The sequence below is a fragment of the Homo sapiens genome, chromosome 2, assembly GCF_000001405.40.
Source record: "Homo sapiens chromosome 2, GRCh38.p14 Primary Assembly".
Taxonomy (NCBI): domain Eukaryota; kingdom Metazoa; phylum Chordata; class Mammalia; order Primates; family Hominidae; genus Homo; species Homo sapiens.
The window spans coordinates 26,809,239-27,695,957 of record NC_000002.12 but is presented as its reverse complement, the minus strand read 5'-3'; the positions used below and the strand labels follow the sequence as shown (position 1 = coordinate 27,695,957).

At 46.8% G+C, this 886,719-nt stretch overlaps 36 protein-coding genes, 6 long non-coding RNA genes, 3 other non-coding genes and 3 pseudogenes across 243 annotated transcripts, besides 110 other annotated features; 23 read left to right on the top strand and 25 right to left on the bottom strand.

Annotated features, from left to right (window-relative positions):
• Window positions 1-988: 988 nt before the first annotated feature.
• On the bottom strand, window positions 989-32,069 carry SLC4A1AP (solute carrier family 4 member 1 adaptor protein). The gene is made up of 14 exons (NM_018158.3): window positions 31,381-32,069; window positions 30,663-30,858; window positions 28,568-28,690; window positions 27,055-27,115; window positions 26,571-26,710; window positions 20,266-20,426; window positions 18,594-18,663; window positions 18,034-18,220; window positions 13,599-13,710; window positions 10,681-10,921; window positions 7,938-8,024; window positions 7,191-7,258; window positions 2,204-2,273; window positions 989-1,324 (listed from the first exon to the last, which is right to left on the bottom strand). Exons 1-14 carry the CDS (start codon window positions 32,041-32,043, stop codon window positions 1,275-1,277), a joined length of 2,229 nt encoding a protein of 742 aa, NP_060628.3. The 5' UTR covers window positions 32,044-32,069; the 3' UTR covers window positions 989-1,274.
• Window positions 13,094-14,293: an enhancer, noted in NCBI's record as "BRD4-independent group 4 enhancer chr2:27904532-27905731 (GRCh37/hg19 assembly coordinates)". NCBI's record gives its function as "activates an origin of replication core promoter dependent on BRD2, P300/CBP, MED14 and CDK7 cofactors, and independent of BRD4, by STARR-seq in HCT116 cells {active_cell/tissue: HCT116}" and the evidence as "EXISTENCE:reporter gene assay evidence [ECO:0000049][PMID:35650434]".
• A 274-nt stretch (window positions 32,070-32,343) lies between the features above and the next one.
• Window positions 32,344-53,390, top strand: SUPT7L (SPT7 like, STAGA complex subunit gamma). Of its 10 annotated transcripts, none has more exons than XR_939750.4 (8): window positions 32,344-32,629; window positions 33,677-33,779; window positions 34,570-34,974; window positions 38,289-38,613; window positions 40,356-40,593; window positions 42,211-42,524; window positions 48,965-49,092; window positions 53,066-53,390. XR_939750.4 is itself a non-coding variant. In NM_014860.3 (6 exons), the coding sequence occupies exons 2-6, from the start codon at window positions 33,766-33,768 to the stop codon at window positions 42,471-42,473; spliced, it is 1,245 nt and encodes a 414-aa protein (NP_055675.1). In that variant the 5' UTR covers window positions 32,344-32,629; window positions 33,677-33,765; the 3' UTR covers window positions 42,474-45,149. The 10 variants fall into 10 exon arrangements, 6 of the variants coding, with proteins under 6 accessions (NP_055675.1, NP_001269660.1, NP_001269659.1 ...); XR_007085617.1 differs by having other exon boundaries at window positions 32,344-32,634; XR_007085611.1 differs by lacking the exon at window positions 48,965-49,092 and having other exon boundaries at window positions 32,344-32,634.
• Window positions 42,152-43,351: an enhancer, noted in NCBI's record as "CDK7 strongly-dependent group 2 enhancer chr2:27875474-27876673 (GRCh37/hg19 assembly coordinates)". NCBI's record gives its function as "activates an origin of replication core promoter dependent on BRD2, BRD4, P300/CBP, MED14 and CDK7 cofactors, with strong dependence on CDK7, by STARR-seq in HCT116 cells {active_cell/tissue: HCT116}" and the evidence as "EXISTENCE:reporter gene assay evidence [ECO:0000049][PMID:35650434]".
• GPN1 (GPN-loop GTPase 1) lies at window positions 44,447-67,711 on the bottom strand. Of its 5 annotated transcripts, NM_001145047.2 has the most exons (15): window positions 67,244-67,711; window positions 66,516-66,583; window positions 66,006-66,099; window positions 64,892-64,931; window positions 64,058-64,124; window positions 63,288-63,325; window positions 61,034-61,112; window positions 60,724-60,818; window positions 57,703-57,748; window positions 56,927-57,073; window positions 55,833-55,915; window positions 54,679-54,718; window positions 53,439-53,529; window positions 48,015-48,122; window positions 44,447-45,843 (listed from the first exon to the last, which is right to left on the bottom strand). In NM_001145047.2, the coding sequence occupies exons 1-15, from the start codon at window positions 67,248-67,250 to the stop codon at window positions 45,758-45,760; spliced, it is 1,089 nt and encodes a 362-aa protein (NP_001138519.1). In that variant the 5' UTR covers window positions 67,251-67,711; the 3' UTR covers window positions 44,447-45,757. The 5 variants fall into 5 exon arrangements, 4 of the variants coding, with proteins under 4 accessions (NP_001138519.1, NP_001138520.1, NP_009197.3 ...); NM_001145048.2 differs by lacking the exon at window positions 66,516-66,583; NM_007266.4 differs by lacking the exons at window positions 66,516-66,583; window positions 67,244-67,711 and adding an exon at window positions 66,789-66,908.
• LOC124906143 (small nucleolar RNA SNORA36 family) lies at window positions 53,789-53,915 on the top strand. Its single transcript, XR_007088715.1, has one exon. It is a non-coding gene; the product is annotated as a small nucleolar RNA SNORA36 family (small nucleolar RNA).
• Window positions 66,664-66,763: an enhancer, noted in NCBI's record as "active region_15511". NCBI's record gives its function as "activates an Ori minimal core promoter by ATAC-STARR-seq in GM12878 lymphoblastoid cells {active_cell/tissue: GM12878}" and the evidence as "EXISTENCE:reporter gene assay evidence [ECO:0000049][PMID:35858748]".
• Window positions 66,804-67,113: an enhancer, noted in NCBI's record as "active region_15510". NCBI's record gives its function as "activates an Ori minimal core promoter by ATAC-STARR-seq in GM12878 lymphoblastoid cells {active_cell/tissue: GM12878}" and the evidence as "EXISTENCE:reporter gene assay evidence [ECO:0000049][PMID:35858748]".
• On the top strand, window positions 66,946-70,320 carry CCDC121 (coiled-coil domain containing 121). Of its 2 annotated transcripts, none has more exons than NM_024584.5 (2): window positions 66,946-67,008; window positions 68,041-70,320. In NM_024584.5, exon 2 carries the CDS (start codon window positions 68,159-68,161, stop codon window positions 68,993-68,995), a length of 837 nt encoding a protein of 278 aa, NP_078860.2. In that variant the 5' UTR covers window positions 66,946-67,008; window positions 68,041-68,158; the 3' UTR covers window positions 68,996-70,320. The 2 variants fall into 2 exon arrangements, with proteins under 2 accessions (NP_078860.2, NP_001136155.1); NM_001142683.3 differs by having other exon boundaries at window positions 66,946-67,562.
• Window positions 67,174-67,233: an enhancer, noted in NCBI's record as "active region_15509". NCBI's record gives its function as "activates an Ori minimal core promoter by ATAC-STARR-seq in GM12878 lymphoblastoid cells {active_cell/tissue: GM12878}" and the evidence as "EXISTENCE:reporter gene assay evidence [ECO:0000049][PMID:35858748]".
• Window positions 67,682-67,976: a silencer, noted in NCBI's record as "tiled region #1109; HepG2 Repressive non-DNase unmatched - State 2:TssF". NCBI's record gives its function as "represses a minimal TATA promoter and a strong SV40 promoter by Sharpr-MPRA in HepG2 cells {active_cell/tissue: HepG2}" and the evidence as "EXISTENCE:reporter gene assay evidence [ECO:0000049][PMID:27701403]".
• Window positions 70,321-72,740: 2,420 nt separating the features above from the next.
• Window positions 72,741-112,916, bottom strand: ZNF512 (zinc finger protein 512). Of its 6 annotated transcripts, NM_001271318.2 has the most exons (15): window positions 112,816-112,916; window positions 112,432-112,532; window positions 112,242-112,300; window positions 97,704-97,891; window positions 96,280-96,375; window positions 95,905-95,988; window positions 95,143-95,267; window positions 94,516-94,602; window positions 93,397-93,495; window positions 92,651-92,818; window positions 87,919-88,113; window positions 80,689-80,790; window positions 79,634-79,696; window positions 78,387-78,485; window positions 72,741-74,805 (listed from the first exon to the last, which is right to left on the bottom strand). In NM_001271318.2, the coding sequence occupies exons 4-15, from the start codon at window positions 97,747-97,749 to the stop codon at window positions 74,497-74,499; spliced, it is 1,473 nt and encodes a 490-aa protein (NP_001258247.1). In that variant the 5' UTR covers window positions 97,750-97,891; window positions 112,242-112,300; window positions 112,432-112,532; window positions 112,816-112,916; the 3' UTR covers window positions 72,741-74,496. The 6 variants fall into 6 exon arrangements, with proteins under 6 accessions (NP_001258247.1, NP_115810.2, NP_001258215.1 ...); NM_032434.4 differs by lacking the exon at window positions 112,432-112,532; NM_001271286.2 differs by lacking the exons at window positions 95,905-95,988; window positions 112,432-112,532 and having other exon boundaries at window positions 97,704-97,888.
• Window positions 112,669-113,118: an enhancer, noted in NCBI's record as "active region_15508". NCBI's record gives its function as "activates an Ori minimal core promoter by ATAC-STARR-seq in GM12878 lymphoblastoid cells {active_cell/tissue: GM12878}" and the evidence as "EXISTENCE:reporter gene assay evidence [ECO:0000049][PMID:35858748]".
• On the bottom strand, window positions 113,236-158,572 carry SPATA31H1 (SPATA31 subfamily H member 1). The gene is made up of 5 exons (NM_032266.5): window positions 158,388-158,572; window positions 130,543-130,621; window positions 129,860-129,914; window positions 129,574-129,669; window positions 113,236-129,223 (listed from the first exon to the last, which is right to left on the bottom strand). The coding sequence occupies exons 1-5, from the start codon at window positions 158,529-158,531 to the stop codon at window positions 113,431-113,433; spliced, it is 16,167 nt and encodes a 5,388-aa protein (NP_115642.4). The 5' UTR covers window positions 158,532-158,572; the 3' UTR covers window positions 113,236-113,430.
• Window positions 128,860-130,059: an enhancer, noted in NCBI's record as "CDK7 strongly-dependent group 2 enhancer chr2:27788766-27789965 (GRCh37/hg19 assembly coordinates)". NCBI's record gives its function as "activates an origin of replication core promoter dependent on BRD2, BRD4, P300/CBP, MED14 and CDK7 cofactors, with strong dependence on CDK7, by STARR-seq in HCT116 cells {active_cell/tissue: HCT116}" and the evidence as "EXISTENCE:reporter gene assay evidence [ECO:0000049][PMID:35650434]".
• Window positions 158,282-158,576: an enhancer, noted in NCBI's record as "tiled region #4379; K562 Activating DNase matched - State 5:Enh". NCBI's record gives its function as "activates a minimal TATA promoter and a strong SV40 promoter by Sharpr-MPRA in K562 cells {active_cell/tissue: K562}" and the evidence as "EXISTENCE:reporter gene assay evidence [ECO:0000049][PMID:27701403]".
• Window positions 172,274-199,119, bottom strand: GCKR (glucokinase regulator). Of its 5 annotated transcripts, NM_001486.4 has the most exons (19): window positions 198,994-199,119; window positions 198,559-198,714; window positions 198,328-198,396; window positions 197,635-197,703; window positions 197,161-197,234; window positions 196,750-196,816; window positions 196,508-196,561; window positions 194,729-194,823; window positions 192,339-192,444; window positions 190,122-190,240; window positions 189,379-189,477; window positions 189,073-189,170; window positions 188,647-188,723; window positions 188,181-188,277; window positions 187,884-187,981; window positions 187,707-187,790; window positions 177,021-177,170; window positions 173,364-173,498; window positions 172,274-172,689 (listed from the first exon to the last, which is right to left on the bottom strand). In NM_001486.4, the coding sequence occupies exons 1-19, from the start codon at window positions 199,051-199,053 to the stop codon at window positions 172,519-172,521; spliced, it is 1,878 nt and encodes a 625-aa protein (NP_001477.2). In that variant the 5' UTR covers window positions 199,054-199,119; the 3' UTR covers window positions 172,274-172,518. The 5 variants fall into 5 exon arrangements, 4 of the variants coding, with proteins under 4 accessions (NP_001477.2, XP_016859285.1, XP_016859286.1 ...); XM_017003796.2 differs by lacking the exons at window positions 196,750-196,816; window positions 197,635-197,703; window positions 198,328-198,396; window positions 198,559-198,714; window positions 198,994-199,119 and having other exon boundaries at window positions 197,161-197,198; XM_017003797.2 differs by lacking the exons at window positions 196,508-196,561; window positions 196,750-196,816; window positions 197,161-197,234; ... (2 more) ...; window positions 198,559-198,714; window positions 198,994-199,119 and adding an exon at window positions 195,886-195,927.
• FNDC4 (fibronectin type III domain containing 4) lies at window positions 200,758-204,075 on the top strand. 3 transcript variants are annotated; one of them, NM_022823.3, is made up of 7 exons: window positions 200,758-201,080; window positions 201,255-201,411; window positions 201,492-201,607; window positions 201,824-202,028; window positions 202,480-202,569; window positions 203,168-203,292; window positions 203,480-204,075. In NM_022823.3, exons 2-7 carry the CDS (start codon window positions 201,279-201,281, stop codon window positions 203,513-203,515), a joined length of 705 nt encoding a protein of 234 aa, NP_073734.1. In that variant the 5' UTR covers window positions 200,758-201,080; window positions 201,255-201,278; the 3' UTR covers window positions 203,516-204,075. The 3 variants fall into 3 exon arrangements, with proteins under 3 accessions (NP_073734.1, XP_005264556.1, XP_047301427.1); XM_005264499.5 differs by lacking the exon at window positions 203,168-203,292; XM_047445471.1 differs by lacking the exon at window positions 200,758-201,080 and having other exon boundaries at window positions 201,160-201,411.
• On the top strand, window positions 206,215-251,581 carry IFT172 (intraflagellar transport 172). 12 transcript variants are annotated; one of them, XM_006711986.4, is made up of 49 exons: window positions 206,215-206,343; window positions 209,716-209,799; window positions 210,455-210,598; window positions 210,828-210,940; window positions 211,692-211,731; window positions 212,021-212,086; window positions 212,299-212,378; window positions 212,582-212,669; window positions 214,698-214,912; window positions 215,809-215,932; window positions 216,354-216,449; window positions 217,802-217,963; window positions 218,346-218,399; window positions 218,638-218,741; window positions 219,232-219,317; window positions 223,596-223,708; window positions 224,863-225,030; window positions 230,076-230,212; window positions 230,440-230,547; window positions 232,777-232,861; window positions 233,165-233,257; window positions 234,122-234,199; window positions 234,441-234,689; window positions 234,865-234,943; window positions 236,129-236,249; window positions 236,436-236,580; window positions 237,090-237,179; window positions 237,735-237,832; window positions 237,982-238,117; window positions 238,203-238,319; window positions 239,305-239,447; window positions 241,298-241,391; window positions 241,540-241,604; window positions 241,796-241,976; window positions 242,219-242,328; window positions 242,445-242,574; window positions 245,862-245,960; window positions 246,158-246,267; window positions 246,396-246,459; window positions 246,578-246,664; window positions 246,927-247,043; window positions 248,036-248,146; window positions 248,324-248,443; window positions 249,603-249,698; window positions 249,970-250,029; window positions 250,115-250,213; window positions 250,509-250,662; window positions 250,853-250,944; window positions 251,437-251,581. In XM_006711986.4, the coding sequence occupies exons 3-49, from the start codon at window positions 210,479-210,481 to the stop codon at window positions 251,524-251,526; spliced, it is 5,187 nt and encodes a 1,728-aa protein (XP_006712049.1). In that variant the 5' UTR covers window positions 206,215-206,343; window positions 209,716-209,799; window positions 210,455-210,478; the 3' UTR covers window positions 251,527-251,581. The 12 variants fall into 12 exon arrangements, with proteins under 12 accessions (XP_006712049.1, NP_001397668.1, NP_056477.1 ...); NM_001410739.1 differs by lacking the exon at window positions 209,716-209,799 and having other exon boundaries at window positions 224,929-225,030; NM_015662.3 differs by lacking the exon at window positions 209,716-209,799.
• Window positions 220,363-220,464, top strand: RNU6-986P (RNA, U6 small nuclear 986, pseudogene; annotated as a pseudogene).
• Window positions 235,940-237,139: an enhancer, noted in NCBI's record as "CDK7 strongly-dependent group 2 enhancer chr2:27681686-27682885 (GRCh37/hg19 assembly coordinates)". NCBI's record gives its function as "activates an origin of replication core promoter dependent on BRD2, BRD4, P300/CBP, MED14 and CDK7 cofactors, with strong dependence on CDK7, by STARR-seq in HCT116 cells {active_cell/tissue: HCT116}" and the evidence as "EXISTENCE:reporter gene assay evidence [ECO:0000049][PMID:35650434]".
• Window positions 241,569-242,768: an enhancer, noted in NCBI's record as "BRD4-independent group 4 enhancer chr2:27676057-27677256 (GRCh37/hg19 assembly coordinates)". NCBI's record gives its function as "activates an origin of replication core promoter dependent on BRD2, P300/CBP, MED14 and CDK7 cofactors, and independent of BRD4, by STARR-seq in HCT116 cells {active_cell/tissue: HCT116}" and the evidence as "EXISTENCE:reporter gene assay evidence [ECO:0000049][PMID:35650434]".
• Window positions 249,477-253,577, bottom strand: KRTCAP3 (keratinocyte associated protein 3). 4 transcript variants are annotated; one of them, NM_001168364.2, is made up of 7 exons: window positions 253,518-253,577; window positions 253,195-253,379; window positions 253,057-253,116; window positions 252,678-252,884; window positions 252,426-252,560; window positions 251,897-252,009; window positions 249,477-249,657 (listed from the first exon to the last, which is right to left on the bottom strand). In NM_001168364.2, the coding sequence occupies exons 1-6, from the start codon at window positions 253,543-253,545 to the stop codon at window positions 251,902-251,904; spliced, it is 723 nt and encodes a 240-aa protein (NP_001161836.1). In that variant the 5' UTR covers window positions 253,546-253,577; the 3' UTR covers window positions 249,477-249,657; window positions 251,897-251,901. The 4 variants fall into 4 exon arrangements, with proteins under 4 accessions (NP_001161836.1, NP_776252.2, NP_001308254.1 ...); NM_173853.4 differs by lacking the exon at window positions 249,477-249,657 and adding an exon at window positions 251,661-251,772; NM_001321325.2 differs by lacking the exon at window positions 249,477-249,657 and adding an exon at window positions 251,661-251,769.
• Window positions 252,900-253,442: an enhancer, noted in NCBI's record as "H3K27ac-H3K4me1 hESC enhancer chr2:27665383-27665925 (GRCh37/hg19 assembly coordinates)". NCBI's record gives its function as "activates a minimal SCP1, AML or CMV promoter by ChIP-STARR-seq in primed H9 embryonic stem cells {active_cell/tissue: H9 hESC(primed)}" and the evidence as "EXISTENCE:reporter gene assay evidence [ECO:0000049][PMID:30033119]".
• NRBP1 (nuclear receptor binding protein 1) lies at window positions 253,699-268,168 on the bottom strand. Of its 8 annotated transcripts, none has more exons than NM_001321357.2 (19): window positions 267,776-268,168; window positions 267,227-267,640; window positions 262,475-262,709; window positions 262,163-262,285; window positions 261,868-261,969; window positions 261,398-261,487; window positions 261,196-261,236; window positions 260,731-260,825; window positions 259,122-259,205; window positions 258,853-258,911; window positions 258,598-258,696; window positions 256,060-256,192; window positions 255,450-255,555; window positions 255,256-255,306; window positions 255,018-255,153; window positions 254,778-254,831; window positions 254,628-254,691; window positions 254,336-254,391; window positions 253,699-254,250 (listed from the first exon to the last, which is right to left on the bottom strand). In NM_001321357.2, exons 3-19 carry the CDS (start codon window positions 262,682-262,684, stop codon window positions 254,146-254,148), a joined length of 1,608 nt encoding a protein of 535 aa, NP_001308286.1. In that variant the 5' UTR covers window positions 262,685-262,709; window positions 267,227-267,640; window positions 267,776-268,168; the 3' UTR covers window positions 253,699-254,145. The 8 variants fall into 8 exon arrangements, with proteins under 8 accessions (NP_001308286.1, XP_047299992.1, NP_001308287.1 ...); XM_047444036.1 differs by having other exon boundaries at window positions 262,475-262,704; NM_001321358.2 differs by lacking the exon at window positions 267,776-268,168 and adding an exon at window positions 260,212-260,235 and having other exon boundaries at window positions 267,227-267,327.
• Window positions 265,141-265,440: an enhancer, noted in NCBI's record as "active region_15507". NCBI's record gives its function as "activates an Ori minimal core promoter by ATAC-STARR-seq in GM12878 lymphoblastoid cells {active_cell/tissue: GM12878}" and the evidence as "EXISTENCE:reporter gene assay evidence [ECO:0000049][PMID:35858748]".
• Window positions 266,810-266,959: a silencer, noted in NCBI's record as "silent region_11302". NCBI's record gives its function as "represses an Ori minimal core promoter by ATAC-STARR-seq in GM12878 lymphoblastoid cells {active_cell/tissue: GM12878}" and the evidence as "EXISTENCE:reporter gene assay evidence [ECO:0000049][PMID:35858748]".
• Window positions 286,197-286,386: a silencer, noted in NCBI's record as "silent region_11301". NCBI's record gives its function as "represses an Ori minimal core promoter by ATAC-STARR-seq in GM12878 lymphoblastoid cells {active_cell/tissue: GM12878}" and the evidence as "EXISTENCE:reporter gene assay evidence [ECO:0000049][PMID:35858748]".
• On the top strand, window positions 286,367-314,759 carry PPM1G (protein phosphatase, Mg2+/Mn2+ dependent 1G). Its single transcript, NM_177983.3, has 10 exons — window positions 286,367-286,655; window positions 308,800-308,869; window positions 309,679-309,764; window positions 310,079-310,211; window positions 310,870-311,285; window positions 311,866-312,006; window positions 312,358-312,592; window positions 313,353-313,482; window positions 313,730-313,832; window positions 314,153-314,759. Exons 1-10 carry the CDS (start codon window positions 286,536-286,538, stop codon window positions 314,357-314,359), a joined length of 1,641 nt encoding a protein of 546 aa, NP_817092.1. The 5' UTR covers window positions 286,367-286,535; the 3' UTR covers window positions 314,360-314,759.
• Window positions 286,477-286,666: a silencer, noted in NCBI's record as "silent region_11300". NCBI's record gives its function as "represses an Ori minimal core promoter by ATAC-STARR-seq in GM12878 lymphoblastoid cells {active_cell/tissue: GM12878}" and the evidence as "EXISTENCE:reporter gene assay evidence [ECO:0000049][PMID:35858748]".
• Window positions 286,737-286,786: a silencer, noted in NCBI's record as "silent region_11299". NCBI's record gives its function as "represses an Ori minimal core promoter by ATAC-STARR-seq in GM12878 lymphoblastoid cells {active_cell/tissue: GM12878}" and the evidence as "EXISTENCE:reporter gene assay evidence [ECO:0000049][PMID:35858748]".
• Window positions 286,807-286,886: a silencer, noted in NCBI's record as "silent region_11298". NCBI's record gives its function as "represses an Ori minimal core promoter by ATAC-STARR-seq in GM12878 lymphoblastoid cells {active_cell/tissue: GM12878}" and the evidence as "EXISTENCE:reporter gene assay evidence [ECO:0000049][PMID:35858748]".
• Window positions 300,153-300,654: an enhancer, noted in NCBI's record as "H3K4me1 hESC enhancer chr2:27618171-27618672 (GRCh37/hg19 assembly coordinates)". NCBI's record gives its function as "activates a minimal SCP1, AML or CMV promoter by ChIP-STARR-seq in primed H9 embryonic stem cells {active_cell/tissue: H9 hESC(primed)}" and the evidence as "EXISTENCE:reporter gene assay evidence [ECO:0000049][PMID:30033119]".
• On the top strand, window positions 302,382-303,335 carry FTH1P3 (ferritin heavy chain 1 pseudogene 3; annotated as a pseudogene). The gene has a single exon (NR_002201.1). The product of NR_002201.1 is annotated as a ferritin heavy chain 1 pseudogene 3 (transcript).
• Window positions 315,224-318,723, top strand: ZNF513 (zinc finger protein 513). 3 transcript variants are annotated; one of them, NM_144631.6, is made up of 4 exons: window positions 315,224-315,486; window positions 315,710-315,865; window positions 316,904-317,491; window positions 317,587-318,723. In NM_144631.6, the coding sequence occupies exons 1-4, from the start codon at window positions 315,432-315,434 to the stop codon at window positions 318,411-318,413; spliced, it is 1,626 nt and encodes a 541-aa protein (NP_653232.3). In that variant the 5' UTR covers window positions 315,224-315,431; the 3' UTR covers window positions 318,414-318,723. The 3 variants fall into 3 exon arrangements, with proteins under 3 accessions (NP_653232.3, NP_001188388.1, XP_005264200.1); NM_001201459.2 differs by lacking the exon at window positions 315,224-315,486 and having other exon boundaries at window positions 315,514-315,865; XM_005264143.4 differs by lacking the exons at window positions 315,224-315,486; window positions 315,710-315,865 and having other exon boundaries at window positions 316,982-317,074; window positions 317,181-317,491.
• Window positions 315,252-315,471: a silencer, noted in NCBI's record as "silent region_11297". NCBI's record gives its function as "represses an Ori minimal core promoter by ATAC-STARR-seq in GM12878 lymphoblastoid cells {active_cell/tissue: GM12878}" and the evidence as "EXISTENCE:reporter gene assay evidence [ECO:0000049][PMID:35858748]".
• Window positions 316,612-317,482: an enhancer, noted in NCBI's record as "H3K27ac-H3K4me1 hESC enhancer chr2:27601343-27602213 (GRCh37/hg19 assembly coordinates)". NCBI's record gives its function as "activates a minimal SCP1, AML or CMV promoter by ChIP-STARR-seq in naive H9 embryonic stem cells {active_cell/tissue: H9 hESC(naive)}" and the evidence as "EXISTENCE:reporter gene assay evidence [ECO:0000049][PMID:30033119]".
• Window positions 318,097-318,256: an enhancer, noted in NCBI's record as "active region_15506". NCBI's record gives its function as "activates an Ori minimal core promoter by ATAC-STARR-seq in GM12878 lymphoblastoid cells {active_cell/tissue: GM12878}" and the evidence as "EXISTENCE:reporter gene assay evidence [ECO:0000049][PMID:35858748]".
• On the bottom strand, window positions 318,423-325,342 carry SNX17 (sorting nexin 17). 12 transcript variants are annotated; one of them, NR_049783.2, is made up of 16 exons: window positions 325,152-325,342; window positions 324,615-324,689; window positions 323,218-323,359; window positions 322,845-322,918; window positions 322,647-322,711; window positions 321,987-322,097; window positions 321,783-321,873; window positions 321,525-321,612; window positions 321,200-321,269; window positions 320,805-320,897; window positions 320,249-320,452; window positions 319,987-320,112; window positions 319,775-319,852; window positions 319,571-319,645; window positions 319,438-319,479; window positions 318,423-319,352 (listed from the first exon to the last, which is right to left on the bottom strand). NR_049783.2 is itself a non-coding variant. In NM_014748.4 (15 exons), the coding sequence occupies exons 1-15, from the start codon at window positions 325,212-325,214 to the stop codon at window positions 319,239-319,241; spliced, it is 1,413 nt and encodes a 470-aa protein (NP_055563.1). In that variant the 5' UTR covers window positions 325,215-325,342; the 3' UTR covers window positions 318,423-319,238. The 12 variants fall into 12 exon arrangements, 5 of the variants coding, with proteins under 5 accessions (NP_055563.1, NP_001253988.1, NP_001253990.1 ...); NR_049784.2 differs by having other exon boundaries at window positions 323,218-323,335; NR_049782.2 differs by lacking the exon at window positions 322,845-322,918 and having other exon boundaries at window positions 323,218-323,335; window positions 324,490-324,689.
• Window positions 324,451-325,412: an enhancer, noted in NCBI's record as "H3K27ac-H3K4me1 hESC enhancer chr2:27593413-27594374 (GRCh37/hg19 assembly coordinates)". NCBI's record gives its function as "activates a minimal SCP1, AML or CMV promoter by ChIP-STARR-seq in primed H9 embryonic stem cells {active_cell/tissue: H9 hESC(primed)}" and the evidence as "EXISTENCE:reporter gene assay evidence [ECO:0000049][PMID:30033119]".
• Window positions 324,451-325,439: a biological region, named in NCBI's record as "H3K27ac-H3K4me1 hESC enhancer GRCh37_chr2:27593413-27594374".
• Window positions 324,960-325,049: an enhancer, noted in NCBI's record as "active region_15505". NCBI's record gives its function as "activates an Ori minimal core promoter by ATAC-STARR-seq in GM12878 lymphoblastoid cells {active_cell/tissue: GM12878}" and the evidence as "EXISTENCE:reporter gene assay evidence [ECO:0000049][PMID:35858748]".
• Window positions 325,270-325,329: an enhancer, noted in NCBI's record as "active region_15504". NCBI's record gives its function as "activates an Ori minimal core promoter by ATAC-STARR-seq in GM12878 lymphoblastoid cells {active_cell/tissue: GM12878}" and the evidence as "EXISTENCE:reporter gene assay evidence [ECO:0000049][PMID:35858748]".
• Window positions 325,350-325,439: an enhancer, noted in NCBI's record as "active region_15503". NCBI's record gives its function as "activates an Ori minimal core promoter by ATAC-STARR-seq in GM12878 lymphoblastoid cells {active_cell/tissue: GM12878}" and the evidence as "EXISTENCE:reporter gene assay evidence [ECO:0000049][PMID:35858748]".
• Window positions 325,413-326,374: an enhancer, noted in NCBI's record as "H3K27ac-H3K4me1 hESC enhancer chr2:27592451-27593412 (GRCh37/hg19 assembly coordinates)". NCBI's record gives its function as "activates a minimal SCP1, AML or CMV promoter by ChIP-STARR-seq in naive H9 embryonic stem cells {active_cell/tissue: H9 hESC(naive)}" and the evidence as "EXISTENCE:reporter gene assay evidence [ECO:0000049][PMID:30033119]".
• EIF2B4 (eukaryotic translation initiation factor 2B subunit delta) lies at window positions 325,620-331,606 on the top strand. Of its 8 annotated transcripts, none has more exons than NM_001318967.2 (13): window positions 325,620-325,674; window positions 326,039-326,082; window positions 326,413-326,544; window positions 326,749-326,952; window positions 327,225-327,304; window positions 327,495-327,586; window positions 327,819-327,933; window positions 328,136-328,212; window positions 328,399-328,501; window positions 328,757-328,884; window positions 329,022-329,199; window positions 331,060-331,240; window positions 331,359-331,606. In NM_001318967.2, exons 3-13 carry the CDS (start codon window positions 326,424-326,426, stop codon window positions 331,556-331,558), a joined length of 1,479 nt encoding a protein of 492 aa, NP_001305896.1. In that variant the 5' UTR covers window positions 325,620-325,674; window positions 326,039-326,082; window positions 326,413-326,423; the 3' UTR covers window positions 331,559-331,606. The 8 variants fall into 8 exon arrangements, with proteins under 8 accessions (NP_001305896.1, NP_056451.3, NP_001305898.1 ...); NM_015636.4 differs by having other exon boundaries at window positions 326,409-326,544; NM_001318969.2 differs by having other exon boundaries at window positions 326,409-326,544; window positions 326,746-326,952; window positions 327,845-327,933.
• Window positions 325,660-325,939: an enhancer, noted in NCBI's record as "active region_15502". NCBI's record gives its function as "activates an Ori minimal core promoter by ATAC-STARR-seq in GM12878 lymphoblastoid cells {active_cell/tissue: GM12878}" and the evidence as "EXISTENCE:reporter gene assay evidence [ECO:0000049][PMID:35858748]".
• Window positions 328,078-339,193, bottom strand: GTF3C2-AS2 (GTF3C2 antisense RNA 2). Of its 16 annotated transcripts, none has more exons than NR_183827.1 (4): window positions 339,102-339,193; window positions 338,056-338,150; window positions 336,498-337,073; window positions 328,078-328,534 (listed from the first exon to the last, which is right to left on the bottom strand). It is a non-coding gene; the product is annotated as a GTF3C2 antisense RNA 2 (long non-coding RNA). The 16 variants fall into 16 exon arrangements; NR_183831.1 differs by lacking the exon at window positions 339,102-339,193 and adding an exon at window positions 338,586-338,818; NR_183832.1 differs by lacking the exons at window positions 328,078-328,534; window positions 339,102-339,193 and adding exons at window positions 330,074-330,881; window positions 338,666-338,818.
• Window positions 335,693-336,434: an enhancer, noted in NCBI's record as "NANOG-H3K27ac-H3K4me1 hESC enhancer chr2:27582391-27583132 (GRCh37/hg19 assembly coordinates)". NCBI's record gives its function as "activates a minimal SCP1, AML or CMV promoter by ChIP-STARR-seq in naive H9 embryonic stem cells {active_cell/tissue: H9 hESC(naive)}" and the evidence as "EXISTENCE:reporter gene assay evidence [ECO:0000049][PMID:30033119]".
• Window positions 338,573-339,186: an enhancer, noted in NCBI's record as "NANOG-H3K27ac-H3K4me1 hESC enhancer chr2:27579639-27580252 (GRCh37/hg19 assembly coordinates)". NCBI's record gives its function as "activates a minimal SCP1, AML or CMV promoter by ChIP-STARR-seq in primed H9 embryonic stem cells {active_cell/tissue: H9 hESC(primed)}" and the evidence as "EXISTENCE:reporter gene assay evidence [ECO:0000049][PMID:30033119]".
• Window positions 338,573-339,800: a biological region, named in NCBI's record as "NANOG-H3K27ac-H3K4me1 hESC enhancers GRCh37_chr2:27579025-27579638 and GRCh37_chr2:27579639-27580252".
• Window positions 338,864-338,993: an enhancer, noted in NCBI's record as "active region_15501". NCBI's record gives its function as "activates an Ori minimal core promoter by ATAC-STARR-seq in GM12878 lymphoblastoid cells {active_cell/tissue: GM12878}" and the evidence as "EXISTENCE:reporter gene assay evidence [ECO:0000049][PMID:35858748]".
• Window positions 339,004-339,343: an enhancer, noted in NCBI's record as "active region_15500". NCBI's record gives its function as "activates an Ori minimal core promoter by ATAC-STARR-seq in GM12878 lymphoblastoid cells {active_cell/tissue: GM12878}" and the evidence as "EXISTENCE:reporter gene assay evidence [ECO:0000049][PMID:35858748]".
• Window positions 339,187-339,800: an enhancer, noted in NCBI's record as "NANOG-H3K27ac-H3K4me1 hESC enhancer chr2:27579025-27579638 (GRCh37/hg19 assembly coordinates)". NCBI's record gives its function as "activates a minimal SCP1, AML or CMV promoter by ChIP-STARR-seq in primed H9 embryonic stem cells {active_cell/tissue: H9 hESC(primed)}" and the evidence as "EXISTENCE:reporter gene assay evidence [ECO:0000049][PMID:30033119]".
• GTF3C2 (general transcription factor IIIC subunit 2) lies at window positions 339,194-370,104 on the top strand. 18 transcript variants are annotated; one of them, NM_001394507.1, is made up of 21 exons: window positions 339,194-339,219; window positions 339,772-339,871; window positions 345,569-345,644; window positions 352,380-352,650; window positions 352,811-353,132; window positions 353,725-354,010; window positions 357,938-358,032; window positions 358,400-358,477; window positions 358,616-358,714; window positions 359,533-359,760; window positions 359,930-360,041; window positions 360,252-360,360; window positions 361,959-361,984; window positions 362,174-362,303; window positions 366,435-366,579; window positions 366,676-366,837; window positions 367,027-367,114; window positions 367,362-367,490; window positions 367,769-367,921; window positions 368,674-368,781; window positions 369,065-370,104. In NM_001394507.1, exons 4-21 carry the CDS (start codon window positions 352,404-352,406, stop codon window positions 369,281-369,283), a joined length of 2,736 nt encoding a protein of 911 aa, NP_001381436.1. In that variant the 5' UTR covers window positions 339,194-339,219; window positions 339,772-339,871; window positions 345,569-345,644; window positions 352,380-352,403; the 3' UTR covers window positions 369,284-370,104. The 18 variants fall into 18 exon arrangements, with proteins under 18 accessions (NP_001381436.1, NP_001381435.1, NP_001381434.1 ...); NM_001394506.1 differs by having other exon boundaries at window positions 345,559-345,644; NM_001394505.1 differs by having other exon boundaries at window positions 339,664-339,871.
• Window positions 339,394-339,673: an enhancer, noted in NCBI's record as "active region_15499". NCBI's record gives its function as "activates an Ori minimal core promoter by ATAC-STARR-seq in GM12878 lymphoblastoid cells {active_cell/tissue: GM12878}" and the evidence as "EXISTENCE:reporter gene assay evidence [ECO:0000049][PMID:35858748]".
• On the bottom strand, window positions 358,155-360,416 carry GTF3C2-AS1 (GTF3C2 antisense RNA 1). Its single transcript, NR_038427.1, has 4 exons — window positions 360,238-360,416; window positions 359,488-359,666; window positions 358,632-358,747; window positions 358,155-358,521 (listed from the first exon to the last, which is right to left on the bottom strand). It is a non-coding gene; the product is annotated as a GTF3C2 antisense RNA 1 (long non-coding RNA).
• Window positions 372,052-373,024: an enhancer, noted in NCBI's record as "NANOG-H3K27ac-H3K4me1 hESC enhancer chr2:27545801-27546773 (GRCh37/hg19 assembly coordinates)". NCBI's record gives its function as "activates a minimal SCP1, AML or CMV promoter by ChIP-STARR-seq in primed H9 embryonic stem cells {active_cell/tissue: H9 hESC(primed)}" and the evidence as "EXISTENCE:reporter gene assay evidence [ECO:0000049][PMID:30033119]".
• On the top strand, window positions 372,861-386,466 carry MPV17 (mitochondrial inner membrane protein MPV17). Of its 3 annotated transcripts, none has more exons than NM_002437.5 (8): window positions 372,861-372,906; window positions 373,436-373,510; window positions 382,849-382,964; window positions 383,186-383,278; window positions 383,369-383,464; window positions 383,712-383,744; window positions 384,007-384,059; window positions 385,977-386,466. In NM_002437.5, exons 2-8 carry the CDS (start codon window positions 373,441-373,443, stop codon window positions 386,044-386,046), a joined length of 531 nt encoding a protein of 176 aa, NP_002428.1. In that variant the 5' UTR covers window positions 372,861-372,906; window positions 373,436-373,440; the 3' UTR covers window positions 386,047-386,466. The 3 variants fall into 3 exon arrangements, with proteins under 3 accessions (NP_002428.1, XP_005264383.1, XP_016859640.1); XM_005264326.5 differs by having other exon boundaries at window positions 372,861-372,968; XM_017004151.2 differs by lacking the exon at window positions 372,861-372,906 and adding an exon at window positions 378,785-378,880 and having other exon boundaries at window positions 373,373-373,510.
• Window positions 373,147-373,206: an enhancer, noted in NCBI's record as "active region_15498". NCBI's record gives its function as "activates an Ori minimal core promoter by ATAC-STARR-seq in GM12878 lymphoblastoid cells {active_cell/tissue: GM12878}" and the evidence as "EXISTENCE:reporter gene assay evidence [ECO:0000049][PMID:35858748]".
• Window positions 373,257-373,306: an enhancer, noted in NCBI's record as "active region_15497". NCBI's record gives its function as "activates an Ori minimal core promoter by ATAC-STARR-seq in GM12878 lymphoblastoid cells {active_cell/tissue: GM12878}" and the evidence as "EXISTENCE:reporter gene assay evidence [ECO:0000049][PMID:35858748]".
• Window positions 373,317-373,406: an enhancer, noted in NCBI's record as "active region_15496". NCBI's record gives its function as "activates an Ori minimal core promoter by ATAC-STARR-seq in GM12878 lymphoblastoid cells {active_cell/tissue: GM12878}" and the evidence as "EXISTENCE:reporter gene assay evidence [ECO:0000049][PMID:35858748]".
• Window positions 373,417-373,466: an enhancer, noted in NCBI's record as "active region_15495". NCBI's record gives its function as "activates an Ori minimal core promoter by ATAC-STARR-seq in GM12878 lymphoblastoid cells {active_cell/tissue: GM12878}" and the evidence as "EXISTENCE:reporter gene assay evidence [ECO:0000049][PMID:35858748]".
• Window positions 374,562-374,856: an enhancer, noted in NCBI's record as "tiled region #12628; HepG2 Activating DNase unmatched - State 1:Tss, and K562 Activating DNase matched - State 5:Enh". NCBI's record gives its function as "activates a minimal TATA promoter and a strong SV40 promoter by Sharpr-MPRA in HepG2 and K562 cells {active_cell/tissue: HepG2 | K562}" and the evidence as "EXISTENCE:reporter gene assay evidence [ECO:0000049][PMID:27701403]".
• Window positions 374,562-374,876: a biological region, named in NCBI's record as "Sharpr-MPRA regulatory regions 9483 and 12628".
• Window positions 374,582-374,876: an enhancer, noted in NCBI's record as "tiled region #9483; HepG2 Activating DNase unmatched - State 1:Tss, and K562 Activating DNase unmatched - State 5:Enh". NCBI's record gives its function as "activates a minimal TATA promoter and a strong SV40 promoter by Sharpr-MPRA in HepG2 and K562 cells {active_cell/tissue: HepG2 | K562}" and the evidence as "EXISTENCE:reporter gene assay evidence [ECO:0000049][PMID:27701403]".
• Window positions 374,879-375,482: an enhancer, noted in NCBI's record as "H3K27ac-H3K4me1 hESC enhancer chr2:27543343-27543946 (GRCh37/hg19 assembly coordinates)". NCBI's record gives its function as "activates a minimal SCP1, AML or CMV promoter by ChIP-STARR-seq in primed H9 embryonic stem cells {active_cell/tissue: H9 hESC(primed)}" and the evidence as "EXISTENCE:reporter gene assay evidence [ECO:0000049][PMID:30033119]".
• UCN (urocortin) lies at window positions 387,513-388,558 on the top strand. Its single transcript, NM_003353.4, has 2 exons — window positions 387,513-387,798; window positions 388,050-388,558. Exon 2 carries the CDS (start codon window positions 388,063-388,065, stop codon window positions 388,435-388,437), a length of 375 nt encoding a protein of 124 aa, NP_003344.1. The 5' UTR covers window positions 387,513-387,798; window positions 388,050-388,062; the 3' UTR covers window positions 388,438-388,558.
• TRIM54 (tripartite motif containing 54) lies at window positions 388,523-413,529 on the bottom strand. 5 transcript variants are annotated; one of them, NM_032546.4, is made up of 10 exons: window positions 413,059-413,529; window positions 397,219-397,391; window positions 396,542-396,713; window positions 396,303-396,428; window positions 390,904-390,999; window positions 390,141-390,374; window positions 389,856-389,878; window positions 389,621-389,745; window positions 389,416-389,502; window positions 388,523-389,071 (listed from the first exon to the last, which is right to left on the bottom strand). In NM_032546.4, the coding sequence occupies exons 1-9, from the start codon at window positions 413,224-413,226 to the stop codon at window positions 389,417-389,419; spliced, it is 1,203 nt and encodes a 400-aa protein (NP_115935.3). In that variant the 5' UTR covers window positions 413,227-413,529; the 3' UTR covers window positions 388,523-389,071; window position 389,416. The 5 variants fall into 5 exon arrangements, with proteins under 5 accessions (NP_115935.3, XP_024308778.1, NP_912730.2 ...); XM_024453010.1 differs by lacking the exon at window positions 396,303-396,428 and having other exon boundaries at window positions 389,390-389,502; NM_187841.3 differs by lacking the exon at window positions 396,303-396,428.
• Window positions 394,273-394,478: a silencer, noted in NCBI's record as "fragment chr2:27524348-27524553 (GRCh37/hg19 assembly coordinates)". NCBI's record gives its function as "represses an EF-1alpha promoter that drives an FKBP-Casp9 reporter gene in an ReSE screen in HepG2 liver carcinoma cells {active_cell/tissue: HepG2}" and the evidence as "EXISTENCE:reporter gene assay evidence [ECO:0000049][PMID:32094911]".
• Window positions 413,530-414,458: 929 nt separating the features above from the next.
• Window positions 414,459-420,525, bottom strand: DNAJC5G (DnaJ heat shock protein family (Hsp40) member C5 gamma). 8 transcript variants are annotated; one of them, NM_001303127.2, is made up of 7 exons: window positions 420,387-420,525; window positions 419,571-419,772; window positions 419,117-419,232; window positions 417,943-418,204; window positions 417,626-417,770; window positions 415,725-415,792; window positions 414,459-415,529 (listed from the first exon to the last, which is right to left on the bottom strand). In NM_001303127.2, the coding sequence occupies exons 3-6, from the start codon at window positions 419,227-419,229 to the stop codon at window positions 415,743-415,745; spliced, it is 570 nt and encodes a 189-aa protein (NP_001290056.1). In that variant the 5' UTR covers window positions 419,230-419,232; window positions 419,571-419,772; window positions 420,387-420,525; the 3' UTR covers window positions 414,459-415,529; window positions 415,725-415,742. The 8 variants fall into 8 exon arrangements, 7 of the variants coding, with proteins under 7 accessions (NP_001290056.1, NP_775921.1, XP_016859361.1 ...); NM_173650.3 differs by having other exon boundaries at window positions 419,571-419,852; window positions 420,405-420,525; XM_017003872.3 differs by having other exon boundaries at window positions 419,117-419,267; window positions 420,405-420,525.
• SLC30A3 (solute carrier family 30 member 3) lies at window positions 420,141-442,274 on the top strand. Of its 13 annotated transcripts, XM_047445786.1 has the most exons (10): window positions 420,141-420,428; window positions 420,707-420,781; window positions 431,876-431,948; window positions 437,024-437,205; window positions 437,651-437,797; window positions 437,900-438,053; window positions 438,606-438,804; window positions 439,065-439,170; window positions 439,438-439,572; window positions 440,498-442,274. In XM_047445786.1, exons 2-10 carry the CDS (start codon window positions 420,775-420,777, stop codon window positions 440,644-440,646), a joined length of 1,152 nt encoding a protein of 383 aa, XP_047301742.1. In that variant the 5' UTR covers window positions 420,141-420,428; window positions 420,707-420,774; the 3' UTR covers window positions 440,647-442,274. The 13 variants fall into 13 exon arrangements, with proteins under 13 accessions (XP_047301742.1, NP_001305879.1, XP_047301741.1 ...); NM_001318950.2 differs by lacking the exon at window positions 431,876-431,948; XM_047445785.1 differs by lacking the exon at window positions 437,900-438,053.
• Window positions 430,673-430,782: a silencer, noted in NCBI's record as "silent region_11296". NCBI's record gives its function as "represses an Ori minimal core promoter by ATAC-STARR-seq in GM12878 lymphoblastoid cells {active_cell/tissue: GM12878}" and the evidence as "EXISTENCE:reporter gene assay evidence [ECO:0000049][PMID:35858748]".
• Window positions 431,313-431,402: a silencer, noted in NCBI's record as "silent region_11295". NCBI's record gives its function as "represses an Ori minimal core promoter by ATAC-STARR-seq in GM12878 lymphoblastoid cells {active_cell/tissue: GM12878}" and the evidence as "EXISTENCE:reporter gene assay evidence [ECO:0000049][PMID:35858748]".
• Window positions 432,877-432,946: a silencer, noted in NCBI's record as "silent region_11294". NCBI's record gives its function as "represses an Ori minimal core promoter by ATAC-STARR-seq in GM12878 lymphoblastoid cells {active_cell/tissue: GM12878}" and the evidence as "EXISTENCE:reporter gene assay evidence [ECO:0000049][PMID:35858748]".
• Window positions 432,967-433,146: a silencer, noted in NCBI's record as "silent region_11293". NCBI's record gives its function as "represses an Ori minimal core promoter by ATAC-STARR-seq in GM12878 lymphoblastoid cells {active_cell/tissue: GM12878}" and the evidence as "EXISTENCE:reporter gene assay evidence [ECO:0000049][PMID:35858748]".
• Window positions 433,197-433,356: a silencer, noted in NCBI's record as "silent region_11292". NCBI's record gives its function as "represses an Ori minimal core promoter by ATAC-STARR-seq in GM12878 lymphoblastoid cells {active_cell/tissue: GM12878}" and the evidence as "EXISTENCE:reporter gene assay evidence [ECO:0000049][PMID:35858748]".
• Window positions 444,912-445,705: an enhancer, noted in NCBI's record as "H3K4me1 hESC enhancer chr2:27473121-27473914 (GRCh37/hg19 assembly coordinates)". NCBI's record gives its function as "activates a minimal SCP1, AML or CMV promoter by ChIP-STARR-seq in naive H9 embryonic stem cells {active_cell/tissue: H9 hESC(naive)}" and the evidence as "EXISTENCE:reporter gene assay evidence [ECO:0000049][PMID:30033119]".
• Window positions 445,706-446,500: an enhancer, noted in NCBI's record as "H3K4me1 hESC enhancer chr2:27472326-27473120 (GRCh37/hg19 assembly coordinates)". NCBI's record gives its function as "activates a minimal SCP1, AML or CMV promoter by ChIP-STARR-seq in naive H9 embryonic stem cells {active_cell/tissue: H9 hESC(naive)}" and the evidence as "EXISTENCE:reporter gene assay evidence [ECO:0000049][PMID:30033119]".
• Window positions 445,896-446,076: a silencer, noted in NCBI's record as "fragment chr2:27472750-27472930 (GRCh37/hg19 assembly coordinates)". NCBI's record gives its function as "represses an EF-1alpha promoter that drives an FKBP-Casp9 reporter gene in an ReSE screen in K562 erythroleukemia cells {active_cell/tissue: K562}" and the evidence as "EXISTENCE:reporter gene assay evidence [ECO:0000049][PMID:32094911]".
• On the bottom strand, window positions 452,015-478,589 carry CAD (carbamoyl-phosphate synthetase 2, aspartate transcarbamylase, and dihydroorotase). 4 transcript variants are annotated; one of them, XM_047445803.1, is made up of 45 exons: window positions 478,325-478,589; window positions 477,942-478,081; window positions 474,611-474,740; window positions 473,622-473,764; window positions 473,298-473,439; window positions 472,921-473,092; window positions 472,210-472,395; window positions 471,929-472,041; window positions 471,468-471,613; window positions 471,082-471,213; window positions 470,715-470,948; window positions 470,032-470,253; window positions 469,639-469,827; window positions 469,309-469,433; window positions 468,996-469,126; window positions 464,378-464,490; window positions 463,734-463,978; window positions 463,264-463,510; window positions 462,818-462,916; window positions 462,422-462,646; window positions 462,150-462,332; window positions 461,732-461,950; window positions 461,273-461,440; window positions 460,531-460,713; window positions 460,318-460,422; window positions 459,435-459,674; window positions 459,128-459,209; window positions 458,413-458,579; window positions 458,076-458,240; window positions 457,771-457,902; window positions 457,326-457,527; window positions 456,726-456,916; window positions 456,487-456,627; window positions 456,160-456,261; window positions 455,597-455,693; window positions 455,341-455,391; window positions 455,003-455,047; window positions 454,731-454,900; window positions 454,562-454,636; window positions 453,835-454,047; window positions 453,531-453,656; window positions 453,183-453,338; window positions 452,985-453,086; window positions 452,666-452,760; window positions 452,015-452,542 (listed from the first exon to the last, which is right to left on the bottom strand). In XM_047445803.1, exons 1-45 carry the CDS (start codon window positions 478,404-478,406, stop codon window positions 452,440-452,442), a joined length of 6,729 nt encoding a protein of 2,242 aa, XP_047301759.1. In that variant the 5' UTR covers window positions 478,407-478,589; the 3' UTR covers window positions 452,015-452,439. The 4 variants fall into 4 exon arrangements, with proteins under 4 accessions (XP_047301759.1, NP_004332.2, XP_006712164.1 ...); NM_004341.5 differs by lacking the exon at window positions 455,341-455,391; XM_006712101.4 differs by lacking the exon at window positions 469,639-469,827.
• Window positions 452,122-453,321: an enhancer, noted in NCBI's record as "CDK7 strongly-dependent group 2 enhancer chr2:27465505-27466704 (GRCh37/hg19 assembly coordinates)". NCBI's record gives its function as "activates an origin of replication core promoter dependent on BRD2, BRD4, P300/CBP, MED14 and CDK7 cofactors, with strong dependence on CDK7, by STARR-seq in HCT116 cells {active_cell/tissue: HCT116}" and the evidence as "EXISTENCE:reporter gene assay evidence [ECO:0000049][PMID:35650434]".
• Window positions 463,277-464,476: an enhancer, noted in NCBI's record as "BRD4-independent group 4 enhancer chr2:27454350-27455549 (GRCh37/hg19 assembly coordinates)". NCBI's record gives its function as "activates an origin of replication core promoter dependent on BRD2, P300/CBP, MED14 and CDK7 cofactors, and independent of BRD4, by STARR-seq in HCT116 cells {active_cell/tissue: HCT116}" and the evidence as "EXISTENCE:reporter gene assay evidence [ECO:0000049][PMID:35650434]".
• Window positions 478,488-478,717: a silencer, noted in NCBI's record as "silent region_11291". NCBI's record gives its function as "represses an Ori minimal core promoter by ATAC-STARR-seq in GM12878 lymphoblastoid cells {active_cell/tissue: GM12878}" and the evidence as "EXISTENCE:reporter gene assay evidence [ECO:0000049][PMID:35858748]".
• Window positions 478,775-483,917, bottom strand: ATRAID (all-trans retinoic acid induced differentiation factor). Of its 2 annotated transcripts, none has more exons than NM_016085.5 (7): window positions 483,351-483,598; window positions 482,660-482,781; window positions 480,566-480,637; window positions 480,413-480,484; window positions 480,205-480,326; window positions 479,338-479,435; window positions 478,775-479,114 (listed from the first exon to the last, which is right to left on the bottom strand). In NM_016085.5, exons 2-7 carry the CDS (start codon window positions 482,704-482,706, stop codon window positions 479,010-479,012), a joined length of 516 nt encoding a protein of 171 aa, NP_057169.2. In that variant the 5' UTR covers window positions 482,707-482,781; window positions 483,351-483,598; the 3' UTR covers window positions 478,775-479,009. The 2 variants fall into 2 exon arrangements, with proteins under 2 accessions (NP_057169.2, NP_001164266.1); NM_001170795.4 differs by having other exon boundaries at window positions 478,801-479,114; window positions 483,491-483,917.
• On the top strand, window positions 483,171-496,371 carry SLC5A6 (solute carrier family 5 member 6). 21 transcript variants are annotated; one of them, XR_007084322.1, is made up of 18 exons: window positions 483,171-483,329; window positions 484,425-484,491; window positions 488,168-488,700; window positions 489,016-489,081; window positions 489,424-489,475; window positions 489,865-489,932; window positions 490,454-490,608; window positions 491,027-491,167; window positions 491,368-491,497; window positions 492,091-492,179; window positions 492,613-492,725; window positions 493,078-493,145; window positions 493,884-493,970; window positions 494,111-494,292; window positions 494,505-494,608; window positions 494,845-494,960; window positions 495,379-495,853; window positions 496,121-496,371. XR_007084322.1 is itself a non-coding variant. In XM_047446243.1 (17 exons), exons 3-17 carry the CDS (start codon window positions 488,308-488,310, stop codon window positions 495,520-495,522), a joined length of 1,908 nt encoding a protein of 635 aa, XP_047302199.1. In that variant the 5' UTR covers window positions 483,171-483,329; window positions 484,425-484,491; window positions 488,168-488,307; the 3' UTR covers window positions 495,523-496,371. The 21 variants fall into 21 exon arrangements, 13 of the variants coding, with proteins under 13 accessions (XP_047302199.1, NP_066918.2, XP_006712192.1 ...); XR_002959356.2 differs by lacking the exon at window positions 483,171-483,329 and adding an exon at window positions 483,690-483,938; XR_001739022.2 differs by lacking the exon at window positions 483,171-483,329 and adding an exon at window positions 484,012-484,058.
• Window positions 483,494-483,743: a silencer, noted in NCBI's record as "silent region_11290". NCBI's record gives its function as "represses an Ori minimal core promoter by ATAC-STARR-seq in GM12878 lymphoblastoid cells {active_cell/tissue: GM12878}" and the evidence as "EXISTENCE:reporter gene assay evidence [ECO:0000049][PMID:35858748]".
• Window positions 483,934-484,253: a silencer, noted in NCBI's record as "silent region_11289". NCBI's record gives its function as "represses an Ori minimal core promoter by ATAC-STARR-seq in GM12878 lymphoblastoid cells {active_cell/tissue: GM12878}" and the evidence as "EXISTENCE:reporter gene assay evidence [ECO:0000049][PMID:35858748]".
• Window positions 485,036-485,833: an enhancer, noted in NCBI's record as "H3K4me1 hESC enhancer chr2:27432993-27433790 (GRCh37/hg19 assembly coordinates)". NCBI's record gives its function as "activates a minimal SCP1, AML or CMV promoter by ChIP-STARR-seq in naive H9 embryonic stem cells {active_cell/tissue: H9 hESC(naive)}" and the evidence as "EXISTENCE:reporter gene assay evidence [ECO:0000049][PMID:30033119]".
• Window positions 485,036-485,847: a biological region, named in NCBI's record as "H3K4me1 hESC enhancer GRCh37_chr2:27432993-27433790".
• Window positions 485,788-485,847: an enhancer, noted in NCBI's record as "active region_15494". NCBI's record gives its function as "activates an Ori minimal core promoter by ATAC-STARR-seq in GM12878 lymphoblastoid cells {active_cell/tissue: GM12878}" and the evidence as "EXISTENCE:reporter gene assay evidence [ECO:0000049][PMID:35858748]".
• Window positions 497,891-498,091: a silencer, noted in NCBI's record as "peak3631 fragment used in MPRA reporter construct". NCBI's record gives its function as "represses an SCP1 promoter by STARR-seq MPRAs in K562 erythroleukemia cells {active_cell/tissue: K562}" and the evidence as "EXISTENCE:reporter gene assay evidence [ECO:0000049][PMID:32103011]".
• Window positions 524,143-524,437: an enhancer, noted in NCBI's record as "tiled region #2640; HepG2 Activating DNase matched - State 5:Enh". NCBI's record gives its function as "activates a minimal TATA promoter and a strong SV40 promoter by Sharpr-MPRA in HepG2 cells {active_cell/tissue: HepG2}" and the evidence as "EXISTENCE:reporter gene assay evidence [ECO:0000049][PMID:27701403]".
• Window positions 525,893-525,942: a silencer, noted in NCBI's record as "silent region_11288". NCBI's record gives its function as "represses an Ori minimal core promoter by ATAC-STARR-seq in GM12878 lymphoblastoid cells {active_cell/tissue: GM12878}" and the evidence as "EXISTENCE:reporter gene assay evidence [ECO:0000049][PMID:35858748]".
• Window positions 530,257-530,566: an enhancer, noted in NCBI's record as "active region_15493". NCBI's record gives its function as "activates an Ori minimal core promoter by ATAC-STARR-seq in GM12878 lymphoblastoid cells {active_cell/tissue: GM12878}" and the evidence as "EXISTENCE:reporter gene assay evidence [ECO:0000049][PMID:35858748]".
• Window positions 538,984-546,954, bottom strand: TCF23 (transcription factor 23). 2 transcript variants are annotated; one of them, XM_005264159.6, is made up of 4 exons: window positions 546,603-546,954; window positions 545,593-545,835; window positions 543,169-543,270; window positions 542,381-543,064 (listed from the first exon to the last, which is right to left on the bottom strand). In XM_005264159.6, the coding sequence occupies exons 1-4, from the start codon at window positions 546,822-546,824 to the stop codon at window positions 542,999-543,001; spliced, it is 633 nt and encodes a 210-aa protein (XP_005264216.1). In that variant the 5' UTR covers window positions 546,825-546,954; the 3' UTR covers window positions 542,381-542,998. The 2 variants fall into 2 exon arrangements, with proteins under 2 accessions (NP_786951.1, XP_005264216.1); NM_175769.3 differs by having other exon boundaries at window positions 538,984-543,270.
• Window positions 542,985-543,044: an enhancer, noted in NCBI's record as "active region_15492". NCBI's record gives its function as "activates an Ori minimal core promoter by ATAC-STARR-seq in GM12878 lymphoblastoid cells {active_cell/tissue: GM12878}" and the evidence as "EXISTENCE:reporter gene assay evidence [ECO:0000049][PMID:35858748]".
• A 9,593-nt stretch (window positions 546,955-556,547) lies between the features above and the next one.
• On the top strand, window positions 556,548-559,110 carry PRR30 (proline rich 30). The gene is made up of 3 exons (NM_178553.4): window positions 556,548-556,655; window positions 556,936-556,988; window positions 557,264-559,110. The coding sequence occupies exon 3, from the start codon at window positions 557,629-557,631 to the stop codon at window positions 558,865-558,867; it is 1,239 nt and encodes a 412-aa protein (NP_848648.2). The 5' UTR covers window positions 556,548-556,655; window positions 556,936-556,988; window positions 557,264-557,628; the 3' UTR covers window positions 558,868-559,110.
• Window positions 560,909-561,565: an enhancer, noted in NCBI's record as "H3K27ac hESC enhancer chr2:27357261-27357917 (GRCh37/hg19 assembly coordinates)". NCBI's record gives its function as "activates a minimal SCP1, AML or CMV promoter by ChIP-STARR-seq in naive H9 embryonic stem cells {active_cell/tissue: H9 hESC(naive)}" and the evidence as "EXISTENCE:reporter gene assay evidence [ECO:0000049][PMID:30033119]".
• Window positions 560,909-561,603: a biological region, named in NCBI's record as "H3K27ac hESC enhancer GRCh37_chr2:27357261-27357917".
• On the top strand, window positions 561,322-565,202 carry PREB (prolactin regulatory element binding). 7 transcript variants are annotated; one of them, NR_138479.2, is made up of 9 exons: window positions 561,322-561,671; window positions 562,237-562,426; window positions 562,621-562,841; window positions 563,035-563,115; window positions 563,231-563,355; window positions 563,555-563,754; window positions 563,876-563,948; window positions 564,127-564,286; window positions 564,450-565,202. NR_138479.2 is itself a non-coding variant. In NM_001330484.2 (9 exons), exons 2-9 carry the CDS (start codon window positions 562,318-562,320, stop codon window positions 564,542-564,544), a joined length of 1,038 nt encoding a protein of 345 aa, NP_001317413.1. In that variant the 5' UTR covers window positions 561,322-561,671; window positions 562,304-562,317; the 3' UTR covers window positions 564,545-565,202. The 7 variants fall into 7 exon arrangements, 5 of the variants coding, with proteins under 5 accessions (NP_001317413.1, NP_037520.1, NP_001317414.1 ...); NM_001330484.2 differs by having other exon boundaries at window positions 562,304-562,426; window positions 563,555-563,728; NM_013388.6 differs by having other exon boundaries at window positions 563,555-563,728.
• Window positions 561,384-561,433: an enhancer, noted in NCBI's record as "active region_15491". NCBI's record gives its function as "activates an Ori minimal core promoter by ATAC-STARR-seq in GM12878 lymphoblastoid cells {active_cell/tissue: GM12878}" and the evidence as "EXISTENCE:reporter gene assay evidence [ECO:0000049][PMID:35858748]".
• Window positions 561,504-561,603: a silencer, noted in NCBI's record as "silent region_11287". NCBI's record gives its function as "represses an Ori minimal core promoter by ATAC-STARR-seq in GM12878 lymphoblastoid cells {active_cell/tissue: GM12878}" and the evidence as "EXISTENCE:reporter gene assay evidence [ECO:0000049][PMID:35858748]".
• Window positions 565,146-572,143, bottom strand: ABHD1 (abhydrolase domain containing 1). Of its 5 annotated transcripts, NM_032604.4 has the most exons (9): window positions 571,896-572,143; window positions 567,357-567,517; window positions 566,831-567,013; window positions 566,597-566,642; window positions 566,332-566,444; window positions 566,031-566,204; window positions 565,805-565,853; window positions 565,542-565,707; window positions 565,146-565,425 (listed from the first exon to the last, which is right to left on the bottom strand). In NM_032604.4, the coding sequence occupies exons 1-9, from the start codon at window positions 572,007-572,009 to the stop codon at window positions 565,214-565,216; spliced, it is 1,218 nt and encodes a 405-aa protein (NP_115993.3). In that variant the 5' UTR covers window positions 572,010-572,143; the 3' UTR covers window positions 565,146-565,213. The 5 variants fall into 5 exon arrangements, with proteins under 5 accessions (NP_115993.3, XP_011531438.1, XP_011531437.1 ...); XM_011533135.4 differs by lacking the exon at window positions 565,146-565,425 and having other exon boundaries at window positions 565,548-565,715; XM_011533137.4 differs by lacking the exon at window positions 565,146-565,425 and having other exon boundaries at window positions 565,615-565,731.
• Window positions 572,059-572,198: a silencer, noted in NCBI's record as "silent region_11286". NCBI's record gives its function as "represses an Ori minimal core promoter by ATAC-STARR-seq in GM12878 lymphoblastoid cells {active_cell/tissue: GM12878}" and the evidence as "EXISTENCE:reporter gene assay evidence [ECO:0000049][PMID:35858748]".
• Window positions 572,219-572,298: a silencer, noted in NCBI's record as "silent region_11285". NCBI's record gives its function as "represses an Ori minimal core promoter by ATAC-STARR-seq in GM12878 lymphoblastoid cells {active_cell/tissue: GM12878}" and the evidence as "EXISTENCE:reporter gene assay evidence [ECO:0000049][PMID:35858748]".
• CGREF1 (cell growth regulator with EF-hand domain 1) lies at window positions 576,830-596,605 on the top strand. Of its 4 annotated transcripts, none has more exons than NM_001301324.2 (6): window positions 576,830-577,112; window positions 591,581-591,671; window positions 593,367-593,432; window positions 593,737-593,943; window positions 595,416-595,542; window positions 596,118-596,605. In NM_001301324.2, exons 2-5 carry the CDS (start codon window positions 591,659-591,661, stop codon window positions 595,520-595,522), a joined length of 393 nt encoding a protein of 130 aa, NP_001288253.1. In that variant the 5' UTR covers window positions 576,830-577,112; window positions 591,581-591,658; the 3' UTR covers window positions 595,523-595,542; window positions 596,118-596,605. The 4 variants fall into 4 exon arrangements, with proteins under 4 accessions (NP_001288253.1, NP_001159712.1, NP_006560.3 ...); NM_001166240.2 differs by lacking the exon at window positions 595,416-595,542 and adding an exon at window positions 593,528-593,598 and having other exon boundaries at window positions 593,737-593,861; NM_006569.6 differs by lacking the exons at window positions 595,416-595,542; window positions 596,118-596,605 and adding exons at window positions 593,528-593,598; window positions 594,070-595,364 and having other exon boundaries at window positions 593,737-593,861.
• Window positions 576,897-577,397: an enhancer, noted in NCBI's record as "H3K4me1 hESC enhancer chr2:27341429-27341929 (GRCh37/hg19 assembly coordinates)". NCBI's record gives its function as "activates a minimal SCP1, AML or CMV promoter by ChIP-STARR-seq in naive and primed H9 embryonic stem cells {active_cell/tissue: H9 hESC(naive and primed)}" and the evidence as "EXISTENCE:reporter gene assay evidence [ECO:0000049][PMID:30033119]".
• Window positions 577,398-577,898: an enhancer, noted in NCBI's record as "H3K4me1 hESC enhancer chr2:27340928-27341428 (GRCh37/hg19 assembly coordinates)". NCBI's record gives its function as "activates a minimal SCP1, AML or CMV promoter by ChIP-STARR-seq in naive H9 embryonic stem cells {active_cell/tissue: H9 hESC(naive)}" and the evidence as "EXISTENCE:reporter gene assay evidence [ECO:0000049][PMID:30033119]".
• LOC124907744 (uncharacterized) lies at window positions 578,473-591,581 on the bottom strand. The gene is made up of 2 exons (XR_007086252.1): window positions 591,182-591,581; window positions 578,473-581,334 (listed from the first exon to the last, which is right to left on the bottom strand). It is a non-coding gene; the product is annotated as an uncharacterized LOC124907744 (long non-coding RNA).
• Window positions 593,969-594,469: an enhancer, noted in NCBI's record as "H3K4me1 hESC enhancer chr2:27324357-27324857 (GRCh37/hg19 assembly coordinates)". NCBI's record gives its function as "activates a minimal SCP1, AML or CMV promoter by ChIP-STARR-seq in primed H9 embryonic stem cells {active_cell/tissue: H9 hESC(primed)}" and the evidence as "EXISTENCE:reporter gene assay evidence [ECO:0000049][PMID:30033119]".
• Window positions 594,176-594,355: a silencer, noted in NCBI's record as "fragment chr2:27324471-27324650 (GRCh37/hg19 assembly coordinates)". NCBI's record gives its function as "represses an EF-1alpha promoter that drives an FKBP-Casp9 reporter gene in an ReSE screen in K562 erythroleukemia cells {active_cell/tissue: K562}" and the evidence as "EXISTENCE:reporter gene assay evidence [ECO:0000049][PMID:32094911]".
• Window positions 595,196-609,186, bottom strand: KHK (ketohexokinase). 14 transcript variants are annotated; one of them, XM_005264294.5, is made up of 9 exons: window positions 608,607-609,186; window positions 603,510-603,626; window positions 601,347-601,484; window positions 601,024-601,158; window positions 599,157-599,229; window positions 598,309-598,455; window positions 596,674-596,762; window positions 596,381-596,538; window positions 595,196-596,293 (listed from the first exon to the last, which is right to left on the bottom strand). In XM_005264294.5, the coding sequence occupies exons 1-9, from the start codon at window positions 608,696-608,698 to the stop codon at window positions 596,208-596,210; spliced, it is 1,035 nt and encodes a 344-aa protein (XP_005264351.1). In that variant the 5' UTR covers window positions 608,699-609,186; the 3' UTR covers window positions 595,196-596,207. The 14 variants fall into 14 exon arrangements, with proteins under 14 accessions (XP_005264351.1, XP_016859549.1, XP_005264353.1 ...); XM_017004060.3 differs by having other exon boundaries at window positions 601,347-601,481; XM_005264296.5 differs by lacking the exon at window positions 601,024-601,158.
• Window positions 596,075-596,918: an enhancer, noted in NCBI's record as "H3K27ac-H3K4me1 hESC enhancer chr2:27321908-27322751 (GRCh37/hg19 assembly coordinates)". NCBI's record gives its function as "activates a minimal SCP1, AML or CMV promoter by ChIP-STARR-seq in naive H9 embryonic stem cells {active_cell/tissue: H9 hESC(naive)}" and the evidence as "EXISTENCE:reporter gene assay evidence [ECO:0000049][PMID:30033119]".
• Window positions 602,178-602,763: an enhancer, noted in NCBI's record as "H3K4me1 hESC enhancer chr2:27316063-27316648 (GRCh37/hg19 assembly coordinates)". NCBI's record gives its function as "activates a minimal SCP1, AML or CMV promoter by ChIP-STARR-seq in naive H9 embryonic stem cells {active_cell/tissue: H9 hESC(naive)}" and the evidence as "EXISTENCE:reporter gene assay evidence [ECO:0000049][PMID:30033119]".
• Window positions 602,764-603,349: an enhancer, noted in NCBI's record as "H3K4me1 hESC enhancer chr2:27315477-27316062 (GRCh37/hg19 assembly coordinates)". NCBI's record gives its function as "activates a minimal SCP1, AML or CMV promoter by ChIP-STARR-seq in naive H9 embryonic stem cells {active_cell/tissue: H9 hESC(naive)}" and the evidence as "EXISTENCE:reporter gene assay evidence [ECO:0000049][PMID:30033119]".
• Window positions 608,933-608,992: an enhancer, noted in NCBI's record as "active region_15490". NCBI's record gives its function as "activates an Ori minimal core promoter by ATAC-STARR-seq in GM12878 lymphoblastoid cells {active_cell/tissue: GM12878}" and the evidence as "EXISTENCE:reporter gene assay evidence [ECO:0000049][PMID:35858748]".
• Window positions 609,183-609,642: a silencer, noted in NCBI's record as "silent region_11284". NCBI's record gives its function as "represses an Ori minimal core promoter by ATAC-STARR-seq in GM12878 lymphoblastoid cells {active_cell/tissue: GM12878}" and the evidence as "EXISTENCE:reporter gene assay evidence [ECO:0000049][PMID:35858748]".
• Window positions 609,555-617,343, bottom strand: EMILIN1 (elastin microfibril interfacer 1). Its single transcript, NM_007046.4, has 8 exons — window positions 616,723-617,343; window positions 615,688-615,807; window positions 615,006-615,226; window positions 611,947-613,875; window positions 611,427-611,543; window positions 610,950-610,967; window positions 610,661-610,798; window positions 609,555-610,280 (listed from the first exon to the last, which is right to left on the bottom strand). The coding sequence occupies exons 1-8, from the start codon at window positions 616,890-616,892 to the stop codon at window positions 609,943-609,945; spliced, it is 3,051 nt and encodes a 1,016-aa protein (NP_008977.1). The 5' UTR covers window positions 616,893-617,343; the 3' UTR covers window positions 609,555-609,942.
• Window positions 609,693-609,852: a silencer, noted in NCBI's record as "silent region_11283". NCBI's record gives its function as "represses an Ori minimal core promoter by ATAC-STARR-seq in GM12878 lymphoblastoid cells {active_cell/tissue: GM12878}" and the evidence as "EXISTENCE:reporter gene assay evidence [ECO:0000049][PMID:35858748]".
• Window positions 609,983-610,202: an enhancer, noted in NCBI's record as "active region_15489". NCBI's record gives its function as "activates an Ori minimal core promoter by ATAC-STARR-seq in GM12878 lymphoblastoid cells {active_cell/tissue: GM12878}" and the evidence as "EXISTENCE:reporter gene assay evidence [ECO:0000049][PMID:35858748]".
• Window positions 614,380-614,639: an enhancer, noted in NCBI's record as "active region_15488". NCBI's record gives its function as "activates an Ori minimal core promoter by ATAC-STARR-seq in GM12878 lymphoblastoid cells {active_cell/tissue: GM12878}" and the evidence as "EXISTENCE:reporter gene assay evidence [ECO:0000049][PMID:35858748]".
• Window positions 617,144-617,922: an enhancer, noted in NCBI's record as "H3K27ac-H3K4me1 hESC enhancer chr2:27300904-27301682 (GRCh37/hg19 assembly coordinates)". NCBI's record gives its function as "activates a minimal SCP1, AML or CMV promoter by ChIP-STARR-seq in naive H9 embryonic stem cells {active_cell/tissue: H9 hESC(naive)}" and the evidence as "EXISTENCE:reporter gene assay evidence [ECO:0000049][PMID:30033119]".
• Window positions 623,096-623,155: an enhancer, noted in NCBI's record as "active region_15487". NCBI's record gives its function as "activates an Ori minimal core promoter by ATAC-STARR-seq in GM12878 lymphoblastoid cells {active_cell/tissue: GM12878}" and the evidence as "EXISTENCE:reporter gene assay evidence [ECO:0000049][PMID:35858748]".
• Window positions 623,836-624,535: a silencer, noted in NCBI's record as "silent region_11282". NCBI's record gives its function as "represses an Ori minimal core promoter by ATAC-STARR-seq in GM12878 lymphoblastoid cells {active_cell/tissue: GM12878}" and the evidence as "EXISTENCE:reporter gene assay evidence [ECO:0000049][PMID:35858748]".
• OST4 (oligosaccharyltransferase complex subunit 4, non-catalytic) lies at window positions 624,304-625,486 on the top strand. The gene is made up of 3 exons (NM_001134693.2): window positions 624,304-624,357; window positions 624,495-624,632; window positions 625,237-625,486. The coding sequence occupies exon 2, from the start codon at window positions 624,496-624,498 to the stop codon at window positions 624,607-624,609; it is 114 nt and encodes a 37-aa protein (NP_001128165.1). The 5' UTR covers window positions 624,304-624,357; window position 624,495; the 3' UTR covers window positions 624,610-624,632; window positions 625,237-625,486.
• Window positions 624,586-624,825: an enhancer, noted in NCBI's record as "active region_15486". NCBI's record gives its function as "activates an Ori minimal core promoter by ATAC-STARR-seq in GM12878 lymphoblastoid cells {active_cell/tissue: GM12878}" and the evidence as "EXISTENCE:reporter gene assay evidence [ECO:0000049][PMID:35858748]".
• On the bottom strand, window positions 625,340-645,594 carry AGBL5 (AGBL carboxypeptidase 5). Of its 12 annotated transcripts, none has more exons than NR_138023.2 (16): window positions 644,404-644,535; window positions 642,785-643,045; window positions 642,385-642,556; window positions 641,899-642,062; window positions 641,151-641,328; window positions 640,705-640,883; window positions 639,820-640,276; window positions 639,166-639,335; window positions 638,520-638,655; window positions 637,356-637,558; window positions 636,554-636,768; window positions 628,312-628,464; window positions 627,214-627,326; window positions 626,864-626,910; window positions 626,252-626,385; window positions 625,340-625,866 (listed from the first exon to the last, which is right to left on the bottom strand). NR_138023.2 is itself a non-coding variant. In XM_011533012.3 (16 exons), exons 3-16 carry the CDS (start codon window positions 642,997-642,999, stop codon window positions 625,695-625,697), a joined length of 2,661 nt encoding a protein of 886 aa, XP_011531314.1. In that variant the 5' UTR covers window positions 643,000-643,045; window positions 643,415-643,625; window positions 644,165-644,290; the 3' UTR covers window positions 625,340-625,694. The 12 variants fall into 12 exon arrangements, 10 of the variants coding, with proteins under 10 accessions (XP_011531314.1, XP_011531315.1, XP_011531313.1 ...); NR_104246.2 differs by lacking the exon at window positions 644,404-644,535 and adding an exon at window positions 644,165-644,290; XM_011533012.3 differs by lacking the exons at window positions 626,864-626,910; window positions 644,404-644,535 and adding exons at window positions 643,415-643,625; window positions 644,165-644,290.
• Window positions 643,790-643,839: a silencer, noted in NCBI's record as "silent region_11281". NCBI's record gives its function as "represses an Ori minimal core promoter by ATAC-STARR-seq in GM12878 lymphoblastoid cells {active_cell/tissue: GM12878}" and the evidence as "EXISTENCE:reporter gene assay evidence [ECO:0000049][PMID:35858748]".
• Window positions 643,860-644,299: a silencer, noted in NCBI's record as "silent region_11280". NCBI's record gives its function as "represses an Ori minimal core promoter by ATAC-STARR-seq in GM12878 lymphoblastoid cells {active_cell/tissue: GM12878}" and the evidence as "EXISTENCE:reporter gene assay evidence [ECO:0000049][PMID:35858748]".
• Window positions 643,860-644,535: a biological region, named in NCBI's record as "H3K27ac hESC enhancer GRCh37_chr2:27274291-27274790".
• Window positions 644,036-644,535: an enhancer, noted in NCBI's record as "H3K27ac hESC enhancer chr2:27274291-27274790 (GRCh37/hg19 assembly coordinates)". NCBI's record gives its function as "activates a minimal SCP1, AML or CMV promoter by ChIP-STARR-seq in naive H9 embryonic stem cells {active_cell/tissue: H9 hESC(naive)}" and the evidence as "EXISTENCE:reporter gene assay evidence [ECO:0000049][PMID:30033119]".
• TRA-AGC8-1 (tRNA-Ala (anticodon AGC) 8-1) lies at window positions 644,672-644,744 on the bottom strand. The gene has a single exon. It is a non-coding gene; the product is annotated as a tRNA-Ala (tRNA).
• Window positions 644,703-644,997: a silencer, noted in NCBI's record as "tiled region #11838; HepG2 Repressive non-DNase unmatched - State 1:Tss". NCBI's record gives its function as "represses a minimal TATA promoter and a strong SV40 promoter by Sharpr-MPRA in HepG2 cells {active_cell/tissue: HepG2}" and the evidence as "EXISTENCE:reporter gene assay evidence [ECO:0000049][PMID:27701403]".
• Window positions 644,703-645,079: a biological region, named in NCBI's record as "Sharpr-MPRA regulatory region 11838".
• Window positions 644,850-645,079: an enhancer, noted in NCBI's record as "active region_15485". NCBI's record gives its function as "activates an Ori minimal core promoter by ATAC-STARR-seq in GM12878 lymphoblastoid cells {active_cell/tissue: GM12878}" and the evidence as "EXISTENCE:reporter gene assay evidence [ECO:0000049][PMID:35858748]".
• On the bottom strand, window positions 645,088-645,176 carry TRY-GTA2-1 (tRNA-Tyr (anticodon GTA) 2-1). Its single transcript is given in 2 exon segments — window positions 645,088-645,123; window positions 645,140-645,176. It is a non-coding gene; the product is annotated as a tRNA-Tyr (tRNA).
• Window positions 645,250-645,539: an enhancer, noted in NCBI's record as "active region_15484". NCBI's record gives its function as "activates an Ori minimal core promoter by ATAC-STARR-seq in GM12878 lymphoblastoid cells {active_cell/tissue: GM12878}" and the evidence as "EXISTENCE:reporter gene assay evidence [ECO:0000049][PMID:35858748]".
• AGBL5-AS1 (AGBL5 antisense RNA 1) lies at window positions 645,694-646,275 on the top strand. The gene is made up of 2 exons (NR_046730.1): window positions 645,694-645,778; window positions 645,954-646,275. It is a non-coding gene; the product is annotated as an AGBL5 antisense RNA 1 (long non-coding RNA).
• Window positions 645,700-645,909: a silencer, noted in NCBI's record as "silent region_11279". NCBI's record gives its function as "represses an Ori minimal core promoter by ATAC-STARR-seq in GM12878 lymphoblastoid cells {active_cell/tissue: GM12878}" and the evidence as "EXISTENCE:reporter gene assay evidence [ECO:0000049][PMID:35858748]".
• Window positions 654,226-654,275: an enhancer, noted in NCBI's record as "active region_15483". NCBI's record gives its function as "activates an Ori minimal core promoter by ATAC-STARR-seq in GM12878 lymphoblastoid cells {active_cell/tissue: GM12878}" and the evidence as "EXISTENCE:reporter gene assay evidence [ECO:0000049][PMID:35858748]".
• TMEM214 (transmembrane protein 214) lies at window positions 654,264-662,993 on the bottom strand. Of its 7 annotated transcripts, none has more exons than XM_005264381.4 (18): window positions 662,792-662,993; window positions 661,692-661,891; window positions 660,673-660,823; window positions 660,230-660,364; window positions 659,906-659,988; window positions 659,366-659,471; window positions 659,172-659,253; window positions 658,780-658,881; window positions 658,256-658,397; window positions 658,066-658,143; window positions 657,721-657,926; window positions 657,426-657,474; window positions 657,143-657,256; window positions 656,794-656,911; window positions 656,121-656,217; window positions 655,760-655,928; window positions 655,462-655,613; window positions 654,264-655,247 (listed from the first exon to the last, which is right to left on the bottom strand). In XM_005264381.4, exons 1-18 carry the CDS (start codon window positions 662,940-662,942, stop codon window positions 655,121-655,123), a joined length of 2,262 nt encoding a protein of 753 aa, XP_005264438.1. In that variant the 5' UTR covers window positions 662,943-662,993; the 3' UTR covers window positions 654,264-655,120. The 7 variants fall into 7 exon arrangements, with proteins under 7 accessions (XP_005264438.1, XP_005264439.1, NP_060197.4 ...); XM_005264382.4 differs by having other exon boundaries at window positions 657,721-657,812; NM_017727.5 differs by lacking the exon at window positions 658,066-658,143 and having other exon boundaries at window positions 657,721-657,812.
• Window positions 655,949-657,148: an enhancer, noted in NCBI's record as "CDK7 strongly-dependent group 2 enhancer chr2:27261678-27262877 (GRCh37/hg19 assembly coordinates)". NCBI's record gives its function as "activates an origin of replication core promoter dependent on BRD2, BRD4, P300/CBP, MED14 and CDK7 cofactors, with strong dependence on CDK7, by STARR-seq in HCT116 cells {active_cell/tissue: HCT116}" and the evidence as "EXISTENCE:reporter gene assay evidence [ECO:0000049][PMID:35650434]".
• Window positions 663,081-663,370: an enhancer, noted in NCBI's record as "active region_15482". NCBI's record gives its function as "activates an Ori minimal core promoter by ATAC-STARR-seq in GM12878 lymphoblastoid cells {active_cell/tissue: GM12878}" and the evidence as "EXISTENCE:reporter gene assay evidence [ECO:0000049][PMID:35858748]".
• On the bottom strand, window positions 668,739-725,321 carry MAPRE3 (microtubule associated protein RP/EB family member 3). Of its 4 annotated transcripts, none has more exons than NM_012326.4 (7): window positions 725,156-725,321; window positions 673,619-673,746; window positions 672,481-672,626; window positions 671,661-671,862; window positions 670,221-670,375; window positions 669,926-670,078; window positions 668,739-669,678 (listed from the first exon to the last, which is right to left on the bottom strand). In NM_012326.4, the coding sequence occupies exons 2-7, from the start codon at window positions 673,737-673,739 to the stop codon at window positions 669,610-669,612; spliced, it is 846 nt and encodes a 281-aa protein (NP_036458.2). In that variant the 5' UTR covers window positions 673,740-673,746; window positions 725,156-725,321; the 3' UTR covers window positions 668,739-669,609. The 4 variants fall into 4 exon arrangements, with proteins under 4 accessions (NP_036458.2, NP_001397645.1, NP_001289979.1 ...); NM_001410716.1 differs by having other exon boundaries at window positions 671,706-671,862; NM_001303050.2 differs by lacking the exon at window positions 725,156-725,321 and adding an exon at window positions 680,974-681,204.
• Window positions 670,975-671,765: an enhancer, noted in NCBI's record as "H3K4me1 hESC enhancer chr2:27247061-27247851 (GRCh37/hg19 assembly coordinates)". NCBI's record gives its function as "activates a minimal SCP1, AML or CMV promoter by ChIP-STARR-seq in primed H9 embryonic stem cells {active_cell/tissue: H9 hESC(primed)}" and the evidence as "EXISTENCE:reporter gene assay evidence [ECO:0000049][PMID:30033119]".
• Window positions 681,370-711,186, top strand: MAPRE3-AS1 (MAPRE3 antisense RNA 1). Its single transcript, NR_149018.1, has 6 exons — window positions 681,370-681,457; window positions 699,038-699,086; window positions 700,404-700,482; window positions 709,188-709,297; window positions 709,402-709,445; window positions 710,993-711,186. It is a non-coding gene; the product is annotated as an MAPRE3 antisense RNA 1 (long non-coding RNA).
• Window positions 713,312-713,371: an enhancer, noted in NCBI's record as "active region_15481". NCBI's record gives its function as "activates an Ori minimal core promoter by ATAC-STARR-seq in GM12878 lymphoblastoid cells {active_cell/tissue: GM12878}" and the evidence as "EXISTENCE:reporter gene assay evidence [ECO:0000049][PMID:35858748]".
• Window positions 725,107-725,436: a silencer, noted in NCBI's record as "silent region_11278". NCBI's record gives its function as "represses an Ori minimal core promoter by ATAC-STARR-seq in GM12878 lymphoblastoid cells {active_cell/tissue: GM12878}" and the evidence as "EXISTENCE:reporter gene assay evidence [ECO:0000049][PMID:35858748]".
• Window positions 730,886-745,443, top strand: LOC124905979 (uncharacterized). The gene is made up of 3 exons (XR_007086251.1): window positions 730,886-730,959; window positions 740,624-740,668; window positions 745,377-745,443. It is a non-coding gene; the product is annotated as an uncharacterized LOC124905979 (long non-coding RNA).
• A 163-nt stretch (window positions 745,444-745,606) lies between these two features.
• DPYSL5 (dihydropyrimidinase like 5) lies at window positions 745,607-847,963 on the bottom strand. 4 transcript variants are annotated; one of them, NM_001253724.2, is made up of 13 exons: window positions 847,461-847,963; window positions 797,198-797,462; window positions 770,913-771,071; window positions 768,526-768,705; window positions 767,635-767,703; window positions 764,274-764,318; window positions 762,625-762,700; window positions 761,224-761,380; window positions 755,786-755,927; window positions 753,866-754,008; window positions 753,208-753,415; window positions 751,134-751,302; window positions 745,607-749,048 (listed from the first exon to the last, which is right to left on the bottom strand). In NM_001253724.2, exons 2-13 carry the CDS (start codon window positions 797,456-797,458, stop codon window positions 748,963-748,965), a joined length of 1,695 nt encoding a protein of 564 aa, NP_001240653.1. In that variant the 5' UTR covers window positions 797,459-797,462; window positions 847,461-847,963; the 3' UTR covers window positions 745,607-748,962. The 4 variants fall into 4 exon arrangements, with proteins under 4 accessions (NP_001240653.1, NP_001240652.1, NP_064519.2 ...); NM_001253723.2 differs by having other exon boundaries at window positions 847,599-847,963; NM_020134.4 differs by having other exon boundaries at window positions 847,704-847,826.
• Window positions 745,889-746,389: an enhancer, noted in NCBI's record as "H3K4me1 hESC enhancer chr2:27172437-27172937 (GRCh37/hg19 assembly coordinates)". NCBI's record gives its function as "activates a minimal SCP1, AML or CMV promoter by ChIP-STARR-seq in primed H9 embryonic stem cells {active_cell/tissue: H9 hESC(primed)}" and the evidence as "EXISTENCE:reporter gene assay evidence [ECO:0000049][PMID:30033119]".
• Window positions 761,106-761,605: an enhancer, noted in NCBI's record as "H3K4me1 hESC enhancer chr2:27157221-27157720 (GRCh37/hg19 assembly coordinates)". NCBI's record gives its function as "activates a minimal SCP1, AML or CMV promoter by ChIP-STARR-seq in primed H9 embryonic stem cells {active_cell/tissue: H9 hESC(primed)}" and the evidence as "EXISTENCE:reporter gene assay evidence [ECO:0000049][PMID:30033119]".
• Window positions 781,806-782,762: an enhancer, noted in NCBI's record as "H3K4me1 hESC enhancer chr2:27136064-27137020 (GRCh37/hg19 assembly coordinates)". NCBI's record gives its function as "activates a minimal SCP1, AML or CMV promoter by ChIP-STARR-seq in primed H9 embryonic stem cells {active_cell/tissue: H9 hESC(primed)}" and the evidence as "EXISTENCE:reporter gene assay evidence [ECO:0000049][PMID:30033119]".
• Window positions 782,951-783,588: an enhancer, noted in NCBI's record as "NANOG-H3K4me1 hESC enhancer chr2:27135238-27135875 (GRCh37/hg19 assembly coordinates)". NCBI's record gives its function as "activates a minimal SCP1, AML or CMV promoter by ChIP-STARR-seq in naive H9 embryonic stem cells {active_cell/tissue: H9 hESC(naive)}" and the evidence as "EXISTENCE:reporter gene assay evidence [ECO:0000049][PMID:30033119]".
• Window positions 783,163-783,457: a silencer, noted in NCBI's record as "tiled region #557; HepG2 Repressive non-DNase unmatched - State 21:Repr, and K562 Repressive non-DNase unmatched - State 21:Repr". NCBI's record gives its function as "represses a minimal TATA promoter and a strong SV40 promoter by Sharpr-MPRA in HepG2 and K562 cells {active_cell/tissue: HepG2 | K562}" and the evidence as "EXISTENCE:reporter gene assay evidence [ECO:0000049][PMID:27701403]".
• Window positions 809,858-809,907: an enhancer, noted in NCBI's record as "active region_15480". NCBI's record gives its function as "activates an Ori minimal core promoter by ATAC-STARR-seq in GM12878 lymphoblastoid cells {active_cell/tissue: GM12878}" and the evidence as "EXISTENCE:reporter gene assay evidence [ECO:0000049][PMID:35858748]".
• Window positions 868,426-869,361, top strand: CDKN2AIPNLP2 (CDKN2A interacting protein N-terminal like pseudogene 2; annotated as a pseudogene).

The window sequence follows — 886,719 nt, the reverse complement described above, 5'->3', positions numbered from 1 at the left end:
TGGTCAGAGTTCTGGACATTCAGCAGGCTGAGTTTTCATCAGGACTAGTGCCTGAATGCACAAGGTGGTGCCATAGTTAACTTTGTCCTGATAAGTCAGGGTCTATTCTCAAACCTGGTAGGAAGATTATAGTTGAAGGTTGTAGGAAGCCCCCACTGTGAACCTACTTTTAGTACCAAGAATGACAGGGACACCCGGAGTCACACCCATAGCATAACCTCATATTTCAACAGTTATTTGAGGAGGCAATATCAGTGAGTTCTGCAACCCAATCACCAGAAGCACCCTATTGCTCAGGAAAAGCATAGTCCTTAAGTCTTAAGGAAAGAGGTTGTGACCTTTAATCAACATAAGGTCCCAACATTAGGTCCCGGATGCAGTGGCCTGTAATCCTAGTACTTTAGGAGGCTGAGGAGAGCGGGATTGCTTGAGCCCAGGAGTTTGAGACCAGCCTGGGCAACATGGTGAGACCCCATCTCTATAAATATAAAAATTAGCCAGGCACAGTGGCATGTACCTGTAGTACCAGCTACTCAGGAGGCTGAGGCAGGAGAATCACTTGAGCCTGGGAAGTTGAGACTGCAGTAAGCTGTGATCATGCCACTGCAGTAAGCTGTGATCATGCCACTGCACTCACTCTGGGCAACAGAGTGAGACCCTGTCTCAGAAAAAAAGAAAAAAAAATGAGGTTCCAGTGCTTTGGGAGGCTGAGGCAGGAGGATCACTTGAGGCCAGGAGTTCAAGACAAGCCTGGGCAACATGGCAAGACTTCATCTCTCCAAAAAATTTAAATAAAATAATTAGCCAGGTGTGGTGGTGGTACATGCCTATAGTCCCAGGTACTTGGGAGGCTGAGGTGGGAGGATTGCTTGAGCCCAGGAGTTCAAGGCTACAGTGAGCTAGGATTGCACCACTGTACCCCAGCCTAGGTGACAGAGTAAGACCCTGTCTCTTAAAAAAAATAAAATAAAATAAAATATTAGGAACATTTTTGCCTTCTTATTTTAATAGGATCATGTCTCTCACTTTACAAATTCTCAAAACATATGGTTCCCTTTTTACATACATATATAAACACTTTTAAACATAAATATCAAATGCATGAGAATCATATGGGCAGATAAATTTAGGAAGCCAAGAACACAGAACGAAAAGCCAGTCACCAGATCTTACAAATAATCATCTAAACTTCTCTGGCCATTCAATTTGATACATTATCCCAAATATTCCATGTCACATGGTCCACAAGGTTTTCTTTTGGGATTCTGAAGCAATCAATAGCCATACTTGTCATTAAGATGGGTTCTGCCATCTCCACTTTGACCTAGATCAGAATATAAAAAAAGAAATACATTATTTACTCTTCCAAAGTCAGGAGAGAAAAGATATCCAGATATCAGTAGGCCAAAAAGTAAAATAGACAAAAAGGTTTATTCTACGGTAGAAATTTTACTTTTTGTATGAAATTTCAAAATACAGCCCTCTTTCATTTCTACCCTAACATTTGTTAGCATAGAAAAAGCAGACATCTCAAGTAACTAAATTATATTAGTTACTAATATATTAGAAATCTCAAGCTGTGATGAACATATGAGGAAGTAAGTATCTCATACATTGCTTTAAGGGTGTGTGTATGAGCATAAAACTGGTACAATCTCTATAGAATGCAATTTATAATATCTTTAAAATGTTTATACCTTTGATCCAGCAGGTTAACTTTTATGATTTTTTTTCTATAGATGCTCCTCTCTACTTAGCATTTTATATATAAGTATCCATAAGAAACTAACAACAATTGGTTGTCTTGTGAGGAAAACAACCGAGTAGCTGAGGCACAGCCAGAATTGTTTTCCTTTCTTTTGACTTGGTAAAACCCAGATAACATTACACCTGTAAACACTTCCGTATATATTCCTAGAAGACAAGGACTTTTTCCAAAAAACATAACTCAACATCATTCACACTTTAAAAAAATAAAAAATAATTTCTTAGTATCATCAAATATCCAGGTAGTGTTCAAAATTATCTGACTGGCTAATAATTTTTTTAAACAGTTGTTTGTTTGAATAAGGATCCAAACATGGTATACAAATTATCACTACATACTCTTGTAACTTTCTTATGTTGAACCTTAAATCTATATTACCTATTCAAAAATATAAATAAATGAACCTTAGAGGAAAAAAAAGTAAAAACAATCTACCTTCAGGTGGGACCCACACACAGTAGTCTGGGTCATCTTCAGGATATTTGGAAGAAAGTGTTGGTGGAAGCTAAAAAGAAAAGATGGATTGTTTTATTCACAAGAATTTCTCTCCAGAAACCTTACAACTGCAGAAGGGATTGGGGTCCTATTGTTAGCCTCCTTAAGCAGAATAAACATTAGTCAAGAATTTTGTATCCAACAAAACTAAGTTTCATGAATGAAAGAGAAATAAAGTCTTTTTCAGACAAGCACATGCTGAGGGAATTTGTCACTACCAGACCAGACCTACAAGAAATGCAAAAAGGAGTTCTAAATCTTAAAACAAAAGGTTGGCATGCACCAGAATAGAACCTCTTGAAAGCATAAAACTCACAGGGCCTATAAAACAATAATGTAATGAAGGAAGAAAAGTATCTAGGTAACAATCAACATGATGACTGTAACAGTACCTCACATCTCAATATTAACATTCAATGTAAATGGTCTAAATACTCCACTCAAAAAAAAAAAAAAAATCACAGGCTGGGCGCAGTGGCTCACACCTGTAATCCCAGCACTTGGGGAGGCTGAGGTGGGTGGATCACCTGAGGTCAGGAATTCAAGACCAGTCTGGCTAACGTTGCAAAATCTCTACTAAAAATACAAAAATTAGCCAAGTGTGGTGGTGTGTGCCTGTAGTCCCAGCTACTCGGGAGGCTGAGGCAGGAGAATCACTTGAACCCGGGAGGCAGAGGTTACAGTGAGCTGAGATCACACCACTGCACTCCAGCCTGAGCTACAGAGCGAGATTCCGTCTCAATAAATAAATAAATAAATAAATAAATCGCAAACCAAATATCTGCCATCTTCAAGAGACTCACTTAACATGTGAGGCTTCTTATAGACTAAAGGTAAAGGAGTGGAAAAAGATATTCCATACAAATGGAAGCCAAATGCAAGCAGCAGTAGCTTTTCTTATATCAAATAAAATAGAATTTAAAGCAACAACACTGAAAAAAAGACAAAGAAGGCTATTATATAATTATAAAAGGATCAACCCAACAAGAAGATATTACAATCCTAAATATATATGCACCTAAAACTGGAGCTCCCAGATTCATAAAACAACTACTACCAGACCTAACAAAAGAGAAAGACAGCAACACAATGATAGTGGAAGACTTCACACTCCACTGACAACAGCAAACAGATCATCAAGGCAGAAAGTCAACAAACACTGGACCTATACTATACTCCAGAACAAATCAACTAACATATTTACAGAACATCTACTCCAGAACTGCAGAATATACAATCTTCTCATCAGTGCCTGAAATATTCTCCAAGATAGACCATATGATAGACCACAAAACAAATCTCAAATTTAAAAAAATTGAAATCATATCAAGTATCTTCTCAGACCACAGTCGAATAAAACTAGAAACCAACTTGAAAAGGAACCTTCAAAACTATACAAATACATGGAAATTAAACAATCTGCTTCTAAATGATTTTTGGGTTAACAATGAAATCACTGGAAATTTAAAAATTCTTCAAAATAAATAATAGTGACACAAGTTATCAAAACCTCTGGGATACAGCAAAAGCAGTGCTAAGAGGAAAAATTTATAGTGTTAAATGCCTACATCAAGAAGTCTTGAGCCAGGCATGGTGACTCACGCCTATAACCCCAGCACTTTGAAAGGCCAAGGCAGGAGGATTGCTTGAGCTCAGGAGTTCAAGACCAGCCTGGATAACATAGCAAGACCTCATCTCTATTTAAAAAAGAGAGAGAGAGAGAGAGAGAAAAGTCTGAAAGATCACAAATTGACAACCTAATGTCACACCTCAAGGAACTAGAGGAACAAGAACAGACCAAATGAGGCTGGGCGCGGTGGCTCATACCTATAATCCCAGCACTTTGAGAGGCTGGGGTGGGCAGATCGCTTGAGTCCAGGAGTTCAAGACGAGCCTGGTCAACATGGTGAAATCCTGCTTCTAACAAAAGTACAAAAATTAGCTGGGCGTGGTGACACACGCCTGTAATCCCAGCTATTCAGGAGAGCTGAGGCAGGAAAATTGCTTGAACCCGGGAGGCAGAGGTTGCAGTGAGCTGAGATCGCACCACTGCACTCCCTGGGCAACAGAATGAGACTCTGTCTCAAAAAAAAAAAAAAAAAGAACAGATTAAACCCAAAGCTAGCATAAAAGAAATAACAAAGATCAGAGCAGAACTAAATGAAATTGAAACAAAAGAAACTGCAAAAGATCAATGAAAAAAAAGGTGGTTTTTGAAAAGATAAACTAAATTCATAGATCATTAGCTAGATTAGACAAGAAAAGAAGATTCTATATTAGTTCAATTAGAAAGGAAAATGGAGACATTACAAGCAACACCACAGAAATACAAAAGATCCTTTGAGACTACTATGAACACCTCTATGCACACAAACTAGAACATCTAGTAGAAATGGATAAATTCCTGGAAACACACAACCCTCCTAGACTGAATCAGGAAGAAACAGAAATCCTGACCAAACCAATAAAAAGCAGTGAGATTGAGTCAGTAATTAAAAAATATTACCACCAACAAAAAAAAGCCCAGGACCAGAAGGATTCACAGTCAGATTCTACCAGACATTCAAGGAAGAATTGGTACCAATCTTACTGAAAGTATTCCAAAAGAATGAGAAAGAAGGAATCCTCCCTAACTCATTCTATGAAGCTAATATCGCCCTGATACAAAAACTAGGAAAGGACATAACAAAAAAAAAGAAAACTAGAGCCCAATATCCCTGGTGAACACAGACGCAAAAATCCTCAATGAAAGACTAGTAAACTGAATCCAACAGCATATCAGAAAAATAATACACCCTATTCAATACACCATGATCAAGTGGGTTTCATCCCAGGGATGCTGGGATGGTTTAACATATGCAAGTCAATAAATATGATACATCACAGCAACAGAATTAAAAACAAAAACCATATGATCATCTCAATAGATGCAGAAAAAGCATTCAATAAAAGTCAGCATCCCAGGATCATTTGAAGCTAGGAGTTTGAGACCAGCCCGGGCAACAAAACAAGACTTATTTCTACAAAAAAACCCACAAAAATTAGCTGGGCATTGTGGTACACAACTGTAGTCCCAGCTACTCAGGAGTCTGAGGTGGGAGGATCACTTGAGCCCAAGAGATTGAAGCTTGCAGTGAGCCATGATCACACCACTGCACTCCAGCCTGGGTGACAGAGCAAGACTCGGTCTCAAAAATAAAAATAAAAATAAAAAATAAAATTTTTTTGCAGCAACTTGGAGCTAGAGGCCATTATTTTAAGCAAAGTAACTTAGGAGTGGAAAACCAAATACCATATGTTCTCACTTATAAGTGGGAGCTAAGCTATGGGTATGCAAAGGCATACAGAGTGGTATGATGGACTTTGGAGACTCAGAGGGAGGAGGCTGGGAAGGGGATGAGGAATAAAAAATTGCATATTGGGTACAATGTACACTACTTGGGTGACAGGTGCACTAAAATCTCAGATTTCATCACTATATGATTCATCTATGTAACCAAAGAACCATTTGTAACCCAAAAGCTATTTTTTAAAAATTATATATATAGGTATAATTTTAACTCTAAGAACTATTGTCCTTATGCCTGTTAGCAAACAAAAACTAACAGAGAACAGTTTCTATTAATGATCTTGACATAAGTAACCTACTTGGGGGAATATTCTCTCTCTGAACCTTTTTTCCATAAAGCATCACAAGCTGATTTTCAGCCAGTGAGTTACATGACACTCTTTAAAAGGGGCAGTTAACACACTGCAGGTGTGAGTGCTAAATGGTACAGCCCCCATAGAGGGAAATTTGGCATTTACCTTTTGGCCAAGGTTTAGAAAAGTTAACAGAGCAAGGCTGACTGCTATCCATTGAAAACCTATTTGCAAGGTTTGCCCTTGGCTGGCATCTGGGAATCCAGACTTTGGGAAGGTTTCTGCTACCCTAACTGACAAGAATGGCTCATTGTGCCTAAACTGTTTGTACAAACAATATGATTCATGCTGAACACCTGCTTTCCTTCTGGAAGTCTGAATTTTGGTAGATGCCAGGCAGGGAATGCCTATGTGATCAGTCGCCAATAAAAACCCTGGGCACTGAGTCTCTAATGAGCTTCCTTAGTTAGCAACATTTCGCAAGTGTTGCCACAACTTGTTCTTAGGGGAATTAAGCATGTCCTGTGTGACTCTACTGGAAGACATCCTTGGAAGCCTGTGCCAGGTTTCCACCATATTTTGCCCCATGTTCCTTCTCCCTTTGCTGATGGTGCCTGGTGTCCTTTTGCTGTAGTATATCATAGATGCAAGTACAATCATACGCTGAGACCTGGGTCCTCTCGTGAATGACCTAACCTGTGAGTGGTCTTGGGGACCTCCTGATACAGCCTAGCACTTCTGGGAGCTTACTATATCCACACAAAATTATATATATACAAGATTGTTCATTATAGTATTATTGTAATAAAAGACTAAAAACAATGCAAGTGTCCATCTGTAAGGAACTGTTAGATAACGTCCTCCATATGGTGAGAAACTCTCAATATACTGTTACAAAATAATTTCCATGAGTGGTTTAAATAAATAAATAAATAAATAAAACAAAAAAACAGATGTAGAATGGAGTACATCACATCCTACCTTTTGTGTAATAAAAGGAGGAAAATAAGAATATGTTATTCAAATGTCTTTATATGGCAAATTAGGATATAAAGAAAGATTCATAAACTAATAAAAGAGATAGCTTGTATGTGAGCAGTTATAGGGAAAAGAGTGATAAAGACAACAGAAAATTCAAAAACAAAAATCAAAGAATCTAGATTTCTAGGAGAGGGGAATAAGGCTGCTGGGAACTCTGTTAAGTCAGTCTCCAAAGATTCACTTTTCTGGATGTGGTCCATGACAAAGGGATTCATTTTTACTCCCAGACAAGTGAAATACTTACTTTGCCTGGACCAGGTGTTTTCTTTTTCTTCAATTCACCTCTGCTTTTCTCATATTCATTCTTTGATGCTAATTTAAGAAAAAAAAACTGGCAATAGCTATTTTCAGTATAAGTAAAATAAAAAGGCAAAATTCTTCCTAAAAGAACATTACAATTATTGAAGAAAAGATGCTCATGACAATGCAATTCTCAACAATTCCTTCTACTGCTGTAAAAACTATATCAAGAGAAAATTTTTCCTGGATGAATAACCCTAGTTTTTAAATCCTAAGGCTGTTCTACAAGTTTGAATATAACCACATTATGCGAACAAGTTTAAAAAAAATGAGGCTGATTTTACTAGTCCACAGTTTAACCATTACAGGTAAAACCAGAGTAAAGCAGTCCTTTTAACAATTTCTTTTAAGATAGTTTTGGAATTACTCCCATAATAGGTACATATTTGACTTTGGGAGATGTAAAATTGTGGAGAGCTTTGCACAGCCAGAGGGAAGTATCAAGGCATTAGGTGCTTTGTGGGGGAGGGAGAGGGAACCCCAGAAGGTGGAAGAGGAGTAAAAGAAAGGCAAATGGGATGGCACCAAATACAAACCTCTCTTATGTTCCAACTTTGTCCAGGGGCCTAGTGGCAACATAACTAAAGGACCATTCTCTGTGCTGCCTTCAGGTCAGCTGCCAGCCCCTCCCTTATGAAACCAGTCAGCCACCTGTGTGCAGAGCAGCAATGAAGGCTGCCGTACTACTTGCCTGAGGGTCCTGCGCACAATGAAGTGGTTTTGCTACAGTCTTGATAATCTTTATTCTGTTCTTCCTCGCTAAGTTGAGACATGTTTTCTATAAAAAGCAATATCAAATCATATTGTCATGATTTAATTCATGGTGGAAAGCCAAACAAACAAAAACAAAAACAAGAGAAAGAGAAGCTAAGTACATAATCATCCAGTTTTATTATCATCAGCTTCAACTAATCTTAAGGTTTTAAATAAATATGTTTCAAATGTATTACAGAAAACTGCCAATTTTCCACTTAAAACACTAGCCAACATTGAGGTAAAACTTTTTAGCAATACTTACTAAAAGCCTCAAAAATGTACATACTCCTTGGCCTAGAAATTCTACTCCCAGAACATATTTTTTTAAAAATCAGAGATGACCACCAAAATTTATTATTATTTTAGAAACAGGGTTTTTCTCTGTTGCCCAAGCTGGAGTGCAGTGGGGCAATCATAGCTCACTGCTGCCTTGAATTCCTGGGCTACAGAGATCCTCCTGCCTCAGCCTGCAGAGTAGCTAGGACTACAGGCATGTACCACCATGCCTGGCCAATATTTTTTTTTTTTAATTTTTTGTAGAGATAGAGTTTCACTATCTTGTCCAGGCTGGTTTCAAACTCCTGGGCTCAAGTCATTCTCCTACTTCGGCCTCCCAAAATGTTGGGATTACAGGTGTGAGTCACCCAGCCTAGCCCCAAAATTTGTTATATATATGTTTGTAATAGCAAAAATTAAGAAATAACCTACATGTTCAACAATTGAGAGTTGACTAAATACATTATGGCATATGCATGTGATGAACCACTATGCTCCTTCTCTGAAACCACATTTTAAAAAGAATAGTCTAAGGCATAGGAAAAAAAAAACTAGGTTATAAAATAGCAATATATAAACTGGGCATGGTGGCTTACGCCTATAATCCCAGCACTTTGGGAGGCTGAGGTGAGAGGATTGCTTGAGGCCAGGAGTTTGAGACCAGCTTGAGCAACATAGGGAGACCCTATGACTCTATTTTCTCTACAAGCATGTGCCTTGGGAGGTCAAGGCTTCAGAGAGCCAAGATCACACCACAGTACTCCAACCTGGGTAACAAAGTAAGACTCTGTCTCAATAAAAGTAAATATTAAAGTAAAAATAAAAACAAACCACAGGAAAAAAGGCCTGGGGTAATCCCTCATCACTGCAAATTTACTAATTATTTAATTTTGTTTTGTTTTGTTTTTGAAACAGTCTCACTCTATCACCCAGGCTGGAGAGCAGTGGCATGATCTCAATTCACTGCAACTTCTGTCTCCCGGGTTCAAGCAATTCTCCTGCCTGCTCAGAGCCCTCCTGAGTACCTGTGATTACAAGCATGCACCATCACGCCCAACTAATTTTTTCTGTATTTTTAGTAGAGACGGGGTCTCACCACATTGGCCAGCCTGGTCTCGAACTCCTGACCTCAGGTGATCCATCCGCCTCGGCCTCCCAAAGTGCTGGGATTACAGGCGTGAGCCACTGTGCCTGGCCAAATTTACTAATTATTTAATCTTATAAACCAAGTTTCAAAATCTAAGCTATTTTTACACACACATACTTACTTTGGTCTGTTAAACAAAAAAATTATGATACTTATTGCTCCCCTCCTGCTGACCTGTTTATATCCACCTTCACAATATATGGCCCAAAGACCAAGCTCATGTAAGTACCTTTTTGAAAAGGACAAATGCAGATACAGAATACTTACCTCTCACAGATGAGGAAACAGTAACTTTTCTGTTTCCCAGACAAATGAAGGTGATTCAAGAGAAGGGCTACATACCAGGCCTGGAGTTTTTATGTAGCCAAGCCTGGTTTGTTGTGGAAGTAGACATGCATGCATTCCCATACATTCAGTGCCAGTTTTTATTGTTTCTCCTCATACTCCTTATTTTCTGAGATCTTTATCTTCCTAACCAGTTTGGCCAACCAGCAGGAAAATAACCCCTGCAGTTGACAAGGGATGAAAGGATACTAAAAAGATAAACAATGATCTTTAGGGGTGGGGTTGTGGGGATTTCTTTTTTTTCCTTTGGACTTTTATGTATGATCTATAGTTTCTAAAATGAACATATAACCCTTTGTAATTAGAATATATATATAGAAAATACAGAATTAATTGATGCATATATCTATATGAATATCAATCTATTCCGTCTTTCAACATTTTTCATCAAATATTTGCTGAGGCGGGTGGATATGTGTCAGGTTTTGTGCTAGGTTCCAAACACACAAAAATGAATGAAGCAAGATCCTTCTTGAGAACTTTAGTCCAATGAGTACAATTATGGTTTGGCCTCTGTTTTAGGGATGGAGGAAAAAATGAATAGGGGTTGACTTATCCGGAGACCACCTGATCAGGCCCCATCATGTACCCTGTTCCACTGCCCTCCAACTCACACAGTGGCAGCAGCTCAGGATTATTCCACAGCAGCTATGGTTTCAGATTCCATAGCCTTCAATTTTCTGTAATTCTGGAATGGATTGGAAATAACTGCCCTTAATTTGCAATGAAGACAAATAATGACTGGCGGTCAAAGGAAGAAGACCAAGAAAGTATGTTTCCTTGCTACAGAGTCAGTATATCACATACAAAGTCAAATGCACAGACAAGAACTGGCCTTGCTTTTTAAAACCTATCCACAATCAATGTAACTGCCCACTGAACAACACAGGAAGGAGAAGAAAGATATTACCATGGGTTTGGGTTTCTTTAAAATGTGTGAGATCTGTGGGAGGCCTCATTTCCTGCACTGCTGCTTCTGGCTCTATCTCTGGCTGTGGCCTACTGAGGCTTCCATCCTCCAGTTTTTTCTTTTCATGCTCCTCCTTTTCTTTCTCTTCTTCCTCTTCCTCTTCCTCCTCCTCTTCTACTTCAGGCTCATCTTTCATTCTCATTAGAGTTGGAGGGAGTTCTGGACGCTTGGGGGGTAACTTCTAAGAGGGAAACAAAACCATGAACAAGTAGTTCTACTTAATGACAACAAGAGAAAAATCTTTTCAAGGAGGTCAGTCTAAATGTACTGAATGTTTACTCTTTTTAGGTTGATGAACTCCACAGAAGTCTGCTGGAGGTGGGACTTTGACATGAAATTTTACCCCTCTATAGACCCTAAACAAGTGTCTTTATTAGTTCCTAGAGTCAAAGATTACTAAATACAAAACACTTGAAAATAGCTTGTAAGGAACTAAAATAGTTATTTCAGATGAGTGCCAGCTACAGGAATTCTGGACTGTTATAACTCATGATATTAAAGGATTTCAATTGATTACAAAATCTTCTAAGGAATAAATCAGACAATCAGAAATAAGTCATTTGTGCTGCTTTTTCATTTTAGACTTAGCGTAATTTCAAGGAAACAAGGCATGTAAATCCATCAAACAGATCCTGAAGAAAAGGAGGAAGACATTTCTCAAAGAATAAAGCTAAATATTCTAATCAAAGCCATTCAATAAAAGTATTTATTAGAAAAGGTTGATCACAGTTATGGAATAGAGGGAAGGAACCAAAGCATATCTTGGTTATATCTTTTTTTTTTTTTTTTTGAGACAGAGTCTTGCTCTGTGGCCCAAGCTGGAGTGCAGTGGTGCGATCTCAGCTCACTGAAACCTCTGCCTCCCCGGTTCAAGCGATTCTCCTGCCTCAGCCTCCTGAGTAGCTGGGGTTATAGGTGCGCAGGCCACCGTGCTCAGCTAATTTTTGTATTTTTAGTAGAGACGGGGTTTCACCATGTTGCCCAGGCTGGTCTCGACTAGTGAGCTCAAGCAATCCACCCACCTCGGCCTCCCAAAGTGCTGGGATAACAGGTATGAGCCACCGCGCCCGGCCTATATTATCTTTTAAATATAGGACTTAGTTCTAAAATTCTCTAAGGAGGGCTGTTTAGTAAAAAGTTTTCTATTTAAAACCTAAGTCCCCACCGCAACAGATTGAAAAGCCTACTTGTTAGGTAAACCATTACTCATTCAGAATACATAGTGAGGCCGAGGCAGGTGAATCATGAGGTCAGGAGTTCGAGACCAGTCTGGCCATGGTGAAAAACTGTCTCTACTAAAAAAAAATACAAAAAATTAGTTGGGCGTGGTGGTGGGTGCCTGTAATCCCAGCTACTCGGGAAGCTGAGGCAGGAGAATCGCTTGAACCCGGGAGGAGGAGGTTGCAGTGAGCCGAGATGGCCACTGCACTGCAGCCTGGGTGACAGTGTGAGACTGTCTCTCAATGAAACAAACAAAAAGAATACATAGCTAGGACTTCAGATTTCTGCCACCAGAGGGCAGTATACCCTAATTCAGGGTGTTTTGGACGAATTGTGCCCCCTGCTGCCCAAATTCATGTTTGAAGTCCCAAGCCCCAGTACCTCAGAATATGACTGTAAATTAAATTAAACTGAATTAAAATGACACTATTAGGGTGGGGCCCTAACTCAGTATGACTCATGTCCTTAGAAGAAGAAGAAGAGACACCAGGAGTGCAAGTGCACAGAGGGATGGCCATCTGAAGAGCCAGCAAGAGGGCAGCCATTGGTAAGCAGAGAGGCCTTAGAGGAAACCAACCCTGCTGGCAACTGTGAACAAATAAATTTCTGTTGTTTAAGCTGCCCAATCCCTAGTATTTTGTTATGGTGGCCCTAGCAAACTAATACTCAAGGTTCAGCTCTTAGGGGTAATGAAAACCTTTTAAAAGCTGAATCTATGAATAGGAATATAGATAAAGCAAAAACATACAGACAGACATATATTGTAGGGTAGCAGGGAAATCATAAAGCTCAAGAGACAGACCTGGATCTGATTACCAGCTTAGTTACATAACGCTGGTGTGATCTGGTATTTAACTTCTCTGACTCTATTTCCTCATTTGTAAGAGGCAATAATTCCCACACAGCAAAAGGTGTTGGAAGGATTAAATGAAGAAAAATCATATGGCAGAGGCAAGTGCACACACTATGTTCTTAAATGTTGGTGAGTCTGAACACTACATCTATCCACCTGGGGAAAAGCATTTAATGCAGGAGACCCATTCTTAAATGCAACATTCATGAGAAATTAATAAACTATGATTCTAATTTACAAACCATTTACTTGCAAATTGATTGGCATAAATTAATTCATCAATTCTTGATAACCCTAAGCTGAGAAAAAGAATCCACAAACTGGCCAGGCACAATGGCTCATGCCTATAAACCCAGCATTTTGGGAGGCCAAGGCAGGTGGATCACGAGGTCAAGAGATGGAGACCATCCTGGCCAACATGGTGAAGTCCCATCCTACTAAAAATACAAAAATTAGCTGGGCATGGTGGAGCACGCCTGTAGTCCCAGCTACTCGAGAGGCTGAGGCAGGAGAATTGCTTGAACCCGGGAGGCGGAAGTTGCAGTCAGCCGAGATCACGCCACTGCACTCCAGCCTGGTGACAGAGTGAGACTCTGTCTCCAAAAAAAAAAAAAAAAAAGAATCCAAGAACCAAGTTCTGGGAAAGATGTGATCATACCAAGCCCACAGCCCTTTCTCACATTACTATGGAATGAGTCATTTGTAGTTTCAAAAAAGAAAAGAGAAAAATTAGCTCAGGGATAACTCAAGGGCTAAAAGTTTAACACCCTGACTCACAACTTACCCCTACTGTTCCAGTTTTTAATTTGAATTTGCTTCCTCCTTTCATGGCACCAAATAGAGGCAATGTAAGCTTTTTAGCTTTGTTTTCTGCACCTGTAGTCTGAGTTTCAGTCCTAGGAAGAAAGAATAATTATACACATCTATTCCAGGGAGTCCCAAGGTTTTATCTAAAAATACCATGATACTGACAAAGAAACCTCTGGCAAAATAAAAATTACCACAAAATGAATATCTAAGCATATAACAATAAGAAAGAGGTATTCAGACCAACAGATTTTGAATGGACAAGAACAATGCTGACTGTCACAGACACAGAGCTATGATGAGGCTGCTCCCTTAGTCAAGTAATTTGCCACATGCTACATGACTTCACACCCATGAAATGACTACAGTACAAAGGTCACTGGCAAAGGAGAACATATAAGCAGCAGGAGATTGATCCATGGTGTAAAGCCCTACTTCCCACCAACCTCTGAAGAGTGTCTTACTTATCTGGAGCTCCCACTTAAGCGCAATAGCTCTGAGCACTTAAAAAAAAAAGTGTGCATGGGGATGGGGGTACAGTATGCAGGATACCCAGTGTAGTAATGACAAAGATATAGTGAGAGACTGCAACTGCTGAGCCTGTCAACATTCTCAACGGCTGGAGATAGTTAGAAAAGCTAAGCCCATTAGGACAAAGCTGAGGAAGGGTATAAAGAAGAGATAGTAGAAATTAGAAAGGCAGGGGGAGAACAGAGCAAAAACAAAAGGGATAGCAATTCAGTTGACAAGATACTCAGAGCAGGCAGAGGTGACAATGAGAATATGGCATGAGGAGACAGAGGAAACCCCAGAATAAGCATACTAGACTGAAAAGAAAGCCCTCTGTTTTCTTCATATTGACCATGGGACAGCCCTGAAAACTGGAATATAAGGACAGTAATGGCATTCGACTCACAGTGACCCATACCAGATGTTAGCTACCTGGCCCTCCCTGAAGCCCCACTTGCTACTACTGCCTTCTTTTACCTAAGTCTTATCCCCTTAGTAGCACTCTTAAGTCCAGCCTCAAGCCCCTTTCTCCCTACCAGAGATAAAACCCATTCCCTTGCTAAGGCCACCAGAAGAATGCTGCCTGCCTGGCCATGAAGGACATTTTGTCAAATCATTATCCTTCACACCCTTCCCCACAGGCCTCAGGAAGGCTCTGGCATAGAAAGACAGAAGCAACAGCAACACAGATGTTTTCAGCTACATTAAAAAGCCAGGCTGGCCTAGAGGATAAGCTAAGACTGGCTCAAAGGAGATGAAAAAGCAGAAGATGGAATCACAATCAAGATTGCTTGCAGGGGTTAGGGTAGGAGGCAGAAAGTTTGGAAGTTCAACCCATAAGTGAAAAGAGGAGGAAGAAGATACACATCTAGACCAGTATCCAAAATAGGAAAGGGAGGAAAAACCAGGCAAGCACACAGACTGATAGCAGGAGAGGAGGCTCTGGAGGAAGCTGAGACATATTTCGTTTTCGTTTTTTTTTTTTTTTAATTCTTCTTGCCCCAAATGTTGTTGTTGTTGTTGTTGTTGTTGTTGTTGTTTTCCAAAGCAGAGATTTGTTTTTGTTTTGTTTTTGTTTGTTTGTTTGTTTGAGACAGGGTCTTGCAACCTCACTCTCCCAGGTTCAAGTGATACCTCAGCCTCCCAAGTAGCAGGGATTACAGACAAGCACCACCATACCCAGCTAAGTTTTTATCTTTTGTAGAGACAGGGTCTCACTATGTTGCCCAGGCTGGTCTCAAACTCCTGAACTCAAGCCATCCTCCCACCTCACTCACTCTCCTAAAGTTCTGGGACTACAGGTGTGAGCCACCGTCCCCAGCCACTTTTATTAACAAATAGTTTTACTGTAACAAAATTATTATATGATTCTTACTTTTTCCAGTTATTTGTTATTTAGAACTAGAACTGCAACTACATTACAGTAAATTTGGACCTAAAGTGGTATGGCTATTTGGTACAGGATTTTCTTTTCAAATTCAGTATATCTGAATAGAATAGAAAGTATATTCACATGTTCAAAACTCAAGTATAAAGCACATATACTGTGAAAAGTCTCCCTCCCATTGCTGTCCCCCAGCCACCCAGTTGCCTTCCCCATTGGCAATCAATATTATTAATTTTTAACGAATCTTTCCAGAGATACAGTAGCAGATGCTGTCCCTCCCAGATTCCCTTTATCAGGCCAAACAGCTACTGCAGACATCGGCTGCTAAAGGCTCACACCTGCACCCTTCCCAGAATTGCTGTGAGCCCCTCCCACCCCCCAGTCACCGGCAGCCTATGACCAATGAAGGGTTGGGGGGACAGGGTATCGAAACCCAAGCCCCATGCCTCCATGGCATCTGTGGTGCCATTCAGGCTCTCCTGAAACCATATCTTAGCCCAGCTTCTTCTCCTGCCCTCTCCTGCTTCCCTCACTCCCATATAGATTTCTCCTGAGAGCACTCTCTTAATAAATCACTTGCAGATGAATCTCCGATTCAGTCTGTTTTTAGGGAACCCGACCTAAACAGATATTATAAACATAACCATGGCCTACTTATCTATGTATTCTTCCCCCACCATCATTTTTTACAGACAGCGCCTGTTATACACACCGTTCTGCACCTTGCTTTTGTTACTTATCTTGATAGTGTTTCTGTATCTTATATATAGTTGCCTTTTTTTTCAACAGCTATATGGTGTTCTATTGTATATCTACACCATAATTTATTTATTTTTTTGAGATGGAGTCTCGCTCTGTCGCCCAGGCTAGAGTGCAGTGGCGCAATCTCGGCTCACTGCCAGCTCCACCTTCCTGGTTCACGCCATTCTCCTGCCTCAGGCTCCCAAGTAGCTGGGACTACAGGCACCCACCACCACAACCGGCTAATTTTTTGTATTTTTAGTAGAGACAGGGTTTCACCATGTTAGCCAGGATGGTCTCGATCTCCTGACCTCGTGATCCGCCCAGCTCAGCCTCCCAAAGTGCTGGGATTACAGGCGTAAGCCGCAGCACCTGGCCGCAATTTATTTAATCCATCCCCTTTGATAAACATTTAGGGGATTTCTAATTTTTTACTACTATTAATACAAACAATGCTGTACATCATTTCCTAAGTATGTGAGGGACAAATTCCTAGAAATGAAATAGATCAAAGGGCATGTGCATTTGTAATCAGGATAGAGACTGCCAATTTGTCTTGTAGAGAATGTACTAATTTGTCCTTCAATGACAATATAAGAAAGTGCCTTTTTGTCAGCCTCATCAGCACAGTATAAAATCATAATTAATCTTCATCAAATTCATATATAAAAATGCTATTAAGACCAGGTGTGGTGGCTCACACCTGTAATCCCAGCACTTTGGGAGGCTGAGGTGGGCAGATACCTTGAGGCCAGGAGTTCAAGACCAGCTTGGGCAACATGGCAAGACCCCATCTCTACAAAAAATTAAAAATTAGCCAGGTATGGTGGAGCATGCGTGTGGTCCCAGCTACTTGGGAGGCTGAGGCAGGAGGATCACTTGATCCCAGGAGGTCAAGGCTGCAGTGAGCTGTCACTGTGCCACTGCACTCCAGCCTGGGTGACACAGTGAGACCCTATCTCAAAAAAAAAAAAAAAAGGTATTAGGTTGTAGTATTTGTATTTCTCTTATGATCATGAAGTTGAGCATCTTTGTATAAAAGATGCTATTTGTATTTCTTTTCCTGTGGCCTGTGAGTAGACATCCTTTACTCATTTTTCTCCTGGGTGGTTGGCTGTCTACTTATCATTCAGAGGTCTTTTTATTAATAATTTAATTTTTTTTTTGAGACAGGAACTTCCTCTGTCACCCATGCTGGAGTGCAATGGCACGATCACAGCTCACTGTAGCCTGGAACTCCTGGGCTCAAGCGATCCTCCTACCTCGGCTTCCCAAGTAGCTGGGACCACAGGTGTGCTCCAACATGGCTGGCTGATGTTTTTATTTTTTGTAGAGATAGGGTTGTGCCATATCACCCAGGCTGGTCTTGAAAGTGATCTGCCTGCTTCAACCTCCCAAAGTTCTAGGATTACAGGTATGAGCCACTACGCCCAGCCTCAGAGGTCTTTTTATATTAGATAAATTAGCTTTTTGTGCATGATGCTTTTTAAAGGAGTTTATTCTACACTAAAAGATTAAGTAAAAAAAACTTCGGAACCTTCCAATGAATCAGAAATCAATATAGTTTTCTCAGAAAATCCTCTATCAGTCTATATTTCACAAATATGAAACAGGTTTTTAGTTACTCTATGAAACCACTGCTTTCTGTGCTTTAAAGGGTTCCTTGCATTACATTTGTATTATATAATGATTATTTAAGAAGATAAAGCGATAATTGAAAATGTTATCTATGCTACCATACTTATTTAGAATTCCAAATATAACTAAGACTTACTTTTTTAGTTCTGGAATCTCTGCTGGCTTTACAATTTTTATTAACCCTTTAAGTCTCTGTTGTTCTTTCCTCAGTTCAAAAGTTCTCAGGTGAAGTTTCTTCCGGGACACACCATCTAATGTACTGCCTGATTTCATTTCTGACATGAACGCATCTAAAGAATCCTGAGATGGAGACTCTGATAGAACTGTCCAAGAAAAGAATAACACATGTTTAGAAAGATGATCCTGAATATTTTAAAATTCAGCCAAAGTTTCCATATAAAAGTCACTAACATAAAACCGGACAGAGGACATCACTAGTAATAGGAATAAGGAACAGGTTATAGCCATGAGACCTTGGGAAGTCATTTTGTCTCAATGTGCTTCATTCCCCTCAACAATTAAATAAAGAGGTTAAACCAAATGATTTATAATGTTCTTTCTAGTTCTAAAACGGTATGTTGCTCCTTTAAAAGGCTCCATATTCTGTATGGTATTTCTTATTAACTAATGTAGCCCCAGTGCCTAGCATAGAGCACTATATGTGGTATATTAATAAATATTTGATGAAAAACTTACCTTGGCTTGAGGCTTTCAATCTCTCAGAAATTTCAGAAAGTTCCCTTTCAGCATCATTTAATTTTGCAACCTGTAACACCCAAATCAACAGGGTTACAAAGTTTTTCTTCTTTCAAACTGTTTTTCATCCTCCTGTTTTAATTATTCTTACTAGAAGTTTTAAGAAGATTAATTCAAAAGTCCAGTTAAACTGCTACTTATGGAGTTAACACTTTTTTTTTTGTTTTGAGATAGAGCCTCATTCTGTTGCCAGGGTAGAGTGCAGTGGTGCAATCTCGGCTCTCTGCCACCTCCGACTCCCGGGTTCAAGCGATTCTCCTGCCTCAGCCTCCCAAGTAGCTGGGACTACAGGTGTGCACCACCACACCCAGCTACTTTTTGTATTTTTAGTAGAGACAGGGTTTCACCATGTTGGCCAGGATGGTCTCAATCTCCTGACCTCATGATCAGCCTGCCTCAGCCTCTCAAAGTGCTAGGATTACAGGTGTGAGCCACCACACCTGGCCAGAGTTAATAGTTTTTTTTTTTTTTTTTTGAGATGGAGTCTCGCACTGTCACCCAGGCTGCAGTGCAATGGCGTGATCTCGACTCACTGCAACCTCTGCTTCCTGCATTCAAGCAATTCTCCTGTCTCAGCCTCCAGAGTAGCTAGGACTACAGGCACACACCACCACGCCTGTCTAATTTTTGTATTTTTTTTTTTTTAGTAGAGGTGGGGTTTCACCACATTGGTCAGGTGGGTCTCGAACTCCTGACCTCAGGTGATCCACCGGCCTCAGCCTCCCAATGTGCTGGGATTACAGGCATGAGCCACCATGCCCAGCCAGGAGTTAACACTTTTTATGTGTTAAATCCAAATTTAATTTATTTCTGAATTAAAAAACACAGAATTAAACAGAATGAATAACTCGGACTTCATTTTACTCAGAAGAAAGAGCTCAAGGCATTTGTTTTCACATAAATCAAAAGGATAGATGTTGGGTAATGTTTTAAGCTCTGAATCCTACTATAAATTAATACCTGTAACAAATTCCTTGAAGTGCAATTGCTGAATCAATGCATTTTTAATACTGACAGATGTCGTAGGATTGATCACTTAAAAGGTTGTATTGTACATTCCCACCAATTGAGAGTCTACTTCTCCATATTCTGGTCAAGCTCTGCATTATTAATCTTATGTTTTTTTCTAGTCTAATAGGTAGCCTATTACCTGCCTATTATTGTCTGTTACCTACCCATTAACACGTCACCTTGTGATAATTTCCTGAAGAACATACTGTTTCAGACTACATATTACCATACTACATTCTTCAAAATTCCTTTGACTTCTCTTGACTGCCAGAAGGCTAAAGTCAATTTCACCTCAGAACGCCCTAACTTGGAACTTTTTCCTTTCCTTTTGAGAGAGGTAATATCATATCCAAAGAATGTTAATTAATGGATCAATATCCTGAAGGAAAGGATCTAGCAGCAAGCCATATTTTTTTCAAACAACTTGGATAAGACTAGTTGTCTGTTACCATTAAATTAACAGACCACAAAAGTTATACTTCAGTATCAGATTTCAATGCTACTACTTTAAAAATTATCATAAAACATATTTAAATAATACATTATGTTATTAAAAATTAAACTATTAAATACCACAGCTACTTCCATAAATAAAACTTGCCAATGATTCAAAGGTCTCTGGCTTCTCATCAATCTTGCCAGCCTTCTTCATTCTGTTCAGACGCTTCTTCTCAATCAGGCCAGTCCTATCAAGAAATGTGTCATCATCACTATCATAAAAGTCTTCATCTTCCCAGTTCTTGGCTTTCCTTTTCCGAGATACTAGAGGTAGATAAAATGATGAATAAATAAGTTTTTAAAAAAGAAAAGAAAAAGAAAGAAGGCAAGTAGGCAAGGAGCTTAAAATGTCACCATCAACTACTGAAAGAGAGGTTCTACAAGCTGCCAAACTACGTATAAAAACAAAGGGCTAAACCTTGAAGACATTATACTAAGTGAAATAAGCCATATATAAAAGGACACTTACTGCATCATGTGAGATACCTAAAGTAGTCAAATTCATAGAGACAGAAAAGTAGAATGGTGGTTGCCAGAGGCTGGGAAGGAGGGAGAATGAAGTTAGTGTTTAACAGATACCAATTTCAGTATGGAATGATAAAAAAGTTCCAAAATGAACAGTGTTGATGGTTCCATAATATTGTGAATGTACTTAATGCCACTGAGTGATACTCTTAAAATGCTTAAAATGGTACACTTTTCTGTTATGTATATTTTCCCACAATTTCTTATTAAATAATTTTTCATTAAAGCAAATAGTTAATTTATTTAATGAGCAAACGGCTTTTAAAAATCAATGAGGATGGCCAGGCATGGTAATCCCAGCACTTTGGGAGGCTGAAGGGGGATGGATCGCCTGAGGTCAAGACCAGCCTCACCAACATGGTGAAACCCCGTCTCTACTAAAAATACAAAAATTAGATGGGCATAGTGGCGGGTGCCTGTAATCCCAGCTACTCAGGAGGCTAAGGCAGGAGAATTGCTTGAACCTGGGAGATAGAGGTTGCAGTGAGCCGAGAAAGCGCCACTGCACTCCAGCCTGGGTGACAAGAGTGAAACTCTATCTCAAAAAAAAAAAAAAATCAATGAGGAAAAAAGGAAAATGAAAAATGAGAAAAAGGACAATAACCCAAAAGAAAATTTGAAAAAGGATAATGAAAGCAGTTCACAGAAAAATACAATAAATATTTTTAAATATGTTACTTTAAAAAAAAATAAAGTACAAATTTAAAAATTAGATACTTCTCATCTATTAGACTAGAAAAACATAAAAAGATTAATAATTGGTGGGAATGTACATTGATACAACCTTTTTGATGGTCAAGCCTACAATATCTGCCATTAAAAATGCATTGATCCAGCAATTCCACTTCTAGGAATTTATTCTATAAATATCAATGCAATAGTATTTATAACAGTGAATATGTAAAGAGTCCATCAATAAGAAACTATGACAGCTATTACTTTTTTGTTCACCCTACAACATTCTACTCCCTTTGTTCTGATAAAAGTACCTCTTTCCCCTAGAAAATTCCTCCCCCATTTTATCTGGTTTAGGGATAGTCATAGGACCAAAGCCAAATCAGTAAGACTCTTTCCCTCATATTTATATTTAGAGATGGGGCAAAGAGGCTCTCTTTACAATGAGGTTATTAAAGTGAGAGACTGTTAAGTTCAGGGCTGTAAGCAATCAGCTTTTCAGCACAGGGTAAGAATCTGTCTGCAAAGTTTAAAAATGCACTCGTGAGACAGACTCACTCACAGACACACACACACACACACACACACACACACACACACACACAACTTGTATATGTCCTGGTGATGCTGAGTCTACTTTGGTAGTACTAAGTTATGGTTTCAGAACTTGAGGTTCTGGTTCATGCAGTTGTTCCTTCACTCCTGTTCCTTCATCCTGAGCTATTCTTCCCAGCTTCTGCAGCCAATGACCTTTCCCCTAAGCTAGTTTGAATTGGACTTCTATTATTTGCAAGGAAAATAGTCCTTATTAATATAAGCCTAATTTGCAGGTTAAGATGGTACATTAAACACACATATCTAATTTCCCTCTTTCCCTAAATCCCAATAAACCATAGTAAAGAGATGTACCCACGCCTGGGCAACATAGCAAGACCTTGCCTTTACTAAAAATAAATCTAAAAAAAGTAGCTGGGCATGGTGGTGTGCACCTGTAGTCCCAGCTACTTAGGAGGCTGAGGCGGGAGGATCGCTTGAGCCCCGGAAGTTGATGCTGCAGTGAGCTGTGATCAGACCACTGCACTCCAATCTGGGCAGCATAGAGGAAAGAGAAGGAAGGAAGGGAGGAAGGAAAGAAGGAAGGAAGGAAGGAAGGGAGGGAGGGAGGGAGGGAGGGAGGGAGGGAGGGAGGGAGGGAAAGTAAGGGAAAGGAAAGGAAAAAAGAGAAGGGAGGGAAAGGAGGAAAAGAAAAAGAAAGAAAGAAAGAAAAGAAAGAGAGAGAGAGAGAGAGAGAGAAAGAAATTCATAAAGACCCAAATTTTAGAAAATTAGAAAGTAGACAGATGAGTAGAAACTAACTTAGCAGAATTTAAAAAGATAAATCCTAAACAGTGGGGAAAGCTGAGAGCCAAAGTGATTACACTGCAGAATCCTCAAACGGATCTGCAACTGGGGATGGATACTAAGGTTATGGAGGACTAAGTAAAAACTGGTTGAGAAATAGATCTTCCTCCCTGCCTACTCATCTCCTTTCCATCTGCAGTAGAAATCCAGAGGTTAATCTCTGGAAAGGGTAAAACAGAAAGCCTTTGGATTACGAGTTGACTAGTAAAGTTGAAGGCATGGGCACTATAATCTAAAAATAGTACTGTCCTGAAAACAGCTGAATGAGAAGCCACTCAGCCACCTTCTACCACTTAGCTCTAGGAATGCTGGCAGCCAGTCCTTTCGTTTCAGGCAGGAGATTGGAAGAGCACTCTCTGGGGAATCTCGCTCACAGACGAGGAAAACCAAAAGGATACTTAAATCAAGGGTTCCCCAACAAAAGGCCCACCCACATCATTCAATAGTACTGCTCAAAGTCAACAAACCCCACCTATATATTCCATGCAGAAACCCCACCTATATATTCCAAACTGTCAATCACCTTTTTCATCCCCAAATAAAAAAACTACAATGAAGAATTACATGACACCTAAGAAAAGCCTTTAACATGCAGAACAGAGACCACATAAAAAGAAAAATAACATGGAGAAAACAGAGAGGAGATATTTACAACCCATGAAACAAGAGGATATTATGTTTTAAAAAGGACAATTCAAAAACCAAAAATGAACTTTTAGAAATTAAAACCTTGGAGTCTCTGAGCCTTCTCTGGCATGAAAGACTGCCTGATTTTAAAAACTTTAAAAAAAGAGAAAGAAATTAAAACCTTGATGGCAAAATAGAGAAGACAGAAAGATAAAGGTGCAGAAATCTCTCAAGAAGGAAAAGACATACAGATGAAAAAAAGAAGAAAAAAAACTTAAATGGTCTGTCCAAGAGGTCCAATGTCTGAATAATAAAATTCCATAGAAAACAGAGGGACGAAACAATTAATGACATAATTGCAGAAAACTTCCTGAACAGCCAAGGTTTCTAGATCAAAAGGATCCAACAAGTACCCAGAAAAATGAAGAAAAATAGACCCACAGAAAAGTACTTCATAGTTTTAGAACCTTTAGAACAAAGGGAAACTCTTACAAGCTCTGGCAAGGCGGAAAAAAAAGATGACATACAATAGGATCAAAATCTGAACAGTTTAGGATTTCTCAAAAGCAACACTGAATGTAAAATAAGAAAAATTGTTTCCAACTTAGAATTGTATTCCCAGCCAAACTATTAATCAGGAGTGAAGCTACAATAATTATATTTTCAGAAGAGAAGGATTAATAAAATTTATTTCCTATACACTCTTTCTCTGAAATCTACTAGAGGATGTCCACCAAAACAAGAGAGTAGACCAAGAAAAGGAAAGATGTGAAATTCATTGAAGACTATCATCACCCATGCCCTCTAGTGTTGTACCAGCTTTTTAATCTGCTAAAAGTACAGAAGGATGTACTACTGTGCAAGGAAATAAACCAAGAAATATGAGAATATGAGAATCAAGAAACAGAAAAGTCAACCCTGGAGAAAGGACAAAGAAATCTTAAGGATGATAGGAAAGTTAAGTCCCAGGTGACAGTTCTGTAGCAGATCTGCAGAGCAATAAGCCCTGAAAGAAAAATAGTGCTCTTCAGAAAAAGTGTCTCCAAAACAAATCAGAACTGATAAATTACTTAATCATTAAGTTGTTTGATGTGGTGAGGCTACTGAAAGGTGTGGGAGGAATGAGCAAGAAATACAAAAAAGCCCCAAACACATGAAAAGCAAACGCAATTATTACCCTTAGGAAAAACAAAAAGAAATAAAACTGCTCAGTTATAACTAATATTTGCATAAGCATAATCACGTAAATACTAAATACTAATTTAGCAGAGTCGACAGGTAACGTCTAAAATAAGTGACTAAAAATATAACACCATACTCTTGTTCTTAGAAATACAGGTGTTTTTAGGCTGGGCGCAGTGGCTCACGCCTGTAATCCCAGCACTTTGGGAGGCCAAGGCAGGCGGATCATGAGGTCAGGAGTTCGACACCAGCCTGGCCAATATGGTAAAACCCTGTCTCTACTAAAAATACAAAAATTAGCTGGGTGTGGAGCACGCACCTATAGTCCCAGCTACTCAGGAGGCTGAGGCAGAAGAATCACTTGAACCCGAGAAGCAGAGGTTGCAGTGAGCCAAGATCATGCCACTGCACTCCAGTCTGGGTGACAGAGTGAGACTCCATCTCAAAAAAAAAAAAAAAAAAAGAAAAGAAAAGAAATACAGGTGTTTGTTGTTTTTTTTTAAATTTAATTAATTATTTATTTTTGAGACGGAGTCTTGCTCTGTCACCCAGGCTGCAGTGCAGTGGCGCGATCTCGGCTCAATGAAAACTCTGCCTCCTGGGTTCACGCCATTCTCCTGCCTCAGCCTCCCAAGTGGCCGGGACTACAGGCACCTGCCACCACACCCAACTGATTTTTTTTTTTGTATTTTTGGTAGAGACGGGGTTTCACCGTGTTAGCCAGGATGGTCTCGATCTCCTGACCTCGTGATCCGCCTGCCTTGGCCTCCCAAAGTGCTGGGATTACAGGCGTGAGCAACCGCGCCCGGCCAAGAAATACAGGTGTTTTTAAATGCCAGAATAAATAACTGAAAAAACTGAAAGCCTTTAGGGAAGAAGACTGAGGATGGGTAGGGCAAGGAACAAGTATATTTTATTATAAGCCTTTTGGTAGTTTTGAACCAGACATAAGTTACTTTGCAATAATAAAAATATAATATAAGCCTTATTAATAAATGATGCTCTACTCAGACTTTAAAAAAAAAAAAGCAAAATACACAATTAATGTATTGATACATATTAATGTATTGATGTAATATTCGTGATACGGCCAGGCGCAGTGGCTCATGCCTGTAATCCCAGCACTTTGGGAGGCCAAGGCGGGTGGATCACCTGAGGTCAGGAGTTCGAGACCAGCCTGGTCAACACGGTGAAACCTCGTCTCTATCAAAAATACAAAAATTGGCCAGGTGCGGTGGCTCATGCCTGTAATCCCAGCACTTTGGGAGGCCGAGGCAGGTGGATCACCTGAGGTTGGGAGTTCGAGACCAGCCTAACCAACATGGAGAAACCCCGTCTCTACTAAAAATACAAAATGAGCCAGGCATGGTGGTGCATGCCTGTAATCCCAGCTACTTGGGAGGCTGAGGCAGGAGAATCGCTTGAACCCGGGAGGCAGAGGTTGCAGTGAGGTGAGATTGCGCCATTGCACTCTAGCCTGGGCAACAAGAGTGAAACTCCATCTCAAAATAAATAAATAAATACAAAAATTAGTTGTGCAGGGTGGTGCAACCTATAGACCCAGCTACTAGGGAAGCTGAGGCAGGAGGATGGCTTGAACCTGGGAGACGGAAGTTGCAGTGAGCCGAGATCATGCTGCTGCACTCCAGCCTGGGTGACAGAGTGAGACTCCATCTCAAAAATAATAATAATAACAACATCCATGATACATTCTTATGTTAAAAAAGTAAGTCACAAAAGATTGTAATTAATATGACTACATTTGTGTATGAGTGTTTTTTGTTAAAGGATCTAGGTCTCAGCACACATCTATATATGCATAGAAAATGTCTGGGAGAATATAAACAGTGGCTACCTTAGGGTATTGAGAATTTTTCTCTTTTCACTTCAAAAAATTTTGTACAATTTACATTTTCCCCCCATAAAGAAGTTTTATTAGCGTTTGTGTTGAGTTTTCCTTTTTTTAAATCTAGAAAAAAAGGGCTCCTATATACTGACCTGCTTCCTGCCGAAGCAATCCCAAAGTGTCAAGAATCCGACAAGCTTCCAATGAGCACTGGATCATTGCTTCTTTTTTCTTTCCTGAGTGAATGGCCTCAGCCACCAGTTGTTTTCCAGTTGAATCGTCCACAGGTAATCTTCATTGATTTGGTGGGAATTATAGCACAGCATTAAGCTCCAATTCTCAAGAAAACAACTACTATGCTATGATAATAGTCATTTTTTTTTTAGATGGCCTTTCAGTCTTTGAATCCATCTTGTTCTATCTTTCCAATGTTGGATTTAAAATATTTTCTTTCTATTTCTTACCCATCCCACCCCACTCTCCAATAATATAAGGGTTACTAAACGATAAAGGCTCAAATTTAGAAATAGCTTAAACTTAGATGAAAGTTACTCTTTGGGTTGTTATCTATAACCATACATTAAACCTGAAATTGGCCATTTTCCAGAAAAGAACATTAATAAGAAAAGAGCATACCTCACCCTGCAGAGCCAAGTGCTATGTCCCTGTTCATCAAATTCATATTCTAATTCTTCTCCTGTGGGAGAAAGACAGACAAAACAATTTTAATAGAATCCAAAAATTACTAGTTGATACAATGATAAATGAGAACAAACGTTAAATACGAACAAGTTCCTAGCAGTGGCTCACGCCTGTAATCCTAACACTTTGGGAGGCTGAGGCGGGATGACAGCTTGAGTTAAGGAGCGCGAAACCAGTCTGTGCAACATGGCAAAACCCCATCTGTACAAAAAATACAGAAATTAGCCGGGCATGATGGTACGTGACTTTTGTCCCAGCTACTACGGGGGCTAAGGCCGGAGCATAGCTTAAACCCAGGAGGTCAAGGTTGCAGTGAGCCAAGATTGCGCCATTGCACTCCGGCCTGGGCGACAGAGTGAGACCCTGTCTCAAAAAAAGAACAAGTTCTGGCTGGGCGCGGTGGCTCACGCTTGTAATCCCAGCACTTTGGATGGCCGAGATGGGAGGATCACGAGGTCAGGAGATCGAGACCATTCTGGCTAACACAGTGAAACCCCGTCTCTACTAAAAATACAAAAAAAATTAGCCGGGCGTGGTGGCGGGCGCCTGTAGTCCCAGCTACTCGGGAGGCTGACGCAGGAGAATGGCGTGAATCCGGAAGGCGGAGCTTGCAGTGAGGCGAGATCGCACCACTGCACTCCAGCCTGGGCAACAGAGCGAGACTCCGTCTCAAAAAAAAAAAAAGAACAAGTTCCCATACCACACTGAATAATAAATTTCAATGCATTTCACTTCTCATTCCTAGGGATTATTGTCTGATAATAAAATTAGAGTAAGTCTGAGGCAGAGAAAAAAACAAACTCAGATCAAAGTAACCAATTCTCCATACATAGCTCTGTTCACTGTATAGTATGTTTCACTTTTATAAGTTGTAGACTTTAGTGGTTATTTTAACACAGTTGCCTGGTTTTTAGAAGCACAGATATTAAGTGCACAGCTATTTCATATATTATTTATATATACATATAAAATATATACAGATATACATACATATACATAGATATTCTCTCAAAGTATTCCTACCAAAACAATCCTCTATGGAAAAAAAATTTTAAATCATATAATATAAAATCAAAACCTATGTTAGGAATTACAAAAGATCAGGTGAATTCGGAATTAAAAAACTACAGGAAGTTGGCTCAATTTCCCCACCACCAAAGTCCAGGATCTTTTGAGAAGAATGAGATGAGTCAGGAAAAAGTACTTCCTTTTTTTAAGATAAGAAGAAAGACTAACAAGATTTTTATGATTTTTTTCCCCTCTGCCATACTAATGAGGAATAATTTTCAAAATAAACCTAAAGCAACTGACCACAAGAGTAAAAAGTGAACAAGAAGGACAGCAATAAAATTATAGCATATCTTAGTATAAAGCTCAACATGAAGCTCTAGAAAACCACACTGCTCTGGATATGTTTTAGTGGTAGGGTCAGAATCTGTTTACATACCTTCTCGGTCAAAAAAGCCTTGGAGAGCCTTTTTGGGATCCTTTATATAAAAGGCCTCCCTTTCCTGCTGAAACTCTAAGACAATAGGGTTCTCTTCAGCATCATCCTCTACTGCATCTTCTCCTACAGGATATGGAAAAGAAAGAAAAGATAATCAGACATGAGAAGAGACTATTTGAATGATACCCACTATTCTCTCAGGCTGCATAAAGATATAGTTTAGGCTGGGCGCAGTGGCTCATGCCTGTAATCCCAGCACTTTGGGAGGCCAAGGCAGGTGGATCACAAGGTCAGGAGTTCAAGACCAGCTTGGCCAACATGGTGAAACCCCATCTCTACTAAAAATACAAAAAAAATTAGCTGGGCACAGTGGCGGGTGTCTGTAATCCCAGCTACTTGGGAGGCTGAGGCAGGAGAATTGCTTGAACCTGGGAGGAAGAAGTTGTAGTGAGCCAAGATCGCGCTACCTGCACTCCAACCCAAGCAACACAGTGAGACCGTCTCCCAAAAAAAAAAAAATATATATATATATATAGTTTATCTGTGATGAAAAATAATAAATACTTGCAGGGACAGGGGGTGGAACAACCACCACAAAACCACTAGTATGAGCATATTCAGGTTTTCTAAATTGTGTGACAAGTCAAAACTTGTTTTCATGGCACCTTAATTTTTTTTTCTCCATCATTATATTTTAAAAGTAAAATTACCTACCACATTGTGGAAAAAAAATTTGAGCTCCTCAGCCTGGCATTCTTGTTCTCTCACACTCATATCTAACTTTCGTTCCCAATATAATTTCCTAATACTTCTTATATCTGCCAAATAGACTGGTCTACTCACAACTTCCTTAAAATCATCAATTCCTACCCTGAATACCAATCCCAATACTCAGCTTCATAAGGCTTTTCCTTTCCTTCAAGTTCCAGCTCAAAATCCTTATGCTCATAAAGCTTCCCTGTGGAGTGCGATCGCTCACGCCTGTAATCTCTACACTTTGGGAGGCCGGGGGGCGGGGTGGGGGGGGGGGGTGGGGGGTGGATCACAAGGTCAGGAGTTCAAGACCAGCCTGGCCAATATGGTGAAACCCCATCTCTACTAAAATAAAAAAAATTAAGTTTCCCAAAGATCTAAGTCAGTGCTGTCCAACAGAAATATAATGACAGCTGTATGCGTCATCTTAAATTTTCTATTAGCCACATTAAAAAATTAAAAGGAAACAGGTAAAATTATTGTCATTTCAACATGTCATCAATATAAAAATATCATGAAAGAGATATTTTACATTCTTTTTTTCAGACTAAGTCTTTGAAATTCAGTGTGTATTTTGCATTTACAGCACACATCAATTGCAACTAGCCACACTGCAAGTGCTCAGTAACCACATGTGGCTAGTGGCTACCATATCAGACAACACAGGTCTAAGTCCCCAGTGACTGTTCTCTCTTCTCCAAACTTTCACTCTAGCATACTTATGGTTTCTAGCTTTTGTTTGGCACTTAGCACAAGTAATTTCATAATTTTTCCTATCTTCCCAACTATATATTAATGCCATCTTCTACCTTTTTATACTCCCATCTCCTGAATATCCATTTTCTAAAATATCTGGTGTTAAAGAAAGTTTATTATTTTGGCTAAGGGACCAGCTTTATCTGATTAGATATTCCACATTTCAGGATATCTTCACAAAGTACAAAAAATTCAAGAGAATATCCTATATTGAATAACATCCCATTTATTTGATTGAATAGAGTTCCATCCCCTCCAATGATAATCACATAGCACAAGGTCAGTACTTAATAAATATAAAATTTTAGAATTGTAAAAATAATAATTTTATGCTTAGGACAAGTTTTGAACAAGAGAGTGCATTAAAAATAAATTTTTAAAAAATCCAAAGTGCCTATAAGTCAATTTCTTTACAACAGTAAAGTCAGTGAATCTCTCTGGGTTTTGGTTACCTCATGTGCAAATTGTGTTTGCCCTATCTATCTCAAGGAGCCATGAAAAGCTGTATGATTTAAAAAAACATTTAAGGGTACCACTTGTAATGAACTTAAAATATTAACCTCCGGCAGCAATTTTAATTTCTTACCCATTCCCCAGGTGCAACCCATCTCATCATCTTGGCTACCAGCATTTATCTTCCTTTCAGAGGTATCCATTTCCTCTTCTTCATCTGAGTCTTCTCCTAGCATCTTCTTCTCCAACAATATTTGCTGCTGCTTGCGCAATTCCTTCAACTGTGTTACTGTTAACTCGGATTCTGCCTCTCGGTCTTCCTCTGGTCCCTGATGAACCAAGGAAAAAAAGGTTATTTATTTATTTAGAGACAGGGTCTTGCTCTGTCGCCTAGGCTGGACTGGAGTGCAGTGGCTGTAATACACCTCACTGCAGCCTTGACCTCCTGGGCTCAGGTGATCCTCCCACCTCAGCCTCCTGAGCAGCTGGGACCATGATGCCTGGCTAATTTTTTTTTTTTTTTTTAAGAGACAGGGTCTTGCCATGTTGCCCAGCCTCCTCTCAAACTCCTGGGCTAAAGCGATCCTCCCGCCTGGGCCTCCCAAAGTGTTGGGATTACAGGCGCGAGCCACCGCGCCTGGCCAAACAAGTTATTTTAGAGTTCGGGATTGTGAACATGACTTTCAGAAATATAGCAATGTGTACAGCCGTCTGAAGATGATAGGCCAGACTTGATTCCTTCACTTTCGTAATCGCTGAGTGGGAGATTCTTCTTCCTCATCCAAAGCTTAAGAAGCACAAGAACGCAGTCCAATGAACCCGAAATTTCAATTCTAGGTTTTTCTACCTACCTGCAGGATAAAGAGCCGGGTGCTGCCTCCAAAGCGAACAACATGCCCAACGTGGACTCGACAGTAGGTGCGAGGTGGGATGCGAGTTTTGTTGAGAAAAGTGCCATGGGTGCTTCCCAGATCGTAGAGGTAGAAGCCCGGCCCGTTGCTGTCGCATTCTCCGTCAGGGCCGGACGCCCTGTGCTGCAGCACTGCGTGGTACCGAGACACCGAAGGGTGCTCCAGGCACACGTCGCAGCCAGACAGCCTCCCGAAAAGGCAGTAACTCGTCCCTTTCAAGCTACGGGTGCCAAGGATAGTGCCGCCCTTCAGGGTCTCTAAGCTGTAGGGGGCTGTGGCAGGGCCACCCCATGGAGGCTCTTGGTAGGGGGGAGCCCGGGCTGGACCGCCAGGGGAAGAAACCGCTGTCGGGGGGCGCGACTGCTCCTCCTGTAGACTCCTAAAATCACCGCAGTCCGGCTGAGGAGGAGGGATGTCGGGCTCCCCAGAATTGGAGTCCTGCAACGCAGTGGGCCCTTCCTTCTGTACCTCCTCAGGGTTTGAAGAACTGCTGGCCGGGGCCTTACTCCGCGCCGCTGGGGACACCGGCAGAGCTGGCTTCTTGAAGTCCCCACTGAGGTCTTGCGACGCCAGGGTCTCTGACTGAGAGAGAATGTCAGCCATCCTCAACCGGTGCAACTTCGAAATCCGCTCCTTCGAAACCCACCCTTCGGTCTTTACGTTCCTGTCCACGTCCCACTCTCCCAAGCTCCCAGTGGCGTCTGTAGGCGGCGATGGTGAAGTTGCTCCTTCACGACCTGGAGCGTTGCGAAGTGGTGCTAACATGAGAAGGTCATAATATGAGAAAAACAAAACGGTTATCGGGATGCTGTGCAGAACGGGGACATATTTAGAGGTTACAACGGGATCGTAATGACTTCCTGTTGCATAGCTTGATTGAGAAGAAGCGCTTCCGGCGGTCTTAGATCACTAATCAACAAACCAGCTTTCGGGGTCTGACGCGATCCTTGCCTCAGGCCTCTCGAGGTCCAGACAGCCGCCCAGCCCGCTCTGCGACGCAGCAGTGAATAGTGTGGTACCTCCTTGTCTCGGTTCAGGTCCAGACCTCCCCGTCTTCCGGCTGCCCTGAACGTCAGGCGACCTCAGGACCCTGTGATTGGCGCCTGCGCCGGCGGACCGTGACCGAGGAAACCCCTGGAGGGACTTGGGCATTCCTTGGGCTCCGTGCCTGTTCTTCGTGCTCCTTTCGGTAAAGTAAGGGAAGAGGGCGACTTTTTTGTTATTTCGTTCATTCATTTATTTTTTTTCTGAAATTATTAAGGCAGAATAGTTAAGTGGTTAAGAGAGCAGACTCTGGAGACTGTCGATTTTTGACCTCGCCATTTGTGACATTGGGCAAGACACTAGGCCTCAGCCCTCACTCTGAAAAATGGGGATAAGATTATTAGCCTCATAGGGTTGTTGGAAGAATTGAATCAAACAATAAAGGCCAGCCAGACCGGTGGCTCATGCCTGTAATCCCAACATTTTGGGAGGCTGAGGCGGGAGGATTGCTTGAGCCCAGGAGTTCCAGAGGAGGCTGGGCAACATGGCGAGACCCTGTCTCGCCAAAAAAAAAAAAAAAAAAGAAAAAATCCAGGTTTGATGGTGCGCGCCTGTAGTCCCAGCTACTCCAGAGGCTGAGGTGGGAGGATTGCTTGGTCCCAGGAGGTTGAGGCTGCAGTGAACCATGACTGCACCACTGCACTCCAGCCTGGGCTACAGAGTGAAACCCTGTCTCAAAAAAGAAACAAACAAAAAAGGTGAAGTCTGGCATATAGTAAACATTCAACAAATGCCAGATATTTCTGTGTGCCTGGCCCTGTAACAAGACCACAGCCATAAGAAATAGACGGGCAGAAAAAATCTATTGCGATAAGTACTAATTAAAATCCAAGGATAACTGCTGTGACATAGACTTGCAAAGCACTGTGAGAATAGAGAAAGGGAGATGCACTGGTGAAGTGACGGACGGTGGGGACTTATGCTGTACTTAAAAATGAATATGAGTCTGCCAGGGATGTGCAAGGTTGGCAGAGCATTTCTGGCAGAGTTCACAGCTGAAAGTGTCAATTGTGGAAATGTACAGCATTCTCAAGAAACTGAGTAGTATAATGTTGTTAGAACAAAGGTAGTCATTTCACCCAGGAAGCTCCTCCTTTGTGCTTCCAGTACCCCAGGTCCATATACCTCTAGAACAGTACTTACCATGTTTCATATTGAAATATTCTGCTTCTGTTTCTCTTCCTCACTTCAGGGCAAGGATCTCACATTATCAGTCTTTGACCGACACAGAATGCCTGGCATTTGATAAATGTTTGTTGAACTTGAAGAGACATATGGACAATGAATCTGCAAAGGTGAGTTGAAACCAGATTGTGAATTTTGTTGAATGGTAAGCCAAGGAATTCTGACTTTTTCCAATAGGCAATGGGAAGCCATTTGATTTAAGTTTTAAAAAGAGTAAGTCTAGCAGCAGTGTAGAGAATAGATGACATACAAAGAGAGATTGGAGGAAGGGATACCAGTTAGAAGGCAGCAGAAATCTCTCACGTTCTATATGTCAAAAGTTGAAAGCATAATGCCATTTAGATTAATGGTTCATAAATTTTTCCACCAGGATCATGCCTAAGACACACAGAGTAAGAACCACTTCTTATTATCTTTAACCCTACTAGTTTTTCTCCTATTGATCCAGCACAGATGTATCAAGATACCTTATCATGCCTTGCTTATTGTTCAGGATTGAGCGTGATGGTAGTTCTGGTAATGAGTTAGTGAGTGAGATGGGAAATAGGGATACTAGAGCTCCAGATGCTGTTGTAGCTATTGGTCCACTAATGACCCAAATTCTACCCTGTGGTTCAGTGTAGTAGGAATTGTCATAGTATGACAATAACCAGCATCTAACAGTTACATTTCTCTTAATTTATTTAGGGAGAACACCTTTGGTCCTACAGTTTTGCTGACACTGACATTTTTCTAAGTGGTCACAAATAGCCTACTTTTTACATAAATAACTGGCTAGACCTCGTATTTTTCACTACAGAAGCCTATAATCTAAAGTTGCCAGGATTTAAACACATTACTTTTAGGTTATTGTCTACATTTATCCTGAGACCTCTTCTCTTCTTATTCCAAAATGTTGAGATACTGGGGAGAGATACCAATATCATCAAGCCAGACCAACAGAAGTTCCTTCGATTTGCTCCCACGGGAGTTCCGTCTGGTGGAAGTCCATGACCCACCCCTGCACCAACCCTCAGCCAACAAGCCGAAGCCCCCCACTATGCTGGACATCCCCTCAGAGCCATGTAGTCTCACCATCCATACGATTCAGTTGATTCAGCACAACCGACGTCTTCGCAACCTTATTGCCACAGCTCAGGCCCAGAATCAGCAGCAGACAGAAGGTGTAAAAACTGAAGAGAGTGAACCTCTTCCCTCGTGCCCTGGGTCACCTCCTCTCCCTGATGACCTCCTGCCTTTAGATTGTAAGAATCCCAATGCACCATTCCAGATCCGGCACAGTGACCCAGAGAGTGACTTTTATCGGTAAGGCAAGGCTTTGCTGTATCTTACTTTTCTCAAGTCATCTTCCCAACAACCCTGTTAAGCCTATAATAGCATTTCCATTTTCATGCGAGGAAACTGAGGATAAGAGTAATTGACTTGGCCAAGGTTTCTCCAGGTAATTAGTGGGATATCTAAGTTTTGAATGCCAGTCTTCAGAATTCAGGGTCTGTATTTTTTAATTTTTTGAGTGCTTACTATGTGCCAAGCACTTTACTAGGAGCAGGGTAATACACTGGTATGTAAAAAAGGCCATGGCCTCATAGTTCTTAGGATCTAGTCTTTCTATTTAATATAAAAAAAAATTATGGGTTTAGCTCGTTGTCTTCAAATTGGGATTCATGGACTTATTCTGGTATTTTTAGGAATCCGCAAGTCTACACAAGAATCTTTAAATTGTGTGTTTTCATTTTGATAACATAGTTCAAGAAATAATAATATAAGCTGAGCACAGTGGTTCATGCCTGTAACCCCAAGACTTTGGGAAGCCACGGTGGGTGGATCACTTGAGGCCAGGAGTTCAAAATCAACCTGGCCAACATGGCGAAACCCCATCTGTACTAAAAATACAAAAATTAGTCAGGTGTAGTGGCGCACATCTGTAGTCCCAGCTACTCGGGAGGCTGAGGCACGAGAATCACTTGAACCCAGGGGAGGCAGAGATTGCAGATCACTCCACTGCACTCCAGCCTGGGTGACTGAGTGAGACCCTGTCTGGAAAAAAAAAAAAAGAAATAATAATATAAAAATGTTATTGATCCCTGCTACTCAATATCTGGTCCAAGATCTGCAGCATCAACATCACCTGGCAGTTTTTTAGATATGCAGAATCTCAGGCCTCACCCAGTCCTGCTGAATCAGAATCTGCATTATAACAAGATCTCCAGGAGATTTGTATGTGCATTTAAGTTTGAGAAGCTCTGCTCCACATCCTCTGAACGTGACTGCCTTATAACCTAGAGCTGCTACTAGATGTCAGTGTGCAAGTTGTATTTAATGCCAATTACTTTTTTATTTTCATTTTGAAATTTGCCAAACCTACAGAAATGTGTAATAGTCAACAAACATCCAAATACCTTCACCATGACTCACTAATGTTTAACATTTTGCCACATTTACTTTCTCACATATGTGTGTGTATACACATATATACACACATATACAAACATACATATATGCATACTTGTATATGCACACATTTTTTCCCCCATTTTAAAGTAAGTTGCAGACATCACCATATTTCACCCCTAAATTCCTCAGCATGCATATCCTAAGAATAAGGAAATTTTCCTGCATAATCATAATACCATTACCAAAGTAAATGAACATTAAGTACCATTTAATAAGTTCATATTCACATTCTTCCAATTATCTTTTGTAAGTATATTTACAAAATATCTTTTGTAAATGTCTTTTCCCTCGAATCCAGGATCTAACAAAGATTCATGCATTGTACCTGGTTGTTATGCCTCTTTAGAGTCTTTTATGAGTTCAGGTCGCTTGTAGAATGTCCCAATTACTGGATTTGCTGATTATTTCCTCAAGATTAGATTCAGATTAAATATGTTCGGCAAGAATACTACAGAAGTGATATTATATGTTATTTATTACATCTACCTGTTGCTGGTAATACTATTTTAGTGGTTCCCAAACTAATGAGAAAAGTACAGAAATAGACTAAATACACAGGGGTTGCATTGCAGTTGGGCCAGGTGAAGGCCAGATTATATCAAGGTCCATTGTAATCAAAGGTTCTGAAGTCACTGGAATAATGAAAAGGGGAGGCATAACTGTGTTATTACATGCACAGCATATGCTAGCATAGACACGCCCAACTCAAAAAACTTGCTCTGTGGTGATCAATACTGTATTCACATATTGAGGGCAATTTAATTTCAACAATATAATGTTATCTATCATATTAAATTGATGCTGTTTATTCATTTTTAGTTTTGTATCAAATTTATATAGTAAGAGCCATGACCATCAAAAGTTTGTACCTGGTTTTATTTTATACATATTTAGGAAACTGTATAACAAAAATAATTTGCATCAGTTATGGGGGCACCAAAAAATTACTTTCCTTTGAAAGAGGTCCAGATATTATTCTAGGAAAGTGATATTGGTTTAGTTGTCTCTGTTTATTAGGTACTTATGAGGCCTTTAGCTTTTGGCCCAGAGACACTGGCCATGGAAATGATGAAGATAGTAAATGAAAAGTTACTTGGCAATTAGTTATCTTATTGTCAAACTATTATGTAAACTGCAATAGTTGCTATTGAACAGGTCAGAGTTTAGTGGGTGGATAACCACTCAGGCACTTTTGTACAGTGCGTGATGACACATGCCAAGTACGAACCAAGGAAAAATGATTTTCTGTGCTCTATTTTATTTTTATTGGTAAAATAAATTCCTTTGTCAGGGGTAGGCAGAAGCCAGTAGGAAATTTCAAGAGACAGGTAAATTATTAAAAGCTTCTTAAGTTATTTTTAGATCAAATAGCTTTCTTAATTTTTTTCTTGGAAAATTAAGATTTCTGCAGTAGTGATTAGGGGCAAAATGGTGTATTATGCAGGATACGGTTTCTGGAGTCAGAAGCTTTACCACTTACTAATTATATGTAAACAAATTTTGGCAAGTCAGCCCTTCTAAACCTGTTTCCTCTCCTGGCAAATAGAAATAATAATAATACAGACCCTACCCATTGCACAACACAGGATAGGATGAAAATGCTTTGTAAGCTATATATGTTTTAAATTGCTTTTATAAAATTGAGTTGACTTCCCTGTTTTGAAATGGTCCCTTGTAACTTTATAAGAATCTAAGAATCTTAAACTCCTGGGAACTGTGAAGAATCTCTTTATTGGAACTGTGAATTTCTAAAAGTTTGTATTAATATATTGCCCAGCATGTATGAAAACTAGGTTATGGTAAAATAATTAGAGCATCATTGAGCAGTGTCTGGGCTATACTGTTAAACTTAATCCTAAAAGTGATCAAAATTGAACAGTTGCTAGAAGGAAACTTTCTTTTCACTAGATATCCTTTTGGATTGTGTATTATAGACATGTATTGCCTATTCAAACTATGTCTTTGGAGGAGCTCAAAGATATGACCATGGGTTGCTAAGACATGCCCAGATAGCAGCAGGATGAAACTGAGCTATGTAACTTGGATGGAATTTCCCTGGAAAGCTAGGCCAGTGGCTTGACTGGAATTGTAAAACTCCTGGGGAAGACAGGAGGGGTCACCCCTTTGCAAGAACATTAATAACACCACCGTATCTCCACTTTCAGTGGGAAAGGGGAACCTGTGACTGAACTCAGCTGGCACTCCTGTCGGCAGCTCCTCTACCAGGCAGTGGCCACAATCCTGGCCCACGCGGGCTTTGACTGTGCTAATGAGAGTGTCCTGGAGACCCTAACTGATGTGGCACATGAGTATTGCCTTAAGTTTACCAAGTTGCTGCGTTTTGCTGTGGACCGGGAGGCCCGGCTGGGACAGACTCCTTTTCCTGATGTGATGGAGCAGGTATTCCATGAAGTGGGTATTGGCAGTGTGCTCTCCCTCCAGAAGTTCTGGCAGCACCGCATCAAGGACTATCACAGTTACATGCTACAGGTGAGGCGACCCTGTTGAAAAGTGGGCACAGATGTCTGTGCAATCTCGGAGTGTTCAGCAGGATCCCACAACACTTGGTCTAGAGTGCAGAGCACAGAGTCTTGGAACAGAGTGAACTTAACATACTTTTATGATGGCCCTAGCGATGTTCCTGGCCAAATACCATGGGTCTCCTTTAGTCAGTGAATGGCCACATTCACTGATACTTCCTCTGGAAGAAACTATCCACAAGTATATGGAATCTGAGAGAATGCAGTTAGTCTGATTTTATTCAACAAGTATTTATTGAGTGCCTGTTGAGAGTCGAGCATTGTGGGATTCAGCAGTTACTAAGTTACCTGAGTTTACATTGTTTTTGAAGGGAGACAAACACAAGTCAATAAATAACAATCAAAACAATTTCAGGAGCTGGGCATGATGGCACATGCCTGTAATCCCAGCTACTTGGGAAGCTGAGGTGGGAGGATTGCTTGAGGCCAGGAGTTCAAGACCAGCCTGGACAATATAGTGAGACCCCATCTCTACAGAAAATTAAAAAATAAAAATTAGCTGGACATGGTAGCTCATGCCTGTGGTCTCAGCTACTTGGGAGTGTGAGGTGGGAAGGTCACTTGAGACCAGGAAGTTAAGGCTGCTGTGAGCCATGATTGTGCCATTGCACTCCAACCTGGGTGACAGAGCAAGACCCTGTCTGAAAAAAAAAAAAAGAGAACACAGACCTACTGACAATCCTCCTGCCTCAGCCTCTCAAGCAGCTAATATAATGGTTTGACTGGAATTGTAATATATATATCTAATATAGCTGCTTGGGAGGCTGAGGTGGGAGGATTGTTTGAGGCCAGAAGTTTAAGACCAGCCTGGGCAACATAGCAAGACCCTGTCTCTAAGCACATACACAAAAAAATACAATTTTGGATAATGTTAAGTGCTATGAAAAAAACAGAGTAAAATGATATTGCCTGGAGGATGGGTTGGTGGGGGGTGATGATTTTGCTTGGAACCAGAAATATCTAATCTCTTCAGCCCTTGTGCTCTTAAGTCATTTGTTCACTGTTTCAGTTTCTGCAGGTCTAAAATATGATTAGGAATTTTTAACACCCAAGAAAAAAGTCTTTGCTAAGTGATCCAGATTTCCCACACCATTGATTATTCACCTAGGATACATATGTCAACTTTTTTTTCCCTTTTTTTAGACAGGGTTGCCTGGGCTGGAGTGCAGTGGCACAATCACAGCTCACTACAAGCGATCCTTCCACCTCAGCCTTCCAAGTAGCTGAGACCACAGATGTGAACCACCATGCCCAGCTTTTTTTTTTTTTTGGTAGAGATGGGGTCTCACTAGATACTGCCCAAGCTGGTCTCAGACTCCGAGGCTCAAGTTGTCCTCCCACCTTGGCCTCCCAAAGTACTGGGATGACAGGTGTGAATGACCGTGCCCAGCCTACTGTTAATTTTTATAGCCAAAAAAATGTAATCTTTTGTCCCAGTTCTAACACATTTTTTTACCTTTATGTAACTTTTAATTAATGACATACACATTCTCTGCCAAACCAATTTTCTTTACATATCTCTATCACTCATAAATGCAAACTCAGCACCTTAAACAAATCCCTCCCATTGGCAGTGAATGTTTTAAAATTCTGTTATTCATGTTCTGTTGGCTTTTCCATGGGACGTCACAAGCTGACTATCCAACTTGCTTTTAACATTTCCTTGGAAAATTGACTCTTGCTTGCCAACAGATTAGTAAGCAACTCTCTGAAGAATATGAAAGGATTGTCAATCCTGAGAAGGCCACAGAGGACGCTAAACCTGTGAAGATCAAGGAGGAACCTGTGAGCGACATCACTTTTCCTGTCAGTGAGGAGCTGGAGGCTGACCTTGCTTCTGGAGACCAGTCACTGCCTATGGGAGTGCTTGGGGCTCAGAGCGAACGCTTCCCATCTAACCTGGAGGTTGAAGCTTCACCACAGGCTTCAAGTAAGACAAATAAACTTACTCACTTTGATTCTGGGAGATCTGCCAATTTCAGTACTTTTTGCTTTTTGGAATCAAGCTCAAGAGGTAGAAGAACAAAAGCAGCAGTGGGCAGAATGGAAAGTCCTAAAACGAATACAGTTTCACCTATCTAGAGATCCCAGCATTCTTCTCTTTCTAATTAGTGAAGAGAGGATTAGCACAGCTTTACAGGCATTCTTTAAAATAATCCCTAGTTAAGATGTAGATGCAATGTGTTGTCACGTTGATTACCAAGGCTGATTCAGCTGATCCAGCTGGTTGGGAAGATATCCCCTTCCTCCTTTAGTATTTTATTTTTAGTATTCTGTATTGGTCCTTCCTGATGCTTGTACTTCATTGAATAAGACAGCTGCCAGATAGATGGGGGAGTGTTAATTGCTCAAGGATGTTCTCAGAGTTTGGCTTCCCTGCTAGAGTATTCTAACAAACTGAAGATGAAAGACATTGAAATAGGGCTTCCGGCTGGGCGCAGTGGCTCACGCCTGTAATCTCAGCACTTTGGGAGGCTGAGGCGGGCGAATCACGAGGTCAGGAGATCGAGAACATCCTGGCTAACACAGTGAAATCCTGTCTCTACTAAAAATACAAAAAATATGCTGGGCGTGGTGGTGGGCACCCGTAGTCCCAGCTACTCAGGAGGCTGAGGCAGGAGAATGGCATGAACCCAGGAGGCGGAGCTTGCAGTGAGCCGAGATTGCACCACTGCACTCCAGCCTGGGCAACAGAGCAAGACTCCGTCTCAAAAAAAAAGAAATAGGGCTTCCCAGTTAGAGGTAGCTGGCTTCTTTTTCCAGACTCTGTGATTACCTTAGGAGCCAGGACAACTGACTGGTTACGTGTCAGTTAGGTTGCAAATTAGTCTGGACACTCAGTTGTTTACAAGTATAAATTGTCATCAATGCACAAATGACTCAAATAGCAAATCCTCAAATGTGGTCTAAATGGAATTAGGTCATACTTTTAAAAGTGTTGGGCAGAGAGCCTTTCACTATGGAAGAATAACCATAAGAGAACAGCATTGCTAGAATACATAGAGAGATGCGAGGGCCAAAGAGAAATTGTTGCGGACTTCGGGACCATGTCTCTTCAAAGAAGACCAGGTAGAGAACTGCTGTTAGCATTATGTAGTGACCATTAACTTTTCATAATGCAAGAGATGACCAGAGACCCAAACAAAAGGCAGGAAAACAAGATGGCCCCATAAAAGAAGGAAGGAAGGACAGGCAAACTAAACAACTGAACAAGTCCTGTGGTTGTGCATGTCTTTGGGCTGTGAGACAGGGGATCTTTCCACCTGCCTAGTTTCACTTCCCTGGTTTAGGGGAAATGGGGGTGGGTGAGGTAGAGGAAAGAAAGGTAGAAGAAATGGAAAAGAAGATAATCAGAGCTGGTAATTTTTTGGGATGGTTAACTTTTTGAAGCAGAGAGTAACAACCATATTCTCCAGCCAAGTACAGAATCAGAGTGAAAACTGAGCTCAAAGCATATTAGTTGGTTCTGAGTGATATATTTACTCTTTGTTCTACACTTGGCTACACATATACACTTGGTGTATGTCCATCTTTCCTCTGTTTCTAGGTGCAGAGGTAAATGCTTCTCCTCTTTGGAATCTGGCCCATGTGAAAATGGAGCCTCAAGAAAGTGAAGAAGGCAATGTCTCTGGGCATGGTGTGCTGGGCAGTGATGTCTTCGAGGAGCCTATGTCAGGCATGAGTGAAGCTGGGATTCCTCAGAGCCCTGATGACTCAGATAGCAGCTATGGTTCCCACTCCACTGACAGCCTCATGGGGTCCTCCCCTGTTTTCAACCAGCGCTGCAAGAAGAGGATGAGGAAAATATAAAAGGAAAAGAGGGAGATGTTTTGTCCAGACCTACTAGACCCAACAGAAAAGGTTTTTGTATTAGAATCTGTTTCCTTAAAAATTGATTTGACTCCTGTTCTTAAACACAAGTGGTTTTTCCTAATTCCAGAGGAACTGGACGTCACCAAACAAGGTTGCATTTTACTTTTGCATCCAGTTTTTATAGTTTTCCACAACCAAGCCACCCTTCACAGATAAAATATGATGCTGGCATGGCAATCAGACCAAAGCACTGTCCCCAATTGTTGTCTTAACTATGACTAGACATGTTATACAGCCATTTATCTTGTACAACTGAGAAGAATCATACTTTGACCTACCTTGTAGAGATGTGAGGATTTAGATGTTTGCTAACTTCAAAACTGTGCTTGAATAGACTAATAATATATGCTCATATCAGATGTCAGTTTTCATTTAACTTGATTCATTTTTGGCTCAGGTCATTGGGAACCCATTACTAATACCTAACAGGAAATAGCTAAACACAACACACCTTATCTATTAGTCACCTTCTTAAAACTGTTTTTGCTACTTTTGAAGTGTCTTATTTATAAGATCAGAGGTCTGACACCTTTTTTGCTTAGACAGCTCTCTATCTCATCCATTTATTTTCTTCTCTAGACTTACTCCATCTCTCCTCATCCTTTTGCCTTTGTTATTTCTGCTCGGACTCACATACTTTCACCATATACATATTTTCAATTGTTTCTTTCCTTTTCTCCTTTGTGAGCAAAGCAAACAAGTACTGTCCAAGGACAGCCTTGTGCATATTTCATTTGTTGCATTTGCTTGGTCATCAGAGGACAGCAGTCCATTAAGCACACTTTGCTGCTTCTACTGTAAAGGCAGCCTTTAAAACATAGCAATATGCACCTTTCAACTTTACATCATGTCCTGAACAACATCACTGTGGTTACTCATCCATCAGACTATCTGTATATATAAGTACTGAATCAGTATTTATTAAGTAAATGATGTAGCACTGTAGTGATTAGGAATCATTAGCAAATGTGTTGCTTCATGCCTTGGTGATGGATGCCAGCATGTTAAACTGCTGAAGTTTGATTTTCTGATGCAAAATATATCTTGTAAAATTTAGACCACTCCTTTAATGCAGACCAAAATAAGGCACAGCTTTAATTCATTATTGAATGCCTTAAATGTCCCAGGTATTGAGAATAAATGAATATGATACAAATGAGGTTATAGTTTAACATATAATTTTAAATTTGCCAATTGTAACTCTTTAGCACATTTCTCTAAACCCTTTCTGTCACAGTCTTTTTTTTAATTTATTTATTTATTTATTTATTTTTGAGATGGAGTCTTGCTCTGTCACCCAGGCTGGAGTGCAATGGTGCAATTTCGACTCACTGCAACCTCTGCCTCCCAGGTTCAAGCGATTCTCCTGCCTCAGCCACCTGAGTAGCTGGGATTACACGCACATGCCACCACACCCAGCTAATTTTTGCATTTTTAGTAGAGATGAGGTTTCACCGTGTTGGCCAGGCTGGTCTCAAAACTCCTGACCTCAAGTGATCTGCCCGCCTCGGGCTCCCAAAGTGCTGGGATTACAGGCGTGAGCCACTGCACCTGGCCTCTGTTGCAGTCTTATCTTCATTTTCCTTTGTTTATAATGAAAGTGGCGATTAGGCAGTTAGTTTCCATAAAGTGGCCGTATGGGAATTTAGTTCATTCATCCAGCAAACATTGAGTACCAATTATTTGCTAGGTCCTGTGCAAGGAATACAAAAATGATTAAGACTTCTTCCTTACCCTTTTGGAGCTTGAAGCATAAGGAAGACAAGTTATTCTGTAAGGAAGATAAAGCATTCAAAAGTACTACAGAGAAAAACCAAGTATGCTTGAGTTTTGCGAATGTTCTCCTCTTAAAGAATAGCTTCAAATTTTGAGACCAGTGGTTCCCACTAAGTATAGAACATTAAAATTAATACTTTATAATAAAACACTTTTATTGCTGCAGAATGTTAAACTGCATAACAGGCACCAGATGGTCAAGACGAGGGAAATATGAGAAGGCAAATGATGTGAGGATTAGTATCTTGAGATTCACCTGGTCTGGAATTATGTCATAGGCTACTATGCATCAGAATCACATGGAGGGCTTTCTAAAACAGACTGCTCAGCCCACCCCCAGGGTTTCTGAGTTCATAGGTTATAAGAGGTAAGTTGAACAATTCCCCAGATGATGCTGATGCTCCTGGTCCACAATGTGAGAACCACTAAGTTGGAGTACTGACTCATAGAGATAAAATTCTTTGAAAGAAATGTACTGTTTTAAGATACTGTAAAATGTGGAGGCAGGGCAAACGTTTATAAGGGCTGTTATGTATGAAATGTGCCTCTGACCCAAATCCACGGACTTTGCGAAAATCACCAAGGAGACTTTGCATTAAGTTCAGAGTACAATACAAACTGGGCCTAGCTCTGTATTTAGTCAGTATGTGCACGTGGGAAACTTTAGTAAAATATCACCTCCTTATTGAGACAAGTTTGGACATCTGGCCTTAAGCCTCTGTTGAACAGGAGAAGTGAAGCTGTTTGCAATTATATAATTTTCTAATTTGAAATCATGACAAGCAGTCTTAGAACAAAGTTAAAATTAAAAAGTCTTTATCCAAGTCACCAATGAAACAGGATTCTGATTCATTAATCATGTCTTGCCCACTTTTTTCAACAAACCTGACGTCCTATAATGAGCTATACAGTGTGAGGCATATTTCATAGCAACGTTGGTTGATTGCCAAGGAGACTCTGCCACCGTTCTGGATAAGCTCATGTTTCCCTTTTCCTTGGCTGCTAATAGAAGGGCAACTTACAGTGCAGGGTCAAGAGCAAGAAGCTGGGGGAGTAGAGGCTATACATCTAGCCTAATAATAGAGATCTGAGGTGGTCACCAGGAGACTACGTTCTTTTGATTCCATTCCTCAGCAGCAAAAGTACTTGAGTTCAAATGATAAAACTTGAAGTTGTAGGCTTGGAAGAGTATCAGCTCAGTATATCCTTCCTTGCATAAATACAAGGGAAAGGCCAAGGAATAATCAGCATTAACCTGCCAGGTCCAAGGGTCTTCTATCCCTGACTTCATCTGAGTCACAAGATTTCTCTAATAAGAGAAACTTTGCTACTCTGAGGAAAATTATCCCTTATGGGAGCCCCCAGTTCAGAGGTAAGAACAGTTCTTTCACGTGGAGGTCCAAAATTCTGGACTTCTAGAAACAAGTGAAGTGTGCTAAAGTCTCCTATTTATTGTTTCTCTTCCAGTATTGTGCCATCGATTCTTGCATAAAATTCTGGAATGCTGGCTCTTCATGGCTTTCCTCTGTAACTGCAAGGAAAAAAGGGCAATTCTTTTTCAACTCTTTCATTAGACAAACTGATTAGAGCCCGTCACCCATCCATCAGAAAACAGTACATTACTTCTAAGAAACTTAAGTACTCACTTCCCTCAAAAAGGAAATGTCTCCTAGAAGCATGCTCTATCATGCTGCCCAAAATGTAGTTTCTTTATAAGTAGAAAGAATACCTCCCTCATAGTAGCTAAAATAAGGTCCCACTTGTAGGTATTTTTAACCAAGAGAAATGAAAACATACGTCTACACAAAGATCTATTTGGAAACGTTTATAGTTGCTTTACTCATAATAGCTAAAATCTACCCAAATATCAGTCCACTGGGGAATGGATAAACAAACTGTGGAACATCCACAATAATGGAATATCACTCAGCAATAAAAAAGAACATACTGATACATGCAACAACATGGAGAGACTACACTACTGAGTCAAAAAAGTCAAATGCAAAAGGCTAAATACTGTGATTCTATTTCTATGGCATTCTGGAAAAGGCAAGATCAAAGGAACAGAAATCAGTCAGTGGTTGCCAGGCACTAGGTGTTCAGGATGGGGACTGAAAAAAAAGGGGCATGAGGAAGTTTTGGGGGGTGAGGGAAGTGCTCTACATTTCAACTGTGATTGTGGTTACAAGAAAGTATATATTTATTAAAGCTCATCAAACTATATACTCAAAAAGTGAGTTTCACTGTTGGTAAACTACATCTTAAAAAATCTGATTAAATAAGGCAATTTACATGTAAAACCCAGCCTAAAGAATAAGGAGATTTGCTCTTGGCCATAGCTAAGACCTAAATCGTATGGTGGTTTTCGTGTTTTTTTGTTTGTTTGTTTGTTTGTTTTTTGAGATCAAGTTTCACTCTTGTTACCGAGGCCTGAGTGCAATGGTGAGCTCTCAGTTCACTGCAGCCTCCGCCTCCCAGGTTCAAGCAGTCCTCCTGCCTCAGCCTCCCAAGTAGCTGGGATTACAGGTGCCTGCCACCAAGCCCAGCTAATTTTTTGTACTTGTAGTAGAGATGGGGTTTCACCATGTTGGTCAGGCTGGTCTTGAACTCCTGGCCTCAGGTGATCCGCCCACCTTGGCTCTCAAAGTGCTGGGATTACAGACGTGAGCCACCGTGCCCGGCCTATGGTTGTTTCAAGAATCAGATTCTGGCAGGGCATGGTGGCTCATGCCTGTAATCCCAGCACTTTGGGAGGCCGAGATGGGCGGATCACTTGAGGCCAGGAGTTCGAGACCAGCCTGGCCAACATGGCGAAACCCCGTCTCTACTAAAAATATAAAAAATTAACCAGCTGTGATGGCATGTGCCTGTGGTCCCAGCTACTCTGGAGGCTGAAGTGGGAGAATCACTTGAACCCGGGAGGCAGCGGTTGCAGTCAGCTGAGATCGTGCCACTGCACTCCAGCCTGGGCAATGAAGCAAAACTCTGTCTCAAAAAAATAATAGTAACAATTAGATTCTGCGCACAGTCCATAAAACTATGCCAAGTGGAATTTGGGTTTCCAGAGCCATTCTATCCTTACTGTTTTAGTCCATATAACCTTATGTATTATTTGTGTTTTTTGTTTTTGAGATGGTCTTACTCTGTCACCCAGCCTGGAGTTCTGTGGCACAGTCATAGCTCATAATAGCCTCAAACTTCTGGGCTCAAGCAACCCACCCACCTCAGCCTCCCAAACAGCTTGAACTACAGGTGTGAGTAACCATGCCCAGCTATTTTTTTCTTTTTTGTAGAGAGTGGGACTAACTATGTTGCCCAGGCTTGTCCAGAACTCCTGGCCTCAAGCAATCCTCCTGACTTGGCCTCCCAAAGCAGTGGGATTACAGGCATGAGCCACCACACCCAGCCCTTACATATTCTTAAAACAAAATACTAATAACAACAAACAAAAGTCCTGGATCCCTCAAACCAAGTTAGGACCTAAAGATAAGAAGACACAAGACCAACGAAAGGCCTGTAATCAGCTCAGTATTAACCATCCAGTAGGCAGGACAGGAACTCTCAATATAGGAAACTCTTTTCTGGTGCTGTATCCTTTATCCACTATTACTGGCTACACGCTTAAAGCAAGAAACTCCTGGGCAAACAATGTGAGGATAAGCAGATGCTCTGTTGCCACGGGCCACCTCAGCCACCTCTCACCTCTGTGGTCAATGTCATCAGTATCGCTGTCTGCTTCCTCATCCTCTTCATCCAAGGTTCCTCGAGTCAGGATCAAATCAGAAGGGTGCAGCACAGGAGATAAGCTGTCTACAGTGAAAACACCTATCAGTGATATGCCTCCTCAAAAAGGTGATCTTGAATCACTAAGTAACTATGATCATAAACTGGCAGGATGAAAGTGCTCATGATACATATAAACGCAGGATCTTACCTCTTCTAAATGTATTGTTAATACCACTTAACATTTCTATAATAGCTTAGTTCACAAAGTGCTTTCATAAGGCAAATAGCCCTAGGAGTCCCATTTTTTTAAGCTGAGGGAAATAATTTTCAAGAAGCTTGTCTTACTAGTAGCATCATTCTTTTTTACTGGCTCACAGCTTGGAAGGGGTGATGGTTTTTCCTATGAAAGCTAACAACATTTGAGCAGATCCAGTGTGCTGGTGAGTCACAGTGAAAGTGTGGAGTGCTAAGGAAGCCTCCTGGTGGAAATGTAAGTTCAGAGAAGGTCTGCAGAAAATACAGGGTGAAATGTTATCAAGGAGCCAGGGTATTATTTAAGAAGAGGAGGGAGGGGAAAAATAGAAAATCAAATACACTAATAGAAGTAAAATTCCCTATTCAGAAAAACTAGTGAGGGCTGAGCTCCAGTAATCAGAGAGAAGTCTAATCAAGTCACTACTGCCATGGGAGGACATAGTCACTCTCTCTTCAGGAGCCTATGAGGCTTGCGAGAGCTCAGCTAGGGAATAAGGGTGGCCAGAGACAGCAACATCAACTGGCACAAATCTCAAGGGGCCTGTGGGCCTGAAAAAGGAGGATGACAGGACATGCTGACAGTAAATGCTTCATTCTGTGCCTAACAATTATGCAACTATACTTGTGACTTTCCTCAAATGATTTACTTAAACTCTCCCAACCTTCAACAGGTTAGCTGACTACAGCAGACCCTTTGCAGCAGTAGTTTTAACATTGACTTCACATATTCAGAAGTGATTCTAAAGGACTGTGGCACATAGAAATGTATTTTGCTGAGCTGTACAACAGGATGGCACAAGTGAGTACACTTAACTGGTAAACCCAGTCCGTTACTAGCTTTGCTGTTCTCTACTAGATATAGAGCAATAACTTTCATGAACAGAAGCATCACTCCTTTAAGAAAGATGTCCCAGAAAAAAAAAATGCTAGTGTTGCTGATGAGAAGAAAAAATAAATGTACAATTTATTACAATAAATAAATAAATGGAGCTTTTCTTTTAAGTACAGTCAATTTGGTTGCAGGATTCCACTAAGCTGCAATAGACTTGCATCTGAATCTTGAGGGCAGTCCCTCAATATACAGGGGTGGGGGTGGAAGGTGGGCTGTAAATGAAAACTAACCTAAAAACCCCTGCAGAGCCAATGATAAAACTAAAAAAAAATTTTTAATTCAGTAAAGTAGCAGGATAAAAGATGAATATACAGAAATCAAAAGCCTTCATACATACAAACATAAACCAGTTATAAGATGTAACGGTCCAGAAAATCCCATTTTCAACAGTAATGAAGAAGGTTAAATACTTAGAATAAATTTCAAGCTGGGGCTGGGCATGGTGGCTCATGCCTGTAATCCCAGCACTTTGGGAGGCTGAAATGGGCAGATCACCTGAGGTCAGGAGTTCAAGACCAGCCTGGCCAACATGGCAAAACCCTGTCTCTACTAAAAATGCAAAAATTAGCTGGGCGTGGTGGCATGTGCCTGTAGTCCCAGCTACACAGGAGGCTGAGGCACAACAATCGCTTGAACCCGGGAGGCGGAGGTTGCAGTGAGCCGAGATCGCGCCATTGCACTCCAGCCTAGGTGACAGAGCAAGACTCTGCCTCAAAAATAAATACATACATACATAAATTTCAAGCTGGGTACAGTGGTTCACACCTGTAATCCCAGTACTTTGGGTGGCTGAGGTGGGCAGATCACTTGAGCCCAGGAGTTCGAGACCAGCCTGGGCAACACGGCAAAACCTCATCTCCACTAAAAATACAAAATTTAGCCCGGCATGGTGGCAGGCACCTCTAGTTCCAGCTACTTGGGAGGCTGAGGCAGGAGAATAGCTTGAACCCAGGAGGCAGAGGCTGCAGTGAGCCAAGATCACACCACTGCACTCCAGTTGGGGTGACAGAGCAAGACCCTGTCTCAAAACAAATACATAAAGATGATTTGTTTTAAAAAAAAAAAATTAAAAAGAAACAGGCAAAAACTCTTGGTCAAAAAGGTTGGCTAAAATAACAAAAACATTTTAAAAAGAAATAAGAAAAACCTATATATGGAAAACTGGAAACACTCCTGAAAGACACAAGTAGACCTGACAAATACAAAGACACTCTGTGGTCTTGGGTAGCAAGACTGAACATCATAGAGATGTCACTTCTCCCTAAATTAATTATGAATATAATGTAATCCCAACTAAAATACCAAAAAGCTTTTTTAAGGAACTAGATAAAGTTGATACTCAGTTCATATGGAAGAACATGTAAGGACAGCCAAATAAAAATTAGGAGGAGAATCTGATCTAGCAGATATTGAAACATAATTACATAATTAAAACAACATGGTACAGGCATAAAAGTAAGGAGTCCTTGCTCACCAAAGCAAGTTAAAAGAAAAAAAAAATGGGCTGGGGATGGTGGCTTATGCCTATGATCCCAACACCTTGGGAGGCCAAGACAGGAGGACTGCCTGAGGCCAAGAGTTCAAGACCAGCCTGGGCAACATGGTGAGACCTCGTCTCTATTAAAAATTTCCTTAAAACTAGCCAGACGTGGTGGCACACACCTGTAGATCTAGCTACTCTGGAGGCTGAGACAGGGGGAATGCTTGAGCCCAGTAGTTCGAGGCTGCAGGGAGCTATGATTGCGCCACTGCACTCCAGCCTGGGTGACAGAGTGAGAAACTATCTCAAAAAAAATAAATAAATAAACAGTCCAGTGAAATAATATAGAAGTATACTCAAGTATGCATGGAACTTTACTACATTTAGAGATGAGGTCTGAGGCTGGTCTGGAACATTATACACGTAGCATCTCAAATCGCTGTTACAAGCCAGGTGCAGTGGCATACACCTATCCAAACTAGTTGGCAGGCTGAGATGGAAAAATCGCTTGAGCCCAGGAGGTCCAGACCAGCCTCAGACCTCATCTGTAAAAAAAAAAAAAAAAAAAACACTACCAAAAAAAAAACTCACTAAGGCAAAGGCAGACTTTTAAATAAATCATACAGATACAACTATTTATGAAAAAAATAACACCGACTTATATACCTTATACTATAGCCAGGAATAAACTCTAAATTAATCGGGGATCTCAATTTAGAAAATAAAACCAGACAAATCTATAAAAAAAAATAGGTGAATTCCTCTTTAACATAGGTATATATAGAGGCTTCCTAACTGTGACTTAAAATCCCAGATGCAATAAAAGATAGATCAATTTGACTACATCAAAACAAAATAAGAACTTTTGCATGGCAAAATAACACCGTGAACAAAGTCAAAGGATAACTGATAGGGAGAAAATATTAAACATTTGCAACATATAATCACAGAAAAATTGATATTCCTATTATATCAATGGATATTAAAACTAATGGGTGAACATTAGAAAACTAAAAGGATATTTATAGTCTCAAAGCATCACCCCACAAAATTCTTATTACAAACAGAAAAACAGCCATATTTAAAAATAGTAATTTTTGTTGTTGTTGTTTTTAAGATGGAGGGAGTCTCACTCTGTCACCCAGGCTGGAGTGCAGTGGCGCGATCTTTGCTCACTGCAACTTCTGCCTCCCGGGTTCAAGAGACTCTCCAGCCTCAGCGAGTAGCTGGAATTACAGACATGCACGACCACGCCCAGCTAATTTTTTGTATTTTTAGGAGAGATGGGGTTTCACCATGTTGGCCAGGCTGGTCTCGAATTCCTGACCTCAAGTGATCCACCCGCCTCGGCCTCCCAAAATGCTGGGATTACAGGCGTGAGCCACTGCGCCCGGCCTAAAAATAGTAATTCTTTATGAAAAACGTAGCATACACCACTTTATAAAAATACTCAAAGTTAACATCACCAGTAATGGGACAAATCAACATCACGTGCCTCCCAATGTGATTCCTTGAAAAAACACAATTCAAAAATTAGTCACCTGAATCAAATCATGAGGAAACATGAGACAAACCTAAACTGAAGGATGCTCTATAAAATAACTATCCTACATGCTTAAAAAATGTCAGTCATGAAATACAAAGTCAGACTAAGGCACTGTTCCAGATTCTAAAGGAGTATAAGGCATGTGAGAATTAAATACAATGCACATCCAGATTTTCTCCTGCTATCATGGGGAAATGGCTACATCTGAATAAGATCTATATGTTAGCTAATATTATAGTATTATGTCAATGTTAATTTCCTGATTTCTGATAACTGCACTGAGGTTATATAAAATTATATCCTTGTTTTTAGGAAAAAGACACTGAATTATTCAAGGTAAAAGAGTATTATATCTGTAACTTACTCAAATGATTCAGGAAAAATATATATTTATATAACATATAAAGTCATATATAGATAAAGAATAAAGTAAACATGGTAGAATGTTAACATTTTGGGAATCTGATAGAATAATTATGGCAATTATTTGTATTATTCATGTAACTTCTGTAAATCTGAAATTAAGGTCAAACTGTAAAAAAAAAAAAATTTTTTTTAATTATAAAAAAAATTGAGGAGGGTTAAAAGTGTTAGAAACAAACAAAAAAAACCACCACAGCACACATCAAGTATATTGCCAAAGTAAAGCAAAAACTTCCTGAAAGAGGAACCCAAAGTGGTAGAGCTGTATATAATTTCAAATTTGCCTTTCCAAATCCTTTATTTTTTAATATATATGTATGCATATGTATGTGTGTGTGTGTGTGTGTGTGTGTGTGTGTGTGTGTATATATATATATATAAAACCACATTTCCTTTATCTTTTTCTCTTTCTCTCTCTCATATATAAACAGAATCCTGCTGATAGAAATAAGTGTAACCGGCCAGGCACAGTGGCTCATGCCTGTAATCCCAGCATTTTGGGAGGCCCAGGTGGGTGGATCATCTGAGGTCAGGAGTTCGAGACCAGCCTGACCAACATGGAAAAAACCCCATCTCTACTAAAAATACAAAATTAGCCGGGTGTGGTGGCACATGCCTGTAATCCCAGCTACTCAGGAAGGCTGAGGCAGGAGAACTGCTTGAACCTGGGAGGTGGAGGTTGTGGTGAGCCGAGACTCCAGCCTGGGCAACAAGAGTGAAACTCCGTCTCAAAAATAAATAAATAAATAAAAGAAAGAAGTGTAACCTTTTTTTAGTTCCTAACACCAAGAAACCCTCCAATACCTTTGGCAGTCCCTGCATCCAAGGCTACAGAACCCATATCTTTTCGAAGGCGTTCCAGTTGTTCTCTCTGCTGTTGGCTCTCTGCGTTGGCCTGTATATACAGAGAAAAATGTCATCATATTCAAAAAGGAGTCCCAAATTAGATGCCAGACTTCTCAGTGGAGATGAAGAATTATACAAATACTAGAGGCTACATAAAAACTGATGCAGATAAGGGACGTCTGGTATAGGGACAGAAACACTAAGTAGCGTGGGCCTGGGTTACTGCAGAAGTTTAGACTGGAGGGCTCTGCAGACTGATTTAGAGGGTTCAGAAACGGAACACAAAAAGGTTTCAAAAGAACCCTCAATTCTAAAGTGTTGAGTTCAGTCCAGGGTGGATCCCCTGCTCTGTTAATTGAACTGGAACATTTAAACTGGCTAGGCAAAATGCCTACATAGAAAGCATTACTCTTTATTCATCCCCAGCCTACAAAATGAAAAAACAAAAGATACAATAAACTTTATTATATGGGGGAAAAAAAACACAAAAACCTGAAGTAGACATAGCAGGAAGGCTCAGAGACAAAGGATCCAATGAGCCTAAGGAAGCAGGACACTCGATCATTTGGGATAAGAGAAGGCTGGGCATGGTGGCACCTGCCTGTAATCCTAGCACTACAGGAGGCCCAGCAGGGAGGACTGCAGGAGCTCAGGAATTTGAGACCAGCCTGGGCAACACGGTGAGACCTTGTCTATACAAAAAATTTACAAAATAAAATTAGCCAGGCATGTGGTACATACATGTTGTCCTAGCTACTCGGGTGGCTGAGATGGGAGGATCGCTTAAGCCCAAAAGGTCGAGGCTGCAGTGAGCCGCGATCGTGCCACTGCACTCTGGCATGGGTGACAGAGTGAGACCCTTTCTCAACAACAAGAAAAGGAGTTGTGAAGCACCACTACACTCTTATACAAAATTCTACAACTAGCTTTAAATTGACCTCTGAAAGGGAAGAAACATTAAGGAGACTTTCCGCACCCAGACAACATACATACAAATTTACAAATTTAAATTAACAAGTATTTAGAAGATACACTGAAATTTCATTAGCCACTTGTACCTCAATAAAGCTACAAAAAAAACTTTTTTAATTAAATAAAAGATACATTAATAACCAAAACAAAAGCACTTATGTCATCAAGATTGAGCTGGGTTTTTTTAATGGCCCTTTTAAAATATACAAACAGCCTCCCTTCTTACCAGTGATTTTTTCAGACGTTCATATTCAGGACGATACTCCCTGTAAAGAGAAACACTTTCTAAATTCCTTTGCTTAATCCTCTATCCTACTGACTCTCCACATCCCCTTATCTCTATTTTCCTAAGACTGACAATAATAAAACATCTGACTTCATTCAACATCAGATGTAACAAATCTTAGTCACTGACAGAGTCTACCCAATGGAATTAAAAGCCAAGGTGCCCGCTCCCACCTTGGAACCAGGAGACACAATCCTGACTGCTGGGCTGGAAAGATTAATATTGGTGAGAACATGACTGATGAACTCACCATTCATTTGAGATAAAAGGGTGAGATAAGTAAAAGATAAGCCTGTTGAGCTCAGGACGTGCAACATACAATTATGTGCTTTACTTGAACAACAACAGTGAAAGGATACAGAAAAGAGTCTATCCTAAGGTTTTGATAACACCCTTGTGTCTAATGAATCAAAATCAAAATAACATGTCTGAAAACCAAAATATGGTTGTTAGGATCTTGCAAAATATGAAGCCAAAGACACATGACACTAATAAGCCGGCTATCATGCCACAGGCCTAAGGAAAGTGCACAGGGCTCTGACTCCACTTTTCTTTACTTGAATTCCAGTATTAACAATGACAATAGTTATAACATTTATTATAAAATGTGCTTACTATATGTCAGCAATTGTGATAAGTGCTGTATACGTTTTCTCAATCTTCACAACAACCTTAGTGCCAAATCCAGCCCACTGCCTGTTTTCATAAATGTTTTTCTGTAACACTAGCCACGCCCATTAATTTACAAATTGTCTGAGGACGCTTTTGTCCTACAATGGCAGACGTGAGCAGTTGCAACAGAGACTATATGACCCACAAAGCCTGAGCTACCTACTGTTTAGCTCTTTACAGAAAAGTCTGATGATCCCTGCTCTTAATCACTCAATACAATGAAGATTTATACTTCTATTTAAAAAAAACAAAATTTAAAGGGAACTTGTCACCCCTAAGTGTGGTCTGATTCAATACACATATGCAAACCAAATATAATACATCCATCATGAAAATGTAATGCTTTTCCTGGAAAAACTGCTTTCATATCAGAATTGTAGGTTATTAAGAATGTCATCAATAGAATTTTCCTTTATCCTCACCTTTCATATTCTTCGGCAGCACTGGTAACTTGCACAAAGAGTTCATCTAATCCAGTACCCAGAACAGCAGAGACACCCACCACCTGCCAAAAAGCATCATAAATGCCACTAAAGAAACCATTGTATATTTTTTAATGAAGTACATTAACTTGTTTAAATGTCATAAAATCTTAGTAAGAGTGGTTTATATTTTGAGAAGTCTTTGGCAAAAAGCCAGGCTAAAAAAGAACAAAACAGCACACCCAGTCAAAAGTCACAGAAATAAGTCCATGGAAAATAAAAAATTGAAAAAGAAAGATATGGCCTGAGTGCAGTGGCACATGCCTATACTACCAGTACTTTGGGAGGCTGAGGCAGGAGGTGCACTTGAGGCCAAGCATTCAAGACTGGCCTGGGGAACATAGCGAGACCCCAGTCTCTACAAAATATAAAAAATTAGCTGGGTATGGTATACCGCACACGCCTATAGTCTTAGCTGCTTGGTAAGCTGAGGCAGGAGGATCCCTTGAGACCACGAGGTCAAGGCTGCAGTGAGCTGTGATCCTGTCACTACACTCTGGCCTGGGTAAAACAAAGCAAGATCCTCTCTCCAAAGGGAAAAAAGAAAAAAAAAAGATAATTAGGACTGAACAATTAACAGGACTTATTATCTATTCCCTAACAAACCAAACCAAATCACTTTCTGCTTTGTCTATGTCTTTCCTTGGGCAATTAACCCATTCTGCCTTTGCTTACATAAATCTTACCCTTCTTCAAAGCATACCTCTAATGCTACATCCTCCAAAATCTGTCATTTTGATCTGCCGCCTCACAATCATCAGGCCCAACTTCCAATCTTTCTTAAGGTACTTACTACAATATATCATATGTTTTAATTCTGTGTGTAGCCTTCTCTCCCAAATAGACTATAAACTCTGAAGCTGGGGTCCCTATCTTATTCTTCTTGTACACTCCACAATTTTTAATAAGCAATGCTTTAAAAGTTACTTTTCAGTAGGTAATAAGCTTCCTTTCTCAGCCAGGTTCAAAGCCAATCCTATGGGTTAACAGATTATCTGGAGAGGCTGTCAGTGTGAGCAGGAGAGAAAATTTACCCTGAGTGAGCTGTAAAACTCATCTAACACCAGGCTCATTGAACGAGTCAGGTTACTGACGTATGTAGTCTCTTGATTCAAGGCATCTTGGAAAGCCTCAAAATCCTGCATCCATTCCACTGCAAAGCTGTGGTCAATGATGTCAGTCTGTACCAGAGAGAAGTCAATTATGAGCAACCAGAGCCAACAAACGCAAAATTTATTCTTTTAATTAAGTGTTGACAGCAAAGAACATATCATCCATATATTTTCTTTCTCTGCTTCTATTTCCCCTCCATTGCAACAAGCCACAAAGAACCACAATCATTGTGTAGTCAGTGTAATTAAATGAAGATGTGTATTCTCTTGGTTGACCCTCCACTATCCACTGCCAAGTACCAGGACCAGAATGGACACCAGCACATTCTAGGCTCTGAAGTCAAAAGGTCTCTTGCATCCTAGCCATCAACCAACAGAGAAGTTTAGAATTTTTTAATTGCCACTTCCAGTAGACTAGTTGTCCCTCTCGTAATTACACAATCTTGACTCTGAGGGATAATCTACATACTGTGGTTGAAGTGCTACTCTACCTAGCCTAAAATAATTTTAGACAAGAGTTGGTAATAATTGCTCATTCAATTTGATTGATTCATTTTCTCGAAGTGCCTATGAATTTGTTTCAGTAAAGCCTGAATCTGGTCTCCAGCATCTGAAATAATCTTTCTCACCCACCTAAACCTTCTAACCACAAGGTTCTGATGAAAAATGGTGAATCACAACAGGAAGAATACACTTACTTTATTCATGACCACAATGAAAGGCAGCTTGGTTTTGTATAAGATGCTGAAAACCAAACATTGAGAAGTTATTAGTAAAAGCACATAAGCTCTTGCTCATCCAGTGTCAGCATGTCGGGACTAAGTAAGAGAACAGAAATGAGTTCAGAATCTAAAAAGTAGTCATCCATTTTTACATAACATCATATAGTCTCTGCCAACAGGAAAACAACTACCACCCAGAAGCAACACACACACTCTCACTCTTGTTTGAAGTAATAATGCCTTAATATTGAACTTGTTTTTGTTTTGTTTTTTAACCAAATTGGTATTTTTCAGAGAAGGAAATGAACATTTACTGAATACCTATTACAGGTTGAGAATTTCCTATCTAAAATACTTGGGACCAGAAGTGTTTTTTATTTCAGATTTTGGAATATTTGTAAATACTTATTGGTTGAGCATCCCAAATCTGAAAATCCAAAATCCTCCAATAACCATTTCCTCTGAGTGTCATGTCAGTGTCTAGAATGTCTCACATTTTGGAGCATTTCAGATTTCAAATTTTTGGATAAGGGATGCTCAATCTGTATAGTCTAGGCACTGTGCTAATAAGCACTTTCATAAGTATTATCTCCTTTATTCTTTACAAATAACATGTAAATATATACAATTTTTATTTGTCAATTATACCTCAATAAGGCTGGGAAAAGAATATTAAAATTTTTTTCAATCTGTAAAGTAACATCTTAAAAATGTTTCTACCCCTACCTTTATTGAGGTATAGTTGACAAATAAAAATTATATATATTTAAGGTGTACAAAGGGATATTTTGATACACAGTTGACCCTTAAACAACATAGGTTTGAACTGCAAGGTTTACTCATATGCACCTTTTCTTCCACCTCTGCCACCCAGAGACAGCAAAACCCAACCCCTACTCTTAGACTACTCAAAGTGAAGACGATTAGGATGAAGAGTTTTATGACGATCTACTTCACTTAATGAACAGTTAATATATCTTCCCCTTATTTTCTCTAGCTTTATTATATGAATACAGCATATAATACATATAATATATATGTAATGTGTGTTAATCTACTGTTTATGTTACCAGCAAGGTTTCCAATCAACAGTAGGCCTTTAGTAATTAAGTTTGGGGGGAGTCAAAGTTTTATATTTTGTAGAGATGGGGTTTCACCATGGTGCCCCGGCTGGTCTCTGCAGGGGTTGGCGCCTCTAACCCCCAAATTGTTCAAGGATCAACTGTATGTTTCATCATGAAATGATTACCAGCTGGGGGTGTGACTCATGCCTGTAATCTGAGCACTTTGGGAGGCCACGCTGGGAGGACTGCCTGAGCCCACGAGTTCAAAACCAGCCTGGGCAGCATGGCGAGACCCCACCTCTAAAAATAAATTAATTAATTTTTTTAAAAAGAAATGATTAACACTATCAGGCAAATCAAATAATTTTCTTTTAAACAATTAATATGAAAATGGGCCAGGCACAGTGGCTCATGCCTGTATTCCCAGCACTTTGGGAGGCCAAGGCGGGCAGATCACTTGAGGTCAGGAGTTTGAGACCAGCCTGGCCAACAAGGTGAAACCCCGACTCTACTAAAAATACAAAATTAGCCAAGTGTGGTGACTACTCAGGAAGCTGAGGCAGGAGAATCACCTGAACCCAGTAGGCGGAAATTGCAGTACGGTGAGATTGTGCCACTGTACTCCAGCCTGGGTGACAGAGCAAGACTCCGTCTCGAAAAAATATAAATAAATAAATAAATAAATAATTAATATGAAAATGAAATAATGCTGTCAATCTTCAGATTTCTATTTGGATCACAATTTCTTGCATCCACCAAAAAGGGACATCCCTTGTCATATCAGAAAAGACAAATGTTGGTGATGGCATTTGTGTACCCTCAAAATTAAATTCTCTCAGCTTTAATAACTGTCAGCCTTGCTCCTCAGTCTTAATGCACTAATCTAGTGAGGCATGCCCTTCCTCTGCTAATGGTGCCACATTTGGGGCAAACCAGTGCATTTTATTTTTTTGAGACAGGGTCTCACTCTGTTGCCCAGCCTGGAGTACAGTGACATCATCACAGCTCACTCCAACCTTGGCCTCCCAGGCTCAAGCAATCCTTCCACCTCTGCCTCCCAGGTAGCGGGGATTACAGGCACACACCACCATCCCTGGCTAATTTTTTGTATATTTTGTAGAGATGGGGTTTCACCATGGTGCCCAGGCTGGTCTCAAACTCCTGGGCTCAGGCGATCCTCCCACCACAGCCTCCCCAAGTGCTGGGATTATAGGCATGAGCCACCATGCCTGGCCACCTGTGCATTTTACAATTATGGATAAATCTTCTTATTCATGGTATCTCCTCATGTTACAATTTCACTCTACCAGCATCATTTAGGCCAGAGGACTCTATTCTTCTCTCTCTCTCTCGTTGCCCCAGGCTCTTGTTGCCCCAAGCCGGAGTGCAGTGGCACAATCATGGCTCACTACAGCCTCAACCACCTGAGCTCAAGCAATCCTCCCACGTCAGCCTCCCAAGTAGCTGGGACTACAAGGGCGTGCCACCACGCTGGCTAATTTTAAAACATTTTTTGTAGAGACAGAGTCTTGCTATGTTCCCCAGCCTGGTTTCAAACTCCCAAGCTCAAACGATCCTCCCACCTTGGCCTCCCAAGTGTAGGGATGACAGACCCAGCCCAGAGGACTTTATCTTTAAACTTGGATTTTATCCAACTGGGAACAACTATCAGACAGTTCATATTCATACATCACCTTTTTGTAACAACAAGGGAGGAAGATCAGAGGGTATTGAGAGAGAATGCCAACAGCACATGTGCCTCTTTTCTCCTCTGACCTTCCCCAGCTCACAGCCACTCAACTGAACAGCAAATCTGAATGAGCACAAATCCAGGGGTAAGCAACCAGATTCAAAAAAAAAAAAAAAAGAGGAAGAAGAAGAGAAAAAGGCCTTATACCTTGATGGAACACTTTCCCCACCAACAATCAATTACCTGCAGGCATAGAGCATGTTGGACATGAAGGTCACTGGGTTGGTACTTCTCGATGTGTCCATTACATAGATGACAACTGTTGGAAATGAGGATGCCTAAAGCCACAAAAAAATCAAAGCCTTGGTCAGAGGGCTCACGATCTGTCCTCAAACTCTTTTTCCACCATCCTTAACAAGGGAAAACCACTTTAGGCAGGGTGTGCAGAGCTTCTACAACTTCCTCCCATATAAAGTCCAAGGCAATTAAAAATAAATGCTCATCCAGTCTAGCCCCTCTAGCTACTCTCAGTAGCAAGTCCTAGAATACTCACAAGGGCTTCAGTGATAATTGTCCCAGAAGCTGACCAGGTGAATACCTCAATCTGTCCAGGTGTGTCAATCAACACATATCTATGTCAAGAAAGATCATTAAAGAAGTGTTACATTTGTGTTATGCTGAAGGATATTCCATCATATAAGACAATAAACATCTGGTTATCCAAGACTGGAGTAACCTCTGCACACTGCCAAATCTAACTTCCTCCTACTGGCCCTAAACTGCACATGATGATCCCCTAGACTTTGTTCAATGACCAATATTCACGCCAATGGGCAGGAACAGCAGACCATGAGTTGCTGCAAATGATCACAGGGGAAACTTTTATAGAAACACAATGCATTTAAAATGAAAGACACAAAACCAGAATGTAAATCTCTTGGGAAACATCTGGTTGCTTAGGGCGGGGGTGAGTGTGGAACAGAGGAAGAAGAATGGGAGGAATGGGAAAGTGCTAGCTGAAGAATATCAGGTTACTTCTTGAGATGATGAAAATATTCTAAAATTGACTGTGGTGATAGTTGTACAATTCTGTGAATATACTAAAAGCCACTGAATTGTATACCTTAAATGGGTGAATTGTATGGTATGTGAATTATCTCAATAAAGCTGTTTTTATGAACTATATCAACTTTTTTGTGAATTAATTTGATATAATTATGAATTATATCAGAATTTTTTTAATTGGCAAAGAATTCTAATAGACATTTCTCTAAATATATACATACCAATGGCCAATAAGTACATTAAAAAGATGTTCAATATCATTAGTTATTAAGAAAATAAAAGTAAAAACCACAATGAGATACCACTCTATATCCACTAGAATGGCTATAATCAAAAACAAGAAGAATAACAAAAGTTGGCAAGGTTATGGAGGAACTGGTTGTGGAGAAATCATATTGCCAATGGGAATGGAAAATGGGGTAGTCACTAGGGGCTAAAGGGAACAGAAAATAAGGAGTGATTGGTAATGAGTATGGGGTTTCTTTTCAGGATGACAAAAATATTCTGAAGATAGTAATTATCAACACACGACTCTGTGGACAGACTAAAACAACCATACACTTTAAACGAGTGAACTTTATGGTATATGAATTATATCTTAATAAAGCTGTCATTAAAAAAAAAAAAATACCTCCAGGCCAGGCTCAGTGGCTCACACCTATAGTTCCAGCACTTTGGGAGGTTAAGCCGGGCAGATCACTTGAGGTTAGGAGTTTGAGACCAGTCTGGCCAACATGGTGAAACCCCATCTCTACTAAAAATACAAAAATTAGTCAGGCATGGTAGCAGGCCACCTGTAATCCCAGCTACTCAGGAGGCTGAGGCAGGAGAATCGCTTGAACCCGGGATGCAAAGATTGCAGTGAGCCAAGATCACACCACTGCACTCCAGCCTAGGCAATAGAGCGAGACTCCATCCCAAAAATACAAAAATACAAAAATTAGCCAGGTGTGGTGGCTCACACCTGTAGTCCCAGCTACTTGGGAGGCTGAGGTGGGAGGATCACCTGAGCCAGGGAGGTGGAAGTTACAGTGAGCTGAGATCACTACACTGTACTCCAGCCTGGGCGACAGAGCAAGACCCTGTCTCAAAACAAAACAAAAGCTACCTCTAGTACCCCATTTTTGTAAAAGCACTTTTATCCATTCATCCTTCTATCTGTGTATATAGAAATGTGGAATGCTAGTCGCTGAATGATGATGTTACTTCTAGTGGGAATCGGGGTGATGGTTTCATCTTATAAATATCATGCATGGTTTGAATTTTTATAAAACAATAAATTATCTTTTTTAAAAAAAGTAAACCTTGAACAACAGCTAACTGGGTAATGGCCATAAGAACAAATATTTCCTATTCTGACACTCTGTAAATTAAAAAATTTTCTCTGAACCATGTAGACTATATTCATTTAAATAAGAATTAGAAAGGTATTTCAGATACTTTAATGACAACAAGCATGGTTTCCCAAGAGAAGGCAGGTGGACAACTGAATTGGGACAAAGTCTCAAAAGAGCTCCTAAGAAGCCATGTAAATTGGGGATCAAAGTAATTGAGGATGAAATGATATTAAATTTAGCTCTATATTCTAAAGCATCTTAATGATTTGCCAATTTTTTTTTCACTCCTAATGGTTTCATCTCAATCTATATTCTTTCAGAGGCTGATGGTATCCCAGATCCTCCATGAAGCCTAGAAATATGTCAGCTACAGAGTAATAAATGGGTGTTACTGACATCACTTACTTGGACATGTTCTGGGCCTTCTCAATAAATTTCATCACCTAAAAGAAAAAGATGTCAATGACAACAAATTCCGATTTCAACACAAAATCACAGAGCCCTCTCCAGGGTGGCATACCTCACAGGCACTATCACCTACTGAATCCCTCAATCACCTACTGAACATTTGCAATCTTAGGACAACAAAGAATAAACAGGCTGAACTAAAGCAACACAGCCACATCAGCAGCACTCCAATACCATCTTGGGGCACAATCCAAGGATCTGAGAAGCTGAAGACTTTGATCTGTCAATGTCAAGTTGTTATCTCTTGTCAAAATGTTAACAGCCTGTCTCATGGCCTAACATCAGAGTATAAAAACCAGTGATTATAAAACACTCTTATGGAAGTAGGTGACAAAGAAAACCTAAAGAATGACAAATATTTATCACAAGTAAAATGCCCCATCATCTTTCCATTCCATGACTGCTAGTCCATCCCACTCCCAAATACCCCCATCCCAGCTTCGGGGTAATACCACAGGCAAAGAACAGGTCAAGAAAATAACCCAGGTCTTTTGGATTTTTATTAGCTGTCACAAATATTAAATTTGAAGTGTCTGACCATACTGATCACCTTCTCATAGTCTACTTCTCTGTCTGACAAAATGCCTACTTATTTTCTATATTTATGCTCAGGTTTGCTGCTCTTCTTTACCAATGTGATCAAGCTAAGGAATTTAAGAGTCACAGATTTTTACACAACCATATTAATATACTAAAGACAGATATACCTGATCAAATCTGGTAGCAAAGAGATTGAGTGAGGTCACTATGCCGCCATTGGGTCCAAGTCCATATCTAGACACCAAGTTGAGGACTGAAATCGCTTATAGATTAGATTATAAAGTTCATACCTAGGCTATCATTCACACAAACGGCATTATGAAATTAGTGTTCCATTAATGGATACTGGCAACCTAATCCTTGACTACCATACAAACTTAACCACACAGGGAAACAGTCATTATCAAGGTCTGGCTCACTCATTTGATTTAAGGAGTGGTCAGGCAAAATGAAGAAAGCAAAGTGACCAAAATGTAATACAGGTGCATCAGGCAGTGACAGCCCACTGGCATTGGTCATTAAGGCCACCTGTATAACACCTCCGGCTCTGATCCTCATAAATAAACCAAGCAATCTGCTGATTATGATTAGTCTTCCTACTTAGACTTGCCTACGGAGAGAGTACACATTTCATACAGCAATTTACTAAGAGTTAATCCAACTAAACTCACTCATTTCTGAGTTTCCCAGTCTAAAGAGGTGGTGACCAACAGATGATCCTCCAAGGCAAAATACTACCTTGTGGGACCCAGGTAGCTGTCAGTTATCCTATCATACTCTCTGCTCTTTAATTACAACAGCCTGCCATCTGGGGAGATGGTAAGAAAACTAAAATCTCAAGCTGAAATAGTATTTCTGATCACCTACCTCTCCCACAATCAGCTTCCATCCTTTTGCTTGTATATTTCACAAGGAAAAGGCAAAAACACTCTTTCAAGCCACAAAATACACAGACAAGAAGCCAGGAATGAGTCAAGACCAAAGTAGATGGAAAAGGATACTGTTTCATTACTTCTTTATACTTTACAGTATCACGAATATCTGAGGAGAAAAAAAAGAATTAACTGGAATGTAATACATACACATTCCCTACCACCAGGAAAGTAAAACTGGCCTTCTAGCCTTCTCCTGTCAGCATTCTCTTCTACCACCTCCACTTTCACACTGGTTTCCTTCCTTACAAAGAATAAATGCCAAGTAAATCATGAAGAATGTTAGGGCTAGGAGCTCTAAAGTTGTGGCAAAGAGTTTTGTCTCCACAAAGTGCAAAGTTTCATGCAACTTAAACATGCCTAGAAAAAGGGAGGCAAAAATCAAGGGGGAAAAAATGCTTCTTACTAATTGCCTATTACTGACAAAGGCAACACAATGGCAATGCAGACATGATTTTTTAAAAGGAGTTAGGCTGGGCACAGTGGCTCACACCTATAATCCCAGCACTTTGGGAGGCCAAGGCAGGAGGATTACTTGAGCCCAGGAGTTCAAGACCAGCCTGGGCAACATAGAGAGGCCTTGTCTCTCCAAACAAAACAAAACTAGCCCAGCATAGCGGCAGGAGGCTGAGGTGGGAGGATCACTTGAGCCTGGGATGTTGAGGCTGCAGTGACCTGTGAATCACGCCACTGCACTCTGGCCTGGGTGACAGAGACTCTGTCTAAAAAAAAAAAAAAAAAAAAAAAAACCTAAGCTGTTTAGGAATGCAAGCAAATCCAAAGGAAATGAAAGTAGATAGTTTAGAAAACATGAAAAAAGAAGGCACTGAAGACTGGCAGGCTGGAGGCTTTACAGAGTCTCACTCTATTGACCAGGCTGGAGTGCAGTGGCACGATCTTGGCTCACTGCAACCTCTGCCACCCGGGTTCAAGCAACTCTCCTGCCTCAGCCTCCCGAGTAGCTGGAATTACAGGTGCCTGCCACCGTGCCTGGCTAATTTTTTGTATTTTTAGTAGAGATGGAGTTTCACCATCTTGGCCAGGCTGGTCTTGAACTCCTGACCTCGTGATCTACCTGCCTCGGCCTCCCAAAGTGCTGAGATTACAGCCGTGAGCCACCACGCCTGGCCTTTTCCATTCTCTTTAAAGCACTGCACACAAGTTATGTTACTGGTTTACTCACCAATATTGGCAGGAAAGGGAACTTCATGTACTGCTGGATCCAGGTTGATCACATACGGTGGAGTGCCTTGGGCATGCAGGTGTCCTGTGAGCCTCTGCAGAGATATGGGGAGAGGGTTGGAAGGAGACAAAGAGGGGACAAGAGAGAACTTCCATTCCTTTAACACCCATGCCTTAAGAATATTGCACTTAGATTTTCTTCTACCTGAAATATCCACCATGTCCACCTCCAAGATACAACTCTCAGTTCAAATGCTACCTTTCTTCATCACCCATCTAACAAAGCTTCCCCTACTCGTAGTCACTTGTTTACTTGTTTTGATTCTTCGTATGTGGGTTTTCTCTATCTCCTCCATTAAATATTTGGCCCCACGAATGAATCTTGTCAACCTCATTTTCGCTATATCCCCAGTGAATGGAACATGACAGGCGTGCAAGAAATATTTGGCAAATCTTCACCAAAACCTGTGTGCTAGCACTGTATTAATCTTTAAAGTTACTTGTAACTTGCCTCCGAGAAACGCAATTTTATCAGCAAGACAATTCCTGTACAACGTGGTAAGCTGGACCGAGTATGCCCTGAAGGTGCGCAGAAGAGAGCCTTAATTAACCTGGCTAGGGCCCGAGGAGGCTTTGCCGGGGAAGGAACTAAAGTTGATGGGAAGCCCCCGAAAGCCATGCGCCGGTACCCTCCAAATCCTCTTCCCTCCCTTTCTTCCTGGCCTTCCGCCTGCCGGAGGCAACCTTTTGCGCTCCCCTACTACACCCATGCTGTGTACGTCACCTGTACAAAAGTGGTTTTCCCGGATCCCGCCATTCCCAACACCAACAGACACACTGGGTGCCGCGGACCCCCAGAAGCCTGGAGCTCAGCGGCAGCTGCGGACGCCGCCATCTTCCTCCTGGCCCCACCCACCCGACCATAGAGACACCGCATGGGTAGAGAAACTTCCGCAATGTTCTGGGCTGCGAACGAAAACCACCACAGCGTCAGAAAGGAGCGGGTGAGGGGCGCGGCGGTTGCCAGGGCATCTTCTTAGCGTCGGGCAGGGCTGATGAGTCAACTAGTGACAGTGGCGAGGAAGTGGGGGCGCTGAGCAAGCGAGAGGAAGGCTGAAGGGAGCTAGGAAAAGGGCGCTGATCTCTGCAGCCTGGGAGGGCTTTTGTCTCCCGGAGGAAGGCCAGAAGAGATGGGGTCCCGAGGGCAGGGCTCACACAGCAAGAAAACGAGGAGCATGCCTGTCATTTTGAGCCCACAGAGAACGGGGAGCGGAGCCACTGGAGGACCGGCTGCTCGGGCTTATTCGGTAGCCGAGGCGGTTAAACAGTTCAGGGCTGGACCAGCCGGGACTGGAGCAGGGTGCAGTCTCCAGGGTTGCTGGGCAGCACCGAGACCCTTTGAGCACCGAACGAATAAACTACGGGAGCTTTCCACACTTGCACATTGTTCCCGCGAGTTGCAGACGCAGGTTCCTGATGCTAGCGCTCATTCCTTGGCAGTCACCCTCAGTGAACTACACAGTTGCCGTGACCTTCAGGATGAATGCTTGGATTCCAGGTGCAAGTAGGTACTGGAGGGGAGCTTCCTCCCCTCCAGTCACTGAAGGTCCCTCAGAAACTCAGGAAAGATGATGAAAGAGCCTAGAAAATTATTTCTACTCCTGACCACCCAGTCTGTTTCTGTGACCCTTTGTAGCTGCAAACAGTGTTCAGTAAGTCATAAGATCTGGCTTTAATACCCAGGCTCTGCCACTTGCTAGTGGTGTGAGTCATGGGCAAGTCACTTAAACTCTCTGAACCTGTTTTCTCCTTTTTTAAAACTGAGGTAATACCTCCCAGGGTTGTAGTGAATGCACGTTGTAAATGACGAGCTACATTCCTCATCCTTTACCACTAGCTGGATTCCCCACACCTTGCATAATGTCTGGAACATTCTGGTGCTCAGAAATATTCTCTTGTATGAATGAAGGACAGTTGTGCACTTACTTCCTAAAGTTTCATTAACTGACAGAGGAATGTCTCGTTTGTTCTTTCAGGTTTGCTGAGGGCCCCAGAAGGCTCCTTCCACCGTATCATAGTCTAATAAATAATTTTGTCAAGCCAGAGAAGCTAACAAAGGTAGAGACAAGGCTTAAAGAAAAGATAGTGGCGGAAATGACGGATCTGAACAAGCATATAAAACAAGCTCAAACCCAGCGGAAACAGCTACTGGAGGAATCCAGGGAGCTACACCGAGAAAAGTTACTTGTCCAGGCTGAAAACAGATTCTTTCTGGAATACCTGACTAACAAAACTGAAGAGTACACAGAGCAACCTGAGAAGGTATGGAACAGCTATTTACAAAAAAGTGGAGAGATTGAACGAAGAAGACAAGAATCAGCCTCCAGATATGCAGAACAAATTTCAGTGCTTAAAACAGCGCTCTTGCAAAAGGAAAATATCCAATCCAGTTTGAAGCGGAAGTTGCAGGCAATGAGGGACATTGCTATATTAAAGGAAAAGCAGGAGAAAGAAATACAGACATTACAGGAGGAGACAAAGAAAGTCCAAGCTGAGACAGCTTCAAAGACACGGGAAGTACAGGCCCAGCTCCTCCAGGAGAAAAGATTACTGGAGAAACAACTGAGCGAGCCAGACAGGAGGCTACTGGGAAAGAGAAAAAGAAGAGAGCTTAATATGAAGGCCCAGGCCTTGAAGTTGGCAGCAAAGCGGTTTATTTTTGAATACTCCTGTGGCATCAACAGAGAGAACCAGCAGTTCAAGAAGGAATTACTGCAGCTAATTGAGCAAGCCCAGAAACTAACGGCTACTCAAAGCCACTTAGAAAACAGGAAGCAGCAGCTGCAGCAGGAACAGTGGTATCTGGAGTCCTTAATCCAGGCGAGGCAGAGACTGCAAGGAAGTCATAATCAGTGCCTAAATAGACAGGATGTTCCAAAGACCACACCCAGTCTTCCCCAAGGCACCAAATCAAGGATTAATCCAAAGTAACTTCTAAAATAACACTGATTAAATAAGAACTGGAGCAAGTACTCTTAAGTGCTACATTAACCTGGTTAGAAAGGCTGTTGGATTCCAGATTGCTATTGTAAAATCTCCATCATGATGTGTTGGAGTGAAGGATTAGATGGTTTTATCCAACAGTCCTACTAGATATTTGGTAACCAGCTTCCCTTAACTAGCTTTTTCTTTAAATACTCGTTAATAAGCTATTCCACAAACCTCCAGTTAACCTAACACATGACCCTAACCTAGCCATTTACCATACATCAAACTAGCTAAAGGAAACCAACCTAAGGAAGTGAAAACAGTTGTGATTTATTTCATCTAGCTAAATTGTATTTCTTTATAGAGAAAGTACCTTTAAGGATAGCATTCCAAATAGACTTTGAATAGCGTTCTGCCAGTTTATCCTCATTCCTTTTGACCAACTTAGCAGACAAAAGCAGTTTTTACAAGCTCTTTGTGAGTTTGTGCCAGTGACCAGGTAGCTCCTTCTAGTTTTCTCATGAGTGAAAAAGCATTCTGATAACAGCAAGTCCAGTAAGTGCTAGGCAGAGTGACCTTTCATCTGATGCTAAGCCCCTACAAGTTTGAGAAGGTAAGAAAAGATGAAGGAGACATATATTAGGTCAGCTCTTACTTTTGAAAATGTTTTATTTGAAGAAACACCTGTAGCATTGAGGTGACTGAATGCCTCCACTTATTTCAGGAAAACGTATCCAAAAAAAGTTGAAATATTTGGACAACTTTTTTTTTAAGTGCCATCGATTTCCCTAGCAGCATTCTAAAAGATAGCAAGTAAAATGATGTTTGTTATCCTAAATGCTTTAGTTTTAGGTCATTTATTAATTTTCTTACAGGTGCACTTTCTAGTACATGAAGTATCCTTTGTAATTAATGTGTGCCATATGTTTATTCCCATTTAGTATAACTATAAATTATATTTTAAATTATATATTTTTAGGATAGTTATATTTTTTTTGGGTTCTACGACATTGAAGTTGGACTAGTGATTTATTTGAATGCTGAATCCTAGTATAGGGGAATATAATCTTATATTTTAACAGGGGTCCTCTATGGGAAAATAGGATGAACTTTGTTTCCCAGAAATTGTTAAGTGATGAAAAACTTCAAAATAATTTTCCTGCATTTTCTGCTTTATTTACATGTAAAGTGAATTCCCTGAAAATTGGATTTAAAAAGCATTCTCCTTCAATGTGCCTTTACCTTGTAGCTTTAACAACTTTTCTGTTAAATATGTAGTTTTTTATTAAACAATGTTATTAAATAAAAACATTTATCCACTGATTTTATTACTGTTCCAATGTAACACATTTTCTACTTCATCACTCTTCTGTTACCACTCTTAAATGTCTTATTCACATGTGCAAATAATAAAAACTAGTTTTAATGCAGAAATTAGGATTTTAGCATACAGGTACTTTAACCTAAATCTCAATTTGTGAGCTGAAAATACAGAAACACTGAACAAGGAAAGCATGGTATCCAAGACAAACTTGAAGGCTTAGTCTCTGTGGACGTAAAAACCCTAAGACAATGTATTTCTAAGGCTGATAAAAAGTTGGAAAGTAGGAAGCATATTAGTTCTGTTAATTCCCCTCCTGCCACTGGTGTCCCAATTATCTAATTCAAGAGTGGGTAACTTCCACCTGATCTCAGTTCATTTTTACTTATCATCCCAGGTAATGGATATGGTATACTGCTTGTGGCTGTCCCTTCCAGAGTGAGGGCTTGAAGACATTAAAAGTTGAATGATAACTGATTTCATACCTTGAAATCCATACCTCTAAGTAAGCAGCAAGTTGGCCAACTAAGATTTCAATCTGCATTTTGTCTGCTTTGCTATTTAGAAAATTACACAGGGTTATGTTACAGAAAGTGAGTTTAGATGGAAAAGACCTCTGAGGTGAAATTTAAGACCTATGATTGCTAAAATGAAGCCTACAATGCAAAAACTGGGGAAGAAACTATTCTAGGCAGAGGCAACAGTGAATGCAAATGCCTTAAGATGGCAATAAGCTTGGTAGGTTCAAGGAACAGAAAGGTGTGTATGTAAAGTATAGTTGAGGAATGGTCACAGAACATGAGTGGAGGAAAGGAAGATGAGGCTATTAAGGCTAGCAGGAGTTTAGGCACCGAGGGCCTTTAGCAGGTGAATGAGGTCTGATTTACCTAATTTTAAAAACTACAACTGTTATGTGGAGTGTATCCAAGCCAGAAAAAAGTGGAAGGAAACCAATTACGAAGATACTGTAGTCTAGGCAAGAGGTAATGATGGCTTAGATTGGAATGGCAGAAGTAGAGTGAACAGATTCAAAATGTAGTTGGTGGTAGGCAGGACTTGCTAATGGATTTGCTATAAGAAGAGAGAGATGAAGCAAGAGTAAATTTCTAAAATGTTCTCTTTTAAGGAGATGTGCAGAATATTCTTTGTATTTTTTTAGACGGTCTCACTGTGTCACGCAGGCTGGAGTGCAGTAGTGTGATCACAGCTCATAGCAGCATCTTGACCTCCTGGACCCAAGAAGTCCTCCCATCTCGGCCTCCCAACTAGCTGGGACTATAGGTGCACACCACAATGCCCAGCTAATTTTTTTAATTTTTTTGTAGAGATGAGATTTCATCACATTGCCCAGGTTGGTCTAGAACTCCTGAGCTCAAGCGATCCTCCAGCCTCAGCCTCCCAAAACGTTAGGATTACAGGTGTGAGCCACTGTGCCTGGCCCCAGACATTGAGACATATTCATGATGATACGAGAAACCCTACTCAATTTTATAGCTTGTATAGTATTCTACTGTATGACTATATCACAATTTATCCATTCTGATAATGGATAATTATTGTGTATTAGAGTAGGCTAACAAAGAGACCCAAGAATGTATAATGTCTCAAATAACAGACATTTATTTCTTGCTCACTTAATAGTCTCAGATACATGTTCCTGGTTGGCAAGTGGCTCTCCTTCAACAGGTGATTCAGGGGGTCAAGATATCTTCCATTTTGTGTTCTTCCATCTCCTAGGGCCCCATCATCATCTGCATTTAGCCAGAAGAAGGGTAAAGAAAGCTTGGAGGTACACCCACTCAAAAGTTCTAACCTGCAAGTGGCATTCATCACTCCACTCACATTCCATGGGAGAGGAGTTAGCTGGCTTCTCCTTCACTAGAGAGAGTGGAGGGAAGGGGGATAACTAGGAAATATACAGTCTAGCCATTTGTTCTATAATCCCATAATTTGCAAAGGTGAAAGTAGATCTCTGATACTTGTTTTCAGTATTTCTCTACTGTAAACTGTACTGCAATAATCATTCTTTTTTGTGTCTCTTGGTACGCCTAGACAAAAGGAGTTACTCTGTGTATACCCAGGAGAGAAACTGCTAAGTCTTCGGGTACATATCTTCAACTCTGCTAGATACTGCCAAATCACTTTTGAAGTGATTGTACCAATTTGCATTCCAAACCATGTATGAAAGTTCATAATACTGTCAAACTTAGTTTGTTAGTCTAATGAATTTTTTTTAAAAAAACTTTAAAACTCAATACTGTGATTAGAATAGTCTATACTGAGTCCTGCTGATCCCTGGTCTTGGTCAGGAAAAACGAAAGGAATGCCTGCAAGAGGTCCCTGGATGAAACTGGGCAAGTTTCCTATACTAATTCACTTTAATCTCAAACTACTCATTTTAACCAGCATAATTCATGAACCAAAGAATTACTGAGACAACTGCATGTGGAATTTATTTCAAACTCACCCCCATCTCTAGCCATCTTCTTACCCCCATACAGTGTCAAGGAGTCATGCAGCAGGTCGGCGTCAAAGAACACTGGAAACATCTTTCTGAGAGTCATTTATTTCTTTTGTCATTGCCAAACATTCCCCAGGTCTTACTCACCAGAAATTAACATAGCTTCTTCATTTCTCCTCCCTGACAACCCTCATCTACTGAAAGGGCTTTAAGGGCACACTGCCAATGAAAATGCAGAGTGCATATACCATGTCCTTAACTTGTTTCAAAACTACCTATTCTGGCAGTATCCAATTCAGGTTTCAGTGCTCCCTTGTTTGAAAGTGGTCTTCACAAAAGCCCACATTTTAAAGCTATTTGGAGGAGCACAAAGAGTTAAAGTGGTAATAGCCTTTCAGAATTTGAAAAGGTAGTACTTGTCTATATCAGGTTCATTTTTTATGTGGCATATGCCACAAAATAGGCAAGAATATATAAGACCAATATTTACGCAAAATGGGGAAGAGAATCCAGAAACACGACAACAAAGCTGCTCTAACCAATGTTCCAGAGAAAGCCACCCTCAAAGAGAAATAACCCATTAAACATTACCAGATAGGCATGAGGTACAGAAAAAGAATTTTTCTTTCCAGCTCCAGATAAATATCTACATCTGGTGTCAAAGTCTCAGGATATAAAGAGGAGAGAACTCCATATATAAAAGAGGATAGGACAATATTCTCAGAAAATTCAAAAAGACAGAGGTTGGCTAAGGGGATGGGTGGAAACAGTGGGGCGTAGACTAACAAGTAAGGTAAAGTCCAGGGAGAAGGAATGCGCACCTTGGTTTTCCCTTAGTGGCACTACCAGGAGCACTAGGAGACTGTCAAAACATCAGGGGCAATGTGATATTTCTCAATTCTTAAAACCAAAGAAGCAAAAATAAGCTTCAGAGGGCAAGTGATCATAGCTATGGATGAGGCCTCGGGCTCCAGGAAAGTTGGGGCAGTATTTATTGCTGCTTCTACTTTCTCTTTCCTGTCATTTTAATGTTTGGGTCACTTTACTCCTAAGGTTGCTTTTCATGTCTGTGGGTCTAGTCACTGCTACTTGGTACAAAGCATTTCCCAGTATAAACAGCATAGGGTAGTTCTAGAGTTTTCATCCTAAATCCGTTTTCTTACTTTCAATCTTAAAACCATATTGAGAGGACAAACAGCCTCCATAAAGTTTTTTTCCCAAGGAGACAGAGTAATCTTATTATGTGAATGACAACAGTTCTAACTTCTAGACTTGTTATATCACAAATACAAAATGACAAATCAGTTATGGTTTTAAAAAATTAGTTTGGAATGGTTTCACAAGCTAGATGATGGAGCAGCTACTAAATCAATGGAGCTTCCAAGAACATTCTATACCCCAGGAAGGAAAGGACAACCAAAGAGGTTTCTTAGTTTTGTACAGGGCAAGAGGAGCCTATAGTTGGCCTTGAGAGGGAGCTCTTTGGGCAAGATAAAAAAACAAGAGGACTTGACGAGGAATAGCAGGAAAACCTACTAAAAGGGGAGGGGGGAATCAAAATGTAAGAAGGGAAGACAGTGAAATTTACACAGGAGGAAGGAGCTGAGAAAGTCACAGCCTTACACAAACAGCTGAAAGAATCTTCACTCAGTCCTCCCAGCACAGGTCCCCGTGACAACAGCATCACATCTGCTTTCCTAGGAGCACTTTTACACTGACTGCCTATTTCCTTCCTCGTTTATGATTAGTCTTTGGGGGCTTTACTTTCTGGAACTGTGCTGGCACTGGCTCCTGCTCTGGTTCCTTACAGGAGGCTGACACTACCAGTTCCTCATTATTCCTCCTCTGATCCTTCCCTACTCTAAGACTCAGCTCTGTCTCGGGAAGCTCAATGCCAGGCTGCTGCCGCCTTCTTAGAGACCTTCTGCTCCTGTGCTGCTGCCTCCGCTTTTCTTCTTCTTGCTGCCGCTGCTTTATCTTCATCAGCTTTTCAAAGCTTTTGGTTGTTGTTGGGTTTACAACGAACCAGTCCTAGAGAGGCAAAATAGAAATGTCATCCAGTCGAAAATATAGTGAAGAACATAAAGAAAGGTGGAGGAAGAATGGAAAAAAGGCATGATTAGGGCAGAACACAGTAAGAAGGAAACAGATATGGAACCATACCTCAGGATTCTATATTTTAAGATGGAGAAATCCAACACAGAGCAGCTATTACAAGCACATATTTTGTAAGGCGTAATTCTAGGGACTTTAATAAATGATCTACAAAGTCTGTTTACTTAGCATCATCCCACTCTTATATCTCCTGAGTATAAATCTCATCATGAGATGTAACACACTGAGCCATAGGAGATTTTTATTCCATGACGGCATCGTAACTAAGAGCATAAATTTTGCAGCCAGACCCCCTGGGTGCAAATCCCAGCTCTGTTTCTAGATACGTGACCATGGGCGAATTACTTAACATTTTCGAGGCTCACTTTAAAAAATTAAGGGGTAGGGGACATGAAATCCAATTATGAAGTATTTTTGCCAAAAAAGAAAGAACTTCAATCTTATCAAGTGATCTGTTCAATCTTCTAAATCTACCAATTCATAGGAAAAGCCAGAATAGGGAGTTGAGCCCAATCTCTCTGCCCCACTGCAAGACTCCACTGCAGTGGTCCCTGTACCTCAAAAACAAACAACAACAACAAAAAGCAAAAAAGGAAATGGCCAGAATACAGGAATACTATCATAGGGTGCAATCAGCAAAATTCCAGAATGTGGGTACATGTATGTGACAAGTGATCCGGTTTCTTCAATAAATGGCAAATTTGTAAAAAAGAAGAGGAAGCTTTTAGTCTTGCACCATGCAATGAGATAGCCACTAGCCACATATGGTAAGTGATGTGTTTAAATGTGAGTAGAACAAATTAAGATATGCTTTCATGTAAAATATACAACAAATCTCAAAGACTTGTTATGAAAAAAATGTAAAATATCTCAATAATTTATTGATTTAATGTTAAAAATAATTTTAGATATATTGGGCTTAATAATTATTAACATTAATTTCATCTTTTAAAATACTTTTTTAATGTGGCTACTAGAAAATTTTAAATTATATACATGGCTCACAGTACTTTTTTTGGATAGTGCTGCTCTAGATTAAAACAAACAAATGCAATATTTAGACCTTGTTTTAGATCCTAATTTGAAAAATCAACTCTGAAAAAACATTATAAGATAATCAGGGAAATTTAAATAATAACTAGACATATGATAATATTAAAATTCTTAACTTTTTTAGGTATAATGATGTTTGTGGTCATATGTTTTCAAAAGTCCTTATCTCTTACAGATATATATTGAAAGAAGCACTTACAGCTGAAATTTTATGTGGAATTTGCTTTAAAGTAAGCCTTTAAGGGAGGAGAAAAGTGAGGTTATAAATGACACAAGATTGGCCATACACTGATGATTGCTGAGGATGGCTGACAGCATACTGGGTTCATTATGCTATTTTCTCTACTTTCATGTGTTTGAAATTTTCTGTTAAAAAAAAAAAAGTAGTGTAAGAAAATGTGATGGAGGGAGGAAGAAACAGGGTAAAGATGTTTTACCACCCACAAAATTCATAGAGGCATAAATCAATAAACAAATGCCTGGGAGCATGCCCCAAACCAAGTGAAATTTGTTGGTTCCAATTCTTTTGATTTTAACTTTTTAGGAAGAAAATAGACAAACCATTTAACTATATAAAGGCCAGATTTTGTCAGGAGATAATTACCTTTTTTTTTTAACAGAGTCTTGCTCTGTTGCCCAGGCTGGAGTGCAGTGGCGCAATCTCGGCTCACTGCAACCTCCGTCTCCTGGGTTCAAGCAAATCTCCTGCCTCAGCCTCCCAAGTAGCTGGGATTACAGGTGCCCGCCACCACACCCAGCTAACTTTTTAGTAGAGATGGGGTTTCACCATGATGGCCAGGCTGGTCTTGAACTCCTGACCTCAGGTGATCTGCCCGCCTCGGCCTCCCAAAGTGCTGGGATTACAGGCGTGAGCCACCGTGCCCAGCCGATAATTACCTTTTAAATACTTCCTAAAGCAAAAAAAGATATGCTATTATTACTAAAAAGATATGACTGCCTTCAGAAGACATCTCAGGCTTTGGTTAGGGATTCTGAAAGCTTATGCCAGTAAAGCAACAGAAACCAAATTTTATGGAAGTAATTAAAGCTCACATTGTTAAGTACTATCAAATTTGAGGGCAGAAAATAAATAAAGGTGTTCCCTTTATTTTTCCACATCAGGCAGCAATAGTTTCTGCAGTGAGATATTCCAAGAGAATGCAAATTGTATTCCTAAGCTGTTGTAGTAGGACTATTTAATTATATCATAAACGATTTCTCTGTTCACCTGTATTACTAAAAAACCTTCCCCAAGAGAAAACCCTTGACCTTCTGAACTTTAAAGCATTTTTATACACAATTTTAAAATTTTATTTTGAAAAATTACAAACCTTCAGAAAAGTTGCAACAGTTCAATGAACAATCAAATTTACCACTGTTAATTTCTTTCCTTCCTCTCTTCCTTCTTCCCTCCTTCTTTCTTTTGCTGAACTATGTGCAAATTAGTTGCAGACATCATAATACTTCATCCCTAAACACTTTGGCATATATCTGCCTAAGAACAAGGGCATTCTCCTGCATGACTACAACTATCACCTTTGGGAATGTTAACACTGACACAATACTATTATTTAATACAGTCAGCATTCAAATTTCCCCAACTGTCTCAATAATGTCCTTTAGTTGTTTTATCCAGTATTTTAAACAGCGTTAAAAATGGGTTGCTGGAAGACATTAGAATGCTAGAAGGCATGAATGTATAGAGATCACTGTGAAATAAGAATTTCAAACATGTAAACTCAATCTGGTTCCCAAACATTTGACTTAATTGGATTTAAAGGAATTAGAAGAGTTCAGGCCGGGCATGGTGGCTCACACCTGTAATCCTAGCACTTTGGGAGGCCAAGGCGAGTGAATCACCTGAAGTCAGGAGTTCAAGACCAGCCTGGCCAACGTGGCAAAACCCCATCTCTACTGAAAATACAAAAATTAGCCAGGCATGGTGGCAGGTGCCTGTAATCTCAGCTACTCAGGGAGTATTGCTTGAACCCGAGAGGTGGAGGTTGCAGTGAGCCCTCCAGATTGGGCAACAGAGCGAGACTCCGTCTAAAAAAAAAAAAAAAAAGAGTTCAAGGATGCTTACAGTCACAGTGATTTTTTTTTTTTTTTTGAGTCAGGATCTCTGTTGCCTAGGCTGGAGTGCAGTAGCGCAACCAGCTCACTGCAGCCTCAAACTCCTGGGTTCAAGTGATCCTCCTGCCTTGGCCTCCCAAAGTGCTGGGATTAGAGGCATAAGCCACCCCGCCCACCCCTCACAGTGACTTCAAATACTTTCACAGAAAAATACAATTATATATCTAAGTTTAGAGAATATTTTAACTCTAATGGCTCTGGTAACCACTTTAGAGATACTTTCCTTGACAGCCTTAGTCCATAACAATAGGGACAAAGTCTACCTCTCTTGTGGCTTACATATCAGGCCCACAGGATTACAAAAACCTCACCTCAGCATGGACGGAGTTGATGTGATACTTGACACCACTCTCTGACACAAATTCTTTCTGACATAGAAGACATTTGTATTTTCCAGCCACAAAGTTTCCCTATTTCCAAGAGAGAAACAAAAAAGAATTACTGGTAAATTCAGCAACATAACTGGGCTATGTGTAGGGATTGTTAGAGATGAAAAGAGGGAATTCTACTTCAGCAAAGATAAGAAGGAAAAAGATCCAATATAGTAATAGATTTAGGAAAACCAGCTTGGATGGATGATTATCAACATAAATCCATCCTAGTGCAATTCTGTTCCAATCACCCACCCTACTTCAACACAACCTGAAAGTCTCCTACTTTTTCTCAGGTAATATGCCACATCTTTCTACCTTCCTATGTTCCTTTCACTTCACTTCCAGGTTGTCTTGGTTCCTCCCCCAAAATGATCAAATGCCCAAAATTCACCAGAGGCACCAATGTACAATTCTTCCCACTATGATCTACTGTCGCAAAAAGTGCCTTCAAAATCCAGAATTAGAAGAGTACCATCCGTAATACCTAGTTTAAGGACTCAGAAACTAGGATCAAGATGACAAACTCCTAAGCATTCCTAGACAGATCTGGTTTAGATGCCTACAACTCCCTTGTTGCCTTGAACTGAGACTTCTCTCCCCTCCTGAAGCTTCAGGTTTCCATGGTGCTCATTTTGTGTGAGGAGATTGGAAAATGGCAGCAATTCCCATGGCTGGTAGGTTGTAGGACACCTGGGTCAACATGGAAAAGATTCAGTGAGGTGAATGGCTGTTAGCCTGACACCCTATCCCACCTCCCATCCCGAGAGGCCAGTATGGTTCAGATGGGTATAGAGGATCTTTACCAATCCAGGTAAGCACATGTAAGGTGATTCTACAAAGTTTTAGGCCCACCTAAACAGGGCAGGCCCAGTGTAGGAGATGCTCAAATGCAAGGAGCTGAATCTCTTAGAATTCAGGGATAGGAACTCAGAACAAATATATGTTTCTTCCAATTCCTTTAAATTGATAATGACTTGTGACTATGGTGATCTTTTCTAAGTCTTGGACATGCCCTGGCATCCCACCCAATACCAGACCAAGAATCTTAGAGACATAAAAATCTAAAGCAGCCTCTGAAGATAATGGTAAACAGGACAACTAGCTGTTCACCTAAACTGAATTCTCTTCCATGTCAGACTATTTTAGAGGACATGTTAAGATAGTAAGTTTAAAAAGTTACAAACCAATGTACAAGAGCCCAGGTGAGCTTTAAGGCCAGATACACTGCTGTAGACAGCCTCACAGCCCTGCAAAAGAGAAGAAATAGTATGAAGACTATGCCAAATAGCTCCCTTCTCTGAACAATCTGGCCATTTACACTGACCAACTCCACATTTGAAGGAAGAAAACCAATAATTTGTGCCACAAAACAAACGAAAAAAGAATATACATGCAAGCCGCAAAAGAAGGAAAGCCAAGGAAAGGTAAAAAGAAAAGAAACAGAAGGTGAACAAGTTGTTTAGGAAAGATTAAGCCATTTCCTTCCCTCAGTACTTTCTCTGACACTTAAGAGAAACACAGAAAATTATATAGTTTTTTTTAAAATCTGCTTTATTTAGTGCAAATGTGTTCCCACTTCTTTTATATTTACTCCTCTGCAAAGTACTGAATCTACTATAGCTGTGATAGTTTAAAGATGGCTCTCTCCCTCATCTTGACTCTAGAAAATAAAAATATTTTTAGAATCGTAAAAATAAAGATGGCTGCAAATTCTCTTCCACTCTTGCCATCAAGAAGTGGAGTCTATTTACCCTTCCTGTGAATCTGGGTTAGTCCCATGATTCCTTTGATCAATAAAACACCATGGAAGTGATGCTGTGCAAATTCTGAAGCTAGATTTTAAGAGATCTGCAACCCTGCTTTCATGATCTCAAAATATTCCCTGAGAAGTCAGTCACTGTGTACCCTGCTGGTAGCCCAGCTACTCTGCTAGAGAGAGAGGCCATATGGACAGCCAAGCTCCCAGATAAATGCAGCTGCACAGAAACCATCTTGAACATTCCAGTCTGAGTTTCCAGTTGAACGCACTTTTATGAGCGATTCCAGCTGATGCTACATATCGCAGGAGAACTGCCCTGCTGAGCCTTTACAGAATTATTGCTCTATGGAATTGTGAACAAATAAAATAATTGTTTTAAGCCACTGAGGTTCAGGTACTTTGTCATGAAGGAATAAATAACAGAAGCAAGAGCAGATGCTTGATAAACATTTACTGAATAAATGAATGAGAAAGAACCACCTGGTTAGGACACTGAATACGATGATATTTCTTGATATCTGTCTTCCATTTATGTAGTACTTCCTGGCTGAAGGTAGGGAGCCCTGGACGAGTATATTTTAACTACAAGACAAGACAACCAGAAACATTAGATAAATACAACTCCCAACCAAAATATCCCAAAAGTTTCACACCCAACTCTTTAGGTTATATAATTCTGAAATCTATACTCTTGTACACAAAAAAACTGTAAGATATAAGACCCTATAAAGTACCTGAAACTGATAAGTGTAATGGTCTATTGTTTGTCTTAGAAAAGTTTGATTTTTAACAGAGGACAAGAGACTCAGATATAATACTTCACCTACAGTTTAAAAAGAAAAAAAAGCTACAGAGTACTACATAGAATTAAAATATGTGTTAAAAAAGAAAGATTCATAGGTTCTAATGATTAGGAAAGAAAAAAATAAATTTAAAAAAAAAAGAGAGGGATACAAATTCGCATTCGTGTACTCAGTCATAGAAATAAATGTAGATGAGTAAAAGGTTAGAAGTGTATAAATCAAAATATTAACAGTGGTATTCTCTGGTTGAATTTTTTTTTTTTTTTTTTGAGATGGAGTCTTGCTCTGTCGCCCAGGCTGGAGTGCAGTGGCACGATCTCGGCTCACTGCAAGCTCCGCCTCCTGGGTTCACGCCATTCTCCTGCCTCAGCCTCCTGAGTAGCTGGGACTACATCTCTGGTAGGATTTTGAATCATTTTAATATTTTTTCCTATTTATCTGCATTTCTAATTTTTCTTCAATTATAACATGGTAATTTTGGTATTTTTAAAATTCTAAAACAAAAAAATTAAGGTTCAACATAAAACAGGGATGTGAGAGAAATCACGGAATAGAATACATAATATCTGCTTATACTTCAAAAGTAGAATTATTTCTAGCACTTCTTTTTACAGGCTTTGACATGAGTTGATCTCTCCTTACAACTACAACTAGAGTTTCCAGAGAGGAGAGAGCAACCTGCACAGACAGTTCTTGCAAAGTCCACCATGGGTAAATAGCTATATTTCTGGTGAGTAAACAATCTTTCTGCTTTGACAATGGAAGTATCTGAAAAGAAGCTGATTCTCTGCGACAAAAAAACACACCCAAAGCCCATAAAGGTAATGGAGGAAGTAAGGAAGGTAGCCCGAAGAACCTCTGGTAAATCTATAAAAGAATAGGGTACACAATACTTTTATAGAGTACAGAAGTGGCTTTATTTATAAGCATTTAGTCTCCTCTGAAGCTAGTGTAAATGGGCCTATCTAAAATCTTTTTTACAGCTCCATAGTACATAGTTTATATAAATATAATTATAAATGTATCATATATGATACATATTTACTATCATAAATATGATAGTAATAAACTATCATATTAGTAATAGTAATAAACTATCACATTTATGTAAATGAAGTACTATCCAGCTATAAAAAAGATGAGGATGATTTCTATGAACACATGTGGAGTAATTTCCAGGTTACACAGTTGACCCTTGAACAACATGAGTTTGAACTGTGCAGGTCCACTTATATGTGGATTTTTTCAACCAAACAAGGATCAAGCATACTGTATTCTCAGTACACAAAACCCATCTATACAGAAGACCACTTTTCATATACACAGCCTTGGCAGGGCTGACTGCGGAACTTAAGTATGCACAAATTTGGGTATTCACAGAGGTCCTGGAACAAATGCCCCACATGTACTGAGGGACAACTGTATATATATATAAATTTTTTTTTTTTTTTGAGATGGAGTCTCGCTCTGTTGCCCAGGCTGGAGTCCAGTGGTGCTATCTTGGCTCAATGCAACCTCCGCCTTCCAGGTTCAAGCTATTCTCCTGTCTCAGCCTCCCAAGTAGCTAGGACTACAGGTGTGCGCCACCATGCCCAGCTAATTTTTGTATTTTTAGTAGAGACAGGGTTTCACCATGTTGGCCAGGATGGTCTTAATCTCTTGACCTCATGATCTGCCTGCCTCGGCCTCCCAAAGTGCTGGGATTACAGGTGTGAGCCACTACACCCGGCCACAACTATATTATTAAGTGAAATAAAGCAGAGTATCAAAAAAATTATCTGTAGTAAGAAAGAAGGGGATATAAGAAAATATACATGTATCTGATGATCCATCACATAAAAATACAGGAAGGATAAACTAAAAACGAATGAGTTTGGTTATCTTTGGAGGTAAGTGGGAACACAGTAGAAAGAAAAGGGGAATGGGAATGGAATAGTTGGGATGAGGAGTAGTGACTCAGAACATATCTCTTTGAATAGGTCTGATTTAGAACCATGGTAGTTTCATATACTCCCAAAATAAATGAATAGTTACATTAAATAGGATGTAGGGGAAACCCAAAACTTAATAAAAATAACACATGAACCTATTACAAATAAATGACACAATGATGGGGGCAGGGAAGAAAAAACTAACCTCAGTAACTTTGGAAAATACTATTTTCACTACATACTGTAAGGCTCAAGATGAAAAGAAGTATACGCAAATACAGAAAATTTGTTTTTTACAAGGGAATAAGTTGGTAATTCTGAAACTATTTTATATACTACTAGAATTGAGTAAATAAGTAAATATACTGTGGATAATCAGAACCACGTTTCTCACTGTTGGAGAAAGAAGTTACAAATAAGGAAAAAGGAAGGCTAGAAGGAAACTTGTGGTGTTGGATTGGAAATGAAGGTCTCATGGCTTTTAATATACATACAGATAGACAGCCATAAAATAAATATGGATGTGTATGTGTGCATGTATGACTATACATGCCTTTATATCCTAACTCTATCCACCAAGAAGGCACAGAAACAATGACACTCCAGTAGAACTAGCACTTAAATGTTCACTTCTAAATATATTCTTTAATAAAAGGAACCAGGATTCCTTAGAGAAATGGTTGATTCCAGGGCTGGGGCAGGAAAAATGGAAGATAAGCCTACGGCCTGTCTTATCATGTCATAAAGTAAAAAATCTTCTCAAAAAAGGATAGGGGATGTCAAAAAGACACAGGAGCCCACTTGAAAGAGCGCTCAACTGCCAAATCCAGGACACATTGAGCAGCAAAATAAATAATAATAGCATTGGATTATAACCCATGGAATAAAATAAACATCATTGAGTCTTTACTTATACAAATAGAGAAAAACAACAGATCTTTTCACAGTAGAGTTCTAATCAATAATTATAGAAAAAACGATGGAAACTGAAAATCATTATGTAAACATCACAGGCATAACTGTTACAGGCGGCCACGCACGGTGGTTCATGCCTGTAATCCCAGCACTCTAGGGGGTGGATCACAAGATCAGGAGTTCGAGACCAGCCTGGCCAATATGGTGAAACCCCGTCTCTACCATAACTACAAAAATTAGCCGGGCGTGGTGGTGCACACCTGTAGTCCCAGCTACTCAGGAAGCTGAGGCAGAAGAATTGCTTGAACCCGGGAGGCGGAGGTTGCAATGGGCCGAGACCACGCCAATGCACTCCAGCCTGGGTGACAGAGTGAGACTCCGTCTCCAAAAAAAAAAAAAAAAATGCTACTGGCAAATATTGTCAATGGATGCTAATCTAAGAAGGCAACAGTATGATAAGAAACAGGATATGTGCATATTCCATCTCCCCACAAAATATCCACTAATTACAAATGGGAAGATTATAGTTTTGCCATTGAGATACTTAGAAAACACACCCTAAGCAACTGATCAAAATTATCATCATCAGTAAGAGACATATCAACATCATATACCTTTTGATATGATACATGGAGAAGGGCCAACATGCTTCAGTGGTATTCTTGCCAAGAATACCACTGAGAGTCATGATACTCTCAACCTAATCTTGAGAAAGTATCATGCAAATCCACACTGGGGAACATTCTACAAAATAACCAGCCAGTTCTCTTCAACAGCATCAAGGACACAAAAGACAAAGCCAGGGGAACTATAACAGATTGGAAGAGACTAAGGAGCCACAGAAATGAAATAAAATGTGGTATCCTGATAATATCCTAAGATATGGTTATGTAAGATGTTGGCATTAGGAGAAGCTAGGTGAAGAGCATTTGGAAACTCTGCTAACTAGTCTAAAATTATTTCAAAATTAAAAGTTTTTAAGAAAGAATATACATTGCTTATATGTACATCAAGAAACAGTGGAAAGATGCACAAGAAGCTAATAAGAATGGTTAACCATGGGGACAGGACAGAACAAGGACAAGGTGGGAGTGGGCTAATTCAAGGTTTAGCATCATTTTGAGTTTTTGAACCATTTGAAGAATATGTTATCTACTCAAAAAGATTAAATTTTTATATTTAAGAAAGAATAATGCCTTTTATCTATACGCTGTCGAAAATATAAACCAGGCCACGCACAGTAGCTCACGCCTGTAATCCTAGCACTTCAGGAGGCCGAGGCAGGCGAATTGCCTGAGCTCAGGAGTTTGAGACCAGCCTGGGCAACATGGCAAAACCCATCTCTACAAAAAATTAGCCAGGCATGGTTGTATGTGCCCGTAATCCCAGCTACTTGGGAGGCTGAGGCATGAGAATCACTTGAACCTGGGAGGCAGAGGATGCAGTGAACCGAGATCACGCCAGCACTCCAGCCTGGGTGACAGAGCTAGACGCTGTCTCAAAAAAAAAAAAAAAAAAAAAAAAAAAAAAAATATATATATATATATATATATATACACACACATATATATACACACACATATACACACATATATATACACATATACACATATATATATATACACATATACACATATATAACCTATTTGATGATTTTAGGAAAGCCTCTGCTAGATGAGAATACCCAACTTTATCAATGAGTTAACAAATATTTATTTATTTATTTTTTTTTTTTTTGATACGGAGTCTTGCTCTGTCACCCAGGCTGGAGTGCAGTGGCACAATCTCGGCTCACTGCAACCTCTGCCCCCCGGGTTCAAGTGAATCTCCTGCCTCAGCCTCCCAAGTAGCTTAGAGTACAGGCAAGCACCACCATGCCCAGCTAATTTTTTGTATTTTTAGTAGAGATGGGGTTTCACTGTGGTAGCCAGGATGGTCTCAATCTCCTGACCTCGTGATCCGCCCACCTTGGACTCCCAAAGTGCTATGATTACAGGCGTGAGCCACCACGCCCGGCAACAAATATTTATTTATTTATTTATTTTTATTATTATTTTTTTGAGATGAAGTCTTGCTCTGTGGCCCAGGCTAGATTGCAGTGGCATGATCTTGGCTCACTGCAACCTCCGCCTCTCAGTTTCAAACGATTCTCCTGCCTCAGCCTCCCCAGTACCTGAGACTATAGCTGGGACTACACATGTGTCCCACCTGGCTAATTTTTTTTTTTTTTTGAGACAGATTTCTGCTCTTGTTGCCCAGGCTGGAGTGCAATGGCACGATCTTGGCTCACTGCAATCTCTGCTTCCCAGGTTCAAGCGATTCTTCTGCCTCAGCCTCCCAAGCAGCTGGGATTACGGGCACTCGCCTCCACGTCCAGCTAATTTTTGTATTTTTAATAGAGAAGGGGTATCACCATGTTAGCCAGGCTGTTCTCAAACTGCTGACCTCAGATGATCGGCCCACCACGGCCTCCTAAATTGCTGGGATTACAGGTGTGAGCCACTGTGCCCAGCCACTAATTTTAAAAATATTTTTAGTAGAGACGGGGTTTCATCATGTTGACCAGGCTGGTCTCGAACTCCTGACCTCGTGTTTCACCCACCTCAGCCTCCCAAAGTGCTGGGATTACAGGCGTGAGCCACTGGGCCCAGCCAGTTAACAAATATTTAAATTTCCTTATGATATCCTATGCGTACTGAAACCTGACTGTAATATCATGAGATAAATATCACTGTGCAAAACCCACATTTAAATTGGATTTAGATAGCCATGTACTTTAGCCTGTAGCAGGCAAAAAAAATGTAGAAATAAGTCCAAAACAAGAAAGTATACTCTAATATTCAAAAATACAATCCAACTCCTTGGACACCAGTAGTGTCCACCAGGAGTGCACACCTACCACTCTGGACTAATTTTTAGACCAAAAAAGACATAAGTGTTAGAAACTAGGGTTTGACCTTCTTTTCTTTTCTTTTCCTTTTTTTTTTTTTTGGAGACAGAGTCTCACTCTGTCACCCAGGCTGGAGTGCAGTGGTCCAATCTTGGCTCACTGCAACCTCCACCTCCCGGGTTCAAGCGATTCTCCTGCCTCAGCCTCCTGAGTAGCTGGGATTACAGGCACCTGCCACCACACCAGGCTAATTTTTGTATTTTTAGTAGAGAGGGGGTTTCACCATGTTGGCCAGGATGGTCTCGATCTCTTGACCTCATGATACACCCACCTCAGCCTCCCAAAGTACTGGGATTACAGCCTTGAGCCACTGTACCCAGCCTTATTTTCTTATAAGACATAACATTCCTCTCACATATGTCAGAGCCCTATGCCAAATGTGAACTTCTTGATACCCTGGAGAATAAGAGACCCTTTGCTCCTCTCTTACTTCTTATTATGTATCCCTTCAACCTGTTCCCAAGACTATCCGATAGTCATATATCCTTGTCTTCTTTTGGCTAAATAAGGCCCCTTCTTCTATGATCTATTCTAATAGATTCTAATAGATCCAAGGGCTTCCAAACAGGTTCTGCACCCCTCAGAAGTATGCTTGGGGCCGTGTAGGGGAACAATAAAAGTATCAAGAAGAAGAAGGCCAAGTAGACAAGGCTTTGGGCTCACTACTCACAGCTACTCAAAGCAAATCTGTTTTTAAGTTATTTTATATACTGGTGTTTTGCATAGGATTTTATTTTGAAAAAAGCGGGGGAGAGGAGTTCTGTTACTACAAAACAAACTGAAACCATTTATCTCAACTAAATATAAACTACTACATATGACCTAGCAAAACAAAAACACATTACACAAATATCTAATCTAAGAATTCAGGTTCCCTCTGGAAGTAGTCCAGAATTAAGAGGGCTCTTTAAGGAACTTATGAAACAGACTGTCACTCTAGAACCTAACTGAATCCAAACACCGAAGCTAGATCAGATGTACTCTATCTCCAAAGATAAACAAACAAAATACTGCCTATCACGTACTTCCTCAAGTGCATTTACTTCTCTGTGTACAGTAGGCACAACGTTAGACATAATGGTTCCCAAATTGATACATGTTTCTGCCTTACCTTTCGATCATCAGGTACCAGGTCCTGAAGCACCTTCCTCTTGGGCCATTCCTTGGCCAGTTCAGCAGAGGCCAGCTCCTGTAGGTGGTATACAGCTATCTTGGCAGAACGTCTCTGAACTCGGCCCCCACTCTTTGACTCTAGGTTCATCTCCTTTAAGCACTCTGGCTGTCCTGACTCTGGAAAGAAGGATATCTGCAAGAATGAGACACAGCAAAACACAGGCCTGATAAGTGGCATCCATCACAGCCAGTGATTAAAGGCTGAGCTTCCTGCTCTAAATATCAAAAGAGCTATGTAGTAGATTGCTAACCACTAGCATCAAGTTCCACCATATTAATGTATATTTTACTGGTAAAAAAAGCTTCTTAGGGCCAGGCGTGGTAGCTCACTCTTGTAATCCCAGCACTTTGGGAGACCAAGGCGGGTGGATCACCTGAGGTCAGGAGTTGGAGACCAGCCTGGCTAACATGGTGAAACCCTGTCTCTACTAAAAACATAAAAATTAGCTTGGCATGGTGGCACACGCCTGTAGTCCCAGCTACTCGGGAGGCTGAGACAGAAGAATCGCTTGAACCAGGGAGGTGGAGGCTGCAGTGAGTGAAGATTGCGCCACTACATTCCAGCCTGGGTGATAAAAGTGAAACTCTGTCTCAAAAAAAAAAAAAGGCCTCTTAGTGGTTAAAAGACACATTCGTATACAAAGAGACAAATCTTAACCCATCCCTCACACTATATATAAAAATTAACTCAAAATGGACCATAGCCCTAAATGTAAAACATAAAACTATAAAACTTCTAGAAGACAGCAAGGGAGAAAATGCGTGTGATCCTGTGTATGACGGTTTTTTGATGTGTCAAGTTGGCTGGGATACAGTCATCAGTTAGTCAATCAAACATAAATCTAAGTGTATTGATGTGAAGGTATTTTGTAAATGTGATAAAAGTCTATAATCAGTTGACTTTAAGTAAGACAGATCCAGCAGAAGAAGAGGCAGGAGAGATTCAAAGCATGAGAGACATCCAACCTGCTGTCTCTGACTTGAAGACAGCCATGAGCCAGGGAATGCAGGTGGCCTTTGGAAAGGGAGAATTCTTAGCCCACAGCAAATAAGGAAAGGAACTCCTGCAACTGCACGGAACTGAATTCTTGAACAATCTGAATGAGTCTAGAAACATGTTCTCTCACTAGAGCCTCTAAAAAAGAACAGCCCTACCGACACAGATTCCAGCCTGGTGAGACTCTAAGCAGAGGAACCAGATGAAGCATCCTGTAACTGGATTTCTGACCTAAAGAACTGTGAGATAATAAATGTGTGTTGTTTTAAGCCATTCAGTTTGTGGTGATTCACAGTAGCAACAGAAAATTATACACTGAGGGCCAGGCACAGTGGCTCATGCCTGTAATCCCAGAACTTTGGGAGGCTGAGGCAGGCGGATAACCTGAGGTCAGGAGTTCAAGACCAGCCTGGCCAACATGGTGAAACCCCATCTCACTAAAAATACAAAAATTAGCCAGGCACGGTGGCGGGCACCTGTAATCCAGCTACTTAGGAGGCTGAGGCAGGAGAATCACTTGAGCCCAGGAGGCGGAGGTTGCAGTGAGCCAAGATCGCACCACTGCACTCCAGCCTGGGCAACAGAGTGAGACTCTGTCTCAAGAAAAAAAAAAAGAAAGAAAATTATACATTGAGTTAAGCAAAGATTTCTTAGATATAAAAAAGCATTATCCATAAATGAAAAAATACATAAACTATATCAAAATTTAAAACTCTGTTCTTCAAAAGACAATGTTAAAAAAAAGATAAAGAACTTGTATCCGGAATGATAAAAAAACCCAGAATATATCCCAAACTTAATAAGACAACAAAAATCTTCCCCTCAAAATGAACAAAGGATTTGAACAGACACTTCATTAAAGACATACAAATCACCATGGTGTAAGCACATGCAAAGATGGTCAACAAGATTAAGCATCGTTAGTCATTAGGGAAATGAAAATTTAAACCACAGTTAAGTACTACTACGTACCTATTAGAATGGATCAAAAAATAAAATTGATAATAATAAATGTAGACAAGGATGCAAAGCAACTGGAGTGCTCATACTTCGCTGGGGGAATGCAAAATGGCACAGCCACTTTAGGAAACAATGCAGCAGTTTCTTATGAAGTTAAATATACATTAATCATATGACCCAGAAATCTCATTCCTAAGTATTTACCCAAGGGAAATTAAAATTTATTTTCACATAAAAACCTTTTTTGCCAGGTGCAGTGGCTCATGCCTGTAATCCCAGCATTCTGGGAGGCCAAAGCAGGCAGATCACTTTAGCCCAGGAGTTCAAGATCAGCCTGGCCAACATGGCGAACACCCATCTCTACTATAAATACAAAAATTAGCTGGGTGAGGTGGCACTCGCCTATAATCCCAGCTACTTGGGAGGCTGAGGTGGGAGGATGGCTTGAGCCCGGGAGGCAGAGGTAGCAGTGAGCCAAGGTGGCGCCACTGCACTCCAGCCTGGGCAAAAGAGCAAGACCCTGTTTCAAAAAAACAAAACACAACAATCTTTTCATTTTTTGTTTTTGAGTCAGGGTCTTGCTCTGTCACCCAGGCTGGAGTGCAGTGGCACCATCTCGGCTCACTGCAATCTCCGCCTCCTGGGCTCAAACCATCCTCCCGCCTCAACCTCCCAAGTAGCTGGGACTACAGGCGTGCACCACCCACACCCAGCTAATTTTTGTATTTTCTGTAGAGATGGGGTTTCACCATGTTGCCCAGCTGGTCTCGAACTCCTGAGCTCAAGCAATCCACCTGCATCAGCCTCCCAAAGTGCTGGGATTACAGGCATGAGTCATTGTGCCCAGCCCAAAAACCTTTGTGAATGTTTATAGCAGCTTTATTCGTAATCATCAAAAACTAGAAACAACCAAATGTTCTTCAACTGGTAAGCAGATAAACGACAAACTTGAAACATCCATATAATGAAATCCTAGTCAGAAAAAAAAAGGAATAAACTAATGATACATGCAACACATGGATGAATCACAAATGGATTATGGTAAATGAAAGAAGTCAGACTGAAAGGCTACATGCTGTATGATTCAATTTATATGACATTCTGAAAAGGGTAAAACTATAGGGTCAGAAAATAAATCAGTGGTTGCCAGAGGCTGTAGCTGGAGGAAAAGGCTGACTAAAGGGACACAAGTCAACTTGAGGTAGTGATGGAATTGTAAAACATCTTTTTTTTGTTTGTTTTGAGACAGAGTCTCACTCTGTCACCCAGGCTGGAATGCAGTGGTATGATCACAGCTCTGCAGCCTCAACCTTCTGGGCTCAAGTGATCCTCCCACCTCAGTTTCCCAAGTACTTGGGACTACAGGTGTACACCACCATGCCTGGCTTATTTTTTCATTTTTTGTAGAGACAGGGTCTCACTATGTAGCCCAACCTAGTCTCAAACTCCTGGACTCAGGCAATCCACCCACCTCAGCTTCCCAAAGTGCTGGGATTACAGGTGTGAGCTAAGGCACCCCGCCTAGTCTATGTGTTGAGTGTGATAGTGGTTACATGACTGTATACATGTGTCAAAACTCTTATAATTATGCACTAAAATGGTAAACATTACTATGTGTAAATTGTATCTTAACAAATGACTCTAAAAAAAAAGAAACCACAGGGTGGGAAACCTTGGAAATGTAATGAGAACAAAAAAATTTAAACCAAAAAAATGAGAGGAACCAGCTGGACAGATGCCCATAAAAGCTCTAGCTATGGGGGAATGCCTTTAGTTTTAAAAGTATAACAATGGGGCTGGGCACAGTGGCTCACGCCTATAATCCCAGCACTTTGGGAGGCCGAGGTGGGCAGATCACCTGAGATCGGGAGTTCGAGACCAGCCTGGCCAACATGGTGAAACCCCGTCTCTAATAAAAATACAAAAATTAGCTGGGCGTGGTGGCACGCACCTGTAATCCCAGCTACTCGGGAAGCTGAAGTAGGAGAATTGCTTGAACCCAGGAGGCGGAGGTCACAGTGAGCCAAGATTGCTCTACAGCACTCCAGCCTGGGCAACAGAGGGAAAGTCTGTCTCAAAAATATATAAATACATAAATTAATTAATTAATTAATTAAATAATGGGCTGAGCAGGGTGGCTCGCACCTATAATCCCAGCACTTTGGGAGGTCAAGGTAAGAGGATCACTTGAGGCCAGGAGTTTGCGACTGGCCTGTGCTACATAATGAGACCCCCGTCTCTACAAAAAATTAAAAACGAAGAATTAGCTGGGCATGTGACGCAAGCCTGTAGTCCTGGCTACTTAGGAGCCTGAGGCAAGAAGATGGCTTGAGCCCAAGAGTTCGAGGCTGCAGTGAGCTATGATCCCACCACTGCACTCTAGCCTGAGACAGCAAGATCTTGTCTCTTGAAGAAAAAAAAAAAAAAAAATATACACACACACACACTATATAAAAATATATAAGATATAAAATATATAATAATGAGTTTACTTCTGCCTGGACTATACTTTGAATTTTGATTTATCTAACCTAATAATGTTAAAAAGGCAGAAATAAGGACAAAGAACGAATAAAGAAGAGACAACACACAAGCATTCAGAGATTAAAAGAGGATACAAATGAGGAACCAAACACATATGGGAAGATAGAGGGGTAAGGACTCACCACGAAATACATCCCCACGCAGGGTATAGAAAGGAATCAGTACTCACAGGCCCATGCTCTGACCTCAGGTGATATGCAAGTCCAGCCTTCGACCTATATGGTTTTCCACAGTGGTGACATTTCAGGGTCATCTTTTCCAGCTCTGCAGCCCCTTTGCCACATTTTCTGACATGGTAGAGATATCCCATGATGCTGGTGAAGCTACTGGAGCAACTCTGAACAGAGGAGAGAAGCCTAAACTATAATCTTACATCTTTTGACATGATCCCTAAATTTCTAAACAGCCATAAAGCATTCACCACCACAAAATACAAATAGACCCTCTGATTTCAGTAGACCCTCTCCAACATCTCCCATCAGCACAACCCTTCCTTGTCTCTGGCCATCTTACTCTGATCAAGCATGATTTTCAATCAGCTTAGTCAGCCCTTGATAAACTATAACTGTGCATCTACTCTATGTCAGAGCTTTCTCCTTGGTCTGTGATCCAACCCCATCCCAATATCAAATACCCAGCAATATATACCAAAGTCCAGCACAGTGAGGGGTCACTGGGATCCTCTTCATCACATTAAAAAAAGGATGGTAAGGAAACCCCATCAAACAAAGGGAAGGGGGAGAAAAATAAATTTTTGGAAATAAGGAAGAAAATAAACAACTATTAATGATTCAAGAGACCAAGATAGTACAGAACTAGGAAGTCTACAATGAGGAAGAGAAGAAATGGAAAGAAGAACGAAAGACATTGACCTGAGAATTCAGGCAGAAGGAATTGCTGTCCTTGGGCCCTTACCTCACGCATGCACCTGAGCTTTCCCAGTCTCTTTAGAACTGTTCGGAGCCTTTCCCTCTCACTTGGCTCATCTATTTCATCTCCGGCTTTCAAAATGGGCTAGAAATCAAGAGAAGTAAACAAGAAGATGATTCATGGAAAAGATAAGACACAGGGAAAAAAAATATCAGAGGAGAATCAAGGATTGGACTGGCAGCTAAGCTGGTGCCAATGAAGCCCAAGTTTTCTGACTCCTGGTGTTCTCCATCTTCTCCTGGACAAAGGAAGTGAATATAATGGAAATAAGAGTTCTGAGCCTCTGACTCCCAAGATATGAACCTTTGGAGCTAACCTAAACACACAAATATTTATGGATTCACTGCAAAGGTTTCATTGTGCATAACTCTTTTATCAAAACGGTCTTCTTGCTAACACCCTTATAAAATCCCAAAGCCATCTGCACTGAGATATCTACACTCACATAAGTAAAAGACATCCAGGCCGGGCGCAGTGGCTCACGCCTGTAATCCCAGCACTTCGGCAGGCCAAGGAGGGTGGATCACCTGAGGTCAGGAGTTCGAGACCAGCCTGGCCAACATGGTGAAACTCAGTCTCTACTAAAAATACAAAAAATTTCTGGGCGCGATGGCTCACGCCTATAATCCCAGCACTTTAGGAGGCCAAGACGGGAAGATCACCTGAGGTTGGGAGATCGAGACCAGCCTGACCAACATGGAGAAACTGCCATCTCTACTAAAAATACAAAATCAGCCAGGTGTGGTGGTGCATGCCTGTAATCCCACCTACTCGGGAGGCTGAGGCAGGACAATCGCTTGAACCCAGGAGGCGGAGGTTGCGGTGAGCCAAGTTTGCACTGCTGCACTCCAGCCTGGGCAACAAGAGTGAAACTCCGTCTCAAAAAACAAAACAAAACAAAAAAAATTAGCCAGGCGTGGTGGCGCACGCCTGTAGTCCTAACCACTCAAGGGGCTGAGACACGAGAATCGCTTGAACCAGGAGGTGGAGGTTGCAGTAAGCCGAGATCGTGCCACTGCACTCCAGCCTGGGCAACAGAGTGAGACTCCATCTCAAAAAAAAAAAGACATCCAAACACTCACAAAAGACAGAAGACACTCTTACCAAACTATTATGATTTGCCATGACATGATACTTCATCCCTGCCAGTGAACGAAGTTGTTTCCCACAATGATGACAAGTAAACATTTCCTAGAAGGAAAAATACTGCTCAGTGCTAGGTTGTTCCACAGAGAAACAGAATGTCATGAAGTCCGACTCAAATGCTTTCATCTATGTCTCCTTTATTTCTCAAGCTCAATAGTCAATAAATCTCAAAATCCCAGAAACTCAGTGTCATGTCTTCAAGGGCAAAATAAAGGCAATTCACTTTTAAAATAATAAGAATTACCATTAACCAAATATTTGCCAAGTAATGGGCTAGGCATTTAGCCCTGCGTTACTTCTTTCTTATCCTCTCATGGACTACATAAGGTTTTTATTATTTTGTATTTATTATTTTTTCTCTATTTTACAAATGAAACTGAGGTCTACATATAAAAAGCTAAATGCCACACTAGTATGTGGCTAAGAGAAGATTCAAACCTAACTCTGTCAGATCCAAAGCCTATGTTTCCTTTATTATACAATGCTGCTTTTCATCCATTATAACCAGCATATCCAACATAGCAAAAGAAGTCTAAAGTTTGGGTAAAAATATCGTAACAGTTATGAAACGCCAAAATATCTAACCTGCTTGCAGTTTTCCATGTGTTTCTTTAAACCCTCTATGGTCTTCCTCCCCACTGCCTGGCAGGTAGGGCAGGAGACACTGCCTTTATCAACGATTTCTAAGTACCATTGCTCCTCCAAACTGCCTACAAAGGAGAGAAAGAAACACTTTGTAATCTGCAGTATTCTCCAGAAACAAAAAGCATAATCCCACGATTTAGGAAAAGTATCATAAAATGGTTTTTCCTTTTCCTGGTAGACTGCGATGAAGAGGCTCTTGCTGGGTATAACTTCTAAAAGTAGTATTTTTTAGACAGTGAAGAGTTTCTGAAAACTCCTACTCATTTCGCCATGATAAAAACCACCTGAGAACGGCTCCAAAGCCCAGTTGCTTCAAGAATTAGGCAGCAACATTTTTCACCACAGGATGTAACAATAGGATACTGAGAAACGTCACAGCCTGTCTGCTGAGTGATTCTTATGTGCCTGAGACTATGCTAAATGTTTTTATCCATTTAATTTTCAAAATAATTCTAACTGCCTTTATTACCCCTATTCATAGACAGGGAAACTGAGGCAAGAGGAAGTTAAATAAATTGAGGCAGGTCACAAAGTTAATGAAGAGCCAAAACTTGAGCAAAGGTCTGTCTGACTCCAAACTAGAGCCCTTAGTAACTGCCTCCTTAAAGAAATGCTTTAGTACCTCATTCCTTCACAGACAACACCAACAACAAATCAGAGTGTGAGAACTACATCCCTCAAAACTTCCAAAAGAAAACATACCTGCTGCATAAACTGGTGGTTCCTTCCGAATACGACGGGCCTGGGATTTGGGATTGGGCTGAGTTTTAGGCCGTTGCTTCCTCCCTGACATAAGACAGAAACTTGAAGCCCAGCATGTCACCCTTGCTAATACCAAAATCTCTTCCCTCTCCTCCTCTTCAACACCCTATTTCCCAGTCCCTCAACCGACTGACTGCCTAAGTCAGGACAGAATGAAAGGGTATAATGAGGCAGGATGGAGGCCATTCCCTCCCAAACAATTCAAAGGGCTCAGAGGTCACTGAAGGGCTCAAACTAAGGCTTCTCTTTCCTTTACCCTCAAAGAATAAAGCTCAGTCACCCAAGGAAAAAGAAGTAGCAAAGTTACTGCCTTACCATAAAGCTTATGCTTCTTCTGAGGAAATTCTCGATAGTCTTCATCTTCTTCCTGCCTGGGTTTCCTTTTCCCCTTGGCTGATACTCCACCTGACCCTGAAGTACCATACAAAAACAAAACAAAAACTCAGCACACTTTGTAAATGAACATCTAGGCCTGTCTTCAAAACATCATTCACAAGACCATCAAAAGGAAAGATCATCAGTGAACACAGGCCTCAGAGAAATGTCTGTGACATTTTTAGAGAAGTTGGTGTAACTTCTCATTAACTGACCCACTCTCCCTTTCTTTTTATATTGTTATCTATTCCAAATCATCCATTGTTCCTTATGAATAATAAGGGCATTCAAGCAATGTGTTTTGCTTAATCTTGACTTGAGGCTAACAAGAGGATAAGAATTGCTCAAGATAGAGGGCTAGCCACCAAGGACCCTTGAGATTGTGACGATCCAGAATATTCTCCCCTGAATAATCCTTACACCAGCCCCTAAATCATCAACAGAGGATCACACTAGAAGAAAAGGGGGGCCAGCCATGGTGACTCACATCTGTAATCCCAGCACTTTGAGATTACAGACTTTGGCCAAAGTGGGCGGATTACCTGAGGTCAGGAGTTCAAGACCAGCCTGACCAACATGGAGAAACCCCGTCTCTGCTAAAAATACAAAATTAGCCAGGTGTGGTGGCACATGCCTGTAATCCCAGCTACTCAGCTGGCATTACAAGCTGAGGCAGGAGAATCGCTTGAACCCAGGAGAAGGAGGGTGCGGTGAGCCTGAGCTCGAGTCATTGCACTCTAGTCTGGGCAAGAAGAGTGAAACTCCGTCTCAAAAAAAAAAGAAGAAGAAAAGGGGAATTCAAATACTACAAAGAGGAAAATCAAATGCTAAATATAATCTAGAGGAGTAAGATTAGCAGAATTTCACTCTATCACATAGCAGTTCATGAAGCTAATGGGACAGGATGCAATTGCCTAACACCTTAAATTTTTTTAAATCACTAATGAGAAACAAATATGTGGCATTTCATACTCTTTTTTTTTTTTTTTTGAGACGGAGTCTCGCTCTTTCGCCCAGGCTACAGTGCAATGGTGCGATCTCTGCTCAGTGCAACCTCTGCCTCCCAGGTTCATGCCATTCTCCTGCCTCAGCCTCCTGAGTAGCTGGGACTACAGGCGCCCACCACCAGGCCCCGCTAATTTTTTGTATTTTTAGTAGAGACGGGGTTTCACCATGTTAGCCAGGATGGTCTCGATCTCCTGACCTTGTGATCCGCCCGCCTCGACCTCCCAAAGTGCTGGGATTACAGGCGTGAGCCACCACGCTCAGCCGCCATTTAATACTTTTAAGAGGTATTTATAACAATCTCAAACTATAACTTTAGGAAGTGGCCCGTCTTCAGAATAAGACACTGATATTGATACCTTCGACATGAGAAGTAGCAGCTGGCTTGATTCTTCTCATCTTCATCCAGTAGGTAGATTTTCGGAAAGATGCTGGAAAATCACTCACTGGTTCACACGAAGATGCAGACGATGAACCACTTAAGGAGTCATCATGAGGGATAGTGTACTGGAAACTATTATCCTTTATGGAGCACTGGGTCCTGCTACTAATACAACATAAAAATATATACCACAAAGGAAGGTCTGGAGCAAAATTTCTATACATTCTTTTACATTATAACCAAGTTGGTTACCTCTGCAGAAAACTAAGAAGCCTGCTATAAAAACAGAATGTAAGTTGTAATCACCTAACAATAACAATAGTTGATCTAACACAACATGTACAATTATTATCACACTTCATTGTAATAAGAGTAAGCAGTACACATAAATGATCACTTTGCAGCCCAAGTAGACATTCCTTCCTAGATTCATCTAATAAAAGAAAGTAGGTGAAGCAATAAAGGTGTTCTATGACCCTTCAGAAGACTCCCTGGATTTGTAACCTGGTATGTCCCAGCCTCTCTCTTTCTCTGACAGAGGGATGGCAACTAAAGGGTATCTCTAAGGGAAAGGAATAGTCTGTGGGCCCTAATCTGACTCATCTTCCTTCTGCCTCAGCATTCTCCCTAAAACCTGATGCCCTATCTTATTTAGGCAACATGATACTTAGCTTCCACAGCTAAAGGATGGATGCTATCTTGCATGAATTAACCTGGCCAGAGATTTCTGGTATACAGCTGAATCCAGATTCCAAAATCTAAGACCAGTCAGTATGACAGCTAAAAAACATTACTCTGTAACTACAAAGCATCAGACATTCTTCTAGGTGGCTCAAGATGCAGCAGAGCAGCAGTTCTCCAAGAGTGGTCAATGGACTCCTAGAACCTCCCTTTTCCAGCTAAATACCTGTGAGGCCTACTTTAGATTTATGGTTCAGAAAGATCCTTCTGGCTGCTCTATGGAGACAGCCCATGGGAGAAAGAGTAAACAAAAGGAAAAAAGTTAACTTGAATTGGCAGATTCAAGGTAACACTTTAGATGTAGAGCTAATAAGAATTACACATAGAGAGGTTTGCTTATGACATCAGGGAGTTGGAAGTAACACAGTGACCATCCTTGCAAAATGTGATAGATGCCTACTATGGAATACTGTGCTGCTGTTAGAAGCAATAAACTAATTCTACACATAGAGACACGACCATAACTAAAAAGTATATTGTTGAATGAAAAAAGAAACAAAACAGTATCTCTAGCACAATGTCAGTTCAGCAAGCTAAAAACAAATCCACACATAAAGCAGCTTATTTTAAAGCTTATTTTTTAAAGGAGTCATAAATATTTAAGTGCAAACATCACACTTGTTTATACAGTTTCCTCTAGGAGGGAGGGGATGGAAATGGGGATGAGTAAACATAACAGAGACTGGTTATGTCAGTATGTTACAAATAGGGAAGAATGAGTTTCGGCTCTCCACACATGAGGTCCAATAACACAAATTTAATACACAGAAGTCCTGGCTCTGGAGGGGCAGCTAAGCCCACTAAGGCCCACCCCTCCTGCTCACTGGACTCTGTAAAACAAACAAAAACAAGTAAATTATGCAGGGGAGTCAAAGTTGGGAGAAGTGCCCCAAATGGGGTGAGTTTTCCAATTCTGTCTTTTTCCCTCAAGTAAGAATTTGCAATGAGGATGAACCCCACTTGCAGAGCAGCATAGGCAGCTTTAATTCTAGAAACTCCCTTCTTTCTTACCAGGTAAATCAGGAAAAAAGGTCCCTGTGGACCAGAGTTGGGGGACTGGGGGTGGGAGGAATGCTAGAGAGAAAACAGGCAAAAAAAAGAATCTCTTAATTCAATGTATGAATCCAAATAAGTCACAACTTAACCTTAGCCATGAATGTGTGGCATATACCCATACGTACCAGCCTAGCAAAGACTTTGAAAACCAAAATGAGATTTGAACTCTAATGTGACCCAAACCAAAGCAGCAAAAGCTTGGAGAACTGAAATAAGATTGGAAACACCTGCAGAAGTCTCAGACCAGCCCCTAAGCTATTCATGTTTGGGACAGCTCAAATCAACATAGCAAAGACATAAAGAACAGAACCGAGATTTTAACAAATGCCTCCAAAAGCAAGACAGAAGTTTTGGCCTGAACCTGAAGCAGGGTGGCCTGCTAAAACAGAAACGGCAACATTCCCCAGAAGAATTATAATAGGACCCAAAATCTACACAAAAAGTATTCACAATGATGAGGATAAATTCCAAAATTATGCAACACATAAAGAACCAGGAAAATGTGAGCAATTTTCAAAGGAACAAATGACCAAAACATGCCAGCCACAAGGTGATCCAGATTTTGGGACTATCAAATACTGTCAACAAAAAAGAAATACTTTCTTATAAAGAAAACACACAAGAAATGAAGGAAAAGGTGGGAATCATCAGCAGAAAAAGAAACCATAAAAAAGAACCAAATGAAATCTTAGAACTGAAAAATACAACATCTGAAATAAAAACTCATCAGATAGGTTCAGTAATAGAATGGAGATGACAGAGGAAAGAGTCTGTGAACTTGAAGACCGTTCAATAGAAATGACCCAGTCTCCACCGGGCACAGTGGCTCACGCCTGTAATCCAGCACTTTGGGAGGCCGAGGCAGGCGGATCACAAGGTCAGGAGTTCGAGACCAGCCTGATCAGCATAGTGAAACCCCGTCTCTACTAAAAATACAAAAGAATTAGCCAGGCCTGGTGGTGGGTGCCTGTAATCTCAGCTACTCGGCAGGCTGAGGCAGGAGAATCGCTTGAACCTGGGAGGCGGAGGCTGCAATGAGCAGAGATCGCGCCGCTGCAGTGAGCAGAGATCGCACCACTGCACTCCAGCCTGGGCGACAGTGCGAGACTCCATCTCAAAAAAAAAAAAAAAGAAAAGAAAAGAAAAAAAACCAGTCTGAAGAACAAAGAGAAAAAAAGATTGAAAAACATTCAACAAAACCCTAATACCAAACGTTTTAACTTAAGTGTAGTTGTAATCCCAGAGGGAGAGGCGAAAGATACTAATGCAGCTCTCGCTCTCCCTCTCCCCGCTCTCCTCCCTCTCCCTTCTTCGGTCTCCCTCTGTTGCCAAGGCTGGACCATACTGCCGTGATCTCACCTAGCTACAACCTCCCTACCTCGGGCTCCCCTGATTCTCCTGCCTGGGCCTGCCCAATGCCTGGGATTGCAGGCACGCGCCGCCACGCCTGACTGGTTTTTGTATTTTTGGTGGAGACGGGGTTTCGCCGTGTTGACCAGGCTGGTCTCCAGCTCCTGACCTCGAGTGATCTGCTCGCCTCCGCCTCCCGAGGTGCTGGGATTGCAGACGGAGTCTTGCTCACTCAATGCTCAATGTTGCCCAGGCTGGAGTGCAGTGGCGTGATCTCGGCTCGCTACAACCTCCACCTCCCAGCCGCCTGCCTTGGCCTCCCAAAGTGCTAAGACTACAGCCTCTGCCCGGCCGCCACCCCATCTAGGAAGTGAGGAGCGTCTCTGCCTGGCTGCCCATCATCTGGGATGGGAGGAGACCCTCTGCCCGGCCGCCCCGTCTGGGAAGTGAGGAGCGCCTCTGCCCGGCCGCCACCCCGTCTAGGAAGTGAGGAGCGTCTCTGCCTGGCCGCCCATCATCTGGGATGTGACCAGCGCCTCTGCCCGGCCGCCCTGTCTGGGAAGTGAGGAGCGCCTCTGCCCGGCCGCCCTGTCTGGGAGGTGAGGAGCACCTCTGCCCGGCCGCCACCCCGTCTGGGAGGTGAGGAGCGTCTCTGCCCAGCCGCCACCCCGTCTGGGAGGTGAGGAGCGTCTCTGCCCGGCCGCCACCCCTTCTGGGAGGTGAGGAGCGCCTCCGCCCGGCCGCCACCCCGTTTAGGAGGTGAGGAGCGCCTCTGCCCGGCTGCCACCCCGTCTGCGAACTGAGGAGTGCCTCTGCCCGGCCACCACCCCGTCTGGGATGTGAGGAGCGCCTCTGCCCGGCCGCCCTGTCCGGGAGGTGAGGAGTGCCTCTGCCTGGCCGCCCCATCTGGGATGTGAGGAGCGCCTCTGCCCGGCCGCCACCCTGTCTGGGAAGTGAGGAGCACCTCTGACTGGCCGCTGTGCAATCTTCCAAGTGTGAAGTGACAGCCTTTCTGCAGGTGTACCCAACAGCTCCGAAGAGACAGTGACCATTGAGAATGGGCCATGATGATGATGGCGGTTTTGTCGAAAAGAAAAGGGGGAAATGTGGAGAAAAGAAAGAGAGATCAGATTGTTACTGTGTCTGTGTAGAAAGAAGTAGACATAGGAGACTCCATTTTGTTCTGTACTAAGAAAAATTCTTCTGCCTTGGGATGCTGTTGATCTATAACCTTACCCCCAACCCTGTGCTCTCTGAAACATGTGCTGTGTCAACTCAGGGTTAAATGGAAAAAAAAAAAAAGAAAGAAAGAAAGATACTAAGGCAGAAAAATACATTTGAAAAAAAAAAGGTGGAAAATCCCCCACGTTTGGTCAGATATAAATTTACAGATTCAAGGAGCTCAACAAACACCAAATAGGATAACTCAAAGAAAAACATACCAAGATACATCTTTTTGTTTTGTTTTGAAACACAGTCTTGTTCTGTTCTCCAGGCCAGAGTGCAGTGGCACATGGCTCACTGCAGCTTGGACCTCTCTGGCTCAAGTGATCCTCTCACCTCACCATACCCGAGTAGCTGGAACCACAGGTGCACACCATCATACCCACTAAATTTTTGTGTTTTTTCATAGAGACAGGGTCTTGCTATGTTGCCCAGGCTGGTCCAAAGCACTTTTTTTTTTTTTTTTTTTGAGACAAGGTCTCACTCTGTCACTCAGGCTGGAGTGTAGTGGCTCAAGCACAGCCTCCACCTCCCAGGCTTAAACAATCCTCCCACCTCAGCCTCCTGAGTAGCTGAGACCACAAGTGTGTGCCACGGTACCCAGCTCATTCTTTTGTGTGTGTGTGTGTGTGTGTGTGTGTGTGTGTGTGTGTGTGTGTGTGTGTAGAGACAGGGTCTCACTTTGTTGTCCAGGCTGGTATCAAACTCCTGGGCTCAAGCAATCTTCCTACCTCAGCCTCCCAAACTGCTGGGATTACAGGCATGAGCCACGGTACCCAACCAAGACACATCTTAACGAAACTATTCAGCCAGGAAGGGGAGGGGAGACATGAGGGAGTGAAGAGAGGAAAAAAAGAAAAAGAATATAAATGTATCAGCCAGGCGTGGTGGCTCACGCCTGTAATCCCAGCACTTTGGGAGGCTGAGGCAGGTGGATCACCTGAGGTCAGGAGTTCACGACCAGCTTGACCAACATGGAGAAACCCCGTCACTACTAAAAATACAAAATTAGCTGGGCATGGTGGCACATGCCTATAATCCCAGCTACTCAGTAGGCTGAAGCAGAAGAATCGCTTGCACCTGGGAGGCAGAGGTTGTGGTGAGCCAAGATCGCGCCATTTGCACTCCAGCCTGGGCAACAAGAGCGAAACTCTGTCTCAAACAAAAAAAAAAAAAAAAAAAAAAAAAAAAAAGGTAAACATGGTAAATTATATGGGTATACTTTAACTCAATAAAAAATAAACTAGGCCAGGCATGGTGGCTCACACCTGTAATCCCAGCACTTTGGGAGGCCAAGGCAGGCAGATCACTTGAGGTCAGGAGTTGGAGACCAGCCTGGCCAATATTGTGAAACCCCACCTCTACTAAAATACAAAAATTAGCTGGGTGTGGTAGCGGGTGCCTGTAGTCCCAGCTACTTGGGAGGCTGAGACAGGAGAATCACTTGAATCTGGGAGGTGGAGGATGCAGTGAGCCGAGATCATGCCACTGCACTCCAGCTGCCCTGGGCTACAGAGCGAGACTCCATCTCAAAAAAAAAATAAAAATAAATAAATAAATAAAAAAACTAAGCTGGGTGCAATGGCTCAAGCCTGTAATCCCAGCACTTTAGGAGGCTGAGGCAGGCAGATCCCTTGAGCCCAGGAATTCAAGAACAGCCTGGGCAACATGGCAAAATCCTACCTCTATTAAAAATACAAAAAATTAGCCAGGTGTGGTGGTGTGCACCTGTAGTCCCAGCTACTCAGCAGGCTGAAGTGGGAGAATCACCTGAGCCCAGGAGGATGAGGCTGCAGTGAGCAGAGGTTGCGCCACTGCATTCCAGCCTGGGCAACGGGAGTTAGGCTCTGTCTCAAAAAAATTGTTTAAATAAATAAGAAACTATTCAAAGCCAAAGATTTTGTTTTAAACTAGAAAGCTTCAGAAAAGTGACATATTACATTACAGGAAATGATTTAAATGACCATGGGTTTCTCAACAGAAACCAAGAATGCCACAAGGCAGTACAGTATCTTTAAAATCGAACCAGTGTAATGGCTCACATTTGTAATCCCAGTACTTTGGGAGGCCAAGGCAGGGGGACTGAGCCCATGAGTTCAAGACCAGCCTGGGCAACATAGCAAGACCTTGTCTCTACAAAAAATAATTTTAAGGCTGGGCGCGGTGACTCGCGCCTGTAATCCCGACACTTTGGGAGGCCGAGGTGGGCAGATCACAAGGGCAAGAGATCAAGACCATCCTGGCCAACATGGTGAAACCCCATCTCTACTAAAAATACAAAAGCTGGGCGTGGTAGCATGCGCCTGTAGTCCCAGCTACTCGGGAGGCTGAGGCAGGAGAAATGCTTGAACCCGGGAGGCGGAGGTTGCAGTGAGCCAAGATACACCACTGTGCTCCAGCCTGGTGACAGAGCGAGACTCTGTCTCAAAATAATAATAATAATAATTTTAAGAACTTAATTGTACATTTTTAAATAACTAAAAGAGTGTAATTGGATTGTCTATAACACAAAGGATAAATGCTTGAGGGGATGGATATCCCATTCCCCATGATGTGATTTCACATTGTATGCCTGTATCAAAACATCTCATGTACCACATAAATATATATCCTTACTATGTACCCACAAAAATAAAAATAAAAAAATTTTAAAGCAATTATCCAGGTGTGGTGCCATGCAACTATAGTCCCAGCTACTTGGGAGGCTAAAGTGAGAGGATCCCTTGAGCTGAGGAATTTGAGGCTTCAGTGAGCTATGACCGCACCACTGCGCTTCAGCCTTGGCAACAGAGTGAGACCCTGTCTCTAAAAAGAAAAAAGAAAAGGAAAAAGAAATATCTTTAAAATTTTGAGAGAAAAAATTTGTCAACTCAGAATTCTATATTCAGTGAAAATATCCTAAGAAATAAAACTAAGAGAATTCATTGTAAGCAGACCTGCTCCATATGAAATGCTAAAACAAATGATTCCAGCTGAAGAAAAATAATACCAGAGAGAAACTTGGATTTTTAAGAATGAAGAAAGAGCAACAGAAATGGTAAACAGGCCGGGGTAGATGGCTCACACCTCTGTAATCTCAGCTACTTGGGAGGCTGAGGTGGGAGGATCACTTCAGCCCAGCAAGCAATGAATGTGCCACCAACTCCAGCCTGGGCAACAGAGCAAGACACTGTCTCTTAAAAAAACAAGAGTAGGGGCAGACACTAAGCATTCAAATAATCCAAAAGAAGAAACACAGGAACAAAAAACAATGGATAAACAGAGAACAAAAAATAAAAGGGCAGACCTATCCAACCATATCAATAATTAATTTAAATGTTTACAGTCTAAACACTCCAGTTAAAAGTCAGCAAATGACAGAGTAAAATAAAAAGTGATACCCTACTACATGCTACCTACAAGAAGCACACTCTAAAATATAAAGACATCTATAGATTGAAAATAAACAGATGAAAAAATTGTATCATACAATCAGCAAACATAAGGCTGGAATGACTATTTTAATATCAGATAAAACAGACTTCAAGACAAAGAGTACTGCCAGAGATAAAAAGAGACACTTCATAATGACAAAAGTGTCAAATCATTGGGAAGGCATAATTACCCACTGTATGTGCCTAATAATAGAGCCTCAAAATACACAAAGCGAAAACTGACAAAATTAAAGGGAAAAATAGACAATTCCACAATCTTAGCAGAAAATTTAAGACCTCCCCCTTTCAGCAACTGATAGAACTAGATAAAAATTCAGTAAAAGACATAAATGATCTGAACTGCACTATTAGCCACCTTGCTCTAGTTAACATTTACACAACACTACATCTAACAACTGCAGGATATATATTCTTTTCAAGTGCACATTATGCATTCATTAAGCTAGATCTTACGCTGGGCCATCAACTTTAACTTTTATTAAAAGGATGAGAATTACACAGTGTATTCTCTGACCACATTGGTATCAACTTAGGAGTCAATAATAGGAAGATATCTAAAAACAAAAAACACAAAAAATCCAAATATCTGCAAATTAAATAATCTACTTCTAAATAATTCATAGGTCCAAAATGAAATCACAAATGAAATTTGAAAATATTTTGCACTGAAAAACAACAAAAATATGCATATCAACATTTGTAGGATGCAACTAAAGCAATACTTAGAAACTTAAAGCTTTAAATGCTTATACTAGAAACGATCTAAAATCAATGACTTAAGATTTCATCTTAAGATACCTTAAAAGGAAAAGCAAAGTAAACCAAAGAAAAGGTAAGGTAAGAGGAGAAACCCATGAACTAGAAAACAGACAATAGGGGAAATGTGGTTCTTTGAAATGATCACAAAATTGACAACCCTGTAGCTAGACTTAGACTGATCTACAAAAAAAGACACTACAAATAGCCAATATCACAAATGAAAAAGGGGTTACCGCAGATTATGTAGACATTAAGTAATAATATACTTTGAATAACTTTATGCTAATCAATGGAAAAATTACAATGAACAAATTTCTTTAAAAATACTACTTACCAAAACTGACACAAGAAGAAACTGGAAATCTAAGTAGCCCTATATCTATTAAATAAACTGAATTTATGAAATCCTTCCCACAGTGAAAACTACAGGCCCATGTAGTTTCACTGCTGAATGCCATTGCAATAGGTTTAAAACAAGATCAAAAGGAAAAAAGCAAAACTGTCCCTACTTGCAGATTATATGATTGTTTACAAAATAAATCCCAAGGAATCTACAAAACAATTACTAGAACTAATAAATTAATTTATAAAGTGTCAGGATACAAGGATAACATACAAAGTCAACTGAATACTTATATACTAGCAACAATCAACTAGAAAATGACATTATAAAAATAATACCATTTACAATTACATCAGTAAAACATAATATACCTGGGAACAAACCTAACAAAAGACGTTCCAGACTTTTAAAAACAATGAAACTACAACACATTGCTGAGAGTAATTAAGAAGACTTAAAGGGGAAAATATAGCATGTTCATAAATCAGAAAACTCAATATTGTTAAAATAGCAATTTTCCCCAACGGAATCTATAGATTCAATATAATACCAATCAATACTCAGCAAGCTTCTTTTAATAGATATTGGCAACCCAATTCTATACTTCTTATAAAAACGCAAAGAACTGAGAATAACCAAAACAATTTTGAAAAAGAACACTAAAGTTAGAGGACTTACTGATTTCAAGAGTCTAAATAAACATCAGTAGAACAGAATAAGGAGAGTCCAGAAACAGACCTACACATATACATGTCCAAGTGAAGTTTGACAAAGATGCCAAGGCAATTCAGTAGGGAAAGAAAACTCTTTCCAACAACTGGGTATATAAATAGAAAAAAAAGTCAACATTGACCCTTACCATAAAACATTCACAGAAATTAACTCTAAATGAGTCACAGACCTAAATATAAAACCTATAAAACTTCTAGGAGAAAAGACCACAGAAAATCTCTGCAATTAGGGAGGCAAAAGTTTCTTTTTTTTAATTATTATTATTTCTTAAGACGGAATCTCGCTCTGTCGCCCAGGCTGGAGTGCAGTGGCACCACCTTGACTCGCTACGACCTCCAGGGAGGCAAAGGTTTCTTAAATAGGATACATAAAAGCATGAAATGTAAGAAAAAAATGATAAATTTAAACCTTTTGCTCTTCAAAAGACATCATTAAGAAAATGAAAGACAAACCAGACTGGAAGGAAGTATAACAGACAAACGAGTTGTATTCAGGACAGATTTTTTTAAATACCACAATTCAATAAGATAACCCACTTTTTTTAATGGACAAAAATGTAAACATTTTACAAAAGTAGACACACAAATGGCCAATAAGAATAGGAACAGATGAAGGCTGGGCGCGGTGGCTCACACCGTTAATCCCAGCACTTTGGGAGGCAAAGGTGGGCAGATCACCTGAGGTTGGGAGTTCGAGACCAGCCTGACCAACATGGAGAAACCCCGTCTCTACTAAAAATATAAAATTAGCCAGGCGTGGCGGCACATGCCTGTAATCCCAGCTACTCCGGAGGGTGAGCAGAAGAATAGCTTGAATCTGGGAGGCGGAGGTTGCAGTGAGCCGAGATTGCACCATTGCACTCCAGCCTGGGCAACAAGAGTGAAACTCTGTCTCAAAAAAAATAAAATAAAAAAGAATATGAACAGATGCAAAAAAAAAAAGATCAAAAAAAGAAAGAATACGAACAGATGCTCAACATTATTATTCATATATGATGAATTAAAAACCACAAATTAGGCCAGGTGTGGTGGCTCAAGCATGTAATCCCAGCACTTTGGGAGGCCAAGGTGGGCAGAACACTTAAGGTCAGGAGTTCGAGACCAGCCTGGCCAACATGGTGAAATCCCATCTCTACTAAAAATACCAAAATTAGTCAGGCGTGGTGATGCACACCGGTAATCCCAGCTACTCAGGAGGCTAAGGCAGAAGAATCAGTTAAACCTGGGAGGCAAAGGGTTCGGTGAGCCAGGATCAGGCCACTGCACTCCAGCCTGGGTGACAGAGGGAGACACTGTCTCAAAAAAAGAAAAAAAAAAAAAAAAAACCCATGAATTAAAACCACAGTGAGATACCACTACACACCCATTAAATTAGCTAAAATTGAAAAGACTGACTCATACATTGCTGGTAGGAATGCAAAATAATACCACTTTGGAAAGCAGGTAGTTTCCTAAAAAGCTAAACATACTCCTGCCATATGAATCAACCAACCTAGGATGGTAAATACCATCTTAGATATTTATCAAAAGAAATGAAAGCATTTGTCCACACAAGACTTGTACATGAACGTTCACAGCAGCCTTATTGTTTGACACCCTAAAACTGAAAATAACTCAAATGTCAATCAAGATAGATGGCTAAACAAATTATGGTATCCATAATGGAATTCTACCCAGCAATAAAAACTATTTGTCATCTCAAAATCATTATTCTGAGTGAAAGAAATCATGAAAAAAATGAGAACATACTGTGTGACTTCATTTATATAAAATCCTAGAATATGCAAACCACTGTACAGTGGTGCCCGTGGACAGGAGTGGAGGAAGAAATGGCAGAGACATGAACAAACTTTTGAGAGAGATGAAAATGTTTATTATCTTGATTGTGGCAATGGTTTCACGGGTACAGACATACGTCAAAGCTGACCATAGTGTACGCTTTAAATATGTGCAGTCTATTGTACTCTAATTATACCTCAATAAAGGTATTTTTAAAAATTAATGGACTGGCAGGCCTCTAAGGCCAAAACCTACCATCCCAAACAATGCTAGAAACACTTGATGGGACAGGCGCAGTGGCTCATGCCTGTAATCCTAGCACTTTGGAAGGCCAAGATGGGCGAACTGCCTGAGCTCAGGAGTTCAAGACCAGCCTGGGCAACACTGTGAAACCCCTTCTCTACTAAAATACAAAAACTTAGCAGGGCACAGCGGTGTGCACCTGTAATCCCAGCTACTCGGGAGGCTGAGGCAGGAGAATTGCTTGAACCCAGGAGGTGGAGGTTGTGGTGAGCCGAGATCATGCCACTGCACTCCAGCCTAGGCGACAGAGCAAGACTCCATCTCCAACAACAACAACAACAACAACAACAACAACAAAGACTTGATGGTACCAACAGGCCATTAAGAGCTGAGTCCCATGTAATAACTCTTAGGAAACTCTCCATGTAGGAATTTCTTACTATCAGTGTAGGACTCAGAAATACAGTACCCATATACCCTCTTATGAATAAGCATAAGCATACTGAAAAGGCAACAGTTCATATGATCATAATTAACTCTTGGAGATTAAATCAAGGTGGTTAGGGAATCCCTCCTCCAGGTCTCATGTTTTATTTTTAAAGCACTCAACAAAAACAATTCTCAAGTATTTTACAATATCTACCCATCAACCCCAGGACATTTGATTATTTGTAAAAAAAACCAGATTAAGCTCAAACTTCCCTTTCCATACATATAACAAGAAAAAGCTTTGTTGTGATACAATGACTATCATAATTGCATTTATTTTATAATTTGTTGCCACCAGTGTGGCAACTCTCAGCTTCTGATCACAAACATAAAAAGTTTAGCCTATTTTCAACTCCTTTCTGATCTACCAAAAATTTTTAAGAGCCCCTAGCTCATTCTTCCATGTGCAAATATTTAGATTTCATTAGAAAAGTACTTTAGTTCATCTCGGTATCCTTTGTAAACTTATTTAATTCTACCCAATCTTTAAAAGCTAGTGTTCTCCATGATTTCCTCCTCTACTCTTCTCTGGTCTCACTTCTCACCATTGACTCTCAAATGTCACAATCTCCTAGGAAGCTAGTTAAAAGTAAAGATTTCTATGCCCTAAACCCAATGATTCCAAATCTGGTTAATGGATGGGGGCCTAATAATCTTATTTTTTAACAATTATCTCTAGGTGACCAAGGTACATACTGAGAAACATTGCTCTAACCACTTTAACTAGAAGAGCTCATTAAAACTCTCAGCTTGTGGAAGAAAACATCATGTTTCCAATTATTTTTTATAGCTGATAATTCCCAATTCTGTATTTCAGACCAGCTCTTCATCTGAGGTCCAAACCTATTTGTTTTTGTTCCAAATGTTGCTCCTCATTCAGAAATTTGTAGTTCTGTGAATTACTCCAAAATTCACCTGATGGCCAAAGCCAGAAACCCATAGACATCCTATCTTCCTTCTCTTACTCACTTCTCATCATCACCACCTGTACATTCCCTATACGTTGTTCCCTACGTATTCCCTGTATATTGTTCCCACCATAGGCTACATGTTCTTTATTCATCTCTTAGGTTATCATAATAACCTCTGAACCAGTTTCCCAGTACCCTTCCAAATCCATCCTTCATAATGCTGCCAGAGTGGCCTAAGACCAATATCTGGCTATGTCATTCCCTCATTATCTCTTCCAGGATAAAATCCAAACACTTTAGCATGCCGTAACAGGTCCTCCATGGTCTAGCCCCTACTAACCTCTCTAAACGCTCTCCCTGCAATCCCTCATCCTCTATCCCAGACATACAGAACTACTTACTATCCCATTAACTCTTTCCACACGTTCACATGCTGTTCTCTGTTCTGAAAAACCTTTCTCCTTCTCACTAACTGCATGATTCCTCAACTTTCAAGTTTCTACTTAGGAGTGACCTGCTCTGATAATCCTTCCCTTCCAAACTATCACTCCCCTTCCTCAAAGGCTAAATTAAATTCCTACTTAAAAATACTTACTTATTACAATGAACTGTGTTGACCTACTTGCCTATCTCCCCTTCTAGACTGCTAGTTGTTTTTCATGCCTGTATTCCTAACCTACTACAGAACTGGCGCACAGCAAACATGTAGTAAATGTCACCTGAATGAATGAATCCATTTAATGTCTAGTTAACAAGAATGTTTTCTTTTGTATTAACCATGGAAAAACTAAGCACCTTCAGTGTACTAAATAATAAACCAGTCTTACAGACAAGTAGTTTAAAAATACAAGGATTTCTTACGGCCATTTTTATCATCCATCCCAAGTTCATCAGTGTATTTATGAGCACGAATTTCATGTCTGGAGAAATACAGAATTACCACTGAGTCTTTGGTTCCATTTTTATTACAATTTGTACTTTTTTTTTGCAAGCTAGGTTTTTCTCCCACACACTAGACTTAGACCTACACTGTCCAATCCGATAGCCACGAGCTACAGGTGGCTATTTAACGTTAGTTAAAATTAAATAAAATTTAAAATTCAATCCCTCAGTCGCACTAGCCACATTTCAAGCGCTCAAAAGGCGTACGGGGCTAGTAGCTATGATACTAGACAGTGCAGATACAGAACATTTTCGTCACAAGAAGTTCCACTGGACAGCGCTGGCCACAAAATCACAAAAGAACCTTAGAAAAACCTCACTCACTTGGCAAATAAAATTTAAAATTCAGTCCCTCAGTTGCACTAGCCACATTTCAACTGCTCAAAATCCACACCGGGTTAGTGGCTATGATACTGGACAATGCAGATACAGAACATTTTCATCACAGGAAGAAGTTCTACTGGTCAGCGCTGGTGACACAATCATAAAAGGACCTTAGAAAACCTCACTTACTTCTTAGCTCCCACGATCCTCGTGCTCCTCTGCTGCTTAAAGGTTGTGGGTCCCGAAGTCTAGCAAATCACAAGCACACGAGTGAGTGCTAGGGACCTCTGAACCTCGACCACAAAAAGACGAATTCCCCTATGCCCAGAAGAAATGAAGTTCTCCCGGGGAAACCACCTCAAACACAAGAAGGCAACACCTTTTAGGAAAAATATGCTGTCCTATCTTCCAGCAGTGCAAAGGCGGGTAACAATACCAGAGCCTTCGTCTTCCCCCATTCTCAAAGCCCTGTCCCAGGCTCTAAAAGGGAGGCCAAAAGAAAAGACAACGGATATGAGAGACATTGGGGATGTAAAAGGAATAGAAACTAATGGTAATGTGGCGAGGAATTAAATCCAAGGAGGTGGGGAACAGGCAGCAGAACGTGGGTAAAGAAAAAGGGACAGGTGATCTGATCTAGAAGGGTGGGGCCTACGATGGCCTCTGATAAAACCAACTCAGCATGGGACAAAAGCGAGGGACCGCGTGTTCCGGGCTCGACAGCGCTACCTCTAAAGCATAACGGTCAAACCAAGAAACTCACGGCGGGTACAGCACCGAGTCTGGAAGACATCACTCCCTCTCCACGCCTAACAATTTCACCCAAGGGCTCCGGCCAGACCAACGCCACTTCCGCTCTCCTCTCCCGGATGTGGGCTCGGCTCCGCCTAGCCCTCTTCTGAACTTCTACTTCCGCCTAGCAGCTTCCGAGGGGGCTGCGGCCGGAGCGAGTCACGTGATGAGTCACCCTCCGATTCCTCTGAGACCCCGCCCCACTGGGATCGCGACGCGGGACCCGGGAACCTATGGGTGGGGTCTGGAGTGAAGGGGCGGAGCTTGGAGCCTCGGCTGGGCCTCAAAACCCCTGGCTCTCATTCCGAATCTTTGCACAACTCCTCGTGTCCCTCCAGCCTGCCTTCCCCATCCACCCGCCCAGTGGTCTCAGTCCAGATGCACAGGAAGATCATTTACTGCCCCTTTATTCATCTTAGAGAAATTACAGACCCATTCTCACCCGCCTCCCCCCCGGTAGAGAGAAATGGAAGCCTTTCCACGCTGGGGGCGCAGGAATTGGAGGCAGTGGCTGAGCAGGAAAGAAGCCTGGAAAGGGCAGCACGATGAAGACTTAGGACAATGAATAATAGGGGCGGACCTCGCCTCATCGAGTAGCTTCAGGCCTCCACACTTGCCCTGCTTTGGGATTTTTATGTGTGGTCCCGAGGAGAGTTGTTTGATTCTTGAAATCTCTAGACAAACTATGGCTGGGCCTCTCTCCAGGGAAACTGTACTTGAGTCCCTCCTTAAGGGGACTGCGTCGGCTCCTCTCAGAGGGACTGCAATGGTTCCTCCCAGAGGGCCTCCCTGGCCTCATCTCAGAGGGACTGTGACGGGTTCTCTCACAGGAACTGCGATGGCTCCTCTCAGAGGTCCTCCCTTGCCTCATCCCGGAGGGACTGCGATGGCTTCTCTCAGAGGGACTGTGACAGGTTTTCCCAGAGGAACTGTGTCCTCTCCTCTCAGAGGGACTGCAACGGCTTCTTTCCAAGGGACTGAGGTGGCTCTTCTCTGAGGGACTGTGACTTCTCTCAGAAATCCTACGATGGCTCCTCTCAAAGGACCTGTGAGATCTCCTCTCAGAGGGACTGCGATGGCTCCTCTCCAAGAGACTGTGACGGCTCCTCTCCAAGGGACTGTGACGTCTTCTCTCAGAGGGACTGTGATGGCTTCTCTCAGAGGGACTGTGATGGCTTTTCTCTGAGGGACTGTGATGTCTTCTCTCAGAGGGACTGCGATGTCTTCTCTCAGAGGGACTGCAATGGCTTCTCTCAGAGGGACTGCAATGGCTTCTCTCAGAGGGACTGTGATGTCTTCTCTCAGAGGGACTGTGATGGCTTCTCTCAGAGGGACTGTGATGGCTTCTCTCTGAGGGACTGCGATGGCTCCTCCGAGCGGGACTGCGATGGCTTCTCTTAGAGGGACTGTGATGTCTTCTCTCAGAGGGACCACGATGGCTCCTCTGAGAGGGACTGCGATGTCTTCTCTCAGAGGGACTGCAATGGCTTCTCTCTGAGGGACCGCGATGGCTCCTCTGGGAGGGACTGCGATGTCTTCTCTCAGAGGAACTGCGATGGCTTCTCTCTGAGGGACTGCGATGGCTTCTCTCTGAGGGACTGTGATGTCTTCTCTGAGAGGGACCGCGATGGCTCCTCTGAGAGGGACTGTGAAGGCCCCTTTCAGAGAGACTGTGACAGCTCCTCTCGGGGGGACTGCAGTGATTTCTCTGAGACGGACTGCGCCAGCTTCTCTCAGAAGGACTGGAATGGTTTTTCCTAGAGGGACTGCAGTGGCTCCTCTGAGAGGGACTGTGATGTCTTCTCTCCAAGGAACTGCGTTGGCTTCTCTCAGAGGGACTGCGATGGTTTCTCCAAGAGGGGTTATGACGGGTTCTCTCAGAAGGACCGCGTGGGGTTCTCTCCCTATAGAAGCTGGGGTGGTTATGCTCCTTGTGTGTGAGTTTGTCTTTAAGATGTCGGTGCCAGGTTCTCTTCACAGGGGAACCAGGTAGGATTCTTCCTCGGGCCTGAACTCTGGTTCCTGGTGTGGACAAGTTCTTAGACTCCTGGCTGGAGGTTTCATTTCTATAGAAGTTTTTCTTTGATCTGCTACTACTGTCCTTTTGAACAGTTCTCAGAGGCTGCCCCACTGAGGCAGTTTGGAAAGCAATACCACTTTGGGAATCTGTGGGCTTGGGCAGTCGAAGAGGTCTGGGTTGGAAAGAGTAAGCTCTTCTTGGCTGTTGAGCTGATCTGCACTGGACCGTTCCTCCCCACAATATGTCCTCCTGCTTAATGGTTGAGCCTGCTGGCGTTAGCTTGTCAGCTGACCTCTTGTCTCTTTTGATACTGCTTGGTAAGCAATAGTCCCTGGCATTTTGTTTTGGATAATAGTTTTTGCTTGCCCACAAATTGTCTGGCCTTGTCCCGTCCACAGGCTTCCGCCCAACAGAAGCTATAACTCTGTGTGCTGTTTGGAATGCCCGCTTTAGGCTCTGAAAAAGCAGTTGCATGAACTTGGGTTGGGAAGGTTTCTTAGGTTGTCTTTTTAAAGAGGCAGTACTTGTCTGAGTTGCTCCAATCCTCTTCCTTCTTAAATGGGCTGCTAATTCCCTAGAAGGACTCTCTATTGTGGTTCTACTGTTTGTGTAGAACTTTCTGTGTTTTCTAAGTCGCTTGGTGATTCTCTTCATTGGATATTTTGAATCAGAGGTCTTTTTGGTTCTCACTTTAGCCCGTTTTTCATTCTGAGTGCTTTCAGAGTCACTCTCTGGTAGGTTGTGAACTTGAGTGAATTCATAGTGCCCAGGTGCTCTAGTTTTTGTCTTTTCTACTAAGTCAGGCCTGCTGCGTTGTCCTCGCCTGATGTAGACTTGTACAGGAGCAGGGGACTGGGAAGGCCCAGACTGCAAATCTATTGTGGAAGTAGGACTCTTGGAAGCTTGAGTATAGATTTTAGCTTTCCTTTGTGATGGTGATATAGGGCTTCTCCGTATGACGGGTCTATCTCTTTCACGATACTTTGAGATTTGGGATCTTTTCCCAATTCTCAGCCTAAAGCCAAGATGCAACCGAACCTCACCATGGCCTTCAGGAGTGCGTACAAGGTGGAGCTGTGGATAGATAAGAAGATAAGGCCCCGAAGTGGTCTGTAATTTATGATGGCAATTAAGTCCTGAACATCGGCCACACTGTAGGCAGATAGGGTATTTTAGGACTAGACCTGAAGCTAGAGGTGGAGGCACATCGGGGGGTATTTGACTCCTTAAGAGTTTTGCTGCTATTTTTAGCTGCAGATCTTCTAGCAACTGGAACTGTTCTGAGAAGTCAGTCTTGGCCTGGGAAAGATAATTTGGCTTGAGGGAGTGTTGGGACTCAGAAATCCTTGTCTGGGAATCACTCTGTGAGTCCTCACTTTCTTCCATTGGAACAAGATCTTCTCTATCGTAAAATATGCTGAGGGAAGACTCTGACTTTACCAGGACAGGAAGCTGGCCCCCTGCACATGAGACAGGCATATGTTGAATGACTTCTTGGGATATACCATTGAACGTTGAGTTTGTCTTCTTTATTCTCACTCTAGTCCCAGAGTATTGCTGTATTATGGAAGATGTGGAGCCACGTGTCCATATCCTTAAGGCCATTCTTTTCTTATGACCATGATAAAAAGTATGTCTCTGAATATAGTTTTTGACCACAGAAGGCTGAGAAATAGTAACTGGACCCTTCTCTGGCAGGCTCTGGGAAGGTTCCATCAGTTCAGCTGGAATCCCAAATAAATTCTGAATAGATTGACAGGTATCTGCAGTGGCTCTTTCTGCTAAAGATGTTTGAGAACAAAGCTTCCTTTCCATAGTGGTCCCTAAAATATTCCCCAGCATTAGCATAGTGGAGAGATATTTTCTTGGTAGTCGCTGCCTCCAGGCATGACTCTCCCAGACATTGTGTTGTCTGCCCGGGAAAGACTTGATGAGACCTTTCTGAACCCCTGATTCTGCCTGGAATGTCCTAGATCGTGATCTCCAGCTTTGTGGTAGATGTCTCTGAAGTGAGTTCTCTAGCTCCTCCATTTGCTTCCTCTTAGTTGTCTCTTTAGATATTACATCCACTCCTAGAATCTCAGGACATGGGTTTTCCACAATGTTAGCTGTCTTATCGGAGCTTTGATTATGAAGGGCCAAAGGAAAAGTTAAAGATTGTATCATAGTAGGGTCTATATAGGTCTCTTCAGGCTGCAAAATATCTGTCCCAGGGTTTTTTATATCCAAAGCTCTGGATACTTCCTGTATCCCAGAATCCCAAAGTCCTCCTAATTCAGATGCTGTTCTGACAGAGCTTGAAATGAGTGTGGTTGAAGAGCTTTGTAGGAACCTAGAGAAGTCAGTCCCTACTTGTAACTCTTCTGATGTTAACTTCTGACAGTCCCTATTCTGACACACGTGTCCTAGATTCAAATCCTCAGTTTCCATAACTTTAGGAGGCTCTGTTTTTATCACTGTAGATTTCACAGCCTGAAGCCCTTGTTTATGAGTCAATATTGTATGTTCCTCAAATGGAGATGTTTGCGGTGAGGTTAATTCTGCAGACTTCACTTGAGTACATGGACTTGGAGTTAATTCTGCAGGTACTATCAGTTCTTGAAGATGTGGCCTTGGAAGTAAATCCACACAATTTATTGCTTCAATTCCTGATTCTAGGGCTACTCCTATTGGTTCTACAACCTGAGGAATTGGTCCTGGTGCTAACTCCTCAGATTTTACGATTTGAAGGGATGGCCCTGGGATTAACATAGTTTTTACAATTTGAAACCCTGTCAACTCCACTGTTTCCAAAATCTGGTGTTTTGGCTTTGTGATTAATTTTGTAGATTTCACATCTTGCAAACATGGCCCTGTGTGGTGCTCTGAAGGTCTCACATATTGCAGTTTTGGAGTCAACTCAATATATTCTACCATTTGAGGGGTTGGCCTTGGTATCGTCACAGACTTTACAATTTGAAATGGTGGTCCAGGGGTCACTTTCACAGATTGAACAACTTTTGGGACATCTATGAGGATTACCTCTTCAGATTGAGCAACTTGAAGCTGTGTCCTTGCAGATTCTGTGACTTGATCTAGTGGCTCTGGACTAATCCTCATAAATTCTACAATTCGACCCAGTGGTCCTGGGGTTGTCCCTGGAGATTTCATACTTTGATTCTTTGACTTTGTTAGCCCCATTGATACCTCCCTGTGCTGCCGTGCCTCAGAGGTGAGCTCTACAGATTCTTCATGTCCTATAACTTGACTTGTTTGCTTCAGGGGCACCTCTAAAGATTCCTCCATTTGTAGCCATTGCTTACAGGTCAGATTTACAGATTCTGGGACTTGATGTCCTAACCCTGATATTATCCCTGGAGATCCCACATGATGCTGTGGTTTGGGGGTTAATTGCAAAGTTTTCTCTACCTGCACTCCTGACTTAGAAGTCAACTCCACAGATTCAGGAACTCGATGTCCTAACCCAGGTGTCATCCCTGAAGCAGAATCTGGGACGTGATGTAATGACTTTGGAATCAATACCACAGATTCTTCCCCTTGCAGTCTTTTCTCAGAGATCACCTCCACACATTCTAAGTTTTGAGGACAGAGCCTTGGGGATCTCTCTGCAAATCCAGTGGCTTGACTTGTTGGCTTTGGGGTCATTCCAAAGAATTCATTTGCTTGTATCCTTGCCTCAGCGGTCAACCCCATAGCTTCTGTAAAGTAATGCTTGAGTTCCGGAGTAATCCCTTCATATTCCACAGTTTGCTGCAGTGGCTTCATATATAACTCCCCCACATCCTTAACTCGGGGCCGTGACTGAGAGAGCAATTCCATAGTTTCTAGGATTTGGTAGCTTTTCTCTGGAGTTAATCCTAAGAATTTTGAGCCTTGATCCCTTACCATTGGAGTCAGATCAACAAATTTTGGTACCTGAAGATCTGGCTGCAGCAGCATCCCTAAGGATTCCTTAGCTCTACCTGTTAGCTTTGGGGTCAACCCCACAGATTTCTCTACAGTATCTATGCCTTTATATGCCAATCCTTGTGCCATTTCTGAAGATTCTGTGGCGTGATAAATTGGTATTGAAATCAAATTTGCAGATTTAGGGATTTGATACTTTGGCTGTGGGATCATCTCTGCATATTTTGCAAACTGATGCCCTGGTCTAGGGATTAGTTCAGAGGATTCCATGATTTGATAATTTGTTCTTGGAGTTTGCTCCCCATATTTCACTCTTTGAGGCAGTGACCCTGGTGCTAATTCCACAGATTTTATAGTTTGCTGCAGAGACACTGAAGATAATTTCACATGTTTTACGCTTTGCAACTTTGGCTCTACAGTAAACTCCAAAGATTTCACATCCTGTTGCTGTGATTCTGGAGACAAATTTGAAAATCTGACACTAGTCAACAGTGGTCCTGATGGGAACTTCCTAGTTGGCTCTGGTACCAACATCATTGATTTCACATCTTGCCATCCTGAAGTCAACTCTTGATAATTTATACCTTGCTGTTGGGCCCCTGGTGTCAGCTCCATAGGTTTTACATCTTGAAAGCATGGCTTCGATGCAAAGGCCACAGATTTAACGCATTGTGACCCAAAGCATGATGTCAACCCTGAAGAATTTACACTTTGAGGTTGTGGCCATAGAGTTGACTTCACAGATTTCACATCTTGAGAACATGGCTCTGGTACAAATACCACAGATCTCACATTATGCTGCCTGAGGTGTGAATGGAACTCCTCAGAATTCATACCTTGCAGCTGCGGGCCAGAGTTGAACTCCTTTGGTGTTATATCTTGAAATTTTGTCCCTGGAGTCAGTTCACATTTTACATCTTGTAAATGTTGCACAGAGTTGAACACAACAGATTTTATACCTTGAAGCTCTGGCCCTGGATGCAACTCAGAAAATTTCATAACTTGAAATTTTGTCCCTGATTCTACACCTTGCAAGTGTGGCGCAAGTTTGCACTCCATAGAATCTATACATTGCAATTTTAGCCCTGGATTCAACTCAGAAGAATTCACATACTGCACCTGTGGCCCAGGGTTGCATTCCATAGGTGCTGCACGTAGAAGCTTTGACCCTGGAGTCAATTCAGATTTTAAACCTTGCAAATGTGGTATAGGGTTGAACATCATAGGTGTCTCACTTTGAATTTCTGTCCCTGGGTTCAATTCAGAACACTTCATACCTTGAAGTTTTGAAACTGGAGTTAATTCAGGCGATTTCATACCTTGTAAATACGGCCCTGGGTTGCACCCAATAGAATTTACACAGTGAGCTTTTGGCTGTGGAATGAATGCAGAATTCACACCTTGCAAATGTGGCCCAGGGATGCACCCATTAGAACTTATACACTGAAGTTTAGGTGCTGGAATGGATGCAGAATTTACACCTTGCAAAGGTAGCCCACAGTTGCTCCCAGTAGAATTTACACACTGATGTGGTGGCTCTGGAATGGATACAGAAGAATTCACATCTTGCAAATGTGGTCCAAGGCAGAACACCTTAGATTTTATACCTTGAAGCTCAGGCCCAGGATTCAACTTGGCAGATTTTGTTCCTTGCAACTGTGGTCCAGGGTTGAAATCTAAAGATTGTATACCTTGAAGCCTTGTTCCTAGGCACAACTCAGAAGATTTCACACCTTGCAACTGTTGCTGAAGATTGAATTTCATAGATTTTACATCTTGAAGCTTTGTCCCTGTGCATAATTCTGAAGATTTTCTATGTTGCAGATGTGGCTCAGGATTGAACACCATAAATTTTACACTTTGAAGGTCTGGCCATGGATTCAATTTATGAGATTTCTCATCTTGCTGCTGCTTTTCAGCATTGAACTCAGAAGGTGCCACACTATGAATCTTTGATTCCAAGGCCAACTTAGAGAGTTTTGCAACCTGCAATTCTGGGTCATGGTTGCCTTCTGTAGAGTTCACCGTCTGAAGCTTTATCAACCCAGATTTCATATCTTCCAACTTTGCCCCAGGATTATATTCTACAGATTTCACACCCTGAAGGTGTATCCCTGGTGTCAACATAGATAATTTTCTATCTTGTAACTGTGAAGTTGAGCTTAACTCCAAAGATGTCCTATCCTGTACCTTTGTACCTACAGTCAATTCAGAAGATTTCACATCTTGCCGCATTGGCCTAGGCATGAGCACAGATTTCACTTTTTGAAGCTTTGTCGCTGGGATCACTTCAGAAGATTTCATACCTTGCAAGTGTGATCCAGAACTGAACTCCATAGATTTTACATCTTGAAGCTCTGTCCCCATTATTGAGTTAGAATATTTTGTATCTTGCCACTGTGGGCCCGAGTTGAACTCCACAGATTCCCCACCTTGAAGCTTTGTCTCTGGTGTTAACTCAGAAGATGTCACACCTTGTAACTTTAGACCATGGTGGAATTCTACAGATTTAACATCTTGATGGTTTGTTCCCTGAATCAACTCAGAAGATTTTTCGCTTTGTGTCTGTTGTCCAGAATTGAAATCCATTGATTTCATACTTTGAAGCCTTGTCCCTGAGGTTACCTCAGAAGATTTTATACCTTGAAAGTGTTGTCCAGAACTGAACTTCATAGATTTTACATCTTGAAGCTTTATACCCATGATCAGATCAGAAGATTTTATATCTTGTAACTGTGGGCCTGATTCCAGCTCTACAGATTTCACACCTGGAAACTTCCTCCCCAGGGTCAAATCAGATTTCTCACTTTGTAACTTTGGACTAGGTTTGAATTCTACCGATTTCACACCCTGAAGCTTTCCCCCTGGAATCACTTCAGAAGATTTCACAGTCTGTAAGTGTGGTCCAGAACTGAAATCCATAGATTTAATGTCTTGACACTTTATACCAATGATCAACCTAGAAGATTTCAAATCTTGCAACCGTGGGCCTGAGTTGCATTCCATTAATTTCACTTCTTGAAGCTTTGTCTTCGGTATCGACTCAGAAGATTTCACTCCTTGCAACTGTGGCCCAGGTTTGAAGTCTGTAGATTTGACACCTTGAATCTTGGTCCTTGTGGTCAAATCATAATATGGGATATCTTTCAATTGTGAACTGGGGTTTAACTCTCTAAACTTCATGTCTTGGGACTTTGTCTTAGGGTTCAACTTAGAAGATTTGACACATTGCCATTGTGGCCCAGAGTTGAACTCCTCAGATTTCATACCTGGAAGTTCTGTCTGATGAGCCAATTCAGATGATTTCTTGCTTTTCAAGTGTAGTAAGGAGTTCAGCGCTACAGTTTTATCACTTTGTAATGGTAGCTCTTGGCTTAATACTCCAGATTTCACCCCTGAAAACTGTGGCACTTGTGTAAACGCTGGAGACTTCACATCTTGCAGCTGTGTTCCTGGGCATGCCTCCAAGGGTTTCACTTTGTGCAGCTGTGGTCTTGGGGTCAACTCAGAAGATTTCACATCTTGCGAGTGAAGCCCAGGTTTGAATGCCATAGATTTTATATCACAGAGCTTTGATGTTGAAATTGGGCCACATGATTTCACAGTTCTCAACTGTAGCCCAGATTTCAAAGCAATAGGTTTGAGCCCTGGCAACTGATGTTCCTGGAGTGATGTCAAAGGTTGTATACTTTGGAGCTTTGGCCTTGGAGTCAACTCAGATGACTTCACATTTCTTAATTGTACTGAAGGTTTCAATTCTACAGTTGTGACAACTCGAGATTGTGAACCACATTTTAGCACAGATTTCACACCTTGGAACTCAGGTCCTGGTATCCACTGCACAGAGTTCACACTTCCAAGCTGTGAGTCTTTGTTTGACTCCACATCTTTTACACCTTGAAGCTGTGGCTCTGAGGTTGACGCCAGAATTTTCCCTTTCTGCAACTGTGGTCCTCGGGACATCTTAGGAGTTTTCACACATTGCAACTGTGGCCCAAAGTTAAACTCCACAGGTTTTGCACCTTGAAGTTTTGGCCCTAGAGTCAATTCAGATGATTTTACACCTCCCGACTCTGTGGAGGATTTCAACTCTGCAGGCTTGACACCTCGAGATTGTGAACCAAGATTCAACCCTACAGTTTTTACACCTTGGAACTCAGGTCCTGATATCCACTGCACAGATTTCGCATTTCCAAGCTGTGAGTCTTGGTTTAGCTCTACAGTTTTCACACCTTGAAAATATGGCTCTGAGGTCGATGCTGGAATTTTCCCTTTTTGCAGCTGTGGTCCTTGGGACAACTCAGGAGCTTTCACAAAGTGCAACTGTGACCCAAGGTTAAACTCCATAGATGTTACACTTTGAAGTTTTGGCCCTAGAGTCAGTTGAGATGACTTTACACCTCCTGACTCTATGGAAGATTTCGACTCTCCAGGTTTGACACCTTGAGATTGTGAACCAAGATTTAACCCTATAGTTTTTACACCTTGGAACTCAGGTCCTGGTATCCACTGCACAGATTTCACACTTGTAAGCTGTGAGTCTTGGTTTAACTCCACAGTTTTCACACCTTGAAGTTGTGGCTCTGAGGTGGATGCTAGCATTTTCCCTTTTTGCAGCTGTGGTCCTGAAGACAACTCAGAGGTTTTTACACACTGCAACTGTGGCCCACGGTTAAACTCCATAGGTTTTGCACCTTGAAGTTTTGGCTCTAGAACCAATTTAGATGCTATCATATCTCCCAACTGTATGGAAAGTTTCAATTCTGCAGGTTTGACACTTCGAGATTGTGACCCAAGATTTAACCCTACAGATTTTAGACCTTGGAACTCAGGTCTTGTTATCCACTGAACAGATTTCATTCTTCCAAGCTCTAGCTCTTTGTTTAACTCCACAATTTTCACACTTTGAATCTGTGGCTCTACAGTCGAGCCCAAGGGTTTCACTTGGTGCAACTGTGGTCCTGGGGTCAACTTGGGAGATTTCATACTTTGCAACTGTGGTTCATGTTTGAACTCTTTAGCTTTTACATCTTGCATATTTGATTCTGGAGTCAATTCAGATGATTTTATACCTTTCGACTGTAGGTCAGACTTGAGGTCTACCGATTTTATACCTTCAGATTTTGGCTCTGGAATTAACTCCAAAGACATTACACCTTCTGACTCAGACCCTTTCTTTACTTGCTCAAAATTCACACATTGCTGCTCTTGTGAGTTTACAGATATCTGACCATCCTGTTCAGGCTCAAGGGTTAAATCCACAGGTGCCATCCCTTGAAACTGTTGCTTTAGGGCTAAATCCACAGATTTTACTTCTTCAAACTCTTCTCCTCTGGTTATATTCACAAATTTTACTGCCTGCCTCTTTTGCCATGGGGTCAACTTTACAGGTTTTACACATTGCAGATGTGGATCTTGAGTCTCCTTTATAGATTTTAAACTTCGAAGCTTTAAACATGGAGTAATCTCCACAAATTTCATATCTTGCATTTGTGGGACTGAGGTCAGTTCTTCAGGTTTCACACTTTGTAGCTGAGGCCTTTGAAGCGTCTCCATAGATTTAACCCCTTGAAGCAATGGCCCTGGTGCAAAAGCCATAGACTCACCTTGCATCTTTAGCCCAAGTTTTAATTTAGCAGTTTTCATATCTTGCAGCTGTGTACCTAGGACCAACTCCTCAGTTTTTAAATCTTGAATTCTTGAACATGGAGTCAACTCCACAGATTTTACACCTTGAAGCTCAGAATCAGGGGTGAATTCCACAGATTTGACATCTTCTGTCTGTGACCCTAAGGTTATCGCCACAGATTTCCCACCTTCCGGCTGTGGGAAGGTTATCTCCATAGATTTTATGCTTTCCAGGCATGGTCCTGGAGTTAAGGTCACAGATTTCATATCTTCCAAGTGTGATCCTGAAGTCAGCAACTCAGATTGAAGCTTTGAGCCCGGGGTTACCTCCTCAAGTTTTACACCTCCTGCCTGTGGCTCTGGGGTTAACGTCATAGATTTGACATCTTCCAATTCTGGCTCTGGTGTTAACTGCATAGTTTTCACATCTCCCAAATGTGGCCCTGAGATTAATTCCGCAGATGTCATATCTTCTAGCTGTGGCTCTGAGGTTAGCTTTTCAGATCTGAAACCTTTAAGTTTCAAGACTGGGCTCCACTCCACAGGATTTACGTTTTGTAACTGTGGTCTTTGTATCAATTCAGAAGATTTAATACCTTGTAACTGTGGTTGTCTGGTCAACTCAGAATGATTTACACTGGGCAACTGTGGCCCAGGAGTCAACTCCATGGATTCTGCATCTGGCATTTGTGGCTCTGAGACTAATTTATAGGAAACTTCAGCTTCAAGGCTTGGTTCTTGGTTGCCTGCTACATATTTTACACCTTGAAACAGTGGCTCTGGTACTAACAACTCAGGCTTAACCCCTTCCCCCTCTGGCCCTGGAGCCATTGTCACAGGTGGTACCCCTTGCATCTTTGGCCCTGGGGTCATCTCTAAAACTTTTACACATTGTAGCTGTGGCCCTGAGTTTAACTCTAAAGATTTCACACCTTGAGGTTGAGTTCCTGGTACTAAATCAAAACATTTGACATCTTGTAGCTGCAGCTCTGGGTTAAGCCCTACCTGTTTCATACTTTGAGTTCCTGGAAATATCTTTGCTAATTTGGAATCTTGCAGCCCTAACTTTGGAACCACCTCTACAAAATTCACACTATGAAACATTGATCCTGGAGTTTGATCCGCAGAATTGACACCTTGCAGCTTTGGCCTTGAAGTCAATTCAGAAAATTTGATATCTTGCTGCCATGGCCCTAGGTTTACTTCCTCAGATTTTACACTTTGAAATGGTAGTTCTGAGGTCAATTTCGCAGATTTCATGCTGTGAAACTGTGATCCTTCAGTAGACAGAACAGATTTCATATCTTCAATATGTGTCCCTTGGCTTGACTGCAAAGATGACTCTGGTACAAAATCTAGAGACTTTATATCTTCGAGCTGAGCTCCTGGTGTCAACTGCATATGTTTGAAACCTTGATGCTTTGGCTCTGGGATCAAATCAGAAAATTTGACATCTTGCAAGAATAGTCCTGGGCTTAGTTCCACAAATTTCACATCTTGAGGTTGTGATTCTGGAGTCAGCTGTACAAATTTGACACTTTGATGTGTTGGCTCTGGGATAAAATCTGACAATTTGATGTCCTGAACTGGGGAATCTGAGGTCAATTCATCAGATTTCACACCATAATGTGGGGGTTGTGAGATTAATTCTACAGGTTTTTCGCCTTGAAGAAGTGGTCCTGGAAATATCTTTGAAAATCTGACACTTGGCAACTGTGGCCCTGAGGTCAATTCAGAAGATTTGACACTTGGCTGAGATGGGCCTAGATTTAAATCCACAGATTTTACACGTTGGAGCTCTTCCCTCTTAGTCAAATCCTCCAATGGCATACTTTGTAGCGGTAGCTCTGGCATCATCTCCTCAGATTCTACCACTCCTGTAGTTGACTGTTGGATTAAATTCATGTGTTTCATATCTTGCAACTGTGACTCTAGACCCAGCTGCTTAGACTTTTCTCCCTGGAGCTGTGGCCCTGGGGTCAGGTCCATAACATGTGGTTTTTGTTCTGTAATTAACTTTTTAGATCCTATCAATAATGGAGATGACTCACTGGTTAACTCCATAGATTTCAAATTTTGCAGTAGTGGCTCTGATTTCTCATATTGAGTGCCTGGTCCTAGAGTCAACTCCAAAAATCCTGTTTCTGAATGTGGTGGTACTGGGATGACCCCCTGGGTCTTAGCAACTTGAGGCAATGCCAACCCCACAGTTTCTTTATATTCTGACATGGGGGGTATCTCTGACAACTCAGTAACTTCTGAACATGGCCCTAGATTGCAGTAAACAAACTTCATATCATGGGGCTGTGGCTCTGTGGTCACCCCCTCTGATTTCACACTTTGCATTTCTGATCCTGGTATCAAATCCAGAGATTCTTTTGTTGTGTGTTGTGATACTGGAGTTTCCCCCATTGCTTTTCCAAGTTGGTGCATTGTCTTGAGAATGTCTTGGAATGACACTGAGCTCATCTCCACAGATTCTGAAGTTTGGCTCAGTGGCCCTGGGCTAGTTCCTAAAGATGGTTGTGTCAACCCAATAGATTTTTCCACTTGGTGACAGTTGTCAGAGGTCAACTTTGCTTCTTTTCCTTGATATCCTGGTCCGGAGATCATCTCTAAAGATTCTGAGGCTTGATGCCATGGGGTCAATCTTTCAGGCTCTGTGGCTTCATGATTTTGTTTGGGGCTCATCTCTGCAGCTTTTACTTCCTTAAATTGTGTCCCTTTGTTCAGTTCCCCATATTTCATACCTTGCACCTGTGTCTCAGGAATTGACCTCCTACATTCTACCATTTGAGGAGTTTTCACATCTTCAAGCAATAGTACTGGGGCTACCTTCTCAGATCTGACATCGTGTAACCATGGCTTTGGGGCCAACTCCGCAGATTTTGTATCTTCCGTTGGTGGTCTTAGGGTCAGCTCCACAGTGTTTATATCTTGAAACTCTGGTGGTAGGACCAGATGAACAGATCTCCTACCTTGCAACTGTGAACTTGGGGTCAAGCCCCCAGATTCTATAACATGTGGCTGTGCTGGTGGAATTATCTCCCTGAAATCCATGGCTTGTAATAGTGCCACTGGAATTCCTTTCACATAACCCATGACTTGATGTAATGGTGCTGAGATCATTTCCAGTGATTTTGTGTCTTGACATATTAGCCCTGGAGTAGCCTTTCCTTGTTCCATGACTTGACTTTGTGACCCTGAGGTCATGCCCGCAGATTCCATGACTTTATGCTGTGGCCCTGGCATCATTTCCACAGTTTCCGTAACTGCATGTTGTGGCCTTAGATTCATCTTTTCTGGTTTTGTGTCTTGATGGTTCAACAATGTGTTCATTTTCACTGACTCTATGACTTGATATCGTGGTGTTGGAGTCATTCCCACTGATTCTATACATGGATGTGATTTGTTAATCATCCCCATAGAATCCATAACTTGAAGCAGTGCTACAGGAGTTACTTTCTTATTATCTGTGACTTGATTCAGTAATCTTGTGGCCACCCTCTCTGATTCCATAACTTGGTGCTGAGACCTTGGGGCTGCCTCCATTGATTGAATGACTTGATTTGGTGGTTTGGGGGTTATGCTCACTGTTTCCATGGTTTCCATTGGTTTCACAACTTGACTTGGCAGCTGTGAGAACAAACCCGCAAATTCTGAATGTGATTCTGGGATCATCCCCATTGAATCCATGACCCGAAGTAGTGCCAATGGAGTTACCTTTAGGCTATCTTTGACTTGATATGATAGCCTTGGGGTCAACTCCACATTAGTCACTTGTGTCTTGTGCTGCTGTATCCTTTTTTCTGGAAAACCTATGACCCTCTCCTCTATACTAAGCTCTAGCACATGTTTTGGATCATTCTTCAGTAAAGGAGTTTCCTCTTGAATTACATTAAGTTCTAAACTTCTTGGAGGTAGACTGCCCATTGATGTAACTAAAGGCTTGAATCCAAGGATTTGAGGGCCATCCCCAGGTTGTAACTGCTTATCTGAGATAAGTGACTGTGAAAGTTTTGTTTCTGTGCTATTTGATCCAGATCCCACTCCAGCATTCACATGGAGCTGAAATGATGGAAGGTCTGAGGATTTGTTGTTGATATTTTGCTCAGTGTTTTGATGAATGGGCATAGATAACTGAGTTTGGGGTTTCTCTGATTCAGCAACTCCTCCTTGTACTTCAGTTATATAATTCAGCATTGCCCATGATTTCCTCAAAGGTAAAGGTGCTGTTTGTTGCCGCAAAGCAAAAACCTTCTGAGACATATGTCCTTCTAGCTCCCTTCTAACTGAAGGAGAGAGCTTGAATGTAGCCCACCTTGGAAGTCGTGGTCTCTCCTTGGAAACAGAATTTGGCTCATGATCTGATGTCAAATGACTCTTGCTCATTCTCTCATCATTTTTTTTCCTTTTTTGTTTGCAGATATTTAGGGGTTCAGAAATAGAGTTGATAAAAGAGCTCTGAGGTTGTAAGGGTGAAAGATCTGCCAAATTCTGAAAAATTTTTGATTTCTGGGGCTCTGAGAGCTGAAAAAGAGGCAGGGTTCTGCCTTGGTTCCTGAACACAGAGGATTGCTTTTTGTGGGAAATAGGTAAACTATGGCTCCGGAATTCCCAAGTTGTTCCTTCAGAAAAGACAGGAAGATGAGACAGACTGGAGTCATTGCATGATGAACTAAAGGAGATGCTGTGGTCAGTAGAATGTTTTGCTTTCTTATAGTCACAACAGCATAGAACAGTCTTCTGAGCCACAAGAACAGAGGTGGTAGAGGAAGAAATCATATCCTGTGATTCAGGCAAATCCTGTTCCACAAGCCTTGATCTAAGAAATAAAGAGAAATGTTTCAGTTTGCATTGAAATAGGAAAACGAAAAAAGTGGCCATTTCAAATGCAAAATATTTTTGGCCTGAAGGAGAATTTGAAAAAAAAAAAAAGTTTCTTTCCCCAACATCAATTACTTATAGAAATAATTTCTCCACCAGGACAAAGGGAGGAAACTGTTCCCATTCCACCCAGAAATGATCCTTCCACCAGTTTGAACCCAGAACTACCCCCACAGACAAAACAAACTCTCTCTTCTCCCTCTCTCCCTCCCTCCTTCATTCCCTTCCTTTCTTCTTTTTAAAACCTCTACCACCTTCAATCCCCACCCAGAAACTACATTGCCTGACCTTGCGCTTTCTAGGTATCGGAAGATCTGTTGAAGGCTCCGCTCCATTGACCAGAGTATATATTCCTGGGTCCAGCCCACAGGGAGTTCTGAAACACTGGATGCAACAGTGTATGTCAATGTAATTGAAGTTTCATTAAAGTACCAGTAAGGAAAACAATAAGAGAGATTTAACTTAGAAAGGAGAAAGCTATCACAGTGAAGGAAGTAAAACAGAGTCCAGGTACTTTACGTCTAACTTTCACAGAATTTATCAGTAGAATAGGCTGAAGACAGGCTTTACTCACCATGTCAGGTTAGCTTCAGTGCAAGCCATCCTGAGGTTTTCTTCCCACTGTGGATCTGGGAGAAGAGGTGAAGAATCTGTCAGCCTCATGACTATTGATGATCATGATCATTTTGTCCAACCCCCTCTTTTTGCAAATAAGGAAACAAAGATGAAGTTATACCCAAGATCATAAAGCTAATTAGTGGTAGATCTCAGACTTAACCCATCTCAAGATTTTTCAAAAAGCCATACTATGCTGCCTTCATCATACAGTAGATGTAAGCTATATACTTTGGGAAGAATAGGAATAATCATAGTAATAAGCAGTGAGAGTAGGGGAAACAGAGGTCATGATACATATCTTTTTCTCCAAAGGAGTCTATCCAGTATCTGTGGTGGGGGGGAAAAGATAGGGAAACTTCCCTCACCAAACTCTTGGTAGTTACCCTTTGTCCATTCTAAATCTCACCAAGTTTCCTTCCCAATACCTTGGGCTTTGCACAAAAGGAGCTGAGGAAAGGAAGTATAAGGAAAGGAACCATGGAAAGAATTATGGAGCCGTATACATACATATCTTTAGACATGGAGATGCTAGAAAGAAGAGGCACACTTCTTCCATTTACATCCTCTTTTTCAACCTCCCTCCACCTGCTATTTAAGGCTAGAGTCATAAGGCTGACCCACAATTGGTCTGTTATTAACCTTGAGCTGAAGAGTAAAGGATAGGATCTCTCTGACCTGTTAATTTCTGGATCTTTTTCAATCTATGCTGCTTTGAAGTCTAGAGAAGCACAAAAAGAAAAAAGAAAATCAGATTATGTTCTAGGTTAGAGACTTTATTGACAGCACTTCTCACCTTTTAGATATCAGATATTGATACATCTCATGTATCAGATATTGATACAGTTGGCATCCATAACCACATGTAAATGCCGTAACAAACATATAAATATCAGGGAATATAGAGGACGGTGATTAACTTCCTAAGAGAGAAGGGAAGAGAATTATTCAAGAAGTTGCATTTGTACTGGAGTTTAAAGAATCAGCACAAGACTTTTAGGTGAAGAAAGAGTATTTCAGGCAAGTGGGAACATCACCGAGATCAGCATGTCATGATTGTCAGGTGCACTTTTGCTAAGTAGTGGGAGATGCTAGGCTGACAAGGTAGATGGAAGCCAGGTTATGCCTAATGGTAGAATTTTAATTTTATTCTGTAGTTGGAAAACTTCTGGGATTTTTTTCAAAGTGCTCCAGGTCATTTTAAAGGCAGTAATGACATTTGTTACAATTTCAAATAAAACAATTTTTTTTTTTTGAGATGGAGTCTCACTCTGTCGCCCAGGCTGGAGTGCAGTGGTGCCATCTCGGCTCACTGCAACCTCTGCCTCCTGGGTTCAAGCGATTCTCCTTCCTCAGCCTCCTGAGTAGCTAAGCCACCATGCCCAACTAATTCTTGTATTTTTAGTAGAGACGGGGTTTTGCCACATTGGCCAGGCTGGTCTCAAACCCCTGACCTGAGGTGATCCGCCCACCTCGGCCTCCCAAAGTGCTAGGATTACAGGTGTGAGCCACTGCACCCAGCCCAGCATCCTTTTAAATGCCAAATTAAGTTCCTCGAAAAAGAGTAAGGGAAATCCTTACAGGCCAAAATTAAGGAGAAAATTGAAAAACATGAGTAGAAAATCATCTGATACTTCAACGCCCCATATCATTTGTAGTGTCAGTCAGAAGGGATTTGGGTTAACAACAAGGTAGGAGCAAAAGACAAGGCCCATGTGAAGTGTGTATTTGGAATGGAGACCCTGGGAAAAAGCCAGAATTCTCAAAAGTGCTACATGTTTACTGGAAAAGTGGCTAGGAAAAAATCTGCCCACCACAAGAAAATTTGTACTCTAGGTGGGAAAAAACAAAAAACACCTTCTCTGAGAATTTTAACCATGAGTCTATCCTCATACTGGCTTGGAGTTCTAATTTATACCCACTGTGTAGCCAGGAACCCTCAAATTGAAAATCAAAGTGGAGTGAACCTGAGCTGGTAATGCTTTAGGGCAAAAGATGAAAGTAAATGTAAATCTCCTTGGAAATTAAAAAGGAGTAGAAGTGGTCAGATGCAGTGGCTCATGCCTGTAATCCCAGCACTTTGGGAGGCTAGGCAGGAGGATCACTTGTGCTCAGGAGTTTGAGACCAGCCTGGACAACATAGTGAGACCCTGTCTCTACAAAAAATAAAAAATAATTTTAAAAAATTAGCTGGGGCAGCCAGGCACGGTGGCTCATGCCTATAATCCCAGCACTTTGGGAGGCCGAGGCAGATGGATCACTTGGGGTTGGGAGTTTGAGACCAGCCTGGCCAATATGGTGAAACACCGTCTCTACTAAAAATACAAAAAATTAGCCAGGCATGGTGGCGTGCACCTGTAATCCCAGCTACTTGGGAGGCTGAGGCAGGAGAATTACTTCAACTTGGAAGGTGGAGGTTGCAGTGAGCTGAGATCACGCCACTGAACTCCAGGCTGGGTGACAGAGCAAGACTCAGTCTCAAAAAAAAAAAAAAATTAGCTGGGTGTGGTGGTGTGTGCCTGTGTTCCCAGATACTTGGGTGGCTGAGGTAGGAGGATCTCTGGAGCCTGGGAGGTCAAGGCTGCAGTGAGATGTGATCCTTCCACTGCACTCTCCAGCCTGGGTGATACAGTAAGACCCTGTCTCAAAAAAAAAAAAAAAAAAAAAAAAAAGAAGTAGAAGAGGAAGAAGAAAACAGTTTGAATAACTACACATTAATGAATATGAAAACTCTGATAAAATAGTTAAATTCCTAGAAAAAATATAAGATACCAAAACTGGCCAAAAAGAAATAGACCATTTGAGTAGATAGTAAGTATGAAAGCAGTTGAAATGATAATCAGACATTCTACGTCAGACATAATAAAATAATTCACCAAGGTTTCTGAATACCAGAACAACTTACAAATATCAGGAGCATTTCTCTACTACAGTAAAAACTATAAAAATATAATTTAATAAAAGATATTCTTCACAATAGCAATAAAAATTATAAAAGTATCAAGATATTAAGTAAACCAAGAATACAGAAGACTTCCATGTAGAAAACTGTAAAATTCTAAAAAAAACATAGAAGATGATCTGAATAAATGGAGAGATAGTCCAAGTTCTTGGTTGGAATAACTTGAAATCACAAAGATGTCAGTACTCCCCCAATTTTTTTTTTTTTTTGAGACAGAATCTCACTCTGTCGTCCAGGCTGGAGTGCAGTGGCGCGATCTCAGCTCACTGCAACCTCCACCTCCCAGGTTCAAGCGATTCTCCTGCTTCAGCCTCCTGAGTAGCTGGGACTACATGTGCGCACCACCAGGCCCAGCTAATTTTTATATTTTTAATAGAGATGGGGTTTCACCATGCCAAGCTGGTCTCGAACTCAAACTCCTGACCTCGTGATCCACCTGCCTCGGCCTCCCAAAGTGCTAGGATTACAGGCGTGAGCCACCGCACCCAGCCAAATTAAATTATATATATATATAATTATATATATGTGTGTGTGTGTCTGTATATAGACACATATATATATATTTATTTACTTTTTTTTTTTTTTGAGACAAGGTCTCGTTCTGTTGCCTAGGCTGGAGTGCAGTGGCATGATCATGGCTCACTACAGCCTCAACATCCTGGGCTCAAGTAATTCTCAGCCTCCCAAGTAGCTGGGACTACAGGTGCATGACCCCACACCTGGCTAATTTTTTTTTATTTTTTGTAGAGACGAGGTCTCATTATGTTGCCCAGGCTTAAATTATATTTTAATGCATTCCCAATTCATATTTCATTTGGAATGTTTCAAGAACTTGTTAAATGCTCTAAAATTAATATGACAAAATAAAGGCCTACTGATAGCTAAATCAACCCTAAAAAGAACAGCAAAGGAGGGACTTGCTGTACCAAACACTAAGATACATTACAAAGCTGTAGGAAATAAAAACAGGAACACATAGACCAATGGAACAGATAGAGAGCTCGGAGACAAGCTTATGTATACATGGCCATTTATTATAATAAAGGGAGTCCCATAAATCAATGGGAAAATGATTGTTTAGCAAATGGTGATGGGAATCGGGCAAAGTGACTCACGCCTGTAATCCCAGCACTTTGGGAGGCCAAGGCTGGCAGATTGCTTGAGCTCAGGAGTTTGAGACCAGCCTGGGCTATGTGACGAAACCCCATCTCTACAAAAAAATACAAAAAGCTAGCTGGGCGTGGTGGCACATGCCTGTGGTCCCAGCTACTCAGGAGGCTGAGGTAGGAAGATCACTTGAGCCCGGGAGGTGGTTGCTTTGAGCTGAGATCACACCACTGCACTCCAACTTGAGTGAAAGAGCGAAACCCTGTCTCAAAAAAAAAATGGTTATGGGAAAACTGGCTCATTATAGAGAAAAATAAAATTGTATCACTTCCTAATACCACATATAGAGGTGGACTCCAAGTATATTAAAAACTAAAATGTGAAATGTAAGACTGGAACATAGAAAAAAAGGTAGGAGAAAATCTTTGTGGCCTAGAGCAGAGAACTCCTTAAGGAAAACTTCAGAAAAATAAACCATAGGCATAATTGCTGAAAAAGAAGATTTTAAATGTTTCCGCCACACACACAAAAGAGATAAGTGAGATGATGGATATGTTAATTCACTTGATTTAATCAATCCACAGTGTAAACATGCAACAAACCATCACATTATACACCATAAATATATACATTGGTATGTCTCAAATTAGTTTTTTGTTTTGAGACAGAGTTTCCTTCTGTCACCCAGGCTGGAGTGCAGTAGCTCAAAGTTCATGGCAACCTCTGCCTCCCAAGCTCAAGCAATTCACACACCTCAGCCTCCTGGGGAAGCTGGGATTACAGGCATGCACCACCATGCCCCGGTCATTTTTGTATTTTTCGTAGGGACAGGGTTTCATCATATTGGCCAGGCTGGTCTCAAACTCCTGACCTCAAGTGATCCACCCTTCTTGGTCTCCTGAAGTGCATGAGCCACTGTGCCAGGCTCCTCAGAAATTTTTTAATCCAGTAGAAGACCTTCCCACATGCAAATGGAACCTCAAAATGACAAATCTACCACTCACTCCTAACCTTGGGTAACTGCAAAGAAAGTTGCCTTCACACTGAGAATTCCAGGGGTCTGGGGTGAAATCCCTGAGAAGTCATAACCACAGACTAACTTTTGTATATTTGGCAGCTCAAGTTCACATTATCTGGGTTGTCCCAAAAAACCTTCAAGCCATGAATTTAAAGTGGTCCTGGACTGATTGATGGTGCCAGAGTCAAAAGTAAATGAAATATTCTTTATGGAGGCTGGGCGCGGTGGCTCACACCTGTTAATCCCAGCACTTTGGGAGGCCGAGGCAGGCGGATCACGAGGTCAGGAGATCGAGACCATCCTGGCTAACACAGTGAAACCCCGTCTCTACTAAAAATACAAAAAATTAGCTGGGTGTGGAGGCGGGCGCCTGTAGTCCCAGCTACTCAGGAGGCTGAGGCAGGAGAATGGCGTGAACCCGGGAGGCTGAGCTTGCAGTGAGCCGAGATCTTGCCACTGCACTCCAGCCTGGGTGACAGAGCAAGACTCCATCTCAAAAAAAAAAAAAAATACTCTTTGAGGAAAATATTCATCCTAGGCTTCAAAATCCTCACAAATATCGTATTTTATTAAATTTAAGATGCTATTGATTATAAAATGTACCATCAATTTATATGTAGTAGAATGAAAAAATACAGTCAAATTATTAAATACCATCAATTGTAAGACATACTCCAATTTCAGAAGTGTTAACTATTAAAAAATAAGGACAAGTGCAGAAACAAACCTGCAAAGATGTCAGGTATTGGAATTTTCAGAGGTAGATTAGAAAACACCTATGCATATTATATTTAAAGAAATAAAATGCCAGGCATGGTGGCTCACGCCTGTAATCCCAGCACTTTGGGAGGCTGAGGTGGGCGGATGATGAGGTCAAGAGATTGAGACCATCCTGGCCAACATGGTGAAACCCCATCTCTACTAAAAATACGAAAATTAGCCAGGCATGGTGGTGCGCGCCTGTAGTCCCAGCCACTCAGGAGGCTGAGGCAGGAGAATTGCTTGAACTCGGGAGGTGGAGGTTGCAGTGAGCTGAGATCACGCCACTGCCCTCCAGCCTGGGCAACCAAGTGAGACTCCATCTCAAAAAAAAAGAAAAAAGAAAAAAAATAAATAAAATACAAGTATAAATTTGTAAGAAACAGAAACCCATAAAAAGTTATCTAGCAGATTTGAAAACAGAATCAAATCTTACTTCCAGAAATTAATAAGAATGCAAAGTACTGAAATGGATGGGCTTACTAGCATTGATAAAACATTTCTGAATAAAGAATGGATAAGCACATATATTTAAATCTGAGGAGTAACCACTAAAATAATAGAAACAGAGTTCATAACTTCCAAGCTAGTAGAAGGGGAAAAAATGGAAAGAAAAAAAGCACCAGTTTGGGATTTCAATTTATAGTAATGGTTTGAACCCTCCAAATGAAAACAACAAGAAAAGTTGGACAAAATATGTTTTAAAATATCCATTTAAAGTCATTAGAGACCTATCAAGGGATCAAAAACCAGAAGAGCCAAGATCCTAGAGAAAAAGGAAGTGGAGGGAAATAAGCCCAGCTAAACTGAAATTTCACAGTTTTATGGGAATAGATGAACAAAAAAATGAGTTGAGAACCCCTAATATCCCCGGCTTTCAGCTGGAATCCCCGAAGGGCTATACCTAGGAGTAAGAATAAACCTGAAATAAACCAGGCTCAAAAATGGAAGCTCAGCCTCTGATAAATTTAATCCTTTATTGGATTGAGATGATCCCTCATCTAAATGACTGCCAGAAGCAAAAATATCGCTACTCTCTGGAGGAAAGTAACTTTATCCAGAACCTTGAATTTTCTCTTCAAAATTATATATAAAATCTCTGGTATTAAATAAAAAATTGCCATGCTTACTAGAAGACAAGACCGACTGACTGAAGACTAAGAGATAAACATGGGGAATAAAAACAAATCCAAGGCAATCCAGATATTGGTGTAATAAAACATGGATTTTAAAATATATGCCCTTTAGCTCTCCCTCTCCCTCTCCCTCTCCCTCTCCCTCTCCCTCCCCCTCCCTCTCCCTCTCCCTCTCCCTCTCCCTCCACGGTCTCCCTCTGATGCCGAGCCAAGGCTGGACGGTACTGCTGCCATCTCGGCTCACTGCAACCTCCCTGCCTGATTCTCCTGCCTCAGCCTGCCGAGTGCCTGCGATTGCAGGCGCGCACCGCCACGCCTGACTGGTTTTCGGTTTTTTTTGGTGGAGACGGGGTTTCGCTGTGTTGGCCGGGCTGGTCTCCAGCTCCTAGCCGCGAGTGATCCGCCAGCCTCGGCCTCCCGAGGTGCCGGGATTGCAGATGGAGTCTCGTTCACTCAGTGCTCAATGGTGCCCAGGCTGGAGTGCAGTGGCGTGATCTCGGCTCGCTGCAACCACCTCCCAGCCGCCTGCCTTGGCCTCCCGGAGAGCCGAGATTGCAGCCTCTGCCTGGCCGCCACCCCGTCTGGGAAGTGAGGAGCGTCTCTGCTTGGCCACCCATCGTCTGGGATGTGAGGAGCCCCTCTGCCTGGCTGCCCAGTCTGGAAAGTGAGGAGCGTCTCTGCCCGGCCGCCATCCCATCTGGGAAGCGAGGAGCGCCTCTTCCCCGCCGCCATCCCATCTAGGAAGTGAGGAGCGTCTCTGCCCGGCCGCCCATCGTCTGAGATGTGGGGAGCACCTCTGCCCCGCCGCCCTGTCTGGGATGTGAGGAGCGCCTCTGCTGGGCCGCAGCCCTGTCTGGGAGGTGGGGAGCGTCTCTGCCCGGCCGCTCCGTCTGAGAAGTGAGGAAACCCTCTGCCTGGCAACCGCCCCGTCTGAGAAGTGAGGAGCCCCTCCGTCCGGCAACCACCCCGTCTGGGAAGTGAGGAGCGTCTCCGCCCAGCAGCCACCCCGTCCGGGAGGGAGGTGGGGGGGGTCAGCCCCCCGCCCGGCCAGCCGCCCCGTCCGGGAGGTGAGGGGCTCCTCTGCCCGGCCGCCCCTACTGGGAAGTGAGGAGCCCCTCTGCCTGGCCAGCCGCCCCATCCGGGAGGGAGGTGGGGGGGTCAGCCCCCCGCCCGGCCAGCCGCCCCGTCCGGGAGGGGGGAGGGGGGGTCAGCCCCCTGCCCGGCCAGCCGCCCCGTCCGGGAGGGAGGTGGGGGGGGTCAGCCCCCCGCCTGGCCAGCCGCCCCGTCCGGGAGGGAGGTGGGGGGATCAGCCCCCCGCCTGGCCAGTCGCCCCGTCCGGGAGGTGAGGGGCGCCTCTGCCCGGCCGCCCCTACTGGAAAGTGAGGAGCCCCTCTGCCCGGCCAGCCGCCCCGTCCGGGAGGGAGGCGGGGGGGGGGGGGTCGGCCAGCCGCCCGGTCCGGGAGGGAGGTGGGGGGGGTCAGCCCCCCTTCCGGCCGGCCGCCCCGTCCGGGAGGTGAGGGGCGCCTCTGCCCGGCCGCCCCTACTGGGAAGTGAGGACCCCTCTGCCCGGCCAGCCGCCCCGTCCGGGAGGGAGGTGGGGGGGACAGCCCCCCGCCCAGCCAGCCGCCCTATCCAGGAGGTGAGGGGCGCGTCTGCCCGGCCGTCCCTACTGGGAAGTGAGGAGCCCCTCTGCCTGGCCAGCCGCCCCGTCCGGGAGGGTGGTGGGGGGGTCAGCCCCCCGCCCGGCCAGCCGCCCCATCCGGGAGGTGAGGGGCGCTTCTGCCCGGCCGCCCCTACTGGGAAGTGAGGAGCCCCTCTGCCCGGCCACGACCCCGTCTGGGAGGTGTGCCCAGCGGCTCATTGGGGATGGGCCACGATGACAATGGCGGTTTTGTGGAATAGAAAGGCGGGAAGGGTGGGGAAAAAATTGAGAAATCGGATGGTTGCCGGGTCTGTGTGGATAGAAGTAGACATGGGAGACTTTTCATTTTGTTCTGTACTAAGAAAAATTCTTCTGCCTTGGGATCCTGTTGATCTGTGACCTTATCCCCAACCCTGTGCTCTCTGAAACATGTGCTGTGTCCACTCAGGGTTAAATGGATTAAGGGCGGTGCAAGATGTGCTTTGTTAAACAGATGCTTGAAGGCAGCATGCTCGTTAAGAGTCATCACCACTCCCTAATCTTAAGTACCCAGGGACACAAACACTGCGGAAGGCCAAGGCCGCAGGGTCCTCTGCCTAGGAAAACCAGAGACCTTTGTTCACTTGTTTATCTGCTGACCTTCCCTCCACTATTGTCCTATGACCCTGCCAAATCCCCCTCTGCGAGAAACACCCAAGAATGATCAATAAAAAAAAAATAAATTAATTAAAAAAAAAAAAATATATGCCCTTTATATATACAAGAAATTAGATGACGAGATGGAGAATTTTGGCCAAGAACTAAAAACTGAAAAAAAATAAAAAAAATCTAATGGAAATTCTAGAACAGGAGAAATAAAGAACTCAGTAAGGGGTACAGATTAGACACAACTGAAGAAATGTCTGAAGAAAATATCCATAATGAAGCATGGAAAGAAAATAGATAAAAGAGCCAATAGGTATATGGGACACAGTAATAGGAGTCCCAGAAGGAAAGGGGAGACAGGAGTCCCAGACACAAAGGCAAGCAGAAACAACATTTGAAAGCTAACAGTGCAGGGAGTATATGGTAACTGTCTGTACTTTCTGCTCAATTTTGCTGTGAACCTAAAAACTGCTTTAAAATACAGTCTATTAAAAAAAAAAAAAAGGGCTTTCCAAAACTGAGAAAGCCTAAGGTGCAAGCCTTAGATGCAAGAAGTGTTATGAAGCAGCATGAAGACAAAGAAAACCTAAACTTAAGTACACTACAGAATGCTGAATACCAACACAATGAATTTTTTTTTTTTTTTTTTTTTTTGAGATGGAGTCTTGTCCAGCTCGTCAGCATGCTGGAGTGCAGTGGCGCGATCTCGGCTCACTGCAACCTCCGCCTCCCCAATTCAAGCACTTCTTCTGCCTCAGCTTCCCAAGTAGCTAGGACTACAGGCACATGCCACCATGCCCAGCTAATTTTTGTATTTTTAGTAGAGACGGTGTTTCACCATGTTGGCCAGGATGGTCTCGATCTCTTGACCTCATGATCCGCTCGCCTCAGCTTCCCAAAGTGCTGGGATTACAGGCGTGAGCCACCGCACCCAGCCCTAACACAATGGGTCTTAACCAGCAAAAATAAAAGATGCATTATATTCAAAGGAGGAATAAGATGAATAGTTGATATCTTTTAGAAATATTGGAAGCCAGAAAACAATAGAATAACATCTTTTAATGTGCTAAAAGAGACTAAGTGCCTACCTAGATATTTTTTTTCCTTTTAGAGACCAGATCTCTAAAAGGAAACTGCACCGCACTGCAGTGCGGTGACACAATCATAGCTCACTGTAACCTCAAACTCTTGGGCTCAAGCAATCATCCTGTCTCAGCCTCCTGAGTAGCTAGGACTACAGGTGCACACCACCACACCCAGCCAGTTTTTTTTTGGTTTTTGGAGAGATGGGATCTTACTGTGTTTCCCATGCTGGTCTCAAACTGCTGGCCTCAAGTGATCCTCCTGTCTTGGCCTCTCAAAGTGCTGGGATTACAGGCATGAACCATAGCACATGGCTCTTAGACTTTTATACTTAGTGAAACTACCCTTCAAAATTTAAGGCAAAATAGAGAAATTTTCAGTCAAAGAAAAGCAAACTATTCATAGTATGCCTAATTGGTCTGCCTAGGACTTTCAAAACAATGTTGAATAGAAGTAGTGAAAACAGGATTTATTCCAAGAACGCAAAGATTTTTCAACATAAGAAAATAAATCACTGTAATATACCACATTAATAACATAAAAAAGAAAAACTCACATGATCCTATAAATTGATGCAGAAAAAAGCATTTGACATAATCCTACAATAATTTATAATAAAAACACTCAACCAAACAGGAATAGAAGGAGACTTCCTTAGCATGATAAAGAGCATTGCAATGGGCTCAATGTTTATGTCCCCCCCAAAATTCATATGTTGAAATCCTTACCCTCAATGTAATGTATTAGTAGATGAGGCCTTTGGGAAGTGATTAGGTCATGAGGGGTTTCCCTCTTGAATGGGATTAGTGTCCTTACAAAAAATTCTCCAGAGGACTGGGCACGGTGGCTCACACCTGTAATCCCAGCACTTTGGGAAGCTGAGGTGGGTGGATCACTTAAGGCCAGGAGTTTGAGACCAGCCTGGTCAACATGGCGAAACCCTGTCCCTACTAAAAATACAAAAATTAGCCGGGCATGATGGCACATGCCTGTAATCCCAGCTACTCAAATAGCTGAGGCACAAGAATTGCTTGAACCCAGAAGGAGGAGGTTCCAGTGAGCTGAGATCATGCCACTGCACTCCAGACTTGGCAACAGAGCAAGACTCTGTCTCAAAAACAAAACAAAACAAAAACAAAAAACTCCAGAGATATCTCTCAGTCTTTCCACCATGTAAAAACACAGTAAGAAGTTGCCAGTCTGCAACCTAGAAGTACCTCACCAGAATCTGACCACGCTGGCACCCCAATCCTGGACTTCCCAGCCTCCAGAGCTGTGAGAAAAAAGTTTCTGTTGTTTATAAGCCACCCAGTTAATGATATTTTGTTACAGAAACCTGAATGGACTAAGATAGAAATTGGTACCAAGAAGTGAGGGTGCTGTTGCCACAAACACCAAAAAATGCATAATGAGAAGAGGGTGGAAGAGTTTTGAGGCGCATGCTAGAAAAAGCCTACATTGCCATAAATGAACTATTAAGGGTGATGCTGCTGAGGGCTCAGAAAGAAAAGAGGAGAATTGTAGAGAAAGCTTCCATCTTCTTAGAGAATATCTAAGTAATCACGAACACAATGTTTGTAGAAATATGCACAGTAAAGGCCATTCTGACGAGGTCTCAGAGAGAAATAAGGAACATATTATTAGAAACAGAGAAATGGTGGTCCTTATAAAGTGGCAAAGAACTTAACAGAATTATGTTCATGTTCTAGTGTTCTATGGAAAGTAGAACTTGTGAGTCACGAAACTGGATATTTAGCTAATGAGATTTCTTTTCTTTTTTTTTGAGACAGAGTTTTTTTCTTGTTGCCCAGGCTGGAGTGCAGTGGTGTGATCTCAGCTCACTGCAACCTCCGCCTCCCGGGTTCAAGCAATTCTCCTGCCTCAGCCTCCCGAGTAGCTGGGATTACAGGCACATGCCACCACACCCGGCTAATTTTTGTATTTTTAGTACAGACAGGGTTTCACCATGTTGGCCAGGCTGGTCTCGAACTCCTGACCTCAGGTGATCTGCCTGCCTCAGCCTCCCAAAGTGCTGGGATTACAGGCACAAGCCACCATGCCCGGCCAGCTAATGAGATTTCTAAGTAAAGTTTTGAAGAAGTGCCTTGGTTCTCCTGTTTGTGGTAAAATGAGAGAAGAATTGACTTGAAGATGGAATTATAAGGAATTAGAATTTAAGGATATGAAAAGTTTTCAGCCTATCCCTTTTGCAAAAAATGAGAAAGTGTATTCAAAGAGAACACTAAAGGTGTGACCAAGTGACCCTTTGATAAGGAGATCAGTATATGTGTGAAACATGGACTTAATCAGCCACCACAGCAGGAAAACTGCCAGGTTGAACTGAAGGAGCAGGAGATGGGAGGGAATGAGAGAAGGCTGTTGGTCTTCTTGAATTTTACAATTTGGGACCATAGAGCTCTTCAGCCACAAACATACACTATTCTGGAAGACAAGGAAAGAATAACCTGGAAGGTGATTCAGAGATCATCGGGGCTGCCACCTCAGTTTCAAAAAGAGGGACCATTGCCTCACTTTCAACAGGTTAGACAACCTCTACCCAAAGCTGTGTGGGCAGGGCCACCTGGCAAAGTCCTGGGGCTGCAACTCCTGCCAAGTAGAGCCACTGGAGCAGGTCCTTCACTCCGGTGGGTCTAGAAGTCAGGAACATTGCCCCAGTGATGCCTCATCTGTTTAAAATTGTACAGAAGTTCTAACCAGAGCAATTAGGCAAGGAAAAGAAAAGCCATGCAAATTAGAAAGGAACAAGTAAAACTGTGTTCACAGATGACACATCTTACATACAGAATATCGGAAAGAAACCAGAAGAAACCTATTAGAGCTAATAAAAGCAACTCCATTTTTAGCATCCAAAATAATAAAATACTCAGGAATAAATTTAATCAAGGACATGCAAGATTGTACACTGAGAGGTTCAAAGCATTGTTGAAAAACTAAAGAAGACCTAAATAAATGGAAAGACATCCCTTGTTCATGGATTGGAATATTTAATATTATTAAAATGGCAATATTCCCCAAAGCAATCTACAGATTCAGTATAATCCCTATCAAAATCCCAATAGCCTTTTTTACAGAAATGAAAAAGCTGGTCCTAAAATTCATATGGAATTACAAAGGTCCCTAAATAGCCAAAACAATCTTGAAAAAGAACAAAGTTGGAGGACTCATACTTCCTGATTTTAAAACTTACGAAGCTGTAGTAATCAAAACAGTGTGGTACTGGCATAAGGATAAACATATAGATCTATGAAATCAAATTGGGTCTAGAAATAAATCCATACATCTACAAATCAATTGATTTTCTATAAGGGTAACAAGACCATTAGATAGGAAAATAATAGTCTCTTCAACAAATGGTGCTGGGACAACTAGATAGCCACATGCAAAAGAATGAAGTTGGACTCTTAATTCACACCATCTAATTCAAAAAATTAATTCAAAATGATGCAAAGACCTAAATGTAAGAGCTGTAAAACTATAAAACTCTCAGAAGAAAACATAGGATTGTGATGGTTAATTTCATGTCAACTTGGCTAAGCTATGTGCCCAGCTGTTTGTTCAAAAGCTAGTCTAGGGCTGGGCACGGTGGCTCACACCTGTAATCCCAGCACTTTGGGAGGCCAAGGCGGGTGGATCATGACGTCAAGAGATCAAAACCATCCTGGCCAACATGGTGAAACCTCGTCTCTACTAAAAATACAAAAATTAGCTGGGCATGGTGGTGCACGCCTGTAGTCCCAGCTACTCGGGAGGCTGAGGAAGGAGAATTGCTTGAATCCAGGAGGCGGAGGTTGCAGTGAGCTGAGATGGCACCTCTGCACTCCAGAGGGAGACTCCATCTAACAACAACAAAAAAAAAAGCTAGTCTAGATGTTGCTTGTTGCTGTGAAAGTAGTTTTCAGATGTGCTTAACATTTAGAATTAGTACACCTTAAAGCTGATTAATGTCCATAATGTGGGTGGGCATCACCCAATCAGTTGAAGGCCTTGAGAGCAGAGACTGAGGTTTCCTGAAGAGGAAGGTATTCTGCCTCAAGACTGCAATGGAAAATCCTTGCCTGAGTTTCTAGCCTGGCCTATGCTGACTTTGGACTCAAGACTACAACATCAACTCTTGAGTTTCTGGTCTGCCCTATGGATTTCTGATTTGTAAGCCCTGACAATTTTGTGAGCCGATTTCTTAAAATCTCTCTCTCCCTGTCTCTTTTTCATATATGTGTGTTTGTTATAATAAAGAATAATCTGGTTTTGTCCCAGGTGCCTAGCATAAAACATCAGAAGCCTTTAGAATTTTGTGTTAGGGGTGTCTCTCATATAACGAGGTGAAAAAGAGAAATTACTTCTCCTATGTTAGGAGGCAGGGATAACCTTGATTCTAAAATCTAATAAGGACAATATTAGAAAGAAAAATCATAAGCCAATCTCTTTCATGAACACAGATGCAAAAGTCCTAAACAAAATATCAGCAAAGTTAATCCAATAATATATGAAAAGCATCCGCCAGGCACAGTGGCTCACACCTGTAATCCCAGCACTTTGGGAGGCCAAGGCAGGTGGATCACTTGAGGTCAGGAGTTCGAGACCAGCCTGTCCAACTTGATGAAACCCTGTCTCTACTAAAAATACAAAAACTTAGCCGAGTATGGTGGCAGGTGCCTTAGTCCCAGCTAGTAGAAAGGCTGAGGCAGGACAATCACTTGAATCCAGCAGGCAGAGGTTGCAGTGAGCTGAGATCATACCACTGCACTCCAACCTGGGTGACAGAGTGAGACTCCATCTCAAAAAAAAAAGAAGAAAAAGAAAAGAAAATAAACAAAAGCATCATGAACATATTATATTTATTCCAAGAATTCACAGTTGTTTTGTTTTCAAAACTCAGTGTAATTCAGCACATTAATAGGATAAATAAGAAAACCATATAACCATCTCACATAGAGACATGAAAATCACTTGATAAAATTTATCACCCAGCCAGGCGCAGTGACTCATGCTTATAATCTCAGCACTTTGGGATGTCAAGGCAGGCAGATCACCTGAGGAAAGGAGTTTCAGCACAGCCTAACCAAAATGGTGAAATCCCATCTCTACTAAAAATACAAAAATTAGCCAGGCCTGGTGGCACTTGCCTGTAATCCCAGCTACTCAGGAGACTGAGGCACAAGAATCGCTTGAACCCAGGAGGCGGAGGTTGCAGTGAGCAGAGATTGCACCACTGCACTCCAGCCCGGGCAATAGAGTGAGACTCTGTCTCAAAAAAAAAAAAAAAAAAAAAAAAATTTAACACCCATTCATACTAAAACTATTTGCAGACTGGAAATAAAAGGGAACCTCCTTAATTTGATAGAGTATTTTGTAAATACACTCTATCAAACATTACACATAAATGATGTGTAATGTTTATATAGCAAACATTACACATAAATGATGAATTATTGCAAACTATCCTCTACATTAAAAAAAAAAGAATCCCCACTATACCATCTCTATTGAACATTGTAGAGGAAGTCCTAATCAATGGAATAATACAAGAAAAAGAAAAGGTATAAGAATCAGAAAGAAAGAAATAAAATTATCATTTGCAGACAATATAGTTGTGTAGAATATCCAAAACATCTATAGATAAATAATTAGAATTGATAAGCAAATTTAGCAAAGTCTCTAGGTAGAAAGTCAATTTATAAAAATCTTTTGTGTTTTCAAGTATCAGGATCATTTAGAAAATGACATTTAAGGCTGGGTATGGTTGCTCATGCCTGTAATCCCAGCACCTTGGGAGGCCAAGGTGAGAGGATTGCTTGAGGCCAGGAATTGAAGACCAGCCTGGGCAATATAGTGAGACCCCATCTCCACAAAAGAAATTTTATTTATTTTTATTTTTTGAGGCGGAGTCTTGCTCTGTCACCCAGGTTGGAGTGCAGTGGTGTGATCTTAGCTCACTGCAACCTTCGCCTCCCAGGCTCAAGTGATTCTCCTACCTCAGCCTCCCAAGTAGCTGAGACTACAGGCATGCCATCATGCCAGACTAATTTTTTGTATTTTTAGTAGAGATGGGGTTTCACCATGTTGGCCAGGCTGGTCTTGAACTCCTGACCTCAGGTGATCCCACCTGACTAAGTCTCCCAAAGTGCTGGGATTACAGGTGTGAGCCACCACACCTGGCCTCCACAGAAGAAATTTTAAAAATTAGCCAGGTATGGTGACACATTCCTGTAGTCCTAACTACTCAGGAGGCTGAGGTGGTCGGATCACTTGAGCCCAAAAGTTCAAGGCTGCAGTGACTATGATTGTGCCACTGCACTTCAGCCTGGACAACACAAAGAGATCCTATCTCTTAAAAAAAAAAGTAAATAAATAAAAGAAAATGACATTTAAAATACCACACCAAACCAGACATTATGTGCCTCTTGATGATTATCATCACCTATGAAATATCTTCTTCCCCTCCTCAAAAAATATGAATTCTGATAAGTCTTAGATCCAACTTCCCCATTTACAAAACATACAGGACATAAGGGAACATGTTAAATGACAATACGGACATTTAATCAGCAAAATGTTAACTGCAAAATCTAAAGGACAAATAACCCATTTCTTTTTTTTTTTTTTTTTTTTTTTGAGACGGAGTCTCACTCTGTTGCTCAGGCTGGAGTGCAGTGGCGTGATCTCAGCTCATGCAACTTCCGCCTCCTGGGTTCAAGCAATTCTCCTGCCTCAGCCTCCCCAGTAGCTGGGATTACAGGCGCGTGCCACCACACCTGGCAAATTTTTTGTATTTTTAGTAGAGATGGGGTTTCACCATGTTGGCCAGGCTGGTCTTGAACTCCTGACCTCAAGTGATCCAAGCACCTCGGCCTCCCAAAGTGCTGGGATTACATGCTTGAGCCACTGCACCAGGCCCCATTTCTTCAACACATAAATAAATGGACAGAATAAAATAAAGAAATGAAGATGGAGAATTTACAGATTAGAAGACACTTAAGAGACTCACAAATCCATTTCAATCTGTGATCTTGAATCAAACAGACTATAAATAATAATTTATATCACTTAGGAGACAATTGGGATTTTTTTTTTTTTTTTGAAACAGGGCCTGGCTCCGTCACCCAAGCTGGAGTGCTGTGGAGTAAACTTGGCTCAATGCAACCTCTTCCCCCGAGGCTCAAGTGACCCTCCCACCTCAGCCTCCTGAGTAGCTGGGACCACAGGCGCACACCACCACACCCAGCTAATTTTTATATTGTTAGTAGAGTCAGGGTTTCACCATGTTGCCCAGGCTGATCTCCAACTCCTGAGCTCAAGCAATCCTCCTGCCTCAGTCTCCCAAAGTGCTGGGGTTACAGACTTGAGTCACTGCACCCAGGCGATAATTGGAGTTTGAATGCTGAAGGGTATTTGATGGTATTAAGAAACTACTGTTAAGTCCGGGCGCGGTGGCTCACACCTGTAATCCCAGCACTTTGGGAGGCCGAGGTGGGCAGATCACGAGGTCAGGAGATCCAGACCACGGTGAAACCCCGTCTCTACTAAAAATACAAAAAATTAGCCAGGCACAGTGGCAGGCGCCTGTAGTCCCAGCTACTGGGGAGGCTGAGGCAGGAGAATGGCGTGAACCCAGGAGGTGGAGCTTGCAGTGAGCCGAGACTGTGCCACTACACTCCAGCCTGGGTGACAGAGCAAGACTCTATCTCAAAAAAAAAAAAAAAAAAAAGAAATTACTATTAAATTTTTTGGCATGATAATGGTATTGTGTTTAACTATTTTTAAAGAGTTCTTATGTTTTAGATATACTAAAATATTTACAAATGAAATTATATTATCTGGGATTTACTTCAAAATAATAAGGTAAGAGAGTTGAAGCTGGGTGATGGATCCATGAAGATTCATGACACACTTCTATATATTTTCAATTTGTTTAAAATTTTCTTAATAAAAATGAAAAAGTATTACTATAGCTTCAAAAAACCCCTCTATATTGAAAACTATTATTGAGATAAATTAAGAAAGTCTAAATAAACGAGACATGAACACACTCATAGATCAGAAGGCTTATTATTTTGGGGATGTCAGTTATCTCCAATTAAACTATAAATCCAATACATTCTCAATCTAAAACCCTGCATGTTTTGTGTGACAATTAACAGGATGATTCACAGATTTATATGGAAATGTCAATGACCTAGAATAGTTAAGACAACTTCAAAGGTCAAAGTTGGGACCAGGCCTGGTGGCTCACACCTGTAATCCCAGCACCTTGGGAGGCCAAGGTGAGCAGATCATCTGAGGTCAAGAGTTCAAGACTAGCCTGGCCAACATGGTTAAACCTTATCTCTACTAAAAAATACAAAAATTAGCTGGGCATGGTGGTGTGCACCTGTAATCCCAGCTACTCGGGAGGCTGAGGCAGGAGAATCACTTGAACCTGGAAGGCGGAAGTTGCAGTGAGCTGAGATCACCTCACTGCCCTCTAGCCTGGGTGACAGAGTGAGACTGTCTCAAAAAAAAAAAAAAAAGATCAAAGTTGGAAGACTTACATTACCAAATTTTAAGTCACTACAAAGCTACATTATTGAAAATAGCAAGATATCAGTGTGAGGATAGGCAGACCAATGTAACAAAACAGAGAGTCCCGAAATAGACCCACATGTATACATTTACCTGATTTATGACAAGGTCACCAATAAAATTCAATGAGAATAGGATGGTCTTTTCAATAAATGGTGCTGGAGGAAAGGACAGGGATTACAGTGAAGTGGTGAGAAAGAGTCGTGAAAGTGTAGGGTCAGATTTTAAATTCTGATATTTTGTTCATCATGGATTTTTTTGCATTAATTTTTATTTTTAAATAATATTGCATTAGGCCAGGCATGGTGGCTTATGCCTGTAATCCTACACTTTGGGAGGCCAAGGCAGGCAAATTACTTGAACTGAGGAGTTCGAGACCAGACTGGGCAACATGGCAAAACCTCATCTCCACAAAAAACACAAAAATTAGCCAGGTGTGGTGAAGCATGTCACTGGTCCCAGCTACTTGGGAGGTTGAGGTGGAAGTATCACTTGAGCCCAAGAGGTTGAGGCTGCAGTGAGCTGTAATCACACCACTGCACTTCAGCCTGGGCAACAGAATAAAATCTTGTCTCAATAAGAAAAAGAATAAGAACGTTTCATTAAATATCTCGATTATTAAGTTTTTTGGTGTTCCTTACATTTTGTGTTCAAGGTGAGTACCTCACTCATTTTTATCCTAGTTCCTGCCCTACTGGAAGAATTAGATATCTATATGGGGAGGAGGGGAGTGTTGACCCCTACCTCACACCATACACAAAAAGTAATTTGAGATGGATCATAGAGCTAAATGTGAAAGAAAAAAAATAAGGGTTCTAGAAGAAATATAGAAGGGTATCTTCATGGCCTAGTGGTTAGCAAAGGTTTCTTGCACTGGGGATAGGGGTAGGGAGGGGAACACTAATCTTAAGAACATAACTTCATAAATTGGATTTCATTAAAATTTAGAACTTTTGGTCATTAAGACACAATTGTAAATGAAAAAGTGAGTCACAGAGTGGTAGAATTTATTTTAAATACCTTTATCTGGCAAAGGACTCATGTCCATAGTATTCAAAGAATTCCTACAAATCAGTTAAGTAAAAGAAACCCAATTATTAAAAATATGCAAAAGACTTGAACAGCCAGTTCACAAAAGAGAATTTCCAAATGGCCAATAAACATGAGAAGTTGCACATTATCATAAGTCATTAGGGAAATGCACATTAAAACCACAATGCAATACCACACAGACTCACCAGAGTGACTAAAATGAAAAAGATGAACTGGGTGCAATGGCTCACACCTGTAATCTCAGCACTTTGGGAGACCGAGGGGGGCAGATCACCCAATGTCAGGAGTTCAAGACCAGCCTGGCCAACATGGTGAAACCCCACCTAAAAAAGCAGCCAGGCATGGTGGCGCACACCTGTGGTCCCAGCTACTTAGGAGGCTGAGGCAGGAGAATCACTTGATCTCAGGAGGCAGAGGTTGCGTGAACCAAGATAGCATCACTGCATTTCAGGCTGGGAGACAGAGCAAGACTCCGTCTCAAAAAAAAAAAAAAGAAAAAGGAAAAGATGGACAATGCCAAGTGTTGGCAAGAAGGTGGAGCAACTAGAATTCTCAGACGCTATTCTTGGTATAATCACTTTAGAAAACTGGTGTCATCTACTAAAATTAAACATATATACCACATGACCAAGCAATTCCTCTCCTATTGGAGATAAGAAACCCACCAACAATGCATTATGTGTAATTAAAATCCTGAAACCTTCTTCTTTATCATATAGATATAACTTTTTTAACCACAAAAAATAAACAGGCCAGGTGTGGTGGCTCACACCTGTAATCCCAGCACTTTGGGAGGCCAAGGCGGGCAGATCACCTGAGGTCAGGAGTTCGAAACCTGTCTGGCCAACATGGCAAAACTCCATCTCTCCTAAAACTACAAAAATTAACTGGGCATGGTGGTGCATGCCTGTAGTCCCAGCTACTTGGGAGGCTGAGACAGGAGAATCACTTGAACCTGGGAGATGGAGGTTGCAGTGAGCCGAGATTGAGCTATTGCACTCCAGCCTGTGCAACAGAGTAAGATTCTGTCTCAAAAAAAAAAAAAAATTTGACTTTTTGAAATGCAATGTGCAAGAATTCCAAATATAAGATCACAGAGCCTTTTTTTGGCTATTTTTAATGCCACAATAGGTAGTTAAATTTCATTCTACATTTCAATATACGCTGGGTCCCCAAATTAACAAGCATGATATGGTATAATGTCACTTTAAAATTTGTTGTTGTCGGCCGGATGAAGTGGCTTAGGCCTATAATCCCACTGCTTTGGGAGGCTGAGGTGGGCGGATCACCTGAGGTCAGGAGTTCAAGACCAGCCTGACCAACCAGCCTGGCCAACATGGTGAAACCTCGTCCCTACTAAAAATACAAAAGTTAGCCAGGCATGGTGGCATGCATCTGTAATCCCAGCTACTTGGTAGGCTGAGCCAAGAGAATCGCTTGAATCTGGGAGGCAGAGGCTGCAGCGAGCCAAGATTGCGCCACTGTACTCCAGCCTGGGTGACAGAGCAAGACTCCGTCTCAGAAAAAAAAAAAAAAAAAAAAATTGTTGTCAACAAGATGAATCTCAAACACATTATGCTTAGCAAAAGAAGTCAGACACACAAGAATATATGCTGTATGATTCTACTTTTTGCAAGGTTCAAGAACAGGCAAAACTAGTCCATGACAATAGAAATCAGAATAGAGGTTGTGTCTGAGCAGAGAGGAGGGCAGAGACTAGAAAATAACATGAGGGAACTATTCAGGGTTATGGCTATGCCATATCTTTATTAGGGTTTTAGTTACATGGGTATATAAATTTATCAAAACTCATCACCCTATACAATTAATATATGTGCATTTTATGGTATTCAATTATACCTTAATAAAAATGTATTTGTTAACAAAAAAGCTTTTTATTACATAAATATGTAGAAAGAAATTGTATTTGTTGATTTATGAAGCAGAGTGACTTCCTGAGTAATTTACACTGTATTTTTATTGCGGCATCTTTCTGAGAAAGGAAGTAGATTCATGTATTCCCATACCAAAGAAGGTAGCCAGGCCTTTGTTCTTAGGGTCTTGGAACTCCTAATGCACAGCAGGGACTTAGTTTTTCAGGACTGAAAAAAATTGTCAGGAACCTAAAAAACAACCGTCAATAAGTCTAGATCTGCGAAAATTTTAAGCTGAAACGTGCCAGAGGGTTGAGACAGGAGGGAAGCTGGCTCCTTGAAATGGAAACAATGCTGAAGCTGCAGGTGCACTGGGTAGGAGAACCTTGGGTAGGGGGTCCCGGAGCCCTTCTGGTGTTAAGAGCCCAGGTGCAGCAGCTTAGGGACCTTAGCAAAGACCCCTGAGACTGGTAGAGAGGGGTTGAGACACACTTTTTGCCTTCAGATGGCTAAGAAGAAAAGCAAGAGCTATCCCTGTGGCTTAAGGGCCTGACTCACTTCTACTCTGGATAAACTGCAGAAACTGTGGAGTTCTTATACAACACAAAGGTTGGGGAGGAAAAATGATACTGGACTATTTTTTTTTTTTTTGCCAACCTAGTTAAAGGGAGGCTTAAGCCAGATTATATTTGATATAGACAAAAAAAAAGCCCTTGCCATTTCTCATACCCAATTGATGTGAAAATTCTCACACCTAATATAAAATCAATTAAATGTCATGCATCACTTGTTACAGAAGAAAAAGTAGACATTTGTCTTTTACTCTTAAACATGATGTTAAAATAACTTTGCAATTATAAAAAGATATTGTTTTAAAATAAAATTTATCTAAAATAACTTATGAAAAACGGACAAAATGCTTTTTAAGTTCCTAAGGAGGTTGACAAAATTATGAGGATGAAAGAAGTTTGAGAGTCAAAAAAGGTTTGGAAATGCTGCTGCAGGCAATAGAGTACACAGAAATTTTGTGTGCTTAGTTACTTTTAGCAGAGTGACACAATTAGCTTTGGGGGGTTTGTGTGTGTTATGTTTGTTTGTTTTCAGACAGCATCTTGCTCTGTCATCCACGCTGGAGTGCAGTGCAGTGGGACGATCTTGGCTCACTGCAACCTCCGCCTCCCAGGTTCAAGCCACTGAGCCTGGGAGCCTCTGGAGTAGCTGGGACTCCCTAGTAGCTGGGACTACAGGTGCACGCCACCATACCCAGCTAATTTTTGTATTTTCAGTAGAGACAGGGTGGTCTCGAACTCCTGACCTCAGGTGATCCGCCTGCCTCAGCCTCCCAAAGTTCTGGGATTACAGGCATGAGCCACCACTCCCAGACTGTATGTTGTCTTTTTGTTTTGTGGAGGCAAGGTCTGTGCTCCAGGCTGGAAAAGTAGGAGACCCCAGTTATATAAGACTGTAAATAGTTCAAGAGATGAAGTTTTAGTTAAGACAATCTAGATCTAGATTGCTGAATTTGAGAGATGTTTCTGAGAAAAAAATGGAAAGGACCTTGTGACCCCCATATAACTATAGCCATATCTGTCTTCAAGATCTAGGTCTAGGCTGGCGCTATCCTATAGAATTTTCTATGATGATGGAATATCATCTATATCAAATATTCTATATCTGTCAAATATATCAAATATTCTATATCTGTCCTATCCAATATGAGAGCCTCTAGTTACATGTGAGCACTTGAAACGTAGCTACTTCAATAGAGGAACTAAATTTTATTTATTTTTATTTTTATTTTTTTGAGACAGTCTCACTCTGTCACCCAGGCTGGAGTACAGTGGTATGATCTCGGCTCACTGCAACTTCCGCCTCCCAGGTTCAAGCGATTCTCCTGCCTCAGCCTCCTGAGTAGCTGGGACTACAGACACCCACCACCACGCCCAGCTAATTTTTGTATTTTTAGTAGAGATGGGGTTTCAGCATGTTTGCCAGGCTGGTCTCGAACTCCTGACCTCAAGTGATCCACCTGCCTTGGCCTCCCAAAGTGCCAGGATTACAGGCATGAGCCACCGCGCCCAGCCAGAAACAGAATTTTAAATTTTATTTAATTTTAATTAACTTAAGGTCGGGTGTGGTGGCTCATGCCTGTAGTCCCAGCACTTTGGAAGGCTGAGGTGTGTGGATTGCTTGAGCCCAGGAGTTTGAGACCAGCTGGGCACCATGGCGATACCCTCTCTCTACCAAAAAAAATTAAAAAATTAGCTAGGCATGGTGGCATGGGCCTGTAGTCTCAGCTAATTGGGAGGCTGTGGTAGGAGAATCACTCGAGCTCAGGAGGTTGAGGTTGCAGTGAGCCATGTGTTGCACTCCAGCCTGGGTGACAGAGGGAGAACCTGTCTCAAAAATAAAAAATTTAAATGGTCACATATGATTAGCAGATACCATATTGAACATCACAGGTCTCAGCCATTAATTTGAGCTGCTTGATGAATATCTCCACAGAAATTTTACAAGCACTTCCAACACAATGGTTCATATTCTGCCTCCCACCACATTCACAACTTTTCATGTGTAATGTTGCCTATGTCGTTTAAAAAACACCATCATCTTGTGAGTCATTCAGGGTTAAAACTGAGAAGTCGTTCGTTCATTTCACAAACAACTACGGAGCACTTACTATATGCCAGCCAGTATACTAGGCACTGGAAATACCATGATGAATGTAGTCCTCATAGAAAATGATGAGTTGGTGTCTCTCCCTCTCCCTCTCCCCTCTCCCCTCTCTCTCTCCCCCTTCCCACGGTCTCCTTCCACGGTCTCCCTCTGATGCCGAGCCAAAGCTGGACGGTACTGCTGCCATCTCGGCTCACTGCAGCCTCCCTGCCTGATTCTCCTGCATCAGCCTGCCGAGTGCCTGCGATTGCAGGCGCTCGCCGCCACGCCACGCCTGACTGGTTTTCATGTTTTTTTTGGTGGAGACGGGGTTTTGCTGTGTTGGCCGGGCTGGTCTCCAGCTCCTAGCCGCGAGTGATCCGCCAGCCTCGGCCTCCCGAGGTGCCGGGATTGCAGACGGAGTCTCCTTCACTCAGTGCTCAATGGTGCCCAGGCTGGAGTGCAGTGGCGTGATCTTGGCTCGCTACAACCTCCACCTCCCAGCCGCCTGCCTTGGCCCCCCAAAGTGCCGAGATTGCAGCCTCTGCCCAGCCGCCACCCCGTCTGGGAAGTGAGGAGCGTCTCTGCCTGGCCCCCCATCGTCTGGGATATGAGGAGCCTCTCTGCCTGGCTGCCCAGTCTGGAAAGTGAGGAGCGTCTCTGCCCGGCCGCCATCCCATCTAGGAAGCGAGGAGCGCCTCTTCCCCGCCGCCATCCCATCTAGGAAGTGAGGAGCGTCTCTGCCCGGCCGCCCATCGTCTGAGATGTGGGGAGCACCTCTGCCCCGCCGCCCTGTCTGGGATGTGAGGAGCGCCTCTGCTGGGCCGCAACCCTGTCTGGGAGGTGAGGAGCGTCTCTGCCCGGCCGCCCCGTCTGAGAAGTGAGGAAACCCTCTGCCTGGCAACCGCCCCATCTGAGAAGTGAGGAGCCCCTCCGTCCGGCAGCCACCCCGTCTGGGAAGTGAGGAGCGTCTCCGCCCGGCAGCCACCCCGACCGGGAGGGAGGTGGGGGGGGGGTCAGCCCCCCGCCCGGCCAGCCGCCCCGTCCGGGAGGTGAGGGGCTCCTCTGCCCGGCCGCCCCTACTGGGAAGTGAGGAGCCCCTCTGCCCGGCCAGTCGCCCCGTCCAGGAGGGAGGTGGGGGGGTCAGCCCCCCGCCCGGCCAGCCGCCCAGTCCGGGAGGTGAGGGGCGCCTCTGCCCGGCCGCCCCTACTGGGAAGTGAGGAGCCCCTCTGCCCGGCCAGCCGCCCCGTCCGGGAGGGAGGTGGTGGGGGTCAGCCCCCCGCCCGGCCAGCCGCCCCGTCCGGGAGGTGAGGGGCGCCTCTGCCCGGCCGCCCCTACTGGGAAGTGAGGAGCCCCTCTGCCCGGCCAGCCGCCCCGTCCGGGAGGGAGGTGGGGGGGTCAGCCCCCCGCCCGGCCGGCCGCCCCGTCCGGGAGGTGAGGGGCGCCTCTGCCCGGCCGCCCCTACTGGGAAGTGAGGACCCCTCTGCCCGGCCAGCCGCCCCGTCCGGGAGGGAGGTGGGGGGGTCAGCCCCCCGCCCGGCCAGCCGCCCAGTCCGGGAGGGAGGTGGGGGGATCAGCCCCCCGCCTGGCCAGCCGCCCCGTCCGGGAGGGAGGTGGGGGGGTCAGCCCCCCGCCCGGCCAGCCGCCCCATCCGGGAGGGAGGTGGGGGGGATCAGCCCCACGCCTGGCCAGCCGCCCGGTCCGGGAGGTGAGGGGCGCCTCTGCCCGGCCGCCCCTACTGGGAAGTGAGGACCCCTCTGCCTGGCCAGCCGCCCCGTCCGGGGGCGGGGGGGGTCAGCCCCCCGCCCGGCCAGCCGCCCCATCCGGGAGGTGAGGGGCGCTTCTGCCCGGCCGCCCCTACTGGGAAGTGAGGAGCCCCTCTGCCCGGCCACGGCCCCGTCTGGGAGGTGTGCCCAGCGGCTCATTGGGGATGGGCCATGATGACAATGGCGGTTTTGTGGAATAGAAAGGCGGGAAGAGTGGGGAAAAAATTGAGAAATCGGATGGTTGCCGGGTCTGTGTGGATAGAAGTAGACATGGGAGACTTTTCATTTTGTTCTGTACTAAGAAAAATTCTTCTGCCTTGGGATCCTGTTGATCTGTGACCTTATCCCCAACCCTGTGCTCTCTGAAACATGTGCTGTGTCCACTCAGGGTTAAATGGATTAAGGGCGGTGCAAGATGTGCTTTGTTAAACAGATGCTTGAAGGCAGCATGCTCGTTAAGAGTCATCACCACTCCCTAATCTTAAGTACCCAGGGACACAAACACTGCGGAAGGCCGGAAGGCCGCAGGGTCCTCTGGCTAGGAAAACCAGAGACCTTTGTTCACTTGTTTATCTACTGACCTTCCCTCCACTATTGTCCTATGACCCTGCCAAATCCCCCTCTGCGAGAAACACCCAAGAATGATCAATTAAAAAAAAAAAAAAAAAAAAAAAAAGAAAATGATGATAATGTTTATAATTAACTCTTTGCATCAGGAAAAATAGACTCAGTCCCTTCTCCCTCCTTTGCAAGGGAGTCTTGCAACACCTTCCACATCCAAACATTCACCCCAATACCTCCTCCACTTTCACATCCCTGATAGCAGATATTTTTTTCTCTTCCACTTACTGCTGTATCAATAGTGCACAGAGGAGTGGAAATGGGGGTAGGAGCAGGTGATAAATACTTGGGGAATTAATTTATGTTCTCTTTTCCTTTTTTTTTTTGAGACAGAGTCTCGCTCTGTCACCCAGGCTGGAGTGCAATGGCGTGGTCTCAGCTCACTGCAACCTCTGCCTCCCAGGTTCAAGTGTTTCCCCTGCTTCAGCCTCCCCGGTAGCTAAGACTACAGGTGCACGCCACCACGCCTGGCTAATTTAGTATTTTTAGTAGAGACGGGGTTCCACCATGTTGGCCAGGCTGGTCTCGAACTCCTGACCTCAAGTGATCTGCCCACCTCTGCCTCCCAAAGTGCTGGGATTACAGGCGAGAGCCACCACGCCCGGCTACGTTCTCTTTTTCACCGTGCCACTCTGATATTTTTGTTTCCTCGCTTCTTCCCACTAAACCATGAAAATGGCCTAGCTATGCCAGAGAACTACCATATAAGCTTACTGGAGGTATTCAAAACCTCATTCTTACTGTGTGGCCCTCATTCCAAGGGCAGCAGCAGCATCTGGGAGCTTGCTAGAATTGTAGAAACTCAGTCCCTACCCCAGACTTACTACATCAGAATCTGCTTTTTAACAAGATCCCCCAGGTGATTCATATGCATGTTAAAGTTTAAGAAGTGCTCCTCAAAGCACAGATCTAAGCACATTTTTATCTGGCTTTAAAATCTTTGATGTCTTTCAAACTGCACAGAGTTGTATTTATACCAAGTATTCAGCCTGGCGTTCAAAGCTCTACAGTGTGACCTCTGTTAACTTGTCAATCTTTTCTCTCTCTGAGTCCCTACAGTCCTATGCTCCATCCAGATTGGTGACATCTCTCCTCAAACACATCCAATACGCTTCCCTTTCCCACATCTTTTTTCCAATGTATTCCCTCTTTTTTAAAAGGTTTCCACTGCCTTCCTCTATTCACTCCAACCACCTTCAAAATCCCACTCTTCCTCTGAAGCACACTCAAACCTGAGCTCTCCCAGGTGGTATTTTATAGAGCCCCCTAGTTCAAAATACTGTCTACCTCCCATGTCAGCAACATTTATACCTCTATTAACTCTTAATCACATTCTCTTTCCAGTTATGTGTATATCCATCTCCCCCACTTCACCTCGAGCTCCTAGAGAATGGCGATAGTCTCTAGGTCTGTTGAAATGAATTGAAGGAAAAAGGATTTATAGTGATCTATAGGAAGACTATCCATGGGCACTGTCTCAACTCCCCTCTCCCTGCATCCAGTTCCTCCCATGGCCCAAAGTATGGCAGTTTCTATGGCCTCAGGAGCGGGACCAGTTAGTTTCAAGGGAGGGCTACATCACATACCTCTGAGTTTATCTTGGCTGCCACCTGCTTCCAGCTCCGATTCCTGGAAAACAGTGTCCAAAGCCGCCAAATAAAAAAAACAAACAATAATAGAAGGCTGATATCTGATGGCAGTGGGACGTCCATCCCCCAAATTGGTGCCATTTCTCAACCCCATGCTCTTCTCAGCCAGAGTTTTCTGCCTCAAGGCTGTGACTTCATATGACATCACAATGGGCATCCCAAGGTAAATCTGACAGCATCCAGCCAATGTGCATGCTACTTAGCTCTCTTCTCTGAGCCATACCCAAAGTACAATCTGCTGCCCCTTCCTGCAGCTGTCCACAGGCTCCACTCTGACAGCCAAAGCTCAGGGAAGAACTCCTTTATGACTCTTCTAGGACTGGGCTAGACAGCTTGTCATTAAGTAGGGAGTATGTAGGCAAGGTTTTAAAGAAGCAGGCCTCCCAAGTGGCCTGTTCTGCCCTACAAGCATTTTCTCTGGAGCCAGTCACTCCCTGGAAGTCCAGATATGGTGTTAAATGCCCCAAACCACAAACTAGAATACAAAGTCAAGTAATTTTTATTTTTTTGAGATGGAATCTCACTCTGTCTCCAGGCTGGAGTGCAGTGGCACAATCTCAGCTCACTGCAACCTCCGCCTCACAGGTTCAAGCAATTCTCTGCCTCAGCCTCCCAAGTTGCTGGGATTACAGGCACGCGACACCACACCCAGCTAATTTTTGTATTTTTAGTAGAGACGGGGTTTCACCATGTTTGCCAGGCTAGTCTCGATCTCTTGACCTCGTGATCCACCCGCCTCAGCCTCCCAAAGTGCTGGGATTACAGGCGTGAGCCACCGCACCCGGCCAAGGTCAAGTAAATTTAAGAAAGCTAGGATATTTTAAGTAGGTACTCTCAGAAAATTTGAGATAAACGGTTTCCTAAGTCTAAGGCTTGACACATTTTCTAGCTGCTATTGCATTGAGATGGAAAAGAGATGTCAGAGAGGGAAATTAAATTACCTTAGAGGATCACTCTACCCCAGAATCTACAGTCTCATTTTCCAAGTCTAGAACATTTATTCCATCATGTCATCCAGACTTGACTGGATTCTCTAGGGCTAATTCACTATAAACAAAAAATGTACAAGGAATCAATTCATTCTATAACAAAGATTAATAAAACTGGCCAAGGCATTCTTTTTTCTTATAGGAAAGTTAATCTGGAAAAGCAACTCGATGAACTATTGAACAGCAGGTAATGTCTTAGAGGACAGATGAGGTATCTACCTCATAGAATTTTCAGCCTACAGGGGCAGCCTAAGCAATGTTCTAGAAAAGCCCATCAAGAAGAAAGTAGTTAAATAAATGTGCTATACCCATATTATGAATACTCTGTGGTCACTATACAGATTATAACGATAAAGAATAAGATATGGATATGTAATATGAGCTGAACACACATTAAGTGGCAAGTACTAGTTATATGCCAGCCTGGAGTTCTAAAAAAAGATTAGAACTGAAGACATAGTTTTGGGTTCTTAAAACATTATGTATATAATATATAAAACATATTTATATATTATATATATAGTTTGACAAGAACCTTTCTCTATATGGATATAAAAATGTATTCTTTGTGTCTTAAATATTTACTCACCATTATGTTTGAGATAGCCATCATATTTTGTATAGCTGTAATTCATCATTTTTTAATATTTCATTGTATTATATAACTATTCTATAACATATTTATCCATTATGGTATTGATGGATATTGGGCTTCTTTTCAGTGTTTGCTTATTATAAACAATGCTGTCAAAAACATCCTTGTCCATGCATCTTGGTAAACACAAGTTCCTAATTCTCTATGGCAGTAGTTCTCAAACTTTAAAATGCATTACAGTCATGTGGAGGGTTTATTATAAACCAGATTGCCGGGCCCTACACCTATAGTTGCTGGTTGAGTAGGTTTGGAGTGGAGCCCAAAGATTTGGCATTTCAAAGTTCCCAGGTGATGCTGATGCTGTTGATGCAGGGACCATACTTTGAGAATACCTGCTGTACAGTGTCTACCTAGGAATGGAATTGCTAAGTTATAGCGTATGTGTAACAAACTTTAGTGGACAGTGCCAAGCTGCTTTCCAAAGTGGATATGTCAATTTCTACTTCTACCAGTGGTGAATGGTAGTTCTTCTTGCTCTATTTTCATCTCAACACATGGTATTGTCAAGCTGTTTAATTTAAGCCAATGTGGTGTGTGTGATAGTGGTATTTCATTGTGGTTTTAACTTGAATTTCTCTGATTACTAAAGTTAAAACACACTTTCATAAGTTAATTGGCCATTTAGACTTTAAATAAATTATTGCATTCCAATTGCTAATATTTTGTTTAGAATATTTGCATCTTTTTTTTTTTGAGACAGGGTCTTGTTCTGTCCCCCAGGCTGGAGTGCAGTGGCATGATCACGGCTCACTGGAACCTCCACCTCCCGGGCTCAAGCGATCCTCCCACCTCAGCCTCTCAAGTAGCTAGGACCACAGGCATGTGCCACCATGCCTGGCTAATTTTTGTATTTTTTGTAGAGATGGAATTTTGCCATGTTACCCAGGCTGGTCTTGAACTCCTGGACTCTAGCGATCCACCCGCCTTGGCATCCCAAAGTGCTGGGATTACAAGCGTGAGCCACCACGCCCAGCCATCTATTTTCATGATCAAGGCCAGCCTGAAATTTTTCTCTCTTTTTCTGTCCTCGTCAGGTTTTTAGTGTCAAAGTTATGCTGGATTCAAGAGTTAGAGAATGTTTCCTCTTTTTTTAAATGCTCTGAAAGAGTTTGTGTAAGATTGGAACCCTTTGATCCTTCAATTTTTGGTAGAACTCATCAGCAAAACCATACAAACCTGGAGTTCTTTTTGAGTGAGGATTTTTGACTACATATTCCATTTTTTTGAAGATTATTATACTATTGAGAATGGGGGGGAATAAAAATTAATTACTTTAAAATTAAAAATGAGGGTCTCACTATGTTGCCCCAGCTGGTCTTGAACGCCTGGCCTCTGGCAATTCTCTTGTCTCAGCCTCCTGAGTAGCTGATATTACAGGCACGAGCCATTGTAGCCAGCCATGAGAGGTTTTTTTTGAGTCAGCTTTGGAAGGTATATTTTCTAGTAATTTTTCCATTTAATCTACATTTTCAAATGTATTGACAAAGTTATTCAAATGTCGTCATGTCTCCTTTGTTTTCATGGTGTTGGTTATTTGTGGGTTTTTTCCCCTTTTCTTTGGCCTATCTTGCTAGAGATTGTTCAATTTTGTCAATCCTTTCAAAGAACTAACTTTGTATGTTTGTTTTCTATTTCAATAATTTCTGCCTTTGCCTTATTTCCTCGTTTCTACTTTCTTTGGATGTATTTTGATGCTATTTTTCTAACTTTCTTCTTGAGATGAATGCCTAAATCATTCATTTTCAGCTCTTTCCCCCTAATATATGCAAATCGGGTATGTTTCCTCCCAAGTACTACTTCAGCTGCATGTCACCAGTTGTGATATGTAGAATTTTTGTTATCATTTAGTTCCAACTATTTTCTAGTTCCCATATTGATTTCTTTGATCCATGGATTATTTAGAAATTCATGTTTAAATTTCTACATATATGGGGATTCTACATATATGGTTAGATAACTAGAAAAGTTATCTAACCAAGTCACATTGTAATCAGAATACATACTTCAAATCATTTCAATCCGTTGAAATGTTTGAGATTTTATCCCAGTCTATGGTCAATTATAAAAATTCTATGTGTGTTTTAAAATGAGATGTATTCCACAAGTGATAAAAACAGTCTCTATATGTCCGTTTGGTCAATTTTGCTAGTCTTTATGTTCAAATCTATACTCCTAAGCTTTTGTCTGATTATCCATCAATTACTAAGACAGGCATGTAGAATCACCTATTAATACAGTTGTGTATTTGTTTATATCTCCTTTGAGAGCTGTAGATTTTTGCTTTATATATTTTTAATCATTCTTTAAAATCACAATACATTCCTGGTAAATTAAATATTTTAACACTATGAAGTCCCTGTTCATTTCTAGTAATACTTTTGGCCTTAAGTTATTTTGTCTGATATTAATATTGCTGTACGGTAGATGGACCTGATAGCATAACTTAAGCATACCCCTAAGAATGACCCTGTATGGCAGATACATCTGACAGTATCAACTTAACTTAAGCATAGCCTGAGAATGACCCTGTGTTCTAAGAAGAATGTGTGTTTGGATTTCCAAGCTAAGGAATCCAGAAGTGGCCAATCTGGAGATTTATTTATTCCTTATGTATAATGAACATCTGAACCCCCGGCATGGCCTGTGACATGCAGGACATACAGGGGACTGAAGCCTTTTGTTTTGAGTTAAATGAAAGTTGCCAGGAGGAGGTTGCTAGGAGGAGGGTGCTAAGTGAAAATACTATATAAACTGCATGCTTTTTATAAGCAGTTTGGTTCTCCTGTTTAGCCCACCACCAGTGGACTGCCCTGTATGTAATTTCCCTCAATAAGCCCAATGTCTTCTTTGCTAGCTCCAGGTCTCTTCTCTAGCCTCTGCAACATGATGCTATCCCTACTGAAGTCAATAGGGTTCTGGCATGACAATTGCCATAGCTATTTTCTTTTGGTTGGTATTTCACAGTATATCTTTTCCCATTCTTTTACTATCAACCTTTCTATATGCCTTTGCTTTAATACTGGCTACAAAATAAACAAAATCCATATATATGCTGTTTGCAAGAGACACATCTATAACAAAAAAAGTGTTAATTGGGGCATGTATTTCATTTACCTTTAATGTAATTACCAAAGTATTTGGGCCATGATCTGTCCTCTTAGTACTTCCTGTTTTGTCCTATATTTTAAGTTTCTTTTTCTCTCCTTTTTTTTTTTTTTTTTTTTTTGAGACAGAGTCTCACTCTGTTGCCCACTTTGGAGTGCAGTGGTGTGATCTTGGCTCACTGCAACCTCCGCCTCCCAGGTTCAAGCGATTCTCCTTTCTCAGCCTCCAAAGTAGCTGGGTCTACAGATGTATGCTACCACGCCCAGCTAATTTTTATATTTTTAGTAGAGACAGTATTTCGCCATCTTGGCCAGGCTGGTTTCAAACTCCTGACCTCAGGTGATCCACCTGCCTCAGCCTCCCAAAGTGCTGGGATTACATGTGAGCCACCTGGCGCAGTCTTTTTCTCTCTTTTCTTGCCTTTCAATTAGATGACTATTTTTAATTACTTCATTTTCCCCCTTTACTAATTAGAAATTATACTGTTTTTATTCTTTTAGTGCAAGGCTTGGCAAACTATGGCCTGTGGGCCAAATCCAGCATGCTGCCTGTTTTTGCAAATGAAGATTTATTGGAACACAGCCACACTCATTTTACATATTGTCTACGGCTGTTTTCAAGCTTGCAACAGCAGAGTTGAACAGTAATGACTGAGACCACAGGGCCTGCAAAGACTAAAATATTTACTATCTATCTCTACAGAAAAAGTTTGCCAACCCTGTTTTTAGCAGATACCTTTTAAAATGCAATATGCACACAGCTTATCAAAGCCTTAAATTAATAAAAACTTTTATCTTCTTTATGGAAAAATCAAGGCCCTTAGAATATTTTAACTCAATTTATCCCTTCCCAAATATATGTTATTGTAGTTAGGAATTTTAACTTTATATATTTATTTTTAATTTTTTAAAAAATTTAATTTTTAGTGTTTGTGGGTACATAATATATATTATGAAATACATGAGATATTTGTATTATGATACTGTATTCCATAATACATGTTTTTATTTTTAGATCATAATACATATTCCATAACACAATTATGATACTATGATTAGTATTAGTCCATTCTTGCATTGCTATAAAGAAATATCTGAGACTGGGTAATTTATGAAGAAAAGAAATTTAACTGGCTCACTGTTCTGCAGGCTGTACAGGAAGCACAGCAGCTGCTGGGGAGGCCTCAGGAAACTTACACTCATGGCAGAAGGGGAAAGGGAAGCAGGCTCATTTCACACAGCCGAAGCAGAAGAAATAGAGAATGAGGTCCCACACACTTGTAAACAACCAGCTCTTTTGAGAAGTCATTCACTATACCAAGGGGTATAGTACTAAACCATTCATGAGCACTCCACCCCCATGATCCAATCACCTCCCACCAGGCCCCATCCCCAACACTGGGGATTACAATCCAACATGAGATTTGGGTGAGGACACAGATCCAAACCATATCACATGCAGTGCAGAATAATCACATCATGGAAAATTGTGTATTCATCCCCTCAAGCATTTATCCTCTGTGTTACAAAGAATCCAATTACACTCTTAATTATTTTTAAATGTACAATTAACTGATTATTGACTTTAGTCTCCCTGTTGTGCTATTAAATACTGTGCCTTATTCTTTTTTTTTTTTTTTTTTTTGAGACAGGATACTGCTCTGTCACCTAAGCTGGAGTGCAGTGATGCAATCATGGCTCACTGCAGCCTCAACTTCCCAGGCTGAAGGGATCCTCCTGCTTCAGCCTCCTTAGTAGCTGGGACTACAGGCATATACCACCATGCTTAGCTAATTTTTCTTTTATTTTTTGTAGAGATGGGCTCTCGCTATGTTAACCATGCTGGTCTTGAACTCCTGGCTCAAATTATCCTCCCGCCTCAGCCTCCAAAAGTGCTGGGATTACATGCATTTGCCACTGTGCCCACCCTTATTCATTCTATTTTTTTTGGTACCCATTAACAATTCCCACCTCCCCACCACTACCCCTCCACTACCCTTCTCAGCCTCTGGTAACCATCCTTCTATTCTCTATCTCCATAAGTTCAATTATTTGTTTGTTTGTTTGTTTGAGACGGAGTCTTGCTCTGTCACCCAGGCTGCTGTGCAATGGCACGATATCGGCTTACTGCAACCTCTGCCTCCCAGGTTCAAGCCATTCTCCTGCCTCAGCCTCCCAAGTAGCTGAGATTATAGGTGCCTGCCACCACACCCAGCTGATTTTTGTATTTTTAGTAGAGAAGGGGTTTTGCCATGTTGCCCAGGCTGGTCTTGAACTCCTAACCTCAGGTGATCCACCTGCCTCAGCCTCCCAAAGTGCTGGGATTACAGGTGAGCCACCATGCTCAGCCTGTTTTGATTTTTAGATCCCACAAATAAGTGAGAACATGCAACATTTGTCTTTCTGTGCCTGGTTTATTTCACTTAACATAATAAGTGAAATAAGTTCTATCCATGTTGTTGCAAATGACAGAATCTTATTCTTTTTATGGATGAATAGTACTCCATTGTGTATATGTACCACATTTTCTTTATCCATTCATCTGTTGATGGACACTTAGGTTGCTTCCAAATTTTGGCTATTGTGAACAGTGCTGCAACAAACATGGGAGTGCAGATATCTCTTTAATATACTGATTTCCTTTCTTTTGTCTTTATATCCAGCAGTGGTATTGTTCTCCGTAATGGTTGTACTAATTTACATTCCAACAGTATACAAGTGTTCCCTTTTCTACACATTCTCTCCAGCATTTGTTGCTGCTTGTCTTTTGGATAAAAGCCATTTTAATTGGAGTGAGATAATATCTCATTGTAGTTTTGACTTGCATTTCTCTGATGATCAGTGATGTTGAGTACTTTTTCATATGATTGGTTGCCATTTGCATGTCTTCTTTTGAGAAATGTCTATTCAAATCTTTTTTTTTCTTTTTCTTTTTTTTTCTTTTTTTTTTTTTTTTGAGACGGAGTCTCGCTGTGTAGCCCAGGCTGGAGTGCAATGGTGCAATCTCAGCTCTCTGTAACCTCCACCTGCTGGGTCCCAGTTCAAGCAATTCTCCTGCTTTAGCCTCCCTAGTAGCTGGGATTACAGGCACGTGCCACCATGCCCAGCTAATTTTTGTATTTTTAGTAGAGACAGGGTTTCACCATGTTGGCCAGGCTGGTCTCGAACTCCTGACCTCGTGATTCGCCCGCCTTGGCCTCCCAAAGTGCTGGGATTACAGGCATGAGCCACCGCACCTGGCCGGCTATTCACATCTTTTGCCAATTTTTAAATTGGATTATTAGATTTCTTCCTATAGAGCTGAGCTCCATATATATATATATACATATATATAGTTATTAATCCCTTGTCATATGGGTAGTTGTAAAAATTTTCTCCTATCCTGTGGATTGTCTCTTCACTTTGTTGATTATTTCCTTTGCTGTGCAAAAGCTTTTTAACTTAATGTGATCCCATTTTTCCATTTTTGCTTTGGTTGCCTGTGCTCGTAGAGAATTACTCAAGAAACTTTTGCCCAGGGTAATGTCCTAGAGAGTTTCTCCCAGTGTTTTCTGATAGTAGTTTCATAGTTTGAGATTTAAGTCTCTAATCCATTTTGATTTGATTTTTGTATATGGCAAGAGATACGGGTCTAGTTTCATTCTTCTGCATATGGATATACTACCTGAGACTGGGTAATTTATGAATAAAGGAGGTTTAATTGACTCACAGTTTCACAGGCTTAACAGGAAACATGACTGGGAGGCCTTAGGAAACCTACAATCATGGTGGAAGGTGAAGCGGAAGCCAACATCTTCTTCACATAGCAGCAGGAAAGAGAGAGAGCACAAAGGGGAGAGTGCCACACACTTTTAAACCATAAGATCTTGTGAGAACTCACTCACTATCATGAAAACAGAATGGGGGAACTCCACCCCCATGATCCAGTCACCTCCCACCCGGCCCCTCCCACAACATTGGGAATTATAATTCAACATGAGATTTGGGTGGCGACACAGAACCAAACCATATCAGAGATCCAATTTTCCCAGCATCATTTATTATAGAAACTGTCTTTTCCCCAATGTATGTTCTTGGTACCTTTGTCAAAAACGAGTTCACTGCAGGTGTGTGAATTTGTTTTTGAGTTCTCTATTCGGTTACATTGGTCTATGTATCTGTTTTTATGCCAGTACCATGCTGTTTTCGTTACTATAACTCTGTAATGTAATTTGAAGTTAGGTAATGGATTCCTCTAGTTTTGTTCTTTTTGCTCAGGATAGCTTTGGTTATTCTAGGTCTTTTGTGGTTCCATATAAATTTTAGGATGTTTTTGCTATCTCTGTGAAGAATGTCATTGATATTTTGATAGAGATTGCATTGAAGCTGTAGATTGCTTTGGGTACTACGGACATTTTAACATTGATTCTTCCAATCCATGATTATAGAATATCTTTCCATTTTTCTGTGCCATCTTCAATTTCTCTCATCAGTGTTTTATAGCTTTCATTGTAGAGATCTTGACAGGTGCAGTGGCTCAAGCCTGTAATCCCAACACTTTGGGAGGCTGAGGCAGGTGGATCACAAGGTCAGGAGTTCAAGACCAGCCTGACCAACATGGTGAAACCCCGTCTCTACTAAAAAAAAAAACAAAAAAACAAAAAAACAAAAAATTAGCCAGGCATGGTGGTGTGCACCTATAATCCCAGCTACTCAGGAGGCTGAGGCAGAAGAAACGACTGGACCCGGGAGGCGGAGGTTACAGTGAGCCGAGATCACACCACTGCACTCCAGCCTGGGCAACAGAGCAAGACTCTGTCTCAAAAAAAAAAAAAAATCACATCTCCTTCAAATAAGGATAATTTGACTTCTTCCTTTCCAGTTTGGATGCCCTTTATTTCTTTGTCTTGTCCGATTGCTCTAGCTAGGACTTCCAGTACTGTGTTGAATATCAGTGGTGAAAGTGGGGATCTTTGTCACGTTCCAGATCTAAGAGGAAAGGCTTTCAGTTTAAATTTATTTTTTGAATAAACTTTTTATTTTTGAAAAATTTCAGGTTTACAGAAAAGTTACAAAGATAGTACAGCAAATTCCCATATATATTTCACCTAGTTTCACCTAACATTAACATCTTACATAAGTTTGGTACGTTTGTCAAAACTATGAGATTAACATTGGTATATTTACTATTAACTAAACTCCAGATTTCATGCAGTTTCACCAGTTTTGCCACTAAAGTCCTTTATCTTTCCAGGATCCAACCGAGGGTAGCACCCTGTAGGTGAGTCATGCTTCCTGAGTCTCTTCTGGTCTATGACAGTTTCTCAGTCTTTTCTTGTTTTCCATGACTGAAAATTTTCAGGTATTTTGTAATATGAGCAGGTATTTTATAATATGTCCCTAAAGCTGGGTTACTGTGATGTTTTCTTTATGCTTAGACTGAGGTTATGTGTTTGGGGGAAGAATACCACAGAGGTGACATGCCTTTCTCATGATATCATATCAGGAGGTGCGTGATACCTGCTGGTGATGCCCATCTTGATTACTTGATTAGGGTAGTGCTTGCCTGGTTTCTCCACCGTAAAACCCATTCCCTTTCCCATACTCTGTTTTTTTGTAAGTGAGCCCCTAAATCTAACCCACATTGGAGGAGAGGTGGTGTGGGATGATTAAGCTCCATTTCCTAAAGGAGTGTGTGTGTGTGTGTGTGTGTGTGTGTGCGCGCGCGTGTGTGTTTATTTAGAATTCTTCTTTAGGAAAAATTGGTACTTTCCCCCACTTTATTTATTCAATCATTTGCTTATAACGGTACGAATTCACGCGTACTCATGTATTTTTTTAAACCAAGTGTTTTTTTTAATTTTATTTATTTATTTGAGACAGGGTCTCATTCTGTCACCCAGGCTGGAGTGCAGTGGCATGATGACAGCTCACTGCAGCCTCAACCTCCTGGGCTTAAGAAATCGATCCTCCCACCTCGCTTCCCAAGTAGCTGGGACTGCTGTCGCCTACCACCATGACCAGCTTGTTACTTATTTTGTTGCTCAAATTGTTCCCACTTTAGGCACTAGGAGCTCTTTCACATTGGCTCTTGTATCCCTTTGACATATTGTCATCCTTGTGGAGGTTTTGAGCAATTCTTTACTTTCTGTGACTACAAGATGCTCCAGGGATCCTCTTCCTGTCTTTTTCCTTGTCTTTTCCACAGCACCCCAGTTACTAGCTTAAAAATGACCCACTTCTCTCTCCCAGGATGGGAGCATTTTGCATCACCTAGATATAGTACCTGTCCTCTCAACCCTAGGATTTGACTCACCTGTCCAATTGGGTCCAACCCTAAGTTTCCATTGGATCTTAGGCATTTTGCTGTATTTGTAGAGCCCATCCCTGGAACCAGATGGAGACCCCTCTGTCTCCTACCTGGTCCCAACATCCTCTTTCAACGTTATAGCTTATCTAATATTCAAGAGCTGGCTCCAGGCTGTGTAACATTCAAAACAATCTGAATGTTAGACCGGACGAATGTTGGCCAGGTGTGGTGGTTCACACACACGATCCCAGCACTTTGGGTGGCTAAAGCAGTAAGATCACTGGAGGCCAGGAATCAAGACCAGCCTGAGCAACATAGCAGGGCCCCATCTCTACAAAAAAAAAATTAAAAATGAGCCAGGTGTGGTGGTGCACATTTGTAGTCCTAGCTACTCGGGAGGCTGAGGCAGGAAGATTGCTTGAGCCAAGGAGTTCGAGGCTGCAGTGAGCTATGACCGCACCACTGCACTGCAGCCTGGACAACATAGTGAGACACTTTCCTTAAAAAAAAAAAAAAAGAGAGAGAGACCATCTAAATTATGAAAAGAATAGCTAGCTAGATTTTGGAGACGAGTTCATGAGTTCCATATATATATATGGATATATATTATATATTCCATATATATGTGTGTGTGTGTGTGTGTGTGTGTGTGTGTGTGTGTGTGTGTGTATAACGTCAGGCTTAGAGTATGTGCGATATCCAAATATATTTTGTCCCACCCCCTCTTGTTTTTTTTTTCTGTTTTAGAGCCAGGGTCTTGTAATGTGGCCCAGCCTGGCCTTGAACTCCTGGACTCAAGTGATCCTCCCATCTCAGCCTCTCAAGTAGCTAGGATGGCACACCTAGCCCCCTTTTGCTTTTGATCCAGCAAATATATGTGCTGGGAAATTGTTTTCTTCATCTTCCACAATCTAATCCAGTCTTCAGGCCCAGGCCCTTTAGTCCTTTCTACATAATTACTGCCTTGTATTAATAATGGATTATTCTCTTGCTGTTTTTGCCCTCAGATGTTTACTTTCTCCAAATAACTGCAAAAGTTGTCACCCTATCATTTGTGTCTGGATAGTTCTAAAAAAATCTTTGAACTTCTTTAGCTCTGCCTGGAGCACAAATCCCATTGACAATGACCAGATTCTCTGCTATCAGATCCATATCCCAGTGTGAATCTTCAAACCTTCTTGCGTTTTCTTTGGCTGTTCCTTTACCCCACCCCAGCCTCCTTTCTTCCAAAACTTTCCTTGACTCTTGGCCTACCCTGTAATTTCAGCAGCTCTCTGTACTTATCCCGCTGTTTAATCCACTTCAACTCTGTCTTGTATTCTAATTGCTATGTGCTTGTGAGTTTCTAGGGGGTAGGCATCAGATCTTAGTCATCTTCATCTCTGCCACAATGCCAGAGTGTGTCTAGCTTCTAATGTCCCCCAAGGCTATCCCACAATATTCATAATGTCCCACAATAATGTCCCACAATATTCATAATACCTGAATATTGTGTCCAACTACATAAGAATTGAATTCACTTGATGTCTTCATGCCATCCACGTACTTGGCAACTAAAAGAACTCAGGGCTTCTAGAGTTCTTCTGCATCCAGCCCTGGAGAAATCTAACCCTGTGCCCTATCCCCTCCAAATGTGGGAGGGGAGCTACTGTACAGTTGGCATCATCAACAGGATCAAGGGGTGCTCTGCCCTTTGGGGTCCCAGAATGCTAGGTATCTTCTCAGACTTGACACTGTTCATGACACCATGCTGAGAGATGAACTGACCCGATGAAAGAACGTGGTAGAGAGTTGTGGGTGAAGAGAAGCAGAGGGACTTTGCAGGAGCCTTTCCTAACTTTAGCCATCTTGAATTTGGGAGAGGTGTTTGTGGAAGATGAAAGGGGTGGTACTCAGGAAGCATCGTGAGAGTAGTGGCTGGGGAAAGGGGGATTACTGATCATCCAAGGCATCAGTGTGAAGATGTGGAACAGGAAAACAGAGCTCACATAGAGGCTGCAGGCCCTCAGATGCACAGAGGGGCCTATGGCCACCTTAAAAAGGTTGATTACTCTATCCTCATAAAACCAAAATCTGGCTCCTTTGCAGTCACCCTCCTGCCTAAAAGTTCCAGGGACCTTTCCAGAGAGTTTCATCCCCAGAGGAATGTTCCTGAGTATCTATTACCTGGATATTTCTCAGGCACAAGGAGGAACCAGCTCTCTACTGTCAGGGCCATATATCACAGGCCCTAAAGAGCTGGCATGAATCTAGGATGAACAAGGGTGTCTTTGATTTGTCAAAACATGGGGTAGCTGATGTCTAAAATGTACAGCCCGGGGTTTCTAGTGTTTGTTGGGTCCCACCACCAAGGGCTTTCAGCACCTCCAGAGTTCCTTATGTTCCTCTTACAAACACGGGGCAGGGGATGTGACCCTCATTTCATGGTCTAATGCGTGGATGTAGCAGTCATTCTAGATCTTGTCATGTCTGATTAAGACTGCCCTTTTTCTGGGTTTCCTATGTTAGGTACACAACTTCTTCCCTCTTCCCCTGGAATTATCTAAAAGTTCCCACCTCTCATTGTGTGTCTGTGTGGGATTGGAGTGTGTGTGCACGCATGCACACGTGGCTGCATGTTGGTAATGAAAATATAGGGATGCCAGTATAAGGCTTGTGTTAGGGACCAATGAAATGGAGTTGGGGACAGAATTAAAGAAACAAATCTGCTGTTAAGACCAACCCATGCCACCCATCCTATCCCACCTCTGATCTACTGTTTGATTTACTGACTTTGAAAGGTTAACTTTCCAAAATAAGACATTTCATTTTATTTCTGAAATCAGAATAAGTCGGTGAGAGTAGAAACCACTAGGTCGAGAGCAAGAACTCTCCCCCAAAGTGGAGAGAATATTTCTCCCTACCCTGGGCTGCGGATGCCCTGGAAACGGGGCTTCTTCCTCCCACATGTTCTGCTGGCACAAGTCCCCTTGGGCGGGCTGGGCTGAAGTGGGCAGGGTTGGGCCCCTTTCACCCACCCAGAAACATGGGTTCACTGAACGTCAGGCTCTAGGATCTCGAGGGGGTCCGCAGTGCGCTTCTGACCTGGCCCAGCAAGAGCACTCCTGACAGCCTCACAGACAGAAGGAGCTGCAGCCAGGTGTGCCTGAGCCTCAGTGATCGAGCACCGGAATAGGAGGCTCAGCAAGGCGATGGGTATCACCTGTGGGGAAGAGGCAGTGGGCACTGAAGCCTGAGGGAATGAGGTCATCAGAGAAAGAACCCCGGAGGAAGGTCGGGCGCAGTGGCTCACGCCTGTAATCCCAGCACTTTGGGAGGCCGAGGTGGGCAGATCACTTAAGTTCAGGAGTTTGAGACAAGCCTGGCCAATATGGCGAAACCCCATCTCTACTAAAAATACAAAAATTAGCCAGGCATTGGTGGCTGGCACCTGTAATCCCAGCTATTTGGGAGGCTGAAGCAAGAGAATCTCTTGAACCCGGGGGCAGAGGTTGCAGTGAGCCGAGATCGCGCCACTGCACTCCAGCAGCCTGGGTGACAGAGCAAGACTCTCTCTCAAAAAAAAAAAAAAAACAGAACCCTGGAGGAGTTAAAGCATTTGATACAGGAATCAGGAGCCACTAGGTTAGATGCAAATAGGATGTTATTAAGATTAGAAGGTGGTAACAAGGTGGATTAAGAGCAGAAAGAAACCTTCACTTTGACCAGGAAAACTCCTATTCATCCTTCAAAACCCAGTCCAAAGACCCCATGAATGTGGAGGTCCTTGTGAGCAGAGTGCCACTGAGCTTTGTAAACCCAGTGCCGAACAAACTTCCTGACACACTGAAAGTACTCAAAAAGTATTTGTTGAATGACCAGCAGTGGGCAGGATACCTGTTCCTTCTCATGTGCAACCTGGACATGGCAGGAGATGGGAGCAGCCCGAATATCATCTGACAGTGGCTGGGGAAAGTGGATCGCTCGGAGGAGGCTCTCGATGCATCGAGCCTTGGACTGTCCAGAGAACCGCTAAGGAAGAAGTGGTAAGATCAGTGTCAGGCTAAAGGCCAGAGGAACTAAGAATGGAGTCAAGGGAGAAGAATAAACTATGAGAGTGAGAGGCTGGGATCCCGAGGCCTGGCTATAGAGGCTGTAGATGATTTGTCCATGTTGGCAATCCTAAATTGTAATTCCCAGGTGTAAAGAAAAACTAGGTTAAAGGGGTTGGTGGTGGGCTTGACTGGCTGGGTTAAACTGGAGGATTAATGGCAAATTGCTCAAATTTGCATGTGTGTCCCACCAATCCTGTAGGTTGGTAATCTGGACTCCCTCTCTCTAGTTTCCTCTGTAACCAAATCCATCTTGCACACTAATGTAAGACTGTTCATCTGCAAACACTGCTTCCATTTTGTCACTACCCTCCTCTCTGTCTAGCTCAGCATTGTCCAGTAGAAATATAATGCAAGGCTGGGCACAGTGGGTCACACCTGTAATCCCAGCACTTTGGGAGGTCAAAACAGGAGGATTACTTGAGCCCAGGAGTTCGAGACCAGCCTAGGCAACACAGCAAGACCCCATCTCTACAAAAAATAAAACAAATTAGCTGGGCATGGTGGCACCTGCCTATCGTCCCAGCTACTCAGGAGGCTGAGGTGGGAGGATTGCCTGAGCTCAGGAGTTTGAGGCTGTAGTGAGCCGGATGGTGCCAATGCACTGCCCTCCAGCCTGGGTAACAGCGTGAGACCCTGTCTCTAAAAAAAATAAAAATAAAGAAAAAAATATAATGCAAACCACATATGTAAGTTTAAGTTTTCAGTAGCTGCATTAAAAAAAGAAATAGGTGAAATTGGCCAGGCACAGCAGCTCACACCTGTAATCCCAGCACTTTGAGAGGCTGAGGCAGGTGGATCACAAGGTCAGGAGTTGGAGACCAGCCTGGCCAATATGGTGAAATCCCGTCTCTACTAAAAATACAAAAAAAAAAAAAAAAATTAGCTGGGTGTGGTGGCGCATGCCTGTAATCCCAGCTACTCAGGAGGCTGAGGCAGGAGGATCACTTGAACCCAGGAGGTGGAGGTTGCAGTGAGCCGAGATCATGCCACTGCACTCCAGCCTGGGTGACAGAGTGAGACTCCATCTCAAAAAAAAAAAAAATGTGATTTCACCTATTTCTCCTGACCTTGTGATCTGCCCGCTTTGGCCTCCCAAAGTGCTGGGATTACAGGTGTAAGCCACCACACCTGGCCTGAAATCAATTTTAATAATATATTTTATTTAACCCAATATATAACCCAATGTAAACAATATTAAACATTATTAGTCAGATATTTTGCAATATTTTTCTATATTCGGATTTTGTATTTTGAAATCCAGTGTGTATTTTGCAACTAGAGCACACCTCAATTTGTTTTTTTGTGGCTTTTTTTAATTTTAATTTTATTTTTTGAGAGATAGTCTCACTCTGTCACCTAGGCTGGAGTGCAGTGGCACTATCTTGGCTCACTGAAACCTCCACCTCCCAGATTCAAGCTATTCTCCTGCCTCAGCCTCCCTAGTAGACAGGACTATAGGCCTGTGCCAACATGCCCGGCTATTTTTTTATTTTTTTTATTTTTAGTAGAGACGGGGTTTCACCATGTTGGCCAGGCTGGTCTCGAACTCCTGACCTCAAGTGATCTGCCTGCTTCGGCCTCCCAGAATGCTGGGATTACAGGCGTGAGCCACCGTGCCCAGCCAGCCCACCTCAATTTGGGTGCTAGATTTGCAATGCTAAAAAGAGAAATGTAGTCCTACCAAAATATTAAAGTTACATTTAATTTAAAAAGTATACAGCTTTGGTTTTTACATAAAATTAAAAATTCAGTTCCTCAGTCACATTAGCCACATTTCAAGTGCTCAATAGCCACATGTGGCTGGTGGCCAATGTTTTGGACAGCGCAGGTCTAGCTGCATTTGGCAAAGTCCAAATTCCTGCCTGGCTTTAACCTCCCACATCCCTCCCCTTCCTACTTCTTCACAATCCCTCACTGCGCTCTAAAGTGACTTGCCACTCTGGTTAGACCTGTGTCCCTCACATATCATGCCCAGTCCCCCTTCTGGGACTTGGTGAATGACCTAACAGGAATGCTCTTCTGTCCACCTATCCAAGCCATAACCACCAGGCCTAGCTCAAAATACCACCCCTTCCATGAGGCCTTCTTTTTGCTATAATGCATTCTGACCCCCACCTTCTTTATACCTCCACTGGACTTCAGTAAGGACCATAGTTTATTTTGGGGACCTGGTGGGTGCTCACTAAATGTTCATTGATTGATTCCTTTCACATAGGGTTGCCAGATTTTGTGAATAAAAATACAGGACATCCAAATATATAATGAAAAAAATCAAAAATATCTCAAATATTGCATAGGGCATACTTGATGGAAAAATTATTCCATATTTATCTGAAATTCAAATTTAACTGGGCGTCCTGTATTTTTATTTGCCGAATCTGGCGACCCCATTTTCATGACCATCTGTTGTGCCGTCTGCTCAACATCCACTCCTTCTGGTATCAGCACCTTGGTTTTCCTCTGAGGATCTATCGCTTCCCCATGCTCAGGTAATGAGGTTGGATTGAGGCTCACCTCCCAGCCCTTCTTCCACCACCATCCTGAAGGGAAAGCACATGATCCAGACTGGGCAGAGCATCCCTTGCTCTGGAGAACAGTGATTGCTTCAGGGACATGCATGTGTCCCAAGCAAGAGCCCCCAACCAGGCATTTGCAAGAACCACAGGACAGGCAAGCTCTTTGCCCACTAGTGTTGCTACGTAAATTGTCAGGCTGGCACTACTGGTGGCCAGTTTGCCACCTAATGGAAAAAACTTGCCTAAGAATGAGAGCAACGGCCGGGTGCAGTGACTCACGCCTGTAATCCCAGCACTTTAGGAGGCTGAGGCAGGTGGATCACCTGAGGTCAGGAGTTCGAGACCAGCCTGGCCAACATGGCAAAACCCTGTCTCTGCTAAAAAATATAAAATTAGCTGGGCATGGTGGGGGGTGCCTGTAATCCCAGCTACTCGGGAGGCTGAGGCAGGAGAATCAATGGAACCTCAGAGGCGGAGGTTGCACTGAGCTGAAATAGCACCGCTATACTCCAGCCTGGGCGATAGAGCAAGACCCCATCTCAAAAAAAAAAAAAGAATGAGAGCAACACAGGGGAAAACAGAGTTAAGGGTGGAAAGTTCTGGAACACATTAGATTCAGCTGCCCTAAGATTGTTCAGTTATATCAGCCACCATTTTCTTTGTTTAGCTTAAACCAGTATAAACTCGTTTTCCATCACGTTTGTAACTGAAAGAGTCTTGCCTAATAATTACAATTTCACAAACACACCCATGTGTGCACACACACTCCTTAAGGGGAAGATGCACCTAATAGGAGGAGCAGAAGCACACAGAAAAGGCAGCCTGTACCCTTGCACATTTCCATATCTCTACAAAATGCCCTCCTCTGGCAGCCTAAGCATTGAGGCCAGGTCCCACCCAACCCTGCCCCATCATATCCCTACCTGCAGCATGGCCAGCGCCCGCCAGAAGAGCTTGGAGTTGCTAATCCGAAGGTCCAACATGTGGTTTTGTAGGATCTTACCAAGAAGCACATGAGCACCTGTACTCACTGTATTCAGCACCCATTTGGTGCTTAGCTCACGCTGGAACTTCTGAAAAGGGCAGACACATGGGGGTGTCAAAAATTAGAGGACAGAAAAGCAGCAGAGTGAACAGGGCCCTGTTATCAGACAGGAAACCAACTGTCAAGAACCAGGGACCAAAATGCAAACATGATTTGTTTGAGCAGCCCAGCGTTTAAATGTTAGGGCAATAGATGTAAACCAGGATTGTCTCAGGCAAACCTGGTAGCTTCACCCATTTGTGTTTTTGACCCCTAGGTAGACAGACATGTTCTCTGAGTCCTTCCATATTAGAATTTTGATCCTGCTGAATTGTTCCTTTTTCTCCCCGGGTATCAGACAGGAGGAGTGGGATTCATTCCACTAAACCACAGGCTTCTTGAAAGGGCAGAGATGGTGACTTATTCTGCTCCAGGGCCCCAGTTTTTTAGACCATGACTGACACATATTTGCTGATCAATACATTTGTTGAGGCCGGGCACAGTGGCTCACTCCTGTAATCCCACCACTTTGGGAGGCCAAGGTTGGGGGATCACCTGAGGTCAGGAGTTCTCAACAAGCCTAGCCAACATGATGAAATGCTGTCTCTACTAAATACACAAAAATTAGCTAGGAGTGGTGGCATACACCTGTAATCCCAGCTACTCGGGGGGCTGAGGCACAAGAATCACTTGAACCCGGGAGGTGGAGGTTGCAGTGAGCCTAGATTGTGCCACTGCACTCCAGCCTGGGCAACAGAGTGAGACTATGTCTCAGGGGAAAAAAAAATGTTTGTTGAAAAATGAATTCTATTTAATTTTTCTAACAGCCCTACAGAATAAGTTTACCTATCCTCATTTCTACATATGAGGAAACTAGAGGTCAGAAGTAAATTAACTTGGAGAAGCTCATATGATAACGAGATGGAGAATGAGGACCTAAATCCCGGTCTTCTGATTCAATGATGAGGGCATTTCCTACTTTGCCACAAATATCTCCTGGATGAATGAGAGAACCTATGTAAAGGCATGTTGAAAACTAAAAAATTGTTCAAACATGTGGTATCGCGAGTATAAAACTGCCCCTTGTTTTTGGCCCTTATATCTTGTCCACCTTGGGGCACTTATAACACCTATTGGCACATTAGCAGGGAAACTGGGGCCCAGTAAAGGTGTTGAGGGGATTAATTAACTGGTGATATGGTTAGGCTTTGTGTCCTCACCCAAATCTCATCTTGAATTGTAATCCCCATAATCCCCATGTGTCAAGAGAGAGACCAGGTGGAGGTAATTGAATCATGGGGGGCAGGGGGCGTTCCCCCATGCTGTTCTTGGGATAGTGAGTTCTCATGAGATCTGATGGTTTTATAAGGGGGCTGTTCCCCCTTCACTTGGCACTTCTCCTTTCTGCCACCTTGGGAAGAAGATGCCTTACTTCCCCTTCACCTTCCACCATGATTGTAAGTTTCCTGAGGCCTCCCCAGCCATGCTGAACTGTGGGTCAATTAAACCTCTTTCCTTTATAAATCACCCAGTCTCGGGCAGTTCTTTAGAGCAGTATGAAAATGTACTGGCCAAGGTGGGCGGATCATGAGGTCAGGAGATTGAGACCATCCTGGCTAACATGGTGAAACCCCGTCTCTACTAAAAATACAAAAATTAGCCAGGCATGGTAGCAAGCACCTGTAAGTCAGAGCTACTTAGGAGGCTGAGGCAGGAGAATCACTTGAACCCAGGAGGCAGAGGTTGCAGTGAGCCTAGATCACGCCACTGCACTCCAGCCTGGCGACAGAATGAGACTCCATATTAAAAAAAAAAAAAAAAAAGGTACTAATACACGTGGTCCTAGCCAGGCTGAGGAAACAGGCTACTGCTACTTTTACCTCTTTATTCTGGAACTCTAGAAATAGCTGTTCACACAAAACCCTGGAAGAGGGTATATTGAAAACATTTTAATAAGTGAATGTCCACGACACTAAATATAAGAACAGCATGAAATTTCAGCATGAAACTGGCCAGTAAGTATGCAGTACTGATGCTATAGGGTGCGTGTCAGACTGCACTTTGGGAGAGAGGTCAATTAGATCTAGGTTATACCACTAACCATTGATACCATTAACATTAACACCATTAACACAAAAATATTTTAAATTTTACAAAATTTGGAGTGCGACACATTCATTTTAAAGTACACATGGAAAAATCGGCCTGGATATAGCCAGGAAAATCCTTAAAAAGAAGAATAGGCTGGGCACAGTGGCTCACGCCTATAATCCCAGCACTTTGGGAGGCTGAGGTGAGTGGATCACTTGAAGTCAGGAGTTTGAGACCAGCCTGGCCAACAGGGTGAAACCTGATCTCTACTAAAAATACAAAAGAAAATTTGCCTGGTGTAGTGGCGCGTGCCTGTAATCCCAGCTACTTGGGAGGCTGAGGCAAGAGAATCACTTGAACCTGGGGGGCGGAGGTTGCAGTGAGCCGAGATCATACCATTGAACTCCAACTTGGGCAACAGAATGAGACTCCATCTCAAAAAAAAAAAAAAAAAAAAAAAAACAAGAATGAAGAACAAACCCTATTGGATACCAAACATACCATAACGCCTCCATAATTAAAACATATGGTACCAGCACATCAATAGACAAACCAGTGGAACAGAATAGAAAGTCCATAAATAGACCAATGCACATAGAAATTGAGTATGTGACACAGATAGCATCCTAAATCACTCAGGAAAAGATGAACTTAAAAAAATTATATTGGAGCCAGGCACGGTGGCTCACCCCAGTAACCCCAGCTCTTTGGGAGGCTGGGACAGGAGGATTGCTTGAGGCCAGGGATTTGAGACCAGCGTGTGCAACATAGCAAGAACCTGTCTCTACAAAAAAAAAAAAAAAAATTTTGTTTAATTAGCCAGGCATGGTGGCATGTGCCTGTAGTCCCAGCTACTTGGGAGGCTGAGGTGGGATGATTGCTTCAGCCCAGGAGTTTGAGGTTGCAGTGAAATCTGATCACATCACTGCACACCAGCGTGGGTGACAGAGTGAGATTCTGTCTCAAAAAAAAAAAAAAAATATATATATATATATATATACGAACAATTGGATAATCACTTGGAAAAATAAATAATTGGATTCATGCCTTACCCCATACACAAGAATAAACTCCCAATAAATTAAAGATCTAAGTGTTTAAAAAAGAAAAAAAGAAACCATCTCTACTAGCAGAAAACATGGATGGAATTCCTTTACAATTTAGATGTTAGAAAAAGCTTTCTGGACCACGCCTATAATCCCAGTGCTTTGGGAGGCAGAGGCGAGTGGATCACTTGAGGTCAGGAGTTTAAGACCAGCCTGGCCAACATGGTGACACCCCTGGCCAACATGGTGAAACAAAATTAGCTAGGCATGGTGGCAAGCGCCTGTAGTCCCAGTCACTCGGGAGGCTGAGGTGGGATGATCACCAGAGCCCAGGAAGTTGAGGCTGCAGTGAGCCATGATCACACCACAGCACTCCAGCCTAGGTGACAGAATGAGACCCTGTCTCAAAAAAATAATAAAATAAGGCTGGGCGTGGTGGCTCACGCCTGTAATCAGCACTTTGGGAGGCCGACATGGGCAGATCACCTGAGGTCAGGAGTTCGAGACCAGCCTGGCCAACATGGTGAAACCCTGTCTCCACTATAAATGCAAAAATTAACTGTGCATGGTGCTGGGCACCTGTAATCCCAGCTACTTGGGAGGCTGAGGCAGAAGAATTGCTTGAACCTGGGAGGCAGAGGTTGCAGTGAGCTGAGATCACATCACTGCACTCCAGCCTGGGTGACAGAGCAAGACTCCATCTCAAAAAACAATAATAATAATAGTAATAAAATAATAATAAATAAATGAAAACTACACAGAAGTGGCATTTCTAATCTATCAGGTTGACAAAATCCAAAAACTTCACAAAACTCTCCAAGAGGCTGTAGGAGAGCAGCATTCTTGTATATTGCTGGTATGGAAAGCAAAATAGTAAACCCTATGGAAGGAAATTTTGCAATATCTAACAAAATGGCATATGTATGTACCGTTTGACCCAGCTCTAATACTTCTAGGAATTTATCCCAAAGATACTCTTCTGACATTATAAAAATACATGTACATTCATTACATCATGATTGATCATAGCAAAATATGGGAAACCTATATGTCCTACATAGGAGATTGCCTGAGTAAACTATTACATATGTGGAAACACACAAAGGTAAAAATTAATGAGGAAGAGCTCTATGATCCAATATGGAGTGATTTTCAGAATATCTTCTTAAAGCACAAAAGAGTATAGTAGACTGCCTTTTGTATAGGAAGTGCAAACTTATATGTACACACACACTTTTCTCCAAAAAGAAACATAGGAGGATAAGCCAGTAACTAATTAAACTAATTCCCTACAGGCATGAATGGAAATGGAATGAGACGGCAGATATATTGATGATGTTGGAAATCAACATTATCACTAAGGGAAAGAGGAAGAAGAGTGGGAATATATATACAGTATTTATATAGATGTATATATAGATGTATGTGTGTGTATATATATATATACGCAGACACATTCATCTGTATGTAAACAAACATACATATGTATATGTATGTATGCATGTATATATACATAAACACACACATACACACACCCTTATTCTTTCTACTGATAGGGCTTAGAGGCAAAGACACACCAGTAGCAGTGAACATACCTAGCATTTGGGTTTCTAAATACTAGAACCCACTAACAAGATCAGGTCTCCTCAGAAAAATGACTGACTCCAGGGCTGGATCAGGGAAAGTATAGGTGAGCCTGGGTCAGTGGTTTTGTGTTCCTGCATAGGAGATTGACAGGGCAAACTATTGTTACACACACACACACACACACACACACACACACACACACAAATGCAAATAATAAGTAATAATGAGGAAGAGATCTATAAACTGCACTGCAGTGATTTTCAGAATATCTTAAGCAAAAAATGCAAGATATAAAAAAGATGCTACCTTTTGCATAAGAAGGTTATTATTATTTTACAAAAAGAAACACAACAAAGAGTGTTCAAATACTGATGTGGATATGTCACAAGGACACAGGAACCAGCTTGAATGAACTCTCATTTTGAGCATTAAAATAAATAATGAATAATAAGAATGGATTAAAACACATTTAACAACAACAAAAAATTCATGAGTCCATATTGACACTAAAAAAACAAAGATAGATAGGGTAGATAGGACGGGGAGAGAAGAAAAAGATTTTCTTTCTTTCTTTTTTTTTTTTTTGTGACGGAGTCTCGCTCTATCACCCAGGCTGGAGTGCAATGGCACGATCTCAGCTCACTGCAACCTCTACCTCCTGGTTCAAACAATTCTCCGACTCAGCCTCCTGAGTATCTGGGACTACAGGTGCACACCACCACACCCGGCTAATTTTTGTATTTTAGTAGAGATGGGGTTTTGCTATGCTGGCCAGGCTGGTCTCAAACTGCTGGCCTCAAGTGATCCACCTGCCTCAGCCTCCCAAAGTGCTGGGATTACAGATGTGAGCCACCGCACCTGGATGAGAGAGATTTTCTTTACAGAAGAATGCCAACTACTGAATATAGATGGAAGGGATAGAAATAGAAAATCACCATTGAAAAACTACCATAGTAATAATTAATTCAACCAAGAATCATCAGTGGATGCTAAAACCATTGGGTGAAAGATTGCTGAGGAATAGGATACAGAGAAATCTAACAGACACCATCCTAGCTAAACGATGGAATGTAGCATCACCAATAAAGGGGCAAACTGACATCAGGTACCTCCCGATGTGATACACTGATAAGGGCACAACTTCCCCTATGCAGTACTCCTGCCAAAAAATTTAACCTGAATATCATGACGAAACAATCAGGCAAATCCAAAGTGAGGCATATTCTGGAAAACAACTGACCTGGACTTACTTCTAAGATATCAATGTCATCAAAGAGATAAAGAACAACTGAGAAACTCATCTGGAGTAAAGGAAAACCCAAAAGACCTGATAACTGAATGCAGTGCATTATCCTTGATTGGATCCTGGATCTGGGAAATAAAAACAATACAGGAATATTTGGGGAAATTTGAATATGGTCTAGATAATAGATAATAGTATATTAATTGTCATTTTCCTGAGTGGAAAAGTATATTGTAATTATGTAGGTGAATGCCCTTGTTCTTAGAGGACACATACCAAAGTAATTAGTATAACATATCAGGCATCTCCAATTATCTTCTTTTTTTTTTTTTTTTGAGATGGAGTCTCACTCTGTCACCCAGGCTGGAGTGCAGTGGCATGATCTCGGTTCACTGCAACCTCCACCTCCCAGGTTCAAGTGATCCTCCTGCCTCAGCCTCCCGAGTAGCTGGGACTATGAGCATGTGCCACCATGCCCGGCTAATTTTTGTATTTTTAGTAGAGATGGGTTTCACCATGTTGGCCAGGCTGGTCTTGAACTCTTGACCTTGTGATCCACCCACCTCAGCCTCCCAAAGTACTGGGATTGTAGGCGTGAGCCACCACGCCCGGCTTTTTTTTTTTTTTTTTTTTTGAGATGGAGTCTTGTGTCGCCCAGGCTGCAGTGCAGTGGTATGATCTCAGCTCACTGCAACCTCTGCCTCCCAGGTTCAAGCGATTCTTCTGCCTCAGCCTCCTGAGTAGTTGTGATTACAGGTCCAAGCCACCACGCCTGGCTAATTTTTGTATTTTTAGTAGAGATCAGGTTTCACCATGTTGATCAGGCTGGTCTCGAACTCCTGACCTTGTGATCTGCCTGCCTTGGCCTCCCAAAGTGCTGGGATTACAGGCATGAGCCACCGTACCTGGCTCCAATTATCTTTCATATAATTCAGGGGAAAAGAAAGAGATGAAGCAAATATGGCAAAATGTTAATAATTGATGAATCTAGGGAAAAGTATATGGGTGTTCCTTGCACCATTTTCGTATTTTTCTGTAGGTTTGATTTTTATCAAAATAAAAGTGTATCCACTGTCACTTCGGAAGGCAAAAAAGAAAACAAAACAAAACAAAATAAAAGTGTAGGAACAGTTTACATAGAAAATATTTCTTTTTTTTATTTTTAATTTTTATTATTATTTTTTTTTGAGACAGAGTTTCACTCTTGTTGCCCTGGCTGGAGTGCAATGGTGCGTTCTCAGCTTACTGCAACCTCGGCTTCTCCTGCCTCAGCCTCCCGACTAGCTGGGATTACAGGCACCCACTACCATGCTCAGGTAATTTTTTTGTATTTTTAGTAGAGACAGGGTTTCACCATGTTGGCCAGGGTGGTCTCGAACTCTTGACCTCAGGTGACCTGCCCGCCTTGGCATCCCAAAGTGCTGGGATTACAGGCGTGAGCCACGGCGTCTGTCAAAAATATTTCTATAGCTAAAGATTGACCAGCCCAAACAAAGCCTCTTTATTTCAAACAATTCCAATTCATTTAGAAAGATAAAACCAGGCTGAGTGCAGTGGCTCACTCCTGTAATCCCAGCACTTCGAGAGGCCAAGGCAGGTGTATTACCTGAGGTCCGAAGTTCGAGACCAGCCCGGCCAACATGGTGAAACCCTGTCTCTACAAAAAATGAAAAAAGTAGCAGGGCATAGAGGCGTGTGCCTGTAATCCCAGCTACTCAGGAGGCTGAGGCAGGAGAATCGCTCGAACCCGGGAGGCAGAGGTTGCAATGAGCCAAGATCACACCACTGTACTCCAGCCTGGGCCACAGAGCGAGACTCTGTCTCACAAATAAATAAACAAATAAATAAAACCAACATCAACCAAAAGGCAAAAAACACAAAGGAAAAGATTGATAGATTTGACTATGTAACATTTTAAATAAAATGTCTCTACATAAAAAACGTAAAAACAAAAGAAAATATTAAGCTGGGAAAAATATAGAAAAGAAAAAAAGGGCTACTGTTTTTGCTATACACACCCCTTCTTACAAATAAGAAAAAAAAATACCCCCCAAAGAAAGAATGGGTAAATAGACCCAAAAGACAAGAAGCAGTACATGAAAGACAAAAAAAAAGTATCAAATGGCCAATATATATTTTTAAGTAGTCCACCTACACAATAATTAAAGAAATATAAATTAAAATAACACTAAAATGCCCTTTTGTTGCTTTACTGATTAGCAAAGATTTTTTTATAAGGATGCTATCCAGTATGTATAAGGGTGTAAGGGAACAAGCAACTTCACGCTTTATTTATAAACCTCTTTGGAGGGCAGTTTGGCTGTATGTATCAAAAAGCTTCAAAATTTTACATCCCCTTTGACCCAGTGATTTCGCTTTTGGGGTTTATCCTGGTGAAACAAGTCAAATGCCTAAAAGATGTGTTTATAAGGATGTTCAGTGCAGCACTTTAATAAAAACCATAATATTGAAGTTGTCTCTGTGTCTGATAATCGGAGTTAAACAATTTATGGTACATCTATACAGTGGAATATTACATTGACACTAAAAATGATAGTAGTGGCCGGGCGTGGTGGCTCACGCCTGTAATCGCAGCACTTTGGGAGGCTGAGGCGGGTGGATCACAAGTTCAGAAGATCGAGACCATCCTGGCTAACACGGTGAAACCCCGTCTCTACTAAAAAATACAAAAAATTAGCCAGGCGTGGTGGCGGGCACCTGTAGTCCCAGCTGCTCAGGAGGCTGAGGCAGGAGAATGGCGTGAACCTGGGAGACAGAGCTTGCAGTGAGCGGAGATCGCGCCACTGCACTCCAGTCTGGGTGACAGAGCGAGACTCCATCTTAAAAAAAAAAAAAATGATAGTAGTGATCTATCAGATGAGAACATGTCCCGGCATGATAAAAATAAATAATAATAATAATAATTTTTGAAAATGATGGTGATCTATTAGTACAGAAAGATGTTCATAAAGCAACTTTAAAACAGCATATCAAGTATGGTCTTACTTTTGTACAAATATATTTATATATGCATATAATAGAAATTTAAAAGGACATTCTCCAAAATTTGTTAGAGTGTTTTTTTTTTTTTTTTGAAGATGGTAGATTTGGAGTGATTTTTTCTTTTTTGCATTTCTGTAATTTGTAACGTCTTTACTATAAAAAATGTATCTATAAAAAATGTATGGCTGTTAAAATGAACATTTTTCTTTAAAAATACAGTGTTTTGGCTAGGCGTAGTGGCTCACGCCTGCAATCTCAGCACTTTGGGAGGCTAAGGCGGGTGGATCACTTGAGTCTAGGAGTTGGCAAACAGCCTGGGCAATGTGGAGAAACCCGATCTCTACAAAAAAAATACAAAAATTAGCCAGTCATGGTGGTGAGTGCCTGTGGTCCTACCTACTTGAGAAGCTGAGGTGGGAGGATCAGTTGAGCAGGGGAGGCGGAGGTTGCAGTGAGCTGAGATGGCACCACTGCACTTTAGTCTGGGCCACAGAGTGAGACTTTGTCTTTAAAAAATAAAAAGAATGAAAGACATTGGAAGGAGAGTGGATTCCCTGTTCAGGGGCAGAGAAACTTCCGCTTCTATACGAGTTCTGAGTCCAGGTAAGTCAGTGTTTCAGCTGTGTCTGGTCAAGCCAGGAAACTTCTGACAGACATGGTTTGAATAACGAATAAGAGACCACATCTCTCCAGAGCAACCCTTCAGGGCCCTGATTCTGCCCATGGAGGGTGGGCAGGTGGTGTATGAGAAAACTGAGAACCAGAGATGTAAAATTGCTTGCTTTCTTGGGCCACACTGTAGAGCTAGACCGGCATCCAGAGCTCCCAATGCCCACACAAAGCTCTAAATTGCAAAGAGCACACACACTGATTATTATTTCTGTAATTATTATCAGTATTTGTGCTGGATTATAATTCATTGGCAAGCAGGGACTATATGCACATAAAGTTATCTGCAATGAATTCAGCATAGTAAACTTGCAAAAAAAAAAAAGGTGTGGTAAAAGCTTTTGGATAATGATGATGACTTTGGTATCAAGAATTAACCTGTCCCAGCCAGGCGCAGCGGCTTACACCTGTAATCCCAGTACTTTGGGAGGTCGAGGCAGGCAGATCACTTGAGGTCAGGAGTTCGAGACCAGCCTGGCCAACATGAGGAAACCCTATCTCTACTAAAAATACAAACAGTAGCCGGGCATGGTGGTGCACACCTGTAGTCCCAGCTACTTGAGGCACGAGAATCACTTGAACCCAAGAGGCAGAGGTTGCAGTGAGCCAAGATTGCACCACTGCACTCCAGCCTGGGCGACAGAGTGAGACTCTGTCTCAAAGTAAAAATAATTAACCTGTCCCAAAGGACAAATGAACATCTGTCAGGTGACTGGAGGCCTATCCCGCAACTTTTTGCATATTCCTAGAGACAGCTGAGCCCAGTAGTTCATTGCCTTGGGAATTCTGACTAGTAACCTGGTAACCCATGACCTTGCCCAGCTGGCTTTGTGAGGGTCAGAGAGGTCTCCAAACTTTCTGCCCTACAGCCTTGGGTTTTTTGATTCTTGGAATCCCTCACCCTCTGAGCCCCTTACTGCAGATAGGACCTTCTCATTCCCCATACCTGGATGAAGTTCCCTTCATATTCAAAGAAAAGCAGTGGCCATGTGATGCTGATGATGGAGGGAAAGAGCTTCTTCAGAGGGATCTGGAGAGAGAGAAAGAGGAGCAGGAGAGGCATCTCCAGGAAGGCCTGGCTGCAACTGCCACCTGGGTCCCTTTGTCACGGCTGGACTCTCACCAGCAAGGTCTGACCCACGGTGCTGTGTGCCAGGGCCTGGATGTGGTTGGTCTTCTCTTTCACCTGCTCCACTATAGTCTGCACCTCCGTGAGGTTGTCTAGGAGAAGGGGAGGGCATCAGAGTCGAAAGGCTGGCTGTGCAGCTGTTCCTCCTGCTCCCCTGGCTGGGGTCCAGTCAGGATATTCACCCCGTCCCTCCCTCTGAGCAGGTACCCTAAGACCCAGAAAAACAACAGCTCCTCTGAACCATTCTATTTCCCCCTCCCCACCCCTCACCACTCCCATCTTCCCTCTCACCATCCAGGGTGAAAATGAAGACCACAGTATCGATTTCCGTGAGAGAGGGAAGGATGGAAGTCAGGAAGTCCTCCTGGGAGAAGGTGAACTGGGGACCCTGGGGCAGAAGAAGATGGGAGGGTCCCTCCCATGAAAACACTCTAAAGCACAGACTTGAGGACTAAAGGGGGCCGTGGAGGAGATCTAACACTTTTGTGCACAGGTGAAAGAGCTGAAGTTCAAAAGGTACAGTGTTTTGCCCAAGATTATGTAACAAGTCAGTGGACTAGGGCCAAGTTTGGGGACTGGATCTAGAGCTTTCCACACTGCCCATGCTAAGCCAAAGCCTCATGACTTCTGACCCATATTCTCTTCTCTGGACCGTCTATTCCAATGAACTTCCCACCTAGCTCCGCCTTCCCCTTTTCTTCCACCCTCAGCACACTAGTGGTCTCCCCAGCTTCCCCAAGTCCTGTTCTTCTCCGACCTGGTTGGTGAGCTCAGCCTTCTGGTTAAACATGTCACTGTGATCACCAATGAGAAAGCCACGGACATCTCGGAAATCTGGGAAGTTTAAGAACAAGGAGAGAGGAGTGATTGGCTATATAGGAAAGGAAGGTTCTAGGCTTCAGGGGGAGAAAATGGGACTGGGAGGAAAAGTGGCAAGTGGGGCGTAGAGTGAGGAGTAGCCCTTGTGGGAGGCCATAGTTAAGCACAGGGGTGGGAGCTGAGAAGGGATCAAGGACTGAGTTGGGGTTCTAAGGAAGAAGAATTTGACTGAAGTGCCTATTTAGATAGGGAAGGTGGGACACTGAGGAACACCCATGGGTTGGGAGTAGGACAGTGTTTGGAGAGCAGCCCGAATGGTTGGGATCAGGAGGAAGCAGGAAGAACATCTGGACTGGGGTCCCACCAGCACCAAAGGTGTGGATGCACTCTACTCCATCCATGATGGCAATGATGCCCAGGGTCTGCCAGCCAACCAGGTACACGTGGCCTTTCTTCTCCAGACTGAGAATGGGTCAGAGGTCAGGACATGAGAGATCACCGTGCAAAGAGGCCAGAGATGTCCACAGAAGAACACAGGAGTCAACAAACCATGACCCTTCAACATGCAATCCTATCGCCCATACCGTGTTAACATGTCTCACAGAGTCTCCCTGCTCTCAGTATTCTCCATCCGGGCCACATCCTCACCTCTAAACACATATCCACACACCTGGTGCTGACACTCTTCATCAGGGTGGCAATCTTGGGGCTTTGGCTGTAGGTCACCTGATGAGCTCGCTCAAATGTCCGCAAGATTTCCAGGAGGCATCTGGGAGAAAAGCCACCAGCTCTCAAGAAGGGCCCAATTCCCCCTCAGAAAGCTTAGGTGCCTCCCTGAGCGGGGAGGTGAAGGCACAGCTCCCTTAGAACTAAATTCTGCTGGTCCCTGGAGAGGTGCAGAGAGTAGGCCCAGACTGCGTTCCGAAGGGGCAGCAAGGGCTTCTTCAATGGGCAGAAAACAAAAGAGCAGAAAGAGGGACGAGTGCAGCAGGAAAGCACCAGGAGGAGCAGGATCTGAGAGCCACTGGGAAGGGGCATGAGCAGCCTAGGAGTGAGGCTAGAGACCCTGGAGAGGGAGGCAGGTCCAGAGTAGGATAAGCTCTACCTGCATGGCCTGGACCACCCCCAAATCAAAGGACCCTAGGGAGCCAGGCTAGCTTTGGAGGCCCCAGGCAGGCTCAGGGATTAGGTCTGGGCCTGAGGAATCCAGGATCCACTGGAAACAATTCGGACTCTGCAACTATGAGGTGGGAGCAACAGCATGTACTACCCAGCTCCCTTCCCAGGGGAGGCGTGGTGGGCTGCAGTCTTACTGCCACCAGCCCAGTCCTTGGATCTAGACCTGCCAATCTCCATCCACACCATCTCACACTCGCCTGACTCTGAGCTCTCTCTTATCCAGATCCTCCCTACCTTTGAGATGCTGCAATGCCCTGGTCCACAGTCTTATGGGCTGCTAATAACAGGGTTTCCAGCAGAATCTTGGTGGCACTTCCACCTTTCATCCGGGAGGAGCCGCTGAGACCCTCGGGCTGAAGAGGTGAAGACACCCAAGAGGAATTGGGAGAGGATGAAGACCCCGTAGACCACTTGTTAGTAACCCCCGGGCATGCATGTGATAGTACCAGTGGCCCCCAGTGTGCTTGTGAGGAAGGGTGCTGGGGTGGGCTTGACCGAGAGGAAGATTAGAAAGAGGGGAAGGGCCTCCTCTGATCACTCCTAGGTATACTCAGGACTTTCTGGAGAGGAAGTCAGAGTGATTGGGTCTCTTGTCAGCTGGGTCAAGGGTTTTTCAGAGTGCTTTTCTTTTCTTTGTTTTCTTTTTTTTTCTTTTTTTTTTTTTTTTGAGATGGAGTCTTGCTCTGTCACCCTGTCACCCAGGCTGGAGTGCAGTGGCAGGATCTCGGCTCACTGCAAGCTCTGCCTCCTGGGTTCACGCCATTCTCCTGCCTCAGCCTCCCAAATAGCTGGGACTACAGGCGCCCGCCACCATGCCCGGCTAATTTTTTGTATCTTTAGTAGAGATGGGGTTTCACCGTGTTAGCCAGGATGGTCTCGATCTCCTGACCTCGTGATTCGCCCACCTCGGCCTCCCAAAGTGCTTTTTTTTTTTTTTTTTTTTTTGAGATGGAGTCTCACTCTGCCACCCAGGCTGGAGTGCAGTGGCACGATCTTGGATCACTGCAACCTCTACCTCCCAAATTCAAGCGATTCTCCTGCCTCAGCCTCCCAAGTAGCTGGGATTACAGGCACCTGCCACCACGCCCGGCTAATTTTTGTATTTTTGGTAGAGACGTGGTTTCACCATGTTAGCCAAGCTGGTCTTGAACTCCTGACCTCAAGTCATCTGCCCGCCTTGGCCTCCCAAATGCTGGGATTACAGGCGTGAGCCACTACACCCAGACCAGAGAGTGTGTTTCTTTCCAAGAAATTTCTCCCCCACTTCCACCATTTTCTGTGGTAGTTTATCAATCCAAATACCACATGTCATATGCTTTGGACAGACCAATGAAGAAGTGATTGCAGCAGTCCAGATGTGGCACACAGCACACCAGACAGACAAAGAGGCTACAGCAAACAGAATGATAACAGTAGTGACTGAGGCTGGGTGCGGTGGCTCACGCCTGTAATCCCAGCACTTTGGGAGGCCGAGGCGGGCGGATCACCTGAGGTCAGGAGTTCGAGACCAGCCTGGCCAACAGGCTGTCTATTAAAAATACAAAAATTAGCCAGATGTGGTGGCAGGCACCTGTAATCCCAGCTACTCCGCAGACTGAGGCAGGAAAATCGCTTGAACTAGGGGAGCAGAGGTTGCAGTGAGCCAAGATCAGGCCATTGCATTCCAGCCTGGGTGACAAGAGCAAGATTTCGTCTCAAAAAAAAAAAAAAAAGTAGTGACTGAGAAAAGAAGATTGAAAGCCATTGAAAGTCAACATTTGCAGGGAGGAGGAAAGACAGATGAGCATTTAGGAGGTGAAAGCCGTGGAATTCTTATGTCATATGGAATTCTACCTTCTTATCTCACAAAAGGAAGATGGAGGAGAATGTCGCAGATGGTGTGCCCACCACTGGTAGAGGGAGGCACGGGCTGGAATTTGGCTAAGGCCCTCGTAAGGCCCAAGTAAGGAGAAATGGTGCTAGTGAAATGTATCTGCAATCCAGATGAGAAAAAAAGGAACAAGAGAAAACAGCTTTCAACCTAAGAAGGGCCACCCAATTTTGGAGAGGATTTAGAAAGGCAGAAGAATGAAACAAAACTGCACCCCATTTTTTAAAGCCCATATTTAAAATGTAAATATGTGAGAGAGACAGACTGAAACATAACAATGGCTATTCAACGCTCTCTATACATAGATGGCAAAGAGCTTCTTTAAATAGAAACTGTCCCAGACCGCTGAAGTGTTTAAGGCTTACCAATTTGAGAGAGAGGGTTGGAATGAAGACGAAATATCTTAAGGTGAAAATGTAAATGGGAAAATAGGATTTGGTTTATAACATTTTAGCTGACTCACAATACCTCAGGAATTTAAACAAGATATAATAGAACCTAAAATCAGAGGCCCCAAGGAAGTGGCAAGCAGTTCCCAGGTGTTGGAGGGGTGGAGAACATAGAAAAAGGAGAGGCCCTACCCCGATGGCAGGATTGAGCACAAAAGCTTTCTGTTTCTCCTGCATTTTCTGCATCCGCTCTGCTACTTGTCGGAATGTTGAACTCCAGTCTTCAATGGGGTCATTTCTGAGGTCCAGAGAGACACAAGGTGGGGAGATTGTCTATGAGGATCTCAAAGAAGGGCCTCAGCTGGGAGTCATGATCAAAGACTGCATTGGGATTGAGGTCAGAGGTCAACAACTTCATACAGACATATGCTTTGGAACTTTTAGAGGCACTGTGTCCCCGAACCCCAAGGACAGGGGTTAATAAAACATGCAGCACCTCAAGCCCAGAGCAAAGCCAACACTCAAGTTTAAAGTCCCAGCCTGAGACCCAAACTATCTTGTGTCCTGCTCCTTGCATAAGCCCCAATGCCATGGCTATACTAATGTCACTCTCTGCAGGTCCTTTAGGGAAGGCCTGTTATTCAAATGTCAAAATTGTCACCTTATTTTCCATCTTAGGGTCCATCAGAAGCCCTTCCCATTTGTGGGAATACATTCTGGAAATCCCTCCAAAGAGTGAACCCTCAGTACCAGAGGGAGGGATAACAGTGAGGGAACCAAGCTTCAAGGTAGCACCTCACAGTTGTTGAACATTCCTTGAGTAAATTAATTGGGAACAAATAAATGTGTTCATGAGGCAAGAGAGCTACAGACTTGTTATCTGCTTAGTTACAAATCACGGAATCTCAAAGAATGACGATCTTCTTTAGTTGATTTCTAATGGCTTTGCTAGGGGATAATTTGTGAATCGCCCACTGTGGCAGGACCTCAAAGAGTTAGTTACTTCTGTACATGGCACCCCTAATTTCACCTTATCATCCCATCCTGCAAAGGTTCCCTCCCTTCTTGAACTATTTTTGTATTTTTTTTCTTCTGTATTACTTCTAGGGCAGACAAGTTTCACATATTTCATGCCCGTTGTATAAAATGTCTCCTGTCATTCTTCCTCAAACTATTTCTGAAACTTCCTAGAGTCCTAAGAAAGAGGAGACTAAAGCAGAGAGGGTTCATATCGTATGGTTTAACGTCGAGATTCCTAAACACAGCTGGGCATCCAAATCATCTGGGGAGTTTTGTTTTTTAATAACTACCCATTTCTGGGTACCAAGTCCACCCTAAGATTCAGATTCAGTAGTTCTGGAGTGGAGCCCAAAAATCTGTATTTTAAAAAAGCTTCCCAGATGACTCTGAAAATCAGCCAAGTTTGGGAGCCACTGATTTAAGGAACAACTGGAAGATCTCCACGCCTACGTTGTTTGAAATTCTTCATTTCACTTAGTCATAGGGCCTGAAATTAGCATCCACTGCAGCAGATACATTTTTGGTGAAGGAGAGCCCTCCATGAAAAGGATCAGGGTTAGGAGTATTTCAGATTCATTTACACCTTCGCATAAATTATACTACCGCCTAGAATCTGGAAGGTGAAAAAGCACCTTGGAAAAACCCACTTGTCCCCCTTCCCAAGACCACCGCTAAATACAAAAAGCTGCTCTAAAATAATCAACAAGCCTTTGCCGCATCCCTCTGGTGTCAGGAAGCCCTCAGCTTTGTCAGGTGGCCCACTCCAATGGTTTATTTAGCAGAGTTCCCCAAACCTGGCTGTGCATCAGAATCTCCAGGGTTGCTTTCAAAAAATAGATATTTCAGGGCCTTACTCCAAACCTACAAAATCAGACCTCTTACACAAGGAACTAAGAATCTTCTTTATTTTTTTGTAACATTCCCCAGGCAGCTCATGCACAGAACCACATCTGAGCACTACTGGTTTAATATGTTGATTTATTCTGAAATAAGAGTGACCACTGACATAGAGAATAAGAGGGAGGTGATTTGGTAATGAGGGGCTCTCAGGGAAGGGAAGACAGTGAGAGATCTGAGGATCCTCGGGGGAGGAAAGGGGTGCCTGGAATGATGAGAGAGAATGGGCACTAAATAAGGGAACTGGACAAAGAGGAGTAGGAGGCCATCTGGCACCCACTACTACTACTTTGAAAAGGTGCTTGGGGCTCACCCCCATATGAAAGCACAAATCTTTATGGTATGCATCTTCCTGACCCCATTTTATCCTCCATTTTATTCCTTGTTTCTCTTGCCTCTTCAATCCCTGTTTTGAATGTATGCTATCTTATATTTTATGCATCCTTTATAAGCTGCCTTTAATGCTTTCTGAAACAAGAAGAGAATAATTCAACCAACCAACAAACAAAAAACCTTATAAGCTTAGGGGCACCCCATATTTACTTTAATATTCTGAGATTTGGTGAACAAGACTATCTGTTCTCTCCCTTGTGGTTGTACTGTAGACTTTGACATGTTCCCCTCCAGCCTGCCCCAGGGCTGCCCAGTCATTCCAGAAGGCTCACCTGGCCATGCTCACTGGATTGAAGCCAACCAGGACTGGCAAGAAGACAGCTGTGTTGTTCATGCAGCAGTCCATCTGGCCTGCCACAAAGGGAGCCTGATGGTGAAGAGAGAGAAGGGCATGATGAGGGGGTCATTACTCTGAGTGGTGCCCAAGGCTCAAGTGCATCAGAACCCTTCAGAATGCTTGTTCAAAATGCAGATTCCCAGGTACAGTTACAATCTACTGGATCCAAATTTGAAGGGGGAGCACGTTTTTAACAAGTACCTCAAGGGCACTACATTTTTAACAAGTTCTCCAAGGAAATCTTCTGCACGGTAAAGTTGGAATACTACTGAACTAAAATCGTAAACTCTTTGAAGTCAATATCCTCTTCTCTTTGTGTGCTTCCTTCCATATATAACACTGGTGGGATCTAGTTTCTGCGAAGTGAATTCTTAGAGCCAGAGAGCTGCAGAATTGAGAGGAAACTTGGAGTCATCTGGCTCAGTGCTTCTCAAACTACCTGGAAATCTTGTTAAAATGCTCAGTAGGTCCAGAGTGGGGCCTGAGATTTTGCATTTCTAACAAGTCCCAGGTGACACTGATGTTGCTGGTGCAGGCACCACATTTTAAGTAGCAAGAGACTAGTCCAGGGGCCATATTTTTCTGTAAAAGGCCAGATACTAAATACTTTAGGGTTTGTGGGCCCTATGGTCTCTGTCCAACTACTCAACCCTATGGCTATAGCATAAAAGAGGCCTTAGACCATATGTAAACAAAAATGGCTGTGTTCCAATAACTTTATTTTAGGGGCTGGACATGGTGACTCATGCCTGTAATCCCAGCAATTTGGGAGGCCAAGGTGGGCAGATCACTTGAGGTCAGGAGTTCAAGACTAGCCTGGCCAACATGGCATTCCTCATGTCGGTGAGCATCCTGGTCCCCAGTTTTCTTTTTTAGTAGAAACCCTGTCTCTACTGAAAATACAAAATCAGCCAGGCATGGTGGCATGTGCCTATAATTCCAGTTACTCGGGAGGCTGAGGCAGGAGAATCGCTTGAACCTGGGAGGAGGAGGCTGCAGTTAGCCAAGATTATGCCACTGCACTCCAGCCTGGGAGACAGAGGGAGACTCTCAAAAACAACAACGACAACCAAAACAAAAACAAAAACTAACCTTTATTTTAGGGCCAGGTGCAGTGGCTCACTCCTGTAATCCCAGCACTTTGAGAGGCTGAGCGAGGCAGGTGGAGCACCTGATGTCAGGAGTTCGAGACCAGCCTGGCCAACATGGTGAAACTCTGTCTCTACTAAAAATGCAAAAATTAGCCGGGCATTGTGGTGGGCGCTTGTGATCCCAGCTTTTCGGGAGGCTGAGGCAGGAGAATCGCTTGAACCTGGGAGGTGGAGTTTACAGTGAGCCGAAATCATGCCATTGCACTCCAGCCTGGGTGACAGAGCGAGACTCCATCTCAAAAACAAACAAACAACAACAACAAAAAACTTTAAAAACAGGCAGCTGGCTGCATTGGCCAGCCAGTATATTTTGCTTACCCCTGGACTAGTCCACCTATCTTGGTTGTTGATTGATTGATACACAGTTATTCTGAAATAGAATCCCTTCCCCATCTTCCCACATTCACACAACTTGATCCAAGTTAGTGAAACTAAAACCAAAATTCCTTGAGCAAACTTCCTGCCTTCTAGCACCGATCTCATTGATCTATCTTCCATGCTATTCCATTCCCACTCACTTCCTCTCTCTAAAATTGATCCACTCAACCCATCTTTTTACTCACAGAGAGTCCCACAGAAATGCCAATGACAATCACTCTCTTCTTCCCGGCAGCCACCTAGGAGAGGAGGATGGACAAGGTAGTGTAACTGGGAGGATTCCAGGGCACAAATCTACTGTGTGAGGATATCAGGGCCAGGAACAGGGGAGGGAGGAAATAGGCTTTGGCTGAATGCTGGGGCTTTTATGTCCCCATGAGAAGGAACAGATAGAGGTCTCTGGTCAATGTCAGTGAAAAGCACAGACCTTCTTCAGTTCCTCAATCCCGTGCAAGGCACTATCTTCTGTCCCCTCCCTAGAGGCCACCACAGACCTAAGAGGACAGACTCAAGGTCAGTGGCAGTGGCTGGAAAGCAGAAGCCTATGGCGTATTAGGGCAGGCTACATTAAGAGATGCGCATAAAGGGAAAACTATCATTGAATGAGCACCCACAGTTTGTTGGTGCATGATAGACACTCCATAGAGTTGAAAAACTCAAATACCTACAACAGCCAGTCAGGCGACATAAGTATGTGAAGTGGGCCAAGTGTGAGGGAATAAGGAATGGTGAGGACTAAGACAAGCCAGACACAATCTCTGTCTAAAGGTATTCCAACTCAATTTCTAAGAAATACTATTTAGGTCAAACAAAATATTCATAGGCTAACTTGGCTTACCTGTCACCACCTGCAATGAGGTAGGTGTAAAGAGGTTTCTGTCCCAGACCTTTCATCAGCTGATTAAAGGACACCTGTCAAGCAGGGAGAGGATGTAAAGAGGTAATGACAGAGAAGAAACAATTATCTTGGATTTTCAACTCCTAGAGGGCAGAGACTATATAATGATTCTCTTAGACCAGTGCTTAACCCAGTCCTACATGGAATCTCGCACTTAAAGCTGCTACTTGGAGATGATTAGTCGGTGGTGCATGGGATGTAGAGACATTGGCAACATACTGGCGGGACTCAGATGGGCTCAGAAGAAATGGGACTTCATGGTGACATCTAGCTTTTGGAAGAGAGAAAGAGCCAGGCTTGGAGTCCAGGTCTAGTGAGGGGGCCACCTGGGAGCTTAGTTATGATGATCTTTATGGTCCTGAGGGTCACCTCCAGAAGTGGAGGGGGAAGAAAACTGGAGACCAGGGTGCTCACCGACATGAGGAATGCCATCCGGCCAGAGGTGCCCCCTCCACTCAGCACAACCAGCCCCCCATCTGGCTCCTGAAGAAGGAAAGAGGCATATATTACCAGGGCCTGGCTCAGGTTGGGAGAAGAATATTCTTTTCTTTGTCAGTAATGCAAGAGGAATTGGAAAGACTCCTTATCCCTCCTCTCATCACAAAATTGAACAAATACATGCAATGTAGTGTAGCAAAAAGAACATTGGATTAGAGAAACCAGTTTGACTCCCATGTCTTGCTCCACTACTTGTTCAAATCCTTACTTCTCCCAGAAAGAACTGAAAGCAGCTTTGTCATCTAAATAAAAGTAAATAATAAAAGCAGCATTATCCAGCAATTATTAGCTCAGTGTATTTGAGCAAGCTACAGTGATTATCCTTTCTAAATCTTTGTTTTTTCATCTGAGGAAAACAAACAGAAGTCATATCAACTTCACAGGCTTTTGTGAGGGTAATAGGTGTGAAAGTAGATTGTCAATTATAAAGTATTAAGCAGAGAAGTTATCATTATTATTTATTAATAAGATGAAAATAAGGATCCAAAAGGGAGGATCTCCAAAAGGGAGAAAGGAGAATGAGATCTATCAAAGTGAGAAATAGAGACAGTAAAAAGAGAAAGAGGGAAACAGAAAAGTTTAGGCAGGGAACAGAAGGAAGGTTAGTACCTTCAGCACTTCCTGAACTTTCCCAGCCACCTGTACCATGGTGGTCAGAATGGATTCGCTGTAGAGTCTCTGTAGGGAATATGCAGGAATGAGAAGCCAAGAAAAGGAGGACGATGAATGGGGGAGGGGGTCTCAGGGTTTCCGATATTAGGAGCCATGGTGAGGGAGAGCAGAGGTGGGGTTGGGGTTGGCATGTTTATTTCCAGGGTCCAGGTCTTGGGTCTTGGTTACCTGGTATGTGGACAGGGCTTGCCCCTCCTCCTGGAAGATCTCAGCATCACATTGCCCTAGCAGTCGAACAATGTTCTCAGCATCTGCTTTGTCTAGATCCTGGGTCAGTGGGTTTGACTTCTCCGTGATTGGCACAGCTGCCTCGTACCCAGACAACTAGAAGGAAGAGGGGACAAGGATGGAGCAGGAAGCCAAAGCCTCATTCATGCCTGCTGAGCTGGAGGTGGGAGTGGCAGCAGGCACAGAGTTTGGACTTACACACACGCACACACATACCACACCAGAAACTCAGCCTGCACTTGGTGCTCTGGGCATATTAGGGAAAGAACATCAGGAAGGAAGAAGAGGTGAGCAGAAACCAGCGGGGAGGGAAGACTGGATGAAAAATAATTCTAGGAATCAGCACAGAAAGCCAACATGAAGAAGGGGTCTCACCTCCCACTTGCCAGGCTCCGGGGTCTCAATGACATGTTGAAACCGTTTTGTGCCTGGCATGGTCCCACGCTGTGGATACACTGTTCCTCCTGCCTCTTCAGCCACACAAACCCCTCTGGTCACAATGACTCTGCTTCCAGTTGGCAGGGCCTTATCTGAGCCCCAGTGATGATTAACCCAAGCACCCTGGGCTCTCAGAGCACCACCCTTTCCTGGTCACTAGGCCCCCAGCCCTCTGGTAACCCCAGGGAAACTCCTGGGCTTCCTCTTTGCAAGCACCCTGACTCGCCAGCCTCTGCTTTGGCCCCTGAAGAGGAAGACCTGAGGCTCGGGACTCTTGCCCTACCGGGACAATGCCCTCTTCTACAGAGGACCTGGAGCCTGGGAGTGCAGGACAACACCCACGGCAGTGAGAATCCCTGGGCAAGTGTCCTCCGAGGCCAGAGATCAGGGTCACCAAGTCAGCACAAGTCAGAGGACCTGGCCCATGGCTTGATCACATGCTCAGCACACACAGTCAGTCCCACTGGTCCCATTTTATCCTCTCCTCTCAGAAAGGAAGGCAGTAGAAGCTTCTGAGCCCCAAGTGTGCACACACTGTACTGGATATTACAGCGGGAAAAATCCCACAGAAACAGAAATACTGCATTGAGAATTAGAAACCAAAGAATCTGCCCTAAATACAATGTTAGCCAACATTTATTTACACTGAACAACACACTTTTCACAGACAGTATCTCATTGGATACACCAACACTAAGATGTTGGTCAATATTGACACCCTCATTTTTCAGATGATGAAACAGGCTCAGAGTAGTTTAGTTGGTTGCTTAAGATCACACAGCTGGACAAATTGGGACTCACACCCAGGTTCTCAATTCAGATTTCAAGCTCAACCAAAGCATGATATAATGTAAGGGCTTACATGTTATTGAACAAAGAAGTAACTAACAGATTGGTGCAAATTAATCTCCATCATCCAGTCACATAGTGTTGTGAGATTTATAAAGATCTTTCCCGTCTCATTTGAGCCTCACAACAACCCTGTGAGATTTCACACGCTTTGCTTTACAGGTGGGAAACCTGAAGCACAGATAAACCAGTTTCTCCAAAACCACACCGTAAGTGGTAGAGCTTTAGAAAAACAAAAAAAGAAAAGAAAGGAATAATAATTTTTTTAAAAAAGCCATAGGTCTTTGCGCTTTGATTCTCCCGAGAAGCCCAACACTCTTAACAATCACTGTATCTCCAGGTTTTAATATAATGCCAGACACATAGGAGATGCTCAATAAATATTTGGTGAATAAATGAAAGAATGAATGAGAAAGCGAACGGAATTAAATGAGATTATGAATGGAAAAGAGACTTAAAAGCTGACGCAGTCTACAAGTAAGGGATTGTTAAAGCAATTATTATCTCCCTCACTCTCTCCCCTCTCCTGTTAGCCCCTCGGGCACTGGAGGTGGAATTCCTCTTCCCAACTTGGCTCTTCCACGCGGGGAGGAAGGGGATCTCCCAGGTGCCGGAGACCCTAGCACCCGCGTCTCACCCCCCACGCCCCCGCCGACTCGTCCGCTTCAGCTGGGAGAGAGAAGGGATAAGGGATGGGGGCTCCGGAGGCGCCATTGGGAGGGTCGTGGGAGGAGCCCCGAGAGGACGGGAGTGAGGGGGCGGGAGGGGAATGACGGCGGCGAGAACCCCGGCTGGGCGGGGCGGGCCCGCGCGTCCCGGCCGGGCTGCGGCGGAGCGAGCGGGGCCAGCGCTGCAGAAGGCGGCGGCTGGCTCTCCGGGACGGTCACATCCCGCTGCAGGGGCGGGCGGAGGCCGCCGCACTGCCTCCCGCACCGGGGACCCAGGCCAGCGTCCGGGCAACGCCCCCTGCTCCCGGACAGACTCCGTGGCCCGCTCGAGCCCTGGGGGCTCCGCAGACCCGCGCCCGCTCCGCCCGCAGCTCGGCCCCGCGCTGCCCGCGTCGCCGGGCCCGCGCCGGGATGGGGTAGGGGCAGCGCCACCGAGTCGGGCGATGGGCCGCCCTCTGGGCACCGAGCAGCCCCCCGAGGCCTGACCAACCGCGAGGACCGGCGGAGGTGGGTGTGGGCAGGGCGGACCGCACTCTGGGGCCGCCCGGGCAATGCGGGGGCGGGAGGGCGTAGAGAAAATAGGGCTGTTGTGAGCTGTGGGGAGCCCAGGAGAGCTGCTGCCCCCCGACCTCCGTGCGTTCTGGGCAGTCCTTGACCCCCCACAACTCCTGCCATCTCCAGGAGCCCCGCCTGGATGTCAAGCGGATGCCAAGCGGATGCCACAGTTCCCCCCCCAGCGGACTCCGTGGGGACATGGCTTCGCTGGTGCCCCTTTCCCCATATCTAAGCCCCACGGTCCTCCTGCTGGTCAGCTGTGACCTGGGCTTCGTGCGAGCAGGTAAGTAAAGGGGAACGGGGCTGAGGGTCAACCACAGCTAGTCAATGGGTGAAACCTGTTAAACACCCTGGCTCCCGCAGACCGGCCTCCCTCTCCTGTGAATGTGACGGTCACTCACCTCAGAGCCAACTCGGCCACTGTGTCCTGGGACGTCCCAGAAGGCAACATCGTCATTGGCTACTCCATTTCCCAGCAAGTATGAATCACCCTTCTGCTCCCCCAACCTGTGTCCTTGGATTTCGGCACATTTCTTCACTTAAGTGGGGGGGATCTGGAAGCTGGCGTATCCTGGCTCAGGCTGCCCTTTTCACGCTACTCCCCCGGAGTGCTTGGATGTTGAAGAGTCTCTGGTTGAGCCTTGTGGCCTGGCACTGGGGTGAGGCTGTCCTCCTCTCCCCTCATCTCCCTGCAGCGGCAGAATGGCCCCGGGCAGCGTGTGATTCGGGAGGTGAACACCACCACCCGGGCCTGTGCCCTCTGGGGCCTGGCTGAAGACAGTGACTACACAGTGCAGGTCAGGAGCATCGGCCTTCGGGGAGAGAGTCCCCCAGGGCCCCGGGTGCACTTCCGAACTCTCAAGGGTTCTGACCGGCTACCTTCAAACAGTTCAAGCCCAGGTGAGGATCTGTGCTATTGGATTCTCTGGCTGCTTACCTGGCTTGCAGCCTCTTACTTACTTCCCCAAGACAAGCAACAGACTAGCTGAGTTGAATAGGATGATTTAATTCATTGTACTGCCAGGAAAGGAAAGAAAAGCAGGTGGGAAGGGGATTGGGTATAGACAGGCTGGTATTGAGTTGTTTGGGGGAAGGCCTTTTAAGCTTCCTGTTACCCAACTTCACATCAGCTGCAGCCTGCATGAGTGAGTAATTAACCTGCAGCCATCCCGCTTTTTGGTCGCTAACCACCTGTCCACCAACGGCTTCCTCCCAGGGAGGGGCTACCCTACACTCCAAGGGCAACATTATGATGGGTCCACCCTTTCTAATCCCCAGCATCTCCATCCTGCATGTCTGCAGTATGGACCCCAGTAACCTGGAGTCTGCCTTCTGCCTTCTCCCTTCTCAGGTGACATCACAGTGGAAGGTCTGGATGGAGAGCGGCCACTGCAGACTGGGGAAGTGGTCATCATTGTGGTGGTGTTGCTCATGTGGGCTGGTGAGTAAGCAGCTAGACAGGGGACCAGGGACTCAGTAAAGGTGTGAGGTGGCAAAGGTTGTCAGGAGAAAAAGAAGTGAGAGATACAGTGGCTCACGCCTGTAATCCCAGCACTTTGGGAGGCCAAGGCAGGCAGATCACCTGAGGTCAGGAGTTTGAGACCAGCCTGGCCAACATGGTGAAACCCGTCTCTACTAAAAATACAAAAATTAGCAGAGTGTGGTGGAGGGCGCCTGTAACCCCAGCTACTCAGGAGGCTGAGGCAGAAGAATTGCTTGAACTCAGGAGGTGGAAGTTGCAGTGAGCGAGCCGAGATCATGCCACTGCACTCCAGCCTGGGCAACAGAACGAGACTCTGTCTCAAAAAAAAAAAAAAAAAAAAAGTAAGAGAAATAGAGTGGAGTGGGGAGATACTTAGTTCAGGAGGGATGATTTGAACTTTGAAGAGAGGGAGAGGAGGCTGTTGAGAGCCCAGAGAGGAGGACTGCATGGGCACCAGGAATTCAGGATGTTCTTCATGGATTTTCTAGAAGCTACGTAGGTATCTCCCTATGAGGGGGGAAGTGGAGATGAAGGCTCAGACTGTATTGTGTTTCAGCTGTAATTGGGCTGTTCTGCCGTCAGTATGACATCATCAAGGACAATGACTCCAACAACAATCCCAAGGAGAAGGGAAAGGGGCCGGAACAGAGTCCTCAGGGAAGGCCAGTGGGGACAAGACAGGTGATGTGGGGGCCAGTGAGGGCGGAAAGGGTGATTCTGCCCCTGAGGGGCAGCCAGGGAAAGGAAGAAGGTCAAAGAGGGGCAGAAAAAGATGGAGAATGGAAGATCTGGGATGGGGGAGGCTGGAGAGAAAGGGTGGCACCTATTACCTTCCTGAAGTTGAGACTCAGGCCATTTTCTTTCACAGAAAAAGTCACCATCTATCAACACCATCGACGTTTGAGTGAAGAAACACACCCAGAAGAGAGATGCACTAACAACTGGGGATAGGGATGGGGTCAGGGGGAGCCCAAGATGGTGATCTGCCCGAGACTCCCAGAGGGTAATGCCACTCCCACAATCTCAGGCCTGGTACCCATCCTCTTTCCACTGTGAGCAGAGCCAGAAGGTAGGTCTGTTCAGAGTCTGTGCCCCTGGACCTGGGGAGTGGATATCAGATGGGATATCTCCTTCCATTCCCCGGTCCAGGGGAGAGTCACTAGTTGTACCCTACTCCATTAGGTCCCAAATGGGGGCCCCATTTCACCTGTATCAGGACTCTGAGCATCCCCAGCTGCCCCACATCTTGCCTCTGGCCCTCAGAGAGGGGTGTTTCTGTGGGTACTCCTCTTACCCCAGCAAATAAAAGGAATTGTCTGACCCTAGAGGCAGATGCTGCACTGCACTACTCCAATGTCTTCCATGGAGCCTCAGGTGCTCCCCCTCTCACCTGGCAGCCCCTTCAGCTGCTAGTGATATCACTTGTTGGACATTTTTCCAATAAAGGTTCTTGGACAAACTGGAGCTGACTGTATAGTATGCTGAAGACATTTCCTCACCTTGTCTCTCTCCTGACCCTCCAAGGGCCCCTTACACCATCACCTACTTGACAGGAGCATTGCAAGGTGTGATAATACCCCACCCTAGGATAGGGCCAGGAAGAAGAGGTATAGAAAACTAACCCCAGATTCTTTTGCTTTGTTGGGTGAGAAGGGGAAAAAGAGAAGAGAAAGATATAAGTTCCTGCACCACTGAATACTAATACATATCATATGAGAGGGTAGTAGCCTTTTTATCTTCACTGCTTGCATCGACAGCACAGCTCCTCACCACTTACTCTTCTGACTCCTCCATCAACCCTGGGCTAATGGTCAGAAAAGGACTAAGCAGTGTCTTGGGGACTAATGAAAGGACAGCTACACTCATGGATTCCTTGGTGCCACATGCTCCTATCCTATGTGTTCCTGTGTCTGTTCTTCCCTCTTTTGCATTCCCTTTCATCTCTGTCTCTGTTTAGTCAGTCAAAGTCAGTAATAACTGTAATTCATAAATGAGTTTATATTCATGCTCTGCCACCATATCCAGAGGAGGATTCTGAAAATAAAACTGAGGGGTTGGGACTCCCCTGTCAAAATAATTCTCATTTGAGCTCTGAGGCCTACTTGTTTCCTGTGAAAATAGGGGCTGTCCTCTGCTCTTTCCTATTTTCTAAGGGGTGGTTGGTGGCCATGAGACAAACACCTGTTGACACTTGCAAACCACTGTGGGGGAAGGCTTCTGGACCCACAGTCTGTCTGGAGAGCATATGTTACACTTCCTGGAGAGTTACAGATCTTCCCAACTTTGGATCATTTCAGAGCAGGCTTATGAATAACTCCTTTCTGCATTTCAATCTCTCTGGTATGTTAGAAGATAGGCCAAAAATTCTGAACGGGACTCCAAAGATCAACAAGTCAGTCTCTTTTCTACTTAACCAATCTCTAACCCCAGGTATCACAAGACAACCTATCGGGTGAGCCAAGTCAGGTCTGCCCTCAAAACTGAACCACAGGCCGAGAACGGTGGCTCACGCCTGTAATCCCAGCATTTTGGGAGGCCAAGGCGGGCAAATCACCTGAGGTCGGGAGTTTGAGACCAGCCTGACCAACATGGAGAAACCCTGTCTCTACTAAAAATACAAAATTGGTCGGGCGTGGTGGCACATGCCTGTAATCCCAGCTACTTGGGAGGCTGAGGCAGGAGAATCTCTTGAACCCGGGAGGCAGAGGTTGCAGTGAGCCAAGATCGCGCCATTGCAGTCCAGCCTGGGCAACAAGAGTGAAACTCTGTCTCAAAACAACAACAACAACAAACTGAACCATAAAAACATTCCAATGTAAACAGCAGTCTTTAACCCACCATTACCCAATTAGGAAGTAGGGTACCTTACGTTTCTTTGGCAGCTAGTTCCAAAACACTCATCTTCCAGATTCTGAGAATAAATGTCATTTATTGGGATGGGAATGTGACAGGTTATAGTATCGTGGCATGGAGAGAGCGAGCTAGGAGTTGAGAAGGAACATAAAAGCTGTTTAAAGCTACTAACTCTGGGTTGAACTCCAGTTCCAAGTCCTTCGCTGGCTGTGTTAGTTTGAGCAAGTGCCCTGAGTCTCCTGTTATGTAAAATGAGACTAATAATAACGCTATCCCCTTCAAAAGGTGGTTTTGGGATTAAATGATATAAATGCACGTACAATACTTTACACAGTACCTGGCAGACACATACTGAGTATTCATCGTTAGCTATCGTTATTAGCCTTGCGATCCCGTGCAAATCATGTAACCTATTTGGGTACAATTCCGTCAACTGCAGAAGGCCTATCATGGAAACCGCCCTGCTTCCCTCCAGAGTTGTGAGGATTAAGAGAGTGCACTCAGAAAGTCAGGTACATCGAAGAGCGAGACGGACCGCTATGACGTAGGACCTGGGGCTGGCTGAAGGCTTGTGGGCGGGGCTTGGTCTTGAGTTTGCATGCGGCGACGGGATTGGTCAAGGAGAACATTCATGAAGCCCTCTCAAGGGCCCGCCCTAGATCTCACCGCGCTTGCGCACGTTCTGTTTGCTTCGCCGCAAAGTTACGTGTGACCTTGCGACGCGTGTTGCGCTCCGGTCGCATAAGCGTCAGTGCCTGTCGCTGCGGCTGCGTGGCGGGTTGTCCAGGTAACCACGGGAGTTGTCGCTGTCTAGGAGCATCTGAAAGACAGGTGTGCGTCATGCACTTGAAGCACCTGAGGACCCTGCTGAGCCCTCAGGTGAGGAATTGCGTGCCAGTCCCTCCCCCTTATGCTTTATGTTCCAAGAAAAGTGGGGGAACTGAAGTTTAATGATGTTGACCTCCTACTGTGTGCAGAAGGCTGTAAGGGATATAGCGATGATCTGGATCTTGGCCTGTCGATACAGCGTCCAGGAGGCGAGATGCAGGGCTAAGGACTTGTAGCTTTCCTTACATTTCATTCACATCAGTTGTGTACAGGCCCCATGCTGGGGTTCGTAGGAATCCCAAACCACCCGACTTATGTCCCTCCCTTCAGGAGGCTCGTATTAGAGGGTGAGGTGCACATGTAAGCAGCGAGTATGCATGTGCCCATAATTAAATAAGCGCCTTAGGTGCAAGCCCTGAAGGGGGAGTGCAAAGACCGAACCGTGTATTCTGATTCAGGAGAGGCTGGGCACTAGGGGAGGAGCCCTGAAACATGGTGAAGAAAGGGTGGGCTTTGGAGTTAGCACACCAGAATTTAAGTCCTAGCTCCACCACTACTTTCTTATTTTCTTTTTAAAATTTCTTACCTTGTCCTTATTTCAGGTCAACCACTACTTTATTTAACTATTTGAGACAGAGTTTTGCTCTGTTGCCCAGGCTGGAGTGCAGTGGCTCGATCTCACTGCAACCTCCGCCTCCCGGGTTCAAGGGATTTTCCTGCCATAGCCTCCCAAGTAGCTGGGATTACAGACGTGCGCTAGCACGCCCGGGTAATTTTTTGTTTCTTTGTTTGTTTTTGTTTTTGTTTTTTGTAGAGACGAGGTTTCCCCATGTTGCCCAGACTGGCCACCAGTACTTTAAACAAATGACCTGATATCTCTAACTTTAGCCTTTATTATACAATGTCTCGGAGCACTCACCAACTTCTTCATTTGAAAAAACATGAGTACTAATAGCAACTTTAGGGGACTTGGGGAAGAGTTATATAGAGTAATATACACAAAAGAGCATTGTAAACTGAAAAGCAGTGTGAAAAATTGATAGACAAGAGGAAAGGACATTCAAAATTCAAAGGACAGAATAATACAAAGCTAATAAGAATAAGATGTCTGGCCAGGCCCAGTGGCTCACACCTGTAATCCCAGCAATTTGGGAGGCCAAGGTGGGAGGATCACTTGAGCCCAAGATTCCAAGACCTCTACAAAAAAATTTTGACCAGGTGCGGTGGCTCACACCTGTAATCCCTGTACTTTGGGAGGCCGAGGCGGGCGGATCACCTGAGGTCAGGAGTTCAAGTCCAGCCTGGCCAACATGGTGAAACCCCATCTCTACTAAAAATGCAAAAATTAGCCGGGCGTGGCAGCAGCCGCCTGTAATCCCAGCTACTCAGGAGGCTGAGGAAGGAGAATCGCTTGAACCCGGGAGGTGGAGGTTGCAGTGAGCCGAGATCGTGCCACTGCACTCCAGCCTGGGGGACAAGAGTGAGACTTTGTCCAAAAAAAAAAAATTTTTTTTAAATAGCCTCGTGTGGTGGCAAGCACCTGTAGGCCCAGCTGCTGGGGTCACTGAAGTGGGAGGATCTCCTGAGCCCAGGAGGTCGAGGCTGCAGTGAGACGTGATCACACCACTGCACTCCAGCCTGGGTGACAGAGTGAGGCTGTGTCTTAAAAATAAATAAGATGTTCCATAACTGAGTGTGTAATATGTACTGGGGTACCTTAATAAAGAAATTGGGATTATGGTTTATGGATTTACACATACATGGATTTAATCATGGTTCTAGGCCAGGCGCAGTGGTTCATGCCTGTAAACCAAGCTCTTTGGGAGGCCGAGGCAGGCAGATCACCCGAGGTCAGGGGTTCGACACCATCCTGGCCAACGTGGTGAAACTACTAAAAATACAAAAATTAGCTAGATGTGGTGGCGCATGCCTGTAATCCCAGCTACTCGGGAGGCTGAGGCAGGAGAATCGCTTGAACTCAGGAGGCAGAGTTGCAGTGAGTCAAGATCGCACCACTGCACTCCAGCCTGGGTGACAGAGCGAGACTCTGCCTCAAAAAATAAATTAATTAAATAAATAAATCATGGTCCTACCACTTACAAACTGTATATGTGAACTTGGGCAAATTACTTAATCTTTTTGGGCTTCCATTCATCTATCTGTAAAAGGGGGATAATAATAGCATCTACCTCAGTGTTATGAGGTAAAATGAGATTATGCTTGTCAAGCACTTATCAAAATGCCTATTCTATGGTAAGTACTTGTTAAAGGCAAGCTCTTATTATTTTATTCCCTACCTCACTTAATAAAAAAATCTAGTGAGGTACATATTGTAGAGAAAGGAGAATTAATTGATTATGGAAATCAGGAAGGCTTCACAGAGGGTGTGGCATTTGGACAATAGGAGGAAATGAGAACACAGGCCGGGCGTGGTGGCTCACGCCTGTAATCCCAGCACTTCAGGAGGCCAAGGTGAGTGGATCACTTGAGGTCAGGAGTTCAAGACCAGCCTGGGCAATACGGTGAAACCATGTCTCTACCAAAAATATAAAAAAATTAGCCAGGCATGGTAGCACACGCCTATAGCCTCAGCTACTTGGGAGGCTGAGGCAGGAGAATCGCTTGAGCCCAAGAAACAGAGGTTGCAGTGAACTGAGATTGTGACACTGCACTCCAGTCTGGGGGACAGAGTGAGACTCCGTCAAAAAAAAAAAAAGAAGGAAATTAGAACAAAGATAGTTGTGCTCTCTCCTCAGTTGGAGAAAAAAATAAAAAGACAGAGATTTGTGCTCATTGCTCAGCAAGCTGTCCATTGAATCTGTACTTTAAAAATTTCTCCGCCCTAATGGAAAAATTGGAAATGAAATCCTCCTTCAGTCTCTCAAAATAAGATGATGTCATGATGCAGGTAGGGCTGAATGCCCAGAATTGGGCAAAGCGATAAAGCAGGAGGATCAGCAAAGATTGATGAGGAGCCCTCAGGCCTTCTAACCTAATATAATGAAGAGTTAGAGGATCATAGTGATGGTGGTGTGGCTATTTTCTGGTTTGAGGATTTGCAGGAAAATAGACTTTTTACTTCTGACTTTGGAGATAGGTGAGTTTGGAGTGTAAAGTGTCAATGTTTGAAGCCAGAACTCTAGTGTCCAAATAATTAAACAATTGGGGCAGAAGAAAAGCAGAATAAAATGTTTTGTTTTCAAGGAAGGAAACCCTTAGTAGCAGAGCTAGTCCCTTAGGACCAGAGCTAGTGTTGGAAGGGTCAGATCTGGTCAGAATAATTCACCTGGAGATAACTTCTAACTTGGGTTTCTCTGAAGTGGGTAGTTAAGAAGAAAAGAAAGTGGGATTATTCGTCCTGAGTCTCAACTCGTACTCGCCCATCCTGAACTCTCACTGTCTCTCCCTTTCCTTTCAAATAAGCCCAAACTCCTTTGCCTGGCTTCAAAGACTTCCTGAGCTGGCCTGTTTTTCCTGCCTTACCCCGTCTATTCTACTATTTATAAGGTATAATAGTTTCAAATAAACTAAATTACTGTTTCTTGTCCAGAATTTGCCTTTGCTCATTGCCATTCCTCCCATCTCAGATAACTTCCTACTCAACTGCATTCATTCTTCAAAGCTTAATTTTGATAATTTAAGCATAAAATTCTCTCAGGCTTCTCCAAACTATTGTAGTACTTTATACATACTTTAATAGGACTTTTCTATTTTGCACCATCTTATTAGACGTGGAGGCAGGATCTATGGTTTGCTTTTTGTCTCTCTCTCAGCCCCTGGCCAAGTGCCTTGATCAATAAGGTGCTAAAAAAATATTAATTGAATGAATGGCTAATGACCAAAACTTACCAGACTAATTGAATTTATTTCAGTAGCAGACCTGGAAACGAGGAGGCCGTTGCAGGGATTCATTGATACAGTTGACTTAGCACCCTGCCTCTTAGTGCATTTGCATATGAGTCTCTAGAAGCCTGTTGTTCTCACAGTCCAGGATCTGAAGGCCTTGGAGACCAGCATGGGCCACAGGCATCTCTTTGTTTTGAGGATAGAACCGTGACAGGAAGAAAATTGACCAGTATTACACTAGAATTAATGAAGCTAGAAATGCTTTTGGCATTCTAGACCAGCACATGGGTTTGTTTTTACCCCTTTGCCTCTACAGGATGGAGCTGCAAAGGTGACCTGCATGGCTTGGTCCCAGAACAATGCCAAATTTGCTGTCTGCACAGTGGACCGAGTGGTCTTGCTGTATGATGAACATGGAGAACGGAGAGATAAATTCTCCACCAAACCAGCTGACATGAAGGTAAACAGTGTATTCATGTGTACCTTATTTAACCTATTGATGGGGTCTCACAACTTGAAAGACGTAGTCTGCCTTCTAGCCATCAGCATAGGAAATGGCATACCCCACCTTTTTCTCAGTATAAATCCTCAAGCTCCCTTAGGAGCACACATATGCCTTTTTTTCTCTTTTCTCTTTCATGTGTACTCATTACTTCTTTTTCTTTCTTTTTTTTTTTTTAAACTCTTAGTATGGCAGGAAGAGCTATATGGTGAAGGGCATGGCTTTTTCTCCTGATTCCACTAAAATTGCCATAGGACAGACTGACAACATCATCTATGTCTACAAGATTGGAGAAGATTGGTGAGGATAGAGACTGGGAGATGGGATGGCCCAGGAAAGAAGGGGAAGGCAAGAGAAATGCCTCACTGGGGAGGGGAAATACAGGGGATGAGAAGCCAAGCTTGGCCATTGAAGGCAGAGACTTTCTGGAGTCTGTTTTTGCTTTTCTGCCTTCACCTGTCCCACGTGTTCTTCAATCCCATCCCTGGAGGAAACAGTCCAAGGTCAACAGGAGGCCCTGTGAGATCCTGGAAGCCCAGAGTGATGTCACATCTTTGTTATTGTTCTGAAGCTGCTTAGGCTCCCTCATATACCTCCTTTCAGGGCTCCTACAGAGTAGTCAGAAATACTACTGGGCCAGGGAAGAAATCTGCTCTTTCTTCTCTTCCCTCAGCATCATTTTTGGCAATTTGTTTATGGAAGTGGTATTTATTTATTTATTTATTTTGAGATAGAGTCTCACTCTGTCACCCAGGCTGGAGTGCAGTGGCGCGATTGTGGCTCACTGCAAGCTCCTCCTCCCAGGTTCACGCAATTCTCCTGCCTCAGCCTCCCGAGTAGCTGGGACTACAGGCGCCCACCACCACACCCGGCTAATTTTTTGTATTTTTAGTAGAGACGGGGTTTCACTGTGTTAGCCAGGATGGTCTCGATCTCCTGACCTCATGATCCTCCCGCCTCGGCCTCCCAAAGTGCTGGGATTACAGGCATGAGCCACCACGCCCGGCCTGGAAGTGGTTTTTAATATGTTTCCCCTTCTTTTGTTTGGCAGGGGTGACAAGAAAGTCATCTGCAACAAGTTCATCCAGACGGTAAAGTTCAGACCAGTCCCTGGAACCTTAGGATGAACAAACATATATCAGTATATCTACTTATAAATACAGCCAGGAGTTGCATTTCTAACATCTGAATGTGACTTTTCCTACTGCAAGGATGGTGCTTCATGGCTGTTCATGGTCATCTGCTGTCTTCCTTAGAGCCCTGCTGTGTCCTTCCCTATAGGAGATTGAGGTGGTGGTGTGTGGTGGGGTGTTGAAGTTGTTATAAAAGTGCTGGCCCACACAGATGGGGTTATCCTTTTCATTGTTTCCTTCCACGCAGAGTGCTGTCACTTGTCTGCAATGGCCGGCAGAATACATCATTGTCTTTGGACTGGCTGAAGGGAAGGTAAAAGAGGGAAGGGAAACACAAGAGAGGGGGTGGTAGGGATAATGGTTCTGGAGAGAGGAATATGGTTCATCCTCTTTCTTAGGATCAAGTTGCGTACTGGGGAGAATGCATAGGGACCAGTTTTGTGGGACAGTTTTTCCTTTTTTTCTTAGGGCCTAGTTAAATATAAAATAGCCTAACCATACTTGTATCAATTTTTCCATTTTCAGGTTCGTTTAGCAAACACCAAAACTAATAAATCATCTACCATCTATGGGACAGAGTCTTACGTGGTGTCCCTGACAACAAAGTGAGTAAAGAGGAGTAGTATCACTAGAGTCTGGAAGTGTTAGGAAAATGCTGTGGGGAAGTCTGGACTGCAAGACCATAGTATGAAAGGCAGGAGAACTGGTAGCAGGAAGCACAGACAAGGTTGTGTTTGACAGAGAAAGGGGCTTTCTTGGTGAGATAAAATAGTCTCTTCCTGTATTTCTCTCCTTTCTCCTTTTTTAGTTGCTCTGGGAAAGGAATTCTCTCTGGTCATGCAGATGGTACCATCGTTAGGTATTTCTTTGATGATGAAGGCTCTGGAGAGTCACAGGTATGAATAAAGAATGTTGTGGGAGGCTTGGATTGCTTGAGTCCAGGAGTTTGAGACCAGCATGGGCAACACAGTGAAACCCTGTCTCTACCAAAAAAACAAAAAATAAATACAAAAATTAGTCGGGCATGGTGGCATGGGCCTGTAGTCCCAGCTACTCAGGAAGCCGAAGTGGAAAGATCACTTGAGCCCAGGAGGTTGAGCCTGCAAGTGAGCTGAAATAGCACCACTGCACTACAGCCTGGGTGACAGAACAAGACCGTGTCTCAAAAAAAAAAAAAAAAAAAGATGCTGTGGAATAGGGGATAAGGAAATTCCAGGAGCCCTCCTAGAGGAGGTTGGACTTCTAAGGCATTTGGATTGAGATACTAAGAGAGGAAGCTAGAGGAGAACTCAGGGACAGAGAAAAAGTTGGATGTGGCCACTGAGAGGATTTGTGTTTAGGAGCCTGGAGCTTACTGCTTATAAGAAGGGATGAATTAGGTGAAAGGGACCTTGAGACAAAGGGAAATAAAAACTCTTAGAGTAATGAAAAGTGAAAATTATTCCCATTTATGTAAAATATATATATTTATGTATGTAGATTCATAGAAAAAAGAGTTAATAGTTTACTCTGGAAAGGGGAAAGGAAAAAGATGGGGGATAAAAAGGAAACTTTCATGTTTTACTCTATATAATTGTGTGTTGTTTGAATCATTTACATTAAGAATTACTTGTGAGCCGTGCCTGTAATCCCAGCACTTTGGGAGGCCGAGGCGGGTGGATCACCTGAGGTCAGGAGTTGGAAACCAGCCTGACGTGAAACCCGTCTCTACTAAATACAAAAAAATTAGCTGGGCGTGGTGGCACATGCCTGTAATCCCAGCTTTCTGGGAGGCTGAGGCAGGAGAATCGCTTGAACCTGGGAGGCAGAGGTTGCAGTGAGCCAAGATCGCATGCCATTGAACTCCAGACTGGGCAACAAGAGTGAAATGCCATCTCAAAAAAAAAAAGAATTACTTGTATAGGCCGGGCACAGTGTCTCACTCCTGTAATCCCAGCACTTTGGGAGGTCAAGGCGGGTGGATGACCTGAGGTCAGGAGTTCAGGACCAGCCTGGCCAACATGGTGAAACCCCGTCTCTACTAAAAATATAAAAATTAGCCGGGCATGGTGGAACGTGCCCGGAATCCCAGCTACTCGGAAGGCTGAGGCAGGAGAATTGCTTGAACCCGGGAGGGGAGGTTGCAGTGAGGTGAGAACGCGCCACTGCACTGCAGCCCCGGCGACAGAGTGAGACTCCATCTAAAAAAAAAAAAAAAGAAGAATTATTCGTATAATACTGAAATTTGACCCTCCTTAAAAAAAGAAGCCCTATGCTCTTTGTGGGCCCAGACGGTGTTGGTTAATGTGTAGCACATCTCCTTTTCTGAGGAGCTTTACCAGGTGCATATTAAAAATTTCCAATACATGCTGGGCGTGGTGGCTCACGCCTGTGATCCCAGCACTTTGGGAGGCTGAGACGGGCTGATCACAAGGTCAGGAGTTCGAGACCAGCCTGACCAACATGGTGAAACCCCATCTCTACTAAAAACAGAAAAATTAGCCTGGTATGGTGGCACACACCTGTAATCCCAGCTACTCAGGAGGCTGAGACAGGAGAATCGCTTGAACCTGGGGAGGCGGAGGTTGCAGCGATGAGATTGTGCCACTGCACTCCAGCCTGGGCGGCAGAGTGAGACTCTGTCTCAAAAAAAAAAAAAAGAAAAAAGAAAATTCCAATATACAAGCATTTTGAGGTTTTTCTAGAGCACAAGGTCAACCCCTATGTGTATAGGGGTGTGTGTGTGTGTGTATGTGTGTGTGTGTGTGTGTGTGTGTGTGACAATTTGTGAAGAGTTCAGGATTAGGATGTGTTGGGATAGGGAAATGTTGGAAGAGATTTCTGCAGGGTATGATGGTCAGAGTGAATGTACCAGGTGTTGAGAGTGAGGAATTTCTCGGGTGGAGTCTTCGAAGAGTGATTGAAACCCTCTACTTCTGTCTTAGGGGAAGTTGGTTAACCACCCGTGTCCACCCTATGCCTTGGCATGGGCAACCAATAGCATCGTGGCTGCAGGCTGTGATCGGAAAATTGTAGCCTATGGAAAAGAAGGTCACATGCTACAAACTTTTGATTATAGCCGTGACCCTCAGGAGCGGGAGTTCACCACAGCTGTATCAAGTCCTGGGGGCCAGTCTGTTGTGCTAGGAAGTTATGACAGGTAAGTCCCCTTTCCAGTTTTATCTACTGCCTACTTTCCCTGCGAACACTCTCTGCTTTAGCCAAATTATTCTGAGCCAGAGTGCGAGACTGGAGCAGAATCAAATGTATGTATGTAATTCATGCGCTTTCCTCTTCCTGCTCCCGCTATCCATTGGTGTGCTGGCAGTTCCAAAATGTCCTGGGCTCTTGTTTTGTCTCTGTGCCGCTCCCTGCACTTCCACAGCAGAATTCATCTCTATTTTCTGTTTCCATTGCCCCCTTTGAGACCGCTTAGAGTTTCTCACATTATATTACAGTTTGTTGTTTGCAAACTACTGTTGTTTAGCCAGATAGATGGCTAAATCAGAGTCCTTGAGAAGGGGGCTTATTATTCATCTTTTCAGTGCCTAGATTAGCATCTATATGCTATATATATTTAAGATATGCTCAGATGTTTGGCGAATGAATGAATGAATGATGGAACAGCAGATAAACAGCCATGTTCCAGGTCTCATCATTTCTCTGGCATGTGTTTAACCCCAGCTTTATCAGTCCTGTCTTTCTATCCCCTTCAATCTTATGTCTCCTTGTATTCTCTTCTTTCTTCACTGACTCCTACCATTTATCTCCTTGTTCCATATTTTTTTGCTCCTAGTAGCTTATTTTTCTCACCTGCCCTGGTCTTTTTGTTTTCTCTGCTCCCCTCACTCTTATTCTGTTTTAGTTTTGCCTTGATTTTCCCAGCTTATTTCCTGTGCACCTTTATATCCTCTTCTGCTAGACTGCCTAGCTTGTCTGTTCTTTTTATTTCCTTTCTTTTCTGATATAGCAAGACTAATTTCCTTTGGTTATCAGCCCATTTGCACTCTTTAGCTCAGCCTCAATCTCTTCTAAAAGCCACATACTTTATTTCAGGCTTCGGGTGTTCAACTGGATCCCTCGAAGAAGCATCTGGGAAGAGGCAAAGCCCAAGGAGATTACCAATTTATACACCATCACTGCCTTGGCCTGGAAGCGGGATGGCTCACGGCTCTGTGTGGTGTGTTACTAGTAATCCCTTTCTGGATTGGTGACTTTCACCAAACTAGAAAAAAATCCTGCCTTATCCTAAAGCACTGTTCCCTGACACTATAGAATCTCCTCTTTCCTTTTGACCCTGACCTAAAATTCTGGCATTAAAGGCAGGAAAGAGAAATTCATACTTTACCCTAGGTCACAAAAGGGACAAAAAATTGTGTGTAGGCAGGGCTAGTTTTTCCCTTTTATCCCATTAATATGTTGTGCCCTTGAGTCCAATGATTGTAGCCTCTTTCCTTTTGGTAATTCCAAAAACTGCCAGCTCTTTCACTGCCAACTCTTCTCTAGACTCTAGAGCTTAGGTTTTGAGGATGTCTCTAGATACTCTCCCCATGCCAGTGTACTATGTGTGTGACCTTTTATGCTGTCACTTTCCCTTCTAGGGCACACTATGTGGTGGGGTGGAACAGTTTGACTGCTGCCTCCGAAGGAGTATTTACAAGAACAAGTTTGAGTTGACGTATGTGGGACCTAGCCAGGTAAGCAGGATGGTAGCCTACTGCACTGAGAACTTGCGTGGCTCATTCCTCCTTATAACATTTCCCTGCCTTCTGGCCACAGCCATAGTTCAAATTTAATCTTCATCCCTCTGGAAGAGCTGTTCTGGGCAACAGAATATGTCAGGGCAACACCGTGGTAACTTTCCTGCTGTAGTTCTTGCAGCTTATTATAAGAAAAGTTTTGGCTGGACACAGTGGCTCATGCCTGTAATCCCAGCACTTTGGGAGGCCGAGGCGGGCGGATCACAAGGTCAGGAGATTGAGACCATCCTGGCTAATATGGTGAAACCCCGTCTCTACTAAAAATACAAAAAAATTAGCCGGGCGTTGTGGCGGGTGCCTGTAGTCCCAGCTACTTGGGAGGCTGAGGCAGGAAAATGGCATGAACCCAGGAGGCGGAGCTTGCAGTGAGCTGAGATTGCACCACTGCACTCCATCCTGGGTGACAGAGCAAGACTCTGTCTCAAAAAAAAAGAAAAGTTTTAAGCACCAGGCATAAGGTGTGCAGAGATTGCCACTTAAGCCTTCCTGACTTAAAACTTTACTGGCTACACACTGGCAATTGGGCAGTTGGATAAATAGGATTATAAATGTGAACTCTGTTGTTTTAAGGCCTCTGAGCTCACTGTGTATGATGTTGCAAGCTAAAAATTTCTCAGTTCCTGGGCCCACTTTTCTCTTTTTTCTACCTCTGTCCTTCCATTTATTATACATTGGTTTCTTCATTCTTTTGTTCTTTCCAGAAACATTTATTCATTCTCTACTATGTGTCAGCAGTGTTAGGCATTGGGAATACACAGATAATTATCTGTAAGACATTGTCCCTTGATCAAAGAGATCATTATAACAGAGGACACAGACATATCAAAAAATAATATTAGCCAGATGCAGTGGCACATGCCTGTAGTCTCAGCTACTCAGAAGGCCGAGACAGGAGGATTGCTTGAACCCAGGAGTTCAAGGCCAGTCTAAGCAACATACTGAGACCCTGTCAAGTCAGTCAATCAACTGATCAATACATACACTGTGATCAATGATATATAAGGTTTGTACAAAGACCATGAGAACATAGAGTGATTGGTTTTACCCAGTGGAACTTTCAGAATTATATAAATTATGAGTGTCAAAAGAGATAATATAGGAAAGCATTTCATAAATAGTAAAGCCCCATATAAACATAAGATATCATTACTATCAACAATATCCTAGACCCAGGGAAGAAACAAGGTATTAGCTTTGTTTAGTGCTGTGGAGGTGGGCAAAGGTCATGGTTGTTCACCCTTCTTTTGGGCTGGGGAAGCCTAAGGGGCTCACACTTGTCCTTTACCAAGGTGATTGTGAAGAACCTGTCATCAGGAACCCGAGTGGTGCTCAAGTCACACTATGGCTATGAGGTGGAAGAGGTGAAAATCCTAGGAAAGGAACGTTACTTGGTGGCTCACACATCAGAAACACTGCTGCTGGGGGACCTGAACACTAATCGGCTTAGTGAGGTAGGAACCAAAATTGAGGGTAGGGTGGGGAATAGGGCATCTTGGCTTAATATTTGTGGGGACCCAAAATCCCTAGGGGTAAGCTCTCCATGAGAAGTTCTAACATTCTGGTGTAGGGGACCTGGTTTCAGGGAAGGAGACCCAGGAGTTTTATAATCCCAGAGTATGAATCACCATATTTGGACTGTTTTTATGCCATCTCTCAGAAAATCTCTCTGGTTTCTCTCAGGGACCAGAGCAGATTCTGATACAGCACCTCTTTTGTGTAGTGCCAAAGCCTACATAAATATATCTTTCCACTTCCCAACCTGTCATTCTTCATTCTTTCGGCATTATCTTGGGTATTTATCCACATTGCTTCTTAAGTCTTCTCCCGTTACAGATAGCCTGGCAAGGATCTGGTGGCAATGAGAAGTATTTCTTTGAAAATGAGAATGTGAGTAGAGCTTGATTCACCATCACCATCTTGATAAGCCTCCTTCTAGCTTCTGTGTCATAAAGATGGCAAGTTGCAAGGGATAGGGAAACAGCAGATAAAGAAACAGGGAGGATGAAATTGGCAGGGTAAGAGAACAAGGAGAAAAGTGGTAGTCACCTTGAACTGACAGTACACCTCCCACTACTGTTTTTCTTCATGTAGCCTTTCCACCGTATAACAACTCCATTTTTCCCAGGTATGCATGATCTTCAATGCCGGAGAGCTAACCCTGGTGGAATATGGGAATAATGACACCCTGGGTTCTGTACGCACTGAATTCATGAACCCCCACCTCATCAGGTAACCTCACAAGATTCTCTGAATCCCTGAAACCCAGAATAATTCCTTTTGGACTCCTAAATTCTGTGTCCTCCAGTTAATCCAAAAGCTTCAGCCAGGTGTGGTGGCTCATGCCTATAATCCCAGCACTTTGGGAGGAGGAGGCAAGCAGATTACTTGAGTCCAGGAGTTCAAGACCAGCCTGGGCAACATGGTGAAACCCCATCTCTACTAAAAATACAAAAAATTATCCAGGCATGGTGGCACACCCCTGTAGTCCCAGTTACTCAGGAAGGTGAGGTAGGAGAATCACCCGGAGCCTGGGAAGTCAAAGCTGTAGTGAGCCGTGATCACACCACTGCACTTCAGCTTTGGCAACCAGAGTGAGACCCTGTCTCAAAATAAATAAATAAATAAATAAAAGCTTCATCCCATATGGTACTTCAGAGCCTTTAATAAACATCCCAACTACCTCAGCCCATTTTGCCTTACCTCACCCTTCATGTTTCAGTGTTCGTATTAATGAGAGGTGTCAGCGAGGAACAGAAGATAATAAGAAATTGGCTTATCTTATTGATATTAAGACTATTGCTATAGGTGAGTAAGACTCTCTCATAATTTTAATAACAAAATAGATGTTTATATCACACTTCCATACCACAGGATTGCATTCAGTGGGGAATGCAGGAATCTGAGACGCACCAGGTAAATAGTAACTCCACATGTACAGTGGATATATATGAAATGTTTAAGTCAATATGTGTGCATCTGTACCTGGATATCTAGATATAAAAACAAAGGTTCAGTCCAGGCACAGTTACTCATGCTTGTAATCCCAGCACTTTGAAAGGGCAAGGCAGGATCATTTGAGCCCAGTAGTCCAAGGCTGCAGTGAGCTATGTTTGTGCCACTGCACTCCAGCCTAGATGATGGAGTAAGACCCCATCTCTTAAAACAAAAACAAAAACAAAACCCAGAGGTCCATATAATTATTCACGTTCTCTAGACATATATCTTAGGGTTGGCAAATTGTGAGTAGTAGAGAAGGCCCATTAAATTTATGAATTTTCCTGTTTTCACTTCATAGAATCATAGACTGTTAGAACTGGAAGAGGTCTTATTTTTTGTATAGTTTATCATTAGTAACTAATAATGACAGAAATTTTATTTGCATTTCACAAATATTAACATATAAGATTTATAAATCTTATATGTTCATATTTTTATCGTGAAATGTTTCAAGCATAAAAAGTAGTATAGAGAATAGCATTACCTATACAATGTAGCTGTTAAAAATGGGGCTCTGGGCCAGGCACAGTGGCTCACACCTGTAATCCCACCACTTTGGGAGGCTGAGGCGGGCGGATTGCTTGAGCTCAGGAGTTTGAGACCAGCCTAGGCAACATGGTGAGACCCTATCTCTATGAAAAAAGAAATTAATTAAATTTAAAAAAAAAAAAGAATGGGACTCTAGAGTCAAACCATCTCAATTCTCTACCTGTGTGATCTCAGGAAGTTACTTCATCTTTCTATATCTCAATTTCCTCATCTACAAAATAGGGATAAAAATAGTACTTTATATGAAATACACTTATCCCTGGTACATAATAATAAATGTTAGCTATAAATAATGATATTTTTCTTGCTTTGGCAGTACATATATTAAAATTGGAATGATAAAGAGAAGATTAGCATGGCCCCGTGCAAGGATGACACACAAATTTATGAAGCTTTCCACTTTAAACCAATTTTTTAAAAGAAGATATTATCACTTGTTTATCCATACCCAGTTCTGTCAAATCCTGACATTTTGTTATATTTACATTGAATCATTTTATATCCTCCCTCTTATTGATGGGCATTTAAGTTGCTGATTTTTCACTATTACAGTGATTCAGTTAGTTCCATGCCTAGAATGGAACTGCTAAATCATAGAGGAGCTGTGTCTTCAACTTCACTATTTCCAAATTGTTCTCTAAAAAAGTTATACCAATTTCTATTCCCACCAGCAGTTAGAGTTTCTATTGTCTGACATCTTCTGTAATACTTGAAATTGCCTGACTTCATAATTTGGCTTAAACGTGATATATATAAAATTAGATCTCATATTAATTTCATATATAATAATTATTGACCATTTATATTTCTTCTGTGAATTGCTAGTTCCTATCTCTTACCCATTTTTAAAATCAGAGTGTCTCTTCCTCATTGATTTGAAGGAGTTCTTTGCATATGCTTGTATAGACTTTGGTGGTTATTTGCATTGCAGATATTTTTGCCTCAGCCTGTGGCTTGTCTTTTCTCTCCTTTTGGGAGTCTTTTACTGTTCAGACATTTCACTTTAAAATAGTCCATTTTTTTTCACTTAAAAAAAAAAACAGTTTGAGGCCGGGCACAGTGACTTATGCCTGTAATCCCAGCACTTTGGTAGGCCAAGGCAGGCGGATCACCTGAGGTCAGGAGTTCAAGACCAGCCTGGCCAACATGGTGAAACCCCGTCTCTACCAAAAATACAAAAATTAGCCGGGCATGGTGGAGGGCACCTGTAATCCCAGCTACTCGGGAGGCTGAGGCAGGAGAATCACTTGAACCGGGGAGGTGGAGGTTGCAGTGAGCTGAGATTGTGCCACTGCACTCTAACCTGGGCGATAAGAGTGAAACTCCGTCTCCAACAAAAAAAAGAAAAGAAAAAGAAAATAGTTTATGATGCTTTAAGTCTAATTTAAGAAATCCTTTCCTATTCCCTCCTATATTTTAACATTTTTAAATTTTGCTTTTCACCTGGAATTTGTTTTTATGTATAATGTGGGTAGCGATCTAATTTTATTTTTTTCCATATGTTTAACCATTTGTTGAAAGTCCATTCTTCACCCACTAATTTGTAACGCAATCTCTGTCACAAATCAAGTTTCCATATACATGAGTCCATTCTTAAAATAGTTGCACATTTCATGAATATTATATTTCACATTAGGTTTCTGCACTCAGAAATGTAGGTATCTATAATGGAAACAATAATGTAGACCAAGAGGCCTAAGATTCGAGCAGCAAAAATGAGTTGTGAGAACTTGGACAAGCAATTTCACTCTGTAGGTCTCATTTTCAATGTATGTAAAATGACAGAGTTCAAGGCCGGGTACGGTGGCTCATGCCTATAATCCCAATACTTTGAGAGGCCGAGGCGGGCGGATCACCTGAGGTCAGGAGTTCGAGACCAGCCTGACCAACGTGGTGAAACCCCATCTCTACTAAAAATACAAAAATTAGCCGGGCATGGTGGCGGGTGCCTATAATCCCAGCTACTCGGGAGGCTGAGGCAGGAGAATCGCCTGAATCCAGGAGGTGGAGGTTACAGTGAGCCGAGATCGTGCCACTGCACTCCAGCCTGGGTGAGAAGAGTGAAACTCTGTCTCGGGGGAAAAAAAATAAAAATAAAAAAGTTCTTCTCTTAACTTTTTTGGGCTATCAACCCTTTGGAGTATCTAAAATCGTAGACCTTCTCAGAGAAAAATATATACTGTACACACATAATTTTGTGTATAATTTCAGGGTTCTGAGGAGTTAGGGCCGTCGCCACTCTAGAACTCTGATTCTACTTATAATTGGGGCATTAAAATATGGCTTTATCGGCCAGGCGCAGTGGCTCACGCCTGTAATCCCAACACTTTGGGAGGCTGAGACAGGCGGATCACGAGGTCAGGAGATTGAGACCATCCTGGCTAACACGGTGAAACCCTGTCTCTACTAAAAATACAAAAAATTAGCCGGTCGTGGTGGCTGGCGCCTGTAGTCCCAGCTACTCAGGAGGCTGAGGCGGGAGAAAAAAAAAATACGGCTTTATCATTTTCCTTTTTTTTTTTTTTTTTTTGAGACAGAGTCTTGCTCTGTCATCCAGGCTGGAGTGAAGTGGCGCGATCTCAGCTCACTGCAAGCTCTGCCTCCCGGGTTCACGCCATTCTCCCGCCTCAGCCTCCCGAGTAGCTGGGACTACAGGTGCCAGCCACCACGCCCAGCTAATTTTTTTTGTATTTTTAGTAGAGACAGGGTTTCACCATGTTGGCCAGGCTGGTCTCCAACTCCTGACCTCAGGTGATCTGCCCACCTTGGCTTCCCAAAGTGCTGAGATTACAGGCATGAGCCACCATGCCCTGCCGATTTTACTTTTTAATTAAAGGAAGATTGTTTTTTAAATTGGTCTTCACAATTATGGACACCAGTGGACATTTGGTCTTTAGCTTAAGCATATATAACAAAGTGGGGCCCATTGTTCATTAATAATGGATATCACTAAAACTTATAAATAGGCTTTGATCAAGAGACCCCCTGAAACCATCCCAGCCAACCCTAATTGGTCTGCTCTAAATGTGATAGTTTCTGATAATGTCTAGAAGATTCAAACCAAACTAAAATATTCATCCTCTGCAGTGACCAGCCTAACTTTAGTCAGAGGTTTGTCTGTTGCCTTCCCCACCATCCACCCTTGCAGTGCTCTTACACAGTAGGCATTCAAATATACGGGTGACTTCTTAGAGCATATGACCATCAAGGTCATTGATTCATCAGCCTTGTCTCACTGCTGTATTGTATCAGGCTTATCTTTAATGTGCTCAGTGCTGCCTTCGAGGGGATTCTGTGAGTAGGAGAAGCCACTTGCTCAATAGTTCTAGTCTGCTCTGAGGTAACTCCATAAGCCCCAGAGAGTGATGACATTTCTGTGGGTCTGGACCTTTTGAGTTAACAACATAGTTAAACAAAACCTCTACAATTCTAAAAGAGACCTAGCTTCCTAGGCATCCTAGCAAAATTATGTGTGTTGGCCATACTATGTATATGTGTGGAATCTCTCTTCTTAACCCTGTCTCCTTTATTCTATAGTGGATCTGATTGGTGGCTACAACATTGGCACCGTCAGCCATGAGAGCCGTGTGGATTGGCTGGAACTTAATGAGACTGGACACAAGCTCCTCTTCAGGGACCGGAAACTTCGTGTGAGAAGAGCTACTAAGGCCTTAGGCATTGGCTGGCCCACAGAGGGTGTGAGACAAGCTGCCACCAGGGACTGAGGGAGGCAGGATGGAGCACATTGTCTTTGCTGTGTCATCAACATGGCAGAAGGCACAGAAGAATCAACATTCTCTGTAGCTGATACCAAAACTGATAGCAAAACCCATCCTTTATTACCTCTTTTTTTTTTTTTTTGGAGACAGTGTCTCACTCTGTCACCCAGGCTGGAGTGCAGTGGTACAATCTGGGCTCACTGCAACTTCTGCCTCCCGGGTTCAAGTGATTCTCCTGCCTCAGCCTCCCCAGTAGCTGGGACTACAGGCACGTGCCACCACACCTAGATAATTTTTGTATTTTTAGTAGAGATGGGTTTTCACCATGTTGGCCAGGCTGGTCTCGAACTCCTGACCTCCTGGCCTCAGGTGATCTGCCTGCCTCTGCCTCTCAAAGTGCTGGGATTACAGGTGTTGAGCCATGCGCCCAGCAATCCTGTATGACCTCAGAGGTGATTGTATTATGGCAACAAAGTCAAGAAGGGAGTTTGGAAGTTGGTGTCTCTTACTATTCACAGTCTGTGCCCTCAGGAAACTTCCTTAACCCTGCATTCCTCCTCCTCATGCCTAGCTGACCTTCACCTAGACCTGCTGTCCAGTGCTTTTCAGCCACACTTATCTGATAGCATGAACTGGCTGGAGGACAGCCTCTTCGTCCCTCATTGATTCTCATCCCAATATGGTAGCACCAGAGTCTTCAACCTCAGATCAAAGAGACAACCTGATGACTTTTCATTTCAGTGAAAGCCACATCACAAATTTCTGGATAATTTAATTTTTCTAGTGGCCTGCCATTTGTAATCCAAGCTGGTAACTCTGGCCCAGAGTTATTTCAAGAAGGAAAGTCTGACCTTCACCTAACTTAAAATTCCTGGGATGTAGATCTTTGTTCTATGGGTCATCTCTTACTTGACCAGAGTTAGGATATACCAGCTCAGCAGAAAGCAGGTCAGTAAGCTTTGAAATGCAGCATGAACCTGAGTGGTGGGTTAGCTCACCACATCTCACCATTAGGAAAATGGTCAAAAGCAGGAGACAACCCCACATCCCCTTGTAATTGTGTTACCTGCCTTTTCTTTCTTCAGTTGCATCTGTATGATATTGAAAGCTGCTCTAAGACAATGATCCTCAACTTCTGCTCCTATATGCAGTGGGTCCCAGGAAGTGACGTGCTGGTAGCTCAGAACCGAAACAGTCTGTGTGTATGGTACAACATTGAGGCACCTGAGAGAGTCACCATGTTCACTATTAGGGTATGTTGGACACTAGGGGCCCTCAGATGTGGTATTGAGCTGATTAATTAGAGCCATGAGGAGACTCTGAAGGCTACTTGGTTTTCTGTGTCCACCACCCTTAATCTCTGTGATAGAATTGGCAAATAAAGCTTAGACTTATGGACCAGCCCCCAGAACCATCCTTTTTCAGATTCCTGACATTATATTAGACCCTTGGAGTATGGGTTCATTACAGTGGCCCCGGGAAGTCACCAGGTCATAATATGGAGATCCCTGTAGGCTGGAAGATCCCTGATAGGAGAGGCAGTTCTAATGTCATCTCCTTCTATGCTGATTCTCCGTTATAAGCCATTCAAAGTGCCTTTTTTTCTCAAATTACAGATCAGCTCTTCTCTCCTGTCCTACCACAACATCATACATACCCAGTAGTCTTCCAAAATCTGGGAGGAGCCAGAGAAAACGAGAGGCAGGCTCCTGTGCTAGGCTAGGAGTGTGTGTGTATGGGTAGAGCGCTTGATGCTTTCTTTTTGTCCTTTTCCATACCTTTTTAAAATCTCCTTTTTACCTCATTTTAAACTGATTAGGGTCTAAAATTTATTTGTTTAGTTCTTTCTTTCTTTTTCTTTCTCTTTCTCTCCTTCTCTCTTTTACTCTTTCTTCCTCTCTTTTTTTTTTCTCTCTCTCTTTCTCTCTCTTCTTTCTGAGACAGGGTCTCCCACTATCTCCCAGGCTGGAGTGCAGTGATACAGTCATAGCTCATTGCAGCTCAGCCTCCTGGGCTCAGCCAATCCTCCTGCCTCAGCCCCCTGTACAGCTAGGACTACAGGTGCATGCCACCATGTCCAGCTAATTTTGTGTTTAATTTCTTTAAGCACCTTTTTTTTTTCTCCACATTTTGGGTTTGAAAGTTATATGTCCTGTTTCTGTAGAGGTTACCTTGAAAGTTTAACATGTAGTTAAATGAACAAAGTCTAAAGTTAATCAGCATCTAACCACTCCCCTGCAAACAATACAAGACTTTAACTTTCATCTCCTCCCCTTTGTCATTGTTGTCCAGTATTTTAGTTCTAATCTTATTTTGTCTCCAAAGTTAGGCATGATTATTTTATTTTATTTGAGACAGAGTCTCTCTGTCACCCAGGCTGGAGTGCAGTGGCGTCATCTCGGCTCACTGCAACCTCTGTCTCCTGGATTCAAGAGAGTCTCCTGCCTCAGCATCCCAAGTAGCTGGGATTACAGGTACCTGTCACCATGCCCAGCTAATTTTTGTATTTTTAGTAGAGATGAGGTTTCGCCATGTTGGCCAGACTGATCTCGAATTCCTGACCTTAGGTGATCCACCCGCCTTGGCCTCCCAAAGTGCTGGGATTACAGGCATGAGCCACCACGCCCTGCCTGATTATTTTATAAGACAGGATTCATTTAGATTTACCATCAAGGTACCAGTTCCTTTGTTTACCTTTTCTTGCAATGCTAATCTTCCCTCTGGAATGACTTTTCTTCTTCCTGAAGAATATTATTTAGAAGTTTTTTGTTTCTGTTTTTTGTTTTTTGAGACAGGGTCTCACTCTGTTGCCCAGGCTGGCGTACAGTGGCACAATCTTGGCTCATTGCAACCTCCACCTCCCAGGTTCAAGTGATTCTCCCACCTCAGCGTCCTGAGAAGCTGGGATTACAGGCATGTGCCACCATGCCTGGCTAATTTTTGTATTTTTAGTAGAGACGGGTTTCACCATGTTGGCCAGGCTAGTCTCGAACTCTTGACCTCAAGTGATCCGCCTCCGTCAGGCTCCCAAAGTGCTGGGATTACAGACATGAGCCACTGCGCCCAGCCTTATTTAGAAATTTCTTTAGTGAAAGATGATAAATTTTCAGTTTTTCATTATCTGAACATGTTTTTATCTAGCCTTTGTTCTGAAAAGATGCTTGGACTCAGTACCCAGTTCTAGATTGACAGTTAATTTTTCTTAATTTGTAAATGTTGTTTCATTGATTGACTTCCATTGTTGTTCGGAAAAATTTATCATCAGCCATTTCTGTACAGGTGATCTGTCTTTTCTCTTTGGTTTCTCTTTTTTTTTTTCTTTTTTTTTTTTTGAGACGGAGTGTCGCTCTGTTGCCCAGGCTGGAGTGCAGTGGCGTGATCTCAGCTCACTGCAACCTCTGCCTCCTGGGTTCATGCCATTCTCCTGCCTCAGCCTCCCAAGTAGCTAGGACTACAGGCGCCTGCCACCATGCCCGGCTAATTTTTTGTATTTTTAATAGAGATGGGGTTTCACCGTGTTAGCCAGGATGGTCTTGATCTCCTGACCTCGTGATCTGCCCGCCTCAGCATCCCAAAGTGCTGGGATTACAGGCGTTAACCATCGTGCCTGGCCTCTCTTTGGTTTCTTTTAAAGTCTTCTTTTTTAGGACCGGGCACAGTGGCTCACACATATAATTCCAGCACTTTGGGAGGCTGAGACAGGCGGATCACTTGAGGCCAGAAGTTCAAGATCAGCCTGGCTAACATGGCGAAACCGCATCTCTACTAAAAAGAACAAAAATTACCTGGGCATGGTGGCATGCTCCTGTAATCCTACCTTCTCGAGAGGCTGAGGCATGAGAATTGCTTGAACCTGGGAGGCAAAGGTTGCAATGAGCCGAGGTTGTACCACTGCACTCCAGCCTGAACGACAGAGTAAGACTCTGTCTCAGAAACAAACAAACAAAAAAATCTTCTCTTTTTCTTAGGTGTTTTGAAGTTTCACTACAATGTGTCTAGATATAATTTTTTTTTTTTTTTTGAGACAGAGTCTTGCTCTGTCATCCAGGCTGGAGTGCAGTGGCACAATCTTGGTTTACTGCAACCTCTTCCTCCCGGGTTTAAGCAATTCTCCTGCCTCAGCCTCCTAAGTAGCTGGAACTGCAGGCGCATGCCACCACACCCAGCTAATTTTTTGTATTTTTAGTAGAGATGGAGTTTCACCGTGTTGGCCAGGGTGGTCTCAATCTCCTGACCTTGTGATCCGCCAGCCTCAGCCTCCCATAGTGCTGGGATTACAGGCATGAGCCACTGCACCCAGCCATAAATTTTTAAAATTTATCCTGCTTAGTATAGATTGTGTTTCCTGTGTTTATGAATACACATATTTTCATCACTCTTGGAAGTTTCTTAGTTATTATCTCTTTGAACGTTCTTCTCCTCAGCCATTCTCTAGTCTCTTCAGAACTCTAGTTAGGCAAATGTTAGATTTCTTGTTTTACATTTTTAATTTCTCTTTCATAGTTTCTTTCTTCCTGCTCCATGCTTCATTCTGGATAATTTCCTTTTTTTTTTTTTTTTTTTTTTTGGAGACAGGGTCTCATTCTGTTGCGCCATGCTGGAGTGCAGTGGCGTGATCTTGGCTCACTGCAGCCTCAGCCTCCTGGGCTCAAGCTATACTCCTATCTCAGCCTCCTGAGTAGCTGGGACTACAGGCGTATGCCACTACAGGCGTATGCCACCATGCCCTGCTTTTTTTTTTTTTTTTTTTTTTTTTTTTTTTCAATTTTCTGTAAAGACAAGTTCTCACTGTGTTTCCCAGGCTGGTCTCAAACTCCTGGGCTCAAGCAGTCCTCCTGCCTGAGCCTCCCAAAGTGCTGGGATTACAGGCATGAGCCACTGCATCTGGCCTCTGGATAATTTCTGTAGATCTGTTTCGATTCATTAATTTGCTTTTTATCATTGTCTAATCTGCTATTTAAACTGTACATTGAGTTTTTTACTTCAAATATTAAATTTTTCTTTAAGTTTTATTTGATTATTTCTCCAGTCTGCCTGGCCATATTGATAATTTCTTATTCCTTGCTTAATTTTTCATTTCATCTTTTAAGGTATTTAGGTGCTTCATAAATAATCATTTTATATTCCATAACTGGGCTTAAAAACAAAACAAAAACAAAATGAAACAAAAAAACAGGGTCTCACTTTGTCACCCAGGCTGTGAAGTGGCATGATCATGGCTCACTGCATGAGCAAACTCCTGGGCTCAAGTGATCTCTCACCTCAGCCTCCTGAGTAGCTGGGACTACAGGCACATGCAACCACACCCAGATAATTTTTTTTTTTTCTTTCAGTAGAGATGAGGTCTTGCTATGTTGCCCAGGCTGGTCTTGAACTCCTGAGCTCAAGTGCTCCTCCCACCTTGGTCTCGAAAAGTGCTGGGATTACAGGTATGAGCCACCGAGCCCGGCCTTTAACTGTTATTTTTAATATCTGAAATTCTTGAAGATCTAAAACTGTTGTTTGTAGTTATTGTTTACTTTTTCATAGTGGTTGGTTTCCTTGTATTTTTTTCCTTTTTATTGTGAGCTCATGTTGCTTTGAATGTATTTTTTTGGAATCCTGAGGGCTTAAAATGGATATGTTCTCCTCCAGTGATGATTCGGTCTTGCTTCTGCAGGAATCAGGCATATTAATGATCTGTAACCATTTCTTTTGTTCCCTTTACTAAAGAGTGGATCCTAGGTTTAATTAAGGATTTTCAAATTCAGACTCCCCATCCTGCTGGAGGGCCTGAGGTTTATTCTCCTGACACTGCATTTGCTTTCAGGACAACTGTACTTTTCCCATTTGCTCACTTTCTTTTTTTTCTTGCTCAGGATTTAGCTTATTGACCTTTTTCTTTCAGTCTGTCTTTTTCTGAGAGAGAAGGGTAGGATATGGGTAGGGAATATTCTTAGTGATTTCTTCAAGTAAGCCCAAGCAATGCATTAAAAAGTATGTTCCAGGTTCAAGTCATATTTTAATGAGAGATCCCTTAAGAATATCTTACTCTTATGGTACTGCTGGAAGCAGAAGTGAATGCCACACTTTATACCTCCAAGAGTTGGTGCTGTCATAGGAGTATACTTTAACCCAAGGATATTGCTATAAATGAAGTATTTTTTTATGCTTGAGAGAAACTAAAATGTTAGGAAAATCAGGGCCGCTGTGACTCTCTTGACCACTGACTGGGTCGGATGAGGGTGGGTCTTTTCTATAATTGATTCAGTGGAAACTAACCTGAAATTGGGGTGGGTTGGGGGATAAACTTTTACAGGGTGATGTTATAGGTCTGGAGCGGGGCGGGGGAAAGACCGAGGTGATGGTGATGGAAGGTGTGACTACTGTTGCCTACACATTGGATGAGGGCCTCATCGAGTTTGGAACAGCCATTGATGATGGCAACTACATCCGGTGAGAGGCTGGCCAATAACCAGTGAGGTGGTGGGAGAGTCTGGTTCTGAGAGGGGAGGACCTGGGGTGGGGTGTAAAACTGGCCAGCACTAATAAGGATCCAGTGATCCTGGGAGGAGATGAGACAAAGATGGCCCTTCCCCCTCCCCTTGCCCCATCACCAGTCTTCTGCTGTATCTTCCTAACCCATTCCTCATTCATTATGCTTTGCTTCCTTCCCTTTCCAGGGCAACAGCCTTCTTAGAGACTCTGGAAATGACCCCAGAAACAGAGGCAATGTGGAAAACCTTGAGTAAACTGGCACTAGAGGCAAGGCAACTACACATTGCGGAGAGGTGAGGTAGACATGTAGAACAGAGGTGCCACGCAGCTAGGAGGGATAATCACATGAGTATTTTCCCTGTGGGCTACTCCAATCCGGTGTTAAGGTACTCCCTCCCTTCCCACTGCCAGCAAATAGCATAGAGCCCTTCTGCAGTACAATATTCCAAACACTCTCCCATCCTAGATTATAAGAGTATGCCTTGACCAGGCGTGATGGCTGATGCCTGTAATCCCAGCACTTTGGGAGGCTGAGGTGGGCAGATCACAAGGTCAGGAGTTCAAGACCAGCCTGGCCAACATGGTGAAACCCCGTCTCTACTAAAAATACAAAAATTAGCCAGGCGTAGTGGCGGGCGCCTGTAATCCCAGCTACTGAGGAGGCTGAGGCAGGAGAATTGCTTGAACCCAGGAGGCAGAGGTTGCAGTGAGCTGAGATTGCACCACTGTACTCCAGCCTGGGTGACAGAGCAAGACTCTGTCTCAAAAAAAAAAAAAATATGTCTTGGCTGGGCACGGCGGCTCATGCCTGTAATCCTAGCACTTTGGGAGGGCGAGGTGGGCAGATCACTTGAAGCCAGGAGTTTGAGAGCAGCCTGGCCAACATGGCAAAACCTCAGCTCTACTAAAAATACAAAAATTAGCCGGGCATGGTGATGCGCACCTGTGGTCCCAGCTATTCAGGAGGCTGAGGCACAGGAATCACTTGAACCCGGGAGGCAAAGTTGCGGTGAGCTGAGATCATGCAACTGCACTCCAGCCTGGCTGATGCGCGAGATCGTATCTCAAAAAAAAAAAAAGTGAAAAAACAAGAGTATGTCTTTTATTATTTTTACTGCCCCTTCTTGTAACTAGGTTCCCTTTAGCATTTTTTTACTATTCATACCCTTCAATCTATGCATATGTGTATAATCCAGGTTTGGTATAGGAGTGCAGTTCACAGGACAAACTTGGGACTCCAGACTCCTTGAATTCAAATCTTGGTTCCAATTACCAACTTATATAACCATAGAGAGGTTATTTGACCTTCCCAAACCTTGGCTTCTTGATTTTCTCTGTGTAGAATAGGGTTAATAATAGTATTTGCCTCATATGATGATAAAGAAGATGGTAAGGATATTGGTAATGAAGGAGTGATGAGAGAATCTGTGCAAAGTGCTCGATAAATGTCACCTGCTGCCATTTTGGCTAGGAATCATCCTTGATCCCATTTTCTCCAGACTTCCCACATGTAGATTATCAGTAAGTCCTAAGGACTCTGTCTTCAAAACACATCCTGATGTCTCCATCCTTGTGCAGACCACTGCCGTCTCCCACCTGCAATATTGCACAGCCTCTTAATTAGTCGCACTGATACTGTTTCTTGTACCCCTACCATCTATTCATCCCAGAGCAGCTGAGGTCATTTTTTTAAACATAGATTGTGTCATTTTCATGACTGGAACCTTCCATTAGCTTACTGTTTTACTTAGTATAAAACCCAAACTCCTTGTGTGGCCTTAGCCCTGAAGTTTTTTGGCCTCTGCTTCCTTCTCATGCCAGCTTCCTGCTTGCCCATTAGTCTCCAACCACACTGGCATCCTTTTGGCTCTGTGAGTGTGCCAAGCTCATACCTGCTATAGAGCCTTAACACTAGCTGTTCGCTCTCCAGGAATAACTTTTCCCCATCCTGCCATGACTGGCTTTTTCTTGTATTCAGGTCTCAGCTCAAATGTCAGTTCATCAGAGAGACCTCCAACTACCAACTTAAGTGGCCCCTTCAGTCACTATCTATAACAGGGGTATCCAATCTTTGGCTTCCCTGAGCCACATCGGAAGAAGAATTATCTTGGGCCACACATAAAATATACTAACACTAATGATAGCTGATGAGCTTAAAAAAAAAAAAAAAAAAAGAGAAAAGAATCACAAAAAAATCTCATAATGTTTTAAGAAAGTTTATGAATTTGTGTTGGGCCACATTCAAAGCCATCTTGGGCCATGGGTTGAACAAGCTTGATCTGTAATATTACATTACTTTATTTTATTTTTTATTATCTCCAATTTTACTAATTATTTGTCTCCACCAGAATGGAAGTTCTCTGAGAGCAAGGCCCTCATCTTCCTTGGTCTCTATATGTCTCCAGTGACAAGACATTGGCTGGCACATCATAGATGTACATCAATTTGTATTTGCTGAACCAATGAATTAATGATGATTCTATAATAATATTACTATTAATGTTATTGCTTCCATGCCATAGGTGCTTTTCTGCTTTGGGCCAAGTAGCAAAAGCTCGATTCCTGCATGAGACCAATGAGATTGCAGATCAAGTATCCCGGGAATATGCAAGTATTATGCTCCTGATTCATTCTGTCTGTCTCCCAAGCTGATTTCTCTTAGTATTCAGCCCCATGATTCCTAGCTTTCCAGCCATCCCCAGTTTCCTTTACCCTGCCCACCCCACCTTTACCCTCAAGTCAGACCATTTCAGAATTGCTTTTGCTAAACCTCAAACCTTTAAGCTCCATGAAGTGTTTTACCTTCCCAAGTCTTTTGTTTTCTACATCCTTCTGGCCTTCCAATTTCAGCCCTCACAGACAGAATGGCAGCACCTACAGAAAAATCAGAACCTCCTTTTTCCCCCACAGGGCGGAGAAGGAACAGACTTTTATCAGGTCCGAGCACGTCTAGCCATGCTGGAAAAGAACTACAAACTGGCTGAAATGATCTTTTTGGAACAGGTAATAGGAAAAGAGGGACAGGATGGAAGAGGGGATATGAGGGAAAAAGAGAGAAAAGGGGGTACAAACTCAAGGGAGGAAAGCGTGCTGGTGAACTAGGCTTCCAAAGGTTTGGGGAAAACTTTCAAAGGGGTTTATATAGTTAATTTCACCCTTTTCTTAATTTCCTTCTCTTGTGTCAGTCCTTACTTTTCTAGACAAACTTCCTTCTTTGGCCTTTGATTACTACTTTCTTTCATAAGCAGTCTACTACCTCCCCTCCAGTCCAGAGCCTGTCTTTGCAATTCTTGTGCATAGGGGTAGATCCAGGTTTTGTGGGCCGGAAGCTTATACAATTTGAGGAGCTCTCTTTAAGAACAGTTGCCTTAGGCCAGGCGTGGTGGCTCACACCAGTAATCCCAGCACGCTGGGAGGCTGAGGCAGGTGGATCACATGAGGTCAGGAGTTCAAGACCAGCCTGGCCACATGGTGAAACCCCATCTCTACTAAAAATACAAAAAATTAGCCAGGAGTGGTGGCACACGCCTGTAATCCCAGCTACTCGGGAGGCTGAGGTGGGAGAATCGCTTGAGCCAAGGAAGCAGAGGTTGCAGTGAGCCCGAGATCACACAACTGCACTTCAGCCTCGGCAACAGAGTGAGACTCCATCTCAAGAAAAAGAACAGTTGCCTTGGAAAGGGTGTGTGCAAATAAGGAGCCCTGAAGCTTAAGCTTCTTTTAGTTTCCCAGTATTTCTGTTGGTATAGTAGTTAAAAGGCTTTTGGTCCTCATGGGCTGGCATCTTAGCCAGGCTGAGGAGAGCTTGCTGCTTTCTGATCCTCATATCTTTCTGGTGTCCCTCTCTGCTCTGCCTGTTTCCCCTAGAATGCTGTGGAGGAGGCCATGGGCATGTACCAGGAGCTACACCGTTGGGATGAGTGTATCGCTGTGGCTGAAGCCAAGGTACCTGTTTTATCTTCTCCACAGTTGTTCAGAATTTGGTTCTGCCAATTTCAAAAACCTCCTTTTGTCAAGGAGGCCATAGAAACCAGAACAGGGTTGGGGCTTGGACTTGATGTGGTGAGGAGTTAGGATACTGCTGACCCAGGAGGATTCCCCTTGTTATAGAGGGATTGGAGAAGCATGGGAGGCAGAAGGGTAGGAAGGGGGATGTGACTCCTAGTTGTCCTCTGTGCATGTCCAGGGGCACCCAGCCCTGGAGAAGCTACGTCGTAGTTACTACCAGTGGCTGATGGACACACAGCAAGAGGAGCGAGCAGGTGAACTACAGGAGAGCCAAGGGGATGGGCTAGCAGCCATCAGCCTCTACCTCAAAGCTGGGCTCCCTGCCAAAGCTGCTCGGCTGGTGCTGACCCGAGAGGAACTGCTAGCCAACACAGAGCTGGTAGAACACATCACTGCAGCCCTTATCAAGGGGGAACTCTACGAAAGGGTATGCTGGCTTCCTTTTCCTAGCCCTTATCTCCAGAGCTCAGGACCCTTCCCTTACCCAGAGGAGTCTTGGGGTGCAGAGCGCTTCCTGACTGCTGGTGTTCCCTTGTTTTCGGAGCTAATACTTAGTTCTTTGTGTTGTAGGGGTATCATAGTAATGTGGTATGTGTTAACAGGCAGGTGATCTCTTTGAGAAGATTCACAATCCACAGAAGGCCCTGGAGTGCTACCGTAAAGGCAACGCATTCATGAAAGGTACTAGCCACCTATAAGCCATCCTTTACTGTTGTGGACTCTTGCCCATCTGGTTCCCTGGCACCTCTTGTAGGGGTGGGTTGCCCCTACACACCTGTGGGTGTTTCTCGTAAGGTGGGACGAGAGATTTGGAAAAGAAAAAGACACAGAGACAAAGTATAGAGAAAGAAATAAGGGGACCCGGGGAACCAGCGTTCAGCATATGGAGGATCCCGCCAGCCTCTGAGTTCCCTTAGTATTTATTGATCATCTGTGGGTGTTTCTCAAAGAGGGGGATGTGTCAGGGTCACAAGACAATTGTGGGGAGAGGGTCAGCAGACAAACACGTGAACAAAGGTCTTTGCATCATAGACAATGTAAAGGATTAAGTGCTGTGCTTTTAGATATGCATACACATAAACATCTCAATGCTTTACAAAGCAGTATTGCTGCCCGCAGGTCCCACCTCCAGCCCTAAGGCGGTTTTTCCCTATCTCAGTAGATGGAGCATACAATCGGGTTTTATACCGAGACATTCCATTGCCCAGGGACGGGCAGGAGACAGATGCCTTCCTCTTGTCTCAACTGCAAGAGGCATTCCTTCCTCTTTTACTAATCCTCCTCAGCACAGACCCTTTACGGGTGTCGGGCTGGGGGACGGTCAGGTCTTTCCCTTCCCACGAGGCCATATTTCAGACTATCACATGGGGAGAAACCTTGGACAATACCTGGCTTTCCTAGGCAGAGGTACCTGCGGCCTTCCGCAGTTTTTGTGTCCCTGGGTACTTGAGATTAGGGAGTGGTGATGACTCTTAAGGAGCATGCTGCCTTCAAGCATCTGTTTAACAAAGCACATCTTGCACCGCCCTTAATCCATTCAACTCTGAGTGGACACAGCACATGTTTCAGAGAGCACGGGGTTGGGGGTAAGGTTATAGATTAACAGAATCTCAAGGCAGAAGAATTTTTCTTAGTACATAACAAAATGGAGTCTCCTATGTCTACTTCTTTCTACACAGACACAGTAACAATCTGATCTCTCTTGCTTTTCCCCACACCTCTTGGTGCGTGTGTTCAGGATGCCTGGCTCCAGTCCTCCATTCCTCCCCTTCTTACCTATTCTCCATGCTTCATCTCCCTGTCCTACCTTTTTCCTGAGGCCCATCCCTGGAAATCTGGGCTGAGCATCTTTTCTCTCCCTGGCAGCGGTAGAGCTGGCTCGATTGGCCTTCCCAGTGGAGGTGGTGAAACTAGAGGAGGCATGGGGGGACCACCTGGTGCAGCAGAAGCAGCTTGATGCAGCCATTAATCACTACATCGAAGCCAGGTATGGGAGTATGGGAATGTAAAGGAGATTTAGGTGTGAAGTGAGGGGCAGTGGAGCAAGTAAGGACACCAAGGCCTTAAAGAAGAGATCTCAAAATGTAGGTTGAAGTGTGCTTAAAGGGTCCTTTTACCTCCATTCATCTTCATCTTTCATCCTACATATTTATATCTTTCCCAACTTTGCCAGGTGCTCCATTAAGGCAATTGAGGCCGCCCTGGGTGCCCGCCAGTGGAAGAAGGCAATTTATATATTAGATCTACAGGACCGGAACACTGCATCCAAATACTATCCTCTCGTGGCCCAACACTATGCATCCCTGCAGGAGTATGAGGTGAGGAAGAGTCCCTTTCCGCAGCACGAGGCAATGCAGTAGAGGATAACAATGAGAGAACCCAAAGCAGGAAGTGGAGGCAAGTTCACCAGATCCTTCTTTCTGGGCTCCAAACAGCATCATCACCTTGAAGGGGAAGAGAACAGTTTACTTTCCCATTTTCATTCCAGTGTGACACAGATATCGCCCTTCACCCCAGATATATAAAGTGAGTCTCTAGCTGTGTTCCAGTCAGCGTGATTCTTCATGAATAATGCTAACATAGTTATGATATAAAATTGCTTTGCATTGCAGAAATGTGAGGCCCTTTTGGATTCCACTGTTTGGGGCTGGTCTTTCTTTTTAAATGGTAGAATGTATGAGACACCCATACTCATCTTTTCTTCTCTATTATTACAAGGTTGTATCGCAGGCTCTCCACCATCCCAGCCAAGGTTTGTTCTTTCCTCATTCAAGCTGCTTTAAGTCTGTTGCTCTGACCTTTTGTATCTACCTCCCATCAACTACAGATTGCTGAGGAGCTCTATACTAAGGGAGATCGGACAAAAGATGCCATAGACATGTACACCCAGGCTGGTCGTTGGGAACAAGCCCACAAGGTAGGGATGGGTGGAGTTCATGATAAGAGAACTCTGCCTTAGTGGCATTGTGGCCTCATTCCTTGATACCTGTTTCTCCTCTTCGCTTGGCTCCCTGAAAGCTGACAAAGAGTACCAAAAAACAGTCTGAGCCACTTTGATCCCTAGCCATAGGGAAAGGAAGGGATGAAGAGAGGCCCTTGTTTCCAGACCTATCTATCATTCTGAAGGAGCAGATGGGCTTGGGAGCTGGGGAATCTGAACTACCACTCCTAATGCCTCTGGTCACATTGATGACTTTGTTCTTGCGCCTACACTTCAGAGTCCAGTGGTTACCGTGGTAATGGGAGTGTATGCCCCAGCCAAGGCATCGCAGACCTTCCCACCTTAGCAGAATATAGTTCTTCCTCTGCTTCTTATGGACTTGGAATTCCCCAACCTCACTAGTAGAGTGGCAATACCCAAACTCCTGTGATTGTTGGGAGAGTTCAGAGTTTCTGAACAAGCAGGTTTCCTTGAAGCCCTGCTTCCCTGGGGAATTGGATCTGAGGCTGCCTTGCCTCTGTGCCTCCACAGCTGGCGATGAAATGCATGAGACCAGAAGATGTGTCAGTGCTATACATCACTCAGGCCCAGGAAATGGAGAAGCAGGGCAAGTACCGTGAGGCTGAAAGGTGAGCCGTGGCCCCAGAGGAGGTGTAGAGGGAGATGAGATTTCAAGGCTGGGACGAGGGATGGGGTCTGAGGATGTGTACCCTCTGCCCAGAAGGCAGTGATAGCAGGGGTCGGGTCTAGGAGGCCCCAGATGTATCTCCTTCCCCAGGCTATATGTGACAGTACAAGAGCCTGATCTTGCCATCACCATGTACAAAAAGCACAAGTTGTATGATGACATGATCCGCCTGGTAGGGAAGCACCATCCAGATCTCCTCAGTGATACACACCTACATCTGGGCAAGGTGAGCCCTTCTCCTGGCTCTCCCTATCTCTTCCCCAACCAGGCTCCATCTCCCCATCTCTCCATCCTGACTCACCTTCCTGCAGGAGCTGGAGGCTGAAGGCCGACTACAGGAGGCTGAGTACCACTACCTCGAGGCCCAGGAATGGAAGGCAACAGTGAACATGTACCGGGCCAGTGGGCTTTGGGAAGAGGCCTACAGGGTAAGGAGTTCAGGCCACACTGAGGGATACATCCATCCTTCTTTCCCACGTTTTTCCTTTTTTTCAGAAAGGGTCTCACTCTGTCACCCAGGCTGGAGTGCAGTGGTGCAATTATGGCTCACTGCAGCCTTGACCTCCTGGGCTTAAGCACTCGATCCTCCCACCTCAACCTCCTGAGTAGCTGGGACTATAGGTGTGCACCACCACAGCTGGCTAATTTTTTAATTTTTTTGTAGAGACAAGTTTTCACCATGTTGCCCAAGCTGGTCTTGAACTCCTGGGCTCAAGCGATCCACCTGCCTTGGCCTCCCAAAGTGTTGGGATTACAGCTATGAGCCACCTTGCCCAGCCCTTCTTTCCCACTTTAAGTGACTAATTCACAATTGGTCAGAGCATCTTTGAAAATGTAGTGAAGATCAGAGTCTCTCTTGCCAGAACCATGTCCACATCTGTATACAGAAAATTTCACTTATAATTTTAAGGGTCTGTGGACCAGGTGAAGCCTATCCTTGGACCCTAAGTACTTTAACCTAAGTTAAGAAACCCTGAAATTTAGCCCTCTTCCTGTTAACTTTTTATTTTATTTTATTTTTTGAGATGGAGTTTCGCTCTGTCACCCAGGCTGAAGTGCAGTGGCACAGTCTTGGCTCACTGCAACCTCCACCTCCCGGGTTCAAGCAATTTTTCTGCCTCAGCCTCCCGAGTAGCTGGGATTACAGGCACTCACCACCGTGCCCAGCTAATTTTTGTATTTTTAGTAGAGATGGGGTTTCACTATGTTGGCCAGGCTGGTCTCGAACTCCTGACCTCAAGTTATCCTCTTGCCTCGGCCTCCCAAAATGCTGGGATTATAGGTATGAGCCACCACACCCAGCCTCTTCCTGTTCAATTTAGAACAGTTACTGGATCCTTGTCAAAGCCGAGGTCAGAGATGAGAAGGGAGAAGCTCTGTATTGCAGGATTATTGAGTGACTTTGCTTTACAGGTGGCCAGAACTCAAGGAGGGGCTAATGCCCACAAACACGTGGCCTATCTGTGGGCAAAGAGCCTGGGAGGAGAGGCTGCAGTTAGACTGCTTAATAAGCTGGGACTCCTGGAAGCTGCTGTTGACCACGCTGCAGACAATTGGTGAGGCCCCAAGCTTTCTCTCCACGGGCCCCATCCCAGCCAGAGCCACTATCTAGAGAAAGAAAATTGATGTATAACTGAAAGAAAGATCCTTGGAAGGACATGATAGAGTGGCATGAATAAATTAACTGCTTCTATTCCCTAGGGGCTCAGAACAGTGTTTAACCTTTGGCTGTTCTAAGAAGGGTGGAGAGGAAACAGATTGTAAAGCTAGGACTGCAGACTGCACTAAACCAATAACTTACTCCTGGGTAATGGAAGTGTGATTCTGTCAAATGCAGAGTGAACTGTTTTTTTTTTTGAGACAGAGTCTCACTCCGTCGCCAGGCTGGAGTGCAGTGGCACGATATCAGCTCACTGCAACCTCCACCTCCTGGTTCAAATGATTCTCCTGCCTCAGCCTCCCGAGTAGCTGGGACTACAGGCATGCACCACCACGCCCATCTAATTTTTGTATTTTTAGTAGGGATGGGGTTTCACCATGTTGGCCAGGATGGTCTTGATCTCTTGACCTCGTGATCTGCCCACCTTGGCCTCCCAAAGTGCTGAGATTACAGGCGTGAGCCACTGCGCCTGGCCGAACTTTTCTTTTTTTTTGGAAGCACCAGAGTCCGTGAAGCATTTTATTTGTAAATATGTATTACATCTCTAGAAAAAGAATCCCAGGATTTTCCCTCCTATATGTTGCTGTCTTGCTTCTTCATGGTCCATGATGCCAACTGAGGTTGTCAGTACAATAAAACCAAACTGGCAGGATGGGAGCAGATTATTCTGCCATTTTTCTTTTTTGTTTTTTTTCTGAGACAGAGTCTCGCTCTGTTGCCCAGGCTGGAGTGCAGTGGTGCAACCTTGGCTCACTGCAAGCTCCGCCTCCCAGGTTCAAGCCATTCTCCTGCCTCAGCCTCCTGAGTAGCTGGGACTACAGGTGCCCGCCACCACGCCCGGCTAATTTTTTTGTACTTTTTTAGTAGAGACAGGGTTTCACCCTGTTAGCCAGGCTGGTCTCAATCTTCTGACCTTGTGATCCACCTGCCTTGGCCTCCCAAAGTGCTGGGATTACAGGCGTGAGCCACCGCGCCCGGCATATTCTGCCATTTTTCTAGATCTCTGATTTGCACATCAAATCTGGGGCTGATCACTCTACACTTGTTTAGCCTGCCTGTGAGGTTCACAGCAATTTTCCTAGCTGTGATCATCAATTATTTCAAAATCGCCAATTTACCATACTTCAGCATCACAATTAGAAACCAGACGATGACTTTGGAGCACAGCCTAATAAGGACCTGCCGTTTGCCTCTCTTTCTGGCATTGTTGATGCTCTTGAGCACATCAGCCAGGACATTCATGCGCACTATTGCGGCGGTGCAGAAAGATAGCCAAAAGAGCAAAGTGTTCTCAAGCTACTGTTATCAGTGCCAATCATGGAGTCCGATGCTGAGGGTGGTCTTGCTCATTTTTTGGAGAGACTCTGTTTCTGCTAATGTAGCTGGGGCTCAGGAAGAGATGGAGAGCACCAGGAGCCCTCCTAGCCCTGTCAGTGTAGGGCTGCGAGGCTCACTCCTCCCTTCCCCTTCGCAGGCCCAAACTAATTCCTCAGGAGCAGCTGGCCTCAGGGAAGGCATAGGCTTTTCCAGACGTCTCTTGATCCACGCTGACAGTGACATGGTCTTCACAGGGCTGCCTGCCCGTCTTCCTTTTTATCTCTCCACGCTTTTCTGTCACTTCATATTTGTTATCCTTAAATCTGTCACTTTTTCTCCCCTCAACTCTGTCCTTTCTCTGTTTTGTCTTGTTCCTTTTATGAAGGGAAGCATGAAGCAAGAAAACTTTATCTGCACTTTCTGTTTCAGCTCCTTTGAATTTGCGTTTGAACTCTCTCGGCTGGCCCTCAAGCACAAAACCCCCGAGGTTCATCTCAAATATGCTATGTTCCTGGAGGATGAGGTATGGGTGTGATTTGGACCCCGACCGCAGAGCCCTCTTATTCCATCCCCTAGTGCACTGCTGCTGGGTGTGCAGACCCCCAGTCTCATGCCTGCCTGTGATGCCAGTCTCCTTCTCATCATGCACGGCTGCCTTTCTCTCCCTGTAGGGTAAATTCGAAGAGGCTGAAGCTGAATTCATCAGAGCTGGTAAACCCAAGGAGGCAGTCCTCATGTGAGTTACCCCATACATTCCTTAATACTGTTTCCCCAGTCACCGTCCCAGGATCTTTCATGATTATCTTGACCTTCATTCAAACCTAGAACAAATCAGTGTTACACCCCTCAGTGACATGGCTGTTTGTCTCCCACTATTGGGGCCTCAGTCCTATACTCAGTCTCTCCTCTGTCCCCACCTGGAGGCAGGTTTGTCCATAACCAGGATTGGGAGGCAGCTCAGCGTGTGGCTGAGGCTCACGACCCTGACAGTGTCGCCGAGGTGCTTGTGGGACAGGCCCGGGGGGCCTTGGAGGAGAAGGACTTTCAGAAAGCAGAAGGGCTGCTGCTCCGGGCCCAGAGACCAGGCCTGGCCCTCAATTATTATAAGGTGGGGCACTGGATGCAGGGCCATGAGGGGAGGGGGAGAGTTTGTAAGAGCCCACAGAGAGCCACACTGACCCCTGGTATGAAGAAAGATCAGGGAGGTTAGTATTGGGGAGTGGGGAAGACAGGAAAGAGGAGGAGAAGAGAGGTCCAAGGACCCAGGAGTCTGTGGGCCAGAGTACCTGTGTGGCAGTGGGAAGCTGTCAGGCCTGCCTCTGCCCTCTTGATACCTGGAAATCTGAGCAGGAGGCTGGATTATGGAGTGACGCTCTGCGCATCTGCAAGGACTATGTGCCCAGCCAGCTGGAGGCTCTGCAGGAAGAATATGAGCGGGAAGCTACTAAGAAGGGGGCCAGGTATGAGGCCAGAGGTCCAGGCAGCATTGGCAGGGCTGGGAGGGTCATGAGGCATACACAGGATAGAGCATGCTGCCCCCCTACCATGCCAAGTCCCAGCGCTCTCATCTCCACAGGGGTGTGGAGGGATTTGTGGAACAAGCTCGACACTGGGAGCAGGCTGGAGAGTACAGCCGTGCCGTGGACTGCTACCTCAAAGTGCGAGACTCTGGAAACAGCGGCCTGGCGGAGAAGTGCTGGATGAAGGTGAGGACAGCAGGCCCTTTCTGGCCCTCCTTCTCCCTAGGCCTCTATTCACACTTGGCTCTGCTTCTCACATCTTCAGCTCTTTCCTCTTGTGTCTTTTTCTTTTCAATCAGGTAGCAGGAATCTATGGAGTGCCTGCTGGATGATAGAGCCAGAACCTCTGAAGGCTATAAAAGTGGATATAAGACAGAGCCCTGACAGCCAAAAGTTAGGGGAATTAGACCAATAAATGGCTCAATTACTATCATATCTGAGTAAAGACTAAAGTGCATGATTTAAAGTAGAGTTCAGAGAACAGTGAGATCTCTGTGGGCTAGAGGGGTCAGGAAGGCTCTGTGAAGAAGGAGGGAAGACTTGGACAGGAGCTGGAAGGGCAACTCCAGGCACAGGAACTGGCCAGACAGGGAACATGAAAAAAGCATGGGCTCCACCTCCCCCACCCAACATTTCCTGAAAAGAAGCTTCCAGCAAATTAAGCCAGGCCAGTATGTGTCACAAATAATAAGACATACTGTATTGGAGAAACCAACAGGATATATACAGTCATATGCCATATAACAACGTTTTGGTCAACAGTAGACCACATGGGTGGGCATGGTGGCTCACGCCTATAATTCTAGCACTTTGGGAAGCTGAGGTGGGTGGATCCCTTGAGGTGATCCCACGCCTGGCCTTAAATAGGTTTCAATACACAAATGCTTACCATTGTGTTATGGTTGCCTATAGGTAGTCAGTACAGAAATGTGCTGTACAGGTTTGTGGCCTAGGAGCAATAAGCTCTACGCAACCTCTACCTAGGTGTATAGTAGACTATACCATCTAGGTTTGTGCTATGATGCTTACATAATGATGAAATCCCCTAAGGACACATTTCTCAGAACATACTGATCATTAGACAATGCATGACTGTAGGTATATGTGTGTACATGTATATAAAGAGATTTATTAAAAGGAATTGGCTCATGCAGTTATGGAGATAGACAAGGCCCAAGATCTGCAGGTGAGCTGGCAAACTGAAAACCCAGGAGAACTGATGGTGTAGTTCTTGTTTGAAGGCCAGCAAGCTTGAGACCCAAGAAGAGCTGATGTTTCAGTTCAAATCTGAAGGCAGGAAAAAGCCAGTGTCCCAGTTTAAAGGCAGTCAAACAGGAAGAATTCTCTCTAACTTGGGAAGGAGCCAGCCTTTATGTTCTGTTCATGCCTTGAAATGATTGGATGAGGTCTATCCACAGTAGAGAGGGCAATTTGCTTTACTCAGTCTACCAATTTAAATGTTAACCTCATCCAAAAACACTTATAGAAACACCCAGAATAATGTTTGACCAAATACCCGGATACCCTGTAGCCCAAATTGATACATAAAGTTAACAATAACATATATATATATATATATACACACACACATACATATATATAATTATATTTTAATATATTTAAAATTGGGATGCAGGTATAGTTTAAATGACGCACCTTAGATACAGTGAAATGTGAGTGGGGGTCATGAGGGGGGTGAGATTGGCCCTCTAAATGACATATTCGTATGGTGATGCCCCTGCAAAATTTCCCTTAGGTTTTGAGGTTTTTTTGTTTGTTTGTTTATTTTGTTTGTTTGTTTTTTGAGACGGAGTCTTGCTCTGTCGCCCAGGCTGGAGTGCAGTGGTGCAATCTCGGCTCACTGCAAGCTCCGCCTCCTGGGTTTAGGCCATTCTCCTGCCACAGCCTCCTGAGTAGCTGGGACTACAGGTGCCCACCATCATGCCGGGCTAATTTTTTTGTATTTTTTTAGTAGAGACGGGGTTTCACCGTGTTAGCCAGGATGGTCTCCATCTCCTGACCTCATGATCCACAAGCCTTGGCCTCCCAAAGTGCTGGGATTACAGGCGTGAGCCACCGTGCCTGGCCTTTTGAGGTCTTAAAACTCAATAACCCCTAGAAGTTAGAGGGAGAGAAGTAGAAAGAGAGGGGCTGATGATTGGTTTTGAGGTTCTAGCAGATTTTAATCAGCAGTATTGAATAAGCATCTGATATATGTAACTTGGGAGCATGGCATGACTGTACCTTTTTCAGATTAGTCAGAAAATGGCTTCCTGATGCAGACAGGGCAGATTAAGCTTTGAAGGGCTTGGCAGTAAGAAAGGGAGGCAAGAACAGGTGAGGGAAAGACCAGAGGGGATTAGCATAAACTACAGTGAAATTGGATTGTGTGGAAATTGAAATCTGGTAAGGATGTCAGCATCATAATGGAAACAGAGTGATCTCATTGAACACTTGGGTTTGTAGAATTTCTGAGTTTTAAGTGTTGAAAGGTTATCATCAAGACCATCTATACCAGCACTGGCACTAGAAATATAATGCAGGCCACAAATGTAAGCCATACATGTCATTTAAATTTTCTAGTAGCCACATTTAAAAAGAGTAAAAAAAAAAAAAAACAGGTAAAAATAATTGTAATATATTTTATTTAACACAGTATATCTAAAATACACCATTTCATCTGGGCGCAGTGGTACATGCCTGTAATCCCAGAACTTTGGGAGGCCACGGTGGGCAGATCACTTGAGGATCAGGAGTTTGAGACCAGCCTGGCCAACATGGTGAAACCCCATCTCTACTAAAAATACAAAAATTAGCTGGGCATGGTGGTGGGTGCCTGTAATCCCAGCTACTCAGGAGGCCAAGACAAGAGAATTGCTTGAACCTGGGAGGGAGAGGTTGCAGTGAGCTGATATTGTGCCACTGCACTCCAGCCTGGGCGACATAGCAAGACTCTGTCTTAAAAAAATTAAATAAAATACTACCATTTCAACATGTACTCACACACATTATTTAGATATTTTCCATTCTTTTTTTATACTAAATCTTCAAAATCCAGTGTGTGTGAATGAAGAAACAAGTTCATAAAAGCCCAACACAAATAGTTACAGAATGCCCTGGACTCCTTATTTTAGGAGTCCTTTCTCTGTACTCTGCTACGAAGATTTTACTTATGACAAAGACCTTGAAAATGATTTTGTCAAAGGCGGAAGTTTCAAATGCAGTGACCTCAGGCAGCGCAGGAAGTATCTGAAAGAGTTAATGAACTGAGAGGAAAGATAGGTCCACTGATGGCTAATCAAAGGATCTAATGGACCATGAGCCAGGTTTTGCCCAGGAGGGTGCAAGGTTGAAGGGGAGAGTAAGAGAAAAAGTTGGCATCTGGAGGAGAAAAATGTATGAAATGGATGAGGCTGAGGACTCAGCGGTATTTGTCTCTCCTACCCATTTCCATCTTCTGTTCAACCACTCAGGCAGCTGAACTCTCCATCAAGTTTCTGCCTCCCCAACGTAATATGGAAGTCGTTCTGGCTGTAGGACCCCAGCTGATTGGAATTGGAAAGCACAGTGCAGTAAGTAGGATGCTGAGATGGAACAGAAATAGATTTCACAGAGATGGGTGCAAGGGTGACATCTACACCCAGGAAGGTGTGTGAGGTGGGCCTCCTGGTGGGCATGGCTTGCAGTCCTGGGGAAACAGATGGGAGAGCTCACAGTGGGAAGACTGGGAGCGAGGAGAAAGTCTCCACGCTGATTTCCCACTGTGCAGGCTGCAGAGCTCTATCTGAATCTGGACCTTGTCAAGGAAGCAATCGATGCTTTCATCGAGGGTGAGGAGTGGAACAAGGCGAAGCGTGTAGCTAAGGAGTTAGATCCCAGGTAAGCTTGTAACCCCTTCTTACTGCGAAATTCTCTTTTACTTCCTTTTGTAAAGACTGGGAGAAAGTCTTACCGGGAGGGTTGGTATTCTGGAACATGAAGATGGAGCTCTCTGAACATCTTCACAGGTATGAAGACTATGTGGACCAGCATTATAAAGAGTTCCTCAAGAATCAGGGCAAAGTGGACTCGGTGAGACTTGGAGAGTTAGCAGGAGGCAGAATGCAGGGAGAGACTCACAAGACTCTCTCCCTCTTCTTTCCCTCATGTCATCTCTTTTCTCTTGTAACTCTGTCTTCCATTGACCCAGCTGGTGGGTGTGGATGTGATAGCTGCTTTGGACCTGTATGTGGAGCAGGGCCAGTGGGACAAGTGCATTGAAACAGCTACCAAGCAGGTACTGCTCTCTTCCCATTCCCAGTTTTTCTTTACATTTTCCCTTGATTCCCCACCTGCCTCAAAGATGCATCTCTTCTACCTCCACAAAAACCCAAAGCCCAAAGATTTCTAATGGGCATCAGAGAAGCTCAGTCTGAAACTGGGGTCAGAGGTTTGCGTACACCCTTTTTCCCCTCAACAAATACATGGCCTCAAGTCACCTCACTGCTTGGTCTTGCCGATCCCAGCCTCACTCATGCTTTTCCTCCACCCCTGTACAGAACTACAAGATTCTGCACAAGTATGTGGCTTTGTATGCAACTCACTTGATCCGGGAGGGTAGCTCTGCCCAGGCATTGGCCCTGTATGTACAGCACGGAGCCCCTGCTAACCCACAGGTACCAGCCTTCTCCTTGGGTTGAATGTTTCCACAAGAAAGCTCTTTCTCCTCTAGAACCACCTATCTTCTCAGGAACTATCTTCTCAGAGGATTCTATCCTTAGAGAACGTCATGCCCAGAGCCCCCCACGCATCTCCAGAAATGTACAGCCTCTCTGGAGGCTGTGTATTTGCTAAGAGCATGGGGAGGTTTGCAGAAACTTCCAACTTCTGTTTGAAGAAACACCCGTGGAGCTCCCCATGCTGTTAGCAAATACACAGGCACCTGTCTTTCAGAGATGAATCCTGCATACACCTCTAGGGCCTTTATTGACTTCCTCCAGAGAATGAACACTGCTCCCTGATCTGAGTCACAATGTTGTGACTCTGCATTTACATTTGTACAGTTGCCCACACTCACACAGCACCAGCTAAGAAAGTTATTTCTTCCTCTTTTCTCTTTATCAAAAATAATCAGCACTTAAAAATAATTTACTTCATTAAAAATAATCAGCACTTAATAATCTGCCACTGTTGGCCGGGCGCAGTGGCTCACGCCTGTAATCCCAACACTTTGGGAGGCCGAGGCAGGCGGATTACGAGGTCAGGAGATCGAGACCATTGTGGCTAACACGGTGAAACCCCGTCTCTACTAAAAATATAAAAAGTTAGCTGGGCGTGGTGGCAGGCACCTATAGTCCCAGCTACTCGGGAGGCTGAGGCAGGAGAATGGCATGAACCTGGGAGGCAGAGCTTGCAGTGAGCCGAGATCATGCTACTGCACTCCAGCCTTGGGCAACAGAGCAAGACTCTGTCTCAAAAATAAATAAATAAAATTAAAAAAATAAAAATAAATAAAAATAAAAATCTGCCACTGTCCCCCAGCCCTTGCACACACACACATACCCATTTCTACACACAAAGCCTGTTTCTCCTCCCTTTGGCCCCACTTCCAGTGACTTTCTCTTCTAGCTATGCCCTTCTCAGATCCCCTTCTTCCCTCTACCTCTAGAACTTCAATATCTACAAAAGGATCTTCACTGACATGGTGAGCTCTCCTGGAACCAACTGTGCCGAGGCCTATCATAGCTGGGCTGATCTTCGAGATGTCCTCTTCAACCTGGTGAGGAAGCGAAAGGGCTGCTCCGTCTGTCCTTGTCCTCATCTCTTCTTTGATGCACATAAACCTTTATTCTCAGATGTATTTTACCTTCCTCTGCCAGGTGGCTATCAGAGACCACTCTATGGCCCTGGCACTCCTCTGACCCCTGAGCCAGGCTGTGCTGTCTCCCTCCTCTAGTGTGAAAACCTGGTGAAGTCCAGTGAGGCAAACTCTCCAGCCCATGAGGAGTTCAAGACGATGCTGCTGATCGCTCATTACTATGCCACGCGCTCTGCAGCCCAGAGTGTCAAACAGCTGGTGAGATGTAGGGGGTCGAAGGAACACTCAGTCAGAAGGGCTCATCTGCAAATGTATAAAGCTGAATTGATTCACGTTCTGGATTCTTCAGCTTGGGCTCTTGAATCTCCCCACCTGTCTTTCAGCTTCTCTTCTGTCTAAACAAATCTTTAGCCCTTGCTGAGGTTTTCTTCTTCCGACCTTTTTAGGGCTCTGTGCCCACACAGCCTCAGCCTCATTATGTTTAAACATCCAAATCCCATGATTTCTTTATTCACCTCTTATAATGTACACATATTCTGGGCTTATTTTTGACTGTTCACTGTATATTTATTTCATGTACTTGGATGATAGAATTCTAGAAGTGGAAAGAACCTTAGAAACAATCTAGGTGGGTGGGTGTGGTGGCTCACCCCTGTAATCCCAGCACTTTGGGAGGCCGAGGCGGGTGGATCACTTGAGGCCAGGAGTTCGAGACCAGCCTGGCCAACGTGGTGAAACCCCATCTCTACTAAAAACATAAAAATTAGCCAGGTTGGCCGGGCGCGGTGGCTCACGCCTGTAATCCCAGCACTTTGGGAGGCCGAGGCGGGTGGATCATGAGGTCAGGAGATCGAGACCATCCTGGCTAACAAGGTGAAACCCCGTCTCTACTAAAAATACAAAAAATTAGCCAGGCACGGTGGCGGGCGCCTGTAGTCCCAGCTACTCGGGAGGCTGAGGCAGGAGAATGGCGTGAACCCGGGAAGCGGAGCTTGCAGTGAGCCGAGATTGCGCCACTGCAGTCCGCAGTCTGGCCTGGGCGACAGAGCGAGACTCCGTCTCAAAAAAAAAAAAAAAAAAAAAAAAAAAAAATTAGCCAGGCATGGTAATGTGCGCTTGTAGTCCTAGCTACTCAGGAGGCTGAGGCACGAGAATTACTTGAATCCGGGAGGCAGAGGTTGCAGTGAGCTGAGATGGCACCACTGCACTCCAGCCTGGGCGAAAGAATTGAACCTAGGCCCAGGTGTCTTGTTCAGAGAAAAAGAAAAAAAAAACTAAGACCCAGAACAGCTTGAGAATCCAGAGCAGTTTAATAATAATTGTTGTTTTTTAGTTCTGTGGCTGCCTTACAGGATCATTGGTCTGGTAGCTCAGTCACTTTAGTGCCATATTCATAATGCTTTGACTTTAATCCCAGGAAACCGTGGCTGCCAGGCTTTCTGTTTCACTCTTGCGTCACACCCAGCTACTACCTGTAGACAAAGCCTTCTATGAAGCAGGCATTGCTGCCAAGGTGAGCTGGGACAAGGAAGGGTGGGGCAGATAGGAGGAAGTTAAAGGTTGGAAAATAGAATATCCCTTCTGCTCTGGTAGAGGAAAGCTGAGTGTAGGGCTGATGTTACGGAGGATGTAGTCCTCCTATGTCTTCCTGGATTTTTCTCCCTGGATCCCAGAGAAATAGCATTCAAGCCCAGCTTGCTCACTCCCATTTGCATCTGGATCCCAGAGAAGTAGCATTCAAACCCAGCTTGTTCACTCCCATTTGCAACTCTTCTTTGCTGCAGGCAGTTGGCTGGGATAACATGGCATTCATCTTCCTCAATCGCTTTTTGGACCTGACCGATGTGAGTAGGGAAGCTGTGCCCCGAGGGTGGAGGTTTTTGCCAGTCGCGAGCTGTGCCTAGTTCATGGTTGCCCACTCTACTGCAGGCAATCGAGGAAGGGACTCTAGATGGCCTTGACCACTCTGATTTTCAGGATACAGACATTCCCTTTGAGGTGCCACTCCCAGCTAAGCAGCATGTACCGGTAAGGGCACAGGGTTGGAAAACCGGAAGGCCTCACCAGTGTGAGTGCCTTGAGGAGGGAGAATATCTTTGTGCTGCCATCTTTGGAAGGACCTCAGCCCTCACTGTTTTTTCAGTGAAAGTAGAAGCAAAATAGAAAGAAAAGGCTGTGACTGCATCCCCCAATCCAAGGAGGATTCGTGGCTAAAAGCTGGTATACAGGATGAGGGCTTAGCAAACCCCCTCCTCACCCATCCACCCCAACTTGTCCTGCCCTGCCCTGTGTGAAGCTACCACTCCCTTCTTGTCCTTTCCAGGAGGCTGAGAGAGAAGAGGTTCGAGACTGGGTGCTTACAGTCTCCATGGACCAGCGGCTGGAGCAGGTTCTGCCTCGGGATGAGCGTGGCGCCTACGAGGCCTCCCTAGTGGCAGCGAGCACTGGTGTTCGAGCCCTGCCCTGCCTTATTACAGGTATAGAAGCCTACAGCACCCCAGATCCTGTGGTGGGTAGAAAGCAGCAGGATCAATAAACTTAATTTTACTAGGATTCAGTAAAGGGTACAAAAGACAGGACTGTGCTTTCTACCCCCCAGGCTGCTCCTCATTTTTCCCTCCTCAATCTCTCTCAAACCCCAGTTCATCATTTTTTCTTCCTCCACAGGATACCCCATTCTGAGGAACAAAATTGAATTTAAGCGGCCAGGGAAGGCTGCTAACAAGGACAACTGGAATAAATTCCTTATGGCCATCAAGGTTAGAGAGGAGGACTTGGAGAATGAAGGCAGAGAGGGCAGCACTAAAAAAAGAAAAAAAAACAAGTCTGGGTGCAGTGGCTCATACCTTTAATCCCAGCACTTTGGGAGGCCAAGGTGGGCGGATCACCTGAGGTCAGGAGTTTGAGACCAGCCTGGCCAACATGGTTAAAACCTCGTCTCTACTAAAAATACAAAAGTTAGCCGGGTCTGGTGGCGTGCACCTGTAATCCCAGCTACTCAGGAGGCTGAGGCAGGAGAATCGCTTAAACCCGAGAGGCAGAGGTTGCAGTGAGCTGAGATTGTGCCACTGCACTCCAGCCTGGGCGACAAAGCAAGACTTTGTCTCAAAACAAACAAAAAACCCACATACACACTAGAAAGATGGGTGGGATTACAGGAAGGCAGATGCAGACCCTGAAGCCTGCGATGGAGCTGATTTTGTATTTCCAGCATTAACAAGTTCCTCTCATGTTCTTCCATTTGCTCACAGACCTCCCACAGCCCAGTGTGCCAGGACGTGCTGAAATTCATCAGTCAGTGGTGTGGAGGGCTCCCCAGCACCAGCTTTTCCTTTCAGTAGTTGGTAGAGCTGAGGAAGAGTTAGGGCCTCTCCCTCATTAAAGTTTTATAAATAATTGAGACCACTGTATTCTTTGATCAAAGTCATTCCCAACACCACACAGTGCCTTTTCCCCAAAAGGAATCATAATCAAGTAGAAGAAAAGAGAAGTTACTTTATTACAATTTGTTATCTCATCCCGAGGTCAGGGCCCCTTGCTTAGTGGGAAAAAAAACCCTTTAGGACTGAGTCTCGGAACAGCACCTGCTGGACAGAGGGGAGAACCAACCCAGGTCAGAGGGGAAAGCAGCATGGCAAGACCTAGACCCAGTTCTAAGAGCACTTCCTTGTCCCCGCTCTTACCCGGGCCACCACCTTCAAGGCCCATTACCTGTCCTAAACCCAACTTCTCTGTGATGCCCGGATTTCTTGATTTTGATCCAGTAGCTGCTCATTTTCCTGCCTTTTACATTTAGGAGATTCAAGCTCTGTCATTTCCTCTAGCTGCAGAAGAAGATAGAGTTAGACACCCTCGCCCTGAATGATAGGTCAGCATCTTTTTTTTGTTTTGTTTTTTGTGACGGAGCCTCACTCTGTTGCCCAGGCTGGAGTGCAGTGGCGTGATCTCGGTTCACTGCAACCTCCGCCTTCCGGGTTCAAGCGATTCTCCTGCCTCAGCCTTCCAAGTAGCTGGGATTACAGGCGCCCACCACCCCACCTAATTTTTTGTATTTTTAGTAGAGACGAGGTTTCACCATGTTGTCCAAGCTGGTCTCAAACTCCTGACCTCAAGTGATCCGCCTGCCTCAGCCTCCCAAAGTGCTGGGATTACAGGTGTGAGCCTCCGCACCCGGCCGGTCAGCATCTTTTCAACACAGCCAGTCTCTGTGGAATGAACCCTTCCTGTTTGCCTTCCTTACCTGCCCCTGAAGTCCGTCCTTCCTGCAGGGCCCAACTCCACGTAGAGTGAGTGCAGCCACACAGCAGTAACCAGATAGAGCAGCCTCCCCTGCAGACATGAGCAAAGAAGGGATCCAGAGAGCCAAGGCTGTATCCTGAAAAGCAAGAAGGATGGGGAGTAGGAGGGAGTAGGGCAAGTGCAGCAAATAGGGGAAATTAAAAGGGCAGGACCAAGGCTTTGTAGACCACAAGAAGGAAGAGAATGTGCTCACATAGATTCTTGTGGGGTCAAAGGGGCAGTCAGTATGTCCCGGCCCCTCATCCAGTGGTACCAGAGGATCCAGCAGTCCTGGGTGGCAGTCAGCAATAAGGCGGCGGCCACCGTTGGCCACAGTGAGTGACACAGCAAGAAGGAGGCCCAGGGAGCAGGCAACGGACAAGAGCAGGTTCACCAGAGCTAGTGCCAGCAGGACCCAGTGCTGGCAGGGACAGGAGATCAGGGTGAGCAGCCTGGGCCTGGCTAACTCTCCCAGTGACTAGACACCCAGTTTCTCTGAGGCTCCTCCAATCTATTGAAAGACCAAGCTCAGTCAGCCCCCATTTCCCTGACTCAAGCCTACTCGTTAAAAGCTCCAGGGAAGTCCCTCTCACCAGTGGAGGGCGAAGAAGGTTCCTGGACGCCAGGAGGGCCACAAGTCCCACGGAAACGCTCTGTGGAAGACACAAAGCCTTTGGCCTGCTGGGCTCTCCGGGAGCCCGGCCCCCGCCCGGGTCGCCTGCCGCGCTCACCAGCAGCCCCGAGCCGACAGAGATGACATTGGCTACGGTGTACTCCGGCGTGACAGCGCCGCGGGGATTGGCCACGTGCCGCAGGACGGTGCCATGCAGCACGGCCCCCAGCAGCAGGTTCACGTGGCCCACCAAGATCAGCGCGAGGCCCACACGCATCAGCCGCCTGGGCCCCCGGGCGGCGTCTGCAAAGCACGGGGGAGGGCAGGGTTGAGTCGGGCGGGGAGGGGAGAGGCGGCTCGCGGCGGGTTAACCGCGGGCAGTAGGACGGGGCAAGGGTAGCCCCAGGGTAAGGAGACGAGACGCCAGGGCCCGGAAGTTACCGAAAGCGCAGAGACTGCAGCGCCTCATCCCGTCCGCCGCGCCAGCCGCAGGGCCGCTGTACCTGGGCCCGGCCCCGCCCCAACCTGGGCCCCGCCTCCGTCCCGGGTCCCCCTCCCACCTGGGCCCCGCCTCCGCCCCGGGCCCGCTCCCCCTGGCGGGAAAGGCGCGAACACACGACGCTTTTAGCAAAAAGTAGACTTTTATTACAGCAGCAACTGAGGCGAATCGAATGGCCCCCCAGGGCCACCACTGCAGCACCACCTTTCTCTCCCGCCCCGGCCGCCCCAGCGGGATTGTAGAATTCGGCTCCCCTAGTGCCCGTGGGCCTCCTTTCCACACAGGCTGGGCGGGAGCCGGCAGATCAGCGACTAGCCCCCAACTAGAAGGCGGCTGCTGAGAAGGCCCAGGCCCACGTCTGTGCAAAACAAGTAAACAAAGTGCAGAGGGGAGGAAGAGAGGGGAGGGGAAAGGATGATGCTCAGAACCAGGGAGCCCCCCCAGCCCTCCTGAATAATAAAGGAGGGAAGGGGCTTCACAGGGTAATACTGACTGGGGGGAAGGGACAGGAGGGCTGCAGCACGTCCAGGGACAGCCACAGCGCAGATCAGGGCCTGGCCCGAGTGAGCTCTAAGAGGAGACGGTGACAGCGGCTGAGTTGAGGGTACTGTTCCTGGCAAAATTGAACTTGTTCAAGGTCTCTTCTAGCAGAGAAGTCAACCGGCTCTGGTCAGCCTGGGGGAGAAGAGCTCAGTAAGATGGGGGCTGAGAGAAGAGAAGGCATGGGGGCAGCCAGGGCAGATGAAGGCAGAAACCTCACCTCACTAATGAAGCCCAGCTGCACCAGCTCAGCCGCCAACTCGGGGATATTCTCATCTGACAAAGAAACAGGAGGGGGTGAGTACAGTACGGGACTGAGGGACCTGGGGCCCTTCAGACAGCCCCACTAGGGCTAAACTGTCAGTCAGATCCACCCACTGCTTTAGGGTCTAAGATAGTCATTCTATGTGAGTCAATGTGTTACTGCCTTGTCACCTCCCCCACCCCTGAATATGTCCCTAAAAGATAAGGCTCATAGACTCTCCATCCTCTGAGGGAAAGGAGAGACTCACTTGGCATCAGGTCACAGCTCAGGTGCCGGTTCAGTTTGTCCTCCAACTTCAGCAGAAGTGTCAGCTGGAGAATAGGACAGTCAGAAAATGAGACTTTTCTTCCCTACCCTCTGGCTACTAGCCCTGCGCAACCCTAGCCCTGAGCCTTACGTGGTGTTTGACTCCCTCCTCCACCGACTCAATGTTGCACTGCATCAGCACCACCTAGGGAGGGAAGAGAGGGTCACTCTAGAGACCTGTCCATAAAAAACCCAATACCTAGACGTCTTTCGAGCCCATAGGGCATGGCTGCTAGGGAGCATTTTCTCTAAAGGATAGAGCCTTATTTGAGATGTCCTCTCTCCCTTCCACCACAACCATGGAGACAATCCACACCCACACAGCCCCCACCTTGCGAGTCTCCACCTCAGCTGGTTCAGGTGTCGGAGTCTTGACAGAGGGGGGCACGACAGGTGATGTCACCTCCTCCTGCTGTGGCTGCTGGGGCCGAGGCAGCCCAAAGGCTGTCAGAGGATAGATCCCATTCCTGGAGGGAGATGAAGACAGGTCACATGGGCTCTGTGAACGCCTTAGGATACCCAACCCCGCCTGCTTCCTCAAGAAAGCCTGCTTCTCACTCTGCTCTCACCTGACATCTTCAAGGAATTTATCTAATTCCAGAGCTGGTGACTGAGAGTACCTGGACGAGAAAAGAGAAAGGAGATGGAAGGAAAGAAACAAGCAAAATAGCAAATTCAAGCATTCCCAGAGAATGGACAGTTTACAGAGCCTCAAGAGTGGTCGTGACCAATCTGCCCCTTTCAGACCCTCTCAGTTACTCACAAAGTCTGAACTGGTTCTCTTCCTGGTCCTGCAGGGATTTCAGCCAGTACGGCACTAGTATCCATGTTTTTGGTGATCTCCTCTAGAGCGTTCTCTGGGATCATGTCTGGAGGGCATGATGGAGTGGGATATTATGAAGGGATAGTCAGATTAAATGTCAAAGAAGGCATGCAGGCAAAGGGGTAAAGAATCCCTTTGGAGGCCTGGCACAGTGGCTCATGCCTGTAATCCCAGCACTTTGGGAAGCCGAGGCGGACAGATCACTTGACGCCAGTTCAAGACCAGCCTGGCCAACATGGCGAAACCCCATCTCTACTAAAAGTACAAAAATTACCCAGGCATGGTGGCACATGCCTGTAATCCCAGCTCTTCGGGAGGCTAAGGCACAAGAATCGCTTGAGCCTGGGAGCTGGAGGTTGCAATGAGCTGAGATCAAGCCATTGCACTCCAGCCTGAGAGAGAGTGAGACTCTGTCTCAAAAAAAAAAAAAAAAAAAAAAAAAAAAAAAAAAAAGAATCCCTTTGGAAATAAAGAGGAAAACAAGCATGCCAGTGATAGTTACAGGGCTCCAGATTGGAAGACTATTCCCCATAGGGCCAAGACGACTCACGTTGGTGTCCCACAATGCAGTGGGCCGCAAGGAGTTTGAGCGAGGGCACTTCAAACAATGCTGGGTGGAACAGAAGTTCTCTGGCTGTTGGTCTGCGAGCAGGCTCAGACTGCAGGCACTTTTGAATGAACTCCTAGAAAAGGAAACAAGGAACTGGAGCAGGCATCTGGCAAGCCCCCAGTGTGTTCATCTTTATAGCTCTCATTCTACTTAGCACAAGGCTTTGTACATAGTAGGTGCTCAGCACTTGCTGAGAAAACAATATATTGAAAAATGCACCTGAAAGGGCTTCAAAAACTGTAAGATATTATATGAAAGATACCATCCACTGCCTTTCTGGTTTTAATTATTTTTCTGCTCTCCAACCACAAGCTTTCTTTTTTAATGTTCACAATTTTTTTTTTTTTTTTTTTTGAGACGGAGTCTCGCTCTGTCGCCCAGGCTGGAGTGCAGTGGCGCAATCTCAGCTCACTGCAACCTCTGCCTACCGGGTTCACGCCATTCTCCTGCCTCAGCCTCCCGAGTAGCTGGGACTACAGGTGCCCACCACCATGCCCGGCTAATTTTTTGTATTTTCAGTAGAGACGGTTTCACCATGTTAGCCAGGATGGTCTCAATCTCCTGACCTCGTGATCCACCCGCCTCAGCCTCCCAAAGTGCCGGTATTACAGGCATGAGACACCGCGCCCGGCCCCACACTTTCTTTTTCCTTAGTTTCTACCTCTCTGCTTTATTAGTCAACTCACTGCCTATCTTCTTTTCTAAATCTTGCCAAATTTAGCTTCTCTCTTCCCAAACTTACCCAATGTGATCAATATTCACCATTTTTTTATTTCACAAGCCTAGTATCACAATTTCCTTTGCCCACAATCACTGAATTCACCGAATTTCCCAGGATTCCTCTAACGATTCTGCCTTATTTTCTTTCTTTCTTTTTTCTGAGACAGGGTCTTGCTGTGCCAACCAGGCTGGAGTACAGTGGCACAATCACAGCTCACTGCTGCCTCAACCTCCTGGGCTCAAGCAATCCTCCCACTTCAGCTTCCAGAGTAGCTGGGACCACAGGCATGTGCCACCATACCCAGATAATTTTTATTTTTTCATAGAGATAGGGTTTTACCACGTTGCCCAGGCTAGTCTCGAACTCCTGAGCTCAAGTGATCCTCCCACCTCAGCCTCCAAAAGTGCTGGGATTAAAAGTATGAGCCACCATGTTCCACCACCGCCTCCTTTTCTACCTCCTGCATGTCCCATGACAATTAACCTGCTTTCCTGCTTTTAACCTTGAAGGCTAACAAGGTCACATACCTAATCTTTCACTTGAATACTCCACCTCAATGTTGAAGTAGAAACTTACTCCACACTATCCTCCTGACTTCCCACTAGTCTTCTTTTCTCTCCTGTTCCCTACTATACTTATCTAATGAGTTACAAACTGTTCTTGTTTGGACCTTCCTGCCCAGGCTCTGCTTACTATAGTCTATCAACTGATTCATAACCTTATGTCTTTTAAATCTTAGCTCATTATTTCAGGCCACCGTCCCTAACTAAAACTGTATAAATATAAAATCCCAAACAACTGGTTTAATTTAAATTGACTGATGTGCTTAAAAATATAAAAATGGCTGTCTGAGAGTATACAGCAATGGCCTGAAGTAACCATCAAATTAATTTACCTCCATGTAGACACATTCAAATTAACATACTTTTTTTTTTTTTTTGAGACAGTCTCGCTCTCTTGCCCCAGCTGGAGTGCAGTGGCCCAATCTCAGCTCACTGCAATCTCCGCCTCCCGGGTTCAAGCTTGCCTCAGCCTCCCGAGTAGGTGAGACTACAGGCACACACCACCATGCCCAGCTAATTTTTGTATTTTTAGTAGAGACAGGGTTTCACCATGTTGGCCAGGCTGGTCTCAAACTCCTGACCTCAAGTGATCCACCCGCCTCAGCCTCTCAAAGTGCTGGGATTACAGGTGTGAGCCACTGCACCCAGCCAACACACAACTTTTTTTTTTTTCTTTTTTTCTGAGACGGAGTCTACCTGTGTCGCCCAGGCTGGAGTGCAGTGGCGCGATCTCAGCTCACTGCAAGCTTTGCCTCCCGGGTTCATGCCATTCTCCTGCCTCAGCCTCCTGAGTAGCTGGGACTACAGGCTCCCGCCACCAAGCCTGGCTAATTTTTTTTGTATTTTTAGTAGAGACAGGGTTTCACCATGTTAGCCAGGATGGTCTCGATCCCCTGACCTCGTGATCCGCCCGCCTCGGCCTCCCAAAGTGCTGGGATTACAGGCGTGAGCCACCATGCCCGGCTTCCAACACACAACTTTTAACCCCAGCATCATCCATCTTAACCCCCTTACCTGTGTGTTTCTATGCAAAAACATGGTAGGCACCTCCTAAGAAAATGTTTATAGATTTTTCGTGTCCTTTCTGTTATGTTCCCTAGCTCTTAGGAGCATATACCCAGTGGGTACAAAGGAAGAAAAACCAGAAGACATTTGAAGGTCAGTTGAGGAGGGAGTGATCCTGAAGATCCTTACCCTCTGTAATGGGTCTTCTAGAAGCTGGATGGCACTGCTGATGGCTTCCTGTGGCACATATGAGGACTCTCCATTGCCCTGAATCTCCAGCACTGCCATCTTCAGTGAGGAAGAATAAAAAAAAAAGTAGACACCTAAGAACTTCAGTGCTCCCACAATCACTCCCTCCAAGCCAGCGCCTTACTTGTCTTCCCTCCATTCCCAATTCCATCTTCTCATCTGACCCCTTTCCCCCCTCCCCTCCAGTCCCCTCACCTCCAGTGCACACATGCCAAAGGAGTAGATGTCCACTGCTGTTGTCACATTAGTGACTTCTAGGGAAAACAGAGAAGGCTTTGGTTAATCAGAGGATTGGGGGCTAGGGTTGGCAGGAATGCCTTAGGAAAAAAAAAAAAGAAAAGAAAAATATTTTGTATGCTGGTAGAGAAGGCCTAGAAGTTTCAGTTATATTGCCTCTGTACCTCAAGTTATAAGGTGCAAAAGCAGGGGGATGAGGACAGGGCAGAGAAAGCAGGAAGGCTCACCTCCATACTCTGGTGCAAAGAAGTGTAGATTCTTCTGCTCTTCTCGACAAGTCTTCACATGATTGTTGATAGTGTCAGGAGCCACTGGGAGTAGGGGAGACACCCACAATCTGACCATCATCAATGAAGAATAGTCTCACTCCAGAGAGAGGCCCCAAAAGCCAAATTCTCTCCTGAAGTCTCCTTTCTGATGACCCTCAACAGGCACAAACATATTCCCTTTCCTGTCCTGAACTACAGACCACACATGGATGCCACCTACCTCCCCTTTCTTAGGCCTACTGCTTCTCATCTAATGTCCCTAAATCAGGAGCAACAAAAGCACCAGACTAAATTAACAGATACACAGGGGCTTCAGGCTGGTCTAGAAGCAATGAAGTTTAAGGAAAAATTTTCACTTGTACTGCGTTCACCTTCCCTAAATCCCAGGTACCTCTAATCCCTGCTCACATGAAAATATTTGGTTTTAGTTTTTTCATCCACCCTGCAAATAACATAAAAACACAGGCAGCCCTTCCTAATCTGGGACAATTGGAGACCTCAGGAACTTGGATAAATAAGGATAAGAAGTATTAACATACAGCTCAGGAGGTAGCCTCCTTCTTACCCACCTTTGCTGAGTGAAACTCAAAACAGCTCAGAATTGAGCTAATACCCTTGAATCTGTTCCACTTTTAATCCACCAAAACATTTTAGACTCCTGTTCTACCCCCTTATTCCTCAACACTGTCTGCCACAGAGCTGAACGAGGAACCAGGACCAGGCCCAATTTGGACTCACTCAGATCATAAACAATGACTACAAGTCACAGAGAATCTGGGAGCACAGTATGATCTGGGAACTAGCCTGATGATGAGGGAGAACATGAATCCAGGAGGTAAGTGGCCAGCCAGGCAGAATCCACAGGAAACAAGCAGGTTATGAAGGGGCAAGCAGGCGGAGGGCTGGCAGGGCAGAAGCTAAGCAGGCATAATTAGGCAGGGAAGATAGGGGAAGAGGGTTTGCTCCCACGACTGCATGCACTGGGCAGCCGCCAAGGGAGCAGAGGGAGCACAAACAGAGCCCCAAGTGGGGCAGAGGGAGCTCTCACCATTAGCAAAAATCCTATGAAAGACTGTTGGGAACAGAGCAGCCCGTAAGCGGGAGGGAGGAAAACAGAGAAAAGTTGTGAGCGATGGAGCAGCCAAGCCCCAGACAAATGGACACACAAATACCACACAGACACAGCACACAGAAATGTTGTACACTGCATACAATACACAGCAAACGAAAGCACTCACAGCAGGAACAGCCTGGAACCTCCTCTGGCAGGGTCTGGCCCCAGGACTCAAATCAAACCTCAAACCTATCTCTTGCCCTTTCCCAGCCTCTTATCAGTATCTCTGTATTAACCCCAATTTTCCCTTCAAAAAGGTGTAAGATTATATATCCTACCCCCTCTCCACTAATTAACTGGCCTCTCCTATTAATTACTCCTAGCAAGGTCCTTTCTCTTCTCACCAGCCCACACCTCAGAATTTTGCTCTGTTATCCCCCATTCCTTTCATCTTACCCCCATGGTTCCCAAATTCCCGAGGCTCCCCTGCCCAGAACCTCTCCCTCCCCTCACCAGAGCCAATCTTGATGAGTCCGTTGTGCTGGATGAAGATGGTGTCACAGGTCAGGTTCCCATGGATGATGGGGGGGTCACAGGAGTGCAGGTAGCTGTGGGGGCACTGGGCTGTTAGAGGGGCCACTGGGAAATTAAGGGCAGGGGGAACCCAAGGGTTAAGAGGAGCAAGGGCCAGGTCTCCTGCTGGTCACCATAAAGATAATCCCCACACTCTGAATCTCCATTATGCCTGATGATTTAAATAGCTGGATAAGCACTAGGAGAAAGAGGTAGGAGATAAGTGTCGTGGTTAGGGCATTAGGACGCACCCTTTAAAAGACCCGTAGGGGCCCTAATCTTGACAGTATATGATTCAAAGAAAGTGGGGAGAGGCAGAATAGAACAGAAGAGTAGTGCCCTGAAATCTGTTTGGAGTAACTACATCAGGAAATATGGGTAAGAAACTAACCAGGTACTACTTACCTTAGGGCAGAGAGGATTTGTGTGCACCAACGCTTCCATGCCTGGAACAAAGTTGGATCCAAGGGTCAGCAGTAATTCCCTCTCTTAACTCTCTCCCACTAGCTCCTTCCGTCCCTTCCTGATCAGCTTCATTATTAACAGAGTCCTTTTTAAAACCACCCCCAAAAACCAGCCTCAAACTTTGTCTGCTCTCCTTCTATACCTTTTCATTCATCGTCTTGTGGTTCTTTTTGGTCTTCTTCAGAAATTGCTTCAGACTCCCAGATGACATGTATTCTGTGATAAAAATGACCTGGGGAGGCAAAGCACTTACTAAAAGGCCTTATAGTAGAAATGATCCCTTCCCTTGTTAACATATTTTAAATTTGAAGGTTTGTTAAAATTTCTCTCCTTTTGTTCTTAGCTTTACTTACTTAGACTAAATAGGGCAATGAAAACAAGCAATGAAAGTTATGGGAAGAAAGAAGCAAAAGTTCACTCATTTTCTGCCCAATCTATAGCCACACAAAAGGCATAGGTGACAACTGAAGCCCTACTCTTATCGCCATTGCAGCTGATTCCAGTTCTGTTTCAAAACTACCTTGTTTTAATCTCTGAGTGTAAAAGGAACAATAATAAATGTAGCTAGTCTCTTTGCAATAAGTTCAGGAAATATGGGGAAAAAATTCTTACCCTGGCCTTGTTCTCTTTAATGTCAGCCCAATATTTGTGAAACTTAACAATGTTAAGATGCTCCAATTGAATCAGATTATCAAACACAGCACGAACCTTTTCCTGAAAGCAAGGGAGACAGTGGAATAACAGAGTCACAAATCACTGTAATAATCCTGAGAAGCCATTCCCTATCCCTCCCCAGAAACGATCTAACCCCAACATACTCTCCTCACGGGCAGCTTCCCAACACCAATTCCTCTCTAACATCAGTGTTCCAACATTCCCCAGGCTTCACCTTTTCAGCATCACCTACCTCCTGCAGCTTGTAGTTCTTGCGTTCAGAGAACTGTACCTCATTCCACACAACCTCTACACCTTCCTCTGTATCCATGGCCAGGTATGCACTGTCAATACCTGGTACATTCCGTTGATTCACCTGAGAAGAAATTCATATGAAAGAGAATTAAACTTATCTCACAAATCCTCCATTTTAACACTCCATATGATCATCTCCTCCTAGCCCCCAACCTATTGAAGTTTGGTTGGCCTCTTTTAAGACTTTGCTCTTCCAGTTCTCACCTTTCCAGAATTCACTCACCCAAGAGTAACTGTACCATAACCTTACCTCTTCTCGCCTCTTCTGCCAGCGCCCACAGGGCGACTCTTCCAAAATCTCAGACTCATCTTCACTTTCTTCTTCTTCCTCTGGGGAAGCAGCTGAGGTTGTGGAGGTCACAGGAGGTGACACTGATGTCAGGCCAGGAGCTGAAGATGAGGATTCTACCTTTGGGTCTGAGCCACTGCTAAGTACTGTCTGGGACTCCCCCTCCGACATGCTGGAAGGAACACTCAGGCCTGCACTGGTTGGGGCAAATACAGAGGGAAAAGGCAGAGAAAGTCAGGATACATCTGTAAAGATTTAGTAATCCAGGCTGGACGTGGTGGCTCATGCCTGTAATCCCAGCACTTTGGGAGGCTGAGGTGGGCAGATCACCTGAGGTCAGGAGTTCAAGACCAGCCTGATCAACATGGTGAAACCCCATCTCTACTAAAAATACAAAATTAGCTGGGTGTGGTGACGCGTGCCTGTAGTCCTAGCTACTCAGGAGACTAAGGCAGGAGAATTTTTTTGAACCAGGGAGGTGGAGGTTGCAGTGAGCTGAGATCACGCCACTGCACTCCAGCCTGGGTGACAGAGCAAGACCCCATCTCAAAAAAAAATTTAGTAATCCAGCTGAGCACAGTGGCTCACCTCTGTAATCCCAGCACTTTGAGAAGCCGAGGCAAGAGGTTCATTTGAGGCCAGGTGTTTGAGACCAGCCTGGGCAACAAAGTGAGACCCCATCTTTACAAAAAAATTTAAAAATTAGCAGGGCAAGGTGGTACACAGCTATAGTCCCAGCTACCCGAGAGGCTGATGGGAGAATCACTTGATTGCCCAGGAGTTTGAGGCTGCAGTGAGCTATGATCATGCCATTGGCTAGGCAACAGAGGGAGACCCTGTCTCAACAAAAAACAAACAAACAAAAAAAAAGATTTAATAATCCTAATACTTATCTGCAAATTCAAAAGAAAATAAAACAGGCCAGGCATTTGAGACCAGCCTGGACAACATAAAAAGACCCCAGTCTCTACACAAAACTTTTAAAAATTAAAAATAGAAAACACACACCACCTTTGTTTCCTTTAAATCCAAAATCAGAATCAGTCCTAAATACTGAAACATTAACTATTCTCCTAACTCTAGTCTAGAAAAGGGGAGCTATCTTAGTTGAAGATGACCCTCCCAGGAATGACAAACACAAGATTTATGGCAGTCTAATCCCACTTAGAGTAAGGTTCAAATCACCAGCAAAATCAGGTGCTCCATTCCTTCTTGGCAAATACTCATCCAATAGGCTTCCCTTTGAATCCCCAAGTACACCCTATTTTTACTGTGCTCAAGAATTAAGCTATGTGTGGACGGGCACAGTGGCTCACGCCTTTAATCCCAACACTTTGGGAGGCCGAGGTAGGTGGATTACCTGAGGTCAGGAGTTCGAGACCAGCCTGACCAACATGGCAAAACCCTGTCTCTACTAAAAATAAAAAAATTAGCTGGGTGTGGTGGCACGCACCTGTAGTCCCAGCTACTCAGGAGGCTGAGGCAGGAGAATCACTTGAACCCGGGAGGCAGAGGTTGCAGTGAGCTGAGATCGTGCCACTGCACTCCAGCTTGGGCAACAGAGTGAGACTCTGTCTCAAAAAATAAAAAAATATAAACTATGTGGGCGCTATTCAGAACAGATGACTCCAGACTCCAAAATGTTTCAGTGAGACAGCCTTAAGGCTAGACCTGTAGCACCCTCAGCCAACTTATCCAGCTGAAACCCTTGGCTAATTTATCCAGCTAGAACTAACCTTGGCATTCACTATCCATCCCTTCTCTACACAGAACAAGCCCACTAGTCCATGGTGAGGCTACCCTTGGGGCACATGACTGGCAGTTGTTAGTGACTTCATCCCTGATGACCTCACCTTTCCTGTGATGTGAGTGTGACAAATGGGTATTGGTTAACAACATTTTTTTTTTCATTCACTCATTTAACAGATGTTTTATTAAGCATTTATTGTGGGCCAAGCACTGGGCTAAGTCCTTGAGATACAATAACAAACAAAATAAATGCCCACATTCAAGCAGCCACAAATTCAAGCCAGAGCTAAGACTTTAAGCTTCCAGCTTTCATTTCATTCACATTGCTCAAAGGCTCTGAAGTTTCCATTCTCTGGGGGACTAGATCTGATATAGGTTATTTATTTTTTGGCAGAGGGGATGGAGTCTCACTCTGTCACCCAGGCTGGAGTGCCGTGGTGCAATCTCGGCTCACTGCAACCTCCGCCTCCCAGGTTCAAGCGATTCTCCTGCCTCAGCCTCCCGAGTAGCTGGGACTACGGGCACGTGCCACCACACCCAGCTAATTTTTTGTATTTTTAGTAGAGATGGGGTTTCACCGTGTTAGCCAGGATGGTTTCAATCTCCTGACTTCATGATCCGCCCGCCTCAGCCTCCCAAAGTGCTGGGATTACAGGCGTGAGCCACCACACCCAGCCTAGGTTATTTCTTACAAGTATAAATAACTCAAGGTACAACTTTTATAGGAAAAAGTATTATACAGCATAACATTTTCAGGGTCATGGGTACTTGAAGAAAAAGAATTATTGAGAGCTAAATGCCATTAACTTGTACAAAAAGTCACAAGACAACCACTTAATGTTATTTCATATCTCTAAGAATAAAGACTGTGAAGGAGTTGGAACCTGTGTGTGCTCAGCTCAAGAGAGTTCTCTACAGTATGAAAGAGATACCCTGGGCCAGGCAAGCTGGCCCACGCCTGTAATCCCAGCACTTTGGGAGATGGTGGCAGGCAGATTGCTTGAGCTCAAGAGTTCGAGACCAGCCTGGGCAACAAAAAAATACAAAAATATACAAAAATTAGCAGGGTGTGGTGGCGCACGTCTATAATTCCAGCTTATTCAAGAGGCTGAAGCACGAGAATCACTTGAACTCAGGAGGCGGAGGTTGCAGTGAGCCCAGATGGCGCCACTGCACTCCAGCCTGGGTGACAGAGTGAGACTATGACTCAAAAAAAAAAAAAAAAAGAAAAAAAGAAAGAAAAGAAAAAGAAACTGATACCCTGGAAACTAAATGTGCTCCTCTAAGTTCAGAAGTCTCCAGTCAACACACCAATCTTTTGAAAAGCCCACATTTATTTTTAGAACTCTCTGATGCCCATTTGTGCCCATCTCTGCCCCCAATCTACACTACGTTTAACTCAACTCAGGAGATTTTTATTAGAAGACAGTCTAGTAAATACCAAAGAGCAATAGGCAGTACAGAGGAAATCTGGCAAGATATTCTTTCCCTATGTTATTTTCTAGATCCTGACTTATTCTAGAGAGATTTGCCAGGCGCGCTGGCTCATGCCTGTAATCCCAGCTACTTAGGAGGCTGAAGTGGGAGGATCGCTGGAGAGGGATTTAACTCAGCCAGCCAGGAAAGCTACTATCTGCCTGTTTTAGTAATCTACCAGAAAACTTCTGTTAGAGATCATGTTCCTTCTTCTGAAAAGTAGCTAAGAAAATGGTAAGACACTATTAGTTACTTCCTTGAGCAGCTGCATTCACTGAATGCATCTAAAATCTGAACAACTAAATAAAATTCCCAGCCAGACTACAGTAGGAAATAACAGTAGAATTCTAATACAGGAAAGCTGTAGCCAATGGGCTCCAGAGAAACTTCTGGACCGAGGACACAAATAACTAATCCACAGTAGGGCACCACAGGAGACACCAACCCTTCATCAGAGATAGATGCCCTTGGAATTTGCTTATCCCCCCCACCTTCCTAATTTTTGTGACTTTTTATCCCTTCCTAATTTTTCCTTCGCAGGCAAAATGAGGGCAGTGCCCAAGATTCTCCAGCACTACTCCTATTGATGAAGAAACCTCTGCGACACTGGGAGTTTTGTCTCGGAGCCGCTGAGAGGTTTTAAAGAGATAACACATGGAAAAGCTCATATACTCCCATAAGGGGATTCTCGCCGCCTCCAGCCACCCTGAGACATGCAGTGTGTTCACTTTGGAGTAATGCAGATCGCCCTGCAAAGTTTTTCCCCGACACTTTCGTTTATTGGACAGCAGCCCCTCTGCGTGTCAACTCCTCTGCAAGAGCTCACGGGCCCAGGCCTCTCAGCTGTCCTCACCCTGAACGGACCAGAGGGCCTCTGAGACCCGCAGCACAGTCCAGTCGGAAATAAAACCGCTCTGGGGAGGAACCCGGCCCCTAGAATTTCACACTCCAACAGGTCGCATGCCCTGCGTCTGGAAGGCAGCCGCGGCCCGCGCGGGAACCAGGCTGGGGCCCAGGGAGCCAGCGGCGGCCACCTCATCAAAGGCCGGACCGACAGCGCAGTCAGGGGCGCAGGCCACGCCCCCGCGCAGTCTGCGCACCTCCCCGCGAGCAGGCCAGGCCAGGCCGCCGAGCTTCCGCAGGCCGCCGGGCCGCGACCGCCGCCCCCGCCCCCGCCCCCACCCGCCGGGCCCCGCCTCTCGCAGCCGGAGTTCCAAGCGAACGCCAGGGCCTCCCGACCCGCGCCCGCAGAATCCCGGGGCGCCGCCGCCAAGCCAGAGACGCCAGGGAGGGCTAAGCAGCGACTGCGGGGCCGAAGCGGCCCCTCGGCTCCAGCAGGCAGGGCCCGATCGGGCCTGGGCTACTGAGTGAGCAGGGCCGCCTTCAGCACCCGACTGGCGGGTCCCACCGTCCCGGGCCTCGGAGGCCGATCCTTCCGTCCTCTCGCGAACCCCTCCCTCCCGGGCCCTCTTTTCCCTGGGCGCTCACCTCCCGACTCCGCGCCCCGCAGCCTGCGCTTCAGCTCCAGCTCGGGTTCCGGGGCCCCGGATCACAGCGACTCCCTCACAGCTGCGCTCCGCAGCGCAACCGAACTGCGGGCCCCGCCCTCGCGGCGCCCGGACCAACGATGGGCGGTGCCGCACCGCCGGCAGGTTTCCATTGGGTGACGTTCTGGGTGGGCGGGGCCCGGCCCTCGGGCGTTCGCTGGGGTGGGCTTCCACCCGCTCTCCTCCCCTTGCGCCGGTCCGGCCGAGACCTCTCGGAGGGGTCGATGTTTTCGGTCCCAGCTGGGGCTCGTCTCTCTGTCCACCCCACCGCCCGGTCCAGGTGCCCCAGATGGTTCTGCTGGACGCAGAGAGGGCCTCCTACCTCTTCTTGAAGGCGCCATGACAGTTCTAATGCCTGGAAAAGACAAAAGGAGCGAAAGACATAGCCTCAGTCCGAGAGGAGCGCCCCCACCCCAGCCCCCGCCTGCATTATTTTGGAACGAGACTGGTGTGCAGGACGCCAATTCTCCGGAAAGCTTTTAAAATTTACCTAACACTGAAAATTAGTAGTTAACGCTTGGTGATTGCTTAGCACTATTTGCTTAAACTTTGTAAGAGGTTTTCACAGATGTTATTTCATTTGATCCTCATAAGAACGAACTCATTGAAATTATCATTCAATGGTAGTTGACAAATGCAAAAACCTGAATCAGAGGTATTAAGCTATTAACCGAAAGTTAAGTTGGTAAGAGCCAAGTCTAGAATCCGAAACAGTAAATTTCATCAAAGGAGACTACGTTGAGAAGATGTTTGGAAAGAATTTAGATTGGTTTCGAGTTAGTGGAAAGAAAAGATGATAAATTCTTGGTGAGCTATTAATCTGCGAAAACTAAGCGCGGAGCCTTCAGGATGGAAGTTCACTCTGCCCTTAGACGTGTATGATGGAGGGAAGATGATGAATCAATCAACAGAACTTGGAAATGTCACAATCACCAAATTTTACTGTCATTAAAGAGAATCTCTAATCCTGTTTCACTGGGAGAAAGGACAACTGGCAGAAACCCTCTCGTTTTCTCATCATCTCAAAATACTCGTTTTTAAAACCAATCTTTCGGCCGGGCGCGGTGGCTCACGCCCAGCACTTTGGGAGGCCGAGGTGGGCGGATCACTTGAGGTCAGGAGTTCGAGACCAGCCTGCTCAATGTAGTAAAACTCCGTCTCTACTAAAAATACAAAAATTAGCCGGGCGAGGTAGCACATGTCTGTTCTCTCAAGCTGCTTGGGAGGCTGAGGCGGGAAGATCACTTGAGCCCAGGAGGCAGAGGTTGCAGTAGGCCAAGACTGCACGACTACGCTCCAGCCTGGGCAACAGAGTGTGAGAATCCGTCTCAAAAAAAAAAAAAAAAAAAAAAAAAAAAAAATATATATATATATATATATATATATATATATATATATATATATGTATGTATGTTTTACCCTTTCTTCCTTGATTCTTCTATCTTTGGAAGAGGGGGGCTCAAACACCCTTTTTAAAATCTGATGTAACTTATGGGCCTTCTCTTGTACTTTAAAAAATGCACTTACCCAACAAATTTAGGATATAATTTCAGGAAACTGAGGTTAAGAATCTTTGCTCTGGGCTGGGCGCGATGGCTCATGCCTGTAATACCAGCACTTTGGGAGACTGAGGCGGGCGGATCATTTGAGGTCAGGAGTTCAAAACCAGCCTGGCCAGCATGGTGAAACCTCGTCTCTACTAAAAATACAAAAATTAGTCAGGCGTGCTTGTGGGCGCCTGTAATCCCAGCTACTCAGGAGGCTGAGGCAGGAGAATCACTTGAACCCGGGAGGCAGAGGTTGCTGTTAGCTGAGATCAGGCCACTGTACTCCAGCCTGGGCGACAAGAGCAAGACTCCACCTAAAAAATAAATAAATAAATAAATAAAATAATTTCTTGGTTCTAATCTCAAAGGAAAAGATTAACCTTTCCTTCCTGTGGGCTCAAAAGCAATTGGAACACCTGGCCCAGGGTAAACATTCATTAAATATCAGTTCATGTTATCATTAGAGTTTCCCATTCTCTTCTGCCTGGGGCTTTATCATTATCAACCTTCCGCTTTCAACTAGGTCCTTTCAAGTATGCATGGAGGACCCTTTGGCATCCTCTAGCTCTCATTTTTAACCCTTCATTACATTTAAAATGATCAAATACTACCTGCATTTTCACCACCTCATGTATTTATTTTTTCCTGCTTATAAAAATAATTCATGCTCATTGCCAAAAAACAACGCAAAAATATTCCCAAAACTATTTTAGTATAATGTAATATTTATATAGTAGCTTCTATGTGTTAGGCACTTTTAATTGCTTTATGACAACAATGCTGACAACAGTAATATGAATATTAACAATTTCTGTAGAAAGTGAAATCTCTTATAATCCTACTTCCCCCGATAATTAAGACTTTGGTGTATTTTTTTTTTTTTGAGGTGGAGTCTCGCTCCATTGCCCAGGCTGGAGTGCAGTGGCACGATCTTGGCTCACTGCAACCTCCACCTCCCAAGTTCAAGAGATTCTCCTGGCCTCAGCCTCCCGAATAGCTGGGACTACAGGCGTGTGCCACCATGCCTGGCTAATTTTTTGTATATTTAGTAGAGACGAGGTTTCACCGTGTTAGCCAGGATGGTCTCGATCTTCTGACCTCGTGATCTGCCCACCTTGGCCTCCCAAAGTGCTGGGATTACAGACATGAGCCACCGCGCCTGACCTTTTATTTTTATTTTTCTAAGTATATATTCACATATGTGTATATAATTTTAAATGAAAACAAGTTTATACTACATAACCTTTTTCACTTTTTTCTATGGCAATGCACATGGCCCTACTTTAATTTTTTAACCACTACTTTAATTTTTTACTTTACTTGGGTTTTTTTTTGTTGTTGTCTTTTTGTTTTGTTTTGTTTTGTTTTTGAGATGGAGTCTTGCTCTGTCGCCAGGCTGGAGTGCAGTGGCGCAGTCGTGGCTCACTGCAACCTCCGCCTCCTGGGTTCAAGCGATTCTCCTGCCTCAGCCTCCCTAGTAGCTGGGATTACAGGCACGCACCACCATGCCCAGCTAATTTTTGTATTTTTAGTAGAGATGGGGTTTCACCATGTCGGCCAGGCTGGTCTTGAACTCCTGACCTCGTGATCCGCCTGCCTCGGCCTCCCAAAGTGCTGGGATTACAGGTGTGAGCCACTGCACCCAGCCTTTTTTTTTTTTAAGACAGGAATCTCACTCCGTCACCCAGGCTGGAGTGTGGTGACTCAGTCTCGGCTAACTGCCACCTCCACCTCCCAGGTTCAAGCGATTCTCGTGCCTCAGCCTCCCAAGTAGCTGGGACTACAGGCATGTGCCACCATGCCCGACTAATTTTTATATTTTTAGTAGAGAGAGAGTTTTACCATGTTGCCGAGGCTGGTCTTGAACTTCTGAACTCGGGCAATCCGCCCGCCTTGGCCTACCAAAGTGCTAGGATTACAGGTGTGAACCACCGTGCCCGACCCTTTACTGGTTAATTTTTAACCAGCAGAATATTCCACTGTCCAAATATGCCAGCATTTAATTAGTAACTACCTGTGGACATTGGGATAACATTCATCATTTATTATTATAAATAAAGCAGCAATGAGCATTTAGCTACATATATCTTTTTTTTTTTTTTTTTTTTTTTTTTTTTTTGTGAGATGGAGTCTCACTCTGTTACCCAGGCTAGAGTTCAGTGGCACAATCTTGGCTCATTGCAACCTCTGCCTCCCAGGTTCAGGCGACTCTACTACCTCAGCCTCCTGAGTAGCTGGGATTACAAGCATGTGCCACCATCCCTGGCTGTATTTTTAGTAGAGATGGGGCATGGTGGCACACGCCTGTAATCCCAGCTACTCGGGAGGCTGAGGCAGGAGAATGGCGTGAACCCAGGAGGTGGAGCTTGCAGTGAGCCGAGATTGGGCCACTGCACTCCAGCCTGGGTGACAGAGCGAGACTGTCTCAAAAAAATTTTTAAAAAAAGGCACCTGGCCACGGTGGTTCATGCCTGTAATCCCAGTACTTTGGGAGGCCAAGGTGGAATGATCACTTGAACCCAGGAGTTTGAGACCAGCCCGGGCAACATAGTGCGACCCTGTCTCTATAAAAGAATTTTTTTGGCCGGGTGCGGTGGCTCACACCTGTAATCCCAGCACTTTGGGAGGCCGAGGCGGAAAGATCACGAGATCAGGAGATCGAGACCATCCTGGCTAATACAGTGAAAACCTGTCTCTACTAAAACCAAAAAAATTAGCTGGGCGTGGTGGCGGGCACCTGTAGTCCCAGCTACTCAGGAGGCTGAGGCAGGAGAATGGCGTCAACCCTGGAGGTGGAGGTTGCGGTGAGCTGAGATTGCGCCACTGCACTCCAGCCTGGGTGACAGAGTGAGACCGTCTCAAAAAAAAAAAAAAAAGAATTTTTTTTTGTAATTAGCCAGGCATGGTGGCATGCCCCTATAGTTCCAGCTACTTAGTAGGTTGAGGCAGGAGGATCGCTTTAGCCTAGGAGGTCAAGGTTGTGGTGAGCCGTGATTGTGCCACTACACTCCAGCCTCTGTAACAGAGCAAGAAACTCTGGTATAGAGAGAACAATGGATATAACTTTGGGTACGTTAATAGGAAGAGGAATAGAAAGTAAAGATAGAGGAGAAAAATTAAGATAATTTTTCTTAATTTAAGAAACAGAGAGAAATGAAATAAATCAGTATTATGAAAAGGAAGTGAGTAGAAAATTTTAAGAAAGAGCTGTTCAGTAATCCCGAATGCTGAAGTGATCATGGAGAATTAAGAATAAAAAAGAGCTTTGCAGTAGAAACTTATAATAAATTGAGAGTAAAATTCCAGTAGCGAGAGGATGAAATTAACATTGTAGGAGATTGGGAAGACAATAGAATTTTTCTGATGTACAAAGAGCCCTTACAAGCCAGAAAGAAAAAAAATGATCAACTCAGTAAAGAAATAAACAAAAAAACTTGAATAGGCAAGAAATTGAAGAGGAAATACAACTGGGCAATAAACATAGGAAAAGATGTTTAGCTTCACCTATAATTAAATAAGTGCAAATTAAAACAGGATATCTTTTTTTAATTAATGTATCATCAAAATTAAAAAGATTGATGTTACTTGGGCCAGGCATGGTGACTCATGACTGTAATCCCAGCACTTTGGGAGGCCGAGGCAGGCAGATCACGAGGTCAGGAGATTGAGACCATCCTGGCTAACACAGTGAAACCCTGTCTCTACTAAAAATACAAAAATTACCTGGGTGTGGTGGCACACGCCTGTAGTACCAGCTACTCGGGAGGCTGAGGCAGGAGAATCACTTAAACCCAGTGAACCTGGGAGGCGGAGGTTGCAGTGAGCTGAGATCGCACCATTGCCCTCCAGCCTGGGTGACAGAGCAAGAGTCTGTCTCAAAATAAATAAATAAATAAATAAATAAATAAATAAACAAATATTGGTATTACTCAGTGTTGGTAAGGATGCAGGGGAAGAGGAACCCTAACATACTCTGGGTGGTATATTTTTGAAAAGCAACTTGGCAATATCTATTCAAATTTAAGATGTTCTTAGCCTTTTAAATTTTTTATTTATTTATTTTTGAGGATTCTCCATACTGTTGTCCCTAATGGTAGTACCAATTTACATTCCCACCAATAGTGTACGAGAAGGGTTCTCTTTTCTCTTTTCCCCACATCCTCACCAATACTTGTTATATTTTGTCTTTTTTTATAACAGCCATTCTAACAGGTGTGAGGTGATATCTTACTGTGATTTTGATTTGCATTTCCCTGATTATTAGAGTACTTTTTTCATATACCCGTTAGCCATTTGTATATCTTCTTTTGAGAAATGTCTATTCAGGTACTTTGCCCCCCGGCCTTTTTTTTTTTTTTTTTTTTTTTTTTTTTGAGACAGAGTTTCACCCCTGTTGCCCAGGCCAGAGTGCAATGGTGCAGTCTTGGCTCACTGCACTGCAACCTCCGCCTACCGGGTTCAAGCAGTTCTGCTGCCTCAGCCTCCCAAGTGGCTGGGATTACAGGCACCTGCCACCACGCCTGGGTAATTTTGTATTTTTTGTAGAGACAGGTTTTCACCTTGTTGGTCAGGCTGATCTGAAACTCCTGACCTCAGGTGACCCGCCCACCTTGGCCTCCCAAAGTGCTGGGATTACAGGCGTGAGCCACTGCGCCCGGTCACACCAGGCTAATTTTTGTATTTTTAGTAGAGACAGGGTTTCTCCATGTTGGTCAGGCTGGTCTCAAACTCCCAACCTCAGGTGATCCTCCCACCTCAGCCTCCCAAAGTGCTGTGATTACAGGCCTGAGCCACTGCGCCCAGCCATATTTTTTGTATTTTTAGTACAGACAGAGTTTCACCATGTTGGCCAGGCTGGTCTGGAACTCCTGACCTCAGGTGATCCACCCACCTTGGTCTCTCAAAGTGCTGGGATTACAGGCATGAGCCACCGTGCCCAGCCTGTTTTTCTTGCTATTGAGTTGTTTGAGTTTCTTATATATTTTGGATATTAACATTAGCCCTTATCAGATGCATAGTTTGCAAATATATTCTCCCATTCCATAGTCTGTCTCTTCGCTCTGTCGATAGTTTCCATTGTTGTTGTTGTTTGATGCAATCTCACTTGTCTATTTTTGAGACTACTCATTTCTATTTGTTCTAAGTCTGAGCTTCCCTGGTGACCTGCTAACCTAATTTCCCATGTGGACTATAACTTGCATTGTGACATGCCAGTTGCAGAACTCTGTAAATTTACTGAAAGTCATTAAATTCACAATGAGTGAGGTTTGTTTGTTTTTTTCTTTAGAGACAGGGTCTTGCTCTGTTGCCCAGGCTGAAGTGCAGTGGTGTGATCATAGCTCATTCCAGCCTCAAACTCCTGGGCTCAGGCAATCCTTCCACCTCAGCCTCCCAAAAGTGCTAGGATTACAGGTTTGAGTTGCCGCACCCATACTCCAATAAAACTGTCTAGAATCTTTGAAGGTCTTAGTTCCCACAGATCAGGGCAATTGGAAAACCTATTGGGTTTCTGCTCTAAGTTTTGTTTTTTTTTTTCTCAATGTGAGGCTTGCAAGCCATGCCTTCAATCTAATCATTTCTCTAGGGATGTGGTGTGGATCCTTTCTTCCAAAAGAGCCTTTTTTCAAACTGAAGGCCAAATAAAAATTGCATTTACATTTCTGTATGATTTCAAACTAAATAAGAGAAGCCTAGATTTCTTGATAATTGTGAATTAGCTGAGGTGTTTTAAAACACACATCTCCAGGACCCTCCCTGGATCAGCTGAATATGATTCTTGGGGTCAGGGAGACTTGAGTTTCTGCATGGCTAAGAATTTTTCCAGGTGATTCTGATACAGATAGCCTGTCATTAGGCTGAAGGATAGTAACCATAACCCTAGCTCACACCTTATCCTTGTCTTGGAATGATGCCTTGGGGCATTGCCTCATACCTTAGGCCTCTGAGCTTCATTTTAAAAGTTATTAAATGGGAACATTATTTGGCTGTATACCTGTAAGTCCTATCATAAGGAACTGAGTCAACTTCTAAGATAAACAAATACATAAATAGGGCCACTGAGAAATAAAAAGACAAACATAGCCCAATTAAATCTTAATTCAGCTGAGATTATTTGATTTCCACAATTGTGTTCAATTATGTTCAAATCAAATTCATGTATTATTTATTTTGCCCTTTTTTTTGTTTGTTTTTGAGACAGTCTCGCCCTGTTGCCCAGGCTGAAGTGCAGTGGCCCAATCTCGGCTCACTGCAACCTCTGCCTCCCAGTTCAAGCTATTCTTGTGCCTCAGCCTCCTGAGTAGCTTCGACTACAGGTGCGTGCCACAATGCCCGGCTAATTTTTGTATTTTCAGTAGAGACTGGGTTTCGCCATGTTGGCCAGGCTGGCCTCGAACTTCTGGCCTCAAGGGATCCACCCCTGTCGGCCTCCCAAAGTGCTGGGATTACAGGTGTTAGCCACCTCGCCTGGCCGTGTTGTTGTTGTTTTGTTGTTGTTGTTGAGATGGAGTCTTGTTCTGTCACCCAGGCTGGAGTGCAGTGGCATGATCTTGGCTCACTGCAACCTCCTCCTCCCAGGTTCAAGCAATTCTTCTGCCTCAGCCTCCCGAGTAGCTGGGATTACGGGCACCCGCCAGCATGCCCGGCTAATTTTTGTATTTTTACAAAATTACAGGCATGAGCCACTGCACTGGGACTTAAATTAAAATTTTTGATAATCCAGGAGATTACCCTGGATTATCAGGGTTGGCTCTAAATGTGATCACAAGTATCCATGTAAGAGGAAGGCAGAGGGAGGGTATGAATACAGAAAAGGAAATATGACCACAGAAGCAGGGTGGAGTGATGGCAACGAATACAGGCAGCCTCTAGAAGCTAGAAAAGGCAAGGAGCCGGATGCGGTGGCTCATGCCTGTAGTCCTAGCACTTTGGGAGGCCGAGGTGGGTGGATCACCTGAGGTCAGGAGTTCAAAACCAGTCTGACCAATATGGTGAAACCCCGTCTCTACTAAAAATACGAAACTTAGCTGGGTGGGCACCTGTAATCCCAGCTACTTGGGCAGCTGAGGCAGGAGAATCGCTTGAACCTGGGAGGCAGAGGTTACAGTGAGCCGAGATCGCACGCCACTGCACTCAGTCTGGGCAACAGAGTGAGACTCCGTCTCAAAAAAAGAAAAGGCAAGGAAACAGATTCTCCCCTAGATCCCCCAGAAGGCACTAGTGCTGCCAACACCTTAACTTTATACCAGCGAAACTAATTTCAGATATCTGTCCTCTGGAATTGTAAAATAATAAACGTGTGGCACTTTATATCACCAAGTTTATGGTAATGCGTTACAACAGTCATAGGAAACTAATACATACGGTTTCCCAAAGAACAAAGTTGATCTGTCTGAGCTGCGTTCTAAATGATAAATAGGAATTCAACAAGCAGTTAAGGAAGTGAAGAAAAGTCCAGTGAAGACTCTCCAGTATTGGAAGTCAGGAACTTGGACCATAAAACCTATGGTTTTCCACTCCAAGTTTTGTGAAGATGTCTCACTTTTTAGCAATAATAGTTGAAAATTTCGAACCTGGGTGTGGGTTTCCTTTCTTTTGCCTTACCTCCAGTTTTGCAGTTTGAAATTTAATCTTTTTTAAAAAATAAAATTTATTGTCTAGGCGCGGTGGCTCACGCCTGTAATCCCAGCGCTTTGGGAGGCCGAGGCGGGCGAATCACTTGAGGTCAGAAGTTCGAGACCAGCCTGGCCAACATGGAGAAACCCCATCTCTACTAAAAATACAAATATTAGCCAGGCGTGATGGCACGCGCCTGTAATCTCAGCTACTCAGGAGGCTGAGGCAGTAGAATCACTTGAACCCGGGAGGCGGAGGTTGCAGTGAGCCAAGATCGTGCCACTGCCCTCCAGCCTGGGCGACAGAGTGAGACTCTGTCTCAAATAAACAAACAAACAAACAAACAAATAAAATGTATTACGTCTTGGAGGGAAGAGAGGAGACTTTCCAGAGAGAAATTCTTCTTTTTTTCTTTTTTTTTCTCAGACCTCTCAGGGATGAAAAGGAGAACATTCTTCAGGAAATAAATGAGAAAACTAGAGAGATAATCAGATCACTGATACTTGTTAATTGTTGGAGCAGGTTTGGAGAGAGAGTGACAAAGATCTCGCCAAAAACAAGTAAAGAAATTCCTTGCCTGATTTGTTTGGTATTAAGAGAAACAAAATAATAAAAAGAACTCTAAGTTTGGTATGACTAACAAAAGAATAAGTTAATTCACACAGAATGCAGCACAAAAACTCGGGATATATAGATATAGTTAAAAGATGGGGAGGCCAGGCACAGTGGCTCACTCCTGTAATCCTAACACTTTGGGAGGCCCAGGCAGGCGAATGCCTGAGCTCAGGAGTTCGAGACCAGCCTGGGCAACATGGTAAAACCCCGTCTCTAGTAAAAATACAAAAATTATCTGGGCGTGGTGGCATGCGCCTATAGTCCCAGCTACTTGGGAGGCTGAGACAGGAGAATCACTTGAATCTGGGAGGCAGCGGTTGCAGTGAGCCAAGATTGCGCCATTGCACTCCAGCCTGGGCAACAGAGCGAGACTCCATCTCAAAAAATAAATAAATTAAAAAAAAAAAAAACCCGTACATGGATCTCCTAAGAACAAATAAGGATTTTTTTTTTTTTTTTTGAAATGGAATCTGGCTCTGTCTCCCAGGCTGGAGGGCAGTGGCGCAATCTCGGCTCACTGCAAGCTCCGCCTCCCGGGTTCACGCCATTCTCCTGCCTCAGCCTCCCCAGCAGCTGGGACTACAGGCACACGCCGCCACGCCTGGCTAATTTTTGTATTTTTAGTAGAGACGGAGTTTCTCTGTGTTAGCCAGGGTGGTATCGATCTCCTGACCTCATGATCTGCCTGCCTCAGCCTCCCAAAGTGCTGGGATTACAGGCGTGAGCCACCGCACCCGGCCGAACAAATAAGGATTTTAAGAGACAGTTCACTCTATATCCTTACTGAAAAGAAAATATGATCTCTCCCTGCCCCCCCACCCCCCACTGGAAGGACACAATCCTGCTAAAGACACAATTATTATTATTATTATTTTGAGACAGGGTCTTGCTCTGTCACCCAGGTTGGAGTGCACTGGTGCAACCACACCTCACTGCAGCCTCAACCTCCCAGGCTCAAGCAATCCTCCTACCTCAGCCTCCCACAGTGCTGGGATTACAAGCATAAGCCACCAAGCCCAGTCACAATTGATTTTATTTTATTTTTTGCGACAGTCTCGCTCTGTCACACAGGCTGGAGTGTAGTGGCACGATCTCGGCTAACTGCAACCTCTGCCTCCCAGTTTCAAGAGATTCTCCTGCCTTGGCCTCCGGAGTAGCTGGCATTACAGGCGCTCGCCACCATGCCCAGCTAATTTTTTTGTATTTTTAGTAGAGATGGTTTTCGCCATGTTGCCCAGGCTGGTCTCAAGCTCCTAAGCTCAGGCAATCCGCCCGCCTCAGCCTCCTAAAGTGTTAAGATTATGGGCGTGAGCCACCATACCCAACCCACAATTTATATTATTAATAAAAAGATAAACCCCAGCATATCAGTCTGAAAGACCTGAATTTTGGTTAATGGTCCTTTTGTGACTTTCTTTAGGATAGAGATAGGTATTTCTTTTATATGTGTCTAAAGGGCCCATTCTAGTGATTTCCATGAGTATAGGCAGATTGCTTCAAGATTAATTTATGTCTTGCCTTCTAGAAATAGAAAAGTACAGCTGTAAAACATAACACTTTTTTGACTTAAAAAAATAGTTTCATTTATTGGGCACTTGTTCTGCGTTCCTTTAGGGGACGGTCAGTCAGGTGCAGCCAAGAGGAGACACGGGAGAGGCACAATAAAACAAAATTTATTACACTCACAGGTTTTAGAAAGAGGGCCATTATATGCCACACAAGGTCACAGGGGAAATGCCAAGTTTGGGTCAGGTAGCAGAAGACAGTAACAAGGAGAAAGTATAGACCAGAACTTTTTCTCTGTCTCACTTTTGTTGCCCAAGATGGAGTGCAATGACACAATCTCAGCTCACTGCAACCTCCGCCTCCCAGGTTCAAGCGATTCTCCTGCCTCAGACCCCTAAGTAATTGGGATTACAGGCATGTGCCCCCACACCTGGCTTATTTTTCTGTATTTAGTAGAGACAGGGTTTCACCATGTTTGTCAGGCTGTTCTCAAACTCCTGACCTCAGGTGATCCATGTGCTTCGGCCTCCCATAGTGTTGGGATTACAAAGATGAGCCACTGCGCCCAACCTAGGCCAGAACTTTTTTTTTTTTTGAGGCAGAGTCTCGCTCTGTCACCCAGGCTGGAGTGCAGCGGCACGATCTTGGCTCACTGCAACCTCCGCCTCTCAGGTTTAAGCAATTCTCCCGCCTCAGCCTCCTGAGTAGCTGGGATTACAAGTGTGCGCCACCATGCCCGGCTAATTTTTTGTATTTTTAGTAGAGACAGGGTTTCGCCATGTTGGCCAGGCTGGTCTCGAACTCCTGACCTCGTGATCCGCCCGCCTAGGCCTCCCAAAGTGCTGGGATTACAGGCGTGAGCCACTGCGCCTGGCCTAGGCCAGAACTTTTGTTGGGGTTTCTAAGGGTAAGGCAAGGCAGGGCAAAGAGTTTAGGGTTGGCTAGTTTGAATAACTCCTGCAGGCTGTAAACTTTAGGGATGGTCCCTAATTGCCTGCGATGATTAAGGCAAAAGAATATTGCTTCTTGTGATGTACAGGCCAGATAGGGGAGGTATAGCGCTGGACTGGTCAGTTTATGTATCAAAGGAATGTTTTGGCTGGGCGTGGTGGCTCACACCTATAATCCCAGCACTTTGGGAGGCCTAGGCAGGTGGATCACTTGAGGTCAGGAGTTTGAGACCAGCCTGGACAATATGGTGAAACTCCAGTCTCTACTAAAAATACAAAAATTAGCCGGGTGTGGTGGCCTGTGCCTGTAGTCTCAGCTACTCAGGAGGCCGAAGCATGAGAATTGCTTGAACCCAGGAGGCGGAGGTTGCAGCGAGCCAAGATGGCACCACTGCATTCCAGCCTGTGTGACAGAGCAAGACTCCATCTCAAAAAAAAAAAAAAGTCCTTTGCTATCTCTAATTGGTTAGCATTGGAAGGGCAGTCTCTCCCAGCCAGAAAGGATTTTATAAGATGTCAAAATATGGGCCGGGTGCAGTGGCTCACACCTGTAATCCCAGCTCTTTGGGAGGCCGAAGCAGGCGGATCACCTGAGGTCAGGAGTTCAAGACCAGCCTGGCCAACATGGTGAAACCAAGTCTCTACTAAAAAATACAAAAATTAGCCGGGCGTGTTGGCGGGCGCCTGTAATTCCAGCTTCTCAGGAGGCTGAGGCAGGGAGAATTGGTTGAACCCAGAGGAGGAGGTTGCAGTGAGCCAAGATCGTGCCACTGCACTCCAGCCTCAGCGACAGAGCGAGACTCCAACTCAAAAAGAAAAGAAAAGATGTCAAAATATGGCCCGGCACCGTGGCTCACGCCTGTAATCCCAACACTTTGGGAGGCCGAGGTGGGCGGATCACGAGGATCAGAAGATCCAGACCATCCTGGCTAACACAATGAAAACCTGCCTCCACTAAAATTACAAAAAAAAAAGATGGGTGTGGTGGCACACACCTGTAGTCACAGCTACTTGGGAGGCTGAGGTAGGAGAATCACTTGAACCTGGGAGGTGGAGGTCGCAGTGAGCCGAGATCGCGCCACTGCACTCCAGCCTGGGTGACAGAGTGAGACTTTGTCTCAAAAAAAAAAAAAAAAAAGTCAAGATATTATCATCTACAGAAAATATATATATAAATTAATGAGTATAAAGGGGAGTAAGAACTAGCCCAGAATCCCAGAAATAGACTCTCCCTCTTCGTTTTTAGTACCTTCAAAATATTTGAATTCCTTCTTTCTTAGCCCTAAATCTTGTCCCTGAGATTATTTTTTTCCTCTCTGGATCAATCTTTCACCTTTAATCACAACCAAGAAGGAATATGGTATCAAAACTGCTTAGTTTTTAAAGGTATCATTTCATGAATAGTATAATATTGATGTATATGAATCACATGTATATGAAGAAAGGGTCAAAAACAATGAGATCCAGGCACAGCAGCATGCACCTACTCAGGAGGCTGAGGTGGGAGGATTGTCTGAGCCCAGGAGTTTGAGGCCAACCTGGGTAACATAGGAAGACAACATAAATTTATAATATTTAATATAAATACAAGCATATTGGCATATTTTGGATGATCTAGATTAACACTTTTTTGAGTGATCTTCAGTTCACATTCAAATTTACAATTGAACTGATGTCACATTATACTCTAAAGTTAGAGCATTTAATATATATATATATATTTTTTTGAGATGGAGTCTTGCTCTGTGGCCCAGGCTGGAGTGTAATGGCGGGATCTCAGCTCACTGCAACCTCCGCCTCCCAGGTTCAAGCGATTCTCCTGCCTCAGCCTCCCAAGTAGCTGGGATTACAGGCGCCTGCCTCCACGCCCACCTAATTTTTGTATTTTTAGTAGAGGCAGAGTTTCACCATATTGGCCAGGCTGGTGTCGAACTCCTGACCTCAGATGATCCGGCCGCCTCAGCCTTCCAAAGTGCTGGGGTTACAAGTGTGAGCCACCACGCCCATCCACATTTAACCTTTAAGGCAATGTCTCCCAGGCTGGCAACATTCCCAGAGATCTATAATTACATGCCTCAGGGTTCATAATTTCTTTTTTTTTTTTTTTTTTGAGACGGAGTTTTGCACTGTCACCCAGACTGGAGTGCAGTGGCGCAATCTCGGCTCACTGCAACTTCTGCCTCCCAGATTCAAGTGATTCTCCTGCCTCAGCCTCCCAAGTAGCTGGAATTACAGGCATGTTGCCACCATACCCTGCTAATTTTGTAGTTCTAGTAGAGACAGGGTTTCTTTTTTTTTTCTGAGACAAAGTCTCGCTCTGTTGCCCAGGCTGGAGTGCCATGGCACGATCTCAGCTCACTGCAACCACTGCCTCCTGGGTTGAAGCGATTCTCCTGCCCCAACCTCCCAAGTAGCTGGGATTACAGGTGTGTGTCACCACGCCCAGCTGATTTTTGTATTTTTAGTAGAGACGGGGTTTCACCACGTTGGTCAGGCTGATCTCGAACTCCTGACCTCGTGATCTGCCCGCCTCAGCCTCCCAAAGTGCCGGGATTACAGGCGTGAACCACCGTGCCCGGCCAGACGGGGTTTCACCATACTGGTCAAGCTGGTCTTGAACTCTTGACCTCAGGTGATCCACCCACCTCAGTCTCTCAAAGTGCTGGGATTACATGTGTGAGCCACCATGCCTGCCATAAAAACCCTTTTTTCATGTGGACTAACACCTCAAGTACATGTTCAGGAGCTGGCTCTATTACCATGTCTGATTAGCCAGATTTTTGCAGCTCATACTTTAAAGACAGACTCAGCATTATCAATCGATCTATGAATATAGTATTGCGTTTTGGGTGTTTTTTTTTTTTTTTTTTTTTTTTTTAGACAGAGTCTTGCTCTGTCACCCAGGCTGGAGTACAGTGGCGCGATCTCGGCTCACTGCAAGCTCCGCCTCCTGGGTTCATGCCATTCTCCTGCCTCAGCCTCCCGAATAGCTGGGACTACAGGCGCCCACCATCACGCCCGGCTAATTTTTTGTATTTTTTAGTAGAGACAGGGCTTCACCATGTTAGCCAGGATGGTCTCGATCTCCTGACCTCGTGATCCACCCGCCTCGGCCTCCCAAAGTGCTGGGATTACAGGCGTGAGCCACTGCGCCCGGCCTTTTTTTAAAATTTTTTTTCTTTCTCCCTTCTAGTCAAAGCATGAAACCTTTACGTCACTGGAAATATACTGTAGTGACTTTGAGGGGAATAGGATGGTGAGGGGATAATCTTCATACTCTTTCTCCTTTTTCACCTCTTTCCATGATCCCCCTTAGTATCTATCTCCCCTCTCTGTAACATTATTGCTCTCCCAGTGCGTTACTTTTTCCTTGAGTCATATTGTGTGTGTGCGTGTGTGTGTTTATATAGTATTTTTAGTAGAGAGAGGGTTTCACCATGTTGGCCAGGCTGGTCTCGGACTATTGACCTTAAGTGATCCGCCTGCCTCAGCCTCCCAAAGTGCTGGGATTACGGGCGTGAGCCACTGTGCCCAGCCTCGAGTTATATTTTCTTTTCCACTTTTTTTCTTGTCTGTTTTTTTCCCATTTATTTTCAGGCCACCTCCTATTTTTTGTGAACACAATTAAATGTGGCTTCCATTCCATATTTAGCGTGTATGTATGGACACTTAAACAGCAGTCTTTTGTTGAATAATATACAACATTTATGGATAACTCAGCACTTTACATTCAATTCCTCTTATCCTTAAAGCAGTCTTGAAGAGTAGATGCTGTATGTCTGTCTTGCAGATGAACTTAGCCTAAGAGGGAATAAGTAACTTGTGAAAGATCTCATAGGTAATATGTGGCAAAATTCATGCTCTTTAAACAATGTCACATTCCATTCTTAGGAAAAAACAAAGTCCAAAAAGAAAAAAAAAAAGAAAGAAAAAAAAGAAGGCGGGCATAGTGGCACATGTCTGTGGTCCTGGCTATTTGGGAGGCTAAAGTGGAAGGATTGCTTGAGCCCAGAAGTTCAAGACCAGCCTCAGCAACATAGCAAGACCTCATTTCTTAGAAGAAGGAGGAAGAGGAGGAGCAGAAGGAGAAGAAAGAAGAGGCTGAGTAATTTTTGTTGTTGCTGTTTTGTTCATTTGTTTGTTTTTTGAGACAGGGTCTCACTCTGTCGCCCAGGCTGGAGTGCAGTGACACCATCTCAGCTCACTGCAACCAAGGCTGAGTAATTTTATATGCTCCCTCTACACTGCTTTGGTCAGAGATCTCATCTAGGTTCCTGGCAACCTGCAAGCCTAATTAACATCTTTTCCACTTTCATGGCTTAACTCCAATCTAATATTTTCAATGTTTTTATATTAGTTGTCACCCTAAACTGAACCACTGTTTTCCCCCCAAAACTAGCATCCCCTCAAACTGCACCTTTTTCTGTTAATGGCTCCACCACATTTTGTTATGCAGAGTCAAAATCTTGGTGTTATTCATTCATTCAACAAATATTTAAATATTATTCAGCACATACAACTTTGCAAGGGATGCTGGAAAACACAATGGTAAGTTTAATGGAACTTCTGCCTTCATAAAGGCTTATATTCTATCAGGAAAGACAAACAAGTGTGGACCCAAACTAGTATAGTGATAGTAGAGATTTCCTGGAGAAAGTGATGGTCAAGAGGGGTGTGGAGAGGTGTGCTCCATGGGTAAAAGTGTAAGAGAAAGCATGGCTTTAGATGCACCCAAAGACATTGCTGAAGCAGAGTTGTAGGAGAAATGGAGAGTTAAAGAGAGGCATACGTGAATCTGGATGATTAGCATGAAGGGTCTTGTAAACTATAAGGAATTTGGACTATCGGAAGAGCATGAAGAAGCCATGATTAGTTTTATCTTTTTAAAGAATCTTTTTTTTTTTTTTGAGACGGAGTTGCTCTGTCACCCAGGGTGGAGTGCAGTGGCGCCATCTTGGTTCACTGCAACCTCCGCCTCTGGGGTTCAAGCTATTCGCCTGCCTTAGCCTCCCAAGTAGCTGGGATTACAGGAGCGCACCACTACGCCTGGCTAATTTTTGTATTTTTAGTAGAGACGGGTTTCACATGTTGGCCAGGCTGGTCTCGAACTTCTGGCCTCAAGTGATCCACCACCCCCCCTTGGCCTCCCAAAGTGCTGGGATTACAAGTGTGAGCCACTGTGCCCGGCTGAAAAGAATCAATTTTGTCATAGTTTGGAGAATTTCTCCTTTTCTCTCCATCCCTTGAATGCAATTTATTACCAAATCTGTCTTATTTGTTATTGTCTAATTTGTCCTTTCATCTGGATTCCCATTGCCACCCTGCGTGGTACCACCTTACTCCCAGCTCTTCTCATCTCCTGCTTAGAGTAAGAGCTCTCTAACTAGTAGCAGTGCCCCAGGCCAGGCGCGGTGGCTCACGCCTGTAATCCCAGCACTTTGGGAGGCTGAGGCGGGTAGATCACGAGGTCAGGAGTTCGAGACCAGCCTGGCCAACATGGTGAAACCCCGTCTCTACTAAAAATACAAAAATTAGCCAGGCGTGGAATCCTAGCTACTCGGGAGGCTGAGGCAGGAGAATCGCTTGAACCTGGGAGGCGGAGGTTGCAGTGAGCCAAGATAGCGCCACTGCACTGCAGCCTGGGCAACAAGAGCGAAACTCTGTCTTAAAAAAAAAACAATAGTAGGCGGGGTGCGGTGGCTCACGCCTGTAATCCCAACACTTTGGGAGGCCGAGGCGGGCGGATCACGAGGTCAGGAGATGGAGACCATCCTGGCTAACACGGTGAAACCTCGTCTCTACTAAAAATACAAAAAATTAGCCAGGCGTGGTGGCGGGCGCCTGTAGTCCCAGCTACTCGGGAGGCTGAGGCAGGAGAATGGCGTGAACCCGGGAGGCGGAGCTTGTAGCCTGGGCGACAGAGCGAGACTCTGTCTCAAAAACAAACAAAAAACAACAACACAACAGTGCCCCAGACTCTCTCCCTCCAATGTACACTGCATACAAAGACTAGACAAACGATGCCAAAGGTTACACCAGGACGACAATGAAGTCCAAGTCACTCATCTTGGCGCTTCTTTTTATCAAGCTAGCTAGTTAATATTACCACTTACAATCATTCTCCGAGTCCAGCCAGCTTCCTCAGAAATCCTCCCCAAATGCAGTTCACATTCTTCCCTCACTCCTCCAAACCTTATAACATTATTCCCTTTTCCTGTGGCATAATGCAATCCAGAGGCATCCTCTCTGAGAGCCTACATCCTTTCAATCCTCCAAGAAACAGCTCCTCCTCCCATCCTTGAGCTTTTCCCACCCAGAATAGGCTGTACCAAACATTTCTACATTGTATTAACTCGAATTATATCACAGATCGAGGTCTTCGCTTTCAGAAAAGACTCACATTCTTCTCATATAGGCCTCGCATGGCCTGGCCAAGTACTTCCTAAGCTCGGAACAAATACTGGTCAACTTTAATTGAACCAAATCGGGCGGGGTTTGCGGAGTCTGAGAGTGCAACGTTGGGGAGAGGGGGATGAAAACACTGGAGGACGGGCTGAAAGCGTCGAGTCCGACACAAAAGAGGCGTCAGACAAAACGCCAAGAGGCTGGGGACTGGGAACGAAGGAAGAGGTTCTGCCAGAGGCGACCTGCCACCTGCGCGAGGAAGCGGAGTAGGACGGCGGCCGTTGGTGGGCGTGGTCGCGCTAGTCTCGCGGGAGCGGCCGTTGGGCGGGCCGTTGTCCCTGCGGGCGGGGCGAGTTGCTAAGGAAATGACTGCCCGCAGCGCCTGGCCCCGCCGCGCAGGCCGGGCGGGGTCTGGAGCGGCGCCGTTTCCGCTTCCGCTCCCTCACAGCTCCCGTCCCGTTACCGCCTCCTGGCCGGCCTCGCGCCTTTCACCGGCACCTTGCGTCGGTCGCGCCGCGGGGCCTGCTCCTGCCGCGCGCACCCCCGGGGCTTCGGCTCCGGCACGGGTCGCGCCCAGCTTTCCTGCACCTGAGGCCGCCGGCCAGCCGCCGCCATGGGTGCCTACCTCTCCCAGCCCAACACGGTGAAGTGCTCCGGGGACGGGGTCGGCGCCCCGCGCCTGCCGCTGCCCTACGGCTTCTCCGCCATGCAAGGCTGGCGCGTCTCCATGGAGGTGAGGAGGCAGGGGCCCATAGGCTGGCCGCTGCGGGGCGGGAATCTGACGGAGAAAGAGAGCGGGGGATGGGGTCCTCCCCTGGGAAGGGTCCCAATTGGGAGCCTGCGGCCGCAGCGGCCGTTTGCGGGGCGACAGAGACCGCGGGGTCAGGGCCGAGAGGGAGCTCCCGATGCTTGGGGACCGTGTGCCGGTGGCCAGTGGCGGCGAGGGCTCGGCCATGTGGGAAGAGGCACCTTCCGCCCACTGACCGCCCTCTCCCCGAGCTTTGGCGCCATCCTCTCGTGCCAACCTAGCCCTCCAGGCTCATCAACGGTGTGAGGTTTAGTGTGGGAGTAAAGACGCAAATAGGGGCTATTTATTCATTTGTTTTTCAAGGGAGAGGTGAATAGATGTGAATAACTTTTTAAATTTTAATATTTAAAATATCTGATGTGGGAAGCCTCTTTTGGCTAGGAGTTTGACAGTGAAAGGAACCCCGGGCAGAGTCTGTTTCACATTTTGGTTGCCTGGCCTTGGGCTCTTGCATGTTAATTTCAGAGGCTGGACCCGACCTCCAGGAGTTGTCACTCATTTGCACTCTTTTCAGGGCCTTTTACTAACTTCGGAAAACTTGAATTATGTCAGTCCCTAGGTTTTCCTTTTTATTATGCTTCGTTTTCTTTCTCTCTTAGGATTTCTCTAAAACTTAATCAGTAATTCTCATTTGCCTGTAATTGTAGTTTATAGTTTCTTTGATTGTAAGTCATTTCATCAATTTTTTTCATCACAACCTACCTACAAAGGGCTTTTCTAGAAAATTTTACTCTGGACAAAAGGGGAAAAGAAAAATATTGGGGGGAAAGTAGTAGTATTAGGTAAAACTTGATGTGAAACTACAAAAGAGAAGAGGGAAAACTGCGGTAGGGAGGAAAGGGAGGAAGACGGGTTAACCGTGGCTTTGTGAAGAGCATTCTGAAGTCTAGGCAAAAGGGCCAGGGAAATACTCTGTCTGGTATTGAGGGTTTCTCCACCTACCGGGTGGGCTTCAGGTAACAGCGAAATACTGTCTCCCTTGGGAATTGTTTCAGATCCCTCGCTCCTCCCTGTGGTTAGCTCTGGAATGACAGTATGAACTTAAATGTTTTGTTTTCCGATTCAAATTTTATATTCATAACTGACCTTAATAACAATTTTATAATTAGGTATAAAATTTCAGGATTGGAGTGTATCCTATAGTTCATCTCATCTGCTTTGGCTCCCTTTTTTTTTTTTTGAGACAGAATTTCGCTCTTGTTGCCCAGGCTGGAATGCAATGGCGCGATCTCGGCTCACCGCAACCTCCGCCTCCCAGGTTCGAGCAATTCTCCTGCCTCAGCCTCCCTAGTAGTTGGGATTACAGGCATGTGCCACCACGCCTGGCTTATTTTGTATTTTTAGTAGAGACAGGGTTTCTTCATGTGGGTCAGGCTGGTGTTGAACTCCTGACTTAGGTGATCTGCCTGCCTCGGTCTCCCAAAGTGCTAGGATTACAGGCATGAACCACCACACCCTGCGGCTCCCACATTTTATAGCTAAGAAATTGAGGCCCAGAAAGGTTAGGACACTGTTTTGGTGGAAAGAATTTGTAGGATCAGATCGTTGAAGACACTAGACATTGTTAATCATCTATGTCAAACTGAAGCATAGCATTCATATTTCACCACCATACACAGTATAACTATTTGGTAGATGTAATTGTCTATTAGAAATATCTAGGCTGGGCGCAGTGGCTCACGTCTGTAATCCCAGCATTTTGGGAGGCCGAGGCAGGCAGATCACCTGAGCTCAGGAGTTCGAGACCAGCCTGGGCAACATGGCAAAAACCCTGTCTCTACAAAAAATACAAAAAAATTAGCTGGGCATGGTGGCACCCACCTGTAGTCCCAGTTACTTGGGAGGCTGAGATAGAAAATCACTTTGAGCCTGAGAGGCAGAGCCTTCATTGAGCCAAGATCGCCCCTCTGCACTCCAATCTGGGTGACAGAGCGAGACGCTGTCTCAAAAAATAAATGAATAGGCCAGGCATGGTGGCTCATGCCTGTAATCCTAACACTTTGGGAGGCTGCGGCGGGCGGATTGCCTGAGCTTAGGAGTTCGAGACCAGCCTGGACAACATGAAGAAACCCCGTCTTTATTAAAATACAAAAAATTAGCTGAATGTGGTGGTGCGTGCCTATAATCATAGCTACTTGGAAGGCTGAGGCAGGAGAATCGCTTGAATCCCAGAGGCGGAGGTTGCAGTGAGCCAAGATCGTGCCACTGTACTCCAGCCTGGGCGACAGAGTGAGACACTGTCTCAAAAAAAAAAAAAAAAAGAATAAATAAATAAATCTGGGTATAGTTTCGTAGGAAAGTCTTTTTGTAAAGTAGGTAGTCAAGAAGTTCCATTTCCATGGCATTTTCTGTTAACGTTGTGAGATTTGAGGTGAATATTCCATCTCGCAGTAAAACGTTTCTTCCAGGTTTCTCATTTAATATTTTTCACTTCTCTGCTGTTGTTTTTTCATTTCTTTGGTACCCTTCTTTCTACTTTTACTTACGGATTGAGTTGCTTGGCTACTCAGTGTTTCACGTTGGTTTGCCCAGTGATTCCATACTATTTGCTGCTTCTCTGTAGGGCATTTCCCTTTATTTTTGGTTTCTCCTCAATTAGAAAATGATTTTTTTTGTCAGGGACGGTTTAGTGTGTAGAGATCTTACTAGACTATTCCTTACATCCTAATCTTCCTCCTGAGAGATAACTGCTTAGGGTATTAAAATCTTGCTAATGTGCTGTTTCTGAAGTTGCCCTTGTTTGAATAAATATGCCTAATCAATAGTTAAATATGCCTAATCAAATCCTCTTGAAGAGTATTGTTTGGGATCCTATTCTGCTTCATTGATAGTGTTCCTTCTGGCTTTTTTTCTCTTCAAAGTGTAGCATAGTTTCTTTGCTATTGCAAGAAAATAACTATGAGTTCTAGCCTCTTCCCTGAATCTTATCTTTCCAGAAAATATAAAGTACTCCCATTCCTCTGAAGCTTTAGGGCTTAATCCAAAAATTAATAAAGTTTATTTACCCTATTTGCTTGGTCCTAATGCTTCATTTGAGGTAAGGTTATCATACCACTAAAGGTTGTTGACATGCTGACTGATGGATAGATTTAGCCGTAGAGAGGACTCTTGAGACAAAAATGGCAATCATCAATAGCTGGCATTTTTACTTTCTGCCTGTTTCAAGCTTCTCTTCCTGTGTGACCAGGGTGTTGTTGTTGTTTGTTTTGTTTTGTTTTGTTTTTGAGACGGAGTTTCTATCTTGTTGCCCAGGCTGGAGTACAATGGCATGATCTCGGCTCACTGCAACCTCCGCCTCCCGGGTTCAAGCGATTCTCCTGCCTCAGCCTCCTGAGTAGCTGGGATTACAGGCATGTGCCACCACGCCTGGCTAATTTTGTATTTTTAGTAGAGATGGGGGTCTCTCCATGTTGGTCAGGCTGGTCTCGAACTTCTGACCTCAGGTGATCGGCCCGCCTCTGCCTCCCAAAATGCTGTGAGCCACCATGCCCAGCAACCAGGGTGTTTTGAGAAAAGGTAATCAAAATACCACAGGCCAGTCGTGGTGGCTTAACGCCTGTAATCCCAGCAGTTTGGGAGGCCGAGGGGGGCAGATCACCTGAGGTCAGTTCGAGACCAGCCTAGTCAACATGGTGAAACCCCGTCTCTACTGAAAATACAAAAATTAGCCAGAGGCCAGAGAATTGCTTGAATAGGAAGGCCAGTGAGCCGAGATCTCACCGCTGCACTCTAGCCAGGGTGACAGACTCCGTCTCAAAAAAACAAACAAAAAAACCACCACAGTTGATGTTCTCCTCCTTCCTCCTTTCTCCATGAAAAAAGTGGATGAGGTATGTACTTTGGGATTAAGAGGTAGGCACTGGGCACGGTGGCTCATGCCTGTAATCCCAGCACTTTGGGAGGCCGAGGTGGGCGGATCACGAGATCAAGAGACCGAGATCATTCTGGCCAATATGGTGAAACCCTGTCTCTTCTAAAATACAAGAATTAGCTGGGCATGGTGGCGCACGCCTGTAGTCCCAGCTACTCCGGAGGCTGAGGCAGGAGAATCGCTTGAACCTGGGAGGCGGAGGTTGCAGTGAGCCGAGATCGCACCACTGCACTCCAGCCTGGGCGACAGGGTGAGACTCCATCTTAAAAAAAAAAAAAAAAAAATGAGGTAGGTTGTGGAGGGGTGCCTGAAAAATTATAAGGTAAGGCCCTTGAGTTTTTGTTGGCTAAATAAGAAGTCAAATCTGAAAATAGATTCAGTTGATGTAGTCTTTTTTTTTTTTTTTTTTCTCCGAGACGGAGTCTTGCACTGTTGCCCAGGCTGGAGTATAATGGCATGATCTTGGCTCACTGCAACCTCTGCCTCCTGAGTTCAAGCGATTCTCCTGCCTCAGCTTCCCGAGTAGCTGGGATTACAGGCGCCTGCCACCATGCCCGGCTAATTTTTTGTATTTTCAATAGAGACAGGGTTTCACTATGTTGGCCGGGTTGGTCTCCAACTCCTGACCTCTTAATCCGCCCGCCTCGGCCTCCCAAAGTGCTGGCATTACAGGCGTGAGCCACCATGCCTGGCCCATCAGTTGATGTAGTCTTAAGGGGACAAGAGTACATTTAATATTTGGTTGTGAGGTTCTCTGGAAGTGACAAAACTGCTTTCTATGGAGAGTTAGGAATTTTTTTTTTTTTTGAAACGGAGTCTCGCATTGTCACCCGGGCTGGAGTGTAGTGGCTTGATCTCGGCTCACTGAAACTTCCGCCTCTTGGGTTCAAGTGATTCTCCTGCCTCAGCCTTCCAAATAGCTGGGATTACAGGAGTCTGCCACCAGGCCAGCTAATTTTTTTTTGTATTTTTAGTGGAGACAGGATTTCACTATGTTGGCCAGGCTGGTCTCAAGACTCCTGACGTTGTGATCCACCTGCCTCGGCCTCCCAAAGTGCTGGGATTACAGATGTGAGCTACCGTGCCCGGCCAGGAATTTTTTGTGCTATAAATCATATTTTCCTTTTATTAAAGGCAGTGTCAATATCTATAGTATAATTTTGAGGAGGCTGGCTATTTATTGCTGTGTAGAAGCTGGCTTATTAGTGGTCAAGGGGTCATCTAGAATTGACTATAAAGATAGTATTGAGCAGAAAATTCTTAAAATACCTGCATATTTGTTTCAGTCATTAAATTAATGGAAAAAATATAAAAAGAAATATCACAAGTATGCTATGGGGTTCTACCTTAGGGCATTGAAGGTTGAAAAACATTTATTTTCTTATCTTCAGATTAGCATCTCATATCAATAGCCAATAGCTTAAAGCGCTTTTTACTTACTAAACCAGGTCAGAATTTCTCTCTCTCTCTCTTTTTTTTTTTTAGACAGAGTCTCTGTCACCCAGTCTAGAGTGCAGTGGTGTGATCTCGGCTCACTGGCCTTTCTGTTTAAGTGATTCTCCGGCCTCAGCCTCCTGAGTAGCTGGGATTACAGGCATGTGCCACGACACTTGGCTTATTTTTTGTATTTTTAGTAGAGATGGGGTTTCTCTGTGTTGGTCAGGCAGGTCTTGAACTCCTGACCTCAGGTGATCTGCCCGCCTCCGCCTCCCAAAGTGCTGGGATTACAGACGTGAGCTACTGCGCCTGGCCAGAATTTCTTTGTCTAGAATGTGGTTAGCAACTTTTATAAAAACGCATTATTTGCATTTGATTAGCATGCAGTACCCATTCACAGTTCAAAGCTAGTATAGAATTATATCACATGTATGCCCATGAGCATGGAGAAACTATTTTCTTTTTATTTTTTTAAGTTGGAGTTTTGCTCTTGTTGCCCAGGCTGGAGTGCAATGGTGCCATCTCGGCTCACTGCAGCTTCTGCCTCCTGGGTTCTAGCAATTTGCCTACCCCAGCCTCCCAAGTAGCTGGGATTACAGGCACTCGCCACCATGCCCAGCTAACTTTTTTGTATTTTTAGTAGAGAAGGGGTTTTCCCATGCTGGCGAGTCTGGTCTTGAACTTCTGGCCTCAAGTGATCTGCCCGCCTCAGCCTCCCAAAGTGCTGGAATTACAGGCATGAGCCACTGTGCCCGGCCTTTTTATTTTTTAAATTATTTATGTATTTATTTTGAGACAGGATCTCACTCTTGCCCATGCTTGAGTGGTAAGGAGTATGGGATTTCTTGTGCCGGTTCCTTCACATCCTCACTACACTTATCTGCCTTTACAGTGGCTCGATCATAGTTCACTGCATAGCCTTCTGGGCTCAAGGGGTCTTCCAGCCTCAGCCTAATATAGGCACATGCCACCATGACTGGCTAATTTTTTTTTTTTAAGTTTTTTTTTGTAGAGATAGGGCCTTGCAGTGTTGCCCAGGCTGAGGAATTTTATTTATGTTTATTTTATTTATTTATTTATTTATTTATTTATTTATTTATTTATTTATTTATTGAGATGGAGTCTTACACTGTCACCCAGGCTGGAGTGCAGTTGCGCGGTCTCAGCTACTGCAAGCTCCGCCTCCCGGGTTCATGCCATTCTCCTGCCTCAGCCTCCCGCGTAGCTGGACTACAGGCGCCCGCCACCACGCCTGGCTAATTTTTTGTGTGTGTTTTTAGTAGAGGCGGGGTTTCACCATGTTAGCCAGGATGGTCTCGATTCCTGACCTCGTGATCCACCCACATCGGCCTCCCAAAGTGCTGGGATTACAGGTGTGAGCCACCATGCCTGGTCTAGAAATTATTTTATATTTTATACCATTGCCTTATAAGTTCTCAAGCAACTGGAAAATACAATCAGAACGTATTCCTCAAGATTTCAAGGATATTTTACACAAAGTTCTATTGTCTGATTCCTTAGCAGTTGTTACTACTGTTTCCCTAACCTCTAATCTTCTATTGGGTTATTAGTCTTAGAATTGAATTTTGAGAGGTAAGGGCTTGAATTTGAACATAGAAATTTATACAGGTCTGATCAGTAGTTCTTGACATTGTATTATCTGGAAACAAATCTTTAGAACTGAGCTTAAGATGTTTAATGACATTTTGTAGACAGAGTATGATTTCAGTGTAGTTGTTTTTGTTTCTTTCTAGATCTAGTTCAGAGATGAAGTATATCAACTTTTTTTTCCTTTTTGACCCAATGCTAGCAGAAAAACAACACCTTTTAATCATATTTAGTATTTGAAAATGTGTATACAGGTTCCTTTTTATTTTATTTATTTCTTACAGGTTCCTTTTTAATCAGCTTTATTGAGATAGAGTTCATATACTGTATGGTTCATACCACATATGGTTCATATACCATACAGTATATGAACTCACTTTAAGAGTATAATTCAGTGGGTTTAAGGGTATAATTCATTCATTTTAAGGGTATAATTCAGTGGCTTTTAGTATATTTTCTTTTTTTTCTTCTTTTTTTCTTTTTTCGAGACAGGGTCTTGCTCTGTTACCCAGGCTGGAGTGCAGTGACGCAGCCTCAGCTCACTGCAACCTCCACCTCCCAGGTTCAAGCGAATTCTCTTGCCTCAGCATCCTGAGTAGCTGGAACTACAGGCTCACGCCACCACACCCAGCTAATTTTTATATTTTCAGTAGAAACAGGGTTTCACCATGTTGCCCAGGCTGGTCTCGAACTCCTGGCCTCAAGTGATCTGCCTGCCTCAGCCTCCCAAAGTGCTGGGATTACAGGCATGAGCCACCGTGCCTGCCTGTTTTGTAGTGTATTCAAACAGAGTTGTACAACTGTCACCACAATCAGTTTTAGAACCCCAAAAAGAAACCCTGTACTCTTTACCAGTCACTCCCTATCTTCCGTCCACTAACCCCTGGCATCCACTAATTTACATGACCTCTATGAATTTGCCTATTCTGAACATTTTATAAATGGAATTCTAAATACACTACCTTTTATATCTGGATGCTTTTACTAAGCATGTGTATTTTTGAAATTGACTTTAAAGCTTGTTGGCCCCTGGAAGAGTAAATTACTCTCCACCCCAAGTATTCCCTCTACCCCTCAGCTTTGCCTGTAAGTTTCTTTTTAAAAAAATCACACATACATTGTTGTAGTAGATTTAAGAATAAGTATTTTGCTGACCCAAGGTTCTTTTGCTTCTTTCTAGATCAGTGCCTTGCAGGTTTTATTTTACAGAGCTTAATAGAATCAGAAATCTCTTTAAAACTCCAGTCTCATATCCAGTTATCACTCACCATCTCTGTGTTTGCAGCAATAGCCAGGCCTGGCCCAGAGGGACTTGATCTCCACTTTTGGTTTTTAGACTTTTCTGTGGCTTTTACCACCTGCTGTGTATCCTTGACCTCATACTGCTGGACTCCTTTGGATGGATACCAGCAGGATGGTTCAGGCTCCAGTGGGCACTTTTTAAAATTCTCTCCTTCTGTTCAGATAGACAGAGCTCAGGCAGATCACCAAGTCTGTTGCCTGTGTAACCAGGAAAGAGATGCTAGTTTTCTTTTAGGCACTCCCATTTGTTTCTGTTGGAACCTTCCTCACTTAGTTGATGGAAGGGAAGCAAAAGACCCAGAACTCCATCTCAAATTAATGACTTAACAATTCTTGAATTTTCTCTTATCTCCTAGTTAACTCTTTTTCTTATCTCCAGGAGGTCAGTTTTAATTATTGTTGTTTATTCATTTATTTTCATGGAGACAGGGTCTTACTGTGTTGTCCAGGCTGGCCTTGAACCCCTGGCCTCAAGGAATCTTTTCACCTCAGCCTCCCAAAGTGCTGGAATTACAGGCATGAGTCACCACACCCAGCCTGATATTTTTCAGTTGATGTATCATAGTTGTGCCTAAGCATAATTTTTTAATTTTAATTTTTTATTTTTGGGGACAGGGTCTCCCTCTGTCGCCCAGGCTGGAGTGCAGTGATGCGATCTCAGCTCACTGCAACCTCCACCTTCTGGGTTAAAGCGATTCTCCTGCCTCAGCCTCCCGAGTAGCTGGGACTACAGGTACCCACCATCACACCCGGCTAAATTTTTTGTGTGTATTTTAGTAGAGACGAGATTTCGCTGTGTTGCCCAGGGCGGTCTCGAACTCCTGAGCTCAGGCAATCCGCCTGCCTCGGCCTCCCAAAGTGCTGGGATTACAGGCATGAACCACCACGCCCGGCCAAGCGTAATATTTTTAAGGGTCATCAATGTTGTGTCATGAATCAATCAGTGTTTCGTTCTTTTTTATGGTTGAATAATATTCCATGGTATGGATTTGTCACATTTTGTTTATCCATTCATTAGTTGATAGACATTTTGGATTTCCACTTTTTTTTTTTTTTTTTGCTATTATAAATAGTGATACTATGTACAAATTTTTGTGTGGAAATATGTCCTCATATCTCTTGGTTATATACCAAAGAGTGGAAGTGCTGGGTCATATGGTAACTACGTGTTTAACATTTTGAGAAACTGCTAAACTGTTTTCCAAAGTTGCTGTACCGTCGTACATTCCTGCCAGCAATATATGAGGATGCCAGTTCCTTCACATGTTCACTACACTTATCCACCTTTTTTATAATAACTAATGGTGGGTGTGAGATGGTATCTCATTGTAGTTTTGATTTGTATTTCTCTGATGGCTAAATGGCTAATGATGTTTGAACTTTTTGTTTGAGACAGAATCTCACTCTGTCCAGATTCAAGCGATTCTCCTGCCTCAGCCTCCCTAGCAGCTGGGATTACAGGCACATGCCACCACACCCAGCTAATTTTTTGTATTTCTAGTAGAGACAGGGCATTACCATGTTGTTCAGGCTGGTGTCGAACTCCTGACCTCAAAGGATCCGCCTCCCTGGGCCTCCCAAAGTGCTGGATTACAGGCTAGAGCCACCATGCCAGGCCTTATGTTTGAACATCTTTTATGTGCTTATTGGACATTTGTGTATCTTCTTTGGAGAAATGTCTGTTCAAAGTCTTTGTCCATTTTTAATTGGATTGTCTTTTTGTCTTTTGATGTGTAAGAGTTCTTTATGTGTTTTGGATACAAGTTTGTTAGATATATGATTTGCAAATCTTTTCTCCAATTTTTGTGGACTTTTGCTTTCTTTTTTTGTTTTGTTTTTGTTGTTGTTGTTGTTGTTGTTGTTTTGGTCGGGGGACAGTCTTGCTCTGACCACCCAGGCTGGAATGGAGTGGCGCGATCTTGGTTCACTGCAACCTCTGCCTCCTGAGTTCAAGCTATCCTGCTTCAGCCTCCCGAGTAGCTGGGACCCAGGTGTGTGCCACCACTCCCAGCTAATTTTTTATTTTTAGTAGAGACCGGGTTTCACCATGTTGGCCAGGCTGGTCTTGAACTACTGACCTCAGGTGATCTGCCTGCCTCAGCCTCCCAAAGTGCTGGGATTACAGTCATGAGCCACTACACCCTGATTCTTTTTGCTGGCTTTCTTTCTTTTTTTTTCTTTTTTTTTTTGAGACGGAGTCTCGCTCTGTTGCCAGGCTGGAGTGCAGTGGCATGATCTCGGCTCACTGCAACCTCTGCCTCCCGGGTTCAAGCCATTCTCCTGCCTCAGCCTCCCGAGTAGCTAGGACTATAGGCACATGCCACCATGCGCAGCTAATTTTTGTATTTTTAGTAGAGACGGGGTTTCACCATGTTGGCCAGGATAGTCTCGATCTCTTGACCTCGTGATCCGTCCGCCTGGGCCTCCCAAAGTGCTAGGATTACAGACGTGAGCCACCACACTCAGCCTCTTTTTGCTTTCTTGATGGTGTCTTTTGAAACAAAAGTTTTTACTTTTGATAAAGTCCAATTTGTCTATTTTGTTTGTTTGTTTTTGTTAAGAAGCTTTGCCTAACCCAAAGTCACGAGAATTTTCTCTTAGGTTTTCTTCTAAGAGTTTTATAGTTTTAGCTGTTTCTGTGATCCATTTTGAGTGAATTTTTGTGAATGGTATGAGGGAGTGATCCAACTTCATTCTTTTGTGTGTGGATATCAAGTTGTCCCAGCACTATTTGTTTAAACCACTGTTCTTTTCCCCCATTGAATTATCTTGGCATCATTGTCAGAGATAAATTGACCGTAAATGTGAGGGTTTTATTTCTGAACTCTCAAGTCCATTTCATTGGTCTACATGTCCCTATGCCAGTAATACACTATCTTGGTTACTGTAGCTTTTTAGTACGTTTTGAAATGTTTTTAAAATTTGTTTTTCATCTAAATTTTAGGATTAATTTGTCAATTTCTGCACAAAAGGCACCTGGGTTTCTATAGGGGTTATGCAGAATCTGTAGATCAACTGGGGGAGTATTACAGGCATGAGCCACCGTGCCTGGCTGACTGAGTTTTTCATAGATGTACTCTATCAGGTTTAGGAAGTTCCCTTTTATTCCTAGGTTGTTGAGTCTATTTTATATTACTTTTTTAGAGACAGTCTTGCTCTGTCCCTCAGGCTGTAGCACAGTGGCTCAATCATAGCTCACTGCAGCCTTGAACTCCTAGGTTCAAGAGATCCGCCTGCCTCAGCCTTCTTAGTAGCTGGGATTACATGCATGCACCACCATACTGGGCTAATTTTTTAAAATTTTTTATAGAGACAGGGTCTTATTACTATGTTGCCCAGACTGGCATTGAGTCTTTTTATCATTAATGAGCACTGAATTTTGTCAAGTGCCTTTATAATACCTATTGTGATGATCATAGGGTTTTGTTCTTTAGTCTACCGATACGCTATATTGCATTAAGTGATTTTTTTGAATGTTAAACCAACCTTGCATTTTTTTGGTGTATAAGTCTTATTTGATCAATGTGTATTATCCTTTTATATGGTGCTGGATTTAGTTTGCTACTATTTTGTTGAGGATTTTTGTGTCTATATTCATAAGAGATATTGGTCTGTAGTTTCTTGTGATGTCTTTGTCTGGTTTTAGAATCAGGGTAATGCTGGCCTCATAGAATGAATTGGGAAGTGTTGTCTTCTTTTCTATGTGATGGGAGAGTTTGTGAATCATTGGTATTAATTTTTCTGTAAATGTTTGGTAGAATTCACAAATAAAGGCATCTGAGCCTGGGCTCTTCTTTGTGGGAAGTTTTTGGCTTTTTTTTTCTTTAAAAATTTTCATTGTGGCTGGGCATGGTGGCTCACGCCTGTAATCCCAGCACTTTGGGGGGCCAAGACGGGTGAATCACCTGAGGTCGGGAGTTTGAGACCAGCCTGAGCAACGTGGAGAAACCCCATCTCTACTAAAAATACAAAATTAGCTGGGCATGATGGTGCATGCATGTAATCTCAGCTAATTGGAAGGCTGAGGAGGGAGAATCACTTGAACCACGGAGGCAGAGGTTGCAGTGAGCCTAGATCGTGCCATTGTACTCCAGCCTGGGCAACAAGAGCAAAACTCTGTTTCAAGGGAAACAAAGTTTTCATAACATAAAAATTACCATCTTAGTCATTTCTTTTCTTTTTTTTTTTTTGTTGGAGACGGAGTCTTGCTCTGTCACCTATGCTGGAGTGCAATGATTGCAGTCTTGGCTCACTGCAACCTCTGCCACCTGGGCTCAAGAGATTCTCCTGCCTCAGCCTCCTGAGTAGCTGGGATTACAGGCATGCGCCACCATGCCCAGTTAATTTTTGTATTTTTAGTAGAGACGGGGTTTCTCCATGTTGACCAGGCTGGTCTCTAACTCCTCACCTCAAGTGATCCGCCCGCCTCGGCCTCCCAAAGTGCTGGGATTACAGGCATGAGCCACCACGCCCGGCCTTAAAAATTTTTTTAATGTACAGTTGAGTAGTATTTAATACATTCACATTGTTGTGTACCCAGTTTCCAGAACTCTTCATCCTACAGAACTGAAACTCCATACCCATTAAATGAGTCCCCATTCTCTTTCCCCCAGCTCATGGCAAACAGCATTCTATTTTCAGTCTCTATGAATTTGATTAGTTTAGATACTTCATACTGTAAGTGGAATCATATGGTATTTGTCTTTTAGTGACTGCCTAATTTAAAAAAAATTTTTTTGAGACGGAGTCCTGCTCTGTCGCCCAGGCTGGAGTGCAGTGGCACCATCTCTGCTCACTGCAACCTCCACCTCCCAGGTTCAAGTGATTGTCCTGCCTCGGCCTCCCACGTAGCTGGGATTACAGGTGCTCGCCACAACACCCGGCTAATTTTTGTATTTTTAGGTAGAGACTGGGTTTCACCATGTTGGCCAGGCTGGTCTCGAACTCCTGACCTCAAATTATCCACCTGCCTTGGCCTCCCAAAGTGCTGGGATTACAGGCGTGAGCCACTGTGCCCAGCCTCCATGTTGTTTTTCACAACACCTGTATCATTTACATTTCCACCAACAGTACACAAGAATTTCAGTTTCTCCACATCCTTGCTAGCAGTTGTTATTATCTGTTTTTTTTTAATGGTTTCTTTTTTCCTTTTTCTTTTTTTTTTTTTTTGAGACGGTCTTATTCTTGCTCATGCTGGAGTGCAGTGGTGCAATGTGATAGCTCACTGCAGCCTCAACCTCTGGGCTCAAGCAGTCCTGCCACCTCAGCCTCCACATAGGTGGGACTGCAGGTGTGCACCACCACTTGTGGCTAATTTAAAAAATTTTTTCGTAGAGACAGAGTCTCACAGTGTTACCCAGGCTGGTCTTGAACTTCTGAGCACAAGTGATCCTCCCACCTCAGCCTCCCAAAATAATGAGATTAGAGACATGAGCCAACATGCCCAACCAGTTTTGTTTGTTTGTTTTGTTTTGTGTTTTTGAGACAGAGTCTCACTCTATTGCCCAGGCTGGAGTGCAGCGGCATGATCTCAGCTCACTGCAACCTCCGCCTCCCAGGTTCAAGTGATTCTCATGCCCCAGCCTCCTGAGAAGCTGGGATTACAGGTGTACCACCACACCCAGTTATTTTTGTATTTTTAGTAGACATGGGGTTTTGCCATGTTGGCCAGGCTGGTCCCGAACTCCTGACCTCAAGTGATCTGCTCCCCTCAGCCTCCCAAGGTGCTAGAATTAAGTTTTTCTTTCTTTCTTTCTTTCTTTTTTTTTTTTTTTTTGAGACAGAGTCTCACTCTGTCACCCAGGCAGGAGTGCAATGGCACGGTCTTGGCTCATTGTAACCTCTGCCTCCCAGATTCAAGTAGTGATTCTCCTGTCTCAGCCTCCCAAGTAGCTGGGATTACAGGCATGCACCACCACGCCCAGCTAATTTTTTGTATTTTTAGTAGAAACGGGGTTTCACCATGTTGGTCAGGCTGATCTCAAACTCCTGACCCCAAGTGATCCACCCGCCTTGGCCTCCCAAAGTGTTGGGATTACAGGCGTGAGCCACTGTGCCTGGTTTTATTTTTATTATTATTATTTTTAATAGTTCCTATTCTAATGGGTATGAGGTAGTGAGGTGGGTGGTTGTGGTGTTTTTATGAATGTTTAATTGGAAATGGGTGGCCATTGTGTGCAGGAAAAACCTCCTAAATTGTGTCAAACTCCTGGAAAATGAAATATCATTCCAGTTGCAAGAATATCTTTTTTTTTTTTTTTTTTTTTTTAAGACAGAGTCTCACTCTGTCACCAGGCGGGAGTGCAGTGGCACGATCTCGGCTCACTGCAACCTCCGCCTCCTGGTCCGCCTCCCGGGTTCAAGTGATTCTTCTGCCTTAGCCTCCCAAGTAGCTGGGACTACAGGCGCGTGCCACCACTCCTGGCTAATTTTTTTGTATTTTTAGTAGAGATGGGGTTTCACCATGTTGGCCAGGATGGTCTCAATCTCTTGACCTAGAGATCCGCCTGCCTCGGCCTCCCAAAGTGGTGGGATTACAGGGGGGTCACCGTGCCCAGCCACAAGAAGATCTTGAGCATGTGAATGATCAGAAATGATTTAGCCTATGTAGGCACTAGGCCAGGTAGTGAAATTCAGGGAAAATAATTCAGATGCTTCTGAGCTATCACTTATGAACTAAGAAACAGCTTAAAGCCATTATAGTGTGTTTCCTGAAGATGAAAGCATATGGTAAGATGAAATAGTGATTATTTTTTAAAAATTACTACTCCAGAAAGGAAAAGTTTACTAATTTTTATTACTAAAGTTTACTGTTGGTGGGTGCGGTGGCTCACACCTGTAATCCCAGCACTTTGGGAGGCCGAGGCAGGCGGATCACCTGAGGTCAGGAGTTCGAGACCAGCCTGACCAATATGGTGAAACCCCATCTCTGCTAAAAATAAAAAATTAGGCCGGGCGCGGTGGCTCATGCCTGTAATCCCAGCACTTTGGGAGGCCGAGGCAGGTGGATCACGAGGTCAGGAGATTGAGACCATCCTGGCTAACACGGTGAAACCCCGTCTCTGCTAAAAATACAAAAATCAGCCGAGCGTCTTGGCAGGCACCTGTAGTCCCAGGTACTCAGGAGTTTTGAGACGGGAGAATGGCGTGAACCCGGAAGGCGGAGCTTGAAGTGAGCCGAGATTGCGCCGCTTCAGTCCAGCCTGGACGACAGAGTGAGACTCTGTCTCTAAAAAAATAAATAAATAAAAATAAAAAATTAGCTGGGTGTGGTGGCACGCACCTGTACTCCCAGCTACTCGGGAGGCTGAGGCAGGAGAATTGCTTGAACCCGGGAGATGGAGGTTGCGGGGAGCCAAGATTGCGCCACTGCACTCCAGCCTGGCGACAGAGTGAGACTCTTTCTCAGAAAAAAATATGATAATTAAAAGTTGAGACGTTCTTCGCCGAGAGTGGTCGGGGTTTCCTGCTTCAACAGTGCTTGGACGGAACCCGGCGCTCGTCCTGCACCCCGGCCGGCCGCCCATAGCCAGCCCTCCGTCACCTCTTCACCATGCCCTCGGACTGCCCCAAGGCCCCCGCCGCAGCTCCAGCGCCGCGTAGCCACCACTGCCGCTGCCGCCGCCTCTCCTTAGTCGCCGGCATGACGACCGCGTCTACCTCGCAGGTGCGCCAGAACTACCACCAAGACTCAGAGGCCGCCATCAACCGCCAGATCAACCTGGAGCTCTACGCCTCCTCCATTTACCTGTGCGTGGCTTACTACTTTGACAGCGATGATGTGGCTTTGAAGAACTTTGCCAAATACTTTCTTCACCAATCTCATGAGGAGAGGGAACATGCTGAGAAATTGATGAAGCTGTAGAACCAACGAGGTGGCCGAATCTTCCTTCAGGATATCAAGAAACCAGACTGTGCGGGGAGAATGCGATGGGAGAGCGGGCTGAATGCGATGGATTACATTTGGAAAAAATTGTGCATTTTGCATTACATTTGGAAAAAAATGTGAATCAGTCACTACTGGAACTGCACAAACTGGCCACTGACAAAAATGACCCCCATTTGTGTGACTTCATTGAGACACATTACCTGAATGAACAAGTGAAGGCCATCAAAGAATTGGGTGACCACGTGACCAACATGCACGAGATGGGAGCGCCCGAATCTGGCGTGGCAGAATACCTCTTTGACAAGCACACCCTGGGAGACAGTGATAATGAAAGCTAAGCCTCAGGCTAATTTCCCCATAGCCATAGGGTGACTTACCTTGTCACCAAGGCAGCGCATGTATGTTGGGGTTTCCTTTACCTTTTCTATAAGTTGTTCCAAGACACCCACTTAAGTTCTTTGATTTGTACCATTCCTTCAAATAAATAAATTTGGTACCCTCCCCCCCCCCAAAAAAAAAATGTACTGTGGGCTGGCGTAGTGGCTCATGCCTAAATCTCAGCACTTTGGGAGGCTGAGGCGGGAGGATCACCTGAGGTCGGGAGTTTGAGACCAGCCTGGGCAACATGGTGAAACCCCGTGTCTACTAAAAATATAAAAACTAGCCAGTCATGGTGGCACACACCTGTAATCCCGGCTACTTGGGAGGCTGAGGCATGAGAATCACTTGAACCTGGGCTGCGGAGGTTGTAGTAAGCTGAGATCATGCCACTGTACTCCAGCCTGGGTGACAGGGAGACATTCTCTCTCTCAAAAAAAAAAAAAAAAAAAAAAAACAAAACAAACCAACAAAACAAAGTAATCCAGGAACAACAACATGATGAAGGACTGCATGCAGGACTCAGTGATGGATGGTGGAAGACAGCCAGGAAGTTAAGCATGACTCTGGTATTAAGTGTTGTCTGGGAGAGTTAAGATTCCATTTACAGAAATAAGACCTGTAGGGGAAGCTCTTGATTTTTTTTTTTTTGCAGACTGCTGATTTCCTGATTACATGTGTTAAGTTTGAGGTATAGAGAGAAAGAACATCCTGGCCGGGTGCAGTGGCTCACACCCGTAATCCCAGCACTTTGGGAGGCCAAGGTGGGCAGATCACGAGGTCCAGGAGATCGAGACCATCCTGGCCAACATGGTGAAACCCCGTCTCTACTAAAAATACAAAAATTAGCTGGGCGTGGCGGCGCGTGCCTGTTATCCCAGCTACTCAGGAGGCTGAGGCAGGAGAATTGCTTGAACCCGAGAGGCAGAGGTTGTGATGAGCCGAGATCGCGCCACTGCACTCCACCCTGGCAACAGAGCTAGACTCTGTCTCAAAAAAAAAAAAAAGAAAGAAAAAAAGAACATCCTGTAGAAACAGGCAGTCAGAGGTATAGAACTACACAGAATCCAAGAGATCTTTCAAGAAAAGTGACATGCAGCAAGAGAAACTATCAAGGGGGTAAACAACCTATAGAATGGGAGAAAATATTCACAAAGTATACATCCAACAAAAGTCTAATATCCAAAATCTATAAGGAACCTAACAAGCAAAAAGCAAATAACCCCCTTAAAAAGTGGGCAAAGGACATGAACAGATACTTCTCAAAAGACGTACATGTGGCCCACAAACATGAAAAAACGCCCATTTCTAATCATCAGACAAATGCAAATTAGAACCACAAAGAGATACCATCTCACACCAGTCAGAACAGCTTTTGTTAAAATGTCAAAAAATGAGAAACGTTGGTGAGGCTGCAGAGGAAAGCAGACACTTGTACACTGTTGGTGAAGGTGTAAATTAATTTAGCGTAGGCACAGTCAGTTTGGAGATTTCTCAGAGAACTAAGAGTGGAACTACCATTAGACCCAGCAATCTGATGGCTGGATATACGGCCAAAGGAAAATAAATCATTCTGCCAAAAGAACATATGTACCTGTATGTTCATTGTGGCACCATTCACAATAGCAAAAACATTGAATCAACTCATGTGCCCATCAGTGGCGGACTAGAAAAGAAAAGAAAATATGGTACATAGCCATCATGGAATACTATGCACCCATTAAAAATAATGAAATAATGTCTTTGCAACAACATGAATGTAGCTGGAGGGCATTATCCTAAGCAAACTAACACAGAAACAGAAAACCAAATACTGCGTGTTCTCACGCAGTGAGAGTGGGAGCTGAACATCAAGTACACATGGATGTAAAGATGGCAACAATAGACATGGGTCTACTAGAGGTGGTGGTGCGGCAGGGTGGGGGTGGGGGTTGTGTGGCAGAGGAACAGCTGAAAAACTACCTATTTGATACTATACCCAGCACCTGGGAAACGGGTTCAGTCATACCCCAAACCTCAGCATCACACAGTATACCTTTCTAACAAACTTACACATGTATTCTGTGATTCTAAAATAAACATTGAAAAATAAAAAAAAAACTGACATGGTTTGTACTGTTTAATCTGACATAATGGCTAGGGGAAATGAAGTCTGCAGAATGGCTGTTTACGGATGTTGTTGTTGTTGTTGAGATGAGGTCTCACTATGTTGCCCAGGCTTGAACTCCTGGCCTCAAGCAGTCCTCCTGCCTTGACCTCCCAAAATGTTGAGATTACATGCATGAGCCATTGCCAAAACGGCTATTTGGATTGCTGTTAAGGTTATTACATTCTCTGTGTAGTAAGACCTTGAAGGAGAAGGATTTGAGATCAGGAGTTTAAGAAAAAATGTTAATCTAGGAAGAGAGGATAATTTCTGTGTTTGGCCAGTTGCAATGGCTCACGCCTGTAATCCCAGCGTTTTGGGAGGCCGAGCTGGGCAGATCACTTGAGCTCAGGAGTTTGAGAAGAGCCTGGGCAACATGGTGAAGCCCCGTCTCTACTGAAAATACAAAAATTGGCTGGGCGTGGTGGCAGGTGCCCACTGTAATTTCAGCCACTCAGGAGACTGAGGCAGGAGAATTGCTTGAACCTGGAAAGTGGAGGATATGGTGAGCCTAGATCGCGCCACTCTACTCCAGCCTGGGAGACTCCATCTCAAAAAAAAAAGAAAACAAGATGCTGAAATGAAGTAATTACCACAGTCAATGTGATCCTATAACTTTGTTTTGTTTTAGAGATGGGGTCTCCCTCTGTCACCCAGGCTGGAGTGCAGTGGTGCATCATAGCTTTCTGCAGCCTCCACCTCCTGGGCTCAGGTGGTCCTCTTGCCTCAGTGTTCCGAGTAGTTAGGACTGACTGCAGGTGCATGCTGCTATGCCTGGCTAACTTTAAAATTTTTTTGTAGAGGCGGGGTCTTGCTATGTTGCCTAGGCTGGTCTCCAACTCCTGATCTCAATCAGTCCTCCTGCCTACCTTCCCAGAGCGCTGGGATTACAGGTGTGAGCCATCGCACCTAGCCAATCTCATAACATTTTATGACTAGCAAACTTAGTAGTTCTGATTCAGGCATAAATCAGTTGGTGGGGTTATACAAGGTTGGGTGAGTTTTTCTAGATTTCTAAGAGACCATGTTGAAATACTTGGCTCTGTCTCAGTAAGGGATAGAGAGAAGCAAAGGTGTGGGTAAAGGTTATGAGCAGACATGTAAAGGGGGCAAATTAAAGTGTTTAGGGAAGGTGAAACAGTTCCAAATCATAATATAGATCCCAAGCCTCACCAAGAAGTGAAGGAGAGGGTAATTGTGCGATAGTTCTCAGGACTGAGACCTCAAGGTGTAAGACGAATCTTTATTGTGGGTGGTCCTCTTTGAGAAAAAGAACAAAAAAGAAAAATGTGAAATGGGTGCTAAATTTCAGAGCAGAATATACATATATGTGTATGTGTGTGTGTATATATATATATATTTTTATGTAGCAAATTCCAGTTTACAAAGGGCTTTTATGTGTTTTGCATCATTACAACAGTTCTGTGATGATGTGGATGTGGTGGATATTGTAATTCCACATCACAGAGGATAAAATTGAGGCACACCATAAGGTAGCTGACCAGAGATCATGCAGTATATGGTAGAATGGCAACTTGAGGCCAGTTCTTAGGTGTGTTTGTTGTCCTTATTCAGAATGGAACAATGTGGTTTATTGTACAAAAATTTAAAAATGAATGTCGAAAAGTAGAAATTATTACCCAAATCTCACCCTCTGTGGTTGTTTGCTATGTGATCTTCCAGACTCACATATACATGTAGATAATTTTTTTTTTTTTTTTTTGAGACGGAGTCTTGCTCTGTCGCCCTGGCTGGAGTGCAGTGGCGCAATCTCGGCTCACTGCAGGCTCTGCCTCCTGGGTTCACGCCATTCTCCTGCCTCAGCCTCCCAAGTAGCTGGGACTACAGGCGCCCACCATCACCTCCAGCTAATTTTTTGTATTTTTAGTAGAGACGGGGTTTCACCATGTTAGCCAGGATGGTCTCGATCTCCTGACCTCATGATCCGCCTGCCTGGGCCTCCCAAAGTGCTGGGATTACAGGAGTGAGCCACTGTGGCCGTCCTCACATGTAGATACTTTTTTAACTTTTTGCTTTTAACCACTTAAGATATTGTGAACTCATTTCCAAATTAACATATATTTGCTTTTAACAGCTACATTTCCACTGGAGTTACGTACCATTTGTAATCTATTCCTGGAAATTTAGATGGTTACAACTGTTTTTTATTTTATTTATTTATTTATTTAGAGACGGAGTCTGACTCTGTCACCCAGGCTGGAGCGCAGTGGTGTGATCTTGGCTCACTGCAACTTCCACCTCCGGGGTTCAAGTGATTCTCCTGCCTCACCCTTCCGAGTAGCTGGGACTACGGGCGCACACCACCACGCCTGGCTAATTTTTGTATTTTTAGTAGAGACGGGGTTTCACCATGTTGGCCAGGATGGTATTGATCTCTTGACTTCATGATCTGCCGGCCTTAGCCTCCCAAAGTGCTGGGATTACAGGTGTGAGCCACCACGCCTGGCCTCAACTGTTTTTTATTATAAATAATGCTGTAGGCCGGGCGCGGTGGCTCACTTATGTAATCCCAGCACTTTGGGAGACTGAGGCGGGTGGATCCCGAGATCAGGAGATCGAGACCATTCTGGCTAACAAGGTGAAACCCCGTCTCTACTAAAAATACAAAAAATTAGCCGGGTGTGGTGGTGGGTGCCTGTAGTCCCAGCTACTTGGGAGGCTGAGGCAGGAGAATGGCGTGAACCTGGGAGGCGAAGCTTGCAGTGAGCAGAGATCGCACCACTGCCCTCCAGGCTGGGCGACAGAGCGAGACTCCGTCTCAAAAAATAATAATAAATAAATAAATAAATAAAGCTGTGTACAGCCTGGCCAACACTTTGGGAGGCCGAGGCAGGCAGATCACAAGGTCAGGAGTTCGAGACCAGCCTGACCAACATGGTGAAACCCCATCTCTACTAAAAATACAAAAGTTAGCCGGGCATGGTGGCACATGCCTGTAATCTCAGCTATTCAGCAGGCGGAGGCAGGAGAATCGCTTGAACCCACGAGGCGGAGGTTGCAGTGAGCCAAGATCGCGCCACTGCACTCCAGCTTGGGTGACAGGGCGAGACTCTGTCTCAAAAAAAAAAAGAAGAAAAAATCCTTTATTCTGGTTTTCCCGTAGCTTCCACAGATCCAAAAGGGTCAGGTTTATTTCCAGTAGCCAAATATTCTGCCATCTGGACTGAGATATCTCCTAGGTTGAGGTTATTATAGAGGTAGTAACCTGATTCTTTCTTCCTTTTCTCCTTCCCCTTTCCTCCTTTGCCTCCCTCCTCTTTTCTTCCTCTGTATTTATTTTATCATTCCTTCTTCCTTTCTTATTTCTAGGCCATATAGGCCAGCCAGGGAAAGGTTAGTAAGGGGTGACATTGATCCCTATGACCTGAGGAATATTCTTCGACCTTGAGACATGCCGATTATGCTCTTCTTTTCCTAGGATGCTCACAACTGTATTCCTGAGCTGGACAGTGAGACAGCCATGTTTTCTGTCTACGATGGACATGGAGGTAACTTTAACAGATCATATTGGTAACATTCTAGGACCCCAATTCCAGACGTTCCAGGGCAAGAACAGGTCCCTTTGTTCATTTACTTTCCAGGGTCTGGCCCTCATTATCATTTCCTGCGTGGTGCTGTTTTTCTGTATTCTGTCATTCTTTTTTCCCAGTAGGTACTGTATTGGTTTATAATCTCACCAGGACTTGTTTTAATCCAAAGAGCCTCTATCTTTTTTTATTTTTATTTTTTAAAATTTTTAGGCTGGGCACGCGGTAGGTCACACCTGTAATCCCGGCACAGTGGATCACGAGGTCAGGAGTTCGAGACCAGCCTGACCAATATGGTGAAACCCCATCTCTACTAAAAATACAAAAATTAGCTGGGCGTAGTGGTGGGCGCCTGTGGTCCCAGCTGCTCGGAAGGCTGAGGCAGGAGAATCGCTTGAACCTGGGAGGTGGAGGTTGCAGTGAGCCAAGACCATGCCACTGCACTCCAGCCTGGGCAACAGAGCAAGACTCTTGTCTTAAAAAACAAAAAAGTGTACCCAGTTGAGCTGATTCTTTATCTTTTTTTCACTGGAGAACTAAGTATACAGGTGAGAAAAGACGAGATATTTATACCCGAGAGAATTGATGGTGAAATCCATTTTTTTGGATCAGAACTTCCCCAAACAGTGTCCTTCAAATAGGGTTCAGGGGTGCTAAGATATTTATCCCCTCAACCCTTGGGGTTCACTCCAGTATGGCATATAAATATTGTATCACTTTCTATGTGTGGGGAGCAGTGCTCCAGGTGACCTTCCTTCCTTTCCTTCTAGGGGAGGAAGTTGCCTTGTACTGTGCCAAATATCTTCCTGATATCATCAAAGATCAGAAGGCCTACAAGGAAGGCAAGCTACAGAAGGTCTGTCTGCTTACACCGCCCATTCCTCACTTGTGTAGGCTTTTCCCTTGTTCTCTAGCCCTTGGGCTTTTCCTTTCTTTTTGTCCTCTAGCTGCTGCTGCTTATTTACTCTTGAAGAATTCTGTTCCTAAAACGAGCTTATTGGCCGCCTTTTAGACTTGCCTTATTATTCCTAGGCCTCTGAGCTGTTTTTATCTGTGAGTGTCTCTTAGTGTGGTGGCTCACACTCTTAATTTGTATTCCATCCTTGTGCTCAGGATTGTATATAGGGAGTTCATTTTGTACTAGTCTTAGACTATTTTGCTTATATTCAGGCTTTAGAAGATGCCTTCTTGGCTATTGACGCCAAATTGACCACTGAAGAAGTCATTAAAGAGCTGGCACAGATTGCAGGGCGACCCACTGAGGATGAAGATGAAAAAGAAAAAGTAGCTGATGAAGATGATGGTGAGTGTGGCATCCCTTGTTTGAGGGGAAATCAGCATTTTAAGAAATATTCTTTAATATTACTTATCAATTCTAAGATAGGATGGCTTTCTAGGGACCTGGGGAGTCCTTATGTTAAAGAAACCTATGATGTTCTCCTGCATTGTATGTGGTTATGAAAAGGAGGGAGAGAATTATCTTCGTTGAGTGGCATCTGAGCTGTAAGCATTGTATATACATTATCTTTTGTCATTGTGATGGGGTCTTCCTGGTTCCTGCTAGTATTTATGTGCTTTTTTTTCCCCTCAAGACTGGAGCAGTTATTAGCCCCAATAGCCAATCATTAAGCCTAAATCCTAATTCACAGTAGCATTGTGGGCTTCCTGGATCCTCAGCCAGAATAGGGTTTTTACAACTTAACAATAAAAAATGAGACGTCAGAGGGGAAGTATAGTAACTAGTGTTGTTTTGATTAAGAAGGGGATGAAACACAAAAACCAAAAGAAGTCTGTGGAGGAGGAGGAGCTAGGGCATGTTCTTCTGAGACTTGAGCGAGAGGAACCTTGGGAGTGGGAGGTTGTGGGGAAGTTAGAGGCTGCAAGGGCTGTTGAGGTAGTGAGAGGGACGGATCCCATGAGGAGTCTGGCATGGGGGCTCTGATTTAGCCTCTTCCCTGCAGTGGACAATGAGGAGGCTGCACTGCTGCATGAAGAGGCTACCATGACTATTGAAGAGCTGCTGACACGCTACGGGCAGAACTGTCACAAGGGCCCTCCCCACAGCAAATCTGGAGGTGGGACAGGCGAGGAACCAGGGTCCCAGGGCCTCAATGGGGAGGCAGGACCTGAGGACTCAACTAGGGAAACTCCTTCACAAGAAAATGGCCCCACAGCCAAGGCCTACACAGGCTTTTCCTCCAACTCGGAACGTGGGACTGAGGCAGGCCAAGTTGGTGAGCCTGGCATTCCCACTGGTGAGGCTGGGCCTTCCTGCTCTTCAGCCTCTGACAAGCTGCCTCGAGTTGCTAAGTCCAAGTTCTTTGAGGACAGTGAGGATGAGTCAGATGAGGCGGAGGAAGAAGAGGAAGACAGTGAGGTAAGGGCCTGTGAGGGCAGGCAGATGCTGAAGTTGCAGAGAGGTCCTGTTTGGTTGCCGTCTGTAGTTTTCAACTCTCTTTCCTTCTCCTATTTTGACATCATCCCCCAAGACCCACTGTATTCTAAGCTTTAGTCTTGAATTCATTGAGCTCCATCATCACAGGTACCATTTGCCTTTTTACCTCTTCCTTTGTTGGTACTATAACAAGCAGATCTAGTTCTGGCTTTTCAGAGTCTGTCTCCTAGAGAGAGAACAAGGAGATAGTTGTTACCTTGGCTAGTTGACTGTTTTCTTCTCTGGAAAATTTATTTTCTGGCCACAGTGCCTGAAAGATATTTTTGGCTGGCAGCCCTTGCCTTGTCCTGGGCTTTTTGCTAGTGACTGCTAAGCCCAGTTCAGGATGTCAGTTGTACTCATGCTAGCCCTTTCCATCCCCCCAATTTTCATGACCATATACTTGTATCTTTCAGTGTTTTGAGGACCTGTGTTCAGTCAGGACCTCTTGATTCTGAGTATGAGCTGTGGGGAGGGAGGGGATCATCCCAGTCTCAGCAGTCTGGGATCCTCCCCCTGGCAGGAATGCAGCGAGGAAGAGGATGGCTACAGCAGTGAGGAGGCAGAGAATGAGGAAGATGAGGATGACACCGAGGAGGCTGAAGAGGACGATGAAGAAGAAGAAGAAGAGATGATGGTGCCAGGGATGGAAGGCAAAGAGGAGGTGTGTGGGGAAGGGGAGCAATGAGTCTTGAAAAGCCACAAGGCAGGTGTGAATCCCCTAATTTTGATTTTGAGACAGGGGATCCCCCTGATACTTTAGGATGGAAGTAATAGTCATGGGGATTTATTCTGCAAGGGGAATGAGATGGTAAGCCTTTGGGGTTGAATTATCTAAAAACAAGGGAGAGGGAGTGTGCTGCTGTCTCTAGAAAGATGAAATGTGTGCTTCTCCTGTTTGTTAAAGCTCTTTTGGGGGTCCCAGTGAAAGCAAGCATAGGTGAACGATCAGGAGCACATCAGTGAGGAACGCATGTTCAGAAGCCCCCATGATGCTCCTTTTCTTCCTCTTAAGCCTGGCTCTGACAGTGGTACAACAGCGGTGGTGGCCCTGATACGAGGGAAGCAGTTGATTGTAGCCAACGCAGGAGACTCTCGCTGTGTGGTATCTGAGGCTGGCAAAGCTTTAGACATGTCCTATGATCACAAACCAGAGGATGAAGTAGAACTAGCACGCATCAAGAATGCTGGTGGCAAGGTCACCATGGATGGGCGAGTCAACGGGGGCCTCAACCTCTCCAGAGCCATTGGTAAGGGCCAAGAAACTGGGAAAGACTTCTAGGGTCTTTCTCTCTGTCCCAGACTACCTAGTAGCAAACTTTAATCTTCCTAGTGCTTGTGCCTTTCAAAGCACTTTAATATCTACTACCTCTGTTCTTATATTTCTGTGAAATAACTAAGATGGGTAGAGGTATCATTATACATAGGTATCATTATACCCATCTTATGTAACATTTGAATGATGAAAAAGACCTGTGAGTGCCGGGCGTGGTGGCTCACGCCTGTAATCCCAGCACTTTGGGAGGCTGAGGCTGGTGGATCGCCTGAGGTCAGGAGTTCGAGGCCAGCCTGGCCAACATGGTGAAACCCCATCTCTACTAAAAAAAAAAAAAAATACAAAAATTAGCTGGGCATGGTAGTGCAAGCCTGTAATCCCAGCTACTCAGGAGGCTGAGGCAGGAGAACCGCTTGAATCCGGGAGGCGGAGGTTGTAGTGAGCCGAGATCGTGCCATTACACTCCAGCCTGGGCTACAAGAGTGAAACTCCGTCTCAAAAAAAAAAAAACAAAAAAGACTTAAAATAAAAAGACCAGTGAGTGACTTTCTTAAGGTTCAGCAGTCTGGTGGCAGGGTTGAAACTAGAAAAACTAGGACTTAGGACTCAGTTCCCCATTCCACTAGATTATGGAACTTTGTAAAGAAGGGAAATGAATGGCAAGGTTTGACCTGCCACAAACACAAGTCTGTGGGAAGTATCCAAACTGCTCATCAACCATTCCTTTACTCCAGGGGACCACTTCTATAAGAGAAACAAGAACCTGCCACCTGAGGAACAGATGATTTCAGCCCTTCCTGACATCAAGGTGCTGACTCTCACTGACGACCATGAATTCATGGTCATTGCCTGTGATGGCATCTGGTGAGCACTGGCAGAATGCCCTAAATTCCCCTTTCTGCAGCATGTCTTCTCTTATAGGACTCAGGGCACCTCTAGGATTAGAGCCTAGGCAGACCTAGGCCTCTTGGTGGGTGAAGAGCACCCAGACTAAGGCAGAGCTGAGAATTTCTGTAGTTATTTACACTGGCCTGGGCCACCACCTCTGTCCATACTCCTCTACGCTGCCTTAGTGAGACTGGAAGATTCTGACTGTTGTTCTTGACCCCAGGAATGTGATGAGCAGCCAGGAAGTTGTAGATTTCATTCAATCAAAGATCAGCCAGCGTGATGAAAATGGGGAGCTTCGGTTATTGTCATCCATTGTGGAAGAGGTGAGTACCAGGGTGGAGAAGAGAGGGTGTCTGGTCTGCACAGCCAGGGTTCACTCTTTTAATCTGAGCTAAGTCGGCAATCTGGGAGCATTATCAGTAATTGCTGACAGACGCTAAACCCCGACTCCAAAGTTCCACCTTCTGTCATTTCCCTGACTTAGCCTTATGCCTTATGGACTAGCAGGTGGGCCGTTGTGTGATACCTCTTGCCCATTCCTCTCCTACCACCCTGACTCAGCAAGCCAGCCCTCTTGTGGGACTGTAGATTCCTGGCAAGGTGTTCAAACCCTGTGGCTGAGCTACCCCCATCCCTTTCTTAGCTGCTGGATCAGTGCCTGGCACCAGACACTTCTGGGGATGGTACAGGGTGTGACAACATGACCTGCATCATCATTTGCTTCAAGCCCCGAAACACAGCAGAGCTCCAGCCAGAGAGTGGCAAGCGAAAACTAGAGGAGGTGCTCTCTACTGAGGGGGCTGAAGAAAATGGCAACAGCGACAAGAAGAAGAAGGCCAAGCGAGACTAGCAGTCATCCAGACCCCTGCCCACCTAGACTGTTTTCTGAGCCCTCCGGACCTGAGACTGAGTTTTGTCTTTTTCCTTTAGCCTTAGCAGTGGGTATGAGGTGTGCAGGGGGAGCTGGGTGGCTTCACTCCGCCCATTCCAAAGAGGGCTCTCCCTCCACACTGCAGCCGGGAGCCTCTGCTGTCCTTCCCAGCCGCCTCTGCTCCTCGGGCTCATCACCGGTTCTGTGCCTGTGCTCTGTTGTGTTGGAGGGAAGGACTGGCGGTTCTGGTTTTTACTCTGTGAACTTTATTTAAGGACATTCTTTTTTATTGGCGGCTCCATGGCCCTCGGCCGCTTGCACCCGCTCTCTGTTGTACACTTTCAATCAACACTTTTTCAGACTAAAGGCCAAAACCTAATCGTACGCATCGTGTCCTTTTTTTTCTGCTGCCGTGGCCCCCGACTTGGTCCCATCTGTAGCATGTGGCGAGCCCCCATGTGAGTGTGTGCGTGTGCTCGTGTGTGTCCTGCGCGTGTATAGGAGAGCCCAGAGCGAGCTGCTGGTAGGCCGGCCTGGCGGGCGTCGCGGCTGCCCCTCGCCCCCTCCTGCAGCCAGAAATGATCTAGTTCCCCCAGGGACAGGTTGGGACCGGTCTGGCTGGCCTGAAGCCTGGAGTCGGGCAGGACGCCTCCTGCGCTGCTCCCTGGCCGGCTCCCCGCTGCCGCTGATTGGCTTGCTCCCCGCCTCGTCACAATCACTTCCCGGTCACGCCATTGAGGCTCCCGCCGCGGCCGCTTCCCACGGACTACGCGTCCCGTGCGTCTCTGCGGCGGCGGAAGCGGAAGCGAGTACGGAGGTACCAGCTGGTCTCCGTAGGGGGGTAGGGGGCTCCATGAATGGAAGCGGCGGCGGCGGCGGGAGCGGCCTGAGCTGGGCGCCGGGGCCAGGGCCGGGGGCTGCCCAGGGCCCGCGCCGCTGCATGGGGGCGGCCCGCGGGCCCTGAGAGGAAGGGCAGACAGGCGGGCCGAGATAGGAGGGGCGGGGTCGGGCGGCCGCAGGCCGGAGGCGCGTCGGGCTGGAGCCGGTCACGATGCCCCGAAGGAAGCAAAGCCACCCGCAGCCCGTGAAATGCGAGGGGGTCAAAGGTCAGGGGTCAGGGGCCTTGAGGGGAGAGGAGCGGGGGTGGGGTCAGTGGAGTGGGCTCAGGTCAGGGTGGAGGGGGACTCCTGAGGGATGAAGTGGGCGATCCAGACTCCTAGCTTCCCACCGAGGCACTAAGGGAATCAGAGTGGGTCAGCGAGTACGGGAAGTGTGGTCCACGAGGGCTGGTTCCTGAGGGAGAATCCACAAGCCCCCTCCCCTCTTCAGTGGATACTGAAGACTCCCTCGACGAAGGACCCGGGGCCCTGGTATTGGAGAGTGATTTGCTACTAGGCCAGGATCTGGAGTTTGAGGAGGAAGAGGAAGAGGAGGAAGGCGACGGCAACAGTGACCAGCTCATGGGCTTCGAGAGAGACTCGGAAGGTGGGTTTTCGGGTCTTGGTTAAGGATTAGCGGCCGCTGGAGACCCCAGCCCTTCAGGAGGCAGGTTAGGTGAACAGAACACCATTTCCTGCCACAACCGAGGGCTGGTTTAGTTTACATTTGAGCTAGATGACTTCATTTGTTTAATGGTCCAATCACTTCCATCACTTTGTTGAGGTGAAGTTCTGAGGCCTGGTCAAAGGTGATAGGAATAGGAGGGTGGGTGAATCACATGGAGCAACTGATTAAAAGTAAATGCCCTGTCTCTCTCCCTAGCCCATTCCTTATGTGTATTTACTTTTAAGAGAGGTTCAGGGAAGCAAACTCTCTGTAAATCATTCAACCCAGTATTTAGGTCTAATCTAACTCCCTTTCACCTGCAGCGTAAGCTCCTTTTGTATTGAGAGGTTTTAGTTTCTGTCTTTATCCTTCCATGTCCCTCTTCCCTGTGATCTTAGCATCACCCTACCCTAATTTGCTGCACTACCCATCCACTTATGCAAGATGTTTTTTGAAAGTCATTGAGGGGATCCATGTAAATATCTGTTCTTTAGGCAGGCAAGTGGTATTACATGCATTACTTTCATTGTCTCCACTTCCCTCCAAATTTTGCCTCAGAGATAGGTTTTATTTTATATCAGCTCCTTACTAAAAGGGGCCTTAGCAATAGAGCTTAGAAAAAGGTCTTGGGGGCTCTCTCCCTTTCGTATTTTTACTTTCTTGTCTCAAGAATTAATTTCATTATGGATTCATTTCAGTCTGTGATCCACTGTGAGCCCTTGATCCTTGACCATTGAGGGAAACTAGATACAGGTCAATTCTACCATCACTAGATTAGTCCAGTGTAAGAGGTAGACAATTCATGTTGAATTTTCTGGAATTACTGCAGGGGAGACCTTGATTCCTAGGAGGGAACTAAAGGGATCATCAAAGCTAAGGGTGGAGCCAAGCAAGTGGGGAGACCATAAGTGAAAAGGGGAGAGTTTGGAGCCTGATCCTACCCTATGCTGATGTCTCTTCTTATGTCTATTTCACCAGGAGACTCTCTGGGGGCCAGGCCTGGGCTTCCCTATGGGCTGAGCGACGATGAGTCTGGGGGCGGCCGGGCACTAAGTGCGGAGAGTGAAGTTGAGGAGCCAGCCAGGGGTCCAGGGGAGGCCAGGGGTGAGAGGCCAGGCCCAGCCTGCCAGCTGTGTGGGGGGCCGACAGGTGAGGGGCCGTGTTGTGGGGCAGGAGGGCCGGGTGGGGGGCCCCTGCTGCCCCCACGGCTACTGTACTCATGCCGCCTCTGCACCTTCGTGTCCCACTACTCGAGCCACCTGAAGCGGCACATGCAGACACACAGCGGAGAGAAGCCGTTCCGCTGTGGCCGCTGCCCCTACGCCTCAGCCCAGCTCGTCAACCTGACACGACATACCCGCACCCACACTGGCGAGAAGCCCTACCGCTGTCCCCACTGCCCCTTTGCCTGCAGCAGCCTGGGCAACCTGAGGCGGCATCAGCGTACCCACGCAGGGCCCCCCACTCCTCCCTGCCCGACCTGTGGCTTCCGCTGCTGTACTCCACGACCAGCCCGGCCTCCCAGTCCCACAGAGCAGGAGGGGGCGGTGCCCCGGCGACCTGAAGGTAAGACACACCAGGGACCAAAGATCTTGGGACATGGGTGGCTGACCCTAGGAATGCTTGGATTGGATTCATAGCCCAGGTCTTTGTCCCCACAGATGCTCTGCTCCTTCCAGATTTGAGCCTCCATGTGCCACCAGGTGGTGCCAGTTTCCTGCCAGACTGTGGGCAGCTGCGGGGTGAAGGGGAGGGCCTCTGCGGGACTGGATCAGAACCACTGCCAGAGCTGCTATTCCCTTGGACCTGCCGGGGCTGTGGACAAGAGCTGGAGGAGGGTGAGGGTAGTCGGCTGGGAGCTGCCATGTGTGGGCGCTGCATGCGAGGAGAGGCTGGAGGGGGTGCCAGTGGGGGGCCCCAGGGCCCCAGTGACAAAGGCTTTGCCTGTAGCCTCTGCCCCTTTGCCACTCACTATCCCAACCACCTGGCCCGGCACATGAAGACACACAGTGGTGAGAAGCCCTTCCGCTGCGCCCGCTGTCCTTATGCCTCTGCTCATCTGGATAACCTGAAACGGCACCAGCGCGTCCATACAGGAGAGAAGCCCTACAAGTGCCCCCTCTGCCCTTATGCCTGTGGCAATCTGGCCAACCTCAAGCGTCATGGTCGCATCCACTCTGGTGACAAACCTTTTCGGTGTAGCCTTTGCAACTACAGCTGCAACCAGAGCATGAACCTCAAACGTCACATGCTGCGGCACACAGGCGAGAAGCCCTTCCGCTGTGCCACCTGCGCCTATACCACGGGCCACTGGGACAACTACAAGCGCCACCAGAAGGTGCATGGCCACGGTGGGGCAGGAGGGCCTGGTCTCTCTGCCTCTGAGGGCTGGGCCCCACCTCATAGCCCACCCTCTGTTTTGAGCTCTCGGGGCCCACCAGCCCTGGGGACTGCTGGCAGCCGGGCTGTCCACACAGACTCATCCTGAACTAGGTCCTTCTTCCCCATGTTTTATACAGACGGACCAGAAGCCACCTTTTTCTCCCCCGCTGGCCAGGGGCTCCACACAGACTAACGTAGGCACTATAAGGACCAGCCCAACCCCATGGGCGGGGGGGCCCATATGGACCAGGGGACCTTGCCTTGACTGAGGCACTTCACGAGCTCAGTGAGAAGGGCCCTGTATTCACCTCCACTGCCCCCAGGGGCTGTGGACAAACCGGCTGGGGGACTGCCCAGCCTCCCACCTGTTTATTTAACTTATTTCAGTGCTTTATAATAAAGGAAACACTAACAAAGCCATGTCTATGCTGAATTGGCAATGGCAGGCAATTTGGCCTTACCCTTAGCATAGTAGTCCATGCTGTGATGGGGGAAGCAGGGGCAGTGAGAGGGAACCAGAGGTAGGCAGCAGTCAGGCTGAGTTTAATGATGGGGAACTGGGCCAGACCAAACACAGACCTCTGCCCATCCCCTTGGCCTTTGGCCCATGGCTCCAAGAGGCCAGAAGCGGCCCAGAGGGAGATATGGTTCCTCCCCAAGGCAGGCAGCCATGGTCCCTTAGACTTTGTGCAAAATACTAAATGCTAATTTGGCATCGAGGGCCAGCTCTGAAAAGAGAAGGGGCAATCCTCTGTGCAGCCAGCCCAGGGGACAAGGAAAGGTAGGATACGAGGCCCCTGGCCAAGAGAAAAGGGGTAGGTAGGAAAGAAGAAGGAAAAGACCCCTCCGCCCCTAGCATGGGGGACACAGGCACAGGGCAAGTTTCTGTAAATTCCTCTGGGGTAGAGGGCAGACATCCAAGCAGTGGAGATTACAGATCCTCATCTCCAATGCCCTCGAAGGCGAAATTGCCGTGGACATCACTGGCACTGGCATCTGTGCTGGGACTGCCAATTCCCCGCAAGCTCACGGCACTCAGCTTACTCTGTAACAAAGGCAGGGTGGGGTCAGAGATCTTGGGCGTGCAAGATCCCCCAACAAACAGCAACCTCACCAACGCTGGAACTCACTGAGAGTTTGACCATAGACTCCCGGGTGGCATCAGGTGACTCCTGGGGAAGAAGAGGCAGAGGTGTCAGAAACTCACTAGGAGAGGTGAGGCAGGGCTGAGAGCCAGGGTTCTGACCAGGAGGTAATACTTACAAGCAGTGGTGGGGACTTCACTGCTTGCTGGCTGTCTGAGCGTCTCAGAGTACCCCCCACCCGCCGGCGCAGCATCTGGGGACAGACACAAGGTGCCGGTGAGGGCAGGATCACTTCCCCTCCCTCTCAAGACAAGCCTCACATCTAGGACAAAAGGCAAGGGGAGCACACCTGCTCACTGCTCAGTCCACACTTGCTGCCTACCTTCCTGATACTGCCGCCAGATTTCTTCACCATCAGTTCATCAACCATGGACTGCAAGCAGATGCTCATCATGATAGCCTGAGGGCAAGAAGAGTGTCCAGCTTGATGAGAGTGGTCACTCTGAGCCCAGCACCACTAATGCCTCCCATATTGAGTACTGGAAACTCTACACTTTAAGGTGCTCCAGAGGAGGGCTGAGGGTAGGTTCACACCTGGGGGCTAGTGATGGTGACCCACTGTAGCCGGTCCTTGCTCATGAGGTATTCAAAAGCCAGTTCCAGGCGCACCTCACCCCGGCCCCGGCCTGGGCTGCTCGTGCTTCCACTGGGCAATGGTACCTGGGAGAGGAAGGGGAATTCGGTTGAGTTCACTCTGACCAACCTGTCTGGCTCCCTGACCCGCTGCAGCCCATACCTAAGCTCAAGGCTTGCCGGGCCCCCAACCCAGGCCCTTCCCCCTCCTAACCCGACTCACAGAGGAGGTGACCCGCCAGCATCGCATGCGGGTGACCCGGAAGGAGCCTTCTCGGAGTTGCTGGCCAGGCAGGCGGAGCTGCAGGCTGAGCTCACTGTTGCCCGCGCTCACCACCACAGGACAGTCCTTTTCTGGGAAGTCAGCCACACAGGCATCAAAGCGCAAGTAGCCATAGTGCCGCAGCGTCTGGGCCAGTCTCAGGAACTGAAAAATGGTCATCACATGGGGGTAGATTAGGAGGGAGAATGGGGCAGCTCAGAAAAAGCAACCCCGGTCGGGCGCGGTGGCTCATGCCTATAATCCCAGCACTTTAGGAGGCAGAGGCAGACAGATCACAAGGTCAGGAGCTCAAGACCATCCTGGCTAACATGGTGAAACCCTGTCTCTCCCAAAAATACAAAAAATTAGCCGGGCGTCGTGGCGGGTGCCTGTAGTCCCAGCTACTCGGGAGGCTGAGGCGGGAGAATGGCATGAATCTGAGAGGCAGAGCTTGCAGTGAGCCAAGATCGCGCCACTGCAAGCCCTTAGAGGAAGACAGAGAGGAGGCAGGGCTCACCTCCTTCTTGGAGACTTTCTCTTGCAGAGATTTGAGTTGCCGGTGCTGTTCCTTGGTGACCAAGATCCACCCACGCTCAATATCTGATACCGTCTATAGTAGAGACAAGGGGCAGGCAGTAGGAGGTCCCAGTCAGCAATCCAAGGAAAGCGTCTACCATTACCTCTGTCCAGCCTGACCCCTAGCCCCACACTTGAGCGACCTCTCTGCAGTAAGTCCTTGATCTTGTCAGCTTAATAAAAGTAGGGAGAGTAGATATTGTGCCAGCAGCACTGATAGTATTCTAGGAACTTCCCCACAAATTGGGAACAAAGACACGACAGCAGTTTTCTTGGGAGAGTGAGTCACCCGTTATTTTCTTCAGGGGAAGGGTTCTGAGGCAGCTCCAAGCTCACCTGAGCATAAAGCAGGTTCAGGCCAACCCGGTTCTCCATGACATCGTCATCATAGGCAGAGTCCCAATAACTGTGAGGCCAAGGGGTGGAAAGGGGTAATGGGGCTAAGCTGGGTTAAGGCAAGAGGTAGAATGGAAAATGGGCAAAACAGGAGCAATCTGGAACTATCAGGGGCTAATGGTATAGTGGGAGGAAGCTTGGGAGGCCTGGCAGAAACACCCAGCACTACACCCCCTTGTCCAGATTATTCTGTCTCAATATGTGGCCCAATAATCCAATCCAGCACAGCACCTCCCACCCCTCCCCTTCCAGGCCCAGCCCTGACCTCTTCCTTAGCACAATCTTATACTCTTGACTCCGAAGGCTGGTGACAGACACATAAGGCAGCTCAAACTCTTGCAACTTCCGTACAACTACAGGTTAAAAAAAAAAAAATGAAAATATAGTGAGATTTAAAGGAAGGGAAATCAAGAAAGAAGTGCCCTGAGGCAATGTTCATTCTGGGGGTGGGGGTGGGGAGTTAGGGGGGCTGCAAACTCTACTGAAGTACCCTTGTACTGCAGTCAAGTCCAGAGAAACTCACAAGAAAAGGCTCCATCCTCTTTTTCTCGAACTAAGAATAGACTAAAGTATCCAATCAAGTCATCTGGAAGATCCAGCTTTGCAGCTACAGCCTGGGGATAGGGATAGAAGTACAGCTCATCATACTGGCTGGTTCCAATCATTCTCCAAGCCCAGGACCCCAGGATGTAGGGGAAGAAGGGGCAGTGCTGAACAAGCGCCTCACCTCCAGGACATCCTCAGTCTGATCTGAAGTTAGCACGTTGACCAGAACTTTCTGCCCGTTGCTGAGCAGCACTTCCAAGGACACTTCCTCTGTGGGGACCTGCTGTGTCTCCTGTTGTGAGCACACATGGGGATGGGAAGCACTGCCTTGTCCCTTGCCTTGACCTATGCCCAACTCTATTTCTAGGTCCCTTGTGTGTCTTTATTCTCAGCTGCTTAAATATAGGCTGTGATTTCTTTGATTTCATAAGAATAGAAGTTCCATTCCATTAAAAAAGATGACTCCTCTGTTATTAAGATGACATGGCCTGGCTGGGTGTGGTGGCTCACACCCGTAATCCCAGCACTTTGGGAGGCCAAGGCGGGTGGATCACCTGAGGTCAGGAGTTCGAGACCAGCCAGGCCAACACGGCAAAACCCCGTCTCCACTAAAAATACAAAAATGAGCCGGACATGGTGGCAGGCGCCTGTAATTCTAGCTACTTGGGAGGCTGAGGCAGGAGAATCGCTTGAATCCGGGAGGCGGAGATTGCAGTGAGCTGAGATCGCACCACTGCACTCCAGCCTGTGCAAAAGAGCAAGACTCTGTCTCAAAAAAATAAAAGACATGACCTTCCAGCAAGGTCCTTTCCTTAAATCTTGGTCCCACCCAAAGCCCTACCTGTTGTGCCCGACGCAGGAAACTGTTGAAAGTCTCGCTGCTCCCAAGCAATGGGTCTTGCCGAACTACGAGGACAAGAGAACATTATTACAGGAACTTAGCACTCACTCTTGGCTCCCCAGTCCTCCTCTCAGTAGGTTCCCCCGACCCCATTTCCTGGGCTGATGGTGGCCTGCCACATCCCCCAGCTGGCCTCACCTCACTCACTGTTTGCATAAATTCTTCACCTGCCCCACCCTTGGCTGCCATCTAGGTGAGTCCAGTCTATAGAACTAGGGAAATAACAATGATGTTAATCTAAAGCACATCAGATACAAATTAAGTTCTCTCCACTGATATTAAGACTAGTGTTATACTAGTATTTCTCATAGATGTTAGTGCCCAAATTGTTTTGCTAGTACACAGAGTTACACATCCTCGTACACTATTTACTTTGCTAACTGCATAACAGATCAAACAAGAGCCTTCCTAGATCTAGAAATTAAATCAGGCCCTTCCACAGAACCAGCTGTTTTTAAGTCTCTCCCCATAGTCCTCAATATAGTCAACCTAGTTTCCTGCAACCACTCACCAGCTTGCATGTACTTCTCTAACTGCTCTCTCCTCTGTTCTACCTCAGCAGGAGTCAGAGAGAAAAGCTTCTTTGGGGGGAATGCAGGAAGCACATTGGCCCCATACTCCTTCCGAAGCTATTTAGAGAAAGAGATACAACCCTTCACATAAACACAGAAAATGAGATGAGGCAATCTACATATGCTCATAATGTTCTCTTGGGTGCCCCTCCCTTCCCTCAGTCCCTGTTCCCCTGTCTACCCTGGTCATCTGAGAAACAATTCCTTTGACAGCGGTAGCACCTCAAGGGAGCTGTCCTAGATATAAGTTGTGCTCTATTTTACTGTGTACAAGTCAGCCCCTCCACAGTACGGGGAGGATTTGTACTGGGCCAGGACCTATAGGGAGCCCCTTGACCACCTAGCAAGACTGTTCACTGAACCCTTAAAGGAAGGAAAGGGCTTTATAAAGTGCACAGTTAATAGCTAAGTCTGTTCACAAAATATCTTAGGACTTAAAGGGACTTTGCAGATCAAAGAATCCATCTTTCAGTTGTAGAAACTGAGGCCCAAAGAAATCAGTTTCTACAGGCCTCATGCCTGTAATCTCAGCATTTTGGGAGGCAAGGTGGGTGGATCACCTGAGGTCAGGAGTTTGAGACCAGCCTGGCCAACATAGTGAAACCCCTCTCTACTAAAAATACAAAAATTAGCTGGGTGTGGAGGCAGCCGCCTGTAATCCCAGCTACTCAGGAGGCTGAGGAAGGAGAATCGCTTGAACCCAGGAGGCAGAGGTTGCAGTGAGCCGAGATCGTGCCACTGCACTCCAGCCTGGGCAACAAGAGAGAAACTCCGTCCCAAAAAAAGATATCAGGTAACTTGTTCAGGGTTGCACAACTAATTATCAGTGGAGCTCTACTGAGTTAAATAGAGTTTAAGATCTGGTAAGGAAGGAGGAGAAACATTGCATCACAGATACATAACGATAATTGGCACAGCTAAACACACTGAAATGAGCCGAAGAACACAAAAGGAAATCGGTGAATCGTTTGTATAAGCAGGGAAAAGAATTTCAAGTTGCCGCTCAGATGACAGAAGGAATGTGCTTTGACAGCCTGGGTGGAGGTAGTGGGGGGAGGGGTTGGTTTGTCCATGCAGGGGTAAAGGCTACTAGAGCAGTAAGACTGGACAGAAAACCAGAATATAAGAACAGGAAGGAGCAGTTGTTGCGCGGACATTAAGCTTCTTAGGGAGTTCCCGGAAATGTCAGACAAGATAAACCAGGGCCCTACCCTGTGGCAGTGATTAAAGGGGAACTACAGCCTACGGGAACAAGAAGAGCGGGTAAAGGGAGACACTGATGTCCACGTGTAGGGAAGGGCTTGAAGCTGTCTCAAGGCAGGGGTGCTAGTCCCACCTGCTCGTGCAGCCCCAGGAGCTGGCTGTAGCGCACCCGACAGTGCAGGACTCCATTCACGTGAATGTTATAGGCCTGAGGACACAAAAGTAGTCAAGCATTTTAGGGTTGCGGTCTGCGCAACCCCCCTGAGAACCCTGGCCGGAAGTTGCCTGGCAACTCGCCGGAGTAACGCGCTAATCTCCCGAGGGATAGTTCGCTTGTTTTCGCCAGGGCCAAGTCCCAAAGCTGAAGAGCCAGTCCGGGGGAAATTCGGACGCTTGTGTTGCAGTCTCACTGCCCAAGAGGCCAGTGACGCCCACCAGGGCAGCTGCGGCCTAGCTCGGGGAAGCGACCCGGCCTAAGGGCCTACAGGAGCTCGGGCGACCACTGCACGAATCACACACATGAGATAAGCTCCCAGAGAGGCCGTCGGGAGTCGGCGGCCCAGGACCAGGCCCGAAGGGTGGCGGTCAGGCCTCAGAGGCCGCTCCGAGATGGCTCGGGCCCGTTATCCCCGCCCCTGCCCGGCCCGGCTCGGCTCCGGCCGCTCCTCACCACGTAGGCGGAGCCGCCGCTGTCCCCGCTGCGGGACTCGGTTTCGGGAATGGAAAAGTGCATGTTCCCTACGGCACGGCACGGCCGGGCTCCGGACTGTGAGGGCCGCAGCGGCTCTGCACGCTCCCCCTCCGCTGCTCAGCGAGTCCCCGCAGCCTCACTCGCCATTTTGGGAGCCCTGCGATCCGATGTGGGAAGGCGGTGGGACGTCGGTTCTGGGACGCAATCGCCTGGGCATGCTGGGAACTGTAGTCTAAAGGGCAAGAGCCACCTGTCCGGATAGGGAGCCCAAAGTGGAGTTGGCCCTCATTGCAACCCGTAGTGCGGGGCGGGGCCTCGGGGCCCGTCGGAAATTGTAGTCCGATTGGGGCTGCGCGCTTCGCTTCTGCGGCTCAGCCTCCAGCCCAGGTGGCGCTGTGGACCCTGCAGCCGCGGAGCGAGGCAGCGGGGCGGCTCCGTGACCACGGCGGGCGGAGCCTAGGACTGAGGGCGATGGCTGCTGTGGCCGTGGCTGTTCGCGAGGGTGAGTGAAGAGCCGGGCCTGCCTACTGGTACGCGGAGCCGACGAGCTCCGGACAGCTAGTGCCGGGCCTTGAGCGCCTTTGGGCCCCGCCGCTCCGTTCCAGCGCCACGCTGGGCTCCGGTCTACACAGTCTCGAGCGCAGTCCCGCGCCGCGCACCGGCTGGTTGCTGTGAGGAGGGTCGGTGACCCCTCCATTCCTTTGATCCGCCGCGCAGTGCGTCCCCACGCGGATCCCTGGCTCGCCTCGCGCCTGCCGGCGGATCCGTGGTCATGCCAACCCAGCAGCCGGCTGCGCCGAGTACTCGTGCCCCCAAACCCTCCCGGAGTCTCTCTGGCTCACTTTGTGCCCTGTTTTCTGATGCAGACTCGGGATCCGGGATGAAGGCGGAGCTTCCCCCTGGGCCTGGGGTAAGTGAGGCTTCCCTCCCAAGCCGCCTGCCAAGCGCTACGCAGGAGGCTGTGCCAGCTTTATTCCGCCCCAGCTCCCATCCCGTGTCGGTTTATTTCTCAGTAAAGCCAGGAGATTTTACAGAGGTCTTGCAACCCTAGGGATATATGATTCTGTCCCTGGAGGAGAAACGTCAGCCTCTGTGGATGTAAGCTTGCAACAGGTAGCTTGTGGAAGTTAGGAAGAACTAGGGATTTAACCATGTGGAAATCTTGTAAGCATCCAATAGTATTTGTTCCCCTTTGGAATTGTTGGGGAAGAGCAGTATCCTATGTCTGTGTCTCAGGCAGTGGGGAGGGAAATGACCAAAGAAGAAAAGCTGCAGCTTCGGAAGGAAAAGAAACAGCAGAAGAAGAAACGGAAGGAAGAAAAGGGGGCAGAACCAGAGACTGGCTCTGCTGTATCTGCAGCCCAATGTCAAGGTGAGTGAGGGGTCTCTTTTAAAGGGCTGGGGTGTGGAGCTGGTAGAGGGATGTGGTGGGAGAGATAAGGGAGAGACAGGACAAAGTTGATTTGAGCAAGTGTGTAAAGCAAAGAGGTTTACAAGGAGAGAAGCTAGTTTTAGCTGGGGCACGGATATCACCTGCCTGCAGCTTGGGCATTTTTTTTTTTAATGCTTTTAGTAGGCCCAACCAGAGAACTGCCAGAATCGGGCATTCAGTTGGGCACTCCTCGGGAGAAAGTTCCAGCTGGTCGGAGTAAGGCCGAACTTCGGGCTGAGCGTCGAGCCAAGCAGGAGGCCGAGCGGGCCCTGAAACAGGCAAGAAAAGGGGAACAAGGAGGACCACCTCCTAAGGCCAGCCCCAGCACAGCTGGAGAAACCCCCTCAGGTATCTTCCCTTCATTTTAAGACCTCCCTTACTCCTAATTATAACGCCAGCTCAGGCTGCCCAATAGTAAAACAGCTCTCCCCTCTCATTCTTGGGACCCAGAGTTCTGAATTGTTCCTGCAACCCCATTATCCTATCCCTATTTCCTTTTCTACCCTATTCTCCCGTTTTCTCCACCTCATCCTGTTTTTCTTGATGCCCCTTATACCCTAAGAGCAAATTACACATTTCAAGACCTACAGTGTCCTGAAAACATGATGATTATCTTTCAGGAGTGAAGCGTCTCCCTGAGTACCCTCAGGTTGATGACCTACTTCTGAGAAGGCTTGTTAAAAAACCAGAGCGTCAACAGGTAGGAAGTGGGTTTGGTGCCTGGCTAGAAAGAGCCTAGGGAAATGGACTGGAGGGAGGAAAGGTGCTGGGTGCAAAGTGAGAAGGATAGGTGCTTGGGTCAGAGTAGTCTTACTGTTCACTTCCTTTCCAGCTTTATCCCATCCTTTTTAAACTCTGGGCCATTGGTCCTGTTCCCTTGTTTTGTCAAGGTTCCTACACGAAAGGATTATGGATCCAAAGTCAGTCTCTTCTCTCACCTACCCCAGTACAGCAGACAAAACTCTCTGACCCAGTTTATGAGGTAGGATCCTATGAAATTGTCATAACTTTTGAGTCTGAGGAGTTTTAGTAAGTCAGTATTGAAAGTTTCTAGTAATCTGAGATGGACTCTGTAGGAAAAAGTATGAACCCAAGGCAGAACTGTAGAGGAGTGGGGAAATCTGCTAGTGAAGGGAGTTCCTTTTCATCAGGGGCAGGTGGGCAGTAGATGCTCAAGCTCCCTTTCAAAGTATGTGACACCGCCATCCCATCAGCATCCCATCCTCTGTGATCCACCCAGCCATGGTGCGACTCGGCCTGCAGTACTCCCAGGGCCTGGTCAGTGGCTCCAATGCCCGGTGTATTGCCCTGCTTCGTGCCTTGCAGCAGGTATGTCCCATCCTGTTCTCTCTTATGATCCAACCCCACCTCCCCCAATACTACCCCAGCTTCTGTCACCCAAGGTCATCTCTGGGGGACAGAGGGAATACTCCTACCCTCAGAACATTTTCCTCAGTGAAGCTTACCCCCAGCCCCCGTTCAGAGATCTTTATTAAGGGGTATTTTGCAGATCACCTTGTGTACCCTATAGGTGATTCAGGATTACACAACACCGCCTAATGAAGAACTCTCCAGGGATCTAGTGAATAAACTAAAACCCTACATGAGGTAGGGACAACACTATAAGTCCACTCCCAGCTCGCCCAATCTTTGTCTTGTACTCTTTTTCCTGCTTTTCTATCTCTCTTTTCATTTTGTGTTCTATTTTCTTTTTAAAGACTTTTTTTTTAAATGTGAAGGCTTTGTAAGTTGTGAAGAGTTGCGCAGATATAAGGTATTGCTGTTGTATTATAGCTTCCTGACTCAGTGCCGTCCCCTGTCAGCGAGCATGCACAACGCCATCAAGTTCCTTAACAAGGAAATCACCAGTGTGGGCAGTTCCAAGCGGGAAGAGGAGGTGATGAGTATGAGAAATAAGGAAGGCATGCACCTGTGGGTAAAATTAAGAAACATGTTAAAAACTCCCGGGAAGGCCAACGTAAGCCTTTTTTTGCCCTAGTCAAGGGTTAAGGAATGGTTTGGCCATTCTGACTTGTGCCATCTCTGAGCCCTCTATAGGCTTGTCATCATACACATATTCAAGCACCTGGCATGATCATCAGAGGGATAAAAGTGTCCATTTCTTGTTCACTAAGGATTTTACTCCATTTAGGCCAAGTCAGAACTTCGAGCAGCCATTGATCGGTATGTGCAAGAGAAGATTGTGCTAGCAGCTCAGGCAATTTCACGCTTTGCTTACCAGAAGATCAGTAATGGAGATGTGATCCTGGTATATGGATGGTATGGTCCAGACCTTGTGACTGAGCAGATTGGGAGTTGGAATGATCTGAAGAAGGGACTACCCACTTGCCTTTGGGAATAAGTTAGTCATCAGTTACTGACATTTATAACTGAATCCTCCTCTTCATTCACTCTAGCTCATCTCTGGTATCACGAATTCTTCAGGAGGCTTGGACAGAGGGCCGGCGGTTTCGGGTGGTAGTGGTGGACAGCCGGCCATGGCTGGAAGGAAGGCACACACTACGTTCTCTAGTCCATGCTGGTGTCCCAGCCTCCTACCTGCTGATTCCTGCAGCCTCCTATGTGCTCCCAGAGGTAAGTACAGAGGAAAAGGACTCCAAAGTTGGCGGTGAAAAGGTGTAGTAGTATAGACATAATCTCACCTTCCCAAAGTTACAGTTTTGTTTTTGTTTTGAGATAAGGATGGAGTGCAGCGACGTGATCACAGCTCACTGCAGTCTTGACCTCCTGGGCTCAGGTGATCTTCCCACCTCCGCCTCTGAGTAGCTGGGACTACTGGTGTGTGCCACCATGCCCAGCTAGTTTTTTATTTTTCTTGTAGAGATGGGATATCGCTACATTGCCCAGGCTGGAACTCCTGGGCTCAAGCAGTTCCCCCTGTCTCGGCCTCCCAAAGTACTGGGATCATAGGCATGAGCCACTGTGCCCAGCCACAATTATTTAAAAATATTAGAATTATATAGCCCTGGCTTGGTGCCATGGCTCAATGCCTGCAATCTCAGCACTAAGGCAGGAGGATCACTTGAGCCCAGGAGTTCAAGACCAGCCTGCTCAACATAATGAGACCCTGTACACACACACACACACACACACACACACACACACACACACACACACCCCACCCCACCCCCACCCCGGGCATGGTGGCATGCGCATGTAGTTCCAGCTACTTAGGCTGAGGTGAGAGGACTGCTTGAGTGCGTGCGCGCGCGCACGCACACACACACACACACACACAGCTACTTAGGAGGCTGAGGTGAGAGGACTGCTTGAACACACACACACACACACACACCCGGGCATGGTGGCATGCGCATGTAGTTCCAGCTACTTAGGAGGCTGAGGTGAGAGGACTGCTTGAGCCCAGGAGGTTGAGGCTACAGTGAGCTGTCATTGCACCACTGCACTCCAGCCTGGGTGACAGAATGAAACCCTGTGTCAAAAAAAATAATTATATAGCTCTGTTTCTATTTAATTGGAAAAACACTGACAGTATATTACAGCAGTCTAGCTATTGCAAAAACATTACATTAAACTAGCAACCAGGAAGAGGGAACAAGACAAAAGTAACTTCAAAGTTTACTTTTCCTGTGGGAGATTTGGTGGGTCAGTGGTCAGGTGTTTTCACAGAAGAAAAGCCATCATTAAGATTTATTAGGCCGGGCACAGTGGCTCAAGCCTGTAATTCCAGCACTTTGGGAGGCCGAGGAGGGCAGTTCACGAGGTCAGGAGTTCACAATCATCCTGGCTAACACAGTGAAACCCCGTCTCTACTAAAAATACAAAAAATTAGCCGGGCGTGGTGGTGGGCGCCTGTAGTCCCAGCTAATCTGGAGGCTGAGTCAGGAGAATGGCGTGAACCCAGGAGGCAGAGCTTGCAGTGAGCCGAGATCATGCCACTGCACTCCAGCCTGGGCGACAGAGCGAGACTCCATCTCAAAAAAAAAAAAAAAAAGGATTTATTAATTGCCGGACTCAGTGGCTCACGCCTGTTATCCTGGCACTTTGGGTGGCTGAGGCGGGCAGATCACCTGAGGTTGGGAGTTCGAGACCAGCCTGACCAACGTGGAGAAACCCCGTCTCTACTAAAAATATAAAAATACAACAAATCAGCTGGGAGTGGTGGTGCATGCCTGTAATCCCAGCTACTCGGGAGGCTGAGGCAGGAGAATCACTTGAACCCAGGAGGCAGAGGTTGTGGTGAGCCGAGATCGCGCCATTGCACTCCAGCCTGGGCAACAAGAGCAGAACTTCATCTCAAAGAAAAAAAAAAAAAAGATTTATTACTTGTTGTCTGTTTTTGTTTCTTTCCCTTCTTTTCACAGGTGTTGAGATTTATTACTTGTCTTAATGTTGCTGTCCTGTAAGTAGGGGACCTTATTTTGCATTGATACAACAATGACATTTTTTTCTTCCTCTTCTCCTGTGAAACAGGTTTCCAAGGTGCTATTGGGAGCTCATGCACTCTTGGCCAACGGGTCTGTGATGTCACGGGTAGGGACAGCACAGTTAGCCCTGGTGGCTCGAGCCCATAATGTACCAGTGCTGGTTTGCTGTGAAACATACAAGTTCTGTGAGCGTGTGCAGACTGATGCCTTTGTCTCTAATGAGCTAGGTAAGGAGGCAAAAGAGAAGCCTCCAGCTACCTGTGAAGACTTGAGAGGGAGGGAGAGGGGCGGATAAACTAGAACTTCTTTTCTGAAAGAACATAATGGGTACGCCTTCCATTGCAGATGACCCTGATGATCTGCAATGTAAGCGGGGAGAACATGTTGCGCTGGCTAACTGGCAGAACCACGCATCCCTACGGTTGTTGAATCTAGTCTATGATGTGACTCCCCCAGAGCTTGTGGATCTGGTGATCACGGAGCTGGGGATGATCCCTTGCAGTTCTGTACCTGTTGTTCTACGAGTCAAGAGCAGTGACCAGTGACGGGGGAAACACAGGGTTAATAAATGCCATACTCCCTACCCTCAGCAACTCTGCTGCCTTTGTTTCTCTTTTAGCATCTCCACCACTTAAGTTAGGAGTCCAGACTTCACAACCCCTTTTATCACCTGCTACTCAGACCTTTGTGAAGACCTGCTCAAGTAACTAGCTCCATGCCAGTACATTGGGACTAACCTGAAGACCCGTATAAAGAACCAAAACTACCCAAATCAATCATTCACTGAGCATCTACATGCCAGACACTAAACTGGGTGTGAGGAGGAATATGAAAACAAATAGTCCTGGGCTGAGTGCAGTGACTCATTCCTGTAATCTCAGCATTTTGGGAGGCTAAGGCAGGAGGATTGTTTGAGCCCAGAGGTTTGAGACCAGCCTGGGCAACATGGCAATCCGGTCTCTACAAAAAATAAAAATTAGCTGGGCATGGTTGTGCTCATCTGTTGTTCCAGCTACTCAGGAGGCTGAAGCCAGAGGATTGCTTGAGTCCAGGAGGTAGAGGCTGCAGTAAGCCATGATTGTGCCGCTGCACTCCAGCCTGGGTGACAGAGTGAGACCCTGTCTCAAAAAGAGAGTCCTAACCTTATAAATTAGCATTTGTTGAATATTTAACTGTGTGTCAGAAACTGTTCTGAACCCTTTCTTACCCATTTAGGAAGATTAATACAACTCTATGAAGGCTGGGCGCAGTGGCTCATTTGGGAGGCCGAGGCAGGCAGATCACCTCAGGTCAAGAGTTCAAGACCAGCCTGGCCAACATGATGAAACCCTGTCTCTACACTAAATACAAAAATTAGCTGGGCGTGGTGGCGCATGCCTGTAATCCCAGCTACTCCAGAGGCTGAGGCAGAAGAATCGCTTGAACCCAGGAGATGGAGATTGCAGTGAGCTGAGATGGCACCATTGCACTCCAGCCTGGGCAACAAAGCGAGGCTCCATCTCTAAAAATAAAAATAATAATACAACTCTATGAAGTAAATGCGATTTTACAGATGAGATAATGGAAGCATAGAAAGGTTAAGTTGCTTGCCCAAGGCAACACAGCTCAGACACAGAAAGGTTAAGTTACTTACCCAAGGCAGACAGAGAGATGAAGTTACTTGCCCTAGGTAACACAGCTAGTCAGTAGCTAAACCAGGATGTGACCTCAGGCAGTCTGGATCTAGAAACTGTGCCCTTAACTTTTGTGCTATATTCCCTTAAGGAACGCTTACCATGGCATAAGAAGATAGTATCTACAGTATGAGGTAACCCAGTAGTAGTATGAACAAAAGATTGGTGAAAACTTACAAGTCACATCTAACCTAGTCCTTGAAAGATAAGTAATTGCCCAGTTAGGGAAGAAAAAAAAAGAAGAAACAGCTTGAACACAAAGAATAGGCCTTAAAGTGAGTGGCCAATGTAAAAGTGTCACATAGTATAGTGAGGCTAGAACTGAGTCTTATTGTTGAGTGATCAAACTGCAAAGGTAAGTTGGGGCCAGACTGTGAGTCCAACCACTGGTTAGCTTAAAATGAAGAGTTATCTATTGGGTATATATGTGTGTTATTGAATTTTTTTTTTTTTGAGAAAGAGTCACTCGTCTCCCAGGCTGGAGTGCAATGGCACTATCTCGGCTCACTGCAACCTCTGCCTTCTGGGTTCAAGCAATTCTCCTGCCTCAGCCTCCCAAGTAGCTGGGATCACAGGTGCCTGCCACCACACTTAGCTAATTTTTGTATTTTTAGTAGAGACGGGGTTTCACCATGTGGGTCAGGCTGGTCTTGAACTCTTGACCTCAAGCAATCCACCTGCCTTGGCCTCCCAAAGTGCTGGGATTACAGGCGTGAGCCACTGCACCCAACCATTTTATCAAATTTTTTTTTTATACTTTAAGTTCTACAGTACATGTGCGCAATGTGCAGGTTTGTTACATAGGTATACATATGCCATGTTGGTTTTATCAAACATTTTTAAGCAGCGTAAAAGTAGAACTATACAAAGAATCTCCATGACCAGATGCAACAGTTATCAAATTTGCCACATTTACTTTCTCTTTTTGTTGTTTTTCTTTTTTCTTTTTTTTTTTTTTTTTTTTGAGACAGAGTTTCGCTCTTGTTGCCCAGGCTGGAGTGCAATGGTGCAATCTTGGCTCACTGCAACCTCCGCCTCCTGGATTCAAGCGATTCCCCTGCCTCAGCCTCTCGAGTAGCTGGGATTATGGGCATGTGCCACCATACCCAGCTAATTTTGTATTTTTAGTAGAGATGGGGGTTTCTCCATGTTGGTCAGGCTGGTCTTGAACTCCCGACCTCAGGTGATCCGCCCGCCTCAGCGTCCCAAGGTGTTGGGATTACAGGCGTGAGCCACAGCACTCAGCCTTCTTGTTTTTCCTTGATGAAGTTACTTTAAATCAAATCCAAGCATTATATCATTTCACTCCTTTAACTTCAATGTCTCTTAAGAAATATGGAAATTTACCATAATATCACTTATTAAATCATACTTTCTTAGTATTCAATCCATAATCAAATTTCCTTGGCTGAAAAATGACTTAGTTTGACTCAAGATCCAAACAAATCCACACATTACATTTGGTTACATTTTTTAAAAAGCAGTCTCCTCAGCCGGGCGCGGTGGCTCACGCCTAATCCCAGCACTTTGGGAGGCCGAGGCGGGCAGTTCACGAGGTCAGGAGATGGAGACCATCCTGGCTAACACAGTGGAACCCCATCTCTACTAAAAATACAAAAAATTAGCCAGGCGTGGTGGCGGGCGCCTGTAGTCCCAGCTACTCGGGAGGCTGAGGCAGGAGAATGGCGTGAACCCGGGAGGTGGACCTTGCAGTGAGCAGAGATCTTGCCACTGCACTCCAGCCTGGGCGACAGAGTGAGACTCTGTCTCAAACAAACAAACAAACAAACAAACAAAAAAAAAAAAAAAAGAGCAGTCTCCTATCCCCTTTTTACATTGACATTGGCTTACAGAAGCCATGTTGATTGTCATATGAAATGTTCTGCATTCTAGATTTGACTGTTTGCTTTCTTATGTTGTCATTTCACTCATTCCCTATGTCCTGTATTTCTTTTTTTTTTATTTGAGATGGAGTCTTGCTCTGTTGCCCAGGCTGGAGTGCAATGGCACGATTTCAGCTCACTGCAACCTCTGCCTCCCAGGTTCAAGTGATTCTCCTGCCTTAGCCTCCCGAGTAGCTGGGACTACAGGTGTGCGTCACCACATCCAGCTAATTTTCTTTTGTATTTTTAGTAGAGACAGGGTTTCACCACATTGGCCAGGCTGGTCTTGAACTCCTGACCTCAGATTATCCGCCCTCCTTGGCCTCCCAAAGTGCTGGGATTACAGGTGTGAGCCACCACGCCTGGCCCCTAAGTCCTGTATTCCTATTCAATTTTTTGGGCAAGAATGTTTAATAAGTGGTTCTGTGTGCTTTATATTGCCTCACATCAGGAGGCAAACAATGACTGGTGGTTTCATGTTCAGTGATGAGTGGGTCCAGGCATTTTAAAGCTTCCTAAAAGCTCTTTAGGGATTTCATCCACTGGTGATTGTTGCCTGAATTATTTCACTGGGACATGCAAAATAGTGATTTTTTTCTATCATTCTTTGCACAATTACTAGCTGTTAATCTATAAAAAAAAAAAAAAATCCCGGGCTGGGCAATGGCTCACACCCGTAATCCCAGCACGTTGGGAGGCTTAGGTGTGCGGATCACCTGAGGTCAGGAGTTCAAGACCAGCCTCGCCAACATGGTGAAACCCCGTCTCTACTAAAAAAATACAAAAATTAGCCGGGAGTGGTGGCGGGCGCCTGTAATCCCAGCTACTCAGGAGGCTGAGGCACAAGAATTGCTTGAACCTGGGAGGCAGAGGTTGCAGTGAGCCGAGATCGCGCCACTGCACTCCAGCCTGGGCGACAGAGTGAGACTCAGTCTCAAAAAACAAACAAAACCTTCCTCTCATCAGTTATTTTGAACTAGAGTTCATACTGGAAAGACAAGATAAATGCCTTACTCTTGCCTTTTTTTTTTTTTTGCCAATTTTCAGGAATTGGTCACTACTTTCTTTTTTTCTTTCTTTTTTTTTTTTTTTTTTAGAGCTTAATGAGTTTTTTTTATTTTTTTATTTTTTTATTTTTTAATTTATTTTTTTATTGCTAATTCTTGGGTGTTTCTCACAGAGGGGGATTTGGCAGGGTCATGGGACAACAGTGGAGGGAAGGTCAGCAGATAAACAAGTGAACAAAGGTCTCTGGTTTTCCTAGGCAGAGGACCCTGCGGCCTTCCGCAGTGTTTGTGTCCCTGATTACTTGAGATTAGGGATTGGTGATGACTCTTAACGAGCATGCTGCCTTCAAGCATCTGTTTAACAAAGCACATCTTGCACCGCCCTTAATCCATTTAACCCTGAGTGGACACAGCACATGTTTCAGAGAGCACAGGGTTGGGGGTAAGGTCACAGATCAACAGGATCCCAAGGCAGAAGAATTTTTCTTAGTGCAGAACAAAATGAAAAGTCTCCCATGTCTACTTCTTTCTACAGAGACACGGCAACCATCCGATTTCTCAATCTTTTCCCCACCTTTCCCGCCTTTCTATTCCACAAAGCCGCCATTGTCATCCTGGCCCGTTCTCAATGAGCTGTTGGGCACACCTCCCAGACGGGGTGGTGGCCGGGCAGAGGGGCTCCTCACTTCCCAGTAGGGGCGGCCGGGCAGAGGCGCCCCTCACCTCCCGGACGGGGCGGCTGGCCGGGCAGGGGGCTGACCCCCCCACCTCCCTCCCGGACGGGGCGGCTGGCCGGGCGGGGGGCTGACCCCCCACCTCCCTCCCGGACGGGGTGGCTGCCGGGCGGAGATGCTCCTCACTTCCCAGATGGGGTGGCTCCTCACTTCTCAGACGGGGCGGCCGGGCAGAGACGCTCCTCACCTCCCAGACGGGGTCGCGGCCGGGCAGAGGCGCTCCTCACATCCCAGATGGGGCGGCGGGGCAGAGGCGCTCCCCACATCTCAGACGATGGGCGGCCGGGCAGAGACGCTCCTCACTTCCTAGATGTGATGGCGGCTGGGAAGAGGCACTCCTCACTTCCTAGATGGGATGGCGGCCGGGCGGAGACGCTCCTCACTTTCCAGACTGGGCAGCCAGGCAGAGGGGCTCCTCACATCCCAGACGATGGGCGGCCAGGCAGAGACACTCCTCACTTCCCAGACGGGGTGGCGGCTGGGCAGAGGCTGCAATCTCGGCACTTTGGGAGGCCAAGGCAGGCGGCTGGGAGGTGTAGGTTGTAGCGAGCCGAGATCACGCCACTGCACTCCAGCCTGGGCACCATTGAGCACTGAGTGAACGAGACTCCGTCTGCAATCCCGGCACCTCGGGAGGCCGAGGCTGGCGGATCACTCGCGGTTAGGGGCTGGAGACCGGCCCGGCCAACACAGCGAAACCCCGTCTCCACCAAAACCAGTCAGGCGTGGCAGCGCGTGCCTGCAATCGCAGGCACTCGGCAGGCTGAGGCAGGAGAATCAGGCAGGGAGGTTGCAGTGAGCCGAGATGGCAGCAGTACAGTCCAGCTTCGGCTCCACATGAGAGGGAGACCATGGAAAGAGAGGGAGACCGTGGGTAGAGGTAGAGGTAGAGAGGTAGAGAGGTAGAGAGGTGGAGGTAGAGGTAGAGCAGTTTAATGGTCACTACTTTCAATGGTGTAGGATGAGTAGCTGATATTTTGGCTTTTACTTTTTTTAAAAGATCATTATCAATACATGGATTTCTATATTTTGAACATACTACTTAATCATCAAAATTAAGCAGAGGATCAACAGGGTTGCTTTATGCTTTAGAAAGATAACCGGGCCAGGCATGGCAACTCACACCTGTAATCCCAGCACTTTGGGAGGCATAGGCAGGAGGATCGCTTGCGCTCAGTAGTGTGAGACCTGCCTGGGCAATATAGCAAGACCTCATCTCTATTAAACAACAACAACAAAAAAACCTGGAAGTGGTGGTATACACCTGCCACACACCCCAACTATTCAGGAGGCTGAGGTGGCAGGTTGAGGCTGCAGTGAGCCGTGATTGCACCACTGTCCTCCAGCCTGGGTGACAGAGCAAGACCCTGTCTCAAAACAAACAAACAAACAAACAAACACCTAGTAGAAATTAGAGGCAGAGAAGTAGATCAGTGAAAAGATTGGTTATAAATCAAAATTACAAATGCACCTAAAACTTTGGTTCACAATTCCACTTCTAGAAATTATCCTACCCATATAGTTACACATTTGAAGTAATTTAGATGCAAGGTTACTTATAGCAGTGTGATTTATAATAGCAAGGGACCATTGTTTATAACAGCAAAACCATGTAAATATGCATCAATATCAACAAGGCACTAGTTATACCACATCCACCCAATTAAATGCTAACTAGTTATAGCACAGAATGAGAAAGGTTTTTGTGTACAGAAATGGAATAATGGCCAAACTCAGTGACTTACACCTGTGATCGCAGCACTATGGGAGGCTGAGGCAAGAGGATCACTTCAGGTCAGGTGTTCAAGACCAGCCTGGTCAACATAACGAGACCCCATCTCTAGAAAAAATTAAAAAATTAGGCCGGGCGCGGTGGCTCATGCCTGTAATCCCAGCACTTTGGGAGGCTGAGGCAGGCGTATCACAAGGTCAGGAGTTCGAGACCAGCCTGGCCAACATAGTGAAACCCCTTCTCTACTAAAAAGACAAAAATTATCCGGGCTTGGTGGCGGGCGCCTGTAATCTCAGCTACTCGGGAGGCTGAGGCAGGACAATTGCTTGAACCCGGGAGGCGGAGTTTGCAGTGAGCCGAGATCGCGCCACTGCACTCCAGCCTGGGGACAGAGCAAGACTCCATCTCAGGAAAAAATAAAAATAAAAATAAAAACGGGGTCTCACTATGTTGCCCAGGCTGGTATCGAATTCCTGGGCTCAAGTGATCCTCCCCCGCCTTGGCCTCCCAAAGTGCTGGGATTACAGACAGGAGCTACCATACCCAGCCAAAGTCATGCTTTTCTACTCCTACTCCTTCCCTTCCTTGTCCTCTTTCCAAGCTCTCTCGGGCCCATCCCTGACTTCACTACTGGCAGAATCCTCCAGCGGCCGGCGGCGAGGACTTCTTTGTCTCCCAGACTCCGCCTTGGGCTCGGACGCCGCCAGGGTTGCAGGTACAGACTCTCTGGTCTAGCTGGCTCTTCCGGCCACAGGCGCGGCAGTCCGGCCGGAAAGGCCGGATTCAGGGATCCAGAGCGCGAGCCCGGCCTGGGAGTCCGCCTACTCCCGGCTCCCGTCGAGGCCGCGTGGGATCCCGTTGGCCGCGCAGGCGTCGATCTCCCCTTTTTGACACTGCAACTCCCATGAGGCCCTGCAGCGTCCCTGGCGCCGCTGAAGACGCCCTGGAACTCGGCTGGCTTCGGAGGGCTCGGTGACTCTGGCCGCGCTGCATTATGGAATACAGAGTCTAAGAGAAAACTAGCCCGGCACCGACTCCGGACCAAGCACACGTGTTTACCTTGTGCACTGGGGTGGGGGCGTCAGTGAAGAGCAGCTAACAAGATTTCGTCATAAGACCGCGACCAGACAGGCGGCGCCATCTTCGAACTTAGACTTCCGGAAGGACTTTGGCGAGGGTGAGTGTATCGCCGCAGCGGGTGTGTGGGGGGCCCCACAATTACTCCTCCCCCTTCTTTTGCCATAGCACTAAGATATTGGGAACAAACTCCTGGCTCCGCTCTTCTCCCAGCCACAGCAGCGCGCCTTTCAGCGTCTGCGCTCCTACAGAGCACCATCATGCTCCGCACCTTCCCTACTGTGGCCACCGTGCACCCCCCATCTCTGCAAGCCTCGGGTCTTGCCCTCCTCCCCCACGCGGTGTCGGTAACGCGGAAGCCTGTGTCCGGGCGTAGGCGCTGCATACGTAGCGTCCCTCGAACTCGGCGAACCTACAGTAGTCCTTGTTAGAAAAACCAGGGCTCCTCTCCCGCACAGGCTAGGGGAGAAATCTACCTTCACGCCCAGGACTGAAGAAGGGCAGGTGATGGCCCCTAGAGTGGTTGTGGGTCAATCTCTTTCAGCTGTGTCCCAGCCTCTTCCTCGAGGAGGCTCTTTAACCCCGAGGGTTGTGCCCCGCGCGCTGCAACGCCATTGGCGTAACCAAGGGCCAGTTGTGTTTCCCTGTCTAGTCCTTTTGTCCCGTGGCAAGTTGGCTGCCTGTTGGGGAAGTCAGAGGTGGCGACTTCAACTCCGTCGGAGGCAACTCACTTTGTTGGAGGGATGTATAGGGTATGGACAAACCTCTTTGTTCCAGAGGCATATACAATTTTAAGTCAATCCCGTGCCATCACTATTTTTGCAATCTCTTATCAATTGTACTATTGTTTTCTGAATAGTTCTCTTTAAATTGACTTACTTAAAAAGTTTAAATGCATTAGTCTCGACCTAAGCAATATAAATGAAACCGTGGGTTTCATGGGCTACTTATAATTGTTTATGTAAGTTGAAATAAAAGCACTAGTCATTAAAATGTTCGTTTTCGTACCATTAAAATCATCTTGCATACCGCCAGTTGTACCCTAGGAACACTTTAGGAAACAATATATTAAGCTAAGCAGTGTATTCAAAGTAATTTCATACTTAAGGTGCAGTGTTGTGTCATTATTTTTTCTTGGCTGGGGAGGTCAAGCTGGCATCCTGGAGCAGCATGGGAACCAGACAGATTGGGGTGCAATGGAAGGTTTTAGAAACTCAGTACGAATTTACTGATCATCTATTCCTTTACTGTGTATCCAGAATTTGTACCATTACATCCTGCTGCTGCCTTCCATGAGAAGTGTATTTTTTTTTTTTTTGATACGGAGTTTTGTTCTTGTTGCCCAGGCTGGAGTGCAGTGGCGTGATCTCGGCTCACTGCAACCTCCGCCTCCCGGGTTCAAGCGATTCTCCTGCCTCAGCCTCCTGAGTAGCTGGAATTACAGGCGCGTGCCACCATGCCCGGCTACTTTTGTATTTTTAGTAGAGACGGGGTTTTACCATGTTGGTCAGGCTGGTCTCGAACTTGTGACCTCGTTATCCGCCCACCTCGGCCTCCTAAAGTGCTGGGATTACAGGCGTGAGCCACCGTGCCCGGCCAGGCAAATTATATGTACAGGCAATTCATAAAAGTCATATGGATGTCCAATATATAGAAAGAAGTTGCTGACACCAATTATTATCAGTGCAAATAAATAGAGTGGGGAAGAATTCTTTCACCTATCAGATTGGCGAAAATTAAAAAGATCAGTAACGGTATGATAAAATGGGTACTAATATACATAAATAGTTTTAATTTTGGTGAGCCGTTTGGTAGTATCAAATTTTGAAATGTGCATGTTCTTCAGTGTAGTACAGTAATTCCATGTTCAGATGATTATTCGAGAAAAATAATTTATTGATGAATTAATGAAGAGATTTGTACTAGAATATTTATTGCAGTATTTTTTGAAATAGTATTTTAACTCATTTGTTCATTAAATGAAGATTGTCTAAATAACTAATTCTATGGAATGCCATGCAGCAATTAGGAAGAATGAGATAAATATATGTATACTGATGTAGAAAATCCTTTAAAAAAAACCGGAATCTTCCTCTGTCACTCAGGCTGGAGTGCAGTGGCGTGATATCGGCTCACTGCAACCTCTCCCTCTGCCTCTTGGGTTCAAGTGATTCTCCTGTCTCAGCCTCCCGAGTAGATGGGATTACAGGCGCCTGCCACCACGCCGGGCTAATTTTTATATTTTTAGTAGAGATGGGGTTTCACCATGTTGGCCAGGCTAGTCTCCTGACCTCAAGTGATCCATCTGCCTTGGCCTCCCAAAGTGCTGGGATTACAGGCGTGAGTCACAGCACTTGGCCTAGAAAATCCTTAAGACTTGTATAGAAGCTCTCTTAACTGATTTCCATTTAGCTCCTTATGTTAACTGACATACTCTTATTTCCTCTCTAAATGCTTGAAGCTTGAAGGTTTTTCTCCTGTAGACGTGGTCAGTCTGCTTCCACTAGTTGAGTTGAATGCTTGCCAAGAGTCATTGTATTGGTTCCCACTTTTTTTGAGACAAGATCTTGCTCTGTCACCCAGGCTGGAGTCGAGTGGCATGATCACAGCTCACTGTAACCTTGAACTCCTGGGCTCAGGCGATCCTCCTGCCTCAGCCTCTCGAATAGCTAGAGCTACAGGTATTTGCCACCACACCCAGCTAATTAAACATTTTTGTTGTTGTTGTTGAGACAGGATTTTGTTATGTTGTCCAGGCTCCCACCCTTTTTTTTTTTTTTTTTAATGTTTTGCTTTGTCTTTATACATACGTTATAGGCTGGGTGTGGTGACTCAAACCTGTAATCCTAGCACTTTGGAAGTTGAAGCTAGAGGATCACTTGAGCCCAGGAATTTGAGACCAGTCTGAGTAAGATAGTTGAGACCCTGTCTCTACAAAAAAAATAAAAATTAGCTAGGCCTGCTGGTGTGTGCATGTGGTCCCAGTGACCTGAGAGGCTGAGATGGGGAGGAGCACTTGGGCCCAGGAGGTCAAGGTGCAGTGAGCCATGATCATCGCACTACTGCATTCCAGCCTGGGTGACAGGGGAAATAAATTTTAATATGAAAGAGTTATTGTTTCTATTAAAACTAAGTTGATTGGGAGGCCGAGGTGGGTGGATCACCTGAGGTTGGGAGTTTGAGACCAGCCTGGCCAACATGGTGAAATCCCATCTCTACTAAAAGTACAAAACTTAGCTGGGCATGGTGGCACATGCCTGTAATCCCAGCTACTCAGGAGGCTGAGGCAGAAGAATCACTTGAACCCCAGAGGCGGAGGCAGCGGTGAGCAGAGAGCATGCCCCTGCGCTCCAGCCTGGGAGACAGAGCGTGACTCTGTCTCAAAAAAACAAAAACAAAAAACTAAAAAACTAAGTTGAACCATAGATGGTTGTTTGCTCCTTTTTTTTTTTTTTTTGAGACGGAGTCTAGCTCTGTCGCCAGGCTGGAGTGCAGTGGTGCAATCTTGGCTCACTGCAACCTCCTGCAAGCAATTCTCCTGCCTCAGCCTCCTGAGTAGCTGGGATTACAGGGGTGTGCCGCCACACCCAGCTAATTTTTGTATTTTTAGTAGAAACGAGGTTTCACCATGTTGGCCAGGATGGTCTCGATCTCCTGACCTCATGATCTGCTCACCTCAGTCTCCCAAAGTGCTGAGATTACAGGCATGAGCCACAGCGCCCGGCCTTTTGTTGCTATCTTTATAGTATTTTATATGAAGTAAAAGTTTTGTGAAAACAATTCTAAAAAAGTAAAGGAAGCAAACTAAAACTAAATTGAATGCTTTAGAAAGACAAAAGAGGTGAGTTTGCAAACAAAAAAGCTGCCAAATAGGTGTGAATGAGACAACTGTAAAAAATTGAGGGAATTTTGTAAAACTGTGGAATTTTACTGCTCGTTGAATTGCTTCTCAAGAAAAGTGAATGTTTCAAGAAAGTAGTGTTGGAGCTGCTGAGAGGTCAACTTGAATGAGGCTGAGAAATGTCCATTGGATTAATAATACAGTGATTATTGATGATTTTAATTTCACTGATGAGTTGGGGGACAATATGCTTCTTAGGATGATGCAGGGAAATTAAAATAATCAAGGAGCTTTTATTTATATCTTAAACTTTTTTTATATCTATATACTTTTATTTATGTCTTAAAAGTTTGACTGTAGGAGGAGGAGAATATTAGTGGAAGGAGGAATATGGGGTGAAGGATAGTTATGTGTGAAGATGAGAATTATAAACATATTTAAATGCTGTTTGGAAGGAGCCAATAGAAAAGAAATGGATAAACTAATTCCAGTTCCATTAGGAGATGGGGGAATGGGGCTAGAACACAAGTGAAAGGTTTGGTGTTAGAGAGTGAATGAAGGTGTCAGAGGCAGGGAGTATTAGCTTACTTGGCAAAAAGTTGAAGTATCTCCCACCTAACGGCTTTGGTTTTGTTTCGGAAATCAAAAGCAAAATCATCTGCAGAGAATCGGGATCAGAGAATGTGTAGGGGGAGAGCATGTAGGGGCTGACTAGAGAGAAAGTGGGATTGCCAGTGCTCAGCAACTTAGATTCACACATAAAAGAGTTGGATGGTTGAACTTAACAGGGCTTGAGTTTTGCTAAGCATGTGGAACAAGAAGATGAATATCAGCGAGAATCTGATTGAAATGAAGGAATCTAAACTAGATAGGATGTGGCTGACATACAGAGAAATTGGAGAGATCAAGGGATAGTGGCTTGATACAGCTGGAGAATAAAAGTGATAGTGGGTAAGCAGTCTAGCTGTAATGATGGGAGATCAGATAGTTAGATGTCTTAGTGATTTTGGAGGTTAAGAGGTTTGGGTGATGACAAGGTTCAGAGAATGACAGCAAAGTGAGTAGCTGCGGTTTAGCTGAATGTTCTAAGCATCAAAGGAACAAGATTTTTACAAGATGGGGGGCGTGTGGGACTGTTGGTCTGCAAGTGGCATTGCAGAGGAATTGAAGGGACTGATCCCACTTTGAACCCTGAGGTAGGTGGGATGTGAGTGAATGAGCAACTTCCACTTGAGAGCCTGGAAAGTGAGAAATTTCATTGTCTGGAATTTTTTGCATCCAAGATTCTGAATATGATTTAGGTTTTACAAATCAAATATGCTCCTGGAGAACTTAAATTTGAATCTGATTTTAGAGAGGAGAAAGGCAGACTAGGAGGCATGTATTTGCTGGTGCAGATTTTGGCAGTGATGAGGTTCTGGATCAGGAGCTAGAGAAGCGGCTCTCCTATTTAGTTAGGTCACTTTCTGATTACTGCAGACACAACTTGTTTATGGAGCCATTGGCTGTGGTAGGGGCTTGTTGATTCAGCAGGTGGTTTCCCATCATAGCATATGTTTTGTTATTATTTTATTTTATATTTTTGAGATGGAGTCTCACTCTGTCACCCAGGCTGGAGTGCAGTGGCGCGATCTCAGCTCACTGCAGCCTCCACCTTCCAGGTTCCAGCGATTCTCCTGCCTCAGCCTCCTGAGTAGCTGGGACTACAAGTGCACGTGGCACCACGCCCAGCTAATTTTTGTGTTTTTAGTAGAGACGAGGTTTCACCATGTTAGCCAAGCTGGTCTCAAACTCCTGACCTTAGGTGATCCGCCCTCTTCAGCCTCCCAGAGTGCTAGGATTACAGGCGTGAGCCACCATGCCCGGCCTGCTATTTTTTATTTTTAGATACAGGGTCTTGCTCTGTGAGGATGGAATGCAGTGCCACAATCATAGCTCACTGCAGTCTTCAACTCCTGGGCATAAGTGATCCTCCCACCTCAGTCTCCCAAGTAGCTAAGACTGCAGTTGCATGCCACTACACTCAGCTAATTTTTTTTTTTTTTTTTTGAGATGGAGTCTTGCTGTGTCGCCCAGACTAGAGTGCAGTGGTGCAGTCTCGGCTCACTGCAAACTCTGCCTCCTGTATTCAAGCGATTCTCCTGCCTCAGCCTCCCGAGTAGCTGGGATTACAGGCATATTCCACCACGCCTGGCTAATTTTTGTATTTTTTAGTAGAGACGGGGTTTCATCGCTTTTGGCCAGGCTGGTCGGGAACTCCTGACCTTAGGTGATCCACCTGCCTCAGCCTCCCAGAGTGCTGGGATTACAGGCATGAGCCACCGCACCCAGCCTCAGCTAATTTTCAAAAAAAATTTTTTTGCAGAGACAAAGTCTTGCTGTGTTGCCCAGGCTGATCTTGAACTCCTGGCCTCAAGCGATCCTCCCACCTTGGCCTCCCAAAGTGTTGAGATTACAGGCATGAGCCACTGCGCCCAGCCCAGCACATGATTCTTGAGCCAGCAGCTGTAAATAAGAGCACCTTCCCAGTTTGATAAGCACTTGTTCCTACCAACTGTTTTTCCCTCAACCCTCATCGTGATCATTTATTTATGCAAGTGTTTTTCAGCTTGAGTGTGCGTCAGAATCCCCTGAAGAGCTTGTTAAAACACAAGGTGCTGGCCCCATCCAGAATTGCTGATTCGGTAGGTCTGGGGTAGAACTAGGAATTTGCATTTTAACAAATTTGCAGGTGATACTGATGCTGCAGTTTCTGGGGCCACACTTTGTGAACCTCTGATATGAACTGTTTAATACCGTGTAGTGAATTCCTTTCTGCTTGAACTGATTGGAGAGGATTCTGTTCTATGCAACTGAGCCAATATGGGGGGAATATTTATTTTATTTATATCTTCATTGTTCTTATCTACTTTGTCATTGATTAAAAGAAGTTATTGTTCTGTGTCATGAACATTTTGCTTTGTATCTTTTGATGCTGTTATTTGATGTTTAAATGTTCCTGACATTTATATCTTTTATATGATTTGAAGTTTTATTCATTATAAACTACTCCCTTTTGGGCTGGGCACAGTGGCTCATGCTTGTAATCCCAGCACTTTGGGAAACTGAGGCAGGGGGATCATTTGAGGTCAGGAGTTCAAGGCCAGCCTGGCCAACACAGCCAGACCCCGTCTCTACTAAAAAATACAAAAGTTAGCCAGGCATGGTGGCACATGCCTGTAATCCCAGCTACTCGGGAGGCTGAGGCAGGAGAGTTGCTTGAACCCAGGAGGCAGAGGTTGCAGTGAGCCGAGATCACGCCACTGCATTCCAGCCTGGGCAACAGAGAGAGGCTCCGTCTCAAAAAAAAAAAATAGTACTCCCTTTATTCCTATTTAATGTTTTCCCCCTAAATTCGACTTTACTATTGTCATCAAAACTCCTCCTTTGTTTTTGCTTAGATTTTGCCCTGTACATTTTAGTTGATCTTTGTATTTTCAGCTTTTTGAGTTATTTTGTTTTAGGCATCTCTTGAAAAGCATATAGTTATTTGTCTTTTAAAATCAAATCAGGGCTGGGCGCAGTGGCTCACGCCTGTAATCCCAGCACTTTGGGAGGCCGCGGCGGGCGGATCACGAGGTCAGGAGATCGAGACCATCCTGGCTAACACGGTGAAACCCCGTCTCTACTAAAAATAAAAAAAATTAGCCGGGCATGATGGCGGGCGCCTGTAGTCCCAGCTACTCGGGAGGCTGAGGCAGGAGAATGGCGTGAACCCGGGAGGCGGAGCTTGCAGTGAGCCGAAATCGCGCCACTGCACTGCAGCCTGGGCAACAGAGCAAGACTCTGTCTCAAAAAAAAAAAAAAAAAAAAATCAAATCAGGCTGGGCACAGTGGCTCACACCTGTAATCCCAGCACTTTGGGAGGCCAAGGCAGGCAGATCACTTGAGGTCAGGAGTTTGAGACCAGCCTGGCCAACATGGTGAAACCCCATCTCTACTAAAAATACAAAAATTAGCTGGGTGTGGTGGCGGCCGCCTGTAATCCTAGCTACTGGGGAGGCTAAGGCAGGAGAATCACTTGAACCTGGGAGGCAGAGGTTGCAGTGAGCTGAGATCAGGCCACTGCACTCCAGCCTGGGTGACAAGAGCAAGACTCCATTTCAAAAATAAATAAATAAATACAAAATTAAAATCAAACCAAATCTTTATTATTTTTTCTTTTGAGATAGCATCTTGCTCTGTCTGCCCAGGCTGGGATGCAGTGGTGTGATCTTGGCTTCACCTCCCAGGCTCAAGTGATTCTCGTGCCTCAGTCTCCTGAGTAGCTGGGATCACAGGCTTGTGCCACCATGCCCAGCTAATTTTTGTATTTTTACTAGAGATGGGGTTTCGCTATGTTGGCCAGGCTGGTCTCAAATTCCTGGCCTCAAGCAATCTGCTTGCTTCGGCCTCCCAACATACTGGGAATACAGGCATGAGCCTGTACCTGGTCCTATTCTTTCTTTTAATGGATGAGTTTAAATGATATGTGTTTATTGTTATGATACATGTTTTCGGTTTTTTTGTTTGTTTTTTGTTTTTTGAGACAGAGTCTCAACTCCAGGCTGGAGTGCAGGAACGCGATCTCTGCTCACTGCAGCCTCCACCTCCCAGGCTCAAGTGATCTTCTCACTTCCAATTCCTGAGTGGCTGGGACTACAGGTCCCTGCTGCCCACCATGCCCAGCTAGTTTTTTTTTTTTTTTTCCCTCAGACGGAGTCCTGCTCTGTCGCCCAGGCTGGAGTGCAATGGCACTATCTTGGCTCACTGCAACCTCTGCCTCCCGGGTTCAAGCAGTTCTCCTGCGTCAGCCTCCCAAGTAGCTGGGATTAAGGCACGCGGCACCACACCCAGCTAATGTTTGTATTCTTAGTAGAGACAGGGTTTCACCATGTTGGCCAGGTGGTCTCAAACTCTTGACCTCGTGATTGGCCCGTCCGGGCCTCCTAAAGTGCTGGGATTACAGGCGTGAGCCACTGCACCTGGCCCTGTTTTGGTATTTTTCTGTAGAGACAGGGTTTTGCCATGTTGCCCAGGCTGGTCTCAAACTCCTGGGCTCAAGGGATCCTCCCACCTCTGCCTCCCTAAGTGCAGGGATTACAGGCATGAGCCACTGGGTCCTGCCCTAAACTCACCCTTTTATAATGACACTGATCTGACTGGTCAGGGTGGAGCCCTTGTGGCCTAATCATCTCTTAAAGATCCCACCTCTTAATACTGTTACAAATGGGAATTAAATTTCAACATGAGTTTTGGAGGGGATGTTCAAACCCTAGCTCTTGGATTTCACAATCCATTTGATGTTTTTGAAAGTGCAGGAATTTTTTGTTGGAAATTTCCTTCTGTTTTCTGAATCACTTCTTCAAAAGGGTACTCTTCATCTTTCTATCCTTTTCTTTCGGTATATGCATAGGTCCTTTTGGCTTGTGACTAATTTTGAATGGGGTAGTTCTGTCAGGGCTTCTTATTTATCACAGGAATAATATAGATGGATTTTCACTGACCTTTATTTACCTTGGCAGTGTTATAATGTATCTTTAGCACATGTGTTTTCTTGTATCCTCAGCACCTGCCTCAGAGGGTTGGCCATTGCTATAGTTTATAATCTGGTTAGACTGTAGCTTCTTCAAGTGAGACAGTTGGAAGCTTTTATTTTATATTTCTTATGGGATTTGTATAAGCACACTTTTCCACTGAGACTGATGAATTGTTTATTCTTAAGGCGTATATATAGATCTGTGGGGGGCGGGGTCCCATCCTGGGATTTGAACTATGTCTGCCCCTTTGTCACAGACAGGCAGGTTATTCTGGCCAAAAACTGGACCCTTGGAGAGTTCTGTGTTGCTTAGGTTTCGGGTTTGGTGGTCAGTGATTTATCTTAGTTTACTTTGGCCCATGGTTATACAACTAATTTTTTGGGGTTTGAAGAAAATGAAGACTCATGACAATTTAGTCAATTCTTCAATGTGGAAAGGTTTCTTGGCCAGACATGGTGGCTTACACCTGTAATCCCAGCACTTTGGGAGGCCAAGGTGGGAGGATCTCTTGAGGTTAGGAATTCAAGACAAGCCTGGGCAAAATAGCAAGACCCAATCTGCACAAAAAAATTAAAAACGTATCTGGGCGTATTGGTGCACATTTGAAGTCTTGGCTATTTGGGAAGCTGGGGAGGGAGGACTGTTTGAACCCAGGAGTTAGTGGCTGCAGTGAGCTGTGATCACACCACCACATTCTAGTCTGGGTGACAGAGCGAGATCCTGACTCAGAAAAAAAAAATTTTTTTTAATTTTTAAAAATTAAAAAAGGCAAGGCATAGTGGTTTATGCCTGTAATCCCAGCATTTTGGGAGACGAAGTTGAGAGAATTGCTTGAGTCCAGGAGTTTGAGTATGTAATCACGCCACTGCACTCCAGCCTGGGCAACATGGTGAAACTTAGTCTCTACAAAAAATACAAAAATTAGTCAGGCATGGTGGTGCATGCCTGTAGTCCCAACTACTCAGGCGGCTGAGGTGGGAGGATCACTTGAGCCTGGGAGGTCCAGGCTGCAGTGAGCTGTGATTGCACCATTGCACTCCAGCCTGGGTTACAGAATGAGACTCTGTCTCAAAAAAAAAAAAAAAAAAAAAAAAAAAAAAAAAAAAAAAGGTATCAGAATGGGCACGGTGGCTAACACCTATAATCCCAACATTTTGGGAGACCGAGGTGGAAAGATTGCTTGAGCCCAGGAATTCAAGACCATCCTGGGCAACGTAGTGAGACCTCATCTCTACAAAAAATTTAAAAATTAGCCAGGCATGGTGATACATGCCTATAGTCCTAGCTACTTGGGAGGCTGAGGCAGGAGGATTGCTTGAGCTCTGGAGGACAAGGCTGCAGTGAGCTGTGATCACACCACTGCACCACTCCAGTCTGGGTGATAGAACAAGAGCGTGTCTCAAAAAAAAAAAAAAAAAAAAAAGTGGCGGGGCACAGTGGCTCAAGTCTGTAATCCTAGCACTTTGCGGGGCCAAGGTGGGCAGATCACCTGAGGTCAGGAGTCCAAGACCAGCCTGGTCAACATGGTGAAACCCCATCTCTACTAAAAATACAAAAATTTAGCTGGGTGTGGTGGCGGGCACCTGTTGTCCCAGCTACTCGGAAGGCCGAGGCAGGAGAATTGCTTGAACCTGGGAGGCAGAGGTTGCAGTGAGCCGACATCACGCCACTGCACTCCAGCCTGGGCAACGATAGTGAAACTCCATCTCAAAAAAAAAAAAAAAGGAAAAGCTTTCTTAACATAATAGGATGTTCCTTAATTGTCCCATAGTCTACCCACCACCCCCATCCAGGTGAAATATTGATAGCAGGGCACCAGAGAACTCTTTGACTCATTCTTTTTTTTAAAGACAGAGTCTCACTCTGTCACCCAGGCTGGAGTACGGTGGCATGATCTCGGCTCGCTGCAACCTCCACCCCACGGGTTCAATTGATTCTCTTGCCTCCGCCTCCTGAGTAGCTGGGATTACAGGCGCCTGCCACCATGCCCAGCTAATTTTTGTATTTTTAGTGGAGATGGGGTTTCACCATGTTGGCCAGGCTGGTCTCGAACTCCTGACCTCAGGCAATACGCCTGCCTCAGCCTTTCAAAGTGCTGGGATTACAGGTGTGAGCCACCGTGCCTGGCCAACTCATTCTTTTTAAAAAATAAATTCATTTATTTATTTACTTGAGACGGTGTTGCTTTGTTGCCCAGGCTGGAGTGCAGTGGTGTGATTACAGCTCACTGCAGCCTCGACCTCCTGGGCTCAAGGAGCCTCCCAAGTCTTCAGCCTCCCAAGTAGCTGAGACTACAGGTGTGCACCACCATGTTTTTTTGTAGCAAAGGAGTCTCACTCTGTTGCCCAGGATGGTCTTGAATTCCTGGACTCAAGCCATCCTTCTGCCTTGTCCTCTCAAAGTGCTGGAATTACAGGCATGAGCTATCGTGCCTGGCCAGAAAATTATTTTTAAATGTTTTTATTTAAAATACCATACCCAGGCTGGAGTATGGTAACACCATCATAGCTCACTGTAACCTCGAACTCCTAGGCTCAAGCAATCCTCCTGTCTCAGCCTTCCAAGTAGCTGGGACTACAGGTGCGCACCACCATGCCCGGCTAACTTTTAAAATTTTTTGTAGAGATGAGGTCTCCCTATGTTGCCCAGACTGGTCTTGAACTCCTGGCCTCAAGCAGTCCTTCTTCCTTGGCCTCTCAAAGTGTTGGAATTACAGGCATGAGCCATCCTGCCTGGCCTTTTACTTATTCTTAAATAAACTTATTCCTTGACTAATCTTTACAGAAAGAGATGTTAACATTAAGTATGCCTCTTCACTTTGGTCTAAATTTTGTAGTATCTGGCAGCTCTTTTTTGTAGTATATTTTGAGGAAGTTGGTGTCCCTTTCCTAGATTCATGCTAGACAAATTTTTCTCTCTCTTCTTTTTTGGAGTGTGTGTATGTCTGTGTGTGTGTGTTTTATTTCATTGGGTTTCAGAGACAGAGGTTAAATAATTGTGCATTCACTGCTTCATCCTTACAAGAAAATATATGAGCTTTAAATTAGATAATGTATGTATAGCACTTAGTATAGTGCTTGGCACATAGTTAGCATTTAATAAATGGAAGCTTTATGGCCAGGCGCAGTGACTCATTATCTGTAATCCCAGCACTTTGGGAGGTTGAGGCGGGTGGATCACCTGAAGTCAGGAGTTTGAGACCAGCCTGGCCCACATGGTGAAACCTCATCTCTATTAAAAATACAAAAATTAGCTGGGCGTGGTGGTGCGCACCTTGATCCCAGCTACTCAGGAGGCTGAGGCAGGAGAATTGCTTGAACCCAGGAGGTGGAGGTTGTAGTGAGCTGAGATTGCCCCATTACACTCCAGCCTGGGCAACGAGAGTGAAACTCCGTCTTTAAAAAAAAAAAAAAATGGAAGCTTTATTTGTTTACTTGTTTATTGTCTGCTTCACCAAAATGTAAGTTCCATGAGGGCAGGGACCTTGTCTGTCTTGTTTATTGTCATATCACCAGTTTCCTTTTTTGTTTTTAATTTTTTTATTTTATTTTATTTTGCTAGAGAAGGGGTCTTGCTGTGTTGCCCAGGCTAGCCTCAAACTCCTAAGCTCAAGCTGCCTTCCTGCCTCAGCCTCCCTAAGTGCTGGGATTACAGGTGTGAGCCACCGCACCTGGCTCATATTACCAGTTTCCAGAACAGTCCTGACATATAGAAGGTGCTTAGTAAATATTGTTGAATAAGTGAATAATCAGGGAACTTGGTTATGAGTGTGAGAATGAGGGAGAAAAGATGGGGAAATAAAAATCTGAGCTAGTACAAATAGTTTTTGTCCTCTACTCATTTGTGTGTCTCTGTATGCAGGGGCAGCCATTTTGGGGGGTGCTGATGGATACCTGCGGGGTCGGCTATGTTGCCCTGGGGGAGGCCGGCCCCGTGGGGAACATGACTGTGGTAGACTCTCCTGGACAAGAGGTGCTAAATCAGCTTGATGTCAAGACCTCTTCAGAAATGACCAGTGCAGAGGCTTCCGTAGAGATGTCATTACCTACCCCTTTGCCTGGATTTGAGGATTCTCCTGATCAGAGGAGGCTCCCTCCAGAGCAGGAAAGCCTCTCCAGACTGGAACAGCCAGGTATGTACCTTGTCCTCTTATCTTTTTATTCCCCATGCCAAGCTTAAGATGAAAGAGCAGATTGAGCTCATAGGATCTTACAAACCTGGGTACAGTGTAATCTTTTCCATAGAGGTTTGAGTTCTGGTCCCATCTCACAGACCCATATTCTTCTCCACAGATCTTTCTTCAGAGATGTCAAAGGTCTCAAAGCCTAGGGCCTCAAAGCCTGGCCGGAAGAGAGGTGGTAGGACACGAAAAGGCCCCAAAAGGCCCCAACAGCCTAATCCTCCATCAGCCCCACTGGTTCCTGGTCTCTTAGATCAATCCAACCCTCTGTCCACCCCCATGCCTAAGAAACGAGGTCGAAAGTCCAAGGCAGAGCTGCTGCTGCTGAAGTTGTCAAAAGACCTAGATCGGCCAGAATCTCAATCTCCAAAGAGGCCCCCTGAGGACTTTGAGACCCCTTCTGGGGAACGACCCCGCCGAAGGGCTGCCCAAGTGTAAGGATTGTGGGGCATAGCTTGGTGGAGGGGGGTTGGGTGAAGGGATCAGGGTGGGGCAGATGTTGGAGAGAGAAGACTGATGAGGTATTAGGTAAGCAGGGGTGGTGTCTGGATTCTAGGGACTTGAGCAGTCCTTTAGGCTCTTACCGCAGCACTATTAATGGTATGTATTGCTAACTTGGTTTATCTAAGAATTATTGTCTGTACTTTATGTCCTATGCCATTTTTCACAAACTTTACCCAGCTCTTTATTGTTTTACTGTCCAGTATATGTCAGTATATATATTCTGTTCCATTCTTTCTCTTGCCCTCTGTGTTCTTTGACTGTGGTAGGATGAAAAATGTATTGAACTTGGAGTGAGAAGACCTGGGTTCAGATTCCACATTTGTTATCTCAGTCATCTCGGCCAAGTCACATAACTTAGATTTCTGGTTTTTCATCTTCCAAGGGGGAAGGGGAAATTAATAGAGTTAATTGGTTAATCATGGGGTTATTGGGAGGCTCCATTGAGATAAAAATCAACCATGTCTGGAAACGTGGGTTCTCAGTCATATGTGAGAATGGCTCTGACTCTGTCCGTTCCCACAGGGCACTTCTGTATCTTCAGGAACTGGCTGAAGAGCTCTCAACAGCCCTGCCTGCCCCTGTGTCCTGTCCTGAGGGCCCCAAGGTGAGCAGCCCCACCAAACCGAAGAAGATCCGGCAGCCAGCAGCCTGTCCAGGTGGAGAAGAGGTGGATGGTGCTCCACGGGATGAAGACTTTTTTCTCCAGGTTGAGGCTGAAGATGTGGAAGAAAGTGAGGGCCCAAGTGAGAGCTCATCTGAACCTGAGCCTGTAGTGCCCCGAAGCACCCCACGAGGATCTACTTCAGGGGTAACCTCAATGGACAAGAAAGTGAATGGGGACATAGTAGGATTTTAGGGGACCAGCAAGGTACTGAGAAAGGAAGGACAGCTTTGACCTGGTAACTATAATAGACAAAACAGGTTAAAGAAAAAAGGGTCCATTTCCAAAACATTTGGCATATTAGGGAGAGCGCAGAAGAAGGGGTATGGTAAACAAGATTATTCATTCATATATTGAGTATCTGTTCTCTGTTAGGAAACACAACAAACGTAAATAAGACAGTGTATCCTGCCTCACAAGTTCACAGTGCAATCAGCACTACCCCAGGAGTGAACAAAATGATTTAGGCATATAAAGGAAAGGGTAATTAACTGCCTAGGCTTCACAGAGGAATGATAGTTGAATTGCTTCTTGAAGGATAAGTAGAAGTTTGCCAGAGAGGATGGTTTTCCCATAAATTGATTATGGCTGGAGCATAGAGCCTGGAGTAAAGTTGTAGGCGAGATTAAACTGGAGAATATGAAAGGACATAGACCTATAGGAACCAACAAAGGCTGTTTTTGTTTATGGTTTTTTTTGGTGGTAAAATGTATATAACATAAAATTTGCCATTTTAACCATTTAAAAATACACAATTGAGGCTGGGCGTGGTGGCTTATGCCTGTAATCCCAGCACTTTGGGAGGCCAAGGCAGGTGGATCACCCGAGGTCAGGAGTTTGAGACCAGACTGACCAATATAGTGAAACCCCGTCTCTCCTAAAAATACAAAAATTAGCCAGGCATGGTGGCACGCACCTGTAGTCCCAGCTACTTGGGAGGCTGAGACAGGAGAATCACTTAAACCAGGCAGGGAGAGGTTGCAGTGAGCTGAGATCATGCCACTGCACTCCAGCCTGGGTGAGACAGTGAGACTCCATCTCAAAAACAAAACAAAACAAAACAAAACACACAATTCAGTTGTACACAAACTGTACAACAAACATTTTTAAGTAGAAAAATAACATCAGTTGGGAAAATAGGTCAAACTATAGTTGACAGAAGACAGCTTTGCCAGATGCGGTGGCTCACGCCTGTAATCCCAGCACTTTGGGAGGCCAAGGTGGGTGGATCACAAGGTCAAGAGTTCGAGACCAGCCTGGCCAACATAGTGAAACACCGTCTCTACTAAAAATAAAAAAAAAAAAAATTAGCTGGATGTGGTGGCGCACGCCTGTAATCCCAGCTACTCAGGAGGCTGAGGCAGGAGACTCGCTTGAACCCAGTAGGCGGAGGTTGCAGTGAGCTGAGATTGCACCATTGCATTCCAGCCTGGGTGACAGTGTGAAACTGTCTCAAAAAAAAAAAAGACAGTTTCAGTTATCCAGGTAAGAGATAGGTCCTAAATCAAGCAGTGAAGGAAGAGAAGAGCAGGGAGGGGGCAGATTCAAGAGATATGTAAGAGGCCAGGTGCGGTAGCTCACACCTGTAATCTCAGCACTTTGGGAAGCCAAGGCAGGTGGATCACTTGAGGCCAGGGGTTTGAGACCAGCTTGGCCAACATAGTGAAACCCTGTGTCTACTAGAAATACAAAAATAATTAGCTGGGTGTGGTGGCATACACCTGTAGTCCCAGCTACTCGGGAGGCTGAGGCAGGAGAATCACTTGAACCCAGGAGGCAGAGGTTGCAGTGAGCTGAGATCGCGTTATTGCACTCCAGCCAGACTCTGTCTTTAAAAAAAGAAGAGATATGTAAGGTAATTTTTTATTTTTATTTTTGTAATTCTTTTGTTTCTGTGTTCTCTCACATAATGGAATATGTAAGAGAATTAACAGTATTTGGGAATTGAAGGGAGGGAGGAAGTTGAATAGCAGTTTCCAGCTTAAATGGTGGCATCATGCACTGAACCTGGGAACACGAAAAGGGTGAGGGATGTGGGAGGGGCAAAGGTGGGGAGGGGAGAAGTTGAATTCACTTTCTTTTTTCCCTTTTTTTTTTTTTTTTTTTTTGAAACAGAGTCTTGCTCTGTCACCCAGGCTGGAGTGCAGTGGAGTGATCTCATCTCACTGCAACCTCTGCCTCCTGGGTTCAAGTGATTCTCCTGCCTCGGCTTCCCAAGTAGCTGGGATTAAAGGCACGCCCCACCACGCTCAGCTAACTTTTGTATTTTTAGTAGAGATGGGGTTTCACCATGTTGGCCAGGCTGGTCTTGAATTCTTGACCTCAAGTGATCTGCCCGCCTTGGTCTCCCAAAGTGCTGGGATTACAGATGTGAGCCACCACACCTGACAGAATTCACTTTCTGACATGTTGAGTTTGAGGTGCCCATGGGCCATGGGTCATTCTGCTGGAGATGTCTGGTCACCAGTTGCATATATGAGACCAGTGCCTTACTTGCCTCACGTGCAACATCTAAGGGATAACAGAAACCCTCAGTAATTGAGATAAATGCTATTTTGATGCAACATTTAAAAAAATCAATGCAACAAATCATGGATATTTCGTTCCATGATGAACAAAATATCAAAATTTTAAATAAAGACAGGATCTTTACTGATTTTTTTTTTCTTTTTTTTTTTTTTTTTTGAGACGGAGTTTCGCTCTTATTGCCCAGGCTGGAGTGCAATGGCATGATCTCAGCTCACCACAACCTCCACCCCTCCCGGGTTCAAGCAATGCTCCCGCCTCAGCCTCCCAAGTAGCTGAGATTACGGGTGCACACCACCACACCCAGCTAATTTTTGTATTTTTAGTAGAGATGGGGTTTCACCGTGTTGGTTAGGCTGGTCTCGAACTCCTGACCTCGTGATCCGCCCGCCTCGGCCTCCCAAAGTGCTGGGATTACAGGCATGAGCCACCATGCCCGGCTTTACTGATTTTTTCAACTGATTACTGTTTTTTTCCATTTGCCTCATGCTCTAATATGGCTTGCCACAACACTGTCTAGAACTTGTAGAGAAGTTGAGACTGAGTCAGGTTTACATGACGGAAATGTAAACTTGATAATCAGGCATAAAGATGGTAGTCAAGCTGGGTTTGGTGGTATGCATTTGTACTTCAAGCTACTCAGGAGGCTGAGGCAAGAGGATTGCTTGAGCCCAGGAGTTCAAGTCTGGCATGGGCAACACAGCAAGACCCTGTCTCTAAATTTTAAAGAAGGCCAGGTGTGGTGGCTCACACCTGTAATCCCAGCACTTTGGGAGGCCGAGGGGGAGGGATCGCTTGAGCCCAGGAGTTCAAAACCAGTCTGGGCCATGGCGAAACCTTGTCTCTACAAAAAAATACAAAAAAATTAGCCAGGTGTAGTGGGGTGTGCCTGTAGTCCCAGCTACTCAGGAGGCAGAGGTGAGAGGATTGCTTGAGCCCAGGAGGCAGAAGCTGGGGCTGCAGTGAGCCAAGATTGCGCCACTGCACTCCAGCCTGGGCAACAGAGTGAGACCCTATCTCAAAAACAACAAAAAAACAAAAAGACAGTAGTCAAAGCCATGGGACATGAGATGAGATTACCAGGAGTGTGTGTGTGTGTGTGTGTGTGCGCGCGTGCGCGTGCGCGCCTGTGTAGAGGGGCGAGAAGACGACAGGAACTCTGGGGAATACCATCATCGAGGAGACCTGTCAAGAAGGGAGAACCTGTGAAGGAATATTAAGAGAGGGGAGAGGAGTAAGGGAGACTATTCCATAGGGCGGGAGTTTCAAAGAGGCATAAGGGAATCCTGTGAATCAAATACCATGGAGATGTTGAGGAAGCTGAACAGAAAATAGGTAACAGATTTTGCATTTTCGATGGAGGAGTAGAGCAGAAGGTGAAGAAGTCATTATAGTGGTTGAAACACAAATCTTTTAAGATGCTGATAGGGCAGTGATTGGAGGGGGAGGTATTGCCAAAGAAGATAAAAACTGGGAAAGAGCTGTCTCTGGGACTTTGTCCAACCTGTAGAATTTGCTCCCTTATATTTTCTTCAATTTGATCCTCAGAAACAGAAACCACACTGCCGAGGAATGGCTCCCAATGGCTTACCAAATCATATCATGGCTCCTGTTTGGAAGTGCCTCCATCTCACCAAGGACTTGTGAGACTTGGGGACAGGGGGCTGGGGTTAATAAAGGGGTGGTAGAGGAGTGCAAGGGCGGTATTGAAGTGGGGCCGTGGGAAAGAGAAGCACTCATGGGTGGAATACCGTGATGACATTCATTACTAAAAAGCACTGCTCTAGAGGCAAGAGCTCTAGAACTCTTTAATTAAAGTGAAATAAAATGAAAGGCTCTGTTTCTCAGCTGCGCTAGCCACATTTTAGGTGCTTGGTAGCTAATTGGAGCTAGCAACTGGCATATTGGGGAGCACAGATAATGGATCATTTCCATCCCCACAGAAAGTTTTATTGGACTGTGCGGCTGTAGAATCCCTCTCCTTCATTAATGCTTCTTCTGTTTCTCCAGCCGAGAGCAGAAACATTCATACTGGGAGTTTGCTGAGTGGATTCCTTTAGCCTGGAAGTGGCACTTGTTATCTGAGCTGTAAGTTGAAGCAACATCTCTGTAGCTTAGGAAGGGTGACACCACTGGAGACGAAAGGGTGACAGAGGCTCTATAATGGGAACCCTGAGATGGGTGAAACACTTCCAAATTTAGACTGTTCCCTTTGTCTTCCCCCAGTGAGGCCGCTCCCTACCTGCCCCAGGAGGAGAAGTCTCCATTGTTTTCTGTACAACGTGAAGGGCTACCTGAAGATGGCACCCTCTACCGAATAAACAGGTGAAGATTGCACATCCGCCCTTTTTTCTGATTCTAGGAGCCAGAAACAAGAAAAATGAATGTTGAAAGAGATGACAGATAAGTCCTGTCCTTCCCCTGATGCTGGTTCAGTTGGTCCCAAGAATAAGAGTGCTGACTAGAGCTGGTCAGTCCTCTCTGATTTGTAGTGTTCATTACTGGCAGGCTGAGGGAAGCTAGAGAGATTTAGGGGCCAAAGCAGTTCACAAGGTTACATCTACTCAGATAGACCTGGACAGACTAGCCTTAGGGAGACTACTATAGTATGCCAGAATGAACAGCCCTGAAGATGAGCTGGAGTTAGACAGACTTTGGAGGCCGGGTGTGGTGGCTCACACCTGTAATCTCAGCACTTTGGGAGGCCAAAAAGGGAGGATTACTTGAGCCCACGAGTTCAAGACCAGCCTAGGAAACATAGCAAGACCCCTATCTCTACAAAGAATTTAAAAATTAGTGGGGTATGGTGGCATATGCCTGTAGTCCCAGCTACTCCAGAGGCTGAGGTGGGATAACCACTTGAGCCTGGGAGGTCACGGCTGCAGTGAACCGTCGATCATGCCACTGCACTCCATCCTGGGTGACAGACCCCATCTCAAATAATAATAATATAAGACAGACTTTGGGAAGGAAAGGAGGAAGATACAAGTGGAAGCCAAGGACTCTGTTCTCACTTGTAAACTGTTTTTGATATTCAGGCTCTTGCTTGAGCCAGTTCATACTGGCTCTGGGTGGAGCGCCCATTCAGTCCTCATTACCTTTCATTAATTCCTTTCTTCATCCCATCTTTGATTTTTCTCTAGATTTAGCTCGATCACAGCACATCCAGAGCGCTGGGATGTGTCCTTCTTCACGGGGGGACCGCTCTGGGCTCTGGACTGGTGCCCAGTGCCAGAGGGGGCAGGAGCCTCGCAATATGTGGCTCTTTTCTCCAGCCCTGACATGAATGAGACACACCCACTGAGCCAGCTTCATTCGGGTCCTGGGCTGCTCCAGCTCTGGGGCCTTGGGACCTTGCAGCAAGAAAGCTGGTGAGGTGGGGTTGGACACTGCCATGGGAGGGTGGTTGAGGACAGCAGGATGGGGTCTGGACAGGATAGGGGGAAGGGCTTGGATTGGGCTGAGACAAGGGGAGCTTACCTCTGGCAGCCCTGCGTCCCTTCTTCCTACCCACCATCCCCACATGCTCTCTCTCTCCAGTCCTGGCAACAGGGCCCACTTTGTCTATGGGATTGCTTGTGACAACGGCTGCATCTGGGACCTCAAGTTCTGCCCCAGTGGAGCATGGGAACTTCCAGGCACCCCTCGGAAGGTACTTCCCAGTCAACTGTGGGATGGCCCTAGGACTCAAAGCCAGGACAAAGAGGCCCTGGGAATTCTTAGAGTTGAAGGAACGAAGGTTGGAGTGTAGTGGATGGAGTTTTTCCAGCAACTTCATACAGTATTTCAGGGACTAGAACCTCAAAGGTTTTCTGTGAGTCAGCTGAAGGCAGCAAGCCTCAGCATACCTTTTACCCTTTAGGCTCCTCTCCTGCCCCGGTTGGGTCTCTTGGCTCTGGCCTGCTCAGACGGGAAAGTACTGCTATTCAGTCTACCCCATCCGGAGGCCCTGCTGGCTCAGCAACCCCCAGGTGAGTAGCACAGCAAGGAGAATGGGGCTGCTGTAGTGGTGGTCACAGCATAGCAGGGCCTGTCTGTCTCCCTGGAAACTCCTCTGGGCCAGTCTCTCTTAGCACAAAGCCTTACTCAGCCACACACACACCCTGCATTGTGACTCAGGTTTGTTCTTGAGCCCTCTCTCTTTTGCAGTCTTACAGCTGTACTCTTTCAGCACATTTCCTTTTATCTCCCCCTTCTTCCCTCTTCTGTGCTCTCAAGACTTTCCCCCTCTTGCTGCCACAGGTAACTGGCTGTGTAAAGAGCTGCTGAGGGCTTGGGCTGATAGATAGGGCCCATCTCCCCTGCTATACTCTTGTTCCCCCAATCCTGTTCTTAGCCTCTCCTGCCCTCACCACCACACAAACACAATCTCTTGTTCTGCTGAAGAGAGGGATGGAATAGAGAGCTGAAGATGAGCAAAAGGAGGGAGGAGTCAGGAAAAGGCAGCTCCTATATGTTGAATTTATTTTTCATTAGTACTGAGTATTTAAAGAAGAGGGCACCCAGGCTGGAGCCCTGGGAAGTCCCATATGTGGTGGTCTGGTGGAGTGGGTTGAGGAGGTAATAGAAGGTCAGAAAGTAAAGATAGTAAATATAGACCATTCTTTCAAGAAGTTTGGCTGTGGGGCTGGGCATGGTGGTCCATGCCTTAATTCCAGTACTTTGCGAGGCCTAGGTGGGAGGATTGCTTGAGCCTAGGAGTTTGAGACCAGCTGGGGCAATATAATGAGATGTCGTCTCGACAAAAAAATTTTTAAAAGTAGCCGAACATAGTGGTGCATGCCTGTAATCCCAGCTACTTGGGAGGCTGAGGTGGGAGGATCACTTATGCCCAGGAGGTTGAGGCTGCAGTGAACTGAGATTGTGCCACTGCACTGTAGCCTGGGCGGCTTAGTGAGATGCTGTCTGAAAAAAAAAAAAAAATTTCGCTGTGAAGGGGAACCAGTAATTGAGGGTGGTGGATTGCCTAAGTGTGGTCAATAAAGGAAGGTTTTGTCCCTTTATTTGGATAGGAGACATTAGGGCATGTTCACATAGCAATATGGGAGTGACCTAGACTAGGGAGGGAACAAGTGGATGACACAGGAGGAAGGAGGATAACAGAATGAGCAGTGTTCTGGAAAAGGTGCTAGAGGATGAGAAGAGAGTAGAGTGAAGGGATTGCTCTTCTGATAGGAGGAAGGATACTATCAGGTGTAACAGAAGGAAAGAAGATGGGAACAGATAGAGGTAGGTTCATAAATTTGGTGATGAAAAGATAAGGACTTTCTCAATAAAGGATAAGGGAATGTCATTATTCAAAGGATTGGTTGCTGATTTAAGAGAAGGCCTGTGTCCACAGAGGAGGTCTAAAGGAAAAAAAAAAAAAGGCAAGGCCTGGCTAGGCATGGTGGCTCACACTTATAATCCCAGCATTTTGGGAGGCTGAGGCAGGAGGATTGCTTGAGCCCAGGAGTTGGAGGCTGCAGTGAGCCATGATCATGCCACTGCACTCGGGCCTGGGTGACAGAGTAAGACCTGCTGAGTCCTTGGGATCCATAGAGTTAGTTCCTGCTCTTTTTCCTCACAGATGCAGTGAAGCCTGCCATATATAAGGTGAGTGAGGAACCTGCTACCTTAGCTGAGGCTCCATCTTCTTAGAGCCTCACCTTGCTGATTCCACAGTGAGTCTCCTTATACTTCTGAAAAATACCCTCATCCTGCTGGATTAAGCACTGATTTGAGCTTTCGTTCCAAACAGTGTAGGTGTCCCTAACCCTAGTCCCATCTCTTCTTTCCCTGCAGGTACAATGTGTGGCAACTCTGCAGGTGGGGTCTATGCAAGCTACAGACCCCTCTGAGTGTGGTCAGTGCCTTAGCCTGGCCTGGATGCCTACCAGGCCCCACCAACACCTAGCTGCTGGATATTATAATGGTAAAAAAACCAAAATAAAACATAAGGAACTATTGCTCTTTAAATTTTTTATATATGCTTGTTTTTTGGTTCTTTCTTTGGTGGTTCAATACTGGACATATAGTTAGAAATATTCAAGCAATGTAAAAAAAAAAAAATAGAAAGAAATAAGTCACTAGACTATTTCTACTCAGAAAAAAATTAAGAGTACATAGATGCTGGGCCAGGCGCGGTAGCTCACGCCTATAATCCCATCCTATTGAGAGGCTGAGGCAGGCAGATCTCTTGAGGTCAGGAGTTCAAGACCAGCCTGGCCAATACAGCGAAACCCTATCTCTACCAAAAAAATACAAAAAATTAGCTCAGGATGGTGGCACATGCCTGGAGTCCTAGCTACTTGGGAGGCTGAGGCCTGAGAACCCAGGAAGCATAGGTTTCAGTGAGCCAAGATCACACCCCTGCACTCCAGCCTGGGCAACAGTGAGATCCTGTCTGGAAAAAAAAAAAAAAAAAAAAAGAGTAGATGCCGGCCAGGTGTGGTGGCTCATGCCTATAATTCCAGTACTTTGGGTGGCCAAGATGGGAGGGAATCACTTGAGGCTGGGAGTTCAAGACCAGCTGGGCAACCTAGTGAGACCTCATCATTAAAAATAATAAAATTTTGCCGGGTGCAGTGGCTCACACCTGTAATCCCAGCACTTTGGGAGGCTGAGGCAGGTGGATCATGAGGTCAAGAGATGGAGACCATCCTGGCCAACATGGTGAAAGCCTGTCTCTACTAAAAATACAAAAATTAGCTGGGTGTCATAGATTGCACCTGTAGTCCCAACTACTGGGGAGGCTGAGGCAGGAGAATCGCTTGAAGCTGGGAGACGGAGGTTGCAGTGAGCCAAGATCATGCCACTGCACTCCAGCCTGGCAACAGAGGGAGACTCCATCTCAAAAAAATAATAAAATTTTTAGGCCGGGCACGGTGGCTCACGCCTGTAATCCCAGCACTCTGGGAGGCCGAGGCAGGCAGATCACGAGGTCAGGATATCGAGACCATCCTGGCTAACACGGTGAAACCCCATCTCTACTAAAAATACAAAAAATTCCCCGGGCGTGGTGGCGGGCTCCTGTAGTCCCAGCTACCCGGGAGGCTGGGTCAGGAGAATGGCGTGAACCCGGGAGGCGGAGTTTGCAGTGAGCCGAGATGGTGCCACTGTACTCTAGCCTGGAGGACAGAGCGAGACTCTGTCTCAAAAAAAAAACTAAAAATAATAAAATTTTTAAAAAATTAAAAAGTGAGGAACATCATTTCATGCAGTTCTTTATAGATAAAAATAGAAAGATTAGAGGAAAGAGTTTTATAAAAATGGGATCAGCCAGGCATGGTGGCTCACACCTGTAATCCCAGCACTTTGGGAGGCTGAGGCAGGAGGATCGCAGCCCAGGAGTTGGAGACTGGGCCACATGGTGAAACCCCATCTTTAACTAACTAGCTAACTAACTAAATAAATGGGATCATACTGTGTAAAGTATTCTAAAAATGTATTAAATTTAATTATATCTTAATTTTATAGAAGAAAAAGACACTAAAGTCACACTGAAATATTGGCTAAGCTCCTGATGAATGTTCCTTCACTATAAGCGACACTAGTTCCTCCAAGATACTTTTAGAATTAAAAAGACTATAAATAAGTTACAAATAATATTAAGTAGTTGGAGTTATTAGGTTTTGTTTTGTTTTATTTTCAGATAGGGTCTCACTCTGTCACCCAGGCTGGAGTGCAGTGGCAAGATCTTGGCTCACTGCGTCCTGGACTTCCTGGGCTCAAGCAATGCCCCAGCCTCAGCCTCTGGAGTAGTTGGGACTACAGGAACGAGCCACAATGCCTGGCTAATTTTTGTATTTTTTGTAGAGACGGGGTTTCGCCATGTTGCCCAGGCTGGTCTTCACCTCCTGAGCTCAAAGTGATCTGCCTGCCTCAGCCTCCTAAAGTGCTGGGATTACAAATGAGAGTTACCATGCCTGGCCTAGATTGTTATTTTTAAATGACAGTGTTATTGGCCAAGTGTGGTGGCTCATGTCGGTAATCCCAGCACTTTGGAAGGCCGAGGCGGGCAGATCACCAGGTCAAGAGATCGAGACCATCCTGGCCAACATGGTGAAACCCTGTCTCTACTAAAAAATACAAAAATTAGCTGGGCAGGATGGCGCGTGCCTGTAGTCCCAGCTACTCAGGAGGCTGAGGCAGGAGAATCGCTTGAACTGGAAGGCAGATGTTACAGTGAGCCAAGATCGTGCCACTGCACTCCAGCCTGGCAACAGAGTGAGACTCCGTTTCAAAAACAAAATGACAGTGTTGTTTTTAGATATAAGTAGACTTTCTGCTAGGAAGATAAGGAAATTAGCACTCTTACACGTCTTTTTATCATCCCTTTCGCCATGTTTTTTCTTTTGGTGGTATTATTCTTACATTGTCAAGGTACATGATTCTCGATGCTGTTCTGCTTTCTTAATTCCTAAACTTGATTGAGTGCCTCTACCAGTCCATTTATCTTAGTCTCCCCTCCAATTGCTGAATTATTTATATTGCATGGCTATAATTCATCGTCAACAAACTTTTTCAAGAAAGGTTCATAGGTGCTGCATTCATTCCCTGAGTGGCTCAGCCTTCTGAGTAGCTGAGACTACAGGCATGCGCCACCACACCAGGCTATTTTATTTTTTTTGAGACAGGGTCTGTGGGGTCCAGGCTGGAGTGCAGTGGCATGATCTTGGCTCACTGCAACCTCTATCTCCCGAGTTCAAGCAGTTCTCCCACCTCAGCCTCCTGAGTAGCAGGGATTACAGGTGCATACCACCAAAGGCCAGCTAATTTTTGTATTTTTAGTAGAGATGAGATTTCACCATATTGTTCAGGCTGGTCTCAAACTCTGGACCTCAGGTGATATGTCCACCCTGGCCTCCTAAAGTGCTGAGATTACAGGCATGAGCCATCGTGCCTGGCCTTTTTTTATTTTTTAGAGGTGGGGTCTCACTATATTGCCCAGGCTGGTCTCAAACTCTTGGGTGCAAGTGTTCTTCCTGCCTTTACCTCCCAAAGTGCTAGGATTACAGGCATGAGCCATTGCACCTAGCAACATTGTGTTGCTTTTGACTTTTTGCCTGTTCTCTTTGTCTTGGGGCAGAGTTAGCGAACATTTTCTTTTTTTTTTCTTTTTTTTTGAGGTGGAGTCTCGTTCTGTCTCCCAGGCTGGAGTGCACTGGCGTGATCTCGGCTTACTGCAACCTCTGCTTCCTGGGTTCAAGTGATTCTCATGTCTCACCCTCCCAAGTAGCTGGGATTACAGGTGTACACCACCACACTGGCTAATTTTTTTTTGTATTTTTAGTAGAGATGGGGGTTTTACCATGTTGGCCAGGCTGGTCTTGAACTCCTGACCTCAAGTGATCCACCCGCATTGGCCTCCCAAAGTGTTGAGATTACAAGTGTGAGCCACTGCGCCTGGCTTCCTAGAGTTTTTATGCTTTTTTTTTTTTTTTTTTGAGACGGAGTCTGCTCTTGTCACTCAGGCTGGAGTGCAGTGGCACAATCTCACTGCAAGCTCCGCCTCCTGAGTTCAAGCGATTCTGCTGCTTTAGCCTCCCGAGTAGCTGGGATTACAGACACCCACCACCACATCTGGCCAATTTTTTGTATTTTTAGTAGAGACGGGGTTTCACCATGTTGATCAGGCTGGTCTCAAACTCCTGACCTCAGGTGATCCACCACCTGCATTGGCCTCCCACAGTGTTGAGATTACAGGCATGAGCCACCGTGTGCCCCACCTATGCTTTTTAAAAGTCCCTTGACGTTTATTTATAGGGAGTAGAGAGAGGTGCATTCTACTCTCTGCACTAGGTGTGTTCACCCTATCATTTTTCAACTGTAGATTCCAGACAAAGCTATTACTTTTTTGTTGATGAGAATTAGGGTTAAAATACCAGGTTGAGTCTTTAAGCCCTGGAGGGAGTGTTGGATAGCTAATCAGGATCCCCACATCCTTTCATAGTGGTTTGGATCTGAGGGTAGAAGACAAAGGTCCTAGGAGCCCAGAGAAAGAAATTAGAGCAAGGAAGAGAGAACTTGCTTTTAATGCTCACACATTCTGTCCTTATTTCAGGCATGGTGGTTTTCTGGAACCTTCCCACTAACTCACCCCTGCAGCGGATACGGCTCTCTGATGGCTCCTTAAAGCTCTACCCCTTCCAGTGTTTCCTAGCCCATGACCAGGCTGTGCGTACCCTTCAATGGTGCAAAGCTAACAGGTATGGAATAGGAGGTATGTGGAGGGGGAAGGTGAAGACTGGGACAGGCTGACTTCCGGATTTGTTTGGATTTGACCTTCTCCCGTCTTTTTACAGCCATTTCCTTGTCTCTGCGGGGAGTGACCGGAAAATCAAATTCTGGGACCTTCGACGTCCTTACGAACCCATAAACTCTATCAAGCGCTTCTTGAGTACAGAACTGGCCTGGCTGCTTCCCTACAATGGTGTCACTGTGGCTCAGGACAACTGCTATGCCTCGTACGGCAAGATGGAGATAGGACCTCTAGGGACAGGCCCTAAGGGTTGGAATGCAAAGCATGCCAGATTGTTGTGGGGAGAGGAGGGTAGAGAGTTGGTTCACTGAGGTGGTTTAAATTCTGGAAGAGGTTAAGAAGAAGAAATGAATCTAAAGAAAAGGAAGGTTTAAATTTATTTCTCTTTTAACAGTTATGGACTCTGTGGGATTCATTATATTGACGCTGGTTACCTTGGTTTCAAGGCCTACTTCACTGCTCCTCGAAAAGGCACCGTTTGGGTGAGCCCCCCTTTCTTTTGCAGTCTTCATTACAAAGGAAAATGGCTCATTTATGCACTATTAGTAGTCAGAGGCAGTAGTTTTGGGTAGAAGGAGAAGATAGGGATGTTGTAACTCTATCATCAGGGCTGTCGGTTATGGTAAACTCATTTTTGTTTGTGTGTCTGTCTCTCAGACTGTGCAGCTGTTACCAGTTCATAGCTCTGAATGAATATATGAATGAATGAAATCTGTCTCTTTCTATTAGAGTCTTTCAGGATCCGACTGGCTTGGGACAATAGCTGCAGGAGATATATCCGGGGAGCTCATTGCTGCTATATTACCAGATATGGCACTGAATCCAATAAATGTCAAGCGACCTGTAGAGCGAAGATTTGTACGTATACGAACATCTAACAGCAGCTGTTGGATCCTAACCCACATGCCCTCCCAAATTCTGGTAGAGTACAAACTAGTGTCAGGTCTCCCGGCCCTGATATCCCAGAAAATCTTAGCACAGAGTTGTATATAATCTTCCCTACCGTACTGCATCTGAGCATATATTTAAAGATACTACTTTTTTCCATCTTTAAGCCTTTCCTGCCCAAACCACTTTCCTCTGCTTTTATTCTGTCTTGAGTATTATAGAACCTAATTTCATGGTCTCCTTTCCAGCCTATATATAAAGCAGATCTGATACCGTATCAGGACAGTCCTGAAGGTCCAGACCATTCTTCTGCTTCATCTGGGGTCCCCAACCCTCCTAAGGCTCGAACTTACACTGAAACTGTCAACCATCACTACTTGCTCTTTCAAGACACAGATTTGGTAAGCTGAGGCCAGGAGAATGGGTGTGGTATTAGAAAAGGTAGAAAACTTTAGTCTTTGTATAGTACGCAAGCCTGAGTTCAGCACAAAGATGTAAAACTAAGGAGCCTCGGCCAGGTGCAGTGGCTCATGCCTGTAATCCCAGCAGTTTGGGGGGATTAGGCGGGCAGATCACAAGGTCAAGAGATCAAGACCATCCTGGCCAACATGGCGAAACTCCGTCTCTACTAAAAATACAAAAATTAGCTGGGCGTGGTGGCGCGTGCCTGTAGTCCCAGCTATTCAGGAGGCTGAGGCAGGAGAATCACTTGAACCCAGGAGGTGGAGATTGCAGTGAGCCAAGGTCACACCACTGCACTCCAGCCTGGCAACGCAGCAAGACTCCGTCTCAAAAAAAAAAAAAAAAAAAAAAGGGCCAGGCGTAGTGGCTCACACCTGTAATCCTAGCACTTTGGGAGGCTGAGGTGGGCGGATCACCTGAGGTCAGGAGTTCAAGACCAGCCTGACCAACATGGTGAAACCCTGTCTACTAAAAATACAAAAAATCTGCCGGGCGTGACGGCGGGCGCCTGTAATCCCAGCTACTCAGGAGGCTGAGGCGGAGAATCACTTGAACCTGGGAAGCACAGGTTGTAGTGAGCTGCCAAGATCGCGCCACTGCACTCCAGCCTGGGTGACAGAGCGAGACTCCGTCTTAAAAAAAACAAACGAGCGTCTCACTTTCTCTCTCCTATTCCATTTCCCTTCCCCAGGGTTCATTCCATGATCTGCTCCGTAGAGAACCAATGCTGCGCATGCAGGAGGGAGAGGGGCATTCTCAACTCTGCCTGGACAGGCTGCAGCTGGAGGCTATTCATAAGGTAGTCTCTCATCCTCTCCACCCTCCACTCTCATTTCCCCCCAGTTCTGGGCCTGGGGCTGATGAAATGGTAGATGAAAAGGTTACACAGATGACAACCTCCTCCTCCTCCAGAGCATGACAGACGTACCTCATTCACTGGCTTTTCATTCTTACCTCTGTCACCCCTCATGGTCCTGTCCTTTCAGATTGTGGCTCATTTTTTTTTTTTGTTCATACAGCTAGGAGTCACCCTAAAGCACCACCCATGAGCATCTCTCTCTTGTTTTCTGTTCTCTTCACAGGTACGTTTCAGCCCAAACCTGGACTCCTATGGATGGCTGGTATCTGGGGGGCAGTCAGGGCTGGTTCGAATCCATTTTGTCCGTGGACTCGCCTCCCCACTGGGCCACCGTATGCAGCTTGAAAGCCGAGCCCACTTCAATGCTATGTTCCAACCATCCTCCCCCACTAGACGGCCTGGCTTCTCTCCAACCAGCCATCGCCTTCTGCCCACTCCCTAGCCTTGGCCCACACCAGATCCTTGGAGTGAAGTCGGTCAAGAACAAATGGCCCCTATGCACAGAGCCATAGGAACTGGGGGCCTTCCCTGGACAGTGATCATGCCAGGCCTGGACCTTTAGGCCTGCCTCCCCAGGACTCCTTAGATCCCACTCTTTCTACAGACTTCTGTGATCACAGCCCCCTGCGGGCAGGGGGGCTCTCCCTCCACCAACTCTCAAGGCTCCTCAGCCTAAGACTATGGCTCATGAGAAACACTCAGGCCTGACCTAGGCTTGGGAGTCAAACTGCTCATATTGAGCATATTGTTAAGTGGGTAAAGCCAAGTAAAGGTACTGGGTGTTTTTGTGACCACTTGTGAATGGGTGTATGGAGAACTGAAAAGGGTATCTGCATGAAGGCTCCTGTCTGACTATTCCAGGATCCAATATTACTGCCTTCTGAAACTTCCTCTTTAGGGTAACCATCATGTATGCCCACGAGGGTGATAGTAATTCGTGAGACTGAAGTTGCTTAGAGTACTTCTTTGACCAAGGAATACCACAGACACCCTACCGATAGAACAGTGGCTCAGATCTTACTTGCTCCTGCTTACGAAGTATTCCCAATCACTGGTCATCTGACCCTACTTGAACACTCCTGAACAGTCATGTTTTTTAAAATCTTCCTTTATATCAAGTCAGAGAGTATACTTCTATAAATTTCACTCATGGATGTTAGGAAATCTAGTCATCTTCCCTGTGATTGCCCTGTTAAGTATTTAACCATAGCTATCATGTGTTTCCCAAATCTTCTCTAGATTAAATATCTTCAGTTACTTCAACCATTCTTTTACACGTCATGATTTTTGATCCTTCATGATACTGTCACATTGTTGACTCATTAGAATGTTTACCTACTTCAGTTCTATGTATAGGAGGTGTTTAGAACCCAAGTACTGTAATGTATTGTTATATCTCATCTTGTTAGAGTCCTCTTGTGGGATGCTGCAGACTCACAGTGACTATGATACTGCCTCCTAAGCAAGGACACACCCCAGTGATGAGAAATAGGCAAACCATGGTCTTGAAATGCCTAGGAGTATAGGCTGGGGTTTGGAGGGAAATAGTTGGATGACCTCAGGAAATAGAAAAAAACAGGCAGCTGCTTTTTGGAGAGAGTGGAGATGAGATCAGTGCCTACCTGGAACAAAACCCTCTGGCATTCTAGACTGGCTGAATATGTAGTGTAGGGACTTTATCATCTGTCAGAAAATCTCCTTTAAGAAGAAGCGATCAAGAAGTTTAGTCCTGGCCAGGTGTGGTGGCTCACGCCTGTAATCCCAACACTTTGGGAGGCCAAGGCAGGCGGATTACTTGAGGTCAGAAGTTCAAGACCAGCCTGGCCAATGTATGGTGAAACCCCGTCTCTACCAAAAATGTAAAAAATTAGCCAGGTGTGATGGCACACACCTGCAATCCCAGCTACTCAGGAGGCTGAGGCAGAAGAATCATTTGAACCTGGGATGCAGAGGTTGCAGTGAGCCGAGATCCTGCCACTGCACTCCAGCCTGGGTGACGGAGCGAGACTCCGTCTCAAAAAGAGTTCAGCCCCTATCCTGTACAGATGAGAAAATAGACCTGGAGGAAACCCAAGTCTATCAACAGCAGAGACCACAACCCATGTCAGTGCAAAGAAGCCAAGTGTTGCACTACCCTATTGGGATCCAGCTCACATTGAGCCAGTTTTGTTTTTTGAGCTGTTACGCAAGTGCCTTCTGTCGAAGAGAAGCTTTACTCAATTCTACAGGGCAGCCCCCTTCCTATTTTCAGTGGTAGAAAAGATGAGACCTGGGGATCCACACTTGAGGCTGTAGATTGGTGCTGGCAGCCCTGCTTCTGCAACTGAGTCTCAGCCCTAGTCTTGACCTTGTTCTTTTTCTCTAACAAGCCTTTTCTCTTTCTAACCCTCCCTCCCAATATACCCACTTCATACTATCCATTGTTCATACACTTCTCTACCTTTATTCCTCTTCTCATATTCCTCCCTTCGCCAGAGTGTCTTTTTCCACCATCTTCACCTGAGTTCAATTCATCCTTCAAGGTCCCGGCTCAAATTCCACCTTCACCAAAGAGCTTCCCAGTTTTCTCCAGTAAAAAATAGTTTCCCTCCCTTGTGTTCCCAAGGGGGAAGGGAGGAAAAAGGATAAACAAGCATTAAGCACTTGATCCATTTTAGGCACTTCGCATGTGTCACTTGTATGAGGTAGGTATTGCCATTTTACTTAATGATAAAAGAGTTGGAGAGGGTAAGCTGTCTGTAAAAGGTCAAGGTCATATAACTAGTAAGTGGTGGTGCTGGGGATTTGAACTCAGTCTAACTTCAGAATATAACTTTACAGCCTACCACATTTGGTCTCCTATTACATTTACTTTTGTCAGTTCACTCCTCTAGCATGCTGTTTTGCAAATAGCATTTTAGTTAAATGTTTGTGACATTGACTTCTCTTGCTTCCTTACTCTGTTTCTCCAGGATTTGTGGCAGGAGTCTCCCTGCCTTAATCATAAAGGAATTGAGTAAATTGGGGGTGGAGCTGGGCAGGTGGAGAGCCTGAAAGAGTGTGCCTCCTGACGTGTGGGCTCCCTGGAGATAAGTAAAGCCTGCCAGCCTGACAAGTCCATTGCCAGGGATATTGTAGACATTTCCAACGCTCTAGAAAGGATATTGCTCTATATTCACAGACTCTTAGAATGTTAGAGCTGGAAGGGGATTAAGAAATCACCTAGCTTACTGGTTTTCAAACATGCAGTTGTGGGCCCCGTTAAAAATGGGTCTTTTGAGAAGTATATACTTGGAAAAAAAAGTTGGAGAAGCAGCTGTAGTAATGCTGCCCCTCTCATCCCCACACACAAACATCTGAAAAATCCCTAGAACTGAGGAGCCGAGTTTGGAAAGTCAATAGTGTAACCTCCCTCATTTTACAGATGCAGAGCCTTAACATCAAGTCTAGTCATGACCAAGGCTGCACAGCCCGTTAGTTTGGGAGCCAATACCTAATGTCTTCTGAGGTTCTAATTCCAATGCTTTCTGTGGAAGAATCATACATACGCAGTATTTCTTAAGTGGCTGTTTGCGGCAAAGCACTGAAATAGTTGCTATGAGGACGACAAATATGAACGACCCCAGTTTTACCCACTCATGAGCTCACAGTTGAGGCCAGTGAAGAACCTAGAGACAAAACACGCACTTAACTATAACTTATAGTTCCCTAACTACGATTGCTGAGACAAGGATCGTAGTTATGGCCAGTTATGCGGGGAGGGTGGGCTGAACAATGAGACTACCGGATTGAGAGAGGCCCGGGTCTCGCGCGGAGAGAAGGGGCAGGAGGAGGCAGAGGGTCGAACTTAGGTGAGAAATATGGCTGGCGGGCCCCACACCAGGGTCCGGCACAGTCCAGCTGGAAAAGGGGTCTCTCACAGAGTGGGTGGCCGAGTTAGGCCGCTCTCCACGGGTATTCATGGCTCGGTCCACCCCCATTCCTGTCCTGGCTGCGTAATCCGAAGGACGCTGGGAGGAAGGGGCGGGACTTGTGGCGGAAGTTCCTAGGCCAGCCTGTCACGTGGGAGGGAGGCTCGGCGCTCAGGTGAGTGGCGGGTGATCTGCGGTCTCTGGCTTAAAGCGTCGCAAGCCATGAGTGCCCACAAGGTGTGTGGTCATCCTATATCCGGGCAGTGACGGGCCCTATTTTCGGTTTGGAGCTGGACTCAGGAAGGTTACAAACTGGTTCCAACCAAGTCTGAATCTGGAGACGGACCAAGCTATCTTTTGAGGCACCCAAGCTCTGGGTAGAAGCCAGAGCAAAGCTGTCCTCATGAGTGTCTCCGTCGGGAACGGAGGCTTCCAGGTGGTCTGGCTTCAGGAATGAGGTTGGGGTGGCTGGTGGCTGCTACCAGGAGTCCATAGCTTCCCACAGCCTTTCTCTCTTCCCCAATTGTCTAAGGCGACTCCTGCGACAGGAAGCTGTCTGGGAAGCATCCTTCATGTGGCCTCTGCCCCTTTAAGTCACATTGGAAGTGGGAAGGGGAAGGGAGTGGGCACAAGGGAATGTCAGGCGGCTTCTTAGTCGTGGAGAGGGACGGTGGGGGTGACCCCCTCTCCTCTTGGCTTGACAGGAAGCATGGCACTCTGGCGGGCATACCAGCGGGCCCTGGCCGCTCACCCGTGGAAAGTACAGGTCCTGACAGCTGGTGAGTGTCCCTCTAGGACTTGAGTGGGACCAGGGCAGACTGATTTGGAAGCCAGAGGCTTGCCCCACTGCACCACCCTCACTTCCTGTTTCTATTCGGCTCTCTTGAAGGGTTGGCTGTCTTTCATCCTACACTGTCCCCAGTCTGTTTTGGAGGGTGGTCCCCAAGGCTGTTTTTAAGGGGTATGCGTAGTTGGCCAAGCTGTGCAGTAGGGTTTTAGGATTTCAAAGTCCTCAAAAAGCTGAACAGTCAGCCCTGAAGGATAAAGGCATTGCCCCAGGAGGCCTCAACTTGGAAAACATTTTACCGTATGCAAAGCACTTTCATATACGTTATGGCATAGGGCCCCCACAAAGGTGTGTGAGCTAGGAGGGTTACTTGAGTCCACATTAGATCACACCTAATAAGTGCTGAATCAAGACTCTTACCCCAGTTTTTCTTGGTATTTTTTATTGTGAAACATACAAAAGAATGATTAAGATGTGTATGTACAGTTTAAATGGCATTAAAACTGAACACTCCTGTGTCAGTAATCAGCTTTGAGACCTCTTGAGTGCCTCTCCGTAATTCACCCAAAATTTCCTGAGTTTTGTTTATATCGTTCATTTGCTTTTGTTATCATTTACTGCCTAAATATGTATCTCCAAGGTTAGTATATTGGTATCTGATCACTCCATCCTGATCCATTTGGAGTGATCAGATACCAGTCACTCCAAATGCAGTGATTGAGTACTAACCTCACAGAGGTAATGCAGTGACCTACCTGCATTTGTTACCATCTTCATTTTGCAAGTTAGCTAATGTAAGAGGATGGCATGAAGATAAGTAAGTCTTAGAGGGGGAATGTCAGAAGGCCTTAGAACATTGGGGTGCAAAGAGTGATCACATTAAGATGAGGTCTTGCCCATGTTTAGAGAAGGGGAACAGGATTCTAGTGATGACTGGCCTTCTGAGAAGAGGACTATTGGAAGGGATTGGGGGCTACTGAAGGCCAGAGTGGAACAGGGATCCTGTGACCAGAACAGCCCTGCATCGGCACAGAAACTTAACTGCATGAATGGCCAGGAGATGGATTCTTTGGCCCTTCCCTGGGCCCCTCTCCAGTCTCCGGTGCCCAACCACCTCTTGTCCTGTCCTCAGCGTCCGTCAGCCTGTATGACTCACCTGGCTACGTGTGTGGTGACTCATGCTGGACAGTGTGGCTATGATGGGAACTGACACGCTGGGCCCTTTGCCCAGGCTCAGATTCCCTCAGGGCCCATAACTGCCAGATGGAAGATTCCCCCTTGTGGTCATCAAGAATAGGGAGGGAAAGAGTCCTTATATTTCCCTACCTGAGGCATCTGCAGCTGACAAGGGCAGGAGCTAGAGCTCCAAGGAGGCCTAGGTGCCGACATGTGGCTGGAGTTCTGGGCTCTTGGTGCTGGAGCCCTTCAGCTCCACAGCCTCAGTCTTCCTGAGGCTATGCTGACGTCCCAGCTCAGCCCTGAAGCAAAATGTAGCCTCCCAGCACTTTTCCCAGACTTTTTCAGACCATCCAGACTTTTCCTTTCCTGCTGTTCACTGTATTTGGATCAAACTACAAATAAAAGGTGGAAGTGGCTTTAGTTCACTGAGCCATTTTTGGACCCCAGCACAGTAGTTCCTAAGGTCCCATGGGATAGCTCATCACACTGGAAAACAGTACAGAGATTTCAGACTTAGAAGACCAGGATTTGAATCTTAAAACCATAGCACCTAGTAGGTGCATTAATCAGGACAAGTCAGTAAGCTTCTTTGAGCCTTAGTTTCCTCTTTTAAAACTTGAGTTTAGGGACTGGGCGCGGTGGCTCACACCTGTAATCCCAGCACTTTGGGACGCCGAGGTGGGCAGATCACGAGGTCAGGAGATCGAGACCAACCTGGCTAACACGGTGAAACCCCGTCTCTACTAAAAATACAAAATTAGCCGGGTATGGTGGCGCATGCCTGTAATCCCAGCTACTTGGGAGGCTGAGGCAGGAGAATCACTTGAACCCATGAGGCAGAGGTTGCGGTGAGCCAAGATTGTGCCATTGCACTCCAGCCTGGGCAACAAGAGCGAAACTCCATCTCAAAAAAAAAAATCAACAAAAAAAAAATCTTGAGTTTAGTTATATGACCTCACAGGGTCAGTATAGGAGTATCACTGTGAAAAGGTTTTGGACATTTTTTTTCTTTTTTTTTTTCTTCGAGATGGAGTCTTGCACTGTTGCCCGGGCTGGAGTGCGGTGGCGTGATCTCGACTCACTGCAACCTCCGCCTCCCGGGTTCAAGTGATTCTCCTGCCTCAGCCTCTTCAGCAGCTGGGATTATAGGCATGCGCCACCACGCCCAGCTAATTTTTTCTATTTTTAGTAGAGACGGGATTTCACCATGTTGGCCAGGCTGGTCTCGGACACTTGACCTCGTGATTCACCCGCCTCGGCCTCCTAAAGTGCTGGGGTTACAGGTGTGAGCCACTGAGCTCAGCCTTTTTTTCTTTTTCTTTTTTTTTTTTTTTTGAGATAAGGTGTCACCCTGTTACCCAGGCTGGAGAGTGGTGGTGCTATATCAGCTCACTGCAACCTCCGCCTCCTGGGTTCAAGCAATTATCATGCGTCAGCCTCCTGAGTAGCTGGGACTACAAGTGCACAGCACCACACCAGGCTACTTTTTTGTATTTTTAGTAGAGATGGGCTTTCTCCATGTTGGCCAGGCTAGTCTTGAACTCCTGACCTCAAGTGATCCGCCCACCTCAGCCTCCCAGAGTACTAGGATTACAGGTGTGATCCAGTAGGCCCCACCTGGAAATGTTTTTAAATGCTCAGTGAACTTAAAGACTCAACAGGTTGGTTCTTTCTATGAGTGTTGGCAACACAGGCACAATAAACTATTTTATTATTATTATTATTTGAGACGGGGTCTTGCTCTTTTGCCCAGGCTGGAGTGCAGTGGCATGATCCCATCCTGAACTGTGACTATGCCACTGCACTCCAGCCTGGGCAACAGAGGATCCTCTGCCTTAGCCTCCCGAGTGGTTGGGACCGCGGGCTTGCACCACCATGCCCAGCTAATTTCTTTTGTTTTTTGGTAGAGATGGGGTTTTGCCATATTGCCCAAGCTTTATTCTTTTTATAGTGGCGTTTGGGTTAGGTTTGTTCCACTTGCCATAATCTGAACATGGATCACTATCTTAGCCTTGGGTTCCGGAAAGCAGAGCCTGAAGCTTATGTGCAGATACCTTGTTAGGTAGTAGGGAGTGATCCCATGGAGGGAAAGAGGGAGAGCCACTCTAAGGATGCATTATTGAATTAGCCACTGCTAAGGGCAGCTGTTGCTCAGTCCCTTGGAACTGAGAAACTTTTTGAAATACTCCTTAAAGTGTCTGGGCGTGGTGGCTCATGCCTGTAATCCCAGCACTTTGGGAGGCTGAGGTGGGCGGATCACCTGAGGTCGGAAGTTTGAGACCAGCCTGGCCAACATGGTGAAACCCCGTCTCCACTAGAAATACAAAAATTAGCTGGGCATGGTGGCGGGTGCCTGTAATCCCAGCTACTCGGGAGACTGAGGCAGGAAAATTGCTTGAGCCTGGGAGGCGGAGGTTGCAGTGAGCTGAGATTGCGCTACAGCACTCCAGCCTGGGCGACAGAGCGAGACTCCATCTCCAAAAAAAAAGAAAAGAAAAGAAAAGAAATACTCTTTAGGACTGTCTGGATGAATAGCTATTTTCTAGAGAAAAGAAGAAACCTTTATCTGCCACTCCCATCCCACAATGGTCAAAGATTCCAAAGACTTACCCCAGGCTGGGTATGGTGGCTCACCAGCACTTTGGGAGGCCGAGGCAGGCAGATCACTTGAGGTAAGGAGTTCGAGACCAGCCTGGCCAACATGGTGAAGTCCCGTCTCTACTAAAAATACAAAAATTAGCCGGGCATGGTGGCGCATGCCTGTAATCCCAGCTACTCAGGAGGCTGAGGCAGGAGAATTGCTTGAACCCAGGAAGTAGAGGTTGCAATGAACCAAGATCCTGCCACTGCACTCCAGCCTGGACGACAGAGCGAGACTCCATCTGAAAAAAAAAAGGCCGGGCGCAGTGCTCACGCCTGTAATCCCTGCGCTTTGGGAGGCTGAGGTGGGTGGATAACCTGAGGTCAGGAGTTCGAGACCAGCTGACCAACAAGGTGAAACCCCATCTCTGCTAAAAATACAAAATTAGCTGGGTGTGGTGGCAGGTGCCTGTAGTCCCAGCTACTTGGGAGGCGGAGACAGGAGAATTGCTTGAACCTGTGAGGCAGAGGTTGCAGTGAGCTGAGATTGTGCCACTGCACTCCAGCCTGGGTGACAAAGCAAGACTCTGTCTCAAAAAAAAAAAAAAAAAGAAAAGAAAGATTGACCTCATGGGATAACTCCGCTCCGCTACTAGTTCACACATGCATAGTCACTGCAGCCATCAATAGCAAAGGCCCAGGTGTGGCACAGGCCTGAAGCAAGAATCTATCCAGTAGAACTGCAGTAATGGCTGGAGTAAGAGATAGTGAATCAAGAACATTTGAAATGATTCAAAAGAAATGTCTAGTATACCAGTTTTGGCCAAGCCAGAGTCCAGAACAAGGTAGCCTGGGGAAAGGTTTACTGTATGTTCTATGGAGTGTGAGTCAGCCTTATCCCTTCCTTCTTTGAGGGCCCTTCCACTCTCCAGTGGGCCCAGGGCCGAGCTTCATCCATCTTAGTCTACTCGGTCCTGCTGTGGGAGCAGCTGAGCTCTTACAAATACTGGTTTCCCTGGAGTCTGAATTAAGCCAGGGTATGAGAGCTCAATAGGCCTTACATACAATCCTGTCCAGCCCAGGAGACTGCAGAGAAGGAAACTGAGGCAGGAGTGGGAGTGTCATGCACTGAGGTCTCAGATAGTCAGTGGCTGAGCTGGCGTTATAACCTAGGGCACTGCCCACCATACTGCCTTGCACTTGAGACTACTGGAGCCTCCAGATGCTGAGTGCAACCCCAGCTGATCTGAGCTTAGATACGTAACAAGCTGCAAAACTACCCGTTTTGTCTCATTTTCTAGCAGTAGGATGGGTTCAGGTCAGAAATGGGAGAGCATTCAGAATAATCCCAGAGGATCCACTCCCCTCCCGCTGCTGGGCTTCCACTCCCTCTGGGCTCTGTGCCAGACTGAGCCCCTATCCTAGGCAGCTAACTAATGTTTGCAGACTTCTGGGGAGGAAGGCAGCACTGCTGGCCCCATGCCAGTAGCTATACCTGCCGACCCAGGCCTCCTGGACTGAAGGACACGCTTCCTGCTCCTCACTCCAAGAAGCCACTTCTTGCCCCTCTGCCTTCTGCGCATGAAACTCAAAAGCCACAAAAGTAAGTAGAGGAACAAAATAGGAGAAGTAGGGAATTTACCCTGCCCATGCCCGGGAAGAGGGTGTGGAAGTTGGGGCTTTTCCACTAGTGGGCAGGAAGTGGTCCCAAATTGATCTGCTCAGAGGCAGGCTCCCTTCCCCCTGGCCGCTGGATCTGTTCGGGAGTGACGGCATGAGAACTGGCACCTACCCAGGGGCATGATGTCACACCTGCGCCAGCATCTGCTCGCTGGGCTCCACGCCCAGCCTGTCATTGGGCATCACTGCCCAGCAGCCCCTAGCCCTGCCCCATCAGGCCTCTGGCCATTATGTGTCTGCAGGCCTCCAGTCCCAACTCCCTAGAAACAAGTCCAAGGGGAGGGGGCCCAGAGCACTGGAGAGTCCAGACCAACCAAATATATCCAGGAGATCTCCCAGAGGCTGGGGTGGTTTGGGTCTATTTGGGCTCTGGGTTGGGAAATGTGGGATGAGGAATCTGAATGTCTGGGTCCTTCCTGCCCAAAGGGTCACTTGGGCTGGAAAAGCAGGCTTGCTCTATGCTTGCTCCAAAGCCTTATACCACCTTGGAGTTGCTGCAGGCACAGGGGGCCTGATCATCTGTGGGCAAAGGAATCCCTGGGCACCACTCTTCTGAAATGAACCGTCAGGGACTGCAGATCTACATACCACCTACTCACCCCTACTGCTGCCCTGTCACTTGGTAGTCCCTCAGGCTTGATGGGCACAGTCTGGGGGACTTGAATCCATCTTTCTCCAAGGCTGCAGGCTTCCAGAACTATGGGGCTAGAAGTCAGGGACTTGGCTTTTCATTCCAGCTCTGCCTCTAGCTTGTTGTGTGACTGTTGGCAAGTCATGAAGAGTGAAAACACACACTTCTCTGTTTCTTTCCCAGGAATATTGCTGTCTGCCATCCCCACGAGGTGACAAGGAGCAGAATGATGGAATTTGGGGGAGTAAAGACAGAGAGGAAGTGCATTAGTCTAGGGAATGTCCTTTGATATGCAGGCCCTTTGGGGCCTCACTTGGGCAGGAACACCCAGCAGGGGAGCAGCCACAGGGGCCTCCTGGTGCCACTGACCTCTGAGCCCATCTCAGCCCATGCCAGGAATACCCTGGCCTCCTTGGTCCTCCTTGAGAGAAGGCCTGGGTTCAGTTCCAACTGCACTCCTTACCAAGTCATCTCATCTCTCAAAGACTCATCATTAAATGGGGGTGTAGGCTGGGTGCCGTGGCTCACACCTATAATCCCAACACTTTGGGCGGCCAAGGCAGGTGGATCACCTGGGGTCAGGAGTTTGAGACCAGCCTGGCTAACATGGTGAAACCCCATCTCTACTAAAAATACAAAAATCAGCCAGGTGTGGTGGTGGGCACCTGCAATCCCAGCTACTCAGGAGGCTGAGGCAGGAGAATCGCTTGAACCCGGAAGGCAGAGGTTGCAGTGAGCGGAGATCGCACCACTGCACTCCAGCCTGGGCGACAGAATGAGACTCCATCTCAAAAATAAATGAGTGAATGAATGAATGGATGAATGGAGGTGTGACCACCTACCTCCCAGATCTTTTGTGAGGATTAAATGTATAAGAGTCTTTTGTAAACACCTTACCAAAGTAGACCGTTACACTGTTGGTCCCTTCATTTGAGAAAGGACTGCCTTTTCTGCCTCACCATCCCCTGGCCTTCTTGGCAGCACTCTTCCCTTTCTGCAGGGCTGCAGCAGCTCCCTCTCATCCCTGGCTGGAGGGATAGGGAACCGGGTGCGGGTGGGAGCAAACCTGCAGTTCCCCCGACGTCCTCACACCTTCTACCCGACTTGGACCTTTGGGCAACTTAAGAATTCTTCAGACCCTTTCTCAGAGTCGTCCTGCTGTTTGGGACAGTACATTTGACGTTTTCCCTTTATTTTCTGAGCACCTACCAGTAGCTTGCTTAGCTGCATGGTGAGGGGATGGGATAACAAAGGTATCTAGGATTCTATCCTTGGCCCTGGGAGGTCATGCCTCGCAGTGTTCTGGGAAGACCCCCACCACTTTGGGAGTTTCAGGGAGAGACGAGGCAGGACTGGGGGTGCCCAGAGCTGCTCCATGGCCAGTAGCCGAGGTGAGCCACGGGTTTCCATCCCCAACCCCAGCTCTCAGCCATACCCAGCTGCCACTGACTAGGCTGCTCAGGGGCAGGGCCGGCCGGGCAGAGGGTGTGGAGGAAGAACGCAACAGTGAGTGTGCAGCCAGCATGGACGTCAGAGCCAGTTCTGGGCCAAGGAATGGGGCAGAAGGATGTGTTTGTCCAGTGCTAATTGAGGGCACAGGGACAGTGTGACTGTGGGTCTGGAGGGGGGCTCTCATTACTCGGTGAGATAGACAGGTGAGCTGGAAATCACACGGTCACTCCCAAGTGGCCTGGTAAGTGTGTATTTGCTAGAAACCATCACACCACCATAATGGACTGGGGGCTCTGTAAACAGTGATGATTTCTTTCATCGTTTCTGGGTGTGGGTGTCTAAATAGGGCTGCTTGGAGCTGGGTATCTGTGCAGTTGGGGCAAGGGAAGCAGGTGCAGAGTCCTGGAAGGGAAATGACCACTATATCCATTGCCAACTCAATCTAAGGTTGTGAATGGGGGAAATCTTGGTTTAGCTGATTGTGCTAAGAGGTGGCCAAGACTCTTTGTTGTGGGGACTCTTATCAGCTCAACCAGTCATCTTCCTGCTTATGACCATTTGAGCACTCTTGTTTTATTACTTTTTTTTTCTTTTTGAGATAGGGTCTTGTTCTGTCGCCCAGGCAGCAGTGTAATGGCGTGATCACTGCAGCCTGGACCTCCTGGGCTCAAACAGTCCTCCTACTTCAGCCTCCTGAGTAGCTGGGACTACAGGCACGTGCCACCGTGCCCAGCTAATTGTTTAAAAAAATTTTTTGTAGAAGTGGGGTCTTGCTATATTGCCCAGGCTGGACTCAAACTCTTGGGCTCAAGCAATCCTCCTGCCTCAGCCTCCCAGAGTGCCGGGATTACAGGTGTGAGCCACCATTCCAGGCCGGCACTCTTGTTTTAGAAAAAGATTTATTCTGGCCAGGCACAGTGGCTTATGCCTGTAATCTCAGCACTTTGAGAAGCCGAGGTGAGCAGATCACCTGAGGTCAGGGGTTCAAGATCAGCCTGGCTAACATGGCAAAACCCCATCTCTACTAAAAATACAAAAAATAGCCAGGCATGGTGGTGGGTGCCTGTAGTCCCAGCTACTTGAGAGGCTGAGGCAGGGGAATCGCTTGAATCGGGAGGCAGAGGTTGCAGTGAGCCAAGATCATGCCACTGCACTCTAGCCTGGACAACAGAGTGAGACTCAGTCTTTAAAAAAAAAAGTTATTCTTGCTGTTCTCTACAAATAGAGATCCCCTAGACCAAGGTGAAAGCTGTTGGCAGGGTCTTGCATTGGGCTTGGGGGAGAAAACAGGGTTTCCTACCATTCTACACATGATTTATTCATTGTGCTGAGTCCTGGAAAGAACAGTGTCTAGGAATCCAGCCACCTGGTTGTTGCATTGGCCCTGCACTTACTGGTTATGTGAGACCCTGGACTTCATTTCCATACCTCTAAAATAAGTGGTTTGCATTAAATTATCTTAAAGCCCCTTTTGATTCTGACAGTCTGTGGTTCTCAGCCCTGTGGCCTTAAATTCTCCTTCCTCTCTCTATACTTTCTGACTCTGACTTCCCTTTACTGCTCAATGCAAAGTTCCTGGACCTGGGTCTGCTCATCCCAGTTTCTGACAGAATACACATGAGGTGTCACCATCATTGGGGAGGTGAGGGCTTTGAGGCAGCAGGAAGGGACTAGTCATTTGTTTCCACAATGAAGCCCTGGGGTTCAGAGTACCAGAGCCTCAGTGGAGGTCAGCAGATGTCCCTCCCTCCTTGGAATGGCAGCCCATCCCAGGAGATGTCCTGACAACACCTGTGTACCCTGCATAGGGTCCCTGATGGGCCTGGGTGACATTATCTCACAGCAGCTGGTGGAGAGGCGGGGTCTGCAGGAACACCAGAGAGGCCGGACTCTGACCATGGTGTCCCTGGGCTGTGGCTTTGTGGTAAGTTCTCCCCTCAACAGGGCTTCAGTGGACTCAACAGTGGTCTTAGTTCTTTGCCATCCTTTGGCTTCCCTTGGACTCTCACACCTAAGCCAACCTGCCGCCCTCTTTTTTCTTAGTGTCCACTTCCCCTATTCTGATACTTGGGGCAGGGAGCTTAGTGAGGTAGAGGCCTAGGGCTCCCTCACTGCAGCCTGCTGCTATCTGGGGTTTACTTCCAGGGCCCTGTGGTAGGAGGCTGGTACAAGGTTTTGGATCGGTTCATCCCTGGCACCACCAAAGTGGATGCACTGAAGAAGATGTTGTTGGATCAGGTGAGCAGGAGAACAGAGTGGGGAGGGTGAGCTGTGTTGGGGGTAGGTGGGGATTTCAGCACTCATAGGACTTTAATTTCTCTTCCCTAGGGGGGCTTTGCCCCGTGTTTTCTAGGCTGCTTTCTCCCACTGGTAGGGGCACTTAATGGACTGTCAGCCCAGGACAACTGGGCCAAACTACAGCGGGTGAGCTGGGCAGGTGTGGAGAATGTCTCTGGCTGGCGGGCTGACAGCCCAGGGGAAGAAGACAGGTTTTACAGGGATAAAAAAGGGGGTAAGTGCAGGTAGGGCCCCAGGCCATGGAGGAGAGGAGCTGAGGGTTATGGTGCAGGAATGTGCTCTTTGAACCCAAGTCTGTGTGTGACATTCATACTGGGAAGTGGGAGCTGCTTGGAGGCGCAAGTGTTAATTTGTTCCTTCTCTGTCTCCCCAGGATTATCCTGATGCCCTTATCACCAACTACTATGTAAGAGCTGACACCTCAACTGCTTGTTCTCCTGCTTCCTTAAGTCTAGAACTGTCCTGGGATTGGGGGGTCCTCCTGACATGGGAAACCCTTCCGTTGGGATTACTCTTTCATTCCCAGGATGGGCACCATAAATAGGGAAGCCATCACCCAACTGTTCACCTTTTTCTTGTGTGCAGAAGTTGGGGTAGGGCCAGGCAAGACAGTGAGTCTGGGGTCAGGTGGTGGGGCAGCCATCCAACCTTTACATTTTCTCTTGCAGCTATGGCCTGCTGTGCAGTTAGCCAACTTCTACCTGGTCCCCCTTCATTACAGGTATGTTGCACCCCTACCCCACCCATCAAGGAAGACCCACGTTACCAACAGTTGGAGACAAAATGATTCTCATTTCAACCTTGAGCTACCTTAGACCCCCAAACGGAACACTGAGCCGTGATCAGAGTTCCTCAGATTCCCAAGCGTGTTATTCAGAATGTCTTGCCATTTCCGGAAACTGTCCCAGAGTGTCTGCCCACTGACCTTCTTCATCTCCCTAGGGAGGATCCTGCTTCTACCACCCTTGTCTCCATCCCACCTGAGCTCCGTCTTTGATGGCATATCTGGAGGGACAGTGGCTGGGGTGCTGCAGCCTAGGTTAGACAGAGAGGTAGACCAGAAGGCCAAGTAGGAGCCTGGTCAGACACTCACAATAAAGACAGTTGCTGAACTGCACCCAAAAAGATAGTGGCACTGAAGATGTGTGGTTCAAATGCTTGAAGGTGAAGGATCGTGGGAACAGGGGAAAATATGGAACGCTTCAGAGGGAACAGGGCCAAAATGTACATGAGTAGCATAGCTAAAACGAATACAGACTGGCTGGGCACGGTGGCTCACACCTGTAATTCTAGCACTTTGGGAGGCTGAGGCAAGAGGTTTGCTTGAGTCCAGGAGTTTCACACCAGCCTGGGCAATATAGTGAGACCTCATCTCTACAGAAAATACAAAAAATTAGCCAGTCACATGGTAACATGTGCCCGTAGTCCCAGCTACTCGGGAGGCTGAGGTGGGAGGATCACTTGAGCCTGTGAGATGGAGGTTGCTGTGAACTGAGATTGTGCCACTGCATTTCAGCCTGGTGACAGAGTGAGACGACCCTGTCTCCAAAAAAAAAAAAAAAAAAAAAAAAAAAAAAGGCTGGACACAGTGGCTCACGCCTGTAATCCCAACACTTTGGGAGGCTGAGGCAGGTGGATCACAAGGTCAGGAATTCGAGACCAGCCTGGCCAATATGTTGAAACCCTGTCTCTACTAAAAATACAAAAATTAGCTGGGTGTGGTGGCAGGTGCCTGTAGTCCCAGCTACTCGGGAGGCTGAGGGAGGAGAATCGCTTGAACCTGGGAGGCGGAGGTTGCAGTGAGCCAAGATCTTGCCACCGCACTCCAGCCTGGGCAACAGAGCGAGACTCCGTCTCAAAAAAAACCCGAAAAAACAAAAAAGGAATACAGACTTATGAACCAAATCCTAAACATTAGGGTCCTTTGCAACACTCTTTGAAACCAGAGCAAGGTTAATTTAAAACAGAAAGATGCTACTTTATATGATAGTCCGTACATTTCGGAAGATGAAATCTCAGCTGGTACAAGACAGATCAATGAACTTAGAAGGGGCCCAGATAGGGGCCCTTTCTGTGATTAACAGAGCTATGCATGGCAAGAGAGCCGCTGAATATTTAGCCTTTGAGGCTCTCAGCCAGGAAACAGAGCTCTGGGATGGCACTAGAATTTGAGCCAGTTGTCCTTTAGTGCAAGCCACACAGGCCCTTCATAGGGTGCTGAAAGGGCTGGGTGTCGTGGCTCACACCTGTAATCCCAGCACTTTGGGAGGCCGAGGTGGGTGGCTCACTTGAGGTCAGGAGTTCGAGACCAGCCTGGCCAACATGGTGAAACCCTGTCTCTCCTAAAAATACAAAAATTAGCCAGGTGTGGTGGAGCACACCTGTAGTCCCAGCTACTTGGGAGGCTGAGGCACGAGAATTGATTGAACCCGGGAGGCAGTGAGCCAAGATTGTGCTACTGCACTCCAGCCTGGGCAACAGAGGAGACTCCATCTCAAAAAAAAGGTGCTGAAGGAAAGAGACCTAAACCTGCCAATCCTTTGTCATGATCCCTCCTTTGCCATTTCATGCTCCCATCTCCAGCCCTTGCTCACTGCTTAGCCTTCCTCCTCTTCATTGTGTTATTCCTGTTCCTTAGGTTGGCCGTTGTCCAATGTGTTGCTGTTATCTGGAACTCCTACCTGTCCTGGAAGGCACATCGGCTCTAAGCCTGCCTCACTCCATCGTTTCCACCTTGCAGTGATGCAGCTTGACCCTGGAACGGTCAGACAACCTCCTCAAAGTGGGCATACCAGTTTCCACGGGGTTGGGTTGCCGGTCAGAGCTTAAGAGGACTAGCACCCTGCAATGCCCCTCTTCACTCTAAAATGTACACTGACTGCTTTAGAGCCCTTGATAATAGTCTTATTCCCACCACATACTAGGCACTCCATAAATATCTGTTGAACCTTCATGACCTTATCAACTTTACACCCATATCCCAGCAAATGCCACTCATCCCCACTCTTCATAGACACATTTGTTACTCTAACCCTGCCTAGGCTTCTTGTAGCTCCAGCTCTTTAGAGACTCCCGGAACCCTTTATATGGTGCCTCAGTAAATATGTTATTAAATATGTAATCCGGAATCTGCAGTGGTAATGAGTAAGTTTTTAAGCAGAAAACTATTGGGGAGTCATTTCTAGAGCTGGAAAGAAGCCAAGAGACCACCAAGCCCAATTTTTTTTTTTTTTTTTTTTTTTTTTTTTGAGACAGGGTCTTGCTCTGTCTCCCAGGCTGGAGTGCAGTGGCGCGATCTTGCCTCACTGCAGCTTCCGCCTCCTGGGTTCAAGCAGTTCTCCTGCCTCAGCCTCCTGAGTAGCTGGGACCACAGGCGCATACCGCCACGCCCGGCTAATTTTTGTATTTTTAGTAGAGATGGGGTTTCGCCATATTGGCCAGGCTGGTTTCAAACTACTGACCTCGTGATCCGCCTGCCTCGGCCTCCCAAAGTGTTGGGATTACAGGCGTGAGCCACCGCGCCTGGCCAAGCCCAGTCTTACAAATGAGGACCCTGAGGTTGGTAGGAGGGAGGTGACCTGTCCACACCAGGAGTTAGCAGAAACTTGAACCCATATTTCTTTGCTGCTCATGGGCAGAGTTACACTGCTGCTATGATTCCCAGGAGAGAAACTGAACTTTGCTAAACTACTTTGGCAAACTCAAAAGCAGATGGGCCAGCCATTTGTGGTCTGAAAGCACTCGGATGCTAGAGACCCTCTGTTACATGGTGCCTGTCAGACAGCCCTACAATTTGGATCCTGGGGCTGGAAAAAGATAAGAATGCTGGGAGACTTTGGTTGTGGCAGACTGCCTCTCAGTGGGTCCCACTGTGTTGGCTGAGTGCCAGCGGTGGACTCCTGATGCCTGCATTTGCAGAACTGATAGCTGCAGGGAGGCAGTGGGTTCCAGCGGCACAGCGTTCTCACATTTCTGGCCACTTCTAGAGGCAGAGGACGGGGTCAGCACCATGGACAGCCTCACGGTCCCGCCTCCCTTTCGTGTGTCAGAACACGCGACCCGGACTAGTCTGGTCTGGGGACGGCCCTAGTCATTGCTGGCTGTTCTAAGCGGGGCGAGGGACTCCCGTGGGTCCCAGAGCAGTCTTTACGCCCCAGCCGGCTTCTCGCTTTCCTGCGTCCAGTGCTGCTTCCAGCGCTAGCCCCAGGGGCACGAAGGCTGGTGTAGGGAGGTGCGCCCCTCCGGGGGCCCGCCAGCCGTCAGACTCGAAGCTGTGGCTGTCATTGCTTCTACAATCAGTGCATGTTCTTCGCTGACGTCAGTCGGAGCTGTCCTGGCACTATATAAGGCTGGCGACAGCCCCGGGACAGACCCTGTGTTCCCCAAGGCGTCTTCAGCCTGCCCCGAGGGACAGAGACTGGAGCTCAATCTTGGACCGTACAGACGCTCGCCGACAACCTGTGAGTGGCTCAGAGCGTCCGCCCAGCCTCCCCCTGCACCAGGACTCCGCTCAGCTCAGCCACCACGCTCCTCCGGGGAGGGAGGCTGGGTGGAAGGGATGGAACAGCACTGGCGCAGTGGCTGGGGCTGGAGGGCAGGCTGCGGGCATTGGGCGGCGGCCGGAGGGGTCGCCGGGCGAGCGCGGGGAGGGGAGCGGCGGCCTGCAGCTGTCCCAGGCGCACCTCACCCTGCGCTGCCCCTGTGTGTCCAGGGCCGGCGGCACCATGAGGCAGGCGGGACGCGCAGCGCTGCTGGCCGCGCTGCTGCTCCTGGTACAGCTGTGCCCTGGGAGCAGCCAGAGGAGCCCCGAGGCGGCCGGGGTCCAGGACCCGAGTCTGCGCTGGAGCCCCGGGGCACGGAACCAGGGTGGCGGGGCCCGCGCGCTCCTCTTGCTGCTGGCGGAGCGCTTCCCGCGCCGCGCGGGGCCCGGCCGATTGGGACTCGGGACGGCAGGCGAGCGGCCGCGGCGGGACAACCCTTCTCTGTCCATTGACCTCACCTTTCACCTGCTGCGGACCCTGCTGGAGCTGGCGCGGACGCAGAGCCAGCGGGAGCGCGCCGAGCAGAACCGCATCATATTCGACTCGGTGGGCAAGTGATGGCCCGGTTTGGGGCTGCGAAAACGTTGACCCCTTTCCCCCACCCCAGAGTTGGGATGCGGGGCAGAGCCACCAGGGCACTGTCTGCGTGACTATTTTTTAATAAAAGTACTGAAGACCCGTTGGCTTTTGTCGTAGAGGCAGGGCAGTCACAGCAGCGTGGGAACCCGTGGGAAGGTGGGGCCCCCGGGCCAGCGGGAGGGGAACAAAATGCTGTGGGGGGCTCCGAGACAGCGGCTTTCAGCCAGGTCAGCCAGGTGCATGTGGACCCCAAGGGTCCCCAAATCCCCAGGACCTCAGAGGTCCCGGCACCACCGCCCCGCCCTCGGCCCTCTTCCCAGGGCGCTGGGCTCACCAGTTCGCTCCTGGCATCACAGAGGTGCCCAATAGGGGTTCATTTGGCTTCCGCCCCCCAGACGGTCTCAGGTTCTGGGAAGGGCAGGATGGTGGGCGGGTCGCCTTCGAAGCCCAGGCTGCGGGGTTGGGCAGCGAAAGGAGATACGGGTCTGGGACGCTCGAGTTCTTTATTGAGATCCTCCCGGGGCCGGCGCCGATTTGGGTGATGCTGCGGTCTCTGCGCAGATCCTCCCCGACTCTAGCGCGGGCTCTCGAGCAGGGTCGGGTCGGCGCAGGCCTGTGCCCGGGAAAGAAGGCTCGGTGGGCGGGTGCTGCGAAGGCACGAGGCAGCTCGAGCCCCGCTCACTCCGTCCCCCGCCACGTGGGTTTCTCCTCTACTCAGCCTGCCTTGCCTGCCCTCCCAGCACCCCAGAGGAACAGCGGGTGAGGAGGAAAGTGTACTTTTCCGCCCTAGGGGGCGCGCCTTTGTGGCTCCGGGGTTGGGTTGCACCGAGGAGTGGGGGCTCCACGCTACCCGCAGGGAGGGCAATCACTGGGGGAGGGGACGCGAGCACACCAGCCAGGCCCCACCCCAAGCCCCTCAGGCCGCTCTCACCTTAAGGCCCATCGGGCGGCTCTCACCTTAAGGCCCATCCGGCCGCTCTTCCTCCGGCCCCGCGCTGCCCTCCTCTCCGTCTGGGGCCACCTCCTCTTCCTCCCCGGAAGCGCCTGAGCCCAAGGAAGGCCTGGTGAGGTGGAGTCCCTGCCTTTACGGCCATCGTGCCCGCCGCACCCCCCACACAGAGGGTCCGAACCCGTCTCAGCGGCCCTCGGCCACCTCCTTCACCTGGCTGGAAGTCGATGGTCCGCAGCATTTCGGCCACGTGCTCCACCCTTACGGTGAATTGCTCCATGCTCTCATAGCCTGGCTCCGGCCGCCCTGCCAGCTCCACCTTCGACATGGCCCCGACCCTGCAGTGGCCACACGGACTCAGCTGGCAATGCCCCAGCACTCTCAAGCCCCACCCCAGCCAGTGGAGCAGTGCAGCCCCCTCCTTTCCCTTCCCGCTATGCCTACTCACTTATTGATCAGCTCCTTGGCCTGCTGCAGGGAAGAAAAGGAGGGTGAGAGTAAGCACTGGGCCAACCTGGGCAAAGTCCCATTTCTGAATCTCACCACAGTCCTGCGGGGTAGGTGGGAAGGCACGTCCCAATTCGTTAAGCAGAAAACGAACTCAGAGGGGGTGACTTGCCCAAGGTCGTAGGGGCAAGCAGGTGCAAGAGACAAGACTTGAACCCGGGACTCCAGGTACCAAGGCCCTGACTCCAGCCACTGTGCAGCGCTGCCACCCTCCCCTAGAGCCCACCTGGAGATACAGCGCCATTTGTGGCTCTTCCATGGACTGGATGGCAGACTCCACCAGCTTAGAGGAGGCCTCCAGGTGGTCGCCATACTGACGGATGAGGCCGCGGACGCGCTGCAGCTTCTCCTCTTGCTCCCGGGCCAGCGCCTGCAGCAGCTCACCCTTGCGCTCCTCCAGCACTGCGCACAGGCTCTCAAACCTCTGGTTTAACAACTGCTTCTGCCTCCGGCTATTGTCCTAAAAGATGGGGAGCAAGGATGAGGGAAGGCGTGGCTGAGACCCGGTGGCTGGGAAAGCACAGGGTACTCACAGAGAACCAACACAGAAAGTGACCCATCCGTAGTGACACTGTGAGTTAGTGGCTGAGCCAGAACCCAGCCCAGATCTTTTCCATAATAAAAACACAATGCTTTAAAGTAGCTTCACTGATTGCTGTCTATATCCCTAGCCCTGGTTTTTATTTGCATTATTCCATTTAATTCTCAAAAAGAACCCATGAGGTAGCTGGTGTATCATTATCATCATCACTGTTTTATGAGGTTAAACAAAACCAAAGCACAGAGAAGTTAAATAACTGGATTAAAGTTTTGCGGCAAAGCTGGAATGCACACCCAGCAGCCTGGCAAAAGCACCTCCCACCACTCCCAGGACCCCAGAAACTTTCAGACCAGTTTGGCGAGAGGTCAGAGAGGAGCAGTTCTCTTGGGAGCCCGGGGTCCGCAGGCTAGCCAGTTGCTGTTCCTCCCTCCCTCCAGCCCAGGCTCACCTCGATAGTCTGGCACACCTCCTCCATCTGTGTGATCACTGCTTGCACGCGGTCATTGCCTGCCACCAGCATCGCGATGCCATCGCTGAGCTCACTCTGATACACACACAGGTCAGCACTCAGAGCTGGGACCTGGCCTAGAGCTACACCCCTCACCCCAGCCAGGGTTGCCTAGGAGAGGGCTGGCCCTTCCACCTCACCCCCCATAAGGGCATCTACAGCAATCTAGAAGGCTTGAACCATCAAGAGGTACGGAAGCACATTCTAGTGATTCTGGAAGGAGGTGGAGAGAAGCCCTCCACCACTAAGTGGGGAAGGAACAGACAGTCTCCAAACATCCACCAGATACCAGACACTGGGCTAGATACTTTATCTGTAGATTCATTTCTTGCATCGATTCTGAGAAAGTCTTCAAGATTATCCATTGGCATAATATTGCCTCTTCTCTATTCTCTTTATCCTCTCATTCTGGGAATCTGATTAGACCTGTTAGACCTTCTCACTCTCAGCCTTCTCATCATCTCCCAGAACTGCACGTTCTGTTTTTCTTTCAGTCCTCTCATACTGGTCACTAGTTCTGTTTTCAGACAAATCTATCATTCAATTCATTCGTTGATTTTTTTTTAAATTTTTTTTGAGACGGAGTCTTGCTCTGTCACCCAGGCTGGTCTCGAACACCAGGCCTTGTCCTCCTGCCTCAGCCTCCCTAGTCACTGGGTTTACAGGTTCCAGCCACCATGCCCAGCCATCTGTTGAATGTTTTATATCTATCTATCTATATATATATATATATCTGTATATCTATATCTATCTATCTATCTATCTATCTATATATATATATTTGAGACAAGGTCTCACTCTGTCACCAAGGCTGGAGTGCAGTGGCTCGATCTCAGTTCACTGCAGCCTCGACCTTCCAGGCTCAGGTGATCCTCCCACCTCAGCCTCCCAGGTAGCTGGGACTACAGGCGCATGACACCACGTCCGGCTAATTTTTTATATTTTTTTGTAGACGGGGTTTCAACATTTCCCCAGGTTGGTCTCCAACTCCTGGACTCAAGTGATCCTCCCACCTCAGCCTCCCAAAGTGTCGGGATTACCGGCGTGAGCCACCACACCCAGCTACATGGTTGGTTTTTGATATTCTATTATTGTTTGGTTTTTAAAATTTTTCATCTTTTTTTAAAAAGCATTTGATTTATAGTGACTTCCAATTATTTAATAATTCCAATATCTCAGTTGCTTTTGTGGGGGGTCCTAAATCTGTATTTTTTGTTTCTGCTGACTTCACTCATGGATTACGTTTCTCTGTGCACCTTCAATTGTGATCTAATATTTTATTGATATTAATTAATCTAGGGAATACCTACGGGCCTAAATTGTGCATATTTTCCTCTAGGCAGTATTTGCATTTGCCTCTGTTGAAAGCCAGGTGGCGCAATTTACTGCTTTAGCTCCTAGGATCCTAGTTTAACCTACGGTCTCCGGAAACTTTTTTTTTTTTTTAGACGGAGTCTCTCCCTGTTGCCCAGGCTGGAGTGCAATGACGTGATCTCAGCTCACTGCAACCTCCGCCTCCTGGGTTCAAGCGATTCTCCTGCCTCAGCTTCCCGAGTAGCTGGGATTACAGGGCCTGCAACCACGCCCGGCTAATTTTTTGTATCTTTAGTAGAGACGGGATTTCACCATGTTGGCCAGGTCTCAAACTCCTGACCTAGTGATCCGCCCGCCTCGGCCTCCCAAAGTGTTGAGATTACAGGCGTGAGCCACTGCGCCCAGCCGGGTCTCTGGAATCTTAGCTGCAGGTACCCCTCCTTTTAGGGGTTTGGAGGAATAGTCTGGTCTCTCTAGCTCAGTGACATTGCCAGCACTGGTCCTCTGCGAAATGCTGCCTTTTCTGTGCTTGCCACTCAGGGTTCTGCTTTCAGCTCCGCCTTTTCTCTTCGCCCCTCCCCACCCCCACTGATTTCCTTTGCTTCTATGTACCAAGCAATATAATTTGAAAATTCTGTTTTACACAGAATCTAGTTGTGTGATAGAGAGGACCCTGCAAGTATCTCACCCACCATACTGAAGTCTCTGCTTTCATCCATTATCGAATTTTATCCTTATAGCTACTTTCACAAGTAGGCATTTTCACCCTAATTTTACACATGAGGAAAGTGAGGGCCACAAAGGTCCAGTAACATACCTAGGTGACACACCAAGTCAAGCACAGAGCTAGGACTTTGACTCCAATCTGCTTGACTTTTATTTTATTTTCGAGACAGAGTTTCACTCTTTTTGCCCAGGCTGGAGTGCAATGGCGCAATCTCAGCTCACTGTAACCTCCGCCTCTGGAGTTCAAGTGATTCTCCTGCCTCAGCCTCCCGAGTAGCTGGGATTACAGGCGACTGCCACCATGCCCAGCTAATTTTGTATTTTTAGTAGAGAAAGGGTTTCACCATGTTGGCCAGGCTGGTTTGGAACTCCTGACCTTAAGTGATCCGTTCACCTTGGCCTCCCAAAGTGCTGGGATTACAGGCATGAGCCACCACGCCTGGCTTAATCTGCTTGATTTTATTTTTATTTACTTATTTTATTTTAGGTATTATTATTATTATTATTTTTAGACGGAGTCTCGCTCTGTCGCCCAGGCTGGAGTGCAGCGGCCCGATCTTGGCTCACTGCAAGCTCTGCCTCCCAGGTAAACAATTCTGCCTCAGCCTCCCGAGTAGCTGGGACTACAGGCGCCTGCCACCACGCCCGGCTAAGTTTTTTGTATTTTTAGTAGAAATGGGGTTTCACCGTGTTAGCCAGGATGGTCCCGATCTCCTGACCTCGTGATCCACCCACTTTGGCCTCCCAAAGTACTGGGATTACAGGCGTGAGCCACCGCGCCTGGCCTATTTATTTATTTTTGGATGGAGTTTTGCTCTTGTTGCCCAGGCTGGAATGCAATAGCGCAATCTCAGCTCACTGCAACCTCCGCCTCCCGGGTTCAAGCGATTCTCCTGTCTCAGCCTCCCAAGTAGCTGGGATTACAGGCACATGCCACCACACCTGGCTAATTTTTGTATTTTTAGTAGAGACAGGGTTTCATTATATTGGTCAGGCTGGTCTCGAACTCCTGATCGCAGGTGATCCGCCCGCCTCGGCCTCTTAAAGTGCTATGATTGCAGGTGTGAGCCACCGCCCGGCCTGCTTGACTTTAAAACTAAGTGGAGTAACGCTTTGGGAGGCTGAGGTGTCAGGGGCGTTTGAACCAGAGCAACTCCATCTTGAATAGGGGCTGGGTAAAATGAGGCTGAGACCTACTGGGCTGCATTCCCAGATGGTTAAGGCATTCTAAGTCATAGGATGAGATAGGAGGTCGGCACAAGATACAGGTCATACAGACCTTGCTGATAAAACAGGTTGCAGTAAGGAAGCCGGCCAAAACCCACCAAAACCAAGACGCCAATGAGAGCGACCTCTGGTGGTCCTCACTGCTACACTCCCATTAGCTCCATGACAGTTTACTAATGCCATGGCAATGTCAGCAAGTGACCGTATATGTTCTAAAAAGGGAAGGCATGAATAATCTACCTCTTGTTTAGCATATCATCAAGAAATAACCACAAAAATGGGCAACCAGGCTGGACCCGGTAGCTCACACCTATAATCCCAGCACTTTGGGAGGCCAAGGAGAGTGGATCACCTGAGTTCAGGAGTTTGAGACCAGCCTGGCCAACATGGTGAAACCCTGTCTCTATTAAAAATACAAAAATTAGCCAGTCATGGTGGCGGATGCCTGTAATCCCAGATACTTGGGAGGCTGTGGCAGGAGAATCGCTTGAATCTGGGAGGCGGAGGTTGTAGTGAGCTGAGATCGCGCCATTGCATTCCAGCCTGGGCGACAAGAGCGAAACTCCATCTAAAAAAAAAAAAAAAAAAAAAAGAGGGCAACCAGCAGCCCTAGGGGCTGCTCTGTCTATGGAGTGGCCATTGTCTTATTCCTTTACTTTCCTAATAAACTTGCTTTCACTTTACTCTATGGACTAGCCCTGAATTCTTTCTTGCGCGAGATCCAATAACCCTGTCTTGGGGTCTGTGTCAAGACCTCTTTCCTCTAACAGAGGCAGGAGGATGGCTTGAGCCCAGGAATTCAAAACAAGCCTGGGCAACACAGTGAGATCTTGTCTCTTTTTAATATTGTATGTTTGTTTTTGAGACAAGGTCTCACTCTATCACCCAGGCTGGAGTGCCGTGGTGCAATCATGGCTCACTGCAGCCTCAACCTCCCGGGCTCAAGTGATCCTCCCACCTCAGCCTCCCGAGTAGCTGGGACTACAGGCATGCCACCATGCCCAGCTAATTTTTTGTAGAGACAAGGGTCTCACTATGTTACACAGCTCAGGCTGGTCTCAAATTCCTGGACTCAAACAATCCCCCTGCCTCGCTCTTCTAAAGTATTATTAGTACTACTACTACTAATAAATATTATTATTAGTACTACTACTACTAATAAATATTATTATTAGTAGTATCCTCCCAAAGGATTACAAGTGTGAGTCACTGTGCCCTGCCTGAGACCCTGTCTCTATGTAAAAATAAAAAATTAGGTTCGGGCGCAGGGGCTCACGCCTGTAATCCCAGCATTTGGGAGGCCAAGGTGGGTGGATCACCTGAGGTCAGGAGTTCCAGACCAGCCTGGCCAACATGGTGAAGCCCCGTCTCTACTAAAAATACAAAAAATTAGCTGGACATGGTGGTAGGCGCCTATAATCCCAGCTACTCTGGAGGCTGAGGCAGGAGAATTGCTTGAACCTGCGAGGCAGAGGTTACAGTGAGCCGAGATCGTGCCATTGCACTCCAGCCTGGGCAACAAGAGCAAAACTCCATCTCAAAATAAATAAATAAACAAATAAATAAATAAATAAAATAAAATAATTAGCTGGTCATGGTGGCACATGCCTGTAGTTCCAGCTACTTGGGAGATTGAGGTGGTAGGGATCACTTGAGCCCAGGAGTTCAAGGCTGCTGCAGTGAATCACAATCATACCAGTGCATTCCAGCCTGCGCGACAGAGATCCCCACATCTCTTAAAAAATAAATAAATGGAGCTGGGCGCAGTGGCTCACACCTGTAATTCCAGCACTCTGGGAGGCCAAGGTGGACGGATCACATGAGGCCAGGAGTCAAAAAAAAACCAAAAAACAAAAAAGCTGGGTGTGGTGGCACATGCCTGTAATCCCAGGTACTTGGAAGGCTGAGGCATAAGAACAGCTTGAACCCGGGAGGCTGAGGTTGCTGTGAGCCAAGACTGCACCACTGCACTCCAGCCTGGGCGACAGAGCGAGACTCCATCTCAAAATATGATAGATAGATAGATAGATAGATAGATAGATAGATAGATAGGGCTGAGTGCGGTGGCTCACATCTATAATCTTAGTGTTCTGCGAGGCTAAGATGGGAGGATCACTTGAGCTCGGGAGATCAAGGCTGCAGTAAGTTGTGTTTGTGCCACTGCACTCCAGCCTGGGCAACAGAGTGAGATCCTGTTTCTAAATAAATAAAGAAATAAGTAAACAAAAGATAAGTGGAGTAAGAGGCTGACACTGAGACCCTGTCCTAAGCCCCCATCTCTCACATATCTACTCCCTCCCCTGTTTGATACCTTCTGGCGTTTGTAAATGGTGGGCAGTGGGGCCACCTCACAGTCCTTGTGGGCACCGAAGACCTTGCAGAGAGAGCAGGTGGGCACCTCACAGCTCAGGCAGTAAATATTGATCTTCTCTTCTTCATGCTCCTCGCACATGAGGTGCTGCTCAGCCTTGGAGTGCAGCGGCCTAGAGAGGAGTGGGCAGGGGGAGGTGGACCTTAAGCATGAAGGGTCCTAGGAATACCTTCTCTTCAGCCTCCACCAACTGCCACCACCTTCTCCGCCCCTGCAGCTAGTGCTGTGGCTGAACTGGTGAGTACTTCCACAGAGCTCTGAATTTGGGGAACAGAAGGAGCTAAGAGATAGAGGAGGCCTGGATCCGAGAACAGTCTGTATTACAAGGGGGCAGGGAAGTCCCACAGGACAGGAAGTCTTGGAGGGTTAGCGAGGATCTTGCTGGTGGACTGCCAGCCTCTCCCAGGAGGAGAGGGTAGGAGTGAAGTACTGGCTAGGGAATCAGAGACTGCCCTCTCTGGGAGGCCTGAGGCAAGTCCCTCTCCGGATCCAGTCCTATGGTCTCTAGACAGAACAGGCAGGTTGACCGTTTCAATCTCTCCCTTTTGGCTCTGATGGGTTCCTTGGCTGTGTCCCAAGCCCTGTCATGAGAGAGGCAAGAGACTCTGGTGGCTCACCTGGATGACTCCTGCTTGTAAATGTCGATAATGTTCTCCACTAGCAGGTTTCGCTGCAGGCCGTAGACACCGTGTCTGTCCAGGACAACCTCATGCCTGCACGATGGGCAGCGGAAACGGCCTCCTGAAGACACAGTGGTGGAGCCCCGGGACTGCCATAGAGGATTCGAGGCCTGCAGGGACAGATGGCTTGAGAGAACAGGCACGGGGAGGCATGAAGGGACTCGGAGGAGGCAGGGGGAAAGGGCTTGGGGGCTAGGGAGTAGGAACTTGATGGAGGGGAAGATGTCAGCTCTTCTCTGTGGCTGGATCCACCTCTGAGAGCAGCGCACGGTGGACGGCCATGGAGACCCTGCTTCCCACCTTTGCCTCATTATTCAGCCCACCTCCTAGAGTGCCCCTGCATCCAGAACTCAGCTTTGGTCAAGGCATAGTCAGGATGGGATCTCTCCAAAGGGGTCCAGCTTGGAGCCATGGGGAGACATTGGTCTTGGCAATAAGGCTGAGGCAGGAAATGAACTCTGAGTGGTGCGACCAATGTCTTCCAGTCTGGGGCCCTCTTGGGCCACAACTGGAGGAGATTCTCTGCAGTCCTGGGCAGGGGTACAAGCAGATACAAGTGCTCAACAATGGGGTTCACAAACTGTAACTAGCCAGGTAATTCTAGAAAATTGCTCCAGGAACTGGAAGTCAGGAGTCCTGGGTTCTTGTGCTATCTCTGATGCCCTCCCCCCGGCCTTTTTTTTTTTTTTTTTTTTTGAGACAGGTTCTTTCTCTGATGCCCAGGCTGGAGTGCAGTAGTGGGATCACAGCTCACCGCAGCCTCGACCTCCTGGGCTCAAGCAATCCTCCCATCTCAGTCTTCTGAGTAGCTGGGACTAGAGGTGTGTGCCACCATGCCCAGATAATTTTTTTTATTTTTAGTAGAGATGAAGTATCACTATGTTGCCCAGGCTGGTCTTAAACTCCTGACCTCAAGTGACCCTCCCACCTCGGCCTCCCAAATTGCTGGGATTATAGGCGTAAGCCACCATGCCCAACCTCTTAAGTATATAAATTTAGGCAGGTATTCAACCTCTGTAAAGCTGAGGATAAAATTATTCATTTATAGTGTGCCAGGTAGTTGCTGGACTCTGAGTTAAAGATACAAAGAAAATGCATCCTGTCCTAAGGACAAGCACCTGACAACTGCATCCAGCAGGATGGGTGTTGTGATAGGGGTAGGCTCAGAAGGAGGACTTAACAGACACCCATCACTTCCTCCGGCTTACATCTCTTGCCTAGAGTAGTTGCTCCATCCTATCCTAGAAGGGAGATCCCTGCCACAGATGATTGATTCAGAGCTAAGGAGGTGATCACCTGACCCAAGCAGAACCAATCAAATATTCTCTCCTAAGAATTTGGACTTGAGACTCAGGGGCTTAGCTGGCTACGCCATGTTCTGCTTAGGAATTGAATAGACCTGTGGAATTGGGCTAAGAGCTGACATCACGGCCACCCTGGAAAGTGTAAGGGGTCAGAAACTGAACAGAGAAGGCTGGTCTACAGAGAAAAGAGTCTATGTGTGGGGAGATGCAGAGATGAAAGACTGGCAGACACTGCTTATTGTACCCTGACGTTCACCACCTTTTCTTCTTTAATAATAAGTGCCCTGAGTTTTAACAAGACACATGGTATAAAGGGCTGGGTGTGGTGGCTCATGCCTGTAATCCCAGCACTTTGGGAGGCCGAGGTGGGCAGATCACTTGAGCTCAGGAGTTTGAGACCAGCCTGGGCAACATAGCAAGAACTCATCTCTACTAAAAATAAAAAAATTAGCTGGGCACGGTGGTGCACACCTGTAGTCCCAGCCACTTGGGAGGCTGAGGCAGGAGAATTGCTTGAAACCAGGAGACAGAGGCTGCAGTGAGCTGAGATAGTACCACTGCACTCCAGCCTGGGCAACAGAGGGAAACTCCATCTCAAAAAAACAAACCAAAAAACCCATGAATCTAAGCCTCCCTTCCAGCTGGGTGTGGCCAATTGGCTGTGCTCTGGGATGTAGATGCAAATGTTTTGTGTAATTTGTAGGAAATTGCACAAACCGTCTTTCATGGGAGGGGCATGCCCTGCTCCTCCCCTTTTCTCCTGCCTGCTGGCTGGAAAGAAGACGGGATGGCTCAAGTTGAAGCAGCCGTCTTGAGCCATGAAGTGGCAGCCACATGTTGAGAATGGTAACGAGATGAAAGGAGGTCTCTGATGAGGCAGTCCTGCACTGTCCACCCATACTTTCACTTGAGAATAAAGCAAATTTTTACCCTCTTTAAGCCACTGTTATTCTGGGGTTTCTGCCACTTAGAACAGAACCTAATCCCAACTGGCTGGAAGATTATGCATTCCTAGAGAGTAATGGAGACAGTGGTCACCTATGAGCTAGCATAGTGAGATGCACTTCCTACAACTGGGATGCATGAACTTCTCCAAACCCTTACACCATACACAAACCAGAAGACAGTTTGGAAGGCCCCTTGCGTGTGTGCAGCAACACCCCATCATGCACAGAGTGCAGCCAAGTCAAGGGTCTTGTTTGATCCTTTGGTAGCAAGGGCTGTAGGCAAGGCAGGAAACGTGGACCCACTGTGAAGTGAGCAGCTTATCTTGGGGAGAGTAACTGGTGTGTGCCATAAATATCACATCTTTCTTGGGATTTCTTGAGAATCATGTTAACCTTTAAGCCCATCATAAACCTGGGGCAGATTAGTTTGAGATAATTCAAGGCATGTTTGTACATCTGCCTTCTCAGTAGCTAGAAATGTATGAATATTGTTGAGTTTAGTTTAGGGAATGCGTTAAAGTGTATAATCACTTGCCTTTTGTTTGCTTAATACAATTACTTTTCAATATTTAGAACCCAAGTGAGGAAAGAGGTGTTGGGAGAACTCTAAGGCTGCAGTCTCCTGTCTTTCTTATCTTTGATTTGCTGATGGCAAGCATATAGAGATATTTGAATGGGAGGAAGGGGGACCTATATCCCACAGCAAAGATAAACTCTTGGGCAGCCGCTCTCCCCAACCTCCATCCCTCACTGCACCCTTCCTCTTCCTGAGCCACAAAGGCAGGGATACTCATTACTTAACATTCAACAAATGTTTTGAGACCAGGCGCGCTGGCTCATGCCCGTAATCCCAGCACTTTGGGAGGCCGAGGTGGGTGGATCATGAGGTCAAGAGTTCGAGACCAGCCTGGCCAACACGGTGAAATCCCGTCTCTACTAAAAATACAAAAATTAGCTGGGTGCGGTGGCAGGCGCCTGTTATCCCAGATACTTTGGGAGGCTGAGGCAAGAGAATTGCTTGAACCCGGGAGGTGGAGGCTGCAGTGAGCCAAGATCATACCATTGCACTCCAGCCTGGGAGACAAGAGTGAAACTCCGTCTCAAAAAAAATATGTTTTGAGGGCTTATCATGTGTCAAGCATCGTGTCATGGGTTTTCCAGACATTGTTGTATTTATTCCTCAAGAACTTCTTGTAAAGATGGTTGAGGATCCCAGCTACTCGGGAGGCTGAGGCACAAGAATCACTCAAACCCTGGAGTCGAACCCAGGAGGCCGAGGTTGCAATGAGCCGAGATTGCGCCATTGCACTCCAACCTGGGCGACAGAGCAGGACTCTGTCTCAAAAAACAAACAAACAAAAAAAGATGGTCGAGGAGGTGAACAATCACTCCTAACTTAGTCTACAAGAAATAGAATAATAATGGCTAACATCTACTGAGCCAGGATTTGCTCTAAGTCTTTCATTTGTATTAATTCACTTAATCCTCATATCAACCCTGAAGTAGGTAATACTCTTTTTTTTTTTTTTTTTTTTTGAGATGGAGTCTTGCTCTGTCGCCCAGGCCGGAGTGCAGTGGTGCAATCTCAGCTCACTGCAACCTCCATCTCCTGGGTTCAAGCGATTCCCCTGCCTCAGCCTCCCAAGCAGCTGGGACTACAGGCGCCTGCCACTATGTCCGGCTAATTTTTTTGTATTTTAGTAGAGACAGGGTTTCACCATGTTGGCCAGATGGTCTCAATCTCCTGACCTCATGATCCGCCCACCTCAGCCTCCCAAAGTGCTGGGATTACAGGCGTGAGCCACCATGCCTGGCCCTGAAGTAGGTAATAGTCTTAGCCCCATTTCAAGGATGAGGAAATTGTGTCTCAGTGAAATTAAATAAATTGTACACGGTCATGAGCTAATAGGTGGCAAAGCCAGTACTGGAACTTAGGCACTCTGACTCCAGAGCCTGTCCTAATAATCATTGTGTTCCATTGTCAGACACAATAAAACTTAGGCCAGGCTGTGCACGGTGGCTCATGACTGTAATCCCAACACTTTGGGAGGTCAAGGCAGCAGGATGGCTTGAGTGCAGGAGTTCAAGACCAGCCTGGGCAGTACAGTGAAACCACGTCTCTACAAAAAGAAGAAAAAGCAAGATGGCTCATGCCTTTAGTCCCAGGTATTTGGGAGGCTGAGGTGGGAGGATCACTTGAGCCCAGGAAGTCAAGGCTGCAGTGAGCTGTGATCATGCCACTGCACTACAGCATGGGTGACAGAGGGAGACCTGTCTCAAAAACAAAACAAACAAAAAACAAAACAAAAAAACCCTTAGAGCTAATATTCATTTCTCTGAGTCTCAGGCAGAGGCAGTTTCTTTTACTGTTGTTGTTGTTGTTATTATTGTTGTTGTTGTTTTTGAGACAGAGTCTCACTCTGTCGTCGGGCTGGAGTGCAGTGGCAGGATCTTGGCTCACTGCCACCTCCACCTCCCGGGTTCAAGCGATTCTCCTGCCTCAGCCTCCTGAGTAGCTGGGAGTACAGGCACGTGCCACCATGCCCGGCTAATTTTTTGCATTTTTAGTAGAGATGGGGTTTCCCCATGTTGGCCAGGCTGGTCTTGAACTCCTGACCTCAGGTGATCCACCCACCTCGGCCTCCCAAAGTGCTGGGATTACAGGTGTGAGCCACCTCACCTGGCCGTTTTTTGTTTTTGTTTTTTAAGTAAAAAAAGTAAAAGGGTAATGAAGGAACAAACCTCAAACCTTCACAGAGGAAAGAAACTACAGCCTGAAAATCAACTATGCAACTGTGGACTAAAGCTATTTAAGCAAAGATCAACAAAAGATGACTCATCAAATTAAAACCCTGTGTGCCATGGAGCTCTATAAGGGCCCTGCTTTCAACCAGAATGACCTGTTTGTCTGTGAAATGGAGAGGAAATAGCTCAAATCTCAGGGGAGACCTCCTCCCATGGACCTGTGTGGGCCTCTATGGTAGATAAATCACCGGATTCTGCGTGAAAAATACTCCAAGACAACACAACCAAATTGAGACACTCAACTACCTATTAATTCAGGTCATACCCCTCTATTCACCAAAGAAGGCACAGAACTAAAGAGAGATTGCAAAACCAATGACAACATCCAACCAGGCAGCTTATATTTAAGAGGACAGTGAAAGAAAGCCAAGATAAACACAGTGGGTTGAGTCAGGAATTCACCTTCAGCTCCAGATAAAAGTACCCTGATAAAAGGGGAGTGATAAGCAGACAGAATCCAACAAAAGATGCAAACCAGATAATACAAAAAGAAAAGAAAAAAGAAAGCTTGACAAACAAGGGACAGATACTCCAAGAATCAATACCATTTCGATATACCATTTTAAAAGAAATAACAAAAACAAAGAGATATAAGTGATCAAAACTGGAGAAGAAAAGAGAGCTGGCAGAATTAAGGAAAGAAATCAAGTAAATATCAACACAGAAAAAAAATCCACATTTGACAGGAGAATGGATGATGCTGATAAAAGTCACATAGATTGCAATAGAAATTATCAGCTAAAAGTAACCAGGTCTGCAGTCTGTAACATGGATAAACCTTGAAGACATTATGCTAAGCAAAATAAGCCAGACACAAAAGGACAAATATTGTATGATTCCTCTTAAATGAGGTACCTGGCATAGGATGGATGGTGGTTGCCAGTTGCTGGAAGGAGGGGGAGTAGGGAGGTATTGTTTAAGGGGTGTGGGGTTTCAGTTTGGGGTGGTGATAAAGTTCTGGGGATGGATAGTGGTGACAGTTTCACAACAATGTAAATGTATGTAATGCCATTGAACTGTACATTTAAAAGGTTAAGGTGGTACATTTCATGTTATGTGCATTTTACAAAAATTAAAAAAAATTTTTTGAGACAAGATCTCTCTCTCTGTCGTCTCAACTTCCTGGGATCGAGGGATCCTCTCACCTCAGCCTCCCAAGTGGCTGGGACTGCAGGTGTGCCACCATGCCCAGCTAATTTTTAAAAAAAGTTTCTGCAGAGATAGGGTCTTGCTAGTTGCCCAGGCTGATGTCAAACTCCTGGCCTCAAGCGATCCTCCTACCTCAGCCTCCCAAAGTGCTGGAATTTCAGGGGTGAGACCCCATGCCAAGCTTACAATTTTTAGAAAGAAAAAAGTAATCAGGACTTGGGCTATCTTGGCCAATGTCTTCCTTCAAACTCCCCACAGCCAGAACTGACTTCAGGACTTGACCTGAGGGAGGCACACTAACACCACCTCTTCAACACCCTCCCACCTGCCAAAGCAATTTCTTTAGCAGCTCATCGCATTGGTTAGTCATTGCATTTATTCTGGAGCCCAGAAGGCTAAGAGGCATCAGTACTCAGGCAGTCCAACCCAAGTCCTTTGAAAAGTTCCTGTCTTGGGAGAGAGAAATCGGGAGTGTGTGAGCTCAGGGTGCAGGGCGGTGGGGAGAGGCTGCACCTCTGCTTTCCCACCGTCTTGCTCAGGGCTGGTGCTGCTCCCTGCTGCTGACACCACAGTCCCGTATTTTGCGTGTAGCTTTCATCCCCCAGTCCCAGAGTCCCCTCCTGATTCACAAGTCCAATTTCTCCTGCCATATCTCCGTCGGGCCTGGCTGGCTTTCATCTTAATCTCCAGGGCAGCCCTTCCCTTCTGTGATTGCTTCAGCAATGCTAGCCCCCAGCCAAATCCTAACCCCACTTCCTTTGCTAGTCTTTCTGGCCAATATTTACATACATGTGCTTTTTGGCATTAAGACTACATTTGACTTGTAATAAAATAGTAAAATTTATCCTTCAGACTTTCCAGGGCCTCTGGCTCATATTGCTTAGACGCCCTCATTGTGTTTCCCAAAATATGGTATAATACTGATGACAAGCATGAAGATTGGAGGTGGTATGGGGATGGATGTTCAAGATTTTTTATGTGTTAATTCTAATGCATATTAGGAAAAAAACAGTCCACAAAAAACTGACAATTTTTCATGGATTACATTGTATAGAATAAGGATAAAGTAAATATTTAAGGTTTAAAAGTCATTTTTTGTTTGTTTGTTTTTGTTTTGCGACAGGGTTTCACTCCTGTAGCCCAGGCTAGAATGCAGTGGCACGATCTCGGCTCACTGCAACCTCTGCTTCCCGGGCTCAAGTGATTCTCCAGCCTCAGCCTCCTGAGTAGCTGGGACTATAGGCGTTCACCACCATGCCCAGCTAATTTCTTTATATTTTAGTAGAGACAGGGTTTCACCATGTTGGCCAGGCTGCTCTCAAACTCCTGAACTCAAGTGATCTGCCTACCTTGGCCTCCCAAAGTTCTGGGATTATAGGTGTGAGCCAGTGCACCTAGCCTAAAAGTGAGTGTTTTAAAATAGAACTATTAAATTATAGTACAGGTAGTACACAGCTATGGCAAAAATCAGGAAGGTGAAATAAGAATGAAATTTGCTAACCATTTCCTGACTTTCTCTACCAAAATTTGTCTGACTTGTGTTCCAAACCTTTTGCAAATGTTGAGTGGCTACTTTGAGAAAGTCTTCTATACTGGCTATATGGGTCAAATTGTTGCCCCTTATAGGTAACATCTCTGGTTTTTAACAGAAGCATTTAATGGAGCACAATATAGGGGAAGCAGCACAAAACCACAGCAGTTTTAGCAGCCCGTGACTTTGTCACCAACGGAAATCACAGCTGTTTTCATATCGCATTACAGTTGTTGCTAAAATTTCAAAAAATAATGTATGCTTATCATTACTTCTTTATTTATTTATTTATTTTTAGATGGAGTCTTGCTCTGTCACCCAGGCTAGGATGCAGTGGCACAATCTCGGCTCACTGCAACTTCTACCTCCTGGGTTCAAGCGATTCTCTTGCCTCAGCTAGGCGCCCGCCACCATGCCCGGCTAATTTTTTGATTTTTAGTAGAGACGGGGTTTCACCGTGTTAGCCAGGATGGTCTCCATCTCCTGACCTCGTGATCTGCCCGCCTCTCCCTCCCATAGTGCTGGGATTACAGGCATGAGCCACTGGGCCCGGCTGCTTATCACTACTTCTAAATTACAGCAGTTCAGACTCACTGCTAGACCTCATTCTTTAATGTGTTAGTTAAGAAGCACATGTATTACTCCATCAAATGTGCTTTAAATATTTTGGTGATTATATTCCAGTGTTTCCAAAGCTTTCTTCATTATTGTCCCCTCTGGGAGACTTTTTAATTAAAAAAATTTTTTTTAAGAGATAGTGTCTCTTAAAAAGATAGCACGGTGGCTCACACCTGTAATTCTAGAACTTTGGAAGGCCGAGGTGGGTGGATCACTTGAGGTCAGGAGTTTGAGACCAGCCTGGCCAACATGATGAGACCCTGTCTCTACTAAAAATACAAAAATTAGCCAGGCATGGTAGCTTGCACCTGTAATCCCAGCTACTCGGGAAGCTGAGGCATGAGAATCACTTGAACCTGGGAGGTGGAGGTTGCAGTGAGCCGAAATCAAGCCACCGCACTCCAGCCTGGGCTACTGAGCGAGACTCTGTCTCAAAAAAAAAAAAAAAAAAAAAAAAAAAAAGAGAAAGAGAGAGATAGTGTCTCACTATGTTGCTCAGGCTGGCCTCAAACTCCTAGGCTCAAGCGATCCTCCTGCTTCAGCCTCCTGAGTACCTGAGACTGCAGGTGTGTGCCACTGCTCAGGATCCTTTTTAGACATTTCCCCCAATAGCTCCCATCCCCCTCATTAAATATTAATATCATAGATGTATCTGTTTATGTACCGCATGCTTATCTATCCTTTACACATAAAAAGAGTAAAATCTGGCCATGTGCAGTGGCTCATGCCTGTAATCCCAGCACTCTGGGAGGCCGAGGCGGGCAGATCACCAGAGGTCAGGAGTTTTGAGACCAGCCTGACCAACATGGAGAAACCCTGTCTCTACTAAAAATACAAAATTAGCCAGGTGTGGTGGCATGTGTCTGTAATCCCAGCGACTTGGGAGGCTGAGGCAGGAGAATTGCTTGAACCCGGGAGGCAGAGGTTGTGGTGAGCTGAGATCACGCCATTGCACTCCAGCCTTGGCAACAAGAGCCCCCTTCCAAGAATTAATTTTTTCCCCTTGAGAGCAATATCACTCCCATTAAGAATACATGCTGTATTCTAATGCCATCAGTTTCCTTTATAACCATATGTATTATATTGCATGCATTTAGAAATATTGTTATTAGAAAGGATCCACAGGTTTCACACACTGACATTGGTCCACGGCACACACAAAAAATTACTCCCTACCCTGATTTTAAGTCCCTCAATTTTCTCATCACAAATAACGATTTTATACTCTAAGGGATACATGACAACTTCCTTAATACATCTTCATAGCTGACAGTCTCTACATTAGGCTAAAGATCTTTCAGCTGACTAATATCCAGTTAGAAAAATCCTATCTTCTGCTTCTGTTTATCTTTCCATTTCAAGACTAAGAGATAACTGATTGGTTCTATTATACACATAAATGTCCTGTTCTTTCCTTAAATCTTACATTTATGCAAGGAAGCCAGCCCCATAAAGTAAAATTTCACGTGCCAATGATGTGATGTGTAGAGGAAATTCCATCACTCTAGGAAACATAACAGAACACCTAGATTTATGTCCTTAGTCTGTCCCTTTGTTTGTGTGACTGTGACCTGTTTCCTATGTTCTCTTCTGTAAAACGGAGATAACATCCATTCGATCTAACTCAAATGGAATCATGTTTGTGAATGTATTCTATAAATTATAAGGCACTGCACAAACACAGAGGACTGTTAACAATCCTAATCTAGACCTTAAAAAGAAATGACCACACAGAACCACAGGGTACGAAATGACTGTTCTTTCTCCACTGTGAAGGATAAGATGGAATGGAACAAATAAATGGAATTTAATTCTAGGCTATGTTCAAGGCTGTTGTGTGGAATATATGCCATGAGCTCTCTCTCTTTTAGGCTTTACGGTGCCTTCTATTTCCTTTGTAATGTTCCATAGCATCTAATAGAAATGTTCCATCTAGAAAGATGCTCTGTAAATGCAGCTAGTCTAGCAAATCCATACTTATGTCAGAATGTTTTCCCTCTTCCCTGGCTATCCAGAGAGGTGCTAATTTGGGACACAGGCTCTGGATGCAATGGGGCTTTTTGGAGGCTATTTCCCTCAACCTGAAGGCCTGGCCAGTGATGAATGATGGACCATCCAAGTTCTGTGAGCCAGACACTCAGAATATGCTGGAAAAACCTTGGGAAAACGGTGGGCAGAAGACCAGACATTTGGAGAAAAGCTGAAGCGCCTGAGAAGAATCCAGGTTTTGGTAAAAGCTGAGCTGCAGGTATAAGAGGGACTGTAAACAGAGGGCTAGCTATGGGCGGTAGAACCTAGGGAAGAGCTTGGCCCAAGGGGCTGGTAAACCAAGCCCTACTGCTTGAAAGGAGGAGTGATAAGCAGAAGAGTGGGCCAAATTAGGACACTGGTCACAGAATGGAAAGCCCTCAAAAAATGGAAATCCACAAAAATATTTTTCGACTTTGTGAAACCAAATCGTTAGAATTGCAAGAGATGTTAAAGGTCAGTTTAAGGCCAGGTGCAGTGGCTCACGCCTATAACCCCAGAGCTTTTGGAGGCTGAACTGAGAGGATCGCTTGAGGCCAGGAGTTTGAGACCAGCTTGGGCAACATAGTAAGACTTTGTCTGTACAAAAACATTTTTTTTTTAATTAGCTGAGTGTGGTGGTACATGCCTGTAATCCTAGCTACACGAAAGGCTGAGGCAGAAGGACTGTTTGAGCCCAGGAGTTCAAGGTTACAGTGGACTATGATCGTGCCACTGCACTCCAGCCTGGGTGACAGAGTGAGACCCTGTCTCTGGGAAAAAAAAAATCAGTTTAAAACACCCTTTTCGGTCAGGAACAGTGGCTCATGCCTGTAATCCTGGCATTTTGGGAGGCTGAGGTGGGAGGATCCTTTGAGTCCAGGAGTTGGAGAACAACCTGGGCAACATAGAGAGACCCTTGTCTCTACAAAAAATTACAAAAAAATTAGCCAGGCATAGTGGTGCACACCTGTGGTCCCAGCTACTCAGGGGGCTGAGGTAGGAGGGATGGCTAGAGGCTGGGAAGTCGAGGCTGCAGTGAGCCATCATCATGCCACTGCACTTAACCTGGGTGATAGAATGAGACCCTGTCTCAAAAATAAAGAAAGAAAGAAAACACCCTTTTCATTTATAGTTATGTAAACAGGCTTGAAGTGGTGAAATAGCCTGATATGCATTGTGTGGCAAATTAACAAAGAAACCCGTCAGAGGAGAATCCAGGAGTGCTAAGCCTTAGTCTAGGTTTTCGTTCTCACTAAATCAAGATCTTCCCTACAGAAGTAAGAGCCCTAACCCTGCTACAAATTTAATGCAATTCACAAAATTTTAGTGAACCAATTTTGCATCAGGGAGACCTGCCCAAAGTTGGACTGAAGAAATCCTGGTGCCTTCAGAATGGGTAGAAGTGGTTGAGGAGGCAGGCTGGGTAGGATCTTCTCTGGCAGGCCTGTACCTGATGACACCTGGTCCTAACAACTAAAGGATAAAGAAATGGAATTTGGGTGGCGCGAAACAAAAGTCATCTCTCTCAGACTGCCCCTTGTTAGAGAAGGAGGCTTCTTTCTTGACAATCCCCCCTCTGCAAGTCCCTCTGTAGACAGACCTCCTCCAGAAAAGCTGTTCCAGAACAACCTTCTTACAAGGCCTTTTGGTTGTCTGTTAAATTACAACAGGTTGCAGGCTCAAAAACAAGTGCCCACAGTGAAGTGGAGGCAGGTATAAAAATAAACTGAAGGCTTGCTTTAAAGCCGTTTAGGAGTGAATAGAATTTACAAATACAGAAACACATGGGAAGATGTTTGTGTCAAATTCCCACACCAACAGCTTTCCTTTAGTGGAAGTTCTTGGTAGCTGAGTGGGTGCAAGTGTGGGGAAAGAAGGAGGAAGAAATTAGAGGGGGTTAATGTGGTGTCTTGGTGTTTCATTCTGTTTCAATTCAGAGAGAAAGAGTTGTTACAGCTCTAAAAAGAATTACATTAAGATGGCCACTATGTAAAAATGTTTGCGGACATGGGCTTGAATGTAATATGCAAAAATTGCTGGGCTTGGTGGTGTGCACTCCAGAGGCTGAGGCAGGAAGATAACTTGAGCCCAGGAGTTCAAGATCAGTCTGGGTAACATAATGTGACACCATCTCAAAAAAAAAAAAATAATATGCAAAAATAAAAATAACTGTGTTGGGGAGGTAAGATTATGGATGATTTCCTCCCAACCCCTTAATACTGTTCAACTAACAGTATTTTCTTTTTTGTAGAGATGAGGTCTCACTATGTTGCCCAGGCTGGTCTTAAATTCCTGGGCTCAAGTGATCCTCCTGTCTCAGCCTCCCAAAGTGTTGGGATTACAGGCATGAGCCACCTTACGTAGCCAGTATTTTTAAATAAATTGTTTTCAAATTTTGCTTCCTGGCTGTCTAGTTAACTTGGTCTTATAAAATCACAATTCCCAAAAACTCTTGTTTGTTGTCCATCACGGCAGTTTTTAGGACAACAAAACACAGAAAACCATCTAAATGTTTTAGAGGACAGATTATTTAAATAGACTGTGGTCCAGTCATAACAATGAAAACTACACAGCTATTTAAAAACGAAGACATAAATCTGAATGGTGGATATGGAACAATCACCCACAGCGAGTAAGTGAACAAAGGCAGGTGGGGGGCGATGGGTCTCGCCTGAGAACACATATACATGCAAATGTGCCGATTTGTGGAAATTTTCTGGAAGTATTCCCAAGAAAGTTGGTAATAGTTACTTCTATCTGGTGAGACAACTGAGGGTCTGAGGTGAATAGCAGATTTGCTTTTCATGATATGAACTCCTATACTGCTTGAAAACAGTATGTTTACATGTTACAAATTCTAAGTGATATACTGGTATCACTTTGATAACCGTTAACTTTCTAGGCAATGCTCTAAGGGTATTCTTCCTAAGTGGTTTGAAGGTAGAGGAAAAGTCCTATTCTTTCCAAAAGTCCTATTCTTGCCCCATACTTAGAAAACAGACAATCTGATTATGCCTACAGTTGTCAAAATGTGGAGGCAATGTGCGAAAAAACTAAATATGCTCATCTTTCAGAGGGAGATCTACTGAGATATATTGAGATACACAGATCTAAGTGCAGCTGAAGAACTGGGTCAGCCTCCCACCAGGCCCTCCCAAATAAGCAGCAAGGGATGAGCTGTTCACTCTTCCTCCTTGGAGGGCCCAAGGGTGCTTTGCACCTCAAAAGATACACCACTCCAGATCCACAGAGCCACCCCAAAGCCCTGGGTATCATGTTATCTCCAAATATTCTGTACAGGATTTGCCCCAAGCCATTCCAAGGTCTCTCTGAGCCCAGATCCGTATTCTAGAGCTTTCTGGAACTGAAACAGTGTGCTTGGATAGAGAGAGTTGACTTAAATAAGCAGGTCACTTAAACACATTCTAGCCTCCATGTATGGGGCCTATTCCTCTGCCAGATGACAGAGGGACCCAGGAATGCACTTGGCCCTTCTGACCACTTTTCTACAGGACACATCACCTTAGCTTTCAAAACTTCTCTTTGCTTTCACACATTTCAAGTTCCAGTGTGAGGATGTTTCACTGTAAGTTCATGAGAAAGGATGGCAAAATCTTTCTGCCATTTCCCTCCTAGGCATCTCAGCCTGAAGGATGTTCAGAGTTACTTAGACCAAGGAAAAACCAAGATGGTGGGCAAAGCATTGCCTCTCATGTAGGACTTCATGCCCAGGACGAGGAGGCACAGCATTTGGTCTAGGCCCCCCGAGAGGGAAAATCTACTGGCTCTGAGATACTCTGGAGCTGAATAATGGCAGGTTTGGACACATAAAGAATAGGAGAGGGAATGGGTCTCAATGGGAAGATGGCAGGAGAGACCACAGAGTGCTGGTCTTCAGTGAAGGTGGCACAGAGCAGACACACAAGGTGTGGGTCACAGGGTACATTGTGGGATGGCCTGACCTAGCCAGCCCATTCCTTTCCAAAACAAGCTGCCCCAAGGAACTTAAAAAGGGAAGTATTTTCTTGGTTAGGTTAAAAATCACTTGTGTTTAACACATTTCCTCATCATTTCTGACACAGATGAAGAATACTTGTTTGGGATGTTCCATGTCACTGACACACATACTAAACCAGCCAGCTCTGGTCTATTCGGGGTTTGTTTTTGTTTTTGTTTTTTTGAGATGGAGTCTTGCTCTGTCGCCCAGGTCAGAGTGCAGTGGCATGATCTCGGCTCAAGGCAACCTCCACCTCCTGGGTTCAAGTGATTCTCCTGCCTCAGCCTCCTGAGTAGCTGGGACTACAGGCGCCTGCAACCACGCCCGGCTAATTTTTGTATTTTTGGTAGAGATGGGGTTTTACCATATTGGCCAAGCTGGTCTTGAACTCCTGACCTCGTGATCTGCTGGCCTCAGCTTCCCAAAGTGTTGGGATTACAGGCGTGAGCCACTGCACCTGGCCATATTCAGGGCTTTTACTTAACGGCAAGGCCGTGTGTGTGTGTGTGTGTGTGTGTGTGTGTGTGTGTGCGCGCGTGTGTGTGTGTGTGCCTTTGCCCCTCACTCTCCCTGATCTCTGTTCCATTTTATAGCCTACTAGAACCTCCCCAGTAGCACAGGAAAAAAAAAAAAAGCCCACTTATAATCCATTCTGGTATATGCTGCTTTTATTTCTAAACCAGTGGCTATACTAGTATCTGTGAATTTGATTAGCTCTGCTTGGCCCCATGACCACAGATAAAACAAAACTGGCTGGACTTCTGAGAAGTAAATTTCTTTGCCTTCTCCCTGCTTGTCAAGTGACCTCAGTAGCTTTTAACCAGTAGGCCTCTTTACTGAACAATCTGGAGGGTAACAGGTATGAACTCAAGTTGGGGAGAGTTCCCAGTCTCCTGCCCACTATGTCTAACTCTGTCACCCACAATGGATGCCTTCAACTTTCCTTAAATACAAATAGTTTTACTGCCATTATGGAGCTTTCTCACAGGGTCGGGTTTTGTTTGTTTGTTTTTTAACGTTTCATTATCTCATTAATCTTTTCTCCGTATTTTCCACAATGCTCTCGAAGTCTGAAACTCCAAACTGGAATGCAGAGTCTGGCACAGGCTCTTATAAAGCCCGGTGTGGGATACCCTCCCTCCCAGTTTCCACAGGGTCTACTTTCCTTGGTAGATCCCAGCACTCCAGCTGCCGTCTATGCACAGGCTGTACCTGCCAGCCTGCAGGGCAGCTGCTGACTCATGCTTGCTCTGGGATTTGCTTGGACCCCAGCCCTTCTGCTCTCCAGCCACAACAGCCACCACCCACCTCAGAGAGCACTCTATCCATCACCTTCTGGGGTCTCAGCTCTGACCTGATCAGTCCCCCACAGGTCTGCATTGCTTTACCTGGCCCTGCCCCGTCCCTGGCACCCACCTGGAAGACGTCGTTGGCACATTTGCGGCACAGGTTGTGTTGGCAGGGCAGGATCACCACTGGTTTGGAGAACATCTCCAGGCAGATGGGGCAGATGAGCTGCTTCTCCAGGTTGTCCATGCTGTGTGCATCCCCTAGCAGCGGCTTGAAACCCACTGTGAAGTTCATCCCCTCGGTGGTCGTGCCTGGCCTGGGCCCTGCTCCTGGCCTTCACTCACTGCCTGTAGACCCTTCCTCGCTTAGATGGCCTCTGGATTCCCTTCTGTGGCTCACTCTTGAAATAGCTCTGCTTTCTCTCCTGTCCCTTTAACAACTTGTCTCGTCCCAGATAGCAGTCTTCGGACAGTCTCTACTTTCTGCTCTGCACCCTCGCCAGGCTCACGTAGTTTTAGCTATCCCTCTCTCTCTGTAAAATTCTCCTTTTGTTTCCCAAATGACTCTCTCTTGTTCACTCTGTGGGTAGCACTGTTTGTCCCTTACTCCCCAGAGAGCAGATTAATTTTACTGTGGGGGTTGGGAGACAAGGGGCATCTGCATGACATTCCAATTCCCAATTTAGCTCATGTAAGGCGAGCCACAGCTGTCATGGAGTGAGTGACCCTGACTCACTCAGGAATGGGTGACTCCCTTGAGCAAGGGCAGGGGTGAGTGCCACTGCTTACAGTGAAAGGTGGGTCAGCAAAGGTGCTGCCCTCTCACTCTGAAGGCTCCTCTCAGCCCGGGACCCCTGTTCTGGCTTGGGCCCTTCTTCCAGGACAGTGACACAGAATCTAAATCTGCCTGTGTGAGAGGCACCCATACATAGCTCAGGGTGGGAGGAAAGATCTTGCCAGACTTAGAGTCAGTAGCGGTTGCCTCCTCCACAGGCTCAGCCAGTGACCCTGGTCCTCCTCCTCAAGACTGTGTGATTCAGAACAGCAGCTCCAGGGACTACATCAAGCCTCTTGTCCAACACCTCTGGCTCATTTTTGTTCTTCCCTGGCCTTTTCTTATATCACCCTAGGAAAAGAAGCTCAAGAGGCTAGAAATGACTGTTGTGCCAAGGCCTGGACCTACCTATGAGCATGCCCCCGAGGAAATGTGGGATTCTGGTCCGTGAACACATCCCTGGAGCCACTCCAAGGACTCAAATTTGTTAGGAAATTGGGAGAAGGTGAGCTGGGCAGAAAGGACCTGAATGCCAGGGACCTATTTTGGGCACCCAGGGAATCAATCTCCAGGGAAATTTTAGAGCACTGACAAAGTCATAATCACAAGGCTCCGGGAAGCCTCTGACCCAGCTCCACAGTTGTCCAGGACTCCTACTCTCCAAGCCAGGCTTGCCCCACTTGTGAGCACTGGTCTTCTTTTTCTCCTACAAGTCTTCTCCACTTGATCTTAGGCAAAAGGCCAAGAAGCAATTTCTTTAGGCCTTTTTTCTCTACCCCAGACACAATTTGTCTTTTTTGGGCATAATATATGCCTTGGGATTGGATGAAAGCTCTTTTATTTACTGACATTCTTTAGCCTTTCTCCTAGTCCAGGGAGAGAAGTTTGAGGAATTAGTAGGCTGTGACCCTGAGTGGGTGGGAAATACACGGTGTGAGGAGGATACGAAACAGCAGCACAAAGAGGCAAGAGTGGGAAAAGAGTCCAGAAAGTACAATCTTTTCCAGATCACATATTTCATGCCCCTATTTTTAAGAACAAATTATATGTCAATTGGCCTGCATAATATGTGAAAAGGATGGAGGCAAGCTGGCACTGATGTTTGAACTTCAGTTAACCTACAGGACCAAGGCTAATGCATGCTGTGCTGGTAGCTGAAGTCCAAGGATAATCTAAAGATGGAATGACTACCCCTAAGCCTCAAATGCACTCGCAGTTTTCCTGAGTTGACTCATAGTGGCATGGAATGAGGCTGGCAATGCCAATGGCCGTGGGCACCAGAAGATGAAACCAACTCCATACAGGCGTTATTGGCTTAGGAATGAGGCTGATGCTAGGGGTTCTTGGTACACAGAGTTGCAACAAGGGAGAATTAATGGGTGCAGCAGCTCCAGGGACAGGATCCACCCTGCTCAGTTATCAGGCTCTTGGTGGTGATATCGCAAGGGGCTCAGGGATCCTACCAGCTGGCATTGGTTCCAATAACAAGGCAGACACAGGAAAAAGACTCTTCAGGAAAAATCTGCCACCACTGCCTGAGACCTCATAAGGGGAGGGAGGGGAGGGCTGCTTTCTGACGGAGTAAAATTGGGACTGCAACTGAAAGGAAGAGTAGCTGGGCAACCCCATACAGAGTTGTGGTACCAAGGGTAGAGGTGATGTCCTTACTGGGATCAACGTCATCAGTGCTTCTGAAGAGATTCTTGAGATCCTTATAAGAAGAGGGGTCAAATCAGGGTCAATGTCAGGACAGGGCTACTTGCTCCTCTCTTCAATGTGTCCAGGGGACTGGGCAGCAGAAGGCACCCTCACTGGGTCAGCACCTAGTGGCGGAAGAAGGTGGCGCTTTATTAATCAGAAGGAATAATTACCTAGAACTTAAAGCAAACCCCTACATGTAAGGATATAAACACATAGTCCATACTATAAGGATGTAAACTTTCTACTAATGACTCATCTGACGTTAGCTTACATGCTTTTCTTATCTGATAACTGTTGCTGCCTTTCGGTTTACATACCTCATCCTTCTTCATCTCTTAAAAATCATCTTCGCTATTTTCCTCGCTTCTAAAATCACATTTGGCTCCTATGATGGAATTATATATATGTTTACATATACAAACGTTTAGTAACTTTTCGTAGTGTACTGATGAGAAAACCGTTACCTTGCAGTTACTCATTAGCATCACCAGGTGGCGCTGGTGTCAAGTTCAATCAGCTTATAAAAGTTCATTTGGGGGGGAATGATCTCAGACTTTCCTTTTCTTTTCTTCCTCTTCCTCTTCCCCTCCCCCTCCTCCTCCTTTCCTTCTTCTTCTTCTTCTTTTTTGATACAGGGTCTCACTCTGTCACCCAGGCTGGAGTGCAGTGGCATGATCACAGCTCACTGTAACCTCAACCTCCCAGACTCAAATAATCCTCCCACCTCAGCCTCCCCTGTAGCTGAGACTACAGGTGTGCACTGCCATGACCGGCTGACTTCTGTATTTTTTTTTTTTTTTTTGTAGATACTGGGTTTCATGATGTTGCTGAGGCTGGTCTCAAACTCCTGAGCTCAAGTGATCTGCCCACCTTGGCTCCCCAAAGTGCTGGGATTACAGGCACAAGCCACTGCAACTGGCCCTTTCCTTTGAGTAGATGGAAAAAATTGCATCCCGCCAGGCACAGTGGCTCATGCCTATAAACCCAACACTTTGGGAGGCCAAGGCAGGTGGATCACTTGAGGTCAGGAGTTGGAGACCAGACTGGCCAACATGGCGAAACCCTGACTCTACTAAAAATAAAAAATTAGCCAGCTAATTTTTTAGTAATCCCAGCTACTCAGGAGGCTGAGGCAGTAGAATCGCTTGAACCCGGGAGGCAGAGGTTGCAATGAGCTGAGATCGCACCACTGCACTCCATCCAGCCTGGGTGACAGACTGAGACTACATCTCAACACCACCACCACCAACAACAACAAAACAACAACAACAAAAATTGCATCCTCAAATCTGTCTTAACCTAACTGTCCTCTCTAGACATACTCTCCCACCCCATTCCTTAGCTTAACAGGAGCTGACACTACTACCTTCAAACTGTCAGTTTGTCGTGTGATGCACAGAAACATATTGATCTTTTTTTTTTCTTCACTTTGTCCCAGTGCCAGACTTGAAGACTTGAAATTGTCATATTTAGGGATTAACCTGCCATTTTCACAGGTCTTTCTCACCCTCAACCATTTCTTTCTTTCTTTTTTTTTTTTTTTTTTGAGATGGAGTCTCACTCTGTTGCCCAAGCTGGAGTGCAGTGGCATGATCTTGGCTCACGGAAACTTCCGTCTCCCGGGTTCAAGCAATTCTCCTGCCTCAGCCTCCTAAGTAGCTGGGGTTACAGGCGCCCGCCACCACACCTGGCTAATTTTTGTATTTTTAGTAGAGACAGGGTTTCACCATGTTGGTCAGGCTGGTCTCAAACTCCTGACCTCGTGATCCGCCCGCCTCGGCCTCCCAAAGTGCTGGGATTACAGGTTTGAGCCACCATGCCCAGCCTCTTTCTTTTCTTTTCTTTTTTTTTTTTTTTTTTTTTTTTTGAGATGGAGTCTTGCTCTGTCTCCCAGGCTGGAGTGCAGTGGCGCGATCTCAGCTCACTGCAACCTCTGCCTTCCGGGTTCAAGCGATTCTTCTGCCTCCTCAGCCTCCCAAGTAGCTGGGACTACAGGTGGGTGCCACCATGCCCAGCTAATTTTTGTATTTTTAGTAGAGACAGGGTTTTACCATGTTGGCCAGGCTTGTCTCCAACTCCTGACCTCAAGTGATCCACCCGCCTCACCCTCCCAAAGTGCTGGGATTACAGGCATGAGCCATTGTGCCCAACCCCAATCATTTCTTTCATTCCCAATCCAGACATTTCTTACCTCACAGTCCCTGCTTGCAGTTCTCACCTGACCTTGGAGGCTGACTCTGGACATTCTGCTGATATTTTCTCCCACTATCCTGCTCAGGTGGTGGTTTAAGTGCTCCACAGCAAAAACAGCAGCAACAACAGAAACAGCAACAAGTGAGCAGAGTACACAGGATGACAAGTGTCTAAAAGGTAGGCGAGAATGGCCTCAGTCCAGCAGTTTTCTATATGACTGCTCAAGCTTCCCTCCCTCAATCCTCCTGGCACCCAGAAAATGAGACAACAGAAGCATTTGTCATAAGGAAAGGAAGGTCACCCTTCTTTCCTTATTCTTAAAGGACCTGGAGAATTGTGTACCTTGAACCAACAACTATTCAGAATAAAATAGTATCTGACGCCTTCTTCACCAAAGTGATCATACAGATATATTCCCAATGAGCCATGCTGGTCGTAAATTTTCCGCTTCTTAGAGTCGCTCAGTATGGCATGAGCTGCGTTGATCTCTTTGAATATTTCTGCTGCTTGAGCATTCCCTGGATTCTTGTCGGGATGATACCGCAAGGCCAGTTTCCTACCCAGGTGATACTCAAAAGGAGGGTGGGGAAGCAATGCGGAATGGCTGGGGAAGGAGACTTACGATGAATGACATGGATTAGTCTCTAGAGAGTGCAGAAGGAATGCATGAGATGTGGTACAAAGGATGGAGGCAAGCATCCAAGGTCTAAACTCCTTCCCATACTATAATGAAGAGGGTGATGGTGCCATTTGGCCCCAAAGTGAGGGCTTGTTGGAACTTAAAAATGGGTCATAGGGCTGGGAGCACTGGCTCACACCTGTAATCCCAGCGCTTTGGGAGGCCAAGGTGGGCGGATCATGAGGTCAGGAGTTTGAGACCAGCTTGGCCAACATGGTGAAACCCTGTCTCTACCAAAAATACAAAAGATTAGCTGGGCATAGTGGCAGGCACCTGTAATCCCAGCTACTCGGGAGGCTGAGGCAGGAGAATCACTTCAACCCGGAAGGTGGAGGTTGCAGTGAGCCGAGACTGCACCACTGCACTACAGCTTGGGCAACAGAGCGAGACTGTCTCAAAACAAACAAACAAACAAACAAACAAACAAACGGGTCGTAGGCCAGGCACAGTGGTTCACACCTGTAATCCCAGCACTTTGGGAGGCCGAGGCAGGTAGATCACCTGAGGTCAGGAGTTTGAGACCAGCCTGGCCAACATGGCGAAACCCTGTCTCTACTAAAAATACAAAAATTAGCCAGGCGTGGTGGTGCACGCCTGTAGTCCCAGCTTCTCAGGAGGCTGAGGTGAGAGAATTGCTTGAACCTGGGAGGCAGAGGTTGCAGTAAGCCAAGATCGTGCCACTGCACTCTCAATAGTCTCTGTCTCTGCTCTGTGACAGGACGAGACTTCCTCTCAAAAAAAAAAAAAAAAAAAAAGAGTCAGATAGCAAAAGAGATACAGAAAGAAAAAGGTTTAAGGGGGAAATTCCAAGGATCAATAAAGGGCTGAGGTCTGAACCTGTAGGATTTTTTGAAGTCTTCAGGTGAGGCGCCCTTCTTAAGATCCAGCACTGCATAGAGGCTCATCTCACTTTTGGACAGCCGGTGTGCTGCTTCCTTCACAGTAGACATGATCTGAGCCAGAGGAGAAGCAGCATCTGTGAGAACTTCTACAAGTAAGGGTACCGAGAAGTGCACTTCCAGTGACAGGAAACTCACTACCTTCAGGGATTAGGCAGGTAAACGATGACAGAAGGACAAGGATAAGATAAGAGTGAGTGGGATTTGTGGCTAGCAGGAGAATTCAGGTGATCAGAAAGATTCCAATTTTAAGGAGGAAACATCTTCTCCTCACATTTCCCAGCATCCTCCAGCTACACAGACCTCTAGATATCCCACATCCTAGAGGTGTTGTAAGCAGGGAGAGGTCTAAGCCAGGAAAAGAGCCTGATTTTGTCTAGAGCTCCTATTACCTGGAGTAAACACCTCTGGGTCTGTCCAAGCTCACTGCTGGGTTTGAAAGACCAGGGCGGCCCCAGCCTGAACGGACAGGATCAGGAATCAGACAGCTCCACAACTTCTTCTTCTTTTTTTTTTTTTTGACGGAGTTTTTTGCTCTTGTTGCCCAGGCTGAAGTGTAATGGCGCGATCTCGGCTCACTGCAACCTCCACCTCCTGGGTGCAAGCGATTTTCCTGCCTCAGCCTCCCGAGTAGCTGAGATTACAGGTGCACGCCACCACGCCCGGCTAATTTTCTGTGTTTTTAGTAGAGACAGAGTTTCACCATGTTGGTCAGGCTGTTCTTGAACTCCTGACCTCAGGTGATCCACCCACCTCGGCCTCCCAAAGTCCTGAGATTACAGGCGTGAGCCATTGAGCCTCGCCGATCCACAGCTATTAAGAGAGAAACACTTCAGACCAAACCGTGTGAGGCCTAACAGAAGTCAAGTGTCCTAGAGCCTGGCGGGGGCGGGGGCGGGGGCGGGGGCGGGGGTGGGGAGTGCTTGCAGCTAGGCCTGGACTTGCTTCTTCCCTCCAGTCTCCTGCTCTCAAACCACCCCACTTCTGTCCCTCAGAGGTGGGACAGTGGGGAGAGGAGGAAGAGGACTCAGAGGCTGGAGAAGGAAGAGAAAAGGCGTTGCTGTGGGAAAGACCTGGCAAGGAAAAGGCAGCGGAACCCCAGAGAGCAGGGTAGACGCCTGCGGCCCAGGAGAACCGAGCAAGGCAAGGAGCTCAAAGGGAGAGCTCTGAGTGTGCAGGGCACCTCTGGCCCTGTGCCGACTCCTCACCTGGGTCTGGCCCTTTACCTGGGAGTCGTTCTCTTAAGCCAGGTGGGTGCCCTTCATCCTTTTGGGTGTGAAACTTCACACCGGCCGGGTCCAGCAGTTGACTGCGCTTGTGCGCAGCGTCGACGCTGAGGGTCTGGGCAGGTCGTTTTTTGGCGCCCCCGGAAGCACTGGGTGGGGAGGCCACATTGGCCCTGGGACTTATTTCGCGCGCAGGGAAGCGAGAGCGGAGGGCTTAGCAGGCCTGCGGCCCAAGGCAGCGTAGGAGCGTTGCTGCCAGGCCTTGGGGCAGGGATTCCCACCGAGCCCCTCTTCCCCAGCAGGAGGGCACCACCCATCTTGATGGCCCAACTCACTCCAGGAAACACAATGGGTTTGCTGACCGTGGCGGATGAGAGGTATGGCTGCTGCATGCCCTTCTTAAGAGGTGTGTTACCTTCCCAGTTGTCTTCAGGACTTAGGGCTCTCCGCTTGGTCCCTCCTTCTCTTCCACCCGGAAACACCTCCACAACCTGGAAGACCCAACTCATATGCCCCTGTTCCTGACACTCCATCATTCACTCTCCCAGTTGTTCCCACTTCGTCTGTCAAAGCATTTCTCCTAGTATATCGTAATGATGAGTTTGCACGTCTCATTAAAATGATGTATTGAGCCTTTTCCAAAAGTCACTACCGTGCTTCAAAAACGTCACTTAAATATGATGCCATCATGAGCATGTCCCATAATGTAACCCAACTTGGCTGTTTCAGTTGTTTCTATTTGATAATATAATAACCTTATAAGGAAAATTCAACAGAAATCCTTGAACAAATGTCTAATTTTTTTTCCTAAGGATACATTCTTAGAAGTGGAATTATTGGGTCGAAATGATTTTTTTTTTCTTTTTTCTTTTCTTTTTTTTTTACGCTCTTGATCTCTATTGCTAACTTTCTTCTGGAAAGGTAGCAGAAGGAGGATTTGTATCCCCACCTGCTGGCATGGGAGCATGCCTCTACCTGGCTTCCCTTCCTGTGAGTTTCTACAGGAGGTAGTGTTTGCATCACTTATAATTTACTACTTTGTAGTGCTGGTTTTCTTTGCAAGAGCACTCAATGGCTCCTGTAACATGTAGTAGAAAAAGCTTTGTTACTTGGAAAATGCTTATCTGTTAACCTTTTTGTAGCTTTTATCACTCTCTTCCTTTTATTACAGTTATTTGTGCACATTTTCCTCACCTTGTAGGTTTTTTTTGTTTGTTTTGTTGTGTTTTGAGGTGGAGTCTCACTCTGTCACACAGGCTGGAGTGCAGTGGCACAATGTCTGCTCACTGGAACCTCTGCCTTCCGGGTTCAAGTGATTCTCCTGCTTCAGCCTTCCAAGTAGCTGGGATTACAGGTGCCTGCCACCACGCCTGGCTAATTTTTTTTGTATTTTTAGTAGAGACGGGGTTTCACCATGTTGGCCAGGCTGGTTTCGAACTCCTGACCTCAGTGATCTACCCGCCTCAGCCTCCAAAAGTGCTGGGATTACAGGCGTGAGCCATTGCGCCAGCCCCCTTGAAGGCGTGAGCCATTGTGCCAGCCTCCTTGAAGCCATTGCGCCAACCCCCATTGCGCCAGCTCCTTCGAAGGTCACTCACCAAAAAAGAAGCTGAAGCTGATAATGTTTTTTGGTGGTTTGTCTCATGCCAAATTTCTTTAACCCCCAAGCTTTCATGACTCATGGGAGGACAGAACTAGCAGAACAAACCAGCTCATTTCTTCCCCAGCACTGGGTAGAGAGAGCAGAAGGCATTAGAGGTGCACTTGTAAATCAGTATTCCACCTCAAGAACCATCTAAGCAAACGAACTAAGGAGTCCATCTGTAGCAGACGTGATGACTGCTGAATTAATGAATTTATTTCTGTAGGCCTGTGGTCAGTGCAGGGAGAGGGGATGAAGACCTTTGCATTACCCACCTGGTCCATAGTCTCTGGGTCAGATGAGTTTAGAGGTCACTCACTTAAAAAGAAGCTGAAGCTGATAATTTTTTTATGGTGGTTTGTCTCATGCCAGATTTCTTTAACCCCCAAGCTTTCATGACTATCATGGGAGGACAGAACTAGCAGAACAAACCAGCTCATTTCTTCCCCAGCACTGGGTAGAGAGAGCAGAAGGCATTAGAGGTTCACTTATAACGAATTCCTTGCCTCAGTCTGTAAGACCCAGCGTGGTCCTGCCCCTCCCTCTCCAATCTTTTCTGGAACCACTGTCCTACTTGCTCTGGGCTCTGCTCCACCGCTTTCCTCTTTCCTGTTAGTTATTTGAAAACATCGTGTTCCCTCCCATTTCAAGAGTCTTTGACCATGTTGTTCCCTCTGCCTGGAGGGCTTGACCTCTCATCCTTCAGGGATCTCAGCTTCAGGCCTCCTCAGAGAGGCCTTCTAAACTGGGTTCTACTCCTCTCTCCTCACCTCATAACAGCCTGCAAATACACACACACACACACACACACACACACACTGTGTATATGTATCTATATCTATCCATATATATATATATATTTTTTTTTTTTTTTGAGACAAGGTCTTAGTCTGGAGTGCAGTGACACAATCACAGCTCAGCAGCCACAACTTCCTGGGCTCAAGCCATCCTCCCACCTCAGCCTCCCAAGTAGCTGGGACTAAAGGCATGCACCAGCATGCCCAGCTAATTTTCATATTTTTGGTAGAGGCAGGGTTTCATCATGTTGCCCAGGCTGGTCTTGAACTCCTGAGCTCAAGTGATCTGCCCGCCTCAGCCTCCAAAAGTGCAGGGATTACAGGCGTGAGCCACCACGCCCAGCTGGTGAACATATGTTTATTTGCATATTGATTTAAAAGCTGCTGTTGGCCAGGCGCAGTGGCTCATGCCTGTAATCTCAGCACTTTGGGAGGCCGAGGCGGGTCGATCACGAGGTCAGGAGTTCAAGACCAGTCTGGCCAACATAGTAAAACCCTGTCTCTACTAAAAATAAAAAAATTAGCTGGGTGTGGCGGAGGTTGCAGTGAGCCGAGATCGTGCCATTACACTCCAGCCTAGGCAATAGAGTGAGACTCCGTCTCAAAAAAAAAAAAAAAAATAGCTGCCTTCCCCAGGTGACAGCTCCACGAGGGCAAGGACCTTGTTTGTTTGTTGACCATTGTATCCCCAGCACCTAGAGTCATGCCTGGCTCACGTGAGTGAATGAATGATTTCTTGAATGAGCTATAGCTGAGGGCCGTCTGCTGATCCAATGTAACCTGGAGGTTGGGCTCAGAATTCCCTGGGACAGAAGCACTTAGCTAGGGAATTGGACAAGACTACAGGGCCCATCTTCCCTCATATGGTCCTAGACAAGAAGAAACCATGATACAGAAAGGTGAGAGGGGAGATAATAACGTGATCCTGAACTCCCCGTTTCTTATTTGCCTTAGTATTCCCTCCAGTTCCTAACACACTTCCTGTGTTCAGTAAATGTTGGTTGGTTGAATGAACAAGCAAAAGTGTGAGGCTTTTCCGAGACACTCCTACCTAATTATCTCTTTGGATCCTCACAACAACCCAAGAGGCGATTGCATCCCTGCTTCATAGAAGTGAGCCCTGAGAAAGAAGGCAAATTCGGTTCTGAGAAGAGTTAGTAAACACCTTTCGCATCTTGACAGAGGCTGCAGAATGTTTTCACTTCTTATCATGGCCCTCTGACATTCTAACTAATCACAGTTCATGGCTCTTGAAATAGCCGTTATCTGTAAGTCTTGCGAGGCTCTGCTCTGAATAGAATGTCACTTCAGCCAGGAAGCTGCAGAGGTGGGAGTAGCACGGCCCAGTCGGCCTGGCCTCCTTTGGCCAGTGGCTCTCCTCTTTGCCTTTACCTAGAAACCAGAGCCTCTTTGACTGAGTGTTCTATGCCTGGGCTCTTCTCACACGCAGCTCAGTCCTAGGAAGAACACACAAGCCAGGGGTCAGAAGCCCTAGATCTTAGCTCTGGCTCTGGCCCTCACAGGCTGTGTGATCTTAGACAAATCATTTCATCTCTGAGTCTATTTTTCCTCTTCTATAAAAACCTGTGCCATTTCACAGGGTTGATGTCAAGACTTAATTGGATTTGGTTTTAAAAAGAATGAAAGTAAAAAACCAAAAATAACTGCCAAAGAATGATTACAGACTAAAACCATTTCTTGGATCATTTGCCCTCCCATCATACCTTGAGTCAGTGATCTTTTTGTTTACTACCACTCAGAGCCATTTGGTCTCTCATGGAGAAAACGAAGAAGCATCCCTTGTTTACCCACAAACAACTAAAGTTTTAGTCATATAGCTGGAATACACACACATACAGACAGCAGACATTGGCATATTTATACCCAAAATACCACGCTCTGGAACATATGCAGTGGGAGAGAGAGAGATCACAATTTGTCACATTCAACCACCAGGTTCTCAAATTGTACAGTTTTTGAGCTGGAAGGGACCTCAGAGATTTAACTTGAATCCAACGCCTTCATTTTATAATTGAAGAAAGTGCAGCCCAGAAAGGCGGATTGACCTGCTTAAGGTTATCTAGTGAGATCTGACCTGAGTTTTCTGACTCCAAGTTCAGTATCTACACCGTGACTGTTCCTTCCTACTTTAAAGTCCAAATCTACAGACAGACCAAAGCTGTGGGGGATATTCACATCCTCTCATGGGTGATGTCAGGTAATGTTCCTCTTTCCCCTCCCCCAGCAGAAGGCATGTATACTACATGTGACCAAAACCACCACCACCCACCCAATTGTGTTTGCCTCTGCTTCCCAGGCCAGACATCTCAGGATGGGAGGTGGAAGACTTTCAGCTAGAAAGGAGACTGCTTCATGTCCCTGTCCTCTCTGACCTGCAACCCCAAACTTTGCAGACCCAACACTAGGCTAACAGCACCTGTCTTACCTGTAAACTGGAGATAATAGTGTCTGTCTCTTCGGGTTGTTATGAGGATTAAATTTGAATAAAGCACGAGGCACATGCTTTATTATTATTACTATTGTTTTTATACTAGCTATTTCTATCCTATCTCCTGATTTTATAAGGAGAGAGGTTGCATTTCATTTTGTCGCTGGGAAGAAAGGAAAAATCAGGGTCCTTCCCCTCCCCTAAGATTTGCAAATTGTTATTGGTGTCTTTCCATGCTTCTACATCCTTCTCCTCAGCCTCTTAGAACCCCATTTTCTTGTTCTCCTACCCAGTGCCGTCATGCTGCCCTCTGGCTATCCAAAACACCGCCCCCAGTCCTCCCAAGCAGCCAGAACTCCAAAATTACCACTCTCATTTCCTCTGTTTTAATACTTCTAATAAAAACTATTGCCTTCATAGAATGATCTCATCCCTCAGGGTAGATAGAAAGCAATCTTATTAAAACACTGTAATTTAGATTATAGTGAAAAAATAGTTAATACCTCACCCTCTTAATTGTTATTAATTGTCATTAATGCAAAAGGAATAACAGATAAAATTTCAGGCAGAATGACTAAATGGAGTGAAAAACATCAGGTTATGTTTTGGGAAGAGACTTTGGCCCTTAAATCACTTCTTTCTGTTTAACCCACCAACTATCTTCTCATTTATTGAGCTCTGCACATTTCTCTGGTTCTCTTCCTACATCTCTGATACATTTGCTGTTTCCCTTACTGGGTCCTCTTCCTTCTCTTATGTCCTGACTGGATTTTCTTTTCTTCTTCTTCTTCTTTTTTATTTTTTGTTTTTGAGACAGTCTTGCTCTGTCACCCAGGCTGGAGTAGAGTGGCATGGTCTCGGCTCACTGCAACCTCTGCCTCCCGGGTTCAAGCAATTCTTCTGCCTCAACCTCCTGAGTAGCTGGGATTACAGGTGCGCACCACCATGCCTGGCTAATTCTGACTGTGGATTTTCTCTGCAGTTTGGTCCTTAAGCTTCTGCTTGTGCTCTTTCTTCTCTTCTTTAGAGAGTCAGTCTACACCCATGGCTTCTGCTGTCACAACTGTGCTTTGGTGTCATCCACATGCCAGTGTTCCATTGCCTCAAAACCACACTCCATTGGATGCCACATGCAGGGTTTGTAAAAAAAGAAAAGAAAGGCCAGGTGTGGTGGCTCACACCTGTAAGCCCAGCACTTTGGAAGGCTGAGGCAGGCGGATCACGAGGTCAGGAGATCGAGACCATCCTGGCTAACACAGTGAAACCCCGTCTCTACTAAAAATACAAAAAAAATTAGCTGCGTGTGGTGGCACATACCTGTAGTCCCAGCTACTCGGGAGGCTAAGGCAGGAGCATCACTTGAACCCGGGAGGCTGAGGTTGCAGTGAGCCGAGATCGTGCCACTGCACTCCAGCCTCGCAACAGAGCAAGACTCTGTCTCCAAAAAAAAAAAAAAAGAAAGAAAAAGAAAAAGAAAAAAAAAACCACACTCTAAAATCTGAATTCATCATTTGCCCCCAGACTATTTTTTTTGTTTGTTTCTCCATTTCTGTTAATGTTACGACTATTTGTAAGACTGTAGACTCATTCTTTTCCCCAAATTTAGGAAAACTTGATAATTTTTTTTCAAAATCTCTCTTTCATTTGTCTCTTCTTCTCAGCTCCCACAGCCTTGATGCACCCCAGTTAAAGGATTTCCATATCACACTGGCTGGTGTCCTAGTCTCCTAACTTTTCTCCCCGTTGCTGGCCTCATCCTGGATACTGCTCCCAGATCACTGTTCTTAAAGCATGCTTCCATCTTACTACTTTGCTCACAGCATCACACAGGATGCAAAACCACCTTTGAAATCTGGCAGTGAACGCTGACCTTATGCCAATTTACCCCTTCAAACTCATTGTCTACTATTGTCCTAAAGTGAACCTTTCTTTTTTTTTTTTTTGAGACAGAGTCTCGCTCTGTCACCCAGGCTGGAGTGCAGTGGCACAAGTTCACGCCATTCTCCTGCCTCAGCCTCCGGAGGAGCTGGGACCACAGGCGCCCGCCACCACGCTTGGCTAATTTTTTGTGTTTTTAGTAGAGACGGGGTTTCACTGTGTTAGCCAGGATGGTCTCGATCTCCTGACCTTGTGATCCGCCCACCTCGGCCTCCCAAAGTGCTGGGATTATAGGCGTGAGCCACCGCCCCCGGCCTAAAGTGAACCTTTCACAGCAATCAAACAGGTCTCCGCACTAAATATTTCTGTTTTTCTTCACCTCTGTACCATTGCTGTCACACCATTTCTCCACATAAACTGTTCTTTTCCTTAATCAATTCACTTACTCAACAAATATCAACCAAGCACTGATATATGCCTAGTACCTTGGATACAATGATAAGTGGTCAAACTCTTTTTCTTCCCTCATAGATTAGAGCCTAATATGGGAGACAGAGTTCATTAAGACCTTCAACAAATATTTACTGGGTACTATTATGTACAGTACAGTACTGTACAGTACAGAACAGTATCCCTGTTCTGGGGATATAGCAGCATGTAAAACAGACAGAATTTCTGCCATCATGGAGCTTACATTCTGGCAAGAGGGGCAGACAGTAAACAAAATGAGTAAAATATGCAGTATGTTAGATGGTAATGATGGCTATGGAGAAAAATAAAACAAGGAATAGAAATAGAGAATGTCTAGGGAGAGGTTTCAGTGTTTTTTTGTTTTTTGAGTTTTTTTTTTTTTTGAGATGGAGTCTTGTTTGTTGCCCAGGCTGGAGTGCAGTGGCAAGATCTCGGCTCACTGCAACCTCCGCCTTCCAGGTTTGAGTGATTCTCCTGCCTCAGCCTCCAGAGTAGCTGGGATTACAGGCACATGTCACCACGCCTGGCTTATTTTTGTATTTTTAGTAGAGACGGGGTTTCCCCATATTGGCCAGGCTGGTCTCGAACTCCTGACCTCAGGTGATCCACCCACCTCGGCCTCCCAAAGTGCTGGGATTACAGGCGTGAGCCACCGCATCCAGTCAGGTTGCAGTTTTTAAACGGACAAGCAGAGAGGGCCTGGCCAGGTGATATTTGAGTCAAGACCTGAAGCATGTGAGGAGGTAGGTCATGAGCACATCTGGCAGAGTGCATTACAGCTGGTGAGATAAGCAAATGTGAAGGCCCTGGGGTGGGAGCATACCTGGTGTGTTGTAGGACTCACAAGAAGGCCAGGATGGCTGGGGAATGAGGTGGGAGAAGTGTGAAATGAGATCAGAGGAGCTAAATTCCGTAGGACCCCTTGCAGGCCATTAGAAGGACTCTGGCTGGTACTCTGAGTGTGATGGGGAGTGACAAATCTGATCTATGTTTACCTAACTGCTTGGTTGAGAATAGACTATAAGGCAGTAAGGATGGAAACATGGAGACCATGGAGGAGGCTATTGCAGTAATCAAGAAGACAGATGATAGTGGTTTGGACAAGGGCGGGATCAGGATTTGCTGACAGCTTGGATGTAGAGTGAAAATAGAGGAGTCGAGGATGACCCTAGGATGTCTGGCCTGAGCAGATGGGAGGATGGAGTTACCATATTCTGACATGGGAAGACTGCAGAAAGAGAAGGTTCAGGATGGCGTGACAATCAGGGGCTCAGTTTTAGACTTATGGAGCTTGATAGGCCTGCCTACCAGACAATAAGGAAGGGATGTCAAGCTGACATGTGGATATATGAGTTTGGAGTCCAAGTGAGAGATCTGAGAATCACCACCAAACACATGACATTTATTATTTATTTATTTATGAGATGGAATCTCACCTGTCATCCAGGCTGGAGTGCAGTGGCATAATCTCAGCTCACTGCAACCTCTGCCTCCCGAATTCAAGTGATTCTCCTGCCTCAGCCTCACAAGTAGGTGGGACTATAGGTGCATGCCACCACACCCAGCTAATTTTTGTATTTTTTAGTAGAGATGGGGTTTCACCATGTTGGCCAGGATGGTCTCAAACTCCTGATCTCAAGTGATCTGCCTGCCTCGGCCTCCCAAAGTGCTGGAATTATAGGTGTGAGCCACCAGCCAGGCTATTTTTAATCCTTTTTAATAGAAAAATTCAAACCCATACAAAAATAGAGAGAATGGTACAGTGACTCTCTATGTACCCAGAATCTAGCTTCAACAATCATTACTTTCTGCTGTTATTGGATAGTATTTAAAGACCAGAAACTGGATGATAGCTCCATGGGAGTGAGTGTGGAAAGAAAAGAGAAGAGAGTGACCAAGGCCTAGGCTAATTCAGCAAGAAAAGATTGAGAAGGTGGGGAGGAACCAGCAAAGGGGACTGAAAATAAACAGCCAGTGAAGTAGGAGGAAAACCAGATTATGGTAGCCTGGAAGCCAAATGATGAAACAAATAATTCCCAAGTAACAATTTAGTTACAGTATGATCAGTGCTGAAAGAAATAAACAGTGTGTTGACCCAGCATGGTGGCTCACACCTGTAGTCCCAGCACTTTGGGAGGCTGAGGCAGGAGGATCACTTGAGTCCAGGAGGTCGAGGCTGTGGTGAGCCATGTTTGTACCACTGCACTCCAGCCTGAGCAACAGAGTGAGACCCTGTTTCCAAAAAAAAAAAAAAAAGAACAAAACAGAAAAAGTATTGTGCGATGAGAGTGTATGACATGAGAATTAACTTAGTGTGGGGGCCAGAGAAGGCCTCCCCGAGGCAGTGACATTTAAGCTGTTGCCCTCCCTCATTCTCCCTGTGACCAGCTAAAATCCTACCTCCTCCATCCTGCTTCCACTCAACTAGCTCCTCCTTTCTGGGATGGCTTAATTGAGGACAGTGTGGCAGCCATTAGTGGGGTTTGGGGACACAGATGAGAAAGAAACAATTCCTGCCTTCAGGGAGCTTGCCCTGTAGCAGGGAGACAGACAAGCAAAGGACTTCATCACCATGAGGTGAGTGCTGGGATCAGATAAGCACAGTGTGAGCCTTGAGAGAAGCAGGGAGGGACACATACCCAGTCTGGGAGAAGTCAGGAAAGGCTTCCTGGAGGTGACATCTGAGTGGAGCATGGAGTAGAAGTTGGACCTCCAGGTTGCCTCCTCTGTCCATGCTCTTCAGCTTGGCTTGCACTTGTCAGGTGTTAACTCTTGTCCACATGCTTACATTTTAAAATTTGCCTGAAATCTCCAGCCCAGATTAAATCCTGACCTCAGTGCAGAGAATCGCACTTGAGGCCTGGCATTCGCGAGGACCCTTTGCAAAGATGTTCACAGGGCCATTTGATAGCTCTTTGAGGAACAGGTGGAAGCATCCTGTTTCGCCGCCAAGCTTTCCTTACATAAATTTTCAAGTGAAGGTTGGTATTCCCACCGCCGGCGCCCTCGGTTTCTGGAGGCGGCACGTTTGGCCACGCGCTGCGAGGCGCCTCTGCCTTCCCCGCCTGGTGGCTCCCGGCAGGGGCGGGCAGGGCACGTGAGGGCGTCTGCGCCCCCTCCTGGCACTCGGTGCTGCTGGCCGCGCGGGCTGCCCGGGAAGGGAAATCCCGGAGGAAGCCATTGTTGTTATGTCCCCTGTTGTCGTCATCGGCTGAGCCGTGCCAAGAATCCCTTTCCCCGCATAGGACCCCGCAGTTTCTCCCCATTCTCGAGCTCACCCGCCAGGGTCACTACGGGCCAGGCTGCCGCATCCGAGCCGCGGAGTGCGCGGTGGCCGCTGCGCATCCCAGCTCCAGGGTTCTCAGAATTGGGGAGAGCCCTAGGATGGGTGCGACGCTTAGAAAACCGACGGCGCCGGGCCCGACGTACCCAGAGCCCTGGCATAGCTAAGCAGGGACTTGGGTTCCACCTTGGCTCTGATAAGTAGCCCGAAAAGGTGAACTTGGCCGGTGGTTTCCTGCTCTCGCCGCCTCAATTTGCTTCCCTGTGACCCGAGGAGAAACAGAGGTCCGTCAAGTCCCGCGCCTTAAAGGGAGGTTAGAGGGAGAACGACCCCCTCGCTCCCTTACCCCCTCACCCCTCATGGGCTTTGGACTGGGGAGGCTGGGGGCTGGCGCGGAGGAGAGGCTGGCGCAGCCGGGGGTGGGGACGGCGCGGAGGGCGCGCGCAGCCCCTGTGGCTCTCCCGTGCCGCTCTGCAGCAGCGGCGCAGGACAGTCCCTTCGCACGCGCCGCCCGCACACCTTGGCACGGGCCAAGCCACACTCTCCCCCGCCGGAACAGCCAGCCCGCCGCCCAGCTTTCCTAATCCGTTTAAGCCTCACCTCCTCCGCGAAGCTCTCCCGGGTTAACCCCATCACTTCCAACCACTGTATCTGGCACGTGCTCCCGTTTTTGTTTTGTTTTGTTTTGTTTTTTTGCAAGTGCACTCTTGGGCTCGTTGGAATAACAATATCGAGGGTAGGTGTCTGTCCCCAGAAGCCTAAGTTCAGGACGCCCAGTGTGTTCTGAAGGATGCGGCTGATGAGTTTCTTGCCTGGGCTCACTAACCATTCCCACCCTCCACGCTTCCCCATCCCTGCTCACTCGCTCCCCTCCTCCTACGGACCCTCCTCTTCACAGACTGTCACAGCTTCGAGTGCACAATCCTCTTCCCACCCCCTCCCATTCTACAGTGGCGGCAGGTGCGAGGGGAGAGAACATTGAGCATTTGAAGCTTCGACTTGAGGCTCGGCCACCGACTTTGCTGTAAGTCGCTCCCTCCCCTGGGTTTTAGTTTCCCCCAAATGAGGCAGAATGCGGTAATGTCCAGGAGGGCGCTGCAGGTGTGGAGGATGGGAATCACTAGCTGACACGCTGCCCCGCTGCCCCTCAGCCCCTCTCCATAAACAGTGGCCGTGACACCAGATAGGCGGCTCGACTTCACTGGACCCCCGCCCGTAAGAGAACTGTGAGCGCTCTCCAGTTGCCAGTGCGGCGTCCAGAGCCGGGGAGGGAAAGAGGATGGGGGTCCAGGCCGGGCCCTTTATTCACAGCCTGCATGACCTTGGACTCTTCTTCCTCTGGGTCTCAGTTTACTCATTTGAAAAGCAGGGATAACAGTGGGTTGAAGGAGAGCAGGAAGCTTGTCACCCAATGTTTCTGTATAAAAATAAATGATCATTCGCGGTACAGTGATTGGCAGCAGACTGGGCTCGTGAATTCCGACCCCAGATTCTCCGTAAAGGGGTTTCTGGAGTCCCTGGAATCTCCCTGTGTCACCGCTCACCTCATGTTCTTTCTGGTTCTCTGGAGATAGGTAATGGGTCCGCTCCTGTTTCTGCCTCCGCGTGAGGGTTGCGGCCACAGGGTGACGGCGTGGTGGGCGACACCCCCGCGCAGGCATGCACAGAGTGGTGGTCGTTGGGCGAAGGTTGGTCGTGAGGTTCTTGGGCTTCAGGAGCGAGGCTTGGAACCGGTGGGCGGGACTGTGTGCAGAGGTGGGGCTAGCTCGCCTGGGGGACGGGGCTGTGGAGATGAGGAGTTCTCCAGAACTCGGGTGGCGGGGCGCTCCCGGGCTCTGGCGCGGGGAAATGGGGCTTTGGCAGTGGGGGCGGGGCTTAAGGGTGGGGAGAGGCCGGGGAGCCTGGAGGCGGAGCTTGGGGAGCTCGCCCCACGCGGGGCGGGGCTCCGGCGGCAGCGGGATCTGCAGTTCGGACTCCGCGCGCCACAGTCGCTGCAGTTCGCTCCACTCTGGTGGCCCCGCCGCCCTGCGGGGATCCCGGGGGTCGGCGGGCTGCTCGGACTTGGCGCGGGGCCGGCCCGGCCTCTCTCTTCCTCGGTGGGGCCTAGACGGTCGGGGCACCGGGAACATGGAGCCCTCTCCAGCCGCTGGGGGCTTGGAGACCACTCGCCTGGTGAGCCCCCGGGACCGCGGTGGCGCCGGAGGCAGCCTGCGTTTGAAGAGGTAGGACAGACCTGGGCTGGCCCTCGGCCCGGGGGCGCCACCCTACTACCCTCCGTCCATTTCGTTGTCTCTCTCGGCGCGGGCCCCGGCGGCCGCCCCAGCGCACCGCGGGTCCCTCGCTCCGCTGCACCCCGCTTCATCCCCTCTGGCCACACGGAGCGCCCAGCCCTACACAGCCGGCTACGCCTCCTCCCGGCCGCCTGACTTCCTCGGGTGAAGCGGCCTCTCACTCCCCTCCGGCCGGCGTCCCAGGCCGCCGGACCCCTCCGCCACCCCCGCGGCGCCTGCCTTCCCTGGGAGCAGCTGCCGCTCGGTCGGGCCGGAGCCCTCGCCCGGTGCGCCAAGGTCCGCATTGCCCCGGGCCCAGGGCGGGAGCGCCTCGCTGCCCAGGCTTCAGAGCTCCCTCTGTAGGCCCCGGGGGCTCCCCTCCGCGCGCCCCCTCCAGCCGCGGCCAGCTGTGGGCGCCGGGGCCCGAGGATGGGCCGGGCTCCGCGCGGGTCTTGCGGGCCCCTGGGGGGCGGGCGGCCGCCGGGAAGCGAGGGGGCGGCGAGGAAGGAGCAGGTGCGGTCTGGGCAGCGGGGGTATTCCCGGCTCCGCACAGACGGGGCCGGGGGCGGCGAGGTGTGAAATGAGGCGCGCGGAGCGGCCGGGACAGCGGGCCGGGGGTGGCAGGAGAACCGCCAACGCGCCCCGCCGGCCCCCGCGCCTGCCGCCACCGTCCACCTGCCCCTCTGAGCGGCCGTCCGACCTCCCTGCCCACCCCCGTGGGCCATCTTGTCTGTCGGCTGACCGTCCGTTTGTCTCCGGAATTTGGCAGGGTCTCCGGCTTTTTCTCTTCCCCCACCTCTCTCAATCTTTCTGTTTCTCTCCTAGTCCCTTTCCCTTTGTCTCTGACGTGGTGCTTCTGTGTGCTTCTCGCTCTTTCTTTGGGTGGGGGCCTTCAAGCTGGGTTGGGGGAGGGGGTGAGCAGAAGAGAGCTGGACCCCTTCCTGCAGGGGCCTGCAGAGACGCGGTGGGGGCTCTGCCGTAGGCCTGGCATCTCTTCAGGTGTCCTTTTGATTTTGGTTCAGCCCCTGCTACGTCACCCCTCTTCCCCGCTCAATATCGGTTGTTGGTTGGGGGTTTCGGAGGGCCAGGGAGAGGAAACAGCCTTTCCTTGTCTCTAAACAGCATGTAGCCACCCCACATGCCCACACCCCCACACACCAACAGCCAGGCTTCCTTAGTGCCCAAATTATGCAGAACAAAAGGGAGCAGCCTGTTGATGGGTGGCCACCTTGATGACTGGCTGTGCTGTGCCTTACAAGGCCAGGGAATGAATGTTGCCCACTGCCCCCAAAGCCACCCAGCCTCTGCGCTTCAGACTCACATCTCCAACTCCAGTCCATCTTCACTCATATGACCATTAGTCACCGAATCCTGCAGCATTTTCTGAAAGGCATTTCCTAACCTACCTGCCCCTCCAGGGAAGCTCTGGCCTGGTTTGTTCTAGACCCCTCCATTTCCTCTCTTCTCCTCTCTTCCTCCCATCAGCAAGGTCATCTCAGTGCTCAGGAGATATTTGTTCAAGCAGTCAGTGTATCTCCCTTTATGTTCCTTTGAGCCCATCACTTTCCTCCTCAGCCCTCCCCTGACACTTCACGCTTAGACTCCAAGCCACAAACCTCGTCTTTGTCATTCTACATGTCTGGAACACCCTTCTCCAACTAGGTCTCATCTCCTTAAACATACCTTTCTCTGTGAAGTTCTCCGAGCCCGCTGTGAGGGAGTGCTCCCTTCCCTGCACCCCAAAGTGCTTTGTTCATAACCCTCCTAGCATCAACCTGTCCTTATGTAGTAAGCCATTTGTTACAATCTGTCTTTCCCACCAGACCAGGCTTCATTATGTGTGCTCTGCCTGGTGCACCTCATTGAATGAATGAGGATCGGTTTCACAGCCTCCTTCACCACGCCATCTCCTCTGGAAACACATCCAGAATCATACACGCCCAGATTCTAAGTCTTGGATGGGGCTTTGGAAATTCAAGAAATTAATCTACCAGTATTTCAGTTCTCTGTACAAGCACCAAATGTTCCCCCTACCTCCCTCAAAACTCAGTTCACCCACTTGGCAGAATTGTCTTTAGCCAGAAGGCCCCAGACATCCCGCCCCACTTTGCTGCTATGATCACATTTCTATCTGGAGCCATCGTTTTTACTTGTGGGTATTCTTGTCACACCTCCATGAGTATTTCTAGTACTGTATTTTCTATTCAGGTCCTGAATTCTGTGGAAAATTCTGTCCTTGCTGGGTTCAGGTTGGGTAGTGGTGGGGCTGAGAATTGGACCAGAATGGACTTAGCACTCAGCCTGACCTCACTCAGCCTCTGGCATCCCCAGGTGAGGTCCCAAGCCCCATTCATTTGTCAAGGGAGACTTATGGTACCATGCAGTTAAGGTGGGCTCTGCTGGGTGCTTATAGTCGGACTGAAGTCCAATTAACATGCTCCTCCCACTGCCATCCTCAGCCATAGCAGGCTGCACCCCTTCCTCCCATGACAACCCCAGCTCTGGAATCTAGCCATCAGTTCTCTGTGCCCGGAATCAGACTTTTTGGCCCCAATGTCCCGCTCGTCTCTTAAAGGGCCACACTTCAGCTTCATGTCTAGGGAGGGCGGGGGCAGGATCCAGGAGTGGAGGTTCTGGGAGGTGGGCCTGGAAAGGAGGCACACCAAGGCCAGGAACACATGCTGAGTCCCACTCCACACTTCACTCCACCTTCCCTTCATACTGCCTTGGCGTGCCTGGCATAGCATTCACCTGTCTTTATCAAAATCCTTCCCATCCTTCAAGGCCCTTCTCATGTTACCTCTTACAGCTGTTTCCCTGATTTCCTCGTTATAATTAGTCTGGCCCTCCATCCTCAGAACCCTGATAGCACTCTAACTGCCCTAATGACAGTGGCCACCTTCGCTCTATATCATTGTGTAGGTACATGCTTGCCCTGTTCACCAAAAGCTCTCAGAGATCAGTAGGAATCCTGCTCATTTTGGGGTGCCTAGCATAAGAAATTGGTTGGGGTCTAGTCTCAGCTCTAGCAACTAACTGGGTTGGCCTCCATGTGTCCCCCAACTCTGTGAGCCTCATGCCTCTAATTTATTTAATAAAATGTTAGATGAGAGCCGGGTGCGGTGGCTCACACCTATAATCCCAGCAACTCAGTAGGCTGAGGTAGGAGGATCGCTTGAGGCCAGGAACTCAAGTGTGCAGTGAGCTCTGATCACACCACTGCACTCCAGCCTGGGCAACAGAGCAAGACCCCATCTCTTTTTTTTTTTTTTGAGACAGTCTCTCACTCTGTTGCCAGGCTGGAGTGCAGTGGCACGATCTCGGCTCACTGCAACCTCCAACTCCCTGGTTCAAGTGATTATCCTGCCTCAGCCTCCCAAGTAGCTGGGATTACAGGCACGTGCCACCACACCCAGCTAATTTTTGCATTTTTAGTAGAGATGGGGTTTCACCATGTTGGCCAGGATGGTCTCGATCTCCTGACCTTGTGATCTGCCTGCCTTGGCCTCCCAAAGTGCTGGGATTACAGGTGTGAGCCACCACTCCCGGCCAACCCCATCTCTTAAAAAAGTTAGACTAGACCGTCTGTAAGGTGCTTTCCAGCTGTGAAATTCTATGGCTCTGTGTATGGAAGGAAAAGGGAGGCTGGGCTCTGACCTGTTCATTTAGCCCCGGTCTCTCATGTGGCCCTCTGCCGATGCAGCTCCCAGATACGACCAGGCCTGGGGAAGGAGATGGTCTGATGAGGCCAGCACTGGGGACTAAGGACGTGGAGTGAGCAGGCCAGCCTGTGGGCCAGGCCCAGGTTGAACCATGTTGCTTGCCTCAGTCTCTTCACAGAGCCCTCAGAGCCCCTCCCTGAGGAGTCCAAACCTGTGGAGATGCCCTTCCACCACTGCCACAGGGACCCCCTTCCGCCGCCGGGCCTTACCCCTGAGAGGCTGCATGCACGGAGGCAGCTATATGCTGCCTGTGCCGTTTGCTTTGTCTTCATGGCTGGGGAGGTGGTCGGTAAGTTGGGGAGCAGCCCTTAAACCCCATTCTCCAAATACCTGCCCAAGCCACTCTCCACCCAGAGTCCCAGGAATGTTCCTGGGTGCAGATGCAGAGATGGGGATGGCTGGGATAGGGGAGCTGGGTGCCCAGGACTCAGGAAGTAGGAGGGATAAGGGACAGCAACAAAGGGAATTCCAGCCGAGGTCCGGGGCCAGTAGGTCAGGGCTGACTTCTTTTAAAAACCCTATTTTCTTGTTATTAAAATAAATCATTGTAGAAAATAAAATACAGATGAATGAAAAAAATAACATAACAGTAGTTAATTATACCTGTAGTCCCATCACCTGAGAAAACCCCAAATCACATTTTTGGTGTATATCCCCCAATTTATTTTCCATGCCTATACACACTACATGATATTTTCTAAATGGAAGCAGACTCCATCATTTCACCCTGGCAGGCGGGTATCTGGCACACAGCCTGGCCATCATGACCGATGCAGCCCACTTGCTGGCGGATGTGGGCAGCATGATGGGCAGCCTCTTCTCCCTCTGGCTCTCCACCCGTCCAGCCACCCGCACCATGACCTTTGGCTGGCACCGTTCAGGTAAGGCCCCTGCATGGCCCAGTGACTCTCCAATCTTGCCAGAGGGCACCCGTCAGGGTCCCAAGCAGGTCTCTGACAGCTTGTCTCCCCCCCCACCCGCAGAGACTCTGGGGGCTTTGGCCTCTGTGGTCTCCCTCTGGATGGTCACTGGCATCCTCCTGTACCTGGCCTTCGTCCGCCTGCTGCACAGCGACTACCACATCGAGGGGGGTGCCATGCTGCTGACCGCCAGCATCGCAGTCTGTGCCAACCTGTTGTACGTCCCAGTATGGAGCAGGCACCTTGTGGGGCCCAGGGCGAGGGGTCTTCCTCCAGGATGGGAGAGCTGGCTCTCTCCTCCCCACCAGACACACAGACACGCACACACAGCTCTCCATGGGCTGCCCTGCGTGTGCCTGAGAAGGGTCTGGGATAGAGACCTAAAATTCAGTCAGCAGATCTCTGTCAAGGGCCTGCCATGGGCCAGCCACTCTGATGAGGGCTTTCATCAACATGATTGCATTTAAACCTCACAGCCACCCCATGAGGTAGGTAGCATTACCCCTAGTTTACCATTAATGCAGTCAATCCCAACAGGTGACTTGCCCAAGTCACATATCTATTTAAGTAACAGGGCCAGCTTCCGAATCCACATGTGTGGCACCAAGTCTGGTATTCTTTCCCCCAGGCTGCATTGTTTATCTCTCTTGCAAAATGCTGTTTTCTTCCAGGGGCTGGGAAAGGGCTACTGGGGAGGTGAGACATGGAGATGGGGGTATAGGAGGCCAGGAGCAGGGCCCTAGGCTGAGGTGCTCTGCTTACCCCTCAGAATGGCCTTTGTGCTGCACCAGGCTGGGCCCCCCCACAGCCACGGGTCTAGGGGAGCAGAGTATGCACCGCTGGAGGAGGGGCCTGAAGAGCCCCTGCCCCTGGGGAACACCAGCGTCCGGGCGGCATTTGTGCACGTGCTGGGGGACCTCCTGCAGAGCTTTGGGGTACTGGCTGCCTCCATCCTCATCTACTTCAAGGTACCATCATTGGAGACCTGCCCCAGCCTTCCTCCCCACAACCACATCCCAGCCCACTCCTTCCCAGGTCCCAAAGCTTCCTTCCTCCTCCCTCCAGCTCCTCCCTCCCACCTCCCAGGACTCTCCCAGACATGAGTCATGTTCCCTGTCCCCTCTTCAGGGTTTTGAGGGGCCTCTCAGGTCATGTTTGTTCAAGATACCCCTAGATCTTCCTCTGAAAGGTCCCTGGTTGTTGGGCTTAGGGGTCTCTTTCTCTGCAGCCTCAATACAAGGCAGCCGACCCCATCAGCACCTTCCTCTTCTCCATCTGTGCCCTTGGATCCACCGCTCCCACCCTCCGAGACGTTCTTCGAATCCTCATGGAAGGTGAGTCGGGCACCACAGCTCCCCATCCCTGTGGCCCTCTCTGACTTTACTCTCGCAGTGGGCCATCACTTTTTTCTTTGAAGATAGTACGGGAAGAAGGCTTGGCTCATGGGGTCTGCTGCTGGAACAAGGATTTGGGCATAGGGTGAATTGTAGGGGTCAAAAGGAGAGTGCATACAGGATAGGGGAGGTGGAATCCAGTGGTGGGGGTGCTGCTTCTGGGCAGGAGTAGCCCTAGCAGTAAGGCATGACTGGTGCTGGTTGCAGGTACCCCCCGCAATGTGGGGTTCGAACCTGTGCGGGATACGCTGTTGTCGGTGCCAGGAGTCCGGGCAACCCATGAGCTGCACCTGTGGGCCCTTACGCTCACTTACCATGTTGCCTCTGCACACCTGGCCATCGGTGAGTCACACTGGCCCCAGCTAGTTACTACCTGGAACATACCCCACCCCAAACATGGGACCATAGCTTGAGTTACTGGAATTGTTTCAGTCTTTTTTGATCTGTCTCTGTTTCTCTGTGTCTCTCTCTCTCACATAGACACATACACACACACACACATGCACGTGCGCTCGTGCATGTTGGAGACAAGGAGTCTCCATCCACTGGATGCAGTGTTCTGGGGGCAGTTTCACCCTCTTTGAAGTAGCACAGGGAACCAACAACCCTTTAAAAGATCATTAGTACCTACAGGTCTAGTGATGGGGCACAGTTAGGTAAATTACAGCACCTCCACCCTGAGGTATCACATAACTGTTAAAAATGATGCTTGTGAAGACTGTACAGCAACTATGAAAAATGTTTATGGTATAATGCTGAGAAAAAAGCTGAATATAAAATTGCATCTACATTATGATTCAACTATTAAAAATATATATGGTGAGTCATGAGCTGACAAAGGATTTTTGAGTTTCTTCCAGATGCAAGAAGCAATCAGAGTCATGCAATTTGTATGCCAAAAATATTATAATTTGTGGGATATTTGATGGAAACTCTAGAGGGACAATGAGACAGATATTTAACAACTGGATTGTCCTGGGAAATCGGGTGGTATGGCTGCTGAAATGTTGAGCTGTATGTTGACACTTAATGACAGGAGAGAATAGGAGACTGGAAAGAGTTTAGTGTGTTAGCATGGTTGATTGGGGTGAGTCTCTCCAACATTTGATTTGACACTTTTATGCTGTTCATACAATACAGAAAGAAAAGCAGGCTTCCATTCACGCCTGGCTTTAATGCTGTGCAGCCCCTTTCCCTGTCCTTATCTCAGTCCCTGCCTGTTCTTTCTCCCCCGGGATGGATGCCGCCTCTTATCACTCTCCCACAGACTCCACCGCTGACCCTGAAGCCGTCCTGGCTGAAGCCTCATCCCGGCTCTACTCCCGGTTTGGATTCTCCAGCTGCACCCTGCAGGTCGAGCAGTATCAGCCGGAGATGGCCCAGTGCCTGCGCTGCCAGGAACCCCCCCAAGCCTGAGCCATGGCCCTGCCCTCACCCCACTGCCAGGCCGAGGCTCAGCCCCAGACTCTCAGCATCTGCTGCCCTGATCACAGAGACGGGACCGAGCCAGGTCCATACCCCTTCCTCTCTCCCTCCTACCACCTGCCAGTTTCCCCAGCCTCAGCCCCAGCCCCAGCCCCAGTGGGCAAGACCAAAGTGTGGCGGGGAGTGGGGTGGGAGTCAGGGGAATAGATGTGACTAGTTCAGGGGCGGGGACTCCCAGGCCTCAGTGTGGCAGGGTGTGTTGAAGGCCTGTGGTGCCATCTCCCCATGGTTCATGTGGAGCCACGAACATCCTTTCCCTGCAGTCCATTTGTCTGTGTGGCAGGCTGGCTGGCTGGGGGCATCTGCCTGTCTATGTGCTGTTGGTGTGCCTATGCCTGGGGGAGGTCAGTAGGGGCCCCCTCCCCACATGGCCCTCGCTCTGTCTATGCAGGGGCCCCAAAGCCCGCACTTTGTCCGTGTGTCTTAGCCCTGTGGTTTTGTCTGTGTGTGTGTGTGTGTGTGTGTGTGTGTGTGTGTGTGTGTTCTTGGTGCTGTGGCCTGTGTGTCTCTGTGCCTATGTGGCTGTGCTATGGTTTCTATGAGTCTGCTCCATCCATGTGTCTGTTTGGGGGTCTATCTCTCCATCCCTCTGTTGGTGCTGTGCCCTTGGCTATCCCTGAAAGAGGGAGGACTCCGCTGCAGCTCCACCAATAAACTTGTGTCTCACTGCATCTTTCAGCCTGTGTGCTGACTCCTCAGGAGGGGGAAGTCAAATAGGTCACTTGAGAACAACAGAATCCCTCCTGTCCCTTCCCAGCCTCTGGAGTGACCTCCCACAGACCTCCTGTCCCTTCCCAGCCCCTCCACCCTCAGATGGAGGGTAAAAGCCACCAGTCTCTTTACTCCCCTTCCCCTGGCTCACAGCATGCCTGGGTCCTTGGCTCAGGGACAGTCCCATGTGCCCTGGGCTTGGTTGCAGGAGAATGCTGGAAGGTAAGGAGCCAAGGAATCCCTGGGAGTCAGTCGTTCTCAGAGGTCCCTGCATGCCAGTGGGCCTCAGGCTGGCTGGAGGGAGGCTGGGTCCCTTTGAGGGAGAATGGCTAGACCATAGCACTGATGTGGGCTTGGTTCTCAGGCCATCTAAGGTGTCCAGCGGTAGGGACCCCTCAACCCTGATAGCAGCCAACCCTGAGTCCAGGTTTAGGCTGTGAACACCAAGGACCTCTTTTACACCTATTCCCCCTTTGTCTTAAGAACTGCATATTTTGACACATTAAGTCTTAAAATCAGGCTCATTAAGGGATTGTTGATTTTCTCTTTAAAAAAAATCAAACTCAAGCTGGACATAGTGGCCTGTGCCTGTAATCTCAGCCCTTTGGAGGCTGAGGCAGGAGGATTGTTTGAGCCCAGGAGTTCAAGACCAGCCTGGGCAACCTAGGGAAACCCCTGTCTCTACAAATAATTTAAAAATTAGCTGGGTGTGGTGGTGCATACCTGTAGTCCCAGCTATTCAGGAGGCTGAGGCAGGAGGATTGCCTGAGCCCAGGAGGTCAAGGCAGCAGTCAGCCATGATCATGCCACTGCACTTCAGCCTGGGCAACAGAGCAAGACCTTGTCTCAAAAAAAAAAAAAAATCAAACTCACTGGGTTTGGTGGCTCATGTCTGTCATCCCAGCACTTTGAGAGGCTGAGGCAGGAGGATCGCTTGAGGCCAGGAGTTCAAGACCAGCCTGGTCAACATAGTGACACCCTGTCTCTACAAAAAAAATTAAAAATAAAAATAAATTAGCTACGTGTGGTGGTGTATGTCTGTGGTTCCAGCTACTCAGGAGGCTGAGGTGGGAGGATCACTTGAGCCCAGGAGGTTGAGGCTGCAATGAACTATGATCATGCAACTGCACTCCAGCCTGAGCGACAGAGCAAGACTCCATCAAAAAAAAAAAAAAAGAAAAAAAAAGAAAAATCAGCTAGGCAAGATGGCTCACGCCTGTAATTCCAGCACTTTGGGAGGCTGAGGCAGGCAGATCACTTGACCCCAGGAGTTCAAGATCAGCCTGGGCAACATGGTGAAACCCTGTCTGTACAAGAAATACAAAAATTAGCTGGGCATGGTAGTGTGTACCTGTAGTCCCAGTTACTTGAGAGGCTAAGTGGGGAGAATCACTTGAGCCCAGGTTGTCGAGGCTGCAGTGAGCCATGATTGTGCCACTGCACTCCAGTCTGGGCAACACAGTGAGACTGTGTCTCAAACATGGTCAAACCCTGTCTCTACTAAAAAATACAAAAATTTGGCCGGGCACAGTGGTTCATGCCTGTAATCCCAGCACTTCAGGAGGCCGAGGTGGGTGGATCACCTGAGGTCAGGAGTTCGAGACCAGCCTGACCAACATGGAGAAACCCCGTCTCTACTAAAAATACAAGAATTAGCCAGTGTGGTGGCGCATGCCTGTAATCCCAGCTACTCAGGAGGCTGAGGCGGAAGAATTGCTTGAACCCAGGAGGCAGAGGTTGCGGTGAGCCGAGATTGCATCAGTGCACTCCAGCCTGGGCAACAAGAGTGAAACTCTGTCTCAAAAAAAAAAAAATTAGCTGGGCATGGTGGTGGGCACCTGTAATCCTGGCTACTCGGGAGGTTGAGGCAGGGAGAATCGCTTGAACCCGGAAGGCAGAGGTTGCAGTGAGCTGAGATTGCGCCACTGCACTCCAGCCTGGGCGACAGAGGGAGACTCTGTCTTAAAAAAAAAAAAAAAAATTAGACTCTGTGCTTTGATTTTAGATCTAGTGCTTCAGGCCTTCCCACCATGTTGATAAAATCCCAGCCCAAAGCAAGGACGTTGAGCATTTTCAATAGCCCATGCATATTTCTGTGAGCCTTCCTCATAATAGAAATATCTTTATTATCAGATTATTTTTACTATAAAAGCAATATATACTTGTTTTAAGGGTACAACAAAGGAAAAGTATATAAAGTAGAAAGTGAATGTTTCCCCTGTAATCTTACTTTCCGAGAAAACTGCTAATCCTAGTATGGGGTCAGTATTTCTACATAATAACAAAAATGGGGTCATCTTATAGGTGAGATCGTGTTACCTGTGTTTATGACTCAACCATGCAGCCTAGACTCATCTTTCCATGTCAAGACCATAGATTTCATTCCTTTTTAAAGGTGAGGCTTTTGGACTCATCAGAGGTAGCCCCCTCCCTGATGTCCAGCTGGGAGCCTTAGCCCAGGCTGGGTGAGACGCCACTGCCCACGTCAGGGTGTGGGAGGCTGGCGAAGCGAAGGGCTGGCAGTCCATCACGCCCGGCGGCAAGGCCGCCCCAGCTGCTCGCCATGCTTTGCTGGTTCCTGATACTTTCTCATTTTACGTCTCATTGATTATAGGCCCCAGGTGACAGGATGGGGGTGGGGAAGAGTGAGGAAATCGAGGAGAGGGAAGGAGGGTGGGGAACAGGAGGACTCGATTTTCACCCTATGAAATGCTTTAAGCCACAGCCTGTCCTATCTGTGCGATGCTGGGTCCCTTTGCAGGGGAATGCTCAGGGCAGGTGAATGCCTTCACCAAGCATCCAGTCCATCTTCTGCCCATAGAAGGAGGAGACTCAGGGAGGGAAAAAGACTTCCCCAGGGTCAGCCAGCACATGCCCAGGCTCTCATTCCCACTCCAGGCCCCTTTGAAGCTCTTGCCTAGTTGAGTTTCTCAGCAAATCTTTCCTCAGCCCTTCCAGCAGCCTGCTGCCGCTGGCACTCCCGTCCTGGGGCTCTGGGGTCAGACCCTCTGGTTCTGCTCTGCCTTTACTATTATTCTAGTCACAGTTAACCTCTCTGCGTCTCAGCTTTCTCAATTATAAAATAGTGATTACGTGATATCATGGGTGTGAATGTGCCTGGTATATAGAAGGTGTATATAAGAGTTAGCTTTTGGGTTGAACCCAGGATGCAGGGGAGAGATTTCAGGAGAAGAGAGTGGCCCGGCACCCTGACAGCAGGGACAGGAAGCAGCAATCATTGAGCTTATTTTGTGCAAGGCACTGTGGTGCGGACAGTATCCTGTGCACCTGACAGATGGAGAAGCAGGCTCACCTGCCCATGGTCGTGCAGCTGGTTCCACTCGGTTCTGAGTTCTGGCCCCTGGACGTCCCCAGCCCTCTCTCTATGCCATCCTGCCTTTCCACTCACCTTCGGGCATCGGGAGGATGAGGAGACAGGTCTCTGGAGCATTCTCCCACCTTCACACTGGGCCACCATCCCCGGGAGCCCAGGAAATCCTTATCTGCAGAGCTGCCTGCACTCCCCCATTATCCTCCTATCCTCCTTCTCCACTCGCTTATCCAGAAGTCCCTTTCCCCTGGGTGCCCTTCCTTGATGATAGATGGAGGAGGGAGAGTCGAGGGGAAGGGACTGGGCCTGGGAGGGGTGAGGGGAAGGCAGGGGAGAGCAACGCAGGTGGGGGAGGGCCCATCCCTCAGCCCAGCCCCAGCTCTTTACACAGCTGATTAACTAGGGGAGGGGTGGGCTTTCGGGTCAGAGAGGAACCAGAGAAGAGGGACAGCCAGGAAAGGGGTGAAATGGAGAGTGGAGGGAGAGAGAGGCAGGCCGGGTTTCCCTGCTGAGAGCTGCAGGGCTATTCAAAGGAGAAACTGGAGATCAAAGGGCCAGAATGCAGGGTGCGGACCTGAGAGGCTTCGTGCTGCAGTGACTGGGCGGAGGAGCATGGGCACATGGGCAGGTCCTGCCCTTCTCCCAAGGCTGCCCACCTGGGGGTGGCCCAGGGTGAGTCCTGCACCACGTTTAAGAGGCGAAGGCCAAGGCCCAGGGCCCAGCCGGCAGGGTCAAGAGGAAGCCCGGGTGATAAGCACCACCCTCCAGCAGCCCTCCCGCCCGGTCAGGGCCCCGGTGCAGCCGGCTTAAAGGAGGCATTTGGCCCTCCCGCTTCCTAGAGCCCGGCTGGCTGGGGAGCAGCGCCCCCAACTGGGGCATACGCCACCGCAGCGGCAGAGGCAGCCGGAAGTCTTTGCAGGGAGTCTCAGGACTGGGGTCAGGACGGGAAGACCCTTTTCCCCTCCGCCAGGCAGAGACCCTCACTGTGGAGAACTGTAGTCAGGGTGTTCCTTTTATAGTTGGAGTACTCTTTCTTAACTCTCCAACCTCCCTTCCCCCAACTCTGGCAGTTCCCAGGGCCTCCCTGTCCCTGGCTTAAGTCCCAGGGACACCTCGTCAGTACCTGGTCAGTACCTTCCAAGGGGTGCTTGGAGGGGCAGTTCCCAGGCCCCAACAGGGCAAAGCCTGAGGCCCCAGATGCAGCTGTGTGGGGGCTTTTTCCTTTTTTGAGATGGGGTCTTGCTATGCTGCCCAGGCTAGCCTCAAACTCCTGGGCTCAAGCAATCCTCCTGCCTCGGCTTCCTGAGCAGCTGGGACTCCACGTGTATACCACCACACCCCCAGATGCAGCTGTGATCACCAGCAATCCCATACACAAAGCAGGCCCCGTTTCCTTAACTGGCAAGAGAAAGAACGTGGGGAGAGTGGGTAGGCAGGAAGGCCCGGGTTGCCAGAGCCTGTGCCTCCCTCCTTCAGCCCTGGTCCTAGCCTTTCTCTGCTCTTGCCATTCCCCGTGTGGTACCCCAGACCCCCTCATCTGCTCTCTGGCTACAGCATCCTGGGGACAGGAAGAAGCCCAGACCTGGAGAAGCTCACTCAGAGGACACGACCCAAACAGCCTTAACCTCCGATTCCATTCTTTTGTTTGCTTTGGCTCAACAACGATGGCTATAAATTTTTAAAGGACTGTAGCCAAAAGCCTGGGGAGAAATAGAAGGGAACTGAACCCAGAATATTAAAAAGATAAGAAAGCTTACCAAAATAAGCAGGGTTCAGACCCTACAACAACAAACTTGCTTTTTCCTGACCACGGAGTCTGCCCAAGCATGGCCTCCCTGCTTTCCCCCATCCTGCTGGACCAGGACGTGGTCACACAGGACTGCTGGGAGACACAGTAAAACGGTGAGTGGCCTACTGACGGCACACTCCTTGAAGGAAGGCATGCTCCCCCAGCACTTAGCTCACAGCCAGACACCAAGTACATGCTCAGTATGACTGCTGGTGATGGAAGGAATGGGTGGAAGGATGGTGAACAGATAAATGTCAGGCCAATGCAAAGTCCATAAAATATCTTCTAATCCCCAGCTCCTACCAATGGGCCAACAAGCAGGTTTCATACATGCTGATTCCCGAGGTATAAATCTGTATCTGATGGTAGCATTTGATGGTAGCAATTCAGGTGCTCTCAAGCAGGCAGTCACTTCTATTTCTTTTCTTTTTTTTTTTTTTTTGAGATGGAGTCTCGCTCTGTCGCCCAGGCTGGCGTGCAGTGGCGTGATCTTGGCTCACTGCAAGCTCCGCCTCCCGGATTCACACCATTCTCCTGCCTCAGCCTCCCGAGTAGCTGGGACTACAGGTGCCTGCCACCACACCCGGCTAATTTTTTTTGCATTTTTAGTAGAGATGGGGTTTCACTGTGTTAGCCAGGATGGTCTCGATCTCCTGACCTCGTGATCCGCCCGTCTCGGCCTCCCAAAGTGCTGGGATTACAGGCGTGAGCCACCGCGCCCGGCCAGCTCATTTCTATTTCTTGGGTCCTCCAGGGAGTGCAAGCCCTTCTACGCCCCTGCCCTGGACATGGCTTCCCCCAGCCCCACCACAAATTCAGTGTTTAGCTTCCCCTTGAGTCCTGCTTGTGACTCTATTAATCTCCTGCGGATTCATCACAGCTTCCCTGACCTTCTCTAAAGCCTTTGAGCTCCCAATCTCAACACCCATTTTTTTCCTTGCCACTTGGTAAATGACCTCAGCTTCTAAACCAGTCCCTCAGTAACCTCGTGAAACCTGGTTACCACCACAAAGCATCAGCCTAACAACTATTGTGACAAGGTCCTTGCCTCAAATTTCCTTCTCTTTGGCCTGCTACAGGATTTGAATCTGCCAATACGTCTCCCGTCCCTCACACACTTGGAATTCTGGGCCTCTTGAGGGCTTTCTCCTGAGTTCTCCTGCGGCCCTTGCTGAAATTGAGGCTTGCCGCTATTCTCTTGGTGAACAAATATGCATATTTTAAAAGCTTCAATTACCTTTATGTTGATGCTTCGGTCAACACATTTACTGAGCACCTACTATGTGCTCAACCCTGTTCTGGTGTTTGGGATACATCAGTGAGTAAAGTCCCTGCTCTCATGGCACTTGTGTTGTCACATATAAATGCCACCTGTCTCTATTGTGCTTGCTCCAACTCCCCAGCTCCATTACCTCCATGACATCTCCATATAGATGGCCCACGGCAGCTAGGTATCATGCCCAAATGGAATCAGCCCTCCCCTACCCCAAACTGGCTATCTGGTCTACCTTCATCAGTCTTCTTTCTTCCAGTCTTGAGGTCCCACACTGTGCAGTCATTCTTCACTCTCCTCTCTCCTCAGTGTTATAACATCTATTCCTATCTCTGAATCTAGAACCTCTTCACCCATGATCTGTATTTACTGCAACAACTTCCTAATTGGCGTCCTGATGGTGAAATGGCTCCTTTCTCTCTTCTAGGCACTGTTGCCAGACGAGTCTTCCATTAAGCACTCATCCCATCCTGGCCCTCATTCTCTGCTCCTCACCTCCACCAGCCAATGCCCCCTCATTGTCCCAGGGGATATTACTGCAGAACTACAGACACTTTGCAATTTTACACTGGGAATTGCCAACTACCCTTTTAAAGCCTATAGGTGGGTTGGGCATGGTGGCTCATGGCTGTAATCCCAGCACTTTAGGAGGCTGATGCAGGAGGATCACTTGAGCCCAGGAATAGACCAGCCTGGCCGGGCGCGGTGGCTCATGCTTGTAATCCCAGCACTTTGGGAGGCTGAGGCGGGCGGATCACGAGGTCAGGAGATCGAGACCACGGTGAAACCCCATCTCTACTAAAAATACAAAAAATTAGCCGGGCGTGGTGGCAGGTGCCTGTAGTCCCAGCTACTCGGAGAGGCTGAGGCAGGAGAATGGCGTGAACCCGGGAGGCGGAGCTTGCGGTGAGCCAAGATCGCGCCACTGCACTCCAGCCTGGGCAACAGAGCAAGACTCCGTCTCAAAAAAAAAAAAAAAAAAAAAAAAAGTAATAGGCCAGCCTGGGCAACATGGCGAATCCCCATCTCTATAAAACAAAACAAGAACAAAAATTAGCCAGGTGTGGTGGCATGTGCCTGTGGTCCCAGCTATTCTGGAGGCTGAGTGGGGAGGATAACTTGACTCCAGGAGTTTGAGACCAGCCTGGACGACATGGCAAAACCCCATCTCTACAAAAAAAACACAAAAAATTAGCCGGGCATGGTGGTATGGCCATGGTGGTCCCACCTCCTTGGGAGGCTTAAGTGGGAGGATCACTTGAGCCCATGAGGTCAAGGCTGCAGTGAGCTGAGATCGTGCCACTGCACTCCAGCCTGGGTGACAGAATGAGACCCTGTCTCAAAAACAAAATTTTAGTATAAAAAATAAAAGCCCACAGGCATACTGACTTGCCATGGTTGCAGGTAGTTAGTTGTAAGGGCCAGGACTAGAGTGCAGCTGACAAAGCTCCCGGTGGACTACCTATGTTGAGGGGGATGTCTCCTTCACTAGGGTGGACAGTGAAGAGGTGGGAGAAAATGGCTGTAATAGCAACCCAACGTTAGCCACACTTCTTTCAAGGTGGGGGATAGTCAAAGGATTCATCCAAGTGTCAAAGGGATGTATCTGTAAAGCGCTTAGAACAGTGCTTGGCATATAAATGTTTCTTATAGAAGAAATAGATCAAACCTCTTAAGTACCTCAGGAAGCAAACTAACTTTTTATGCTTCATGACAATTACATGGCAGATATGAAGTTGTTTCTCAGTGGATGTGGAACAGGCCCAAAGGTATTGTATTAAAGGGCTAATTTTGGCTGGGTGCGGTGGCTCATGCCTGTAATCCTAGCACTTTGGGAGGCTGAGGCGGGCAGATCACTTGAAGTCAGGAGTTCAACACCAGCCTAGCCAACATGGCAAAACCCCATCTCTACTAAAAATACAAAAAGTTAGCTGGGTGTGGTAGCACATGTCTGTAGTCCCAGTTACTCGGGAGACTGAGGCAGGAGAATCACTTGAACCTGGGAGGCGGAGGTTGCAGTGAGCCAAGATTGCACCACTGCACTCCAGCCTGGGCAACAGAGCGAGATGCCATCTCAAAACGATAAAAATTTTAAAAAATAAAGGGCTAATTTTGGTTTTTGCTGGTAAGTTTTTTCATTTTGTTTCCCAATATAATGAGATTTACTTTCTGGTCATACGGGAAAAAACTTTATTCAACTCAGAGCTGAGCTATGATTAGGAGAGCCAAAGAAAGGCTCAGGACAGGAACATCTCCCACCACTTAGCAACTAAGTAAAATGCGTCCGCTACTTGGCAGAAAACACTGCTTCTACTTGAGGGTGAGGCTATCCAAGTTCTGTGGGAATCTGTGTGCGAGTCCCAAGTACTCATGAGTACAATTGGGAAAATAATCTCTGACTTGTTCTAAGAGTTTAAGCAAGGAAATGGAGTCTCTAGAAAGAAAAAGAAGAGTTCTGGAAATGGTACTCTATTTTCCAACCAATAAAGTCCTCCAGGTACCTGAGGGAGACCTTGTCAGGCAGGAATCTGGGTTTGGAAAGACTGGAAAGGGTTAACATTAGCAGGACTGGAGGCCTCCACACTCTAGGACTTAGCATTATACTTAATACCCTCCTTCAAATAGTACCTGTGGTTGTAAATTAATATTTTTGTTGGAATTGACATCCAAGCCCCCTGTTCTGGTCCGTCAGACTCTCAACCCTCACAATACTCAGTAGGAATCTCCTGCTGCGTTCAGTGTCTCCTCACTGTACCGCAGACACAATTTCCATTCCTCTCGAACTGTACTGTAAAGGAGACTCTTCGTCCTTCCTCACGACACAGCTCACACCCCACGGCACAGGGTTCTCCGACTCCGTATCTGTGCTGACCTCTTCTGGAAACTGGTTCCCTACAGGACTGCTTAGATTTGTGGCTTGTCTTTCCCACTGGTTTTTGGATGCCCTTAAAGCCAGAAATGACCTTTCCTTTTAACAGAAAGGTGGGTTGTTAAGTCAAGAAGTCCTGCGTATGAGTCTCAAGGTGAGTGGCCCAGCAAGCTACCACCTTTTTTTTTTTTTTTGGAGATAAGAGTGTCACTGTTGCCCAGGCTGGAGTGTAATGGTGCCATCTTGCCTCACTGCAACCTCCACCTCCTGGGTTCAAGCGATTCTCCTGCCTCAGCCTCCCAAGTAGCTGGGATTACAGGCGCACACCACCAAACACAGCTGATTTTTATATTTTTAGTCGACAGGGTTTCACCATGTTGGCCAGGCTGGTCTCAAACTCCTGACCTCAGGTGATCCGCCTGCCTCAGCCTCCCAAAATGCTGAGATTACAGGGGTGAGCCACCGGCCCCCACCACTTCTCTGAGCCAGTGTCCACATCTGTGAAATGGGTGGAAGGCTGGTGTGAGAAATGAGAATACGCATCAAGTTCCTGTTCACACTAAGTTCTCAAAAAACGAGGTCCTTCTCCTTTTCTCATCTCTAGAATACGCTGTTACTCTCTGGATGAAGTAGGTGATTCCTGAATGGTGTCAGAGCAGTTTGCACTATCATGTGCCAGTGTGCAGCAGTTTAATCTGTAGAAGCCACTGGAAGCCTTATGACCCGAGGCTGAAAACTGAGGGTGAGAATTGCCTTGTTCTTCCTTGTACTCCCACTGCACATGGTGCTTTGTACCCACAGAGTGCTAAGTTTTGTTGGAACAAGAAATGAGATTTCTCCAATGCTACTCAAGTTCACTGGAGGGCACAGCTGCTCCTCAGAAGCCCTCACCCACAGACACATAAGCTACTGCCCTTAGGCTGCTGCCCTGGGGTCTCCAAGCCAAAGTGCTCCTCAGCCCTCCATGGCATCTGCCCCTCTGTCCAATGTCAGGCAGAGGCTCCCAGGGATGGGAAATAGGAGGGGCTCCTAATAGTGACAGTGGCTGAAGAACTCCAGGGTGGTTTTGAGAATGCAATGGCAGCCTTAGCCACTGGAGGAGGACTAACCAGAAAGAGTGAGGAAGAGTCCAGGCCTGGCCTCAGACAGGCCGCAGTGCTCAGCCTTCCTTTTACCCTGATGAGTGTTCTCCCAGTGTCAGGAAGAGGGCAGAACTCTCTGTCAGGTCTTTGAGTCAACTGAATTGAGGAAGGAGGGCTGGACACCAGCCAGAGCCCCCAGGTAAGCGCTGGCATCAGCACGACACAGGACTCAGAGAGCACAGAGTTAACACGCTCCTGCCGAGTCCCAAAGAGTCACGAGTGTGAAAATGCCGAGTGTGGGCACGCAGCCCTAGCCAGAGCCCTGCCTGGTGAGGCTGCTCTTATAATTTGGGAATCTGCTCAATTTTCTAAAAGAAAGCTCTGTTCTACTACACTCAGCATCAAGGGACAGCTCGGCTGTTTATTAAGTCAGTAGAAAAATGACTGTACAGGTTTAAGGTGCAGGAATGAAGATGGGGCAGACTGGGCCCCAGCATCTGAGGCCCCACCCCCATGCCAGAGAGCTCCAGTCCAGAGCCTGAAGTGTGGTCAGCACATGTGAGCTATCTGGATGTCCAGGAATATCTAAGTGTGCTGCCCCCGTAGGAGGCACTGGAATTCCTTGCCCAGCAGCTGGGCCTAAAGAGAAGAGGCTGAGGAAGCCAGGCCCTAGAAACGGCCCAGCACGGTGGCTAACAGAGCCATGCGGATGTACATGCCGTTCTCAGCCTGGCGGAAGTAGGCTGCGCGGGGATCCGAGTCCACTTCCACGCTGCAAAAAAAAAAAAAAAAAAAAAGGAAGTGTTATCGTGCAGCCCATGGATGGCTTGTCCAGGACTAAGTCTCCTCCCGTCCACCAGCCCCGAGGCAGTCTCTGACTCTGATGCTGCACCACCTTATCTCGTTGACACGGGGCATCGGGTGCATCACCACCATCTTCTTCTTGGCCCGGGTCATGATGTGGGGAGTGAGGATGAACTGACCAAAGCACTGCAAAGCAGATGGGGTCCCCATTAGTGCCTTGGGGTAGGAGTGGCTACAGAGGACACAAGTCTGGGCTCCACTGGGGTCCCCTCCACACCCACATGCAGCTATGGCAATTGACAGATGTGAAGTTTAACAGCTCTGACCCAGCCCTCAGCCCAGCCTTTCTGTCCTCATATCTGATGCCCTACGGCAGCAGCCCTGGCTTCTTCCTCAAGCCCAGCACTCACAGCTTCGTACTCCTGGGTAGAGCCAAATCGTTCCTTCTGGATTCGAGTCATGTAGAGCACATCAGTGTCAGGCAGCGCCTCCTCAATGCTCTCGAATTCCTCCTGGAGGGTGAGGAGAGCCATGGTGGATGCAGCGCTGGGCTCTGACTGCCCAACCCACATCTCCATGGCTTCCAGGCAGGGCTGTGAGGGTCTCACCTGCTTGGTGCCGCGGGAGGCCACGAAGGCCCGCACAGTGGGTGGCATGCGCAGGCTGGGAGGTGCCACGTAGCGCAGGCTGACACGATACTGGGTGAGCAGGCAGGCCAGGGAATGTACTGTGCGTCCGTGCTTCAGGTCACCCACCATCGTGATCTAGGAGAGGAATCCAGTCACCACAGGGATCCCAGACTGAGTGCCCCCCGACATCATTTCCAAGCTTTTAAAAGCCTCTGGAGCAGAATGAAGGCCTCCTTGATGCAGCTGTCCTGTACCGGGGTAACCACTTCCTGCCTCCCTCTCTAGATCGTCCCCTGGCAGGGATCCAAACCCTGCCACCACCCTCACCGTCATGCCATTGACAGTTCCCAGCTCCTCACGGATGGTGAAGATGTCCAGCAGGGCCTGGGTGGGGTGCTCTCCGACCCCATCCCCAGCATTGATCACTGGCCTCCGGCAGTGCTTGGCGGCCAGCTGGAAAAAAGGGGAAAATCCTGTCTTTTGCAGCTCAGAGGCCCCCCAACTGCCAGTCCCCCTCTTCTGGGGTCCCCTCACTCATCTGGCCCAAAACACAGAAAACGTGGGCAGAAGGGTTCTCATGCCCCTGGGTCCAGCCTTCTTAACCCCATCTCAGTACCCAGGCTGGCCTCACCTCCACTGCTCCAGGCTGGGGGTGCCGGAGCACGACGACGTCGGCATAGCAGCTCATGGTCTGCACGGAGTCAGCCAGGGATTCGCCCTTCTGGACGGACGATGTGGCTTCCGAGAAGCTGAGCACAGCACCTCCCAGCCGGGCCATGGCTGCTGCAAAGGAGCTGCTGGTCCGTGTGCTCACTTCATAGAACATGGAGGCCATGACCTTCCCCTAGGGAAAGAGCAAGATGGAAGGTGTACGTATGCGTGTCCACCCTGGGGAAACCCCAGCTAGGCACCACCACCCCAACTGACACTTGAGGGGTGCTGTGAGGACCCTTCTGCACCCAAACCTCCCCTGTGACCTGTCAGAGCCTTGACGTTTCCACCACTGGTGTCACTCTGAGCTAAAGGCTCTGCCTCCAGAAAACCACCCATCATTAAGTGTCTGAACGAGCTGGGAAAGGAGGACACACCCTAGCTCTCTCCCATGATTGCAGCAGCCCAGACCAGAAGACCCCACTAGTGGGGCGATGGTCTCATGCTCAGGGCCTCCCCAGCCAGCTAAATCCTGCTTTGGGGAGGGAAAACGTGGGGGAAGATCTACAGCAGCAGAGGGATGGACTAGCATAAGGGGACGGGATGGCAGGGGGAGGAAGACCCACTCTGACCACTGCGCGGCCCTGCGCTGATGCGGCCCAAGGGCAGGCGATGGCCTGGACCCTACCCCCGGCCCTGATCCTGACCTTCAGGATGTCGAGGCTCCGCTCCTTCTGCACCATCATACGCAGTGTGTGTGCCACATTGAACAGGTGAGACATCTAAGAAAGAGCCCAAGTTAGCTAGAAAGGTCCTAGCCCCAGCTTTCCAAATCCTCAAAGCTCTGGGTGGTCCCATCCTCCCTGCCCCAGGCACCTGATCCTTGGTGAACTGCTGGACGGACAGGATATGTTGGCCCACTAATGAGTGCAGCAGGGGTGAGGTCTGGGGGTGCAGCAAGCCAGGGGTCCCCAGGTTCTGGGGAGATGCCTGTCTCGGTACTGGTGGTGGAGGGTAGCAGGTGCCATCAGGGGTTCCCATCAGCTCTGCAGTGAGGGATGGGGCAGAAAAGGCTGGTCAGAGGGTTCCTCCTACCAAGGCCAGATCAGAGGTCCCCGAGGTGAGTGTGTGTCAGGGTGGAGTCTCACCTGGCTCGGCTACCTTCCGAGAGGACTTCTCCTTTGGCTCCTCAGCTGCAAACAGGACAAGAGGACAGATATACATTTATGGCTGAGGTTTGGAAAGAAACCCCATATTCCCAGGAACTCTGAATCACAGTGTATATGTTAAACCAATTCACAACACAGTAATATAGCAGGTTAGGGGAGGGCAGGGGACTGCAGCAGCTCTGGGGACAGACAGGTGGCTTCCCATGGGGCTGTGTTGTATGGGAGCAGTGGTGCCCTCCCGGGGCTCTCCCAGTTGGCAAAGGCATCCTAGGCAAGAGGAACGGCCAGACTCACACCAACCAACAACCTGGATTTACCCCACGCTCTGCTGCCCCGTGGGATCCCAGCTCCTGGGCGGAGGAACACAGCTGCCCACAACAAAAAAGGGCATGTGAGAAGCTGTGAGATGTCTACTCACACCGGGGAGACTTGTTTAGGCAAAGGATGGCACGGCAGATCAGACGAGGATAAAGGGATGGAGAGGAGGACATGTAAGTAGAGAAAGGCGAGGCACTGGGAAGAAGTGGATCCTGTCCCTACACAGTCTCTGAGTCACAGGAACCCCACTCTTACCTGGCAAACCTGGGTCGGAGGCTCGATGGATTCGGGGCGGCAGATGGAAGCGGCCATCAGGAAGCCCTGGGATGCCACGGCGGGGTCTTTCAGGTGTCTGGAGGGATAACGTTGGCCCAGAGTTGTTTTTTTTTTTTTCTTTTGAGACGGAGTCTCGTTCTGTCGCTCAGGCTGGAGTGCAGTGGCGTGACCTTCTGGGTTCAAGCAATTCTCCTGCCTCAGCCTCCCAAGTAGCTGGGATTACAGATGTGCACCACCACGCCTGGCTAATTTTTTTATTTTTAGTAGAGATGGGGTTTCACCATGTTGGCTAGGCTGGTCTTAAACTCCTGACCTCAGATGATCCGCCTGCCTTGGCCTCCCAAAGTGCTGGGATTACAAGTGTGAGCCACCACATCTGGCCTGGCCCAGCATTTTAAAAAAATAATTGACCCAACCCCACTTCAAATTCAGTCCCTCAAGAAAACCCCAATTGTTCCTGAACCACCAATGAAAATGTTCAAGCTGTTCATCCTGCCCTGAGACTAACACCTCCCAGCCCCCTAGCCCAGTAGTGTGGATACCGTGGTCATCTCACTAGTGGCAGGGGCTGAGGGTGGGAGCTGAGGAACAGCCCCCTGTGGCCACTTCCGTACATCCTGTCCATAGCCCGGGGGTACCAGAACCTGCAGGCAGAAGGCAGGGCACTCAGGAGGGAGCAGAGAGAACTCAGGTCCTAAAGGGGTAGATGTCAGCAAGGACAAAAAGCACCTTGGGGGAGCTGTGCCCCCAACCCCTGGTCCAGGGCAGTGGTGCACATAGTGGGACAGTGTAGATGTGCTGGGAAGGGAAGAAATGAACGTGGTGCAGAAGAGGGCACTACTGAGATCAGGCAGGGGCTACTTGCGTACCTGCCCATCGATATAGGCAACCTCCCCTCGCAGGACCACACGGCGGACGGTGCCCTTCACTTTCTGCCCTTCAAAAGGTGTCCAGTGGGCCTTGGAGAAGGGCATGTGGCTGGGAATTGTCCACTCATGCTCCAGATCCACCTGCCCAGAGGACATGGGTTATGCTAGGGAAAGGATCCCCAGAGAACATATCCTAGGGCTGGAGAGCCCCCCTCCTGCTCTGGGCCTCATCCCCACACCTCCACATAGGTGTCCTCCTGCGGGGGCAGGTGAAAGATGCGCCGAGGATTGTGGTGCAATCGCTGCAGCAGGTCGTCCAGGCTGAGCCGGCCCTCGCTTACAGCCGTCAGGAGTAGTGGCAGCATGGTCTCTAACCCTGGGAACCCAGGTGGGGGCCTGGACCCACACTTCTCCTCCAAGGTATGGGGAGCTGGGAGAAAGAAAGCCATTACCCTCAGGACCAATCACCTCCATGTCTAGGAAGTCACTCACACCCCAGGACTGCACTTCCAACAACCTCCTTATGCTCACTACCACTCCCAATGCTCATTTTTTCTGGGAACTAGAAACAAGGGCAACAGGACTGCTGCCATCTTCTGGAGCCCACACTTTTACCCATGTATTCTTTCACTTGCAGTTCTACTCACTGGCTCATTCATTCTTTCAACAAGTATTTATCAGGCACCTATCACAGACCAGGTACCCTAGAGGCTAGGGTCCCATACGGATCAAGACCCTGTCCTAGTAGAGTCCTGAGGCCTGGCCTGCTTCCCATTTTCTTGCTAGGGCTGTCCCACAAGCCCCACTGGGCAGAGGAGGTACATGCTGGATTCTCTCACCATGGTCTGAGGCAAAGCAGTCGATGACAGCCATGTTCTCCCACAGGGCTTCCACATCCTGGCGGGAGCCAAGCTCAGGCCGGACCTCCCCCTTCCCAGGCCCCAGGCGCTCCAGGTCATCATGGCTTAGGAACAGGTGGTGGGGAGCCACCTCGCAGGTCACTGGCAAGCCCCGTGCCTTTGCAGCTTTAATTAGCAGGATCTGGGGAACAATGGGAAGATCCAGAAGAGGCACCACCCATATGCCTTGCCCTACACAAAGTCCCAATGGCCAACATCCCTGCTCAAAAAATGATGATGTAGACCTGCAAGGGTGCTGGCTCGAGACCCTCCTCCTGCTGTCTCCAGACTCTCCTCCTGCTGTCTCCTGCCCCTAAGGACTACCCTGACCTTTGGTGTTACTGGGAAAGCAACAGGGACAGCAGGATCTCAGGTGTACTCTTACCTCCTCCTTCCGTGCCACGTGACATATGTGCACTGAGCGCTGAGTGAGCTGAGCCACCATGAGGACAGCAGCCACGGTTTGCTGCTCTGCGTGAGCCACAATGGGGAGGTGGGAGGGCCATGTCTCGAAATGCTGGGAGCAGAAAGAACTGATGAAGGAGTGTGCAGAATCTCTGACTGTGCTCATCAGAGCCCAGAGTCCCCAGGAGCTCCCCTGAATCCTCACTGCTACCAGCCCACTTAGGCAGGGGCCCACAAGCCAGGAGACACTGGGTGGTGGCCTCCTGCCACATGCACACTCCCTACCTCCATCCACTGGACCACGCTGTCCAGCCGCAGCTCAGAGAAGGTCTCATTGAGGTAAAGCTTCAGCCCGGCTGCAGACCCGGCCACGGTGCCCAAGGTTCCTGCATTTTCAGACGAGGCCCCAAGGAATAGCGCAAAGTCGCACCGGGCGCCAGCCTCTGCCAGCTGGAGAGGATACACAGAGGTAAGGCTCACTGGCACCCATGCCCACACAGGCTAGCCTGGCACCAGTGGCCTGGGCCCATAGGGCGGGGCAGAAGGAAAAGGGCTCAGGGAAGCAAGGGTGGCTGGTAGGGGCATATGGGTCTCCAATACCAGGAAGAGTGCAGTGGCTCACCTTCTGGGCCAGGGCCAGAGCAGGGGCGTCAATGATGGGGGGCCGGGTATTAGGCATGGCACACACCATGGTGATACCCCCAGCCAGGGCAGCGGCTGTGCCTGAAGCAAAGTCCTCCTTATGTGTCCCACCTGGTTCCCGCAGGTGCACATGGACATCAATCAATCCTGGGAGAAAATGGAAGCAGCAAGATTACAGGAAGATTCAGAAATAGGAAGGGTGAGCTGGACATGGTGGCTCACGCCTGTAATCCTAGCACTTTGGGAGGCCGAGGTGGGCAGATCACCTGAGATCAGGAGTTCGAGACCAACCTGACCAACATGGTGAAACCCCGTCTCTACTAAAAACACAAAAATTAGCCTGGTGTGGTAGCACACACCTGTAATCCCAGCTACTTGGGAGGCTGAGGCAGGAAAATCGCTTGAACCTGGGAGGCGGAGGTTGCAGTGAGCCGATATCACACACCACTGCACTCCAACCTGGGCGATGGAGTAAGACTCTGTCTCAAAAAAAAAAAAAAAAAAAAAATTCCTCAGACAAGGCCACTGTGGACACTGTGGATTAAGGAATGAAAGAGTGAGAAACATTCTGGGGTCTTCACAGTCTGTGCAGTCCAGGACAAAGAGTGGGCCCCCCAGCCATCCTTCACCACACTGCAGGTCTCTATGCCAGGGGCTGCCAGTGTTCAGAAGCCAAGTTCTCCCCAAAGACTTACCCGGCAGTCGCACAAGCTTTTGGGAGGTCATACAGTCAACATGCACCTTCAAAGGAGGGGCTGGCCCGATCTGGCCTAGGGCCTGCAAGTGGAAAGCAGTCAGCTTTAAGGGAAGGGTGATCCTGGGAGTTGTAGGGAGAGATGTGGTTTTCCCATAAACCAGGCTCTGCACACTCTATACCCACCATCTCTCCCTCTGTAGCCACAAAGCTTTATTACTAGCATGGCTGTTCCATACTCACTCCTCCCTCTTTCTTCTTCCCATCAACACTGGCAGTCTCCCTCCCAGCACATGGGTCTCAGTTACCTCCACAAAGAGTTTGGTGCACTTGATATCGATGATTAGGGGCACGGAGAAGTCAGCGGCCAAGCGTCGGGTGCGGTAGCCCTTGGTGACAAAGGAAGAGAGACGCCGGCCCCCAGCTCCACGCATTGACAGGTTAATCACCAGCTCAAAGTTTTTCTCAGCTAGCTGCTCCAGGATGCTCCGCTGTGGTGGGCACTCACCATCCACAGCCTCCTCAAAGTGCCAGTCCACAGCTGTTACCTGCCAACCCGGAGTCAAGGTCAGGGCCAAGCTGTCTGGCAGCGGTCAGGAAGGCTAGCCTTAAGGGAGAGGAGCTGGCCCAGGAGCCCATGATGAGGAGACTGAGGACCCATAGGGTGGGCACTGAGGGCTGCCTCTATTTGATACTGGCAAAGTGTATTTCTTGGCAGGAAAGATATCTACACTAAGTAAGATGGGTTACCAAGGACTAGGTGCAGTATGAGCTCACACACATGTACACAGAGAAAATCCTGGAAGGAAAAATATCAGAACAGTGGTACAGAGATTTTAAGAGACTTTTCTCTTTGCTTCCTGTGTATTCTGCTTTCTGCATGGAATATAGCTTACTAGTATAATGGTAATAATAAAAGCAGGGGAATAGGAGATAATTCTTTGTTTTTTTTTTTTTTGAGACAGCATCTCACTGTTTCCCAAGCTGGAGTGCAGTGGTGCACTCACTGCACACTCGCAGCTCACTGCAGCCTCTACCTCCTGGGCTCAAGAGATTCTCCTGCCTTAGCCTCCTGAGTATCTGGGACTACAGGTATATGCCACCGTGCCCAGCCCAGATAATTCTTTGGTGCAGTATTTTCACCCCCTTGGGGAAGGGCAGCAGTGGGGTAGGTTGCCAGAGTTCCTGCACCTTGACGCCATGCTCAGTGTAGAAGTCAGCTGTGCCGAGACTGGCATAGAGGCTGTAGCCCAGGCTCTCCAGTAGCCGCACAGTTGGGAGCAGCTCGCTTTTGTTCTGAAACCAAACAGAAGGATGAAATTGTTTTCTTCCTGTCTTCCATTTCAAGGTCAGCCCTGGCCCAGGGAGCCACGGCCCTCGGGAAGCCCTCCTGGATTCTGATACCTTATAGCTGCCAATGGTCAGCAGGATATTCTTCTTGGGGATCTTAAAGCCAGTGCTTAGCATGGCCTTGAGGTATGCCTCACAGCGGCTCTCCCCAAAGCCGGCCACCTCCCCAGTACTGGTCATTTCCACACCCAACACCACGTCAGCACCCGCCAAGCGGGAGAAGGAGAACTGAGGCACCTAAAGGGGCGGGAGGGAAGAGAGAGGGCCAAGGTGTGAGAGGACCTCCTCCCTCACCAGCAGAGACGGACACAGTACCCTGTGCTTGATCCCATCTGAATGGCAGGGTCAGCCTGCCCTCTCTGTGTGCCCTCCTGCTTTCCAAACGTACTTGGGGTCATCCCTCAGCTTCTGCTTAGGATGTGCCCTTGCAAATAAAAAACCTTAACCATCCTTCAAAACTCAATTCAAATAGCACCCCTTCGCTCAAGCCTTCCCAGATCACCCCTTTTGGAAGCAGCACCTCCTGTCTCTTGAACTCCTGCAGCATTCTGTTTACAGGTCGAATATGTAGTTTTACCACGGACTGTTCTATACCAAAGCTTTTTTGGGGATCCAACTTCTCTTCCCTCCCATTACCATAAAGTAAGCTCTTAAGGGACAATGACCACCTCATTACCCCCACGATCCGGCAATGCCTTGCAGTCAGTGCCTGGTTTACATACTGACAACTCTGTGTGGTGAGTGAACTCTCTCCCGCTATTTTTCTGCTAACCCCAAGGGTTTCGATATTCCTTACCTTTACTCCCACGACTCCAGAACCAGTCATTAGCCCCACAGGTTCCACTTCTTCCCCCATGATGACCCGCGTGGCCAAGGCTACTAGGTCCACACCCAGTGTCTTGGAAACGAAGGGGAAGGAGCGAGAGACACGTACGTTGCATTCAATAACTTTCAGCTGGTCATCCTGGGGCAGAGAAGACTGGTCAGGCCTTCTGCAGGTTGGCCTTGCTGACACTATCTATAGGCCTAGACTCTTCCTCTCCGTCCTCAGCTCTGGGGGATCAGACTGAGCAGGGTTCAGGGTCACTGACTGTCATAAGCCCCAACACCATGAGCTCTAGCTACAGCCCTTTCCCTCCAGCTTCCCTGCCTACTTGGATGAAGGCAGGAGACAGTGCAGGGCTTCATGGCACTGTGGCCAGCACAGAACATGCAAGAGCTGTGGCCCTTTAGTTCTTTCCTTTAGCCTTATTACCTTGGCAATGAGCTGCAGATTGAAGGGTCCTGTGACCTGTAGCTCCTGGCCCACAGCATGCACAATGGCTTTGATCCGCTCCAGGGTTTTGGCAGTGATATCTTGTGGGGGGGTCACCAGCGTCGCATCACCTGAATGCACACCTGCATTCTCCACATGCTCAGAGATGGCGATGGCTGCCACCACACCATCAGAGGCCACGGCATCCACGTCAATCTCCTAGCGGGGGGACACAGACAGTGGGACATAGGGCCACTTTCTTCTCTCACTTACTCTAGGATTGTCTCTTCCTTTAACGAGCCCCACATAGCCCACTGTTCCCAGCCCTGGTGCCTATGATTCTGCTGGACCAGAGAAGGAAGTCTCCTCCAGGGCTGGCAGCATGCCCTCAGAGACTTCACTGTCTGCAGCCTCCCACCTTAGCCTCCTGGATGAACTTGGAGATGACCACGGGATGCTCTTTGGAGACGGCTGCTGCGCTGCTCAGGAAGCGCTCCAGGTCTCCATCCGTGTAGGCCACATTCATAGCAGCACCGCTCAGCACATAGGAGGGGCGCACCACACAGGGGTACCCCACGGTCTGGCAGAATTGGCGAGCAGACTACAGGAGGCAGGGAGCTTAGCTGAGTTGTTCACACTTTCCCCCAAGCATCATCCAGCCTCCGGGTAACCCACCAGGTCCCAGCCCACCTCGAGGTCACTGAGCTCCCTCCACTGAGGCTGGCTGATACCAATGGTGTCAAGGAGCCGGGAAAACTTGAAACGGTTCTCAGCCGAGTCAATGGCTTCAGGGGAGGTGCCCAGCACCCGGCACTGCTGCCGATGCAACGCCATGGCCATGTTGTTGGGCAGCTGTCCACCCATGGATAGGATCACACCTTCAGGGTTCTCGAGCTCATAGATGTCCATCACCACCTACGTTGCAGGGGGAGAAACAAGTGGTGGCAGCAAAAGAGGGCAGGAATCTGAGCCTTCCTGCTCACTGCTTCCCTCAGCCGCCACCAAGTTTCAAAGAATCTTAGGTCAGCCAGCTGTTCTACTCGACCCTGGCCACTCAAGCTACCAGGAAGCCTCCATCTCCCTCACCTCAAAAGAGATCTCATCAAAGTAGAGTCGATCACACATGTCATAGTCGGTGCTGACTGTCTCTGGGTTATAGTTCACCATGATGGTCTTATATCCCATCTGCAAGAGGGAGGGGAAGGGTACTTAGCAGTCAGGTGGGAGGAAAATCGTGGAGAAAATCGTGGAGAAACTAAGCCAAAGCCCCTACTTCAGAGACTGCCAGCACAGCTTCCTCTGAAAGAGCTGTACAGGACCCCTGCCTTGGGAGGGAAGGAGGTACAAAGTGTTGGGGAAGAGATTCATATACCGTGTGGGGCATGAGAGATGGCCTAAAAGGACCCCCACCCCAAAGCTCTATGACCAAAGTAAGGGACGGCAATTAATAGGAAATGCCAGGATTAGTGCCAAGCAATTGCTAGAGATGAACAGAATAGCAAGGAAAGTGGAAAGAAAATGAACTCTCTGACCTTTCGGAGCTGCTGGATGCAGCCTACAGCACACCAGTCAAATTCAACGCTAGAGCCAATACGGTAGACGCCAGAGCCAAGGACTAGGACATGAGGTGTTCGAAAGGTGAGGTCATGGGTGGTGCCCCAATACGTTAGGTATAGGTAATTTGTCTGGGCTGGCCACTCAGCTGCAACTGTGTCAATCTGTTTCACTGCTGGACAGATCCCCAGTTCCTGACGCAGCTTGCGAACAGCCAGCTCTGTGCTAAAATAGAAAAAGGGTCTGAAACACAGGCCCAGAGAGTAGGGTACAGACTGATAGAGGGTTGAGACCCCAGGGCACAGATGAGAGGAAATATCCTTGGAACCAAGGTCAGAAGCCTCTAAAGCTCTCCCACACTCTCCTTCCTCCCTCCCAAGGGTCCCTCACTGATACAAAGGTTCTGCCCCACATTTCCCAGCCGGAAGCTCTCATTGCCACCTCTGACCTCAGAACTGCAAGGGCAATCTGTTTGTCTGAGAAGCCAAGACACTTGGCCTGTTGCAGCAGGTCTGGCGGCAAAGGCTGTCCACGGTGTTGTTCTAGCAGCTGGGCATGTGCGATGATACGCTTCATTCGGTGCAGGAACCAGCGGTCGATGCGTGTGAGCTCATACAGGCGGTCCACTGAATAACCAGCCCACAAAGCAGCTGCCACCACAAAAATCCGCTTATCTGTTGGAGTCTCCAACTCCTGATAGAAAGGGGGTAGACAGACGGAAGCTACTGCCAGCCCATCTAAAAGCCTGAGCGTAAGTAGCTGCTCTTGTCTCAGGAAGGGGAAACTGTACACCAGAGCACAGGCTGTGTAACTGCAAAAACCTGGATACCAATCCTGGGTCTACCTCTCATTGGCTATGTGGCTTTGAGTAATTTCTATAACCTATGTCTCAGTTTCCTCATCTGTAAAAACAAGTCTAGTAATACACCCTTGCGTGCTAATGAGACATCTCAAAATTCTCAGCAAAGTGGAAACAAAGCAAATGTCCAATGATGACTGCTGCTAGTGTTACTGGTAACAAGCTCATGGTCTGGGGGCGATGAGAAGCAGGGTCTATTTTAGGGGTATTGCCAGGGGAGGGGAGCTACTTACCATATCGCTGACTGGTTTCACTGTGTGATCAAAGCCCACACAGTTCTCATCCACCATGCGCAGGGCCTTCTGGAAGGCCTCCTCAAATGAACGCCCAATGCCCATGACTTCACCTGGAAGAACAGAATGGAAGGAATGAAGGTGTGGAGGTGGAAGGGGTGGGAAGAAGGCACTGCCCATAATGCTTATGGTTTATAGTCAAGACTCTGGGAGATTCTCAAGGCAAGTCACATGATGGTGGGATTCATGGTGTTTCACAACTAAGAAATCTTAATGGCCGGGCGCAGTGGCTCACGCCTGTAATCCCAGCACTTTGGGAGGCTGAGGCGGAAGGATCACGAGGTCAGGAGATCGAGACCATCCTGGCTAACATGGTGAAACCCCGTCTCTACTAAAAATACAAAAAAATTAGCCGGGAGTGGTGGCGGGCGCCTGTAGCCCCAGCTACTCCAGAGGCTGAGGCAGGAAAATGGCGTGAACCCGGGAGGTGGAGCTTGCAGTGAGCAGCGATCACACCATTGCACTCCAGCCCGGGGAACAAAGCGAGACTCCGTCTCAAACAAAACAAAACAAACAAACAAACAAAAAGAAATCTTAACTTATAGCTCTTTTCCCTGCTATTTTCATGGATAAGCTCAGGCTTTGTGCTTATTGATGAATATGGAATCAATATGCCTAAAACGGGCATGGGGATACTGGAATATATCCCCATACACTGGATACTGGAAGTTTATCACAGTGGCCCAAACCACTGATGGCTGTCCAGTTATTGGGTTTGATTTATTCACATAATCATAACACCAACTGGAATTCTTTAAAACTTTTTAAAAAAGTGTAGATAATAGGAAGATGATCCTTACTACTCATCCATGCAGAGCAAATCACATTTACAACAATCATTTTAGAGTTTCTCTTTCTGGACTTTTCTTCATAGGTTCATAGGTTTTTTTTTTTTAGATGGACTTTCGCTCTTGTTGCCCAGGCTGGAATGCAATGGCACGGTCTCGACTCACTGCAACCTCTGCTTCCTGGGTTCAAGAGATTCTCCTGCCTCAGCCTCCTGAGTAGCTGTGATTACAGGTGCGTGTCACCATGTCTGGCTAATTAGAGACGGGATTTCACCATGTTGGCCAAGCTGGTCTCAAACTCCTGACCCCGTGATCCACCCGCCTCGGCCTCCCAAAGTGCTGGGGTTACAGGCGTGAGCCACCGTGCCGGGCCCTTCATAGGTATGTTTTACATATCATCACAGCATACATATAATTTCCATCCTGTGTTTTTTCCTCATCATACATTTTCCCACATTGCCACATGGCCTCATCAACACCAACTTAATTCTTTCTTGAGACGGAGTTTCTCTCATCACCCACGCTGGACTGCAATGGCATGATCTCAGCTCAGTGTAACCTGTGCCTCCTGGGTTCAAGTGATTCTCCTGCCTCAGCCTCCCAAGTAGCTGGGATTACAGGCACCTGCCACCATGCCTGGGTAATTTTTGTATTTTTAGTAGAGACGGGGTTTCACCATGTTGGCCAGGCTGGTCTCGAACTCCCAACCTCAGGTGATCCACCTGCCTCGGCCTCCCAAAGTGCTGGGATTACAGGCGTGTGCCACTGCGCCCAACCAACTAACTTAATTCTTGTATGATCTGCCATAATTTAACTACTAACTGAAGGACATTTAGCTTTTTTTTTTTTTTTTTTTCTGAGACGTAGTCTCACTGTGTTGCCCAGGCTGGAGTCAGTGGTGCAATCTCAGCTCACTGCAACCTCTGCTTCCTGAGGTCAAGCGATTCTCCTGCCTCAGCCTCCTGAGTAGCTGGGACTACAGGTGCGTGCCACCATGCCTAGCTAATTTTTGTATATTTTCTAGAGATGGGGTTTCACCATATTGGCCAGGCTAGTCTCAAACTCCTGACCTCATGATATGCCCACCTCACCCTCCCAATGTGCTGGGATTACAGGCATGAGCCACCGCGCCCGGCCCATTTCGCTTTTAAGTGTTTACAATTAGGCAGTCCTGGTGGCTCTCACCTGTAATCCAACACTTTGGAAGGCTGAGGCAGAAGGATCACCTAAGGCAGATTGAGACCAGCCGGCACAACATAGTGAGACCTCCCTCTCTACAAATAATAATTAAAAAAAAAAATTAGCAAGGTGTGGTGGTGTACACCTGTAGTCTCACTCCTCAGAAGGATGGGGTGGGAGATTACTTAAGCCTAGAAGATCCAAGCTGCAGTGAGCTAAGTCACACCATTGCACTCCACCCTGGGTGACAGAATAAAACTCCGTATTAAAAAAAAAAGTTTTCATAATTATAAGTTAGGCTGTGATGTTTTCTTTCTTTTTTAACGAGACAGGGTCGGCCGGGCATGGTGACTCATGCCTGTAATCCCAGCACTTTGGGAGGCCGAGGCAGGCGGATCACGAGGTTAAGAGATCGAGACCATCCTAAGCAGTATGATGAAACCCCCGTCTCTACTAAAAATACAAAAATTAGCTGGGCGTGGTTGTGCGCGCCTGTAGTCCCAGCTACTCAGGAGGCTGAGGCAGGTGAATCGCTTGAACCTGGGAGGCAGAGGTTGCAGTGAGCCGAGATAGCACCACTGCACTCCAGCCTGGCGACAGAGGAAGACTCTGCCTCAAAAAAAAAAAAAAAGAAAAAAAAAAAAGAAAAGAAAAAAGAGACAGGGTCTCGGCCAGGCACAGTGGCCTGTAATCCCAGCACTTTGGGAGGCCAAAGGTGGGTGGATCACCTGAGCACGGGCGTTCAAGACCAGCCTGACCAACAGGGAGAAACCCTGTCTCTATTAAAATACAAAATTAGCCAGGCGTGATGGCACATGCCTGTAATCCCAGTTACTCTGGAGGCTGAGACAGGAGAATCACTTGAACCCAGGAGGCAGAGATTGTGGTGAGCCGAGATCACACCATTGCACTCCAGCCTGGGCAACAAGAATGAAAATCCGTCTCAAACAAACAAACAAACAAAAAAGACAGGGTCTTAGCCTGGCACCCAGACTGGAATGCAGTGGTACAATCACAGCTCACTGCAACCTTGAACTCGTGGGCTCAAGCGATCCTCCCACCTGAGCTTTCCAAAGTGCTGGGATTAATTACAACCACCGTGCCTGGACTGGATATGATGTTTTCTGTTTTGGATAATCTCCTTAGGATAAATTTCCAGATATGTAGAGGCAATAGGTAACACAAATTTTATAGCCCTTGATGAGTACGAATAACTTTATAGAAGTCTGTGCTTCATAATACAAAGTTTAAGCAACCTTCTAAGAAGTGGGCATAAACAGAGTCTCATTTAACTAGATTTCTATTTACTAATGAGAGGAACCGTCTTTTCTCTAGGTTTGCTTATTGATTTCTTCTTCTGTAAAGTGTTGTTCATCTCCTCTGACTATTTACTCTAGGGGCTTAAGTATTTCTTACCAAGTGTATTTTTCTATTTACAATCCTAACATTTACATTTCTTTAAAAAAGTTTTAAAAACACTACGATGTTAACAGTAGTGTGACTGATTTTGTTCAATTTCTTTGTAACTGTGGTTGTAAGACTTTTTATTTTGAGATTTGTTAAAAAAGGAGAAGCCTAATACATGCATACACATATGCCTAGAAATGTATGCAGTCGTAGATACACGGCTGAATTATGCAGTCGCAGATACACGGTCGAATTAATCAATCTCTGTAAGGCAAGATTACAGGTGACTACTGTTCTTTGGTTAAACTATCTTTCCTCGTTTTCCATGATTCATGTTTCTTACTTGTATAATAAAAGTTACAAAAAGTTACCAAAGAAGACCACATTCCAAGAATACTTGAACAGATGTAAAACAATTAAATGTCTCATCTAGGAACCAATCTTTCATTGGCCTATTTTCAATCCACTTCTTTTTGCCACAATTTAATTATGGCTTCATTCCCATGTTTATTCTAATTTTCATATAACAGAGATTCATCTCCAGAAGGAAAAAATTGGCAGTCTTGCAGAATTTCTAAAAATTCTGAAATAATATCTGAGCTTAGACTTACTTGTTTAAAGGCCACTACTGCTCTAAATGGAAATCTGGAGCACCACAAAATGCTCTTATCCATCAGGCTGGTGGCGCTGTGTCTGGTACACGTATATTTTTGTTTTGGTTGAAATGTGTTAGAGGACGGTCTTCGGCAACTAAAGGGATACCACAAAGAAACATACTAACTCAATTCTAACATGCTCTGCCACTGCTGGGTAACGTTACGGCCATTCATCATTCACTAATAAATTTCCTTGTTACCAAAAAGGTTTATGATGCCCTGCTCTGATGTAAACATCATACTAAAAAAAAAGGTCATTTAGTGACCAAAGCACAAAGTGCCAGAGGAGGAGATACTGCAAAAATGAGATGAGATAGTCTGATGGCTTGCACCTATCCCAGAGATTCTGTATTCCAACACAGATTTCCAGATGCCTCCCCAACTCCTGACAAGGACTATAATCTTAGTTTGAAATGTCTCAAGCACCTGCTCCCATAGGACGTAAAAGGCCATGCCAGGGAACTCTTGACATTTAAGATTCTTGGTCATGGTGGGGCCCCATGGGGGTGCCCAGGGCATGAGTCTCACCAACGCTCTTCATGCAGCTCCCAATCTTTGTGCTGACTCGCAGGAACTTGCTAAGGTCCCATCGAGGAATCTTCACCACACAATAATCCACGCTGGGTTCAAAGGCTGCTGTACCCCCTGTCACAGAGTTCCTGGGGTCCAGCAGGTGGGATGCCAGAAGGACAGTGAAGGAAGCATAAAGGGTGAGCTTCCGGATAGCTCTTTCCATTCCCACAAATCCAGGCCAATGTCCTTTTCATATTCCCTGTCCCATCAATATTTTCCTCAGCCCCCGACCCACTTCCCCACTGTGATATCTCCCTCATCCTCGTACCTGAGCTCAGGCAAAGGGATGCCCAATGCTAGCTTGGCTGCCACATAAGCCAGTGGATAACCTGTGGCCTTACTGGCCAGGGCAGAGCTGCGAGAGAGCCTGGCATTCACTTCAATGATGTAATACTGCAAAGAAGGAGAATAAAGTCACTGGCCTAGAAGACCCTGTCTAGGAGAGGTCTCAGAAAGGAGAGAAAAGTAACCTAGTAAAGAAGATTCCAGCTTGTACTCCAGGGACTGTAAGCCCAAAAGACCTCAACCTCAAGGGCCAAAAATTATACAAGAAGAGGGGGTAACAACTAGACTATCAGTTCCAGGGCCTAGAGCTTACCTGCTCAGACTCAGGGTTCAAGGCATACTGCACATTGCACTCCCCAACAATTCCCAGGTGCTGGGTCACCTTGATAGCTGTCTGCCTCAGGAGCTGATACTCCCTGTCATTCAGTGTCTGGCTAGGGGCCACCACTATGGACTCACCAGTGTGGATGCCCAGTGGGTCCAAGTTCTCCATGTTACACACCTGTGAAGGGGGGTGCCATGGAGGTCACTGCCAAGCAGAGTCAGGAGAGGCAGAAGGCTGCACCCCAGGGTCCTGTTACCTCTGGGGCTGCACCTAACCTGGGTCTGAGGGACATACAACTCTCAAAGACCTTGGCCTGGGCCTCTGCTCTTCCAAAAGCTCATCCTGCCTGACACGACGCCCACCCTTCCCCCATTCACTCACCGTGACACAGTTGCCATAGGCGTCTCTCACCACCTCGTACTCAATCTCCTTCCATCCCTTCAGAGACTTGTCTACTAGCACTTGGCTGGTATGGGCAAAAGCTGGGGCCACGAGAGCAGAGAGCTCCTCCCTGTTAGAGGCAAAGCCAGAGCCCAGGCCACCCAGGGCAAAGGCTGCACGCACTAGCACAGGGTACCCCAGCCGTTCAGCGGCTGCCTGGGCCTGCAATGAGTGGAAGAGATGAACAAACAGGTTATTTCCTACTGTCCAAGGTGTGCCTGTCCCACATAAAAAAAGATATAAAGAAAATAACATGGCTGGGCATAGTGGCTCACGCCTGTAACCCCAGCAATTTGGGAGGCCGAGGGTCGGGGGGGTGGATCACCTGAGGTCAGGAGTTCGAGATCAGCCTGACCAACATGGAGAAACCCCGTCTCTACTAAAAATACAAAATTAGCTGGGCATGGTGGCGCATGCCAGTAATCCCAGCTACTCAGGAAGCTGAGGCAGGAGAGTCGCTTGAATCTGGGAGGTGGAGGTTATGATGAGCCGAGATCACGCCACTGTACTCCAGCCTGCGCAACAAGAGCGAAACTCCGTCTCAAAAAAAAAAAAAAAAAAAAGAAAATAACACTACCAAAAAAAACACCACCATTCTTCCTTTACCCAAACACCCCTCCAACCTGTTCAAGAGAATTTGCTGCCTCGCTCGGGGCCACATGCTCTCCGATCTCTGCCATTCTGGCAGCAAAGGCCCGTCGATCCTCGGTCAGCTCAATGGTCTCCACTGGTGTGCCCAGGACCCGGACCCCATACCGAGCCAGCACCCCGGCCTTGGTCAGCTCCACACCACAGTTCAGAGCAGTCTGGCCCCCAAAAGTCAGTAACACACCATCGGGGCGTTCATTACGTATCACCTGAGGATGGAGAGGGGAGTTACAGGCATCAGAACCTTGTGGGTAGAGAGGCAATCAAAGTTTAATAACCCACAGTGACCACTGGGCCCCCCTGCCCAGTCCTCTTTTCATTCCAGCCTTGCCCCAGTCATACCTGGGTTACATAATGAGGTGTTATGGGAAGAAAATAGACCTTGTCGGCCAGCCCCTGGGAGGTCTGCACTGTGGCAATATTGGGGTTGATCAGCAACGTCTGGATGTTTTCCTCCTTCAGGGCCTTAATTGCCTAAAAGGACAAGAATGGCATCTCAGCCTCTGCTGAAGAAGCAAAATTGCAAACAGCCTTAGAGTAGCATTCTCCTCTTCTTTCCCTCCCTGTACTCTTGGCCCCTAATAATTGACTTCTATTTCTTACTACATCTTTCTCTACATTCCCCAAATCTGGTTCATTTCCTCCCTGCAACCTTAGCCCTTCTCCTTAAGACCCTTTCCATTCTTGAGGGTCACACGCCCAGAAGGGTGGGGAGGAACATGCCTCACCTGAGAGCCCGAGTAGTCAAATTCTCCAGCTTGGCCAATGGAGAGGCCCCCTGAGCCCAGGATCAGAACCTTTCGTGGTGGTGGAAGTCCAGAGCCGGGAGTGGGAATCCCAGGGGGACAGAGGCGCTCAGTCAGCCGCTCTCTAACTGTGGAAGCAAAGAAGGTCGTAGAATGTTAGAGCTGAGCTGGACCCAAGAGGTCAACTGGATTAGCTCCCTCGCTTTCAGAAGAGTCCAGAGCAAATTATGCACCTCAGGAGGAGCAGAGGGAGGACCAGAACCCAGGACCCTGGAGTTCCTTTCAACAGAAGCTTAAACGGTATCTTGGGTTGGTTGCCACCCATCCCCAATACCCTTAACCTCCTAGACATCTAGGAGTTGCCCAGGGCATGTCCACCTTATGCCCATCCTGGAGCCAACCCTGTTCTTAGGTCCACAACCCAGTTCTACTCAGGATCTTACCTGTCTGGCCCCCAGGGTTCCCAGCTGTGGCCTCTTTCACAGTTTCCAGAAAGATATCGAAAAGCAGTTCCATATCTGAAGGGCCAGCTTGGTGCTCTGGGTGAAACTGGACACTATTGAAGAGATTGCATCATGAAAACCATCATGGTCCCTGGCATGACACTGGCAGCCTCGAGGTGGGTAGTGGGACAGGGGACTCGGATCCACTGCCGTGCTTTACTTTTCCATCATCAAGGCCCACAGGGCTTCAAATTTTCACAGACCCAGTCAACCAGGCTCACCTGAAGAAAGGCAAGCTGTTGTGCACAATGCCTTCATTGGAACCATCATTGGCGTTGGTGAAGAGAGGAGCCCAGTCTGCTGGCAGTGAGTCTGTCTCCACAGCAAACCCATGGTTCTGGGATGTCAGAAAGCAGCGCCCAGAGCCCACCAACAAGCAGGGCTGGTTATGGCCTCGGTTCCCATATCTGGAGGTAGAAGCATGCCGAGTCACAGGCCCTGCTCACCCTCTCTTCACTACTGAACCTACCCCAGCTCTCACCGATCTCCTGTTCTCAGTAGCCTCACTCCTGTTTCCTTTTTGTTTTTTTTTTTTTTTTGAGACGGAGTCTCCCTCTGTTTCCCGGGCTGGAGGGCAATGGCACGATCTCCGCTCACTGCAACCTCCACCTCCCAGGTTCAAGCGATTCTCCTGCCTCAGCCTCTGGAGTAGCTGGGATTACAGGCGCACGCCACCATGGCTGGCCAACTTTTGTATTTTTAGTAGAGACAGAGTTTCACCATGTTGGCCAGGCTGGTCTCGAACTCCTGACCTCCAGTGATCCGCCCACCTTGGCCTCCCAAAGTGCTGGGATTACAGGTGGGAGCCACCTCACCTGCAACCCCCCCGCTCCTATTTCAACACGAATAAACACCAACTCTCTTCTCATTCCTGAGACACCCCACCCCTCATGCCACAAGTATGGGCCCCTTCTGCTCCCCACAAGTCCCACCTCATCTTGTAAGTCTTGGCCCCAATGGCTAAGGCCAATAGCTGGTGTCCCAGGCAGATCCCAAAGACAGGTCGGGGATTAGGCTCAGATAAAACACGGCTCAGTGTGGATACGACACTGGGATAGGAGGCAGGGTCACCAGGCCCATTACTTAAGAAGAGACCCTCATACTCTGGAGTGGGCAGAAAAGATGACATCAAAATCAGTATTTCAATTACAGGAGACACACCTGCAGCCCCCCCAGCCCATGAGAGTGTTAAGTCCCAATGTCTATCTTCTTCACTGCAACTCCTACTGACTTTTAGCAATTGGACCAAGGGATAGATCTTCCACCCAAGCTGCTTGTCTGAGGCCCTGAACAGGCCCCAGCTACTCACCTTGGCTGTCTAGTGCATGGTCCCAGGGTACCACAGTGACCTCAGCCCCACGCTGGCAGAGGCATCGGATCTGATTATACTTGAGGCCACAGTCCAAAGCAAGGATCCGAGGGGCACCCCCTGTATTGAATACCCGTGGAGTCTGAGAAATAGACGAATAAAGGGCAACAGTTGGCAGCTGTGCTCAGTGGGTATAAGATATGCCTGCACCAACTCCTACCTTCAAAGCCTCCTTTGATTCTCTCCTGTGTTCACCCCCCAATTGTGGGCAGAATATAACTACTGTGCTAGAGCTTGCAACACTCTCCCACTCTACCTCTGTACCTTAATGGAGACCTCTGGTACCAGGGGGCGGGCATTGGGGTCCAAGAATGGCAGGGATGAAGGTTCTGTTCCATTCTGGACCAGCTTCCCCAGCAGAGACCCCTGTTCCCGCAACTTCTTGGTCAGCTCCCGAGTGTCTACTCCTGTCAAAATAGCACAGTCTTAGGGATCACATTCCTACAACTCAGTCATCTGTGAGGTTAGACTTCCAGAAGCACTTCCATTCCAGAGCCCCAGTCACACACAGCTGTTCTATGTGCATCAAAATCCTGGGCCATTGTGACAGAAGTATACTACCATGAAGTATTCCTGCCAAAAATATCACATCTGAATTGAACAACTCTAAATCTATCCATTTATAGAAAATAATATAAAGGGAAAAAAAGAATACGCTAAGTAACACTACAGGAGTGTAACCAAGTAAGTGCAGACTATGGGATACTAGATACAGGAAAAATGACCTGTTTTCAAATAGGTTACAAGGTCCACAGATTAAGAGACTTATCAACCAAATGCAATGTGTGAACCCTGTTTAGAGCAAGATTCAAATGAACAGAAAAAAAAAAAAAAAAAAAAAAAAAAATTGGGAAATTTTAAACATTGCCTGGACACTTGTATTAGGGAATTATTAATTTTTTTAGTGTATGACGTTATTATGATCATGTTTTTTAAAGATTCCTTTTGCATAGATATTGAACTATTTGTAGATGAAATGATATGATGTCTGAGATTTGCATCAAAATAATCCAGTGGTGGTGATGAAATAAGATTAGCCCTAAGCTGATGATTATGGAAGGTGGGAGTTCCTTCCTGTGTTGGAAATTTTCTTTCTGAGTGATAGTTCAATTCTTTCTCCCAGCCCAACTCCAATCTAAACCTTCCAACTATCACAATCTTAGAGTCAGGTCCCAGCAGATTACAGAAACCTTGATTCTTTCCATCCAGGCATGCTGTGCTCTGCCCAAATATGCCCCTGCTTGCCACCATACCTTGCAAGCCAGGGATGCCATGCTGCTGCAGCCACTCATGCAGGGTGCGGGTGGCACTCCAGTGGCTGGGAGTAGGACAGCACTCTCCCACTACCAGTGCTGCTACGTGGATGCCCGAGGATTCAAACCACTGTAGATGGAAAGAGATTGTGAGAAGCCTCAGGCCAAGTTATTTCTTTGCAGCATTTTCCCGATTGTGTGGCCACAGACCCTATATTCAGCCACATTGAATGGCCTTCAATATACCAAACTTTTGGTGCTTTTGCATAGGTATTTCCATTTACCAACAACGCTCTCTCCTATACGAAACACAACCCACAGGCCCAGGGTGCCCCGATGATCACTGAAAATGACATTTTCCTTTTTATTTATTTATTATTTATTTTTTTTGAGACAGAGTCTCACTCTGTCACCCAGGCTGCAATGCAGTGGCGACATCTAAGCTCACTGCAACCTCTGCCTCCCGGATTCAAGCAATTCTCTTGCTTTAGCCTCCCGAGTAGCTGGGACTACAGGCGCCCGCCACCACACCCGGCTAATTTTTTGTATTTTTAGTAGAGACGGGGTTTCACCATGTTAGCCAGGATGGTCTCAGATCTCCTGACCTTGTGATCTGCCCACCTCAGCCTCCCAAAGTGCTGGGATTACAGGAGTGAGCCATCGCACCTAGCCATTCCTTTTTTTTTTTTTTGAGACAGGGTCTTGCTGTTATCCAGGCTGGAGTGCAGAGTACAGTGGCACAAATACACGGTTCACTACAGCCTCAATCTCCTGGGCTCAAGTGATTCTCCCACCTCAGACTCCTGAGTAGTTGGGACCACAGGTGTGGATCATCACACCTGGCTAATTTTTTGAATTTTTTGTAGTGACAGCGTCTCACCATGTTGCCAGGCTGCTCTCAAACTTCCTGGGCTCAAGCGATCCCCCCACCTCAGCCTTCCAAAGTGCTGGGATTACAAGTCATGAGCTACCGCGCCCCGCCTCTTTCTTCCTTTATCTAAAACTGAAATCACAAATCCTTTCTCTGTGAAGCCCCTCCCACTCACCCAATACAGCTTGTGCCTCCATCTTAGAGCTGTTTTAATACTTTATTTCCTCTCTTGCTATTTACGTCATATGATGAATATGTATTTGTGTCTTTGTCACGAAACAGAGAACTCAAGAGCAAGGCACATGGTGTCAGTCAGACATTTATTGAGGTGCAGGCATTGCAAAAGATGCTGAGAAAAGAGCAATGAGCAAAAAAAGATGAGGTTCCTGTCTTCATGATGTTTATTTCTGACTTAGGGAGCTAGAAAACAAGGTAACACCCATATAAATATTAATTATAGAGTGTGATTAAAAACTGAGTAAGATAGGGAGGTACAAAATACCCCATTACCAAATAAAAAACAAAGGTTCAGGGCACAATACTAAGCATGCCTCCCAAACTTCATTTGGGATTATTTAAAAAAGAAAAGGCCAGGCGCGGTGGCTCACGCCTGTAATCCCAGCGCTTTGGGAGGCCGAGGTGGGCAGATCACCTGTGATCGGGAGTTCAAAACCAGCCTGACCAACATGGAGAAACCCTGTCTCTACTAAAAATACAAAATTAGCTGGGAATGGTAGCCCATGCCTGTAATCCCAGCTACTCGGGAGGCTGAGGTGGGAGAATAGCTTGAACCCGGGAGGCGGAGGTTGCAGTGAGCCAAGGTTGCCCATTGCACTCCAACCTGAGCAACAAGAAAGAAACTCTACCTCAAAGCAAAATAAAAATAAAAAAAAATTAAATAAAAAAAGATAACATACAAGCCTGGGCAATGTGACAATACCCGGTCTCTACAAAAAATACAAAAAAAGTAGCCAGGCATGGCGGCAGGTGCCTGTAGTCCCAGCTACTTGGGGGGTTGAGGTGGGAGGACTACTTGAGCTCAGGTGGCAGAGGCTGCAAGTGAGCCATGATTATGCCACTGCACTCCAGCCTGGGTGACAAAGTGAGACCTTGTCCCCAAAAAAAAAACAAAAACCATAAACTTGTTACTCAATAGATAAGCGTTTAATAGCTACATAGAAACAGAAAGTTTATGTGGGAGGGATCAGCATATTTAAACTGCATTCAGCTGGGTGATGAACAGTTTAAGGAACCTGCATTCTGAGACTGTCCAGGGATCTGAAGGATAGTTTGGCAGAACCCTCCCTGGCCAGGTGGAGTAATCCATTTATATGTGCGAGTGGCTCCAAGAGGCCTTTCCCACCCTGATCCTAATCAGGCCTCAATTTTGTAGTTTTATAAACTCAATTTAGTCAGTGTGTCTAGAGTTGACAAAGGTGATGACTGACAAAGGTTAACCAAATTCACAAGAATTCACTATCAACTAGAATGCAGTGTATTTGTAGGTTTGTGATGAACCTAGAAATTCTTTTCCAGGAAGAACAACATGTACGTCCTTTATCCGGAGCTCACTCTCCCCAGCGTCAGGGTGGCTGGGAAGGCAAATTAAGAATTAAAGGCTTACACCTGCAGTGAGGCCAAACAAATTTTGAGAGATACTACTCTAGGCCAGATTGACTTCCTCTATTACCTTAATTACTATATGTTGGGTTTTTTTTAATGCTTGAACTGTCAGAGGGCAACTTAGTTTCCAAATTTCAGAGGTGAAGGAATAGGGGAAACCTCACTGTAGGAAGAAACTCAGTTTTCTCACCTAGAGGTAAGAACACAACTGAAAAGCAGAGAATCAGACGAGGCCATGTCAGTAGGTCTAGAAGATAATGTCACTGGTTTTGTAGGTAAACTGGCACTCACTGTCACAGAGAAGTATGTGACCCTAGTTTCCAGTCTCTTTCCACTAATTTATGTAGTCCTAAAAAGCACTGCTCCCATCTGACTCTGCTGCTAAAAAAAAACCTTCAATGGATCCTTTACCAAACTAAGCTGACTCTGCTTTGGCTTCAGGTCCCTCCATGCCCACCGGATTTAACTTATCTGCAGGCTTTTTTCTCCTGACTTCTGCATGCCTAACAAGTTGGACAAGGCTGTTCCCTTACACCTCTTTTACTTTTCCTTGATCCATGCCTTCACTACATACAGAATGCTTTCAGCTATACCTGGAGCCTTGATGCCCTTAACAAAGGCGGTAGCTTTTTCCTGAGGCCTCCAACACTCTGTGCCTCCCAAGGCACTTAACAACCCCTAACTACAGTTACTAGTGATCTTAGTCCTTGACTTTACTACTTCAGTGGGTATGTTTTCTGCAGGATGCCCAGCAGGGTGTCAACGTCTCCTACTTCACTAATAGTTAACAATTACTGACTTGAAAAGGAATGTAGAGAAAGCACTGGGTGTGGCTACCTTGCAGAGACCGAACTCATCCATTTCATCTGGGGGGATGCCATAGTTGCCGATCAGAGGATAGGTGAGCACTAAGATCTGTGCCTTGTAGGAGGGATCAGTGAGGGCCTCGGGGTAGCCGACCATGCCGGTTTGAAACACTGCAAGAAAGAAGCAGGGCTGGGCTCCGGTAGGGCACCCTTCGGAACACTCCCCGCGCGATGAGCACGCCCCAGTGGAGGCTGCCTTGGTCGCGAGGGGTTTATGGCGCTGGGGCCCATGGGCACCGAATGGGGGAAGGGGGTACGCTGGCGGGAAAATGGCGGGGTCTGGACGGGGAAGGTTGGGAGGAGAGGCGCATCACAGAGTGGGATAAGGTCTGCAGCCTAACCGGGCTTGCTTACCCACTTCCCCGGCAGTCGACACGGCGGCCCCAAAGGGCTGGCCCCGCAGGACCGACCCGTCCTCCAACACTAGGGCCGCCATGGGAAGGGAGCTCAGAGGCGGGGGCGAGTACGGAGAAGCGGGAAGGACTGCAAACTCCACTGGAACCACGTGAGGACGGCGCGCCGGAGTCGGTCCACGTGGCTAACGGCGCGGGGCGCTGGAGAGAAGCCGGGCGCGGCAGCGTAGGAGCCTCGGGCGCGCTTGGCGGCAGCAGCAGAGACTGCGGCGGCGCGGACACAGGCGGCGTGAGGGGCGGGGCCGGGCACGTAAGGGGCGGGGTCCGCGGAGCCACGGGGAGTGGGCCCCCGTGGTCTCCGCACTGCAAAACCGGGGGAAACCTGAAAAAACCGGCTGCCCTAAAGCAGTCCCTCCCACCCCAAGCAAGAAACACGTAAAGGCAGGGCGCCTTTCCTTAAAAAGAAAGAGAGGAAAAAAAAAGAAAAAAGTGTTTATTATAGGCAACAACACCAATGGGAACTGGTATTTGTCTACACCAAGGGAGTGCAATTTTTCATCTTCCAATGGCGGCCTCAACCTTGAGGCGAATCCACTGGCGAAAGATGCCTTTCTAGGAAGCAGAGCTCCCTGACTGGGCTAAGATAGTTCAGATTGATCTTAGGTCAATGGTAAGACCTATGTAGTTCATGAAGTCTTGGCTTTTCGGCGCTGGGTCGCCCAAAGCAGAATGGAGACGGATAGAGTGGTGGCTCCCAGAATCCCGAAGAACATAAGCAGTGAGAACGAGCCCTGTGAACAACAGACCAAAAAACACCCCCATACAACGTTACACGGAGGGCCACATCCTAACACCTAGTTCTTTCCTAATATACCTATCACTTTGTCTAGGGCAATTCTATAGTTTTCCACCTATAGGAAATTTGTATCAGCTCCTGGTCTTGTGGCTCTCCTTTCTGAGAAGACTTGCTCTATGCATTCCTTGTATCCCTAGTTAGACGGCCTAATTCCTCACCTGGCGCATACACTTGTATCCATGGAAACCATCAGCACAAACACACTGCAAAAGACCTGGACCATCAGGTACACAAGATCCATTCTCAGGACACATTTCTGGAGGCCAGAGAGAAATAGAGAACATCACTTTATCCATTTCATTAGGCATATTTCTCAATTATCTGTTTCAACTTAGATTCTCTCAATCATTGCTAGGATAAAGGAAGAAGAAAGAAAATTACAGATAAAAACAGTAACAATAATGTCAGGCCTCTGAGCCCAAGCTAAGCTATCATATCCCCTGTGACCTGCACGTATACATCCAGATGGTCTGAAGCAACTGAAGATCCACAAAAGAAATGAAAATAGCCTTAACTGATGACATTCCACCATTGTGATTTGTTTCTGCCCCACCCTAACTGATCAATATACTTTGTAATCTCCCTTACCCTTAAGAAGTTTCCTTGTAATCTCTCCCACGCTTAAGAAGGTTCTTTGTAATTCTCCCCACCCTTGAGAATGTACTTTGTAAGATCCATCCCCTGCCCGCAAAACAGCACTCCTAACTCCACTGCCTACCCCAAAACCTGTAAGAACTAATGATAATCCCACCACCCTTTGCTGACTCTCTTTTTGGACTCAGCCCACCTGCACCCAGGTGAAATAAACAGCCTTGTTGCTCACACAAAGCCTGTTTGGTGGTCTCTTTACACGGACACACGTGAGACAAATAATAGAGTATATCTTAAGATCTTTTCTTTCAAAGGGGTTATAGCCCCAGAACTCTGAATGAAAGGCGCTTAAGCAACTTTGTCTTTCTGATCTAAAGTGGAAAATACAAGGGAGAAAAGACAATTCCCAGAAGTTTGGAGGTAAGACAGCATACCTGGGTCCCCAGTGTTATTGCAAAGGTTCTTTTGCCCTTGACAGATTTGGTTGTCTATATAAGAGGTGATAGTATTCCAGGCATTAATTCCTCCAGGACAGTTGACATGTTGTGGCAGTATCCTATAGAGAAATGTGGTCATAACATGCAAAGTTGCTAAACTCACAGCATCATCCCTCTTTGATTCTCTTCCCATACCCTTACTCACAGAGTCTGGAGCTGAGTAAAGCCACGGAAGGTGTTGGCCAAGTCACCTTTGAGGGGGTTTGCTTGCAGGTCTCTGCAAAGTACACAATGTTAGCACTTTCGCATCAACCTACATTATATTAGCCTTTTGGGTGGGAGGTACCTAACTACTTACATGATGACAGTGGTATGTGCCTGATGAAAGTTTGGACCAGGGTCCTCCAGAGAACAGTTCTGGAGATCCAGCCTGAGGAAATAAAGTAATCAATATAACTGTGTGTTCCTCTTTTTCTTCAGCCACGGCACAGTTTGTATTTGACTACACAACCCCCTTTTCAGCTAATAATTGAACACAGCTGTGTTCAGAGTCACACACTAGGAGCTGTGGTAGACATTTTAATTCTGCATTATCCAATAGAATCGCCACTTGCCACATGTAACTACTTAAATTTAAATTAATGTACCTTAGGCTGGGTGTAGTGACTCACTCCTGTAATCCCAGCACTTTAGGAGGCCAAGCGGGGGAGGATCACTTGAACCTAGGAATTCAAGACCAGCCTGGGCAATATGAATGAGACCCTGACTCTATAGAAGAAAATTAATTTAACCTAAAAATTCAGTGTCTCATTTGCACTAGCCGTATTTCAAGTGCAAATGGAATAACCACGTTAGTAGCTACTGTACTGGTTAGTACAGATACGGAACATTTTCCTTTTTTGAGACAGTCTTACTCTGTTGCCCAAGCTGGAGTGCAGTGGCACGATCTCGGCTCACTGCAACCTCCATCTCCCGGGTTCAAGCAATTCTCCTGCCTCAGCCTCCTGAGTAGCTGAGATTATAGGCACATGCCACCACGCCTGGCTAATTTTTGTATTTTTAGTAGAGACGGGGTTTCACCATGTTGGTCAGGCTGGTCTTGAACTCCTGACCTCGTGATCCGCCCATCTGGGCCTCCCAAAGTGCTGGGATTACAGGCATGAGCCACCGCGCCTGGCTCGGAACATTTTCATAATCACAGAAAGTTCTATCCGCCAGCACTGTTCTAATCGGTTATGCATCTATTGGGAGAAATCTGTGTTTCTTGTCTACATTAGTGAATCTCATATTATGATTTTCAGATCCACAGAGGGCCTTTAAATTAAAAAAAAAAAGTCACATAAATCAAAGTTTTTTTCCACATGTATTTTCTACCACAGATTGGTTGTAAACTGCTGGACATTAAGGATCATGCCACGTTATTTTTTTCTTCAATATCTACTGCTATCCATTCCTTTATTCTACAAATATTTACTGAGTCCCTACAAACTGCAAACACTGGGAGAATGTTAAAAATATGTAACACAGTATTTTGGCCTTTGAGTGGCTTACAATGTAGTTAGAGGAACAAGAGCACTGCCCAAAAATAAAAGCACTGTAAACATTAAATTACAATATAAAAGAAACCACAGGACAGTGTATAAATATATTTGAGTGGACACTAAAGATTACAGGAAGTTTTTAAAAAAGGTATTACTGAATCGCTTGAACCCAGGAGGTGGAGGGCGCGGTGAGCCGAGATCATGCCATTGCATTCCAGCCTGGGCAACAAGAGTGAAACTCCGTCTCAAAAAAATAAATAAATAATAATTTAAAAAAGGTATTACTCTGGAACTTAGTAGTAGTAAATATTCACAAAAGATGTTGGAATTGAAGGATGGATATTTCCTAATTTGGTAGAGGAAGGCAATTTCAGGTATGGAGAGAGGCCTGAACAAAGGTGGAATGCCTTTGAGGGCAGGCAAATCTGGCTGGTGCAGACCATTATGGAGGTTTGAGCGGACAAGTAATTGGAAATAATGTTGGAAAAGTGGGTTGGGACTAGTATGGTACTTAATGGTTTGAATTTTGTCCTGAGACAAAATTTAATACTAAATATAGTATTAAAGCAAGAGAGTGATAATGGAAAATGTTGGTTTTCTAAAAGCTTAATACAGAGAAGTATTTAGGTAGATGAAGGAAAGAAGAGAATGGAAGCAAAACATAACATTTTGAGTTTGAAGTTAGGGTGCACTCAGTAGGAAATGCTTAATAGGAAGCTAGAGGTACCCGTATGTACCTGGAGTGTGGAAAGGTTAAAAAAGACACTAAAGAGATCTAGTTTTGGTAGACATCTGCGTGATGATTACAGCTGAAACCATAATAGGTGGATTCTTTAAATAATATAAGGGTATAAAAGCAGCCAGGCTAAGGAATGGCCTGTATCCAGCATCTAGGGATGTCTTCCCCTCACCCCAAGATGGTGCCCTTCTGATTCAGGCAGCAACGGGCATGCAGCATTAGCTCTCGTGTCGTTTTACAATAAAAGGCCACTTTTGACAAATTTTGCACGCTCCCTGGACATTGGGTGCATATCTGCAGAAGAGAAAGAAACATTAGAACTCCAGAAAGAAAAGCCAAGAAAAGAACAAACGGCGATCAAGAATTAACTGCCAGTACACGTTTCCAGAATTCCTCTAACACGGGGCCGATAAATGGATAAACGGCTCGTGTCCCACCCTTGTAACAGGCTAGGCTAGGAGATGCCATCTCTTCCTCCAGAGTCCTGCGCCGAATCAGCTCCCGACACTTTCAGTACCAGATATCGCACAGGGAAGGTCCTCATCTCTGAAGATCACTATTCGAACTTATTTATTATGCTTTCTGCAGAGACTTCTCAATCTGACAGCCCTAGTTTGGCGCGGTGTAAAACGACCGCAGGTACGTAAAGAACTCATCAAGCATTACAAAAGTACAGCCCTACCACCGCACGATATATGGCGTTCGTGCGTAGAGAGATTACACAAGAGGCAGAGGACCCGTCTGTAGAAAGAACTTAAAGTTATTCTAAAATTAAGGGGCGAAATCAAGTTTCACAGGTCTTTGAAAGTCGGCAGGACTGGGGCGCCGAAGGCCTGCACGACGTGAGTACTTGGGAACAGGACCTGGCTGGGCAGGGTCGGGAAGCGTCAGGGACGAAATCAGAACCGCAGGCCCGCCGAGGAGAAGGGGGAGCCGCTGGCGAGCGCGACGCACGGCTGGCCAGCGACCCTGCTTCAGCCCGACCTCAAACTTGCTTCTGTACCTCGGGTAGCGCCAGAGCCCTTTCCACGCCCAGAGCGAGGAGCAGGGCGGCAGCCCAGGGCACCAGGGTCGTAAGACTACCCGGGTCGTGAGGCGCCATTTTCCGTTCCCTTGGTGCTCCGCTGCTCGCGCGACCCGGCCCCGCGGCCCCGCCCCGCAGCGCGTCAGGCCCTCTTCCCCGGGCGTGGCCTAAGCGGCCCGGTCCAGTCGCCCTGGGGCTGCTTGGGGGCTTTTCCTGCTCGTGGAGCTCTGCGCTGGTCTTCATGCGCCCTAGCCCTCTTTCGGGGATACTGGCCGACCCCCTCTTCCTTTTCCCCTTTAGTGAAGGCCTCCCCCGTCGCCGCGCGGCTTCCCGGAGCCGACTGCAGACTCCCTCAGCCCGGTGTTCCCCGCGTCCGGACGCCGAGGTCGCGGCTTCGCAGAAACTCGGGCCCCTCCATCCGCCCTCAGTAAACATGGCGGCACGGCGAGCGGGGCGGGCAGGGGGCGGGCAGGGGGCGGGGCCCCCGCGGGCTCCCGGCCAGGGCTCTCGGCCGGGCTCTGGCTACCCACGTGTGGAGACCGGGCAGGTGGGCCTGGAGAGCGTGAGCCGGTGCCGAGAGGCACCGGGGAGCGGCGTCTGAGCCGGGGCGGGGACAAGGGGGCGGGGAGGGGCGGAGCGAGCCGGCCTCCGGCGTGGGTCTGAGATCTTAAGTGCGAGCGGTAAGGTGGTGGTCTCCGCCGCGTAGAGGGAAGCGGGAAACCGAGAAAGAACGAGGGTGAGGGTGATGAGGGAAGGGCAAACCTCAAACTCCAGCGGGAGGACACGAGCCTGGATCGCCCCGGGCACCTAGTCCTCTTCACCTCAATGCTGATAGCGCATAGCGTCCCGGAGCCTGGCGAGGAGGTAGGAGCGGGATAGACGCTTCCCTAACTCATTTTCTTTGCCTTCCCAGGAAAAGGGAGCGATGTTGATCTCAGGAAGCACAAAGGGACCTTCCTAGCTCTGACTGAACCACGGAGGTAAGGGAGTGCGTTGCTGCCCCAGGGTGGGCCAGCGCCCTGACTGAAGGGCGCCAGGGGATCCCTGCTCCCGGCGCGACAGTGTTGGTTAGGGCCAGCCAGAAAGCTCCTTAAAGCCGACCCAAGTGATCATCTCGAGTAGCCGAGCCAGGCTTCCCTTCCACATTACCCCCATGGTGTCTGCCTGGAAGTTCCTGAAAGGTTTACGTTTAGCTGGCTGGCAAATTTTCTAAGGTGTTAGTAGCTATTAGCATTTTAAGGAGGGCCCCCAAAGCCTTTCACACCTTGAGGAATTATAGGCCCCAGGACAGATTTTGAGGGAATCTTTTTGGAACAGTTAGTCCTGCAGTGGTCTCATTGCCTTTTGTAGGAGTCAATGCGATCCACTGCAGTGTGTGACCAAAGTGAGTTCAGGTTTTTATTTTTATTTTTATTTTTATTTTGAGACGGAGTCTCGCTCTGTCGCCCAGGCTGGAGTGCAGTGGCGCGATCTCGGCTCACTGCAAGCTCCGCCTCGCGGGTTCACGCCATTCTCCTGCCTCAACCTCCCGAGTAGCTGGGACTACAGGCGCCTGCCACCACGCCTGGCTAATTTTTTGTATTTTTTAGTAGAGACGGGGTTTCACCGTGTTAGCCAGGATGGTCTCGATCTCCTGACCTCGTGATCTGCCCGCCTCGGCCTCCCAAAGTGCTGGGATTACAGGCAGTGATGTGGGACCCCTTTTAAAAACCTGAACTTGGCCTGGCGCGGTGGCCAGGCCACCGATCCGCCAAGGCAGGTGGATCGTCATGTCAGGAGTTTTGAGACCAGCCTGGCCAATATGGTGAAATCTCGTCTCTACTAAAAATACAAAAAAAAAAAAAAAAAATTAGCTGGGCGCGGTAGCACATGCCTGTAGTCCCAGCTACTCAGGAGGCTGAGGCAGAAGAATCACTTGAACCCAGGAGGTGGAGGTTGCAGTGAGCCGAGATCGTGTCACTGCACTCCAGCCTGGGCGACAGAGCGAGACTCCGTCTCCAAAAAAAAAGGGGGGGGGGTCCCACAATCTGCTGTTTGTGCCTTGGCATGTTATAGTTGTAGTGAAACAACAGCTAGCTCTTGCTTTTGGCCGCCCTCTTTCTGGAGAGATGCGAGACCATAGCGTTTGGATCAATGTAGGGTGTTTAGAAAACTACAGATCTGTTCTCAGAATCTGGTCTGTTGCTAGGTCAGGTTTTTCCTGTCTTCCCTGGGGCTCTCTCAGGCCATCCAGGGGAATTCTCCATACATCATGCAAATAGAATTTTATCAGGAAGTCCCATCAGCAGAGTGTCTTTATTTCTGTACCTCCGTGTCCCATACTGGGACTTTCCTTCCTGTCTCTGGCCACCTACCTCTCTAAACCACTAACCCTATAGTTAGTTCTTTGTTCTGTGTTCTTTGCACACAGGAGACCTCTTCTTTCCTCTTACTCCCCAGTAGTTCCCATCATCTCTATCATAGCAGTAAAAACTTGCCAAAGACGAATGAGAAAACTCAGGGTGTTGCAATGTGCAAAGGCCCAGGGCATGTTTAGGTTAAACCAGAGTTTAAGCCTGTTGGGAATCTTGTAGAACATGTGATCCAAGAGTTGCCAGGTCTGATTTTCCCTCTTTATTGGCCCCAAGAGGTTCAGAGTTCAGGTTTAGTCTGCATGAGGCCATATCTTGCCAGCCAGCCAGTGTCTGCCCAAGAACACACTGTGGGAGAGCGGAAAGGCAGCCTAATCTTTCTCCTAGTGGGCAAAAGCAGAAGACATAGTTTATGTTAGTCTGTCTCTTGATTAGTTGAAATCTAAACTATGTCCTGTGAATGACTGACTGCAACACTCTGCTCCTGTCCTGGTTCTGGGAATAGTGAGGACAGGGCCCTTGCTGAACACCTGTCATAGCTGCAGACAGCACTGTTTCTCTCTCTCTTGTTTTGTATCATGCTGCATAACCTTGAGCAAGTTATTTAATCTCTCAGTTTTCTTGTGTTAACTGGAGAGTATTCGTGTCTTAATCTGAGACATGCTGTTTTGAAAATGTTAGCTTCATTATGTATTATTACTAATGTTTATAAAGCACCTCACACACTGCTGGGTTACATAGCAGGTGTTCAGCAAATGTTAACTGTCGTCATGTTAGGCTGTGTAACTACATGGCATTCTCTGGTGTTTTTTCCTCATACCAATAAGTACCCCAGAGGATTGCCTTTGAAGACAATATGATACGCTTGGAGAACAGACAGGGTGGATGGTGAATCCCTAGACCTGGGTTCTAATTTATGCTCTGACAATAGTCGGCTCTGTGCTTTTGGAAAGGTCACTTGAACCATCTGAGCCTTAGCGTGTTTATCTGTGAAATCGTCAGTGGTGGGGGGTTGGTTGTAATAGTGGTGTCCAAAGATTTAAGATTTTAAATATTATGATCCCTTCCCTCTTTCTCTGAGGATTGTGGTGTATTCTTGGGGGATTAACATTTCTTGTGCAGGAGTTAGAAAATCAACTTTCAACTTTCCCATGTTTTCAGTTCCTTCTTTCCAACTCCCTCCCGCACAGAGTGCCAAGAGTACTTTAGGCTGAAAGGCTAATCCATCTAGGAATGCTGTTGAATATGAGCTCCCTCTTCCCTGTTCTGGAGCCTCTAGGGCTGAGTTGGAGTTTGGGGGCCATAGGGTGATAGGGCCATTTGGAACACAGCCATTGGTTCCCTGAAGGGGCCAGAACAAATGACTGCTGAGCTTCACCCCACCCCCAATTCCTGATCTCTCACCTCAGCTACTCATAGAGCCAGATCCTCAGCTCTGCAGCTCCAGGCAACTCTGCCTCAGAACAGGGATTGCTTCTCCAGGTAGGTGTCTGTCCCCAGCAGGATACGACCACTCTCTTTGGCTGGTCCCTTTGCCTCTCAGCTCCGTGACTGGGTTGCTTCTCTCCAGAATGGAGAATCGTCATTCTGAAACCCTGACTCCAGCATGGTGCCCTCTCACCTTTCCCCTCTCACTTTTGAATCCAGCCGCTCTTCCTGCGTCTGCTGTTGACTGTGATGTTGCAGGTAGAGGGGCTGAGAGGTGGGTGGCAGCACTTATCTAGTGGTGTTGGGGAGAACCTTAAGAAAGGGGTTGGCCTGGGGACGCCTGAAATGGAGTCTGTGGCTGCCACAGAGGCAGTCTCACTGATGATCAGTTAGAAGGGTGACACTGGGGATCACAGGAGGCGAGGGCCGAGGCCAGGGGCAGTAGGGGAAGCCCTGCTGCCATTAGTCTCCATGCTGTGTTTCCTGCTGGGCTGTGGCGCCAGGCTGGGCTCTGCTGGCTTAGTGTATTGTAGTGACTGGGTCTGTGCCTTCAAGTGGGGCTGGGAAATTCTGCTAAGAAACTTAGGCTAGAGTTTATTTTTCTTTTGGTACTCGGGTGGAGACCTAAGAAGGTTGTTGAATTTCACAGCTGTGCATACTCAAAGGTCCTGGCCAAGTTATATTGTCTCCTGGCTGTCGCACTCTGATGCTTCTCCCTCACTTATGTCCCCTACCAAACCCATACCAGGGCCTCTAGACCTTGAAGGGCTACCACTATGCTGGCTGGTCCACTTCTGATGGCATGCGATGTACAAGGCCCAAGGGTGAATGGCTACCAAGGCCAGATAGGCCTCACTAAGAGCTAATTCCTTTGCAGCTCACCCTGGACAGTATCACTCCGTGGAGGAAGACTGTGAGACTGTGGCTGGAAGCCAGATTGTAGCCACACATCCGCCCCTGCCCTACCCCAGAGCCCTGGAGCAGCAACTGGCTGCAGATCACAGACACAGTGAGGATATGAGTGTAGGGGTGAGCACCTCAGCCCCTCTTTCCCCAACCTCGGGCACAAGCGTGGGCATGTCTACCTTCTCCATCATGGACTATGTGGTGTTCGTCCTGCTGCTGGTTCTCTCTCTTGCCATTGGGCTCTACCATGCTTGTCGTGGCTGGGGCCGGCATACTGTTGGTGAGCTGCTGATGGCGGACCGCAAAATGGGCTGCCTTCCGGTGGCACTGTCCCTGCTGGCCACCTTCCAGTCAGCCGTGGCCATCCTGGGTGTGCCGTCAGAGATCTACCGATTTGGGACCCAATATTGGTTCCTGGGCTGCTGCTACTTTCTGGGGCTGCTGATACCTGCACACATCTTCATCCCCGTTTTCTACCGCCTGCATCTCACCAGTGCCTATGAGGTGAGCAGGGACAGAAGGGAGAAGTGCGTGGGACACGGGTTGGGGTGGAGAGGAGGGACAGGCACATAGGAAGGACCTGGGACCCTAGACCTCCTCCACCTAATGAGAGGGACAGAAAACTCATTGTGTGTTTATAATTCTTTCTCAGTGATGTTAGGTATAGGGGCAGGATTGGAGAGGAGGGTGCTATGCCGAGTAGGACTCAGAGTGGGTATGGGTTGGATATTCCCTCATGTTCCTGAGCATCTTGAGGGAATTTGTCTGTGAGTTGTCGGGGTGAAGTCAGGAGAAAAATCTTTTTTTCTGTATACCCAGTACCTGGAGCTTCGATTCAATAAAACTGTGCGAGTGTGTGGAACTGTGACCTTCATCTTTCAGATGGTAAGCAGAATGAGGATAGAAACCGAGCCTAGGGCATGTTGGGGGACCTGAACGCAAGCATGCTGAGGGAATTGGAGTCTCCCCTGCTCTCAGATTGGCAGGATTGAAATTCCTGCTAGAGGTTAGCATCTGTGAGGACCCCAGAGGCATCCTGCTGCCCATGCCTTCCAATTCCAGCACAGATACTGTGGTGGCAGCAAGCCAGAATTTGAGAGGAGAAGGAAGAGGGAAGTGAGCCTAGGTGAGGGGAAGCCATGGGCATATTGGCGCTGAGGCCCATCTTTCTTCCTCTCTCTTCCCACCATTCTCCGGCCCCCATCACATTTTTTCCACATGCAACAGGTGATCTACATGGGAGTTGTGCTCTATGCTCCGTCATTGGCTCTCAATGCAGGTGAGGAGTCACACAGCCCCTGGCTTTCAGCCGTGGTAGGTTAGGAAAGCACCTTTGGGAGAGGCAGATGGAGGAGCGTATGTGGAAAAGAACCTGACCTTGAATGGGGAATTAATTCACCGCTTGGGCCCTTGGGTGGGTCTCTACCAGAGGAAGGCTTGGTCCACCTCAATTGACAGCTAGTAACATGTTACCATGCCCTATCTGAACTGGTTAGTCAATATCTTTTGGTGGAGCTCTGCAAACATTTTTCTCCGTTGTGGTGAATGATTTATTTCATTGTTAATGACCAATGCTTTATCTCTGTGGCATGACGTGATTGCCCTACCAGGGCTTCTCCCCTGGGGAACCCTTTTCCAGGGATAAGAATGTGGCTTCTATGCTTACAGTGACTGGCTTTGATCTGTGGCTGTCCGTGCTGGCCCTGGGCATTGTCTGTACCGTCTATACAGCTCTGGTAAGTGCAGTAAGCCGTGGTGTGGGGAGGGGAAGGGATGAAGTAAGGAGGGGACATGGGAAGAGAAGGAAAAGAAGAGATAAGCTGAGAATATAGATGAGGAGAATAGGTGAAATTCTGGGGTGGTAAGATTTATGATAGGATTTAGCAGTGGGGATGGTATATGAAGGTAGAGGATGGGATGGGAATGATGTCAACAGGGTCACAGCAATTACATGCCTAATGGCAGGAGAGTCCCCTCACTGGTAGTATGTTCTTAGGGTGGATGGTTTCAGGAGTGTCCAAGGGAGAGAATATAGTCATGGGTTCTTAGTTTCTGTTTCTGGTTGGGTCAGTAAAGCCCCTTCGTCATCCCTCTTTTATACATATCACCAGAGACAGAAACTAAAAACTGGCTTCAGGCTGCAAAAAGCCTAAAACAAAACAAAACAAAACAAAATGGAGCAACAACAAAATAAGGCAGGTTGGACAAGCTGGGTTTAGAAGGCCTCTGTGGCAGGTTTGCTGTGCTTTCCTTGCAGGGTGGGCTGAAGGCCGTCATCTGGACAGATGTGTTCCAGACACTGGTCATGTTCCTCGGGCAGCTGGCAGTTATCATTGTGGGGTCAGCCAAGGTGGGCGGCTTGGGGCGTGTGTGGGCCGTGGCTTCCCAGCACGGCCGCATCTCTGGGTTTGAGTAAGTATACCCCTACTCCTGGCTGGGGTCTGCAGTGCCTGGGCGCTGAGCCCATCCTAGAGGCTGGTCTTGGCTATAGTAAGCAGAAGGTAAACTGGGAAGCCTGAGGTGTAACAGCAGACAGTGGGAAACTGGTCCTGCAGAGATGGAGGGTGATTACAGGTGCCCGGCTAGTGTTTATAGAGAGTCAGGACATTACCTGGGATGAGTACCTGGAATGAGCCTGGGGTGGAAGAATGGAGCCTCCCTCTAACTGGCTGTGCTGTCTCTCGAGTGCACCCAGCTTCTTGCTTTCAGTGTCCCCCTTGGCCCTAGCAGTGGTGTCTCTCCTTTCCTGTCCACTGACTCCTGTTGCCAAGAGGGCAGGAAGGCTGTGTCTCTCAGGCTTTGCACAATGACTGGGTGGTGTCTGTTACAGGCTGGATCCAGACCCCTTTGTGCGGCACACCTTCTGGACCTTGGCCTTCGGGGGTGTCTTCATGATGCTCTCCTTATACGGGGTGAACCAGGCTCAGGTGCAGCGGTACCTCAGTTCCCGCACGGAGAAGGCTGCTGTGCTGTGAGTGCAGGGACAGGAAGGGAGTGGAGCAAGGTCTAGGGGAAGGGGTTCCCCAGAGATAATTGGGGTGGGGCAGGATGCCAGAGTGCATACACATCCACTGTGGTCAGGATGTGGGTCTCCTTTCTGGAGGTCAGGGGCACACACCTGAGGGTGTCTGTTAACGCCGGCTCTCCTCCTGGCACTGACCTCTTTTGCAGCTCCTGTTATGCAGTGTTCCCCTTCCAGCAGGTGTCCCTCTGCGTGGGCTGCCTCATTGGCCTGGTCATGTTCGCGTATTACCAGGAGTATCCCATGAGCATTCAGCAGGCTCAGGCAGCCCCAGACCAGGTGAGAAGGCGCTGTTCTGTTCCCATGAGGGCAGGCCTGGCCCCACAACAGGAGTGTCTAGGTAGGAAAGGACTGACTGCAGAAAGGACTCCCACCCTGGGTGGGAGACGGTTGTAAAATCCTTTCCCACTCTGAGATGCTAGGAATCTAGCATGTGAGGATCGCGGTCCCTAGCATCACCTAACCACAGTGCTCATCCTACTGGGGTGAGGACCTACCCTTACTGACTCCCCATTGGGCTCCATGTGCTCTGCTGGGAGCTATCACATACCTGGTCTCACCTAAGCCTCTAACAGCCTCATTTCACAGAGGAGAAAACAGACTCAATGAGGTAGCCAGTAAGCAGAAGTCACACTAGTAGCCAGAAACAGAGCTGCGGGCGAATTGTGTCATTCCCTCTGTAGAGCTCATTTTCTCTCCACTTAATGTGTAGACACTTGGGTCAGCAGAGGTGCCCCAGGCCCTGGCTTCCCTTGTAATGCACCCAGTCTCGGTAGACTCGCTGGGGCACATGTAAAGGGAGCTTCCCTGCAGAGCCGGCCCTGGGAAGACCCCTCTCTGAGGACTGCTGTGTACCTCCGCTCTGCTTGCAGTTCGTCCTGTACTTTGTGATGGATCTCCTGAAGGGCCTGCCAGGCCTGCCAGGGCTCTTCATTGCCTGCCTCTTCAGCGGCTCTCTCAGGTACCCACTTTAACGATTTCCCTCAGGCCTGGTGCACCTGACCCCTATTTGGTACAAGGTGATGGGTGGAGCGGGGTGATAGTGGGTGGGGAATCCCTCTAAGTTTCTCACTGTGCCTGCCCCATCTGTGTGCATGACAAGGGATAGCTCATCTTTGTAGGCCACAGCACAACAGAGATACCCCTGTTTTGGTTAAGAGTTCTTTTATGGTACCAGAAATTGATCTACTCGAATGAAACCCATATCCACATTCAAAAAAGGACTGTGTCCTTGCCTTCCAGGCCCGCTCTGAGGTGGCATCAAGTCCAACTATGAGGAGGTTTCTTGGTGGTACCTGTCATCTCCCCGCTTTAGGACACCATTTCCTCCATAGAGTCCCATAGAGCTGACAATTTTGCCTCGCTCAACTCCTCATCCTCTTCCTCTTTTTCAGCACTATATCCTCTGCTTTTAATTCATTGGCAACTGTTACGATGGAAGACCTGATTCGACCTTGGTTCCCTGAGTTCTCTGAAGCCCGGGCCATCATGCTTTCCAGAGGCCTTGGTGGGGTTATGCTTCCTCATCTCTTCAGTCTGGGTCTTTCTAAGCTTCATCCTGACCATTGTCATCAGTTTGCTGTAAAACACCCACTTTATCCGGGGCTCAGCACTTGCCTAATGAAGCACACAACCTTCCCTGCATGCATGGTTGTTTCCATCTCAGGGCATGTCCTAGGGAGGTCTCTGAGTCACATAGGAGTGAGGACTTGGTGGGAGGAAGCTGGGGCGTGATGTAATATGCCTTTTGTTTCCAGAGAGACAGAGGTGGTAGTTTGGCTGGGCAGGGAGCCTTGCTTTACCCCATTGCTTGTGTTAACTCACACCTTCTTGTTTCCTCTCCTGTCCTTTTCCCCCAGCCTTTGGCTATGGGCTGCTTTGTCTAGGAATGGCCTATATTTCCTCCCAGATGGGACCTGTGCTGCAGGTAATAACTATAGAGGGTAGGAAGCAATTTTAAGGGAGAGAAGGAATTGATTGAAACAGGAAGTTGAGAAGGGCAGCTATATTGAGGGGAATGACCGGGGGGCAGGCGTAAGAGATTCCCCTTTGATGGACCGTCTTTACTGTGAACAGACTTGCAAGCAGCCAGAGGACGCAGGGTCATTCCTGGGATGTTGTAGGCTGAGAGAGAGCTAAGGATCAGCCTCAGAGAACTCAAAACACATCCCTCTCCATCAGCCCCCTAGCAGCCTTTCCTGCCCTCTGGAGTTCTTTTTTTTTTTTTTTTTTTTTTGAGACAGAGTCTCATTCTGTTGCTCAGGCTGGAGTGCAGTGGCGCGATCTCAGTTGACTGCAACCTCCACCTCCCACATTCAAGTGATTCTCCTGTCTCAGCCTCCTAAGTAGCTGAGGGACTACAGGCATGTGCCACCGTGTCTGGCTAATTTTTGTATTTGTAGTAGAGACGGGGTTTTACCATGTTGGCCAGGCTAGTCTGGAGCTCCTGACCTCAGGTGATCCTCCCGCCTCGGCCTCCCAAACTGCTGGAATTACAGGCATGAGCCACCGCTCGGCCACCTCTGGAGTTCTGATTGTTCCCACAGAAGAGACAGATCTGACAAGTGGGGCTCCAAGGTCATGGCTGGTGGCTATGCTTTATGGTGAGTCTGGGCATCTCTGAGTCTGTGTTCTTTTTCCTTTTCTTCTCACCCTGTCCTCCTAGGCAGCAATCAGCATCTTTGGCATGGTTGGGGGACCGCTGCTGGGACTCTTCTGCCTTGGAATGTTCTTTCCATGTGCTAACCCTCCTGTGAGTGATGCATCTGGATCCACAGTCATGTGTAGCAGGATGGACCTGGGGGTTGGCAGGGCTGTCACCAGGAGAGCTGAGGACTGCCGTGAGGGCTGGCAGGACTGGCCTTGTGACAGGCCTGCACTGTGTCTCGGCAGGGTGCTGTTGTGGGCCTGTTGGCTGGGCTCGTCATGGCCTTCTGGATTGGCATCGGGAGCATCGTGACCAGCATGGGCTCCAGCATGCCACCCTCTCCCTCTAATGGGTCCAGCTTCTCCCTGCCCACCAATCTAACCGTTGCCACTGTGACCACACTGATGCCCTTGACTACCTTCTCCAAGTAAGGCAGGGCTTGCTATCTTCTTGTTTTCTCAAAGCCCTCCTTTGAGGGCTTTCACAGGGGTCTTGCTAAGGGATGGGCCACCAGAGGCCCCAGGGAAATGTTGGGTATTGGGTCCCAAGACCCTGGGACCATGCGGGCAAGTAGAGATTGGTGCCCAAGGAATGCCCTGCCAACGAATTGCTAATTGTTCTCACCTCTGCTCTTCCCAGGCCCACAGGGCTGCAGCGGTTCTATTCCTTGTCTTACTTATGGTACAGTGCTCACAACTCCACCACAGTGATTGTGGTGGGCCTGATTGTCAGTCTACTCACTGGTAAGGGTGTGGGATTGCGGTGCAGATGAGCACCGAGGGGTTAACAGAGGGCCCTAAGGGACTCTAGGGAGAAAGGCTCCTGCCCTCTGAGCTCTTGGGTGTCCGTAGCTGTCAGGCTTTTCTGCTGGGATGTAGGAGGTGGGTGGGGGCTGGGGTCTCTGGGGGCCAAGGGAGGACATGGGGCCCGCTGCTGTGGATGGTTCCACCCAGAGACTCAGAAGCACATTTCCATTCAGGGAGAATGCGAGGCCGGTCCCTGAACCCTGCAACCATTTACCCAGTGTTGCCAAAGCTCCTGTCCCTCCTTCCGTTGTCCTGTCAGAAGCGGCTCCACTGCAGGAGCTACGGCCAGGTAGTACCTGCTGTCCAAGTGACCCCTCCCTGCCCTTCTCCACAGATGCCACTGACTCTTCAGGTTCCCTTCTACCCCTTTTCTCTCCCCCTGCCCCGGGTGCCTCTCTCAGGATCAGCTAAGCCTAGGCTGTCCCACACGGCTGTCTCAGGTTCTACCCACAGGACTGCACTGGCTTGGTGGGCAGAAGGATCTCAGGGCTCAGAGGAGCTCAGCCCCAGCCTGGGCCAGTCAGCTCCCCTCCCCAGCCCACCCTGTGCTCCCTGCTGTGCTATGCCCTCCCTCTTTTCCCCCTGCTCTCCCTCCCGAACCCAGCCTTGCTGGGCTCCCTTCTGGCGGGGACCTTTTTTGTGTGAATCCTGTCAAGCACCCGTCATCCGTCTTCACCAGTTCCACCCCTTTGGCTCTGTGTTTGCAGGACCACCTCGACACTGGCCTGTTTCCTGAGAAGCCGAGGAATGGTGTGCTGGGGGACAGCAGAGACAAGGAGGCCATGGCCCTGGATGGCACAGCCTATCAGGGGAGCAGCTCCACCTGCATCCTCCAGGAGACCTCCCTGTGATGTTGACTCAGGACCCCGCCTCTGTCCTCACTGTGCCAGGCCATAGCCAGAGGCCACCCTGTAGTACAGGGATGAGTCTTGGTGTGTTCTGCAGGGACAGGCCTGGATGATCTAGCTCATACCAAAGGACCTTGTTCTGAGAGGTTCTTGCCTGCAGGAGAAGCTGTCACATCTCAAGCATGTGAGGCACCGTTTTTCTCGTCGCTTGCCAATCTGTTTTTTAAAGGATCAGGCTCGTAGGGAGCAGGATCATGCCAGAAATAGGGATGGAAGTGCATCCTCTGGGAAAAAGATAATGGCTTCTGATTCAACATAGCCATAGTCCTTTGAAGTAAGTGGCTAGAAACAGCACTCTGGTTATAATTGCCCCAGGGCCTGATTCAGGACTGACTCTCCACCATAAAACTGGAAGCTGCTTCCCCTGTAGTCCCCATTTCAGTACCAGTTCTGCCAGCCACAGTGAGCCCCTATTATTACTTTCAGATTGTCTGTGACACTCAAGCCCCTCTCATTTTTATCTGTCTACCTCCATTCTGAAGAGGGAGGTTTTGGTGTCCCTGGTCCTCTGGGAATAGAAGATCCATTTGTCTTTGTGTAGAGCAAGCACGTTTTCCACCTCACTGTCTCCATCCTCCACCTCTGAGATGGACACTTAAGAGACGGGGCAAATGTGGATCCAAGAAACCAGGGCCATGACCGGGTCCACTGTGGAGCAGCCATCTATCTACCTGACTCCTGAGCCAGGCTGCCGTGGTGTCATTTCTGTCATCCGTGCTCTGTTTCCTTTTGGAGTTTCTTCTCCACATTATCTTTGTTCCTGGGGAATAAAAACTACCATTGGACCTAGAATTTGGGCTCCTGTACTGTCTTCACCTGCTCTTGTCCACCCTACTGCATCCTCTGGTGAGGATAAGGAGTCCTATCCTATGTACAGGTCACCTTCCTGTGCTGAGGAGGGGGGCTGTGGCTTCAAGTCCCTGCTGTCCCTGTGTCTGCAGGGGACAGTGTTGTGCTCACCATGGTAGAAGATGCACACCCTCTCCTAGGGCTTCTCATCCCCTGGGGCTTACTTAGTCTGTCCCTTCTCCGGCCCCACTTTCCCTTTGCCAGAACCTTTTGCTCTCAGATTTTTACTTTTGGAACTGGAGGAAGAATGTTCCCATCTGATTTTAGAAACGGAACATTCTAGCTGGACTTTTATGGTCTTGTGAAGAACACTGTGCTCACACCCTCCCACACCTGGCCTCTGCCCCTGCCTGGCCCTGTTCAGCTGCCCACATCAGCTCTGCACCAGCTCTCCGGGGTCTCTTAACAGAGACCGGGTCCCAGGCATATCTGAATTCAGCCTCAACTGAGGCCTTCTCCCAGGGCTTCTAGAGCACATTCCAGCTGTTCTCTCATACTCCATGTAGCTTAGGCCTGGGATGTTCTGTGTCCCTTTTTCTACCTCTACCCCAGCTCACTCGGTCACACCCCAGCCCCTTTCACCTCTGCCCTGGCCAGCCCTGTGGAGGAACAGGGCCTGGTTGTGCCAGAGCCAAGACACTAGCTACTCCCAACCTGCCTAGGCCTCATTTATATTCATGACGACAATATTGTCTCCTAATGGGTCTTAAACCTGTTGCCCTGGATTTTTTTTTCCATTCCACAAGGCTCTGGTCTTGAACATAAACATTCCTTCCAGTATGGACTTCAGGTGTCTGGTCATGATCTATTCTCAGTCTGGGAAGGTACTTTGACAGGCCAAAGGTGTGTCCACTGAATCTACCATATTTCAGACATGCCTGAGTGGTACTCCAGGGAGAACTGGGGAGAATGATCCCCAGGGTTTAATTTGCTGAATTAGGTAGGGTGGAAGTGAGTCTATGTAAGAGGACATGGAAACATTTTACGAGGGGCCCTTGGACTCAGGCCTATTTTGTTTTGTCCTGTGAATTAAAACTTCAATGATGGGAAGATAAGAAGCCTATAATTATTATTTAGAAAAGATTCCTTTGGGAGACCGAGGCAAGACGGTTGCTTGAGGCCAGGAGTTCCAGACCAGACTGGGCAACATAACCAGATCCTGTCTCTACAAACACAAACTAGCCAGCATGGTGGCATGAGCCTGTAGTTCCAGCCACTTGGGAGGCTGAGGTGGGAGGATTGCTTGAGCCCAGGAGGCTGAGGTTGCAGTGAGCCAAGATTGTACCACTGCACTCCAGCCTGGGCAACAGAGCAAGACCTTGTCTCTAAAAGAAAACAGAACACAACAAAATCCCTTTTCCTTCATAGATTGTTTTTGGGGAATGTAATCGAATCTATCATGCCAGACTCCCAAATTCAAGCCTTATTTGTTTCCTGGTTCAGGTGTCCTGGTAGAGCTGCTTCTAGGACAAGGTCTTACCAATGGAGGCAATAGAAACTGAGAATGTCTGTAAAAACTAGAAGTGGACGATTTATATCTCAAGCCCTACAAGAAGGAGAGACTGGTGATTGTCACCAAGAACTGTTGAGGGAATGGGATCATCTCTGGATTCTTAGGGCCTGATCTCTGAACCCATTTTCTGGCCAAGCCAGTGTCTGTAGGAGAGTTGAGAGCAGGATGCCCCTCACTGCTGCCCTTGGTCCAGGGCTTTACATAAAAAATACCACATTGGTCATATCTGCAAACATTGGGATTGTAAAGTAAGTAATGCCCAGAACTGCACTCTGTAAGTCCTCCAAGAACTGTGCATCCTTCCATTAGAAGTGAGGACAGTCCCCGAACATGCCAGGTTGACTCTGCCCCGAGGTCTGCCCTCTTCTCCTTAGTCCCTCCTCCTGGGACCCAAGGGCACTGTTCCTTGGTTAACTACCTTACCCTACCAATCTGACAAAATTGTAGACCTAAGTGGGACCTCATTTGTTCGGTATATTTATCAATCACCTACTACATTCAAGGGCCTCACTTTTTTTTTTTTTTTTTTTTTTTTTTTGAGACAGAGTCTTGCTGGAGTGCAGTGGCGCAATCTCAGCTCACTGTAACCTCCGCCTCCTGAGTTCAAGCAATTCTCTGCCTCAGCCTCCTGAGTAGCTGGGATTACAGGCACCCGCCACCATGCCCAGCTAATTTTTTGTATTTTTAGTAGAGACGGGGTTTCACCATCTTGGCCAGGCTGGTCTTGAACTCCTGACCTCGTGGTCCACCTGCCTTGGCCTCCCAAAGTGCTGGGATTACAGGTGTGAGCCACTGCACCTGGCCAGGCCTCACCTTTTATACAGCTAAAGAAACTGCTATGCCACCCCAGGACTCTACCAGGTGTCAATCTGAAATTCTTGCATTTTAACTATATTTGCATAGAAGAGGAAATAAGAATGCCACAGGATTAAAAACTTTCAAGAGTTATGATATTTAAGGGCAAGTGGCAAAAAGATCCAATTCGTACAACTTTCAAACCTTATAACAGAGGGCAAAGATGCTCTTTCATTTCTAACATAGTAAACCTTTTTCTTCATGCAGCATTTAAAAAGTACTGTTTGATGGTTATGAGGGTGTAGTCTAAGGCTTGGGTTCAAATACTGGTGCATGCATTTAACCTTAAGCTTCAGTTTCTTCATCTGTTAAATGTGAAATTCACAGGGTTAAGGACTCAAAACTATGTTGCGTGCATATATGTACATATATGTATATATGCATTCCTTAAATATCAGTTATTGTAATAATTATTCATTGTAGTTTTCAAAGCACTTTTCATATACTACCTGATATTATTCCTTGGGAAAGAAATACTTCCTATATCGCCTGCGTTTTTAATATATAAAGTAACTGGATTGCTTGGCTGGTAAGTGCTTGAGGCAGAGCTAAAATGAGGGTCTGTGACTCCCAGTAGCCCACCAAGTTGTATTTGTGTTGTCATGAAAACAATGTCCTTTTGGATAGGATATTGTTACCTGTGTTCACAGAGTGTTTTCTGGGACATCAGTCCCTAGTACAGTGAGGTGCTAAGTTGGCGGCGATGGTGCTATATCATTCTAGAATCTTCCTGGAGCAGTGGCTTGAAAACTTTTTTGACTGAGACCCACAGTAAGAAATATATTTTACATCATGATCCAACACACACATAAATTACATATATGTTTGTTTCTTTTTTTTTGAGACAGGGCCTTGCTCTGTCGCCTAGGCTGGAGTGCAGTGTCACCATCTTGGCTCACCATAACCTCTGTCTCCCAGGCTCAACTTGAGCAATCCTCTCACCTCAGCCAGGGCTACATGGGGAAGTAGTTAGCCAGGGAACAACCCATAACATGATGTGAAGAACTCACATCAATTACAAACAAGGTAGTTTGGAGCCATTGACTTGATTCATGCTAAGATGGCTGCAGTTTTACCCAGATTGCTTTTACAATATCAGTGCAAATATCCATAGAGTGAAAATGGCAAATTACATTTTAGTATTACCGTATAAGAAAACAGTTTTCCAATTTCATCCATGTCCCTACAAAGGACATGAACTCATCATTTTTTATGGCTGCATAGTATTCCATGGTGTATATATGCCACATTTTCTTAATCCAGTCTATCATTGTTGGACATTTGGGTTGGTTCCAAGTCTTTGCTATTGTGAATAGTGCCGCAATAAACATACGTGTGCATGTGTCTTTATAGCAGCATGATTTATAGTCCTTTGGGGACTGTTGTGGGGTGGGGGGAGGGGGGAGGGATAGCATTAGGAGATATACCTAATGCTAAATGATGAGTTAATGGGTGCAGCACACCAGCATGGCACATGTATACATATGTAACTAACTGGCACATTGTGCACATGTACCCTAAAACTTAAAGTATAATAATAAAATAAAAAAAAAAAGAAAACAGTTTTAACTTTAGCGACCCCTTGATGTCATCTCAGGGACCCCTAGGGTTTCGTGGACCACACTTTGGGAACTGTTGCCCTAAACCAGGAGACATACAAGAACTATCATAATAACACACTAACCTCAGGCCAGGCGCCATGGCTCACGTCTATAATCCTAGCACTTCGAGAGGCCAAGGCGGGCAGATCACTTGAGCTCAAGAGTTCAAGACTAGCCTGGCCAACATGGAGAAACCCCATTTCTACTAAAAATAAAAAAAAAAAATAAACGAAAAAATTAGCCATACGTGGTCGTGCACGTCTGTGAGCCCAGCGTGAGCTGAGATCGCGCCACTGCACTCTAGCCTGAGCAACAGAGCAAGACTCTGCCAAACAAAACAAAACAAAACAAACAAAAACATAACCCCAATCTGGAGACAACCCAAAAGTCCATACGATCTAGTGTTACGTGCTTACAGGGGTGCTATGTAGCAATGGCAAACAAATTAACCACAATCACACACATTGACAGAACAATGTTGATCAAAAGAGAGCAGTCACAGAAGGAAACACTATGATTCTCTTTGTTAAAGTTCAACATGGAAAAAATTAAGCTCTATTGTTCTTGGCCCCATAAGAAGGTGGTAAAACCATGAAAAAAAGGCAAGGCAATGATTAACCCCAGGGTCAGGATAGTGGCTCCTTGAGGGAAGAGGGTGGATGATGTGGTCAGGGATGAGCTTTAAAAGTACCAGCACTGTTGTAGCGGACATCATAGAGGTTCACTTCATTTATTTATTTATTTTCTCTTTGAGACGGAGTTTCGCTCTTGTCACCCAGGCTGGAGTGCAATGATGCAACCTCAGCTCACTTTAACAAACTAGCCAGCACGGGTTCAAGCAATTCTTCTGCCTCAGCCTCCCAGGTTCAAGCAATTCTTCTGCCTCAGCCTCCCGAGTAGCTGGGATTACAGGTGCCTGCCACCATGCCAGGCTAATTTTTGTATTTTTGGTAGAGTCAGGGTTTCACCACATTGTCCAGGCTGGTCTCGAACTCCTGACCTCAGGTGATCCATCCGCCTCGGCCTCCCAAAGTGCTGGGATTACAGGTGTGAGCCACTGAGCCCAGCCTAGATGTTCACTTTAAACATTACAAATATGTATGTATTAAATGTGTGTATCTCACGGTAAATATTTTAAATCAATTGATATCACATGATGATCACTGGCATTGCTGTCTATTTTCAATATATTATTAAGGAGAAAAAGCAAGATGCAGAATAACATATAATATGCTACCATTTCTAGTAAAAATGATGAGCAAAAGAATATGTCAGTACTTGGCTGGCCGCAGTGGCTCATGCCTGTAATCCCAGCACTTTGGGAGGCCGAGGCAGGCAGATCACAAGGTCAGGAGATCGAGACCGTCCTGGCTAACACGGTGAAACCCTGTCTTTACTAAAAATACAAAAAATTAGCCAGGCGTGGTTGCAGGTGGCTGTAGTCCCAGCTACTTGGGGGACTGAGGCAGGAGAATGGCGTGAACCTGCGAGGCGGAGCTTGCAGTGAGCCAAGATTGCACCACTGCACTCCAGCCTGGGCAACAGAGCGTGACTCCATCTCAAAAAATAAAATAAAATATGTCAGCACTTGTTTGCATATGCATAAACTATCTCTAGAGTACTATAGAAGAAACTAACAATGATCACTGGCTGAGAGAGGGGCCAGCAGGAAGGGAGACAGGGGTAAGAGGGGCCTGATCTCTTATCTCTGTATGCTTTTTTTTTTTAAATTCTTTTTGATTTAGACATGGCTATCACAGAATTTCTATGCCTTTTTATACAATTTATAAAGGATAATATTTTAGTATTAGTAATACAAGAACAATTCCAGTATTACTAATACTAAAATCAATCCCTCCCTCCCTTCCTTCCTTCCTTCCTTCCTTCCTTCCTTCCTTCCTTCCTTCCTTCTTTCCTTCCTTTTTCTTGAGACAGGGTCTCATTGTGTCACCCAGACTGGAGTGCAATGGTGCAATCATGGCTCACTGCAGCCTTAACCTCCTGGGCTCCAGTGGTCCTCCTACCTCAGCCTCCTGAGTACCTGGGACTACAGGTGCACACCACCACTCTTGGCTAATACTTTTGAATTTTCTTTGCAGAGATGCAGGTCTTATCTTACCATATTGCCCGGGCTGGTCTCAGACTCCTAGGCTCAAACAATCTGCCCACCTTGGCCTCCCAAAGTGCTAGGATTACAGGTGTGAGTCATTGCACCCGGCCAAAGTATTTCTTAAAGCCCTATACATCAGGAAATTTAAAAATACTCCTAAATAACATCTGCATTAAAGAGAAAATCACACTGGAAATTATAAATCCTTTAAAAATGTACTGCAGCTAGAGCATCACATAGCAAAAACTGTGGCTTTAGATGGGCTATCTTAAATGTTCAATAATCTGATGGGCAAAAAAGAAAATCTCATTTAATTTGCTTTGTTTGATTAGTATTGAGTTTGAGCACCTTTCTCTTTTTTTCTCTTTCTTTTCTCCTCCTCCTTTTTCTTCTTTTTTGATTTAGATTTTTCTGTCAACTTCCTGGTCACATCCTTTGTCAATTTAAAACATTGTCAGAACTCTGTATATGTTCTGAATAGTAATTTCGTCAACAGTTTTTTCCCCTCACTCCCTTTTCCTTTAAATTTGATTATTTTAGTATTTCTTTTAACTCAAGTTTTAAATTTTATGAACGCAAATCTCTCAGTCTTTTATAGCTCCCATTGTTTGTTTGTTTTTGAGATGGAGTCTTGCTCTATTGCCCAGGCTGGAGTGCAGTGGAGCGATCTCGGCTCACTGCAACCTCTGCCTCCCGGGATCAAGTGATTCTCCTGCCTCAACCTCTGGAGTAGCTGGGATTACAGGCGCACACCACCATGCCTGGCTAATTTTTTTTTTTTTTTTTTTTTTTTTTTGAGACGGAGTCTCACTCTGTCGCCCAGGCTGGAGTGCAGTGGCGCGATCTTGGCTCACTGCAAGCTCCGCCTCCCGAGTTCACGCCATTCTCCTGCCTCAGCCTCCCGAGTAGCTGAGACTGCAGGCGCCCGCCACCATGCTCGGCTAATTTTTTTTGTATTTTTAGTAGAGACGGGGTTTCACCATGTTGGTCAGGAGGTCTCCATCTCCTGACCTCGTGATCCACCCACCTCGGCCTCCCAAAGTGCTGGGATTACAGGCATAAGCCACCGTCCCTGGCCCAGCCACCGCTCCCGACCCAGCTCCTGGGTTTTGTATTTTGTTGAGGAAGGCATTTACTACCCCAATATTAATAAAATATAGTTTAAATATTTAATATTTCAACTTTTTTCTCTAAATGTTTAATCGTTTTACCACCTGTGTTTGATGTGATGGGGTAGAAGATTCAATCTAATGTTATTTTTTCCTTCAGTGGATAGCCAATTATTTCATACAATTTATTGAAAAAACCACTCTTCCTTCGAGACCTTAAATGCCACCACTATCATAAGCTACATTTATATTGCAAAATCGATTTATATTTATAAACTTTCTGTATATTTAGATCTACATTTTCATATATGGCAGGGAAAATTCCTACTCATAATCTTTTTAAAGATTTTTTTTTTTTGGCTGTTATTGAACATTTCTCTTCCAAAAGAGAATCAGAATTCTCCAATTCCAATTTTAAAACCCTATTAAGATTTTATTAGGATTGTATTAAACTTATAGACTAATTTGATTGTCTCACATGACAACAGCAGAGAAACTGCTTTTCCTGAACGACGTGAGTGCCACATCTGTGTGGCTTTCCATTCAGTTTTTCATGTGTGAATTTTGGTTACTTGCTTTTGACAGGCAATCTCAGAGAGCCCTCGCTCTGTCTGAATTGTCCACAAGGGGTCCCCAATATCCAAAGTATGGATGGTGCTTATAGTGAGCTCCCCTCTCAGTCTTTGCATAGGCACTGTTATTTCAAAATGGCAAGCAGGCTCAGATTATTAAGGTTCAATTAACTTGCATTATTTGCATGTAGAAATGCAGTAGTGATCCTAACCAACCTGGTTTAATCACCTCGACAGATTGAAAGAAGCTTTCCATTTACTCTGCAAAACATACTGACCAGTGGGCAAAGCCCACTGAAATCCCACAGCTAGTGGCTACTCTGAAGCAATCGCACACACGTGACTCTCCCACTGGGTTGCCAAGAATCAGTTGTGTTTTTTTCTCAAATCTGTGTTTGCTGATTGTACAGGTATTCTAATCACCTTGTTGTTATCAGGTGGGAGCAGAAGGCCAGGTTCCCCACAGAGCCCCCATTAACACCCTGGGAGGAGCACCTCATTACATTTGGGCAGGGGTGTTAAGTTCAGGCTCCCCACTAGCCTCTGCTGACACACCGTGGCTGGGGAGGAGTGCTTCCTACGTGGTCTCCAGTGACACTGCGGGTGTGGGACTTTCTGATGCTAGGGATTTCTATTCTGAACACTTTATGTAAATGGAATCATAACATATGTGGCCTTTTGTGCCTGACTTCTTCACTTACCGTAATGTTTTCAAGGTTTATCCATGTTGTAGCATACATCAGGACTTCATTCCTTTACATTGTAGATGTACTACATTTTGGGCCAGGTGTGGTGGCTCACGCCTGTAATCCCAGCACTTTGGGAGGCCGAGGCGGGTGGATCACCTGAGGTCAGGAGTTCAAGACCAGCCTGACCAACATGGTGAAACCCTGTCTCTACTAAAAATACAAAAAATTAGCCAGGGGTGGTGGTGGGCACCTGTAATCCCAGCTACTCGGGAAGCTGGGGCAGGAGAATCACTTGAACCTGGGAGGCAGAGGTTGCAGTGAGCCGAGAGTGCGCCACTGCACTCCATCCTGGGCGACAAGAGTGAGACTCCGTCTCAAAAAAAAAAAAAGGTGTACTATATTTTGATAATTTTCTTTGTTTTGTGTTTTTTTTTTTTTGAGATGGAGTCTCACTGTCACCCAGGCTGGAGTGCAGTGGCGTAATCTCAGCTCACTGCAACCTCTGCTTCCTGAGTTCAAGTGATTCTCCTGCCTCAGCCTCCCGAGTAGCTGGGACTACAGGCGTGCGCCACCACGCCTGGCTAATTTTTGTATTTTTAGTAGGGACAGGGTTTCACCATGTTGGCCAGGATGGTCTCAATCTCTTGACCTCATGATCCACCCACCTTGGCCTCCCAAAGTGTTGGGATTACAGGCGTGAGCCACTGCACCCGGCTGATAATTTTCCATTGCATGGATGTGTACTACATTTTGTTTATCCATTCATCAGTTCATGGACATTTGGGTTGTTTCCATTTTTGGCTATTATGAATAATGCTGCAATGAACATTCATGTACAGGTTTTTGTGTGGATACGTTTTCATTTCTCTTAGTTATATACCTAGGAGCGGAATTGCTGGGTCATGTGGTAATTACGTTTAGCCTTTTGAGGAATTAGCAGACTGTTTTCCAGAGTGACTGCAAACTTTACATTCCCAGCAGCAAACTTATAAGAGTTCCTATTTCCTTTGGGAGGCCAAGGTGGGCGGATCACGAGGTCGGGAGATGAGACCATCCTTGCTAACACAGTGAAACCCTGCCTCTACTAAAAATACAAACAATTAGCCGGGCGTTGTGGTGGGCGCTTGTAGTCCCAGCTACTCGGGAGGCTGAGGCAGGAGAATGGCCTGAACCTGGGAGGCGGAGCTTGCAGTGAGCGGAGATCGCGCCACTCGCTCCAGCCTGGGCGACAAAGCGAGACTGTCTCAAAAAACAAACAAACAAACAAACAAACAAAGTTTCTATTTCTCCAAATTCTTGTCAACTCTTGTTAGTGTCCATCTTTTTTTTTTATCTTAGTAGGTATGAAGTGGTTCTCATTGTAGGGGTTTTCTTTCTTGTATTTTATTCTTATTTTTAGAGCAGTTTTAGTTTTTTTTTGTTTTTGTTTTTGTTTTTTTAATTGATAGGAGAGTACAGGGAGTTCGCATATACCTTCTCTCCCTGGGCACACAATTTCCCTTACTGTTTTTTTTTCTTTTTTTTTTCGAGATGGAGTCTCACTCTGTCGCCCAGGCTGGAGTGCAGTGGCGTGATCTCAGCTCACTGCAACCTCCACCTCACGGATTCAAGCGATTCTCCTGCCTCAGCCTCCCAAGTAGCTGGGATTACAGGCGTGTGCCACCATGCCTGGCTAATTTTTGTATTTTTAGTAGAGACGGGGTTTCACCATGTTGGTCAGGCTGGTCTCAATCTCCTGAACTCGTGATCCTCCCACCTCAGCCTCCCAAAGTGCTAGGATTACAGGCATGAGCCACCAGGCCTGGCCCTTTTTTTTTTTTTTTGACAGGGTTTCACTCTGTTGCTCAGGCTGGGGTACAGTGATGTGATCATGGCTCACTGCAGCCTCAACCTCCTGGGCTCAGGTGATCTTCCCACCTCAGCTTCCTGAGTAGTGGGGACCACAGATGCAAGCCACCATGCCTGGCTAATTTTTAAATTTTTTGTGGAGATAGGAGTTCACCATGTTGCCTAGGCTGGTCTCAAACTTCTGGATTCAAGCGATCCCCTCGCCTGTAGTCTGTTTTGAATTAATTTTGGTATATGGTGTGAGGTAGTCACCTAACTTCATTTTTTGGCAAGCATGTATCCAGTAGTCCCAAAACAATTTGTTGAAGGGACCATTTTTCCCCATTCAATTGTCTTGGCACCCTCACTGAAAATCAGTAGACCACACACAAAAAGGCTGCTTTCTGAACTTTCAATTCTATTCTATGGTAGAAAGGAAAAGGGGATGATAAGATTTATTTTTGAATATCAACATAATATGTTTCTCTTTGGTTAGTTGTTTACTTGGTATGTTTTTCTAACTTCTTTTTTTTTTGAGACGGAATTTTCTCTCTTGTTGCTCAGGCTGGAGTGCAATGGCACGATCTCGGCTCACTGCAACCTCCACCTCCCAGGTTCAAGAGACTCTCCTGCCTCAGCCTCCCGAGTAACTGGGATTACAGGCATGCGCCACCATGCCCGGCTAGTTTTGTACTTTTAGTAGAGACGGGGTTTCTCCATGTTGGTCTGGCTGGTCTCAAACTCTTGACCTTGTGATCTGCCCACCTCGGCCTCCCAAAATGCTAGGATTACAGGCATGAGCCACCACCCCCGGCCCTGTTTTATTCCATTTTGTCCTTAAATTTAAATCTTGTGTCTTTTTTTTTTTTTTTTTTTTGAGACAGAGTCTCACACTGTTGCCCGGGCTGGTGTGCAATGACGCGATCTCTGCTCACTGCAACCTCTGCCTCAAACTTCTGGGCTCAAACTCCTGGGCTCAAGCCATCCCGTGGCCTCAGCCTCCCAAAGTGCTGGGATTATAGGTGTGAGCTACTACACCCAGCCAGGAAGTCCTTTCTCAGCTTAAAGCTCAGAAGTCATAAAATAAGTGATTTCTAAATTTCACTATATAAAAATTAAACATCAGACTAATTCTTTTAGTAGATAAAGAATTCGAACAAATCAGCAAGTAAAAGGCCTATAGTCAATAAAATAATAGGCAAAAATGTAGACAGTTCACAGAAAAGAAAATACAAATGTCTTTTAGTATATAAAAACTTCATCCTCTAATAAGACAAGTGAAAAGCATACTACTGTGAGATATTCCTTTCACCTCTCAGAATGGCAAAGTTAAAAAAATTTTGATAATACACCGCGGACCAGGGTGTGGCAATGCATTTTTGGCAGCAGTGCAAATTGGTAAAATTGCATTGAGGTCATTTTGGCAGTAGCCATCAACATCCCAGTATTTTATTTTCTTTTATTTTTTTTGAGACAGAGTCTCACTCTGTCACCCAGGCTGGAATGCAGTGGCGCAATCTCAAATCACTGCAACTTCGGCCTCCCAAGTTCAAGCAATTCTTCTGCTGCAGCCTCCCAAGTAGCTGGGATTATAGGTGGGCACCACCATGCCCAGCGAATTTTTCTATTTTTAGTAGAGACAGGGTTTCACCATGTTGGCCAGGGTGGTCTTGAACTCCTGACCTCAGGTGATCCGCCCGCCTTGGCCTCCCAGAGTGCTGGGATTACAGGCATGAGCCACCACACCTGGCCCAATATCCCAGTACTTCAGATGCAGCAATTCTGTTTTTAGCATTTTTATGCCACAGATTTGCCCACACACAGGCACAAAGGTGTATATGGAAGGGTAATTATTACAAGGTTCTTTTTGTCCTAAAAAAATAATAACAAATTAGAAGTAAAATGACATGTCTGTCTCAGACTGTATTCTTGGTTGCAAGTGGCAGATGTGACTCTGGTTGGTGAGCTGAAAGTGACTTACTATAGAGACAGGTGTTGAGAGGGATGGAGCATAGACTTGATGCTAAACCTCAAGAAATAAAGCCACGAACCACATATAGAAATAGCCAGATGAAGAAAACACCCGGAATGTTGAGCTGCCACCAAGAACTCTAAGCGGCAATTTGGACTGCTGTCAAGAACTTGACTGTAGCCACAACTGTAACTCATGCTGGTGCCACCAATGTCCCTTCTGCAGCAGGAACTTGCTTTGTAGCCCCTACTGCTCTCAAAGCTATAGCTTGTGGTGCACCCTTGCCAGCAAAATGGATGCCCTGCCCACGGCCCATTTCCTCCTAGGGACCACTTCTGATTTGGAGACTGGCAAAGGTGCAACTGGACAGATCCGGGGAGCTTCAAAGGAGACTGGAGAGTGACTTTTTCTAAAAACATTAGAAGCATTCCAAAGGAGCTGGTGAGGCAAGAAACATGACGCATGTCCATCACACTGTCTATCAATAGGATATTGGCTAATACCTTGTGGCACATCCATGCATCAGAACCCCAGGCAGCCCTTGAACAGAATGAGATAGTTTTAACAGTGATGATGTGTGAGAATCTCCAAGATTTGGCCAATGTGTATTATGTTCTACCATTGGTATTAAAAAGGGAGCTATACATATTTATATGGTTGTCCACATATACAAAACCCTAGAAGGATATGCAAGAATCTGATAATAATGGTTGTTTCTAGAGAAGAGAAAAGGGAGCCTAGAAGGGAAGGGAGACTTACTGGTGTGAATTCTATATATGCTGTGTATATATATAATCTATGCAAAATTTTTTAAAATAAAATGTTTGTGGCCAGGCTTGGTGGTGGCTCACACCTGTAATCCTAGCAGTTTGGGAGGCCAAGGTGGGTGGATCACCTGAGGTCAAGAGTTGGAGACCAGCCTGTCCAATATGGTGAAACCTCATCTCTACTAAAAATACAAAAATTAGCTGGGCATGGTGATGGGCGCCTGTAATCCCAGCTACTTGGGAGGCTGAGGCAGGAGAATCGCTTGAACCCAGTAGGCAGAGATTGCAGGGAGCCAAGATGGCACCATTCCACTTCAGCCTGAGCAACAAAGCAAAAACTCCTTCTCAAAAAAAAAAAAAAAAAAAGTTTGCCATATGTCAGAATTGTGCTGTTAAACATTTGATAAATCGCATTCATTTTAGAATGTTTAGAAATAAAACAAATGAACAGTGAGTACTATCCACACTGTGATCAAAAGTGACAGCACAGATGCCATAGATGCTAATGATATCTCAGGATCACCAACCCCAGCTTCTGGGCTAAAGGTTGCCCTTCTCATGTCTACAATTGTGAAACAGCAGCCATCTGTCCCACAGAATCGGCCTGCCTGGCTAGCACTTCCTCATGAAGCCAGTTCAGATCTCTGAAGCTGTCAATGACAGCAAGGACACTGAGAACTGTTAACAAGAACAGCCAATCCATCCTGTCTCCTGCCCACTTCTCAAAGTCTGTGGGAGGGTTTCTGTGATTCCTAAACCGTGAGAAGTTGAGAAAGACTCGTGCAACACTTTTGGGCCAGTGGATCTCATAATAAAATAATTTTGTTTATTTGAGTGAGATAAGTTTCTTTAGCCGAGTTCTGGATCTACTAACCACAGCAATTTAATACTTGTTGAGTGAGCTTCAAAAACTTTCAGCTAAATCATTGAGGGTGCTTTCAGCAGCACAAACAGAACACCCAAGTAAAAGTGACTCAAACAGTGAGGACATTCATTATTTCCCATAAAAGTCCTGGAAAAGAGAATTCCAGAGCTGCCTAATTCAGAAGTTCCACAATGTCAGAGTTCTGGCTCAGTCTCTCTGACTTTCTCGTGACTTTCCCTTCCCGGTGATAAGATGATCTCTGCTGTTCCCAGCACCATATCTTCACATGATGATCATTGAAGGCAGGAAGCATAAGGAACTTTCCACACACTCTCTCTGTTTTTAATCAGGGAAGAAAATCTTTCCCAGAAGCCCCTGGAAGATTTCTCCTCTGCTCCAATTGGTCAGAACTGTGTTATAAGCCCACTCCCAAACTAATCACTAGCAAGGAGGAGAGGATTACCACTTGGCTTAATCGAAGCTCATCCTCAGTGCCTGGGGTTGCCTATTCATTGTTTATCTGAAATTCAGTTTTAATTGGGCATCCTGTATTTTTATTGCTAAATCTGGCCAACCCTATTGGGGGATGCACCTCCATCTTTTCAAGGCAGTTCCAGTTTACACAGCCCAGCATTTTCACATGAGCCTAAGGGTGGCTAGTGTCGTGTGTGTGTGTGTGTGTGTTTCGGAGGCAGTGGTTGGGGGTGGGGTTGGGAGGGAGGCAGTGGGGGGAGATCCAAGATCATAGTTTTACAATATTACAGAATAAAATAAAAATTCTCAGAGTCAGCTGGCTAAGATGAACAGGGACAACGTTTTTAAAACTAAGATGTGTGTAGGGCATGTTACCAGTTTACATTTGTGCCATCCAAAATTTTAAAAACCACCACCTAATAATGTTCTTTAGCTTGGCTGCAGCACTCAAAGGAGAATGAAACACAGGCCAGCTGCTTCCTGAGACCCTGGAGTTATCTCTGTTTGGAAGACACTTAATTGAGTATGACTGCCTTTTCAAAGACCCCTTAGGATTGAAGATCAAGGTGCTGTAGAAATGATCAGGGGGAAAGAGAATGTTTCCTATGGGAGTCAATGCTATTTCAACACTATTTTTATGAGTTTCCATAAGGGGGTGATTACGATATAGGTAATGAAAAGGCATTTTTGGGTGCTGATTATATGTGTGAATACTGGGATGCTACTCATAGACATACAGAAACCCACAACTCTTTTGCCAGGTTGCTAGCTTACCACTGTCAGTGGGCTGCCCCAGCTCTCACAGCCCCCGTGTAAAACCACTTGTCTGTCAGACTGTGTGAACTCTGTTTCATCACAGCCCAAGTAGCACTGGCAATTCTGGCAGCTGGACTGGAAACCATGTGGCAATCCTTTTAAGTGTGTCTCCCTTGGAACAGAAAAATCCAATGGCTTTCATGGAGACAATTATTGGGAACGTGACTGGTAAACACCTATATTTTCTGTCAGAGAACCTGGCCCCAGAGATAAACTTATATGCATTCATGAGAAAGTAGTATTCGTTTGCTAAACTATATTTATGTTGTAGACTTGATTAAAGAAGAGCTTGTGTAAGTAAACACAAAAGACTGAATATGCATTTATCTGTTCCCTCCCAAATCCCCACTGTAATAACAGTAAAGAAATAAAAGGACCATAAACTCACAGGGTTAAAGAGAAGGGAAAAATATGACAGAAGTCAAAATATGTCAACACAATTTTGGAAAATGAAAGCATATGGGCTGTCTTAGTCTGTTTTGTATTACTATAACAGAATACCCGTGACTGCGTGATTTATCAAAAGAAGAAATTTATTTGGCTTGTGGTTCTGGAGGCTGGGAAGTCCAAGATTGAGGGGCCACCTCTGGTGAAGGCCTTCTCTTTTTTTGGCCTTGTCATTCCTATGGTGGAAGGCAGAAGGGCAGGAGAGTCTGTGGTTGCATGTTTGTGTGTGGTTGGGGAGGGAGAGGAGGAGCCAAGAGAGGGCTGAACTCGTTGATCTCATTTTTTTTTTTTTTTTTTTTTTGAGACAGAGTCTCACCCTGTCACCCAGGCTGGAATGCTGTGGTGCGATATCGGCTCACTGCAACCTCTGCCTCCCAGGCTCAAGCAATTCTTGTGCCTCAGCCTCCTGAGTAGCTGGGATTACAGGCGTGCACCATCATACCTGGCTAATTTTGTACTTTTAGTAGAGACGAGGTTTTTCCATGTTGGCCAGGCTGGTCTCAAACTCCTGATCTCAGGTGATCCTCCATGACCTCGGCGTCCCAAAGTGCTGGGATTACAGGCATGAGCCACCACACCCAGCCCTGAACTCACTTTTATAACAAATCCACTCTTGAGATAATGAACCCACTCCCATGATAGTGACATTAATCTATTCATGAGGGCAGACCATCATGACCTAATCATCTTTTAAATGTCTACCTTTCTCTCAAGAATGTTCACCTTTTCTCCTTGAAGAATGATTATAATAACAGCTTTAAAGTCTTTGGTAATCCCAACACTGGGGCTGGCATCTGTTGATTGTCTTTCCCCTTGAGAACTGATAGAACTTATCAGATTTTCCTGGTTCTTTATATTCTGAATATTTTGTTCTGAGGCTCTGAGTTCTGTTATATCTTCTGGATATTGTTGATTTTCTTTTTTTCTTTTCTTTTTCTTTCTTTTTTTTTTTTGTTTTCTGTTTTTTTTTTTCTTACACAGGGTCTAGCTCTGTTGTCAGAGCTAGAGAGCAGTGGCAAGATCTTGGCTCACTGCAACCTCTGCCTCCTTGACTACAAAAGTTCTCCCTCCTCAGCCTCCTGAGTAGCTGGGACCACATGTGCAAGCCACCATGCCTGGCTAATTTTTTTTATTTTTTATGTTTTGGTAGAGATGGAGGTCTCACTTTGTTGCCCAAGCTGGTCTCTAACTCCTGGGCCTAAGCCATCCACCCACCTCGGTGTCCCAAAATGTTGGGATTACAGGCGTGAGCCACAGTGATGAGCTGGTTAATGTTGATTTTCGTTTGTTTCTTTGTTTTAACAGGCCACCCACCCAGCGAGATTCAGACCACAAGTTCTGTCTCATCTTCTATGGATTCCCACATGAGTCAGTTCAGTTTTGGAAGACTTTGCTCTGCTGTTTGGGTCTGTTCCTTCATGTACCACTCAGGGGTTGGTCTGGGACTTGGATGTTGATTTATATTTACATTTTAGTTTCATTCTCAGAGCCTTTGCTATGCATCTTTGGGCATGTTCTGCACATGCATAGTTTAGGGGTGAACCTTGGAACTTAGATTAGTTTTTACACAGAATTTGAGATATTCTTCTCCAGCTGTCTCGTCTCAGGGATTTCCACGTCACAAATAAACAAATGAATAGAATAACATTTCAAATAATACCCAACAGGTTTTGGGGAGAGGGAGAGAGAACTGAACTAAATGTTTTGAAGACTTATATGGAAGAATAAGTCTGAGAATAGATGGACACATATTATAGAAGAATAGTGAGGTGGTCTTTGCCTTACTATATGGTAGAACAGATAGATGAGTAGTACACGGGAAAGTCCAGAAACAGATGTAAACATGGAGAGAGAATGAGTATCTGACAAGGTAGCACTTAAATTCATGCCAAGGCTGGAAACAAAGCAAATAGATAAACAAAATAATGCTTAATGGGAAAAATATATGTATTTTTTTGACGGTCTCATTCTGTCACCCAGACTGGAGTGCAAGGGCGTGATCTCGGCTCACTGCAACCTCTGCCTCCTGAGTTCAAATGATTCTCCTGCTTCAGCCTCTGGAGAGCTGGGATTACACGTGCCCACCATCATGCCTGGTTAATTTTTGTATTTTTAGTAGGGACAGGGTTTCACCATGTTGGTCAGGCTGTTCTTGAAGTCGTGACCTCAGGTGATCCGTCTACCTTGGCCTCCCAAAGTGTTGAGATTATAGGCATTAGCCACCATGCTCGGCCACTGTGCTGGTCTTGAAACATCTTTTGAAGACAGGGATCTTTGTGACAGGAGAGGTATATTACTCTTTAAAGGTCGGGGGCATGCATGAAGCTCCACACTTGTGGAGATGAGGTTGCCACGAGCTCTTTCTTTTCGCAAGGCTGGACTGGACAAGCAGTTGCAACAATTCAAAGTTCCTAGGACACATAGGGACAAGTTTTTAGCACCATTAGAAGTCAGTGTCAGGCCGGGCATGGTGGGTCACGCCTGTAATCCCAGCACTTTGGGAGGCTGAGGCGGGCAGATCATCTGAGGTCAGGAGTCTGAGACCAGCCTGGTCAGCGTGGTGAAATCTCATCTCTACTGGAAATATACAGATTAGCTGGGCATGGTGGAACACGCCTGTAATCCCAGCTACTTGGGAGGCTGAGGGAGGAGAATTGCTTGAACCTGGGAGGTGGAGGTTGCTGTGAGCTGAGATCACACCTCTGCACTCCAGACTGGGCGAAAGAGCGAGACTCTGTCTCAAAAAAAAAAAAAAGAAAAAAGTCAGTGTCCCACAGGATGACTTCCTGACAGAAGCCTGTTCTTGAGGCAAAGACAGTTGGCTCTTCCAAGTAGGAAAAATGGTTCTTGGGGAGTGGCCATCAGATGTGGCTGAGTTCATGTCTGCCCACTAGCATCTTTAGGTTCTTTCAGGCATCATGGAAAACTAGAAATGCATCTGCAGATTGGTCCAGGGGGTACAAAAGACAAATCAGAGAGTTAACTGTGGTTGGTCTAAAGGTCTTGTTTTGATTTTGCAAGCCACGTATTTGGGATTCCTTCATTGATCATGTGGTGTCACTTGCTTGGTCAGAACATGTTTTAAGTGATAGAAAGGATACTAAATTCTGATGCTGGAAATGTTTAGTGAGAGCATTTTTCTTTCACCTCCATTCCCTTCTGTGCCTCGCAGGTCATCCACCATGTTCATACATTTTGCATGAGATAAACTCATTGTTTGTGTTGCCAGGAAGATTCCCATTAGCAGAATATTTGGGAAATGTGTCGTAACATCCTGAATGAGGGTTGCCAAACAACCATTGCGCCCGATTATTTTTTCTGGCACTTTAGATACTTTTTTTTTTTTTTTTTTTTTGAGACAGAGTATCACTGTCGCCCAGGCTGGAGTGCAGTGGAGTGATCTCGGCTCACTGCAACCTCCATTTCCCGGGTTCAAGCGATTCTCCTGCCTCAGCCTCCCAAGTAGCTGGGATTACAGGCAACTGCCACCATGCCTGGTTAAATTTTGTATTTTTAATAGAGATGGGGTTTCACCATGTTGGGCAGGCTGGTCTCGAATGCCTGACCTCGGGTCATTCACCTGCCTGGGCCTCCCAAAGTGCTGGGATTATAGGGGTGAGCCACGAAGCCCAGCCTAGATACTCTTTAATCACCTTTCCAATGTAAAAAAAAAATTCTCTTCAAATTAGTTTTTCTCCAAAATTGACACTCATGCCAGGATATGGACACACACAAAATATTGCTGCAATTGAACATACAAGGACTCAGTAGCCATAAGGGTGCATTTCAAAACTTTTGGATACTTTTTAAAAACAGTACTCTGTTTTTTTAGCTACTTTGCCTCTTTTCATATGTAATGTTCCTTTGTGCATAACTATCTTTGTTGGTTCAGCTTCTCAAACTGAGCAGTGGTTAATTGTGGGTCTTTCAAGCTGTCCAAATTGACATTTGATGTCATATCCAACGTTCAAATAAGAATCCTTGTACTGACTGGGTAAAGAGGCTCATGCCTGTAATCCCAGCACTTTGTGAGGCCGAGGTGGGAGGTTTGCTTGAGCCCAGGAGTTTGAGACCAGCCTGGGCAACATAGTGAGACCTCATCTCTACTAGAAATTAAACAAAAAAATTATCCAGGCTAGGGCAGAAGAGGTCAAGGCTGCAGTGAACCATGATTACACCACTACACTCCAGCCTGGGTGACAGAGCAAGATTCTGTCTCAAAAAAAAAACAAAAACGAAACAAAACAAAACAAAGAAAAAAGAAAAAAAATGAAACCAAAAAAAGAATTCTTGTATATTGATCACACTCTTACCAGCTTCTATGACTTAGGGCAACAGAAACAAATCTGAAGGTGTTCCCCTTTTGGCACTTTGTGAGTTCCCTGCCCCCTGCCCCAAATCAGACAAAGACATCACAAGAAAAGAAATCTACAGAACATCATCCCCTATGAATACAGTGCAAAAATATTCAAAAATATTAGTAAACAAAAACTAGCAGCTTGGCTGAACACAGGTTCTAAAAACAAACAAAACAAAACAAAAAACAACAAAAAAACACTAGCAGCACACAAAAAGGGTTTTACACCATGACTAAGTGGGATTTATCCCAGGATTGCAACTGTGGTTCAGCATATGCAAATCAATTAATGTGCTATGCCACATTAATGAAATGAAGGGGTGAAACCATATGATCATCTTAATAGATGCAGATAAAGCATTTTACAAAATCCAACACCCTTTCATGATAAAAACACTCAACAAACTAAGAATAGAAGGGACATTCCTCAACCTGATGAAAGGCACTTATGAAAAACTCACAGTTAATACTATTATAATTAATGATGAAAGACTGAAGTTTTCTCCCTAAGATCAGGAATAAAACAAAGATGCCTATTGCTGTCACTTTTATTCAACCTTGTACTGGCAGTTCTAGCCAGAACAATTAGGCAAGAAAAATATATATAGAAGTCATCCAAATTGGAAAGGAAGAAGTAAAACCACCTGCATTTGCATACAACATGATTTTGTATATAGAAAATCCCAAAGAATACACCAAAAATACTATTAGAACTAAGAAACAGGCCGGGCAGGTAGCTCACACCTGTAATCCCAGAACTTTGAGAGGTGGAGATGGGTGGATAACTTGAGATCAAGAGTTTGAGACCAGCCTGGGCAACAAGCAAGACTCCATTTCTACAAAAAAAAATTTGAAAATCAGCTGGGCATAGTGGCGCACACCTGTAATCCCAGCTACTCTGGAGGCTGAGATGGGAGGATTGCTTGAGCCCAGGAGGTGGAGGCTGCAGTGAGCTGAGATCACACTATTGCATTCCAACCTGGGTGACAGAGGGATACCCTGTCTCAAAAAACAAAAAAAGAAGAAAAAAATTAGTAATACAGTTACTTATATAGCATATTTTTGTCTTAAAATTACGTCAGGAAGTTTTTATTTCTATATTATTCCAATAAAAACAGATGCATGAGAAGAAGCACCCCCTTTTCTCCTGTTCTCCTTTGCTGGATCAAGTCATATCTTCACATATTGTCTGGAATTGCTACAGCTATTTTGAAACCCAAAGTGAAAGCATCATCAACCTGCTGAGGATAGCAAGGCAGAAAGACAAATTCATCGGTGGACCTGGATCTGTGATGACTTCATCAAGGCTCTGAGCCAATCGTGGACCACCTGGCCTCCAGACATCATCTTATGTGAAATGATGGCTGTCCTTATTGTGTAAGCTATTTGGTTTGAGTATGTTCTGCCTAGCAGCTAGAAGCGTCCAACTGATGCCAATGCTTCTGGTAAAAGTTGTGATTAAAGCAGATAACGGTGTTAGCTGACGTGCTGATAAAATCGGAATCAGTACATGGCCAAGTCATGGATCTGGTGGAAAGTATTCAAATAGATCAATGCATGCTTGGTGATGCTGGTGCCTGTCATCATAAACATCCATCCAGGCCATCATGATCACCTCCGAATGGTACAGGACTAAAGTCCAATTCAGGATCTACACACCCTGCTTATAATAATGCCCTAACTTCCTTTGAAGATGAAACGCATTTCTCTGTGTTCTTTGAACTATTGTACAGAAAAACTTCCCCAGGAAACTCTTTGAACTCATATTTGTTTGTTTCTCATTAAACAAAACAAAAAAAAAATTGGCCAGGTGCGGTTGTTCATGCCTGTAATCTCAGCACTTTGGGGAGCTGAGGCGGGCGGATTGCTGAGCCCAGGAGTTCAAGGCCAGCCTGGGCAACATGATGAAACACTGTTTCTACTAAAAAATACAAAAATTAGCCGCGTGTGGTGGCATGTGCCTGTAGTCCCAGGTACAGGAGGGAGGCTACAGGAGGCTGAGGTGAGAGGATCACTTGAGCCCAGGAGCCAGAGGTTGCAGTGAGCCGCGATCACACCACTGTACTCCAGCCTGTGCAACAGAGTGAGACTGTCTCATAAAGATAAAAAATTTAAAAACTGGCCAGGTGTGGTGGCTCATGTCTGTAATCCTACCACTTTGGAAGGCTGATGTGGGCAGATCGCCTGAGGTCAGGAGTTTGAGACCAGCCTGGCCAACATGGTGAACCCCTCTCTCTACTAAAAATACAAAAATTAGCCGGGCATGGTGGTGCATGCCTGTAGTCCCAGCTACTCAAGAGGCTGAGTCAGGAGAATCGCTTGAACCTGAGATGCAGAGGTTGCAGTGAGCCGAGATTGCATCACTGCACTCCAGCCTAGGTGACAGGACGAGACTCTGTCTCAAAAAAAAAAAAAAAAAAAATTAAAAAACTAAAAAAAATTATACATTTCATATAGTTTACAAGTCAAATAACCTAAAAAGGCATACACTTGAAAGATTCACTCTCTTGGTGGTGTGTGGCGCCTGTAGTCCCAGCTACTTGGGAGGGTGAGACAGAAGGACTGCTTGAGCCCAGGAGTTCAAGGCTGCAGTGAGCTGTGATAATGCCACTGCACTCTAGCCTGGGCAACATAGTAAGACCTCATCTCAAAAAAAAAAAAAAAAAAACAAGACTCACTTTCACCTTATCCCCCATCTGCTCCAGTTTCCACTAGAACAAGTAACTGCTTTTTATTGTTTTGTGTGTGTGTGTGTGTGTGTGTGTGTGTGTGTGTGTATCTTATGCAAATAAAACAGAAATGATGTATGATCTGGTAGCATAAAATACACACTGCTTTGTACTTTTCGTCTTATCCATTTAAAATCTCTTTTCACATTACTGTCACAGCAAAATATGAGAAAGAACTGTTTCCCATAGAGCATGTTGTCAAACTTTGAGTTTTTATCCATATGATAGGTGAGATGGGTTTTTTTTGTTTTGTTTTGTTTTGTTTTGTTTTTAGAAGGAGTCTCACTCTGTCACCCAGGCTGGAGTTCGGTGGCATGATCGCAACTCACTGCAACCTCCACCTCCCAGGTTCAAGTGATTCTCCTGCCTCAGCCTCCCAAGTAGCTGGGGCTGCAGGTGCGCGCCACTGTGCCCAGCTAATTTTTGTATTTTTAGTAAAGACAGGGTTTCGTCGTGGTCGCCAGGCTGGTCTTGAACTCCTGACCTCAAGTGATCCACCCGTCTCAGCCTCCAAATGTGCTGAGAATTACAGGTGTGAGCCACTGTGCCTGGCTATGAGACAGTATTTCAGTGTAGCTTTAATCTACACTTCCCTTTATTATTAATGAGCTGGCCTCTCTCTTTGTGTTGCTAACTGGCCATTTGTATTCCCTTCCTGAGATCTGTCTGTTTATATTCTTTCTCCATTTTTCTATGGGGTTTTGGTCTTTTTCTTAATGATTTCTAGGAGCTCTTTAAATATTAGGGAGATTATCCCTATGTTTATGACCTGAGCTCAAATACTGTTGTCCAGTCTGACACTTGCCTTTTGATTATGCTGATAGTGATTTTTGCCTTGCTGATTTTCTTCACACTATTTTTAGGTTTAGAAGTAGAACAGGGAGGGCTGGGTGTGGTGGCTCATGCCTGTAGTCACAACACTTTTGGAGGCCAAGGCTGGTGGATCACCTGAGGTCGGGAGTTCGAGACCAGCCTGACCAACATGGAGAAACCCCATCTCTATTAAAAACACAAAATTAGCCAGGCGTGGTGGCACACGCCTGTAATCCCAGCTACTCGGGACGCTGAGGCAGGAGAATCCCTTGAACCCGGAAGGCGGACGTTTCAGTGAGCCGAGATCGCACCATTGCACTCCAGCCTGGGCAACAAGAGCGAAACTCCATCTCAAAACAAAGACAAACAAAAAAAAGAAGTAGAACGGGGAGAAGGAGCCAGGAAGAAGACTGAGTTGATTAGGAAACCTAGAGAAGTGTTTCAAGAAGGATGGAGCTGGGAGTAATGCCAGAGGCCAAAGTGGAAGGATTGCTTGAGGCCAGGAGTGAGCTGCCAGGCTGTACTGAGCTATGATCACACCACTGCACTCCAGCCTGGGCGACAGAGTAAGGTCCTGTCTCTCAAAAGAAAAAAAAAAAAAGGAAAGAAGAGAAAAGATGGAGTAGTGAAATCAAATGATGCCCAAAACACAAAAACATAGCGACACAAGACCACAGAAATCGACATCAGCTTTGGCAAAAGGGAGGCCACCAATAACCTTACCAGTGCTGTTGTAGGAGTGAGCTGGAGATGGGCTCTTGATTGGAGTGAGTGAGTGAGGAAAGACAATGGAGACAGCAATAATAGAGAGCACTTAAATTTTTTTGCTATGCAGCAGGCCAGGGAAATGTGGTGGTAGTTAAGGTGGGGAAGTGGGGTCAGGAGTTTTGTTTAATGGGAGATGCCATGCTAGAGAGTGTTTGCATGCTAATATACGTGAGAGAAATGATCCAGTGGAGGGCGAGAAGCTGAGGATGCAGAAGGCAGAGGGAATAATTTTAGGAGTGAGGCCCTTTGGAAGAGCAAGAGGGGGTGGGATTCTGGCCCCAGAAAAGAACAGGCCTCTGGTGGGAAGGGGCGCATCACCCATGGTGAGCCTGGACACGCCAGCTGGGAAATGGGTAGCTGTGGTAACAGCCACATTGCACCTTGGTGAAATCATAGCTCACTGCAGCCTGGCGCCACCATAGCTCACTGCAGCCTTGTGCGACCACAGCTCACTGCAGCCTGTCTGAAAACAGGGGATTACTGCCTGATTGCTCTTGTTTTTGTCATGAAGTACGTGGTGATGGCAAGCTGAGAGGTTCTGAGGAGAAAAAAGAAGGCGAGAAATAAATGTGTTAGAATGTAAGAAAGAAAACATATCAGGGAAGATTGCCACAGAGTGTTGAGTGCCTATTTGAGATTTTTGGTTGAGAATTTTGAGGCAGGCCAGTGAACACAATCGTGTATTCATTTCCAGCAGTGTTCAGATGAAGTGTAGAGTGGGAAGACCGTGCAGGGTCGGGATGTTGCAACGCAAAAACAGTGGGAGAGGAGGGGTAAGGGATAAGGATATTTGCAAAGGAGCAATTACAACAATGAACATAGAATCTGGGATGAATAAAGAGGAAGTAAGGACACGAGGGAAGATGGTTAGTAAGACAGAAGGAAGCAAATGAATTAAAGGTCTCAAGAAGACTGAAGAAATACTGGACTGCAGGCATGAGACTGAGATGGAAGGATAAGACATAGGGATCACAATATCCAATCAGAATGCTTAAAATAGAGATTCTGAGAATGGTGTATTATTGGTTTTGACAAGGTTAAGGGCATGACCATAGAAATGGGTGGCTGAAGAGAGAAAATAGAAAATTGCATTTGAGGAGGTCAGAATCTAAGATGCCAAGATGTTGGATAAATCATCCATTTGAGTGTTGAAACCAAAAAAATGATGACAAGAATAGGATAGAGAGAAAGACAGTCAGATGATAAAATCTTCAATGAAAGACAGGGAATGACTCAGAATTTAGTAGAAGTTGCCACCAACAAAGGATATTGGGGGACAAACCAGAGGGTACAAACTCTAAAGCCCCTGGTGTTTTTGAAATAGAAGGGAGAAGAAATCATTGAAAAGCAGCAATGAGGAGTCGGATGGACACTTACTTCCACGCCCACAAAATCCTGGGTTTGACTCTCCTTGGCATAAATGGGGTCGTGTCTAAATCGAGATCTGGGGTGCAGTTCGTCCCTCTCAAACCACACGGACTTAGCTGGGAGAGGACATTGAGATATTATTGCTAGAAGGGGAGGAAAATCTTATAGTGTGTTAATTTCTTGTACAGTTTTGTGTTGATGCTAAAAAACATTTCCGTTACTTCTTTTGGTTCGGTCTCATTAAAAACCACTTGTTTGAGTTGTTCGGTTTAGTTTTCCTTCTGCAGATTATTGAGTCATTTAAATGGATTGTAGTTTTCTCTAACTTACTAACGATGGGATATTCCCATTCAGAACAGGCAGCCAGGGTCTCTTGGACCAGGGTGAAACACCAGGAATTGGAAGATGAATGTTTCATCCTGGTGGGACGCAGCTAAAAAGCTGCCCCGTCATGACCCTCCACTGTCTGGGGAAGGGGTCTCCCTGAGTGGATGCACTGGGGAGCTCATGAATCAGTCAGAGCAGTCCCTCCTCTTGTCTGTGTGGCAGCATGGGGGACCCTCCCAAGATACAGCGAGTGGTGGGGCAGCCCCTTGGAGTTCCCTCTCAGGGGACTCCACGGAGGCCTGCCAGGTGAGTTCCCTCAGGGAACCTGAGGCTTGCAGCCTTTGTCCCAGACTTCCAGGAGAGGAAAAGTTGTCTCCACTGTGATCCTTGCGTTCATGCTCAGGGGCATAAAAAAGAAAGTGGCATATGGATCTTGAGAGAAGGCGTGGCCTGAGGCACCGCTAGAATGTTCACTCTGGCTGTTCCATGGCTCCTGTGAGGATGTCAGGAAAGGTAGGGGATGAAGAGTACATGCAGGCCAGCATCTTCCCATCCCTGCACATCTGACTGGTGTTTTTTTGTTTTTTTTTTGAGTTGGAGTTTCACTCTTTCACCCAGGCTGGAGTGTAGTGGCGTGATCTTGGCTCACTGCAACTTCTGCCTTCCAGTTTCAAGTGATTCTCCTGCCTCAGCTTCCCGAATAGCTGGGGCTACAGGCACGTGCCACCACGCTTGGCTAATTTTTGTATTTTTAGTAGAGACGACATTTCACCATGTTGGCCAGGCTGGTCTCGAATGCCTGATCTTGTGATCTGCCCGCCGATCTGCCCGCCTCGGCCTCCCAAAGTGCTGGGATTACAGGCGTGAGCCACTGTGCTCAGCCCTGACTGGTCTTTAATGGAGCCTACAGACAAGCTGCACGTGGTGCCCTGCAGACCACACCTACCCCTCAGCCATACCCCAGCACCCACGGGAGACTCAATTCCCCTTTCAGATCTAACAGGTATTGGAAAGAGGAAGCATTGTGCAGTGGCACTTCAGAAAAATCCATGTAGGTCCTTAAAAGAAGCAAGAAAGGGAGCTGATAACACTAGTTTTTCCTGAGGGAGATATGATAGCCAGGCTACACAACCAGGATCCCAGGAGTTATCTGGTCCAGATCTGGAAGTGACATGATGTACCGCTGTCGCAGGTATAACATGAATGCCTGCTGAATACATTTGACAATGCAAAGATAAGACATCAAGCCAGGAGATCTTCTGGATAATAGAGACTACTCTGCCCCAAGATAGGCACAGCCAAGCCCCAGCCTGGATAGTATTCATGAGGGCCTTAATGGAAATGAATGGGTCCCACTTAAAAAAATAAATCAGAAAACAAGCTCACTGAATACAACTGGGGTGACAAAAACATGCATCTGAGTGGAGACAGAGGAAATTTCTATCCATTTCTGCCCAATCTAGTGCCTCTGGGCAGAACCAAAAGCCTGGCAAAATCTAGAATTTATACACTACGAAAATCTTAAGAAAATATTCTGGCTCTAAGAATAAATAAAAATAGATTTTAAAATAAGCAGTTTGTGTTCTTCTGCTTTATTTAGACATAGATTTAAATGGTAGGAATCATGTACTTAACCCGGTTAGGAAAATTATATATCACGAGGCGTTTTTTTTGGGTGGGGAGGATGGACTGGGTTTATGATAATTCATAATGTTTGCTACCCACCTGCCAGGGGAAGGACACTGAAAGATCATGGCCCATCAAGGCCTTAGGTCATGCTGCTCTGCTTGCAAATTGCACAACTTTCCTGTTAATTTGCGGGGCAACTTTTGCACACATGTTTACAATCTGGTTAAAGAATCAGCCCTTGCAATGATGTCATTAAACGCACACAGACACAATGGTGCCATAGTAACAACAAGGTGCCTCTGAGCCAGGTGCATTGGCTCACGCCTGTAGTCCCAACACGTTGGGAGACCGAGGAGGGAGGATCCCTTGAGCCTAGGAGTTCGAGACCAGCCTAAGCAATATAGTGAGATTCCGTCTCTACAAAAAAATTAAAAAATAAAAAATCAACTGGGCATGGTGGTGCCCCTGTAGTTCCAGCTACTCAGGAGACTAACGTGGGAGGATCACTTGAGCCTGGGAGGTTAAGTCTGCAGTGAGCTGTGATTGTGCCTTGGGGGCAACAGAGCAACACCTCGTCTCAAAAAAAAAAAAAAAAAAAAAGTGCCTCTGGAGCTGGAAATTTTCAAGTTCAGTTGCTCCAGCAACTGGGGAGGGTCATGAAGACTATAGGAAAGACACTACTGTTCCCATGCACATTCACAGGAGAGAAAAAAAAGTCCAGCAAGTACCATGTTCATAAAGATTGGCCTGACCCTAGCTGTCCCATGGCAAACAGTCACACCCAAGACTCTCAGCTTTCTTTGGCTCTGATTTGTTTCTGTAACCATGCCAAGATGCCAAGGACAATCAACCAAGCAAGGCTGTGAGGATCTGCAAACTATTGCAGCCCTCAGATTCCCTACTTAAAAGGGAAATAACTGGGCATGGTGGCACGCACCTGTAGTACCAGCTACTTGGGAGGCTGAGGTGGGAGGATCCCTTGAGTTTAGGAGTTTGAGGCTGCAGTGAGCTGATTGTGCCACTACACTCCAGCCTGGGTGACAGAGCGAGACCCCCCTCTCAAAATAAAAATAAAAATAAGAAAAGGGAAGTAATACTGTATGTAGTCCAGAAACAGGTCAGACGCCAAAAGAATCTTATCTGGGCTGTTGTATGAGTCAGGGTCCAATTAGGAACATAAAAACCACACCAGTTATTATAACAGAGGGAATTTAACGGTAAGGACTGCAAAGGCAAAAGACAAATTCCAAGGAACAGAGAGGTGGCAACTGAAGGACGTAGAGCGGTGGAGTTAATGAAAGAAAAAGGTGGGAGTTACTGGAACCTAGAAGCTTGGAGGAGCCCTGCCGAGGTGGAACTCAGGCTTCAGAACACAGAGTGCTGTATAACTGGTGCTGGCATCTTTGAAGGGGCAGGCTAAAGGCTTGTACTTTTTTTTTTTTTTTAATTGAGACGGAGTTTCGCTCTGTTGCCCAGGTTGGAGTGCTTTGGTACAATCTTGGCTCACTGCGACCTCTGCCTCCCAGGTTCAAGCGATTCTCCTGCCTCAGTTTCCTGAGTAGCTGGGATGACAGGCACGTGTCACCACGTCCTGCTTATTTTTGTATTTTTAGTAGAGACAGGGTTTCGTTGTGGTCTCCAGGCTGGTCTCCAACTCCTGACCTCAAGTGATCCACCCGCCTCAGCCTCCCAAAGTGCCGGGATTACAGGCGCTAGCCACCGCGCCCAGCCAAGGGTGGTTCTGAGAATGGGGAAAAAGTTGGAAACTTAAACCAAGTGGGGCTGCCGGGTTAAAGAGCTGTTGCCACCTTGATAGGGGGGCGCAAGAAGTAAACTGCAAGAAGCAAATCCCCGCTCCCTCCTCCCGTCTTGCGGGCTTCCTCTAGCACCCTCTATTGGTGGAGCCCAGCGAAGTGCCAGCTGGCAAAGCAGAAAGTGGTTTGCAGAACCTCAGCCCCAGCGCCATAGGAAACAAAAGCAGGGTTCCAGCTTGGGGCTATTACAAATAACGCTGTTATGAGCGCTCTCATGCATATCTTTTTTTTTTTTTTTTTTTTTTGAGACGGAGTCTCACTCTGTCGCCCAGGTTGGAGTGCAGTGGCGCAATCTCAGCTCACTGCAACCTCTGCCTCCCAGGCTCAAGCGATTCTCCTGCCTCAACCTCCTGAGTAGCTGGGACTACAGGCGTGCACCACCACGCCCGGCTTATTTTTTTGTATTTTTAGTAGAGACGGGGTTTCTCCATGTTGGCCAGGCTGATCTAGAACTCCTGACCTCAGGTGATCCGCCCGCCTAGGCCTCCCAAAATGCTGGGATTACAGGCGTGAGCCAAAGCGCCCGGCCTTAGGTGTGTTTATACCCTGGATTTAACAGATACAGATATTAACCATTCTGGTGGGTGTGTTGTAGTATCTCAAGATTTCAATTTGCATTTTTCTAATAACTAATGAAGTTGAGCATGTTCAGCCATTTGGATATCCTCTTTAGAAAGTGCCTGACCAAGGCCAGATGAGGTGGCTCCCGCCTGTAATCCCTGCACTTTGGGAGACTGAGGCAGGAGGATCCCTTGAGCCCAGGAGGTCGAGGTTGCAGTGACCTATGATGGTGCCACTGCACTCCAACCTGAGTGACGCAGAGAGACTCTGTCTCTTTAAAAAAACAAAAACAAAAACAAAAAAACTGTGTTTCTAACCCATTTAGCCATTTACTACTGAATTATCAGTCTCTGTCTTATTGCTCTGTGGGGATTTTTAATACATTCTTGATAGAAGCCCTTTTAAATATGTGAGTTATATGGCAAATAGTATCTTCTCCCAGTCTGTGAACTTGTCTTTTTCACTCTCTCAACGGTATCTTGTGATGAATAGGTGCTCCTAACTTTATGTAGTATAATTTCTCACTCTTTTCCTTTAGAGTTAATGCTTTTTGTGTCTTCTCTAAAAAAATATTTCCCTATTCCAAGGACATGAAGGTCTTCTCTTATAATCTATTCTTCTTTTTATATTTTCCATCTCTTTCTCCCTACGAACTGAAATCTGGTTAATTTCTAAAGATCCGTCTTCTGATTTGCTAGATCTATTTCTTTTTCTTTTTCTTTTCTTTTTTTTTTTTGAGACGGAGTCTCCCTCTGTCGCCCAGGCTGGAGTGCAGTGGCATGATCTTGGCTAACTGCAACTTCCGTTTCCTAGGCTCAAGTGATTCTCCTGCCTGAGCCTCCAGAATAGCTGGGACGACAGGCGTGTGCCACTATGCCCGGCTAATTTTTTTGTATTTTTGGTAGAGATGGGGTTTCACTATATTGCCCAGGCTGGGCTCGAATTCCTGACCTCAACTGACCCGCCCTCCTCAGCCTCCCAAAGTGCTGGGATTATAGGCATGAGCCACTGTGCCCAGGCTGCTAGACCTATTTCTAGCAGTTTCTAATCATCCACTGAGTCTCTAATTAAAATATCATATTTTTAATTTCTAGAAATTCTATTTTTTCCCAATTCTGCCTGGTTATTTTTGACAGCCTCTTATTCCTGCATTGTCTTTTCAGAATTCTCTTTCTTTCCTTAAACCTATTAAACATCTTTACTGTATATTCTATGCCTAAACATTACATGATTTGCAATCCTCTCAAGTGTGATTCTAGAGTTCAATGGTACGGCTATTGCTCATTTAGAGTGACATGCCTCCTTCTGACTTTTAAAATTGTTTGTTGTAAGCTCAAGGTTGTTGGAATTGTATCCATGGGAATCCTTCAAAGCATGGATTTATTTATTACTTATTTTTATTGAGTCAAGGTCTCGCTCTATCACCCAGACTGGAGTGCAGTGGCCTGATCATGGGTCACTGCAGTCTCAACCCCCGGGGCTCAAGCAGTCATCCCACCTCAGCCCCCTGGGTAGCTGGGACTACAGGCATGTGCCACCACACCCAGCTAATTTTTGTATTTCTTGTAGAGGTGGGGTTTCACCATGTTGCCCAGGCTGGTCTTAGACTCCTGGGCTCAAGCCATCGGTCTGTTTCAGCCTCCCAAAGTGCTGGAATTACAGGTGTGAGTGGCCGTGCCTGGCCACTGCATGAATTTAAAACGTGTTCCTCCAGAGAAGGTTTGCACCTGCTTGTGCCAGGAAACACTACTAAATCGTGACCACTTTAAAATTTTGGCCTCCCCCACAACAAAACATCCTTACTGAGGGTGTTGCCTTTTGAGGATCCCAACTTTGTGACAGAGTCTCTGATCCAACTTCCCATTTCGAATGGGCCCTAGGTGTTGTCTCCTGTCCCCAGGTGTGGCCCGTAAGACCCAGGCCTTGGGCACCAGGAATTTGCAGATATTGCAAAGGCAGCACTGACTTGAGTGCTGGCTTACCATTTTTTGCTACATGCTTCCTTATTCTTTCTCTTATTCTTTTCCCTTACTTTTCTGCCAGGCAAGCAATACTTTTAAGAATATGTTTTTACGATTTTAGCCATCATTTTGAGTTTCTGTACCAGGAGAGTTTCTCTGAACATCTAGTCTACCATAGTGTCAGAAATGGGTGGAGGCTTGGGCCTTTGTTACAAGCAGGTTTTTAAAGGCAAAAAAGAGGACAAGGAGTGGGCTGATACAAAGTTGTTTGTCAGGAATTCTCATTGGTTTACAGAAATAACATTGATTAATGATTGGCTGTACAGTGTTGAGCTATAGAGTGTGGGTTATAGAGGACCAGAAGTGGCAGGAAATGGAAGAACAAATCTTAGAGGAGCCAATTTGGGGAGGTTTTAAGCTTTCTAAAAAGCCAATTAAGTTTTACATTTTCATCAGCAAAATCATGCCAACCAGAAAGCAGAGGGATCAAACTTTTTTTTTTGTAAGAGGTGTCAATCAACTAAAAAAAATTCCCAGAAACAGAATCCAAAAGAGAAAAAGCAAAGAGCCCCCAGCCTCACATATAGCCTGGGTATTGGCTTGTAAACAGAAAAACCAAACTCTGTGAAATATATTAAAGAAGTTTATTCTGAGCCCATATGAGTGACCATGGCCAGGGGAATAGTCTCAAGAGGTCCTGAGAAAGTGTGCCTGAGGAGTCAGGTTACACTTTGGTTTTACACATTTTAGAGGGACAGGAGTTACAGGCAAAGATATAAATCAATACATAAAAGGTATACATTGGTTTGGCCTGAAAAGTTGGGACATCTTGAAGTGGGAGCTTGCAAGTCATGGGTGGGTTTTAGAAATTCTTTAGTTGATGGTTGAGAGAGTTAAGCTATTGCTTAAAGACTTGAATTCAGTAGAAAAGAATGCTTGTGTTAAGGTAAGAGGGTCAGGGCAGCATGGTGGCTCACACCTGTAATCCCAGCACTTTTGGAGGTTGACATGGGTGGATCATTTGAGGTCAGGAGTTCAAGACCAGCTTCGCCAACACGGTGAAACCCCCTCTCTACTAAAAATACAAAAATTAGCCGGGCCTGGTGGTGCACGCCTGTAATCCCAGCTACTTGGGAGGCTGAGGCACAACAATCCCTTGAACCTGAAAGGTGGAGTTTGCAGTGAGCCAAGATCATGCCGCTGCACTCTAGCTTGGGCAACACAGTGAGACTCTGTCTAAAAACAACAACAACAAAAATGACAAATAAAAAAGGGAGTCACGGGTGCCAAGGCCCTTATTATGGAGATGAAGCCTCACAGGGACCAGCCCTCAGAAAGAATAGATGGTAAATGTCTCTTTTCAGATTTTTTAAAGTGTCAGCCTCTCAGTTAATCTCTCCTAGATCTTGGAAAGGCCTAGAAAGGAAGACCTGGTTGCAGTGGTGGAGATTCTCTACAGATACAAACTTCCCCCACGAAAGACAGCTTTGCAGGACCATTTCAAAGTATGCCAAACAAATACATTTTGGAGTAAAATATTTTTATTTCCTTCAGGGCCTGTAATCTGCCATGTGGTGCTAAGCCACAGTCAGGTTGGAAAGTAAGCCACAGTATACTGCGTTAATTTTAAAAACCCAGTTAATGAGATTTTATGGTTTGTTGGGTATGATTTAACCCTTGCCTTTCATGGCCTCTAGCAGTTTCTAATCATTCATTGAGTCTTTAATTAAAATATCATATTTTTAATTTCTGAAAATTCTATTTTTCCCCCAATTCTGCCTGGTTATTAGATTTGTTGGAAATAAAGCTCAGGAAATAAAGCTTGCAAAGGAAATGAGCACTCAGATAACTTCTCTGCAAGGCAAAATTTTACTTCTATAGAAGGGTGCTACCTGCATGCAAGGCAGAGGCAAGGGAGCACACTGAACAAAGGAGAGCAGGCATTTTTATCCCTAATGCAGACCCTGTTCCTGGGTCCTCCCCCGGTTGGCTGGAGTCAGACCGCACGATCTAAGCTAATCCCGATTGGCTAGTATTGACATCATCGAAGGAGGCAAGGGTGGGCACTTGATGGGAAGGACGGGCACATAGGTGATGGGACATGCTTGGACGTGTTTGGGTGCAACAGAGATAGGGAGGGCTGATAGATGGACAGGTAACATTACTTTCAGAATAGAACAAAGAACCAGGAACTGAAACTTTTGAAGAGAAACTGTTTGTGCCTAACAGATTGTTGTTCAAAATTTGGTATCTTATTGCCACAGATACTCTCTTTTGCCAGTCTTATAATCCCTGTTTTAACCACAATGCTTGTCAGTTGTGCCTAAACACCAAAAGGGAGGAGGGGTATAACAAGACATGTCGGACCTCACTTCCCACTGTAAACCAAAAATAAAAGTCTAAACCCCCAGTCATCTGAATGGACTCCTCCTGTCCCTAAAGGGCATTCCAAAGTTAACCTGAAACACTAGTTCAGGCCATGATGGGAAGGGGGTTCAGACATGCCTCATGATACCCTCCTCCCTTTTGGATTTACTGATAGAACAGACTCTTTAAGTCTGATAAGAACATTTACAATCTATTCTCTCTGAAGCCTGAGACCTGGAGGCTTCACCTGTATCATAAAACCTTGGTCTCTACAACCCCTTATCTTAACCTGGACATTTCTAAGTCTTTAGACAGTAACTTAACTCTTTCAACCAATTGCCAATCAAAAAATCTTTAAATCTACCTAAGACCTAGAAGCCCTCCACCAGCTTCTAGTTGCCCTGCCTTTCTGGACTGAACCAATGTACATCTTACATGTATTGAGTGATGTCTTTTTTTTTTTTTTTTTTTTTTGAGGCAGAGTCTCGCTCTGTCGCCCAGGCTGGAGTGCAGTGGTGCTATCTCGGCTCACTGCAACCTCCACCTCCTGGGTTCACGCCATTCTCCTGCCTCAGCCTCCCGAGTAGCTGGGACTACAGGTGCCCGCCATCATGCCTGGTTAATTTTTGTATTTTTTAGTAGAGACGGGGTTTCACCATGTCAGCCAGGATGGTCTCGATCTCCTGACCTCATGATCCACCCATGTCGGCCTCCCAAAGTGCTGGGATTACAGGTGTGAGCCACCGTGCCCAGCCAAGTGATGTCTTATGTCTCCCTAAAATGTATAAAGCCAAGCTGTGGCCCAACCACCATATTCTGAGGATCTTCTGAGGGCTGTGTCACAGGCCATTGGTCACTCATATTTGGCTCAGAATAAATCTCTTCAAATATTTCACAGGGTTTGACTCTATTCCTCAACACCTTTGTGGCTGGGAATTCAGTTTTTCAGGTTTCTCTGGGGTCCCCTTGGCCAATAGGGGGTCTGTTCAGTCAGTTGGGGGACTTAGGATTTTATTTTTCGTTCACAAACTTCTAGTTAGGCTGACTTCTGACCACAGAGCTCTTGAAACTTTTTTTTCAAATCTATTATTATTAGATTTCATCCAGGATAAAGAGAAAGTAGGTCTCTCATTCAATTTGCATGGTTTTAAAACCAGTTTTTTCCAATAGTGCATGCAAATGAATTATTTTAGGCATTTCAAAGGACCCCCATTTTGACCACTGTTGCTTATGACTATTCTGGGTTATGCGGGTCCGTTTTCCTAGATATTTACAAAAGGACACTCCATTATGTGTTGTACATAAACCCAGTTGGTGTCTCCAAGAAAGGCTGCCTCCTTAGAGAGTCTTTGGAGTTGGATGATTTTTTACCCGTGTTAAAAAAAAAACTTCAGCCGAATTAAATTTAAAGGAGATTAATTGAGCAAGGAACGATTTGTGAATCAGGCAGACCCCAGAATCACAGCAGATTCAGAGAGACTCCAGGGATGCCTCATGGCCAGAACAAATTTATAGACAAAAAAAGGGAAGTGGCATACAGAAATCGGCAGTGAGGTACAGAAACAGCTGCATTGGTTGCAGGTTGGTGTTTACCTTATTTGAACACAGTTTGAACACTTAGCAATCTATGAGTGGTTGAAGTATGGCTGCTGGGATTGGCCAAGACTCAGCTATTGTTACAGGTGCATACTCCTAAATTAGATTTTCAATCTTGTCTGCATTTTTTTTTTTTTTTTTGAGACAGGGTCTTACTCTGTCACCCAGACTGGAGTGCAGTGACATGATCTTGGCTCACCACAACTTCCGCCTCCCAGGCTCAAGCGATTCTCCTGCCTCAGCCTCCCAAGTAGCTGGGATTACAGGTGTGCACCACCACACCTGGCTAATTTTTGTACTTTTAGTAGATATGGGGTCTCACCGTGTTGGCCACGCTGGTCTCAAATTCCTGACCTCAAATGATCCACCCGCCTTGGCCTCCCAAAGTGCTGGGATTACAGGTATGAGCCACCGTGAACCACCCTGTCTTCCTATTACTAGGTTACAGTTCGTCCACAAGGACTCAAATATAGAAGTATGGAGTCCTTCTCAGGCCATATTTAGTTTGCTTTAACGCCCATAATTTAGACACCTGAATCACTCAGGACTAAGCTCTGGGGAATGTTGCGGTTCCAAATGTGCTGCTTGTGAGTGTAGCTCCTCAATATGTCACCAATGAGTTGGGTCCACTCTTTTATGTGTCTCAGAAACTCGGAGTCCCTGGAGGGTCACAGAGGGTTCACTAGTGCTAGGTGACCAGGCTTCGCGTGCATTTGCTGGCAGAGCAAGAGATTGCAGATGTTCCTCTGAGAGAGGAAACCCTGTAAGGCCACTGGATATCATGGACAAGGGTCCAACACCTCCACCACGTCTCTAATTATTTAGAGCACTCTAACAGGTCAGAGGGAGCAAGAGCCTTTCATCTTTAGAGTGAAGAATCCATTCACTCTCATTAATTAGGAAAAATAACTTCAAGAGAGGTTGGTCATAGGTGAAACAAGTCTGATTTCCAGAATGAAAGGTCACAATGCAACAAGACCTCAGCTGAAAACGAAAGCAAACCGCCGTTCTCTGTGTTGGCAGAAAACAAAATCCTGATCCCCTGACTTCAATAGGAAAGTCAGAGACAGAGACCTTCATTCTGAGAGAGTCAAAAGAGAAACGGCCCAAATTAAAATCTGGACCTTAACCAAAGAAAGGGAGGTCCAGATTCAGAACTCACCTGCAACGCCGGATAGGACTTCTGAAGACAGAGGACACAGTGGATTTGTGCAGATGCTGAGCACTACTTCCAGAGAGAAACACCGGGTGGTCAGGGCTGAGTCACTCCAAATCCTGCTATGTCAGATATGTTGATCCAAAGGAAAAAAATGGAGGCAAAATTACGTAAGTAGAGAGTTTTGTGGGCCCAAGTTTGAGGAAGGCAACCCGGGAGTGTATATTCAGGGCAATTTGAATCCAATGTCCCAGGTTGCAGTCCTCAAACTTGGCCCAAATAAACTCTCTACTTGTATTAATTTTGCCTCAATTTTTTCCTCAATATTTCAAAAAAAAAATGTCATTTGTAGGCCAGGAGTGGTGGCTCACGCCTGTAATCTCAGCACTTTGGGAGCTGAGGAGGGAGGATCACTTGAGTCTTAGAGTTTGAGACCAGCCTAGGCAACATAGTTAGACCCCGTTTCTACAAAAAATTGAAAAAAAAAATAGGCAGGAGTGGTGGCACACACCTGTAGTCCCAGCTACTCAGGAGGCTGAGGAAGTGGGAGTATCACTTGAGCCTGGGAGGTCAAGGCTGCAGTAGGCTGAGATAATGCCACTCCACTCCAGCCTGGGCAACAAAGGGAGACCATGTCTCAAAACCAAAAAAAATAAAAAAATAAAAACACACACAAAAATGAAATGTCATTTGTGCAAAAGTCATTTTTACTCCAGCAGTTGGTCAAGTGTGCTTTACAAACCCTGAGTGTTCTCTTTCCTGCTCTGTTTCTTCATGTCTGCTTAGACTGTCTCTGGGGAAACACCTATAGATTTCATGGTTGCCATAACTGAGCACAAATTGAATGAAAGCTCCACAGAAAGAATGGCAATTATTGCATTAGGTGATGCGACCATCGCCCAGAACTATGTCAAATTGGGAAAAATAAAGGCTTTGAGAGAACTGAGTAACCTTACCAATACTCTTCTATTAAGACTTTTTATTCACAATGTTGCAATTTAGGAAGAGCTATGAGTTCCTTCAGACTAGATGATCTCCATGCCTTGGGATGTAAATTTAAGCAGAAAAGGTTCTCATAAAGAAGCCAAAGAGGATATTTCAACATTAAGCCAAGCATGGTGGCACAGGCCTATAGTCTCAGCTACTCTGTTTTTGGAAGGCAGGAGAATTGCTTGAGCCTAGGAGTTTTAAGCTAGCCTGGGCAACATAGTGAGACCCCCATCTCTTAAAAAAAAAAAAAGAAAAAAGAAAAAAAGGGCCAGGTGCAGTGGCTCACGCCTGTAATCCCAGCACTCTGGGAGGCTGAGAGGGGCGGATCATGAGGTCAGGAGTTTGAGACCAGCCTGGCCAACATGGTGAAACCCTGTCTCTACCAAAAATACAAAAATTTGGCCTGACGCAGTGGCTCACACCTGTAATCCCAGCACTTTGGGAGGCTGAGGCAGGTGGGTCACCTGAGGTCAGGAGCTCAAGACCAGCTTGGCCAACATGGTAAAACCCTGTCTCTACTAAAAATACAAAAAGTTAGCCAGGCGTGGTGGCTCATCTCTGTAATCCCAGCTACTCAGAGGCTGAGGTAGGAGAATCGCTTGAACCTGTGAGGCAGAGGTTGTGGTGAGCCGAGATTGTGCCTGGGCAACAAGAGCAAAACTCCATCTCGAAAAAAAAAAAAAAAGAAAAGAATTAGCCAGGCATGGTGGTGGGCACCTGTAATCCCAGCTACTCAGGAGGTTAAGGCAGGAGAATTGCTGGAACCTGGGAGGCAGAGGTTGCAGTGAGCCGAGATTGCGCCATTGCAGTCCAGCCTGGGCGACAAGAGAGAAACTCCATCTCAAAAAAAAAAAAAAAAAGAATGTACCTGTTCCTTCTCAAGGACCCCGGAGCTCCAGGGGCCCAGCCAGCATCATGCAGTTAGCTGATATGTGACACAGAATCTGTGACGTGGTTTTGCTGTGTCCCCACCCAAATATCATCCTCAATTGTAGTTCCCATAATCCCCTCGTGTCATGGGAGGGATCCAGCAGGAGGTAATTTAATCATGGAGGTGTTTACCCTCAGGCTGTTCTTGTGATAGTGAGTGAGTTCTCCTGAGAGCTGATGGTTTTATAAGGGGCTTTCCCGCTTTTGCTCTGCACTTTTCCTTGTTGCCACCATGTGAAGAAGGACGTGTTTGCTTCCCCTTCCGACATGGTTGTAAGTTTCCCGAGGTCTTCCCGGCCCTGTGGAACTGTGAGTCAATTAAACCTCTTTCCTTATTAAATTACCCAGTCTCGGGTATGTCTTTATTAGCAGCATGAGTACAGACTAATACAATCCATTTTCATCCAACTGGGCCTGGACCCAGAGCTGCTGAGGCGCTAAAGCATGATACAACTGTCAAGTGATTTAGGCCGACTCGATTTACTCAACTTGTTTTTCTGCTTCCACCATCATCAATGTGGAGGGTTGTTTCTATTCTGATTACTGGATCATACTTTTTGGTAAATTTTCCGAGGTTAAAGAAAAAGCAATTGTCTTTGGCCCTACGTAACTTCTGGCGTATTTAATGGCAGAGGCTCTTAGTTCCCTCTTCTCTCCCCAACATCTTAGTGCTCAGTTCCTACCTCTTTTGAGTATCTCCTGGGGTTACTCTGAACCCTGGAGTGGGCCCTTGCCCTCTGTTTTGCTGCTCAGCAGCTGACCCTCTTGCTGTGTTGGGGATCAAACTTTCTCTCCTTTGGCAAAGTGTGGGAGGTAGAACCCGGGAGAGGGGAGGCGCCTACCACATTCCCAAGGCAGCCTGGAGCACAGAGGTGGGGGAAGTAGGGAAAGTAGGAAACCCAGAGTTTACTAAGAGGCCAGAGATACTCACCCTGGGGCTGACCATCCACAAAGCTGGGAAGGTGGCAGTTTTTTGGAGGCCACTTGCCAGCCAGGGCCTGTGGAGCTGCAGCTGACAGGCAGCCCTGTGGGGGTCGGAGGACCTGGAATCAGCTCACCAATGAGGGTGTGGGTGAGGGTGTGGGATTGCAGTGCAGACGACCACCCACCGATGGGCTGGAAGAGGGCCCTAAGGGACTCTACCGCCTGGGGGGAAAGGCTCCTGCCCTCTGAGCTCTTGGGTGTCCGTAGCTGTCAGGCTTTTCTGCTGGGATGTAGGAGGTGGGTGGGGGCTGGGGCCTCTGGGGCCCAAGGGAGGACATGGGGCCCGCTGCTGTGGATGGTTCCACCCAGAGACTCAGAAGCACCTCTGCCTTCGGGGGAATGTGAGGCCGGTCCCTGAACCCTGCGACGATTTACCCAGTGTTGCTGAAGCTCCTGTCCCTCCATCTGTTGTCCTGTCAGAAGCGGCTCCACTGCAGGAGCTACGGCCAGGTAGTACCTGCTGTCCAAGTGACCCCTCCCTGCGGTTCTCCACAGATGCCACTGACTCTTCAGGTTCCCTTCTACTCCTTTTCTCTCCCCCTTCCACCAGTGCCCCTCTCTCTCAGGATCAGCTAAGCATGTGTCCCACACGGCTGTCTCAGGTTCTACCCACAGGACTGCACTGGCTTGGTGGGCAGAAGGATCTCAGGGCTCAGAGGAGCTCAGCCCCGGCCTGGGCCGGTCAGCTCCCCTCCCCAGCCCACCCTCTGCTCCCCACTGTGCTGTGCTCTCACCCTCTTCCGCCTGCTCTCCCTCCCAAACCCAGCCTTGCTGGGCTCCCTTCTAGTGGGGAACTTTTCAGCATGAATCCCATCACCACCTGTCGTTTACCTTCACCAGCTCTGTGTTTGCAGGACCACCTCGTGATCACTGGCTTGTCTCCTGAGAAGCTGAGGAATGTGTGCTGCGGTACAGCAGAGACAAGGACGCCATGACTCTGGCCCGCACAGCCCATCAGGGAAGCAGCCCCACCTGTGTCCTCCAGGAGACCTTCCTGTGATATTGACTCAGGACCCCACCTCTGTCTTCACTGTGCCAGATGCTCCCCCTCAACCCAAGTCCTCTGTCTCTGGGTGGAGTAGAGCTGCCTCAGTACGGGGATGAGCCGGCGGGCAGGCCAGGGGCTTTCCTCGACAAGCTATTCTAGAGTTGATGTTCTCGTAATTTTTGTTCTCAGGAACCCTTTACATTCTTAAAAAAAGTAGGACCCCGAAGAGTTTTTGCTTATGTGGGTTATATCTATCCATAACCATCACATTATAAATTAAAATAGAGAATTTAAAAAATATATTTATTTTAAAATAACACTAATTGATTAACCCATTTTATGTGAACATATATAACATTTTTATGCAATATTATTATTTTCCATATAAGAAGAAAATATTTAGTGAGAATGGCAGTGCTTTACATTTTTTGAAAATATCTTTAATGTCTGTTGTAATAGACAGCTGGAGTCTCTTATCTGCTTCTTCATTCCATTTGTTGCAATATCACATGTCATGTGGCTCCTGGAAAATTACACTACACTCTTGAAAGAGTAAGAGTAAAAAATATAGACAACTTCTTTTTTGTTTGTTTGTTTGTTTGTTTGAGACAGTCTCACTCCTGTTGCCCAAGCTGGAGTGCAGTGGTGAGAAGTGGTAAGAACACAGTTCACTACAGCCTCCACTTCCCAGGCTCAGGTGATTCTCCCATCTCAGCTTCTCGAGTAGCTGGGACTACATGTGTACACATCCAAGCCCAGCTAATTTTTTGTTTTGTTTTGTTTTTATTTTTTTGAGATGGAGTCTTGCTCTATCGCCTAGGCTGGAGTGCAGTGGTATGATCTCGGCTCATTGCAACCTTCACCTCCGAGGTTCAAGCGATTCTCCTGCTTCAGCCTCCTGAGTAGCTGGAACTACAGACGCCTGCCACCACACCCAGCTAATTTTTCTGTATTTTTGGTAGAGATGGGGATTCACCTATTGCCCAGGCTGGGCTCAAACTCCTGACCTCAAATGATCCACCCTCCTCAGCCTCCCAAAGTGCTGGGATTACAGGCGTGAGCCACCATGCCCACCTTGTTTTGTTTTTTTGGGACGGAGTCTCACTCTGTCACCCAGGCTAGAGTGCAGTTGTGCCATCTTGGCTCACTGTAACCTCTGCCTCCCAGGTTCAAGCGATTCTCATGCCTCACCCTCCCAAGTAGCTGGGATTACAGCTGCCACCACACCTGGCCAATTTTTGTATTTTTAGTAGAGACGGGGTTTTGTCACGTTGCCCAGGCTGGTTTTCAATTCCTGGTCTCAAGAGATCCACCTGCCTCCACCTTCCGAAGTGCTGGATTACAGGTGCGAGCCACCATGTGTGGCCTAAAAATATAAAACTATCAAAGTAGTTTTGGCTACTTAGACCACCTTAAGGGCCTCGGAGACCCCCAGGGTTCCTAGACCATACTTTGAATACCTCTGAGCTGGAGCAGGAGTTAGCAAACTTCTGTTAAGGACCACAGAGTAAATATTTTAGGCTTTTCAGTCTCTAGTGCAGCTATTTGACTCTGCAATGCTATCAGGAAGGCAGCCATAAATAACACATAAACACATGGGTGTGGATGTGTTCCAATAAAACTTTATTTACAAAAATACATGGGGGGCTGGGTTTGGCCCACTGGCCATAGTTTGCCTACCTTGATCTAGAATAGAATAAGCTTTTAGGGGCCCTGGGTTTAGGGCTCATGCCACAAAAGGGAGAGGACAGTGCCATCTGACTCACCCTAGCCAGGCTCCTCCCAGAGGAAGAGAAAAGGAGTCTCAGAGAAGGCTAGATCCTCTACTTCTCTAGTTCCCAATTTGGTAAAATCCAGTGTCCACTGTATTACTTAGAAATCACTGGGCCAGCCGGGTGCGGTGGCTCATGCCTGTAATCCCAGCACTTTGGGAGGCCGAGGCGGGCGGATCACGAGGTCAGGAGATCAAGACCATCCTGGCTAACATGGTGAAACCCCGTCTCTACTAAAAATACAAAAAAAAAAAAAAATTAGCCGGGCGTGTTGGCGGGTGCCTGTAGTCCCAGCTGCTCGGGAGGCTGAGGCAGGAGAATCGCGTGAACCCAGGAGGCGGAGCTTGCAGTGAGCCGAGATCACGCCACTGCGCTCCAGCCTCGGTGACAGAGTGAGACTCTGTCTCAAAAAACAAAAAAAAAGAAATCACTGGGCCAGCTCTGCTTCTCCCACAGCCGCATTTTTTTTTTTTTTTTAGACGGAGTTTTACTCTTGTTGCCCAGGCTGGAGTGCAATGGCACAATCTCAGCTCACTGCAAACTCCACCTCCTGGGATCAAGCAATTCTCCTGCCTCAGCCTCCCAAGTAGCTGGGGTTATAGGCATGTGCCACCACACCCAGCTAATTTCGTATTTTTAGTAGAGACAGGGTTTCACCATGTTGGTCAGGCTGGTCTTGAACTCCTGACCTCAGATGATCCACCCCCGACCCCGGCCTCCCAAAGTGCTGGGATTACAGGCATCAGCCACCACACCCAGCCCCACAGCCCCATCTAAGCCTCCACCCTGCCATCCTGTTCCTCAGAAAGCACATGCTCTGTGGAGGGAGCCAGCAGGGAAGTCTTGTTCCCCACCTCCACCTCCATCCCAATCCCAAGTCCTGGGGATGGGGCAGGTGGTGCAGGAAGACCAGGTAGGCCAGGCCAATCCCCTATGGAGCAGCTGAGCCTCCAACTCCTGAGCCAGGCCACCCTAGTGTCATTTGTCATCCATGCTCAAATGTTTTCATCCATATTTTCTTTTATTTCTTTTCTTTTCTTTTTTTTTCTTTCATTTTTTTTTCCCGAGATGGGGTCTTGCTCTGTCGCCCAGGCTGGAGTGCAGTGGCGTGATCTTGGCTCACTGCAACCTCCGCCTCCTAGGTTCAAGCAATTCTCCTGCCTCAGCCTCCCAAGTAGCTAGGATTACAGGTGCCCACTACGACATCTGGCTAATTTTTGTATTTTTAGTAAAGAAGGGGTTTCATCATGTTGGCGAGGCTGGTCTCGAACTCCTGACCTCATGATCCGCCCGCCTCGACTCCCCAAAGTGCTGGGATTACAGGCATGAGCCACTGAGCCTGGCTGTGTTTTTCTTTCTCATTGCAGAGACAAAGCGGGTTACTTCTGGTTCATTCACGCATCCAAGTCCTGACATGTCTCAAGGGCATTACTGTGCTTGTCAGGGAGGGAGGGCCCAGTCCATCCTCTGGTTATTCCCATCCATCCCCTAGGCCTTCCCTTGGCTCACCCTGCCCCCTGCCAGGCCCCTTTGCTTGCTGGCCTGACGGGGCTGGGTCTCTGTGGCTGGAGGAGATGGCCTCTGCCCCACCCCCCTCGACTGTCCTGGGCACAAAGGAGAACAGCTTTGCCTGGAAAGGGCCCAAGACACCCTGAGAAACTTGTAGCGATGGGACCTGCCTCCTGCAGCCCTCCACCTGCGTCATCCTTCCTGTGCCCTCCTTGTCTACACCAGGGCCATGCGGTCACCCCTGAGGGCTCTAATGTTACTAGGCAAAGGCCTGAGTCTGAGCAGGACAGGGTGGGGCAAGCTCCAACCCAAAGTCTACTCTATTATCAGGAGAAGCTCCATGCTATCCAGAGGACCCCGACACACACCCCAAGCCAATTTCCCTTCATCCCCAGGAAAGTGTGCCACCAACTGAGGAGGAAATGTATCTGCTTCTCTTCCTAGCACTCCCGTGAACTCAACCAGGAAGATACTGCTGTTTGGCTTTAAAAATAGTACATTCTAGCTGGACTTTTATGGTCTTGTGAAGAACACTGTGCTCATGCCCTCCCACACCTGGCCTCTGCCCCTGCCTGGCCCTGTCCAGCTGCCCACATCAGCTCTGCACAAGCTCTTCAGGGTCCCTCTGCAGAGACGTGGTTCAAGGCAGATTTACGAGTTCAGCCTTGGCCGAGGCCTTCTCCCCATGGCTCCCATCCACATTCCAGCTGTTCTCCCACATCCCAGGCAGCTCGGGGCTGGGATGTTCTGTGTCTCTTTTTCTACCTCTACCACAACTGGCTCAGTCGCACCCCCAGCCCTATTTCAGCTCTGCCCTGGCCAGCCCTGTGGAGGTACAGGGTCCTGTCATGCCAGAACCCAGACCCCAACCATTCCCAGCCTGCCCAGAGCTCACTTACATTCATGATAACAACAATGGTGTGTGTCTAAGGATAACCTTGTTGGGACTCTAGTTGGTCATGCCCGTCCCCTCCCACTCTGAAGGGCTGAAATTTAACCGAAAGGTAATTTGTTCCATCTGGACTTCAGGTGCCAGGTTTGAGGCTACATCCGATCTGGAAAGTTATTTTCAGTGTGTGTAGATTCTATGATTAGTCCTCAAGTTATTTCTTTAGGGCCAGAGATGAGTTTCACCGAAGCTATATCACATTTCTGGCACCCCATGGTAGGACTTAGAGAAAGCCCCCAAGGACGATCTCCATGAGGCGGAGCCGGCCCTAGGGAGCTAATAGACTATAGAAATAACTCCAGAGCCAGGGAAGCCTCGAACACAAATTTTACAAGGAGCCAATTGAGTGGTTGAGCAGTTGAAGGCAGGCCTATCTTGTTTTTGCTTGAGGGCAGGTTTCTAACATAATGGAAAGAGAAGACTGTAATGATCACCCCCTATATACCTGATCTTCTCTTAAGGTCCTTCAAGGATGTAATTGATTCTGTCAATATCCTTCATATTTAAGGCCATAAGTTGCTGCTTGGTTCAATTAAGGTAGAATTGCTTCTGGTTAAGATCTCAAACTAGGCATCTGGGACTATCTAAAAGTTTCTCTGGAAACTGGAATGTAAGCAATGCAAGATGTATGGCTTAACCTGTAGATATAACTCATGTCAAGAAAACAGTGGGGTTGGGCATGGTGGCTCATGCCTGTAATCCCAGCACTTTAGGAGGCTGAGGTGGGAGGATCACTTGAGGCCAGGGGTTCGAGGCCAGCCTGGGCAACATATCAAGACCCCCATCTCTACATAAAAAGAAGAAGAAACGAAAAGAAAAGAAAAGAAAAGAAAAGAGTGGAAGAGTGCAGGAGCCGAGAGGGAGAGAAAATGTAGTGGTGAGGGGCAGCTTCTGGAAAGGCCCATACTACAGAGGGAGGAATCCTGAATTCCTCACTATCTCTCTAACATCAGGTAAGCATCTCATGATGCAGTTAGAAAGCACATTTCCTTCTTCAGTTTCCCCTCTGGCTGTGTGACCCAGCCCAGATCTGTTTACACTTGGAGCTACCAGGAGCCTATCCGGCCACCTGGCTTTCCCATCAGCACCTGGGGCTGGTGCCATCCCAGGCCCCTCCCTCTGCACCTGCCTTTTTGCTATCTGCAGAGGGTTTGTAGAAACCTTAGGGGAAGAAAGCTAGGGTGGTTCCCTACCTCAACTTTGAGCCCAATTATACCTCTTTCTCTCCCACTTCCCAGTAGCTGTCACAGAAGAGCCATGGGGAAGTCCCCTCCTGGGGACCAAGGAGGAGGCTCTCCAACCTGTGCCCCTCTAGGTACTGTCCATCACAGAAGTGCTACTGCTTCTCTTGGTCTGCATGCTGGAACTTGGGAGCTGAGTCTGAGTCAAGTCTGATGGCTGAGAATCTGGGGGCTGGTAGAAAATCCAGGCCCATAAGCATGAGTCACAGTCTAGGAGAAAAGGGCGAGTGTGATAATTATTTGTCACCAAGAGCTGGTGAGAGTGGTGTGGTGGAAAGGAGAGCATCTGCCTCTCCAGGGACTTGGGACCCCACCTCTGCATCTCTTGTTCTTTGGCTGGGGGTGCTGGCTGTGGTGGAGTCAAGATCGGAGTACCCCAGGCCTCCAGCATAGAGACGAGATCGCATCGGCCACTTCTGCAAGACACAGATTGGGAAGTGAGAAATGCTGCTATTGCAGCCCTTCGTGGTCCAGGATCCTTGACACCCAAAACCCAGCCTTCTCCAGCATCCCTCCCTGACACCTTCCCCAGCCATCACTGCTCTGATCAGGGTCATCATCATGTACAGCCCCACACATTCTCCTGATCACCCAGAGCCTGGATGAGAGACACAGGAGGAGCCATCTGAGGAGGGAGAGGGCCCCAAGAAGAGCAGCGCTCTGTTGGGAGGGAGGTGGACAGAAGATCAGCTGGCCTGGGCAGAGCTGGCAACAGCCAGAGGCTGAGCAATGGGCAGAGCAGCAGAGCCAGGAAAAACTCCAAGCTGGGTCCTCCAAGGTTTGCCCATCTTTCCAGCAGGAGCATGAGCAGTCCCAGAATACACCAGGTTGATTGCCCTGAGGTCGCCCTCCTGTTCACAACCTCTCCACCTGGGAGCTGAGGGAGCTGCTTCCTGGCCAACTGCCCCACCCTGTGGATGTGCTGGAGTGCTGGACCTAACCGGGCCCTCATTGGTTCATTCTTCAGCATAGCTGTTGATCACCTACTACAAGCAAGGGCCTTGCCTTGGTCACTATTTTACAGCGAAGGAAACTACTATATCATCCCAGGACCCTGCACCACCACTGACATTTCAGAGTTCCCCACTTAGTCTCAAATTTATACATTTTAGCTACATTTGCATTGAAGAAAAAAACCAAGTTTTAAGACATTTCAGAACTATGACATTTAGGGGAAAGAGGTGGTGAAAAGTATCATAAAAATAAAGTTGAGAGGTGAGAGGATCACTTGAGCTTAGAGTTTGAGACAAGCCTGTGGAACAAAGTGAGACCCCGTCTCTACAAAAAAAAAAAGAAAAAAAAAAGCCAGGTGTGGTGGCATAAGGCTGTAGTCCCAGCTACTGGGGAAGCTGAGGTGGGAGGATTCCTTGAGCCCAGGAGTTTGAGGGTACAGTAAGCTATGATTGCGCTACTGCACTCCAGCATGGGCGACAGTGAGACCCTGTCTCAACAATAAGTAAATAAATAAATAGTTGGGTGTGGTGGCTCACACCTGTAATCCCAGCACTTTGGGAGGCCGTAGTGGGTGGATCATCTGAGGTCGGGAGTTTGAGACCAACCTGGCCAAAGTGGTGAAACCCTATCTCTACTAAAAATAGAAAAATTAGCCGGGCATGGTGGTGCACGCCTATAATCCCACCTACTCGGGAGGCTGAGGGAGGAGAATCACTTGAACCGGGAGGTGGAGGTTGCAGTGAGCCAAGATTGCGCCACTGCACTCCAGCCTGGGCGACAGAGTGAAACTCTGTCTCAAAAAAATAATAGTACATATATAAATAAATAATAAAATAAAAAAGTTGATACCACTGCAATGTTATCCTCAGAGGGCAAAGATGACCCTTCCTTTTTAACACAGTGCACTCTTCAACCAGCTCCTTATGGCGCTGTCCCTGGAGACTGTTTAGTGGCTATGAGCTTAGGGTCTGAAGTCAGACACCCCTGAGTTCAAACCGCTTTCAGCCTCATAACCTCCCTAAGCTTCAGTTTCCTCATCTGTAAAGTAATCCTCATTTGGTTTTTGCATGGATTAAAAGACAAAAATACACTAACGTACTTAACCCAGCTCCTGGCCTATCTTTAGCACTCAACTGTTAGCTGTTATTGCAAAGATGATTAATGTTCATTAGACTTTCCATTTTGTACTCTGGAAGAGAAGTAAGGCTCATGTTAGCTTCTATTTTACGTGTAATAAAACTGAGGTTGAGAAAAGCTAGATTGCAGTCTGGCAAGTGGTGCGCGCCTTCCCTGTACTGCTGCCTGCTAACTCCCCCAGCTTGGTTGCTTCTAGAATGACGGTCCCTCAGACCGTTGTTCTCCTGGAGGACAGACCTCTCTTGCAACAGAAGCCTAGAAAGCACCAAGGCAGGCACAATGGGCTGAAGCTGCATGGGGATCTAGGACTCTCCTTGGTATAATTTCCTTTCCCAGGCCCCAGACTTGGAACCTGCTACATTTTTCCCTGTGACTCTAAGAACCCCAGAGTCTTTCCCTCCTCTTCAAGGAGGTGCATTCCCATGAAGCCATTTCCAGCCACACTCCCATGAGAAACCCAGGGTCAGCGCAGCCCCAAGGGTCAGCCTTGGCTCCTCTCCCTCTGAGACAGCAGGAGAAATTGGCTCCGACGTCAGTTCTGCACAGGGCAGGGGGCCCAAGTCCAATGTCCCCCCTCATTCCAATCCCTTTCTCCAAGGCCCTGGGCATTAAGATCCGCCTCTCAAGTCCCAGGGCTTGTGACTTACCTTGAGAGGGTGCAAGTAGCGGAGTCCACGCAGGAAGGGCGGCCAGGCAGGGCCAGGCAACTCGTGGCCGAGTGTGCGGGTGAGGTGGGCTATGTAGCTGGCGGCGAGCACCAGCACGTCCAACTTGGAGAGCTTGGTGTCGGGCGGCACGGCAGGCAGAGCAGCCTGCAAGGCCAAGAAGGCCTGGCGCAGCGTCCTGACCCGGCTCCGCTCCCGCGCGGCATTCTCAGGACTGGCCTCGCTCTGCACAGAGGGCCCCAGTGAGTGTGTGTGACCTGGACTCCCAACTGCCCTGACTTCTGAGAGCGTTTGAGCACAAGGTCTCCCACCAGAGTAGAAGGGTGTCTAGCAGTAGGCACCAGAGGGCCTCTGCCCACCTACGTCATCTGCAGCCCTGCCGCGTTTCACAGCTGAGGAAGTTGGGGGAAGGCCTGGCCAGGGGTCAGATGGCTGCAGGATGGCAGAGCTTGGCTCAGAACCCAGAGTCCTGTGTTCTCTCTACTACTCCACTCATGCCTCCTCAGAGCCTTTGTCCTGTCCCATGCCCAATCTGAATCCTGCTTATCAGGGTGTGCTGGGGCCAGGGGGAGTTCAGAGCTACACCCTGTTTGGGAGGGCGGACCCTTGACCTAGCCAGGTCCTGAGACGACGAGGCTGCTGTGGGAAAGAGGAAAGACACAGAACCAGGGGTCAAAGCACACAGGCTGAAGTCCCAGTCCTACCACTGGCTGCTGCTCAGTGACCTTGGGAAATTCACATCCCTCTTCCCGGCCTCAGTTTCCTCAAGAGAAGTGAGTTAGTGCAGCTCTCTGAGCTGCACTCTGGTTAAGACCAGCTCTGATCTATCCCAACTACCCAAAGCATGATGCCTTGGAGTCTAAGGGGCCAGTGTCCCCTCTCTTGGGCAGGAATGGTAATACTGAGTGAGGCTGTACCATCAGAGGTGACATCTCCCCACCTTCCAACCCCTTCCTCCCCTGGACCCCTCTGCAGGTGCAGGATTTCCTTACCCTGCCAAGAGCCAGGCCCCCAGCCCTGGTCCCTCGAGGGCCAGGGGTAGCTCTGCTCCATCTCTGGTTGCTCCAGCTTCTTTCTTCCCACGGGTCCTGCCTTGTCCTGCTGAGGCGGCTCCTCTTCCTGTCAGCGCCTGGCAGCAACCGTGCTTTGGCCTGAGTCTGGCTATGCCCCACCCCTGGCATGGCTGGTGGCCCTCTGGCCTTCCTCTGTGACATGCCACCCCACTGGGGCTGCAGCCCACAGAGCAGAAACACAGTGCCTGAGGAGGCCTTGGACTCAAGCTAGCTGGCTGTGGCTGGTCATCCAGCCAGCAATATCTACATCCGAGGAAGCTGGCGCCAACTCAGTCCTGTTTGCTCCCTGCTCTGGGAAAACCGCCCACCAGGCACAGCCCCCGCGAAAAGCCTCCGCCTGCCTCCTAACCCAGCTGAGAGGTGGGGGTGCTGGATGCTGGGAGTGGCCAAGCCTTGGGAGGAGGCCCATGCTGAAGAAGGCAGGAGGATAGTGGGGAAGGGAGCTCCTTTCCGGCCATGCCTAACCTCAACAGTGGTCCTATGGTGGACCTGTGACTTCCGCTTTGGAGCTCACGTCCATGGAGAGGACTTGAACCTCCTTCGTCTGTGCCAGAAGGCTGCCTGCATACATCCCTGAAAGGCCTTTCCTCCCCTTGCCAATGAACGTGACCTTCCAGCCACAGAGCGCGATTTGCCATGCCCCAAATATGCCTCCGATTTCCACTCTGTGTTTAAATTTACCTTTCCACGCCCCAGAATACCTTCCTCCAGCTCTGCCAGGAGGTACTGCCCATCCTTCAGGTCTCCGCCTTTCATTCGTGAAGACTTCAAATCCCGCAGGCCCAGAGCCCATGGGTCCCTGTTTGATTGGTACAATCACAGCCTGGCTACTTTCCCAGAAGTTCGATATTCATAGATTACTGTGTGCCAGGCACTGTGCTAAGCATCTTATTTATTTCTCAGAGCAACCTTTTAAGAAAAAAAGAGACTCAGTTTAGATGTGTGGGAACTGGTATACTGGGAGGTGAAATAACTTGCCCAATGTCAAACATCCGTTAAGTGGTGGGGTGGGATGAAAATCCAAGCCGTCAGTTGGACTTTGAAGGCTACCCCTCACCTGATGCTAGCCTGCCTCCCATGGGTTACTCACGCGTCTGTCCCCATGCTAGACATGAGGTCTCTGAAGGCAAGGACCATGGTGTTCCTGAGTTGCATCACATCCTCCAAGAGCTAGTTAGGAGAAGGCGGGCTGAAGGAATCGCGAATCTGCCACAGCAGCCCCTGCTGTCTTCCAGGGACCTCTGCCTGTAGCAGAATCCAGCCTGATGTCCCTTGTCCCCCATTCTCGAACCTCAGGGGAGATCAAATAAGTAAGGAGAAAGTAAAAAGGTGGATGTACAGTGAGAAAGATATGCAGCCCACCACAGAGAAAGGGAAAAAGAGGCCGGGCGCGGTGGCTCACGCCTGTAATCCCAGCACTTTGGGAGGCAGAGGCAGGTAGATCATGAGGTCAAGAGACGGAGACCATCCTGGCCAACTTGGTGAAACCCCGTCTCTACTAAAAATACAAAAATTTAGCTGGGTGTGGTGCCACGTGCCTGTAGTCCCAGCTACGCGGGAGGCTGAGGCAGGAGAATTGCTTGAACCCGGGAGGCAGAGGTTGCAGTGAGCCGAGATTGCCTGGGCTCCAGCCTGGGCGACAGAGCGAGACTCCATCTCAAAAAAAAAAAAAAAAAAAAAAAAAAAAGGAAAGGAAAGGAAGGAAGGAAGGGCCGGGTGCAGTGGCTCACACCTGTAATCCCAGCACTTTGGGAGGCTGAGATGGGCAGATCACGAGGTCAGGAGACTGAGACCATCCTGGCTAAGATGGGTGAAACCCCATCTCTACTAAAAATACAAAAAAATTAGCCGGGCGTGGTGGTGGGTGCCTGTGGTCCCAGCTACTCAGGGGGCTGAGGCAGGACAATGGCGTGAACCTGGGAGGTGGAGCTTGTAGTGAGCCAAGATCGTGCCACTGCACTCCAGCCTGGGCGACAGAGCAAGACACGGTCTTGAAAAAAGAAGGAAGGAAGGAAGGAAGGAAGGAAGCAAAGAAAGAAAGAAAGAAAGGTAGGTAGGTTAGTAGAAACAACCTGCATGTCCATCAGTAGGGAAGTCGTTAAATAAATTTTGGCATCTCCATACTATGAAATAATGTACAGTAATAAAAATAATGACAGCCCTTTGTTAAATGACATGAAAAACTCTTCAAAACACACAGTTGTGAAAAAAGCTAGTTGTAGATCAATATATATAGTAAGACCCCAGCCACGTAAAAAAATACACCAAAAAATAAAAAATAGAAATGTAAAGTTTTATGTGCTTATGTGAACATATAGAAAGGAGATGGAAAAGATGTGCATCAGGCCGGGCGCGGTGGCTCACGCCTGTAATCCCAGCTCTTTGGGAGGCCGAGGTGGGCGGATCACCTGAGGTCAGGAGTTCGAAACTAGCCTGGCCAACATGGCGAAACCCTGTCTCAACTAAAAATACAAAAATTAGCCAGGTGTGGTGGCAGGTGCCTATAATCCCAGTTACATGGGAGGCTGAGGCAGAAGAATTGCTTGAACCCGGGGGCGGAGGTTGCAATGAGCTGAGATCACGCCACTTCACTCCAGACTGGGCAGAAGAGCGAAACTCCATCTTAAAAAACAAACAACAACAAAAAAAACCCCAAAAATTATCCAGGTATGGTGATGCATGCCTATAGTCCCAGATACTCGGGAGGTTGAGGCAGGAGTCGCTTGAACCCAGGAGGTAGAGGTTGCAGTAGGCCGAGATCGTGCCACTGCACTCCTGCCTGGGCGACAAAGTGAGACTGTCTCAAAAAAAAATAAAAAATAAAAACAGTGCAGTTACCCCCTTGCTCCCTCTTGGATCGCTCACTCTGGGGGAAGCCAGCTGCTATCTTGAGGATATCCAAGCAGCCCTGTGGAGAGGCCCATGTTGTGAGGAACTGAGGCCTCTCACTGACAGCCACCACGACTTGCCAACCGTGGGAGTGAGCCACCTCAGAAATGGATCCTCCAGTTCCAGTTGGACCTCCAGATGACTGCAGCCCTGGCTGTCGGTTTGAGTGCAACCCATGAGAGACCCTGAGCCAAGATCACCCAGCTAAATTGCTCTTGCCCGTAGAATTCCTGACTTATAGAAGCCATAGAAGATAATAAATGTTTATTGCTGCTTAAGTTTGGGGGTAATTTGGAAGCAGCTATAGATAACTAATGTAGTATGTGTTACTGAAGCCTGTGCATTGTTGTATGAATAAATTTTAAATTTACACAAATGATAATTGTATTAGCCAGGTGCAGTGGTGCATGCCTGTAATCCTAGCTTCTCAGGAGGCTGTTGGGGCAGAGGGGAAGATCACTTGAGCCCAGGAGTTCCAGGTTACAGTGAGCTATGATTGCGCCACTGCACTCCACCCTGGGCAACAGAGATAGAATCTGACTCAAGCAATCCTCAAAATTACAAGTTTCAAGCAATTAGGCAGAAAATCAATAAGGATATAGACGACTTGGGAAACACTATAAACCTACTAAACCTAACAGACATCAAATAACACTCAACAACATAATGCTACAGATTCTTCTAAATTGCACATGGAAGATTCTCCAGAATGGATCATATGTTAGAGTCTCCAGAATGGATCATAAAACAAGCCTCAACATGCGCAGTGGCTCACGCCTGTAATCCCAGCACTTTGGGAGGCCGAGGCATGCGGATCACCTGAGGTTGGGAGTTCAAGACCAGCCTGACCAACATGTAGAAACCCCATCTCTAGTAAAAATACAAAATTAGCCGGGCGTGGTGGCACATGCCTTTAATCCCAGCTACTTGGGAGGCTGAGGCAGGAGAATCGCTTGTACCTGGGAGGTGGAGGTTGCAGTGAGCCGAGATCGCTCCATTGCACTCCAGCCTGGGCAATAAGAGCGAAACTCCACCTCAAAATAAAATAAAATAAATAAAACAAGCCTCAGTAGATTTAAAAGGACTGAAGGCATACAAATAATATTCTCTAACCACAATATAATTAAATTAGAAATCAATAACAGAGCTAACTTTTGAAAATTCACAAACATAGAGAAATTAAACAACACATCCTTAAATAATCAGTAAGTTAAAGAAGATATTGCAAGGAAAATTAGAAAATACTTTGAGACGAATGTAAACAAAAACACAACATACCAAAATTATGAGATCCAGCTAAAGCAGTGAAAAAGAAGGAAAATTTATAGCTGTAAATGTTTATATTTAAAAAAAAAATGGCCAGGCGCAGTGGCTCACGCCTATAATCCCAGAGCTTTGGGAGGCTGAGGCGGGCAGATCACCTGAGGTCAGGAGTTTGAGACCAGCCTGCCCAACATGGCAAAACCCCATCTCTACTAAAAATACAAAAAAATTAGCCGGGCATGGTGGCAGGCGCCTGTAATCTCAGCTACTCGGGAGGCTGAGGCAGGAGAATCGCTTGAACCCGGGAGGCGGAGGTTGCAGTGAGTGGAAATAGCACTGTTGCACTCCAGCCTGGACAACAAGAGCAAATCTCTGTCTCAGAAAAAAAAAAAAAAAAAAAAGTTAAAAAAATTTGAAAACGAGAAAAAATTTCAAATCAGTAACTAACCTCTTTAGGAAACTAGAAACAGAAGAGCAAACTAAACTCAAAGTAAGCAAAAGGAAGGAAATAATGATGATTAGAGCAGAAATAAATGAAATAGAAAATAGAAAAACAGGCCGGGCACAGTGGCTCAAGCCTGTAATCCCAGCACTTTGGGAGGCCGAGGCGGGTGGATCACCTGAGGTCAGGAGTTCGAGACCAGCCTGGTCAACATGGTGAACCCCCGTCTCTACTAATAATACAAAAATTAGCCAGGCGTGGTGGCAGGCGCCTGTAATCCCAGCTACTCAGGAGGCTGAAGCAGGAGAATTGCTTGAACCTGGAAGGCGGAGGTTGCAGTGAGCTGAGATCGCACAATTGCACTCCAGCCTGGGGGACAAGAGCGAGACTTCATCTCAAAAAAAAGAAAGAAAGAAAGAAAGAAAATAGAAAAACAATAGAGAAAATTAGCAAAACCACAAATTGGTTCTTTGGAAAGATCAACAGAATTGATAAAACTTTAGCTAGATTGACAAGGAATAAAGGAGAGGGGACTTAAATTATTAAAATAAGAAATGAAAGAGGGGAAATCACTACTGACCATACATAAATGAAAAGGATTTCAAGCAAATACTATGAACAACAGTATGCCAACAGATAGATAATTTAGATGAAACAATTTCCTAGAAAGACATAAAGTACCAAAACTGACTCAAGAAGATATAAAAAATTTGAAAAGAAATAAAACGGGATCAAATTAGTAACTTTAAAATTCCCCACAAAGAAAAGCCCAGAACCAAATGGCTTCACTGGTGAATTCTACCAAATATTGAAATAATAAAGAATTAATACCAACCCTTCACAAACTCTTCCAACAAATAGAAGAGAACACTTCCAACTCATTCTATAATTGTTCCCTGAAAAAATTGTATATGTAAAATGACCTCCAAATGCTGAAGGAGCCGAGAAGCCAAAGAAGGCAGACAAATCCAGTTTGTCAGTATAGGGTGATTAATTAGGAGGAACTTACAGATGGAAGCATGGTCTTGGGTGGCTGCAAGACAGGTAGATCTCTGAACCTCAACCCCGCAGACCCAGGGCTTATCTCATGGGGAAAAATACACACATGGTCTGGAAGGAATGTGTAGGTGGCTGAGAAAAGGCTGCAGGTATCACACCCTATAATGGATTCCACAGCATCAAGGGCTGTTTTGGAGGAAAGGCAAAATTTACAATGAATAGGTGTTCCTACCTAAAGAGTAATACATCAACTAGACATTTTGGAGTCATTCCCAGACTCAGGGTTAGTCAGAAGTTACATGACAGATTAGCATTTAAAATAAAGTCACTCTTGTCCCCACAATAATGTCAGTTTTACCCTGACACCAAAACCAAAGACCTCACAAGAAAACTACAGACCAATATCCCTTATGAACGTATACACAAAAATCCTAAACAAAACACTAACAAACAGAATACAGCGACATATCAAAAGAACTATACACTATGTCTGAGTGGGACTTATACCAGGAATGCAGGGTTGGCTTAACACCCAAAAATCAACTAATGTTATACATTATATTGCTAGAATAAAGGACAACAACTACATAGTTATCTAAACAGATGCAGAAAAAGCTGTTTGACAAAATCCAATACCCCTTCATGATACAATCATTCAGCAAACTAGGAACAGAAGAGAACTTCCTCAATTTGAAGTGAGCCCAAAAGTATCTGAGACAGGTCTCAATCAATTTAGAAAGTTTATTTTGCCAAAGGTTAAGGACATGCTTATGACACAGCCTAGGAGGTCCTAATGACATGTGCCCAAGGTGGTTGGAGTACAGCTTGGTTTTATACATATTAGGAAGACATGAGGCATCAATCAATACGTGTAAGATGCATATTGGTTTACTCCAGAAAGGCCAGACAACTTGAAGCAGGGGCTTTCAGGTCATAGGTGGATGAGACAAACAGTTGCATTCTTTTGAGTCGCTTTCTTTTTTTTAGACAGGGTATCACTTTGTCACCCAGGCTGAAGCACAGTGGCGCAATCTTGGCTCACTGCAGCCTCCACCTCCCGGGTTCAAGCGAGCCTCCTGCCTCAGCCCCCCAAGTAGCTGGGACTACAGATGTGTGCCACCATGCCCGGCTACTTTTTTTGTAAAGACGGGGTTTCACCACGTTGGCCAGGTTGGTCTCGAGCTCCAGCAGTCTGCCTGTCTTGGCCTCCCAAAGTGCTAGGAGTATAGGCGTGAGCACCCATGTCCGGCCACTTTTGAATCTTTGATCAGCCTTTCACTGCATATACAATTTACATGTGAGAGGGGGCTAAAGGAACAGTCACTTAACCCTTAGTCTGGCTCAGTGAATCTGCATTTTTACATAGACAGTAGGACAGAGGAAGCAAATCAGATATGCATTAGTGTCAGGTGAGCAGAGAGATGATGACTTTGAGTTCTGTCCTTTAGCCTGCACCTGTGAAGATAAGCTATCAATTTACATTGCCAAGGTGAAATTCAACAGAACTGTTTGGCCAACAAGGAATTTCCTTGTGGGCAAACTGTGAAGGAGGTATGTAGCTTTTTACAAAATCTTTTTCTTTTTGAGATGGAGTCTTGCTCTGTTGCCCAGCTTGGAGTGCAGTGGCGCGTTCTCGGCTCACTGCAACCTCCGCCTCCCAGGTTCAAGTGATTCTCCTGCCTCAGCCTCCCGAGTAGCTGGAATTACAGGCTCAAAACACCATGCCCGGCTAATTTTTGTATTTTTTTTTTTATTAGAGATGGGGTTTTACCATGTTGGCCAGGCTGATCTCAAACTCCTGGACTCAAGTGATCCACCTGCCTCAGCCTCCCAAAGTGCTGGGATTATAGCTGTGAGCCACTGCGCCTGGCCACTTTTTCAAAATCGTTGTAGCTATCTTATTTAGGAATAAAATGGGAAGAAGGTTTGCCTGATGCAGTTCCCAGCTACTCGGGAGGCTCAGGCAGGAGAATCGCTTGAACCCAGGAGGCTGAGGCTGCAGTGAGCTGAGATCGTGCCACTGCACTCCAGCCTGAGTGACAGAGTGACACTCCGTCTCCAAAAAGAAAAAAAAAAAGCATGTATGAAAAAGCCAGCCGAGCATGGTGGCTTGTCCCTGTAATTCTAGCACTTTGGGAGGCCAAGGCAGGCAGATCACTTGAGCTCAGAAGTTCAAGACCAGCCTGGGCAGCATGGCAAGACCCTGTCTCTACAAAAAAATACAAAAATTAGCCAGGCATGGTGGCGTGTGCCTGTGGTCCCAGCTATCTGGTGGGGCTGAGGTGGGAGGACGGCTTGATCCTAGGAGGTCAAGACTGCAGTGAGCCTTGATTGTGCCACTGCACTCCAGCCTGGGCAATAGAGTGAGACCCTGTCTCAAAAAAAAAAAAAAAAGAAAAGAAAAAGAATAGAAAACCCACAGCCGGCCGGGCGTGGTGGTTCATGCCTGTAATCCCAGCACTTTGGGAGGCTGAGGCGGGTGGATCACAAGGTCAGGAGTTTGAGACCAGCCTGGCCAATATGGTGAAACCCCATCTCTACTAAAAATACAAAAAAATTAGCTGGGCATGGTGGTGCACGCCTGTAATCCCAGCTACTCGGGAGGCTGAGGCAGGAGAATTGCTTGAACCCAGGAGGCAGAGGTTGCAGTGAGCCGAGATCGCGCCACTGCACTCCAGCCTGGGCGACAGAGCGAGATTCCATCAGCCCCTCAAAAAAAAAGGTCACTAAAGTTGGTATACAACACCCCACTGCTAAATTTGACTGGCTTTTAAAAAGATAGGCTAAGGATTTGAATATACAATTCTTCAAAGAAGATAAACAAATATCCCTTAGCACATGAAAAGATGCTCAACATCATTAGTCATTAGGAAAATGTAAATAAAAACCACAATATCATACCATTTCACACCCACTAGGGTTGCTAAAATAAAAAAGACAGGCAACAACATGTGTTGGTAAGGATAAAGAAACATTGGAACCCTTATACCTCGCTGATGGGATTGAAAATTGGTACAGCCAACTTGGAAGACAGTTTGGTAGTTACTCAAAATGTTAAATATAGATTCACCGTGTAACCCAGCAAGTCTGCTTCTATGTATCTAAAGATAAATGAAACCATATGTTCACATAAAACTTGTACAAGAATGTTCATAGCACTATTCATAATTGCTAAAAAGTAGGAAGAACCATGCCAGGCACGGTGGCTCACGCCTGTAATCCCAGCACTTTGGGAGGCCGAGGTGGGTGGATCACCTGAGGTTGGGAGTTCGAGACCAGCCTGGCCAACATGGCGAAACCCTATCTCTACTAAAAATACAAAAATTAGCCAGGCATAGTGGCCCGCGCCTGTAGTCCCAGCTACTCAGGAGGCTGAGGCAGGAGAACTGCTTGAACCCGGGAGGTGGAGGTTGCAGTAAGCCAAGATTGTGCCACTGCGCCCCAGCTTGAGCAACAGAGTGAGAATTCATCTCAAAAAAAAAAAAAGTAGAAAGAACCAAAATGTCCATCAATTAATGAATGGATAAACAAAATATGGCATATCCACACAAAGGAATATTATCTGGCAATAAAAAGGAATAAAGCGATGACACATGCTACAACATGAATGAACCTTGCAAACATGCGAAGTAAAAGAAGTCAGATACAAAAGACCATATATTGTATAATTCCACTTATATGAAATGTCTAGAATATGCAAACCTATAGAAACAGAGTAGACTGGTGGTTTCCAGAGGCTGGGGGAAGAGTGGGGACCAACTGCTAATGGGTACAGGATTTTTGGGGGGACAAAAATGTTCTAAAACTAGATTGTGGAGATGGTTCTACAACCCTGTGAATAAACTAGAAGACATCGAATGGTACACTTTAAATGGGTAGATTGTATGGTATGTGAATTATATCCCAATAAAGCAGTTAAGAAAATAGTTATTAAAACATATAATAGGTATATCCCAAGGGGGAGAAAGTTGTGGTGCATGAACTCAGCCCAGACAGGCTGTGTTAGTGGGGAGAGCAATGGATGAAGGAGGTGGTTGGAGCTGTAAAGTGTATAGGCCAAGAGTAGAGGTGGGGGCTGGGTCTTGAAGGAGAAACTGAGTGCACTGAAGAATTCTGCCTGCTTCACAGCGTTATCAAGGGCCAGCCTTTGGATGGTCTCTTGAAGAAGGTCCCAGAGCTTCGAGGAGGAGATTCTATGATGTCAGCACCTGACCTTTGTGACATAGGCACATGCTGCCAGGGGGGAACTGAACTCAGGGAATGGGGCCCCCAGCTCCCATTGGGGTCGGCGAACCTGGTGCCACCCCTTAGACAAAGTCCCAGTCTCCCAGAGGCTTTTACCAGCTGGCCCCATTCCTTCTGCTGCTGGGTATAATAAGGTATCTCTGTCTGGGCCAGGGTGAGCTAGAGGACATCAGCACTAGGGGCAATAAGGGGTCAGAGGAACCAGAGTGGCAGGACACTGGGATGCTTGCAGAACCCCCGAATCAGGATTAGGAGAATAAAAATCTGTACCACAGGCCTCCGCCTGGCTAAAGGAGGACTGAGGGCAAAACTCAGGGCTCAGACAGAAACCCGGGTCAGAGTGCACTTAGTGTTAGACGCTGGGGACAGAGAAAGGTGTATCCACCATTTGGTGACCCTGCTCCTCTCTCCCAGGTCCTCTCAACGCTGAAGTGCCTGTGAAACACAGCCCAGAGGAGTTCTCATTGGTAAGAGCGCTCAGCACCAGAACACCCTCAATTCCTGTTCCCATCTCAGCCCTTATCCCCCGAACCCCTCCTCCAACTCCATCCTACCCTCCCTTCCTCCTTATTCCTCTCCTCCCCACTTCTCACCTTCCCTGGAGCATTTTGCCAGTTCTTTTGATCCCAAAGGTGACATGGATTTAAAGTCTTGGTGAGTTCAGCTTGGAACTGGGGATATGAGGCAGAGCCAGAAATGGACCAATTCTCCCAATGTCTTGGGTTCTCTCTTTTCTCTCCAGGTCCTATGGGCTTTGTCTTCCTCTCTGCCCCACCCAGATAATCGCTGCTGCCCCTCCACTCCCAAGATGCAGCTGTGATTCTCCATCCCCACACATCCCTCATCAATGGTTGACTGCAAAGAAGTGAGAAGCCAAGCTTAGATTCATGCTCATGCCTGAACACCCTGAGAGCCTGGTGCTGGAGGGCTGGGTATCCCCTTGGCCTGCCACCAGCACCTGCACCCACACCAGGCTGGAGCCACGCTCTGCGCACAGAAGGTGGCCTTGATTTCTCAGGCACAGCTGACCTCAGAGATACTGGTCCTGACTCTGCCAGGTCTCTTATCCCTAGTCTTGTTGCCCCAGTTCCTTCTGGATTCAAGGCGATGTTGCCTCAAAACAAGGACCAGGTGCTGCCACAGACCTCAGTGCTCCCTGGGCGCCCCACTTGGGGCTTCTCACAACTTGTGGACTCCTCTCCTCACAACCTACAGCCTCTCTCTCCCCATCAGGGCCTCCCTCCCTCTCAACCACCGTTCTCTTCCACTCAGTCCCGTCGTCCCTCCTCCCCTCCACCAGCATCCCCCTCTCCTGGCTTCCAATTCGGCTCTTGTGACTCAAATTCTGACTTTGCTCCACATCCCTATTCTCCCTCTCTCCCAAGTTCCCCTACTTTCTTTCACCAGAACTACCTCTCTCTCCCCCGTCCACGTGCATCCTCTCCCTCCAACCACTGGCTGTACCCCTCTCCCCCTCTGACCCCTTCCTTTTCTCCCTCCCAGCCTCAGAACTCCTCCCTTCCCCACTCACCTTGCCAGTCCCCTTCCCACCCCGAGGAACTGCATAGCTCCACACTCACTTCCCCAGGCCCCAGCCCACCTTCTCATAGGCTCCACTCTAACAGGCAGACATGGCGCTGGCATCAGTACAGGGACACTGGGTCCGGGTCCCCTGGAGTGGTGGAGAGATGCGTGCCAAGCGAGAAGGATCCTGCACAGTTCAGGGACCCAGGGGCCCTGGCCCAGGCCCTGGTGGTCCAGCTGGGGCACCGCCGCATCGCACACGACCTGCGGCTACTGCTTTTGCAGCACCTGTGGCTAGGCAGAACCGGCCAGGCCCCAGTCGTGGAGTATCCTATATGCCTGGTGTGCCTCCGGCCCCGCAGCCCCTCCTGCCCCCTCCCCAGGTACAGGACTGGACCCCGGCTGCTTGCTTTCCCTCAACTACTGCCCTGTGTGCAGGGCCAGGAATCTGGGCCACTCCGGATAGGCATCGGCTTCGGCCTCCGCCTGCCTCAGGGCCAGGCCAGGGCCTTGCATCTGCTGCCCGAGAAAAGGCCGAAGGAAGCAGGGCCTCAGGGCAAGGCTACTCAGGCCTGTGGGCATCAATTGCCAGCATCTCAGCCTCCAGCAGCTCAGGCCCGGGCCGACCCAGTCCCAGGCACACCCTCCCAGACCAGGAGCTTCAGGTCTGCAGGCCTTCAATCACCAAACTCCCCACGATGTTTCTCCGGGCCTCCACCTCGGGCACCAAAACAGGTCACTACCTCCCTGAAGCCCAGGCCTTGCCCTGGCCCAAAGAGGCCAGTTTCTCTGGAGCTCATTCTCCAAAAGTCATCAGTCTAGTTCCAGAGCCACGGAGGCCCCCTGGAACACCCCCTCCAAACCCAACCCTCCCAACCAGGCCCCAGATCTCGGGGAGTCCCCGAGACACCCTGAAGGGCTGGCTGGCCGGAGGTCAGGTGTGTTCTCCTGCTCTGAACCCTGGGAGCCCCTTGTGGAGTCTGCTGTCTCCAGGCTGAAGAGGACCAAGGGCACCAAGGCCCCATTCAGCCCTCCGTGTATCTAATAAAGTCTGACCCTGTGAAACTTGTGTTTGCGTCCTGCTGAGTCCACAGAATAGGTGGCTGTAACTATAGGGGTGCCAGTCCCTAACAAGACCCTTGGTGGCGGGGAGGGGGTGGTTCATGCCTATAATCCCAACACACTGGAAGGCTGAGGTAGGAGGATCACTTGAAGCCACGAGTTTGAGACCAGCCTGGGCAACATAGCAAGACCCTGTCTCTCCAAAAACAAAAATATAAAAAAATTAGCTGAGTATGGTGGCGCGTGCCTGTACTACCAGCTACTCAAGAGGCTAAAGTGGGAGGATCACTTGAGTCCAGGAGTTCAAGGTTGCAATGAGCTATATCATGCCATTGCACTCCAGCCTGGGTGACAGAGACCCTATCTCAAAAAAAAAAAAAAAAAAAAGAGGGCATGGTGTGGTTGCTCATGCCTATAATCCCAGCACTTTGGGAGGCCAAGGTGGGCATATCATTTAAGGTCAGGAGTTACGAGACCAGCCTGGCCAACATGGTGAAACTCCATCTCTACTAAAAATACAAAAATTAGCTGGGTGTGGTGGCGGGTGCCTGTAGTTCCAGCTACTCAGGAGGCTGAGGCAGGAGAATCACTTCAACCTGGGAGGTGGAGGGTGCAGTGAGCTGAGATCAGGCCACTGCACTCCAGACTGGGCAACAGAGCGAGACTCCGTCTCAAAAAATAAAAAAGACCCTGGAGGGTGGTGTCAAAGGAAACGGAGAGGCCAGAAAGAGCAGGTGCCATGTATCCAAGGAGGACAAGGGACCCACAAGGCCTGGGGACTTGAGATATGCAGAGAGCTTGGCCAGGCCCTTCACACATCTAATTCAACTCTGTGGGACAGATATTGGCATCCCCAAAGATGAAGCCACTGCGCTATTCCTCTGGGTGCACCTTAGGTTAATGAGAATGCAGGAGAGGGCGTCTCTTTGCAGGGAAGGACATCCCTTGTGCTCGCTCTCAGGAGTGCACAAAGGTCCTCATCAGATCAGAAACCCGAGGGAGAATGGAGTGTCAGGCGCAGAAGATACCTGCCCGGGAGCCAAACTGCCCCCTCTGAGGCCAGCAAAGCAGCTGGCCACCCACCAAGCCACCAGCCCAGGAGTGTGAAGCCTTGAGAAAGGGAATGGCAGACACCACCCCTGCCAAAAGTGGGCGATAGGCGTTAAGGATGACAGACGTGTCCTCATACGAGGAAGCAATGGATTCAGCATTTGAAGTCAGGTTTATTTTTAAGTTCATGCTGCCTCCGTTAAGAAGCAAGAGACTCCGGTGGTTTCTGGTGTGTGCCCTCGGGCAAATCACTTCCTCTCTGAGGTAAGATGCAAAGGCCTGTGCTCCTAGGAGTTGGCATATCACTCCTCAGATGGGAACAGTCCTTATTTGAGGATTTTATGTGTGTGAGAGACAGGGTCTAGCTCTGTTGCCCAGGGGCTGGAGTGCAGTGGTGACATCACTGGTGGTCCAGCGCAGCCTCGACCTCCCAGTCTCAAGTGATCCTCCCGCCTGAGCCTCCTGGGCACCTGGGCCCACAGGTGCCACGATGTTTGGCTAATTTTTAAATATTTCGTAGGGACGGATCCCCATGTTGCCCAGGCTGTCTCGAAAGCCTGGGCTCAAGCCATCCTCCTCTCTCGGACTTTCCGAAAGTGTTGGGATTACAGGAGGATTACAGGCATGAACCACCGTGCCTGGCAGAGGATTTTTTTTTTTTTGAGACGGAGTTTCACTCTTGTTGCTTGTTGCCCAGGCTGAAGAGCAATGGCAATGGCGCGATCTCGGCTCACTGCAACCTCTACTTCCCAGGTTCAAGTGATTCTCCTGCCTCAGGCTCCCGAGTAGCTGGGATTACAGGCGCACGCCACCACGCCCTTTGTATTTTTGGTAGAGACGGGGTTTCTCCATGTTGGTCAGGCTGGTCTCGAACTCCTGATCCGCCCGCCTAGGACTCACAAAGTGCTGGGATTACAGGCGCGAGTCGGATTTCTTTATTAAAGGTTGACCTTCATCAACCTCCATTGGCTCCACCTCCTCCGCCCGCGCCCCGCGCCCCGCACAAAAATGGCGAAGTCGGTGCTGGGCGACTCTGCCTCCGCGCCAGGGGTGGAGAACCGAAGCCCCGCCCCGGGAAACGCGGCCCCGCGGCCGGCTAGTGCTGACGCGTGTCGGCGCTCCTGCGCCTGCGCGGAGGGAGCCGCGAGACAGGTGCGCATGCGCAGTGCGCGTCTGCGAGACCGACTTGGACGGAGCCGAGCTGAGGCTCGGCTTCCTGCTGATGGTCAGGGTTTTGGCAACTCCCCGGTGTGAGAGGGGTAGGGAGTGCTCCCGGCGGCGACGGGGCCGAGTTCACCAGCCGCCGGGGCAGTAGTCGAAGGCCCGGCGCGGCATGTCCTGGGTGCCGCGGTGCGGGCAGTGAACGCGCGCCGGGCGGGATGGGCCGGCGCCGGGCGCCAGAGCTGTACCGGGCTCCGTTCCCGTTGTACGCGCTTCAGGTCGACCCCAGCACTGGGCTGCTCATCGCTGCGGGCGGAGGAGGCGCCGCCAAGACAGGCATAAAGAATGGCGTGGTGAGAGCGCAGGGCCACTGGGGCTGGGTCTTGCTGCGGGCTGGCGGCGATTCCAGGGTGGCCGGGGGGTCGCGGGGCGGGCCACACTCCAGCTTCGGGCCCTGCCCACTTCTGTTGGGAAGACCCGCTTGCCTGACGCCCAGGGGCGAATTTCAGTCGAGAACTCAGCGGGCGGAGGAGAGGCTTTTAAGGTAAAGTGAAAACTGCACACAGCTGCAGAGTCGCCAGGAACGCTTCAGCTCCGCCTCAGAGCAGCTCCAGGGGTCTTATACTGGCCTTTTCCGGGAGGTCTTGCCTGCCCTCTAGCAGCGGCGAGAGTGGTGCATTTGGGTTTAGGCTAAGTTCCTTCCCTCTCCTGAGCTTCACCCTGTTCTGTAAAATAGAGGTAATAATCCCAGTCCTGCTCACTGTGTAGATTTGTGAGGCCCAAATGAGAGAAAAAAGACTCGAGAAACCCTTGTGAACTAGAACGTGCAGAAAGCAAAGGGGTAAGACATCAGACTCTTCCCTAAACGTGCTCTCTGGGCACCCCTGAACTTGCTCATCCGGGTTCCCCCTCCCACAGCACTTTCTGCAGCTAGAGCTGATTAATGGGCGCTTGAGTGCCTCCTTGCTGCACTCCCATGACACAGAGACACGGGCCACCATGAACTTGGCACTGGCTGGTGACATCCTTGCTGCAGGGCAGGATGCCCACTGTCAGCTCCTGCGCTTCCAGGCACATCAACAGCAGGGCAACAAGGCAGAGAAGGCCGGTGAGGAGCTCCCTCTCTACCCCCTTGGGGAAAGGGTTGAACGAGTAAGGTCACTCTTGGTGTCTCTAAAGAAGTGGGTCTGGAAGTAGGGTTTTGGTAGCAAGCTAGAAGTTGTATGGGCACCTGCCATGGAGAGAGGGGCCAGTACTCCTTACTGTAGAAGCCTGGAACCTGGCCAAGTGTTTGTGTTACAGGTTCCAAGGAGCAGGGGCCTCGACAAAGGAAGGGAGCAGCCCCAGCAGAGAAGAAATGTGGAGCGGAAACCCAGCACGAGGGGCTAGAACTCAGGGTAGAGAATTTGCAGGCGGTGCAGACAGACTTTAGCTCCGATCCACTGCAGAAAGTTGTGTGCTTCAACCACGATAATACCCTGCTTGCCACTGGAGGAACAGATGGCTACGTCCGTGTCTGGAAGGTGTGGGTTTGCAGGGTTAGGGAGGGTGAATGTCAGTAGCAACAGGATCAAAATTGTGAGAAGTTGAACGTGGCATCTGGGAAACTTGTGAATGAAGCTTGCATTGAGGGGCCATTAGAAGGGGTGGCGTGGGCATCAGTCACAGTGTACTTGCTGGACACCTGAGTTAACCATGGTGGTTGTTTGGCTACAGGTGCCCAGCCTGGAGAAGGTTCTGGAGTTCAAAGCCCACGAAGGGGAGATTGAAGACCTGGCTTTAGGGCCTGATGGCAAGGTGAGGGGCTGGGGGTGGGAGGAGGATGGAGAAAGGAGAGAGGAGGTGCTTATGCTGCTTGCCCAGTAAGTGGATCCCCTAACTGTCCATCCTTGGAATCTTTATTCCTAACTAGTTGGTAACCGTGGGCCGGGACCTTAAGGCCTCTGTGTGGCAGAAGGATCAGCTGGTGACACAGCTGCACTGGCAAGAAAATGGACCCACCTTTTCCAGCACACCTTACCGCTACCAGGCCTGCAGGTGTGAAGACTTTGGGTGGTGGCTGAAAGAGGCATAGCCCAGCTGTGGTGGGGGAGAGGGAAAAGACTGGGGATGGGAGAGCTGGGGAGGAACTTGTTGAGTGTTACCCCAGGTCTGACCAGGGTGCAGGTGGTGCACAAACCTCTGAGGAGGGTTGGGCAGGCCCTAGGAGCTGAATAGCCCCTCATCCGGCCCCCAGGTTTGGGCAGGTTCCAGACCAGCCTGCTGGCCTGCGACTCTTCACAGTGCAAATTCCCCACAAGCGCCTGCGCCAGCCCCCTCCCTGCTACCTCACAGCCTGGGATGGCTCCAACTTCTTGCCCCTTCGGACCAAGTCCTGTGGCCATGAAGTCGTCTCCTGCCTCGATGTCAGGTGTGAGACATTGCTGCCTTGGCTAGGTAGGGGGTCCCTGAGGGAGCTTGGAAAGGAGTCCTGCCTGGGTCCCTACGGACCGGTATTGGGGTATGAGGGTTGCTGCACAAGCCTCCAGGACAATGAGCTCTTTATTGTTTGTTGCAGTGAATCCGGCACCTTCCTAGGCCTGGGCACAGTCACTGGCTCTGTTGCCATCTACATAGCTTTCTCTCTCCAGGTAATGGGTGGAGGTTGGCATGGCCCTGTGGGTGGACTGTAGGCCTGTCTCTACCCTGAGTTTGCAGGAAGGAGTCTGGCCCATCCTATCGAGGGAAATCCTGGGGGTGGGGAACATGCTTTCCAGAAAGAGAGTTCCCAGCTAGGCCTTTCCTCACTGGTATTCCTTCTGCCCACAGTGCCTCTACTACGTGAGGGAGGCCCATGGCATTGTGGTGACGGATGTGGCCTTTCTACCTGAGAAGGGTCGTGGTCCAGAGCTCCTTGGGTCCCATGAAACTGCCCTGTTCTCTGTGGCTGTGGACAGTCGTTGCCAGCTGCATCTGTTGCCCTCACGGCGTGAGTCATTGGGGCAGGGCAGGCAGGCACCACCCCACGTTTAATGACCAGAAACGTGCCCCCCGGAGGCTGGGCTCTTTGTGCCACTCCTCCTTTGAAGGGTTCTGGTTTTCAGGCTGGGAAGCCCTTTTGCCCGCTGACCTCCTCCCTTTCCCTCCTGCAGGGAGTGTTCCTGTGTGGCTCCTGCTCCTGCTGTGTGTCGGGCTTATTATTGTGACCATCCTGCTGCTCCAGAGTGCCTTTCCAGGTTTCCTTTAGCTTCCCTGCTTCCTGGGAATCAGGAGCCTGGACACTGCCATCTCTAGAGCAGAGTGGAGGCCTGGACTCCCTTTGCTCACTCCATTCGGGTCCACAGCTGAGGTTGCCGCTGACAAGATGAATGGGCACTGCCTGCCCTTCTAGTGAAAAGGCTTGGCTATGGCCCTGTGTGACTCCAGGTCCCAGGAACCTTGCCTTCGTCATCTGTGGATCCATCCAGAACAGCGGTATCTGAAGCCCAGGCCATACTCCCTGCCTCCTTTCTTCTGCCTACCAGAGGCTCCAGAGTTGAGCTTGTCCTTATCTAGAAACATGTGAAGATGCCCAAGAGCCTGGAGGCACTGCTGTCCTTCCTGCAGAAACAGTTTCTCCTCCTCCCCTCAGCCTTGTGGCCAGTTCCTCTTCACATGAAGCCCCTGGCATTTGCTGGGGAAGGGACTGGCCTGGTACTTGCTGTTAGGGCAGGAAGGGGCAAAAGGAAGACTTGGGTAGTAATCTGGGGGTTCAGATGGGTAGCACTAAGCCAGCTGGCCTAAAGATGCAATAAGTTCCTAGGTAGTCTACCCTTACCTTGAGGAATGGGAAAATGAACCTCAGCCCATTAGGCAGGAAAAGTTGATATTTAATAAACAAGGAAAGAGTGAACTGAGACCCCAAATGGTACTCTTGTCAGCTGTTTCTGTCCTCAGAAGGTAAGAGAGCCCTGAGGTCAGGCAGCCCCTCTGGGTCCTGGAAGATGGCTTTGGCGTACTGATGCAAGAGGCGGCTCATGTACCAGTGCTGCCACGGGAGCAGCCCTTCCAGGAAGCCGATGTGGCCACCCCGGGCTGTGATGAGCAGCGCAACGTAGGGGGAGTGTTGGGCGGCCTGTATGGGAAGGGCTAGGAGAGGGTCAGAGGTTAGAAACACTGGCCTTCACTGGGAGCCCAGGCTGTCTGTTGCGTCCCTCATGGCCCATTTTCCTTGGGGCCAAAGTGTCCTGAATCAGAGTACTCACCACAGACGGGGGAGAAGGGGTCATCTGCTGCACTGAGATAGAGCACAGGGATCCGGATGGCATCTATCTTGGTTCTAGGGCTTGCTGCTTTGTAGTAGGTAACACAGTCTTGATATCCAAAGGCCACAGATGTGTAGCGCTCATCAAACTGGCGGATTGTACGGGCCTGCAGGTCTTACCATAGGATAGGCTAAGATGATAAAGAATAGGAAGATAGTGGAAGACTCATTTGGGGGAACCAGGGGCATGGCTGAATATTATACCTGTAGTACAAAGTCTATGTCCACCACCTTTTCAATCACCTTTCTGTTTCTGCAAAAGTACATAAGAGTTTGGCTTGACACCTGGATCTGATCCCCCACCCCCAGGCCCTGTCTTACTATCTCATGTGTGAGGAAGCCCAGAGAGAACTGACCAAGCACTAGGAGAGCCTGGAGTGTCTGCCATCCTACTCTGTCTACTGCCTCCTCCCACTTGCCACGACCCTACCGTTCCACAAGTTGGCAGAGCCCAGCAGTGAGGGGCTGATTGAAGAGCAGTGAGTTGAGTGGGGTTTCCAGGGAGCGAGTGGTCTCAAAGGAATCCCAGCATGCAGACAGAGTCAGTGCTGCCACCAGCCCTGCAGCCTGCCTGGCCTGTGCCAGGTGATTCAGCACCAGTATCCTGTGGAATTGGACAAGGGACCATGAAAGAAGGGTTTGCATTAATGTGGGTTGGGACAGAGGAAGGGGACATGGAGGAGGAAAAAAAGGAAGACTGGGCCTCTGGGCTAAGCCCAGGCAATCTTTACCCTCCAAAAGAGATGCCCACGGCCAGCAGTGGAGCTTGGGGATAACGATGCTTTATGTGGTTCACGACTGTCTCTAGATCTTCAGTATTGCTGGCACAAAAAGCCCTGTGGGTCTGAGGGCAAACCAGATCATTGGGTAGGGAGGGAGACCGTGGCCAGAAGGTGGAGGGGAAACTGAGGAAGGATAGGTAGGAGGTGAGCCCCAGGGCCAAGGATCTCTAAAGGGAGTGGGTGAAGGGCTGCTATGAGGAAGGCAGCTACTCACCCGCAGTTCCTCCCCACGGCAGCCCCGGTTGTTAAACACGACAGCCCTGTGGCACACACAGGTACATCTTAGCCAGACCCTTCTTAGCCCCTCTCCCCTTTCAGTATTCAGAAAGACCCCTGTCCAAAGACTCCCTTTGTGTAGCATTCTTCTTATCTATCAGTGTCCGGATTGACTTCTCCCTAATACACGTTCTCAGATGCCACCCCACTCTGGGGCTGCACCCATCCTTACTGGTAGCCATCCCTCAGAGCTTGGTTAACTAGGTGCAAGACGTATGTCTCCTGGCTACTGCCAGTGATGCCAGGAAGCAGCAGCACAATGGGCTGGGTAGTAGGATCAGGGTCTTGGCTGCTGTCAGGCTGCTTGGCCCAGTCTAGCAGGAGCTGGCCTCCATCTGGTGTTTGGAGGATGTCACTGGTTTTGGAGGAAGAGGCACACAAAGATACTATTAAGAACTTAATGTAATTCAAAAGCTTTGCCCCCTGCCCCACCCACAAACAAGTCTTATCACTTCCCGTCAGCATCATCTGAGGGTGTTCTTCATGTAAAACAGTAAGGCTTGACAATGTGTGATGGGGACATAAAAGATGACCTGGTGGCCGTGCAATTATATAGCCCTTCCATATAACATCCATTGTCATTGAACCCTCAACACAGGGATGTAGATGAGGCAGATTACCTACATTTTAAAAGTGGTAGATAGGTTTTTCCCTAGATACCTGGGGTTTCATGTTCACCCTGTTCTGTCCCTTCTTACCTCTGATAAAGGACTAGGGGCTGAGACTGCAGGAGGACTTGGAAGATGCTTTGTAGTCGCCCCTCAAAACACCACAGCGTTGGGTAGAAAGTCTCGGTGGTGATGGAACAGTGTGGCTCCAGGAAGGCCAGAAACTGCGGCCCAGCCACCAGCCGAGGCCTCTGTAATCACACAGCAGTCTGCCCCACTTCCCTGACTTTTGCACCAAGCTAGTGAGGCACCCAACACCAGAGGGTGAGGGGGCCCCCTCTCCAGAGCCCAGCCTGGAGGACCCTGCTTTGTCTGCATGTGAGATACTCAGCACAGCTCAGTTGAATGGCCAAGTCTGATAATACACTCCAGCTAGAGCCCCTAAAAAACCCAGTCCTGGAGTGTCACTGCCCAGAATTGACCCTGAACTGGGAGCTGCTGAGTTGACTGAGTGCTGACTTTCCTGCTCAGCCTATCCATGCCCCAAACCCATTTTGGAGAGAGCAGGTGATGTAAACAGCCACGCTCAGTGGTGTGCGCCTGTGGTCCCAGCCACTTGGGAGGCTGAGGTGGGAGGATCACTTGAGCCCAGGAGTTCAAGGCTGCAGTGAGCTATGATAGCACCACTGTACTCTAGCCTGGGCGACAGTGAGACCCTGTCAATAAGTGCCCAGCTGATCCCCTGCAGAAAAAGTCGGGGTTCTGGGCAGGGGCTGAAGAAATGCAGCACCATTCAATCTTCAGCCTTTACTTTGCAGTTGAAAATGAAGCCGGCCGGGCGCAGTCGCTCATGCCTGTAATCCCAGCACTTTGGGAGGCCGAGGTGGGTGGATCACAAGGTCAAGAGATGGAGACCATCCTGGCCAACATGGTGAAACCCCGATTCTACTAAAAGTACAAAAATTAGCCAGGCATGGTGGTGAGCACCTGTAGTCTCAGTTACTCGGGAGGCTGAGGCAGGAGAATCACTTGAACCCGGGAGGCAGAGGTTGCAGTGAGCCGAGGTTGTGCCACTGCACTCCAGCCTGGTGATAGAGCGAGACACCATCTTTTTTTTTTCTTTTTTTTTTTTTTTTTTGAGACAGAGTCTCGCTCTGTTGCCCAGGCTGGAGTGCAGTGGCGCAATCTCGGCTCACTGCAAGCTCCACCTCCCGGGTTCACGCCATTCTCCTGCCTCAGCCTCCCAAGTAGCTGGGACTACAGGCGCCCGCCACCACGCCTGGCTAATTTTTTGTACTTTCAGTAGAGACGGGGTTTCACTGTGTTAGCCAGGATGGTCTCGATCTCCTGACCTCATGATCCGCCCGCCTCGGCCTCCCAAAGTGCTGGGATTACAGGCGTGAGCCACTGTGCCCAGCAACACCGTCTTAAAAAAAAAAAAAAAAAAAAAAAAAAGATGAAGCTACACTGTCTTCTTCCTAAGACTGACTCTGGCCACTCTGGCTCCTGATTTTAGCACCACTTCATCTGTATATTCCTATTCTCTAATGTTCTTGCTCACTGCCAAGGGGTTTTTTTGAGACACAGTTTCACTCTGTCGCCCAGGCTAGAGTGCAGTGGCGTGATCTCGGCTCACTGCAAGATCTCTGCCTCCCGGGTTCACACGATTCTCCTGCCTCAGCCTCCCGAGTAGCTGGGACTACATGTGCCCGCCACCACACCTGGCTAATTTTTTTTTTTTTTTTTGTATTTTTAGTAAAGATGGGGTTTCACTGTGTTAGCCAGGATGGTCTCGATCTCCTGACCTCGTGATCCGCCCACCTCGGCCTCCCAAAGTGCTGGGATTACAGGTGTAAGCCACTGCGTCTGGCCTAAGGGGCTTCTTTCTACCGGGGACCTTATCTTCTCTTACTTGTGGGGCCCCTGCTGTTAGATTGTGCTCTAAAGGAAGAACAGCCCTAATGTGAATCGATTTTTTTCTTCCTTCATGCCAGCTAGGGGGAAGGTGACAAGGATGAAATAACAGGGACAGATGAGGTCAGTGGGCACTAAGCCCTGACTTTCAGCTTCTCTGCTGTGTTCTGGACAGACATCAAGTGAATGAGAGAGCCTAGCCACGTGGAAGGCATGTGAAGGAGGAGTATGCCATAGGTTCAAGAATAGAAACTGCATATCCGCAGTGGGCCCTAAGGAACATGAGGACCAGATTTCTATCTCCAGTACAGTTCCTATAGTCTACAGGGGCAAATGGTAGAGATGCCAAGTCGATAGTGCAACTGTTGGGAGATGTGACTTTGGACCCTAGTCCTTAAGCCCTGGAATTACGACAGCTGTCAGTCGTGTGAAGGCACTGGGCTAAGCCCAAACTTATGAGATATTTTATAAGTGAAGAAGTTATGACTGACAGAGATTAAGTGGTTTGTCCAGTTACACAGCAAGCAAGAGGCAAAACAAAATTATTAACTATGACATTACCACCAGTACTTGTAGGTAAGATTTGTTGAGTTCTCATTAAGCTCCAGGCATTCTGCTAAGCACTTCACACAAATTTTGTCTTGTGATTTTCATAACAGTTCCATGAAATAGGTTCTGTGATCCCCCTATGTGAACGGATTTGAATGCTGAATAACTTGTCAAGGGCCAGAAGCTTGCCAGAGCTAGTTAGTGGCAGAGCAGGAGATTCAAACCCAGGTCTGTCTGACTCTAGAGCCTGCGCTGTCTAGTCACTGTCGGGTATTGCCTCCTAATTGCCAAGATTTTGAGTTGCTATCCTTTTTTTTTTTTTTTTTTTGAGACGGAGTTTTGCTCTGACACCCAGGCTGGAGTGCAGTGGTGCCATCTCAGCTCACCGCAACCTCCGCCTCCTGGGTTCAAGCGATTCTCCTGCCTCAGCCTCCTGAGTGGCTGGGATGACAGGCTTGCGTCACCACACCCAACTAATTTTTGTATTTTTAGTAGAGATAGGGGTTTCACCATGTTGGCCAGGCGGGTCTCGAACTCCTGACATCAAGTGATTCGCCCGCCTCAGCCTCCCAAAATGCTGGGATTACAGGCATGAGCCACTGTGCTCGGCTGAGTTACTATCAGTTTATTAATTCCTTGGTCAAACGGCCCAGTAGTGTGGAACAAGACTTATAAATTTGTTCACAGGTTTGATTTATGTGGGTTAATTTGATTTTAACTCAAGAAAATGTTTCTTGACTCCCTCCTGAGAATGAATTAGTATTACAATATGGCACTGGTTGCTATGCTTAAATCAGTATAGATCCATTACAGTGCTGGCCAATCCAAACACCGTATCTAGAGGGCCTCCAGAATGGCACTTTTCCTGCATTTTAACCAGTATTCGTTAGCTTATAAAGGGTTTAGTCTATAAAGCAGCAGGGGCCCAGATTTCTGTGCAGCTAGTTGCAAGTAAAGGAAAGTGTTTCCTTAGGGGCAGTTTTGTTCTGAAGTGACCTTCCAAATCTGATGTATAAAGTGAGGCCTACAGAGTATTGTGAGGCTTGGAGTTTTTAACTGTTTTATTAAGGAAGACTTTTTTTTTTTTTTTTGAGACGGAGTTTCACTCTTGTTGCTCAGGCTGGAGTGCAATGGCACGAGGCTCATTGCAACCTCCGCCTCCCAGGTTCAAGTGATTCTCCTGCCTCAGGCTCCCGAGTAGCTGGGATTATAGGCATGTGCCACCATGCCTGGCTAATTTTTGTATTTTTAGTAGAGATGGGGTTTCTTCATGTTGGTCAGGCTGCTCTCGAACTCCCGACCTCAGGCGATCCTCCCGCCTCTGCCTCCCAAAGTGTTGGGATTACAGGCGTGAGCCACCACACCCGGCCCTAAGGAAGACATTTAGTAAACAATATATGCTAATGTAGAAAGCTCTGAAAATATGGAAAAGTCTAGGTAACACTAAAGTCTCCTATAGACCTTTTTAAAGGACTCGAACCAGTAGGTGTCTTGTTAGACTCAGCTACCTAGAACAGAGTTTAATGAAGATGAAGAGATTTGGCTTTTCCTGGATATGTAAATTATGTATATATCTAAATTTCAGTGAGAAAAGTCTCCAAATTCATCAAAATCAACCTCTTCAAACTTTCTCATCACACTCACTATATGGAGAGCCTGGAACATAAAACGGCTGAATGAGCAAGGACAGTTGGGGTCATCCATCAGTTCTGAGCTAGGCCAGTTCTGACCTCAGCCAGCCCTTAAGGGAAGGGAGGTCCTACTAAGCTATTTGGGGGGTGGGTGGTATTGGGAGTTAGCCATGACCCACAGACCTCTGGTTCCTTCCTTCAGTGCAGCTGAAAGACTCAGCTAAACCACCTAAAAAGGAACGCAAAGTGTGCACATCTCTGATACCTCAGGATGCCTTCCACCCCACCTTTCCCCAAATGCTTGTCCACATTATAGGGAGCAGCACCCTCCGGTACCCAAAAGGCCCAGCTGGCATGGGGATCACATGGGATGCAGAGGCACTAGAGAGGCAGAGCCGACTCTCCATTCGGTGGTAGCAAATTTCACCTGTGGGGAAGCCCAACCATCCCAGTTCCCACCAAGGGCCCAAGCCCGTGTCTGGAAGCTGCCCCCTACACCCAAACCCGCTGGCCAGAGCGGTGGACCCGCACCCACCTGAAGCACACATGCCCAGTAGTAGCCCAAGTAGAGGGCAACGGCAAGAGCCAAGAGCAGAGAGAAGGTGTCTGCCCAGGTGCCATTCTGGGGGCTCAGGAAGGAGCTCAGCATCTTGTGTTGGGGGCTTCCGACCCTCAGGCTCCTGGCTGGCCCCAGTTGGCCGGCTGTAACTCGCGGTCCCACCCGCCGCCCGCCATAGGCGGCCTGTGCAGGTCCGGTCCCCGCTGCAGGCAGTTTGCGCTGCTGGCCCCGCCCACCGCCGGTGCCCCGGGATGGGCGGCGAGAGGCGGCGCTAGTTGGTCGCGGGGCTGGGTGGCTGGTCGCCTAGTGCCTCGCGCGGATCTAACCCGAGTGACCTGCGAATGGCCTCCCGCCCTCCCCTGCCTTCTTCCCCTCCGCGGTTCTTGGCTGTGCAGCCCGAGACAAGCGGCCTCCCCCAGCTGCCATCTTGGTGCGGGGCATCTCCAGCTCCCTTAAACTCTTCCCCGGCGACGCCCCGAGTCCAGCAGCCTGGCCAGAGTCCCTTAGGCGCTCGCAGTCAGTCACGCACAGGACACAGCTACTCCTGCAGTGACATTCTGCTCTGTCACACACTACAGCCATTCACAGTGACCCTCACCAGTCACTGTCCGACTGTGACACCCCACACTGTCACAAAGCTTTCAGCTGCTCAGTGGTGGCATTGCAACACATGCACCTTCCTGCAGTGTCACTCTGCATTGTCTCATACAGTCCCTGCCACACAGTCCTCGTACAGTAGATAATTTGCTCACCACCCGCCCTGTACCAGGCACTTGATACAGACCCCCCATGTTACTGTCCGTGTCTTCATTGAAATATAGGAGGTCGTCTACTAAGAGTAGTGGCTTTCAACCTTGACTGCAGATCGGAATCATCTAGGATTTTTAAAACTACCAGTGCCCAGGCCCTACCCCCGATACAGTTAGTCTGGAGAGGAGCCTAGGTATCAATACACCGTAAAGCTTCTAGGAGGTCCACAAGTCATCAGGGCTTAACATGGTCCACACAAGAGAAGTACCAGCTGCCATGGGAGCACTGCGGAGGTGCCCGGACTTCACGCGAGGGTGTTCTAGCAGAGGGGGCAGCAAAGGCAAAAGCCTGGAGGTGAAGGATGTCTTAAGGGAACAAAGAAAGTTGGTGTGGCTGGAGCATGTGGGTGGTCAAGGACCACATAATTGCTGCAGTTTATCCTAGGGTCAGAGGAAAGCCATCCAGGGGTTTTAAGAAGGGAAGGGTGACATGAGTTATGTTTTAGGAGAATCATTCAGTTGCTTGGAGAATAGATTGGAGGAGGAGGAAAGTAGAAGCAGAGAGGCCACTGGGAGGCTGCTAACAGAACGCCAGGCTCAAAAGATGCCCGGACTGGAGGATACCCAGGAGAGGAGTGAAGATCTTCAAGATCAGTGGCAGAATTGATAGGACCTGGTAGTAGATTGGAGGCAGGGGAAGAAGGAGGAACATGGATGACCTCCAGGTTTCTGACTGCACAGATATAAAGTGTCCATCCCTGGGACAGGGAAACAGAGGAGAGGAAGGTTTGAAGAGGAAGATGATGCATTTAGACACAGACATGTAGAAGTTGGGGTGCTGGTAGGTGTTTTAACTGTGTTTCCTTAGGTTCTGTATTTGTCTATTTGGCATCCATAAATCACAGGGCCAACCTAATGGCCAAGGTTGTTTACATCTCCCCTACAATCCAGAGCTCACACTCTGAGCACTTCCTTTCTCTAACTTTCACATTCCAAGCCAGTATCTCCCCTGCCCTAAATCAACCCAGGACCAGGTAACCAGGACCTGTCCCTGTGCCCCAGAGCACTCTGGAATTATTCAAACTAGCCAGTCCCAAACTGCTTCTCCTGCCTTACTGGGAGAAGTAAACCCCAATAAAGGCCTGTACCTTCCCTTCGCTTCTTTCTGCCTCCTGAGTGACACTGGCACTTCCCCCTGTGACCGTGCCTTTTGTTTCTAGGGGAACTGCAAATAACATTAAGCTTTTCTTTCAATAGCAGTGACCTCTTCATGTCCTCACTCAGCCACCTTTATAAATTAAAACTCAGGCACAAATTAGTAGGATATTCAATGCCTGAAGTGGCCTGGGGCTTAGAGATTGGAGGTGGAGAATTGGCAATCATCAGCATTTAGGTGGTGTATTAGTTGGCAGTTTGCTGTAAGAAAGCACTACAAACTGGGTGTCTTAAACCAGGGGTCCCCAACCCCCTGGGCTGCAAATTGGTACTGGTCCATGACCTGGTAGGAACCAGGTGGCATAGCAGAAGGTGAGCAGGATGAGCAAGCATTACTGCCTGAGATCAGCAGTGGAATTAGATTCTCATAGGAGCGCAAACCCTATGTGAACTGCACACAAGAAGGATCTAGGTTGCGTGCTCCTTATTAGAATCTAATGCCTGTTGATCTGAGGTGGAAGTTTCATCCCAAAACCATCACCCTCACCCCCAACCCTTCTGATCTGTGGAAAGATTGTCTTCTCTGAGGCTGGGCACGTGGCTCACGCCTGTAACGCCCAATGCTTTGAGAGTTCAAGGCAGGCGGATCACCTGAGGTCAGGAGTTCGAGACCAGGCTGGCCAACATGGTGAAACCTCGTCCCTACTAAAAAAATACAAAAAAAGAAAAAAAAAAGAAAAAAAAAAAAAGATTGTCTTCTCTGAAACTGGTCCCTGGTGCCAAAAAGGTTGGGGACTGTCTTAAACAACAGAGATTTATTGTCTCACACTTCTGGAGACTAGAAGTCAAGACTGAAATATCAGTAGGGTGGGTTCATTCTGGGAACCGTGAGGAATAATCTATTCCATGCCTCTCCCCTGGCTTCTGGCATTTTGCTGGAAATCTTTGGCACTCCCTGACTGGTAGAAGCATCACCCTGATCTCTGTCTTCATCTTCACAAACATCTTAGTGAGTTTGTGCTGCTATAACAAAATCCCACAGACTGAGTAATTTACAAACAACAGAAATTTATTCCTCACAGTTCTGGAGACTGGGAAGTCCAAGATCCAGGCACTGGCAGGTTCGGTGTCTGTGAAGGTCCATTCCTCAGAGATGGTGCGTCTGGGTTTCCTCATGTGATGGAAGGGACAGAAAGGCAAGAGAGCAAGAGGGGTGAACTCTCTCAGAAACCTCTTTCATAAGGTCATTAATCCCTTCATGAGGGGAGAGCCCTCATGGTTTCATCATGTCCCAAAAGGCCCTACTCCTTTTTGGTTTTTTTCAGAGGCAGGATGTCGCTCTGTCACCAAGGTTGGAGTGCAGTGGCAGGATCACAGCTCACTGTAACCTCAAATTCCTGGACTCAAGGGATCTGCCTGCCTCAGCCTCCCAAATAGCTGGGACTACAGGCGTGCACCACCATGCCTAATTTTTATTTATTTATTTATTGTAGAGACACGGTCTCACTATGTTGCCCAGACTGGTCGAAAACTCCTGGCCTCAAGAGATCCTCACACTTCGGCCTCCCAAAGTGCTGGGATTACAGGTGTGAGCCACTGTGCCTGGCTTCCTCCTCTTAATATCACCACAATGGGGACTAAGTTTCAGCACATGAATTTGGTGGGATATTCAGGCCATAGCAATGTTCTTCCTATGTGTGTGTCTGTGTCCACATTTCCTCTTTTGATATGAACACCAGTCATATTGATTAGGGGCCCACCCTACTCCAGTATGACCTCATCTTAATGGATTACATCTGCAATGACCCTATTTCCAAATAAGGTCACAGTCTGAGGTATTGGAGGTTAAGACTTCAACATATAACTTTGTGAAGGACACGAGTCAATGCATAACAGTGATGGGAGCTAGGTGAGCAGATGAGCACATGAGCAGATGGAAAGTGAGGAGAGGGCCCTGAGGAACTCTGACGGTGAAGAAAATGGAGACCTTTTTGAAATGACCAGAGGTAGGAGAGGTATTGCCGAAACCAGCAGAATCCGTGATCTAAAAAGGCAGTGACAAGCAGTGTTCATCACTGGGAGGAGGACAGGATGAGAGTGGGCTTGTCGCTGTGATGACAGTGTCGCTGTGATGGAGTGTCACAAACAACTCAGGAAGAGTTCACCCTGACACCCCAATACATATGCCTCTAACACTCTGCACCGCCACACCCCTGGGCAGTCAGTCACACATTGGCCATACCCTGAAGCCCACACTATCATTTATTTTTTATTTATTTATTTATTTATTGAGACGGAGTCTCAGTCTTGCTTTGTCACCCAGGCTGGAGTGCAGTGGCGTGATCTCGGCTCACTGCAAGCTCCACCACCCAGGTTCATGCCATCCTCCTGCCTCAGCCTCCCGAGTAGCTGACACTACAGGCGCCCGTCACCATGCCCGGCTAATGTTTTTGTATTTTCAGTAGAGACGGGGTTTCACTGTGTTAACCAGGATGGTCTCCATCTCCTGACCTCGTGATCCACCCGCCTTGGCCTCCCAAAGTGGTGGGATTACAGGTGTGAGCCACCACGCCCGGCCCCTGAAGCCCACACTATCACACGGATGCACAGTCACACAAAATACCCCCTACCGTGTCACAAATTCCTCATACACAGAGCCACACATGCCAGTCACAACCGCACATGCTAACAGTAAGTTAGGTTCCATTTTGTCACATACATCTGGGTCCCTCAGGCAGAGAAAGTGGCAACCAAAGCATGAGCACAGTTAAACATACTTCTGATGCACACTGGCCTCACTGTCTCTTGGTCTCTCTGTACTCACATGTGTGCATACAGGCACACGCACACATCCGCGCACACATGCACGCTCACACACGTGCATCCTTACACATGCTCACACTCACGCTCACAATGTCACACGCATGTGCACACCCGCACAAGCACACGAGCGCACTCACGAGCACACGCGGACTCGCACACGCGCACATGCGCACTCACGCACGCACACACGCGCACACTCACACGGGCGCGCGCAGCCCCTCCGGCCGCGGGCGCAGCGGGGGCGCTGGTGGAGCTGCGAAGGGCCAGGTCCGGCGGGCGGGGCGGCGGCTGGCACTGGCTCCGGACTCTGCCCGGCCAGGGCGGCGGCTCCAGCCGGGAGGGCGACGTGGAGCGGCCACGTGGAGCGGCCCGGGGGAGGCTGGCGGCGGGAGGCGAGGCGCGGGCGGCGCAGCAGCCAGGAGCGCCCACGGAGCTGGACCCCCAGAGCCGCGCGGCGCCGCAGCAGGTGGGTGACACCCCGCCCCGGCCGGCCGGAGACCCGAGCCCATCGCCGTCAGCCAGCCAGGGCCGCGCGGGGTAGGTGGCCTCCAGCCTCTGGTCCAGATCCCGAGAGCGCAGTCCCTCTGCATCCCCTGCGGCTCAGACGCGGCGGGAGCAGTGGCCCTTGCCCCTGTGTACCCTGAGGGCAGGTGGAGGAAGGGACTGGAGAGCGAGCCTGAGGCTCCTTGGTGTGAATTTGGGGCTTCGCAGTTCCCCAGGCGCTTCCCCCAGCCCCGCATTCCGTGTTCCAGCAGTCCTGGGGGAGGGGCAGCTGGCGGGAGCTTTCCCCCTCATCCGACGGGGAAGAAATGGAGCGCTGGGGAGGGCCCGAGGCTGTCGTCCGCTTGCAGGTGGCCGAGGGACCAGCTCCCGGGTGTGGGCTCCTCTAGCCCTGTAGCCGCTGTCTCCTTTCTTGGGGGATGGGTGCTGGGAGGCACAAGGGCACCAGAGGGATAAATTAAGAATTAAGGGAGAGGATTCTACTCAAAATTTTAGCTTCCCAACAGTTCGACTCTACAGGAGATGGAACTGCCGGCCTGTGAGGTGCTAGGTTCCTGTCCTGGAATGATTCAAGCAGAGGCCATTTGACAGGGTTGCTGAGGAAGAAATTTTTGCTTTGGATGGGAAGTTACCCAGGATAACCCTGCAAGGCCCCTGCCACAGCCCAGAGGCTCTGAAATACCCAAGCAGCACCTGCTTGGTGCCAGGCACCTACCCTAAGTTTTCTCATTGCAGCCTCCCCAAACCTTTAGGAGACAGATACCGTTATCCTCATTTTTAAAATGCAGATCCCGACCAGGAGCAGTGGCTCACGCCTGTAATCCCAGCACTTTGGGAGGCCGAGACGGGCGGAACACGAAGTCAGGAAATCGATACCATCCTGGTTAACACGGTGAAACCCCGTCTCTGCTAAAAATACAAAAAAAATTTAGCCAGGCGTGGTGGCAGGCGCCTGTAGTCCCAGATACTCGGGAGGCTGAGGCAGGAGAATGGAGAATGGCGTGAACCCGGGAGGCGGAGCTTGCTGTGAGCCGAGATCGTGCCATTGCACTCCAGCCTGGGCGACAGAGCGAGACTCCGCCTCAAAAAAAAAAAAAAAAAAAAATTCAGATCCCAGGGCTCAGAGAGGTTAAGACACCTGCCTAGGTCCCACAGTGAGTAGTATCAGAGGCAGGATTTGATCAGAAGTCTAACCTGTAGAGCGTGCTCTCCTCCCATGCACTGGTGCAAAGGCTTGAAGAACACTGGGGCCGGAGGGTCATTGTGAATGTGTGAGTGCACGTGTGTGACATAACTTTATTAAATTACATGGCAACTGTTAACAGTTATGGTGGCTTTCATGTGTTTATTAGGGTAATTATGTTCATGCACATTATAGTTATAGAAAATGGTTAGGGACATTTTTATTGGACAGGCAGTGGTTCAATAACTATTTTATTTCTCTCACAAAAGCTTTTGTTAATGTTTAGAAATGTCTAAGTGTCAACACATCGCACTAACCTCATTACACATTACATGAGGTGTCTTAGCCTTTCCTTAAACCACTGAGGTGGGTTACTTGCACTAAAATGTCACAGTTGGAAGCATTACTTAGAATATTGGCCAGGTGCAGTGGCTCATGCCTGTAATCCCAGCACTTTGGGAGGCCAAGGTGGGTAGATCACTTGATCAGGGGTTCGAGAACAGCCTGTCCAACGTGGTGAAACCCCGTCTCTACTAAAAATACAAAAATTAGCCAGGTGTAGTGGTGCACACCTGTAATCCCAGCTACTTGGGAGGCTGAGGCAGGAGAATCGCTTGAGCCTGGGAAGTGGAGACTATGGTGAGTAGATTTTGCGCCACTGCACTCCAGCCTGGGTGACAGAGCGAGACTCTGTCTCAAAAAAAGAGAGAGAGAGAGAGAGAGAGAGAGAGAGAGAGAGAGAGAGAGAGAGAGAGAATAGGCCTGGCCTGGTGGCTCATCCCTGTAATCCCAGCACTTTGGGAGGCCAAGGTGGGCAGATCACCTGAGGTCAGGAGTTCAAGACCAGCCTGGCCAAGATGCCGAAACCCCATCTCTACTAAAAATACAAAATTAGCAGGTCATGGTGGCACATGCCTGTAATCCCAGCTACTCGGGAGGCTGAGGCAGGAGAATCGCTTGAACTCGGGAGGTGGAGGTTGTGGTGAGCTGAGATCGCGCCATTGCACTCCAGCCTGGGCAGCAGAGTGAGACTCTATCTCAAAAAAAAAAAAATTATACTGAAAGTCCACATCATTTACTTTTTTTTTTCTCTCTCTTTTTTTGAGACAGTCTTGCTCTGTGACCCCAGCTGGAGTGCAATGGCACAATCTTGGCTCATTGCAACCTCTGCCTCCTGGGTTCAAGCAATTCTCGTGTCTCAGCCTCCGAAGTAGCTGGGATTACAGGCACGTGCCACTGTGCCTGGCTAATTTTTATATTTTTAGTAGAGATGGGGTTTCACCATGTTGGCCAGGCTGGTCTCAAACTCCTGACCTCAGGTGATCCTTCCACCTTGGCCTCCTAAAGTGCTGGGATTACAGGTGTAAGCCACCATGCCCGGCCTTTGTTTTTTTTTTTTTTTTTGGTGGCATCTTGCTGTCATCCAGGCTGGAGTGCAGTGGTGTAATTATAGCTCACTGCAGCCTTCAACTCCTGGGCTGAAGTGATCCTCCTGCATCAGCCTCTCAAGTAGCTGGGACCATAGATTTGAGCCACCATGCTGTCTAATTAAAAACAATTTTTGTTTGTTTTTTTTAGAGATGGGGGGGGTCTCATTTTGCTGCCCAGGCTGGTCTCGAACTCCTGGCTTCAAGCAATCCTTTTGCCTTGGCCTGCGAAGTACTGGGATTACAGGCGTGAGCCATTGTACTCAGCCCAATCACTTGCATTTTTGAGGTGGGCTATAACCGAATGCTAAGGTTGTCAGGAGGGCCCAGGACATTCCAGATTGAGGATGGAACAGGTTGGGCAAAAGCACTGAAAAGTGAAAGTGGAAAGTATTTTAGGAGACTCCAATAACTCCTTGGTTTGAAGCAGTGTGCTATCATAATACAGCACTGGAAGATGAGTCAACAGTAACTTGATATCTGATTGTAGAAGGCCTTGAATGCCCAGGTGAAGATTCTGGACTGTAATCGAAATAGGGAGCCACTGAAGGTTCTAGAGCAGTGGAATTCTAGCAAAGGATGATTTATCTGATGTGGGTGTGGAGGGTTCTTTAAGTGGAGAAAATACCAGAGACAGGGATAACACTAAAAGGCTTGTATATTAGTTTGTGCCAGAAGTAATTCATTATTCATTTAATGTTCACTGTAACCCTGTGAGGTAAATATTATCTCCAGTATGTGGATAAGGTAACTGAAGTTTAGTGAGAAAAATTAATTTACCCAAGGTCACAGGGACACTCAGTGGTGGAGCTTGGGTTTAAAAGTAGGTCTGGCTGTTTCCAAAGCTCTGTTTTCTGTCCATTAAACATACTGAAGAGTTAAATATATGAGGGGTACATAGGACCAAGAAGAGGAGAGTGATAGTCATTCACGGGGTAGGACTCAGGACCAGGTGCATAATTTGCAGGGCTCGGTGCAAAAATGATTGAGAGTTTCAAGATAGTGACAACAGAGCATTAGCCTAAGCACAGGGCCCCTCTGAGAGCGGGGAACTTGTGACTTCACAGGACGCACACCCATGAAGCCAGCCCTTACATGGTTGGTTTTCCAATTACTATGGCAGTGTAACAAACCACCTCAAAATGTAATGGCTTAAAAGGATAATGGGCCCAGCATGGTAGCTCATGCCTATAATCCCAGCACTTTGGAAAGCCGAGGCAGGAGGATTGCTTGAGCCTGGGGGTTTCCAATCAGCCTGGGCAACATGTGAGACCCTGTCACACACACACACACACAAAAAGATAACGTTGATGTTGACTTTGCACATGAGTGCAGGCTGTGGAGACAAGCACATTTCTACTGCATTCAGTGTTGGCTGGGGCAGCTCAGAGGCTGGGGGTTAGAATTATCCGGAGCTTGGCTCTCTCCCCTGTCTGGTTGTTGGGCTGGGAAGATTTGAGCTGGAGGCTTCTCAGGCATCTGTTTCTAGGTGGGTTCTCCACACTCTCTCTTCCGTAGGGTGGTTTCGGGGAGACCAGGCTCCTTCCATGGTGGCTCAAGGTTCCAGAGGTGCACATCTGTGTGTCAAGTGAAGGGGAGAACCAGAACCAGGCATAAGCTAGGTCACTTTTATTACTTGGACTTGGAAGTCATGTAAGCACCATTTCAGCAACTCATTAGAAGCCAGTCACTAAGTCCAGATCATATACAAGGGGAGGCGAGTTAGACTCCAAGTTTTGTGGGAAGGAATGTCAAAGAATGTGTAGACAGGTTTTTAAAGCTACCACAGTGGCCTAATGAGTGAGAGGATGAGTGGATCTGAGGGGTGCTTCCCCTTTATGCCTGAACGGCTCCCCCCAGAGTCATCCTTTGGAGTTCACAGACATCCTCCTTTAAAAGGCATCTGAGGGCCGGGTGTGGTGGCTCACACCTATAATCCCAGCACTTTGGGAGGCTGAGGCAGGCGGATCACGAGGTCAAGAGATCGAGACCATCCTGGCCAACATGGTGAAACCCCGTCTCTACTAAAAATACAAAAATTAGCTGGGTGTGGTGGCGTGCACCTGTAGTCCCAGCTACTTGGGAGGCTGAGGCAGGAGAATTGGTTGAACCTGGGAGACGGAGGTTGCAGTGAGCCGAGATCACGCCACTGCACTCCAGCCTGGTGACAGAGCGAGACTCTGTCTCAAAAAAAAAAAAAAAAAAAAAAAGGCACCTGCTAGTATGTAAGAACACGTGAAGGCTGGATGATGAGTTTTGACAGCTCTGAGGGATTTAAATGACTCCAGTGCCTCCTGTCGGCCTGGGTCCTAGCAGTAAACAGATAGGGTGGAGAAAGCAATTTGAGAGGAGCCAGGTGGGAAGGGGGTGTGTGAAGCCACTGTGGGGCCGTGCAGATGAACTCTTGGAAGGAAAAAGGCCTTATTGTAGATCAGGCACTGCACTTTACACATCTTGTCTCATTAATTAAACCCTCACCACAGCCCTGCCAGAGGTGCTCTCGTCAGCCCCGCATTACAGATGGAGAACCTGAAGCACAGAAAAGCCGCACAGCTAGTGGGCTGCGGAGCCCAGATTTGAACACAGGCAGCCTGAGGTCAGGGCCCATACCCCCCAACTTTGGGCCGTACCACCTATTCCATAGCAATTCTGTGTTTTTCTTGCGTTAACATTTGTATCTTTTCCTACTTACATATTTGCAAGCTTTAGGGGGAAAAAGAAAAAGTAATTCGACCTTAAGAGATCAGCTTAGTGATAAGAGAGTGCCTCACATATGGCAGGTGTTCAATAAATATTAAAGAAATGAATATTTATCCTTATTGTACAAACTTATATCTAACTTGCCTTCCCTACGGATGCTTGCCCTCTGGTCTTTGTCATGTGGCAGCTGTTGGTGCTTTCCATGGTATTCTCTGTGGCACCCAGGCCAGGGAGCCAGAACTTCTGGCATTCTCCTGGTCAACTGGCTCTCTCAGCCATTAGGCACCCCTCCTTCCACCTTAGAGACTGGAACCCTCAGCTGACCTCAGCCCCCTTCTTCAAACCAGCAGCACTCTAGATACAAAGAACTGGGAGAGGCAGCCCTCTCTCTGCCCATTCACCCAGACCCTCCTTCAGCTGCTGCTTCCTGACCTCCCAGGCACCCTGTAGGCAGGGCCTTCTCTCTAACCTTCCTGGAAACAAGGCACTCATCTCTGCGGCTCCTGGACCCCATTCAGTACCCATAGGGTTTCTAGGGAGATTTCTGTCTTCTACTTCCTGCTGAGGCCCAGGTGGTGGAACCCCACCCTTCTGGGGACCCGGGAAGCCTCCACACACTAGCGGCAATTCCTTCAGTTCTCTGTCACTTGTCTCCTCGAACGTGATTTGTGGTATATTTCATGACACAGAAGTTTAAACTTTTGATATACTCAAATCTGCTCATTTTTTCCTTTTAAACTTTCTGAGTTGATGTATTATATTTAATGGTTCTATCACATAATATGGTTTGTTCAGCCATTGCCTAAATGTTAGACATTCAGGTTGCTTACATTTGTTTGACTAATATTAATAGCACAGCTATACATATCTTTGTAATTTCTTTTCCATTTATATTCTTTTATGTAATCCCCAAGACGATATTGTTGGGTCAGAGTTTTAGGAAATTAATACACATTTCCAGACTGCTCTCTAAAAACATTTCAGGTTTATAGTTCCAGAAGCAGTAAAGGTTAATACTCACTGATTCAGTTTCCTTAGTGATTGTAAGACTATCAAAGCTTATTTCTTTTTGCATCAGTTTTGCTATTAAGTTTTTCTAGGAAATTGGCCATATCCTCTAAGTTTTCAAATCTCTGCTGTTTCTTTAGTTATGTCCCTATTTTCCTTCTTAATATTGTTTGTGCCTTTTCTATTTGTTCTTTTAGTCTTTGGTTTATTTTTTTCTGAAATGGGGTCTCACTCTGTCACCCAGGCTGGAGTACAGCAGCACAATCACAGCTCACTGCAGTCTCAACCTCCTGGGCTCAAGTCATCCTTCACCTCAGCTTCCCAAGTAGCTAGGACTACAGGCGTGCACCACCACACCCAGCTAATTTTTTAAAATTAATTTTTTGTAGAGATGGGGGTCTCACTATGTTGCCCAAGCTGGCCTCCAACTTCTGGGCTCAAGCAATCCTTCTGCCTCAGCCTCCCAAAGTGCTGGTGAGAGGTGACAGTGTGTGCCCTCGCTCGTTCTCGGCGCCTCCTCGGCCTTGGCGCCCACTCTGGCCGCGCTTGAGGAGCCCTTCAGCCCACCGTTGCACTGTGGGAGCCCCTTTCTGTACTGGCCAAGGCCGGAGCCGGCTCCTTCAGCTTGCAGGGAGGTGTGTAGGGAGAGGCGCGAGCGCGAACCGGGGCTGCGCGCGGCGCTTGCCGGCCAGCGCGAGTTCCGGGTGGGCGTGGGCTCGGGGGCCCAGCACTCGGAGCTGCCGGCCGGCCCCGCCGGCCCCGGGCAGTGAGGGGCTTAGCACCTGGGCCAGCAGCTGCTGTGCTCTACTTCTCGCCGGGCCTCAGCTGCCTCCCCGCGGGGCAGGGCTCGAGACCTGCAGCCCGCCATGCCTGAGCCTCCCCACTGCCGTGGGCTCCTGCACGGCCCAAGCCTCCCAACGAGCGCCACCCCCTGCTCCACGGCGCCCTGTCCCATCGACCACCCAAGGGCTGAGGAGTGCGGGCGCAGGGTGTGGGACTGACAGGCAGCTCCACCTGCGGCCCCGGTGCAGGATCCACTGGGTGAAGCCAGCTGAGCTCTTGAGTCTGGTGGGGACTTGGAGAACCTTTATGTCTAGCTAAGGGATTGTAAATACGCCAGTTGGCACTCTGTATCTAGCTCAAGGTTTGTAAACACACCAATCAGCACCCTGTGTCTAGCTCTGGGTTTGGGAATGCACCAATTGACACTCTGTATCTAGCTAACCTAGTGGGGACGTGGAGAACCTTTGTGTCTAGCTCAGGGATTGTAAACGCACCAATCAGCACCCTGTCAAAACAGACCACTCCGCTCTCTGTAAAATGGACCAATCAGCAGGATGTGGGTGGGGGCCGGATAAGAGAATAAAAGCAGGCTGCCAGAGCCAGTAGTGGCAATCTGTTCAGGTCGTTTTCCATAGTGTGGAAGCTTTGTTCTTTCGCTCTTTGCAATAAATCTTGCTGCTGCTCACTCTTTGGGTTCACACTGCCTTTATGAGCTGTAACACTCACCACGAAGGTCTACAGCTTTACTCCTGAAGCCAGCGAGATCACGAACCCACTGGGAGAAACGAACAACTCCAGACGCACTACCTTAAGAGCTGTAACACTCACTGCGAAGGTCCGCAGCTGCATTCCTGAGCCAGCGAGACCACAAACCCACCAGAAGGAAGAAACTTCGAACGCATCCGAACATCAGAAGGAACAAACTCCAGACACGCCGCCTTTAGGAACTGTAACACTCAACCGCGAGGGTCCGCGGCTTCATTCTTGAAGTCAGTGAGACCAAGAACCCACCAATTCCGGACACACTGGGATTACAGGTGTGAACCACAACACCTGGCTCTCTTTGTTCCTAATTGAAATTGCCAAAGGTTTGTCTGTTTTACTAGGCTTTTGTTTCTTTGTATATATATATTTTTTATTTTACTAGTCTTTTTAAAGAAACCACCCTTGTTTGGCTCTGTTGCTTCTCTTTATTGTGTTTTTAATTTCTGCTATTATTTCATTTATTTTAATTTCTTTAAGTGTAGTCTCTTTTATTAGTGCTGTTTTTGTTATTTTTGGGTTTGTGTGTGTGTGTGTGTGTATTTTTTTGGAGATAGTCTGACTGTCACCGAGGCTGGAGTGTAGTGGTATAATTGCAGCTTACTACTGCCTCAATGTCCCACGTTCAAATGTTCTTCCCACCTCAGCCTCCCTAGTAGCTGGATCTACAGATGTATGTCACCACACCCAGCTAATTTTTTTAAAAATTATTTTCTGTAGAGACAGGGTGTTGCCCAGGCTGGTCTCAAACTCCTGGGCTCAAACAGAGACTATGTTGCCCAGGCTGGTCTCAAACTCCTGGGCTCAAGTGATCCTCCCACCTCGGCCTCCCAAAGTGCTGGAATTACAGGCATTAGCCACACACCCAGCCTTTACTTTTTATTTCTTCTTTTTCATCTTTTCCTGCTTTTATTTCTTCTTTTTCTGCCTTTCTTTTAGTTCAGTTTTTAAAATTCCATTAATTTTTTTCTACTGGTTTGAGGCTATACATTCCAGTTCTAATTTTTTAATGGTTATCCTTAAAATTTTAACATGCTTTTTTTTTTTTTTTTTTTTTTTTTTGAGACGGAGTCTTCCTCTTGTTGCCCAGGCTGGAGTGCAATGGTGTGATCTCGGCTCACCACAACCTCCGCCTCCCAGGTTCAAGCGATTATCCTGCCTCAGCCACCCAAGTAGCTGGGATTACAGGCATGCACCACCTTGCCCAGCTAATTTTGTATTTTTAGTAGAGACAGGGTTTCTCCATGTTGGTCAGGCAGATCTTGAACTCCCAACCTCAGGTGATCCGCCCACCTCGGCCTCCCAGAGTGCTGGGATTACAGGCGTGAGCCACCGCGCCCAGCCTTAACATGCATATTTAACAAAGTTCATCAATATGTCCACTCTCTTCCCAAACAGCCATCTTTGCTTTACATGTCATTGTCCAATATTGTAGTTCAGACCAGCTTTTTTGCCTCATATATTAACATAATTAGCATTGTTTAACAGTCTATGTCTGTTTAGATTTAGCCACATACTTTGTGATTTCTTTGCTCCACATGTTTTCTTGCATTTCAAACCCTTTTTTTTTTTTTTTAAGACAGGGTCTTGCTCTGTTGCCCAGGCTAGATTACAGTGGTGTGATCAGAGCTCACTGCCTCCTTCACCTCTTGGGCTCAAGCGATCCTACCACCTCAGCTTCCTGAGTAGCTGGGACTACAGGCACACCCCACCATGCCCGGCTAATTTTTTCCTATTTTTTGTAGAAATGGAGTCTCACTATATTGCCCAGGCTGGTCTTGAACTCCTGGGCTCAGGAGATCCTTCCACCTCAGCTTCCCAAAGTGCTGGGATTACAGGCACGAACTCATATCCAGCTGAATTTCCTTTAATGAAGGAATGTTAGTGGCAAATTCTCTAAGTTATTTGCCTAAAATTGTTTTTACAAGGTAGGAGGATTGCTTGCACCCAAGACCAGCCTGGGCAACAAAGTTGAGACCCTGTCTCTACCAAAAAAAAAAAGCTGGGCATGGTGGCACATTCATGTCGTCCCAGCTACTTGTGAGGCAGGAGTGGGAGAATTGCTATGATCATGCCAGGAGTTCCAGCCTGGGCAACAGAGTGAGACCCTGTCTCTAAATAAATAAATAAATAAATTTGCTTCACCTCATTCTGCAAGATAATTTTGCTGAGAATAGAATTCTAGAATATCAATTTTCTCCCCTCTCTGAACACATTAAAATACTATATTACTGTATTTGGGCATCATTGATGTCAAGAAATCAGCTATCAGTCTAATTACTTTTCCTATGAGATGATTTGTCTTTTCTTTCTGACTGCTTTTACAATTTTTTTTTTCTTGAGTGTTCTATTTTAGAAAAATAGGTCTAGGTGAGAATTTCTGTTTATTTAATCTGCATTGAATTGTTGGGCTTCCTGGATTGGCATATTCCAGTGTTTTGCAACCTACTGGAAAAATGTCAGCTATTATTTCTTCAAATACTGCTTTTTTCCAGTTGTATCTCTTATCTTCTCCATCCACCTTGCCACTTAACCTCTGTTTTATATTTTCTATGTCTTTGACTCAATGAACTGCACTCTGGATAATTTATTCAGATCTATTTTCCAGTTCATTAACTCTCATATCAGTTGTGTCTAATCAATTTAACTCACCCGTTGCATTTTTATTTTTATTTTTTATTTTATTTATTTTTTTAAGACAGTCTCACTCTGTCGCTCAGGCTGGAGCGCAGTGGGGTGATCTTGGCTCACTGCAACCTCCGCCTCCTGGGTTCAAGCGATTCTCCTGCCTCAGCCTCCCGAGTAGCTGGGATTACAGGCGTGTGCCACCAAGCCCAGCTAACTTGTGTATTTTTAGTAGAGACGGGGTTTCACCATGTTGGCCAGGCTGGTCACCCATTGCATTTTTAAAATCAATCTTTTATTTCTAAAAGTTATGTTTGTTTCCTCTTCAAATCTACTTGGTCATTTTTATGCTCTTATTTCTTTCTTTCTTTCTTTTTTTTTTTTTTTTTGAGACAGAGTCTCGCTCTGTGGCCCAGGCTGGAGTGCAGTGGCATGATCTCAGCTCACTGCAACCTCTGCCTCCCAGGTTCAAGTGATTCTTCTGCCTCAGCCTCCCGAGTAGCTGGGATTACAGGTGCCCACCACCACGCCTGGCTAATTTTTTGTATTTTTAGTAGAGACGGGGTTTCACCATGTTGGCCAGGATGGTCTCAATCACCTGACCTCGTGATCCACCAGCCTCAGCCTCCTAAAGTGCGGGGACTACAGGCATGAGCCACCACACCCGGCCTCTTTTTTTTTTTTTTAAAACATACTGTTGCTGGCCGGAAAACTCTTATTTCTTCCTCATAGTTTCAAGCTTCCCTTTAATTTCTTAAAACATGTGAACTGGCCGGGTGCGGTGACTCATGCCTGTAATCCCAGCACTTTGGGAGGCCAAGGTGGGCAGATCATGAGGTCAGGAGTTTGAGACCAGCCTGATCAACATGGTGAAACCCCATCTCTACTAAAAATACAAAAATTAGCAGGGCGTGGTGGCACATGCCTGTAATCCCAGCTACTTAGGAGGGTGAGGCAGGGGAATTGCTGGAACTCGGGAGGCAGAGATTGCAGTGAGCTGAGATTGCACCACGGCACTCCAGCCTGGGCAACAGAGCGAGACCCTCTCTCAAACAAAACAAAACAAAAAAAATGTGAACTGTATCTGCTGTATATTCTGTGTGTAACAATTCCAACACAGCTTTTCCAAGTCTACTTTTCCCTGCTATTGTTTTGCTGGCTCTTACTCAGTGTCTTATTTCTTTGTATGTTTATAACGTTTTGGCTATGAGTTCATATTCCTGGAAACTTTACCTATGGAAATTCTTTGAGGCCTGGATTAGAGTTGCTCCAGAGATGTGTGTTTTCCTCTGCCAGTCATCTGGGGGTGCCATCAACCAGGTTGCACTTCAAAATACATTACCTACTTTAGATGTTCTGACCATACAGGTAGCATTAATAATTCAGGCTTCAAACCCACATTAGAGGGCAGGCGCAGTGGTTCATGCCTGTAATCCCAGCAGTTTGGGAGGCTGAGGCGGGAGGATCACCTGAGATCAGGAGTTCGAGACCAGCTTGGCCAACACAGCGAAACTCTGTCTCTAGTAAAAATACAAAAAATTAGCTGGGCATGGTGGCACATGCCTGTAGTCCCAGATACTCAGGAGGCTGAGGCAGGAGAATCGCTTGAGCCCGGGAGGTGGAGGTTGCAGTGAGCTGATATCATGCCACAGCAACTCCAGCCTGGGCGACAGAGTGAGAGAGACTCCATCCCAGAAAAAACAAAAACAAAAAATCCACATTAGATCAGGCTTGTTATAGAGTCTCAGGGAGAGTTTTTTTTCTCCCTTCTACACAGCACCAAAATCAAGAAAGGCAAAATTCTTTGCTGCCCTTCTTCATGACAAATTTACTTTTTGTTCATGTTCAGAGTGTAGCTGTTTGGAATCCCAGCTTTACGTAGGGAATCTCCTGTTAGTCTCTTCATATCAGGTGGGCCCAGGTATCATCTCTGGTCTCCTTTACAGCACAAGCACACTGACAGGCAGCTCAAGTTCACCTGGGTTTGGTTTGGCAGATACTCCTAAGGCAAAAGCTAATGTCAAGCTCACTTTCCCCCAGATTACTGTTTTCACTGCACATTTGTACTGTTGAGGATTTCTTGCCAACCCAGTGCTTTTGAAAAGATACTTTCTATTTTTATCCAGCTTTGTGGTTACTTTCATTGGGACATTTACTATTACACTCCCAGAAGTGGAAGTCTGAATGTTTTTCTAGTCCATCCTTTTTCTGGGCTGTGACCCTTTGACGGTTTCATGTTGATACAGAGATCTCAGTTCCAATGGCCTACCTTGAACGGGCCCAGGACCTTGTCTTCTCTTCCAGGTGCAACGACTAAAACCCTAGGATTTATGTTGCCAGCTGATGTTGGTGAATACCTTTAGGGCAGCTGTGGCTTCAGCATCTATTTTTGGCTACTGGGGCTTATAGACACCAACAAATTATGTATACTCACTTTATCTGTTGGGCCAGTTGTATGCATAGAAAAATGAAGACGGGCCAAGTGCAGTGCCTCACGCCTGTAATCCCAGCACTTTGGGAGGCCCAGGCGGGCAGATCACCTGAGGTCAGGTGTTCAAGACCAGCCTGACCAACATGGTGAAACCCCGTCTCTACTAAAAATACAAAAATTAGCCAGGTGTGGCGGCAGTTGCCTGTAATCCCAGCTACTCGGGAGGCTGAGGCAGGAGAATCACTTGAACCAGGGAGGTGGAGGTTGCAGTGAGCTGAGATCATGCCACTGCACTCCAGCTTGGGTGACAGAGCAGGACTCCTTCTCAAAAAAAAAGAAAAAAAAGAAAAATGACAGGTTCTGTGACTCTAGGTAGCTTCATCTTCTTGTGGACTTCCATGTTTAGCTAGTTTTCCCTTAAGGTAGCTTTAAAAGGCAGAATTTTGTTTATCTTCCCATTAGCCAGGTGCTTACCTGCTCTACCCCTCATCTCTTAGGAAATGGAAGTCCATCCTGGCAGTGGTTCTGAACCTTATTAGGGTCATGGGTTGCTTGGAGAATCTGCTGAAAGCTATGAACCTTCCTCTAGGAAAACCCAGTGTCAGCCAGATGGGGATGTTCCTGATCTCTGCTAGACCATCAAGCATCTGACGGTTTTTCTTTCTAGAGATGGGCTTGGGGTCTCATGCCTTGGCTTTGGTGGGCTTCTGCTTCCTCAGGAACTCACACTACCTGTACATACCCTGGGACTCACCAGAAAGCTTTAGGCTCTGTTTGATTGGTCCATTCTATCCTTGACTGTTTTCATATACTCAAGTGGTTGATTTTGCCAATGGGCCTAAGCCATGTCAGTCTTAGGGGAAGTTTTTGTTTTTTCCTTTATAGTGGGTCTAATTTTCCTAACTGCATTTAGCAAATAGCAATTCCTGGGGCCACTGTTGGTCTGACCCTGATTTATTGTGTTTGCAGTTTGTACTTGAGTTTAGACCTATTTCAAGAAGTCTGCGCCTCTTTTGATTTGTTCTTCAGTGGGTTTTTAATAAACACAAACAGTCCATTTCTCTTTTTGCCTGTGTTTAAGTCTTGGTCTTTTTGTGACTCCCTGCGTTTCTTACCTGGCCTTTTTCTTAAACTTTCTGCGCTCCTTTCCATCTGTAAGATGAATGGGCTGAAGGAGGTCAGATATGCTTGCGCTGTACTTCTCTGGGCACCTTGGCACCTAGTGGGGAGCAAGGGAATGGGGCGTGGGGTGGGGATGCGCCCCCAGCTCTGCTTCCGCCACAGCAGGCCTGCCTTTATGTGCTTTATATACAAGAGCTGGAGTGACATTTATTTTGAGCATAGTTCCATGGGATCCCTGCTGTCTGTCTGTGAGTCCTCCCTGAGCAGGAGTCCTGTCTTTGGGGCTGCAGGTAGAAGCAGGCAGAAAATGCGCTTGTGTCTAACCCAGCCCATCTGTGACACGGTGGCAGACGCCTCTTTCCCCCGACCCCTGATTCTCTTCCTTGTTCCAGTTCCAGGAAGGATGTTACCTTTGACGATGACAGTGTTAATCCTGCTGCTGCTCCCCACGGGTCAGGCTGCCCCAAAGGATGGAGTCACAAGGTAACAGGGTTATGAGGGCAGGGCCAAGGGCTGGGAGGAGGGAAAGTCTCTAGAGAATCCAAGGGTGTGGTGGGCCCTCTGGGAGGCAGGAGACTGGGGTGTAGGTTCCCCGATCTCTGTATCTCCCTGCCATCAGCCTCCCATCTTGTGCCTGTCAGAGTGCCACAAAGTGGGCATTCAGTACATGCTTGCTGGACCCATTTGGAATCAGAGAACTCAGCTCCAGTGCATCGTGAAGAACAGGGAAGAAGCTGTGGCGCCAGAGAAGTGGGGGCTGCAATTGTTTGTTTGTTTGTTTGTTCTTGAGACAGAGTCTTACTCTGTCGCCCAGGCTGGAGTGCAGTGGCATGATCTCAGCTCACTGCGAGCTCCGCCTCCCGGGTTCAAGCAATTCTTCTGCCTCAGCCTCCCGAGTAGCTGGGACTACAGGCGCCCGCCACCATGCTGGGCTAATTTTTGTATTTTTAGTAGAGGTGGGGTTTCACCATGTTGGCCAGGCTGGTCTCGAACTCTTGACCTTGTGATCCGCCCACATCGGCCTCTCAAAGTGCTGGGATTACAGGCATGAGCCACCGTGCCTGGCCTGCAGTTTTGTTATCAAGACCTTGAGGTGGGCTGGGTGTGGTGGCTCACACCTGTAATCCCAGCACTTTGGGAGGCCGAGGCGGACAGATCACCTGAGGTCAGGAGTTCGAGACCAGCCTGGCCAACATGGTGAAACCCCATCTCTACAGAAATAAAAAACAATTAGCCGGGCATGGTGGTGCATGCCTGTAATCCCAGCTACTCAGGAGGCTGAGGCAAGAGAATCGCTTGAACCCGGGAGGTGGAAGTTGCAGTGAGCCGAGATCAAGCCACTGCACTCAGCCTGGGTGACAGAGCGAGACTCTATCTCAGAAAAAAAAAGACCTTATGGTGGCAACACCAAAGAAGTAGAGATCATTAGCATGTCATTTCTATGTTATCTGAATACCTTTCTGAAGGTTTTATTTATAAATACTGTGCAATGGGTATGCTGGGTAGAAGGGGAAACAGCCACAGGAACAGCCACAGGGGCTGGTAGCTGTGACAAAAGTCGCTGCAACTCCTGCCAGCTCTCTGGCATCACAGGTCTGGATTGACTTGGGCAAACAGTTAACCCAGTCCAGAAGTGGGAGCACATTTGGAGCTTGAAAGACTGACAACGAGATCCTGAGCAGCTTGAAACCCCAGAACCAACAGATACACCCTGTCCTGGAAAAAGTATAGGTCAATTTTATGTCATGGAGCAAACTGGGTCTATATAAAACTGGGCAGTGCCACCAGGCTCAGCCAGAGACCTGTCCCTTGGCTCCCAGCATGGAAGGAGAGGGGTCTGTGACCCATGTTGTCCTGCCACTCACTGGGCTGTTTTCTTGGATCTCTAACTTGTGTCTACTAGGTGTGGCCTCATCTGGCCTCTACCTAACCAGTTGTTTTATTTGGGTTTTCATTTAAAGTCTAAGGTAGCCAGCTGCAAAAACAGAGTCTGAGGGAGTTAAGGATTTGGTTCCAAGGAGACCAGAAGAGCCTCCCCACTACAGGGTTTTTGGAATTTTGGGGGCAACTCCCTTTGGGTCTGGGGAGAAAACTGCCAGGAGATTGGAGGCAGAAGGTTGGCAGGCTGGGCCCTGAGGGAGGCTCTCTGCAAGGCTGGTCCTCCCCTTCCTCCTCCAGGCCAGACTCTGAAGTGCAGCATCAGCTCCTGCCCAACCCCTTCCAGCCAGGCCAGGAGCAGCTCGGGTGAGTAGGGTGGGCCGGGGGTGCTTTCAGGGAGAAGACCAGGCCCAGGGCTGCAGACTCACCTCTCCCGGGCTGATTCTCCACTTTTCTGACAGACTTCTGCAGAGCTACCTAAAGGGACTAGGAAGGACAGAAGTGCAACTGGAGCATCTGAGCCGGGAGCAGGGTGAGGGGCTGGGCTGATGGGGCCAGGGACGGGAGGCTCTGGGCAGCCAGATCTGGGACTGACCTCGGCTGCCCCATTGACTCCTGCCTTCTCCACCTCCCCCGGCACCTCTTCTAATCCAGCTTCTCTTCTCTTTAGTTCTCCTCTACCTCTTTGCCCTCCATGACTATGACCAGAGTGGACAGCTGGATGGCCTGGAGCTGCTGTCCATGTTGACAGCTGCTCTGGCCCCTGGAGCTGCCAACTCTCCTACCACCAACCCGGTAAGCTCTGCTGGATGGAGATCCCCGCATAAAGGAGACCCAGCACTTTGGGGCTTTGGTCTTTCTCATCATAACTCTTTTGGTGAGTCCTCTGTAAAAGGAGGGCTCAGAGCTTGCACGGCAGGGATGCAAGGGTGTGTTAGGGAGGGTCAGAACTCCTGGGAACATCTCTGTCCCTGGAGACCCCACAGTGACTCTGCTTCCACAGGTGATCTTGATAGTGGACAAAGTGCTCGAGACCCAGGACCTGAATGGGGATGGGCTCATGACCCCTGCTGAGCTCATCAACTTCCCGGGAGTAGCCCTCAGGCACGTGGAGCCCGGAGAGCCCCTTGCTCCATCTCCTCAGGAGCCACAAGCTGTTGGAAGGCAGTCCCTATTAGCTAAAAGCCCATTAAGACAAGAAACACAGGAAGCCCCTGGTCCCAGAGAAGAAGCAAAGGGCCAGGTAGAGGCCAGAAGGGAGTCTTTGGATCCTGTCCAGGAGCCTGGGGGCCAGGCAGAGGCTGATGGAGATGTTCCAGGGCCCAGAGGGGAAGCTGAGGGCCAGGCAGAGGCTAAAGGAGATGCCCCTGGGCCCAGAGGGGAAGCTGGGGGCCAGGCAGAGGCTGAAGGAGATGCCCCCGGGCCCAGAGGGGAAGCTGGGGGCCAGGCAGAGGCTGAAGGAGATGCCCCCGGGCCCAGAGGGGAAGCTGGGGGCCAGGCAGAGGCCAGGGAGAATGGAGAGGAGGCCAAGGAACTTCCAGGGGAAACACTGGAGTCTAAGAACACCCAAAATGACTTTGAGGTGCACATTGTTCAAGTGGAGAATGATGAGATCTAGATCTTGAAGATACAGGTACCCCACGAAGTCTCAGTGCCAGAACATAAGCCCTGAAGTGGGCAGGGGAAATGTACGCTGGGACAAGGACCATCTCTGTGCCCCCTGCCTGGTCCCAGTAGGTATCAGGTCTTTCTGTGCAGCTCAGGGAGACCCTAAGTTAAGGGGCAGATTACCAATAAAGAACTGAATGAATTCATCCCCCCGGCCACCTCTCTACCCGTCCAGCCTGCCCAGACCCTCTCAGAGGAACGGGGTTGGGGACCGAAAGGACAGGGATGCCGCCTGCCCAGTGTTTCTGGGCCTCACGGTGCTCCGGCAGCAGAGCGCATGGTGCTAGCCATGGCCGGCTGCAGAGGACCCAGTGAGGAAAGCTCAGTCTATCCCTGGGCCCCAAACCCTCACCGGTTCCCCCTCACCTGGTGTTCAGACACCCCATGCTCTCCTGCAGCTCAGGGCAGGTGACCCCATCCCCAGTAATATTAATCATCACTAGAACTTTTTGAGAGCCTTGTACACATCAGGCATCATGCTGGGCATTTTATATATGATTTTATCCTCACAATAATTCTGTAGCCAAGCAGAATTGGTTCCATTTGACAGATGAAGAAATTGAGGCAGATTGCGTTAAGTGCTGTACCCTAAGGTGATATGCAGCTAATTAAATGGCAGATTTTAATCCAGGTCTGTCTCACTCTAAAGCCCTTTACATTATATGCTCTTTACATTATAAGGCCTTACCCACCCTATATTGGAGTTGGCCCCAATTCCAATATGTGTTCCAGATCGGACCTCCCTGAGGACAGCAACACTCTGTATCCTGGGTCACATTTGTGGCTGAGGCACGCCCTTAATTCCAAGGTGGGCTCCAAGGGTGAGACTTTCAGGCTCTGGGGCAGTCAGCGGGAGGAGGTATTTCTGGACAATGAAGACCCCATCAAATCACAGGCTGGTGGGCAGGGCAGAGGAGGCGCACCCCTGCCCCCCACTGGCCTGTCAGTTCAGCTCAGCGGTGTGGACTCCCAGCTTCTGAGCTGTGGGAATAGAGTCTGCACAACGCAGGGCCCCGAAGAGCTCTCACGGTTTCTTTGGCAGGTTCACTGGGTGTGGGGCACCGAGTGTCCTCCCCAGCCAGGGCAGAGCTGGTGGCAAGCCCAGGGCACTTCTCGCTGCTCTAGCCCAGGCAGCCCCTCCTCTGGGCCTGGGCGGAGAGGTTAATTTGGGGAATGGACACAAAGAGGGAGGATCGAAGAGTCAGAGCCTCAGGAATGCCCAGCCAGAGCAGTTCAGACATTGAGAGGAGAAGCTGGCTCTGAGGAAGATTTATTTGCTCTGAGGCTCTGCATCCCCCAGCCATCCCCCCAGAGCCTCTCCCTGTGGGGAACACAGGACACAGGCAGAGTCCTCCCCACAGCTTGCATCTGTCCCCTGAACAGGGCAACCTGGACGCCAGGCTGGATGGAGGGGAGAAGGCGATGCAGCCGCAATGGTAGTCTCCATGGTGTGTGAGGAGCCGGCACCTGCTCTCACACGATGCCATCAAAGCCCTGCAGGCCACACTTCTTGCCGGCCACCTGGCACCCGAATCTCAGTGCTTCCTGCACGCTCCTCCCTGGAGGAGGGGCAAGTAGCTAGGTCAGCCAGGTGTTTGGGGCAGGGACAGGTCCCAGTCCTTTTCCCCTCCTGCTGCCATACTCACCCTGGGAGAGGCTGAAGATGACGGAGGCATTGAAGGTGTCTCCAGCTCCCAGTGTATCCACCACGCGGGGTGGCGGGAAAGCATCCGAGTGGAGCAATTTGCCATCAGGGCCCAGGGCGTCGGCGCCCTCCTCAGCCCAGGCACAGACAAGCACAGCCCTGCAAGACGGCTCCACTCAGCTGGGTGTTAGCCCACCCCGTCCCCCCAGCCATCCTCCCAGCTCCAGGGCGGACTCCTGGAGTCCAGGCTCATCCTGTACCTTCTAAAGCCCCTTCCTGGCTTCCCCGGCTCACCCTTTCCTCACACGACCATACAAGCCCCTCAAGGCTTCCTCTGCTGACTGGAACCCCAAGTGCTTGGCCACATCTTTGCTGACAAACACCTGTGGGCAGTGGAAGAGAAGCTGGTGGTCACTTCTAACTCGTCATTCACCAACAGCAGCCTAGCGTTGCCCCCATTACAACACGACTCCCCCAACATGTCCACATAGATCCCCAACGTAGCATCTCACTGTCCCACGGGAACGTGGTTTTCTTTTTTCTTTATTTTTTGTGAAGATGGTCTCCCTGAGGCTGGTCTTGAACTCCTGGCCCCATATGATCTTCCTGCCTCAGCCTCCCAAAATTTCTGGGATTACAGGTGTGAGTCACTGCACCTGGCCAGAAGCATATTTTTATCGATGCTTATATATAATAGAATACAGCCTTGTAAATTGTAAAACAAAAGGCCTGGTCCGTTTGTTCTCTGATCAATGGATTGAAAACCCACAGAAAGCCTTGAGCGCCACCTTGGGGTGGAATCTACCACCGCCATGCTGGCTCCCTGGAGCAGTTTTGCTGGTTTTTCCCACAACTATGTCCTCTAGGTATGGTTTCTTCATCTGGAAAACAAAGAGGCTCCCTCAACACTACCTACACTTTAGAATCTCCAGAGAAAGTTTTGGTAAAAACAAAAAACAAAACACCGAAGCCTTGGCTCTACCCCTGCCAATCAAAAACAAGATGGTGGGGCTCAGGCACTGCAATCCTCCTGCCTCAGCCTCCTGAGTAGCTGGGACTATGGGTGCACACCACCATGCCAGGAATTTTTTTTTTTTTTTTTTGTATAGAGACAGGGTCTTGCAATCTTGAATGACTGGCTGAAGTGATCCTCCTGCATTGGCCTCCCAAGGTGCTGGGATTACAGGTATGAGTCACTGCTCTTGGCCTAATTTATTTTCATAGAGACAGGGGTCTTGCTATGTTGTCCAGGCTGGTCTTGGACTCCTGGCATCAAGCAATCCTCCTACCTCAGCTTCCCAAAGCTCTGGGATTACAAGTGTGAGCCACTACACTTGGCCTGCATTCATCTTTTTTAATATGCAGCCAAGGTTGAGGACAAGTCACAAGGTTGAGGACCTTGGCTGGATGGTCTCCAACCAACTTCTGCTATGATGCTGGGATTACTTCCCAAATTCCATTTACATCCAGCCTTTTCAAAAAGAGACTCATGCAAGTCTCCTTCCCACCCTTCCCTCACCCTAGCAGCCCCCACAACCTGCCAGACACCCCTGAGTTGGAAGAAACCTCAGAGAACAGTTGTGTGCCCTCATTCTGCAGAGGAAAAGACTGGGGAGCCCCAGAGAGGAGATGCTTCCACACAGGCTTGCCCTGTGGCTGTTTAAGCCCTACCCAAGCCCTCTGGGCATTCTTACACCTATGCACCCACCTGGGGTGGAGACATTCTACTCCTTGCTCACTGCTGAGGCCTGCACTGGAGCCCAAGGCTAGGGGTCTACTTCTTTGCTTTAACCCCCATCCCCCATCTTCAAACACCACCAAACCAGGAACCACTATTCCAATTGTGGTAGGCAGGATAAAAGGATTCTGGCTCCCTTTAAGAACCAAATTAGCTGGAAGTGGCAAAGAGAGGCTGAATGGGGCACCCACCACGTCTCCGTAGCCAAACAGCTGGAAGAGCTCCTCTCGTGGCTTCTCCACCTCCACGGACACCCGGATCTTCTGCTCTGGAGGCTGCCTGGTGTTGTGTGCGTCTATCCGCTGCAGCATCTTCACCTGCTCCGATGCGTTCCGGCCCTGGTACAGGACAGGGCAGCTCAGGACCGCTGGGCACTGCCTGGCCAATCTGCCTCATTCTTCCTGCCCCGCTGAAACTCTGGGTGAGGAGGGAGAGGGCCTCGGGGAGGCTGGGCTAGAACCCCATCCTAAATTACAACATTCAGAGCTGTCGTGGACTTTGAAGACCTTATCAACCAGCTACTCCATTCCACAGATGAGAAGACTAAAGAATAAAAGATACTGTGAAAGACCTACCATAGGTTAAATGATGGAGCTAGAACTCAGGACTTCTCAGGATTTCCTTCCACCCAGACTCCAAAACCTCTCTTGGAGTAAAGGCTCTAGTTCCCTTTATTTGGGAGCTGAGTCAGGCCCTGTCCTTCCTGCTTCCCCAGAGGTAATGGGTCAGGCCCTAAGCAGTCAGACATCCGCCAGAGGCAGAGTTGGAGGCAATGGGGCAGCCCGTAGCACAGAAAGCACAGGACTTTGCCTGGAGCCAGCTGTGCTTACGTTCTGCTGTGTGACCTTGAGTAAGTCATCTAATCTTTCTGGGCCTTAGTTTTCTCACCTGAAGACATAAGGAAAGATGGAGAGAGAATGAGGGGGTTGGGTTCATTTATCTCTAAGGTACTTCATGATTCAAAGAAACCAAGGAGGCAGAACATGTGGAGGAGGCTGGCAGGTTGAGCCCCTTGAAACACAGGTAAGGCAGGGCTTACCTCAATGTGGATCCACTTGAACTGGGTCAGATCAACCTTCTCAAAGTCTGTAGCAGACACATCTGGCAGGCTCCTAGGTCACAGGATGGAAAAGACAGAGAAGAAGGAGCATGATGGGGTCAGGCAGAGCCAGGATCTCTAACTGGCAGCTGTGGACCCTGTGCCTGCACTGCTGGCAGCATGACAGGAAGCTGGATCCACAGCACAGGATTCTCAGGCTCAGCTCCAGGGTTGTCCCTGTTACAGTCTGCTGGGGTGCCCTTTCCTGAGTTTGAGGTTGTGATTAAATTATCTCGGTAAACTGAACTGCAACACATGTCAACTGGCAAGGTCTGTGTGCCTTGGAGACTGCATCTCCCAGAATGCACTGAGAGCGCCAAGCCTACACTTCCCAGAATCCCTTGCAGCAGCACACGGCTCCCACAGGCAGAGCCCTGGGAAAGTATAAAGCCCGCGACCCCCTGCCTGGGCTGTCTGGTCCCCCTCACTTCTGGCGCCCCAGCGTTGGGGTTTACCTATGGCACCCCTGTCCTGCGTTTAATAGCTCCCCGTTGCAACCCTGAGGTCAAGGTAGCACTTGAGGAAGAGTTTGTGTTTGGCCGGTTTAGGAAAGGGGACTCCCGATAGAGGTCTGCCTTGACCCTCCTGAGCCAGAGACCTCAACTCAGCCAAAGTCCCCGCTCCACGTTCTGTAGCCGAGTCCTTCCACTTAACTATAGCTGTGTGATCTGCCCGGGCCTTTGGGAGGCAACTTCCACATTGATAAATGGGGCTGAAACCCCCAGCCCCCTTGCAGCCTGCTGCAGTTGCAGGTAATGTGTGTGAATGTGCCTGGACTGAGGCCAGTGGGCAAGAAACATTTCTCCTCAGAGCTCCTCTCCTGTAAATAGCTATGTTGTGTCCTTGATCAGGGTTACTACGGATTGTTGCTTAACAAGCATTTGACTAGGATTGCCCAATGCGAAGGTCACCTGTAGCACATATGCCTGCCTACTCACACTCACTGCACATATGAAGCCCAGGGATGGCTGCCCCTCCTCCAGGTCCGGCAGTCAGGCTGGGCCGTAGGAACAGCCTGAACCTGAGGGCTGCTGGGCTTGGGCCCTCTCAGCCATAACAGTACCTGGCACGTACTAGGTTCTTAGTACACTAAACCTCTAAAATCCTGCAGGAGGGAGTCTGCAAGGGATAAGAAGTGTCTAGGCCCATGGGGCCTCTCTTGAGTGGCCTGGGACCCTGAAGGGAGGGATAGCCCCTTCCCCCAGGTCAGCACCATGTTAGATGACCCTGATCTGCTGACCCCATGTTTCCTTTCCCCTCCTTCAGCAATGGCTGTGAATGGTGTGTGGCCTGGCTTCATCATGCTGGAAACTTTGGGGGGCTGATCTCTTTTACACACCCAAACCCCAGCTCCTTGGTGCCATGCTGCAGGCTGGCAACTCTGGGGCTGACTTTGGAAATCCCAGTGGGCACCCCCCCACAGCCCTTCTTAAGAAGGGTTGAATCCCATCTCCCACCCTTCTGTCCTGAGAACAGTTTCCCCGCACCCACAGCCAAGCTGCTGATTAACGATTTAATAATTATGGAGGAATCACTTAATAAATTACAGTTTATATAGGCCTGCCTGCCCTTCTTTGGTGTTGACCAAGGCCAAGTCACCAGGCACAGCAAAGCCCATCCCTTCCCACCTCACTTTTCCCCTAATTGAAAGCAATTAGGAAATCACTGGACATTTTGGCAGGGGAGCAACTTCTGGTACACAGAAGCCACAGAGGGGGGCAGTTGGGATGCCCATGGTGGCGAGTGAGGGAACTGATTGAGCCAACTGATTGGTGGGTTGTAGCAGGGCGAGGCCCGGGGGCCTTACGTGTCATGGAGCACAATGGTACGGTTGCCATTGGAGTTGTTGATGATGCAGCAGGAGCTGGGGGTGTCCCCCTTGCTCTGCCAGGCCACCTGAGACACGTCCACGCCCCGCCGCCTGAAGTCGGCCACCAGGAAGCTTAGGGTGGAGGCCGGGCCAGGAAAAGGGCAAGGAGACACAGATTAGAGCCTGGAAGTGGTCTGGACCTCCAAAAGGAGTGGGGAGAGGGTGCTGGAGCACACGAGCCTCTAAGAGAAGAAGAGTCCTGTTCTGGGAGTTTTGGTGGCGGCGGCAGCAGCTGGCAAGGCACAGACAGTTGTACAAACCTGTCATAGTATAGGATGGTGCGGCTACCACTGGCCTCGTTGATGATGACCGTGGCGATGGGGACGGAGCCTGTGGTCTGAAAGACTGTGTAGCGTAGGTCCACAGAATAGCGGCGGAGGTCATCCAGGACAAAACTGCTAGGGCGGAGTAACCCGAAGGGGGTGCAGTTCGACAAGGGTTTTGGGGACTGGAGGGTAGCTGGCAGGGCCACTAGGGACCCTGAAAGGCAGGGGTGCAAGCAAAGGGGGCTGGGAGAGAACTGGGAATCACAGTCTTGCCACAGGCAGTGCAACAGGGCAGGAGATGCAGGAGTGCAGAGCCTGGAGCTCAGAGAGAGAAACACTAAGGGCCATCCTTTTAGGTCTTGGCTGAAGCATGCTCCGATCCTGACTCTGTTTTTCAGTCCAACTCATGCTGGAAAGGATTTGCTCCTGTTCATAAAGCTAGACAGGACCCTAGAACCTGTACACTGTTTGAACCAAGCATGTGGGGGCACCGTGGCTTGTTTCCTGCAATGCCCAAACAGGATTAATAATTAATCTCCAAGGCAATACTTTGCCCCCAGCTGTCCTCCACAAGCTCATCCAGGGTGCTGTCCTCTCTCAGTCCCTCCCAGTCCTAATGCTGTGATTCCTCTCACTCTCTGCCTGCCTCCAGGAGGCCCAGCCTGGAAGTGGTGCTGCCTTGGTGAGCCAGCTCACTGCTTTGTCCTCCTGCAGCCAGGTGAACCCTCCTGGGCAATCAGCTGGCTCCCCGTGCCTGATGCCACTCAGTATGGGCCTGGTCCAGAACTCTCTCCTGGAATGCCCTCCATGCAGAGTGAGCCCAGGGGCAAGGACAAGGAGGTCAGCCCCAGCCCTTCCAGCCCTCTATGGACAGGCATTGTTCTGTGCTCAAGAACTGGCAATTATGCCCAGCAGTCCAGCCACCATCCTGGCTTTTCTCACCTGGCCAGAGCCCGCTTTCAGCAACACCAAAGCTGGATAATACAGATTTGCATAAAGATACCAAGTCAGGGCATCATCCCTTGACTTACAACTCCTTTAAATAGTAACTTTCCCAAAGCATTGGAAATATGGTTTGGTTTGCCAAATAACTTTCGCACCCCAGTGCCTGGGACATGGTAGGTGCTCTCTAAATGTTTGTCGAGCACATGGGGAGAATTCTGAATAAACCACCCATTGGCCTGATTGCTATGTAAAGGAGAGTCGACCATCCTAAGCCAGAGCCACAGTCCTGCCTCTAGCTCAGAGGAAAGGAGCTATTAAAGAGGTTTAATGAGTCACCAGCCCTTGGTTCTGAGCCGTCCTGTCCCATCTCACAGGGCAGATTCTCTCCCTCTATTCTCTTCCTGCCAGTTCATCAAGGCAGGGAGTTTGGCTGTAGCTCAGGTGGTTGGACTCTGCCAGCAGCCCCCTTCAAACCAGGGTTCAAAGGGCTGCCCTTCACAGGCCAGCAACCTGGCAGCCTGCCCCCGTGCCCACAGTGTGCAAAGTGTGGGCCTCACCTCCCGATAAGTGCTTGCTGAGTCGGCAGCGCCAGGGGTCAAAGGGCTCTGAGGTCCCTGCAGCAGCCAACATGGAGGGCGTGCATGAGCCATTTAGGGCTATAGCCCTGACAGCCGGGGAACTGGGAGGTGTGGGTTCTGAGCCCAGCTTTAGCATGTGGCTTCAGGGTGTCCTTGAACAGGGTACTCTCACTGCTTCAGTGAACAACAGGGACATGAGCACCAGCCCTGCCTCTCAACTGGGACAGAAACTGTGGGCCTGGACCTGGGGGAGGATGGGTACCACGTGTCCCTAACTGCCTTCTGCCTCAAGCATGGCCAGGATAAGGGACTTAAGATAAGGCAAAGGCACATCCACCGCAGAGTCTGCAGGAAGCAAGGAAGGAGAAAGGAAGAGGCTGAAGCAGGCTCCAGAAGTGTCCAGGAAACAAGCTGTGGCAAGGAAAGCTTCACAGGGGCAGCATCAGCCCCCGAACCGCAGAGAGGCCACGCCAAGGCAGGGCTGGGCGTCTGGTGCTCCGCCATGCCCCCTCCCCGCGTTTCTGCTGGACACAACCCATTTCTAATCCCCCATCCACCCAGGGTGGATACATCCTTCTTCTCCCACAATGATGCAGGCAGGCCTTCCCCAGTGGGCTCTCCCTCCTGGACTTACTCAGCAACATGGCCAGGAGCCATTGAGCCCATGAAGGCACAGGGGGCTCCGAGCAGGGAGAGAACGGTGCAGGAGTTGGACGCGTTGCCTCCGCGCTGCCATCTCTGGGACAAACACCTGCAAAGCACAGGGAGGGTCCCTGCAGCCCCAGCAGGCTGATCCCAAGCACAGTCTCCTGTATAGGGGCCTACAGAATGTAACAGCTGGGGACTCCTCTCAGAAAGCATCTAGGCCGACGTCTCACTTTGTACCCGGGGCAGCCGAGGCCGGCCAAGGGAAGGAGCTTGGCTGAGAGCGGTGTCTACCTCCCCAGCCCAGGCTAAATTCAAGCTGACAGCAGTTCCTTTCAATATTTCCATCTGTTCCTAGGGCAACAGGAAACCACTCACTTGGGTCCATCACTATTCGAGAGACCCACTAACTCCAGGTCATCTCCTCCTCACCTTTCACCCCAGTCAGAGCTGCTCCAGACGCTGCACCTTTGGCCTCCTCCTTGAGAGCTGGAGCAACTCCAAGGACCTCGGGGACTAAGTGCCTCTTCCCAAAGGTATCACATTTACACCTACCCCTGTGTTAGGAGTGTCTACTTCAATAGAAACTGCAGAGCTATAAAATCAAACGAGTAAGACAGGACAGCAAACCTGGACGTTGGTCGTTTAAGAAGTGGCAGCAGGGAGCACTTCTCCATCTTTACTAAAAACCAACCAAAAGGAAACTAACAAGACACACGTGAAGGGCTTCATTGTCATCAGCAGCAAAAATGATAACTTCCACATAGAGGGTCAACGCACTGATCCCCTCACAGTGTTACTGGAGCCCAAATGAGAAATCATTAATGAATGTTATTACCTTTGAGGTAAGAATGGTGGTGTTATTTCTATTGTGCCAGTTCCAATAATAATAATAATTGTGGCAGTTTACAATAAAAGGAACAGTACCAAAGAACCACGAATTAAGAGAAAAAACCGAACCAGAATTTTTAGGCCAAAGCATATTTGTACGCGAAACTTCAGTTTTGGGAAAAGGGGAGCACGATGTCATTAGAAAAAAAATGATAGTAGGACAGGCACAGTGGCTTATGCCTATAATCCCAGCACTTTGGGAGGCCAAAGCAGGAGGATCACTTGAGCCCAGAAGTTCGAGACCAGCCTGGGCAACCAAAGGGAGCTCTTGTCTCTAAAAAAAAAAAAAAAATTAAAAATTAGCTGGGTATGGTGGTGCATACCCGTGGTCCCAGCTACTCAGGAGGCTGAAGTTGGGGGAGCGTATGAGCCCGGGAGGTTTAGGCTGGGGTGAGCCATGATACTGCACTCCAGCCTGGGTGGCAGAGTGAGATCCTGTCTCAAAAACAACAATAACAACAATGACAAAGGATAGTAATTTTTTTGTTTTTTTGAGACAGAGTCACTCTGTCACCCAGGCTGGAGTGCAATGGCATGATCATGGTTCACTGCAGCCTCAACTTCCCCAGCTCAACTGATCCTCCCACCTTAGTCTCCCAAGTAGCTGGGATTATAGGTGTGCATCACCATGCCCCGCTAATTTAAAAAATTTTTTCGTAGAGATGGCATCTTCTTATGTTGCCCAGGCTGGTCCCGAACTCCTCGGCTCAAGCGATCCTCCTGCCTTGGCCTCCCAAAGTGCTGGGATTATAGGTATGAGCCACTGCACCCAGCTGGTCAAAGATTTTCAAGCTGGCCGGGCGCAGTGGCTCACGCCCATAATCTCAGCACTTTGGGAGGCTGAGGCGGGTGGATCACGAGGTCAGGAGTTCAAGACCAGCCTGGCCAAGATGTTGAAACCCTGTCTCTACTAAAAATACAAAAATGAGCCGGGTGTGGTGGCAGGTGCCTGTAATCCCTGCTACTCGGGAGGCTGAGGCAGGAGAATCTTTTGAACCCGGGAGGCAGAGGTTGCAGTGAGCCAAGATCATGCCACTGCACTCCAGCCTGGGTGACAGAGTAAGACTTTGTCTCCAAAAAAAAAAAAAAAAAAAGAAAGAAAAAAGAAAAAAAAGATTTTCAAGCTGAGCTTTACAGCTTTACAGAAATTTTTACGAAAAGATATGAAAAAAAAGGAGGAATCTCGAGGGATCTGACTTGATCAATAGTTAAGGACAAAGCTGATGTGGGAACCCAATTTCCTGACCCCAAAGCCATTGCTAATTACTCCGTATTTTAAAACTAAAAGTTGTTAGGCCCAAGCATTGAGGTTTCTAAGAAAGGATATAGAATTTTACTCTGGGGAAACCCTTCAAAGTCACACTGATATTTCCTGTGCAGAAATGCTCAGCTAAAGGCTGGGCGCGGTGGCTCACGCCTGTAATCCCAGCACTTTGGGAGGCTGAGGCAGGCGGATCGCCTGACGTCGGGAGTTCGAGACCATCCTGACCAACATGGAGAAACCCCATCTCTACTGAAAGTACAAAATTAGTTGGGTGTGGTGGCACATGCCTGTAATCCCAGCTACTCGGGATGCTGAGGCAGGAGAATTGCTTGAACTCTGGAGGCGGAGGTTGCAGTGAGCCAAGATCGCACCATTGCACTCCAGCCTGGGCAACAAGAGCAAAACTCCAACTCAAAAAATAAAAAAAAGGACACGTCCCAGGGGTCTGGCTGAGCTCCAGGTGGCGGCTCCCAAGAGTCCCCAACTGCCTGTCAAGCACAGAGACCCTAGGACAGGTGGGGCTGAGACACCCAGGAAGGACTGGGTCCCCACTCGGATGTGCTCCTCTGGGAGGCACAACAGTTCAGGAGCCAGGCTGCAGGGAACCAGGGCCATGGGGCTGCGGGGAAGGCATGGCCTGGAGTGCAGGAAGCATGATGGACATGGGAAGGGGCCCTTTAGAGAAGTGCCTCGCTCAGTGCCCACCTTCAGAACCTGCCCCATCAGTGTGGGTGCTAGCAGGACCTCCTTCTCCTACCTTCCCGACAGAATTAAGCTGAGAGGAAATGGGACTTCAGCTCTGACAGAAAGAGGCGCTGAGTCTTTTCCCAGGCTCTCCACGGTCCTTGGAGAACCTGTGGCCCTGGAATTTGCACTGTTGCCCTGAGATGAACCCAACTCCTCACTGAGTGCCATGTCCTGTGGCTGCCTCGACCTTGCACAGTGGGTTAGGTCTACACAGTGGCATGCCCGTGCCCCTTCCCCAGTCCCTGCACCCCTGGCAAGGGGCCCTAACCTCTGGCAAACCAAAGCAAAGGGTCAACTCCAAGAGATGGTCAACAGCAAAGGGACAGGGTATACAGGAGATGACAGAGGGCAGGGACCCTGGACTCCACACTAGGAGACTCGAGCTGCAGCTGCCACTGTGCCACCATTTAACTCCGTGGCCTTAAAAAACATCTCCAAATCTTCAGCTTCCTTATCTGTATAAAGGATTTCACTGATCTTTACACAGTTCCCATGGGCTGCTGGGAGGAGAGTATAAAATAATATATGTGATGGTGCTTTGTGGCCCCAAAGCCTGAGGAGTGTCGGGGTCTCTCACCTCAGTTAGCCTGGCAGCCATCAGCACTGTCGTGTCTTTGTGGAGTTCAGTCTTGAACTGCCTCTTATCCAGTTCTTAGCTGCGACAACTGATATAGCCCAGGAGCAATTCTCAGTGTTCTAAGCACTCACTGACTGCACCAAGAGAAAGCTAGTGTCCCGCCCCACAGAAATGCCTTCACAGCATTACAGTGTAATGGTGGGGCCCTTATCAAGAGGAAATACAAGAACCAATAAGCCGGGTGTGGTGGCTCATGCCTGTAATCCCAGCACTTTGGGGGACTGAGACGGGCAGATCACTTGAGATTAGAAGTTTGAGACCAGCATGGCCAACATGTCTTTACAAAGAAAAGCCCTGTCTCTACAAAAGAAAAAAAAAATTAGTGGGGCATGGTGGCGTATGCCTATAATCCCAGCTACCCAGGAGGTTGAGGCAGGAGAATCGCTTGAATCCAGGAGGCGGAGGTTGCAGTGAGCCAAGATCATGCCACTGCATTCCAGCCTGGGCAACAGAGCGAGACTCTGTCTCAAAAAGAAAAAGAACCAACAAATCGGCTGGGTGCAGTGGCTCATGCCTGTAATCCCAGTACTTTGAGAGGCCAAAGCAGGAGGACTGCTTGAGCCCAGGAGCTCAAGACCACTCTGATCAGTATAGTGAGAACCCGTCCCTTATACAAAATTTAAAATACAGCTGGGATGGTGACGTGCATGTGTGGTCCCAGCTACTCAGGAGGCTGAGGTGGGAGGATCACTTGAGTCTGGAGGTCAAGGCTGCAGTGAGCATGGTTGCACCACTGCACTCCAGCCTGGACGACAGAATGAGACCCTGTCTCAAAAAAAAAAAAAAAAAAAAAAAAAAAGAACCAACAACTGACTCTTCAGTTTCTAGCAGACAACTGAGAAAGATATTTCCCACTACTAAACGGTGTTCATTGACCTCTGTGAAAAGGACTTCTGGTAAACTCCTCTTGGAATTTAGCACCAGGAAAAAGCTTGCCAGGGCTCATGAACCAGCTCTATCCATACATAACCCATGGCATCTCATGTTTGCCTCCAGTGCCAGCAAGCCCTGAGCTATAGTTGAAGCTCAAATACCATGGTCTTAAATGTTCTCCAACAGTTTAACTGTACATACTTTTTACTGTAAGCTACCTCAAATCTTTCTCAGAAATAGGTGCGAGATATGTGGATAAATAAGTTAGAAGTAAATGTTGATGAGAGGCAAGTGCATAGGCTTGGGGTTTAAAAAGAAACAGCAGAAGCAGGTAGCTGTGTGCCCCTGGATAAGCCCCTTGGTCTCTGAATCTATACTTATCAGTAAAATGGGGATCCTGATGCCTGACACCTGACACCTGATGCCTGAGTTGAAATGGAAATTGGCTAACACGATGCTATTAAATCCTGGGTCTTCTTATTAAAGGCCTCAATTCCTTCCTCTCTTCTGTCATGCTGGGAGCCCCCCCAGGATTCCCGGGTAGAGGGCGCGGGTCCGGCCTTGAAGCCGGGTTCTCAGGGCCTCACTGCGGGGTCTCTGCAGCCTCGGTCGCTGGCACAAATGCTGGACTGCAGCAGCCCCTGGGGTCCCCTAGGGGACCTGGGCGCCCCTACCTTATCTCCGAGTCCTCCTTAGGGTACTTGTCCACCAGGCTGATGACGTCCAGCACCACTAGCCCCACGCACAGGATCTGCTTCTCTTCCATGAGGCTACTCCCAGAGCTTCCTGCCCGCCCGGCTGACGGGGTTCCTCCCGGCCTCTGCCTCTTATCCAGGAGGATGGTGTCCCCGCTCCCAGCTGCCCTGGCTCCTCCTCCGCGTGGGAGCTCCTCCTCCAGGGAGCCACCTGCAGCGGCCAGGGGTGCAGGGAACGAAAGGAGCAGGGCCCTTCCTCGCGACACCCGAAGACCCGAGCGGGTCTAGGAAAGCCAACCCAGAGGTCTTGGTCCCCGGTCTTCCCGTAGCAGGTTGCCTGGGCCTGCAGATGGCAACGCCTCCCACTTCTCAGCCTTAGTTTCCTCGCTTGTCAGATGGACTCACAGCTGATGCAAACCTTTTTAAAGCGCGGCTAAGCGATCTCGAGAATGCAAAGAGAAAATGCGCTACTTGCCCCGCACTCTCCTGCACCTGCGTCTCCGACTCCCGACCCGGGACACGCGAGGTACAGCTGGGCCTCGCATCTGCAGCCCTGCCTGAAGCCCGCGGTCGCGGCGGCCCCGCCCCGCCCCGCCCCGCCCCGCCCCGGTTAGTCCCAGCCGAGGCCACGCCTCCGCCGCGGAGGAGCAGGACCCGCCGGGTGGGCCGCAGCCTCACGTGGCGGGAACGCAGAGCGCCCCCTGGCGGACGCCGGCGAAACGGGCGTGACACGGGGGAGACGTCGCAGGAGCCGGGCGGGCGCCGCTTGCTGCCTGAGCCAACCCCGAGCCGCCCCGAGCCGGGCGGAGGCGGCGAACGCAGTGCGGAACCCGGGGTCCTCTCCGGAGGCCGTCGTCTCTCCCGCCCCGTGCCCTGTGCACGCCCGGCAGCCCCCGACCCCGTACCGTAGCAGAACGGTTCGTTTAGTTTTTTTTAGAAAAACCAAGTGTCTTTATTCCTCGATCGTTTAGTATGGCGGTGGGCGGCGCCCGCGCGGGGGAGCCTGGAGCCCAGGGAATCGACCTGGAGGGCCAGTGGAGGGAGCGGAGGGTGCGAGGATCGGCTCCTCCGCAGGCCGGCCCTGGAGGGGTTCTTGGGGGATCGCGCCAGGCCAAAAGTCTGCATGGGCGGCCCCGAGCCTCCCTGAGCCGGCGCGCCCCGGGCGTGGGGAGAGGCCGCTCTGGGCGCGGTGCCGCTGCGGGCCCGGGTGCGGCGCTCGCCCAGGGCTAGGTGCCCCGTCTCAGGCGAGACCCCAGGAGCCCGCCGCCCCCGCTGTCTCTTCAGCCGACGTAGACACGTCGGGCGGGACCCCAGTCTACGCGTGTTCAAGCTCTGGGTCCCCATAGAGCAGGGCCCCGCTGAAGATGGTGAGCGGCTCCTCCGAGTGCGCCAGCTGCCCCATGACCAGGTCGACGCAGACCGTGTCCCCGGCCTGCAGCGGCAGGATGAGGCTGAAGACGCCCAGGGTGCCCGGGCTGGGCTGGCTCTCGGCCACCGGCTTATTCTCCAGGCCCTCAGGCTCGTAGCCACCGGAGTCTACGCGGGCCACGCCCTGGTTGGAGCGGGACAGCACGGCCTCCACTTTCTCGTGCCGGTGCCCAGTCAGCACCGCGCTCAGCAAGTAGCGTCCAGCCAGTGGCGCTGTGAACACGCCTGGGGACAAGGATAGCAGTCAGGGGGGCCAGGGAAGCTCCGGGGAGCGCACCAGAACTCCTGGACTGAGGAGGGACCCTCTGGGTCTTTTCACCTCACTGGAATGTGAGCGGCAGGGAACTGGGGGCTTTGTTCACTATGCATTCCCAGCACTTAAAACAGTGCCTGGGCAGGAGCAGGCCCCAGTAAAGATCTGCTGAATGAATGAATGACTACTTCTTCTCCCCACTGCCTGAGAATGAATAAATGAAGAAAGAGCCGGGGTCTCCCCAAATCAGAGAATGAAGATTCACACTGTCGGAAAAGGCAAGAATGGGAAGATATCACTGCACACCTCACCCATTTCTCCAACCGTTCAACCCAGCCCCTCCCAGGACTACCTGTCTCTGGATCATAATAGCCTCCATCATTGAGCAGGACTCTGTCGAAGGGGACCGTGCCTGGTTCAGACCGGGGCAAACTCAGAGCAGCTGAAAATGCCACTTGGGGCACAGGGGCTGCTGGTGCCCCCTCCACTCCTGAGTGGGAAGGGTGGATGTTAAAGGGGATGCTCAGGGCAGAGTGCCAGCCCCCTTCCCCTGCTGGATCCCCAGCCCAGGGCTGCCCGAGGACCTCTATCCTCCAACCCCTAGTCACTTCTCCCTCCAGAATCAAATGAAAGGCACTCACCCTGTTCACCTTGAGGACCTGTGAGAAGAGGAAAGGGAGCAGTGAGAAATAAAGCAGCTCTCACTAAGTCACTCAGCAAACATCTGCTGAGGCTCTCCTGTTGTGCTCGGTGCTACGTGGACTTCAAAGCAGGAATTGGGGTATCAAGAAAAACAGGAATAGGTAGGGTCCATTCTGTTCAACTGCTGGGCCATCCCAGCCTTTCACACCCCAGACAGCTATAATAGACTCAGCTTTAGTCTCCAGTACTGCAGTGGGGCCAACATTATCCATTAGCCTCCTAATACCCATTAACCAAACACAGTGACTATCACAGTTCCTCCTCACTTTCCTCTGATTTTCCCTTATCGGTCAGGTAGTACCCAATTCCCCTTGTCAAGTTCAGAGTGGAATGTCAAGCCTGGGGCTGCCAGCGGGGGTCAGGGTTGGAGGGGGCAGTGGCAACCCTGACTGCAGCAAGGGTCTCAGTGCACATACCTGGTGGCCCGATGGGGCCCTCTTGCCCGTCCTTGCCTGGTGATCCTGGAGGTCCAGCAGGGCCTGGGGGTCCCTGCAGCCCAGGAGGCCCTGGGGGCCCAGCCTCTCCTGCAGGCCCTACAGTGACAAAATTGAGTTGAAGGAGGGCCATAAAAGGAGTTTCCAATGGGTAAGGAAGGTGGGTGGTGGCTTCATGAACAGGGAGAAGATGGATGGAACAGGTGGAGCTTTGCAGGCTGAGGGGGCCATGGGGTCCCTTGCTGCATATGCTGGATCCCTGGCTGGCAGAGCAACATCCTCTCTCCACCCACAGGCCTAGTGAGCAGCCAGAGGGAGGGCGGGAGCTAGGACCTTGCATCATCTCTTGCAGGCAAACTATAACACCTGGAATACTGGCTGGGGCTGCAATTCATGTTGGGAAAAGCAAGGAGAAAGCAGATGAGTTGGAAGCTGGGCTGGGGGAGGGAGAAGAAAAATAAGGGGCTTGAAAGGGGTCCCCTCATGCCTTTTGTCCCCTCACCAGTGAGGTCCTTCAGGCTGAGCTGGTGCAGACGGTCCTCCAGGAGCTGCAGGGAGCTGTTAAGGGCACCCAGCCGCCTGCCCAGGCCCGCCTGTCCCCCGACCAGCTTCTCCAGCAGGGCTGCCTGCATCTGGCTGGTGGTGTTGGTTTCCCGGAGCCCAGCCCAGAGCCCAGCCACGTGTCTGGAAAGGCCCTCGCGCAGGCCCTGCAGTCCCCCAGCCACAGTGTCCAACCGTTCACAGACACCCTCAAGACGGCCCAATCGCCCCTCTAAGCTGGGGCACTGGCCGGCCTGTGCTTGTCCCTCCTCTAGGCCTCGGAAGCGCTCTTCACTCTCTGTAGCATGCTCTGTGGCCTCCTGCTGCAGCCTGTTAATCTCAGAAATGATACGGTCCTTGGTTGCCCCCAGGTCAGCCAGATCAGCGCCCTGGCCCTCCACAGTGGTCTGGAGCTCATTCAGTGAGTCATTGAGGGAGCTGAAGCTGAGAATAACCTCAGAGAGCTCTCCTTGCAGGGCCTGCAGGGCTGAGCCTGAGCTGCCCCCAAACACGCTGAAGCCGTCCAGGGGCCCACGGCTTGGGCCCCCAACACCTGGACCAGCCCCAGGACCCCGAGGAGGCAACAGGGGGCAGGAGCAGCGCTCCACACCATCCCGAAGGCGGCCTAGTTCCTCTTGGACTCCGCCACAGGCCCCACAGCCCTCATCCCCATGGGCCTGCAGCAGCCCCTCCAGTTGGCCTAGCCGGGCCGCAGTGAGATTCAGCCGTAGTGTGAACTCTGCAGCTGTCTCATCCTGGGCATCCACACGATCCTGGAGCCGGCCCACAACCTCTTGTAATCCCTCCAGCGTGGCCTGCCGGGCCTCCCCCGCTGCTTCCACCGTGTGCAGGCCGGAGCCCACCAGCCGCAGCTGCCCCTCACTGTCCAGCACCCTGCGCTCCAAGGCACTGAGGATCTCGCTGACTTGAGAGTCCTGCTCCCCAGGGGCCCCAGAGCAGAGCTGCCCGCATGCCTGCATGGCCCCTGCCACCTGCTCCTCCAACAGATCCAACCGCCCCCCCAGCTCCCCGCTCACATTGGCCAGCAGCCCCCCCAACTGCTCTAGTCGGCCCCGGGCAGCAGGCAGCCAGTGGCTCAGCCCCCCAGGAGCCCCAGGCCAGCTCTCCTCCTGCTCCTCCGAAGGGCCCAGGGTGGAGTTGAAGCGGTCCTCCAGGCGAGACAGGCGGGAGGCCAAGCTGGTGTAGCCTGGGGGGTGGCCTCCCTGCCCCGCGGCTCCTCCCAGCTCTGTGCCTCGCCGCCCACTCAGCACTGTCACTGAGCCGGCCACGACATCCAGCCTGCGCTCCAGCTCTGCCAGTCGCCGGCCCAGCTCTGGAGAGCAGCATTCCTGAGGGGGCCTGCGGCCCACCGCCAGCCCTGCGAGGTGCCGTTGCCGCTCCTCCACCGAGGCCAGCAGCTTCTCCATCGCTCGCAGCCGCTCCCTGTCCTCCTGCTGCTGCCGGCGGAAGCCATCTAGCCCGGCCAGGCACACGGAGCAGGACTCCTGCAACCGCTGCTCCAGCTGCCGCAGCAGCTCCTCACTGGGGCCCGGAGGGGCTGAGGCTGGGGCTGGGGCCCTGCTGCCCCCACTGCTGCTGCTGCCGCCATGATGGTTGTTGAGGTGACCCAGCTCCTGGTCGTGGGTGGAGACGCGGGTGTCCAGGAGCTGCAGCTGGTGCTGGATCTCATTGAGGGTTTCATGCACCCCAGGGCGGGCAGCCGCGTCAGCTGGCTGCTGCCTCCCGTTGAAGGCCGTCTCCACAGCCCTCTGCACATCCTCTGCCAGGCGCCCGCTCAGTCCTTGCAGGACGCCCCGCAGGCCTTGCAGCTCCTTGGTCAGGCTCTGCACCTGTTCCTCCAGCTGCTGCACCTTCTCTGACTCCCCAGGACCTGAGGAGAGGGGAAGGCAGAAGGCAGAGGGGCTGGACCCCAGAGCTCAAGGCCCCTGCTCACCCCAGCTCCAGCAAGGGTCAGATGCCCAGGCTGGCTCTGCCTCTCCTTTGGGTGATTTTGGCAAGAGAAAAAAAAAGAAACTCCATTCACTGAATGCCTCTAGGCCAAATATGAACCATGGCTCTGTTCTTCAATAACTCCCCTGGGGAGATACCATGAACTCTTCCCATCATATAGGCTGGGAAACTGGACCAGAGATATTAGGTGCCTGGCCATGGATCACAGGTTTAATAAATGGCAGTGCTAAGTTTCAAACCCAGACCATCTATCCAGCCCCCAGGTCCATGTCCTTTCCACCTGCCCAGAGTGCCTCTTAACTTCTTGGAAACTCTTTCCTCTTCTGCGAAAGGATAATGACACTCTTCTGTCATGGGGCTGTCAAGAGGGGCGAAATGGGAGTGTAGGGAGGCACTCTGGATGCCACAACAGTAGCTACCACTGGGTGACACTTCCCTGCAACACCACGGGGACAAAGAAGAGGCTCTGTGGACGGTGAGAGTTGGCCAGGAGTTCCTGTTTGCATAATTATAGTAAGGCTATCTCGGGGCAGGGAAACAGCACATCCGGTGTGCAGCACGCAGGAGGGAAGGCAAGCCACAGGAACTGCTGCATGCTGGGACCTGCGGTCTCCAGAGGCCACGGAGGGGTCTGGGATCTGTAGTCAGGTGCAATGCATGCTAGGATTTGTAGTCTCAACTGTCTGTCCCCACGGACCAAGCTTCTCAAAGGAATGCCCCTTTCTCCTGCAGCTGTTTGAAGGATCTTGGCCACATGGGGCGTGTGCGAGCACCTTCTCTTTTTTGGCCTTCTTTTTCTCAGTCTCTCCATCTTTTGCGTGCTCTCTCCCTCTCTCTCACACAGACACACAAATACACACACACACACACACACACACACACACACACACACACGGGCAGGGAATCTCTGCGATCTCACTAACCCTTCTGCCCCTCTCTTCTCTCTGGCATAGAGCACGGGGGACTCCCCCAGCAGCCTGGCCCCACATTTCCCATTGCATTGGATCACCATTTGGAACTTGCCACCCTCGCAGCAGCTCCCACACTCACCTTCTCCCCCCAGTCCACTGAGGGGGCTGCCTGCACTGGAGCCAGAGAGGTTGGGGCGGGCAGGCCGGGCCAGGGGCCGTGGTGTGGAAGACGCAGGCCCCAGCGCTGGAGCGGGACTCTCAGCACAGTCATCGCCCCCATAACCCTGACAGCACCTCCACTCCATGTCGGTCACTGTCTTGTAGGCCACACGGTAGCGAGGGCGGAGGAAGCGGCGGTACCTGGCAGAGGCAGAAGGAGGCCTCTTTATTCCTCCCTGTACGGTCAGTGACCCTGGTCCCTGTCCTCAGGGGTGGGCAGCTGCTGGTGGGCATGGCCTGTCCCTCAGGCTGGGTCCCTCTTACTGTCCAACATGTGGCCTTGCTTAGCTGACAGCTGTCAGCTTTTTGGCCAAGGGTTAAATCCCTGCTCTTCCTTCCCTTGCCCTGTGCTGGAACCTTGAACTCCTCTGCTTGAGCCTGAGCCATCCCAGAGAAGGCATCTGGGGCTGGCGCGTGAGGCAGGTTTGCCCTCAGTCTCCCACCAGCCAAACTGTTGTCTCAGTATCTCCTCAAAATGGCTGTGACCCTAGCCCCTGTCCTGCCCTTGCTCCCTGCTTCATACAGACTCCCTGAGTCAGCCACCCACCATCTGCCCTCGCCCAGTTCCCACCAAGGGCCCGTTGCCCGGCCCTGGGACTCACATGATGCTTTGGGGACACTGGGGCTGGCCCCAGGCACAAGGCTGGTACTTGACATATGTCTCCACTCCATCCTCAAGGACACAGCTCACTGTCCGGGTCACCACGTAGGCACACCAGTTCCTGTAGGTACAACCCCCTCTGGGTCCAAGGACCAAAGATACATGCCCTGGAGGAGGGCCCAGGGGCTACCAGAGGGGCTGAAGAAGGCTCCAAAGATGCAGAACCCTTGGGGATCAGTGAGAGCAAGGGCTTTGGCATCGCCACCCTCCCTATCCCCCACGCTTTCCTGTGTAGCAGGAGCAGATAAAGACTTTTCAAGATGGGGAGACGCGCAGAATGGAAAACCACAGAGCAGTCAATCCTCATGGTGGTGGGGTCCCGGGGAGCCTCTGAATGTACACAATCATGTGTGTCCCTTTCTGGGCCTGTCTCAGTCCCCAGATTGGCATGCTGTGTGCGCATAGCCAGCCCGGGCCCTGTGGGTGATCTGAACACTGGCTTCCACCCCACCCCTCCAGGAGAAGACGGGCAGGCCAGCTTGGGGTTAAGTAGAGAATAAGCCATTGATGAGCCTGCCCCTCTTGGGGATTGCAGTTCTATACTCCTGGCCCCATTCACTCCGGCCTCTGATCTGTGTCTGGCTGGAGGGCTGGAGGGAACAGAGCTGGAGTGGTGTCAGAATTATGGATTACTGGATGGGGTCAAGGGAGCCCTAGAAGGGGACAAAAGTTCTCCCTGAGGCTCTGGGGCTAGGATACAGAGGGCAGCTGGCAGGAAGGCCTGGCCCGCTCCCCTCAGGGCAGCTTCCCTGGGGCATGTGGGAGCGGACCCCCTAGGTGACCCAAGGAACATATGTGTTCAGGGGGTCCTGGAAAAGGCCCCGTGGGAAGGTGGGCATGTGAGGAGCCACCTGATGGATGGGCTTCTCACTCCCCCTCTGCCCTGCATTAGCGGACACAGCAGAGAGCCAGGCAGAGGTGGCATTCTGACCCCTTCCTCACCACCCAAGCCTCGGGCTGGGATCCAGACTCTTACCTGTGGCGGCTGGCTGGCCGGGGGGCAATCTGGGCCTGGGGCCCCCCGGGGCTGAGGGCCCCACTGGAACCTGTGTAGAGGCTGAAACCTCGAGGAGGGTAGCTGGCGGCCCCTGCAGCTGCCGTCAGCAGGCAGCAGAGGTAGCAGCTCCAGAGGGTGCGGGGGGCCATGGCGGGGCGCTCCACAGTGGCCCTCAGAGACTCATCCCGCCCAGCCACTGGCGCCTCTGCCGGCCCCGGGGATGCTGCTGCTCCACAGGACAGCCCGAGCCCGGCCCGTCCGTCCCAGTTTCCTTCTGATAGCCCCCGGCCACACGTCTTCTCCTTGGCTGCCTGGCCTGACCCCTCTCCCCTCCTCTTTCCTCCTCAGCTCCTGTCCGTCCCCTCTCGGTTCCTTCCGCTCTCCTCTTCACTTCTGAGGGGGTTTGTTCTCTGTGCCCCCTCTGGCCTCCCGCGCCTGGTCCCTGCCCCTCTCAGGAGCTGCGTCTCAGAAGTTGCCTCCTGGGCGTCCGCCCCCTCGTCCCAGCTGGCCCTCTTCTGGTCTCCCTGTCCTCTTTCCCTGATGACCGGATCCTGGGGGTGACAGGGCTTTGCCCCTGTGGCTGTTCGGAGGCGCGAGAGTGGCTGTGGGGCGGGCCCTGGCCTCCTCCTCCCTGCTGGCTCCCCTCCCTTCCCCCCTGTCTGGCTGGCGGTCCGGCCTCCCCCTTCCTCCCCCCACCTCTCCAACCATCGTGCGCCACATCTGCTTCTTGTTAACTCCGGGAAAGAGGGAAAAAAAAGGAAAAACAGAAATGTGGAGTTGCCGCCGGGCTTGAGGCCAGCCTCTCAGATGGGCCACATGGAGCCAGGGCCGAAGCTGGGAAGGAGGCCCAGGGCTGGTCACTCCGACTGGGAACAGGAGCCAGGGCCGCAGCTCCCCTGGGGCTGGAGCAGGCCTCCCCTGGGGGAGAGGGCCCCAGAGAGGGAGCCCAGAGGGGAGGGTGGGAGGGAAGGACTGACTGGACAAGGGAGAATGAACTCGGAGGGCTCAGCAGGACTTCACTCACCGTCTAGTCTAGCAGTCTCCTTTTAGAGATGTGAAAATTGAGGTCAGAGTGGGAGAGTGACTTGTCCAAGGTAACACAGCAAGTCAATGGTGAGGCTGAGAACACACACTAAATACTAGGTCAGTGACTTGGGAGAAAGGAGGAGAGGAGAATGTGCTGCTGGGCCAGGGAGGAAAAGGTCAAGGACTCCACTGAGGCAGATGGGAAATCCACAGATGACAGAAGAGGAAGAAAGGGCCTTGTGTGGTGGCTCACGCCTGTAATCCCAGCTCTTTGGGAGGCTGAGGTGGGCAGATCACAAGGTCAGGAGTTCGAGACCAGCCTGACCAACATGGTGAAACCCCATCTCTACTAAAAATACAAAAATTAGCCAGGCATGTTGGCACACGCCTGTAATCCCAGCTACTCAGGAGGCTGAGGCAGGATAATCGCTTGAACCCGGGAGGAGGAGGTTGCAGTGAGCCAAGATCACACCACTGCACTCCAGCCTGGGCGGCAGAGCGAGACTCTGTCTCAAAAAAAAAAAAGAAGAAGAGGAGGAGGAAGAAAAGCACCTGGCAATGGGGAGCAGGCTTCTGTCAAGCGGTAGAGGGCACGTGGGCAGGAAGAGAAAGAACCTTTCTTAAAGGGATAAATGAAAATGGGTCCTGGGCTTGTTTTGGTGATGGTCAGGCCATAACTGGATGAGGGTGGGGGTGAGGTAAATCGGGACCTATCTTTAGAGCACCAAAGGAAGTCAGTCCCTGGCCTGGAGGCAAGTCTGATAGCTCTCAGTGACAGGCAAAGAGCCGTCAGCCTGACCTGAAAGTTCCACCTGCGCCACCTTGATCTAAAAGCTTGGTCCCCGTCACCATCTGACCCGCAGCTCTTGACCAGGGTCTCCAGCTGGTGGGATGCTTGGGAGAAAGAAACAGAAGCACTAGACAGAAAGGAGACAGGAGAATGCTGTGTGCCAGGCACTGCGGAGGTGCCCAGGTAGCAAAGGCATAGGTAAGACCCAGACGCTGTCCACTAAGGAGCAACTGAGGTTGTTGGAGAATGGGACACAAGCCCCCAAACAGAGAACCGTCACAAGCCAGGACAGAAAAAGTGCCAAGGGGCAGGACAGAGGGATGATGTGTGTTCCAGCTAGGAGGAGGGAAAAGACAGCTGGCTGCTGGAGACAGTCAGAGGAGAGGCTGGAAAAGACAAAAGCTGAACAGCATTGGGGTGGGGGCGGGGGTGGGGGGCAGGAGTCAAGAACAGAGACAAGGCAAGGAGAGAGATTTCAGGCTCAGGAAGAGCGGTCTGCCTCAGTCTCCTCAGCTGTAACACAGGAATAACAGGACTCTCCATCCCACTTTGTGAGGATTAAGTAAGTCAGTGCATGTAAAGCATTCTAGAACAGTGTCTGGCAAATGGTAAATGCTCAATCAATGTTAGCTCTTTTTTTTGTGTCAGGAAAAAATGGGACCGAAATTCAGAGAGGTAGATTGTGGACAAATTAGGGAGAGGCTCAAATGACTGGTTATGAGGTTGTATTGCAAGTTTTTGAGTAGAAGCATATACACATACACGAAAGAAGGTATTGTGGGTGAGAGCGCTGAATACGGTGTCAGAACACAGGCAATGTAGCCCCAGCTCCTCCTGTCACTATGACCCAGCAAATCCCATGACACCACTGGGAGTCTATGTGTCATCTAAAGTCCCTTCCAAATTCTACATTGCAAAGTGATGCAGACTTGGGCTCTGGTGGTGACAGTGACCATGGATAGGCAGGGAACTTTGTGACTGCCTGAGTAATGAGGCTTGGTGACTGCCTGAGTAATGAGGGACCAGATGAAGGGAGACACGAGGGAAGATTCCAGCATTTGAGCCAGGATGGGGAAGTCGGGAAGAGAGCAGGTTTGGAGGAAAGAAAAGTGATCGTAGTTTGAAGATACTGAATTTAAGATGAGAGTAACACATCCTAGTGGAAACCAGTGTCTAGGATTGTTAGCAATGGTGGGCCACTGATTCTTCCAACATGTGCAGGGCAATAGGTGGAAGCCATGAGAATGAATGCCATCAAATCATCAATGTAACTCTGAACCATCTTGCCTCTGATGTCCTATGACCCAGAATGTGACCTTGATGGCTAAGAGAAATGTTTGTGAAAAGACAGGGTCAGGCGGGGTGTGGTGCCTCACGCCTGTAATCCTAGCACTTTGGGTGGCTGAGGTGGGAAGAGCACTTGAGGTCAGGAGTTTGAGACCAGCCCGGCCAAATGGTGAAACCCCATCTCTACTAAAAATACAAAAATTAGGCCAGGCACGATGGCTCATGCCTGTAATCCCAGCACTTTGGGAGGCCGTGGTGGGTGGATCCCATAAGGTCAAGAGTTCGAGACCATCCTGGCCAACATGGCGAAAGCCTGTCTCTACTAAAAATACAAGAATTAGCCAGTGTGGTGGTGTGTGCCTGTAATCCCAGCTACTCAGGAGGCTGAGGCACGAAAATCACTTGAGCCCAGGAGGCGGAGGCTGCAGTGAGCCAAGATCACGCCACTGCACTCTAGCCTGTGCAACAGAGTGAGACTGATTCAGAAAAAAAAAAGGGGGGTGGTGGTTGGTGAAAGTAAATGCTGGAACAAACAGAAATGGAAATTTGTAGTTGCCCCTTAGAGCCCTGGGGATCAGCACACAGGGAGATTTGAAGGAAATGTTCACAGGAGATCCCGATTTCAAAGAAGTTTTCGGTGGAAGGTTGCAGCTTTGTCCCTGGTCTCTAGGCTCTGGCTCTGGCCCTGGCAGGAAGCCAACCCACTTCCCCTCCAGATTGCCCCAGCTGCTGCTATGGGTTTTCTCTCTCTGCTCTTCTCCCTCTCTTCACCCTTAGGAAGCCTCTGGCAACCTGAAAAGTCACCCCAGCCATCTTGTCACTGCCCAATTGTTACCCATTCCCTCTCCTACCCTCTGAAATTCAAAAATCTATTGTATAATTTAAGTGTATCCAGTGAAAAATGTTGGCTTTGAAATATAGTTGCAGTAGGTTGCATTTCATTTGCCTTTATGTAATTAGGAGACGAGACCTAGGAGCTGTCATGAATGTTTGTGAAATCACAAACATATCAGTGGCTCTGAGTTCACCAGGGAGGATGCTTCCCCTTGCTGGCTTGAGTGGGCAAGCAGGGTGCAATGGAGCCTAAAGTTAGAGTGCAGTGGTAGTGGTGATGGTGGCAGTGACATGCTGGTGGTGGTACTGGCAGGCAGCCATAAATTTCCAAAGCAATTGGTAAGAGTTCCTGACCCCCCAGAAAGCTAAGTTGCTGGTGGCACTAGGACATGATCTATTTTACAACCTCTCCAAGGTGGGTAATTTCCAAGCATCTAGTGCCAATTGGCCCTACATGGCAATGAACTCATTCATTCAGCTTCACTGACTGAGCAAGAGTTCATGACCAGGGTCAGGACAGCCGTGGGCACCAGCAATAAGGAGCATTTTATGTCTAGCCTCTCTGTCAGAGGACTGAATATTGGGAGGGAAAAAGGGGGAATAATATGATTTGGGGCCTGGCACAGTGGCTCACGCCTGTAATCCCAGCACTTTTGGAGGCCGAGGCAGGCGGATCACTTGAGGTCAGGAGTTGGAGACCAGCCTGGCCAGCATGGTGAAATCCTGTTTCTACTAAAAATACAAAAATTACCCGGGTGTGGTGGCACACTCCTGTAATCCCAGCTACCCAGGAGGCTGAGGCAGGAGAATCACTTGAACCTGAGAGGCAGAGGTTACAATGAGCTGAGATCGCATCACTGCACTCCAGACTGGGTGATAGAGTGAGACTCATCTCAAAAAAAAAAAAAAAAAAGTGATTTGGGCCTTGGGTCATGCCAATCCACATGGGACTTCAAGTTTGTGGGGAGTCTTGAGCAAAAGCCCACTTTTCTCCAAAGAGATGCACTTTACTTTTCCTTTCAGCTCTTCCTCCAGGTTTAATACTTTAGTAGCCGACCTCCCTGAACCCAGTTCCCCTTCTCCCAGGTCTTGTTGCTTTCTCACTCCTGAGCCTAATCCTGGCCTCATGTCCTTTCCTTGAAAATGTCACACTAATCACAGAGATTGAGCTCCACAAGTGCCCCCCAGTCATTTCCCTCCACATCCTCCCAAATCCCCCCAGGATGAGGCTGTGCCTGTCTCACTTCCCACGTAGTTTTTTTATCCAAGCTTGGTTCGAGATTTGTCAGTTCTTAGTTAAGTCTAGTTCAGTCTCATAGACTGTTTTTTGTTTCAGTTCTTCCAGGCACTGGGCCAAATGACCCATCCAAAGCTGATAAAGACCCACTGACCTAGGCACAGGAAGTTCTGTGAGGTGAATGAATTTCTGGGTGGTCCTAAAATAAATCCTTTCCTTCTTGTGCCTAACCCTAGGACAACCTACTGAGTCCACAGTTTGACCTGGAACATGGAGTGGAGGTAGGAGGAAGAGGTGACACTGCTCTTTCACCAGTTTCTAGAAACTTGGTGAAATTTTACCTTCTGGGCCTCAGTTTCCTTCCTTTTTTTTTTTTTTTTTTTTTTCCCTGAGACAGGGTCTCTCTCTGTTGCCCAGGCTGGAGTGCAATGGTACAATCTTGGCTCACTGCAACCTCCGCCTCCTGGGTTCATGCAAGTCTCCTGCCTCAGCCTCCTGAGTAGCTGGGATTACAGGCATGCACCACCAGCTAAGTTTTGTATTTTTAGTAGAGATGGGGTTTCACTATATTGGCCAGGCTGGTCTCGAACTCCTGACCTCAGGTGATCCTCCCGCCTTGGCTTCCCAAAATGTCAGGATTACAGGTATGAGCCACCATGCCTGGCCAGTTTCTTTCTTCATAAGATGATTTTGAAGGCCCCTTTCGGCTCTGATAGTCTAGGATACTATGCACCTGGGTCAATTGGTTTTAAGCACTTTCAAGGCTTGCTTTCCTGTCATTTTCAGTCTAGAAAGTTTAACTTCCAGGGCTGGCCTAAAGGTAGAGCTTATTTTTAAAAGGGAGGGCTAGTTCTGATTCAACAGTAGACCTAAGTGTTTGGTTGGACTTGGATCTGCTTCAAATTTCCAGGAGACATGAAGCATAATGACGTGTAATCCTTAAGACCTAGACCCTTACTCTCCCAGAGAGGAGCTGGAAACAGACCGCTTACTGAGGGATGCATAAGGGAGTACCTGTCTGGGGTTTCACCAGTGTTGTGTGGAGGGGACTCGGCTTTCTAAATATCAAGCTTCTGGGAAATATTGAGTGGGGGCTGGTGGTGAGGTGCGGGGAGGCCACGGGAACTACAGACTACTAAAGGCAGGGATTATGTTTAGAAGCCACGGGGCTGAAGCCCTTGGGTGACAAGCTGTTGATGGTCCCAGGCCCGGGAAGGCTACTTTGGGATAGTGCATCCCCAGCTCAGTGCACACAGGCGGGAAACTGGTCCCCTGTCCCAAGCCCATAGCATCTCCTGTAGAGTTTTCTTTGGCTCCGAGAAGCAGAGGCCTCCCCTGAGCCCTGGCCCCCCTCTACCGCAAAGCAACTGGCTTCCATTACCCCTGACAGCTCCAGAGCAACAGCCCAGCCCCCGGCCCCGGCCTGGCTCAGTGCCGTTCCCTTTTATGGTGAAGCTGAGAGAAAGCATGGAGTGAGGGGGGAGAAAGCTCTGGCTTGGGCAGAGGCTTGGAGAGTTCCAGGGTGCCTCTCCCCTCGCCAGAGACCCTCGGCTACCCGCAGCCACCGCTCTTCGTTCTCTTCGGCGACCTAATCTGTCCTGAACCCAGGACCCCTCTTGCTTGTCCCAGCCCTTCCTCCTCTTCTCCATTCCTCCCCTTCTCCCTCCCCCACATCCGGGGGGTGATTTCCCACTTGGCCGAAGTCCCACGGTTTGGGTTTTGATTCCGGGAGGGTCCGCCCTATTTCCGACGCCCACCTCCGGGGGGTAGGGTGGAGGGAGGGAGCCCGGCTAAGACAGAACCTGGTCAGATCACAAAAGGCAGGATGGTTCTACTTGGTTGCATGTGGGTCACAAAGGATGGCGCCGGAGAAAGGAGCACCCGGCAGCACCAGCCCTGTCCCCATTCTACAACGCCTCCTACCCCTGTCCCCGCCGTCCGGGCCAGGGAGAGGGCACTGAGGGCAGGACCCAAAGGAAGCACCTGGTTGGGCCGGGCCGGGAAGCGAAGGGTGGGCAGCAGTACTGAGGGCCGGGGCCGGAAGGGGGTTGGAGTATCCCGCCGGCCCCGCCGCTGCACCCTCGCCCCAGCCCACTCCTCGGCTCCGGGGAGGCGGCCACCACGGCTTCGCTAGCCGCGTCCCGAGCCACGCCAGCTGCAGCCAGCTGTGCGGTGCCGGGCCCAGGCGCGCGTCCGCAGCCCCGCCCCACCCCCTACGGCTGGACCTCCCACCGCAGCCGCGCCCGAGGCCCCGCCCCAGCCGCGGCCGTAACGCGCCGCGCGGAGCCGACGAGACGGCGGGGCTAGAGAGGCCGTCCCGACCGCGCCCCCCGCCGGAAGCGGCTTGTTCGGGCCTGAGCTGGCGCTACGAAGTTCCGGTCCAGGTCTCTGACTTCGGGCTTGTTCGCTGGTGGCGTCGGAGCCGAGCCGGACTGGTCAGGTCAGAGGCACGCAGGGGCCGTCCCACGGGCCAGCCCCGCCGTGGCCGTGGCCGTGGCTGGCCCGTGGGGCGAGGACGGGTTCTTGCGAGGGCGAGGAGTGCGCCAGCCCGCAGCTCAGCCCCTCTCTTCTCCGCAGGATGATCACGGACGTGCAGCTCGCCATCTTCGCCAACATGCTGGGCGTGTCGCTCTTCTTGCTTGTCGTTCTCTATCACTACGTGGCCGTCAACAATCCCAAGAAGCAGGAATGAAAGTGGCGCTTTCTCCGCCCCAGGTAACGGCCCGGGGCTGTAGCGCCCAGTCCCCAGAGCTGAGTGGCGAGGCCGCGCCAGGGCTAGCAGGGTTCGAAACTTACAATCAGAAAGTGTCGGGCCAAGCATGATACAGTCCAGAACTGGGCCCCTTTGTCTGCACAGAGTAGAGAGAGAGCGCGCTGTCCTCTCCCCGTAACCTGTTCCCTGCTAGAATGGGAGTGGGTTGCCTAACCCTCACAGTCTCCAGTAGGTAGATGCCCAAGTTGGGAGTATAGTTGTAAGGAGGCACTGACACCGGTAGGAACGAAGGTACCGAGGGAACCATCCAAGTATGAGGATTTGGGCTCTTAAATAGCCCTCATTTTCCCCAGGTTGTTTAGGCCTTATTTGGGCAGATTTTTTTTGGTGAGGGGGGTGACAGATGTAGAATTCTGTTTCCATGTTCTGAGGCCAGGGGTTGGCTGCTGACCCAAACTATAGAGAAGGAAGGGGGGGCTTTGGAGCCAGCCTTAAGTGTGGGTCACAAGTATAAAGGGAACATGGATGGGCGTTACTTCCTGAAGGATTCCCCAGAGGAAAGCTGCAGCATTTTCCTTACCTCAGGTCTTTCCCCCTCTTTTCTAGGGTTCCAGGACATAGTCTGAGGCAAGATGGAGGGTATGAGGGGCCTTCACACTTCACTTCATCCCTTCTACCCATCACAACATACAAAGCAACTACACCTGGATTTTTCCAAACAACTTTTATTTCCTCAGAGTCTTCCTTAATCCTATGGAACAAGAAGCTGCCACTGAATAGGGCCCAGTATAGGGGCTTGCTTTTCTACTCCCTCCCCCCAATATAAAAATATAGACTTTTTTTTGTGGTCCCAAAATCTTGTGCTGCGGAGGGAGGGAAGGGGTGGCAGGTCCCTGTTTTGTTCTGTCTCAAGGTGATACTCTGTAATGCCTTGGACAGCGTGGCTGGCATTCCAAGGACTTAACGGCTGTCACATGGAATCAGCGGCCTGGAGGGGAACTAGCATATTTCCCACTGTTACCCCATCTTGGGGCTATATCCTGGGCTTGAACATAAAGGCATTATCAGACCCGGGGAGAAACAGTCAGTGGGGGAGATTTAGGGACAAAACAAACCTCAGGTTGGCCCAAGGGACCCCTGCTGTAACAATTCCAGGATGGGGAGTCAGATAGACTACAGGATATAGGAGAAAAGGCAGGGGCAGAGCGGGGCCGTGGGGGCCTGGCCTGAGGCAGCCTGCAACAGAAAAGAGAGAGGAATCAGGGCTGTGAAAACTCTCCTCCTCTTCTGTTCTGCTAACCAGGGGCTGGGAAGTGAAAGAAGTGGAGCGAGATGAAGATGGGTAAGGATGGGCAAGTTGGTTACTGCACAGTGGTTTGACGCTGGAACCAGCCAGCTCCTAGACCTTAGGCCCTGACTAAAAGTTGTTTTCTTTTGCTTTGGATTGAAGACTTGGCCATGGTGGGGGAAAAAAAAATCAGGGACTAGATTCTTAATGGAAGTACATTTAGTCTTTGTGCTCAAAAGGAGTAGGGAAGCAGAAAATTATTCTGAATGACAGAAATGGGAATGAGGGGACAGAAGTGAGGGGTGGTGTGAGGGACTGGACCCAAGTGCTCACCCTGGTGTAGCAGAGCAGGATCCCAGCTCCAGCTCACTGCTCTCCCTGGTCCGGGGGGTAGGGGATGTGGGGCCTGAAGAGCCTTTCATCCCTCTGCGAGTCGGCGGTGAGCCCCGGCCCAACCTGGGCCTAGCCTGTGTGGACAGGGTTTGCGCTAAGAGGCTGGATTCTTCCATGAGTTTTTTGCTTTTAGTTTGCTTCTAGAGTTTCCATGCATAAGAGTGTTGTAGTATAGGGATCAGTAGAGGTACTGGGACATTGAATTCTAGCTGAGAGGGTGAGGCAAGATAATAGCCAGAGAAGTCCTGGATTCAGTCCATGACTATGCACTCCAAGTCTATAACTAGGGGTGGCAAACGGATCCAGCATTTAACCGCCATGGCTACACCATGACTAAGGTCTGGGTGAGTAGAGAAACACTGTGTAGAAAGATAGTGGAGGGTTGGTAGACCTCTCTCAGAGCCCTCTATGCTTTAGCCCCTGCCAGAGCAGTGTACACTTCACCCATCCAGTCAGCCTCTGCCTATACTCAGCTTTACCTAGCATGGGGATCTGGACTGAATCGGAGTTGGTGGCAGGGCTGTTCCTAGCAGCAGCAACCAAATGTGTTACCTGGGGAATCCGGGACCCCTCCTGGCGGAAACTCTCCTCGGACAGGTCTGGGCAGAAAGAGAGGAGAAGCTAAGGGCAGGGGCAGGGAAAGCCAAAGCTAGCAGGCTAAGGTTGGGGTATATCTGGCAGGGACACAGGTTGAAAGCAAGCAAATGACCTGGCTGATGGGGATGGTGGAGGGCAGGAAGGGGACTGGACAGACAGGCACTCAGGCACCAGAGAAGCTCTCTGATGTGGCCAAGGGTAGATGCAGTAAAGCAGTGCTGAGCATTTTCCCTCCCACTACCCAGAGGAACAGTGCCTTGCTGGGTTCTGCCAGAGTAGCTATGCTGGAGACCCAAAAATATTACCTGCAATCGAGTCTTGATGCAGGGCATCCGAGCTCCAGTCCCTAGCAGACCTTTCCCGATTACCATGACAGCCTCTGGTTTGTCTCCAGAGGACAAGAGTGAGCAACTGCTCCCTAGGGAACAGAGGAAACTGATCAGGGTAGGGGTCACAGAGAAGAGGAGGTAACTTCCAAAGGATCAGGGTTTCTTAACCTTGGCACGTTGACAATTTGGGTTGGATAATTCTTTATCGTGGGGAGTAGTCTTGTGCATTGTAGGATGTTTCGCAGCATCCCTAGCCTCTAAACAATTTATGCTGTTTCCTCATCTCCCCCCTCCTCAGTGTAACAACCAAAAATGTCTCCAGATGTTGCCTGATGTCACCTGGCAGCAAAATCACCCCTGGTTGAGGCTCTAGTCTGGTGGTCCAAGGGGTGGAGCAGCAACTCCAGGCTAGAATCGGAACGCACCCAAGCTTAACTCCTGTGTCAGTTTATACTGCCGCAATCATATGTTTAGCATTTGAGGATCAAGTCAGCTCTACCCAGGACTGGTGGGTTCAGTGCTACCCATTGAGGAGAGTTGACAGGTTGGGAGTAGGGGTCTTTGAATGAGGTAGAACATGTTGGACTAGAGTCTTAAAATCATTCCCATCCCTTTCTTTATATAGCTGGGTCTATAATTTAAAGGAGAAGAGATGGCTTTGTGTGAATGATACGGCTACACACAGCATTTAGCAGTGTTGACAGGAGAAAGTACCGTCATGCTTTTTTCATTCTCCTGTTTTGTCTAGTGTTGCCCAGCTCCTGGAGTCAGGGAATTTGCATAAGTAGCATTTTGCAGGTAGACAAAAGTCTTCAGGTTCCTCAACTGATAAAATGAGATTAAGTGTGTAGAGCAGTGCCTGGCACATAGTAAATGTTCAGTAAATGTTAACTATTGTTTTATTACACAGACACATTAATAAATTCCAGCTTCCTATACAAAGGCACCAGTGTTAGAGGTTTAGGATACCAAGAGGATAAGTGATGCCCCTGGTCTCCCAACTAGGCTTAAAGAACCTGGCCTGGCCATGGAGGAGGCTGGCAAACCCAGATTTCAGTGGCAGTGGGTACAGACCTGGTATGTTGAATGAATCAGGCAGTAGACAGGAGCCCAGCTTGTGTGAGGAGGCTGGGCCAGAACTAGTAGGAGCTGGGGATGGAGCGAGGCTGCCTGCAGGACGATGGTTCAGGGGCTGCTGCTGCCGTCTCCTGTCCTGGCTTCGGGGCTCTGAGTGGAAGAGATACAAGCAGATAAAAGGGCAAATAAGTGGGGCACTATGAGGCAGCCTTCACTGACCTGCTGGCTTCCGTGGTCAAAAGATGCCAGTTTTCAAGCTTGTCATCAGACCCACATCCCTCTCCTGAAGTAACTATTAATATAAGATGGGTAGAAAGACCTACTATTTATTACAGTTATCCATTCTCCACCAGCCTTCATCCTGCTAGTTTTTTTTTTTTTTTTTTTTTTTAAAGGTTTCCACTCTGTCATCCAGGCTGAAGAAGTGCACAATGGCACGATCATGGCTCACCGAGCCTCAGCCTCCTAGGCTCAGGTGATCCTCCCACCTAGCCTCCTGAGCAGCTGGCACTATAGGTGCCCGCCACCATGCTCAGCTAATTTTTTTTTTGTTTTGTTTTTGAGACAGAGTCTCGCTTTGTTGCCCAGGCTGGAGTGTGGTGGTGCGATCTTGGTTCACTGCAACCTCCGCCTCCCGGGTTCAAGCGATTCTCCTGCCTCAGGCTCCCGAGTAGCTGGGATTACAGGCGCATGCCACCATGCCTGGCTAATTTTTGTATTTTTAGTAGAGACAGGGTTTCACCATGTTGGTCAGGGTGGTCTCAAACCCCTGACCTTCTGATCCACCCGCCTTGGCTTCCCACAGTGCTGGGATTACAGATAGGTGTGAGCCACCGCGCCCAGCCTAAATTTTGTATTTTTAGTAGAGACGGGGTTTTGCCATGTTGCCCAGGCTGGTCTTGAACTCCTAGGCTCAAGAGATCCACCCACCTCCGCCTCCCAAAGTGTTGGGATTACAGGTGTGAGCCACCGCACCTGGCCAGTTTATTCTTTTGGCAAAGAAGTTACTGAGCTTGGCTAACACAGCTTTCCTTGGTTCCCCTCTTACCACTGATTGCTTCTCTTCCAGCTGTTCTTCCTGCCCCTTAAATGTCAAGTCTTCCCCACCATTCTGTCCTTGGGCCTCTCCTGCTCTACTTACTCTTAAACTCCCAAATCACTCTGTAGCCCTTTTCTCCTGAAATCCAGCTCTAATTGTCCACTGGAGATTTTTTTCCCAAGAAAGTCCCCTTGACAAAACAAAACTCATTCTCTCCCTTTCTTTCATTCTCCCTGTCTTCATGCAAAACCCAACTGCTAGAAACCTTGTTTCATCTTTCTACTATTCCTCTCTTAGATTTGCATTTGTGTAATCAAATCCTACAATTCTATCTCTGCATTCACCTGAGGTTTTTTTTTTTTTTTTTTTTGGAGACAGGGTCTCACTCTGTCACCTAGGCTGTAGTGCAGTGGCATGAACATGGCTCACTACAAACTTGACCTCCTGCATCCCAAGTAGCTGGGACAACAGGCACACGCCACCAAGCCCAGCTAATTTTTAAATTTTTTGTGGAGATGGAGTCTCACCATGTTGCCCAGGGTGGTCTGGAACTCATGGGCTCAAGCGATCCTCCTGCTTCAGTTCCCAAAGTGCTGGGATTACAGGTGTGAGCCATTGCACTGGGCTTGAAGATCTAAAGGATGAAGTCTAAACTTTTGAACACTACACATTCAAAGCCTTGCCCACTATAGTTCCAGTCTGCAAATCCTTAGTAGGATGCTGATTTGATCCTTCATACCCTCTGCTATAGACCCCATGGCTACTAGTTGTGTGTGGTTCCTCTGGAACTGTTTCCTTTTCTAGTGAAACCATGACCATCTTTCATGTCCCATCTCAAATGTTACCTCTCTTACTTGAAGCTTACTTGACCATTACAGGCAACATTAATTGTTCTCTTCTCATTACCTTCATCCTTTGTTTGTGTGGCTAGTAGTTCATGGTTTCTGTTTAATTAAGTTAGTATGTGTAAAGTACTTAAAGGCACATACTACTCAATAAACATAAGCTAATATTTTTTCTAACTGGAACTTGAGTTTCTTGGGAGTAGGGACTTTGTTGCCTCCAACACTATATATCCCAGTGCCTGTAAAATGCTGCCTGAAAAACCAGAGACCTTAATCAATGTTTTGTTTACTTGAACAGCAGACACCATGAGCTGGATCAATCATCTGTGGGAGTCTAAAGGCATACAGTTATATCCTTTGGGGCAGCTGTCTCTGGTCCACTCATGTCTCGAGACTTATTACTACAAGTTCTGAAGGGTGGGGCCCAGGGGGACAGATGGTAAATGGATGGGGTAGGGAGGCTTGCAGCTTTGGCGTGTCCTTCCTCATCACAGAGGAACAGCAGGTGCCAAATGCTCTCAAACTGATGGGCTATTAACTTTTCATAGAACTGAATTCACCAGAGGTGCCAGCATGCCAACTGACCATTAATAAACGTGTTGGATATGAAAATCCTCTAACTTAAGAAGTGACAGTAACTTCATCTTCCCAGCCACACTGGGAATTAGCAGGCAGTGACAAGAATACTTTTGAAAGGTCCAAACCAGGTCAGGCACGGTGGCTCACACCTGTAATCCCACCACTTTGGGAGGCTGAGGCAGGCGGATCACTGAGTTCGGGAGTTCGAGACCAGCCTGACCAACGTGGAGAAACCCCGTTTCTACTAAAAATACAAAAAATTAGCCAGGCGTGGTGGTGAGCGCCTGTAATCCCAGCTACTCCAGAGGCTGAGGCAGGAGAATCACCTGAACTCGGGAAGCGGAGATTGCAGTGAGCTGAGATCGGCCACTGCACTCCAGCCTGGGCGACAGAGTGAGACTGTCTCAAAAAAAAAAAAAAAAAAAAAAGGTTCCAAACCAAAATGGAAAAAAAAAAAATTGAATGGAAAAAAAAAATCGATACTTGTATGAATAAAGAAGAAAGGGAGAGATCTCAGGATGGAAGCTACTCTATTATGAGGAGATATGCTGGGTACCAATTATAGGTTAAGACGGTGGTCAAGAGTCAAAAACGCCAGGCACGGTGGCTCATGTGCCTTGGGAGGCTGAGGCGGCTGGATCACTTGAGTCCGGGAGCTTGAGACTAGGCTGGGCAACTTGGTGAAACCCCATCTCTACTAAAAAAAGAAATACAAAAATCAGCCAGGTGTGGTGGTGTGCACCTGTAGGCCCAGCTACTAGGGAGGCTGAGGCTGGAGGATCACTTGAGCCAGGGACACGAAGGTTGGAGTGAGCTGTGATCACGCCACTGCACTCCAGCCTGGGTGACAGAGCGAGACTGTCTCAAAAAAAAAAAAAAAAGTCAAAAACAACCAGATGTTAGGGGGCTAGTGAGAGTTGTTGGCACAGGTTGCCAATAGGATAACAGAAGTCAAGACTCGTGGCCATAGTCAAATAACCTAAAACATTAGCTACCACCAATGACAGAGATAGTCTAGGGCCCAGAGCCAAGTAATTCTGTGATTAAAATGGATGTCAGGATGATGTCCAGCTGACAGTGCACAGTAGGCAGAAATCATGAACTTGATAGAGGAAATAGTTTAGATAATTTGAGAAATATCTACACACACAGGCATGCTGAAACCATATTAAGGGACAAACCTTCACCCTACCCCAGGAAAGGGTAAAAGCAAGTGAGAAAGAACAAGCAAGAGTGCAAGAGTGATGTGATCAGCTCTGCTTCCAGAGGTTATGAAATGGTATCTTATGGCAACCAGCCAGATGTTCCATTTTGGGGGTGGTAGGATAGTACTGGGCAAAGGTCTAAGAGGTCTGAGGGGAGACTGATCTCCCCTTGAATGAGTCAGAATGGGTGTTCTAAGGTCTCACTGTTTACAGCAGCAGTTACTTGACTTGTGCCAAGGTCCTGTGTGTCATCCTCCCTGAACGTCTTTGGAACCGTCCCTAGCACTCCAGATCTTAGTGAATCCCTGGGACAATCACAGACCTGATTTATGCCCTCTGAGGGGTAGAAAGGTGGGACAAGCATTCTTTTTTTTTTTTTTTGAGACGGAGTCTCGCTCTGTCGCCCAGGTTGGAGTGCAGTAGCGCGATCTGGGCTCACTGCCAGCTCCGCCTCCTGGGTTCACGCCATTCTCCTGCCTCAGCCTTCCGAGTAGCTGGGACTACAGGCACCCACCACCACACCTGGCTAATTTTTTGTATTTTTAGTAGAGATGGGGTTTCACCATGTTAGCCAGGACGGTCTCGATCTCCTCGAGACCTCGTGATCTGCCCGCCTCGGCCTCCCAAAGTGCTGGGATTACAGGCGTGAGCCACCACGCCCGGCCGAGACAAGCATTCATTTGGTTCCCAACTTCTTGCTTTTTATTCATTCAACAAATACTTGCTGTTCACTTACTAAGTGGCAGGCAGAGGACTAGATGCTAAGGGCATAAGTAGATGTGTTAGGAGACACTTCCTGAAGCTTTTGTTTGCAGTGGAAAAAGTAGCCTTAAAGCCCTCTTAGTTCCTCTGTCTTCTACCATCACTGAATCCTGCCCCCTTTTCTAATACTTATCTCTCTTTTCCAGATGCTGGTATTGGCTCTGGTCATCTCACCCCGTTTCCTGTCCAATATGTACAGTTCACAGACAGTGTCTTACACAGTCTTACGTTTATTCCCATTTGTAGAAACACACAGTTGTTGCCATTGTCTCAGTTAAGCTCATAATCATTGTTCTCAAGACATTTCAGCTACTGCTCTCTTCACCTAATATCCTTGGTGACGGGCTTGGCCTTTTGCATACCCACCTAGGTACACAAGCTTTTTGTCCTCTCCACCCACCAGCTCTGTTCCTGCTCCTGGCTGTCATTTCTCACTTTGGGAATGTTTCTGTCAAACTATGTCTTACCTATTTTTCAAATTATTTCTTAACTGAACATTCTTTGGCTAATTACTCTTGTGTTTATCCACCACAGTAGTTCCCCAAACCCTCAGGATGTTTACAGTGTTTGTGCGCTCTCATGTTGTATTTACTGTCCTGTTTCCCCTATTAAGTTTCAAGTCAATCAACCAGGAATTACTTAGTACTGACTGTGCATATTTTCTATTGGTAGGGGGAAGTAACAGAGAAATAGAATACATGTCCTTCACCTCAGGGGGCTCAATGCAGTGTTGTGCATTGGAAGCGGGGCAGGGAGGATGTCAATAAAATAGTGATTAAAAAGTGCCTAGCCGGACGCCATGGCTCATGCCTGTAATCCCAGCACTTTGGGAGGCCGAGGCGGGTGGATTGCCTGAGGTTGGGAGTTCAAGACCAGCCTGACCGACATGGAGAAACCCCGTCTCTACTAAAAATACAAAAAAAATTAGCGGGTGTGGTGGTGCATCCCTGTAATCCCAGCTAATTGGGAGGCTGAAGCAGGATAATCACTTGAACTTGGGAGGAGGAGGTTGTGGTGAGCCGAGATCATGCCATTGCACTCCAGCCTGGGCAACAAGAGTGAAATTCCGTCTCAAAAAAAAAAAAAAAAAAAAAGGCCTAGATGGGCACAGTGGTTCATGCCTGTAGTCCCAGCACTTTGGGAAGCTGAGGCGGGTGAATCCGCCTGAGGTCAGGAGTTCAAGACCAGCCTAGCGAACATAGTGAAATCTTGTCTCTACTAAAAATACAAAAAATTTGTTGGGCGTGGCGGCGGGTGCCTATAATCCCAGCTACTTGGGAGGCTGAGGCAGGAGAATCGCTTGGACCCAGGAGGCAGAGGCTGCAGTGAGCCGAGATTGCACCATTGCACTCCAGCCTAGGTAACGAGCGAAACTCTATCTCAAATAAAAAAAAAAAAGAGGGGCCTAGAATATTCCAGTGACAACCTAGAAAAAGCTCTTTACTATTTCCCTTTGTAGTCAGGAAAGGAGAACTTAGGATGCTGATGAAGGAATTCCCAGGAACTATGAGTTAAGAGCTAGAAGAGGCTGACCAAAAAAGAATGAGGTTGGGTGCAATGGCTCACGCCTGTAATCCTAGCACTTTGGGAGGATGAGGCTGGTGGATCACCTGAGGTCAAGAGTTCAGGACCAGCCTGGCCAACATGGTGAAACCCGTCTCTACTAAAAATACAAAAATTGGCCGGGCACAGTGGCTCACGCCTGTAATTCCAACACTTTGGGAGGCCGAGGCAGGCGATCACGAGGTCAGGAGTTCAAGACCAGCCTGACCAACGTGGTGAAACCCCGTCTCTACTAAAAGTACAAAAATTAGCCAGACGTGGTGGCGTTTGCCTGTAGTCCCAGCTATTCCGGAGGCTGAGGCAGGAGAATCACTTGAACCTGGGAGGCAGAGGTTGCAGTGAGCCAAGATCGCACCACTGCACTCCAGCCTGGGCAACAGAGCAAGACTCGGTCTCAAAAAAAAAAAAAAAAAAAAAAAATTAGCTGGATGTGGTGGCATGCACCTGTAATCCCAGCTACTCGGGAGGCTAAAGCAGGGGAATCGCTTGAACCCAGGGGGTGGAAGGTTGCAGTGAGCTGAGATCACACCACTTCACTCCGGCCTGGGTGAAAGAGTGAAACTCTGTCTCAAAAAAAGAAGGAAAGGAAAAGAAACAGAAGAAAAACTTTAAGCAGATTTACCATGGGAAACTAGGCCACTGGAGCATGAGAAGATACAAGTTGGAACAGCTGTGCAATCTTGGAGAAACCACTCTTAAATAGCCTCAGTTTACTTGTTGGAAAAATGGAAACAACATCCATCCCATAGCGTCTTTGTGAGGATTAAATGAAATTTATATATATGATATTATCTTGTTCACTGTTAAATGCTATGTAAACATAAGGCATTATTATTATTTTTCAAACACAGTGCACAAGTGTCCTTTCCTGATGAAGATAGACTCTCAAACAATGGGGCCTGGAAGCAGATAATCAAGTTGCCTGTCAGGGATAGAATATCTCAATGGTCACAGCTGGTAAGGACCATTGCCCTCTCCTCCATGGCTTCTCTCACTAGCAGTCAGATTTACACAGCCACTGACACAGCACATGTCTGGTCTGTACCAACAGCTAGGGTGCAAGCTGGGAAAAGCTAACAAGGATGAGTATGCTGGAAGACCAGCAAAGCTCTTAGCCCCAGCTGACAAGCCTCCATACTCTGGGCAAGACTTCTGTAGTGCAGAGGCCAGTACAGTATTGATTTGTGGTTTAGCGTATTTCCAGAAGTGGCACTATAACAATCTCTCCCCCTCCGCAATCCAGGTTACTCCCGTTAATTTTCTCTTCTTTTTCCCTAAAGGCCCATCTGTTTCTGGTATATAATTTTGACCCAGAATCTTATCAGGCAGGGTCTCATCAGGCAAAACCTGGGGGTTACTAATGCACAGTTAAGCAACTGTGCTCACTGCTGGAAAGAGCTAGACTGCTGCATTTTATACCTAGAAAAGAAATTGTCTGCAGTTGTTCCATTTTTCTTTGGAAGAGTTAGAATCCTTCTGATATCACTTTCTTTTCTTTTTTTGAGGCAGAGTCTTGCTCTGTTGCCCAGGCTGGAGTGCAGTGGCACGATCTTGGCTCACTGCAACTTCTGCCTCCTGGGTTCAAGCGATTCTCCTGCCTCAGTTACCTGAATAGCTGGGATTACAGGTGTGCACCACCATGCCTGGCTCATTTTTGTATTTTTAATAGAGACGGGGTTTCGCCATGTTGGCCAGGCTGTTCTTGAACTCCTGGCCTCAAGTGATCTGTCTGCCTCAGCCTCCCATAGTGCTGGGATTATAAGCATGAGCCACTGCACCCAGCCCGGTATCACTTCCTTAATGAGCTCTGAAGCCAGGAAAAATTTCAGCCCATAAAGACCACAGATAAGATTCCCCATCATTCTACAGTACTGCAGTTTGGATTCTGAGGACATTCCCTTAACTGCCCCCATGAAGACAGACTGACATTGTCCGTGACGTGGAGGCTCCATGTCCTGTTTGGCACTGCTTCAGCTAGTGTTTCATCCTTGGAAACTTCCCTGGCTCCTAGCATGCACTGAAGCCCAGATACCCAGACTTCCCCCTCTGGCCACACACAATACCGCTCTGGAATCATGCCGCAGGGAACACCAAGGTCGTAGGAGAGGCCACAGGTTCTGCTACAAACTAATTTTATTGATTCACCCCTTGGTCCTGGGCCAACAGTATATCTTCAAGCTCTTACTTCCCCCAGCAATGCCCCAGACAACCGAACACATGTTGCAGGGGCTCCCAGACTGGCTTACCTCTGACGGGGCCCAGCACCCGGTGGGTGACCTTTTGGGTACTAGAGCCCAGGCCTGGCAGCCCTGCAGGCCGACTGCCATGAAAAGGAAAGCTGGGGGAATTCTTCATCTGTGGAGAATTTTGTTGGCTGCTGCTGCTACCACCGGCACTTGTGCCGGTGCTAAAACTTCGTGCCCGACTCAAGGTGTTTTCGGAGCAGGAGACAGGCAACCCACTGCAAAGAAGCAGATGCCAGTTAACCCGGGCCAGGAAGGTTGTGTCCTAAGGCTTTCCCTAGGATCTGCTGCTCAGTAAAGCTTCACCTCTGGGGTAAAAAGGCACAGGGACCCATCCCAAGGAAGAAGTGAGGAATTCATGTCCGTGGATGAAGTATCTAACCTGGGGAATACCAGCTAATCTCAAAATGTCTTAAGGGCCATCCCTGAGCAGCTTTATCTCCCAATGAATTTCACCCCTACTGCCTTGGCACTGACCCTTGAACTCCCTTCAGTCAGTCATTCACAACCCTTGGAAGCTGAGGCCTGCCCCACTGCAATTATATTTGATTTTGTACAGGGCTCTGCAGCAGTGAATCCCAAGCCTGATACTCAGATCTCTTAGGTGTATGTAGCTCAGAATAAAAGGGAAGAGGATCCCATTCTAAAAGAATAAACTAATCTGACTAATTTTAATTTACCCTGAAGATATTTGCCATTTGGCACTTTGAGGAGGATGGAAGGAATATAAATCCCTTGGAACTCCTAGCTCTAGAGCCCTGTCCCACTGTCCTACCCTTTCTCCCTCCTATTTTGCTGGCCTTACTTGTGACTTTTGGGTGGAGTTCGAAGGCCCCTCTTCTTGTTGACACCCACATTCAGAGTGCTGCTTAGGCCTCGGCTGTTGCGTACATGTTTCAGCATCCAGGCCCGTAGATTAGTAAGGCTGCTGTGCTCTGACAGTACAATTCGGGGCCACGGATTACATTCCGCCATGTCCAGGGCTGCAATGGCCATAGCTCGTCCCACCTGTGGGGTAGTCCAGTTTGGCTCAGCATGCTGGTCCTCCCATCCAGGCTGCTACCTTGGGGTGGGTACACAGCACAGTGGAAGGGAAGGAGGGGCCAGACCTATAATTTGCTCATTGGATGCCCTAACCTTTGTGCCCAGGCTGTTTATTGCAAACGGATTTGGAGCTGTTCCCTAAACTACCGCCAATTTGGGGGCCCTCTTCCATTATGAGGGGCAAAGTGTGTCCTTTCTTTCTGGCTGGTGCCATGAAGGAATTCTCCTAGCAGGAAAGGGGTTTGAATCCCTTCTGTAACCTACAGATCTACTTTTTTTTTTTTTTGAGACGGCATCTTGATCTATTGCCCAGGCTGTAGTACAGTGGCGTGTGATCTCGGCTGACTGCAACCTCTGCCTCCCGGGTTCAAGTGATTCTCCTGCCTCAGCCTCCTGAGCAGCTGGGACTATAGGCATGTGCCACTATGCCCAGTTAATTTTTGTATTTTTAGTAGAGATGGGGTTTCACCATATTGGCCAGGCTGGTCTTGAACTCCTGACCTCAGGTGATCCGCCTGCCTTGGCCTCCCAAAGTGCTGGGATTATAGGCATGAGCCACCGCACCTGGCCAGCTCTTTCTATTAGGATAATGGGAATCATCAAGACCACTACAGTCAGGGTGCTTTTGAGCCCAGAAACTAATAAATCCAATAGAATGAGAAAGACAAGCCCAGAGGCAAAGAATCTGACTCAGAGGTGCTAGGGGATTCTCTGTGATGTGGGGTCAGATATAGTGCCTGTTCATCCTTTCAATACTATTACAGTTGTAGTTATGCTCCTGTTAACTGAGGAAAATAATCATAGTGGTGAGACGGCCATAGTGATGAATATCTCTTCAAAGGACCTTAGAGTCAGGCACTAAGAGTGAAGGCCTTTCCAGACTGTAAGGTTTCTCCCTTTTCCCACTTACACCATGTATTCATACCTGCTCAAATAGTTCCACAGTGTATCTGGAGGGGAAAGCCGGCGGGGGAGGGGGGCTGGCACGCCCATTGTCATGGCAGGCAGCAGGGATGCTGTTTACTGAGCGTCCAGTGTTGTAGTTGCATTCAAGTGTGTAGCTAAGACATAAAGACCTTTATCAGTGTCCCGCCTGAACAGATACCAGGACAGAACCATAGAGGACAACTTAGGTGGTCAAAGGAGGCAATCACTTGGAAAAAAGTGAACACAAATGAAAGTGCTAATAATCCATAGCAACTAGCAGCTGACCTTGGTACTGTACCATATACCCAGAGAGTCCCCCCAAGGTAGAGTCCTAGACTAAAGACAATAATGCTAATTGTGAGGTTCTCTTTTAAGAAGACTAAGGTGGTTCCCTCCCTCTCAAACACCCTGAACTGGGTGTTGTTTTTTGTTTTTTTTTTGAGACGGAGTTTCGCTCTTGTTGCCCAGGCTGGAGTGCAATGGCACGATCTCGGCTCGCCACAACCTCTGCCTCCCAGGTTCAAGCGATTCTCCTGCCTCAGCCTCCTCAGTAGCTGGGATTACAAGCATGCACCACCACACCCAGCTACGGTGTTTTCTTTAGGGAAGCTATTTCATCAACTATATCTCAGCTTCCACCCAACCTGTGGATTATCCCTGAGGCTTTGTAGATTGCAACACGGCCGCTTCCCTCTTTAGACTGGCCATCTCTACGGTCTCGGGCATACATATTCTTCTCTGAGAAATTGCAGCCCTGGAAGTCGAAGTGGGCTGAATTCAAGGAGATGAGCTTTGGATATAGCATGTTTTCCACCTGTTTGGGGAAGAAAAGTCAACTCAGAAGGAGAGACAGAAGGGACAAGGTGCAAGGAAGAGATAGCAAGTATGTGACCATGTGACTTAATACACAGCAGATACCATCACAACCATTAACAGTAATCAGTGCTGCCTGAATTCTCAGTTTGACATTACTTCTAGGTGTTGGGAAGCAATTCTTTTTTTTTTAAGCTTTTAGCTTCCTCCCTCCAACAATGCAAAATTTTCCTTCTCTGGATTCCCAGACTCTAGCAGACTATAATGCAGTTAGCTTTCCTTAATAAAAGGTCATGATGTAACAATTGAGACATTATCCCCCTGTGCCATCTCTTCTTGGCCCTTCAAAGCTTTTTCAGAGGTAGTCTACACAGGCCTTCCTTCCAGAAAGCTACCTAAGGCTATCTTCCTTCTGTTCATGGCCTAACCCCATCTCCTAACCTGTAACACTTCTCACACTCACATGACATTCTTAGGATTCCCACCTGGGTGCTCTCATCACTAAAGCTGTTTCCGTACATGAAGCAGCCCCTTTTGGAAGCATGTCCATGCAGGTCCACATAGTAAGCAACGCCACTCTCTTTGGGGGGGATGGTATCAGGGGCTGACTCTTCAAGCCCCGCAGACTGTTGTGGCATAATCCACACACTGTTGAGCTTCTGTTCTGCTGGCTCTGTTTGTTTCCAGGCTTCAGCGTTATGCCTGTCAGCTGAGTGCCCACACTGAGCTTCATTTTGGAGATTGTTGGCTTTCTCCAGGTCAGAAACAGGAGCATCAGGAGGGAGACAGGAACTGGGCTGGTGCTCAGAGGAACTCTGGGAGTTCAGACGAGAGTGCACATGGTGGTAGAGAAGCACAGCTTTGGCCCCATAGATGGCCGGGTGCAGGACGGCATCAGGCTTCAGGTACTGACGGTTCAGATTCACTCCACGTGAGTCTGTGCTGTAGGAAAACAAGGACTGAAGCAGGTTCTAGAGGACTGGGCCAGTGAAGGAGACACTAGTGTAGATGAAAAGGAGACCGTAGGAGACTGACTTATCAAATGAGAGGCTGAAGCTATGTTAGGAAAGAAAGAATTGAAGACAGGGCCTCTCTTTGATCTGCTGTCACCCTTACCATAGAACCCTAAGGAGCTTCCTCAGGGTAGCTGCCTCCACCCAGATGGGCCTGCAGTCATCCTAGTTTGGTTCCTTTCTGGGAGTGCCACTAGATATGATCTCATGCTTTCTCAGGAAGATGAGATGGGCTTGCCTTTATTAGGGTGCAAGAGGACTGGGAACACAGAAGCCAGAAGGCTGACAGAATTTCACTGAGATGCAGGGCATGAGGGGAAATGGGAACAGTCCAGACAGGCTGGGGAAGCCACTTACCGGTAGTGTCCCCGGACCACACCATCGGGGTTCAACATGGGAATCAGCTTAAAGACGAAGAGGCGACGGAGGGTTTGGGCCCGGGGATCATCAGGTCGGAGGATGAAGTCCAGAAAGCCATTGAAGACAAAGCTAGATGGAGTCTCCCCTGGGTGTACTCTACTGCTTAAGAAGAATATCTGAGGTAGAGAGGAGAGCAGACATTAAGTCAGTTACCCTGTAGTTCTACTTTGACAGTATATGGGGGGTGTCATGGATGAGGCAGGAATAGCCGCTGGATTTCCAGCTGGCTGAATCTGCAAGTGGAGCAGGGGCCATCACCCTTGCCGCACGCTGCGGGCGGAGGCCATGTCCAAGATGCCTAGAGATAACATAGTCTTTAGCTATAAACAGTACCTGGTGCTAGAGAAAAGCCAAAGAACTACCTTTATGCTATTTCCACTCACCCTCTTGCCTGCGAAACGGAATGGTCGAGGGGTGCTGGTATCAGGAAATAGCTGCTCTAGACGGGGCTCTCGATCTTCTCGAAGCCCATGGCAGGAAGTGATCGTCAGCAGATCTACACGAAGTCCATCCAGAGAATAGCAAAGGAGCTCCCGATGGTAATAGATGGTATCCAGGGGGCTACAGGGAAAAAAAAATTAAGCCAGGAGAAGTCCCTAAAGTCCTAGTAAGAGGTAGGCCTTGTCACCAGCCCAGGATCTGTAAAATCTGGTCCTTCACCCTAACCTTTGGGGCCTTATAGTCCCTCACAATGTTAAATGAGGCTAAGGATTTGAGTGGGTTTACATTGCCAGAATGAAGAGTACAGGACAGGGTGAACTTGTTGTTCCCCAGTTTGTGGCTTCCTAGAATAGATTACTTAATGTAGTCGGAGTTGTTCTCCGTGGGGGCAGATAAAAAAGGTATACTGAGTCACATAATGCTGGCTAAACTCTGGATAATTAATGGGAGCTGGGCTAGTAAGAGGTCTGAACTGGGCAGGTGAAAGAGTGGAGGGCAGGTGTCGATATGCTGAGATCAGGGTCATACAGAAACATAGTTTTCAAAGGTACCCAAAGTCCTGTCTGTACATTCTGTACAGAAAAAAGACGGATGAAAGTATGGTTCAGAGCTCTAAGAGCAAATTCCAGAAGTAGTGGAGGTGCTGTCTGATCCAGGACTGTGTGGCAGGAGTAAGAATGGGGCTGGCACCTGCTATGGGTAGGGTGGTTCTCCGGAAAGCGCTGGTCTAGCTGGTTTAGCAGTTCCTGGCAGTCACTGTAGGAGAAGGGGTAGCAGAAGGCGAAGAAGGTGGTGGCCCCACGGCCCTCCACGAAACGATGAACAAAGGATAACACAAACTGCGTCTCTGTCATCTGAAGAGCAGAGGAGGAAGAGGGAGGGGCAACATGCCATTGTCAGAACTGAGCTCCTACTGGGACCACCAGGAACTGACCTCACACCCTTATCACCTTTACCAACTTCCCTCCCTGTGACACTTTCTATATGAAAAGTGGCTCCTTCTAGGCTTCCTGAGGCAGGGGCTCATCTTGGACTCTAGCTAACACTGGAGAAAAAGCTGATACTTAAACCTGTTGTCCCACCTGCTTCATACTTGTATCAAGGAAAAAAAAACGCTTTACTTTCCTCTCTACTTTTAGCACCCAAGTCTTTCTTTCCTCCTCATGGAGAACTTACCTCAAAGGTGGGCCGGTCTCGAATGCGTTCCCAGCGTGGCCGGGTGGGCAGTGTGCGCACAAAGGGGGCCATGCCCTGGGAATACAGCTTGCTCTGCTTGTTCATGTTCATAATGTTGATCTTGATGAGTTTTCCTGGCATTCCTCCCCGGACGCTGAAGTAGAACCATGACCTGAGGACCAGAGTAAGAGAGAGGTCATTACGTGTGGAAGGGTTGGAGATATGGTCTGTGGGAGAGCCGGAGCCAGCCAAACTGGGAAAGGGCTATTTGGCAAGGAGAAAGGAGGGACGATGGGTCAGAAATGGACAGGGAGTATGCTGGGTATGAACAGATAAGTCAGAGGGCTAACTGAAGCATGGGTTTGGAGCCTTTTTCCACCCTCCATTTCGTTCCATATACCTGTTCCCATTCTCAAATTCCGTTTCAGCACAGTCTGGTCGGGTCCACACGTTGAATTCATAGTCAGGGGAAGAGGCAATGCCACTGGTCAGGGCTGACGCCCCACCTCCTACCCCTTCCCCATCACTGGACAAAGATTCCACCTTCTCCACGTGGGCTAGATTCCCTGAATCAAAGCGAGAACTGAACAGCAATCCCCCACAGCGCAGCTCCATGGTGGGGCTGGGAAAGCATCCTCCTGCCCCGCTCTGGCCCTGAGAGCTGGGGGAAAACAAGGGTTAGGTTAAGGAGGAAAGGGAAGACAAATCGAAGAGTTTTCTGGGTATCTCTTGATAAATAAGAGCTATTCTTAGGGAGTGCCCTATGAAACAAAAGGCTGTCTCCCTCTTAGAAAACATAGAAGTGGTCTTCCAGCAAAGGCCAAGAGAAAGCAGCATTCTGTACCCCAACACTAAGGGTTGTAAATGACCTAAAGGGACCCCATTTTACTTTAGCTTGGCTGTTCCCAAATAAAACTCAGTGGCTTAACTATGTTGAAAAACACTAAACTCTCAGCTGCTTTGCAGCCCAAAGATTAGAGAATATAATCAGAGAGGTCAGATTTTCCAAACCTAGCCAAGATACACTCACCACCATACATGGCCACCTTTAGAGATGGGCCGTTCTGGATCTCTGGCTCTGCACTCTCCAGCACAGAGCAGAGAGAGGAATCGAGGTTCTGAGTGTAAATGGGTAGTCCTCTCTCCAGCCTCTGTCCTCACAAGTACTGAGCGGACATTCTGGTGTTGCTCCCCTGAGCCCTGGAAGGGCTGGTTCTTCCTTTTTTGTTCCTACCTTATGCCTAGTATGGAGAAAAACTATAACAGTGGTGCCTCTGCCAAGCCAAAGGCTACTGGGCTCACCTAGCGACTGGAGCTCCCTTCCAGCCAGGGCATGGGTCTGTTTCCATCCCCCTCCGCCCCGTAAGCACTGCACCCTGAGAAAGCTACCCTAGTAGCTGTGGATGAGTAATGGGTGTTCTCAGCACCCCTAAAAGAGGTGGGCTGCTAGAGTCCCACTCGGGGGAAGGAGGCTGGCTTCTCCACCCTCGACTCGCGGGGAACCGTCACACCGAGCGGGCTTGCCCTGGGCAGGGTGGGACTGGGAGGCATGGAAGGGGTCGAGACGGGCTCCCGCGGCAGGGGATTAGGCAGGGAGGGCCTAGGAGTCAGAGGTGAGGCCACGGAGCTGGGCGGGGTCGGGACCGCGTAAGCCAGGTCGGGAGCGGGGTGCGGGGTGGCCTTCGAGGGGCTCGGGCTCAAGGGGCTGAGAGAAGGGGGCGGGGCCGGGGCTGGCGGGGCCGGGGCTGGCGGGGCCCGTAGTCCGCGCAGAGCCCCTCACCTCTCTCCGGGCCGGTGATCCCGCTCCCTCTCCCGCTAGCGAGGCCGCACCTTGGGCCCCGGCACCCGGGCCCTCCACCCGGGCCCCCAAAAACACCCGAGCGCCGCGGTGCCGGGACCCCGCTCTGCCAGGAAACAAGAAGTCTCTCGCCTATTGGCCGTGGCTGCAGCTGGCGACCCGCCCAGTAAAGCTCGCTACCATTGGTCAGCTCTCAGGGTTCCTCGCACGTTAGTGGGTACCTGAGCGAGTGTCGTTCGGGGACGATGGCGGGCAGGAGCGGCCGGAGGGTTCTAGCAGCGTCTTCCGGAAGACGGTTAACGGCCTGCCTGCCGGGAGGCGGGAAAGATAAAGCGGCAGAAACTGGGACTCAACTGCGAAATAAAAAGACATCGTGTGAAACTCCTTATCGCTTAACAGTCTTGTGTCTCTAAAATGAAACACGTAGCCCACTGCGCCGGGAATCCCTCCCGTTTTGTGTTCTGTAGTGTGACGGACGCAAAAGCTGAGTGGAGGATGCGGGCATCGATCCCGCTACCTCTCGCATGCTAAGCGAGCGCTCTACCATTTGAGCTAATCCCCCGCCTGCTGCTTAGTTCTTTCCCTTTGCCTTACAGGTTCACTGCACTGTTCACTGACCAGTGGATCAACCACAGTTCAGGACATTTATTTAGCAGAGTACAATACAGTGGCATCCATGTGCAAGATTCTAAAAATCAAGCATATAATCGTGTGCTTAAGCAGAAAACATTCTAAAACACGTTACCACATGTACATTGAACGCAGAAAGAGCGTTACCGTATACTACATACTACGGTGTTCCCTATGGACTGACGGCAGTACGAATGCTAAGTCACAGGAGGCCTCCAAGCCTTTCCCCTTATGGGATAATTGAATTAAATTGAGGTTAAAAATTACAGACGAAGTCCTTCGAGCCGGAATCGAACCAGCGACCTAAGGATTGCCACGCCCTATCCACTACAGTCCTCCGCTCTACCAACTGAGCTATCGAAGGCTCCGCTGCGATAAGATGCTGCTGATAGCCCTCTAATGCTTACCGCAACCTCATCCAGCCATGACCCCCGCTTTCTCCAGCTGAAGGAACCTGCCAGGGCAGGAGACCCATGGGACCTCACAGAGCTGAGAAAGCCGGAGACCCAAAGGCAAGGAAAAGAAGCTGCCCAAAGTCCGGGTTCTCAGGCCAGAACGGAGGCCACACCGGCCCTGAGCTTCCCGGCTTTTTAACAAAATGTTCCCAACACCCCGCGGTGGTTTCTCCTGGACCGCGAACGCCGAGCCCGCCGCCGCCTCCTGGAGCTCCGGGGCAGCGCTTGTGCCGCGGTACCTGCACTCACAGGGGCTTTGCGACCGCGACGCGCAAACCCTGCTCGAGAGCCGATGGGCCACTTTGGCTGCTCCTGCTCCACATTTCCCTTGGCTTCTCCGGACGTGCTCTCCTGACGCGAACGACATTCGCTCGGCCAATTAACTCAGGTTTTGTCAGGCTCTATTCGTCCTGACCAGTGCAAGAGAGACGGCGACCGCGGGGTGCTGCAGGCTTCGGCGCGGCGCATTATCGGGCTGTGCCGAACCCCCCGGGCCGCCCTGGGATCGCGGGCCTGGCGGCGTGGCCCGAGGGCTCGGGGAGAGGGCTACGCGCCAGGAGAGGGCGGCGGGGCTGCAGTACAGGCTTTCCTGCCCTCGGAAGCGCTCGCAAGCCTGGGGGATTCCCCTGCGGTAGACCTGGGATGGTGGGCGGCGCGCGGCCGGGTAGGTCCCTGCAGCCTCCGAGGCCCACGTGAGGTCGGGGTCGGGGCGGCTGTACAGTGCCCAGCACAGGCCACTGGCCTCCCTTGTGGGTCTTTGCACAGGTCCGCTTACTCTCGGAAATCTTGGGTTCCCCAGGGCCGGGGAAGGGTCTTCTGCCTGGTCTGGGGCCCCTCCCCCGACACTGTGGATGTCTAGGTGTCCCGGGTGGGGTCAAGGAGTGACCCCACGGGTTCCCCCATCTTTGTCCCTATCCAGCTCACACCTTCGCCTGTCTTTTGCATGTGTTTTTTCCACAACCTTTTGTTCACCGGGTTTTTAACAACAGAAATAAACCTAACCCCCAACTCCTCTGTGAAGCCCTGCTTGGTCGTCCTGTGGGGTGGGTGTGCCGGAAGACCTGGCCTCAATTTCCAGCTCTGGGCCAACGTCCTGTGCTACCTTGAGCCAACATCGCCCGCGAATCCAGGTCTGGTGATGCTTTCTAGCCCCTTGCAGCTCCAACATTTGATGGGTTCTCTCGGGCTGAGCTTTAAATCCGAAGTTTCTAGATATAAAGTTGTGTCAACATTTAGATAGAAGAATATAGAAGATCTGCATAGCTTTTATTATTCAATATCAAAAAATCACATTCATGGCCAGGCGTGGTGGCTCACACCTGTAATCCCAGCACTTTGGAAGGCCGAGGTGGGCGGATCCCCGGAGTTCAAGAGTTGCAGACCAGCCTGGCCAACATGGTGAAACCTGTCTCTACTAACATACAAAAATAATTAGCAGAGGATGGTGGCGCGCGCCTGTAATCCCAGCTACTCCGGAGGCTGAGGTGGGAGAATCGCTTGAACTCGAGAGGCGGAGGTTGCAGTAAACCGAGATCGCGCCACTCCAGCCTAGGCAACAAGAGCGAAACTCCGTCTCAAAAAAAAAAAAAAAAAAAAAAGCAGCCGGGAGTGGTAGTGAGCTCCTACCACTCCGGTAATCCCCAGCAACTCGGGAGCCTGAGGCAGGAGAATCGCTTGAACTTGGGAGGCGGATTGCAGTGAGCCTAGAGTGCGCCACTGCACAACAGCCTGGGAGACAGAGAGAGACTCTGTCTCAAAGAAAAGGCCACACGCGGTGGCTCACGCCTGTAATCCCAGCATTTCGGGAAGCCGAGGCGGGTGAATCACCTGAGTTCAGGAGTTCGACACCAGCCTGGACAACATGGAAACCCCTTCTCTACTAAAAATAAAAAATTAGCCGGACGTGGTGGCGCATGCCTGTAATCCTAGCTACTTGGGAGGCTGAGGCAGGAGAATCCCTTGAACCCAGGAGGCGGAGGTTGCAGTGAGCCGAGATCGTGCCACTGCACTCCACCGTGGGCGACAGAGCGAGACTCCGTCTCAACAAACGAACAAACAAACAAAAACCTCTCAACAGAAAGAAGTCCAGGATCAGAAGACTTCCATGTGAATGCTACCAAACATTTAAAGAATTAACACCAGTCCTTTTTTTTCTCTCAGATCACTAAATGAAGGTAACACCAATCCTTTCAAACTGTTCGAAAGAATAGAAAAGAAGGGAACACTTTTTAATTGATTATATGAGGCCAGCATCATTCTGATGGCACAGCCAGACCAAAAGACCACAAGAAGACTACAGATCAACATCCCTTATGAATATTGATGCAAAAATCCTCAACAAAATACGAGCAAACTGAATCCAATAGCATATTAAAAGGAGAAAACCATGACCAAGTTAGACTTATTGAAGGAATGTAAGGGTGTTCAACATAAGAAAAATAAATAAATGTAGGCCGGGCCTGGTGGCTTACGCCTGTAATCCCAGCACTTTGGGAGGCCCAGGTGGGCGGATCACCTGAGGCCAGGAGTTTGAGACCAGCCTGGCCAACACAGTGAAACCTCATCTCTACTAAAAATACAAAAATTAGCTGGGCATGGTGGTGCACGCCTGTAATCCCAGCTACTCGGGAGGCTGAGGCAGGAGAATCACTTGAACCCAGGAGGCAGGGGCTGCAGTGAGCCGGCCACTGCACTCCAGCTTGGGAGACAGAGGAAGACTCCATCTCAAAAAAAGAAAAAAAGAAAAATAAATCAATGTAATATACCACATTAATAAAATGAAGGAAAAAAACTACATTATCTCAATTGATACAGGAAAGGGTGACAGAATTCATCACCCTTTCATGAAAAGTAGAAACTCAGAAAACTAGAAATAGAAACGAACTTCCTCAGCATGATAAAGAACATTTATGAAAAACCCACAGCTAACATAAAACTCAACGGTGAAGGTCAGGAACAACCACTAAGGTCAGGAACAAGACAAAGATGCCTACTTTCACTGTTGCTACTCAACATTGTACTAGAATTTCTGGCCAGAACAACTAAACAAGAAAAAGAAATAAAAAGCATCCAACCTAGAAAAGAAGAAATAAAACTATCCCTATTTGCAGACTATATTGTCTTATATATAGAAAATACCAAAGAATCTACCAAAAAACTATTAGAAGAAAAAAAAACTATTAGAGAAAATTCAGCAAAGTTGCAGAGAACAAGATCAACATGCAAAAAAACAAATTGAGCTTCTTTACACCAATAATGAACAGTCTGAAAGAAAATTAAAAATGTAACTTCTGGGCGTGGTGGTACATGCCTGTAATCCCAGCACTTTGGGTGGCTGAGGTGGGAAGATGGCTTAAGCTCAAGAGTTCAAGACCACCCTGGGCAACATTGTGAAACCCCATTTCTTAAAAAAAATACAAAAATTAGCTGGGCATAGTGGCGTATGCCTGTAGTTCCAGCTACTCAGGAGGTTGAGGTGGGAGGATCACCTGAGTGCAGGGAGGTTGAGGCTGCAATGAGCTGTGATCAAGCCACTGCACTGCAGCCTTGGTAACAGAGTGAGACCCTGTCTCAAAAATAATAATAATAAAATAAGGCCGGGTGCGGTAACTCACATCTGTAATTCCAGCACTGTGGGAGGCCTAGGCGGGAGGATCACTTGAGGCCAGGAGTTTGAGATCAGCCTGGCCAACAGGGAGAAACCCTGGTCTCTACTAATAGGAAGTGGTGGCTTACATCTGTAATCCCAGCTACTCGGGAGACTGAGGCAGAATTGCCTGAACCCAGGAGGTGGAGGTTGCAGTGAGCTGAGATGGCGCCACTGTACTCCAGCCTGGGCAACTGAGTGAGACTCCGTCTCAAAACAATAAAAAGTAAAATTAAAAAGAAAATAAGAAAAATATTTACTACCTGGAAACTAAATCTTTCTCTTTGGTGGGAGGCATCGTAACTTAAAATATGTGTAGTAGGCTGGGCGTGGTGGCTCATGCCTGTAATCCCAGTACTTCGGGAGGCCAAGGCGGGCAGATCACGAGGTCAGGAGATCGAGACCATCTTGGCTAACACAGTGAAATCCTGTCTCTACCAAAAATACAAACAATTAGCCGGGCGTGGTGGCACATGCCTGTAGTCCCAGGTACTCGGGAGGCTGAGGCAGGAGAATTGCTTGAACCCGGGAGGCGGAAGTTGCAGTGAGCCAAGATCGCGCCACTGTACTCCAGCCTGGGTGACAGAGTGAGACTCCGTTTCCAAAAAAAAAAAAAAACAAATGTGTAGTAATTTCCATGGAGCTGTCTGGGACAGACTGGATATCTCCTGGCCTTCCAAGTGAGGTGAGCTGTTAATAATAGCACCCACTCATATATCTGAAGAGTATATCTATGGATGAAGTCTAGGGTATTTGGAAATATATAAACTATGAAAGGTGTAAATATGTTTTATTGTAGATAATGTATAAGATAGCTATTTAAAACAACTGTAAAAGCCACAGAGTGGGAGAAAATATTTCCAAAAGACATATCTAATAAAGGACTGTTATCCAAAATATACAAAGAACTCTTAAAACTCCACAATAAGGGCAGACACAGTGGTTCACACCTATAATCCCAGCACTTTGGGAGGCAGAGGCAGGAAAATCGCTTGAGGCTGAGAGTTTGAAACCAGCCTGGGTGACACAGCAATGTCTACAAAAAAATTTTTTTGAATTAGCCTGGCGTGGTGGTGTGTGCCTGTAGTCCTAGCTACTGGGGAAGCTGAGGTGGGAGGATTGAGGTTGCAGTGAGCTATAATTGCACCATTGCACTCCAGCCTGCGTGACAGAGCAAGACCCTGTTTCTTAAAACCAAAACAAACAAAACAAAACAAAAAACCCTCAGCAATAAGAAAATGAACAACCCAATTAGAAAATGGAGAAAAGATCTGGACACCTCACCAAAGAAGATATACAAATGGCAAATAAGCATATGAAAAGATGCTCAGTTTCACTAGGGAATTGCAAATTAAATATCTTCATCCACCTATGAGAATGGTGAAAATCCAAAATACTGACAAAACCAAATGAAGATGCATAGTAATAGGAACTCTAATTCACTACTGATGAGAATGCAAAATGGTACAGCCACTTTGGAAGACAGCTTGATGTTTTTTACAAAACTAAACATACTCTTATCATATGATCAATTGTGCTCCTTGGTATTTAACTAAACGTGTTTGAAAACTTATGCCCACACAAAAACCTAAACTCAGAGGTTTATAGCAGCTTTACTCATAATTGGGAAACTTGGAAGCAACCAAGATGTCCTTCAGTAGATGAATGGATACACTGTCGTACATCCAGACAATGGGATATTATACAGTGCTAAGAAGAAATGAGCTATCTCGCCATGAAAAGACATGGAAGAATCTTAAAGACAAATTACCAAATGGCCGGGTGTGGTGGCTCATGCCTGTAATCCCAGCACTTTGGGAGGCCGAGACAGGTGGATCACTTGAGTACAGGAGTTTGAGACCAGCCTGGCCAGCATGGTGACACCCTGTCTCTAGCAAAAATACAAAAATTAGCCAGGGGTGGTGGCACGCACCTGTACTCTCAGCTACTTGGGAGGTTGAGGCAGGAGAATCGCTTGAAACCAGGAGGCAGAGGTTGCAGTGAGTCGAGATTGCACCACTGCACTCCAGCCTGGGTGACAGCGTAAGACCCTGTCTCAAAAAAAAAAAAAAAAAAAAAAATTACCAAATGAAAGAAGCCAATCTGAAAAGGCCACATAGTATGATTTTGACTATATGGCATTCTGGAAAAGACAAAACTGGAGAGAGTAAAAGATCAGTGGTTCCTTCGGCTCTGGGGGAAGAAGGGAGGGAGGAATAGGTAGAGCACAGGAGATTTTCATGGCAGTGAAACTCTTCTATATAATGGTGTATACATGCTATTGGACAGTTATCAAAACCTACAGAGTGTACAACGCAGATAGCGAACCCTAATGTAAGCTATGGACTTACATTATGGACGATGTGTCAATGTAGGTTCATTGATTACAACAAATGTACCACAGCAGTATGGGATGTTGATGGTGGGGGAGGCTGTGGTGGGGGCGGGTTGGGGAGGAAATATATGGAAACTCTCACTCAATTTTGATGTGAACCTAAAACTGCTCTAAAAAATAGTCTATTCAGGCCAGGCATGGTGGCTCATGCCTGTAATCCCAGCACTTTGGGAGGGCAAGGCGGGTGGATCACCTGAGGTCAGGAGTTTGAGACCAGCCTAGCCAACATGGTGAAACCCCCTCTCCACTAAAAATACAAAAGATTAGCTTGGCGTGGTGGCGGGCACCTGTGGTCCCAGCTACTTGGGAGGCTGAGGCAGGAGAATCACTTGAACCTGGGAAGCGGAGGTTGCAGTGAGCCGAGATCACGCCATTGTACTCCAGCCTGGGGAACAAGAGCAAAACTCTGTCTCAAACAAACAAAAAAAAGTCTATTCAAAAATTAGTAAGTGATGTGCTAACACAAAAAGAAGTTATATCAAGGCACATCCAACAACACATTCAAAGTCAACATTTGTATTAATAGGCAGAATAGTCAATATTTACTAAATATTCACTCATACCCTGAACAGTGGACACTCCCTCCAAAATCCTTCTTATACCTCAAGTAGAGCACCAAAACTGCCCAGTATAAAGGGAATACACATAGGGAAAAGCAAGGCCCTTTCTCCCCTCAACAACTGTGAAGGGTATGTAGTAAAAACAGATCACTCTAAGTGTCCACTTAAATTTAAACTCCTTTAGGTGAGGTAAGACAACAAAATGCTCAGAGGTCATTGAACCACTGAAATGTCTGTATAGGGCCGGGCACGGCGGCTCATGCCTGTAATATCCCAACACTTTGGGAAGCCAAGGTGGAGGATCACTAGAGACCTGGAGTTTACTGATTATATGAATCAATGAACCTATAATCAATGGGACCAGCCTAGGCAACATAGTGAGGAGCCATCTCTACAAAAAATTTTTAAAAAAGGAGGCGGGCATGGCACGCATCTGTAGGCCCAAATACTCGGGAGGCTGTGGTGTGAGGATCATTGAGCCCAGGATTTTGAGGCTGCGGTGAGCTATGATCACGAACCACTTCACTCCAGCCTGGGCAACAGGGCAAGACCCCGTTTCTTTAAAACAAAAAACAAATGCCTGTGTAATTGACACTGGGTCATTCTGTAACAGGGCAGGGCAGGTGTGCCTGGCTCTGTGGGAAACAACCCGCCCTCTTTATGGTGGTGGCATTTTGTGAATGGACTGACAATGTAGCAGGCATGAGCTCAGCAACACTATCTGCCTAGTGACATCCATCGTAGTAAGTCAGGCTACCCATCAAGCTGCCCTGCTCTAGAACTGAAGTGTGGATTGGATACAAATAACCAGAGAAATCCAGAAATCTGCTGGAGACTTAGGAAAACGAAAGGATGTTTCAAAGTGAGTCATGCATATTATTTTCAAGTCCACAAAAGAACTGGTAATAAAGTTAGTAAGAAATAAACATACTCATAACTGCCCTTCAGCTTTATGGTGTGTTATCGGTTGAACTTCAGCTGTGTGGAGTTACTGTCCAGATGTGTGACTCTCTGAGGTGTCAGCTCCTTTTGGTTCTTCCAATAACAGCAATAGTTACAGTGTGACTGCCCCACCTGTCAGCATCACTGTCCTATGCTGGTTCAATTTACTGGCCCCGCTTGGACTCCTGTTTGTTGACAGCTCTGCAAAAATGAAATGTCTGGACATCTGGTTTTGCTTTAATGCAGAGCAGGTGCGTATTGGACTAGTCCACCACACAGGAAAAATTTCCGACAATTTCAACATTGGGTCAAAAAACTGTATCTATCGAATAAAGTCAATTAAGCTGTCAGTGTTCCTGTAAGTAGAGACCACAATTAATCTAAGTTGATGAAAAATGTTGCTCCCCAGGATTTTAGTGTCAGAAGTTAAATGAACCCAGCAAGGTAAATATAGTCACACATTAGAAGCCAACACAGCACTTGTGGCATCCTTGGTTCGCTGGATGCAGCCTTGGACTTCTACAACAGTTATCACCGAACTTGTCCTCCCTGTGCCATTGTCAACCCATTCTCACAACTGCCACCTTTCTCCAACTCACCTTGAACACAGGCCAGTTCTCCTGCCCAGCAGTCCTAAGACTTTGGCCCTTTGCCAGGTAGTTTCTCTTCTCCAGGAAGATGGTCATGGTTAATTGCCACTAGGAGAGCAAGGGGTCTGCTTGTGGGCTAATTCCAGAGGAAACGTAGCGAACACGAGATGCTGTTGTATTCATGACCTCACTTTGGGTCGATACTTTCCTACATCTGCTACTTTATATTCGAACCACTGAAAAAGCGGAGTGTCTCAGGGCACCGTGTGAGAGGGGAAGTGATAACTGGCCATCATACCTGCTGAGTGTCATGGGAGTTTATGAGGGAAGCTGAATCTGCCTTTGAGAACTGCTAGAGCGTATCTCTAGTACTGCTGACTTGAAACATTTAAGGAAACAAAATTGAGAACTAAGAAACCAGCAGAGTTATCTAACTCCTTATAGTCTCAAGTCAAAAATAAAAAGGGGCTTCGGTGATAAACCTTGGACTCATGTGTCCCTTGGAGTTCTAAATCTTTCACTCACTGCTCTATAAAATGAAGGTCCTGGCAAGGAAAGGACACCTCCTGGTCACTGGCCAAGAATTCCCCTAGGAGACGGCCCCCTGCTTTTCTAAGCGTAAAACTATCAAGGCAAATCTGGGACGTGAATCACAGTGACAAGTCAGACACTATAATTAGGGTAGCAAGAGAAGTGTCTAGAACACCCACCAGGTCAAACTTTAGAACCATGTGTGTGGGCTTCCCCCACCAGGAGCTTAATTACAGCCACGGCTACAGTCTTCAGGAGGGCAAGGGCCCAGGATTTTGTTATTCTGAACCATAACTAGGGGAATTTCTATATGAGGATGCAGACAAGAATGCTAGAAATCAAATCTGTGTCCTTTATTCCACCTGGTAGGGCATACCCAAGAACCATATACTGAGTCCTGTCTCAGGTTGATGGAGGGTTCCCTGGGCCCAAGGCACACAACTGCCTGTGCTCTGCTCTACAGATGATAGGAGGGATGGACAGTGGAGAGAAGCTGAGCCTTGTGACCAAGACCCCCAGCATGATGGGGAATGGAAAGTTGGAAGAAGTAGGACTACAAGGGAGGGGACAGGGAGGGGCTTAGAGGCATTTGGGGCAGGCTGGGCATTTTGAAGTGAGAGGCATTTCCATCCAGCTCCCCATGTCCACTGACAGCCACACCCAGGCTTCAGGTGGAGGTGAGGCTGCTGTTTCCCAATGCGGTGCTATATTCTTCTGGAAGCCCCTTTCCTTCTGCTGTGGCTAGAGCTGTGACCAAGAATGGGAACAGGAGGCTGCTAAAGTCTGGAGAAGCAGGAATCATTTGTCAGAAGAACACAGAAGCCACCTGCTGGGAGTTCTATCTTTTTAGAGATGAGCTGTTTGGGGTTTAGAAATGAGATGGAAGGAAGTGGAAGGCAGAGGGCAAGGGCGGAGTTGTGAGAGGCTACCAGCACAAGGATGGAGGCTGGGGGCCATGTGCAGTAGGGCCAGAAAAGTGTTCAGTGGAATTGTGGGTAGGAGGCTGAGATGCTGCTGGGCCCTGTCCCCACCAAAGATGGAAGAACTGAGGTGGAGGCAACTGGCCACTTGCCTAGGAGAGAACTCAGGCACCAAGTTAAAAAGACTCCCATGAAGAACTGCCACCTTCTACCCGCTGCAGTCTTGGATGGTCTACCCATGCAGAAATCAGTGGCCAGGAAGGCAGGGCCTACTGCTGGGATATCAGGGCAAGTGCCCAGTCCAAGAAAGCCACTGTAATGTCCTGTAGGCAAAGCCAGGTCCAGTGGACAGCCTCACTGAGCTGTGTCTTCATGCAGTCCCAGGTCACCTCACCTCTGGAAGGAAAGTGGAACATTTTTGAGTATGCACGTGAGTAGCTGTGTCAACTTTCGGGGATGAAAGCTTAGACCCACAACCCTCATCCCAGGGTGGCCAGGAATGGGAGCGAGGGGCAGGACAGTGTGGGAGACTGGATAGAGATGGCTTGTCCCTGGGGCCCGGGAATGGGGCTGCTGGGGATCCTGCCGGAGCCCTGGGCAAAGGTCTCACCTGCATGCCTCATGGCAGTGCTCCTGGGCCCAGGCCAGGGCCTCAAGCAAGAGGTGCCACAGTGGCAGCAGCACATTCTGGTGGAAAAGCAGGGGCAGCTCTCTCAGATAGCGGAGTAGCTGATTCACGGAATCGGGGAGCTGGATCTGTAGCTGGACCATGGAGAATGGATGGGGTCAGAGTATCCAGGGAACTGCATCCTGGCCCTAAAGACTCAGGCCACACAGTGCTGCTCCTTTCCCAGAATTCTGCTCCTGGGAAAACCAGCCCCTTATTTGACTCCCTGTCTCTGACTTACCCTCTGAGAGAGACTGGTGAGACTGTCACCAAACCACGCAAGGTGAGAGGCACAGTGGGCAGAAAGGAAGCTGACTGTGGCATTGGTGTGAGCCCAGGCCAGCTGCAAGCTGGGCCGCACCACGGTGAGCAGGTGGGAGCCCCAGAGCGGCAGTGTCTCCCCCAGCCAGCTGTGGAAGATGGAAGTGGGGGAAGAGGGCTCTGAGTCTCCTCAGGCCCACTTAGCTCCCAAGAAACAGCTGGGGAAAGGGAGGCCGTGGGAAAGGAGAATCACAAGCGCTTCCCACTGACTGTCGCCTCCTCCCTGACACCCAGGCCTTCTCTCTTCTGCCTCTCCTCTCCCCTCCCTGGGAGGAGCTCACCTGTAGCCTTGCAGACTGTAGGAGTAGAGCTTGGCACACGCTTGTTGGCTAGCAGGTAAGAAGCCAGATGATCGAAGCAACCGGCCAGTAAGGGAGGCTAAGTAAAGGGGGCCTCTGGTGAGCTGGGAGGTGAGAGGGGCAGGGACTGGGGAGACAGACACTACAGGGCCCAGAGCAGGCACAGCGAGGCGCTGGGCAGAGCTTTGTGTTCTCACAGGGCCACAAAGCCAGCTCCAGGCTGCTGTGGAGGGAGGCATGCAGAGCTGCCCTTCTCCTGCTGGGCCAGGTGTGCAGGAATGCAGCTGCCGGTTGGAGCCTAGGCTCAGGCTTCAGGAAGCCTCAGGTTGAGGGTCTGCCCTTCTACTTACTAGCTATGACCTAAAGCTAATTGCTACATCTTTCTGAGACCATTTCCTCAGGAGTTAAAAGGAGGTAACACCTACTAAAATGATACTATGAATATGCAAGCACTTCTATACTGCGAAGTCCTAGTCCAATCTGAAATGGTAGTGTCATATCTGTGGACAAAAAAATCTGTCTGTAAAGTGTTTACTCTGCAGGATTGAGAACTCGTCAGGACAAAGATGTGTGCTGCTGGGGGCGGGGTGGTGGTGCTACGTGTAGCTCTGTGCCCCGCCCACACCATCCTCCTCGCTTGCCCATTGCTGCTTACCCTGGAAGGAGCTGTGTGACCGGAGGTCATGGCACAGGAAGCCTACAGCGAAGACCAGCAGCAACAGGAGGAGCCGCGTCCAGGGCAGCCGAGGACCCTGAACCTGCTGCAACAGGCCCTGGTGGGAGGGGAGCAGGAGACAGTTGTCAGAAGCGAGGGGCTGGTCTTTGCCTCTGAGGGCAGACCTCAAGCCAGGCCTTCCCGAAAGAGCGTCAAGCCTTCACATTATCCTGGAGGCAGCGGGGGGCTCCAGACAGGTGGGGCAGGAATGTGATACAGGCCCAACCCAGGTGTGCTGAGACAGAGATGTAAGATAGCGTGTGGGCTGGAGAGGACCGGGTGCCAGCACCTTGCAGGCCATGTCACAGGTGACGACATCCTGGTTGTTACTGCTACCCTTCCTCAGCAGCTCCTGGTTGGTAAGCTTGAGGGACTGAATGGTTTCTTGCAAAGACTTCTGTACCTATGGACAAGAAAGGTCTGGCCTGTGAGGGAATCCAGAGCTTCCATCCTGCTTCATTTTCCATGCCAACAGGGTCCCTTCTCAGGGAAGGGACAGTGGCTGAGGAGCCCCCACTCAGAACCTAGAATCCAGACAGGGCTCAACCTGCCACGTCCTCCCAGCTCCTCACCTTCTTGGGAATCTGCTCCCAGGAGCTGAGCAAGTGCTCCAGCAGAAGGCTGTGGGGAAAGCACAACCCCCTAGTCAGGTGGCTCGCGCAGCCTCACCCATCCTCCTGTCCTCCATTAGCCCTGGCTCCTTCAGGCTGAAAGACCCTCCACCTACCACCCACAGAGCAGCAGCTTCCTAGAGGCTGCTCCAGCAATGTTCCCACTCAGCCTGAAAGGTGTCAGGCCATGGGACAGTGACCCAGGCTCCCCTTCTGCTTCTAGCACAGGGACAGGCTGGCCTCCCACCCCACCTGCCTGGACTGTGACAGGTGCTTAGGGTACAGCTGCCTCCAGACGCTGGCACTGAGGGGGTCCACCGTCAGGCACTCAGTCAGGCTGCTCAGGAGCTGCACAGCACGACAGAGGGAGAGGCTGCTGGGGGCATGGGGCTGGCAGAGGCGGGGAGTGCTAAGAGGTGATCCCCTTCCCGTAAGCAAGGCCATCCAGGCCGCACATCCACCCTAAGGGGTGGAGAAACAGTGTCAAGACTCCAGAAAGCTCTCTGAGAGGCTGTAAAGCAGGAGGCTGGGGCTCCTGAGCTAGAGCTTTGAGCTCAAAGATCACTATCTGCAAGAGACGGGCATCAGAAACCACCCAGACCTGAATGTGCTGTCTCTTGGGATCCATCTTCTGAGGGTGAAGCTCGAGTGAGCGGGGCAGGCAGCTGTCAACAGGGAGCTAAGGAAAAGCCTCAGAATGGGCTCTGTGAAGGCAAGGCCTTTGTCAGCAGATAGGGACCGCTACAGCTGACCCCTGGGGAAGGAGAAAAAGCCTCCCACCATATCCTCACCTCTTTCTTCATCTCAGGGGGACAGCTAGGGGTGGCTCTGGACAGGAAAGAAGGGAAGTAGGTATGCAGGGTGGAATCCGGCTTTGCTCCAAATGCCAGCACTTTCAGTCGGGGGTAGAGCTGACACAGCTGCTCCTGCAGGCTGGGTGGGGTGGGGAGGAAAGACAGGCATAAGCTATAAGTGGAGCTGTATGATATGAACCTTTTGCTTGCTTCAGAGCCCATGCCTGCCTGTGGGGAATAGCCACTGAGGACCTTGCAATGGCTCTGAATCTTTTTACTCAGAGACTCCTTGGAAATCTGTTGAAAGCCATGGACCCTATCCCTAAGAAAATGCCCATATGCCAATCACACTCAAGGGTCCATATAATTTCAAGGGGTCACTGTTCCCTTGAAACCTACTCTTGAACTTCCAGGTTGCAAATCTCAGATCTAGGATGGCTGGGGAAGGAGAGACGGGAATATGTAGTGTGGTTCTGGTGCTGTGGTCCCTTCTCAGCAGGTGTGCCCCAGAGCAGTCCTACCTGGGTGTCAGGGAGTTGTTCGGCATATAGGCAAAGTCCAGAAGTGGGAAGAAGTCCTTGGGGCCAATCATGCCGAAGCCCTTGGTAAGGTTGGGATGCATCCTGTGGGGATGAAGAAACAGGCTCGCTGGACACCACCACCCATGCCAGCTGTTTTGGCCATGACCCCAGCTAAGCCAACATCTAGGAAAAAGGGTATAAACTCTACCCCATCTGCCAGCCCTTAATAGCTCCCTCTTCTTCCTTCCTCACCATCACATTCTAAGGTGGTGGGAGAAGCTGGTCCTGATTTTCCTCATATCCATGGAGACCAAGATCATAGCCTCCCATTTTGCTATAACAGCCACTTGGGACACCCTGAGCCTTCCCCTTGCTGCCCTCCCATTACTCACAGGAGCAGCCGATCCAGGTATGTGATGGCAAAGGGAGACAGAGACTTGATGCCCAGCACAGGCAGCATGATCCCCAGCCACACTGCAGGGGTAAAAGTCACGAGGGAGGCCTCAGGCTTGCACCTACTGGGGGCATCAAAGAGGAGTTTTCCAGCTCCGAGACCCTCCCTCTTTCTTCCCTATTTCCCTGTTACCTTTCAGTCCCTCGGTGAGGTTGGCAAAACCTGCTTGACCCAGGGCCCACATGATGGTGAGACACTTTGCTGGTCGGCTCTGGTGGGACCTCAGCAGTTCCAGGAACTGAGGAGACCGGTGGGGAAGGCAGATTGGGATAGGACAAAACACCAGGAGCACCCCCCAAAGCCAGGAGGGAAGGGAGATGTCAACTGGAAGAGGGAGGACAGGCCGAGCAAGAGTGGAGCACTATGGCCACGTGGTGCAGGTTCTGTTTGTGGGCTTCGCCCATACTCTGCCATTTACTGGATGACTGAGCCTAGGAAAGTTACTGAACTCCTCTGTGGCTCAATCTTTTCATCTATAAAAATGGGAAATAATAGCAGTACCTTGCTCCTATGTTTCCAGAGCACACACACAGGATAGGTGCTAATAGTGTTACCCATTATTACTAGGCTTACAGGTCTTCCACTATCCCAAACCTGAGTCCAACAACATAGATTCTGCCCAGCCTCCCCAGTCCTAGCTTCCTAGCATCCCCACCATCACTGAGAGCTCACCTTGCCTAGGTTTGCCGTGGCAATCTTGGGCTTGTCTTGCAGGATGGCCTGGATACAGATGCGGTAACCATGTAGTGACTCCCCTGGAGAGATACACATTCTCACACCTACTCACATTATTTGGCATCCCAAACCTGAAATCTCCCATTTGTCAGCGGTGAGCCCAGGCCCCAGGTCCACTGACTCCTAACTTCCTCCACACTTTCCAAAAAGTGTTAAGGTTAGCACATTTCTCTGCTGGAAACAGAACCACTGAGTGGTACTGGAAGCAGGAAAAAAAGGAGGAGGCTCCCAAGATGGTCATCCCTCCCGTGCCCCTTTCACCTGGTGTCTTATCCAGCTCTTGCAACATGGTGAACAGACAGTGGTCAAAAAAGAGCTCCAGAGACCCTGCTGCCTTCGCCAGCAGCCCTCGGATGATCCCACGTAGCTCCCGGCTCACCAGGCTGTAGGGATAATCTAAGGCCCATAGGCCTCAATGTGAGTGCTAGGACCAGACACCCATCAGCTCTGAGAACTGTGGTGCTCTCCCTGGGAATGGTGAGTGGAGGCAAAGGCCCCTGCACTGAGGCTGGGATCCTTCCTCTGAGGAGGCCCAGAGGGAGGATCACAGAATGAGGCCCAGAAACATTCACAGTCACGATGATTTGAGACCAGCCCAAATCACCCATGGAAATCAGGACAGTGTGGGGCACTGGGATCTGTTATACCACCCTTTTTGAATTTATTTGAACTTGTCTGAGCTTGAGGAAGCTGGAAGGACTTACCATGAGTATGCTGGCTCAGCGTGGGTTCACTTAGAGGAGCTTGTAGCTTGTAGTTGAGATAGCTGGCCAGGTCCTTCAACCATATGGATGGGTTTCCAGAGAACACACTCTGGCTCTTGTCCAGTTCCTTCTGCAGGTCTGCCACATCCAGCTGCCAGGGACAATCCCCCAACCCCCCACCATGGCGAGTTGTGAGTGAGGGAGTAAAGAAATGGGGTAGGGGTGGGAAAATGGTTGAACTAGGTGGCAGTAGGAAGAAGGGATTCCATTTTTAAGCATAAGAACATGGAATGCTGCAATTCTGCTGTACCTACATCTTTAAGAATGGAACAGGACAGCTGAAAATGCTGATCTCAGGCCCTATCCTCTCAGGCCCTCCACATGTTCAAGAGGAAAACAGAGGGCCAGGCGCGGTGGCTCACGCCTGTAATCCCAGCACTTTGGGAGGCCAAGGTGGGCGGATCACCTGAGGTCAGGAGTTCAAGACCAGCCTGGCCAACGTAGTGAAACCCCATCTCTACTAAAAATACAAAAATTAGCCAGGCGTGGTGGCAGACGCCTGTAATCCCAGCTGCTTGGGAGGCTGAGGCAGGAGACAGAGGTTGCAGTGAGCTGAGATCACACCACTGCACACCAGCCTGGGCGACAGAGGGAGACTCTAACTCAAAAAAAAAAAAAAAAAAAGAGGAAAACAGAGGACAAGACAGAAAATGAAAGATCAGTATTTCCATAGGACAGAGAATCATAACCAGTTTCTCCATCTCCTCCCTGGTGTTCCTGGGTCTTCAAGGCTTTCCTCTTACCAATCCATGTTTCCCTATAAATTTTCCATTTCCTTTCTATTCTAAGTGCAGGCATTCTGTTCCCCTGGGGTTTCCATCTTTTCCTGAACTCCTCTCAACCCTTAAAGTGTTTCAAATCCCATAGGATCTCAGCTGCCCATCCACCTCCCCCTCCTCTCATCTTCTCTAAATCTCAAGCCCCCATTCTTTCTGCGTCTCATGTCTAGGCACACTCACAGCTTTCAGTGCTTCCTCCAGGCTGCGGAAGCGGCCCTGCTTCTGGTTTTGGTTGGGAGGAGTTGCCACCTTCTTTGGCTGCTTCTTGTTCCCTGGTTTCTTAGGTTCCACAGCAGGGGGTGGGACCTGCTCCTTATTCTGCCGCTTCATGATATTCTCAAAGCCCCGCTCATAAAGGGTGCTTGTGGTCTGGATTGCAGCTGGGGTGAAGATAGGTAGAGAAAGGCAGGCCACCCTTGAGTCCCCAAGGCCTCACCTATCAGTGGTCCCTTTCCCCACACTGCCACCTAATTCATCTCCAGGGAAGAGCCTGTCTCAAAGCCCCTTCCTCTTGGACTGCTTAAGGAGCAGGGCAGGCTGTTCTCCTGGTAGCTTCTTTCATTACAGCTCTTGAGTCTATGGGCTCTTTCATAAAGATGGGGCAGTTCTTCATTAGACAAATCAGAGTATGTAGGAACAAGCAGAGAGGTTGGATATAGAGGTTTGCCTTATTCAGTGAGTGGCTACTAGTCTGGGAAGACAAGCTTTTTCCATCTTGGTCCTACCCTAACGCCTCTTGGTTCCGACATGACAACTCTATAATCAACAAGTGGCAATCTTTCTCCACTCCTCAGTGGAAGAACCAGGTGTCACTTATAATTCCTGGTGAGTGTTGAGTGTGTGGCGGTCATTTCTCCCACTGCTGGGCCTCCTGTCCCTTCCTCCATGACCTGCTGGTTACTTAAAGAGGGGGCACCGTGTATAATGATCCACAGTACCTCTTCAAAGCTCAGACACCTGCCCAGAGAGACCAGCTAGGGCCCTGGGCAGCTGGGAGAGTGTGTGCAGTGAACTGAGAGTCTGAGGACCGGAATCCTAGCCCCTCTGACACATGACCCTGGCCAAGGTATCCAACTTCACTGGGCCTCAGTTTACTCATCTGGGAGGTGAGGACCGCAACCTTCCCTGGAGCTGTCTGCCTCCCGTGAGGCTCCAAAGAGACAACGCAAGCGTGGCGCTCGGGGATGTGCCTGCGAGCTCGCGCCCAGGTTCTGGGAGCCGCTCGCTGCGACCCTGCCGGACAGGCCTGGGGTAGGCGGCGGGGCAGGGCGGGTACTCACGGGTCAGGTCGTATTTCCACACTCCGTTTGCTTCCCCGAGCGCCCTGCGGTTCCTGCCGCCTCCTCGGCCGCCGGCGCCGGCGCCGACCCCAGGCCGCCGACCCTTCTTCACTACCTCCCACCGCCCCACGCCCGCCGTCTTGGTCGCCATGGCTCGCAGCCCTCCCTCCTCGGCCACTTCCCCGGCTTTCCGGTCCGGCGCGAGCGCGCCGCACTCTGCCACGTCTCCTCGCAGGACCGCGCGCCCGGCGCCCGGCGCCCGCCGCAAGGCAGCCTGGGACTTGTAGTCCCTCTCCTGGGCCGGGCTCTCCTGAGCGAAGAGCATCGGGAAGAGGCTTCCGCGGCAGCCTGCGGCCCCCGCCCAGGCGAAGAGGCCGGGAGGAGAGGAGATTCCCTTCTGAGAACGTTCATTGAGCGTCGATGTGAAGGCCACGGCATTGAGAGACTTGGTAGAACTGTTTCTGTTTTTCTTTCCTTTATTGATCAATTGATTGATTGATTGCCAGGGCCGCGCTCTGTCGCCCAGACTGGAGTGCAGTAGCGCGATCTCAGCTCACTGTAACTTCCGCCACCCAGGTTCAAGCGACTCTCGTGCCTCAGCGTCCCGAGTAGCAGGGACTACAGGCTCCCGCTGCCAAGCCCAGCTAATTTTTGTATTTTTAGTAGAGACGGGGTTTCGCCATGTTGGCTAGGCTGGTCTCGAACTCCTGACCTAAAGTGACCCACCCCACCCCCACCCCTCAGCCTCCCAAAGTGCTGGGATTACAGGCGTGAGCCACGGCGCCCGGCCACTGTTTTTCTTTCCTTTCTCGTAGAGCTGGAAGGATGGAAGGGAAGTAGTGCTCCTCATATCTAGGGAGAGATTGAAGATTAAATGCTTCCTTCCTTCTAGGAAAGTGCTGGCTTTACTGTTGCTAGTGATTAAACCTCGGGTTTAATGGGCTATACAAATCTATTGCCAAAGAACAAGGAAGAGGATGGGGGCTTGAGGAAAGGGCAGAGTGTTGGGGAGCTGGGGTAGGAGGTGGAGAATGGAGAATAATTTTTTTTTTTTTTTTTGAGACAGGATCTTGCTTTGTCGCCCAGGCTGGAGTTCAGTGGCGCGATCACGACTCACTGCAGCCTCAACTTCTAGGGCTCAGGTGATCCCCCACCACGGATCACCTGACCCACCACCACCCCCGGCTAATCTTTGGTATTTTTTGTAGAGACTGGGTTTTGCTGTGTTGCCCAGGCTGATCTCAAACTCCTGGGCTCAGTGATCCACCCTCTTCAGCCTCCCAAAGTGCTGGGATTACAGGAGTGAGCCACCGCTCCTGGCCTCTGAGTTCTTCTCATGGGAGGCTGAGAAAAGTCTGGGGGTCTGGGACAGCCAGGGCCGGGTTTCCCCTTCCAGGCAATGAGAAAGAACAGGCTCTGCCTCCCACCATAAGAGTCAATCCCAAGTTCCAGATGTGTCAGGGAAGCGATGGAGAGCCCCAGACTTGAGGCATCTGCAGACAGGTTCCTGCTCAGACATCCACGTGGAGGGTGTTAGTATCCTGGGAGCCTTCAGAACCTTGAAGCATGCCAGCAGAGGAGAATGAGGGAAGATAAAATCAAAGTGACTTATCACAATTAAGGAAATGTGCTATTTCATGTACAACTGTGTGTGAGGATGAGATTCCTACCTGCCATACTGAGGTATTATGATAAGAACTAAGAGAGTCCAAATTCCTACAGGATGAACAGCTGAGGGAGCGATGCATTCCTTAGGAAGGAGTTTAGCTTCCCGAAGGAGACGGCAGCTGAGATAGGTTCTGAGAAATAGCATTTTCATTGGTTCCCCGGGCGCCGTGGCTCACGCCTGTAATCCCAGCACTTCGGGAGGCCGAGGTGGGTATCACCTGAGGTCAGGAGTTCGAAACCAGTCAGGCCAACATGGTGAAACCCCATCTCTACTAAATACAAAAAAGTAGCCAGGTATGATGGCGCAGGCCTATAATCTCAGCTACTTGGGAGGCTGAGGCAGGAGAATCGCTTGAACCTTGGAGGCGGAGGTTGCAGTGAGCCGAGATTGTGCCACTGCACTCCAACCTGGGCAACAAGAGCTAAACTCCGTCTCAAAAAACCCAAAACAACAACAACAACAAAAAACAAAATTGAATGTTCACTGGCTGAGGGTTAGGGTGGGTGGAGAGAAAATGCCAGTTGTGTGGATCTGTTGATGTAAAACAAAGGCCTAGAGGGTGGTAAACTGGAAGCAGTTCAATGGGACAGTGCTTGATGGGACTTTGGAGGTGATGAGGTTTGATATAGTTTGGATTTTTGTCCCTGCCCAAGTCTCATGTTGAATTGTAATCCCCAGCGCTGGCAGTTGGGCCTGGTGGGAAGTGTTTGGATCATGGTGGTGGATCCCTCATGGTGGATCCCAGTTCTCATGAGATCTGGTCATTTAAAAGTGTGTGGCACCTCCCCACCACCTCTCTCTCTCGCTCGCTTGCTCGCTCCTGCTTTTACCATGTGATGTGCCTGCTCCCCCTTTGCCTTCCGCCATGATTGTAAGCTTCCTGAGGCTTCCCTAGAAGCAGATGTCAGCATTATGCTTCCTATACAGTCTGCAGAACTGTGAGCCAATTAAACTTCTTTTCTTATAAATTACCCAGTCTAGATGTTTCTTTATAGCAATGCAACAATAGCCTCTTATGAGTTTGGAAAGGGATCTGAGCCCATATGCCAAGGAACTTGCCTGCCAAATCTGGACTTTATCCTTCAGGCCCTGGGAGACCAGTGAGAGGGTGGCATAATCCACTCTTTTGGAAGGGTAAATGTGGCTGTGTGAAGTGTTGGTAGGGGAAGGCAGGGGGTGGGAGATGAGCATATCTTGCTGCCTCCTTCTACCTGTCCTCCAGCCCCCTTAGGCCTGACCATGGCTGACTTTGCATCCGGTAGCTCTGAGATACAGTGCCTTTGCCAAGGACCATATTTGAACTGATCATTAATCAATTCATTTTGCAGATCATTGGTTTAGGTGTACTCAGGAGACCAACAACAATATCTTCTCTTTGTTTGACCCCTCCTGTGTCACATGTATGATCACAGAAGAGACCATGTTTTTGGAAGAGAAACAGAACTGGCTTTCCATTGAGGCAAATGAGGGGGCTGCCCCATGGTGGAGACACACAGAAGGGTGGGAGAGGGACTCTATCTTTCATTGGAATAGTCTAGTAAGTTACCAGTTCTAACTTGGCATCTAGGACATATAAATCATGCATTTACTTATCCAGCAACCTTTTCTAAGCACCTTCTCTGTGTCAGGCCCTGTGCTAGGTGGAGCTGGAAGATATAGCTCACTTGCTTGTAAGGAACTTGAAGTCTGTGTGGGGGACAAATGTATAAACAGAAAATTACAGTTCACCATCTTAGTGTTCCAGAGGAAAGAAGCACTTAGTATGAGGTACCAGGAAGAGGTGGGGAGAAGGGAGTGGCTTTACATCCTTAAGTTCTGGGTGTTTGAAGAGCAGCCTTAGACACTAGCCACGGAGGTGGGCTTGGGTAGGCCCCGCCGTGGGGTTTGAAGACCCAAAAGATGTTGGGTCAAGGAGGACATGGGTGTCTAGTGTGGGAGCAAGCAGAAGGGTGAGCTCACCGAAGCACTGTTTTACCCACTGTACTACGTTTCTATTGCTGCTAAAACAAATTGCCACAAACTTAGTGGCTTAAAACAAGGGCGTTATCTTCCAGTTCTGGAGGGCAGGAGTCTAACTCAGGTCTCCCTGGGCTAGAATCGAGGTGTCAGCAGGGCTGGGTTCCTTTCTGGAGGCTTTGGGGGAGCATCCATTTCCTTGCCTTGCCCAGCTTCTAGAGGCCACCTGCATTCCTGAGTTCATGGCTCCCTTCTGTCTTCAAAGCCAACAACAGTGGGTGAGTCACTCTCACATTGTTTCACTTTGACCTCTTCTTTTATTTTTCTGAGACAGGATCTTGCTCTGTTGCCCAGGCTGAAGTGCAGTGACATGATTATGGCTCACTGCACCCTTGACCTCCAGGGCTCAAATGATCCTTCCATCTCAGCCTCCCAAGTAGCTGGGACTACAGGCATGTAGTACCATGCTCGGCTAATTTTTCTATTTTTTGTAAAGATGGGGTCTCGCTGTTGTCCAGGCTAGTCTCCAACTCCTGCGCTCAAGTGATCCTCCTGCCTTGGCCTCCCAAAATGGTGGGATTACAGACATGAGCCACCACACCCTGCCCACTCTGACCCTTTCTGCCTCCTGCTTCCACTCTTATAAACGTTTGCGATGACATTGGACCCACCTGGATAAACCAGGACACTCTCCCTATTTTAAGGTCAGCAGATTAACTTCCTGAATTCCATCTGCAACTTTTTTTTCTTTTTTTTTTTTTTTTGAGACAGGGTTTCAGTCTGTTGCCCAGGCTGGGGTACAGTGGAGCAATCATGGCTCACTGCAGCCTTAACAACAACTGGGCTCAAGTGATCCTTCTGCTTCAGCCTCCTGAGTAGCTGGGACTACAGGCACGTGCCACAACGCCCTTCAAATTTTATTTTTTGTAGAGATGGTGTTTCCCTATGTTGCTCAGGGAAGTCTTGAACTCCTGGGCTCAAGTGATCCTCCCGCTTTGGCCTCCAAAAGTGCTGGGATTACAGGCGTGAGCCACCGCACCTGGCCCACAGGCAGCTTAATTCCCTTTTGCCATGTAACCCACATATTCACAGCTTCTGGGGATTGTGATGTGGACATTGGGGGAGGCACTGTTCTGCCTCCCACACCCACTTTACCTTCAGGGTGAGGTCTCGGCCTGGCCTATCCTTTCATGGTATCTACCTGTAATCATGGGGAAAAGCCTTTAAAAATTAGGCAAGGGAATTAAAATCATCACGATAAGTAAAAGCAGGCAAGGAACTTGCTGGAGGAGAACAGAGATAGAATAAGGCAGAAGTGTCTATGTATGGGGGGGGGGAGTCAAAAGGGGTGGTGGAGGTGATTGAGGAATAAACAGATATGAATTGCTTATTTAAGGCTTGAACCTGGTGTCATGAGAGAAATGGTGGTGGTCTCAAAAGGGGCCATGGGGTGGGGCCACAGAAGAGACACGGCCCCATCTGCATGTTGACCATACTCAGGGTGGTGAGGAAACCAGCGCTGTCCTGCAGCTGGGGGAACCTCAGTGGTCTTTGGGGATGAGCCCTGAACCTCAAGTCAAGAAGTGTGAGTTCTAGTCCAGGTTTCAGCCACGGTGATTGAGTCATGCACGTGGGCCTCTGACCCCTCATCAGTAAACCGGGGGCTGGTCTAGATGACCCCAAGGCTCTCACATTCATTTCTGCACTCTTGGTCTCTGCTGGGCTTCTGGGACATCGGTTAGTATGGCCTTTTGTTAGGCACATGCCAGGACTGGGGCTGTGCAGGTGATGTGGAAGGGTTCCTGATTCCCTGTTCCCACTGGAGCCTGCTCTACAGAAGGAACCCCTTGGATGTTGCTGTCCCGGGCTTCAGCACTCAGAACTCCTTGCTCTTTGTGGCCATCCCAGCTCTCTCTGTCACGTGAGCCCTTGTCCCCAGCTGAATCACTATGATGAGTTGTATGAGCTTTGACAACAGGTGGGGGATGACATGCAGTCCCCCTGACCCAAAGGAGACTGAAACGAAGCACCTCTTGGCCAGGCCACCACGGTGCCCCACAGCCGCTTCACCGGCTGTCCCTTGTCATGGCCACGGGCCCAGACCTAGTTCCTCCTCAGTGACGGGGGGTTGGGGCCCCTACCTGCCCTCAGAGCCCTACCACCAGTGTTGGGCATTGGGGCTAGGCTGGAGCTGGGCTCTGAGCCCAGAGCTGGTGGTGGTTTCCAGGCCTGTGGGAGGGTGACAGTGAGGCTGTGCTGCCGCTATCACCTCCGGAGAGAGCGGTGCATGGGAGGTGGAAAGCACTGGACCTGGACTGTGGCTCAGTTGAGGGACACATGGCATGTACTTTTACCACACAAGTTTATTTAAATAAAAGTGAACACATATGCAGGCTGGTGCCCGAGGGGCAGGGGGTGGGGAGGGCAGGTGGGAAGCAGACAGACAATGGGGTCCAGGCAGAGTTTGTGTGGTGAACCAGGCTGCTGGAGGGAGTGGCTGGGGGCCTCAGGGCAGCGCTGGGATTCAGTGCTGGGGCAGGGGGCCTTGGGTGGGTGAGCCTGGTGCCAGGAGGTCATTTCCATCCCTCACATGCCCCCCTCCCTTTCCCTGACCCCCTGGGCCTACAGCACTACCTCCTCAGCCCCCTCTCCCTCTCCTGACATCAGCCTTCCCCTTAGCTACTGAGAAGCCAAAAGACAAAATAAATTAGAATGGGTGAGTCCTACCCCAGCCCCCAGCCATGGGGAAGGGAAGCCAAGCCAGGCACACTGCGCCGGAGCCCGTGCTGTCAGCTCTGGAAAAGAACAGGTAAAGTGCAAGGAGAATCCAGTAAGTAAAAATATACCAATGACTTTGTCAAATACACAGCTGCTGGCTGTCAGGAGCAGGTGGCTGGCTGGGGCGGGTGGCAGCAGCACCCTGGGAAGTGTTGGGCGACACAGCAGAGAGACAACGGAAATAAATAGGGTGGGTGTGGACAGGGGTCCCACCAACTGGGCCAGCACCACCCAGGACGGGCTTCTGCCTGCTTTCCGGCCCCATGCCCCCAAGCCCCCCTCGCCTGGCTCCCCAGTGCTGCAGCACTGACACAAAGCACCCGGCCGACCGTGTTAGGAAAGGACTATAATGTGGGAGTGGAGCAGGGAGGGAGGCACGGGGAAGCTGTGCAGTCAGCCAGGGCTGCGGCCGCCCTCAGTACTCGTCCTGGTCTTCTTGTTGATGCTCTTCAATCTCATCGTCCTCAGGGGGTGCGAATCCTTCCTGGAGGGTGGGAGAGAGAGGAAAGTGGTGGGCCAGGCAGGCCAGGCAGGGCTTCTCAGGTTCTGTAAGTAGCTGAAGAGCAAGGGGTCAGGAGTCCAGGAGCCCTGCTAATGGGTGACCCTGGGCTAGTGACTTCACCTCTCTCTCATCAGTAAATGTTCTCCACGGTCCCTTCTGGCCCTATCGCGCTTCTGGTCTTAGGGCCAGGCCAGACTGGGGAGGGCCCAATGGGCCTGGGAGTGCTCACCTCTGTGGCATAGAGGATGCCAATGATGCCTGAGATAACAGGGCTGTTTTCACTTTCATGCTCCTGGCAGATGAGCTCGATGTCACGAAGTTTGCTGAAGTAGAAGTCACGTTCCTTCTCCAGCCCATCCACTGTCAGCTTCAAGTCCACCAGCTGCTTGGGGACAAAGTGATGTTCAAGCCAGAGGTCCCCACCTCAGGTTCCCCTGCCTGCCCTCCTCTCGTCCCTGCAGACACCCCAAGGGCCTGGCTTTGGTGACAGGGCTATCTCAGCTACCCTTACCCATCCCACTCACCTGTTGGTTGAGTTCAAGAATTTGGGCATCAGTCTCATGGCCGCCATTTCGGGCTGATGGAGGATTCTTCCGGAGAATGCAGGGGGGGGCCACATTGCTCAGCCGGCCAGAGGTCTGCATGTTTTTTGGGCCTGTGGGGGACGTCCTCTGTGGAACTGCCCAGAGGAAAAGAGTCAGGTAAGTCCACGTGAGCCCACAGCGCACGTGGCAGGAGACAGCCTGGTGTGAGGACTGCGGGGGCAGGCCCATGCGACAGGCAGGCACTCTCACCCCCCTGCCCCCACCCCAGGAAGGGCATCTACAGCTAGGCCCCGAGTCTTGGCCACATGGACACTCCAGCAGCTGGGCAGCCCTTTGGCGAGCCCGGGAGAGCAGAAACTATAGGGAACTAAACAAGGTGTGAGGTGTTGGGGCAGGGAGAGAGCTGGCCTGAGGGATAGAGGAGAGAAATTAGGACGCAAATTTGGGGAAGTAGAGTTGGAAGGGTGCGGGACCCTCTCGTACTCATAGCTAGAGGAAAGGCAGCTGGCACAGGGTCTTTCCTAACAGAAGCCCCAGCCCAAAGCCATTGTCCCTGGGTGGCTGCCCCTCCAGGGGCCCTGTGTCAGGATGGGCTCTTTTGCCCTCTGCTGGGCTGGACCAGGTATCTGCACAGTGGTGGCCAAATCAGGGACCCCAGCTCCTCCCCAGCGCAGCCAGCATGCCGTGGCGACTTGCTCACTAGCGACTGCACCTCCCTAGACAGAGCGGGCTGCTTCTAGTGCAAAGCAAGCAGGCGGGCGAGTGGGGCAGGCCCAGGCAGAACAGCAGTGCAGACAGAGGAGGTGGCTCTGCTATGACGGGGTCCGACGCGGGCTGGGGCTGCTCCTCTCCCTTCCCCTCCCAACGCTGCTGCTTCCCAAAGGCCCTATTGCTTTTCTCCCTTCCCCTCCAGGACCCAGACAAAGCCTCGTTTCTAGAGACTCATCTTTTGAGGACTTAGGACTATTGGGCCTTTAGAGTGGGGAAAGGTGTGATCCAGCTTGGCAACTCCTGCCCCTGGCCATCCAGGGGGCAGGGGGCAAGAAGGGGCTGTGGTGCTGGCACCAGGCTCTTGGTCTGGATGCACCTGGATGGAGAAACCAAGCCACCTTGCTGCCCCATCATCTTGAGGCAAACAAGTTAGCTCGTGCTATGAAACAAAGTGCCTTGGGCCTCCTACCCCAGTTGCCACCATGGCTGGTGCTGGTGGCTCTCCTCTTAGACCAATTTGTGGAGCTCTCTCACCCACTACTTTCACTCCCCCGGTCTAACTGGCCAGCAGGCGGCGTCATCCGAACTCCGTGATAACAAGTCTCCTCCAGGCTGGCAGGGCCGGGCCGTGGCCCAGGGGGCACTCCTGGCTATAGAGGCCTGCCGGCCCGGCCCCCCACGCTCCCTCCCCCGGCTCGGGCACGTTACCTGCTGTGCCAATGAGTTTCTTGGATTTGTTGAAGATCTGATCACCTGGGTTAGGAGGTGGCGCTACGTCCTGGCCCTGCCGCGCCAGCAGAGGGTTGTAATCCTTTCCATCATAGTTTGCGTCAAAGAATTTCTTAAACCACTGAATAAACTCAAAATTATCTTGGAATTTTCCTTTCACTAATTTCTCTACAGGAATGATCTGAAATAGACCACATAAGCAGAGTACTTTAGCCACCTGCTGCTGTAGGACCGCCTTCCTCTGCTGAGGGCCACTGCTCTCAGGAAAGCCAGCCCCTGGGCTGCAGCGTCCTCCACCTTCTCCACTTGCCCCCCTCCCACGGCACCAGAGCAGACAGGTAGGCTGGTAGGCCCTAGTGTCAGATCCAGAGGCATCCCTTCTCTACAGGCACCGTGTGGAAGAACTGTGTGGGGAGGCGTCCCTTGGCTCTACTGCCTGCGTGTGGGCTGGGGGTCTGCAGCCACCGAGGCAGTAGAGTGAGCAGAGACACTTTCTTGGGCCCTACAGAGACAGAGAGAGGTGGAACTTCACAGGAGCGGTGCACAGAGCTCAGTGTTGGGGTGGGCAGGGTCCAGAGAGGAGGAAGGGAAAGGAATGTTGTCATGATGGCATGGCAAGTGTTGTGGGCTTTTCCATTGTGCCTTGAGCAGGGGGAAAATTCCCTCTGGAGAGTCGGGAGGTGGAGGGAGGCACGAGCACCGGAATGACCCCAGCAGCCCCAGTTGCCTGGGCTGGTGGGTCCTCTTCTTCCCCAGGGTCACACTGCTCCTCAGGGCCCCCCAGAGCGCAGGCACCTACTTTGTCAACACCCATCTTCTTGAAAGCTGCTTGCAGCACCTTGAAGTTGTGGATGTATTCGTGCTCTAGTTTGGCCTGGAACTTCACTTTCCTCAAGTGCACACAGCCGGGGAAGAGCATGTCCATGAACTGGCAGTAGGCTGCCCCTGTGGAGAAGGATGGCTGGCTGAGGGGTCTTGCTGCTCTCCTTCTGTGAGCTGCTCTCTCTCACTTCCCCAAACCCCGTCTCCTCTTCTCTCTCCTTGTTCTGGGCCAGGGACCAGTCCTACTTTCAGGATAGACATGGCCAGAATCCCCCCAGCTTTCCAAGAATAAAAGCAATGACTATTTATTGATGCGTATTATGAACCAGCACCACACCAAACACTGCATGTAGGTAGGGCAATCCCAACAGGAACTCTAGTTAGTTGGTGATACTATCTCCATCTTATGGATGAGAAAACTGAGGCCTAGGGCAGTATAGTGACTTGCCCAAGGTTGCACCACCAGAAGAGCTGAGAGCTGGACCCAGAGAGGTGTGGTCAGACCTGTGGCTCTGCTGCCATCCTGGCTCTCAGCTCCCCGCTCCTCCTTTCCCTGCAGTCCTTCATGGTGCCTCTCCTGCTCTTCTCTTTCCCTGCTTCCATTTCTTGACTTCAGCTCCAGACAGTCTGACTAGTTCAGGGCCTCCAGCTCTCCTCCTTAATCTAATCACAAGCTACAGCTATGGGCTGCATAACGATGGTTTGGTCAACGATGAACCACATATATGATGGTGGTCCTACAGGATTATAATACCATGTTTTTATTTTATTATCACCTTTTCTATGTTTAGGTATGTTTAGATGTGCAAATACTTACCATGTGTTAAAACTGTCTGCAGTATTTAGTACAGAAACATGCTGTCCATGTTTTTAGCCTAGGAGTAGTAGGCTATACCATATAGCCGAGGTGTGTAGTAGGCTACACCATCCAGGTTTGTGTAAATACACTCTGTGATGTTCACACAACAACAACATCGCCTAAGGATGCATTTCTCTGGCCACATCAGTCATTCAGCCATGCATGACTGTATATTCCCTGTTGTGGCTGCTCTGCCTTCCGACCTTTCTTTCCTTTCCTTCCAGCAGGGCCACTTCCCATATTCCCAGCCTCCTACCTGAACAAAGCTGTTCTATCTTGGTATAGTTGAGGTGCAGGGAGTCGTTGACCCATGCAAGCATATCATGGCGACTCAGATTTTCACTGGTCACAGATGTGGAGTACACATTGACGGCCATACCCCAGCTGGAAAGCAAGAAGAAAGGTGAGGTCAGCACTGGGGCCTCATGTAGCTCCTTAGCTGTCAAGAGAGAGGGGCTGTATGATACTGGGAAGTAAGAAACATTCCCTCCAGATTGGCCTCGCAGTTTATCCCCAGAGGGAGGGTCTTTATTCCTTAGACATTTCATGAGCATCTACTATATGCTAGACGTGCACCAGGAGCCAGTAATTCCAAGTTAATTAAGAAATGGCCTCTGCCTTGAGGCATTTACAGACAGGCAGATCCCCTCAGTAGGGAGTGATGAGGCAGTGAAACAGGCACATAAATGTTCAGGGACAGCACAAAGAAGGGTGTGAGCGCATCTGCTGGGCAGGGTCAGCGAAGGCTTCAGAGCAGAGATGTTGGAGCCTGAGAAGAATAGGAATTTTCCAGACATAAAAAGGGATGGGTGGAAGGCATTTCAGCCACAGGGACTAGCAAGAACAAAGGCAGAGCTTATTCCGGGCACTCTGAGTCGTGGAGCAGGCCCGGGGAGCAGATTTTTCTGTTGGGGTGTGGCACAATGAGGTTGGCAGGGACAGGTTGCCAGGCCCTTGTTTACCAGAAGGAGGAATCTGGACTTTCTATTTGGATGACAGGAAGCCATTAGAGGGTTTTAAGCGACAGTAACCTGACCAGATTTGTGTTTTAGAAAGCCAGCTAACCTTTGCCTCTGCTCCGACTTCAGACTCCACATTCCTGTGGCTGATGCAGAGGCATCTAAATTCTGCTTGTCCACAACCTTTCCTTAGAATATGCTTCTGGCTCCTGTATTCATTATCCCAGTGAATGTCATCACCAGCAATTAATCACCACCTTAGAAACCTGCGGGGTCATCCCAGACAGCTTACTCTCCCTCATGCACCTATCAAGTCATTCCTCAAGTCCTGGAACCCGACTTCCTCAATTCGCCCTTTTCTGCTTACCCTCAGGATTTATGCATACCGTTGTCCCTTGGTATTCATGAGGGAATTTGTTCCAGAACATCTCCCCATACCAAAGTCAATGCACAGTCAAGTCCCTTATATAAAATGATGTAGTATTTACAGTTAACCTACACACATCCTCCTGTATGATTTAAATCATCTCTAGATTACTTATAATACCTACTACCATGTCACTTCGATGTAAATAGTTGTTATACTGTATTGTTTAGGAAATCATGACATGAAAAAAAAGTCTGTAAGCAATGCAACAATCCTTTTTTTTTCCTGAATATTTTTGATCGGTATTTGATTGAATCCACAGATGTGGATCCCACGGATGTGAAGGGCTGACTGTATTTTCTCTCTAGCCCAGGCTAGCAGGAGCCTCCTAAAAGGCCTTCCAGCCTCCAGTCTCTCCCTCCTCTTAATCCATCCTTGACATTGCTGTAGTCAGAATCTACCTAAAAGCAGGTCTGGCCACCGCCCTCCCCCACTTCAAGTCCTTTCAGCCAGCAGTCATAAAAGAGACACTCCTTGGCCGAATTTGCCTTGCAGACTTAAACTGTTCAGCACTCATAGTGTTGGAAACAGTTTTGAATTAGTGCCCAATATTTTAAAGTTCAGATGTTTAACAACTTGGGATTTCTGGCTTCTTTTGGCCACTCTGACCCTATGCTCCCGCACTGAAACCAGCAGTTGGAGTGGAGCCAGCAGTGAGCCTCCTTCCCACCCCAGAGGCCAAGGGTCAGCTGCTGCTGCTAACTGACTTGCGCTGTTAAGAAAAGGACATATTTCTTGTAACCACATCTTTATCAGAAATGGAAAAACAAGATAGGTCAAAAGGACTGTGTTTTCCGAGAATTGTGAGGACATGTGTTTCTGGAGTGAGTGAAGAATATTTCTTCAGGTTTAATATGTAAAGTGTCTCTGTGAAATAAGATACATCTTATACACCTTATATTCTTACAGAAAGAATATTTCCCTGCCTGTCGCAGGCATCTGCTGTTATCATGTGACTCCTCCTGACCACTTATCAAACTCATAAGGGGACCCCACCTCTTCAGCCTTATCTCCTACTTTGATTCCCCAGTTAGGAGCTATAGGCAGCTTCCTACTCACCCTCTGTCTGGAATGCCGTCCCCACCCCAAAGTTCATTCATTCTCTGTTCCATGGTTCTCAATTGTGGCCCCAGACCTGCGCAGTGGGACTATATGGGGATCAGCTGGTTAGAAATTCCAATTCTCTTGTCCTCCCCCAGACCTAACTAAATGAGAAACTGCCTTTGACCAAGATGCCCGGAGGATCTGCAGGCACAGTCCTGTTTGAGTAGTACTGCTTTAGACAGGGAGGCTCAGCAAGGCATCTGCAGAGCTGTGTGCCACTTACGTTCCCACCCCTGACCCCAAGTACATAGGACAGAGCATGTTTAACTTAAATGAATGCTTTGAAGAAAAATCATGAGAGAAAACCCTCTTCTTTATTCCTAGTTCTTCCTCCTTTGAAAAATAAACCTTGTCCTTCATTGCCCAGGCAAAGGGAGGCCAGGCGGGGCCAAAAAGCCAAGAGAAACAGAAATGAATTATTGTCTTGGGAGCGCCTAAAGACTCAAGACCTGGCAATTTCAGAGCTTTCCGAGAGTAATGTTGACTGCACTTGAGTTTCCTCCTCCACAACGTCTCTGCGCCCACTGCCCTGCATCTTGGCCCTTGCGCTCACCATTGGACTTGTTTAAATGCCTGCGCCCCATGTCTTGAAGCCAAGAGTGGGGTATCCAGGCCTGTCACAGGCAAGACGTTCAGTAACGTTGAACCATTGAGTGATGCCTCATGTCCTCTCCTCTTTCTGAATCATGTCTCATCACCTTCTGGCCTGGGTCCCCCTGCCATCCCCCTGCCATACCCCCACCATCCCCCCGCCATCCTCCCTCCCCCAGCACTCAGCCTCAGGACTCTGCTTTAGCTCCAGGGGACTTTTTCTGACCCCCTCTGTGGGAGACATGTGCCCATGATCCTACAGCACCCTGGGCACGGCTCTTCATGGCATCCCACATGGTCTGTTGAAATCATGTGTGTGAGAGCGGGTGCGGTGGCTCATGCCTGTAATGCCAGCACTTTGGGAGGCTGAGGGGGGTGCCGATCACCTAAGCCAGGAGTTCAAGACCAGCCTGGCCAACATGGCAAAACCCTGTCTCTACTAAAATTAGCCAGGCCTGTAATCCTAGCTACTAGGGAGGCTGAGGCAGGAGAATTGCTTGAACCCAGAGGTGGAGTGTTGCAGTGAGCCAAGATCATGCCACTGTACTCCAGCCTGGGTGACAGAGCCAGAATCCATCTCCAAAAAATAAATAAATAAATAAATAAATAAATAAATAAAAATGTGTGTGCCTGCCCCTTCCACCTGACTGTAAGCTCTTCAATGGTCAGGCTCTGTTCCATTCACTTTCGGGTTCTACACCAGTTCTTGGTGGATAATAACTGCCTAACCATATTGGTGGAGTGGAATTGCAGACTGGAGTCAGGGGAGTGTTTCTGAGTTCCCAGGATGCACCTAAAGTAACAGGAGGAGGAGTGGATGGGTGGATGGATGCTAAGCTTGCCGAAGGGGCAGAGTGGGTAGGGTCAAGGAAAGGGCATCTGATTTTGATGAGTATTATTTAGTTGTGGACTGCAAGAAATTGAAAAGATTTGTCCCTGTCCTCAAGGAGTTCATAATCTTATTGGGGAGAGTAATGCACACATGAGAACAGTATAACCAAATGCCCCAAAGTGTGCTAGAAACAGCAAGTGCCACAAGAATAGGGAAGGAGAGGGCATGCAGAGGTAGAGAGATGGATGTGAATGACCCCAGGGCCACAGTGGTCAGACTCTGCCAGGTCCCCAGGGAGGGTGCAGAGGACGGCCAGGAGCTGGTGCAGAGGGCACCAGCTATTCCGGGAACTGTCCAGAATGACTCTGCAGGAGTGTTCCACAGGCTCAGAGACTCATTTCCCTATGAGGCCCCTGGGGCAGAGTGATTCTGGGCCAGCTGTGGCTGACAGGCCTCAGAGGGGCTGATCTGGTCTTGGGTGGTTCTGGGGGCAAGGAGTAGTCTTAGGTTGGCCCTGGGAGTTTCCGAGCCACTTTAGGGACTTTGTTCTGCTTAAAGTGTATGAATTTCAAGGGGTGACTACTGAAGAAAAGGAAAGGCAATGGTCTTAGTCCAAATATATCCTCCAGTTTTTGATTGAAATCATTTGAGCCTCAAGGGTCTTCCAGCCTGGGGGCAGCTTTCCTGGTTCCACAGGATTGGACCTGCTAATGGTTCAGGCCTCTTCCATGCATTGCAGAGATTCTTTACTAGGAGAGTCCACTGGCTTCTCCTGCAGAGACTTCAAGAGGCTACAGTGCAGCCCAAGTGTGTGTGTGTATGATATATTATATATACATTATATGTTATATGCACATATTTTACACACACACACACACATAATTTTAAAGAATAGCCCAGATGATTCTGGTGCACAGCCCTGTATGAGAACCACAGCCTTCATTTGATATGCATACTTAGCTGTGATTTACTGGCTTTTGTTGCAATGGCAAAGGCTGGAACATTGGGATGTTCTGCCACTTATCTGGGGGGAAAATACTAGCCAGTCCTTGGCACACAGGGAAAATCTCCAGTTTCCCTGGAGTTTAGAACACAACTAAAGGCCTTGCTTTTAGGGCTCCCAAGAGTCACTAAGAGCCACATAGCGGCTTGAAAAATGCCCAGGTCTTCTCAGCATTGACCCAGTCTTGTCAATGCCTGATGAAGGGAGGGCATTTTCCATACCTTCGGTCTGACTCTAGGGTCCCATGAGTGGCAGCAGTGCCTGTGTGAAGGAAGCTGGAAAAAATGGCTCCTTTCAGGACCCAGCAACGAATCATGCTGTTACCCACTATGGGGCTTCTGGGGAAGCAGGTAGCTAGTAGCAGGAACACAGCTTCAGTCCCTACTCAGGACTCGCTCAGGTCCTCACAACTGGTGCTACACTCTGCCCTAATGGGGGTCCATTTGGCTCAGGAGGACTCATCCAGGGCACCCAGGGGTCTCTGCAGGAATTCTCTGCTGCACCTGCTAGGGCAGCATGAAGTAACAGCCTCCTTGTTTCCTTTGAGCAAACATCACATTGGGGAGGGCAGGATGCCCTTTTAATTTTCCTCTCGTAGCTTTGGCTCTGTAAGTAGAACTAAACATGGCCAGCAGGTGGCACCCAGGTCCTGAGCAAAAACTCCTTTAAATGTATCCCCCATCCCCCAAACCCCCTTTCCAGAGCTCAGTTTAGAGCTCAAATTGGGAGCCTCTAAAAGCTGGGCTGGCTGAGGGGCCTGGAGCATTGGGGCTGTTCTAAGATCCTGGACTGAACTAAGCCAGCCTCCGTATCCCCTAAAACCACAGTTTGAACTCACCAAAGAGGTCCAACTTCTGATTGGCTTTTGCATTGGGGGTTGACTTGGGCCTGGACTCACACCAGACCAGCTGCTGGGGGCAGAGGTGTATAAAGTATTTGCCCAAGCATCAGGGTCTAAGTGGACCAGCTGCCTCCAATTACAGCAAAGACATAACCTGCCAGGCGCGGTGGCTCACGCCTGTAATCCCAGCACTTTGGGAGGCCGAGGTGGGCGGATCATGAGGTCAGGAGATCCAGACCATCTTGGCTAACACGGTGAAACCCCGTCTCTACTAAAAATACAAAAAATTAGCCGGGCACAGTGGCGGGCACTTGTAGTCCCAGCTACTCAGGAGGCTGAGGCAGGAGAATGGCGTGAACCCGGGAGGCGGAGCTTGCAGTGAGCCAAGATAGCGCCACTGCACTCCAGCCTGGGCAAAAGAGCGACACTCCATCTTAAAAAAAAAAAAAAAAAAAAAGACATAACCTGACGAAACTCTTAATAATAACACACTTGTTCCCAAGAGCTCCTTCACCTCCCCGGAGAGAATGGTAGGTAGCCACTCGGAGGGGGCAGGCTCTGTCCCAAGAGATGTAGTAGCAGTGTCTTCCAACCCCATCCACATGTTTCTACCATGATCTTTGGCACATGTGACTGTCAGGAGAAACAGACCCTGATTGGATTGTGGCATGTCATCATCCAGGCGGATCCCCATTCGAGGATCAGACCGACAACGTGGCTTTGGGGAAAGCCTGCTCTGAAGGGCCTCGACTCCTGCTATCAGGAATGGAGCCAAGGGAAAGAAAAGTTGAGGAGGTTTAATCTGGTGATTTTGCTGAGTCATTTCCTATACTAGGACTGTAAGGTTCATGGTGCATTCACAGGCAACTGGGAAAGGCAATTACAGCTCTCATTGCGGGAGGGGAAGCTGCTGGTCATTCTGCAGACTGAGGCCTTAAAAATGGTCATCAAGACCAAATCCCACTAACCCATGGTCAGAAGGGTTTCTAGAGACCATCTGCTTCCTTCCCAGGCGATTAGGACTGCACTTAGATCTAGGCACTTATATTCTTAAATCATAAAGATGGCCAATAAGTCTGCACAACTGAAATTTCACATTCTATTATTTAATGACCTTATCACCAGCCTAAATCTAATTTTGGCTTTTTGTTTTTAAATCTGTCTTCCACAAATATGTCTTAAGGGTAATTTAGGGGCCCTCAGTCTTCTCTAATTCTCTAGAGCTCTTTTTACCCCAAGTTTAGCCCTGTTCTGGCTGGTCCCTGGAAGAACCCCCTGCAGTTTCCAGGCCTCCACCCTCTGCCCAGCGTGGCTATGAAAGACACACCAGGTCTACCAGTCCTGAAGGAGGTGGCCAGCATGCCTCCAGCAAGCTCCAGAAAGGTAGTGCTTAAGAACACTAGATCTCCAGGCACATCAGGTGGGTTCAAATCCTAGTTGTACCATGTCCTAGCTGTCTGACTTGACTTTAGGTCTCAGTGTCCTCATCTATAAAGTGAGGACAGTGACAGCTCCCACCTCACAGAACAGTTATGAGGATTAAGTGAGCCATGTGTACACAGTGCTGAGCACAGAGCCTGACATTCAGTATGTATTTGGCAAGTGCTGTCAGCATCGCGGGGACAGACAGTGAGAATCTAAGGGCATTTGTTCGAGGAGTAGGTGCCTGACACACAGCCAGCCTCTGGTCTCAGACCATGGAAATGCCAGTCCAGAAAGGAGACAGACTACAGAACTTTTCTCTGCTGCTTTGCCTTGAGACAGCCACATGGGCTTCCCAAAGCTGGGCTCTGACCACAATCCCTCCCCAGCTCCAGATTTCCCATATAGCCTGCTTTGTAGACGCCATCCTACCGGCCAAGACAACTGGAACAGATGCTGTGGGATCAGAAGAGAGAGAACTCCACAGAGCCAGCCAACACGTTTCCCGTTCCTGAAGTGGGACTATGCCCATTGTCACTGGGCTACCCCTTCCTGCCCAGGCCCGGGGGCTGAAGTCACCTGTTTGGAAAATCTGCAAAATTGCTACCCCTACCCCTGTGAGTCACACATCCAGGTTATTCTGGGCTTGCATGGAGGCAGTATGTGCAGGTGGGGCTGAGGGGTTCTGAGGGGCTGGGGAGCAAGCCAGCGGGTCACAAAGCCCTGGCAGACCTGGCCAATCACCTTCTTCTTATGGCTGAGCAAGGACCTGATTCATTGAGAGGCTCAGCCTCTCAAAGCTGGATTAATCAATGCAGAGACGGGGCAAGTGGAGTATTTGCAGGGTTGGCCTGGAGCCCAGCATGCGCCCCCTCCCACACATCCAGGACAGGGATCTGGACGGCTGTGGGTTCAGGTAGGGACTGAAACTCCTCCAGGATTTTGTTCTCACAACACTTTTAGGTCACAACTCTAAGACCCTGAGCCCTGCTGAAGTTCCAGCCACTGGGATCCTGGACATGTCCTGCTGAATAATGATCTGAACTCTTACTAAGGCTCTCCCCAGGCTGGTTGGGATAATGGTGCCACATCCCTGTAGCTGCTAGCCAGGGAAGGAGTCCTTGGGGTAGGTTCTGGCTAGGTCACCCTATCTGACCATAACTTCGAGGGTTAACGGAAACCCTGCAGTATAGTAAACAAAATTTCTCATCGCTAAAATCAATCCATTTCAGTAGGGTTCATCTAGGTGGGCAGATAGGCAATATTTTCTTTCTAAACGTTCTTTGCTGGAGATCTTTCAGTTCCTCAAACACCTACTTTTTAGGTCAACAAATGTCCATGGAGTCACCCATCAATCCAAGGCTCCCAGCAGAAGGCAGACAGTGTGACTTGGCTACAGGCTTTGCCATTCGCTGCCTGTGAGACACAAGCAAGTAGGCGAAGATATCCAAGCCTCAGTTCTCATGAAGCATCAGAATGATGGTATGATTGAGCATGGGGCTGTTGGAAGGATAATGAGTACCGCTGGCAGGAGCCAAAGGTTCACCATCACGCTGCTTTGGGGGCTGAGCAACCTTTACTGATAGGCAAGATCACTGACATAGACATATCTGACTCAACATCTTCTTTCCTGCACCCTGACCCAATTCCCACAGACCCTCTGATCAGGGTCCTGAGCAGGGAGAGAGTAGGGACAGCCTTGGGTATCCACTCTCTGCTGCCTCAGGCAGAAAGACAGAGCTGTGCTTTTGAAGCTATGTTGCCCATTTCTTCCCTCAATTAGTACTGGCTCAGGGCTCAGTGCACAATAGCTTCTCAGTACCTATATATTTATTGAATGAATGAATGAATGAATGGGAGAGGTTAAACTAGGGTTTGGGGGGTTCAGATGGCAGGTGGACTCAGAAAGTGTGGTTTTCTGCTTTTATTTCTTGTTTGTTGACCCTGAGGAGGTGCCACTGGCTACATGGAGAAGCAAGGAGAGGAGAATGCTAGCTGCACTCCCTGGCTACACGCAAACAGATGCAGCACGAAGCCTTGGGAACCTTGGCAAGGGATTTAAACAGTCTCCCTCTAATGCATATAACATGGTGCTGCTGGATTTCCCAGAACAGGATTTTAAGATGGTTCCGAGAGTGGAACCTGGTAACTCCTGGGAGCACCTCTCTGCTTGGTCTGCTCTGGGGGTGGGCTGCTGGCCCATCTGTGGCTAGCCTCAGGATAGAGGGAAGGGAGCTGCAGCAGCTGCCATGACGTGTTGGGAAGGGAACTGTCATGTTTGCAGCAGCCCTGGTGGGTCTGATGTTTTTTTAATTATCCTTCAAGTTCCAAAAGCACATCCATGTCTCTGGGGACACATAACAAGCCATGTCACTTTATGTTCCTTTGGAACTATGTCTCTTTGGACTGTCTGGCTTATAGTTGTTGTTCAGGGCCAAGTGATGTGTCACCCTTCTCTGAAATGTCTGCATCCTGTGAATTGTTTAGCCTACTTTCCCCTGACCCCAGGCTCAGGCCCCTCTTCTCTGCTCTCACCATACCTTTCACCCCACATCCAGTCCCCTCCCAAAATCCTCCCAGTTTTACTTCTGTGCCCTTTTGAGAGGGCACAGTCATTTATACTTTAAGCTTTCCACCAGAAAGTCGGATGCTGAAGATGTCCAGGACAAACTTAAGTTTCAGTGTTTGTTGAACTCTCTGTGCCCTCTCCAGTAGACTGCCTTTCCTCATGCCCTCAGACTCTACTCTACCTGCCTGTTCTGCAGGACTAACCCCACGTGGAGACAGTCAGCCCCCACCCCAGTGGGGACATGCACTGGAGAGCTTCCAGAAGGCCTGCAGATAGCTTCTCTCCTGCCCTACCATAGTGCCCGAAATTCCCACCAGAAATGCCACTCTTGTGGATTACAGCATCCAGCTCCAGAAAGCCTTTGAGTTGTTACCTCAATTTTGCTTTTGAGGAAATGAAGGATGAGGATTCCAGTGACTTTTCCAAGTTCAAGATCAACCACTGGCAAGATCAGAGCTGAACCTGGCCAAATGAACACAAATCCCATGCTCTTTCCACACCACCACACTGGTGCAGGAAGGACGATTTGATTTTTCACAGCTCTAGAGCAGGATGACTTGCCCAGATTTCACCCCTTGAGAATTAGGAGGAGGGAAAGGGAATTTCAGAGGATTTCTTCTTCTTCTTCTTTTTTTTTTTTTTGAGATGGAGTCTTGCTCTGTCACCCAGGCTGGAGTGCAGTGGCATGATCTCGGCTCACTGCAACCTCCACCTCCCAGGTTCAAGCAATTCTCCTGCCTCAGCCTCCCGAGTAGCTGGGATTACAGGCGTCCATCACCATGCTTGGCTAATTTTTGTATTCTTAGTAGAGATGGGGCCACCATATTGGCCAGGCTGGTCTCAAACTTTTTACCTTGTGATCTGCCTGCCTCGGCCTCCCAAAGTGTTGGGATTACAGGCATGAGCCACCATGCCTGGCCCAGTTTTCTTCTTTATACTTATTTTTTCAAGACATTGCAGCATTGCCTTAACCTCTCTCTTTCTTTTTTTTTTTTTTTTTTTGAGATGGAGTCTCGCTTTGTTGCCCAGGCTGGAGTACAATGGCATGATCTCAGCTCACTGCAACCTATACCTCCCTGGTTCAAGCAATCCTCCTGCCTCAGCCTCCCGAATAGCTGGGATTACAGGTGTGTGCCACCACACCCAGCTAATTTTTGTATTTTTAGTAGAGATGAGGTTTCACCGTATTGGCCAGGCTGGTCTTGAACTCCTGACCTCAAGTGATCCACCTGCCTCAGCCTCCCAAAGTGCTAGGATTACAGGCATGAGCCACCAGGTCCGGCCTAGCATTGCCTTAATCTCGACCAGCAAGTGCTTACTGACCACTGACAAAATGCTCAACACCCAGTGAGGCATCATGAGGACATGGGATCATTTCAAGGCATGGGTCTTGTCTTTATTAAGGAGCTTTTCTTTGGTTGAAGAGGTAAGAGTAATTTATAAAATAACAAGGGACGCCACAAAGCAGAATATATGAAGTGCTAAATAGTGAAAGCACCTTTGGCTTTTAAGTGTTCCAGGCACATGAAAAAGATGAGAGGGGGATCAGCAGTTAGAGGGTTTCTGGAGGAAGGTGGCACCTAATTGGGCCTTTAAAGATGACAGGATGCCAGAAAGCAGCGAGGAGAAAATGGGAAATTCTGGACATGGGAAACATATTTATTATTACTTTTATTTTAAAAAAAGAGCATAAGACCAATGACTCAGTCCTGGAGGAATGTTAGGGACGCGATGAAAATAGAGGAGGTGGAGAGAAGGTGATGTCTTAGGAGCCAAGGGAGGGCCCACTTTCAAAGAGGAGGTCATCTGCCCTGTTTAATGAAGCTACCAGACCAGAGGTGGCGATATGGTCATTAAATTGTGCAATAAGAAATGATGAAACTCTGAGTCATTTTGTTGGAGTATGGGGACAGCAGCTAGACCTGCAGATGATTGTGGAGTCCTTGATCACTTGCCCAGGAGGAAGCTGGAGAGGGACATCAGGCATTTGTCATCACAGCCATGTGTGTCTGCTGCAGCACTTCAGGTAGATAGTGAGTGACTGCCTGCAGGGTGGAGAGCATTTTGGTTCTTTCAGTTAAAATTTGAAATGAAATATAGATTGGGCCCGGGTGCTGTGGCTCATGCCTGTAATCCCAGCACTTTGGGAGGCCGAGACAGGTGGATCACCTGAGGTCAGGAGTTCGAGACCAGCCTGGCCAACATGGCAAAACCCCACCCCTACTAAAAATACAAAAATTAGCTGGGTATGGTGACACGCACCTGTAATCTCAGCTTCTTGGGAGGCTGAGATAGGATAATGGCTTGAACCCGGGAGGTGGAGGTTGCAGTGAGCCAATATCACACCACTGCACCCCAGCCTGGGCAACAAAGAGTGAAACTCCATCTCAAAAAAAAAAAAAAAAAAAGAAATACAGATTAAAAGTAGGCTTGTGCTCCTTATCTCAACATCTCACCCATCCCCCTTCAGACTCCATATCCTACCCTCAAGTTCTAGATTTTATCTGTCCAAGAAGACCCATGAGTGCGACTCACGATCTTTCTCCAGCTACTCACAACACTGTATCACAAATGAAAAGCAAGATAAGAAATGTGTTTATATAATAAAGTCTTAACTAAGTTGAATGTTTGGAAAATAATGTTGTACATATTGATTAACTTTGTTTAACTGTGGTTAATCAGAGCCCTTTTTAATGTTTGGTTTTGTGGAAAATTACTGTATTAAGGCAGGAAGAATAGACAAAATTGCTTTCTAAGGACATTGCAGAGCCTCAGATTCAATCAGTCACTCATCACCATTTGTGGAGTGTGTGCTTCAGCACCCAATGCTGTGTGCCAGCCCCTGTGCCAGCACAGGACCTATAGGAAGAAATGAACCCACTCTGGGCCCTCGAGAAATTAATGAACTTAGGTGAGAGCTGGACAACTGAACGAAATAACCAAAGGGCAACACATCATGCTCCAACTCCAGATACAGGAGCTGCTGGAGCAACTCTGCTTCCTGCATCAGGGAAAGCTTTGTAAAGGAAACATGGTTTGAACTGGGTCTTGAAGGAGAAACTCATCAGGCAGGTAAGAGTTAAGAGGAAAGGGGAATGCATGGGGAGGAAGGAAAGGACTGCAAGTAGCTCATCCCAGAGTCATGCTGGGGCAGAAGGTGATGTGGCTAAAAAGGCAGACGAAAGCCACATCACCAGTAGCTCTGTATGCCATTGTTAAGGAGTTATTTTATCTAGAAGGGAAACTCTCCAGAGGATTTTCTTTTCAGGTACACAGTATTTTAGTCAACAATACAAAATATTGCTAATACTATAGTTAAAATAATTTCCAAATCAAAATTACAACAAATGAAATTACAGTGCTTAGAAACTGCATTCAATTTATAATTCTGCAGAGGATTTTATATTATCTTTTCTAGTAAAAGCTGAAGAGATTCCCAAGAGAGTCCCTCCAATTTTCTGTAAACTTTTGTACTTTGAAATGATTTTAGACTCACAGTTGCAAAACAGAACAAATAATTCTCATGTATTTCATGTCTACTCATCCAGCTTCCCCCAGTAACATCTTACATAACAATTATTAAAACCAGGAAATCCACATTGGCACATTTGTAAGTAAACTACAGACCTTATTTGGATTTCATCAGTTTTTACATGCACTCTTTTTTTTGGCATATACTCCATGAAATTTTATCACATGGATGGATTCATGGAATCACCACCCTACCAGAATACAGACCTGTTCTATAATCTCAAAGAAACTCCTTCATGCTACCCCTTTATAGCTGTGCCCTCCCCCCCAACCCTATCCCCTGGCCACCACAGACCTGTTCCCCATTACTCTATAATTTTGTCATTTTGTCAACGTTATATACATGAAATCATCCAGTAACCTTTTGAGACTGGCTTTTTTTCTTCTCAGCATAGCGCCTTTAACTTCCATCCAAGTTGTTGCACGGATTAATGGTTCCTCTTTATTGCTGAGTAGTATTCCAAACAATGGCACACGTATGGATGTACCACAGTCTACTCATTCACCCACTGAGGATGTCAGGGTTGTCTCCAGTTTTGGGTGATTACAAATACACCCTATGAGAACTTTCCTCAGTCTTCTCTTGCTTTGTCCATGGAAGTCTGGCTCTGGGAGAGTTCTCCTCTCCAAACCTTTCTGTCCTCTAGGAACTGTTAATCTGCTTGGAGTTTGTAGTTGGAAGGCCCAGGCATTTGCTTAGGGCAGGAGGAGTTAAACCTGAGTTACTCTGGACTGACTGTTCCTAGAATTATGGCTTTGTCTCAGTTTAATCCTAAACCTGTACTCCTGCTTCATAAGATTCCTGCTTCTTTTTCCCTCCAAAAAATCCAAATTCAGATTTTTTCTTCTTTTTAAAATAAATTTCATAACTTTAATTTTTAATTATTTATTTTTGAGATGAAGTCTCACTATGTTGCCCAGTCTGGTCTTGAACTTCTAGGCTCAAGCGATCCTCCTCCTCAGCCTTCCAAGTAGCCGGGATTACAGGCATGCGCCACTGTGCCCAGCCCAGAAGACTCTCGCTTCTTAAATGCATTTACGCTATCACTAAAATTTGTGGCCTTATTTTTCCAGATGCCATAATTTCACCAAGGATAATTTAGAATTACAGTCACTAGTCAAGGAAGCTTTGATGAACAAAATTGTTTGAGAGGCACTTTAGAACAGAAAGAGGACAAAGTTTCAAACATCCAATTGTCTGTAGGATTATTGGGGCTGAATCCATAAAGATTCAGAAACATCCATCTAAATTTCTACCCAAACTTGCACAATACCCTCTAAACCAGAGCTAAAGAAGGACTGAGATAGTCAAAAGCATGATAGAGAAAGGACTCATCATATTTTAAACAAGTCCTCGTAACATCCCTACCCTCCCAGTCAAAAAACTCAATAGGTGGGGATAGACATCTGCTCAGGACCTTGAGGTCATAAATAGAATAGTCATTCTCTGAGTAGAATCAAATACTTCTTTATCTCCAGCGCTTCCTGAAGCTGCATATTTTACAGTTGTAGATATGTATTTTACTTTTTTTAGTATTCCTTTAGATCAAAATAGGCAATATTTGTTTGCCTTCTCCTGGGAACATTAACAGTATACTTGGACTGTGATGCCCCAAAGATTAACAGGGGCCCCCTCTGTACTTTTCACAAGTCCTGAATGACAACCTCAAGGACCTTAAATATCTGTTATTCTACTGTTGTTTGACATGTGGATGACCTTTTGCTGTGTTCTAAAGATAAGCTCCAAGACTGTTCCAGCTATCTACTGTTTTCTTTCAGAAAGGGCATAAGGTTTTCAAAGGGAAACTAAAATATTGTCAAAATAAAGTTCGTTATGCAGAACATAATTTATCCCAGGGCAGTAAATCCTTTACTTCTGACAGACCACAGGCCATTCAAAACTTTCCCAATTACTTCTAAGACACAATTAAGAAGAATCCGGGCTAATGAGGATAGCAGGTTTACAACTTTTCTAAAATAATCACAGGATAACTTAACCAAGTCCAAACTTCTTCCTTGGGATTCTAAACACGAAAAGGCCTTTTGTGAGTTAAATTAGCCCTTCAACAACCTGCCAATCTGGGCTCACCTAATTAGCATAAACCTTTCTACCTATTTGTACATGCAAGATATAGACGAACCTTTGGTGTTATGACTCAACTTCAAGGTAAAGGAAAACCAGAATATGTCACCCCAAAATATGCCTATTTGACTTATTTTTGAGCTAAAAGTAATTAAAGAGCAGCAAATAGAGGATGAGCTCTATTCTCCTGCTTTTCTGCCTAAAGACAGGATATAAATTCTTCTTTACTGGAGATAGTTCTTATCAGCCCAGACACAGCACCAGAGGAATCTGTAAACAAACCTTACACCATTGGTTTCTTCCCATGTATCTAACTTCCCACAGTTTCCCCCTTTTGGAAGCCTAAAATTGCTTTCTTCTGTCCTGTTATTTCTCTACAAATGTATTGTTCTTTTCTGAAGATGGCATATAAGCCAGAGTTTGACGCCACTGCCTTGAAGTTGCCTTTCATTGGGGTTTCTCCTGCATTCTGTGCCCTCCACACATTAATAAACTTGCTTGGCCAGGCATGGTGGCTCATGCCTATAATCTCAGTGGTTTGGGAGTCTGGGGCGGGAGGACTGCTTGAGGTCAGGAGTTCAAGACCAGCCTGGGCAACATAGCATGACCCCGTCTCTACAAAAAATTTTAAAAAAAATAGTGGGACGTGGTGGCACATGCCTGTAGTCCCAGCTACTTGGGAGGCTGAGGAGGAAGAATTGCTTGAGCCCAGGAGTTCAAGGCTTCAATGAGCTGTGATCATGCCACGGCACCCCAGCCTTAGTGACAGAGTGAGACCCTGTATCTGAAGAGAAAAACAAAATAAAAAAACTTTGCTTGTTTTTCTTTTGCTGATCTGTCTTTTGTTACAGGGGTCTGTCCCAACTATGAACTTATGAAGGTTAAGAAGAAATTACATTTCCTCCCCAATAATGGGAATTATCAGACATCAATAGTCTACTAAGTCTCTCTTCACCCAATGGCAAAGCCTACTTGTCTAATAGCCACAGCAGCTAAGCTAATGGCTTCCACACACTTGTTTTTTTTTTGTTTTTGTTTTTGTTTTTATTTTTGAGACGGGGTCTCGCTCTGTCACCCAGGCTAGAGTGCAGTGGTGCAATCTTGGCTCAGTGCCAGCTACGCCTCCCGGGTTCACGCCATTCTCCTGCCTCAGCCTCCCGAGTAGCTGGGACTACAGGCGCCCGCCACTGTGCCCGGCTAATTTTTTGTATTTTTAGTAGAGACGGGGTTTCACCGTGTTAGCAAGGATGATCTCGATCTCCTGACCTCGTGATCCGCCCACCTCGGCCTCCCAAAGTGCTGGGATTACAGGCGTGAGCCACCGCGCCCGGCCGACACACTCTTGGTTTTAAGGTCTCTTTTAAATTTGATGGTCCTCCATGCTGTACAATATTTGTTGCTCACTGAAAATATACAACAATTCTCAGCAAGTAGGGTTGCCACCAATGAAATCCCATTACTTTCTCCCTCACCTATTTCTATTCATTATAATAATACTTTGACTCCTGCCACTCTCCCTTTGGATGTCATGTTCTCAATGAGGCCATTTGGCCCATTGATTCTGCCCTAGGAGGAAGAGTTAGATAATTAATTCAAGGAAAAGGAAAACTGTGCCTTAATTTAGGAACCAAAACCCTAACCACTCAAGGGAGTTCAGTGTTGCTTTCTTTCCTCCTCGAGCCTTTGCAGTTCATGCTTTGCAGAAGGCCTGGAAAGTAGGGAGAATCTTACAAAATGTGGGACTGAGGATTTGCTGCAGAGCACTATGAGATGTGAGAGAGGTCAAAGATGACCCCAAAGTTTCTTGCCCAAGCCACTGGAAGGATGGAGAAAACTGCAGGAAGAGCAGGTTTGAGAGTGCAGTGAAGACCACGAGCTCACTTAAGATTATGCTGTGGACACTTCAAAGAATAATTAAGGATATTAGGAAGCATCATCTTCCATGGGGCATAATATTCCATGCTATCCTTACATTAGCTTTAGTTGCTGGGCATTTTGATTTTTGATAGTCCTGGAATTAATATATTTGAACATTCAATTTTTGTCTAAATCTGTGACTACTTCCTTGGGCAGGGAATTACTGGGTCAAAGGGCATGATATATTTTTTAAGGACTAACAGCTTCCATAAAGGCTGTACCTTTCATTTTTTCCCCAGAAGTTTATGAGTGCTCATTTCAACACCAACATTGTTATTATTTTAAAAAGTGTGTTGATTGAAAGAGAAGTATTTTTTTATCTTTAAAATAATGTTTCTTTGATTACTAGTGAGGGAGAACATATTTCTATGTTTATTACCCATATATATTTACTCTTCTGTGAACTGTTTTGGGCTGTCGAGTTTGAGAACCCACAAGTCATCTGTGTGCTCATGTCTAACAAACATCCGGAAATCCTGCTGAGGAATTCTCACCATTCATGCCTTCTACTAAAGATCTAGTATCCTGGGATAAATCTGTACTGATCCCAGACATATCCATGGCATTTACTTTTTTTTTTTTTTTTTTACTAGATCCTTGATATTCTAGTAATTTGCTCTAAACATGAGATACTAGAAAATATCCTTATCAGAAGGTTTTAGCCTAGGCAACATAGTGAGACCCTATCTTTACAAAAATAGAAATTAGCTGGGCATGGTGGCGCATGCCTGTAACTCAGGAGTGCTGTTGCCATACTCCAGCTATCATGAAATGTATTTCGACGTGGAAAAAGTGGGAGTTTGGTAACAATGGGAAAAATTCACATCACCAGAGAACCAAAACAAAGCTAGACATTATCCAAGCTACTCTCTTATCATATTTTTGCCTAGAAAATGAGGGGGAGGAGGAAGGGGCTAAGAAGTGGAAAATGACTTAGGCTTTCCCAAGTTTTCTGCTAAAGATAGGGGAAATAGAGAATTCAGAAAGTAAACTTTAATTGCACTACCTAAATAGTAGCCCTGTGGTGTATTTCCTAAGAAATAAACAGGCACATTGAGCTATGTGGACGGGCAGCATGGTGCATGAAAAAGGTGGTGAAAAGGACTCCACAGCACCCAACTCCAGCTCTGCCTCTCACGACCTCCCAGGCATGAGAGATCCTCTGGGCAAAGGCGGCCTCTCTTTGCCTGAGTTTCTTACAGTAAAATAGAAGCGCTTTTTGGACATCATTATGTGTATGGCTCGTGGGCACAGAGCCTCTTGACAGATGACTCATGGAAGGGGAAGTGTAAATGGCCAACAAACATGTGAAACATGCTCAACATTACTAATAATTCTAAAATACCTATGCTGCCGGACTGTTGTGAAGGTTCAAGCTAACTCAAGTGGAGCATCCGCACAGAACCTCACACGTGTCAATTCAGTGAGTGACGGTTATAGGTCAGAGGTTGTTAATGGAATTTTGACAGCCGGGGAGTTTTAAATAATCTTTGACATGGGGCCGGTAACAATGAAATTAGGTAAGGAGAAGGGGATGGGGACTGTGATATTGTTAAATAAGTAAGTTGTGTGAGGGACTGATTTTGTGGATGCCATACTGAGCAGCACCCTCTCATGGGGAAAGTGAGGGATCTGGGTAGAAGCCGTGAGCTGGAAGTTTGACAGTAGTGACTGGTCAGGTATCACCTTCCCAGCATTAGCTGGATCGATAACAGATGCTTCATAAATTGTAGTTTCCCTTTCCAAGTGGTGATGGTAACTGACAGAGAAGCGTAAAGCCATGGCTATGAGAAAAGCTCGTAGACAGCTGATTCCCTAAGATGGTGCTTCTCTCTTGAGGGTGTCACCTCTCAAGAGATCAGGGTAAGGTCCTGAAGGGAGCATTGAAATAGAGTCCTTATCATTTCCCTCCTGGAATCAGAATTCTGATTTTTTTTTCTGATTTTAGAGGGGTAGTGATGTGGTCTGGGGCTTTGGCCTGTGTTCTGCATTCAGCCTGTCTTGCTCATTTGGATTCATTGCTCATTTGTTTACTCGTGACTATCTGCCTACACTCATGAATATTGAAACACCACTGTGTGCATATAGAGAATCTGGCCAGAAGATTGCAGTTCAGGGACTCCTTCTGTCTCACCCATGGCTGACTCCTCACTGGATGAGAAGGGCCGTACGTAGTGGCTAACTGCTCACCAGTTAGTAATTACTTCATAGAGTGTTGATGCATAGGGATCACTCACTCTTTTGGCCACCTCCTCAGGAAACTGTAGTACGTCTCAAAAGCAGCTTAATAGATTAAAATGTCCCCAGAATCTACTGACACCATCTTCTCAGCCTTCTCTGTTACAGATGATGACACAGACCTGTAAGGCCATTATACCTGAGGTAGGCCAGTAAGAGCAACGAGTGAGGATGTGGGGTGCACTGTATCGAAAGAGGCCAGTTCCCAGGTGCATCTCAATCTAAGACAAGCCAGGATGGCCTTGAATTAGGACTCAGGTGGGACAAATGATGACTTCACAGTGGCAGAAAGGACTTTCAAAACAAGAATAGATGAGCGAGGTGCATGCTCACAAGAAACATCATGGGTCCTCTGCAGTGCCCATCAGCACAAGGGCCCCACCAGCCTGCCTGGACATACAGGACAGCCTGCAGACCCACACCCCCAGGTGCAACACAGAAGGGTGCAACTGCTCTGGGTTCCAAGATGGGCAGTTCAGAGTCTGGTCAGGGCTAATACAAAGTTAAACCCACACTAATGGGCATGGTATAACAGCTTAATGACAGAACAAAAAACCTGGTTTTGAGGGTACAGGGAAATGGGTTCTTTTAAACATGATTGGTGAGAATATAGTTTAGTACAGCCATTTTGGAGAGCAGTTTGGTTAAAAAAAAAAAAAGATTAAAAGCCTTTAGATTTTATATACTCTTTGACCTTAATTCCACTTCTAGGAATTTTATACTGAATCACTAATTATAGATATGTGTAAAACTTTAGATATTAGCATGTTTACAATAATGAAAAACTGGAAACCACCGAAATGTCCAACAATGAATTGTTAAATAAATTGTGACACATCCAAACAATGCCACTCTGAAAAGAGGGATGTTCTAGAATATGTAATGATGCTGGCACTGCTGGCTGGGTGACTCAGCTCCCATCCCAACACCCTTCTTCCTTACCTGTCTCCAATAGAGAGGCCAGTAACACAAAATGCCTGCTTTCTCAGCCTCCCTGAGAGTTAAGAGCCACCTTGAGACCGTAAAGCAACACAGCCGCCTAAGACAGCAGGAGTGTCCTTGGCAACGTCCTTGAGCTGTTCCACTAGCCTAGACCTCCTACTTTCAGACTCCTGCCTCACGAGCAAAATACCCCATTATTTGTTCAAGCCACTGTTGACAGGGTTTGCTGTTACTTGTTTCAAAACACAATCCCAATTGATAAAACACATGGAAAGATGTTTACAGTCCATGAAGCCGGGGGAAAACACAGTCACGCACCGCATCACAATGTTTACATCAACAACAGACTGCATGTACGACAGTGGTTCCATAAGATTATGCTGTATTTTTACTGTACCCTTTCTGTTTAATGTATGTATGTATACATGTATGTACGTATGTGTGTATATATGCATTTATTTATTTATGAGTGAATGAATGAATTAATGAAGGGGTCTTGATTTGTTTCCTAGGCTGGAGTGCAGTGGTGCAATCATAGTTCACCGTACCCTTTCTATGTTTAGATCTACGTACCTATCTATCAATTATATGCCTATCTATCAGTTATCTATCTATCTATCTATCTATGAATGATGGGATCTCACTCTGTCTCACCCACACTGGAGTTCAGTGGTACAATCATGGCTCACTGCTGTCTCTAACTCCTGGACTCAAGTGATCCTGCCGCCTCAACCTCCTAAAGTGCTGGGATTACAGGCATGAGCCACCATACCCAGACCATATATTTAGATACCCAAATACTAACCATTATGTTCCAATTGCCTACAGTATCCAGTGCAGTCACATGCTGTACAAGTTTGTAGCCTAGGAGCAATAGGCTATGCCATACAGTCTAGGTATGTAGTAGGCAATACCATCTAGGTTTGGGTGAGTACACTCTATGATGTTTGCACAATGGCAAAATCACAAGACACATTTCTCGGAATGTATCCCATCATTAAGCAATGTATGATTGTATTACAGAACAAAAATATACCAACAGTTGTTGAAGAAAAATGTGAAGTATATTCTAAAATTATAATTGTGGTTCTGTCTGATGGTACGGTTATATGGGATTTTATTTTCATATTTGGGTTTATCTGAATTTTCAAAATTTTCTACAGCGAATATGTCTTACTTTCGTGATGAGAAAAAAATATTAAAAAATAAAACAAGGTAGATAAATAATTGGATAAATCTTGTGGTCAGGCAGCAATGAGTCCTTGACAATAGTTGCCAAGATAACTACTTTAAGGCTTCTGTTGCTTTCTGTCCAGGAGGTTCAGACTTCCCAGCTGGAGCCCTGGTTTTACAAGGTCCCACTGGCTTCTAACTAGGGCCACTGAGGTCCACCTTCACCAGCGGACACCGGCAGCTGCACCGGCCTAGGAGGCCAGAGGGGCTCTGAGCTCTTTGTGGTGCAGCTCCTTCTCCTGGTCATGGGCCTTGCTTCCCTCCTCCTCCTCCTGTCTCTCATCTCTTGCCTTCTTGGCAGAATCAAATGAAATAACCAATCTGAAAGTACTTCATACATTATTAGGTGTAAAAAATGGCAAGTTATTTTCCTTGTAACTCTTTCTTCTTCATTCTTTTCCCTCCTTGTTTTTAAGTCTTTCACTTTTCTCCTTTCTCTTCTACCCTTGTTCCTCTTTCCACTTCCCTCCTCCCTCCTCATCGGGTCATAATGGAGAACATTCTGGGCCTCCACAGCCTCATACCTCTGTCATTTCTCACAGGAGCCTGCCTTGTACTTATCTGTCCACGGGTCTCTCTCCTTTGCTCCGCGGTGAGTCCTCTGAGCAGAAACCATGTCTTTCAACCCCTAAGAACCTTTTCATGACACTGTCTCACAGTACTCACCTGGTCAGTACTTACTTGATATTACTAAAATTTCTTTTATTGTTTTGTTATCTAGGGAGAGCATAATAGTAACACAAACCCGTACATTTATTTGTAAAATCAGCCATCCATATATTTAAGTGGAAATTTGTTATTAGCATCTTAAAAATTTTTGTGAAGTCATTTTTTAAGAACCAACAACTGAGAATTGGTAGAAAGATAAGTAGTTTGAAAACAATATTTTTTCTTCCTTACTGCAGTTGTAAAATATTGAGAACTATATTCAGAATTGAAATGGAAACCTTAATAATGATAATGTGGAAAAAATGAAATGTTTTATGGTAAAATATTAGAACTAATTTGTATTTCAAATTTGTATTATCCACTAAAATGGTTAAAAAAATCTGCCAAAAAAAAATCTATGAGATGTCAGTCACATTAAAAGTGCATGTAGTTGGGCTGGGCACAGTAGCTCACGCCTGTAATCCCAGCACTTTGGGAGGCCAAGGCAGGTGGAACATCTGAGGTCAGGAGTTCGAGACCAGCCTGACCAACATGGAGAAACCCGTCTCTACTAAAAATACAAAATTAGCTGGGTGTGGTGGCACATGCCTGTAATCCCAGCTACTCAGGAGGCTGAGGCAGGAGAATCGCTTGAACCCAGGAGGAGGAGGTTGCAGTGAGCCGAGATCACACCACTGCACTGCACTCCAGCCTGGGTGACAACAGCGAAACTCCATCCCAAAAAAAAAAAAAAAAAAAAAAAAAAAGAAAGAAGGAAAGAAAGAAGAAAAAAGTGCATGTAGTTGGACCCTAATCCTGCCTCTCTTGCTTTGGCCAACTTGTCATCAAGTCATTGATTTTTCTCATTCATCTTGTCCCTTCCATTCTCACTGACATCATCCTTGTCCAGGTTGTTGCCATTTTGTGACTGGATAGTATTCCTGCCTCTGGTCCCTATTCTTTCAACTTTTCCTGCTACTCATTGCAAGACAAACTTTCCAAAAACACTGCTTTAGTTACCCCCTTCCCCTAAGCACCAATGGCTCTCTATATCTCTATTCTGTAGGATCAAGACCAAACATCTGTAGGATCAATTCCACTTCCTTCTTCCCCAAACCCTTTCTCTGATGTCTCCAACCCCAAGCCCCTCACTTCAGTCAGACTGTTGTTCTTCCTCCTGCCAGTCTCCCTAATACTGAATCCCTCCCCGCCTTGGCTTGTACTGGAATGCTCTCCTCCTTTCAAGGCCAAGCTCATGTCCCACCATTTCTGTGAGCACTAGCTGACAGAATCAGGATTCCAAAGTGCTGTGACAGGCTATAGGAAGAAGCTAAACCACTCCAAATAAACACATACTAGGTTCTGCATTTGTATCTTAAAAAACAAATGGAAGATATTTGGCAGAAGATATAAGGTTTGCAAAACTGTGTGCAAAAGACATAAGGATTTTACACTGGCATGTACTCTCTCCAGTGTCAACTCCCCTGGAAAGTTTTTCCTGACTCCCAGCCTGTTCCTCTGGGCTGGGTTAGCCTAGCCTTCTGGGTACTTCTGTAATACTGTGTGGAGATACTTCTAACACAGAAGTATGTCTATTTCTTCCACGTCACTAGGAGCTTCCCCAGGGCTGGGATTTTTTTCAGCCCTATTGTATGGCATGGTGTCCAGCACATAGAATGTTCTCAGATATTAGCAGAACTGAACTGAGGCTCAGAGAGCTTAGGTAACATGCTCAAGGTAACACAGCCAGTGAGAACAGAACTGATTTGAAACTAGATATCTGGTTATAAAGTCCTTCTTCTAGAATGAGGAAAGTGATAATATTCCTCCCCTCTGGGCTTGTCAGATGACACCTGTAATACTGACTTCAGTTCTGTGCAGCAAACTTTTAGAATAACATTCACAAGCAGGCCTGTTTAAAGAGAAAGACCATGACAGTGAGTGGAGTGGATATGCTCCAATCTCGGTCAGCCAAGGACCTGGTGGAGAAACTAAGGGGTTAGCTTAGAGACAGAAGAAAAACTCAGCATGACATGAGAACTGCCTTTAATGACTTAAGGGCCCAGAGGAAGAATAGGGATTACACTTATTTTCTGTGACCACAGCGTTTGTAAAACTGTGACCAAAGTGTTGAAGATACAGAAAAACAGATGTTGACCCACTGAAGACAAACATTCCCAGTACTGCTTCAGTTAAAGCAGTTAACTGACAGCTTTAACATGGTTAAAGGCAGCATGTCTACCCCAGGAAAGGGTGAGGTCCCACCATGGCAGGTCTTCAAGCTGATGACACCCTGTGGGCATGCCCTATCGGGGTCAAGAACCAGACTGAAGGCTGGACTAGCTGAGATTTTATGTTTAGATGACTTCTTAAGGTCCCTTCTAATAGATGCAACAATTCTATTATTCTGTCTTCGTTGACCTCTCTAGCCTTCAGCAATTCCTTACTCCTCTACATTTAGTGAATATTGAGTTTACATAATTCACTTGAGGATTAAGCATATATGTACCCTGCTACACAACATTTAAGTTACCAAACTATCCTTTCTACCAGGGATTACCAAACTATCCTTTCTACCAGGGATTCCCAACCCCCAGGCTGTGGACTAGTACGGGTCCGTGGAATGTTAGGAACCAGGCTGCACAGCAACAGCGAGCATTCCCGCCTGAGCTCCACCTCCTGTCAGATCAGCGGCGGCACCAGATCCTCACAGAAGCGCAAACCCTATTGTGAACTGTGCATTTGAGGAATCTAGGCTGCGTGTTCTGTATGAGGATCTAACTCAGGGCTGTCCAATCTTTGGGCTTCCCTGGGTCACACGGGAAGAAGAATTGTCTTGGGCCACACATAACATACGCTAACACAAAGGACAGCTCATGAGCTAAAAAAAAAAATCACAAAAAAACTCCATGTTTTAAGAAAGTTTACAAATTTGTGTTGGGCCACATTCAAAGCTGTCCTGGGCTGCATGCGACCCATGGGCTGCGGATTGGACAAGCTTGATCTAAGTAATGCCTGATGATCTGAGGTGGAAATTTCATTCTGAAACCAACCCCCACCCTCTACCCCATCCATGGAAAAACTGTCTTCCACAAAACCTTGGTGCCAAAAAGGTTGGGGACTGCTAATTTCTACTATTGCCATTTAATTTTTTTTTCAAATATCTTCCCAAAAAGATAAGTGCCTTGAAGTCAGGGATCACATATCATGTATTTTACAACTTTGGTCTCCAGATATCTACACTAGTTCAAAATAGAATAAAAATATTTTAAATGCTTACTTCACAACTTGACTTTAATTTCTCTGCTAATGGGCTTGTCTTTTCTCTCTTGAAGATCCCCTGGAAAGTGAGAGCCGTTTCTTCACTAGATACTTTCCCTCCAGGTATTTTTCTGTTCCTCAGGTGAAGGGTTTATTTTTATTTATTTATTTATTTATCTATTTATTTTGGGATGGAGTCTCGCTCTGTCGCCCAGGTTGGAATGCAGAGGTGTGATCTTGGCCCACTGCAAGCTCCGCCTCCCAGGTTCACGCCATTCTCAGGTTCACGCCATTCTCCTGCCTCAGCCTCCCGAGTAGCTGGGACTACAGGCGCCCACCACGGCGCCCGGCTAATTTTTTGTATTTTTAGTAGAGACGGGGTTTCACTGTGGTCTCGATCTCCTGACCTCATGATCTGCCCGCCTCAGCCTCCCAAAGTGATGGGATTACAGGCTTAAACCACCGCGCCCGGCCCTGGTGAAGGGTTTAACAAGGAAACCTTGTATGGTTAGTCTCTGCTAGTTAAGAAAACTCCTGTTGGCTGGGTGTGATGGCTCACACCTGTAATCCCAGCACTTTGGGAGATGAGGCAGGAATATCGCTTGAGCCCAGGAATTCAAGACCAGTGTGGGCAACATAGTGAGGCCTTCATCTCTACTAAAAATAAAAAAGATTAGTGGGGCAAGGTGGTGCACACCTGTATTCCCAGTTATTCGGGAGGCTGAGTGGGGAGGATCAAGCTGGAGCCCGGGAGATCCAGGCTGCAGTGAGCTATGATCTCACCACTGTACTCCAGCCCGGGCAACAGAGTAAGACCTTGTTTCAAAAATAAATAAAATAAAATAAAATAAAATAAAATAAAATAAAATAAAATAAAATTCCTATCTTCTAATGTCTCATCTGTTTCTATGGGTACCCAAGAACAAACCCCAGAAGCAGGAGCTCCTCCTTTTGGACTCACACCAGGTTCCAAGATGGCCAAATAGATTGATGAGGATAACAAGGAATAGAGGCGATAGGCAGATATGAATGGGCCAAGCAAGCTGAAGACATACTTCCCTCTGCTATCTTTCCACTGTCTTCTGTGGCCGGAATATCAGTAGTCCCCAAACAGAAAAGGCCCATTAGTATCTTGTGGGGAGCTTTTCCAAAACACACACACATACACACACACACACACACACACACACACACACACACACACACACACACACCTCTCTTAGAAAGACCCTCAGGTATTTGAAAAAGTCCCCATTCTGATTTGGCCTCCAACCTACTTAAGAACTGTTCTTAACTTTTAACTCCATCATAAAGGAAAAGCTATCCCTTCCTCCTCCATTTATTTTTTCTTTTATTTATTTAGGCCAGTATAAACTCATAGATGATTATTTTATTCAAAGGGTTATAATACATTATTATCATTTATTTTGATGTTCATAGTGTCCCAGTATTGGTGGCCACAGTGGGAGCCCCTTACAGCTGGCTCTTGAGTCTTGTTGACACATCCCATCATTCTTTGGTAAGTTCCTTACTTTCTAGAAGAATAATTTGTTCCAGGATCAACTTGCAGTTTCCCTGCCTCGGTCTTGAAGCAAGGCATTTCTCTGAGGATTCTGAGTTCTTTTAGGGGAGAGTGGAAACTACTTTTGAAGATTTAAACAACCTATTAATATCTAGGACAAAATAGGACTGCAGCAAAACCAGGAAAGAATAGAGTCCCCTCTGTGATTATGACTAATAAGCAGGGGCTGGCAAATTATGAGCTAGAGCCTCCCTTTTGGTCAAGATGTTTTACTGGAACACAACCACACCCATTCATTTACCTAGTGTCTATAGCTGCTTTCACTTTACAACAGCAGAGTAGAGTAGTTTTGACTTGAGACAATATGGCCAGCAAAGCATACAATATTTACTATCTGGCCCTTACAAAAAATGTCTGCCATCTTGGGCAACATAGTGAGATTCCGTCTTGAGCAACAACAACAACAAAATTAGCTGGGCATGGTGGCTTGTGCCTGTAGTCCTAGGTACTCGGGAGGCTGAGGCAGGAAGATCACTTGAGCCCAAGAGTTCAAGGTTGCAGTGAGCCATGATCCTGCTGCTGCACTCCAGCCTGGGTGATAGACAGAGTAAGACATCACTCATTTCTTAAAAAAAAAAAAAAAAAAAAGAAGAAGAAGAAGAAGAAAGGAAAATGTCTGCCAATCCCTGCTAATGAGTTAATAAGTATCTACATGTTATAGACAGGATTACCTATCAGGAGAAATAGAGTGATTTGGAGATATTGTAAATAAAACTACAATGTCTTCCTAGATGTCACAGAGCAGGACTTACTTAAAATTTATCAGTGCAAAATAAGCTACAAACTTGGCAAACTGTAACGATGTCATGATGTAGAAGCTGATTGTAATGGCAATTATAAAAAGGGGATGGCTTATTATGGAATCTAGAGAAAAAGATAGTTAGAAAGGAAAACTATGTTAGTGCAACTGTAACACTGTCCAATGGACCACTCTGCTTAGCTGGAATTGGTATTCTGGTCACTAGGATGAATGATGTCTCCTCTGGTAGAGAGAGGAGAATTAATCAAGCTTGAACCATGGTGTGGATAACACATAATTTCTTAACTTCCAACTGTATTTGCTCTGATTTCATGCTTATAAATCAAGCTCTGATTACCTTTCTGATTTTCAAGCCACCATGATACAGGGAAGAAGTATATTTATTAAATTGACTTTCTGGTACAAATGTGCCTAAGCAAATAAATGTAAGTCAGTTTTCTCAGGGCTTGGTGACCTCAAGAAAAGCTGATAATTAAGTTATCAGATCAAAATACCTGAGAGACTAGATCCTGAATTGTGTCAGTTTCCTCAGAACATGGCACACAGTAAAACAGTCAAGACAGCCAGATTATTATCATGTTTCTTTCAAAGTAGGCAAATGCAAAAGTATGCTGAAATGTTGGACAGCTCCCACACACAAAGATTAGGGCTCAAGTCAAATTCTGGGGTATTCTGGTAGCATTCCTTAATGTCAGTCTTCTCAATTAGTCTCTGTCTGGGGGGAGAGCGCCATCTCCTACTCAAGGAAGCATGGTTCTCAAGACATCCATCATGAGTTCTTGCTTTCCTGCCAGGCATGAACTTTTGGACACAATCAATGGTCATGGCCAAGTAGGGCCTACAGTAGTAGGATAAAGAACCAGAACTGTCCTATTTCCTAAATCCAGCAAAAATCGAGTTGGTAAGGCTGAGAAGGGGGCAGATGACTCCTCAGCTGGTCTTCAACCTGGCAATCTCATGGGGAGGGAGTCACATCCATACCAAGAGTTTAGTCACCACCTGAAGTGTTAGGGACATCAGGCAGGAGCTACACATCCTCCCGACCTCCCCAGAACTTTCCCTCAACAGGAATTTTTTCTATCCCTGGAACAACTTCTTTCTGTGACCTGGAGAAGGACTTAGCTCTAAGTAGAGAAACTGGTGTAATATGGTGGGGGACTCTGTAATTTTGACACCAAACAGCCTGAAGTGACTGATGATAGAACAGATGGTTAAGAAAGGAGCTTTAACAAACCAGTTTCTGGTTTTATTTTAATAATGTCCTAATTTTTTTTATTTTTCTTGAGATGAGTTCCACTCTTGTTGCCCAGGCTGGAGTACAGTGGCGCAATCTCGGCTTACTGCAATCTCCACCTCCTGGGTTCAAGCAACTCTCCTGCCTCAGCCTCCCGAGTAGCAGGGATTACAGGTGTGCACCACCACTCCCGGCTAAGTTTTTGTATTTTTAGTAGAGATGGGGTTTCATCATGTTGGCCAGGCTAGTCTCAAACTCCTGACCTCAGGTGACCTGCCCACCTTGGCTTCCAAAGTGCTGGGATTACAGGGGTGAGCCACTGCGCCTGGCTAATAACGTCCTAATATTTTACCTCATCAGGGTCTTCCAGTTAAAACATGCATGGTATTTCCAGAGAAAGGAAAAGTGGGAGCTATACAATCCCTATGACTAAACTGAAACTAGGGAAAGTAGCAGAATATAAAAAGGGCATGGAAGTACAACATGTGCAATAGGAAATAAAACAGAACACTGGATTTCTCAGGAGAGAAGCAACACATTATACAGAATCAACACTCCATGTAGGAAACAGAAGGGTTTCAAATCATCTTCTCACTTCTGGCCTACACAGTCTTCACAAGGATATCAATGAGTAAGATGCAATTGATCCTATTTGATTCTAGTTTTATGGAATGTATACCACATTTCATGATTGCAGTGGGGTGTGTTAAAACTATAACATGAATTCAAGGGCAGGGATGAGGCAGTATCTTACATTTGTCATTTTTAAATTCCAAAGCATGGCTGAAGTAGGTGCTTCATGTTTGCTGAGTGACCTGTCTTCTCCTCCCCTCAAATATCCATTCCAAACTCTTAGTATAGGTCAGGATTAAAAAAAAAAAAAAAAATTATCTGGGCCGGGTGCAGTGGTTCATGCCTGTAATCCCAGCACTTTGGGAGGCTGAGGCGGGTGGATCACCTGACGTCGGGAGTTCAAGACCAGCCTGATCAATGTGGAGAAACCCCATCTCTACTAAATTACAAAATTAGCCAGGCGTGGTGGTGCATGCCTGTAAACCCAGCTACTTGGGAGGCTGAGGCAGGAGAATCGCTTGAACCAGGGAGGTGGAGGCTGCAGTGAGATGAGATCGTACCACTGCACTCCAGCCTGGGCAACAAGAGCGAAACTCCATCTCAAAAAAAAAAAAAATTATCTGGTAACATTAGTCAGTGAGAATGAGTACTACGCTTCTCCTAAAATGTGACTTTAAAAGTATATTTTTGTCAAAAGGTATTGCTATAGCACTTAGATATAAATATAATAAATATGAACATACCTCTTTTATTCTTCTCCCTTAGTTATGGAGTAGTAACAGTTTCTGATTTTCCAAAATCATGAGATTAAAAAATTATACACATTCAATCTCTCTTAGGAATCTGGCACAAAGTATATGAGTGTGTGGTGGTGGTGGTGAAAGGCAGGGAATCAATTTCCACGTGTGGCCTAAGGAGGTCAAGGTGCAAAGTCTAGCATGATTTACGCAAGTTATTTCAATAAGAGAAGGAGAGGAGGAATGCCCGATGCTTTTAGTGGGATAGAGAGAACACAGACAGTTGTTACCCATTTACATCTGGCCCAATTTGGAGTCTGAGAATCTGATCTACAAATGCAAGACAGGATGCGTGCCTAGACGTTGCCAGGGCCTTCCAGAGAGACCATTTAGGCAATCTCATGATTACAGGATTCTGAAGGGATGGAAATAGAAAGGAGATAAACTGTGTGAAAATAGGCCAATTTCTTTTATTTATGTGGGGCTCTATAAAATGAATGTGGAATTCTATTGTTTAGAAAAAGAGTAGGGACTACCTCGGGGCAGGCAGACACAGCTGATAGAACTGGAGTAGGGATTTGAGAAAGCAAGCGGCAGTGACCCACAGACCATTTGTAGCCAATTGTCACCAACAAAGTCCTCTTCTCCCTATCACCACCACCAAACTGTTTCTTTTGTGGTGAGGCTGTAGGCAGTATTGGTCCAGCCACCACTATCACTTCCTTCCTGCTATTGTCTTTCCACTAGGACCAGACATACCAACTGACCACAGGCTGTACCTCAGTGGCAGACCCGACCTCCCCTGGGACTGATTGACTAAGCTTCCCTACAATCTGTTTGGATCTCTTTTTTTTTGGGATGGAGTCTCACTCTGTCGCCCAGGCTGGAGTGCAGTGGCACGAACTCGGCTCACTGCAAGCTCTGCCTTCCCGGTTCACACCATTCTCCTGCCTCAGCCTCCAGAGCAGCTGGGACTACAGGCGCCCACCACCACGCCTGGCTAATTTTTTTGTATTTTTAGTAGAGACGGGGTTTCACCATGTTAGCCAGGATGGTCTCAATCTGCAGACCTCGTGATCCGCCCGCCTCGGCCTCCCAAAGTGCTGGGATTACAGGCATGAGACTGCCCGGCCGTGGATCTCTTAAGTTCAGTAAGTACGTGGTGCGCACCCACTGAGTGTCAGGGAAATGCTGGGCACTGGTGACAGGCAGAATAGCCTGAAGGCCTTGCCATTCAGGAGCTCACAGCTGAACAGTGCAGGAAGACACATGCAACCATAACATGATATACTAGAGCTATAACAGCAGTTGATTCTTCCCTGTAATTATTTAAGCAATTACTCTCTTGGTAATTACTCTAATTGTTATTAAATTCAAAAAATTATAAAAATAGTATGTAGATTTAAAAAACACAGAGGTGCATAAAATTTAAAAGTTTCCTGTTACCAGGTATGTATATTCCTCAGACCTTTCTATATACATATTCAAACTATATATACCTATTTGTACAGTCATTTAAGAAAAACTGAATCAAAATAGAAATATTGTGAGTTTTTTTTTCTCCTCTAAAAATATGGTTAGTTTTCCATCCCTCATTCTCTTTGATGGTTGCATGGTATTCTTTGGTATCTGAGAAGGATTCATTCCTCTGCAAAGGTTCAGGAAAAGTTTTGGGCAAGAAGTGATGTGTAACCTAGTTTTGAAGGAAGAGTGGGAGTTCACTTAGTGGAAGCAAACCCAAAAGATGATGCTTCTGATGCATGCATAGGAAGGACTGAGTGGAAAGCGGCTCAGGGAGCGGGGAGAGCATGGGGCGCATAGGAGGGGGTGTGGAAATACACAGCTTCCTTGGGAACCATCAGGAGTCCAGGGGAGCTACACTGTTCTTCAAACTTTGGTCTGCATCAAAATCACTTGGGAATTTTTTGTTTGTTTTCAAGACAGTCTTGCTTTGTCGCCCAGGCTGGAGGGCAATGGTTCAGGCTCACTGCAGCCTCACACTCCTGGGCTCCAGCGTTCCTCCCGCCTCAGCTCCCCAAGTAGCTGGGACTTCAGGCACGCACCACTGTACCCAGATAATTTTAAGATTTTTTGTAGAGACAGGGTCTCACTATGTTGTCTAGGCTTGTCTTGAGCTCCTGGCCTCAAGTAATCGTCCCACCTCGGCTTCTCAAAGTGCTAGGATTACAGGCCTGAGCTACCACACACAGCTGGAAATTTCTTAAAACTGCAGCTTCTCCATCTCCTAACTCAATATTCTGATTCAACAGGTCAGTGACCCCAAAGTCTTTTCTCTTAACCACCACACTAGGCTGCCCCTCCTTATGTGATAGCGAGTATTCACACCATCCTTCATAAGACAAGCAAGGCAAACGAAGTCCGGAGAGTCTCCTGGCAGCAGAGTGGAGCATCCTGACATCCTTAGATTTTGCTGTCACTTAGCCATCTCATTTTTAGTTTTGTAGCACCCTCCTCTACACCAGCTCTTCACTTTGTAGTTTTATATCACCTTTCATCTGGGAAGTTCAAAGTATTCCCAACTCTGACCTGATGATTGGGCGATGGGAACAGCAATAACCTCATTTTACAGAAGGATACATAGAGGCACTGGGGAACCGACTTTCCTACCCTGATGAGTCACACCACAGCTCAGAACAGAATTCAAGCCTGCCTTTCATTCAGTTTCTGCTGTTATTGTCCTTTCCCTTGCATTGCACGGACTCCGGATCACTTTCTTATTAATCGAGGCAGTGTATGGAAAGCATCCTGCACAGCACCCAGCTCATGCAGAGACGAGTCATTTCTTTCCCTGACCACAACTAAACAGGGACTGCCTAGGGCTTTGGAGCCTAGCGGGTGTTTCTGGATGTTCTGCAAAACAGCCATCAGAAATTCTACATAGCCTTTTCTTCTTCGAGTGCCAAGAAAAACTTCAGAATGCCATCACACAGTGAAAGGTGAAATGGTGGCATTCCAAGGCTTGGCTTCTTTATCAATGTGGGATACATTGGTGCTGGAATTACGTGGCTATTATGAAAAAGCTGAGGTGGTGATGCTGTCTACCTGTCGGGCAGCAAGAATGAATAATAAACTGGGACTTCACCACACACAGAGGTGCTGAGCTGGAGCACAACTCTTCTCTGCGTCCAAGGGGATACAAAGAGAGAAGCAGGAGAGTTTTTCTGCCAAGGAGTGTCAGGGGCCACTTTTGGCTTTGGGTAAAGGTTTTCAAGCCAAGATCAACTCCACATACCTCAAGGAGGAAACCCCCTCTAGGGAAGAGGTTCCCAAAACTTAGGGTACACATAGGTGACTGGCCTATTACTAATGCAGATTCCTTGGGCCACCCTCAGAGAGGGACAGTTGTGGGCTGGGGCTTCAGAGTCTGCATTTTTCGCTGGCTTTCCTGGTGAGTCAGCAGCAGGACTACACTTGAGAACCCCGCTCTAGAGAACACACACACGATTTCCCCATTTACCAGCACTGTTCTTGTCACTGTTAATCAGTCAGTGGACTGACTATTAAGCTGAGTCAGGGCAAAGCATGAGTTTTACATTGCAGTTTTCCCTCATCTCCAGAAACTTCAGTCTCCTTTCTGGTTGGATTCCAGAATGTTGTGATGAGATAAAACAACTTGCAGAACAAATATAAAAAAATTTGCTGAAAAATTTCAATGATGAGTTGCAGCTATTAATGACCACTTAGCTAACTGGTTTCTTCTGCCAACATTTTTAAAAGCAGCTAAATGTATGCAGTGTTCTTGATGCTCTGATATACAAGTTGAAAAAAAACAAGCTAGAGACTAGGACAGATATTACCTCACACCATCACAGAATAATGAGATGCTGGAATGTCCTTGTATTTAAAAACTGTCAGGGAGGAGCCTCCCCTTCTAGCAGGTCAGGATGCTGGTCCCATGAAGACAATGGTATCACTTTGCTGTGGCTGCTCACAGTGGGCCAAGGGACACACCATGTAGCAATGGCTCTGGCAGTTAGAACCTGGCCTCCAGCAGGCCCGCCTGCTTAGGAGCTAGTGTTGTCTAGAGAGGTGGCCCCAGGAGAATGGGTTCTTTTTGTGTCCCCTACCTTGAACTTCATGCTTTAAACTAGAGCAAGTATTCAACAAACTTCTTTTTAAAGTGAAATTCATTAATTGGAGTCTCAGACCTTTGTGTTATGAAAAGAAGAGCTGAAGCAGAATTAAGCCATTAATTATCTGGCAAGTTTCCGAGGCATGCACCATAATTTCTCATAGTGTTTCACAAGCATGTAGGAGGTGGCTGCTTGCTGACACCTTTGTCTAATGCCTTGTCCTAGAAATGAGTCTGGGTGGTTAGGAACACAAACATTTCTGTCCTAATAAGATTCTTCTCTGATCCCTTTATTGATTGTCAGATCTCTTTTTGAAATTCTCCAACTTTGTATTCAACCCCTAGAAACTTTTTCTTTCTTTCTTTTTTTGTTTTTTGAGATGGAATTTTGCTCTTGTTTCCCAGGCTGGAGTGCAATGGCGCGATCTCGGCTCACTGCAACCTCCGCCTCCCAGGTTCAAGCAATTCTCCTGTCTCAGCCTCCCGAGTAGCTGGGATTACAGGTGCCTGCCACCATGCCCAGCTATTTTTTTGTATTTTTAGTAGAAACAGGGTTTCACTATGTTGGCCAGGCTGGTCTTGAACTCCTGACCTCAGGTGATCCACCTGCCTCAGCCTCCCAAAGTGCTGGGATTAAAAGCGTGAGCCACCGCGCCCAGCCAGACTTTTCAAAACAGGCATAAATATTTTCTAGTGGATAATTTTAATGCTGAGAGTTAATTCTCTTCCTCAGTCGCAACTCTACCTCTTTGAACTCAGCATGTCTTTCATCTGTAAATATGAAAATAAACATTAATAATTAATGCTTTTTCATCCTCTTCAAGGAGGAAATTTTTTATTTTTTTATTCCCACATTACACTGATATACAAGGAGGAAATTTTATTTACTTCTGAGGAAGAAATCATTTTTTCCAGAGCTAGAGAGATAGGCAGGAGCAGAATGGGAACTTGGCTTTTGATGGTCTTGATGTGAAGCCAAACCGCTTCAAGTAATTCCGTCTGACTTCAAGGGTAGCTATTACCGGGGCACTCCCTCCTGAGTTCTTACCTCTAGGTGGAAACTCTTTCACACGGTGGCTCCTCAGCTTCCCACTCTCCCTCCAACCAACACTCCACAAGCACCATTTCCATCTTCCATAGCATCTCCCACAGCCCTCTCACTCTCCATTCAAACAAGCATGCCCCATTACCTCTAATCCCCATACCATGTCTACTGCTGTGATTCATCCTCTGGATCTTCTCCAGTGGCCGGTGTCTCCACAGGCACCAGTGCTATGATTGATGGCTGCACGGAATACCCTTACTGGCCCAAACCAAAGGCCCATCCAGCTTAGTCTGCCTGAGAAGGACCAAAGGTGAGTGCTGTAGAAGACCCTCCCCCACGCTCTCACCTCGAAAACTTACAGGGAGAACCTCATCTTGCCTAGCTCACATTCATACCCCCATCTTTCTGTTGCAGCTGACGTAGCTTTCCATGTTTTCTGCCTGAGAGAACCTGTGCAGGTAATACATTCCATGGATACCACTTCTGTATAAAGAAGTGTTTCCTTTGATACTGCTTTTCTCAAGATTCAGGGAGTAGCATCTAATTTGAACATACCCATACCATTTAGGCTTACAGACTATGGTAGGTTCTCAAAGATGTCCGTGTCCTAATCCCTGGAACATATAAATATGTCATCTTAAATGGCAAAAGGGACTTTGCAGATGTGATTAAGGTTTCTGTGATGGGAAGATTATCCTGGATTATCTGAGTGGGCCCAGTGTAATCACCAGGGTCCTTATAAGGGGAAGCAGAAGGGTCAGTCAGAGAACAGTGATGATGGAAGCAGAGTGATGCGCTGCCAGGAGCCAGTGAATGTGGGCAGCCTTTAGAGGATGGAGGAGGCAAAGACGCGGATTTTCTCCTGGAGGCTCCAGAAGAAACACAGCCTTGCCAACACCTTGATTTTGGCACACTGGATTAGTTTCCTGTGCCTACTGTGACAAATGACCACAAACTGGGTGGCTGAAAACAACAAAGGTCATTCTCTCACTGGTCTGGAGGCCAGAAGTCCAGCATCACAGCATCGGTAGGGCTGCCCTCCCTCTGAAGGCTCTTGGGGGAATCTGCTCCCTGCCTCTCTTCCAGCTTCTGGTGGCTTCAGGTCACTCCAATCTCTGCTTCTGTGGCCACACTGTCTCTTCTCTCTCAACACCCCTCTGTCCTCCTGCTTATAAAGATACATATGATTGCATTTAGGGCCCACCCAGATAATCCAGGATAAACCTCTCTCTCAAGATCCTTAACTTAATTAACACTTATTGCCATATAAGGTAATACCTATTCTTTTGTCCTATAAAGGAATATTTACCAGTTCTGGGGGATTAGAACTCTCACAGTAATTTGTTAGGCAGCAGTAAGAAATGAATACCTGGCTGATTAGGTCTCCTCTCACTGGGACTTCCTAGGCTGCTCTCTCATTCTCCAGGGGTTGCTCTGAGTTATGGTGGTTGCCCTGTGGCCATGGCAGTATGGTACAGCACTGGTCTGGGCCACACCTGAGCAAGTGGGGAGGGTCTCCAGGGCCTGCTTCTGCCACATTACTGCTATAGGAATAGCTTCACCAACTCAGATCTATGCTGCCAGAATGCTCTCTGGCTAAGTCTTTGCACATGGAGAAATGAGATGCACAGAACAGAATTTGGAATGAGAATATTGTGAATTATCTCAGGAGCTGGGAAGATGGCCCAGGTAGGATTCTGCCTGACTTGAGGAAAGGCCAACATCCTTCCCCAAAAGGGAAGAAGAGTTTCAACAGCACATGTCTTAACAATCTCTCTCAGGGCCGAAGCACCATCTACCTAAACGGTACTAAGCAAATGATATTGAGGCTAAAGAAAAAGGAAGAATTCAGGACCTAGGGATGTCCCTTCTACTCCTTCCCAAATGCTGCAGTAAACTCAGGCAGTTCAGCCAATGATCTTGGGCATTTAGACACCTGTGGGTAAGTTTAGCTAAGGCAGAGTTTCATTTTGATCTTAAACAAGTCATTGCCCCTATGTTTCAGCTCTCCACTGGCACAGTGAAAGCATCTCCTAGGGGTGAGTTCAAAACAGTTCCCTGACATGTCTTGGAAATAGTGCTACTGGGGACAAAATCAAAACTAATGTTACCTGGGGCAATGGGAAGTGCGTTCTGCATGTAATTTACACTGGAACTTGATATGACTACTGTAAAAACTATAAATGAATATGATCCTTAGTTAAAAGATTTATGTGCGACTGGAAGAAAATGGAGTAATATGTTCACCACAGTGAAAAGCAATGGTGGCAACGAGCTTTCTGTATGGAGGGGCTTAGGGTTGGTAATCTGGTGGGAAGAGGGAGCTAGAAGAAAGTCTTGAAGCTGCATATGCAGAAGAAGGACACATTTGTATTTGGAGCATATGTTTCCTTGGGGCAGCTTTCAGGAAGAGGGCAGTGCTAAAGCCCACCCAAACCACCCCCTGGTGCCACTGCTGTCTGAGTGGTAGAATTAAAAGTAGTTCTAATTTTCTCACTTACTCTTTACTATCTTTTCCAATTTTTCTACAAATGAAAAATAGTTAGATTCCATGTTTAAAAAAAATAATATGTTAGTATGTGTGTAGAAAAAAGTTGGAATATTCAACAAAATAGTGGCAGTGATTCTCTTTGGGGGACAGAGTTATGGAGGACTTCTACTTTTTGCATTGTGCATTTCTGCAATGTTTTAATTCATAAATATTTAATTCTAAAAGCAATTTTGAATTATATTTGTCATCCAGCAAGGGGTTTTTGATTATGACTATACACTAAAGGCATTAAACACATAACACTCTTACAAGTTTCTCTGAAAATATGGGCAAGGTCGTAATGATTTTGAGAATAATATATAAATATATTTAAATTCATGGGAAAGCTAATGCATGGACACAAACATTATTAGGGTGAGGGTGAGACAAGTGATGCAAAAATTCTCGAGTGTTCTTCAGAGGAATAACTGTGGACTTGGCAGTCATCTGAGGAAGTTCTTTCCAAACCTCACATCCCCAACAAGGGGAAGGGACGGGGTGAGGGGCAGCTGCTACCCAGGGACACCTGGAGTCAAAGGCTTCTCAGTTGTTTCTCTTTGCTTGCCTTGGGCCTTCAATGGGTATCTTGGGAAGCTTCTTAAGGAAGCTGACAGGCAGCCTCTTTGGAATTAGAAAAGGCTGTCAATTCCAGAAAACCAAGCTGAAAGGAATATATAAGATCTTTTAGCTAACAGCTCTGGGAGCTTTAAAACAACTAGTTATTTCCTAATGCCTCCCAAAGAGGTCATCTGCTCTAGGTGGCAAGCAACATAATTTCCACAGAACAGCTAGATACTGGGAGAACCATCTGAGTTCAAATGATGAATTTTAAAGATAAAGGTACAAATGGGATCTTCTTAAGTACCCTTGACAGGGCCTGCATTATCACTGAGTTCTCAATACCCTTCGAGAGGGCCTCAGAGGCATGAGTCCTCTTGTGTTATGACCTCCTAACACATCCTGGGACAGCCACGAGGCCAGAGCAGTGCCTTGCTGGGTCCTGAAAAATCAAGCCTTCCAGGCCAGGAGAAGTTCAATCAGAGGCTTGCATGTCTGAGAAGCCACAGGGGAAGCAGAGCAGTACTTGGGGAGAGTTGCTAGGCAGGGTTGGGGGTGCTGCATGGAGAAAAGGAGTTCTGGAGCCTAAGCTTGGAACCCAGTGGGCTCCTGGAAGATCTAGTCATCCATACCTAGGAGAGTGGGAAATGCACCCTTCGGAAAGGCTCCACTACACATTTGATTTTTAATTTATGCAAGCACAGATTATGTGGTGGGTTCCGTCTCTGAATGTCTATCTCTGTCTCTGTCTTACTGGAAGCTTAACTCTGCCCAAGTGAGGCTTTATTGAACAGGATAGTGGTAGCGGTAGTGGGATCTTCCTCTCATGTCTTTCCATTTCCCTCTGACAGGAGCTGGGTTGGGCCTTCCTAATTTTCAATGCTACTCCAAATCTTGAGAGTCTCTGAGTTTTGACTTTGAGAAGTCCAAAACATTGCTTTTGCTGGCACTCTTGTCCATTAGGGACAAATGTGAGGGCTTTTTCGTTAGTTACTATGGTCACTATATACTCACTCCTAGGTACCATTTCATAGCATTAAGGATGGACAGCAACAAATATGCCTTAGAAATCCATTCATTCTGCAATTATTTGTTGAGCCCCAGATACTGCTAGGTCTCACATGGTCCCTGCCTCATGAAGCTAGTTATCTAGTGAAATGGATAAACAGTAGTAAAATAATCATTCTACCTAATTATAGGCCAAGGGCTAATTATTCTCAGGTAGGCTGACTAGGTGGAAAGAGAAAAGAACAGTGGCAGGAGGCTGTGTTTATAGAGAGTCCATTTAATTCCACAGGCAACACAATGCACTTTTGCTCCTGCCCCACCTGGCTTGAGGCCTGTACTGCAAGCTGTTTGTTCCTTCCTGGTAGGGACTGGCAGGGAGCCATACTTCTGCTTAGGTCCTGGCTTTCATGAAACGGGACTACAAAATGTCCAGGCAAGGTAATGTCAGTGTAAGGCCCTGGAAAGAAAGCAGCCCTAGCTTTTCCGTTTCCACAGGTTGACTCCTGCACCTGACTTTCCACATATTCCCACCTAGTTAAGTCCCCTGCTATCAGCCCCTGTGGCTGCTTTGCATGGTGAGCTGTGTAAATGGCTTCAGTTGTGCAGCATGAAAGTAATGTGAATCCAGCAGGTGGAATAAAGACCACAACCCAGGGTGTTAGACAGGGTCAGAGTCAAAGTGAATGATCTAGGAGGACATGAGAAAGAGAGGGGTCAGAGGAGGAAAGGACTTTAGGCCAAGTTTCATAATAGGCAAGAGAGAAACAGGGCTGTTATAAACAGTTGTACACTTTGTACACTGCACAAAGCACCTTGTGGAGGAGATGAGGGCTGGAACCCTCACAAAATGAGTAGAACCCAAGCTCCACTCACAAAACTGCATTCCTAGCAAGGGACTCTATCTGTCTGGAGGAAGAACCTTCACTCACAGAGGCCAGAGAGGCATGGCTCAGTAGGGATCTGCTCAGAGAGTTGGAAACCACCAGACTCACGCAACAGCACATCTAAGAGTCGACTGTCAAGCCTGGGAAGATGGGCCTCCTTGGATTTTGAACACTACTGGAGTGTAGGTGGAGGAGGGCTGCTGGCTGGGTGCCACTCTTTTGTGACAAGCTGAGACCACAGAAGCCACTGGCTGACACGTGGAGGCTCCTTAGAGGCCCAGCACCTTTTCAAGGTAGGCTCCATGATCCAGCTCCATCTTCATTTCTCCTTCATCCATCTCAGCAATCCAGCCACACCCGGAAGGCACAGCTCGACTCCTGAGATTTCAAATATTCCTTTAAGAAATGTTAGTGGTTACACGTCTGTGTTAGAAACGTAAACATTATACAAAGATGAACAAAAGTAAAAGAAGCCTCTGCCAAATTTTAATATGAAAATCTTCCTCTGTCAGTGGCCTCCTTACTGCTCATCCCTCATATTCTAAACCTGTTTTCCGTTCCCACTGGCCCCTGTAATTCCTCTGCCTCCTCATTCTGGCTGACAACCAGCGCCTGTCTTCAACTTGTGGCCCTTCCTCTACCTCCGGCCTTAGGGCCAGCTACTTCACTGCATCTTAAGTTTTGACTCCTCAGAAACCTTGCCCTGAACATGCCAAGCAACACCCATTCCTGGTGCCCGTCCCCACTCACTGCTGCTTCTCTGGCCAGAGGACTTTAAAGACTCAGCCCATTATGAATTCATAGGTCCAATGCAGCATTCACAATAAGACCTTTATTCATCTCTCATATGCCCAGACTTATTTCTCACTGTGGGTAATTCAGACCTTCAAGAACTCAATTCCCCACCAACCCTCTCCCTCCCCCACCTCAGCAAGTGGCCTTGGCTCTATTTTACTAAAGAAAGAAAGGTCTTTTCTTAGGAGGAACCCCAGTAATCTATCCTGGACTTCACCCTAAAAGTCAGGGGTAGAAAGAGCCATGCCCTCTTCTCTTCAAAGGAACCTTTCCCTGGGATCCTAAAGATCATTCCTTTTTGCTTTATTTCTCTCTTGTCTGTGTACTATTTTCTTTGGATAACTCCTTTTCCCTTCTGCCATTAAACATGCTCAGACCTCCTTCTTATAAAAAATGATTCTTCGTCAATACCAAACTTTTACTCTAATTGAAAGTTGGTTAGATCACCATGAAGAACGTTGTATAAAAAGCTTATTTAAAAAATCGTACCCTTTGCACCTCTGTAATTCACTTTATGGAATATACCATGAATAAATAATCCACAAAAGAAAAAAATGTCACTTGTACAGTAATGTTCAAATCAGAGATATTTACACTTGCAAAATACTCCAACTGCCCAACAACAGATTGAGGTTAAGCATACTGGTATCAATATGATGGGATACCACCAAAGGAATGAAATATGTGAAGTTACAAATATATGGATTATGTCAATATAGAGAAGTCTGCAGATGAAGCACATTTTAATACACAAAATATATTTTAAGAACCACATACTACAATTTTATATGTTTGCTGATAAAGAATAGAATTATTTTACAAAAATAAAATATTTGATTCGATTGCTTCTTCTGGTTACTACTTTCTTTCCCTCCCTGCTGCCATTCTCTGGTGACCAGCCATTGCTTCTATTTTTCTCTGTCAATTTTCCCCTTAAACCACTCCAGTGTTTTACTGAATGGATACCCTAAGCAATCATCATGACTGCCTTCTAGTTAAATCCTTAAATCTAGTTAAATCAGCAGCACTGAAACTCTCTTCCAGACATTTTCTCTTCCCTTGCTGCTGAATCATCCTAATTTCCCACCATCTTGTTCCTTTTTTCCTAACTATGGACAGTTCTCAAAGCTTATTACTTGGGGCTCTGGTCTTTGTACTCTGCATGCAAGACCTCTGGAGAGATTCCTTTGAGGGAATCCAGCCCTCCTCTGTGCTGCTGACTCCCACTCTACAGCTCCATCCACAACCTGACCCTCAGCTTCCGGTTCTATGAGATCACTCAACTTGGATGTCCTGCAACCCACAGTCACGTTGTTTTTAGCTCTCTGTGTCTAAAAAGCAACTCCTTTCCAAACTGTCTCTTCAAACTTCCTAATTTCTGGTTAATGTCACCAATATTCTCCAAACTCAAAACCAGCACACATCCTCAGTCTGGTAAGGCTGCCCTGCCTACAAACCCCACCACACCCCTTCCCACGGCCATTCCTTTGCTGATGCTGTACCTTGCCTCCTGAAAAGCCCTCTCTGGTGTTCTGTCAACTCACAGCCTGCTCATCCTTGAGACAAGGTCAGGTTCTGCTTCCTTTGTGAAGTCTTGTCTTTTTTTAATAGAGATTGGCCCTTACTCTGCCACCCAGGCTGGAGTGCAATGGCATGATCATAGTTCACTGCAGCCTCAAACTCCTGGGCTCAAGCCATCCTCCTGCCTTGGCTTCCCTAGTAGCTGGGACTATAGGTATATGCCACCATGCCCGGCTAATTTAAAAACAATTTTTGTAGATGGGGTCTCGCTATGTTGCTGAGGCTGGTCTTGAACTCCTGGCCTCAAGTGATCCTCCCCCCTTGGCCTCCCAAAGTGTTGGTATGACAGGCGTGAGCCATTGCACCTAGACTGAAGTCTTTTCTGATTACTCCAGTTCACAATGATTATTTTCCTCTCAGCATCCTTTTGGAATTTAGACTCTGTAGTACCAGTGACACCCAATGCACTGTTCTTTTCATTTCTTTTGCCTCTCTTCCTCAGCTGTCCTCTGATGAGTCTCCACATCAACCTGCACACCCAGCTCCAGTGTGTCTTCATCTCTGAAGTCTTTCTGGTTCTCACAGGCTCAGGGTGACTCTTCCTTCTGGCTTACCAAAGCACCCTTTCCCATAGCTGATAAGGTTCCATCCCCTCATGTTACAGTGACATACAGTTTTGTGTCCAACTCTTTTGCCAGAATATTAGCTGAATTCCTTAAGGGCTGACACTGTGTCTTATAGAATAAGGCACCAAAGATGTGTTTCTGACATGCAATATTGTCATATGCACTAATCATTCCATATATCCATCTTGTCTTCCACACACATTACAGCCTCCTCATGGACAAGGGTTGAGTCTCATTTCCTTTATATCCCATAGTGACTAACAATACAAAACAGAGAAAGGGCTTGATGAAGAATACGTGCTGAGAGCATGCTTACATGTCTTGTGAAGATGATATGCAAATTTATATGAATAATCTGTAAACCTGGGAACTATACTTTTGGGGTAATAGAAGTCTTATCAAGTTGTCTCAAGACACTGTACCTTGCTATTTTGGGGCCAGCATAACACATCTCTGTACTTAGCAGTGATCCTGTCACTTAAGAGTGTTAATAGGATGCCTAAACTGAGAGCTTTCAGCTATGAGCTCTAAGCATCTAAAATCAGAACAAATCAAGGACCAAATCAGAGTCCCAGGTAAGTGTCAATAACCTTCAGGGAAGCGGGTGGGGGTGGAGGGTGGCTGGCTGCCAAGAGTCTGGTGCTGCGGAAAGGCCTGGCTACACAGCACACATTATGCCACTGGAGATAAGCCTGCGTGAAACACTCCTCACATGGGAAAGGTATCTAATTTCATCTAGTGGTCTAAGACCTGCCCCTTTCACATGGCAACACACACCTTAGACCCAACTATGATCTTGCTGACTCAGAAGCAGTTAAGATTTCATTTCTTACCAGTCAGAGAACACCATATAAATTACAAGGTGACCAGGACCACAATGCCCTCAAGATAAGATGACTGTTTCTCCCACAATCACTCTCTCCGAGTGGTGGAGTCTCTCCAGCCAGCCATACCCAAAGACTTGCTCACTAATAATTCCAGCAGCAGGGAAGGCCTCCACCCCATCTAGGACAAGTATTTGGGTAGCCAGACCATTTGGAGGAAGAGGCAGATCCTGCTTAGCAAACATTTATCACAGCACAGTTCGAGCTATGTGACAGGCCATATGTTCTTCAACTCGAAGTCCCGGATCCTCAGGAGGAGGCCAAAGTGCCCCTTTCTCAGTGCTCAGAGCTGGGCAGACTCCACCACTGGTTGAAGGCAGGTATCAGTCCACTGGACTGGGCCATCTAGGCAATGTACAGTGTGTGTGTGTGGATGGGAAAGATGAGGCCAGAGGACAGCTGCCCGGCCAGGCCCTACCAACACAGTCAGCAGCTCCATGGACCTGGTGTGGCACAGGGGGAGTGGCCTAGCCTATGTCTACATAGGGCTCTGCCCATCGGGTGGCCACAGGTGGGCACCCAACCCTCTCTATCCCTGGAAGGAAAAAGGGCCTCTGAGCTCATGGCTGAACGGAAGGTGACAAAGGGCAAAGGGAGGAAGGCAACTGTAGTGGGCCTGGGCAGAGTCTTTTGAAACAGACAATTCAGACAGGTGCACATCCACACCAAAAAATGAGCAAAACCCTCAAAAAAGGCCCCTGGAACACTGGAGAACTGGGAATACAGAGAATCTGAAAAGACACCTGGGAAAAGAAGGCCACCCAAAACAGAGCCCTGTGGTATACAAGGTTTTACTAAAACCTTCCGATACATGTAAACAGTAAAAGGAAGAGGCAAAGAAGACTCTAAAGATTGCTCTACTACATGGAATCTAGAAGTCACTGGTTTTAAAATGTCATAATTAAGTTATAGTTGCTTAATGCAGAAAAGCTTAGAAAACACCAACAAGCACTAAGGAAAGCCATTCGTTTTTAATCCCATTACTCAATCACTTATGACTTGGCACATGCTCTTCTAGTATCTTTTTCATGTTTTTCTTTATAAATATGGTTTTTTCCTTGGCATACTATTTTTCATCCTGCTTTTTTCACTGATATTAAAAGTTCTGGTATTAATATTCTTCTCCAAATGTTTTTAATGCCATGCAGTATTTTATTTGGGCGAGCCTGACCAATCCTCAGTTGCTGGCACTTTTGGTTGTTTTCAATGTTTGATATTACTAGTAATGTTGCATTAATAAATCTTTTACAATTATTTCTGTACACACCTCTGATTTTCTAAATATTGCTAGAATGGCACTTTCTGGTCTAAGGATATACATCCTTTTAAGCTTTTTTATATATAGTCAAGCTACAAGGCAGATTTGAAGCCATGCTTCTTGCTCAGTTATTTTAAATGTATCACACAAGTGGTATGTATCTCCTATATCTAGGAAATAGTTTCAGGGAAAAAATCATTTTGCATGGAGTTAAAGCATTTTAGATAGGACAAGTCCTTATTTACTTGAGGCAAATGAAGCATCCAGAGCCTAAAACACTGACGTTATGCTAAAAAGTTGACTAACAACATCTGGTCAGTTTAGCAAAGCTGGTAGGGCATGGTGCTAGTGAGTGCAAGATCTAGGCTTATGCTAGTATTGGCCAGTCAACTCTGTGCACAAGAAAAACCATCCGTGGCCACAGCATGCTTCACGAAACTTGGCTAACTGTCACACGAAATTGTACTCTTGGCCAAAGGGAAGACTGGGTGATGGAATGTGAATTACTCAGCATAACCCATCCTAACTCCTGGGTAAGCAACCCAAAGCACATGTCCAAATGATAGGTGTGTCATCTTTCTATAATAAACATGACATCTGGCTAGAAAATACAGCTGGCCAACTTACGACAAAATTAAAAGCTGAACAATCCTTAAGGATTTTATCAGAGTTTACCAGTAATTCCTACCAGAAGCAGTTAATCAGTCATTATGTGAAAGATGTGCTGTACCAGCCAGGTCTGACCTAGAACTTAGCTACACAGTGTGCCAGCATTTCAGCTTGGGTCCCTTTAAACTTCAAGCCCTCTTGACATTAACTAAGAGGCAGGAATTTTTCATGAAGGTCATATAGTCAGATGCCATTTTCATCAATAGCTGAAAATTAGCTTATTAGAATAATTATGATTATTTTAGCTGGTCAACAGATGGAGGGGACTATTCTCAAGAGGGGAGTGAAAAGACTAGGAAGAGTTGATGGGGTAGGTGGTCAGTTAAGTACCCTGGGCTGACCGGGAAGCAGCCACTTTGGAGGGTCCTGCCCTCACTTAAGAGCTTGATTTGGTGCAAACTGCCTGGGCCTGCTTGAAGCTGTCAAACCCTATTTGCCCCAGGCATGGGAGGCTCCAAGTAAAGGCAGCTGCTTCTTTTGTACCAAAATGTATTTACTGAACAACAATCACTACCCATTCTATTTGGTCTTCATTAAATGACTAAAGCATACATGCTTCTTATAACAAGTCAAATACAAAAACATATAAAGTAAAAGTTCCCCTTTGAGTCTCCTTTTCCCTTCCCCACACCCAAATCCCACCTCCCAGAGGTAAACATTATTGCGTTTCTTTTCAATCTTTAGATGTCTATACATGGGTATTTCCTTCCCTACTGAAATTTATCTAGGAATTTAAATTCACTTTTGCTCTTGCACCTGAACAGCTTGCCCTGGTTCTTTAATTACTCAGTAGTTTCTGCCTTGAGCCAGTCTGTAATTCTCTCCATCCAAAATGACCTCCCTTTACCTCTGCTCACTGGCAAGGTTTCCCTCTTAAGATGAATAGCTCCTTTCCCTTGCCCCCTGGATCTCACGGATGCAGAAGCTGATTTTAGCAAAGTCACCGATGAAATCTATGCCTCTACCAGTTGAGGAAGTCAATAAAGACCACATGTGTGTCCCTCACAAGCAAGAGCTCAGCAGCTTTTCTATTTCAAATGAAGACCACTCCCCAGACTGGCCTCCCTGCTGGAGAACTAGCCACCCCCACCACACACCCAAGCACACCACATCTGTGCCTCCTAAAGTCAAATGCTCCTGTCCTGCCAGTCTTTCAGGTTGGCTGAATACATGGAGCAAAGATACATTTCATATACTCCGGTTTTGGCAGTTGAAATAATAATGCAAGTGCCGGGTCTTCCCGGTACAAACCTTTTCTCTGTTCGTGTCAAATACCGAGAGGGGTGCTGAGAGATGGGGGCTACAAAACTGAGAGTCCAAGATGGACCTAAATCACGAAACAATTTTGAAACCATTATTTGCTATTTTATGCTTTAGTCAATATAAAATAATCATTGCTATTTCTTATGAAGCAAGCACTCTACATACTCCCTTTCATTTAATCTTCACAACAACCCTGTAAAACAGATAGTTATTATTCCAGGGTTATAAATGAGGAAACTGGCATTCAGAGGTAACATAACTCACCCAAGGCCACACAGCCAGGAGATGGCTGGATGGGGATCTGAACTCAAGTCTGCCTGCTTCCAGAGGTCAGGCTGCCTCCGCGCTTCCCAAGGAGAGGGTTTAGAAGTCCTTATGGCTCCCAGAAACTACAAAAGGTTCCATTCTGAGAGGTGGAAGATAAGCCCGCAGCTGCCCAATGTGCACGCTCCTCCTCTCAGCCCCATCTGCCTCTCCACCTTGCTTTCTGGAATGCGGCAGTCTCACAGATAAGAAGTAGAAAAGACTTCAAATACCCAACTTCACATTTGCTTTTCTGTTAGTTGATGCAAATTAAAAAAAGAAAGACCTTCCTGAAGTCAGAATGTGTGATAAAAAATATTATTTTTAAAGTGGCAAGAATAAATATTTAGTTAGACAGTTTGACACAAAATTTTGCCTGGCTGTGCAGCATCTCAGATGACAAAACAAGCCCTTGCCTACAGGGCTAATTACGGACTACTAAATTATTTTTATTAAAACCCTTTGGAACATTATGAGGGATGAGGCAATGTGGTGTTGAAGAATAACTCTAGTCTGGAAATCTGGAGATCTAATCCTGACTCAGCCACTAATAACCACCAACATTCATCTGCCTAGTGTACACAGTTTACAAAGTGTTTTTACATACGTTCTGCATGGGTTGGGTGACCTTAGGTAAGTCATTTAACTCTTGGTGTCTTGTGTCAACTTTAGAAATGAGGGCATTAAACTATACCATCTGGGGTCACCTCCAGTGCTAACATCCTAAGCGAGGGAGACATGTGCCTTGGGACCTTTACAAATGTATCTGTAAGCAAATCAGGGCAGATGCATTCTGTTTTAAAAAACTATATTTTCTGGCCAGGCGCGGTGGCTCACGCCTGTAGTCCCAGCACTTTGGGAGGCCGAGGCGGGTGGATCATGAGGTCAGGAGATGGAGACCATCCTGGCTAACAAGGTGAAACCCCGTCTCTACTAAAAATACAAAAAATTAGCCGGGCGCGGTGGCGGGCGCCTGTAGTCCCAGCTACTCGGGAGGCTGAGGCAGGAGAATGGCGTGAACCCCGGGAAGCGGAGCTTGCAGTGAGCCGAGATTGCGCCACTGCAGTCCGCAGTCCGGCCTGGGCGACAGAGCGAGACTCCGTCTCAAAAAAAAAAAAAAAAAAACTATATTTTCTGTTCGGCTTCTGACAAATGTTACTCGGCTAAATTCAGGAATAGCTCATAAGACGTTTGCTGCCAGTTAGTTGGCTCAGTTTCTGGAGAGTACCACATTAAGACCCTGGGTTGGATTCTCATATGGGAACTTTCCTCCGTTCAATAGCCTCCTACTATGCCTAACTCCAGCCAGTCATCTTACAAATACAACCCCACAATGTGTGCTGGCGTGCAGGAAGGACTAGAAGAAACTCAGCTTCACAATGCATGCACTCTCAGGACGGTAGGTCAGAAACGGCATCATCACACAGGAATACTATCAATAGCATTCTTTCTCAGTTCCAAGATTCACAAATCCCTCCCTCAAGTCTTGCCATTTCCCGAGGGTTTTAATGTTTCTAAAATGAGGATGCACCTTGGAATCAGCATATATATTTTGATCTGGTAGCATTAGATTATTTTACCTAAAAGCTATTGGTAAATTGCTGGTGTGTCTTAGAATCAAGAATACAGTCCTACAAAACCTCAATACCATTACATAGATTTAGGTCTAACTTGGTTCAAATCATGTCCCTCTCCTTGATCTTAACAATTACATTCAGCAACAGCTGGATAGGCAATGTATAAGACAAGTATTAGTCCTGTTTCCTCATAGTAGCAGTTTAAAAGGCATTCCATCATTATCTCATAAAACACTGGTATGGATTTCAAAGGCAAATTAATCCATATAAAAACTACTCTGATCCTCTGAAAATGTACTATCCCATAGCAAACTGGAAAGGAACATTTTACTTACACCCTCCTGATCTATCTAGCCTTGACACATTTTCTTCCTCCTTAATTCACAACCCTCCACCCCAGTAATATCGCTGATTCCCAAAATACACTCAGCCCAGGAGGAGCAGCTCTCCAGTACAGCTGTCTGCTCCTGCCCTGCTCGGGTATTTTGGTGAGCTATGTGACACAGGACCACACAGAAGGAATGCCACTCTCAGGCCCCACAGTTCCCACTGCACCACAGGCAGGTGCATCCCACCAAACCCCAGTCTGGCATTCGAAACAGAAGAAACTGCCCTGCTGGATGGGGGCTATAGTTTTCCTGAACTTCATCTCTATGTTTAAAACTAGGGCGACAGCCGTCTTGGCTACTGTAAACTAATCTGATGGGCATGGGGGCAGGGAGTGGCTATGAGGAGGCTGCCAATAGGCCATGATTGAGCAAAGTAAAGAGTGAAATAGTTATTTCTCATTGTTTGCAACCCCGGAAACTCCAAATGAGTGGCTCCTTCACCATGATTTTTAGAAATGGACCATGCGTTCCTTTTACCATCTGGAGTAAAAATCCCAAAGCCTCTTGTGCGGTAGATCTGGCTTATATTTACACGTGCTTTCTAAAAGCACACTGAAATTTGGAAGCCAAATAAAAAAGAAGCTGACAATGAGGTCATATAGTAGTTAGGGGCCCTCAAGTTGAGACATGTTTATTAAGAGTTTCTGGCTCTGGGCACTAACTCTGACTTCAACTCAGTTCTTCTGGAAAAAGAAAACTGTTTGGGACCCTCTTCTATTCCAAGAACAGGGACTGCAAGATGGGCAGGTGGAGGGGTAGCAAACATAACCCAGGGAATTGTCCAAATATGCTAGAACCCCTATCTGGTGACAGCCCCACAAAGACACACAGCTGGAGGAGGCACAGTGTACAGGCCTCACACCTACACCATGGAGAAGCTTCGATTTTTCTCCTTCCTCTCAACTCTGCACACGTTATGTTAAAAACTCACTACTATCCAATTAGTTAATTTACAGGAATCCAAGATCAAGTCCTGCCACAGCCCCTTCATATATAAACAGTAAGCACTTCCTATGGATGGTATCAGGCCTTTTTCCAAACCTCACATTATACCAGGGTTGTAGTGCGATTTAAAAAAAAAAAAAAGCATTTTAAAGAGTTCCGCAAGATGCTTATTCACAACACCACACCGGAAGCGCAGGAACTTGGAGCTCCCAAACGCAACCTCTTCTCCCTTCCCTCCACTACTTCTACTCCCCGCTCCGCAACACCGGCCGGGCAGTAGCTCAGCCCACTAGAAGGCCACCAGGCACTAGCCGCGTTCATTAAACGCTAGATGATCACGATGGGGCTGAACCCTTCCCAGCCAAATCTATTCGGAAAGCCCTGCAAGCTCTGAGCAGCCAGTGAGAACTGTCCAGACCTGCTTCCCCAAACCAGCCAGGCAGGAGCGTGTGGGGAAGAAACCCGAGGCCCCCAGGCTGGGCCTGGCCCGATGTTCCCCCTCCCCCAAGTCTCCCCTCGCTCTCCTGTCACTCTTTTTCTGGCACATCACTGGGGAGATCCAGAGAGGCCGGGAGATGTCAGGCCTAGGAGGAGTGAGGAGGAGGGAGAAGGGATAAGGGCGGACGGGAGGTAGTTTGGAGAAAATATCAGCCCAGGGCAGAGGTGCGGTGGCCACGTCTAGTGGGGAAGGAGCCTCAAGGTGGACCCGGAGAGACGGAGGGAAGGGGAGGGGAGGGAAGGGGAGGGGGAGTGGCTGGGGAGGCCGGGCCGCCAAGGCCGGAGGGAACCCGGCGACAGGGATGGAGGGGGTTGACCGGCGCGGGGAAGGCGCGGTCGGGATGCGGGAGTGCGGGTGGGGAGGCAGGGGCGGGGGGAGCCCGGTTCCCCTCCCCCAGCCCGGGCCCTGGCCTCCCGCTGACTCAGCCCCACGGCGTCCGTCGCCTCGGCCCGGACTCACAGTGCACGAGGCGGCTCCGGCGGAGGCGGAGGGGGAGGGGACAGGTGGCGGGGGCGCTGCGGCAGAGGCTGCGGCTCCGGCCGGCGGCTCCGGGGCGGAGGGTCCTCGCTGAGGCCGCCGCGGTCTCCGGCTTCAACGCACAGAGACTGCGGGGGACGAGGGCACTGCGCAGGCGCGATGCGGCCGCCGCTGTCAGTCCGAGCGGGGCGGGGCCAGGGCACCCGCCGTCTCCAAGGCAACTGAGCCGCGGGAGGACAGCCCCTACCTCCACCTTGCCTTAGCGATTGCGGCGGGAGGCGGGGGGCGACAGGAACAGGCCCACTGCGTTGCCGTAGCAACGAGGAGAAGAGACCGCTTCAGACGTGTGCGGCGGTACCGAGGGAACGCGCCTACCTCGTCACCATAGCAACTGGGAACAGCCCCTTCCTTTTTCCCTGGCAACAGGGTAACAATCCCTCCGCCCTGTCTCATCACAGGAGGAACAACCGTGTGCACCTGATTTCAGTAGCTGGATGACGGATTTTCATCTTTTATGGCTACGGAAAAGGAAAAAGAGACGTTTTCTTCTCTTTCAGCGACATGGAAGAGCTAAGGCTGGGTTTTATCTCCTCTCTTGGTGTGTGGGTTCCAATCACAGTCTTTTTCTCTAATTCCCAAATTCATTTTTTTTTCTTTTTTTTTGGGACGGAGTTTCACTCTTGTCGCCCAGGCTAGAGTGCACTGGCGCGATCTTGGCTCACTGCAACCTCTGCCTCCTGGGTTCAAGCAATTCTCCTGCCTCAGCCTCCCGAGTAGCTGGGATTACAGGCGTGCGCCACAATGCCTGGCAAAGTTTTTGTATTATTAGTAGAGACAGGGGTTTCATCATGTCGGCCAGGCTGGTCTCGAACTCCTAACCTCAGGTGATCCACCTGCCTCGGCTTCCCAAAGTGGTGGGATTACAGGCGTGAGACACCGCGCCCGGCCCAATTTTTTTCTACCTGTTTTAAACATCCCCTTTCATCTCCTACCAGAGAGTGTGCCCTTTACCCTTAAATCGAGCTAACGAAATCGTCTATCCACAGACCACTTGAGTTTTTGTCAGCCTTATTGTCTCTCTCCCATTGCAAGGATAAACACCTCATTTCTTCATCTTGCTCACTATCTGGTTTGCAGTCCACTTCCTCATAACTAGCTCCCTCTGACATGTCCATTCGTTTTCCCGAATTTCCTCCTCCAAGCATGCTGTTATGGATCTCCTCGGTTCTTCTGGATCTCCCTTTCCTCTCCACACTTGCTGTCCTTGTCCAGCACTGCTCTGCCCGGGGCTCCAGTATGTTCTTTCCCCCTGTGACTTCAGCATCTTGGTTCTCTTTGTGCTGATGTCTTCTGGCTCTTCCTCCCTCAGCCCTGATTCCCATGGATGCCTTGAGGTCACCTTTGTACCAACCCTGTACATTCCTCCTTTCTTACACACACCTTACACTATCGTCATTTGTTTACGTGTCTGTGTCTCCAGACTATGTGACCCTGGTGGGCAGGAATTCTGTCTTTTTCATCAGCTCCCTCAGCATCCACCACAGCATGTGACACATAGCAGATTCTGAGAAATGCTTATGTAATTGAATCAAATGAAGACAAATCTTTTCCTTCTTCTTTTCTCTGGCCTAACTGCCTCAGAGTCCCAGTCCCCATTTCTAATACCTTTACACATAGTTTGTCTTTTAGTACTATGCTACTATTATAAGTCTTTCATCTCCTTAGCTTTCCATCCTGTTAATTGAGACTCTGGCATTCTCTATTTCCTGAATCCTCGCCTCTAGCTCTTCTCTCTTCTACACTATCCCAAATGTTTCTACTAAGGTAAATTTCCTCACTGGGTACCAACCCCGTGACTCCCATACCCTCCATAATCAGCGTAAGCTCTTCACACCTAACCATCCTGATCATCCCCTAACCAGCTCTAATCAAGCCTTCTTGGTGAACGTTACTGGATTCTGCTGGGCTTGTTGACATGCCAGAGATGCAGCATTCTCTTCAAACAACTCAAAAGCAAGAGCTCACAACCTAGCATTCTCTTCCAAATCTCCCTGTCTAGCTCCCACAGATTCCGCCGCAGGACTATTGGTGCCAAAGCACCCCAACTAAGCCCATTTTCTTGGGGAAAAAAGAAGAAAGTTACAAATAGAGTAAGTAAGAAAAGAGAGGGGACACAGCATATCCTCTCTTCTTCCACCTAAAGCAATTATCAGAAAGGAGAGAGCTCTTTGTAGACAATAATTCCCAAAACAAATCAAGGGGTTAGGAGAGTAAAAACCCAGGCTACACTTTTTTCTAGCCACAGAGTTGGACAACTGGAGCTGTTTCTAACTGCATCTGCAGGGTATCTGGGTGTCACCAAGGCAATAGGGAAGTCGCACGCTCAGTTTATCTTGCTTTCCCATTCTGAAGTTCCAGCTCAGCTTCATTGTTACAGGTATAGACTTGGGTGGTGTAGACTGTCCTGAGTAATCCTGAGAAGAAGCTATGATCCTTGTAACCCCACCCCTTTGTCATACACAAGGTAGAGGACCATTCTACAAAGAGTTCCTATATACCCTTCACCCAGATTCTCTACATATTAACATTTTACTATGTGCCATTAACTATTGCTACAAAATGAATCACTCCAATTCAGTGGTTTAAAGCAACAACCATTTCGTTATCTCTATTTCTGTGGGATGGGAATTCAGAAAGCCCGCAGTTGGATGGTTCTAGCTCAAGGTGTGAGTCAGAAGGTGGCTGAAACTTAAACAGCAGGGTGCTTGCTGGACGACTTTTTATGTTGTCTTAGTGCTTATAGATCATTTGTGTAATTTCTTTGCACGAATGTCTAGTCAAGTCCTTTGTCCATTTTTGAATCGGACCGTTTGTTTATTGTTGTTGAGTTTTAGGATTTCTCTATATATTCTGGATATAAATCCCTTATCAGATAATATATGATTTGCAAATTATTATTATTGTTATTGTTATTATTATTTTGGGCCAGAGTCTTGCTCTGTCACCCAGGCTGGAGTGCAGTGGCACGATCTCAGCTCACTGCAACTTCCACCTCCCAAGTTCAAACGATTCTCACGCCTCAGCCTCCCGAGTAGCTGGAACTACAGGCATGCACCACCACACCTGGCTAATTTTTGTATTTTTAGTAGAGACAGGATTTCGCCATGTTGGCCAGGCTGGTCTCAAACTCCTGACTTCATGTGATCCACCTGCCTCGGCCTCCCAAAGTGCTGGGATTAATGGCTTGAGCCACCCACCACACCCAGCCCCAGGACAGTTTTCTAATACTGTTAATTCCACTTCTTTAGCTTGTTTGTTTGTTTAAGACAGGGTCTTGCTCTGTTGCCCAAGCTGGAGTACAGTGGCGTGATCACGGCTCACCTACAGCCTTGACATGCTGGGCTCAAACAATCCTCCCACCTCAGCTTCCCAAGTAGCTGGGACCACAGGGGTGTGCCACCACACCTGGCTAATTTTCTTTTAGATTCTTTTTTTTTGTAGAGATGAGGTCTCGCTATGCTGCCCAGCCTGGTCTCAAACTCCTGGGCTCAAGCAATCCTCCAGCCTTGGCCTCCCAAAGTGTTGGGATTACAGATGTAAGCCCAGGGCCTGACCCTAATTCCACTTGTTGTTGTTGTCTTTGAGACAGGGTCTTGCTCTGTCACCCAGGCTGGAGTGCAGTGGTGTGATCATAGCTCACTGTAGCCTAGACTTCCTGAGCTCCAGTGATCCTCCCACCTCAGCCTCCTACATAGCTGAGACCATAGGCATGTGGCACATGCCAGCTAATTTTTGTGTTTTTAGTAGAGACAGGGTTTCACCATGTTTCCCAGCTGGTCTAGAACTCCCAAGCTCAAGTGATCCACCCACCTTGGCCTCCCAAAGTGCTAGGATTACAGGCGTGAGCCACCGTGCCTGGCCTCCACTTCTTAAATGCCTCTCAAAACTCTTCCCTTCTTTATCTGCTTCACCTTTACCATCTCTTGCCTGGGTTACTGCAGAGCTTCCCGCCTGCTCTCTCTGCCTTCAGCCTCTCTCATCTCCAATCCATTCTTTACACCATTGTCAGAAGGCTCTTTCTAGAAATAAATCTTATCACATAACTATCCTGCTTAAATCCCTATGGCTGTCCTCAGACCTGCTGAAGCAACTTCCGGGATGGGGGATTCATGTAAGGAAACAGGGCGGAAGAAATATAGAATAGATTATCTTCCTCATTTTTTTTTTTTTTTTGACCCAGGCTGTCATGCAGTGGTGCGATCTTGGCTCACTGCAGCCTCTGCCTCCCGAGTTCAAGCAATTTTCCCACCTCAGCCTCCCAAGTAACTGTGACTACATGTGTGAGCCACCACGCCCAGCTAATTTTTGTATTTTTTGGTAGAGATGGGGTTTCACCATGTTGGCCAGGCTGGTCTCGAATTCCTGACCTCAAGTTATCCTCCCACCTTGGCCTCCCAAAGTGCTGGGATTACAGGCACGAGCCACTGTGCCTGGCCCTCATTTGTTTTTTTGAAGTAGGGTCTTGCTCTGTTGCCCAGGCTGGAGTGCAGTGGTGTGATCATGGCTCACTGCACCCTTGAACTCCTGGGCTCAAGCGACCCTCCTGTCTGGGTCTCGAAAAACACTGGATAACAGGTGTCAGCCACCAGGCCTGACCTCTTGAATTTTATTTATAATAAATACATCTTTAAACGTAATCTTTAAATTTTATTTAGAGATTCAGAAAATATTTATCTTATTTTAATTTTAAATGTATTTTTATTTATTTATTAAGGTAAACATTTTTATATTAAAACAAACAGACATAAGATGGAGTAGAATATAAGAATCACATGATTTCAAAGACAAGACCTTTAAAGAGAGTTTGAGCTCAACATGGGCTGCCCTCTATTCCCATGCCTGTGTTATCCACTGCCTTGGGGTACTTTAAGTGGAAAAGTTTGAGAAACATTGGCTTAAAGGATATAAAACTTCAGACATCTTCACATGGTGGACAAGCTCTACTACAATCTGGCCCCTACCAACCATTTCCCCTTCACCTTCTACTCCTTTTGTACCCTATCCCCTACTCCAACTTTTATAGTTCTTGCAGTTGGCCAAGCAAGTGGTTTTGTTTTGTGGCTGAGCCTGCCTTGCAGGGTTGCCCTTCCTTTCCCTTCATCAGGCAAACTTGGACTCATTCTCCAAGACCAGCTTTTGTGTCACCAACTTGGTGGCATGGTCATGGGCCTCCCCCAGAGAACCGACTTGCTCTTTCTTTTTTCTTTTTTCTTTTTGAGACAGAGTCTCGCTCTGTCGCCCAGGCTGGAGTGCAGTGGCACAATCTTGGCTCACTGCAACCTCCACCTCCTGGGTTCGAGCGATTCTCCTGCTTCAGCCTCCCGAGTAGCTGGGACTACAGGTGTGCACCACCACGCCCGGCTAATTTTTATATTTTTGGTAGAGATGGGCTTTCACCATATTGGTTAGGATGGTCTTAAACTCCTGACCTCGTGATCCTCCCGCCTCAGCCTCCCAAAGTGCTGGGATTACAGGCGTGAGCCACCGCGTCCGGCCCCTACTTGCTCTTTCTCCTTGGTACCGGGTCCATTCTTTGTTATGGTTCCCCTTTGCCTTCAGTTATTATGCTTATCCCCATGTTTCCCCATAGGAGGGCCTCACACTCAAAGACCATATCTTATCTACCTTTGTATTCTTAGCACCTTGTACTTTGCATTCTTAACATCTTGGAGTAAAATCACCCAAGCAAGTTGAAAAAAATCTGATCCTTCTGCACTTTCCCCAAGGTAAGTGGGCAAACCAGAGGAGTCTAAGAGGGTGGATTAACTCTGTGAGTTGCGGGGCTAGAGTTTAGATTGGAGCAAGCAAGCCTGCCCTGCCCCGGCTGTGAGGTGGAGACAGGAAGGTGCTGTAAAGTTGGTAATTGTTACCAACTGCATTCATTATTCATTTGAAACTAGCTAGAAGTGGAACAGGGCACTGAAATAAGACTGATTCCCACAATACAGGAAACCTTTGACATGGTTTTGAATGTTTACAAGAGACCTATGTAAGTCATACACAATTTTGCTGAGGAATGAATTTTAATTACATGCCTTGAAATGAATGAGCCCTTATTTAGAGAGTGCATCAACCCTCCTCCCTGCTGGAGTTACACAAGCACTGGGTCCAACACTTCCTAGCTATGTGACCTTGGCCTTGGTTTTTCTCATCTGTAGTTGTGATGGTTAAATGAGATAATGTGTGAAAAATGCCTGGCACTGCCTGATGGATAAATATCCAATAAATGGTGACTATCAACACTAACAAAACTTTCGTAAGGGTCATTCAGTAGGATCACTACTTGATCCCCCCTCTCCGCCCCAGTTATACCTTCTATATAGAAGCTAGTGTGGAAACTGAGAACTTGCAAAGGTCTTAAGACACACCTGTGAACATTAATGACCTGCTGTTTCCAGAATGCCGAGCAACTCAGGGCCCCAGAACTATTCTTTCACCCCTCCCAGCTTCTGCATCTCCATCTGCTGTTCCAGATGCTCTGTAGCCACAATCTGTGCTTCTCTTCATAGTGGTCACCAACTCAAACTTCAAGGGCCAATCCATGCAAAGGTAGTGTAAGATAGAGGTTAGGAACATTGGTTGGGGAGTTGGACTCGAGTGAACACACTAAATCTACCACTTACTTGCTCTGTGGCAAGCTATTTAACTCAGTTTCTCCATCTGTAAATTGGGGACAATAATAGTAAATACCTTGGAGAGTTAATATAAGGATTAAATGAGATCATGTTTATTAGATACTTAGGGCAATGGTGTGGGCATTCAATACATGGTATTAGCTATTATTTCTATTTAAAAGTGAAGTGTGGGCCAGGTGCAGCAGCTTACGCCTGTAATCCCAGCATTTTGGGAGGCTGAGATTGGAGGATCGCTTGAGGTCAGGAGTTTAAGACCAACCTGTTCAACACAGTGAGACCCCATCTCAAATAATAATAATAATAATATAATAAAATAAAAGTGAAGTGTTACATTCATTGTAGACAGTCTCCCAAAGGAGGTAAAGTTAATTGTTACCATGGCTGACACTTTTAGTTGTCTCTTTCTCATGATAATTATATATTATTATTATTATTATTATTATTATTATTTGAGACAGAGTCTCATTCTGTCGCTCAGGATGGAGTGCAATGGCACCATCTCAGCTCACTGCAACCTCCGCCTCCTAGCTTCAAGCGATTCTCCTGCCTCAGCCTCCTTAGTAGCTGGGATTACAGGCGCATGCCACCATGCCCGGCTTTTTTGTATTTTTACAAAAATAGTAGAGACGGGGTTTCACCATGTTAGTCAGGCTGGTCTCGAACTCCTGGCTTCAGGTGATCTGCCCTCCTTGGCCTCTCAAAGTGCGGGATTACAGGCGTGAGCCACCGTGCCTGGCCTGGTAGTTATTTTATAAAACTAGCATATATTCAGATCCTATGGCAGCCAGGCATGAGATACATACAATTTCTTATAACCTCCTTGGTCACCTTCTGAGGTTAGTATTATTCCTTCCTTTTTTTATTTTTTGAGATGGAGTCTTGCTCTGTTGCCCAGGCTAGAGTGCAGTGGTGCGATCTCGGCTCACTGCAACCTCTGCCTCCTGGGTTCAAGCTATTCTCCTGCCTCAAACTCCCGAGTAGCTGGGATTACAGGCGCCCACCACCACACCCGGCTAATTTTTGTATTTTTTTGTAGAGAAGAGGTTTCACCATATTGGCCAGGCTGGTCTTGAACACCTGACCTCAGGTGATCCACCTGCCTCGGCCTCCCAAAGTGCTGGGATTACAGGTGTGAGCCACCACGCCCAGCCAGAGGTTGGTATTATTCTTATTTCCACACATAAACAACAGAGGCCCAGAGAGGTTAATAACTTACCTAAGATAACACAGCTAGTGAACATCAGAAGTGGAGCTTGAACTTAAAGTCAACACCAAAATCCAGACTTCTTCCACTATCCCATGCTTCCTACATTTTCTTGTGTGTCAACATGTCTTTTTTCAAACTCACCTCTAAATGCAGGAGCTACACTTGCTTCCTGTTGTCATGTCTCACACATGCCTGGTAGATGTTCTATAAGCATGGATTAGACAGAAGGTGGAGAACTCCTGTAAATAAACCTAAACTAGAATTGCCACATAAAGACAAGACACTTTAGTTAAATTTGAATTTCAAAAAAACAAAAAATAATTTTTAGCATAAGTATGACACAGACATTATTCGGACATAAACTAAAAAATTATTTTTTATCTGAAATTTACATTTAACTGGGCATTCTGTTTTTTTTGTTTTGTTTTGTTTTTTTTTTATGGGATGGAATCTTGCTCAGTCGCCCAGGCTGGAGTGCAGTGGCACGATCTCGGCTCACTGCAAGCTCCGCCTCCCGGGTTCACGCCATTCTCCTGCCTCAGTCTCCCGAGTAGCTGGGACTACAGGCGCCCGCCACCACGCCCAGCTAATTTTTTGTATTTTTAGTAGAGACGGGGTTTCACCGTGTTAGCCAGGATGGTCTCCATCTCCTGACCTTGTGATCCGCCCGCCTCGGCCTCCCAAAGTGCTGGGATTACAGGCGTGAGCCACCGCGCCTGGCCCGGCATTCTGTGTTTGTATTTGCTGTATCTGGCAACCTTATCCTAAATTCTGAGATTGGTCTTGAAAGGGACAGCTTCCTCCAGGGAGCTCCAGACGGGAGAAGGCTGCTATGGCCACTCACTCGCACTCGAGGCAGAGGAGCCTGAGCTGCTCTGGGGGCAGGGATTGGGGCCTGGTAACCTGGACACACCTGCCATTCCTTCAGCTTTATCTGTTCACATCGTAAGCCAAAGCAGCGACCACTGATGAGCTGAAAGCGCCATCTGGAGGCCTTTACAGGTAGTACAGTGGCCACGGGCCATCCCACAAGATCCAGGACTTGGGGAGCAGAGAAATGCCAAACCAGACAGAGACCACGCAGAAGAGGAAGCCAGCCTGGAGGTGGCCAGGGGCAGGGGAAGATGGATCTTCCTGGCATTTTCGGTTTTCAGCAGCTGCTGCTCTGGCCGCCTGGGGGTGAAGTCACTCTCCACAGGAGGTTACTGGCTAGGGCTTCACGTTCCTGGAATCCTCTGCCTCTCCAGCTGTTCCCAGCTCTTCCCCAGGCTGGAATTCATGGCCTTAGGAGAAGCACCATAACCTGGGTTGGCTGAGGGTATTAGGGCTCATGCTTGAGGGTAGTTTTAAAAATCTTCACCCTCCGTCCTCAGAGGCTCATCAGTCATGATTATCTTCCAAGACAGAACAGTCTTTAATCCCATGGGCCAATAGTTACAGGGAATTTCAGCCCCACTCCAACCTTAAATCAGTAACACATACGTGTATAGCAAAGTACTTAGCATACAGTAGGCGTTTAATAAGCATTACTTCCCTTTTCCCTCTGGATTGAATGCCTCTCCTCCTCACCTCCATCTCATCTTCCCAGGCTCTTTGTATGTGATATGAAAGGCTACCCTTAGCATCTCCTTCTTCCTCAGTCTGGGGGCACAGGCACTGAGGACAGTCGCTCCTGGTGAACTGACCTCCCAAGCGGGCATGGCCTGCCACATCCCCAATCCTTTCGGAGCAGCAGAAGGCCAGATTCTCAGCATCTCTGTCAGCTCAGGGTTCAGATCCCGGGTCTGACTGTGGAGAGATGAACAGAAAGGCTGTGGCAGGTAATCCAGAAAAACAAAACGATGAAATAAATTTAAGGGACGCAACAATGAGTGTGGAAGGGAGGCAAAAAAGATTGAGAGGTTGGGAAGTAGACGTCTGGAGGGAAGATGTGTCCAAGACAGTTAATCCCCAAAGTCGCTCCTTTCACTCACTCTCAGGAAACTCACCTCACAGCCCCCGAAACGCCTTGCTCTGTGGGGGAAGAGGCTGTCTGAGGGCCGGGGAGGATCCCAGGCTCTTGGAGAACCCAGGCAAGGGCAGCAGTTCTGCTTGCTGCTCAGCGAGGGCCTGCGTCGGTCACCTAACAGGCTGGCTGGGATTCTTGACTGTCCTGGATGTAACGCGCTACGGAGGGAAGGTGCCCCAGCTGCTCTCCGGAAGTCCTGAGGGGACTCCTGGGCACATGCTGAGTTCATCAGCTGCTCAGGTTATCAAGAGCTAGCGGGGCATTGTCTTTGCTTCTGCAAAGCCCCTTTGGTCCTTTCCTCTGCATGGGTGAGCACTCTCTCTGGGCACCTTCAGTCAGAAAACTCCATTCTGGAGGGTTGGTGCCACATTTTAAGATAAGGATGGTGGCCGGGAGCGGTGGCTCACACCCGTAATCCCAGCACTTTGGGAGGCTGAGGTGGGCGGATCACTTGAAGCCATGTGTTCGAGACCAGCCTGGCCAACACGGTGAAATCTCGTCTCTACTAAAAACACAAAAATTAGCTGGGCACAGTGGTAGGTGCCTGTAATCCCAGCTACTCAGGAGGTTGAGGCAGGAGAATCGCTTGAAGCCAGGAGTCGAAGGTTGCAGTGAGCCCAGATTGTGCCACTGCACTCCAGCCTGGGGGACAGAATGAGATTCCATCTCAAAAAAAAAAAAAGCAAGTTCTTAGGCCCCACATCAAAACTACTGAATCAGAAACTTTGGTGTGGCGCTTAGCAAGCTGGGCTTAAACAAGTCCTCCAGGTGATTCTGATTCATGCTAAACTCTGAGAACAACCCTGAAAGCATGAATGTAGTGGGCAGAAGTAAAGACTGCAATAATGTGTGAAATTGGAAGAGCTGTTTATGAATAAGATTGTTCTGTGTGCCTTCATAGGAAGAGTTAGGATAAAGGGGCACAAGCTGAAGATAGATAATTTAGTTTCAGTTAAGGAAATGATACTGAATAAATAGAACTTGCGGGGAGTGTGATATATGCCTGCTGAAGGCACGCCGTCACTGGGCTAAACATCCTGCGTCCTGAGTTAGATGATTGGTTAGGGATGTGGTAGAAATTTCTGCAGAGGTTTAATTAGATGTGTGCAAGAAATCTGCAAACTCAGAAAAGCCATGATTTCATTCTTCTTGCAAATCTTTTCTTCTTCAGCTCTTTATCAAGAGCCAGGGCAAACTTTTGGTTGTTCTGCCATTCCCAAGAACCTCTTTCAGCTGAGCATTTATAGCTTTTTGTTACAAACAGGCAAATACTGAGGGCAGGTGGCTATTCTAGCCTGCTGGGCAGGATTTTCTCAGGACTGTTCCATTCTGGACCAGCTGTGCAGCAGCTTAGAGAACAACTTCCTCTACCACCATTCTGGAACTTCCTTATTTTCTTGCTTATGCTGAATGTCCTATTTCCTTCATCCCATGTCTTGTTTTTTTTTTTTTTTTGAGACAGGGTCTCGCTCTGTGTCACCCAGGCTGGAGTGAGTGGCAGGATCTCAGCTCACTGCAGCCTCTGCCTCCCAGGCTCAAGCGATCCTCGTGCCTCAGCCTCCCAAGTAGCTGGGACTACAGGCACATGCCACCACTTCCAGCTAAGTTTTGTATTTTTAGTAGAGACGGGGTTTTACCATGTTGGCCAGGCTGGTCTTGAACTCCTGACCTCAAGTGACCCACCTGCCTCGGCCTCCCAAAGTGTTGGGATTATAGGCGTGAGCCACCGTGCCTGGCCCATGTCTTTTTATTATTCATTTTGGTGGAGCACACTCTCAAATGGACTCTCTAATAGGTTCCAAGGAAGGTCAATCTTTTCAATCTTGCATGTCTGAAAATGACTTTCTTCTATAATACCTTAACAGTTGGTTGAAAGTTTGGCTGGGTACAGAATCCTAGGTTAGAAATTATTTTTCTCAGAATTTAGAAAATCTGCTCCATGATCTTCCATCTTCTAGTATTTCTGTTGACAAATTGAGTGACATTCAATTTCCAATTCTTGTATGCAGCTAGTATTTTTGTCTCTTGCTGGCTCTTGAAGCATCATCTCTGTTGTTCAGAAATTTCATGATGATGTCTCTTCAATCTGGAAATGCATATTTTTTAGTTTGGGAAATTTTCTTTTATTATTTCTTTGATAAACTCCCTTGCTTTGTTTTTTCTGTGCTCTTATTTCTGGAATTCCTGTTAGACTGATCATCTAATTTTCTTGTCTTTCCTGTTTTCCTTTTGTCTTTTAATGAATCTATTCTCTTTATCTTTAGAATTTTCATTTACTCCTTGAGTCGTGTTTCCTCTGAGATACTTTGTTCTTATGTTTGTTTTGGGTTGTTTTTTTTTTTTTTTTTTTTTTTTTTGAGACAGAGTCTCACTCTGTTGCCCAGAGTGCAGTGATATGATCTTGGCTCACTGCAACCTCCGTCTCCCAGGCTTAGGTGATCTCCCACCTTAGCCTCCTGAGTAGCTTGGACTATAGGCACATGCCACCACACTTGGGTAATTTTAAATATTTTATTTATTTATTTATGGAGACAGTGTTTTTCCATGTTGCCCAGGCTGGTCTCAAACTCCTGGACTCACAAAATCCACCCACCTCAGCCTCCCAAAGTGCTGGGATTACAGGCCTGAGTCATTGCGCCTGGCTGGCTGGACTGTCTATCTTTTTGGAGGTTTTCTTCATCTTTAAGAGTAAGACGCAAACCGGCTAACTGAAAGATTGAAACTCATGCGTGGGGCATGTGGGTTGAGGTGTCTCACCATAGAAGGATTGCATGGGAACTGGCCAAATTACTACCGGATCCCTCAAATATCAGAATGTAAGTATTTTCTCTTCATGCCAGTTAGCTTGCCTAGAGAGGGATCCTCAGATTTCTTGCCTGGGGAAATACAGTTCTCTGTATTGGTTATGGTAGACGGCATGGGAAGGAGGCTGGGAATAGGCTGATGTCACTGTTCAGTGTTCTGTCCTTCTCTAAATCCACCTAAATTCATCCTCTCCCCTTGGCAGCCTGAAAGAGAGTGGGACAGTTGCTTGCAGGAGCTGGAGGATCTATGGGTCTAACTGCTCCTCTCAGAGAATTTTAGCCCGTCATCCTGATTTCACTCTCTGGCCTTTGGAGATCCCAGGAGCTGCTACTGGGGATTCTTTATTGGGCTCTGGGGAGCTAAATGGCTTCTCATTGGTTGCCTTCATGGCAGGCAGTCATTTCAGCTTCCTCCACGCTGCACCCGCTCATCCATTTATTTTATACCTTCCAAATTTTGTTGATATCCCTCATAAGCCATAATCTCATTTCCCATTATCTTTTCCCATGTGGCTTAACCCTTCTTTTTAAATGTCACTTTGGTGAGGATTTGAGAGGGAATATAGAGAAATAGGTGTGTTAATTTGCCACATATAACCATTAATCTACTCATTGATTTTACATTTGTTTTGTTTGAAAAGTGCATAAAGCTCTAAGTTTAACTCTAAATGACATTAGCTAGATACCACACATTTTATGTTTTGTATGAAAATATTTCTATTTTGTATAAACACGTCACAATTTACTTGTATTTTTCCTTAATGGTTTCTTGATGTTGTGGTTTATGTCTAATTTCATTGCAATGCGAGCAGAGAACAAAGTCTGTGAAATATTAATACTTTGGAATTTTTTGAAACCTGCTTTGTGGTTTAGTAAATGGTCAATTTTTATAATATAATTCTTTTATTGTGGTAAAAGACATGTATTGGCTGGGGGTGGTGGCTCATGCCTGTAATCCCAGTACTTTGGGAGGCCGAGACAGGTGGATTGCTTGAGGTCAGGAGTTTGAGACCATCCTGGCTAACATGGGGAAACCCCGTCTCTACTAAAAATTAGCCGGGCGAGGTGGCACATGCCTGTAGTCCCAGCTACTCGGGAGGCTGAGGCAGGAGAATTGCTTGAACCCAGGAGGCGGAGGTTGCGGTGAGCGGAGATCATGCCGCTGCACTCCAGCCTGGGCGACAGAGAGAGACTCCGTCAAAAAAAAAAAAAAAGAAAGAAAGAAAGAAAGAAAGCCTGGCTGCTGGAAAATTGAAGTTTGAAGAAGCCTCAGCAACTCCCACATGTGGTGGCTAGTCCTAAAATACCAGTGATGGAGCCTCCAGCTTTCCTCTTCTGTGCACGCCAGGAACCCTTCTGTCAGATGCGTGCAAGATGGGAAGGGGCCGTCAAAGCACTGCCACTGAAGTTTCCTTCCCTTTAGGACTCAAAATGCCCACCGTCCTCCCCAAGAGAAGTTGTTCTCCAGCAGCTCTGATTCCTCAGCAGTAAAGGAATCAAAGTCTATCCCCGGGGGCAGTCTATTTTACTGAAATTAACCCCTGCAGTGTCTTGAAACTTGGCATCATTGGGGACTGATCAAAAGACAATAACTCTCTTCAGGGTAAACTTAGACTGTAAAACTTCAGAGGATTTTTTTTTTGAGACGGTGTTCACTCTGTCACTAGGCTGGAGTGCAATGGCATGGTCTCAGCTCACTGCAACCTCCGCCTCCTGGGTTCCATCGATTCTCCCACCTCAGCCTCCTGAGTAGCTGGGACTACAGGCGTGTGCCACCACGGCTGGCTAATTTTTGTATTTTTAGTAGAGACGGGGTTTCACTATGTTGGCCAGGCTGGTCTGGAACTCCTGACCTCGTGATCCGCCCGTCTCAGCCTCCCAAAGTGCTGAGATTACAGGCATGAGCCACTGCGCCCGGCCCAGAGGATATTTTAAAATCAAGAATTCCAGTAAAATGAGGCATAGTGGCTCACGCCTGTAATCCCAACACTTTGGGAGGCCAAGGCGGGAGGATCGCTTGAGCATGGGAGTTCTAGACCAGCTTGGGCAACATAGGGAGACCCTGTCTCTACTATAAAATTGAAAAATTAGCTGGGAGTGATGGTGCATGCCTGTGGTCCCAGCTACTCTGGAAGCTGAGGCGGGAGGATCGACTGAGCCCAGAAGGTCGGGGCTGCAGTGAGAGGTGATTGCACCACTGCACTCCAGCCTGGGTAACAGTGGCAGACCCTGTATCCAAAAGAAAAAAAATTCCAATAAAGCAAGAGGCACTGAGCAGATGATGAAATTTAAATATGCATAATTGTAAGCAACTGTTTTCAGTGTGAAGCGATCTTTTTTCCCCCTCGAGGTGATAAATTAATGCAGAATGTGAAATCAGGAATTTTGGATATTGCATAAATGATTTCAATGAGAATTTGAGTTTCATGGCTAGAAATATTCCAAAAGGAAAAAAAATTTGAGTTTCTGCACTAAAGCTAATAGCTAAAGCTTTTTGTAAATGTGATGTCAAATGTGGGATTTTGATAGCAGTATAGGATATTGCTACTGAAATGCATCACAGTTGGAAAAATGTGTGCTTTATCAATTTGTTCAATAAAACTCACATAATCTGAAGTTATGTAAATCAATAGAAAGCTTCAACAGCTTTCTGGATAGCATTAAAATAATAAATTATACTTTCTTAACAGTTGCTTATTAATTTTACCTGGTTAGTCTCTGTTTTTCTTTTCCTAGAATTTCAGATTGGATTTTGGAAGTTTGGACTTAAATAGCTTTAAGGTAATGGACACTTGTTATTCAAAGGCTTCACAAAGTTGGTTATGTAGTTAAACTGAGCCTCTCTGTGTGTCTGCATGTAAATGCGTGTGTGTGTGTGTGTGTGTGTGTAAATCCCTAAATTAAAGCTTAAATTTTGACCCATGAGTCAAGAGGATTTCAGATAAAACCTCAAGAGCTCGTATTTATGTGAATATTTCTTGTTACTGCTATCTTTGTGTCTTTGTGCCCCACAGGCAAATAGTCTTTTTTTTTTTCTTTTTTTTTAGGCGGAGTCTCACTCTGTTACCCAGGCTGGAGTGCAGTGGCGCAATCTCCGCTCATTGCAGCCTCTTCCTCCTGGGTTCAAGCGATCCTCCCACCTCAGCCTCCCAGGTAGCTGGGATTACAGGTTTGCACCACCATACCCAGATAATTTTTTTGTATTTTTAGTGGAGACAGGGTTTCACCATGTTAGCCAGGCTGGTCTTCAACTCCTGACCTCAAGTGATCTGCCCACCTTGGCCTCCCAAAGTGCTGGGATTACAGGTGTGAGCCACCACGTCTGGCCAAAAGTCTTACAACTGATACTGAATTTCAAAAAATTCCTAACTGCGAGAATCATCTAGCAAACACCGGAAAAACTTAGTATAGCAATACAAACCATATTTAGTTGCTTAAAGAAGTCACATACTGTAAAAAGAGAAGCTTTTAGCTCATAAAAGGGAACCATATAAATTTGAAAAGGTAGATCCGACTTTAGCCAGGTGATCAAAGTCAACATCATCAGTAATAGGTCATTTTCATAGTATATACCCTTGATGCGACGTGAGGAAAACGGCACCTTGCTTTTATGGTCTTCCTTTTAAAAACTCTTAACACCAGCCTAACCATTTAGAAAAACAACAGACAAATTCCAGTAGAGAGTATTCTATAAAATCTCTGAACAATATTTCTCAAAACTTGTCAAGGTCATCAAAAACAAGGGAAGTCTGAGAAACTGTCACAGTCCACAGAGCCTCAGGAGACATGACAACTAAATGTAATGTGGTGTCCTGGAGGAGATCCTGGATCAGAAAAGGGACATTCGATAAAAACTTAGGAAATCTGAATAGGCATGGACTTTAATTAATGATAATGTATCAGTGTTGGCTCACTGATTTTAACATGCTAATGTAGGATGTTAGTAATAGGGGAGGCCGGGTGTGGAGTAGATGGAAACTCCGCACTATCTGTGCAGCTGTAAATCAGACTTTTCTAAAAAATAGTCAATTTAAAAAAAGCTACACAGGGATAGAATGTGTTGCTTTAAATGTAAGGAAACCTTAAAATACAAAGGATCTAATTTATTTAAACATTTTTAAAGGAGGCAGAACTCACTGGGCTAGAAGTGATATATACACACATTGCACTAATAACTGTGCATTCAGTTATTGTAGATGACCAGGTAGTGGTAAAGTGAAAATTAGGTGCACTGGAAATTTGAGATTGGAGTGGAGCTGGTAAGCAGACCTTCCTTGCACCCTCTAGGAGTTGACTTGTCATCAAGAAAAGACTTGAGGCCAGGCGTGGTGGGTCACACCTGTAATCCTAGCACTTTGGGAGACTGGTGGATAGCCTGAGCCCAGGAGTTTGAGACCAGCCTGGGCAACATAGGGAAACCCAGTCTCTACAAAAAATACAAAAATTAGCCAGGTGCAGTGGTGCACACCTGTGATCCCAGGTACTCTAGAGGCTGAGGTGGTAGGATTACCTGAGCCTGGAGGTCGAGGCCACAGTGAGCTGTAATTGCATCACTGCACTCCAGTCTGGGTGACAGAGCAAGACTCTGTCTCAAAAAATAAATAAATAAAATAAAAAAGAAAAGACTCAAAGCTAAAGCCCAGTGAGAGCTTATAACTGGCAGGAGGTATAGAATTAAGAAAATAAAAGTTTTTAAAGAACCAAGCCCATAGTGTCAAAATTTTTGTATTAATTGGAAATCTGGGCATATTTGGTATTTTATTTATTTCTATGAGAACTTTTTGGGCTATTAAAGTGAGCATCTCATAATTAACTTAAAATGTGTAACTTGGCCAAGCGCAGTGGTGCACACCTGTAATCCCAGCACTTTGGGAGGCTGAGGCGGGCAGATCACGCGGTCAGGAGTTCAAGACCAGCCTGGACAACATGGTGAAACCTCATCTCAACTGAAAATACAAAAACTAGCTGGGCGTGGTGGTAGGTGCCTGTAATCCCAGCTACTTGGGAGGTTGAGGCAGGAGAATTGCTTGAACCCAGGAGGCGGAGGTTGCAGTGAGCCGAGATCCTCCACTGCACTCCAGCCTGGATGACAGACAGAGCAAGACTCTGTCTCAAAAAAAAAAAAAAAAAAAAAAAAAAAAGTGTAACTTAAAACTTCTAATTTTAGGTTGAAATATTGTTTATTCTTAGCATCAAAACAACTAATAAAGTGTGAAACTCAGTATATTTATAAGTTTAATTTATTAGATTGGTAATAATTATTTGGTACTTAGGAAAGGTATTTAAAAGGGAAATCAAATTTTAAATGTAGTTGAAAATGTTGTAAGGTGTTCAAGTTCATAAATGGAATCAAAGTCACCTTAAAAGCAAATGATAGAATTTGGTAGGGTTACAGCTTCTAATGGAACAATGAGGTCTACGAGGCAAACTGAAAAAGCTTAGAAAAGCATTTGCAGGCCTTCCCCACCCTGTGGCATCCCCGGCTACTGAGACTCATCAAGCCTCCAAGAGCTGTGTGAAGACGCTGGGCTTGTCATGCAAACCCCTAAGTCACCACCCACTGTGGAAGGACCCATCTTCCGCATCTCTTACAATGCCATGTCTTGTCTTTCAGCAATGGAAAAATTTTTAACTCCTGGACAGGCACAGTAATAGCCCAATGAATGTATAGGTATACAGAAAGTGACCATGTAATTTATTATACAAACCAGGACATGTTTGACAGTGAAAGTGGACACTGTTAATAATTATTCTGGGGCAATAGACTTAAACCAGGATTGCCCTGAGCAAACCAAGACATCTGGTCCCTCTAGTTCTAAATGTATGGTTGTAAATCCAGAAGGGAAAGTAAAGAACTCACTTTCCATCATAAGACAGTACCCAGTGTCAGCAAAATGCCAGATCCTTTACTGTTCTACTGGGAAAGCTCTAAGAGCCCTTTCAAATGTCTGTTGTTACAACACTGTCAAATAGCCTGTTATTAACTTAGGACTCTAAGGTCTACCAGCCCCTACATATCATGAGGTTTCTTCTTCACACCTGGGTGTCATGAGACCCTGTGTCTTCCACTGACTAAAAAGCAATTTTTTTTTTTTTTTTGAGACAGTCTCGCTTTGTCGCCCAGGCTGGAGTGCAGTGGTGTGATCCCACCGCCACGCTCGGCTAATTTTTTGTATTTTAATAGAGACTGGGTTTCACTGTGTTGCGCAGGCTGGTCTTGAACTCCTGAGCTCAGGCAATCCTCCCGCCTTGGCCTCCCAAAGTGCTAGGATTACAGGCGTGAGCCACTGTGACTGGCCGACCACAATGCAATTCTTAGCGTTAGTCTCTACCGGTGTACAGAGGTCAGTCTGTAATTCTGAGTTAGAAAATAGAGGCTGGTGGCTGCCTAGCTGCTGACTGGTGTGGTTTCTCCAAATCCGGATTCTCATAAATGATCAAGCCTTATTTTAAAGTCTGAGTCTGTGGTCTTTGATTTTTCTACAACTACATACATAAAAAGGCACCCTATGTCTTCCTGGGTATCTTTTATTTTTTCCCTGTAGACTGCCTGATAGACGCCTTGTGCCAAATGTGTGGTCATATTATTTTTTTCATCCAAACCCAATGGATTTTTGGCAGTTAACCCAATTCTGGTGTGCTCTCCTGTTGTGGGAAAACAGGGTAACAGACACTTTGGCCCAATACATTGCAGGGACTCGGCATCCATCTCAAGCTGGCAAATCCATCTCAACCTTCGAATTTTAATGTTAAGAAATAAGTACAGTGACCACATAGTACTAGAAGCCACAGTTTATTTTTATTTTTATTTTTTTTGAGACAGAGCTTCACTCTTGTTGCCCAGGCTGGAGTGTAATGGCGCGATCTTGGCTCACTGCAACCTCCGCCTCCCGGGTTCAAGCGATTCTCCTGCCTCAGCCTCCTGAGTACCTGGGATTACAGGCATGCACCACCACACCTGGCTAATTTTGTATTTTTTTTAGTAGAGACGGGGTTTCTCCATGTTGGTCAGGCTGGTCTGAAACTCCTGACCTTAGGTGATCCACCCGCTTCGGCCTCCCAAAGTGCTGGGATCACAGGCATGAGCCACAGCACCCGGCCTTAGAAGCCACAGTTTTACCCTTTAGTGTGAAAGAGTTTAATCAGATAATCCTCCTAACATCTGACTGAGCTCTAGAGGGAAGGTAGAGGGGTCTCAATGCAATGGATGGGGTTGAGACTACAGAGGGCCAACTCCAAAAGCGGGGTTCTAGACAGCCGGAGAGCAGCTGGAAGGTCCTTCAAAGGCATATTGGCCTTGGGACAGCGCTTTGTCTTGTGATTTTTTTTTTTTATGAGGCCATCGTTCCATCAGCCAAACGTTCTGCCGAGTGGAGAGGTGGCTATGGGCTTCCAAAATGGTAGCCAAGAGAATACGCGACTATAGGTAGATGGAGTGAGTCTAGTTTTTTTCCCTTTTGCATCTAATTCTTCCTCCTAATTATTTCAGATAATTTGGCAACCTTGTCCCTGGAAATCTGGCACCACTGGGGCTCCTGTCTCTCAGAATTAAAAAAAAAAAAAAATCCAGTCTCTGCACAAGCCTCCCAGTGAGCTGCCACCCAATAGGAGAGACAGATCAAAGCTGCCTTTTCTTAGCAACTGAAGCCTTGCCCAGCCACCGTAGAAGAGATCTCTGCCAAACTCCCTCCTCTTTGAAGAAACACAACAGAGTCCAAGTGAGAAGTAGCTACAGTTTAATACAAACCTGCACCAGAACACAACGTGTCGGGCTGTTTAGTTTTTGCCTCAAACGGTGGCCAAAGCACAGGACCATGTGTCGTCTTGGGGTTGACACAGTCTTAGCACCATGACATTTACAGGGGAGTGGGGAAGTCACCTGGGTGCTGGGGTGCTGGAGGCTCCATCCGACCCCAGGCTGTGCCTGCGCCTCAGCAGCTGGAGGGGGTTTGGGTTTCCTTGTGGTTCTGTGGCTTCTGGGTCAGTATCAGAAAAGCCCTCATCACGACATCGGCTTGACAGAGACCTACTGTGGACTCCTAGCACTACACACACGCACGCACACGCACACACAGTAGCACAATTTTCTGGCAACTTAACCCCACAAACCTAGAGAGCAGCTAAGGCAAGAACAACAGTATTTATTCAGCAAGTACAAGACCAGTTTGAGAGCTGCATTCAGTGCAACCAGAGACCCTTTCGTTCCAACCAGGAGCCAGTGGGGCTGGTGACGAAGCTGGCTGGAGCTCTGCACGGGGCAAGGAGTGCATGGTGGGGGCTGACCGCTCATTTGGCTCCTTGAATCTCTTTCTGATTTCTATCTAGAAGCTCCCGGGCAAGGGTAGGGCCTATGTAGGGACTGGGGGTGGATGAAGCGCATGGCCTACAGTGGACCACTCCAAGACGTGGTTCCCTGGTGCCACGGGTCACACATCTCTCAGGCGGAGGCACTCAGAGAAGGTAAAGCTTTCCTAGCCCAAGCAAGGATGCTCTGCCCAGCTGGCCACCACCGCTGCTGCTGGGCTCTTTGACATCTGCCCAAGGCCCATGACCCAGTGAGGGCTGACAGGGATAGAGATGGTGTGCACTGCACCAGGAGGCGGCGTCATGGTTTCCCCCATCCCTGGTGGCTTTCCCAGGCCTGGGTCCTCACCCCTGTTCCAATGGCTGCCACTTGCCATGAGCCCCTTCGCCACCTCTGCTCCCCGGCTGACCACCTCTGTCCTCTCAGCCCCTGAGTGAGGAAAGGGGGAGTGAAGGGAGAAGTGAGGGTGTGGACGCAGCTCACACTGCACGGTTAGCCCCCAATGGGTGACTAGTCTTGGCTCAAACACAGAATGTGCATGAGGTTGTTTATAAGAAAGATGAGAAAAAAAATCTATCTTCCTGTGCAAAACAAAGCAGGCTGCCTACCAGGAAAGTAAGTCTTCTCATTGGTTAAACTCTCAGGTGGGATCTACAATAGATGTCACCCCAGACCTCCTCTCCACAGGTGGGGTAGATAGCCAAGGTTGGGAGGGTCATCACAGACACTTCTGGGGTCAGAGGACCTGAACTTTCTGGGTCTTAGTTTCCTCATCTGTAAAATGGGAAGAATAATAAGTGCTCCATTGTCATGAGGACTAAGTGAGAGGTCATATACGGAAGTGGTTTGAATACATGAAAAGCACTACAGAGATGTGCAGGGGCTGACTTTTTTGTTTGTCTGTTTTTTGAGATGGAGTCTCACTCTGTCGTCCAGGCTGAAGTGCAGTGGCGTGATCTTGGCTCACTGCAAGCTCCGCCTCCCGGGTTCACGCTATTCTCCTGCCTCAGCCTCCTCAGTAGCTGGGACTACAGGCGCCCGCCACCACGCCTGGGTAATTTTTGTATTTTTAGTAGAGACGGGGTTTCACCGTGTTAGCCAGGATGGTCTCGATCTCCTGACTCCATGATCCACCCGCCTTGGCCTCCCAAAGTGCTGGGATTACAGGCGTGAGCCACCGCACCCGGCCAGGGGCTGACCTTTAACCGAGGGTCCAGAAGCCTCGCGCAAGCCTCGGGGGCTGAAATCACATGTGCAACATGAAGTCACTTCCCACGGGGCAGACCAGGCTTAACAAGGGCAGGCGGCTGGGTCACTTCCCAGATCACTGGAGGTGGAAGGAGACACCCGGCCTCTAGTGTTTCCATGGGAACTTCTGTGGGGCTTTAGAAGCAGGGAGGGCCCACCTGGATGGACAGGGGAGAAGATGAGGCCATGAGCTGGCAAGGGCCTGGTGCCGACCACGGGAGATCACGGCACCTGAGCAGCAATGCGGGTTCGACAGCCAGGTCCTGTGGGCCTGGGGTCTCCCTCTCTGGTGTCTGGCAAGCCCCTCTCCCACTCCTCCTCTCTCAGCAGGCATGAGGCCTCTTGCCAGTCACACAGGAGGAGCGCTGAGTCTCTGTCCAGCAGGAAGAAGTTATAGGAAGCCGTGCGTGTGTGTGTGTGTGTGTGTGTGTGTGTGTGTGTGTGGTGGCAGGTGAAGACAGGGGAAGGCAAGGGGAGTGCTGGGAGTGATCAGGGGCAGAGAGGGGAAAGGACACCTGCTTCCTGAAGGGCTGGCATCTCTGGGGCTAGCATCCCAGGCCCCCTTTTGGAATGTGGGAAACTAGACAAGGAGGGGAGGGGAAGGGGAAAGGGCCAGGGCCTCCCGCAGCCCAGAAGACTGCAGGCGGGGAAAAGAGAGGCCTGTGAGCCCAGCCCCCTCCACCACCCCTGCCCTGTGCTGTCTGGTTGGTGTCAAGTGCAGCGTCTCCTAAGGACCACATCTATTCCTGTCGCTATTCTATGCTAGTGACACAAGCACCGTTATTTTTCACAGGATGCACAAACAAGTCAAACCAAACTACTGCGCAAACCAAACGTGCAAAACAAAACCATTTACACGCGCCTGGCACCAGCCTCGAGCCCCGCCCAGCTACCCTTCTGGGCCTGTGACCCCCCGAGGGTGTGGGCGGGGCGCAGGAGAAGCTGGCGAGGGGCACCAGGAGTCCCAGCCACCCCCATCCCTGCCCCTACACAGGGCCAGAGGTGGGTTGGGGGAGATAGGACGTCCTGGGCATGGCTGGGAAGCTGACATCTGTCTGACTTGGGAAATGTCACCACGGGGCCTAAGGGGTGGGGGAGGAGGCCTTTACTTTGAAACCACATCTGCTAAAGTGCTCTGGGCAACTGGCCAGTCAGCCAGGGGGCAGGGCACTAAAGTCTGGGCTTTCCCAAAGCCAGCGGAGGCAGGAGTGAGAGGAAGGGCTGGCCAGGGCTCTATGCATTGGGCTCTGTGCATAGTGTGGGCTTCCTGGGCCCCAGAAAAGCCCGCCGAGGCCAAGGCAGAAAGGACTACAGCAGGAGGAACACATCTCAAAGTGCCTGTTAGAGTTGGCTCGAAGCACAGTGAATCACTTTGCAGACATAGGGAGGGCTCCGTGGGTCCCGGGGCCCCCCTCGGGTGGTGTGCCACCCAGCCCAGCCTCTCCTGCCCCTGCAGCTTCGGCTGGAGAGTTGCGGGCTGGTGGCGGCGGTGCGTCCTCACTCGGGGGGCTTGGCAATGCCTTTACCAAATGCCACTCGACCTGCCTCCGGGAGGAGCGAGGATCCGAGCTGAAGCTCGCTTTGGAACATGGTCATCGATCTGAGAGCCTGCAGGGAAGGAAGCACAGAGGGTGAGACGGGCTCTTGTGCCTGCTAACAAACCACAGACACCCTCTCCTGGAGGCTCACTGTGTGCATGGCCTGAGTGAATCCTCACAGCCACTCCATCCCATCTTATAGATGAGGAGACAGAGGCTCAGGGAAGTTAAGTGACTTGCCCCATGTTGCAGTGTGTAAGTGGCAGAGCCTGGACTTGGACCCAGGTTTTCCTGATTCAGAGCCGACATTATTAACTGCCCACTGTGCCAACTTCACTGCCCCATGCCTAGGCATACAGTCTCTCGTACATGCAGGTCATTGGCCAGCCTGTTGGCACATGGGCCTTTGTACATATGCCTCAGTGAGTAAGCGAGAGAGAAAAATGAGGGTATGCCATTGTTTCGGAAAATGAAAGAACCACAGCCCAAAGGCCCCGCATCTTGAAATCCCATGACTTAGTTACAAAGGGAGGGTCTATACAGGAGAAGGATTGAAAAAAAAAAACAAAAACAAACAAAACACAAAGGGAGGGAAAGGGAGGGTCTAGTGCCCCGGAGAGCCCAGTGGGACATTCTTCAGCCTGGCCTGCTTAGAACAGACAAGATTTGGGGTAGAGAGGAGGGGACAGGCTGCCTGATGTTTGCTGTCTGAGCGGGGGTTCTGCCCAGTCTTGGCTCTCAGGCAGGAGAAGAGGAGGCTGCTGGTCAGCAGGGGCCCTGCAGCTCTGGGGTCTTGGTGCCTCTCGTGGGTCTGGCTGCAGGAGGAAGGCGGTGGGAGTCCATGCCTCCGGGACTGGCAAGACCTGAGTGTGCATAAACAAGTCTTCCATGCCAGGGTCCCTTTCTGACTTCACTCATGGCCCGTCACTGGTGGGAGTGGCAGTGGCCCTCAGAGTAGCGGAGCCATCATCTCAGGAATGAGACTGGTCCTGAGAGAGGACCCCTCCCCATGGGCTACCAGCACCTCCAACAGGGACCTCATCTCTTCTGCCACAAGCTGCGCCTGGCCCAAAGCAGGGCACACAGGAGCCTGGGCAGGCAGGCGCTGACCCATTGGCATCCCTCTGGTTTAGCCCTCTGTTCTCACAGCAGGATGGTTTGTGTATGGGGCTTGTCTCCCCCAGTAAACTCCAGGCTGTGGGTGGAAGGACCAGGGTCTTGCGCCTCTCGCCGTACCCATCCCAGCACAGCCCTTACTGAGTGGGTGCTTGGTCTCTCTCTGGGCTTATCCTGAAGGCAGCTCAACTGTGCTCAGGGAGACTCAGGGTCCTAGCCCCCTGCAAGTGGTGGTGACAGTTCCCACCTAAGCCACCTGGAGGCCCGAGGCATCTTACAGCCTCTGCTTGTTCTCCACTGAGGATCATCATTTATGAGCCCGTGGCTCGCATGGTGATGGGTGCGGGGGGGGACGGGGGGGCGGGAAACTGCAGATCGTGGCTTTAAGAACTGGGATCGCACCCCCCAAGGAACCCAGAGATTCCACAGAAGGACTGGGGCCAGGACCCAAAGGACAGAAAGATAAGAGAAAAAACTGGGCATCAGAAGTCGAGAGAAAATATTTTACTTAAAGTTAATAAAATATATACAATACAATTCCTGGTAAAAAAAAAAAAAAGAAGGTGAAGGTGAGGCAAAGGCGGGGAAAGGTGTGGGAAGGTCAGAGGAGGAGAGGGGGTAGCAGAAGGAGTAGAGAGGCTGGTGAGGAGTGGGCTGGGGTGGGCGAAGGGCTGGTCGGTGCAGTCCCGTGAACCACAGACAGGGCTGACTCTTCTGAGCTCAGGGCATCTCTGGAGCACCCACTGTGTGCACAGCCCTCAAGATGTTTCAAGGGACAAAAATATCTGAACTTAGAAACCCCGAGCAGAGCCCCAGGTGGGCCATGGCCTATTAGAGCGTCTGTGCCCAGGGACCAGGACAGCCCTCCTGTCCCCACTAATGTCTATGTGAGTCTAATATCCAAACCAGCACTCATCCCTGGAAATAGGCAACGGGAGGGAGGAGAGGACACAAAAGAAAAGCAGGCGTAAGTCCCACTGCCTAGGTGGGCCACTTCTCCCAGACCCCCATCCTCCTCCCGTGGCCCCCTGACTCTTACCAGAGAGGCTGAAGCTGGATTCGTGAAGGTCCCTCATGCCCCCATGCCGGGTGACGGGCCGGGTAGGAGTGTCTGCGAGTGGGGTTCCCATCTCTTTTTTCCCAGGGTGCACGACAACAGCGACATCCCCCAGGTAGGGAGTGCGGTCCACTCCTCTAACCTTTAAAGTCTAGGGAAGGATGGAAGAAGAGCAGAAGAACAGGACAACACCATCAGAGCTGAGTGATACAACCATGGCCTCCCTGGGGGCCGGTGGGACATTAGACACTGCCACTCTGCCCAAGACCCAAATCACTGCAAGTGACCAAGGCTTCTTAAACATTGAGTCCAGGGGCTGGAGTTTTCTCATACCTCCTAAAGAGCATGTGCATATGTGTACATGTGTGCATGCGTGCATGTATGTGAGTGCACATGTGTGTGTGCATGCATGTGTATGGGAGAGATACTGGCTCCCCCTCAACACTGATGGAAGCCTCACCGAGGTAGCAGGTAGACATCTGAGGAAGTCAACTTTAACCAAATTTTTCTTTTCTTTTTTTTGAGACAGAGTCTCACTCTGTCGCCCATGCTGGAGTGCAGTGGTGCGATCTTGGCTCACTGCAACCTCCGCCCCCGCAAAGTGATTCTCCTGCCTCAGCCTCCCAAGTAGCTAGGATTACAGGCGCCTGCCACCGTGCCTGACTAATTTTTGTATTTTTAATAGAGACGGGGTTTCACCATCTTGGCCAGCTGGTCTTGAACTCCTGACCTCGTGATCCACCCGCCTCGGCCTCCCAAAGTTCCGGGATTACAGGCGTGAGCCACCATGCCCAACCGGAAGTCAATTTTAGAGAGCGCCCTCCCACACAGCGCAACGTTATTCCCCACCTTAGGCTCCCACGAAGCCACACCCTTTACTGGTCTGACAACTCTGAGGGAACAGAGGCTAAACACAGCCCCATCTGGAGATGAGAGGCCCCCAGTAGCAATACTAGCTAATTCTGTACTCACAAAGGCAGTAGAGTTAGGAGTCTATATTCTACAACCAGACTGCCTAGGTTCCAATCCCAACTCTGTCACTTGTAAACTGTGTGGCTTTGTGCAAGTTACTTTTCTGTGCCCATAATACTATACCTACATCAGAGAGTTGCAGGAGAGCAGACGAATTAATATGTGTAAAGCTGTTCCAACTGCTCTGGCACATGAGAGGCAACACAGAAGTACGAGCAGTTATTACTGCAGAGGTCATTTATGGTCCTACATCGTATTAAAAAGTGTTATTGGGCCGCGCACAGTGGCTCACGCCTGTAATCCCAGCACTTTAGGAGGCCGAGGCAGACGGATCACTTGAGCCCAGGAATTTGAAAGCAACCCGAGCAACACGGTTAAACCCCGTCCATCTCCACAAAAAAGTAAACATTAGCTGAGTGTGATGAGTAAGAGACCCTGAGTTTGCTTTTGGATTTAGCCCTGCGATCACGAAAGTCACGCTTTCTTCATTCAGGCAGCCCAAGCCTGCGCTCCCACGGCAGACCTGGCAGTGGATTTCTTCACTCATTGGCCTCTGGGAGAGAAGGGTCCTTGGTTTCTCTGAAAGCTCTGAGCCCTCTCGTGTGCTCTGTGTGCCAGCAGTGTGGGCCTCCCGTGTTCAGGTGCCTGCTCCTCCTGTGCTTCAGACAATGCTTTGCAAATGCCAGCTCTACCCCCCGCTTGCTTCATCAAGAGTGGGAGGGAGCCGAGCCAAAGCAGCATCTCCAGCCCCCAGCACCTCCTCCACCCCAAGCCTGCGTATCCAGAGGAGCTCAGCGGTCGCACACACTCACATTTCCCACTTGTGCCCTCAGCAACTCAGGAGCCCTGCTGCCTGACCACTTAAAATGCCACTTGGTAATCAAAGACGGGGAACAGAAATCAGCATTTTCTGACTCTAGCGTTCCCTGGCGCTGCCGCACACTCCCCTCTCAACGCTGGAGAAAGTGCAATGGAATTGGGTCGAAAACTGGAGTGAACATCTCTTTGAGATTTAAAACAGTCATGGAGGATGTTCCCCGGCAGGGGGCGCCAACACCCCTGCATCTTCCTCCTCCCACCTCACCTTCTCTCTCTGGACCAGCTTCTTGTAGACAGTGTCTGGGAAGGACCTCAGGGGACAGAACTTGCCGGTGCCCTCGGCGCACATGAAGACGCCGTTCTCATACACGACGCGCCCCCGGCTGATGGTGACCAGTGGCACGCCGTGGCAGCGCATGTTCTCATACAGGTTGAAGTCTCCTCCCTGGACCTGCGTGCTGGCTGAGATGGTCCTGGTGGGGAGGCAATGGCGGGAGAGAAAGCGCTGAGGACAGGTCAAAATGTCACAGCTCCATGGGAGGGGTGAGCCCCAAAGGCTGGTTGTTATGGGTTGAATTGGCTCCCTTCAAAATTCTTCTGCTGAAGTTCTAACACCCAGAACCTCAGAACATGGCACTATTTAGGGCCTTTAATGTAATCATTAAGATAAAGTGAGGTCATATAGGTGGGCCCTAATCCAGTCTTATCGGTGTCCTTATAAGAAGAGGAGACAGACACACCAGACATGTGTGACACGGAAGAAAGACTGTGTGAAGATGGAGGGAGAAGATGGCCAACGGTAGGCCAGGGCCATATTTTGTGCTAGAAATAGTGCAAAATTATATGCTTTTGGAGATCTGTAATGCAAGTCTTCTTCAAAATCCCAAGCCCCTCTAGCCCTGGGGACGAGCAACAAACTTTACTTTGTGGCTTCTGGGTCCCACACCACCACATCAGCATCGGCTCCGGGAATAATGCGGCCCTTGCGGGGATACAGGTTCAGAAGCTTAGCTGCGTTGGAACTGGTAACGGCCACAAAACGGTTCTCATCCATCTTTCCTCCAACCTGAAATGTTGCAGAAAGTGTCAAGTCAACCAGGCTCTGGGGGTGGGTCTCAAACCCTTGGTCACCTTTGATGCTGGCCCATGGACTTAGGGCTTAGGTGGTCAGGACAGTGGTCACAAAGGGACAAGGCCATGAGCACCATCTCAGATGAGCCAGCCTGCTTGGCTGGGTCCCAGTTGCTCACTTATTCCTTTCTCCCTTCACCCAGCAACTATGGTGAGTGGCCGTGGTTCCATTCAGGCTTCCTGCCCGGGGGCAAATCTGCCTCCTGTTTGTAAAACCAGCTCTGCTCATGTGCCCACACGGATGAGTCAGGAACCTCCCTTCATCTACTAAGGGTGATATTTTCAAAGGGTTATATATGCTCTAGAAAAACATCTTATTGCCCCACCCATGAGAGTACTATGGACTCTCTTCAAGGGGATTTCCTGAGCCATCTCCTTGGCCTTCCATGAGCTTAGTCTTGAGAACTTCAAATCTCTTTGGGGCTCATACTATTTTAGATCTAATCTGAGATAGATCAAGACCAAAAATACTTATTCTTCATGTGCGGAACAGGTGGTATTCAAATGAAGTCCCAGTTCTTATCTTTTCTGAAAGCAATTAGACAAAATATATCAAATCAAGAGCCTTAAAAATGTTCACATCCCTTGGCCTAAAAATCCACTTCTAGGATGCTGTCTTAAGGAAATAATCAGAAATAATAATCAGAGGCCGGGTGCAGTGGCTCATGCCTGTAATCCCAGCACTTTGGGAGGCCAAGACGGGCGGATCACGAGGTCAAGAGATCGAGACCATCTGACCAACCAACATGGTGAAAACCCGCCTCTATAAAAAATACAAAAATTAGCTGGGCATAGTGGCGCACGCCTGTAGTCCCAGCTACTCGGGAGGCTGAGGCAGGAGAACCGCTTGAACCCGGGAGGCGGAGGTTGCAGTGAGCCGAGACAGCGCCATTGTACTCCAGCCCGGGCAACAGAGGGAGATTCTATCACACACAAAAAAAAATAAATAATAATAATAATAATAATAATCAGAAATGCTGACACACACTCCTGAACAAAGAGGTTCTCCTCAGCATTATTTGTAAGTGCAAAAATTAGAAACAGCCGAAAGTCCCAAACATCAGGGAAGGATTAAATAAAGTATGGTACTTTCATTGGAGAAAATATCATTCAGCTCTGAAAAAAGATGTTTTTAAAGAATTTTTACTGATATAGGGAGACACTCAGGGTATAGTGTTATATGAAGAAAAAAAATCCTGGTTAGTATAGCAGTTGGTAAAAGAAAAAAATATGAAGCCAGTTATTAAAATAATGTATAGCTGGGTGTGGTGGCTCACACCTATAATCGCAGCACTTAAGGAGGCAGAGGTGGAAGGATAGCTTGAGCCCATGAGTTCAAGACCTGTCTGGACAACATAGTAAAAAAGGAAAAAAAAAAAAAAAAGTACAGTACATGCACAGAACTAAATGAAAGAAATATATTAAAATGTTAATAGTAGTTTAATTTCTAGGCGTGGAATTAAGGTTTCTTTTTTTCTTATACTTTTCTGTATTTTCCAAATTTCCATAATAGGTCTTACTACCTTTCTAATTGGGGGAAAGACCTTTTGTGTTTTGTTTTTGAGTGAAACAAACAGCTGGGATTGAACCAGCCCTTCTAAGAACATTCTTTGACAGGATCTGAGGAGTGAATACTCTTATTGGGATTAGAACGGGGATGAAACGGGGATTAGAGCAGGGATCAGATCGGGGCGGGGCTCTAGGAAACATACCACTCCTCTCTCCCAGATGACGCTCATGCGGTCCTGCACGCCACTCACTCCATGTGGGATCTTGGTGAAGTCTTCCTTGCCCATAGCTTTCTGCTTTGTGGTGAAAGGCCGGTGATCTGATGCCACGATGTTCAGAGTGTCACTGGGTAGAGAAAAGGAGGTGACCAGTAAGGGGAGGGGAGGTGAGGAACTTAGAGGGTGAGGATAGATATAGGGAAAATCCTCCGTGTGGGAAGCAGGCAAAGCCGACTCCAATTTCAGCTCTGCCGCTTAGGCCATGTGGTCTGTCGTGAGTTACTGCATCTATGTGAACCTCAGTTTACTCATCTACAGAATGAGTGTGGCACAGTCTGTCTGTGTCACAGGAGACTTCAGTGAGAGCCTTGGGATAGCAATGTTTAAGAGTGAAGATAGCAGAGAAAAGCCGAACTTAGAGTCTAGCTGAAGTGAGATGGTGGAGGTAGTTCTACTCTCATGGAATTGTATACCAATTCCCTCTCATCAGCTCTCCAACCCCAACCTGCTGGCAACAAGCATTCACAAGTTCAGTGTTAAGCTTTGTTGAATAACTTGGACTCATAGCCTTCCTTGGATGTGGGGATTCTAATGGCCCAGAAGGGGAAGGAGGGATGAGCTAGAAGCCTGACTTAATAGACCGAGAGTGGTATGCAAGCCACTCAGTTCTTCCCCAATGCCGTTCATGACTACGGTCCTCACACATATATTAAGGCTGTCCTCGGGCCAGGTGCTCATGCCTGTAATCCCAGCACTTTGGGAGGCCGAGGCAGGTGCATCACTGGAGGCCAGGAGTTCGAGATCAGCCTTGGCAACATGGTGAAACCCTGTCTCTACTAAAAATAGAAAAAAATTATCTGAGCGTAGTGGTGGGCGCCTGTAATCCCAGCTACTCTGGAGGCCGAGGTGAGAGAATTGCTTGAATCCAGGAGGCGGAGGCTGCAGTGAGCCAAGATAGCCCCAATGCACTCCAGCCTGGGGAACAGAGGGAGACTCTGTCTGAAAAGATGAAAAAAAAGCCATCCTCCATCCAAGGCTGTGGGTGGCTAAGGCACAGGCAGGCCCTCGAGGGGCTCCTGGGCCAAAGAAGACGTAGGGAAGAACAGGGAGAGAGGGCTCATGGCAGCAGATCCTCTGCCCAATGAGGGAGGCAGGCAGGTGGCCTGGATTCAGAGATCTCTGCAGGCCAAGGGCTCAGAGGCAGTGAGGGGCGGAGGAGAGAGAATGCCCACGCAAACCAGGTCAGGGCCTCAAGAGGAAATGGCTTTGCGGGGCCAGAGAAAGGCCTGGCTGGAGCAGGGGAGTCAGGTGGGGGAGGGGATGACTGCTGGGACCACACTGTGGGTGCCCTGAAGGTCAGGGGCAGGGGTCCCATTGTACTCTGTAAGAGGCCCCAGAGCCTTGTGAGTGCCTGTGGGCCATCTAAGATGCCCACTCCAGGAGACTGTGGGGGCAGAAAGCATTATCTGACCTGGTGAGGAAGCATATTCTTAAGGCTCTCAGATGATGGCCAGTTAGCTCCATAGGGCTGTCTCCACGGGGGACCTGGCAGGGCTTATCAGTCTCAGCTCCTGCCCAGTGACTAATGTCTTTGGCCAAACCCGTGGTGAAGATGCATCGCTCTTCCTGTGCGGTAGGCTGGGCCTTCTCTGGGCCAAAGAGGCTGCTCTGGCCCTTGCAGAGACTCTTTGCAAGAGATTCTCCCGCAGAGCCCCAAGGCTCCCCACACTCTCTGGACCTGCAGAAGCCCTGATAGATGAATGGAATCTTTAGGGTTTCCTTTCTCCTGAGGGGCCCTCTGGATACCTGAGCAGGGCTCAGGGCAGAAGATGCCCACTGCAGTCATGAAGGGCAGGTCAGGGACCCTGAGAGCAACAGGCTCAACTCCTGCTCTTTAACCAGCAAGTCTTCCTGAGCACCCAGCTTTCTGAAAAGGCTCCTACACAAAGGTACCCACTAAGCAGCTGTGAATGACGGTAGTTACATTCTAGGAGGCCCTCTGAGCTCTCTCAGTGCTGCCCTGAATCTGGGAGGTAGGAAGCCCCCATCCAAACCATTTAAAGTTTAAAACATGACTGGCTTTGCTAAGCACTGTAACATTTTATATGATCAAATGAAAAAATTTCTTGTCCCTTTAAGAAACCAGATTTTAGGCCAGGTGCAGTGGCTCACATCTGTAATCCCAGCATTTTGGGAGGCCGAGGCGGGTGGATCAGTTGAGGTCAGGAGTTTGAGGCCAGCATGGGCAACATGATGAAAAAATACAAAAAATACAAAAATTAGGCTGGGCACGGTGGTGCAGGGTGGCTCACGCCTGTAACCCCAGCACTTTGGGAGGCTGCACTCCAGCCTGGGAGACAGAGTGAGACCCTGGCTCAACAAACAAACAAACAAACAAACAAACAAACAAACAAAAAACTAGCCAGGCATGGTGGTGCACACGTGTAGCCCCAGCTACTCAGGAGGTTGTACCACTGCATTCCAGCCTGAGTGACAGAGCCAGACCCTGTCTGAAAAAAAAAAACAAGCCAGAATAAAGCATAAATAGTTATATCTATAGATTGTACTTTTTTATTCCTGCAGGGCCTAACAAATCACAAATCATACCCTAAAGTAGATAATTAGGAAACAGCTCATATTTTCTTATAGGAATAATAATTGGTGTCTGAATTTTCTATCAAGTATCTTGCATCATATAAATTATAACCAATAATGTGTTACAAAAGCAAAATTATAGTCATCATAAATTTCTATAAATATTAAAATATTAAAATTATGCTCCAAATCCTATAAAGTAGCACCCATTTACAATATGCACTGATTAAAAAGGGATTAAAAAGGGATTCAGACTATTATCATAACACAAAAAGTACATTTCTACTTAAATAAATAGAATTAATTTAAATAATTAAAATACATTTGACAAAGTAAGCTAGATATAAAAACTTAAATTATTCAATGATACTTATTCCAGTCTATTTGAATTTGTGTGGGTTTGGGCGCTGTAATTTGGGTGGGTTGAAGCACTTATTATCTTTTTTGTTCTTTCAGTAAATTTGCTTGTAGCAAGCAGGGGTGTTTCAAAAGATTCTTGACCTTGGAACCAAGCCCACATTATTATAGTGGAGTCTTGGTAATTGTTTCTTTTATTGTATTGCTGATGATGAAAAGGAGGTTGATTCTTCTCAAAACAAGCTTTTTTTTTTTTTTTTAAATGAAGTCTTGCTCTTGTTGCCCACGCTGGAGTGCAGTTGTGCGATCTCAGCTCACTGCAACCTCCGCCTCCTGGGTTCAAGCGATTCTCCTGCCTCAGCCTCTGGAGTAGCTGGGATTACAGGCACGAGCCACCATGCCCAGCTAATTTTTGTATTTTTAGTAGAGACAGGATTTTACCATGTTGGCCAGGCTGAACTCCTGACCTCAGGTAATCTGCCTGACTCCGCCTCCCAAAGTGCTGGGATTACAGGTGCGAGCCACCATGCCCAGCCAAAACAAGCATTTTTTAAGAGTAAGAGCTGATCTAGCATTTCTCTCTTAATCTTTACCCTCCATATTTATTTACATAATGTAAATATGTAAATATTGTAAGAGCTGCTGCCGCCTGGCACCCACCAAGGCTATGGGACAGAATACAATGACCATCCCCATGCCGTGGTGCGTACTGCCCTCCACAGAGGCCACCTTCGCCCACGCCCCTATCGATGGCACTCCACTCGCATTGGCTAAGCCCTGCACCCCCCAACTCTGTTTAGGTTGTGAACATAACGGGATGGGAGTGGGAGTTTTCCAGTGGTTGGCAACCAGAACTGAAAGCTAAGGACATGGATGAGACAAGCACCTTATTATCTAAGACAGCCATCTTCGGTGGGGCCAGTCGCTTCCCTCCACTGCTCCTGCACCATCTTAGAAGAGGCGAATCCCCATCCCCCAGGTCTAGAAAGCGGGACCCTCGGAGGGAGACTGAGGGGTTGGCAGGATGGAGAGTCCTGGCATTCCCTCCCCTCCTCTTTCCTGAGTTGAGTGGGGCTTCCATACCCTCTCCTCACCAGTCCACCCTGAAGACAAGGAGGGCATACTTCAAGAGGTTCACTTGTGGAGAACAGAGCTGAGAGCAGTGGGCACCTTGCCTGGACTGTGGGCTATGGACCTGCCTCTGAGCCACAGGGAGCAGAAAGGCTGTGTGGGCTTCCTCTGGGCCTCAGATACTGTAGAAGGTGGCCAGGCATAAGTTGCCTTGTGCAGGTCCTTGTTCACAGAGGCATTGCCAGTGCTGCAAGCTGGGAGGGATGCATGCTTGGGTATGGAGAAGAATCCCCTCGCCTTTTGTCCTAGTCCTCCTACCCCAACCCAAGCTGAGCTGGGGATCAGGAGGGAAGGAGATGAAGTCTTAAACTGGATGGAACTTTAATACCCAAAAGTGAAGAGAAAGCATCGTCTTCTCCCCCAATTTTTTTTTTTTTTTTTTTGAGATGGAGTCTTGCTCTGTCGCCGGACAGGCTGGAGTGCAGTGGCATGATCCTAGCTCACTGCAACCTCTGCCTCCTGGGTTCAAGTGATTCTCCTGCCTCAGCCTCCCAAGTAGCTGGGATTACAGGCACACACCACCATGCCCGGCTAATTTTTTGTATTTTCAGTAGAGACAGGGTTTTACCACGTTGGCCAGGCTGGTCTTGAACTCCTGATCTCAAGTGATCCACCCACCTCGGCCTCCCAAAGGGCTGGGATTACAGGTGTGAACCACTGCACCTGGCCCCAAAAATGTTAATAGGAGAGAGAAAGAAGCTGCAAGCAGTTATTGGGATAAAACAGAAACCCTTCCATAATTGGGTCCCACTGAATTCAGACCGTTCATCAAACCATTTCCTTTAGATTGGGATTGCATGGGGAAAAAGCAGTGTCAGAAATAGAAGAGCTGGAGAAAGGAGATCTGGAGGAAGGGTGTGGGAAGGAAAGGGGGAGAAAGTGCAGAAGAAAAAGGGAAAGGGGAAGGAAAGGAGGAGAAACCCACAGAAGGAGGGATGTACAGACAAGGGGCACACGGGAGCCAACAAGAAGAGGGAGAGGTGAACAAAAGAAACAGAAAGGACCCCTACATTCTAGGATAAGTCACAGGCCACGTTCTGCAGCTCCCCACTGGGCTTTAGAGTAAGAGATCAATGTCCTTTGAAATTCCGAATAACCACGGTTCACAGTTCTATATGTGCTCTTCACTCTTATACTTCAGAAGATCTCACTCCATATCAAGCGGTCATAAAATCCCAATAGGATGGCAATTATCTGATGGGCTCAGAGAAGGTAAGAAAAGCACAATGATCCTATGGGCACAATGAAATCAAACCTAGCTCAGATTTGTTTCCTGGGCCCTCTATGACGTCTTCCTAAAGATGTACACATCCCTGCAATGTGCTGCTGAAACGCCTTACTTGGCCAGCAGGCTCATGAGGTAGGTTGAGGTGTTGGTGTCCAGTCTCAGGGGAGGCACCGTGACATAGGCAGCCGCGTGGGACCAGTCCTGGTGGTAGTAGTGTAAGCCTGTCAGCGTGGCATGTGCAGTGGTGGTCTCCGCCAGCACAACCTTCCCTGGAAGAAGAAAGGTCAGAACCATAACCAGGAAGCCACCGAACCTGAGCGATCGCTGGTGTGTGCCTCTCATTTTACAGGTGAAGGAGCTGAGGTCAGAGACAGGAAGGGACCTGCCCAAGCTCACAGGGCTTTTAAGAGCACAGCTGGGTTCAAGCCCAGAGAGCCTCCCTATTCTGCTGACTTAGGCAAGGAGGACAGAGGGACATGGGCACCGAGGCCCAGCAGGACCAAGCGGCACTTTGAGGAGTCTGGTTTGGCCAGATGACCAGAGCACTGGTGTGTGCAGGGTGCTGTTGGCAGATGGAGCTTGACGGTGGGTGAACAGGCATGCAGGGCCACGAATGCCACGCTAAAGAGCAGTCTAGACTGTTTTCTGGACAGGCAGTTGCTGTGAGCAGCTTCAAGAGAACGGTTGTGGTAGGACAGGGAGGGCCGTAGCAGGGCTGGAGGACAGGGAGACAGGAGGTGGGAGCAGTCACCAGGCTGGGACGACAGTCTAGGCGAGACCCTCCAAGGGGCTTCAGTGAGGGGAGAGGCAGGTGGCGGGATCTAGAGGGCGATAGAGTTGAAGGCCAGGATGCCCTTGCTTCTGATCGATTATAGTTGAAGGCTGAGATGCCCTTGCTTCTGATCTGTCTCCCCAGGCTTGTGACTGTGACTTTGTTTCTCCTGCTGCCAGGCCCTCACCAGCACCTGGGGCGGGGCTGGACTCCAAGCATCTGCAAGCCTTTAGGTACTGCCAGGCGATCCGCAACAGAAGCCATACAAGTGCCCCTCGGACTCATACACAGGGTTCCAGGAGGCTAAAAGGAAGCTGGGCCCACACACTGTTCTTTCTTTAGGGACTTCCCAAACAGCCCCTGAAATGCCCACTGAAACTGGTCCAGCATTTTATGTTAGTTGCCAAGGCAACTGCTAGTAAAATCTATGAGGCCAAAAAGACACTAATTAATGAGTGGGTTTAAAACTTGGAAAATGTTACCAGACCCAGGAGAAGTGACAGACACTTCCGTAAAGCTGTTATGCATACAAATTTGCAGAAGAAAAAGCTCATGTTCTAGCAGACTAAAGCCAGCATAGCACAGGGCAGCTCTGAGGAAGACGGTGGCAGATGAAAGGGAAGGGCTGGCTCAGGTCCTGGTTTCAGGAGCCGGGGCCAGGAGTGAGCACGGCTAATGGGCCCCATCCATCTCCAGTCCCTCCACTTGACCTGCTCTGTCCAGCCAAGTCTATGGACTCACCTTGCATCTTAGCAGCTGCGATAACGTCACCAGCCGAGATACTGGACACGTTGACCAGGTAGATTGGACAGTGAGTCTAAACACAAGAAACAGTGGGAAGTAGGGAGGGTTGACCCATAAACTTCACAAGCATCAGAATAACCCTGGCAAAGTCAGCCCTGGCACCAGCGCCTCCCCCTGCGTCACTCAACCCCACCCTCAAGGTGACAGTCCTTAAGCGGAGAATGCAGGGCTGGCAGTCAGGGCAAGGTTGCAGGAACTGCATGATACGGGGAGGCAGAGAACAGCCTCCAGCACCAGAGCCCACCGGGAAGCCCAGCCTGTGAAGTTCAAGACCGTCAAGTCTGAACCTCGCATTTTCTCCCATCTGACAACCATGACTGTAATTTAAAAGGGGGGAACTCTTTTTCCTATTTTAATTTCCTGTTCATAAACGTGATGACCTAGAGTTAGTCGTGTATTCTGTATCTAAAATTACGATGCCTGCTGTCTGAAGGCTGCTTATCAGTAGACAGAATGCACCCTGGAGATGAACAAAATACAAGGGGGTTAGGGTTCAGAGTCTAGGCAAGAGAAGGCTGACCTTGCGAACGGACACCTGGACTGTAATACTGGTTAGCTTTTTCTCTACTAAGCTGTGCAACCACGGTCCATGGCTTAACTCCTCTGAGCATATGCTTGAGCTAAAAGGCAAGGAACTGACTTTTTGTTGTTTGGGTCTTTCCTTATTCTGGGTTAAGTTCCACCAGGAAGTAATTGATAAATAACTATTGTCATGACAGTGAAACAATGTCCTTGTCCAGCGGCCAGAGCTCTAAAGTGCAATTGGGAAATTCTGTTTCCCCAGATGTTATTCTGTTCTCTTTGCTTATCACATTAGGAGGATGTAGAGTTTAGGAGCTGGACTGAGTTTACACGTGAGCAATGAACTGAGCTTCAGCAGGCTCGGCGGGGTGGAATGGAAAGCTGGTGGTGAGAAGGGTGAATGCAAGGATGGTGGGCATGACAGCGCTCAGTCAGCAAACAGCTCTGGGTTCCTGTGGGCAAGACATGGTGCTGGCACCCAGAGCAGAATGGGGCTGCATCGTAGAGGTTGGTTTTCTTTCTTTCTTTCTTTCTTTCTTTTCTTTCTTTCTTTCTTTCTTTCTTTCTTTCTTTCTTTCTTTCTTTCTTTCTTTCTTTCTTTCTTTCTTTCTCTTTCTTTCTTTCTCTTTCTTTTTTCTTTTCTTTCTTTCTCTTTCTTTTTTCTTTTCTTTCTTTCTTTCTTTCTTTCTTTCTTTCTTTCCTTTCTTTCTTTTCTTTTCTTTCTTTTTTTTTTTTTTTTTTTGACAGAGTCTCGCTCAGTCACCCAGGACAGATTGCAGTTGGCACGATCTTGGCTCACTGCAACCTCCGCCTCCTGGGTTCAAGCAATTCTCCTGCCTCAGCCTCCTGAGTAGCTGGGATTACAGGTGCACGCCACCACGCCCAGCTAATTTTTGTATTTTTAGTAGCAATGGGGTTTCACCATGTTGGCCAGGCTGGTCTCAAACTCTTAACCTCAGGTGATCCACGCACCTCGGCCTCCCAAAGTGCTGGGATTACAGACATCAGCACCGTGCCTGGCCAAGGTTGGTTTCTAATCCCACAGTGGACATCGGGGGACTTACCCTGTTTGCAATGGTGATAACACGATGAGTGGCTTCAGCTTCCAGCTGTTAGAAACAAAGGACAGGAGGAAACCAAACTTCACCATCTCCTCCAAGGATACCCACACCATACTCTCCCCTTCATGGAGCAACTGCACCCATAGGGGTTGGCTCGGGGCAAAGCCCGGGCAGAGGCACTAACCTCCAACTACCTTGGCTCACAGTGAGGGAGAATTCTAGGTCTTACAATACCAGGCACGCCCTTGCTGGATGCTACTTGGGGCTTAATTAAAAGGCAAGGAAACAAAAGTAAATAAAAACCCAAGGTCATGTCTCTCCTTGTTTTCTGGTGTATTCTCTCCATAGCCACCTCAGAACTGCAGCAAAGGAGAAATAGTGGCTGATTTGACTCCGGAAATTAGCCTAGATTAGGGTTTCTGCGCATGGTACTATTGGCATTTGAGTTGTATAATTCATATATATATATATATATATATATATACACACACACACACACACACACACACACACACACATATATATATATATATATTTTTTTTTTTTTTTTAGATAGGGTCTCACTCTGTCTCCCAGGCTGGAGTGCAGTGGCATGATCATGGCCCACTGCAGCCTCCACCTCTAGGGCTCAAGCGATCCTCCCACCTCAGACTCCTGAGCAGCTGGGACTACAGGCATGCGCTACCATGCTTGGCTAATTTTTTTTTTTTTTCCCAGACGGAGTCTTGCTCTGTCGCCCAGGCTGGAGTGCAGTGGCGCAATCTTGGCTCACTGCAAGCTCCGCCTCCTGGGTTCACACCATTCTCCTGCCCCAGCCTCCCGCGTAGCTGGGACTACAGGCGCCCACCACCATGCCCGACTAATTTTTTGTATTTTTAGTAGAGACAGGATTTCACCATGTTAGCCAGGATGGTCTCGATCTCCTGACCTCGTGATCTGCCTGCCTTGGCCTCCCAAAGTGCTGGGATTACAGGTGTGAGCCACCATGCCCGGCCCATGCTTGGCTAATTTTTAAAAAGTTTTTGCAGAGATGGAGGGGGTCTCCCTTTATTGCCCAGGCTGGTCATAAACTCCTGGGCTCAAGCAATCCTCCTGCCGCAGCCTCCCAGTGCTGGGATTACAGGTGTGAGCCACTGCACCCAGCCGAGTTGCGTAATTCTTTATGGTGGGGGTGTCTGCGCATTGTGGGATGTTTAGCAGTATCACTGGCTTCTGCTCGCTAGATGCCTGTAGCATCCGCCCTGCCCCCCAGGTTGGGACAAGCAAAAATATCTCTAGATATTGTCAAATTTCCCCTGGGGAGCAACATCTCCCCTGGCATAGACCCAGGGCCCTCCCACCTTTAACCAATAGATAATGGCGGTGATAATTATTGGTATTACGACCACAGCCAAAGCCTTGCTCTTTCCCTTGTATTAAGTAACAAAGAAAGTCTAGTGTGTGTGTCCACCCCTTGCTCTCTCCTGTTCTCACAGGCATACCCTCTGTGTTTCAGTCGAATCTGGTGTGTGTTTCTCTACCAATTCAGAAGTGCCAAACAGGACCTATATTCAAGGGCTCTGAAACACAGGCACTGATCAGGGCAGTGAGGGGGCACTCCTCAGCGGACCCACTCGTGGGCCAACTTGGTTTCTGGGTAATGGCAGTGCCACCACATCCTGTGTCCTGCTCCTTGTCCCTCGAGGCCTCCCCCTCAATCCCTCATGGATAACCAACCACCCATCTGCATTTTTAGGCTTTGAAGAAATGAGAAGTTTCTCCCCCTCTTCTAAAACAGTAGAGAATGTGTAAACAGGGTAATAGGGCAGGAATGCGTTATTCGTCTAATGTGGTCCCTCTAGAGCAGAATTCTTTAGCAGGGGGACTGTAGGGGATTTGTGTCAATGCCATGCAAAACTGTGCACAGGGATAAAGCCAGAGGGCAGGCGGAAAACAGCTTTGAATGACCATCTCAGCAGGTAATGAGGGGGAGGAGCATAGACTTGTATGTGTCTCCTGTTTTTGGTGGAAAGGGTCCAAAGCGGCAGTCCCCAACCATTTTGGCACCAGGGACCGGTTTCGTGGAACACGATTTTTCCACAGACCAGGACAGGGATGGGGCAGTGGTGGTGGGAAATGGGGAGGGATGGTTTCAGGATGAAACTGTTCCACCTCAGGACTGGGCACGGTGGCTCACGCCTGTAATCCCAGCACTTTGGGAGGCTGAGGTGGGTGGATCACTTGAGGTCAGGAGTTCGAAACCAGCCTGACCAGCATGGTGAAACCCCGTCTCTACTAAACATACAAAATTAGCTGGGTGTGGCGGTGCATGCCTGTAATTCCAACTACTTGGGAGGCTGAGGCAGGAGAATGGCTTGAACCCGGGATGCAGAGGTTGCAGTGAGCCGAGATTGCGCCATTGCACTACAGCCTGGGCAACAAGAGCGAGACTCCATCTCAAAATAAATAAAATAAAATAAAGAAAGAAACTGTTCCACCTCAGATCATCAGGCATTAGTTAGATTCTCATAAGGAGCGTGCAACCTAGATCCCTCGCATGTGCAGTTCACAATAGGCTTCACACTTCTATGAGAATCTAAGGCCACCACTGATCAGACAGGAGGTGGAGCCCAGGGGGCTCTCAGCTGGCCCGCTGCTCACCTCCTGCTCTGCGGTCCTGTACCGGTTCATGACCTGGGGGTTGGTGACCCCTGGTCCAAAGTATTCCTCAGATGCTCAAAGGAATGTCATCCCCCAAAGGCAGAGTTTATAGTTTGAAATTTCTTCTAACACCTGAAGGCCTTTTCAGTCTGTCTTTTGTCTCTTGATTCAGTTTTGGGCACAGCAACCCCAGGTGTGCTGACATTGTCTCCCCTAGATCCTTGAAATCAGAATCAAATGGAAATTTCACCCGTGGAGAAAATGATGCTATACACACACACACACACGCACACACGTATGTGTGTGCGTGTGTGTGCGTATATATATGTATGTGTGTGTGTGTATATATATATATATATACTCTATCACCTTGGCTGGATTGCAGTGGCATCATCACGGCTCACTGCAGCCTCAACCTCCTGGGCTCAGGTGATCCTCCTGCCTCAGCCTCCCAAGTAGTTAGCTGGGACTACAGGCATGCACCACTATGCCCAGCTAATTTTTTTTGTATTTTTAGTAGAGACGGAGTTTCACCATGTTGCCCAGGCTGGTCTTAAATTCCTGGGTTCAAGCCATCCACCCACCTCAGCCTCCCAAATGTTGGGATTACAGACATGAGCCCTTGTGCCTGGCTAATTTGTATGTTTGATGTCTCCTCCATCCTGGAAGATTCTGTCAATCTACATGAGAGACGCTGACAAAGGCTACAGGAAGTGTTTCTCACCTCCTCTGGACGGCTGATCTCGATTCCTTCTGGGCCTGTGATCCCCAAATCCAGTGCCTCCTTAGCACCCTGGATAACAGCAAGAGAAAGAAAATGGAGAGAATCACAGAGACACCGTGTAAGAAAATACTGAACCCAAGGGACAGTGAAATATGCTAGACACCGCCTGTTTCAATAGGCTTGCTTCTTTTCTCACTTCTGCAGTGTTCGTCTTCTAAAGAAGGCAGAGCATGCACAGGCCGCCCATGCAGTGGGGCTCTCCTGATTCTCACTTCATAATGACTGAACATATCTTGTTCTCTTAAAAATACAGTTAAGTATTATAACTAGCAACAGGCCTGGGACACCAAAGACAAGCACTCTTTACTGATTTCAAACTCAGAATTCCCTCTCTGGAAATCGAGACTAAGCTCTAGCTTCCAGCAACTGCTAGGCTAGCCCTTACCCCAAGACCTAGGAGAATGCACCAGAGGCTTATCCTTCCTGGTGCCATGAATAGATCTCTTTAATGTCTCAGATCCTCTGAAGAGGCCAAATGGGAAGCGGATTCTTATTTATTCTGTATATCAAATCTCATTAAAAATATGTCTGAGAGGTGCTCCAAATTCTCTGCTATAATGGAATTTAAATCTCATATCATTAGAATTAAGACATCATCACCTACGACTTAGAAGCCTTTTTGAACCATAAAAAGAGATTTGTTTTTTACAGACAGTAGTAAAGTTTGGATTTTCTGACCAAGATCTGACAGCTGGGGTGTCCACACCTCACACTTTAACAACTGATTTTGTCTGAATCCTGTGGGATCAGTGACGGGTGGTCAGGAATCCCCTGAGAACTAACTGTCTCCACTGGTGTCCCTCCATCCAATATTCTTGGCTGCAGACTTGCCTCGGCCACAAGCTCCCCATTTTCAGCATGGACGCGGGCGATTGCCCCAATGTCCTTGCAAGCGTGCAACACTTGGTACAGCTCACTGTCTCGAAGCATGTACAGGTCCTTGTAGGTCATGAACATCTGGAACGAGTTGACACCCTTCTCCCTCACCAGTGTCTCCATTTCTGCTTTCACCTGGAGAACAAGTAGAAGGGCAATGCTGCGTGAGGGCAGACACCCAAGAGGCCGACTGGCAGGCACCGGCCCAGCATGGGGGAGATGTGGGGCCTGCCCCAGCTCAGTCTGTCGGTTGACCCCCCACACCTCTCTATCTCACTTTCCTCCCACCCCACAGGCTGCTGTGAGGCCACCTGAGTAGATGGATGCGGAAGTACTGTGAAAATTGTCAACACGACACAGTTTAGGAGCCACATTGTTACCTTATAGGCACGTTTCTCCTATCACTTAGGCCTGTCCCCTATGTCTGTCTCCAAACCAGCCTTAATGGTAAACATAGGAATAATGATTTTAATTTCTGTGGGCTGTTGCCTGGCATTACAAAGAAGGCATACTAATGCTAAAAATCCAGAGGTCCTGGGAAAACCAAATTTAGGAACAAAGCTAAACATGAACAAAGTTATGAGAGTTAGGATATTCCTAACATTATTTGTACTAGGAAAAACATGGAAGCAACATTGGCCTGATAACAGGAAAATAAGTTCAGGTTCATCCACTTGGTAGAATATTAAGTGGCCATTATATTGCTGGTTCATGAACTTCATGGCAAAATAGAAAATGCTCACACCTATGCAAAATAGCTACTCTGTGAAAGCATGGATGAAAAAAGATGGGAAAGAAAGAAGTTTAACAGCAGGGATGGTGCTGGGGGTTACTGGATTATGTACTTCCTTTCTTTTCTATTTTTCACATCTATAATTAGAAACATTTATTTGATTATTATAAAACAGAATTTTAAATTCCTGATGCATGAAAGTCACCATAAGCTCCAGGAAATTAGGGAGGGTTGGCCTGGCTTCTGTGCTGCTGGGAACCTGAGAAGACCCTCTATTCTAGGCCAGCTCCAGGGGAAGTAGAGAGTGGCTCAGAGGTAGAGGCCTCTCACCCAGGAGAGTGTCCAAAAAGGAGACCCCCATTTGAGATAAGGAATGGCTGACATTCAGCGTGATCTGCACCTCTGGCCCAGAACCGGGAGGAGGTCTTCTATAAGTGCCAGGTCAGAAATAATGAAGAAACCGGGTGAGCCCCCAGCTCAAGGCTAAGACCCGAGGGCAGAAATATAGTGAGGCTTTAGGTTATCATCTGAGAAGGGTGTTAGGCCCTTTATACCAGGGCCTGCAACTGAAGAACTTCATAAAACTTCTTTTTTCTTTTTATGATTAAGAACAGAGTTTATTCGAGCTCAAAGCTTGAGGATGTCCACCTGGGAGCACAGATTCAAGCTGCCCTGAATATACACTCTGATTAGCAGCAGTTACAAGTGGGTTTTTGACGGAAAATGAAGAGGCAGTTCCTGAGTTGGTAAAACTAATAATGCTTATTATTTTTATGATTCTGGGGCACCCACCAAAGTACTGGTACATGGGGCTTAATAAATAATTGATGAAAGAATGAATATCCAGACTGCTACCCTGGGCAAAAAAGCAGAAAAACCCCAGAAACAAAGCCAAATCGAAATGCCTGTAGATTAGGAAGAGCAAGGAAGTGGGAATCCGGGGAGAGGAGTCTGGACTCTGACCCTGGGGCCTGGGCAGGGGGAGGACAGGAAAGCCAGAGGCCAGGGGCACAGACACAAAGGAGGCACAGAGGCTGAACTGAGAAAGGCTCAGGGGGTGCCAGCCTCAGTCACAGACCAGGACAGCCTCGATGCTTCTCAGAGCAGAAGCTGGGCCCCCAGTAGGAAAAAAGCATACCACATTCCTTTCATTCCAGACAGTACTGAGGCAGGATGGGAGCCTCAGTTCGGAGACCTCAGCGCAGTGTGGTGGACTCTCAGTACACATAGGATATGGGATATGACCCTCTGCACCTGAGCCCTGCTCAGGCCTCTTCTCAGCAGCACTGCCCATGACCTGTCAGTGGTGCCCTACATTCACACGAGACGGTAAGAGCCTCATGGTCAGAGCAATGAAACTGCATCCCCAAGGCCTGGGCTCTGGCCTTGGCCTCTCTGTGCCTGCCGGAAAATGGCTCATTAAGTTAAGCAGCACAAGCCCATCCGCTCCCCTTATGGAATCCCAAGTGTGTTTTCTTTTGGCATTGTGGGGAGCTAGGATGGTAGTGGGAGGGGTGCCCCACACAAGCAGGAGGCACTGCACCCCAACCAGCCCCTCTGCCTACAAGACCACTTGTGCCTTCTTCTGGGATCCCACCAGCACTGTTACCTTGGGTGCCCACCAGGTGATCCCCACGTGGAGGGCGTAATCACAGCAGACCTTGGGGTCGGCCAGACCTCGGCACTTCTCATAAGCGTCCACAAGGGAGGTCTCCTTGTCGGGCAGGACGTGGCCGATGATCATGGTGGTGCCTCCGACGAGTGCTGCCTGGGAAGACGGGAAAAGGCAGTCTCGTCACAGCCCTGCCTGCCCCCGAGTCAATGATGTGGTGAGACATGGTCCTCATGGTCCATTCAAAGACAGGCCCTGCCTCACAAGAGGCTGTGAGGACCAAGGGCAGCGAGGTTTGGGAAACTGTAAAGAGCCATGTGGAGGTGCGAGAGCCAGCGCGACCTTCATCATGACCACGGGTCCCCAAACCTGCTTCTTCCTCCGCCAGGGTTTCAGCTTGGCGCGCTGGAAAAACCACATCGTGGGTCACCCGACCTAAGGCCTATCTTCCCAATGAGGAGATTCTCTCCCCAAACGATTTTTAGCCAATTGACTCTATAGATAACATGATCAAATGTCTGCATGTAATATATAACATAATATAGTGTTGTATCATATAATAACATAATATTGATGGCATAATCAAATGTCTGTTTATATCATTTACTTAGTTACACACGTATATTTGAACCACGATATAGAAAATGTTAATTTGGATATATTGTTTTGTTTTATGCTCTCAAATTTCATGAAGCAATTTTGTTCAAACATTTTGCACGCATCTTCAACCTCAGGGTCTTTGTCTTCAGTTTTTCTAAGCATAGGGGCTTCATTTTCATCTATCTTGTTTGAGACAGGCATTTTTTAGATGCATGTGTGATTTATCAGTGAAAACGGATCCTATTCACAACTCCGCAAGATACCACTTTAAAAAGAAATTGTTAAAAAGCCTCACTCGCAATCATAGAGTGAACCCCCAGGAAAAATGACTAAATCTGTATTAGAGATTCCCCCACTCAACTTTTTAAAAGTGAATTTCATCAGGGGACTTCTGTGAAGTTCCAAAACTAGCATCGATCAAAGGCTATTTCAGGCTAATGTGTTGTTCCCAAACAAAACTTAAAATAGAATTAAAATAAGTGAGAGTGGGTGCAGTGGCTCACACCTGTAATCCTAGTACTTTGGGAGGCTGAGGTGGGTGGATCACTTGAGGTCAAGAGTTCAAGATGAGCCTGGCCAACATGGTGAAGCCCCGTCTCTACAAAAATACAGAAATTAGCTGGGTGTGATGGTGGGTGCCTGTAATCACAACTACTTGGGAGGCTGAGGCAGGAGAATTGCTTGAACCTGGGAGGTGGAGGTCGCAGTGAGCCAAGAATGCGGCATTGCACTCCAGCCTGGGCAACAAGGGTGAAACTGTCTCAAAATAAATAAATTAATTAAATTAAATAATTGAGAGTCCCATAACATGAGAGTCTTTGTGAGGGCTCTAAGACAAAGTGACTCTTTTTCTGGTGAGAAATGGTTTGAGTCCTTACAGTGCTTCACGGCTCCACGTTCAAGTCCCTGCTCTGCTCCCTCATGGTTGGAATAACCTCTGCCAGGTTACTTAACTTCTCTGGATGCAAAGTCTTTACCTACACAATAGGGTGGCTTCCTTGTTGGGTAGTTGTGAAGGTTAAGTAAAACATTGCTTATGGAACAGATGTGGTAAAAGTGTTGTCCTAACATGTGTGTTTAGTTACTCAGAACTTAGGTTTTTGTTTTTGTTTGAGACTGGGTCTCACTCTGTTGCCCAGGCTGGAGTACAGTGGTGCAATCATAGCACACTGCAGCCTCAAACTCCTGGGCTCAAGTGATCCTCCCACCTTGGCCTCGCAAAGTGCTGGGACTGCAGGCATGAACCACTGCACCCAGCCAGAATTTAGGTGTTTATCTGTTTTCTGTAGGGGAGAAAAAGAGCTCCATGAAATTGTCTTAATGGTTTCATGCTTCTCTATTCAGTTAAATCCTTGATCACAAATGAAAAATATTGCTGGGGAATAAGGGACTGAAAAAAAATTAGCTCAGTGGCCCAACAGCAATTAAAATGAAAACTCTCACAACCTTGATGTTCCATGACGCAGGCTGGGCCAGCGAGAATGTTCCCAGTCGTCCTGGGGAACTCAGTGGTTTGACTGCTTGCACAGCTTAAAGCAACCAACAGAGGGTGGTAGTTCTGTGGCACCTGCAGGAGCTGTGATGGGGGCGGCAGAGGAACCGGGAGAAGGAGAGCAGTGCAGATTGTAGCTTTACTAGCAGGCTTCTATTTCCGATTTTGCTGGATCGTGCCAGGCTGATTCATCCTCACAGCAGGTGGTTGTACTCTATTTTGTCCTGAAATGCATCTCTTGCTTTTACATGTGCACGTGGGGGTGTATATTGAGCTTTACACACTAAATTGTTTCATTTTTCTGTGGCTCTAGATTGCTTTCCTTTGCACTCCCACAGTACCTCTGCAGGCTTGGATAGGAAAAGAGGAACCTGGAAACAGCACAGTGAGATAAAAGAGCCAGGACCAGTCCTCATACTGTGGGTCCCAGGGCAAGAGGAGAAAAGGAGGATCATGTGCTGATTCTCTAAACACTCAAAAGTTAGATCAAGCTAAAAAACCATTACACAGAATATACTCTATCCTCCTACTCTGTCAAATACATCTTCATAAAGGCCAAAAGGGCCTGGCCCTTAGAATCCTCAAGTTCCTTAAAATTCTGAGCTACACTTCAGGGATAGTTGGCCTCAGCCTCTGTGCCTGCCCCCAGCCCACACGCGCCTATCCTGAATTGATCCTGCAGCCTGCAGACCTAAGCTCTGTCCACCTTCTGCAAAAATGCTGTCCTTGAGCCTGGTATGCACACATTGGTGGTCTGTCCCCCAGGAGGAGAGATTCGGGGTTTTGTAGGCTCTGGAATGCTCAGGGCTGTTTCTCAGGGAATTCTAGGGACCCAGAGTGTAGTTTAGGAATGGGTGAGTGGGGTCTGGGTAGACACAATCCCCAGACCTATGGGGCAGGGGTACAAGTTGTTGGAGGGCCCGAAGAGGACCCTAAAGTCCAGAGCCCTGGGAAGAGGCCCCTTTTGCCTGGGTCTAAGGACAGGAACTGAAAATAGTTCAGGAAGGAGTTGGAAGCATAGGAGGTGGTCTTGACTTTCCCACGTGTTGGTTGTAATCTAGGAGCAGCCACGTGCCCCCTGACCTGCACCTTACTTCTCAGGGGTCCCCAGAGGGTCAGGTGGCAATGGATGTGAGAGCATCTATGAGCTGGGAGGGGCATGCACATAAGTATCTGGAATAATTATTACCGCTGTTACCCCAAGGCCTCGAAACAAGAGTTTCACTGGATCAGCAAACTCTCCCCCAGCTGCAGGCTCGCAAGCCCACACCACACACTGATGTTCAAGCACTTGTTTCCTCTTAGGCAAGACATACATAGAGTTGGCTTTTTGAATATGTACCATTCCAACCCACAGGATGAATGCTGACAAGCTCTGTTTTCACAGGAAAGTGGTATCACAGATGTGACAGACCTTTTTAGTGTCATCCCCCACAAAACAGCCTTGTAGAAATCGGCAGCAAGGCACAGCCCAATTGTGTTCCCGAGGCTTTCAAAAGGATGATGTTTAAGAACATGTGATTGCTGAATGCTCATGACTTTTTACACAAAAAATGGTGTTGGTTAAGTACGCTGCAGAAGATCTTTAATGGAAGCCAATAAAAATGATGTTCACTAGAGACGGGGTTTCACCATGTTGGTCAGGCTGGTCTCGAACTCCTGACCTCAGGTGATCCACCTCGACCTCCCAAAGTGCTGGGATTACAGGCGTGAGCCACCACGCCAGGCCGAGCTATTCTTTTAAGGTAAGCTTCCTGACAACATGAAATAATTGGGGTTTTTTTTGTTTAGTTACGTTAGGTTTTGCTATATCCCCGGGCCAAATAGCATGTGACACAGGACAGCCATAGTATAGTGTGTTGCTCGTGGTTGGTGTCCTTTCATGCTTCTGCCCTGTCAAAGGTCCCTATTTAAAATGTGTTATAATACAAACAATACAAGGAAGCACATGGTGTACAAAATACTTATGTATTTATGAATTCATGACCAAATTAAATGTGAAACTTTATATTTAAAAAAATGATGTTCACGAAGGCTGTCAAAACACGGAAAAAGTTTTATACTGTAATGAGTGAAAAAGACTTGATTCAAAATGCTTGGAACCATGTTTAAACACACATACTCCCCACACAAGAAATAAAAATGCAAGGAAATAGACCAAAATATTAACAATGGTTTGTTTGTTTGAGACACAGTCTTGCTCTGTGGCCCAGGCTGGAGTGCAGTGGTGCAATCTTGGCTCACTGCAACCTCCGCCTCCCGAGTTCAAGTGATTCTCCTGCCTCAGCCTCCTGAGTAGCTGAGATTACAGGCACCTGCCATAATGCCCGGTTAATTTTGTATTTTCAGTACAGATGGTGTTTCACCATGTTGGCCAGACTGGTCTTGACCTCTTGACCTCAAGTGATCTGCATGCCTCAGTCTCCCAAAATGCTGCGGTTATCGACGTGAGCCACCACGCCTGGCCAACAATGGTTATTTTTGAGTGATGAGATTCTGAGGAATTTATTTTTTCTACTTCTCCAAAATTTAACAGAATATATGAGTTTTATAATGTACACTTCAGAATAAATTTGGAGGAAGTTAAAACTGCAGTATTTAAAATTTTAGCCATTCTTAATGTGTTTAAAATATTTTAAAGTTATGAAATATTTCAAACAGAGTAAAATACAGAAAATAATAAAACATATACCCATATTTCCACTACTCAAACTTAACAGATGTTAACATTTTTGCCATGTTTACCTCAGATGCTTTTTTTTAAAAAAAAAGAAATGAAATATTTCTGATACAACTAAAGCCCTCCATCCTATTCCCATCCCTCTCTTCCCTGAAGATGGCATACATTCCTCTCATCTATGTTTTTATGCTTTTACTATGTAAACACATAACATTTAAAAATTTATACAAAATTTATACAATTAAAAAAATTATACAAATAATATCTATCATACTGTCTATATTCTTTTGCAACTTGCTTTCATGTACTCAATATTATCTTTAAGATTTATTTATGTAGATTTATTTCATTCCTTTTAATTGATTCATTGTATAAACATGCCTCCATGTATGAATGCATTTCCAAGTTCATGGACATTTACAACTTCACACAGTGCTTGAGCATTCTTGAACGCATATGAGCAGAGACCTCATTCTAGGTGGACACTGCCAGGAAGCAGAATTGCAGCTTTGTAGAACATCCTCATCTCCAACTATTCCAGACCTGATCATGGAACAGCCGATCTCACAACAGCCTCCTTGAGCCTGGTGGCTGACCAAAAGTGCCCATTTATCAACCCAAGCCCTTATTTTTAAAAATATAAATGTTTAAAAAAATCTGTCCAGCCAAGCATTTCCCATTGTATAGGTGGAAATTTGTTTTTATCCTGACATCTCTCACTATTAAATTAACAGAGACATTAGGATCATTTGTTTAACCAACAGACACTGCACCATTGTATATTATTTGGAAGAATATGAAACATCATTTTACAATTTCAAAGTGTCGCTATTATTTTGTTTTTGACATTTATAACATACTACTGGGTAAAGCTGGATTTATTTGATGCTCATTTGTTCCCTAAGAAAACTCAGTATATTTAATGGTAATCCATTTTATGACACAGTTTCCAGGCATACACTTGGCAAGGCGCAGGAACCTGTACTAGAACTCAGTCTAAACCTTTTATAAACACCATCTTTATACTTCAGAAGTTCATCAGACCACCGTGGGGCTCATGGGGGTCTCCATATTGACCAGGGTCCTGCTCAGCAAGTTGGAAAGACATTTCAGATACTTGTGGCCCTTCAGATAAGATTTATTTGCTGACATCACGGCATTGGAGAGAACAATGCGTTGGTCACTTCCAGCTTTATCAGGACAAAGACCTTTGAAGATTCACTCTCTTACCATCTTCTACAGGACTGCCCTGCCGCTCCAATATGTTTTGCTGAATTTCCTGTAGCAATTGCTCCCCAGCAACCCTGCCCACAAGATTTGGTTCTCTTGCTTCAAGGCCAAGAACCTGGTCAAGGCACAAACTTTGCGCTCTGCTATTGAGAAGGCACTTGGGCTACAGCCAATTCATGGAATTTTTCATTGAGGAAGGGGAGAGACTTCCTAGAGCATATCTTCATACGAAAATATGCATGGAAAAGGGGTGTATGTTTGAGGAGGTGACTGGAATCAGAAAAGCAGGATCTACTATTACTGGTATGTATATAGATTAAGGCCAACTGAATCTTTATAGAGGGAACAATACTGCACTAAGAATCAAATGACGAGTGGATGTGCTCTGTAAACTGGTAAGCACAGTGCAAACATGTCTGCAGCTCTTAATGCTGCTGGAAAAGCTATCATTTGTTCGGATGGATCTGCCTCTCTTGGGATTGCTGAACCACTTCCTTTTCTTTTCACATTAAAATTATCTTCCATCTTTTATTCACATCCTCCCGAAGTACCAGAGGAAAAAAAAAAAATAACCAGCTCGGTAGTTTCTCTATTGCTCATGGTAACCTCCTTCACCTTCAGCGTTCTGTTGGCTACTTATTGGCCCTCTGGAAAGCAAGCTCTGAACATCACCATGGGATGTGAACAACCCCCAAAAAGGGTCCAAGCATTTCATCAAGTGAGGTGATGCATGTATGGTACCTGGAACCATGCCTGGCACGCAGGAAACACCTTTCCCATTCAAATCACAAGCCCACTGTCCAGGCCCACCCAGCTCCATGGGCATGTCGCCCATGCAGCTGCACAAGGCCCTACATTTAGAAGGGCTCTGCACTTGCTTTTTTTTTTTTTTTTTTTTTTTTTTTGAGACAGACTCTTGCTCTGTCACCCAGGCTGGAGTGCAGTGGCATGATCTCAGCTACTGAAACCTCCGCCTCCCAGGTTCAAGAGATTCTCGTGCCCCAGCCTCCCAAGTAGCTGGAACTACAGGCGTGTGCCATCATGCCTGGCTTATTTTTTGTATTTTTAGTAAAGACGGGATTTCACCATGTTGGCCAGGCTGGTCTCGAACTCCTGACCTCAGGTGATCTGTCTGCCTCGGCCTTTCAAAGTGCTGGGATTACAGGCGTGAGTCACTGAGCCTGGCCATTCCGTGCTTGTTTTAATGTTCTGCTGTCACCATCTGGAAATTCTTAATAATTTTTAAACAAGGAGTCTCATATTTTCCTTTTGCACTAGGCCCTGCAAATTATGTGGCCAGTCCAGCCATCAGCTTATCACCTGCGCTGGCCTGATGTAGGGGGATCAGGCCTTACACTGGGCTTCATTGTCAACTCAGCTAATTCACATGGGTGGGGGGTTGCTGAGGACACCTGACCACTTGGCCCTTTCTCTGATGATCCCCTTCCAGGCAGCTTGCATGCTGACCCCCACTCCATCCTCTTTGCACCACCCCCCAACCCCACACCCAACCCCAGCACCTTCTGTCAAATACTTCTTAAGAAAACAGCCTCTTCCAGGGCATCCGAGAGATGCATGATTTGTTCTCCGAGGCCCCACTCTCTGTCCCTCTGGCTACAAACAGCCCTCAGGCCTTATCTTGACTGATAATTTGCAGCCTGTTGAGCTCATCCTGAAGCTGACAGGTTTTTCCCTAAATAGCACATTTTTAATTGATTGCACTCCTAAACTTCCTTTTACTTTCCACTCCTACCTTCTGGGTCTACAGCCTTTACCACATCATCCAGGGCATGGTCCCACTTCCTGACCTTACTTTGCTCTCACTATAGTATCCTGACAAGAATCAGACATTCAGGCAGGCAGATCTACGTTTAAATTCCAGCTCCGTCACTTATTAGTTGTAAGATCTTCAGCAAGTTACTTAATCTCCTTGAGCTCCGTTTCTCCATTTGTAAAACGGAGATAGTAATACCTCCCTCATGGAGTTACTATGAGAATTAAATGACATACAGCATATAAGGCACCTAGCCCAGTGCCTGCACATAGTAGGAGCCCAGTAAATATTCATGAGGAACAAGAAGCATAATTTGTAGGTAGCACTAATGCGCAGACTATGTGCCCTCTATTATGTGTATCAGATGCTCCAGAAGAAGAAATGTAAGCATCTTAAGGAGCTTAGAGTCCAGCTGGGAAACAGGAAAGGAGAAAAGTTCAGTTTTAACAGAAATGACTTCAAAATACTATGAGACTACAAGGCAGCAAGAGATAGTATTCCTCGATGCGGATGGAGAGCAGCAAGTGCAAAAGCAGCCCAGTGGAAGGAAAGGTCATGTTAGGATAGGAAGGCTGTGAGTGGTGGATAGGCATGACTTGACCAGGCCAGGATGCTCCAAGGTAGGAAATGGTGTAGCAAAGTCGGGGGCACAGTTGGAAGACAGAGAACAGGCTGAGGTTCGGGCTGAGGCAGGTCTGATTAGGACCAAACTGTGGGGACTTTGATTAATCTGATTCCATCACATCGGCAAAGTTTGTCAACTTGTGTGGGTGGAGGTGGTGGTAGTGAGGGAGTTTAGGGAGTGTGAAGTTTAGGAGCACATTTGCAGAGAGGAGTCAGGCCACACTGCCATCCCTGGACATGTCTGGCCCAGGATGGGAGGCTGTCGGGGGAGCTGGGATGCACTTGATCTCTGCTGTAAGCCACGTGCAGCCACAAGCAGGCTCTGGGCAGAGGAAGAACATGAACACTGGACTTTGCAACATTACTCTGGCTGTAGTGTACAAGCTCAAGGGCAGTGTTGGGATGATGGACCTGACTGGAGCCTGGGTTGGAAGAGACATATGTGATTCATGTTTCTTGGAAGAAGCAGCAAGCTTTGATGACAGACGAGGAGGTGAAAATAAATAACGGGGGAGGTTTTATGCTTGGGTGACTGAAAAAATGGCATCAGGAGAGAGAAAATCAAATTTAGGGGGAAGGGAATTTTTAGACACATGGAGATAGAGCTGATTAAGAGACATTCAAGTGTTGATGAAAATTGCTAATAATTAACATCATCAAACACTTCCTGTGCCCAGTTTAATTCTCCCCCAAATAGGGGCCATTATTATCCTCATTGTTCAGATGAGGAAACTGAGGGCTCATATTCTCATCTATTAGGCTGGAGGGACCTTCTTCCCATTCATTCAGGAGAGGGGTGGCTAAAGATGGAGGTGATCAGAGGAGACTGAGAGGAGAGCTGAGGAAGCACAGGTCCTTTGTCCCAGACTTCTTAGCAGAACAGGAAATAAAACCAAAATCCCAGATGGAAGGTTTTGGGGGAAATCAGGAGTGTTGGTCTGAGCCAAGGTGAGGCTTAGGAAAACCATTTGGAAAATGCACCGCAGAGTCAACCAGAGAGGCAGTAACAGGGCTTGGCTGAAGTTACCATGCTGTTGTAATGGGCCCACTCTGAACCAGGAGCTGGGGCACAGAAAGCACTCTGGAAGAGCTGAGGGGCTGGGAGCCCAGGGGTCAGGGATGGCCGACAAAGGGGTCCAGGCAGAAGTCCAGCACAGCCACAGAATGGGAAGGGGTCCCAGGGCATGCTGAGTTTGGTTTGGAGCTCAGAGCGACATTTGCATTACTCGGTTTGTTAGAAATGCAGTTCAATTCTCCGATGGTCCATGGAGGCAGGGCAATGGTGGGAGAAGCCTGAACTCTGGAGCCTGACAGACCTGGATTTGGTTTCTGGCTGTGTCCCTGAGGAGTCCCCTGGTCTTTAGTAAGTAGGCCTGGCTTGGGTGGATGGGGTACCATTCCCTGCAGGAGGTATCCCTGGAAGAGGAGTGGGGTTGTATGGAGGACACGGAGCGTGTTAGGTTAGGCTTTGGGGCATCCAAGGCACAATGTCCAGTAGGGAGGTGCACAGAGGTGGCTGGGCTGCAGCTGTAAATGGGAGTCATCAGTAACAGATTACACAGGAGGAGAGGGTGGGTAAGAGGAAGAGACACTCTGGAATAGGACCCTGAGAGGCCACAGCATAGGAGAGCATCAAGATTAAGACAAGACCAGGAAGGAGACTGGGAAGGAATTGCAAAGAAGTAGGAGGAAGCCCGGGGGTATGGGGTTATGGAAGCCAAGCAAAGCCTCTTACCAAGGCACAGAAACTTCCTGGGCTCACTGGCTTCAAGAAGAGGTGAGCTCCCCTTAGAGGTTAAGATGCAGGCCCTCCCTGGGAGTCCTGAGTTCCTGCTCCCCGTAGGTGAGTAGCCCAGGGACCTTTCTTGTCCCAGGGACAAAGAACACATCTGTTCAGGAAGCCCTGATTTCAGCCTGCCCTGGCTCCTGCTTAACAGGTGGACAGATCCCAGGTGCACCCCACACTGCCAGCAGCCACTGCTGAGAAGTGAGAGAAAGGTCTGTGATTCTGTGTGAAATCCCTGCTTCCCCTCCTCCCTTCAGCCTCATCAATAAAGAACAGGCCTGATTGGTAAGCTGTAGGGAGCAGCCAGGTCATGCATGGGTCAGGAGGCTGTGCAAAAGCCCCTGCCCCTCCTTCCCTTCTGTCACAAATTCCTAAGTACAAAGGGGCACTGGCTCCAGGGCTGCCCCAGCAATGCCTGGAAAGACTAGAGGACCCCCCAGGGAAAGATGGTTCCGAGGTCTGCAATTCTCACCCCTGGAGGGCTTCAAAGCAGCAAGGGGGCGCTCCCTTATAGAAGGCTCTTGGATGAAACTAGACACAGAGAGAATCTACCGGAAGGGTACAGACCAGCCCAAAGACCTGGTCCCTTTCTGCCTCCTGCATCAGCGCAGCGAGGTACTCTCCCATCTAATCTTCACAGCCATGTGAAACAGACATGGTCATCTTCTCAGTTTTTGAGAGACCAGCCAAGGCTGCGATCCAGGTATTTTTACTCCGTATCCCAGATTCTTCTGTAATACTGGAAACCGGTCTGATGCTGCTGCTGAAATAGTAACTCGGCACAGAACCTCCCAGCCTGGGCGATCCCTCCCTGGCTTCAGGGTCTCCCAGAGGGTGTACTTAAAATAGAACACTGATAAGTTAGTATATATATCAGCTCTAACACTTTTTTTTTTTTTTTTTTACATTTTGGAACTAGAAATACATGAACACCCACTGGTGAGAGAAATGTAAAAGCATGCATGGTTTTTATGGTGAGACACGAAGCACATTTCCATGCTGAAGACATTTCCTTTAAGCCCTGGAATGAATTGGGTGAATTCCCAGACATGGCAGATCAGCGAGTCCCAGGGATACAGAAGCAGCCTGCTAGCAAAAGTGACATCACTCTCACTGAAGTCATCAGGCCACTGTGGCATTAGCTCCTGGGTTTAACACACTTTCAGGAAAGAAATTAACATTTACTGACAGCCTACTATGTGCAATGTTGTTAATATTTATTATCTTACTTGATTCTCAAAATGACTCTGTAATGGAAAGCAGGAACTCAAATAGGTATTTGTACACCCATGTTCATAGCATTCACAGCAGCTAAAAGGTGGTAGCAACCTAGGTATCCATAGACAGATGAATGGAGAAGCAAAATGTGGTTATCTACATACAATGGAGTATTATTCAGCCTTAAAAAGGAAGGACATTCTGACACCCGCTGCAACATGAATGAATCTTGAGGACCTTATGCTAAGTGAAACAATCCAGTCACAAAACAACAAATACAGAATGATTCCATTGATATGAGGGACCTGGAGTAGTCAAATTCAGAGACAGAAAATAAGATGGTGATTGCCAGGGACTAGGGGAGGGAGGAATGGGGAATCACTGTTTAATGGGAACTTCTTATTCATTCACCCTCATCAATAGAGAGCCAGTGGGGAAGATGAAAACGTTTTGGAGGTGGGCAGTGGTGATGGTTGCACAACAATGCGAATGTACTTCATGCCACAGAACCATACGCTTAAAAACAGTCAAAACGGTAAATTTTATGTTGCATGTTTACACAATAAATACTTTTTAAAATAACTCTAGGGGAGGGGTTACTCCTCTCATTTTACAGATAAGAAAACTGGGGCCTGAGAAAATCACATAGCCAGACTCTAGAGCCCCCTGATTTCCTTTACACAATGCTGGAGTAGCCCTGGCCTGACGGAGGGGCTCCCCAGCTCCAAGATTCCTCAAAGAATGGAGAAAAACCCAAGTGAAATCGGACCTAACTGCAGCTTAGAAACAGAGGGGTAAGTGCGGCTTGGGCTTGAATTACAGGGCGAAAACTGAGAATTGTGCCAACATGTAAAATGATGAAATGAGGAGCTCCAGGCTTCTCTCTAATCCAGAATGATTATCTTCACTGCCGAGCATCCAATTTAAATTCATTGTGTTTAATACAAAGCCACAGTACGGAGCCGGCTGGCTCCCGACATGCGGTTTCCATGGAGACTGGAGAGGCTCCTCAGAGGAGCTGTGTGGCATAGGGAATGTGGCTGCCAGCTTCCGGAGAGCCGCTCTGAAACAGAGGCACACTGAGAGGCCCTTTGTCACCCACATCCTTAGCAAAACCCCTTCTAACCCCAAAAAGGGACGTTTACAGGCCAGCAGGCCATGATGATGTTTATTAAACATCCAGGCTACCCACGGATGCCAGAGAGCAATAAGACACATGTAACTCCGCTTTCTCCATCCTTCAGCTGCCTCAACGTGGCAAGACCCTCATTTTAGTCCCAAAGCTAAGGTGTGACAGTGCCATAAAGCTGACGAGAGGCCGCCCTGGAAATGTGGTTTCCAGGAACGGGGGCTGTGAGTCAATGGGCGGCAGACAGGCCTGCCCTGCCCTTATTAGCTTGGCAAGTTATTTCACCTCTCTGGGACGCTGCTTTCTGCCTGCAAAGGAAGGATGATAAGATCTGCCCGAGGGGCCTTCAAAGATCAAAATAAGTGATGAATGGGTGTGGAAGTGCTCTGATGGGTGGGCCTGAGGTCTGGACCTGACAGCTCAGGGGCATCCCGATTGCAGAGGGGTTGGGGGATGGACGCCTAACCTCAGGTCCTGTGAGAACCATGTGCTGCCACGCACCAGCTCGGGGTCTGTGGTCCCAGATCCCCTCAGGGGCTGAACACACCCCATTTTGAGCACTGTATTTTCCACCTGGTGGGAAAAATATATTCTTTGATGGCCACTAAGTCTAGGGCTTTGAGATTGAGAGCCAAAGTGCCCTCCTAAACCTAAGTCCTGGAGTGTGTTTTGCCTGGCAGTGTGAGAATCAAGGCACTAAACCAGAAAAGAGAAGCTCCAGCCCAGGCCTGACGGTAACAAAGGATTCTGTAAAGAATGGAAACCTGACTGAGGGAAAGGGAGAGGGGCGATGGTTCAGTGGTTAGATTCAGTCCAGGAAAAGTTTAATCCCAATCTAGTCCTTTCAGGAGCCCCCAGCCTACCCCTCTTCTCCACCAACTCTAAATCTAAGGCAAGAGGAAGCATGCGCTCTTCCCCTTGATGTCATTGTAATTTACTTTAAATTAGACATGGATGATACGAAGACAATATATTTACATCAATATTTATAATCATGTCATAGATTTTTCCCTCCAAATAACTTGAGAAAATTTTAAAGAAAATTCCTGACTTTTAGCCAACAGAAAGGGACCATGTTAAGGACTGAGAATGTTGATCAAGTGCTTGGTTAATGCATTCGTTTCTCTATGTTTTTGATTTGCAGCCTGCACTAAACTATTTGCTTCCAAGGACATAAAATAGTCATACAACTTTGAAAAAGAACAGAGTTGGAAGACATACACTGCCCGCTTTCAAGACTTACTGTAAAGTTACAATAATTAAGAGACTGTGGTATTGGTGTAAAAATAGACAAACAGATCAAAAGAAGAGAAGAGTCCACAAATAGGCTGGCACATGTATGGTCAATTGATTTTTGACAAGGGATAATCTTTTCAACAAATGGCTCTGGAACAATTGGATAGCCATTTGCAAAAAAAAAAAAAAAAAAACTGAACATAGATACCACATACCATGTATAAAAATTAACTTAAAACAGATCATAGACTGAACTGTAAAAGCTAAAATTACAAACTTCTAAAAGAAAACATAGGGGAAAATCTTAGAGACCTTGGATTCTGAAAAAATTTCTTGATTATAGCACAAAAAGCATGAAGTAGAAATAAAAAAATCGATAAATTGGACTTCAAAATTAAAAACTACTGCTCTTCAAAAAACACTTAAGAAAATGAAAAAGTAAGTAACAGACTGGGAGAAAAATTTGCAAAACATATATCTAATAAATGGCTTGTAATTAGACTATATAAACAACTTTTGGGCTGGGTGTGGTGGCTCACACCTGTAATCCCAGCACTTTGGGAGGCTGGGGCGGGCAGATCAACTGAGGTCAATCATTCAGGACCAGCCTGGCCAACTGGTGAAACCCTGTCTCTACTAAAAAAAAAAAAAAAAAAAGAAGAAGAAGAAAGAAAAAAAGAAAACAACTCTTATATTCAGATTTTTAAAAGCCAACAACTTACTAAAACATGGGTAAAAGGTGTGAGCAGACACTTCACTGAAAACATATAGAAGGCATATAGGCACATGTAAAGACATTCAACACTAGTCACTAAGGAAATGCACATTGTAACCACACTGAGATACCACTACACACCTATTAGAACGGCTAAAATTAAAAAGACTGACCACAACAAGTGGTGGGAATGATATGGAGTCACTACTGATGGGGAAAAAAAAATTGTTACAACCACTTTGGAAACCAGGTGGCAATTTCTTAAAAAGCTAAATGTAGACCTACCATAAAACAGACACATTCCACTTCCGGGTAATTACCCAAGGGAAATAAAAGCCTATGTCCACACAAATATATGTATATGAATGTTCACAGTAGCTTTATCTTTAACAGCCAAAAACTTAATACTACTGAGCGAAAGAAACCAGACAAAAAAAGGAATGCATATCGCATTGCTCCATTTATATAGAAATAGTAGAAAATGCAAACTAATCTATAGTGACATAAAATAGTGGTAACCTGGGGTGAGAGCTGGGGGAAAATTACAGGAACACAAAGAAACTTTCAGGAATGGTGGATATGTTTATTATATTGTGATGGCTTCTTGATGTATGTATATGTCAAAATGTATCAAACTGTATACTTTAAAATGTGCAGCTTATCAAACATTAATTATACCTTTTTTTTTTAAAGGTGGCTTCCCAGGTTACCTAATCATGTTCTCCTCTTTCTAGACATATTCTTCCCAACAGTGGAGTTCACTAACATTTACCAATTTTTTTTTTGTTTTTAGACAGGGTCTTGTTCTGTCACTGGAGTGCAGTGGCATGATCATAGCTCACTGCAGCCTCAAACTTCTGAGCTCAAGTGAGCTCAAACTCCTCCTGCCTCAGCCTCCCTAGTAGCTAGGTCTATAGGTACACACCATCATGCTTGGCTAATTTTTGTATTTTTTGTAGAGATGGGGTTTCACTATGTTGCCTAGGCTGGTCTTAAACTCCTGGCCTCAAGTGATCCTCTTGCCTTGGCCTCCCAAAGCTTTGGGATTACAGGCGTGAGCCACCGAGCCACTGAGCCCCGCCTTGTTTAATTTTATTTTAAAATATTAATTGAGAATACTGTGGATCGTTTAAGTCTAAACAGGAAAATTATTTATGAATTAGGGGTAGTATTTATTAATCTCTAATGGTACTTCCAGCTCTAAAATTGTGTGTGTGAGAGCGAGTGTGAATGTGAGATGGTGTGTGTGATGTGTGTGCAATATGAGTGAGAAACAATGGTCAGTGAGAACGTTCTTACAGTAGTTGGCCCACAGTTTTATATTCGTTTAGTTACTAATTAAAGATCCTTATAGGGCTTCAGTTTTAGTCAACAAGAAACAAAAAAGCATCAGAAGGAGAGAAAAATGTGGCTGGCTGCAGTAATCACCCAAGGGAACAATGAGGCTGAAACTATCCAGGGGAGATGATCTGGCACCTACGCAAATTTCTACCTGTAAATGAACCAAGATATGTCCCTTATTTTCAACACAAATATGGCAACTTCAAAGGTAACCTCTGTGAGGTTTGGGAGAACAGATATTTCCAATTGAGAAAAGGCCATATTCAAATATTTCTTGAAATATTAAAAAAGATACAAGCTTAATTTAAGAAAAGAAAAAGAGGAAGAAGGGAGAAAAATGGAAGAAGACAGAAAAATGGCATTCATGTGCAATATGTATCATTGAAGTGCACATACAGTATATATTTTTCTTCTTCCTTTTTTCCTTTTATAAATTCCAGTGGATGACAGCATAAAGCAAAGCTTCTTGTACTAAGCACGAAAGATTGCCAAGACACTTGGCCTCAATCACAGAGGGTGTATTTATTTTATTCTGAATCAAAGGTTTTAAAAATGCAATAATCTGCATTGATAAATTCTTTGCAAACACTATTCTAGAAGTTGAGGAGCTGCTTGGTCACCATAGGAGGTTTTTTCCCAATACCAGAGATACAAATTTATAAGAAACGATAGATCTCCTCATTCACATCAGTTCTAAGAAGGATCAACCTGGCCTACATTTTGGCCTACCAATTAATGTACACGTAGAATGAAAGTTGCCAGCAAGGTTTTGTTAAGCAAGTAGCTGGTTTGAAGCAGGACACCTTTAAATAGCTCCTGATGCCTGCAGAGTTTATTGCTGGCTATTTCTGCCTTTAAGAGAAAGAGAGAAGACAGAAAATTATCTAGAATTTATCACTATTACTATCAGACTCTGTTTGAAATCTAAAACACACACAGAAATTCGAACGCTAGGAATGAAATCCAGTTCTTTCAGTTCCTATTTGATGCTTAACTGTTTTATATGTATGCTCGTACAAATGGATTTTTAAGGGATCTGACTTTGATCAACATGATCTATTTATTTATTTAACAAACATTCACATAATGCTTAATAAGCACCAAGTATTCTTTTAAGTTCTTTACAAATAATAACTCAATTAGCACTTTTAAAGACATACGACAATGGAGGAACAGAGAGATTAACTTGCCCACATGACATAGCAAGCAAATGTGGAGCTGAAATCCGAACTCCAGCATTCATAGCCCCAGTCTGTGCTGATAACTCCCACTCCATGCTGACATCCATTTCTTGGATGTCGACTACACCGTTAGGGCTACGCGGGCTCTGTGGCTAGTCACAAGTTAAATCGTGGTCTCTGCTCCTCAAAGGGTCTTCAATCTTGTTGAGAAACAAACTTAACATGGGAAACAATTTGAAAGCCCTAGGATGACAAGTTATTTCAGCTGGCGAGAAGAAAGTGACATCCTGGAGCTGGGTTAGCTGGAGGAGGAGTGCCACGAGAGGCTGTTCGCCTTGAAGGAGGGGCTCTGTGCAGGGGTGGAGAGAGATGGCAACAGGCAGCATGGGGTGTCCATGGAGGGCATCTTCCTGATGGATGGGTGCGTGTGGGGAGCAGCTGGCCATGATGGGTCGATGGGAGGGCAAGGTCAGATCAGGGGTTGCCCAGGGGGAAGATCCATACATCCAAACTTGATGTCTTAGACAACAGGGAGCCATTGCAGGGACACGACATCAGGCATAGAGAGAGCCGTGAGATGAAGGGGGGCCAAGGTGATTTTTTATTTTAAAAATGTAAATGTGGGCTGGGCGCAGTAGCTCATGCCTGTAATCCCAGCACTTTGGGAGGCTGAGGCTTATGGATCACTTGAGGTCAGGAGTTCGAGACTAGCCTGACCAACATGGAGAAACTCCGTCTCTACTAAAAATACAAAATTAGCTGGGCATGGTGGCGGGCGCCTGTATTCCCAGTTACTTGGGAGGCTGAGACAGGGGAATTGCTTGAACCCAGGAGGCGGAGGTTGCAGTGAGCCAAGATTGCACCACTGCACTCCAGCCTGGGTGACAGAGCAAGACTCCATCTCAAAAAAATAAAATAAATAAATAAATAAATAAAAATGTAAATGTGGAGTTTTAAAAAGGTTTAAGTAAGCTGAGCATGATGGCTGACGCCTGTAATCCTAACACTTTGGGAGGCTGAGGCAGGAGGATCGCTTGAAGCCAAGAATTCAAGACCAGCCTGGGCAACATAGCAAGATCCGGTCTCTACAAAAAATAAAAATAAAAAACTTAGCTGGGCACAGTGGCATGTGCCTGCAGTCCCAGCTACTCAGGAGGCTGAGGTGGGAGTATGGCTTGAGCCCAGGTGGTTGACGCCACAGTGAGCTATGATCATGCCACTACGCTCCAGCCTGGGTGACAGGGCCAGATTCTATCTCTAAAATAAATAAATAAATTATGATTTAGGTAGTTTAAGCAAAATAGGTGGAGTGGAGATGTACTAGGGCAAAATGTCTATAGGATAGCCATGTTTTTGCATGTGACTCCCTGTGGTAGGCAGAATTCTAAGATGACTCCCAGTGGCCCACACCCCTGTATAACTGCATCTCACTGAGTGTGGGAGGGATCTTGTGAATAAGATGGGAAAACGTACCCATGATTAGGTTATATTCCATGGCAGGAGATTATCCTCAGTGGGTCTGGGCTAATCAGGTGAGCTCATAAAGGTATGGGTTGGCCAGGCACGGTGGCTAACGCCTGTAATCCCAGCCCTTTTGGAGGCCGAGGCAGGCAGATCACGAGGTCAAGAGATAGAGACCATCCTGGCCAACATGGTGAAACCTCATCTCTACTAAGAATACAAAAATTAGCTGGGCGTGGTGGCAGGCGCCTGTACTCCCAGCTACTCAGGAGGCTGAGGCAGGAGAATCTCTTGAACCTGGGAAGTGGAGGTTGCAGTGAGCTGAGATCGTGCCACTGCAGTCCAGCCTGGTGACAGAGCAAGACTCTGTCTCAAAAAAAAAAAAAAAAGATATGGGTTTTTTTCTTGGTGAAAGAGATTCTAGTCAGAGATTTGAAACAGGAGAGAGACTTGAGGTGAGTCTGTTGCTGGCTTTGAAGATGGAAGGGGCAGGTGGCAAAGGGTGCTGGCAGCCTCCAGGCACTGAGATCCGCCCCAGGCTGACAGCCAACAAGGAAACAGGGACCTCAGTCCTTGAACTCCAAGAAATGGAATTCTGCCACAACTACACGAGCTTGGCAGAGAACCCTGGACTCCAGATGAGAATGCAGCCCATTGACACCTGGATGGCGGCTTGCGAGGCTCTGAGCCGAAGACCTAGTCATGCTGTGCCCAGATTTCTACCTACAGAACTGTGAGTTAATAAATGGGTGTTTTAAATTGCTGAACTTGAGGCAATTAGTTACACAGCAGAAAACTAATATACCCTCTACAAGCAGACTAAGTACCGATGGAGGGGGTAGAGGGATGTCCTCCAGGTGGCAGGGGAGGGGAAGTCACTTCATGAAGCCTTCACAGGGCTCTTTACAGCCTACAGGTGAGTCACAGAAGAAAGTGGAGAGAGGAGCCCAGCTATGCCAATCCCAGCCCCCACAGCTAGGCCGGAGGGGTGGTAGGGCAGCAGGAAGAACGAGCATGGAAAACGAGCTGGGAGGTGAGGGCCGATTCCCAGAGAAGGCCTGCCAGGGTGCCTGCTGGCCAAGCCCAGGGACACAGGTAGCATGGGCACTCGGTGCACAGTGGAGCAATTTCATTGTGAAGCCAAAGTCGGTGGATCTTTTCTCAAGGAACTGGAAGAAAAGAGCCTGGGGTGGAAGCAGGTAGTCCCAGCCTGGGGACTAGCATTTATTGTATATGTATTCTGTGACAGGGACTATGTGAAGCATTTGTCATGCATCATCTCATCTAATCCTTACAAACACCATTTATACATAGTAAAAACTGTTTAGCTCTAAGGCGCTGACATCAGTTATTCCTGCAGGGAGGAGCAGCATTTCATAAAGCTACTGTCTTGGGCAGGCAGAGACCTCGCTCAGCTGCCTGCCTGATGCAAATCCATTCTGAGACACCCTCATCTGGTCCAGCAAAATTTGGGGCCACAGAATAGCAAGAGAAATATTTGCATACAGCCAACCAAGAGGCCACAGGCTGAAAGGGGTGATTGTTCAGTCCCGAGGTCTCAGGAGGCCTTGAACAGGGTGGTGAAAGGCTGAGAAACCTGCCTTCTGGTCCAACTGGCCCTGGGATGTGGGCTACTCATGCAACCTCAAACTCCTGTTTTTGTTTTTGTTTTGAGACAGGGTCTCACTCTGTCACCCAGGCTGGGGTGCAGTGGTGCAATCACAGCTCACTGCAGCCTCAACTTTCCTGGGCTCAGATGATCCTCCCCACTCAGCCTACTGAGTAGCTGGGACTACAAGCGTACACCACCACGCCTGGCTAATTTTTGTATTTTTTGTAGAGATGGGGTTTTGCCATGTTGCCCAGGCTGCTCTCAAACTCCTGGGCTCAAGTGATCTTCCCCGCTTGGCCTCCCAAAGTGCTGGGATTAGTGGCATGAGCCACAGCGCCTGGCACGTTCATGCATCCTCTCTGGGTCTCCTATCAATGGGTGGGTGGGACTAGATGATTTCTAAGGTGTCACCCAACTTCTCGCAGGGATGGAGAGATAAGAAAACTTGAGAATATCAATGAATAAGCAAGACCATATGAGTCTGGATCCCCATGAGCAGGAAGTGTCATTGCAGAGCTTAAAGACGGGAAAGAAATTTTGGCCAGAATTTACCAGAAACAGAATACTGGAGTTGAAGAAAAAGAAGAAAGGAAGTGAGCCACATTTATAGGCTTCATTCCACGAGAGCGCATTTTGAAGACAAAAGTAGCAAAAGCAACCTGCCAAGCGGACAAACAGGATCCTTGGTGAGGAAGTTGGCAAGGCTGGGCACCAAAAGGAATTTATTTATGTCCTAGCGGCACATACCTCAGGGCCCTACCAGATGGGGTCCAGAACTCTGCAGTGGGAGGGCAGGGAGGGGCAGGATCCTCCATGGGGGTGAGGGGTGGCAGGCCACCCTAGCCTGCGAGACTGGCTGTCCCCTAGGCCGATCCCATGCTGCACAAGCACTCTTGATTAGGATTTGGCTTCCCCCACAGGTTGACTGTAAGATACCCCAATGCTAATTTTGAGTTGGTGGGAAGCTGTCTCTGGGACGAGATAGCCTCTGGCACAGACAAGAGGGAGTCTCTGGACCCTCACGGAAGAGGGCCAGCCCCAAGTGGACTGACTTCTGTTTGATGGCATCTCTGCTACTGCCAACTTCTCTCTCACTGACGATTGCCATAGGTACAGACAGGAGGTCAGGACACCGGGTTAGGGAACTTAACAAGCACAGAAGCTCTGGGCCCCGGGCTGGGGTTTGGGAGCCCAACTAGGGGGTGTTGCAATGTGAATAGAAAGAAGCAAATAAGAAAGACCAGCAAGGTGCAAATAAGAAAGACCAGCAAGGTCAAAACAAGACAGGCCCAAGCTTCCCCAAGGCAGACCCAGGGGATTCGGATGTCAGCCCTGGCTCACAAGGTGAGGGTCGGATGGGCAACAGGAGTACAGCCTGTGCCACTCAAACCCCTCAAAGTTCCTCAGAATCACCAGGGATGATGGGGAGGACACAGACCTAGAGTCAACTGGGCTGGGCTGGGCTGGGGACTGGACACTGGATCTTTCAAAAATTCCCCAAGTGGTTTTGTTCCAGGAAAGGGGTCCCTATCCAGACCCCAAGAGAGGGTTTTTGATTTTGTGCAAGAAAGAATTCAGGACCATTTTACAGTGCAAAGCAAAAGCAAGTTTCTTAAGAAAGTAGAGGAATATTTGGGAGGCCGAAGCGGGTGGATCACGAGGTCAGGAGTTTGAGACCAGTCTGGTCAACATAGCGAAACCCCATTCTCTACTAAAAATACAAAAAATTAGCCAGATGTGGTGGTGTGCACCTGTAATCTCAGCTACTCAGGAGGCTGAGGCATGAGAATCGTGTGAACCCAGGCGACAGAGGTTGCAGTGAGCTGAGATCTCGCCATTGCACTCCAGCCTGGGTGACAGTGTGAGACTTCATTTCAAAAAAGAAAAAAAAAAAAAAGAAAGTAGAGGAATAAAAGAATGGCTACTCCATAGACAGAGCAGCTCCAGGGCTGCTGGTTGCCCATTTTTACAGTCATTTCTTGATGATATGCTAAACAAGGGGTGGATTATTCGTGCCTCCTTTTTTTTAGACCATCTAGGGTGACTTCCTGATGTTGCCAGGGCATTTGTTAACTGTCATGGCACTGCTGGGAGTGTAGCAGTGAGGATGACAAGGGGTCACTTCTTGTGGCCCTCTTGGTTTTGGTGGGACCTGGCCGGCTTCTTTACCACAAGCTATTGTATCAGCCAGGTCTTTATGACCTGTATCCTGTGCCGACCTCCTGTCTCATCTTGTGACTTAGAATGCCTTAACCATCTGGGAATGCAGCCGAATAGGTCTTAGCCTCATTTTACCCAGCCCCTATTTAAGATGGAGCTGCTCTGGTTCACACGTCTCTGACAGTTCTGATGTAATTTGCTTCCAAAGGGTGAAAATCACTGGCCTAGACAGCGGTCCTTAAAATATGTTTGTAGGGATAGGGAGGCAGAAAAGGCACATAGGAAGCTTGTTCAGTTGCACGTGTCTGTCCTCGCTATCAATATCTTAGTGAGGGGCTGGTACCTATATTTATTTTTATTTTGCCACATACCTGATTTGCTTATGAATGCTTGTAGTTTTAAAAACCTGATTCTGATATTTTCACCTGGCCCTGGAGAGCCATTGGTGGGTGGAGCTCAAGAGCCTGTAAGAACATTCTTTACTCTGTAATACTAGATACATATGAAAGAGACTAAGTGCAACATCTACTTAAGCAGAATAATAATAATATGAGACCCCACAACCAGACTAAAATTCTGGTCCTTCTGAACACAGTTGGTGTCACTGACTCTCCCTCCTCACTCCCTCTCCCCCTGCCACCCCACGGAGATAACCTCCTTTTTGGAATGAGGTCTGTATTGTTAGCCAGCAGGTGGTCCTGGCACCGTCTGGAAACCCTAGTTCTGGGCCTGGGGAGGGCGGGGCCTGCAGGTGGTGGGGTGTTGTGGGGGTGCTGCCTGGGGCAGGGAGGAGGGTCAAGTGACCAGGCTGTGAGCAGGGGAGCCAGGCAGAGCCTGCCACAGCCTCTTTCAGAGGCTGGGGCCAGCGAGGCGTGGGCTAAAGAAGTACTGGAGAGAAATCCCTGGAGGTCAAGTACAATGGAGGCCCAGATGTTCTCGGAAAGGCCAGGCTTTCAACTGTTTTGTTTTCCTAGTCCAGCTGCTGCTGCTGCCAAATCAACAAGCAGACGCTAGCTGGGGTGGGGCGGGGCGGGGGTGGGGTGTTGTGTGCAGGGTTCAGGGCCCCGCTATCTGTCTGACAAGAACAAAAAGATGCAACTTGATCTCTCCTTCTTTCTTGGCTAATCGTTCGGGTGAGATTTTCCTTGGGATTACTGTTCTATTATAAACCCAGATGCTTAAAGTGAATCAACCTTTCTTAGAGCATACTAAGTAGGTCAGCGGCGGTCCATCAGGGTGCGCGGCCTCTGCATGGGTGCCACAGGCGGTGTGAATAATTAAATCCACCCGTCCCCATCAGCGTTTCAGTAGGAGAGCATTTACTCTCCGCGGGAGATTTTCAGAAACTGGGAAGCTACACCATTCGGCTGCAGGAGCCACAACATAAAGGGGAAATCTTGGTGTGGAGTGGAGGGGTCAAGGGCAGGAATTTCAGGACTCTGGGCAGGATCTACTAATGGAGTCCAGGTAGAACGAGGCCACCACGACAGAGGCTTAATGTGAGGGCTGGGGCACAAGGACAGTTACAATCTTTCTTAGGGCATGGATATAACAAAGTGTCAGTTTAAGTGATACCAGCTGCCAGGGTCGCCTGGGGTCTGTGGTCTCTTAAATTCCCTACAACTAGGGCCTGACATGGACTGGGGCTCCTGAGGCAGCCTGAACCTGTAGAAATGGGAGATCTGGGGCCTTTCGTCACACAGGGGCCTTTAGATGTTTTTTGGAGGCAGCTGCTTGCGTGGATGAGAAGCAGAAAAGATCAAGAGTTACTCACCACCTTGCATAAAGACACGTGTGCAGAGCTCTTCATCAGCTGTAAAGAGCTGATGGTTCTCAGGGGAAAACCAGTCGCTCTTGGCTAATGAGGCCCTAGCAGATGACAATGTGGAAAATGAGACAAAGGAGGCCAGTCTGCCCACCGCGAGGCTGGTAGACAGCATAGTGACAGTGTGGCATCTGACCCTGGCCTAAAGGACTCCTCCAAACAGGGACAGTAACTAGGAAGGTGCATTTTTTAGTGCAAGCCCTGAGCATGCTACAGAATGGACCCCAGAATGGACTGGTGATGTCAGTGTTAAATACTGTGGCCTCTCTTACACTACTGCTGGGAGCATAAATTGTTACAACCAGTCTGGAAAACTATTTGGCATTACCTATTAAAGCTGAACCTAAGTGTACCCTATGGGCCCTGCAATTCCATTCCCGGGAGTATGTGCCCAACAAAATGTGTACAGACATGTTTGCTGAAGATGTGTACAAGAACATGTTCATAGTGACAATGTTTGTAATAGCCTCAAACAAGCAATGACCTAAATGGCCACTGACAGAGAGATAATTGCTATGTGGTATATTACACAGTGGAATAGTATTAAGCAATGAAAGTGAATGAATTTATGAATTTTTGAGCAAAAGAAGCCAATGCGAAGGTACATACTGCTTCATTTCATCTACATAGACAAAACCAAGCTGTGATAAATATACCAAAACCACTGACTTACACACTTTAAATACATGAATTGTATGATATGTAAATTATATCTCGATTAAGCTGTTATTTAAAAAATCCTATTAGAAGTCAGGATAGTGGTTATCCCTGATGGGAACCTGTGACTGGAGGAGCTTCTGGGTGCTGGTAAAGTTTGGTGTCTTGACTTGGGAGCTGCTTACAAGTGTATTCAATGGGGTAATTCTGTGTACTTACAATTTCTGCACTTCTCTGTATATATGGTATACTTCAGTGAAAATGACAACAATAACCGCAGGCCTGGCCTGGCTCAGTGCCTGAGGATGGTGAGCTGGATATGCTCACTCACTTGAGAAAGGTCCCGACTGTCACCAGGCACCCTGCAAGAGGATCCTGAATTTATGAGGATGGGGCTCCCCATTTCATAATCAAAACATCAGTTGCAGGGCCCGGGAGAATTCTCAGAGGAGAAAGCAAGGAGAGTCGGCCTACCACCTCTCTTCCCTGGACTTGGCTAGAGTGAGCAGGTGTAGCCCTGATGCCAGAGGGTTAAGCCAGGGAGCATCCTTGCCTTGGCACAGTCGGGCAATGGCTACTGTGACTCCTCATAGCCCAGCCTTCCAAGGGTCTGGTCTGCAGCCCCTGGATTGGGAAGGGGGCCTGTCCTCAAGGAGACCTTAAGGGCCATCTGCTTGAGGTGGGGCTGGTCCATCAAGCTGTGCCAGGCCCAGCCTCTGCCTGCACACTTACGGGACAGCTACTCTAGTTCCAGGTCAGTCCAGGCTCTGGGAAAGCAGAGGAAAATGGCCAGGCCTTGCTCTCAAGGAGCTCACAGTCTGATGTCCGGGGAGAGGCCAGCATGAGATAGAAAATCACAAGGAAGAGGGATGACAGCAATGACAGAGGTGTTGGAGCACACGGGAAGGGTAAAAAAGCCCATTCATGGCTCTTTTTGCAGAATGTAGTTTCCTCCTAATTTTTCTTCTGAATTTTTGTACTTGGCATTCAGGAACTTACAGTAGCTCAGGTCCAGCTCAGTAACTGTTAAATATTGTCCATGGTAACTCACTCTGAAAAGAGAGCCCACCACCAGCAATTTTCTGGTTGTTTTTAAAAATAACAAGCAAGCTAGGAGAGGTAATAGAAGCTGTCTCATCCTCTAGAAGAAGCAAATTTGTCTTTCAGTCTTTGGGAATTTAATTCAGTTTATCATACATAAAGAAGCCCATCAGACAAACCCACTCCCCTACTTAATAACAAACACCAGCTTATTCTCTTCCTCTAGGTTTGTATTACATGACATAAAGATATACAAATAAAATCAGTTCTCAGCCTGGGTACTTGGGTAAATGATCTGATTAGCAAAACCAGCCTAAACGCCTCCTTTTCTATAATCATGGAAATCTGTGACGTTAAGCCGGAAATCCCTATTGTAGTTGCCACAGTGGCCCTGACACACCCTTCTCCTGCCAGCAATACACTGGGAGCACCTGGCTCACATGAGTCTAGTCTGGAGCAGCCCTAGAAGCAGAATAAAAAAGCCAAAGAGGAAGCCACCTTTGGCAAACAGGAGCATTACCTTGGTCCCATGGTAGAAGTCGTCCACGCACGTGGCATTCATGAAGGTCTGGTGGAAGTGGGTGCTGGTGTCGATGCCACCAGGGATCACCAGTTTTCCTGTGGCATCAATCACCTTGGCCCCGCCAGGGATCATGAGCTCGCGGCCCACCTGCTGGATGATGCCATTCTCGATGTAGACGTCAGCCTCGTGGGTGCAGTCATCGTTCACCACCTTGCCTCCCTTGATGAGGATCCTCACGCTGGCTGAGTTGGCAAGCATGTTCCTACAAGAAGGTGAGCATGGTCAAGGTCAAAGTCCCTTCTCACTGTTTCCAGTTTCCCATCCCTCCTATCAAAGCCCAAATTCCATGGTCAGGGTAAGTGAGCAGAGAAGAGGAGGAACTTTCCCCTACAGCCAGCGGGAGTCACAAGCCTCCCACTGGCTTCCCAGAGGGACTTATTAGGAATCAGGACACAGCTGCAGTAAGGGAGAAGCTGGGGCCTACAGAAACATCATGTTTTACTTTCCCAAAATGCTATGTGAGCTCCAAAGCACTTTCACATCTACTATCTCATTTTCTATCTCTCATATCTCATTTCTCATATCTCTACTATCCCCAAAACAACCCAAGGCATTTTACAGATGAGAAAGCTGAAATTGCTAAGGAATTTATGGTTATCAAGTAGCCAAGTCGAACCCACATGTCTTATACAACAAATGTCTCCCTTACACTGCACGGTATCCTGAAAACACCAGAGCCTCTGGGGGTGTGTCTCAGAGCTGAACTCTCCAAATCTCACAGCTGTTTAATTCATGACATTCCTCAGATGGATTCTGCTTCCTTCATGCTCCTATTTTGGCTTCAAGAAGTCCACAACCAACACTTAGCTCCACAGCTGGTTGCACATGAAGCTCACCTGAGTAGCTTTGGACAACTATGTATGCCCAAGCCCCACCCCCAGAGATGCAGATTTATTTGGGCCAGATTGGGTCCACAGCATCAACAGTTTTCAAAAGCTGGAGAACTTTTTCAAACATTTAAAGAAGAATTAATACTGACCTCATCCAGAAAACAGAAGAGAAGGAAACCCTTCCCAATTCATTTTATGAAGCCGGTATTAGCCTTATACCAAAAACCAGACAAAGACACTACAGAAAGAAAACTACAGAGCAATATCTCTCGTGAATATAGATATAAAAAATTCTTGACAAAATATTTGCAAACAGAATTCAGCAACATTTAAAAAGAATTAGACACCACACAAATGGGGTTTATTCAAAAAATGCAAGGCTGGTTCAATATTTGAAAAACAATCAGTGTAATCCACCATCTTTATAAACTAAGGAAGAAAAATCATAAAATCGTATCAACTGATGCAGAAAAAGCATTTGACAAAATTCAACACCCATTCATGATAAAAACTCTCAGAAAAGTAGGGAGAGAGGGTAGCTTCCTCAACTTGATAAAGAACACCTACAAAAAAACCTACAGCTAACATCAGATTTAATGGTGAAAGGCTAAATACTTTCCTCTACAGCAGAGGCAAGGATGTCTACTTTTGCCAGTGCTAGGCAACGTAGGTTATTCTAGCCAGCACTATAAGGAAAGAAAATGAAATAAACAGCATATAGATTGAAAAGGAAAAAACAAAACTGTCCCTCGTTGCAGATGACATGATGATCTACATAAAAAATTCCAAGAAACCTACCAAAAAAAATCTCCTAGAACAAATAAGCAAGGCCACAAGTTACAAGATCAATATACAAAAGGCTACTTTTTTTCTGTACACTAGCAATGCACACCTGGTGTCACCAGAAAAAGTGAAATAGGCATAAATCCAAGAAAACATGTATAGGCACAGACAACAAAAGTAAAGATAGACAAATGGGATTGCGTCAAACTAAAAAGTTTCTACATAGCGAAGGAAACAATCAACAGAGTGAAGAGAAAACCTACAAAATGGGAGAAAATATTTGCAAACTATACATCTCACAAGAGGTTAATATCCAAAATAAATAAGGAATTGAAAGAGCCCAACAGCAAGAAAACAACTCAATTTAAAAATGTGCACAGAACCTGAATAGACATTTCTCAGAAGACATACAAATGGCCAATAGATTTATCAAAAAGTGCTCAACATCACTAATCATCAGAAAAGTACAAGTTAAAACCACAATGAGATTATCACCACACACCTGTTAGAATGACTATTATCAAAAAGATGAAAGATAAGTGTTGGCAAGGATGTGGAGAAAAGGGAACTCTTGTACACTGTTGGTGGGAATGTAAATTAGTATAGCCATTATGGAAAACAGTATACAGAATCCTTAAAAACTTAAAAATAGAACTACTATATGGTCCAGCAATCCCACTACTGGGTATATATCCAAGGGAAATGAAATCAGATGTCGAAGGGATATCTGCATTTCCTTGTTTGCTGCAGCATTATTCACAATAGCCAATATATGGAATCAACCTAAGTGCCCATCAATGGATGAATGGATGAAAAAGATGTATATACACACAATAGAATACTGCTCAGCCATAAAAAAGGGGGAGGTCCTGTCATGTGTAATAACTTGGATAAATCTGGAGAACATCAGGTTAAGTAAAATAAGCCAAGCACAGAAAGACAAATACCACATGCTCTCACTCCTACGTGGAACCTAAAAAAGTTGATCCATAGAAATAGAGAACAGAGGCTGGGTGCGGTGGCTCATGCTTGTAATCCCAGCACTTTGGGAGGCCGAGGTGGGTGAGTCATGAGGTCAGGAGTTCAAGACCAGCCTGCCCAAGATAGTGAAACCCCGTCTCTACTAAAAATACAAGAACTAGCCGGGCGTGGTGGTGGGTGCTTGTAATCCCAGCTACTCGGGAGGCTGAGGTAGAGAATTGCTTAAACCGGGGAGGCAGAGGTTGCAGTAAGCCGAGATCATGCCACTGCCCTTCAGCCTGGGCGACACAGCGAGACGCCATCTCAAAAAAAAAAAAAAAAAAAAAAAGAAAAAGAAATAGAGAACAGAATGGTGGTTATCAGTGGCTGGAGTAGTTGGGGTAAAGGGGAGTTGGGGAAATGTTGGTGAAAAGATACAAAATTTCAGTTAAATAAGTTTAAGAGCTCTATTGTACAACATGGTGACTATAGTTAATAATAACATTGTATTCTTGAAAAATGCTTTGAGTATGGCTATCAAGTGTTCTAACCTCTCATTATATGAGGTAATTCATCTATTAATTAACTGGATTTAGTCATTCCACAATGCGTATGTGCTTCAAAACATCATGTTGCACACAACAAATACATACAATTTTATCTGTCAATATAAAAAAAGAAAAAACACACATAGGACTTGTATGCTGAAAACTACAAAATGCCAATGAAAGAAATCAAAGACAATCTAAGTAAGTGGAGAGACATACCATGTTCATGGATTGGAAGACTCAACATGGTGTCAATTCTCCCCAAATTGACATACATGTTTAATGCAATTCCTATTAAAATCCCAGCACAAATCTTTTGCATATTATTGTCAAAATGTATGTGGACTGGCAAAGGAACTAGAACAGCTAAAGCAAACTCCACAAAGAAGAATAAAGTCAGAGGAATCAGTCTACTTGATTCCAAGACATATTACATAGCTATAGTAATCAAGACTGCATGATCTTGACAACTATGGTCAACTGATTTTTGACAAAGGTGCAAAAGCAATTCAATGAAGGGAGGACAGTCTTTTCAACAATTGGTGTTGGATATTCATAGGCCAAAAACCCAGCCTTAATTTAAACCTAAAATCTTATATAAAAATGAACTCAAAATGGATTATGCATCAAGTAACCACATATGACACCACTGACTACTCCCTCCTCTGTAGAGCTCCCTTCCCTTAGCATTAAATGGAGCCATGCAGTGAAGTGGGGGCAAGGACCACAGAAGATCTTGACCTCTGCTTTGGAAATCAGTGAGACTTTGATGAACTCTGACTGAAGGCAAGTTTGTGGAGACTGTGTATACAGTCGTCAAGATCTCTGTGAGTAAAGAAAGCCTAGAAACGGCCCAAGGAGCATGGCTGAGGGAAAGTATCAATTTTAGGACTAATATTTTTCAGGGAGTGAAGAAGGAGCCAAGGGAGAGATTAAAGGTCTAAGAGATCAAGGGACTATTTTTGATGTGAGCTCCCGAAGGAGGTAGCATAGAATAATGGCAACCATCATTAACAGAAGGCCTCAACAAACAAGGCCCTCACTTGTCAATTTACATGGCTTGCTTGATTAGATCCCTCCAACAATCCTGTGGGGAAGGTATTATTATGCCCACCTTGCCAAAGAGGAAAGAGATACAGAGAGGTTAAAGTCAAAGGCTTGTAGGAGGAGGTGATGTGCAGATGCAGAAGAGACAGGCATATAAGCGAGTTTGCATTCTCTCTGCTCTGCAAAGCTGGGGGCTGAGAGCTCGTGGGAGTGGTACAGAATGAGTGGATTTGAGAAGAGTGTGAAGATGTGGGGGAGCCACTGCAGGGACCTGAGAAGTGAAATGGGGTGCACATAGGAAATGGGGCCAGTGCTGAGGGCAACTCAGATAGCTGTGGTCATGGTGAGTTGCTTAAAATTTCCATCCAGGGGGCACACTTTGGTTAATATCCAAAATAAGTAAGGAATTATCTATAATAATAAGGATTTATATTTATAATATGAATTATAATTATATAATTATAAGTATATAAAATTGTTATATTTATATTTATAATATAAATTCTAATAAGGATTTATAATAATAATAAGGATATGCAACTCTCTTGACCCTTAGATATCTGAACAGAAAATATTTACATTCAGGCTTAGAAAATATAGGACAAACTCTGACCAGCAGGAAGGAGATTACGCCATTGCAGTGTGTCCTTGAGGTAAAATAAAGCCCACTTTTATACGCAGTAAATTTCTCGTTCTTCAGGGCCCAATTGTCCCCTCTTCTGAAAAGTTTTCTCTGACTCTCTTTGTGCCTTCACTAGATCCATTGCCTTCACGGCACTAGATTCTCTCTCCACCTATGGAGTAGGGTCCTCAAAGACAGTCCTATCAGTCATCTTTGTCTCCGCCCGCTCCCCATCCTCAGCATCCAGTACAGAATACTCAAAACTGGTGAATAAACGAATAAATAGCCCCATCTACTTGTTGCACTCTAACACAATCAAAATGGTTTAAAGCAATGAGTAGTAGACCAATTCCATGTTTGTTTTCAGGGATATTTTGCAACTCTATGTCCAGGATAAGGCTCAATTTTCCTAACACAGCTAATTACGGTGAATAGAACAAAGGGAGCAACATATTTTCTCTCATCCTCATCATTTAACTTTGTCTGTCACCAGGGAAGTTCTGGGAAGGCTGTGTCCCAGGATGAAAAGGCCTTGGGGATCTATTAAAGGAGTACCTCTTGTAAGGGCACATGTCAGATATTTGGAGATCATAGCCTGTTCTCCTGGAAACAGTTGGTTTATTTTTTGCCAAGTTGGCCAGGCTCAAGTGCATGGAATCTCAACAACAAACAAGAAAGCTTATATGGAGCCTCAACCACCAGGTTCTCCTGCTGTAAGGAAAGCATGGCCCTTGGGGGCTGCTGCCTGAGGGAGTGCTGGGAAACAAAGCAGGTGGCTGGGAGTGACAACTGTACTCCAGGAACATCTGCTCCCTGCAGGGTATCATTCTGACCTCTGGGGAGAAGAGGCCCTGCTCCCCTAGAGTGGAAGGCGACAGGGCAGAGAGGCCGTGGGGAGTTGGACTGGAGAGACTAGGGAAGAGGGGACAGCCACAGCCACAAGCCTATTGTCTGGAGCTGGGGTGAAGCTGAACACATGTCAAGGGATCTTTTGTCCTAAAACCTAAAAACTGGAGTTTTAATTTCATATGCAATAATAAGAAAATGGCTTTGGTTCTTAGGTGGTGGATAGAGCCACTCTGGCCACAGGAAGCCCAGAAGTCTGAGATGCATTCTCTCTCTCTCTCTCTCTCTCTCTCTCTCTCTCTCTCAAACAAACCCAATGCTCTATGCAAAGATATAATCCTCACCTTAAATTGTTTTTTGTTTTTGTTTGTTTTTTTGTTTTTGTTTTTTTTTTTTAGTTCTCTATGTCATTGCCCAGGCTGAACTTGAACTCCTGGGCTCAAGCAATCCTCCAGCTTCAGCCTCTTGAGTAACTGAGACTACAGGTGCATGCCACCATGTCTGGCTTAATCCTCACCTTTTAAAGCAGCTTTAAGGTAAGAGGAAAACTAGGAATACTTATGCTGGAAAAATTGCTGCATAATCGTTATGTCAATGTTATAAATGACAAGATGGGTTTGCTTACATGCTCGTAACACATGCTTGGAGGTTGGAGAACCTGAAAGAGCACTGTGATAATAGCTTACTGAGAATTCTTGTCTGAGCTTTGATGCTAGAATCGAAAGCCAAGGACATCATCTTCAATAGAAGTAAGAGCTCTCAGTAAATAAACACCCTGTGCCTGGCACTTTACATGCATTCACACAGCAACCTCCACAAAGTGGGAACAAGGCAGGAAGTGTTAGCCTCACTTTAAGGAATAAACAGAGGTTTTGAAAATAACAAGTAGCCCATTAAAGGTCATAAAAATCCAGGGGGAGGGATGGGCTTCAGATTTAGGTCTATCTGACTTAAGGGAATTAACTCTGGGTAGAAGGTTTCCAGGTGAGTTTTATGTCCTTCACAGGTTTCTGTATTTTTCAAATTTTACATAATAAATTGGAGGAGGAACATATAATCTGAAAATATATGTTCAAAAGCCTTTTTTTAGGCCAGGCTCAGTGGCTCATGCCTGTAATCCCAGCACTTTGGGAGGCTGAGGCCGGCGGATCACTTGAGGTCAGGAGTTCGAGACCAGCTTGGCCAACATGATAAAACTCCATCTCTACTAAAATTACAAAAATTAGCTGGGCGTGGTAGTGCATGCCTGTGGTCCCAGCTACTCAGGAAACTGAGGCAGAAGAATTACTTGAACCAAGGAGGCAAATGTTGCAGTGAGCCAAGATCATGCCACTATACTCCAGCCTGGGCAACAGAGCGAGACTCTGTCTAAAAAAAAAAAGTTATTTATTTATTTATTAACTAAAAAGAAGCCAGAAGGAATCCAACGTGACCCTTCATTCAGACCCAGCTGGCTCAGTTCCTCCCTCTGCCATCCTTTTTGAAAGGAGATGGGTGAGGGAGGAATAGATGGGGCTGACTACTCCCCTTCTCTAGAACCCTTGGGCTGCCACCACCTCGGCCTATTTTTTTCCACTTCCTAGTTGGAAGTCTCCGGAGGCTAACGAGGCTCTGAAGAGGCTTGGCTCCCTTGCAGAACACTGGGGAGCCCTGGAACCTCTCTGGCCCAGGAATCCCATTCACGCAGGCCTGGGCTGGTCCTGGAAATCCAGGATAGACTGCTCTCCTAGGACTACCATCTAGAAAACTCATTCTCAGAACTTAAAGGACTCTATTAATAATGCTAACTAATAATTACTAGACACTGACTATATACTGGGCCCTTCGCTATGCCCATTGTGTGCATCATCTGATTTAATCCTTACAATGCCTGGAGATAGGTACCATCATTGCCCCCATTTTTACCAAGAAGAACCTGAAGCTTAGAAAAGTTAAAAGAACGTCCTTAAGGTCCCACAACTAGTTTGTAACAGAGCAGAGATTGAAAGCCAGACAGTTCGTCTCTAGAGTTATTATGGACTAGATGTATGTGTCCCCTCTAATTCATATGCTGAAGCCTTAACCCCAGTGTGGCTGTATTTGGAGATGGGGCCTCTTAGAAAGTTTTAAGGGTTAAATGAGGTCATAGGGCAGGGCCGTGATCTGCTAGGATTAGTGTCCTGGTTAGGAGACACCAGAGAGCTCGCTTTCTCTCTCAGGCACAGGAACAGAAGAAAGGCCGTGTGAGGACACAGTGAGAAGGCAGCTATTGACCAGCCGGGAGGAGAGAGCTCACCACAACCCGACCCGCCTGCACCCTGATCTTGGACTTCCAGCCTCCAGAACTGTGAGAAAATAAATTCCTGTAGTTTAAGCCACCCAGTCTGTGGTATTTTGTTATGACAGCCTGAGCAGACTAATACAAGCATCTAGCCTTGAGCCATACAGAAGGAGGGGTGAGCTGGACCCCAGATCTAAAGCAGCTCAGTAGAGACACCGCAGTGTGAGTGATGGCCCAGCCTCCAGGCCCAATTGTGCTGAATTCCAGCTTTCCACGTGGGCTGCTGTCGGAGCAGCCTGCAGGGCTTCAGCCTCAGGGTTCCCAAGGTCTTGGGACCTCTAAGCCCGCACTGGCTTGTTTGGATAATATCGTAGCACAGTTGCCTAACATGCTCCCTACCCAGGGTGCTTTTGGAGAATATCTTTTTTAAATTTTTAAAATCTTAAAAGTTTAGGACATTTGTGTGCACTAAAGTGTTCTATAACTTCACTCCTTTCCACTGGAGACAACTCTGAAAAAACCACAGGCCCTGCTCTTAAGAAACTCAGTCTGCGGAGCAAGAGAGATGCAAATAATTGCTTTAATAGGTGACTGAAGTGTAAAGGGGACACTTCTTGCCTAAAGACCTAACAGTGAACTTGACAGATACTGGTCTAAACTGGGTATCTTTCCCCATGTTACAGAGACCAGAGCTGGAATGGGTAAGACTAGCTGCATGGTGATGGTAGGAAGCCTATTGCACCAGTATCCTTCCCAAACATTCCTACCCTTCCAAGTAGCCTAAGTCCCCAAGATGCTAACCCCGTCCAATCCCGCCTCGCTGTGGACTGTGGACACTCATCATGCTGCTCACCTTCCCCAGTAACCTCATTAGCACCTTATTCTTACAGCTTTCCCTGCTAGTCTTTGCTGAACTCAACAAAGGGAGGACGTTGCTGGTCTGTCTCTGCAGCACAGGCTGTCTGTGTGTGCACATGTGTATGAACATAGTGAAGGAGTCAGGCAGAGGGTGGGTGAGTGGGGTGGATACTCTGGACCTCTCAGGAAAGTCGCCCAGAAGGGAAGAGATTTGAGGGCAATTGTTGTGATACAGGCTTTTTTTTTTTTTCCCTACGCTATGCAGGTTCTTAAGCACCATAAAGGGACTCTCTTCCCTCTGCTCCAATTGAGGCAGTAAATCCAGGTAACATTCTTGTCAGAGGTTGTGGTCAGAAAGAAGTATAAGCTCTCCAGGCCGGGCGCGGTGGCTCACGCCTGTAATCCCAGCACTTTGGGAGGCTGAGGCAGGTGGATCATGAGGTCAGGAGATTGAGACCATCCTGGCTAACACGATGAAACTGTGTGTCTACTAAAAATACAAAAAAATTAGCCGGGCGTGGTGGCTGGCGCCTGTAGTCCCAGCTACTCGGGAGGCTGAGGCAGGAGAATGGCGTGAACCCGGGAGGCAGCGCTTGCAGTGAGCTGAGATCGCACCACTGCACTCCAGCCTGGGCAACAGAGCAAGACTCCGTCTCAAAAAAAAAAAAGAAGTATAAGCTCTCCAGAAGGCCAGCATTAGTTTTACCGATTGTTGATGCTTCAAGTCACCTAGTTTATTCCAAAACACAATAATTGTGTAGCAGACAGAGTCAATATCTGGCCCTCTGGCTCACTACATGCAATGAATGGAATGTTTGTGTCCCATTCATATGTCGAAGCCTAATCTCCTGTGTGACAGTATTTGGAGGTGGGGCCTTTGGGAGGCCTTTGTGAACCCTCATGAATGGGAATAGTGTCCTTAGAAGAAGAGACAGGAGAGAGATATCTCTCTCTCTGACATGTGAGGGCATAGCAAGAAGGCGTCCATCTGTAAGCCGGGAAGAGAGCCCTCAACAGCAACCCTCAGCTTCAACTTGATCTTGGACTTCCCAGCCTTCAGAACTGTGAGGAATAAATTTCTGTTGTTTAAACCACCCAGTCTACGGTAGTTTTGTTAAAGCAGCCTAAACTAAGACATCACACTAGACAGAAATGAGCAATGTAAGTAACAACTGGGCCTTAAAATAAATGTCACCTCCTTTAAAGACTTCTGGCTATATCCCATATGCCCATATGTTTCGCCAAAAACTTTGATCATCCAGTTATTTTATCTATGCAAACAACAGAATTCAAAAACATGTGTCTGTCATCTCAGGCAGAATGGGAAAAAATCCAGACAGTTAAATGCCATTAGAAAGAATAAATCGTGGCTGAGCACGGTGGCTCGCTCACACCTGTAATCCCAGCACTTTGGGAGGTCGAGGTGGGTGGATCACCTGAGGTCAGAAATTTGAGACCATCCTGGATAATATAGTGAAACCCCCGTCCCTACCAAAAATACAAAAATTAGCTGGGCATGGTGCCACGCACCTGTAATCCCAGCTACTCGGGAGGCTGAGGAAGGAGAATCACTTGAACCTGGGAGGCAGAGATTGCAGTGGGCCCAGATTGCACTACTACTGCACTCCAGCCTGGGAGACAGAGATGAAAGAAAGAAAGAAAGACAGAAAGAAAGACAGAAAGAAAGAAAGAAAGAAAGAAAGAAAGAAAGAAAGAAAGAAAGAAAGAAAGAAAAGAAAGGGAAGGAAGGAAGGAAAAAGAAAGAAAGAGAAAGAAAGAATCAGAAGTATGGAATTCTAGAGCTGCATAGACTATTAAGTTTACTTCCAATTTTCACTCCAATCCCTGGACTTTGTCAACAGTGACCTTGAACTGAAGGGAACCAGCCCAGGACTAAAGGGAAGGTGTCACACTGCAAGCACAGGGATCTTATGATGTTTACAGTTTATTCAGGGAAGTAATGATGCCTTCCACAGCAAGATGGTGGCTATCTTTGGATATCCCGAATCCTAGATTTATCCAGTTATACACAGCTTGTCTCCTCCAAGAGGATTCTGATCCTGTGGCATTATGTTCCTGAACCATTCATGGGTTCGCGTTAAGGTGATGTGCAAGCTGGGATAGAGAACTTGGGGTGGAAGTGGGATGGTGGGGAGGGGACAATACTGTAACTAGGGAGTGCAGTCTTTCATGAGAAAGCCTCTCCATGTTTAAAATAGTAACAATTATTGCTATCCAACCACTGTCTTGTGGGAAAACAGAAAAATCCTTCCTTCCATGCCCCCCATTTTTACTTTTGTGGAGTAGTTCCAATGCAGAACTGCATAGGAAGCATCTTGCTGAGTGGACAAAGTTATGGCAGCTGCTGCTTCTTGATCATGAAATGCACACACCATACACTCCTATAAGGTACACAGTTTTAGTCCTGCCAAAGAAATGCCAAGCCCAACACTGTGTTTTGGAATTGCCTGCTTCTGTCATCGCCTTCCCCAGCTCCCCTGGGCCTGCGGGGAGGTGTGAGACAAGGAGAGCCTGCACAGTCTGGCCTGCACGGCTGCCCCTGCCAACAACTCAGCTGGAGGATGCTGGGGGCCTCTGGAGCTTGGCACAGGAACTTGGGGCCAGGATGGTGCAAGGGGGACCCTTCCTGCATAAAGACCTTAAAGGGAACTTGGAAGGTATTGGTTTCAGACATGCATTTCCTCTTTTTAGAAAGCATTAGTTTAAGACTCACATTTCCTCTTTTGATAGAATCCACAGAAAAACGTATGATTTTACAGATAACTGGTCACTGTGATATCAAAAACACACAAGACTGTTATATCAAAAACACTGTCATGTGACATGAAGGATCTGTGGCATCTAAGCCAAGCCTAATGGCAACCTGGGTAGCACCTCAAGGGGCAGGTGAGGTCAGCTCAGGTCACAGAGGATACAGGCGGGCTGGCATGATTTTCCCTTGCTCCAAGCAGGTAACATTTGCTAAAGGATCAAAAGGCAATACACGACAGTTGTGTGGAAAGGAAAATGGAAACCTATGGCTATTTTTCTTCTGATCAGCACAAAGGAGAGAGAAAGAGTAGGCTGGCATTTTGCAGCCTTCTCAATGGGAGAGCCATTCTTAAAATGGAGTTGTGGAGGATGCTGGCACATAAGGCACCCTGGGGTCACTCAGGGAAGGGATTCTCTTTGAGTTGAAACATGCCAAATCAAAGGTTCAACAGAACACAAAAACCAAAGGGGAGTTTGAGATGAGTGGGAAATGCTGAGGGTTTAAGTTAATAAATTTAAGTTTAAAAAACTAAATGGCTAAGTAGTAAACAGTAAAAACTTAACTAATATTAAAGCACAGAATAATTTTATGATTAATTCATAATTGATTTATCAACTATTGAGTAGATTTAAAATAATATTTATTAGTTTGCAAAATTGTATAATTAGTAGTTACTTCAGAGGCGATATTTTGTTCCTTTTCAGGTAAGTAGCTGCAGCTTAATATCATTAAGTGCATTTTTTATAATTTATTTAGACAGAAATAAAATATTTATGACCTACATGTAAGGCAGGTCATAATGACACAGAGACCTGTGAACTCAGCATGTCATTACTGTTTAAGTCTCCACACCTCATTCATCTGACCATGTCCTACTTCTCAAAGGTATCTAGTTTATATGAATTAATGACTAATAGCAATTAGGTGACAAGCAAAAAAGAAAAGGTCACAGCTGTTTCCACTCCGTGACTACTTCTCCCGACATCCAATCAAACTTTACCTGCTCAGTGACTGAGCTTTTCACAACCCCCAGTTCTCTACTTTCTGAAGCAAACAGGAAACTGAAAGTCTAGCTAATGAGGGAGCGGGAGCATTTTAATACCATCCGAATGCCCACTGGACCATTCTACTGGGTTCCACAGGCAGCACACACTCAACCTGTCCAAAACCAACTCCCCTGTCCCCAGTCACCCCATCCAGAAACCTCAGACTCTTCCCAGATTCCTATCCAACCCAGGCCAGGGTCGACATCCAGGAAGACTGCTCTGAGAGGTGGTCCTGATTTGGATTACCTGGGAGTTTTGTGCAAAATGTTTTGAGGGATTCTGGAAGTAGAACCCAACCCTGGGGCAAGGAACTGAGGAGAGCAGAAGGGCAGGTCCCCTTTCTTCCATCTGGGCCTCAGCCATCTCCAAAGGCTAGTGGAGAACCTGAATGGCCTGGGACTGGCACAGGAAGGACTGATCAGGCAGAGCAGTCAGAGGCTAGAGAGAGTCTCTGTCTAATGTTACATCCACCATGAGACACCCTGGGTCCTTGTCCACAGCCACAAACATATTTCCATACCAAATTGGCTAGTGAGGAGGTCTCTGAATGTCCCACCAGGCCCTTTTTCCATTAACCCAGGGGCGGGGCAGGATCAAGCCTATAGATGGCAGGTGCCATTTTGGGGGAGGGCTGGACTGGGGCGTTTGTACCTGGGGACCATCTGCACCAGATCATGAAGCATCCACATCTGGAAAACTGCTACCACCTTTGTCACTGCACTGGAGAGAAGGTAGAATCGGAACAAGTAGGTCAGGGAGTGGGCAAGACTATAGGTAAGAGCCCAGCACCAGAACATCCTCTTCCGAGTGCAGGAGTGGGTACGGGGAGGGAAATACCATCTGCATTGGCCAGCGTCATGGGTGTGAATATGGTTAACAAGGGCTTGCTCCTGAGACAGGTTTTTTTTTATTTTGTTTTGTTTTTTGAGACAGAGTCTTGCTCTGTCACCCAGGCTGGAGTGCAATGGCACGATCCGAGCTCACTGCAACCTCCACCTCCCAGGTTCAAGCAATTCCCCTGCCTCAGCCTCCCGAGTAGCTGGGATTACAGGTACCTGCCACCACGCCCAGCTGATTTTGTATTTTTAATAGAGATGGGGTTTCACCATGTGGGTCAGGCTGGTCTCTTAACTCCTGACTTCAGGTGATCCGCCTGCCTCAGCCTCCCAAAGTGCTGGGATTACAGGCATGAGCCACCATGCCCGGCCTCCTGAGACGGTTTTTAAAAGAAACTGACACAAGTACAGATCAAGCTTGGGCCCCAAGCAAGCAGGAGTTGAATGAAACAAATAGCTTCTGGGAAGGTGTATATAAATCCACAGGGATGATTTCTTAACAGGCTAAGATCAAGTAAGAGGTTTTAATCCCATGAGTTCATCTGAGTTGGCCCGGCCCCACGTGGCTGGACTTAATGAACAAGGACCATCAGTGTGCAGAGGGCAAAAGCTACATTGCAAAGGATTAGCTGTGAGAGGGTGGTAAGAAATGGGAGCTGCTGACCACTTGTTCAGTGAGATTAGTTCAAAGGCACAGAAGAGCTAAGGGGCAGTTGTCAGAAGCCAGAGCTGAGTGTGTGTGTGTGTGTGTGTGTGTGTGTGTGTGTGAGATAGGACAAGCTTAGCTGTGCGTTGATGTGTGTTCACGTGCACCTCCCAGCCCAAGTGTGCACAGCACCAGTCTTGGGCGTTCAAGCTGAAGCCTGGCTCCTTGTAAGTGTTGGCTGACTCCCTGAGGCCAGGAGGCTTCATTACTTGAGGCCTGGGCAGGCTGAGGACCCTCAAAAGTAAGTGTGAGTAAATCCCACTTCCATAAGCCCAGCTCCCGCAGGTCCTGGAAGAAGGACAGACAGGTGTACACATGGGAGACAAGGACTCCTGACTCCCGATTGGGGCTTTAGCTGGGGAAGGACAAGCGTCTGTGACCAGAGGAGGCACCACACCACCACCAGCACCTCGCCCACCCGGCACCGACTCCTGGCAGATAACTCAGCCCTGCTGTGCTTCCCGTGCTCTTGCCAGCTGTCTCCAGGCCCCAGAAATAATTCCATCATCTCCCCTGGAAGGATGGCAGCTGCAGCTCAAGGGTCTCCAGCAGCTCCTGGAGTGGCTGCTTCCTAGAACAAGGGCCAAATGCTGGAAGAGGGCTCACACCCACTGCCAGGAAACGGGGCGGGGGCTCTTCTCAGCTGGAGACCTCAGGTGTGGGCTGGGGAAAACAGGAGGAAAGGATGTATTTTCTTAACCATGAAAGGACCACAAACCCGGGCTACCTGATGAAACCTAGATTCAGGGTAGAAATTGAATGAGAATATAAAACTACTTTCTTCTCTTTTAAGCTGAAAATTAGTATGAACTGACTACAGCCATATACAGCATCTTGCAAACAATAGTTGAGGGGAAGGAGCAGACATAACAGAGTAAATATGAGGCTGGGTGCAGTGGCTCATGCCTGTAATCTCAGCACTTTGGGAGGCTGAAGTGGGTGGATCACTTGAGGTCAGGGGTTCAAGACCAGCCTGGCCAACATGGTGAAACCCCATCTCTACTAAAAATACAAAAATTAGCCAGGCATGATGGTGCGTGCCTGTAATCCCAGCTATTTGGAAGGCTGAGGTGGGAGAATTGCTTGAACCCGGGGATCGGAGGTTGCAGTGAGCCAAGATCGCACCACTGTGCTCCAGCCTGAGTGACAGAGTGAGACTCTGCCTCAAAAACAAACAAAAACAAACAAACAAACAATAAGAGCAAATACGGTATGATTCCATTCACATAACCATCAAAAACAGGCAAATGGGAATTATAGTACGTAGGCATCTAGTGCTAAAACCATGGCAAAACAAAAACAAGGAAATGATAATCAGAAAACTCAAGATAGGGGTTATTGCTCTGGCAGTGGTTATCTATCTGGCAGGGAGGGAGGGGCCCATGGTAGGGGGAGCTTCTTACATGGTGGGAATTATGAAGGCATTTGCTATTAATTATTCTTTAAACTGCACATATATTTTCTGCATGTTTCTGTATATATCTCATCAAACATTTAAAACTTTAAAAAAACATACAAATACATGTCAAATATGCTTACAATCAAAATATGGACTCAAAGCAGATCAGAAGAGAATAAACAATAGTTTCTGTTGTGGGATAACAAGGGATTTCTGCCCCCCTAATTTTCCAGACTTTCTATATGTTACATTGCTTTTTTTTTTTTTTTTTTTTTAAGATAGTCTCGCTCTGTCACCCAGGCTGGAGTGCAGTGGCACGATCGGCTCACTGCAACCTCTGCCTCCTGGGTTCAAGTGATTCTCCCACCTCAGCCTCCTGAGTAGCTGGAATTATAGGTGCACCCCACCACCTCTGGCTAATTTACAAAATAATTTTTGTATTTTTAGTAGAGATGGGGTTTCACCATGTTGCCCAGGCTAGTCTTGAACTCCTGACCTCAAGTGATCCACCCACCTTGGCCTCCCAAAGTGCTGGGATTATAGGCATGAGCCACCACTCTCTGCCAACATTGCTCTTATAATTAAAAATAAATATTGTGCTGGGCGTGGTGCTTATGCCTGTAATCTCAGCACTTTGGGAGGCTGAGGCAGGAGTATTGCTTGAGCAATTGCCTAGGAGTTTGAGAACAGCCTGGGCAACATAGTGACACCCTGTCTACACACACATACACACACACACACACACACACACACAGACACACACACACACAATAAGCTGGGCATGGTGGTGTGCGCCTGTAGTCCCAGCTAGTCAGAAGGCTAAGGCAGGAGGATTGCTTGAGCCAAGGAGGTCGGGACTGCAGTGAGCTGTGATCATGCCACTGAACTCCAGCCTGGGTGACAGAGTGAGACCTTGTCTCAATGAATAAATAAATAAGTAAATATTGTACTTTAAAATCATGCAAGTACTTTTATATTGTTTGAAAAAAAATTGAAATAAGGTGGAAAACTTTCCCTCTTATTTTCAGGAAGTCCTGCCCTTGTCTGGGACAAACCAATTTCCTTTCTTTCTTTTTTTTTTTTTTTTTTTTTTGAGATGGAGTCTCGCTCTATCACCCAGGCTGGAGTGCAGTGGTGTGATCTCGGCTCACTGCAAGCTCTGCCTCCCGCGTTCACGCCATTCTCCTGCCTCAGCCTCCCGAGTAGCTGAGACTGCAGGTGCCCACCACCATGCCCAGGTAATTTTTTGTATTTTTAGTAGAGATGGGGTTTCACCGTGTTAGCCAGGATGGTCTTGATCTCCTGACCTCGTGATCCACCTGCCTCGGCCTCCCAAAGTGCTGGGATTACAGGTGTGAGCCACCGTGCCTGGCTTCCTTTATTTCAACTCTTGAAATTAAACAAGATTTCAAAAGGGTACAAGGCATTCCCTTTATTTCTGAGTCGTAAGACCCCTTCAAAGAGGCACCAGATACTTGTACTTAAAATGTGTTCCCAGGCTCTCTCTCCCAAAAGAAGTTGCTTTACCTGCCTCTGACTTTAAGCCAATAATGCTTCTGCCCAATCAAAAGCAGCCTTCCTCCTGTGCCTGCTCCTGCCGGCTGTCTTTCTTACGGACCTGACACCTCCATCACTGAGACAGACATTTTTACACCAGTCCAGAATTCCTAAGCCTGAGAAGCAAATCTCATCAGTGCCCATGGAAATTCATGACTAATGGAACCCAGCTTTGAGGAGATGAGCAGCAAGGTGGGTGAGCCACTGTGACCTTGATCCTGAGACTCCCGGGGGCAGGCAGGAAGCACTGTGCCACAGGGGTGGCAGGCCAGTGGGCACTCTCAGGAGGCTTACAGAAACGTCTGGGGGTGAAAATGACCAACTTCCCTTCTTCTGGGGCAGTGATACCACTAGGCTGATCGCATCTGGATTTCAGGGCCCTGTTTTAGAGGGAAATGAATGGGAGTGAGTGAGGATGAGACGGGCACAGAGGGGAGGTGAGGAGGAAATGGGGTGGGCCGCAGGGTGAGCACAGGTGAGGGCAGTGACCTTGGCTGTGCCATGCGACTATGGGCACGTCCTCCCAGGCCCGTTTTCCCAGCTGTCAAGTAGGTGTCAACACCATCAGCACCACATCATCTCAAGAGCTCACACACGATTTCCTAGCAATCTTACAGCAGCCCTGTGAGGAAATGAAACATTATTATCCCCACGTTATGGCTGAGAAAACTGTGGGTTGGAATTCATGCCCAACAGACTGAAGCTTTTTGAAAGCCAAGCCTATGCCTTATTTTGTCCTCTGAGGGTTTGGCACATAGAGGGGACTCATTCAATGTTGGCTGAAAGAAGGCTTGGGTTGGGGAAGTTGTAAGAACCACGGAGATGGCGGTGAGAAAGCAGCTTGCATTTACAGCGTCAGCCACAGGAACGGACTCTGAGCTGTGAGTGATGGGAAAGAAGTCTTCTCAAAAGAGAGTTCTGTGCTGGTTGTGGGTGTTTGGTCAAGGGCTGGGGGAGAGGAGCAAAGCAGGTGTTCTCTGGCATGGAGAAAAGAGGGGAGGCGGAGGTAGGCAAGGGTGGGCTGAGAATGGCAGACAGACTGGCTACCTTGGGGCTGAGAGAGGAAGCTGGGATGAGGATGCAGCTTGGAGAGACAGAACATAAATCAGGGGTGCAGAGCAAGAGGTCGAGGCTCTGAATGAGACACATGGCTCCCAGGGTGCCCTGGCACAGCGGGAGCAGGATCCAAGTGTGGTCATAGGATGCAACTGTGAGTTGGGGACTGGCCTTTCTGCTTCCTTACCCTGGCCTGGGTTGACTGGAGACAGGGAGGGCAGTGATTATGCCAAGCCAGGCATGGGGGTGCAGTGGGTTAACTGGGTGGTGCCCACAGAACAGAAAAGGAAGGAGCAGAGCTGAGAAAGGGCTGAATGCTGGGAGGTTCCCTGGAGGGAAAGGAAAACAGAGTGGGAATGACACTAGCAGTGGCAGCATGGGCCTGGCACAGTGATGGCTCTGCCTGTAATCCCAGCACTTGGGGAGGCTGAGGCAGGAGGATCACTTGAGACCAGAAGTTTGAGACCAGCCTGGGCAGCGTAGTGAGACTCTGTCTCTACAAAAAATCAAAAGTTAGCTGGGTGTGGTGGTGCGTGCCTGTAGACCCAGCTGCTCAGGAGGCTGAGGCAGGAGGATCACTTGAGCCTGGGAGGTCGAGGCTGCAGTGAGCCATGATCATGCCACTGCACTCCAGCCTGGGCAACAGAGTGAGACCCTGTCTCAACAACAACAACAACAACAAACGAGTGGCAGCATAGGTGAGCAGAGCAGAAAGCAGGTGTGGACAGGTGTCTAGGCAGGGACTAGCTGTCCAGGGCACATCTGTGGTTTGTGGAAACACAATAATAAGAGCTGATTTCACCATCTCTCTCTAGGAATCCTTTAGATCAGTTGGAAGATGGCAACTGACCCCACCACCCAAGGTAATGAGGTGGAGGAGAGCAGAGAACCAGCACTCACTGACTGCATGTGTCCGGGGCTGGGAGAGCTCGTCACACACGGAAATCACTGCACAGCTGGCCTTGGAGGTCCATATGCTAACTTCACTTGATAGATAATGACGTGGAGGTGATAACTAGGCCAAGTCACAAGAGAAGAGAAGCAGACGTAATTCCAAACAATCAAAAGGTCTGGACCATGCTAATGGGCTTTTTTTTTTTTTTTTTTTTTCAAATAGAGATAGGGTTTTGCTATGCTGTCCAGGCTGGTCTCAAACTCCTGGCCTCAAGTGATCTGCCCACCTCAGGCTCCCAAAGTGCTGGGATTACAGTCATGAGCCACCATGCACTGGGCTAATGTTTTTATTTTCTCATGTATTGAATGTCCAGGAAACTTCTCAAACAAAACACTGTTGGTTCTACCTACTAAATCAATTTCTCCTCTGTCCTCTTTCTCCAAACCCATTGCTGAAGTCAGGCCCTTATCATTTACTGGACTATGACCTCACCATTACATGGATACTTCTGGTTGGTCCCCGGCCTCCACACTATTAGCAGATTGAGCTTGCTAAAATGCAAATCAGATCATGGAGGCAGGGTTACTGTACTGGGTGCCAGATACTCAACCAACTCTCATGGAGCTCACAAGTTGGTAGTGGAAGGATATGCATCAACCAACATTTCAATAGGAGACAAGGAGCTGGAAGGGCTGCCGGTACCAGAAAGGGTGGGGAAGCACTTCACACTGACTGGGCTGGAGGACTGCTTCTCACAAGTGCCTTGGAGGTGAGTCTGGATGGTTGCTTAGGAGTTCACCAGGGGTCAAGGAAGAAGTCAGGCAAGGATGTTCCAGACAGAAGCTGTGTGGCGCAAGCTAGCTTGGTGCACTCAGGATGGCTGGTGCATTGGATGCATGAGGGTGGAAAGTGGACAGCGGCTGAATCCTTCAAGGCCTGGTGGGACATGGCGTGCCAAGAGTATGGACAAGATGCTGAGTGCAGTGGCAGGGCTGGCTAGCATGGCAAGCAAAGAAGTAGCATCAGTACATTTGCATTCTACATTAGAAAAGGAGAGAAAAGTATAAAATGCTAGAAAAAAACATAGAAGGATATGTTTATAACCTTTGATTGAGTTAGGCTTTTCTTTTTATCATAATCCAAAGCCGGAAACCATAAAAAATCAGAGTAATTTAGACTATACAATAGTGAAAAATTATGATACAGCAAAAGATACCACAAATTACTTTTAATAAAGACAAATAAAAACTGGTATGACAGGTGTGTATCATATAACCAAGGATTAATATTTATATGTAATAGCGCTTCTAAATCCTAAAAGACAAAAAAATACTACAATAAAAAAATAGGCAAAGGATAAGAATAGGTAACCCACAAGGGGAGGAGGGACATAAATAGCTAATAGGCAAATGAAAAGATGTTCACCTTTATTAATAATTAAATAAATGCAAATGAAAACAATGAGATTACATTTTTCACTATTCATAATAGCACACAGAACAATGTCCAAAGCAAATGTAAAAAGCACGCATTCTTATATGTTGTTAACAGGGTTCAAATTAGTATGTTCTCACCAGAAGGAAATCTGAACATCTGCATGAAAACTTAAAATGTGCATTTCATGTCTAAGAATTCCTCCTAAGGAAATAATTGAACAGTTGTACAAAGATGTAGTACGAGGGTGTTTGGTAACACTGTTGTTTATAATAACAAATATTTTGAGATCCAGCTTAAAGTCTGACAATAGGAGGACTGTTTAAATAAATAATGGTATATTCACACAATAGAGGGCTGTGCAGCCATTGAAAAGGATTCTGTAGATCTCTAAGTATTGACATGGGAGGTTATGAGTGAAGAAAGTAGTTTACAGGACAAAACCAGAACCCAAGGTATGTTTATCTATATGTGTATTTATATGAGTGAGATTTCATATATATATGAAACTATTAACTGCAGTTTTCCCACAGGAGAATTACAGTGGAACTCAATCTCTTGGTACTATATAATTTTAAAAATATTGTTATACAAATACAGATGAGTTAAAAGATATTGTGTGACAGTGTCTTATTTAGGGGGAAAGGGGAGTATCTGCATGACAGTGCCAAAATGTAAAACATGAGGCGCTAGCAGGAGATGATTAAACACTAGCTGCTCCAAGGGTTGACATGATCTTCCCAGCATGTACTCAGCAGGTGTGGGGTGGAGCACATGTAGTAGGCACAGAAAACAGGAATGCAGACAATGTGCGTCCCCTGCATCCATGAGTTACATGTATTCTCTTAGTGTCCACATTGTTTTGATGTTATTCATGGAATACCTTCTGTTCTAAATACAGTCACTTAATTCCTTGGCCTTAAAAAAATAAATAAATAAATAGAAATAAAAATATTGTTATAATAAAGTGGCTATGGGCCAGGCGCGGTGGCTCATGCCTGTAATCCCAGCACTTTGGGAGGCGGAGGCCGGCAGATCACCTGAGGTCAGGAGTTCCAGCCAGCCTGGCCAACATGGTGAAACCCCGTTTCTACTAAAAATACAAAAATTAGCCGGGCTTGGTGGCAGGCGCCTATAATCCCAGCTACTCGGGAGGCTGAGGCAAGAGAATCGCTTGAACCTGGGAGGCGGAGGTTGCAGGGAGCCAAGATCACGCCATTGCACTCCAGCCAGGGGACAAGAGCGAGACTTCGTTCTCAAAAAAAAAAAAAAAAAAAAAAGTGGCTGTGGAATCAGTAACAGCACTGGTGAATGGGGTAGTTACACCGGACTACACTCTGAGGATGTTTGTGCCAGGTCAGGCAAAGCCACTAGCAAGCTAACATCTCTTGTATATTTCTTTAACAACCATTAATCTGGACATCATGGCCGGGCGCGGTGGCTCACGCCTGTAATACCAGCGCTTTGGGAGGCCGAGGTGGGCGGATCACCTGAGGTCAGGAGTTCGAGACCAGCCTGGCCAATAGGGTGAAACCCTGTCTCCACTAAAAATACAAAAGTTAGCCAGGCGTGGTGGCAGGCACCTGTACTCCCAGGTACTCGGGAGGCGGAGGCAGGAGAATCTCTTGAACCTGGGAGATGGAGGCTGCAGTGAGCCAAGATCATACCATTGCGCTCCAGCCTGGGTGACGAGCAAAACTCTGTCTCAAAAAACAAAAACAAAAACAAACCCCAAAACCATTAATCTGGACATCTACAGCCAATTGGATCTCTCTACTTTGATATCTTGCTGGCCCTTCTAACCCATCCCATCTAAAACCAAGCTTATCATGCTCTATCTCCACCAGGTTCGTCCTCCAGTGGCCCCCATCTCAGTGAGAGGCACCCCCACTCCACCGTGCACTGGGACGCACCCAGTGAGGGCATCATCTTCACTGAAGAGTGCAAGTGATGGGGCTACCTCCAGGAGGGGTAGTCAATGGCCCCCTTCCTCCATTCTGTTCACCAGGGCCCTGGACAAGGCAGCATCTTCTCAAATGGCTACAAAATGGGAGCAGAACACCCTCTGTAACCTGGCCTACTTGGCTGCTACCTTCCTTTGATGAATGAATGGAAACATGAAGCAAATGATTATTTGGGGTTCAAAAGGCTTTTCCTGATGGTTGAGTCTGAAAAAGTGCAGATAAATTCATTCACCTAAAGAAAAAGAGGAAATGGGCCTTTCCTCTGAGATTGATGCTTGACTGTGGAGCACCTGCTGCATACCTACCGATAAAAGAGATGAATACGTCTACATCTCTTGAAAGCAAGTAAATGGGAGTAATAGAATTTGGGTTGCCTGCCCGTCTAATTCATCTGGAATGCCAGCATTTCCTCTTTTTCATGTTTACCTGCTCTTGCTAGGAGAGGTGGAATTGGAACTGATGACAGACACCCAAATTATTTTTATAAGGACATACAATTTATCCCCCATCTATTCCCTGAAAGGCTGGCCAGATCTCCTTGGTTCCTAGTCCCTGGTAGCCTCTTTCCCACCCCCAGCCACCACCAGCCCAGGCCAAGAACCAAACCCAGAAGGCAGGTGTAGAGTCCAACATACTGAGCCTCCAGGTTGGGATGCCTGACAGTGGACAAGCCCTGACTCTAAGCTCCAACTCCTCTGTTGCTGAGGGCAGGCCCAGGACTCCACGCCAGATACTGACTCCCTGAGCCCAAGCCTGTGTGCAAAGGGCCTCATATCTCTTTCCCAGTAGGCTGACACACCCTTCTTTGTGGTTGCCCATCACCTTCCTCAGGGAGTCAAGGCCTGCCCACCTGTGGTCCCCCACCTGTTGGCACACTCTTCTGACACCAGCTGCTTGCTTCCCCACACTACCTGTGCCTGCACTCCCACCACTGTGCTCTCCTGCCTGTTTTCACCCCACATGCCCACTTGGGTTACCCAATGGCTGCTGTCTCTGCCGTCATGGGTATTTCGCCCACTGGAATGCAGGTTCTCCAGTGTCTGTGATGAGCTGTCCCTTCACCACCCTCCACCCACTCCAGTCCTAGTTCCTTCCCAATCTGCCTTATTCTGTTGCAGTTAATCAAGTGATCCGTTGCTTTTCTGAGAACTGGAGGAATGAAGCAGCTTATAATATTAAAACATATTTATCTCATTTATAAAGGGATTAGAAAACAGGATGAATTTAACAAAATAGGTGCAAAACTTGTACAATGAAAACTCTACAACATTGTTGAAAGAAATTAGAGAACTAAATAAATGTAATATATCATGTTTCTAGATTGCAAGAACAGATATTGTTAAGATGTCCATTCTTTCCAATCTGATCTACAGATTCAACACACCCTCAATCAAAATCCTAATAGGCCTTTTTGTGGATATTGATAAGCTCATATTAAATTTATATAAAATATGTACGACCTAGAACAGGCAAACCAATTTTGGAAAAGAACAAAGGTGGAATCAATCAAACCCAGAGATCAGCAGCCACACCTCTCACCACCTCCCAGAACGCAGGTCTCCCTGCAAAGGCTGGGCCTCCTGGGACACCTGGAAAATGCCACATGAAGTCAGACACCTCCTGCTTTTTTAAAACCTTATTTCAAGACATACTGTAAAGCTACAGTTATCAAGACAGTGTGGTATTGCTGTAAGATAGATGAATATGTGGATGATACAGAATAGAGATTCTAGAAATAGACCTACATATATATATGATCATTTGATTTTTGACAAACGTACCAAGGTAATTCAATGCGGGAAAGAGTAGTCTTTCAACAAATGATGCTAGAACAAATGGATATCCATTTGGGGAAAAAAGTGGACTTAAATGGATCATAGACCTAATCATAGATGCTAACCTATGAACTCCTAGGAAAAAATATAGGAGAAAGTCTTTAGGATCTTGGGTTAGGACATAAAAAGCATGAACCCTAAAAGATAAAATTGTTAAATGAAACTTTTATCGAAATTTAAAACTTGTGTTCTTCATAAGATCCTGTTAAGAAAATGAAAAAGCAAGCCATAGACTGGGATAAAACATTTGCAACACATAGATCTGATAAAGGACTTATATCCAGAATATAAAGATAATTCTTACAACTCAATAATACAATGCAATTAAAAAAATGAGCAAAAGATTTGAAGAGACACTTGAAGAGACACTATTTGTATCTACAAAAAAGATACAAGTAGTAAATAAGCACATAAAAAAAATGCTCAACATAATTGGTTATCAGGGAAATGCAAATTAAAACCACAATGAAATACCACTCTATGCCCAGTAGAATGGTGTATAATGGTTAATTTTATGTGTCAATTTGTCTGGGCTAAGGGATGCCCAGATAGCTGTTAAGACACATTTTTTCTGAGTGTGTCTGTGAGGGTGTTTCTGGAAGAGATTAGCAGTTGAGTCAGTAGACCGAGTAAAGAAGATCCACCCCTCACCAGTGTGGGTGGACATCGTCTAATCCATTTATAGATGTAACAGAATATTTGTCAGGAGATATTCTTTTTCTTTTGATTTGTTCAACCATTTAAACATGTGAAAACCATGTGTAGCTTATGCACCATACAGAAACAGGTGACAAGCCTGGATTTCGCCTGCAGACCATCATTTGCATACCCCAACTGTATCTATAGCAGGGTTCCTCAATCTTGGCACTATTGAAGTTTTTGGCCAGTTAATATTTTGTCCTGGGAGCTATCCAGTGCACTGTAGATGTTTAACAGCATTCCTGGCCTCTCCCCACTACATACCAGTAGTACCTGCCCAGTTGTGACAACCAAAAATGTCTCCAGACATTGCTATATGTCGCCTGAGAGGCACTGATCTATAGGGACAGTAGATCACTGATTGCCAGGGGGGTGAGGGGGAGCACGAGCGGAGGTGGTGGTGGAGAGGAAGGGGGATTGACTAGAAAGAGGCACTTTTTGGGATAATAGAAATATTCCATATCTTGATTGTGGTAGTGATTACATAGGCAAATAAAAATGTCAAAACTCTGAAATATACATCAAAAAATTGTTGTGTTTATTGTATATAAATTATACCTCAACAATGTTGATTTAAAAACAACAAAAATGCATTTAAAAGTGGATTGTTGAAAAGAAGTAAAAAAACATATAATATAGTAGGAATTGCATTTAGCACTAAGCTTCCTAGCAGTTCAAACAAAAGGGGAAATGGTTTAGGAAAGGGAAACCCTTGTTGGATTAAAGGAAGGCTCTGATTCACCCACCAGGAAACATTAAAAAGAGGTTTCAGTCTAAATATTTTAGAGATAGTAAGTCTGTTCTACATGTAAATAAAAATTCTAGAAGGAATTTATGGAATCACTATTTAAGGAAAATAAATATATATTTGACTGCAGTTTTGCAGAAGGTACGGAAATATTTTTCCAACGGCCGTTTTTTGTTTTTTTATTTTTTTGAGACAGAGTCTCGCTGTTGCCCAGGCTGGAGTGCAGTTGCATGATCTTGGCTCACGCCATTTTTAATATAGAGTAAACATCAATAAAAGCTGGGAAAATATTATTAATTTTTTTTTTTTTGAGACAGAGTCACGCTCTGCCAGGCTGGAGTACAGTGGCATGATCTTGGCTCACTGCAACCTCCGCCTCCTGGGTTCAAGCAATTCTCATGCCTCAGCCTCCTGAGTAGCTGGGATTACAGGCACGCACCACCACACCCAGCTGAATTTTGTATTTTTAGTAGAGACGGGGTTTCACCATGTTGGGCAGGCTGTTCTTGAACTCCTGCCCTCGTGATCCGCCCACCTCGGCCTCTCAAAGTGCTGGGATTAGAGGCGTGAGCCACCGCGCCTGGCCCATTAACTTTTTTACTTAGTGATGACACTTCTGTGGAGTGTTCTGTGGAATGACAGAGTCCAATTATAAATTTACATCTGGTGCTCTAACCTTCACAACAAAGAGAATTCAAATGATGTCTTGTGCATCCTTTAGCTGGCAGTGGTAAGGAAGGTGTCTAACTACTGTTGCCCTACTTAGGCACCCGCAACTCCAGCCATCATCTGAGCCAGACTCATGCTCCCTGCTCTCCTCTCTCCTCAGCCCAGTGCTCCAAAGTTTAGAACACGTGTACAAGTGATTTCAGGAGGTACACGTGCCCGGACTTAAATGACACTGAATTATGAGTGAGGAGGCAGTTCCCTTTCCAGTTCTCTTTCTACATGTCTGATTACATCAAGGAAAATATCTCAGCTGGTGGGTGTGTATCTTCTAATACTTCATACTTACTAATCTGTCTTTTTAGCAAAGGAAAGACCAAGGTCTAGTTTGTAATTGGAATTTAATAATACTGTTGGCTTTCATTGTATTTATTTTTCTAGTTATCTATTTATGGCAAATGTTTCTATTTACGATGTTGATATAATGTTTCTTTCAAAAATTTAAGTAAAATAAATTTAAGTAAATTTCAAAACTTCAAGTAAAAATGTAAGAAATAATGTTTCTTTCAAAAAATTAAGTAATGTTTCTGGCTGGGTGTGGTGGCTCACATCTGTAATCCCAGCACTTTGGAAGGCCGAGGCGGGTGGATCACTTGAAGCCAGGAGTTCAAGACCAGCCCAGCCAACATGGTGAAGCCCGTCTCTACTAAAAATACAAAAATTAGCTGGGTGTGGTGGTGCGCAACTGTAATCCCAGCTACTCGGGAGGCTGAGGCAGAGAACTGCTTGAACCTGAGAGGCAGAGGCTGCAGTGAGCCAAGATGGCACCACTGCACTCCAACCTGGGCGACAGAGCAAGACTCCATCTCAAACAATAATAATAATAATAATGTAATCTTTCTTTCAAAAATTTAAGTTAAAAAAGTAAGTAAATATTTCTATTTATGATGCTGATATAATGTTTCTTTCAAAAATTTAAGTAAATCTATTTAAAGAAAAATATTAGGTAAACAGTCATACAGATGGTGTTCCATTATAAAAATGATGGGAAGGGATAAGTAAGCAACTCAAGTTAGGAGACAATGTTCTCAATCAGGGACCACCAGATTTTTTCTGTAAAAGGCCAGAGAGTGAATAGGTTAAGCTCTGGGGGCCACAGTCACAGGCTCTGTCACATTTTTTTTAAAGTAATCTCTTAAAATGGTGACAACCATTCTTAGCTCACCAGGCCGTACAAGAACTCCACTGAACATGGTCTGCTGACCCCTGATTTGTTGTTTAGCGTGGCAGCTACTAGCTACATGTGGCTACTGGGCACCTGAAAGGTGGTTCGTATGACTGAGGAACTGAATTTTAAATTTTATTTCATTTTAATTTAAACAGACATGTGGCTAGTGGTTAAGTCAATGTGTAGAGCAGCTCTAGCCAATAATTAAGGAAATGTATTAACTATTAACTACTACACAGCAGGCTTAAAAGACAAACAGAATGGAAGGATAGCTACCTCTCAACCTTGTTGTTTTGACTTTCCCTGCCTCTGCCAGTCCATCAAGAGTTGTCAAAAAATGACAGTTTGATGACAAGCTCCTGAACTCATTTTAATTTTTTTTTTTTTTTTTTTGAGACAGAGTCTTTCTTACTATGTCGCTCAGGCTGGAGTGCAGTGGCGGATCATAGCTCACTGCAGCCTCAACCTCCTGGGCTCCAAGCAATCCTTCAGCCTCCCAAAGTGCTGGGATTACAGCCATGTGCATGGCCAATTCATTTTATAAAACCAATATAACCCTAATATCAAAGCCTAATAATGGTAGTACTAAAATAGTAAGCCCTTGGACAAACCTCATGAACATAGATACAAAAGACACAAACTACAGTTGTAAACAATTTGCAGTGTACCAAAAGGATAATACAGTTTGACCTGTCTGGGTTTATTCCATAAGCCAAGGACAATTCATCATGGAAGTTAGCAGCATCATTCTTTACATCCACAAATCAACGGAGAAAAACCAATCAAAATAAATAAAAGTTGAAGACATCTGATGAAATGCCATTCCCAATAAAAATTCTAAGAACCATGGAACAGGACAAAACGACTCAAGTGTAATAAAGACACGTTACCAAAAACCAACAGCAAATATCATTCTAATGAGTAAAGCACAAAAGTCAGTCATTATAATTAGGAACAGAACATGGATGCCTCCCCTGACCTCTATTATTAAACAATTTTACAAGTTGCCAGAAAACGCAGTAAGATAGAAAATTAATCCTCAGAATAAACATGGAAAAAGAAGATACATTATGTTTTTGTTTGTTTGTTTTGAGACGAAGTCTTGCTCTGTCACCCAGGCTGGAGTGCAGTGGCGCGATCTCAGCTCACTGCAACCTCCGCCTCCCAGGTTCAAGCAATTCTCCTACCTCAGCCTCCCAAGTAGCTGGGACTACAGGCGCCTGTGACCACGCCCGGCTGATTTTTTGTATTTTTAGTAGAGACGGCATTTCACCGTGTTAGCCAGGATGGTCTCGATCTCCTGACTTCGTGATCCGCCCACCTCAGCCTCCCAAAGTGCTGGGATTACAGGTGTGAGCCACCGCGTCCGGCCGATACATTATGTTATAGTTGTATAATAAGAAAACCTAAGAAAAGTGGTAAGATAATGGATTATAAGATAAATATAACAAAATCAGTATTTTTTATAGCAAACAGCTAGCAAGAAATAGGAGGAAAAAATGTTCTATTCACAACAGTGAAAAACATTGTAAAGAATAAAACACTAAGAATGACGCAGAAAGGGAATATCTATATATAGAGTATTTTCTCTATTTTGATCTATTTTGAGCAGTGGCTGCCTAGGGCTGGGGGTGGGAATGGGGAGTGTCTGCAAATGGCCTCAAAGTGTCTGTGTGGGGTGATGGACATTTTCTAAAATTAGACTATATGATGGTTACACAACTGTAAAAATCTAATCATCGGCAAATTATACACTTAAAGCAAGTAATGTTATAGTATGTAAATTACACCTCAATACAGCTTTACAAACAAAAAAGAAAGAAAACTAAGAAAGGCTGGCCATGCATAGTGGCTCACGCCTGTAATCACATCACTTTGGGAGGCCAAGGTGGGTGGATTTCTTGAGCCTAGGAGCTCGAAATCCACCTGGGCAACATGGTGAAACCCTGTCTCTTCAAAAAATACAAAAATTAGCTAGGCATGGTGGCGTGCACCCATAGTCCCAGCTACTCAGGAGGCTGAGGTAGGAGGATCGCTTGAGCCCAGGAGGTTGAGGCTGCAGTGAGCTGTGACTGCGCTACTACACTTCGGCCTGGGCAAGACAGCAAGACCCTGTCTCAAAAAACAAACCAAGAAAGGCATAGAATCCTAAAGAACTTCTCAAAGTATAAAAAATAGGATCCAAGCAGAATGAAACAAATATATGCTTAGACAGGAAGACATAATATCGTAAAATGTCAATTTTCTCCAAATTAGTATATAGAAGTGAATACCCAATGTGTTTCTTTTGAAATAGATAATAATGGAATTGAGAGGAGTTGAGAAAATTATAAAAAGGAATAGTGTGGGGAAGATGAAGGGCTTCCTTAGTAGATATTACAATATGCTCTATGAAATCACCGTAGTTAAAACTGTATGGTATCAACAGATAAGGAGAGCAGAATAGAGTGCTTGGTAGCAGATTTCAATTAAATCCAACAGAAGTGATATTTCAATTCAGTGGGGAAAATGACTTATGCAATGAATGATGTGGGCACAACTGGTTATTCATCTGGAAGAAAATTAAATTGGCTCCCTACCTTACAGCATATATCAAAATCTGTAATCCATCTGGAATTTATTTAAATGTAAAACATAAAACAATAAAAAGACTAGAAGACAACCTGGGAGACTGCGTACCACCAAGGAGTAGGGGATCGCTTTTAACTCAGTCTGCAAACTCAGAGGCCACACACACACACAAAGACACAATTCCGACTTGATAAAAATGTTTAAATTTTTATCAAGAAATGAAAGATACTATAGAAATAAATCAATAGATAAATGATAAAGAGTCTGAGAAAACATGTGCAGCGCATATGACAGCAAGGAGCTCTTAACATATTGATTGGAAAAAGACAAACAACCAAGAGAAAGATGGGCATAGGACATCAGTAAGTGATACACAGAAGAACAAAGCTAAATAACCAACAACATATGAGATGATGTTCAGCCTCTGCAGTAGTCAAGGAAATGCAAATACAGGAAGTAACAATGAGGTATCACTTTACATCCATCAGATGGCAAAAATTCAAGCGTGATACCTTGTCATTGGCAGGTCTTGTGGGAGGAGGGGTGCAAATTGGGAGTGGTGGTGAGGAGAATCCATACATGGCTGGTGGAAACGTGAATTATTGCACCCTTCTGAAAAAGTCTGAAAAGGCTCTATTAACATTGTAAAAGGACCTCTGACCCAGCACCTCACCCCTAGGACTCTCTCCATAGAAATAAAAACAACAGAACATGAGGAGACAGGCACCAAGCTGTCCACTGCAGCACTGTTGGCAGGGCAAAAACAAACAATTGGGGGCCGGGCGCGGTGGCTCACGCCTGTAATCCCAGCACTTTGGGAGGCCGAGGCGGGCGGATCACGAGGTCAGGAGATCGAGACCATCCCGGCTAAAACGGTGAAACCCCGTCTCTACTAAAAATACAAAAAATTAGCCGGGCGTAGTGGCGGGCGCCTGTAGTCCCAGCTACTTGGGAGGCTGAGGCAGGAGAATGGCGTGAACCCGGGAGGCGGAGCTTGCAGTGAGCCGAGATCCCGCCACCGCACTCCAGCCTGGGCGACAGAGCGAGACTCCGTCTCAAAAAAAAAAAAAACAAACAAAAAAAAAAACAAACAATTGGGAACAAACCGAATGTCCATCAATAGAGAATGGCAGACTAAATTGTAGCATTATCCATGCCATGGGATATTATGCAATTTTAAAAAGATTTATATCAGTTGGCCTACAGTCTCTTCCAAGATTAGTGATAAGGAAAATTGCAGAGATGATGTATTTTACCAAAATGTAAATCCAATGCATGTACCCTGGACACCCACACACAGACATAACGTTAAATCGGATCCCATTTAGTTAAGATGAACAAGGACAAAAGATATTTACCTATGTACATATATTTATATACATTGATGTGTATAGGGTAAACTGTGGGTGGAAACACCCCAGTTTATGTTGGTTACCTAAGGGTGAACGGGTGGTGTTTAGTAGGAGATGATGAGACAAAGAGTCTCATTAATTTTTAGTCCAGGCTCGGTGGCTCACACCTGTAATCCCAGCATTTTGGGAGGCCGAGGCATGCGAATCATTTGAGGTCAGGAGTTCGAGACCAGCCTGGCCAACATGGTGAAACCCCGTCTCTACTAAAAATACAAAAGAATTAGCTGGGCGTGGTGGCACACACCTGTAATCTCAGCTACTGAGGAGGCTGAGGCAGGAGAATCACTTGAACCCGGGAGACGGAGGTTGCAGTGAGCCGAGATCATGCCACTGCACTCCAGCCTGGGCAACAGAGTGAGACTCTGTCTCAAAAAAAAAAAAAAAAAGAAGAAGAATTTTTAAGTTTATTTTATTATTACTTTTATGGATATATCATAGTTGTACATATTTGGGGGGTTCATGTGATATTATGATGTATGTATATAATGTGTAATGATCAAATCAGGGTAATTGGGATATCCATCACCTCAAACTTTATCTTTTCTTTGTATTGGGAACATTACAATTCTTCTAAGCCTCATTTTTTAACAAAGAAAGAAAAAATAACAATTACAATGAACATTGTGTGTGTGTGTGTGTGTGTGTGTGTTTGCATAATGAGATGCATGAAAGGTGGTCACCAAACTGCTAATGGTGGCTATTTTAGGGTTGTGGGATTTCAGGTGTCTTGTTTTCTTCCTTACGATATCATTTACATTTTCCACAGTGAATATGTATTGTTAATAAAATCAGGGGAAAACTATACTCACCCAGTCAAATTTACTGAGCCTCTATTATGTGTCATGCACAGGACTAGATGTTTTATGTATTTCATTTCTTATCCTCACAGCAACACTGCAGTGAATGAGGCCAGTGGGGTTCAGAAGCGTTAGGTAATTTGCTTGATATCACACAGATTATTAGTAAGTGTGGAAGGGCAAGCTCTAAACCCAGGCTTAACTCCTAGACATTCTCTTTCCTGCCTTTACTCTGAATTCTCATTTAGGGGCTATGCTGTTCACAGGGCATTTATCCTTCATCTGGCCAACTCATATGTCACTTCACTCACCATGCAGACAAACACCCACCGGGTGCCCCTCACTGTCCCTGATGGTGGGGTTCAAAATGAGTGTTACAGAATCCTTGCCTTCAAGAACTGCAGGTCTCTATCTGTTAGATTTTAGTCTGTAATTGCTGGTGGGGGGCAAGGGCTGTGTGTTACAGATATCTGTGTTGACATCTGTGTTGATACTTGGCATAGGTCTCTGTAAATGTCCCAATTCATTGCTTACAACTGAGGAGTTTAAAGCACACACAAAAAAGCCATGAGCTATCTTTTCCAGCCTTTTGACTCTCTCTTCACCCATAAGGTCTTTCTAATGGGCCACACCTATTATGATAAAATGTTTATACAATAAAGTGGGCTCTGATGACTTCAAGCTCACCATGCATTTAAAAATGGACACAGGCCAGGTGTGGTGGCTCATTCTTGTAATACTAGCACCTTGGGAGGCCAAGACGGAAGGATCACGAGGTCAGGAGATCAAGACCGTCCTGGTCAATATGGTGAAACCCTGTCTCTACACAAAAAATTAGCTGGGCGTGGTGGTGCATGCCTGTAATCCCAGCTACTCGGGAGGCTGAGGCAGGAGAATTGCTTGAACCTGGGAGGCGGAGGTTGCAGTGAGCTGAGATCGCGCCACTGCACTCCAGCCTGGGTGACAGAGCAAGACTTCGTCTTAAAAAAAAAAAAAAAAAAAAAAAAAAGAACACAAAACCCTATCTCCACATCTTAACAAAGAACAGAGGACTCTACAGTTAGGAGGAAAGACCATGCTTTCTGTGCTATTTGTTGGCTATTTGGAGCATGAAGGATGTGAACAAAGGTTTCCAAAGAAAGAAGGAACAAGAGATGTTATTTTAATACAAAATCAGAAGGAGGAAAAAAACACATTGCATTTATGCACACAGTTTTCTTATTTAAATATACAGAAACACTAAATGTATTTTCAAAACTCATCATTGTATTGTCACTGATTTTAATTAGGAAAGAAAAATTGCTGAGGGTGGTCTGGAGGCTCAGGGCAACGAGGGGGTCTGTGAACGGATGTAGATGAAGACAAGGTCTCCTCATTTCTGACCCTCTTGGGCCCCCTTCTTTAGACCAGCAGCCTTGGACTCCCCTCAGCACATAGACCCCAAAGGCGAAGAGTCAGGAAGAGGTGGAAACAGGGGAGTACGGATGTGCTTAGTTGACCCCGGCCACCTTGGGCGTCTGTCCCCCTCTCCCCTGCTGCCCAAGCCTCCCTGCTCTCACAGGCCAGCCAAGTAGGTCCCTCTCCAAGTGCCTGGCCCTTCCTGCAGCTTCACACTCATCCCTCTGCCTAGCGTCTTCTTCCCAAATCCAGTCCAACACTCATCAGTGAAGATCTCTGCTGCATCCTAATGGCCAGGATGGTTCACGTTAGTCATTCTCTGTCACTTTACTGACAGTTGCACAATCTACACCCAGAAAGTGACTGAGACTTCTTCAAGACCAGCACCTCCATCCACCTTTTCCTTTCCGTGGTACTTAGATGGTGCCTGGCTAGTGGCAGATGCTTAGAGAATGTTAATCATCTTCCCCACCTTTCCCATCATCTACTCAAATAATCCTACTTTGGGATCTGCACCTGCTCTGGATGGAAAGCCATCTGGATGCTGTCAGCATTGTTGAGGCATAGCCCCTTTCAGACTGGGGCCCCAGGGGTGTGGCATGAGTAAGGCACTTCTTTCTTCCTGGAGCACTCTTGTGGGGCTAAACATTTAAACTGTGTGTAATTTCTTTTCTTTTATGAGACAGGGTCTGGATTCATTGCCCAGGCTGGAGTGCAGTGGAGCGATCTGGGCCCACTGAAACCTCCGCCTCCAGGCCTCAAGTGATCCTTCCACCTTAGCTTCCCAAGTAGCTGGGACTACAGGCGCGCACCACTACACTTGGCTAATTTTTGTATTTTTTTGAAAGAGATAGGGTTTTGTCATGTTGTCCAGGCTGGTCTCAAACTCCTGGGCTCTAATGATCCACCCACCTTGGCCTCTCAAAGTGCTATGATTACAAGTGTGAGCCACTGCACCCGGTCTAACTATATGTAATTTCTGAAATTCCTTGTATCTATTAAAACGAAAAGGAAATACTGTGAACTAGAGTGCAGACAGTGCATTAATTTTCTTAAGATTAAAAAATGTGGCTTCAACAGTCACAAAAGGCCACATATTGTACGATTCTATGTATATGAAATGTTTAGAATCAGCCAATCCCTAGAGACAATACGTAGATTAGTGGTTGCCAGGGGCTGGAGGGTTGGGGAAGAGATGGTAGTGGAAGAAACAGAGAGTGACTGCTAATGCGTATGGAGTTTCTTTTGGGGTGGCAAAAATGTGGTAAATTTAGACTATGGTGATGACTACACAACTCTGTGAACACACTAGAAACCATTGCATTGCACACTTAGTATGGGTGAACTCTATGGTATGAAAGTTGTATCTCAATACTCAATAAAGCTGTTCAAGCAGGCTTCAAAGATATTTCCAACTTGTACCAGGGTGCTGCAGGCCCAGCCCACAAGCTCCCAGGGGTATGAGCTCCTTTTCCTTTACCATTCTGGGCAAGATTTGAGAAGCAGTGATAGGAAAGGAATGGAAACTCCAGCCTGGTCCACAAGTCAAGAAAATAGGTACATGCCTGGGGGGCAGGTCAAGACTGTCCCACACTCCTGGTCAGCAGCTGAAACTGAGCCAGCTTAAAGGGGGAGGATGCCAATGGCCTGGGGCCCATGTCAGAGCTGTGGCCAAGAGTGCCAGGGCTAGTATGGCTCCACACAGCTGAACATTGGAGGAAGGGGTGGGCCAGGGGCAATGCAAGTGGTTGGCTCAGTGAAAAAGTGAAGGGACATTCTGGTGACATGTGGGAAGGGACTGGGCTCCCCATATGGATTCTGAGGAAGATAATTATGGAGGTGGGTGGTGGGGGAAAGGGAGCCTCTCCTCCCGCTGTGTTGGAGAGAGGCCCTCAGAGTGCATGTGTCAGATGCTACAGGGTCTATTCCAAAAAGGGGATTCCAAGGGGAGGGCACCTCAACAAGTCCCCTCCCCTCCACCTGAACAAAACCCAACAAAAACACCAGGGGCAGGCAGAAACAGCTTCTGGAATAGGCTGTACACATTGAAAATGGCCATGTAATGGGGTGCTGATCACTCCTGCAACTGCTTCTAGTAAATTCCTCTGCACAGCTCCGTCCCAGCCTCCCTTCCCACCAACTTAGTCAATACAGCTGCCCCACTCTGCTGGACCTCCACACAGAGGCTGGATGTGCCTGGCATCCCGGTGACTTCCACCAGCCTTGTCACAGTCAGGCACACAGCGGCTCTCTGCCAACATCCAGGCAGAAGCCAGGGAGCAGGTAGGGATGGGGAGGGGGAAGGAAGAGTGCAGACCCAGAAGAAAAATAATCAACAAACATGCAATGGCTTCCTGGGGCAAAATGAGCCAGGAAAACGTGGACAATAAATGATGAGATTATCATAGCTTGGGGGACCATACCTCCCAGTATGCCTGGCATAGACCCAGTTTATCCCTATAGACCCAAGTAGATCATTAATAGCAAATAATAATCACTCTCCAAAGTGCTCTGCTTTGAAATATAAATTATATGACCACCCAAGTGAGAGCACTTCAGGCAATTATTGTGAGATACATTCACGAAAAGAAAGAGAAATAAATTCAGCTCAACATATTCATTGATAACCAACTTGCTGAGGGGCCTTGCGCCAAGTGCCACAAGAGAGCCCTGTATTAGTTTTCTATGCTGTGTAACAAATGATCACAAATTTAGTGGCTTAAAACAACACAAGCTTATTTCCTCACACTCTGTGGGTCAGGAGCCCTGGGTCCTCTGCTTAGAGCCTCACAAGGCTGCAATCAAGATGCTGGATGAGCTATGTTTTCATCTGGAGACCTGCCTGGGGGAGAACTTATTTCCACACTCAGTCACATTGTTGGCAGAATTCATTTCCACATGGTTGCAGGCTCTCAGCTAGAGGACACCCTCAGCTCCTAGAAGCCACCAATTTCTTGCCAAGTGGGCTTTCCCAAAATAGCCACTTACTTCATCAAGCAAAAAGAGTCTCCAAAAGGAGTTTGCTAGCAAGATAAGGTATTATATAACATAATAAGGGAAAGGACATTCCCATCACCCCTGTTGTATCCTATTAGTTAGAAGCAGGTCACAGGTCCTGCCACATTCAAAGATAGAGGATTACATAAGAGTGTGAACACCAGGAGTTAGAGATCATGGCCGGGGGATGGCATGAATCTGTCTTCACGTCCTTAGAGAGAAAACATGTCCACAAGTAATTGAAACACAAGGCAAAATGAAATGAATGCTCTACATGAGGAAGCCAATTCTATAGGAGCATCCAGAGGCTTCCTAACCCATCATCCGAGACCAAAGAAGGCAAAAATCACCATTCTCTCTGCACCGATACCACTCACTGAAAGCTAAAGTGCCCTGTGGGTTCCTCCTCTGTGAAATGACTAAACGTTCTCTAAAGTTCTTTTAGACCCAATATCCTATGATGACACCTGGCCCAGTGCAGGTATTCATCAAGCACTTGCTGCCTGAAGGAAGGGATGAAGGGATGAGCAGACACACACATCACACACATTGTGAACCTGTGGGAAGGTTCACAATGCCCAGTTAGTGCTTCTCATCTTCTGTGTCCTACAGTTCCAACCAAGTTTTCCTCTGAATAAAAAAGACTCAAAGGGGAAATATTGGAAAAGCTATTTGATAGTCAGCAATAATGGGTCATACCTACTTCCTGATCTCAGAGCCTTTCTTGTTTGAATGGGCAGTCAAAAAAACACAGTCTGTCTGTTCAGTAAGCCTGAAAGCCCAACTCTGTATGCTTGTGTCTTATTTCGGAGGCCTGCATCTGGGGGTCCGTTTGGGAACATAAGCCATCCACATGGGCCCAAGAACTTCACCCTCCTCAAGTCTTGTTGAGTCTCTGACAGGGTGAGCCAGAGCCAGCCACGGGTGACAAATTATTATTACTGTTTAGACAGGTAAAACATAGACATGATAAACATTTAAAGCCATGTAAATTGTGAGTTTTCCCAGCTCCTCCCTGACCCCTCCAGAGACAAGCAACATCATAGGTTTTGTTGTGTTTCCTTCCATGGATGGTCTATGCATATTTAAGTATATATTTCACATTACATAATGTATTACAGAAAGGGTGGCACGCATTAAATATTGTTCTGCATTGTTTTCCTCCCATTCAATGATATATATTAGAGATTGTTCTACATCAGAACAGAAATACCTGCCTTATTCTTTGTAATGGCTGTATGGTATTCCTTTGTAAGGACGTGTCATAGTGCATTCCATTCATTCTCCAATGATAGGTCATGTCTAATTTTTTCCTAGTACAAATAGTGCTGCAATAACAGCCCTTCCTATTTTTCATCAAGCACATGTGCTTGTATATCTTTAGGAAAAATTGCTAGCAGTGGTACTGCTGGGTTAAAAGGAATGTGCAGTTTTAATTTTGATAGATAGTGTCAAACTGCAAATCTGCCAGTTTTCACCAATGAAGAATTGTGACAGCTCAGCAGCAACACAGGGTGTCTGTCACAGGACATCAAAGCAGTCAGGACAGCATCCAGTCTGCATCTTCTCATTTGACAGACACAGGAGGGGAGAGGCGTTGTGCTAAACTTCTCCTTATGTGAGGGAGAAGTTTACATTCTCCAATTGTCATATTGTCCAGCCTGTGTCCATTTGACAATCATGTCCCTTTGATTGTTTTTATATACATTTATATGTCACAAAGCACCTAATTTAGCATCTGGACAATACCATTAGCTCCACTTAGCACTTACCACACTCCCACCAGACTCAGTGCACGTTTTCACTTTAGTCCTCTAGAAGCCTGTGAGGACGATATTAGCATCCCTTTAGTTCACAAGGAAACTGAGGCTTGAGGAGATAAAATGACTTTACCCAAGATCTCTCGTGCCTAGGAAGTAACAGTCAGGATTCCAACCCCATTTCTCTCCCATGCACTAGCTCCTTCCTGGAAATCGCACTGCCCGTTGCAGGCACTCAGGAAATAGGTGCAGGTCTGAGAGGAGGTTCAAGCCCATCTCAAACAACAGCCCAAGGCAAGTTAAGTGCACAGTTATCAGACAGTAAACCTCTCTCTCCCTTGCCAGGCAGCACTAACATTCATTTCCATTTCTGGCTATTTGCACTCTGTTACCAGATACTCAAACTTAGCAATGGGTGCGTCTCATAACCGAATCATCTCTCTGCAACACCAAGACCATTTAATTTCTGTCATAATGGCCAACATCAGGTGCTATCTGCCACTGAGACAGCACAATTTTATAGAATTAATTGATAAAAATCAGCTTCACTTGGAATCTTTTGTCCTCCAAATTATTCCTGTTAATGACTGAGTAGCTCACACAATTTTATTCCTACTTTCACACAAATTCTTCAATGACCAACTTGCCAATTAAGGCTGATTAGAAAGTATTTGCTGATCAGGAAACTTTGTGAAGTTGGTCCTGAAATAAAGGAATTAACAGGTATTTATACATTTCTCTTAATGTGAAAACTATCAGGTACTATAGATAGAATTGTACCCCCTATGCCAAAAACATTTGGAAAAAAAAAAAACACAATCTCTATTCTCAAAAACATATTATCAGCTAGGTATGAAAATGATATATGTGATGTTCACAAAGATACGAATGAGGATTTTTGTGGTTGTACTATCTAAAATAATTAAAAACTTGAACATAACCTTAATGTTCATCAATAAGTAAATGCATAAATAGAATCTAATAACATATGAAAACAAAATGAATTAAAAAAATGGAATCTAGTACATTCCAACGGAACTGAAGACTGCCATTTAAAAGCTTCAATTTGTAAATTAGATAGAGACATGGAAAAGTTTTGATGAAAGAACAGAATATGAAATAATTTCCATGCCATGGTAACAACTCTGTAAAAATTTATGTAAACATATGGACAAAGGCTTGAATGGAATCAGCCAAAATTACATTAGCTAGGCAAACAAAATTGTCTATGGGTGGTTTATAATTGATTAAATATTGGAGTATTAGATTTATATATTTTAAAGTACAAAATTAGGCCAGGTGTGGTGGTGGATGTCTGTAATCCCAGCACTGTAGGAGGCCAAGGCGGGGGGATTGCTTGAGACCAGCAGTTCAAGACCAGCCTGGGCAACATAGGGAGACCCTATCTCTACGGAAAAAAAAAAAAAAAAATAGCTGGGTGTGGTGGCATCCACCTGCACCTGTGGTCCCAGCTACTTGGGAGGGTGAGGTGAGAGGATTGCTTGAGCCTGGGAAATCGAGGCTGCCCCAATCATGCCACTGCACTCTAGCCTGGGTGACAGAGTGAGACCTTGTCTCCAAAAAAAAAAAAAATTAAATCCTATATTATAAAAGATATGAAATATGAAATATTTAAGTGCTTAAGGGACTCAGAGTTTAAGCAGTAAGTCGAGGTTTTAAAGAAATGTTAAGTCTGGGCTGGGTGCGGTGGCTCACGCCTGTAATCCCAGCACTTTGGGAGGCCGAGGCGGGCAGATCACGAGGTCAGGAGATCAAGACCATCCTGGCTAACACGGTGAAACTCCGTCTTTACTAAAACTACAAAAAATTAGCCGGGCTTGGTGGCGCGTGCCTGTAGTCCCAGCTACTCAGGAGGCTGAGGCAGGAGAATGGTGTGAACCCAGGAGGCGGAGCTTGCAGTGAGCCGAGATCGCGCCTCTGCACTCCAGCCTGGGTGACAGAGAGAGACTCCGTCTCAAAAAAAAAAAAAAAAAAATGTTAAGTCTGATCTCATTCACTTGTTTGTATAAAGACAAATACCAAACATGGCAGACCACATGCTAAAAAAAATCTTTCTCAGGAACAATTTGGGCTGTGAATGGATCACATAAGGCAAAAACCAGCCAAGTTAGGAGTTCATGACTGCCTTGGCAGGCTCCTCTGGCTGCTCGTGTTTCATTACCACCATCCTATAATTATGCCTCAACCACTGTCCTTTATGCACACTGGCCATGCCCATCACTGCCATCTCTCCTGGGCCACATGACGATACTGGCCATGAACATGAGATGCGACAGGCTGAAGGTTAGTGCTCATATTGTTGTGCCTTATCTTTACTTTTTTCATTAGTTGCAGAGGTTCTTTCCATTATAATCCAACTGTAAAAATCACATCTATTTTAAGTTTTTCCAGAAACCTACAGAAAATAAGATACATGTCATAATTCTATTTCTAAATTTAAAAAAGGCAGTGTCCTGTCTGGCCATTATAGGAAATCTGAAATTATTATAAGAAATAAGAATTCTGGCCATTATTAGAAATCAATATCCTGTCTGGCCAAATAAGAAATCTGAACTCTGTGATTCCAAGCTGACACTTTTGTGGGATTTTTTTTCTTTTTTTTTTTTGAGACAGAATCTTGTTCTGTCGCCCAGGCTGGAGGGCAGTGGAGCAATCTCGGCTCACTGCAAACTCCACCTCCCGGGTTCAAGCGATTCTCCTGCCTCAGCTTCCCAAGTAGCTGGAACTACTGGTGTGCACCACCACGCCCAGCTAAGTTTTGTGTTTTTTAGTAGAGACGGGGTTTCGCTATATGTTGGCCAGGCTGGTCTCGAACTCCTGACCTCAGGTGATCTGTCCACCTTGTGCCCGAAAAGTGCTGGGATTACAGGCGTGAGCCACCACGCCTGGCTGAGACTTTTTTTAAGCCACAGAAATCACACAATTCAAAATTGCTATTTGACCCAATACAAGAAATATAAATTAGTTAACAATAAAAAGCACTTGTTAATCTTGCCCAAGGCTGTCAGGACATCTCTGGAATGATATCTGGACCAATGTTGCATTTATAATATGATTTTCATCTTTTCCTCAAGAAACATGAGTTAAGAAAACTGCAGTAGCAAGACTAAGGTAGACGTACACCGCTTAGTTTAAAAGTGTTCATTTCAGCCAATCAATTGGTTATTTGTGGACAATTCTTGAAAACTAGTATAATATATATTATATATACATATATAATATTTATTACATATATTATATATGTATATATAATATATATAATTTTTTTAACTGATAGATTACTGTGGAGTCAGAGATATAGCTTAAAGTTCTACTTTTTGCTGAAGAATAAGAGTTGGAAGTCAACCTCTGATCCAGCCATAATATTGTGCCAGTCTTTAGGATTTTGGTTTAAACAGCTGCATTGTATACTTCAGAGGATTTTTTTTTTAATTTCTCCATTAATCTTAGCATTTGGCACAATTTACTAAAACAGAACATGTGTGTATCCCTGACCCAGTAATTTCACTCCTAGGTATATATATACCCAACAGAAACACCTACTAGAATGTTCACAGCAGCACTGTCCATGAAAGCCCCAAACCGGAAACTATCCAAATACCATTAGCAACATAACTGACACATTTGGTACATACATACAATGGGATGCTATATAGCAATGAAAAAAATAAGCAAATTAGATACAACAGTAAGAGAAATCTCGCAAATATAACCTTGAGCACAAGAAGCCCCTGGTGAGAGAATATCCACTACATGATTCCATTTGTAAAAATTCAAAAATAGGCAAAGCTGATTGATCTGTGTATAAGCAGTCAGGATATGGAGGAAGAATACTAAGTAACTAGAGACTCTCCTTGAGTACTGATAATTCTGTTTCTTTCTTTTTTTCCCTTTTTTAAATAATAAGATTTTGAATCAGGCAGGCTTCTGAGCCATAGTAGGCTCAGAGACTCCAATTTTCTGTTTCTTAATTTGGTGCAGATTACATGGGTATGTCTCATCAAGCTATACACTTATGGTTTGTACACTTCTCAGTTTATCTGTTATACTTTACTAGTTTTTTTTAAAATGCACCCTCAGCCACTGTACCCCCCAAAAGTGACTGTTTCATGTATGTGTATTGCCACTTGACAATACGGCAAACTTAAAACAATTTAAGTAACTTCATTAAGGTTGAAAGTGTTTCACGTATGCTGGAAACAAGAGCAAAAAGATATTAAATGAAAAAATTGGGGGTTGTTTTTGAATTTTATAACAGAACAAACATATCAATCTACAAGGTCAGAAATCCGAAGTAAAAAATTAGAAAGGAGGCGGCTTCTGTATCAATAGTGGATCTTGCTCTGCAGAAGGACAAAGGGAGGGACAGGACCAGACAAAAGAAGGGAGAATAAAGACCCAAGGCGTGAGAATTTCGAGTCAGCCCATGGCGGATTTGAAATCAACAAAGGGGCAGCTTAGAAATGGACACTGGAGTGACACAAAGATGGTGTGATTGAGTACCGGGCACTACTAACATGTGGGAGACACACATTCACAGGGAGTCCAGGCAGCAACAGACCTCAACCCCTTTGCCAAACCAATGAAAGTGGACAGATGTTAGGTAGTAGGGAGTGACACGTGCACAATTCAGAATGCAGAAGTTCTCCTTTCTTTCCAAAAGAATCTAGTCATTCACAAAAACTCAATCTTACTTGGGCCAGATGATTTTTTTTTTGAGATGGAGTCTGGCTCTGTCACCCAGGCTGGAGTGCAGTGCCGCGATCTGGGCTCACTGCAGCCTCTGCCTCCTGGGTTCAAGCGATTCTTCTACCTCAGCCTCCTGAGTAGCTGGGACTACAGGCACCTGCCACCACGCCCAGCTAAATTTTTGTATTTTTAGTAGAGACGGGGTTTCACCATATTGACCAGGCTGGTCTCGAACTCCTGACTTTATGACCCACCCGCCTCAGGCTCCCAAAGTGCTGGGATTTCAGGCATGAGCCACCGCGCCCAGCATGGGCCAGATGATTTCTAATTTAAAAGGGAGGCCAGGCGCAGTGGCTCACGCCTGTGATCCCAGCACTTTGGGAAGCTGAGGCGGGCGGATCACCTGAGGCCAAGAGTTCCAGACCAGCCTGGCCAACATGGTGAAACCCCGTCTCTACTAAAAATACAAAAATTAGCTGGGTGTGGTGGTGCATGCCTGTAATTCCAGCTACTCGGGAAGCTGAGGCAGGAGAATTGCTTGAACCGGGAGGCAGAGGTTGCAGTGAGCAGAGATCGCACCACTGAACTCCAGCATGGGCGACAGAGTAAGACTCCATCTCAAAAAGAAAGGAAAAGAAAAAGAAAAAGAAAAAGAAAAAAAATTTAAATGGGGAGCCAGAGGTCTCAGTAGCTGGAAAATCCTGTAAAATATCACCTAAAACCATTCAGTCATTCTTTCAATATTATCTGTTGAATGGTTACTCTGAGCAATATTCTGGGCTAGAAGCCACCTGGACGAGAAAAGAGGTCCAAATTCTATTTTAAACAAGGTAAGGTGCAGCATTTTGTAATGGGATAGCCTATTGCTAAATTATTTAGTTAACTGTGAATCTCACACCCAACTCATAAGGTTCTCAGCTTGAGGTACTGTTTAAAGGCATGGATCCTTTTATGGTTAGGGTTTCTTTCTTTTTTTGTTGTTGTGGTTTTTTGTTTTTTTGAAACAGTCTTACTCTGTCACCCAGGCTACAGTGCAATGGTGTGATCTTGGCTCACTGCAACCTCCACCTTCCCAGTTCAAGTGATTCTTGTGCTTCAGCCTCCTGAGTAGCTGGGGCTACAGGTATATGCCACCATGCCTGGCTAATTTTTGTATTTTTAGTAGAGACAGGGTTTCGCCATATTGACCAGGCTGGTCTCGAACTCCTGACCTCAAGTGATCTTCCTGCCTCGACCTCCCAAAATGCTGGGATTACAGGTGTGAGCTACTGTGCCTGGCCTAGTTAGTTCTTTGTGTCAACTTTGCTAGGCTATAGTACCATTATCCAATAAAAGATTCATCTAAATGTTGCTGTGAAGGTATTTTGTAGATGTGGTTAACATCTATAATCAGTTGACTTTATTTTTTTTTTAATTTTTGAGAGAGTCTTGCTCTGTTGCTCAGGCTGAAGTGCAGTGGTGTAATCACAGCTCACTGCAGCCTTGACCTCCAAGGCCCAAGCAATCCTCTGACATCACCCTCTCAAGTAGCTGGGACCACAGGCATGTGCCACCCCACCTGGCTAATTTTTTTTAACTTTTGTAGAGATGGAGTTTCCCTATGTTTCCCAGGCTGGGTGGTTGACTTTAAGGAAAGGAGATTTTTCCTTGATAATGTGGGTGGGCCTCATATGATTAGTTAAAAGGCCTTAAGAGAAAAACTGAGTTTTCCCTGAGAAAGAAGAAATTCTAAGTAAAGAGTGCACCATGAGCTCCTGCCTAGTTTCCGGTCTGCCAGCCTTCCCTACAGATATGGGACTTGCCAGCCTCTCCAATTGCATAAACCAATCCTATTGGTTTTGTTTTTCTGGAGAACTGATTTTCTGTTTTTCTGGAGAACTCCAGTTATCCTGGAGAACTGATACAGATGGTAATCAAACCCCTTGAGTTCAAGGCCTGGCTCTGCCATGTCCCCATCTGGGTGTCCTTTTTACTTTTGTTGCCTCATTTGTAAAATGAGGATAATAACAGTAACCTAATGCATAGTAATCAGAACCACCCCTGGCACAGAGTGCTTTGAAAGTGTTTGTGAAATAAATAACTGTGGTTCCAAGTTGCACAAAATTCTGTATTTCTTAGCTGGAAAACCTGAGTTTTCTTTATTCCCAATAATTTGCCATCAACCAAACATGATGACTCTTCCCCACACCAAGAATTACATAGCCTTGGGACAACAGCTCCTCACCAGCCACGCCAGCCTAACCCCACTCAAAGGAATGATGCAGCAAAGCTGAGGTCACAGCACTTCTGGAACACTCTTAATTCTCCAAGTTCTCAGCTGCTAAAAACAGCTGAGCTTAAAGAGGCTGCCAGGAAACAGACTCCACAGAGAGCTATTCCTACTATTTGCAAGGGTGGGAGTTTTAGAAAGGAGTCCTAATCATTCCTTGTGTTCCCACTGTTAATCCCTACAGCAACTTGCCATGGCCCCTTGGGATGAAAGATTAAATGGGGAATCAAAGTGTTGTTTTTGTGGACACACATTTTAGAGGGAGAATATGATGCTGCTGCTGATGGTGATGATAACTTTTACTGAGCACTTACAAGATGCCAGATGCTGCTCTCAGTGCTAACCATTAACACATGTAAGCCTCAGAACAACCCCAGATGTAGATACTGTTAAGTTGGTGCAGAAGTCACGGCAGTTTTTGTCATTAAAAGTAATGGCAAAAACAGCAATTACTTCTGCACCAACCTAATACAACCATCCTCATTGCACAGATAAACAGAAAGTGGCCAAGGTGAAATCTGAACCCAGGCTTTCTGGCTCTCCCTCCTGTACACGCTACCGCTGAGCCTGGATTGTGACGAGGGAGGAGGGAGGCGAGGGAACAAGTACAGAACAGGGCTGTGATTGATGGGAGTGCTTGGCAAGCTCGGGTTCAATCAATGGTTAAATCAGCTTATTTTAAATGAAACAAGTTTCAAAGACTGAAGTAGAACAAATCATACACCATGTTCCTCCCTGAATTTCTTTTGTTCAAGTGTATAATTTGTGCCCACTTTTATACATAAATACCAAAGCTCACAAAAGATTCATGTTATGGTATTTCAACCTTTCATCTTCACATAAAAAAAAGCAAGGCAAAGCGATTTTGAAATTATTTCTCATTTATGCACCAGCAGTGCAATGAAATCAAACACCTGCTTATTGGAAAAATGATAAAACACATTTATTCTTATTTGCTCCCATATTACACCAAGTTTTCCCTACAGGACTTCATGTTGACAAAGATATCTTGTTCTACAGGATTCCTGTGAATTAAGTCTTAGAAGACTTTTCTGGAATATGTTTTTATACCTCAGAAAACAAAAAAGATACACAAGATCAGATTCTATCAGAAACTGGTAAATTTTCACACCAGGAAGATAGACTGGGTCTCAGATACTCTTGTCCAACTTCTCTGGCTCTCAATATTTTTCTATGCCCCAAGAAAATGATCTGAACACACAATTCACATTTTTTTTTTTGAGATAGAGTCTCACTCTGTTGCCCAGGCTGGAGTGCAGTGGCACGATCTCAGCTCACTGCAACCTCGGCCTCCCAGGTTCAAGTGATTCTCCACCTCAGCCTCCTCCCAAGTAGCTGGGACTACAGGTGTGCGCCACCACGTCAGGCTAATTTTTTTGTATTTTTAGTAGAGATGGAGTTTCACCATGTTGGCCAGGCTGGTCTCGAACTCCTGACCTCAAGTGATCCTCCTGTCTCAGCCTCCCAAAGTGTTGGGATTACAGGCGTGATCCACTGTGCCTGGCCACAATTTACTTTTACCCCAGAGACCTGCCTATAGTCATGCTGTCCTTTGGCTTATAGTCCCGTGGAGCTAATGCAGGATCATACAGAATCCTGGGTCAGAGAAGCTATTAAGGGGAAATTCTCAGATAGCTATGGCAGGAGAAGAGACGTGGAAGTGCCACAAATGAAGTTTACGCCAAGTCCTGAGACCTGATTTTGGCCAACTGTGTAAACTTGCCTTGCTGTGGAACTCTTTCCAGAGATAGAAGCATTAAGAATAATGCAACAACCCTGCTAATGTTTGCACCTAGAGAGGTTACGCTGACAACAGCCAGGCCTTCACGTCAGGCTGGTCATACCGGCATTCCTTGTCTATGGATTCCCTGCCATGAGGAACAGACTGCAATGGATGTTCACAGAGTGCTTTAAGAAGATTACATCCTTTTAAAAATCCATAAAATTATTACAAAAAAGAAGCCAACAAAACACTCCTTCCTGAAATTGTTCCCTTTGGGTAATAATATGAAAACATGTTTCCCATTGGAGCTCTCTTACAAGAAAAAACCTTCACTGTCAGATTTCTAGGTTTCTAATATTGAGATTCCTAGTATTTATGTACTCTGAATCCATGTTTGTGTGTATGCATAAATACACACATGCATATATAATTTAGTAAAATATAGTATGTGTATATATATATGTGTGTATATACATATTAATATATACATATATATAATTCAGTTAAAATATAGTTAAAAACAACCAATGAGCAATGTTCCAGCTAGTCCTTCCAGATCAGTTTTGTAAATTCTGTGAGGCACCTCCTCAAAACACCATCCTTTAAAACCAGCAAGACATAGCCTACTGCTGACTCCCTATGGCCAGAAAGGACACTCAGACAAGAGGCCTTCACTTTGACAGCTATCATCTGTCCTGGGCAAAAGCCAACAGCCACAGCACAGTCCTTCACCTTACACACTAATCTTGTTAAGAAAGCAAATCCTGAGATTTCAAGGCTGGGTTAAGAGAACCAACAGGTTCTCAGTTAACTTAGTGGCAAATGTAAGTGGCATCAATGAGTTCTACAATGCCAAGTATCGCCCAGTCTGGGAACAAAAACATTCCTGCCTTTTTTTTTAATGAATGGCAATTTAAAATGATAACTTTATGCTAAAGATTCACCTTTAACTTGTCATCTAACCAGTTATCAAAGCAACAGTGCAACACAGAATTCTGGCTTTGGGTGTCACTTCACATGTCAAGGCGCTGCAGCGGTGACTTGCAAGGTGTTTAGACGGCGGGCGAGAGGCTGAGTGCGTGGAAAGCCCTGCTGAAAGCCTGTTTTAAGCTTCCATTCGGTTCATCTGCTTTCCCACGGGCAAGCAGCGCCTATCACAGAGCTACCCCAGTCTTAGGTCAGCAGACAATATGGGCGAAGTCTGCAAGAGACGCACTGGCTTGGGTGTGGTCACTGGCAAAGAAAAGCACTGGACCCCTAGCAGCGGCTCCCAAACCTAGAGCCTCACCCTTGCGGGATCATTTCCACCCGCTTCTCCGCAATTTGACCACAATCCGCACCAGCCCTTACGGCTCCCCCTGAGAAAGCACAGCTGCAGCCCCTAGACTACGGCCGCCTCGGCAGACAAAGCCGCTGCTCGGGGGAACCCGCGCTGCACCGAGGCGACCTCCAGTCTTTGGCACCTGCGTCGCCGCCCGGCAGCTCCGCGCCGCTAACCACGCCGCGTCTCGGCAGCGGGTGGACAGCGCGGGGCGGGCGGCGGCGCTGCACCAGAAGGCACCCGAGCCGGAGTGGGGGGGTGGCTGTCTGCAGGCCCCCAGGCCGGGGGAGCGCCTCCCACACGGGATTCCCGGCGTGGCCAGGCCCCCATAAAACCCCAAAGCCAGCACGTGCCCGGAGGTTCCGCAGGGAGTATTCCCAGCACCAGAAAACTGCACCCTCGCGTCCTGGGTGGCCCTGGTTTGTCGTCGGATGGACACCAGGGTCGGCTATTGTTCTCCGGGTCTCCCCGAAGGGAGATCCGCCTCCCTGGCAGCACCTGCTGCTGGGCAAAGCCTTTCAGCTCCTCGAGAAAAGGGCGTGCCGTGGGCGCCGCGGAAGATCACAAAACCCTAAGCGAGTCGCTACCGGCTGGTTTCAAGCCTGGAGACAAAGCTCCTCACCAAGCCAGCCCAGCCCGGTCCCGGATCTGCCATCCTGGGTCCCTAACCCCGGTCCGAGGGCCACGCCCAGCCGGCCACCTGGGCCGCGGGGCCCCGCGCCTGGAGCTGAGGATCCTCGGGCCCGAGACCGCCTCTCAGCTGCTTGCCCCTCCCTCCTCGGGAGGCTCCCCTTCCCAGGAGGCCCCCCTCCCCCGCACAGCGCGGGTCTTCTCCTCGCTCCCGTCCTCCCTCCTCAAACCCAGGCGGCCTCCACCCGCCTGCATCCCTCCTCCCCTCCCCATTCTTCAGCAGAACCAGCCTCGCCGGGCGCCACCTGCACCGAGCTCCTTCCCTCGTTCTTCGGACCCGCCCCCGCCCCTTCTCTTTCCTCCTCAAACCCTAGTTCCCACTCCCTGCTCCCCGAGACCCACTACCTGTCCTAACCCAGCTCCCCAGCCTTCCCCATCCCCATCTTTTCTCAACCGAGGCCTCCCCTCGCCCTCTCCCGGCTTCTCTCCAGCTCAGACTACAGCCCCGTCCCCAGGCCCGGGGCGTCGACGTCGGTGCCCGCTGAGATCGATGCTGCAAGGCGGGCTCCCGCGCTGGGCTCCAGCCGAGGGACCCGGCTCGGCGCCCGCTCCGGGCTGGGCAGCCGCAGGAGGCCTTTGTGGCTCAGGCGGGAGGCTCGGAGGCGGCGGGCGAGTCCTCTGCAGGCGTCCGCTCCGTTAGCCGGGCGGTGGAACAGACCGCCGGGTCGGGTCCAGGCTGGGCAGATCCCAGCTCGGAGGCGAGAAGGACGGAGGGTGTGTATCTGGGTGGTGTGTGGGACCGGGGACAGCGCAGATCCTGGGACCGGCAGGACTGGCCCCCGGCCAGAGGCGCCCCCGCCCAGCCCTCCAGCGGTCCACTGCACCGCGCCCGGCTAGGAAAGCGGCCCACTGCGTGCTAGGCGCGAAACCCCTCGGCCGAGCCGCCTCCTCACCCCAGGGCTTTGCAACCCCGCGAGCACGCATTAAACGCTTACTATGAGCAAGGCCCGGCACGGCGCTTCGCGGGCGTACAAAGAGGACCCCAAGAGCGCCCCGGCTTAGCCCCGATGGCCACCTCCCAACCCCAAACCACACCTCCCGCCGCGTCCCCTGCGGCCGGGCCCCAGGCTCACCCGGCTCCCCGCCCTTTTGTGCGCCTCACGCAGAAACAGAAGGGGGAGAGGAGGATGTCCTAGCCCGGGAGGGGTAAGCCCACCGACCCCCCTGCCATCACCCACTCCTCCGAGATGCTGCGGCCGCGGGGGCCCGTGGCTCGGTCCGTCTCCGTCTCGCCGCGGCGCCGGAGCTGCGGGTGCTCGGGGCGGCGGCGGCTGCACGCGCGCTCGCTCGGGGGCCGCCTCAGCGCGCCCAGCGCGGGAGTCCAGAGTGGGGAGCGGGGGAGGGGCGCGTGTCGGGGGCTGGGAGCGGCCTCCGCCAATCACCGCGCGGCCGGCTCCTCCCGCCGCTCCCCACCTCAGCTAGCAGGTTAAGGGGAGGCGGGGACAGGCGGCGTCCCGCATCCTTGGCGCCGCGCGCCGCCGCCGCCTGGGGACTACAACTCCCGGCAGGCCCTGCTGCAGGGCCGGGGTCCGAGAGCGGACGGAGGGCGCGGCCGGAGAACTCACCGACCCCCCTAGCACCCGGCTCCGCGTTCCCTCGGGTTTCCATGGCGACTCAGGACACCACAAAGCCTGGACGCGCTGAGGCACGGGTCCCCAGGGAGGGCCGGGGGCGGTTCCGGAGGACACCCCGCCTCCCCTCCCCCAGCTGGATCCCACCCCAGGGGCTGAAACAATGCCGCGGCCGCCTCTCCCGGGCTGCGGCCGCGCTGCCCTCCGCCGCAGGACCCCGCCGAGGCCGCCTGGTTCGCGCCAAGACCCGCTCCGACGCCCGCGGGATTGCGGGATGCAAAGGGCCGGGTGGGCGTTATAGGAAAACTGTTCTCATGAACAAAGTGGACGGCCACTTGGGGCCACCGCAGTTCGCATCTGCACCCGGGGAGGTCTCGAACCCGGAGTGCGTTCTCTCCACTGAGAAGATTTTGCCCAGCGCCACGCGGGTGCTTCCCTGTCCAGAGCGCTCAGGCCCAGTGCCTGTCTTATTTCTGGCTTCTGTCAAGGGACAGCGAAGCCTTTGGAAATTATTTATAACCCAATTTACATTCGCTTCACCTGTTTCTTCATGTTTAAATACATACATAATTTACCAAAATAAACAAATCTAAAAAAGGAGAGGAAGGATCATCCCCGGTTTGTCCCACCTCCCTAGCTAATCCCGGTTCAAGCCTTTGCCATTGATCTGTGTTATTTTCTGCAGTTGTAATAATAGTTTGGATTAGTCATTTGCCTCTTTGCACTTAATGTCACTCCAAAGGCGTTGCGATGCGCGTTAAAATGCAGCATCAAGGACCTCCAAGCTGCAGCTGCAGAATCCCTCCCTCCCCGGGCTCCCCGGCGATCCGGTGGGGAGAGGAGTCCCCTGGCAGCCATGGCCTCGTGAGGTGGTTCTCTTTGCAGGATACTTTCAAACAAAATGGTGTTCACTACTCCGGGGGCGTGGAGGGGGTCCCCTCTCCCCATCTCAGCAAAATCTACCCGGGCGCAGGACCCGCAGAGCCCGCCAAGGCGGGGTTCCCTGCCGTCCTTCCCCAGAGAGCTTAGGGCCTGGACCAGGCCAGGCTGGCCTTTGAGGGATGCATTTCTGGATTACCCCACCCCTGAGTCTGCACTCCTTCTCCCCTTCCCAACTCCCGCCTGCTTGGTAAGCAGAGAGCAGGGAGCCCCCAGAGGAACCTCAAAGCATCCCTAACCCAGTGCAGCCCGGGATGTGGCTGTGAAAACTGCTCCAGCTTGGGGCACTGCCCTATGGATTCTCCAGGGCTTGCCCGGACAGGGATGTAGGCAAAATGGACTGGGCTTCAGGGAGGTGGCGTGGAGCTGCCAGCGGCCTCCCGGCGGCGGGGTTCCGAGACTACCGCGCGCGGGCGGTGCTGCGCTTTTTGCTTAAGGGAGAGAGAGCCCTCTAGTGACTGTAAATGTTTTCTGCAGCGTCTCGTAGACCTTAAATTTGGATTCTAGCATCTTAGCTTTCTTGGGCTACCTTCCCTAGTCAGCGAAACGGCTGCCTCTACGTCATCTGTCAGTTTAGGATATTGATAAAGGTTGCACCCAAACCGGGGGTTGCATATGTCCTCAGTCCTCGACTTCGGTTTGTTGTTGCTAACTTAGGCTCCGTTTCCTGGGAAGTAGAAAGAGCACAGAGCTGGGAGTCCCGCATTGCTGGGTTGGAATCCTTGCTCCTTCAGTTTCTGCCGACTTGACCTTGAGAAAGTGACTTACTCCATCTGACCCTTAGCTCCACCCAGAATACTGGGGTCATATACATTCTTTTAACCTTGTCGTGGAAATTAAATGAAGAAAGGTAGATAAAGGCCATAGCACATTGCCTGGCATAGTGTGCATGCAACAAATGCAGCTATTATTATTTATCCCACAGAAAGTGGTTATTGAACAGTGTGAGGGATATAAGAATATGTGACACTCCCCACAGTAACAGCCACAAAAGGCAATATGTTGTGATTTTTATTATAAAGCTCATATTACTACTCGGTCAGATAAAGTAGAATAAGAATTCAGACGAGAAAGAAAGCAGTTCTGCATAACACTGGGAGATGGAGGAGCTAGAATTTGGATTTCACCTGGATATTGATTTGATGGACAGTTCTAAGCAAAGGTCTGAGATTCTGGGGTGAAGGAGCAAAAGCTTATGGGTGGGGAACCCAAGCGGGTATTTGGAAGACAGCAGAAGAACCCACCATGTCTTGAAAGTCAAGTCCCTGAATGAGGGTGATGGGAAGAGAATGGGGATGGTGAGTTAGGCAGGGGTTGGGGGTCAGACCTCACAAAGCCCAGGGCTACTGGTTTTTATGAGTAAATGTGTTCTGAGTTCCCAACAGCCTTAACAAACTTCAGAATAAATACAAGTTAAAGACCACCATGAAAGGAGGAGGGAGGAAAATCGCACTGTCTGAACTCCTATTATGAGCCCGGGTCTATTTGGTGTTTTACAACACATCATTTAATCCTTGCTACTCCACACAGGAGGTAGCATTGCTCATTTCTTACAAATGAGGCTATCTGGATTTAGAGAGGTTAAACGATTTGCCTGCGAAGTCACACTGCTGTAAGCAGCAGAGCCAGGATTCCAAAGGACATCTGCCTGGTGCAAAGCTGAGCCCTTCCTGCTTCAGCACGTCCTCCCTGCCAGCCTCCAGAAGGCCGGATCTCCAGTGCAGAGAGAGCCTGTGACGGTGAGTGACCCTCAAGGAGAGCCTGTTGCCAAGTCATGGAACCCAGATGTTCCTTCCTCTGCAGCGGCAACCTGTTCCTCCTCGAAGTGCCCCCGGGAAAGGGGCTCTCCAGTATTCCCAGGAGCTTTGTATAATATTAAGTTTCCTCCTCATCCTTCTCTTTTCACCTTTTTTTGCTCCTTATACTTCTCAGTGACAACCCTAGTGTGGGGAACACATTGTGAAGTCTAGTTAGCCATTAAAAAAAAAAAGTGAGGCCAGGTGCAGTAGTTCATGCCTATAATCCCAGCACTTTAGGAGGTCAAGGTGGGAGGATCACAAAGCCCAGGAGTTTGAGATCAGCCTGGGCAATATAATGAGTCCTTGTCTCTGCAAAAAAATTTTAAAAATTAGCTGAGTATGGTAGCAAGTGCCTGTAGTGCCAGCTATTCAGGAAGCTGGGGTGAAAGCATCACTTAAACCCAGGAGGCAGAGGTTGCAGTGAACCCAGATTGCTCCAATGCACTCCAGCCTGGGTGACAGAGGGAGACCCTGTCTCAGAAAGAAAAAATAGGCCAGGCATGGTGGTGCATGCCTATAATCCCAGCACTTTGGGAGGCCAAGGCGGGCGGATCACCTGAGTTCGAGACCAGCCTGACCAACATGGAGAAACCCCGTCTCTACTAAAAATACAAAATTAGCCAGCCATGGTGGCGCATGCCTGTAATCCCAGCTACTCAGGAGGCTGAGGCAGGAGAATCACTTTAACTCGGGAGACAGAGGTTGTGGTGAGCCGAGATCACGCCATTGCACTCCAGCCTAGGCAACAAGAGCAAAACTCCATCTAAAAAAAAGAAAGAAAAAAAAATAGGCCGGGTGCGGTGGCTCAGGCCTGTAATCCCAGCACTTTGGGGGGCCGAGGCAGGTGGATCACCTGAGGTCAGGAGTTTGAGACCAGCCTGACCAACATGGCGAAACCCTATCTCTACTAAAAATACAAAAAATTAGCTGGGTGTGGTGGCAACCGCCTGTAGTCCCAGCTACTCGGGAGGCTGAGGCATGAGAATCACTTGAACCCGGGTGGCGGAGGTTGTGGTGAGCCGAGATCGGGCCACTGCACTCCAGCCTGTGTGACAGAGCGAGACGCCGTCTCAGTAAAAAAAGAAAAAAAGAAAAAAAGAAAAAAAGAAAAAAAAATTTGGCCGGGTGTGGTGGCACAGGCCTGTAATCCCAGCTACTCCAGAGGCTGAGGCCGTAGAATCGCTTGCACCCGGGAGGCAGAGGCTGCAGTGAACTGAGAGCTTGCCATTGCACTCCAGCCTGGGTAACAGAGCAAGACTCCATCTCAAAATAAACAAACAAACAAATAAATAAATGTCAACCAGCAGTCAAACCTGTGTATTCAAGACAGTGCCACAAAGCAGGAGCCAAATTTAAAAAGCACGGGGCCGGGGGGGCAACAAGACAGACAAACAGACTTTGGGAGAGGGAGACAGGACAACAGAGGCAGCATGAAGAAGATCTAAAGACATAGAGATATTCAGATACACAAACAGGGGAATGAGACTGGAAGGGTTCCAGGCCCCAGAGCAGTAACTACCCAGTCAGACACAGGGGATGGAGGAGGAGGCCTGGGGAGGCTGAGGGGGTGCTGTGCTAGAGCTGAAACATCAAAGTAAATTCCAATGGTTTATCACTACCCTTGAAACGCCAAGGAGCTCTCCGAAAATTTAAATCATTCCTTCTGGCCTAGGAAAGTTTTGGTTTTTTTTTTTTTCCTGCTTTTATTTTTAAATTTCAGAGTTTAATTTTGAAATGCAAGTTTGTCTTCTCTTGGAACGAGAATGGCCACAAACCAGCATAAAGGAGGAACTGCTGGATGATTCCAGCTGCCCCAGCCTTGTAGCAGAAATCTAAAACGTTAAATTGGCATTTATTTCACGCACATATAGAGGTTCTTTAAGCCAAACAAAGCAAGAAATTGCATAGTCTCACAATGCCATCATTATCCAGATGAGGATAATGAGGCTTTGTTTTAAGCCTTTTTTCTCCCTTAACAAATAAAATTCGAGTATTAGAAAGAATAATAATGAGGACAAGAAACATAAGTCAAACAATCACCTTCAGGGAACAAAAGAATTACTCTAAGAGCCAGATCTTTAATCACCTTTTGGTTCCCTACCTGTCATTTTCCACAACACAGGGCTTTACTGAGCCCCTACTGGTGGAGGAGCTGAGAACATAGGAAAGAATCCTCTCACCCATGCCCCCAAATTTAATTTTTATTTATTAGGTGAATCCAAAGAAGTAAGCCAGTAAGGCCAGGTGTGGTGGCTCACACCTGTAATCCCAGCACTTGGGAGGCCAAGGCGGGTGGATCACCTGAGGTCGGGAGTTTGAGACTAGCCTGGCTCACATGGCGAAACCCTGTCTCTACTAAAAATACAAAAATTAGCTGGTGTGATGGTGCACGCCTGTGGTCCAGCTACTCGTGAGGCTGAGGCAGGAGAATTGTTTGAACCCTGGAGGTGGAGCCAAGATCACGCCACTGAATTCCAGCCCGGGTGACAGAGTAAGACTCTATTTCAAAAAAAAAAAAACAAAAAACAAAAAACCAAAAACAGTAAGAAATACCCTTACTACCTTTCCCTGATATTCTTTTTATGAAGCCAGTTCCTCCGTTGAGCTTTCTTTTGTTTTTGTTTTTTAGAGATGGGGTCTCACTCTGTCACCCAGGCTGGAGTGCAGTGGTACAATCATAGCTCACTGCAGCCCAGCTCATTTTAAAAATCTTTCTGGGGAGATGAGGTCTCACTATTTTGCCCAGGCTAGTCTCAAACTCCTGTCTTTAAGTAATCCTCCTGCATCAGCCTGGGATTACAGGTTTGAGCCACTGCCCTTGGCCCTAATTTTTCTTTTTTAGTTGCATTAATCAGAACTTACCTAAATAAGAATTAAAGCTAGGCTGGGTGCTGTGGCTCACACCTGTAATCCCAACACTTTGGGAGGCTGAGGCGGGTGGATCACTTGAGGCCAACAGTTTGAGACCAGCCTGGCCAACATGGTGAAATCCCTTCTCTACTAAAAGTACAAGAATTAGCCAGGCATGGTGGCGGGCACCTGTAATCCCAGCTACTCAGGAGGCTGAAGCAGGGCAATCTCTTGAACCTGGGAAGTGGAGGTTGTGGTGAGCTGAGATTGCACCACTGCACTCCAGCCTAGGCTACAGAGTGAGACTCCGTCTCAAAAAAAAAAAAAAAAAAAAAAAAGCAAAAGCTATTGAGCATTTCCTGCATACTTTATGTATATTATTCATTTAATCCCACAGCACACCTGTGAGAAAGAGATCATGACATTCACTTTATGGAGGAGGGAAACAGGACCGTGAAGTAACTTCCCCAGGGTCAAACAGCTCAAAGGGGCAGAGCTAAGATCAAAGTCCCAGTTTGACTCCAGGTTCTGTGTCTATTCCATTAGACCACACTACCTGTTACTAAACATTATTCCATTTACAGTTTCCCTTTTCTCAAGTCTATTATGGTTACTTTGATTTTTTTTTTTTTAGTTGGTGGTATTTTTTTCTTGTTGGATTGTATGGATTGGAAGTTATTTTGAGTTATAATTTTCAAGGCAGCATCCACTGTGTGATGGGGTAGAATTTGGTGATTTGTAGAATTAGATTCATTTGCTTCCCCACTTTCAGGTAAAAAGCCCTGTAAGGCATCCAGGTGACCAGGCATCCTACTGTTCAAACCTCCAGTGTCTCAGAGGGCTTGGCCCATGTGGCCAAGTGGGGCAAGTGCTTGTGTGACCTGGGAGAAGTCACCTCCATCAGGGGATGTTCTCTTCCCCACTGTAGTGCAGTAGTGACCAGTTCTGTTATTTTGAGGATCAAAAAAGGCTGGATAAAGTCCCAGAGTGTGGAGATGGTGGGCCTCCTTTTGACACCCCCCTGAATCACTCTCTCAGCTGTGGATCCTGGTCAGGTTATGCAGCCTCTCTACATCTGGGTTTCTTCCTCTGTGCAAGTAGGGTAGTTCAGTTCCTACCCACAGGGTGGCTGTAGGGAGTGCATGAGGAAATGTACATCAGGTGCCTGTGTATGAGACACATGCTCAGTGTTTGGTCAATGGTTTATAATGAATAGGCTTAAAATTTGACAATGTAAAGCACCGTGCAATTGAAGTGTACTGTTAGAACAGAGCACCTACCTTTGGAGGTGTAATGAGGATTAAAGAAATCACATGTGCCGGGCGTGGTGGCTCACGCCTGTAATCCCAGCACTTTGGGAGGCCAAGGCGGGTGGATCATCTGAGGTCAGAAGTTCAAGACCAGCCTGGTCAACATGGTGAAACCCCATCTCTACTAAATATATAAAAATTAGCCAGGCGTGGTGGCAGGTGCCTTCAATTCCAGCTACTCAGGAGGCTGAGGCAGGAGAATCGCTTGAACCCGGGAGGCAGAGGTTGCAGTGAGCTGAGATCGCGCCACTGCGCTCCAGCCTGGGCAAGAGTGAAACTTCGTTCCAAAAAAAAAAAAAAAAGCCACATGTACTGCAATTAAAACTGTTAGCAATTACAATTGTTATTATCTGTTCAGTGAAATAAATGTCCATGAAGCGTGAAATTACAGTAGACAGATCATAGTCCTGGTAGAAATAAAACAACTCTACTTGGTTTTATCATACACCAAGTGGAAATAGTCCTTGAGATCTTTGCCATCCCTCTCCTGGGAATCTTGACCCACCAAACTTGCCAGGTGTTTAGCCAGATTCCTCACAAGATCTGGGTACCTGATCTTATTACCAGGTATCGGGGTACCAGGAGTTGTAGTTGGACCGAGGTCCCTCAAATGAGCTTTGGATGTTTTGTTCTGTGTGTCCAGAATCCAAAACCAGAGCCTACCTGTCTCCCTCTCCCATCCCTTTTTGGCATGGACACAGTATGCCAGGATTGTGCACCTGTAATTCAGTGCCCCACTTCCTGAAGAGGGCCAAGCTACCCGCAGCCAGGGAGTCTCCGCTCAACAGTGGGTGTTTTACCACACGCACCTGGTGTGCCAGAACTAGAAGGTGAATAAATACATCATCCCCCCAACTCACCTCAGCTTTTTTCTCTTAGGGAGGAGAGCCTGTACTCAGACTGGCTATAATTTAAGTGTTCTTTGAGATGTGTCAGCAAATGTTTGTGCTGGGAATTGAACTCACTTGAGTCGAGGCAAAGTGCCTGAGGATCGGATAATGCCTTAGGGCACCTGATCAAATGAGATAACATTTCAGAAATTGTTCAGCCTGGGCAGCATAGTGAGCTCCCATCTCTACAAAAAAATTTTAAAATTAGCTGGTCATAGTGGTGTGTGCCTGCAGTCTGAGCTACTTGGGGGGCTGAGGTGGGAGGATCTCTTGCACCCAGGAGTTTGAGGCTGCAGTGAGCCCATTATTTATGCCGCTGCACTCCAGGCTGGGTGACAGAGTGAGACCCTGTCAAAAGAAAAGAAAAGAAAAGAAAAAAGAAAAAGAGAAAGAAAGAGAGAGAAAGAAAGAGGGAGGGAGGGAAAGAGAAATTGCTTAGCTTTGAATTGCATATAAAGCATTATATCAATGTGAATTATTTTTGTTATTATTTGATCTGAGGCTTAGAGAGTCGTCGGGTTTTGCTCTTTCTTTGTGTGTATGGATAGTTCTTAGCAGCCATTAGCCTTGAAATTGCACATCACCTGGATTGATGGAAACATGATAGTTGTGGTGTGTAAAATCTGCCATTCCTCTGGATTCCAGGTATAGAAAAGATGAGTTAAAGAATTAAGAAGTTTAGGCCGGGTGCAGTGGCTTATGCCTGTAATCCCAGCACTTTGGGAGGCCAAGGTGGGCAGATCATTTGAGGTCAGGAGTTCAAAACCAGCCTGGCCAACATAGTGAAACCCCATCTCTACTAAATATAGAAAAAATTAGCCAGGCTTCGTGGTGGGTGCCTGTAACCCCAGTTACTCAGGAGGCTGAGGCAGGAGAAATTGCTTGAGCCCAGGAGGCAGAGGTTTCAAGGAGCAGAGATCATGCCATTGCACTCCAGCCTGGGCAACAGAGTGAGACTCTGTCTCAGAAAAGAAAGAAAGAAAGAATGAATTAAGAAGTTTATTGAAAACCTTTCCAGTCAAATACTGGCATAACTTCATCTGGAAATACAGTTTTAAATTGCAAGCTGATGTAAGCTAGAGAAGGAGTTTCATTGCTTGTTTGAGAATCCTTCCTCTTGAGTATGGAGGGAAGAAAATGGCCAATAAAAGTAGAACTCTGTGATTCCATGACCTGGGTAGAGGGAGGACGTTGTACTGATCCAAAGTCTTTGAGAATGACCAGGAGAGTCTGGTGGCAGAGTCTGGTTGTAAAATTATGTATGCAACTTTGTAGTTGTGGTTCAGAGAGCCAGCGTTTTGCCTTACTCCTTACGGAGATGGAAGTTCTAGAGTTTCTGACTTTTGTCTTCTCAAAAGCCCTCATGAGGCAGAACAAAGAAAAGCATAGAACTGTCCAAACCTCTAGTGCTGAAACTTATAATAGGTATAGTTCTTACAGTAAACTAGGAAAATTAAAGTAGGATTTACCATAATATGAAGAGAATGCCAAATAACAAAGAGAAGTTCTGTAAAATAAAGATATTTATTTGGGAGTAGAGCATTGCAATGGAAATACATGCGCCATAGTAAACTATGTGCATATTCTGGGAGGTAATGGAAGACAAAGGTTTTTAAAGGGAAAAATGAGGATTACATGATTATTTTGAAATAATTTTCCTTGGCTACAAAGATCAATAACAGCATGGAATTAGACAGGCAGTTTCTGAGCAGATGTCCTTGTGGGAGGAAATAGTTTTGTGTGTGTAAGGTAGCCATAGCCTTTGCGCAAGGTTGCGGTTTTGCAGTCTTTGTGATAGTTTTTATCAGGCATATAAGCATGAGAGCCCTCTCTTCATGGCCTCTCTTCAAACCCAGCTCTATTTGTCAGGTTTTTTTTTTTAGATTAGTGACTCCATTTTGATTCTGACAACTTTCACAAGAAACAGCCCTAAGGATGAGGACTAATCTTGTGTCTGGAGTTCTTTATTCACCTAACAAATCTTGTGATCTTATTTAACTCTGCAGAAGGATAGGACCCCTTGCCTAACAGTCAGCATGGACAGGTGGCATTCACACTATAAAGTGCCATCTGTGGCTTGCTCTCTTGAGGAAATGTACTCACATTAGGCTCTGTAGGCCCACCCTGGGAGAATAGCCCACATGCTCTGTGCAGGTCTCTCAGCCTAGTTCCTGGACTAGCCTGGCCAAAGATTTAGCCCTCTGAGCAATGTGATGACCAGGAGGTACCAGCCATGCAGCCCTCATGTAAATTTAGTAACTCTTTGTCCTTGCTCTTGTTAAGGTCTTCAGCCCATTCCTATCATCTTTTTCTGATGTAAACTCTTTAAAATAAGTTTCTCATAATGCATATTTTTTCTTAATCATTCTGTGATTTTTTTTTTCTCTAGCAGATATAGATTTGATATGGTGAAGATTCTTCTTTATTCATCTCTGTCAAATAAACACTTATTGAGACCCTAGTAAGTTCCAGGTGTTATATCAAGAACCATATGAAATACAAAAACTTTTCAGGTTTTCCTGACCTCAGGGAACATAAAATCTTGTGGAGGACACAGAGAACTATTATAAGAGATGAACGAGGGTATGAGATATAATATAGGTGTAAATAAAATGCTATTGGTAAAAGGCTACACAAAGAAAAAATCCTGGACAGAAATTTAGCAGATTGTAAATGTCGGTTGTCTGGATGATGGGTCTGCAGGGTTTTTTTTTTTTTCTATTTTTCTGACTTTCAAGTAAAACAGTCTACCTGCATTACTTTTTAAGAATTAATAGACTTTATTTTTTGGAACAGTTTTAGATTCATAGAAAAGTTAAGCACATATTACACAAGGCTCCCATACCCCCTCCCCACACATACACACTGAATTTCCTCTATTCTTAACATTGTGCATTAGTGTGGTATATTTGTTACAACCTTTTTTCGAGACAGGGTCTTGCTCTGTCACCCAGGCTGGAGTGCATTGGTGTCATTGTAGATCACTGCAGCCTCGACCTCCTGGGCTGAAGCAGTCCTCCCCTCTCAGCCTACAAAGTAACTGGGAGTATAGGTGCGCACCACCACACCCACTTAATTTTTTAAAAAAATTGTTTTTGTTAGAGACGGGGGTGTCACTATGTTGCCCAGGCTGGTCTTGAACTCTTGGCCTCAAGTGATCCTCCCACCTTAGCCTCACAAAGTGCTGGAGTTACAGGCATGAGCCACCATGCCTGGCTATTACAAATAAATATTGATACATTACTATTAACTAAAGTTCACAGTTTACATTAAGGTTTAATCTTGGTGTTGTATAGTTCCTTGGGTTTTGACAAATCCCTAATGTCATATATCCACCATTAATGTATCAATACAGAATAGTTTCACTGTCTCCCAAGCTTCACCTATTCATCCCTTCCCCTTGCATCCCCTGCCCTGCCCCCTAATCCCTGGCAACTGCTGGTCTTTTTATTGCCTCTATAGTTTTGCTTTTTCCAGAATGGCATATAGTTGCAATCATATAGTATGTAGCCTTTTCAGACTGGCTTTTTTCACTTAGCAGTTTGCTTTTAAGGTTTCTTCATGTCTTTTTATGGCTTGATAACTGAATAGTATTTCATTGTATGGATATAACACAGTTTGTGTATCCATTCGTCTACTGAAGGACATCTTGGTTGCTTCCAGTTTTTGGGGATTCTGAATAAAGCTCTTAAAGACATTCATGTTCAGGCTTTTGTGTGACATAAGTTTTCTTACCCACTCAGTTGAGTAAATACCTAGGAGTGCAACTGTTTGGTGTACTGTAAGATTCTGTTTAGCTTTGTCTTCCTAATTTTCTTCCAAAATGGCTGTAGCATTTTGCACTCCCACTAGCAGTGAATGAGAGTTTCTGTTGCTCCACATCTTCATCAGCATGTGGTATTGTAAGTTCTTCGTATTATACTCATTCCAATAGGTGTGCAGTGATATCTTATCATCTCAATCTGTAATTCTCTAATGATATATGATGTTGAGCATCTTTTCATATGATTATTCATCATCTGTATATCTTGTTTGGTGAGGTGTCTGTTCAGATCTTTTGCCCATTTTTAAATTAGGGTCGTTTGCTTTCTTTGTTGAGTTTTAGGAGTTTTTTAGATTTAAATATAAGTCCTTTATCAGATATATTTTGAAAATATTTTTTTTCTAGTTTGTGGCTTGTCTTTTCATTCTCTTAAGTGTCACAGACCAAGGAGAAGATTTTAATTTTAATAATGTCCAGCTTATCAATGTTCCTTTCATGGTTCATGCATTTACTGTTGTATCTAAAAACTCATTGTCAACCCAAAGTCACCTAGATTTTCTTCTATGTAACCTTCTAGTTTTATAGTTTTGCATTTTACATTTATGTCTATGATCCATTTTGAGTTGATTTTTGTGAAAGGTGTAAGGTCAGTGTCTCAATTCATTGTTTTTACATTATGTATGTCCAGTAGCTTCTTTGAAAAACTATCCATTCTCTTACTTAATTGCCTTCGCTCCTTGTTAAAGATCAGTTGCCTTGTTAAAGATCTGTTGTCTTTTTCTGGGCTTTCTATTATGTTCCATTGATCAATTTGTCTATTCTTTCATCAATAGCATACTGTCTTGATTAAAGTAGCTTTATAGTAAGTCTTGAAGTTGGGTGGTGTCTACCCTTGGATAGTCTTCAGTATTTTGTTGGCTATTCTGGGTTTTTTGCCTTTCCACATAAATTTTAGAATCAGTTTGCTGATATCCACAGAATAACTTGCTGGTAATGTAATAGGGATTGTGTTGAATCCATAGATAAAATTGGGAAGAGTTGACATCTTAACAGTATTGAGGCCAGGTGTGGTGGCTCATGCCTGTAATCCCAGCACTTTGGGAGGCTGAGGCAGGAGGATCACCTGAGGTCAGGAGTTCGAGACCAGCCTGGCCAGCATGGTGAAACCTCGTCTCTACTGAAAATACAAAAATTAGCTCGGCATGGTGGCAGGTGCCTGTAATCCTACCTACTCGGGAGGCTGAGGCAGGAGAATCTCTTGAACTCGTTGGCGGAGGTTGCAGTGAGCCGAGATTGCACCACTGCACTACAACCTGGACGAAGAGCGAGACTCCATATAAAAAAAACAAAACAAAACAGTATTGAGTCTTCCTATCCATAAACGTAGAATATCCATTTATTTGGATAATCTCTTATATCTTTCATTGGAGTTTTATAGCTTTTCTCATATAGATCCTTTACATATTTTGTTAGATTTATACCTAAGTATTTCTCTTTTTTCATTTTTTCTCTTTTGGTGCTAATGTAAATGATACCGTGTTTTAAGTTTCAAATTCCAATTGTTCATTGCTGGTATATAGGAAAGCAACTGACTTTTGTACATTAACCTTGTATCTTGAAGCCTTGTTATAATCACTTATTCCTGGAGTCTTTTTGTTGATTCTTTGGGATTTTCTACACAGACACTCATGTCATTTGCAAACAAACATTTTTTATTTCTCCTTTTCCAATCTGTATCTTTTATTTCCTTTTCCTGTCTTGCTGCATTAGCTAGTACATACAGTATGATGTTGAATGGGAATGGTGAAGAACATCGTTGATCTTAGAGGGAAAGCATCTGATTTCTCACTATTATGTATGATGTTAGCTGTAGGTTTCTTTTTTTTTTTTTTTTTTTTGAGATGGGAGCTTCCCTCTTGTTGCCCAGGCTGGAGTGCAGTGGTGCAATCTCGGCTCACTGGAACCTCCGCCTCCAGGGTTCAAGCAATTCTCACGCCTCAGCTTCCTGAGTAGCTGGGATTACAGGCGCCCACCACCACACCTGGCTAATTTTTTGTATTTTCAGTAGAGACAGGGTTTCACCATGCTGGTCAGGCTGGTCTCGAACTCCTGACCTCCGGTGATCCACCCATCTTGGCCTCCCAAAGTGCTGGGATTACAGGCGTGAGCCAATGGGCCTGGCCTAGCTGTAGATTTTTATAGATGTTCTTTATCAAGTTGGGGAAGTTCCCTTCTATTTCTAGCTTGCTGAGAGTTTTTGATCATGAATGGTGTTAGATTTTGTTAAATGCTTTTTCTGCTTCTACTGATAAGATCATATAATTTAGCATGTTGATGTGATGGATTACATTAATTAATTTTTGACTGTTGAACTGGCCTTGCATACCTAGAATAAATCCCACATTGTTGTAGTGTATAATTCTTTTTATACATTGTTGGGTTCAACTTACTATTTTGTTGAGGATTTTTGCATCTATCTTCATGAGAGATATTGGTCTATAGTCTTTCTTATAACCTTTATCTGGTTTTGGAATTAGGGTAATGATGGCCTCAGAGAATGAATTAGGAAGTATTCCCTCTCCTTCTATTTTCAGGAAAAGATTGTAGGAAAATTGTATTATTTCTTCCTTGAATGTTTGGTAGAATTCACCAGTAAAGCCATCTGGACCTGGTGTTTTCTTTTTTGGAAGATTATTAGTTATTGATTCAATTTATTTAATATATATATAGGCCTGTTCAGATTATCATTTTATTCACTTTATTTTTTTGAGATGGGGGGTCTCACTCTGTCCCCCAGGCTGGAGTGCAGTGGCATGATCACTGCTCATTGCAGCATCCACCACCCAGGCTCAAGCAATTCTCCCACCTCAGCTTCCCAAGTAGCTGGGATTACAGGCATGCACCATCATGCCCAGCTAATGTTGTATTTTTTGTAGAGATGAGGTCTCACTCTGTTGCCCAGGCTGGTCTCAAACTCCAGGGTTTAAGCTATCCTCCCACCTTGGCCTTTCAAACTGTTGGGATTACAGGCATGAGCCACTGCATCCAGGCAGACTAGCTATTCCTTTTTTAAAATTGTTTAAAATATATGTTAAAATTTTAAAAATAGAGTTGATATCCCACTATGTTGCCCAGGCTGGTCTCAAACTCTTGGGCTCAAGTGATCCTCCCACCTCAGCCTCTCTAAGTGCTGGGATTTTAGGCATGAGCCACCAGGCCTTGCCTCTATTTATTTTTGTGTGAGTTTTAGTAGTTTGTGTCTTTCAAGTAATTGGTCCATTTTGTTTAAGCTATCAGGTTTGTGGGCATAGAATTTTTCATAAAATTCCTTTATTATCCTTTTAATGTTCTTAGGATTAGAAGTGATTGCCCCCTCTTTTATCTCTGATATTAGCGATTTGTGTTTCTTCTGTCTCTTTTGTCTTTCTGATTTGCCTGGCTAGAAGTTTATCAATTTTATTGCTCTTTTTGAAGAACCAGCTTTTGATTTTATTGATTTTCTCTATTAATTTCCTATTTTCAATTGCATTGATTTCTTCTCTAATTCTTATTATTTCTTTCCTTCTGCTTCCTTTAGGCTTACACTGCCTTCTTTCTCTAGTTTCCTAAGCTGAAAGCTTAGATTATTTGTTAGATCTTTCTTCTTTCCTAATGTATAACTTCAATACTATAAATTTCCCTGTAAGCACTGCTTTTACTACATCCCATAAATTTTGATGTTTTATTTTCATTTAGTTCAAAGTATTTTAAAATTTCTCGAGACTTCTTTGACTCACGTTATTTAAAAATGTGGTGTTTTGTTTTGTTTTTTGTTTTGTTTGAGATGGAGTCTTGCTCTGTTACAGGTTCATGCCTGTAATCCCAGCACTTTGGGAGGCCGAGGCGGGTGGATCACCTGAGGTCAGGAGTTTGAGAACAGCCTGACCAACATGGTGAAACCCCATCTCCACTAAAAAATACAAAAACTAGCCGGGCGTGGTAGCACGCGCCTGTAGTCCCAGCTACTCAGGAGCCTGAGGAAGGAAAATCACTTGAACCCAGGAGGCGGAGGTTGCAGTGAGCCAAGATCATGCCACTGCACTCCAGCCAAAATTTTCATTCATATGAAAAATTTCATTCATATGGTGGGGAGTTGGAGGGATGCTCTCCTGCGCAGAATACGGAAGGTTGTGTCCAGCATGTCCCTCTGGAGGGGCTACACCATCAGCTAGCGACATTTCTAGGCCCACCACTGCAGCAGCTCTAGCTCACAATGTCTCCTAAAGCTCACCCAACAAGCTCAGAGTAAGTTTTGGGGGCGTGGGTGACATGCCAGAACGGGCTGGCTAAGGTGACAACTCAAGCAAAGACCAGACAGGGAGGTGTGAGTAAAAACTATGGAGCAGTCTTCTTTTTACAGAAACTGAAAAAATAAATGGAACATCTTTAACAGTTTAATAAAATAAAATAAAATAAAAAAGCAGATGTGGCATTTAGCACAATGCCTGCCAGCCAGTAAGTGCTCAGTAAATGTCCACTGTGATATCCAGGATGATGCTGAGAAAGGTGATCTCCACAAGTGATCTCCACCCACTGTGGCCGCCTTCAGAGGGAGTCTACCAGAGACCAAGTGAGTGTCCTCAGCACGTGCATTTTCCAATGACTATCTCCCCGCACCCCAGACACTCCACTAATTCTGCTTCCAGGCAAATAGGTGGCCTGTGGTACCCTGAATATGGACCAGAGACCTGGCACCTCTGTGCCTGTCTCATGCTGAACTTCCTGGCTGGAATTCCCTTCCCTACCCTTCTCCAACCAGCTACCAAGACCTGGTTTAAAGGTGCCTTCCAGACTGGGCACAGTGGCTCATGCCTGTAATCCCAGCACTTTGGGAGGCTGAGGCAGGCAGATCACTTGAGGTCAGAAGTGGAGATAAGCCTGGCCAACATGGCAAAACCCAGTCTCTACTAAAAACACAAAAATTAGCTGGGTGTGGTGGCGCGTGTCTTTAGTTCCAGCTACTCGGGAGGCTGACGCAGGAGAATCGCTTGTTCCTGGGAGGCAGAGGTTGCAGTGAGCAAAGATCACGCCGTTGCACTCCAGCCTGGGCAACAAAAGCAAAACTCCATCTCAAAAAAAAAAAAAAGTAAAGATCATCAGAGGATTGAGGTCATAGGGCAAACCACTGCCTTGAAATATGAAGATGCAGTGAAGACAGAATCACAGCTGAGAGCTGCCTACCTGAAGAAGCCACGGGAGCCAGGAACTGGCAGGAGCATTGAGTCAGGAATGGACAAACAGCTGGAGGCTGAGCTGAGACTAGCTTGAGAATTAAAAATCCCTTGGGGCCCAGTGTTGGTCGGGGGCCCACACTTTCATGGATTTTACTTCCAGGAGCCCCACAAGGTTCTCAGAGTGTATTTTTATTAACTGCTTGTCACACATTTATAATACATTTCCCCATCAGTTTTGATGGTATTGTTTATTACCTCATCATATAACATCAGGATGTGCATGCATTCATGTGTGTGTGTGTGGCTTAAACACATGGGTTTTTTTTTCTTTTTTTTAACATGGGTTTTTCTTTTTTTTTTTTTTTTTGAGACAGTCTCGCTCTGTTGCCCAGGCTGGCTTGCAGTGGCGCGATCTCGGCTCACTGCAGGCTCTGCCTCCCTGGTTCAAGTGATTCTCATGCCTTAGCCTCCCAAGTAGCTAGCATAACAGGCACCTGCCACCATGCCCAGCTAATTCTTGTATTTTTAATAGGGATGAGGTTTCACCATGTTGTCCAGGCTGGTCTCCAACTCCTGACCTCAGGTTACCTGCCCCTCTCAGCCTCCCAAAGTGCTGGGATTACAGGTGTGAGCCACCACACCCGTCGTATTTTTCTTATGTAACAAGAAGCCAGGAACTAGGCAGTTACTGATGTCTCTTGAGCTGCTCCAGGATACCATAGATGTTTTTCTGGTGTTTGGCTCCATCTTTAGTTTGTTCCCTTTATTCTCAAGCTTGTTGCCTCCCAGTTGCAAAAGGGCTGCAATAATTTTTTGTTCTGCAAACATTTTCTATGGTGAAAATAGACAGATAATTAACTTTTTTTTTTTTTTTAGCATGATTGAGCAAAGTTTGGCTGTTGTTGATTGTTTAGAATTTTTTTCCTCACCTTTACCAACATAACCTGGTTATGTTGATATCAGGTAAATTGTTTAGTATTGTTTTTAAATTTGGGGAAATTTAAGCACCATTTAGAACAAGTAAGTTTTGAACAGTTCTGGTGGCAGAATATTTTCCTTAGTGCAATTCCTAAATATAAGTTTCAAGTCAAATAGACCGTGTGAGGAAGTGTCACGGTATATTAGGCTGAGAGGCGCCCTGAGTCAACACAGTCTGAGCTGGAGTTGGGACAGTAACCTCCAAGTGTTAGCAGGCAGCTGGGCTTTCAAACTCTCCTCCTGTGTGGTGGCTCACACCTGTAATCCCAGCACTCTGGGAGGCTGAGGCGGGTGGATCACTGGAGGTCAGGAGTTCGAGACTAGTCTGGCCAACATGGTGAAACCCCGTCTAAATTAAAAATACAAAAATTAGCTGAAAATCACTTGAACCTGGGAGGTAGAGGTTGCAGTGAGCCGAGATTGTGCCACTGCACTCCAGCCTGGGCAACAGTGGGAGACTGCATCTCGAAAAAACAAAAAACAAAAATCTCTCCTCCTGGAGCCACACCCATAACCCGCGACCACCCAAATACTCGCTAGTAGCCAGGCCCTGGGCCCCGCATCTTCAACAGATGTGCCTGTCCTTCATTTCACTCTCTGCTCTCCACTTCACTGACTGTCCAAACATGGGACAAACAGTACTGTAGGCTCCCTCCCTGGACCATCTAGAAGCTACTTTGGGGGCAGCTCCTGGCTGTCTTCTGGTCTGATACACATCTCAGCCTCTACTCTGAAGAACATGAAGTCCAAGGTCAGTTTTACTCAGCTGTGTCCAACCTTCCAGCCAAAGGGGAGGGAGTCGGTTCTTGGGTCACCCTCTGGCATCCTGGGGCAGGACAGGTCTCCCCTTGCTCAGAAGCTGCCTGCCAGGCTGAGATTGGTGCCAACTCTGGCTTCACTTAAAAAGAAACGCTGGGGCTTTGTCTAGCACCATTTGGGATGAGGTTGCTGACTGTAAGGAGTTTCAGAGGAAACAATCAGTGCCCTCTCTTCAGTACTGCCCCCGCTGCTCCTGTGGAGACAGTGCTCGGTACAAATAACACGAACAGCCAACACTGAGTGCAGATTTCTGTGTACTGGGCTCCGTTCTTCACACTTCCTATATTAACTTAACGTTGACCAGGAGGACACAGGCAGAGAGGATGAGCCATGTGCCTGGGATAAGTGAACACTGGGGACAGGATTTGAACCCACACACTCTAGCTTCAGAGTTCCTAAACGTTGCCCCGCAGACCCAAACGGAACAGGAACTTTTTTTTTTTGAGATACAGTCTCGCTCTGTCTCCCAGACTGGAATGCAATGGTGCGATCTTGGCTCACTGCAACCTCCACCTCCCGGGTTCAGGCGATTCTCCTGCCTCAGCCTCCCGAGTACTAGCTGGGATTACAGGCGTGCGTTACCACGCCTGGCTGATTTTTGTATTTTTAGTAGAGACAAGATTTCACCATGTTAGCCAAGCTGGTCTTGAACTCCCAACCTCAGGTAATTCTCCTGCCTCGGCCTTCCAAAGTGCTGGGATTACAGGCGTGAGCCACCATGCCTAGCCATGGGACCTGTTTCCACCATGACAAGAGAAGGGTTCTCACCAGCTTGCCAGTGAGATGTGAGAGTTGATGCTGGATTCCCCAGCAAGTGTTCCCCGTGGTTTACAGTGTCCACAATGTGCTTAAATCCACATAAGTCCTAATCCCTGCCCAGAGGGCAGATTCTGCATGAGGAAGGAATTGCTCCTGGGGCCAGAATCCTACAAGGACCTCAGGTGTGCCCATCATCCCTTTAGCTTGGAGGATGGGGTCCTGGGGAATAAAACGAACACTCAACTTGGTGATGATCACTTGGAGAGGCTCAGGTGGGCACGTAGGTCAGACTCTAGACCCAGAACAGCTTGTAGACTGTCCATGAGGGACGGTGGTCAAGAGAAGCCACAAGGACATGTGACATGGGACACTGACCTTCAAAGGCCATTTGACCTAGTCAAAGGCTGAATGGAAGGAAGGGAGAGAAGAAAGGAAAGTAATATTTGCTGAGCATTCCTGAAGATCTGGGGCCTGGCTGCTGGAAACATTTCATTTTCATTTCATGATATGAGTTTAATCATTCTCTTCAGTCTTTGTTGTTCTCATAAAGTCCTGGGTTTATGAACAACCCCAGGTATTATTTCAGGCAGATAGATGCCTGGGAGAACTCGGCTTGCTAGTATATCAAAATTTGCTCACAGTAAATAAAATTCAGGTTAGCGGCCTTTAAATGTTGTCTTTTCAAAATTACATTTTATTGATTTCTTTTTATTATAGGAGTAGAACACATTTGCTGTGGAAAAAAGAATTAAAAAAAAAAAGCATCCACAATTTCACTATCCAGAAAGAATCACAGTAAATATTTTGGGATATATCTCTCCAAAATTTTTAGCATAATTTCACAAAAAATGAAATATTAAAAATGGCTTTCAGCCAGGCGCAGTGGTTCACGCCTATAATCCTAGCACTTTGGGAGGCCAAGGCGGGTGGATCACCTGAGGTCAGGAGTTCGAAACCAGCCTGGGCAACATGGTGAAACCCCATCTCTACTAAAAATACAAAAATTAGGGCAGCGGGCACCATGGTTGGTGGCAAGGCGACCACCACGGTGGAGGAGCTGGTCTCAGGGGTGCGGCAGGTGGCAGACTTAGAGGAGCAGTTCCGCTCCTACTCAGAGAGCGAGAAGCAATGGAAGGCCCGCATGGAATTCATGCTGCGCCACCTGCCCAACTACCGCAACCCACCCAACAGCGGTGGCCGCCTGGACCAGCTGCTGTCCCTTCTTCATGGTCTGGGCCAACCACCTCTTCCTGGGCTGCAGTTACAATAAAGACCTTTTAGACAAGGTGATGGGAATGGCTGATGGGATGGAAGTGGAAGACTTGCCACAATTTACTACCAGAAGATAATTAATGAAAAAGCATCAAAGGTAAGCCACAAGATTTATCACATTTTCATCATCAGCTACAGGATTAGAAAGGAGGCTGGGATGAATGTGACACAGACCACAGCAGCTCTCTTAAGACTCCTGGTATTACCAACATAAAGAGGCAGGTGGAATGAGAAGGACTCTGTCTAGATTGGCTTAACATTCTCATTTTTCCAGTGGTTATCACTGCAAAAGTATGTATGGATGGTTATGTATTTATAAATCATGCACTCTGAGTTCATCAACATAGCAAAAGCCCTCTTTTTCTATTTTTCTGTTTTTTTTCTTACCAACAAGGTCTCACTCTGTCACCCAGGTGGGAGTACAAAGGTGCAGTATTGGCTCATTGCAGCCTCGAACTCCTAGGCTCATATTTTCAGTTTTTAAGTATCAGAATTTTTGCTTAAAATGCCTTTTTGGGCTGGCGCAGTGGCTCACGTCTGTAATCCCAGCACTTTGGGAGACTGAGGTGGGCAGATCACCTGAGGTCAGGAGTTCGAGACCAGCCTGGCCAACATGGTGAAACCCTATCTCTACTAAAAATACAAAAAAATTAGCTGGGCGTGATGGCACACACAATTAGAGACAAAATAAAAATAAATAAAAAAAGAAAGATTTTTCAGGATTTTTTATATAGGGTCTCTCTCTGTCCCCCAGGAGGTTTAATATATTTTGTATGTTAGAGAGAGGCTATATCTTTGGGGTGTTGTAATGAAGGTGTTCATTTTTGCCACACTAAGGTGTAAAAGGGATGTGTCTGGCTATATGTTCTATATAGAGTATGTAGAACAGTGTTATATGTTGTCAGAATTTTGTTTGTCTGCAAAAATACTTGTGTATAACAGACATTTCTTAATTATCTAGCCCTTAATTTTTCTCGTGAAATAGAAGTTCATTACTTTGGTTAAAAGTTATAATTATTATGCACGGTTGAGACTATTCTAGGAACAGTAGCAAAAGAGAAATACAACTGTGGATGTGCTTTTGTTTTTAAAGGAAAAAGAGGCCTGGCGCGGTGGCTCACACCTGTAATCCCAGCACTTCAGGAGGCCGAGGAGGGCAGATCACGAGGTCAGGAGTTTGAAATGAGCCTGACCAATGTGGTGAAACCCTGTCTCTACTAAAAATACAAAAATTAGCTGGGCATGGTGGTACGTGCCTATAATCCCAGCAATTCAGGAGGCTGAGGCAGGAGAATGGCTTGAACCCTGGAGGTGGAGGTTGCAGTGAGCTGAAATCACCCCACTGCACCCCAGCCTGGGTGACAGAGCGAGACTCCGTCTCCAATAAATAAATAAAATTTTAAAAAAAGGAAGAGTAGTTTTTCCTAAAGCAGCAATTCCCAAACTTTTTGGTCTCAGGAGTTTACACACATAAAAAAAATTAGAGGACACCAAAAAGATTTTGCTTATATATCTGTTAATAATCCCCACAGAGGCTGGGCACCATGGCTCATGCCTGTAATCCCAGCACTTTGGGAGGCCGAGGCAGGAATATCACTTGAGCCAAGGAGTTCAAGACCAGCCTTGGCAACATAGTGAGATCCTGTCTCTATAATAATCATAATCATAATCACCAGCATCATCCCCACACAGAAAACTAAAGTAGAATTTTTAAAAAAATCCATCTGAAGTAAGCAATGATGGAATCGTTGGATGTTAACATATTTTTATGAAAAATAACTATTTTCCAAAAAATGAGAAAAGCGGCATTATTGTCTATTTGCAAATCTCCTTAATGTCTAGCTGAACAGAAGACAGCTGGGTTCCCATAGCTGCTTCTGTCCTCAATCTCTTGCCATTTCATATGTCATGTAGCCTCATTCTATGCTCATGAGAAAATGAGAAGGGAGAAATCATGTCTTAGTGTGACTATGAAAATAGTTTTGACTTCAAAACTGAAAACCCCCCTGAAAGGGTCTTGCAGACTTCTTGGGGGTCCCCAGACCACACTCAGAGAACTTGTGTCTTAAAGTGTCAGTTTGTTCCAGAATATAAAAGACCATAACAAAGGACAAAATTCAGAAAGTGATTTTTATTTGCCTGAAAATAAGTGATTATTTGTCTGAAAGAGGTTATATGAATATATGTCAGCATATGAAATATGTTTAAAATTTGACAAAATTCATTTGTTTTCTTGGTTTTGCTTACTTGATGTATTAATTAATGCCTTCACATACAATAAAAAAAAAGGTAATTATTTTTCTTTTGGAGACAGAGTCTCACTCTGTCGCCCAGGCTGCAGTGCAGTGGTGCGATCACAGCTCACTGCAACCTCTGCCTCCCTGTTTCAAGTGATTCCACTGCCTCAGCCTCCTGAGTAGCTGGGATTACAGGCGTGCACCAATAGTCCAGCTAATTTTTTTGTATTTTCAGTAGAGATGGGGTTTCGCCATGTTGCCCAGGCTGGTCTGGAACTCCTGAGCTCAGACAATCCACCCGCCTTGACCTTCCAAAGTGCTAGGATTACAGGCATGAGCCACCATGCCTGGCCTAAAAAATGTAATTCTTTATCTCTGTGAAATCTGCCTGCATATAAGGGATTCTATAATTTCACCCACTCTATTTTGGCTTTCTTGTGTCCTTGATTATGTAAACATAAGAAAAAAAGAACAAAGTTTTCTCACAAAAGCACTAAAATTCTTTACAATTTTTTTTTTTTTTTTACAATTGTGTTGCCTTCTGTATTTATTTTTAAATATTTTGTTGTGCATTTTGATTAAAGAGGTAACCAAGTATCGTTTCCTGGTCACTCATGATTCTATCTTAATCATGTACCCAAATCTCCTCTGACAACTCTTGATATTTTGCCTTCAGAAATTAGACACAAAATTTAAATTTAAAAAAAAAAAAAAGAGGAAGGATTTTTCAGGATATCTTTTTTTTTTTTTTTTTTTTTTTTTTTGGAGACAGGGTCTCTCTCTGTCCCCCAGGCTGGAGTGCAGTGGTGGTGTGATCTTGGCTCACTGCAGCCTCGACCTCCTGGGCTCAAGTAATCCTCTCGTCTCAGCCTCCTAAGTAGCTGGGATTACAGGCATGCATCACCGCACCTGGCTAATTTTTGCATTTATTTTGTAGACGTGGGGCCTCGCTATGTGTTCCAGGTTGGTCTCAAACTACCGGGCTTGAGCAATCTGCCTGCCTCAGCCTCCCAAAGTGCTGGGATTACAGGCATGAAAGAGGCACTGTGCCCACTTTTTTTTTTTTTTTTTGAGACAGAGTCTCACTCTGTCACCCAGGCTGAAGTACAGTGGTGTCATCTTGGCTTACTGCAACCTCTGCCTCCGGGGTTCAAGCAATTCTCCTGCCTCAGCCTCCCAAGCAACTGGGATTACAGGCATCTGCCACCACACCCAGCTAATTTTTTGCATTTTTAGTAGAGATGGGGTTTCACCATGTTGGCCAGGCTGGTCTCAAACTCCTGACCTCAAGTGATCCACCTGCCTCAGCCTCCCAAAGTGTCGGGATTACAGGCGATGAGCCACTGCACCTGGCCCCCCCTTTTTTTTTTTTTTTTTGAGACATGGTCTTGCTCTGTTGTCCAGGCTGGAGTGCAGTAGTACAACCACAGCTCACTATAGCCTCAATCTCCCAGGCTCAAGTGATCCTCCCCACTCAGCCTCCCAAAGTGCTAGGATTGCAGGCATGAGCCACCATGCCTAGCCTAAAGGTATCTTTTTTTTGAGACAGGGTCTCGCTCTTTCACCCAGGCTGGAGTGCAGTGGCATGATCTTGGCTCATTGCAAGCTCCGCCTCCCGGGTTCATGCCATTCCCGCCTCAGCCTCCTGAGTAGCTGGGACTACAGCTGCCTGCCACCACGCCTGGCTAATTTTTTGTATTTTTAGTAGAGATGGGTTTTCACCGTGTTAGCAAGGTGGTCTCGATCTCCTGACTTCGTGATCCGCCCGCCTCGGCCTCCCAAAGTGCTAGGATTACAAGCACGAGCCACCACGCCCGGCTGCCTAAAGATATCTTTTATACCTAAAACTATCTTTGAGATTTCCCAGAGGACACCCTGGAAAGTCACAAAATTTGTCTGGTTTTCTGCCTATAAAAAGGGAAGTGCTAAAAATAAGTTTGATGTGTTACTATTCTGAGTTGCATGGGAAATGTATAAATATTTCAGAAACTGGTATTCTTTATGGGGAAGTTTCTGGAAATGTTTCAATGTCCTCATTATCTATAATATGCTTTTATCAGCTGGGTACAGTGGCTTGCACCTGTCATCCCAGCTACTCAAGAGACTGAGGTTGAGGATGGCTTGAGCCCAGGAGCTTGAGGCTACAGTGATCCATGATCATGCCACTGCACTCCAGCCTGGGTGACAGAAGCAGGCCCTGTAGCTAAAATAAATAAACAGAAAAAATAAATGCTTTTATCCTCAGGGAAGAAACACTGATAAAAACTCTTGTGAAACAGTTATGTACTATATTTCAATAGAGAACTCTACTCTCCTCCATCTTGACTTTATTGGTAAAGTAATAAGTTCTCCATAGCCATTAAGAATCTGCCATTTACCAATAGGTTTTCTTTTGTTTTGATGATTATCTGAAGGGTCAGCTATAAGCTATAGGCCAGAGTCCATGTCTCTAACAAAGGATAGACTCAAAGTCTGTGGAAAAGAACTGTACCAGGTGTTTTAACCTACTGCTACTTCATTTATTTTTATTTTTTTTGAGATGGAGTCTCACTCTGTTGCCCAGGCTGGAGTGCAGTGTCGTGATCTCGACTCACTGCAAGCGCCGCCTCCCGGGTTCATGCCATTCTCCTACCTCAGCCTCCCAAGTAGCTGGGACTACAGGCACTCACCACCAAACCTCGCTAACTTTTGTAGTTTTTAGTAGAGACAGGGTTTCACCATGTTGACCAGGCTGGTCTCAAACTCCTGACCTCAAGTGACCCACCCACTTCGGCCCCCCAAAGTGCTCGGATTGAAGGCATGAGCCACCACACCCGGCTCCTATTGCTATTTCAAAGAATGCTCTTAAGTACAGACTGAGCTGAGACCCCTTAGACAGCTTTGAGACTTTACTTAAGAAGGCAATGCTCACAAAACTCTCCCAGGAAAACTAGCTACTACCTGCCTTATGCCTTACGTAGGGTCTCAGCCTTATTGGTGGTATGGAAGGTCACCTAAGGTCTGACCAGGAGGCTTAACAAACTTTGGAACCTTAAGTAGAAAGGGATTCATTCAAAGTTACATGTACTATTGATGAAACGCAGAAGAACATTTTGGGGAGGCTTTCTAATTTCAGGGAAATATAAGAATATAGATTTTTAAAAGGTCATCCAGGTATGGTGGCTCATGCCTATAATCCTAGCACTTTGGGTGGCCAAGGCAGGAGGATTGTTTGAACCTATGAGTTTGAGACCAGCTTAGGCAACATAGTGAGACCCTGTCTCAACAAAATATACAAAAATTAGCCAGGTGTGGAGGTGAGTGCCTGTAGTCCCAGCTACTTGGGAGACTGAGGTGGGAGCATTGCTTGAGCCTGGGAGGTTAGGACTGCAGTGAGCCGTGATCATGCCACTTCACTACAGCCCGGCAGACAGAGCAAGACCTAATAAATCAACAAATTAATTAATTGAGTCTTTGATTCCCAATGAAAACCTAAAGACAGAAGTTAATTTTCTGGCCTTAGATGCTAATACTATATGGCTCTGGATTTGCAAAGCAAACAGAAAGAGGCTTATGTGATTAACATTCTTGTTGCACCCATGTAAATAATTAGCACATATCTAGTGAGACTGGTGTTTTGTGTATTGCCATCAAGAAAAGTTTTGGAGATTATGATGATCAAAAAGAGGGCAAGGGAAGTCAGGAAAATTGTAGAAAATGTTTTACCGGACAAAAAGATTACTGGGTATCTATTGTTACATTAAGTTAACCCTAAAGCTCCCTCCTTACATATTTTAAGTTCGGCCTAAGCGTTTCTCCATAGATAGTAAACTCCAGCCAAACTGGATGTGTAAAGAGACTGTAACCTACTCGTGTGCCAATCACAGAGTTTCAGCCAATCACAGGTGGCCAACTATTCAAACCATGCTCAAATAAGGCAAACGTTGAGCTGTAACCAATCAGCTGTTTCCGTGCCTCACTTTCATTTTCTGTACATCACTTTCTGTTTTTGGTCCATAAATATGGCAGCCCTGGAGTCTCTCTGAACCTATTCTTGTTTGGGGGGACTCATGATTAGTGAATCATTCTTTGCTCGGTTAAATGCTATTCAATTTAATTTGTCTTCAGTTTTTCTTTAACACTTTTTTTTTTTTTTTTTTTTGGACAGAGTCTAGCTCTGCTGCCCAGCTGGAGTGCAGTGGCGCGATCTCGGCTCACTGCAACCTCTGCCTCCTGGGTTCAAGTGATTCTTGTCCCTCAGCCTCCCGAGTAGCTGGGATTACAGGTACACACCACCACACCCAGCTAATTTTTTTGTATTTTCAGTAGAGACAGGGTTTCACCATGTTGGCCGGGATGGTCTCAATCTCCTGACCTCGTGATCCGCCCGCCTTGGTCTCCCAAAGTGCTGGGATTACAGGCGTGAGCCACCGTGCCCAGCCTCTTTAACACTCTTATGGGTTAAATTGTGTCACTCCCCAAAGTGACATATATTGAAGTCCTAACCCTCAGTACTGTGAATGTGACCTTATTTGGAAATAGGGTCTTTGCAGATTTAATCAAGTTAAGATGAGGTCATTAGAATGAGCCTTTATCCAATATGACCGATGTCCTAGTAAGTGGGAAATCTGGACATGGGGAGAATGCCACGTGTCTATGGAGGCAGAGATTGCAGTGATGCATCTACAAGCCAGAGAAGCCAAGAATTGCCAGAAACCAGCAGGAGCCAGAAGAGGCAAAGAAGGAGGCTTCCCTGGAGCCTAGAGCGAGCCAAGCCCTGCCAACACCTTGATTTTGCACTTCTAGCCTCCAAAATTTTGAGACAAATTTCTGTTGTTTTAAACACCCAGTTCAGGTGAGGTGGCTCATGCCTATAATCCCAGCACTTTAGGAGGCTGAGGTAGGATGTCTTGAGCCCCGGAGTTTGAGACCTGCCTAGGCAACATACTGAGACCCTGTCTCTACAAAAAATACTAACCAACCAACCCATTCTGTGTTGTGATTCTCAGACCTAGAAAATGAATACATATCTTTTCTGTGGAAAGCAAGGCTTAGACTTTACCGGGTTATCTGATTCTATATGGTCTGCACCTTTCATTGTCTGTGATTGCAAATTATTCCAGCTTATAAACATGTAAATACATTTCCCATTAAAGATGCAATTCATTTCATTCAGTGAAAGAGGCCATCTCTTAGTAATTCATTTCCGCATTCCTGGTCATCTACATACGTGTTTGTTTTTTTGGATTCTCCGCGGAAACAGTTTTTATATCTTACTGGTTCTCTCAGTAGTTAACGAGTTAAATAAAGTCTTTAAGATGTGTTCATTTTGTATTAGTATGAGTCATGATTTTACCTTTCTGGAAAAAAATTAGCAATAGGTATAGAGAGTCAAGGGATATTATCATCATCATATATTTTTTGAGACGGAGTCTCGCTCTGTCACCAGTCTGGAGTGCAGTGGCGCGATCTCGGCTCACTGCAACCTCTGCCTCCCAGGTTCAAGCGATTCTTCTGCCTCAGCCTCCCCGAGTAGCTGGGACTACAGGCACGAGTCACTACACCCAGCTAATTTTTGTATTGTTAGTAGAGACGGGGTTTCACTATGTTGGACATGCTGTTCTCGAACTCCTGACCTCATGATCCACCTGCCTTGGCCTCCCAAAGTTCTGGAATTACAAGCGTGAGCCACCACGCCCAGCCAAGGAATATTATTTTGAAAAGTCTGCTCCAATTTCTCGGTTCTTTCCCAGGTCAGTCAACCAGGGCATTCTCTATTCACTGCCCCATAAAAGAGATGAATATGGCTGGGCATGGTCTAGCTGCGCCCCTGGGGAGAGCAGAAAGAACTCAGGCATAATCAATAGATTTGGCAGAATATGAGTCTGAGCAAGTCCTCATGCTTGGCACTAGATAAAGGCTTCCAGGTGTGGGTGGAGGAGAGCAAGAGCAGGAGGGAGGAGCGTGCAGCAGCACAGCTCATGTGGATACTAAAGCAAGGGTGCCCTGTGCCTTTCCCCAGCCCAAGCCCAGCTGTCAGGGTGGGACGATAGACTGTCTCATCACAATAAGCCAATTTACAGCAGAGGGTCCTTGCTGTTGCACTGTGTAAGACCCCAAAATTTAGATACACCCCACAGAAGAATCACAACTCCCTGAGATTAATTTGCCATAACTACTCCCACTCCAGCTGAGCACTTGGAATAAAAATCATGTATCGATAGAAAAACCAAGTTTGTAGATTTAGATTCTGCTCCCTTACAATATCTCACTTGTATTCAGGTATCGTAATTTATTTTTCTATTTCTTAATCTAGTGCACATTTGTCAGTCTCTTTAGCTTCTCAGCATCCCAATTCCCTTCTAGTGGAAGCCTCCCACTGTAGTTGCTGAAAGCCCCACGTCAGTTTTCCTGACTCTCTTGTCACTAGCTTACAGGCATGGGATCCAGTCCCTGCCCATCACATGCACCCACACCAGGCTTGGAACTAGGAGCTGGGGGTGCAAAAGCAGAGGCCCTGGAGGAACCCAGTCTGGCAGAGGCAGAGGCTTCAGCAAGATGGCACATCCCTGAGCAGCTGGTGGCCGTGGGGCTGGTGGTGATACGCAGTGTTTGGCGCCTGTAGGATTGGAGGTGCACACTGTAGAAGTGAGTCCACTGCCCCAGTCCTGCCCAGGCTTTCAGGCACCCGCTCTTCCTGGCTACACCACCTAAAGCCATATCCTGTCCTTTTAATAAAACCCTTTCCTGTCTACCTTAGCAATGATTTCTGTTGCTTCCAATTAAGAACTCAGATTATTTCCGGACTTTCAAGTTGTTTGCATTTTTTTGCTATTATAAACAATCTGGAACAAACATTTTTGAATATCCATCTTAGTATCCTTGTCTAATTTCCTTAAGGGAAATCTGATGACAGAATTGTTGGGTACTCATATTTTTAAGGGTTTTGGTATAGAAAATGTTACATTACATTCCCACTTACAGCCTGTAAATACGCCTGTTCTCCCTGTACCTTTGTATTATTCCACAGTGCATCTTAATAAGGCTTATGTGCTCGTGTGCGTGTGTGTGTACACACATGAACCCAGACCAGTTGAAATCTACGTCCCTTTCCCCTCTTGCCATCATTATGAAGCCAGGTTAATATCTTTATCCATGCACCCCAGACCCCACAGAACAATGGGTAACTGTAATTGAAGTAGAATATTCTTCATTATGTGGTTTGGAGCTACTCTCAGCTCAAATTCACTAAAATAATGAAACTGGAGCATGAAATGAAGAAAAGGAAACAAGTCATGAAGAAAACCTCCGTAAGGCCGGGCGCGGTGGCTCATGCCTGTAATCCCAGCACTTTGGGAGACTGAGGCAGGCAGATCACGAGGTCAGATGATCGAAACCAGCCTGGCCAACATAGTGAAACCCCGTCTCTACTGAAAATACAAAACAAAAAATTAGCTGGGCGTGGTGGCGTGTGCCTGTAATCCCAGCTACTTGGGAGGCTGAGGAACAAGAATTGCTTGAACACGGGAGGTGGAGGATGCAGTAAGCCGAGATCGCGTCACTGCACTCCAGCCTGGCAACAGAGCGAGACTCCATCTCGGGGGGGGGGGGGGGGGAAAAAAAGGAAAAAAAAACCCTCTGTAAAACTCTGACCAGGGGCGAATCCTGTCTTGTCTTCTTCATGTCCAGGGGGAATTTTATTGATTAGCCAGTTACCAATAATGAATTCAAAGAAACTCCCGTTCAAATCATATTTGAGATGACTCTTGAATCTCCTGGACATAGAAAAAACAATTTGCAATGCACGATTCTGTATAAAGTGACCTGTGGGTCAGAGCCCTGGGGCACCTGTTGGGCATGAGAAGGGAAATGAGGCCACTGTGGCAGAAGCTCAGACCTACGGCAGAGCTGGAAGGTGAGAAGGGGAGGGAGCCTGGGCCTGGCTGAGTTCCTGAAAGCACTAGGGTGGAGGGAAATAGCCAGCTCCTCCCATGGGAGGGGCTGCAGGGCTCAGCCTGTGCCTAGGAGAGAGGCCAGCCCATCCTGCCCCTAGCCCTGCATCACTAGGGAGGAGGCGGTTCTTCTCTGCTTCCAGTATGAAGGCTTGGCTGCCACCTGAGATGATGTTGCTTCTCAGGCAAGTAATTCTAAATCCCCCCACCCCCTTGGCATTAAATGGATTTTCACTGTTGTCACATGCTCTCCCCTTATCAGAGGCTCAGGAACTCTTTAGACACTATAGCTTCCCTCTTCTGGTTGGCCCCTCTACGTACATTAGAGTGATTTCAGAACACTTGAGACCATCCTCTGTCCCCTCCCCTATGTGACTGATGCTTGAAGTAACACAAGCTCTTTAGGACTAAGGCTTATGACTCCTCTAACCTGCCCCTCAAAATATTATAGCAGTTTAAAAAGTACAGTCATTTACTCGAGTATAAATGCGCCACTAATCTAGATAAAGGAAAAAGGTGAGGAACCCCCCAGACCAAAAGGAAAAGGAAAGACAATAGAAGACTCAGGCCAGGAGCGGTGGCTGTCCTCCCAGCTACTTGGGAGGCTGAGGTGGGAAGATCGCTTGAGCCCAGGAGTTCAAGGCTGCAGTCAGCTATGATGGGGCTGCTGCACTCCAACCTGGATGACAGAGTGAGACCCTGCCTCAAAAAAAAAAAAAAAAAAAGAGAGAGACAGGAGAGAGAATAGAATAGAGCAGTTTGGGAGGCCAAGGAGGGCAGATCATCTGAGGTCAGGAGTTTCAGACCAGCCTGGCCAACATGGTGAAACCCTGTTTCTACTAAAAATACAAAAATTAGGCGGGCATGGTGGCGTGCGCCTGTAATCGCAGATACTTGGGAGGCGGAGGCAGGAGAATTGCTTGAACCTGGGAGGCGGAGGTTGCAGTGAGCTGAGATCGCGCCACTGCACTCCAGCCTGGGCGACAGACCGACACTCTGTCTCAGAGAAAAAAAAAAAAGAATAGAAATATAAGGCTCACTAGTGTCCATGCTTCCTTTAATAATATAGGTGTTCTCTCCTGGGGCTTCTCAGACAGGACCCATTTTGTTTTCATTTGTAACACCGCTGTTTTCTTCTAAACCCCAGATTCAAATCTGTCTTTAGATAACCACTCTAATTCTGGTCTTCACTTCTGAAACACGCACACACGTAAAGAAACAACAAACAAAAAAAACTCCCCCCACCCCGCCGCAATTCTCTACTCAGTCCAGCTGCTCCCTCACTGCCCTTGGGCCTGGCAGGCGCCCCCGCCCCGGCGCCCCCCACCCGGCGGCCCCCCCGCCTCCCGCTCTGCCTGTGCACTTCCTTCTCCTTCCAATCAGGAAAGTAGAAAAGTGGGCCTCACCTCCTCCGACTTGCTAAAGCTGGGTGGGATTGTTTCTGTTTTTTTTTTTTTTTTTTTTTTTTTTTTTTGAGACGGAGTCTCGCTCTGTCGCCCAGGCTGGAGGGCAGTTGCGTCCGGAATTGGTGGGTTCTTGGTCTCACTTCAAGAATGAAGCCGCGGACCCTCACGGTGATTGCTACAGTTCTTAAAAGACGCGTATCTGGAGTTTGTTATTTCTCATGTTCGGATGTGTTCGAAGTTTCTTTCTTCCGGTGGGTTCGTGGTCTCGGCAGCTCAGGAGTGAACCTGCAGATCTTCGCGGTGGGTGTTACAGCTTTTAAGGCGGTGCTTCTGGAGTTGTTCGTTCCTCCTGGTGGGTTCGTGGTCTCGATGGCTTCAGCTGTGAAGCTACAGACCTTCGCGGTGAGTCTCACAACTCATAAAGGCAGCGTGAACCCAGAGTGAGTAGCACCAAGAGTCATTGCAAAGAGCGAAAGAACGAAGTCTTCACACCATGGAAGATCAACCCCACCGCGTTACCACTGCTACCTCCCGCAGCCTGCTTTTATTCCCTTATCTGGCCCCACCCACATCCTGCTGATTGGTCCATTTTACAGAGAGCCGACTGGTCGGTTTTACAGAGAGCTGATTGGTCCGTTTTGACAGGGTGCTGATTGGTGCGTTTACAATCCCTGAGCTAGACACAAAAGTTCTCCAAGTCCCCACCAGAGTAGCTAGATACAGAGTGTCGATTGGTGCATTCACAAACCCTGAGCTAGACACAGGGTGCTGATTGGTGTGTTTACAAACCTTGAGGTAGATACAGAGTGCCGATTGGTGTATTTACAATCCCTTAGCTAGACATAAAGGTTCTCCAAGTCCCCGCCAGACTCAGGAGCCCAGCTGGCTTCACCCAGTGGATCCCGCACCAGGGCTGCAGGTGGAGCTGCCTGCCAGTCCCGGGCCGTGCGCCCTCACTCGTCAGCCCCTGGGTGGTCGATGGGCGGGGGGAGGCTCAGGCATGGCGGGCTGCAGGTCCCGAGCCCTGCCCCGCGGGAAGGCAGCTAAGGCCCGGTGACAAATTGAACACAGCAGCTGCTGGCCCAGGTGCTAAGCCCCTCACAGCCCGGCGCCGGCAGGGCCGGCCGGCCACTCTGAATGCTGGGCCCACCGAGCCCACGCCTACCCGGAACTCGCTCTGGCCCGCAGCACCGCGCGCAGCCCCGGTTCCCGCCCGCGCCTCTCCCTCCACACCTCCCCGCAAGCTGAGGGAGCCAGCTCCGGCCTTGGCCAGCCCAGAAAGGGGCTCCCACAGTGCAGCGGTGGGCTGAAGAGCCCCTCAAGTGCCACCAAAGTGGGAGCCCAAGCAGAGGAGGCGCGGAGAGCGAGCCAGGGCTGCGAGGACTGCCAGCACGCTGTCACCTCTCACAGTGGCCTGATCTCCACTCACTGCAAGCTCCGCCTCCCGGGTTCCAGCCGTTCTCCTGCGTCAGCCTCCCGAGTAGGTGGGTTTACAGGTGCCCGCCACCGCGCCCGGCTAATTTTTTGTGTTTTTAGTAGAGACGGGGTTTCACCGCGTTAGCCAGTATGGTCTCGATCTCCTGACCTCGTGATCCGCCCACCTCGGCCTCCCAAAATGCTGGGATTACAGACGTGAGCCACCGCGCCCGGCCTGGAATTCTGTTTCTACAGGCGCCTACAGAATCCCACGGTAAACCCTCCGATTAACCCAATAGATGTTTGCGGAGGAGGTGAGTGAGTGAGTGAGTTCCAGCTCTCCCTTTGAGCTGAAGCTATCAGACTTCAGAATCCCTGGCCGGCCATGGATGGTGAAGCCAGTGGCTCAGGAGAAGCGAATTCACAGACTAGCTGGAGGCCAGTCCAGGGCAGATGGCTGTTTCCGTAGAGGGATTTGGTGGGTGTGGCGCCCAAGTTGGGGAGCTGGGGTTATGTTGGGAGGCCAGCACTGAGGAATGGGTTCCTTTGGCCCACCTCCAAGAAGGTCAGTTCCAGGACTTGTACAGGAGATGTGAGGATTCAGAGCTGGAGGTCACCCCGGGGCCTTGCAAGTTCTACGACAGTAGATCAGTTGTGAGGAGAGGAGGTGAGGAAGGAAGCCACTGTTTTGAGAGAAATAGGAAGAATGATGCTTTTGTGGGAGGACCAGGCTTGTAGAAAAGCCCAAGATGCCTGAGAATTCCAGCATCCTTGTCAGAAGTCAAGGAAGAAGCTTCTTGGAAAAGCTGCAAGATGGAGACTGGTTTGAGGAGAAGACGAAGGGTCTGAGTTTAGAAACATTGTATTGGGGCCGGGCGCCTAATCCCAGCACTTTGGGAGGCTGAGGCTTATGGATCACCTGAGGTCAGGAGTTCAAGACCAGCCTGGTCAACATGTTGAAACCCCGTCTCTACTAAAAATACAAAAATTAGCTGGTCATTTTGGCATGCACCTGTAGTCCCAGCTACTCTGGAGGCTGAGGCAGGAGAATCACTTGAACCTGGGAGGCAGAGGTTGCAGTGAGCCAAGATTGCGCCACGGCACTCCAGCCTAGGCTACAGAGTGAGACATCGACTCAAAAAATAAAAATAAAAATAAAATAGCAACATGGTATTGGAAGAGCCCAGGAAGTTGAGCAGCCAAGGAGCTGAGACCTCCTGGATTTAGAAACATAAACCTCAAATCTGGGACAGGGATTGGAGCCAGAGGGGTGGGCTTGGGGACCATCTCAGAGAGTCTTGGCTGAAGCCAGGGGAGAGTGGAGGAGTGAGGCGAGAGCGATGAAGGAAGAAGCTCGGGACATGCATGGGTGGAGGCAGAAGGTGGGTGCTGGAGGAAGGGGAGGGCTGAGGTCTACCTATGCCAGGCACATAGTGAAGGCTGAGGCCAGGAGGAGAAGCCCTGGCTTTAGACTTGGACTGTTGGGAACTTGAACCCAGATGCTTACTGTGAGCCTCCATTGCCTTGTCTGTAACCTGGCTTAACAGTACCCATCTCACAAGGTCATTTTAAGGTGGATGGCATAGCACCTGCGGCTGTAGACTCCTCAGTATGCAGCAGTTATTATTTAGGAGAATGGGAATGGTGATTGGTGAGCAACGGCAGTAAAGGGTTAGGGTGAAAGTCTGCTTGGAGGACTCAGTAGCGTGTAGGAAAAAACTAGAAGTGATCACGTAGATCAATCCAGGGGAAGCGTGTCAGGAGAGGAGGGGGTGGGAGGGGCAGTGGGCAGTGACTAAGCTGATGGATGACAGGGTCTGGGGAAGGTTTTTCCCAGGTGGGAGGACATGGCCACATTTGTAGACAAGGAGAAATGTCCTTAAAAGATGCAAGAAGCCCAGAGCAGAAGGGAGATAGAGGTGTGGGGGACTGAACAAGAGCCCGGGGTGAATGGAGGGGGAGGGATTGAGGGCACAGGAGGAGTATGGGGGTGCCACGGGAAGGAGAAAATAGCAGACTCAGCAATGCAGGGAGGATGCCTCCCCAGTGTGAGACTTAGAGTGGCTGGGGGATCTGCCTGTCATTCAGGCTTCAGAGGCCCAGGAGGCCACTTCCATTGTACTTAGGCACCGGCTCCTGGAGTTCAGAGAGTGGGGCATTTGCGGCACTGTTGTGAGCTGTTGATTCAAAGGCCAACCTCATCCTGGTCTTCCAGGACCTGGCCCTGTTGTGGTCTGTGTGGGTTTCACAGTGGGCCATGGATATGCCAGTGTGCTGTGGCCATCTGCGAGGGGCAAGTCCTCACTTGGGAAAGGCTCCCAGGCTCCCTGGGCTCCCACTTACCTGTCTGTAAAATGGGTCAGTCCCACCGGTCTACCTCCCAAGGTGCCACTGAGGCGGCATGCCAAAGCCTTTTGGAAACAGAAAGAATTCTACAATCTCAGAGATGGTGACTGACACCAAGCGTATCTCGTAGATGAAACAGGTTTTCCTCCCTGGCTGCTTCTCAGGAGAGTGTGCAGGAAATGATTTTGAAGTGCTTTGATCTCCTTTGCAGAAAGACACTGAATCCATTCAATATGTTACGGCACATTAGCCCTTCTGCTTTGGAACCGAGGGTGACCAATTTTATTCAATAGCTGGTGACAACCTTTTGGAATTGCCTAAAACCCCTGAGCCCCATGAAGTCCTGGCCCCTATACTGGCCTGAGTATTGTTTCTGCTTCCGTCCCCACAGAGGACCCTGAAATAGGCCCGGGCTCCCTGTGAAGGTGATTCGGGGGCCAGCCCCCTGCTTATGCCGTCACATTCCTTGCTTTGTACCAGGGTGCCCATTCTTGGCAATTTTCCCGTGACTTGGGTCTGCTGGCCGTGCTCAAGTCCCAGTTCTGCCTTGTGGTTACTCCGCCTCTCTGAGGAACAGGAATAATCCTTGTTGCCACCACTTACTGAGTGCTGGCACTTTCCCCACATTGGTAAGGTCGATGCTCACAATACCCCAGTGAGGAGGTCTCTCATCTCCATCTTCCAGACCAGGTAACTGAGGCTTAGAGGGAACGAGCGCCTTGTCCGGGTCACTGAGCTACTGTGTCAGAGTTGGGGTTCAGACCTGGGGCTGTCCCATGCCAGGCCTGTGTTCTTTCCACTGTTATTACCTCCTATGGAAGCTGGGGATCCTACTCACTTCAGAGGAGTGTCATGAGCAATAGGTGAGTGTTGAAACATAGAAGGTGGGCATGGTGGCACGCACCTGTCGTCCCAGCTCCTCAGGAGGCTGAGGTGGGAGGATCACCTGAGCCTGGGTGGTGAAGGCTGCAGTGAGCTGAGATTGCACCACTGCACTCCAGCCTGGACAACAGAGTGAGACCCTGCCTCAAAATAAACAGAAAAGAAAAGAAACCTAGAAAGCTCATGCATATATATATGAGCCTTCTGGGTTTCTTTTCATACATATATATGTTTCCCAGGTGGGAGGATGTGGCCACATTTGTAAACAAGTAGAAATGTCCTTAAAAGATGCAAGAAGCCCAGTGCAGAGGGGAGGTAGAGGTGTGGGGGACTGAAGAAGAAGAGCCCTGCGTGAGTAGAGTAAGATTCTCAGTCAGACCCTTTGGTGAGCCCAGGTTCTGGGCCCCTGAACGTGCTCGCCCCCCATGCTCTGTCTGGTTGGCTCAGTGATTTCTGCAGCCCAGCGTCTCCTCTCCCACCTTCTTCTGGAAATCCTATGGCTTGGAGACTGACCATTCAATGCCTCCTTTCTGGTCCTGTCTGGTGTATCAGCAACACAGTGATGTGGTTTTGTCTTTCCTTTCCATGCTGGGCTCTGCGACTCCCCATTGTGTCTTCTGCTCTGGGACACCCTTATCATGCGACAGCGAATGTGAAGAACTTATGAGAATAGGATTAGCCACATCCCCTTTCCATTTCCCCCTAGTCAGAGGGCAGGCACACATTCAGCTGTCAGGGAGAAAACAGCACTTCTCCTCAACCCTCACAAGTTCATGGTTGGGAGACAGCCCTTTAACAGAAGACAGATTAACAAAGAAAAAACAAGCAAGTGTATTAACATGTGCACTGCACATCTCGTGGGAGAAACCTTGATGAAAGGTAACTCAAAGCAGTGGCTTAGAACTCTGCCCTATAAACCATCTTCAAAAAGAACAATATACTTTGGAGATGTGACAAGACAAAGCAAAGCAGTTCTAGGCTTCCGAGGGCAGGAAACTGTGGGAAGGTAAATATATGAAAGTACACTAATGGGGCAAGATTTGTTGGCAGCTTCCTCTGGTGCCCTCTCTAATCTGGTAAGAGCTGTCTCCGGTAAAGAAGAATTTGTATCCTGTCTTCAGGTGGAAAAGTGGGGAGGACAGAAAGAGCTCTTTCTCCATTTCCTGCTTCTTTTTTAAAAATTTAATTTAATTTAATTTAATTTTTTTGAGACAAAGTCTCGCTCTGTCGCCCAGGCTGGATTGCAATGGCGCGATCTTGGCTCACTGTAACCTCCTCCTCCTGGGTTCAAGTGATTCTTCTGTCTCAGCCTCCTGAGTAGCTGGGATTACGGGTGTGTGCCACCACACCCAGCTAATTTTTGTATTTTTAGTAGAGATGGGGTTTCACCATGTTGGCCAGGCTGGTCTCGAACTCCTGACCTCAAGTGATCCACCTGTCTCAGCCTCACAAAGTGCTGGGATTACAGGTGTAAGCCACCACACCCGGCCCATTTGCTGCTTCTTAATTGCCTTTAGCTCAAAAGTAGTTATGTCAAAGAGACATATCCTGGGGTGACACATTCTGGATTCCCCCAGTGATGCTGGGCCTCCCCTCCTCTTCACCTTGCTCAGTGCCTCTGCCCTCACTACCACCCCACTGCACCAACTGCACACAGGTCACAGCCACACAGGAGTCACATCCTTGGGATGTGTTGCCCTGAAGAACAGGGGAACAAGGCTGGGCATGATGGCTCATGCCCATAATTGCAGCGCTTTGGGAGGCAGAGGTAAGAGGGTGGCTTGAGACCAGGATTTCGAGACCATCCTGGGAA

Coding starts and splice junctions, on each gene's coding strand:
- TRIM54 (NM_032546.4), bottom strand. CDS start 413,226: ATGAACTTCACAGTGGGTTTCAAGCCGCTGCTAGGGGATGCACACAGC. Junction 397,392..413,058: donor GTGCCAACGACGTCTTCCAG/GTGGGTGCCAGG, acceptor CTGTCCCTGCAG/GCCTCGAATCCTCTATGGCA. Junction 389,879..390,140: donor AAATGGCGCTGTATCTCCAG/GTGGGCTCTAGG, acceptor TCTTCCCTGCAG/CAGGCCAAGGAGCTGATCAA.
- PRR30 (NM_178553.4), top strand. CDS start 557,629: ATGTTGCCTCAAAACAAGGACCAGGTGCTGCCACAGACCTCAGTGCTC.
- KRTCAP3 (NM_001168364.2), bottom strand. CDS start 253,545: ATGAGGCGCTGCAGTCTCTGCGCTTTCG. Junction 253,117..253,194: donor CTGTCGGCTCGGGGCTGCTG/GTGAGCGCGGCA, acceptor TGTCTTCCACAG/AGCGTTTCCGTGGGACTTGT. Junction 252,561..252,677: donor TTGACCCCACAAGAATCTAT/GTGAGCACATTC, acceptor CTTGCTTTTCAG/GATACAGCCTTGGCTCTCTG.
- DPYSL5 (NM_001253724.2), bottom strand. CDS start 797,458: ATGCTTGCCAACTCAGCCAGCGTGAGGATCCTCATCAAGGGAGGCAAG. Junction 754,009..755,785: donor TCATCTGGGAGAGAGGAGTG/GTATGTTTCCTA, acceptor GCAACATTTCAG/GTTGGAGGAAAGATGGATGA. Junction 749,049..751,133: donor ATCCAGCTTCAGCCTCTCTG/GTAAGAGTCAGG, acceptor CCTTCCCTGCAG/GCTCTCAGATCGATGACCAT.
- DNAJC5G (NM_001303127.2), bottom strand. CDS start 419,229: ATGTCTACTGTGAAGGAAGCAGCACACCGGCTGTCCAAAAGTGAGATG. Junction 417,771..417,942: donor TGAATAGTTGTTGGTTCAAG/GTACACAATTCT, acceptor CCTACCTTTTAG/ACACTTGTCATCCTGTGTAC. Junction 415,793..417,625: donor GAGTCAGCCTCCAAGGTCAG/GTGAGAACTGCA, acceptor ATTCCATCATAG/GAGCCAAATGTGATTTTAGA.
- SPATA31H1 (NM_032266.5), bottom strand. CDS start 158,531: ATGGCACCAATTTGGGGGATGGACGTCCCACTGCCATCAGATATCAGC. Junction 130,622..158,387: donor CAGCCAAGATAAACTCAGAG/GTATGTGATGTA, acceptor GTGCTTCTCTAG/ACTTCAAAGCAGCATAGATT. Junction 129,915..130,542: donor CCTTTACTCTTCAGCTCAAG/GTTAATAACAGA, acceptor CTCTTCTCCCAG/ATCCACAGTGGGAAGAAAAC.
- SUPT7L (NM_014860.3), top strand. Junction 34,975..38,288: donor CCAGAGAGTGACTTTTATCG/GTAAGGCAAGGC, acceptor CTCCACTTTCAG/TGGGAAAGGGGAACCTGTGA. Junction 38,614..40,355: donor ATCACAGTTACATGCTACAG/GTGAGGCGACCC, acceptor GCTTGCCAACAG/ATTAGTAAGCAACTCTCTGA.
- ZNF513 (NM_144631.6), top strand. CDS start 315,432: ATGCCCCGAAGGAAGCAAAGCCACCCGCAGCCCGTGAAATGCGAGGGG. Junction 315,866..316,903: donor CTTCGAGAGAGACTCGGAAG/GTGGGTTTTCGG, acceptor CTATTTCACCAG/GAGACTCTCTGGGGGCCAGG. Junction 317,492..317,586: donor GGTGCCCCGGCGACCTGAAG/GTAAGACACACC, acceptor TTGTCCCCACAG/ATGCTCTGCTCCTTCCAGAT.
- SLC30A3 (XM_005264547.3), top strand. CDS start 433,052: ATGGAGCCCTCTCCAGCCGCTGGGGGCTTGGAGACCACTCGCCTGGTG. Junction 437,206..437,650: donor CATGGCTGGGGAGGTGGTCG/GTAAGTTGGGGA, acceptor TCACCCTGGCAG/GCGGGTATCTGGCACACAGC. Junction 438,805..439,064: donor CCATCCTCATCTACTTCAAG/GTACCATCATTG, acceptor CTTTCTCTGCAG/CCTCAATACAAGGCAGCCGA.
- ABHD1 (NM_032604.4), bottom strand. CDS start 572,009: ATGCTGAGCTCCTTCCTGAGCCCCCAGAATGGCACCTGGGCAGACACC. Junction 566,205..566,331: donor GTGGGCATCTCTTTTGGAGG/GTAAAGATTGCC, acceptor CCAATTCCACAG/GATACTGGTGCTGAATCACC. Junction 565,854..566,030: donor CTCTGCCAACTTGTGGAACG/GTAGGGTCGTGG, acceptor GTACTTTTGCAG/AAACAGAAAGGTGATTGAAA.
- FNDC4 (NM_022823.3), top strand. CDS start 201,279: ATGCCAAGCGGATGCCACAGTTCCCCCCCCAGCGGACTCCGTGGGGAC. Junction 201,412..201,491: donor CCTGGGCTTCGTGCGAGCAG/GTAAGTAAAGGG, acceptor TGGCTCCCGCAG/ACCGGCCTCCCTCTCCTGTG. Junction 201,608..201,823: donor GCTACTCCATTTCCCAGCAA/GTATGAATCACC, acceptor ATCTCCCTGCAG/CGGCAGAATGGCCCCGGGCA.
- EIF2B4 (NM_001318965.2), top strand. CDS start 325,945: ATGCCAACCCAGCAGCCGGCTGCGCCGAGTACTCGTGCCCCCAAACCC. Junction 326,083..326,408: donor AGCTTCCCCCTGGGCCTGGG/GTAAGTGAGGCT, acceptor TCTGTGTCTCAG/GCAGTGGGGAGGGAAATGAC. Junction 327,587..327,818: donor TCTCTGACCCAGTTTATGAG/GTAGGATCCTAT, acceptor CCATCCCATCAG/CATCCCATCCTCTGTGATCC.
- NRBP1 (NM_001321358.2), bottom strand. CDS start 262,684: ATGTCGGAGGGGGAGTCCCAGACAGTACTTAGCAGTGGCTCAGACCCA. Junction 261,237..261,397: donor ACAAGACGATGAATGAAAAG/GTATAGAAGGAG, acceptor ACTTTGTTCCAG/GCATGGAAGCGTTGGTGCAC. Junction 256,193..258,597: donor TAGAAGACCCATTACAGAGG/GTAAGGATCTTC, acceptor TTCCTTTTCTAG/GAGTTCATTCAAAAGTGCCT.
- CCDC121 (NM_001142683.3), top strand. CDS start 67,195: ATGGGGTCCCGAGGGCAGGGCTCACACAGCAAGAAAACGAGGAGCATG. Junction 67,563..68,040: donor GATGAATGCTTGGATTCCAG/GTGCAAGTAGGT, acceptor TTGTTCTTTCAG/GTTTGCTGAGGGCCCCAGAA.
- UCN (NM_003353.4), top strand. CDS start 388,063: ATGAGGCAGGCGGGACGCGCAGCGCTGCTGGCCGCGCTGCTGCTCCTG.
- SNX17 (NM_014748.4), bottom strand. CDS start 325,214: ATGCACTTTTCCATTCCCGAAACCGAGTCCCGCAGCGGGGACAGCGGC. Junction 321,874..321,986: donor AGACTGAGGATGTCCTGGAG/GTGAGGCGCTTG, acceptor CCCTATCCCCAG/GCTGTAGCTGCAAAGCTGGA. Junction 320,113..320,248: donor GCTGGCGGGTCACCTCCTCT/GTGAGTCGGGTT, acceptor TTCCTCTCCCAG/GTACCATTGCCCAGTGGAAG.
- MAPRE3 (NM_012326.4), bottom strand. CDS start 673,739: ATGGCCGTCAATGTGTACTCCACATCTGTGACCAGTGAAAATCTGAGT. Junction 670,079..670,220: donor TTCTTGAACTCAACCAACAG/GTGAGTGGGATG, acceptor GTCCCCAAGCAG/CTGGTGGACTTGAAGCTGAC. Junction 669,679..669,925: donor GCATCCTCTATGCCACAGAG/GTGAGCACTCCC, acceptor CCCACCCTCCAG/GAAGGATTCGCACCCCCTGA.
- CAD (XM_047445803.1), bottom strand. CDS start 478,406: ATGGCGGCCCTAGTGTTGGAGGACGGGTCGGTCCTGCGGGGCCAGCCC. Junction 469,434..469,638: donor TGAACCCTGAGTCTGAGCAG/GTAAGCTCTAGG, acceptor CCTTCTTTGCAG/TATTACATCATTGAAGTGAA. Junction 453,657..453,834: donor CCCAGCCTGGAGCAGTGGAG/GTGAGGCCAGCC, acceptor CCTTTTTTCCAG/CTGGCCGCCAAGCACTGCCG.
- OST4 (NM_001134693.2), top strand. CDS start 624,496: ATGATCACGGACGTGCAGCTCGCCATCTTCGCCAACATGCTGGGCGTG.
- GPN1 (NM_007266.4), bottom strand. CDS start 66,899: ATGGCGGCGTCCGCAGCTGCCGCTGAGCTCCAGGCTTCTGGGGGTCCG. Junction 66,100..66,788: donor GGAAAACCACTTTTGTACAG/GTGACGTACACA, acceptor ATATCTCTGCAG/AGGCTCACAGGACACCTGCA. Junction 45,844..48,014: donor TGATGACATTGACCACAGAG/GTGAGAGGTGGC, acceptor TTTTCCTTGCAG/TTACAGAGGAAAGCCATGAA.
- PPM1G (NM_177983.3), top strand. CDS start 286,536: ATGGGTGCCTACCTCTCCCAGCCCAACACGGTGAAGTGCTCCGGGGAC. Junction 312,007..312,357: donor GGATGGAAGGCAAAGAGGAG/GTGTGTGGGGAA, acceptor CTTCCTCTTAAG/CCTGGCTCTGACAGTGGTAC. Junction 312,593..313,352: donor CAACCTCTCCAGAGCCATTG/GTAAGGGCCAAG, acceptor CCTTTACTCCAG/GGGACCACTTCTATAAGAGA.
- CGREF1 (NM_006569.6), top strand. CDS start 591,592: ATGTTACCTTTGACGATGACAGTGTTAATCCTGCTGCTGCTCCCCACG. Junction 593,433..593,527: donor CCAGGCCAGGAGCAGCTCGG/GTGAGTAGGGTG, acceptor CTTTTCTGACAG/ACTTCTGCAGAGCTACCTAA. Junction 593,599..593,736: donor GCATCTGAGCCGGGAGCAGG/GTGAGGGGCTGG, acceptor TCTTCTCTTTAG/TTCTCCTCTACCTCTTTGCC.
- IFT172 (NM_015662.3), top strand. CDS start 206,305: ATGCACTTGAAGCACCTGAGGACCCTGCTGAGCCCTCAG. Junction 233,258..234,121: donor AAATGATCTTTTTGGAACAG/GTAATAGGAAAA, acceptor TGTTTCCCCTAG/AATGCTGTGGAGGAGGCCAT. Junction 234,944..236,128: donor AGGCAACGCATTCATGAAAG/GTACTAGCCACC, acceptor TCTCCCTGGCAG/CGGTAGAGCTGGCTCGATTG.
- ZNF512 (NM_032434.4), bottom strand. CDS start 112,845: ATGTCTTCCAGACTCGGTGCTGTACCCGCC. Junction 92,819..93,396: donor AGCTCAGGTGCATGCGTGAG/GTAAGGGCCCAA, acceptor TCCTCTGTTCAG/AGTTGCTCCAGTAGCTTCAC. Junction 80,791..87,918: donor TGGTACCTGATGATCGAAAG/GTAAGGCAGAAA, acceptor CTTGTCTTGTAG/TTAAAATATACTCGTCCAGG.
- GCKR (NM_001486.4), bottom strand. CDS start 199,053: ATGCCAGGCACAAAACGGTTTCAACATGTCATTGAGACCCCGGAGCCT. Junction 187,982..188,180: donor CTTCATTTTCACCCTGGATG/GTGAGAGGGAAG, acceptor CCCTTCTCCTAG/ACAACCTCACGGAGGTGCAG. Junction 173,499..177,020: donor GGGCGCTGGCCATGCTGCAG/GTAGGGATATGA, acceptor CTTCTTCCTTAG/CGGTTCTCTGGACAGTCCAA.
- PREB (NM_013388.6), top strand. CDS start 561,537: ATGGGCCGGCGCCGGGCGCCAGAGCTGTACCGGGCTCCGTTCCCGTTG. Junction 561,672..562,236: donor CAGGCATAAAGAATGGCGTG/GTGAGAGCGCAG, acceptor CCCCTCCCACAG/CACTTTCTGCAGCTAGAGCT. Junction 562,842..563,034: donor GCTACGTCCGTGTCTGGAAG/GTGTGGGTTTGC, acceptor GTTTGGCTACAG/GTGCCCAGCCTGGAGAAGGT.
- SLC4A1AP (NM_018158.3), bottom strand. CDS start 32,043: ATGGCTGACATTCTCTCTCAGTCAGAGACCCTGGCGTCGCAAGACCTC. Junction 28,691..30,662: donor GGGTTGCACCTGGGGAATGG/GTAAGAAATTAA, acceptor CATATCCTGTAG/GAGAAGATGCAGTAGAGGAT. Junction 27,116..28,567: donor AGGCTTTTTTGACCGAGAAG/GTATGTAAACAG, acceptor TTTCTCCCACAG/GAGAAGAATTAGAATATGAA.
- ATRAID (NM_001170795.4), bottom strand. CDS start 483,589: ATGGCGCCTCACGACCCGGGTAGTCTTACGACCCTGGTGCCCTGGGCT. Junction 480,485..480,565: donor GCACATACCACTGTCATCAT/GTAAGTAGTTAG, acceptor TGTACTTTGCAG/AGACCTGCAAGCAAACCCCC. Junction 479,115..479,337: donor GATACAAGTGTATGCGCCAG/GTGAGGAATTAG, acceptor TGTTGTTCACAG/GGCTCGTTCTCACTGCTTAT.
- TMEM214 (XM_005264381.4), bottom strand. CDS start 662,942: ATGGCGACCAAGACGGCGGGCGTGGGGCGGTGGGAGGTAGTGAAGAAG. Junction 659,989..660,229: donor AGAGCTGGATAAGACACCAG/GTGAAAGGGGCA, acceptor GTATCTCTCCAG/GGGAGTCACTACATGGTTAC. Junction 659,472..659,905: donor CCACGGCAAACCTAGGCAAG/GTGAGCTCTCAG, acceptor CGGTCTCCTCAG/TTCCTGGAACTGCTGAGGTC.
- AGBL5 (XM_011533011.4), bottom strand. CDS start 642,999: ATGGAGCTGCGCTGTGGGGGATTGCTGTTCAGTTCTCGCTTTGATTCA. Junction 642,557..642,784: donor GAATTTGAGAATGGGAACAG/GTATATGGAACG, acceptor TCTGGTCCTCAG/GTCATGGTTCTACTTCAGCG. Junction 626,386..627,213: donor GCATCAAGACTCGATTGCAG/GTAATATTTTTG, acceptor CTGTCCACACAG/GCTAGGCCCAGGTTGGGCCG.
- GTF3C2 (XM_047444016.1), top strand. CDS start 339,627: ATGGCCCCTAGAGTGGTTGTGGGTCAATCTCTTTCAGCTGTGTCCCAG. Junction 353,133..353,724: donor CGCCGAAGGGCTGCCCAAGT/GTAAGGATTGTG, acceptor CCGTTCCCACAG/GGCACTTCTGTATCTTCAGG. Junction 359,761..359,929: donor ACCTTGCAGCAAGAAAGCTG/GTGAGGTGGGGT, acceptor CTCTCTCTCCAG/TCCTGGCAACAGGGCCCACT.
- MPV17 (NM_002437.5), top strand. CDS start 373,441: ATGGCACTCTGGCGGGCATACCAGCGGGCCCTGGCCGCTCACCCGTGG. Junction 382,965..383,185: donor CCCTGGGCTGTGGCTTTGTG/GTAAGTTCTCCC, acceptor GTTTACTTCCAG/GGCCCTGTGGTAGGAGGCTG. Junction 383,465..383,711: donor ACTGGGCCAAACTACAGCGG/GTGAGCTGGGCA, acceptor CTGTCTCCCCAG/GATTATCCTGATGCCCTTAT.
- TCF23 (NM_175769.3), bottom strand. CDS start 546,824: ATGTCACAGAGGAAGGCCAGAGGGCCACCAGCCATGCCAGGGGTGGGG. Junction 545,836..546,602: donor GGGGCCTGGCTCTTGGCAGG/GTAAGGAAATCC, acceptor CCCTCTGTGCAG/AGCGAGGCCAGTCCTGAGAA. Junction 543,271..545,592: donor GCTACTTGCACCCTCTCAAG/GTAAGTCACAAG, acceptor TGTGTCTTGCAG/AAGTGGCCGATGCGATCTCG.
- KHK (XM_006712008.5), bottom strand. CDS start 608,698: ATGGAAGAGAAGCAGATCCTGTGCGTGGGGCTAGTGGTGCTGGACGTC. Junction 601,485..603,509: donor GCTCCTGGCCATGTTGCTGA/GTAAGTCCAGGA, acceptor ACTCCGCCCTAG/CAGTTTTGTCCTGGATGACC. Junction 599,230..601,023: donor ACCATTGTGCTCCATGACAC/GTAAGGCCCCCG, acceptor CCTGTGACCTAG/GAGCCTGCCAGATGTGTCTG.
- EMILIN1 (NM_007046.4), bottom strand. CDS start 616,892: ATGGCCCCCCGCACCCTCTGGAGCTGCTACCTCTGCTGCCTGCTGACG. Junction 615,227..615,687: donor CAGTGTCCCCAAAGCATCAT/GTGAGTCCCAGG, acceptor TGCCTCTGCCAG/GTACCGCCGCTTCCTCCGCC. Junction 610,281..610,660: donor CTATTATGATCCAGAGACAG/GTAGTCCTGGGA, acceptor CCTTGTCCCCAG/GCGTGTTCACAGCGCCACTG.
- SLC5A6 (XM_047446243.1), top strand. CDS start 488,308: ATGAGTGTAGGGGTGAGCACCTCAGCCCCTCTTTCCCCAACCTCGGGC. Junction 489,082..489,423: donor TGACCTTCATCTTTCAGATG/GTAAGCAGAATG, acceptor CACATGCAACAG/GTGATCTACATGGGAGTTGT. Junction 490,609..491,026: donor GGCCGCATCTCTGGGTTTGA/GTAAGTATACCC, acceptor TGTCTGTTACAG/GCTGGATCCAGACCCCTTTG.